This window comes from Protopterus annectens, chromosome 13.part0 (assembly GCF_019279795.1).
Source record: "Protopterus annectens isolate FY-2018-M chromosome 13.part0, PAN1.0, whole genome shotgun sequence".
Taxonomy (NCBI): domain Eukaryota; kingdom Metazoa; phylum Chordata; order Ceratodontiformes; family Protopteridae; genus Protopterus; species Protopterus annectens.
This window is the reverse complement of record NC_056747.1, coordinates 529707036-530822292: the sequence shown is the minus strand read 5'-3', so window position 1 is coordinate 530822292 and position 1115257 is coordinate 529707036. Positions and strand designations below refer to the sequence as shown.

At 40.7% G+C, this 1115257-nt stretch overlaps 2 protein-coding genes across 2 annotated transcripts in view; both read left to right on the top strand.

The window, feature by feature from the left end:
• Window positions 1–143783: 143783 nt before the first annotated feature.
• Window positions 143784–849185, top strand: LOC122787440 (4-hydroxyphenylpyruvate dioxygenase-like). Its single transcript, XM_044054155.1, has 14 exons — window positions 143784–143883; window positions 174737–174763; window positions 277083–277145; window positions 301181–301285; window positions 369007–369049; window positions 432854–432936; window positions 560882–560971; window positions 649945–650051; window positions 666770–666847; window positions 696315–696477; window positions 744177–744248; window positions 817366–817488; window positions 831419–831535; window positions 848536–849185. The coding sequence occupies exons 1-14, from the start codon at window positions 143881–143883 to the stop codon at window positions 848626–848628; spliced, it is 1167 nt and encodes a 388-aa protein (XP_043910090.1). The 5' UTR covers window positions 143784–143880; the 3' UTR covers window positions 848629–849185.
• Window positions 849186–1064898: 215713 nt separating this feature from the next.
• HSF5 (heat shock transcription factor 5) overlaps window positions 1064899–1115257 on the top strand; it is a 397618-nt gene continuing 347259 nt past the window's right edge. The window contains exon 1 of the mRNA XM_044054857.1: window positions 1064899–1065925. Within this exon, the coding sequence (XP_043910792.1) occupies window positions 1065409–1065925 (517 nt within the window). The 5' untranslated portion in view covers window positions 1064899–1065408. The remainder of the gene's footprint in view (window positions 1065926–1115257) is intronic.

Here is a 1115257-nt window from a genome sequence, read left to right as displayed (position 1 = left end):
TGAGGAATCCCTGGCTTATTCTATCCAAATTACTTCTCCTTTGGACTATGGTCACAGGAAGAGAAATTTGCCAGTCCTGGTACTCCTTTTGAAGAAATTTCCTTTGGGGACAATCTCTAGGATGATGGAGTTTTTTTTTTTAATAGGATTGTGGGTCATGTTTCTGACATCCATAAGAGGTACTATGAGTTGTTGTAGATGGAATCTCAAAACCTTCTGCTATTCTTCCTGTTTTGGCTGCTTTGTTGGATGCTTTTTCTAATGCCTCTAAAGCTCCTGATTCTCTGCCCCCTGCTCCCAAAAAGCCTGATAGGTCTTATAGGGTGCCTGAAGATTGTAATTTTAATGTCCTGCTGCTGATCCTTCAGTGGTTTCTGTAGCCTCTGATAAGCCCTCTCATTTGTTTCCTTTGTCCAAGTTGCTGCCTTCTGATGTAAAGATAGTAGAACCATGGAAAAGCTAGGTAAGAAGGTTTATACTTCAGCTATTCTGGCTTTTAGGGCTCTTAATTATCAGACTCATATGTCCAGGTTTGTTTTGGCTCTTCTTTCTCAGGCTATTCAGCTTATTTCTGATCTCCCTGACTCTGAGGGTAAGACTTCTTCTCTTTCTTTGCTAGGGGCTTCCTCTCAAGTGGTTCTCCATTCTATCAAGTGTAGGTATGATGCAGCAGATGCCTTTTCTAGGGCTGATGCTTTTGGTTCTGTTATGAGGAGGTATTCTTGGCCTAGGCTTCAGTGTTTAATTGATGATATCAAAGCTACATTGACAGATGCTCCACTTGATAATAAACTTTTGTTTGGGGAAGCAGCTGCTGGGTTGTTTAAAGTCTCTTCAGGATAAAGGTAAGGCCTTACATGAACTCAAACATGTGCTTGTTTCTCCTATGACTAAATTTCAGAGAAACTACCCCAATAAGCCAGTCTTTGTTTGCAGGTAATCTCGCACTCCTAAGAGTAAAAAGAGTGGCAAGCCGGCTTCCCCTGCTAAGGCTACTCAGGCCTCAGGGACTCAGAAGTCTCCCTTTCCTGATAAACCAGGGGCTGTATGACTATCCATCCCTTCCCAGTCGCATTCCTCTTTCTCTTTGCCTTTCTCTTCCTGTTTGGCTTCAGATCATGCAGGATTCTAGGGTTCTGTCAATCATTCTTCAGGGGTACTTCATGGTGTGGAAATCCCATCCCCCTTTTATGGGCATTCCTCAGCCTCCTCCAGAACAACTTTCTTTTTTTCCAGATGTCCTTTGAGATCTTTTGACTCGGGCTACTATTCAAGAGGTGCCTGTGTCCCAAAGGTGAAGGGGTTTTACTCAACAATGTTTCTAATGCCCAGAAAAAACATGAAAAGAACACAAGAACTCCAAAAATCCACAAAATGAAGGGAACCAAGGCTAAATCCATCCAAATGATGTTTATTAATCGCTTTTGTCTCAACAAATAGAGACGAAAGCAATTAATAAAATATAATTTGGAGTGGATTTAGCCTTGGTTCCCTTCATTTTATGGATTTTTAGTGCCCAGAAAAGATGGTACTTGGAGACCAATTCTAGACCTCTGTCATCTAAATACTTTTCTGAAGGTGCCACCCTTTCGGATGTTGTCCCTTCAGACTCCATTTCGTCTTTTGCTCCCTCAGGTCTGTATGGTGTCTCCAGATCTCAAGGATGCTTATCTCAATATTCCAATGCATCCTCTTTTCAGGAAGTTTTGGCATTTCTCTGTTGCTTCCTGACATTTTCAGTTCTCTGCTTTGCCCTTTGGCCTTTCTACTGCTCCAGGGATATTCACCAATGCCTAGCTCCTGTGATTGCTTTTTGCAGGCTCCAAGGGATCCAAATAGTTCCTTATTTGGGTGATCTGCTGATTCAGGCATCCTCTCCAGAGATACTTTTGCAAAATCTTCATTTTACCATTTCTCTTCTTCAGAGCCTAGGATTCACAATAAACTACAAAGTCTTCTCTGACTCCTCCTCAGGATCATGTCTTTCTGGGTTGCAGGATTCAGATGGTGCCCATGATGGCATAATTTCCTCATCCATAGGCCTTAACTTCCTCTGGCCTCTATTACAGCCAGGGAGTTTCTGAGAGCTCTGGGTTTCATGACATCCACCATTCCTATGCTCCCTCTGGCTAAACTCCATATGAGAAAGGTTCAGTGGTTTCTGAAGTCAGTTTGGCTTCAACATGCTCATCCTCTAGACTTTGTAGTTCTTCTTCTTCCCTGTCTCAAGAAGGAACTTCTCTGGTGGATTTAGCAGTTGTATCTAAATCCAGCATTCTCCTTTCAGCCTCCTCTTCCAGCTCAGGAACTGTTCACTGACACTTCAGATGTGGGATGGGGAGCAGCTTTTGGCTTCCTTAAAGTACAGAGAATCACCTCCAGCAAATGAAGCATATCAATGTCAAAGAGATGAGGGCTCTCATGCTGGCTCTTCAGGCCTTTCATAATCTTTTCTCTCCAGGGCCTCTCAAGGTGTTCACATACAATACCACAGTGATGTGTTATATAAATAAACAGGGAGGAACAACATCTTATCTACTTTGCCCGATGGAACTTTTGGTATGGGATCTTGCTGTCATGTGTCTCTTCAGGCAGTTTACATCTCTTCAAAACAAAACAGTGTGGCAGACACTGAGCAGGTCCTTAACTTAATCCCATGAATGTGTTTCTGAATGTTGTCCACCAATGTGGTACTCCTCAAATAGATCTATTTACCTCCCCTCTGAACAGACAACTTCCTCTGTTTTTGCCAGAGCTCCAGGTACTCTGTTGTGGTAGGTGGACACCATCTCTTTTTCTTGGAAGGGGATGTTTCTTTATGCATTTTCTCCCCTTCCTCTCATTCCAAAAGTCCTGTTCAAGATTCAACAGGACACTCCCAATGTTGTGCTGGTGACTACCTTTTGGTTAAGACAGCATTGGTTCTCTCTTCTTCTGCATTTAGCCAAGGACAATCATCATAAATTACCTCACAGGATGGATCTACTCACACAAGACAAGGGATCTCTCATTTATCCCACCTGTTCACTCTTCAACTGACACTGTGGGTGATAGGATTCAGATTTCTCATATATACCTTATTTCTGAGGACATGCTGTAGGTTCTGCAGGAGGTTAGGAAGCTCACTTCTAGGAAATCCTACTTATCCAAATGGGAGAGGTTTTCTGTTTTGTGTCTCACTTGTAACCTGGACGCACTTACTGTGGATGTTCCTTTGGTTCTCTCTTATTTGTGTAAATTGCTCAATGCTGGTTTGGCCTATTCTTCTATTAAGGCCCACTTATCCGCTATCTCTGTGTGTCTTGCCTTTATCTCCTCCTGTAACTTATAGATTTGAGGCTAAACAATTTCTGAAAGGCATCATTCATATGAGACTTCCCAGGAAGCCTATTCCTCCTCCCCAGGATCTTAATCTTGTTCTGGAGAAGTTCACTCAGGCTCCCTTTGAGCCTGCTGCTTCAGCTTCTTTGCAACATTGTTCTTGGAAGACAGTTATTTTGTTGGCTCTTACTTCTGCCAGACAGGGTGTCCTTGCATACTAATCCCCCTTTTATGCCCAAGGTGGTTAATGAGTTGTCACTTAGTCTATAAATTTGACTGCTTTTTCCCCCTCTGCAGTGAGAGGGTGCTGCATACTTTGGATGTGCATAGACAACTCAGATTTTATTTCATTAAGACTAAGGCTATTAGAAAATCTGATCAGCTTGTTTCTTTTCATCCTAGGTCATTAGGATTAACTATAGGATTAACTATATCCAAGCAAACTATTTCTTCTTGGATTTCAAAGGCTATTTTTTTGTTACACTTTTCATGGCAGCAGTCTTTCTTCTTCTGTAAAGGCTCATTTTTTTTTAGAGCTGTGGCTTCTTCTGGTGCTTTTTTCAAAGGGTTGGATGCTTATTCTATTCTTGAAGTAGCTACCTGGACTTCTGTGCATACTTTTACCAACCACTATAAGCTGAATGGTATCTGCAGATCTAGAGTTTGTTTTGTTAGAGCCATTCTTCCTTACTCTTTAGAGGGCTCTACTGCTGCTTCCTCCTCCCAAGTTTTTTCTTGAGCTTTGACACTCTCTCAGATGTAAAGAATACTGCAATAGTGAAAGGAAGGACATAGTAAAGTACAGTAGTGTAAAATCTCACCATAACAGTAGATGTCCTTTCCTTCACTGTTGCTGTATTCACTCCCTCCCTCCATTTCCCTGGTCCTAATCATTCTTCTTCCTGGATGTACAGGTTACCTCCTGGGTTTTCTTAGACTGGGTACCTACTGGGGCAATCAATTCTGATGAAGGTACACCCAGATGTCACCTTTATGCCCTACGGCATGCGAGGAGCATACGTGTGATGTTCAGTGTACCTTAAAGCAATAACAGGCTTTGGTATGTTGGCTGGACACCAGGCTGCCCTTGACAGGGAATTCCAGATGTAAAGAATACTGCAACAGTGAAGGAAAGACATCTACTCTTATGGTAAGATTTTACACAACTGTAGTTTTTCCATGTTAAGAACCTCATTTCAGCTAGATCAGCTGGTTCAGTTGGAGAGAGTACGTTTTTCAGTTACAAAGTTGAGATCTCAATGAAAAAAATGTTTCCAAGGTGGATGGATATGTAATACCCCTTTCAAAAACTCTTTAACTTGAGCATAGTTAGAAAGGGGGATCAAAGGACAGATAAACAGAAATGTCTGACAAGTGTCCCTTGATAAAGGAATAAGAAAGCCCTGAGGACAGTAACTCTCACAAATAAATCAAGAATCAGACACAGCCAGGCCTGAAGAGGGTCATTCTTAGACTGGCACCAGCTAGAAAATCTTTTTCTACTTCTGCATATATGATTTCCTTGCAGCAGGTTTTTTTCATCTACATTAGTACCTGCTGTACATCTTTAGAAAAAAGGCACTTAAAAGGTATGAAAACTCTATCATCCAGATAGCAAAATAATTTTCAGGTTGGGGTGTATCCCTGTCATGTGTGTATAACAGGAGGAAGAAAACCATGGCAAAATTTAGGAGGTGCAGAACCCAGCAGGATAAAAGCACTCTAAACGACTCAGAGGACAATAAAGTCTACCAAAGCCAAATTTGAGGTAAGTTTGGCCTCCTACACCAAGGACAACCACAAAGCATTCTTTAGCTATGTCCACAACCTCAAAGACAATACACAATTGTGTGCAGAGCTCATTGTAAATGGAACCACCTTCACTGAGCCAGAAGATATAGCAAACCTCCTGTCTGATAAATTTAGCTCCAATTATCCCCCTTTCCCCCTCAACCTTCCCTCAGGAAATATCATCAAATATAACTCCCCCTACTATCACTAGGGAACAGGTCCTTAATGCTCTCTCTAAGACCAAGAACACTGCAGCAATTGGCCCAGACAATATCCCAGGATGCCTTCTAAATAGCATAAAACATGACCTATCAGGGCCTCTGGAATTGTTATTTAACTGTAGCCTCCAAACAGGCTTCTTGCCTCTTGAATGGAGAAAAGCAACAGTCATCCCTCTGCACAAAGGTGGGCCATCTACGGACCCAGAAACTACAGACCCATAAGTCTCAATAGTTTTATATATAAAGCCATGGAAAGAATCATCATAGAGATGATCAACAGAGATACAGTAAACCTGCAGACACTGGACCCAACCCAGTTTGGTTTCGTCAAAGGCAGATCATGCCTATACAACCTGGTGGACTTCTTTGAGAAGGTCACCAAAGCAATGGATGAGGGCAAAATCGTTCACACTGCCTACCTTGACCTGGCTAAGGCATTTGACACAATACACCACTTGGGTATTGTTGACAAACACAAGAGGTTAGGTACAAACCCATATGGCACCCAGTGGACAGCCAAATGGCTCACAGACAGGACCCAGGAAGTTGGAATTGGGGAGAACACCTCTACAAAGAGGCCAGTCACAAGTGGAGACCCTCAGGGATCAGTCCTCAGACAGCTCCTTTTTGGCATGTACTTCTCAGAAGTCAAGGCCAATGTCAGTGGTCTCTGGTTGACTAAATCTGCAGATGATTGCAAATTAGGAGCTGTCATTGAATCTCACACTGGCGCAAAAGTTCTCCAGGAGGGACTGACACAGACAAAGAAATGGTGTCAGAAGCATGGACTAAAACTAAATGCCAAAAAATGCATAATAGTATCCTTTGGGAAGTCATCCATCCCTGGTTACTATCATATTGACAACACACCACTTAGAGTTGACCTAGTAGTCAGGGACTTAGGGACACACACAGATAGTAATCTAGCCTTTGATAATCACGTGTCTACAGTGGTGAGGAAATTATTCTATGTTGGCCAACTTATAAACAAAGGTATGGCATCCAAGTCCAAGGAAGTCATTGTTTCACTGTATTCGGCATTCATCAGACCTATCATTGAGTACAATGTTCCCTTTGTTATGTACCTAAGCAGTTATATCCAACAACTGGAACATCCACAGAGGTTCCTCACTAAAATAATACAGGGCGTAAGTAATATGCCCTATGCAGACTGCCTCAAGGCCCTTTCCCTGTATTCTGTCTCCTACAGGCTTTTTAGGGGAGATCTATGCCTGGCATACAGGGCATTGTCAGACCCCACTCTGATGGACCTCCTGCAATATCCACAAAACAAGCAGTACCAGAACTACCCATTCTAAAAAGACTTAAACCTTGCCTGTGATATAATTAGGACCTGCTGGAGGATTAGGTATGTATCCTAGAGCCTACCCCACCTATGGAACAGGATCCCCATCCATGTGAAGCATAGTTCCTCCCTAACCCAGTTCAAGTGCAACTTGGACAATTGGATGGGAAACCGGAACTTCATCAGTGGTTTGGCACGTATGTCTCAAATGCAAACAGGTAACCTGTAAATGGTTCATCTCCCAGACCCATGCTTAGACTCATCAAGGGTATGAGAACTTGTCAGAGATTTGAGATGCATGGCTAGGCTTAAAAAGGCCCTTGGGGTTGTTAGGATTTTATGGTTCATATGTGTTTACTAGGCTATCTGTGAGGATGATTGTGGTATTTGCCCTTAGCCTGGTTGAAAATAAGGGAGAACTGCTACTGCCTGGACCAAAAGGGAGTCACCATCACAATTTTGTGGAAGTCCTTCTGGATTTTGTGAAGAACTCACAATATCAGTGGAAAGCATGGAAAAGCATATAGGAACATTCCCGTCAATGAGAATTATACATCTGTATTACAGGGTTGTTTTCAGGGAGTCATGGAGCAGAATTTCTTTAAATGTCTGCCCTGAAAGTTAGCCAATGGATCCACTTAAGGTGTTCCCCACATTTGGATAAATTCTTGGAAGATCCCAAGAAGAAGTTTGCATTCATGGGAGTATGTTTTGGTCCAGCTGAGCTTGTCTGCAATCAGACTTTGCTCTGACAGAATGTATGAAGCATGCTATGTCAGTGAGCTGAGTTGCTATATCCCAGATTATCACAGTCAGTCTGTAGTGAGGGTGAAATCTGATACTCCCTTGTTTGTTTGTGCACTACATCACTGTGGTGATGGCTATGGAAATTTGCAAAGGTCCTAGTGACCAGAGATGATTTAAGGCTTTCAAAGGGTTGATTACTGCCATTATCCCTCTGATATTTATGTGCTTTCTGTCCCTTTGGAAACTGCTCCTCAAGCCAGGTCTGATGCATCTGTAGTGACCGCCTGAAGGGGGTGGTGGGGGTGGGGGGGTCAGAAAAGCGCATGGGAGGCTTAAATCGCAAGATATTTGGTCTAACTGCCAAATAATATCCCTTTTTACAAATATCAGAACTGGGATTTGTAAGGACAAGGGGTGAAGATGCTGAATCCAGACTGACCTGAAGTCTCATGATATTTTTCTCATATGGAGCTTGAGAAATTTCCTTGTGGATGCAAACATTAAACTTTGAGATATATCAGATTATCCCTGTAGCACTGCAGAATGTGTTGTATTAAATGTTTTTCATTCCCTACTTAAAAAATAACAGTAAATGAATAGTTTTCAGTGCCATTATGCGTAGTCCAGCAACATGTGCAATCCAGTAGAAAATGCAAAACTGATATGTCATTTAACAGGAATGCAATGTCTTGCTTCTAAATAATCGTCAAAGACCAACGAGGCTGCTTTATATCTCACAAGTGGTATCTTCCATGTGGTACATTTGCACTACCCTAATAGATATGCAGCTTGACAGGTTGTGTGTTTGCTTACTTATGTCACTAGCAGCAATAATATAATCAAGATGGGAAATAAGAATATTTATGAGGTGTTCTCATTCCCTATGTTGATTGTACATATATATGAACAATTTGCAGGTTAAAAATAAACCTCAAACTTGGTAAAAAGGGTAGATTCATAATCAAAAACATCAAGTCAGCAACTTGTGCCTTTAGCCAAACAAGGATATACTACATATGGCAATAGTTTTAATTATGTCAAAGAAGTTGCAAACATCATCTTTCAAAAATATGCATAAAAGTATCAAGAAGGACAGGTTATTTTTTACTTTTACTAAGCTGTACTATTTTCTGCATGATGGCCTCTTCATTTACTGCCTTGTATAATCCTTGCATCTTTCTTTCACCTTATAAATACCCAGTGCATGGGACTTATTTCCTCTGTTATCTAAACACTTTCTACAAATGTACCCTGATCTACTTCTCAGATGTAACCCATCTCTGGCATACAATGTTCATTACCAAAACACAAATGCTATGAAACAAAAAACTCCACTCCCTGCATACTCTCCTCACCCTGGAGAATATAGATTTAAATACAGACATGGCTATGAAACTACAAAACTTGTCCTTTCATATTTAAAACATCAGAACCCAAACAGAACCTCATATATGTGCTTTCAAAAACTAAGAAACTTAAAATGGCATTGACACTAAATCTAAAACTAAGCTATCCATAATTTAATGTGGAGATGTCCACCCCACCCTGTGGTTCTACCTACTGCCTACCTTCAGTACTCTCTACCCATCTACAAATCCTCAGTGGTGTTTGTAACAGTTCCTACTCTGGGCCAGTAATCAAGGATCCTCAATCCTCACCACTAACATCAGTAAGGGACAGCCACTAGGAGCAAAAATGGATACACACAGTATTTTCAGATGCAGCTCTCTGTACCAAGCATAATTTCCCTTAAGAGCACACAGGGGGCCCACTTCAGACCTGGAGTTGGACTCTCTTTTTCTCTCCAGGCCGCAAACAAGACCCCACACTGACCACTTTGGAGCACTATGTCCTTGTTCCAAGTAGCTGACACACACACTTGTATATTTGATTTTCACACACACACACACACACACACACACACACACACACACACACACACACACACACACACACACACACACACACCTGGGAAAGGCTGGAACAGATTTACAAGCTGTGCTCCCTTTGCCCAGACTATAAAGGTACTCTAAGGCTCTTACAGAGGTACTCAATTATACTGAGTAAAATTAATACTAATACAAATGGCAGAATTTGACCAAAGCATCAAGCCTTTCAGTAGTGGCCACAATATCACTAAAATACGCATAAGTACTCTTAGGATGTTAAAATATTCTCTAAAAGACCAGCCACAATGAAAGTTATAGAAATATTTGATAATAAATAAAATAGAAAACAAGAGAATACTGAATATTTAGTCACAATAAACAACAGAGTTTCAATTGCAGGAGATATAAAAAAATAACACAGTTGGATATACTAAACTCACTATATTTTACTGACTGACTAAAGAATTACTGTTCCCTAGTTAAGTTACTTACTACAGCAAAGCAAGATGATGAGTGCTGAGTTGCTTACTACAGCAAGGTAAGATGAGGTCTGAGGATGTGTGAGATATATGTGAGAGATCTTTCCTGTTAGGTTCCAAAGAAGCAAGTGCTGCTGTGAGAATTCCATCATATCTCTCAGTAATATCTAAAAAGTAATTTCAGTGCTGGTTATAGAACATCATCATATCTGGTCACCTGGCCATGGTACAATACACACTCAGAGCTTTGCTAAGATCTGTTGCAGCACTTGATAGCTATAAAACAATTTCAAAGACTTCCACTATGGCAATTAGTTCACCCCTAAGGACAATACAGTAAGATACCTAGTCCTGTTTTTTCCAGACATTTTTGTCTCTGGCTGCAATCAGACCTGTAAGATAAAATATTTATGGTCTAAACCAACCCATTTAATTTTCAACCTATTTTTCCATTCCAGATTCCTTATTAAAACACATACATTTAATGAGTTATAATAATACTGTCTGACACACACACATTTTATATATATATATATATATATATATATATATATATATATATATATATATATATATATATATATATATATATATATATTCTGTTAGCAGGACCCACTGTTGATGCATCTTTAACGCAAGCACCTTTACAAATACATTTTTAACACAAGTGCCTGTACAAATCAGTGTTATAGTCAAATGACATAAAATTATTTACAAAACTCAGCTAGCTATGCTGACATATTGTACAAATCAGTGTGATAGTCAAATGACATAAAATTCATTACAAAGCTCAAATGTTGACATATGTTACACATGCACTACCCTAAACTCCCTGGCACAGGTGATACTACCTCATATCATCACAGTCTTCTCAACCAAAAATAAAGCTGGCTTGCATAAATGCATGTAGATCAATAACAAACACCAGTCTCTTACACTTGTACATTAGCCTTTACTACCAGCCAGCAAGCTTCATATGAAAAAAAAACTGAAACATTTCCACCAGACTACAATGTGCTCAGAAGTGATATCATCAGAAAAGAACAAGCGCAGTATATCTACTATATAAGGGCACACTATCTTGTTCTTTTCATTCCATCAAATTTCTCACTTAGCACAGCATGACTCCAAACAAACCTCCATAAAAAACTCAGCAAAAAAGTGCTGTACATTGGTTTTGTCAGTATACCGCTAGACATTGATAAAACTGTATCAGGTGATACCTTTGCTTGACTGACTACAAACACTAAGAAATTAATACAGAGTGGACCTTAATAGCTACTGACTCATACTTGCATCCCCATGTTCAACTTTATGGGTTGCACAGCTAACAACACCTGCAGGCAATAACACCACAGGTAAAAAGTCTTCTTAACTGGATTGCTACCTGTGATCCTGATAATGTCCGTTATAAAAGAAAAATGTCAAGCTGAGTCTGAAAATGGTCTAGCTAGAAAGAGTGCTCTACATCAACAAATTCAATAGATAAATACATTCTATAAGTGTCAGATTCACACAGTAATCAGTTTCCTAACCTTAGCTTGATGGTCTTACTAAAATTGAAAAAAAAAAAAAAAAAAACTTCTACACATTTATTGACTGGGCAAAACTCTTGTCTTGATTAATAGTATTTGACTATATTAACAAAACATTCTTGTGCATTCTCGATTAATTAACTTGTATATGACATGGAATAATAAAGGCCAGCCATCTGCCATGGCTCTTGCTATGCATACATGTGACTAGGCATGGAAGGAGAATCATAAAACAAAGATTCCTCTCTCCTTAATACCTACGGAGAAGTCTTGAGCACAGTCAAATCAATGATGCACTTCAGCAAGAACAGCTATTTCCAAAATGAACAGTTAGCATACAATACAGCCTTATTCAATTTCAGCAATCTACCTCCATTTATTTAACCTTTGGAAAACTATTCAGCCAATCCCCTACACACAGGGTGTCCCTATTGATACTTCAACTAAATTTATTCAGTTTTTTATCAATGCTGCTATGCCAGTTAGCCTACCTTCTGGCTTCCTGCATTTCTCAGATTACCCCTCATGCTCACCAAACACTCGATTTCTACAATCAGTGCAAACTATTTACATATGAAAACATCTCAAGAAACTTAACATTTCTGTAGCAATTAATCATTTGGCAGAACACCTGTTATGTTGCTACTGCAATGACCAGTCATAAGACTGTAAAACATTGTCTAGTCTCTCATCCTCCTACATCCACTTTATTGTGGAAAAAAGCTATTGTCCCTATTCATAAAACCTGATCCTCTACATCCTATGATACTTCCTGTCCCATCACTTTGCTTACCCTCCTTGTCAAAAATTATAGGGAAATGTGTTCATTAGCAATAAACTCAACATTTACTTAATACCAACATACTTCCTTAATACCAGAGTGGTATCAGGTATATAGCAGTTGTATATAGCAGTTAAAGTGCCCTTGTTCATTTGTTTAAGCAAGTTAGAAGAAAATCTTCAGTGGAGCAATGCTGTCCTTCCAGAGGTGGCTGGTGACTTCAAATCAAAGGGGGCTGCAGGAGACAGCTGAATGGTTGAGGCCAATGGGAAGGGGTGTGGCCAACTAGAAAGGGGTGGAGCTATGCTCAAAACCACAACTGGAACTTTAATTAAATACGCTGCCCTGGGTGCCAAACCATCATTACATGAGTCCAATCAAGACAAAATGAAGTGTAGAAGAAAAAAAATAGTTCAATACATTGGCTACATGACACCTTACTTAATAGCTAGATGGAAACAAAAAGGTTGTGAGGCATGAAAAAATAAATTACTTTTTAAATACATTACTGGAATGACAGTCAAAATCAAGTATATAAAAAAACAAGCAGCACTCAACTCAAACCAGTTCTCCTTGCACTGCATTTCTAATTATAATTTATATTCAGCTTTATAAAAGTACCAAGTAACATGCTGAAAGTAACAATCTCTGTGATACCCCCACTTGTAAAATGTTTCTTATCCAAAAAAGACCTGCTGCCTGACAACAACTATTTACTTGTTTCATGGGGAAAACATGATCAAAGTAAAAAATGAAAAGCAAACAAGAAACAAGCTCAAGATAAATTTCTTAAAGGATTACTGCACAGGTTATGGACCGCACATGATAGATTGGCATTCAGTTTAGTTTACGGGTAAAGCATGCAAAGATGACTGCAAGTCTCCAACAAATGTAATGAGCTTCTGAAAATACTGTAATACTGTCCTTTTTTACAAATACTGTCATAAGCATTTCAATACCTAAGGCTTATATGTTATCTAGTTATGTAAATATTCTCTGCATTGCAACAACAAAAAGGCTTCCAATGTTGGTAATTCTTTAACAGAATGCTTATTAAAGCTTACTTGCATCTTACAGTCTCAGACAAGCTTACCTGATGGTCATTAAAGCATTGCTACTTAAACACAGAGCAAAACGGCACTGCAACAGCATGCATTTTCTGAATAATAAGAAGCATAAATAACAGTAGAAAAATATGACAGAAAACCAGAACATTCTGCAAAATCAAGAACAGATGAAAAGCCACTGTTGTACTTGTGTTTACCTTGGATGGGGGAATACTCTGCACACTTACACTGCATAAATGCTCCTTGCCTTGCTTGGACACATCCAGAGTCACTACATGGGGGAGTGGGGTGCAACAAGTATGACACAATTTGAAATGTCTCTGGCTGATGGCGATGGCTCTGACACATTTGTCATACCTCTCAACCTCAGTGTAAGAAATCTGGACTATAAACTTAGAAAGATAATAGAATAATAGTAGGTCTTGCATTAGTATGAATTTTCTGAAGGGTATGAAATCTGAAACTCAAATGTCTGTCATTATTTTCTAACTTCAATCTTTAATGATTTGCCACTAATTTGCCAGAAAACCACAATTTTATGAAAAACGGACCAGAAATGTGATGCAAAGATATACAATTGCCACACAGTACAGCTGGAACCTGTCAAAGAAGGGACCATTTTTTAATATTAGTACTGTAAAGTAATCTAGAACTCTGATCATTATAGTTATTTATAATTATAAATATATAAAGTGATTTATTTGCACATACCTCTCAACCTCTTAATGATACAAATAGTAATACAAATTTTTCTGTATAATAAACTTTGATATAATATAACAGTCTCTTGCTGCATGCATTTTTTTTGAAGAAGTTGAAGTCTCAAACTCTATGTCTGTCATTATTTATTGACTTCATTCCTAAATGATTTGCCCTGCAGTCATTCAAATGTCCCATTACTAGGCTATTTCACCCCATATACCATAAACACTGTGATGTGTAAACTGCATTACTTCTGTGATGATTTGGATTTCATTTGAAAGTTTTATGCTAAACAAAACAATGTAGTTTCACAATGAAAATAGACTTAGCATTAAAACTTCTCTGCCCTTGAAACTCACATTAATTGAAACAGCATTGAAACCCACATTCAAAGAAAATACATTTTGCCAGTGGCAGATAAAGATTAACTTTGGGCTGTTTTCAAATCATAGGCCCCTTGCACACGAAACATACATGTGTTCTTTGATACACTTACCTGATTGTATTAAATTATATTCCTTGTATAATACAGTAGTTGTTACAGGGCATCTTAAATGTATTGTTTTGAACATTTTTCCAGTACTATGTACAACTGAGTTAAGATGCAATACTTAAATTAAATACAACTAATTTAACAAATGTTTAATTTAAAATGCCACAACCCTCAACTGTAGGTTCATCTTCCAAGTGAAAACTAAATATGGACTACTGAAATTAAAGACTGCTGTGCAAGAACAACGCAAAGCAATTTTACTTGTATAGTACAGTTTCTCATGCATAAGTTTCAAATATTATACCTCAATTCACAATCTAATCAAGTCATAAACTTCCACTTAACTGACCGTCTTTATTCCCTCTGCTTTAATCCCCTGTGGTTAAAACTCTTTTTCTAACGTACTGCTGAAGTTCTTCAAACTCTAGGTCTACACTGTAAGCAATCAGAACCTCTTCTATTTGTACTTTAACAATGCAATGGATGTTTTACAAACCTGTTCACCTATTTCTATGATTCTACAGAAACTGCACACAGTATGCCTGTCTCTATTACTGCACTATTTTGTTTATTTTCTAGGCAACTATGTATACATAAACTTTTGCCATGCATCTCTGTAATTACCAAACATTAATATTTTTCTATGCCAACACTGAAATTGTTTGTCATTTCTGATCAGTCTTAAACCCCAATCAACAAATGTAAAAGTCTCCCATATCCAGGTTTTCTTCCCAAAATTAGATCTGCTCAAGGGTTCATATACAGTACTAACTAACCAAAGAGTATACTATAAACTCTTTCCACTAAGAATACACGGTCCATTCACCTCCTTTGCTAAAGAAGGCAACTGCTCCTTATTGTAAATTTTTGTAATTTTTTTAAAGTCCAGGTGATGGCTCAGAAACGAGAACTACGGTCTCAGATGCCAACTAATACACAAACTCGTCAGCCATGCTAAAGCTCTATCTTTTCAACCCAACTACAAGAGCAGCTTTATTGTAAGATTACAAAAAAATAATAAAGCTACAGAATTCAAGATGGTGAATATATTTCACTCTAAATTAGACCTTGATAGCTGCAGCTTACAGACTTTTTCTAGAAATGCCCACAAATAATGCATATTGTAGCTTCTACAGTAACGAAGGTAGGCCAGTTGTAACCTACAAATTAATGTAAATGCTATGCCTTGACACTGTTAACTTGTTGAGCTAATTAAATTATTTCAATACCCGCAAAAACAAAATGCCTCCTGACAAGAATAAAAATTAAATCTGCTGCTTTCAAAAAAACGTAAGCGAAGTGGAAACCAACTGGGGAAATGCTTTGTAGTCTCTACTTACACATCCTACTATACTGACTACCAACATGATCTTTAATCAGTAATGGAAAGACGACTGTCCTTAATTAAAGCAACACCACACAGTGAAAAGTGATACGAAAGTAGTGCCATGGACACAAACAAACCATGTCTGTTACTTGTCAAGTTATTTCTTAACTTTGGGTTTTATTTAGATCTGTTTCAGTTGTGGGGTGTAATGCACAAATAAAGTACAAAAATTCCACACACAGCCAAACCGTACCGGTCAGAGCCCTATTTGCTCATCCCACATAGCTGTACCACCATGATGCTTTAATCTGGGGCAGACCGTAAATAAAGACAACAAGCTTCTGGATGTGAGTGTTTCAACACATTTTCAACTTCTTGCTAGCTACATAAGTGATCGCGTGCACAGAAGCACCTACAGCTGTTTTCAAGTCTATCGACATGTTCTGAAGCTCAATATCCCAAGGAGCAAGCAATATGTGCTGCGGCACTTCTCAACCAAGAGTATTACAGTTGCAACTACCTCTTCTGTTCAACAGATCCAAGAACTACAGTGTCAGGCAATGGCTGTTCAGTCCCATATTCCTTCACAACAGAACTAATTGTAATCCCCTTCACTTACCCCCAAACATGCGCAGGTACTCCTTTTTAGCTTCCAGTTGTACATCAAAAGAAAACACATCGGGGCGGTAACCGAAATACTGAACCTTTAAGAAGGACTCTTGAGATCCATACTTTCCAATGCTACACAAAAGTAAGACAATCCATGTACAGCTTGACCCAGAAAACCACTCGACCTGGAACACACACACAGCCTGAATTCATCCTCTGACACATCATCTCCAGAAAGAAAAATGAATCCTCTGCTTCTCAGTACTCCACTTTTGCTTCTTGACCCAGAAAAATCGTTGTACTCCACTCGACCTGGGAATAGAAATTAATTGTTGGCACCGGAATGTGCCTCATGCCAGTTCCTGTTTCTTAGTACTGGAATTTGAATGCACGCACAGACTGCGGACCTTGCAGTCTGATCCCCTTCCAGTCGACACAGTTGTAACCGCATAGACTTCTGGGGTTTCTGTAGACGGCTTGCTTCTTCTTGAATCTGGACTGGTTAAACAGCAGTCCGGATTCAAGTTACTAAGGACGCATGCATGAGTTCCGGGATGTTTTTACAGCTGGGGGGGCGGGGGTGCGCTGCAGTCCAATATCACAAGCCACCACTGGGACTTTCTATTTTTTAGTTCCAACAAAACCTTTGGGCCATTGTGCACCATCATCTTCTACATCACTTAGGCTCCTGTGATCTACATTTTGAGTCGGTTCATGGCTTCAGCAATTTCTGTCAAACTGTTCCCAGTCATTTAAATTGAATATCCTGTCACCTTCTCTCTATAACCAGATCAGTAGCTGCTGCATGAATTAGCAGTTAAGTAATATGTGTAGCTTTGTCTTCAACAACATAAATTGCTTCTCATCTAAACTCATTCAATAAGCTGACACATTTACTCTATTTTTCTTCTGGAGCCAACCTCAAGAATGCATCTAGCAATTTCCTAGGTAATTTTACCAGACTGAAAGCTGACTTCAAACTCTAGCTTCAATCCAAAACAGACAACAGCACTTTTCTTTTAATACAAGTCCCATTTCTGGCCTAGACATTCTTCAACTCTCCCACAGGAACATTTTAAATAAACAACTCAGCATCTCCTCAGATTCAGCCCTAAAAGATAATCTTCACACTGATGTTTGATTAAAATATGAATTAAATATAATTCAGTAGTACAAAGCAAAAAAAAAAAGAAAGACAGAGACAGAGACAGTCAGAAATGTCAACAGGCTAGTCCATTGTCAGTTATGGCCACCCAAAATCACTACTTTTGCTCAGTAAGACAAATGCAATAGCTGAAGTTTTACAGTTATCTTTCAATGTGTCAACTAAAAAAAAATGCCCTCTTCTAGTAAACATTTCAAAAGTGTATGCTCTGCCTCAAAATCTGTGCTCTGTCAATCTACCCAAGTCCCAGGGCTGGCTTTATACATAGGAGAGCTAGGCAATTACATACAGCACAGTGATTGTTAGGGTGCTGTTTCACTATTTATTTTTTAGAGCAATGTTTATTTATTTTGTTTGTTTACCAGGATAGTGCACCAATCAATACTGGCCAATTTCAGGCTTAGCCTGTGTGAAATACAAAACATTCCACAAACAAAAAATACAGAAATGTAAGCATTAACAGAATAGTTCAGATTAATTACATACAAAAAACTGTGTATATACATTCCAGTGAACAAACAGAAGTGCATTCTACAATCGAACCGGAGTATAATGTACAATATATACATTAATTTAATAAAGTAGGTTAATCTTCAGTGAATCTTGAGAAAGGAGAAGAGAGTCAAAAGGAGACAGGTTAGGTGATATGTCCTGTGCTGAAGCAGGAGCATTTGGCTTGGATGAAAAAGTGCTTTTTGAGTTGCATTTTGAATTTGGAATAAGTGTTGATTTCTTAACGTTGATAGGGAGAGCTCATCAAAGAGTGGGTCCTGAGAAAAGAAAGTAGGTGTAGTGCTGTGGAGTTTGGTTCTGGGGTAATGAGAGTTGGCGTGGCTTGTGTGTCATGTCATAGGTTGTATGAGGAGGTTTTTCATGAAGTCTAGCTGCAAGAGGAGTAAATGTGTGCAGTTGGAGTAGTTTGTAAAGTTGGGATCCAAAAAGTCCGCTAGATCCTAGTTTTATGCATGACCATTTGACTTTTTCTAGTGTGATATAGTGATGCTCACAGAGAGGTGAGTTTGTAATGAATTGGTAGGTGATGTTAGAGATAGTCAGGAGTGTGCCAGTGTTTTTCTTGGAGGCAGAAACAAAAATTGGGTGCCTATATTCAAGCTGAGAAAGGAAAGCTCTTTTGCCAATGGCTGTTCTGGATGGTTGGGATAGAAAAGGGGAGATCTTTTTGGTCAAGAAGAGGAGGGACTTAGTTTTGGCTCTCACTTTGTCTATGTTAAAAGTTCATAGTTATATAATAGGTTAATAAACTCCAGGGCCTGTGTAAGACTAACTGCGTAATCCAACTCAATTGTGTCCTTATCCATCATGGATGTTTATTAGGATGGAGTATATCAGTTAAGAGGTTTCTAGAGATTATGTGGGGGAGATGTTAAATTGGGCATTACTGTCTGCCTCTATCTATCAGAGACACGGCGGTTTAACCTGTGGTGAGTTTCTGATTTCCCATCCATTGGTCAAGGTTACGCTTAAATAGGGTTAGGGATGGACTCTGTTTCACATGGATGGTGAGCCTGCTCCAGAGCATGGGTATCCTCTGAGACACATCTGTCTCGCCAATATGTCTTATTTATGTCACAAGCAAAATTTAAATCCTTGGATCTAGTGGTTCTCGCGCTATTTATTTTGCGGATGCTTTGTATGCCAGGCACAGATCAAATTTCAGTAACCTGAAGGTGACTAAGTACAGAGAGAGGGCTTTAAATGGATTCATAAAGGACAATGTGTTTATGACCAAGATTCACCTGGTAAGGAACCTTTGTAGGCATCAAACTGTTGCACATGTTTGGTCATGTACATGCCGAAGGGGACATTATACTCAATGGATGGTTCTGATAAGGGATGAATAAAGTAGAACTATGGCTTCCTTGAATCTGCATGCCATGCCCTTATTTATAAGTTGGGTGACATGGAATGATTTTCTTACCTTGGCCACATGTTGGTCAAAGGCCAGATTACTGTCTTCAGATATTCTCAGATTCCTGACTATCAATTCAACTCTTAGGGGTGTCTCATTGATAAAGTAACAGTTTTCCCAAAAGGCACTATAATGCATTTTTTGGCATTGAGTTTTAGTCTGTGACTTTAGCACCAGCCATTTGTCTGTGCTGGACTCTCTTGTAAGATGTTTATTGTAGGAACCTAGGATAGCTCTCAATTTGCAGTCATTTGCAAACTTGGTCAGCCAAAGTCCCTTGATGTTAGCCATTACTTATGAGAAGTAGATGCAAAATAGAAGAGTTCCCAGTACAGAGCCCTGAGGTACCCCGCTAGTAACCAGTCTTTTTCTGGAGGTGGTATCACCAATCCTGACTTCCTGGGCCCTGTCTGTGAGCCAGCTGGCAATCTGATGAGTTATATAATTTCAGTATATGGAAATGGAAGTTTAGTGACTGATCAATCCACAGTCCAAGATATTCTGACAGTGGAGGTTGTCTGTCTGGAATGGTTGTGTAGATCAAAGATAGTTAAAGAGTTATGTACTTGGTGAATGTTCTGTGGAGTTCCAAAAAGCATAGTTGTGGTCTTGGGATGAAAAGTAGATGATGGTTTATGAGCCATTTGACCTCACGTGAGTCTGACTGGAGTGGACACTGAATGCTGTTATGAGAGTGACCTGATCAATAAATGACTTAGCAATCCGTATAGAGTATAAGTGGTAGATGGGGGAGGTCACAAGGAAGTTTGTTAATGAATATGGAGAAAGGGATGCTAGAATGGATTCTTGTGGGTCACCTTTGGTAATAGGTACAGATTCTGACTGGGAAGATCTTATTTAAACACTGAAATGTCTTTCAGTGAAGAAGTTTTTAAACCAGGTAGAGATATGGGCAGATACCAATTAGTTTGTTTTATAGAAGATAGTGATCAATGAGGTCAAATGAGGTCAAATGCCTTTTTCAGGTCTATAAATAAGGCAACTGTAAAGAGGCCACTATCAGATCTTAGCAGGATGTCATCAGTCAGGGATTTGAAGAAGGCGAAAGCCAAAAGCGCTCATCTAGTGTGTTTTAAATTTATTTCACTGTATTTTAATAAATAAAACTCCGTTGTGGCATCACTTCTCATTTATGTTCTGTGGGTTTTTACAGTAATGCTGTCAGTGATCAAACAGATATTTTGGGCGTTTCTGTGATGTGTGTGGGAAGTTAGGATGAGTGGAATGTCATATTGAGAAATGTTGTTCTTACTTTTTTTACAATAATGTTGGCAGTAATCACCAATATTTTTCTCATTTTGTGATTTGTGTGGAACAACATGAACTGAAAGACGTTAATGTGTGACAACTTGTCTGTGTGGACTGTGGAGCCATCAGATGTTGTAGCTGTAAGTGCTATGTGGGGATTAGGGTTGGCTGGATGAAAGTAATTGACCTTCTAGTCTTTCATCAGTTTAAACAGTCAATATCTGTCTTTTATGGACTAATGTGCTTTTGTGAGAAGTAACATGGGCTACTTAACTGGACACCTGATATGCACCAATGTAGTAGGTATAATTGTTGTGGCTGTCTTCTATGGAAGAAAATTTCTAGCTTCCTGCTTCTGTTTGCTTATTCTTTTGGTTTTGCAGGACTGTGATTATGAGAAGCAATGCATACTATTTTAATGTACTGCTACTGTTTGTTAGGGACATTGATGAAATACATTTCATGGTCATCTTCTTTTATCACAATAAGAAATCTGAATTGCATATAAAGGTGGCTATAATTGCTTTGTGAGGGTTGCCTGGATGAAAGTAACTTACCATGTTGTCACTTACTCATTTTAAACAGTCAACTCTCAAAAATAAGGGATAAATCCATCACAGAATACAAAGACGGTCTAAACTTCTGGGGGCTGGTGGTCCCCACATGCCAAGGCTCTATAAGTGGATTTTGACATGGACTTAGTAATCACCTCTGCCTTGAATCCCATTTATTTCTTCCTTGAAATAAAAAAGTAAGATTAGATATATTTTCTGAATGCATAATTTTTGTTCAGGCCATCACTGAACCAAAAGGTTAGAAAAGCCAAAAGCATCTATAACCCTATGTTTTCTGGGCACCTAGCAGCTTCCATACTCCTGGCTAAATACATTTATTTCCAATGCAACTGTTATAGTGTAGTCTTCATCAGTTTGGAAGTCCTGAAATGATGCAGGGGGAAAAACAAGGTTAAAGAGGAAGACAAAATGTATTTCCTTGATCATATTATTGTTTAGGCAATCACTGGACAAAAAGGTGATTTAAAAAAATCTCTAAAATGCACATCAGAGCATATAGAACCCCAAAAGCTTCCTGGGACCATGTGGCCCCATAACCCCCTGCTTAATGCAGTTATTTCTTTCATAGTTATCAGAATGCAGTCTTGCTTAACTAAAACCTGTTGAATGAATGAATAACTGTTGGAAAAATAGTGGAGTAAGATGAACTGTAAAGAAAAAAAAAAGTAATCTTGATAGTGTGAGTGGGCCAAGATGGGACAGATGGAGCCTTTTCCTCTAGGGTGCCAGTCTACCTAACACCGGTCCTGCCAAGTTCCATAATAAGTATAGTAAAAAAAAAGGAAGGGGGGATTTTCTAATTTGTTCTTTTTTTATCTATCATGAATGCTAAGTTACCATGTAACACCTGCTTTGTCTGACATGTAATCTGCAACTGAAGTTTAATGTTCTGTTTGTTCGTGTCTTATGTGGAGCTTTTCTCCCCGGGCCCCTACTGAAAATGGACATATATCCAGTTAAACTAGCCCTGTCAACAAATGTAAAATAAAATAAAAATAAAAATAAAAATAAACAATTCTACCTATTTTGTGTCATTATCCAAACTTTAAACAAAGTGAAATGCACAAGACGAATCCAGCAATAAAAATCTGGTAACCTTGAGTCACGGACCAAGAAAAGCACAAAGCACGTAGATTTAACGCAACTTTAATTATTTAAAACAAATGCGTTTTCGCTGTTAAAATGTAGCAGCTTCTTCAGAATAAGAAAACGCGCCAACACAGTTTGAATTAGTATATATAACAGAAATACAATGACGTCATGCATAAAAGACAACCCATAAAAGCGGTAGCATCAATTTAAAAATAAAAATAAAAATAAAACTCTTATAAGCACTGCTATATACCTTATAACCAATACTAACCTAAAATAAAAAGATATATAGCAGTGCTTATAAGAGTTTTATTTTTATTTTTAAATTGATGCTACCGCTTTTATGGGTTGTCTTTTATGCATGACGTCATTGTATTTCTGTTATATATACTAATTCAAACTGTGTTGGCGCGTTTTCTTATTCTGAAGAAGCTGCTACATTTTAACAGTGAAAACGCATTTGTTTTAAATAATTAAAGTTGCGTTAAATCTACGTGCTTTGTGCTTTTCTTGGTCCGTGACTCAAGGTTACCAGATTTTTATTGCTGGATTTGTCTTGTGCATTTCACTTTGTTTGTGGTTTGATGGCTTCTGGTAGTCCTGTTGGTCTCGGACCTCCCGTTTCAACCAACGATACTCGTTTTAATGGCTCTGACAATGCTGGCAATGAAAGCTTTGACATTCCTTTGATTTTGCAGTCGTTAACTCAGCATTTGGATGCTCTTAATACACGCTTGGATAGATTCGAACGCATCGACAACCCTTGTGGCACCAATGCCATTTTGGACTCTTCTAATACGCACCGGCTTCCTAGTGGCTTTCCTCAGTCAATTCCACCTGGCCAGCCCCTTGTGCACACCACTTCAACTGCTCCTGTTTCGCTAAGTAGAGACAACGTAAGAACATTGTCTACCCAACTCGGTGCCTCTTCTGGTAATCAGAACAGGGCTATAGACGACAATACTAGCCCATTTGATGGACTTGGGCTTAACCAATGGATCACTAATTTGGATTTATTCCATTTTCCACATTGTGGTCATGGAGGGAACATAGGCGGCGATCCTTTAGATTCTCAAGGTGCGTCAACTTTATTAACAGATAAGTTAAAATTATTTGACAATAAACTATTGAAAATAAAAAATTCCAATTAGAAGTTGCATATTTGCAGCAATGCATTAACGAGAATATTATTCCAAAGGGGTTTAGGAATAATTTTTCACCCACTGCCTTGTTAACAGAACCTGCTTTTTTGACTGACTTACTGGCATTATTTCAAAGACAAGGTACTCAACTAACTTAGCTTTTGATTAAATACTATTCTGCAGCCATAGTTTCCTTGTCTTCAGAAATTACAGCCTTGGACAACGACATTAAACTCCACTTGGACTTTGACCGTTTTAAATACGATTATAATCACATTTTTGTTAGTATAGATGCTTCTATGGTCAAATTTAAAGAGAATAAGGTTAAAAAACTTGCAAGGGACAGATTTGCATATGAACACTCTAGCGCATACCCTAACTTTAAACATCGTACGGCACTGGCCCCTTCTAATAGGAGAAACTTCAATGAAGTTGAGGCTGAGCACCCAATGGACAATTTGGATGTCATTGAAGAAGATCTAGATGAAGAGCCTGTACAAGGTCCAAGGCGCAGTAACCGTATCAAGGCTACATATTACAACAACTCTAATGGTAATTTCAAAAATGCGAATGACAACAGGAACAATGGTAATAATTTTTTAGGGTCGTGGAACAACCGTCAATCCAGGAAAGGGAAGAAGAACTCCCGCCCATGATGGCGGACAACCACGCTACAATGGCTTCTGAGGGTTCTCCCCCTTTTCCTGTTATTCTAACAAACTTAAAGGGGGATTTTCATGTATACAACTTTTCAAATGTCGAATTGGACAAAGACTTGATTGAACTGTTAGCTTTTGGGTACACTTTTGTCCCTAGTAACTATGCTAATTTGGCTAGACTTATTATAGATCTGAAATGTTTTGTTCGAAAACTTAACTTGAACCTATTGTTTAACAACCCATCTATGAATAACGACACACGTCTGAAACTCAAAAGTGTTTTTAACCCACCACTACATCCTGTGTTACACACATTTGAGAATGTTTGTGAAATGGATTTTAGGTTCTTGTTGGATGAGCAGAGAAGCAGTTATTTAGCACCTGACTTTAACATCTCAAGTGACCAGGCCTCAGCACTTTCTGAATTGAGCCACCTACCTGTTAGGGTCATTAAGCCCGATAAAGGGGGAGGGCTTGTAGTCTTCGATAATGTCGACTACAATGAAAAAATGTTGCAAGTCTTAAATTCATCGGCCTATTCTGTTTCCTCAGTAAATGAAATGAACATTGCATACAATAGAATTAGGGGCTATTTAAGTGACCTATTTTTGGAGGAGAAAACTGATATTGACACTTACAATTTCTTGGATATCATTTCCCCTAAAACTCCAGTAATGTTCGGGATCCCTAAAATTCATAAGGATCTAGTCAATCCACCCATGCGAGCATTAGTTGATGGTAGATGTTCCATGACACATCCTATTGCCCGGGTGATTGATAGTATTCTATCTAAATATCTTAGATCCATACAAACGATCTGTAGGGATTCCTGGACTTTTCTTAAAAATATTAACAGTATTGAATTCGACCCGTCTTATAATTTTTTAACTATCGACGTGGTCGATCTTTACACCTCAATTCCACATTTGGAAGCTATTGAGTGGATCAGTGGCTTAATGAGGGATTCAAATGCTTCACCTAATGAGATTGACTTAGTTTCACAACTACTGGACATCGTCCTTAGTTACAATTTTTTCATCTTTGATAAACAAACGTTTTTGCAAAAACAGGGAATAGCCATGGGCTCTCCCTGTGGGGTGAGTGTAGCCAACTTTTTTATGGCGTATTGGGAGAAACATTTCCTTTTAAACAACTTGGATTTTTCCAACGCCATTAAGTTCTACACTCGTTTCTTGGACGACATCTTTATTTTACTCATTGGTGATGGCTCCCTTGTAGACGACTTGGTCGGTTACATGAATTATACCGCAGAATTTTTGAAATTTACATACCATTTCTCGCCCTCTACTATTGACTACCTTGATGTGAAATTGGAAAAGAATACTATTGCAAATGTATTTTATTCCTCAATTTTTAGGAAACCAACTTATTGCAATTCTTTTCTACATTTCACAAGTCATCATCTCTTCAAGCAAAGACATTCAATAGTTAAAGGACAACTAGTGAGAGCTGTACGTATGTGTAGCACTGATGAAGCGTTTCAACAGGAATGTTCATTTCTGAAAAACTTATTTACTAACCGTGGGTACCCTAGTAGGTTGGTTGATGAACTCATTGAAGAGGTCTCTAAAAAGAGACTGATTGGTCATTTTAAACCTCTTCTTCACCAAGTACCAGGTAGCAAGGATATATTTTCTCTTGCTGATTCTGCCTTTGGTGTGCTCCCGGGTCCAACAGCGGAACTTCTTTCCTCTGACCCGTTCCAAGAGTCTAGATGTAATATCAATTTCAAACTGAGCTTCATTACTGTGTTCAATTTGAATTCTAAGCAGATCTGGGACATTGTCTGTAAAAATTGGCAATTCATTTCAGCTAACCCATTTCTACTGGAAAAATAAGGCCCAAGACCTTTTATTACTTATAAGAGAGGTAGAAATTTAAAGGAACTCTTACAAAGACCTAATAACAATTGTTTTGAATCTAGGTTGAAAGGAACCTTTATGTGCGGAGCGTGTAACTGGTGTCACTGTTTGAAAACAGGGAACAGTTTCACTATAAGAAACAAAAAATATTCCATATTTCATAAAATTAATTGTAACACTAAATCAATAGTTTACTTGGCACTTTGTGATTGCTGTGATGCTTTCTACGTCGGCAAGACCGACCGTAAATTCTGTCAACGCTTCTATCAGCACGCATATGCCATTAGGAAAAATAGAAGTGACAACGCTCTAGCCAAGCACATAATTAATTCACCTGGTCATAGCTTTCATTTTATAGGTATTGACCACGTACCAGTTAATATAAGAGGTGGCCCTACTCCCTTGTTGTTAGAAAACCGTGAGTTAGAATGGCAGGTTAAACTGGGAGCATTTTCAACCCCCAGTCTCAATGAAACCTGCAACATTTCATGTGTTTTGAAACTTAGAAGTTATCTTAGATGATATTTTACTATTTAATTTTATCATAATTAATATAGATCCACACTTTTATGACTATCTTTTTATTTTAGGTTAGTATTGGTTATAAGGTATATAGCAGTGCTTATAAGAGTTTTATTTTTATTTTTATTTTTAAATTGATGCTACCGCTTTTATGGGTTGTCTTTTATGCATGACGTCATTGTATTTCTGTTATATATACTAATTCAAACTGTGTTGGTGCGTTTTCTTATTCTGAAGAAGCTGCTACATTTTAACAGCGAAAACGCATTTGTTTTAAATAATTAAAGTTGCGTTAAATCTACGTGCTTTGTGCTTTTCTTGGTCCGTGACTCAAGGTTACCAGATTTTTATTGCTGGATTATCCAAACTTTGGAATAACCCCATTCAAAAATCTATTAAATTCCCTGACAACAAAAAATGTGCCATTCAAGTATGTTATGAAGTGGTCTTACAAATACATTCTTGAGTGATTTGCTGATTACAAAATAAAGCTCTTACAATTATCCCACTATTCTGCTCCCCCTCATCTTTACATACTTCAGATAAGGCATTTCCTATTCCCTGTCATCTATTAGCTTACTTTTCATCTACAGTACAGCTACATATCTTGGATGCTCTATGTTAATCACATGAATTCCAAACTTAAATCACTTCTTTACTATGTATATCTCTAGCCAGCATTTCACTTGTACGTGCTGCTTGCTCCAGAACTCAAGGGAACTATAAAGTGCAATGTGCATTAAGGTTACACTGCAGATGTTTTCATGCTTAGTCTGAATTATTCGTCTTATGTGGATAAATGTGTACAATTACCCTATTTAATATTACTCTAATTTCTGAGTCAAAATGAATGCACATTGTATATACTCGGCCCATGTTATACATTGTTTTTGTGTAGAACTTTTTCTCCAGCCCCCACTGAAAATGGGCTCTGTCCAATCAGACTATCACAGTTATCAAATGAAAACTAAATACTAAACAAAGAAATGGTTTTGGCCAGATGTTCATTGTGAGATTGTCAAACTGCAGGTATTTCAAAGCTGTCACACAACTGTTAAACAGGAAAGTGTGAAGCCATTGCCATGTGGGTTTCTGTGTGGGTTAGTTGGCTACAAAGGAAGTGTCTGTAGGTGTCAGCTGTAGAACTTAGTAGAGTGCTTTCATGTTATGTAGTCATACTTAAACATAAATGTACAGCCATTAATAAATAAAAATGAATAGCAACAGTTTACTACTCATTGGAATAGCTGCAAGAATGTTCAACAGCAAACTTAAAATGTATAAAGGCAACATACAGACCACCACTGCTAACTGACTTTTCTGGCAAGTCATTTAAATGCCAGGCTAGTTAATGTAATACTCTCCACAGTATGCTGAAAATAATTTTCAGTCAAATCAGTTTAAATTTTCAGGCGAGAGAGAGAGAGAGAGAAAGAAAAGACAGCTTTTAGATGATGACACAGGCAGTAGATTAGTGATCATCCTGGATGTAAGTTCAGACCTCTAACAACTGAACAGCATTTATATTTGGTGAGATTTCATGTGTACGGCAGAACTTAGAAGACCCTGCTGCGCTGTACTAGAGCACCGAGTGTGTGAAGCATTGTATTGTTGTAGAGGTACAGTCAGAACTGGGAGGGAATATTTTAAGAAGGCCTTTCTAATAGTATTCCTTTTCTAAAGATTCAGTTACAAAATAGTTATAAGAACACACCTTATCACTATCAGAAGATGAAATTAAAAGTGGCAACCATTTTAAAATATCAGGGCATGCTAGAGCGAGTCCCAAAACGCAGAGACTGAATGGGTGAAAAATGGACTTACATATACAAGTTCAAGATGGCCATTTCTCAGGTTATTTCCTTTTCTCCAAGGTGTGGTGATCTCGGAGTTAGTATATAAATGTTTGAGGGGTATGGGGGGCTTTTTCCTCTACAAAAAAAGTTTAAAGGACAAGATCAATCTTCAAGATTCATTTGGTTTTTTTGTGGGGGTTTTTTTTTGGCTTTTTCTTTTTGGCATTCAGTATTTTGACTGCAGACATTTCAATAGGGAGCCACAAAACATTCTGGCTGGTTATAATGTTGAAAGCGGCTGGAAACAAATTGAGCTACTAGAAAGAAAAACACAGTCCTGAAACTGTGGAGAAATTCCTTGTTTATAGTATTTAGTTTTAATCATTTCATTATAACCACCTATTGTCCAACCAAAGAGAAGCAGCTTAAAACATACTTTTAGACAAAATTATTAATATGCCAGTTTACTTACCAAGCAGAGGTTAACACTTCTTTAGAGAAAGAATGTGGTCACTGATTTATCACCGGCCATATTCTTTGTATCACATTCATAATAGACTTCCCCAAAGAGAAAGTTATATCTTCTTCAGGCTTTAGTGTCTGAATGCCATTCATGGTAGTACTTGCACCTGTTCTTGCCTTTGCCTTTTTTCACTCACTCAGAGACTGGGAGCAGCAGGTGCAAATGCTTCCATTTTAGTCTACTAAAACATCATCACTGGATTATCACTGGGTTGCCCTGACTGTACCAAAAATTCTGAAGCAGACACCTTAAACTGTTTCAGTTCCTTCGCTGAGTCATCACCATCTGTCAGTAGTAACATGCCATACTCAACAAATGATGGCCCACCTCAGAGACCAGATAATCTTTCACTGGTAAATGTACAGTTGTGAAAGTAAACTTACCATAACAGCAGATGTTCAAACAGATCACTGTTACAGTACCCTAAGCTATATTGAATATCCTGTCAAGGATTGGAGTGGCCGGCCAGCTTTCAAAGCCTTAAGGCACCTTCAATGTATCCTAGACACTGCTAGGTGCAAGAGAAGTATTATCAAGGCAGTGGCTAGGCTACACAAACTTCAGAGCTTTCTTGCCGATTATGTTTGATGTGTAAGTAGAATTACATGTCAAAGGTAACTTTTGTATTTTGAACCCAGTCTGGGGCTTCAGTCAGTCTTGTAACTTCATCCACAGTTATGGCAGGAATGTGATCTACTGCCAGATTTGAGGCTTATTTAATCATTTCTTATAGTGTTACAAATAAATTTCTGCATAGTCTGATGCCTTAGTCTTGTATGGGACTATATTAGTTACATTATTGTGATTTCTGCTTCAGGATTTGGGCTTCAATACTGTTATAGCTGTATATACCTGCTTAATGTTGATTCAAGTGCCTTTCTGTTTACTTCTCTACTTTTTTTCTCCTGTTCTTTGAGTCTATCCCAGCCCCCACTGAGACATTATGCTAAAAGATTCTGAAATTCTAACCATAGGACTAGAGCTTCAGTTTTAATTTTTCACCAACCCTCCCTCCCTCCTCTTGTTGTGTCTCTGGCTTCCATCCCTTATTCTAATCTGACTTCACAAAGTATGTGAGAGATGCACATACACAATTTCATTGCAGGCAAAAATCTCACATACAAACAAGGTTGTCAAGAACACATACACTAAATCCACCCCACATAGTGTCCACCACACACACAGACCAAAGTATATTAAGGCAATAAAAAGTAATCTTCCCAAATCTCAAAAACCTCCTAAGCTTATAAACAGCAACACCTATCCTCAGCAATCTCTGAAGCACTCACCAAAAGCAAAAACAAACACCATACATTTGCCTACACCCAGTGGTGCCCCAAGAGCAAAGCCCACAAGGCAAGCAAATGCATTACCCAGGATTCTCGTCATTGGGACTCTTTTGCATGATGCACAGATGACCCCTCACCAGACTGAACAAGGAGAAGAAAATGGTTCATAGGTAGGTACTAGGCTATTGGCCCAAGGGCCTAAGTAAGCCTAGCCAACAAGGTTCCCTGGCTTATGCCACCCAAGAAAGTTATTAGTAGTAGTTATTATATTGGTTAGTTGCTTATTTGGAGCTAGGCTCCATCAAGTTATGCATTCACTCAGGTCACTACATCACAAGTAGCAGCATGTTTCTATCATAAGTACACATGGCCATTAATGACTTGAGATGCACTTCCCTGGACTATATGAAGGGAGAGACATTGTTGTTCTCTCTGAAGTCTCAAGCAGGTATGTGCCTTGCATTGAGCAACATTCTACTTTCATCAAGGATGATGCCACAGTACAAATGAAAGATGATTGACTTTAATAATTGGCTTAGTTTCTGGTATCCCTCCAGAGGGATTCAATATTTGTCAGCATGGGAAGATATGGTTAACAAACCATGTTGCTTTGCAAAGGGTGATCTGTACCTGCCTCCACCAGGCTTCTGAGTATTGGCTAAAATTTTATCCACCCCCATGTGCCTTTTTCTGGCAACGCCAAATTAACAAACCTACTAACATAGCAAATAAACTATATAGAAACCTATAGATGTTGCTGCTCAGTGCTAGGACCCTAAACAAGAAACTCCACACCCTGCAATCCCTTCTCACTCTGGAGAATATAGACATCTGTGCTATTACTAAGATATGGTTTAAACCTGCAGAAAGTATTCTGGCAGTGTATGGCTTCAGTGCCTTCCACACATTTAGACCATTAGCTGCACAGATAGGGACAAAAGGTGGAGGAATCTCAATCTATATTAACAACAAGCTTAACTCTAGATTGGTTAAACAGGACATTGCCCTGGAATTTATCCATGTGCAGATCACCACAGACAAAGTCCCATACCATATCCTAGCAAGCTATATGTAGTTTTCTATGTCCCTAGAATCCCATAGCTCTTACCTAGACCTACTGGAGAGTCTTATCATTAAACCAAATCCCTATTCTTGGGAGACTTTAACTACCCCTCTATAGACTGGGAACATACACTGCCTCATACGCACAGGCACAAAGATTCCTTGACTTTGTTAACACAAATACCTCTGACCAGATAGTGTGCACACTCACCAGAGGTTCAAACACACTGGACCTGGTGCTCATCAATATGGTTCATAGGTTGGTACTAGGCTATCGGCCCTAGGGTCTATACAAGCCTAGCCATAACAATTCCCTGGATATTTCTTCCCACAATATTTACTTCTCTGGACCCCTGTCTAGCAGGGCGACTGACATGATCCCCGGGGTGAATTTCCTACCTCCCATCCAATCATCAAGGTTCCTTTTGAAGACGGCCAATGAGGCGCTCTGCTTGACATGTATGGGCAGTCTATTCCAGAGTATGGGGAGTTTCTGGGTCAGGAACCTATCCATCCAGCATGTTTTGTTCATTGTGATGACAAGGTTTAGATCCCTGGAGCATGTGGCTCTGAGGGATTGGGATTTCTTTAAGTGGAGCATGTCCAACAGCTCAGGCTTTGACATGGCCTTGTATGTTAAGCAGAGATCGCCTCTGAGTAGATGATATGCCACAGAGTATAGCTGGAGTTTTTTTAGACGGTCAGCATATGGCATCTGCTTTAGGCCTGTGATTCTTTTAGTGAGGTATTTCTGTGGCCTTTCCAGCTGTTGCAGATATCTTATGAGGTACATACCAAATGGGGCATTATACTCTATAAAGGGTCTAATGAGGGATGAGTACAGTGGGACAATGACCTCCTTTTTTCTGGATGAAAAGACCTTAGTGATGAGGTGTGCCACATAGAAGGATTTCCTGACTGTTGTGGCGATGTGGTTATCGAAAGTGAGACCACTGTCCACCTGTGTCCCTAAGTATCTCATCACACTTTCAATGTTTAGTGTACTGCTACCTATGTGGTAATTCATGGTTACATGTTTTTTTCCAAAGGGGATAACTATACATTTCTTGACATTAAGCTTGAGCCCATGGCTCTGGCACCGGGCCTCTGTTTCTGTAAGATCCTTTTGTAGAATATCCACATCATTTGGGGATTCAACAATGGCTCCCAGTTTGCAGTCATCTGAACTTTGTTAGCCAGAGTCCCTTAGTGTTGGCCTGTACTTCAGAGAAGTAGATGCCAAACAAGAGTGGTCCCAGGACTGAACCATGAGGTACTCCACTTGTCACTTGTCTGGAGCTGGATTTGGAGTATGTTCATTTTACAGTCTGGGTTCTGTCAGTAAGCCAGTTGGCAACCCATCAAATGACATACGGATTTATGCCCAGCTTAGAAAGTTTATCTATGATTCCAGAGTGGGGGATGGTGTCGAAGGCCTTGGCGAGGTCCAAATAGGGTGTGTGGACCACCTTACCCTCGTCCACAGCTCTCAAGACTGCACCCACCCCCCATTAATGAGTTGGACCACAAAGCTGTCTCTTTCGAAATAAAAATCAACTTGGCAACTCCAGAAAATTCTGTAACAGCTGGAAACTATTCCAAAGCAAATGACATCCTATTAAGCAATAGTTTGACAAAATTCAATGCCCCTCCCAACCCTGCGTTCATAGAAACATATGTGGAATTGTTCAAAGAGACCTTGAACAACCATGTAAATGGCTGTATAGAGGTTGCTTTAGCTACTAGAATTAAGCCCAAAACAAACTAAAACAAAACCACATTGGTGGAATCCTAACCTTAATAGGGTATGTAACAAAAGGAAAAAAGTCATGGCTAAAATCAGGAAGAGTAACTCCTATAATGATAGGACCTCCCTAATTAAACTAAACAGGAAACTAAGAGGACTAATTAAGTCAAAGATTACCAATTACAAGGTCAACATAGTCTCACAGGCTAGAGACAACCACAAGTTCTTATACAGCTATGTCCAAAATCTCAAAGGCAGGACACATAGGTTCATAAGTGTTTACTAGGCTAACAACCACAAGGGCCTTTTTAAGCCTAGCTATGCATCCCAAATCTCTGACAAGTTCTGATACCCTTGATAAATGCAAGCATGGGCCTGGGAGATGAACCATTTACAGGTTACCTGTTTGCATTAGAGACATAGGTGCCAAACCAGGGATGAATTTCCAGTTTCCCATCCAATTGTCAAAGTTGCACTTGAATTGGGTTAGGGAGGAACTCTGCTTCACATGGATGAGGAGCCTGTTCCATAGAAGGGGTAGTCCCTGGGATACATACCCATCTCTCCAGCAGATCCTCTTTATATCACAGGCAAAGTTTAAGTCTTTAGAACAGGTAATTCTGGTACTGTTTGTTTTGTGGATATGCAGGAGATCCCTCTTAGTGGGGTCTGACAATGCCCTGTATGCTAGGCATAGATCTCTCCTCAAAAGCGTGTTGGAGACAGAATACAAGGATAGGGCCTTGAGGCGGTCTGCATAGGACATTTTAATATGCTCTGTATTCTCTTAGTGAGGAACTTCTGTGGACATTCCAGTTGTTGGCTATAACTGCTTAGGTACATACCAAAGGGGGCATTGTACTCAATGATAGGTCTGATGAATGACAAATACAGTGGAACGATGACTTCCTTGGACTTAGATGCCATACCTTTGTTTATAAGTTGCTCAACATAGAAGGATTTCCTCACTACTGTAGACACGTGATGATCAAAGGCTAGATTACTATCTATGTGTCCCTAAGTTGCTGACTACTGGGTCAACTCTGGTGCGTTGTCAATATGATAGTTACCTGGGATGGATGACTTCCCAAAGGATACTATTATGCATTTCTTGGCATTTAGTTTTAGTCCATAGCTCTGACACCAGTTGTTTGCTTGTGTCATCCCCTCCTGGAAAACATTTGTGTCAGTGTGAGATACAATGACAGCTCCTAATTTGCAATCATCTGCAAATTTAGCCTGCCAGAGACCACTGACATTGGCCTTGACTTCTGAGAAGTAAATATCAAAAAAGGAGTGGTCCAAGGACTGATCTGATTGACTCCACTTGTGACCGGCCTCTTTGTAGAGGTGGACTTCCCAATTCTAACTTCTTGGGTCCTGTCTGTGAGCCAGTTGGCTATCTACCAGGTGACATATGGATTTGTACTTAACCTCTTGAGTTTGTCAACAATGCCCGAGTGGGGTATTGTGTCAAATGCCTTGTCCAGGTCAAGATAGGCAGTGTGAACAATTTTGCCCTCATCTATGGCTTTGGTGACCTTCTCAAAGAAGTCCACCAGGTTGAGTAGGCATGATCTGCCCTTGATGAAACCAAACTGGGTTGGGTCCAGTGTCTGCAGGTTTACTATATCTCTATTGATCATCTCCATGATAATTCTTTCCATCGCTTTACATAAAAGACTGTTAGACTTATGGGTCTGTAGTTTCCAGGGTCTGTAGATGGTCCACCTTTGTACAAAGGGATGACTGTTGCCTTTTTCCATTCATGAGGCACAAAGCCTGTTTGGAGGCTACAGTTAAATAGTAATTCCAGAGGCCCTGATAGGTCATGTTTCATGCTGTTTAGAAGGCATCCTGGGATATTGTCTGGGCCCATTGATGCAGTGTTCTTGGTCTTAGAGACAGCATTAAGGACCTGTTCCCTAGTGATAGTAGGGGGAGTTATATTTGATGATATTTCCTGAGGGAAGGTTGACAGGGGTAAAGTTGGAGCTGAATTTATTAGCCAGGATGTTTGCTATATCTTCTGGCTTAGTATAGGTGGCTCCATTTACAATGAGCTCTGCACGCAATTGTGTACTGCCTTTGAGGTTGCAGACATAGGTAAAATGCTTTGTAGTTGTCCTTCGCCTGGGAGGCCAAATGTACCTCAAATCTGGCTTTGGTAAACCTTATTTGTTCTCTGAGTTATATGTTTAGTGTGATGAGAGTGTTTTTATCCTGCTGGGTGATGCATCTCCTAATTTTTGCCATGATCTTCTTCCTCCTGTTATACATCTAATTGATTTTGTGATTCCACAGGGAGGCTTATTTTTTTGAGTTAGTTCTGCACTTCTTTCTGGTGGGTATAGCTGCTTCTATACAGCTATTAACATGCTTGTACAGGGTTTCTGTGAACAGTTCTGCATAGGCAGAAGAGTTCTCAGGGTTTAGGGAGGCTTGAAATTTTGCCATCATTGTGCCAAACTGGTAGTCAGTGGTGCCACCTTCAATTAGTAGAGCAACATAGCAAATCTGCTAGTTGACAAATTCAGCTCAAACTTCACCCCACACTCCCCCTGCCTCTCCCTATAAAATGCCTACTAGTGTAACACCACCACCGCTGTTGAAAGGAAGCAGGTCATGGCAGTGGTCACTAAGGCCAAAAACAAATCTTCAGTGGGCCCTGACAATATCTTGGGATGCCTCCTAAACAGCTTGAAACATGACCTATCAGGACCACTTGAGTCACTTTTCAACTATAACCTCAAAACAGGCTTTGTACTATGAGAATGGGGGACTGCAATGGTTATTTTACTTCACAAGGGTGAACCATCAACTGACCTTAGAAACTACAGATCTGTTAGTCTGACTAATTTAATATGCAAAGCCATGGAATGAATTATCATGGAAATGATTAACAAAGACATAGGCAACCTTCAGTCACTGGACCTAACTCAGTTTGGCTCCGTCAATGGAAGGTCGTGCCTATTAAACGTAGTAGACTTCTTTGAGAAGGTCACAAAGGCAATGGATGAGGGGGAAACTGTGCACACCACCTACCTAGACCTGGCTAAGGTATTTGATACAATACCCCACTTGGGGTATAGATGACAAGCTCACCCATTTCGGCAAAAATCCCTACATAACTCACTGGATTGCCAGCTGGCTCACAGATTGGATGCAGGAAGTCAGGATTGGTGACACCAATTCCCTTAACAGACCAATCACCAGTGGGGTACCTCAGGGCTCCTTGATGGGACTGCTCCTATCTGGCATCTACTTCTCAGAGGTAAAGGCTAACGTCAAGGACCTTTGGTTGACCAAGTTCACAGAAAACTGCAAATTGGGAGCTATCATAGATTCCTCCCCATGACACAAACATCTTACAAGAAGGCCTAACACAGACAAATGACTGATGCCAAAGTCATGGAATACAACTCAATACCAAAAATGCATTATAACAACCCTTGGGAAAATGGCCACCCAGGCTGATTACTCCATCAGTAAGATACCCCTAAGAGTTGACACAGTAGTCAAGGATCTAGGAACATATGTAGACAGTAATCTAGCCTTTGAGCAACATGTGGCCAAACTAGTAAGAAAATCATTCTATGTTGCTCAACTTATAAGTAAGAGCATGACATCCAAGTCAAAGGAAGTAATAGTGGCACGTTATTCGGCCCTTATTAGACCCATAATTGAGTATAATGCCTCCTTCAGCATGTACCTGACATATGCAACAGTTGGGAGGCCTACAAAGGTTCCTTACCAGGAGATTCCAGGGTATAAACACATTGTCTTATACAGATTGCCTTTAAGCCCTCTCTCTATACTTGGTCTCCTACAGGTTACTGAAAAGTGATCTATGCATGGCATATAGGACATCCTCAGATCCAGCTCTAATGGAAATTTTGCACATCCATGAAATGAACAGCATGAGAACCACTAAATCCAAGGATTTAAATTTTGCTTGTGACAAATAAGACATGTTGGTGAAACAGATATGTGTCTCAGAGGATCCTCATGCTCTGGAACAGGCTCCCCATCCATGTGAAGCAGAGTCCATCCCTGACCCTATTTAAGTGTAACCTTGACCAATGGATACAAAATCAGAAATTTACCCTGGTGTGGCCTCATACCTCCAATAGACAGAGGCAGACAGTAATGCCCAAACTGACATATCCCTCCACCTAACCTCTAGAAAGTTCCTAGCTAACATACTCCCTCCTAATAAATGTCCAATAATACATAGGGACACAACTCGGTTGGGTTGCACGGCTAGGCCTATAAAGGCCCTGGTGGTTGTTACCCTAGTGTATACCTATGAACAGCCCTGCTCAATATGTACCAGACCAATAAAAATCCCACACTCTGGCATAAAAATAGTAAAAAAATGGTGGATGGAGAGATGGAGGGAATGACTACTGCAGCAGTGATCTATTTGAACATCTACTGTCAGGGTAAGTTTACTTACACAACTGTACTATGTCCACCATCATTTGATCACTGCTGTAATAGCTTAGACTATAATAAAATGAATACCAGAACTAGGTAAGTAATGAAGGAAGGAGGAAATTGGATCAGAGTGCAGAAGTATTTGGAGACTAGTCCTAGTAAAATCTGCTCTATACCTACAGAAGGTATCTAGTTTATAGTGCTTGGTAACGGTGTGTAGAGATGACCAAGTTGCTATCTCTACAGTACACCCCTTTCTAAAAGGACACAGAAGTAGCCAGACAGAATGGGCCCTGACTTTGTATTCTAGTCTTTTGTTATGTTGAGAATAACAAAAATTCATAGCATGAGATGGCCATTTAGAAACAAACAGTCTGTTTAGACACTGGTTGTCCCTTTTTCTTACCTTTTCTTAGGAGACAAGGAGATGATTAGATGTACTGAAGGTCTTTGCTCCGTCAGTGTAGCGTCTCCGTTCCATGTGGACACCCTGTGCCTGTAGAATTCATTCTCCCTGATTTTTAGCTCTGGAACAAAACAAGGGAAATTAATAACCTGGCTTAATGTAAATTCTGAAATTACCTTAGGTGTAAATGAAGGATCTGTTCTCAGAGTTACCCTATCTTTATGAAATATGAGATACGGGTGACCCACCATAAGATCTTGTAACATATATATATATATATATATATATATATATATATATATATATATATATATAAACACACTGCCTTACTGGCATATGGGTAGAAGTGTTCTGCTACCCTCCCTCTGACAGTCTACTAAAGCTCAGAGTCCATCCCAGTGCCTGTCTGTAGGGGCAATAGACCAATCACTAGGCAGTATAGGGACTTACAGTTTTCTAGGATCCAGCAGGAAGAGAAGATGGAAACACAAGCTTTGTGAACACCTACTGTTCCAATGTCATCAAAAGCACGTGCGCGCGAGCGCACACACACACACACAAACAATAAAGGGCACAGAGCAGCACTTAGTGGCAATGCAAACACCAACCTGTGTACATTCACATATGGGAATGGTGGATTGTTAGTTCTCTACAAACATATACCGTTACAGGTACATAGAATTTATGCAACTGTACTATGTTCGACAAACACAATGCCTTAATGGCATATGGGTAGATTCCTAAAGCTAATCCAAACTGGGCGGAAGAAGGTAAGGGTCCAGAAGCCCCTGGAGAATGGTCCTAGTAAAGCCTACTCTGGATCTAGAAAAGGCAACCAGTTGTAGAGCTTTGTAAAGGTATGGACAGAGGACTAAGTTGCTGCCTCTAAAATACTTCTAAGTTCACTCCTTTCCAATACTTCACTGAAGAGGAAAAGGCCCTGATGGAATGTGCCTTTACCTTGCCTGGCTTCACCTTGCCATGGTGAGTGCAACAAAAAACAATACCAGAGGACAACCAGCATAAAATGATTTGCTTAGAGACAGGATGATATTTCTTTGCCCCTGTGTAAAAAATAAAAAGTCTTTTAGCCTTCCTGAAAGGTTTCATTCTGTCAAGGTATCACCTGAGCTATAAGTGCTGGTCCACGGTAAGAAGTATCCTCTCTCCCTTACTCTTAGGTTCTGGAATACACTGGAAGGTTGACATACTGATTGAGAGTGAATTCAAGACCATTTGCAGCATGAAAGAGGGATTAGTGCATAACACAACCCTGTCCCAGTGGAGAATAAAGTAAGATTGTCCCACCATGACTGCAGCTGACACACTCACCTTGTAGATATCACAGCAATAAGCAAAACATTTTTTCACATTAAGAGCTTCAGATCAGCTTTGGTGGCAGATCCAAAGGGTGGTTAGGACAATTTTTCCAGGACAGAGTTGAAATCCCACAAAGGAGGAGTTTGCTTGTGAGGGTATTTCATATGCAATACTCCCATCATAAACTGTTTTACCAAAAGAGAAGAAAAAACAGATGGATCCTTTGGCAGACAAACAAGAAATGGCTGCTAAATGGACCTTAATGGACACATATGACATGCCATCCTGAAGTAGCTCACATGGATACTTCAAGACCAGAGGGATGTTAACCTCAAGGGACTTTGTTCCCTAGGGACCACTTGGAAAACCTCATCCATTTCTAAACATAAGATTTTCTAGTAGCATATTTTCTGCTTCCTTTAACATCTGTTGCACATCCTTATGAAACAAGTACCTAAATTGGGTCAAGATTGAATTATCCAGGTTGTCAGTTGTAGTTGTTCCACATTGGGGTACACCAGTCACCCCGAGACTGTGTGAGCAAATCCAGAATGTGAGGAAGTCTGTGGTAATTGCCTGTAGCTAATACAATTAGAAGGGAGAACCAAGATTGCCTGGGCCAACAGGGAGTCACCAAAATGATCATTGGAATTTCTTTCTGAATCTTTAGAAGTACCTTTTGAAATCAGTAAAAAGGGTGGAAATGCATTTGTTCTCCAAGCATGGCTGCAAGGTTGCCTGGAATAGAATTTCTCCAGCTGTATGTTTTGAAAGAAGGTAAACAGATCTATTTGAAGTCCCTCACATATGGACTACTGAAATGCTACTGCCTTCAGCTGCCACTCGTAGAGGTCTGCCCATGATCTGCTTAGTCCGGCTGCCACAATGTTTTGCTCTGACAAGATGTATGATGTCTGAAGAGTTAGAGATTGCAGTAAAACCAGCTCCCAGGACATCACTGCCAAACCTACACATATGGTATGACCTTGTACCCCCCCTGTCAGTTGACGTACCAGATCACTGTGGTGTTGTCCATAGGCACAAGAAAAGGATCTGGAGTCCATAGGTGATGAAAGACTTTTAAGGCATGGATCGCTGCCAGTGTTTCTTCAATACTGATGTGTTTCCATGCATCCTTGGGCCTCCAAAAAGCATGCACTTGGATTCGTATGGACACAGCTTACAAGTGAAGTCAGACAAATCTGTCTGGACAGACTGCACCAGAACAGGTGGGAAGAAGGAAGACCAAGTTTGATACTCAACTGTGCTCTCCACCATTGCAACACTCGTGTGAAGAAGGGTAGCACCAGCAACTGCAATTCCAAGGAAAGTAGGGAATGGGCCCAACGGTTTCATGCATACCATTAAACTTTCTTTATATGGAAAAGGTCCATTGGTGGTATGAGAATTATGGACACCGTCAGTCCTAGAATTTTTAGGAAATTTCTTGTTGAGAAGGCATTCCTCCTAGAGAATTCCTAAAACATCATATAGTAAGACAGGACCTTGTCTTTTGGGAGAAAGAGCATTCTTTTATCAGTGTTAATTAAGCACACCAGGAATACTTCCATAGGTTCAACTAGAACCATAGCTGGGAGAATAACGTTGATACCTTCTGTAGCAACTCCAAACATCTGGATGTAGACTCTCCACAGATCAGCAAGTCATCCAAGTAAGGAAAAGTACGATTGTCAAGAGTCCAGTAGTGAGCCAGTACTGGAGCAAGGCATTTGGTAAACATTTTAGGTGCAGTGGACAGCCCAAACCGCAATGCAGAGAACTGGTAGTGCGAAGCAGACACAACAAATCTCAGATAGCTCCTGAAGTGATGAGCAATGGAGATATGGTGATAAACATCCTTCAAGTCCATGGTCACCATGAATAAGTGATCTGGTAGAGGAGGAAGCACTGTCTACAAGGTGAGCATCTTGAACTTGGGCACCATGATAAACATATTCAGAAGGCAAGTTCCAACATTGGTTTTGGGAATGATGGAAGCTGAGCCACAGCATAGTCAAAGGATGGAATGAAGTCATCCTTTTTGGGAAAAGAGATCCTTCTGTTAGGTTTGGCAGAGTTCTCATCCTGCCAATGAAAATAAGTTACATAAGGAAAGCTTGTGGTGGAATGGAGGAGTCCAGGAAGTTATCAAAAGGAAAGGGAGTGCAGGAAAAAATGGGAGATAGAAAAGATGGACCAGACGGACCAGACTAGGAAAGAATACTGATTGGTTAACAAACAGGCTAAGAAAGGAGTTGCAATTGCAAAGAACAAGGCATCAGAGGCACTCTGCCAGTTTCTGGAAAGTGAGTCAGTAGATGGCATAAAGAAACTATATCAGGTTGCAAGGTAAAGACAAAGATAAAGGAGATAGTCCTACACCCTTTATAAGGGATGCCAGCAACAACCTGCTCCTCAGTCCACAAGACATCAAAGGCAGATGGAAGGAGTACTTCCAGTAGCTTTTCAATGAAGAAAACCTTACAGACGTTTTACTGCTCCAGACACAGCCTATGATGAGAGAAGAGGAGTAGCCCACTGTAAAAGTAAGAATGACACTAAGGAATCAATCATGGAAAGCAACGGACTCAGAAGATGTCACAGCAGATATGATAAAGATGCATGGTGAGACAGGGAGAAATGTCCCCCGAGGGTACTCTTAGCAGTGTGGAGGGAAAGGCATATTCCAGATGGCTGGAGAATAATTGTGCTAGTGTTCAAGAAAAAAAGGGGGCATTCACAACTATGGGCAGTACAGAGGTATCAAATTCCTGACATACTGCATGAAAGTCCTGGAGAAGATGATTGATAAATAAATATGCAGAGTAGTAGGAAAGTAAGATAGGAGCTGAGCAGTTCGGTTTCATATCAGGATGCAGCACAACCGACCTGATGTTTGCAGTGAGACAGATAGTTGAGAAGAAGCTAGAGATGAGGAGAGTCCAATTGGGCATCCCTAGACTTGGACAAAACATATGACAAGGTCTCAAGAAAGCTGATTTTGGCAGTACTGTGGTAGTCCAAAGTCCCAGAAACATCAGTAGAATTAGTGCAAGTTATATACAAGGACCCAATGACTTAAGTACAAACAGTGTTCGGTCTCACAGAGGGGTTCCTAGTGAGAGTGAGTGTACATCAGGGTTCATCTCTAAGCCCACTGCAGTTCATACTGCTTCTGGAGTACATCAGCAAACAGGTTGGCGGGGAAAGATCAACAAAGTTGCTGTATGTAGATGATGTGGCATTACAGGCAGACTCTGAGCAAGAACTTCATCAAAAGATAGGGGATAGGGGAATGGAATGCAAAATTGAAGCACATAGGATGAAACTGAATACAGATTAGACAGTTGCAATGGCACCAAGTGGGGAAATCAGAAAAAGCTGAAAATTGAGATAGAACAGAATATAGATCAACAGCTTCAAGAATCTGGTAGGGGTGGTTGAGGAGAAGGGATATGGAACATTTTAGATATCCCATGCATTAGTCTACCCCAACCTAACACACAATCAGAATCAAGCACAGCATTTATAATCTCTTAACTCATCAGAAAGGTTTTGGCTATGCAATCAAGCATATACCTTCTTACCACCGCCTACACTGATGCATTTCTAGACACAGTATTAGCCCCATCCAATGCGCACTTTAAAGCATGTTCAAACACTTGATAAACATTGGAAACAATCTCTCTCATATAGTTTTTTTGCCCAGGAAGTAAGGATGCAGTAAACTTTTCTGAACTATACATATACCTCAACAGAATCTACTGCATAAAACACTCGTAGTTAAACACTTTGAAAGCTACCATGCGGGACTGCACCAGCTTCTTTCTGTGAGACACTAGCCACCTGCCTAGTTTATCTTTAGGGACTGGTCAAAACATCAGATCCCAGATTTCTTCAAAATCAGGACCCTAGAGTGGTAGAATGGGGGATAGGAGTTCTGCCATTACTTATAACCCAGTCTTGCACCCCATAATCTACAGCCTGAATAATGGATCTAGCCATAGCCACCAGCTCAGGTGAAAACACAGGTATAGTCTGCTGCCCTGAACATGATGGGTCTTCTGTCACTTTTTTTTTACATGCACTGCCCTAGTGGGAGAATGGCCAAGGTGAGACATATCAACACTGGCAACAGATTCTGTACCCCAAACTTCCCCTACTCCTAAAGAGTTTGGTCCTATTGTACTGAACCATGCAATGGAACAACCCTGGAGGAGGTGTCTGACCCTTGTGTTATACACAGTTGTGGTATTGCCACCACACAGGGTACCAGGAGGAAAAAAGGTGAATGGTCAGAGAGCTTGCCCAAGGCTACAGTGGAGTTACTTTAATGTTTTTTAGGTACACAAGGGGTAGCTGGGGAGTATATCTGAGTCTCTCAAGTCAGGGGACAAAAGTAACAAATAATGGCTACCAGTAAAAAAATGAACAAATTCTCCCTCTAAATAGCTATCTGAAGTCTGTTCCTGCAGGGGTACTATTCTTAATAATGCATGAATAAAATGACAGTAGTTTCAGTAAAATGTTTTTCAGCACAAAACACATGAATTAAGAGTCCCTGGATTTAAAAAAAGTCTACTTTCACTCAAAATGAATGGATACATCTTAAAAAGAGTATTAGACAAATAATAAATCACAAAATGATGAAAAATTCTTATAGGTTCATAGGTTCATACTAGGCTATCTGCCCTAGGGCATTTATAAGCCTAGCCAGAGTTGTGTGGCTTTCACCACCCCTTAGGTTGAAGAATACTATACCCATTAGTTTGCAGTGCCTCTGTCCAGCAGTGATACAGAGATGATCCCCGGGGTAAACCTACGATCTCCCATCCATTGGTCAAGATTCCTCTTGAACAGAGCCAGCGAGGTGCTCTGTCTCACATGGACCGGGATTCTGTTCCACAGCATAGGGAGTCTCTGGGTGATGAATCTGTCCCTCCAGCACATCCTATTTTGTCAGAAATATTTAACATACGGAATGATACCACAATTGTGATTTAAATGAAAGAATTGTTTAAAATGCTCTAATCCTGCTCAATCACCTCAAATAGTCATAAACCCAAAGGAAAAAAAAACTGCAATATCGACAAGTTTTCCTGTCATAACTTCCAAATGAAGCTTTTAATCAACAGCATGGGCCTTACTGTGTTAGTCAAAGTAAAAACAAAGGCATATATAAAATCTCTCATCAGAAAAAAAAAACACTCAAAGCAACATGATACACTACTAAAGCACTAACAGAAAAAATAGAGGGAGGAAATGAAACCCAAAAGGGTTTCTAATCTGAGTCCAGAAGCTAAAAAAGATCCAGAGTAAGGCGCAGTCTTCCAAGAGATCATTCTCTTACTGTGGGACTAGAAAACTGTAAGGGTCCTGTCTGTAGATTTGTAAGGCAGTCCCTGTACTGCCAGGTGGTTGGCCCATCACACCCTCAGAAAGGCAGTGGGATGAATACTTAGCTTTAGCAGTTTGCCAGAGGGAGAGTAGCAGAACACTACTACCCATATGTCAATAAGGCAGTCTGTTTGTTGAATGTCATCAGCCTCATGAGCAGATTCAAAAGGAAAGTGTGTTACGTTTTTCTAACAGATAACTAATACCCCATGACCATCTAACTATGGTGAATTAGGTTACATGGGTTTTTGTACATGACTAGGCTTGTAAAGGCCCTAGGACCACAACCCTAGTAACCTCCTATAAACCCAATCCTGAGATGGAGCCACCTATCTACTAGGTGGGCAGATATGTTACAGCCCCTTTCAAAAAATGTTTTCAACGGAGTAGGGAAGAAAGGGGGGTTTCAGAAATTTAATGAATTTTGAGCCATCATTTCCTTGACATTTATGTGTTTTAACATGCCTTGTTTGTCTCACAGACCCTGCATTTTTACCCTCTCAGAAACAGCTCCCCAGCAAAGTCTGAAGCATCTGTTTTTATAGACTGAGTGGGTGCGGGCAGGGAAAAGGGAAGACCTGACAGTTGATTCATCCATCAATTTAACTTCCTTTTTACAAAATCATGCACTGGAATTTTAAAAGATAGAGGATACAGGTGTTGAGTCCGCACTGATTTGACAACTACTGATTTTTTTTTTCCGAGTGAAGTCTGGCCAAGGGAATCATTAGAATAGCTGAGGCCATCACCTAGATATTCTCTGGCAGATATCGAAGTTTGAATTGAAAATATTAGAAATTATTCCCTGTAACTCTCCACATTGTCTTGAAGACGAAATTCTACCATAAGTGTTGTATTTAGAAGGCATCCTAGAAAAATTATCTTGTGAGAAGGAATGAAAGAAGGACATTTCTCTCTGTTCACCTGAAATCCTAGGCTGAGAAATAGGTTAACTACCCTAGCCACAGATTCTTGATAAGCTGTGAAGGAATCTGCAAAAATCTGACAATATTTAAAAATAAGGGAAATATGGATGTCCTGTAACCTACAACAGGCTAATTCAGGAGCCAGACACTTGTAAACAGTCTCCAAGCTGTTGATAACCCAAAGGGAAAAGCAAACTGTAAACCAGACACAGAGAAATGCAAAAAGCACTTGAAACTGTTGTTGACTGCAATGTGATGGTAAGCATCTTTTAAATCCAAAGTTACTAGAAAACTATCAAGAGGCATGATGGGTACGAGAGGCTATAGAGAAAGCATTTTCAATGTTGGAGCTTTGATGTGAAGGTTTGCAGAAGGAAGGTCTAGAACAGGTTTCCAGGTTCCTCCTTTCTTTGGCACCAGATAGATTCTTCAATAAAATTATTTCCCTATTTGATCTGAAGGAATAAGTACTCTTAAGTAAAACATGCTAGAACGCAACACAAGCAGTTGAAGGTGCAAAAATCTGCTTTTGGTTTATTCTGGTACCTCGGCCTTCGCCTTCTCAAGGAATACATTTATAATACATAACACCACACCTTTTATATCACTTCAATACCAAATTTACATACTTAATTGCTTACTCAATCAATCTAACAACCAATTTGTGAATAAAAAAGAACCTGAACCCATGTGTCCCAAGTTCTACTAAATACATTGTTTTTTGCTATTTTTTGTACTATTTTTTACTAAATTATTAAATTATTTTCTAATTAAACATTAAGAAATTTTTTTTTAAATATATATATCATATAATTAATCTTATATTATATTATGAATTCCATTAAATATGCATCATGAAATTGCAACAAACATTTTTATAATTAAAAATGTTTACTCTTTAAATGGGTTTTTAAATTGATAACCACCTTAATGTTTAAAATGAACTGTTATATTGTATGCCCAGCAAAAATTACAAGATTTCATTAATAAAAATCTTATATTACTCTTAACATGGTGATTCATGCTTCCATATTCATACCATTTGGAAAGTGAGTTCTGTAATTCAGAATAAATCTGGATTCCATTTCCAGTAATTTATTATGAAACCCTGCATCATCACCTATATTTTTTGGTTTGCCTAACACACAATAAATGAATCTTTCTGAAACCCCCTTGTGATAATCTAGAAAATGTTTGGCCACGGGACTCTCCAATCTTTTATGCTTAATGTCACCCAGATGCTCCATGATTCTAAGTTTGACTTTTCAGCTGGTTTTACCTATGTACCATTTCTGTTTACTACAACCACAGCCTATGATATATACTACCCCCACCGAATTGCAATCAAAGTATTCTAAGGCTTTGTAGTTAACATTATTGATCTTGGTTCCATCTAAATTTTTTACTTTGCTACAAACTTTGCATCTACCGCATCTAAAGGTTCCCCTTTTAGTATTGTTTCCCAAACCGTGCCTTACCCTAATTTAAAAGAGATTTTGAGTGTATCTGCCATATGAAAAAATAACATTGTTATGAAAAAGGCTCCCCACTCTTTCATCACCAAAAACTATTGGCCATAATCTTAATACTGTTTCTCTTAAAATCTGAGAAAAATGGGAGTATTTAGTAACAAAAATTATTTTTTCTTTGACAATTTCTGACTCTATGTTTCCCAAATATCCTCTTTGAGAAACATTTGACCTTGATTGTTTATTTCTATCCATGTTTCTCTCTGAACTTTCTGCACTGGTCAAGCCCAGTTCCCTCTCCACTTTTGCCCTTGCTGATCTAATGGTGGCCAAAGAATAACCTCTCACAACTAATCTCCTTTCAATTTTATCAAATTCATCACCCACTTTTGTGAGTTCGGAAGTATTAAAACCAATGCGTTTGAATTCCCCCAAAGGCAAAGAGTTTAATAAAAGTTCGCTGTGCATGCTGGAAGCATGCAAAAAATTATCAGCGGCTGTCTCTTTGTGAAAGGGTTTAAATTGAATCCTATTGTTGGACCCTAAATAAAATTCAATATCCAAATACTGTATACTTTTACCCCCCATAATGTATGTGAAATCCAAACCACATGGATTGTTCTTGATTTCCAAGATGAATCTGTCAAAATCCATGGGATCACCTCTACACAAGAAAAGGAGATCATCTATGAATCTTTTATATTTAACTACATTGGTCTTAAAAAAGTTATTAGTATAAATGAAAGAATTCTCAAAATGGGCCATGAAAAGGACAGCATATGAGGGTGCATAAGGTGCCCCCATAGCTGTCCCCTCATTCTGCAGAAAAAACTCTCCCTCAAATTCGAAACAGTTATGAGTTAAACAAAATTCCAAGAGCTTGATAATGTAGTTCGTCCTTGGTCCTTCACCTAACATTTTTTCTATGGATTCTGTTGCAATTTCATGATGCATATTTAATGGAATTCATAATATAATATAAGATTAATTATATGATATATATATTTAAAAAAAATTTTTTTTCTTAATGTTTAATTAGAAAATAATTTAATAATTTAGTAAAAAATAGTACAAAAAATAGCAAAAAACAATGTATTTAGTAGAACTTGGGACACATGGGTTCAGGTTTTTTTTTATTCACAAATTGGTTGTTAGATTGATTGAGTAAGCAATTATGTAAATTTGGTATTGAAGTGATATAAAAGGTGTGGTGTTATGTATTATAAATGTATTCCTTGAGAAGGCGAAGGCCGAGGTGCCAGAATAAACCAAAAGCAGATTTTTGCACCATCAACTGCTTGTGTTGCGTTCTAGCGTGTTTTACTTTCGAATTTCCAGTATTGTGTATTTTCTATGATGTCGGTGAATGCTCCAGCAGTTATTCTATCAGGAACACAAAAATACATTGTTTTTTGCTATTTTTTGTACTATTTTTTACTAAATTATTAAATTATTTTCTAATTAAACATTAAGAAAAAATTAAACAGAATCCATAGAAAAAATGTTAGGTGAAGGACCAAGGACGAACTACATTATCAAGCTCTTGGAATTTTGTTTAACTCATAACTGTTTTGAATTTGAGGGAGAGTTTTTTCTGCAGAATGAGGGGACAGCTATGGGGGCACCTTATGCGCCCTCATATGCTGTCCTTTTCATGGCCCATTTTGAGAATTCTTTCATTTACACTAATAACTTTTTTAAGACCAATGTAGTTAAATATAAAAGATTCATAGATGATCTCCTTTTCTTGTGTAGAGGTGATCCCATGGATTTTGACAGATTCATCTTGGAAATCAAGAACAATCCATGTGGTTTGGATTTCACATACATTATGGGGGGTAAAAGTATACAGTATTTGGATATTGAATTTTATTTAGGGTCCAACAATAGGATTCAATTTAAACCCTTTCACAAAGAGACAGCCGCTGATAATTTTTTGCATGCTTCCAGCATGCACAGCGAACTTTTATTAAACTCTTTGCCTTTGGGGGAATTCAAACGCATTGGTTTTAATACTTCCGAACTCACAAAAGTGGGTGATGAATTTGATAAAATTGAAAGGAGATTAGTTGTGAGAGGTTATTCTTTGGCCACCATTAGATCAGCAAGGGCAAAAGTGGAGAGGGAACTGGGCTTGACCACTGCAGAAAGTTCAGAGAGAAACATGAATAGAAATAAACAATCAAGGTCAAATGTTTCTCAAAGAGGATATTTGGGAAACATAGAGTCAGAAATTGTCAAAGAAAAAATAATTTTTGTTACTAAATACTCCCATTTTTCTCAGATTTTAAGAGAAACAGTATTAAGATTATGGCCAATAGTTTTTGGTGATGAAAGAGTGGGGAGCCTTTTTCATAACAATGTTATTTTTTCATATGGCAGATACACTCAAAATCTCTTTTAAATTAGGGTAAGGCACAGTTTGGGAAACAATACTAAGAGGGGAACCTTTAGATGCGGTAGATGCAAAGTTTGTAGCAAAGTAAAAAATTTAGATGGAACCAAGATCAATAATGTTAACTACAAAGCCTTAGAATACTTTGATTGCAATTCGGTGGGGGTAGTATATATCATAGGCTGTGGTTGTAGTAAACAGAAATGGTACATAGGTAAAACCAGCAGAAAAGTCAAACTTAGAATCATGGAGCATCTGGGTGACATTAAGCATAAAAGATTGGAGAGTCCTGTGGCCAAACATTTTCTAGATTATCACAAGGGGGTTTCAGAAAGATTCATTTATTGTGTGTTAGGCAAACCAAAAAATATAGGTGATGATGCAGGGTTTCATAATAAATTACTGGAAATGGAATCCAGATTTATTCTGAATTACAGAACTCACTTTCCAAATGGTATGAATATGGAAGCATGAATCACCATGTTAAGAGTAATATAAGATTTTTATTAATGAAATCTTGTAATTTTTGCTGGGCATACAATATAACAGTTCATTTTAAACATTAAGGTGGTTATCAATTTAAAAACCCATTTAAAGAGTAAACATTTTTAATTATAAAAATGTTTGTTGCAATTTCATGATGCATATTTAATGGAATTCATAATATAATATAAGATTAATTATATGATATATATATTTAAAAAAAAATTTTTCTTAATGTTTAATTAGAAAATAATTTTATAATTTAGTAAAAAATAGTACAAAAAATAGCAAAAAACAATATATTTAGTAGAACTTGGGACACATGGGTTCAGGTTCTTTTTTATTCACAAATTGGTTGTTAGATTGACTGAGCAAGCAATTAAGTATGTAAATTTGGTATTGAAGTGATATAAAAGGTGTGGTGTTATGTATTATAAATGTATTCCTTGAGAAGGCGAAGGCCGAGGTACCAGAATAAACCAAAAGCAGATTTTTGCACCATCAACTGCTTGTGTTGCGTTCTAGCGTGTTTTACTTTCGAATTTCCAGTATTGTGTATTTTCTAGGAATAAGTACTCTTACTCTGGAGACATCTGATTCAGATTAAGAGGGAGCAGTCCAGTCTGAATGGAAGGGTGTGGAGGAATCCCTTGCAAATAAGGAAGAGATTCTTAGTGCCAGCTGTAAACTTTCAGAATCATTTTCAGAACCAAACTGTCTGAGGTTATCTGGTACCACAGAGGATAAGGAATACCTAAACTCTAGGATAGAATTATGGAAATGCCAGGAGTAGAGGGAGAAATTCTGAGGCGGCATATAGTCAGTCTGATTTTTTTAGGCTGTCTTGGATTCTGGGAAGATCCTCCTTTCTTCTTTTAACCTTTCTAACACTGTTTTATGAAATTGTGTTTAGTTGAACCTTAAACTTTGTTGCATACACTATTTCTGCTTCCCAAAAAAGAAACCTGAATTGGAAGTGTCTGTTATGTTTAGGAAAGGAAGGCTGAAAAATCTTGCTAACTCCTGAATGAACTTTCCCCTTCCATCAAACTGCTTAAAGACTTCCATACAAGAAAGAACAAATAACACTTCTTTATCCAGGGGATCTTTCAAAAATGTCAGTTTTAACATCCTCCTCCCATTTCTTTTTGGATTCCTGACTTTTGTTTGGCTGTGATTTTTTCTTGCTCTTCCCCTTAAAGGAGGAAGCCTCGTTTGGGAAGAACTTGAATACATGAAACATCCTAGATACCCCATGCATTAATTTGTCTCTAACATCCAGATTTTGAGAATCTGTGTAACAGAGGGCCCATACATCAATTCAGAACTTATGCATTCAAAATTTCAGCTTTTAAATCATCAGAGCAGTTCTGATTATATAACCAAGTATACCATCTTAATACAACAGAAGCAGCAGCATTTCTCGAGAGTATATCTAAACATTCAAGCAAACCTCTCAAAGAAAATTTTGAAACCTGAGTCATATTACAATTTAATTCATATAAGACTTTTGTTCTGCAGGTAAAGATGTAGCAGAAACATCCAAACTATATGCACACTGTAAAATATATTTCCACATATGGCATTGATAATTTAACTTTATAATGGCTAGATTACTAGAAAGAGACATCCTTTTGCCCTGAAGATATAACAATTGTTCCACTTTATTTGTGGGGCATTAGATTAGAAGAAGCCGAGGCCTTCTATCTGATGAGGCAGTTGAGGAACCAACAGCTGGGTCAGCAGTTAAATGAGAAAAGAGACCTATCATATCCAAGGAGTCAGTATATTTTCTCCAAGCCTTTTTAGGGACTGCTGGAATAGATACTGCTGTCTTGCAGGTAGCTTTATGTCATCTTCTAAGGCTGGTAAGAATGGGGGGATAGCCACAGAATTGAGTATCTCATCCTCTATAAAGTAACAGGGTCTATATCACTTCAACAAAAAGACAGAAGTTCGAACACCATATGTTCGAACTTCTAACCTTGAAGTGCAAAACCATAGAAAGCTTAGAACAGTGATTTTTTTCCTCAAGGGAAAAAAAAATAAAAAATCGCTGTTCCAAGAAAACACACACACAACACAAGCACACCAAAATAAATAATCCACACATATACACTTCACAAAACCCTACACTAAACTGTACATACACTACTATCTATCCACTTACTTTAACCCAAACCCTAAGGTCCGTAACTATCGCACACTCACCTTACCCGCTCCCTAACCCTAAGGTCCGTAACTATCGCACACTCACCTTAATCCAGTCCGTTCATACACTTACCTTAACCTGGTCAGTAATCTTCGCACCACAGTGGAGGGAATAGTGAAGCCGCAGAAACGGCCCACCGAATTCTTTCCCTGGGAAAGAATTCGGTGTTCCGCGGTTTCGCGATAATCAGTTTTCGAACTTCACAGTTCAAACATATGATGTTCGAACTGCTGAAGTTTTGACAAACTGATAGGAACCCAAGTCATTTACCTTGCCTTGCTCTGGGGTAGTTCCCAACTGTTCACAAGCAAAAACATCACTAAATCTAGCAATCATCCAAGGAAAAGTGAATACTGCTTTGACTTAAACTCAGGTTCACTTTCTGAAGAATCAGTGACTGGACTCCTTGTCAGCTAGGTCACCATTGTCCTTATGAGATTCCTCATCATTCTCTGAAATAACAGAAAGGTCTCTAGTCAAACTAGCAATAACTAGAGCCATGTATGGGAACACAACCAGAAGAATTAGCTGTCTGAAGAGCACTCAGCCAAGGAAATCATATCAGCCTTATAAAACAGTTATAAACTGATTATTGCCTGTATGATGAACAGTCTATTTATTTTTCTAGTGAACTTTACTGTGAGATAAAATATCTGGGGCAGAGTATTATGACTGGCAAGTACTCTCTTAACCCAAACTACTCCATCTGGTTCTCCCATACCTGGAACAGCCCTGATGGATGTATCTAACCCTTGTTCCATAGTGGCTGGCAAAGCTACACTAGAGGGCAAAAGGTAAATGGTCTGCTGGCTGAGCAGTGGCCCCAACAGACACACTAACTGTAGGCTGAGGCAAATTTTTATTTTAGTTTTTCTTAGATGCAACTGGATTCAATGGGAGGAGTACCAGAGTTAGGATCCATCAAGTTAGGGGAGGAAACACCAGCTAGAATAATAATCTGACAGTACTGGATAATGTATCACAATAAGCACTAAAGTTTTAAGTTATAAATGTGTCCCCACACAGCTAAGTTCTGCCAAACTGTGCTATTATCACAAAAATAAAATAGCTTGAAATGTGTTCAGAATTTTCACAACTGACAGAAGTTAAAACATTTCCAGTACATAAAGTTCAAACACCAAAGCATCCAATATGCCAAACCAGTGTTGTGTACATGAAACATCCTAGATAGCCCATTGTTTAATTTGTTAAGAATTAGCTCCATGCACTTTAACCACATAAAACAGTCATAAAATATTAACAGCAATTTAAACTATATTTCTTGTCAGACAGAGTAACCTCTACACAGTACATTCACATAACTTTGTTAGCATTAAAATGACAATCTGATGTTAAAAACAGAGTGGAGTCATACATAAATGCTGAAAATTACTGATGGATTTACTGCACATCAGCAAGTCAAATGACATGAGAAATACTAGGCCTAGGAATCTAAACCTCTTCTACAACATCAACATAATAGTTTGGAGGGACAGTTATATCTTGCAGGAGATACTGCTACTCTGGAACAGACTCCCCTTCCAGATAAAACAAAGTTCATCCCTGACCATATTCAAGCGCAACTTTGATCTATGGATGGCAAACAGAAAATTTATCCTAGGACTACCACCTGTACTACTAATGGACAGAGACAGCTCCTAAATGGTTTATTACATGCACGGCCCTCCTCAAATTATCTGTGGTATGATTCCAGTCATTCTCATTAGGGCTAATGTATAATTATTAACCATGGAATATGTAAGGCCAATCTATAACCAAATGGGATAGGTTATTTTGAGCACAAAAAGGGAAATTGGCTAGGCTTAAAATGACATGCAATGGTAACTAGCCTAGTAGTTACCCATAAGGCTATAAAAAATTGTCATATTTTCCTGTCAAAAGATTAAAATAAAGCAGATTAACAGTAAAGAGCTCTAGCTACATCAGTCAGCTCCTAGTGTCTACCAGCACACATACACATGGCACTTTTGAGAGAAATACTGAAAGTTTCCTCAGAAACAGTACAAGCAAGTATTTGTCAAAGATAGAAGCCAAATAAACACTGCTACAAGTAGAAATTCCCACAGGAATTACTGTAAACACAGGCAGAAATAAAACATTAAAATAATATATATTTAAAATTTTAAAATAAATATAAAAATAGAAAGAGTATGCTAACTCTTATAATACAATGCAAGGAAGGGGTCTCTAAATGGAGCTTATCTGAGTAGTAGGCCAGAAACATCAGCATTGGATCCTCCAAAGAGTCAGAAGACTTTCTTCTTTGGATGCCAGAAAAAGACTGAACACACTTCCTTCTTGTGATAGCAGAAGGCTTTGATCTCAGGATATGCTCAGAAAAATCAGCTGACAGAGGAAGAGATATGGAGGTGAGCATGAGCTTTTGAAATCTGGCCAGTATTGGGTTACCATGGCAGATAATCCAAAACGCTGAGGTAGTGTAACTATAATTATAAGCTCCCCCTTTCCTATTTTCTACATGGGGTTGGGATTTTGCAATAACTGTCGCCATCTCTCTCTATACAGTGCCACTCTCCTATCCTCTTCAACACTCATGACTGCAGCAAGTCTTTTCTCATTCACTTCCAAGCTCTGCCCTGTCAATGAACCTATATTGAGTGTAGCAATTCTAAGTTCATGTCTGGCACATTGATTGGTTTTCTGTCTAGCTTTTGCTCAATAGAACTGTCCATACCTCTCAACCTTTTAGCACAAGAAATCCGGAGAAAGCCAGAGAAAATGGGGGGGGGGGGGGGGGCAAAGGCCCAAAAATAGGACATATTTTAAATATTGCTCTTATACACTTAGAAAGGTGCTAGAGTAACAGAGATTGCTTTAACATGCATTTTCTGAAGGATTTGAAGTCTGAAATTCAAATGTATGCCATTATTTAGTGACTTCAATCATCAGATCATCTCAGTGATTTGCCAGACAACCACAAATTTTATGAGGAACAGACCAAAAACACGAGTCAAAAATCTGAACATTCTGCAAAAATCTGGACAGTTGAGAGGTATGGAATTGTCCCAGGTAACCCAAGCTAGGACATTGGACACTGACAGGCCAGTAGCCTACTGACCAGTGGTTCTAGACTTTATGATGGGCACACACTGGCCAACAGGGATATATACACCCCTTCTGCAGTTAGCATGGGTCCCTGGCATAGGTCAGAGTAGGTCAGATCCTCAACCCACTTATCACTGGCAAGTAGCCATGCCCAGTTTGAGACATTAGTCAACACAACCAATTCACCAAGCGCCATATGTTTGCAATGTCAAATGGCTAGCCTTGCCACAGTGTGTAGTCTGTGATCTATATTCTCCTATCTTGAGGATACTGTGCACCACAGTAGATTCCCAAAGCGATTCATCTGTACAACTCTATCCCTTATGGGGCACCATCTAGAGTCTGTGCTGTTGCCCACAGGTCCATTCTTGGGTGAGTTTGGTATGGAAACAGATAGTATGCCTTTTTTTGGGGGGGGGACCCCACAGAGACAAAGGGAGAACTTGCAAACTCCAAACAGGGACTGGCCAGAAGTCAGGTTCAAACCTTTTATCTTGTGCAGTGGGGGCCACAGACCTTAACCATTATGCCATTATAGGAATGATGAACTTATTTGGTTGCTGTCCGACTATTTGAGCAAAGTTTACTTTTTTTCTGTAAATGCAATGTTCACTAGTATATATTTGTATTTCAACAAGAATTATGTAACCATAAAGTCAAAAGGCACCATTACTTTACTGATAATACAGCAAATATTTTCTGTGAAAACAACATGAGTATTGTTACTTATTTCATAAGAAAGCTCTCTCCATTCAAGTCATTATCATCACCCCTTTTTTCCCCTATTTTCTTCATGGGGTTAGGGTGTCATATCAATTGTCACCATCTTTCTCGATTTCATTGCCACTGTCTTACCTTCTTTAAATAGTCATGCTTGACTGCCAAAGGTCTTGTCTCATACAATCCATCCATCTCTTTGCTACACGCCCTTCTTTCCTTTTGCTTTCTTCCCCTCTGTCCTAAATCTTTTTTCTGAGATTGTCTTCTACTTTTCTGCACATGTCCTTAAACCAACAAAATCTGTTCTCTGGGACTTTCTTTGCAATTGGAGATACTTTGGCTTTTGGTCTGATGTCCTCATTTCTTTATTTGTTTCACATTGTGCATTCTACTACCCACATCGGGCACTTCTTCTCCATCACCTCTAGCTTCATCGACTGCTCTGCCTTTACTGCCCAATTTTCTGTACTATATAGCAGTACTGGTCACACTACTGTTTTATACACCTGACTTTTCACCTTCTTACATTCTTCTGTCATACACTACACCTGACAAACTGTGCCAGTTGGCTGCAGCTCTTCTGATCCTAGCTTTTACCTCTTAAATTTAGACTTTCTTTCTCCTCAATCACCCCACCCAGGTACTTGAAGCTGTTAACTCATTTTCCCTTCTTTCTCAGTTTTAGCTTCTTTTGTCTCCACCCAAGTGTAGAATATATAATGCCATCTTTGAAGTAGCAGATGGATATAACAATGCAGTGTAATACAAGATTCAGAGTGAACACTGAAAACCATTTTTCTTTAAAGACAGCTGTTGTGATTGTGTAGAGCTGCATCTAAATTTTTCTGTTTTACTAATCAAAGGCACATCATTTTGCTTGACAGGTAATCATTCTCCACCAGTGAGGAAGGGCAACTGTCCTCCATGCCTGCAGCTGGAAGATTGCAACGGACACCAGCGGTACAGTTTTCTGAATGTGCTATTCCACTGGAAACAACCACAATTCAACTTCTGTATATATAGTAAAGACACAGTATTTACTCCGTCAATGCCACCTAGAAATGAATGTTACATCTCAGACGATAAACACAACTTTTACATTCACACACAAACACCCAAATTCCCTGTACCTCTGTAATTTCCTTATATATTTATCAATGTTCTGGAAGTCACTTATTCAGCCCCAAGTTAATCTAGACTTCCAGCTATTTCACTCTGATCTTACTGGCTCTGCACTAGGACCCCAAGTGTGATCTTAGAATGTGTACACATGTTGCATTTTTCAGTAGTGTCCTTTACAGTTTATTAGACAAATATGCAGCAGCAAGATTGATAAAAATTAAGAGAAATGGTTTAATTTAAATCAGCAAAAGCATTCATAAAGTTAAGGCATTACTCTTGGAGAACCCACCAAGCCACCTGAAATGGCAAGTGTATAAACATGTACTCAGCTGTTAGATGCAAATGTCAGATTAACTCTTCAAAAGCTACTACTCACTCCAAAACAAACTGTAATGTTGTAAACACTACCAATGTTCAGTTTTTAGCTGCAACCTGGACTATTTGTCCTTCAGTTAGATTCCTAGTCAATATGTCTGTCAAAAATGTATCACTTCTGGGCAATGCTCACAGCATTTTTCTGTCCAAAAGTAGTGTATTTGCTCCTACTTTCTAGACCAGTGATGGAGAACCTTTTGGGTTCAGCGTGTCAAAAATTCGGAAAATGTCTAACTTGACTGTGCTGGTGTGTCACCCCCCCTCCAACAAAAATAAACAAACAAACAAATAAATAAATAAATAAAATAAATAAATAAACAGCATAGCTCTCAATACATCAGGGATAAATCTCACAGAATCTGGGAAAATCTAGAAATAAGAGACATGGACACTTTTAAACTACTAGTACTATTAATTTGAGACAGAGAGAAAAAAATGAACGTGAATTAATATAGATTTTCTGAAGTAAAATAAGTCTATAAATCTAATTATTGTCATTAAGTGTAAAAAGTCACCAGTTTTAGGAGGGATTAAGAGGGGCAGTTGAGAGGAATGTAAAACAGCACACTCCTAGAGATGCAGACTACTTGCCTTTTGCAGAAGTGTAACCACAAAGACAAAATAATGCCAACACTGCCCTTTGCAGGCTCTATAGAGAAAGTATACCGGAATAGTCTTTGAAGTTAACTTCCATATCTCCGCAGCAGTGTTGTTGAACTGGCTCATGGCATAAAATTATTCAATGCACTTCACATAAGCAACGAATGCAAAAGCAGTGTCTTTGGTAACTCGGGTGTTGGTGATCACTGGCGTGTCACTCAAAACGTTGTGGTGGGTCACGTTTGACACGTCATAGGTTCGCCATCACTGTTCTAGACAAATACAAATGACGTCATTCTGCACTAATAACTCATCAACATCTGTTGAATTAATTACACATTGCAACATAAGCATAAGTCCTTCCCTGTTTCAACTTGCAAAATGTATTAGTCAAATGACATTTTAGGACACATAAGACTGTACATATATGTGAGTATTTTCAAATAGTATTTAAGTTTTTCCAACAAATAAAAAGCAATAAACCTTAACAGTTATTTACATCAATTTAAATACTTTTCCACAACAATAATTCTGTAAAATCTTGTGTAGTCTTGCCCATATTAGATGTGTCTGAATCCAAATCTGGTGACAGTCTCTGTTTCTACATACGTGTGAGTATTTATGATGACACAGATATCTTACATATATTTTCAATGTATTTATTTATTGCTGTTTATGCTTTTATTTTGCTTTATACTGTATCACTGTATTTTGCATTTTTTTTCTTTATTAGGGGAACTTTTCTCCCTAGTCCAACTCTGTAAATGAGCTTTGCCCAGTAATGTCAAAATTAAATAAATACAACTTTAATTGCTTGAGAGAATCACCAGTTCATGAAACTTAATATTTTAATCTTTCAGTATTTTTGATATCATTTCCACAAGCCATATTAATGAGAAAATCTAGATCTGCCATTAAGTGCTGCATTTGTTGGACTGGCGATATGATGTTTCATATATTTTCCCCAATCTAAATTAGAAGTGTTTTCGTGCACCTTTTTTATAAGCTGTATACAGTCAGCAAATTTACCATACTGCTGTAACGTACAAGCAAGCAATCAAGCAGCACAGAAGTATGCGTACTTACAAACATGTACACGTACCCATGCGCGCGCGCGCGTGCGCACACACACACACACACACACACAAATATATATACTCACCAGTGTGAGAAAATATTTTAAGCAATGCTGCATCAACAAATACCATTTGATAAGGCACACTTTCTATAATTTTCCTTATTTCTTTTTAGTACTGTGTTGACGATGCTGTCTACTGGGTTAATGGCCTGCTTTTAGGGGAAAACCCAGGATGGTACTTGCAAAGGCTAGCGGATACCGAAATCTGTCTAGGACACAAGGGAAACTCTCCTGCTCTTGTGGCAGTTCATACCCACAAGCCAATGTGGAAAGGTGGCAGTACCAGTAATGCAAAAAGGAAGGAACTGAAAGTGAGCAGCCTTGTGCCTATACAGAAAACCGAGAAAGAAACAAATGTGTTATTAACACAGGCTTGCTGAGCAGGAACAATGAAAAATGTAAAAAAGTAAAGTGTTACCTTATATGGAAGTGAAAATTCCTTGACATTAGAAGAGAATAAAATGAACCTGAATATATTAGAGCCTGTTTTTGGTTTAACAAGAAAAAGTGCATCTGTGAGTCTGGAAGTGGAGTTTGGAGTGTAGTGAAGCTAGATCTACATATCAAAAGGGAGACTGGGTAATATAGAGGGTTAGAATTTGGTCTCCGATTGTAACAATATTATTATGTGTTTGAGAAATGGATGCCAAGAAATTCACCTCAAGAATGAAGCAGACTGACATCTGTAAAGTTCCACAGACAGAATATAAAGGAAGATATTCAGTGACAGCTCAAACTGAAGAAATGTCCTTTAGGTAGACCCGACCATAACAGCGCTTATTGTGTGTGTAAACATTGTTACATATCTCTGAATGCATTGCTACAGTAGGGTCTTGTGCAACAGTAGCACTTTACTGGTTTATCTTTTTTCTTATTTTGGAGGGTAGTCAGGACATTCTATGTACTACAAAAAAGTAATAAGCAATGCAGGCTCGATGCAACAGAATGATAGCTGATGGTGCTCAGGAGGGGTTTAGCTGGTTTTATGCTTGCATTAGACAAAGAAGCATCTTATGGGTGCTTCTAAGAACTGTGAAAGCATTTTCTGAGTTAGCAGCTGCAGTGGTGCCTAAAGCAGTGCATTCTCTATAGAGAAAGAATGGATTGAAACACATACGAGTCCTATGAGGCTGAGGCCCATTGGGGAATAGGTTCATAGGTTTATACTAGGCTATCTGCCCTAAGGCATTTATAAGCCTACCCCAAAGTTTTGTGGCTTACGCCACCCCTTATATGAAAAAAATACTGTGCCCATTAGTTTGTTGTGCCTCTGTCCAGCAGTGACACAGAGATGATTCCCGGGGTAAACCTACGATCTCCCATCCACAGGTCAAGATTTCTCTTGAACAGAGCCAGCGAGGTGCTCTGCCTCACATGGACCTGGATTTTATTCCACAGCATAGGGAGTCTCTGAGTGATAAATCTATCCCTCCAGCACATCCTATTTATATCCGTGCTAAGGTTTAAGTCGCTTGCTCTAGTGGTTTTGGTGGATTTGGATTTTTGAGGTGGAGCATGTCCATTAATTCCAGGTTGGACATGGCCTTGTATGTCAGGCACATGTCACCTCTGAGCAGACGGTATGCGACTGAATAGAGCTGGAGTTTCTTCAATCTGGCAGCATATGACAGATTTTGGAGTCCCTTTATCCTTTTGGTGAGGAACTTTTGGGGTCTCTCCAATTGCTGCAGATGTCGGGTGAGATACATCCCGAATGGGGCATTGTACTCGATCATTGGTCTGATAAGTGAAGAGTACAGGGAACAATGACCTCACTAGATCTGGATGTGAATCCCTTCATGATCAGGTGGGCAATGTAGAAGGTCTTTCTAACCACTTTAGCAACGTGAGTGTCAAAAGAAAGGCCACTGTCAACCTGGGTCCCCAGGTCCCTGATAACCTCTTCTGTGCTTAGTGGATTGCCGCCTATATGGTAGCTTGGGGTTACCTTGTTTTTCCCGAAGGGTATGACTATACATTTTTTGGCGTTTAACTTCAGGCCATGGCTCTGGCACCAGCTATCTGTTTCCGTGAGTCCCTTCTGAAGGATATCCGTGTCCGATGCACTTTCCACTATGGCACCCAGTTTGCAGTCGTCTGCAAACTTTGTCAGCCAAAGTCCTCCCATGTTGGCCTGTACTTCTGAGAAGTAGATGCCGAACAATAGGAGGCCAAGGACCGAGCCCTGTGGGACACCACTTGTGACCGGCTTGGAGTCTGACATAGCGCCAGCAACTCTAACCCTGTGGGTTCTGTCCTTAAGCCAGTTTGCAACCCATCTTGTGACATATGGGTTTACATTTAAGCTGGTAAGTTTTTCTACAATACCCGAGTGGGGTATTGTGTCGAAAGCCTTTGCAAGGTCAAGGTAGGCTTGGTGACTGTTTTGAAGAAGTCGACCAAGTTCAAAAGGCATGATCTGCCCTTGAAGCCAAACTGGGTCGGGTCCAATGTCTGCAAGTCCCCTATATCTTTGTTTATGAGCTCCATTATGATCCTCTCCATAGCTTTGCAGACTAGACTTGTTAAGCTTATGGGGCGGTAATTACCAGGGTCCGTGAGGCACCGCCTTTGTGGAGTGGGACCACAGTTGCCGTACGCCACTCCTTGGGCACGTATCCTGTGGTAAGGCTGAGATTAAACAGCTGCCTTATGTGCGGGTTTAATTCCTCATTTAGCTCGTGTAGCACACAGCCGGGGACACCATCCGTCCCATTGATGCTGTGTTTTTAGCTTTAGAGAGAGCAGCTTTCACCTGCGCATTTGAGATGTCTGGGAGGCTACACTCCGCTGGGATAGTTATCTCTCCTTTAGGGGAGAGGTGTAGTTTGCACTGAACCTGTCTGCCAGTATGTTGGCAATGTCTGTGGGTTCAGTGATTTTTGTATCATTTTGGACTAATTCTGAGCATATCTGGGAGTTTCCACCCAGGTTCCTAACATAGCTGAAAAAGGCCTTATGATTGTCCTTTGAATCCATGGCAATTTTTCTCTCAAAATTGGCCTTAGTTGATTTTATGAGTGCTCGTATTTTTTTACTAATAATGATCAGGGGTGACTTCCCTTTTATGGATTTTGTCATATCATGTAATAGCTTTCTCCTCTTATTGTAAAGTTTGTTAATGGCTGGGGTCCACCAGACTGGACGTTTGCCCTTTGTGGAAAGAGTCTTGGTTTTATTTGGGATTGCCTGATCCATGCAGTCCTGGAGGTGTTCATAGAAGGCATTTGTAAGGGCTTCTGCAGCTTGGGTTGTGGTTTCCACTGGCTCAGGGGCCTTGAAGGATACCACACCAGTCTTGAGTAGTGTGATGTTTGCTTTAGAGAAGTTCTTCACTGTGGTCTTTTTTGTTTGGGGTGGGGGCGGGATGTGGATTTCCAGTGAGATTAGTTTATGATCAGATCTCACCAATGAGGGATATACTTCCGGTGTGGAGCATTTTGTCCCCATGTTTGTGATAATGCGATCTAGTATATTTTCTCCTCTCGTGGGAACAGTGTTCCATGGCATTTGAATTTATGAACTCCAGGAACCGTTGGGCTAGAAAGTTAGGGCTTGAGTAATGTTCCCAGTCTATATTCGGGTAGTTGAAGTCACCCAATATGATGGTGTTTGGAGATACATTTATACACAGCAAAATAATGGGTATAGTTCCCCATACTAAAGGGGTGGCGTAAGCCACAAAACGATGGGCTAGGCTTGTAAATGCCCTCAGGCAGATAGCCTAGTATGAACCTATGAACCCTCCAGTGTCTTCAGGAAGGCTGTGTGGGGTTCCTGAGTTTGAGAGGGTGGCCTGTAGCATGCTACATTTTGTAGAGCAGTTTTGCCTATGGTTAGCTGCACCTGGATGGTTTCCGAAGCTTCATGCGTTGCCACCAACCTGGAGGTGTGGGTATCCTTTATGAATATGGATACACCCCCTCCTTTTGTGGTGTGGTCCGGGTTTTGGGGCCGGAACGCATGATATGAGGTAAAACCTAATAGTGCCGGGGTGCTCTCAGGAGCCTTGAAACCAGGTTTCAGTTACAGCACAGACATCGATGTTCTCCATACTGAGAAGGGCCTCTAGTGCGTGCATTTTGAGATTTAGACTTCTGGCATTGAGCAGCATTACCCTCAGTTTCTTCCCATTTTTGTTTTCTAGGGTGGTAGGTTTAGAATTTGAGCCTTGCCTAAAAAAGGCACTATGGGGATGGCAAGAGCCTTAGCCAATATCCGGAATCCCAGGGGTGACAGGTGCAAGCCATCCCTTGCGAAGCAGCGTGGCTTGTCAAGCATGTCATCCCAGGCAGACAGACACTGGATCCCCTTTGAATGACACCAGACATTAAGCCAATTGTTAAAGCTGATCATCTTGTCTCTATATTGTGGCATCATTCTTGGTGAAGGAAGGATACTGCTCAGGGTCAGGGTCATATGGATATACATTATCACCCCCTCCTCTTAGATAAACTCTCTGAGCTAAACCTATCCACCCCTACTATCTCCTGGTTCTCTAGTTACCTCAGCAATCGTTTCCAATCTGTTAAATGGCTCTCTGCTACTTCCCCAGAACTCCCTATTAAGATGGGAGTACCCCAAGGTTCAAATTTGGGACCACTGCTATTTAATATTTTTAACAATCCACTATCTACCTGTACTTCACAATCATCACTGGTACAATATGCTGATGACTCCACAGTCATCACCATATCGGATACCCTCCCCGCGCTTCATACTAAAACACAGAACTCCTGGTTTATTGAAAACTGGCTCAGCCAAAACCATCTAATCTTAAAACCAAACTCTTACTCTTTGTACCGAAAACACTGAACCATCTGAAACCATCCTTCTCTATCACTTCCCACAATAACACACCCATCACAGTGGAAAACTATACCAAACTACTTGGAGTCATCATAGATGGCCACCTGAAATTTGACCTGCATGTACTTAGTACATTAAGAAAACACGCCAAAAACTTGGACTACTTTATAGAAACAAAAACGTTCTATCCAGTAAAGCCAAGACAGACCTATCACATGCCTAGCTATTACCAATCATTCTCAATGGCTCTCAACTCCTCACCAACTTACAAACCTCACTTATTTCTAAACTAGTCCACTTACAACAAGATAGCTAAATTTGCTGCTGAACTACCATACTCCTCTCATCACTGCTTAGCACTCAGAAAAATAAACTGGTTAGAATTTTCCCATAACCTTCTCTTCTCTCAACTTCAGATAATTCATTCTATTCTGTACCAGCTCACTTTCTCCCTCAGCATCACCTCTATTATCTCCTCCTACACCCCAGCAAGAATTCTTCAGAGCTCTGAACATCTCCTTTCCAAACACAAACCTAAGAGCAACATTGGTAAAAAACTACAGTTATTCCCCTGATGACAGCTGGAATAAACTTCCACTTGACATTCAAAATATTAGATCCAAAAACCAATTAAGAAATGCAGTAAAAAATCACTTAAGCAATAAAAGACTATGTCAGTTTTACCATCCCCTGACTGACCCATCTCCTCTCTGCCAACCAGCCTCTCTCCTTTTTCCCATACCTGTGTCACTCAACCTCCTTTGTAATTTGCTATATTTCAGTTCATTACTCCTACATTCCTATTTCTCTACCTTGAACCAACATTCTTACTATAGTTGCTAACAGAATCTTTCAAACCTAACCACTTCTCTCCCTCTGCTACTATTTCAGTTGAACTGATGACTGACATAGGATGTAAATTGTCGTTTACGCTACTCTGCACTGTACCTTGCCTTGACGTGAATGTAAATTTTTATCTGTTCTACTTTTTACTCTGCACTGTACCTACTGTATTTGCTAATTTGTAGAATCTAAACCCACTTTTTGTAAAACACTGTAGGAAACTTTGTTTAATTAGCTATGTACTTTATCAACTTAGTTTTATGTTTTAGTGACTATGTAAGTGTGGAGTTTTTCTCCCCGGATCTCCACATAAAAAGGGCTCTGACCAAGATGGACCAACCCGGTCAACAAATGTCAAATAAATAAATACATAAATGCATGGTAAAGACCAATAACATGCACAAATATGTTCAGCAATGACAGACCTACGTACACCACTCATAGTAAAGGCCAATAACATGCACAAATATTTTCAGCAATGACAGACCTACATACACCACTCATGGTAAATGTCAGTAACAAGCACAAATATATTTAGCAATGACAGGCCTATGTACACCATGCATTGTAAAGGCCGGTAACATGCACAAATATGTTCAGCAATGGTAGGCCTATGTATACCATGCATGGTAAAAGCCAGTTACAAATATGTTCAGTAATGATAGAACTATGTACACCATGTGTGATAAAGGTCAATAACATGCACAAATATGTACAGCAATGATAGTCCTATGTACATCATGCATGGTAACGACCACTAACATGTACACATATGTTCAGCAACGATAGTCCTATACAGACCTATGCACATCACTCATAGTAAAGGCCAGTAACATGCACAAATATATTCAGCAATGACAGGCCTATGTACACAATGCATGGTAAAGGCCAGTAATATGTACAAATTTATTAAGCAATGATAGGTCTATGTACACCGTGCATGGTAAAGTCCAGTAACATTTACAAATATGTTCAGCAATGAAAGAACTATATGCACAGTATGTGGTAAAGGTCATTAACCTGCACAAATATGTTCAGCAATGATAGGCCCAAGTACACCATGCATTGTAAAGGCCAGTAACATGCACAAATATGTTCAGCAATGATAAGCCTATGTGCACCATGCATGGTAAAGCCCAGTAACATGCAATATGTTCAGCAATGAGAGAACCATGTACACAGCACATGGTAAAGGCCAGTAAAATTTACAAATATGTTCAGCAATGATAGGCCTATGTATACCATGTGTGGTAAAGGCCAGTAGCATGCACAAAAATTCAACAATGATAGTCCTATATACACCATGCATGGTAAAGTCCAGTAACAAGCACAAATATGTTCAGCAATGACAGATCTATGTACACCATGGATGGTAAAGGCCAATAACATGATCTAGTGTATATTGTGAATCTGATCTTTGCATGATTTTCTTTTAATATCCTGCATATTTGTAATATTGGAAAGATACCTTCTTGGACAGACTTTTATATATGATATTAAATTCATCTATCACTTTAGTCAGTTTTATGACCAGATTAACATACTTTTTGACTCTTACTGTCATGTTGACAGGCCATTGTGAACCCTTCTGATTGGCTATCAGTGAAGAACCGATGATCTAAAAAAGTCAAGATTATATTTTTATTTGATTTTATTCTAGACCTTTTTTTAATTTCTAGTCTCCCACCAGGACACAAGTGCTCTTCAGCAATTACATTCTGCTTGCTAGCACACTCAAGCAAATCTGCAGTCTGCGTCTAAAACTCCACCTATACAATATAAGAAAGAATCAGTACTGCAAACTAAACAAGGATATACATTTTGAGCCTCAAGAGCAGGGTCAGTCCACCTAAGTATTCTACTTGTATGTTTTATGAGAGTGAAGCTATTACAGTAGCAGTATTTCGTAATAGTTCTCAGCTTGCTAATAAAAATGACTGTTGTAGCTTTGTGTCCCCCCCCCAACCCAGCTAATACAGTAATCCTAACTGTCCAATAGACAGTATACATTTAATTCAGATCCCTGTGACTAAATTAACCATCAAGCAGCCCTCTCAGTGCTTTCTGCCTTAGTTTGTATCACTTGGTGGCCCACCTGTTTATTTGCATCTATATACATTCCCCTTCATTGCTAATGTATCTCCCTACTCTAATCTGTGCACAAACTGGTTACTAATCAGCAAGTCAGTGTGAAGACACACTCCCAACCTTAATAAACTTTGCTGTCTCTTCTCTCCTTCACTTTACATGTAGTTTGAATTACTACTTACCCCCTCTGAGGCCTTCACTGATTTCCACTGATTGCCTCTCTGGTTTCTTTGCATTCCACCTGGTTTACACCCCTTGTGCTATCTCCCTCCCCCAATATTAAGTCTATATTAGAATCCTGCTGAGCATGGAGCCATCTTTAAATTTCTAGTCTCATACCAGGACACAAGTGCTCTTCAGCAATTACATTCTGCTTGCTGGTAAGCCATTAGACCTCAGGAATTTGTTTAAAGCGTTCAGATTTGTAAAGTAATACTTATTTTTTGCTGTATTTGGATCTATACAACTAGTATTCATTGTTCTGATTCCTGACTACTGATCTGCTTATTTGTTTATTTAACTGGTTGATTCTGTCATTCAGCAATTGTGTTTTACTGACACTACCACTGCAACTATGTTGTCTCCATGCTACTATGATGTACTAATACTGCTGTTATAACTGTAATGTAAATCTAATTGACTTAGTGTTGGAGTTAGAAACAGTATTTACTGATTTAGCACTACAGTTGTCTCTGCTACTGATTCAGTTGTGCTGTTAAGTGTTCATTTTCCTTTTTCTTGTATGCACAGGATAATTGGCTGATGTATTGTGCATGATTTATTAACCTGTTTCCAAACTAAGTTATGGCACTGTGATGTGGTAACTGTTAAAGCACTCTCAAACTGTAGCAGTAGCATCTATTCTCCTGCTTTATCCACACTATCCTCAGATTTGTATCTTTTACACCCTCCTATCTCCTCATTACTTCCTTTGACCCATCTTTGTCTCCTTCTACTAGCTTCATCCTTTTTTTTTTTCTCTCTCTATTCAGAGCACACTCAAGCAAATCTGCAGTCTGCAGCTACAACACCCATACAGTATATGAAGGAATCAGTACTGCAAACTAAACAAGGCTATACATTTTGAGCCTCAAGAGCAGGGTCAGTCCACCCAGGCATTCTACTTGTATATTTTATGAGAGTGAAGCTATTACATTAGCTGTATTTCTTAGTAGTTCTCAAGCTTGCTAATAAAACTGACTGTTGTAGCCTTGTGTCCTCCCCAGCTAGCACAGTAATCCTAACTGTCCAATAGACAGTATACATTTAATTCAGATCCCTGTGACTAAATTAACCATCAAGCAGCCCTCTCTGTGCTTTCTACCTTAGTTTGTATCACTTGGAGGCCCACCTGTTTATTTGCATCTCTATACATTCCCCTTCATTGCTAATGTATCTCCCTACTCTAATCTGTGCACAAACTGGCTATTAATCAGCAAGTCAATGTGAAGACACACTTCTAACCTTAAACATTGCTGTCTCTTCTCTCCTTCACTTTAGAAGTAGTTTGAATTATTACTTACCCCCCTCTGAGGCCTTCACTGATTTCCACTGATTGCCTCTCTGGTTTCTTTACATTCCACCTGGTTTACACCCCTTGTGCTATCTCCCTCCCCCAATACTTAGTCTATATTAGAATTCTGCTGATTATGGAGCCATCTTTAAATTTCTAGTCTCTCACCAGGGCACAAGTGCTCTTCAGCAATTACATTCTGCTTGCTGGTAAGCCATTAGACCTCAGGAATTTGTTTAAAGTGTTTAGATTTGTAAAGTAATACTTTATTTTTTTCTCTTGTCTTGGTGGGCTCTGCCCCGCTCTGTTCATCCTCGCTAACGATCGGGCTGTCTCCGCTCCCCTGTCCTGCCCCCTATTTCCTAAAGCCCCCACTACCTCTACATTTATAGTAATCACAGCCACACCCTCACATCACCTCTACCAATCACAGCTCCTCAAGTCATATCACATTATACCACACCAACTTGCTCCACACAAAATGCTCCCAATCACTCTCATTCCCACTAGGCATTTTTACATCACCCACACTACTTCCCCATCCACATATAGTGCAACCCTATAATTCCTATTAAGACCCCCCCACACCTAGAACCGACTTAACATTTATAAATAGAAGTTATGTTCTTACCATAACGTTCCATGTTAGTTGTCTTCTTCTCGCCTTCTTTCTTGCTGGATGGGTTCGGAGCCGACCTCGGCTCCGACTCGGCCACTCTAAAAGCTCGAGAGTTGGTTCCACCGGCTCGAGGCCCCCCTTATATCCCACAATGCTAGGCGTGAATTACCTCAGATCTCGTTTGTGAGCTAGGCCCAGCTAATAATACAACCAGAAAAACTGGAAAAGAGTCCACCTCTATAAACAAAGGGGAAGAGAAAAGGTGACCTAAGCCTGATCTAGGAAAATATGCACAGCAGAGCATATACCTATAGCAAAGAGGTGGTAGAAAGAGAGGTCACAATCAAACTCCTCTAGGTCTGTCCAGGCCAGGGGGAAGGAGGGTGGGATGCAAGAAAGAAGGCGAGAAGAAGACAACTAACATGGAACGTTATGGTAAGAACATAACTTCTATATGTTAAGTTGTCTATCTCGCCTTCATTCTTGCTGGATGGGACCGCGTCCCTAGCACCTTGTCCCGGTGGCCTAACGGAACAGACTCTTGAGAACAGTGGAACCAAAGTTAGCTCTATGCCTAGAAGCTAAATCCAACTTATAATGTGAAATGAAAGTGTGAGTAGTAGCCCAAGTAGCCGCTGCACAAATGGTGTCAATAGGCAGTCTGTCTTGGAAGGCTATAGAAGTAGCCAAAGCTCTGGTGGAATGGGCTTTAGGTTTGTTAGGCAGTTTTTGGTGTCTAATTTCATAAACAATGGAAATTAGAGATGTTAGCCATCTAGATAGTGATACCTTGGAAACAGAAAGTCCCTTTCTGCCTTCTGCATAAGAGACAAACAGCTGGTCAGATTTTCTGAATTGTTTGGTTCTATCCAAATAGTACCTTAACTGACGATGAACATCTAGCCAATGCAATTTTTGTTCAGACCTATTAGAATATTCTGGAAAAACACAGGAGGTCAATGCTTTGATTTAGGTTAGACGCCGAGGCTATTTTAGGTAAAAAGGACGGGTTGGTTCGTAAGGATACCCTGTCCTTATGGAACAACAGATAAGGAGGTCGACAGCTGAATGCATGAAGTTCTGAAACTCTTCTAGCTGAAGTAATAGCTACCAGAAAGAGAGTCTTCCATGACAGCAATTTTAATGAACAGGAAGCTGCAGGTTCGAAAGGGGGAAGAATCAAAGAGCTGAGCACTAAATTAAGGTCCCAAGGAGGAGGAGGATTTCTTATAGGAGGTCTGAGAAGAAAAACTCCCTTCAAAAAGGATTTGCAAAGCTTGTGGGACATGATGGCAGACTCTGAAATGCCTACATGAAAGTTAGATATCGCTGCCAGTTGAACTTTGAGAGTAGAAGGAGATGAACCTGCATGAAAGAGTTCAGCTAGAAAATCAAGAACCATATGGATGGGAGCAGTGAAAGGATCTAAATCCTTTCCTTGAGCCCAATAGGCAAAATGTTTCCACTTACTAAGATAAATTTTCCGAGTGGAAGATTTATGTGAAGCTATTAAAATATCTCGAACAGTGTGAGATATTTGAGGAAGCCTGGCTAGGGTAGGAACTGGAGGAACCAAGCAGTGAGGTTCAGAGAGGGGAGGGAGCGATGTAACTGACCCGACTGATGGATCAAAAGATCTGGAACTAGGTCCAGATGCCAAGGTTGCTCCAACAGAAATTGATGTAGAAAGGGGAACCAAACCTGTCGAGGCCAATGAGGATCAATGAGGCCTTCTGAGCGATAGCTTTCTGTATCACTTGAGAGATTAGTGGGAAGGGAGGAAATGCATACAGAAGTCGCCGGGGCCAAACTTGGACTAGAGCGTCTCTGCTGGGCTGGCCTGGTAACGGGAATAGGGTGAAATAATCTCTGCACTTGCTGTTTTGGGGAGTAGCAAAAAGGTCGCAGCAAGGCTGACCCCACTTGAGAAAAATTTTTCTCACAATAGAATCTTTCAGAGACCACTCGTGAGGCATGAGGATAGCCCTGCTCAACTTGTCCATGATTTGATTGGACTTCCCGGGATGTGCGTTGCTATCAGAAAACGCTGAGAAGAAATCGCCCATTGCCACAGTCTGAGTGCTTCTCAACATAGGGATAGGACCTGGTTCCGCCTTGTTTGTTGATATACCACACTACAGACATATTGTCCGTCTGGATTGCTATCGTTCCCAGGGGAAGAGATTCTTGAAGGGCTTGCAAAGCTAAAAGCACTGCTCTCATCTCTAGAACATTTATATGCAAGTGGCATTCGTCTGGTTGCCATATGCCCTGGACAGTTCTGCCCTGATAATGCCCCCCCCACCCGATCAGGGAGGCGTCCGTTGTCAGAGTAGCAACCGGAGGGGAAGGAACAAAGGGTCTTCCCAAGAAGAGCTGAGGGGAAGACATCCACCACAGAAGATGATTCTTGCATGTTTGCGTAATCATAATGGTGTGAGACATCGGAAGTTGTTGGTATGACCATTGTGTGAAGAGCATCCATTGAAGGATTCTCATGTGGAATCTGGCTAATGGAAGCAGAGGAATGGCAGCCGCCATAATCCCTAATACTTTCAGAACTAACCTGGCTTTGGCTTTGTTGTTGCTGAAGAGAAGCAAGACCAGTTTGCATATGTCTGTTATTCTCTGATCTGTTAGTCTCGCAGACATGCTGACTGTGTCTAGATTTGCGCCTATGAAGGTAATAGCACGACAAGGTGACAAAACAGACTTTTCGCAATTTACTGAGATGCCTAACTTTTGACAAATGCGAAAGGTGTAGTCTCTGGCCATTAGAAGAAGATGCTTGGTGGGAGCTGTGAGGAGCCAGTCGTCCAAATATGGAAACACCTGGAATCCTTGACGTCTCAGGTGAGAAGCTACCACTGCCATGCATTTGGTAAACACCCGGGAGGCAGTGGTGAGTCCAAAGGGCAGGGCTCTGAATTGAAAATGACTGGTTCCCAGCCTGAAGCGGAGGAATCTTCTGGAGCGTCTGTTCATTTTTATATGATAGTACGCATCCCGAAAATCTATAGAGCACATCCAGTTTTCCTTTCCCAATAGGGGAAGGATGGACTGTAGCGTGACCATCCGAAATCTTGTTTTCTTGACTGACTTGTTCAAGATACTGAGATCCAAAATTGGTCTCCAGTCCCCTGTTTTCTTTGGAACTAAAAAGAACCTGGAGTAGATTCCGGATTCTTGCTGGTCTGCTGGAACTGGCTGAATTGCTCTTTTTGCAAGCAGCTTTGAAATTTCCAAAGCTGCAAGATCCCTTTGAGCGGGTGGAACATCTGGCAGGGATTTTTTTGATTGGTTTGGAATGCGAACGAAGGGAATGAAATAGCCTTCGGAAATGATGGACTGTACCCACTTGTCTTGAGTTAGGGATAGCCAGGCTTCTGGGTACAGTAACAATCTTCCCCCGACTGCCTCCGAAGGTGGACAGTCGGACAACACCTCAGGGATGCTGAAAAGGCTTATCGGAAAAGGTTTCTCGATTGCCCTGGTTCTGCGGACCCCCTCTGCCTCTGGGGCGTCTACCATTATTGTTCCCTCCTCTGCCTCTGGAGGGGAACCGACTCTGTGCGTCAGGCAAATTCCCTTGAGATTGTTTATGGAACCACATTTTCCCACTTTTCTGGCCTTTGGGGTAAGGTCTAGAAGGAGTAGAAAAACGGACTCCGACGGCAGACAAAGTTTTGCCATCCGTCTCGCACCTAGTCAAGGTTTCTTTCACTTCAGGACCAAAGAGAGATGATCCATCAAACGGGGAATTAGTGAAAGACGTTTTAAAGGGGTCCGCGAAATTGCATAGTCGCATCCAGGCATGCCGGCGTAAGGCTACACCTGTCCCTGCGGCTCTACTCGCTCCATCAGCCGCATATGAAAGGAGGCGCATGGAGGAGTTAGCTATAGAATTCAGGGTAGTCAGCTGGGCGTTCATCTTGTCCTGAAAACCTGCAGCTGTAGGATCCTTCAACATCTCACTCGCTTCCTTGATCAAGTCTCTCTGGAGACGAGTGAAATGGCATAAGTAGTTCAGTGAACGCATTGCAAAGGTCGCTGACGAAAACATCCGCTTCCCGTACTTGGCCATAGACCTAGATTCCTTGTTAGGGGAATGGACAGGCACTGAAGGATCAGCTAGTTCCTTCTTGGTGGCAGCAGCTACCACCATAGCATCCACAGTAACTCCTTTGGTCAGAAATTGTTTATCAGTGGGTGCTGTTATAAATTTAGAAGGTCTCCTGGGGGTAGGGTCCACCGAGTCAGGAGCCGTCCAGGCTTTCTTTGCTACCACCTGCATGAGGGGGTCAAGGGGGACACCCAGGAGGTGGAAGGCGAGAGCGAGCGCCTCAAGATACACAGATTCATCCTCCGAAGGGTTAAGGGCTGGCCAATTTCCCCTCTGCTTGAGGATCTCTAGAATGTCTGCAAAGGAGACATCTTCAGAAGGGGAATGGGGAGAACCCTCGGAATCCTCTAAATCTGTGTCAGAGGTGACAGACTCAGGTGAGTCTATGTGTTTCCTCTTACACTTTCTCTTCCTAGGGGGCTCCCCTGCCAAATCAGGAGAGGCCTCAGGGGAGGATGAAATCCCCACAGGGGATTCTTGAAGAGTTGGCTCTCTGCGGTCAGGGATGAGGGAGAGAGTAGACATCACCTGAGGCACCAAAGAGGGAGGGGCGGACGGAGCCGACTGTGGAGTTGAACCAGGTTCCAACACACTCCGCATGACCTCGAATGCACCCCTGTCAGGCAGAGCCAGAGGTCCCCGCTCCGAGAAGCTGAGAACCTCCCTCGGCACCGACAGAGATGGCTCCGAGGCCAATGTCGGAGCCGAACTCACCAGTGCCGAAGCACCGAGAGGGAGAGCGGGGTCGGACAAGGGTCCGATGCCACTCACCCCCTCGGAGCCGACGAGGAAAGTCCGGCGCCGAGATTCTTCAAAGGAAGAAATCGGAGCTGACGACGGAACCGAAGACAAGTGTATCGGTTCCGACGCTACCACAGTCTCGGTTCCGAGACGCCCCGGCTCCGAGCTCAAAGGAGTCAGAGGAGGAATATTTAGAGGGAAAGGTTGAAGCGTCGACTGATGAGTCGGGCTTTGAAGCATTTGGGCTAGTGCCTCGGACTTTAGAAGTCGACTCACTGCCCTCTGAAGGTCATGATCCGAAAGCCTCGATGACCTAGAGGAGTGAGACCTATGGCTCCGTTCAGACAGCAAGGGAGACGCTGGAGCCGAATGAACGGAGCCAAGGGAGGGTGACCTAGACCTCTTTCTAGATGTCGGCTCCGACGGTCTGATCGGAGCCGACTCAGGAATTTCTAATACCTCGGCTCCAGCCGGAGCCGAGGGAACCACAGAAGCTGTAGTCAAAGACTCATCGGCTCCAGCCGGAGCCGATGTAGCAGTAGGCTTCGAAGCCTTAGGCCTCGACTCAGAAACTGGAGTCGAGGTCTTAGAAGCCTTGGAAGGTTTTCCCGAGGAAGCAGTTAGGGAACCTTCAGGCCCTTAGGATGAGTTTGTTCTTTCTTTCCTGCAGGACTCTAGGGCTGAAGCCATGGCATACAGCACAAGAGTCCTGCAGGTGTAAAGGTCCCAGGCAGTACACACAAGAAGTGTGACCGTCTGTCAGAGACATTTTCTGACAGCACGAGTCACACTTCTTGAAGCTGAGACCTTTGAATCCTTGGACATTTTCAAGGAACCGAAGTGTAACCACCACACAAAACACACACACACCGATTACACTATCAGACAAAGGTAAATTAAACTAAAAGCTAAAGAAATTAGTTAGTTTATATATAAAATAAATCCCTACAAAAACACATACACACCACTATTAGGGATGGAAGGGCCCAAAGGCCTAAGGAAAGAACTTATCAGTTCTTGTGGGAAAGGGGCTGGATAAGGGAAGAAAGGATAAAAATCCACTACACTATAGTTAAAGAAGAAAAAGCTAAGCTAAAAGGGGTTTAAACAGTTATTAAACTGATCTAATACAACTGACCTGAAGCCGGTAGAAAAAACAACACCTCGATCGCTGTAGCGGCAAACGAGATCTGAGGTAATTCATGCCTAGCATTGTGGGATATAAGGGGGGCCTCGAGCCGGTGGAACCAACTCTCGAGCTTTTAGAGTGGCCGAGTCGGAGCCGAGGTCGGCCCCAAACCCATCCAGCAAGAATGAAGGCGAGATAGACAACTTAACATCCATGACTATCACACAACTAAGACTAGTCTGTCTTCTCTTAATTCTTTACAACACCACAAGTTATCACTGTAACAATATCCCTAAACTTAGTAGCACAACACTACATTATGCACTCTCATATACAGACACCACACATTATAATAATATCTGCCCATAACTGTTCAAGAACTACATAACGGACCAACTCAGAACTAAGCACATATGCTCTCATTCCTACTCCAAAAAAACACAATACTATCTCACACTCTTCACAAAACATCTGTATCACCATTTTAACACCAAGCTCACCATAAGTAGAGATATCCACCCCAACCCAGGCCCAAATCCATCCTGTCCAACACAAACTGCTCCAACACAAATGTCATAACATAACACCCCCACTTTCTTCATCCCTGGGCAAATCAACACCAGCAGCAAAACCAACCATCTTTTAATGCTAAATATTAATATTAGAAGTATCAAAAATAAAATACCTGAACTCCAGGCCACAGTAACACACTACTCCCCAGACACATAGTCGCTTTAACAGAAACCTGGCTAAATAAAAACATAGCTAACTCGGAAGTTCTCCCTACTGGCTACAATATCATTAGACAAGACATATCACTTCGTAAAGGGGTGGAACTGCCTTACTGTACAAGTCCAACTTAACTGTCCATCAATTACCAAACTCCTACCCCTCCCCCAATAATTGGGACATACTTATCTCACAACTTCAACTTCACCCTAAAAAGGTCATCACCACAATTGTGATCTATATTCCACCTGGTAATACACCTGCTAGCCTTGAAGACTTCTTATCCTGGTGTTCTTCCACATACTCACAAGAAAAGTACAGTTTTGTACCTACCATAAATGTAGATGTTCGAGGATTCCATTGCTGCAGTCCTAACAATTGGGTATAGTCCGCATCCAGTCGGCCCGAATACCAGAGTATAAGGCTGACGTCGGTCATGGTGCATTAGACTGACGTCAGTACGTCAGGGTACTAATGCGCATGACCGGCGTCCTATCCTCAGTCTTTTCTTGCCCCAGATGTCAGAAGACCCTAAAAAGACAAGGCCCAAAAAACCTGCACCAAAACATGAACAATATATACAAAAATAGAAGCAGGTAAACTCACCTACACTACCACCCCTAAACACAGAGGGGAAGGAGGGAGTGGACTGCAGCAATGGAATCCTCGAACATCTACATTTATGGTAGGTACAAAACTGTACTATGTTCTTCGCCTTCCATTGCTGCAGTCCTAACAATTGGGTAGAATCCCAAAGCAGAGGTAAGGGAGGCTGGCAAATCATAAAGAAGCAGGAGCTGACAACATGCCTTGCAAAACAGCTGTGGCAAACCCAGCCCTAGACTTAGAGTAGATAGGAAGGTGATAATGCTTAGAGAAAGTATGCACTGAACTCCAAGTAGCTGCTTCCAAAATATCCTTAGTTGCCACCGGCCGTAGAAATGCTGTTGAAGTGGCAGTAGCCCTAGTGGAATGAGGCCTAATCCCAGCTGGAACCTCCTTGCCATGATGGGAATAACAAAATGCAATGCAAAAGCCAATCCACCTAGAAATAGTTTGTTTTGACACAGGCTTGCCCTGAACTCAAAGCAAAAGAAACAAACAACTGCTGAGACTGTCTAAAATCCTTAGTCCTGCTTAAGTAATAACGCAATTGCCTGTGTACATCTAAAGTATGCAAAATCTTTTCCCCTTTATTTTGGGCCTCTGCATAAAAAGTAGGCAAATGAATAGTCTGGTTTAAAGCCACACTAGAAACCACCTTAGGCATAAAGGAAGGATTAGTACGTAATGATACCCTATCCTTATGGAAAATCAAAAGGGCTCGACTGCCATAAGGGCCTGCAACTCAGACACCCTTCTTGCAGAAGTAATAGCCAACAAAAAAGCAGTCTTCCATGACAAATATTTCAAATCAGCAGTAGCCGCAGGCTCAAAAGGTTGTAGAGTAAGTTTTTCCAACACAAAATTGAGATCCCAAGCAGGAGTAGGAGCTCTACGTGGGGGGTCTTATATTCTTTGCCCCTCTAAGAAACTGCTTGAACAAAGGATGTGAAAACAAAGGTGGGTCACAATCATAGTGAGCTGAAATTGCTGCAGCATGAATCTTAATGGAAGAGAAGGACAAACCTTTGTCCAATAACTCAGTAAGATATTGAAGAGCCACACTCAAATTAGGCTCAGAAATCTCCAAATTCCTTGCTGCACTCCAAAATAAAAATCTCTTCCATTTTGCTGCGTACACTCTCCTTGTACTAGGTCGTCTAGCTTCCATAATCACATTTAAAACTTGTTGAGGAAGTTGAGACCTGCTGTGTTTCAACACAGAATATGCCAGGCTGTTAGATGAAGAGAGTGAAGCTTGACATTGAGCAGATGATCGTCCTCTTGAGATAACAGATGAGGAATCAGAGGTAAAGGCCATGGAGGCTTCTGTACCAGACTCCGTAGTAGTGGGTACCAGTGTTGCCGAGGCCAATCTGGAGCCATCAAAATCATCCTTGGCCTGTCTTGTCCGACCTTTAATAGCACCTTTGGAAGAAGAGGCAGAGGTGGAAAGGCATACACATGAAGATTTTCCCAACTGAAAGACAGAGCATCCACTTTCCAAGCTGTGTGATGAAACCCCGTTGTGCAACACTTTGGCAGCTGGTGGTTTAGTGGAGAAGCGAACAGATCTATGTCTGGAGTTCCCCATGACACTGTCAATGTCTGAAATACATGAAGATCCAGTTTCCACTCGTGGGGATCCATGATTTGTCTGCTTAACACATCTGCTAAGGAGTTCTGTGCTCCTGGCAGAAACCTTGCCTGAAGAGTTAGTTGCAAGCTTAGCGCAATCTCCCATAAAATCATTGCTTGCCTGCATAGAGGATAAGAATGTGTTCCCCCTTGCTTGTTGATGTACCACATGACAGTTGTGTTGTCTGTTAGAATCAACACCTGTCCTGGAAGAAGTAACTCTTTGAAAGCCAGTAAAGCGAACTGGACTGCTAACATCTCCTTCATGTTGATATGTAGATGCTGTAGTCTGGCAGGCCACTTGTCTTGTATCCACTTTCCATTTAGATGAGCTCCCCAAGCAATGTCCGAGGCATCTGTCGTTAAAATCTGACTCGCCTCTGGCCGGGTCACAGAGAGTCCCTTGTTTAGGTGACATTCCTGAGCCCACCACAAAAATTCCCTGTGAAGGCAAGGTATTATGGGAATGACAGTGTCTAAATCCTGGCAGTGCTGTGTCCATAAAGTTTTGAGATACCATTGTAACTTCCTCATATGCAGTTCGGCATTGGGAAGCACCAGAATACAAGATGCCATGAACCCTAATGCTTGAAGGACTGTCTCTGCAGTCAGCACGGACTGATGAGATAGATGATGGAAGTAAAGTGATAGACTCATTTGTTTGTCCGGGGTTAAAAAGGCCATCTGGGCTGCTGTATTCAGTCTCACACCCAGAAAGCACATGTCTTGAGAGGGTACTAGACTGGGCTTTATTTCGTTCACAGAATACCCTAGGCATCTTAGCACTGCTATAACATATTCCAGATGCTGTAGAAGGTCTTCCTTTTCTTGAGCCAGAATCAGGCAGTCGTCTAAGTAAGGATAGATTTGAATTCCTTGTAGCCTGAAGTAAGCTATCACTGGAGCCAGAACCTTGGTGAATACTCTGGGCGCAGTAGATAAGCCAAAGGGCAATGCAGAGAACTGATAATGAGAACCTCCAGCTCGAAACCGCAGATACTTCCTGCAACTTAGCTTGATAGGCACATGAAGGTAAGCTTCCTTGAGATCTAAAGTTACCATCCAGTGATCTTTGCCCAGCAGAGGTAAAAGCTGTTGTAACGTCAACATCTTGAACTTGGGAATGTCCAGATAAGTGTTGAGGAGAGATAAATCCAAAATTGGTCTCCACGTGTTCCCCTTCTTTGGTACTAGGAACATGCGGGAATAAAATCCTAGGCCCCTTTCTGATACAGGGACTGGCTGAATGGCCCCCATTTTGAGTAACTGAGAAACTTGTTTGTGAGCCTCTTTTCTTTGTGGAGGAGGAACGTCTGGCATGCCTTTGAAAGGGGGCATTGTATGGAAATAAAACCTGTAACCGTGGTGAATAATGTCCAATACCCATCTGTCTTGAGTAATTAAATCCCAATTTTCTTTGAAAAGAGACAGTCGTCCTCCCAAAGGAGCTGCCAGACGAGAATCTACTGGCAGCTGAAAAGGCAGGTCATTGGGTCTGCTTACGAAAGGACTGACCCCTGCCCTCACCAGAAGTCTGAGCAGGTGAACTCCCTGTTCTAGACCTAAAAGAACCTTGAGCCCTGCCCCTACCACGTCTAGACCTACCCCTAGACTGGGAGTCATAAGCAGGATAAGTCCACCCCTTAGCAGGCCAATTTCTACTAAACTTCGGTGGCTGTACCTGCAAAAAATCCTTAACAGTTTGCATAGATTTAGCTTTGTCCTCCATTTTCTTTAAAACTGCTTCCACAGGCGAACCAAACAACACATCAGACTGTAAAGGTGCATCCAAAATCCTTGTCTTAACATGCTCAGCCAAATTCTGATCCCTTAACCAGGCATGCCTGCGAAGAACCGAACCAGTGGCAGCCAGCCTCGAGGAGGCCTGCACAGCATCAAAGCCACATTGCAAAGAATGCTTGCCCACTTGTTCAGACACATAAACCAAATCCAGCAACTCTTTACACTCAATACCTTCCGCCAAAGCATCCACCTTAGACTTCAATTGAGAAAGGAGATAATTTTGATATTTCAGCATGTGGAACTGACAATTCAATGCTCTCATGGCTAGAGTGGAAGAAGTATACAGTTTCTTACCCCACCTATCCAAAGCCCTAGCCTCCTTGTCAGTGGGAACAGGATTTCTAACCACAGAGGCTTTAACACCTTTAGGCCCCTGAGAAACAGTTTCTGGGTCCGCCCTAGGACTCTTAAACAAATACTTATGAGCTTCGGGCACCCTATAGTACCTATCAGGTTTAACAGGAGCAGGAGGCAAAGAATCAGGGTTCAGGGAAGCCTCTGCAAACACATCTTCCACCACAGTCAACACAGGAGGTATAGCTAAGGGCCTATGCTGGGGTAAAACAAGAATTCCCTAAGCCTCTTCCTGGAATCAGAGTAATCCTGGCCTTCCCATTTAAAGTGCTCCCTCATGGAATGCAGAGTCTCTGAAAATGAAAAATCCTCAGGAGGAGAAGCCGAAGGAGTGGCATCATCCACATCAGAATCAGAATAAGGAGGATACTCCTGTAAATCATCCGCAGAGGACTCAGAAGCCTCTGAACCTTGTTCAAAACTGGCAAACTCCGGCTCCACCCTAGGCCTCTTAGCAGGAGGGCCCATAGAACCTCTAATCATAGCAATCAAATCTTCTGCCATTTTAAGCATATGTTTCTTAGGTACAGAACCCGAAAAACTAGGAGAAGCCCCCACTGAAGCTGAAATTGGCCTACCTCTAAAAGAAGTTTTAGCAACAGAAGGAGAGGCTCTAACTAGAATAGGCACCTGAGAAGCCCCTTCAGCCTGGCCTGCCTCCTGAGATGGGACATCCTGTAACAGTAAAGTTTCTGCCGGAGACTCCATAGAAACTCCTGGCAAAACCTCTGGCTCCACTGAGCCTCCTAAAGAACCGACGTCCGGGACTGCCGGTTCTTCAACCCTAAACGTTTGTCCTTGCGCTTCTTGAAGCGGGCGCCGGAGCATCCGGCGGCATTTTATAATTGCAACGTTTCCCAAACACTAACCTGGCACAGTCTAACCTCCTCTTAATAGTGCGTTTGTTAAACCTAGCACAAGAGCGGCAACCAACAACGTCGTGCTCAGGCCCTAAACAAGGTATACACAAAGTATGGAAATCCTTATGCGGTATCTGTTTCCCACAAGAAATACAGTTATTCACTTTTTCTGACATCCGGTTAAATACTGAGGCAAGAAAAAACAAAATGTTCCCCAACGGGGTACTTAGCCAACTCTGATTCGGTCTGAAACTCCGGTTTCGGAAATATCTCAGAACGCCAACCTGCACTCGCAAAACTGCTTCTGCATCGGACCACGGGCAAAAGACTGAGGATAGGGCGCGGTCATGCGCATTAGTACCCTGACGTACTGACGTCAGTCTAATGCGCCATGACCGACGTCAGCCTTATACTCTGGTATTCGGGCCGACTGGATGCGGACTATACCCAATTGTTAGGACTGCAGCAATGGAAGACGAAGAACATCCCTTATTCTGGGGGACTTCAACCTAGATTGGTTCACCTGTATATCAGAACTACCGAGTAATCTAATAAATCTCCATGGCTACCAGCAGCTAGTCCAAATTCCAACTAGATGTGATAAAAAATCTAAAAGGGAATCCATCCTTGACTAGGTCCTAACTAACAACCCCACATTGTACCCTCACACAGGCAGTCTCCCAGACACCTTAAGTGACCACAGCATAATATACTTTATACGTAGTAGAACAAGCATATGCAAAATCACTAACTATATATCCACTAGAAACACAAGAAAATTCTCTCCTGAGGTCCTCAACACTTTACTCTGTAACTGTGACTGGACCCTCCTAAAAACCCTCCCACTTGACCAGGCTGTAGCATATTTCAACAAAACATTTCTACAACACCTAGACACTGTCGCTCTATTGCGCAAAATCAAGGTTAGAAACTCTACAAACCCCTGGCTCCGTAAAGAAACCAAACAAATCCTCAAGTCCAGAGACACTGCCTGGCTTTACTATAAAAAAAAAAAAACAAACAAACACAAAACCTAACTAAGTACCAACAACTGCGCAATTGTGCAAAAAAATGCATTAGGCTGGACAAAAAATCCTACTACACAACATTACAAACTAAATACCAACACAACCCTCAAAAATTTTGGAAAAATGTTAACCAGCTACTAAAAATCCACCCCAAACCAACCACCCCTGACACTAATGTTCCCATCGAAACCCAGTTCATCTCCCACTTTGTGAAATCAATTCTATCCTTAGTATCACAGGACAATTTCTTCCTCACTATTCCCCCCCCCCAACACAAATAACACTAATACAAGCTTTACCCTCAAAACAGTTTCCACCACTTCAATCAAAAGCATGCTCTCCAAACTAAAAACCTCATTAACAGCAGCCGACCTACTCCCCAGCTATTTCTTGAAACTCACAGCAGATGCTATTGCTACCCCAGTCTCCACTCTCATAAACAGATCAATCGTTGAAAACTATGCCCACAAACTCTGGAAAATATCCTATGTTACAACCATACATAAAGGAGGGACCTCCACTGAACTTAATAACTACTGACCCATTGCTTTACTCTCCCCCCTGGCCAAAATCTTACAAAAATGCATCCATACCCAGATGCTAAACTATCTCCTAGACAGCAACATCCTGTCACCTACTTAGCATGGTTTCAGACCTGCCCATAGTACCACTACAGCCCTCCTCTACTTCACAGACACAGTAAACCATCTCAAAAATGAAGGCCTACAGGTGTCAACTCTTTTTTTTTGGATATGTCCAAAGCATTTGACACAGTCTCACACCAAATTCTGCTAAACAAACTAAACCAATATCACCTATCAAATTCCACTCTTACCTGGTTCCAAAGCTACTTAACTAAGAGGTACCAAGCTGTGAAATGGGAAAATTCTCTCTCTCCTCAGCTGCCCATAACTATAGGAGTCCCACAGGGTTCTATCTTAGGTCCACTACTATTCACAGTCTTCACAAATGACCTCCATACCTCTACACAGCAGGCATCTATCATTCAGTATGCAGATGACACTATCTTAATCTGTGCTGCACAAAATATTCCCACCCTACTGCAAACAACTCAACTAGCATTCTCTGACATTGAAAACTACCTTACCAAAGCCCAACTTATCCTCAATCCAAAGAAAACTCAGCTTATGATTATAACCAGTTCTAACAAAAACACTGATAACAGTCAATTCACAATCTACTCCACAAATGCTACTCCAATCGCTCCAGTGGCACAGGCTAAGCTATTGGGAATAACCATAGACTCCCACCTAAAATTTGATAGTCATCTCAACTTAACTATTAATGCCAAACTGGGATCACTCTACCATACCAAACCATTTCTTACCAACAACACAAGATCAGCCATTGCTCGCTCCCAACTTCTGTCTACCCTACTCTATGCATCTCCCATTCTGACTAATCTCAACAAAACTGAACTAAGCAAAATGGAAGCCTGCTATAACAGAATTGCCCGCTTTGCTGCAAATTGCTCATACAGAACTCATCACTGTACTGCTTTGAGACAGCTCCACTGGCTTGAACTGCCCAACCTCATAACCTACAATCAGCTCTGCCTCTGAGGTTCTATCTATTACCTCCCCAATAACTGTCCTGCCCTCAAAAACCTAGTACAATATCACTCAGCCAAAAGGCCTCTTAGATCATCAAGCAAACTACTACTAGAAGTCACCAACAGGTATAATAGCTTTGGAGATGCGCTATATAGTAGTTCAGTGGCTAAAAAATGGAACTCTGTCCCCACTACCATTCAAAACACATCGTCCAAAGCCTCCCTTAAAGACCTCATCAGGCAACATCTCAAGCAAAGTTGGCAGTGCCATGATTGCTCCCCAGGCTAGTGAAAGTGAATAAGGTATACATACTAAATCTAGAGTACTTGATAATAGTTTTCAATCTTAACCACAAACACTGGCTAATCTACAATTTATGCACTGTACCTGTGTACTATGTATGTATTCTACCTATGTTCCAAATTTCAGCTGTACACCACAAATCTATTAATTACCTTTATTTTTAAATTAATATTTTTTTGTTTGTTCTCGCCACTGTAACTGTTGATGCGCCACATACCACTGTAAAAACATATCTTTTGTAATTTGTATGTATACTGATCATGTCTAAATAACTAAAGGTATCTGTAATTTTTCTTTGTGGAGCTTTTCTCCCTGGGCTTCTGCTGACAAGGGGACTTTTCGGCTCAGTCAGACACCCCCGGTTAACAAATGAAAAATAAATATTTCATTTATTTATTCATGCACTCCTTCATTTATTTATTAACTGGTGGGCTTGTACAAGAAACCTTTTCAGGCACTTTGTAGATAAATTGACTAACAAACTCTAATACTATACAGTTGCCTAGACATGCAGACTGGGATACATATCTGATCGCTACTGCTTTCTCATCACTTAAATTTGAGAGGATTAGTAGCCGGTAGTGATGCCGTCATTCATAATGGAGATCAGGATTTTCTTTTATTAGCCCTAGCATCCCTTGTAACAGTTGTGATTTATGCTATGTGTTTGCCTGAGGAATGTATGCATATTCCTACACATGTTGGCCCTGATTATGGCAATATGCGTCACTAAAGCAACTGTTGGTCACAATTCTCCCTTAGTATAACTATGGCTTCCTTTTTCCATAGGTGGGTGATGCCAATTTCAGACACTCTATTCACAACTCCCTCATGCCAGCTACTTCAGTGCCTCACCTGCAAGTCTCAGGTTATCTGGGGCAAAGTCAGGGCTTTGTCACTCTAAGCCACAGAGCAGGCTCAAATTACCATACTTTTGGCAGCTCTTAAGAGCCAAAATCATGGGCACCACTTAATAATGAGCCACAATGTATTGAGCTGGCTCGTTTTCTTCTCTGTGTCAGTCCAGTTTACTGATTCCAGTTTTCCATTGACATCTCTTTTGCCATTATCCTTATTTGGACTACAGTTATAAAACTTAATTTATTCTATTTTGATAAATGCTTGTTCAATGTTGTAGTTGCCAGTATGACATATTCATTTTGTCAGATGCCTGCAGCTCAAACAGTAACCTCAAGGTTGCAGAATGAATAATGGATTTCTGGATGTACACTGTGGAAAGTATTTCAACTAAGCAGAGTAATTAAACCCTATACACACAAACACAGTGAAACTAATATGCAAGAAAGCAAGTCAGTTCCAAAAAACAATTCACTTTTTTTGTCTTGGTTATACTGGATGAAAGCAACTTGGTAAAACTGACAATTCTTGGGAGGAGTTCTTTGCAAAATAATTTAGGGAATTGTAAGTGGACTAGGACTTGTATGCATTAATTTCAGCTTAAACGACAGTCAACAGAAATAGGCAGGTTCTTACAATTACAACCGCTGGCATAGCTTTTGGATTGTTAGCAACTAATCAATATTGTCATGGAGCAACTCAAAATAAAGTTTCAGCAACAGGCAGGGCCTGCAGAATGCTAACTAATGCAGAGAATTGCTGTCCTGATCACGAGTCAGTTGGGGAAAAAAAAAGAACTGCAAATACAGATGATATATACTGAGACTGAAGTGATGAACAAAAGGATGTTTGAGATAAAAAATGACAAGGTAATGAAAGAAGTATCATCCCAGTCCTTAGAGCACAGTATTGTATAATTTTGTTTTATTTTCCCAGTGCTGACATCCTTTCAGTGATGATTTTTACTTCCTCATTTAACCATATACTTTGTATGTCCTACCTTCGCACTAACTTTTGAAATGTCTCCTTGTCACCTTCTGCTACACATACAAAAACATTTCTAGTTGCACTGTTGGACAATATTTTCTTGAGAGGCTCTGTATTATAAACTGTTTCTCACATTGCATCAAATTATTCTTATCCAAACACCCACTAAATGATACAAGGGTTGTTGAGACCCATAACCAGCTCTGTTTCACAAAGGAGAACTTGCAGTAACCACTCTGTGATAGTCTGTCTTGTAATAAAGAAAATTCACATGCAAAATATAGTAAAATCATTCTAATACCCTAACTCTTCCTTTGCAGATCTATCACCAGCATACCTCCCATCTATTATCACTATCTGGATTTGCAAGATTCTCTTCTTCACTACTACATCTTTTTGCTGTTTTGAAAATCACCTACATACTAAAGTAAATATTTTCTATAGGGATTTCTTGTGATGTTTTCTTTTAACAGTTCACCAATTGATAAGGTAGTTATTTATTAACGTGTCAGAACCAGATTTTCAGTATGTTTTCTCCCAGGTTCCAGATCATAGACTATAACATGGTCATTGGGTAATAACTGTATATAATGTCCATTAGGTCAAATTTTAGGGTTAGCTTCTACAATGTGAGTAACATAGTTCATGATGTGGGGGAGTTATAATATGAGAGTTAAGAATATGACCATAGAGTACTGAATGCTGCCAAAGTCATGAGGCTGTATTTCATTACAGGAACTTCTGAACAAGCTGAAAAAAGATCAAAGGTACATTGATTCTGCTGCAATAGGTCACTCCTGCTTTCTTTTCCATTATGTCTTCTGCCTTTCACACACTTTGCTTCTTCACTGCTTTCTACATCCCTTCTTGTTAGGTCACTGGAGGGCCCTGTCATATTTGTAAAAAGCAGTATCTCCTTTAGCTGGTAGGAAGTATGGAACATTGGTAAGGGGGAATGCATCAGTTTGGATATGAACAAAAACTACAAGAACACTGCCTGCATATATTGGAAGATTGGAGAGGTACAGATACGTGATATGTGTGTGTGTTGTACATCACTAGGAGCAGGTGGAAGGAGGGCTACTGAAGTGTAAAGAAAAAAATGAAACATGGCCGTTAGAAAGTGGAGAAAGCGACAAAGACTGAGGTTGGTTATATCCTGAACATATTAAAAAAGATACTGGTAGAATACAGGTCAGTGGAAGGATTCTAGAAAGCAATGGCAAATAAAAAATGGCAAGGGACAATTGTAGATGAAGGGCAGATACATACAGGTTAGGTGCAACACTAGAGTGAGTTGGTGAGACTGTATTTATTCTTTCATTAGTATCCTGAAATGCACAACTCCTATTCAGATTGACTCCTATGTCCTTGAATATGCTCCATGTTTCTTTTTCATTTTCATGCTTGTCACCTGTCTACAAGTGTGTAGTGTTTCCATATCACATCTTCTTTTGGTCTCCTCTATTCTTCTCACAAAAATAATCCTATGTGCCTATATTCTTTCCTCATACTAAAACATTCCTTGTGCCTCTTCATTTTGCACTGCTTCCCTGCACGTGTTGAACCCATAAAACTTAGGTTCTTAGAGTCATTGGTAGTTATTAGACATGCAGTTCAGGAGACCACTGAGAGGCCTGACCCAATTTCCTGAATGCCCAAAAACAATGTCTACCTAAATGACTTGCTGAAGGTCACACAGTAGGCAAATGAAAGCTGAGGGAATCAAACTCTGTACTACAGGAAAACAGCTCTCAATTGCCTTAATCCTCTCTGCAGTGTTTTCTGGAACTATGCATATTATAGCAATCAGGGATTCATGACTTCAGGGTCCAAGGTGTCCATTTTCTTCACCGCACAACTAGTTATCCTGATTGTCTTTGAAACACATATCTTGTGCTACCTTTCATAACTGGAGAGTGTTAGTCAAACACAGATCCTCATTTGCCTTAATTTTATCTATTAGTACAAAAATATTTACAACCATCCTTTTATTAAGGAACCATACACATAAATTCTCAATTTATCAAAAGTCAAATATGTATTTATCTTTTGTGCAGGTACCAGATAAGGTGTAAATACATAGGAATAAGTCCCACACAATCAATGCATATTAAGACCCAACTGCACTTTGGACCTTGGGCAGATTGCAAACCATGGCACTCCCCGTCTCCCCGTACATACACACACACACACACACACACACACTTTTTTGGACTACTCAGAGTGTATAAACTGACCAAGCAATAGAGCAAGAAAGCACCCACAGAAAGCACCCACCCCAATCAGAAGTTATAGCCACTTTGGTGTGTACACCTCTACTGATTGTGATAAAAGATAATACCTATTGACATCTTAGTGCAAGAATCAGGGACAAAGCCCAAAAACAGTGAGAGGCAAAGGCCCAGAAATAGAGACAGAGACAAATTTCTTCAGAAAATTGCTAGAACAATTTTTATATTAGCACAGATTTTCTGAAAGATGCGATATCTGTCACTCAAATTTCTCTCATTGCTTACTGACTACAATCCTCATTTTGCCAGAAACCACAAATTTAATGAGGAACAGAAAAAAATTATGCGCAAAATCAAGGAGAATTGAAAGCTATGTAATTTCAACTTTGTTTTATGTAAATAACAGCCAGAAATATTCCGTCTTATTTTACACAAATACACATTAGTCTTACAAAATCAGAAACATTAGTCTTACAAAATCAGATGGTTAACTAAGCAAATGACCAGAAGTTAAGTTACTTTGAACCACAAACATCCCCCACCCCACCTAGTCCAGCTGTAACCACCCTGTTGTGTAAACCTCATCTGACTGTGATAACAATATCTCTCAACCTCTTAGTGTGATAGGGACAAAAACAAAAGTAAAGAGCGACTCAAAATCAGGGGCAGTTTTGAAAGATTGCTCTTACAGACTTAAAAGCTGCTAGAATAACAGTTATTGCACTGGCATGCATTTTCTAAAATATATGACTTCTGAAAAGTCAAATATCTGTCATAACCTCTTATAAACTTCTAAAGCCAGCTATGAAAGCAGAATTGCCACAGACACTAAAACCAACCCCAAAGCCTTCTATAGTTGTATCAAAAATCTCCACGGCAATACTCAGGCTTGCTCTGAGTTACTGCACAATGGTACCTCCTATACTGAGCCAACAGATATTGCTAACATACTGGCCGACAGATTCAATGCCAACTTTATCCCCCCCCAATGGACCAATCATAACACCAGAGGAATGCCAGGCACCCATCATTACTGCAGCACAGGTTAAAGCTGCATTGTCCAAGGCCAAGAATACAGCTTCCATGGGACCCGACAATATCCCTGGATGCATTCTACATGAACTACAAAGTGAACTGGCACCACATCTGTGTGTCCTGTTCAATCACAGCCTCACCTCAGGCTTTGTCCCTACCGAATGGCGCACTGCTACAGTCATCCCTCTCCATAAATGGGGAGCAACTACAGACCCTGGGAATTATCACCCCATTAGCCTGACAAGTATGATATGCAAGGTTATGGAGCACACCATCATGGACCTAATTAACAAGAATATAGGGAATCTCCAAATTCTAGATCCCACACAATTTGGTTTTATGACAGGTAGATCATGCCTGCTCAACCTGGTTGACTTCTTTGAGTCAAGTCACCAGAGCTGTGGATGAGGGCAAGGCAGTTCATACAGCCTATCTCCATCTGGCCAAGGCCTTTGATACCATTCCCCACTCAGGGATTATTGATAAACTCACCAAACTATGCATCAACCCCTGTATCACTATGTGGGTTGCAAACTGGCTCACAGATAGAACCCACACTGTGAAAGTAGAGGACTCCAAGTCAGAAAGCCAACCAGTCACGAGTGGAGTCCCACAGGGATCGGACCTGGGTCCTCTCCTGTTTGGCACCTACTTCTCAGAAGTCCAGACCAACACGGAGGGACTGTGGCTGACCACGTTCGCAGACTGCAAGCTGGTCGCCATTATTTATAGGTTCATAGGTAGGTACTAGGCTATTATCCCTAGGGCCTATATAAGCCTAGCCAAAAAGGTACCCTGGCTTTCGCCACCCAAGAAAATTATTTTCCTGTGCCCCTGTCGAGCAGAGCCACAAAAGTGATCCCTGGGGTGAATTTCCTATTTCCCATCCAATCATCAAGATTTTTCTTGAACAGTGCTAATGAGGAGCTCTGTTTGACATAGATAGGTAGTCTGTTCCAGTGTACGGAAAATCTCTGGGACAGGAATCTATCCCTCCAGCATGTTCTGTTTATTGTGGTGACAAGGTTTAGGTCCCTAGAGTGTGTAGCTCGGAGGGATTGGGATTTCTTTAAGTGGAGCATGTCCAACAGCTCTGGGTTTGACATAGCTTTGTATGTTAGGCAGAGATCGCCCCTGAGTAGGCGATATGTGACGGAGTAAAGCTGGAGTTTTTTGAGACGGTCTGCGTAGAGCATCTGTTTAAGGCCAGTAATCCTCTTTGTGAGGTATTTCTGTGGCCTTTCCAGTTGTTGTAGATGTCTTGTGAGGTACATACCAAAAAAGGTGTTGTACTCTATAATGGGTCTAATGAGTTATGAGTAGAGGGGAACAATGACATCTTTTTTCTGGATGAAAAACCTTTTGTGATGAGGTGAGCCACATAGAAGAATTTTTTGACCACTGTGGCAATGTGATTATCAAAGGAGAGACTACTGTCCACCTGTGTCCAAAGGTCTCTTATCACACTTTCGGCGTTAAGTAGACTACCACTTATGTGGTAGTTCATAGGTACAGAGTTTTTACCAAAGGGGATGACAATACACTTTTTGGCATTGAGCTTCAGGCCATGGCTTTGACACCAGGCATCTGTCTCAGTGAGGCCCTTTTGTAGTATGTCCACATCGTTAGGAGTTTGGATTATGGCTCCTAGTTTGCAGTCATCTGCAAACTTAGCCAAAGACCTTCTGTGTTAGCCTGTACTTATGAGAAGTAGATACCAAACAGGAGACGACCCAGGACTGAACCCTATGATACTCCACTTGTCACTGGTCAGAAGTTGGATTTGGAGACTGCTACTTTCACAGTCTGGGTTCTGTCTGTGTGCCAGTTGGCAACCCATCTCGTGACATAGGGATTTATACCTAGTTTAGTGAGCTTATCTATAATTCCAGACTGGGGGATTGTGTCGAAAGCCTTGGCGAGATCTAGATAAGCTGTGTGAACCACCTTACCCTCATCTATGTCTTTGGTGACTGATTCAAAGACGTCAATCAGGTATAGGAGACATGATCTGCCTTTTACACACCCGAACTGGGTAGGGTCAGAGTTTGGAGATTACCAATGCCTTTGTTTAGGAGTTCCATGATGATACTTCCATGGCCTTGCAGACCAGGCACGTCAGGCTAATGGGGCGGTAGTTCCCAGGGTCCGTCGTGGCTCCCCCTTTGTGGAGTGGGATAACCGTCGTGGTGCACCATTCAGTGGGCACAAAGCTTGAGGTGAGGCTATGATTGAACATGGTACTTGGGTAGGGTGCCAGTTCATTATGTAGTTCGTGTAGAACACAGCCTGGGATATTGTCAGGTCCCATGGATGCTGTGTTCTTGATTTTGGAGAGTGTGTTTTTTTACCTGTGCAGCCGTGATTGCAGGAACTTTGTATTCTTCCGGTATAGAGATGGGCCCTCTAGGGGGTGAGAGGGGGGTAAAGTTAGCACTGAACCTATCTGCCAGGATGTTGTCAATATCAGTTGGTTCTGTATATTTAGTGTCATTGTGCTGTAACTCAGAGCAGATCTGAGTGTTGCCATTGAGATTCTTGACATAGCTATAGAATGCTTTGTGGTTGTCTTTAGAGTCAGTGGCAATTTTGTTTTCGTAACTAGCTTTGAAAGATTTTATGAGGGATCTCAGCTTCTTACTGAGGTTGACCAGGTTATTGAGGTTATTCCTCCAGTCATGGGATTTTACTCTTTTTTGCAACAGTTTCTTTCTTCTGTTGTAGAGTTTGTTTATGGCAGAGGACCACCAAATTGGCTTCCTTTTTTTGGAGGATAGCATCTTGGTTTTATTAGGGATAGCATGATCCATGCACTCGTGTAAGTGCTTATAAAGTGCATTTGTGTAGGATTCAGCAGTTGTACCTCTATTGTCCGTCTGCATGGGTGTCATGAAGTTTGCCACTTCTGTCTTAAGAAGTGTGAAGTTGGCTTTGGAGAAGTTTTTTATGGTGGTTTCCCTAATTGGGGGTGGGGGCGGGATCTGGATGTCTAGGGTGATTAGCTTGTGGTTGGATCTGACCAACGAGGAATTGACCTCTGGTGTGGAACACCGGTTGCCCATGTTGGTAATGACCAGGTCTAGGATATTGCTGCCCCTGGTGGGGTTGTGAATAAGTTTATCCAAGGCATTGGAATTTATGAATTCCAGAAAATGTTGAGCAAATGAGTTGGTACACGAGTAGTTTTCCCAGTTAATGGTGGGGTAGTTGAAATCGCCCATTATTAGGGTGTTGGGTTGTACCCTAATACTTTCCAGTGTATCAAGAAATGAGGAGTGGGAATCCTGGGGCATGATGGGGGGGTCTGTAGCAAGCTATAATTTGGATTGTGGTCTTGCCCAGAGTTAGTTGCACTTGAATAATCTCAGATGCATTATGCTGTGCAACTAGCCTGGAAGTGTGGATATCCATAATAAATATGGACACGCCTCCACCTTTAGTGCTTCCTTCCGGGTTAGGTGGCCGAAATGTGTGGTATGAATTATAGCCTGGTAATGCAGGGGTGCTCTCTGGAGCTTTGAACCAAGTCTCTGTCACTACACAGATGTCTATGTTCTCCATTTTAAGAAGTGCCTCAAGTGAGTGCATTTTGAGGTTTAGACTTCTAGCATTGAGTAGCATTACCCTCAGATTATGCTTGCTTGTACTTGTTACAGTGGTGAATTTGTCATTTGAACCTTGCCTAAAAAAGGCACTATAGGGGTGGCAAGAGCCTTAGCTAGTATCCGGAATCCCAAGGGTGACAGGTGCAGGCCATCTCTGGGAAAGCATCGTGGTCTGTCGATCATGTCGTCCCAGGCAGACAAATACTGGATCCACTTAGAATGACAACAGAAGCTTAGCCAATTGTTGAAGTCAGTCATTTTGTCCTTGTACTGTGGTATCATTCTGGGTGATGGCAGGATGCTACTCAGGGCTAGGGTCATACCTGCCTGGGCTACAAGATCGGAGAGCTCCACCATGTCTCTTTTCATGTAGTCCAGGGAAGTACGTCTCAGGTCATTCACACCAACATGGACAATGGCAGTGTCAAATTTGTACTTTTTGTGGAGTGACCTGAGTACATGCATTATGTGGCGTATCCTGGCACCTGACAGGCAGCTGACAGTAACTTTATCCTTGTTTAGCCTGGTGAGTGGAACATCAGTGCGCCTGACTATAGAGTCACCTATAACTAGAGTGTTGGGTACGCTGTTATGCCTTATGAGCTGTGGTTGAGTGGCATACTGAGTTTGTGGGCTATGTGTCATTTGGGTTGTGTGGGGTGTGGAGTTTGCTTGCGTTTCTGCTTTGGAGGTCCCTGATGCTTGAGCAGGTTTTTATTGAGAGCCTCCGTGAATGTAGGTGTGTGTTTTGTGTTTCTATGTGTGTGTTTTGGTGGTGTAGGTTTTGAGGGACTATGTGATGAGTGTGGTGTGGTGCAAGTGTTTACCTTCTCCTCTTGACTGTCTAGTCCAGTCTTGGGTGAAGAGAGCTTTGCTTCCAGTTTGGCTATATAAGTGCATCTCTCACAGGATGTAGTATTGGGTGGTAGGAGGAGAGGGTTGTCTGTGTACATGAGGCAATTGCTGCATTGCCCCAAGATGCCCAGATTCATCAGGTAGACAGGAGAAATCACCAGGAGCTGACCCCTAGACGTGCCTGGAATGGTGCTTATTTATTAAGTACTAAAAACTGCTTTCCTCTAGACAAGTGAGGAAAGTTGAGTGCTGCAGTAATTTGCAGCTTATTTAGTGCTTACAAGAAGTTCTGAACAAGTGCTGAGTTCAAAGAAACAGATTTGAGTGCTGAAACTAGAAAACTGTCTAGTTCTAAGAAACAAAATTAAGCTAGAAGGCTTCCCTCCAACACAGAAAGGCTTGTGGGCTCAGACGCTTACAAACAGTCTAGACCACTTACAGGAAAGGCAGGAAACAAGCTTAACATTTTTTTTTCTTTCCCAGATGCTCTCTTTGTACACAGTAGGAATGCCTGAAATCAGAATATGATCTCACTGCACTCAGTTGAGTGAGCAAATGAGATGGGTCCAGAAGGAGTATCCAAACACACATTTACAAGAGGGGCGGGCAGTTTCAAAGCCACCAAGATTAACACCAAAACAAAACCAGGTTGGGTGGGTAGGGAACTAACTGAGAAAAACAGAGTCAAAACTTCCAGTTCAGTTAATATTCAATGCAACACAAATAAATCAATTAAAATGATGTATTATTTTAAAAAAGTGCAGACAAAAGGTACTTAAATTCTCTTATACATCCAGTTGAATACAGCTAGATCTTAGCTGGCCAAAGCTCAGGTTTTAAGCAGAAAATATTCAAAAATATACCACTTAAATAGGCAGTAACAGAATGCCAATGAATGAGACTACCCCCGACTGCAATTACTGCCGATGCAAGAATTCTAACAGGCAATAAAATCTAGCAAGCACTAATTGAAAAAACAGAGTCAAAACTTCCAGTTCAGTTAACATTCAATGCAACACAAATAAATCAATTAAAATGCTGTATTATTTGAAAAAAGTGCAGATAAAAGTTACTTAAATTCTCTTATACGTCCAGTTGAATACAGCTAGATCTTAGCCAGCCAAAGCTCAGGTTTTAAGCCCCCAACTCCCCAAGTGATGTAGAAATCCTATAGAAAGGCCTCACTGAGACCAATGACCGGTGTTGAACCCATGGCCTTAAGCTTAATGCCAAAAAATGAGTCGTCATCCCCTTTGGAAACTCAGTTCCCACTAATTACCACATTGATGGGAGCCCACTGAATACTGAAGGCATTATAAGAGATCTGGGGACACAGGTTGACAGCAACCACTTCTTTGCCCACCACATTGTCACTGTGGTCAAAGTCCTTCTATGTGGCACATATTATTACCAAGGGTTTTGCATCCAGGAAGAAAGAGGTCATCATCTCTCTCTACTCTTCCCTCATTAGGCCAATCATCGAGTATAATGCCCCATTTGGCATGCACCCCACTAGACACATGCAACAGTTGGAAAGACCACAAAAGTACCTCACGAAGAGGATCCTAGGCCTTAAACACATGTCGTACATGGACAGACGCAAAAAAACTACAGCTATTCTCTGTCTCATATCGTCTACTAAGAGGCGATCTCTGCTTGACTTACAAAGCCATGTCTGACCCAGCTCTGTTAGAAATGCTACATCTGAAGAAATCCCTATCCCTCCACACCACACGCTCCAGAGACCTCAACCTCATTACCACAATGAACAGAACATGCTGGAGGGACAGGTTCATAACCAAGAGATTGCCCATGCTCTGGAACAGACTTCCCATACATGTCAAGCAGAGAACCTCACTGGCCCACTTCATGAGAAATCTTGATGAGTGGATGTGAAATAGAAAGTTCACCCCGGGATCACTCCAGTGGCTCTACTTGATAGAGCCACTGGCAACTAACGTCAAGCGGCACATTCCCAGTGCACTTCTATGGGGTAGGCTTGTAAAGGCTCCAGGCCATTAGCCTAATACACACCTATGAACAACTGTAAATCATTTGCTATAAAAATCAAAAATGTATGCGGCAGAAACCAATAAATAAGCATCATCCAGGGACACTCTTTGAAATCAGGACAGTTTCAACTCTGTTTCAAACAACTGCCCAAGAATAACTATTCCAATATATTTCTTACAAATGTGCACTAGTGCTGTAAAAGCTGACTTGAAAATGAGCAAACAAGAGGGTAAGTTGCATTCATGCACAGCCATCCCCTCCCCCATTAAGTGGGTAAACAATTTGCCAAAAAATCTAAACTTTTATGAGGCACAGACCAAAACGCAGCTAAGTCAAGGTCTGTAAAATTAAGGCCAGTTTTCAACATTGCTTGACATGCAAACAGCAGTCAGACTTTAAAATGAGCAAACATCAAGTTGCTTTCATGCAGATGTTAAAGCAATCAAATAACAAGAGGGCAAATTGCTTTCGTGCATGGTGAGTCCCTCTTCCCCCATTTAGTGGTTGTAATCCTCAAATGATTTGCCAAGCAACCAAAAATGTTGTTAGGCACAAACCAAAATGCGAGACAAAGTGAGGAATAGCTCTAAAATGAGGGACAGTTTCAAATTTGCTTCACACACAAACAGCGCAGTCAGACTCTAAACTGAGTGAACAACAAGCTGCTTTCATATAGAGCCAGCCCATGGCCCCATGTACACTGCAACTATCAGTGGTGTATCTAATTGTGTGCCAGGACAAAAATATCTAACTCTCATTATTGCAGTCCTCTCTACAGCAGTTCACAGCTCTCCACTATACTATTTGACATTCCTAGGGTTGCTACTTGTTGCCATCCCAATGATACATAATAAGGAAACAAGCAGAAAGTTGGGGTACTGTGCATAGGACTGCTCATGGCCATTTATTTATTTTAAGAAAACAATGAAGAAATGTTTCTTTATGTATTGATAAATACACACACAAATTGACACTAGCCTGTACTACACATGTGCAAATGGTAGGTACTGCAAGAATACAGAGGAAGTACCCATATTTGTCTGTCATGCAGCACTTTTTTATACTAAAGCACATTAACAATAGGTATAGTCAGGACGTAATCTAACACAAAAAAATTTTTAAGATTAAATTATTTTGTGGCTGGCCATGGTTCCCTCTGGAACTGTGGGCCCCGGCTTGCCACTAATATAATACATCACTGAGAATGACAGACCCTGGCAAAATACATAAACGTGCACAAAATTCTTTACAAAACTGCCTTTATTTGTTCCTTGTCTGTTATACTTAACTCCAAGATTACTCACCTTTGACAAAATGACTTTGATTTTATTTATTTATTGTATTAAAACATTACTTACATGGCTGCCCAACATGTTAGCTTTACTAATTCCTGGTGGAAAAAAATGTTTAATTAGTGATGATTCCTTTATATTTGTGTTGTCAACAAACAGAAAACTCTCACCTTACACATATACATGCATTTAAATATTTCAGGCATGGTTAATAAAGCCTTTCTTGCTTGCCAATATACTAAAAATAGAAGTTATGTTCTTACCATAACGTTCCATGTTAGTTGTCTTCTTCTCGCCTTCTTCTTGCTGGATGGGTTCGGAGCCGACCTCGGCCCACTGCCACTCTAAAAGCTCGAGAGTTGGTTCCACCGGCTCGAGGCTCCCCTTATATCCCACAATGCTAGGCGTGAGTTACCTCAGATCTCTTTTGTAAGCTAGGCCCAGCTTATAATAGTAACAGAATAACTATAAACAAAGTCCACCTCTATAAACCAGGGAGAAGAGAAGGGTGACCTACATCCTGATCCAGGAAAATATGCACAGCAGCATATACCTAAAGTAAAGAGGTGGTAGAAAGAGAGGTCACAATCAAAACTCCTCTAGGTCTGTCCAGGCCAGGGGGAAGGAGGGTGGGGCCTTAAGAAGAAGGCGAGAAGAAGACAACTAACATGGAACGTTATGGTAAGAACATAACTTCTATATGTTAAGTTGTCTATCTCGCCTTCATTCTTGCTGGATGGGACCGTCCCTAGCACCTTGTCCCGGGTGGCCTAATGGAACAGACTCTTGAGAACAGTGGAACCAAAGTTAGCTCTATGCCTAGAAGCTAAATCCAACTTATAATGAGAAAAGAAAGTGTGAGGAGTAGCCCAAGTAGCCGCTGCACAAATGGTGTCAATAGGCAGTCTGTCTTGGAAGGCTATAGAAGTAGCCAAAGATCTGGTAGAATGGGCTTTAGGTTTGTTAGGCAGCTTTTGGTGTCTAATTTCATAAACAAGGGAAATCAGAGATGTTAGCCATCTAGATAATGATACCTTTGAAACTGAAAGTCCCTTTCTGCCTTCTGCATAAGAGACAAACAGCTGGTCAGATTTTCTGAATTGTTTGGTTCTATCCAAATAGTACCTTAACTGACGATGAACATCTAGCCAATGCAATTTTTGTTCAGACCTGTTAGAATATTCTGGAAAAAACACAGGAAGGTCAATGCTTTGATTTAGGTTAGATGCCGAGGCTATCTTAGGTAAAAAAGACGGGTTGGTTCGTAAAGATACCCTGTCCTTATGGAACAACAGATAAAGAGGTCGACAGCTGAGTGCATGAAGTTCTGAAACTCTTCTAGCTGAAGTAATAGCTACCAGAAAGAGTGTCTTCCATGATAGCAATTTTAAAGAACAGGAGGCTGCAGGTTCGAAAGGGGAAAGAATCAAAGAACTAAGAACTAAATTTAGGTCCCAAGGAGGAGGAGGATTTCTTATAGGAGGTCTGAGTAGAAATACTCCCTTCAAAAAGGCCTTGCAAAGCTTGTGGGACATTATGGCAGACTCTGAAATGCCCACATGAAAGTTAGAAATAGCTGCCAATTGAACTTTAAGAGTAGAAGGAGATGAACCTGCATGGAAGAGTTCAGCTAGAAAATCAAGGACTATTTGGATGGAAGCAGTGAAAGGATCTATGTCCCTTCCTTGAGCCCAATAGGCAAAACGTTTCCACTTACTCAAATAAATCTTTCGAGTGGAAGATTTATGGGAAGCTATCAAAATATCTCGGACAGAGTGAGATATTTGAGGAAGCCTGGCTAAGGTTGGAATTGGAGGAACCAAGCAGTGAGGTTCAGAGAGGGAAGGGAGCGATGAGACTGACCCGACTGATGGATCAAAAGATCTGGAACTAGGTCCAGATGCCAAGGTCGCTCCAACAGAAAATGATGTAGAAAGGGGAACCAAACCTGTCGAGGCCAGTAAGGAGCAATGAGGATCAACGAGGCCTTCTGAGCGATAGCTTTCTGTATCACTTGAGAGATTAGTGGGAAGGGAGGAAATGCATACAGAAGTCCCCGGGGCCAAACATGGACTAGAGCGTCTCTGCTGGGCTGGCCTGGTAAAGGGAATAGGGTGAAATAATCTCTGCACTTGCTGTTTTGGGGAGTAGCAAAAAGGTCGCAGCAAGGCTGACCCCACTTGAGAAAAATTTCTCTCACAACAGAGTCTTTCAGAGACCACTCGTGAGGCATGAGGATAGCTCTGCTCAATTTGTCCGCGATTTGATTGGACTTCCCGGGGATGTGCGTTGCTATCAGAAACCGCTGAGAAGAAATCGCCCATTGCCACAGTCTGAGTGCTTCTCGACACAGGGGGTAGGACCTGGTTCCGCCTTGTTTGTTGATGTACCACACTACAGACATATTGTCCGTCTGGATTGCTATCGTTCCCAAGGGAAGAGAGTCTTGAAGGGCTTGCAACGCTAAAAGCACTGCTCTCATCTCTAGAACATTTATGTGCAAGTGGCATTCGTCTGGTTGCCATGAGCCCTGGACAGTTCTGCCCTGATAATGCCCCCCCCACCCGATCAGGGAGGCGTCCGTTGTCAGAGTAGCAACCGGAGGGGAAGGGACAAAGGGTCTTCCCAATAAGAGCTGAGGGGAAGACATCCACCACAGAAGATGATTTCTGCATGTTTGCGTAATCATGATGGTGTGGGACATCGGAAGTTGCTGGTATGACCATTGCGTGAAGAGCATCCATTGAAGGATTCTCATGTGGAATCTGGCTAATGGGAGCAGAGGTATGGCAGCCGCCATAATCCCCAACACTTTCAGAACTAACCTGGCTTTGATTCTGTTGCTGCTGAAAAGGAGTGAGACCAGTTTGTGTATGTCTGTTATTCTCTGATCTGTTAGTCTCGCAGACATGTTGACTGTGTCTAGATTTGCGCCTATGAAGGTAATAGTACGACAAGGCGACAAAACAGACTTTTCGCAATTTATTGAAATGCCTAAATTTTGACAAATGCGAAAGGTGTAGTCCCTGGCCAATAGAAGAAGATGCTTGGTGGGAGCTGTGAGGAGCCAGTCGTCCAAATATGGAAACACCTGGAATCCTTGACGTCTCAGGTGAGAAGCTACCACTGCCATGCATTTGGTAAACACCGGGGCAGTGGTGAGACCAAAGGGCAGGGCCCTGAATTGAAAATGACTGGTTCCCAGCCTGAAGCGGAGGAATCTTCTGGAGCATCTGTTCATTTTTATGTGATAGTACGCATCCTGAAGGTCTATAGAGCACATCCAGTTTCCCTTTCCCAATAGGGGAAGGATGGATTGCAGCGTGACCATCCGAAATCTTGTTTTCTTGACTGACTTGTTCAAGATACTGAGATCCAAAATTGGTCTCCAGTCCCCTGTTTTCTTTGGAACTAAAAAGAACCTGGAGTAGATTCCGGATCCTTGCTGGTCTGCTGGAACTGGCTGTATTGCTCTTTTTGCAAGCAGCTTTGAAATTTCCAAAGCTGCAAGATCCCTTTGAGCGGGTGGAACATCTGGAAGGGATTTTTTTGATTGGTTTGGAATGCGAACGAAGGGAATGGTATAGCCTTCGGAAATGATGGACTGTACCCATTTGTCTTGAGTCAGGGATAGCCAGGCTTCTGGGTACAGTGACAATCTTCTTCGGAGGCAGTCGGGCAACACCTCAGGGATGCTGAAAAGGCTTATCAGAGAAGGCTTCTCGATTGCCCTGGTTCTGCGGACCCCCCCTACCTCTAGGGCGACATCTACCATTGTTGTTCCTCCCTCTGCCTCTGGCGGGGAACCGACTCTGTGCGTCAGGCGAAGTCCCTTGAGATTGTTTGCGGAACCACATTTTCCCACTTTTCTGGCCTTTGGGGTAAGGCCTAGAAGGAGTGGAGGAACAGACTCCGACGGCAGAAAGAGTCTTGCCATCTGTCTCTCACCTAGTCAAGGTTTCTTTCACTTGAGGACCAAAAAGGGATGATCCATCAAACGGGGAATTAGTGAATGACGTTTTAAAGGGGTCCGCAAAGTTGCATAGCCGCATCCAGGCATGCCTGCGTAAGGCCACACCTGTCCCTGCGGCCCTGCTCGCTCCATCAGCCGCATAAGAGAGGAGGCGCATGGAGGAGTTAGCTATGGAGTTCAGGGTAGCCAGCTGAGTGTTCATCTTGTCTTGAAAACCCGCAGCCGTAGGATCCTTCAACATGTCACTCGCTTCTTTGATCAAGTCTCTTTGAAGACGAGTAAAATGGCATAGGTAATTCAGCGAACGCATAGCAAAGGTCGCTGACGAGAATATCCGCTTCCCATACCTGTCCATAGACCTAGATTCTTTGTTAGGGGGATGAACAGGCACTGAAGGATCAGCTAGTTCCTTCTTGGTGGCAGCAGCTACCACCATAGCATCCACAGAAACACCTTTTGTGAGAAATTGCTTGTCAGTTGGTGTTGTTATAAATTTGGAAGGTCTCCTGGGGGTAGGGTCCACTGAATCAGGAGCCGTCCAGGCCTTCTTTGCAACCACCTGCATGAGGGGATCAAAGGGAGGGGACACCCAGGAGGTGGAAGGGCGAGAGCCAAACGCCTCAAGATACACAGATTCATCCTCCGAAGGGTTAAGGGCTGGCCAATTTCCCCTCTGTTTCAGGATCTCTAGAATGTCTACGAAAGAGACATCTTCAGAAGGGGAACGTGGGGAACCCTCGGAATCCTCTAAATCTGTGTCAGAGGTGACAGACTAAGGTGAGTCTATGTGCTTCCTCTTACACTTTCTCTTCCTAGGGGGCTCCCCTGCCAATTCAGGGGAGGCCTCGGAAGAGGATGAGATCCCCACAGGGGATTCTTGAGGAGCTGGCTCTCTGCGGTCTGGGATGAGGGAGTGAGTCGACATAACCAAAGGCACCGAAGAGGGAGGGGCGGACGGAGCCGACTGTGGAGTCGAACAAGGTTCCAACACACTCCGCATGACCACGAACGCACCCCTGTCCGGCAGAGTCAGAGGTCCCCGCTCCGAGAAGCTGAGAACCTCCCTCGGCACCGACAGAGATGGCTCCGAGGCTGATGTCGGAGCCGAACTCACCAGCGCCGAAGCACCGAGAGGGAGAGGGGGGTCGGACAAGGTTCCGATGCCACTCACCCCCTCGGAGCCGACGAGGGAAGCCCGGCGCCGAGATTCTTCAAAAGAAGAAATCGGAGCCGACGGTGGAGCCGAAGACAATTGTATCGGCTCCGACGCTACCACAGTCTCGGTCCCGAGACGCCGGCCCGAGCTCAAAGGAGTCGGAGGAGGAATATTTATTGGAACAAGTTGAGGCATCGACTGATGAGTCGGACTCTGGAGCATTTGGGCCAGTGCCTCGGACTTCAAAAGTCTACTCACTACCCTCTGGAGGTCGTGGTCTGAGAGCCTCGATGACCTGGAGGAGTGAGATCTGTGGCTCCGTTCAGACAGCAGGGGAGACGCTGGAGCCGAATGAACGGAGCCAAGGGACGGTGACCTCGATCTCTTTCTAGATGTCGGCTCCGATGGTCTGATCGGAGCCGACTCAGGAATCTCTAATGCCTCGGCTCCGGCCGGAGCCGAGGAAACCACAGATACTGCAGTCAAAGACTCATCGGCTCCAGCCGGAGCCGATGAAGCAGTAGGCTTCGAAGCCTTAGGCCTCGACTCTGAAGCTGGAGCCGAGGTCTTGGAAGCCTTAGAAGGTTTCCCCGATGACACAGAGGGAACCTTCAGGCTTAATTAAACCCCTCAAAATGAGTTTATTTTTTCTCTCCTGCAGGACTCTAGGGCTGAAGCCATGGCATACAGCACAAGAGTCCTGCAGGTGTAAAGGTCCCAGGCAATACACACAAGAAGTGTGACCGTCTGTCAGAGACATTTTCTGACAGCACGAGTCACACTTCTTGAAGCCCGAGACCTTTGTATCCTTGGACATACTCAAGGAACCGAAGTGTAATCACACACAGAAAACACACACACACAGATTACACTGATAGGGGTTCAAAGGGAATTATTTAAACTAAAGGTAAATTAAGTTAAAATTCCCTAATCAAACACATACACACCCTAAGGATAGGGAAGGGAGGGCCCGAAGGCCTTAGGGAAAGAACTAAGTTCTTTAGAAAAAAAGGGGGCTGGATAAAAGGTATGAAGAGATAATATCCACTACTCTAAGGGGTAAGAAAAAAAACACTAAGCTAGCTTAAGTCTAAAGAATTTAAACTAGTCTAACTTTTACTAACCTGGAGCCGGTAGAAAACACACCTCGATCGCTGTAGCGGCAAACGAGATCTGAGGTAACTCACGCCTAGCATTGTGGGATATAAGGGGAGCCTCGAGCCGGTGGAACCAACTCTCGAGCTTTTAGAGTGGCCGAGTCGGAGCCGAGGTCGGCTCCGAACCCATCCAGCAAGAATGAAGGCGAGATAGACAACTTAACATCAGTTACATCAATTGATCAATTCCTGCATTCTCTTAATCCTCATTCCAACTGCAAAGTATTATTCGCCATACAGCATTCCCACAATTTAATTTTTTTCTATGCAATTTGTTCTTACCCTTTTCTGAAGATCCCAATTCTAGTTCTTTTATCTCTGTTACAGTACTTACTACTTTAAATACAGTTGATTTAGATGCTGATTTCTGTTTTTTAATAATTGCTTTCTTGGCAGCCACCAGAATTAAACTTAACAAGGCAATTCCGATCCTATCTATGCCAGCTCAAAAAAAATATTTCCTTTACTCTGTAGGGAATTTCTAATACCTGCCAACTCATTATACTCCCAAACAAAGAAGTTATTTACTTACCATTACGTTCCATGTGTGTTGCCTTTATTCTCACTTGTGGGTCGGATCCGATCCATCGGATCCATCTCTGCCTTTTTCAAAAGTCTGAGGCTTTCAGCAAAGCTTGTGGGCATTCTCCCTTGCCCATAATGCAGTTCCCTAAACCTTCAGATCTTGTTTGCCCATGAGAAACAAACATTAGTGAAATTAAGGTTGTAGGTACAAATATTTATAGTATAAGAAGAACAAGTTTCTGAGACAACAGAGTCCAAAGGATATCCAATTAATACTACCTGGTCTCCCAGCAGCCTAGGCAGGGGGTAGTGAGAATAAATGGCGGAGATGGACAACACACATGGAATGTTATGGTAAGTGCATAACTTCTTTATGTGATTTTATCATTCTCGCCTTTATTCTCACTTGTGGGACTGCTTCCCAAGCTACCTGATTCTTGGGTGACTCATGGGAGAATATTCCTCAGGACCATAGAACCAAAGGATGCTCTACTCCTGGAGGCCAAATCTCCTTTGCAATGAGTAATAAAGGTACAAGGCTTGCCCATGTGGCTGCAGCACAGATGCTGTACAAAAATAGCCTAACTTGCAAAGCTGAAGAAGTAGCCATCACCTTGGTGGAATGAGCTTTGACAGGTGCTGCGAGCTTCTTGTTCCTGGAATTGTAAATAAAGGAGATACATTCAGATAGCCATTTGAATAAGGTAACCTTCGATACTGGTAAGCCTTTCTTAGTGTCAGAATAGGAAACAACTGATCTGATTTTCTGAATTCTGCAGTCCTATGTAGGTAAAAAATTAACTGTCTATGAATGTCCAGTAGGTGTAATGAATTTTCTCCTTTATTCTGAAAATTTGGGAAGAATACACCGGTAACTTAATAGATTGATTTAGGTTGCTTTCAGATATGATCTTGGTCAGAAAGGAGGGGTTGGTGCATAAAAAAACCCTGTCCTTATGAAAAAATCATGTACAGTGGTTTGAGAGATAAAGCTTGTAATTCTGAAACTGTCCTTGCTGAGGTGATAGCTACTAAAAACAACTTCTAATATGAAAGAAATGTAAAGTCACAGCTAGCAGAAGGTTCAAAAGGAAGATAGTGTCTCAACACAAAATTTAGATCCCAAGGCAGGGATAGGTCTTTGTACGGAGGCCTTAGAAGTGTAGTTCCTTTCAAAAAGATTTTACAAAGCCGGTTTGATATGATTCCATAGCCATTTTCTTCAATATGAAAGTCTGAAATTGCTGCCAACTGAACTCTAATAGTAGCTGCAGCAGCACCTTCACTGAAAAGTTTAGCCAAGAAATGTAACATAATATGTAGGGGAGCAGTAAAGGTATCAATCTGATTAGACTTACCCCATAAAACAAATTTCTTCCACTTTCTCTTGTACAGTTTTTTTCATGTGGATGACTTGTGTGAAGAAATTAAAATGTGTCTTACAGGACAGGAAAAGGAAGGAAACCTGGCTATCGGGAATTGGAGCAGCAAAGCTGTCAGTTTGAGGTTGTTTAGATTTGGATGAACCATTCCTGATGGATGACTCAGGAGATCTGGAATGGGGTCCAGAATCCATGGTTTGTCCCAAATATGAGGCCGAAGGAAGGGGAACCAGATTTGTCAAGGCCAATAGGGTGGCAATTATGATCACTGTCATCTTCAACAAACTTGATTTGTGTAGTAATTTGAGAATTAGAGGAATTGGTGGCTAGGCATAAAGAAGCCCTGGAGGCCAATTGTGAACAAGTGCATCCCTTGGGAACTCCTCCAGAGGGGGATCAGGAAAAAGTAGTTGCTGCATTTGGCATTGGTGGGTGAAGCAAAAAGGTCACAGCAAGGATGGCTCAAATTTTGCAAAATCTCTTCCACAATCTTTTGATTGAGAGACCACTCATGAGGCAATAGTATACCTCTGCTCAATTTGTCTGCTATTACATTGGATCTCCATGAGATGCATGTTATCAGAAAGTGATTGGAGGATGTTGCCCATTGTCAGACCCTTAGGGCTTCCTGACAAAGTGGGTAAGATTTGGTTCCCCCTTGCTTGTTTACGTACCAGGCTACAGACATGTTCCCTGATTGGATTGCTATCGTCTCCAGAGGGAGGGAGTCTTAAAAGGCTTGCAAAGCTAAAAGCACAGTCCTCATCTCCAGAACATTTATGTGCAAATGGGCTTTGTGTTGATGTCAGATGCCTTGGACTGTCTTCCCTAGATAATGCCACCCCCACCCTATCTGGGAAGTGGCCATGGTCAGCATGGCTTGGGTTTGGGGAGGAATAAAGTGACAGCTTTGAGGCACCAGAGGAGAATGAATCCACCACTGAAGATCCTTTTTGCATGAATTTGTTATCATGATTTTGTGTCATTGGTAGTTCTAGAGTTGACCACTTAAGAAACTAACCACTGAAGTATTCTCATTTGAAGACAAGCTAAGGGAATAAGGACAGTTGAGGCAGCCATTTTGCCCAGTACTTGAAGAACTAGTTTGGCAGAAACTTGTTTCTTTCTGATCAATATTCTTACATAACAAAGATCATCTACTCTGTCTTGTGGAAGTTTTGCTATCATCCTTCATGTGTCTATTTCTGCTCCCATGAAGACCAAGTTCTGACATGGCTCTAGAACAGATTTTCCGTAGTTTATTGTAATCCCTAGAGAGGAACAGAGTTGTAACATGGAGTCCTTGGCTTGTAGCAGAAGATGCCTAGTCAGGGCAGATATGAGTCAGTCGTCCAGATATGGAACACCCAGAATCCTTGACATCTCAGGTAAGCTGCAAATATTGCCATGCATTTGGTAAACAGTCTGGGTGCTGTAGTGAGACCAAAGGGCAAAGCTCGAAATTGGAAGTGACTGGCTCCTAGCCGGAAGTGTAAGTGCCTTTTGGACTGCCTTTCCATCTGTATATGGTAGTACATATCCTGAAGGTCAATACAGCTCATCCAGCTGTCTTTCTCCAAAAAAAGAAGACTGACTACAGTGTCACCATCCGGAACTTGCTCTGTTTGACAGACTTGTTTAGACTGCTGAGATCCAGAATGGATCACCAGTCCCCTGTTTTCTTTGGAACTAAAAAGAATCTTGACTAAGTTCCAAATCCTCTCTGGTCTGTGGAGACTTCTTGTATTACTCTTTTTTTTTACTAACTTTTGAATTTCTAAGGTTGCTTGCTCCTTTTGACTGGGTGGAACTGTTTTGTTTTTGGGAATGGGGAAGGAAAAGGGAATGATGTAACCCCTGGATATTATGTTCTGCACCCATTTGTCATTTGTTATTTTTAGCCAGGTATGAAGGTGCAGAGACAGTCGTACTCCAACTGCCTCCAGAGGTGGACAATCAGGCACCCCCTCAGGAGTGCTGAAAGGGCTTACCAAAGAAGGATTCTCTGGAACCCTGATTCTGTGGGCTTCCTCTGCCACGAGCCAATGTCTTCCATTGTTGTTTCTCCCTCTGCCTCTAGGAGAATTTTCACCCTGTGTGCCTTTGGAAAGACTTTTTTGATTTTTTGAATCACACCTTTCCACTACCTCTTTGACCTTTGGGAAAGGGTTTGGTGGGTGTGGAAAAACATACTCCAACGGCAGATAATGTCTTGCCTTCCTGTTCACATCTGGTGACCATCTCTCTAACGTTGGGCCCAAAGAGAAAGAAGCCATCAAAATAGGCATTAATGAAGGAAGACTTGAAGGGCTCCATAAAATCACAAAGGTGCATAAAGGCCTGCATCCTAAGTGAGATGCCTGAACCCGCTGCCCTACTCATTCCATCTGCTACATATGAGATGAGTCCCATAAAAGAGTTTACGACCAAATTTAGGGTGGCAAGTTGAGAGGTTACATTGTCTGCAACCCCATCAGCTAGAGCTCCTTGGAGGGAGTCTGACAACTCCTTTATCAGATCTCTCTGTAGTCTAGTAAAATGTGTTAAGTAATTCAGTGAACGCACAGCAAAGGTTGCTGATAAAAAGACGCATTTCCCATATCTATCCATGGTCCCAGAATCTTTATTCAAGGGATGGATAGTGGAACTGGACAGATAGTAGTGGCCACTGCCATAACTATGGCATCAACTGCTACACCTTTTGTAAGAAAAGGTTTGTCCAAAGGGGCAGTAATATATTTATTCGGCCTCCTAGGAGTGGGTTCTATGGAGTATGGGGTCTCCCATGCTTTCCTGGAGATTAAGTCAATAAGCTCATCGGAAGGAGGGGTGACCCAAGAGGTGGAAGGGCGAGACCCAAAAGCCTTCAGGTATACTGACTCCTCAGCTGAAGGGGTTGTGGGCTGCCAGTTACTTCTCTGTTTTAATATTTCCAGGATATCTCCAAAGGAAATATAATCAGGAGGGGACCCTTCTCCATCATCAAGGTCAGTATCAGATGTGACTGACTCTTCTGGGGAGTCCAGATGCTTCCTCTTGCAAGTCCTCTTCCGAGGGACTTCCTCAGTGGGGTAATCTGGGGAAGTTTTAGAAGGGGTGGTCCTTTGCTGGACATCTTGGGGTCTCTGCCATCCTGTGGAAGGGGTGAAGTCACCAGCCCAGAAATAGAAGGAAGATCCCAGAGACTGTGTCTGAGACTGGGATGTAATCATTACCCTCCTCATAACCTCAAAGGCACCCTGTCCCTGATCCAAAGAAATCCCTAGACCCGAAGCTCCAAGAGACAGGGTTAGATCCAATGAGATCCAACCCACTCTCTGGGTCTGACTGGGGAGTGTTAGCTCTTAGACATCTCCCACTCTGACAGAGCTGAAGAACTCAGGGCAGATGTCAGATCCGAGGAACCTTTAGGCCTTGGATCCAAGGCAGACACCAGCTGGACATCGGAATCTTCCAGCTCTGAAACCAGGGGACAGATTAGAGGAGGAAAAGGCGCCGATGGAGAGGACTTTGTCAGCTCCGATGCCTTTGGGCTTGGATCCAGTAATAACTTTGCCAAAGCCAGTGTCTTCAGAAGCCTCTGCACTACCCTATCCACATCATCTGACAAGCTCCTGGTAGATTAGGTAGATAAGGTAGGGGATCTCGATTTTGTCAAAAATGGTGATGGGAGCCAAAAACATATAGGCTCCAATGATGGAGAATGTCTCCAAAGTCTAAATTCAGAGGGAGCCGAAGAGGTCGGAGCACAAGGATCAGGTTGCTCTGAAGACCTCTTGGACCTGGTAGCTACTGGCTGGTCTGAAGAATCTGTAGAAGCAGTCAGTTTAGGTACTTTCTGTCTCAGCTGCGAGGATGATTTTGGAGTCGAGGAAGGTCGCTTTTGTGTTTTGCCTGACTTGTCCGATAATTTAGAAGACTCTGGAGAAACGGCCTCATAAAATGGAGTTTTAAGTAAGCCTTTTAATATGTTTATTTTTACACTTCATAACAGCCCTTTGATTGAAGCCATGGCATATGCAGCATGATTCTTGTAGATGTAAATGCTCCATGCAATACACACACAAAGCTTGAATATCACTTAGGGGCATCTTTTTGCCACATTGTTCACATTTTTTAAATCCTATGGGTTTCCTGTCCTGTTTCTGAGACATATTAAAATTGAAGCCACTAAAATTTAAGCTACAGTAAAATAGAAAGGGAAAACAACGTGCAAGTGCGCGTGCACACACACACACACACACACACACACACACACACACACACACACACACACACACACACACACACACACACGTCTACTTCATAACATTGAATTTCATAACATTGAGACCAAAACATCTAAATCCCAAAACACTGAAAACCCAAAACATTGAAAACTCAGAACATTGAAAGTGTGCTTCATAACATTGAAAAATACATTTTATATGTAAACAACATCCTCTCCACCTATAACAACATGTAACTAACAAACACACTTTCTACTACGTTTCTGCAGGGGGCAAGCCCCCCTGCACCCCCATGTGGGGGACTCTGCCCCCACACCCCCCATAGCTTAAATATACTAACTCCAAGATTGCATTACAGTGGAAAAAAGTTAATTTCCTATACTCAGTGTGAGGTTAGGAATTTTTTTTCCCACTGTAGTGCATTCTTGGAGTTGGTATATTTAATTTGGTTACCTATCAAAACATCTACTCTTCATAACATCTAAACTCAAAACATCAAGACCATAACATCTAAACTACAAAACATCTAAAACTTATAACATTGAATCTCAAAACATTGAAAACTACAAATCAACTATAAATAACATCCCACAGAGTTGTTACTATGTTTATGTAGGGGGCAAGCCCCCCTGCACCCCCCACACCCCCTGTAAATTAAATATACCAACTCCAAGGTCGCACTACAGTGGGGGAAAAAGTTAATTTCCTAACCCCATTGTAGTGCGACCTTGGAGTTGGTATATTTAATTTACGGGGTGGGGGCAGAGCCCCCACTTGGGGGGGGCGCAGGGGGTCTTGCCCACCTGCATAAATGTAGCAAACAGTCTGTGGGATGTTATTTATGGTTGCTTTGTAGTTTTCAATGTTTTGAGATTCGATGTTATGATCTTTAGATGTTTTGAAGTTTAGATGCTATGGTCTTGATGTTTTGAGTTTAGAGGTTATGAAGAGTAGATGTTTTGATAGGTAACCCGTTAATTTATGCGTGGGTGTGGGGGGCAGAGCCCCCCACATGGGTGGGGTGCAGGGGGCTTGCCCCCTTGCAGAAATGTAGTAGAAAGTGTTTGTTAGTTAGGTGGTGTTGTAGGTGGAGGGGATCTTATTTACTTGTGCAACGTAGTTTTCAATGTTATGAAGCACGCTTTCAATGTTCTGAGTTTCAATGTTTTGGGTTTTCAGTGTTTTGAATTTTCGATGTTATGGTCCCAATGTTATGAAATTCAACGTTGTGACATTTCACTGCTATGAAGTAGACCCCTCCCATACACACACACACACACACACACACACACACACAAAAATACCCTCTAACTAAAACGGACATTAAATAGCTGAGAAAAGATAGAAAGTTTTTTTTTTTTTTTAAGTTGTAGAGTTAGGAGTCAAAGAACGTCCTCTAACTTAAATGGACATTGGAAAAGGGAGAGGGAGCAACACTCACACAGGCAAACAAAACGTCCTCTAACTTAAATGGATGTTGGAAGGGGAAAACTTAGAAGAGGGAACAACAATCACACTGCCAAAAAATACACCTCTAGCTTACATGGCTGTAAAGAAGGGTAAGGAAATTGCTAACAAAGTAACAGAAGAAAAAAAAACAAAGTCGAAATTACAAAAAATATACAAATAAACTCTCACTTAGCCCACAGCTTCCTGGAAGGACCACGTCTTTTACTGAGTGGCAAACAAGATCTGAGGGTTTAGAGAATTGGATTACGAGTAAGGGAGAATGCCCACGAGCTTTGCTGAAGGCCTCGAGCTTTTGAAAAAGTCTGAGATGGATTTGATGGGATGAATCTGACCCACAAGTGAGTATAAAGCCGGGATTGACATCACATCATATGTTACTAGTTATCTCTTTCCTCTCCATCACACCACCAACATTTGCCATCTGTCTGATTAAAATTTCTTGTAGAGTCTGCTTGGGGTATAAATATACCTATGCAAACACTTCCAAACAAAAACCCTTACTCTTCTAGACCTTGTTGCATATTTGGCAGCCATACATATGTCCTTCCACTGGTTTCTTGTGAATTGCTTATCTAGTCTTTCTTCCCAATCTTTTCTAAACTCATCTGATCGATTCCTGCAGTTATCATACAATATTTTATATGCCCTACTAATTATCGTTTTTTAACATCAGCTTTTGTTATAGATTCAACTAAAAAATCTACCAGAGCAGGTCTTTCACTTTGGATTCCCATATCATTTTTTCTTTGCCTATACTATGATATTATTCCCTGAAAAGGAAGGCTGTCTTTAGCCTGCAGTCCAAATGTTTTCTTGGCCTTTTGCCATGCTGTTACCTTTCCCTCTATCATTATTTGCTCCTAATATCTTGGTTCCTTTGTCAGTTTTCTAAAGGAAATTCTAGCTCCCTCTTGCCTATTCTATGTACCTCTCATTGCAGTCATCCCTATCGGCAGAATCTCCTGTCTCCATTCTCATGTTAGCTTAGCTCTTAGAATGCTTTCTGCTACATTATGAATATAATATTATATTCTGTATGGCTGTTGATATTCTCCTTAAGGATCTACATCCAAAATCCCACTCTCTCCATATTTATCGAAATTCCACCCTGCTTCATCATCCTTCCTTTCTGCTTTGAATTATAGCTTTCTGCTTGTATTATGTATATGTACCCTAACTGTAGCTTCACATCAGGTAATCCTGAACCACCTGGTTCTGCTGGAAGGATGACTTTTTTTCTTCCAGGATTTTGGTGCTTCCCCACATTTTAAAATACTGTTAAAACTTTCCAGACCTTTTATCACTTTCTTCCCTCCTAGCTCCCAAACTTCTACAGGAATGCCATCTATTCCTGAAGATTCTCCTGTAGATTAATTATGCATCAATGTTTTCATCCCATCTCCTCCTGTCTTAACTGTTAATTGTTGAGTCTTATCTACTCCTAACCTTGGCATACCTAAGTCTTCCATAAATATTTCCATTTGTGCCTCTTCTTGATTTCCACATCTGTCTGCGTTATACAAATTTTCCTAAAATTTCTGAAATATCTCTAATACCTCTATGGGATCTCTGGTTATTTTTCTTGTTGTACGTTCCCTAAGTTTGGCAACAGCTCTTTCTACTTTCTATTACCTAAGTCATTATGCTAAAAGTTTTCATGCTGTGTAGTTATTAAAAAAGTTGATTAACAGCAATCTTTCTAAACTCATGCATATTATCTAGATACTCCCTTATTTTCTCTTTAGCACTCTGCAATTGCTCCTTTTCTCTTTCTGTGGGATCTCCCTTATTCTGCAATACTTAAACCTTTGTCAGCTCCTCCAAATAGTTCTTGTTACTTCTTAACCATAACTCTTTTTTTAATTCCTACCCTATTTTTAAACTCCACTTTCATTTTATTCTGGTCAACTATAACTTCTGAAGAAATTTCTATCTTCTCCAATAAGTCTCAAATAATGTCTTCTACCCATTCCTTAAATTTCTCTCTTTTGAACAGGTAGGTAGGGAAGCACAAGTGTCTCATTTGAACTTCATTACACTGCATTTTGATCTTAGTTATTATTGGCCCATGATCTGAAATAGTTATTGGATATGTGCTGATGCGTTCAATTAAATGCACATCTTCCTACAAAATGTAATTTCTGTCTCATCTAGCCCATTTATTGTACGTTGATGAATAATATATAAATTCTCTCTGAGTTCCTACTACTGAAGTAATCTGCCCCCTTTTGTTATATTTTCGCTTCTAGGTCCCCCAGATACATAATCACGTTTGCAAATCTGTCCTATACTAGAAATAGAAAGGGTATATGAAGAGGAAAGCTCAGAAGAAAGACAAACTGTAGAAAATATTACTAGAAGATGATGAAAGAGAAAGAAGGGTGTGGTGTGGGGGAGGGGTTACTGAAGAAAGATTACAGAACGAAGAGGTAGTTAGAGAAGAAACAGGTCAGAAACAGAAACATCCTTCAAAAAGGTCTCACATAGACAGATAACTGGTGCCAGCACCATGGTTTAAAGCTAAATGCCAAAAAATGTATAGTCATACCCTTTGGCAAAAACAATGTGCCCACAAATTACCACATAGGCGGAAACCCATTAAGTACAGAGAAAGTTATTAGGGACCTGGGGACCCAAGTTGATAGCAATCTCTCCTTTGAAAACCACACTGCCAAAATGGTTAGAAAGACCTTCTACACAGCCCACCTCATCACGAAGGGTTTCACATCTAGATCAAGAGAGGTAATCGTGCCCCTTTATTCATCCCTCATCAGGCCCATCATAGAATACAATGCCCCTTTTGGGATGTACCTTACCCGACACCTGCAGCAATTAGAAAGACCCCAAAAGTATCTCACCAAGAGGATCAAGGGTCTCAAACAGATGCCATATGCTGCTCGGTTAAAAAAACTCCAGCTCTACTCAGTTGCATACCGCCTACTTTGAGGCGATCTATGCCTGACATACAAAGCTATGTCAAATCCAGAATTAATGGACATGCTCCACCTCAGTAAATCTAAATCCCTTAGAGCCACACACTCGAGGGACTTGAACCTCAGCACAGAAATAAATAGAACTTGCTGGAAAGACAGGTTCATAACCCAGAGGCTCCCTTCGCTCCGGAATAGAATCCCAGTTCATGTGAGGTAGAGCACCTCACTGAATCTCTTCAAGAAGAATCTCGATAAGTGGATGGGGGATCGTTGGTTTGTCCCAGGGATTACTCCCGTGTCACTATTAGACAGAGGCACAGTAAACTAAACCTTAAAAAGGGCACAGTATACTCAAATCAAGGGGTGGCGTAAGCCATACAGAATCGGGCTAGGCTTATAATTGCCCCAGGGCAGATAGCCTAGTATGAACCTATGAACCTATGAAATCAAGGTTATTAATATTCAGAAAGAACATAATTGCAATTTTAATAAGTGAAGAGGATGGAGAAATAGAGACAAGAGAAGACCAAGAACAAGATGGTAATAAATCAATGAACTGTCAATAACATTATAAATTATATAAAGGTTTGGTGGTGGTGAAATGGTATAAAAATAGACTTTCTTTTTTGCTTAATAGTTACCAGATGTAAGAAAAAAGGAAAAGGAAACACTACAGGCAATATGGGGGGGGGGGGGGGGGGCAACTGTTTGGTCATTAGGCAATGAGACATTCTAAAATAGGAATTATTGTAAACATGAAGAATTAAGAATAAGATGTGATATGCATTATGAAAATGAGACAAAAATGTGCAAGATTGATAATGATTTAGACATATACTAATATGATGGAGAGAAAACAGTTGTTTGAAGATATTAAAAAAAAGTATTAGTAAGTATGTAAAAAGTGCTGGTAGGAGATTTTAACTGTAACCTGAGGAAAGACAAGGGAAAAATAACACAGTACATTAAGATGTTAAAGGAATTAAAGAAATGCAGAGATTTAAAGGTAGGAAAGAATAGAGAATGGGCATATAAAAAGGTTATTTAAGACTGAAATTGATTATTGGAGTACAGATGGCAAAATTTTCATATCATAGAACAGTTTAAGCTAAAATAGGGAAAGACAGAGAAATAAAGGATGGAAAAGGGATAAAGTGATTTACTGCAGTGTTTAAAAAGGATGAAGAAATGGTAAGACAAAAACAAATATTATGGAAAGTTCATATAACAAGACAGTTTTAAAAAAAATGGACATAGTGGTGGGTAAAGGATAAGCAGAAGTATAAACTTATATTTCGAAACAGAAAGAAAATAAAAAATAAATAAGATAAACTACAAAACAAATTTTACAGAATTGTGAGAATGTGATAGAAAATGAAGTGACAAAATAAAGGAAATAGAAAGGCAGATATGTAAAAAGAATAGAGAAAAAGGAAATGATGTTATATAGGCAAAGTTTTTTTTCTAATAGGAAAAAAGGTTTCCCTTATTTTGGGAAGGAAATAAAAAGAGAAGGAAGGTAGGATGAATGCTATCTTAGATGGCAAAGGAGACATACAATACTATACAAGCAAGAGGATATTGTGGAGGTAGCAGAGAATTTTATAGAGAAAATGTATGAAAAAGAGGAATGAAAGTGAAAAAAAATCTGAAAAAGTAAATACATTTTTAGAAAATTGTATAACGAGAAGAAATAGTGAAGGCAATAAATAAAGGTAAGGCTGAATTAGCAGCAGTATTGGATGGCATAAGCTAGGAGTAATACAAAGAAATGAATAAAGATGAAATAGAAGTTTAAAAAAAGGTTATGTACTTACCATAAAGTTCCTTCTGTGTTGTCCATTTTCATTCTTCCTCAACTAATGGGATTGGATCTGATCTTCACAGCCGACTTGGCCATTTTATTAGCTTGTGACCTCCAACAAACTCTTGAGCTCCTTCTCCACCCATAATGCACCTCCCCTAATTTCCCTCAGATCTTGTTTGCAACTTGACAGGAATATAGTTCCAAAAGGAGGAAAAAAGGTGCCAAAATGTAACAAACCAAACAAAAAGAAGTAAGCACCCGGATAGCCGTTCAACCCGACCAAAATTCATTTGAAGCACAGCAAACACATAAAATAAAAGCTGAAACAGCAGTACACAGTACGTTTTCATCCGTGACTTCCACAGAACAATGGCAAGTTTGGAAATTCAACAATATATACCACAGCTCATCCTTAACAATTGCTTGATTAGTACCAATCAATGTTTGAACTTCAATTACAAAAGACAATTAGGTTGCTGCCCCAAACCATTTGATACAAATATGTTTAGCTTGCAAGTACACATTTATACATAAAATGAAATGCTAAAATCTTTTAAAAACTTTTTTAAAATCCTGATACATTTAATCTAATACATTAAGACATATAAGTAAAACTGCAACATACTAGAACTTTAAATATTAATCAATAAGACTTATAAATAAATATAAATATATGAATCTGTGTATGTACATAGAATAAATATGTATTACATAAAATAAAAATATACCCTCTGGAATTAATGTATATTAGTGACAAAATTGAGTAAAGGGGATTTGTATAATAAATAAACATCAAAACACTGTGTGTGTATTAAAAATTGCTAATTATACATGTGCAAAACTTACAATTTAGCAGCTCGTAATTTCAAAACTGGTGCCAAGGACACCATGTCATTTAACTTGGGCCATCTATTGGCTTCTAAAATCAACTGCCAATTTACTTCCCGGTATTCCAGTTGTGTCTCCCATGGTCCCCCTCTGACATCTCTTTGAACCTCATCTAATACAAAGAACTTATAGGTTGCTTGCCCACAATTCTCTATATGTTTAAATAAGAAGTTATGTACCTACCATAACGTTCCATGTTAGTTGTCTTCTTCTTGCCTTCTTTCTTGCTGGATGGGTTCGGAGCCGATCCTCGGCTCCGACTCGGCCAATACTAAAGCTCGAGAGCTAATTCCACCGGCTCGAGGCTCCCCTATATCCCACAATGCTAGGCAGTAACTACTCAGATCTCGTTTGATAGCTAGACCAAGCAATTCTAGTCTCCATAGTATGGAGAAGAGTAACCCACCTCTATATAAACCAGAGTGTAAGGTATCCCAGGCCTAACAAAAGGGGAAAATAGAGGTGGTAGAACATGTGGGAATGAAACTCTTCCAGAGGAAGATCACAAAAAGAATTCCTATCGGTCTATCCAGGCTTGGGGGAAGGAGGGTGGGACGCAAGAAAGAAGACGAGAAGAAGCCAACTAACATGGAACGTTATGGTAGGTACATAACTTCTTAATGTTAAGTTGTCTATCTCACCTTCATTCTTGCTGGATGGGACCGCGTCCCTAGCACCTTATCCCGGGTGGCTTATTGGAACAGACTCTTGAGAACAGTGGAACCAAAGTTGGCACGGTTTCTGGAGACCATGTCCAATTTGTAATGTGAAATGAAGATATGAGGAGAAGCCCAAGTGGCTGCTGCACAATTGAATCTATTGGCAGCCTGTCCTGAAAAGCTACGGATGTAGCTAATGACCTAGTTGAATGAGCTCTAGGTCTTGAAGGTAGTTTTTGATGTCTTATCTCATAGATGAAGGTAATTGTAGAGGTGAGCCATCTAGAAAGGGAAACTTTAGTAACTGGAAGGCCCGATTTCCCTTCCGCATATGATAGAAAAAGCTGATCAGATTTCCTGAATTGTTTAGTTCTGTCTAAATAATATCTAAGTTGGCGGTGAACATCCATAAAATGTAGCTTTTGTTCCGACCTGTTAGAATAGTTAGGGAAAAAGACAGGGAGATCAATTGTTTGGTTTAGGTTTGTTTGAGAGGAAACCTTAGGTAAAAAGGATGGATTAGTATGGAGGGATACCCTATCTTTGTGGAACACTAAGTAAGGAGGGCGACTGCACAGAGCATGGAGTTCAGATATCCTTCTCGCTGAAGTTATGGCTACTCGAAAAAGTGCCTTCCATGAAAGCAACTTCAGGGAACATGAAGCCGCTGGTTCGAAAGGGGGAAGGATTAAGGATGCCAGAACCAAATTCAAGATGAGACTCCCTGGGTTTGTTTGCGGAACCACATCTTTCCTCCCCTCTGACCTTTGGGATAAGGCCTAGAAGGGGTAGAAAAACGGACTCCCACGGCAGAGAGAGTCTTACCTTCCACCTCGCACCTAGTCAATGTATCCTTCACCTGAGGACCAAACAAGGATGATCCATCAAAGGGGGAATTGGTGAAGGACGCCTTGAAAGGGTCCGCAAAGTTGCATAGCCGCATCCAGGCGTTACGCCGTAGGGCAACGCCTGTGCCTGCGGCTCTACTTGCCCCATCCGCAGCATATGAGATAAGCCGCATGGAGGAGTTAACGATGGAGTTCAGGGTTGCCAACTGGGAGTTCATTCTGTCTTGGAACCCCTCAGCTGTTGGATCCTTTACCTCTTCACTCATATCCTTGAGTAAATCTCCCTGGAGACGAGTGAAGTGACATAAATAGTTCAGCGACCGCATTGAAAAGGTCGCTGATGAGAACATCTGCTTACCGTACCTGTCCATGGTCCTAGATTCCTTATTAGGAGGATGGACAGGTACCGAAGGATCGGCTAACTCCTTCTTAGTGGCTGTGGCCACCACCATGGCATCGATGGAGACGCCTTTTGATAAAAAATCTTTATCTCTAGGGGCAGTAATAAATTTAGACGGCCTCCTCGGGGTGGGTTCCACTGAATCAGGAGCCGTCCATGCCTTCCTTGCCACCACTTCCATAAGGGGGTCAAAGGGAGGGGACACCCAGGAGGTAGAAGGGCGAGAGCCGAATGCCTCCAGGTACACTGACTCATCCTCTGAAGGGTTAAGGGCAGGCCAGTTCCCCCTCTGTTTCAGGATCTCAAGGATGTCAGCAAAGGAGACATCCTCAGAGGGGGATTGAGGGGAACCTTCAGATTCCTCTAAGTCAGTGTCAGAGGTGATAGACTCAGGGAAGTCAATGTGCTTCCTCTTGCACTGCCTCTTCCTAGGGGGTTCTCCTACCAGGTCAGGAGAGGCCTCGGAAGAGGAGGAAATTCCCAATGGGAAAACTTGAGGAGTTGGCTCTCTGTGGTCTGAAGCAAGGGTGTGGGTAGAAATCACCGCAGGCACTGATGATAGAGGGGCTGACGGAGCCGACTGTAGGGCAGACACTGGTTCTAGCAAGCTCCGCATGACTTCGAAGGCACCCCTATCGGGCAAGGCCGGAGGTCCCCACTCCGAAGAGACCAGGACCCCCCCCGGCACCAACAGGGACGGCTCTGAGGCCGATGTCGGAGCCGAACTCACCAGCGCCGAAGCACCGAGAGGGAGAGCAGGGTCGGACAAGGGTTCGATGCCACTTGCCCACTCGGAGCCAACGAGGGAAGCCCGGCGCCGAGATCCCTTCAAAGAGGAGATCGGAGCAGACGACGGAGCTGAAAGGGAAGGTATCGGATCCGACGCACCGACAGTCATGGCTCCGATGAGCCCCAGCTCCGAGCTCAAAGGAGTCGGAGGAGGAACACATTGAGGGACAGAAATAGCCACTGACTGATGAGTCGGGCTATGAAGCATTTGGGCCAGCGCCTCGGACTTGAGAAGTCTACTCACTACCCTTTGCAAATCGTGGTCAGATAGCCTGGAAGACCATGAGGAATGCGATCTATGGCTCCGCTCCGAAAGAAGAGGGGACCCTGGTGCCAAGTGAACGGAGCCAATGGAGGGAGACCTAGACCTTTTTCTTAAAGGTTGCTCCAATAAAAGTATCGGAGCCAACTGAGTCTTAGCCTCGGCTCCGGCCAGAGCTGAGGTAATAGTATGAGGCTTGGAAACATTGGCTCCAGCCGGAGCCGATGTCGAAGCAGTTTTGATACTTCCAGAGGACGGCTCTGAAGCCGGAGGCGACTGTCTGGAAGTTTTAGAAGGCTTCCCCGACACAGACTGGGTCGGGGGGCCTTCAGGCTTTAATAAGCCACGCAAAATCAATTTATTTTTGCATTCCTGCAGGACTCTAGGGCTGAAACCATGACACACAGCACATGAGTCCTGCAGGTGCAAGGGTCCCAGGCAATATACACAAGAAGAGTGACCGTCTGTCAGAGACATTTTCTGACAGCACGAATCACACTTCTTGAAGCCCAAGACCTTTGAATCTTTGGACATTGTAAGAATTAGTGTTTAATAAAAAGCACACAAGCACACCTTAAAACAAAATTATAAACCCAGTCACACAGAAGGACCAGGAAGGGGAAGGGGCCTAAGGCCTAACTTGTAAAAAGGGAATAAAAGGGTCGATTAAACACTAAGGGGGACCCGATTAACTCTAGGAAACTATTAAAACTAAATTTTATACTAAAGGGGAGAAAAATAGGTGTAAAAGGATTATTTTAGAAAATAATTCTACTAACCTGTCAGAGCCGGTAGAAAAACCACCTCGTCAGCTAAGCGGCAAACGAGATCTGAGTAGTTACCGCCTAGCATTGTGGGATATAGGGGAGCCTCAAGCCGGTGGAATTAGCTCTCGAGCTTTAGTATTGGCCGAGTCGGAGCCGAGGATCGGCTCCGAACCCATCCAGCAAGAATGAAGGCGAGATAGACAACTTAACATTAAAGCATTTCTGTTGTTACTTTTTTTAATGTCATATAGATGTTCATAAATTCTTCTCCTTAAACATCTCTCTGTCTTTCCCACATAAAAACCTTCACATTTTTCACGTCACAAGGTATACTACTCCTTTTGATTCACAGTTAGAGTATACTTTGGAGACGATACATCTATTACGACTAGAGACGTATACCTCAGGCCTGTTGAGAATGTAGGGGCATTGAGGGCAAGATCCACATTTAAAAGTTCCAACTTTTTTATTATTATTATTATTTCCTTTAGTGTAATTGTTATTTTCCAACATACTTTTTATACATTTCCCTTTTCTAAAAACAAACCTCAATGGTATGTCAAACCAGAGATGTAAATCAGATAAATTACTGAATCTGTCCCATTCTTCTTTCAATGATTCTATAATGACCTTTGTGTCCCCACTATAGTCAAGAACAAATACATTCTCAATCATTGTCTTTTCTACTCATCTCCTCATTTCGTACATTGGTATCATCTCTTCCTAAAACAGGGGCAAATCTATCCCTTCTATGCAAAGTCACTTCTTTAGTTACTTCATCAATCATATAAATGGGGTAACCCCTTTCTAAAAGCATGTTTCTTAGTAGGTGAACTTCTTTTAAATATTCGTCGTCATCTGATGTCATCCTACTACCCCTAACCAGTTGACCTTTAACAATACTCTTCTTCTGAGCAAAGGGATGTGCAATTTGATAATATAAAAATGAATTACAATATGTATCTTTCCTAAACACCTCTGATTTGAATTTTTGATTTTCTTTGTCCTTTCTAATCCTTACATCTAAATATTCAGTGGATTCATGTCCATATTTGTAAGTAAATTAAAAAAAAATTGGTGGTTAAGGATATATAGTTCACTAATCCATTAAGCTTGTCCCCCCGTCCAAAAAATACATATGTTGTCGAAAATCAACTATATAGGACCCAGTAGTCTTTATATATAGAATGAAAAATGTATTTTTATTCCCACCATGAGAGAACCAAGTTAGCGTAAGTTGGTGCACACATTGCTCCCATTGCTACACCTTTCTTCAGACGAAAGAACTCACCTTCAAAATAAAGAAAATTATATTTAAGTACCATTTCCATTAAAGTAATTATCAGGTATATATCTTTATCATTAAATTTTCCACATTTCGTCAGTCCTTCCTCAAGAAATTCCAAACCTTCACAATGAGGTATGGAAATGAATAGGTCGACCACATACTATGGTTACAAACATCAATTTATCTGAGAACAATTCATTCTTTACTTTCCTAAGGAAGTCCCATGAATCTTTAAGTGTATTTTGAGAATTTAGGGAGACATTTTTTAATTTTACATCTAAAAATTTTGCTGTATGTGCCATGGCTGATTGGCTAGCTGCCACAATCGGTCTCATTGGGGGGTCTGCTATGTTTTTGTGGGTCTTGGGAATGCCAGAAATGCTAGGAACCCTTGGCTCCTTGTTATACAAATAATTAAATGTTTCCACATCTAATACTCCTTCCAATAGTAAGTCATTTAGACCAATATATATTTTCTTATAAGCAATGTTTATTTCATTAATTGATACTTTAGAATACTTAATATCATCCTGAAAGAGTTCCATCATTTTACTTTCATAAATTATAGATTCCATAATAACTGTACCTCCCCCTTTGTCTGGTTTCATCACCCTAATAAATTTATTTTCTCTAAGTGTATTCAGAATAAGGCTTTCTTCTTTTGGTAAATTTGATCAAGTTTTGTTATTAGAAACCCTTTTCCTGAGTTTATTCTCAACCAGATTTTCAAAGTTTTTTAACTGGGGGTGTAATGGAGGGTTCCAAATGCTCTTTTTCTTTAAATTCCCTTCCAAAATTTTATTTTGCTTAAATATCAATTACATATTTTTCTTTCTAGTGAACATTTTAAGGTCTATAAGCAATTTGCTGACCTCACATTTCCTTCTTGGAAAAAATTTAAAACCTTTTGCAAATAAATTAAAATATTCTTCTGTAATGTCTAAATTGCTGTAGTTAAAAATAGTATACCCATTGTGCCTTAGCATGTAACCCGTGGAGTCTGTATCTCCAAATGCTGTATTTTCTGTATCTAAAAAATCATCTGGAGCCTCGCCTACTAAATTAGCAAATGTTAATACCTCTGATGTCCCCCCTGTTGTTCCACCTCCTCCGATTCCCCTGAAGGTATGTTGCCTTGTTCATCAATCTTTCGGATCTTCGAAGGGGGGGATAGCCTAAAGGGTCATTAACATCACCTAGACCATCTTCTCTATCATTATGTACCTCATCTCCTTCATTTCCATAATAATATTCTTTCATATTCACTCTCTCCTCATTGCTTCTCACCTCATAATTATAAAATTCAGTATAACTCCTTGGTTTGGGGTAATGTGTGTTATGTTCATATTCAAATAAATCTCTCTCCATTTTCCTCTTTTTCCTGTTAATAATAATATTAATTTTGTCACCAATTTGATTTCTTAAATCAAAATACTTCTTTTTCCCCTTCCACAGTAAACAGTAAGTCATTCAATAAGCTGTTGTTTATTCTATTGATTCTTTCATTCATATTTGCCATTGTCCTGTCATTTTGTTTTATAATAGCCCGTAAAATATTAAAACCACAGTTATCAAATATTTCAAGCAGTTCTTTATGAAAATCTGAACCTTCCTCTACATTGTTTGGGTACCTATAAACTCTCAGCCCTTTCGGTACAATTTTTTTTATCTAAACAGTCTAAGATAGCATTGTCAAAATTTAGTACTTTAAATTTATATAAGAAATCATTCAGTTTTAACAGATTGTTTGCATAAGTATCTGTATAATCATCCGTATTTAATCGAACAGATTTGTCAAAAGTTATATTCTTGTTAAGCCAAGTCTCTAGATTCACAGCGGTTTGTACTACATTAGTAAGCAAACCATTATTGGAATCACAGTCACCTTTGTTTCCAAACGAACCTTCTCTGCCCCGTCCATTACCAGTGCTACTCGTTGAAGCTTTTTCTCCTGTATTTAGTAGTTCTGGTGTTCGTTTTGGGTCAAACAAACCTGCATCCTGTAAAGTAAATCCACCATCACCATGCTGTTGACTGCAACTACCATTACTTCTCTTAAAAGGACCCGCCTCCTGATTTCCTGGTATTGTAGACTCAGGGGCGGTCCTAAGCAACGAGTGACAAATAGGCTCAAGCAACTCAACCAGCTGTGTCATTCTACCAATCAGAGTTTCTAAAGCTCTGCTACTGTATTTCCAACTTAAATAGCCTCGGGTGAAACCATAAGCCCGTCCATCCATCCTCCAAAATCACTGCAAATACAGTTCCAAAAGGAGGAAAAAAGGTGCCAAAACGTAACAAACCAAACAAAAAAAATAAGCACCCGGATAGCTGTTCAACCCAACCAAAATTTATTTGAAGCACAGCAAACATATAAAATAAATGCTGATACACCAGTACACAGTACGTTTTCATCCGTGACTTCCTCAGAACAATGGCAAGTTTGCAAATTCAACAGTATATACCTCAGCTCATCCTTAATAATTGCTTGATTAGTACCAATCAATGTTTGTACTTCAATTACAAAAGACTTGACAGGAGGACTATAGAAGAAATGCCATAGCTGGAGTTCAATATGAAGGACATAGGTATCCTGAAAAGTCTCATTCCTCCAGAGGTCAGTTATGAAATATAGAGGGGGATGGTGGGGGGGGGGTCTATATCACTTTGTCGAATGGCAGATCATCGAACTGCCATTCATCAAACCTCTATTTATTGAAGCCACTAATTGCCGCAAGGAGGTTTCAGTAAAAATCTTCCTAGGGTAAACCAACTGTTGGCCACCATCTGGAATTTGCCCTTTTCCCCAATGTAATACAATCTTGGAGTTGGTGTATTTAGTTAAGGGGTTGGGGGTGCAGCCCCCCACACTGGGAGTTGTGGGGGTGAAGCCCTCACCTGGGTAGATGAAATTTAATTATTTTGTTCATGGTTGTTAGGGTGGCCTATTGTTGGTTTGCCCTAAGAAAACTTTCGCTGAAAATTCCATTTGGCGATTACAGGCTTCGATAAATAGGGGTTCGACGAATGGTGGTTCGATGATCTGCCATTCAACAAAGTGATATAGACCAGGATGGTGAGTGGGGAGTTGAGGAAGAATGAAAATGGACAACACAGATGGACCATTATGGTATGTACATAACTTCTTTATTTGATGTTGTCAATTTTCATTCATTACTCAACTAATGGGACAGAGTCCCCAGCTACCTAAATTCCTGGGTGGACTCTAAGGAAGGATATTCCTGTGTATGGTTGAGCTAAAGACTGCCCTTCCCCTCGAGACCAGATCTAGTTTATAATTAATGGTAAAGATATGAGGATATGACCAAGTTGCAGTGATATATATATTGTCTATAGAGGTTCTAGACTGGAAAACAGCAGAAGATGCCATAGACCTGGTTGAATGAGCCTTTAATGGTTTTGGTAAGGGGAGATTCAATTTATTACACATAAAGGAGATGCAATCTGTTAGCCATCTAGCTAAAGTCACTTTTGAAACTAATTCACCCAGTTTACTATTTGCAAAGGAAACAAATACCTGATTTGACTTTCTAATCTCTTTTGCTCTGTGTAGGTAGAAACATAATTGTCTGTAAACATCCAGTAAGTGTAATAATAGATAGTCCCCTTTCTCCATAAATTTTAGGAAGAATACTGGTGAGTTAATGGATTGATTAATGTTGGATTCTGACACCACCTTAGAAAGGAAGGAAGCAATGAGGTATGAAAAATCAAATATGGAGGCTTAGAGGATAATGCTTGAAGTTCTGAAATTCTCCTAGCAGATGTAATTGCAACTAAAAAGACAGTTTTCCAGGTCAAATATTTTAGCTCACATCTAGCTGCAGGTTCAAAGGGAGAATTGGCTTGCAGTTCCAAATTTAAATCCCATGGTGGCATGGGATATTTAAAAGGAGGTCTTAGAAGAAGAGTACCTTTCAAAAAGACTTTGCACAGTTTCAAAGAAGCCAAGGAAGAATCTAGAAACCCAACATGAAAGTTAGATATTAATAGCTGCACCACACAATGGGACATCCAAAATACAAATAAAACCACTAGCTAGTATTCCAACAGCAAAATTTAATAAAATGAATGCTCTGATGTCTCGGCTCTTACAAGCCTTCAAGGAGTATAACATTTTCAAATCACAACCTGCCTAAATACATATACCAATCACACAATTAAACAATTTACTCTAATCACATCACAATTTAATTCATTCGTAAAATTAAATAACGCATCTCTAATTGACTTCATTATTCAACCCACTGGGTGACACGGTGTTAAATTTTAAAATATAAACTGATTCTTTCACCAATAATTTATTCTTAAGATCATTTTCATCATTAAACAATTTAATTTGCTCTAAAACAGTACATTTTAGGCCATCACTATTACTTGCATGTCGTATATTAAAATGATTAGCTCTAGCACTTTCCTTTTTATTTTTGGCTGTATCTCTAACATGTTCTAACAATCTTACTTTAAAAGATCTTTTATTTTCGCCTATATAATATTTGTACATGGACATCTGAGGGCATAAACAATGCCCTCAGAATGACAGCAAAAACTATCCTTCACTTCAAAAATATGACCATTAATCTGTCTGAAACTCTGAACAATAAAGCTGCATGTTTTACATTTACCACAAGCACTTGTACCTAAACTGTTTGAAACTCTCTATATTCTGCACAGGAAATGTTATTTTTGATTTAACTAATAAGTCTTTTAAATTTCTTCCTCTTTTATAAGACATCACAGGGACCCCTAATTTTTTCACAAACATGTCACTTAAACTCTCAATATATGTCCAACAGCCAACCAACACTTTTTTTAAGTATGACACTAAAACTACTATATGTTGTGGTAAAATAAATATTTTTTGTCCAGTCACTTTTCTTGAACTTAATGTTCCTACTGACTGTTTTCTCATTGTATTGCAAATATATTCTTTTAAGAATTTTTTTCCAACAACCTTCCAACATTTCTTGATCTAAACCTCTGCTTTTGAACATATTTATAGTATTCTTCATTTCCCTTACATAGCCAACTTCATTATTGCACAGTCTATGTATGTGTACAAATTCTCCAAAAGGTATGGAGCTAATAGTGTAAGAGGAATGACAACTTTCAGCCCTTACTTGAAAGTTAGATATTGCTGCTTTAATAGTTGATGACCTAGCACCCTCATTACACAAACTCATTAAAAATTAAAGAACAGAATGAAGTGGAGCAGAAAAAGTGTTTATCTGATTCTGTTCTGCCCCAAAACAAACCTTCTCCATTTACTCCTGTAAAGTTTCCTACTAGAAGGTTTATGAGAAGATAAAAGAATGGAAAGAACAGGGATAAGAAAGCATTTTTTGCCTGGCTATTAATGGATTTGGAGAAGCTACGCTCTTACTTTGAAATTTGAGATTTCTGGGTGAACCAAGCCTGTCGGGTGAGACAGAAGGTTTGGAATTGCATCCAGAATTCAAGGTGGGTGTAGTCGATGAGCCCAAATGAAGGGAAACCAAATCTGTCAAGAATAGTGAGGTGCAATGAGAATGACTTTGCTTTTCAACATGGCTGCTTTCTGAAGGAATTTGGGAATTAGAGGAGTTGGAACATAAGTATACAGAAGACAGGGGGGTCAATCCTGGAGTAGAGCATCCCTCAGTGATTCCCTTGATGGGGGGATTAGGACAAAGAAGCTGCTGCACTTGTTGTTTAGGGGAGATGCAAAAAGACTGCTGCAAGGTTGGCTTCCCCCAACTGAAAATCATTTCCATCATTTCGTTGTTGAGAGACCACTCATAATGTAGTAAAATGGATCTGCTCACTTTGTCCACTATCATACTGGACTTCCCCAGAATGTCCATTGCTGTTAGAAAGTGGTTGGAAGATATTGCCCATTGCCACACTCTGAGAGCTTCTTGACATACGGGATAAGATCTAGTTCCTCCTTATTTTTTGATGTACCAAACTATCGACATGTTGTCTGACTGGACTGTAATAGTTTCGAGAGGGAGATAGTCTAGGAATGCTTGCAACGTTAAAAGCACCCCTCTCATTTCCAGAACATTGATATGCAAATTGGCCTCTTTGGGAGACCAAATACCTTGGACTGTCTTCCCAGAAAATGCCCCCACCCACCCAATGTGGGAAGCATCCGTGGTCACTATGGTCTTGGGTTGAGGGAGGATGAAAGGATGACCTTGTAATAGCTGATCTGACTCCATCCACCAGGAAAGGTATGGTTTGCATACCTGGGTTATTCTTATCTTCACAGACATGGGCTGAGACAGCAATGACTATTTTATTGCTAGCATCCATTGAAGAATTCTCATGTGGAATCTTGCTAAAGGGACTAAAATTTTTGCCACTGACATTGATCCCAGGGCTTGCAGAATCAATCGGGCTGAAATTCTGGAACTGTAAATGATTTTCCTCACCTGTGTCTTTATTGTTTGCGCTCTTGATAGAAGAAGAGAAGGTACCATAGATACTGTGTTGAACAAAGCTCCTATGAATTCTAATGTCTGGGTTGTTGCAGATGAGCCTTGTTGTAATTTATGGTTATTCCAAAATGCGAACAAGTCTGTAACACCTGATCCTGAGCTTTTATCAGTCGATGCCTGGTCGGGGCGGTAATACGCCAGTCATCAAAGTATGGAAACACCCAGAATCCTTGCAGTCTCAACTGAGTTGCAACCACTGCCGTGCACTTAGTAAACACCCTGGGGGCTGTGGTGAGGCCAAAGGGCAGTGCTCTGAACTGATACTGACTGGCTCCCAGCTGGAAACGTAAGTACCTTTTGGATCATCTGTTCTTCTTCCTGTGATAGCATGCATCCTGAAGATCTATCAAGTACATCCAGTCACCCTTGCCCAGAAATGGCAGAATGGACTGAACTGTGACCATCCGGAACTTTGTGTGTCCAACCGACTTGTTGAAAACACTGAGATACAAAAATGGTCTCCAGTCCCGTTTTCTTTGGCACTAAAAAGAATCTTGAGTAAGTCCTGGATTATATGTGGTTGGTGGGACTTCTTGGCTTTTGATTTTCTAGTGCTTTTGCTTTTCTTTGATTGGGTGGAACATCAGGAATTTTTCTGGATAATGGCAGTGGTAGGGAAAAGGGAATTATATAACCTCTTGAAATAATTCTCTGCACCCAAATGTCTTTTGTAATACTTAGCTGGTGCAGAGATAAACAACCCTTGACTGCCTCCAGAGGTAGGCAATCGCGCCTCCATTCAGGAGCACTGAAAGGGTCTGTTGGAAAATGAATCTCTAGACCCATGTTTTTGCAGGCCTCATCTGCTATGGGGGGGGTGTTGTCTTCCAATATCGCTCCCCATCTGCCTCAATGGTAATCAACTCCACATGTGTCCTGGAAAGGATCCTGAGATTTTCTGAACCACATTTTTCAACCACCTCTTTGATTCCTGGAAAAAGTCCTTTGAGGGGTTGAAAATGCACACCCACTGCAAAGAGGGTCTTTTCACCTTTCTCACACCTGGGTAGTGTGTCCTTCACTGTAGGGCCAAATAAAGAAATGCCGTCAAAGGGAGCATTGAAAAATTATGACTTGAAGGCCTCCGCAAACTCACAGAGGCACATCCAGACATGCCTCCTGATGGAAATGCTTGAACCCGCAGCCCTTGAGGCATCTTCCACAGTGTGCGAGATAAGCCTCATGGACGAATTGGAAATAACCTGTAGGGTAGCCAACTGAGAGACTACTGAAGATTGAGCCTCAGCAGTTCCAGAAAGAAATTTGGATATTTCTTTAATCAAATCTCTCTGTAGTTTAGTAAAATGTGCTAAAAAGTTCAGCAATCAATGTGCAAACATCGCTGAACAATAAACATGCTTCCCAAATCTGCTTATCACCCTTGACTCTCTATTAGGAGGCTGCACAGTGGAACTCTATTCAAAGAGTTCTTTTTTTGTAGCTGCTGCCACAACCATGGTATCTACTGGAACACCTTTACTCCAATATTCCTGGCCTACTGGTGGAGCCAGAATCCTGTCTGGTCTCTTGGGGACTGGCTCAATCTTATTAGTTTCCTTCCACGCCCGCTTGTAGATTAAATCAATACGCTCGTCAGCCGGTGTAGTAACCCAGAAGGTAGATAGACCAGAACCAAATACTTCCAGAAATACTGATTCCTTAGGAGAAGGGTCTTGGGAAGACTAGCCACCCTACTGTTTTAGGATCTTGAGAATGCTTCCAAAAGAGACGTCATCAGGTGGTAATTTTGGGGACCCCTCCCATTCATCATAATCAGTATCCTCCATGACTGACTCCTGAGGAGAGTACAACTGCCTCATTTTGCACTTTTCTCTTCCTGGGGACTTCCTCGGTAGGGTGGTCTGGAGAAGTATCAGAAGAGGCTAAAATACCCTGCTGGGTAGACAATAACTTTTTAGGTAGGCAGTCCCTGTATGGGGTAGAATGTTGATGATCATGGTGCAATGTCATCTGGGAAGTAGAGGGTGGAACTGAGGGGGAAGGTCCCATCTGACTTGCCAAAGCAGAGAACACACTCAGAGGCAGACTGCTCTGGGGAGAAGGAAGCCAATGGAGCTGAGAAAGTGAGTTTCTGGCTCGTCACCTCCTTCCACCCAAAGAGCAATCCACCCGAGCTGGAAGTCAGAGCTGAGCTGTCCAGTGAAGCTCTGAGAGGAAGAGATGACTCTGAAAACCTTGAAGTTGACCCCATCCTCTCAGATCCAACATGGAAGATTTGGCTCAGAGCCACCCGGCTCCACGGATATAGCAGCTGGTATAACCAGAGCAATATTCAGATCCAAAGATGATGTTCGCTTCAGATCTGAACCAGATGGACCTGGAACACTCGGATATGAGGGCTCTAAAACCACATGTTGAATTAGAGAAGGAGCCGCTATCGATGGAGTAGTAGATGGATGGACTTCTTGACCCAAACGGGTAGGAACCATGAGAACTCCCTTCTGAATTTGCTCTGTGAAAAATATCCTCATCATCCTTTCCATATCTGCTTCCATGAGACTCTTGGAGGTAAGAGTGGATACCTGCGATGGTGATTCTGAGTACCTCTCTAAAAAGGGAGAGGGTACTCTGAAGGAACAAGATCCAAACTTGGAGAATAGGTAGTCCTTGGTAAGGGCTTTGAATCAGAAGATGTAGGATCTGAAATACTTTTGGCCAGATCTGAGGATGTAGGACCAGAAATGTGTGGTTGGATCCAATGATGGTCAGATCAGACATAGCTTTGGATCCAGTCTTTCTTTGCTTTCTTCTTGGGTCAGAAGAGGTAGGGGCTGCATAATCCAAGGACTTAGACCTTTTTAACAGTGTTTAGACTTTTTCCTGTTTGCTAAAGCTCTGGGTTTGAATCCACAACAAATACTACAGCCCTGATGTAGATGTTCTGGTCCTTAACAATACATACAAAGAGAATGGGCATAAGACAAAGGCAACTTGTGCCCACACACTTATCACATTTCTTAAAACCTGCTGGACCCTTCTCAGATATTTCCCTAGTTAAAACACAAGAGTTAAAGTAAACTTTTTTTGGTAGACAGAAAGGAAATATGAAAAGAAAAAATAACAGCAATGGTATTTAAGAAGTACAAGAAAAAAGACAGGCCTACCACAATGGTAGAAAAAAATTATAGTTGAAATATAAGAAAGACAATTGCAAAAACACCTTAACATGAAAAATGATGATTAAAAATGATAGAAATGGTAATTTATAAATGTATTTAGAATGGAAATATGAAAATTTAACTCTCACCGAAGACTGAAGAGCTGAAGGCGACCATGTCTAAATGTTAGTGGCAAACAAGATCTGAGGGAAGTTAGGGGAGGTGCATTATGTGTAGGAAAGGAGCTTAAGAGTTTGTTGGAAGCCACAAGCTAATAGAATGGCCAAGTCATATCTGAGGATCAGATCTGTTCCCATTGATTGAGGAATGAATGAAAATTGACAACATCAGATTATATATTAAATGAATGAATGAAGGAAAGTATGATGGAAGAAGACATGGTGGAGTGATAAAACTTGTATGGAAAAAGATGAAAGAATACAAGCAAATAGGAGAAGGGATCTATGGTGACACATGAAGAAAGGTGAAAGAAGTAGTAGAGATGATACTGAAAGAAAATAAGGAACTAAGACTGATAGCATGTGACATAGCTAAAGACATGAAGCAATGTGTCAGAATTTAGAGACATTGGGTATATGATAAACAGCCCGCAGGGTTCTGTGAGTAGAGCACTCCTGTTTGTTTTCTATTTTCCTGATGTAAAAGCCAATACTAAAGGGCTGTGGCTGACAGATGACTGCAAGGTAGGTGCAGTCACTGAATCCCTAAATGACTTAGCTATCCAACAGGAAGGTTTGTCCCAAAAAAAATAACTGGTGCAAAAATTATGGACTGATCTAAATACCAAAAATGTATTATTGTTTCCTTTGGGAAGTCATCTATTCCTGGAAACTCCCACATTAACAATACAGAGTTGAGCCAGTTGTTCAGGATTTGGGAACTTATGTGGTCAGTGACCTACCCTTTGGCCAACATATCTCCTTTGTTGTAAGAAAGTCCTTGTATATTGCACAGCTTATAAACAAAGGGAGTGTGTCTTCATTTAGATATGTTATGACCCCCTTTTTCTCAGCCCTTATTAGGTCAGTCATTGAATATAAAAAGAAGTTATGTCCTCACCATAATGTTGCATGTGAGTTGTTCATCTTGCCTTCATTCTTACAGATGGGTTTGGAGCTGATCCTTGGCTCTGAGCTGGCCTACTACAAAATTTGTGGTCTTCAGACAACTCGAGGCCAAGTCCCTATCCCATGATGCACCTTGAGTTACGTCAGATCTTGTTTACTGTCTCTAATAATACCATATGCCATTCTATCACTTTTTTTTTTTTTTGCTAAAAACCAAAGAAAGACAGAGCAGCCATGATAAAACTAGTATCTCGGTCCTCGAAAAACCCTGGAGGGGGTAGGAAGGTGGGAAGTAAGAATGAAGGCGAGATGAACAATTCACATGGAATGTTATGGTGAGCACATAACTTCTTTATGTGAAGTTGTTCTATCTCGCCGTTCATTCTTACAGATGGGTAGCGTCCCAAGCACCATCTTTCTCGGGTGGCTCACGGGAGTATGTTTTTCAGGACAGTAGAACCAAAGGAGGCCCTGTCAACTTTGTAATGAGTGATAAAGGTATAAGGTTTTGACAAAGTGGCTGCTGCACAAATATTGTTTATAGGAAGCCTAGCAGAAAAAGCAGAGGATGTGGACACTGCTCTGGTAGAATGAGCCTTAATTTTGTGTTGTAGGGGTAAATTGGAAGCTGAGTAAGTGAAATTGATGCAATCAGATAACCATTTAGATAGTGTTATTTTTGCCACTGGCATACCTTTCCTAGAATCTAAGAAGGAAACAAAAAGTTGTGATCTTCTGAATTCTTTGGTTCTATCCAGGTAGAATCTGAGCTGTCTGTGAACATCAAACTTGTGCAGCATATACTCTAAGTTGTTGGTGTGTTTGGGGAAATACACTGATAAAATTTATAATTTGGTTAAGGTTAGCTTCAGTACAAACTTTAGGTAAGAATGAAGGATTTGCTCACAGTGAGACTGTCAGCATGAAAAACCAAATACGGAGGTTTTATGGGCAAGGCCTGTAATTCTGATACTCTTCGGGCAGACATGATGGCTAATAAAAAGATATTCTTCCAAGACAAAAATTTCAAATCATATGAGGAAGCTGGCTCGAAAGGTGGAAGAATAATGCATGAAAGCATACATTTTAGGTTCCATGGTGTATAAGGGGATTTCACTGGTGGTCTGAGGTGAAAGGTCTCTTTGAGAAAGGCTTTGGATAGCTTGTGTGACATTATGTTAAATCCTTCAATACCAAGATGAAAATTAGAGATGGCGGCAAGCTGTACCCGAATTGAAGCTGCCGCTGCTCCTTTCTTGAAAAGCATAGTCAAAAATTCTAATATAGAGGAAATGGGGGCTTGGTAGGGATCCATGTTATTCTGAGAAGCCCATATAGAAAATCTCCTCCATTTGCTAAGGTACAACTTCCTAGTAGAGTATTTATGAGAAGATATTAAAATATGCTGCGTTTCATTTGAGAGGTTATGGAACCTCACTATGTTGGGAATTGGAGCAGCCAAGCTGTCAATTTTAGGGACTGAAGGGAGAGATGAAGAGCCCCCGATGAATGTGTCCGAAGGTCTGGAACCGAGTCCAGAATCCAAGGCTCTTCCAACAGATAAAGACGAAGGAAGGGGAACCAAATCTGATGAGGCCAATGAGGGGCTATTATAATGATGGCCCTTCCCAGGGCTTTTGCTTTCTGTAGTACTTTGGGTATCAGAGGAATTAGTGGGAAAGCACAGAGGAGACCCGGAGGCCAATCATGTACGAGTGCGTCCCTTGGGGAATCTCCTGGAGGGGAAATCAGGGCAAAGTAGCTTCTGCATTTTGTGTTCATGTGGGAAGCAAAAAGATCGCAGCAAGGCTGGCCCCATCTGTGGAATATTCTCTCCATTATCTCTTTTTTGAGGGACCACTCATAAGGCAACAAAATTGCCCTGCTCAGTTTGTCTGCAATCACGTTGGATTTTCCCGGGATGTGCGTTGCTATCAGAAAGTGCTGGGTGGATGTAGCCCACTGCCATAATCTTAGGGCCCCTCGACAAAGGGGATAGGACCTGTTTCCTCCTTGTTTGTTCAAGCACCAGACCACTGACATGCCAGTCTGAATCGCAATTGTCCCCAGAGGAAGAGAGTCCTGAAAGTACTGCAATGCCAACAGTACCGCTCTCATCTCCAGGACATTGATATGCAGATGTGTCTCTTGTTCGGTCCATGTGCCTTGGGCTGTTCTTCCCTGAAAATGCACCCCTACCCACCTGATCAGGGAAGTGTCTGTGGTCACTGTGGCCGATGGTGAGGGTAGGATAAAAGGACGATCTATCGTTACTTGAAGAGTGGTCAACCACCACCGAAGATCCTTTTTGCAGGTGTTTTTTACAATAATATGATGAGACATTGGGAGCTCTTGATAAGAACATTGCGTGAACAGCAGCCATTGTAGAATCCGCATGTGCATGCAACCCAACGGAATCACTATTATTGCAGCTGCCATCATCCCTAACAACTTTAGCACTTCTGATTCTGGAACCTTGTCTCTGGATATGATGTTCTGTATTTGCTGATGAAGTAATAATATCCTTTCTGATGGAAGTTTTAAAGTGGTGGTGGTGGTGTCCAATTCTGCTCCGATAAAAACGATATGTTGCGATGGCGACAAGGCAGATTTTTCTGAATTTATGGTAATGCCCAGTTGATTGCAAAGAGTAAGAGTGGTGTGCTTGGCTTGTATTAGCTGATGCCTGGTGGTGGCGGTGAGGAGCCAATCATCTAAGTACAGAAACACCTGGAATCCCAGACGTCTCAGGTGAGCCGTGACCACTGCCATACATTTGGTGAACATTCTGGGGGCTGTAGTGAGACCAAAGTGAAGGGCTCAAAACTGGTAATGATTGGCTCCCAGCTGGAAGCGCAGATGATCCCTGGATGGTCTGGCCATTTTTATATGGTAGTTCGCATCCTGGAGATCTATTGAGCAAATCCAATTGTCTTTCCCTAAGAAGGGAAGTGTCGACTGAAGCATGACCATCCAGAACTTCTCTTTCTTGACAGATCTGTTTAGTCTACTGAGGTCCAAAACAGGTCTCCAGTCCCCTGTCTGGAACTAAAAAGAATCTTGAGTAAGTTCCGGATCCTGTCTGGTCTGCTAGGACTGGTTGGATGACTTTTTCTTAGCAACATTTGGACCTCTGCTGTTGCTTGTTCCCTGTAACTGGGGGAATGTCCAGGATTTTTGTTGTCAGTGGAGGGGGGGATGACAAAGGGAATAAAATATCCTCTGGAAACTATACTTTGTACCCAGTTGTCATTTGTTATTTTGAGCCAGGCATCTGGATACAAAGGTAAGCGACCCCCAACTACCTCCAGAGTAGGACAGTCAGGCCTCCTTTCAGGAGTGCTGGTAGGGCTTCCCAAAGAACTGGTCTCTGTCACCCTGGTTTTGCAGACCTCCTCTGCCACGAGGGCGGCATCTTCCATTATTGCCCCCTCCTCTGCCCCTGGAGGGGGGGGTTCACCAAGTATGTCCAGAAAGGCTCCTTGGGTTTTTTGGAACTACATCTTTCTTCCCTTTTAACCCTTGGGGGTAGGGTCTAGTAGGGGTGAAAAAACTGATTCTGACAGCAGACAGAGTCTTTCCTTCCTGCTCACACCTGGTCAAAGTTTCCTTAACTTTGGGCCTGAAAAGGGACGAGCCATCAAAAGAGGTGTTGACAAAGGATAACTTAAAGGGCTCTGCAAAGGAACATAAGTGCTTCCAGGAGTGTCTCCTTAGAGCAATTTCTGTACCTACTGCCCTACTCGTTCCATCAGCTGCATATGAGATGAGATGTATGGACAAGTTCATTATGGAATTAAGGGTAGCAAGCTGGGAGGCAACATTGTCTTAAGCTCCTTCAGCTACCGTACCCTAATGAGTATCTCCAAGCTCTTTTAAGAGGTCTCTTTCCAGTCTTGTGAAGTGTGTAAGATAGTTCAGTGAATGCATGGCAAAAGTCGCTGAACTATACATGCACTTCCCGTATCTATCCATGATTCTAGAGGCTCTGTTAGGAGGATGGATAGTGGAAGAATTTTCTGACATCTCCTTTTTGGTGGCTGCCGCCACCACCATGGCATCAACACGCACTCCCTTAGTGAGAAAAGATTTATCCTGAGGGGCAGAAATAAATGTATTGGGCCTCCTAGGGACAGGCTCCATGGTGTCCAGAGACCCCACGCCCTTTGTGAGACCAGCTCCATGAGCTCATTGAAGGGCGGAGACACCCAAGAGGTGGAGGGTTGAGACCCAAAAGCCTTCAGGAGGACCGACTCATCTTCAGTAGGGTTGGTGGGCTTCCAGCCACCCCTCTGCTTTAGGATTTCGAATACATCTGCAAATGAGATATATTCAGAGGGGTACCGTGGGGACCCTTCTGATTCATCTAAGTCAGTGTCAGATGTGAGAGACTCCTGCAGGGGAGTATAGATGCCTCCTCTTGCAAATTTTCTTCCTGGGAACCTCATCAGTGGGAACTTCTGGTGAGGTCTCAGAAGAGCAGGGGCTACCCAGTGGGGCTTCCTGAGGCTCAGGGTCTCTACGCTTCAAAGGAATCTGTGAGGCAGAAGTGGACACAGGCGCTTTTGGGGAGGAGGTAGTTGGTCCTGAAGTTGTGGATGTCCTGGGGGACATTACTCTCCTCATGGCTTCAAAGGCACTTCTGCTCAGATGAGAAGGAACCGCTGGATCCGAAGAAACAACAAATCCCCTTGGCACTCTAACAATGGGCTCCAAACCAGAGGTAGGAGCCAAACTCATCCAAGCCGAGGCCCGGAGAGGCAAAGTCGGATCCAACAGGTCCGACTATCCTCCCTGGACCCGACCAGCGAGTGTCAGCTCCTAGACTCCTCGATGGGCACAGGGGAAGTCTGAGTAAACAGAACCGATGGCACTGGAGCAGGCATCTGCTACGAAGGCTCTACAATCATGAGGTCCAACTCCTCCAGCTCCGATGGACAGGTATGGCTTTGAGGACGAAAAGAAGTAGATGGAATAACAATTTTCGGTTCTGAAACAACTTGGGTTGGAGCCGATAAAAATTTAGCAAACACGGTGCCTGTAGCAGCTTCTGCACCACACGATCCACATCCAAATCTGATAGGCTAATCGAGGACCGAGATGAATATATGGAGGGTGGTACCAACTGGAGGATAGGTGATTTCAGCACTTTGGAGACCTGTTCCAGGACTGGGGACCAGCTCCGAAAAGACAGGACGCTCGGCTCCGAAGGCTGTGGAGCCAACGTCAATGGTTTCTCAGACTTTGACAAATCAGATGAAGAAGCCTTGGAGGACTTGGAAGACTGGCTAATTTTATCCTGGTCGCTCAAAGCTTCCTGAAAAGAAGACTTTAGAAGTCCTCTGTCAATCAGTTTTCTTTTCCTTTCATGTAGTACTCTGCTATAAAAGGAATGGCAAATGGAGCAACTCTCTTGCAAGTGCAAGGCTCCGAGACAATAGACACAATTTACATGACTATCGGTCACTGATCTCTTCTGTCTACACTTTCGACATTTTTTAAAACCAGACTTGGTATGTTTGTCTTTTTCTTGGTCAGCCATGTTAAATCCTTCAATACCAAAAATATCCAACTGTACACCAACAGACTAATATCAAAGTAAAATGCACACACACACACACACACACACACACACACACGCAGAAATTTTAGCAATTTTTAACTACAGTAAGTAGCCCTTAAAAAACAAAAAAAAAAAACAAATAGGCTGTATATCAATGAATGTGAGCTAACTATTACTATATAAACACACTGTCACACAATATCTAACATCTATAGAAGCTTATGAAAGACTACAAAGCTATATAAACTATCCTAATATTTTTATAAAGGCACACGAAAGAAGGGAAAGAGAATAATAAAGGCCTATAAAAACTAAGGCCAAAGGGAGTATAAGAAAATGTCAGAAAAGGCTAACAATCTAACAAGATATTAATATTTTAAAGTTTTAAAGTTATAACCATCAATATATAAGAGAGAAAAAAGTAATTCTTGAGAAAATATGAAATACTGGCTTGAGCTGTGCTAGGAAACCTCCGATCTGTTGCAGAGGCAAACTAGATCTGAGGTAACTCAAGGTGCATCATGGGATAGGGACTTGGCCTTGAGCTGTCTAAAGACCTTGAGCTTTGTAGTAGGCAGACTCAGAGCCGAGGAACCCATCTGTAAGAATGAATGACGAGATAGAACAACTTCACATTACCCCCTTTGGCGTGCATCTCTCTAGTCATATACAAAAACTGAAATGACACAGAGATACCTTACGAGGCCTAAACAGCATGTCCTACATGGACAAAGCCCTGTCATAATTCTCAGTATCTTGCAGACTGCTAAGAGATGAGCTGTGTCTGGCATACAAGATGTGCCCCTACCCAATACTGTTGGGTTTACTGGGCATCAGCAAGTCAATTAGCATCAGAAATACTCTGTCTATGGAACTAAACCTCTTCTGCAACATCAGCAGAACAACTTGGAGGCACAGATATTATCTCGAAAAGGATACTGCTGCTTTGGAACATAAAACAAAGTTCATCCTTGTCCATATTTAAGCACAACTTGGATCTATGGATGGGAAACAGAATATTTAGCCCAGGAATACCCCCTTACTACTGATGAATAGAGGCAACTCCTAAATGCTTTATCCCATGCATGAGTTTCCTAAAATTATCTATGGTATGATCACAGTTATTCTCATTAGGGTTTATATATATTTATCGACCAAAGGATGGGTAAAGCCAGTCTAAAACCAAATGAGGTAGGTTAAATTGAGCACAAAAAGAGAAATTAGCTAGGCTTAAAATGGCCCTCAAGGGCAACTGGCCAAGTACTTACCTATGAACCTATTAATGTAATAAATAAATGTAATGAAAATTAATGGGTATAAGTTATGATAAATGGATGGATAGGAAAAAATAAGTATTAAGAGTGGAGTAAAACAAGGATGCCAATGAGTATGTGCTTGTTTGTACTAGCAATGAATACTATAGTGTAGACATGTTTGAAATGAGGGAGGCAAGATGGGAGATGGAAATAAATGTATTACCAATATAGATGACATATGCGGATGATTTAGTTATAGTAAACAAAAACAAGAGACGGATAAGCAAGGTTGTAATAAGGATTGAAAAGCTTCAGTCAAAATGAAGTGTAAGGGGTTTGGTGAGATAAAAATAAATAAATAGAATTTATTTCATAGAAAAGAAAATAAGATTTTGGGAGTGACATTTGCTGAGTATTAAAGTGTAATATGTCAAAGGAGAGAAATGGTGGAACACATAAAAATATTAGCTTGGTAGAAAAGTGTTTTATAATTTCAAGAAAAGACATATTGAATACTTATGTATTAGGGAAAACAGCATATTTATGGGGGAATATATATGTTTTCCACTCAAATGGAATTAGAATTATTAGAGATTTTTAGCTTCATTTGGGGCTCAAGGCTGAACCCGGTGAGAACAGGGATAAGTTATAATCCCAAACTAAGGGTGCTGATGACTACAAATTAGGTACAATCATTGGATCCCCAAACAAAGTCAATATACTTCAAGAGGGACTTACACAAACCAATGATTGGTGCCAAAGCCATGGACTCAAACTCAATGCTAAAAATGCATTATCATCCCCTTCAGTAAAAACGATATCCCTGCAGACTATCATATAAATAATAATACCATACATAACAACTCAGTAGTGACAGACATTGGGGATGGAAGTTGATTGTAGCCTAAACTTTGACCATGTGTTTACTGTGGTAAGGAAGGCATTCTACATCACATACCTCATTAGCAAAGGCATTGCCTCAAGAGAGAAAGAGGTCATAATTCTCACTGTACTTGACCCTCATCAGGACAATAACTGAGTACAATGCTTCCTTTGGTATGTACCTTACCAGGCACCTGCCGCAACTTGAGACCTCAGAGATTTCTAACCAAGAAAAATCAGGGTCTCCAGCACATGTCATACATTGACAGACTGAAGTCACTGTCACTGTACTCAGTAGCATCCGGACTACTAAGAGGAGACTTATGCCTGACCTACAAAGCAATCTCAGATCCAAACCTAACAGAAATGCTGCACATTCACAAGTCAAATGGGACAAAGGTCACCCACTCCAGGGACCTTAACTTAGCCTACAACATAAACAGGACCTGCTGGAGAGACAGATAAGTCTCTCAGGGGTTGCCACTCCTCTGGAATAGGCTACCAATTCACATCAAACAGAGCCCCTCTATGATCCTGTGTAAGTGTAGTCTGGATGACTGGATGGGAGGCCGAAAATTCCTGCCAGGGATTTCACCTATGACCCTCCTAGATATGGACAGTCAGTGCTAAGATTTCGAGTTTAGGCAAAATCCTTTATATTGGATTTCTCTACTATTATTTTGATTACACGTGGCTAGACCTTCGGGTCAGTAGCCCAATAACCACCTATGAACTTATGAATTAAAAGAATATGAAAAAAGACTAATTTTTATGAAGCAGAGGATTTTTTCTGGAAAATTTTATCAGACAAGTTACTAGTGAAAGGGAATATGAAATAAAGGGTGACTGAAGAAAGAAAATGTTTTGATTTTAGTAAAGCAGAAACAACAAAACATTTTTGAATTGCAAAAACAATAAAGAAATTTGGGGAAAGTTTAAAAACGAATATAGATGGGATGGCTTTAAAATGTATATGTGAAGTATGATAAAGTAAAGAAATGTGATACTGATAAATGGGATAAAGTATTGTTTGTGACAATATGGTTGATGTGGAAAAAAGATGTAAGAATTTGTTATATAACAAGAAAATGGAAGAGGGTGATATATTACCTGAAATAAGAACATGTTTGCGGAAGAAAGGGTGGGGGATAGTAAATATAAAAGAAAAAGAATGTAAGAAACAGAATTGTTTAGTTAAATTATTTTGTGCTGATAGCTTGTAAATTATTTTAAGTATGAATGTAAAAATATTGAGTGTAAATGATTCATTTAATTTTATGGCATAAATGTTAAAGCACCCCTACTGTTTTGATATATGCTGTGGGATCATTTACATCCACCTGAGTTGCCTCTAATTCAAGCAGATGGAGTCTCAGCTTAACGTCTGAGGGATGGTGCACTCAGGACTACAGCACCCTCCTATGCTGCACTGTACTGTAAGTACTGGAAGCTGAATCCACTAATAAAGGCATACATTGAAATGAAAGGGATCATTGGTATCTCAAACATTAAGATCCATGCCCCTTCTTGGTGTACTGTATTCACTGCATTTATAATCATCTAAAAGAATGAGGATCCCATTATCTGTAGTTGCTGCATTATTTAGTGACTGCTGCTTGTAATACAAAAGATCTACAATGGCTGCATTTAGTCTGCAACAGAGATTGTTTACCAATTGCTTGCCTGAGCAGGGATTAAAATCACATGGCAGCATTTCTAGTATCTTGAATACATTTGGGCAGTCAGTTTTACTCATAGAACCAACTATTCTTAAAAGTAAATTTCAAAATACTATCTAGTCATTCCTACATGAATTAAGCATCATGACCCTGTAGCTGTAGGTTATGATGGAAAAAAACTAATTTTATTGGTCATGAAGTTGTAAAACATGATGAAGATGCAGCAATCAGTTATTGGATCTGTTCAATTCTAAACCATAGTACAAACACAAAAGACTGTGCAGATTTGTGTTTATGAGCGAACCTGAATAATTCCCTGAAGTAGCTCCCAGAAAAACATGGGGCTCACTTAAGAAATAATGGAAAGAGGTACTAAGACATGATTAATTCCCAAGTCAGATATAAACTGCAGTCCATACATATAGTTGCATCACTTGATCCTGTTTAATTGCCTAACCACAAAATAAACATACATTTTATGTACACTTGATAATTAATTTTACAATTAAACCTTTTTTGTTTGTTTACATGCTCCATTTTGTAAATGGTGGGAGTCTGTTTTACTGTATGTTAAGCATAAACCTGGCATAACAGACTCTTTCATTTCCAGGCTTAGATATTAATACATGTGAAGATGGTTGCTTAATAAAATATGACTAGATTTGTGGGACTGTCTAGGGCAATGTCATAGGTTACTACCAAAGTGTGTGATGCTGCAGCTAAACCACTGCAAATCCAGTAAGATGTGTAGACTAGAAGCTTAGTAGTTAAGGTTTTTGCTTCAATTCACTGGGGTTCAAATCTGATCCTGGCTAACCATCTTTGCAGAGTCTACATGTTCTCCCTGTGTCTGAATGCACCTTATCTGGGTGCTCTGCTTTCCTTCAGAAACATGCTGCTTGATTACCTAAACTGAAATAATGTCCTCATAAGACTGAATAAGAATAAGGAATGTCCTCATAAAACTGAAAGGTCAGTGGTACAGTGGTTAAGGTGTATGCCTTTCAAGGTTTGATTCTCACCACTGGAAAGAACTTTGCAGATTGAAGATGTATATTTGGGGTCTGGGAGGGTGGCTTAATGATTAGGGTGTTTGTCTTACAAACACAAGATGCAGGGTTTGAGTCTTGCAAGGGATAATTGGTTAAGCTTAAAATGACTCACAAGGGCAGTTAGCTTAGTACTAACCTATGAACCTAAAAAGGGCTCATTTGGCCATAGCTATGGCTCAAAAGAATCCAGCAAGGGACAGTTTACTTACCTTGTTAAAAAATTAATTAAAATGCTTACCTGGTTAAAAAAAATGAATTAAAATGCTATCTGTTTGTGACACTAGTAATGCATATCAGGGAAGAATCCTAGCACTCTAAAGATCTGAATGTGCAAGTGTGAGCTCACATATGTGGCCTGTGCATCGTGTAACACATATGCACATCTCAAAACTGTTAGATATCTTCCTAGGTGTGATCTTTTATCTGATGAAAATGGAAGTGCCTACTTCATGGCCTACTGAAAGTACATTTGCAGCTCTACAGACACACACACACACATACTCGTCTAGGGCATATATTGCATACCTGTTCATCTTGGAGAAAGGGAAAGTATATGATGGCTGCATATCAGAAAACATTAACTTTCTTCATTTGAATTGGAATAGTGAGAAAAGCTGCACATAGACAGTCAGAAAGCAAGTAACATGAGGAGAGAAAAAAACAGCAAATAAGCATGCACTCCTTCTTTAAGTAAAAGCACTGCAGTGCCCAAAAGGCAAGTACAGCCCATGATATTATTTTAATTTTTGTAAATAGATATTTACTCTTTCACTTCTTCAGTGGGATGTGTTTCAACCATGTTACTTGCTAATACTTCAGTGGATACAGCAAACTTACGATACACTGTTAGGACAAAAGACAGAGAAAGTGTGTGTGTGTGAGAGAGAGAAAGTGAGAACAAGTCTTCACTATCCATATTTTCTTCACTGTAATCCAAAAAGTCAAGATGTAGGACTGAGAACAATTCTTTTGTACAACATGTTTTAGTGTTATGACTGTAATCTTTAGAGCATATTTTAACCTTAAAACTTTGAATATGATTCTGAATGTCCTCATAAGACTGAAGTGGCTGGTATTTCAGAAGGGCCACACCATATATTAAACTAAAAGCCTATGCTTTAGATGATACCGTGAGACTGGATACTGCCCAATGAAATAAAGCACTTATCAAAAGAATTAAAAAAATAGGAATACAGCCCAAGGAGAATCCTATTTGGAATAGCTCTAGATAGGGCTGCCCATTGCTAAACTTTTGATTTATGGTATTCAAACCAGCCCGGAGAAACTTCTAGCATTGACAGTGGTGACAGGTAAAATTTCAGTAAAAGGACTTTAACCCTAGTCACCCTCTAACTCCCTCTAAAGAATGGTTAAATTAATACTAGCAAACATCAGAACTAAGAGAGGGCGTGAGAGGTGTGTTCTGTTAACATCCAATCATACTTTTTCTTTTGAGGATAAGTTTCCACTCTCACGACAGTCAGCATATGTAAGCTACACGCTCTGTTGACCACACTGAAAATCTGAAATCCTCTGTTACATTACCTGGTTCTCATTATGGTGAGTATCAAAAAGCTTATAAAAATGATTTCTGTCATGTGAACTGCATGTAATTACTAAACATATTTTATTAACTTTATTTTTTGTTTATTTTTATGGAGTTGTGATAAAAATTATCTGAATATATTTTTTTAATTATTAAATCATCACATTGCCTGAGATGTCCTAAAAGTCTTTAATTTATTTAGTTTTGAACTGGATAAGTGAACCAGTATGACAACAAGAAACAAACACAGTCATTTATAATAATGTCATGTAATTAAGGCAAATTTTAAATAGCCCATAACAGATAGCTTGCCTTTTTCGTGGGACAAAGCAAAAATGCAAAAAGCGAAAAAAAAAAAAAAAAAAAAAACTTTTTTTCTAATGATCATGCACACTGAGAAATGTTGAGGAAATCAAACCTAAGGTGTTCTGTTTCACTTTTGAGTACCCTAATAGTACTATTATGTGCATGAAACTGTCATTACGATGTGAACCCTCTTAAAAATTACACTTTACTGTGGCTATTGTACTGGAATGTTACTAACAAATATCTGCATGCTTTCTGAAAGCATTCGGGATATTTTAGAAAGGGTGTTGTCAATTGCTATAAAGTATACTCTAAACAAAAGAACAACCATATTCCCAAAGATATATAGAGGCCCTGTAATTAGTGAGGCCACCTTTAACTACAATGGCATTTACAAAAATTGCTAAAGCAAGCTGGAAAATATTCTGGAGAACATTAGACAGACAAATGAAGTAATAATCATTAAGGAAAAAAAAAAACTCAAATTTATCTGAGAATAAAGGGAGTTTCATTAAAGACCACAATTTTATAAAGTAGTGCAGACTACATACTGCATATCTTTCATGTGAAAAACCTTTAGGCAAGATTTTATATGTTCCATACTTGACCACTTGTCATGATAATAAACCCATTCACTGCATCCAATTGCTTGTCACCCTGTCATCTTTACAGGGTCAATAGTTATCGTTTAACTGAATTTGTGGAATCTTGCTGGATTTGTTATGCATTTACTGCTGGTTTCACTGCAAAAATGTTCAAACATAACTATTGGATATTGCACAACTTCTGCTAGTTTAACAGTAAATATGCTCATACATAAATACTGGCTATTGAATTTTAATATTGTATATACTATTCTTTTGATCATCATATTGTAAACTGCTTTAAGGATAGCTGTTATATTTGTAGCTTTCACATATCTGCTATACACTTGTGTGACAATTACTATGCTCTGACACTTATAATATAGTTGAATGTCTTGTATGTTTGCCTCTGCCCTTCTGGCTTGGGTCATGGTGAAAAGAATCCTTGGGCCAGTTCATTTACACACTTAGCAAATAATAAATAAATGAATAACTGATTTGGATGTTTCTGCCCTGACTAGGATCTAGCTAACAGTCATAGTACCCTTGTACTTCTGAATGATTAGATTTTTATGTAGAGTTTTAGTAGCTGTTAATTTCATTACAGTGCATGGAGGGAGGTGATTACACTCCGATATTTGGAAAAAGACAAATCAGTTAAGCGTTACAGTGGCACAAGACCTGATCTTAACAAACATTAAGCGCTCAGTGCTTAATTTATTAAGGTTGGGTCTAGTGCTACACTATAAAATCTGCCAGTACTGACAAGCAAAAGACAGTGGCAGAATAAAACAATTGGTTCTGTCTGCTCTTTGTCCCATCTCTTACAAACTTAGAAAGTAGCTACAATAACAGGATGTGTGTTTGTCTGCATTGTCTCTGAAATTCAAATATATGCCACTATTCCTTGGCTTTAATCCTTCGTGATTTGTCTGAAAACCATGGACTTTATGAGGAACAGACAAATCCAAAAAATTCTGGACATTCTTCAAAAACATGGAGAGTGTAGAGGCATGGCAAAGTGAGTGCAAATGTAAGGGAGTGTTATACTACCTTTCTGACAGTACTTGCTAAGTGACTGTGTTTTATGGCTTTTGAAAGCTGGCAAAACACTTAGCTTTGTTTTCATTTCACTGTAACTAGTAGTACATTGAGCAGATAAAGCTCCATGGACTACAAAGAATTATGATTGGGTCTCTAATCACAACTTTCAATTATGTGTTCTAGGCATGGATACCAAGATTACCTCTCAAGCTTTGCTCTTGAGATGAATTTTTTTTTTGCTATCCATGTCTCGAACACATAATAAATGGGTTATGATCATAATCCATGCAGATAAAAACAAAACTGTAGTCCCAGGCAAAGGATACGGCTCATAGCTATATAACAAAATATCCAAGTGAAAAAGCTGAGCCAAACCACCACGGCTGTAGCAAACACAACTTTATTACAAAAAGTACTGGAAATGAGTAAGCACTGTCACAATCACACTGACCGCTTCATCAGACTGCTGTTACTAACTTTTTCATCTTATTTAACACCATACTCATCCAATAAGCAGCTCAATGTAATTAAAATACAATTAACCAATCAATAGCATTACTAAGTTTTTTAAAATCTTCAGAATATCCACACTCTATGTGACAGAAAACTTGTTACATAGAAATATAAAATAACATAAATGTTTTATTTAAAAATACAAAGAATATGATGCTTTCTCCTGCTATATTTAATGTCTAAGTGCCCTTGTTTTGAGGAAGGGTTTTAATGAGACAGCTTTGTTGATCCCTGGTGGTTTATCAGCATTCAGCCTCATAATCCACCTTTGCTCTGTGGTTCAGTCCTATTTCTTATGTCCCCTCCTCTAACCCCTTCTTCAGGAATCTCTAGTACAAGGAATTTAAATGTGTGTTGTGCCCCTCCTGTTTCCACATGTTTGGCCAAGGCACTCGTTTCCTTCTTGTTACTTTGTCCGGTAATATATGGATTACCTAAAGTACATAAGGACGCAGAGAACCCACCCATGAGACCTATAGTCTCAAGCAAAGGGTGGCCAACAGAACCATTATCCATTTACATAGAAAAATGTTTACATCTGGTGCTTGAAACCTGTGATAATGTGGTAAAGGATTCCAAGACGTTTTATTGTACAATAAGGTTATGGCGGTTAATGGTGAATATTGTTTTGTGACTCTAGACATAACATCTCTATTTACTGTCATTCTGAATCATTGGGATATCAAGAACATTAGGAATTTATTGAACACTAAACAGCTATTCACCAATGAAAAAGTGAATTTGATCTGTAATTTGCTGGAAATTATCCTGAAGAATAATATATTTGTTTTCAGGGATGACTATTACCTTCAGAAGATAGGCGTAGCTATGGGCACGGCATGTGCCAATAGCTATGCCAATCTTGCATTAGCTGAATAGGAGTATACATAATTTTTACGAAATAATGAATACAGCAAACACTTATTATGCTATACCCATTTTGTTGATGATATATTTTTTCTTTGGGGGGGCTCCATGCAAGATTTAGATATGTTCTTAGAATATTTACATACAACATTCCTGAAGTTTACTTGTAAGTGTTCATTAGAAGAAATTGAATTTTTAACTGTGCTTGTTAAGAAGTCTTGAGATTAATAGACTGGAAACCGGCTTCTATAGGAAACCAACTAGGAGAAATGATTTGCTTCATAAAAACACTATGCACCCAAAACATATTGGTAAGAATGTTATAAGGGGACAGATTCTAAGAACGATGAGATTAAACAATAGTGACACACAGCTGACAGCAGCTCTGCAAACCCTTGGGGAAGAGTTTATAGAGAGGGGGTATTCCAAGCATGAATTTGATGTGTGTGTAGTGGATCTACTTAAAGAAAGAGGTAAGAAAGGGAAAGCATACTTTTCACTACAGGAAGACTCAGGAATAAAGATGAATAGCACTGAAAATAATAAACTTAGATTCCCTATTTCTTTCGCTAGTGATGTTAACATTTTCTGTGAAGTCTTCAAAAGGAATTGGAACATCCTGAAAGCAGTGGAAGAACTAGAGGGAGTGATAGATGACATACCCAGCTTTTCTTTTAAGAACAAAAAAAATCACTCAAACGTCAATTATGCTATAAAACACAAGGGATTGGAATGAAGAACATCTCACAGAGACGAGGGGCACTTATATATGCAGGAAATGTACAGCCTGCTAATATATACATTCTTGCACCACCTTTACACACCCACAACTGCATTTTGAGATTCAAGCAAAATGTTATGCAGACTGCAGAACCAGAAATATAGTATATTTTAGTTTCTGCAAAGTCTGCAAAGTTTTTTACATAGGGAAGACTAACAGAATGTTAAAGGATCGCATACTAGAACATGTCAGGGATATAAATAACAAGAAGGAAACGAGTGCCTTGGCCAAACGTGGAAACAGAAGGGGCACAACACAAATTTAAATTCCTTGTACTAGATATTCTTGAAGAAAAGGTTAAAGGATGGGACATAAGAAAAAGGACTGAAGCAGCTGATCAAAGGTGGATTATGAGGCTGAATGCTGATAAACCACCAGGGATCAACAAAGCTGTCTCATTAAAACCCTTCCTCAAAACAAGGGCACTTAGACATTAAATATAGCAGGAGAAAGCATCATATTCTTCTTTGTATTTTTAAATAAAACATTTATGTTATTCTACATTTCTATGTAACAAGTTTTCTGTCACATAGAGTGTGGATATTCTGAAGGTTTTAAAAGAAGCTAGTAATGCTATTGATTGGTTAATTGTATTTTAATTAAGTTGAGCTGCTTATTGGATGAGGATGTGGTTAAATAAGATGAAAAAGTTAGTAACAGCGATCTGATGAAGCGGTCAGTGTGATCGTGAAAGCGCTTATTCATTTCCAGTACTTTTTTGTAATAAAGTTGCGTTTGCTACAGCCGTGGTGGTTTGGCTCAGCTTTTTCACTTGGATATGATCATAATCCACTATGTTGTAAATGTATTATTTTTCTCTGCTGTTGAGTAACTAGGGGCATCACAGTGCTAGAACTACTTCTGCATATGCAAATTCTTAAAACACTGAACTTAGCAAATGTTATGAGCCACATACATTGTTTTTTTTTTAGATATTCTTTAAAAATAAGAGATCAGCAAACTTATTGAATATTTACTTTGACTTACAGGCTAGTGCAACTCATTTTAATGTTGAGAAGCTGCAACTTGACTGTTTGAGATTTCAACCCTACCCATAACTACTGTGATTTTGTCATGTTATTGCATGTTGTTTTCCAGTTTTTTTTATACATGCATTGTGACATATCCTAATGGAAAGCATTATGGTATGGCACTGATCTGATGGGACAAATAAAAAAAAAATGACAGTGGTCCTATATAAAAATAAAATGTTTTGCTGTTTCTCATTATTGTATTATTATCGAGAAGCAACAACATCGGAATTATGATTTGAAGTGCAGTCTGTCACAATCTCCCAGTGCTTTTCGTATATATAGAATTATAGCTAGCAGAGCTAATTTGAAAATGGTAGAACTCTCATTTATTTGCCAATAGAAGAAGTTGGCAAACATAGTCAAGCCATTCAGTTTTATTAAAAATCATGTAAGCAGATTTCAGTTTAATCAAATAGTGTATCACTACATGCACAGTTGAATTAACAATTGTCTAGTCAGATAGTCTGTACAAATAAAATGTAGCGCTGGATGATAAAAATTAATTTTTTTTATTCCTTGTGTGCCAAGCACTGGATCAAACAGTACGTGCAACGACAACCAGTAGGCGAGCACCATTTAGTCGACACAGAGATGTGGGTGACAGGTCTGCGTGACCTGCCAATCCCAGAGTCGGGAATATTTTCTATCCATACAGATTGTGTGATTTTGTAGCTAGTATATATAATTAGCATGGGGTGCCATTGGTTTAATCTGCTCTGTGGTAATCCCTAAAGCATTTGCAGAATGTCTCAATATTTCTGCATTTCTAGTGTGTGTCTGGGAATTTTCTGTTCGATGCAGGGGAAACTATTGTGGTATTATACTAAATATGGGTATAGTGAGGAGACTGTAGACTGACAAAAATACATTTATTTTGAGGGCCAGCAAAAGGTTAGTGTTAAATATTTGCACTATATAATACACCACAGGAATTCTTCTTTCCCACTTCAAAATAGTTAATCTATTTTTTTCTGTTGTACACCCTCAACTAAAGGGGTGTGTACCAGGACTCAGTTACATCCTGTCTCACATTATTTGTGGTTTTTAACTACACAATTTTGCAATAGCTTTCATGTACAATCCACATGCTTTTAATGCTGTGGATGCTAAAACATACATTTAGAAGAAGAACCACTGAAAGAGTATGCCAAGCATTTCAAGTTTGCTCTGTTGATTTATATCTGCACATGAGTTTAAGGCAATGATATTACTGATTCCTTTGAAATCAAGTGTACACCTAGGGCGGATCTTGAAGGTTTGTGTACTTCTTCATTTCAACTGAAGAGCTGTGCAAGTCTTCTTTTGGAATCATCTATGTTAGTAGACCTTTCACAAGCTTAGAGCAGCATTCCCTCCCCATTATGAACTGTTTTAAATGTTGGCCCATCACATGCATTAACTTTATTGATAATCACAAATAAACAAAATATTACTGCACTGTAATAGTATAACAGTTTCTTTTTTACTATAATTATTCCAACGTGCATTTATTTTACTTTCATATACTATATGCTCCTTTTGGGATCTGTAGTCATTAAATATATCATGTGTTGTAAACTATTTCTTAATTAATTTGTTAACCAAGGACATTTTCACCTATGATCTAGACTGAAACATTTATATGTTGTTTCCTGAAATATTCCACGGGGATTGAGCTAAAGGAGTCATGAGAACTCCTGCACTAAGTAACCAGAGACAGACAGCTATTTGAATATGTTAAAGTCAGGCTATGGAATGATGGAAAATCATAATGATTTAATACTATGAAACCCATTTGGGAATGCAGAATAAACATTAAACATAGGTCATACTTTGTACTTTACCTATAACATTAGTTGATGCCTTTAACAAACAACATGCAGTTAAGGAAAGTATGCAATACATAAACAATATTGCAGCTTTAATACACTTGAGTGAATATAATGTTCTGCTTGGAACTACTTTGGCTCATATTATTTGTTATAAGCATTTAATGACCTGCATGTGTTGCAAGTTATTCAAAAACTGCTACATGTAACCATACACAGTCAGTACTTTGGCGGCTCAGAGTACATTAACAGTATCACAGCTGGGTACTCATATGTCAGGCAGCTCACATGGCTAAAAGAAATAACCTTGAATAATTATTAACCAAATTCAGCTCTCTTAAGATAACAGGTCTATTAAAAAAAGTCTTCATGCACAAAAAAAAAGTCCAACCCCATAGGGGTAGAAAAAGACACGAAATGAAAAGTCATTATTGTTTTTCTGATCTATGCTGTTACAAAATCATCAGTAGCTGATTTTATTCAAACTAATACTATATTGCTTGACAGGACTGCTTTTTTTTCAGGGTTATAATGTATCTAGTAATATCAATGGATTTTACTCTGATCACCAGTATATCAGTAACATTAATGTCCAAGTGTGGTGCAGTGGCCTGTAAAAACAAATATACAATGGTGCTAAAGGAAGAAGGCCTATAGTGCTGAGAATTTGCCTACGCGGTGGTGGTGCTGCGGTAGCATTGTCGCCTCACAGTAAAACGCTGTCTGGTTTGATTCTTGGCTAGAGCGCCCTCTGCGGGGAGACATGCGTGAATGAGCGCACCTTCGTTGAAGGTTGTGCGTCAGGTCTGGCAAGCCAGTACGTAAAAATCAACTGCCGATCACTAGCGGACCGGAGTTCTGCTGTGGCGACCCCTAACCGGGAAAAGCCGAAAGACACAAACAAACAAATTGATGTTAATCTCTATACAATTGAACTGATCTGATGGGAAGTTCCATCTGCTTCTGAACCTTGGATTTACCTACACTTTGCTTCTACCTCTAATAATGTGTCTGAAGACACTACCACCTTATCTAAGAAATAGTATTTCCTTAAACATGTCTTGAATCATTTCCCTTCCAGCTGCTATCCATATTCTCCTCTTTCTATCCTGTTCTTCCTCCTCAGTTCCACATGTCTTTTTTTAAGTTTATACACGCCAAGTTAAATCTTTTTTCTTCACACCCAGCTCTTCTTGTCTCCCATATCATGTAGTAATACTTTGCTACACATTTTTTGCAACTGTATCTGACTTCCAAGAATTGCTACTTTTTTCAGATATGCAGGAAAAGGCCTATGGACAATATTCATTATATAGTTTACAGATTACTTAAGCAGAACAGAAACATTGCACTGGTTTTCTATTAACTCTAGCTCAACTCTACTGAATGTCAATATACATTTGTTATCTGGGTAAACACTGTCTGATTAAGTGACTTGCTTAGTATCACACAGACGGTAAATTGAGGTGGAAAGACCCAAACCCTATACTTTGGGCTAAAGGAAACAGCTTGTTAACAAATCATAATAGCCTTAATCCTCTCCTCTAACTGCCAAAATGCATCCAAGGCTGTATATTTGAACCCATTCATTCATTTTTTAAATGCAAACAAGATGTGGAAATGCTACAGATACACAACATTTTCAATATGCATATGACTTAACACTGCTGTGTCACTCTGCCTTCCTCAAAGTCCCTGAAAAACATGCCACAGAGAAGTTCTGACAGGAATCCGACCTACCAGAAAAAAAAACAGGCTGCATATCCAGAACCCTTCCAAGTCAAAAGTATTTCTGTTTACTTGCAAAACACTTCATACTGCTAATTATTACTGCTAGCTCAATTAAAATACACTAAATTATGCAGCAAGTAAAAAAGCTAGGCTGAATACTAGTGCTAAGCATGACCATAGGATTGCGTACTTGATTCTATCACAAAGAACATGAACTAGCAACAAGGAAGTGACATAGAAAATTTAACTGAAAGCATTAAACAAAAATGGATCCTCTCTTTGAATGCCGCGAGATATCCTGGTCTTAATAGTACAACATCTTTAAAACCTTTTTTGAAGTCTCGCAGTCTTAGGTGTTAAGTATTTTTACAGTTATTTATGTATGCATAATATGCATTTCTCATACATATATATATATATATATATATATATATATATATGTTTTTTATATACTCTCTCTATGCTGTAATATGTATTTTTATGAGTCTTATATGAGCATTTTATGAAGTTTTTTATGCTCTAATATGCTTTTTTATGAATTTTTTATGAGGTCACTTTTATATAGCAGTATGTTTTTAAGAGATTTTTCTAATGTGAGGCCTCCCTGCATATATGTTTTTATGTAATATATTCTTTATATATATACATTTTTTATAGACATTTTGTATATAAGTTTTCTTACATATGTATTTTAGAGATGCTTCTCATATATACTTCTATTCATGCACATTTATGGACTGCTTTTAGATAACTTTTTATATATATTCTACTATAGCATTTTTACTTATAGGGCCGGTGCTAGCATTTTGGGGGCCCCCAGCAAATGTCAAGTTGGGGGCCCCCTGGACACTTCCAGTCTAAGTATCACCCTGTTACTACCACCCCTCATCCATCCTTTTAGCTCTTGCTGCAAACTTTTAGGAGTAGTATACACAGGCAGATCTGTAGCTACAATGCCTATATACAGCGCTATATTGGCTCATCTCACAAAGTGACATTCACAGTTACTGGCGTTTAGATGTAACAATGATACATTACAACAACGCTATGTGCTGGGCCAGACTTATGTGAAATGGGATCCTAGACACTGCCTACTGTTTCAGCCCCTCCAAAAACCACACACACATTCTGTATGCTCCCCTCTGTTTCTCCCTATCTTGGGTTTCCCACACCATGCAAGTTATATTTTTATTCTGTTTCTCACATTTTACCTTTCTATTCAGCTTTTTCAAGAAGCCATAACTTTATATATGCTCGGAGGTGCTTTCTAAGGTATTTTTTTTCATTTTACTCAACTTTTTCATCCAATAATGGCCTGAACAGAAATTATGATTAAAGAAAGAAATTCATTGGTGCGGTTCAGCTTAAGTTTTCCCTTGCATCCTTTCAACATACCTATACTGACCAAAACAGCACATTAATAACCATTTAGGAAATAACTCAAGTTGGGACCCCGAGAAGCCATAAGGGTGATAGGTGCTCTAGAATGTATTTTAGAGCATTTCCGAACCTTTTAATCCAACAGTGGCCTAAATAAAAATTGTGCAAGTAAAATAATTTGTCTTATTTTTTTCTTTCAATGAAGACATAAGCTGTGCCCAAGGCTTAATATTCAAAGCTGACAAAATAGTAGCTCACAATAAAACTAAAACGCCAATTGTTATAAGGATATTCAGATCCTATCTGGGAATACTGCCTGCCTCCTTAATCCCCCCCTAAAAAATAGTCACTGCCTGTGCATCTTTCTGGTATTAGATTGGAATGAAAGCAGAGACTCAAATGGTCACAGTCTTGTATTTCAAGTGACTGCTCACATACATACATTATATATATATATATATATATATATATATATATAGATAGATAGCATGCCTCCTGAGTCCTCACCCCAATGCCCAAAGGCAGCTACCTGTATACAAGCCTGATGTCTGATTGTGAGAAAAGTGAAAAAAAAAATAATGTTTGCAGTAATGTATTCTACTTTGTTGCTCCTAGACAGTACACTGCCCCAACAGGAGCTAAAGTAGCTTTCTTTGTACTTCTCTGAGTTCTATGAGAAATGTTAAGGAAACAATGATCACACAATCCCCATCCCTCCACATAACCTATTTTAGAATGGGTGCAGTTGACAGCAGAGACCATTATCAGTTTTATCATAACAGGGTCATATCACAACTCTGTTCAGGTTAAAGGCATAATCAGAAAATTAAGGCATTTTTTTCTCCTCATTTTCCCCAACCAGAAACAGCTTTTGTGGGGCCCCTATGCAGTCAAGGATGAAGAAGAGAGCCCCTCTCTATCCATTTATACAGTCTGGGAAGTTGGGGTTACCAGATTCCTAGGAGGTCTAAGTGTTTGCATGTCTTGTGATATATGCTGTGCCTGACTTTTGAAATATAATTATTTCTAAGCTGCAGTTTTTACTGATGTGTTTTACTCATGTGTGTGTCCTGGCATTATTGGATGTGTGCACTGATAAAAATCCGTGATATTTTACACACACACACACACACACACACACACACACACACACACACACACACGCATAAGTCACAGCAATACTAGATTTATACTTATTTCAGCAAATAATGTATTGTGCAACACTGGCATTGCCATCCCAGATCAGTGACTGCTATTTAGCAGTTGCCAAACAGCAGAGGTAAGTCACTTTTATTTACCTCATTGAGGAGTAAATGAATACCTGTCACTGTCCCTGATTTCACAGATATTCCCTGATTTTGCCTTATAATTTTGCTCTGTCCTTCATAAAAACCTTTTATTTGCTGGTATGTAACTCATTCAAAATTACAGTCAATAAATCCAGACATCATAGCTGTATACTTCTTATTGTCCAAAAAAATGTTTGCTGATGAAAAACGTGTTATTCTAATAACTTTTTAAGTGAATTAGAGTGAAGTTTAAAATGTGTTCCTCATTTTGAGCCTTCATTCTATTATTATTTTGGCACTGAAAAGAATTCTTCAGCAAATATGTTGAGAGTTATAGTATTGGATGTTTTGCCAGTATTTATTAAACTCCCTGAAAGAGAAACCACCCCTGAAGATCAGAAACATTAGCTCTTCTTAAAATCCATGGTGTGCCCTGAGATCAGTCACTCTGAGCCTACTGGTCTCTCTAGTGCTTACCTTGCTCATGTTCATTATCAGCTTTATCCTAAAAGCGTCATATCACAGTCCTGTTCAGGTAAAGAATGTAATCAAAAATACATTTTTTCCCTCATTTTTCCACAGCCAAAAGCAGCTTTTGTGGGGCCCCTACACAGTCAGGGATGATTAAGTGGCTACTAAAGCCACTGGTACTGCATATACCTAAAGCTGACTATGTTGTTAGTTTTAATGTAGAGGATGTCCACCAGCATGGTTTAACTAAACCAGGGGCATTATGTCAGTGGTAAAATATTTAATGGAATTGTGAAGCCTGTCACTTGACAAACCACTGTTACTATAACTAAATATCTTTGAATTTTGAAGGAGATATAAATAAGAGTTATTATTACCTTGTACTATGAACTGTCTGATAGTTTCTAATATTTTTCAGCCTTATTTCTATGTAAATACCACTGTCATATCTGCTTGTTGATGGACGTTTTACTGGTGCATTTCTCCCCAGGCCTCTGCTGAAAATGGATATGTTGTCCAGTTGGGCTTTCCCAGTCAACAAATGTAAAATAAAATAAATTACTTACCTGGTTTACTAAGCATATAAGAGTGCTGCACTAGCTTTTGTTGGTTTAACAGACATTACAAAATATCAAGATTAGATAACTTGCTGTGGTTGGAGGCCCCCCAGGATCAGGGGGCCGCCAGTGACCGCAGGGTTCGCTGGTGCCTAAAACCGGCTATGAGTATTAGCTTGCCTTAATTATATAATTGAAACATCTGATTCCTATCAGCTGATAGCTGATGTGATATAAACTGGATGGACAGATGTTTAGTTTGTCTGATGAAATGACAGGAGCAGTCGTGAAAGCGCTAATGTTATTTTACCTTTTATTTCTTTGCCAATAAACATTGTGGTTGTGCAAGTTTGGTGCAGTTTCTCTTTTTTCAGTTGGTCCTGTTGTTCTACACCTTTCTGCACCCTGAGCCATTTTTTTACTTTTTATAAAGTCACTTACCCATCATCCCCACCTTTATACACCAAAAACATTAATTAAAATAATTTGAACAATCAATTACTGCATCCACTTCCAATTGAGCTCCTTGTTTAACCCCTTAGGGCACAGGGTACCAAACTTTAAAATAAACAAAGCTTCTTTCTGTTGCAGTTGAGTTTTTATACAAACTCCTTGGACATTAACTTTTTCTATAATGGTGCCTTTTAGATTTTTACCATCACTAGTGTGATGCATTTTAAAATGTAGTCATAATGGACTTTCCACTTTTTCATTTTTCTGAAATGTTTTAAACATCTCACAAGAAAACTTCATTTAGTTTCTCTTATGTAAAATAAATCACATTTAAGTACATATATAACTCCTTCTGTGTTACAATTATAAATATCTCACAAAAAATACCTCTGTCCATTAATACACTCAAAAGTATGAACTATATGGCTACATATGGTACAATGTCCACAAGCTTTAAAACCCAATTCATTAATAGGTTTTCTTAAACTTTCTATGGGAAAATGAAAATGGGCATGAACCAGCATGTCTTTAATACTTTTGACCCATCTATATGACACCATAGGTCTTTGAGGCAAAAGTTCTCCCAGCAACTGATCTTGTAATAAAAACTTCCAATAAGACATAATTATTTTAATAATTCTTCTGAAAAAATACTATATGTAGTCACAAAAAATATTTTTTCACTAAATTATTACTCTTATTCCTATCTGGTTTACCATTATATTGTTTTACTGCATTGTGTTGATAGCCTTGTAATAATCTATATTTTGCTAATTGTATAGATTCAACACTATAGCCCCTATTCCTAAACTTGTAACAAGTTGCTGATACTTACTCCATAATTTTATTCCTATCACTTGTTAATCTATGGATACATAACAACTCATTGTAAGGGAGTGAATTTATCAAAGGGGTGGATGACAAGTAGATACATCCAAAAAAATTATTTACATTTTCAAACTTACGATGAACAGAAGTAAATATATTACCCCTTTCAACAGCAAGATTTACATTTAAAAACGTTACATTTTCCCCACATTGTAAATCATCAAAACCAATACCATATATCTGGTAACTCCAGACCCCCCCCCCACATAGAAATATTAAATTGTCTATGTAACGATAATATTCTGCTACATATTTCTTGAAAAAATCCATTTTGTTTAAATGTTGCACTTCAAAAAGTCCCATGAATAAATTTACATACATAGGAGCGCATGCTGCAGAATGCCAGTAAATTCAAAAAAAATATTCTTAAGGCAAAAATAAACCAAATCAATTGGGTAATGAGAGAATGGGGTATCACCTAAATGGAACTTTAGTGCTTCAATACCTAATTCATGTGAAATATTTGTGTATATTTTTTTTACATCTATTACAATCCACTCCACTGTATCCTTTCCACTTTGTCAAGAAAATCAAAAGTGTCTTTAACATATGAAGACGTTTCCACTTTTGGCAATAGCTGCTCATGCAGCACAATACCTATTTTATGAAGGAAGTAGTTACATGCAGAGACTATAGGTCGACCTGGAGGCTCTGTCTTACTCTTATGTATCTTTGGAATACAATAAAATCTTGCCATAGTACATCCTTCTGTTACAAACTTCCTCTCCACATCCTTTTTTTTTTTTTAAATAACCCAACCTATAGCCTCTCTGTATTAGTTCAATAAATGCTCTTACTGCTGTCTCATAATCCTTCCATGTTATTTCCCTATATACTTCCTTATTGGCAAGATTATCCATACACATCTTATAATATTGTGAAGCATTCATTATGACCAGTTTATTTCCCTTATCCAATGGTTTAAAAAACACATCTTTCCTATTTCTCATCTTTTTAAGGGCTTCTCATTCGTTCTTTGTTAAATTATACTTGATATTTCCATTCTGCCGTTTTCTACTAAATTTATTTGTAAAAGCTTCTCCCACTGAAAAATTAACCATGCTGGTAAACTGTTTTACTGTTTCATTAATAAAGGGAAGAATATAATCACTTTTAGTTTCAATATTCTCTGTATGCAATAAACAATAAGCATTTTCACCCTCTTGCACTTCCAAAAATGACTCACAAGAAAAGAACTCAATTGAGTCACTATCATTAAACAAAATATCTCCATCTTCAAAACCCACACTCCTTTCATTATTAACATATTTAGAAAAATGGCACAAAAAGTGCAATTTTCTAATAAATCTGAAAACATCAATTTTTAACAAATACAGTCTGGGTATCACAGTTGGAATGAACTTCAAACCCCGATTCAGTACTGCATTTTCTGAATCTGTAAAGTCCATTCCTGATAAATTAAATGCACAACTATTTGCTTCCACAGTCAATCAATTAGTATCATGTTGTTTGGAAGGACAGCAGTTCCCTTAGGTACCACAATCAAAGTTAAGCATTAAAAATTACTATATGTTAATCAAATGCTTGTATCTAGACTAGCCCATATCCCAGTCCCAAAAACAGTTTTAAGTAACTTGGTCATGCCTCGGACAGACCTCTCTCTCAGGTCCCCTTCCACAACTTCTTCAGTAGATAATGCTCCTTTCTAGGGGAAAACACTCTCAGCACCAATCTGAACTGCTTGAGTCTGTAATGCCTAAGCAAGATATACCTGAACAATTCATAAATGAAAACAAATTGAAAGCAACCAAAACAAATTCCAAAAGATCAAAGCATAAAGACCAAAAAAACTAGAATGAAGTCCTTGGACACCATGCACCTATACTGGTCAACCTCCAGGTGAATCAGGAACAATCAGGGATGTCTAATTAACATAATATATGCATATTCAAATAAATACATTAATGGGCATGCTCACACAAGTTCAATTATATACAGACAGGGCATCATTTTAGCGCAGTTTGAGAAAGAAAATGAGGAATTCCTCTATATTGTTAATGAACATTTTATTATTCAAATGTTGTGCTTATATATAGTCATAATTTATACAACTGCCCAGTAATTTCACAGCACTAAATGGCAAAGCTTATATAAAACAGAAATAAACTCTTCAAACATGTTTTTTTTTTGTAATAAACTAAAAACAAATGCTTTGCATTGGTTGACTGTGTTTTTCCCCTACAAAATGAAGAAATGTCCTAGTATAGATGTATAAAATGATAACCCTACCCTTAATATTAGGATTAAATTATTTTTTTCCTGCATAGAACTGAGACAACTACAGCCAGAACAGAGGTCACTCTACCGTAAATCTCAGGTGCACAAGTACCCAAATTGGTCAGACGGGGAGTAAGGCTTATTTAAGCTTAAAAACAGGTGCTCCTGGGAAATTTGGGATGTTTGACAGCTAAGCATAAACCAGCTAATAGAGATTTTATTGATCAAATAAAAACAGCAAACATGATTTTGTTAACACTTCATTAGGCTAAACAATATCTCTAGTAAATCAGCCTTTTACAGATTTAAAAAAGTAGAAGCTTGAGACATTAATTGATTAACCTATTCATTCTTTTTATTTTTGTAATCATATTATGTGTATTAAACCAAGGTTCGTAGACGACCTTTTTTTGTTGTGGGATGGGGATGAAGACATCCTTTTGAAGTTTCATGAATATTTGGATTCTATTACTCCCTTTCTTAAATTTACATTGAATTATTCCAGGGCTCTAATAAATTTTCTAGATGTGGCAGTTTTTAAGACTGTTCAACAATCTGTGTCTATTAAAACATATAGAAAGGACTGCCATAGGAATAATTATCTTCACAGGCAGAGTATGCAACCTCCACACATCCATTGCAATATAGTTCATAGGTTCACAGGTTCATTGGTAAGTACTAGGCTATCTGCCCAAGAGCATCTATAAGCCTAGACAGAATGTGTTGGCTTTCGCTGCCCCCTTAGATTAGCTCCCTGTGCCTCGGTCCAGCAGAGCCATTAGTTCCCTGTGCCTCTTCCAGCAGAGCCACTGCAGTGATCCCCAGGGTAAATTTTCTGTTTCTCATCCACTTGTCAAGGTTTCTCTTGAAGAGTGTTAGTGAGGGGCTCTGCCTAATGTAGATTGGAATCCTGTTCCAAAGCATGGGGAGTCTCTGGGACAGGAATCTATCCCTCCGGCACGTCCTATTTATCGTTGTGGTGAGGTTTAGATCCCTAGAGGGTGTGGCTCTTGGGGATTTTTTTTTTTTAGGTGGAGCATGTCTGTCAATTCTGGGTTGGACATGGCCTTGTATGTCAAGCAGAGATCACCTCTGAGTAAGCAGTATGCAACCGAGTACAGCTGGAGTTTCTTCAGTTGGGCTGCATAGGGCATATGTTTGAGGCCAGTAATTCTCTTGGTGAGGTACTTCTGTGGTCTTTCCAGCTGTTGCAGGTGTCTTGTAAGGTACATCCCAAATGGGGTGTTGTACACTATGATAGGTCTGATGAGTGATGAGTAGAGGGGCACTATAACTTCTTTTTTTCTAGATGTGAACCCTTTTGTGATTAGGCGAGCCACATAGAAGGATTTTCTAACTACCTTGGCAATATGATTATCAAAGGAGAGATTACTATCTACTTGGGTCCCCAGATCCCTTATTACATTTTCTGTATTTAGGGGACTACCACGTATGTGGTAGTTCACGGGTACTTTGTTTTTTCCAAAGGGGATGACTATGCACTTTTTGGCATTTAGCTTGAGGCCATGATTTTGACACCAGGTATCCGTCTCAGTGAAACCCTTCCGGAGGATGTCTGTATCAGCTGGAGAGTCATTATGGCCCCCAGTTTGCAGACGTCTGTGAACTTGGTCAGCCATAGTCCTCCTGTGCTTGCCTGTACCTCTGAGAAGTATATACTGAACAGGAGGGGTCCCAGGACTGAGTTCTGGGGGACACCACTTGTAACTGGTTTAGAGTTGGACCTAGAGCCTGCAACTCTCACTGTGTGGGTTCTATCCGTGAGCCAATTGGCAACCAACCTCGTGACATAGGGGTTTATGTTCAGGCTGGTGAGCTTGTCTATAATACCAGAATGGGGAATGGTGTCAAAAGCCTTTGTGAGGTCTAGGTAGGCTGTGTGGACCTCCTTTCCCTCATCTAAAGCCTTGATAACTGTCTCAAAGAAGTCCTCCAGGATTAGGAGGCATGATCTGCCCTTAACAAAGCCAAACTGGGTAGGGTCCAATGTTTGAAGGTTCCCAATGTCTCTGTTAATGAATTCCATGATGATGCACTCCATAGCATTGCAGACCAGGCTAGTCAGGCTTATGGGGCGATAGTTCACGGGGTCCGTTGTGGCTCCACCTTTGTGGAGCGGGATAACTGTTGCTGTGTGCCACTCTATGGGTACGTAGCCTGTAGAGAGGCTGAGTTTGAACAGTGTGTTTAGGTGAGGGGTTAGGTCATTTTGGAGCTCATGTAAGACACAGCTTGGGACACCATCTGGTCCCACTGAAGCTGTATTTTTGGTTTTGGATAAGTCTGTTTTAACCTGTGTGTTAGTGATTGCCGGGGCACTACATTCTTCTGGTATGGTTATGGGCCCTTTAGGGGTTGAGAGGGGGATGAAGTTTGCACTAAACCTGTCTGCCAGAATGTTGGCAATATCAGTCGGTTCAGTGTATTTTGTGCCATTCTGCACTAACACAGAGCAGATCTGAGAGTTTCCACTTAGGTTCTTGACATAGCTAAAGAACGCTTTGTGGTTATCTTTGGAGTCCTTGGCAATTTTTCTTTCAAAGCTAGCCTTGGATGATTTTATGAGGAATCGTAGTTTCTTGTTGATACTGATCAAGGATGTCTTTCCTTCTTGGTATTTTACTCTTTTCTGCACTAGTTTCTTCCTTCTATTGTATAGCTTGTTTATGGCAGGGGTCCACCAGACTGGTTTCCTTTTCTTGGAGGAGTGAGTCTTGGTTTTGCTTGGGATAGCACGATCCATGCATTCTTGCTGGTGCTCATAGAGTGCCTTTGTAAGGGATTCAGCAGCTTGGACAGTGTTGTCCTTTAGCATGGGGGTTGTGAAACTTTCCACCTCGGTCTTAAGTAACGTGAAGTTTGCTTTTGAAAAGTTTTTCACAGTGGTTTCCTTGATTGGGGGTGGGGGCGGAATGTGGATATCCAGAGTGATTAGTCTATGGTCTGATCTAACCAGCAAGGGTTTGACCTCCAGTGTAGAACACCGGTCGCACATGTTGGTGATGACCAGGTCCAATATGTTGTCACCTCTGGTGAGGGTGTTGACCAGTTGATCCAGGGCGTTCGAGTTTATAAATTCTAGGAAGAGTTGGGCAAGGGAGTTAGTACTTGAGTAGTTCTCTCAGTTAATGTTTGGGTAATTGAAATCACCCAATATTAGGGCATTTGGTAGGACCTTCATATTTTCCAGTGTCTCCAGAAATGCGGAATGGGGGTCCTGGGTCAATGTGGGTGATCTGTAGCAAGCTACAATTTGAATTGCAGTTTTGCCCGTTGTTAGTTGCACATGGATGATCTCTGAGGCATTGTGCTGTGCCACTAACCTGGAGGTGTGGGTATCCTTGATGAATATGGATACACCCCCACCTTTTGTGTATGAGTTATAGCCTGGTAGTGCTGGGGTGCTCTCTGGAGCCTTAAGCCAGGTTTATGTTACTGCACAGATATCGATGTTCTCCATACTGAGGAGTGCCTTGAGTGCATGCATTTTGAGGTTTAGACTTCCGGCGTTGAGTAGCATTACCCTCACTTTTTGGTTACTTGTACTATTTACGGTGGTGGGTTTGTCTTTTGAGCCTTGCCTAAAAAAGGCACTATGGGGGCAGCAAAAGCCTTGGCCAGCCTAAGGGTGACAGGTGCAAGCCATCTCTTGCGAAGCAACGTGGCTTATCGAGCATGTCATCCCAGGTGGACAGATACTGGATCCCCTTTGAATGACACCAGAAACTTAGCCAATTGTTGAAATTGATAAATTTTTCTTTATACTGTGGCATCATTCTTGGTGAGGGCAGGATGCTACTCAGGGTCAGGGTCATACCGGCCTGGGCTACGTGATCAGAGAGCTCTTCCATGTCTCTTTTCATGTAGTCCAGGGAGGTACGTCTCAGATCATTTACTCCAACATGGACAATGACAGAGTCGTATTTGTACTTGTTCTGGAGTGACCTGAGTGCTTGTGTTATGTGGTGGATCCTGGCGCCCGACAGGCAGCTAACTGTAACCTTCTCCTTGTCCAGCCTAGTTAGTGGGACATCAGTGTCCCTGACTATAGAGTCACCTATTACTAGTGTGTTGGGTATGTTATTTTGCCTTAAGGGCTGTGATTGTGTGGCACACTGATTATGTGAAGTATGAAGTATTACAGTTAGTAATCAAGGCTTACGGGCATCCAGACTGAACATTAATGATTCAGATTTTGCCAGAGAAATTGATATTTTACATGACATGTTTAAGCAGAGAGGATATAGCACACATGATATTGATAAAGCAATACACATTACATCTCGTAAACGTAATAAAGGGGGTAAACCCTAGTACTCAGCAGGTCCATAGCCTACCCAACAAGATAAAAAGAGAAGGGATGGACATTTAAGAATGCCTATGATGTATTCTAGTAATATACATCAAATTGAGGAAGTCATAATGAGAAATTGGTCGATAGTGGCTGGTGACAAGAAAGTGGTCTCAATAGTAAAAAATAATAAAAGAATTTAAAGCGGATGCTTTGTTATCCACCAACTATACCACATAATAAGCCTAGGGCTCAGCCGGGTACGTTCCCTTGTAATAAATGTAATTGGTGTAGGTACATAGACTCTACAGATGAATTTATGCATCCCAATATAGGGCGAGTTATAAGAATACAAGCTACAGCTAACTGTGACACCAAACATATAGTTTATTTAGCTGTATGCCAGGTCTGTCAAAGTTTTTATATTGGGAAGACAGACCATAGGTTGAGAGATAGGATTTGTGAGCATATCTATAGTATTAAAAATTCAGCACATAGTAATGCTATAGTTAAACATGTATCTATATGTGGCATGGAACATACACTCAAGTTTAAGGTCTTACAAGTAATTTATGAAGATGCCCGGGGCAGTGATATACAAAACAGGGTTGAAAATCTGGAATTAAAATAGATTATTAGAATGAAGGGCAATTCAGGAAAGGGCTTAAATGGCAGGATCTGTATCAAACCAATTTTAAAGAACATAATTTTTAGATAAGTAAGGCATTCTATTAAATATATATATATATATATATATATATATATATATCAACATATAGATATGTATATGTATTATTTTGTTAGCACACATATTATGTATTCTTTACTATTTATTTTGCATGTATACACTTGTTTTATAAGCACAATTAATTTAGACAAATAATATATGTATTTTCCATATGTATTTTATGTCATGTTCTTTTTTATATGATGTAGCTTTAAAAGCTAGAGCTCGTGTATTAATTGCATGATTGAGGCTGCATTTGTATTGGATGTTCCTTTTTTAAAATTGAAGTACTGTCTGTATTCTGTGTCTGATGAAGTGGCTTGGATTGCCGTGAAAGTGCTAACACATTCAAAGTTTTTTTATGCTACTTTCTGACTTTGGTTTGCAGTACCTGCTATTTTGGATTGTCATATATGTATTAATTGATGCTAACTGCTAAATGATTGTATTGTTTGACATCATTAAATTTTATTGATGCTGACATAAAAGGCTGATTTGCTAGAGAAATTATTTAGCCAGATGAAGTGTTAATGAAAACACGTTTGCTGATTTTGTTTGAGCAATAAAATTTCTATTTGCTAGTGCATGGTGTCCAAGGATTTCATTCTGGTTCAATTTCATAAATGAACAGCTTATGCTGCTTCTTTATATTTAATTTCCTTACTGCTAGGATGATAAAATATACATATTTACTGCAAATGTTCTGAATGCATACACAGACCTAGTGGAAGGACACCACTACACAGCATATATGGACTAATGTTGTGTACGCATGCACAGGCCTAGTAGAAAGACAAACAGACACTGCAGTGCAGTATATTTGATGAGAAGGATGTGCAGACATGCACAGACCTAATAGAAGGACAAAAAGATGCCACTGCATAGCATATATGGTGTGACGGTTGTACACACATGCACAGACATAGTGGAAGGACAAATAGATACCATTGCACAGTATCTATGAGTCATACAACCAAAACACTACCTAAAGGTACAAGCAGCTCCTCCTTCCCACGTTTCTTGCATTAAAAAAAAAAAAAAAAAAAAGAAATAGTTCATCTGCCAAAATAGAGCTCTGAATTGCTGGACCACAAAAATTTTGATATGTGATATGATGTTTTAGATGCCCCTGTGCTATCTGTTTTCTTCTGTTTTCATTGGAAGTGCAGATTAGAACAGCAGGCTGGAATACTCATTAGTATTTTGCTATTATATTATATAGTTATATAAGAAGCAAGACTATTATACTTTCCTGCATTTTGCAAGAGTCAGCAGGATGGATTTTTTAATTAGAAATGACTGTCCTGTTATTTATTGCAAAACAAGGTTACAGACACTATTGTTTTATAAACCCAGCACCATTATTAGTAATTTGCTTTGTCCTGGGTATACTTTAATGATTGCATATTACACAACTTGTAAAACTTGACCATCACTAATGTTACACATTTGGTGCATTCTATATACAGTATATTACCTTCTCTAAGTACATCAATTTCATACTACTTACTACTTCTGTCACTCGTGTGCCTACCAAATTTTACCCCTATTACTTTCCTCAGGTGACTCCCCTCCCCTCTCTTCCTTTCTCCCTTCCCCTGCCACTGTTTATCTTCATTCTCTTCTATTTCATTACTACCCTTCACCCCCCACACCTTCCAAAGTATACCATCCCATGATCTCTTCCCTCTTATTCTTTGTCCCTTTTCCTTTACCCTTTCATGAAGTTCAAAACATTTATCATTTCTTTTGGCTGTATTCACTTCCCTGTTCCCTTCCTTCCCCTTTCCAGTTCCTGTCTCTTCTCTTCTTCAGTCAACTTGTTAGATTGCTACACAGAACAGTGTAATCCTTTTTCATAATAACTACTCCCTTCCAACCCGACTTCAAAAAACAAAACTGCCAGGTCCTTTCCACTACACTCCCAGGTATTTGCTCCCAACCTATTGCCACTTTCTTTAGTCAACCTTGCCAACTGACACTCCTACCTGATATGTACAATATCAGCTCCTTCATCTCACTAGTCTGAGACACCACTGCAGTAGTCTTAAGTGTATACCATACTCACCAGTACTGTTCTGCACCCCTGCCAAACTTTCCTCACCTACTCATTCACACTTGTCATCTGTCTTCTATTCTTCCCTATCTTTCTTCCACTTTTCCTAAACCTTCCTTCTCTCTTTCCTTCCCCTGCCTAATGCTTCCTATGTCATTATGTCTCTCTCATTTTTTCCTTCTGTTTGCATTTCCTCATGGCAGTTCCACTTTCATCTCTCCCTCTTCTCCACTTTACCCTTACTTTGCAACATGTCTTCCTCTTAGATTCATTCTCCTCCAACAGCCTTCTTTCACTATCGGCCATAAAACTACTTTTGCACACCCATCTCATTCTTTTTCCTGTGTTCCATATTTTTTTCACTGACTTCCATCGGCTGACATACATGCTGTCCTTACCTTTCCTATATCCCATTTGTAAATACAACCCCTCCATATCCACCTACTTTACAATCTGTGCTACATTCATAGGTACTACATTCTTTCTGAAAGCTGACAAACCACAATCTTCCTCCTCTTTTTCAACATTTATTATTTTTGTGACTTTTTTCCTCACTCGCTTTCACTTCATATAAATTGATCACATGTTCTCTACACTTTTCCACTCATTTCCTATTTGGCCTCGATGGCAGCTGATTCACCAAATATAGACATCAAAGCAGAACCATCATCCTCACTATTACCAGCCTTCTTTTAACAAATCCTCTTACTAAGCATATGTTCTGCTGGTTTTGACTTTCTCAACCCATTACAAACTTATTTAGCTAAAAATGCAGCAGCTGCCCATGAAAGCCTTCATTTGGATAGGTATAGTAGCATCCAGTCTTAGGAGAAAAAGAAGTTGTGTCTTACCATAACATTCCATCTGTGTTGTTCATTTTCTTTCATTCATCACTGATGGGTTCGGTTCTGAGCCCTTGGAACCAAGTCGCCCTTTTTACCAAGCTCGCGCCAGCCAAAAACACTCTCGAGCTAAGTCTCTATCCAGAATGCCCTTTTCCCTGTTACCTCAGATCGAGTTTGCTAGAGAAAAAGTAAAGCCGAGGCCACTTCTGCACAAATACCCTAGGGCACCACTTAGACCCAAAGCATCCCCCAGCAGCCTTTTGAAGGGGGAAGAGAGAGTGGGAAGTGATGAATGAAAGAAGATGAACAACACAGATGGAACGTTATGGTAAGACATAACTTCTATATCTGATGTTGTTAATCTTCTTTCCATTCATCACTGAGACAGAATCCCAAGCTACCTTAAGGTCCATGGGTGGCCCTTATGGAAGAACATTCCTGAGTACCACTGAGCCGAAGGCAGCTCTCCCTCTGGAAACCAAATCCAATTTGTAATAATTGATAAAGGTATGAGGTTTAGCCCAAGTAGCTGCTGAGCAGATATCATCCATGGAAGCCCTGGAATGGAAAGCTACAGATGTTGCCATAGATCTAGTGGAGTGATCTTTAACTTTTGCCATAGGTTCGTTACTGAGGGAATAGAGGAAACATATGCAGTCCCTTAGCCATTTTGATAATGTAACCTTGGAAACAGCCTCTCCTATTCTGGGTCCAGAAAAAGAAATGAAAAGCTGTTCCGCTTTACGGATAATATTGGTCCTTCCTATCTAGGTAGAATCTCAGTTGTTTATGTACGTCTAAAGAGTGAAGGCAGTACTCTCCTCTATTGGCAAAAATTAGAAAGAACACTGGTAGATCAATGGTCTGATTTATGGAGAATTCAGAAACAACTTTGAGAAGAAAGGATGGATTCGTCCGAAGTGATACTCTGTCCTTATGAAAGACCACATAGGGCCTCTTGATACAGAATGCCTGCAGCTCTGAGACCCTTCTGGCAAACGGGATGGCTACCAAGAACAAGCATTTCCAAGACAAAAACTTTAGGTCACACTTCGCAGCAGGTTCAAAAGTTTTTTGAGTCAAAGACTGAAGGATTTGAGTGAGGTTCCATGGTTCTATGGGCTGTCTGACAGGAGGCCTGATATGAGAGGTCCCCTTGAGGAAAGCCTTGCAAACGTGTAGAGAGATAAGAGGGGTGCCATCTATACCATTGTGGAAACTGCTGCTAGATGTACTTGTACAGTAGAGGCAGAGGCTCTATTATCACAAAAACTTAGCCAAGTATTGAAGCACTGCAGTTACTGGAGCTAAATACGTGTCTAGCATGTTATCCTTGGACCAGATGGAGAACCTTCTCCGTTTATCCTGCTATAGTCTTCTGGTGAATGGTTTGTGAGAGGCCAGAATTATGTCTCAAACAGGCGAGGAGAGATTAGCTTGCCTGGCAACTAGTGGAAGTGGAGAAACCAAGCTGTCAGCTTGAGACTGGACAGATTTGGGTGACTCAATCCTTGGGGGTAAGTAATCCGATCTGGTAGAGGGTCCAGAATCCATGGCGGGTATATTAGGTGACGCCGAAGGAAGGGGAACCAAACTTATTGAGGCCAGAACGGGGCTATGAGGATTACCTTGCATCTCAACCAAAGAGCTTTCTCTAGAAATTGTGGAATCAGGGGGATGGACGTCCCATGTGCCAATCATGGATCACAGCATCCCTTGGTGACTCCCCCTCCGGGGGAAGTAGGGCGAAATAGCTGCTGCACTTGTTGTTTGATGGGGAGGCAAAAAGATCGCAGCAAGGCTGGCCCCAGTGGCTGCAGATTTCTGATGCCACCTCGGGGTTGAGAGACCACTCGTGAGGCATGAGGATGCATCTGCTCAATTTGTCAGCAATCACATTGGAGCTCCCCGGGATATGCATTGCTATCAGACAGCAGTTGGAAGCTAACGCCCACTGACAAATTCTTATGCCTTCTCGACATAGGGGGTAGGACTTGGTTCCTCCTTGCTTGTTGATATACCAGACCACTGACATATTGTCTGACTGAATTGAAATTGTCCTGGAAGAGAGAGACGAATGGAAGGCCTGCAATGCTAACAGCACAGCTCTCAGTTCCAGAACACCAGAACACTGATATGCAGGTGGGCCTCTGATGTAGACCATGTGCCTTGGAGAGTCTTTCCCTGGAAATGGCCCCGCCACCCGATCAGGGAAGCATCTGTGGTCACAATGGTTGTGGGCTGAGGGGATTGAAATGGGTGACTCCAAAGTTCTACACCTGGCCTCATCCACCAAAGGAGGTCCTGTTTGCAGGAGTTGGTTATTCGAATCTGGTAACCGAGAGGGTGATAGCTTGCGAACCATTGACAAAGAAGAAGTCATGGCAGGATCCACATATGTAGCTTTGCTACAGGCACTATTGGGATTGAAGCTGCCATAGAGCCTAGGGCCTGAAGAATTTCCCTTGCTGAGATTTTGTTTGAGAGAGTATCACTCGGAGTTGAAGCCTCAACCGATGAAGTGAAATGGGATTGATACCATGCAGGACTGAGTATTAAACACTGCTCCAATGAACTCTATTTGTTGTGTAGGAGTAAGGTTTGATTTCTCTCAATGGATCGTTATTCCCAACAATTTTGTCAGAGAGACAGAGAGAGAGAGAGAGAGAGAGTATAATGCAGTGCTGTTACCAGAAGATGCTCGGTGGGGGCAGTGAGAAGCCCGTTGTCTAGATATGGAAACACCCAGAATCCTTTTAGTCTCAAGTGAGTTGTGACCACAGCCATGCATTTCGTGAACACTCTGGGGCTGTAGAGAGACCGAACAGCAGGGCATGGAATTGATAATGACTGGCCCCTAGCCAAAGTGAAGCAGACTCCTGGAGCTTCTGTCCATCTTGATGTGCTAATACGCATCCCGGAGATCTGTAGAGCACATCCAATCGCCTTCTCTTAAAAAATGGAAGAATGGACTGAACCGTGACCATCTGGAATTTGGTTTGGGTGACAGACTTGTTTAAGCTGCTGAGATCCAAAATGGGCCTCCTGTCCCTGTCTTTTTTGGCACCAAAAAGAATCTCAAGTAAAATCAGGATCTGTGCTGGTTTGGTGGGACTGGTTGGATGACTCTCTTTTGAGACAACTTTATAATCTCTAAAGCTGCTTCTTCCCTTTGACTGGGTGGAATGTTGGGAAGTTTTCTTGGAAGATTTGGCTGACAAGAAAGGGGAATGGTGCAACCTGTGGTGATGATACTCTGCACCCAGCGATCAGTGGTGACAGATTGCCAGGCAGCTTGGTGCAGAGAGAAACGACCCCTGACTGCTTATAGAGGTAAGCAATTGGGCTGCTCCTCAGGAGCACTGATAAGGCTGTCCAGAGAAGAAATCCTTGGAGCCTTGGTTACAAGGACCCCCTCTGCCATTATAGGGGCATCTTCTGGAATTGTTACCCTCTCTGCCCCTGGGGGTATCATCACCACATGTGGCACAGAAAGGTCCCTAAGATTTTTTACGCCACATTTTTACACTCCTCTGATTCCTGGAGAAGGTAATTTGAGGGTTGGAAAACCGTAGGCCTATGGCAGACAGGTTCTTTCCATCTTGTTCGCAGCTGGCTAGTGTGTCCTTCACTTTGGAGCTAAAAAGGGATGAAGCTTCAATGGGAGCATTCAGAATGGAAGACTTGAAGGGATCCGTGAGGTCACAAATGCGCATCCAGCCATGACACCTCATAATGCCCGAACCCGCTGCTCAAGCCGCCCCTTCGGTCGCATGTGACAGCAACTTCATGGACAAATTGAATATTGATTCCAGGGTTGCGAGCTGTGAGGCCACCTTGTCCCTGACCTTGTCAGACAACTGTCCTGCAAGCGTCCCAGAGAGTTCGGAGATCATGTTCCTCTGGAGCCTCGTAGATTGTGCCAAATAATTCAAGGACCGTATTGCAAAGGTCCCTCATGCAAAAACACACTTCCCAAGTCTGTCCGCTGCCCAGGACTCCCTGTTGGGCAGGTGGACAGCGAGACTTTCCTCAGCCAAGTCCTTCTTCATGGCCGTCGCCACCGCCATAGCATCAACTGGTAACCCTTTGGACCAATATGGGTTCTCCTCGGGAGGGGAAAGAATTTTGTCTGGTCTCTGAGGGATCGCTTCAATGGAATCAGTGTTCTTCCACGCGAGCTGCACGATGAACTGGACAAGCTCGTCGGCAGGTGGGGTCACCCAAGAGGTAGATGACCAGGCATGAAAAGCCTGCAGGAACACAGACTCCTCAGATGAAGGGTTGAAGGACTTCCAGTCACCTCTCCACTTTAACATTTCCAGGCTGTCTCCAAAGGAGACATTAACAGGAGGTGACTGGGGGGACCCTTCACCATCATCGTAATCCATGTTTTCCATTAAGGACCCCTCGGGTGAGTCCATTTACTTCCTGTTGCATGTCTTCTTTCGAGGAGGATCCTCAGTGGGAGTCTCTGAGGAGGACTCAAAAGAGTGGGTACCCTGAACAGGAGTGTCCTGCGGCTTCTCTGCCCAGTGTCCCGGGGGGTGGTCTGCGACAGCTGTAGCTCAGGGGGTGAAAACTGGGGTTCAGACATCAAAGGAGTGCTGCCAGAAGCAAGAGCCCTCTCCATTCGGTGGAAGGCAGGTCCACCCAGAGAGGGATGGGAGCCCAGAACTGAGAAAGACAACCTTGGGACCAGGGTCACACCACAAAGTGACAAACCCGTCCCCATGGGTGGCGCCTCAAGCAGGGTCAGTGGGGACGAGGCTATAGGCGCCAAGGGTCGAACCAAGGAGAAAGATGGCTTCATACCCCACCCCAGGCTGAAGCATCCATCCCCCAATCTCCAGATTGAGGAAGGACCGGTTCAGTGGGAACCGAAGACCAAAGGGACAAACTCGGAGCTGGACTGAGATGCACTGTAGGCGCCGAGGTGACAGGTTCCAAGAAGGATGTTGGAGCAGAAGGCTTCAGAACTGAGATGGTCGAAGGAGGAGTGTAAGCTGGAGTCTGTGGAGAAGTCAACCCAAGTCCTGCAGGTGGATGGGTCTTAGAAAGTGTGGGGATCCCCCTGGCTAACAGCTGGTCCACAAGATGCACCATGTAGTGTTCCGACAGGCTCCTGGTGGATCTAGTAGATACTCCAGCCAGGGAGTCACAACGTTTAATGAAAGGGCTATATGCTTGGCCCAGAAACGGATCTATGAAAGGGGAGTATCGGGTCCATAGTGCAAGGTCTGACAGCACCGAAGTCTTTACTTTCGGACTGGAAGTAAACAGGTCAAATCCAGTGAAGACGGTACAATGCTTGGTGCCGAAGTGGCACTCAGAGCTGAAACAGTCGGTTCCAAAATGGTAACTAATGAAGTAGTCGAAGGTGTACCCTGAGCCGAACTGGCCACAGGTGCCGAAGTCAAAACAGGTGTAGTAAGGTCTATGATCAGTGCCGTAGGCAGGACCGGTGCCAAAAGTTGTGCCGGTATCGAAGGTTTCGAAATGCTCGGAGCAGAGAAAGGTGGAGCAGTAGAGGCAGATTTATGCTCTGAAGATAACTTTGGGACCTTTGATTTCCCAGGCTTGCTCTGATCACCCAATGGTGAAGAAGGAACAGAGTGGGATCTCTTTTTGTCCTTAGTAGGAGGAGTTGAGACCTCCATTGCAGAAATGGCCTCTGAGAAGGGACACTTGAGTAACCCTTTCAGGATCAGTTTATTTTTGCGCTCATTATGAGTGCATTGACTGAAACTCTGACAAATGTCACATGGAGGCTGCACCAAAAGGTGGGACATTCCCAAACAGTATACACAGTCGACATGAGAATCACTATTGGGTAACTTGCCATTACATGAAGCACAATGCTTAAAACCTGAAGTACCCTTCTTATCTGACATCTTGATAGAAAGACACCACAGGCCAACCTATAATCCAACTAGAACAAAGTCAAACACCGTTCAAAGAAGTCACAAATATAGCAACACATTGATATGTAGAGAAAAAAGGAAACGCCTTACTAAAAGCCAAAGCTAATAGGTTAAGCAGGAAAAACAATACCAACTATGCTATTGAAGGGTAAGGGAGGAAAGGTTGTACCAGCAATGGTACTTGAAAGTTTATCAACGGTAATAACGGGTAGAGTAGAGAGGAAAAAAAACAAGGTTAGACGAAGAAAAGACACTGGAAATACTAATTGCTTAATAAAATATGAAGAAATCAAAAGTTTTTCACACAAATATCAAATAAAGTTCCACTTAGGTGAGAGCTCAGCTGAAACGCGGCTTTACGGCTATGCGGCAAATGAGATCTGAGGTAAGAAGGACAAGGGAATTCTGGGTAGAGACTTAGCTCGAGAGTTTTTTTGGCTAGTGCGAGCTTGGTAAAAAGGCCGACTCGGTTCCGAGGGCTTGGAACCGAACCCATCAGTGATGAATGGAAAGAAGATTAACAACATCAGATTATTTATTCTGAGTTACAATATTAACATGTAAAAGCTATGAGTTTTACTGAGAATTTACACTGTATCATTTTAGAAGAAGGTCAGTTTTATTTCTCATCATTCTGTAACAATAATATGAGAACGGGGAGTAATAGCAGATACATTCTTAAGCACAATTGAATGGACTGACACCGATTGCTGGTACAATTGCATTCAGTCTTAGTTTCCCTGATCCGATGCTTTGCCACAGAATTAGAAGGAATTGGCATCAATAGATGCTTTATTCAGCTTTATCTAAGAGTACTTTATATCTTAGCTTAGACTGGAGAAAGACTCTGAAAAAATGCCAACAGCTCAGGGTGATGATACAGGCCTACATATGGTTGCTTAGGATTTAAGTGATTTCGGTATTTTAAAACTGTTTTTATATAACAGATTCATTAACTGTGCAAAATGGAACATCTAGTTAATGATTATTTCTGCATTATATTGCTACATTTAATTATGTTGTAGTAAGTGTATATTAACAACTTCTTTTGTTTTTCAGACATCTTACACTGATAAGGGAGAAAAGGTAAATTACTTTGTATTTCTTTAAATGTTAACTAATACAGCACATTCCTGAAACATGTTATTAAATGTTGTGCAGCTTATGAAATGGTCAGTCCATTATTGCTTTACAGTGTTAACTTGTGTATCAATTAACTTCAGAAGACAAACCCTTGCAAAGTTTAATTCCCTCATTCACCAGACTAAACCCTGTGAAGATCAGCCTGCTGTTGTAACCACTGCATTTCAACATGTGCAACACACCTCTATGTTACACAGTATCTCATGGATCTGAGATAAAACTCATATTATACAATGACACCCCATTAATATTCCAAAATGTGCACGCTGATTGGCCAGGGTGCCCGTTGTAAATCCCACAATATACCAACGGAAAAAGGTACAGTTGCCCGGACTTTTTTCCGTTGGTATAAAGTGTCCAAAACCTTTTTTTTTAATAAATAAAAAAAAGAAAAAACGGAGGAACGGAGACTTTCTTTTCTTGGTTGCTTCCATTTCAGTATGCGTAGGAACACAAGTCCCATACACATGCGCAGTACATCAACACAAGGAAGCAGTATATCACCACTGGCGGAGGAACAGTAATGCGCCGTTATACAAAGACATTATTTAAGAAAAGTAAGTATTTTTTTTCTTAAATAATGTCATTGTGTAATAGCAATAACTGACTCCGTGGTTGTGGTATATTGAAATTTACCCACGGTTGGCTTTATTTGATTACTCGGGCTTCGCCCTCATGATTAAACCACACTGACCATGGGTAAATCTTTAATATACCACACCACTTCACTGGGTATTGCTTAATTAATAAATACAGGACCACTCTGGTATCTAAAGAGAACTGGACTGTACTTTCTATATAGCGTAGTTTAATTATACAAATCACTTAGACAAGGTCATGAAATGTTTAAGTACTGCTAATAATCTGTCCAACACACTTGTATACAGTATAACAATTTATTTATCTATTTAATTTTATTTACTTAATGTATTATCTGTTTTGTTGATCAGGTAGATGGGCTGGTTTATTTACCCTATTTAGCCATGACTAGTGCTCCCGAGGAGCACAGACATTCAGTTATATACAATTAATTGTACATATATTTAGTTGATTATTATTGAGCATACAGTAAACTAGTGGTTATAACAGCTATAAAGAACAATAGATTATTTAACAGTTAGCAATCCAATAATTATACTAATAATTCTAAGGTATTTACACTATTTTACAATTGCTGTAATAGTGACACTGTGTTATAGCCATCAACCCTGTAACATCTGCAACTGCATTCATTTATGAGGTTCTTGAGTAGGTCTGTTTTTAATTCCTTAAATGGTCATAAAACTTAAGTTATTCAGGTAGATGATTCCAGGTTGCAGGACCTATGTATGAGAGAGCTTTTTCACCAATTTTATTTTTGAAACATGGCCTTAGAAGTGTAATATTGTCTTCTTGAATACTTGTGAAAAAAGGTTTGTTCTTTAAACTGCTGTTTTGTTCTTAGTGGTTGACAGTATCCTAGTTTTAAGATTTTAAATACCAAGCAGATGAACAGGTAATATGTCTTGTCATTAACAGGCAACTAGTGGATTTCCTTTATTAGGTTACAGTGATATGTCAGGGGATCAGATAATAGAGGAAATCTGAAGATCTTGTTCTCTACAATTTGTTTTTTATGCATATTATATGCAGAATACAAGGACAGTAAAGACAATGCATATTCAAGTTTAGATAGTAGCACATTTTAGCAATAGATCTCCTACCTTTATGGGAAAGTATATGTAGAATAGTTTAATTTGTGAAAGGTGAATGACAATGATGGGCCCAGTATAAAGCCCATGTACTTATATTCATAGACATTTGGAATATTATTGCCTTTCAAGTCACTAAGCAAGTTGCTGAGTAGGTTAGGTGTATACAACTCATCTTTTGCTTACTGTGGCAGCTGTACAACTTCTATGTACAGCTAACACCTGGTGTGTACATCTACACATCTAAGCCTACATTAGTAGTCCATGTAGTTTTACTTTCTTAACCTAGGGGTAGCAAACAACATGAAAAAAGCAACTACTTAGTATTATATTGTTGTATTATTGTAATATTGGCCATTACTTAGTATTATACATTTTAGATAATTTTCTCAAATGCACTTCTTATTGAGCTGGCAGTGGTATTGCTGTTTCTAAATCAGTGTTGTTGAATTCTAGGTTTTTATCGAATTTAAGCGTGAACACTGCTTTTACTTTCCCAAAATACTATCATGTAGTTGTAGTGTATTGTCTAACAGTACTTCATTTATTGACAGTAATGATATGTGACACTCATTTTAGCAACACTGTCAATCTTTGTCAATATTAACATCTACCCCTCCATATATTTAGCCACTGAAGGGATTCCTTCAGATACATAGGATAGCATGTCTACAATTCTACTGGATTTTAAACAGTGGCCTGAGTAGGCCACTCAATCATTTTTTTTTCTGTTGTGCCATGGTGTGGCACTGGATTCCAGCCACTTAATTGCACTGCTTGACTTTATCGCCAACCTCTCTGTGTTCAAATGTGTGGTCGGTCATTGCTGTTGGGTTGTGAAAAATGACAGAGCTGTTCGGTTGTGAAAATGACAGAGCTGTTCATGATCAGATATCTGTTTTCTCACTCCTTTTGGAATGTGAAATTATGCAGTCATCTCTATGAAAAATGCTCTTTGTTATCCATCCTTCTTTATTTAATGGCCTGACTCAGAGGGGTAGATTTGAGTTTCATTTAATCTGCCAACAATGGGTGGTTGGCTGGAAATTATTATTTCAGTAATGCCATCATGCTCATCTGGTTTGGTATCACGTGGCTGCCTGCAAGTGGGTAGCTGAAAGTTACTACTTCAGCACTACTGTCATGCTCATCTGGTTTTACTTCAAAACATGACTGATCATTCATTCTGGGTTTGTGGGCACATTTTAATCAGTCTCACGGCTTCTCTGAGTATCATACCCTATATCAACAGTACATATGTGGGATATGTTTCTTGAAGCAACTTGGCCTAGTTGCCACATTCTAGCACATGCTGTTGCTTTGTACAACTTAATGACATGTTCACACAATGAGAGTGAGTGTCATGTGCTCATATGCAATATCTGGCTTTGATAAATCTAGTCTAGAGCATCATTTCTGTGGAAAAATAATACTGTTGACATATTTTGTTGTTGCAGAAAATGCAGTATGGTAAACAAGCAGGAAATTACCTATTTCCGATTTTAAGATCTGACTATATGGACTTAGTAACTTTCACAAGTACTTTGATCCCCCTGCCAGACTGTTAGTGGCTTGATAGTTGAGGACTTCCTGTTCAGAATGGCACAACTCAAGAGTGCAAGTTCCAATACTTCAGAAAATCAGCTGCAGTTCAGACAGAAGAACATTTAATTCTAAAACTCAGTTACATTTTTAAGCCTTTTCCAGGGGGGGTTGCTCCCTCACCTCTCACATCCTTTCTACTTTTACATATTAAGTATGAGATTGCTTTACCTCAGAGAAGGAGAAAAGTCTGAGATACTACATCCATATACTTAGTATATATTACTGTCATTCACACTTGTAGTTCAAAATTCTGAAGAATGCAATTTAAACTGGCATCCATTGTGTGGTGAAGTACAATATTAATGCCATTTTGTTTCATGAATGTTTTATATTCTTCTGACACAAGCTGTCAACTGTTATCCCCAACAATTTTTTATGCATGCCATTTCTTGAAAACATTGTCCTCAATACTGATATTGTCTTTTAAGGAGTTGTTGACTCTATGGTGTTTACTTCAGGCAGCTTTGAATGGGCATCCAATGAACTTTACGACGAGTTCATAAACCAGCCTACAAAGTCAACATGAATGATTTGCTATGATAAATATTGCCATTGCTAAGGATGTAGGAGTGCAGATTATGGTATATTTTGGACCTTTTGACATCTAATGCACCTTTTTTCCAGTTATGTAGTCTCCTGAGTGCCAGGACACTACAAAAACACTGGGCCAGGTGTCCCTTGCATACAGTACTCAACATTCTGCAACGTAGCTTGGTTGGTATTATTCTGGAACAACATAATATAGCTCCTTGGCATACAAAGAGCTGCACTTTTCTAGAAGTAAAAACAGGAAAGAGTCAGTCATCAATTCTAAGCTACTATCTTTAAGCACTCTATACTCTTTCCACAATATAGAATCATTCCTGCTTTATCTGTGCACCAGCACTTGTTATGGATAACTACAATAACTGACATGTAGTATATATCTGTTGGCTCCATACTTGTTGGTCCTTTCACATTCCAAACACACCTGGATCATGTGGGGGACATGTTAGTAGGGAGGTAACTAAGGGATTTTCTTATTGGCACTCTCTGTCCGTAAGGGATATTGTGGCCAGACTGGGGGTAAATTTAAAATTTCCGATTCAATTGTCAAGGTTTTGTTTGAATAGGGTCAGGGATGAACTCTGTTTTACATGTATGGGGAACCTATTCCATAGCAAAGGAATCCTTTGGGACACATATCTGTCTCTCCCACATGTTCTGTTTATTTTACAGTGAACTTCATATCCCTGAATCTAATGTTTCTGGTGCTGTTTGTTTTGCACATATGCAACAGATCCATCAGGGCTGGGTTTGACGAAGCTCTGTAAGCCACGCATAGATCCCCTGTCAGCAGTCTGTAGGAGACTGAACAGAGACAGAGCCTTTCGGCAATCAGTGTAGGACAGGGTATGCCTGCCCTAAATTCTTCTGGTGAGAAATCTTTGTGGGCATTTCAACTGTTGCAAGTGTCTGGTTAGGTATATTGTACTCAATGACAGAGCTGATAAGGGCCAAGTAGAATGGTACTATAATTTCCTTGGACCTGGATGACATACCCTTACCTATAAGATATGAATGATTTTCCAACTGCATTAGCTAGATGTTGGTCAAATGCCAGATTGCTGTATACATATGTTCCCTAATCCCTTACTACTGGGTTGGCTCTTTGAGGGGTTTTATCAATTGAGTAATTAACTTGGGTAGACAATTTTCCAAAGGGCATAATAATGCATTTTTGGTATTGAGTTTTAGGCCATGGCTTTGGCACCAGTCATTTGTCTGTGTTAAATCCTCTTGGAAGAAGGTGGTGTTTTGGGGCAATCTATAATATTTCCCAATTTAGAGTTATCTGGGAACTTGGTGAGCCAGATGCCTTGAACATTAGCCTTGACTTCTCAGAAGTAGATGCCAAACAGGATCAGGCCCAACACAAAGCCCTGGGGTAGTCCACAGGTTACCAGTCACTTGGTAGTGGTGGTCTCACTGTTCCTGATTTCTTGGGTCCTGTTTGTGAGCCAACTGGCAAAATAGCAAGTAATATAGGGGTTTATGCCTAGCTCAGAGAGTTTATCAACAATGTCTGAGTGGGGTATTTTATTGAATGCCATGGCCAGGTCAAGATACACAGTATGCACTGTTTTACCCTCATCCACTGTCTTGATGACCATCTTGAAGAAGGTTAAGTAGGCACAACCTTCCCTTAACAAAGTCAAATTGGGATGGGTCCATGAGATGTGGCTGTAAGTGTTCATGTGGGTGTTGTTTTGAAAGAGTGCATTTGGGGCTGCTAAGGGTATTTGTTATGTGTATTACATCTAGTAGATCTTTGGCATTTAGGGAGGTTAAATTTAGGTGCCTCAGCTTATGTGGGTCGATTTGTCTGCTTTGAACTTTGTGTGTGATGGGTGCAGTATGTGTACTACTGACAACCTGATTGACATTAGGAGTGCTTTTATGTGAGAGCTTTGCCTCCAGTGACATTGTATAAATACATATCTTACATGCCATATCAGTTTGTTTGAGAATTAAGTGGTTGTCAGTAAACATGAGGCAATTTCTACATTGCCTCAGGCTGCCCATATTCACATATCCACCAAACTGGTAACAGAGGTAGTTGGAAAGTTCAAATCCATAGCAAAAGGCCCTTTTTATTGATTAGATAGTTGAAGTGAGAATATAAAGTAATGTCAGGACTATCTGGTTTGCAACTCTGGGGGGCTAGTGCTTGTTAATGTAAACTAGTTGCCCTTTGTGCAACTAGGTATTGGTGAAATTTCAAGAGTGCTTTTTCAGGAAAAATGTCAGCTCACGGTGTTTGTGTCTATACAGAACACTGTTAAACACTTTAGGGGAAACTACTGAGTAGACCCTGATGGTTTATGGATAAAGTATTTCAGGAAGTATTCTGAAGTTAGGTTAGACAGCAGAAAATCAAGTAGTACTTAGTGAAAAGAAAGACTTAGCTGTGCCAAGAATGATGAAAACAGGAGATTTGCCTGAAAGGCTAATACCTGGCTACTACTAGTGCTGGTCTCACCACAGCTTCATGTTGCTGAGATACAATGCTTTTTCTCTCACCAGAAGCAAAACAGTAGCACCAATCCCAAGATGAGAAGCAGGCCACAGGCTTTATCATGATCAACAGACTTGTCACAGATAATGCATGGGTGTGTAGGATTGTTATAGCCTTTTCCTGGTAGATGCCTTGAATAGCAACCAGGCTAATCAGGAAAGTCAAACATAGATACTCACTGCACAATCATAAACAGTCAGGAATCAGTGCAATCTGCTCCTTCTCTTACCAGTAGCAAAACATAAGCACAAATTCCAAGCTGGCACCTATGAAGCAGTTATTAGGCTTTCTGGCCATCCCCAGTCTCCAGTAAATAATGGCCTTATGCTCCTTCTCTTACCAGCAGCAAAACAGAAGCACTAACCCAAAGATGGCTACTTAAAAGCAGAATGTGACAGGCATTCAGCTGTACTGTTAGAGGCTAGAGCTTGATTAGCAATTCTGGTGCTGGAGGTCTGTCTGAGGGGATGGGTCAGTGCCAAGTCTCTTTTCTTGTTGGAGGTTAAGGGGCATTGCCACAGCTGCGACACCCTCTAGTAGACATTGGTGGGTGAGTTTCCTACGGATGTGTGATGCTCTGCATTAGCAACACAGGAAGAAGAGCAGATCTCTAAAAGTCACACACATAGGAGACTGCTGTGATTGATATGTATAAGGCATTAATGCATGCTACAACCCTTGGGTTATGGTAGTTCTTTCCTTTTTAAGTTCTATTCCAATACAATTTTATTTATTTATTTATTTATTTTATTTTACATTTGTTAACCGGGCTAGCCCAACTGGATACATGTCCATTTTCAGTGGGGGCCCGAGGAGAAAAGCTCCGCTAACTACTACTTAACAAGTTAAGAATATACAAAATTATACAATAAAAAGAAAGCATTTTCTTTAAACCTCTTACAGGTTGTACATTCATTTTTGACTTAGATCTGACATATTTCCTGTTAGGTCACTGCAAATTGTTTTTCTGTTTCTTCTTGGGTAATGCTATCGTTTTCTATTTTCCCAGGATTTGGTGTAATTTTTTTAATTGATTCTGTAATTTTAATTTTATATTTATTCACAGTATTGTGCAACCATGTTTTTGACATTATTAGTATTATTATTATTATAATTTTTATTATTTCTCAATTTATTATTATAATTATGTTACATTATAATTATGTTTATTGTTATTTAACAATAAACAAAGAAATCTTTTCCTCGGCCACTATATTATCTCTATGGCACTGACACAGTCATAAGGAAAAGGACCTAGAGTCAAAAGTGCAGATATGGGCCAAAAAAATCAAAGGTGACAAAGTAAATCTACTTATAGAAATTCAGACTGACCTAGTAACTATAACCATAGACTATCATCAATGACAGTGATAAATTGTGTGTGTGTGTGTGTGTGCGCATGCACACACTTTCACTGAATAGCTAGAAGAAAAAAAAAGTATGGTTAAAATGTTGCAGTACTTTACAGTTGCTGTGGGGTAAATTATGAGACGACATGGTATAACACGAGAAACGTTCAATATCTAGCTTATGGAGTCACTTAACACATTTTACATAGCCGAAGAGAAACAAACATATAAGATTCTGGTCAATGTTGAAAGCAATGTTTTAACTAGAATCACTCAGAAACTTTCATTTTTGTAAATGTAATGGAAGGTAATATTTAAAAATTTGGAATAAGGTAATTTTTTGTTCCTGTAATATGACTTGTCAATTAATATTAAATGATAAACTTTAAACCTGATTTGAACCAAACACTCTATCTTATGACTCTGCTCACAAAAAGAGAAATAATAAAAAATTATAATAATAATACTAATAATGTCAAAAACATGGTTGCACAATACTGTGAATAAATATAAAATTAAAATTACAGAATCAATTAAAAAAATTACACCAAATCCTGGGAAAATAGAAAACGATAGCATTACCCAAGAAGAAACAGAAAAACAACTTGCAGTGACCTAACAGGAAATATGTCAGATCTAAGTCAAAAATGAATGTATATTTATTTGAAAACAATTTCAAAAAATAATATTGTCTTAAATAAAGAAGCTTATAATTCTTTCCCAACATGAAATATGTCAGGTCTGGGTCAAAAATTATCGTACATTTATTTACAACTAATTTCAAAACACACTACTGTCTCAAATGAAGAAGCATATAATTCTTTCCTAAATAATAACATTACTACCTTCATTTAAATGACAATAATTGTTGCCTTTGATTATTTATTGTTTCTAGATTTAATCTATTCTGTTTGGTTATTAAATAAGGAATACACCATTTGTACAAGTTTTTATAATAGTAAAAAAAAAACAGAGAAAATTACATACCATGGCCATAATTGTTTCATTTCTTCAACACATGTATCACATCAGCATAATATGTTTGAGAAAGAATGCTGTTCTAATAGTATAAAGAGGATTATGATCAGGTCAACAATCATAACCTGCTTATTAGGTGTTTGACACATGGATGCCTTTGCTTTCGAATTGAAATTTTGGCATCCATGTCGAGAACACATAATTGAAGGTTATGGTCAGAGACCAGATCATAATTTATTGTAGTGCATGCAGCTTTATTTGCTCCATGTACTATGAGCTATAGTAAAAAAAGAAAAAAAAAACACTAAGCGTTTTGCCATCTTTCAAAGCCATAAATCATTTGGTGAGAACTGTCAAAAAGGCACTGTATCACATTCTCTTACATTTACACTCATCTTGCTATGCCTCTAAACTGTCGAGAATTTCAAAGAATGCTTGCCTTGTTTGGTTGGTTCCTCATAAAGTCAGTGGTTTTCAGACAAATCATGGAGAATTGAAGTTACTGAATAGTGAAATACATTTGAGATTCAGAGTTCATATCCTACAGATAAAATGCAGATAAACACACAATCTGTTATTCTAGTTAGCTTTCTAAGTTTGTAAGGGGAAGGGACACCTTATCAGTACAGAGAGCACACCTAAACATATATTTTATTCTGAAACTTTCATTTGCTGGTCATTAGTGACAGATTTTACTGCCTTGCCTGGGGATGCTTAACATTCTATTAGGTCAGATCTTATACTACTGTAGAACTAAACTGATTTGTCTTTTTTTGAATATCAGAGCATAATCACCACTCTCTATTCTCTACATGCAAATAATTAATCTGACATACTGAATAAAACATTTGATTAGCATAGTACTTACAAGGAAAAGCTTTGGACCAACATAAAAGATTCTACGAATCTGTCTTTTTCTCTCTCTCTCGCTCTCTCTCTCTCTATATATATATATATATATATATATATATATATATGTGTGTGTGTGTGTGTGTGTGTATGTATAAACATATCTATATACACAAACACACACACACTTATAAACATATCTATATATACAAACACACACACACACATATATATATATATATATATATATATATATATATATATATATATATATATATATATATGTATGTATCAGCCTGTTTCAAAACACAAAAAATACTAATGTCTTTAGGTTTTTCTGGGTTAGGGGACACCACAGTGGAACTCCGGTCCGCTAATGATTAGCAGTGGAATTTTACGGTGCGGAGGTGCCAGCCCGATGCCCAACCTACACAGAAGGCACACCCATTCACACACGTACCTACCTGCATGTCTTTAAACGTCACTCGACCACGGAGAGGACATGCAGACTCCACACAGAAGGAGCTCCAGCCGAGAATTGAACCGGAGAACCTCTTACTGTGAGGCGACAACATACACAAAATATCAGTCTTAAAAGATAGGCATTCAGGTAACTGAAACACCAAATAAACACTTCAAAATCTGTTTTTGCAAGTCATGTGGGCAATCACCCCTGCGCCCCCACCATGGAGGGCTATGCTCTGTCACACCCTTTGCAACTTATTTGCGTGTATACCAGTTCTGAAACTGCACAACAGTGGAGAAAGGGCACATTCCCACACCTGCTGTACTGTGAAGTCATACACACAGATGTATGTACGTGTGTGTGTGTGTGTGTGTGTGTGTGTGTGTATATATATATATATATATATATATATATATATATATATATGTATGCAGACACAAATATACATACATATATATGGGTGCACTTCACATTCTCGAAATACTGAAATCTCGAATTTCAGTATCGCAAGACTAAAATATTGAAAGCCCAGTTGCGTGAAAGTCCACATAACCAAATCCGGAAATGTCGAATCAGCGGTTGTGGTGGTACACTGTGTTAATGGATAGCTGGAGATTCAGGTAAGTGTTTATATTTTAAGGGTTTTGGGTAGGGATTTTAGTGTATGTTAGTGTTTTGGGAAGTTGTAGGTGCAGGTTACAATATCCAGGTAAGAGTGTGAGAATGTAAGTGCTGAGAATGATGGTGTTTGTACGTATGTGATGTGTGTTTATGTGAGGGGAATGTAGAGTGTGTAGTGGTGGGTTTAGTGTCTTTGTCTTTTTAGTGCGACCTCGGAGTTAGTATATATAAGTAGCGGGGATGTGGGGGGGCGCAGGGGGGCTTGCCTATATGTAGGGTAGGTTCGTGTATTTGTGTTGTTGTGTTTGTGTGTGTTTTGTTTGTTGTAGTGTGGGGAGGAAGGTGTATGTGTGTTTGTTTGTGTGGTGGGAGGGTGTATTTAAAAGTTGTGATTTTGAATTTCGCGCTTTTGGGGTTTTAGTATTTTGAATTTTCGGCTTTATAGTCTCGAGATACTGAAATTCAACATTTCGGTATTTCGAGGTTATACAGTGAATATATATATATATAAATATATATATATATATATATAAATATATATATATATATATATATATATATATATAAATATATATATATTGTCATGACACTGTCAGATTGGTGTAGATATTTCAACCTTAATTTATTATTCATTTATTATTTTTTCTGTTTTAAATTTGCAGGTTCTGCTGGAACACCAGCAGTCAAAACTTGAAAAAACAAAAAAACAAACAAACAAAAAAAAAAGTCCAAATCAAATGTTCACAAAGAACACACAGGGTAACTCTCATCCAAACAAACAGACTCCAGGCAGGTAAGGTTATTAGCGCTTTTGTTCCCTTTATTCACACTCCAAACGGAACTTCATCAGATACACACACCTTACCCTCTTTCCTCTTTTTATACACAATTCATTAAAGCAATTGCCCCAATCAACACACTTTACAATTAGTAACCAAGATCACACAAAGGTAACCCACACAATGCAGGATACTGCTCCGGTACAATAAAGGCTGTCTTTAACGTATACCAGGACTAAAAAATGTCCAAGGAATCCCAAAGTCGTCAAACAAAAATATATTTATTTGAGAAAGCCCAAAGGCTAAAAACAGAACAAAAAGTAACGAAACATATAAAGCTTAATTTCACTGATTTAGTGCTTTCATCTCCAACCAGGAGACTTCTTCAGAATCAGTGTATCATCACAATTTCCAGTATTTTATACAACTTCCAAAACTTTTAAAGCTGTGTAATTGGCTGGCATTTAATTACCTCATTAATTGAAGGTATAAATTTAAAGGCAGAACATACATATGCATAAATTGAAAAGGACTTGAATGAAAATACAAAAGGTATGTATTGCAGTCAAGTTGTTTCTTATAACAACTTTTCATTGAATTATTTTCTGATCCTCAAGCAATAGTTAAATATCAGAGTAAATACAGATTAAAAACATTGATATGTTGAAATAAATAAATAAGTATAATAGAAACAAAATATAATAGTATAAACATATAATGGTTAAGCCTATAATATGAATAATAGTGTAAGACATGATCCAGTAAGGAAATATAGAAGAATAAATGCATGTTGTATGTTAAAATAGATATGTACAAATGTAAAAAACATATAATAAATATGAATTCAATAAATATAATAAATGTATATTTAAATATTAAAATATTTAAATAAGATATAGTGATAAAGTGATATGAAGTAAATGTTAGTGTATATTTAATAACTAATTAATTTATTATATAGTATATTAAAATATAATAAAATATTGTTGTTAAATATAGTTGTTATTATTTCTATTATAATTGTTATTATTTCACCGGTGTTTCTTCGGATCAGCTGCAAGGAGTTTTAATGCAGGGGTGATGGAAATATGGTCATTGAGGCCTTTACCACAGCATGCATCAAGTCTCAATTGCCAGATCATCTCACGAAATTCCAATTGTGTTTCCCAATCACCCCCTCTTTCTGGGTAACCAACTTCTTCTATGACCCAGAATTTGTAATTAGCCTCCTTACATATTAATGCATGTCTATATAATGCATTATTTTCGCTGTGTTTGTTAATGTCTCTAATGTGCTCATAGATTCTAGTCCTAAGATGACGTTCCGTTTTTCCTATGTAATAACTCCAACAAGTTTTACAGAAGGCCAAATAAACTACTCCTTTTGAGTAGCAACTGTTATATTTCTTTGCCCTTAGAATAATTCCAAGACTGGGGATACTAACCTCCTTACATCCAGCAATGTAAGTGCATTGAGCACATCTCCCACATCTAAAAGTCCCAAGTTTAGCACACGTCCCTCCTGCCTTGTTCTTATTGCTTTCAATAATATTCTTAATATTTTTACTCCTCCTGTAACTGTATTTTATCTTACTTTGAAATACATTAGTTTTGGTAGGCATATTTTGGAACATTTCCCAGGTTTCATTTATACTTCTTTTTAACCATCCAATTCCCTTATAGTAAGTCATTGTTAAATATGGTGTTATATCTACATTATTAGATTCCTGCCTGTTAAAGGTACTTCTCCTCCCATCTTGGTTGGAATCTACTGTCAAGTTGTCATTATTCAACAGGGGGACATATTTACTACCCCTTCCTAACTGGACATATTCCTTAATGGGTTTAATAAATTCAGATGGGTATCCCCTTTCCAGAAACATCTTTTCAATATTATTAATTTCATTTAAAAATTCATTAGTGTCGGAGATCATTCTAGCCATTCTGATCATTTGTCCCTTGACTATATTCTTTTTTAATTGATGGGGATGGTCACTATCAAAATGTAAATACGAATTGGAATAATGTTCCTTTCTGTAAATATTAGATTTATAACATTTATTTTGGTAATCTTTTTCTAGTTTAACAACTAGATAATGTGTTGTATCTTCCCCTGTTTGATATGTGATGGTTAAAAAGATGTATAAATGAAACCTGGGAAATGTTCCAAAATATGCCTACCAAAACTAATGTATTTCAAAGTAAGATAAAATATAGTTATAGGAGGAGTAAAAATATTAAGAATATTATTGAAAGCAATAAGAACAAGGCAGGAGGGACGTGTGCTAAACTTGGGACTTTTAGATGTGGGAGATGTGCTCAATGCACTTACATTGCTGGATGTAAGGAGGTTAGTATCCCCAGTCTTGGAATTATTCTAGGCAAGAAATATAACAGTTGCTACTCAAAAGGAGTAGTTTATTTGGCCTTCTGTAAAACTTGTTGGAGTTACTACATAGGAAAAACGGAACGTCATCTTAGGACTAGAATCTATGAGCACATTAGAGACATTAACAAACACAGCGAAAATAATGCATTATATAGACATGCATTAATATGTAAGGAGGCTAATTACAAATTCTGGGTCATAGAAGAAGTTGGTTACCCAGAAAGAGGGGGTGACTGGGAAACACAATTGGAATTTTGTGTGATGATCTGGCAATTGAGACTTGATGCATGCTGTGGTAAAGGCCTCAATGACCATATTTCCATCACCCCTGCATTAAAACTCCTTGCAGCTGATCCGAAGAAACACCGGTGAAATAATAACAATTATAATAGAAATAATAACAACAACTATATTTAACAACAATATTTTATTATATTTTAATATACTATATAATAAATTAATTAGTTATTAAATATACACTAACATTTACTTCATATCACTTTATCACTATATCTTATTTAAATATTTTAATATTTATATATACATTTATTATATTTATTGAATTCATATTTATTATATGTTTTTTACATTTGTACATATCTATTTTAACATACAACATGCATTTATTCTTCTATATTTCCTTACTGGATCATGTCTTACACTATTATTCATATTATAGGCTTAACCATTATATGTTTATACTATTATATTTTGTTTCTATTATACTTATTTATTTATTTATTTCAACATATCAATGTTTTTAATCTGTATTTACTCTGATATTTAACTATTGATTGAGGATCAGAAAATAATTCAATGAAAAGTTGTTATAAGAAACAACTTGACTGCTTTACATACCTTTTGTATTTTCATTCAAGTCCTTTTCAATTTATGCATATGTATGTTCTGCCTTTAAATTTATACCTTCAATTAATGAGGTAATTAAATGCCAGCCAATTACACAGCTTTAAAAGTTTTGGAAGTTGTATAAAATACTGGAAATTGTGATGATACACTGATTCTGAAGAAGTCTCCTGTTGAGATGAAAGCTAAATCAGTGAAATTAAGCTTTATATGTTTCTTTACTTTTGTTCTGTTTTTAGCCTTTGGGCTTTCTCAAATAAATATATTTTGTTTGGACTTTAAATTCCTTGGACATTTTTTAGTCCTGGTATACGTTAAAGACAGCCTTTATTGTACTGGAGCAGTATCGTGCATTGTGTGGGTTACACTTTACAATTAATTAAACTTGAAATTTGATTCCTCCATTTAAAGACATCAGTAGACATTTTAAAAGAATATAAATATATATACATATTTTCCTATTCTTGTTAACCAAGGTAATAAAATTCATTTTCATTTAAGGACATGACCTTAGAGAGGAAGTCTGTTTTTTTGGAAGAGAGTTACCCTGTGTGTTCTTTGTGGACTTTTTGTTTTTATTGTTTATTCTGGTGTACATTTGTGCACAGGGTGCTTGATTCACTGAGAACCGTGACACCTTGGATTAACCTGGAGATGGCTCTAAAGACAGAAACTACAAGCAAAGAATTTTTTGGTACTGTCATTTCTCCATTTTAACAGTGTTTTTTGGAGTAAGGTTGAGCACAAGGAGCTTGACCTACTGACTTACTGATATGTTAAGAATTGAGACACCATGAACTTATTTTGGCTCTGAAGAGAGACACTATAATACAAAGAGGTGGAGAATGGAAACGGGTAGTTCTGTGGCATCTGACAATGGCAGTATAGAGGACAATGTAAGCTTAATGCAACTGCTAGCTATGATTACCCAAATCAACAATAAAGTGGATTTAGTGTGTTCTGGTAGACTTAGACTTAACGAAGTTAATGATTTAACTGGAACTAACACGAGAGTCCATAACAGTGGTTTTTCACAAGGGGAACCAAAGGAAGCAAGGGCATCCTATTCGGGGGCGTTACAGAAAGGTGCGGGCACGAATGGTGTAAGCGGGGCTGGTGAAAGAGGTGTGGCAGGAACAAATGAGCCCCAGCCAATGGGAGGGGGAGATTTCCTCACATGACTGAATAGGGAGCCTTTACCATCTTGGAATGGGTATGGGAGCCAGAGAACCAGCAATGAAGACCTTATTTCCAGCTTTAAACAAAAGGTGTATAAGCTGGAAAAAGCATTGAAAAAACTTAGTGGGTTCAATTAGATAATTTGTTTTGTGAGGACTGCATTCATTATGGAAGAGTACTGAAGGGGTTGAGGATCTGCAAGTTCCCCATCAACACTGAAAGTGGTTCAGTCCTTCACCGTTAGTTGCTTGAGCTGTCTGACTGGACTGGCATGGAACTCATGCAGCTTTTGGTAAAGGAAAACCAAAGAAGTATACATATTTTGAAAGAAGAAATAATGGTTTTGCAGAGGGAGATTACGTTGCATGGGCTATACGAGTCCAATACAAGGATTTACAACGCTATTTTCCCATGAGTGGAGCAGCATGAATCTACAATCAAAAAGAAGAAACAGAAAAAAGTTAGAGAGAGACCAGGAGAAATACGAACAAAAAAGGGCATATCCAATTCCTGGTGCGATCAACCGGTTGAGGGTATCGTTTGTGGAAACAGATGAGGAAGCCACTGAAATGCAAGTAGGAGATGAGACTGATGGCCCAGAAGTATTTAGAGAACAAAGGCTGGATTCGGAACAGGATTTTTCACCCTTACCAAGAAGATCTGCACACCTGAAAAACAAAAATGGTTCCTGGACACCCAGGAACAAAAATCAAAACTGGAAAGAGTATCGGGGTCAACAAGGGAGCCAGAATGGAAGGAGGGGAAAACCACCACCACAACAACCATATTACTAATGGTAAGGCCTCTTGAACTTTTAACCAAACAATCAACCCTATTTTGGTTACTCTTGAACTTTTAGACAATAACCGGCTCGAAAAATGGGGTGATTGCCCTGATATAAAGACACTTGTTGGGACTAATGAGAATGGACATTCAGGGAATAAAAACCCTGTTATGGTTTTAAACACAATTAATGAAAATTATGTTAAAAATGTCTTTTTTGAATTAGAAGTGTCCGATGGTAATTATGGCAATAATTTAAATGAAAATAATAATAGAGTGAATGAAATGAGTAACAGCACTGGCACAAATGGGAAAGTTACTGTTGGACATTCAGGGAATAATAATTCTGAAAATGTCCTGAATTCAATGAATGCGACAGTTGATGTAAATCTTTGTCTTTTTGAAATACATGATTTAAATGTTAATAACTTAAATGAAAATAAGAAGTTATGTACCTACCATAACGTTCCATGTTAGTTGTCTTCTTCTCGCCTTCTTTCTTGCTGGATGGGTTCAGAGCCGATCCTCGGCTCCGACTCGGCCAATACTAAAGCTCGAGAGCTAATTCCACTGGCTCGAGGCTCCCCTATATCCCACAATGCTAGGCGGTAACTACTCAGATCTCATTTGATAGCTAGACCAAGCAATTCTAGTCTCCATAGTATGGAGAAAGGTAACCCACCTCTATATAAACCTGAGTGTAAGGTATCCCAGACCTAACAAAAGGGTAAATAGAGGTGGTAGAACGTGTGGGAATGACAACTTCCAGAGGAAGATCACAAAATTAATTCCTATCGGTCTGTCCAGGCTTGGGGGAAGGAGGGTGGGGCCAAGAAAGAAGGCGAAGAAGACAACTAACATGGAACGTTATGGTAGGTACATAACTTCTTAATGTTAAGTTGTCTATCTCGCCTTCATTCTTGCTGGATGGGACCGCGTCCCTAGCACCTTATCCCGAGTGGCCTATCGGAACAGACTATTGAGAACAGTGGAACCAAAGTTGGCACGGTTTCTGGAGACCATGTCCAATTTGTAATGTGAAATGAAGGTATGAGGAGAAGCCCAAGTGGCTGCTGCACAAATGGAATCTATTGGCAGCCTATCCTGAAAAGCTACGGATGTAGCTAATGCCCTAGTTGAATGAGCTCTAGGTCTTGAAGGTAGTTTTTGATGTCTGATCTCATAGATGAAGGTAATTGTAGAGGTGAGCCATCTAGAAAGGGATACTTTAGTAACTGGAAGGCCCAATTTCCCTTCCGCATATGATAGAAAAAGCTGATCAGATTTCCTGAATTGTTTAGTCCTGTCTAAATAATATCTAAGTTGGCGGTGAACATCCAGAAAATGTAGCTTTTGTTCCGACCTGTTGGAATAGTTAGAGAAAAAGACGGGGAGATCAATCATTTGGTTTAGGTTTGTCTGAGAGGAAACCTTAGGTAAAAAGGATGGATTAGTATGGAGGGATACCCTATCTTTGTGAAACACTAAGTAAGGAGGACAACTGCACAGAGCATGGAGTTCAGATACCCTTCTCGCTGAAGTTATGGCTACTAGAAAAGGTGTCTTCCATGAAAGCAACTTCAGGGAACATGAAGGCGCTGGTTCGAAAGGGGGAAGGATTAAGGATGCCAGAACCAAGTTCAAGTCCCATTGAGGCGGGAGATCTTTGATTGGAGGTTTGAGAAGAAAAATGCCCCTTAAAAAGGCTTTGCAGAGCTTGTGAGCCATGATGCTAGACTCCGAGACACCTACATGATAATTAGATATAGCAGCCAGCTGAACTCTAATGGTAGATGAAGAAGAGCCCAAATGAAAGAGTTCTGCTAGAAAGTCTAGAATAGACTGGATAGGTGCAGTGAAGGGATCTGTATTTTTTGATGTTGCCCAAAAGGAGAAGCGTTTCCATTTGCTATTATAAATCTTCCGGGTAGAAGATTTATGAGAGGCTATCAAGATATCTCGGACCGAGCGAGATATTAAGGGAAGCCTGGCTAAGGTCGGAATCGGAGAAACCATGCTGTGAGGTTGAGAGAATGAAGAGATAGGTGGGTCAACAGATCTGACACTGGGTCCAGATGCCAAGGCTGCTCCAAAAGGTAATGATGAAGGAACAGAAACCATATCTGTCGAGGCCAGTAAGGGGCAATGAGGATCATTGTCACTCTCAAGGCGATGGCTTTCTGTATTAGTTGAGTTATCAGTGGAAAAGGGGGAAAAGCATACAGAAGTCCCCGGGGCCAATCGTGGACTAGAGCGTCTCTGGTGGGATGGCCTGGTAATGGGAAGAGAGTGAAGAAGTCGTGACACTTGCTGTTTTGGGGAGCAGCAAAAAGATCACAGCAAGGCTGGCCCCAACTTTGGAACACTTCTTCCAGTACTGATTTCTTTAGAGACCACTCATGGGGCATGAGAATTGCCCTGCTGAACTTGTCTGCAATCACGTTGGACTTCCCGGGAATGTGCGTTGCTACCAGAAAACGCTGAGAAGAGATCGCCCATTGCCAAAGTCTGAGTGCCTCTTGACATAAGGGGTATGATCTGGTTCCGCCTTGTTTGTTGATGTACCACACTATGGACATGTTGTCTGTCTGAATTGCAATAGTCCCTGTGGGAAGAGAGTCGTGAAGGGATTGCAATGCTAAAAGCACTGCTCTCATCTCTAAGACATTTATGTGCAAGTGGCACTCGAAAGGTTGCCACGTGCCCTGGACTGTCCTGCCCTGATAATGCCCCCCCACCCGATCAGGGAGGCATCTGTTGTCAACATGGCGACTGGGGGGGATGAGTGAAGGGTCTTCCTTGGAGAACCTGAGGTGATGTGATCCACCAAGACAGTTGATTCTTGCATGATTGAGTTATCAATATGGTGTGGGACATCGGGAGCTGTTGGAAGGACCATTGAGTAAACAGCATCCATTGGAGGATCCTCATGTGGAAGCGAGCTAAGGGGAGAAGGGGGATAGCTGCTGCCATGAGTCCTAATACCTTCAACACTAGTCTGGCTTTGACTTTGTTGCATTGTAACAGAAGGTAAACTTGTTTGTGGATGTCTGACACTCTTTGCTCTGTAAGTCTGGCGAAAAGATTGAGTGTGTCTAATGTGGCGCCTATAAAGGTAATAGACTGACAAGGCGACAAGGCAGATTTTTCGAAATTTATTGAAATGCCTAGAGCTTGGCAAGTTTGGATAGTGAAGTCTCTGGATCGAAGTAGTTGATGTCTGGTGGTGGCAGTAAGGAGCCAGTCGTCTAAATATGGAAACACCTGGAATCCTTGACGTCTCAAGTGAGCCGCGACCACTGCCATGCATTTGGTAAACACTCGGGGGGGCTGTAGTGAGACCAAAGGGCAGGGCTCTGAACTGGTAGTGACTGGCTCCCAGCCTGAAGCGGAGAAATCTCCTGGAGCGTCTGTTCATCTTGATATGGTAGTACGCGTCCTGAAGATCTATCGAGCACATCCAACTGTCCTGACCCAAGAAGGGTAAAATGGACTGTAGCGTGACCATCTGGAATTTTGTTTTTCTGACATACTTGTTTAAGTTGCTGAGATCCAGTATAGGTCTCCAGTTCCCTGTTTTTTTTGGTACCAAAAAGAATTTGGAGTAGACTCCGGATCCTTGTTGGTCTGCTGGGACTGATTGGATAGCTCTTTTTGATAGCAGCTTTGAAATTTCTAGTGCTGCTTGTTCCCTTAGACTGGGTGGAACATCTGGAAGGGATCCTTTGGGTTGGGATGGAATGTGAATAAAGGGAATTTTGTAACCCTCGGATATGATCGACTGTACCCATTTGTCTTGTGTAAGGGAAAGCCAGGCTTTTGGGTACAGGGATAATCTTCCCCCGACTGCCTCCGAAGGTGGACAGCCGGGCAGCTCCTCAGGGATGTTGAAAGGGTTTATCAGAGAAAGTTTCTCTGCTACCATGGTTTTGCGGACCTCCTCTGCCTCTAGGGCGGCGTCTATTGTTATTCCCCCCTCTGCCTCTAGTGGGGAATCGACCTTGTGCATCAGATGAGACTCCCTGGGTTTGTTTGCGGAACCACATTTTCCCTCTCCCCTGACCTTTGGGGTAAGGCCTAGAAGGGGTAGAAAAACGGACGCCCATGGCAGAGAGAGTCTTACCTTCCACCTCGTAACTAGTCAATGTATCCTTCACCTGAGGACCAAACAAGGATGATCCATCAAATGGGGAATTGGTGAAGGACGCCTTGAAAGGGTCCGCAAAGTTACACAGCCGCATCCAGGTGTGACGTCGTAAGGCAACGCCTGTGCCTGCGGCTCTACTTGCCCCATCCGCAGCATATGAGATGAGCCGCATGGAGGAGTTAACGATGGAGTTCAGGGTTGCCAACTGGGAGTTCATTCTGTCTTGGAACCTCTCAGCTGTTGGATCCTTTATCGCTTCACTCATATCCTTGAGTAAATCTCTCTGGAGACGAGTGAAGTGACATAAATAGTTCAGCGACCGCATTGAAAAGGTCGCTGATGAGAACATCCGCTTACCATACCTGTCCATGGTCCTAGATTCCTTATTAGGAGGATGGACAGGTACCGAAGGATCGGCTAACTCCTTCTTAGTGGCCGCGGCCACCACCATGGCATCGACAGGGACACTTTTAGATAAAAAGTCTTTATCTTTAGGGGCAGTAATAAACTTTGACGGCCTCCTCCGGGTGGGTTCCACTGAATCAGGGGCCGTCCAGGCCTTCCTTGCCACCACTTCCATAAGGGGGTCAAAGGGAGGGGACACCCAGGAGGTAGAAGGGTGAGAGCCGAACGCCTCAAGGTACACTGACTCATCCTCTGAAGGGTTAAGGGCTGGCCAGTTCCCCCTCTGTTTCAGGATCTCAAGGATGTCAGCAAAGGAGACATCCTCAGAGGGGGATCGAGGGGAACCTTCAGATTCCTCTAAGTCAGTGTCAGAGGTGATAGACTCAGGGGAGTCAATGTGCTTCCTCTTGCACTGCCTCTTCCTAGGGGGTTCTCCTACCATGTCAGGAGAGGCCTCGGAAGAGGAGGAAATTCCCAATGGGGAAACTTGAGGAGTTGGCTCTCTGCGGTCTGATGCAAGGGGTGGGTAGAAATCACTGCAGGCACTGAAGATGGAGGGGCTGACGGAGCCGACTGTAGGGCAGACACTGGTTCTAGCACGCTCCGCATGACTTCGAAGGCACCCCTATCGGGCAAGGCCGGAGGTCCCCGCTCCGAAGAGACAAGGACCCCTCCCGGCACCGACAGGGACGGCTCCGAGGCCGATGTCAGAGCCGAACTCACCAGCACCGAAGCCCCGAGAGGGAGAGCGGGGTTGGACAAGGTTCCGATGCCACTCGCCCCCTTGGAGCCGACTAGGGAAGCTTGGCGCTGAGATCCCTCCAAGGAGGAGATCGGAGCAGACGACGGAGCCGAAAGGGAAGGTATCGGTTCCAACGCGCCGACAGTCATGGCTCTAATGAGCCCCAGCTCCGAGCTCAAAGGAGTCGGAGGAGGAACACACTGAGGGACAGAAATAGCCGCTGACTGTTGAGTCGGGCTATGCAGCATTTGGGCCAGTGCCTTGGACTTGAGAAATCTACTCACTACCCGTTGCAAATCGTGGTCAGATAGCCTGGAAGACCGTGAGGAATGCGATCTATGGCTCCGTTCCGAAAGAAGAGGGGATCCTGGTGACAAGTGAACGGAACCGATGGAGGGGGACCTAGACCTCTTCCTCGAAGGTTGCTCCGATAAGAGTATCGGAGCCAACTGAGTCTTATCAGCCTCGGCTCCAGCTGGAGCCGAGGTAACAGTATGAGGCTTGGAAACATCGGCTCCAGCCGGAGCCGATGTTGAAGCAGTTTTGATGCTTCCAGAGGACGGCTCTGAAGCCAGAGCCGACTGTCTGGAAGTCTTAGAAGGCTTCCCCAACACAGACTGGGTCGGGGGGCCTTCAGGCTTTAACAAGCCACGCAAAATCAATTTATTTTTGCATTCCTGCAGGACTCTAGGGCTGAAACCATGGCAAACAGCACATGAGTCCTGCAGGTGCAAAGGTCCCAGGCAGTACACACAAGAAGTGTGACCGTCTGTCAGAGACATTTTTTGACAGCACGAGTCACACTTCTTGAAGCCTGAGACCTTGGAGTCCTTAGACATACTACAGGTCTAAGTAAGAAAACACTCACACACACACACACACACACACACACACACACACACACACACACACACACACACACACACACACACACACACACACACACACACAGGCCTTTAAGAAAAATATTAATTTCCAGTCACACTAAAGGACTTGGAGAGGGAGGGGAAGGGGCCTAAGGCCTAAAGTTAAAGGGGAATAAAGGAAGGGATTATGGGCAAAAGAGGTGTCGATCCAATGAAAAAGAGAATTAAAACTAAAAGTTATACTAAGGTAAATAATAGGGGTCTAAAGATTTGTGAAAATAGAAATAATTTTCCACTAACCTGCCAGAGCCGGTAGAAAAGCACCTCGTCAGCTAGGCGGCAAACGAGATCTGAGTAGTTACCGCCTAGCATTGTGGGATATAGGGGAGCCTCGAGCCGGTGGAATTAGCTCTCAAGCTTTAGTATTGGCCAAGTCAGAGCCGAGGATCAGCTCTGAACCCATCCAGCAAGAATGAAGGCGAGATAGACAACTTAACATTATAAGTTATATGAGAGGAACAAGTAATAGTGTTCGTTTAAATGTAGAAAATGTTAACAACAACATTATAATAATGGATGGGCCTATTGGCATTGAACACATGGAGAATAAAAACTATGTAAATGCCCTGAACATAACTGATGAAAGTATTGGTCTTTTTGAAGTGAGTAGTTTGAAAGCTTTTGAAATGCATGACCCAAATGTCAACAACTTAAACGAAAATAATAATTGCATGAATGAAAAAAGTGATGTTTCTGGTTTAAATACAGAGAATGCTAATACTAATATTATGGTAATGGATGGGTCAACAGGTATTGAATATAAGGAGAATAAAAACTGTATTAATGCCCTAAACATGACTGATGAAAGTATTGTTCTTATTGAATTGAATAGTTTGGAAGCTAATAGTTCAACAAGTATAAGTTGTAATAACTTTATAGAAGAAACGTATAACAACATTGTCAATAATGGGGAGAGCATGCATACAAGTGTGGAAAGAGAAAGTGATATTGCCTTTGAATATAAGGAGAAAGACAGCACCAAAAACTGTTCCCAGAACAAACCACGATCCACGAATATGTCACAAAGAACTTCTTTTACTGAAATACAAAACGAAGGTTGAGCGCTTTCATCTACCCAATGTAGATTTCATCAGAACACTGAATATATCAAACCTTGTCTCTTAAATACATTAAAATTCCCGCCTAAAACACCACCTGACCAATTAAACTACCATTAAGTTTTAAAGACATAAGAACATAGATTTGGTAAAACCCATATATACAGCCTTCTAAATATTATCAGTATTAATAATGGTTAAAAATGCCTAAAACAGCATCAAAATTCAATCATATAATAAAAATTCTCTATCGGTGGAATATGAACCATACCCCAACTCTAATAATACATACTAGATGAATGTTTCATATAAAATATGACAGATGCATGGAGTGCATAAAGGGAACAATATCAAATGTAAGATATAATCCTACAGTAAATACTAATTACATAACAAATACAATATATAGTTATGACATTAAATATATTGTGCATTACCAAAGTATATAAATGCCTATATTTAACAATGAAAAACTATTTTATATACATATTTGAGTGTATTTGTATATATGTCTATATGTCTCTCTCTGACAAAACTACAACATTGTTAATTTCTTATGAGGGGCTTAGTAGGAATATTTTCATTGATACCTGGTGGAATTGCCGCGTTTAGCTTTAACTGCCATTTGATCTCTTTTTCCCCCAAAATTGCCTTGATGTTACCCCCCCCGGGGTTGTTCCTAACTACTTCAAGAATGGCAAATTTGAAGGTGTTACAACCAGCACTACCAGCTAAATGTCTGTATAGTGCATTATTCATATCCTTCTTTTTTATACAATACAAATTATCATAAATTCTATCACGTAATTTCCTGTCCGTTTTTCCAACATAAAAACTTGGACAGGACATGCACTTTCCTATATAGACAACATGTTGGGTCTGGCAATTTCCCTTACAAAGATAAATCCTACTTCTAATAATATTCTCTAAACTAATACACTCCACTTGTAAAATGGAAGGGCACTGGTTGCAATGTCCGCATTGCTTAGTCCCTGTCCTATGGGTGTTCCCAGAATTGTAAGGGGCTTAAGATCTATAACTATAGTGGAATCCCTCTGAATGACACTTATGGTGAATTATTTACAAAGGGGTTTAGCTTCATCCCTAAAAAACAGAACCACATGGTCAGGATAATTTTGGATCTATGCCATCAACTTAAAACTGATAATTGAAAATAGTGAAGTGAAAGAAGGCAAAGGGGCTATGCTGAAACGAAAGAGTACATACAACCCCCTTTGTTACCACCCGTGGCTTTGTTTGAGAGACTTAATGAGAGAGAATTTAGAAGTTTAAAAGTAATAGAACCAAACAATGGGAGCAAAATTTAACAAATGAGCAAAACGTTTTAACAGAAATAATGAGGAACCATGAATTACGAATACTGAGGCCAGATATGGGGGGTGGTGTAGTCATGAGTCACCATGACTACACAAGTAGAATGATGAAATATCTGAATGACAGTTCCTACTTTAGTGTAGCATGATGCATCACTGAATGAAATCAATATTTTTAATGTAAGATTGGACATGACCTTAGAGAATATACTTTCAGTGAAGACGAGATGCAATTCCTGAAAGTGAATAATCCAGTAATACCTGCCTTTTTTGGGATCCCCAAAATTCATAAATCATTAGGGGATTCACCAATGAGACCAATAGTCACAGGAAGGGGGGAGTAAAACAGAACCCTTAGCAAAAATGCTGGATTTCCACTTAAAGGGTTTCTTTGAGGACAAAAAACATGTGTTAAAGGATTCCTGGCATCTATTAAAATGTATGGCAGAAAATGAATTTAAAGAAAAAATAATATTTGTAAGTATAGATGTCAAGGACCTTTTTTTGAGTATTCCACATGAAGAAGGTATGGATTACTTTCAGAAAGCCTTAACTAGGTATTCAGAAGGTACAATTTATGTACTAGCTATGCTCATGGAATCAGTTTTGAAAAACAACTTTGGTTCCAGGGAAAATATTTCAAACAAACCTAGGGGTAGCAATGGGGGCAGCAGTAGCCCCAGTGTTTGCCAATATCATTCTTTGGCAATGGGAAACTGAATGTGTACTAAGTTCCAGGTTCAGGAAAAACATCTATAGATATCATAGATCCCTGGATGACATTCTAATTCTCTAGGAAGGTGAGCCAGAGGAGGTTGATGTATTTTTGGAATACATTAATTCCTCTACAAATTTTCTAAGCTTCACTAGTAAAATAGAGGATGAAGCAGTTAATTACTTGGCTATTCACCTATATAAAAACAGAGGGAAGAGATGTTATGAATCCTGTATTTATAGAAAGCCCACTTACTCAAATGGGTTCCTACATTTCGAAAGTGATCACCCCTTTTGGCAAAAAAGGAATTTGGTTAAGGGCCAAATGATTAGAACATCTAGATTGACAACAGATGACAAAACATTCCAGGAACAGTTAGAAGAACTGAAGGACATGTTGAGAGTAAGAGGGTACCCCAATATTGTGTTAGAGGTTCAAGAAAAATATATAGTAAATAGAAAAAATGAGAGTTACCCTCCTATACTGAAAAATCCAGAGAGCCTGGTAGGGTCAAACAAACCAGAAGATGGTACTAGTTGCTGTTGTATATTAACATATGACCAGGATAGTTCGGATGTAAGGAAAATAATAGAAAAAAACTGCAACTGTGTTTTTGGAGCATTTGGACTAACAGAAAAAGTAGGTGACAAACCAAAAATCGTATTCAGAAGGGGATTTAACATTAAAAATGTATTTGAAAGGAAAAAGAACAAAGACAGGATTTCACTTGGATGTATGAGAAAATGTAATGGATGTAGGGAGTGTAGATACATATATGAAACAACTAGTATGGTGATTGAAGGCTACAAAAGAACAATTTCAGTAACAGGTAATTATAATTGCAATACAAAAGGAGTAGTGTATGTAGCCCTGTGCCAGTCTTGTTGTGCATACTACATAGGAAAAACGAAGAATAAACTAAAAAAGAGAGAGTATATCAGCATATGTACGCAAAAAGGAGACAGGACAAAAACAATGCCCTATATAGACATAGTATGGGATGTAAGAATTTTTTTGTGTGTATTGGAAAAGGTGGGGAGGTAACTGGCCCTGCTTTTTGGAGTACAGGGAAACATATTGGCAGGTTTTATTTAACGCAACAGTTTTCCCTGGAATCAGTAACAGAATTTCACTAAGTAGTTTATTGCACTTAAGGGCAGAAGAGATTTGAATAGGAATGTGTTCCCTTTGTTTCTTCTGTTTTTTTATAAGGTTAACAAATGCATTAGGAGAATGTTTACATTTACAAGTAATTAATTTCAACAAGCACATATTTTTTTAAAAAGTGTATTCTTAAATGAAAATGAATTTTATTAGCTTGGTTAACAAGAATAGGAAAATGTGTATATACATGTATATACTTTTAAAATGTCTACTGATGGTTTTTAAATGGATGAATCAAATTTCAAGTTTAATTAATTGTTTAATTAAATGTAAAGTGTGTTGACTGGGGCAAATGCTTTAATAAATTGTATATAAAAAGAGGGAAGTGGGTAAGGTGTGTGTATCTGATGAAGTTCCGTTTTGGAGTATGAATAAAGGGAACGAAAGCGCTAATAACCTTACCTGCCTGGAGTCTGTTTTTTTGGAAGAGAGTTACCCTGTGTGTTCTTTGTGGACATTTGGTTTGAAATAACAAAACTATAATAATTTTTTAAAATATTTTGCTATAACTCTTGACCTTATATGTAAGTGGAATAAACTAACATTTAAAAAATCCCAAGAGAATATATAAACTAAGAATCTATCTTAACATTTAAGTTTCCTAGATGTCCAAAGCATAACAATTGGCAAGAACACCACAGCTTCACACAATAAAAGTATTTATTTGTAAAAATGGACCAGATAAGCGCTTTCACATTGTAAAACCAATGCTTCTTCAGATCATAAAAACACAAAATCACAGCTCAGTTTAAAAACAGTTAGATGTTCAATCAGCTATGTTAATTCATCACTTCATTAAACCAATTTCCTTCCTTTCAATACAGGTTTTAAAGGGACACAAGCATTAATACCGGGAGGTTTATCAGCCTGTAACCCCAAGATCCATTTAAATTCTACTGTTTCAGTATAGTGAGATCACCCCCCCCCCCAGGTGACCCACATGCACTATTTGTAGTACTCTAAAAACAAACTCCTGTCCAACATTTTCTTTAATATGTTTAGCTAGTGCCTTGTTCATATTGCAAGTCCTAATCTCATAAGAATGATTAAAAATTCTATCTTTTAATCTCTTGTTGGTCTTACCAACATAGAATCCTGTACAGGACTTGCATGTGACTAAATAAATAACATTTTCTGTACTACAATCTGCATAGAATCTGGGACTAAAAATATATTTCATCCGTGGATGTTTAAACACTTGTTCAGGCTCTGCAATGCCTGCAGCTGTATGTACCAAGTCTGGCAGATAGCAAGTTACTTGACCTAGTATTACAATTCCCTACGCACAGTAGTCTTTTCAAGTTTAAACAATTTTTATACATAAAAGAGGGATTGTTCCCAACTATTTCAGCTGTCTTGTTGTCACTTGAGTATTCCCTAGTTTTTTCATATAATATTACATACAGAGCCTACATAATTTCTGTACTTCAAACCAAATCTGAGTTTACTGACAAATCTCCTATCCTTATGTGCACTAGAAGCACATCTAGAGAAATATGGGGCAGCAGTGTTTTTTCTATCCCTGACCACCCTCCCCCTTATGCCCTTAGGTCCTTCTTATAGCCCCTTTTCAAAAAATGTTGACTCAATGCATCAATGTTTTCATGAAATGATTCCTCTTATGTGCATAGCCTAGGGGCTCTCATGTATTGGCCTCTTACTACTTAGGGTATATATATGCCTGGGGTGCATACTATCAAAGGACAAGTAATTATTTTTCCAACATCTCTTTCAGAATAAATTGGTATCTATCTGACCCATTTGGTTAGCCAATAATTGTACATCCAAAAAATCTCTCTCTTTCTGTGACATGGACATAGTAAACCTCAAAAATTCAGTGGTATGGTTAATGTAGTGAAGAAAACCATATAATTCTTCTTGGCCCCTCCCCAGAAGATAAAGACATTGTCCACAAAACGAAGGTAAAATCTAATGTGTGGTCTGTATATATTGTTATTGTCAAGCACAAATTGTTCCTCCCATGAGTTCATTACTGCATTTGCATATGAATTTGCACAGGGGGTGCCCATGGTCACCCCCATTTTTCTGTGTATAAGCAGTCACCATACACAAAAAATTGTTTAAAACCAAATCCAACAAGCAGCAAATCATATCAACCTGACTGTTGTCAAAATTCCCTCTGTTTCCTAGATGTTAAGATATGAGGATATTACATTTGACCTACTTTTACATATGATGTATCCAAAATATTATTTTGAAATGTATAACATTTATAGCTATATCCCTTCTATTAAATGCAAAGCCAGATTCAATAAAGCTTACATAGTCCATTTACATCATGTGCTTGTTGCGGTGTGCACACAGTAGCACACTGTTTTACATTTAGTAACAGGCTCTACACGGTGTGCTGGAGTTGCTCTGGTACACCCATGATCAGATGCACTGCTGCTACTTGAACATGACTGATGTCTGCTGGATGAGCTCCCTTCACAAGGATGCCCAGGACCATGACTCCATGGCCTGCCATGTCTGTGTATGGACAACTCACCCACTGATGGAGCAGTGGAAGTATTGCTACTATGGCAGCAGGATCAGGCACGACCACATTGGCTATGAGCAGATGATGTGGCTGACCTACACCCACAAGGATGCCATTCCCCTCCCAGCAGACATCCCATGACAAACACTGCTCATTCCATCACAGACACCCCTCGTTTAAATGTATCATTCATCCGATTCATTGAATCAGCAACACAATGGAGGCAGTCATGCATGTCAGCCTGTGCCACATCTACAATCCTAAGCATTTCTCTGGAGCACCTATGGGAATGTGCCTATACCCCCATGATGGCCCTAAACATATGTTGAGTGGCACGGGAACAGACACATGGATCAGGTAGAGGATGGACAGCAGGCCTCCTCTGAGCACCCCTAACAACCCTCCTGCAAGGCACTTCACCCACACTTTGGTTATGGCTAGAGTCAACATGTACTGAAGCCACACTACCCACAAGTAACCACACTTCCCTGATGTATTGCCTCACCCTATACCTGTCCAATATCTGAGGGTTCACTGAAATGGATAGGTGTAGGCATACTGGCTGTGTCCAATGGAATTGCACGCAATGGCTGTATGTCAACCTCAGTGTGAGATTCAACCTCTGCACCCCGACTGTTCCACCTGTGCCCCTCTTGGACAGGGGCCGTAGGTGCTGATTTTAGTGTCTGCTTAAACTAGACACCCTTATGAACATGGGTTGAACTTAGCTGGGCTTGTTAAGGCCCTGGGGCCATTACCCTAGTAACCTCCTATGATCCTATGAGTGTGCCTCTGTTTAGCCATCATCAGAGTCTGCAGATGCACTGACATCAGGTGGTAGAAGTCCCACACTTCCACTGTCAGGATCACCTGTGATAATAAGCAACAAACACAGGAACAATTAATACCTAAACTACTATACTCCAATATATGCTAACAAAACAACAGTGCTGCCACTATTGGACAGTACAGCAATACACATGACAGTCCTGACATCAACATCACACATTAAAATATATCTTTGAATTGCTCATCATACTGACATAAAATATTTGGCTTACCATCTGCAGATAATGGTATCCTCTGCAAGCCAGAAGGTTAAGCAAAAAAGTAAGGACAACATCATCACAATTAACAATAACACAGGGGGTAATACTTTTACCCCTTTATATTTCCATTAACTATACTTTCAACAAGAACTTGGATGACAACTCCAGCCTATGCTAATCAATGAGACTGTGTTGTTAACTGTAACAATCTTCAATCCCAGCAAAATTTAAACTCTTGTAAAACAGAAGTAACATATTGATTTCAACTGTTTTACTATTCAACTGTATTTAACAATTGAGATACAAACGCCTGCCTGGAAGATAGGTTCATAGGTTCATACTAGGCTATCTGCCCAAGGGCATTTATAAGCCTAGCCCATAGTTATGTGGCTTTCGCCACCCCTTTAGTTTGAATAAAAACTATGCCTATCATTTTTCTGTGCCTCTGTCAAGCAGTGACACTGAAGTAATCCCTGGGGTATATCTGCGATCTCCCATCCATTGGTCAAGATTCCTCTTGAACAAGGCCAGCGAGGTGCTCTGCCTCACATGTACCGGGATTTTGTTCCACAGCATAGGGAGTCTCTGGGTGATGAATCTGTCCCTCCAGCACGTTCTATTTATAACCGTGTCAAGGTTTAAGTCTCCGCCCTTGTGGTTCTGAGGGATCTAGATTTTTGAGGTGAAGCATATTCATCAAATCTGGGTTTGACATGGCCTTATATGTCAGGCACAGGTCACCTCTGAGCAAGCGGTATGAGACTGAATAAAGCTGGAGTTCTTTCAGTCGGGCAGCATAAGACATATTTTTGAGACCCTTTATCCTTTTGGTGAGGAACTTTTGGGGCCTTTCAAGCTGCATCAGGTGTCTGGTCAGATACATTCGAACGGGCATTGTACTCAATCATAGGGCTAATAAGTGATGGGTACAGGGGCACGATGACCTCCCTTGATCTAGATGTGAATCCCTTCATGATCAGGTGGGCGATATAGAAGGTTTTCCTAACTACTTTAGCAACATGAGTGTCAAACGAAAGACTACTGTCAACTTGGGTCCCCAGATCCCTGATGACTTTTTCTGTGCTCAGTGGATTGTCACCTATATGGTAGCTAGGGGTAACCTTGTTTTTCCCGAAGGGTATGACTATGCATCTTTTGGCGTTTAACTTCAGGCCATGGCTCTGGCACCAGTTATCTGTTTCTGTGAGGCCCTTCTGGAGGATATCTGTGTCAGATGTGTTTTCGACTATGGCCCAGTTTGCAGTCATCTGCAAACTTTGTCAGCCATAACCCTCCTGTGTTTGCTTGTACTTCAGAAAAGTAGATGCCGAACAAGAGTGGACCCAGGACTGAGCCCTGTGGGACACCACTTGTGACAGGCTTTGAGTCTGACATGGCTCCAGCAACTCTGACCCTGTGGGTTCTGTCGCTTAGCCAGTTTGCAACCCATCTTGTGATGTATGGGTTTACATTCAAGCTGATGAGTTTTTCGATGATACCTGAGTGGGGTATTGTGTCAAGGCCTTTGCCAGGTCGAGGTAGGCTGTATGGACTGCCTTTCCTCATCAATGGCCTTGGTGACTGTCTCGAAAAAGTCAACCAAGTTTAAGAGGCAGGATCTGCCTTTGACAAAGCCAAACTGGGTTGGATCTAAAGTCTGCAAGTTCCCTATGTCTTTATTTATGAGTTCCATTATGATCCTCTCCATGGCTTTGCAGATAAGGCTTGTCAAGCTAATGGGGCGGTAATTTCCAGGGTCTGTGGAGGCACTGCCCTTATGAAGTGGGACCACAGTCGCCGTGCGCCACTCCTTGGGTACGTATCCTGAGGTGAGGCTAAGATTAAACAGTTGTCCTAACTGTGGGTTTAATTCCTCGTTGAGTTCATGAAGCACACAGCCGGGGACACCATCCGGTCCCATGGATGCTGTGTTTTTTGCCTTAGTGAGGGCAGTTCTCACCTGGGCGTTGGAGATGTTTGGGGGGCTACAATCCTCTGGAATAGATATCTCTCCTTTTGGGGAGGAGAAGTTTGCACTGAACCTGTCAGCCAGTATGTTAGCAATGTGTGTAGGTTCAGTAATTTTCACATCATTTTGAACTAATTCTGAGCATATCTGGGAGTTTCCTCCTAGGTTTCTAACATAGCTAAAGAAGGCCTTATGATTGTCTTTAGAGTCCTTGGCGATTTTTCTCTCAAAATTTGCCTTGGATGATTTTATGAGAGCTCTTAGTTTTTACTTATAATGATCAAAGGTGTCTTACCTTTCAAGGATTTTGCTCTGTCTTGTAGTAGCTTCCTCCTTTTGTTGTAGAGCTTGTTTATGGCTGGGGTCCACCAGACTGGACGCTTGCCTTTGGTACAGAGAGTCTTAGTTTTGTTTGGGATTGCCTGATCCATGCAGTCCTGTAGGTGCTGGTAGAAGGCATTTGTAAGTGATTCAGCGGTTTGAGTAATGTTTACCACTGGCTCAGGGGCCTTAAAGGAGACCACACTAGTTTTAGAAGTGTGAAATCGGCTTTTGAGAAGTTTTTCACTGTGGTCTTTTTGTTTCAGGTGGGGCGGGATGAGGACCTCCAGCGAGATTAGTTTATGATCTGATCTCACCAGTGAGGGGTATACTTCGGTGTTGAACATTTTGATCCCATGTTCGTGATGATGAGATCAAGTATGTTTTCACCTCTTGTGGGGATGGTGACTAGTTGTTCCATGGCATTTGAGTTTATGAGCTCCAGGAATCTTTGGGTTAGAGTGTTCGGGCTTTAGTAGTGTTCCCAGTCTATATTAGGGTAGTTGAAGTCACCTAGTATGATGGTGTTTGGAGATACATTTATCCTCCAATGTTTTCAGGAAGGCCATGTGAGGTTCCTGAGTTTGAGAGGGTGGCCTGTAACATGCTACAAATTGCAGAGCAGTCTTGCCTATGGTTAATTGCACCTGGATGGTCTCCGATGCATCGTGCGTTGCCACCAACCTTGAGGTGTGGGTGTCCTTTATGAATATGGACACCCCCCCTCCTTTCTTGGTGTTGTCCGGATTTTGGGGCCGGAACGTATGATATGAGGTGAAACCTGTTAGTGCTGGGGTGCTCTCAGGAGCCTTGAACCAGGTTTCTGTCACAGCACAGACATCGATGTTCTCCATATTGAGAAGGGCCTCGAGTGCGTGCATCTTGAGATTGAGACTTCTGGCATTGAGCAGCATTACCCTTAGTTTTTCCTTTTGGTGTTCTAGGGTGGTAGGTTTAGAATTTGAGCCTTGCCTAAAAAGGCACTATGGGGTGGCAAGAGCCTTTGCCAATATCCGGAAGCCCAGGGTTGACAGGTGCAAGCCGTCCCTTGCGAAGCAGCGTGGCTTGTCCAGCATGTCATCCCAGGCAGACAGACATTGGATCCCCTTTGAATGACACCAGAATTTAAGCCAATTATTAAAGCTGACCATCTTATCACTGTATTGTGGCATCATTCTAGGTGAAGGTAGGATACTGCTCAAGGTCAGGGTCATACCTGCCTGGGCTACATAATCAGAGAGCTCCTCGGCGTCCCTTTTCATGTAGTCCAAGGAGGTGCGTCTCAGGTCGTTGACACCAGCGTGGACAATGACTGAGTCGTACTTGTACCTGCTGTTGAGAGACCTGAGTGCTTGCGTTATGTGGCGGATTCTAGCGCCCGACAGGCAGCTTACTGTGACCTTCTCCTTACTCAGTCTGGTGAGCGGGACGTCAGTGTGTCTGACTATGGAATCACCAATGACAAGTGTGTCTGGCATTTTGTTTGGCCTTAAGGGCTGTGACTGTTTGACACTCTGACTGTGTGGTCTATGTGTTGCATGTGTTGGGTCGTGAGGTGGTAGTTGTTTGGGTGTCTGCTTTGGTGGCCTCTGCTGTTTTGGTAAATTTTTGATCAGAGCCTCCGAGTATGTCTTTGTGTGAGTATGTGTATGATTTGAAGTTGTGATGGTACCATGTGTGACTGGGTATGTATTGTGTGTGGTTGCCTTCTCCTCCTGTCTGGTCTTGCCAGTCCTATGTTGAGAGAGCTCAGCCTCCAGTTTGGCTGTATAGTTGCATCTCTCGCATGTATTTGTGTTTTGTGGGAGAAGGAGAGGATTGTCTGTGTACATGAGGCAATTGTAACATTGCCTCAATATTCCCAGGTTCACCAGTTGAGCTGGAGAGGACACTAGCAACTGATCCCTCGACATACTAGAAGTAGTAGATAAAGAACTTTCAAAGGACTCCGGAGGAAGTGGGTTTTGGGCTGGTGGGGTACTATCTATAATAAGAGTGCTTTATCAAGGTGCAAGTACTGTAGGAGTAAGTGCTAGGCTTTACAGATAGAGAATAGTCTACTTGGGAATCAAGTAGAGATGAACTTTTCAGTTATAGGATATGCTGGTTAGATCAGCAGTACAGTTTAGCGTGTTTTATAGCAGGGGGCTGAAGGGAGCTAGGAATTGGCCCAAAACGACCAATGGACTACTAGTTTCTGGCTGAAACTTCACCAAATCGGACAAAAAGGCCGCTCAGTGCTTCCCACTCCCACTGGTAAGCAAAGAAACTTCCCTCCTTCCTAATAAGGCAATGGATCAGTAACAGGAACTAAAAACAAAGCCCAGGGATCAGCAACTCTGAAACTGGACTACTCTAGTTCAAGTAAAGTGGGAAAACAAGAGATTTTTTTGTTTTATTACAGAGATAAGGAAAAAAACAGACAGTAAATGCTATAAATGCTGTAAATCGGCTAGCGACTTTAGTGTGTAGCCTACAGAAACAATTTGCAACAATTAGTAACTTAAAGTGCAATAAACAGTGTAAAATGCAGAAATCACTTAAAGTAGCAGTAAAACAGGCGAAATGCAGTCACTAGCTTAATAACAGTGGGAAAGCCACAAAAAATACTTATATCTGGTAGAAAGTCACTCTTTTAGCTCTCTGCTGCTTGGATCACTCTGCAGGCCACCACGAGGATCTGTGCAGAGTTGGTACAAGCTGGAAAACACGTGTTTAGCGTGTTTTATAGCAGGGGGCTGAAAGGAGCTAGGAATTGGCCCAAAACAACCAATAGACTACTAGTTTCTGGCTGAAACTTCACCAATTCGGACAAAAAGGCTGCTCAGTGCTTCCCACTCCCACTGGTAAGCAAAGAAACTTCCCTCCTTCCTAATAAGGCAATGGATCAGTAACAGGAACTAAAAACAAAGCCCAGGGATCAGCAACTCTGAAACTGGACTACTCTAGTTCAGTAAGGTGGGAAAACAAGAGATTTTTTTTTTTTTTTTTCTTCTTACAAAGACAAGGAAAAAAAACAGACAGTAAATGCTATAAATGCTTTTAAGTGGCTAGCACACTTGAGTGTGTTAGCCTACAGGTAAAATTAAGCAACAAATAACTTTTTAAGAGTGCAAAACAGTTAATCAACACAAAAACAGTTTAAATAGAATGCAGAGCTGTATAAACAGGCTAAGATGCAGTCGCTAAGCAGTAAATATTCAAAAGCCAGAAAAAATACTTAAATCAGTTATAGCAAATACAGTTATAACAAATGCTCTGAAATATACTGTATATTTCCAATATGTTTGAGAAGGACAGTCAGAACACAAGAAGGTTCAGGCGAAAAGGAAAAAAGTTTTGTTTTACTTTTTGAAAAGGTAAAAAGGAGGAACAGAAGGCCTTATCAAATGTTCTCTCTGTATTAAGAAGAATGAGCTAATGACACTAGACTGGGAGGTGTGTCACAGTAGGGGCGGGCAACTGCAAAGCCACCAAGTATAAGAGCAAGACACCAACAGGGAGGGAGGGTGGGACAAAATAGCCTAAGACAACAAGCTATGAAAGTTTTTAAACAGAAAAAGATTTCTGAAGATTCTGAATAGACAAAGTGCTTTATATATATTAAATTATAAAAACAGTAATCTGTTAAAATAATCAAAAGATACTTATATTTTGTAGCTCAGTTGCGGTCAAACAACTTCCTGGGGCATGCTTGCAGGCCCTAAACAGGAGCACTGATGGCAAGGACATGCTCTTCTGCACTTTCTTGAGATCTGTCTGGATCCCTGGCAGGAGACAGGAACTCTTCATTTGATGTTAGTGGTGGCTCTGTAGCAGGCCCCCTGGTACTCATCCGATCTCACGGCCCACTGCAGCTGCTCTGCTCCATACAGATGTGATCTTGTCAGTGGCCCTATAGCGCACCTTTTCATATGTCTTGCTGTGGCCACCCACAGCATTAACGTCGTCGACAATCTGCCTCCAAATCTGCATTGCGCGTGACATATCCCCCCATCTTCTTTCAAGCAGGAAGGCACCATGTTGCCTAAAGGTATTGACGATAACCTGGTTTTCAGCATTAGTGAATGGTTGTCTTTGAGGACTGAGATGCATGAATGGCATACTCCAAGGTAGCCTAAAAGACAACAGAAGGATAATACACACAAGTATCACATAATTGCAAACAACTGTTCCCAGATACAACAGAAAAGGTAGCATCTCAGTATTACCCACTGAAGAAGAAAAAATAACTGTCTAGAGATTTGAAATATGAACAACAGGTCAGATGCAAAAAAGCAAAGAAACAATAGCAACATATCCTTGTTTGTGCCATAACAGAAATGAAGCTTTGACCCCCCCCCCCCCAAAGTACAGGCAAATGACACATTTTGCTAACAAACCATTTTTGAAATGCTAAAAGTGCTATCAAATTAACTGTCACTGAAACATGCCTAAAGATTTATCATAGAACATTCTATTTTAAGGTATTGCCAATCATGTATACCTGTGAAATGTCTTGACAAACACATCCATGGTATCAGCACACTTTTAACTAATGCATACAGATAAAAGTGTAAAAGACTGTGCTTCAGCTTTTTCTTACTTTCCAGCATATGCAGTATGTAGCTGACAAAATGCAAGCATACCTTCTCAAGTTCATTAATCCTCAGTGCAGATACATCCCAAAGTAACAGCCTCTGTTTTGTGTTATCCACATAAAAATGTCTCCTCACCTTCAGTCTTCCTAACTACATGGTTGCCTTTTTATATGGTGTAGATTCAGGGCTTTTAGCATGGTGAAGATGCAAATTAGGTATGAACTTATTAGAACTGCTGAATACCAAATACCTGGCTCTGTGTATCAGATGTAAACATAGTACAGACACTCCCTCAGTGTTTGCTTTTAATGGATTGCAACTGTAAAGGATTACTGGTTGGGACAAGAAAAAGACAACAGCACTGCAGGCTGCCCTACATCCAGTGGGTGTGTTAGATTAGACTTACAAAGTGTTAGATGTAAGGTTGGAAATGTAAGTAAGCAGAACACAATTCACAGGTTCTATTCATTAACATCCAACCTCCTCTTCATTTATTGGCAACTGCATATGATATTATTTAAATTTAATATCCTCATACATTTTAAGGCCAATGATACTAAATGGTTTACAGACTGCATGTCTCAGATTACTGGTCAGATAACAGAAGAATGGCCAACAAACACAGAGAGATAAGACAGAGCTGTATATTTGCAAGCAGTAGTCATAACTGGTTGTGTGATCACTTAGTGCACTACATCCAAAAAAATGTACAAATAACAGTTGCATGGTCTCATATAACAGTAGATGATGTTGCAGCTTGTTTTATGCTGCAAAGCTGTTTGTGTGGCAAAGAGTGATAAGGCACCCTCCCTGTGTTCTGAAGATTCACTAGAGTGAGAGTTCAAATCCAGATCTATGTAGAAATATCTCATGCGAACCAACATTTTCTAGTGTGTTTGTCATAGATTGCTTTTCCTTATTTCAACTACTTGTCCTTTTCTTTCTTTTTTTTTTTTTTTGGGATAGTATTAGCGTGATCTTGGGAAATGAAGGAAAATGAATGTCAGGTTTGGCTGTGCTCATCTCATTTGCACAAATTGCGGCATGTGCAAACTGGACCACTCAGGAACCAGACAGACCACCTGCAGACAGGACACAGACAGCCATAACAGACACTGGATACATACAATTAATTCTGTAGAGCACCACACAAACCTGCTAAGTGGCACTGTGTGGCAGTTAACACAGAGACCTTAAGAATGATTAGTAAATTAGGGAATGTCATGTAACTAGTCCCGTTTCAGCAGGTGGTAAGTGTAGGGCTGGAGTACAGATGGCCCGGGTTCTAGTACAGGGTGTGCAACCTTTTTTGTTACTGTTGTGACAGTGAAGTTTATAGCAATGAAATGAAAAATAGACCAGTGTTATTTCAGCATTCTTGTGGCAAGAGGTGTTAAGTGTAACATTGCCATACACATGGTCCTGGATTCTAATACAGGATATTCCATATACTTTTACTGTTGTTCCACTTCCCATTATATTCACTCTCACTTATAACATTTTACACAGTGCAGCTGATATGTCTTACATGTATGAGGGATAAGACACCATTACTGTGTTTTCAGATGTATGACTGAGGGTATACTATGTACTACAGTTCTGTAAGTATAATCCTGTTATCTGGACTTGCATGGCCTTCACAATTGCCTAAGACACATACACAACTGGATCTATATCCAATAACCTTGTCTGATCACACATATACATGTGTAACAGCTCATGCTGTCACTTGTATTTATGTATGATTCCTGACTATGTCTGAGCAGCACTTCTTCTGAGGCAAAGATTGAAAATCAACGATGTGAAAGAAAATGTTTTGCCCCTTATGCCTAGGTTTAAATGCTATGGTTTAAAAATTAATTTTCTCAGTGTATAAAGGTAAAACAAATGTGTCAGGTTATTACATTTATGCCCCCAGTGCCTGTCTGCAGATCTAATTCACCTAATAATTACCTTCCAAATTCCAATATATACTTCTAGGCTACATCAGTACACATCCCACAAATTAAGACCAAGTGTCAGATTAACTTCTAATTTCAATTTAATACCTCCTTGCTTGGCACTGATGCTCTCTGCTTAACATTGTGCAAATGTGTTGCTTGGGGTTGCGCATTACCATTAAATGAGATAACTGGAATTGGTGGGAAAGCATCAGTCTCCATTGCTCTAGTTTGGCTGGTAGACATGTCTGGCATTAGAGGGGAAGGTGCCAGGTTTAGGGCACAGAGGTGGGGTGTCCAGAAGTTCAGGATATTTATTGGACTCCTGGTAAAGCACCACAGCCAAAGGCTTTTGCAGGGGGAATATTCTAGTTCTCAGTACAAGTCTGAGGTGTAGAATAGTTTGGCCCTGGCTGTATCCAGTGCCACTGGTATCCCACACATTGGAGAGTAATGTAGGCATCATTTTAATGACCTACACAGGAGAAAAAGTAATACTCTCAACCGTTGGTTGGAGGAATTTTGAGACTGCAGACATCCTTAGTATGAAATTACGAGAGTACTTGTAAGACTTAGGAAGCTTAATATAGGCAAGATTGGTATGCATCATACTCTTCTGTTCTTTCCCCAGCTGCCAGAGAGCATGAGTTCAATGTGCAGGTTCATGTTGCTCAACTGGAGAGACTAAGGGACACAAGTGGTATGTATGCAGCAGAAGAAAAGTGCTATTGTAACTTACAAGTTAAAGATAGCTTTTATGGTATTTTATAGAGTTGTATCAAATGCAGCATGCATATCCCAACTGTAAAAGCAAGTATGCATGCATTAGTCTGTAGCACAAATCAATTGTGATAGCCCAATATTAGACTGTAGTCAGTAGTTTTGGTTTCAAGTACCACAATTCACAACTATGAAATACTGACAAAAAATGAGATGCTCCAACTGAAGAGTCCAGGTATATAGAAATGAGGATAAATACTGAAGGAGAAATAGACCTGGAATTCACCACGAACAGGCTAAGTAGAGTATAAAATCAGCTTTATTAGGTAAGCGCTTTCGCGTATCAAAAGATACGCTTCCTCAGACCATAAGTTAAAACATTACTGTGGATTCCTTTTATATAAGACAACATCATCATCAATAGAATCACAAGCAATAAATTAATTAAGCAATAAATCAATTAACCAGAAATTGATGATTCTGGATTCCTTCAAGTGGAAATGCCATGAAAATATTCATTTCTAAACGGACAAATGAATAGATATATTATTTAAACAATTAAATAAGTAAATATAAATGTAAAGTAAATATTAAATATAAAATTCTTTAAAATTTAAAACTATATTACACTTGATGTTTCAACATTTCTATGTATATATATGTACATACCTAAGTTAATAAACAATGCTGTGTGTGTAACATAAGATTTCTCAAAATTAAAACCTAAAATCTAACACCTGAATCTAGCCATATGTAAATAGATATCAATATTAAATAGACATGATAAATATAATAAATGTGGATAGCAATCATTATATATGAGAATGCATAAATTACTAAAATGTCAATCACTGCAGAAATGAAAAATGCAGAGCATTCCTAGCTAGGCAAAAGTAAGTATATAATAAATTATGTGAGTATAATATAAAATATTATATAGCAGGCTATTTCTATCATAGTATATGGAAGAAGGACTTGATTAGACAAAAGCAAATGTATAGTGCATTGTATGAAATATATGATATTATTTGACTAACTGTTTCTGTCATTACTTAGTGGGAGACTAGGTGTTTTTTTATATTATTATTATTCATCTCTGTAATTTAAGGTGAGATCTGAGTGTTATATAACTATTCAGGCCCGGTGGAACATGTGCCTTGAGTTTGAGTATCCAATATAATTCTATTTGCTCAAGTAATAGCATATAGTCTCCTCCTCTTGAGTTCTGTTTAACAATTTGTAGTACTTTAAACACAAAAGAATGACCAGGACAGAGTTTGATATGCATGGCTAGAGCATTTAATTCATTTCCACGCTTGATATCGTAAAGGTGGTTGTATATCCTATTTTTTAATTTTCTCTTGGTCATCCCAATATAAAAACTAGAACATAATGTACAGGTTGCTAGATAGATTAGGCCTGTAGTATCACATGAGGCATAAAGCTTCAGAGTTAAGGAAAGGCCATCTATTACAGGATGTTTAAAAACTTGATTCTGAGAAATATATTTACAATAATTACAATGATGGCAAGGAAATGTGCCTATTTTATCAGAAAATCTGTTAGTGTTAATATTGACTGCTCCTGAATTGGCACATAAAAGCCATTTCAAGTTTTTATTATTCCTAAAAGTAAATAAAGGGAACTTTCCTACTATGTTTTGTGTCTCTTCATCAATTGTCAGGACATGCCAGTTGTTAATGATAATCTTCTTTATATTATGAATATCATTAGAATATGTGGTTAAAAACCTGACTTTTTCTCCTCCCTTTTTATTATTATTACTATAGTCACTTACAGTAGGTATACTGTGGGTTGGCTTATATGCTATAGTATTTCTATTGGTATTCATGTCTTCTAGTGTTTGTGATCTGATTTGTGTCACAGTTGTTTTGTTGTAACCTCTTTCAAGAAATATATCTTCCGTTTTATTTGCTTCTGTCATTAAATCAGTGTCATTTTTACAAAGTTTAGATAATCTATTAAACTGACTTTTTACAATACCATTAAAAATATGTCGTGGATGCATACTGTCGAATTGTAATATTGTATTTTTCCAACATGATTTTCTATGTAACTTTGATATAAGTTTGCCTTTTTCAATGAACAAAGTTACATCAAGAAAGTCCACTGATTCGTATGATGTTTCTATCGTGAACTTCAAAAAGCTGGTGGTGGTTGCTAACTGCTGCATAAATTCATTGAATTAGATCGATCCAGTTCCATCCCAAACCACTAGGATGTCATCAACGAATCGTTTGTAGACTATAACCTTGGTGAAGGACTGATGTGTGAATACAAACTCTTGTTCCCACTTGTAAACAACCAAATTGGTATGTATTAGCAAGGGGTCCCCATTGCTACCCCTGCTTTTTGTATGTATAAACATTCGCCATAAGAAAATACATTGTTACTAAGAACAATGTCTAACAATTGACATATTAAAATCTGTTTGTTACAATCAAATGAAGGGTGTGTAGAAATCAATTCCCTTATAGCTTCTATACCTTGGTCATTTGGGATGCTAGTAAATAAACTTTGTACATCCATGGTAATTAATAGATGTTGACCCTTCACCAAGGGTATATCTAAAGATTCTAAGTAATCAAGCAGTTGATATGTGTCCTTAAGAATACTATGGATATTATTAACTACTGGTCTCAATGTGTCTTCCAAAAGACTGAAATGTTTTCAGTCACCCATCCTTCCCCAGAGACTATTGGTCGCATAGGAGGTGGGGACAGACCTTTGTGCATTTTCGGAAGACCTTTGATGATGGGTATTTGTGGATATTCTATCGAGAGAAAATCATATAGTTCCTTTGAGACCTGATGACACATTAGCATATCATAAAGTACATCATTAATGCTATTAATTTTTGTTAACTCCACTTTGCTAATTATGCCATACGTTTCTGTATCATTTAGCATCTCGGTCATATATTTGACATAGTCATGGCTGTCTAATAACACAAGCCCCCCTCCCTTATCTGCTGGTCTAATACATAAGGAGGAATCATTAATGAACTTGGTTAATGATAATTTTTCTTGCTTAGATAAGTTAAAATACATACATTTTCTCTTGTTACTATAAAAATAGAGATAAAGATCTCTTTCACACATCTTAATAAAACAGTCTACATGCCCAGGAAAGGGCGGAGTGAAAATACTTTTGCGCTTATGTCTTGAAATTTCCGAAGTAGAGCTAGCGGTTCCATTAACTTTACTATTAAAGAATAACTTGAGAGTAACAGTTCTCCCAAATAAACGTAAGTCTACCAATATTTGCGATAAATCACTCCCTTGAGAGGGAATGAATGATAAACCTTTATTCAACAGTGCAATGTCATTTTCATCAAGTACAAACCTTGACAAGTTGAAAAAGATATTTTCTACGGCCTCTGTCGCCTTCTCTGATTGTCGACGCTCTCTCCTGAGTATTTTCGTTTCCTCCTTCCCCAGCTGTGAGAGCGATCGCGTGGAAAAGTGTTTTTCTTTATGGGGAAAGGTAAAAAAGAAGAAGAAGAAGCAACCAATCTATCCGGAGCATTATGTTTCGGTTTAGCTCCAAGATTTTTGTGTATATCCACTAAACGGTTTGCCTCCTGGTTAGGGAGAGGCGTAGATGTCGCTGATATCGTTACAGAGGTAGCAGGTAACTCCGGTGGCGTAATGAAGGCCTCTTCTATAGGTTCTTCACGTCGTCGATGCAGAGGGACTGAAGTGAGTGGAGAGCCAATGGGAACACCTGAAACCACTGTATTGTCTAGAGGCGCCAAGTTTGTATTTGCATTATCAGTGCGCATATAGGGTTCAGTTCTTTTATTCCAAACAAAAACAGTCCCAGAACTGAAATCTGAAAAATCTCGCTGTAGTTTTTTGTGTTTTATTTGTTGCAATCTAGAGGCATATGCACTAACTTGAGTGTACATATTTTCTAACCTCTTGTTGCAAAAGTCACTCTCAAAATTGTCCTTAAGCTCTTTATTGAGCTTGTTCACTTGTGCTAAAAGTTCATTTTCGATGGGAGTAAAGTAATCGATAAGTAGCTGCATGTACTGAAAGCTAGTATTCAAGTTTATTTCCTGCCATCTTTTAAGAAGCACAGGATGGGTCTCCCCATACGAAGGCATACAGAGGACGCGTAAACCCCTGGGGACGAGTTTAAAATGTAAACACGCCTCCATATGCTTTCTCTGCCATGATAAGCGTTGCAGCTTGTACAAGTTATTATCAAGTTCTTTTAGTTTTGTTTTAAAAACTTCACTATTATCTATATTGTCATTGTTGAGTGCCGTAGTATAAGCACTAAAATCCATAGCCAATAAAGGGTTAGTTGTATACCTAGTGATGGAAGTCCATTGTTGTTCACTTAGTGTTGCCCTCGGTTCTGGATTGTAGTCTAACTCGACCTCTTGGTTCGCCATAACGTGTGAAGAAGCAGCCCCAAAAAACAAAACGATAAATGCAGACAAAAAATGAGATGCTCCAACTGAAGAGTCCAGGTATATAGAAATGAGGATAAATACTGAAGGAGAAATAAACCTGGAATTCACCACGAACAGGCTAAGTAGAGTATAAAATCAGCTTTATTAGGTAAGCGCTTTCGCGTATCAAAGATACGCTTCCTCAGACCATAAGTTAAAACATTACTGTGGATCCCTTTTATATAAGACAACATCATCATCAATAGAATCACAAGCAATAAATTAAACAATAAATCAATTAACCAAAAATTGATGATTCTGAATTCCTTCAAGTGGAAATGCCATGAAAATATTCATTTCTAAATGGACAAATGAATAGATATATTATTTAAACAATTAAATAAGTAAATATAAATGTAAAGTAAATATTAAATATAAAATTCTTTAAAATTTAAAACTATATAACACTTAATGTTTCAACATTTCTATGTATATATATGTACATACCTAAGTTAATAAACAATGCTGTGTGTGTAACATAAGATTTCTCAAAATTAAAACCTAAAATCTAACACCTGAATCTAGCCATATGTAAATAGATATCAATATCTAGCAACCTGTACATTATGTTCTAGTTTTTATATTGGGATGACCAAGAGAAAATTAAAAAATAGGATATACAACCACCTTTACGATATCAAGCGTGGAAATGAATTAAATGCTCTAGCCATGCATATCAAACTCTGTCCTGGTCATTCTTTTGTGTTTAAAGTACTACAAATTGTTAAACAGAACTCAAGAGGAGGAGACTATATGCTATTACTTGAGCAAATAGAATTATATTGGATACTCAAACTCAAGGCACATGTTCCACCGGGCCTGAATAGTTATATAACACTCAGATCTCACCTTAAATTACGGAGATGAATAATAATAATATAAAAAAACACCTAGTCTCCCACTAAGTAATGACAGAAACAGTTAGTCAAATAATATCATATATTTCATACAATGCACTATACATTTGCTTTTGTCTAATCAAGTCCTTCTTCCATATACTATGATAGAAATAGCCTGCTATATAATATTTTATATTATACTCACATAATTTATTATATACTTACTTTTGCCTAGCTAGGAATGCTCTGCATTTTTCATTTCTGCAGTGATTGACATTTTAGTAATTTATGCATTCTCATATATAATGATTGCTATCCACATTTATTATATTTATCATGTCTATTTAATATTGATATCTATTTACATATGGCTAGATTCAGGTGTTAGATTTTAGGTTTTAATTTTGAGAAATCTTATGTTACACACACAGCATTGTTTATTAACTTAGGTATGTACATATATATACATAGAAATGTTGAAACATCAAGTGTAATATAGTTTTAAATTTTAAAGAATTTTATATTTAATATTTACTTTACATTTATATTTACTTATTTAATTGTTTAAATAATATATCTATTCATTTGTCCGTTTAGAAATGAATATTTTCATGGCATTTCCACTTGAAGGAATCCAGAATCATCAATTTCTGGTTAATTGATTTATTGCTTAATTAATTTATTGCTTGTGATTCTATTGATGATGATGTTGTCTTATATAAAAGGAATCCACAGTAATGTTTTAACTTATGGTCTGAGGAAGCGTATCTTTTGATACGCAAAAGCGCTTACCTAATAAAGCTGATTTTATACTCTACTTAGCCTGTTCGTGGTGAATTCCAGGTCTATTTCTCCTTCAGTAACTATGAAATACTGTTATTTCTTTAATAATATTTACATTAAATTAAAAACTCTATACCAGTGGTACAAATGCCCTACTGTAAACTGTAATCTGTACGACTAGAACATGCATACATGCACTATATGTACATTTCAATGATTACTTTCAGCAATCCGTAGTATAGAGTGGTGCACTATATGCAAATTTCAAGAATTACTTTCAGCAATCTGTAGCATAGTGTGTACCTGTTAAGACGTATACTTAAATGTAATACTTCAGATTAAAGAGTTGTATAATTGCATTAATGTATTGTATGTCACATATGATGGTCCTAATTTTCTCTCTTTTTTTTCTCACCCCAACCCTTATCTCTTTTATTTTTTATTATGTGTCATCAAAATGTCTCCATGTCATCCATGTGTAACACATCATTAAATCCTCTACAGCACAGTGAGTAGGCCAGCCCCAGTAGATCAGCCCGCTCCTACTCCACCAGCTCCATCACCAATGCCCAGCATGTAGCTGGCATCACTGCTTCTGCTTCCTCTGTACTACCTGTGCCCTCGGGTAGTCCTGCCTTGAAAGCTGGTGCAGTGGCACCCTTCGGGAGCAATGGCAGAGGTGGTGATTTTATCACCCGCAGCAAGTTGCCAGGTGTGATGTGTAGGGTCACCGCACCATTGGAGTATTCCTACACTGGATGGAGTGGCTGCTCTCATTTATGGTCTATAGGAGGAGATGTCAAGAACTCCAACCACCAGTGTAGTAAGGTGACAGTGATGACAGCCTAGTGGGTCAGGACTCGAGTCTCACTGTCTCCAAGCTTGAGAAGCATGAGCCTGCCTTGTCCCCTCCCTTAACCAGTCATGGTGTCCCCCAACTATTTGTGTCCATCACCGTCCCTGTCTCTTATCTTGTTTGTCTTGTATGTTTGCAATTGCTTACTCACCTATCCAGCTAACCTGACCAGACATTACATGTCCCTTCCCCAACATTCTTCTCTTAATGAAATAAAAAAAAATGGGCAACTGCCCCAGAAAAAATAAAATAAATAAATAAACATTGTCCCATACATAGCCCGTGTCATCTTAAAACACTTGATTCGGTCCAACTGGCTATACAACATAATTGTGTGGTGGTCACCCCTCTTTGTGGAAATGGCAGTTCAAATTCAGTTAATATTCTGCACACACTTTCAGTTTACACTATTGAAGAAATGGATAGCTATGGTTCTTTCCTACCTCCCCCCTGCACATTCCTGTACTGCTTTCCCTTTGTTCTTCCCTTGCTTGCTCCCCATTTCAACACTTTCATATCTACCTCATTTTAACACCTTTAATCTGTTCAAAAAATATAATCACGCACAACACATTTAAGTAGCAGAAAATGCAATGGATTAATTCACTTTTTGGGCTCCATGTTTGCACAGAGATGTGCATTGCGCACCAATGTGCAGCAAAGGTGAGCAGTGGCACAACGCTGCTGTTACCTTCGCACAATGCCAATTAACCCTGCTGTGCTATGACAACACACAGAAACACATATACTATAAATAATTCATGTCATTGCATTATCAATGTTTATTTAAAAGTATTACAAAAACCTGGATTTCAACTCAGTATCATCTGAGCTCAAAAGAAATGTGTCAATGTATTTACACCTGCTGCCACATAGTCAGTAAAGCAGATGTGTTTCATAGATTCAGTGCTAATTCTCAGACTTTTAGCAATGCATCTCGCATTTGCGCACTGCTTAACTACTAGCAAACAGGGAAAGTAATGGAAATGTGTATCTTGCATGTGCACTTTACCAACCATCAATCAAACTCACTGCTTGCTGCGCTATGGAAAAGTAAATATTATTATGTATTACTGCATTTTACTGTCCATTTCCTGTCTATGACATGAAATTACATGTGGAAACATAACAATCTGAAGGCCTTATCCAACAGTATGTCACATATTTTCAACACAGCCATGTGCTACCTCTCCCCAGCACTGCAACCCTGGTGTCTCAGTAGTTTTTCCACACATATATCACCTACACTACAGAAATTAATATCAAATGTGTGATATGCAACACACATCAATCTGGAAAAAATGTAGAACTAGAACAATTGATCCATAAGCCTAAACAGCCTTATCTGCAAGGCTAGGCAAGGAATCAGCAGGGACCTTATCCACAGTGGACTTCATTGATACTGACCCCAAAGACCTAGATGAGGGATAACAGGATATACCATCTATGATGAGTTATAAAAGGCCTTTGACACTATTCCACATTAAGATAACATACAGAAAATCTCCCATCTGGGAATTAACCCATACATTACTAGATGGATAGCCAATTGGCTCACCAACAGGACAAAAGGTGGGGACTGTACCTCCACCACTAGACCACTTACCAGTGGAATACCACAAGGATCTGTGCTGGGCCCTCAACTATTTGGAAAGTATTTCTCTGAGGCCCAGGCAAATTTAAATTGCAAATGACTGTCAGCTGGGCGCAGCCATATAGAATCCCCCAATGATGGTAACATATTACAGAAGGGTCTGACACAGACAAATCATTGATGCCAAACTCACGGACTGAACCTTAAAGCAAAAAAGGCCTCATTGTCCCCTTTGGCAATGAAGTATCTCTGCTAATTATGATATACATAGAACCTCTCTAAACTCAAACACAGTGTTGCCAGACTTAGGGAACACATGTTGATAGCAATCTATACTTCAATCATTATGCATTCATAGTGGTGAGACACACATTTTACATTGCGCATCACATAAGGCCATCACATCCCAGAAAGAGAGGTCATAGCTTTGCTGTGCTCTACCTTTATCAGACCACTAATTGAGTATAATGCTCCTTTCCATCTGTACCTCAACAGACATCTGCAGCAACTGGAGAAAATGCAGATGTTTGTGACCAGGAGACTTCATGGCCTCCAAAACATGACATACATGGAAAGACTGAAAGACCTGTCACCGTACTTGTTATCATGCTGGCTGCTGAGAGGAGACCTATGCCTGGCCTCCAGAGCAATCTCATACCCTACTTTACTGGAAATGCTGGACATCTACAAATCAAATGGGACAAGAATAACTTGCTTCAGGAATCTCAGTCTAGCCTGTGACATAAACAGAACATGCTGGGGAGACATATATATCTCCCAGCGACTGACACTCCTCTGTAATAGGCTCCCACTGCATGCATGTGAAACAGTGCTCCTCAATGACCCAATTCAAGCACAACCTTGACAACTGGATGAGTGATTGTAAATTCATCCCTGGAGTGGCACCTACGTCCCTCATAGATGGGGCCAGTCAGTGCTGATCACAAAATCATTCTAACAATGGCCATCCAAATATGCTCAGTAAGGGTACTTGTGTTTTTACACTGCTAAGGCTAGTAAACACCCTAAGACCATTAGGCTAGTAACCTCATATGAACCTATGAAGCTATGAACCTATTCAGGCCTCCCAACATCTTCTCTCCAACATGGCCTGCTGATGTCATCCACTGTAATTTGATCTGCAGAGTTGTAACAGGCAGACTTGTACCATGGTGCTTGCATAAAGTACTGCATTCTGTAGCCTGTATAGTTGGGTAGGGGTTCTATTCTCACTGCAGTCAACAGTGTGTGTGTGTGTGTGTGTGTGTGTGTGTGTGTGTGTGTTTGTTTGTTTATACTCTTGGTTGACCTTACAGAGAGCCTTTTACACCAGCATGTGGGACACTGTTATTGCCATATTCTCCTCAACAGACACTGCTGATGCCACCAGATATAAAGTATTGTCTGAGTCACTCCAAGTCAGACTTGAGCTGTGGCATGTGCCTTAAATACAGAGGTCTGTAGTCTGTGTACTTAGATAGGTAGGGGCTCTATTCTCACATCAGTCAACTGTGTTTGTGCTCTTGCTTGACATTACAGAGAGCCTTTTACACCAACCTGTGGGACACCATTATTTTCATATTCTCCTCAACAGACACTGCTGATGTAATCAGCTATAAAGTGTTGTCTGAGATGCTCCAGGTGAGATTTAAGCTGTGGTGCATGCCTTAAATACAGAGGTCTGTAGTCTGTGCACTTAGAAAGGGAGGGGTTCTAGTCTCACTGCAGTCAGCTGTGTGTCTGTTTGTGCTCTTGCTTGACATTACAGACAGCTTTTTACACCAGCATGTAGGACACTGTTCATATGATCACAGGAAGTTACTAGGCTAATAGCCCTAGGTCCCTTACAAGCCTAGCCAAGTTCTATCATTATTTCAATGATCAGCCCCTAATGCCCCTGTCCAAGAGGAATACAGGTGGAACACCTGGGGTGAATTTACAGTTACCCATCCAATTGTCCAGATTGTGTTTGAAGAGGGCCAATGAGGTGCTCTGTGTGACATGAAGTGGGTGTCTATTCCAAAGGTGTGTTAACCTCTGGGAGACAAATCTGTCCCTCCAGCAGGTTCTTTTAATGTCACATACCAGGTTAAGTTCTTTAGAGCAAGTAACCAGTGTACCATTTGACTTGCGGATATGCAATATTTCCAGTAAAGCAAGGTCTGAGATTGCCTTATATGCAAGGCAGAGATCACATCTGAGTAGTGTGTATGAAACAGAATAAAGTGACAGTGATTTCAGATGATCCACATAGGATAGATGCTTAAGACCTTAAAATTTTCCTGCGAGGAAACTGTGGTTACTCCACTTGCTGCAGGTGCTTGGAAAGGAACATACCAAAAGGAGGGTTGCACTCAATTATTGGCCTGACAAGGGAAGAGTACAGAGAGGTTATAATTTCTTTTTTTCTGGAGACAATGCCCTTACTTATGAGATGAGCAATATATAATATCCTTCTTACCACTGTGCAGACATGGCGATCAAAGGTAGGTTGGTGTCTAACTGTGTGCTCAGGTCTTTCACCACTGAATGTGTACATAGGGTGTTGCTATTGATATGGTAGTTAGCAGGAACATCGCTGTTACAAAAGAGATGATAATACATTTTTTGCATTGAGTTTAAGGCCATGACTGTGGCACCAATCATTTGTTTGTGTAAGACCCTCTTACAGGATGTTGACATCTTTTGGAGATTCTATGACCATTCCCAGTTTGTAGTCATCAGCAAGCTCTGTCAGCCACAGACCTTTAGTTTTTACTTTTACTCTGGAGAAATAGATTCCAAACAGTAGAGGTCCCAGGACTGATCCCTGTGGAACACCACTGATTACAGGTCTGCTGTTGTAGGTGGATTCCCCTATTTTGACTATATGTGTTCTATCAGTGAGACAGTTAGAGACCCATCTAACAATATAAGGGTTTATACCTAGCTGGGTGATTTTGTCAATGATGCCTGAGTGAGGGATAGTGTCAAAAGCCTTGGCCAAGTCTAAGTAGGCTGTATGCACAGATTTCCCCTCGTCCAAGGCCTTGGTGACTGTCTCGAAGAAGTCCACCAGGTTTAACAGGCATGATTTCCCTTTGACAAATCCAAACTGAGTAGGGTCAAGTGTTTGGAGATTATCTATATCTTTGTTGATAAGGTCCACAATAATTCGCTCCATGGCCATGCAGATAAGGATAGTCAGGCTAATAGGTCTATAGTTCCCGGGGTCAGTGGAAGCACCACCTTTGTGCAAGGGAATAATGGTGGCCATTTTCCATTCAGCTGGGATGAAGCTAGTGCTTAGACTACGATTGAAAAGAGTACCCAATGATGTTGCCAATTCTTGTTGGAGCCCATGTAGGACATACCCAGGGATGCTGTGTTTTGGGGCTTAGAGAGGGCATTTACAACCTGCTCTTTAGAGATACAAGGTAGGAGACAGGTGGTAGGAATGTCATGGGGTACTTGTGGAAGGGACAGGGGTGTGAAGTTTTCACAGAACCTGTCAGCCAACAGATTACCTATGCCCACAGGCTCGGTATATGTGGTATCATTAACAACCAGTTTGGCACAAATCTGGGCCTTTCCTTTTAGGCTACAGATGTTACTTAAGAATTCCTTATGGTTGTCCTTAGTTGAGGAAGCTAATTTGGATTTGTAGTTTACTTTGGAGGACTTCACAAAAAGTCTTTTATTTGCTTGTTAAAGCTGAGGAGGGAGTGTTTCCAGTTTAGGGCTTGCTCCCTCTTAATCTTAGACAGCAATTTCTTCCTCTTATTGTAAAGCCTGTTAAAGGACAACAATGGGATTCTGTTATTAAATGTTCAACTTCTCTGTCCTTTTTCTCCCTATTTACTGTCCCTGCTATGTATAAACAACAATATAGCACTTAAAATATTTTAAATCGACTTGTTTTTCTCCACTAGAGCAGTACCTTACTGTACTATGGTGGTTTCACTTTCAAAAAACTTTTGTCCCGCCCTGATAAAGCTTGCTGCAGTCTCCAATTCATTGATGTCATCAAAACTTATGAATACAGATAGTTTTCTGGCCAATTCATTCCCCAAACTGACATTTCCACAACCTTCCTAAAAGCCCACCCATGCTGTAATGTCACAGCTGCCTGGTCCTTTCCCTACCCATACAGAAAATAAAGGCTAGAACAAGGAAACAGTACATGAGTCAAGTCTTCTGCTGTGGGTTCTGCTGTGGGTTGTCAATCACAGGTGGTAACATCTCAAATTACTCTTAACACTTTGACAGCTAGGGAAGTTTAGGTGTGAAGGGGGATGGGAGATGAGTCAAAGTAGTACACTTCAGGCTTCAAAAAACATTGCAGTTTGGCCATTCTAAAAAGAAGCAGCAGTTAAAAAGCACTTTGAAAGTCTGAATGGCATGAAATGTTACTTAAAACTAACTGACGGAAAGACAGCAGTGTATGCATGTAAAACAGATGCAGTGACAGGAGCTTCAGGAAGAAACAGGCATGCATAACATAATTTTTTACAGCCAAGCCCTACATTAAGGGACAGACAAAACAATCAGAATTATTTCAAGATGCCAGACCCCATGTGGTCAGACTCAGAAATTATGTATAAAAATATTTAAAAACCTGTACATAGTCCCAGAGTGGTGTTAAAATGTAGGAAACACCAAACCATGATGAGATAAATATGTTTTTTGAGTCTGTGGATGTGTTTCTCCTTTAATGGCAGTTGTCCACCAGGCAGGTTTGCTCTTCCTTGAGCTTGTTTTGGTCCTATCAGGTACGGCTAAGTCAATGAAGTTATACAGGTTTTTGAATAAAGCATTGGTGTAGAACTCGGCATAGTTGCCAATTCCATCTGGGGGGTGCAGTGAAGCTATTTATACCATCCCATAAGAGGTTATAATCTGCTATGGTGAAATTTTTTAGTTTACTTACTGCTTGGGGGGGTCAGGTGTGATAGTTCAAATGAGACTGATCTGTGGTCAGATCTCACCAGTGAAGACTTCATAGTGGGTTGCTAAGTGGCCCCCCATATTGGTAAGCACCAGATCCAGGATATTGGCACCCCTTGTGGGAGTGTCAACCAGCTGGTCGAGGACATTGGAGTTAACAAAGTCAAGGAACCTTTGGCCAAGTGAGTTTGAGCACGAGTAATTTACTCAGTCAGTGGATGGGTAGTTAAAGTCACCCAAAACCATGGTGTTCAGATGTATCTATATAGACTAATGTAGATCCAAATAGGCAGAGTGGATGTCCTGAAACATGGATTGGGTCTTGTAGCTGGCAATGATCTGAACAGGTGTCCTACCAGCAGTTAATTGCACCTGAAGTATTTCCAGGGAATCATATTGTTTAACCAATCTGGAGTTGTATTTATCTTTAATGAATATTGATACACTGCCTCCTTTAGTTATCATCCCTTCAATTTGTGGTCTGAATGTGTAGAAGGAGAGGTGTAACCTGATATGGCTGGAGAGCTCTCCACAGCCTTAAACCAGGTCTCTGTGACTGCACAAATGTCTGCGTCTTCTAAGGTGAGGACTGCTTCCAGCAAGTGAAGTTTCATGTTAAGACTCTTAGCATTTAGCAGCATAACCTTAAGGTTGTTTTTAGATGGAATTTTTACATCAGGAATTTTGTTCTTGAGACGCTGCCTAAAAAAATTACTATAGGTGTGGCAAGAGCCTTAGCCAGTAGCTGAAATGCCAGGGGTAACAGATGAAGACCATCTCTGGCAAAGCATCAAAGTCTGTCGTTCATGTCATCCCAGGCTGACGGATACTGGATCCCCTTAGAATGACACCAGAAACTAAGCCAATTATTGACGTCAATCATTTTCTGTTTGTAGTGAGGCCTCATCCTAGGTGAAGGCAAAATGATGCTGAAGGCTAGGGCCATACCTGCCCGAGACACATAATCTGAGAGCTCAGTCATGTCTCTCTTCATATAGTCCAGAGAGGTATGTCTGAAGTTGTTCACCCCAACATGGACTATGACTGAGTCACAACAGTACCTATTGTTGAGAGACTTGAGTGCATACATGATATGGTGGATCTTAGCACATGACAGACAGCTGACCATAACCTTTTCCTTATGCAGTCTGGTGAGAGGGTCATCTATGTGTCTCACGATGGAGACATCTATGACTAATATGTTTGGTTTTCTGTTTTGCCTTGAAGGCTTGACAGGTGAGCTATTATGTGTATTGTGTTCTGTAGAGTAAGTATTTTGTGTAGTGTGTTTGTGTTTGGGAGATCTCTAGTGTTTTGTTATGTTTCTGGTGAGGACCTCCGCATATGTAGGTATGTGTGATATGTGTTTGGGTGGAGTAGGAAGTGAGGTGTGCATGCTGATAACCAGCTCATTGCTTTATGTACTGACTGGTGTGAGAGACAGCATGGATTCAGGGTTCTTAATACAGTTGCATCTCTCACATGTTGAGTTTGTGTGGACGAGGAGTAGAGGGTTGTCAGTGAACATGATGTAGTTGCTACACTGCCTCAGGATGCCCATGTCGACCAAGCTGGCTGGAGAAACTGTGGGAAATTGTCCGTCCATAGTGTTAGATAAATTTATATGGTCAGGAAAAGAGGTCACTTAGGCATAGCTAGTGGGTAAGAGGTGTGTTGGTACCTCTGAGGCTAGGCTTAGTGTTCCACCTAACAGTAGAGCAGGACTGTGTAAAACCTCTTGAGGACCACAAGCAAAGTGCTAAGGGAAAATTTAACAAGCAGAACATTTCCGTCTATAACCACCTACAGCAACCACCACTACATTGCAGTGCACAATGATATGCTACATGCAAACAAGCCCAAATGTGGGGCTTAAGTGAAACAAGAAATAATCCTTTTAACTCAAATTAGCCAATAAGGACACTCTCTCTGAGATGTAGTCTAATCACCCCCAATTAGATGGGACTCAGCACTTTCCTCCCACCAGGGTACAGAACGACCTTCACCTAAAAGGATGGCTTGAATTTGATGCTCAGAAGTTACAAAACAAACACAGAAACAGCAAAACTGGAAATGGGCTATGCTACAGCTGAACTAGTACAGTATACAGTAAAATGTTGCAAAAAAACAGTTCAGACAATTCAAACAGACAGTAGAATGCAAATACAAATTAAAAGTGCAATATAAGAGCAAAACAGGTACTTATAGTTAGTTGGAAGCAACGGATGCCTCAGATTTTTCAGTATCTCAGTGAAGAGCTGGTTTTAATGCTCAAATGATACCAAACAGCCTAGATACAGCAAGTCTGAATCTGGCCTTTGCTAAAAAATGTAGAAGTACCAGAAATTCAAAGTGCATAAAATCATAGTCACAACAGCAAAAAACAGTTTATGTAAACCAGCAATTCACCAGCGATTCCCAGCTTAGAATGGTGTAGGTCACACACTCCCACCACAAGAGTCTAGACCACAGACCCTCCTAACGTAAGACAACTAGTTTTTTTCCAACTTAGAAGGGTGTAGCTATCCTCTCCTGCCACAAGAGTTTAGACCATAAGTCTTCCTAATGTAAAGTAACTGGTTTGGAAACCAAGCACTTAAACCAGAATAAAGACAGAATAACAGGCACAATAAGCCTTCACCAGCAATTCCCAGCTTAGAAGGGTGTAGGCCACACTTTCCTGCCACAAGAGTCTAGACCTCAACTCTCCCAATGTAAAATAACTGGTTTGAAGCCCAAGTGCTTGAACCAGAACTAAGACACTTTCAGAATAACAGACATAATGAGCCTTTGACTAGCAATTCCCAGTTTAGAAGTGTGTAGGCTATCCTCTCATGCCACAAGAGTTTAGACCAAAAATCTTCCTAATGTAAAATAACTGGTTTGGAACTCAAGTGCTTAAACCGGAACAAAAGCACACTAAGCCTTCACCCAGCAATTCCCATCTCAGAAGGGCAGAGGCTACCCTCTCCTCCTACAAAAGTGTAGACGACAGCCTTCCTAATGTAAAATAACTGGCCTGAATTCCAAGTCCTTAAACAATAACTAACAGGCTTAGAATAACAATTACAATTTAATCAGGCTGCTAACAAGCAGTAATGAATGCAACAGAATAAATGCAACTAGACACTAAGAACAAGCAGCAAAAATAAAATAAAGTAAGAAAACAAAATAAAGTAATAAAGTAGGAGGAGACACAAATACAGTAAAAGGAGCTGAATAAAGTGTATTTGTTTTATTACCATATTCTCCTCAACAGACACTGCTGATGTAATCAGCTACATCTGATTTGTGGATATGTACTATTCCCACCCGAGCAGGGTCAGAGACTGGCGTGGAAGCCAGGCAGAAGTTGCCTCATGCTATACAATACAGATTACAGTGACACGACTTTCAGTCTATCCACATATATCATGGCATGGTTTGTAGACCCTGTGTTTTCTTGATGAGAAACCCCTGTGGCCTCTCCAGCTGCTGCATGTGTCTGGTGAGGTACATGAAAAACATTATACCCTATTAGTGTTCTGATGAGTTTTCGCATGCAGTGCTGTCATACAGTCCTAAGATCTGAATAAGATGGAGTGTTTTATGATGTGCACAACATCAGCTTTCAATACCAATGTGGACACTTGTTGGTCAAAGTTCAGATTGCTATTTACATGTGTTCCCAGTAATTGGATCACAGGGTTTCAGCATAGCAGGATTGTTGTCAATGCTGTAATTAGCATGGAATTCCACTTTTCAGAAAGACAACATAGAGACACATTTCTGCATTTATTTGTAGATCATGGGGCTTTGTCGCCAATCATTTGTTTGTGTTAGCCCTTCCTGTAGTATGTTATCATCACTGATGGATTCAATGATTGCACCCAATATGCAAGAAAACTTGGTAAGCCAAAGGCTATATACTTTAGCCTGAGCTGTCGAGAAACAGATTCCAAACAGCACAGATCCCTGGGGTACGCCAATGGTGACAGCTCTCCTGGTACAGGTTGATTCACCAACTTTCTTAGTATGTATTCTGTCGGTGAGCCAACTGGTTACCCATCTAGTGATGTAAGGGTTAATCTCCAGCTAGGAGAGTTTCTCAATGATAACTGCATGGGGGATTGTGTCAAAACCCTAGGCCAGATCAGGATAGGCAGTATGCACTGTCTTACCTTCATCCAGGCCTATAACACAGACTCAGTGGGCTGTGACAACATCACAGATCACTTATGGTGTGACTCAGCACATCCACCTTCCTGATATGGTTGAATATACACTTCAACACATCCTCCACATGGGCTATGTTCCCATAGTAGGGTGTACATCAACATGCATCCATCTGAGTTGGAGAGGACAGCACCTGATGCATGCATGCATGTATAGACACATCCTGACTCTCCTCAACTGTGAGGCAGACCAACATGTCATCATGAACGTTTTTTAAATGGACACTAGTAATATGCTGTGCAAAAGACCTGTGTGAGTTGTTAATGCTACATCATGTCTGTTACATATGATAGATGTCCTCAAAAAGGTCATCGAGGGCAAGCATGATGACAACACTGTCATCCTGTGGAACTTGACCAGGCCAAGCCATCTGACACAAATCCACACTGAGGTATACAAACAACACTGTCAGATGTGTCCATAAACAGCTATATCACCAAGTGGGTAGACCAGTGTATCACATACATGGCATCTCACTATGTTAGATCCAAATATACAGCAGGAACTAGCTTTCAAGGTGCGCCCACTCTGAGGCCCAGTGTTAGTGCTGATGGGGCAGACAGCAAGGTCAGGAAGAAAACAAAAACATATACAGAGTGGAACATGATACCAAGCATAAAAGCTGTTAAAAAGCTCCAGAAACAAGTCAGTCAAGCATGCCGTGGCTCAGAATCAATAATTTTATTACACTCTTGGGCATATGAGCACTGCAACAGTTTTAATTCATGTTTCCTGTATTTAAAGTATATTGTTTTACAAACATTTGCATTCGAAAACATAGTGTAGAGGAGCATCAGGATTAGGAGAAACAACTGTCATTGGTGAAAAATCCAAACATCAACATGTCATTGGTCATAAAATTCCTTTTCTGGTCATAAAATTCCTTTTCTTGGGACAGTGGGTAAATGCGACTTCTAGTATGGATGGGCACCTGAGGTGTTCTGTAATTGGATGTAAATCATTATTCCCATATGTGATAGGCCATCAACCTGCCAATAAGGATAAGTTATTTACCTCTTGTAGAAAGAAGTCTCCCATAATTTATTATTAGTTGCCGCTTGGAATGGCTGTTAGCTGTTGGGTGTGGAATGTTCCTACTAGTCTGAATGATGCTTTAATCATTATTAAAGCCTGTTTTTAAGGAATATTTTTTAAAACAATTTTTTCCACTTTTGCCATGTAACCAACATCTTGTCCTGATCAAAAAAACTGCCTACTGTTGCAATACTTAGTTTGGGGTCAAAACATGTAACAAGAAAGGGAAATATTGGAAAGAGCATTGTTATATGTATAACTGTATATCTGATTTGGCTTCGGCTGCATTGACAGCAATGTGGAGAGTTCCAGAAAAAGCATTTAGTATCCTTCAGTCTTAAATTAATCATATCAAATAGTGACGGAGGAATAAAAAAAACTAAAAGTTTAGCTAAAGCTAAACAAAAAAGTGCATCACCGTGATTACGGCTGAACCATTTTTATTTTCCACTCAACGAGTTAGTATGTATTTTACATTAGTCACGGGTCATATTGCTTGTCAAGATAAAACCCTACCTACTGTAAACACTGTCTTGCTGTAAAAGCACCTCGTTTGGGGTCAGAACACTTAAAAGGAAGATGGAAAATATTGAAAGTGGCGTTTTTTCTATTAGTATATGCATTCTGGGTGGAATTAACTGCTACATACAGTGCTGCATAAAAAAACAGATAGTGACTCTTCTAGTTTACCTAATCATATCAATGGGGATGGAGGGCTCTACATCATTATAAAACTTAAAAGTTAACTAAATATAAAAACAACATAAACCAGTGCGAATACTGCTGAATCATTTTTAATATTCCAGCTGATGGGTAATCATGTCTTTTAACTTAGTCAGGAGTCATAATGTTTGATTAGAACAATTCCGATCCTAAAGTGTTATATCTATAAAACATATGAGTGGCAAATTCGTTGTTGGTCCTTGATAGGGAATAAAAATAAATAAATTATATATCTCTATCTCTATAATATATATTTATATATATATATATATATATATATATATATATATATATATATATATATATATATATGGATCTACTACTTTTGATCGACAGCACATTTGATCGAAACTCATTTGATCGACAGCACATTTGATCAAAAACCAGTATTCATGGCAATTAATAGGGATTTGTCTCCCTCCCCAAAGTCGTGCGACTCTGGAGTTGATATATAAAGGTAGGGGGGTGTGGGGGGAGAATCCCCCCACCTAATTTCCTTTAAAAGAAGAAAAGAAAATGTATATATTTTAAACGAGGGTGTGCCCCCCACACCCCCCTACCTTTATATATCGACTCCAGGGTCACACGACTTTGGGGAGGGGGACAAATCCCTGTTAATTGCCATGAATACTGTTTTTTTCGACCAAATATATAGGACCCACTGGTGAATTTGTTGAACAAAGCCTTAAGGATACCCTCAAATTAGGTAGACAGCTATTGGCTAAAATTTAAAATACTGGTTGATTGTTGGTCTGTGCAAAGTGTTTCTTATATGTCAGATGGCCAGCGGTATTTAGGCAGTTGTAAATTCAGGCGAAACAGTTTTTCTTGATCAAAAAACAACATTAATTAATTGGTAGATTTTCCAGATACTGTCTCATGGCAGAGTGTTGAGTAGCCAATGGGGGCCATGATTATGTTATCATTAGCTAATCATAAGGGTCTGTTAATTTAGTTAGTAATCCCGCTGATCCTCAAAATGAAAAAAAAAAAATGAAAAAACAGGGGGGGAGGGTCACATTAGCTTAGGAAAATAATGCCCCGTAGGGAAGAGTAGAAGTTATGTATCAGCCTTGGGCACTGACCCTGAATTAAAATTTAAAAAATTAATCAGACTGGGAAATGTAAATCTCTCTTTTCTTTTTTCTTCTTTTTCTTATTCATTTTTTTCTGACTTGAGGTCTGACTGTCGTGATAATTATAAATTATAGGGGACTCTAAGTAAGTTGTTTGAGATTTTTGGCATAAGCATGGAGACATTAAGAAGTTGATTAGCAGGGAAAATATGATAAAAAAAAACAGTACAGATATAAATAGAGAAAATCTATAAACCATAATAATACTTGATACCTTGTGAGCAGCGCTTTCACTCATCCTTTGTGAGATCTGACAGGATGGAATCAAATGTTATCCATTAAATAACACTGTGAACCTAAATAACATGAACAAAGAAAAACAGTACATTTAGTGTCAGATAGTCCTTCAGTTTGTGGAAAAACAGATTTGGGGGTTACAGCACAAAGTGTTGAGATATAGGTCTGAGCTTTAATTGACACAACTAGATAATCATCTGTCTACAGCAGGGAAACACCTACTAGTAGTAAGTATAGTAATGAAGTTTTCTCAGGTTTAAAATGTCCAGGCTGTCATATGGTCTGCTGTTTGAACTGAGCTAAACTTGAGGTGGGCTACCAGTCACAACTCTAAGATGAGATACCAGACAACTAGAGGCTTCTGAGCTTCCCAAAACCATAAGTTGCCTGTTTTTTTTTTTTTTTTTTTTGATTGATTATACCATTTACTGAACTTTTTATTATATTTTGCTTATTTAATACTGTATTTTAATACTGTAAACTGCACTGTTTGCACTACATTTGCCTGCCTTACTGTGCCTTTTTTCACTGTTTGCAAAGCTTTCTTGCTATGTTCACTGTTTACAAAGTAATTGTTACTACTTTCTAGTGTTTGCAAATTACCTGTTCTGTTTGTTCTATTTTCCAACCAAGCAGTGTTTCAAGTAATTGATTTGTTTGCTGTTTAACACATTCTTTAGTGTCTCCTTTCTGTTTTTCTGCTGTTTAAAACATTTTTTACCGTCTCACTGCTGTTTTTCTGCTGTTTAAAACATTTTTTTAGTGTTTCCCACCTAAATTAGTGTAGTTAGGTGCTGTAGCATAGTCCCGATACAGGTTTGCTGCATCTGGCTCTGTTTGTAGTGGCTGTTGTATTCTGAGCACATTTTCCAAGCCATCTTTGATTAGAAGGGGACATTCTGTACCCTTGTGAGAGAAGTGTGCCAACCGGAACCTGTCTGGTGAAGGCTAACTGGTCTAGGGCTTGGAGTAAGAACCCTTACTTGTTCTTTTGAGGTTTTTTTTTAGTTTAAGTTTTTAACTACTGGCATTTAAACCCTGGGCAGGATTCACAAAGTCTCCGTGTAAGAGATACACGGCTTACATGGAGGCTGCAGTTAAACGGTGTGACATCAGCATGTCATGCATATGCATGAGGGCATGCTGAATCATACCTAAGGCTAACACGGTCCATGGAAGACAGTAGGGGGCGTGTCCGTAGGCAGAGCCCTGCAAGCGGACACGCCCCCAGAAGAGTAAAAGTGCCCAGAGTAAACACCCACGACAGAGTCCATGGAAATGTGAATAAACACAACACATGCCCCCACAGACTATGAACATAAAATATATAAATGAACACGTTATATATTTTTTTTAAATTGTAAAGATGTTTGCCCGTGAGTGCTTTCGTTGTGGCGTGCCCGTAGCTCAGCCACAGTTAGCAGTATGTGGAAAAGCATATAAGAACTAACTATGCAAAGTAAGCCAAAAAGCAATAGCGTAGCAGTAGAGACGTCGGCTGAAGAGCAGGCAGTCATGGTTTGAGCCCCCACAACATCAATTTTTATTTTTAGTAAAATAAGCACGAAACAAGTCCCTGACATATATGTACACATATAAAATTATATTTTATGTAAAATGTAATGAAATAGGCCATTTATTTTGAAGAAATGTGAGATAACAAAATAATAAAAAATGCCAGATGTGCCTATAGCTGAGCTACAGTTTAACAAGGTGAGTGCATCTGCCCGTAGGTGAGCAGTGGTTTAACAGGTGTAAAATAAGTGCCTGTAGGTGAGCAGTGGTTTAACACGCTGAAACTGTGTGCCCCTAGCTGAGCTGAGCGTAATATGCGTGCTGACAGCCAAATGAAGTGTAAAACAGCGTAACCCGTTTGTGCGGAGCTGCGCACCGTGCCAACAAGCTAACCGCTGGGCAACGTTGAGCAAGCTGTAACAAAACTGCAATTACACAGACACACCCCCTAGCCTGTCTAGACAGTCATAAAATATAAAAAGCAGTGGCCAGGTTTGAACCCAGGATACCATGCACCATAGTCAAGGTACTGAACCACTAAGCCATGACAGCTATACTTACAAATGCAGTAATAGCAAATATATAGGAATGAATAGAAAGTGGAGCATGACAAAGCAGGTTTTGTGAAGTTGATACAATTCCAAAATGGCCAATCACAGATAAGTGTGGGAAAAACGGCATATATAAGCCCCATAGGTGGGAATACACAGCATAAACGATTGTAGGACTAACTTGCAGCCAGAATGTCAGGAGTAGGTGAGGGTAGCTGCTTTCGAGCACAGAGGTGGGGCGTTGAGGAGTCCAGATATATGGTCTGGCTCCTAGTCCACAATCATGAGGCCCAACTCATGCAGGGCCAGGTCCTGTGGGGAGCATATAGGGCTGAGGCGTGGGACCGGTTGGCTCATGATCTCATCAGTGCCACAGGGATTCCAAGGACTGGTGAGCAGGTCCGTCACCACCATGCGGACCTGAAGGGACGTAAGCAGGACCAATTGAACCTTTGGATCCAGGAAGCCCGGCAAATGCCCAACGCCCCACTACTAAGTAAGTTACATTTAATTATGTATGTAAGAAATTAAACTAGCTGATATTATGGAGATGTGTATTCCAATATTACTTCATTTATATTACAGCTGCAGGTGTCCGTTCTGCGAACCGCAGAGCCTATGGCGATAGGCTGGTGCGGTTGCGCCACCAGGCAGGTCAGTAATTCTCTCCCAGTAACTGTAAAGAAATATAAAAATATGACAGATAGCAAAAGAGTGCAGTGTAGTCACTAAGTAATAAAATGTGCAAGTAACAGTGTAAAAGTGTTTGCAAGTATTGCTTGATTACAAAAGTGTGTTGCAGTCTTTAATCCAAACAGAAAAATGAAAATGTCTGAAATAAAGTCTGAAATAAAGATGCCCCACCTGTAATATAATAGTACACAACCTGCAGCAGGCTGAAAAGTACAGCTGCAGAAGATGAGCAAATCACATGTGTGAAATATATCTCTGTTGAAATACTGAAACATGACAGAAGTGAGACTGCTGGAAAGGATTGTAATAACTACAGGTAAAACATGTCAATAACGCCTTGAAGTAAGTACCATCCTGAATAGTAAAATGAAAACAAGTGAGAGAGTGTGAGAAAGAGTTATGAATCCACCAATAAAGTAGTAATAACCCCTGAATAAAGTATACTGCAGTCAGTACAGAATGAAATGAATGTGACAAGCAGAACCAAACTGCGAAATGTGTTCAAAGTGTTTCAGCAGCTGGAATGTGTATCCCAAAATCTGGATATGTTGCTCTCAGTCTGCAATATGCAGACTGTATGATTGTCTGAAATACCAAACATCCACAGTTGTCTATAGCTATATAAAGCAAATGTAGCAGGATGATGTAGCTGAACAAAGCCAGATATGAACGTGTATGAATAAAAATAAAATGTATATTGGTGTAGCAGTAACAGTCCTATCACCAAATTGAAGTAGTTATCATATAGGAAACTGTAGTTAGAACAGTAGTGTGTATATATCTGCAGCTATTAGAAATGTACAGCATATGTATTGGTATTCGAAGGTGTTAATAATATTTTCTTCACCCCACCGTATAACCACATATAATCCATTCCACGTGAAATTGGCATGTGCAATCACAATTAACACCCCTGGACATTTGTCCTGTTGGGTCATAAATATTTGCATGTACATTGATGCATCTGCCCTGTTCATACATCCAAACCTGATGGCCTGTTGCCATCAATCAACCCTGCATGTTGTTGGACTGTGTATTGCTGTTCAAATTATGCATGTGTTATGCTCGCTGTTCAATGGTGTGAATATCTGGGTGTTTGGTTAATGGGAATACTAATGCATGCTGTTACAACTAATTGCGAATGGTATTGTATGTTACTAACCCAAACTGTCATGACATAATGCAAAACATAGGACGACAGGGAAGGCCGGTTCCAGTGGACCCACCTCTCCCACCTCAGCTGGCGAGTGCACCTGGCATTAGTGCCCAGTCTGGACCCTCCTCCGGTGGCTCTGTGCCACCTGCAGGTGGAAGCGCTGCAGGGGATGGGGCCCGTCCCCCCTCTGCAAGTGTGGCCAGAGGAGAACCACCACTCACCCTCCGTAGCATCCGGACTGTGGTGCGTAGGGAGATCCGGGACTCTGTTCTTGGGCCCCTACGCCAGCTTGAGGCACAGGTGGCACAACTTATGAGCATGCCTGTTGCCCGGCCTACACAGCCCCCAGCACAGCCCCATCCTGGGCAGTGAAGGAACAGTGGCAACTGCCCATGGGTGGGGATATCAGTTCCACTGTTGCCATCTGTGGGCTCATGGGCTCTGGATATCCAAACATCCGTCCCCGTCAATTGTGTAACCCCCCACACGTGTCATACACCGCCCCTGTATGCGTCTTGTTTGTCTTGTCTGTTGACCTACCCAACCTACCTCCCCAGCTATACCGACTTCCTTTATCTGACATACCACTCTCACCTGAAAAAAAAAAAAAAAGGGCACTCTGTACCCACAAAAAAATTACGCCCCATACATAGCTGCGCATTCCGCACACATGTCTGCTGGACATGGAAACTATCAATTACAATTGGCTGTACAACAAGTATTATTGTTGTCCTGACACCTCTCTCAACCTACATCCCTCCTGCAAAACCCAAGCTTGTTTCCCTACTGTCTTACCCTCTTTGTGACCCCTTTTTCACCACCTTCCAGTCTCCCCATTTTCATTTCTTTCAAAGAAAATAGCGTGGGTGTGCGCCAGAGTAAGACTGTTAAGCGGTTGTAAGCGGGTGTGCGCGGAGCTGAACGCCAGTGCGTATGCGGGATCTCTGCGCAAACCAGCGCCAACCCGGTTACAACTGCTTAAAAGTGCCTTAGTCACTCTGATTGACAGGTCCTGTAGTCAGTTCAAAAGCAAAATAAAATCGCACTGTCAGTCCCGAACCCAGGACCTTGGAAACAGTAGCCTGCATGACTTACCACTAAGCCATGACTGTTATACAAGAACATTGTGCTAAAATAAATATATCATGTAATAGTAGGAATTAATGTAAAGGGTATATAGGATGTGTAGTACACAAAGCATGTCATGTATACTTACTGTCAAATCTAGTGGATTTCTATAATAGTAGTGTGTGAACAGAAACAGCCATGCTAGTTGGTAGCTAGTAGGTAATAATGTAAGTTAATGTACATATATAAATGTATGTATATTTATATATATATATATATATATATATATATATATATATATATATATAGTTGTAGGTGTCAGTGTGCATACACACTTAGTACAGGAAACAGGAGAGAGGAATCGAGAAATGTGAATCTACAACACAGCCTGAATCATGAGAGAGATACTAACCTTTACACTCACAGAACAGTGTCCACAGCATACCAGCATGGTCCCCGCCCTTACAATCTGAAAGGGCAACGCCTATCTCACATACCCTTTTATAGCACTGTCCTGAAATCACAGTGAGAACTGCAATCAGTACACAACTGGCTGCATGCAATTAGCAAATGCTGGCTTACAATTGGTGCAGAGGCCATCACATGGACTTATGCAGATACCTACAAAAGCATCCTGTACTCCCACTCCACACATGCAATACTTTCATTGCACTATCTGGAGGCAGACAGAGAGAGAGAGAGAGAAAGAAAAAAAAAAAGAAAATAAGAACACAAACAAAAACACACGTTACAAAAACTAAGTTGAAGCTGTCATCAGTGTCAGTACCAAGCTGGGCTAGCAGCAGCAGGAAGCTATAGTAACGGTAACGCAACCAGCTGCGACAAACACAGGTAATGTAAAGTAACAAGTTAATAGTCTACATACTGTGAACCCTCCATGTGTGTCACTGGTCTGTATCTATAGTTATGTCCATGTGATAAGTTGTGTGCACGTAGTTTCACCCAAAGGGGATGACTATACATGTCATTCAGTGTTAGGCCATGATCCTGGCACCAGTTGTCCGTTTCAGTGAGGCCTGTCTGTAGGATGTGTGTGTCAGCTGGTGTAATGACTATGGCGCTTAGTTCGCAGTCATCTGGGAACTTTGTCATCCACAACCCGCACATGTTTGCTTTCACATCTGAGAAGTAAATGCCAAACAAGAGGGGTCCTAGGACAGAGCCCTGTGGGATACCACATGTGACTGGCATTGAGTCTGACATGGCTCCCGCAATATCGATATTATGGATTCTGTATGTCAATTAGTGTGCAACCCATCATGTGACATATGTAGTAACATGTAAGCTAATGAGCTTGTCTATGATGCCTGAGTGCAGTACTGTGTTGAAGGCCTTAGGCAAGTCCAGGTAGGCTGTATGGACTGCGTTGCCCTCATCAATGGCTGTAGTGACTGTTTTGAAAGGTCAACCAGGTTCAAAAGGCAGGATCAGCCCATCACAAAGGCAAACTGGGTGGGATCAAGTGTCTGCAGGTACCCAATATTGCTGTATATGCATCCCATAATGAATCATTCCATAGCTTTGCAGACCAGGCTGGTTAAGCTTATGGGGCGGTAGTTCCCAGGGTCAGTAGAGTTGCCTCCTTAGTGGAGTGGGACCACTGTTGCTGTACGCCAGTGTTCAGGTACATATCCCATAGTACGGCCAAGGTTAAATATCAGTCTTATATGCGGTTGTATCTCCTCTTGGAGTTCACGTAGCACACATCCAGGGATACCATCAGGTCACATTGATGCTGTGTGTTCTGCTTTGCTGAGGGCGGCCCTCACCTGGACATCTGAGATGATAGGTTACATTCAGCTGTGATAAGTATTTCTAAGTGTGGGGGAGAAGGAGGGGGGATACGTGCACTGAACCTGTCTGCCAGAATGTTGCCAATATCTGTGTATTCAATGAATGTTAAGTAGGTGTGTAGTAACTCAGCGCATATCTGAGGCGTTTGGTCCATATATCTAACATAACTGAAGAAGGCCTTGTGGTTATCTATAGTGTTCGTGGCCATTTCCCTCCCATAGTAGGCCGTGGATGTTGTTATGAGAGACCGTAGCTTATTACCAATGCTGACCACAGATGCCTTCCCTTTATGTGAATCTGCTCTGTCCTGCAGTAGCCTCCTTCTATCGTTATACAATCTGCCTTTGGCTGGGGTCCACCAGACAGGATGCCTAACCTTTGTGCATAGGGTCTGGGTTAGAAATGTGTGTGCATGTTCCATGCATTCTTTGGGATGTCCGTGGGAAGCATTCACCAAGGGGTCAGCAGTGTGGGTTGTGGCTTCCACTGGCCCAGTGGGCTGCATGGATGCCATGTCAGTCCTAACAAGTGAATATCTGTCTAATCACATATATATCAAAGTAGTCTACTGTGCTGGTGGTGGTGGTGGTGGGATATGTATATCCAGGCAGAGTAATTTGTGTCCAGATCACACTAGTGGATGGCGTTCCACATACAGTACCTTGGTATGAACCCCCAGAGTGAGGTTGTGCATTGGACCTGTCTCAGTGTGCTGACCGATGGGGCATGCTACTATGTTGTATGGAATGTGGCAGGTATTGTTGCACAGGTATTGGCTGAGCACTGATATCTGGCCATGTACTTGTGTATCCACCAAGAGGCACACACGTGTTACATATGGGAGTAGTAGTATATCACTAAGGTTGAGTATCATGTATAGTATGTGTGCCATATATTGCTGACATAGTCTGCTGATATCCTGTTTGTGTTCTCTTCCAGGGACATGGCGCATCAGCGAAATCCTGCCTACTCTGCTGCAGAAGATGAAGAGATACACCAGAGCCTGGTGCGGGATTATGACATACTGTTTTCCTGCACCAGCCAGAATCAGCAGGAGAGCGCTGCACTGTGGCAAGACCTTGTCCGTAGGGTAAATGACATTGGCACGCATAATAGGACATATGAGCAGGTACGACATCACTGCAGTGATTTAATCAGAAATGTCCATCAGCATGCGTTGGATATCCACAGGCAACAGGTCGCCACAGGAGGTGGGGTGGCCACACATCCCCCCCTCACCAGACTGGAGGGGCTACTCCTAAGCGTTGTGGCTCCAACCCAGGAACATCCACAGCAACACACCTGCATTATGATGGATGCTGGATCCACACAGCAACACGACATGGAGCGTGCAGGTAATATGCCATATGTACACTTGACTGTTCTGTACACTGTTAGTTTATGCATGTGTAAGGTGTGTCCGTGGTATGTAACTGTCAACATAGTATGTAATTGTGCAGGTGTGATATTGCCAGTATCAGCAGCTGACATGTGAAAGGCAACTGGTGTACTACTGCACTGTATCATACGCAGTATCAATGGCACAGTTGTGCCCACTGACATTAATCTCCTCATTTCTGCAGGTCCCTCCAGTGTTACAGCAAGGCAGCCCATCCATGCTGGTGGGTGTGTTTTAACAATACCTATAATAGTCCTGATAGTGCTAGTAATACTAGTGTAACTCAGTAGTGCTCTGTGTGTATACTGCAGGGTGTGCATGTGTGCCTGTGTCCATGTGTGCATGTGTCCACGTGTCCACGTGTGCATGTGTGCCTGTGTCCATGTGTGCATGTGTGCATGTGTCCATGTGTACACCTGTCCACGTGTGCATGTGTCCATGTGTGCCTGTGTCCACGTGTGCACATGTGCATGTGTCCACGTGTGCATGTGTGCATTAGTGCATCACTGGTAACATTGTGTAGACATTGTAAACTGTGTTTCCTGTCTTCCTCCCACAGGTTCTGGTGCTGCTCAGGTGTTCTGCAGCAGGGAACCTGAATCTGGTGCCACAGGTACTGATAATGATGATATCTGTGTAATGGCACAGGACGGTGTGTCAGGGTCCATCATTGGTCAGCCAATTGACAGTACACAGCTGTCAACCCCATCATTGCGCACAGTCATCCTGCCAGTACATCCTATGTCACCATTGTCCCTAGGTGATGGACGGGATACAGTGGGCATTGACCAGGGTAATGTGGTATCTGTGGCACATGCTTCCCCACACAGCAGCCATGGGCAGGGTCCTGCGATGGTACCACACAGACAGTTGCCCATGGGTTCTCATGGGAGCATCCATGGGCGTACTGCCTCTGGCAGACGTGCCCAAAGAGGTCTGTCAACCTCAGCTATGTTTCGGGCTGTCATGCAGGCACAGTCGCGTATGAAAAGGTACACCAGACAGGGTCCGAGGGAGCTGAGAGCATGTCGCACAGCCATGACTGACAGTATGCGTGACATCGCGGATGCTATCCGTAATTTCACCGATGTCATAGACAGACATTGTGGGGACATATTACAGCAGTTCCACAACCACATGTCCATGAGCCAGGGCAATGGTGGACGGTTGCGGCGTCGATGTGGCCGTATGCCAGCAACAGCAGCAGCTGGCAGTCGGCGTGGATGACAACAGGCCCACAGACACCCCCATAGTGCCAGCAGCAGCTCCAGCAATGCTGGGTCTCTGCTGTCATTGGAAAGCCCCAGGAGACCACGTGCACGTGGCTCTGGACAGTCCCAACAGGGACCTGTGTCCAGTCAACACACTCCCGCTTCTGATGACAGTACCCAGTCTGGCTTAGTACCGGATACGGTCCGTAGCACCCCTGCCAGGCACAGGTACCGTGTCCGTGCCCACAGACACTGATCTGTATGACCTGCCAGGTGCAGTCTGTGGCTGTCCACAAACTCCAGTATATGGCAGCCATGAGGTGGAACTGTGTGCATGCATACACACATGCGAAATGTTAACACCTAGGGCTACCACATACACGCACACACTGCACCAACAGTGCCCCGCCCTGTACTGCTGTCCCTCACCAGCACACATACACACACACATGTCAATTGGTGGTATCAGTGGCAGACTCAGGCATACCTAATTCATACCCTGTGCATATGATGAAACTGTGCCACCTCCTGCAATCTTCAACATCAGTGCAGGAACAGGTAAACATGTTGCTGATGCACAGGGTGACTACATAGAAGTGTATTACTAGTATCATGTTGGTAACAGTACAGTGTGCTGATATGACTGTGTGTATATCCCAGCATGCCTGATGCAGTAACTGTATGACTGTCCCGAATTGTTATCTACACCCATAGTAAGTACCATAGTGTAACAGCTGCACATTATTGCATACCGGTGGTAAGGATGTCAACAGATAGCCACATACATAGGTAGCACAGGGGAGAAGCTAATGCAAGTAGTGATATGCAATGATGGACATGTACAGTAATGGTGGCATGTTGCCCACAACAACTATGCAATGTGGATGTTTGCGCATGTTGATATGTGTGCAGTACCAATGTAATACAAATCACAATTAACTATGACATAATATCAGTTCTACCATGGACATCTGAGCTGTGCATTCCTGGGTACATGTTGATAGTGCCTACATATTTGCACTGTTACCTACTGTAAGTGTTACCCCTTCTTTGTTGTACAATGGACTACTTCCAGCCCTGCTTACTGTAGCTTTATTTTCATGCATGTTTGCTTGGGGTTCCCTGGAACACTGCTTCCACCTGCAATGCAGAGTTACAGAGCTTCTGTGGACTCCTAGTGACATCTGCATAGCGTACTATACATATGTCAATTTTCCACATGACAGAACGTCACTGTCTGTCCTGTTTGCATGTACGTTGCCTGTGACACATTCCACATGACTTACCTGGCATTTACCCATGTGTGCAGTCATATATGCCAGTGCTATGAAATCAGTAGCAGTACACCCACACATACTCACCTTCAGTATGTTGTTCCCCATTGGCACTATGTGTTGGTAATCACCATGGCAATCACACTACTATGGTAGCATGTGCAAAGGTAACCTGAGAATCACCTCTATGGTCCAGTTGTGGTTTATGTGAGTCATGTGGCAATGTCACAGCTGCCACATGTATGCAGTCAACCCTCTCCCCTGGCCAGGAACATACAACACGTGTGGGATGCCACCACATAGCCAATCTGGGGACTGAGCACTCTGAACCCAGTACTGCCATACCCTGTCAGGTGGCATGACATACTACAGTGACTACAATACCAGTCTGACATAGACCTGCACTAACAGCAATCCAAACACACTGGGGCATACTTGGAGACTCAGACTAGCATCCTGCCTAAGCATCACACACCTCCGCAGCTGGCACACAGGCATACGTTACGTCGGAACAGAGCACATGGCACACACATCCCGTGTGCCACACACTCACAGCCTGTAGGGCTACACAACACACCTGCTACAGATGTGTCAGGTACCTCTCTTGGCCGCTGCAGTGGGGTCCCGCTCAACAGGCTGTACATGGTGAAGGTCACAGTGATATGCCCATGGGGCACTATGGTCCACCACAAAACACATGCATACAGGTCAGTCAGAGGCATGGACACATATGACTCAGTCATTGTCCATGCCACTATGGATGACCTGAGACATACCTCCTGGACTACATGATAGGGAACATAGAAGGGATCTCTCAGCATGTTGCACGGGCCAGTATGAGCCTGATCTTGGTTGCCATCATACCCTCACCAGGTATGCTACCACAATATGTAGGAAGGGTGTTCTATGTCTACATTCTGCTCAATCTCCAATGTCATTCATAGGGTATCCAATGGCTGTCAACGTGTGCTTACATGCTAGGGAAGCCACAATGATTTGCGAGGGGCAGCTTGCACGGGACACCCATGGGCCATTGTATATTGGCGAAGCCCCTTGATACACACATAGTGCCTTTTGCTGCAGGACACGGATTACATAGCCACTTCCATGGGTATCACACAGGATAGGACACTAACAGTGATGCTACACAACACCGGCAGTGTACACCGCAAGATGCATGCACTGGACACTGTCCTCAGCATGGTGAACTGCAATATCTGTGCAGTACCAGATTCCTGATTCACGGCTCACAGGTGCAACCCATCACTGCCAGGTTATACCTCATACCATGCCTGTCATCCCCTACACATGTAACACACATGGACAGGGGGGTGGTATCTCAAGGCACCACAGATACCCACACCTCCAGGTTGTTGGCACAGCACAAAGCATCAGGGCCTATCCATGAGCAGCTAACAGTGTGTTGGACTGCTTTCTGGTTCATAGCCTGGCACACACAACCCTCCCATACACAGGAAACCCACCTGTTCTCCCTAACAACACTGGCAATATGAAAGTCTCTGGAAATGTCTTTATATGGCTGGACTGCATCCAGCTAAACATTGTGCGTGAGCATTACTGTAGCTACAACACACTAGCTGAAAGGTTCCCAGCATGTAGTCACTGAATTGCAGTGGAACAACATGTTACCACTCCCACAACAGGTGGGAACATGCAGCACCTGTTCATCGACTACATGTAGACTATATGGCCCAGACCAGATGTGTATCCCCTGTTGTTGGTATTATACCATATACAACCCACACTGTATAGACACATACCGCGTGCGGCCCCTGCACAGTAAGACACAGTCATAATGTTATGCATTGCGAATACCATTTATCCACTTGAGGCACGTATCAGACATGGTAACTACTGAAGGTCACAGGTATATATGTGTATGTGTCACACACATACATCATGTGTGCATTGCCATTGCTGGTTTAGGCAATGGCATGCATTCTTATGAACAACAACCCACACATGGTCATATTGTGTGACACAACCACACGTGGCAGTTGTGGGTTTCCAAAACATACCTATCTGTGCTCTGACAGTGGTAATAGACCCAGTAGTGGAGCGCACTATTGGCATTACTGGGCAAGTAGCCCTGTTTGACTGTACTGATAGTGTGGTGACATCCCCTGTGTTTACTGGGGGAATATGCAGCATCTGGTGTATTGTAGTATTTGCCAAAAGGATCTGTTCTCTCACACTTGCAATTACACACACCATACTACCCCCACACACACACACACACACTTGCCATTTGCAGGATTCATACCCCTACCGAACTATGTCACGACACGTGAGAGAGACACATTAGCGAAGCACACTATTCGGATTACTAGGAAGTTCCTCTTCTCCGGCTGTACTTATAGGGTGCTGACATCCATCAGTGTTTGGAAAGGGTAATGTGCATCATGTAGTGTGATCTCCTGATTGCCAAAAAGCACATGTCTTTCATACAGAATTGCACACACACAAACTCCCCTCATCCAAACACACACACTTGCCATTTGCAGTTTTCAAACCCCTACCTAACTATGTTATGACACTTGAGAGAGAGACGCATTAGCAGAGTGCGCTATTCGGATTACTGGGAGGTTTCCTTTCTCCAGCTGTACTTATAGGGTGCTGACATCATCAGTGTTTGGAAAGGGTAATGTGCATCATGTAGTGTGTTCTCCTGATTGCCAAAAAGCACATGTCTTTCATACAGAAATGCACACACACAAACTCCCCTTATCCAAATACACACACTTGCCATTTTCAGGTTTCAAACCCCTACCTAACTATGTTATGACTTTGGGAGAGACGCATTAGCAGAGTGCGCTATTCGGATTACTGGGAGGTTTCCCTTCTCCAGCTGTACTTATAGGATGCTGACATCATCAGTGTTTGGAAAGGATAATGTGCATCATGTAGTGTGTTCTCCTGATTGCCAAAAAGCACATGTTTGTCATACAAAAATGCACACACACAAACTCCCCTCATCCAAACACACACACTTGCCCTTTGCAGGTTTCAAAGCCCTACCTAACTATGCTATGACACTTGAGAGAGATGCATTAGCAGACTGAGCTATTCGGATTACTGGGAGGTTTCCCTTCTCCAGCTGTACTTATAGGGTGCTGACATCATCAGTGCTTAGATAGGGGAATGTGCATCCTGTAGAGTGCTTTCCCAGTTGCCAAAAGGGACATTTCCCTCACACAGACTTGCACACACACTAACCCCCCCTCCACACACACTGGGCAGTTGCAGGATTCAAACCCCTACCTAACTATGTTATGACACTCGTGACAGACGCATTAGCAGAGCGCGCTATTCACATTACTGGGAGGTTTCCCTTCTCCAGCTGTACTTATAGGGTGCTGACATCATCACTGCTTAGAAAGGGGAATGTGCATCCTGTAGAGTGTTTTCCCAGTTGCCAAAAGGGACACTTCCCTCACACAGGCTTGCACACACAACAACCCTGCTCACACACACACACACACACACACACACACACACTGAGCATTTGCATGGTTCAAACTCCTACCTAACTATATTATGACAATTGAGGGAGAAGCATTAGCAGAGCGCGCTATCCGAATTACTGGGCATCTGTTCTGCACCTGCAGTATTTATAGGGTGCTGACATCTTTATTTCTACAGAGGTATGTACATCTAGTACTACCTGTCAGGTGGGGGATAGCATATATATGCATTTGCAGCCACCTACTTCAGGGTCAGATATGCACATCGCACTGGCAGGTTATGTTCTATACCATGCTTCGTGACCACAGGACCTGTAACACACAACACAACCAGTCCAGAACACCACTCCCACATCCAGGACACACACTTTGCTTCCCTGGGAACAGTGCCGGGATATGCAGGTGTTCACATACACCATTCCAGTTGTTAACATCAGGTACAGGCATATTGTGTGTGGGAACTACTCAGGCCTCTACAACATTACCCTACAGCCACTACAATTTGTGGGTCCATGTACTAGAACCATTCACCACAGCCACATGGGGGAATACATATTGCACCTGTCCATCTGCAACATGGGTACTCACTGTTCCACACCAGAGGTAGAACACCATTGTTGATATCTGACCATACCCACCTTTCCCTGGACATCCATATCCCATCCCCACCACCAGGCAAGGTTGTCACTGCAAACAAACTGTATTTAGCACAAGCAGACTCTACACTTGTGAAGACTGGGGTGGATGACTTCAAAGGACCCATGCTGGGGGACTATACTGGCCACTCTGCATAATCCTTGACAATTGAATTCTATGAGCATGTGTAAGGTTTGCATTGATCATGCTATCCCACATATACCCATCACTGCTCCACAACAGGACACCTGTCAGGTGTACACCAGCCATATATGAGCCGTCCAACAGACAGAGTGAGCTAATACATTGCAGAGCTGTAGCCCACAGAGGGAGGACATCTCTGAACAGTACCGGCATGACACTTCAATCCCACATAATCATCACAACACAGTGTAGACAGTGGAATTGTCCAGACAATGCAGATAGGGCTCCCCTCAGTCTGTTATTGACGCCCACTTACTGTTCGAGGTCCTCAGCAACCCTCTTCCAGCACACACCAACAACATGGATGTGGCTTAGCACATTCAAACCTTGGGATCTCCACTGTGTCCCTGCTTGACAGAGGCACAGCACACTAGCCTCACATGTTGCCTTATGTGACCTACTTTACAGTGGCACAGTAGCCTACTGTACTGGGGATGCAGATGCCAAGCACACTCTGGCTAAGTTGTCATTCCCTAGGGCAAACAGCCTAGTATTGACCTCTACACCCATATGTTTAATTGTCAGATGCACAATATTTGTTGCTGTTAGACTGTTTGCAGGTCTTTATTGCTATAGCATTCCCTGTTCCTATGAACAACTTGTGTATCTGTGGAAGATGTTTGAATATGAGGGTGATCCACTATATCACTTATGTCTCTGTAGTCATTTACTGTGTGCACTGGGCAGATTGCTGTGTTGTGGTTGGTTCCTGGAATGGCACGTACAAATACCAGACATGTGTGGCCAACTGCTAAACGGAGATATAGCCTAAGTGTGTGAGCATGCCCAGTTCAGCCTTTCCATGGCATGTTGTCTGACATATGCCTCATTTATCAAAGTGTGCGAGCATGCCCAGTGTGAGCTTTCCATATGTTGAACTCTGCAGTCCACCACATATTTGGGTGAGTGTGAACTTCAACAATATCTCACGTTTATGGTTGTGTGTTGGGTGTCATGTTGTGTACTTACTGGCCAACTGCTTCGTGTCTGACCACAACAGGGATTATACTGTGCCTGCAGGGATTGCATGGGATACTTTGCATACAGTTGTCAACATCCTTTCATAATGACCTAACACTGTAGTGCCGTATAGTGTACTGGTTCAGTACTTTCACTGTGGTGGACAGTATCCTGGGCTTTAGTCCTATCACTGCTTGACATCTTCATAGTGAGCACAACAGACTGTGTAGGGGCCAGTTGTGCACATATGACCATGTTGCATTATGTTCAGATATGGACTACCTACACCAGGCTTGTCCAACATTGGTAGTGTATTCCACAACATAGGTGGACATTGGCAAACACTAGCGATGTGCCCTAGGCCATTTCTGATGCTAGTCAGAGAGTGTGTTTGTCCTTCGACACACATTGTAACTGGAGTTTGCCATGACATATGTCATGGTTAGTATACTGTGCCTCTGTCTACCTGTGACATAACAGTGATACCCAGGGTAAACCTACCATCTCCCATCCACTCATCAAGATTCCTCTTGAGGGGTGTCGATGGGTGACTCTCTGGCTAACCTGTACTGGGAGTTTACTCAAGAGTGGGGGTGGCTTCTGTGTTATGGATCATTCAGTACAGCTTGTCCTATGTATGTCAGTGCTGGGGTTTAGGTCTCTCATGTGCATAGCTCACTGCCATTCAGATTGTACAAGGTGCAGCATGTTCATTGATTCCAGCTTGGACATGGCTTCATACATCAGGCACAGCTTGCCTCTGGGTGGGCAGTATGGCAGTGTGTGGAGCTGCAGTTTGTTTAATCAGGCAACGCATGGCATCTGTTCATGCTCTTTGCTACTCCTGGTGAGGTACTGTTGTGGACTTTACAGTTGATGGAGGTGTCTGCTGAGGTACATCCCACAAGGGCTATTGTAGTCAATTGTGACACTGATGAAGGATGACTGCAGAGCCACAGTGACCTTCCCTTATCTAGATCTGATAACCTTCATGATTGGGTGGGTATATGGTATGTTTCTGTGAACACTACAGCCACATGTTTGTCCAATGCAGGATATCTATCACCTTGTGTCTCCAGGTCTCTCTACATGTTACGTACGTAATGGGTTAACACCTGTGTGGTAATTGGTGGGCTCTTACTGTATATCCACAGTGGTTGTCCATACACATTTCTGCAATTAGCTTGCTGACATGGCTATGGCACCAGTTGTCTGTTTCTATGTGGCCCTTTTGTGGGTTGCTTGTGTCAGCTGGGGGTCAGATATGGTGTGCAGTTTGTACTCCTCTGCATACATGTTCAGTCACAGTCCTTCCATGTTGGCCTGTACCTATGGGACATATATATGGAACGGGGGAGGTCCCAGGACCAAGCCTTGTGGGATGCCACTTATATCTGGTTTGTAGTCTGACATGGATGCAGCATGTCTGACCATGTCAGTTCTGTCCTTGGTCTGGTTTGCAACCCCTCTACTGACATAGGGGTTTATATTTAAGCTGGTGAACATATCCATACTGAGCACGTAGGGTATTGTCTGGAAGCATTTGCATGGTCCAGCTACGCTGTGTGGACCACATTGCCCTCATCGATGACCTTAATGACTGTTTCAAATGGGTCAAACATGTTTAGGGGCAGGATCTGCACTTACGACAGCCACACTGGGTAGGGTCCGGTGTCAGTAGGTCCCCGATAGCTTTATGTCTGCGGTACATGCTGATCCTTTCCATAGCTGTGCAGACCAAGCTTGTCAGGATCCTGGGGTGGTAGTTTGCAGTATTCATTCAGGCAACACCTTTGTTGTGAAGGACCACTGTTGTTGTACACTGCTCTTTGGGTACATATCCTATGGTAAGGCTGACATTGAGCAGTAGTGTGATTTGGCATTCCATTCTTCTTGAAGTCCATGTTGGCCTCAGCCCAGGACACCATCTCATACCTTTGCTTACCTCAGCATCTGCAATGTCAGGGGGCCAGCAGTCTGCTGGGATAGATATTTTGCATTCTGGGGGGGGGGGTTGCACTGCACCTGTCAGGTTGTATGTTGGCAATACGTGTGTGTGTTTGGTATGTTGTTTATAATATCTGTGTGATTCGGAGCATATCTGTGAATTCCCAACATGGTTCCTACCATCAGTTGAGTAAGCCTTGTGATTATCCTTAGTGTCCTGTACAATTTGTATCTTCATAAGTTCATAGGTTCATACTAGGCTATCCACCCTAGGGCATTAGTAAGCCTAGCCAGAGTGTGTGTGTCTTTTGCCGCCCCTTTCTATGTGAATATTATGGCCATTTATGATTTTCTTTACTGTGCCTCTGTCTGGACGTGACACCGTATGCAGTGTACATCTACGATCATCCATCCACTTGGCAATATTCCTGTTGAGGGGTGTCAGTGAGGGGCTCTGCCTAACATGGAGTGGGATCCTGTTCCAGGGTGTGGGGAGCCTCTGAGTTATGTATCTGTCCCTCCAGCACATCCTATTTCATTATGTGTTGAGGTTGACATCTTTCACTCTCACAGCTCCAATGGCTTTGATTTCCTGGGGTGGAGCATGTCCATTACTCCTGTGTTGGACATGGCCTTGTACAACAGACATACAATGCCTCTGTGTAGGCAGTCTGTGACTGCATTCAGCTGGGGTGTCTACAGCCAGACAGCATATGACATATATTTGACACCCTTTATCCTCTTGGTGAGGTACCTTTGAGGTCTTCCTAACTGCTGCAGGTGTCAGGTACAGTACATCCCATATGAGTCATTGTACTAGATTATGGGTCTGATAAGAGAACAGTACAGGGGCACAGTGACCTCTGTTGATGTAGATGTGAATCCTTTCATGATACGGTGTCCAATATAGACAGTCTTCCTAGCCACACTGGCATTGTGAGTGTCACATGACAGGTTACTGTCGACTTGTGTCCTTAGGTCCCTGATTACTCCTTGCATACATAATGGTTTACCACCTATGTGGTAATTTGTGAGTACCTTGTTTGGTATTTGGTGGGACATTCATACTGTCCAGTGTCTTCAGGATGTCTGGGTGGGGTTCCTGTGTGTGAGAGTGTGGTCTGTCACATGCTACAGACTGTACAGCAGTTTTGACTACAGTTAGGTGCACATGGGTGGTCTCTGCTGCTTTGTGCATTGTCAGTTACCTGGCCGTATGGGTGTCTGTGCTGCATATGGATACTCCCCCTCCTTTGATGTTTTGGTCCAGGTGTTGGGGCCATAATGCATGATATGAGGTATAACCTGGTAGTGCTGGTGTGCTGTCAGTAGGCTTGCAGCAGGTTTCTGTCACTGCACAGACATCGATGTTCTCCATACTGGGAAGTGCCTCAGGAGCATGCATATTGCAGTTTTCACATCTGGCATTGGTCAGCATTACCCTTATGTTTCTTACCACTTATGTTTTCTAAGGTGGTGGGTTAGTCTTTTCGGCCTTGCCTACGTACGGCTCTATGGAGGTGGCAAAGGCCTTATCCAGACGCCCAGGGGTAACAGGTGCAAGCCATCCCTGGAACAGCAGCATGGCTCATCATGCATGACATCTCAAGCAGACAGACATTAGATCCTCTTGGACTGACAGCTGCAATTGTGCCACCTGTTAAAGCTGATCATTCTGTGTTTGTACTGTGGCATCACTCTTGGTGAGGGTTGGATGCTGCAAACGGCCAGTGTCATACTGGCCTGGAGTACATACTCAGAGAGCTCATCCATGTCTCTTTTCATGTAGTCCAGGGAGGTACATCTCGGGTCATTCACACCAGCATGGACAATGAGTGCATCATATTTCTGCTTGCTTTGGGGTGACCTGCGTACTTGTGTTATGTGGCGTAGTGTAGCAGCCTACAGGCAGCTTACTGTACCCTTTCCCTTGTTCGGTCTGGTGAGTGGGACAGCAGTGTGTCTGCCTATACAGACACCTATTACAACTGTATCAGGCATGTTGTTTCTCCTTCTGGCCTGTGACTGTTTGGCACACCAGCTTTGTGTACTATGTGTTACATGTGCTATGTATGAAGGTTGTGGTTGCTTGGGGTCTGCTTTGGAGGCCTCTGTTGGTGTGGTGTGTTTGTAATTAGGGCCTCCGGGAATGTTTTTCTGTGTTTATGTGTTTGGTTTACAGTTGTGATAGGTCTAAGTGGGACTGGGTTTGTGGTGTATGTGGTTACCTTCTCCTCCTGACTAGTTTTGACAGTACTGAGTTGGGGGAGCTCAGCCTCCGGTTTGGATAAATGGTTGCATCTCTCACATATATTTGTATTTATTGAGGGGGGTTGAGGGTTGTCTGTGTACTTGGGGCAGGTGTAACATTGCCTCAGGATTCACAGATTCTACTTGTTGTAGCTCGCCTTAGTGGATTGTATGTGTGGACATATTTTATTGCCATACTACTGATCAGTGATTACTTCCCTTTTTATGTTTGCTCTATCATGTAGTAGCTTCCTCATTCTCTTGCATGGTTTGGTAATGGCTGGAGTCCAGCATAGGTTCATAGGTTCATACTAGGCTATCTGCCCTAGGGCATTTATAAGCCTAGCCAGAGTGTGTGTGGCTTTCACCACCCCTTAGGATGAGAATACTATACCCATTAGTTTGCTGTGCCTCTGTCCAGCAGTGACACAGAGATGATTCCCGGGGTAAACCTACGATCACCCATCCACTCGTGAAGATTTCTCTTGAACAGAGTCAGTGAGGGGCTCTGCCTCACATGGACTGGGATTCTGTTCCATAGTGTAGGGAGTCTCTGGGTGATGAATCTGTCCCTCCAGCACGTCCTATTTATATCCGTGTTGAGGTTTAAGTCTCTTGCTCTCGTGGCTCTGGTGGATTTGGATTTTTTGAGGTGGAGCATGTCCATTAATTCCGGGTTGGACATGGCCTTGTATGTCATGCACAGATCACCTCTGAGCAGACGGTATGCGACTGAATAGAGCTGGAGTTTCTTCAGTCGGGCAGTGTATGACATATGTTTGAGCCCCTTTATCCTTTTGGTGAGGAACTTTTGGGGTCTTTCCAACTGCTGCAGGTGTCGGGTAAGGTACATTCAATGGGGCGTTGTACTCAATCATTGGTCTGATAAGTGAAGAGTACAGGGGTACAATGACCTCTCCTGATCTGGATGTGAATCCCTTCATGATCAGGTGGGCAATGTAGAAGGTCTTCCTAACCACTTTGGTAATGTGAGTGTCAAAAGAGAGGTTACTGTCAACTTGGGTCCCCAGGTCCCTGATAACTTCTTCCGTGTTTAATGGATTACCACCTATGTGGTAATTAGGGGTTACCTTGTTTTTCCCAAAGGGTATGACTATACCTTTTTTGGCATTTAGCTTAAGGCCATGACTCTGGCACCAGTTATCCATTTCTATGAGACCTCTCTGGAGGATGTCTGTGTCTGATGGAGTGTCAATTATGGTGCCCAGTTTGCAGTCATCTGCAAATTTTGTCAGCCACAATCCCCCTATGTTTGCCTGCACTTCAGAAAAATAAATGCAGAACAAGAGGGGGCCCAGGACTGAGCCCTGTGGGACACCGCTCGTGACCGGCTTAGAGTCCGACATGGCACCAGCAACTGTAACCCTGTGGGTTCTGTCCTTGAGCCAGTTTGCAACCCATCTTGTGACATATGGGTTTACATCTAAGCTGGTGAGCTTTTCTATGATGCCCAAGTGGGGTATTGTGTCGAACGCTTTTGCTAGGTCAAGATAGGCTGTGTGAACTGCCTTACCCTCATCAATGGCCTTAGTGACTGTTTCGAAAAAGTCGACCAAGTTCAAGAGGCAGGATCCGCCCTTGACAAAGCCAAATTGGGTAGGATCCAGTGTCTGTAGGTCCCCAATGTCTTTATTTATGAGTTCCATTATGATCCTCTCCATAGCTTTGCAGACAAGGCTCGTCAAGCTTATGGGGTGGTAATTTCCAGGGTCCGTAGAAGCACTGCCTTTGTGGATTGGGACCACAGTTGCCGTACGCCATTCTTTGGGTATGTATCCTGTAGTAAGGCTAAGATTAAACAGCAGCCTTATGTGTGGGTTTAGTTCCTCATTGAGTTCGTGTAGCACACAGCTGGGGACACCGTCTGGTCCCATTGATGGTGTGTTTTTTGCTTTAGAGAGAGCAGCTCTCACCTGGGCATCTGAGATGTTTGGGAGGCTAGACTCTGGTGGGATAGATATTTCTCCTTTTGGGGGGAGGAAGGGGAGAAATAATTTGCACTGAACCTGTCTGCCAGTATGTTGGCAATGTCTGTGGGTTCAGTGATTTTTGTATCATTTTGGACTAATTCTGAGCATATCTGGGAGTTTCCACCCAGGTTTCTAACATAGCTAAAGAAGGCCTTATGATTGTCTTTTGTGTCTTTAGCGATTTTTCTCTCAAAGTTGGCCTTGGATGATTTTATGAGTGATCGTAGTTTTTTGCTAGTATTGATCAGAGATGCCTTCCCTTTTAGGGATTTTGCTCTGTCATGTAGTAGCTTTCTCCTCTTATTGTAGAGTTTGTTTATGGCTGGGGTCCACCAGACCGGGTGCCTGCCTTTGGTGGAAAGGGTCTTGATTTTATTAGGGATTGCTTGATCCATACATTCCTGGAGGTGCTCGTAGAAGGCATTTGTAAGGGTTTCAGCAGCATGCCAGATGCCTGCGTGTATGGCATTGTGTCTTGTTGTTATTTGTGATTGCATAATCCAAGCATTCCTGGCTGTGTTCATGGAATGCCTGTATAACAGGTTCTGCTGTGTGTCCCATATTCTGCACCTGCACAGGGCCTTTAGTGGATTCCACATCAGTTTGGAGGGGTGCAACTTATGCTTTACACATGTTTTTCACTGTGGTTTTCTGGCCAGGGACTGTGGTCAGGATGTGTATATCCGGTGTGATTACTCTATGGTCTGGTCTTACCAGTGAGGGATACACTTCTCATCTTGCCATCCAGTACGCATGTTGCTGATTATCACATCCAGTATGCTTACCCCTCTTGTGGGAGTGGTACGTTGTTCCTGGGCATTTTGGTTTATGGATTCTGGGAACTTTTCTCCTACTGTGTTGGTGCTAGTACAATGCTCCCAGTGTATGTCTGGGTATTTTCAGTCAACCAATATAATGTGGTTTGGGGGGCTTGATATATTCATGTATTCCAACATAGGCCAGGTGCAGTTCCTGGTGTTAGGACAGTAGTCTGCAGCAGGCTATATACTGGGAGGCAGTTTTAGCCACTGGTACTTGTCCATGGCTAATCCATGCTGCTTCTTGTTGTGGTACCAACATGGGGGTGTGGTTATCCTTGACAATTATTGCTAGTCACCCTCTTTTTGTAGCTTGTTCCATGTTTTGAGGCTGTACAGCACAGTATGAGGTGTAACCTGGTAGTGTTAGGGTGCTGATGTGAGCCTTGACCCAGTTTTCTATTACAGGACAGATATCAACATTCTCCATACTGTGTGCGTTTACACTGCACGCATCTTGCTGTTTAGACTTCTGGCATTGGGTAACATTACATCTAGGTTCCTATCCCTTGTGGTACCTATGAAGGTGGGTTTGTGTTTTGAGACTTAACTATTCAGGACACGCTGTGGGTACTGACAGCCTTTGCCAGTATCCATGGGGCCTGGACTGATAGGTGAATGCCACCCCTAGCAGGTGGTGCATCATGTCATGCTCTGCATGTCTTCCCAGGCTGAAACACATTGACTCCCCTTTGACTAACTGCATTACTTCAGCCAATTATTGTAATTGATCATCCCATCGTCATTTTGTGGCTTCATGCTTGGTGAGGGTGGATGTTAGTCAGGGTCCTCAAGTGTGCATATAGTACATGGTGTTACATTACTTAACACATGACATTCATGCCTCAGGTGGTGCTGCAGGGCTGCCTCTGTCGGATGCACATATTACACTCCCTGTACATGTTTGTGAGCAGGTCATGTCATTTTAGGCATCCCTGTTATTATTTGAGTGAGTCAGAGAGGGGTATCATTCCCAGGGTTCCTACTGAGCCAGTGTATGTGCTATGCATTGCCTCTTTGCCAAGGCCAGGGCATACTGGGCACGCCTCCTTCTGGCTACTGGGGCAGGCTCAGGTTCCTCCTCCTCAGAGTCACGCTATGCCTGTGATGGCCTTGGCAATGTTGGGGGGCTGTTTGGCCCAGCCATATGCTGGTCCTGCTGCAGCTGTTTTCGCAAGATCATATTATGTAGCATAGCACATACCATGACAATTTGGGTACATGTAGTTGTTGAGTACTGCAAGGCTCCACCAGATGTGTCCAGACACCGAAACTGTGACTTGAGCAGCCCAAACACATGCTCTATTACATTACGTGTTTGTGCGTGTGCCTCATTATGGCGTTCCTGTTCAGGTGTGTGTGCGTTTCTGATGGGTGTCATCAGCCACAGCTCCAGTGCATAACCTGCATCCCCCACTAGGTGTCCATGTGGGATGTCCCCATTAGCAAATGTCTGGTACAGCTGCGTCAAATGCCAGATGTAGGAATCATGGTAGCTCCCAGGGCAGCCAGCACACACATTCATTATTATGCCCTGGGCATCACACACAACCTGGCAGTTGATGGAGGGGAAGCCCTTGCGGTTAATGTAGGCCCTACCCCGCTCACCGGCTGGTGCTTTGATGCGTATGTGCGTGCAGTCTATTGCACCCACTACCTCAGGGTATTCTGCTATTTGCTGGAAAAGACGCATATTGCTGGCCAATACCTCACAGGCACTGGGGAAATATACATGATCACCGACATGTGCTGACATGGCATCCAGGAACTGGTGCAGTACCCTTGAGGCTGATGCCTGTGACATCCCCATCATATCACCAGTTGGTCTCTGGAAGGTACCTGTTGCTAGTATTCTTAGGCCAACACATACCTTGGTTTCCACTGGGATGGGTTCCCCTCTGTTGGTTCTGTGTGTGAGGCGTGGCCTGCACAGCTTGATTATTTGCTGCAGGAGCTCTCTGTCCACTCTATAGCGCTCTACTATCTCCAGCTCATGTAACCCGTGGTAGGTGACCCTGGGCCTGTACACTGTTCTCCGTCTCCTCACTGTGGGTTGTCTGGCACCATCTGCATTGTCACCACCCTCAGAAAGTCGCCTATGTCTCATTATGACAGCTATGGCAGCCCCTAGCATTTCTGCTCTGAGTTCAGCTTTTTCAGTTTTCACTTCTAATAGCTTACTCCTGTCTTGCAGTGTCTCTTGAGAGAAACATCCTGCACTGCTGTTTGCAGAGTTTTAAGTGCTGGGCTGGGCTACTATTCTGCCTGTGTAATTGCCTGCTTCTAATTGCTTTCACCTGCTAGCTCCAGCAGTATTCCCTGCTAGCTTCCTACTAATTCTGTTGCTTCCTTTTTCCTTTCTGTTTCCTCAGGGGGGAGCAGCATGCATACCAGCAGAAACACGCTAACAGTGGCTTACACGAGCGCACACATGCTTACACGGTTCAGGATCTGCCTATTCGGGTTAAAACACGCGCACACCAGCGCAAACAGTGTTACAAATCTACCAACACGCTCCCACATGCTCAGTCTGCCTTACACACGCACACACTGCCCTACTCGCACTTCATGGCGCGCACACGTGCGCATGCATGCCCAGCAAGAAACTTTGGTGTAACAGTGTATACCTTCCATTTCTTGACTTTCCCATGCTTATCTTGTGACACTCCTCTTTCCATGATCTGTGTCTGTCATCTGTCATGTAACACTGACCTCCAATGAACTGCATTTCTTTCTACCATTCCCCCCTGTGATGTCACCTATCTCCTACTCTATTCCTCCCCCTTATGTATCTCTTACACTATTCAGAATGTGCTCATTTGCTATGTGACTGTGGGATTCAGTATCCTAACCCTCATTTACATCAGATTGCCTACTAATGCTTAGTTACATGTCTTAGACTCAGCTTCCCCCCTTAGCAACCACTACATGGTGGCCATGTTGTTTTTGGTCTGCTGGTCCCTCCATTGTCATTCCATAAAACCCACATTTATGGGTTTATAACCTTCATTTTTATGTTTTATACAGCGCGGCCCATTTGCACGGGGCTGCGCTGTGTTTAAACATCGGCGATCGCCGAAAAAAAACAATTATATTTCTTTAATATTTGCATCAGGGTACCTTGCCAATGGCCACATATTTGGCCATTGGCATGCTGCCTGACACATATGCACCCTTTATTTGGAGCTGACATGGCTCCATTGTGATTTTTGCAGAAACGTACTCAGTTGTCAACTGAGTACATTTCTGCAGCTAAAACGGCTCTTACACGGGCTGCTTTCTGTTTCATGGATCGCTACTCTACCTCATTTGCATGCCTTTCGGCTGCAAGTGAGGTATTTAGCATATCCACACCCAGTCCGTGTAAGAGACGTTTTAGCTGGTCTCTTACATGGAGTTTCGGGCTGTTCCTGGATCGCGAGGCTTGCATGGAGTCTTACACGTCTCTTACACTCCGTGCAAGCCTTCGTGAATCCTGCCCCCTGTTTTTGAACGGGTTTCTGCTTGTTTGCATATTGTGCAGAACTGCGCACTTCTGCACAACTGTGCGCCCTAGCCTGGAGAGATAATTTCGACAATTTTTCCCTTAGATACAGCTGTAGTACATTAGTGTATTCCTCATCTTTAGTACATTTCTGGTCTAAGAAGTATTGCTAATGAGCTGTGACCTATTAAACCCCCAGCCAAAAACCCCAACAGAAATACCCATCTACAGAGCACCTCCTAGACCAGTCCTGAAAGCACCCCCTTTGTATTAACAGTTCTTCATACCCAGCATTATGGACAGTTGGACTACCCTTGTTTCTCCTGCCAGCCTTGTTGAATTGGGTCTCCTGAGGCAGTGTAGCAACTGCTTCATGTACACTGACAACCCTCTACTAATAACTCACTCTAGGACAGACTGCGAGAGATGTATCTACACCAAGAATCTTGAATCCCTGCTCTCTCTCACTCGAAGCAGTAACACAGAAGTGGTTGCAACTCAGCCAACACTACTCAGACATACAGTATCATTGCTCATGCACATAGTACATATCCAACACATAAATCAACATATGTGGAGGTTCTCCCAAAATACCTTTTAAAACACCAGAACACCAGATATCTCCAAAAAGTACAGTTGTGTACACTTACCATAAATGTAGATGTTCAAGTGTATTCACTGTTGCAGTCACCACATCTGTGTTATCCCTGCCAGGGTAGCCCTCAGTCGGCCCGAATACCAGAGGCTTAGTATTCTCCATCGGTTGTCTTCACTCCAAGACTGACATCAGATCGTCAGTGGTATAAAATAAGGCAGCCGATGCCATTAAATCAGTTTTTCTTGCCCTAAATGTCAGGAGTCCTCAAGAGGGAGCTAGGTTATGGTGGAAGAACACCACCAGTAGAAAGTAAATACCAAAAATTCCTTGTAAGGATAGAGAGAGAGAAACTGAGAGAGAGACAAGGGAGATGGAGGGGGGGAACCAGGATTGCAACAGTGAATACACTCAAACATCGACATTTATGGTAAGTGTACACAACTGTACCATGTTCTTTGTATTTCACTGTTGCAGTCATCACATTTGGGTTGATTGCCAAAGCCTAAGAAAAGGGTGGATGCAGTCAAGAACACTGGGGGCTGGCTAGGATGTCTTGCAAGACTGCTGTGGTAAAGCCTGCCCTAGATTTGGAGAAGATAGGCCGGTGGTAATGCTTGGTGAGGTTATGAACAGATGTCCATGTTGCAGCCACTAGGATGTCCCTGGTGGGGACCCCTCTGAGGAAGGCTGCAGAGGTGGAGGTTGCTCTGGTAGAGTGTGCTCTGACCCCCTTGGGGGGAGGTTTCCCATGCTGCTTGTAGCAGAAATAGATGCAGTGTGCTATCCATTTGGAAATGGTTTGTTTGTATATGGCCTTGTCCTCTTCTCCTGCAGCAAAGCTGACTAGCAATTGATCAGTCTTTCTAAATGATTTAGTCCTGTCTAGGTAGAATCTGAGCTGTCTGTGCACATCTAGAGAGTGCAGAATCCTTTCCCCCTTGTTTTGAGGGTTAGGGAAAAAGGTGGGCAAATGAATGGATTGGTTGGGAGCCACTTTGGACACCACTTTTGGCATGAAGGATGGGCTAGTCCTCAGGGAGACCCTGTCAGCATGGAAAACAATGAAGGGTTGTACAGCCATTAGTGCTTGTAGCACTGAATCTCTTCTAGCTGAAGTGATGGCCAGAAGCAAGGCTATCTTCCAACAGAGAAACTTTAACTCTACTGAAGCTGCTGGTTCAAAGGGGAGCAGGGTGAGCTTTTCCAACACAAAGTTTAGGTCCCTAGCTGGGGTAGGTGCTCATCTGGGTGGCCTCAAGTTGTTAGCCCCTCTTAGGAACTATTTCATGAGAGGGTGGGAGAAAAGAGGTGGCTCTGTGATGAAATGAGCAGAGATGGCAGAGGCATGAATTTTGATAGAAGAGAAGGATAGACCCTTGTGTAGTAGGTCAGCCAGGTAATCCAGGAGGAGAGGTAGGGAGGGCTGTGTCGTTCTGGCTCCCTTAGCCTGGATCCAGGTGCAAAACCTTTTCCACTTGTCCACGTAAGACTTTCTAATGCTAGGGTGTCTGGCCTCACATATAACATCTAGAACTTGTTTGCTTAGATTGGCAGCTTGTGCAGTGGTCAGGGAATAAGCCAGGTTGCCAGATTGAGGGTCTGCAATTGGGGATGCATGAATTCTCCATTTCTCTGGGTCAGGAGTGTTGAGATCTGAGGGAGATGCCATGGTGGCAGGGGTGACAGGCTGCACAGCAGTGGGTATCAGTGCTAGCATGGCCAGTCTGGGGCAATCAGGATTGTCCATGGTTTTTACTCCCTTATTTTGAGCAGTACCCTTGTAATAAGCGGTAGAGGGGGGAATGCATAGACTGAGAGCGATAGAGGGGGAATGCATAGATAGAGATTTTGACCCACTGGAAGTATAGAGCATCCACTTTCCCTGCCTTCCTGTGAGGTTCCATGGTGCAGAATTTGCTGAGCTGATGGTTGGAGCGGGAAGTAAAGAGGTCGACCTTCAGGGTGCTCCATTTCTGGGTTACAAGGGTGAAGATTCTTTGGTCTAGCTGCCACTCGTGTGGGTCCAGAAGATTTCTGCTTAAGTTGTCTGCCAGGGAGTTAAGAGAGCCTGGCAGGAATTGTGCTAACAGGTGTAGTTGCATGCCTGAGGCCGTGTGCCAAAAGGTCATGGCAAGCCTTCACAGAAGGTACGAGTGCATCCCTCCCTGCTTGTTGATATACCACATCACAGTGGTGTTGTCTGTTCTAATCAGTAGAGGCCCCAGAGAGAGAAGGGGTCCGAAAGCTGTCAGAGCGTGCTGAACAGCTAACGTCTCTTTTTGGTTGATGTGCAGATGTATTTGATTTGGACTCCATTGGCCCTGAATGCACCTGCTGTCCAGGTGTGCATTCCAGGCATAGTCTGATGCATCTGTGGTGAGGGTCTGGGCCGCATGGGGTTGTGAGAAGGGTAGTCCCTTGTTGTGGTAGCATGCTGCTGCCCAGCAAAGAAAATCTTACCTTAAACAAGGTATCATTGGTATAAGAGTTTCCAGGTCTAGCAAGTGTTGACACCAAAAGCTTTTTAGGTACCATTGTAGTTTCCTCATATGCAGTCTGGCATATGGAATGAGTAGAATAAAAGAAGCCATGAACCCCAGAGCTTGCAGGATTTTCCTTGCGGATAAATGGGGTCTGGTGAGAGAAGTAGGCTGTCAGGTAAGTTTGTTTTTCTGGTGTAAGGAATGCCATCTGGGATGGTGTGTCCAGGCTTGCTCCCAGGAATACAGTTTTTTGGGTGGGTAGTAGCTTGGATTTCTTTTCGTTGATAGTGTACCCCAGGGAAGTCAGTAGGTCCTTTACAAAAGTCAGGTGGTTTAGCAGCTTTTCCTAACTGTTTGCTGAATCAGGCAGTCGTCTGAGTATGGGTAAATGTGAATATTTTTTTTTCTGCAAAAAGCAATGGCGGGAGCCAGACATTTTGTGAAAACTCTGGAGCAGTGGATAAGCCAAAGGGAAGCACAGAGAACTGAAAGTGCAGTGATCCTGCCCTGAAACGTAGATATTTCCTGCATGATTCCCCTATTGAGATGTGTAGGTAGGCCTCTTTTAGGTCTAGGGTGGCTAACCAAGCATCCTTGGAGAGCATAGGTAGAAGTTGCTGGAGGGTTAGCATTTTGAAATTTTGTATCACCAGAAAGATGTTTAGAATGGAGAGATCGAGGTTGGGGCACCAGGTGCCCCCTTTTCTGGGTACAAGGAAGAGTCTGGAGTAGAAACCTTGGCCTGTCTGTTTGCAGGAACATGCTCTATTGCCCTCATAGAGAGCAGGGAAAGGACTTGCTTTTTGGCCTCTGCCCACTGCTTGGGGGAAGATCTGGGAACCCTTTTGGGGTTGGTAGAGTGTGGAAATAAAATCTGTATCCCTGGGACACTATGTTGAGGACCCAGTGGTCATTGGTAATGGTGGCCCAGGTGCTTGCATGGAAGGTGAGTTTTCCTCCTAGGGGCAAGAGCAGGTCGGCAGAGGGAGGGGGTGCAAGTGTGAAGTCATTGTGAATTCTTACCATGAAGGGTGGCTTAGTACTCCCTGGTTTTGAAGAGAAGGAATTCCATTGCTTAGATCGCTGCATTCCCTGGGGCTGTTGTCTCAGGGGCCTGCTTCCCCGGGGTTTGGGCTGAGCTGACCTGGAGGGGGCAGGAAAGGACCAGTGTATGGAGGGGCAATGCCTACTGAACCTCAGTGGCTGGACCTGCAAGAAATCTAACTGTCTGCATAGATTTAGCTTTTTTCTTCCATCTTTTTCAAGACCTCCTCTGCCTTCGTGCCAAATAAGTTGTCTTTGTGCAAGGATGCTTCCAATAATTTGGATTTGACATGGTCTGGCAAAGGCTGTTCCTTAAGCCAAGCATGCCTTCTAAGGACAGAACCAGTGACTGCTGCCCTGCAAGATGCTTCTAGGGCGTCAAAACCACATTGTAAGGTGTGCTTAGTTACTTGACTTGCAGAATGCATTAACTCTTGTAACTCTTTATTTTCTGCACAAGCAGAAAAAGAAGATATTTTTTGTTTTAGGAGTTCCATGGTATGTTGCTGATATTTCAGCATATGGAAGTGACAATTTAGTGCTCTGATAACAAGAGTAGCAGAGGTGTATACTTTTTTACCCCATCTGTCTAATGCTCGGGAATCCCTATCTGAGGGGTTGGGATTCTTAGCAGAAATTGCTTTAATTCCTTTAGGTCCTTGAGAGATAACCTCGGGGTCAGCAGTAAGATTTTTGAAAAGAAATTTGTGAGAGTCAGGGACTCTATAGTACCTGTCTGGTTTCCTGGGAGCGGGAGGGAGGAGTCAAACTGGATTCCATAAAGACATCATTCACAACATCCAGGACAGGAGGAATGGCCAGAGGTCTGTGCTGTGGAAGACCTAAGAATTCCCTGAGTCTCTTTTTTGACTGAGGGTAGTCCTGATATTCCCATTGGAAATGCTCCCTTAAAGTATGCAGGGTTTCCCCAAAAGAAAAGTCCTTGGGTGGAGAGGCTGAAGGGATGGATTCCTCTGCATCAGAATTCTCACAAGCAGAGAGGGGTTGCATATCTTCATATTCAGATGCATCAGTCATTGGACTCCTGTTCAGATAAAACTACTGGGTGCAAATCTCTTTTTCTTTTGGCAGGGGTAGCCTCGCTTCCCCTGATAAGCATTATAAGGTCTTCCGCCATTTTAAGCATCTGAGACTGAGGCAAGGAAGCAGGTGCCCTGAGATTGGGTCGTCGGTTTTAAGGGTGTGGGTCATACCCTGAGCCTTTAGAAACTCAGTAGTTTTCAAAAGAATGACAGATGCAAAAGAAGTCATCGGTCTGTGTCGAATCAGTAGTGCAAAATACTTCTTCGGAAGCTGGTGCCTGCTCAGTGGCTCTGGACCCATCTAAGGTAGAGAAATCCGCAGGATCCTTAGTTGATGAAAAGTCTCACGGCATACTGGACTCCGAAAGGGTCTCGGTAGTGGCCTGCAAATCCACAGAAGTGGGCATCAGGGGCCGCGAAAGTACCTCACTGAGGACCGGAGAACTGACAACTAGCTTAACAGAAGCGGAGTTGGCAGTTTTGGACCTGTGTGATCTGTCTCTGTCTTTATCCTTATGTTTTTTTGGAAGATCTGCTGTCAGATGGCTTACCGAAGCCATATTGCAATTCGAGGACTGAGAGAGAAAATATCTAGCTACAATAAGGGCCTGACGATGTATAGTTCTGGTGTTGAACAAAGCACAAAAGCGACCGTGCAGGACGTCGTGGTCTGGGCCTAAGCTAGTGACTCAGTAAGAATGAAAATGTTGGTGTGGTATTTGCTTTCCACAGGTGAGACAATTGTTAACTTTTTTGGCATCGGTTAGAGCAAGAAAAAAGGATCCCCAATGGGGTACTTAGCTTTAGAAGACTTCAACTTCAATTTGAAACAAAAAACTCAGGTAGCGGCTGACCTGCACTCGTGTGAACTGCTTCTGCTTTGGGCTCCTTAGCAAGAAAGACTGATATAATGGTGTCGGCTGCCTTATTTTATACCACTGATGACCTGACGTCAGTCCTGGAGCGACGGCAACCAATGCAGAAATACTAAGCCTCTGGTATTCGGGCCGACTGAAGGCTACCCTGGCAGGGATAACCCAAATGTGATGACTGCAACAGTGAAACATGAAGAACATCACAAGACTGCTACAACTAACACAGTTCCCACAGCACCCAAAACACAGAGCAACACCAGTGTCTCACTTAACAAGCCCTTAAGGCATAACATTCAAGAAACAAATTTTCTTGTCATTGGAGACTCCATAGTGAGACACAAGGATGTCCCACTTACCAGGTTAGATAAGGAGAAAGTCATGGTCAGCTGCCTGTCCAGTGCTAGGATTTGTTAGATCAATCATGCACTCAGGTGTCTCAGCAACAAGTACCATTATGACTCTGTCACAGCTCATGTTGGAGTGAATGATCTGAGACATACCTCACTGGACTATATGCAGACAGATATGATTGAGCTCTCTGAGTATGCGTCCCAAGCAGGTATGTCCCTAGCCTTGAGCAGCACATTATTCTCACCTAGAATGATGCCACAGTACAAACAAAAAATGATCAATTTCAATAATTGGCTTAGTTTTTGGTGTCATTCAAAGAAAGGAGATCCGGTTTCTATCAGCCTGGGATGACATGGTCGACAAACCTTGCCAGAAACGGTTTGCATCTGGCACCAATAGGCTTTTGACTGCTGGCAAAAGTTCTTGCCTGCCCCATAGTGCCCTTTTTATGCAAGGTCTCAAAAACAAAATTGCTGACGTAAAAATTGCCAATAATAACAAAATAAGGGTTATGCTGCTAAACGCTAGGAGCTTAAACCAAAAACTGCACACCCTGGAAGCACCTCTGTCACTGAAGGATGTAGATGTCTGTGCAATCACAGAAAGCTAGTTCAAGGCCTCAGACAGTACCCTGGCCTTGCAAGGCTACAATGCCTTTCACACCTTCAAACCACAAAATGAACGTGTGAGAAGAAAAGGAAGTGGTGTGTAGATATATATATATATATATATATATATATTTTAGAGATAAATACACCTCCTGAGTAATTAGACTGGACAACTCCATGGAGTTTCTTCAAGTTCAGATTAATGTAGGTAAGATTCCCATTAAAGTCACAGCAAGTTATAAAGTCCCCTCCATGAATCATGATGCACACCAGGCCTACTTGACCAAATTGGATCAATCCAAATATAGTCAAACAGTCTGGTCATTGGAGATTCAATTATCCCACCATCTACTGGGAAACCTACTCCAGCCTCAACTCACTTGCACAAATGTTCCTTGACTTTGTTAACTCAAATGCCCCGGAACAAATTGTTCAAACCCCAACAAGAGGAACAAACATACTAGATCTGGTTATCACTAACATGACAAACAGATGCACCAACACAACTATAGTACTCTCATTAGTTCAATCTGACCACAAGTTAGTCTCCTTCATACTGCCTCTAACACCAGAACTCACAAAGGGTGAGGTCCGACTAAAAAACTTCACCAAGGCAAACTATATTCTCCTAGGGGAAGGTATAAATGCATTCCAAGCCCCATCCTCAGCTGGAACTAGTAACTACACCAACGCTTACACTGAAGCCCTGTACAATCACTTGTATAAGTGTATAGACTCAGCTGTTGCAGAGAGAATCAAAGCCAGAGCACAAAGAAAAAGCAAGCCACCCTGGTGGATATCCAGCAACAACAAACTTTACAACAAATGCAAAAAGTTGCTGTCCAGGAAAACTAAGGCGAGGCCCCAACAATGGAAATGCACCTTTCTCAGCCTCAACAGGCAAATAAGACAACATGTCAAATCCCCTAGAAGTAACTTTGAGAAAAACTTAGCAATTGTGGCCAAGGATAACCATAAGGCCTTTTACAGCTATGGATGTAGCCTAAATGTAGGACCCAAGCATGTGCCAAACTTGTCACTAATGCTATCACATACACTGATCCCGCACAGATAGCAAATCTGCTAGTGGACAGACTTGGCAAAATTTCACTCCTTTATCCCTCCAAACTTACTTGGCCCTACTTCCCCCCACTGTACATATCCAAAGAGCAGGTCATTAAAGCCTTGTCTAAGGCAAAAAAGACAGCCTCTATGGGACCAGACAGCATCCTAGACTGTCCTTTAAAAAAACTTAAACATGAGCTAGCATAACCATTAAGCACCATGTTTAATCATACCTTAATGACAGGCGTAGTTCCTGCAGAATGGAGAATAGTGACACTTATCCCCCTCCACAAACGTGGCTTAGTAACAGACCCAGGGAATTATAGACCTATAAGCCTGACCAGCTTCATCTGTAAGCCATGGAATATATCATCATGGACCTCATAAATAAAGACACAGGTGACCTCCAAACCCTGGATCTGACCAAATTTGGCTTCGTCAAGGACAGAGCTTACCTGTTAAATCTGGTGGATTTCTTCAAAAATGTGACCAGGGCCATTGACAAGGGCAAATCTGTCCACACAAGATACCTCGACTTGGCAAAGGCCTTTGACACAATTCCACACTCAGGCATTACCAATAAACTTAGCAAACTGAATGTAAACCCATTTGTAAGATGGACTGCCAACTGGCTCACAAACCAGGCACACACTATCAAAGTGGGTGACTCCACATCAACCAGCAGACCTGTCACCAGTGGGTTGCCAATAGGGTCACTGTTGGGCCCCCTACTGTTTGTTATATACTTCTTAGAAGTTCAAGCCAAAAATAAGGGGCTGTGGCTGACCAGGTTTGTGGACAACTGCAAACTGGGTGCAATTATTGAATCCCCAAATGATGTTAGCAAACTTTAGGAGGGTCTTATGCAGACAAATGACTGGTGTCTTAGTCAAGGTCTCAAACTGAATGCAAAGAAATGCATCATTATTCCCTTCAGTAAAAGCAGTGTCCCCTCACACTATCAAATTAACAATACCCTATGTACCAATGAATTAGTAAGGGATCTGGGATCACAAGTAGACTGCGATCTTAACTCTGACCACCATGTGTCTACTGTAGTAAGGAAGGCTTTCTATGAAGTACACTTGATTAGCAAAGGCATCGCCTCTAGAGCAAAGAAGGTTATAACCCCCCCTATACCTGTCACTAATCAGGCCCATAATTGAGTATAATGCCCCTTTAGGCATGTACCACACAAAGCATCTTCAGCAACTGGAGAGACCTCAGAGGTTTGTAACAAAGAAGATCAAGGGAATCCAGCACTTGCCTTACAGAGTACAACTAAAGTCCCTGTCACAATACTCCATATTGTATAGACTTCTTAGGGGAGACTTAAGCCTGGCTTAAAGAGCATTCTCCAACCCAAACCTAATGACGTTGCTGTTGCTGGGACTATAACTACCTGTTCCAGGGACTTAAATATGGCCTGCAACATGAATACAATGTGCTGGAGGGACAGATTCATCTGCCAGTGACTGACTCACTTTTGGAATAGGCTGTCAATTCATGTGAAGCAGAGCACCTCTATGACAACCTAATAAACTTGCTGCACATCCGTAAATCAAACAGAACTTGAGCTATCTGTTCCAGGGACCTAAATATGGCCTGTAACATGAATAAGATGTGCTGGAGGGACAGATTCATCTCTCATTGACTGGCATGTCTTTGGAATAGGCTGCCAATTCATGTGAAGCAGAGCACCTCTATGACACTGTTCAAAAGGAACCTGGACAAGTGGATGGGGCATCATAAATTCTTACCAGGGATAGCACTCATAAGCCTCCTGGACATGGGCAGTCATTACTAAATACAATCCCTTGGTATTGACTAGAGTATCTCTAATATTATATTGGGATGAAACAGCTAGGCTTGAAATTACCTTTGGTTTGATAGCCTAGTAACCTCCTATGATCCTATGATAAGTGGTTGAGGTTTTCACAATTAATTTGTTTACCATACAGTAGCAAGGTTCAGGGTTTGACTCTCACATTTTGTAAGCATGGATGGGCTTAAAAAAGCCCTCTGGGGTCATTACCCTAATAGTCACTTATGAACCTAAGGATGTACTGCATAATAAAAGCTAAAACATGGGCTACATTAGATCAACAATATCACTTCTTCATCCCTGTTGTAACATATATGCTGTGACTGGAAGATTAACATAGCTATTTCACAATATAAGACTGGGCTATAATACAACAGGATTATTCTTATGTTATTGTAATGTTTTAGTATGGATATAAACTTTTCTGTTTGGTTACCATGGTTGCAGTTGCCTTCCATTTGCTTTCCAAATTGTATTCTGTTTGATCATATACAAAACTGAGCCATTGTTTCTTTTTTTTTTTTAAAAAACTTTTTATTTGATTTTAAAACAATCTTATGAAACTATGTACACATATGCCATTTACAAAGTCCATAACAAAATTCAAAACATTTCTAATATAATTAATACTTTTCTAATATGCTTTGTAATTTTTCCCAAGCTAACAATTTATGTCACATTTTTAGCTCTCATTCTTATATTAAGTGATTCGTTATTGCATACTGATTTTGCTAAACAGATAAATTCATTATTGAATGAGATAGTAGTCTCTGTTTTCCAGTTTTTGTAATGATTTTTCTAGCTATTGTTAAAATACTCCAAAGAAGAGGTATTTGTGACACTGGAATCGGTACTTTTCCATTATCAGGGCAACAGCTGTAATCAGCAGTTAAAATTCATGCTAATCTGAAATCTGTTATTCTGTCATCTTTCTGTTTGTAAGAGCAGTATTTGTGTGCCTTTCCCCCCACCCCCAGTTATATATGGCTTTGTTCAGATTTCTTTGTCTTACGGGTTGAGAGGTATGGAGCACAGAAGGGCTTCCAAAACTGAAAGTGTCGTACGAACGCGCAATGATGCAGCTGCTTCTCTCAAAGGTTGCTCTTCCGTTAATGTGAGAAGTATTTGAAAGGAGGGTAAACGTAGTCACAGGGCAGGCAGTGGTTTAAACTGAGAATGTTGGTAGAATAAAAGGTGTTGTCTTAGCATTACTTTTCTGAAGGAAATAACGTGTGAAACTTCTGTCTGTCATTATTTAGTGAATTCCATCTTCAGCAATGTGCCAGAAAACCCCACATTTTACAAGGCACAGACCAAAATATGAGGCACAAATCTGGCCAATTGAGAGGTATTTTTCATAGGTTCATAGGTAGATACTAGGCTATCTGCCCTAGGGCATTTATAAGCCTAGCCAGAGTGTATTTGGCTTCCGCCTCCCTATTTGATTAGCCTACTGTGCCTCAGTAAAGTAGGTCACAGAAGGTATCCTTTTAAGATTAGTTTACTGTGCCTCTGTCTAGCAGGGACACAGAAGAGATCCCAGGGGTGAATTTGCGATTTCCCATCCACGCGTCCAGATTTCGCTTGAAGAGGGTCAGCGAGGGGCTGTCTAACATGAATTGGGGTTCTATTCCAGAGTGAGGGGAGCCTCTGGGAAATGAATCTGTCCCTCCAGCATGTCCTATTTATTTTTGTGCTGAGGTTTAAGTCCCTGGAGCGTGTAGCTCTAAGGGACTTGGATTTTTTGAGGTGGAGCATGTCCATTAATTCTGGGTTTGACATGGCTTTGTACGTCAGGCATAGACCGCCTCTGAGTAGGCGGTAAAGCAACTGAGTAGAGCTGGAGTTTCTTTAGTCAAGCTGCATAGGACATCTGTTTGTAGCCCATGATCCTGTTGGTGAGGTACTTTTGGGGTCTCTCCACTTGCTGCAGGTGTCGGGTAAGGTACATCCCAAAAGGGGCATTGTATTCAATTATGGGCCTGATGAGTGACGAGTAGAGGGGTACAATGACCTCTCTTGATCTAGATGCGAACCCTTTTGTGATAAGGTGGGCTATATAGAAGGTCTTTCTAACCACTTTAGCAATGTGATTATCAAAGGAGAGATTACTATCTACGTTGGTCCCCAAATCTCTAATTACTTCTTCCGTACTTAATGGATTACCACCTATGTGGTAATTTGTGGGCACCTTGTTTTTCCCAAAGGGGATGACTATGCATTTTTTAGCATTTAGCTTGAGGCCGTGGCTCTGGCACCAAGCATCCGTCTCTGTGAGACCCTTTTGGAGGATGCTTGTGTCAGCTGGAGATTCGATTATGGCCCCCAGTTTGTAGTCATCTGCGAACTTTGTCAGCCATAATCCACCCGTGTTAGCCTGAACCTCAGAGAAGTATATGCCGAACAAGAGAGGTCCCAGAACTGAGCCCTGTGGGATGCCACTTGTAACTGTTTTGGATTCGGACATGGCACCTGCGATTCTGACCATGTGGGTTCTATCTCTGAGCCAGTTTGCAACCCATCTTGTGATATAGGGGTTGATATTTAAGCTCGTAAGCTTATTTATGATGCCCGAGTGAGGTATTGTGTCGAAGGCTTTTGCGAGGTCCAGGTAGGCTGTGTGGACTACCTTGCCCTCATCTATGGCTTTGGTAACTGTTTCAAAGAAATCAAATAGGTTTAAGAGGCAAGATCTGCCCTTAAAGCCGAATTGGGCAGGGTCAGGTGTATGGAGGCTCCCAATGTCTTTGTTTATGAGTTCCATGACAATACGCTCCATAGCTTTACAGACCAGACTAGTCAGGCTTATGGGGCAATAGTTCCCGGGGTCCGTTGTGGCACCACCTTTGTGGAGTGGGACCACTGTAACTGTATGCCATTCTTTTGGCACATATCCTGTAGTAAGGCTAAGTTTGAACAGTGAATTAATGTGAGGGTTCAGTTCTTCTTGGAGCTCATGTAAGACACAGCCTGGGACACCGTCCGGTCCCATAGATGCTGTGTTTTTTGCTTTGGAGAGGGCAGCTTTCACCTGTGCATCTGTGATGTCAGGGAGGTTACATTCAGTTGGGATAGGCATTTGCTCCTTTGGGGGGAAGGGGGGGAGAAGTTTGCGCTGAATCTGTCTGCCAGGATGTTGGCTATGTCTGTAGGTTCGGTATGTTTTGTACCATTATGCAACAATTCAGAGCATATCTGGGAGTTTCCACCCATATTCCTGACATAACTAAAGAAGGCCTTGTGATTATCTTTAGTGTCTAAGGCAATTTTTCTTTCGAAACTGGCCTTTGATGATTTTATGAGGGATCGACGTTTCTTGCTAATACTGATCAGAGATGCCTTCCCTTTTTGGGATTTTGCTCTGTCATGTAGTAGCTACCTCCTCCTGTTGTATAGCTTATTTATGGCTGGGGTCCACCAGACCGGTCTCCTGTTTTTGGAGGAGTGAGTCTTGGTTTTATTTGGGATAGCATGATCCATGCATTCCTGTAGGTGCACATAGAATGCATTTGTAAAGGATTCTGCGGATTGAGCTGTATTATCCTCTGGCCCGGGGGCTTTGAAGGATTCCACCTCAGTTAGAGAAGTGCAAAGTTGGCTTTTGAGAAATTCTATACAGTGATTTCCTTGGCTGGGGGTGGGGACGGGATATGGATGTCCAGGGAAATTTGTTTATGGTCTGATCTTACTAATGAGGGGTTTACCTCTGGTGTGGAACATAGAGTCCCCATGTTGGTGATGACCAGGTCCAATATGTTGTTCCCTCTTGTGGGAGTGGTGACCAGTTGTTCCATCACGTTAGAGTTTATAAATTCAAGGAACCGTTGGGCGAGGGTGTTTGGGCTTGAGTAGTTTTCCCAGTCAATGTTTGGGTAGTTGAAGTCACCCAATAACATAGTGTTTGGAGAGACCTTCATATTCTCCAGTGTTCTCAGGAATGCCAAGTGGGGTTCCTGTAATAGGGAGGGTGTTCTGTAGCTGGCTACAAACTGAAAGGCAGTTTTGCCCGCTGTTAGTTGCACATGGATGGTTTCCGATGCTTCGTGCAGTGCCACTAACCTGGAGGTGTAGGTATCTTTGATGAATATAGACACTCCCCCTCCTTTTGTGCTTCGGTCCGAGTTTTGGGGCCAAAACGCATGGTATGAGTTATAACCTGGTAGTGCTGGGGTGCTCTCAGGAGCCTTGAACCAGGTTTCTGCTACTGCACAGACATCGATTTTCTCCATACTACGGAGAAGAGTCTCGAGTGCGTGCATCTTGAGGTTTAGACTTCTGGCATTGAGTAGCATTACCTTTAGTTTTTTTATCCTTGGGTTGTCTATGGAGGTGGGTTTGTCCTTTGAGCCTTGCTTAAAAAAGGCACTATGGGGGTTGCTTTTTATTTTTACTTTACATGCATCAATTGGTTAATAATGAGTTTTCCTTTATTTACACTTGTGTATTTGATTTAATCTCCCAGCTTGCAACCGAACGTCTTCTATTTCTATGATCGGTTCAAGTAAATATCACTTTTGCAAGTACGAAGCAACTCACATATATCACTTTCAATCGTAACTGCTGTTCTGTAAAACAAAATGTATCTTGCAGTTCCACGGTGGAAGGGATTGTCACACATTTGCAGTTAAGATATTTTCTATCCAGTTTCTATAGTACCAATGCTAAAATTGCTGTTGCTCCAATAATGGAAAAGTACAGTGGAATCATTTCTGGTATAGGTCCATTAAATAATATAAGAGAATCTGAGATGTTACACTTATCCGACCTCAATGCTTTACAAAAGTTTCTTTAATGAACTTATCACTTTAACATTTGGATAACTTATACTGTAAATGCAAACTTGTATTTGAAATTTTAAGTAATAAGTGCACACACTAACAAAAATAGTGTTTTGTATTTCAGCCACTAAGAGGAGGCTATGTCAGTTTCCATCATATCACCTTCTGGGTTGGAAATGCTAAGCAGGTATAGTGTAACAACTGTCTTTTAAAATGTCATATAACTTAGTTATTTTATACATAACTGCAGAAACAATCTTTTTCCATTGTCTTTCTAAAAATTCTGCACATGGGCTTTATTTTTTAAACGATCATTTGATTATTAGCCATCATACAGAGTATGGACATGGGCTGTATGATTACTTCAGTTTAATCACACACACACACACACACACACACACACACACACACACACACACACACACACACACACACACACACACACACACACACACACACACTCCAGTTCAGTTATTGGGTGGTATGCTTTGAGTGTGGAGTCTGTATGTGGGATTGTATTGGGTGCTCCAGTTTTCAACCACATAACAAAGATATGCAATAGGTGAACTAAGATTCCTTTGAATCAAATTGCCTGTAGATATGTTTGTCATATGCAACAGCATGTACATCCTGAAATGGGCTGGCATTTACCTTATACACAATGAATGTCAAAATAATAGGGCCTGGCTTTCCCATTATCCTGAATTAGATTAAGCAGGAGATGAAAGAATGGACTTGAATGTGTGCATACAAGTATGTATATGTATACATGTGTTTCAGGGAATTAATTTTGAATATAGGAACTTATAGAGCTTAAACCACATGTTCTACATCAGTGTAGAACTTAAGTCTTCTGACATGGCATAGTGTCAGACTGATTAAATATATGTAAAGAAAATAAATGTATATATCTGCTAAAGTGAAAAAAATGTTTTGTTGTCAAGAGTCTCTGTGTTTGGAACTACAGACTTATAATTAAAATAAATATGTCTAAACTGCACCTCCCAGAATTCTTCCCCTGGAATGAAGCTTAACAATAATTTGATTTATTGCTCACCACAAGTGGATTAGATGAAAAATCTTAAGAAGTTCAATGTGCTGCATTCCTGCATGTTGCTGAGGAAGAAGTCATAAAGGTGCTTAACTGTTTTTTTTTTTTTTTTTTTTTTTTTTTGAGGAGGAAAAACAACTAGCTGCAATTAGGGAAACATCTGTAATTATTGCAGGCTGAGAAAAAATATAATTTATTAGACATTTGTTCTTTATGAGATCACAAGGTCCTGCAGAGACTGTAGATACTTAATGATAGTGTATATCAGAACAGATTGTGAATTTAATGAGATACATAATTCTTTAATAAGAGACAAAATCATTTGGGCTAAAAGCAAAGATGCAGCAAGACAAAGGTTAAGGGCAATAGACCTGCCCTTACAACAAACTGTGGATGTATGCAATGCAAGTGAAATTACTCTTGCACAGTTAAAAGCATTACAAGATGAAAAAGACGTTAGCAAACTAACATTTGTTTGAAATAATAAGTACAATAAAATAAATACAGAAATAAAGACCCGCTGTGTTGTAAACGTAATAGATATCAGAAAGAAAACCATGAGGCAATGTACTCTTTGCAAGGAAAAGATCCAAAATATAGAACAAACTAATTGCATCCTTGTAATTAAAGTGTACTGTGGTTGTGATTATGGCATACAGTAAAGGTTTTGTCCTGCCTTTAATCAACCTTGCATAATCTACATTGAAAAGTACTCTTCTGTAAAATGTGTACATGGAAATGTGTTCAAAAGACTTGATAATGTGAAACATGAAAATGTATCAAACAGTGATGCAGGTGTTCAAGGCTGACTGTTGGAAAGAAATACTGATAATTAATGGTGATAATGATAGAAAAAGAAGTTATGTATTCACCATAATGTTCCATGTGAGTTGTTCATTGCGCCTTCATTCTTACAAATGGGTTTGGAGCAGAGTCAGCTGCTTTCACAAGCTCAAGGGTTTCAAGTAGCTCGAGGCCAAGTCCCTATCCCATGATGCTCTCTGCCTCACCTCAGATCTAGTTTGCTGATCCCAATATATACAACATAAATAACATGAGTGTAACTCCAGCTGGAGTATGAAATCCTATACAAAGACCCACCAGACCTCAAACCTCTACTCGTTCTTCGAGAAGCCTGGAGGGGGTAGGCAGGAGGGAATGTAAGAATGAAGGCGAGATGAACAACTCACATGGAACGTTATGGTGAGTACATAACTTCTTTATGTGAAGTTGTTCAATCTCGCCGTTCATTCTTACAAATGGGTAGCGTCCCAAGCACCATTTATCCTGGGTGGCTCATGGGAGTATATTCCTTAGGACAGTGGAACCAAAGGAAGCCCTGTCCCTGGAGGCCTTATCTACTTTGTAATGCGTAATGTAGGTATGTGGTTTTGACCAAATGGCAGCTGCACATATTGTGTCTAACGGCAGTCTAGCCACGTAAGCTGAAGAAGTAGAAACGGCCCTTGTGGAGCGCACCTTCACTTTATGTTCTAGCGGTTGATTCACTGAATAATATGTCAATTTTATACAATCTGTTAACCATTTGGAAAGAGTGACTTTTGACACAGGTTGCCATTTCTTGGTATCTGAATGAGATACAAAAAGTTGTTCTGATTTTAGAAATTCTTTGGTTCTATCTAAATAGAATCCGAGTTGTCTGTGTACATCAAATTTATGCAACATATACTCCAACTTACTGAAGAAAGTTGATAATTCAATTGTTTGATTTAAATTAACCTCTGAACATACCCTTGGAAGGAAGGATGGATTAATCCGGCGACACTCTGTCAGGGTGAAAAATCAAGTATGGGGGTTTAATAGATGAAGCCTGTAGTTCAGACACCCTGCATGCTGATGTAATCGCCACCAAGAAAATGGTTTTCCAAGACAGGAATTTTAGTTGGCAGGAAGATGCAGGCTCAAAGGGGGGAAGAATAATCCTAGGTAGAACAAAATTTAGGTTCCAGGGAGTGAAAGGTTGTCTAACTGGTGGTCTAAGATGTATGGTTCCTTTTAAAGAAGGCTCTGCATAACCTGTGGGACATAAGGTTTGAGCCTTCCAATCCGAGGTGAAAATTAGAAATTGCAGCCAATTGAACATGTATGGTAGCTGTCACAGCACCTTCATTAAAACGTTTAGTCAAGAACTCTAATATGGCAGGAATTGGGGTGATATATGGGTCAATATTATTTTGAGAAGCCCACAAAGTGAATCTTTTCCACTTGCTGACATATAATTTTCTGGTTGTGGCCTTGTAGGATGATACAAGGATATGCTGTACTTCCGAGGAAAGGTTGTGGGATATGGCTATGTTGGAAATCGGAGCAGCCAAGCTGTCAATTTAAGGAAGTGAAGTGAAGAATGAAGAGCCCCTGGTGAATGTGTCAGCAGATCTGAAACTGGGTCCAGAATCCAAGGTTCCTCCAATTGGTAGAGTCGAAGAAAAGGGAACCAAATCTGTCGAGGCCAATAAGGGGCTATCAGAATCACAGTCCTTCCCAAGGCTTTGGCTTTCTGCAGAAATTTTGGAATCGGGTGAATGGGTGGAAATGCATACAAATGTACCAGGGGCCAAACGTGGACCAGAGAGTCCCTTGGGTTTTCCCCTGGTGGGGGATTCAGGGCAAATTAGCTTCTGCATTTGGCATTCATGGGGGATGCAAACAGGTTGCAGCAAGGCTTGCCCCATCTGCGGAAAATCCTTTCTGCTACCTTGTTTTAGAGGGACCACTCATGCGGCATCAGAATAGCTCTGCTTAGTTTGTCCGCGATCATTTTGGATTTCCCCGGGATGTGCATCGCTATCAGAAAGCGCCCGGTGGATACAGCCCACTGCCAGACTCTTAGGGCCTCTCAACATAGGGGATAAGACTTGGTTTCCCCTTGTTTGTTGATATACCAGACTACTGACATGTTGGTCTGAATCGCATTCGTTCCCAGAGGAAGAGAGTCCTGGAAGTACTGCAACGCCGAAAGTACTGCTCTCATTTCCAGAACATTGATGTGCAGTTGTGACTCTGTCTCCGACCAGGTGCCTTGGGCTGTTCTTCCCTGAAAAAGCCCCGCACCCCACCCTATCAGAGAAGCATCCGTGGTCACCTTGGCTGATGGCGGGGGAAGAACAAATGGGCGACCTACTGTTACATGGTGGCTGGTCAACCACCACTGTAGATCCTTTTTGCATGAATCTGTAATGATTATCAAGAATGACATGGAAGTTGTTGGTAAGACCATTCAGTGAAAAGTAACCACTGAAGTATTCTCATGTGTATGCGCCCTAGAGGAACTGCTATGAGAGTTGCTGCCATAGTACCTAGCAGTTTTAAAACTTGAGAGGCTGATACTTTGTTTTGTGCCAGAATGTCTGATGCCTGTTGTCGAAGTGTGACTATTCTTTCTAAAGGCAGTTTTACCATGGTGGTGGTGGTAACTAAATATGCTCCGATAATGGAAATATGCTGCGATGGTGACAACACAGACTTGTCAAAATTTATAGTAATTCCTAACTGGGAACACAGTTTTAGAGTGAGGTCCCTGGATTGAACTAGTTGATGCCTGGTGGTGGCAGAGAGGAGCCAGTCATCTAGGTACAGAAATACTCGGAATCCTAGACACCTCAGGTGAGCCATAACCACTGCCATGCATTTGGTAAACACCCTGGGGGCTGTTGTGAGACCAAAGGGCAGTGCTCTGAACTGATAATGACTGGGTCCCAGCTGGAAACACAAGTGATCTCTGGATGGTCCGGCCATTTTGATATGATAGTACACATCCTTGAGATCTATAGAGCACATCCAGTCGTCCATTCCTAGAAATGGAAGAATCGACTGACGCGTGACCATCCGGAACTTCTCTTTCTTTACAAAAGTGTTGAGTTTGCTGAGGTCCAAGATGGGCCTCCAGTCCCCTGTTTTCTTAGGAACTAAAAAGAATCTTGAGTAGGTTCCGGATCCTATCTGGTCTGCCGGGACTACTTGGATGACTCTTTTTCTAGCAACCTTTGAAGTTCTATGGTTGCTTGATCCCTGAGACTGGGTGGAATGTCTGGGATTTTCTTTCATACGGAGGGTGGTTCTGTGAAAGGAATGAAATATCCTCTGGATATAATGTTTTGTACCTAAGAGTGTTTTGTAATTTTTAGCCAGGTGTCTGGATACAAAGGCAAGCAACCTCCGACTGCCTCCAGAGTAGGGCAGGCAGGCCTCCTGTCAGGAGGGCTGGTAGGGCTTCCCAAAGAACTGATCCCTGTCGCCCTGGTTTTGTGGACCCCCTTTGCCACCTGGGCGGCGTCTTCTATTATTGCCCCTCCTCTGCCCCTGGAGGGGGGTTCACTGCGTGTGTTCTGAAAGGCTCCTTGGGACTCGTGGAACCACATTTTTCCTCCCTTTTGCCCTATGGGGTAAGGTCTAATAGGGATGGAAAAACGGACTCCTACGGCAGATAGTCTTTCCATCTTGTTCACTTCTAGTGAGGGTCTCTTTGACTTTAGGCCTGAAAAGGGATGAGCCATCAAATGGGGTATAAACCCGCTGCCCAGCTAGTACCATCAGGTGCATATGAAATGAGATGCCTGGATGAGTTAACTATAGAGTTAATGGTATTGAGCTGGGATGTCACCTTATAAGGAACACCCTCAGCTGCAGTATTCTGTAAATAATCTCCAAGCTCTTTAAGGAGATCTCTCTGAAGTCTGGTAAAGTGTGTCAAATAGTTAAGCGATCGCATAGCAAAAGTCTCTGAACTAAAATGCATTTCCCATACATGTCCATAATCCTGGAATCTCTATTAGGAGGATGGACAGTAGATGAGGTTTCAGACATCTCTTTCTTGGTTGCCGCTGCCACCATCATGGCATGAACTGGCACTCCTTTGGTAAAAAACATTTTTTTCCTGGGAAGAGGTAATAAACTTGTTGGGCCTCCAAGGGACAGGTTCCACAGTATCAGGAGACTCCCACACCCTTTGAGCAACTAATTCCATTAATTCATCGAAGGGTGGAGTCACCCAGGAGCTGGAGGATTGAGACCCAAAGGCCTTCAGAAGCACTCAGCATACCTCCTAGTATGTAAAGATTACTGGGGTAGAATCAGTGATTACAAAGTCATCCCCATTGAAACAGCCCACAGCATAAACCACTGGTTGCCACAATATGCTGCAAGCAGTGGCCAGAAATGATTCTAAGGTCAACAGAGACAGGACTGAAGACTTGGAAGTTGACTGGAAATAATGCACAAGTTCAAGAAATTACTCAGGGCTCTAGCACTCCAGAAATAAAAGAAAATAGGTGAAGGTGAAAAACAGCAGTGCCTCAAAACAGCAAAACAGCATGTGTCAGGACTACAGAACAGGTGTGTGGTTGAGCCATGTATGGAAATACTGTCCATAAGGAAAGTTAGTGATGGAAGTTCAGGAAGTAATCAAAAGAAAGAAGGACTGTATGAAAAAGTGGGAGATAGAAAAGATGGACCAGACTAAGAAGGAATACTGGTTGGCTATGAGAGGAGTTGCAATAGCAAAGAACAAGGCAACACAAGTACTCTACCATCTTCTGGAAAGTGACTCAGTAGAGGGCACAAAGAAACTCTGTCACGTTGCAAGACAAAGATAAAAAGATAGAGAGATAGTCAAACACCCTTTGTATGGGACACCAGCAGCAATCTGCTCACCAGCCCACAGGAAATCAAAGGCAGATGGAAGGAATACTTTCAGAAGCTTTTGAATAAAGAAAACTCCACAGAAGCTGTACAGCTCCAGACACAGCCTACGATGAAAGAAGAGGAGGAGCCCATTCAAGGAGAAGTAAGAACAGCACTAAGAAAAATGAAGTCAGGGAAAGAAGCCAACTTGCTGCACATCTGTAAATGAAACAGAACTAGAGCTACCTGTTCCTTAGACCTAAATATGGCCTGCAACATGAATAGGACGTGCTGGAGGGACAGATTCATTTCTCATCAACTGGCGTGTCTTTGGAATAAGCTGCCAATTCATGAAAAGCAGAGCACCTCTATGACACTGTTCAAAAGGAACCTGGATGAGTGGATGGGGCACCATAAATTCTTACCAGGGATAGCACCCATAACCCTCCTAGACATGGCCAGTCATTATTAAATATAATCCCTTGTTATTTGACTAGAGTATCTCTGGTATTACACTGAGATGAAATGGCTAGGCTTGAAATGACCTTTGGGTCGATAGCCTAGTAACCTCCTATGATCCTATGATCCTATTCCAGACGAAAAACAGTCCAGTTAAGGGTTTAAAAAGATCTTTATTCAAAAAGGGATGAGTGTTCTTGTCTGATTGTGTTCTTGTCTGATTCCAAACTGACAGTTGACCAGCTTATATAGTATCATTCCAGGGGCTGGTATCAGGTCTACCTCAGTAGAGATGGTTTGGTTGGAAGAAAAATGAAGCCACTATTTGTATAGCCAATGGAAAGGGGCTGTACCTGGTGTGTCTATGTTAAACCCTGATCTGGACTGTTGTTTCCTCTAGAAGGAAGGCTTTATTCATTTTTGCCAAGCTTTGCTAAGTAAGCTGTGACCATAATCTGACATTCTGAACAGTTACCCTTATTCCTAATCTTTTACTTTGTCCTGCAGGCTGTTGAGGCTGCAGGTTGGGATACCAGATCAATGCTTCACAGATTTCACTGTCTTTTTTTCAATGACAATTTTCAGGTCTCGGGATTGAGGCACATATTCTTCTGGGTGACCTAATGTGTAGGATGCCTTTTAAAGAACTGGTGGATGTCAAAATGTGAATAAAGTGGTGGATCAATTGCTTTGCCGAATAAAATGGCTGACAACTATACCTTAATGTAGGCATTTACCAAACCTGAGTTGAGCAGCTCACACAAGTATTTGGAAATAAAAGATGCCCCTGTCTGATAAGGATCCAGTCCTCTGTTTTGGCACCACATTGAAAATCTCTTCCATTCTGAAATATAAAATTTCTTGTTGCAGGATTTCTAGCCTCTTGTATTGCATGTAGCACATTCGCAGAGTAAAGGTGCCTGAAAGGAATTAGAAGCCTATTATTTAGTCTGTGAGATTAAGTGTGTTTAGATCTGGATGAATTAGACAGCCCTTCTGTTATGTGTACAAGTCCATACATGTGATGTGTACCTTTGGTTAGATGGAAAAGAAGGGAGATACAATACTGTCTTGGCCAAAAATAATTTATCAAAAGTATTTTCAGATTCTTTCTGAATTTTCAGAAGGAAGTTTGATATGAGAACAATGGGAGGTAAAGCATGCATGGATTTCCCTTTCCATGGAAAAGAGAAGACATCCATCCTCCAAGCTTCCTTGCAAGAAACCCTGGACCAAAACATTCTGAGCTGATGTTTAGAGTGGAGGCAAACAGAGCTATCTGGGTGGTATCTCACTGATGGATAATCTGTAGTAAGACCTCTTTGTTCAACATACATTCATGAGGGTCTTCCAAGATGACAGCACACTGAGTAACAGCTTAATGTCAGCTCTCCCAGTGTGAAAACAGAAACTCAGAAAAGAGAGCCACTGAATTTGTCTTTTGGGATAAATTTCAGTTATAGCTAGTAAATGCACTGCCTGGAAGCCAGCAAAGAAAAAACTAGAGAACCTGAAAGAAAATTAACCACAAAAGGTGAGGAGAAATCACTGGCTGGGAACAATCCTGCAGCTGTTCAGCAAATGGAAGTTCCAGCTCCAGCTTTGGTGCAAGTAGGGTTACCACCTGTCCCACTTTGAGGGACAGTCCCTTTTTGGGCAGTTGCGTCCTGACCAAAAATATTAAAATGGCAAATGTCCTGAGATTGTAGGACATAATTATGTCCCATATTTCATGTAATAGTTGCATAAAATAGTTATTTCTGTATATAAAATACCTAAATGTTACAAGAAACAGAATAAGCAACTAAACTGCTACAAGAATAAGCTTTCATTTAGGCAAAAAAATAAAGTTTTATCCTTTTTACTGACCGTGGGTATGTGTATTGTAAAATATAATGTGTGTCCTGAAAATGTCCCACTTTGGCCATTTGAAAAGGTGGCAACCCTAGGTGCAAGACATGACTTCCAGTAATCTAAAAGAAAAAATAAGTCAAATGTGCTCAGAGGTGATTGAAATAAATGAAATTCTGAAGGAGTGTATCAACTTGAATAACAAAAGGCTGGAAAATGGAAGAAGCTTTAAACAGATAACTGTAAAAAATCAGAGATCAAAATGGAGGAAAGGCTGGCTGAGTATGAGACTACCCAAGAAGAAATGTTTCAAAAAAATGGTAGAATTAGAAGACAGACCACAAAGGGAAAACCTGAGGTTTTTTTGCTGTTCCAGGGAAACTGGAAATAACAGCCTGCATTCATTTTATAAAAGCACATATAAGCAACTGGACTGTTATTTCACAGCAGGAGGTATTAATTAAACGGCCACATCATGTGTATGCTCCAAACCTGTCCATGAGAAAGCCGCCAAGACCTCTAATAGTAAAGGTACATTCCCATCAGCAGAATGAGCCAATTCCAACAAAACTGTGGCAGAAGGACAAAGTACTAAAAGATGGAGACATAGTGTTTGTGGAAAGTAATTACATACTGTGCACCATACAGAAGAGGAGTAAAATTATTACAGCAATTAGGGAATGTCATAAAGTAGGTGTGAAATTCAAGTTGCTGTATCCAGCTATCTTCAGAATATTTCTTTCCTGGAGACTCAGTCATTTTTTAATGCAGGGCATGCTTAGGAGGAAATACAAAAGTTATCCAACAAAAAGTGAGCTATCAAACAGAAGCCGATTCTGTTTCTTATTTTTCTGATAATAAAGCTCATACAGAGACTATGCCAGTGAAACATTTTCTAATATTCCAAATGAAAATGCTTGAGAGATAGAAAAAGAAAGCACAGGAGCTAACTAGAAGAAATGTTGGAAATAAACCAGAGACTGGAGCTGGGAGATGGAGATCAACAGGAAGAAAACCAGCAACTAGGAAATGAATAAATAAATGTGTGATTACAAAGCATCAGTCACATCTGTGAAATATGGTGGAACAAGAAAACCTGTAAATATTGGACTGTTTTGACTTTGTTATACTTGTAGGGGGCTCCAAAGCATATGCCCTACTTCATGTCATTAATGTTTGGGAGAGCATTAAAGAGGTAACTGTAAGTAAAACAATTTTTGTTCTTAAGAGTACTTTCATAAAACAATGACATATACTGCATGTTATATAGTAAAGCTTTTTCAATTATTTTTGTGCGTAATAGGGATACTAACATAAACAGGTGCCCTTTTTTCCTTATTCTTTCTTCGTGTTCAGTTTTCAGAAATGTACTCACTGCAATGTAAAAAGTGAAAAAAAGCCTGAACAAAAGAGCATGATATAAGTAAAATTGATATCCTTTTATTACTTATGCATAAGGGAATGACTGGATTAAGACCCTTGGTTTGATCTTACAAAAGGTTTTAAGTGGAAGCAAGTAAATAACACTGAATGTAATGAAAAGTTTTCCTTTAGCAAATAACTGTTCACAGTGCAACATGAGAAGCTTGTAGCTGAAGGCAACTGTCTATCTGGCTCCCATTGTTCTATGGAGACAATCTGATAAGGGCAATAAAAATAGAATACTTTTTATCTCAGTGGCTAAAAGATAATGTTATATGAAAACATTCAAGTTGTTTTCGACATCTGGGAAAGGAATAAGGATAAGACAAAATCAGACGGCACTTAGTGTAAGTAGAAGCGCATGATGTACTATGTGTCATAGCATGGATAACCTTCATTATATACGTCAATTCAGGCCTGTGAGTGTAGCTGTCAGTTTTGGACAATTTTTCCTATTCGGAGGGTTAAACTTCATTATTTAAAGATGTACATAGTTATGTGTGTTTGTATTAAGTTAATAGGATCTGGGATGTTCTGGGAGTATTTTCTGAGTGTTTTCATTGAAACAAAAAAGTGTTGTAAGATGTGAAATACATTCAAATGGATGTGACAAGAATAAGCTGTATAAAAGATTGACCTGCCAAACATTAGTGTATGCATTTAACACAAAAGTTGAAAAATGACATTTAAAAAGGCTGTTATACATAATAGGTAGGAAGAATAATTTCTTATCATAATGGCAACACTTTCCATATTTTCTTCTAATGTGAATGGTCTCACAGGTATATACAAAAAAGAAAGAGTAGTAAACTGTATTAACAATGCAGAGTGCAAATAACTATGCTACAGGAGACACGTTTGGAAAGTACGGAAAATTTGAATTTGATAAAGAAAGGATTTCAGGATGGTTATTTAGCGGAATATCTGGGACAAAGGAAAAGGGAAGTATTTGTAGAAGAAAGGGGATACTGGCAAGGGAGGACGATTACGCTGCCATGTATTTATATTCCACCTAAAGCTGCTACAATGGAGTTTAAAAAAATTATGGGAGAAATGAGCTTTCAGCAGGGAATATTACTTATAGGTAGGGAATGAAATTTGATTTGCAACAGTGAGGATGTATTTGGGGAACCTGGAAGGGAAAATATAATAAAAGAAGGTAGATTTTTGAAGAAATTTATAAAACATTTGGTATGGAAATATGAATTCAGTAGTAGGAGATCAGAGAAAATTTACATATTATGCTCCAAGGTACAAAAACTGTGCTAGGCTAGACAGAAATTATATTTCACTGGAACATGTGCATTTAATTGAAAGTTTTGATACACATCCAATAATAACTAAAATAAAAATTCAGGTTAATGAAATAAAAATGAGACACTAGCACTTCCTATATAAAGATATACATGTTAAATAGAAAGGAATTTAAGGAATGGGTAGTGGAAATTATTCAGGAGTTATTAGCGAAGACACAAATTTCTTCAGAAACTATAGCTAAGGAATAAATTAAAATGGAAACAGATTAAAAAACAGGGTAGAAATAAAACAAAAGGGTTAAGAAGTAACAAGAATTATTTAGAGGGACTTACAAATGTTAAAGTATTGCAGAATAAAGGAAATTTCACAGAACAAGAAGAGGCACAACAGCAGAGTGATAAAGAGAACATACGAGACTTCCTCCATAACCTGCACCAGTTTGGAAAGATTGCTGCTAAGTAACTGTTCTTTAATAACTCCAGAGCACAAAAGTCTTTAGCACAACTTCTCAGTCAACAGAAAGTAGAAAGGGTTGTTTCCAAGCGTAGGGAGCCTATAACAAGGAACATGACCAGGGATCCTGTAGAGGTATTAGAAATATTTTGGAAATTTTATGAAAATCTGTATAAAGCAGAAAAATGTGGAAATCGAGAAAAAGTACAAATGAAAATGTTTATGGAAGAATTAAGTATGCCAAAGTTAGAGGTAGATAAGGCTCAATTATTAACAGTTAGGATAGAAGATTAAAATGATGATGTATAACCAATTTCTAAGTCTCTAAGAATAGATGGTATTCCTGTGGAGGTTTGGAAGCTGGGGGGGGGGGGTGATAAACATATGGAGGGATTTTTTAACAGTATTTTAAAAGGAGGAGAAGCATCAACATCCTGGAAGAAAGCTGTGGTGGCTTTTATACCTAAACATGGGAAAGACCCCTCAGATCTAGCTTATTATAGGCCCATTTCTAAATTATGATTATAAAGTGTTTATATCTATAATGGCTAAAAGAATGGCAACGATTATGCCAACGTTGATAGACATAGATCAATGTGGTTTTTGTGGAGGGAAAGCAAACATTTGATAACATTAATAGAACGAAGATCCAAAGGAAAGACAAATTTAAGAAAATAACACTGTTGTTGGTGGGCCTTGATGCAGAGAAAGCATTTGACAGAATAAGCTAGGATTTTATGAGATGGGCAATGGAAGCATTTGCATTCCCTGACAAAATAATAAAGTTAATTAGTAGGAAATATGAGAGATCAGAGGCAGAAATTATAGTGGGGGGATTCCTCTCTGATAGGGGTGGCTTCCTACCACTTTGTTATTTGCGTTATATTTAGAACCAATGACAAAGAAAATCAGGGACTCAGAAATTCAAGGATATAACTGCTATGTTAATTAAGGAAACTTGCTTTATTTGCAGATGGTATTGTTTTGTACCAGATAAAACCAGAAAATGACATTTCAGTAGCGTACAACATTCTGAGACAATTTCGAGTATTTCTGGATGCAAAAAAAAAAAAAAAAAAAAAAAAACAGTTACTAGTAAATGGAAATCGAAGTCTAAACCTTCAATACTTGAAGTATTGAATAAAATGCTAGAGTTAAAAGAACTGCAAGTGTGATCATTAGGATCAAAAGGATAGGAGCAAACTGGATAGATAAAATAGGAACTATGGGAACAATACATTCAGAATAATGTTTTGGAGAAAGAATGAGGTTTAAAGGAAGACCAGAATTGAATGAACTAAGTAATGTGTGACTGACGATGATTGTATAGTAGATTATAGGTGATGCAAATAAAAATGCCATTATAGATTGCTTTCATTTATATAAATGTATGATTGCCTGTGTCATAAATGATAATTCAATAAAGATGTTTTTTGTTTAAAGAAACATACATTCACGAGGATTTACCTTGTTCTGCTTAGGTAATGTGCCACTGAATTCAGTTCTGAGGGAATATACACCGCTTTTAGGAAAACACTGTGGTGATTAGCAAGGTCCCAAGCTACTACTGCCAGCCAGAACAGATAGTAGGACTTTCCCCTGCTTGTTGATGTACAACATAACTGTGGCATTGTCTGTTAAGATCTGAAGATCAAGGCTCTAATTTCTTCCATGTTTATATCCTCTATCATGTCTGTTTGGACCACACTCCCTGTACTTTGAAAGCTTTTGAACAAATTCCCCAGGCCAGGTGTGAGCCATCTATAGAGAACTTCTGAAGAGGAGGGGAATCAGAAAAGGGAATCTTTGACTGGGTTTTATTTGGCTGAGTCACCAAAACAGCTCTTTCTTCACAAGGGCAAGAAAGGAATTTGGAAGGAAAGAAGATGACAATGTCATGCCCAAATAGATTTCAGGTACCACTGAATGTTCCTCACATTGAGTCTGGCAAAAGGAATCATTTGGATTGTGAATGTTATATACCCTAAGAATTTCTTTTGCCGAGGTCATGGATATTTTTTTTCAGGAAAAGAAGTCTGTGAAGAATTTGATCTTTTCCAGAGGAAGAAATGCCATCATATATCAAGATGACATACCAGGAACACTAGAGACTGAGATAGAAGTAGATTTAATCTGATGCAGTTCAGAGTAAACACTAGGTTGAGAAAAAGGTTGATAGTGAGCTGTAAATCCTGAAGAGTTCCTTGAAGTGAAATGGCCTGAATAAGTCATCAAAATAAAGACAGATGTGGATACATTGGAGTATGCAGAATGCTATAATAGGGGCTTTGTGAATATCCTCACTGCATTGGAAAGCCCAAAAACAAAGTAGTAAATTGAAAGGGATATCCCTGAGCACAGTCTCAAAAACTTTCTGCAGTCTGGATCAATACTGATATGAAAGTAAATCACCTTCATATCCAAAAAAAAAAAAAAAACGAAACAACAAAGCTCTGGGAAATTAGAACATTAGTATCTTTCAATTTGGAACTCTTAAAATTTGTTCATGGTGGATACAGGGTCCTTTTTTTGAAATAATAAAAAGCCTAGAGTAAAATAATTTTCCTCTTGGATGGCAAGGGACGGTCTTTATTACTTCTGATTAAAGAGAGCAAAAAAAAAAAAAGTTTAAGAAAACTGAATGTTTGTTGAAAGGGATGTGTGGAATTCATGAAGGGAATGAAGGGGAATTCCATTTAAGTATGTACCCATTTTTTGATGATTTCTAAACCCAAGAGTCAGCCATAATTGTTCTCTAGATAGGAAGGCAAACATAGTTTGCTGAAAAGTTGGGGGGGTATTCAGAAAGGAGAAGGTTTGTCTGAGAAGGATCCTTTGAAACAGACCTGGCTTGTCCTGCCATTTTTGGAACATTTTTTTTTACCTTTTTTGCAGAGTACACATTTGTGTTTTTGGGAAAAAAAGGGCCAGGTTTAGAACAGTATTTTCTTTGAAAGTGCGGAATGGGGGAAAGAAAAAAACTGCTTGAGCACTTCAGTACTTGTATTATTTTTCTCCTCCTCCAGTTTTTCAGTTTGTGTTTTTTTTTTTTGGAAAATTTCACCAGAAAGAGGCCCAGACAAGTTGGTCTTATCTAAAGGAGCATCTGAATTCTAACCTTAACATAATCCAACTAAGACTGGAGATGAAGGTGGAAAAAGTCTTCTTTTTTTACCACTTTTATTAAACATGGCATTAAGAAGTGACATAGATGCATATACAGTAATAGTAAAGAAAATAACACATTAACATTTCTTTTGCTATTTTCACACAGTATACATTTTAACAATTTAATCTTCTTAATAATTGTATAGTAGCAGCTGCTCAGGAAGAAGTATCAGCAGCATCATATCCTCCTGAAGAAACCATATTTTGCAAAGCAGATCTGGTGCCAGATTCAGGTAGGCTAGAAATAAGGTTAGATGTATTGTCAAAAATAGATACCATGTATCTAATCACTTGAGTCTGGCAATACATGACAGAAAGCCAAAGGTAGCGGAAGTATAAATTTATTTACATAACTGTCCATGACCCTACTGTCCTTATTTGGTATGGACTAAAAGAACAAAGAAGTTTAGATACTTTGTCTGACTGTACAGGAAACGTCTGGGTCAGAGGTAGTATTCTTGTACAAGTATTTCTGGATTTTGGGGACTTTATAAAACCTGTATAGTAAACTACCTGCAACTGCTGAAGGTGATATTAAGGGCAGCAAACAACGTAACGTAAAAACATCCAAACATCCAAATATCATCACCACAACATAAAATAAAACAAATCTGTTTAATAAAATCCACCAATTCACACACAAACACAGAGTACCCACTTAAACCATAGTTCTCAAAATCCCTTTGCATATGATAAGCGCTTTCGCCTTTGCCTTCTTCAGAGTGTAAATCATTAGAGATACCTTTTTCATTAATAAATCTCTGGTAACCGATTAGTCTATACTTGTTTTTACGTTTACCTACATGGCTGAAAGTAGTTCCATGGACAGTGAAAGAGGAAGAAATGTGGTTGATTTTGTGAAAAGTCATGGTTTGTCTGAATGTGTAAGAGAGAGTATTAGTCCTCTCTTGAATCTTAATTTTGAAGGAGAAGGAATAGCTATACTCAGAGACTGTGAATAATGAAAACTTTAACAAAATCTATGGAGAAGTGGAAGCAGCTGCCTATCGTTTGAAAAGATTACAGTGGCAGTGATTCCACTTAGAAGCTAGCATGCATTATAAAGCAATTCCTAGAGGCATGAGAATAAAATGCATGCCTAGTTATGAGAACAGCTATCCAGCGTTGCTTGCCAAATGGCAAGCAATAAATCTGGAAATGAGTTTCAGGTATATGCGTTTGTTAATGGAATTCTTCAAACCTGAGGAAGAGAATATTGCTAAAGCTATTAGACTGAGACAAGCCAAGTTAGAACAAATGGAACTTTCTGAACCTTGTATTAACAGACTTGAAACCCTGCAATTCAATATGAATATGTATGAGGCTAGATTAAAGGAACAGAAGATACACAAACTAACTATGGATGCCTCATATTTTAAGCAAGGCCGTATTTTTGAATGGCCCAAGGAGAATAAACAACAGAATAACAATATGAAGGCAGATTTGAGGAAGGTAATAGCAAACAGACGTTCTGTATCTTCCACATCAGAAGTAGAGAATAACTCTACAAGAGAAGAAACTGTAGTAACTTCCATCTCTATGCCCACTGAAAGTAATATTGTTCACATATTTGATATTCCACATCAGACGGATATACTGAGCAATGTGAACATAGTGACTAAACTGAAGCAAGGAGCTGCACATATGCCAGTAACTCATAATTTACCAATTTTTTAAGCAGAATTGACAACGCAATCCGAGGGCATTAAGTCCAGACGGGAAAAGGAAAAAGATAATGTAGTGAATGAATCAATATTGGTGGTAAACCTATCAGATACTGAGCTAAAGGAAGAACAATCCAAATTACTGAATAGAGGCTTAACATTTATTCCTTCTTTATCATCTGATTTTAAGTGAATTTGTTATTGAAGCTGAATGTTTTGGATGGAATGTTACTTTAAAAAGCATTTTTGGCAAATGGCAAAAGAGATGAGAGCAATGATAAAAAGCCAAGCACCTTTGTCCCTATCAACCTTCCGGCAGTAGATCTTTTTATGACTGTGAAAACGAGGTGGCGAAAATAAGGCAAGGGGATCAACATGTCAAGCAGTTTTATAACATTACAGCTAAAGAAAGAGAAACCTTGTTTGAATTACATAAAAGAGAGAATTAAAGGTGTTAAGGATGACCTTTATGATATGTTAATGGGAGGACATCTGAAACAAGAACTTTATGAATTTTTTGACACACCTTGCCAACTATACCATCTATTAGTGGGCTACCCAAAATTCACAAAGATGACAAAAATCCGCCACTATGCCCTATTGTGGCAGGAAGGGGGTGGGTCACCAAACCCTTATCTATGTTCGTGGAAAATTAACTTAAGAGCTTATTATCTCAAGCCACTACAGTAATCAGGGACACAGGTACTTTCCTTTGTAATTTAAATTCAGTAGCAAGCATAGTCAAGGAAAATCAAAATATACTGTTGGTCACTTTGGATGTACGTAATTTATTTACCTCCATCCCAAACAGTCATGGTATTGAAGCCATTAGATCTATGGGAATAAGATCTAATGTTATGAACATGAATATAGACTTAATATGCTCACTTCTTGAGCTAAGTTTGGAAACTAATATATTTGCTTATGGGAATATACTGGCAGCGTTGGGGGGGTAGCCATGGGCACCCCTGTGCGAACTGTTACTCCAATCTGGTACTTTTCGAGTGGGAGAAGGAAAACACATTTCATTCAGTTAACCCGTGGTTTCAAAACATCATTTACTAAGGGTGCTTTGTGGATGACATTTTTCTGTTATGGAAAGGAGGTGTGGATCAACTTCACCTCTTTATTATTTACATCAAACCACCACTTTCTTGAAGCTTACCATGCAGCATTCTTTAACAAGTATAGACTTTTTGGATGTCAAGATTTTGCTAAACCAGAAAAAAGAAATAGAAACATCAGTCCATCAGAAGACTACATGGAGAAATCACTACTTATATAAAAGTAGTTTGCATCAGAGACATGTTACTAAAAATATCATGGAGAGTGAAATGACAAGAATTTCTAGACTATGTATGAATGATACAGATTTTGACAAAGAGAAGAACAATTTACAAACCTTTTTGGTAAACAGAGGCTACACCACAGAGGATACTCAGAGAGGATACTCTGTTGGATTCAGAAAAGTTATGTGACCTAAGGAAGAACAACGGGAAGCCATACTGTAGTGATAATTTTTCAAGAAATGAAAACAGTAAGAAAGGAACAAATTTTTCTATGAATGACAAGGTTAGTTTTCTTCTGACTTATTCCAATGATTGTACACAAATGTGTGATATAATCAGAAAATTTTGTCCACTATTAACCCAAGATGAGAATGTATGTGATATAGTGGGAGAAAAAACAAAGTTTACTTTTAGGAATAAAAAGAACTTAAAGACTTAAGTAATAAGAAAGGAACTTCCAGATGTGGAAAATGTGCTGCCTGCTGTGTTACTGACACAAATAATTATTTCAAACATCCCAACTCAGGTTTGGAGTATACGTTTTCAGGGTCTATATTAGATCAATGAATGCTTAAACAAGCGAATGCTGATTGATCAACCTTATTTAAGCGACTGTTCAAAATATCGAAGCAACAGAAACCCAATTTGTTTCCTAGGGAAAGAATATGGTTGTCCGTTTCTGTTGCTTCGGTATTTTCAGTGCTGTGGTGGAAAGTTACGGGTTGGATTCAGGTAAGTGTGCGATTGTGTGGATGTGAGTGTTAGGGTGGGTTAGGTGAGTTAGGGTTAGAGCTCAAGTTAGGTATGTGTGCGATTGTGTGGAAGTGAGGGTTAGGGCGGGTTTAGGTGAGTTAGGGTTAGGGAGCAGGTGCGGTGAGTGTGACATAGTGACAGACCTTAGAGTTAGGGTTTGGGTTAAGGTAAGTGGATAGTTAGTGGTGTATGCATAGTTTAGTGTAGGGTTAGGTGTCAGATTTTAGGTGTATCTGTGTGGATTTCAGTTTGTTTGGTGTGCTTGTGTTGTGTGTATGTGTTTTGGATCAGCGATTTTTTTTTCCCTAGGAAAAAAATTGCTGATCTGACAATTTAAGATTGTAAGCTTTCACTTACATAAGGTCGATCAATCAGCGTTCGCTTTTTTAAGCGTTCGCTGATCTAATATAGACCCCGTTTTCATGCCATGCAAATTGCAATACACAGGCATGTAGTTTATCTACCCGTTTACACTGTTCAGCATACTACGGTGGCAAAACTGTTCAACTTTTTAAAAACACAGTTTTACGACATCTGAGGGACATATGAAACAAGGATTCCAGAAAAGCATTGGCTAGTCATGTAATAGAGTTTCCAACGCACTGTTTTAATTTTAAAGTGATTACGTGTACTTTTCAAAGGATGAAGACAGGGGATATTAGGAATCATACTGAGAAAAATGAGGTTAAGTGGATAATAAATCTAATTATGAACATTTCAGTGATGGTAACAGAGAGTGGTATAGTATACCTGCCAATCAAACTTATAGGCAAACCTGCCCTGAGATCAATCATATCTATGTTTTACATCAGGGTGGGTGCAGCCACTGGTGTCCTAATAGTCAGGGCTGGCTGGACACACAACTCTACAAATCATGTGAGGAGATGCCCCAGGGTGCATATCTGGGCATCCAACTGCCAGTCCATTTCAGTCCACACCAACCACCATACCTCCCACCAAGTGATCAGGTGGGTCCCTCTATACCACCCTCAAAAGATCAGCCTTTGCATCCAGCCCGAGAGATGGTTACTAAGACCACCAGTGAGTCCTTCATCTACCTTCCACAGGATTACTTTTATCACCCTGCACCGAAGCAGGTCTAGGGAGCACTGGGAATTCAGTGGTGGGTGTGGAGATGATCACCTCTACCTGCACTATGGTCGGTCCTCTACAAAAAGAAAATAAATGGGAAAAAGAAGAAGAAGAAACAAACAAAAAGTGTACATAAGTATGTGAGTTACTATGTAGTGCTATATCACACAACTCCCAGCAATACCCTGCATGTACATGTGCACCAATGCCTGGATAGCCTGGCTTCTCTCCACTGGCATGCCACCCACTTCATGTCACTCTCCTGTGGTACTAAAAAGCATAAACATAAACTAACACATCGGCATATCCTTGGCAAAAGAAGTTAAAAATAGGTAAACTCTAGCAGTTAGTACAGAAGGCTAAAGCTCCATCTTGTTAATGAGCTGCTTCCTCTGGCAAGTGTGCAGGGTTTGAATCTTTGGGTTGGGTGTTGGTATGATGGTTAAGTCTTTACCTCATGGTTACAAGTTACAGGGTTTGATTCTCTTCCTTGAAAGTGAAATTGGCTAGCTAGGCTTAAAATGACCCACAAGGGCAGCAAACCTAGTACTTTCCTATGAAGTATGAAATCTGCAAGCCCAGTGTAATAATGTCAATGCAACACAAAGCAACTTACAAAAAGCAGAGGCTTTACTTTGCCAACCTCTTCTTCCTTTAGGTGGAGAAGGTCTGGGTGGGGCCTCTGCAGGTCACTGCATTTATGACAATACTGCTAACCAGAGTGAAGGAAGGCAGCAGCACTACTTAGCTCCCTTGCAACAGTGGAGGACCCACTATCCTCCTCCACATCTGCAGATATGCACGTGGAGGACACGGATATCTGTTGTACATCTCCTGTGTTTAGTGTGGGCATCCTGTCCAATGAAGGCCTCCATAGAGTGTCTAGTCCTCACCTGCACATGTGGTCGGGCATGATGCTGTCACTGCAAGCATGCACAGAGCATGTGGGAATAGTGTGAGAGTAGGCAACACTGTCACAATTCCCACACTTACTCAGACCTGGATGTCACCTTGAACATCAATTAGCAGATGTGTAGGTCAGTGATCCAGGCACGGACAGATGCTAAGTGCTTCCTATCAGAGATAACCAGTGTGATGTGTGGCACATGGCAAGACAACCTTGAGGTTATGCAATGCATGCACACTGATATTGTGTACAGGTATCAGGGCCACATGTGCAAACTGAAGCTACTTGGCATTCACTGCAGCTACCATGAGATATGGGTCACTGCCTAATATCAGAATGCCAGAGGCGACCTGCAGGATGCACTCACATGAGGTAGGTCTGTACAGCAGTCCCACACAACTCCAGGGCCTGTTTAGTCCATCACACATCCCATGAGTGTCTCCACCACTATGCGCTGGTGTGCCCATGCTTGTGACTAACACTGCTCTCACTCAACTGTGGGTATAACCCACAAGACCAGACAGTAAGGTTCATACATTTCCACACCATCCATTCCATCTGACAATATGCAGCACCTTGATGGAGCTTTCCATAGAGATGTAGCTGTTGTGCACGCAAAAGGGGCCTCTGCCCATAGCTGAAGTTGATGGTCTTCTGGTTTCACTGTGAGTACATTCTACAGAGTCGAGCAATCAGGCTGATGCACTTCCACTCTATCCATTCCATCTGGTGATGTGCAATGTGCAACATTTCAGGTTAACTACCTTGATGTGGTCTTTCACAGTGTATCCCCACACATGCTGGGCCACACTAGGTGTAACATACATTGTTCAAACTGCTATAACATCAATTGCACATGAGGCATCACATCCTGGTACTGTTAGGCCACCATCCAGCCAACATTCCCTTTCTGGAAACTCAAGAACATCACTAGACAGTATGCTAATAAACTCCCCCCAGCTACCTAGCATTTGACTGACTACCTACCATAACATATACATTTTTTCCACATATGTTTGCATTGCTGTACCTACCAGTGCATTCAATCCTACCTGTGCCAATGATGATGAATGTGCCCTGCCCACATCTCAGGCTTGTTTGGGTCAGGTAATGCCTGATGCATAGCTTTGTCAGACAAGGCATTGTACTGCATAGTCTAAGCTTTATTCTGTGTTGTCTCTGCCCAGAGTTGTGGGCCAAAGGACACCTTTTTTATAGTGCAGTTGCATACTGTTCCTGCTTCAACATTGCATGGTATTTAGGTGCAACCAGTTCCTCCAACAACTCCTCACCTGGCTCTTTCTCTGCTGCTTGTTTTGGTCCACCAGGTGCTCTAATGGTGTAGCATGCTGTAGTTGTTAGTTTAGAACTATGTTGTGAAGTATGGTACAGATGAAAATATCTTGCAGTAGGTCTTTAGAACATACTGTAGTGCACCACTAGAGGTATTAAAGCAACAAAAAAGGGGCTTTGGCACTCTGAACACTTGCTCAGCAATGCTACAAGTCTGCAGCTGTTGTACACCATCATGTCATTCTGCAACAAGCAATATTTGACAGTATTATGAGTGGACTGCAACCTATATAATTATGTGCTTGTTTTCTTATCCAGGGTGTGGGGAGGCCCTGTTCATAGGCTCATAGGTAATTACTAGGCTAACAATCCCAGGGAGCCTTTTTACGCCTAGCCATGCTTCACCAGAATTAAACCCTGTACCTTGTATTTGTGAAGTAAACACCTTAACCATTATACCAACATCACATACAGATTAGATGGCCCTCTGGAAGATCACCCCACACAAACTGCCTGTATAAATACAGAAGTTATGTATTTTTCATAGTGCTGGATCCTTTCATTCATGTTGTCCAATACGACTTATGTGGCCTTGATCCGCTTGTTGCATCTGATCCAGCAAAACTGGTGCACCAGCCTTGAGCCCCTTTAAGAATTCCTTTTCTCATTATGCTCTAATGGACAAGGTTACATCATATCAAGTCTTATGCTAAGGCTAGGGTGCCTAGTATAATATATGGTAATGAATGAAAATATCCTTCAGGTCCCACAGAATGGCAAAGCTCAAGATGTGAATTTTGTAGATTAATTTCAAGAACACATTAAGAAATTGGTTAGGATTGGTGAGCTAATCATAATCCTGTGTATGACTGCATCATAGGTAGGTTCTTATGTGGGAGCCTCGCTATAAAAATATTATTTTTTTCTCAGTTTCAGAGCATAATCCCCATGCTCCATATATTACATCTGTCAGTTTGGTGCAGTTTTAAAACTATGGCTGATGTACTAATACCCTGGGTTTAATTCACACAACCTCCATTTGCTTATTATTTGACCCCAAACACTTCTCTTAAGCAGAGAGTTCTCCTGAGCTGAGCCTGAAATGGGTCCCTGAGAATTAGTGATCTGCCTCAGTTAACAAACTTATTTAATTTAATTTATTCAGCTTAAGCCATGGTTTATTTGACTGATCAGATCTATATGTATATGTATATAGATAGATATATAAATATCAAAAGAGTTTCAAAACTGGTGTTGATATGGGGTCTCTGGTGTCCACTTGCAAGTCATACAGACCTGGGAAGACTTTCTGGATGAAAGCTATGAGGCCTCTGCCATACAGTCTGGCATTGTTGTGAAGACATAACATCAGTGGATCAGTGATTCTTACTCCTCAGTTCCCCTTTGAGGATTCAGAGACCCTTTATGCCCATTTGGCACAAGCATAAAACTCTCAGTCATGCTTGCTCCCACTACCTTATGCGAGATGTATTTCAGCTTTGCTTTCTTACACTGTAATATTCTTTTTATTTACTTTTTATTTATAGTACTTAAATTCTTATTACCTAAGCAATTTGCATTTTAAAACAAAACCAAAATTTAGCAGCTCTGTTTAGCTATCACCTTCTATTTTATACTGCTTTCCTTATGGTTTTCAAGAAATTAAGGTTTCTACTCTTCCCCCTACTTTCAACATGACAGTGTTTGGCTATGCCAATGTGTCTAGAGACTGTTCATGAGGCATGCTTTGCAATTACTGATTTTCTTCTCTTCCTGGCAATGTTTTATGCAATTTGAAAATTTCTGCCCACATAGAAAGAACTTTTTAAGGTGCAGTATTACCTCTCAGTGCATTTAAATTGTCAAATTTTAATTATTTATAAGATGGATTAAACAGATTTTTTGTTTGCATTTTCTTTACAGGCAGCTTCATTTTATTGTAACAAAATGGGATTTGAACCCCTAGCTTACCAAGGGCTGGAGACAGGCAATCGAGAAGTGGCATCTCATGTTGTAAAGCAGGATAAGGTAAGGCCATGTGTGATATTTCAACAGTGAAAACTCAACAACTTGCTATTTACTAGGAGATACATATTTTAAACATAGGCCACTCACCAAGAAAAATCTGTTTAAATTGTATCCCTAAATATGAATGGCCAATTCACTAGCAAAAGAAACATTTAATGTATTTGATATTATTAAATGGGTAAGTGTGCAGTAGGCAGTGCATGGACCCTTTTCAGCTACAACCCATGCCTCAACGGCAAGGATAAATATTTAAAATGACTCCCAGTTTAAAGGTCAGGACTCTGAATGGATTGTGTTTCACTGTACTTTAGAAATACAGAGCTCAAAAACAAGCCTGATGACCATAACATTAGGGTAACTGCAAAATATCACAATTAATATCCAAACCAAAGGATAAAATGGTCACACAGACAAATCTTTTAATAAAAACTAGAGGAAAGATCCAGCAAAGCTAGAGTCTAATAGCTGAAGACTCCAGCAAAGCTAAAGTCTTCATCGTGTAATTCCTTAAATCTCCTGTAGTGGAGGCCCATGGGACATGGACATCAGGCTTGTTTTAAGCTCAGTGTTTCTAAATTATAGCCAAACAATTCAATTATAGTGTACTGATGTTTGACAAGCTCATAAAAAGGATGAAATATGGCATGTCTACAGCTAGGCTTTATTGGCCTGAATGTACCAGTAAAGACATGCTGTTGTTGTTGTTGTGTCTTTCGGCTTTTCCCGGTTAGGGGTCACCACAGCGGAACGCCGGTCCACTAATGATTGGCAGTAGATTTTTACGTGCTGGCTTGCCGGGCCTAACGCACAACCTTCAATGAAGGAATGCCCATTCACGCATGTCGACACACAGAAGACGTTCTAACTGAGAATTGAACGGGCAACGTCTAACTGTGAGGTGACAACACTACCACAGCACCACCACTGCAGCTTACCAGTAAAGACATAAAAAAGTAAAAATAAAAATTCATGTGCATTCAGAACCCACACAGCTAAAATACTGGTATGAGCTTAAGGGGTCATTTTCATATATCCAATCAACCTCTACTAGAGGAGGTTTGAGGTATTACACAAACTCTAACTTTGCTAGGTCTTTCTTGCATTAAATATATATATGTGTGTGTGTGTGATATATATATATAGATATATATATATTATATTATGCACACACACATATATATATATATATATATATATATATATATATATATATATATATATATGGATCCCCTTTAGAAACCCGAAATCCAAGACGGAACACCGACAAAACATGAACAATAAGTAACCGATCACCCAACCTGCAAACACACTAACTCCGAAGCACACAAATCCCACCTACACCCTCCTAACTAAATATACCAACTCTGGGATTGCACTACCGCTGAGGTAAAGGTCAGCATGCTGGCCAAGTGGTTACTTACCGTTCGTGATTTGTTGGTGTTCCGGACAGTCAGTCAGTTTTCATCTTGGTCTTTTTTTGTTTCGGGTAAGTGGTATTTCCGGTTTCTAAATGAGACATATATATATATATATATATATATATATATATATATATATATATAGGGTTCCTATTACAAGACCAAAGATGCATCCTTTCGAATGCATCTTGGTCGAACATAAAAGACCGAAAAGGCAAAATATCGAAGCAGCTTTTAAGCGAATTCTTTCCCTGGGAAAGAATTTGCTTGGCCGCTTCGTTACTTTGCCATTTTCAGCACTTAATGTAATGTTTTAAAATGTTTTCTTTCTTTTTTTTTTTTTTTTGTTGGAACAGCAATTTTTTTCCCTTGGAAAAAATCGCTGTTCTGACAGTTCGACATTGTAAGCTTTCGCTTACATAGGGTCGATTAATCACTGTTCGCTTTTTTAAATGTTCGGTGATGTAATATATACCCTATATTAGGTATAGTTCAGCCGGAGTTGTCTTTGAGTTTGCTGCCCTTCTCCCTCTCACAAAATCATGGTCGAATGGAGCCTCCCCCCTGCAGCCATTCTAATGTCCCATTCCTTGGTTATTTTGCCCCATTTACCATAAACACTGTAATGTGCATACTGCTTTACTTCTGCGATGATTTGGATTTCATTTGAAAGTTTTATTTTGCATTTTACAGCACAAACACTAATTAGATATCTGCTAAACAAAGCAACACAGTCTCACAATGAAAATACGCTTGGCATTAAAACTTCTCTGCCCTTGAAACTCACATTTATTGAAACAGCATTTGAAACCCACATTCAAAGAAAATGCATTTTGCCAGTGGCAGATAAAGATTAACTTTGGACTGTTTTCAAATCATAGGCCCCTTGCACAAGAAACATACACACCCTCTTTGATCCATCTTCCTGATTGTATTAAATTATATTCCTTGTACAGTACAGTACAGTTGTTAGAGGGCATTTTAAATGTATTGTTTTGAACATTTTTCCAGTAAACAATGAAACAAAATGCATGCACTAACAATGACAAAACTGCCCATTTCAGAACATTTCCATCATAAAAGTCGTCAGACTTCTACAGTCCACCAGTATCAGTAAATATGCACAATCTCTGAAGTAGTAAAAGTCATCTAAATAATTCCACATTAAAGAAATCTGTAATGAAGAGGTTGCTGCTAACAAACAACTTTATATTTCATTGCTTCATCTACAAGTAAATTGCCTGTTGCCCTTGAGGAATAAATTGCCTATGTTGCATTAAAAAAATGATAAGCTAGAAATATTGCAATACGGAATGGATGGCAAACTGATAACAGGTTCATAGTTATTAGGTATCTTCGCCAAAAAGGACTGCAGCATCCACCCCCTTTACAACACAGTGCAGGATCAGCAATGCATCTACTTACTTCTAACAATGCATAAGCAGCACTTGTTCCCCTGCAGCTCTCAGCTCCTTGTAAAATCTACGTGACACTCAGCTGCATCTCTGAATTTCACAGCACAAGAAATCTGGAAAAAGCCAAAATTTATTGGGGGGGGGGCGACAAAAGCCCAAAAACCACAGACACATTTTAAATATTGCTTGTATAATGTTGGAAAGTTGCTAGAATAAAATGCTGTGTTGCCACCATACATTTCACTGCCAAGTCTTGAATCCTGGACCCTGTACAAAACAGTCAGAGCAACATAACACTATGCCATATCAGCTGTTTTGTGAAAGAGAGGAAGACTGAAGCTTAAATGGCTACCATTTAGTGAATTCAGTTTTCATCATAGCTATCAACCTCTTAGCAAAAAACACCTGGATGAAGCCAGTAATGGGGGAATACAGCCCCCAAACATATTCAGTGAATTCAGTTCTCACCATAGCTCTCAACTAGTGGAGAATTGAACCAGACAACGTCTTACTGTGAGGCGACAACGCTACCGAAGCACCACCACCGCACTTGTTCATATTTGCATTAATAATTCCAAAACCATGCTACATATAAAGTATTAAAAAATGTCATCTTAAAGCTTACAGAATGGCAAACAGAACTGTACTGATGTATGATGTCTGTCTAGTGCAGGTAAAGATACATTAACTTTTGTTTATGTAATATTTATATTGTCATAAATTATGTTTTTTTTAAATATCTTAGCAACCAAATACCCCAGACACAGCTGCTTATCCTCATTTAAAAGCTCTCAGCTGGGTAAATAAAATGCTGTCTGCAGTATGTATATAACTTGAGCAGCTGCTCAGATATTGAAAGGTGTTTACAAAATATTATAAACTTAATAGTTACTGTGTTCACTGTGACTTATAAAATCCACTTTAAGACCTAGAACCTAAAGAATACTACCAGTAGAAAAATAGTCTGTGCTGAAGGCTTTGCCATTTGTACATCTTTCATAATCCCTATGGTTCCAAAGATATAAACATTTGTTTGAAATGTGAGGATATAATTTGTTTCTATCACAAAGCTTAGGCTCCTGGAAGCTACAGTGCAAACTTCCAGACTTCCACTGGAGGGAATGAGTTAAATTAGCCAATTTAATTCTCTACTCAGATGACCTTGTGATTTTCAAATTGCCCGTCTTCAATTAACAATATTACATAAACTTTAAATAATACTTGATGAATTCTAACTACAGAATTAGCAAATTACACTAAATACTGAGACAAATGACATTTATTTTTGGAGCAATCAGCCAAAACCTAAATACTTAATTACTGTTACTGCCACTCTTACATAAAGCGGGCAAAAGATTTAACAGGTAGCATCACTTAAACAAATAAATGACAAATATGTGGTGAATGAAATGCTTAATGAATTCATCTGCCTTGCTGTACTGATTTTCAGAATTATCCCTCTGAAACTCAGTACCCTGAGGCACAAAGCTTCAATAAATGTTCTGTCGTTTTTTTAACTTGTGTCTGCTTTAGTCATAGATATACCATCATGCAAACACCAAAGTCTAACGTTGAACCCACTTTATCCATATTCTCATCATTAACTTAAAAGCAAAAATAAACTCAGCCCTTTAAGACTGTCACAAAATAACTCTCTCCTTTACCACTGAAGGCAGAGCTGCAATAGGTAAAAACATGTTCAGGCCACAACTACAATATGGTCTCTAACGTCTTTTCCACACTTCAGAGAAAAATCTTAGCAAACTGCAAGTATTATCCAACAAGATTTGCATTTTTTTATTACCCTGTTCCACAGAATATCACTGCATCTCTCTTAAGAATGCTAACAGGCTTTCAGCAAAGCAACATGCAGATGTTCTTCTACTGACATTTGGAGATAAAAATCCTCAACAACACTCTACTCATACTCACGTTAGAATTGTTAGTTATGCAAAAAAAAAAAAAAAAAAAAAAACTGTAATCTATTGCAGGCAGCAAACTTATCTCCTGACTATGCATATTCCTTCTTAGGGCCTAAACTGTGGTAGCTGTTCCCCAATAACATTTGCAACTGCCAGTCAGCTAAAGAATAGAGCACCAACAAAAATGTAGACACCAGTTCATGAATTAGTTAACCTGCAACTACAGAATTTGATACAGCGTTTGTCTCCGCTCTTTAAAACACACACACCTCTTACCTAGTTCCAAGTATCGTCAAAGCAGTTCTGTTAAGCATTAAGTCCCTTGCAGTAACTCCCGTAGTTCAATTTGTTAAGTCCCTTGCAGTAACTCCCGTAGTTCAACTCGTTAAAGCAGTTCTGTTAAGCATTAAGTCCCATGCAGTAACTCTCAAGCATCCAAACTTGAACTCAGCAGAGCAGTTCCAAGCTCAAACTTGTATAAGTCCTCACAATTGGCTGGGCTTCAGACGCATATAAGTCCCGCGATTGGCTGGCTATCGCAGGAGGACTGAAGTGGGCTCCAGCCTGCAGCTAAGGCAGTCCGGAGCTCTTCTGTGCAATGCGGTCATCACCGCACAGATTTCTGGGCACCTGTAGGGCAAGATGCCTTTCCCCCTATCCGGACTGCACAGCAGTCAGTCTGGAATTGTGAAAGTAAAAGTAAAAGTACGCATGCACGAATCGCGATTTTTTTTGGGGGGGGGGTTACCGATTTTCTTTCTTTCTTTCTACAGGTGGGGGGGCTGCAGTCCTATAGCACGAGCCGCCCCTGTCCGCACCTCTGGTTGATCTAAAGGGACAGCTTCACCATCGGATTCTTCACAGGTTTCGTCGTTTTCTTGTTGTTGTCTACTCAAAAATTTATTGCCAGTTTGCCCTGCAGGTGGTAAGGGATACGCTTTGCCCTGCGCATATGCTGTCTTATCCCGTGTCAGTTTTTTATTCTTTTTGTGCAAAATGACATCACACAAACTGTCAATGTCTTTGAAAATGTGGTTGTACTGACTTTTATGATCAGCGAACAAATTGCTGTTCACAATCTTGCCATCGAGTTCTTTAATCTCGCCATGTAACACTTTCATGGCTTGGCTGTTATGTTTTATCAGGAGCTCCATCAATTCACATCCATGTTTGTCGAACATGGCTAGAAACTCCTGATGTAATAGTGAATTTTGCTCTAACCCAGTTGGGAATTTCCACAACCGGAGTCCTTTGGGTACAAGTTTAAATTTAAGGCATTCTTTAAAATATTTACTCTCTTGCTGTAATTTACGAAATTTAGTGAGTTTATCTCTAAACACATCCAACAACATCAAACAAAGTACTGTTACCCATTACTGGGGCTCCAGATGGTACGCTCTGGCTGAGCCACGAGTCAAGCGACGGGCCCTAACTTTAAAAATATTTTGGAGCGACAGCAAGTAATCACCAGGATAGGCAAGATGTTTCCTTGTGGTATTTGTAATCAATGTAGATATGTATATAGTGGGTCAAGTATAAAAATAGGTAATAAGAAAATCCAAATCAGGGGTAGGTATAGCTGCTACACACAAGGGATAGTGTATGTTGCATGTTGTTCAGATTGTCCAACATTTTATGTTGGAAAAACAGAACGTAAACTATCCCAGAGGATATATGAGCATACCTATGACATCTCCCACAGTAAGGACACAAATGCCCTATTTAAATATATAAGTACATTTCCTACTCATAGCTTTAAATTTCTGGTAGTGTATCAGGTTGTGAAAGACCCCCTTGGAGGACCCTGGAAACTAGCTTTAGAAAATAAAGAAACATGGTGGCAAATATACCCGAATGCTGGATCCCCCCAGGACTAAATGAAATGATTTCCATTAATAGTCTCCTCAAATTAAGAACATATGGTAGGTAGTTTATAATATTTACATTTTTTCAGTATGTGTGCAACATAATGTAATTTGAAAAAACGTGGTCTATAAAGTATTAATTGTTTTTAACATTTACTTTTAAATATTGGCATTGGAGCTAGTATTGGCTATTGTATCTTGTGATGTCATATTTTGTCAGTATAAAAGGGTTGTTCAGTGTAATGCAGTTTATCTGAAGAAGTTTGGTAATTTATCAGACAAAAGCGCTAATAAACTGTGTAAAAAATATATTCTTGCTTTTTCTTGTTGCCAGCCAGCTGGTTTTTATTTAACTAACTATACTAACTATAAAAAAACTTTTATAAGAATTTTAATGAAAAATGTTTCTTATCTGGACCGAGCTAATTCAGAACCTCTGATCTTTTGCAGTGGCAAACTAGATCTGAGGTAATTCACAGGTGCATCATGGGATAGGGACTTGGCCTTGAGCTATTTGAAGACCTTGAGCTTTGCAATTGGCAGTATCAGAGCCGAGGGATCGGCTCCAAACCCATCAGTAAAGAATGAACAGCGAGATTGAACAACTTTACATCATGAGTTATGTTGCAGTATAGAAAATTAGAAGGGAAATGACTAAGGTTACAACAGGCAGTTATGAAACACGTAATGGTATGTTTGCCATTTTGTTCTGTGGAGTGCGATCTTGGAGTTGATATATTTAAGTAGCAGGAGGTGTGGGGGGCACAGCCCCCTACATGGAGGGTGCAGGGGGGCTTGGTCCCCTGTTTATACTTGGAGAAGTGGTAAATGGTTTATATTTTATTTGTTTCTGTATTTAGTTGTGCTGGAATATAGTAAGTGTTGGTAACCTGTGTGTTTTCAGTATTCTGAGATTCAATATTTTGAGTTTTCAGTCTTTTGAACTTTCAAGATTTTGGTCTCATTTGAAATTCAGGATTTTGGGCTTTCAATCTTCTGAACTGAATCTATATATATATATATATATATATATATATATATATATATATATATATATATATATATATATATATATATATACATATATATATATATATATATATATATATATATATATATACACAGGAGAACCTCCATAGTTGACCACCTCCCTGCAGTGACCACCTCGTTAAGTTGACCTAATTTTCATAGACCGGACATATGCCCATGTACTCAATGGAAGACTGACCTCTCAATATTGACCACCTCTGTAAGTTATATCTTGACCACTTGGACTGTGACACACAATATTAATTTGCCATCTATAACTTGACCACATGAGTCCACTTTACACCAAGGGTTAGAAGGTGTGGGCTTTACCCCTTAGTTGTATTATTTTTTCTTTAGTATAATTTCTTTTTTCATGTTTTATTATTACCACGTGTTGGATTAGGCCTAATGTCCTATTTATTTTTTTATTTATACTACATTTGTTGACCGGGATATTCCGACTGAATACATGTCCATTTTCGGTGGAGGCCTGGAGAGAAAAGCTCTAAAGGTGGTTACATAAGCAATCTTTACAAAGTACAGATAAAACAAGAGTCATGATAACATAGCACAAATAAAACGCACTTTACAGACTCAGTTAAATTTATACAATCTCACAAACTTCTAATCTGGCTTAACAATTAAAAACACAGTTGAGTTCCATTTACAAAAATAGTATTGGTACACTAGTAAGACTAATGATTTAGTCTGGCTTGGAGCAGGGCCATAACCATTGAGACTTGAAATACTCCTTGAGAGCTTTCTTGAATTGAGATAGGGTGGTATCTAGGGTAATGTTAGCAGGTAGTGAGTTCCAAGTTTTGCCAACAGAGTTGGCGAACAGGGAGTCTCCGGCTGAGCTGTTGAATTTGATGGTTTGCACTACCAGTCAATTAGATGAGCGAAGTGATCTGGGGTTGGAGTGGGGATAGATTATGTTTTTCAGTGCAGGTGTATTTTTCGGTTGGTTAAGTGCTTTGTGAGCCACAATAAGTTGGTTAAACTGAATCTGCCTGGGTAGCTCTAGCCATCCGAGATTATTTAGGTTTATACAGTGATGCGTTCTGTAGGGCAGACCAGTGGCAAATCTAGCCATGTTATTATAGCAGCTTGAGAGTTTGCTAAGTTCAGATTTATTTAGGTTGAGAAGTAAAGGGGAAGCATAGAAGAGGGTAGAGAATAGATGGGAGTGGGGAATGACAGTCCTAGCAGGTGGGGTTAGAAATGGCTTTATCCTATATAGTGAGCCCAGTTTTTTATTAATGGTTTTGACAGTTTTGTTGATGTGCACATCAAATTTAAGATTATCTACAATAGCTCCTAGGAGTTTTGTATGGGCATCTGGAGAGATTATTGTACCATTATTAGACTTAATGGAGAGAGATAACGTAGGGGATCTTTGGGTGGGAGAGAAAAGTAGGAGCTTTGTTTTGCTGGGATTTAGAATCATACAGCGAGCGGCAAGCCAGTTTCCAACTAGGTTAAAAGTACTCTGATTAATTGTTAGCAGCTCTGTTTGTGAAGTGCCAGTGCAGATCAACGTGGAGTCATCCGCGTATTGAATGCAGTTAGCTTTTGGGATGACAGTGTGGAGGTCATTAATAAAAATGGAAAACAGAAGTGGTCCCAGAATAGACCCCTGTGGGACACCTAGGGTGTTGGTTAGAAGGTTTGATAGTTTGTTCTGCCATAAAACGGCAGACTATTCTTATCACGTGTTGCTGAAGATTTTTTCAATGTGAAGGACTGGTCTTTTCTGGAAAGCAGCAGCCAAAGAACGACAGTGGAACATTTTGGTGTTAGCAAGACCACTGTCAGCAACATCCAAATGCGTAAACATGAGTACTTGCAGAGATATGGTAAGGAAAGTGGAGACGTACAGTGGAAAAGGAGGAAAACTTCCCTCGATGAATTCAATGAAGCCACATTAAGCTGGTTCAAACAAATAAGTGCAGTTAAAGCCCAAATCTCCATGCCAATGATCCAAAAAGTTGCTAAACAATTCGTACAGGAATTTGGCAGATTTCCAAGCATCAAGTGGTTAGTTCGAGAAATTTAAACTGCAACACGACCTGATCACAACATTACTGGTTGTCGGTTTTGTGCTAGATTTAACCAACGCACTATTAAGCGTTGGTATGATTTTGCTTTAAACATTTTTGGATGCTGGTTTAATTATCCTGAAATGTTGTCGGATAGCCATCCAACTACTGGAGTTTACAAAAAACACAAAGAAAAGGATAAAGAAAAACAACCGAGGCCCAAAACCGAAGATGAAGCTTCTCCTAAGCCAGTCGCCGGTTCTCAGTGAGGTGCTTTCGCAGCCACTGACGCCCGCTACTTTAGAGTCGCAGGCTGCTACCGACTCCCACGAGGAGTTGGCCATGCCGCTGGATACTCAAGGTATTGGAGCCTCGGATGCTAATCCCTCAGATGGGTCTGGAGCTGCTGAGCAGGTACCGGCTTCTGAGGGTGTATTCAGACCTAAACATCTTTACATTAAAATTACTTCAGCTTCAAAGGCAAAGACTAAAGCTCCTTCTAAAGCAAGGAAACAAACTCAATAGTCACGTGGACAGGCCTCTATGCCCAAAAAACAGATAATCAAAATGGCCAAAGACTTGATTACTTTGATCAGGGGTTCCCATCCCCCTCCTGATAAGAGGCCTAGGCAAGACACTGACTATGAATCTTCAGATCAGGTTTCTATTTCTTCTGATTCCTCTTCTGATCAGGAATATTCTCTTCCCCCTATGAGGATTCTGATGCTGAAGAATCTATACCTTCAACATCTCCTCCTGAGGACTGTTCCTTTGGGGAATCCTTGCATACCACGAGGGAGCATTTCCGCTGGGAGAGCCAAGATTTTTCAGAATCTAAAAAGAGGCTCAGGGATTTTCTTTTACTACCTCAGCACAGGCCTCTAGCCATTCCACCTGTGTTAGACATTGTAGATGATGTATTTTCGGAGTCTAGTCTGACCCCTGACTCCTTACCCCCAGCTCCTGTTAAGCCTGACAGATATTACAGGGTTTCTGACTCACACAAATTTCTTTTTAGAAACCCTGCTGCTGACCCAGAAACTATTTCACAGGGTCCAAAGGGAGTTAAGGCTTCCACTGCCAAAAACCCAACCACCTCTGACAGAGATTCAGGGGCACTGGATAGATGGGGAAAAAAGGTTTACACATCTGCAACTTTGACTATAAGGGCCTTAAACTGTCAATTTCATATGCTTAAGTATCAGCAACATGTCACGGGATTGCTTAAACAGAAAATGTTGTTAAATTCTGAATGTGCAGAAAACAAGGAAATGCAGGATTTATTGTATGCAGCAGAACAAGTTGGAAAACATACTTTGGAATGTGGTTTTGATTCTTTGGAGGCCTCCTGCAGGGCCGCAGTTACGGGTTCTGTAATTAGGAGGCGTGCTTGGTTAAAGGAACAAAATCTGCCTGATCATGTTAAAATAAAATTACTAGATGCATCTTTACAGCATGATACTCTGTTTGGTGTTAAGGCAGAAGAGGTGTTAAAAAAAAATGGGGGACAAAGTTAAATCTATGCAAACTGTCAAAGATTTTTTACAACTACAGCCACCTAGGTTTAGTAGACACTGGCCTACAAAGAATTGGTCCTTTCCTGTGTCAGACAGACCTCAAAGGGGCAGATCCACATGCCCTAGGGGAAGATCCCAGGTGCAAAGTTCTTATAGGCCCAAGCAATGGGGGGCTTCTACCTCCAAAGCTGGAGAAGATAGATCACAAACATACAGAAAACATTCCCAATGACTTCCCCCTGCCTGCACCAAGCACTTATCTTCTGGCAGCACCCTTAGGGGGAAAATTAGCACTTTTTGCTCAAAATTGGCACATCATTACCCAGGACAAGTGGGTTCTAAATATAGTGTCACAAGGCTACAAGTTCCATTTCCATACTCTGTCAAAGACAAACGACTGACCAGATCTGCCAGAAAATCAATGGGCAGAGGCACAAAAACAAGTCTCATCCCTCATGGACATGGGGGCCATTCAACAAGTACCACAGCAAGAGCAGGGACAAGGATTTTACTCAAGACTGTTCTTGGTACCCAGAAAGGACAAGGCCTGGAGGCCAATACTGGACGTATCTATTCTGAACACTTTCCTGGATATTCCGAAATTCAAAATGTTGACTTTGCAGCAGCTTCTGCCCATGCTGGGCAAGAATGCTTGGCTTGTGACTTTAGACCTAAAAGAGGCATACCTGCATGTTCCAATCAGACAATCATGCAGAATATGCCTAAGATTCAAAGCTGGTTCAATGCATTACCAATTCTCTGCACTGCACTTTGGCTTATCTACTGCGCCCAGAGGCTTTACAAAGTGCCTGGCACCAGTAATTGCATTCTGCAGACAAAGAGGAATACAAATATATCCTTACTTGGACGACTGTCTCATTCAAGCAGAGAACAAGGACATTCTTCTTCAACATCTGGTGTTTGTGAAAAGACTTCTAACATGCCTAGGGTACACAGTCAACAAAAATAAATCAAGACTAGTACCCTCACAAGAGATAATATTCCTGGGTGCAAGCTTGAATACAACTGCCCAGATGGCTTATCTCACGCCAGACAAACAAAGGCAACTGACTACCTCTTTCAAAATGTTGGCAACAAAGGCCCAGTTATCTGCAAGAAAAATTCTGCAGGCTTTGGGCTTCATGGCCTCATACATACTACTAATTCTATATGCAAGACTGCATATGAGGAAACTTCAAGGTACCTAAAAAGTGTTTGGACTCAACATTGCCACAGCATGGAAACAGTCATTACTTTCATTCCCTGCCTGCAACAGGAGTTTTGATGATGGGCAAAGGCTTGTCACCAGAACAAGGGACAGCCATTCACATTACCTCCAGCCAGGCAGACACTAACAACGGATGCATCAGACTATGCCTGGGGAGCCTATATGGAAGGAAGATGCATGCGGGGCACATGGTCCTCAAACCAAATGCATCTACATATCAATCAAAAAGAGATGTTAGCTGTTCAAAATGCACTGACAGCCTTCAGGGACCTATTTCAACCGGAACAACTACTGATAAAGACAGACAACACCACGGTCATGTGGTATATAAACAAGCAGGGGGGCACACATTCTTACCCCCTTTGCAGACTAGCCATGACCTTGTGGAACACAGCTTTGACTTACCAAGTACATCTGCAGGCACAATTCCTGCCAGGAAAGGAAAATACTCTGGCAGATGAACTTAGCAGAAACCTCATGGATCCCCACAAGTGGAAGCTGGATCCACAAGTCTTCAGTATGATAACAAGGAAATGGGGATACCCGGACATAGATCTATTTGCCTCCCCTCTCAATTACCAACTAAAAAGATTCTGCACAAGGACTTATCACAGACAAGCATGGAAAGTGGACGCCCTTTCAGCTGGAAAAACCTATCAGTATATGCCTTTCCTCCTCTGCCTCTCCTCCCCTAGGTGCTCCTAAAAGTCATACAGGAGAAGTCAAAGATGATACTGATTGCCCCAGACTGGCCATGCTAGTACTGGTATCCAATACTAAGGAACTTATCTCTATACCCAGCTTGGACCTTACCTCAAATACCTCGACTACTGTTCCAGCAAATAATCAGATCACGCACAGCCAACTCAGGACATTAAACTTGGCAGCACAGCGGATAATGTAGTCATACAAAAAACACCACTCAGTAAAGCTGTGATGGATGTCATTCTGGAAGCCAGAATGCCTAGTACTAGAAAGTCTTATGCTGGAAAATGGAAGAGATTCTGTGCCTGGAACCAGGCGCAAGGAACTGATACAGCGGTACCAAATATTCCTCAGATTTTGCAATACTTAACTGAGATGCTGGACGAAGGCCTTTTTCATCAATTAAAATTCATGCCTCTGCCATTTTGGCTCATTACAGAGCCACCACTTTTTTTCTCACCCTTTTTTAAGGCAGTACCTCAGAGGAGCCAAAAATTTAAGGCCTCCAGGGATACTACTAATACCTGCATGGGACCTCAACTATGTCTTGGAAAAGCTCACACTGCCTCCTTTTGAGCCAGCTGCTACTGCTGATATGAAGTTTTATCTTGGAAAACAGCTCTGCTCTTAGCAATTACTTCTGCAAGACGAGTTTCAGAGCTACAGGCGCTCATGGCTGTGGAACCTTTCATCATTTTTCATCCAGACATGGTCTCCCTGAGGACAAACCCAACATTTATGCCTAAAGTAGTGTCCATTGTGGCTCTTAACCAAGCCATCCATTTGCCAGCCTTTTACCCAAATCCACAGAACAAGGGGGAGAGAATTCTGCATTCTTTGGACGTACACAGACAGCTTATATTCTACTTGGACAGAACCAAAGCTTTCAGGAAGACAGAGCAATTACTAGTGGCATACGTTGCAGTATCACAAGGGAAGCCTATCTCAAAGCAGACTATTTCTAAGTGGTTAGGCCACTGCATTCATTTCTGCTACTTACACCATGACAAGCCAGTGCCTAAGGGCATTAGGCCTCATTGCACCGGAGCTGCAGCCACCTCAGCAGCCTTTCTCAGGGGAGTTCCAACCAGAGACATTTTAGAGGCGGCTACTTGGAGTTCAGTGCACACCTTCACAAAGCATCATCTGCCACTCTACTCTAAATCCAGGGCAGGCTTTGCCACTGCAGTCCTGCAGGGCCTCATAGCCGCTCCTACTGCTGTCTAGTTCCAGCCTCCCAACCATAGCTTTGGGACTCTACCCAAATGTAATGACTGCAACAGTGAAGGTTGGCAGATGGATGGCTTGGTAAAGAGCCACACTGGACACTACTTTAGGCATAAATGTTGGGTTTGTCCTCAGGGAGACCCTGTCTGGATGAAAAATGATGAAAGGTTCCACAGCCATGAGCGCCTGTAGCTCTGAAACTCGTCTTGCAGAAGTAATTGCTAAGAACACAGCTGTTTTCCAAGATAAAAAGCTCATATCAGCAGTAGCAACTGGCTCAAAAGGAGGCAGCGTGAGCTTTTACAAGACATAGTCGAGGTCCCATGCAGGTATTGGTAGTCTCCTTGGGGGCCTTAAATATTTGGCTCCTCTGAGGTACTGCCTTAATAAAGGGTGAGAAAAAAGTGGTGGCTCTGTATTATAATGAGCCGAAATGGCAGAGTTATGAATTTTAATTGATGAAAAAGATAGGCCTTTGTCCAGCATCTCAGTTAAGTATTGCAAAATCTGAGGAATGTTTGGTACCGCTGTATCAGTTCCTTGTACCTGGTTCCAGGCACAGAATCTCTTCCATTTTCCAGCATAAGACTTTCTAGTACTAGGCCTTCTGGCTTCCAGAATGACATCCATCACAGTTTTACTGAGTGGTGTTTTTGTATGACTACATTATCCACCATGCTGCAAGCTTAATGTCCTGAGTTGGCTGTGCATGATCTGATTGTTTTGCTGGGACAGTAGTCAAGGTATTTGAGGTAAGGTCCAAGCTGGTTATAGAGATAAGTTCATTAGTATTGGATACCAGTACTGGCGTGGCCAGTCTGGGGCAATCAGTATCATCTTTGGCTTCTCCTGTCTGACCTTTAGGAGCACCTTGGGGAGGAGAGGCAGAGGAGGAAAGGCATATACTGATAGGTTTTTCCAGCTGAAAGATAGGGCGTCCACTTTCCATGCTTGTCTGTGGTAAGTCCTTGTGCAGAATCTTTTTAGTTGGTAATTGAGAGGGGAGGCAAATAGATCTTTGTCCGGGCATCACCATTTCCTTGTTATCATGCTGAAGACTTGCGGATCCAGCTTCCACTCGTGGGGATCCATGAGGTTTCTGCTTAGTTCATCTGCCAGAGTATTTTCCTTTCCTGGCAGGAATTGTGCCTGCAGATGTACTTGGTAAGTCAAAGCTGTGTCCCACAAGGTCATGGCTAGTCTGCAAAGGGGGTAAAAATGTGTGCCCCCCTGCTTGTTTCTATACCACATGACCGTGGTGTTGTCTGTCTGTATCAGTAGTTGTTCGGTTGAAGTAGGTCCTTGAAGGCTGTCAGTGCATTTTGAATTGTTAACATCTCTTTTTGATTGATAAGTAGATGCATTTGGTTTGAGGACCATGTGCCCTGAATGCATCTTCCTGCCATGTGGGCTCCCCAGGCATAGTCTGATGCATCCGTTGTTAGTGTCTGCCTGGCTGGAGGTAATGTGAATGGCTGTCCTTTGTTCTGGTGACAAGCCTTTGCCCACCATCGAAACTCCTGTTGCAGACAGGGAATGAGAGTAATGACTGTTTCCAGGCTCTGGAAATGTTGAGTCCAAACACTTTTTAGGTACCATTGAAGTTTCCTCATATGCAGTCTTGCATACGGAATTAGTAGTATGCAGGAGGCCATGAAGCCCAAAGCCTGCAGAATTTTTCTTGCAGATAACTGGGCCTTTGTTGCCAACATTTTGAAATGGGTAGTCATTTGCCTTTGTTTGTCTGGCGTGAGATAAGCCATCTGGGCAGTTGTATTCAAGCTTGCACCCAGGAATATTATCTCTTGTGAGGGTACTAGTTTTGATTTCCTTTTGTTGACTGTGTACTCTAGGCATGTTAGAAGTCTTTTCACAAATGCCAGATGTTGAAGAAGAATGTCCTTGTTCTCTGCTTGAATGAGACAGTTGTCCAAGTAAGGATATATTTGTATTCCTCTTTGTCTGCAGAATGCAATTACTGGTGCCAGGTACTTTGTAAAGACTCTGGGCACAGTAGATAAGCCAAAGGGCAGGCAGAGAATTGGTAATGTATTGAAACAGCCTTGAACCTTAGGTATCTTCTGCATGATTGTCTGATTGGAACATGCAGGTATGCCTCTTGTAGGTCTAAAGTCGGCCTTGAACCTTAGGTATCTTCTGCATGATTGTCTGACTGGAACATGCAGGTATGCCTCTTGTAGGTCTAAAGTCACAAGCCAAGCATTCTTGCCCAGCATGGGCAGAAGCTGCTGCAAAGTCAACATTTTGAATTTCGGAATATCCAGGAAAGTGTTCAGAATAGATAGGTCCAGTATCGGCCTCCAGGCCTTGTCCTTTCTGGGTACCAAGAACAGTCTTGAGTAAAATCCTTGTCCCTGCTCTTGCTCTGGTACTTGTTGAATGGCCCCCATGTCCATGAGGGATGAGACTTGTATTTGTACCTCCGCCCATTGATTTTTTGGCAGATCTGGCCACCCGTTTGCCTTTGGCAGAATATGGAAATGGAACTTGTAGCCTTGTGACACTATATTTAGAACCCACTTGTCCTGGGTAATGATGTGCCAATTTTGATTAAAAAGTGCTAATTTTCCCCCTAAGGGTGCTGCCAGAAGATAAGTGCTTGGTACAGGCAGGGGGAAATCATTGGGACTGTTTTCTGTATATTTGTGATCTATCTTCTCCAGCTTTAGAGGTAGAAGCCCCCCATTGGTTGGGCCTATAAGAACCTTGCACCTGGGATCTGCCCCAGGGCATCTGGATCTGCCCCTTTGAGGTTTGTCTGACACAGGAAAGGACCAATTCTTTTTAGGCCAGTGTCTACTACACCTAGGTGGCTGTACTTGTAAAAAATCTTTGACAGTTTGCATAGATTTAGCTTTGTCCTCCATTTTCTTTAACACCTCTTCTTCCTTAACACCAAACATAGTATCATGCTGTAAAGGTGCATCTAGTAATTTTACTTTAATGATCAGGCAGATTTTGTTCCTTTAACCAAGCATACCTCCTAATTACAGAACCCGTAACTGCGGCCCTGCAGGAGGCCTCCAAAGAATCAAAACCACATTGCAAAGTATGTTTTCCAACTTGTTCTGCTGCATACAATAAATCCTACATTTCCTTGTTTTCTGCACATTCAGAATTTAACAACATTTTCTGTTTAAGCAATCCCATGACATGTTGCTGATACTTAAGCATATGAAACTGACAGTTTAAGGCCCTTATAGCCAAAGTTGCAGATGTGTAAACCTTTTTTCCCCATCTATCCAGTGCCCTTGAATCTCTGTCAGAGGGGGTTGGGTTTTTTGCAGTGGAAGCCTTAACTCCCTTTGGACCCTGTGAAATAGTTTCTGGGTCAGCAGCAGGGTTTCTAAAAAGAAATTTGTGTGAGTCAGAAACCCTGTAATATCTGTCAGGCTTAACAGGAGCTGGGGGTAAGGAGTCAGGGGTCAGACTAGACTCCGAAAATACATCATCTACAATGTCTAACACAGGTGGAATGGCTAGAGGCCTGTGCTGAGGTAGTAAAAGAAAATCCCTGAGCCTCTTTTTAGATTCTGAAAAATCTTGGCTCTCCCAGCGGAAATGCTCTCTCATGGTATGCAAGGTTTCCCCAAAGGAATAGTCCTCAGGAGGAGATGCTGAAGGTAAGATTCTTCAGCATCAGAAACCTCATAGCGGGGAAGAGAATATTTCTGATCGGAAGAGGAATCAGAAGAAATAGAAACCTGATCTGAAGATTCATAGTCAGTGTCTTGCCTAGGCCTCTTATCAGGAGGGGGCCATGTTCCAACCCTGACTAATTCCCACAGGACCATAAGTATCTAATTCCTTTCTACCTCACAATTCTTTATCCAGCATCTTACTATCTCCTCAGGTATCTATGTCATCTGGCCATCTCAACAAATGTTTTACCAGACTAACAGCTTGTATACTTAGATGTTATTACTGTTTGATTTTATTTTTATTGTAATTTCTTGTATATATTTGTAAACTTATACTTATGTTAATTATGGGAGCTTTTCTCCCCGGGCCTCTACTGAAAAAGGACATGTATCCAGCTAGACTAGCCCGGTCAACAAATGTAAAATAAATAAAAATAAATAAAATAAGTAATCAAGTCTTCGGCCATTTTGAACATCTGTTTTTTGGGCATACAGGCCTGTCCATGTGGCTCTTGAGTTTGTTTCTTTGGTTTAGAAGGTGCTTTAGTCTTTGCCTTTGAAGCTGAAGTTGTTTCCACCTACCTACCTGGCTGCTGTGTGTCCCGAACCTGAAGCTTGACGGAAACTTACTTAGCTTGAATAAGTGGACCCTGCAAATACCTATATCATTTGCCTCTACCCTCCTGGAAGACCATTTCCTCTTGTCTGCTACACTCCAACCCTCCTGGCATCGGAGATATCTACCAGACAGACTGTGAAATAGCTTGAATAAGTGGACCCTGCAAATACCTATATCATTTGCCTCTACCTCCTGGAAGACCATTTCCTCTTGTCTGCTACACTCCAACCCTCCTGGCATCGGAGATATCTACCAGACAGACTGTGAAATAGCTTGAATAAGTGGACCCTGCAAATACCTATATCATTTGCCTCTACCCTCCTGGAAGACCATTTCTCTCTGCTACACTCCAACCCTCCTGGCATCGGAGATATCTACCAGACAGACTGTGAAATAGCTTGAATAAGTGGACCCTGCAAATACCTATATCATTTGCCTCTACCCTCCTGGAAGACCATTTCCTCTTGTCTGCTACACTCCAACCCTCCTGGCATCGGAGATATCTACCAGACAGACTGTGAAAGTATGCTATTCATATATGTTTAACCCACATCTGCTGAACTGTGAACCAGTCTAGCTACTTGCACAGGACTGCCAGCAGCCAATAGGTCCGCCCTTCACTACTCTACTCTAGACTTTCTTACTACCTTTTATACTTCTATCCTCTCTTCCTCTCACCTTTCCTCCTTTATTAGCCACCTACAGTATATCAGTGATGTATATACTCCCTCAGGCCACTAGGTGGCATCCTTTGTTCTTTAAATCTGCTCCTTCCTGATTTATTACAACACACCCCTTTATCTCTTGATTTGGTGTCTGTACCTCTCCCTATCCTCTTTACCTCCTTTCTTACTCTCAGGACCCTGCTATACCAAATCCTACTACTCCCTGTGCTCCAAACCTTAACATATTCATAGGTTTGACTCCCTTCACATACCTTATAACTATATACTTATTTTCTTACCTACCTGCTGTTTTCCTCTCCTTACAGATTGTTTTCTCTGTGCACACCACTCCTTTGGCTCTCTCTCCCATTTGTGCTATCCTCTCCTTCATAGGTCCAGTACTATCGCTAGTTGCTCACCTATATAACTCTATCTCTTTCCTCCCTTAGTCTCCTCACACTATCTTCTCTCTCCCTCCCCGCCCTCTTACTCCGCCTACTCACACAACTCTAGACCCCGCCCACATTAACAATACACCCCTATCTTCTTATCAACCACACTCCTTCTTGGATATTTCCCTTAGGACCAATATCAGTGTTCCTCCCTCTGCACCCTCCCCCACGCCATCTAACCTACCCTATAAATACATCTCCACCTCCCTGGACGCCATCTTTCTTTTCCACCTACCTACCTGGCTGTGTGTCCCAACCTGAAGCTTGACGGAAACTTACTGTAAGCCTATAGTCTTATTGTTGTTTTACGTAGATGATGTGTTATCTTCATAATGATGAAACATAACCTTGACCAGCTCATGCATTGTGTATGAAACGTTGATATTTTTACTGAACCAATACTTAGTTTGTTGCTATGGTTCTGATCTCAAACCAGTTGTAAGGATTACTATTATACTCCAGCTCTGCTAATACTTAATTACTGTTTTGTTTCGAGAAAGTTTGATGTGTTGCTAAATCTAAGCTTGGTCTGTTTTCGTGGTTCTGACCTTATACCACTTGCAAGCATTACTATTCTACTCCTGTACTGCTAATTGTTAATTACTGTTCTTGGTTTTCTGAATCTGTTTTACCTTATGGTTATCACACGCTGTCGATGTTTCTAAATATTACCATAGAGCGTTTTTACAACATAGACTATAGTTTGTGATACTGCGCTAATGTTCACTAGCTGTTCACCAGCTGGGTATCACACGCTGATGATGTTTCTAATTGTTACCATAGAGCGTTTTAACAACGGAGACTACAGTTTATGATACTGCGCTAATGTTCTCTAGCTGGGCTTTTAACGCCCCTTGATATTGAAGTTTGTTATGTGTTATAACAGAGCCGACTATACCTCATACTACTAGAAGGGTGGAATAGATGTTATCCTGACTTTCGCGCCTGTTTTTGGTTGTCCTGTATTTAGTTAAATTGGTATTGCTCATTATGAGCGCTTCCGCTCACTAAGGTTATAAATCTTGGTCTGATACCCAGGACTGTGTAGCGCTATTACTTGCCCTTCCGCCTCTTTATTATTTCTCTATTAACTGCTACAGACACTTAGGTTCTGTCCTGAACTACACTTCTATATTTAAAACTACAAAACTAAGGTTTTTCCTGTAATTTGAACCCATTAGTTAACTAAGCAATTGCTTTATCTAAACGACTGTATCAGTTTTAAAGCATTTTACAATAAAACGCGCCTTTTACTTAAACTCTCTTTAAGAGTCCTACCCTTCTAGTTAGTTATTTAGTTCTAATTAACAATATTTGGAGTCAAACCCTATGTCATTAATCTCTTTGTTTGCTGTTTCTTTTGACTGTAAAATCTCATGAACCTAGGCCTGCTCATAATATTGTTCTTATGTTTTAAAATGCATACTCACTAAATGCTCATACTATTCTAGTTAACATCTTTCTTAAAGTACAGAAGATTAACCAGCTGTAGTACATGATTGTAAGCTGTTATTATCTGCACTGTTTTATTTTTTATTTCTCTCTGTTTGCCTTATCATCTTTCCTCTCTCTCTTTTACTATTTTAGTAGCTTGAATAAGTGGACCCTGCAAATACCTATATCATTTGCCTCTACCCTCCTGGAAGACCATTTCCTCTTGTCTGCTACACTCCAACCCTCCTGGCATCGAGATATCTACCAGACAGACTGTGAAAGTATGCTATTCATATATGTTTAACCCACATCTGCTGAACTGTGTGAACCAGTCTAGCTACTTGCACAGGACTGCCAGCAGCCAATAGGTCCGGCCCTCTTCACTACTCTACTCTAGACTTTTGACTACCTTTTTATACTTCTATCCTCTCTTCCCTCTCACCTTTCCTCCTTTATTAGCCACCTACGAGTATATCAGTGATATATATTCTCCCTCAGGCCACTAGGTGGCATCCTTTGTTCTTTTAAATCTGCTCCTTCCTGATTTATTACAACACACACCCCTTTATCTCTTGATTTGGTGTCTGTACCTCTCCCTATCCTCTTTACCTCCTTTCTTACTCTCAGGACCCTGCTATACCAAATCCTACTACTCCCTGTGCTCCAAACCTTAACATATTCATAGGTTTGACTCTACCCTTCACATACCTTATAACTATATACTTATTTTCTTACCTACCTGCTGTTTTCCTCTCTTTACAGATTGTTTTCTCTGTGCCACACCACTCCTTTGTTTTTCTCTTCGCCTAGCCTCTTAATTCACTCCAGCTCCCTCCCTGCCCCCAAATTCCACCCCCTAGCACCTCTACCTTTATACCCTCATAGACACACCCCTATTAATCTATCCCCACCCTTCTAGACCTAGCCCCTCCCACTTCACCTACCTGCCTACCCTACCTTCTAAAACCTACCCCTTCCTTCACCACTTATCTTCTCCCTTCCCACTCTTCACACTATCTTCCCTCTATTTCAGTTATACATTCTCTAAACATGTCTAACCAATGCCAACCTTTGCTACTTATATCCTTCCTAACCATCATCATCTCTACTTATTTCTCCACCTCTTATGAACAAGCCCTTCCTTATACTCTAACAATTCCACACAAAGTAACCCAAATATCCCCCCTAGCTCTAACAATTACCTATCTCAACACCATCCACAAAACTTCCTACCTCCAAGCTAAATATCACCGACTTTCTCACATCAAATATCCTACTCATAGCCTTAAAAACATTTTTACTACCACAAAATTTCTCAATCTTACAACCCTATATTAATCTGCTCATTAATACATGGTGATATCCACCCCAACCCTGGCCCTAACTCACCCCTACCATTCTCTAAAAGCCACCAACTATTTACAAGACCAACACCATCTACCAAACCCCCCAAATCACTCTCAATTGCTCAATTAAATATGTAGCATCTGTAACAAAATACCACAAATCCATGCCCTCCTAGATGTCCAACAGTTTGATATACTCTGCCTAACCGAAACTTGGCTCAAACCTACAATTAAAGATAATGAAATCACCCCTGGCTATAACATACTCAGGCAAGACCGCTTAAACAAAAGGTGGTGGGGTAGCAATTCTGTATAAAACCGGATTGCAAATAAGCAAAGAAAATCATACTCTTCCATCTGATAATAATGTAGAAATAATTATTTCAAACTTCAGCTCAACCCTCACAAAACAGTTAACATTATCTGCACCTATCTTCCCCCAGGAAAAAATCCCACTATTTTAGAAGACCTATTAAATTGGCTTTCACTAAATCTCCTCAAGAAATTATTCTTTTAGGAGATTTTAATATTGACTGGAATTTATGTCAATACACCAATCCACCCACTCTTATTAACCTACATGGCTTTACTCAAACCATTAACTCCCCAACAAGAACAAACAAACAAAATAACAAAGAAAGTATACTTGACTGGATTCTTATAAACAGTCCCCAGCTAAAGTATACAACAGGACTCTCCCAGATGACCTCAGCGACCACTCTCTAACATATATCATCAGGCATAAAACAAGTTTAACCATCCCCACACAAGTCATAACATCCCGTAGCAAAAATTCCTAGATCCCATTCTGTTTCAAAATGAACTTATGCAAGTTAATTGGTCATCTCTTAAATCTCTCCCTATAGGCAAGGTTAACTACTTCAATCATACTTTTCTGACAATCTTAGAACATCACGCTCCAATGCGTTCTATAAGAATTAAATCTAAAACAGCCCAATGGCTTTCTAATGCCACCAGGAATCTAATCCTTAGTAGAAACAAAGCCTGGATAAAATGGCGTACCTCTAAAAATACAACTGATCGCCTTATTTTCAGAGAACAAAGAAATTTAACAAAAAAAGCCATTCTACAAGACAAGAAAAACTTTTATACTCAGCTACAACAAACATCCTACACCAACCACACAAATTCTGGAACGCCATTAATACACTGCTATCACCAGGAAAAGTTGCCACACCAAATCCTATTGATTCAAACCCCGACTGCCCATTACAAACGGCTAATGCCTTTAATACTTTCTTTACCTCTGCCATTCTAAAGCTAGCTAACCAACAAAGCCCTGATACCTCCAAACTGCTAAACCAAGGTCCCACTCCCCCCCCATTCCACCTCAAACCCATACCCACCACATATATATCATCCTTACTTCAAAAATTAAAACCTACAACTCCCTCAGCCGACAAGTTACCAGCAGAATTCCTTAAAATTGGTGCAAAAGCCATAGCTTACCCCATCTCCATATTAATTAACAGGACCATAAAGAAAGCACAATTCCATCATTATGGAAAATCTCTTATATTATCCCACTATTCAAAGGTGGTGACTCTACTGAGTATTCTAACTTTCGTCCAATAGCATTATTATCACCACTTGCAAAAATAATGGAGAAATGCATCCACAAACAGGTACTAAATCACCTGCTAAATAATAACCTCCTAGCTAAGTGCCAACATGGATTTCGCCTATAGCATAGCACTACTACAGCCTTACTTTCCTTTATCGACTCAATAAATAATAACCAATAATAACATACCCTCTTCAGCCTTCGTTGACCTATCCAAAGCCTTTGATATGGTCAACCACAAACTTCTCATCCATCGTCTAAAGTCCCTCTCTTTTGACAATACAGCCTTAAATTGGTTCACATCCTATCTGAATAACCGCAAACAGGCAGTACTCTGGCATAACCATCTTTCTGATCTCCTTCCCACCTCTATAGGAGTTCCTCAGGGCTCTATCTTAGGCCCTCTACTATTTTCCATCTTTATAAATGATCTTTACCTAGCTACTCCTCTATCAACTTGCATTCAATATGCTGATGATACAACCATTATCTGCTCAACCCCAACACAGTCAGAACTTTATTCCCTTACACAAAATACCTTCACTACCATAGAGCAATGGTTCTCCAACCACTGTCTCCTCCTTAACCCAAAGAAAACCAAACTCCTGATTTTTACACCCACCATCTTGTCTCCTCCATTAATTTCTCTCCAACAGCCAGCAATGGCATCCTTATCTCCCCAGACAATAACACCAAACTACTAGGCATTACAATTGACAACCAACTCAAATTTGACACACACATTGACTCCACAATAAAATCAACTAACAGAATCTCTTCCATTTTCCAGCATAAGACTTTCTAGTACTAGGCCTTCTGGCTTCCAGAATGACATCCATCACAGTTTTTACTGAGTGGTGTTTTTGTATGACTACATTATCCACCATGCTGCAAGCTTAATGTCCTGAGTTGGCTGTGCATGATCTGATTGTTTTGCTGGGACAGTAGTCGAGGTATTTGAGGTAAGGTCCAAGCTGGTTATAGAGATAAGTTCATTAGTATTGGATACCAGTACTGGCGTGGCCAGTCTGGGGCAATCAGTATCATCTTTGGCTTCTCCTGTCTGACCTTTAGGAGCACCTTGGGGAGGAGAGGCAGAGGAGGAAAGGCATATACTGATAGGTTTTTCCAGCTGAAAGATAGGGCGTCCACTTTCCATGCTTGTTTGTGGTAAGTCCTTGTGCAGAATCTTTTTAGTTGGTAATTGAGAGGGGAGGCAAATAGATCTTTGTCCGGGCATCACCATTTCCTTGTTATCATGTTGAAGACTTCATGGATCCAGCTTCCACCGTGGGATCCATGAGGTTTCTGCTTAGTTCATCTGCCAGAGTATTTTCCTTTCCTGGCAGGAATTGTGCCTGCAGATGTACTTGGTAAGTCAAAGCTGTGTCCCACAAGGTCATGGCTAGTCTGCAAAGGGGGTAAAAATGTGTGCCCCCCTGCTTGTTTCTATACCACATGACCGTGGTGTTGTCTGTCTGTATCAGTAGTTGTTCGTTGAAGTAGGTCCTGAAGGCTGTCAGTGCATTTTGAATTGTTAACATCTCTTTTGATTGATAAGTAGATGCATTTGGTTTGAGGACCATGTGCCCTGAATGCATCTTCCTGCCATGTGGGCTCCCCAGGCATAGTCTGATGCATCCGTTGTTAGTGTCTGCCTGGCTGAGGTAATGTGAATGGCTGTCCTTTGTTCTGGTGACATGCCTTGCCCACCATCGAAACTCCTGTTGCAGACAGGGAATGAGAGTAATGACTGTTTCCAGGCTCTGGAAATGTTGAGTCCAAACACTTTAGGTACCATTGAAGTTTCCTCATATGCAGTCTTGCATACGGAATTAGTAGTATGCAGGAGGCCATGAAGCCCAAAGCCTGCAGAATTTTTCTTGCAGATAACTGGGCCTTTGTTGCCAACATTTTGAAATGGGTAGTCAGTTGCCTTTGTTTGTCTGGCGTGAGATAAGCCATCTGGGCAGTTGTATTCAAGCTTGCACCCAGGAATATTATCTCTTGTGAGGGTACTAGTTTTGATTTCCTTTTGTTGACTGTGTACTCTAGGCATGTTAGAAGTCTTTTCACAAACGCCAGATGTTGAAGAAGAATGTCCTTGTTCTCTGCTTGAATGAGACAGTTGTCCAAGTAAGGATATATTTGTATTCCTCTTTGTCTGCAGAATGCAATTACTGGTGCCAGGTACTTTGTAAAGACTCTGGGCACAGTAGATAAGCCAAAGGGCAGGCAGAGAATTGGTAATGTATTGAAACAGCCTTGAACCTTAGGTATCTTCTGCATGATTGTCTGATTGGAACATGCAGGTATGCCTCTTGTAGGTCTAAAGTCGGCCTTGAACCTTAGGTATCTTCTGCATGATTGTCTGATTGGAACATGCAGGTATGCCTCTTGTAGGTCTAAAGTCACAAGCCAAGCATTCTTGCCCAGCATGGGCAGAAGCTGCTGCAAAGTCAACATTTTGAATTTTGGAATATCCAGGAAAGTGTTCAGAATAGATAGGTCCAGTATCGGCCTCCAGGCCTTGTCCTTTCTGGGTACCAAGAACAGTCTTGAGTAAAATCCTTGTCCCTGCTCTTGCTCTGGTACTTGTTGAATGGCCCCCATGTCCATGAGGGATGAGACTTGTATTTGTACCTCTGCCCATTGATTTTTTGGCAGATCTGGCCACCCGTTTGCCTTTGGCAGAATATGGACATGGAACTTGTAGCCTTGTGACACTATATTTAGAACCCACTTGTCCTGGGTAATGATATGCCAATTTTGATTAAAAAGTGCTAATTTTCCCCCTAAGGGTGCTGCCAGAAGATAAGTGCTTGGTACAGGCAGGGGGAAATCATTGGGACTGTTTTCTGTATATTTGTGATCTATCTTCTCCAGCTTTGGAGGTAGAAGCCCCCCATTGCTTGGGCCTATAAGAACCTTGCACCTGGGATCTGCCCCAAGGCATCTGGATCTGCCCCTTTGAGGTTTGTCTGACACAGGAAAGGACCAATTCTTTTTAGGCCAGTGTCTACTACACCTAGGTGGCTATACTTGTAAAAAATCTTTGACAGTTTGCATAGATTTAACTTTGTCCTCCATTTTCTTTAACACCTCTTCTTCCTTAACACCAAACAGAGTATCATGCTGTAAAGGTGCATCTAGTAATTTTACTTTAATGATCAGGCAGATTTTGTTCCTTTAACCAAGCATACCTCCTAATTACAGAACCCAGAATCATGGCCCTGCAGGAGGCCTCCAAAGAATCAAAACCACATTGCAAAGTATGTTTTCCAACTTGTTCTGCTGCATACAATAAATCCTACATTTCCTTGTTTTCTGTACATTCAGAATTTAACAACATTTTCTGTTTAAGCAATCCCATGACATGTTGCTGATACTTAAGCATATGAAACTGACAGTTTAAGGCCCTTATAGCCAAAGTTGCAGATGTGTAAACCTTTTTTCCCCATCTATCCAGTGCCCTTGAATCTCTGTCAGAGGGGGTTGGGTTTTTTGCAGTGGAAGCCTTAACTCCCTTTGGACCCTGTGAAATAGTTTCTGGGTCAGCAGCAGGGTTTCTAAAAAGAAATTTGTGTGAGTCAGAAACCCTGTAATATCTGTCAGGCTTAACAGGAGCTGGGGGTAAGGAGTCAGGGGTCAGACTAGACTCCGAAAATACATCATCTACAATGTCTAACACAGGTGGAATGGCTAGAGGCCTGTGCTGAGGTAGTAAAAGAAAATCCCTGAGCCTCTTTTTAGATTCTGAAAAATCTTGGCTCTCCCAGCGGAAATGCTCTCTCATGGTATGCAAGGTTTCCCCAAAGGAATAGTCCTCAGGAGGAGATGCTGAAGGTAAGATTCTTCAGCATCAGAAACCTCATAGCGGGGAAGAGAATATTCCTGATCGGAAGAGGAATCAGAAGAAATAGAAACCTGATCTGAAGATTCATAGTCAGTGTCTTGCCTAGGCCTCTTATCAGGAGGGGGATGGGAACCCCTGATCAAAGTAATCAAGTCTTCGGCCATTTTGAGCATCTGTTTTTTGGGCATACAGGCCTGTCCATGTGGCTCTTGAGTTTGTTTCTTTGGTTTAGAAGGTGCTTTAGTCTTTGCCTTTGAAGCTGAAGTTGTTTTAATGTAAAGATGTTTAGGTCTGAATACACCCTCAGAAGCCGGTACCTGCTCAGCGGCTCCGGACCCATCTGAGGGATTAGCGCCCGAGGCACCAATACCTTGAGTATCCAGCAGCATGGCTGACTCCACGTGGGAGTCGGTAGGGGCCTGCGACTCTAAAGTAGCGGGCGTCAGGGGCTGCGAAAGCGCCTGACTGAGAACCGGCGACTGGCTTAGGAGAATCTTCGTCATCGGTTTTGGGCCTCGGTTGTTTTTCTTTATCCTTTTCTTTGCGTTTTTTGTAAACTACGGTAGTCGGATGGCAATCTGACGACATTTCAGGATAATTAAACCGGCATCCAAAAAAAGTTTAAAGCAAAATCATACCAACGCTTAATAGTGCATTGGTTAAATCTAGCACAAAACCGACAACCAGTAACATTGTGATCAGGGCCTAGGCAAGGAATACAGTAAGAATGAAAATCCTTATGAGGTATTTGCTTTCCACAAGAAATACAATTATTAACTTTTTCTAACATCGGGCTGGAGCAAGAAAAAAGTTTCCCCAATGGGGTACTTAGCTTTATTGAAGACTTCGGATCTGAAACTCAAACACGAAAATCTCAGGAGTCGGCCGACCGGCACTTGCGAACTGCTTCTGCTTTGGGCACCACGCGGCAAGAAAGACTGAAGAAAATGGCGTCAGCTACTTCTTTTATACCCCTGATGACCTGACGTCCGGGAAGGGGCGACAGCAGCCGACGCAGGACTCAAGACTTTGGAATTCAGGGCGGCTGAGGGCAACCTGCCAGCAGGATTACCCAAATGTAATGACTGCAACAGTGAAACACGAAGAACATCAAACTGTCACAAAAACACCAAGTCTTCCAACGAAGCAAAAAACAATGAAATAAAAATAAAAAAGTCCCAATGGGGTATGGTGGTAAATAAATTAATTACGTCTATGTTGAGAAAGCAAATGTGATTAAATAAAATTTCTTTTTTATATATTTAACAACGTATATCAGCATCACAACATTTTATATCTTTAAGCATATTATACAAGTGTATTTTTATCTTGTATTTTGGTTCAATTATGTTTTTATATTTCAAGTATAATCAACTGTTTTTTTTTAATTTTTGCGATGATGACATTCAATGTGGATTGGTCAGCAGGTAGAGGATGGGGTATTTAAATATTTGTACTAACTAAAGTTACTCTGATGAAGCCATTCTCATGGTGAAAGTGCTCAGTCATTGGGATCTTTGTGTTTTGTGCTATTAAATCAGTGAAATCACGTTTGTGTTGGGACTTTTTTTTATTTTTATTTCATTGTTTTTTGCTTCGTTGAAAGACTTTGTGTTTTGTGAAAGTTCCAGTATAAGTTATGGAAGAGTTCATCAAAAAATTCCCAGACTTCACCAGAAGCTTCAAAGATGATGACATCTTTAACGCTGATGAGTGCAGACTCTTTTTTAAGGGGATGCCTGACAGGAGCCTTGTCATGAAGGTGACAAATCTAAGAGTGGAAAACTTTACAAAGAACGTTGTGCTAGCTCAACCAGAAAGAAACTAAAGCTCTTGGTAATTGGTAAATTGGCAAAGTCACGGGCATTCAAGATCCTGAAGCCCAAAGACCTCCCCGTCAATTGGAGATCAAACAAATATGCATGGATGAATGGTTCCCTATTTGAGGAGTGGGTAAGGGTATCAACTGAGTGAGAAATGAAGAAGAAGAAACTGTCTAATCTACTGACAGTAGACAACTGTCCTGGTCAACCGCATGTGAATCATCTCACAAACGTGACAATGAAATTTCTGACTCCAAACACAACCTCAAAAATCCAACCTCTTGACCAAGGCATCATCAAAGCATTTAAAATGCACTACCGAGCCCAGCTCCTGCATTAGGTCATTACTAAAACACAAGCCTGTGGAAGCAACTTCATCCACTGCATCAGTTAATGCTCTGGATGCTGTCCTCTAGATCAGTTCTTTTTGGAATAAAGTTCAACCAGAAATTATACAGAAATATTTCAAGAAAGCTGAATTTGTCACAAACCAAGAGCATGATGTTTTGGCCCCATCAGACAAACCCTGGACCATATGAAGGAGCTTGTTAACAACTCATAGCCTTATTCCTCTGGGCCAACGGCCAGACAATACGGTGGACTATGCAAATAGTATTCCTAGCTGCTAATTGAAATCTAAGTAATACATATCTCTCAGAGGCTATTACCACAAGTATAAAGTGGTAGAAATTTTCCAAAAGTAAGTTTATCTTTTGTGCTGAGTCTCTTTATTTGACATAAAAAATAGTTGGGAACAACTAATTTGCCCATAATACATACAGCAGATTGAGTTCTGTTAACTTCAAGTTGCACATTGTTGAGTTTAAATATATAAATCCCTTACCACTTCCTTGCAAACTATAAGTCCCCCTCTATGACTCAAGAAACTCAAACATAATGTATATTTAAGCTTATTGGAAATATTTTTCCATCCAACCGAATACCATATTCATGGGCAACTTTAATTATCCCATTATTAACTGGGAATCATAAATGACACCAAATGTGCAGGTACTCCTGGATTTTGTAAATACAAACTCCTTGGACCAGATTGTCAATATGCCGAATCTGGTCCTCACTAATATGGTAGAGTGCTACACCGCCCTGCCATTGTAACGTCTTCTCTGGTAAGGTCAGACCACAGAATGATCTCCTTTGAAGTAAAAATAAAACCTGGGATGCCAGTTAACACAGGAATGTTCAGAAACTACACTTAAGGCTAACTTCCCACTATTAAGTGATAAACTGGCAAAAAGTCCCCATAAACTTTGAGAACACTGCTTGGCGACATGGAGCTGTTCACAGAAATCCTATATAAACATGTTGATTGCTGCATAGAGGCAACTATACCCACCAGGAAAAAGTACAGAACTAACTCAAACAAGCCACCATGGCAGAATCACAATATCAATAGGTTGTATAGCAGAAGGAATAAAATCATAGCAAAACTTAGGAGGTGAAGCACCCATCAGGATAAAAGCACTCTCATAAACTTAAAAAAAAAAAAAAAAAAAAAACTAGGACGGCAACTAAAGTCTACCAAAGCTAAATTTGAGGTAAATTTGGCCTCCTAGGCCACGGGTAGTCACAAGGCATTCTTTAGCTATGTCTGCACCCTTAAAGACGATACACAATTTTGTGCAGAGTTCATTGTTAATGGTGCCATCTATACTAAGACAGAAGATATAGCAAACCTTCTGGCAGACAAATTCAGCTCTAACTTTACCCCTTTCTAACTTTACCCCTCTCTTCCTCTCCATCTCCCGTCAGGAAATACCATCAAATATAACTCCCTCTACTATCATTAAGCCAAAAAAACTGCATCAATGAGCTCAGACAATATTCCAGGATGCCTTATAAATAGCATGAAACATGACCTATCAGGCTTTCTGGAATTACTGTTTAACTGTAGCCTCCAAACAGGAATCATGCCTCATGAATGGAGAACAGCAATAGTCATCCCTCTACATAAAGGTGGGCCATCAACAGACCCTGGAAACTACAGACCCATAAGTCTCACTAGACTCCTATGCAAAGCCATGGAAAGCATTATCATGGAAATAATCAATAATGATATGAAAAGCCTCCAAACACTGGACCCAACCCAATTTGGTTTTGTCAAGGGCAGATCATGCCTACTCATCCTGCCTGACTTTATTGAGAAGGCTACCTATGCAATGGATGAGGGCAAAGAGGTTCAAACTGCCTACCTTGACCTGGCCAAGACATTTGACACAATTCCTTACAAGGGCATTGTTGATAAATTGAAGAGGTTAGGTATAAATCCTTATGTTACGTAGTGGAAAGCCAGCTGGCTCACAGACAGGACTAGGGAAGTTAGAACTGGGAGTCCATCTCTACAAATAGGACAGTCAAATAATGGAGTCCCTCAGGGATTGGTTCTGGACTGGTCCTTTTTGGCATTTACTTATCTGAAGTCAAGGACATTCTCATGGGCCTCTGGCTAACCAAATTTGCAGATGATTGCAGCTTAGAAGCAGTCACAGAATCCTCTAAAATTACTAATGTTTTTCAGGAAGGGCTGACACAGACAAATAACTTATGTCAGAGCCATGGAATAAAACTAAATGTCAAGAAATGTCACATAGTATCCTTCAGGAAGTCATTCACCCCTGGTAACTATCATATTGACAACACTCACTAAGAGTCGACCCAGTAGTCAGGGACTTGGGGACACACACACACACATAGTAATCTAGTATTTCACCATCATATGCCTGCAGTGGTAAGGAAATCATTCTATGTTGTGAAACTTATAAACAAAGGTATGGCATCTAGATCCAAGGAGGTCATTGTTCTACTGTATTCAGCATTCATCAGACCTATCATTGAGTACAATGCTACCTATGGTATATACCTAACCAGGCACATCCAAGAATTGGAGCATCCACAGAGGTTCATCACTAAAAGAATACAGGACATCAGAAAAATGTCCTGTGCAGACCACCTCAAAATCCTATCCCTGTATTCTGCCTTCTACAGGTTGTTGAGTGGAGATCTATGCCTGTCATACAAGGCATTGCAGACCCCACCCTGATGGACCTCTTGTATAACCACAAAACAAACAGCACAAGAATTACCTGTTCTAAAGACTTAAACCTTGCCTGAGATATAAATGTGTCCTGCTGGGGAGACATGTATGTATCCCAGAGACTACTCATTCTCTGGAACAGGCCCCCCATCCATGTGAACCAGAGTTCCTCTCTAACCCAATTCAAGTGTAACTTGGAAAACTGGATGGGGAACAGGAAATGCATCCCTGGTTTGGCACCTATTTCTCTAATGGACACAGGCAGCCTGTAAATGGTTCATCTCCAAGGCCCTCGCTTGTAAATTATTCATCTTCCAAGGTCCAGCTTACACTTATCAAGGGTACCAGAAGTTGTCAGACATTAAGGATGAATGGCTAGGCTTAAAAAGGTCATTGTGGTTCTTAGCCTAGTACACAGCTATGAACGTATGAACCTATATGTATGTGTTTGTGTGTGTGTGTGTGTGTGTGTGTGTGTGTGTGTGTGTATGGTAAATTTTGTGTGTATTTATTATTATGTATGGATGGCACAGTTGTGCATGAGAAATCTTTATCATATCATAGTAAGAGATTATCCAGTTTGTTTCTCGGCTGCACTGCCTTCTGTGTGGAGTCTACATGTCTTCCCTGTGTTCTCATGTATTTTCTCCTGGTGCTCCAGTTTCCTTCTACAATCCAAAGACATGCATTAGGTAGATTGGGCAATCTAAACTGGCCATAGATGCAAAGGCGTCTGCATGTGTGTGGTACAGAAGAACAACCATTCATGGGCTACCCATTTGGCTTTTTTTTAAATTGTCTCTAGATGATGGTCAGTGTTGATGTGAGACCCAGACCTTTTGTGCAAAAACTGGAAAAAGTGGGTTATGGATGAATGGATGGATGGATATATATGAGCTTATGGCAAAATGCACAAATATCAGATCACAATCAATCAATTCCAGCATACAGGAAAAAGCACTTACTGAAACATACAAGTAACAAAAACAAAAACAGAAAAAAAATGAAAATGGTTATCCTTTTCAGATCTTATAATAAACCTCCTACCTTCACATTCAAACCAAATGTGTTGACTAGTAGTAGTGTTGAGGAAAGGGTTTTTCTAAGGTAACATGTTAAGATTAGGAGCAACATTCAGGATTAGGGTTCCTATGGATTACTAAAATGAGCAGTGGGGCTCTTCCCTCTTGCACCACCTTGATAATGCTTGAAAACCCTAATCCTGCCCCTGCCCCACCTCAAAATCTACACCTTATCTTAGAAAAACACTTTCATTAACACTACCACTACACAAAACATTCAAACACACACCACATACATCAGCATACATGTACAACACTAAATCTGTTTTACCAAGAACTTATTCTGACCTTAACTTGTAAATACTCACACACAGTCCTACCCTAATGCTGAAACTTTTGGTATATCTAAAAAGTGCAGTTGTGTAAGTAAACGTTCCATAACAGTAGATGTTCAAATGATCACTGCTACAGTGGTCTTAGCTATATGGGTTATATGCTGCATAGTATATAATAGCCAGAAAACTTCCAGAGCTAAAGGGTACCTTCCATGTGCTGAAACCATTGACAGCTCAAGCAGAGATGAAGAAAATCAGTGGCTTTGGTGCCAAGCCATTCAGAGCTTTCTTGCCAATTGAAACTGAACTCGCTCTGCTATATGTATCATGGGCTAGACCCCTCAAAAAAGGTCAATGCTAGTAGAGTAAAAAAGTACTTAGTACTTACCCAAAATGAATGAAAAAAAATAAAGAATGTAGGAAGCAGCTAAGTCAGCAGTAATCATTTGAGTATCTACTGTTATGGCAAGTATACTTACACAACTGCATAATCTTCAGCATTTTATAACTACTGCTGTTGTCTTAGCTATATAGGTAAATGACCATTGCTTATAAAGACTGAGAGGAGGAATAAGGATAAGGGTACAGGAGCCTCTTTGGAGAACGGTCCTACCAACACCTGCTCTAGACATGAAAAAACAATCTAGTTTGTAGTACTTTGTAAAGGTAACTAAACAGGACCAAGTTGCTGCTTCTAGACTACTTCTAGAACCCATCCTTTTCCAAAATGCCACTGATGAAGCCAAGGCCCTGGGAAAGTGTGCCTTGATCCTGTCTGGAATTGCCTTGTTATGGTGAGTATATAACAAAGGAAATAGCATGTGACAACCATTTGGAGGTAGTCTGCTTTGACACAGGTTGTCCCCTGTTCTTACCTTCATAAGAAATGAACAGCTGATCAGATTTTCTTAAGGTTTTAGTTCTGTCAGGATAATATCGAAGGTGTCTATGGACATCCAGAGTATGAAGAATCCTTTACTCTTATTTTTAAGTTCTGAAAACAAGACATGGAGATGGATAGCTTGGTTCAAAGTAAACTCGGATACTACTTTAGGCATAAATGAAGGATTAGTTCCAAAGGAAAACCTATCTTTCTGGAAAATGAGATAAGGTTGACCCTCCATGACAGCTTGCAACTCAAGACACTCTTCTGGCAGATGTCAGAGCAATTAACACAACTGATACCATGTTATGAACCTCAAATCAGCCTGATGAGCTGGTTCAAACTGAGCAAGATTTAACTTTTCCAAAAGAAAGTTAACATCCCAAGGAGGAGCCACCTGTTTTCTAGGTAGCTGGGTATGCAGCACACCTTTCAAAAACATACTGACATAGGAATGCAATGAAAGAAGGATCCATGTGAAGACATGCTGTAATCATACCTCCCAACCATACTGAATAGCTCAGTTTTTACCGAGTTTTGGGGTCCAAAACATGGGGTACCATGATTCCCGAGTGGCACCCTTTAATTTGCAAATTTCCTGGCTATTTTTTTGGAATTTTATTCCCTGGTTTTCTGAGCTGCCATCATCACATGTGCAATGATGTCAGCTCTGTGAGATGGCCTGCCAGCCTGTCGGAATTGAGCTCAGCTCAAACAATAATGTGCATGTGTGTGCATTCATTTCCTGGCTGTTTTTTTAGAACAGAATGAGACTACAAGAACAGAGCAGCTACACAGCCAATGGAAGGAGAACAGAGGAGACTAGAACGTGTATGCATTTATTTCCCGGTTGTTTTTTTGAATTGAGAATGGAGTGGCTGCATGGGCAATGGAAGGGGAACGGAGGAGGCTAGAAGTGGTTTTCGAAAACGGAGCAGCTGCACAGGTAATTATGCTGTAGAGTGTGAGCAATGGAAGGAGAATGGAGTGTGGGCAATGGAAGGAGAATGGAGTATGTCTGTGTGCCTGTCTCAAAGCAGTTTCCCTCTCAGCATTTGTGCTACCTTTTTGAGCCCTGCTTCCTCCACACCATTCACTTACTATGGAGTTATTACTAACAAGTTAGGGTGCCCAAAATTCTTTCCCATCCATCCTCCTCCCCTCCCTCTACATTATTCTTTTGTCTAGGTTAGCCTTCTATTTCCTTTTTTGTGGAGGCTGCCTGGAAGGATTGTATTTTCCCTGCTGCCTAACTGAGCTTTGCAAAGCAAACAAGTTAGATTAGGTACCTCTTTTTGAGCTTACAATGCTTTCTGCGTTTTGGGGTAAGAAAGTAATAAACAAAATAAGACCAACCAGGAACCAGAAAAAACAAATAAATCCAAAGAAGAACGTAGTCCAAACCAAAAAATGGAATTTATTGAACACAAAAACCATGAATTGGCCTAGGTTTCGTCTTAACAGTAAGACTTCTTCAGAATCTGACCATTTTTTGGTTTTGACTACGTTCTTCTTTGGATTTATTAAGAAAGTAGTAAAGATGGTGGGTGCAGACACAGTCTTTATACCAGGACATGCCAACATTTATGGAAAGAGATACTGGGGAAGATTTGGAGAAGCTGGATTAAATGTCTCATGAAAACAATCTATTCATATGGTAACTTACCTATAGAATTGCACTTTTCTTAAAGCCAAGTTGCTAGTTTCACACACAAGTCCATTCTCCTGTGCAGGTGGGATGTAGTTTGTCAGAGCTTTTATTAAGAAGCTTTATGTTAATGCAGTCCAAAAGTTACACTGATATTTCTGTATCTCAAATAAGTGATCCACACTACAGTACAATCTGTAGTTCCTTCATTCAGAGAAATATGAATTTCTCTACAGTGCATGTTATGTTCCTTTTCCATATTCATTCTGCTAGCAATATTGATGTGGAGGTTTCTTTTCTAGTTAGAACAGTAAAAAGTGTTTTGTTTCCTTCAAAATCCACTTGCATAGTTTAAAATTTCCTGACTAGTTCACAGCATGCTGCTGTGGTTAATATAATGTGCAGCTCACAAGCTGTGTCACGCATACCTGGATTTGATTCTTATGGCCACTTCCTGCATACTGCTCATGCCATGTAACCAGACCACAGTTTGATTTTCACCCTTAAAAACACGTTGTCATATTTTGTGGTCCATACTGCTTTACAGCCATTAAATAAATAAAAGGATAAGCACTCCAGGAATATATTATGAAACATGTTTCTTTTGCTAGTGTTTCAACAGTATGAAGATTGCCCAACTCCCTTTAAGAAATATAGCTTGTCTTTTAACTTTTTTTTAAGTATAGAAGCACTTTTTCAGAAAAGCCAATAAATGTTTCTTAAAATACGGGTATATCAACAAATAAAAAGAATATCCATTTGATGAATTATGTTGCCAGATTTCTCCTTAACACACTGACTTGCCATATTTGTTTTGTGCATATCCATAAACATTTGTAAAAGATGTGTTAAAAGTGTCAATATATAATAAATAAATACAGCTGTGAAAAAATACACAGTTGCAGATATGATGCATGATTGGACACTTTTTGCAAACCTTGTTAACATTCATGTGTGGTGCAGTTAGACTTTAACACTTCTAAACTGCAGACTGACAACTTGCCATCATAACAGGTAGTCATCCTTTCTCATTTCCTATTCTTTGTAGCAAAGGTAAATTTAATTATTGGTTACAAAATAATATAACAAAAAAGTAAACTGGGCTAAAATGCATTTCTTACAAGATATTGGGATGATGAACCAACCACTATGTAGTAGTGGTTATTTTACCTGTGTAAAGTTGTTTAATCTGCACCAAGCTATTATTATTAGTCGCAAATAAGTGATAGCTAAGGGAGATTAAAGGCTTCACACAGTGACTACAGCATGCATTTCTCTGCGGGTAATGCAGTCTGTTATGTACTGAGGACTGGCCTACTGTCATTCAGACTGCTAACCAATATTAATTTTATAGAAGGAAATCAATGCCCGCGTCATCTTTGTTTCACAAGTATCTGAGGAGTAAGACTTGCACAAAAATCTCTTAAGGAATGTCGTCGATATGATGCAGCTTACAAGAGAGACTGTATCTGCTGCCATGCAGTTTGATGCTATGACTTCACTGACAATCTTGAGAGATCTTGGGATACCCCCTCCCTAGCAAAAAAAAAAAAATCCTTTGTAACACTGTAATTAGTAATAGTTCAGAAGTTCAGTTGCCATGTTGTTTAATTTAAACCATTTAATATTTTTTTTTTGTTTCATTTCCCCTTTTTCAACATTATCTGTTTCATTAACTTTCAAGCAGAAATTCTTAAATTTGTAACTGTAATAAATGTTGCAGCAGTTTCATGTTGTTTATACATTAGTAACAGTAAATCTAAACAAAAGTGGCTTAACTGAGTTGCAAACATAACATTTTATTCTAGCAACTTTCCAAAATTATACAAGCAATGTTTAAAATGTGTCCCTGGGTTTTGGGCTGTTGTCCCCCCCAATACATTTTGGCTTTTTCCAGATTTCTTGTGCTGCAAAGTTGAGAGATACAGTAGAGTGTTGAGTGGATTTTACACGGAGCTGAGAGCTTCAGGGGAAGAGAAGTTTAGTGTTGCTTATGCTGAGGTGGCTTACATTGTTAATAGCATAACAGGTTAAATACTTGCTTTTGATGCAGAAGGCTGTGGGTTCTACTCCCACAGTATGTAGATGCATTGCAGTTTGCCTAGTTTATTTTGGTGTACATTTACAGCTATTGAATTGGTCTGATAACACAAATCAGAGTATGTCAAGCAAAAAAAATGAAAATTGAAAATAAGTTTGAGAAGTTGTGCAAGATGCCCATGGCTTACACTACTGTCATTCTACTTTATATATATATATATATATATATATATATATATATATATATATATATTATATAAATGTGTCTGTGGAAGTAGACTTTTATGATGGAAATGTTCTGAATTAGGCAGTTTTGCCATTATTGGTTCATGCATTTTGTTTCATTGCCTACTGAAAAAATGTTCAAACAATAAATTTAAAATGCGCTCTAAGTCTAACAAGTGTGCTGTATTATACAAGGAATATAATTTAATAAAGTCAGGTAAGTGTATCAAAGAACACATATGTTTCTTGTTTTGTGTGCAAGGGGCCTATGATTTGAAAACAGCCCAAAGGTAATCTTTATCCACCACTGGCCAGATGCATTTTCTTTGGATATGGTGTGGGTTTCAATGGTGCTTCAATGAATTTGAGTTTCAAGGGCAGTGAAGTTTTAATTCTAAATATATTTTCATTGTGAGACAGTATTGCTTTGTTTAGCAGATGTTTATTAGTGTTTGTGTATTGTGCTATAAAATGTAAATATAAAATCCAAATAATCAGTGTAGAAGTAAAGCAGTATGCACATTAATGTTTTTGGTAAATGGGGCGAAACAGCCATATAATGGGACATTGGAATGACTGCAGGGGGTCTCTGGTGCCATATTTTGGTTGTCTGTTCTTCAGTTTGTGTTTGAAAGCTGGTATCCCACAATTCCATCAGAGTGGGTGGGGTTACATAATTATGTATGCAAATTTTATGCTAATCAGAGTATAGATTTGTACCTATTTTTCATGGGCTTTGCCCAGATTTTTGATGTTTCCAGATTGAGAAGCATGGCTGTAATGGCTGACAAATGAACATTGACAGAGGTGTAAGAAAGGCCAGAGAATAATAACTCAGTCAAATACTGAAGAAACAGAGAAATAATAACCTTAAAAGGGTCCTGGTTGTTGTCTTGACACCAACAAAAATATTTTCTATTTAGTAATATATGATTTCCTGGTAGCAGATTTTTATCCTCCATTACTACCTGCTGCATGTCCTCAAAAAAGCAGGTGCCTAAAAGATATTAAACTCTGTCATCTAGGCAGTTAGCTGAAGTTGTTTCAAGTTGGGGTATATAAAACAACCGCCGTCTTTTGTGAGTAGGTCCAGTCTGTGAGCATGTTTCTGGTAACTGCCCTTGGCCATTTCCAAAAGAAAGGAGAACCACTGTTGTCTGGACCAGAAGGGAGTCACTTGAATGATCTTTGGAGAGTCCTTCTGAATCTTCAGAATGACCCAGGCTATTGGTGGAAAATATGGAAAGGCATACAAGAAAATTCCCATCCAAGGAAATAAAAATGAATATGTTTTTAAGACCTGTTTGCAAATATCCCTGGACAAAATTTTGAGAATTTGTTCTGAATGGAGGCAAAAAGATCTGCTTGAGGTGTTTCCACAGCTGGAACAAATTTCATTTGTGAAGATCTATTCTGTTCCTGCTCAACTTGTCTGATACAATATTTTGCTCTGACAGTATGTAAGATGTGTGCTGAGTGAAATTTTTCTGAATTACTATATCCCAGACTACCATGGATTTTCTATAAAGAGGGTAAGAACTGGATTCCTACCCCCATTTGTTTAAGTACCATATCACTGTGGTGTTACCCGTAATCACATATAATGGCTTCAGGAACCATAGATGATTGATAGAGATGAAAATGTTTAATATTGCCAGCATATTTTTTATGTTTATGTGTTTTGGTCTGTCTTTTTTGTTCCAAAGACCCTGTACTCTTATCCCATAGATACCATTCTCCAGGCAACGTCTGTGTCATCTGCACTTACAGACTGTTCTGGAGTTGGAAGGGAAAACGGAGGATCTGGATTCAGGTAAAACTAATCTCTCCATCAATGAAATTCCCTTTTTACAAATCCCAAAATAGGAATATGGAGTGCCAGGAGATGTTGATGTTGAGACCATATGTATTTTAGGTATCACTGAATCTTTCTTATATGGAATCTGACTGATGGAGTTATGGGAATTCATGGATGCCATGAATCATTGTATTCCAACAAATTCCCTTGCTGAAATCTTGAACTGAGTGGAAAAATTCAGGAATGGATCTAGATATAGATCTACTTTTTCCTGTGGAATTAAAGCTCTTTGAACTGAAGTAAACAGAAGATGCCACAGGAAAACAATCCTTTGAGATGGAGTCAAACAAGACTTTTATATTTACTCTTGAAACCCCACTGCGTGAACAAGATCTGTAACCCAAGTGAGGAGGTTCTTCACACTTTGAAAATGATTCTGTAAAGATAAGCAAGTTGTCTAAATAAGGAAAACTGTGAATACATTGTAGTCTGCAATAGGCTATCACTGGAGCTAGACACTTTATGAATACCCCAGGAGCAGTGGATAACCCAAAGGTTATTACAGAGAAGTGAAAGTGTAATCCAGACACGGTAAGCTGTAAGAAATGTTTAAATCCAAGGATATAGAAATGTGATAATAAGCATCACTGAAATCTAGAGTTACTAAGAAACTCAAAATGGGGAATCAGAGTTAACAGGTCATGAAGGAATACCATTTTGAGCTTTAGGACTTTCACAAACCTGTTTAGAAAAGCAAGATCTAATACTGGTCTCTACGTACTCTCTACATGTCATAATTCGGAGTTGTTGGACTGTCCTTGTTTTTGAGGACTTCTTTCTTTTTGGACTCCAGTTGTCATTGATTTTTGAAAGTCTGCTTGTCAAAGGCTTGTTATTTCTGCTTATTGTTCTTTTTATAAAATGGTGCAGAGGCAGCTGTAAAACCTTTAACAAACTGGAGAATGAAAGCTGAAAAATCTGAGTAATTGCCTGAATACGTTTTCCTCTCTCATCATGTTTCAAGACAGCAGATGGCCTAAAAACAAATTCTCTGTCTTGCAGAATTTTAAACTTCAGCCTTAACATCATTAGGTAGATTTTGTGCAAGTAACCTTCTCATAACAGTTCCAGCAACATCTGAATCATAAGCAGATTTGAAAGAGTGCTTGGTCATGTGAGTCACAGAAAGAAAAAGAGTATTTATACAGGTATGTGCTGCTTAATGTCTGGGGTAGATTTTAGCCCATAGAACATTAAGCAGCATGGATGTAATCATGTAAGCAAGCACCCTATACTTTATATTGTGCTTTGCTTAACGTCCGTGTGCATAATGGCTGATCGCATTTAGGTCCACTTAGTACAGTTTGGATGTAAATGCGGTTGACCGTTGTGTGGAAGGACATTAAGTGGTACCCACCTGTACAAGATTTTTCTCAGAATAGGGAAAAGTAGCTATAATGTTCCTCATATTCTCAAATGATGGAAGCAAAAACTTTAACATGTGAACTTGCCAATTAGGAATTCTAAAAATAAGTGTGGCAGAAGTATACACTTTTTCCCAAATATATCAAAAGCTTTCACATCCTACTCAGAGGGACATGGATTAGTATTTACCAAATGTTTAGCAACAGTAGGATTTGCCAAGGAAATCTCTGTAGGGTCATATCTGAGATTAGAACATAAAAATTGTGTAAGACTGAGAAACATTATACAATTTGTCTGCTTTCTTAGAGGCAGAAGGCTGGCTTTCAGGCAAGTTGCTGGCTGTAATAAAAATATCTTCCTACAGTGGAAGTACAGGAGGAAAAGGAGTGGATTTAGGAAATTCTAGTTAAAACAAATCATATTTTTTCAGGGGTACTGGAATATCATTACATTCCCACTGAAATAATTGGTCCAAAGAAAAATTCTTCTATGGGTCTCAAAAAAAAAACCTCTCCTCAGAATCACTCATCTGAAGACAGACAAAGCAGAATTTGTTCCCCAAAATCATTCTGATAAAGTGACTCACATGTCATTTACTATTTTTCTAATCTATGCTCACTAATTACTAATCAAAAAACAAAACTTATTGTACTTTCCTGACATTTACCTTGCAAAATTTGCCCTCTTTTGCACATTTCTAATAATTCTGTTCTGGAGTGTAATTCACTGTTTAATAACAACATTGCTGGCATGATATTTGCATGCATTGCATTTCAATAGACACAATGAGATATATTTTTACACTATAGAGGCTTTGAATGAAGGCTAATTTCCACATATCTGTTATCCATCCACATTGGGGCTGTGTAATTTTTGCAGATGAAGTTTTCAGTTCCATTTTGTTTTAACAATGTCTTAAATTCTCTTGACTTCAGTTCTTGCTGTCTATCTGCTCTGGTAAATTGTTTCTTGCAATAGTATTATCAACACTTGTTTAAGATTTTCAGGTACCAAGGACATCATATACACAAATTTTGGCCTGCCTACATGCACATCTGTCATTTATACAAACATTATATCTGCTACTGGACTGGTAAGATCAATAGGATTCTGATGAAAGGATGCAGATAGACATTCCAAGTGATGCAATATTGCTTGGAGGGGTGTACTTTTAACCATCTGTTATTAATTGAAGTTTCTAGTTGAAGCACCACTTCCCATATGTATGCTGGGCCACAAAATGAAATTGTGGGCTAAGAACTTCATTCTAGCAGGTCACAGTAGCCCTCATGTATTGTATCTAACACTGTGGAACACAGATTTTCAGGAATTACAACACTGGACTGTCAAAATAAAATGTGCTGCTATATTGACAGCTTGTCTTATTTTTGTTTATTTTATTTTATATTTGTTAAGCAGGTCGGTGGACTAGTCCAAGGATAATTTTCAGCCACAAGTCAGGTCACATGATAATAGCACAGTACATGACAGTAAATTACAATATTTGATACTGGACATTTCAGCTGACTGACAATAATAAAACATACATAGCAGCAAAATATACACAAATCACTAAAGATATATTTTTTTTCAAATGAATAAGCACAAGGATTCTTTGATATATTAAGTATCTATATATTGTATACTAGTAGTGTAGAAAGTAAAAGCAAACGGTAAAAACTCAAGGAAAGTGTAGAATTTACAGTAGGGAACTTTATATTAAAGGATGTTAATCAGAAGTTTACACCTAAACTGGCACCTGATAATTGTAACACTAATTAGTTTTGATGATATTTAGCAAACCCTATCAACAGATTTATCACCTTTACCCTGACAAAGAATACTACTTCATAGTCTTCATAAACAAAGCCAAATGCTTCCTATAAAAGAAAGATGCACACTAGCATAAAGACTAATGCACAAAGAAACATTTCACTTCTTTCCATGTCAGCTCACCAAAAGAACCACAGCATATAACCTAAACTCCCAGTCCTCCCTTAACCTAATCATTTTTCACAAAATAAACTCTATTCTACCAAACACAGCTTTTCAACAATGGCTCCTCAAATATGAAAATCACTCCCCAGTAATCTTCAATCAACCTCTCCTTTCTATATATTCAGACAAGACTTAAAAGCATCTATTCAAGCAAGCATTTGCTTTAAATTTCAAGGTGTTACATGCTGAAAACCACTGCCCACAGTACATCCCTTAACACATTATGTGATTCCCCCCTCCCACTCTGTCGCATCTTACTTACTCCCTCTTTAGCCTACCCTCTCAACCCCCCCGGGTTTCCTTCCTCCTTCATTCCCTCCTCCATTTATGCTTAAAATGTTTTGGTCCTTTTTCCTTCCCTCTGTCTCGCTCTCTCTTCATTTATTAATCTTTGTACACATTGTAAATATACTCTGTTATTGATTGTCTTCATTCCATAATAACTACTGTCTTTTCTATGCTGTGGTACTATACTAAAGCTTCTAACATGTTTTTTTATTAATGCTTACGGCTTATACTACTATTGTTTTAAAATGCCTTTTTCTGTATATTGTAATGGCAATGGACACACAGGCTGAGCCAAAAAAACTGTGCAGCTGAATAGGTGTCCAACCCCGGTTAACAAAGAATGAATGAATTAACAAACAAACAAACAAACATAACTATCTAAATAAATAATGGAAAAATAAATCCTGGTCCAGCCAGTATGTTCCATTTAGTACTTCTGTGCCTCAAATGTCAGTGATGGGCCAGGGATCATAAGTGGGTCATAGTTCATAGTATAACTGCATTACAGCTGAAGCCAAACTAAAGCACAGACTCTGGATTCAGTGTGCAAACCTTTTGACTCCTCCAGTTGCCAAGATAATTCTTAGAAATTGACAATGTCTTACTTTGGTGTATATTTAAAGGGGTTTTATTCCATAAACATACCACTGACTAAGTTAAAAAAAGCTGGATTGTAATGAGGTTCTATAGCTATTAATTTTAAAATTAAAATTCCCACCTCTTTATGTAAGTTTAGGATTCAACATCTCAGTATTAAGTAATAATCCTAGCTCATCATATAATGCATTATGGGCCAGACATAATTTGCCATGCAAATGTCTATAAGAACTAATTGTTAAACTAAAGGGTTGCAAAATCTTAATTTTAAAGGCTAATTGCATCAACAACATCAAATGATACTTCCCAAAGACATAGAAGCTTAAGTTTAATTATTCAGTTTTATATAAAAGACAGGCCAAGTTTGAAGATAAATGATGTGCTTTTGATAGTTAGAAAGTACCTTCAGGCCTTGCTGTTTAAGAACTCTTTTTGAAGAATGGATACAGCTGTTTGGTTGCTCCAGTTTTGTTAGACGGCATAATAAGCTCTTTCAGGGTGGCATACATACTACTGCCTTCTTCTATTAAGATGTTAGAGGAAGCTTTGGCACAAGCATACCACTGGTGCTCAAACAACACCTTTATTCCACTGGAAAATTTTAACCTGAAATGGATGTGGGTCTGCAAACCACTCCTTTGGCTTCAAAGAATCTTATCTGAAATGACAGAGGTCACACCATACCTAATCCTCTGAATGATAACTGCTCTCTTCTAGATGCCATTCTAACCAGATGGATGTACCAGCACACATGTGCATTTGTCCTCTCTTAGTGGCAATTGCCTTGTCTTTTCATTACACTGTATTACTCTCCGAACTTGAAGTGGTTGATTGAAATTTTGTGCTGATCAAAATGACATTGTGGTAACCTGCGAAAACTTTACTTATAGACTTATGAAAATATAAGACAGATTACTCTCATCACAGGTAAGCAGACTGAAGGGAGATAAATGCCTCTTGTTTTCAAATGAGTTGAAGGCTTACTTAGAGACAGAGATGAAGATGGAAATAAATGGTAGCCAAATCTTTATCAGACTCTTCTCTAGAAATAGGTTGCATATCTTTCTCAAATTCTCTGCATTTGGCAAGTTTATCTGTCTGATAAAAATGCATTTCTTGTTCAACAGTCATCCTTGGATTCTGGACAGACATAAGCGAATATATACGCGTGTGTGAGTGTGTGTGTGTGTGTGTGTGTGTGTGTGTGTTGGGGGAATCATACATTTTTTTTTCTGCTGGAATATCTACTAACTTTTTCTGAATTTAGGTGGGTCATTCTACTATACACCCACACTTCTTGGTGCAATAATCAGGACCGAAGCCAAAAATAATGGGTGGATGAAGGCCAAAATTCAGGAACAGTTTTAAATACTGCACTTATATACATAGCAAGTTGATAGAACAACAGATTTTACATTAAACTGTATTTTCTGAAGGGAATGAAGCTGAAACTCATTATTTAGTGACTACAATCCTCAGTAATTTGCCAGGAAAAAAAATATATGGAATAGACCAAAAATATGAGCCAAACATGGACATTCTGCAAAATCAGGGACAATTGAAAGGTATAGTACCCAAGTTTCTAATGTATAAAATCTATTTCTTGGTACTGTTAAATCCCTCAGCTACTTCTCTACAATTGCTGACCTTTCTAAATGTTTAAGTTAACCCATTGTAACTACTGGAAATGTTGAGCTGACACTGCTACAATTTTATTTTAAACTACTAAGACAAAGCTGTGGGTAAGCTACTTAATTAAATTCAGATCAATGTTTGTCTGAAAATAGCAGTCCTTATACTTAAATCCCTGAATTATATATTGCAATTGTTACTTCTGGAATTATTCTTTCACTAAACATGCTGTGATATTCCTACTGTTTATTGGAAAGCTTTTACCCCATCTTCAAGATGAGGTCTTTAACAAACATATTCTAGGTCCTATACTTTATCAGCTTGCTGTCCGATTTATCAGGTATATATGCAACTCCGCATGCTGATGACCTTAGCCTTTTAAAACAGAATAAACAGCAAAATCCCAGCAGGTGGGGATCCAAAGGAATTTTTAACAGATTATACACATGGCTGGTTAATAATAAACTTGGGCTCAGTTCCATCATCGGTGGTCATTGACACTGCTCAGCAGCAATTAGAGGCCAATGTACTTCTGATTTTTGACTTGTGGGTAACACTGTTGACCAGGTTTGGCCATACTCTGGTCTATGTTTCAAGTATCACAGTAAATTGCTAGTGGATAAGGTTCAGATTAAGCATTGTCTACAGACTTTCCAGTTTTCTTACTCCAGAAGTGATAAAGGTAATTGTGAATGACACACTAATAACTAGGTTGGCATACACTCTGCTGATAATGGCCCGCAACTCTCCCACTAACATGTTCCATAGAGTATTGAATACAATTTCACATTGTTTCTAGAAATCACTATTGCCTATCTATACAGAAAGTCAGCTGGCTGCCTTATTCCATTATAGCTGCCGCATTTGTTATCATCCGACTACTGAACCTGTTTCACCAGAAATACAATTCTTTTCTAGGGGGTAAATTGAAAATGTCCTCACACTGTTACCTACTTTGATCAACAGAGCAGGGATGTTTGCCTCTAGTGAGCCAAACTTTGGCCTAGTCACATAGTAGTGGAAGAATAGAAGGTGGCACCTGCCTACTGGACCATTTTATGGTAGTCAAAATCCAGTAAACTATCCATGTTCTTCGTGTTTCACTGTTGCAGTCAGTACATTTGGGTAATCTGCGGGCAGGTTGCCCTCAGTCGGCCAGAATAACAAAGTCTTGGGTCCTGCGTTGGTTGCTGTCTCCTCTTCCATGGCGTAAGGGCTATAAAACATGCAGCCGACGCCATTTTATTCAGTCTTTCTTGCTGCGCGGTGCCCGAAGCAGAAGCAGTTCGCAAGTGCCGGTCGGCAGTCTCCTGAAATTTTCGCATTCGAGTTTCAGAACCGAAGTCTTCAACTAAAGCTAAGTACCCCGTTGGGGAAACTTTTTCTTGCTCCTTACCGATGTCAGTAAAAGTTAATTGCATTACTTGTGGGAAGCAAATACCTCATAAGGATTTTCATTTGTACTGTATTCCTTGCCTAGGCCCAGATCATAATGTGCCCTGCTGTCGGTTTTGTGCTAGATTTAACCAATGCATTATTAAGCGTCGGCAGATTTTTGCTTCTAAATATTTTGGATCCAGATTTAATTACCCTGAAATGTCATCGGTTAGCAATCCGACTACCGGAGTTCACAAAAAACGCAAAGAAAAAGACAGAGACAGACTGTCGAGGTCCAAAACTGAAGACGAAACTTCTCCTAAGCCAGTCGCCGGTACTCAGTGAGGCGCTTTCGCAGCTCCTGATACCCGCTACTTTTGAGTCGCAGGCCTCTACCGAGACCCATGTGGTGTCCGTTATGCCGCGAGATTCTCAGAGTATTGAACCCACGGATATCTCTCCCTCGGATGGGTCCAGAGCCACTGAGCGGGCACCAGCTTCTGAGGGTGTTTTCAGGCCTCAACATTTTTATACAAAACCGATGCCAGCCTCAAAGACAAGATCAAAAACATCTTCTATGTCTAAAAAACTGACGCATGAGCCACGTGCTCAGGGCCCTATACCTAAAAAACAGATGATCAAAATGGCTGAGGACTTAATTACCTTGACCAGGGGTTCCCAACTCCCCCAGCTAAGAGGCCTAGGCAAGGCACTGACAACATACTTCAAACAAATGGCAACAAAAACCCAGTTATCTACAAGACAAATTCTGCAGGCTTTGGGGTTCATGGCATCCTGCATTCTACTAATTCCATATGCGAGACTGCATATGAGGAAACTTAAATGGTATCTAAAAGTTTATGGAGTCAGCACTGTCACAGTCTGGAAACAATGATTCCTCTCATTCCCTGCTACAACAGGAGTTTCTTTGGTGGGCAGACACGTCACCAAAACAAGGGACTGTCATCCACTCTACCCCCTGCCACCCAAACCCTAACTACAGATGCGTCAGACTATGCTTGGGGGGCCCACCTGGCAGGGAGATGCATTCAGGGCAAATGCATCTGCATATCAACCAGAAAGAGATGCTAGCTATTCAGAATGCACTGACAGCATTCAAGGACTTACTTCATCCAGGACAACTACTGATAAAGACGGACAACACCACGGTTATGTGGTACATAAACAAGCAGGGGGGTACACATTCCTACCCCCTTTGCAGACTAGCTATGGCATTGTGGAACAGCTTTGACTTACCAAATACATCTTCAAGCTCAATTCCTGCCAGGAAAACAAAATACTCTGGCAGACGACCTAAGCAGAAATCTTATGGACCCGCACAAGTGGAAACTGGATCCACAAATCTTCAGCATGTTAACACAGAAATGGGGGAGCCCAGACATAGATCTATTTGCCTCTCCCCAAAATTATCAACTGGACAAATTCTGCACAAGGACCTATCACAGACAAGCATGGAAAATGGCTGCCCTATTCTTCAGTTGGAAAAACCTATCAGTCTATGCCTTTCCCCCTCTGCCTCTTCTATCCAAGGTCTTACTAAAGGTCAGACAGGAAAAACCAAAAATAATCCTAATTGCTCCTGACTGGCCTCGCCAGCACTGGTACCCAATTCTAAGGAATTTGTCTCAACTCTCTCCTTGGTACTTGCCTCAAAAACCTCATCTACTGTCTTAGCAGAACAATCAAATTCTGCACACTCAGCTCCAAACTCTGTACCTTGCAGCATGGCTGATCATTTAATTATTCAAACAACACCTCTCAGTAAATCTGTGATGGATGTCATTTTGGAAGCCAGAAGGCCTAGTACCAGGAAAATCTTATGCTGATAAATGGAAGAGATTCTGTGCTTGGAGCCAAGCACAAGGAACGGACACAGCACAGCCCAATATCCCTCAGATTTTACAATATCTGACTGAGAGGCTTGACAAGGGCCTATCTTTTTCTTCAATAAAAATCCATGCCTCTGCCATCTTGGCTCATTACAACATGGAGCCTCCCCTCTTTTCTCATCCTCTGCTTAAACAGTATCTTAGAGGGGCCAAAAATTTAAGGCCTCCCAGAAGATCACCAACTCCTGCATGGGACCTAAATTTTGTGCTGGAAAAACTCACGCTGCCTCCTTTTGAACCAGCAGCTACTGAGGATATAAAATTTTTATCTTGGAAAACAGCTTTCCTCTTGGCAATCACTTCATCAAGAAGGGTTTCAGAACTACAGGCTCTCATGGCTGTGGAGCCTTTCATTACATTTTAGCCGGACAGGTTATCCCTCAGGACCAATCCTTCTTTTATGCCTAAGGTGGTATCCAGTGTGGCTCTTAACCAAACAATTCACCTGACAACATTTAACCCAAATCTGCAGAACAAGGGGGAGCGGATTCTGCATTCATTGGACGTACACAGACAAATAAGATTCTACTTAGGACCAAATCTCTAAGAAAATCTGAGCAACTACTGGTGGCATTTTCTGCAGGATCGAGGGGAAGGCTATATCAAAGCAGACTATTTCTAAGTGGATAAGCCATTGCATTCATTTCTGCTACTTGCTTCATGGTAAACCTGTGCCCAAGGGGATCAGGTCACATTCCACCAGGGCTGCCTCTACCTCAGCAGCTTTTCTCAGAGGAGTTCCAACCAAAGACATTCTAGAAGCTGCTACTTGGAGCTCTGTTCATACCTTCACAAAGCATTATCATTTGCCTCTCTTCTCCACATCCAGGGCAGGCTTTGCCACTGCTGTTCTGCAGGGCCTTATAGCCACTCCTAATGCTATTTAGTTCCATCCTCCCATCCATAGCTTTGGGATTCTACCCAAATGTAATGACTGCAACAGTGAAACATGAAGAACATAGTACAGTTGTGTACACTTACCATAAATTAAGATGTTCGAGTGTATTCACTGTTGCAGTCTGGGTTACCTACCCGCCATCCCCCTTTTCTATAACTACTCTTTCCTTCACTGTATTCTAAAGCCTTTGTGGTGTATTTGCTTTTAGATGAAGGTAAAGTTTATGTTGCTAAAAGTGCATTTACATATATATTCAGTTTATTTATATATATATTTTTTTTTTTGCTGAATAAAATGGCATCTGCTGCATGTTTTATACTCCTGATGACCTGACGTCATGGAAGAGGAGACAGCAACCGACGCAGAACCCAAGACTTTGTTATTCAGGCCGACTGAGGGCAACCTGCCCGCAGATTACCTAAATATAATGACTGCAACAGTGAATACACTCGAACATCTACATTTATGGTAAGTGTACACAACTGTACTTTTCTGTTACCATTGCTATAAAGATTACAGGTAATGATGTTACTTTGGACTGCAAAAATACCATAGTCGTGCTGCTTCATACTGTTGTATATACATGTTTAACAGCTCAAACATGGATTTTGAAAATTGGCTTACTGATTATTCTATAAGTTCTACTTTTTTGTACTTTTCTATACAAATGGTTGTATCTCATGGGATTGATATGATATTGATTTTGTAATTTGGAATGCTGTTGAAAATAGTTATTTGCTATTTGTCTTTAATACAGCTATAACTGTTGTTATTGCTGTTGTTTTTTTGAGTTTGAACTCAGATTATGGTCAAAAACAGTCCCTAGACCAGCCAATCTACCTAATACTAAGAATAAATAAAATATGTTTACTTATTAAGAAAATTAATACAAAATCTATTTTACTTACAGCCTCTAAGTTACATCTTGTTGCAATTTCAGCATTGGCCATGGTTTCCTGGGACTGCTATATTTAATTCCTGATGAAGTATATGGTTTCCTTTCAAAGCAGGCTTTCTTTACTTTTACAATATATATAGTATATGAATTTGTCTCTTAAATCAACTAATAGTCCTTCTTGAAATTTGCATTTCTCACCTAATCTGTACAGTTCTGTCATTAATTTATTTTATTTATTTGTGACCGTTAACAAGGCTGTCTAACTGGGCAGAGACCATTTTCAGTGGATGCCAGGCAAGAAAAGCTCCAGACAGAAAAAGGGCATTGCTAGTGACTGCACAAATAAACAGGAAAAACAGTTGCTGGTACAGAAACTGTGTGAAATGGCATAATAATAATAAGCAATGACAGAATTAACAGAAGAGTCAATATATCAAAGAGCCAAAGATAAATAATACTAAAAAAATAAAATAGGCAGAACAGGGGCACTTCATAAGCAAAGGATCTTTGATTCCTCATTCGATTTAATTTATGAACTCTAAAGCAATTTATTATCAGTGGATTGGGATCAGTGATTCTGTAAAATCTATACAGTCTCAATGAATGAATTTCAAATGGTTTCTCAGTTACTATTAAAGTAAGTCATAATCTCAACAATAAACTGCAGGACATTACCTCCAAATCTTTCTCCTCTGCAGAAACCTATCTGAAAGAATCAATCCTCCTACTTAACTCCAAGAAAACTAAGTTAATGATTTTTACTTCAAAAGGTTGATAAAATCAAAAGCAATCTTTTACCATAAAGTCAGCAAATAATAGTTAATTTAGTATGTTGAAATTTAGCGTTGTTAAGGTTTCAGTCTTATGAGTTTCAGTCAAGTGAGTTTTCAGTATTTTGAATTTTCGATGTTAGGGTCTCAGTTAAATGAATTTCAGTCAAATGAAATTTTGATCAGGTGTAGTAGACCCATATATATATATATATATATATATATATATATATATATATATATATATATATATATATAAATATATATATATATATGTGTGTGTGTCTACTCACTTCAGTCGAGTAGCCCATAGGGTGACCGAAAAAATGTCAACACATTACCATGCATGTGCCAAGAAAGAACTTTGGCACATGCAACAAATAACATAGTTTTTGCAGGCGGTAAGCCTCCCTGAACACCTCGTGTTGAGGGATGTGCACCCCACATTCCCTGCTAATTATATATACTCCCGCTGACATAGCAAAATTACAGGGGAAAAAGAATATTCCACTACCTGGGGATTGTCTATCTCATGCAACTGTTTACCATCTGCATATATTGACCAAATGCGGTCAATTAAACAGATATCGACAAATGAGCATTTAGACCAAAAGCAGGGCACCCATATATAACATTGGGCAGGCTCTTAACATCAAGCTTAGCTTTAATTGTATGTGTCTTCTCATTAAATATTTTGAACCAAAAGAACATGAATTAAGAGTATTGAGAAGTTACAGCATGAGCTGGAAGCTAAATATACAGATACCATATATATCATTAAACTTGAGGAAATGTATATGAATGTATCTTCTTACGACATTAAACTGGAATTGGTAAAGTCCAAAAAATTAATGTGGGATTATGATGATTTTAAAAATGGTCACATTTTCACGTGGCCAAGACCCAAGAACCTTGCTGTATTGGGTAAAGAGATTAGAGAAAAAGATAATACCAACAATATCCAAGAAGATACGACTGATTTGAATTGTAGTATTGAGTTAAACTCCAGCTCTGTTATGGATAATATGGGCTCTAATGCTACCTCCAATTTGCAGTCCTCACATGCTACTGACACTCAGACTTTGGGGGCTAGACCCAAAGAATACAGCATCCTTCCCTCGGTTTTTCCAAAGCTTCCTTTCCAAATTCCAAAAAGATAATCGGAATAATTGGAAGATACTGCTACTTGGCCCAACCATCAAAGATATTGTTGGCAATGAACCTTCACTTAGTTTCAAAAGAAACAAGAATCTCAGGCAGTTGCTTTGCTATACAAATAATGTCATGGACAGGTTTATTCAGACAGGGTTGGCATGTTTCCATGCAGGTCCTGTTCAAACTGTAGATATATTTCAATGGAAAATGAGTTTATACATCCAATTTCTGGGAGATGCTACAGATGTTATAAGTATGCGGATTGCAAAACATGGCAAGTGATATGTATATATAGCAACATGTGTCTCTTGTCAATGTTTTTACTTGGGTAAAACTGACAGTTAAAGGAATGTATCTCCAAGAATATTAGTGACATTCGGCTAGGAGATATGAAGAGTCCATTATGCAAATATATTTCTGAAAATTCAGGACATTCATTTTTGTTTATGGTCTTGCAAGTAGTCAAAGAAAATGTTCGAGGTGGTGACTTTACAATACGAACTGAGCAGCATGAAATGAGATGGATAGCGGAACTACAGGCATACCAGACACCTGGTCTAAATGCCAATTTACCTCTCAAACCTGCCCTTAAGGGGCATAAATTGCGTAGAAATTTATGATCGGATATAAAATAGGCAATGCCTGAATGGAGATATTTGATCCCCTTTACGAATATATACACCCCTTAAACCTTTGTAACCCTCTCAGGATTAAAGATAATTTGGAAGAGGAAGAACTGAATATATACTGTGAACATTTTAAAAAGTTTTGGGTTATTATTATTATTATTTTTACTATTCATATTTATTACTTTTACGATTTCCACTAATGACCTTAAGTCCAATGAAAGTAAATCCTGCTACAACAATTTCAGTGGATATTTTCTTTAGTGTGGATCTATCCACATTAAAGTGGTATAAATTCATCCAGAAGACACTGATTGGTCAACTAATAGGCACTATCTGAAAGAAGCTATTTGATTTAAGTCAGCTATAATATTATACAATTAGCTGGATAACAGAATCACAATCTTATTGCACATTTGACTTGAGTGTGAACTATCCACATTGAGGAGGTGTAGATTTGTGTGGAAGACACTGATTCGATAACTAAAAGGCAGTGTCTGAAAGGAGCAACTTTGATTTGTTAGCTTTAACTATAAATGTCTCATTTTATCATCTAATGACAGATCTCAACATGGCTTTAAACCGAAGGTGCTTATCCTGCCATTTTAAGTTTTTATTTCTCATTTTTTATTAAAAAAAAAAGAGTTTTATGATAGCCCGGTGATCCCCTTGGTTTTGTCTTTCTGTTTTTTATACATTTTGTCCAAGTGAGTATCTCTGACTGCTGAACAGAATGTTTGTGGATTATGTGTATATATGTATATATATTTATATATATATACACACACACACACACACACACACACACACACACACACACACACACACACACGCACACACACACAGGTTTACGATCACAATGTCGATTGTGTTTCACTATATCATCACATCGTCAAACCTATTTCGCAAAATCCATAATATTGACTGGTCCGATTGCTGAAGAAAAACCCGAACGTCAACATTTTTGACCACACCACACCTAAAAACTTTTAGTTATGTACTCACCATAACTTCAGATGTTTGGGATCCATCTACATTCTGAATGATGGGTTCTATGCCAAAGAGCGAAGTCTCTTATTGGCTGAGCTTACTATATCCCAGGATGCACCACCATCAGTCCCCCAGATCTAGTTTGTCCGCATACATGCACACATGCATACCCTGCTTATATAACATCGTCAGATGAAACAAGATAAAAACAGTGGAGCTCAAAACCGTTCTATCTCTTCTGATCTGCAAGGCAGGGGAAGGAGGGTGAGATGGATGCCAAACATCTGAAGTTATGGTGAGTACATAACTAAAAGATGTTATGTGATCCTATCTCGCCTACATTCTAAATGATGGGACAGCCCCTAGCACCTGAATCCTGGGTGGCTCACTGGAAAACACTCCTGAGTACCGTGGAACCAAATGAAGCTCGGATGCCACATCCAATTTGTAGGAAATGAAAGTGTGCGGGTTGGACCAAGTAGCCGCAGCACAAATTTCCGAAATATGAAAAGCTATAGAAGTAGCCATAGCTCTGGTAGAATGAGCTTTGATAGATGATGCAAGTTGCTTATTTGAAGAAGAATAGGCCTGAGTTATGCAATCTAATCCATTTTGAGATTGTAGCTTTTGTGATAGTTTGGCCCAATTTATTATCTGAGAAGGACACAAACAACTGGTCTGACTTACGGTTGCTGAGTCCTGTCTAAATAGAAGCGTAATTGCCTGTGAACATCCAATTTATGGAGAGTGTATTCTGCTTCATTAGAGAATTTTGGAAAGAAAACTGGTAGTTCTAGAGATTGTTGAAGACAGAAACTAGAGCAGACCTTTGGGACAAAGGATGGATTAGGCCTAAGAGATACTCTATCTTTGTGGAAAATCAGATATGGTGGTTTAATAGACAGGGCTTGAAGCTCTGAGACTCTTCTGCCAAGTAATAGCCACTAAGAATGCCGTTTTCCATGACAGATATTTTAATTGGTTCAAAGGGAGATGGCACTAAATCAAGATCCCACGGAGGTGCAGGATGAAAAACTGGTGGTCTTAACAGACTCGCACCTTTAATGAATGTTTTGCATAGCCTGCTGCTCATCAAAGGAGGATCCGTGGATTCGGAATTTAGAGATAGCAGTTGAACTTTAATAGTTGAGACAGAAGATCCCTGATTAAACAGGGATGTTAAGAATTCAAAACCTCTGGGACAGGAGCAGTGATAGGGTCTAAGCCCTTGAGTTGAGCCCAGATAGCAAACCTCTTCCACTTACTGAGGTACAATTTGTTAGTGGTGGGTTTGTAGACAAAATGTGAACAACTTCCGGGTCTAGTGTGTGACTTCTAACTAAGGTCGGAAGTGGAGGAGCCAAGCTGTCAATTTCAGAGATTGAAGGGACTGATGCCAATGTCCCGACTGATGGATTAGCAAATCCGATCAGGTCTAAGGTCCACGGATCGTCCACTGCATGCTTTTTCAGGTAAGGAAACCATATCTGACGAGGCCAGTATGGGGCAATCAGAATCATTGAAGACTTTAGCTGAGAAGCTTTTGAATGACTTTGGGAAGGAGTGGAATTGGAGGAAAAGCATAAAGCAACCCTGTTGGCCAGGGTTGTGCTAGAGCATCCATGGGTACTTCCTGATGAGGAATCAAGGAGAAGAACCTTTGGCACTTGGTGTTTTGTGGAGTCGCAACAGGCAGCACCATGCCCCCCCCTCTTTGAAAATCTGGAGCTGGGTTGAGGAGAGAGAATTGTCCTGCTTAATTTGTCCGCCAATACATTTGACTTTCCCGGGATGTGGGTCGCTACCAAGAAGCGGTTGGTAGCTACAGCCCATTCCCACACTCTCATGGCCTCTCTGCAAAGGGATACGATCTGGTCCCTCCTTGTTTGTTCAGGTACCAAACCACCGACATGTTGTCTGTGTGGATGGCGATGATGCCCTGAGGAAGGAACTTGTGTAAGGCCTGTAGGGATAGAAGTACAGCCCTCATCTCCAACACGCTGATGTGGAGAAGAGCGAAGCCAGGAGCCCTGAACTAGCCTGCCCAGACAATGCCCCCACCCTATCTGGGAGGCATCTGTCGTCAGGGTAACCACTGGAGGGAGAACAAAGGGTTTTCCTGATCCAAGTTGGATGTCTGAAGCCACCAGCGCAGGTCCCTTTGCATAATTCCGTAATCATGATGTGATAATTGAGGGAAGATCTTGAAAGGACCATTGAGTTGATAAGAGCCACTGAAGAATCCTCATGTGTAACCTTGCTAGAGGAACTAAAAGTACCGTGGCAGACATTGAGCCTAGAACCTGTAGGACCATCCTGGCTGGGGCTTTGGATCTCGAGATCAGAGCTTGAACTTGGCCCTGTAAGATTCGGATCCTTTCGGCAGGAAGAAAGACACGCATCAATCTTGAGTCTATCTCTGCTCCTATAAACTTTATGCGCTGAGAGGGCAACAAGACAGACTTTGACCAATTGAATGTAATCCCCAGGAAACACCCAGGAGATGGTGGCTTTGAGGTTGTCCATAAGTAGATGCCTGGTGGTGGCAGTCAGGAGCCAGTCGTCGAGATAGGGAAACACTTGGAATCCAAGGCTCCTCAGGTGAGCCGTCACTACTGCCAAACACTTGGTGAACACCCTGGGGCTGTGGTGAGACCAAAGGGCAGAGCACAAAATTGGTAATGACTGGCTCCCAGGCTGAAGCGCAGATACCTTCTGGACGCCTGATGTATCGGTATGTGATAATAGCGTCCTTGAGGTCTATGGAGCACATCCAAACATCCTTCTCCAACAACGGAGAATGGATTGCAACGTGACCATTCGAATTTGGATTTCGTGACGATAGGTTCAGTCTGCTGAGATCCAATATTGGTCTCAGGTCCCCTGTCTTTTGGCACTAAAAGAACCTGGAGTAATTTCCTGATCCGATTTGGTCTGTGGGGACCGGTTGGATGACTCCTTTTGTAGCAGCTTTGAAGCTTCTGCGGCTGCTATTTTTGACTGGGTGGTGGGTCCGGGATTCTCTTGGACGGAGGGGTGAGTATTTGAATGGGATGGTGTAACCTCCGGCATTATCGGGCACCCATCTGTCCTGAGTGATTGACTCCCAGGCTTTTAGGTGCTTGGCAAACGACACCCGACTGGCTCCGAGCAGCACAGCCGGGCAATCCCTCATGTCGAGGCTGAAGAGCCATGTCTCCAGAATTGCGGGGCCCTCTGCGCCTCTGGGACCTCTGCCTCTGGGGAATCTTCCTGCTGTTGGGAGAACCACATTTTTCCTTGGCCTTGGGGTCCCTCTTGCTCACAGCGGTAAGGGTGTTCTTCACCTTGGGTCCAAATAATGAGGACCCATCAAAGAAGACTTGAAGGCCTCCACACAAGCGAGCCAGGCCTGTCACGAGCCACGCCTGTGCCTGCCGGCCGCATAGGATATGAGCCTCATGGACGAGTTAGCAATTGACGAAGGATAGCCAACTGAGAGCTAACGGACTGGGCTAGCTGCTCAGGTAGGGAGGAGTCTGACAACTCCTTGACCAGATCCCTCTGAAGCCTAGTAAAATGTGCCAAATAATTCAGAGACCTTAAGGCCGCTGAAGTCAGGGTGCGATCCATACTCCTAGACTCCTTATTAGAGGATGGATGGACGCAGCCTCTGCCACGCCCTGCTGTGTAGCAGATGCCACCACCATGGCATCTACAGCCACGCCTTTAGTAAGGAACTCCTTCTCGGGGAGCAGATAAGAATTTGTTTGGACGAGAAGGGACTGGTTCCACAGTATCCGGACAAACTAAATCCAGAAGCTCGTCGAAGGGCGGAGATACCCAGGAGGCGGAGGGCTGAGCCCCAAAGGCCTTGAGGAGCACTGATTCGTCGCAGAGGGGGTTTGGACATCCAGCCGCCTCGTTGTTTGAGGATCTCTAAGATGTCTGCAAAGGAGACATCATCTGAGGACGACTTAGGGACCCCTCTGCATCATCCATATCCGTGTCCGATGTGATAGACTGGAGTCCACGTGCTTCCTCTTGCACGATCTCTTCCTTGGGGGTTCCTCTGGAGATGACTCAAGAACCCTCAGGAAGAGGGAACCCCACTGGGGTAACCTCAGGCCTCGGGGCCCGCTGGCCACAGACAGGGGAACTACCAAAGACCCAGTCTCCACGCCAGGGAAGGTGCTGGTAAAACCGAGAGATGGCAAGAGGATTTGGCCAAGGCACTCCTCATGGCTCTGAAAGCCGGACCTCCAGAATCCTGGGAGCGCCCAGTCTCCGGGCCATGATAGTAGACGGAAGTCCGAAGCACCGAGAGGAGGCTCGAATCGAAAGCATCGCCCCAAACATCACCTCGGGTCCAGCCGAAGAAGTCCGACCAAACTCGGACCCGAGGGCCCGGTTGGAGTAAGGGTCGGAGCCGACCCTGAGATCACCACTGCCCAAGAGCACCTGCTCCGACGGAGCCAAGCAGTCGGAGGAGGAATAGCAATGGGATGGGTCATGGCCATCGGCCGGCCAACTGGGTCGGAGCCGCAACAAATTTTTGGAAGACTGGGGACTGGAAAAGTCTTTGGAGCACCCTGTCTATATCAGAATCACATTCTCGAAGACCGAGGAAACAGAACGGGTTCGAGAAGACCTCTCCCTCGGCCCCAAGGGACTAGGGGACCGCCCGAGGCGACTCGATGAGAATCGGCGCCGAGGACCAGATTCCATCGGTGCCGAGGTAGACTTCGGGCGCCGGAGGAAGTGTCTGAGCGGTCGGCTCCGAGCAGTGGAGCCGAAGGTGACCCGCCTCGATGCCCCAGCCATCGGCTCAAGCCCGAGGAGTCGATACTGGTGGCATCGAGGCAGACCGTTCACCTCGGCTCAAGTCTTTGAGCCGAAGGAGAGGCCTGCCTAGGTCTCTTAGTGGATCCGACGGACTGGTCGGAGCCCTTTGGCAGGAGTCGGAGCGAAGACAAGGCTTCTTCAAAAGAGGGTTTAATCAACCCTTTAAGAATTAATTTATTTTTCCTCTCCTGGAGGACCCTAGAGGAAAAGCGTGACATACGCTGCATGACTCCTGCAAGTGAACAATAAACACAAAGTAGATGGTCATCAGTAACAGACATCTTAAAAGCACATTTAGTACATTTTTAAAGCCCAAGGCCTAGGGGCTTGAGACATAATGTTAACAATTTCTGACAGGAAATTTAACCACTGTAGAATCGCCTATGACAAAAAACCGAAGGCTTACAGAAACTGTGTAACACACAACCTTAGGTATAATAACCGGGAACTTTAAAACACTAAAAATTCAGTTATAAAGTTTGACCGAAAAGGCCCTGGATTGAAAGGGGGGCCAAAACAAACTCTACCCAGTCACACACAAGAAATTCCACTACTCAATCGAACACAATAGGTCAGCAAAGGTAGGCATAGTTAAAACGGCTTTTGTGAAATACAAGCACAAAAACTGACAGAAAAAGTAGTTTATAAAAGCTACTCAGCCCAGCCAGCTCGAGACCACGTCCTTGCAGTTAAGCGGCAAACGAGATCTGGGGGACTGATGGTGGTGCATCCTGGGATATAGTAAGCTCAGCCAATAAGAGACTTCGCTCTTTGGCATAGCCGGAGCGTGCCAGTCGAAGCGAGGATCGCCCGAACCCATCATTCAGAATGTAGGCGAGATAGGATCACATAACATCAATTGCTAACATGGGTCAAGAAGAGGGTGAGATTGTATGGTTCAGAATATTAGTGTTCGACTTTTTCAGCATTCAGAGTTCAGATTTCGAGTAAGTGTATTCAGAGATGTCTCATTCAACATTTTGATGGTAAACCATACAGACACACACACATATATATATACATACATATATATATATATATATATATATATATATATATATATATATATATATATATATATATACATACACACAGAGAGAGAGGGAGGGAAAGAGAGAGACTATTAGGATAAAAATGTAAACACAATTAAAACAAAAGTTAGGTACTCACCATAATGATGCATTTGTGTTGTCCATTTTCATTCTTCCTCAACTGATGTTTCTTGGATCCGACCTCAGATCCAACTTGGTCTTTTTTTTTGTTACAGACTCATTGATCCAACTCTAAAGCTCCTCCTTTTACACATAATGCCCGATTCTCCTGGTATACCTCAGATCAAGTTTGCTGCCCCAACAGTACAATATACACATCACCCTATTATAATAATGAAGTAAGATAAGGACATCCAGAAAGACTGGAGCTCAAAGCAAGGAACAGGTAAGCTCCCAGAAGGACATCCCTTAGGCCTCACTAAAAAGAGGGTAGAGGGTTGGAGGGTGGGGATGTTGAGGAAGAATGAAAATGACAACACAGATGCATCCTTATGGTAAGTACATAACCTTTCTATCTGATGTTGTCATTTTTATTCATTCCTCAACTGATGGGACAGAGTCCCCACTAGCTGCACTTTGGGTGGTCCTCATTGGAAGGATATTCTAAAGTACAATGGAACATAATTCTGCCATATTTCTGGCTAGTATGTCTAACTTATAATCAGCAACAAACGTATGAGCACTGGAACAAGTGGCAGCTGCACAAATATCATCTATGGGTGCTGATGACCAAAAGGCTGATGAAGCGTTTAGAGATTTTATGGAATATACTTTGGGGGTGTGAATGAAGCTAAAACTCTTTCTTTATAAACAAATGGTATAAATCTGTTAATCATTTGGCTAGAGTCACTTTAGAAACTGGTCTGCCCAATTTGTTCTTGGAGAAGGATACAAACAATAGGTCAGATTTTCTGAAATCCTGTGTTCTGTGCAAATAAAATCTAAGCTAGTGATGCACATTCAGAAGATGCAGCATATATTTTCCTATGTTTGAGAATTACAGAAAGAACACAGGTAAATTGATGACCTGGTTTAAGTTGGATTTGAAAGCCATCTTAGGTAGAAAAGATGGGTTTGTGCATAACGAGACCCTATCCTTATGGAAGAGCAAATATGGAAGTCTTACAGGGAGGACTTGGAGTGTAGATATTCATCTAGCAGAGGTTATAGTGACCAGAAAAATTATTTTCCAGGACAAAAACTTAAGGTCATTCTTAGTGGAAGGTTCAAAGGGAGGTTGGGTAAGAGCCTGTAAGAGAATTGTCAAATCCAAGGGGGTATAAGACCTTTAACTGGGGGCCTGAGTAAAAAGTACCTTTATGGAAGGCCTTGCCCAATTTTGAGGAAGCAAAGGAATTAGTATTCTCTCCTGAGTGAAATTTTGAAATGACCGCTAGTTGAACTTTAATAACAGAATGGCTTTCCCCATTTTTAAAAATGGAAGCCAAAAACTCAAGAACTGCTGAGACTGGAACAGAGAAGGGACTGATGTCCCTCTGAATGGCCCAAATCTTTTCAGTTTACTTTTGTAAGTTTTCCTGGTATAAAGCTTCTGAGAGGATAAAATAATCTGTCAAATCTGTGAAGAAAGATTGAACTATCTAGCCATCATTGGAATGGGAGAAACGATGCAGTCAGCTTGAGGCCATTGGTGTCTGAATGTTGCATACCTGTTGAGTGAGACAGAAGGTCTGGACATGGATCCAATATCTAAGGTAGATAAAGAAGATGAGGCCAGAGGAAGGGGAGACTAAGATCTGATGTGGACAAAAGGACACAATAAAGATGACTGTGCTCTTCAGCTGGGATGCTTTCTGTAGAAATTTGGGAATTAGGGGTAACGGGGTAAACATAAAGGAGACCCCAGAACCAGTTGAGGATGAGAGCAACTCTCAGTGACTTCCTCTGTGGAGGGACCACAGCAAAGAACCTGCTGAACTTGTTGTTGAGAGGACTAGCAAAAAGATCGCAGCATGGCTGGCCCCATTGATGAAAAATAATTTCCGCCACTCTTTGAGCGACTACTCATGACACATCAAAATTGACCTGTTTAGTCTGTCTGCAAGCAAATTCATTTTCCCTGGTATGTGTGCTGCCATAAGAAACCAACCAGAAGAGGTCATCCATCGCCACACACTTATTGCCTCTTGAACACAATGGGTAAGATCTGGATCCCTCCTGTTTGTTGATATACCAGACTACTGATATGTCATCTGTATGTATTGCAATCATCTCTCAAGGAAGAATATCTTGAAAAGCCTGTGATGCTAGTAGGACAGCTTGCATTTCCAGGACATTGATGTGCAAATTGCCCTCTTCCTGGGACCACACACCTTGGACTGTCCTTCCCAAGAAATGCCTCCCACTCAATTTGGAAGGCATCTGTGGTGACTGTGGCTACTGTCTGTGGGAGAAGAAAGAGGTGACCATGAGAAACGTTATCTGAATAAAGCAATGAGAGAAGCTATTGCTTGCAAACTTTGGAAATCTTGACTGGGGTACTTAGAGGATGCAGCAAATAGACCACTGAACTGAGAGAGTCCATTGTAGGACACATAGATGATAACTGGCTAATAGAATTAGGATTATTGCTTTTGCCATCAGTCCTATTGCTTGGAAGACTAGTCTTGCTGTATGATAAGAAAGGGAGATCACTTTCATGACCTAAGACCTGAGAGTATGAACTCTTGTTAGAGGAAGTGAAGCTATCTGGTTGGCCGTATCAAGACAGGTACCTACTGTAATTGACTGTGATGCCCAATTGATGACATAACTGGAGCAAGTAATCTCTCACTTGAATCAGTAGATGCCTGGATGGGGCAGGCAGGAGCCAGTCATCTAGATATGTAAACACTCAGAATCCCAGCAGTCTCAGGTGAGGCACTAATATTGCTATGCATTTGGTGAACACCCTGGGAGCTGTGGTGAAGCCAAAGGGCAGGGCTCTGAATTAGTAATGGCTGTCTCCCAGCCAGAAGTGCAGGTATCTTCTGGACAGTCTGTTCATTTTGATAGGATAGTATGGTATGCAACTTGAAGATCTAGTGAGCACATCAGTTATCATTTCGTAGAAGAGGTAAAATGGACTGAACCATGACCATCCGGAACTTTGAATATTTTACATACTGGTTGAGTCTGCTAGGATCCAGAATTGGTCTAAATTCCCCTGTCATCTTTGGAGATGAAAAGAATCTTAAGTAAGTTTCAGATCCTTGTTGGTCTTGGGGGACTTTTTGGATGACTCTATTTTTCTAGCAACATTTATATTTCCAAGCTCAGGGTTTTTTTTTTCATTTTTGGTGGAGGGATTTGGAAAAATGGTATGAAATAACTTATGGATAAGATTTTCTGCACCCAAGTGTCTTTTATGATGGATGCCAAGGCTTCTGGGTGTAGAGATAAACACCCCTGACTGCCTCCAGAGTGCAATGTCTGGTAACCCATCAGGAGCAGTAGTAGGGTCTGTCAGAGAAGGTATCTCTGAAGCTGCAGTTCTGCAGGCCACCTTTGGTGCAAGAATGGCATGGTCCATTAGAGTTCATCCTCTACCCCTGAAAGAGCGATCTCCTCATGATTCCTCAAAAGGTCCTTGTGACTTGTCAAACCATATCTTTTTACTACATTGCTGATTCTTTGAAAAGGATCTCTGGGTGGTAGAAAAACAGATCCCAATGGCAGACAGGGTCTTTCCATCTTGCTCACTTTTGGAAAGTGTTTCCTTAATGTTGGGGCTTAACAAATATGATCTGTCAAAAGGAGTATTGATGAATGAAGATTTGAAGGGCTCAGCAAAATCACCCAGGTACATCCAGATGTGCCCCCTGACCACAATGCCTGAACCCGTAGCCCTACAGGTACCCTCCACTGCATGAGAGATCGACCTCATAGATGCATTTGAGATGGACTGTAGGGTGGCCAGTTGTGAAGAAACTTTCTTTTGATCCTCTACAGACATGGACCCTGAAAGAGATTTGGAAAGTTCATTGGCCAAATCCCTTTGTAGTCTGGTGAAATGTGCCAAATAGTTCAGTGACTGAAAGGCAAAGCTCACTGAGGAATACATGTCATTCTATTACTTAAAGCATGGGAGTTGAACTCAGAACAAATGGAACAGTCTACATCTAGGTGGGTAGCACCCAAACAATATACACAATGTCCAAGGCCCTGAACTCTCTATCAGGGGGATGGATAGACAAGCTCTGTTCTGCAGGCTCTCTCTTAATGTCAGCCATCACCATCATGGCATCTCTAGGGTCTCCCTTGCTCCACTGGGGTCCTGTCTTTAGGAGGAGCTATAAACTTGTCTGGCCTCTTAGGTATGGGTTACACTGTATGCATTGGGTTCCTTCCAGGATTGGTGAGAGAAAAGACTGTTCAAATCATCAGCTGGAGGGACCAGCCAAGATGTACCTGGGCCAGTCCCAAAAGTTTCCAGAAACACTGACTCCTCTTGTGAAGGAGTATCAGAGGACCATTTACCTCTCTATCTAAGAAGTTCCAGGATTTCTCCAAAAGAAACATCATCAGGTGAAGAGTTGGTGGAGCCCTTCCCCTTCACTGAAGTCTGTGTCTTCAGTGACAGATTACTGAGTGGAATCTAGGTGACTCCTTTTGCATGTTCACTTTCTAGGGACCTCACCAGTGGGATGGTCTGGTAAAGTACTGGAAGTGGTGAGTCCTGGATGAGGACTGGCTGAAGACTGTCTTGGTGGAAAAGGCATGAGAGGATCAGAGCTCAAAGTCAGTGGAGGGAGAGTAGGATCAAAACAGGATAAGAATGTCCTCTCTCTGAAAATAGACAAGGGCCTCTCCACAATCTCAAAGGTAGAAATTCCAGGAGAGACAGCAGCTGGTCACACTGGCACTAAAGCTATGTGCACCAAACTTTGGATCCCTGTGGGTTCCTGCCTCGAGGAGAGAGTCAGAGCAGAACTATCCAACGCCAAGATGCCGAGAGACAACTTTGGAGTCAATCCTAACACCCCAGAACTGGCACCGATGTTTTGGCTCTGAGAGTCATCCTGATCCAAACAGGTCAGAGCTGGTCAACTTAAGGGGATGGTCTGAGTAGAAGAATGAGCAGTCTTCATATCTGAAAAAACATCCTTGAAGAACTCAGATCTAATGGTTCTGAAAACACTGGTCGGATTGTAGAAGGAGATGCAACATGATGTTGAGAGGATGGCAGGCTCATGGCTCCGATGTGAGGCAGAGATGGAATCACCTCATCTGTACTTGAGCACTGAGAAACTTCCTCATAATCCTATCCACCCCTGCATCAGACAAGCTCCTAGAAGACCTAAGGAATGAAATAGTAGAAGGTGGTCTGGAAGATCTCCTAGGTTTCCTGCGTAAGAAAGGTGAATGGAGCTGAGGAGATATCATATCTGGAGTGAAAAGTGGAGATCAGATCCAATGAGACTTGGATCTCAACACAGTAGGATCCAAGAAAGGTGTCATATCCGATGTATTGGTAACTTTATCTGGTGGCATAGAAATCAGAGCTAAATGGGGAGAACAATTAGCTGTCCATTTCCTGGATTCCTTTTGTTTTGGAGCAGAGCCAGGCTTCCCTTTGTCAGATTTACTAGATAGTGTTTGAGTCCCAGCCAAGGCAGAAATAAAGGTAGAAGGTAGCAAGCCATTCAAAACCAACTTATTCATTCTATTACTTAAAGCATGGGAGTTGAACTCGGAACAAATGAAACAGTCTACATCTAGGTGGGCAGCACCCAAACAATATACACACTCCTTGTAGGCATCCGAGCTAGGGATATTATGACCACAGAAGATGCACTTTTTAAAGCCAGTAGGCTTATCAGCCATATTGACAAAACAAAACTGACTTATTCCTCCTAAGACACAAAAGTGAGATACAGGCTTTTTTTTGTTAAGGAAAACATAGCAACAATGGTATTTGAAATCTGGTAGACAGAACAAGAGGGAAAGAATACCAGCAATGGTATGTGGGAGAGTACCCTGGCACAAGTAGAAAGAAAGGCAGAAGAAAGGAAAGGTAAGGGTTAGAATGTCAAGCAAGTTTTGTTTAGAGGTAAAGAAGAAAGAGGAAAGCAATGCTAAATACAAAAGCCTCACAAAAAAGGGCATAATATCTGGTTAAACTCCATAGCTCAAGAGCAGAAATCTGCATCCGAACAATGTGGCAGCAAATGAGATCTAAGGTATACCAGGAGAGTGGGGCATTGTGGGTAAAGGGAGGAGCTTGACAGCCTGGTAAATGCTGCCAAGTTGGATCCAAGGTTAGATCAAAGACTCACGAGTTGAGGAATGAATGAAAATGACAACATCAGATACTTTGTTAATTAAACACATGACACTTTTGAAAACCTGCAGTTGGTGTCATATTAGTTTGGAGAAAAGAAATAGTTGAGAAAATATAATCTCTTAGATAAAGCAAAAAAAAAAAAAAAACATTACTTATTGTACTCTTGTTTTTGTATTTTACAGATCCGGTTTGTTTTCCAGTCTGCACTAAATCCTGGCAATGAAGGTAAGCAATTAAACTCAATGTGTCCTGCTACCCAAACATTATCAAACCATATCCACACAGAAAATTCTTCAAAAATATCCCAAACAATCATTAGCCCTTAGGGCCCCACTTTTATTATGTTTCAGCATATCTTTTGTTTAAAGTACTGAGATGGAATTACACCCTCTTTTGAAAAAGTTACCCTAGTAGACTTTGACCACAAGCAGTTAAGACAGAACTTAGAGCGCTAATGTTTTCTAAGTGGACAAAGATGATGCAAGACAGAGATAATTTTCTTATAGTGTGAGAAGTGAGGCATTTATCTGCCCAAGTACTCCACTTCTGTTCTTCAGAGAGTAGTTGCACCCAAAACAGGAAGAAAGTGTCTTTCATCAACTTTGCCTAACAATATGTTTGTGTGTGTGTCTGCCTGTGAGATCAGTGAGTCATTGTTTTGCTGGAACAGGAAGAAAAGACAGAAGACATTAGCAGATGTAAATAATAGATAACCATCTCATTGCCCTTCTGTTCTTACTCACTATTTAAGATAACCTTAGAGCTATATTTCCTGGTTAACTTTACCTGGGAGAGGGGTTAAACACCAACTACATGAAGTGTTTGACATTGCCAGTAGCAGGAGCATAAATATATGAGTACTTAATAAAATATAGAATAACTTGATTATTGAGGTGGACAAAGGCATAAAAACTGTTGAGATTTTGACTATATTATTTGGTGAACAATTCATTTAAGTCAAACCACCCACACACATATGACCACATGAATTATTGTACCACCTGCTTGTATATGAAAAAGAAGTTATGTACCTACCATAACGTTCCATGTTAGATGTCTTCATCTCACCTTCTTTCTTGCTGGTTGGGATCGGAGCCGATCCTCGGCTCCGACTCGACCATCTTCAATAGCTCGAGAGCTGTTTACTGGCTCGAGGCTACCCCTTATTGCATGATGCCTAGCAATAGCTACCCAGATCTCGTTTGAAATAGCTAACTCCAGACATAGCAAGAGAAAAACCAGTCCAAAACAAATAGGCTGACTATACCTGCCATATTCTCTAAGTCAGTAGAGGAAACAAACCAGAGAACACCCAGCCAGTGAAATAAAAACTCCTCTTGGTCCAATAGAACAGGGGGACAGAGGGTGGGACACAAGAAAGAAGGCGAGATGAAGGCAACTAACATGGAACGTTATGGTAGGTACATAACTTCTTTATGTTAAGTTGTCTATCTCATCTTCGTTCTTGCTGGTTGGGACAGCATCCCTAGCACCTAATATCCTGGGTGGCTCACTGGAACAGACTCTTGGAACAGTGGAACCAAAGTCAGCTCTGCTCCTGGACACCATATCCAGCCTGTAATGAGAAATAAAGGTATGAGGATTTGCCCACTTAGCAGCTGCACAGATAGAATCCATGGGCAACCTAGACTGGAAGGCTACAGAGGTGGCCAAGGCCCTAGTAGAATGACTGTTCGGTTTGATAGGTAACTCTTTGTTTCTTAAGGGATAAATGAAAGTAATAGTGTGAGACAACCATCTAGATAAGGTCACCTTGGAAACTGGGAGACCTTGTTTGCCTAAGCCATAAGAAAGGAATAGCTGGTCCAACTTCCTTATTTCCTTAGTTCTGTGTAGGTAAAAACGCAATTGTCTATGAACGTCCAATTGGTGTAATTTGTACTCTGCCTTGTTGGTGTGAATAGGGAAAAACACAGGAAGGTCTGTAGATTGGTTTAAATTATTTTCTGAGCAGACTTTAGGAAGAAAAGAAGGATTAGTCCTCAGAGCAACCCTGTCCTTATGAAAAACCAAGTATGGAGGATGAACACATAGTGCCTGAAGTTCGGAGATGCGTCTGGCTGAAGTAATAGCTACCAGAAAGAGCGTCTTCCAAGATAAAAACTTAATGGAGCAGGACACTGCTGGTTCAAAAGGGGAAGAGTTAAGGAAGTTAGGACCAAATTAAGATCGCAAGGAGGAGGGGGATTTCTCACTGGAGGCCTAAGGAGAGTCGTCCCTCTCAAAAAGGCTTTACAGAGCTTATGAGACATAATGTTAGAATTTGACAACCCAACATGAAAGCTAGAAATGGTCGCTAATTGAACCCTGATCATAGCCGAAGCGGACCCAGAATGAAAAAGTTGTGCTAGGAATTCCAGAATTTCATGGACTGGGGCTGAAAAGGGATCTACGTTTCTAGCCTCTGCCCAACAAGAAAAACGTTTCCATTTACTAGCATAAGTTTTCCTGGTTGTGGACTTGTGAGGGGAGACAATAATCTCACGTACAGCCTGGGAAATGCTGGGAAGCCTGGCTAAGGTTGGAAATGGAGCAACCAAGCTGTGAGCTGGAGAGTTTGGAGGGATTGATGCAACTCGCCTGATTGATGGATCAGTAGATCTGGAATCGGGTCCAGAGTCCAGGGCTGATTGAGAAGGTAATGGTGCAGGAACGGGAACCATATCTGTTGAGGCCAGCAGGGGGCAATGAGAATCATTTTGCAACCCAACGATATTGCTTTCTGTATGAGTTTTTGTATCAGGGGAAATGGAGGAAAGGCATAAAGAAGTCCCTGAGGCCAATCGTGGACTACAGCGTCTCTGGGTGTGTGACCTGGAAGCGGAAGAAGGGAGAAGTAGTTGCTGCATTTGCTGTTGAAGGGGGTGGCAAAATGATCGCAGCAAGGCTGTCCCCATTTGCGGAAGATAAGATCCGCAACTTCCTGATTCAGAGACCACTCGTGAGGCATGAGGATAGCTCTGCTGAGCCTGTCCGCTATGACATTGGACCTCCCAGGGATGTGCGTCGCAATCAGAAAACATTGGGAGGAAATCGCCCACTGCCACAGTCTGAGTGCTTCTCGACACAGGGGGTAGGATCTGGTTTCGCCCTGCTTTTTGATGTACCACACGACAGATATTGTCTGTTTGAACTGCAATGGTCCCAGAAGGAAGAGAGTCCAGAAGGGCTTGCAACGCTAGGAGCACGGCTCTCATTTCTAGGACGTTTATGTGCAGATGGTACTCGTGAGGTTGCCAAGTGCCTTGGACTGTCCTGCCCAGATAATGCCCCCCCACCCTATCAGGGAGGCATCTGTGGTCACTGTGGCTACCGGAGGGGGCTGAATGAAGGGTCTGCCCTGAGACACTAGTGGGGAGACCATCCACCATGAAAGGTGCCTTTTGCATGCTTCTGTAATCAGGATCATGTGAGACATGGGCAGCTCTTGGAAAGACCACTGTGTGAACAGAAGCCACTGAAGGATCCTCATATGAAAGTGGGCCAGTGGGATTAGAAGAATGGCTGCTGCCATGGAACCCAGAGTTTGAAGGACGAACTTGACTTGGATCCTTTGGCTCTGCATTAGAATCTGTACTTGCTGACGAATTGTAGACACGCTTTCTAGAGGTAGCCTTGCAAACATGTTCCTTGTGTCTGCTCCTATGTAAGTGATAGATTGACAGGGCAACAAGGCAGATTTTTCAAAGTTTATTGTAATACCTAGCTGAGAGCAGATTGTGATTGTGTAGTCCTTGGCTTGTAGGAGTTGATGTCTGGTAGTACCACTGAGGAGCCAGTCATCTAGATATGGAAACACCTAGAATCCTCGACGTCTCAGGTGAGCCTTGACCACTGCCATACATTTGGTGAACACCCTGGGGGCTGTGGTGAGACCAAAGGGCAGAGCTCTGAACTGATAATGACTGGCTCCCAGCCAGAAGCGAAGAAATCTCCTGGAGCACCTGTCCATCTTGATATGGTAGTACGCATCCTGAAGCTCTATCGAGCACATCCAATTGTCCTGACCCAGAAAGGGTAGAATGGACTGTAGTGTGACCATCCAAAACTTTGTTCTTTGTACAGACCTGTTTAGTCTGCTGACATCCAGAATCAGTCTCCAGTCCCCTGTCTTTTTTGGTACCAAAACAAATCTTGAGTAAGTTCCAGATCTGTGCAGGTCTGCCGGGACTTTCTGGATGACTCTTTTTTTTCTAGCAGTTTTGAAATTTCTATTACTGCTTGGTCCTTCAGATTGGGTGGAACATCTGGAAGGGATTTCTTTGACGGTAGGGGGGGGGTTGATGGAAGGGGATTCTGTAACCTCCGGATATAATGGACCGTACACATCTGTCTTGCGTTAAATTTTGCCAGGCTTTTGGGTACAGTGAAAGTCTTCCCCCAACTGCCTCCAGAGGTGAGCAGCCGGCCAACCCTTCAGTGATGCTGAAAGGGCTTATCAGAGAAAGATTCTCTGTTGCCCTGGTTCTGCGGACTCCCTCTGCCACAAGGGCGACATCTGTTATTATTGTTTCCCCCTCTGCCTCTGGAGGAAAAATCGCTACGCGTGTCAGGCAAGGCTCCCTGGGATTTTCGGAACCACATCTTGCCACTCTTCTGACCTTTGGGGTAAGGTCTAGAGGGAGTGGAAAAATGGACTCCCAAGGCAGAGAGAGTCTTGACTTCTTGCTCACACCTAGTCAAAGTGTCTTTCACCTGTGGTCCAAAAAGAAAGGAACCATCAAAGGGGGTGTTGGTGAAGGACGCTCAAAAGGGTTCCGCAAAGTTACACAGTCACATCCATGCATGCCTCCTAAGGGCCACACCCGTACCTGCGGCTCTACTCGCACCATCGGCTGCATAGGAAATGAGCCTCATGGAGGAGTTAACTACAGAATTAAGCATCGCCAGCTGGGAAGATACTTTAGCTTGAGCTCCCTCAGCTGATGGATCTTGAAGGGTATCTCCGAGCTCTTTAAGGAGATCCCTCTGAAGCTGGGTAAAATGACATAAGTAGTTCAGTGACCTCATAGAGAAGGTCGCTGAAGCCAACATTCGCTTCCCGTATCTGTCCATCGTTCTAGACTCCTTGTTAGGAGGATGGGCAGACCAAGAGGTCTCCGGTAACTTTTTCTTGGTGGCTGCTGCTACCACCATGGCATCAACAGGAACACCTTTAGTAAGGAATTGCTTATCTTGGGGTGCTGCGATGAATTTACCAGGTCTCCTCAGAGTTGGTTCCACTGTATCCGGAGTTGACCAAGCCTTTCGAGCCACCACTGCCATAAGTGTATCCAACGGCGAAGAAACCCAGGAGGTGGAAGGTCGGGAACTGAAAGTATCCAGAAATACAGACTCATCTTCAGTAGGGGCTAGGGGATTCCAGTTCCCCCTCTGCTTAAGCATTTCTAGGATGTCCGAGAAGGAAACATCTTCAGAGAGGGATCTCGGGGACCCTTCCGAATCATCTAAGTCTGTATCAGAAGTGACAGACTCGGGGGAGTCAATGTGCTTCCTCTTGCACTTCTTCTTACGAGGGGGCTCCTCTGAATGATCAGGGGAGGCTTCGGAAGAAGAGGAAACACCCAATGGGGTGTCCTGGAGCATCGGTTCCCTACGCTTGGGGCTGGAGAAGGAGCAGAAGTTGGCACAGGCACTACAGGGGACGGAGCCGGTGGGGCTGTAGTGGAGCTGACTATGTGGCCAGCACACTCCTCATGACATCAAAGGCGTCCCTGCCACGATGCAGAGAAAGTTCCAGTTCTGAGGAAATAAAAATCTTTCTCTGCACTGAGGGAGACGGCTCCGAGGCCGATGCAGGAGCCGAGCTTACCTGCGCCGAAGCTCCAAGAGGGAGAACGGGGTCGGACAAGGGTCCGATGCCACTCGCCCCCTCGGAGCCAACGCGGGAGCCCTAGCGCCCACATCCCTCGACGGACGGCACCACCGTGGGGATCGGAGCCGACAGTTCTACTACTCGAACCCCAATGAACTCTGGCTCCGAACTCATTGGAGTCAGAGGAGGAACATCGAGAGAAGTGGGCGGAGCCGACACCTGTTGAGGAGGGCTGGACAACATCTTGGCAAGTGCCTGCGACTTTAGTAACCTAATGACCACTTTCTCCACATCGTGATCCGACAGCCTAGAGGATCGAGTGGAGTGAGAGGATCGGTGACTACGCTCGCTCTGAAGTAAAGGAGACCAAGGAACCGAATGCACCGATTTTAGTAAAGGGGAACTCAGCCTCTTGTGGCTCCGCAATGGCTCCAAAGTCTCTGATGGAGCCAACGGGGAGATTGTCTTGTCGGTGCCAGCCGGAACCGAAGTGGAAGTTAAAATCTGAACCGAAGATGGCTCCGAACTTGGAGCCGATGGCTTGGTGGGTTTAGGGGATTTCACAGGCTGAGAGCTCTTGGCCGGTGAATCCTGGGGTTTTAAAAGACCCCTAAGAATAAGCTTATTCTTACGCTCCTGCAGGACTCTTGGACTAAAGGCATGGCAGATAGAACATGAGTCCTGCAGGTGCACAGCACCTAAACAATAGACGCAAGAAGTGTGCCCATCTATCAGAGACATTTTCTGACAGCATGAGTCACACTTCTTGAACCCAGAAACCTTAGATTCCTTTGACATCCTTAAGGAGGAAAACAACAATTGTAACAACAACTACCAGAAGCAATATACAGTTTACACAAAAAACACACTCTACTATAAGACTATAGCTAAAGTTTTTTTTTTTTTTTTTTTGTAAATAGGTAAGCCTCTAACTTAAACGGCTAGCCTATGAGAGAAAGGTAGAAGGAAAGCCTCTAACCTAAACGGCTAACCTGATAAGAAGAGGTGGGGATTAGGGGTGGGGGAGAACTCTCTAAGTTAACCGAGTTCTACAAGAAAAAAGAAGGGATACTACAACTAAACACTATCACAAAACAAGACTAACGTTAATAATAAAAGACTAAAAGTGTTGAATTCTAGAGTAAGAAAGTTATACAAAAAACTTTATACGAGCCTGAGCCAGAAAAACGATACCTCGCAGCTGAAGCGGCAAACGAGATCTGGGTAGCTATCGCTAGGCATCATGGGATAAGGGGTAGCCTCGAGCCAGTAAACAGCTCTCAAGCTATTGAAGATGGCCAAGTCGGAGACGAGGATTGGCTCCGATCCCAACCAGCAAGAATGAAGGCGAGCTAGACAACTTAACATCTGTTATTTTCAACCATCCAGAATCATACTGATTGATCTCATATATATGTACACTGTAAAAATCAGATCAGTAGATTCTTGTACATGTAAAGTCAAAATAATTAATCTGTTGTACAGCACTGCGTAGCATAAAATACTCAAATTTCATACAGATCTTCACAGAATTGTATATTTATACATACACACATGCACATGAATTAGATGAGGGTCAATGAGTCATTTCTGAAAACTTTGAACTGTCATATACTCCAAAGTACAGTGACCACACAAATATGAATTATGTGGAATTCTTCCAGCATTTGCAATTCCTAATACATTTCAGCTCCTCTCCCTATAAAACGCTCCCATGGTGTGTAGATATATATATATATATATATATATATATATATATATATATATATATATATATATATATATATATATATATATATATATATATATATATATATATACACACATATACACCTTCTGGAATTCATGACACACTTACTAATGCTGTGCACTGCCGGTAACATAAAATGGTATTTGCCAATGTATGCTTATAATATAGTCATGTCTTAATATCACCTTACACTGTCATTAAGATCCCATATAAATAATGTATCTGATTATGAGGTTCCACATGTTAAATTACTACAAAATCTATTTTGTTCTAAATCATAATGAGCTCCTCATATTCAGATTAATTATCATACATAAACAAGAGATAATCTATAAATAAGAGCACATAAGAACTTTCCTTTAAAAACTGCTGTACAAAAATGTGTTTCCAATCAAACATTTCACATATTGACATGAGGGAGTGTAAAAGAAAAATCAATAGAAGTCCCTTTTCCCCAGAAACAGAAAAGCAGGGTCAAATGTAAAACTACAGAGATATACAAATCAGCAAGATTCAGTGGATGAGTCAATCTCATTTTAACTTAATTTCCCGGAATGACTTATGTGTGTGTGTGTGTGTGTGTGTGTGTGTGTGTGTGTGTGTGTACATAAATATATAAATATATATATATATATATATATATATATATGCATACATACACACACACATATATATATATATATATATATATATATATACATATATATATATATATATATATATATATATATATATATATGGGATCAGTACAGATCCCCAACTGCACTTTCCACTGAAACATAAATTACCAAGCATACTTAACCAAAAGTGCTGTTCACCGAAGCAGCACTTTTAGATAAGTATACTTGTTGTGCCGGTCGTACTACGGTGCGGATAAGGGAAAATTCCCTTTTCGCCACTGTAGTGCAATCTCGGAGTGAGAATATTAAAGTAGGGGTGTATGGGGGGTGCAGGAGGGCTTGCTCTGCTGCATAGCAGTAGGTTTAATGTTTTTTTTTTTTTTTTAAACATACTTTAACGAAAGTGGTTTTTCAGTTAAAGCACTTTCGTTAAAGTGTGTTCGTAATTATGAATTCAGACTTTTGATCTTTTAATCAAATGTCCTAGGAGTGATGTTTCACACTTTCTGGATGTTTTCTATTTTCCTGAATAAGAAAGGGATATGGGGAGAGTAAAGTCCTACATAGGGTGCAGAGGGGATTGATCTATTCAAATAAATAAATAAATAAAATACTTAACATGATTTCACCTGAAATTTGGTTGTTGCATCTTGTAACACATTTGATTTGTCCAGTATTTAGTCAGCAGGTTAGATTTTTGTCAACTTGTGGTGGATCCTATGAAGTTATTAAGCACTAAAAAGAAAATTAATACCATTAAGCGTCATTAGTTTTAGGTCCCTTCTTGAAATAATGATTCATTGCTTCTTAGCCAAAACTATGCTGAATCAAAGTGTAAAGTAACATTATACATATTGTTGCCCAGCATATACCTGATACTCAAGTAAGTGGCTTCATTTTCTTTTTACATCAAATGACTCTGAATAAAGAAAAAAGAATATTCTTACAACCATGAAATGTTTAGATTAATCTACCCATCTTCTATGTTGCAGAACCATTTGCTGTAACCCTTACATGATCATGTTGCACTGTTATACTATTGTGAATTTTTGGCAGACAACAAAATGCTGGAATTGTAACTACTTGCTTTTAAATTATTAAATTGTTTTTGAGATATTAAATCTCAGACATGCCCTTATTTAATAATACACCTAATACGTCCATAAACTGTAATGTAGGCTCAATTTGTAATATAAAGTAATCTTCTTTGTTTTAACAATTCACCACATTTGTTAAAACCTTCTACTTAAAAAAACAGTATTCTCATTCATTTTAACGGTTTGACAATAGTTTGCATTTACTGAAGATCACAGGCATCCCATTCAAAATGAGTCAAATTATATTCATGTAAAGGCCACCTTCATGTCTCAGAAGGAGAGGGCGTCTCACTCCAGCTTTAGTGACCCGGGTTTAAACAGCAAAAACCTGCTAGAATATGGCTACAGGAAAGGCATTCAGCCAAGTTGTACCAGTCAGAGAAGGGGCAAAAACAATATGACAGCAAGCTTCTGAGCAGCTGTGGAATAGCTGTCATTCAGTCACCTGCCAGCAAGGGTATGGACTGCTACATAAAAGAAGACATCTGAGTGGTAATGAAGACCACTGGACCTTACCAGTATTTCTCCATACCTGTCAAAATAATGTAGCATACTTGATAGCAGCCACATCATTTTGACAGATGCAGGAGACTGGAGAGTGATTCCCAGGCAATTAAATGCTACATAATCTATCATCTGTTATACTATTTCATTAAATACAATCTTTAAAACACTCTGAGATAGGGTTAAGGGGTACCAGCCCCCCTTACAAATGGAATTAATGGAATGATCTATCTATCCATTTGTCTGCTTGCCCACCTATGTATTATTTTAATTGACTGCCACCCTGCCCACACCTTTAAGCCAACAAGTTTGACTGCTCAAAGAATTAAACTCATCAACCTACAAGTATCTGTAGGCAGCTTTACAAAAGGTAGGGAAAAAAATCCATAAGTTTCGGCATAATAAGGGAAAGTACCATGCATGTGCCAAAAAAATGTGACACACAGGTTCAGAGTTGAGCAGAATGATTCCCGGAAGACAGAGCTATAAATTGCTTTAAAAAATGTAAACATTTAATAATAAAAGTAGAGGTATAAATACAGTAATACCAATAAAACAATGCAGAATAAACATAATGAGTGTATTACATGTAGATGCACTCCATAACACATGACAATCCACCAACACTCCCATAGATAGAGGTGCCTCTGGGAAGCAAAAAGTTAAACCACACACCACCAAAATAATCCATATCAAACAAAACATGATGTAGGAAAGCAGAACACATAAACTACTCATATAAGTAACAGAGGAGCCAAAATGTAATCCATAATGCCATATTCCATCAACAAAAATCAATTCTAAATGTCCTGCAGATGAATTATTATAACACAGGCTCCCCTCAGAAATCATCAGTGTTGACAGCATTCTCCATAATCTCCCATGCATTACCAACAGTGTCAACAAGCATTAGTGCTATGGAAGAGGTAAGCACTGTTAAGTCCAAACACAGGCATTACAAAGATATCCCACTCCAGAAACATCTAGCACTTCACATGCTATCAATGATGCAGGCCCAGAAAACACTGCAATCAAAGTGACAATCAAAAAATTATGAACTGACATTAAAACTATCCCTGCCTTAATGACAGCTGTGCAGTCCTTAGCAAGTGAATACATAGTGTAAGACAGCTTTAATGAAAATACCATAGTCCACTAATGTCAGTGACATCACAGGTAATCACACCAGTTCACAGACGTATCTTATGATAGTTAGCATAGGAATAGATTGAGCAATAATAAGAAGTTATGTACCTACCATAACGTTCCATGTTAGTTGTCTTCTCTCGCCTTCTTTCTTGCTTGATGGGTTCGGAGCCGATCCCTCGGCTCCGACTCGGCACTTGCTAAGCTCGAGAGTCACTTTTACCAGCTCGAGGCAGCCCCATATCCCATGATGCAAGGCGGTAAGTACCCAGATCTCGTTTGCTGACAAAGGGCAATAGCACCAAGCATAAAATACTTCCCAAAGGAAGAAAGAAAACTTACAGATGGAAGAAGGACCAGGTCTGAATGGTCTTCAGCATAACAGTTTCTTATAACAAGGTCTGTCCAGGCCAGGGGGAAGGAGGGAGGGTCGCAAGAAAGAAGGCCAGAGAAGACAACTAACATGGAACGTTATGGTAGGTACATAACTTCTTAATGTTAAGCTGTCAATCTCGCCTTCATTCTTGCTTGATGGGACCGTCCTAGCACCTCTATCCTGGGTGGCTCAATGGAACAAACTCTTGAGGACTGTAGAGCCAAAACTGGCTCTGTCCCTGGAGGCCAAGTCCAATTTGTAATGGGAAACAAAGTGTGAGGAGTGGCCCAAGTGGCAGCTGCACAAATAGTGTTCAAAGGAAGACTAGCCTGAAAAGCTGTAGAAGTAGCTAAGCTCCTAGTTGAATGTGCTTTAGGTTTTGAGCACAGCTGTTTTCCCCTGAGCTATAAATTTCAGAGATGACCAAGAAAGCCATCTGGACAAGGTCACTTTAGAAACAGGAAGGCCTTTTTATTATCCGCATAGGAAACAAAAGTTGATCAGATTTTCTAAATTTTTTGTTCTGTCCAAATAATATCTAAGTTGACGGTGGACATCAAGATAATGTAGCTTTTGTTCAGCTCTATCTGAATAGTTAGGAAAAATACAGGAGATCAATGGATTGATTCAGATTGTTCTTTGAAGCGACCTTAGGTAAAAAGGTTGGATTAGTTCTCAAAGATACTCTGTCTTTGTGAAAACCAAATAGGGGGTCGAACCGAAAGAGCATGAAGTTCAGACACCCTCCTGGCAGATGTAATAGCCACTAGGAATAAAGTTTTCCAAGAAAGATATTTCAGGAACAAGAAACAGCTGGCTCGAAGGGGAAGAATCAAGGATGTCAGCACTAAATTTAGATCCCACTGAGGAGGAGGATTCCTGATTGGAGGTTTTAGTAGGAAAATTCCTTTCAAGAAGGCCCTGCAGAGCCTATGGGACATAATATTATGATCTGCTATCCCGACATGAAAATTGGAAATAGCAGCCAATTGAACTCTGACTGTGGAAGAAGAGGAGCCTGCATGAAAAATCTCTGCTAAGAAGTCCAGGACTGCCTGAACAGGGGCAGTAAAGCGATCAATATTTTGGGCCTTAGCCCAATAAGAGAAACGTTTCCTTTTGCTTGTATAAATCCTCCTGGTAGAGGATTTTAGCGGTTACTAAGATGTCTCTAACTGGGTTAGAGATCAAAGGAAGCCTGGCTAAGGAAGGAAGTGGAGCAACCATGCTGTGAGGTTGAGAGAAGGGATAGACCGGTGCAGCTGACCCGATTGGTGAATCAGAAGATCTGGCACTGGGTCCAGATGCCACGGCTGCACCAAAAGGTGATGATGGAGGAACGGGAACCAAACTTGTCGAGGCCAGTAAGGGGCAATGAGAATCAATTTGGCTCTCAACACGGTAGCTTTCTGGATCACCTGAGGGATCAGAGGAAATGGAGGGAAGGCATAAAGAAGTCCCTGGGGCCAATCCTGGGTCAGAGCGTCTCTGGGGGGATGGCCTGATAGAGGGAAGAGGCTGAAGAAGTCTGGACATTTGCTGTTTCGGGGAGCAGCAAAAAGATCGCAACATGGACGACCCCATTCCAGAAAAATCTCCTCCACTATAGATTGCTTGAGAGACCACTCGTGAGGCATGAGGATAGCTCTGCTCAATCTGTCCGCTATAATGTTGGTTTTCCCAGGGATATGCGTTGCTACCAGAAACCGATGAGAGGAGATCGCCCATTGCCATAGTCTGAGCGCTTCTCGACACAAGGGGTAGGACTTGGTTCCGCCCTGTTTGTTGATATACCAAACTACAGACATGTTGTCTGTGTGGACTGCAATTGTCCCTACGGGAAGAAAGTCGTTGAGGGCTTGCAACGTTAAAAGCACTGCTCTCATCTCCAGGACATTTATGTGTAGATGGTACTCGAACGCCTGCCACGTCCCATGAACCATCCTGCCCTGATAATGACCCCCCCACCCGATCAGGGAGGCATCCATGGTGACAGTGGCTATCGGGGATGGGGGTACAAAGTACCTGCCTTGGTGAACCTGAGACGATGTGATCCACCAAGCAAGATGCTCTTTGCATGTCTGTGTCACCAGAATCTGGTGACGCATTGGAAGTTGCTGGTATGACCACTGTGTGAACAGCATCCACTGAAGAAGGCACATGTAGAATCGAGCCAGGGGAAGAAGAGTAATGGCCGCAGCCATGAGACCTAATACCTTTAGAACCATTCTGGCCTGTATTTTCTTGCTGGCCAGAATGATCCTGACATGAGTCTGAATGTCTGAAACTCTTTGTTCTGTAAGGGTAGCTGACATCCGAACAGTGTTTAAGTTTGCACCTATGAAGGTAATAGACTGGCAGGGCGATAAGGATGACTTTTCGAAGTTGATTGAGATGCCCAAATGAGAACAAAGGTCTATTGTGTAATCCCTGGCTTGTATAAGCTGATGCCTGGTAGTGGCTGACAGGAGCCAGTCGTCGAGATACGGAAACACCTGGAATCCTTGACGTCTCAGGTGAGCCGTGACCACTGCCATGCATTTGGTGAACACTCTGGGGCTGTAGTGAGACCAAAGGGCAGGGCTCTGAACTGGAAATGACTGGACCCCAGCCGAAGCGGAGAAATCTCCTGGAGCGTCTGTGAATTTTGATGTGATAGTACGCATCCTGAAGATCTATTGAGCACATCCAGTTGTCCTTCTGTAAGAAGGGCAGAATTGACTGAAGAGTGACCATTCGAATCTTGTCTTCCTGACAGACTTGTTGAGTCTGCTGAGATCCAATATTGGTCTCCAGTCTCCCGTCTTTTGGGGACCAAAAGAACCTTGAGTAGATTCCGGCTCTGAATGGTCTATTGTAACTGGCTGAATGGCTCTTTTTGCAGTAGTTTTGAGATTTCTGACTCTGCAATCTCCCTTAGACCGGTGGTACATCTGGAAGGGAACTTGAGGGAAGGACTTTCCTCGAAAGGAATTATGTAACCCTTGGATATGATCGACTGTACCCATCTGTCTTGAGTGAAGGGAATGCCAGGCTTCTGGGTACAGTGATAATCTTCCCGACTGCCTCCAAGGAGGGACAGCCGGGCAACACCTCAGGGATGCTGAAAGGGCTTGTCAGAGAGAGGCTCCCTGTTTCCCTGGTTCTTGGACCCCTCTGCCTCTAGAGCGGCGCCTGTTGTTGTTACCCCTCTGCCTCTAGGGTAAACTGACCACGTGAATCCGGGCGTGACTCCTTGGGATTTACGAACCACATCTTCCCGCCTTCTGTCCTTTGGGATAAGGTCTAGAAGGGGTGGAAAACAGACTCCAACAGCAGAAAGAGTCTTGCCGTCCTGCTCACACCTGGTCAAGGTTTCCTTCACCTGAGGGCCAAACAAAGCTGACCCATCAAAGGGAGAATTTGTGAAGGACGCCTTAAAGGGATCCATAAAATCACATAGCCGCATCCAGGCTTGGCGCCTAAGAGCCACACCTGTACCTGCGGCTCTACTGCCCATCCGCAGCATAAGATATTAGCCGCATGGAGGAGTTTGCAATGGAATTGAGGGTTCCTAGCTGCGAAGCAATTTTTTCTTGAGCCCCTGCAGCTGTAGGATCCTGAACTACTTCTCCCAGCTCCTTCAGGATATCCCTCTGGAGTCTGGTGAAGTGACATAGGTAATTCAGCGAACGCATAGCAAAGGTCGCTGAGGAAAACATCCGCCACTGCACCTATCCATGGTCCTAGAGTCCTTATTAGGAGGATGGACGGGCACGGAAGGATCTGCAAGTTCCTTTTTGGTGGCCGCAGCCACCACCATGGCATCAGCGGGACACCCTTAGTAAGGAATTGTTTGTCACACGGGCAGTGATAAATTTTGAAGGCCTCCTAGGGACTGGCTCTACAGAGTCAGGAGCTGCCCACGCCTTCGTGCAATAACCTGCATAAGGGGTCGAAGGCGGAGACACCCAGGAGGTGGAGGGCCGAGATCCAAACGCCTCTAGGTATACTGACTCATCCTCAGAGGGATTGTTGGTGGGCCAGTTTCCCTCTGTTTCAGAAGTTCTAGGATGTCTGAGAAGGAGACATCCTCAAAGGGGATCTAGGGAGCCCTCTGACTCATCAAAGTCAGTATCCGGTGACAGACTCGGGGAGTCTACATGCTTCCTCTTACAAGTCCTCTTCCTAGGAGGATCTCCAAACATCAGGAGAATCCTCGAAGAGGGGAAATTCCCAATGGGGAAACCTGAGGCGGAGGATCTCTGGGTCCTGTAGCAAGAGAAGTGGCAGAGATGTCAACAGGTACTATAGAGGGAGGAGCTACGGAACAGACTGCTGACTGATACCAGTGGCCAGTACACTCTTCATCACCTCAATGCTCCTCCCAGGCAGGTCCGAGAGAACCCGCCAAGAGCTAGGAACCCAGGGACCACCGAAGGGAAGTCTCCGAGGCAGATGTCGGAGCCGAGCTCACCAAGGCCGAGGCTCCAAGGGAAGAGCGGGTTCGACAAGGGTCCGATGCAACTCACCCCCCTCGCAGTAGACCATGGAAGCCCGACCACCTAATCCCTCTAAGGAAGGTCTCGAAGAGGAGATAAGAGTAGAGGCTGAAGGAACAGAAGGGGGTATCCATCCTCCAGCCGTAGCAGTAACCATTCCCGAAGACTCCAACTCCAAGCTCTGGGGTAGAGTTGAAGGAGGAACTGTAACGGGGTGTGGACCAACAGTCGTCTGTTGAGACGGACTGTGTAACATTTGGGCCAGTACCTGTGACTTAAGTAATCTACTGACCACTCTCTCTAGGTCATGATCTGACAACCTGGATGACCTTGAAGATCGGCTCCGATGGCTCCGTTCCGATAGAAGAGGTGAAGCCGGAGCCGACAGTATCGGCTCCAAGGAAGGAGACCTCGACCTCTTCCTGGAATGAGCCATCGGAGCCGATACCATAGATCCTGTCGGAGCCGACAGGACGCCTCGATGTATCGGCTCCAGCCGGAGCCGATACAGCCACCAAAGTAACGGTGTCGGAGCCGATCGGAGCCGACCCCGATGCCTGTGCCACATGGGTGTCGGAACCGATCGGAGCCGACACCGAAGTGGTCGATACAGATTCGGCACCGATAGCCATCGGTGCTGAAGGCTTTGTTAAGCCAGAATCGGCTCCAGCCGGAACCGATCTCGACTCAGAGCGAGTCGGAGCCGAGGCCGCAGGCTTAGACACAGAAGCCTGGGCCTTGGAAGATTTAACTGATTTTGACGGAGCCGACTTAGCCGGAGAGCCCTCCGGCTTAAGAAGGCCCCTAAGAATCAGTTTATTACGCCTTTCCTGCAGGACTCTCTGGCTGAAGGAATGACAAATAGCACAGGAGTCCTGCAGGTGAAGAGGCCCCAGGCAATACAGGCAAGAAGTGTGACCGACTGTCAGAGACATCTTCTGACAGCACGAGTCACACTTCTTAAAACCTGAGACTCTCTCCTTTGACATGGTGCTTAAACACACACACACACACCAGTCAAACAACTTAAATTAAAGAAAATACCAAAAGGTATTCCTAAAAATAAACACACACACACCCTAACAGGGAGGGGATGGGATGGGTAAAATTTGACTAAAAAAATATTAAGGGAGACAGGGATTTCTGTCAGGAAAACTAAATAATTAACTTATAACTAATAATAATAAGTTTTTTAACAAAAAGGGGCTTGAATATTAGTAAATTGAATCACTTACCAGGAGCTGGTAAAAGGAGGACCTCATGTTTAAGCGGCAAACGAGATCTGGGTACTTACCGCCTTGCATCATGGGATATGGGGCTGCCTCGAGCTGGTAAAAGTGACTCTCGAGCTTAGCAAGTGCCGAGTCAGAGCCGAGGGATCGGCTCCGAACCCATCAAGCAAGAATGAAGGCGAGATTGACAACTTAACATCAGGTAACAAATGGCCAGCTACATTACTACCTCCTGAGGTCACACGCACCTTTAAGCCAACAAGTTTGACTGCTCAAAGAATTAAACTCATCAACCTACAAGTATCTGTAGGCAGCTTTACAAAAGGTAGGGAAAATCCATAAGTTTCGCATAATAAGGAAAGTACCATGCATGTGCCAAAAATGTGACACACAGGTTCAGAGTTGAGCAGAATGATTCCCGGAAGACAGAGCTATAAATTGCTTTAAAAAATGTAAACATTTAATAATAAAAGTAGAGGTATAAATACAGTAATACCAATAAAACAATGCAGAATAAACATAATGAGTGTATTACATGTAGATGCACTCCATAACACATGACAATCCACCAACACTCCCATAGATAGAGGTGCCTCTGGGAAGCAAAAAGTTAAACCACACACCACCAAAATAATCCATATCAAACAAAACATGATGTAGGAAAGCAGAACACATAAACTACTCATATAAGTAACAGAGGAGCCAAAATGTAATCCATAATGCCATATTCCATCAACAAAAATCAATTCTAAATGTCCTGCAGATGAATTATTATAACACAGGCTCCCCTCAGAAATCATCAGTGTTGACAGCATTCTCCATAATCTCCCATGCATTACCAACAGTGTCAACAAGCATTAGTGCTATGGAAGAGGTAAGCACTGTTAAGTCCAAACACAGGCATTACAAAGATATCCCACTCCAGAAACATCTAGCACTTCACATGCTATCAATGATGCAGGCCCAGAAAACACTGCAATCAAAGTGACAATCAAAAAATTATGAACTGACATTAAAACTATCCCTGCCTTAATGACAGCTGTGCAGTCCTTAGCAAGTGAATACATAGTGTAAGACAGCTTTAATGAAAATACCATAGTCCACTAATGTCAGTGACATCACAGGTAATCACACCAGTTCACAGACGTATCTTATGATAGCTAGCATAGGAATAGATTGAGCAATAACAGGTAATAAATGGCCAGCTACATTACTACCTCCTGAGGTCACATGCTAAAGTTATGGCAAGGGAACCATGGTACACAGCAATCCAAAGAACCTCGCACATTTCACACAGATTCACAAGTAGGCATGCCTAACACAAACACTGGTACACGTACCATTACACCAGGCAGAGCACAAAATAAAAATGTATGTACTCACCATAATGGTCCATCTGTTTTGTCCATTTTCATTCTTACTCAACTGTTGAGTTTGGATCCAACCCTCGGATCCAACTCAGCCGCTTCTTCCAAATCATAGAATTGTGAACTCTCTAGCTCCTCCCTTTAACCATAATGTCCCACAAACCTAACACACCTCAGATCTTGATTGCTGCCTGTAAGACTAACAGAGCAGTGGAAAATAATAAAAGAATGGAATCTGGAGCTCAAACAAGGTGCAGAGGTTCCTCAAAAACTCTTCAATCTCTCCAGGAGTAGAAAAAGGAGGGCATAGGTGGGCGAGAAGTTGAGGAAGAATGAAAATGGACAACACAGATGAAATGTGATGATGAGTACATACCTTTTTAATCTGATGTTGCCATTTTCATTCATTCTTCAACCTTTGGGACAAAGTCCCCAGCTATCTAAATCCCAGGAGGACCATAAGGAAGGATATTCGTGAGTACAGATCAGCCAAAGGCTGTTTTTCCCCTAAAGACCAGATCCAGTTTATAATGAGCAATAAAAGTATGAGGAGTAGCCCAAGTTGCAGCTGCACAAATATCATCCAAGGAAGTTCGGACAAAAAATCTGATGAAGTTGCCGTAGACCTGGTGCAGTGGAGTCTGGGTGGTTTTGGCAAGGTTAAGCCCACTTTTTGATAAACAAAGGTAATACAATCAACCATTTGGCCAAAGTTACTTTAGGTACTGGTTTGCCTAGTTTTGAATCAGAAAAGGAAACAAACAATGGTTCAGACTTTCTTAGATATTTAGTTCTGTGAAGGTAGAAACGTAATTGTCCGAGTACATCTATCAAATGCAACAATAACTCGATTATTTTCAAAAAATATGGAAAGGACACTGGAAGATTAATGACCTGATTAATACTGGACTCAGAAACTACTTTTGGCAAAAAGGAAGGATTAATCTGTAGAGAAACCCTATCCTTGTGAAAACACAGATAAGGGGGCTTAGAGGACAATGCTTGAAGTTCCAACATTCATCTGGCAGATGTAATAGCAACTAAAAAAAACAGTTTTCCAGGTCAAAAATTTTAAATCAGATTTAGCCAAAGGTTCAAAGGGAGGTTTAGTCAAAGCATGGAGTACAATGTTTAAATCTCAAGCAGGGGTAGGATCCTTTAAAGGAGGTCTAAGTAAAAAGGCTCCCCTTAGAAAGGCTTCACACATCTTACAAAAGCTAAAGTAGAATTATTTACTCCCAAATGAAAGTTGGAAATTACTTCTAATTGTACTCTAATAGTTGAGAAACTAGCACCTTCACTGAAAACTGTAACCAAAAAGTCAAGGACATTTAAAACTGGTGCTGAAAAGGGGTCTAAGTTTTTGCTTTGGGCCCAAAAAACAAATCTTTTCCGTTTACTCTTGTACATCTTTCCTGTGGAAGATTTATGGGAAGATAGCAAAATGTGATGGTGGAGGAGAGCCTAGACTGTCTAGCCATCAATTCAATGCAACTATGCAGTCAACTTCAGGCCTGTTAAGCCTGGGTGAGTCATGGTTGTTGGATAAGACAGGAGATCTGGAACTGGAAACAGAATCCATAGTGGATGAAGAAGATGAGGCCAGAGGAAGGGAAACCAAATCTGATGAGGCCAGTAAGGGCAAATAGGATAACTTGTGCTCTTCAATCGAGAAGCTTTCTATAATAATTTTGGGATGAAGGGTAATGGGGGAATAGGCATAAAGGAGAAAAGGGGGCCAAGCATGACGAAGAGCATCTCTCAGTAACTCCCTCAGTGAGAGGATCAGGGCAAAGAACTTGCTGCATTTGTTGTTGGAGGAGAGGCAAATACATTGCAGCATGGTTAGCCCTAATGATGTAAGACTGTCTCTGTCACATTGATATTGACAAATCACTCGTGAGGCATCATAATGGACCTGCTTAACTTGTCTTCAATCATGCTGGATTTCCCCGGGATGTGCATTGCTATAAGAAAATGATTGGAAGAGATCACCCATTGCTATACTCTCATACCTTCTGAACAAAAAGAGTAAGATCTGGTTCCCCCTATTTGCTGATGTACCAGACTACTGATATATTGTCCATCTGGATCATAACTGTCCCTGTTGGAAGAGTATATTGAAAAGCCTACAATGCTAGAAGGACAGCTCTCATCTCTAGGACACTGGTATGAGTTTTGGCCTCTTCAGTAGACCATGTACCTTGGACTGTCCTTCCCAGGAAATGCCCCTTACCCAAGCTGAGAGGTGTCTATGATCACTGTGGCCTTGGGATGATGGAGAACAAAAGATCAGCCTTAGTGGAGTTGACTGGAGTGTTTCCACCAAAGAAGGTAATTCTTACACGCTTGAGTAATTTTGACTGGCATGGATAATGGGTGTTGGAGAATAGACCACTGACTGGCAGGTATCCACTGAAGTATTCTCATATAGAACCTAGCAAGTGGTACCAGAGTGATTGCAGCTGTCATGGATCCCAGCGCTTGAAGTATTAGCTGTGCTGGAAGGGAAGAATTTTGCATTGTTTTCTTGACTTGGAATTGTATGGTTTCTATTCAATGTAGATGAAGAGAAGTTATTTGGGTGGTTGTATCCAGGTGAGAACCGACAAATTCCAAACTCTGAGATGGTATGAGCTGAGATTTGTTGTAAGTGACTGACATTCCCATATGGGAGCACAGCTGAAGTAAATAGTCCCTTGCTTGAATCAGTTGATGCCAGGTTGGAGCAGGCAGGTGGCAGTCGCCTATATATGGAAACACTGAATCCCAGCAGTCTTAGGTGAGCTGCTATGACTGCCATGCATTTGGTGAACACCCTGGGGGTCGTGATGAGACCAAAGGGCAGTGCTCTGAACTGGTAATGACTGGCTCTCAGCAGGAAGCATAGGCATCTTCTGAAGCACTTGTTCCTTTTTATGTGACTGTATGCATCTTGAAGATCTATTGAGCACATCCAGTAATTCTTGTGCAGAAATGGCAGAATGGACTGAACTGTGACCATCTGGAACTTTGTATATTAAAGAGACAGATTTAGTTTGCTGAGATCCAAAACTGGTCTCAAGTCTCCTATCTTTATTGGCACCAAAAAGAATCCTGAATAAGTTCTTGACCTTCTCTGGTGTGGGGGGACCTATTGGATAACTCTTTTATTCTAGCAGCTTTTTTATTTCTAGAGAAGCTGCTTCCCTCTGACAAGGTGGAACATTAGGGATTTTCTTCTGAACTGTTGGAGGGTATTGGGTAAAAGGTATAACATAATCTCTGGATATTATTCCCTGCACCCATAAGTCTTTTGTGATACCTAGGCAGGCTCACTGGTACAGGGATGGACAACCCCAACTGCCTCCATAGATACGTCGGGACTCAGTTCAGGAGTGCTGATAGGATCTGTTGGAGAAATAATCTCTAGATCCCTCTGCCACAGGAATGGTGTCTTCCACTGGTGCCCCCCGTCCCTGGGGGAACTATCTCCACATGGATCTCAAAAGGGACTCTGGGAATTGTTGAACCATATCTTTCTGCCACCTCATTGGTTCCTAGAAAAGGAACTTTGAGGGATAGAAAAACAAACATCCACAGCAGACAGCATCCTTCCTTCTTGTTCACACTTAGAGAGTGTGTCTTTCACTTTGGGGCCAAATAACGAGGTTTCATCAAAGAGCGCATTGATGAAAGAAGAGTTAAATGGTTCTGCAAAATCATACAAGCACATCAGGTATGTCTCCTAATGGAAATGCCTGAACCCGCCACCCGTGAGCTACCTGTAGCAATATGAGATTAGCCTCATGGATGAATTAGAAATAGATAGATTGGAGAGTAGCCAACTGAAAGAAATGGTATTCCCTTCCTCAGAGGACATGGACCCCGAAAGAGATTTGGTAAACTCCTTGACCAAATCTCTCTGAAGTCTTGTAAAATGTGCCAAATAATTCATTAACCTTAAAGCAAAGGTCATTGATGCACAGACATGTTTTCAGAACTTGTCCAGTACCCTAGACTTCCTGTTAGGGGAGTGGACAGCAGAACTCTTACTGTGCTAGTTCCTTTCTCCTGGCTGCAGCTACAACCATGGCATTAACATGCACTCCTTTACTCCAGTGAAAGCAGTCTTCTGTGGAGGCAAGGATTTTGTCTGGTCTTTTGGGGAATAGGCATGACAGTGTCCAGTTCCTTCCACTCCTGCAGAGAGACCGGATCTATAAGCTCATTGGCGGGTGGAGTTACCCAGGAGGTAGATTGGTAAGACTCAAAAGCCTCCAGAAACACTGATTCCTCTTGGGAAGGGTTATCAGGAGACCAACCCACCTGTTTGCTTAAGGAGTTACAAGATGTCTCCAAAGGAGACATCATCAGGTGGTGATCTTGGGGACCCTTCCCTCTCATCAAAATCAGTGTCTTCAGTGCCTCCTCTTGCATGTTCTCTTCTGGGGAACCTCCTCAGTGGGATGCTCTGGGGATGTATTAGAAGAGATAATGACACCCTGATGGGTGGACCAGAGGCTGGCTCTGGCTGGCTGTCCCTGTGAAAAGGAAAATCAGGCTCAGGATGTAAAACTGAACGAGATACAGAGGTCTAATCTGAGGAAGATAGGGTCGTCTGATCTCTAGGGATACAGAAGACTCTCTCCAATACCTCGAAGGCACAGTACCAATGGGAAATAGAAACCAACAGATCTGACAAAGGACCCTGTTGGATCATCGGTTCCTGATGCCCTGTAGACAATGCATCTGAGCAGGGTGTTGAAACTGAGCTATCTAATGCCAATGCTAAAAGGGGAAGAGACGGCTCTGACAGTTTTGAAGTTGACTCCAACACCCTGGAGCCGGAGTCAATGCTTTGGCTCCAAGAGTCCTCCAGCTTTGAGGAACTTGCTGCCAGACATCTCAGAGAAACTGTTGGAGTCAAAGAAGCAATGATCTTTGGATATGAAGAAGACACCACCAAGGATTTAATATCTGATGGCTCCGAAACTAAAGGACTGATTGGAGAAGGAGATATTAAAGGTGGTGTGAATCTATGAAGGCTCTCAGGGCCTGACAGAGTTGGAGCTGAGAAAAAGTACAGTTTTGTACCTACCATAAATGTAGATGTTCGAGGATCCACATTGCTGCAGTCCTAACCATTGGGGGTAGTCCGCTGTCCAGTCGGCCCGAATACCAAAGTATATGGCTGACGTCGGTCAAGGCGCATTAGACTGACGTCAGGACGTCAGGGTACTAATGCGCATGACCGACGTCATATCCTCAGTCTTTTCTTGCCCCAGATGTCAGAAGGCCCTAAAAAGACAAGGCCCAAACCAAAACAACAACAAAAACCCTGCACCAAACATATATACAATATATACAAATGCACAAGAATATAGCCTAACCCACACCACAACCCCTAAACACAGAGGGAAGGAGGGAGGGTTGGACTGCAGCAATGTGGATCCTCGAACATCTACATTTATGGTAGGTACAAAACTGTACTATGTTCTTCATTCCACATTGCTGCAGTCCTAACCATTGGGTAGAATCCCAAAGCAGAGGTAAGGGAGGCTGGCAAATCATAAGGAAGCAGGAGCTGTCAACATGCCTTGCAAAATAGCTGTGGCAAAACCAGCCCTAGATTTAGAGTAGAGAGGAAGGTGGTAATGCTTAGAGAAAGTATGTACTGAACTCCAAGTAGCTGCCTCCAAAATATCCTTAGTTGCCACCCCCCTGAGAAATGCTGTTGAAGTGGCAGTAGCCCTTGTGGAATGAGGCCTAATCCCAGCTGGAATCTCCTTGCCATGATGGGAATAACAAAATGAAATGCAAAACCCAATCCACTTAGAAATAGTTTGCTTAGACACAGGCTTGCCCTGAGAAGTCAAGGCAAAAGAAACAAACAACTGCTGAGACTGCCTGAAATCCTTAGTCCTGCTTAAATAATAACGTAACTGCCTATGTACATCCAAAGTGTGCAAAATCTTTTCTCCCTTGTTTTGGGGATCTGCATAGAAAGTAGGCAAATGAATAGTTTGGTTTAAAGCCACACTAGAAACCACCTTAGGCATAAAGGAAGGATTAGTACGTAATGATACTCTATCCTTATGGAAAATCAAAAGGGCTCTACTGCCATAAGGGCCTGCAACTCAGAAACCCTTCTTGCAGAAGTAATGGCCAACAAAAAAGCAGTCTTCCATGACAAGTATTTTAACTCAGCAGTAGCCGCAGGCTCAAAAGGTTGTAGAGTAAGTTTTTCCAACACAAAATTGAGATCCCAAGCAGGAGTAGGAGCTCTACGGGGGTCTTATATTCTTTGCCCCTCTAAGAAACTGCTTGAACAAAGGATGTGAAAACAATGGTGGGTCACAATCATAGTGAGCTGAAATTGCTGCAGCATGAATTTTAATGGAAGAGAAGGACAAACCTTTGTCCAATAACTCAGTAAGATATTGAAGAGCCACACTCAAATTAGGCTCAGAAATCTCCAAATTCTTTGCTGCACTCCAAAATAAAAATCTCTTCCATTTTTCTGCACACTTTCCTTGTACTAGGTCTTCTGGCTTCCATAATCACATTTAAAACTTGTTGAGGAAGTTGAGACCTGCTGTGTTTCAAAACAGAATATGCCAGGCTGTTAGATGAAGAGATTGAAGCTTGACATTGAGCAGGTGACCGTCCCTCTGAGATAACAGGTGTGGAATCAAAGGTAAAGGCCATGGAAGCTTCCTTACCAGACTCCTTAGAAGTGGGTACCAGTGTTGCCGAGGCCAATCTGGAGCTATTAAAATCATCCTTGGCTTGTCTTGTCTGATCTTTAGGAGCACCTTTGGGAGAAGAGGGAGAGGTGGAAAGGCATACACATGAAGATTTTTCCAACTGAAAGAAAGAGCGTCCACTTTCCAAGCTGTGTGATGAAACCCCTTTGTGCAAAACTTTGGCAGCTGGTGGTTTAGTGGAGAAGCGAACAGATCTATGTCTGGAGTTCCCCATGACACTGTCAATTTCTGAAATACATGAAGATCCAGTTTCCACTCGTGGGGATCCATGATTTGCCTGCTTAACACATCTGCTAAGGAGTTCTGTGCTCCCGCCAGAAACCTTGCTTGAAGAGTTAGTTGCAAGCTGACCGCAGTCTCCCATAAAAACATTGCTTGCCTGCATAGAGGATAAGAATGTGTTCCCCTTGTTTGTTGATGTACCACATGACAGTTGTGTTGTCTGTTAGAATCAACACCTGCCCAGGAAGAAGTAACTCCTTGAAAGCCATTAATGCAAACTGAACTGCTAACATCTCCTTCATATTGATATGTAGATGCTGTAGTCTGGCAGGCCACTTGTCTTGTATCCACTTTCCATTTAGATGAGCTCCCCAAGCAATGTCCGAGGCATCTGTCGTTAAAATCTGACTCGCCTCTGGCCGGGTCACAGAGAGTCCCTTGTTTAGGTGACATTCCTGAGCCCACCACAAAAATTCTTTTTGAATGCAAGGTATTATTTGAATGACAGTGTCCAAATCCTGGCAGTGCTGTGTCCACACATTTTTGAGATACCATTGCAGCTTCCTCATATGCAGTTTGGCATTGGGAAGCACCAGAATACAAGATGCCATGAACCCTAAGGCTTGAAGGACTGTCCTTGCAGTCAGCCCGGACTGAAGAGATAGTTGATGGAAGTAACTGGAAAGATTCTTTTGTTTGTCCGGGGTTAAAAAGGCCATCTGGGCTGCTGTATTCAGTCTCACACCCAGAAAGCACATGTCTTGAGAGGGTACTAGACTGGACTTTATTTCGTTCACAGAATACCCTAGGCATCTTAGCACTGCTATGACATATTCCAGATGCTGTAGAAGGTCTTCCTTTTCTTGAGCCAGAATCAGGCAGTCGTCCAAGTAAGGATAGATTTGAATTCCTTTCAGCCTGAAGTAAGCTATCACTGGAGCCAGAACCTTTGTGAATACTCTGGGCAGTAGATAAGCCAAAGGGCAATGCAGAGAACTGATAATGAGAATTTCCAGCTCAACGCAGATACTTCCTGCAACTTAGTCTTATAGGCACATGAAGGTAAGCTTCCTTGAGATCTAAAGTTACCATCCAATGATCTTTGCCCAGCAGAGGTAAAAGCTGTTGTAACGTCAACATCTTGAACTTGGGAATGTCCAGATAAGTGTTGAGGATAGATAAATCCAAAATTGGTCTCCACGTGTTCCCCTTCTTTGGAACTAGGAACAGGCGAGAATAAAATCCTAGGCCCCTTTCTGGTACAGGGACTGGCTGGATAGCCCTATTTGGAGTAACAAAGAAATTTGCTTGTGAGCCTCTTTCCTTTGTGGAGGGGGAACGTCTGGCATGCCTTTGAAAGGGGGCAATGTATGGAAATAAAACCTGTAACCATGGTGAATGATATCCAACACCCATCTGTCTTGAGTGATTAAATCCCAATTTTCTTTGAAAAGAGACAGTCTTCCTCCCAAAGGAGCTGCCAGACGAGAATCTACTGGCAGCTGAAAAGGCAGGTCATTGGGTCTGTTTACGAAAGGACTGACCCCTGCCCTCACCAGAAGGCTGAGCAGGTGAATCCCCTGTTCTAGGCCTAAAAGAACCTTGAGCTCTGCCCCTACCACGTCTAGACCTACCCCTAGACTGGGAATCATAAGCAGGATATGTCCATCCCTTAGTAGGCCAATTTCTACTAAACTTCAAGGCTGCACCTGCAAAAAATCTTTAACAGTTTGCATAGACTTAGCTTTGTCCTCCATTTTCTTTAAAACTGCTTCCACAGGCGAACCAAATAACACATCAGACTGTAAAGGAGCATCCAAAATCCTAGTCTTAACATGTTCTGCTAAATTCTGATCCCTCAACCAGGCATGCCTGCGAAGAACAGAACTAGTGGCAGCCACCCTCGAGGAGGCCTGCACAGCATCAAAACCACATTGCAAAGAATGCTTACCCACTTGTTCAGACACATGAACTAAATCCAGCAACTCTTTACACTCAATACCTTCCGCCAAAGCATCCACCTTAGATTTCAATTGTGAAAGGAGATAATTTTGATATTTTAGCATGTGAAACTGACAATTCAACGCTCTCATGGCTAAAGTGGAAGAAGTATACACTTTCTTTCCCCACCTATCCAAAGCCCTTGCCTCTTTATCAGTGGGAACAGGATTTTTAACAACAGAGGCCTTAACACCCTTAGGCCCCTGAGAAACAGTTTCGGGTCTGCCCTAGGACTCTTAAACAGATACTTATGAGCTTCAGGCACCTTATAGTACCTATCAGGCTTAACAGGGGCAGGAGGCAAAGAATCAGGGTTCAGGGAAGCCTCTGCAAAAACATCTTCCACCACATTCAACACAGGAGGTATAGCTAAGGGCCTATGCTGGGGTAAAAATAAGAATTCCCTAAGCCTTTTCCTGGAATCAGAGTAATCTTGGCCTTCCCATTTAAAGTGCTCCCTCATGGAATGCAGAGTCTCTGAAAATGAGAAATCCTCAGGAGGAGAAGCTGTAGGAGTGGAATCATCCACATCAGAATCAGAATAAGGAGGATACTCCTGCAAGTCTTCCACAGAAGACTCAGAAGCCTCTGAACACTGTTCAAAACTCTCAAACTCCGGTTCTACCCTAGGCCTCTTATCAGGAGGGGGCATAGAGCCTCTAATCATAGTAATTAAATCTTCTGCCATTTTAAGCATATGTTTCTTAGGCACAGAACCTGAAGTGCTAGGAGTAGCCCCCACTGAAGCTGAACTTGGCCTACCTCTCAAAGAAGTTTTGGAAACAGTAGGAGAAGCTCTAAGTACCTTGGGAAGAGAGGGAAGAACAGTTACCTGAGAAGCCCCCTCAGCCTGGCCTACCTCCTGAGAGGGCACATCCTGTAACAGTAAAGTCTCTGCCTGAGACTCCAAAGAAACTCCTGGCAAAACCTCTGGCTCCACTGAGCCTTCTAAAGAACCGACGTCCGGGACTGCCGGTTCATCAACCCTAGGCTTTGCTGTTTTGTCCTTGCGCTTTTGAGAAGCGGGCCGGAGCATCCGGCGGCATTTTGTAATTACACCGCTTCCCAAACACTAACCTGGCACAGTCTAACCTCCTCTTAATAGTGCGTTTGTTAAATCTAGCACAAGAGCGGCAACCAACAACGTCGTGCTCAGGCCCTAAACAAGGTATACACAAAGTATGGTAATCCCTATGAGGTATCTGTTTCCCACAAGAAATACAGTTATTCACTTTTTCTGACATCCGGTTAAATACTGAGGCAAGAAAAAACCAAAATGTTCCCCAACGGGGTACTTAGCCAACTTTGATTCGGTCTGAAACTCCGACTTCGGAAATATTTCAGAACGCCAACCTGCACTCGCAAAACTGCTTCTGCATCGGACCATGCGGCAAAAAAGACTGAGGATATGACGTCGGTCATGCGCATTAGTACCCTGACGTCCTGACGTCAGTCTAATGCGCCTTGACCGACGTCAGCCATACACTTTGGTATTCGGGCCGACTGGACAGCGGACTACCCCCAATGGTTAGGACTGCAGCAATGTGGAATGAAGAACATCTCTCATTTGAATTTGCATCCTGTGGAACTTCCCCGTCATCCTATCCACATCTGCTTCAGATAGCTCCTGGAGGACTGAAGAGAGGAAGTCATTGATGAAGGCCTGGAATGTTGTATATGTGACTGTTCAAGGAATGGAGAAGGTAATCTGGATGGGATAGGCTCCGAAAGTAAAGGTGAAGTATGACTCTCTGGGGATCTTTTCAAAAGTTTAGCTGCTGGCTCTGATGAAGGAGCTGAAGTCAACTCCAAAGTAGAAGGACACTCAGGTGATCTTTTGCCTGAATCCTTAGCAACAGAGTTGCCCATCTTGTCCTATTTCTTAGGGGTTTGAGCCACCGCAACTGGAGAAGAGTGTTTGAAAGGGATAAGACCCCAAAGTATAAATTTATTCTTTCTATAAATCAAGGCTAGGGAGATGAAGCCTTTACAAATTTTACAATCTATGTCTAGGTGTTTGGGACCTAGACAGTACACACATTCTTTGTGGGTGCCCAAATTTGGAATGTTGTGCCCAAAAACCAAGCATTTATTGAAACCAGACAGTTTGTCTGACATATTGAAAAGATGAAGAAAAAATTAGAAAACAATTCACTAATGATAGAAAGGATTTTTTTACAAAGAAATATGGAAATAAAGAAAAGAAAGGAAGCAAAAGAATTACCGACAATGGTAATAAAAAGTGCTAAGATTAATACAGAAAGGGAAGACTACCAATGATGGTATAAAGAGGTACTCAATGAGTACAAGAAAAAAGGCCTATTATATAAACTTTATGAGAGTAAAAACAGAGGAAAGACAAATAAATTAAATTATACTCACTTAAAGCTGAAAATTACTGATTACACAATACCCAAAGCTCAAGAACTCACAATCTACATCTGTTTGCAATGGTGGTAAACAAGATCTAAACTATAGAAATCTCCAAAGCACAATAACAACACCAGAAATCCACGAAACAAACGGAAACTCTCCGTCACTGCTATAACGAATATGCTTGCTGGCACTTACTCGAATAAGGCACAAGAGTTATATTGTCCACAACGATGTTTATTCACCAACGAAGAAGCACAACAGCATTCACTAAACACACTATAGTAACAGTTAAGCGCTTTCATCCGCTAAATGCAGACTTCATCAGAACTACTGATAACACACAAAACAGTCCTTTTAAAATCTTTTTGGCGCCAATGAAATTACAAACTTTTAAAGTGACAGTGCTCACATTTACTAAAATGTACTAAACCATATTAGATACATCAGCATGTTCGTACTTTCAACCTTTTATGTACATTAAACTTTAATAAATTACTAAATTATCAATATTAATAAATTATTATTAAAAATATGTTTTTTTTTAAATAAATACATGTAAATAAATGAATAAATAAATAAATAGCTGAATGTTCCATAAACAAGCCTTACAATTTTATCAAATAAAAAATAATATATATAAAACTGTTATAAAACTAATTCAATACTTATAAATATCAGAGCATCATAAGGAAGGGCTTTATAGAAATAAATTCATTAATACCCGGTTCATTAGTTGCATCTGTCATCTGTTAATGAATTTATTTCTCTCTTGGCAGGAGGTGCTGTTGATGCTGCAGTGGAGATCAACACCTTTGGCATAAGTGTTAGACACATCATTGGTTTTGTAAATGTGAAGATGTCAAAAATATACAGGATTACATTGCTCAAAAGGCTAAACAGAGATCATTTCTCAAGTCTATGTGTCACAGACTACAGGGATTCAATTTGTAGTCCTTCAAGGTAGCTCAATTTCTTGGTCAGAAACCTTTGAGGTTTTTCAAGCTGGTCAATGCGTTGTGTGAGGTGCAATGTAAAAGAGACGTTGAATTCAAGAACAGGTCTAACAAGGAAAGTATAGAGGTATCAAGACTGCATGGAACTTAGTTGGAGATACCCCCAAACACCAGATGAACAAAGTAAAAAGACCTCCTAACCAAAGCTGAGAGACATTGTGATCAAAAGAAAGACTTTTATCAACACTGGTGCTAAAGCCCTGGATAACTGTATCTGTGAGAAGGTGACTGTAATATGGTAAGAGAACGGTTTGATATTTTACCATTCTATCTATACTGTCCTTTTTGTTATTAAGTTAAGCCATGACTGACATAATGGGCATTGATCAAATCTGGGCCCTGCTAGAGTATCAGAGAGTCCAAAGGGAATTTACTAATTGCACCAAGTTTGCAGCTGACAGCAAGTAAGTGAGTCAGAGTCCCCAAACATCTACTTTCACTTCTGAAAATTAGATGCCAAACAACATGGGACTAGGACAAAATCCAGTGGAACCTTATTAATGGCATTTCTCTAACTAAAGGAGATACTACTTACTTCATTTAAATATTTATTTATTTATTTATTTATTTATGTAACCGTCCTTTGTTGACTAAGTTAGTCTCTGTGGGCTCATGAGCTTTTTTTCAGGGGGAGACCCGAGGTAGTAATTTGGCCAGGGTATCAGGGAAAGTGCAGCTGTGTAAGTAAACATATCATAACAGTAGATGTTCAGATCACTTCTGCAGTAGCCTAAGCTATATGGGTTATATCCAGTAGGCCATCTTCCAAAACCTCAGGACACCTTACATGCACCCAAACCATTAGAAAGCACAAGCTGAGTTGACTAAAAAGATAGGTTTGGGCACAAAGCCCCTCAAGAGTTTTCATGTCAACAGAGATGCTAGAAACAACAAAAAATAAAAGTTCACACCCAGGCATAAACAGCACACCAAAAAAAAAAAAAAAAAAAAACAAGGAGAATAGAGGGGTGGAGCAGCAGTGATAATTCGAACATCTAATGTTACGGGAATATACAACTGAACTATGTTCTCCATACTGATCACTGCTGAAGCAGCCTAAGCTATATGAGTAGATTACCATAGCTTACAAATTTTGGGAGGTGGCAGGAGAGGGATCCAGGAGCCTTGGGAGAAGGGTCCTAGCAAAGCCTGAACTAGACTTAGAGAAGCAATCAAACTTGTAAGGACTTGGAAAACTGTGTAAAGAGGACCAAGGTGCTGGTTCTACAATACTTCTAGAATACAACCTTTTCCATAAAGCCACAGATGAAGCCAATGCCCTGGTACAGTGGGCCTTGACCCGGCCTGGAACAGTTTTGTTGTAGTGAGTATAACAAAATGGACTTAGACAACCATTTGGAAATAGTCTGTATCGACATAGGTTGTCCCTTCTTCTTACCTTCACAAGACATGAACAGATCCAAAAACCTGAAAGGTTTAGTTCTATCAATATAGTACCTGAGTTGTCATTGGACATCCAAGGTATAGAGTATCCCTTCTCCCTCATTTTTAGAATCAGTAAAGAAAATGGGGGAATGGATAATTTGGCTTAAAGTAAACTTGGATGACACTTTAGGCATAAAAGAAAAATTAGATCTGAAAGAAACCCTGTCTGTATGGAAAATGAGATAGGACTGAGTCACCATAAGAATTTGCAACTCAGATATTCTTCTTGCAGAGGTCAGAGCAATCTATAAAACTGTTTTCCATGTTAAGAACCTCAAGTCAGCCAAATTAGTTAGTTCAAATGGAGTAAGTGTTAGCTTCTCTAACACAAAAATTAAGATCCCAAGAAGGGGCCATGAGTTTTCTTGAAAGCTTCTGAAACAAAAACCCTTTCAAAAACATTTTGACATGAGAGAGCATTGAAAGAGGAGGATCCAAATGAACCTTGATGGAAGAGTAAAAGAGGCATCTGTCTTCCAGGTCTTCTTGCATGGAGTCCCAGAATAGAATCTTGCCAGCTGATTATTCAGAGGAGACACATGGGTCTACTATACCCCTTCATATGGGGAGTATATTAGTTAACTATGGTAAGAAGAATATTTCTAAAAAAACAGTCGTGAATTTACACTCACCCACTCAATTGTGAACGCTAATGTTCCCCACAGATGGATCAGGGGGTTGGGGTCTGGCATAATGGATAAGGTGTTTATCTCACAAGCACAAGGTACAGGGTTCGATTCTCACCTTTAGGGAGGGTGGCCTAATGGTTAAGGTGTTTGCCTTGCAAGCAAAAGGTGCAGGGTTTGAGTCTCACAAGGGATAAATGGCTAGGCTTAAAATGGCTCGCAAGGGCAGTTAGCTTAGTACTAATCTATGAACCTATGAAATCTTGGAAGATCCCCGATCTAGTCTGCGTATGTGAGGATCTGCCCTGTCCTGCTCAGCCTGTCTGCCACACAGTATTGCTCTGATGGAATGAAGGATGCCTGTAGTGTAGGATTGTGTTGTGAAACTATATCCCAAGCTCTACATGGCTAGTCTGCAAATGGGGTACAACCTGGTTCCCCCTGCTTGCTGATATACCACATGACTGTGGTATTGTCTACAGCAAATTTAAGAGGTCCTGGGGACAGAAAAGTTAGTTGCGCATCTTGATCAGGGCAAGCATCTCTTTTATAATTGTGTGCTTTCTTCTGTCATATGTGTGTCACACATCTTGCACTATTATCCCCCCTGAAACTGCTTCCCAAACAAAGTCTGAGGCATTTGTGATGACTGACTACTTTGGAACAGGGAGGGAGAAGAGGAGACCCAAATTTAAAGTAAAAAAAGTTGTAAGTCAATGTAAACTTTATTGTCATTTAGATCTACACAGGTGTAGCCTAAATGAAATTTCATGCATCAGCTGAATTCTTGAGATTACAAAGGAAAGTGAAACAACATATACAAGTAGAGTAATAAAGATAATTAACAAATACAATACTACCACAATACATGCAAGAAAGAGCAGAGACATTTACCAACACTCCCAAACTCAGGAACCCCACTCGGCCTTCCTGAGAACTCTGGAGAATATGAAGGTTTCTCCAAACACAATAATATTAGGTGACTTCAACTAACCAAACATCGACTGGGAAAACTACTCAAGCCCCAACACCCTTGCCCAACGGTTTCTAGAATTTATAAACTCAAATGCTATGGAACAACTGGTCACCACTCCCACAAGAGGGGATAACATATTGGACCTGGTCATCACCAACATGGGGACTCTATGTTCCACACCAGAGGTATGTCCCTCATTGGTAAGATCAGACCATAAATTAATCTCACTGGACATCCATATCCCATCCCCACCCCAGCCAAGGAAATCACGGTGAAAAATTTCTCAAAAGCAAATTTCACACTTCTCAAAACTGAGGTGGAATCCTTCAAAGCCACCAGGCCAGTGGAAAATACTGCCCAAACAGCAGAATCCTTTACAAATGCATTCTATGGACACCTACAGGAATGCATGGATCGTGCTATCACAAATAAAACCAAGACTCACTCCTCCAAAGGCAGGAGACCAGTCTGGTGGACCCCGGCCATAAATAAGCTATACAACAGAAGGAGGAAGCTACTACATGATAGAGCAAAATCCGAAAAAGGGAAGGCATCTCTGATCAGTACTAGCAAGAAACTATGATCCCTCATAAAATTATCCAAGGCCAGCTTCGAAAGAAAAATTGCACAAGACACTAAAGATAATCACAAGGCCTTCTTTAGTTATGTCAGGAATCTGGGGGACAACTCCCAGATATGCTCTGAGTTAGTACAAAATGACAAAAAATACACTGATCCCACAGACATTGCCAACATCCTGGCAGACAGGTTCAGTGCAAACTTTTCCCCCCCTTCCTCCCCAAAAGACCAAATGTTTATCCCAACAGAATGTAGCCTCCCTGGCATCACAAATGCACAGGTAACAGCTGCCCTCTCCAAAGCAAAAAACACAGCATCAATGGGACCAGACGGTGTCCCAGGCTGCGTCTTACACGAGCTCCAAGAAGAAGTAAACCCTCACATAAAGTCACTGTTCAATCACAGCCTTGCTACAGGATATGTACCCAAGGAATGGCGTACAGCAACAGTGGTCCCACTCCACAAAGGTGGTGCCACAACGGACCCAGGAAACTATCACCCTATAAGCCTGACTAGTCTGGTCTGCACAGCTATGGAGCGTATCATCATGGAACTCAAACAAGGACATTGGTAACCTCCAGACACTGGATCCCACCCAATTCGGCTTTAAGGGCAAATCTTGCCTTTTGAACCTGGTCGACTTTTTTGACACAGTTACCAAGGCCATAGATGTAGGGAAGGTAGTCCACACGGCCTACCTGGACCTCGCAAAAGCCTTTGACACAATACCCCACTCGGGCATCATAAATAAGCTCACCAGCTTAAATATCAACCCCCTATGTCACAAGATGGGTTGCAAACTGGCTCAGGGATAGAACCCACATGGTCAGTATTGCAGGTGCCATGTCAGACTCCAAACCAGTTACAAGTGGCGTCCCACAAGGCTCAGTCCTGGGACCTCTCTTGTTCAGTATATACTTCTCTGAAGTACAGGCTAATACGGGAGGACTATGGCTGACCAAGTTCGCAGATGACTGCAAGCTGGGCGCCATAATCGACTCTCCGGCTGACACAAGCATCCTCCAAAAAGGTCTCACAGAGATGGATAACTGGTGCCAGAGCCATGGCCTTAAGCTAAATGCCAATAAGTGCATAGTCATCCCCTTCGGGAAAAACAAAGTGCCCACAAATTACCACATAGGTGGTAATCCATTAAGTATGGAAGAAGTAATTAGGGATTTGGGGACCCAAGTAGACAGAAACCTCTCTTTTGACAATCACGTTGCCAGAGTGGTTAGAAAGACCTTCGATATAGCCCACCTTATCACGAAAGGGTTCACATCTAGATCAAGAGAGGTCATTGTGCCTCTCTACTCATCACTCATCAGGCCCATAATTGAATACAATGCCCCATTTGGGATGTACCTTACCAGACACCTGCAGCAACTGGAGAGGCCCCAAAAGTACCTCACCAAGAGGATCAAGGGACTCAAACAGATGCCCTATGCAGTTCGGCTAAAGAAACTCCAGCTCTACTCAGTTGCTTACCGTCTACTCAGAGATTATCTATGCCTGACGTATAAAGCCATGTCCAACCCAGAATTAATGGACATGCTCCACCTCAGGAAATCCAAATCCCTTAGAGCTACACGCTCCAGGGACTTAAACCTCAGCACAGAAATAAATAGGACATGCTGGAGGGACAGATTCATATCCCAGAGGCTGACCTCACTCTGGAACAGAATCCCAGTCCATGTTAGGCAGAGCCCCTCACTGACCCTCTTCAAGAGAAATCTTGACGAGTGGATGGGAGATCGTAAGTTCACCCCTGGGATCTCTTCTGTGTCCCTGCTAGACAGGTGCACAGTAAACTAACCTTAAAAGGGCTATCTTCTGTGACCTACTCTACAGAGGCACAGTAAATCGATCTAAAAGGGTGGCGAAAGCCAAACACACTCTGGCTAGGCTTGTAAATGCCCCAGGGCAGATAGCCTAGTATAAACCTATGAACCTATGAACTCATATATGAAAAGAACACCCTCCCCTGTGTTAAATTAACTGCCCTGTTTAAAGTAATACAAAACACACTACAGATTAAAATGCCTACGTTATTTGTCTAATATTGCACTTCAGTGAGTTAAATAATACTGACTATGGACATAATAAATAAATATTGCACTTAATTGAAATATATATATATATATATATATATATATATATATATATATATATATATTATATATATGAGCGCTACAGAATCCTGAAAGCCCAAAATACTGAAAACTCAAAATCCTGAAAACACACAGGATACCAACACTTACTATATTCCAGTACAAGTACATACAGAAACATATTACCCTTCAAATATATGCAGGGGGGCAAGCCCCCTGCATCCACCACACCCCCTGCTACTTAAATATATCAGCTCCAAGACTGCACTTCACTACCCTAAGTGCAATCTTGGAGTTGATATATTTAAGTAGCAGGGGGTGTGGGGGGTGCAGCCCCCCACATTTTGGGTGCAGGGGGGGCCTGCCTCCCTGCTTATACTTGGAGGACAGTAATATAGTTTGTGTTTTATTTGTTTCTGTATGCACTTGTGCTGGAGTATAGTAAGTGTTGGCATCCTGTGTGTTTTCAGGGTTTTGAGTTTTCAGTATTTTGAGCTTTCAGGATTTTGTAGCGCTTATATATATATATATATATATATATATATATATATATATATTATTATTATTACACAAATAAATAAGAATTGACTTACTGTGTGTCCTGACCCCAGGGACAAGTGCCCGAGTTCAGAAGTCTGATCACTGATGGGTAGAAACTGTTACTGAATCTTGTAGTGCTGCAGCAAATGCTGTGATATCTCCTGCCCCCACCAAGTAATTTCTCTTCTGACAAGCCCCAGCACTGAGATTTGAAAAGACAAAGGATGTTGTTGATACCAGAACCAGAAAGACTTCAGATATATTGTATATCCCTCAAGTGAAGTCTTGCAAGGATTATCATGAGAATCATAGATGCCCTGAGACCCATAATCCTGAGGTATTCCCTCTTGGTGACATAAGTTTAAGTGGAAAACCTTAGCTCTAGATACAGATCTATTTTTTTTCCTGTGGAAGAAACACTCTTTAAATTGAGATGTCTGACACCCCAAGAACACACTCTTATGTGAAGGAGTCAAAAATGACTTTTGAATGTTCTCTTAAAATCCCAAATTGCGTAAGAGATCTCTCACCCAAGTGAGAGATTCCTGACTCTTTCAAAAAGACACTGTACGATAATCAAACCATATAACTTTGGATAAATGTGGATACCCTGTAGCTTGCAATGACCTATAACTGGAGGTAGACACTTTGTGAACACTCTTGGTGCAGTGAATAGTCCAACGGATAAGGCAGAGAACTGATAATACGATCCAGACACACAAAACCTTAAGAAACACCTGAAATGGATGAAAAGGAATGTGATTACAAGCATCTTTTAAATCTAGTGTTACCGGGAAACTTGAACAAGGATGAAGAGGAAGTAGATTCTGAAGTGACATCATTTTCAACTTAGTCACTATCACAGACAAGTCTAAGAAAGAAAGATCCAGACCTGGTCTCCAAGAATATTTTTTCTTTGGCACTAAAAACATCCTTGAATAAAAGCCTTTCCCAACTTGGGAAGGTGAACTGGCTCTGTCACTCCCCGGAACAGCATGTGATGAAGGCCAGGTGGAAATAAAAACAATCTGGTCTGGTAGATGAGGAATAACCCCCTGGCAAGGAGGAAGTCCTATCACTGCCATTTGTAACCTTGATGAATCATCTTCAAAACCCATTTATCTGCAACTATCTGTTGCCAAAGAGAAAAGTGGAGAGTCAGACTTTCTGAAAAGGAAAATGGACTGCCAAGGTGGAAGAGAGAACAAGGTCCTTTAAACAGTCAAACTGACTTGTTGAACTGTTCTTGGTTTTTGAGGGATTCCTGAATTCTTTTTGAAACACCCTTGCCATTTTGCTAAAATTGGATGAGGGGTTAGAAAATCCATTAGAAAATTTGAAAAAGGAAGGCAGAAAAAATGTTAGCTATTACCTGACTTAACTTGCTCCTTTCATCACATTTTATGATCACCTGTGCATCAAAGGAATCTCAAAGTGAATCTCTATCCAAAGCAGAAATGAAAATGTCATTACTCACATCCTTGTGGGAGGTTCTGGGAATGCAGCCAGCAAACCTCCTCACAACAGTACCAGAGGCCATAGCCCTGGAAGAAGTATCAGCTGAGTCTCTCTCTCACACACACATACATACACACACACACACACACACACACACACACACACTGTAAACAGCAGTGAACTAGTACAACAGAAAAAAATAAATAATTTAAAGCAGTTTTTTTTCCTCACAAGAAGAAACCGAAAAAACATTCTTCATTCTTTTACAGTTAGTCAGAATAAACACTAACATTTTAACCTGACAATTCAAAATTCTGAAAGTCAAAGTTGTAGAAGCATGCATCATTTAATGTACTCATCAATAATTTACCCATCCTTATCAGAAAGGTTAGGATAGTAATAAACTAACCATTTATCAGCAGCAGGATTAACTAAAGCTATAGATGCAGGGTCAGGCTTGGGAAGAATGCACAAAAACTTAGACTGAGGAAACTTTATATATTCTATCTGCTTTTTTAGGGGCAGAGGGAGGTTATCAGGAAAATTAGTGGCAGAAACACAGATGTCCTCCAAAGCTGACAGAACTGGAAGAATTAGTGAAGGTTCAGAAAATTCCTTCTGTATAAGCTCATAACATTTTCTGAGAATTTGAGAAACCTCAGTGTACTCCCACTAAAAACACTTGCATATTTTAAAAACAGTCTTAACGAGAGCTGAACCCCCAAAGGGAGAATCAGAGAAACTGAGCTCTCCTTTGAACCAGAAAACTGAGGAGAAATCTCTGTATCTGTCCACAGTTCTTCCTGTCAAGATTCAGAATCTTGAATCTCTTTCATAAAAAGAGGTATCCTTTGTTTTACCAGGAAGCATTTATTAAGAAGGATCAATAAAAACCCAAGTGAGACCCAGTAAACTATTTCTGTCTAAGGAAGTTTGAGTAAGAGCAGATACATGGGGCCATCAATGTTATAAATGGCAGTAGCAGGTTTCCCAAGGAAGAGCACAATATTCTGACAAAACAGGGAAGCCTTCTTTGTTCCCTCTCCCAGGACCTACAAGAGTATCTCTCCCTTGTCACTGAGGGGATCCCAACAGCTACAGAGGATGTGGCTAACCCCCCCCCACCACCACCACCACCACAGTGGTACTGTAGGTGCTACACCAGGGGTCCCACTTGTATCCCTCATTGACAGGGGCTGACTGAGGTTTCTTTTTGGGGATAAACTCTTGGATAGGCTTGTAAGGGCCCCATGGCCATTAATCTAGTAACCTCCTATGATCCAATGACCAGACGGATTCAGGGTAAAAGAGGAGTGGTCCGAGGTATAACAAATCACCACAGCAGAGTCACTCACTGAGGAAAATTGCTGGCCTGCTGTTATGGCAAAGATTGTTTGCTAAACCTTTTCTTTTGTGGCTGGAAGAAGGATTGACCTTATGACTGACAGTTCATTCCATGGTCAAGCCAAAAAATGTATTTATTTATTTGCATTTGTTTACCTGGATAGTCCACTGGGCCAAAGGACCCATTTTCATTGGAGGCCCAGGGAGAAAAGCTCCACAGGTAACAAGACACAAAAAAGACATACAGTAGATATATAACAAGCACATAACATACTGCAAATACAACTGGCACGAGTACATTACTGGAGTATGTACAACAATAGTATGATGTGAATTAGGTACAATTGGAATAAGTTCATTACAGGGCTATATACAGCCAAGTGAAGCATTTTAAATTGAGTTGATAACAAAATGACAAGATTCAGCACATTGCATAAAATTTCTAACAGGTGAATTGAAGTTACAAAATGCCACATGATTCCACTAAGCATAAAAAATAAATTTTAACAGTGGATAATAGTGAGGCTTGCAACTGCCATTAGTATGGATGACTCAGACAGCATAAAGTGCCAGCGCATTACACCTTGAATTAATTTTTTTGCATGTCCAAGGATGTCTCTTTCCTGAGGAAAACAAGCACCAAAATCTTTAAAAGTCACTTTTTTCATACAAAAATACTGTAAAAAGCACTTAAAATAGTTAGCTAGCCACCAAAAAGAAAAATACACACAATTTCTATACAGAAAATAAGTTATCAAATACTTAAAAAAAACTTCTAAATTGACAGAAAAAAACAGCTTCTCATTTAAAAGTACAAAACAGTCTCACCATTAAAACACAAATTCCTAGCTTTAAAATAATGTTCCTAAACAAGAAAGTGCTAATAAACAAATATTTTTTAATAAAGGAAGGTTTTATCCCCGAAGGGAACTTATCTGCCCAGCAAAGGAACAGCACAAGCCAACAGCTGCTCCTTGAAAACCTCAGAGGAGTATATTTTTGGGCAGCAGGAAAGAGATGAAGGGCTATTTTTTTACTCCGCTCAGCTTGAGCTGACCAATAGTTTTGGGCATGTGGAAGGTGCCCTGAAGCTTTGTAAATGGCTGGCTGTTATACCCTGTGCAGGAAATAACCCATATAGCTTAGGCAGCTGCTGCAGTGATCGATATGAAGAACATCTTCTCATATTCTTTTCAACAGATGCCTTAACCACCCATCTGAGCTACCACTAACTTAAGCAGATGGGACCTTGGTTTCATGTCTCATCTCATCAGGAGTACAGTAACCCCCTAATGCTGCTCTGCAGTGTCTACAGTCCAATCACATGGAGGTAAGTTGAGTGTGCTACCTGTCGTATTACCAACACTACTAACAGTGTGAATATTGTCAGAATATCAGTTGGCTCTCCAGCTGATGGCATATGGGTTTATGTTAAGTTTGGAGAGTACCTACTATTGTCCACAGTGCCCAGATGTCCATGGAGCATATACAGCTAGTGGTAGCCTAATGTCCTCACGGGGAAAATTTCTTCCAGTAGCCACACCAGACTGGTGGCAAGGCTTGCCGAGTTTCGCTCCATTGTCATTTGTTATATGCACTTCCCAGAGCCAAAAAAATGGACTCTTCCAGATATTGAACATGCCACTACATACAGAAACATTCTCTGGTGTTATGTTAAATAAAGATCATTGTGGCAGTCTGCCCTTTTTCTTACACCTCTGAATAATCTCATGTAGGGCTTTCTTTCATGGTGGATGATACACTACCTAACTGTTGGCTGTCTCCATACAGCATTCTACTATCATTGTAGGTATATTCCCAGAAGTGACTGCCTTTGTTTTACTGCATTTGCCAATAACATGGTTGCCACCTCATCTGGAGCAGGGGATGGTGATGGGCAATAGAGCTTACAAGCTCAGAACCCTCTGCAATCAACAGAGTGACTGCACTGGCTATGCACTTGCTGCTACATTTCCACCTACATTTCCAATAAGACCTGCCACTGCTGGTGTACTCCATGTGACACCTGAAGCTTTATATTATTTATTTATTTGCCATTTGTTAACCGGGTTAGTCTGGCTGGGCAGATGCCCTTTTTCAGCAGAGACTCGAGGAGAAAAGCTCCAAATACAAAATTAAATTTGTTACTATGAAATACATATTTAAGGAAACATACAATGAGAATGTGATTCATCTTCTACAAACTTTGAAGCAGACAAAGAATCATAAAAATATACGGATTGACATGTTGTACAGGAACAGATTAGAGAAGAGGGAAGGAAGGTCATGTATGTGAAAAAGGAAGGAGGGAAGTAGGGAAATCTTAGGTATAGAGTGGAGTCTAGCAGGAGAATGATAGGAAAGGACAGAGAAATGGACATAAAATATAAGTAAGATTTGTGTAATACAGGAATTAGGATTAGTTACTGAAAACAGAAGTAAAACATGCAGGCAGGAGAATATAAGCTGTTAGAAAATAGAGACAGTGGTTGAGAAGAAGAATAAGATGGGGGAGGAATTGCTTCAAGTAGAATCTTTACAGGGGCAGGTCCAGGAGTTGAGCAGATATTCTTTTAGGGCAAGTTTGAAATTGGGAGAGTTTTGGCATGATCTGATATAGACAGGGAGTTTGTTTCAGGAAGTTGACACTGTGTGACTATAAAGAATTTTTCCTATGGATTTATTGGGTTTGGAAATTTGGAGGAGGTGTTGGTCAGAGCTACGAAGCTCCCAATTAGGGACATAAGGGGGAGATGAGAGTTGCTAGTGAAGGACAAGCTAGGGGTTGATGAAGGATGGTATGTGTTAGGTGAAATTGAAGCAGAAGGACTTGATTATGGAATTCTAGCCAGTGGAGTTTTTTTAAGGAGAAGCAGTGGTGAGAGCGATAGGGGATGTTAGAGGCAAATCTAGCTATTTTGTTATATGCAAGTTCAAGTTTGGTTACCAAATTTTTTGGGAGGCTAGTAAAGATAGGGGCAGCATATAGTAGGGTAGGCAAAAGGTAGGCTTGAGCAAAGGATAATTTAGATTCTTGTGTAAAGAATATCTTATTTCTGTAGAGCAATCCTAATTTCTGGTGGGTCCTTTTGATATAGTTATTGATATGGGTGTCAAATTTAGTTTGTCATCTATGAGTATGCCGAGAAGTTTAGTGTGGGACTCAACCTGAATAGTTGTGTTGTTTAGTGAAGAGACCGAGAAGGAAGATTTGAGGTGCTGGAGGAGTTTGGGGAGGAAAAGAAGAAGTTTAGTTTTATTGGGGTTAAATAGGAGTTGGTTAGTTGTGAGCCATCTTTTGACAGAGTGTAGTGTGTCTTGAGTGAGGGTATGTAGGCGGGATAGATTGTCAGAGATTTAGACAATGGTAGAGTCGTCTGCATATTGTAAGAGTTTTGAGTGGGGGCAAGATTGGAAAAGATCATTTGTAAAAATGTTAACTAGTAGGGGATCCAGGATGGAGCCTTGGGGGATACCAGTTTGAACGGGAAGGAAAGGAGAAGTAGTAGACATCCACTTGACAGATTGATCTCTATTTGTCAGGTATGAAGAGAACTAGTCAAGAGTGGAGGTAAAGAGGTTGAAGGAAGCAAGTTTGGATTGCAGGAGGTTGTGAGATACAGTATCAAAGGCCTTTGAGAGGTCAAGAAAGAGGGAAGACACTAGTATGTTATTATTGAGAGAAGTGGAGACAGTGTTGGTAAAGGACAGTGTTGGTAAAGGACAGTAGTTTGGTAGTAGTACTATGATGAGGGTGGAAACCGTGTTGGGTTGGGGTGAGGAGATTTTCCTGAATGAGATGTGCAATGAGTTGCTTGTGAATACACTTTTCAAGAATCTTTGAGATAGGGGATAGAATAGCAATAGCCCTGAAGTTTGAGGGGTCGGTGGAGTTACCACCTTTATGGAGGGATATAATATAGGACTTTTTCCAGATGTGAGGGACAAGGTTTTCCTGAATTGATTGATTAATTAATAAGTATAGAGACTGAATAGGCAATAGAGGGGGGCAGCAAGTTTGAGGTATAAAGGAGGCAGGTTGTCAGCTGAAGAAGACAGGGCTTAAGTTTATAGAGTAGAAACCTGATAAAAGATGTGGGGATTGGCTTTACTGAGAAGGTAGTTTGGTGGGGGGAGGGGGGTATCATGTTTGTTATTTGTGTTAGGTTTGATTAGTTTTTGTATAGAGTCAATAAAGAATGAGTTTAGAAAAGTGGCAGTTTCGAGAGGTGAGCTGTTTGGTGAGGGGTTGGGAGGAGTAGGGTTTCCAGGATGTAGCAGCTTATTAATGGAACTCCAGAATTATTTGGGGTTTACTATGAGGGTTAAGGTGAAAGTTTCTTTTGTCAAGGTTGACTTGTTTTTTTGCTGTGTTTCGAAGTTCCCTATAGTGCTGGAGGGGTTTTTGAGTTTATTCCAGGTTTTCCATGCATTGTCTCTCTTCCGCATGAGAGAGAGTTTCTTTGCTTAACCATGGAGCAAAGTTGGTTTTGACTCAAACTTTTCTAGTAGGAGCCAGGGAGTTGAGAGTGTTAAGGAAGATGTTATTGAATTTGAGAACAGCTTCCTTGAGTGGGAGGTGCTGGAGAAAAGACTAGTTTATTGATGAGAGTGTTTGATTAATTATATCAGAGTTAAAGTTGGATAGATTGCGACAGACCCTATATATGTGTTTTTGAGGGTTGGGACAGGTGATGCTGTACAGAGGTAGACTAAGTGTGTCAGGGAGGATGGAGGGGTTATGATAACAGTCGGGGTGGAAGGTAAGTATCCAGTCTATAGTGGAGCTGATATTTGATCGTTGATTAATAAGAGTTGGGGAGGTGATGAGTTGGGAGAAGCCATATAGATTAATGCTAGCACTGGGGAAGTTGGTGGAGAGAGTATTCTAGTCGATATTGACATCCCCTACAATAATGGTTTCATAGGAGATGGTTTGTGAGATCCAGGCTTGAAAGAGTTCAAGTGAAGGGGATATTGTTACCAGGTGGTATGTAGATAGCAGCGATGGCAATCTTTTTTTGTTAATTTAGGTTGCAGTTAACTTTGAGAATCTCAGCAGGATGGAAAGTAGGGGGAGTAAGGAAAGGGATGGATAGAGAAGTTTTGTGAGTAGAAGACAGCTACCCCTCTACCTTTATTTGTTGGTCTGTCTTGGCGGAAGATATTGTAGCCAAAGGGAAGGATTTCTTTATTTGAAATGTGTGGTTTTAGCCAAGTTTCACAGCTGGTGAGGATGTCTGGAGAGTGTAATGTTATCCAGAAGTGTAGTTTTTGGACTTTATTTACGGTACTACAGATGTTGAGAACTATGATTTTAAGGTGTTGGGCAGAAGAGGTAGGCTGAGATAGAGTGGGAATCTGGGTGGAGTTGGAATTAGGAGTGGTTGAGGGGTGAGAAGAGTTGGCAATAGGACAATGGTTAGGATGAATAGCTTATGCGAGAAGTAGGGTAAAAATAGGGCAAAAGGGGGTATACCTAAGAGGGTGTGGAAGAAAGATATATGCTGTAAATATGCATATCCCATTGGGATAACACAACCCCATACTATCTAGCCTATGGTTCCTGCTGCTTCTTCAGGTTAATCAGTACTGGAGGATAACATGGGACTGAGTGTAGTTTATTGAAGCCCCAGTCTACATTAAGAATGCCCTTTATAAGCAGTCTTTGGAATGTGTAGATTGTATGACGTTTTACTTCAGAATTTTAGAGAAACATTCCTTAGGATGATAGAGGTGGCCAATGGTAAACAAGAATAAAATACAGAGAGCTGGTTTGGCAACTTAGATTGGATGCTTCCACATTTCAGAGCTTAGCGACTATATTTTCATACATCAAGTTCTTAAGATGAGAGCAGCTAAATTATGAGTAAGATTTTAATGACATTACGTATGTCTTACCACCTTTAACTTGATGTTTTTAAACCCTTTTGGTCTTTGTTAGTTTGAATCACTTTTCAATGTAATGTAACTTTAAATTACTAATGTGTCCTCAGCCTTAGTCAATTCACCACATATCTCACTTCTTCCTTAGTGTTAACTATATAATTCTCAAAGAACCTAAACATGTCTTTAAAATATACATCCTTCTCAATTCAACTACTTCTCTTACTGAACATAACCTACATCTACTACCTTACCCAGCCTAACACCTTAACTCACATCCCACTCTCTCACACAACCTGCTCTCTCAACACACCTCACTCCTACACACTCATATCAATATCTCCTACACTTTATCCCATCAACCACAATCTATGCTTTCATTACAAGCTTATCTCTCCTTATAAAACCTCAACTTCCACTCTACCCACCATATCCCCCACAACTACTTCTACACACATTACTTATGAAAAAAACCCAAACACCTCTACTACATAAGTCAACTTCTAACATCCCTACTATTATCTGGAGATATACACCCTAACCCAGGCCCAAACACCTCCCCCTCTACATCTAAATCCATCCTACTAGCATCCCTCAACGCACAAAGCTTAGCTAACAAAATTCCAAACCTACAAGCCTGGCTACACCATAACAAACCAGACATCTTAGCCATATCTGAAACCTGGTTAAAACCTCATATAAAAGATGTGGAGATAGTACCACCTAACTATTCCATTATCAGAGCAGACAGAGCCCAAAAAAGGTGGTGGAGTAGCTCTACTCTACTCATCCTCTCTATGCATTACTCCCTACAATAAAGCTATTCCCCAATTCAACAACGCAGAATTAATGCTAGCTCAACTTCAATTAAATAAACACAAAAATATATGCATAGCCTCCCTTTACATTCCCCCTGGCGACAATATCTCTGTACTTGAAGATATCCTCTCCTGGTTTTCTACCAATATCTCTAATGAAACCATTATCATTGGAGACACCAACATTAATTGGTCCTCGATTCAGTCCCCTACCCCCGCCCTTAACATCAACCTGTATAACTACTCTCAACTCATCAACTCCACTACTAGGCCCTCTAAAGACTTCACTACTGGCAGTATTCTAGACTGGATCTTAGTCTCTCACCCCCACTACTACCCTGATAGTGGAACTCTTCCTGACTCCCTTAACGACCACCTTCCCATCTTTGCTAGGCGTCCTCCTTCTCCCTTACAAGTTACCCATAATTACGTCACTTCCAGATAACAAAAAAACTTCAACCCAGAAGCCTTCTCTGACTCTCTAAAATCACTTAACTGGTACCCCCTAAAAACTCTACCCCTAGAAAATGCTAACGCTCACTTTAATTCTACTTTCCTAAATCTTTTAGATACTCATGCTCCCTTAAAAACTAGAAGAATAAAAAATAAAACTACCCCCTGGCTAACAAAAAGCACACTAACAACCATGCAACTTAGAGACAAAGCCTGGGCATGCTATCAAAAGCACAAATCTCCCACTACCCTCAATGAGTACAAAACTCTTCGTAACACGGTTAAAAAGCTTATCACAGCAGACCGTCAAAACTACTTCTCCTCACTTCAAAGTAAACACAAAACCGACCCACAAAAATTCTGGAATGTTATAACCACCCTCTTAAAACCTGGTATAACTGAAAACCCAATCCCTAGCCCAAATGTACAAGACAATGATCTTGCCACCCAATTTAACTCTTTTTTCACTGACTGTATTTCCAAACTAATCTCTTCCTTCTCGAACAACTATCCACCTCCTGCTTCCACTTGTCCTCTCCCAACGCCCCCCATCTCCACTCTATCATTCTATAACCTCTCAACCTACAACCTCTCAACCCCTTAGATTCTCCCTGAAACCAATCCCTACTGCTACCATAAAAAAACTCCTGCAGAGGCTAAAACCATGCACCAATGCCCCCGATAACATTCCCTCATATTTCCTCAGCATAGCTGCTGAAGCCATCGCCCTCCCAATCAATATCCTAATCAACCGCTCTATCCAAGAAGGTATTGTTCCACAACTCTGGAAAAAGGCTTTTAGCATTCCCCTTCACAAAGGAGGCAACAATACTAACATTACCAACTTCCGGCTCATCGCCATCCTCTCTCCAATTTCAAAAATTCTAGAGAAATGTATCCATCTTCAACTCCTTCCCCATCTATTAGACAACAACCTACTAACTGCTACTCAACACGGATTCAGACCCAATCATAGCACTATGACGGCCCTCCTATCGTTCCTTGAAACTGTGAATAAAGCTAGAGATTCTGGTCTCACTGTATCTACCATCCTACTCGATCTCTCTAAGGCCTTTGACACCATCTCCCATAACCTACTACTTACTAAACTTTCTAAGCTAAACCTATCACCTTCAACTCTCAACTGGTTCACCAGCTATCTCTCCAACAGGCAACAAGACGTCAAGTGGAAAAAAGCCACCTCCTCTTTCCTTAACACCCCCACAGGTGTCCCACAAGGTTCCATATTAGGCCCCCTCCTCTTCAATATATTCATTAATGATTATTACTGCTCTATTCCCTATGCTAACATCATCCAATATATGCTGATGATTCTACAATCATCTGTGCTGCCTCTTCCATCCCAACTCTCCTAAAGCTGACTCAAGATGCCTTCTCCACCACAGAACAGTGGATGAAAGACAACCATCTTGACTTAATGCAGCTAAATCAAAACTAATGATATTTACCCCCTCTAAAACCAACACGTTTGATAGACAACTATTCTCAATCACCATTCAAAATAACACACCACTTGAACTGGTATCTGAAACCAAACTACTAGGAGTTCAAATCGATGACAAGCTTAAATTAGATTCCCATCTACTACTAAACATTAAAAAAAAAACACCAAAAACTTGGCCTGCTCTACCGACACAAGCGATACCTCACCCAGCTAACAAGCTCACTCTCTTTACCACATTTCTCTTGCCCTCCCTTCTCTATGGTGCCCCTCTTTTAACAAACCTATAATCATCTCTCAAAACAAAACTATCCACTTGTTATAATAAAATAACCAGATTCGCCACTAGCAACAAATCTTCAACCCATCACTGTGCACCACTCCACAAACTAAAGTGGCTTGAATTCCCAACTACCTCTCCTATACTCAGCTCACCTATGTACACAAACTCATTTTTCAGTCATCCCTCTGTCCCTCCCTGTCCACTACCTTTAAAATACACCACACACAAAGACTTCTCAGATCTACTAATCAAACCTAATAGAAGTCTACAGACCCCTTCGTCCCCCAGGACAAAACCTCCTGTCCTTTTCCCTAGCATGCCTATGGAACTCCCTCCCTCCCTCCATTCGTGCCATCACTAGCCTCCCTACCTTTAAAAAATCACTACACTCCCACCTAACATCCACATGGGAATGCTCCTGCTCCCACCCCACATAATCATTATCCTCTTTCTACAGTCTTCCATCTCATACATTCTTTATTGAAGCTAGTAATTAATTTCTTAATAATACCTACCAATCTGAAAGCCTTCTGCATCTATCTACTCACTTCCTAATCCTACTTGAACAATGCTCTCCATAAAAATAAATAAATAAATAAATAAAATAATTTTGTTTTTTAGTATTTTTGATTGTAACCTCAGTATTTTGTTATGTCTTGTAATCAGAAATTGTTTGAAATGTAAATATCTGTAATCTTTGTGTAATCTGTGTTGGAGCTTTTCTCCCCAGGACTCCATTGAAAAAGGGTTCTTTTGACCCAATGGACTATCCTGGTTAACCAACTGCAAATAAATAAAATAAATAATAAGTGTTAATTGATTAATTATGATTTATGGTAATCCACTTTCTATTTATGTCTATGGGGTTTTTTTATGTTGTTTTGATGAAGTCCAGAGTTGTGGGGATAAAAGTGCTAAACCTACTGTCTTTTTTTTGTAAAGAGAAGTTATGTACTCACCATAACATTCCATGTTTGTTGTCCAGTATCTCGCCTTCATTTTGCTGGTTGGTTCAGAACCGAGCATCGGTCCCGACTCAGCCTTATACTAAAGCTCAAGAGCTCTTTATTGGCTCAAGGCTGCACTCTATCCCATGAAGCCTAGCTGCAGATACCCAGATCTCGTATGGTAAGCTAATAACACTAGACTGACATGAGATTTGTGTAATTGAAAAAAAAAATCACACACATAAATATATAGAACTATATATGCATATGTACAACAAAGGCACAAATCTTGGGCCCCAGAACAAGAGAGGGGAACAAGATATTGGGTCAAAAGACTCCTCCAAATAATCCAAGAAGGGGGTAGGAGGGAGGGACGCAAGAATGAAGGCAAGATACTTGACAACAAACATGGAATGTTATGGTGAGTACATAACTTCTTTATGTTATGTTGTCCCATCTTGCCTTCATTTTGCTGGTTGGGACAGTGTCCCCAGCACCTACTTTCTTGGGGTGGCTCAAGGGAATAAACTCTTCAGAACAGTGGAACTAAAGGAAGCCCTGTTCCGGGAGGCCACATCTACTTTGTAATGAGTAATAAAGGTATGAGGGTTAACCCATGTGGCTGCAGCACAAATTTAATCCAAAGGTTGTCTGGCTTGAAATGCAGTGGAGGTAGACACAGCTCTAGTAGTGTGTCCTCAAATTTTACTTGGAAGGTGTTTATGTTGAGAGCTATAAGCATAAGTGATTGTGTCTGTAAGCCATTTAGACAATGTGACCTTAGAAACTAGGACTCCTTTTCTGTTTTCTGCAAAGGATACAAATAGCTGGCCAGATTTCCTGAAATCCTTTGTTCTATGCAGATAAAAACGTAACTGTCTATGTACATCTAGCTGATAGAATTTATATTCTGCCTTTTTGCCATAATTTGGGAAAAATACTGGTAGCTCAATGGATTGATTTAGATTGGCTTCAGAACATACCTTAGGTAAGGAGGGATTTGTTCTGAGGGAGACTCTGTCTTTGTGGAAGACCAAGTAAGGAGGACGAATAGACAGAGCTTGTAATTCAGAAACTCTTCTAGCTGAAGTGATGGATACTAGAAAAGAGTTCTCCAAGATAAGAACTTTAAGGGACAAGAAGAAGCTGGCTCGAAGGGAGACAATATCAAGGATGCTAATACCAAATTTAGATCCCACAGTGATGGAGGCTCTTTGATAGAAAGCCTTAGGAGGAAGGTGCCCCTCAAAAAAACTTTACACAATCTGTGAGACATAATATTTGAACCCTTGATGCCTATGTGAAAGTTAGAAATAGCAGCCAGCTGAACCCAAACAGTAGTGGCTGCCGCTCCTTGATTAAAAATTTCTGTCAGGAATTCCAGGATGGATGAAATGGGAGCTGTGAGAGGGTCCAGTTGGTTTTTGATTGCCCAAAACGAAAATTTCTTCCACTTACTCACATAAGGATTTCTTGTAGAGCTTTTGTGCGCAGACACTAAAATACGTCTCACTGCTGGGGAGAATTCTGGAAGCCTGGCTAAGACTGGAAGTGGAGTAATTAAGCTGTGAGCTGGAGAGTTTGGATGGAGGGATGGAGAGACTCAGGCTCATGAGTAAAGAGATCTGGTACTGGGTCCAGGATCCAAGGATCCTCCTGTAGATAAGGCCATACGAAGGGGAACCATATCTGACGAGGCCAGTAAAGAGCAGTGAGAATTATCTTGCGACTCAACAATTTTGCTTTCTGGATTACCTTCAGTATAAGGGGAAAAGGTGGAAAGGCATAAAGAAGTCCCGGGGGCCAATCGAGGACAAGTGCATCCCTGGGTGACTCCCCTTGTGAGGGAATTAGGGCAAAAAAAACTGCTGCATTTGGCATTGATGGACGTGGCAAAAAGGTTGCAGCAAAAATTTTGTTTGCAACTTCCTGTTTCAGGGACCACTTGTGTGGCATTAAGATTGCCCTGCTCAGCTTGTCCACTATCACGATGGACTTCCCTGGAATACGCATCGCAGTGAGAAAGAGATGAGAAGAGACTGCCCATTGCCAAACTCTCTGGGCCTCTTGACATAAGGGGTAGGATCTGGTTCCACCTTGTTTGTTGATGTGCCATACCACAGACATGTTGTCTGATTGAATTGCAATTGTCCCCAAAGGAAGAGAGTTTTGGAATGCCTGCAATGCCATAAGCACCACTCTCATCCTTAGGACATTGATGTGCAAATGGTATTCATGATCCTGCCAAGTCCCTTGGAAAATCTGTCCCAAATAATGCCCACCCACCCTATCTGGGAAGCGTCCATGGTCACAGTCGCTACTGGTTGGGGGAGAACAAATGGTCTGCTTACTGTCACCTGTGTAGACTGGATCCAGCAACGAAGATCCTTTTTGCATGTGTTGGTTATCAAAATTTTGTGTGACATTAGCAACTCCTGCATGGACCCTTGAGTGAAGAGAAGCCATTGTAGTATTCTCATGTGTAGATGGGCCAAGGGAAGCAAGGTTATTGCTGCTGCCATTGAACCCAGAACCTTGAGCACAAACCTGACTTGAACTTTCTTTTTCCTCAACAGGACTGATACCTGACGGCGTAATGTTAGGACTCTTTCTGCGGGCAGTTTTGCTACCATGCTTTTTGAATTTAAATCTGCTCCTATAAAGGTAATACATTGAGAAGGCAATAAGGCAGATTTTTTGAAATTGACTGTAATGCCTAACTCTGAGCAGAGATAAATTGTAGTGTCCCTTGCCCTGATTAGTAGATGCTCGGTGGTGGCAGTCAGGAGCCAGTCGTCTAAGTATGGAAACACCTGAAATCCTAGATGCCTCAGGTGAGCTGTGACCACTGCCATACATATGGTGAACATCCTGGGGGCTATGGTGAGATCAAAGGGAAGGGCTCTGAATTGGTAATGACTGGCTCCCAGCTGAAAGCATAGATATCTGATCATAGATATCATTTTGACATGATAGTACGCATCCTGGAGATCTATCGAGCACATCCAACTGTCCTTTCCCAGAAAGGGGAGTATGGACTGCAGTGTTACCATCCGAAATTTCTCCTTCTTTACTGACTTGTTTAGTGTGCTGAGGTCCAATATTGGTCCCCAGTCCCCAGTTTTCTTTGGTAATAAAAAGACACTTGAGTAAATTCCGGACTCTGATTGGTCTGCGAGGACTTTTTGGATGGCCCTTTTATCTAGCAACCTTTGGATTTCTAGGGTTGCTTGATCCCTTTGACTGGGTGGTATGTCTGGGATGGATTTTTGTGGATGACAGAAGAGAGTGATGTATCCCCTGGATATGATCAAAAGCACCCATCTGTCTTTGATGATGTCTTGCCAGGCTTCTGGATACACTGATAGTCTCCCCCCTGGATACACTGATAGTCTCTCCCCCCCTGACTGCCTCCAGAGGTGGACAGGCGGGCCTCCTTTCAGGAGTACTGGAAGGGCCTACCAGAGAATGTATCTCTGTCGTCCTGGTTCTGCGGACCCCCTCTGCGAGGACGGCATCTTCCATTATTATTTCCACCCCTGCCACTAGGGGAAAATTCGCCATGTTCATCAGACAAAACTCCTTGCAATTTGCGGAACCACATCTTTCCACTCTTCTGACCTTTGGGGTAAGGTCTACTAGGGGTGGAAAAATGCCCTCCCACGGCAGATAGTTTTGCCGTCCTGTTCACACCTGGTGAGAGTTTCTTTAACTTTTAGCCCGAACAACGACAAGCCATCAAAAGGGGCATTATTATTAAAGGAAGACTTGAAGGGTTCAGCAAAGTCGCAAAGCCGCATCCAGGAATGTCTCCTCAGAGCAATTCCTGTGCCTGCTGCCCTACTCACTACATCAGCCACATATGAAATCAGGCGCATGGAGGAGTTTGCTATGGAAGTTAAGCTTGCAAGTTGAGTCATTACCGTCTCCAGGAGCACCTCAGCTGTAGCACCTTGGAGGGATTCTCCTAGCTCCTTGAGGAGATCCCTCTGAAGTCTCGTGAAATGAGAAAGATAATTCAGTGAACTCAGAATAAATGCCACTGAGGAAAACATACGCTTCCCATATCTGTCCATCATTCGAGATTCTTTGTTCAGTGGATGGACAGACGAAGAATTTTCATCTAATTCCATCTTGGTGGCCGCTGCCACCACCATAGCATCTACTGGAACACCTTTTGTAAGAAACTGCTTGTCCTCGGGGGCAGTGATAAACTTATTAGGCCTCCTTGGGAAAGGGTCCACTGCCACTGGAGAGCCCTATGCCTTTTGACTGACTACCCCCAGTAGTTTGTCAAAGGCGGAGACACCCAAGAGGTGGAGGGTCGAGAGCTGAATGCTTCTAGGTAAACAGACTCATCCTCAGAAGGGGATAGGGACTTCCATTCACCCCACTGTTTAAGGATCTCCAGGATGTCTGACATGAGACATCCTCAGAGGGTGAATGTGGGGACCCTTCTGAATCCTCTAAGTCTGTATCCGATGTGACAGACTCGGTGGAGTCTATATGCTTCCTCTTGCATGTACGCTACCAAGGGATCTCCTCAGAGGAATGCTCTGGGGAGGTCTCAGAAGAAGGGGTCTCCCCCAAGGGGGGTAACCTGAGGCATGGGCTCTCTGCACCTGGGCTAAAGAGGTGCAGTAGAGGTTGACACTGGCCCCTTCGGGGGAAGAGTGTCTCGAGCCAAAGGTGGAGCAGACTCAGGGTAAAGCACTCTCGTCATCACCTAGAAGAAACCTCAATCCTGGCTCGAGAAAGTCTCTGGTTCCAAAGAACCCGGAGATCTCCCCCGCACCACTGATGAGGGCTCCGAGGCCGATGGTGCTGAACTTACCTGTGCTGAAGCTCCAAGTGGGACAGCCAGGTCTGACAAGGGTCCATGCCAACCCCCCCCCCGAGCCAATGGGTGAGTGTCGGCTCCTAGATCCTTCAATGGAAGTGATTGGAGTGGAAGTCGGTACCGAAACACCAGATGTGGTTCTCGGAACCGACGGTTCCACCACTACGACCTCCAGACGCTCTGGCTCCGAACTGGATTGAGTCAGAGGAGGAATAGCTGATGTCGAAGAAATGGGTTTTGGCTCCACATCCTTTTGGGCTGGGCTGGACAGAATTTTTGCTAGAGCCGGTGTCTTAAGTAATGTCCGTACCACATGCTCCACGTCATCATCTGATAGACTCCTGGATGATTTGGAGGAGTACACTGAGATTGTAGTAAAGGGGATTGTGGCACCAAGCATACAGGCTCCAAGGACGGTGACCAATCTCTTTTCTTTCTCTTGGATGGTTCCGAAGAAGCTGGTGGAACCGAAGAAGATTTGTCTTTCTCGGATCCGACAATCTTCGGATCAGAGACAAAAGTAAGTGAAGCCAATTGCTTTCCCAGCTCAGAAGCCGGAGCCGACGGCGATTTAGAAGTTGAAGGCTGCTGAAGGGCTTGTTCAAAGGGTCCCTTAAGAAGACCTCTGTTTATAAGTTTGTTCTTGCGCTCCTGCAGAACTCTTGCACTAAATCCATGACAAACAGAACAAGAGTCCTGCAGGTGCACTATCCCTAAACAATAAACACAGCTAGTATGTCCATCTGTGATGGATATCTTCTGTGTACAGGAGTCGCATTTTTTGAAACCTAAATGTTTTTCTTTAGACATAATGCAGAAAAAACAAATACAATAGTACACACAATAAGAAAAAACTTTATATATATATATATATATATATATATATATATATATATATATTTAGGGAAGAAGGGGTTTGAGGAGAGTTTCTGACTGAAAAAGACGAACTTCTCAACCCGAGAGACGCCTCTAACTTAAACGACACTCTGGAACAAACAACAGGGAGAAGCCCTCTGACTTAAGCGGGCTATAGGGAACAAAGCAGGATAGACAGCTCCCAGATCCTCTAACTTAGAAACGGGAAGCACCAGAAACAACATAGGCCTAGTAGTAGAAAAAACGAATGATGGCCCACAAAAAAATACAATACAAGAAACGGAGTAGATATGGATAGTAAACAACACTAAAAAGCACTTTAAGTAACTTTGAATAACTATAAATAAGTTTTGGAAGAAAACATTTTGAAAAAGCAGTCTAAGTAAGAACAAATTTTACTCAGCCTGAGCCAGCAGAGAGGAATCCCGAAGCTTCAAGCAGCAAATGAGATCTGGGTATCTGCCGTTAGGCTTCATAAGATAGAGTGCTGCCTCGAGCCAGTAAAGAGCTCTTGAGCTTTAGTATAAGGCCAAGTCGGAACCGATGCTCAGTTCTGAACCAACCAGAAAATGAAGGCGAGATGGAACAATATAACATTACATTTTTTTACATTCATTTTCCTTGGCTGGATGGACTTTTTAGACCTGTTTTTGCTTCTGTGGAGAGATTAATAATATTGGAAATCCATTTTTCAGGTTTTTGTGATTTTGGAACCCATTTTTATCCTGGGACAATGTGAACCCACTACTTTGTTTCTTAGTTCTTGTTCAGGGTTGCATGGTAACACACCAGTACAAGGCACTATGGGGGTGGCTAATGCCTTGGCCAATATTCAAAAGCCTAGCAGCAACAGCTGCAGACCATCTCTGGCAAAGCAGTATGGTCTGTCACTCATGGTGTCACAGACTGACAAATACTGGATTTCCTTAAAATAACAGCAGTAGCTAAGCAAATTATTGAAGTTAATCATTTTCTATTTACATTGTGATATCATTCTTGGTGAGGGTAAAATGCTGCTCAATGTGAGGCTCACACGAGCTTGAAATATGTATTCAGAGAAATCAACCATGTCTCTCTTCATATAGTCCAGGGAGGTATGTCTCAGGTCATTCACACCCACATGGACTATGAGTCATATTGGTACTTGTGGTTGTGTGACCTGAGTGTCTGCATGATATAGTGAATCTTGGCCCCCGACAGGCAACTGACTGTAATGCTCTCTTTATCCAACCTGCTGAGGGTGGGTGTCCATGTATCTCATAAGAGTGTCTCCTATGACTGAGATGTTTGAATGTGTGGTGTTTCACCTTAGGGGCTTGCTTGTCGAGATACTGTGATGTGTATTTTAATGTGCAGTGGTTGGTGTTGACTTGGTTTTGTTTGCATGTGGTTTTCTGAGGACAGCATATGGAAGGCCTCTGAGGTTTTGGTAAGTTACTTGTGAGTACCTCCACATTTGTGGGTTTATGTGTCAAGACCTTATTTAGTGAGAGAAATGATGCTCATGTGCTGATAACATTTTTGTCATTTGATTTTATTAGTATGTGAGTCATGTTTCAATTTTCATAATGTATCTACATCTCTTACATACTGTTTTTTCAGGATTAAGTCATTGTCAATATACATGAGACAATTACTGCATTGCCTCAGGATGGCCATGTCCATCAGGCTGGCCAGAGAGATAGCAGGAATGTGCCTATCCACAGTATCATGTTTTTCATCATGGGTTCAACTAGGGACAAAGTGGGAAGATTTAACTGGACTGGGATGATGTCACACGGATGAAGAATGGGTGCTATACTCAGTGTGAACTGCTGCTACCCATAAAATCAGTGCTGTTCTGCGTGCAACTCAGATGCTCCTGGAGCAGCAGGAGGACTGGGGAAGGTTGCAGAGATATTTATTCTAAGGGAAATTTTAACTTGATAGCATCTGTTTATATACAGGGCACTGTTAACTGCTGCTGTGTGGACAGCAGCCATGCACAAACACTGGGCTTGTATAAAATAAAAAAAAAAGTTTTATAACAGCAAGGCCATTCAGGAAAACACACAATAAGCTTTCAGACAGAAGCACCAACTCAGACAGGTTTGCTACAGCACAATTCTGCCACACGAGTGCAGTCAGAAAATTTTCTTAATGTAAAAAGACTGGTTTTAGAGCTCAAATACAAAGAAACCATACAATCCATATACTACTGTCCTGTAAAACTAGCAGACACAATGTAGTTAAGTACTACAGTAGCAGTGGAAACAGATCAGCTTTGAAACTCTATTACAGTGTGAGAAATGTAACAATACAGAATTCTTATGAAATACAGTTAAAATAATCAGTAGAAGTGCAAAATGATACTTGCTTTTTGTTCTTTTAGTAGAGGTTGGCTTTAGATGTGGTAGATTCAGTGCAACTCTTAGGCAAGTTAGCCAAACCAAAAGCAGCTCTGAGGAAGTGAGCACAAACCCACACAAAAACTGGGCTTATATCGACTCAGAAAAACAAGTTTTATAACAGCAAGACCTACAGACCTGTCAGGAAAGTGCATAATAACAATTCAGCCAGCAGCCCTCATCTTGATAGGTTTGCTAGAGTTCAAGTGCAGAGAAACCACACAGTCTAGATACTACTGTCCTGTAAAACTAGCAGACACAATGTAATTAAGTAGTACAGCAGCAGTAGAAACAGTTTAGCTTTGAAATTCTACTAAAGTGTGAGAAATGTAACAATTAATGCAGGATTCTTACAAATTCCCTTGAACCCAGTAGATCAATGGTAAATAGAACCTTAATGATCTCTACAGGAAACTATTTAATCTAATCTGTCCACCTCTGCACCTCTCTGTTTATCTGTTTGTCTATCTAGTTTGGCTATAATCTAATCTAATCTCCCTCTTATTTTATCCTATACATCTACCTAACCAAAGTAGTATAAGATGGCAACCAGTCATTTAATATAGAAAAACAATATATATATATATATATATATATATATATATACATATACATATATATATATACATATACATATATATATATATATATATATATATATATATATATATATATATATATATATATGCATATATATATATATATATATATATATATATATATACATATACATATATATATATATATAATATATACATATATATAATATATACATATATATATATATATATAATATATACATATATATATATATATATATATATATATACATATACATATATATATATATATATATATATATATATATATATATATACATATATATATATATATATATATATATGTATATATGTATGTGTGTGTGTATATATATATATATATATATATATATATATATATATATATATATATATATATATATACACAACTGATATTTGACCTCTTTCTTTCATTTCTTCTATGCGCAGCCTCATCTTCATTTTGATCTTCTCTAGGTCACAGTGGTTTATTTCTTTATATGAGGAATCATCCTGTAATAAGATTGTTACTTCCTCTATATATTTATCACTGTCCATAATAAGAGTCTAACAATTAGACCTGCTGACAAAGGGGGAGGTGTGGTCCTAATGGACAGTGATAAATATATAGAGGAAGTAACAATGTTATTACAAGATGATTCTTCATATAAAGAAATAAACCACTGTGACCTAGAGAAGATCAAAATGAAGATGAGGCTGCACATAGAAGAAATGAAAGAGGTCAAATATCAGTTGAGCTATGTAATTATCTGCAGGTGGAGTTTCCATTGACTCCGGCATTCAAATGCCTTCCTAAAATACATAAAAATCCACAGAGACCACCATTGAGACCTACTGTGGCAAGGGCAGGATGGATCACTGAGCCAGCCTCTATATATGTGGAGAACCATATCAAGAAAGAGCTAGTAAAAGCACCAGCGGTTCTGAAAGATATGGAAGCATTTATTGAGAAATTAAGTGTATATATGAAGAACAAAAAAGACAAGAAGAAACACTTAATGGTCTGTATGGATAGCAAGAGTTTATTTACAAGTATTCCCAATAACTATGGCATAGCCACATTAAGAGAATTCATGTTGAATAAAAGAGAATATGAAGAAAATAAAATCACAGTCATATGTGAGCTAATGAAGCTAATACTTGAGAACAATGTCTTCATTTTCAACAGTAAATTCTATATACAACTATGTGGTGTGGCAATGGGTAAGCCATGCGCCAACAGCTATGCCAACATAGTGTTAGCGCAATGGGAAGATAAAGTAATATATCAAAATAATCCTTGGAATAAATGCTTAAAGATATACCACAGATTTGTGGATGATATTTATATTTTATGGGAAGGTGATGTCATGGAGCTCAACAATTTCCATAGATATTTAGAGAATAGCACCAACTTTTTGGAGTTTACTATTCTAAGTAATGAAAGTCAAATGGACTTTTTGGATGTGAGAATACTACAAGATGAAAAAGGGAACATAGAAACCAGCCCATTTAAAAAAGAATGTTGGACGAACAATATACTACCAAGGAACAGCATGCATCCAAAATATACATGCAGAAATGTTATGAGAGGTCAATTCCTTAGAACATCTAGGATACATTCGAATGATGTAACCCTTGCTAGAGCTATGAATGATATGTCTGAACACTTGGAGGCGAGAGGATACAGAGAGGAAGAGATAGTGAGAGTGAGACACAATGTGCTGTTAGAAAGAGAAACGAGAGGTAAGCCATACCTGAAAGGAAAACAAGGTGTACCTTCAAGAAACAATAGGAATGAGCAAAGAGAAGTTAAAATGATTCTCACACATACAACAGATACTAAGGGGATATGTAACATTATTCGAAGGAACTGGAAGATACTATTGTCAAGTGAAGAATGCAAAGAAGTGATTGGAGAGGTACCTAAGTTTGGTTACAGGAATGCAAGTAATCTGAAAAATAGGTTATGCAAAGAAGACTACTTAGTACCACATGTCAACTCTGATAGAAGAGGGACATTTCCATGTAGAAGGTGTACTATGTGCAGGTATATATGCAGAGAGAACAGTTTTGAGCATCCCATTACCAAAAAGAAATACACCTGTAGTTTCTATGCTGATTGTAACACAAAAAATATAGTATATTTGGCCACATGTTCATTGTGTGACCATTTCTATGTTGGAAAGACAGTAAGACAATTTAAGGAGAGACTATCCAAGCATATAAGTGACATCAGACTCAGAGATTATAAGAATCCTCTTGCCAAACATGTCAGGGACAATGAAGGACATAATTTCAAGTTCAGAGTGCTTAGAATTGTTCTAACCTCGGAAAGGGGAGGTGACAACAACAACAGACTGGAGCAGGAAGAAATGTATTGGATTGGAAGACTACAAGCTCATAGAAGACTGGGACTGAACACTACATTTCCCATGAAACCAGCGCTCAAGAGGCATGGTTTGAGAAGATGTGTGTGTGTGTGATGTGACATCACCCGTCATCTAGCACTCTGTTGGTAGAGAGTAATTTTTAAACAGGCACTAACTGCAGAGTATACATGGATCTGATGAAGGGTCATTGAGGAGACCCGAAAGCACTTATCCTTTGTTCTGTTTGTTTTTTATTTTTGTTTTTATTTTTAAGTTATTGTTCGATGTGAATAAATACTTGATGGCTTTAATGAATGCAGTTGTCATCTATGGTAACGAAGGTGAACTACACTTGCTGATATTCAAGTAGAGCTGATTATATACGTTGTGCTTAGGAAGACAATACATTTGAAATATTTATCTTATGGCTGCTCAACCGTGTGTCTTGCTGAGCTTTTTTGCATGTGGAGTACAATCGTAAGCAAACACCCGTAGGTGTTGCAACAAACAAACTTTTGTGTTGAGAAGTGGTAGTGGAACAAACCTGCCTTGGCCGTGGTCTCAGTGCTGCTTGTTGTTGTAGTCATACTTTATTTTCTTAGCAGTACACTCCTGTTTGGTCCTAGTTTTGTCGTGCTTGGATTTATATCTCTCTCTATATATATATATATATATATATATATATATATATATATATACACACACACACACACATATAAATTAAAATGTAGAAGCCTCTTCATGAATGGATACACATACCTAGACATACAAACACTTACACATTGCTTCCATAACAACTGTGTCCTAACAGTTAACATGACAATGCATTAGAATAAATGACAGGATCAAAAACATGGCACGTATTGTTCAAGTCTATCCCATTATGCAAATATAACATTTTAATGACCTCATGTCTGTGCCACTGGCATAGATGGATAAAACTCTGACTATGGCTCAGGCAGCCTGAGTTCATTTAGCAGCTCAGGTGCTTTATGGAGCAGGCATGGAGGATGGGTGTGCCTATCCTTAAGGGGAAGGACTGTGCTCTCTAGAGTTCTTACTGACTTCTGACAGAGACCAGACCTTATAGTGAGACAGAGCACCAGACTGCTGACTGGCTACTGCATACATGATGGCTGCTGGCTCAGTGTCCGTTATCTCTCAATGGAATCCCTTTCTCTGAGTACCTGAGAAATTTGGGGCCCACCTGTCAATAGGAGGAGCTGGGGGGGTCTAAAGGTTGACAACCACTGGAAGAGCCAGAAGGCTAAATAGGGTCAGAGAGAACTGACAGAGGAACATTATCAATGCCACACACATGAACTTCATTATTATCAACCCCTTTTTTCCCATTTTTGACATGGGTTCAGGGTGTCAATTGCTGTCACCTCTCTTTTTTCAATGCCACTTTCCTACCTCTTTTGACACTCATGCCTCACTGTCACAGGTCTTCTCTCACAAAATCCATTCCACCTCTGTGCTGAACATCCTCATTTCTTCTTGCCTTCTTCTTGTCTGTCCCAAATTTTCTTTACTGAGATTATTTTCTGCTTTTCTGCAATGTGCCTGAACTGCTGTAATCTGCTCTCTTTGACCTTTTCTGCAACTGGAGCTACTTTCTCATCTGCTCTTATATCCTAATTTCTTTGTCTGTCCCACAGTGTGCATCCTACCACCTGTCCCAAGCACTTCAACTCCATCACCTCTAGCTTCCTCAACTACTGTGCCTTTACTACCCAGGTTTCTGTACCACACAGTAATACTGGTCACGCCACTGCTTTGTATACCTTAATTTTCACCTTCTTACATTCTTCTGTCATACACTACACCTAACACTCTGTGCCAGTTGGCTTAATCCCTGAGTCTAGCTTTCAACCCTTCATTCAGACTTCCCTTCTCCTCCACCGCCCCTCTCAGATACTTGAAGCTGTTAACCTGTTCCACTATTTTTCTCTTCTGTCTTTCTGTCTTAATTCATAGATTTTCGACTGGAAACAGACTGCCTGCCTTGCTTGGATTACTTTCGAATACTTAGTAATTCTGTACAATTATATATATTTTTTTATTATTGTTTTTGACTTACAGACTGCGGTGGTGGTGTTGCGGTAGCATTGTCGCCTCACAGTAAGACGTTGTCCTGTTCTATTCTCAGCTAGAGCATCTTCTGTGTGGAGACATGCGTGAATGGGCATACCTTCGTTGAAGGTTGTGCGTCAGGGCCGGCAACTCGGCATGTAAAAATCTACTGCCAATCATTAGCGGACCAGAGTTCCACTGTGACGACCCCTAACCGGGAAAAGCCGAAAGACACAGCAACAACAACATTGTTTTTGACTTACAACGAGTTTAAGTTCAGTACTTCTACTACTATTGTCTGATCTGATTAATATACAGTGATTAACTAGAGATATATGGACTGAAAATATTCCACACAGAGAAGTTTCTTACACTGTTTTGTTTTTGGATCCACTATACTTGTTTAGTGGGCTGTTTTGAAACGTCAGGGATACCACGATTACTTTTTTTTTTTTTAATTCATAGCTACTTCTGATTTCCCCCCATTTGCTGCCATTGCAACTGCTTTATCTGGAATCAATTTCATCCCATGTGCCTTTAGTTTTGCATTCCATTCCCCTATCCTTGCTGAAGTTCTTCCTCAGAATCTGCCTTTGAATATAGTCCATATAATATTTTTTGTGTTCTTTGTGTTTAAAAAAATAACACAGAATGTCTGTAGGTCACCAAGATGGTATAAATATCAACTTCATCTAACACACCAGGCTACTCTAAAATTATCTGATTCATGTACTGAATGAAATCTATTCCTACTTTCATACCCATTTTACACTGCCTTGCTGAACCTATATTACATAACTGCATTCTGTGCTTACAGTGCTTCAGTCAGAGAAACATTATATCTGTATTCTACCTTGGTAATACTTAAATACCATTGCTATTTCACTGTAGGAGGTAACCTGCTATAATTCATTATATGTATATGAGTATACGCACACACACAAACACACACACAAAGCCTGCCTCCACACTCAGATGTTGCATATATATCCCGATATATATCCCAATACATATATATATATATATATATATATATATATATATATATAGATATATATATAGATATATATATATATATATATAAAATGATGCTCTGTTCCTCCCTTTTTATGTCTGCATTATACCAGTTTGGCATTAAGAAGTTCTGTTGAAGTGCATTATCCTGCAGCACTTCTAATTTGCTTTTCTTTGTCACACTTAGAAATAGGAGAACATCTAGTTAAACATGGTGATGGAGTAAAGGATATTGCATTCCAGGTTACAGACTGTGATTTTCTCGTGCAGGTAATGTAATTTTGAATCTATATCTTTTGTTTTGATCATGCTTTGAACTACAGGAATCTTAACCTGATTTAGTCAGAATGTGAATATTTGGGAAGGAACATTAACACCTCTACTTTTCCATCTATAAACTTGCTTGTGTTATTAAAAAGCAAGTTGTTATTTCAGGAAACTGTAGGAAATAAATGCAAAAGCTATATAATTTAATTTAATTTAATGTATTTGTGAGATGTTAACCAGCTAAAAGAAGTGATGCAAATGGATTTTCCATCAGCCAGGAAGTGAGATATTAAAACAGTATACCACTGGTATATAGTATGACTGAAACGGAGAGAAAAGCAATGAAGAGTCCAATATAATGAATAAAATTAAAAATGGAAACATGCATAAAAAGAAGTTATGTACCTACCGTAACGTTCCATGTTAGTTGTCTTCATCTCGCCTTCTTTCTTGCTCGTTGGGATCGGAGCCGACCCTTGGCTCCGACTCGGCCATCTTCTATAGCTCGAGAACTGTTTACTGGCTCGAGGCTACGCCTTATCCCATGATGCCTAGCGCTAGCTACCCAGATCTCATTTGTAATAGCTAACCCCAGACATAGCAAGAATAAACTGACCAAACTAACAGGTTGGACATATCTGTTATACTCTCCAAGTCAGTAGAGGAAACAAACCAGAAAATACTCAGCCGGTGAAGCCTAAACTCCTCTCGGTCCAATAGGACAGGGGGATGGAGGGGGGGGACGCAAGAAAGAAGGCGAGATGAAGACAACTAACATGGAACGTTATGGTAGGTACATGACTTCTTTATGTTAAGTTGTCTATCTCGCCTTCATTTCTTGCTTGTTGGGACAGCATCCCTAGCACCTACAATCCTGGGCGGCTCATTGGAACAGAATCTTCAGAACAGTGGAACCAAAGTTAGCTCTATTCCTGGAGGCCATGTCTAACTTGTAATAAGAAATAAAGGTATGAGGATATGCCCATGTGGCAGTGGCACAAATAGAGTCCATGGGCAACCTAGACTGGAAGACTACAGAAGTGGCCAAAGCCCTAGTAGAATGACCTTTCGGTTTGGAAGACAATTCTTTGTTTCTTAGTTGATAGATGAAGGTAATAATGTGAGACAACCACCTGGACAGGGTCACTTTGTAAACTGGAAGAGCCTGTTTGCCCCTAGCATAGGAAAGGAAGAGTTGGTCCAACTTTCTTACATCCTTCGTTCTATGCAGGTAAAAACGCAGTTGTCTATGAACATCCAAAAGGTGTAACTTGTATTCTGCCTTGTTGGGGTAGTTAGGGAAGAACACTGGAAGATGTATGGATTGGTTTAGATTATTTTCTGAGCACACTTTAGGAAGGAAGGAGGGATTAGTTCTCAGAGCAACCCTATCCTTATGAAAAACTAAGTACGGAGAACGAACGCTTAGTGCTTGAAGTTCCGATACATGTCTGGCTGAGGTAATAGCTACTAGAAAGAGAGTTTTCCAAGATAGAAACTTAAGGGAGCAGGAAGCTGCCGGTTCAAAAGGGGGCATAATCAAGGAGGTTAGTACCATATTAAGGTCCCAAGGAGGAGGGGGATCTCTCACTGGGGGTCTAAGGAGAGTAGTCCCTCTGAGAAAAGCTTTACACAGCTTATGAGACATGATATTTAGATTAGAAAAATCAACATGATAGTTAGAGATGGCCGCTAGTTGAACCCTGATTGTGGCAGAAGCAGACCCAGAGTGAAAAAGCTCAGTTAGGAACTCCAAGATCTTGTGAACTGGGGATGAAAAGGGATCTATGTTCCTAGCCTCTGCCCAATAAGAGAAACGTTTCCATTTGCTAGCATATGTCTTCCTAGTAGCTGATTTGTGAGAGGAGACAATAATTTCACGCACAGCCGGGGAAATGCTTGGAAGCCTGGCTAGGGTTGGAATTGGATCAACCAAGCTGTGAGCTGGAGTGTTTGGAGGGATCGATGCAGCTCTCCTGATTGATGAATCAGCAGGTCTGGAATAGGATCCAGGGTCCAGGGCTGCTCGAGGAGGTAACGGTGCAGGAACGGAAACCAAATCTGTCAAGGCCAGTAAGGAGCAATGAGGATCATTTTGCAACCCAACAATATCGCTTTCTGTATGAGTTTGGGTATAAGAGGGAAAGGTGGGAAGGCATAAAGAAATCCCTGAGGCCAATCGTGGACTAGAGCATCTCTGGGAGGGTGACCGGGAAGCGGTAAAAGGGAGAAATAGTTGCTGCATTTGGTGTTGAAGGGGGTTGCAAACAGATCGCAGCAAGGCTGTCCCCATTTGCGGAAGATCAGATATGCAACTACCTGATTCAGAGACCACTCGTGAGGCATGAGAATAGCTCTGCTGAGCCTGTCCGCTATGATGTTGGACTTCCCAGGGATGTGCGTCACAATCAGAAATCGTTGGGAGGAAACTGCCCACTGCCAGAGTCCGAGTGCTTCTCGACATAGGGGGTAGGACCTGGTTCCGCCCTGCTTGTTGATGTACCACACTACTGACATGTCCGATTGAATTGCAATGGTCCCAGTAGGGAGGGAGTCCTGAAGTGCTTGCAGCGCTAGTAGCACAGCTCTCATCTCCAAGACATTTATGTGCAGATGGTACTCGTGAGGCTGCCAAGTGCCTTGGACTGTCCTGCCCTGATAATGCCCCCCCCTATCAGTGAGGCATCCATGGTCACTCTGGCAACCGGAGGGGGTTGGATGAATAGTCTGCCCTGAGGCACTAGTGGGGAGACCATTCACCAGGAAAGGTGTATTTTGCAAGTTTCTGTAATCATGATCATGTGAGACATGGGGAGCTGTTGAAAGGACCACTGTGTGAAGAGAAGCCACTGAAGGATTCTCATGTGAAACGGGCCAGAGGTATCAGAAGAATTGCCGCCGCCATAGAACCCAGAGTTTGAAGGACCAACTGGACTTGTACCCTTTTGCATTGCATGAGGATATGAACTTGCTGCCAAATCGTGGCCACCCTGTCCGGCGGTAGCCTTGCGGACATACTTTTTGTATCTAGATCTGCTCCTATATAGGTAATAGATTGACAGGGCAACAAGGCAGATTTTTCAAAATTTATAGTAATGCCTAACTGGGCATAAATTGCGAATGTATAGTCTCTAGCTTGAAGGAGTTGATGCCTGGTAGTAGCAGTAAGGAGCCAGTCGTCTAGATAAGGAAACACCTGGAATCCTTGATGCCTCAGGTGAGCCGTGACCACTGCTATACATTTGGTGAACACCCTGGGGGCTGTGGTGAGACCAAAGGGCAGAGCTCTGAACTGATAATGACTAGCTCCAAGCCGGAAGCGAAGGAATCTCCTGGAGCGCCTGTCCATCTTGATGTGATAGCACGCATCCTGGAGATCTATTGAGCACATCCAATTGTCCTGACCCAAAAAGGGTACAATGGACTGTAGCGTGACCATCCGAAACCTTGTTCTTTGAACAGACTTGTTTAGTCTGCTGAGATCCAAAATTGGTCTCAAGTCCCGTCTTTTTTGGTACCAAAAAGAACCTTGAGTAAGTTCCAGATCCGAGTTGGTCTGCCGAGACTTCCTGGATGACTCTTTTATTCTAGCAGTCTTGAAATTTCTATGACTGCTTGGGCCCTCAGATTGGGTGGAACATCTGGGGGGGGGATTTGCTTGACGATAGGGGAGAGTGGAAGAAGGGAATTACATAGCCTCCGGATATGATTGAGTGTACCCATTTGTCTCGCGTAATGTCTTGCCAGGCTTTTGGGTACAGTGGAAAGTCTTCCCCCGACTGCCTCCAGAGGCGGGCAGCCGGGCAACCCTTCAGGGATGCTGGAAGGGCTTGTCAGAGAAAGATTCTCTGCTGCCCTGGTTCTGCAGACCCCCTCTACCTCGAGGGCGGCATCTGTTGTTGTTTCCTTCTCTGCCCCTGGAGGAAAAATCACTACGAGTATCAGGCGAGGCTCCCTGGGATTTCCGAAACCACATTTTTCCACTCTTCTGACCTTTGGGATATGGTCTGGAAGGAGTGGAAAAACAGACTCCCACGGCAGAGAGAGTCTTGCCTTCCTGTTCACACCTAGTGAGAGTGTCCTTCACCTGTGGTCCAAAGAGAAATGAACCGTCAAAGGGGGTGTTGGTAAATGACGCTCTAAAGGGCTCCGCAAAATTACACAGCCGCATCCATGCGTGTCTCCTAAGGGCCACGCCTGTACCTGCAGCTCTACTCGCACCATCGGCTGCATAGGAAATGAGCCTCATGGAGGAGTTAACTACCTAATTAAGGGTCGCCAGCTGAGAAGCTACTTTAGCTTGAACCCCTTCAACTGATGGATCCTGGAGGGTATCTCCAAGCTCTTTCAGGAGATCCCTCTGAAGCCTGGTAAAATGGCATAAGTAATTCAGTGACCTCATTTAAAAGGTCGCTGAAGCAAACATTCGCTTCCCATATCTGTCCATAGTCCTAGACTCCCTGTTAGGAGGATGGACAGAGGAAGAAGTTTCCGCTAATTCCTTTTTAGTGGCCGCTGCTACTACCATGGCATCCATGGGAACACCCTTGGTAAGGAACTGTTTATCAGGGGGTGCAGTGATAAAATTGCCGGGCCTCCTCGGGGTTGGTTCCACTGTATCTGGGGCTGACCAAGCCCTTCGAGCCACCACAGACATTAGTGGATTGAAGGGTGGAGACACCCAGGAGGTGGAAGGGTGGGAAACAAACGCATCCAGGAATACAGATTCGTCCTCAGTAGGGGCTAGGGCAGTCCAGTTCCCCCTTTGCCCAAGCATTTCTAGGATGTCCGAAAAGGAAACATCTTCAGAGGGGGATCTCGGGGACCCTTCCGATTCATCCAAATCCGTATCTGAAGTGACAGACTCAGGGGAGTCAATGTGCTTCCTCTTGCACTTCCTCTTCCGAGGGGGCCTCCTCTGAATGATCAGGGGAGGCCTCGGAAGAAGTGGAAACACCCAGTGGGGTGCTCTGGAGTGTCAATTCCCCACGTTTGGGGTCTGGAGGAGGGACAGAGGTTGATGCAGGCACTACAGGGGACGGAGTCAGTGGGGTCGAACGTGGTGCTGACTCAGGGGCCAGTACACTCCCCTCATGACATCGAAGGCATCCCTGCCACGATGCAAAGAAGGCTCTGGCTCTGAGGAAACCGGAATCCTCCTCCGCACCAAGGGGGATGGCTCCGAGGCCGATGTACGAGCCGAGCTTGCCTGCGCCGAAGCTCCGAGAGGGAGAATGGGGTCGGACAAGGGTCCGATGCCACTTGTCCCCTCGGAGTCGACGAGGGAATCTCGGCAGCCAGATCCCTCGACAGAAGGCGCCATCGAGGGGATCGGAGCCGATGACGGAACCGAAGGGGAAATCGTTACTGGTGCCGACGGTTCCACGATTTGAACCCCAACAAACTCCGGCTCCAAGGAGTCGGAGGAGGAACATCGATGGAAGCGGACAGAGCCAACACCTGTTGAGGAGGGCTGGATAACATTTTGGCCAGTGCCTGCGACTTCAACAACCTACTGACCACTCTCTCCACATCGTGGTCCGAGAGTCTAGAGAACCAACAGGAGTGGGAGGATCTGTGACTGCGGTCGCTCTGCAACAGGGGAGACAGAGGGGCCGAATGTATCGACTCAAGAGAAGGGGACCTCGGTCTCTTGTGGGTCCAAGACGGCTCCGAAGATACTGGTGGAGCCGACTGGGAGGCAGCCTCCTTGGTTCCAGCCGGAACCGAAGTAGTCGGTAATGTTTGGGCCAATGACGGCTCAGAGCTGGGAGCCGACGATTTGGTCGGTTTAGGAGATTTCACCGGCTGAGCCTTGGCCGGTGAATCCTGGGGCTTAAGAAGACCCCTTAAGATAAGCTTATTTTTGCGCTCCTGCAGAACCCTTGGGGTGAATGCGTGGCATACAGAACAAGAATCCTGCAGGTGCACTGCGCCTAAGCAATAGACGCAAGAAGTGTGCCCATCTGTCAGAGACATTTTCTGACAGCATGAGTCACACTTCTTGAATCCAGACACTTTGGATTCTTTAGACATATCTAGCTTACACTGAAAAGTTTTTGGCCAAAGGCCCAACAACAAAAATCTGCAGACACTAACTTAACCAAAAAACACAATAACTACAGTCAAGAAGTTTTTTTTTTTTTTTTTTTATTTAAATAGGAAGCCGCTGACTTAAACGGCTACTTATGAAGTAAAAGAGAAAGACTAAAACTAAAACGCTACTATAAGTAGAGATAGGAAAAAAGGAAGGGGGGACTCTCTAACTTAAACGAGTTCTAAGGGAAAAATACAATAACACTAAAACTACAACAAACTAATTAACGACAATGTCGAAAGGTCTAAACTATCAAAAAAGGACCCCTAATTTGCTAGAAAAGTATTATAATAAACTTACACGAGCCTAAGCCAGTAACAACGAACCTCGCAGCTGAAGCGGCAAACGAGATCTGGGTAGCTAGCGCTAGGCATCATGGGATAAGGGGTAGCCTCGAGCCAGTAAACAGCTCTCGAGCTATAGAAGATGGCCGAGTCGGAGCCGAGGGTCAGCTCCGATCTCAACAAGCAAGAAACAAAGGCGAGATAGACAACTTCACATCATGTGTTAGTGAAAGGTTGTAATTGTATTGCATCTCATAATACAGTGTTAAGCAAATCAATTATTTTCAAAGAGTAGAAATGTAAGAGTAGAAGAGTCTTTCAGTGGCAAAAGCAGATAACTAAATATGGTAACTAGCTAATGAAGGTTAAAGTATGTGGGGTGAGGAAGAAAGACTGTATAATTAAGGACAGATTGTATGAGTAAATAAAAAAAGAGAAATTAGGAAAGCATGAAGTGAAATAGGAGAAATATGCTTTCCATATAACAGAAATCAGAGAAGGATAGAAGTATCAAAGGTGAGGCAAACTGATATAAATCTTTATTGTGCAAAATAGATCACACATTGTTCTTTTCTTTAGTAAGACAGAGAGGATGCATGAAAATCTGTTTTATATATAAGTTCAGGTGGAAGTCTGTCTCAAGTGTTTGGGTACAGAGAAGAGAAAGGTCAATCTACAAGTCTGAGACTAGTTCTTGGCTGCTGCATTTTAATAGCTCTCTCTGTACTGTTATGTATATTGTAAATAATCTCAATGTTGTTGAGGGTTGTGTGGGCTGCAGAGTATCCCAGGTTAAAGAACTTAAAAATAAGTAAAGTACAACAGTAAGATACAAGAAACAAAAGAGGATTGTAAACACAGAACACAAACAAAGCAAAACAAAACCGTACTGCAATTAAAAACTAAGGTGGAAGAATATCTGCATTTCTGTTCATTAATATAAACAGTTAATAATCAAGATACACATAGTGCATCAGTTTAACAATGTCACAGTAATCAAAACACCATCATTTTAGTGGTGTATGTCATCACACTGGAGTAAAACTGATATAAATGTTTGTAATAATAAAATACTGATCAGTAACTAGTATGCAATATAGAAATACCATTTTTAAGCACTAGAATCTATGCAGTCTTAAAGCAGTGAAACACATCTGAAAAAATGGCACAGCAGTAAATGAATGTTTTTATTTCATATTTGCAGTAGGATCACTAGTACAAATTAATTTTGTCTTCAATGAGTGTGTGTCTAGAGGAGAAACAATGACACTGGGTATTATAGTTTAAGTATTCAGAAAAATGGATAAATAAAAAGTAAATAAATAAATAACAAATAAATGGGTTGTTTCATATTTTAATAGTGTTGCAAGGCAACAGCTTGAGTTATTGGCATTATACAGAGCTTAGCTACCTTTCTAGAGTCATGCCATACTTTCAATGTTGACCTAACGTGTTGTTAGAAAATCTTCAAGCCAGTTCCTGTAAGAGGCTCATGTAATATTCACCTCAACAATGTTCTGTGATGTTGGGATTTGATTTTATAGATGTAGATATAGAAAATGCTTCTATCATAACACTGCAAACAATATTTTTTTCAAACACCTTTATTGAATTATCACTTGTGACACAGGCAAATTTACATTCATATAAAAGTAATCAAACTATATTAACATGACAAACAGACTTCACATATATTGCTATATATCATATAATCTAAATGTTTGTTGTTTGTCTTTTCGGCTTTTTGCCGGTAAAGGGTCGCCACAGCGGAACTCCGGTCTGCTAATGACTGGCAGTAGATTTTTACGAAATGCCGAGGTGCCAGCTCGACGTCCAACCTTCAACGAAGGCACACCCATTTACGCACGCATGTCTTTCGAACGCTACCCAACCATGGGGAGGACATGCAGACTCCACACAGAAGGCACTCCCAAGCCACGCCGAGAATCGAACGGGAGAATCTCTTGCTGTGAAGTAACAACGCTACCGCCGTACCACCGCAGCAATACATCATATAACCTAAATAATAACATAAATTATTCAATTACTGCCTTTTTTAAAATAAGAAACCATCACTTACTACATAGGCAGACATACATTTATATAAATAAAAACAAACCACACCAAGACAATCCTAGTTGCAAGCATTTTACATCACAAACCATACTCACACTCTCCCAGTTGCAAAATTATACATTGCTTATAATCTACCCAGTCTTTCTCACTCAAACAATATATAGCTCTTTTTTTAAATAAGAAACCATCACTTACTACACAGGCAAACATACAATTATATAAATGAAAACAAATCACACTAAGACAATCCTAGTTGCAAGCATTTTACATCACAAACCATACTCACACACTCCCAGTTGCAAAATTATACATTGCTTATAATCTAACCAATCTTTCTCACTCAAACAATATATAGCTCATTTAAGTCCTGCTGCCTTTAGACCTCATTCCTCTCTTGTATATATTGTTCCCACAATTCCCATTTTTTCCTATGTAGTTTGCTCCTACCCTTTTCTAAAGATCTCAATTCCAGTTATTTTTTTCCTCTGTTACTATATTCACTACTTCCAGTATAGTTGGTTTAGATTTTGATTTCCATTTTCTATTATTTGCTTTTTTGGCAGCCACCATTATTAGACACAGCAAGGCCTTACCATGTCTAGGCAACTCCGATTCTGTATCATAGCTCAGAAAAATCATCTCCCTTGTCAGACTAATCTGCCCACCCAGCATCTCTGACAGTGCATTCCGCAGGGAATCCTTAAAGTCTGCCATCTCACAGTACTGCCAGAAAACATGTTCCCAGTTACACCTTTCTTCCCCTTCACAGCTCCAAAATTTACTGTCTGTCTGAGGAAAAATTCTCTGGAGTCTACTTGGGGTATAAAAATATCCATGTAAACATTTCCAGGCAGAAATCCTAAATCTTCCAGGTTTCTTTGTAAATTGCTTATCCGCTCTCTCTTCCCAATCCTTTCTAACCTCCTCTGATTGATTCTTATAATTATTATGCAATATTTTATATGCTCTACTAATTATTCCTTTTTAATGGTAGCTTCTGTTCTAGATTCTATTAAAAACTCTACCAGTGCTAGTCTTTCATTTAGGACCCCCCCCATTTCTTTCTCTTTGCCTATACTCTGATATCAATCCCTGATAGGGAAGGCAGTCTCTAATCTGCAGTCCAAATAAATTCTTGACATCTTCCCATTCTGTCATCTTTCCCTCTCTAGTTATTTACTCCCAATACCTTGGTTCCTTTTCCAGTTTTCTACAATAAATTCTGGTCCCCTCTTGCCTATTGTCTGTATCCCTAATTGCAGTCATCCCTATCATCAGACTCTCCTTTCTCCATTCCCATGTTGGTTTAGTTCTTAGGATACCTTCTGCTATTTTATGGATATAATATTCTGCATGATTATTGCTATTCTCCTTAAAGGCCTGCATCCAAAATCTTAGTTTCTCCTTGTTTCTTGAGCTTCCCCCATGTTTTATCATCATCCCTTTCCATTCTGAGTTATAGTTTTCTGCTTGTGCTATGTATAGGAGTCTTAACTGTGTAGCTCTGAAATGCCCCTTCAAATTGGGTAATTCCAATCCATCCTGCTCTACTGGAAGAATCAGCTTATCCCACTTGACTCTTGCCGTCGTCCCCTCACAGACAAAGTCCTTCAGCTCTTTATTAATTGCTACCCACAACTTCTCCTCTATGTCTGACCTGTGTATAAGACTAAAGGGACTAAAAACATTTTCACAACTTACATCTTGCTATCCATATTCATATGACAAAGCTTCAATTTTCTCAGTTTTTGTATATAATTTGCCACTATTGCCTTTGTTTTAGCTTCATTAATTTTGTATCCTGAAAAGATATGAAACTGTCTCAAAATGTTCCACAACACTGTAATGTCATTATCTGGTTTTGTCAGATACAAAATAATATCTGCAAATAAAGCCAGCTTTTCTTGACTACCATTCCAATTATATCCTTGAATTTCTGAATCTGTCATTTTCTTTGCCAATGGTTCTAAACAGAAATTATCAGAGAGAACCCAACCCACTTTAATTTTCACCTCCGATCCCTCATATCTCCTAATCAACCTCATAATTTTTTCAGGAAATGCAAATGCTTCCATTGCCCTGCTCATAAAGTCTTAGCTTACGCTGCCAAATGCTTTCTCTGCATCAAGACCCATCAACAACAATGTATTTTCTTACATTTTGCTTCCTTCTGGATCATCAATGTTCTGTTAATGTTGTCAGATGTTTGCCTCCCCTCCACAAACCCACATGGATCCATATCTATCAATTTTAGCATTACTTTTGCCATTCTTTTAGCCATTATAGACATGAACACTTTATAATCATGGCTTAGTAGTGAAATGGCCTGTATAAAGCTGGATCTGATGGATCTTTACCCTCTTTAGGTATTACAGCTACCACTGCTTTCTTTCAGGATTGTGGTACTTCTCTTCCTCTTAAGTTACTGTTAAACAAAGCCTTCCAGATCTTTATCATATTTTCCGTCCTAGATTCCAAAGTTCCACATGAATACTTTTCAACACTACAATGTTGACTTTAAAACTTGAGTCTTGGTTTTCTCATTGCCTTGATTTGCAAATTTCTTTTGGAGTAGGGGGACCCAGTTTCTAGTTTCATATGTTATCCATCTATTTAGAAAACACATTATATCAACAGGCATGCATATCTTGTGTCTTTGCAACTTGAGAATGAAGCAAGACCTGCCCAACTGCATCCTTTACTGTTTCTTCCATACCTTCACATGGAAGGGCTTTTACTGGTTCTTACCTAGTCAGCAAGACAGCTTCCAGTTGCAGGTAATGTGTAAGAATGTCAAGTCAGGAGGGAGCAAGATGGCAGCTAGTGTGTAAGCAGCAAGATTAGTACTGCTTGTACTACCTTATATTATATCCATTGATATCTGAGACAGCTACAGCTCACTTGATCTTTAAACTTAAGAAAACAAATCTGATATTGGGAACACTTCCAACTAGATAAACTTGTTATGAAGTCAGAAAAAATTACCTTTGAATTTGCAATGTGTTGCTTCTGTAGGACTGAGTCATTCTGTTTCTCTGATCTTTTAACTCTCTAAACCATAATCTACCAAAGGATAAACTTAGTATATTAAAACAAACATGACATATCAGTCTAACAAATCTAATTTTAAAAAATATATCAGCTTCTACCTTAAAAATACAGATGGCTTGAGCAGAATCTACAATGGAATCGAAACATCAAAAACTAAATTATCATCTATAATGACTCCACAAAAAGATCTATTGAAAGTAAACACTATAAATAAATGGGAAAAGAAGAAAAGAACCCCCCCCCAACTGCTAAAAATTAAACTGGAACAAAATTTCAATTTTGTTGATCGGAAGTCAGTCCTAGCTCCAATTCAAAATGCTGTGGATGCCATAACAATTCAACTCTCACATCTATAGAGTTGAGGATGAAAATATCAGAAAATAGGATCACTCAATGTGAAGATAAAATTAACAGTATGCAAAAATCTGCTGCTTCACACACAAAGGATCTAACTAATATTCAGGATAAACTCCTACATCTTGAAAGATGAAGTCGAAGGAACAACTTACTATTCAGAAGTATCCTAGGATCTATTACTTGTGGGATCAATAGCAACAATCCAAGACATTGTTCAAAATCTTTTTGAGGGTAAAAACGTCTTTCAAATATTATTATTGAAACAGTGCATCGTGCACTAAGATGACAAATAAATTCTATTCCAAGACCAGTTTATGCCAAGTTTCTAAACCTTTGTGATGTATCACAAATCCTATATGTTTTTAAAGGCAAGAACATTTTTTATTCTGGAATGGTTCCAGAATAATATTTCAGGATATCCCATTTCAATATAAAATAAAATAAAATAAAAACAGCAACCAACTTGCACATTCTTATGACTGTTTAATAGAAAACAAAATTAAATTTCAGATGCTTTTCCAGCCAAGCAATCTTTTACATACAAAGCAACAAAATACCAGATAGAATCACCAGATAAAAGAGAACAAATCTTTTGGAACTTTTCAGCTTCAAAATAGACACTGAACTGTAACTATTTCTATAACTGTTTGCTTACACCTAAAATAAGCAGCACATACAAATGTAGTCAGTATTTTAAATGCACTTGAGTTACTAAATGTTTATACCCTTTTAGCATGATGCAGTGCAGAGTTGCTCCACTAATCATGGGATAGCTTAGCTCTATATTAGTTGGGTCCTGGTACTATTTATTAGTATCCTGCAGCAGTGACTCCCATTTCTGCTAAGAACCTACTTTTAACTCACACCAAATAAGAAGCAACCCAGAAAATATATGTATGGTATAATAGTGAACCTGTTTACATAATAAGCAATTACAAGACATGTTTCCTCTATTAAAAGGAAATTATTTCCTGCTATGGCTAAATCTTATCCAAATGTCCAATATAATGAAATTCAGATAGATCACAGAATTTATATATTATTTTATTTTAGGATTATTTTCTCTTCCAGTAGAAGCATGTTGCTCAAATAATATAAATAAATCCTTATATGTTTCTATAATTTAGCAAATGTCGTACAATTATATGATATCCTTTGAGAGTTTGCAGATGTTAGACAAGGATGTTACCTGTTAGCTTATTATTAGCTATGTTCTAGAAATCAAGAAGTTTAAATGTTCTACTAGTACCTTGTATACAAGCTCTACTCATGGGATAAACATTCTAATTATTGAAATAGTTAATTACTTGTATAAATCACTGATTATGTATTATAAATGTGTTTCTATATATGAACAGTGCTGACAGAATAGTTACAGTACTGTAATCTGTTTGTTCATGTATTTAAGTGTCTTAAATAGTTCTCAGTTTTGTTTTCCCACAATAAATCACTTATTTCTAAAATTTAACAAAAATATAGTATTGATTTCCCTTATTAGTTTAATACACCACATTTCTCTGTTAGTATGTTGGAGTAGGCCCTTTAGGCTTTTGAAAAGAATTTTACCATATAATAAAAATAGAACTTGTTCACATCTTAGATTCACTATTATTCAGATTGTACAATCTTGGCCAATAAGCTGAGTAAACAATTATGTTCTTTCTTTTGCATTAGATTTAAAATGTTTCTATTAATCTCCTTCATCATCTTCTTTCTAGCATACTACATATATAAAATCTATGCAGTTAAAACTGATTTTTTTTTTTTAATAAAAAGGAGGTACGGTTAGCAAGGATAAATCTCTATGCATTTAGCTTTCAAATCTAAGACCTACATTATATTAGTACAAGAAACACACATGATTAAGTAAAAAGGATCAATAATATTACTGCTGTGGGGTAAAGTACTATTAATGTTGGGGTTGTTAGAATTGTTAAAATAGTTTTTATACTGCCATAATAGATTGTAAAGTAGATGTAGAGGGTAGATGGTGTTATATAACCTGTAAAATAAAATAGGTGAACAAACTATTAATTATAGTCAATATTTATGCTACATGTATCAAACAAATAGATTTTCTGGAAAATGTATTTTTTGTCTAAAATCCTTTGCCTAAATCAAAAGCCCACTGCATAATAATCAGGGGAGACCAAAACCTGATTATTGCTTCACAGTTGACAAGGCAGGTAACATTACTTATAAAGATGCTAAAGCAGCATTAGCCATATTAAAGCTGATGGACAAATTTGACTTAATAGATCCTACTGGATTTGATGACTCTAATAATAACAGTTACACATATTACTCTCCCTATCACAAAACACGGTCAAAACCTATACCCATAACTTTTTCTGATCACTCTAAAATATAATTAAATTTAAATTTAAAAAATTGTTACATTACCACAAATTATTTTAATCACTGGACACTTAACCCAAGTCTTTTCAAACATAGTGACATTAAAAATGAAATTAATATGCTATCTGAGTTTTATAACTCCATTTCCCATCAGATATATAAAAGAGATATATTATCAGCATCTCTAAAAACACAAATAAGAGGTTTTCTTATCAGCAAAGTTACTTACTATAAAAATCTTAATAATCAATATAGTAATTCCTTAACAACCAAAATTAAAAATTTCTATTTTGTCCAAGTTTTAAGCCCAAACTGAGACAAGAAACATCAAATTAAAACCATTCAACAAGGAATTGCTTTCACTCAAAACAATTGTCTTTGTATGCAAATAAAAAATTGTCCTCATACTCTGAATGGGTACAGCACCTTCTGTTTACCTAGAATCTTAAAAATTATAAATCTCCCAACTACATTACTTTAATACATATAAACAATAATAAAATTACAAAAGACAGTGACATTATTTAAAATTTTCATAACTCATTTACCCAACTATATGGTATCTGTACTTTAAAACCCTTTGAGAAAGACCTACATTTCTTAAACAAATTGTCCTTTCCTACATTAAATCCAGAGCAGCGAATGTTATCTGCTCCAACTGAATTAAAAGAAATTCAACAAACCAATAAATCATTACAGATAAATCAAGTCCCCAGTCTTGATTTCTTCTGTTGAATTTTGTAAACTATTTCAATATTTACTATCCTAGATTATTTTTGGTCTTTGAAAGTATTTTGACAAATGGTATTTCAGATATTTATTGCAATAGATCTAAATCTATTTTATTATCCAAGCCAAATAAAGACATATCAGATATTTCAAACTACAACCCAACAGTATTAATGAACCTGGATATAAAAAAATCACATCAGTTTTATTTACAAGTATTTAACAATTATTACCCACAAAAATGTCACCCTTACAATCTGGGCTCATTAAAAATATGCAAAACACAGACCAGTCATTAACTTTATTTACTTTACAACATTTATGCAATGATAGCAAACAAAACTGGTACATTCCTGTAAAACTGGTAGATTCCTGTAAAACATCTGATACAGTTTTTTTTTTTGTTTTTTTTTTTTGCTGTTTTGGAAAAATTAGGATTTCCCAAATGTTTTATAAATTATACAATTTTTTTATGAGAACCCATCTGTACAATTAGTTATTAATAAAGTTATTTCACATCCTATCTAAGGAATGGATAAGACAGGATGATCAGCTTCCCTATACCTTTTCAATTTATATCTAGAACCATTATTTATTTACTTAATTCAAAAATCCTACTATAATATTCCATCATATAGAGGATTTAAATTATCATTTACTGTCTTTGCTGATGACATTAATATTTATTTAAATTCACCAAACACTTATTTCCCCTAAAATATTAAAGACCATCTCAACATTCTCCACTTACACAGGATATATGATGAACTCCGATAAATCCTTTTTTTCCACCTCTAACCAAAATTCCTTATATAAACCTAAATTGTATGGGTGATCTCAAACTAAAACATACTTTTACATAATTAAGTTTATCATTCTAAATTATAACATCTATAAATAATTTAACAAATTTAAAAACTTTTGGTCAAAAATTCTAATAGGCATTCAAACATGGTCATGAGTGTTTTTTCATTTTTATCCTAAGCTGCCATAGAAAAAAATGAATATTTCCCCAAATTACTACATCAAATTAGAGCACTAAATAGCATTACCCTACTTAAATTTATAAAAGAGACTAAAACAACATTATCCAAATTCATTTGTTCTCCCCAAATCTGATAAAATTAAATATTTTAAATACACGACTTCTAAGCAGTGGAAGTTGGTCAGACTTTTATCTGTATTATCTACTACATAAAACTCGTAGATAAATACTGTCTATTAAACAAAATCATTCACTTGAACATATAAGCCCCACTTGGTCAAAAAATGTTAAAACATCTATCCTCTTATATATGTAGTATCTTATCTATACCTTCTCTAAATGGAAATTTAACTAAAAATGTAAAGGTTCACTTCTTCTGTCACAATCTTATAGAAGATTTTCAAAAATTAACATCCTACTTAAACTTAGAAAAGGACTATTACTTCTTACAACCAATTCATTTAAACCTCAATATTTTAACAGTGGGGAATGACTAAACTTTCTAATTTTTCATTATTAAAACAAAAACAAATTTCAGACTTTATATCAATTAAATCCAAGTCTCCAAAATTTGTCTAAAAATGGGCCTTGCAAAGGGTTGTCTTCCAATATTAAACAAAATGATATATCATATACATTCAAAATTTAGCTAGCATAGTGATTTCCTAAAAACATTCAATTTTTACAGGAATTTATATCTAGTTTATCTCAAGAGAAAGCCCACCCGAGTCCTATAATGTGGTAATAAATAATAAATGTAAAAACCCCTTTATTTATTCCACTTTTTGAATGCCATCCAAACGAAAACAGTCATATAAATAACTCAATAGTTTATAGTGTAAATTGCATTTTTTAAAAATATTCTTTACAAAATTTATGTTAATAACACATCTTTCTCCAGTCAAAAAAAACTTAATTCTGTCCTAAATATTCCACAAAATGTTTGCACTGTGATAGGAAAAAGTTGATATTTTACACATTTCTGGTGATGCAAAAAGGTACAACACCGATGGATTATTATTTTGGAAAAAACAAACAATAATGCTTTACCCAATATTGAACCCATAGATCGGAAATTCACAATTTTACACACTCCTTATAAACATTCCCATAAATCCAGCATACACATTTTAACTACATGTTTTTCTCTACTGAAATTAGATATATTCCAAAACTGGTTAAATTATCAATCTCTTAACTGGAAAACTTTGTAGAAATGGTTTATAAGCATCTAAAAGCCACCAAAATCATATCTACATCTTCCAATACTAGGCCCAAATATTTTTTCATATCAAAGTACCATACTCTACTTAAATTTCTGACATAAATAAAAAAAATTCCTATATGTTTAGCTTTATTTATTATTTTAAGTGTACAAGCAAACTGAACTTTGCCTATTTTACTTTTGGATTTATCCAAGGCCTAGCCAATTATGAAGTGCTTCTATGGTAGTATTGAATATATTGTTGTTGTTGTTGTCTTTTGGCTTTTCCTGGTTAGGGGTCGCCACAGCCGAACTCCGGTCCGCTAATGATTCTCAGTAGATTTTGACGAACGCCGAGGTGCCAGCTCAACGCTCAACCTTCAACAAAGGCACGCCCATTTACGTATGCCTTTCGAACGCTCACCCAACCGCGGGGAAGACATGCAGACTCCACACAGAAGGCACTCACCGCACTCCAGCCGAGAATCGAACAGGAGAACCTCTTGCTGTGAGGCAACAACACTACTGCTGTACCACCACGGATCCCAGTATTGAATATATTGTACATAGCTAAATAGGTAGGTTAGTATAGCTTAGGTTTACATAGGTTTCCCTTTGTTTTCTTGTTTCTTTTCCCTTTTTATGTATGTTACTGTTCATTGTTTTTACTTTACAGTTTTCTGTCTTTAATTAGATGTCATTTTCTTGCTGTACAAACTGTTTAAATTCTTGTATTTTGTATAACAAACAATCACTAAATAGTGTATTTTTCAAAAAAAAAAAAAAAAAAAAGAATGTCAGATCACCTTCTGGGTGAGGAATTTAACGAGTACTTTGCTGCTCTTGAGGAATATACAACCTGATATACTGTACTAACTTAAACTGTTTCAACATTAAACTTAAGCTTTGGCACTGATACTTCATTTTCAAGGAGGTGATTTACATTTTTCTTCTCTGGAAATATTCCATCTGCCAGGTCTTCACCTTCCTAATTAGACATGAATCAAGCCTGGCTTATAAACTCTTGTAACTAATCATAGGGCCTTTAGTACTGTAAGACTTCTTTACTTTCACTTGTAACTCAGTGCATGTAATAAGCAAAATTTAATTGACAGCTCTGCGCTGCTGACTTAGGGGCATCTTTGTCATACCCATACACTGAAGCACTGGTTATCAAGCTTTTATGATGTGTCCACATAGCTCAATGTCTTCAGACATAGATAAAATAGTTCCTCATTTCCTCTCAAGGTCTCCAGTTTTGACTGTTCTGTAATAAGATGGCTGCCTAATACACCGTGCTAAACCATTCACAGTAGTTTGACTTGTTTTAGCTTTTCTGTACATTTCATTGACTCTGTCTCTTTCCACCATGTTGACTAGCTTGGCATTCAAAGTCAAGACTGATAGAACAGCCTACTGCTACAGTGGCAAGGTATCCATGGGCACCACAGCTAATTTCAGTATAAGTAGCAGCTGCAATGACTTAGGGCTGACTAGGAGTGTGAGTGATGGAAAATGGATTACCATCCTTTAAGTGGGGTATGATTTTAAAATGTGTACATATACCATTGTTTCCTAGTGGATGCCATGGGGCACAGAGATAGGTAGACTACTCAAAAAGGGTTGGAGAATTCATAAAGCAGTAGCAGGCTTCCATGGAAATACAGGTTAACCTATTATCTTAGCTCACGGGACACAAGTGTATGGGATGTCCTAGAAATGTTCAAGGGGGCATTAAGGACTAAATAGGAAATAAATTCAAGTTATGTACTTACCATAATGATAGAAACATGTTGTCTAATTTCTGTCCGGTTCATTGAATGGGTTGGCAGATCTGACAGGCTCCAACCTTGGCATCAACTTTGAATTTTTACAGTACCCGGCTCTGACTTCTCCCCTAACCCACAATTCCATGTAATCTACTCTAGTACCTCAGATTAAGTCTGCCACCTTTAAATAATCAATGTTATCAAATGCAGAAAAAAACATTATAATTCTCCTAGGTCAATCAACCAAATAGGAAAGGAAATGAAACAGTCAATAGGACTTTACACAGACAGGGTATAAAGTGATTGCCGCTCAGTCATTTCGAAAGTATAGATGTCAATTTGGAAGGGGGCAGGATGAAGGGAGGTAGGTTGAACTGGATGTAAATCTGACAATATGGGTCTATCACTATGGTAAATACTACATAACTTTCATATCCAATGTTGTCTATTTTTGTCTGATTCCATGTATGGGACAGATTCCCAAGCTATCTTTCTGGGTGATATCAAGGAAAGATATTCCTGAGGATGGTGGAAACAAAACAAAAAGGGTGTGATCTGGATTGTACATCCAGATTATAATGAGACACAAAAGTATGGACTCTTGACCAAGTTGCTGCTACACAAATATCATCAGTGGGCATCCTCTTTGCGAAGGCCAATTAGGTAGCCACTGCTCAAGTTGAGTAAGCCTTTGGCTAGGTTAGTAATTTCAAATTATCCTTGTTATAGACAAAGGAAATGCAATCTGACAAACACTGTGATAGTGTCACTTTAGACACTACCTTCCTAATCCTCTGTTATGAAAAGGCAACAAATAACTGATTCTCCAAATTGTTTCATTCTATGCAGTTACAACCAGAGTTGACCATGAATATCTAGCATGTGTAAAGCATAGTCACCTTTTTGAAAATCATGGGAAAAATACTAGTAAATTATGGCTTGATTCAGACTTGCATCAGATGCCACCTTAGGGAGAAAGGATGGATAAGTTCTCAGTGAAACTGTCTTCATGGAAGATGAGTTATGGAGGATTACATGAAAGTGCCTGCATTTCTGACATCCTTCTGGCTGAAGTGACTATTACCAGAAAAATAGTCTTCCAGGAGAGAAATTTAAGGTATACAGTAGCTGCAGGTTCAAAGGAAGATTGACAAAGCTTGCAGTATGAGAGTAAGGAAATGGATCCCAGACTGGTGGCCATAAGAGAAAGGATCCCCTCAGAAAGGCCTTAGTAATTTTCAAGGCTGCTAAGGAAGAGTCATTGTAACCCATGTGGAAGTTAGATATCACTGCCATTTGTAATTTGATACTGGAATAACTAGAGCCCCTATCAAAGAGATCAGCAAGAATTTCTAAGATGGATGGAATGGGTACAGAGAAAGGGTGTTTTCCTTTAGAAGTCAGCCAGATCGAAAACCTTCTCCACTTGTTATGGTATACTTTCTTTGCAGATGGCTTCTGAGAAGCTGAAATAATTTTAACAAATGATGTGGGCAGCCTGGCATTTCTGACTATTGTTAGAATTAGAGAAACCATACGATCAGCTTCATGGACTTCTGGTCTGCAGGAGACAGTCCAGATGAGTGAGAAAGAAGATCTAGATAATGATCTAACATCCATGGGGGATGTTGAAGTAGAGGCCATAGGAAGGGGAACCCTGTCTGTTGTGGCCAAATGGGGACAATGAAGATCACCTTGGCTTGCACTGTTTTGCTTCATGGATAAATTTATTCATTAAGGGGAGACATGGAAAGGCATAAAGAAGCCATAGGGGCTACTTGTGCAGCACAGCATCCCTTGATTTTTGACCTGTGGAGGGATCAGGGCAAAATAAATGCTGTACTTACTGAGATGGGAGGCAGATAAGTTGAAGCAAGTTTGGACCCACCAGCTGAAAATCATAGATGCTACAGTTTGATTGAGGGACCACTATTTGGTTATCTATATGGTCCTGCTTAATTTGCCTGCTAGTACTCTGGTTGACCCCAGGATATGTATTGCTATGAAAATGCTTTGCAAAGACATTGCCCATTTCCAAACTCTCATGATGTCTCAATATAAAAGGTAAGAGTGTTTTCCTCCTCCTTTGTTGATGTACCATACTACTGCTTGTTGTCTGTGTGTACAGAAATCTCACCCTTGGGGAGAGCATTATGAAAGGCCTGCAATGCTAAGACTGCCATCATATCCAAAATATTTATGTGAGGGTTTGCCTCTGTTTGTGACCAAGTACCTTGGACCATCCTCCTTTTGTAATGCCCCCACCCACCTTAGCAGTTACGCATCCATGGTTACTACTGTTGTTGGTGTTTCTGGGTGGAAAGGGTGCCCTTTGATAATCAGTGAAGATGTTATGCACCAAGCACATGTTTTCAGATCTGTGTAATCCATATCTTTATATGTAAAGGATGAACAGTCTAGGACCATTGTACCACTAGGGTCCACTGAACCACTCTCATGTAGTATCAAGCCACAGGAACCATCAGAATCGAAGAAGCCAAAAGATGTCTTGCTGAGGGGGAAGGAAGATGAATCACTTGTGTTGCCACTAGATGGAGTGAACAGACCCTGTGCTGGGGGAAGCTGTCAATTTTCAAACAAGTGTTGAGGTCGTGTCTCATAAATTCTATCTGTTGTGTTGGAGCCAGTTGACATTTTGGGAGGTTTACTGTTATTCCTAAATCCAGTAAAAGTTGGTGCACTGGATCCAGGTGACATTTGAGAACATGCTTGGAATTAGCAGTTAAGAGCCAATAATACAGATATGGGAATATTTGGATCTCAAGTAAATGCAGGTGAGCTATAATAACACTGCCATTATCTTGGTGATCACCCTGAAGGCTGTGGTGACACTGAAAGGCAGGGCTTTATGGAATGCTTCTCTATTTTCTCATAATATTAAGCATCCTTGAGCTCTATAGAGCACATCCAATTGTCCTTCCTCAACAAGGGTAAAATGGATTGATCTGACTTACAAATTAATTGAGATGACCTAGATCCAAAATTGGTTTTATATCCCGTCTTTTTTGGCACACAAAAAATCCTGAATCGACTCCGGACTCTAACTGGTCTTGTGAGACCAGCTGGGTGACTTTTTTTTCTAGTAGCTTGGATATCCCTAGTGCTGATATCTCTCTCACTGATTAGGTGGAACATCAGAGATCTGTCTCTTGTTCTGAGGTGGAAGGAAAAATGGAGTAGAATAGCCTCTGGGTATTATCTTTAACATACAATAATCTATTGTAATGCTTTGCTAGGCTTACAGGTGTAGAGATTTGTGTCCCCCACCTTCTTCCTCACTGCAGCAGTTGGGCAACCCTTCAGGGCTACTGGAAGGACTTTTCGGAAAAGAGACCATGGAAGCCCTGATTATGCTGTCTGCCTCTCCTCCTCAGGCAATGTCCATTAGAGTTACCTCTCCCATTGTCATAAGAAGGCATAGCACCAGGGGAGTCATGGTAAGGACTCTATAACCTCTGAAACCACATCTGTTTTCCGTGACCTCTGATTCCTGGAACAAGATCTTTGAAGGGTGTAAAAATGGATGCCAACTGTACTGAGAGTCTTACCATCCTGCTTGCTCCTGGTTAATGTGTCCTTGACACCATCATATGGACCATTAATAAAGGACATCATGAAACATTTTGCGAAGTCACAAAGCATCCAGACATGGAAGTGGATATTGATGCTGGTACCTGTTGCTCTGGCAATGCCATCAGCTGCATTAGATAACAGATGCATGGCAACATTAGAAGTTGACTGAAGAGTGGTCAGCTGAGAGTCCACAGTCTTTTGGACAGCTGCAAATAAGTTAACCAAGAGTGATTTAGAGAGCTCCTTAACTAGATCTCTCTCAAACCTCATCACATGGGCCAAGTAATTCAGTGACCTAAGAGCAAAGATCGCTGAGACATAAGCCCATTTCCCAAATATGTCCATCTCCAGACTGCCTGTTAGCGGGACAAACATAGGAGCTTTTTTCTGAAAGTTCTTTCTTTGTGGCTGCTGCTACCACCATCACATCTACCAGAGGACCTTTGCTCTACTGTTTCCTGTCTTTAGGGGTTTATAGAATCATCTTTGTTTTTTGGAGATAGATTTCACCACATCAGGATCCCTCCATGTCCATTGTACTATGGGTTGATGAGTAGGTCAATGGGTGGTACACCCCACATGAAGATGGGTTAGAAACAAAAGCTTCCAAACACATATTTGTCAGGAGAGGGATCTTGGGAGAACCATCCCCATCTTTGTTTCATCAAGTGCATGATCTTTCCAAAAGTGACATCTTCAAAGGGAGACTGGGGAGAACCTCTGCTTTCATCCAAATCTGCGTCTTCCATGACAGACTCTGATAGATATGGCAGAGCTTAACTCTGACATATGATGTTCTTGCATCCAGTCAAACTCGTACCTTAAATAAGATGTAGTATTTATAAGTGTGCTATCTTACTTCTAGATAAAAGTTGTCCAGCTCCTTTTGATGTTAACTTATACAAAGAACCCATCAAGAGTTTGAGGATTATTTTCTAAATGTGTGCTAATTCCAAATTTGTATCTCTCTATAATATATGTATACAACTTTAGGATAATGGCAACTGTAACCAACCCAGATTTCCCATAAATATATCCATAAAAACAAAATGAAAACTCCAGCAAAGTTAGAACTTCCACCGAGTGACCTCCCAAACCTCTTGTATCAGAGGCAAATGGGATATATGCAAATGATCCTTATGAATATCAGATGTTTCAGCTAAATGGCGATTCGGAATGCCCATGACTTGCTTTGTCGTTTTAATGGACAATTTCAGGCCAATAAAGCCAAACCCCACTAGCTGTGGATATGCATATTTTGGCCTTGTTATGACCTCATCAGCACAGCACAAGCAGAGTGTTTGACTAAGCATTAGAAACACAGGGCCGTTACACCCAGCTGATGTCCATTATCATTAGGGTCACTGCAAAAATATCCCAAACAAACTAAAACAATAAGTGAGAAGGTCACTGAAAAGCCAATCAGTAAAAACAAAATGAAAACTCCAGCAAAACTAGAACTTCCACTAAGTGACCTCCCAAACCTCTTGTATCAGAGGCACATTGGATATATGCAAATGATCCTTATGAACATCAGGTGTTTCAGCTAAGTGACCTTCTCACTCATGTTTCATAAATATATCCATGGAACTTTACACATCTATACATTATGCAAGCAGCTCTTTTTCTATATGAGTAACTCTCCTCCATATGCAAACAGTCACTGAACAAATATCATTCTAGCATCTGCTTCCAAAGTGACTCACATATTCACATCAGCATACTTCACACTGTGGGAGCAAATCCCATATCAGGGTCACATATGATTCATAGAACAATGGAGAAATAACCTTACACAACTGCTTATTGGACTCCTCCAAGTATATAGTTGGTATGCAAATGAGGATCCACAGTGCAGTCCATGATTTAAAAGCATGGAAATTGCAGATTACACTGGGAAGGAGGGGCAGAGACTTATGAGTTTCCAATTGCAGACTTACAGCAGTTAAAACAACAGACTACCACCCATATAATAGCTGAGCAACTATGCCATTATTTGACAGGCAGCACATAAGATTTTTTTTAAAAGGAATGTATCAGTGCATCCTATTAAGCAGTGTAATACAAGCAATCACACCTCGTCAACCACTAACACAATGACACAGCCATGATTCGCCCAGTGGGAGAACCCAGCAAACCAGGTGCATATGTGGTAATGCCATGCCCTTTGAATTCATGGTCAATAAGCTAAGAAGTGTCATGAATCACTCTTACCTATGACTGGGGATGATGTGTATACAAAAGCACTGCACAATAGGCAAAAACTGTGTCACTTTAACTTTCGTCTGTACCCCTTGTCCCATCTGATGGTCATCCTCCCAACAAAATACACAGTTTAGGTTTTATGCTTTGCCTGTAGGATGACTAATATTCACACACCTACAGGTAAAAAAGCATTAGCACACCTAACAATGGTATGCGCATTATACAACTATGTACCATGCACAATAGTGTGTGACTGATAGCAGTATTTTCAACATGTTCTTAGCAAGAACTATGATCATTAGTCATGTTAGTAACATAATCATGTACTAAACATATGTGTTTTATGTAATCATGCATGTCTGTTTATTAGTACAGTACCTCTTGTTTAAGAATTTCAAAAATTTATTCTTGATCTGTACCCAAGTACCATTCTAAATTGTATGACAATACGTTTTCATCTGGAAGGTTTGGAATAATTTTTTAAAGATACTACATTGTTCTAAGAAATGTCATGACATCATGATTGCTCTCAAGTTGAAGAATTTACACTGCCTGGTTTCAAGCCTTTAAACAATAAGATATGAATGATATATATGCATATCTTACAGTTCTGTAGCTGTAGTTTTGCACTTACCTTCATTCAGCTTGACGGTATTCAGTATCAGCATTTTCAGTAACTTGGTGTCATAATACACTGTTCCCTGATCTGACATTGTACTGCTGTGTCATCAGTTATATTAGCAATATCAAGACTTTTAATGTTATTATATAATTGCCCTATGAAATACCACAGGTGCTGACAAAATATCAAATGGAAGCCTTTAAAATCACTTCCTTTCCATTCCTAAATTTGAAGTATACAGTTTGAAACTTCCCCATATCGCAGGTTTACATCAAGCACATGACATACACAGACACACACACACACACACACACACACACACACACACACACACACACACACACACACACACACACACACACACACACACAAACACAATTCTTCTGATGGCAGACAACATTTCCTGATGTTGCACAAAGTGAATAATATAATTTCACAGCTTTTTTTCAGGTGCTGCTTAATCTATACAGACATTCATTTTGACTGGCTTCAGAGAAGTAACCATGTTGTTGACCCATTCAGTAGACACTGTCTCTTTCTGAATTGCACATTTTTTTTCTAATTTGTTTATTCCTTTCTCATAAAAATGCAAAAATACTTCTCAACTTCTACCTCAAGAGTTAAGGATAAAGCATAAATAGTAATAATAATAATAATAATAATAATAATAATAATAATAACAATAATGGGAAAAAGCTTCAAATTAAGGGCACTTTTTAAATGCTGGTGTTATTAACTCAGGATTTCTCAAAATAATTTCCAATTTTAAGTGGGATGAAGCAAATGTTTGTGATAAAAATTAGGGGCATCCTCATAAAATATGAAGATGTTGAGGGTTATGGTTGAAAATCTACTTGCACTTTCCTTGAAGCATACACTATAGACAATGTTGTATTATTTCTATGATTACAGTAAACAAGCCAAGTCACTAAATAAATCTTTATAACTCTTGAAATAAATCATCAGTCTGAACAATTCTGATCCGCACTTTAAAGATCATGTGCAAAGTTCTTTTTTTCATTTCTTTTTGATGTAATTATGCTGCCATTATGTAAAATGGGCATTCCAGTTTTAAATAAACACATTTTACTTTAGTTACTTCAGTGGATCTATGCTTATTAAGTATAGTAAATATGCATTTGTATTTAGTGTAGGCTAAGTAGCTCTCTAGTTCATCCTAATTCTATGCCATGTGACTTAGAATTCTAATGATGTTATTGTTAGTATAAACAGTTCAACAGTTTGTAATGGGTAGTTGTTTTCTGTAGTTAACAGCAGATTTGAACATATAAATACAGCAAAGTTGGTCAGTCAGTCAGACAATAACTATAAATACCAATTATATTTATGTAAAGGTAAATTAGAACAGAATAAGATTTCTTGTAAAGTGTACAGTGCTTTTTATTATCACTTGGTAGAAAACTATTAGTGTCACTTCTATGTTGCTATACTGTATGCCAATCACTGTACAATTTACAAGCACACACACATTATGTTCTAATTTCTTTTAACTTAAATATAACTGCATTTACTTAATTTCTTGCCTGACTGATTGTACTGCATTTATATGTTGAAATCTGCTATACACTACAGAAAACACCTACCCACTGCAAACTGAAAATGTTTATACTAACAATTACATCATTAAAATTCTAGGTCATTACATGAGGTCTATATTAGAAGATCAGATGTTTAGGTGATCGAATACCTAAACATCGATCTTCTAATATCGAAAGCAAAAAATGGCGAACAGCCAATTTAACACAGGGAAAGATTTCCCTTGGCTGTTATCGGATTTTGCCATTTCCCTACTGTTGAGTGATCTCGGAGTTGGCATTTTGTTAGGGGGTGTGGGGGCAAAGCCCCTCAGTTTGGATGTAAAGTTTTTTTTTTTTTTACTGGCCGACGTGCGTGTTTCCCTGGGAGGTTCGATATTCTTAGGTTCGATATTAGAAGATCGATGTGTAAGTGTTCGATCTTCTAATATAGACCCCATTACATGGAATTAGAAAGTCATTACACAGCTTACAGTAAACACAAATAGGAGTTTGCTACGCTTAATAAGCATAGTACCACTGAAATAACTAAAGTAAATACTACTTATTTTATAATCAGAATCTCCACTTTACATAATGACATAATTACAGCAAAAAGAAATAGTAACAAAAAACTTTGTACATGATCTTTAACTGTGCATTTGTGCTAATACTTTTATCGCCATATTAATGCTTTCATAAGACAAGCAAACCAGTAGAGATGATGTATTCTATATAACAACTGTCTGGAACTGAAATGTATGGTTCTTTTTACATTTACAAGTAAGCCCTTTTTTAATTTTTTTCAGTTCTGCATGATGACCAGAATAAGTGGGCAATATCAAAATGAATGCTGCCTTTCAAACTCATCGCTTCAGATATTTAAACAGACATTAAATCACACGATGCACATGCGAGTAGCTTAAACAGCACATTTCCATCTTTAATTTTGATTATTCCCTCCTAGGTGTCCATTTAATTTTCTAGTTATCACAACTATTATGTATTTTTATAGTATATATTGCTCACAGTCTGGACATTCTGAACACAAGTCCAGATCACAAATGGCTCTGCTCCAAAACATGCAACCTGTTCAACTGTAAATTAAGTTATTTTAGTCTATGCTCTTTAGCAAAATGATTTATTTTGCCAAACTTTCTACAAACTTACAGGTAAGCTATTTCTTTTTATCATGCGTATAGCCACACCTGCTGCAAGAGGATTTATCTGTGTTATGTGTATATTGCTTATCATATTACCAGAAACTTCTGAATTCATATTTACTCTATGGTATTCATTTTAGCTTACCCATCTCATGAACTATTCTACATGCATCAAACTCCACCAAGCTCTTTTAATTGTGACAAGGTGTTTCCACTTACTTTGCAACCATCAGTCACTTTAGTTATAATCATTTATGATTTTCTCAATAAATTACCCCTTGTCGAATTATTTTTGATACCACACAATTCAGTCTCAGAATAATAAATTATCTAACCAAATTCACTGTCTCTGGCTCATTTCTTTAATTCCATAACATAAACAGTCTCTATGAATCCTTATGCTCTCACAAAGGGCAAATGGCAAATAAATGCTATATTCTTCCTTAGCTCATGCTAACTGAAAATTGTCTTATGTCACTGCTTTATTATTCTCTCTCTTTCATATACACAACACAGAAATCCTAAATGCACTACAAACTTTCAAGTTTTTTTTCCCTATGATAGTGCAACACGGTACACCTTTTCAGGTTGTTACGAGTATGTGTGCGAGTGAGTGGTACAGATGAACTACCGCAGCAGGGCTAGCCACCTGGCAGTGTAAACCTTGGCTTGAGATGATTGTCACTGTTGAAGTGACACTCCAATCCCAAGTGCAAAAATGGGAAAAAAGGGGTAGAGTATGGATGGATGGCTATTCTCCTTATAGCGCATTCAGGCCAAACTGAATTTCTGACTCCATGATTTTAAGTTCAGATAAACTACATTAATTACTGAGATTACTATATGGCTGCAATGCTTCTGATGTCTATTCATCACTATGAATATACAGCAATGTGAAATAGCTCTGTATTTTGTATGAAAGACTTATAGAAGCAACAACGCCATACTTCAATGTAAACATCATAGGTGAAATAATGTACTTCTAAGTAAACTTCAAAGAGAAACAACTCAGTTTCAGAATGCTAATGTTCACTATTTTGTTATCTTTGAACTACACTGCATGTAAATTTTTGCATTATAATTTGTTTGCATATTTCAAATCCACACTATATCTAATGTGCTTTAACTGTGTTCTGTTTGCATGTATGTAGAGATTCTCTCCCCCTGGGCCACTGTTGGAAACAGGCTTTATTGTCCAGTCAGAGTATCTCGGTAATCGAAAACAATACAAAATAAAATATTTTACCTATCTGTTAATCATGTAAGTTCACTGGATAATCTGTCCCTTTTCAAGGGTGACCTAGGTGCTTTATCTGGTTAAGTGATTTGCACAGAGTCACAAAGTAGACAAATGAAAGTAGAAAGGATCAAACCTTGTACCATGGGCACAGGAAGCAGCTCATTAACAGCTCATAGCTTTAGTCCTCACTGCTAACTGCGAGATACTATTATTTTATGCCAGATATCTGTGATATACATCTCCAAAAACGTAACTATAATTGCTGGGTATTGGGGCTGTCTGGATGAAAATGGCTGTCCCTGCTGTCACTTGCTCAAGTTAAACAGTCATTATTTTGGCTTTGCAGGTCTAATTTGCATTTATGTGAAGCACATTTGAATCATTTAATGTACCTACTATTTGTGTAAAATTAAAATAAATTATTGTGCCCCAATGGCTGTCATGACCAATGAAATGAACATACCAAAAATAATTGCAAAAAGAACCAAGAACAAAATGCCACTGAGTAGAGCTGGAGTTTCTTTAACCGGGCAGAATATGGCATCTGTTTGAGCCCTTTGATCCTCTTGGTGAGGTACTTTTGGGGTCTTTCCAGTTGCTGCAGGTGTCTGGCAAGGTACATCCCAAAAGGGGCATTGTACTCAATTATGGGCCTGATGAGGGATGAGTAAAGAGGCACGATGACCTCCCCTGATCTAGATGTGAATCCCTTCATGATTAGGTGGGCTATATAAAATGTTTTTCTAACCACTTTGGCCACGTGGTTGTCAAATAAGAGATTGCTATCAACTTGGGTCCCCAGGTCCCTAATTACTTCTTCTGTACTTAATGGACTACCACCTATGTGGTAATTTGTGGGCACTTTGTTTTTGCCAAAGGGGATGACTATACACTTTTTGGCGTTTAGCTTGAGGCCATGGCTCTGGCACCAATTGTCTGTTTCTATGAGGCCCTTTTGGAGGATGCTTGTGTCGGCTGGAGAGTCGATTATGGCGCCCAGTTTGCAGTAATCTGCGAACTTGGTCAGCCACAGTCCTTCCGTGTTGGCCTGTACCTCCGAGAAATATATACCGAACAAGAGAGGTCCCAGGAATGAGCCTTGTGGGACGCCACTTGTAACTGGTTTGGAGTCTGACATGGCTCCAGCAATTCTAACCATGTGGGTTCTGTCCTTGAGCCAGTTTGCAACCCATCTAGTGACATAGGGGTTTATATTTAAGCTGGTGAGCTTATCTATAATGCCCGAGTGGGGTATTGTATCGAAGGCTTTTGCGAGGTCCAGTTAGGCTGTGTGGACCACCTTCCCCTCATCAATGGCCTTGGTGACAAAGAAATCAACCAGGTTTAAGAGGCAGGATCTGCCCTTAACAAAGCCGAACTGGGTAGGATCCAGTGTCTGTAGGTCCCCAATATCTTTATTTATGAGGTCCATGATGATCCTTTCCATAGCTTTGCAGACCAAGGTAGTCAGGCTTATGGAGCGATAGTTTCCAGGATCCGTTGAGGCACCACCTTTGTGGAGAGGGACCACTGTTGCTGTACGCCATTCTTTGGGTACATATCCTGTAGTAAGGCTGAGATTGAACAGTAGTTTTATGTTTGGGTTTAGCTCTTCTTGGAGTTCATGTAGGATGCAGCCCGGGACACCATCTGGTCCCATTGGTGCTGTGTTTTTTGCTTTGGAGAGGGCAGCTCTTACCTGAGCATCTGAGATGTCAGGGGGGCAGCACTCTGCTGGGATAGATATTTGCCCTTTTGGTGGGGAGGGGGGGGAGAAGTTTGCGCTGAACCTGTCAGCTAGGATGCTGGCAATGTCTGTGGGGTCGGTGTATTTTTTGTCATTTTGGACTAATTCTGAGCATATCTGGGAATTCCCACCCAGGTTCCTAACATAACTAAAGAAAGTCTTGTGATTATCCTTAGTGTCCTGTGCAATTTTTCTCTCGAAGCTGGCCTTAGACGATTTTATGAGTGCCCGTAGTTTTTTGCTAATACTGATCAGAGATGCCTTCTCTGTTTGGGATTTTGCTCTATCATGTAGTAGCTTCCTCCTTCTATTGTATAGTTTGTTTATGGCTGGGGTCCACCAGACAGGACATCTGCCTTTGGAGGATTGGGTCTTGGTTTTATTTGGGATTGCATGATCCATGCATTCCTAAAGGTGTTCATAGAATGCGTTTATAAAGGATTCTGCGGTCTGGGCCGTATTTTCCACAGGCCCGGGGGCTTTGAAGGATTCCACCTCGGTTTTGAGGAGTGTGAAATTTGCTTTAGAGAAGTTTTTCACTGTGGTTTTCAGGGCAGGGGGTGGAGTCGGGATGTGAATATCCAGTGAGATTAGTTTATGGTCTGATCTTACCAGTGAGGGATGCACTTCTGGTCTGGAGCATAGAGTCCCCATGTTGGTGATGATCAGGTCCAGTATGTTTTCCCCTCTTGTTGGGGTGGTAACAAGTTGTTCCATAGCATTTGAGTTTATAAATTCTAGGAACCTTTGGGCTAGGGTGTTGGAGCTAGAGTAATGCTCCCAGTCTATGTTTGGGTAGTTGAAGTCGCCCAGTATAATGGTGTTTGGAGAGACCTTCATATTTTCCAGTGTTCTCAGGAAGGCCGAGTGGGGTTCCTGGGTTTGGGAGGGTGGTCTGTAGCAGGCTATAAACTGGAAGGCAGTTTTACCCACTGTTAGTTGCACATGGATAGTCTCTGATGCTTCGTGCTGTGCCACCAACCTGGAAGTGTGGGTATCTTTGATGAATATTGATACTCCGCCCTCCTTTTGTGGTTCGGTCCAAGTTTTGGGGCCGAAAAGCATGGTATGAGGTATAACCTGGTAGTGCTGGGGTGCTCTCGGGAGCCTTGAACCAGGTTTCTGTTACTGCACAGATATCGATGTTCTCCATGCTAAGGAGAGTTTTGAGTGCGTGCATCTTGAGGTTTAGACTTCTGGCATTGAGTAGCATTACTCTTAGTTTCTTATCCCTTGTGATACCTATGGAGGTGGGTTTGTCTTTTGAGCCTTGCCTAAAAAAGGGACTATGGGGATAGCAAGAGCCTTTGCCAATATCCAAAAGCACAGGGGTGACAGGTGCAAGCTGTCCCTAGCGAAGCATCGTGGCTTGTCGAGCATGTCATCCCAGGCTGACAGGCATTGGATCCCCTTTGAATGACACGAATACTTAAGCCAATTGTTGAAATTGATCATCTTGTCTTCATATTATGGCATCATTCTTGGTGAGGGTAAGATGCTACTCAAGGTCAGGGTCATACCGGCCTGGGCTACATGCTCAGAGAGCTCCTCTATGTCTCTTTTCATGTAGTCCAGGGAGGTACGTCTCAGGTCATTCACACCAGCATGGACAATGGCTGAGTCATATTTGTACTTGCCTTGGAGTGACCTGAGTGCTTGTGTTATGTGGCGGATCCTAGCGCCCAACAGGCAGTTCACCGTGACCTTCTCCTTGTTCAGCCTGGTGAGCGGGACGTCAGTGTGCCTGACAATAGAGTCACCTATTACAAGTGTATCAGGTGTGTTGTTTAGCCTTAAGGGCTGTGACTGTTCGGTACACTGGCTTTGTGAGCTATGTATTGCACGTGTTTTGTTTTGGGGTAGCGGTTGCTTGGGTGTCTGCATTGGAGGTCTCTGCTGCTTAGGCAGATTTTTATTTAGAGCCTCCGAGTATGTTTTTGTGTGTTTATGTGTTTGGTTTGCTGTCGTGGTAGGTCTATGTGAGACTGGAATTGTAGTGAGTGTGGTTTCCTTCTCCTCCTGACTGGTTTCGCCAGTACTGAATTGAGAGCGTTTAGCCTCCAGTATGGCTATATGGTTGCATCTCTCACATGTTTTGGAATTTGTTTGGAGGAGAAGAGGGTTGCCTGTGTACATGAGGCAGTTGTAACATTGCCTCAAGATTCCCAGATTCACCAGCTGGACCGGAGAGGAGATTGACAATTGACCTTTGGACATGCTAGAATAGTATTGGGAATTTCTTTATAATTGAAAAAAGGGGCCAATGGGGAAAAAGGTACTCAAGGGGAGTTTGTGAGGGTGTAGTGCTTTTAATTTTTTAGTGCTGACTTATATAATTGCTTTAATGAGCAAGTGCCAGGTAACTTAAATGCAATGTGTTACAGGTAACTTAAATGCAAAAACGACAAACAGTAACTTTCTTTCAAGTGAAACAAGGAAATAAGTACAGTAAGCAATGCAGATATCACTAGGGATCCACAGAAGCGCTGAAAAGCCGCATTTTAGGTGGAATTAGTGTTTCAGGAAATAACAAGCAAACAAACAACAAGCATACAAACAAAGCTAGATTCAGCAGGCCTGGATCTAGTCTATGCTACAGCAAACAAGGTGTACCAATTTCAGTAAGAAACAGTTCAAATATGCAGGCACTATAAGCCTTTAACCAGAAATTCCCAGCTCAGAAGGGCAGAGTCCAGCCTCTCCTCCCACAAGAGTGCAGACCACGAACCCTTTTAATGTAAAATAACTGGCCTGAAGCCCAAGTGCTTAAACCAGAATTAATACACTTTTAGAATAACAGACACTGAGCCCTCAATCAGCAGTTCCCAACTTAGAAGGATGTAAGCTACCTGTTCTGCCACTACAGTGCAGACCACAAACCTTCTTAATGTAAAACAACTGGCCTGAAGCCCAAGTGCTTAAACCAGAATTAATACACTTTTAGAATAACAGACACTGAGCTGTCAATCAGCAGTTCCCAACTTAGGATGTAAGCTACCTGTCCTGCCACCACAGTGCAGGCCACAAACCTTCCTAATGTAAAACAACTGGTCTGAAGCCCAAGTGCTTAATCCAAAAGACTCAGAATGATAGCTACACTTTAATCAAGTTACTACCAAGCAGTAATAAATACAATTGAATACTTTAAAGAATGCCTGGATTAGTGCTCAAGTTATACAAACAAAGCTAGATTCAGCACGCCTGGATCTAGTCTATGCTACAGCAAACAAGGTGTACCAATTTCAGTAAGAAGCAGTTAAAATATGCAGGCACTATAAGCCTTTAACCAGAAATTCCCAGCTTAAACTAAAAGGCTTAGAATGAGTTACACCAAGCAGTAATAAATACAATTGAGTACTTTTAAGATGACGCAAAAGCAAAATAAAGTAGGAAGAAACACAAATACAGTAAAAGCAGATAATTTTTTTTTTTTTTGAGTGAGCAAATGAGATGGGCCCAGGAGTTACAGGACAGAAACAAGTGCAAATGAAGGCCTTCAAATCAGAAAGTTGAGAGAGATGGAAGACCGCCCAAACGGCCAATAACTACAAATTCTGGGCCAGAACCACTCCTTATGTGGTAGACAGGTTACCTAGTGCTTACCACTCCCACTGATAAGCTAGAAGGCTTCCCTCCAACACAGAAAGGCTTGGGGGCTCAGAAGCTTACAAATAGTCCTGGATACAGCAAATCTGTATCTGGAACACTAATTACAGGAAAGGTAGGAAACAGGCTTACAATTTTTTTTTCTTTTTTTTCCCCAGAAAAGTAGCAAAAACAGTAGTAAAATCAATTCACATGCAGTGCAAGCTGGCACACTTGAGTATGTAGCAATATTAGTCCACACACAGTTTGAAAAAATGTAATTAAATTAAAAAGGACTAAAAGCAAGTGCAGAAAGGGTTTATTAGGTAGAATGCGGTAAAGAGATGGGACTGGGGGAGTGTCCTAGATGAAATCTACAGTGGGGCGGGCACTGCAAAAGCCACCAAATTTAAACTACAACCAAGAACAGGGACGGGGGGGAGGGTGGGAAAAAGTTTCAACAGAGATGTGAGGAATCAGAGTGCAAATTATAAAACCAAAAAAATATATACTGATCTCTGTATATTTGCAGAACAGTAAGACAACAGATATCTAAGCAACAATTTAGCTCTGTAATACAGAATAATACAGAAAAATATACTCAGCTCTATATATTTGCAGATAGTCTTGTAAGGCTGTCTCTCAACACACAGATTCCACTTTAAATGCAGGCTGCTGCTATTAAGTCAAATTAAGGGAACCTTGAGTTAACAACACACAAATGACATATGACTGTGGAATTTATTCTTTCACTTTCATTCCCATCTAACACCACAGGGGTACACAGAAAATGACTCTTTTCTGGAGGGGGAAGATGAGCAGTATTTCCAGATATGATTTGTGTATCCTTGCAAGCGTTGGTTTAATCAATTTATTGGGAACTACTGTTTTGTTAGTTTTGAACATCAAGCTTTAAACACAACGTATTGCTTCCTTGAAAGAAAAAAAATGCAACATTGCTGACATGACCGACCCATTTGCTGATTGATCACAGGCTAACAGTCATAGACCTGCAGTAATATAGCCTTTCTCTATTCCAATTAGCACCACCCATTCAATTGATTCTTCTAGCCACTTACTTGCACTACTGGTAGTAAGGAGTATAGCTACCTTGCAGAAAATAATTTTATGTTCTTGCTTTATTCATCAGCCTTCTGTTTTTCAGTCACCCTGCCAAGTTTGTAAATGAGAAGTACGTAATACATATAGATAGATACACACATACACATTCAAGATATATATAGATATATATATATATATATATATATACATACACACACACACACACACACACACACACACACACACACACACACACACACACACAGTGGATATAAAAAGTGTAGACACTCCTGTTAAAATGCTAGGTTTTTGTGATATAAAAAAATGAGACCACAATAAATCATTTCAAAACTTTTCCCACCTTTAATGTGACCTATAACCTGTACAATCCAATTGAAAAACAAACAATTCTGTTAGGAGAAAAACATATACAAAATAAAAAAAACGTAGAATAAGCTGGTTGCATAAGTGTGCACACCCTAAACTAATAATTTGTTGAAGCACCTTTTGATATAATCACTGTACACACACACACACACACACACACACACACACACACACACACACACACACACACACACACACACACACACACACACATGCACACACACACACATTTATTCAAAATTCACAAGAGCAAATCAAAATGATAGCCCACTTGGCTCGCAATTGCACAAAATAGTGCCTTTCTTTCGTCTTTACATAGTGCACAGAACCCGCTTTAGGAAACGGGTGGTTGCAGGATGTTCAGGTTGTAGGCCTCACCCAGGCCTCAAATCAGTGTCTCTGTCACAGGTGTTAGTTCCCAGGAGAGGGTGGAAGCCCTGTCCCTGCACTCTGTATCTTAAAGACATCTGAGGAGTGATCTGTGCCTTGCATTATGAAGCATTATAGACCCTGTGGTTCTTGAGACTGGAGGTAAAGCTTGAGGGTGGGTATTTTGAAAGATGTAAATGATCATTAGACTAATTAGCCTTGTAGATCCTATGATCCAGGTACTCATCTTGATGTACTACATGATGGAGCCCCAAATGGAGTAATGTATTATGCACTTCATGGTCTTCCTTCCAGATAATCCTTCAGATAAGGAACTAATTTACTCTCTTGCTGTTGCTGGCTACCTCTTTTGCACAGCATTACTTGACAATCAATGCCTAGTTATCTGGTTAAAATATTGCTTCCTTTACTAATGCTATGAGAACTTCACATTCCAAAAACATATTTAAATGCATGCACATCTTTTTCAAACTCAGCATGTCACTACTACCCACTTCCCATCACAAAACCAGGGGCTTTTAACACACAGAGATAGGTTGTATGACCCATTGGCATTTCTGTTGGCTAGTCTGGGCATATGGATCATTTTATATTAAAAGAATTGGTGGGAAAACTACCCATTGGCACAGCTTTGTATTCTCATCTGTCTGCCTCACCAACCATTGTAGAGCAGTATGGTCAGTTACCAAGATGAAATGTTCTACCCACTCAAATAATACTTCAGAGGATAGATCATCAACTTGATGGCTAAACACTTTGCTTCTGTTGTGAAATATCTCTTTTCTGCATTGCTTAACTTTCTGCTGATACATCACACAGGAAGCTCCTCACATTTAACATTTTGGAATACCATTTCCCCTGCACTTACCTGTTATATGTCAATATGTAGGGTAAGCTCTTTGCTAAAATCAGGTGTCACTAATTGTAGAAAGAACATAGGATCTTTTTAGATCAACAAATCCTCTATCTGCCTCAACAAATCACTGTAGATTAACAGGAGCTTTCCCTTTTGTGAGGTCTGTCAAGTGATGGGCTCTATTCACGAAATGAGGTACAGAGTTTCCATAGTATCTGGCTAGTCCAAAAAGTCCTCACCTGTCTTTTACTGGAGGATACAAGTGATTTTTATGGCTTCTGATTTTTCTGGTTGAGATCTTGCAACCCCTCTTTTTGTAAGGTATATTAAGTACTTGCTTTCACCCATACCCACTTCACTTTTTTGACATTTACTGAAAAGACTGCCTGTTTTATAGAATCTAACTCAGCCTGCACTTTTGGTAAATAAGACTCCCAGTTCTTTGAATGAGTGACCATGTCATTGAGGTATGCCACAGTATATCAGGAATGAGGTTTCAACATTTTATCCATCAACCTCTGAAAGAGGAGGTAAGTAGTATCTGCCTGTTTCCCTTCTTCAAGTCCAGTGCTGTCATGTATCTGGCCTTTTCAAGGTTCTCTATCAGGGTGGTCTTAGCCTTGTAAAGTATCCATCTGTGCAAACATTTTTATGGGTGTATTTTTTTAAGTGAATGCTCAGGAATGTAACTGCAGAATAGTGACATTGCAAATTATATGGCCATTTTGTTAGGTTAGTATGTTTGGGTTTTCTACTTTTGTTTGTATGAGGTGGTGTGAGCAATTTCCATTTGGTATGACTGTGTTTGATGCATTTTATTTTTGTTAGGAAATCACTACTAGTACATTTCTAAGTAAATGCTAGCAGTGATTCATGTATTCAGGGAGATTTCTCACTTCTTCATGTTGGTGCAACTGTGGAGTTAGTATTTATCTATCAGTGTGTGTGTGTGTGTGTGTGTGTGTGTGTGTGTGTGTGTATATATATATATATATATATATATATATATATATATATATAGGTATATAAATACATATAGTAGTATGTATATATACATATACATGCATATACACAACTGGGAGGTGTGGATGGTGTGGTGGGGCTTGTCCCCCCCCCTGAAAAAAGGAGTTTATACTGTGTATTGCTATGGTTTGAGTTTTTTATGCTACTTTGTTCCTTTTACGATGATTCAAGTACTGATACATTCACTGCAGGGCATATTTTATATGTTTTGTTTGCTTTGTGTGTGTTTGCTATACTTTGCTTTTGATCATTCTTTATATAGTCCTCTGTCAACTCATCACTTCATGACATAGGATAACTAACTACAAAATTCTACTCAAGCTAAAGCTTGAACATAATCTAACACTTTCCAGCAGGTTAAGAAACTATCACTACTGGGCTGCATCATTCACTTTGTGACTTTTCTATCACTCTTAGCTTGAAAATCATTTAAATGTCTTTTCTTACTAAACATTTTTGTGACACTGGTAATCTGTAAGGACTCAGTTTAGCCTTCACTCTAGTTCTTGTCTCTATGTTATATTCTAGCAGTTTAGTTCTGCCAGACAGTTCTTAAAACTCTTCTCTACTAATCCATCAGTTTGCATTTGATAGACTCACATCTTCAATTGTTTGACTTTAAAGTACTGAAATAACTGCTGCAGTACAGTACCATTGATATAAAGGGAGTGCCTTTGTCAGTATTTCTTTAGGGGCATCCACTCTGGGAAATAACAGTTCTCCTGTAGTGGCCTTAGAATTATCTTTGTGTAATGGCACTGCTTTAACAAATTTGGTAGCATATTCCATTATTACTGGTATGTATTGATATACATTGCTGAATTTTACTAGATGCCCCACAATGTCCACAGCAGTATGCTCAAATAGTAGTCTATGACAGACATTTGAAATAAGGACTTCTTACATCCAGGAAGGAGTTTAGTTTCCTGGCATTCTGGACCAGAAGCACAGAATTATTCTATGTCTTTCATTATGCCTGTCCAAGTAAATCAGGCTAGTACAGTCACCTTAATTTTGTCCATCTCCAGGTGACCTCTGAATAAGTGATTATAACGTTTTGGCACGAGTAACTGATGTAGAATTTTTTCTCTTTCTTTACTTACTCTATATAACAGGCCATCTTCTAACTCAAAATAGGGGTACTAAGAGGAAACATCTTGTCACAACATATACACACACAAACACACACACACATACAGATATATAGATTATATATATATATATATATATATATATATATATATATATATAGAGAGAGAGAGAGAGAGAGAGAGTTTTCAGTTAGATATGGATTTATTTACAGCTCTATATTATACATAGCTATATACCAACAGACACAAATACAAACATTTATAAATAGATTGATATAAATATATAGTGAGGGTGGCACAGTGGCACAGCAGAGAGTGTTGTTGCCTCACAGCGAGAGGTTCCTCAGTTCAATTCTTGGCTGGAGTGCCTTCTGTGTGAAGTGTGCATGTTCTTCCTGTGTTCATGTGGGCTTCCTCCAGGTCCTCTGGTTTCCTCCCACATTCTAAAGACACTCTAAATTGGCCATAGCTGTAAGCGTGCATGTGAGTGGTGCAGAAGAAATACTGCAGCTGGGCCAGCCACCTGGCAGTGTAAACCTTGGCTCTAGAGGATTGCCACTGTTGAAGTGACACCCCAACCCCATATGGGAAAAAGGGGTTGTGAATAGATGGATGGAAATGCTGATATTTAAATACATGCGTGTGTGTGTGTGTGTGTGTGTGTGTGTGTGTGTGTGTGTGTGTGTGTGTGTGTGTGTGTGTGTGTGTTTCTGTGCACATGCACACACATCTTAACAGGGGGCCCAGATAAAGGGATATGATAAAGACATTAATTTGGCTTACTGTATTGATACATTCTGTTAACTACAGTCCTTGTTGCATAATCAGAAGTCTATTACCATCCTTAGCACATCATTTCTACTAAGCCCACCACATTTGTACTATTTGCTAAAAACTGAAATACAGAATGCACAAATATACAAAGATACAAAATGTCTGATGAAGTTTATGTTTGTGACATAAACGAAAAGCGCTTCACAATTAACTTTGAGTGTGCCTCTTCATTCTGCTCTTTGGATTTACTAGTTTGTCGTTTTGTGCTTTTTTAGTTCGTTTGTTTCTTTTTTACCACTGTAGCAGTTATGGAAGAAATTGGTACACCCTTCGACGCTACTCCTGCTATTTTGCAAGTGAAGTCTGTTGTAAATGATTTAACACCTTCTAATGACTCAACACCTCCTAACGTGCCAGTTGGGTTGTCTAATTACAATCCTAATCCTAACTTCAACTTCGAGTGTATCCTTCAACGTATGGACCAGTTGATGAGCCGGTTAGACTCGCTGGAACGCCGTTTTGATGCCGGCAAAACTCCACTTCCGCCTTCAATAGGTCTTGAGGGAGAAAATAATACTAGCTTTGTTTCTAGTGCATCTATCAACGGTGCCTCTACCAACGACTCACTTATTCGCCTGTCCGGTGGTCAGAGGAATATTTCCAACACCGATTCTTCTAACAGTATACCATGCGCTCAAAGGATTAATTTAACAGCATCGAACACTGGTACTGCATTTAATAGTGGTTTGTCCAGCAATGTAACACCTACGAATATCTCGTGTGGCCAAGCATTAAGAGCTACAACGCTTAGTGCTGCTCCGGTTCACCAAGCAAACACAAACATCGCTGACAGCAGTGCCAACACCAATGGTTTACCCGGAGGCGGCGATGTTTTTAATACTGGGTCTGCCTTTATTAATACAGCACCTGCAGGTAACTGTTTTGACTTTAATAACTGGCTTAACAATAACGCATTTTTTGGTGCCGATAATAACTTGCAAAGGTCTAATAGCCAAGAACTACCTTTTTGTGACATTTCAAGTAAACTGAAGGAAATGGATAAACTATTGGTCAAACTAAAAAAGTACCAACTGGAGGTTGCGTACTTTACTGAATGTATCAATAGTAAAATAGTACCTAAGGGCCTAAGACGTTGGCAGTATCCTACTGGCCTAGTAGCCAACTCAGAATTTCACCTGGATATTGTTTCTTTATTTGACCGTCAGGGTCTAGAATTACTTAACTTAATGCATAAACATTACCTTTTGTTTATTGATGACTTGTCAGTTCAGGTATGTGAACTTGATAAACAAATTAAACTGGACAATGAATTTGTGAGGTATCGGTATGAATATAACCGTACCTTTTCTAGTATTGACACTTACCTTGATAAACTGAAGGCTAATAAAATCAAGAAACTCGACAGGGACATCAAAGCCTACAAAGAAGGCTTAGCATATCCTAAGCCTTCCTTAGCTCAAACATGGCAAAACGTGGCATTACCAGCTAATACTGGGCAAGTCAACAGTAACAATGTTCTTCCTGATTGTGATCAGTACGACATAGGGATTTCTAACAGTAGACCTGCACAAGAGTCTTTACCACAGCAAGGTCCTAGTAATAAAGGCTCAGTTCAACAAAACCAACAACAGGGCCACTACAATTTAAGATCTAACAACCCTAATTTTTTAGGGGCACGACCAAAACAACCAGTGGTTTCTACGAACCAGAGGAAAAGACACAAGTAGTGGATGAGTGTGTGCCTTGTCGTGTATATTGTACTAATAACACCCTTGATAATAGTACAACTGTGGGACTGCCTGAATGTTGTAATTTGCCCGATACTGTTGATTCCAACGTCAACTCTTTTATTGATGTGGATATCCCTGACAATTTTGTTAATGAGTCTTCCAGGGAAAGTTTACCTTCTATTTTATACAATAGTAGTGGTGATTTTACAGTGTACAATTTCTCTAAAGTGGAAGTTTCTACTGACCTAGTAGCTTTATTGTCTAAGGGTCAGACTTATGTTCCATCTCATAGAATGAACCTAGTCGACACTATTATAGATCTAAAACTATATACTAGGAAACTTAATTTAAATTTGTTGATGGGTGAACCCTGTGGTAATATAATGGATGAATTTAGAATTCCTAGTACATTTAATCCACCTTTAAATCCTACCATTAAAACATTTGAACAGTTCTGTGAGTTGGATATTCGTAATCTAGCTATGAATAAAAATGTTGGGTTTTACAACACCAACAAAGATTTTTTGGTGGAAAAGGACTGTTTGAATTTTATAAAAATGAATGAAATCAGAATTTGTAAGCCTGATAAAGGGGGTGGTGTGGTCATCTTTGATAACACAGATTATTCACATAGAATGAATAATGTGTTAAATTCTGCCTCATACACCACTAGTTCTATTTCAGAACTTAACAGTGCATACAGTTTAATTAGGAACGTTATTGAAGATCTTTACTTAGAAGGTAGAATCACCCAAGCTGTGTATAACTTTATGTCTATTTCCTACCCAAGAGTTCCTTGCTTATTTGGTATACCTAAAATCCATAAAAATGTGGCAAACCCTCCAATGCGCCCCTTGGTGGACAGCAGAGGTTCTTTATCATATGCATGTGCCAAGGTTGTAGATTTTATTCTACAAAAATATCTGGTCAATATTAAACAAATATGCAAGGACTCTTGGACATTTTTGAGAAGTATCAATGAGATAGACTACAATTCTGGTTATAATTTCTTGACGATAGATGTCAAGGATTTATATACGTGTATCCCTCATAACACAGCAGTTGAGTGGAGCAATGAGGTTCTCAAACTGCAGGGTTGCCCCCCTGATGAATGCTTGCTAGTTGAGGAACTTTTAAGCACCATCCTTGCCAACAATTTTTTCATTTTTGAAGGGGAACTTTTCCTTCAAAAAATAGGTATAGCCATGGGGTCCCCTTGTGGGGCCAGCGTGGCGAACATGGTTATGGCCTACTGGGAACATCTTTATGTCATGCAAAATTGTGTCTTTAAAGACAATATTGTATTTTACACACGTTTCCTTGATGACATCTTCATTTTACTTGACGGTGATGCCGTAATTGGTGACAGTTTGGTTGATTATTTTAATTCATCTACTCACTTCTTAAAATTTACACATTTATTTGACTGTAATTCGATAGCGTACCTAGATATTTTATTATCTAAGGATGACACTTCTGGTATGTACACAGCTAAAATTCACAGGAAAAGTACTTATTGTAATTCTATGCTTCATTACTCTAGCTGCCACCCACGCCATCAAAAACGAGCTATTGTTAAGGGCCAATTGGTCCGAGCAGCTCGGATAATTACAGTTGACAGTGAATTTATTAATGAATGTGAATACATGAAAAGTATGTTCCTAGCACGAGGGTACCCTGAACTTTTAGTTAATGAAATCATTGATGAAGTGTCGTTGAAACGTCAGTCCTTATTTTACACCCCACTTTTGAATAGAAATGTGGTTACACTCAACACTACAGGTGACTTATCTGACTTATCATCTAATTTAACACCTGGTTGTACACAAGACCAAGCAGTGAATGAACTACCCACGTCTTTTATAACTACTTACAACTTAGACAGTGCTAGGTGTGTTAAGATTCTGTTGAAAAACTGGGTACTTTTTAGAAGTGATCAGCAAGTTTTAAGTAGTGTAGGTGGTACTCCCATAGTAATATACAAGAAAGGTAGGAATCTTAAAGACTACTGTGAATCTAAGAACACAACAGTGAAGACTCCTGGCATGTATAAGTGCCAAACTTGCAACTATTGCTTGTATATGTTAGAATCTAACAGGTTTAGTGTTAATGATTTACATTTTACACTGAGATGGAGGAACAATTGTAACTCTAGTTTTGTTGTTTATCTTGCATTATGCCAAATTTGTCCTGCATTCTACGTAGGCAAAACTGAGAGGAAACTCCGTAATCGTGTATATGAACATCTATATGCAATTAGGAAAGGTAAAATGGTAAATGCACTAGCTAAACATGTGGCTCAATTTTCTAACCACAGATTCAAGTTTTTAGCCATAGACCAAGTCCAAAGAGATGTTAGGGGTGGTCCTGACGCTCTGAAACTTGAAGAGTTGGAGTTAGGCTGGCAAATTAGGCTTAATGCCTATAACTTGCCAGGTTTAAATGAAGGATGTGTCATTAGTAGTATTTTAAAATTGAGAAGTTTAAAACGTTAAAACTTTTTGAGTAAATACATACATACTTTTTATACTTGCATTCATGTAAATAGGATAGGTTTATGTTTTATATAAAGCTTATAATATTATACATTCAGTTTAGAAGGAGGTGTTGATTGTTTTATTTATTGTTTTAATATACTGTTTTTTTTTAATTAAGAGTTGTGACTAAATCTACTCTGATTGGGTAGTCTTGTGTATTTAAACGTATTAACTGTGTTTCAAAATGTCTGATGAAGTTTATGTTTATGACATAAACGAAAAGCGCTTCACAATTAACTTTGAGTGTGCTCTTCATTCTGCTCTTTGGATTTACTAGTTTGTCGTTTTGTGCTTTTTTAGTTTGTATTGATACATTCTGTTAACTACAGTCCTTGTTGCATCATCAGAAGTCTATTACCATCCTTAGCACATCATTTCTACTAAGCCCACCACATTTGTACTATTTGCTAAAAACTGAAATACAGAATGCACACATGCAAAACACAAATATAGCACAAAAACACTCTAGCCCAGTTAAAATAAGCAAAAAAACTACTCTTAGAAAAGAAGTAAAATTAAATTAAAGAAAATACAGACATCATCTCCAAATCACTTCAGTGTAAAAAAATGTTGACTTCACACACTGCACATACAAATTGCACACACAAGTCAGCCTTCTTCTAGCTTCTGAAATGAAGTAATAATTACTTATGCATTATCCTCTGCATTAGAAGTTTTGAAAAAGCAAGTGCCCTCCCACACATTCATCTCAACCTTTTACATCAAGAAAACTGAACAAAGCCTAAAATAATGGGAGAACAGAGGCCCAAAAATAGGGAAAGATTTTAAATATACTGCTCTTATAAACTTAGAAAGTTGCTAGAATAACAGGATTAGTGTTATCCTGCATTTCTGAAGGATATGAAGTCAAAAATGTAAATATATGGCATTATTTAGTGACTTAAATCTTCAGTGATATGCAAGAAAACCACAAATTTTATGAGGAACACACCAAAAATATGAGGCAAAAATCTGGACAGTTTAGAGGTATGCTTCCACTGGTTATGTACAGTATACTTTGGATAATGGCCTCCACAGATCAGGAGTATAACATAGGTTAACTCAAGTTAGTAATGTGATCACTCACCACCCACCCAACAGCATCTCATGGCAAGGATGACATATCAGCATAAAGATACAAAGAACCAGGGCCTCTTTTATATACCCTTGTCAATTTTCATCTTCAGGCCTATACCTGTGCAAAATCATTTGCAGGAGCTGCCCCCCCAACCAGATCAGCAGCACTACTCTCTGATCATACAGTTCCTGCTGTTCCTCCAAATAAGACATCCCTACACAGCAAAGATGCTGTTAGTATAACAGAAAGTAAACTACTGGTGCTTCATCCCTCCTGGAAACAAAGTTAGTCTATGAGGAGTACAATCGCTTCAGAATATAACCCTTTTAATGTTGGATCCTGCTTGAGTAACTCTTCTCATTTGTTAAAGTTGCCAACCGGCTTTCACATTTTCCTCCTGTAATTATCACAAGCCTCAGTTTTTAGGATCTCCACACTACAACAGCTTTTATACTGCCATCCTGCAGCGACCCATTTTCCTTTGTAAAGCACAAACTCCACAATTTAAACCAAAAAACATACATAATTTACAAGAACTTGGCATGTTGAATGGGATGCCTTCAAGCTATCATATGCATTGAACATTTCTATGCAGCTCTAGTTTATCATACAACTTTCCTACTCATGCAAAGACACCTTCCCTGCTGTAATTACTATACTACCACCTCCTGGCCAAATGAGGAGTACCAGTGTTTCTCTAATCAAACTTTCCGCTAACATACCTGATAAATGAAAATAATTACTTTTCCTTTCGCAAGATCCCTTCCCCCATAATATACAAACTTTGTGGACACATTTATAGCAGAAGATAAAGGGAAAACTGGAAGCTGCAACTGCCAAACCCAGAGGATTAGTCTGCGGGAAGTGTGCTATTAAATGTTTGCGCCAGTATATTCACTGTTGCAGTCAGAAGTGAAAATGAAGAGAATTACATGGTGACTAAGCTTCTATATGTTTCACATACTAGAAATTGAGTTCTTTTATTCCTGTTCATTTGTGTTGGAAACAAAATACTTAAATCAGCAACATATTGACAATTTGGCAGTTATATTTTTTTCCTCTGTATATATATTTTTTGTTGATTCCGTTATTCCCATATGGCATAGCCATACTTCAGGGGAGACCCAAAGTGGTACTCCTATAGACTAGAAGTAATGCTAGGATGGTGGCGAAATGTTCTTTCTTAAAAAATTGATATTTTAATTAAAAGCTCCTAGCTTCTTGAATAAATACCATGTGATCCTTTACACCTACCTGAGCTACCACTATTTCAGATTTTATTTATTTTTTTTATTTGAATGTGTTAACTAGGAGTAGGGTAATGATCATAAAAGACCAATTTAAGTCTTAGTTATAGGAATAGGAAGTTCAAGGTCCGGTACATTCGATATTATGAGCGTTCGCAATTTGTGCGATTTGCTCATATGATATAGACCAGTATACATATATACAGGTTCATAGGTATGTACTAATGGCGCTGGAGCCTTTACAAGCCTAGCCCATAGGATTACCCTGGCATTGTGCCACCCAACCTTAGTTCCCAGTGCCTCTGTCAAGCAGAGTCACTGGAGTGATCCCTGGGGTGAATTTTCTGTTTCCCATTCACTTATCAAGATTTCTCTTAAAGAGGACATGTATGGGAAGTCTATTCCATGGCATGGGCAGCCTCTGGGTTATGAACCTGTCCCTCCAGCTTGTTCTGTTGGTTGAGGTCTCTGGAGCATGTAATGCGGAGGAATTGGGATTTCTTTAGATGTAGCATTTCTAACAGAACTGGGTTAGACATGGCTTTGTAAGTCAAGCAGAGATCGCCTTTAAGTATGTGATATGAGACAGAGAATAGTTTGAGTTTTTTGAGTCTGTCCATATAAGATAAATGTTAAGGCCTAGGATCCTCTTTGTGAGGTACTTTTGTGGCCTCTCCAGTTGTTGCAGGTATCTCGTGAGGTACATGCCAAACGGGGCATTGGACTCGTTGATTGGCCTAATATGGGAAGAGTAGAGGGAGACAATGACCTCTTTCTTCCTGGATGCAAAACCCTTAGTAATGAGATGTGCCACACAGAAGGACTTTCTGACCACAGTGGCAATGTGGTGGTCAAAAGAGAGGTTGCTGCCAGCCTGTGTTCCCAGATCTCTTATAACGTCTTCTGTGTTCAGTGGACTACCATCGATGTGGTAATTCATGGGAACTGGGTTTTTCCCAAAGGGGATGATGACACATTTTTTGGCATTGAGCTTAAGGCCATGGTTCTGACAGCAGTCGTTTGGTCTCAGTGAGGCTTTTTTGTAGGATGTCAACATCACTTGGGGAGTTAATTATGGCACCCAACTTGCAATTGTCTGCGAACTTTGTCAGTAAGTCCCTTCATGTTGGCCTGGACCTTCAGAGAAGTAGATACCAAACATGAGAGGACCCAGGACCGAACCCTGTGGGACTCCACTCGTGACTGGTCGGCAGTCTGACTTGGAGTCAGCTACTTTCACACTGTGGGTTCTATCTGCGAGCCAGTCTGCAACCCACCTAGTGATATAGGGGTTGATGCCTAGCTTAGTGAATTTTTCTATGATTCCTGAGTGGGGAATGGTATCAAAGGCCTTGGTCAGAATAAGGTAGGCTATATGAACCACCTTGCCTTCATCCACAGCTCTGGTGACTGACTCAAAGAAGTCAACCAGGTTGAGCAGGCATGATCTACCCTTCACAAAACCAAACTGTGTGGGATCCAGAGTTTGGAGATTCCCTATATCCTTGTTTATTAGGTCCATAATGATGCATTCCATAGCTCTGCATATCAGACTCGTCAGGCAATAGTTCCCAGGGTCTGTAGTCGCTCCTCCTTTGTGGACAGGGATGACTGTAGCAGTGCGCCATTCAGTAGGGACAAAGCCTGAAGTGAGGCTGTGGTTGAACAGGGCACATAGGTGAGGTGCCAGTTCACTCTGTAGTTCATGTAGAACACAGCCAGGGATATTGTCAGGTCCCATAGAAGCTGTATTCTTGGCCTTGGACAGTGGTGTTTGAACCTGTGGAGCAGTAATACTAGGCGCCTGGCAATCTACTGGTATTCTGATTGGTCCTTTGGTTGTGGAGAGAGGGGTAAAGTTGGCACTGAATCTGTCAGCCAGTATATTGGCAATATCTGTTGGCTTGGTATAGGAGGTGAAATTGTGCAATAGCTCTGAGCAAATATGGGTATTGCCGTGGAGATTCTTTACATAACTATAGAAGGCCTTGTGGTTGGTTTTAGTATCTGCTGCATTTCTGTTTTCATAGCTAGCTTTAGAGGATTTGATGAGGGATCTTAACGTTTTGTTGAGGCTGACACAGGAGTTTTTACAGTCTTGGGACTTCACCTTATTCCGCATTAGTTTCTTCCTTCTGTTGTGGAGTTTGTTTATGGCAGGGGACCACCAGATTGGCTTCTTTATTTTGGAGTAGAGCATCTTGGTTCTACTGAGTATGGGGAGATCCATGCATTTGTGTACGTGTTCGTACAGGGCATTAGTGTATGATTTGGTGGTATTGCAGCTGTTCTCCAATTGCATGGGTGCCGTGAAGTTAGCCACCTCTGTTTTTAGGAGCCCAAAGTTAGCTTTGGAGAAGTTTTTCATGGTGGTTAACTTTGTGGGAGAGGTGGGAGGAATGTGGATTTCCAAGATGATTAGTTTGTGGTCGGATCAACCAGGAAGGAGTTGACTATTGGTATAGAGCAATGGTTGCCCATGTTAGTAATGACCAGGTCAAGGATATTGCTACCTCTAGTGAGGGTAAGAATGAGCTGGTCCAGGGCATTGGAATTAATGAATTTCAGGAAACGTTGGGCAAGTGAATTGGTACAGGAGTAGTTTTCCCAGTTAATGGAGGGGTAGTTGAAGTCGCCCAGTATGAGAGTGTTAGGTTGGACCCTGATATTCTCCAGGGTGCTTAGGAATGTGGACTGTGAGTCTTGAGACATGGTCAGGGACCTATAGCAGGCTATGACCTGAATCGCTGTCTTACCCAATGTTAACTGCACCTGAAGTATCTCTGATGCATTATGTTGGGCTACCAGTCTGGAGGTATGCACATCCTTTATGAATATGGAAACACCACCGCCTTTGGAGTTTCTGGGGCCTAAAGGTGTGGAATGAGTTAGAACCTGGTAGTGCAGGGGTGCTTTCTGCTGCTTTGAACCAGGTCTCTGTTACAGCACAAATATCGATGTTCTCCATTTTAAGGAGTGCTTCAAGCAAGTGCATTTTGAGATTTAGACTTCTAGCATTGAGCAGCATGACCCTTAGATTGCATTTGTTTGTAGCTGTTACAATGGTAATTTGGTCTTTGGAACACCACCTAAAAAAGGTACTATAGGGGTGATAAGAGCCTTGGCCAGTATCCGGAAGCCCAGGGGTGACAGATGCAGGCCGTCTCTGGCAAAGCATGGAACCCTTAGAACGACACCAGAAACCTAGCCAATTGTTGAAATCAATCATTTTCTGCTTGTACTGTGGTATCATGCTGGGTAGGAGGCTGCTCAGGGCTAGGGTCATACCCGCCTGGGCTACATAATCCAAGAGCTCCTCCATGTCTCTTTTCATGTAGTCCAGGGAGTTACGTCGCAGGTCATTCATACCGACATGTACAATGACAGAGTCATATTTGTACCTATTGTTGAGGAACCTGAATGCATGGGTTATGTGGCGGATCCTGGCACCTGAAAGGCAGCTGACTGTTACTTTCTCCTTATTCAACCTAGTGAGTGGGACATCAATGTGCCTCACTATCAAATCACCTATGACTAGTGTGCTGGGCATGCTGTTTTGCCTTAGGGTTTTGGTTGAGTGGTACACTGTTTAGAAGGGTTATGTGTCTCGTGATTAGTGTTGTGTTGTGGTGGTCCAGTGCGTTTCCGCCTTGGAGGTCTTTGCTGTTTGGGTAGATGTTTATTGAGGGCCTCTGCGAAGGTGGGTGTGTGGTTTGTGTTTTTATGTGAAGGCAGTGCTGGTGTGTATTCTGGAGGGCTATATGTTCCATGTGGTGTGGGGCAAGTGTTGACCTTCTCCTCTTGACCAGCTATTCCGGTCTTGGCTGGAGAGTGCATGGCTTCCAATTTGGATATATAAGTGCATCTCTCGCAAGTCTGAGTACTGGGAGGAGAGAGGAGAGGGTTATCAATGTACATGAGGCAGTTGCTACATTGCCTCAGGATGCCCAAGTTCACCAGGCTAATAGGAGAAAGCAGAGGGAACTGACCTTTAGACATGCCTGGAGGGATGGTCATTAATAATAAGTACTGGAGTTTCCTTGTAGAACGTTTAGTGCTGGTAGCACTTTTGTGTGCTACGATAACTGCTACAAAAAGTCTGGTAAAGTGCTAGACTAATAAGCTAGTAAATGTGCAGGACAGGAGAGAACTAGCAGATCTCAGAAGCTTACAAACAGTCCAGGATACAGCAAATCTGTATCTGGACTTCATTAGTTACAGAAAAGGCAGAAAATACACACACACACACTTATATATATATATATATGTGGATTCCATACACTAGATCGAAGGTTCACTACTTTGAAATAGTTCAAGTGAATAGAACAGTAGTCAGGATACACCACGAGAAGTCCAAGATAATCAATAAAATTCTTTTATTCCATAAAACTGCAGAAGATAAGCGCTTTCACGTGCTGGAACGCACGCTTTTACGTGAAGTTCAGTACAACAAACGGGCATTGTACTGAACTAACGTGCAGTAATCATGGACCTTAGGGTTACTGCACGGGTCATGGTAAGGGGATAGCCCTACGGGCCCTAACCCTAAGGTCCGTGATGACTGCAGCATAGTGAAGGACATAGCAATGTCCAGTACTATGATGCGATAGTCACGAACCTTAGGGTTAGGGCATGGGTTGGGTAAGGGGATAGCTTTACTAACTATCCCCTTACACTGACCTGTGCCCTAACCCTAAGGTCCGTGAGTATTGCACCATAGTGGAGGACATAGCTTGTTTTTTGATGTCCTCCACTGTGCTGCGGTACTTTCAGTGAAGTGCACTTTCGCGGAATTTCACTTTCGTTAAAGTGAACTTTTGCGTAAGTGAGGCTTCCTATTACAAGTTCGAAGTTGTGAACTTTCGTTCTTGTAATAGGAATCCATATATATATATATATATATATATATATATATATATATATATGTATGTATGTATGTGTATATTTGCGCACACACACACAGTTATGTACGGTGCAGACAGAGTGACTCTTGAGTTAGCTGCATTTGCATGTAATATCATACAAACTTGTTAGGAGGTAGAATGATGGAATACAGCAAGATTATGCTAGGTAATGTATCCAGAGTGGTGGCATTTGTATGAAGCATTGTTGGAAAGATAATAGGTTTCAATTGTGCTCAGAATTTTGGGTAGGAAGATGTTTCTTTGAGATTGGTTGGGATAGATTTTCGTACTTTAGGACCTAGTAAGGAGAATTAATGATCTGTGCACTGTAGTTTAGTTTTAGGAACCCGTAGGGTAGGACCTAGATGATTTTGATTTCTGAGACTGTAGGAAGAGGGATACCCTATTAGTTTGGCTACCAGAGAGGAAACTGTGTAGCTGTGTAGGAGTTTGAAAATTTGAGACCATAAGACCAGGTCAGGTCTTTGTTTGAATGGATAGATGGAGTCACGGTTTAACATCGCATCTGAAGGACTGCATTATTTATGCTGCACCGTGTCAGTACTGAAACATGAGTGAAACTAGGTGGTGTGCAGTAGAACCAACAGCCTTCTAATCTTGCTGGCATCAAGGGTGCGTCTGCTATATGTTGAACCCCTGCTAATAACTTCCATTATATCTGTTACCATATGTGTATGCTGGTTTGTTGTAGATACCTCACTACTTCTTAGAAATGAGTAAACTACATCAGATTTACTCTTCAGACCAATATTTTAAGTCTTCATTTTATGTGTTCTTCTACATCTTTCCTACAATCTGTTACAACACTAATTAGACAGCATTTATCTAATCTGTCCTTTGTCTTTTAAGGATGGATTTACTAATGTGATTTGTAAATTGAGTACCTAGGTTCATAAGTAAGTACTAGGCTAACTGCGCTTGCAGTCCATTTTAAGCCTTGCCAGTTACCCGTTTTGTGCTCAAATTAATCTATCTCATTTGTTCAGAGATTAGCCTTACCCATCCCATGGTTGACAATTATATATTACTCCTGCTAAGAATAATTAGGATCCTGCCATAGATAACTTGATGGAACCCATGCATGGGATAAAGCATTTAGGAGTTGGAGTTGCCCCTGTCCATTAGTAGTACAGGAGGCAGCCCTGGGGTGAGTTTTCTCTTTCCCATCCATTGATCCAAGTTGTCATTAAATATGGATAGGGATGACCTTTGTTTTATGTGGATGGGGAGTCTATTCCCAAGAAACAAGATCTTCTGCGAGATATATCTGCACTGCCAAACAATTCTGTTGGCGTTACAGAAGAGGTTTAGATCCCTAGACTGAGTATTTCTGATGCCGTTTGACTTCCTCATGTGCAGTAAATCCATCAGTATTGGGTTGGAGGATGCCTTGTATGCCAGACACAGGTCACCACTTAGTCTGTAGGAAAGAGTATAATGACAGGGCTTTGAGTCGGTCCATACAGGACGTTATTTAGGCGTTGTATCCTTTTAGTAAGGTATCCCCTGAGGGCATTCCAGTTGCATGTATCTTGACAAATATATACCAAAGGGGGGTTATATTCAATGAACAGCCTAATGAGGCTGCATAAAAGGGACAATGATATCCTTAGGGGTCTAGACACCACAGTTTCTAAGTTGTGCAATATAAAAGTACTTTCTTACAAAAAATGGACGTGTTGGTCAAAAGTTAGGTCACTGTCGACATAATTTCCTAAATCCTGAACAACTGGATTAACTCTTAGAGGTGTACTGTTAATGTGGTAGTTCCCTGGGATAGATGACTTCTCAAAGGATACAATAATGCATTTTCTGGCATTTAGTTTCAGTCAATGATTTTGGGACCAGTTATTTATTTGGGACAAATCTTCCTGCAGGATGGCTAAGTCATTTGGGGATTCAATAACTGCTCCTAGCTTGCAGTCAACATTTTTGTAGCCTTTTGCTATTGGCTTTTACTTCAGAAAAGTAGATGCCAAAGAGAAAAGAATATAATTCTTTTGCTCGGGTGTTATCATGCAGAAGTAATTCTGTTTTAAAGAACTGTAGTTCTCAATGCCTTTGTATTTATCTTTCAAAAGGCGCTGTGAAAGTTTAATGGGTCTGTTAAAAGTAAACTCTGCTGTGAATAAATAAAACATAAATCCTCTTACAATTAAATGAAAATCATTCAAAGTTTGATAAATGTTTTATTCTTTTTTTTCCTTAACTCCAGCCTCACTGGAAATTAGCCAGACTCTAGACATTCCAGGCAATGCTATGCTGCTTCCTTGGTAGGAATATTCTGGGCAGGTTGCTCAAAAGCACAGAAATTCAGCAATGTGCTATACAAAGTGTTATATGTATAGCTAGTACAGGGAGGAGTAGGTGGCTGCCCAGGTACAAGGTGTTAGGGGGGCAGGAATGTCAGGTGCCAGTGTTGCAGAAGTATAGTACTGGCATTCAGAAACTAATGCCAATGTTGCATTTGTAAAGTGCAGAAAAATGTATGTAATGTAATGTAATAGTATCAGACCTTTTTTGGTCAACATTCTGTACCAGATGTATGACCCAGAAGAGAACAATTTCTTAGTTTACTTGGTAGTTCTGTAACTGATTTCTGTCCATTTCACTTCTCAAAGTAAGATGCCATGAATGCAATATATGTGTGATAGGTGCTTATATGCATCAACTTCAAAGATCCAATGACATCGAAATATGTAAGGAAAATAATATCTCTTATTTGGGAATTGAACATAAGGCCTCCAACACTCTGGAGTCAGTGATGTTGGGTTAGCAAGTGCTTCTGTACAGATATGCATTGAGTTTTCACTTAAAAGCCCTTTTCCTTTTAGCTGGGAAACCTCTAGCTTGGTGATTAGGGCCAAATTAAACACAAACACAAAAAATATTATATATATATATATATATATATATATATATATATATATATATATATATATAAATATATAAAATACACACACACACACACACACACACACACACACACGTCTTCTGCTTAGTCATTGTTATAATCATAGAAATATGATAAGAAAATAATAGATCTTATTTTTGAACTCAAACCCAAGACCTCTAGCATTCCATGCTAGTGTCACTGCTGTTGTACTACCAAGAGCCTCTGTATGCATTTATATTAAGGTTTCCCTTAAAAGCCCTTTTCCTTTCAGCTAGCAAACTCACAGTATAGTGATTAATGTCAAATTTTACACACTCAGACACGCACACACCCCTTTACGCGCAGAAGCCTTTTACTTAGGCATTGTTAGAGGCATGGAAATATCCAAACCCAAAACCTCGTCTTCTGTGCTTGTGTTATTGCCTATGGACAAAGAACTAACAACAGTCTCATGACAGATAGCCATTGAATTTTCCCTTAAAAGCCTTTTCCATTAAACTAGCAAACCCCCTTGCATGATGATTAAGCTCAAACCACATACACCAGCACAGAATGCTGTAGGTCTGTGGTATGAGTTTTAAATGAAAGCAATTTTCTTTTCATATTTCTGCGCGCGCGTGTGTGTGCACGTGTAAGCATATGCATGCCATTTATACCTAATGCTACTTGTTTTTTAGTGGCTGTTTTTCTTGTTAATTAACACCCATCCCTCACAGCCAGTGCCATGTGACTCCAGTCTGTTACCATATTTGGGTTACTGATAGAATTAGCAGTCTACATCACTAAAACCCACTACTTAATTTAATTGCATAAGCTGTATGATGCTTCTTTATAGGTTCACAGGTTTATAGGTTCTTACAAGGCTACCGACCACTACGGCCCTTACAAGGCTAGCCGTGCACCCCAAACCATATGGATCTTAAGTATCATGGGCATCTGTACAGAGCATGGGGTGGGGGTCAGTTATGTTAGTAGGGTAGCAGCTAAGGATTTGTATGGGGGGTGTTTGTTAGAATAATACTTTTCATATTGACAGCCTCTGTCCATAAGGAACATGGGGGCCAGACCAGGAGTAAATTTACAATTTCCCATCCAGTTGTTAAGTTTTATTTAAATAGGGTCAGGGATGAACTCTATTTTACATGCATGGGGAGAATATTCCATAGTACAAAGATCCTTTAGGATACATATCTGTCTCTCCAGCACATTCTGCATATGTCACAAGTGAAGTTTAGATCTCTGGATCTAGTGTTTTTGGTGCTGTTTGTTTTGCACATGTGCAACAGATCCATCAGAGCTGGATGTGAGGAAGCCCTGTAAGTTAGGCAAATATCTCCTCTCAGCAGCCTGTAGGAGACTGGATATACAAACATAGCTTTTAGATGATCAATGCAGGACAGGGTATTCATGCCCTGAATTCTACTAGTGACAAAAACCTTTGTGCAACAGATCCATCAGAGCTAGATGTGAGGAAGCCCTGTAAGTCAAGCAAAGATCCCCTGTCAGCAGCCTGTAGGAGACTGGATATAAAAACAAGAAGTTATGTTCTTACCATAACGTTCCATTTTTGTTGTCCTTTATCTCGCCTTCCTTCTTTCTGGGTTCGGAGCCGATGTCGGCTCTGACTCGGCCACTTCTACAGCTCGAAGAGTCCTAACTGGCTCGAGGCTAACCCCTTATCCCAGCATGCATAGCGGTAGCTACCCAGATCTCGTTTGTGATAACTAACCACTACATAAGGGGAAAAAAAAATATATATATATATATATATATTGCACAACACAAGAGGTAAGTAAACAATAAGGCTCCTTGTACCAACAGGAAAGGAAAACATGGCGACAAGGAGAACACCAAAGGTTGAAAGGCAAAGGATACTCAGCCATATCAGCCAAAAGGTAAATTCCTCTCAATCAATCAGGATTGGGGAAGGAGGGAGGGACGCAAGAAGGAAGGCAAGATAAAGGACAACAAACATGGAACGTTATGATAAGAACATAGCTTCTTTATGTTATGTTGTCCTTCTCGCCTTCCTTCCTTCTTTCTGGATGGGACAGCGTCCCTAGGACCTAAATCCTGGGTGGCTCACTGGAAGAGAGAGATTTCAGAACCGTGGAACCAAAGGATGCCCTGTTTAGAGAAGCCATGTCCACTCTGTAATGAGTAATGAAGGTATGGGGAGTAGCTCATGTGGCTGCCGCACAAATAGTATCTAATGAAAGCTTAGCTTGAAAAGCAATGGAGGTAGCCAGGGACCCAGTGGAATGTCCCCTGACCTTCCCTGGGACTGACACATTCCAAGACTCATACGTGTAAGTAATAGTACTGGACAACCATTTTGAAAGAGTCACTTTGGAAACTGATGAGCTTTTGAGAAAAAGATACAGACAGCTGATCTGATTTTCTAGTGTCCTTGGTCCTTTGAAGATAAAATCGTAATTGTCTGTGGACATCCAATTGATGTAATTTGTACTCTGCCTTGTTGCCATAATTTGGAAAGAAAACAGGAAGTTCAATTGACTGATTCAAATTATAGTTCGAGCAGACTTTTGGTAAAAAGGAAGGATTAGTCCTAAGAGATACTCTAACCTTGAGAAAAATCATATAAGGAGGGCGGATGGAAAGTTCCTATAACTCAGAGACCTGTCTAGCTGATGTAATCGCAACCAAGAAGACAGTCTTCCATGATAAGAACTTCAGGGGACAAGAAGCAGCTGGTTCAAATGGAGGAAGAATCAGAGCAGCTAGTACTAGGTTTAAATCCCAAGGATGGAGAGGTTCTCAGGAGGCCGTAATAGAGTAGCACCTTTCAAAAAAGCCTTGCATAACTTATGGGACATGAAATTAGAACCTAGGGGGGTCCCACATGAAAGTTAGAAATAGCAGCCAGTTGAACATGAATTGTAGCAGCGTCTGCTCCTTTTTTGAAGGTTTCAGCCAGGAAATCCAAAATTTTTGCAACTGAAGCTGTAAAAGGATCAATGTCATTATGTTCAGCCCGGAGTGAGAACCTCTTCCATTTACGAGCGTAAAGCTTCCTAGTAGGTTCATAGGTTGGTACTAGGCTATCAGCCCTAGGGCCTATACAAGCCTAGCCATAACAATTCCCTGGCTATTTCTTCCCACACTATTTACTTCCCTGGACTCCTGTCTAGCAAGGCGACTGACATGATCCCTGGGGTGAATTTCCTTTCTCCCATCCAATCGTCAAGGTTCCTTTTGAAGAGGGCCAAAGAGGCACTCTGCTTGACATGTATGGGCAATCTATTCCAGAGTCTGGGGAGTCTCTGGGTCAGGAACCTATCCCTCCAGCATGTTTTGTTTATTGTGATGACAAGGTTTAGATCCCTGGAGCGTGTGGCTCTGAGGGATTGGGATTTCTTTAAGTGTAGCATGTCCAACAGCTCTGGGTCTGACATGGCCTTGTATGTTAAGCAGAGATCGCCTCTGAGTAGACGATATGCGACAGAGTATAGCTAGAATTTTTTAAGGCGGTCAGTGTAGGGCATCTGCTTTAGGCCTGTGATTCCTTTTAATGAGGTATTTCTGCAGCCTTTCCAGTTGTTGCAGATGTGTTAAGAGGTACATACCAAATGGGGCGTTGTATTCTATAATGGGTCTAATGAGGGATGAGTACAGTGGGACAATGACCTCCTTTTTTTCTGGATGAAAAGCCCTTAGTGATGAGGTGTGCCACATAAAAGGATTTCCTGACTGTTGTGGCAATGTGGTTATCGAAGGTGAGACCACTGTCCACCTGTGTCCCTAAGTCTCTTATCACACTTTTGATGTTTAGTGTACTGCCACCTATATGGTAATTCACAGATACATGTTTTTTCCCAAAGGGGATAAAAAGAAGTTATGTACTCACCATAACGTTCCATCTGAGTAGGTACTTCATTTGTCTGCAACCTGTGGGACCTGTGGGTATCGGATCCGAGCCGGCAGCTTTCCAAGCTACAAGATCCGAGCTCCTAGCTCCTCCCCCTACCCATAATCCCCTGCTATGTGCTACATTACCTCAGATCGAATTTTTTGCCTCTACACAACTCCTACCTTCGATAGAGGAAGCAACACCAGATAAACTGTCCTAAAGCAGAACAAGATCTCTTTGGTGATCAGGAATCCCGAAAGGTTCGGGGGATGGCAGGGGGGGTGTCGGTTGCAGACAAATGAAGTACCTACTCAGATGGAACGTTATGGTGAGTACATAACTTCTTTATCTGAAGTAGTTACTTCATTTGCTCTGCAACCTGTGGGACAGAGTCCCCAGCTACCTAGGGAGAAACCCTGGGCGGCCTATGGAAGAATATTCCGAAGCACCGCAGAGCCAAAGGAAGCCCTACCTCTCGATACCATATCCAACTAATAATGAGAAATAAACGTATGTGAAGAGGACCAGATAGCTGCAGAGCATATGTCATCCAAGGGGATCTTAGACCAGAAGGCTGCAGAGGTGGCCACAGCCCTCGTAGAGTGATTGTGAATTCCTGTAGGAACCGGTTTGCCTGCAGATAAGTACCCGTGGACTATGCATTGACAAATCCAATTTGCTACAGTCACTTTGGAAATGGCCTTACCCATGGCTGATTTAGCAAATGACACGAACAACTGGTCCGATTTGCGAAAATCCTTAGTCCTGTGCAGGTAGAAACGCAGTTGTCTGTGCACATCCAATTTATGCAATTTGTATTCTCCTTTATTCTGAAAGTTTGGGAAGAACACGGGTAAGTTTATTGATCGATTGATATTTGACTCCAAAGCCACCTTAGGTAAGAATGACAGATTAGTCCTGAGGAACACTCTATCCTTATGAAAAATGAGATAAGGATGCTTCATACATAAGGCTTGAAGTTCTGATACCCTTTTGGCTGAAGTAATGGCCACCAAAAAGGCTGTTTTCCAGGACAAGAACTTTAATGGAACCGAAGCCGCGGGTTCAAAGGGTGGGCCTGTCAAGGCTTGTAAGACTAAGGCCAAATCCCATGGAGGCACCACCACTTTCACCGGAGGCTTCACGAGGAAAACGCCCCGTAAGAAGGTTTTACATAATTTTGTAGAAGCCAAAGAGCCTAGTCCGTCTCCAACATGGAAATGGGAGATGGCTGCCAATTGCACCTTAACTGTTGAAGCACTTTCTCCTTGTCTGAATATCAGAGACAGGAAGTCTAGAATAGTAGGAATAGGAACTGTAAATGGATCCAGGCCTCTATCTTTGGCCCAGACAGAGAAACGTTTCCATTTGCTGCAGTAAATCTTCCTAGTAGTCGGCTTATGTGCTGCGACTAGAATGGCCTTAACAGGAGATGAGATACCGGGAGTCCTAGCCATCAGTGGAACTGGAGCAACCAAGCCGCAAGCTTGAGGTTCACCAGGTTCGGGGGTTGTAATCCCGCCGGATGTGAAATCAGGTCTGGAATGGGATCCAGTATCCATGGCGGAGATACACTGCGAGACCGCAGGTACGGGAACCAGATCTGGTGAGGCCAGAATGGGGCTATGAGGATAACTCTGCTCCCCAACCGACGGGCTTTCTGTATGAACTTGGTCATGAGCGGAAGGGGTGGATAGGCATATAGTAGACCGGACGGCCAAGCATGGACTAGAGCGTCTCTGGGATTCTCCCCTTCGGGGGGAAGTATTGTGAAGTACTCGCTGCATTTTGTGTTTAAGGGAGAAGCAAAAAGATCGCAGCAAGGCCAACCCCATTTGTGGAAGATCTGCTTCGCAACTGATGGATTGAGAGACCACTCTTACAGAGTGAGAATCACTCTGCTCAGTTTGTCCGCCAAAATGTTGGACCGACCCGGAATGTGCATTGCTACCAGAAAGTGGTTGGTGGATATCGCCCATTCCCACACTCTCATAGCCTCCCGGCAAAGTGGGTAGGACCTGGTTCCTCCTTGCTTGTTTATGTACCAGACCACTGACGTGTTGTCTGTCTGGATTGCAATAGTCCCCAGAGGTAGAAGGTTGTGGAGAGCTTGCAACGGTAGAAGTACCGCCCTCATCTCTAGGACATTGATATGCAAAGCGGTCTCCAGGGGAGTCCACGTGCCTTGGACGGTTCTGCCCGAACAATGCCCCCCCCCACCCGAGGCGAGAAGTGTCCGTGGTCAGTGTGGCTTGGGGGGTTGGGACAACAAAAGGCCTCCCTTCCTTCAGCTCTGGGGCGTGGAGCCACCAAAGAAGGGAGTGCCTGCAAACTCTGCTTAGGGGAATCGGAGTATTCAACGGATGGAGTAGCAGGGACCACTGAAATTGAAGGGTCCACTGCAGAATCCTCATTCGCAGACGCCCGTGAAGGGTGAGACTGATCGCTGCTGCCATAGATCCTAGTGCCCTCAGAACTAATTCCGCCTTCGGGGCCAGGCTTTGAAGAAGAATTAGCACCTGACACGACAAGCTGTTTATCCGTTCCGCATTTAGCATAGCTCGAGAAATGCGGGTATCTAACTTGGCCCCTATGAACTCCAGGACCTGTACAGGGCAAAGAGAGGATTTCTGGAGGTTTACAGAGATGCCTAAGCTCTGGGCAAGGGTCAGAGCATAATCTCTTGCCAGGCAGAGCCGATGCCTGTTGGTGGCGGTAAGGAGCCAGTCGTCTAGGTACGGGAAGACCTGAATGCCCTGAAGTCTCAGGTGGGCTGCAACCACTGCCATGACCTTGGTGAACACTCTGGGGGCTGAGGTGAGTCCGAACGGGAGAACCCTGAACTGCTAATGACTGGCTCCCAGCCAGAAGCGGAGAAACCTTCTGGATTGTCTGTCCATCAAGATGTGGTAATACGCATCCTTGAGGTCTATCAAGCACATCCAGTCGTTCTGCCGCAGAAGGGGGAGAATAGATTGGAGGGTGACCATCCGGAACTTTTCTTTGGGAATGAACAGGTTCAAAGCGGAGAGGTCTAGAATGGGTCTGAGGTCCCCCGTCTTTTTTGGCACTAAAAAGAACCTGGAGTAATAACCCGATCTGGACTGGTCTGGGGGGACGGACTGGATGGCTCTTTTTTCTAGCAACTTCAGGATTTCTGAAGCTGCTGCCTCCCTTCGATCAGGTGGAACATCGGGGAGGTGTCTGGTCGAGGGAGGGTGGTTTATGAAGGGGATGGTATAACCTCTGGATATGATGCGGAGCACCCATCGATCTGTCGTAATGGACTCCCAGTTTGACAGGTGCTCCGACAACCGCCTCCCGACTGCCTCCAGAGAGGGACAGCCAGGTAAGCCCTCAGGGCTGCTGCGCGGGTCTATCCAGGAAGGGTTCCCTGGACCCGAAGTTACGTGGTCCCCTCTGCCTCTGGGCCGGCGTCCTCCTTGTCCTCCTCTGCCTCTAGAGGAAGAGGGGTCCGATACCGGATGGGATTGCTGGGACTTACGGAACCACAGCTTCTTTTGTCCCCTCTGATTCCTAGAAAATGATCGTTGGGGATTAGAGAAGCGGACCCCGATGGCAGACAGCGTCTTCCCATCCTTCTCGCTTTGGACCAGCATCTCGCGAACGTTCTTGCCGAAGAACGAAGATCCGTCAAAGGGTGCATTCGCGAATGATGCCTTGAAGGGATCCGCGAAATCGCAAAGACGGAGCCAGGAGTGACATTGCAAGATGACCCCAGCTCTGCTGGCCCTAGCGTCTCCCTCTGTGGCATGGGAGAGTAGACGCATGGACGTGTTAGAGATGGATTTTAGAGTGGCCATACGAGTTGAGAAAACTTTTTTGTCCTCGACCGACATGGACTCCGGGGGGGCTGCAGCGTATTCCTTAATTAAGTCTCGTTGCAGCCTAATGGTATGTGCCATGTAGTTAAGCGCCCTTACAGAAAAGGTCGCTGAACTAAACATCCGCTTCCCAATGCGGTCCAGTGCTCGAGATTCCTTATCTGGCGGGTGAACCAAGAACTCTCCTGCGCGAGTTCTCTCTTGGTGGCCGCCGCCACCAGCATGGCATCCACTTGGGTTCCCTTGGCTCAAGACAATCTATCCACTGGGGAGCTAAGGATCTTGTCGGGTCACTTCGGGATAGGCTCCAGGGTGTCGGGCTCCGTCCACGCCCTGGTAGTAATGAGGTCTACCAGGGGGTCAGCCGGGGGGGGACACCCAGGAGGTAGAAGGGCCTGCCTCAAAAGCATCCTGGAACATGGATTCATCTGCGGAAGGTTTTTGGGCAGACCACCCCGCTCTAATACGCAACATTTCCATGATGTCTCCGAAGGAGACATCCTCGGGGGGTGACCTTGGGGAACCTTCCCCTTCATCTAAATCCGTGTCGGTTGTGACGGACTCAGGGGAGTCCAGGTGCCTCCTCTTGCACCAATGTTTTCGAGGGACCTCCTCGGTGGGACTGTCCAAAGAGGGCTTGTCAACGGGGTCCTGTTCCTCTAAGGGAACCAACTGGAGGGCTTGAGCAGGCTGTCCCGATGGTCGGATGATGGATGATAGATCCACATGCAGCGGGGGTACGGGAGGATCTGACGCCCGGACCGGGGACCTGGAGGTCCTCGACAGTACCCTCTCAAAAGCTGAAGGAGAGCTACTCTCGCCAGGCTCTGAGAGCAATCTCCTCGGCTCCGAGGTAGGGATCGGGGTCGGAGCCGATGCAGCCGGAGCCGAGAGAGAGATGTGCTCCGAACCCAATGGAGCTGAAGACACACCAGCTCCCCCAGATCCGATGCTCAGCCCTTGGCCCCGAGAGCTCGGATCCGACAGACTCGAAGGCACAGTTGTCGTTGAAGCGACCGGAGCTATCGGCGCCGACGAATCCCCAGTTCCGAAAGGGCCCGGATCCAATAACTCCGAGACCCGAAAACGGGTCGGAGAAGGAGTAATCGGAGCAAATATGGGGGCCGCGCTCCCCCCCAGAGGGGGGGAGGCAAGAGCACCCCCATCTGCATTTGGGTCTGGATGAATCGGCGCATCATCCGATCCATATCTGCTTCAGTGAGGCTTCTTGTTGATCTTGAAGAAGTCATCGAGGCAGGCCGGGAGGGTCGCCTCGACGACCTCGAGGGAGACCGATCCTCCTCCTCCAGCTCCGGAGAAAAACGAGGTGAATAGAGCTGAGAGGGGGAGGATCCGTAGCCCCTCGAGGGAGACCTAGTCAGCTTAGACGGCAGGGCAGAGGGTTGAGTCTCAGCCCGCCTTTTGTGGGACTTATGTCCCTTGTCTTTGTGTCTTTTCTCCACCGTAGTGGAGGTACCTGAATCCCCCGAACTCAAACCCAAAGAGGGAGGTTGAGTCCCAGGTTGAGTCAGGGGCCCAGAAGGCACGAGGGCTGTGGAGACAGCCTGTGCCTGAGAGGGGGAGGAAGAAGAAGCTGATTCCTGAGGCAACAAGCCCGCCAGGATCAGCTTGTTCTTCCTGTCCCTAATAGCTCGGGGATTAAAGGCCGTGCAGATTGTGCAGGCCGATGACAAATGGGCCGCCCCCAAGCATAAAACGCACTGAGTGTGGCCATCCGCCAGCAAAAGCTTATGGCCACACACAGTACATTTTGAGAACACCGCCTTAGGCCCTTTAGCCATAACACTACTCGCACCAAAAAACACACCCAAACACTAAGAGGGGGGAGGGTGAAAGGCGGGAACTAAGAGAAAAAACTAGTTAGAAAGGGGGAACAAAGGTACCTAACTACACTTTCGCTAACTAACCCAGATAAAACTAAACACACTCACACAAGAAAAAGATTTTTTTTTTTTTTTACAAAAAGAAGAAAAAGGTTCAATCTCACCAAAAAGCCAAGGAGCTCTTCAAAAGTAGCTGCTTCAGCCGCGGCAAAAAATGATCTGAGGTAATGTAGCACATAGCAGGGGATTATGGGTAGGGGGAGGAGCTAGGAGCTCAGATCTTGTAGCTTGGAAAGCTGCCGGCTCGGATCCGAGATCGGATCCGATACCCACAGGTCCCACAGGTTGCAGAGCAAATGAAGTAACTACTTCAGATCTATACATTTCTTGGCATTGAGCTTGAGCCCATGGCTCTGGCACCAAGCATCTGCTTCTGTAAGGCCCTTTTGTAGAGTATCCACATCATTTGGGGATTCAATAATGGCTCCCAGTTTGCAGTCATCTGCGAACTTTGTTAGCCAGAGTCCCTTAGTGTTGGCCTGCACTTCAGAGAAGTAGATGCCAAACAAGAGCGGTCCCAGGTCTGAACCGTGAGGTACTCCACTTGTCACTTGTCTGGACAAGTAGTTGGTTTAAAGGAAGAGACTAAAATATGCTGAACTATCGGAGAGATATTAGGGAGCCTGGCTAGGATCGGAAGTGGAGAAACAAAAAATAGAAGTTATGTTCTTACCATAACGTTCCATGTTAGTTGTCTTCTTCTCGCCTTCTTCTTGCTGGATGGGTTCGGAGCCGACCTCGGCTCCGACTCAGCCACTCTAAAAGCTCGAGAGTTGGTTCCACCGGCTCGAGGCTCCCCTTATATCCCACAATGCTAGGCGTGAGTTACCTCAGATCTCATTTGTAAGCTAGGCCCAGCTTATAATAGTAGCAGAATAACTAGAAACAAAGTCCACCTCTATAAACAAGGGTGAAGAGAAGGGTGACCTACATCCTGATCCAGGAAAATATGCACAGCAGAGCATATACCTAAAGTAAAGAGGTGGTAGAAAGAGAGGTCACAATCAAAACTCCTCTAGGTCTGTCCAGGCCAGGGGGAAGGAGGGTGGGACGAAGAAGAAGCGAGAAGAAGACAACTAACATGGAACGTTATGGTAAGAACATAACTTCTATATGTTAAGTTGTCTATCTCGCCTTCATTCTTGCTGGATGGGACCGCATCCCTAGCACCTTGTCCCGGGTGGCCTAACGGAACAGACTCTTGAGAACAGTGGAACCAAAGTTAGCTCTATGCCTAGAAGCTAAATCCAACTTATAATGAGAAATGAAAGTGTGAGGAGTAGCCCAAGTAGCCGCTGCACAAATGGTGTCAATAGGCAGTCTGTCTTGGAAGGCTATAGAAGTAGCCAAAGCTCTGGTGGAATGGGCTTTAGGTTTGTTAGGCAGCTTTTGGTGTCTAATTTCATAAATAAGGGAAATCAGAGATGTTAGCCATCTAGATAATGATACCTTTGAAACTGAAAGTCCCTTTCTGCCTTCTGCATAAGAGACAAACAACTGGTCAGATTTTCTGAACTGTTTGGTTCTATCCAAATAGTACCTTAATTGACGATGAACATCTAGCCAATGCAATTTTGTTCAGACCTGTTAGAATATTCTGGAAAAACACAGGGAGGTCAATGCTTTGATTTAGGTTAGACGAAGCTATCTTAGGCAAAAGGACGGGTTGGTTCGTAAGGATACCCTGTCCTTGTGGAACAATAGATAAGGGGTCGACAGCTGAGTGCATGAAGTTCTGAAACTCTTCTAGCTGAAGTAATAGCTACCAAAAAGAGAGACTTCCATGATAGCAATTTTAAAGAACAGGAGGCTGCAGGTTCGAAGGGGAAGAATCAAAGAACTAAGAACTAAATTTAAGTCCCAAGGAGGAGGAGGATTTCTTATAGGAGGTCTGAGTAGAAAAACTCCCTTCAAAAGGCTTTGCAAAGCTTGTGGGACATTATGGCAGACTCTGAAATGCCCACATGAAAGTTAGAAATAGCTGCCAATTGAACTTTAAGAGTAGAAGGAGATGAACCTGCATGGAAGAGTTCAGCTAGAAAGTCAAGGACCATTTGGATGGAGGCAGTGAAAGGATCTATGTCCCTTCCTTGAGCCCAATAGGCGAAACGTTTCCACTTACTCAAATAAATCTTTCGAGTGGAAGATTTATGGGACGCTATCAAAATATCTTGAACAGAGTGAGATATTTGAGGAAGCCTGGCTAAGGTTGGAATTGGAGGAACCAAGCAGTGAGGTTCAGAGAGGGAAGGGAGCGATGAAACTGACCCGACTGATGGATCAAAAGATCTGGAACTAGGTCCAGATGCCAAGGTCGCTCCAACAGAAAGTGATGTAGAAAGGGGAACCAAACCTGTCGAGGCCAGTAAGGAGCAATGAGGATCAACGAGGCCTTCTGAGCGATAGCTTTCTGTATCACTTGAGAGATAAGTGGGAAGGGAGGAAATGCATACAGAAGACCCCAGGGCCAAACTTGGACTAGAGCGTCTCTGCTGGGCTGGCCTGGTAAAGGGAATAGGGTGAAAAAATCTCTGCACTTGCTGTTTTGGGGAGTAGCAAAAAGGTCGCAGCAAGGCTGACCCCACTTGAGAAAAATTTCTCTCACAACAGAGTCTTTCAGAGACCACTCGTGAGGCATGAGGATAGCTCTGCTTAACTTGTCCGCGATTTGATTGGACTTCCCGGGGATGTGCGTTGCTATCAGAAACCGCTGAGAAGAAATCGCCCATTGCCACAGTCTGAGTGCTTCTCGACACAGGGGGTAGGACCTGGTTCCGCCTTGTTTGTTGATATACCACACTACAGACATATTGTCCGTCTGGATTGCTATCGTTCCCAAGGGAAGAGAGTCTTGAAGGGCTTGCAACGCTAAAAGCACTGCTCTCATCTCTAGAACATTTATGTGCAAGTGGCATTCGTCTGGTTGCCATGTGCCCTGGACAGTTCTGCCCTGATAATGCCCCCCCCACCCGATCAGGGAGGCATCCGTTGTCAGAGTAGCAACCGGAGGGGGAGGAACAAAGGGTCTTCCCAAGAAGAGCTGAGGGGAAGACATCCACCACAGAAGATGATTCCTGCATGTTTGCGTAATCATAATGGTGTGGGACATCGGAAGTTGCTGGTATGACCATTGTGTGAAGAGCATCCATTGAAGGATTCTCATGTGGAATCTGGCTAATGGAAGCAGAGGTATGGCAGCCGCCATAATCCCCAATACTTTCAGAACTAACCTGGCTTTGACTCTGTTGCTGCTGAAGAGGAGCGAGACCAGTTTGTGTATGTCTGTTATTCTCTGATCTGTTAGCCTCGCAGACATGTTGACTGTGTCTAGAATTGCGCCTATGAAGGTAATAACACGACAAGGCGACAAAACAGACTTTTCGCAATTTATTGAAATGCCTAAGTTTTGACAAATGCGAAAGGTGTAGTCCCTGGCCCTTAGAAGAAGATGCTTGGTGGGAGCTGTGAGGAGCCAGTCGTCCAAATATGGAAACACCTGGAATCCCTGACGTCTCAGGTGAGAGGCTACCACTGCCATGCATTTGGTAAACACCCGTGGGGCAGTGGTGAGTCCAAAGGGCAGGGCTCTGAATTGAAAATGACTGGTTCCCAGCCTGAAGCGGAGAAATCTTCTGGAGCGTTTGTTCATTTTTATGATAGTACGCATCCTGAAGGTCTATAGAGCACATCCAGTTTTTTCTTCCCAATAGGGGAAGGATGGACTGTAGCGTGACCATCCGAAATCGTGTTTTCTTGACTGACTTGTTCAAGATACTGAGATCCAAAATTGGTCTCCAGTCCCCTGTTTTTGGAACTAAAAGAACCTGGAGTAGATTCCGGATCCTTGCTGGTCTGCTGGAACTGGCTGAATTGCTCTTTTGCAAGCAGCTTTGAAATTTCCAAAGCTGCAAGATCCCTTTGAGCGGGTGGAACATCTGGAAGGGATTTTTTTGATCGGTTTGGAATGCAAACGAAGGGAATGGAATAGCCTTGGCAAATGATGGACTGTACCCACTTGTCTCGAGTTAGGGATAGCCAGGCTTCTGGGTACAGTGACAATCTTCCCCCGACTGCCTCCGAAGGTGGACAGTCGGGCAACACCTCAGGGATGCTGAAAGGGCTTATTGGAGAAAGTTTCTCGATTGCCCTGGTTCTGCGGACCCCCCCTGCCTCTAGGGCGACGTCTACCATTGTTGTTCCCCCCTCTGCCTCTGGCGGGGAACCGACTCTGTGCGTCAGGCGAAGTCCCTTGAGATTGTTTGCGGAACCACATTTTCCCACTTTTCTGGCCTTTGGGGTAAGGCCTAGAAGGAGTAGAAAAACGGACTCCGACGGCAGAAAGAGTCTTGCCATCCGTCTCGCACCTAGTCAAGGTTTCTTTCACTTGAGGACCAAAAAGAGATGATCCATCAAACGGGGAATTAGTGAAAGACGTTTTAAAGGGGTCCGCAAAGTTGCATAGCCGCATCCAGGCATGCCTGCATAAGGCTACACCTGTCCCTCGCCCTGCTCGCTCCATCAGCCGCATACGAAAGGAGGCGCATGGAGGAGTTAGCTATGGAGTTCAGGGTAGCCAGCTGAGTGTTCATCTTGTCCTGAAAACCCGCAGCTGTAGGATCCTTCAACATGTCACTCGCTTCTTTGATCAAGTCTCTTTGAAGACGAGTAAAATGGCATAGGTAGTTCAGCGAACGCATTGCAAAGGTCGCTGATGAGAACATCCGCTTCCCGTACCTGTCCATAGACCTAGATTCCTTGTTAGGTGGATGGACAGGCACTGAAGGATCAGCTAGTTCCTTCTTAGTGGCAGCAGCAACCACCATAGCATCCACAGAAACTCCCTTGGTCAGAAATTGTTTATCCGCTGGTGCCGTGATAAATTTTGAGGGTCTCCTGGGAGTGGGGTCCACTGAGTCAGGAGCTGTCCATGCCTTTTTTGCTACCACCTGCATGAGGGGGTCAAAGGGAGGAGACACCCAGGAGGTGGAAGGGCGAGAGCCAAACGCCTCAAGGTACACAGATTCATCCTCCGAAGGGTTGAGGGCTGGCCAATTTCCCCTCTGTTTGAGGATTTCTAGAATGTCTGCAAATGAGACATCTTCAGAAGGGGAACGGGGGGAACCCTCGGAATCCTCTAAATCTGTGTCAGAGGTGACGGACTCAGGTGAGTCTATGTGTTTCCTCTTACACTTTCTCTTCCGAGGGGGCTCTTCTGCCAATTCAGGAGAGGCCTCGGAAGAGGATGAGATCCCCACAGGGGATTCCTGAGGAGCTGGCTCTCTGCGGTCTGGGATGAGGGAGTGAGTCGACTTGACCTGAGGCACCGAAGAGGGAGGGGCGGACGGAGCCGACTGTGGAGTTGAGCCAGGTTCCAACACACTCCGCATGACCTCGAACGCACCCCTGTCAGGCAGAGCCAGAGGTCCCTGCTCCGAAAAGCTGAAAACCTCCCTCAGCACCGACAGTGATGGTTGCGAGGCCGATGTCGGAGCCGAACTCACCAGCGCCGAAGCACCGAGAGGGAGAGCGGGGTTGGACAAGGGTCCGATGCCACTCACCCCCTCGGAGCCGACGAGGGAAGTCTGGCGCCGAGATTCTTCTAAGGAAGAAATCGGAGCCGACGATGGAGCCGAAGACATTTGTATCGGCTCCGACGCTACCACAGTCTCGGTTCCGAAACGCCCCGGCTCCAAGCTCAAAGGAGTCTGAGGAGGAACATAATGAGAGACAGGGTCAGGCATCGACTGATGAGTCGGGCTCTGAAGCATTTGGGCCAGTGCCTCGGACTTAAGAAGTCGACTCACTACCCTCTGAAGGTCATGGTCCGAAAGCCTCGATGACCTAGAGGAGTGAGATCTATGGCTCCATTCAGACAGCAAGGGAGATGCTGGAGCCGAATGAACGGAGCCAAGGGACGGTGACCTGGACCTCTTTCTAGATGTCGGTTCCGAAGGTCTAGTCGGAACCGACACAGGAATTTCCAATACCTCGGCTCCAGCCGGAGCCGAGGAAACCACAGAAACTGCAGTCTGAGACTCATCGGCTCCAGCCGGAGCCGATGTAGACGGAGGTTTCGAAGCCTTGGGCCTCGGCTCAGAAGCTGGAGCTGAGGACCTAGAAGCCTTGGAGGGTTTTCCCGAAGGAACAGTAAGGGAACCCTCAGGCTTAAGTAAACCTCTCAAAATAAGTTATTTTTTCTTTCCTGCAGGACTCTGGGGCTGAAGCCATGGCATACAGCACAAGAGTCCTGCAGGTGTAAAGGTCCCAGGCAGTATACACAAGAATTGTGACCGTCTGTCAGAGACATTTTCTGACAGCACGAGTCACACTTCTTGAAGCCTGAGACCTTTGAGTCTTTAGACATTATTGAAGAAAGTGTAACCACACACACAGTCAAACACACTGATTACACCCTATACAAGTTTAACTCAAAAATTAAAACTTACTATCACAAGTTTTAAATTCCTGACAAAATCACACACACACCACTAGGGGATGGAAAGGCCCGAAGGCCCAAGGGAAGAACTTATAAGTTCTTTGTGGAAAAGGGGATAATAGAAGAAAAAAGGGGCAAAATCCACTAAGCTAAGGGAAATAACTATTAAGAATTAAACTAAAGAGGTTTAAGTAGACTAAATTTTTACTCTACAATAACTCACCTAGAAGCCGGTAGAAACCAAACACCTCGATCGCTGTAGCGGCAAACGAGATCTGAGGTAACTCACGCCTAGCATTGTGGGATATAAGGGGAGCCTCGAGCCGGTGGAACCAACTCTCGAGCTTTTAGAGTGGCCGAGTCGGAGCCGAGGTCGGCTCCAAACCCATCCAGCAAGAATGAAGGCGAGATAGACAACTTAACATTGTCAGCTTGAGAGTTCGAATGGAAGGATGAAGAGTGCCCGACTGATGTGTCAGAAGGTCCAGAACTGGGTCCAGAATCCAAGGCTCCTCTTTCATGTAATGTGATAGGAACGGGAACCATATCTGACAAGACAAGTACGGAGCAATGAGGATCAGATCACAACTCAGCAACTTTGCTTTCTGAAGAACTTTTGGAATTAAAGGAAAGGGGGGAAAAGCATAAAGGATTCCAGGGGGACCAATCGTGGACCAGTGCATCTCTGGGTGACTGTCCCGGAGGGGTAACCAGTGCAAAATAGCTGCTGAATTTGTTGTTTAGGTGAGAGGCGAAGAGATCACAGAGTGGCTGGCCCCATCTGCGGAAGATCATATCCGCCACATCTTGTTTCGGAGACCACTCGTGTGGCATGAGAATTGCCCTGCTGAGCTTGTCTGCTATCACGTTGGACTTCCCCGGAATGTGCGTTGCAACCAGAAAACGCTGGGAGGAGATTGCCCACTGCCAAACCCGAAGGGCCTCCCGACATAAGGGATAGGATTTGGTTCCGCCCTGCTTGCTGATGTACCACACTACTGACATGTTGTCTGTCTGAAATGCTATATGGCCCAAAGGGAGAGAGTCGTGAAGTGCTTGCAACGCTAGTAACACTGCTCTCATCCCCAGGACATTGATGTGCAAATGGTACTTGTGAGGTTGCCAAGTTCCTTGGACTGTCTGCCCCAAATAATGCCCCACCCTATCTGGGAAGCGTCCGTGGTCACTGTGGCTACTGGAAGAGGGGCTACAAAGGGTCTGCTCACAGTGACTAGGGGAGAGTGGATCAACCACTGTAGATCTTTTTTGCAAGTATCCATGATTAAGATCATGTGTGACATTGGCAAATCCTGATATGACCACTGAGTGAAGAGGAGCCATTGCAGGATCCTCATGTGATAACTGGCTAGCGGAACTAGAGTAAAGGCAGCTGCCATTAACCCCAAGACTTTCAGGACAAACTGAGATTGAACCTTTGATTTTGACAAAAGAAGAGACACCTGACCTCGAATGGCAAGCACCCTTTCTTGTGGTAGCTTGGCTATCATGTCTCTTGTGTTTAGCTGAGCACCTATGAAAGTAATACACTGAGAAGGCAACAAGGCAGATTTTTCGTAATTTATTGTGATTCCAAGGCGTGCACAAGTGTGAATCGTGTGGTTCCTGGCCCTTAGGAGGTGATGCTTGGTGGTGGCAGTGAGGAGCCAGTCATCTAGATAAGGAAACACCTGGAATCCTAAACGTCTCAGGTGAGCTGTAACTACTGCCATGCATTTGGTGAACACCCTGAGGGCTGTGGTGAGGCCAAAGGACAGAACTCTGAACTGATAATGACTGGCTCCCAGCCAGAAGTGGAAATGTCTCCTTGACCACCTGTCCATCTTTATGTGGTAATACACGTCCTGGAGCTCGATAGAGCACATCCAATCGTCCTGACCCAAAAAGGGTAGAATGGACTGCAGTGTCACCATCTGGAACTTGGTCATCTTTACTGACCTGTTTAACTTGCTGAGATCCAGGACCGGTCTACAGTCCCATGTCTTCTTCGGAACTAAAAAGAACCTTGAATAAGTTCTGGATTCTATCTGGTCTGTGGGGACTTCCTGAATGGCTTTTTTTGCAGCAAAGTTTTTACTTCTACGGCTGCTTGATCCCGAAGACTGGGTGGAACATCTGGGATTGTTGACTTTTGACATCTTGGGGATGCTGGGGAAAAAGGGAATTTTGTAACCCCTGGATATTTTGCAGTGTACCCAATCGTCTTCTGTTATACCTTGCCAGGCTCTTGGGTACAGTGAAATTCTGCCCCTGACTGCCGCCAGAGGTGAGCAGCTGAGCAATCCTTCAGGGATTCTGAAAGGGTCTGGCAGAAAAAGTATCCCTGTCGCCCTGTTGCGGACCCCCCCCCCCGCCACGAGGTCGGCGTCTCCTGTTGTTATTTCCCCCTCTGCCCCTGGGGGAATTATTTCCACATGTGTCCAGCGAAGCTCCCTGGGATTTACGAGACCACATTTTCCCACTCTTTTGGCCTTTGGGATAAGGTCAGGATGGAGTGGAAAAACGGACTCCTACAGCAGAGAGAGTTTTGCCATCACGTTCACTCTTGGTAAGAGTCTCTTGAACTTGTGGCCCGAACAAGGCCGAGCCGCCAAAAGGGGCATTCATAAAGGAGGACTTGAAGGGCTCCGCAAATTGACAAAGCCACATCCAGGAGTGTCTGCGAAGAGCTACTCCTGTGCCTGCAGCCCTGTTCGCTCTATGTGCTGCGTAAGAAATCAAGCGCATGGAGGAGTTGACACTGGAGGTTAGGGTCGCTAGCTGGTTAGCGGACTTGGAAGCCGCTCCCTCAGCTGAAGGATCCTGGAGAGCATCTCCCAACTCTTTATGCAGATCCCTCTGAAGCCTTGTAAAGTGTGTCAAGTAGTTCAGTGACCGAAGAGTAAAGGCCACTGAAGAGAAAACACACTTCCCCACACTTATCCATGGCTCTAGACTCCTTGTTTGGCGGATGGATAGAAGAGGAAGGCTCTGCAAGTTTCTTCTTGGTGGCTGTTGCCACCACCACAGCATCATTTGGAGAGGAAGGACTTGTCATCTGGTGCAGTCATAAATTTGTTTGGCCTTTTCGGAACAGGCTCCATGGACTCTGGAGCACTTCAAGCCTTTCGACTCATGACAGTCAGAAGTGGATCGAAAGGCAGAGACACCCAAGAGGTGGAAGGTCGGGAACCAAATGCGTCCAGGTACACAGACTCGTCCTCAGAAGGGGCAAGGGACTTCCAGTTTCCCCTCTGTCTAAGGATCTCCAGAATGTCTGAGAATGAGACATCTTCAGAGGGGGACCGTGGGGACCCTTCCAAGTCATCCAAGTCCGTGTTAGAGGTGACAGTCTCAGGGGAGTCCACATGTTTCCTCTAACATTTTTTCTTCCTGGGAACATCTTCTGAGACATGCTCAGGAGAGGTCTTGGAAGAAGAGGGGTCGCCCAGTGGGGCATCCTGGGGCATAGGTTCCCTACGCTTGGGACGGAGAGAAGGATCTGAGGCAGAGACAGGTATCAACGGGGACAGAGGCAATGGAGCCAAGGGTGGGGCCTTCTCAGTGGACAGCACACTCCTCATCACCTTGAAGGCATCGCCGTCCACAATGGAGGGAGGCCGCGGCTCCGAGGAACCTGGAGACCTTCTCCGCACTGAAGGCAATGGCTCCGAGGCAGATGTGGGAGCTGAACTCATCTGCGCCGAAGCTCCGAGAGGGAGAGCTGGGTCGGTCAAGGGTCCAATGCCACTTCCCCCCTCGGAGCTGACGAGGGAGTCTCGGCACCCAGACCTCTCGACAGAGTGCACTATCGAGGAGGTCAGAGCGAATGTTTTAACTGACAGAACAAGGGTCATCAGAACAGATGGTTCCACCGCTACTACCTCCATGCATTCCGGCTCCAAACTGAATGCAGTCAGAGTAGGAACCGAGATAGGGGCTGGAGCAAACAATAGAGCCACTTCCTTCTGGGCTGACTCTGACAACAATTGAGCAAATACCCATGTCTTAAGTAGCCTCTTCACCACTCTCTCCACATCATCATCCAATAAACTCCTGGATGATCAAGAGGAGTGGGCCGAGGACCGGTGCCTACCTGCTTTTGATTGTAACAGCAGTGACTGAGGCACAGATCTCACCGGGTTCAATGAAGGGGATCTCAACCTCTTGTGAGTCTGGGACGGCTCCGAAGTCACAGATGGAGCCGCTGGAACAGAGGAATCTTCGGAGCCAACAATCTGCTCCAAAGGATCTGAAGACTTACATTTTGCCTTTGTCGGCACCGAAGGTAAAGCCGACAGAGAAGCTTGTTTTTCATCAGATTTTGAAGGCTGAGTAACCGAAGCAACCTCAACCTGAGGTTTTAACAACCCTCTCAGGATCAACTGCAACACTCGTGCACTGAAAGCATGGCACACAGAGCACAAATCTTGAAGGTGGACTGCACCCAAACAGTAAAAGCAACTCGTGTGACCATCCGTAAAGGACATTTTTTTGCAACACGAATCACATTTTTTAAAGCCTGACTGCTTTGTAGACTCTTTAGACATAACTACACACAAAAAGAATGTACTAAAGGAAAGAGATTTTTTTTTTTTTTTTTTTGAAGAAGGATAAAAGATAAGGAGGGAAGGTTCTAATTTAAATGGCTAAAACTCCCAAAGGGAGAAAGCCTCTAACTTAAATGGCTTTTTCCGTAAGAAGTAGGGAGGGAAAAGTGAAAGAACACAACCCTGAAGAAAAAACGGGCCACTGACAAAACACAGACAAAACAGGCCTGAGAGGAAACAACAGCCTATAAGCACAAATAACAACTGTAATGAGTATAGGGGTAATAAAACAGTTAAACTCTAACTAACAATACCAGTTATACCGGAACAAACAGCAATTTTTATAGAAAAAAATTAGACTACTTAGCCTGAGCCAGCAGAAGACAATCTCGATGCTGCAAGCAGCAAACGAGATCTGGGTAGCTACCGCTATGCATGCTGGGATAAGAGGTTAGCCTCGAGTCAGTTTGGGACTCTTCGAGCTTTAGAAGTGGCAGAGTCAGAGCTGAGATCAGCTCCGAACCCAGAAAGAGGGAAGGCGAGATGGACAACATAACATCATAGCTTTTAGATGATCAGTGCAGGACAGGGTATTCATGCCATGAATTCTGCTAGTGACCAAAACCTTTGTGCAACAGATCCATCAGTGTTGGATGTGAGGAAGCCCTGTAAGTCAGGCAAAGATACCCTCTCAGCAGCCTTTAGGAGATTGGGTATACAAACATAGCTTTTAGATGATTAGTGCAGGACAGGGTATTCATGCCCTGAATTCTACTAGTGACCAAAACCTTTATAGGCATTCCATCTGTTGCAAGTGTCTGGTTAGACATATGCCAAAGGAGGCATTGTATTCAATGATGGGTCTGATAAGGGCCAAATAGAGTGGTACTATAACTTCCATGGACATGGGTGCCAAACCCTTACCTATAAGTTGGGCAACATAGAATGATTTTCTAATTGTCTTAGCTATGTGCTGGTCAAAAGCCAGACTGCTGTCTACATATGTTCCTAGATCCAGTACTACTGGGTTGACTCTTAGGGGCATTTTATCCATGGAGTAATTAAATTGGGTTGACAGTTTCCCAAAGGGCATTATAATGCATTTTTTGGCATTGAGTTTTAGGCCATGACTTTAAAAGCAGTCATCTGTCTGTGTTAGACACACTTGTAAGATTTTGGTATCTTGGGGAAAATCTATAATAGCTCCCAATTTGCAGTCATCTGCAAACTTGTTAAGCCAGAGGCATTGCACATTAGACTTGACTTCCAAGAAGTAGAAGCCAAACAGGAATGGGCCCAACAAAGAGCTCTGTGGTACTCTGCTGGTAACTGGTCTCTTGGCGGAGGTCCTGACTTCTTGAATCCTGTCTGTGAGGCAGCCAGCAATCCAGTGAGTTACATCAGCATTTATGCCTAGCTCAGAAACCTCTCCAACAATGTCTGAGTGGGGTATTTTAGCAAATGCCTTAGCCAGATCAAGACACGCAGTATGCACTGTTTTACCCTTGTCCATTGCCTTGGTGACTCTGTCAAAGAAGTCTACCAGGTTTAGCAGGTATAATCTTCCCTTAACAAAGCCAAACTGGGATGGGTCTAGTTGTATGCAGTACTTCACAAAGGTGACTGTATTTAAGTAAGGCTTTAAACTTTACTTCCTTGTGCTATCACTTTTGCAAACAAACTAAACTCATACAGTTTTGAGATTACCTAATTAAATAGCAAGTCTTGCTTTAAGAACTTAAACATACATAATATTTACATGCGACAACACTTAAACATCTTGGTAACTTTACAGTGGATCTTATGACTGAATGATCTGTATACTAGTGTTACAGAGTGGCTTGCTGGCTTAATGCAGGAATGCACGATAATAATGACCTGTGAAAAAACAGACATCATCTGCATCATAGACCCTAAGAAATGCTGCTCAGGACGCCTCCCTGCAAAAAACAAACAAACAAAAAAAAGATGGATACGCAATATCACAATTCATTTGTGAGGGACTGAAAGTCATCACTAGTTCTTTGTTTGCTTGTTGGTTACTCTCTTCTCCCATGATGTTTTTCCTGCAGATTTGTTTGGCTTTACTCCTACATTCTAAGCATCTGGGTTTATATGACTTGACACAGAAATCAGCAAAAGATTGGTGCCATAGCAGTATCTTCAGCAAAGGAACTGTGGGTTTGCTTCCTTTTAATGTCAGCTGGCTGTGCCCATACATCTAAGCTGTCCCTGATTCTGCAGAATATCTCTGATTTTGCCTCCTATTTTTGCCCTGTCTCTTATAAAAGTGTTAATTTTGTGATAAATCACTGAAGACAACAGTTCGTGAATAATGCCAGGTACTACAGTTTCATACTTGTTTTTGTTAAAAAAAATGAGTGTTGACGCGAAACATGTTGTTCTCTTCACTTTTTAAGTGAATGAAAGCAATTTCTAAACATTGTCCCTAATTTGGGGCCTTTATCCACTTCCCCCTTTATTTTTGGCTTTGTCCAGAATTCTTGAGCACAGAAATTGAGAGGTATGCCATGAGGCTAGTCTTAAATTTAGTTGTTCTATGGGCAATACTATCAGCTCCACAAGCTGTGAGGTAGCATGGATTCACATGAGGGAGGACTTGACCAACAAATTCTACATATTTATTTTATAACAATTTAATTAATTATTCAGCATGTATCTCCATCCTGCCTGTTATTGTTTAAGTTCCTTTCTCTTTCCCTAAAATAGAAAAAAAATGCACTAAGCTGACATTGTTGCCAGGCTGCTGGGGGGGGGGGGGATTATTAGTAACCAGCAATAAAAAAAGTTATGTACTTACCATAACGTTCCATCTGTGTTACCCATTTTCATTCATCCTCAGCTGATGAGTTCAGATCCAAACCATCAGATCCGACTTGGCCATTGAAAAGCTCATGGCAACTTAGAACTCTTCAGCTTCTCCCTTATCAACCCCCATTACCTCAGATCTTGTTTGTTGGCTATAGCAAAAAGAAAAACCTCTTGTACAAATCAACATAAAGGTAAACACAGCAAAGGCTGGACAAGGCTATATCTGGAGCTCTACAATGCTAGTAGTAGATAAAAATTGCAACACCCACTTGCTCTTCCAAAAAAATAAATAAATAAAGATTGGGGGTTGGTAGTGGGGACTTGAGGAAGAATGAAAATGGACAACACAGATGGAACATTATGGTAAGTACATAGCTTGTTTATATGATGTTGTCAATTTTCAGTCTGTCCCAACTGATGGGACAGAGTCCCCAGCTACCTAAATCCCAGCGTGGACTCAAGGAAGGATATTCCTAAGCACCATTGAGCCAAATGATGTTCTACCCCTGGAAACCAAATCCAGTTTGTAAGGGGTAATAAAAGTATGGAGGGAAGCCCAAGTTGCTGCTGCACATATATCATCCATGGAAGCTTTTGAATGAAAAAACTGAGGAGAATCCTACAGATCTGGTTGAATGGCTATGTCACTGCTTTGGTCAAGGGATCTCCATTTTGGTGTAAATAAAAGAGATGCAGCCAGTAAGCCATCTGGCTAGAGTAACTTTGGACACTGGTTTACTCAATATGACATCAGCGAAAGAAACAAATAATTGATCTGCATTTCTGATGTCTTTTGTTCTATGTAAATAGAAATGCAATTGCCTATGGACATCCAGTAAAGGCAACAAATATTCACCCTTGTTTGAATAATTTGGGAAGAAAATTGGTAAACTGGTGGATTGGTTAAAGACTCTGACACTACTTTGGGCAAAAAAGATGTATTAGTTTGTAATGCAAATCTATCTTTATGAAAAATAGTTAAATCAAACAACTGATTTAATTAATACAAGAACAAGCTTTTTTTTAACAAAAAGCGTCTTTCATCATCAGGTTACAATAACATAACTCATAAACAATCAAACAATAAAATTAAGCAATTAAGCATAATCTATCAATTAAACAGGAAACCTTGACCAAATAAGGCATGGAAAATGTACATCCACATTTCAATCCTACTATCATATAGAACATATCCCAACTCCTATAAATTTATGAAAAATGAAATATGGGGGCTTCACAGACGAGGCCTGAACTTCTGAAATTTGTCTGGCAGAAGTAACGGCCACCAAAAACAACGTTTTTCAAGAAAGAAATTTTAAGATAACAGTCATGTGCGAGTTTAAAGGGCGGATGGACCAGGGCTTGCAGTACCAGATTTAGATCCCACGGGGGGGGGTAGATCTTTAAAATGGGGGTTTAACAGGACTGCACCCTGTAAACAGGGTTTGCAAAGCGTATGTGAAACGAGTGAAGCACCATCCAATCCAATATGGAAATTAGAAATTGCTGCCAACTGAACTTTAACTGTAGAAGAACTTGCTCCTTCATGCGTCAAGAATTCAAGAATACCACAAATCAGGGCAGAAAAAGGATCAGCACGATTTCTGAATGCCCAGTATGCAAATCTTTTCCATTTACTCTCATAAAGTTTTCTTGTACATGGTTTAAGGGAAGACAGTAATATCTGGTGGGCAGGTGACAAGAACATAGATTGTCTGACTATTACTGGAAATGGAGAAACCAAACTGTCACCTTTAGATTCAGGAGGGCCAGATGTAGCATGCCTGTCAGGTGAAACAGCATATCTAGAGTTGGATCCAGAGCCCAGGGTGGATGAATCAAATGAGGCCACAAGAAGGGAAACCAAATCTGTCGATGCCAAAAGGGTGCAATGAGGATGGCTTTGCTCTTCAACCTGGCAGCTTTCTGTAGGAACTTTGGGATCAAAGGAATTGGGGGATATGCATAAACCAGACCAGGGGAGCCAATCGTGGAGAACAGCATCCCTTCTGTGATTCCCCATGTGGGGGGATTAGGGAAAAGTAGCTGCTGCACTTTCTTGTTCAGGGGAGATTCAAAGAAGTTGCAGCAAGGCCATCCCCACTTGTGGAAGATCAGTTCTGTTACATTCTCATTGAGGTCCCATTTGTAAGGGAGTAGTATGTGCCTGCTCAGTTTGTCTGCTAACACATTGGCCTTCTGCAGATTGTGCATTGCTATAAGAAAACAGTTGGAAGTGACCACCCATTGCCAAACCCTGAGTGCTTCTTGACATGGTGGGTACGATATGGTTCCTCCTTGTTTGCTGATGTATTAAACCACTGACATGTTGTCTGCTTGTATCTTAATCATACCTGAAAGGAGAGCATTTTGAAATGCTTACAGTGCTAAAAGCACTGCTCTCAACTCTAGGATTCTGAAATGCAAATCAGTCCCTTGGACTGTCTTTCCTAGGTAATGTCCCCACCCCCACCCCAGATAGGAAGCATCCGTGGTCACTATGGCCTTGGGCTGAGAGGGGAGAAATAAACGGACTTGTGGAACTTGTTCTGACTGAATCCACCACATTAGATCCCTCTTGCATATGTTGGTGATTCATATCAGAGTAAGGGAAGATGAAGTATTGACCATTATGAGGCCAGCATCTATTGAAGAATTCTCATGTGAAATCTGGTTAAGGGCACTAATGTTATCACTGCCGCCATGAATCCTAAAGGCCTGAAGGATCAATCTTTCTCACTTGTGATCTTACTGTCTGATTTTGTGTTGAGTAGTGCACATATGAGCTCTAGACTTTGACCTGGTTTTAGATAAGACTTTTTGAAGTTTATTGTTATCCCTAGCTGAGCACATGTTTGGATCACTTCTCTTGCCATAATGAAATGATGCCTGGTTGGGGTGGAGTTGAGCCAGTCGTCTAAGTATGGAAACACTGGAATCCCTGCAGTCTCAAGTGAGCTCCTACTACTGCCATGCATTAGGTAAACTCCCTGGGGACTGTGCTAAGACCAAAGGGCAGAACCCAACTGGTAGTGACCGTCTTCCAGCTGGAAGCATAAGATCCTTCTGGATCGCCTGCTCATCTTTATATGATAGTATGCATCCTGAAGATCATCAAGCACATCCAGTCATCCTTTTCCAGAAACGGAAGAATGGACTGAACCATAACCATCTGAAACGTGATCTTTCAGACAGATTTGTTTAAGATGCTGAGATCCAAAACTGGTCTCTAGTCCCCTGTTTTCTTTGGCACTAAAAAGAACCGTGAGTAAGTTCCAGATTTTAACTGGTCTGGGGGCACCTCTTGGATGACTCTTTTGTCTAGCAGATTTTGTATTTAAATTACTTCCTGTTCCCTCTGACTGGGCGGAACATCGGGGAACTTCGCTGAATTGGGAGGATGAAGGAAAAATAATATAGTAGAGAGTCGATTATCTGAAACATCAATTAACTCAACACAATCTTCCAAAGTTTTTGGGTAGGAAAAATCATAAAGTCTGTCTATGTAAACATTATATGTATTTGCTTCTGTGTTTATTTGAGCTTGTAGCCCGCTCGTGTGTGAAAAATATTCTTTACATAGAGGGTCAATTATACAAACGTCGATTATCTGAAATGTCAATTATCTGAATGCAGTCTTCCAAAGTTTTCGATTAGAAAAAATCATAAAGTCCGACTATATAAACATTTTATGTACTGTATACACTTGTGTGTGTTTTTTAAGCTTGTAGCCTACTCATGTTTGAACAATATTCTTTATTGTCCACTGGAATTGCTGAATGGCTGAAAAGTATATTCTTATAACCTATGGAAATGATCCTCTGCATCCAAATATCTGTTATTATCTCTAGCCAGGCTCTCTGGTGCAGGGACAAATGACCCCGAGTGCCTCAAGAGGGTGACAATTAGGCCTCCTTTCAGGAGCGCTTAAAGGTCTGCCAAAGAATGAATCTCTAGACCCTTGGTTTTGTAGGCCACCTCTGCCATGAGGGCAGTGTCTACCATTTGAGTTCCCCCCTCTGCCCCTGGGAAACCTCCTCCTCCACATTTTTGAACCACATCTTATCAATCCTTAATGATTCCTTGAAAAGGATCCTTAAGGAGGTGGAAAAATGTACACCCACGGCAGAACGGGTCTTTCCATCCTTCTCACACCTGGAAAAAGTGTCTTTTACTTTGTGGCCAAAAGAGACATGCTGTCAAAAGAAGCAGTGATGAACAAAGACTTAAAGGGCTCCACAAAATCACACAAGTGCATCTAGGTGCGTCTTCTAATGAAAATGCCTGAACCCGCGACCCATGAGGTTCCTTCAGCTACATTAGAAATGAGCCTCATGGAAGAGTTAGATACTGATTGCAGGATAGTTAACTGAGAAGTGACAGATGCCCTCACCTCTTCAGAAACTGCTCCTGAGAGGGGGTCTGATATCTCCTTAATCAGGTCCTTCTGTAGTCTCGTGAAATATGCCAAATAGTTTAGTGACCTTACGGCAAAGGTCGCTGAAGCATCAACATGCTTCCTGAATCTATCTGTTGCCCATGACTACTTGTTGGGGGGATGAACAAAGGAACTTTCCTCTGTGAGTTCCTTTTTAGTGGCCATTGCCACAGCCATGGCATCAACAGGCACTCCCTTACACCAATACTGCCTACTTTCTGGAGCTGGCAAAATTTTTTCAGACTTCCTGGGGATTGGCTCAATGGTGTCAGGATCCTTCCATGCTCGCTGAAAGACCAAGTCAATGAACTTATTGACGGGTGGGAACACCCAAGAGGAAGATGGGCTGGTACTGAACTTTTCCAGGAGTACAGATTCCTCTGATAAAGGGTTGCTGGGCTTCAAGCCACCTCTCTGTTTCAGGATTTTGAGGATGCCTCAAAATGAGACATCATCAGGAGGTGACTGTGAGGACCCATCGCCCTCATCAAAATCTTTATCTTTGGTGACAGATTCAGGGGAATCTAAATGCTTTCTCTTGCATGTCCTCTTCTTAGGGACCTCCTTGTTGGGGTGCTTCAGGGAGGTGTTAGAAGAGGTGGGGATACCCTAATGGGAGGCCTGGAGTTTTGGTATTGGCTATCCCTGTGGTGAAAGCAGCTGAGACTTTAGCTGCAGAGGTGGGACAGATGTAGACATAGGACCCTCTGGGGTAGGCATTGCCTGAGTCACGGGTGCAGACAGGGCTCTCTCCAAGATCCTAAAAGCAGACTGTCCTGGAGGGGACAAGACCCTGGATCTGAGAAAACAGGTCTCTGATCCATTGTCCCTCCTCACTCTGAGGACAACCCCCAAGGGAGAAGTTGAAAATGAACTGACCATTGCCGAGCCTTCAGAGGCAGTGATGGCCCCAAAAATCTCGGTTTCAACTGAAGCACCTCAGATCCAACAGGGTAATATCAGCTCTGAGAGCTCTCCAGATCCAACTGAACTGAAGAGCTCATATCAAGCCTCTGATCCGAGGACAAGAAGCCCAGATGATTTGGATCCAAGGGCTCCGAGACCTTGAATGAAGTCAGAGTAGGAACTGGCACTGGTGGCATTGGGCATGTATGGGTCTCCTGACCTGATGGAGTAGCAGCTGAGAAAATAGTTGGCTAGCTCTGCTCTGTGAGAATCATTCTCACTAAGCTCTCCACATCCTCTTTGGTAAGGGGATCTTGGTCTCTCTAAGAAAGGGGAAGGTACCCTGAATGGGACTGGGTCCACCAATGGGGAGTACCTCATTCTGGGTAAGACTGTCACATCAGGTGTTGGATATGACATGGATGGATGCAAGGAAACTTTAACTTTTGAAGTTTTTGGATCCAAAGAGTCAGTTGGATCCAGGACTGCTTCTTAGTAACTCTCAGATCTGAAGGTGAAGTTCAATCTGAGGGTTTTGGCCTCTTTTTAAGGACTTCTCTAAGGTTTTGGAAAAAACAGATGAGGTGCTTGGAGAAATGGTAGGCCCCTTTTTAGGGTTTTCTTTGGAAGCTCAAGAAATAGTTTCGCCAAAAGATGATGGTAATAACCCCTTCAAAATCAATTTGTTCTTATGCTCAATCAAAGCTCTAGGATTGAACACATGGCATAAAGCACAATTTTCCTGGAGATGGAGGGGTACAATGCAGTAAACACAAAGCATGTGTGCATCAGAAAAGGAATTTTCTGACCACACTTACCACACTTCTTAAAGCCCACCAGTTTTTCTCTTTAACAGGCATATCTAAGGATATAGGAAAACCACAAAGACAACAAACAGTAACAGTAAGACTGTACCAAAAAAGAAACAGAGTACTGTAACTTTCAAATTCTAGCCAAACAGTGACCGCTAACCTTGTAAGTTTAGACTGTCAACAATGGAACACACAGACAAACCCACTCTAAGTCAACACTAAACCATAACACAAATATATATATATATATATATATATAATTTTTTTTAACTAACAAGCAGAAAAGGGAAGGAAACAGAAAAACTACTCTCACAGGTAGCAAGAATTACAACAAGCGTAATAGAAAGGGGAAAGGGAGAAAGATACTATCATCAAAGAGGTACACTAAAGCAACAGAGAATGCAAGGAAAACAGGAAATATATGACATTTTAGTACTTATCTAACTATTATCTTGAGAGTCAAACAACCACGTCTTTCATGTAGAGGCAGCAAATGAGATCTGGGGTAATGGGGGTTGGTGCACTCTGAGTAAGGGAGAAGCTCAAGAGTTCTAAGTTGCCATGAGCTTTTGCAATGGAGTTGGATCCGATGGTTCGAGTCCGAACCCATCTGTTGAGGACAGAATGAAAATTGACAACATGAGATCAGCTACTTAACTATCTATAGGTTGGGCCCAGTGTACTGAATTAAAGAAACTAAAAACTGCAGGTATGTATACTTCACACATACTTCGGTTACATGATGTCACACCACATAAATACTTGAGATGCACTGCAGGCTACAGTATATCAAGTCACTGCCTGGGGTCAGCCTTGCAGATACTTAATCTTCAGTGTCTGAGGTCAGCCTTGTAGAAACCTAACCTTACATTCCCCACTAAGGATGGCTGTTCTGCCTCATCACCCTCTCTGTTTGCTTCTGCATCCAGGCTTCCTACTTAAACCTATGTTGCCAGCAAAAGAGTAGTACCTAAAGTTTGGTGCCAGAAAAGGCTGTTCTGAAACATTTCTTTAAATGCCTAATTAAGGGTTCTGCTCAGAGCAAAATGGCAGCAAACTCAGACTTCCATTAAAACTTTTAATTGTTCCACATGGAACACAGGTAAGCATGTTCAGTAGTTAAGTAGTGGCTTTAGTGAAAGAAAGCACAATAAAATATGCTTAGAAAAGGACAGCAGATGTTGATAAACAACACAACTCTCTTCAAAGTGGAAGTAATGTACACAGGGGCTCTACAGGGAATGGTGTTGTAAAAAGATGTCCTTAGAAGTATGATAATTAAATTCCACAGAAATTGAATAATACATTTTTGTAGATGATACACAGAGTGGGAACATCTTTGAGAGTTGATAGAACAAAGAAAAATTAAAATATAAAAGTGATAAAAAGTATAACAGCTGAGGTTTCAGCTACAGAAATAACAAAATAGTATCTAAGGTGCTAACCATCAGTAAAAGATTGCAAAATGACTGTCACTGACAACCAGAAAGTAATTGTATGATCTTGGAGTATTGATCTAATGATTTAAAGATGTCCAGATTTTGTGAACAGAAAGCTGTTTTTCAAAGTGTTTTGAGACTGACAGGTAGTAATCACAAGAGTCGAGGGGAATGTAGCATATTCTCATATGGGAAAACAATAAGATCTCATTTAGAATACTGGAGTTCAGGACAGGCAGAGCTTGGCATCTAAATAATGCAGTATTCAAATAAAAAAACACATTTGGAGAAAGTGTAGAGGTTACTATGTGCACCCTTGGAAGAGATAAAATATTTTGAAATATAATGGGGACCTTTAGTGCTTCATAGATGCTGCTACTGCACTGATATCAAGCATAAAGCACACGCGTGTAGTATAGGATGAGCTATCTTACATTTCTGCAGCATTTACCTGGGGTTTATCACGGATGACTTTTTTATCATCATTGTCTACAGTTTTCCTACAAACACAATTTTCCCAACAAGCAGTGCAATAATTTTCTTTTCTTTTGTAGGCTACATGAATAACTTCTAACTAAATGAAACCATATGAAACTCTTCAGATAGTTTCTAGAAACTGTTCGTGCAATGGTGTGGTTAGTCTTCAAGCCAAAAGCAACAACCTCTCCCTTTGAAGCAGCATCTTTTGCACAAAAAGGATGACGTTGTTTGTCATCGACAGTAAAAACTGCTGTGGTCAGAGATAGGGCGGCCAAAGCAAATAAACACTGGCTACAGCACCCAGTAGTTTCAGGAGGTATACAGACTTGACAGTCATACCGCTGGCATTTTCCCTGTGCCCCTGGCCTCAATGTGGCTCTTTTTCAGCCATTTTACTCTGTACATTAATGTTTGCCAATCACCCCCTGATTGACATATCTTACTAAAACAGATCTCTATTGCAGTAACTTTCCAAGTACTTAAAATAGAATATTTTTATTTTTACTTATAGAATAACTTACAAATGGCAGTATTCCCTTTACATCTACATCACTTGCTTATTTATTCAGTATTCAGTGTTGATTCAGTCTTAGTCTAGGAGTGAACTAAATTTATATTGTTGTCTTGCCATTGATTTAAACTTCTCATGTATTGACGTACTGGTGTTTTATTATATAACTTACTCTATGCCGAAGCATTACAACTAAAGTTCAGTCATTCAGGATTTTGTGATAACTCGCATTGTAGAACTAGTTCAGAATAGATGGATAAGCCTGAGTCAGACAGATAAGGCATAATTTCTTCAAATGTTATTAGTTTGGATGCTAAATATTTAATCAGTTTTACTAACAATAGTTTCCATGTGCAACAATTATTCATAAGGGTAAAATTTGAGCTGTATTGCTAGAACTAAACTGAGCATAGCACCGAGACCAGCATTTATCTAATTTGTTTGGGCCAGCAAAATTCATGGTGCCACTATTCAGCAACAGAAATACAATACATGATATGCACCAGATATTTCCCTACATGAGATATTAAAAATACCAGATATAAAAACTGGAAATAATACAGAGGATCATATGTTAAGCACTGCCGTAAAACAGTTGTGGAAATCTTCTGTAACACTAAACAGTCTCCTACCCCCACCCCAGTCAGCCAAAGAAATGAAATAAAGTCATGGCTCAGCATTCAAATCAACATCATATAGTTTTCTGCAAGGCAGAAAAAAGTTGCATTAAAAGTCAAAGCCATGTGCTGGTGGTCTGAAAATGTAGCCAAATCTATAACTTGAAAACAGTGGATGCAGCTTTATTAGTTTCTTTTAAACACACATTACGAAGGTTGAGGATTCAAAAAATAGCATAGGATTTCAAAACAGCATGAGACAGATAAAATAATTTTAGTTTGGATTTTGTTTACATTAGACATGCCCGCTAAAGTAACATGCAGAAGCACTGGTAAAGTAGAACAAAGTATCTGTTATATGTTGCCAGACTCTATCTTTTATGTTTTTCTGCCCTTGTATCATTTGTACTTATGACATTTTTCTGGAACAGCTTAGCAGTTTAAGCCCATGACTGCCATTTATAGGGCTGTATTCCAGGATTTTATTCATAGGGGTGAAATCAAGGATTTAAGACTTGGGCAACAAAGATATCTTACCCCCAACATACACACACAAACATACACATGCAGAGTGTTTTTGGACTTTGGCACATATTCTAAATACACAGCTTAAAGATACAGCACAACTACATTATAATACTGCAATAAAGACCTCTAATCAGGTAACAATGTAAAAGCTGTACAAAACTTCAAACATAGTCACATCTTTACTGGTACAGCCAAACTCTTAGTTGTTTTAAGCACATGATTGCCATTTATAGGACTGTATCCTTGTGATTTTTTCAAAGAGCTGAAACCAACGATTTAAGAGATGGGCAACAAAGATATCCCACCCCCACCAAACACACACACACACACACACACACACACACACACACACACACACACACACACACACACACACACACACACACACACACACACACACTATTCTAAATACAAAGCTTAAAGATGCAGCACTCTAGTGCTGCAGTATTCTAATACTGCAATAAAGTCTTCCATTCAGGTAGCTAACAATGTAAAAGCTGTACAAAACTTCAAACACAGTCACGTCTTTACTGATACAGCCATACTCTTTTTGTTTCATCTACTTATATGGTTCCTCAAACTTAACATTTTTAATCATAAAGTTATTATGTAATGCACTGCTATGTTGTGCACTGAAGGGAAGTAATATATGCATGTTAATTTCTTATACAAATCAAAATAATGCAGTCAAGTTTCACATTTACAGAAAATTTAATTTATGAGCTGCAAGTGAGTTTCATGGTGTAGCTTGTTTTCTATTTCTCTCATCTTGTGTGCTATTTGACTGTAAACAATCACTTAACCAGACATGTTTTCAGTTCACTCCTGAAAATTGCACTTTTACCTAGTGGGCTGGCTTACCTGGTTAACAAATAGGTATCAATTTTCAAAAGTTATTTTTTGCTATACTATTTGATGCTCAGAATCTAGTACCATACCTCTCAACCTCTAAGAGCAAGAAATCTGGACAAAGCCATAATAATAGAGGACAATGACCCAAAAATAGGGACACTTTTTAAATATTGGTCTTACAAACGTATAAAGTTGTTAGAATCACAGGTTTTGCATTACCATGAATTTTCTGAAGGGTATGAAGTCTGAAACTCAAATGTCTGCCATTATTTTATGAATTTAGCCCTCAATGATTTGCCAGAAAACTACAGTTTTATGAGAAACAGACCAAAAATATGAGGCAGAAATCTGGACATTCTGCGAAAATCTGCATAGTTGTGAGGTATGCCTGTATGACAGAATGCCATATCACAAATAAATCCTGGACTTCCAAGATGGCTGCACATTGAGTAGTAGTTTAATTTCAGCTCTCCCAGTGCGAAAATAGAAACTCAGAACTGAGAGACAGTAAACTCGTATTTTGGGGTAAATTTCAGTAACTGGCTAGTAAGTGCACTGCCTGGATGACAGCAAAAAAGAAATTCAGAAAACATGCATAGGGGAATTAATGGATTAAGGTCCTTGGCTTAATCTAGTAACAAGTTTTAAGAGAGAGCAAATAAATAAAAAAGAACACTGAATATGAAAAGAAGTTATGTACTCGCCATAACGTTCCATGTGAGTTGTTCATCTCACCTTCATTCTTACTGATGGGTTTGGAGCCGATCCATGGCTCCGACTTGGCCAACTGCAAAAGCTCAAGGTCTTCAACCATCTCAAGGCCAACTCCCTATCCCATGATGCACCCTGATCTTCCCTCAGATCTTGATTACTGCCTGACTACTTAGTAGTATAAATATGCCACTCAGAGAGTTGGATAAGAGACAAAGCATCCTATAAGAAAGGAGATGAACCTCAAGTAGACTGGATGGGGGTTGGAGGGTGGGAGCTAAGAATGAAGGTGAGATGAACAACTCACATTGAACGTTATGGTGAGTATATAACTTCTTTATGTGAAGTTCTATCTCGCCGTTCATTCTTACTTATGGGTAGTGTCTCAAGCACCATCTTTCTCAGGTGGCTTACAGGAGAATATTCCTCAGAAGTGTGGATCCAAAGGAGGTCCTATCTTTGGAGGCCTTGTCTACTTTGTAATGAGTGATAAAGGTATGAGGTCTTGACCAGGTAGCTGCTGCACAAATACAATCTAATGGTAACCTTGCAGAAAAAGCTAGTGAGGTTGAAACAGCTCTAGAAGAGTGGGCCTTTACTTTTGTTGCAAGGGAGCATTTTGTGAATTATAAATGAAGGAAATGCAATCTGATAGCCATCTTGATAAGTTTACTTTTGTCACTGGGGCACCCTTCTTTAACTCTGAAAAGGAAAGAAAAAGTTGATCCGTTGACCTGAATTGTTTCTGTCTAGGTAAAATCGGAGTTGTCTATGAACATCAAGTTTGTTCGGCATGTGTTCTATCCTATTTGTGTATTGAGGAAAGAAGACTGGCAAATTAATAGATTGGTTAAGATTTGTCTCTGAACAAACTTTTGGTAAGAAGGATGGATTAATTCTGAGCAAAACCCTGTCATTATGGAAAATCAGAAAAGGAGGTTTGATGCTCAAGGCTTGCAGCTCAGAAATCCTCCAAGCAGAAGTAATGGCTATCAGAAAAATAGTCTTCCATGAAAGGAATTTCAAAGAACAGGACGAGGCAGGTGCAAAAAGAGGTAACATGATTCTGGAGAGAACAAAATTTAGATTCCATGGCATGACTGGAGCTCTGATTGGTGGCCTCAAATGAATGGCACCTTTAAGAAAGGCTTTAGCAAGTTGATGCGTCATGACATTGGAGCCTTGGAAACCAAGATGAAAGTTTGAGTTTGCTGTAATTGAACTCTAATGGTAGCTGCAGCAGCTCCCTCGTTGAAATGTTTAGTTAGAAATTCCAATATAGGTGGGATTGGAGCTAGATAAGGATCAACATCATTCTGAGAGGCCCATAAAGAAAATCTCTTCCATTTACTAAGATATAACTTTCTGGTAGATGATTTGAGAGGATGTTATAATATGTTATAATACGTTGAGCCTCAGTTGAGAGGTTGTAAATCCTGGCTATTGTGGGAATTGGAGCAGCCAAGCTCTCAGTTTGAGGGATTGAAGAGAAGGATGAAGAGCCCCCGATGAATGGGTCAACAGATCCGGAACTGGGTCCAGGGTTCTTCCAAGAGATGAGGCTGGAGGAAGGGAAACCACATTTGCGGAGGCCAGTATGGGGCTATTAGTATCATGGCCCTTCCCAGAAGTTTTGCTTTCTGTAATACCTTGGTAATCAGAGGGAAGGGGGGAAATGCATAAAGGAGACCCAGGGGCCAATTGTGCACCAGTGCATCCCTTGGGGCTTCCCCCGGCTGGGAGATTAGGGCAAAGTAGCTGCTGCATTTCTTGTTTGTTGGGGTTGCAAAAAGATTGCAGCAAGGCTGGCCCCACCTGTGGAATATCCTTCCTGTTACTTGTTGCTTTAGGGACCACTCGTGAGGCAGTAAGATTGTCCTGTTCAGCTTGTCTGCTATCACACTGGATTTCCCCGGGATGTGTGTTGCTATCAGAAAGCGCTGGGAGGAGATTGCCCACTCCCATGCTCTCATGGCCTCTCGACACAGAGGGTAAGATTTGGTTCCTCCTTGTTTGTTGATGTACCAGACCACTGACATGTTGTCTGTCTGAATTGCAATTGTTCCCAGAGGTAGAGAGTTTTGAAAGGAATGCAATGCTAGAAGTACTGCTCTCATCACCAGGACATTTATATGCAGATGAGCCTCGTGTTTCTTCCACGTGCCTTGGGCTGTTCTTCCCTGAAAATGCCCCCTCATCCAATCAAGGAAGTGTCCGTGGTCACCGTGGCTATGGGATTAAGTAGAAGGAATGGACGTCCCCAAGATACATGTTGAGACGTCAGCCACCACTGAAGGTCCTTTTTGCATGTATTCGTTATAATAATTTGGTGTGACATTGGAAGTTCTTGAAAGGACCATTGAGAGAATAGGAGCCATTGTAGAATTCGCATGTGCAGTCGGGTGAGGGGAATGGCAATGATTGCTGCCGCCATCGAGCCTAGCAATTTGAATACCATTGAGACTGGGGCTTTCTTCCTTGGAAGCAGGTCTAATACTTGTTCTCGTAAGAGAGAAATACTTTCTGGAGGCAGACTTAATGTCATTAAAACTGTGTTTAGTTCTGCTCCTATGAAGACGGTCTGTTGCAATGGCAATAAGGCAGATTTTTTCGAGTTAATGGTAATCCCCAATTGATTGCATAGGTCTAAGGTTGTGTCCCTCGCATGAAGAAATTGATGCTTGGTGGTGGCAGTGAAGAGCTAGTCATCTAGATATGGAAACACCTGGAATCCCAACCATCTCAGATGAGCAGTGACTACTGCCATACATTTGGTGAACACTCCAGGGGCTGTAGTGAGACCAAAGGGCAGAGCGCAAAATTGATTATGGCTGGCTCCCAGCTGGAAGCGTAGATGATCCCTGGATGGTCTGTCCATCTTTATGCGGTAGTACGCATCCTGAAGATCTATAGAGCACATCCAACTGTCTTCCCCAGAAAGGGAAGCATTGACTGAAGCGTGACCATCGGGAACTTCGTCTTTTTTACTGACTTGTTTAGTCTGCTTAGGTCCAGAATAGGTCTCCAGTCCCCTGTTTTCTTTGGAACTAAAAAAAACCTTGAGTAAGTTCTGGATTTCTCTGGTCTGCTGGGACTCGCTGGATGACTCTTTTGTCCAGCAACCTTTGGACCTTTAAGGCTGCTTGGTCCCTGTGACTCGGTGGAACATCTGGGATTTTCTTTACTAAAGGTGGTGGAATGGCAAAGGGAATAGAGATTTCTCTGAGTATTAAGCTTTGTAACCAGATGACTATTGTTATTTTTAGACAGGCGTCTAGGTACAAAGATAGGCATCCCCCGACTGCCTCCAGGGATGAACAGTTGGGCCTCCTCTCAGGAGCGCTGATAGGGCTTGCCAAAGAACTGGTCTCTGTCACCTTGGTTCTGCGGACCCCCTCTGCCATGCGGGTGACTTCTTCCATTATTACCCCCTCCTCTGCCTCTAGAGGGGGTGTCACCACGAGTGTTCTGGAAAGATCCTTGAGATTTATGGAACCATATCTTTCCACCTCCCCTCCCTTTGGGGTAAGGTCTATTCGGGGTAGAAAAACCTACTCCAATGGCAGACAAGGTCTTTCCGTCCTTTTCACTCCTGGTAAGACTTTCCTTTACCTTAGGTCCAAAAAGGGACAAACTGTCAAAGGGGGTGTTAATGAAGGAAGACTTAAAGGGTTCTGCAAAGGAACATAAGCGCATCCAGGAATGTCTCCTGAGAGCGATTCCTGTACCCGCTGCCCTGCTCATACCATCAACTGCATATGACAACAGATGCATGGAAGAGTTCACTATCGAATTAAGAGTGGAGAGCTGGGAAGTTACCTTGCTTGAAACAACCACAGCTACTGAACCCTGTAGGGTGTCTCCTAGCTCATTCAGGAAATCCCTTTGTAACCTAGTAAAATGTGTGAGGTAGTTCAACGATCGAAAGACGAAGGTCGCTGAATTAAACATACACTCCCTATTAGGAGGATGAACAGATGAAGAAGTCTCTGATAGTTCCTTCTTGGTGGCTGCTGCCACCACCATAGCATCAACAGGTACTCCTTTAGTAAGGTAAAGTCTGTCTTGGGGGCTAGTTATAAATTTGTTAGGCCTCCTGGGGACAGGCTCCGTGGTGTCTGGGGACTCCCACGCCCTTCAAGTGAGTAATTCAAGCAACTCATCAAAAGGTGAAGACACCCAAGAGGTGGAGGGTTGAGACACAAAAGCCTTCAGGAGAACTGACTCATCATCAGAAGGGTTAAGGGATTTCCAGCTACCCCTCTGTTTAAGAATCTCTAAGATATCTGCAAAGGAGATATCTTCTGAGGGAGACTGTGGGGACCCTTCTGACTCATCCAAGTCAGTATCTGAAGCGACTGACTCCTGAGGGGAGTCCAAATGCTGCCTCTTGCAGAGTCTCTTCCTAGGCACTTCTTCAGTGGGGGCTTCTGGGGAGGTCTTGGACATGGCTCACCCAATGGAGCTTCCTGAGGCTCAGGATCTCTATGCTTTAATGGAGCATGTGATGAAGAGGCAGACAACGGTGCTTTCAGGGAAGGAGCTGCTCGAACTGATGGAGTGGTTGTCGGGGCATACAAAGCCCTCCTCATAGCCTCAAAGGCCTCTTGGCCCCAATGAGAAAAATCCCACGGGTCCAAAGATCTGATGGAAATCATCTGTGCCGGTACAGAGGGCTCCGACCCAGAGGTCGGGCCGAACTCACTCAAGCCAAAGCCCCGAGAGGTAAAGTAGGCACTGACAAGTCGGTCCTACTATCCTCCCCGGACCCGACCGGTGAGTGTCAGCCCCGAGATTCCTCAGTCAGCGCCAAAGGTTATCAGGGCAGTTGGAGCCGAAAAACCAATAGAAAGTGTCAGACCCGAAGGGTCCACAATCATCAGTTCAGCGCTCTCAGGCTCCAAAATATCCATGCAGATCGAAGGAGGAACAGAAGGTGTAGGAGGAACTAAGGTAGGCTCCGAAGCCCCTTGGGTCAGTGCCGATAACATTTTTGCCAGTGCCGGTATCTGTAGAAGCTTCTTCACCACGACGCCCACATCCAAATCAGACAGTCTACTTGAGGCCTGTGAGGAATGTGATGAAGCCACCGACTGTAATATAGGGAGCTTTAAGGTAAGAGGTACCCAGATCCAAGGTCGGGGACCGGCTCCTAACCATAATGACAGTCTGTTCCGAAGGCTGTGGAACCAATGTCGACACTTTACTAGAAGCTGACTTCTATGTAGATGGATATTTTGTTGGTTCCGTCTTTTTGGAGTGTTTGTCTGACTTATCCAATGACTCTTGAAAAGAGGATTTAAGCAGACCTTTATCCATTAACTTTCTCTTTCTTTCATGCAACACTCTTGAGCTGAAGGAAAAGCATATAGAACAGCTTTCTTGCAAGTGAACCTCACCCAAGCAGTAAACACATTCAGTATGTCCATCAGTTATAAACATCTTTTGCCCACATCTAGGGCATTTTTTGAAGCCAGACGGCTTTTTCTTCTCCTGCTGAGACATTTTCAACAAACCAACAACAGCAAAAAAACAGTAACAATAAAGATTCATACAAAAGCTAGTAAAGTCTTGTGAAAAGAAAGGCTTTAGAAATTAAGCTCACACTGAAAATATGTATCTGCCCTGTATAAAAGGAAGGGCTGCAAATTCACTCTAACATACACACAGACACACATACACATACAGTATACTATCACTGATAATCAAGAAAAAAGGCCTTAAAACACGGCCACTAACTTTTACTACGATATAAGTAATAAAGATAACTGTGTGCTCTAAAAAAAAAAGAAGGGCTAAAAGGCTAATACAACACACTCTAACATAATATAAGAAGAAAAATCTCTGTGCCCTGTGAAAAAAGGGGCTATAATCTATCAAACACACACTCTTATCTAAGGAAGATCAAGAGAAAAAAGGACCTAAAAAACATGGCCACTAATTTCTCTGTTATTAAGCTAGCTTAAGTAGAGATAGGGAGAAGAGAAGGCCTAACAAAAACAGACCTTGAAGACTAACATTATAATCTAAGTATTGAAAGATCTAACAATAAAATACAAACTACACACACTCACTATCTATATAAAATGGCTAAATGACTATTTTAGCTAATATAACAGCTATAATTTCTAAAGAAGAAATGTTATTCACTGGCCAGAGCTGGTGAATGTCCGATCAAGTTGCAGTGGCAAACGAGATCTGGGGAGGAAGATCATGGTGCACCATGGGATAGGGAGTTGGCCTCGAGCTGGTTAAAGACCTTGAGCTTTTGCAGTTGGCCGAGTCAGAGCCAAGGATTGGCTTCGAACCCATCAGTAAGAATGAACGGCGAGATAGAACAACTTCACATTAAAGCTTTCTTCTAGCAAATAAATAAATAAATGCTTGTAGAAGCAACTCTGTATCTGGTTCTCATGTCTCCATAGAGGCAATCTGATAAAGCGCTATAAAAACAGAATACTTCTTTCTTTCAGCAGCTAGAAGTTAATGTTTTCTGAAAGCATTCAAGTGTTTTCCATTCTGGCACAGCAATAAAGATAAGACAAAACCAGATAGCACTTAGGAGGAGCACAGACTATACCATGTGTCTTAGCTTGGATAACCTTCATTTTAGGTTAACCCAAGTCTATGAGTATGGCTGACAGTTTGGGATAATTGTTCCTATGGGGGGGGGGGGGTAAACTTCCACTATTTGAAGATGTTCATAGTTTTGTGCGTTATTATTAATTCAATAGGTTTTAGGGGTATATTTGTTTTTTTTTTTGTTTGTTTGTTTGTTTGAGGGCTTTCAATAAAACAAAAAGTTTTGTAATCCAGGCAGTGCACAAAAAGTTTTGTAAGATATGACATAGGCTCAAATGGGTATGGCAATCAACAAATGTATAAAAGTTCAACTTGCCAATTGTCAGTGTGTGCATGGAACACAAAAGTTGGAATGATGCTTTTTATATTATCTTTCAATGTTAATGGCCTCACAGATACATACAAAAAAGAAAGAGCATTGAACTATATTAAAAATGTAAAGTGCAAATAGCTACGCCACAAGAGACAGATTTAGAAAGAACTGAACATGTGAATTTGATAAAGAAATATTTGTAGGACAGTTATTCAGTGGAATACCTGGGACAAAGGAAAAGACTACTTATATTAATTGTAAGAGGAGTTCCAATAGTGATAGAAGAGGATAAAGAGACAGTACTACAAATCTACCATTACTAAGGGGATACTGGCAAGGGAGGAGGATTACATTGGCATGTATTTTATATTCCACCTAAAACTGCTATAATGGAGCTAAAGACAATTCTGGGAGAAATAATCAGTTTTCAACAGGGAATATTACTTATAGGTGGGAACTGGTATTTGATTTGCAGCAGTGAAGGTGTGTCTGGGGGGGCAGCAGGGAAAATATAGCAAATGAGGGTACATTTCTGAAGAATTATGAATTCAGTTGTAGGAGTTTTGGAGTGAATTTACATATTATTCCCAATATACAAAAACTGGGCTACACTAGACAGAACTTGCGTTTCACGGGAACACGTGCATTTAATTGAAAGTTTTGATACATATCCGATAACTATTATAGATCATGTGCCAATATTAACTGAAATAAAAATGAGACTCTGGCACATTCCCACCTATCTGTTGAAATAGAGAGGAATTTAAGGAATGGGTAGTAGAAATTATTTGGGAGTTATTAGAGAAAATAGAAATTTCTTCTGAAAATATAGCTAGGGAGTGGGATAAAATTAAAGTGGAGTATACAAATAGGGTGGAAATGAAACAGAGATATGGTTAAGAAGTAACACAAAGCATTTTGAAGGACTGACAGATGTTAAAGTAGTGCAGAGTAGGGGGAATCTCACAGAACAAGAAAAGTGGCAATTGCAGAATGCTAAGCAGAAAATAAAGGATTACCTCGGTAATATGCATTTAGTTTAGAAAGACTGCTGTTAAACAACTGTTTTTTGATAATAACGTCACAGCACAAAATCTTTTACTGCAAAGACTCAGGCAACAGAAAGTGGAAAAGGGTTGTCACCAAGCTTAAGGACCCTATAACAAAGAAGATAACAAGAGATCCTGTAGAGGTACTAGAAATTATTCAGACATTTTGTGAAAGTCTGTACAAAGCAGAGACATATGGAGATCACGAAAAGGTACAAATGGAAATGTTTATGAAAGAATTAAATATACCAAGGTTAGGGGTACTGAGGCTCAATTACTAACAGGATAGGAGGAGATGAGATAAAAAGTGATGTATAACCAATCCACAGGAAAGGCCCCAGGAATAGATAGTATCCCTGTGGAAGTTTGGAAGCGAGGAGGGAAACAACTGATAAAGATCTGGAACATTTTGTTTAAAAGTATTTTAAGAGGAGGAGAAGCACCAACATCCTGGAAGAAAGTGGTGGTTGCTGTAATACCTAAAGATGGTAAAAACCCATTAGATCCAGCTTCATACAGGTCCACTTCAATCCTAAACCATGATTATAAAGTGTTTATATCTATAATAGCTGAAAGAATGGCAAATGTGATGCCAAAGTTGATAGATATGGATCAATGTGATTTATGGAAGGGAGCAAATATTTGACAACACTAATAGAACATTGATGATACAAAGGGAAGCTGAATATAAGAAAATACCACTATTGTTGGTGGGTCTTGATGTGGAGAAAGCATTTGGCAGAGTAAGCTGGGAGTTTATGAGCAGGGCAATGGAAATATTTGCATTTCCTGATTAAATTATAAGGTTGATTAGGAGGATATATGAGGGATCGGAGGCAAAAATTAAAGTGGGTGGATTCCTTTCTGATAATTTCTGTTTGAGCAAAGGAATGAGGCATGGGTATCCTCTTTCCCCTTTGTTATTTGCACTATATTTAGAACAACTGGAAAAGAAAATAAGATACTCAAGAAATTCAAGGATATCATTGGTATGGTAGTCAAGAAAACCTGGATGATTATTTTATACCTGATAAAACCAGAAACAAAATGAATGAAGATAAAACAAAGGCAATAGCTGGAAATTATATACCCACACACGAACTGATTCAGCAATATCTAAATTTATGGGGAACGTGATAAAATAAAGTACTTAGGAGTATGGATTAAAAAGGATTTAGGTGTGGCAGATAAGGATTTATGGGAAGAGACTAAACCAAAGATAATACAAAACTGAGAAATTAGAAGCTTTGTTATATGGATAGGGATGGCAATATACAAGCAGTTAAAATGTTTTTAGTCCCTTTAGTTTTATACACAGATCAGGTGTACTTGTATCAACAAAAGGAGAAGTTGTGAACAGCAATTAATAAAAAGCTGAAGGATTTTGTCTGGGGGGGAAGATGGCAAGACACAGGAACCACACTGACATCAAGGAATACTCGTCACCAAAAATGTATTCTGGTACCTCGGACTTTCGCCTTCAAGGAATACGTTTTATGACTAAAAACCACCTCCATTTATACACCAGATACTTAACAAGAATCAATAATTTTCAGATTAATTACTTACTTATATAATTATCTGTAAAAATCGTCCCAAAAGATGTGAGCAGGTCCCCAAGAATTATTTGCAAAAAATCAAAGCGATAGAGGCAATTTGTCGAATAAAAGTTCCAAGACTTTATTGTGTTAGCGCTTTCGTAAACCAGTTACTTCAGCAGACACATAAAATAACAACTCATCCTTCTAGTATATATACTATAGCAATCAATCAATTAAAACAACTTTAAATTTCCCTCCAAAATTTCTTAAAGAGATATACAACAAATAAAAATGAAAATGATATACAACAAATAAAAACAAATAAAAATGAACATGAAAAAAATTCGATTGCTATAGTATATATACTAGAAGGATGAGTTGTTATTTTATGTGTCTGATGAAGTAACTGGTTTATGAAAGTGCTAACACAATAAACTCTTGGAACTTTTATTTGACAAATTGCCTCTATCGCTTTGATTTTTTGCAAATACTTATCTAATTATGGATAGAAGGGAAAAATTCACATTACATTTTTAAAGGGAAAAGTACAAAAGTTAACAAACATCCTAGAATAGTTGGACTCCAACAAGTAATCTAAATTGAAGCCACCATATGTCAGTCATTAAATGTTTTCAAATATACATAAGAAAAACACATTAAAACATTATTAAACAGCATGAATTTTTGATAACCAGTATTTCTTGAAGTCAGTGTGGTTCCTGTGTCGTGGTGAATTTTTTGAGCAGTATTTTTGAAATATGGCAAGAGTCAAGTTGGATAAAAAAGATGTTATGTTCTTGCCATAATGTTCCATGTGAGTTGTTCATCTCGCCTTTGTTCTTACACATGGGTTGGAAGCCGATCCATCAGCTCCAAGTTGCCACTTTCCAAGCTCTAGATCTCTTAGAAGCTCAAGACACAGTCCCTATCCCATGATGCTCTGCTGCCAAACCCCAGATCTAGTTTGCTAAAACCAGCAAGAAACACAACTAAGCAACCCAATATAACAAAGTAACTATTTACAATTAGTTAAAAGATAACCTGGCTGACAAGAGGATACTAGTAAGATCAAACAGACCACCAGCCATACCCGTTCTTCCAGAACATGGAGGGGGAAGGTGGAAGGGAGTGTAAGAACAAAGGCGAGATGAACAACTCACGTGGAACGTTATGGTAAGAACATAACTTCTTTATGTGAAGTTGTTCAATCTTGCCGTTTGTTCTTACACGTGGGTAGCGTCCCAAGCACCCTAATCTTGGGCGGCTCACTGGAGTACATTCCTGAGAATGGTGGAACCAAAGGAAGCCCTGTCCCTGGAGGCCCTGTCCACTTTGTAATAAGTAATAAATGTATGACGTTTGGACCAAGTAGCAGCTGCACAAATGGTGTCCAAAGGTAAACAAGCTGCGTGAGCTAAGGACGTAGAAACAGCCCTGGTAGAATGAGCTTTCACTTCACTTTCTAAAGGTTGGTGGGATGAAGAATATGCAAATTTTATACAATCAGAAAGTCATTTGGACAACGTAACTTTGGATACTGAAAGGCCCTTCTTATTGTCTGCATGGGAAACAAATAGTTGATCCGATTTTCTGAATCTTTTTGTTCTGTCCAAATAAAATCTCAGCTGTCTATGAACATCAAGCTTATGCAACTTGTATTCCAATTTACTGGCATGATGCCTGAAAAAAGTGGGAAGTTCAATGGACTGGTTCAAGTTTGCTTCGGAACAGACCTTCGGAAGAAAGGATGGATTTGTTCTTAGAGACACCCTGTTGGGGTGAAATACCAAATATGGGGACCTAACAGAGAGTGCTTGAAGCTCAGAAACTCTATGCACTGAAGTAATGGCCACTAAGAAAATTGTCTTTCAAGAAAGGAACTTCAACGGACAAGAAGATGCGGGCTCAAAAGGATGAAGCATGAGTTGAGACAGCACCAAATTTAGATTCCAGGGAGTAATCGGATGTCTGATAGGGGGTCGGAGGTGATGAGTCCCTTTCAGAAAGGCTTTACATAATCTGTGGGACATAATGTTAAATCCTGCGCATCCCACAGGGAAGTTAGATATGGCAGCCAATTGAACCCTTATAGTAGCGGCTGCCACTCCACCGTGGAAAACTGAAGTCAAAAATTCCAGAATGCTATGAATAGGGGCGATAAAGGGATCAATACCATGTTGAGAAGCCCAATGACCAAATCATTTCCATTTAATGTTATATAGTTTCCTGGTGAAGACTTTATGCGAGGAAACCAGAATATGCTGAACCGCAGGAGACAAATCATGACACCTGGCTAGGTTGGGAAGTGGAGCAGTCAAGCTGTCTGTTTGAGGGATACAAGAGAGGGGTGAAGAACTCCCGACAAATAAGTCAGAAGGTCTGGCACTGGGTCCAGAACCCAAGGTTCTTCCACTTGGTATTGTTGAAGGAAGGGGAACCATATCCGCCTTCCCAGGCGTTTGGCTTTCTGTAAAAATTTGGGGATCAGCGGGGATGGAGGAAATATATTAAAATATTGGGATAGGAGACCCAAGGGCCAATCATGTACGAGTGCATCCCTTGGGATGTCCCACAGTGGAGGGTATAGGGCAAAGTAGCTTCTGCATTTGGCATTCATCGGGGATGCAAAAAGGTTGCAGCAAGGCTGGCCTCATTTGCGGAATATCCTTTACGCCACTCGTTCTTTGAGGGACCACTCGTGTGGCATTAGAATGGCTCTGCTCAATTTGTCCGCTATCACGTTGGATGACCCCGGGATGTGCATTGCTATCAGGAAGCACCCGGTGGATACAGCCCACTGCCACATTCTCAGGGCCTCTCGGCATAAGGGGTAAGATTTGGTTCCCCCTTGCTTGTTGATGTACCAGACTACCAACATGTTGTCTGTCTGTATTGCAATCGTCTCTTGAGGTAGAGAGTCATGAAAGTGTTGCAACACCAGGAGCACCGCTCTCAACTCCAAGACATTGATGTGCAAACTGGATTCCATCTCTGACCAAGTACCTTGGACAGTTCTTCCCTGACACAGCCCCCCCCACCCTATCAGGGAAGCATCCGTGGTCACTGTGGCTGTTGGAGGGGGAGTACAAACGGACGACCTACAGTAACTTGGTGGCTGTTCAACCACCAAAGGAGGTCCTTTTTGCAAATATTTGTCAGCAGAATCTCGTGTGACATTGGAAGTTGTTGATAAGACCACTGTGTGAAGAGTAACCATTGGAGTATCCTCATGTGCATGCGCCCCAGAGGAACCGCTATGAGAGTCGCTGCCATGGTGCCTAACAGCTTCAGAACTCAGAATGCAGGGACTTTCTTTTCCATCAACAAAAGGGATACTTGGTTTCGTAAAGAGATTACTCGTTCTTGAGGTAATCTGACCAGGGTGGTGGTGGTGTTTAGATCTGCTCCTATAAAGGAAGTATGCTGCGACGGCGATAAAGCAGATTTTTTGAAATTTAAGGTTATGCCCAACTGGGAGCACAGGCTGATAGTGTAATCCCTGGCGTGAATCAGTTGATGCGAGGTGGTGGCGGTGAGGAGCCAGTCGTCGAGATATGGAAACACCTGGAATCCTAAACGTCTCAGGTGAGCCGTGACAACTGCCATGCATTTGGTGAACACTCTGAGGGGGCTGTGGTGAGACCAAAGGGCATCGCTCTGAATTGGTAGCGACTGGCTCCCAGCCGGAAATGCAGGTGATCTCTGGATGGCCTGGCCATTTTTATGTGGTAGTACGCATCCTTGAGCTCTATCGAGCACATCCAATCGCTCATTTTGCGAAACAGGATTATCGACTGAAGCGCGACCATCCGGAACTTTTCCTTTTTGACAAAGGAGTTGAGATTGCTGAGGTCTAAGATGGGTCTCCAGTCCCCTGTTTTCTTTGGAACTAAAAAGAACCTGGAGTAAGTTCCGGATCTTATTTCGTCCGCCGGGACTGGCTGGATGACTTTTTTCCAGCAGCCTCTGAATTTCTATGGCTGCTAGACTCCGCAGACTGGGTGGAACATCTGGGATTTTTGTCCGAATGGAAGGGAATTCTGAAAAGGGAATGATGTAGCCTCTGGTGATTATGCTTTTTACCCAGGAATCTGATGTAATTCCTAGCCAGGCATCTGGGTATAAAACTAAGTGACCCCCAACTGCCTCCAGAGTAGGACGGTCGGGCCTTCTCTCAGGAGCGCTGATAGGGTTTGCCAGGGAACTGCTCCCTGTCACCCTGGCTCTGCGGACCCCCTCTGCCGCCTGGACAGCGTCTACCATTATACCCACCTCCTCTGCCCCTGGAGGGGATTTCAGTACATGTGTTCTGGAAAGCTCCTTGGGACTTTTGGAACCACGTTTTTCCACCTCTCTACCCTTTGGGGTATGGTCTAGTGGGGGTGGAAAAACGGACTCCTACGGCAGACAGAGTCTTTCCTTCCTGCTCACACTTAGTGAGTATCTCCTTGACTTTGGGCCCAAACAAGAAAGAGCCATCAAATGGGGTATTCACAAAGGAAGAGTTGAAGGCTTCTGCAAAGGAGCATAGGCGCATCCAGGATTGTCTCCGCAGAGCTATCGCTGTACCCGCTGCCCGGCTCAATCCCTTAGCTGCATAAGAAATGAGCCTCATGGACGAGTTTACCATGGAATTAAGGGTGTTAAGCTGTGCCGTCACTTTCTGGGAGACGGCATCACCTGTGTTGCCTTGTAGAGTATCTCCAAGCTCTTTTAGGAGATCTCGTTGAAGATGGGTAAAATGGGTTAAATAGTTAGGCGATCTCACTGCAAATGTCGCAGAACTAAAGATGCATTTCCCATATCTGTCCATCATTCTGGAATCTCTATTAGGAGGATGGACAGAGGAAGAGGTGTCTGACATCTCTTTCTTGGTAGCCGCCGCCACCACCATGGCATCAACGGGAACCCTTTTTGTGAGAAATGGCTTATCCTGAGGGCAGGTGATAAATTTGTTGGGCCTCCGAGGGACCGGTTCCATAGAATCAGGAGACTCCCACGCCTTTTGAGCGATCAAGTCCATTAATTCATCGAAAGGCGGAGTAACCCAGGAGGTGGAGGGCTGAGACCCAAAAGCCTTCAGGAGCACCAACTCATCCTCAGTAGGAGTAAGGGATTGCCAGTCACCCCTCTGCCTTAGTATTTCAAGGATGTCTGCAAAAGAGACATCCTCAGAGGAGGACCGTGGGGACCCTTCTGATTCCTCCAAGTCGGTGTCTGATGTTAAGGATTCCTGGGGGGAATCTAAATGCCTCGTCTTACACAGTCTTTTCCTGGGAACTTCATCAGTGGGGGCATCTGGTGAAGTCTCGGTCAAGCAGGGGTCTCCCAATGGGGTTACCTAAGGCTCTGGGTCTCGGCGCTTAGTGGGAACCTGTGGTGTAGAGATAGACCGTGGCCCTTTAGGGGAGGAAGAGGAAGGAACCGAAGAAGTGAGGGTCTTAGCAGACATGACCTTCCTCGTGGCATCAAAGACACCGGTTTCCCGACCCGAGGAGTCCGCCGGTTCAAGAAGACGGCAGCCTCCCAGGGGCTGAGACCATGGGCTCCGAACCAGAGGATGGAACTGAGCGCATCTGCGCTGAAGCCCCGAGAGGGAGAGTCAGAACCGAAGTGTAGGTTCGAATCCCCCCCTTGGAAATGGTGAGAGAGTGTCGGCTCCAAGACTCTTCGATCGTAACCGAAGAAGTGCTAGCTCTGAAGGCTCGACTGGCCTCGGAGTAAGAGCAGTACTCGGGGAAGGAGGGGTCGTAGGCTTCGAAGCCAACTGGGTCGAAGCAGCAAGCAATTTGGCCAGGGCCGGGTTCACCAAAAGTCTCTGTACCACTCGGTCCACATCGATGTCAGAAAGAGCACTGGAAGAATGGGTCGAAGGAGCCGAAGAAGCCACTGACTTAAGGATTGGAGATTTCAAAACCCCCGACACCGGTTCCAACACAATGACTTGGCTCCGAGGTAAGATCTCGGTGCACGGCTCCGAAGGCTGTGGAGCCGGCAACTGAGTCTTGCCAGAGGTGCTCGGAGCCGAAGACTTGTGCTCCGAAGACACCTTAGACGACTTCGACCCCTTCGAGGACTTGGAGGTCTGGTCAGTTTTATCCATTAAATCCTGGAAGTCCGATTTCAACAGTCCTCTGTCTACCAGTTTCCTTCTCCTCTCTAACAACACCCTGCCACTGAAGGAATGGCAGATACAGCAGTCCTCCTGTAAATGTAGCGGACCCAAACAATAAATACAAGAAGAATGATTATCCGTGATGGACATCTTTTGTCCACAGTCACACTTTTTGAAACCAGATTTTTGCTTTTCTGACATTGTGAAAAATTATTCCAATAACACCACAAAACTCACTTAGAAGTTTAGATCCCTGAACTACAATAACTAAAGAAAGAAAAACAAACAATACAGACTATAAGGGGATAGGGTATTAAATTTGACAGAGCCCTGTCAAAAAGAGTAAATCAAAAAAGGCTAAAGGCCTAGGAGCAAACCACTCCGAACTAAAAACAAAATACTAGCTTAGATTACCTACTCTAATACCACAAAAAAGGGAAGAAAAAAGTGAAGCCTCACTAAATATCAGATCCCTGATAGATATTAAAGTCTAAAAATACAAATATATAATAAAAGAGAATGCTGGCCCAACCTTCCTCGGAAGATCGTGTGATCCGTTGCAGCGGCAAACTAGATCTGGGGGTTGGCAGCAGAGCATCATGGGATAGGGACTGTGTCTCGAGCTTCTAAGAGATCTAGGGCTTGGAAAGCGGCCGACTCGGAGAAGATGGATTGGCTCCGAACCCACGTGTAAGAACAAATGGCGAGATTGAACAACTTCACATCTGATTATTTCAATTGAACAAGATGGTTTGAGATTACCCAATTTGAAGGGGTATTTCAGAGCTATACAGTTGAGGCTCTTATACATAGCACAAGCAGAAACCTATAATTCAAAGTCGAAAGGGATGATGATGGAATTGGGGGGAGGGCTCAAGAAACAAAGACAGTCTGGGATTTTTGATGCAGATCCTTAAGGGGAATAACAATAACCATGCAGAATATTATGTTTAGAAAGTAGCAGAAAATATTTTAAGAAGTAAGGCAACACAGGAATGGAGAAAGGAGATTCTGCCGGTAGGGATGACTGCAATTAGGGATACAGACAACAGACAAGAGGGGTCTGGAATTTATTGGAGACAACTGGTGAAAGAACCAAGGTATTGGGAGCAAATAATTAGAGAGGGAAATGGAATAGAATGAAGAGGCCAATCATTTATTTGGACTGCAGGCTAGGGATTGCCTTCCCTATCAAGGACTGATATCAGAGTATAGGTAAAAAGAAAGGAATAATGGTATCCTAAGCAAAAGACAAGCACTGGTAGAGTTTTTAGTAGAATCTAAAACAGAAGCTGCTGTTAAAAAAGGAATTAGTACAGTATACAAAATATTACATGATAACTGTAGGAATCAATCAGAAGTAGTTAGAAAGGATTGTGAAGAGAGATTGGATAAGCAATTCAAAAGAAACAATGAGGGATATATGTATGTGTCCCAAATATGCAACAAAGTCTATAAGATTTAGGATCTTGGCTTGGAAGTGTTTACATAGACATTTTATACCCCAAGTAGACTCCAAAAAATTGTTCCTCAGGTAGACATCAAATGTTATAAGTGTATTGGTTAAGAAATAGGTAATTGTGAATATATTTTTCTGGGAGTGTAACGAGGTGGCAGACTTTAAAGATTTCCTGCAGACTGCTCTGTCACTGCGTGCGCAAATTGCTGCAGTTAAGGAAATTATTTTTTGAGCTATGAAACAGAATCAGAATTGGTTAGACATAGCAAGGTCTTTCTTGCTAAATCTAATTATAGTGACTGCCAAAAAAGCAATTACTAGAAGATGGAAATCAAAGTCTAAACCAACTTTACTAGAAGTAGTGAATATAGTAACACAACTGCAATTGGGATCCTTAGAAAAGTGTAGGAGCAAATTCCACAGAAAAATGGGAATTGTGGGGATAATACATGCAGAGGAAGAACAAGGTTAAAAAGAACGCAGGATTTGAGAGAGATGTGTAATGTTTGACTGACAATAAACGACTGGATAGATTATAAGTGATGAATACTGTTTGCAGCTAAACTTATGTCAGTATAGTTTTATGATACATAATGTTTGCAACTAAAATTATGTCAATGTGGTTTGTTTTCATTTATATAAATGTATGATTGCCTCTATCATACGTCATAATTTAATAAAGATGTTTCTTGTTTAAAAAAAATCCTGAAAGGCTTTGTTTCCTATCACTGAGGTTATGTAGTAGTACAAAAAACTCTCTACACCATGAATATGTGATATTGGACATAGAACATCATAATTAGTAGGGTATGAGGTTGCAGAGCTGCTTTCTTGCTGGAAAAAATGTATTGTTATTATTTTTGCCAAACTGCAACTTTTGCTGCATCCGAATTTTTTGCTGCATCCATTTTTTTTAATCTTGGATTCTGCTGTTTATTTTGTGATTAGGGAGGCAGAAGTATTCCGGAATACATAACAGGAATGGGTTATACAAAATGCTTCTCTTCAAAAATTAATCTTTACACCATGGCTTATGTACAGTGCATAGTGTCTATGTCCATGGCACTTTTGGCTTATGTCATCTGCCTCTTGGTTACAATACACTGACACTGCTATCGCATTTCATTTATAGCTTTGTGCAACCTTGGAACAGCAACAGTAGGTCACTACCCAGAGGAGCAATCCAATTTGCTGTCCAGTCTGAGTCACTGTTAACACACACATCAAAAAGGATATCAGCCAGAGAAACTTGGTAAAGTCATTGTTTGCTTAAAATGCTCTTGATAAAAGGGGCATTACTGAATATGTACTTGACAATATGCTGAGGCCACTCTGCAGCAAAGTAAAGCAAGGATGAGGATGTCATGGATATCTATTTTGTTAATCTACAGGGATTGCCCTGGTATTCCATACTAGCACTGGCATCAGTTCATTTGAGAAGATAATGTGTTGACAAGCTGACCCTCATGTACCTATATTTGACTTATTACAATATTTGATTAGTTAGGGTCAGAGTTACATTTATTAACTAGGATTATATTTTCTTTCTATAATTTTTGTTGAGCTTGTTTATTGACTGTTCTTTTTAGTATGTACTAGACCTGATGTTTGCATCTTCTACCCCTGAAGTAATGAGCATTTGTTTATTTTGCTTATATCTAACTGTGAGATCACTACATTCTGGAGGTGGGTGAGGTGGAGTGGGAGTGAGGGGATGTCTCTTTCCTTTCTTGATAAAGAGAACTGCCCACTTGCATTCAATTCAGTCTGATACTGATGGTCCATCTTAGCAGGATGAGTTTGTTCTTGAACATGGGTCACCAATGTTGCATATAGAAACGTTGCTGCCTGCTGCTCCATGAATATACTACTAGAACTGTTGTGGTTCCGCAATAAGCTAGGCTAGGAGTAAATATGGTTTTGTTAAAAGGGACATAATCTGAGCCCACTTTTAAGAGTCTCTGGAGGAAACCATACCTTAAAAATGCATAGATATTATCAGCAAGGACTCACTTAAAATAATCTGCAGAGGCAGTAATTAAGCAAATAAGGCAGGCAATGGAGAAGTCTCATCATATTAATGACCTCAGGGAGACAGCTTTCCAAGCAATTGTCTAAAAGGTCTGAGAAACGTCTGTACCACATCATTTCTTCTCTGCCTAAACCATTACTGTCAAACAGAACTGAAGAAAAAATAAAGGTATTGTCATAGTAAAGAAAAAGAAAAATCCATGTTAGAGGATACAAGTCAGATTAGGATTGAAGTATAGGATAGTAGAGTCTCTGTAAGAGTCTTTTTACAAATGTGTTATTTTAATAATGCTACTGGTACTGTTGATTTCATGATTGTTTCTTATAACCACCTGTTTATTTTTTGTATTTAGTTTTTATTTAATAATCAGGTAGATGGGCTGATTCTTGGATCATTATCAGCCATGACCTTAGCAAGGTGCACTGAGAGACAGATACCTACATCTATCTATATATCTATATCTATCTATCTATATATATATATATATATATATATATATATATATATATGTATCTATATAGCTATATGTGTGTGTGTGTGTGTGTGTGGGTCTACTTCTATAAATCAAAAATCCATAATACCGAAGACCAGAAGATCGAGACGAGAAGGACGAAACTGAAAATCACAAACCGCGTAAATATTCCCAGGGAAGTAAACACTTGCCCAACACAACATTAAAACACAGTGCACTATCTAAAACCCACCTAGGTGGGGGGCTACACCCCCATTCCCCCTAACTATATATACCAACTTGTGCATCGCACTACAGCGGAGAAGGGGCATAATTCCCCAAGTTGGGCAAGTGTTTACTTGCCGTATGAATACTTATATGGTTCGTGATTTTCAGTTTCGTCCTTCTAATCTCGCTCTTCTGGTCTTCGGTACTGTGGATTTTCGGTATAGAGAAGTAGACCCATATATAGACATATACTCACACACACAAAAGGGCATAATAATATATACAGAAAACTCATGTACAGGACATAGAGGCTTGGCAAATGCAGTTCAAAAAAAACAAATACTTAAACCATATGGCATTTAAAAAATGCAAAATACTAAATACAAAGGATACAATTACAACCTGCACTATTGTTATACAGGGATAAAGACATGGCTACTACATAAACAACATGAGTTCAACTACTGGTTTGTGTGACTGCTGGTGGGGAGGAGAATGGAATGAATGGACTTTGCCCACTTACCACCCCTTAGAAGGAGATATGAACTGACATGTTGGTATAACAGGCTTTGCTTTTCAGCCTGGTAGAAACCGGGATGCAGACTGGAGACTGGTGGCCAAGCGTACAGAAAGGTCTGTGCTTGTGTCCCACCTTGAGGGGGGTAGGAGAACTACCAGGCAACTGCTAACTGTAGGCAGAGGCTTCTAACACTTAGTGATTACAGCACATAGAGGGCAGAGCCACTCAAGAAATCCCATCTTGGCTCAGTAAGATTGGTCCAGGCTTCTCTGCTTCCCCTTCCACAAATAGGGGGTTGTACAACCAAATAACCATGGCATATGTGTGTGTGTATATATTGTCTAATGCATGATTTGTTTGTTAGTTAATACAGGCTTCTTGCAGTTGCCAGAAGTAAAACCCAATATCGTTTTAATTAGCACTTTTGCTGTCTTCATTCCAAACTGAATTTCATCAGATTAAAAGGTTCCAGTGGCTTTATTGCTTAAACAGGAAAACCCTACACTGCCACCTAGTGGCTATCAAGCCATACTGCTTAAAAATAAAACTACTTTGAACAGTAAGATCTTATTCAATAACCAATCAATCGAACTTTGCTCTGCAAAAATACACTGAATACAATCATGAACATTATTTACTTGTTACAGTCGTAATATAAACTAACCACCATGTTAAAAGGTGAAATGACACCAAATTTCTATAATGTTATAATTAAATCTGTAGCCTTTTAATTAATATAATAAACTGATATTATATCACTGATACCCGGGGGACTGGTGCAATTTAGCAACACTTACCAATATACGCTTCTCAACTTGCACTTCCCAGTTACCCGCCCTTTTAAAAAAAAAGCACTTTTTCCAGTACAAAAAAAAAAAGAAGTTATGTCTTACCATAACGTTCCATCTGTGTTGTCGATCTTCAATTATCCTTTGTGGGTTCAGTTCCATATCTCAGAACTGACTAAGCCATTATTCCAGCTCGCGCCTTCCAAAAACTCCCAAGCTTAACCTTATCCATAATGCTCCACTAAGGATTACCTCAGATCGAGTTTGCAAAAGATAGTGGCAGACAGTAATAACAGATCGGAGACCATATCTGTATTCATAGAAAGAAAAAACAATCTATTGGGCTAGATCCGTTCCACTAAGAAACCCGAAAGGCAGGGGTAAGTTAGGTGGGAATGTCAAGGATAAGTGACGATTTTAATCCTTGACTGTGGGACAGAGTCCCCAGGTACCTGAATCTTGGGAGGTCTCAAGGAAGTATATTCCTGAGCACCATGGAACCAAATGATGCTCATCCCCCAGACACAAGATCCAGCTTGTAATGAGTAATAAAAGTATGCGGGGATGCCCAAGTAGTTGCTGCACATACATCCTCTATAGAAGCACTGGAATGAAAGATTGCAGCAGCGGCTATTGCCCTTGTTGAATCTGCCTTTACAGGTCCTGGTAGTTGCACTTTCTTTTTGTTATAAATGAAGGTTACACAGTCCTTGAGTCATTTAGCCAGCATAACCTTAGAAACTGGTTTGCCCAGAGTAGCAGAAGAGAAGGAAACAAACAGCTGATCAGATTTTCTGAATTCTTTTGTTCTGTGAAGGTAAAAATGCAATTGTCTATGAACATCTAACAAATGCAGACAATATTCACCCTTGTTTAAAAATTTGGGGAAAAATACAGGAAATTGTATAGTCTGGTTGACATTAATCTCAGACACTATTTTTGGTAGAAAGGAAGGATTTATTCACAAGGACACCCTGTATTTATGAAAGATTAGGTAAAGAGGCTTGCAAGATAATGCTTGTAGCTCAGATATTCTCCTAGCAGCAGTTGTTGTTGTTGTCTTTTGGCTTTTCCCGGTTAGGGGTCGCCACAGCGGAACCCCGGTCCGCTAATGATTGGTAGTTGATTTTTACGTGCAGAGTTACCAGCCCTGACGCACAACCTTCAACGAAGGTACGCCCTATTCACGCACGTCTCCACGCAGAAGACACTCTAGCTGAGAATCGAATCGGACAGCATCTTACTGTGAGGCGACAATGCTACTGCAGCACCACCACCGCAGTAGATTCAATAATCAAAAATAAGGTTTTTCACGATAAATACTTCAAATCACAATTTGCGGATGGTTCAAATGGGGAATTAATTACAGACTGTAGCACCAGATTCAAGTCCCAAGGTGTAGAATGGTCTTTGTATGGAGGTATGAGCATTAAGGTTCCTTTCAGAAAGGCTTTACAGTGTTTGTGGGATGTTCAAACTGTATCATTTAGATCATTATGAAAGTTTGAAATTGCAGCTAGATGTACCCGATTAGTCAAGTAGGATGCTCCTGCATTAAAAAGTGATGCTAAAAATTCCAAGACCCTATCAACTGGTGCAGAATATAGATTGAGATTACCCTCTGTAGCCCATTTAAAAAATTTTTACCACTTGCTGAAGTACAATTGATTAGTCGAAGGTTTGTGGGAGGCTAGAACAATTTGTTGAACTGGGGAAGTGAGACTCGTATGCCTGGCAATCATTGGAACTGGAGAAGCCATGCAGTGAGCTTGAGATTTTGATGATTCAGATGAACTAGTCCCTCTGGATGGGACAACAGGTCTGGAGCTAGGTCTAGCATCCAAGGTTTCTGAATTAGGTGAGACCAAAGAAAAGGAAAACACATCTGTCGATGCCAGAATGGGACAATGAGAATTATCCTGTTCTTTCACCTGTTGGCTTTCTTCAGAAACTGGGAAATGAGAGGAATTGGGGGAAAGGCATACAACAGATCGGGGGGGGAGCATCGTGAAGGAGAGCATCTCTTGGTGACTCCCGCGGAGGGGGGAATCAGGGTAAAGTAGCTGCTGCACTTGTTGTTCGGGGGGATGCAAAGAGATCACAGCAGGGCTGGCCCCATTGGCGGAATATGCTTTCTGCCACCACAGTATTGATAAACCACTCGTGAGCATTAGGACGGTCCTGTTCAATTTGTCCGCAATCACATTGGAGCTCCCTGGAATATGCATTGTAATTAGAAAGCGTTAGGAAGAAATTGTCCATTGCCATACCCTGAGTGCTTCTTGACAAAGAGAGTAACATCTGGTTCCCCTTTGCTTGTTGATGCACCAAACCACTGACATGCTGTCTGTTTGGATCGCAATCATTCCCGAAGGGAGGGTTTCTTGAAATGCTTGTAACATCAAAAGCACTGCCCTCATCTCTAGAACACTGATGTGAACTTGGCCTCTAACTGGGACCAAGTACCTTGAATGGTCTTTCCCAGATAATGTCCCTCCCACCTTATCTGGGATGTGTCCGTGGTCACTATGGCTTGGGGTTGAGGAGAGACAAAGGGTTGGCCCAACAAAATTTCATTGGACTGAAGCCACTAACTCAGGTCTTTCTTGCAGAGATTAGTAATCATTATCAGATGGGACCATTGAGATGCCAAGAGTCACTGAAGGATCTGCATGTGATATCTCGCAAGGGGAACTAAGGTGATGGAGGCTGACCCTGAACCTATAGTTTGTAACAACAGTCTTGCAGTCACCTTTTTGCTGCAAATAATCTGACGGACTTTCAATTTTATTTTTTTACGTTTTTCTGGGGAAAGAGACACGATGCCAGTGTGTGTGTTTAACATCGCTCCTATAATTTCTAATTGCTGTGTTGGCTCTAGATGGGATTTTTTCATAGTTTACAGTAATCCCCAGTGAGAAGCAAGTCTGAAGAATGTAGTTTCTTGCCTGCAACAGTAGATGCCTGGTGGGAGCAGTAATGAGCCAGTCATTTAGGTATGGAAACACGGGAAATCTTTGCAGTCTGAAGTGAGCTGATACCACTGCCATGCATTTGGTGAACACTCTGGGGGCTGTGGTGAGACCAAAGGGCAGGGTTCTGAACTGCTAATGACTGGCTCCCAGCTGGGAGCACAGGAATCTTCTGGAGAGTTTGTCCATTTTTATTGATAATACGCATCCTGAAGATCTATTCAGCACATCCAATTGTCTTTTCCAAAGAACAGAAGTATAGACTGAACCATAAGCATCTGGAATTTGGTTTGTTGAACTGACTTATTTAATACACTGAGATCCAGATTCGGTCTCCAGTCCCCTGATTTCTTTGGCACTAAAAAGGATCCTGAGTAAACTCCAGATCCTATTTGACTCTTCTGTCGGGCAGTTTTTGAATTTCTAAGACGGATGCATCCCTGTGACTGGATGGAATGTCTGGGATTATTTTCGAATGCATGTTTTTTTTTTTTTTGAAAATGGGATATTGTAACCTCTGGTTATAATCCTCTGCACCCAATTGTCCATTGTTATCTTTAGCCAGGCAGGTAGGTGCAGAGATAATTGTCCCCTGACTGACTCCAGAGGATGTCAATCAGGCCTCTAGTCAGGAGTGCTGAAAGCAGCTACCAGGGAAAGAATCCCTGGAGCCCTGATTTTGCAGGCCACCTCTGCATCGCGCATGGTGTCTTCCATTGTAAACCCCCTCCCCCTGCTCCAGGGGGAGTCATTGCCATGTGAGCTGTGGAAAGGTCCTTGGGACATTTTGAACCATAGCTTCCCACTTCTCTGGTTCCTGGAGTAAGACCATTGAGGACTGGAAAAGTGTATGCCCACGGCAGAAAGGGTATTTCCATCCTTCTCATATCTGGTAAGGGTCTCTCTAACTTTGGGGCCAAAAAGGGATGTTCTGTCAAAAGCAGTTTTGATGAAAGAAGACTTGAATGGCACCACAAATTCACATAAGAGCATCCAGGCGTGTCTCCTCATAGCTACACCAGAACCCGCTGCTTTAGTCATCCCTTCGTCTATGTGCACAATGAGCCTCATGGACGAATTGCATATTGTATCAAGGGTTGCTAGCTGGGAAGCTACTTTGTACTGATCTCTCTCCTCTACTGCTCCAGTCAGAGTGTCTGATAGCTCCTTTATCAGATCTCATTGAAGTCTCATGAAATATGCCATGAAGTTCAAGGACCTGAGAGCGAAGGTCAATGGAGCATATACATACTTCCTGAATCTATCTCCATCATCCTAGACTCTTTATTAGAAGGATGGATAGTAGGACTTTCATCAGCAAGTTCCTTTTTGGTGGATGCTGCAACCACCATGGCATCTACTGGTATCCCATTAGCCCAATGTTGCTGACCCTGAGAGGCTAAAAAAATGCAGTCTGGTCTCTTGGGAATTGGCTCGATGGAATCAGGTATCCTCCAAGCCCACTGCAAGATCAATTTAATTAGATTGTCAGTGGGTGGAGAGATCCAAGAGGTAGATGGTAGGGCATGAAAAGCCTCAAGGTATACTGATTCCTCTGAGCAAGGCTGATTGGAAGTCTAGCAACCCCTCTATTTCAGGATCTCTAATATGTCTCCAAAGGTGATATCTTCTAGGGGTGACTTTAGGAAACCTTCCCCTTCATTAAAATCAGTATCTTCTTTGTAAGACTCTTTAGGGCAGTCCACCTGCTTCCTCTTGCACTCTCTTTCTTCAGGGGTATCTCTTCAGTGGGAAGGGCCAGAGAGGTGTCTGAAGAGGACATGATGATCAAGGTGATCCTGAGGTTTCTGTGCCCAGGGCAGAGACAGGAGGAAGCTCTGAGCAAGAGGTACAGCAGGTATTTTGGTTCGATGAAAGTGGTATCAACTGTGAACCGGCAGTGGACAAGGCCCTCTCCATGGCCTGGAAAGCAGGCCCCCCCCCCATAGAGAAATGAGAGCCTGAAACCAAAATAGACTCCTTTGGAACCGTGGTTCCATCCCCCACCAAGGAAGCCACCTCCGAAGCCAAAGCCAGAGTCAAGCTCAAGTGTGCCATAGCCCCAAGGAACATGGATGACGCCAACAACACCAGAGTGGAACCACTCATCCTGGAACCAACAATGAAGCTTAGACCCTGGGAGGTCTCTGGTTCCAACAGAACTGAAGAGCTCAGGGCAGTTATTGGTGCCAGAGATACAGATGTGAGTGGCACCGAGACAGCTGAAGCCAGGATTGTTGGTACTGGGAACTACAAAGGCTCAGTTGGAATCAGAGGAGGAACAAGAACTGTTGCACAGACAGGTAAAATTCCAGAGCCAGAGTGGCTAGGAACTGAGGAAGTGGTCAATCCCCTTGCCGACGGGGCTGGTCCACCAGTCTCAAAGCATCGGACTCTATGAGGCTGTTGGTGGAGCAAACCGAAGAGATCGATGGGGACCAGGGTTTCTCCAAGAAGGGACTTGGAGGTTGGTCTGCAAAAGGGTCTGACACTGCTGAATATCTTGTGCATGGCCTGTCTTTAAATGAAAATTCCTTAGGTTCTGGAATGAAGGAGAGAGAAGATCCTGAAATTCTTAAGTCCAACACAGTAATGGGTGCCAAAATAGTCGGTGCAGAGGATGGCACCAATGGTAGAAGCAGTTTCCCACTCAGTTCCGCTGAAACTTTGGGAACCAGGGAAGTCTTTGCCATTTTAATTGGTGGCGCCAATGAGACTGCCGGAACTGAGTGGCTCCTCTTTTTAGATCCTTCATATTTGAAGAAGAAGAAGAAGGGGAGCTAATGTCAGTTTTAGATTTGACAGATACAGATATGGCCTCATCGAAGCTCGATTTTATAAGGTCTTTTAAGATGAGTTTGTTTTTTTCTTTCTACAAGGGCCCAGTGACTGACAGATAGCACAATCTTCTTGAAGGTGCACCGGGCCCAAGTAATAGACACACAGAGTGTCCATCAGAGTTTGGTAATTTATGATCACATTTCTGCCATCTTTTGAAGCCAGAAGTACCTTTAGCCTTCTCAGCCATGGCAGAAGAAACACACAAGCACACAGAAAGAAAGGTAAGTTTAAAGTTTTTTTTTTTTTTTTTTTTTTTAAATAACCAGAGAAAAACATACCAACAATGGTACAAAAGGTTTACTGTAGCGGTAATTAAAGAAAAGGATGGAAGAAAGGTACTAACAATGGTACGAACAGATTACCTTAATGGTAAAGAGAAAGCAAAAGAGAGGGGAACTACCAGTGATGATACTCAGAAGAAAAAAAACACTACCCATGTTAAGAAAAAAGCTAATAGAGGAGCTGGGTAAGTGAAAAAATTGACAAGGAATAAATAACAAAAGAGCTTTTGAAGAAAGAACACAAAGTTTGAAGAAATACGCTTGCTTGAGAGCTGGCAGGATAAACACATCTGTCACTAAATGCGGCAAACGAGATCTGAGGTAATCCTTAGAGGAACATTATGGGTAAGGTTAAGCTTGAGAGTTTTTGGATGGTGCAAGCTGGAATAATAGGCAAGTTGGTTCCGAGATACGAAACCAAACCCACAGTCAAGGATTAAGTGACAACTGACAACAACAGGTCAAAGATTTCTTAAAATATGCAGAAATTACTGAATGTTTATATACTGCATTATTACCATCTTTCTTCTTAATGGCATAATTATGTTGGTAAATTGTAAGCTTCAATGCCTTTAATGTTTTACCAACATGAAATGCAGGGCATGAACTACATTGTGCTAAATAAATCATGCCCTTAGTGTAAAAATTTAATTTTCCATTAGGGTAGACCAATTGTGGAAAGGTGCCTATAGTAAAACTGGCACACTCAAAAACATCGACATTGGCTGCAAGCACCACATTTGTACACTCCTTTCACAGCCATGTGGTCTCACTTTTTCATAACACAGCTCTCAAATCTCTTCTTAATGTTAACCCATGGTCTAAATACCAAAGTAGGGCTGTTGTCCAAAACATATCCAAACCCTGGGCCATAATAAAGCTAAACCAATTTCTTTTTAAAATATATTTAACATCCTTGGTAGCTTTATTGTAAACACATACCAAAGCCCTGTAAAATGCATCAATATTTCATGATTTACACTCTCTACAATAGCAGTAATTCTTACTGTAGTGATATCAAAACCATACCTCAAAACAGGTTTACAGTGGTGGGACCTCTTAGCAATAATGTCCTCTTTTAGAGACTGTATAAAGTCTAAAGGGTACTGTCTGTCTTGAAACATTTGTATTAAAATGTTTACCTACTCACCAAATTTTGTATCAACAGAAATGACAATCTAATGAACTGAATTTTAACCACATTTCATTTCTGCCATAAGAGATGGTAATTGTTAAAGTACAATAAACTGTTAGAATATGTTTTTTCCCGTAAATTATCAAAGAAAAATACCTACTCTCAACATCTACCCATAAAATAAATGCATTTTCCAAAACTCTCAGGTAAACCTCAATGTTATTAGCAAAAGAGGGGGAAAAAACAAACTTTTTTCTCCCACCACCACAAAATAATATTTGCAGAAACTGGGGCTACTGATGCCCCCATAGCTACTCCATTAATTTGTTTGAAGTACTCAGACACAGAAAATACAAAGTTGTTCAACAACAACACAATGTCCATGGCTTCCACCAGAAAATTGATAGTGCTGGAAGACATCTTAGTGCCACTTGTGAAAGCTTCATGAAACCATTGCAGCCCTTCCTGATGTGGAATTATTAAAAACAAGTCCTTAACACATCAAAACCAAAATGTAACATCTTAGTTGAACTGGTCATGGTGCAGTTCATTCAAAAATGCTAAGTGTCCTTAAGAACATAAGGTTTATTATCAGAAAATGTTTTTAAGGTATAATCAACATACTTGGCCAAAGGCTCGGTTTTAGAGCCTCTCACTGCCACAATAGGAAGAATCAGAGAATCGTCTACTGATTTATGGACTTTTGGAATACCAAAAATATTTGGTATAAGAGGTTTGTCAACCCTCAAAAATTAGAAAGTCTCACCATTCAACCCAAAATTTGTGATATGTCCTCCTGCCAAAAATCAATACGCTGATATGCAATGGTAATCTCATTTTTACTAGCACCCACAAAAAATTGCCATTGTTAAGATATTGTAGCATTTTTTGAGAATATAAAAAACAGTCCATCAACACAGCACCCCCCCTTATCAGATTTCATTATTCTAACTGACCAATTTCTGGTGAGCTCCCTCAAAAGTTTGTTCTCCTTGTTGGATAAGTTGTAAAAATGTAGTTGGCTTTCAAACCTCACATTTCCTTTTTGAAAGCAGTTTTAAAGGACATTAAAAGAGGGTTCAATGGGGGATTGAACAAAATGGATTTCTGTAAACCACTTAAACATCCTGTAATGGAGGCCCATGGGATATATGCAAATGATCCCTTAAGGACATCAAGTGTTTCAGCTACATGGCTTCTGAATGCCCATGATTTATGACTTTTTAAGTCTTTACAGAAACATTCAGACCAATAGAGCTAAACTCCACTAGCTGTGGACTTGCATGTTTCGTCCTTTTTACCTCATCAGCTATTAATTTTAATAGCTTATCTCTCAATAAACAAATCCTTGTTACCAGCTTTGCATACTAGTTTCATCTCGTAAACATTTGTTTGCTTCACTTACTTGAAATCATGTTAATGCTAGCCTAGTGTGTTAAATTACTTTTCAGTGAGCATTTAAGAATGATTTTCTTTTTTTTTTTTTTTTGCTATAACAAGAAAGTACTATCACTTACTGCTCGGATCACAGTTAAGAGAATATAAAAAATATGGTACCATATTTAAACTATTTTTATTTTGTGTTGGTAGAAGAATTTATTGCTTCATAGTCGTATACTAGGCTAATGAACACAGGAGCATTTTTAAGCCTAGCCATGCATCCTTTAATGTATCTGACAAGTTTGAGAATGATAAGATTATTCTAAGGGGTATATATATAGACTAGGTCTTGGGTGGCTAAGCATTTACAGGCTGCCTCTATCCATTAGGCACACAGGTGCCAGACCAGGGGTGAATTTCTGATTTCTCCATCCACTGGTTCAATTTACGCTTAAATTGGGTTAGGGAAGGATTCTGCTTCAAATGAACGAGAAGCCTGTTCCAAAGAAGGGGTAGTCTCTGAGACGCATATCTGTCCCTCTAACATGTCCCATTTATGTCACAAGCATGGTTTACAGCCCTAGATTGGGTAATTCTGATGCTATTTGTCCTGCAGACATGCAGAAGGCCCATCAGAGCAGGATCCATGGATGCCTTGTATGAGTGGTATAGAATGACCCTCAGCAGTCTGTAGCAGACTGAGTAGAGGGATAAGGCTTTGAGTTACTCTGCATTGGACATGTTGTTTACCCCCTGTATCCTTTTTGTGAGGAACCTCTGTGGGCATTTCAGTTGCTACATGTACCTGGTCAGGTATATTCTGAAGGGGACATTGTACTAAATGATTGATCTGATAACGTCCAAGTATAGTGGAACAATAATGTCGTTGGACCTAGATATTATACTCTAGCTTATTAGCTGCACAATATAGAATGATTTCCTTACTACCATAGCCATAAGATGGCTGAATGCCAGATTACTGTCTGCATGCTTCCCCAAATCCCTGCTGGCTGGGTCTACTCTTGGGGGTGTGTTGTCAATGATGTAGTTTCCAAGGGAAGCCAACTTCTAAGTGGGCACACTTGTTTTAGGCAGGCCTTCTCTGTGCATTCATTTGCCAATTTCATATAAAGTGTTACCAATAATGTTTGTTAATTTTCCCCTTCCGCCTGCTTTAATATTTTCTCAGTGGCTTGCCACTTGCTGCACCTCACTGTCCCATTTGTTCCTTCTGGCATTGACAGTCTGGCATTCCCAGGTTGAACCAGAGCCCAGTGCCCATTTGTTCCCATCTAGAGATCCTTTTTAGCCCATTCATTCTTCTAGAAGGCAAGAGTAAGGCATTCAGGAGCAGATCAGTTGCTGGTGCATAACAGTGCTTTCCACACCTAAAACCTTCCTAGTAGGTGGCGTATCTTTTCTATGATGGCTACCTGGTCAGGGAGAAGCATGCTTAGTTCCACACATGCAAAGCAGTGAACCTAACTAGCCTCTTGCACACATGATATCCACCGAATGGTAATGGTGAATAATGTGACAGGCCAAGCTGTTTCCCACCCCCAGGTTGGATAAGCTGGTATACATCACCCAAGTCCATTCTCTTCTTTCTGGCCCCTCCAGTGACAGTACTGCAACTCAAGCACTGGTTGCTTAGATCACAGCCAGGATTCATCATTCTATGCCAAGGGGTCAGGATGAGGTTTGTTAATTTTTTTATCACAGTTTAAAAGTTTAAGTAATGGCACATTCACCAGAAAGTCAGTCAGGACAAACACAGGAGACCGCAGTGTCAAAAACACACGCAACCTCCACAACCCTCCACACCACATACCACGCATAGTCTACACACCTGTGTCTCACAACCACAAAGGCCTAATCATAAACCCAACATATTAGTCAAAGGAGACTCCATTGTGAGACACACAGATGTGTCTCTCACCCGGCTGGATAAGGAGAAAGTCACGATTAGTTGTCTGTCAGGTTCCAGAATCCACCATATTACACATGTGCACACGTCTCTCAACAACGGGTACTTTTATGACTCTGTCACTGTCCATGTTGGGGTGAATGACTTGAGATGTACTTTCCTGGACTATATAAAGAGAGACATGATTGAGCTCGCTGAATATGTGTCCCAGGCAAGTATGTCCATAGCCTTAAGCAGCATTCTACCGTCACCCAGAATGATGCCTCAATACAAACAGAAAATGATTGACTTTAGCAACTGGCTTAGTTTCTGCTGTCATTCCAGGGGTATCCAGTACCTGACAACTTGGTTAGATATGATCGACAGACCAAGATGCTTTGCTAGAGATGGCCTGCATCTGTCTCACCTGGACTTTAGGCTTTTGGCAAAGGTCCTTGCCTCCCCCATAAGTGCCTTTTTAGGAAAAGTCCTGAGGTCAATAAAACCAACATAAAATTTTCAACAAAATGCAAATTAAAGGTCGTGCTGCTAAACGTTAGGAGTCTAAACATGAAACTGCACTCATTGCAAGCATTCTTAACCCTGGAAGATGCTGACACTTGTGCAGTCACAGAAACCTGGTTCAAAGCTATGGAGAGCACCCCAGCCTTACTTGGTTACTCGTCCTATCATACATTCAGACCCCAAACTGTGCACAGCCAAAGGAGGTGGAGGTTCAATATATATTAATGACACACACACACCTCCAGGCTGGGCAAACAGTATGATGCACAGGAGACACTCCAGGTGCAGTTAACTGTTGACAAGACCCCTATTCAAATCATAGCTAGCTACAGGCCCCTAAATTTGACTCAAAATGCCCACTCCACCTATCTGGACCTCTTCGAATCTACCAAGATTCAACCCATTACCCTGATCATGGGTGACTTTTAACTACCCAGGCATAGACTGGAAAAGAAAAACTACTCATGCCAGAATTCAAAAGCCCAGAGATTCCTCAATTTTATCATTGCAAATGCCTTGGAACAGCTAGTCGATACCCCCACAAGAGGCGATAATATCTTGGACTTGGCATTAACTGACATGAGTAACCACTACGGCATCCCTACTGTATCATCCTCCCTGGTAAGATCCAACCATAAAGTGGTCACAGCATCTCCACTGACCCCCCTCCCCCCTCTAGCTAGGGTCAAACAAAAATTACAGCCTCTGAGGGGTGGTATAAACAGCTTCACAGCCCCTCCTCCTCTGTTAGAACTGGCACCAATGTCCAAATCTACACCAAAGTACTATATGAGCACTTATACAGATGCATGGAATCAGGAATACCTGACAGAACAAAATCATCCTCCGCAAGGAAGAGTAAACCTGTCTGGCGGACGTCTGCAATAAATAAACTATATAATAAATGGAAAAAATTGCTATCCAGGACCAAGAAGCAGATGCCCAATTGGAAACAATTTCTCCTTAGCCTGAACAAGCAAATAAGAGCTCTAGTGAAATCTTCTAAAGCCAACTTTGAGTCCAAATTGTCCACATCTACTAGAGACGATCATATGGCCTTCTTCACATATATCCACAGTCTCAAAAGAAGCACCCAGATCTGTTCAGAACTGGTGGTCAAGGACACCACATACACAAATGCAGAATCTATAGCCAACCTACTGGCTGACGGATTCCGCAAAAACTTCACCCCTCTGTCCCCCCACCAGTAAATCAGGACATCCCCAGTACCTGCCCCCTCCCTTATCTCTAGGAAACAGGTCATCACTGCCCTCTCAAAGGCAAAAAATACAGCCTCCATGGGACCCAACTTCCCAGGCTGCATCCTACATGAACTCAGGCATGAACTTGCAGCACCATTAGGCAGCCTGTTCAACCAAAGCCTGAGTACTGGCTTGTCCGAGCCAAGTGGAGGATAGCCACTGTCATCCTTTTACACAAAGGTACAGCATACACCGATCTGGAAAATTATAGACCCATCAACCTAACTAGCCTGATCTGCAAGGCCATAGAATGGGTTATCATGGATCTTATTAATAGGGACATTGGCAACCTCCAAACACTCAGCCCCACACAGTTTGGCTTTGTCAAGGGAAGGTCATGTCTGGTAACTCTGGTCAACTTCTTTGAGACAGTCACCAAAGCCATGGACAAGGGGAAGACTGTACACACCACCTACCTTGACCTTGCCAAAGCCTTTGATACTATTCCCCAACAGGGCATAATAGATAACTCTCTCAACTAGGCATCAATCCTTATGTTATCAGATGGGTAGCAAAATGGCTCACTTATGGAACCTACCTAATCAAAATAGGGGAAGCCACCTCAAGCAGTAGACGCCAGGGATCGGTCTTGGGGCCTGTGTTATTCGGGATATACTTCTCTGAGGTGCAGGCCAAAACCAGTGGGCTATGGCTGACAAATTTTGCAGATGACTGCAAGCTGGGCATGGTCATCAAACCTCAAGTGATGTGGACGCCCTCCAAGAGGGTCTCACCCATACAAATGACTGATGCCAGAAACATGGCCTGAAGCTAAATGCCAAAAAATGCATCATCATCCCCTTTGGGGAGAGTGATGCCCCCCACATATTATCACATTAATAACAATGTCCTAAGCACTCAATCAGTCGTGAGGGATTTGGGCACCCAGGTTGATAGCAACCTGACTTTTGATTACCATGTTGCTTCCATTGTATGGAAAGCTTTCTTACATGGCCCACCTCATAAGTAAGGGTATCTCATCCAGGGACAAGGAGGTCATAACATCCCTGTATTCTTCCCTTATAAGGCCAATTATTGAGTACAATGCCCCCTTCGGCATGTACCTCGCAAAGCATATGCAGCAGCTGGAGAGACCACAGAGGTTTCTCAGCAGAAGAATCCAGGGCCTCAAACATCTACCCTACAAAGATAGGCTAAAAACCCTGTGCCTCTACTCAATTTCATACAGACTCCTTAGAGGTGACCTCTATCTGGCATACAAAGCAATCTCAGACCCCACCTTGATGGGACTGCTGCATATCAACAAGTCAAGCTCCACTCATGTAACCCGCACATGCAACCTCAACCTGGTCTCTGACATCAATAGGACTTGTTAGTGGAACAGATTTGTGACCCAGCGACTCCCCCATCTGTGGAATATACTCCCTCTCCAAGTGAAGCAGAGTATCTCATCATCCCTTTTCAAACGCAATCTGGATAACTGGATGGGAAACAGAAAATGCACCCCTGGGATTCCACCTGTGCCCTTGCTGGACAGGGACTTTGGGTGCTGACTTGTCTAAACATGGGCTAAACTCTTGGCTAGGCTTACAAGGGCCTCAGGGCCAATAGCCTAGTAACTTCCTATGATCCTATGAAGATTAAGTGGCTGAAGGCATTGTCTTCCATCTTGGGAATAAAGACATAAGTCTTCATGTAGCAGTGCTGACGCCACCTAGCCCTGGGAAAGTATTCCCACTAACATATACTGCATTTGGTTCCAGTCAGCAACAGAAAGGACACCTAGGAGGTACAAATATTTTATCATTTATGAAAACTTTGCTTGGTGTCATTGCACATTTATTGCATTGTTAGGATACTTATTTATTTTATTTATTTATTTATTTACATTTGTTTACTGGGAAAGTCTGACTGGGCCAGAAGCCCATTTTCAACAGAGGCCTGAGGAGAAAGGCTCCACAGAAATATAAGCAAAATACAATAATTGGATTGTAACAGTATACATACAGTAAGATGGAGAATACATATCATCTAGTTAGTCTATACAAAGTAGTATTCAATACAGTTTTCTAGTAGATACAGGCTCAAAAAGAAACAACAAGAACTGCAGTGAAGATCACTGTGAGAAAAATAAAATTAGTACTGTGTACATATTAAGTGATAGTTATGAACAAATGCGATTTTCTTTATATATATTTTTGAGTAGTAATAAACGCTGAGGAGAGGGAGAAAATGAGGTAAGGAGTGGACAGTGTGTTGAGAGAGTTACAGATGTCTTGTCAGTCGGGTTTGGTGCAGGAGCAATGCCAGTTCTTGGACAGATGTTCAAATAGTAGTTGTTTGAAACTGGTAGATTCAGGTGTGTTTTGGAGGGTGTGGGTTAGAGAGTTCCATAATTTGGCTATTTGATTTGAGAATAGGACATTACCATGAGTGTTGTTAGCTTTGTTTACTGTGAGAAAGTTTCTTTCTGCAGATCTTAGACTTCGTGGGCATGAGTAGGGAAAAAGTTCCTGGAGGGATGGGCAGCTGTCAGGATGGAATATGATACTGTGTGTGAATTTAAGTTGGTAGAGATGGAGAAGGTTAGGTAGCTCGAGCCAATTTAATTTATGCAGAGCAATACAATGGTGGGTTTGGTAGGGAAGGTTGGCTGTGAAGCGGGCTATTTTGTTGTAGCAAGTTTCCAATTTGGTTAAGTCTGATTTTTTTAAGTTGGTAAAGAGGGCGAAAGCATATAGGAGTGTAGAGAGGAGGAAGGTTCTAGATATAGCTAGTCTGGTATTGTCAGTGAGGAATGGCTTGCTTCTGTAGAGTGAGCCAAGTTTGATGTGAACTTACTTAATTGTGATGGCTATGTGTTGGTCAAATCGGAGTTTGTCGATTGTCATACCAAGGAGTTTTGTATGCTCAACTGGTTGGGTGACTGCGTTGTTTGCCGAGAGAATGGTGAAAGGAGGTGTGGTAGCTGAATGTTTGCTACTGGTAAATAGCATTAACTGTGTCTTTTTGGGGCTGAGGATTAGTTGTGATTTACTTAAATATGTTTCTATATCATTAAAAGCTTGTTGGACTACTATTTAGAGGTCTGGTAAAGTATCTGCTGAGTAGATTAAAGCTGAATTGTCTGCATACTGAACTACCCTAGCGTGTGTTGTGGATGAGGCTAGATCATTGGAGAAGATGGGGAAAAGAAGGGGTCCTAGTATGGACCCTTGAGGGACACCAACCAAAACAGGCAGAAGTGGTGAGAGTCTGGATTTCCATCATACTGCTTGTTGTCTGTCAGAAAGATAGCTTAGAAACCAGAAGAGGGAAGTCTTTGATAGGTTTAGTGAGGCAAGAGTACTAAGGAGTTTCTGATGGGAGACAGTGTTGAATGCTTTTTACATGTCTAGGAAGACTGATGCTACTTGCTGGTTTAAATTTCTCAGTTGGATGATGGTATTAGAGAAATTAGTTAGTGCTGTGGTGGTGCTGTGTTTCAGTCTGAAACTGTGTTGGGAGGGAGAGATAAGCTTGTGAGGTAACAGGTATTGTAGTAATTGAGTGTGGATACAATGTTCCAGAATTCTGACATGGAGAAAGGATGGCTATGGGTCTGTAATTGTTTAATTCTGTTGATATTCTTCCTTTATATAGAGGGGTGGTATAGGAAATGTTCCATAATTTTGGGGGCATATTGTTCTGCTATATACCTACTTACCAGAATGGAGATAGGCAGAGTTATGGCATCAGCTGAAAGTTTGAGATGCTCACTGGAGAGTTGGTCAGCTGCTAAGGAAGAAGATTTCATTTTTTTTTAATATTGTTCTTATGGTGTTAGTTGGGACAGGTTTGAGGTCAAAAGAGTTGTTGTTAGTTTCCGGTTCCACTTGAAATAATCGAATTACCATTTCATCGAATTGCAAATCATCGAGACCAAATCGTCGAAAACTCGTTTCATCGAAAACTCATATCATCGAATCTCACATCATCGAAAACTATAAAGCAACTACAAATAACATTCCACAAAGTTTTTACTATGTTTATGCAGGGGGGCAAGCCTGCACCCATGGGGCCCACCACACCCCGTAAATAAATATACCAACTCAATGGTTGTACTACAGTGGAGGAAAGAGGTTATTTACTAACCCCACTGTAGTGTGAACTTGGAGTTGGTATATTTTATTACGGGGGGTGTGGGGGCGGAGCCCCACACATGGGGGGTGTAGGGAGGCTTGCCCCCCTGCATAAACATGGTAAACAGTGTCTGGGATGTTATTTGTAGTTGCTTTATAGTTTTCGATGATTTGAGATTTGATGATATGAGTTTTCGATGAAATGAGTTTTTGACGATTTGGTCTCGATGATTTGCAATTCGATGAAATGGTAATTCGATGATTTCAAGTGAACCTAGTTTCCACATTAGGTGGAAGAAATGGTGGGGTGGAATTGTTCCCTGTAACTAAGGAGAGGATGTTGTTTATAAAATAGGTGTTGATTTGTGAAGCAATACTCACTCTTTGGTTATTGGCTGTTGGTTCTGGGCTTGTAGTTTTACCTGGGTGGAGGAGTGAATTAATTGATTGCCAGAACTTTGTGGGATTGTTTTCATATTTGTTTTACATAGATATAGTACTTAGAAACTAAAAGATACCACTGTGTGGCTGCTGGCTATGATTGTCAGTCCCTCATCCTGCCACTTGTCCAGGAAATTAGAGGTTAAGGCACACAGTGCAATCATAAAAGTAGGTAGCACAGTAACCCAAAGATGAGAGAAATATAGGAAGGTACAAGGGCTATCGTATGTACTGTTGGGTCATGAGGGAAGCACACCAGTCCTTATTGTAAATTTAAAAAAACCTTACAGACCACATGTGACTGAGCAAATAGGAAGGTTAGGGATACTAATTGCTTCTGCCAGTGATGCCCACCACTGTGCATCTACATTTTAAAAAACTCCCTGGTTACTGCTGACAGGCAGGCCAAAGATATACAAAAAAGTCCTAAATGCCCATAACATGAAGGCATCACTGTTATTTCTCACATAATTGATTCCTAGGTTTTCCCAAAAGGAAGCGAAAAAAGTTGGAGAGCAGTGTGTTATATGAACTGTTAGATAACTAGTAAATTTAACATACATACAAAGGAGATAAGTCTAACAAGTGTACAGTAAAAGAAGATCCACACCAGGTTTATAAGCAGTCCAGAAATACTATTCAGTAGGGTGGAATTTCTAGTAAAATACAGGCATTAACATTTTTAATTGATATTACAGAAAGCCAAGGAACGAGGAGCTACAGTTATGAAGGAACCTTGGGTTGAACAGGATGAATTTGGAAAAATAAAATTTGCAATCATAAAGACGGTAGGTGCTCTACTGATTTCCTTTATAATTTTATTTTATTTTATAAGTTGATGGAGTGGTGGTCCTTCCTCAACCACAACCTTTCTACAATCAAGGAAAAAATAACACAGAATCTGAAAGGTTGAAATGTAGAATTTAGTTGTCTAAGACTTTCATATACATTCACAAGTTGATTTATACCTGATTTTTTGGGTTATTTTACTGTGTGAGATTGTTAGTCTTACATTAGTGAGTGCTCAAGTGCAGTTTAGAGCTGCCTGCTAACAGCTGTAAAGTATGCCAGCAAATATGTGTGACTGCTGTATTAAACCAAAATGATGATGCAAAGCAAAGTCCCTTATTCTAGTAAGGCCCTTATATGCCTAGCCAAGAATTTTGCCCATGTTCCCACAAGTCAAGATTTCATTTCACATTTATGAATTCAAAACATAAGTTGACAACTGCAGCCCTCACTGATAGTTTTTGTCTGGAAAGCAGCAATTTTTGCTCCAAGACTTGGAGAAAGGATAGTGTTTCCAGTGCCCATAAGATTAAGTATGATATAAAGTGCAGCAAATACAAAGCATAATGGAAGTCTTGGGAAACGTATCAAAATGTGTGAAGGCAGACAGTGTCAAGTTTGTACAGTAAAACCCACTAACAAGATGGATGCAGGAGGTTTTAAGAAGTCTAGAGCAAGTCAATAAATCTAAAGGCAAAAATACTGCCCAGAAAGGAACTTTTACTGAGTCCCTGATTGACTAGTATAGGCAGAAAATCAGAAGATGGACAAGGATGAAAAAAAAAATAGAGACAGGTACTACCACCATTTAATGTTCATTTTAGGGTAACACTTCATTGTGTGAATGTGTCAAGAAAATAGTGAATGTTAAAAACAGGCTTAAATATTGCTTTTTTATGATTAACATGCTTTCGTATAGCGGATCAACACAGTTTAGATGGATAGGCAAGTGTGCTGCTCTGAATGCGGCTAAAGTTGTATTTAAAGTGAAACTCAGCAGCAGTAGTGAGTTGCAGAGTTCTGGCCTTATACAGGGAGTACTTTTGACCTACTTGATACATGGAATAGTGGGGTAGGTGGGGTGGACACGTAGACAGAGATAGTATAGTATTAAAAAACAAAAATTGGATAAGCTTGTGGCTTCGCAGTTTAATGAAAAGCACAATAGTGATTTATGTTTTTGCAAGATACTGTTCTTGAAAAAATTAGTTTTACAGCAGGAGAAAGTTTTTCATTGAAAGATCAACTTCTTTATAAAGAGTCTGTTTTTATTTTAAAGTATAACACTTTAACACCTGCAGGTTTGAATTGTGAAGTCAACTGGAAATATTTGATTTAATTGTTTAATTGGTTAATTGTATAACAATTGGTTTTATACATATACGTGTGTGTTTTATGATGTTTGCTACTCCTTGAAGGCCTTGTGCCCGAGGCGCTAGGGACAATAAAATTATTTTTTCTGTGGAACAGTAGACGGTTGTTTATTTTATTTTATTTTGGTTTATTTTCTTTTCATAGTTGTGTTTGAGAGATAGTTTAGTTTCACAAAAGTGCTAAGGGTATTCTGGTGGTAAATGTTTCAAAGAGAAATGGCTACTTACCCTATTTGTGCAACGTGTACATTAAATTGGCTTAACAGAACTTAGTCTGGGGACAAAGGAAGTATGTAAGCTTTAGGGAAGATAAAATATCAGTGTTCAGTTTTGGAGAAGACCACACAAAACAGCATGCCTAGTCCCAAGTATGTTTTAGTTTCAGTTTGATTTTCTCAGGAATGTTACAAAAAACTGTATCTGGACATTTTAGGAAAAAGCTTATTCAGCAGAAATTATACAGTGATTTCTAATTAGTATTCAAAAACATGCACACTGATTGGACAGCCCAACCAGTGTGCCTGTTGTAAACTGAGCATATACCAATAGAAAAAGTCCAGTTGCTCAAGTACCATTCAGCAGCCAGACTTTTGTATTGGCATATGCTACAGAGGACAGAGCAAAATACAAGAAAAATCAGGTACATTCATCAAAACTAAAGAACAGAAACCTACCTGATTTTCCTTGCATTTCTGTGTTGTCCATCCTAAAATCTCAACAGAAAGACGCATCTCTGAACTGTCCTGATCTTTGCAGAATGCCCATATTTTTGCCTCACAGTTTTGTTCTTCTCCTTATAAAAAATGTAGTTTTCTGGCAAGCCACTCAGGATGGAAGTCATTAAATAATGACAGACATTTGAGATTTAGGCTTCATATCTTTCAAAAAAAAATGCATGCTAACACAAAACCTGTCCTTGAAGCAACATTCTAAGTTTATAAGAGCAATAAAATCTGTCAGCATTTTTACACTGAGCTTTGTCTAGGTTTCCTGTATTAAAATTGGCAAGAAAAAAAAAAACAGCAAAGGATATTCTCTTTTCTCCATTGCTTCTCTTGAAAAGCACTGATGTACTGTGAAAGCATGGGAAGGTAAACCCTTATGCATACGCAGTACATAGGTTCATAGGCTGGTACTAGGCTAACTGCCTTTGCAGGCTATTCTAAGCCTAGCCACTTACCCATGTGAGAATCAAACCCTGAACCTTCTGTTTGTAAGGCAAACACCTTAACCATTATACCATCCTCCCACATCAGCAAACATGGAACAACGCAGAGGAACACTACAGCACTGTTGTACAAAGACATGATAAGAAAGATAAGCAACTACTTCTTTAAATAATGTCATTGTATAATAGCAATAACCCATGACTTGGTGTGGGTAATGCTGGATTTACCCAGGGTTGGCTTTGTTTGATCACTTGGGCTCCGCTTCACCCTTGTAATCAAACCACACCAACTTCAGGTAAATCCAGCATTAGTTACTATATATACAAAAGTTGAAAATAAAATGGTTCAAATCTGGTCTATGCTACAAAAATGGCCTAGTGCATATAAGACTGTTAAATCTTATAAGGACATACATAGCTCTTTAAATGTTGTGACATGCTAGTAGGTGGGTGTTATTCAGTACAGTTGTATAAGTAAAAGCATAACAGTAGATGTTTGATTAGATCACTGTTGTTGCCTGTGCTGGATGGCGTGTATAATGCCAAGGATTGGATTTCTGGCCAGATTCCAAAACTTTAGGGTGCCTGTATGTCCATTGGGGCTTGGGAGTAAGCCAGTAAAAACGTAGAAGTACAGGTGTCAAAATTCAGATTTTTTTTTTGTACTAGAAAAGAAGGGAGGCTACATCTAGCTAATAAGTATGTACTAACAGAAGAGGGAAATAAGGGATTCCCCACCCTGGGAAAACAACACACAGTGTGAGAGAAGGAGGGAAAGTGTTAGTACTGCAACAGTGCTCTATTTAAAAATCTACTGTTATGGTAAGTGTACTTACACAACTTTACTATGTTCACCTTTAGATCACTGTTTCAGTAGCCAAAGCTATATGTGACAAATGCAAACTTCAAAGGAAAGGGAGGAGGAAGAATAACCAGGAGCCCAAGGAGAACTGTTCTAGCAAATACTGCCGTAGCTCTAAAAAGGCAGTCAGTTTTATAATGCTTGGTAAAGATGTGAACAAATTGCTGCATCTAGAATATTTCTGGAGTCCAATCCTTTCCAAAAAGCAGCAAACATAGCTGTAACGATGGTAGAATAGGCTCTGACTTGTCCTAGAAGAGATTTGTCATGAAAGCAATATTAATACTGAATAGCATGAAACAACTATTTCAGAAAAGTTTGTTTTGAAACAGATTGTCCTTTCTTTATTCCTTCATAAAAAACAGAAAATTGATTAGAATTTCCGAATTCCTTTGTCCTTTAAATACAATAGCTGAGTTGTTTGAGAACATCCAAAGTATATAGAATTTTCTTCCCCTTATTGTTGGGTCTGGAAAGAATGCAGGGAGATAAATAGATTTATTCAAGGTGAACTCTGAAACTACCATGGGCATGAAAGGACTGGTTTCCAAAGATATCCTGTCTTTATGAAATATGTGCTAGGCCTGAGTCACCACAACAGCTTGTAACTCAGATATTCTTCTTGCGGATTCAGAACAATGAGTAAATACAGTTGTGTAAGTTGCACTTACCATGACTGTAAATGTTTAAATTCCTCATTGTTTCTTTGTTTTTTGGGTTGTATCCTCCCCAGGCTATAACAACTAGTCATCTTCACAAAGTTCTGGATCCCTCCCACACTGACATTCTGAGTACTGACTGGCTAAACCATTGAAGGAAAACCAGCAGTCAAACTGTAAATAACTTCAGGACTTTCTTGTCCATACAGAAAGAGAAAAATATTACTCATCCTGAACCTTTGAAAGATATAAACAATAAAAACTTGACATCCCAACAACTATTTACAAAAGGAGGGGGGTGGGGATGGGTGTGGCTAGTGCAACAGTGAGGAATTACGTCAGCTGTTATGGCATCTGCAACTTAGACAGCTGAACTGTGTTCATCATTCTCACTGCTACAGGAGCCTTTTGCTATTTGGGTTTATTACCAAAGTCTATCCTCATGGAGGAATAAGCCGCGGTGGTACAGCGGTAACGTTGTTGCCTCACAGCAAGAGGTTCTCCTGGTCAATTCTTGGCTGGAGTACCTTCTGTGTGGAGTCTGCATGTCCTCCCCACGGTCGAGTGGCCTCCTAAAGACATGCGTGAATGGGCGTGCCTTCGCTGAAGGTTGGGCATCGGGCTGGCAACTCGGCACCATAAAAATCTACTGTCAATCCTTAGCGGACCGGAGTTCCGCTGTGGTGACCCCTAACCGGGAAAAGCCGAAAAGACAAACAAAAAACATCCCCGTGGAGGAAGAACAAGGGTCCAGTACCACGGAATATGGTCCTAACAATGCCACCCCTGAACCTGGAAAATGAATCCAGTTTGTAATGCTTTGTAAACTGTAGCTGCATTCATAATGCTTCTAAAGTCTACTGCTTTCCAGTATGCTATCATAGAAGCCAAGGCTCTAGAATAATGTGCCTTGAAACTGCCTGGAATACATTTACCAAGGTGGGAAGGAATAAAAATGCAATGGCTGAGGACAGCCGTCTCAAAATAATCTGTTTTGACACAGGTTGTCCTTTCTTTGCCCCATGATCATAGGAAATAAATAGCTGATCTACTTTCTAAAGGACTTAGTTCTATCAATTACAGTATTTGAGCTACCTATGCACATCCAGAGTATGTAGAATCCTTTTTCCCTGATTCTGAGGATCTGGATAGAACACAGGGAGATTGATGGCTTGATTCAATGTAAACTGAAACTACACTGGGCATAAATGAGGGATTTGTTCTTAATGTAATCCTGTCTCTAAGGAAGACCACACAGGATTTACAAACCATGAGAGCTTGCAACTCAGACACCCTTCCTGCAGAGGTCAGAGCAATAAGCAGTACTGTCCTCCATGTCTTCTTCTTCTATCAACTGCTCCCATTAGGGGTCGCCACAGCAGATCAACTGTTTCCATTTCTTCCTGCCCTCTGTATCTTGCTCTGTCACACCAACCACCTGCATGTCCTCTCTCACCACATCCATAAACCTTATCTTAGGCCTTCCTCTTTTCCTGTTACCTGGCAACTTCATCCTTAGAATCTTTTTCCCAATATATTCTGCATCCCTCCTCAGCACATGTCCAAACCAACGTAATCTTGCCTCTCTGGCTTTGTCTCCAAACCTTCCAACCTGGGCTGACCCTCTAATATATTTATTCCTAATCCTGTCCATCCTCGTCACACCCAGTGCAAATCTTCAACTCTGCCACGTCAAGCTCTGACTCCTGCCTTTTTGTCAATGCCACCATCTCCAACCCATATAACATAGCTGGTCTCACTACCCCTTTGTAGACCTTCCCTTTCACTCTTACTGGTACTCGTCTGTCACAAATCACTCCTGACACTCTTCTCCACCCACTCCATCCTGCCTGTACTCTCTTCTTCACCTCTCTTTCACACTCACCATTACTCTGAACTGTTGATCCCAAGTATTTAAACTCATCCACCTTCGCCACCTCTACTCCCTGCATCCTCACCATTCCTCTATCCTCCCTCTCATTCACACACATATGTTCTGTCTTAGTCCTGCTGACCTTCATTTCTCTTCTCTCTACAGCATATCTCCACCTCTCTAGGGTCTTCTCCACCTGTTCCCTACTCACTACAGATCACAATGTCATCTGCAAACATCATAGTTCACGGGGACTCCTGTCTGATCTCGTCTGTCAACCTGTCCATCACCATTGCAAATAAGAAAGGGCTCAGAGCTGATCCTTGATGTAATCCCACCTCCACCTTAAATGCATCCCTCACTCCCACCGCAGACCTCACTGCTGTCACACTACCCTCGTACATATCCTGTACCACTCTTACATACTTCTCAGACACTCCCAACTGCCTCATACAATAACACAACTCCTCTCTAGGCACCCTGTCATATGCTTTCTCTAAATCCACAAAGACACAATGCAACTCCTTCTGACCTTCACTGTACTTCTCCATCAACACTCTCGGAGCAAAGATCGCATCTGCAGTGCTCTTTCCTGGCATGAAACCATACCGCTGATCACTAATCATCACTCCCCTTCTTAACTTAACTTCCACTACTCTTTCCCGTAACTTCATGCTGTGACTGATCAATTTAATCCCTCTGTAGTTACTACAGCTCTGCACATCACCGTTATTCTTAAAAATCGTTACCAAAACACCTTTTCTCCATTCCTCAGGCATCCTCTCACTTTCCAAGATTTCATTAAACAATCTAGTTAAAAACTCCACTGCCATTTCACCTAAATACCTCCATGCTTCCACAGGTATGTCATCTGGACCAACAGCCTTTCCATTCTTCATCCTCTTCATAGCTATCCTTACTTCCTCCTTGCTAATCCACTGCACTTCATGATTCATTACTGTCCTCCATGTGATGAACCTTAAATCAGCTTGATGAGCTGGTTCAAAGGGAGACATAGTTAATTTTTCCAGCACAAAGTTAAGATCCCAAGAAGAAGCCATCTGTTTTATTGGTGTCCAAAGATGTAAAACTCCCATCAGAAACATTTTTACCAAAAAAAAAAAAAAAAAAGAGGAAAGGGGAGGATCCATGGTCAGATACGCTGAAATGACCACTAGATAAACCTTGATAGAGGAATAAGAAAGGCCAGAGGAAAGTAACTCACATAAATATTTAAGAACCAGTGGTACATAATCCCTGACATGGCCTTAGTTATTGACTAGGCACGAAGTAGAAGTAAGTACCTCTAATACTTCATACTGTTGTATTTCTTAAATTACACCTACCTATATTATACTCCACACTTCCATCTGCAAATTCTCAATACAATGCTTATATATTGTTTGCAAATATCAATGCTAATGTCATAATACTGATTATGCTTTGTATTCACTGAAACTGCGTTATAAAACTTATTGTAAATATTGATTGCATAAAAAATATGATAGCTTAGAGCTTTTCTCCCTGTACCTCCAATGAAAAAGGGCATCTGTGCCCAGTCAGACTTTTCCAGCAAACAAATATCATAAATAACAAATATCCATTTGATTGCAGAAGAAGAAACCTGATTGTTTGAAAGCATTGCTGGAAAGAGTGAGTCAGAAGGTAAATTGTCAGACAAGTGTTCACAAGCAGCACACACACTCTTACAAGTTCCCATATAGTCCTCTTTCAAAAATAAAAGCACAATCAGTACACAGAAATCCCACACAGAAGGTCAAAGTCCCTCTTCTGAAGTACACTGACAAGAAAGAATTGCACTGAAGGTAAGTTATCACAATGTGTACACAAGCATTCAGCATACAAATCAAATTCAGCCCTGTAAAACACTTCTCAACCTTTAAAACGTACATTTTGCATTACAAGTCTCAAAAAATAGTACATTCTTCCACAAAATTTGCCCGGAATACACAATAATAAGAGCCCTGTTATAAAAATAGTGGTCTCTGACAGGAAAATTCCAAAATTGTAAAAATACCAGTTTTCCTAAAAGAGAAACACCACTTTTAGTCACCAATTGCTGCTCCTATGAGACCTCAGAGGTGCTTCCTGTCAAGACGGCAAGAAAGTACAGAGGTTGTCTACACTCTCATTGCTGATTTTCCTCCAAGGAATTACTTCTGCTAATGAGCCAACATCCAAGCAAAGAGAAGTTTGTGTTAGAAACAATCAGAATTGACCAAGGACTGCTCTGAAGCTGATGTGATGCATTACAGATTTTGAGGTTGTGATGTCATAACTGGATTGGACTTAATAAACCTGTGTTTGGTATATCTGCTTCATGGCTTATTTGGATTGCCTTCTCCTATCTCTGTGTTTCCTGGTTTGTGGTCTGTGCTTTTGCATTTTTGATTTTCCTCCAAGGAATTAGCCAATCAGCGTTCAGTATGTGGGAGGGAGCCACAGTTTTATGAAGCTCTCGGGTTGTTGTATCCTGGGCAGGATACAAACCAAATAGTCAAAGTCTACTACACTACTGAAAATGATGAACATTATGAAGATCCAGGAGCCCCCCTGTAAAAAGGTCCTAGTATGGCCTGTTGTAGACCTGGAAAAGAAACCTTTTTGTAGTGCTTTGAAAAGTATGTGCAGAGCACCAAATAGCTGCCTCTAGAAAACTTCTAGAGTCCACTCCTTCCAAAAATCCATAAAAGAGGCCATGGACCTCAAAAATGAGCATTGACTGCCTAGAAGTGTTGTATTATGGCGGGAATAAAACATAGAAATGGCATAGGGCAACCAACTGGAAATAGTCCGAATTGACATGGGCTGCCCTTTATCTAGCCTTCTTATGAAGTAAACAGCTATTTAGCTTTCCTGACTGATTCAGTTCCGTCAAGATAATACCAGTGTTCTGTGTGTATATGTAGAGAATGAATAATCCTTCCTCTCTAATTCAAGCTTCTGGAAGGAAGAGAGGAAGATGGATCACTTGACTGGAAGTAGATTCTGAAACCACTTTAGGTATAACTAAAGGATTTGTTCTAAAAGAAATACTGTCTGTATAGAATGCCAAATAGTGCTGACCCAGGATAAAAGCTAGAAATTCAGATATTCTTGCAGATGCCAGAGCAATTAAACAACAGTGTTTCTCAAGAAATGAACGTTAGATCAGCCTGCAGAACTGGTTCGAAACTAGTAAGTGTTAATTTTAGCAACAAAAAAAGTTAAGATCGCATGTAAGTGCCACCTGATCTCTAGGTAGACTTAATACCCAAATGCCTGTCAAGAAAAGCTTAACCAGAGACTGTGATGAAAGGGAAAGATCTATGGGCAGACATGCTGAAATGGCCAAGAAAAACATTGATAGAGGAGAAACAAAGGCCACAGGAAAATTACTCACACAAATATTCAAAACCAGTGCTACAAAATCCTGAAAGGGACCAGGTTATTAGCGCGGTACTAACCATAAAATCTTATTCATTTGCCAATACATGTTTTCCTAGTAGCAGGTAACTTTGCCTCCTTTAACACTGGCTGCATGTCTTCATAAAAAAAAGTTCCTAAAATACATCAACATTCAATCATCCAGGCAGTTAGTTGAAGTTGTTTCATGTTGGGAAGTAATAAACAACCCTATCTCGTGTGAGTTGATCCATTGTGTGAGGAAGCTGTCCTTTGTTAATTCCATAAGAAGGAAGAATCACAACTTATTTTGCCAGCAGGGAGTAACTACAACGATTTTGGAGAGTCCTTCTAAATTTTCAGAATGACCCTGGATTTCAGTGGAAAGAATGAAAATGCATTCAGAAACATTCCCAGGCAAGGGAATTAAAAGTCATATGTTTTCCAGCCTTCCAGGCCTGTTTATAAGTAGTCCTGGAACAGAATCTCTTTGTTTGTCTTTGTCTGTTTTGATCGTGGGCAAAGAGATCAATCAGAGGAGCTTCTCACAACTGGATCAATTCATGGCAGACCCCCTCAGTCGAATTCCATTCATGAAGGCCAGTCCTTGCCCTGCTCTACAAGTCTGCCACAACATTTTGCTCTGACAGAATATAGGCAACTTGGAAGGAAAGAATGAGCTAAACTGCTGTCTCCTAAGCCACCCCAGCCAGCCTGTACAGAGTATAAGTGCTGAACCCCCCCAATAGGTATAAGTACCACATGACTATAATGAAGATTGTAATCACTCACAGAGGACCTGGAAAGACAGGAGATGAAATGATTTAAGAGCATGTTTAAGTGCCAACATGTTTAAACATTTTAATGGGCTTTAGTTCATCTAGAGACCCTGCACTATTACCCCCATAGGCACAACTTGCCATGCAGAATCTGAAGACTCTGTTATTACAGGTTGTGCAGGAGTAGCCAGAGGGAAGGCAAGATCTGGATTCCAAGATAATTGGTCTCTCCACAAAGGTTATTCCCTTTATACAAAGCTCAACACTAGAATCTAAACAGTCAGGGGGTGAAGATGTTGGAAACACACGGTCTTCAGGAAGCACTGAAATTCCCTCCTAGCCACTTTGGCAAAGGAAATTATGAGAATCGTAGCTATAATGAACCCTAAAAACATGAGATAATCCCATTCAGCAGTACATTACTAACAGGAAAATCTCAGGAACAGATCTCGTTATTACTCTACTCTTTTTTTTCCTGCAGGAGAAAAGTTGTTTGCATGGAGATATCCAGAAAGTATACCAGGAACACTATCCTGTGAGAAGGAATTAAACAGGATTTTTGAATGAACAATAGGAATTGCAAGCTGAGAAGACTTCTAACTCAAATAAGAGACTACTGGCAATTTAAGTAAGACTGCAAATAAAGCAAGTTGTCTAAAGTAAGGGAAAAAGGCAAATACTTTGTGGAATGTAGTTAGCTAGCACAAGATGTAGCTAGACTGTATTGTAAACATCTTTAGAACAGTGTATAGACTAAATAGCAATGCAGAGAACTGAAAGTGTGTTCCAGCCACACAAAAACTTAGAAATACCTTAAAACTGTGACAACAGGAAGCAGTTAAAAAAATTTCCAATCTAGTGTTACCATAAAGCTGAAAGATAACTACATTTGAAGGAACTAAGCCCCTGAATAAATTCCCCAGGGATCTTTCTCTTTCATCACAGCCTCTGGTTAAGCTTTTCATGAAAGACATTTGGCTATTAAGTCCACCTAGCAAACAGATGGCATTCACTTGAGAGCTTAACCCCCTTTTTTTTTTTTTGTTAAAACTAGCACCTGCTCCTTTCAAACAAGCACTGCAGGTTTATCTAAGATTAATTTCTTGGGAAACACCGTTGTTTATTGCTTTGACATCTGCAAGAAGAATATCTGAGTTGCCAGCTTTTATCATAGGTCAACACTATTTGTCATTCCATACAGAAAGGGTTTCCTTCAGAACAAATCCTTTAGTTATACCTTAGCACTCCCGTGAACAGAAGGAACTGGTTCTATTATTCCTTCAGATAGCATTCACCGGATGACTACAGGAAACAGTCAGGATGAGTACAGAGAGAGAGAGAGGAGGAATCTTCTAAAAAAGAGGGAAAGATTCCTGCTGCCACTAGTGTCCCTCCTAAATAACGTTCAGAGCCCATTTATCTATAAAAAAATCACTGACAAAGAGGAAAAAGAACTACCAGTGTCTGGGACAAATAAAAGGGATTGCCAAGATGGGGAGGGAGAAGAAAGGAGGAATGCTGCAATAGGCATTCTGCAAATATATTTTGAAATTTTCGAACCTACCCGCTTAAAGTCTTCTAGTAAGAATCTTGGTAATACTGCTTCTTTTGCATATAATACAAAGAACCACAGATTATAGAAAAAGTCTTTGCACACTTAAAGCAGGAGGGATGAAAAATCTAAACACCTGAATAAATTCCCCTTTTTTCATAAAACAGTTTGAGCACCTTAGCAGCTGAGTGACCAAACCACACTTGCTTATCAAAAGGGACAAAATCAGATTTAAAATCCTCAGAAATCTTCTGAGAATTTCCCATGCAGACCTTTTCAGAATAGAAGCAGAAGCTGCTGCTCAAGACACATCAACTTAACCACAAACAACAACTGAAAAGTATAAGGTAACTTCGGAAACAAAAGCAATTAAAGAGTTCAGAAATTCAGAGCAGAATTACCCGGGGGGGGGGGGGGGGGCTGGCAATAATATTCTTGATATTCTCAAGAATTGCCAAAACTATTTTAACATGAGAGCTTGGCAGTAAAGAATTCGAAGAGAAAAAAAGAAATAAAAATGTCTTTGTCCCAAATCTGTCAAATGTTTTCCCTTCCTTGGAGAAGGACAGTGATTAACATTAATTAAGAATTCTGTACTAGAATTAGATCTGAGCCAAATATTTATAATACTGAGGAAATTATACCATCTGCCTGCCCTGTACAGGGCTGCAGATTGACTATCAGGCATACTGAAGGCATTAAGGGGGACTGAAGGAGAGAAGTGGAGATCCAGATTAAGAGGTAGCTGATTCACTCTCCAGTGAATCTTCTTTACAAAACCCAGTACTGGAATCTAAAAGGGTGTGCTGATGTTGTGTCCAGACCAGTTTTAGGAACCAGTGAATTTTTCTCATAATCTGGCCAGGGGAATCATGAAAGTTGTAGAGGCTATAAATTCGAAAATGTTGCGACAGTCCCTGGCTGTTGTTTGAATCTATGTGGAAAACATTAGGAATTGTTCCTTGTAAAAAGTCCACTTTGTTCTGAGTAAGCTAAAGCTGGTAAAAGTAGAGGGACAGCAACTGGATGAAATCCAAAATAAAAATATCACAGTATTTGTAACAAAAAAACAGACATAGCATTCTGTACTCCTGAAACATAAAAATCATGAGTTATTTCCAGAAAATGAAATTCCTCCACATAAGACTCTGAAGTAAGACTTTCTTCAACATCAGATACTGGAACTTGATTAGAAACCACACAGGATGCTCTTTGTCAGACCATTCGCTGGAATTAACAGAAAATCAAGAAAAAAATGAGGAAACCCTCAAATTTTGGTTTCGGAATTTTCTATAAAATAAAAGTTTCAATGCCTACAATAATCCCCTGAAACAAACCAGTAAAATCTTCCTTACATACAAAAAGATAGTCTGAGGAAGATAAAGGTTTAAATTTTCTGTCATATTTTCCTATGGGCATCCCTAAAAGGACAGCAACTCCTACACTGAACTTCTTACACCAGCTACATAGAGATATACTCCCCTATCCTTTCTCTGAGACTAACAAAAATGTCTCTCCCATTCCCAGCCAAAGAGAATGTGCCTGACCAGTGATCTTTACTGGGTAAAGGGACTATACCAGAGAGATCCATGAAAAAAAAGTGAATGGTCTATGGAATCAGACGTGACCACAGCAGAGTCGTCCACCATTAGAGGAGAGACAGGCTGTGCCTAATGTGTTGGCAAGAGGTATAAAATCATTGTCTTATTCTTGGGTCCAGAGTAAAGTAGAATAATGAGGCTGGTATGCTGTTCCATGGTTCTGCCAAAAAAAAGACTGATTCTCAGTTAGTGAAGCATGGATGAGTTGGTGATAGCCAAGTTGCAAAAGTAATATTCACAGGCAAAGTAAACAATGACACCCACAAAAACACATTAGTCCCTGTTAATAAATAGTACATGCCTTCAGTTAAGCACACGCTTTTACACAAAAAGTGCTTCGATGAGACATAAACAGCAAAAGTTAAAAATAGAAATTAGTATGTCAGACCAGCCAGTTTCTATACAAAATCAAAATATCACAAAATCGGGTCTATATTATATTCTCGAAAGCCGACAATGTCAAATCTGACATTGTCGGCATAAGAATATCGAACGCTCAGAATCTCGAGCGTCTAAAAAGACAAAAACAAAAAAGTACCCTAACGGGTTTCAGCAGGGGGGCAAGCCCCCCTGAACCCCCCACATCCCCCGCTACTTAAATATACCAACTCTGAGACCGCACTGCATTGCAGTAAATGGAAATCTCCCCTTACGGAGATTTCTGTTTACACGCTCGAGATTCTGAGCGTTCGATATTCTCATGCCGACAATGTCAGATTCGACATTGTTGGCTTTCGAGAATATAATATAGACCCACAAAATCTAGGTAAAACACCATTCCTGTAAAATTCATTGACAGTTTTCACTATATATATATATGTATATATATATATATATATATATATATATATATATATATATATATATATATATTATATATAGTGGAAGGTTTTCTTGAGATGGAACTTATCTTCCCAGCAATGGAAGGCTGTTAGCTGATCATCGATCCCAGGACTCTGTCAAGCAGCAATACAGTACTGGAAATTTTGGTGCCCAGACTCTGGGTTTTCTCTCTCAGGAGCTCATGCCACCAGCAGTCTGTGCGCATGTGGGAGGTGGCCCAAGGCTTTGGAAAACTGTCCAGTTGTTATATCCTTAGAAGGATGTAACCCATACAGCTACTGCAGAATTGATTTAATGAATGACCATCCCTGTTTTCCATGCTAAGAACTTAATTCTGCCTCATGAGCTGGTTCAAAAGGAAAAAAAAGTGTTTTCCAATACAAGGTTAAGATCTCACAAAGGAGCCTCCTTTTTCTAGGTGGATGTATATGTAATACCTCTTTCAGAAACTGTTTAATTTGTCATAAAGTAGAAAGGGGGATCTGTAGGCAGACAAGCTGAAATTGCTAAAAGAGTAATCTTAATGGAAGACTAGGCAAGGCCAGAAAACAATAAATCACACAAATATTGAAGAACCAAAGGTGTATGAGTTTCTTAACCATGGCACCAACTAGAAAATCATTTCTATTTAGCCATTTATGATTTTGAAGTAGCAGGTTTCTTAGCCTCCTTTAATACCTGCTGCACATGCTCAGAGAAAATTTGCTTAAAAGGTACAGAAATTTTATCATTAAGGCTGTTAGCTGAAGATGTTGTAAGCTGAGGTGAATCACCAAACCCCTGTCTTGTGTGAGCAAATTCATACTGTGAGGAAGTTTGTGGTAATTGCACTTGGACATTTTCAAAAGAAGGGAGAACCACTGTTTAGACCAAAAGAGAGTTACTAGTATCATCTTTTGATAGTACATTTGGATCTTTAAAAGAAATCTGGTTATCAGATGAAAGGGTGGAAAGTATACAGAAACATTCCTGTCCATGGAAATGAAAAGGCATCTATTTTCCAGGCCTTTTGCAAGGAGTCCTTTTGCAGAACTTCTTTAACTGTCTGGTGTGAATGGAGAGTAACAGATCTACTTGAGGAGTTCCCCATAAATGGATGATTTATTGGAAGACAATGAGGTGCAACTTCTATTTATGCATGTGTGTCCTGCTCCTCTTCTTGTCTGCCACAAAATTCTGCTTTGACAGAATGTAAGTAGCCTGTATGGTGGAAAGAATTGTAGAGCCAGATACCAGAGTATCACTGCTAATCTGGAAAAAGGATAAGATCCAGTTTCTCCCCATTTGTTTATATACTGGTCTACAAATGGATTAGAATTTGACAGCATTTAATAGTGCTGTCATTTCTTTGATGTTTATGTGCTTTTTTTGTCTAGATGGTTCCGTATACCTTGAACTTTCATCCCTTTGGAAACAGCCCCCATGTGACACCCTTGCACTGGCCCAGTAATCAAGGAGCCTCAGTCCTCACCATTGGCAACAGTCAGTGGCGTACACAATGGGAGGATGGCAAGTACACATACAGTAAAGTGCAATTTCCCTTAAGAGCACACAGAGATCACAGTCAGTCTGGGGCTGGTTTCTCCCTCTATCTCCAGACCCCCAATAAAACTCCCCACTGGCACAGCTATAAGGTTAAGATCTCATCCGAGTGGTAAAGCCAAAACCTCCGGCACCCTCTCTGTCCAACCAGTGCTTTGTGTCCCTGTCCAAGTAGCTCACACACACTTTGAGATTTGATTTATATTCACAGACACAGACACAGACACAGACACACACACACACACACACACCTGAGAAGGCTGGCACAGGTTTACTAGCTATACCCTTTCTGCCCAGACTATAAGTTATCACTGCCACCAACCAAGTCTTTATCAGCTACTATAAGGCCCTTACAAAGGGTGTCCATCCTACTGCGTAATGTTACTATTATCCAAATGGTAGTGTTGACTAAGACTTGCAAGGCTATTTAGGAGTGGCCTGTACACTGTCACTAAATACATATGCAAGTACTCTTAAGAGCGTAAATATGTCTCACAAATGTCAGCCACAAAACAGGTTTAAATATATTTAATAATAAATAATAAAAGAACAAGACAATACTCAGAAAATAAACACAGTTACTTCAGAGTTCAGAATCACAGGAAATATTTTAAAACAACATTGCAGAACAGTCTCAAATAAATACAGAAAACATGTAAACTAATCTTTACTATATTCCTATCTATAGCTAAAAGTGATACTATGCCCTAAATCTTACTTGCAGCAAGGCAAGTGCAGATGGTGATGATGAGTAGATGTTTCCAGGTCCAAGACAAAATACAAAATTCACAGTCTCTCCCTGAGACAGTTCCCAAATTAATATCACATTTTACTGCTGGGTTAGCCTGGATGACATCACTCTATCACCAGGCTAAACAGAAACTTAACAGAATTTCACATCTCTGGGTGAGAAATACATATCTCTCAGATGTTTGCCAGATCTTGGAAGTCGTAAAACAATACAACACTTTACATTTTAAACCTAGTAATTACTTTTCTTTCAAGACAACAGAAAAACTTCTAGCTCTTGACATTGTGTCTGCTACTGAACTGAAACTAAGAGATAACATCTTTTCTTTATGGCCCAGCTATAAAGTAACAACTCAACTATTCCTAAGTTTTGCAAGTTAATCTTCTACGTTACAGCAGGGTATGCTGTGGTTACATTCTTGAAGCTCAGAACATAACATACAGTTCTGTATAAATCATATCAATATTCAAAAATTATTTACAAAATTCCAGATAGCTGGGCTGGCAGTGTCACACCCCCACTACAAAATCTGATGCTTCTGTAGTTACAAACAGAGAAGGGACTAGAAAGACGACTTGGAGACCCTGATTAAGAGGTAGCGGATTCACTCTGCAGTGAATTTCCTTCTTTGCAAAATCCAATAGTGGCATCTAAAAGGTAAGGAGTTGCTCATGTTGGGTCCACACCTCTTTGAGGAATCAGTCAATTTTTCTCATATGTAATCCAGCCGGGAGAATCATAAAAATTGTACAGGCAGTCCCTGGGTTATGGACATCCGACATGCAGACAACCCATAGATATGAACAGGCTGCCGCAATGTCGGACATAATGTAAAAAAAAAATAAAATTGTTAAAGCTGCCCAAATCGGAGCGTGTGTGTGTGTGTGTGTGTGTGTGTGTGTGTGTGTGTGTGAGAGAGAGAGAGAGAGAGAGAGAGATTGGGAAAGTAAGAGCAATGTGTGATTGAATGCGGGTATGAATGAAGAAGTGACTGTGTGTGTGAGAGATCGCGAGAGAGTGAGAGTGATCTGTGAGTGATTGCAGGTATGGATGAAGAAGTGACTGTGAGAAAGATCGGAAAAGTGAGAACGATGTGTGAGTGAATGCAGGTATGAATGTTGACATGACAGTGTTTGAGAGATCGAGAGAGTAAAAGCGATGTGTGAGTGAATGCAGATATGAATGAGGAAGTGACTGTGTGTGAGAGAGATCAGGAGAGTGAGTGATGTGTGAGTGAATGCAGGTATGAAAGAGGAAGTGACTGTGTGTATGAGAGATCAGAAGAGTGAGAGCAATGTGTGAGTGAATGCAGGTATGAATGAGGACGTGACTGTGTGTGAGAGAGATCGGGAGTGTGAGAGCGATGTGTTTGTGAATGCAGGTATGAATGAGGAAGTGACTGTGTGTATGAGAGAGAGTGAAGAGTGAGAGCGAGTGAGTGATCCCGGCAGCAGTTAAGAGGTGGGTGGTTGCATAAGGGGAGGGGGTTAGTTATGGAATAGGTAAAGTAGGATTAAATGTGTGTGTGATACACCTCTAAACCTCTTAGAGCAAGAAATCTCGACAAAGTTATACATAAAAGTGGGACAAATTCCCAAAAATATAGGCACTTTTAATAAATATTGCTCTTACAAACTTAGAAAGTTGATAGAATAACAGGTTTTGCATTAGCATGAATTTTCTGAAGGGTATGAATTCTGAAACTTAAATGTCTGTCAGTTTCTTACTTTAGCCTTTATTTGCCACTACTTCTTCTAAATAGCCATAATTTTATGAAAAATGGACCAAAAATATGAAGCAAAAATCTGGAAATTCTGCGGAAATCTGTAGAGTTGAGAGGTATGGTTGTGTGTGTATGAAAAAGTCCTCATAAACACTGCATTTAATAACAAGATGTCTTAAACCAGCTTTGCTGATAGCAAGTAAGGATGTAAGGAAGCATAGCTACAGTATACAGTATTATGTTTAGATTTTTTTTGTTTGGAAGTGTTTCTAAAGTGTTTTATATGCAAGGAAGAGTAAAATAAATACTAGTTAAGGCAAACATTTGACTAACTGACATTTAATAAGATAGCAAAAACTTTAATAACCAACTTGGATAAGATATTGCATAAATGTTTCCACGGTATCATGACTACCTTCCCATAGAACAAATATGTCGTCCAAAAATCTCAGATAAAGACGTGTATTATTATTAATGTACGGACTATTAAAGACATATCTATGCCCCCACTCCAGCATTACCAAATTTGCATAGATGGGAGCACATGCTGACCCAATTGCTACCCCACTAATTTGTTGGTAGTGTTCACCCTGAAAACAAATATAGTTATTGTCTAATACCACTTCCATTAATTCAAGAATCAACTGAATTAGATTTTTGGACATACTAGTGTATTTGTTAATGCTCTCACTGAAGAATTCATGTTCCTCATGTCTCAGAATACTAGTGAATAGATCCATAATGGCTATGGTGAAAAAACTGTAACTCTCCTTCCATACATCCTTGGTTAACTTACTCAAAAACTCCCACAAGTCTTTTATTAAATGATGTGTCTTAACTATAATTTCCTTGGTCCAGTGGTCAACATATACTGCTAATGGGTGAGTTTTAGAGTTCCTAGCTGACACAATAGGTCTAAACAGGGGCTCCTTAACACATTTATGTACCTTTGGTACCCCAAAAATATTAGGAATAATGGGGTTCATTTGCTTAAGGTAATAATTTTGCCATCTATCCCATTTTCTAACAAATATTCCTCTAATAAAGAATCAGTTCTATCATATGCTATAGTGATTTTGTTCTTAGATACTGGGGAATAAGTATTTGTATCAAGCAAATTTTTTGTTATTGCATTATTGTAATCTTTAGTTTCATAAAGCACCACACCCCCTCCCTTGTCAGGCTTCATGATGCGAAATTTAGTTTGAAACTTCAAATCATTAAGTAACATCTTTTCCCCTATGTCTAAATTATGAGGTTCAGAGATGACCCCATTTCTTTTAAATGCTTCATATATTTCTTCAGTGACACATTTTTCAAACAACATTAAAGCCGGGTGTAGGGGAGGATTAATAATACTATTCCTAGTTAATCCAGTGTGGTAGTGATTCTCTGTATCCTCAAATTTTTTAAAAACCATACCCAGATTCAATTTTCTAAGATATAGTTTAAGGTCAACTAGAATATTCGCTATGTCCAATAACACAAACTTAAAACCTTTTGAAAAAAGGTTAAAGTATTCCTTATTAAGTGTTAAAGAGGTATAATTAAAGATCTTAAATCCTTTATATTCAATTACTATGCCATCAGTATCTGCAATAAAAATTATTTCACTTTCTTTCCAACTTTTTTCCACCCCTGATTTTCCCCCATGTTCGTGTGAGCATAGTGATGATCTGGGTCTGGAAAGTGTCTGGTTTTGCTGGCCAACCTTTCTGACCTTCTTACAGCTAAAAAATGACTATTATGCTCAGAAAATGAATCCAATTCATCAAGCCGCCTAGTTGGGGTGAAGTCAACTTTCTCATCTCTTCCATACTGGATATCCCTTACTTCTGTGGGAATCCCTACCTTTTCATTATTATTTCTGTTTTTATTATAAGAATTGTTTTTCTGTGGACCTGGATAAACTAAAGCTTCAGCGTATTGTTGTTTGTCCCTAGCAAACTTTTTCTGTTTCCTAAGAAATATGTTGTTAATTCTTTTATTAGTCCTATACAGAACTTTTTTATATAACTGTTCATATTCAGCGAATAACAAATCTTTTAAAATATCATTCAACTTTTCCACTTGTTTATACAAGGCAGCCAAAGCTATATCATTGTGTTTAATCAGTTCACTTATAAGCCCCAATCCACATTCATCAAAAAAGGAATGAAACTCTTTCATAACCTCTTCATTGTAAACTATACCAAAAGGGTATTTGTAGATTCTTAGTCCCTGTGGGACCACTTTTAATTTAAGGCAACAGTGCAAGTATCTATTATCAATCTGTAAACATTTCAACTTGAAAAGCTTTTTTTTCAAACATATATATCATGGCTTTTAAAGTTGGCGCTTCATCATAATAAAGCCCTTGCACATCAGTACTACCATTACTAGTAGTTACAAAATCAAATTCAAAGTTTTTGTCGAAAATGTCGCTGAAACACACCGGTTCACTATGGTTAAACCTGGTGCCCCTAATACGTGTGCTTTCATCACAGTCATTATTTTCATAAAGAACAGTACCTTTAGTATCTTTAAAACATTGGCATACAGCTGACTCGCTGCCTCCCACAGGCGCTTGATGACCAGAAGATAATGTTCTTTTAGTAGAGAATCCTTGTCGTTTGTCGCTCAATGCCGCTCACTGGACGCCAATAGATACCATCTTTCCCCCACCATAGCTCGTCGATTTAGAGCATGGAGACGACATGGTCAGCAATTCAGCAACTTGCTCATTCAAAGGTGAAACCACCCTTGATTGCGCTGGATGTGTAGTTCCGATCGCCAGTTCACTTTGGCTGAGCAGCTCAATCAGCCCTGTAAGGTCCCCTTTCAAGGCAGAAACCTCCTCGCAGACCTTACTAATTTCTTGTTGAGTTTTAGCAATACAGTCTGAGCCAAATAGGTCATCCTCTTCGATAAGTGTAGAGTTTGAGGATACAGAGAATCACTACCACACTGGATTAACTAGGAATAGTATTATTAATCCTCCCCTACACCCGGCTTTAATTTTGTTTGAAAAATGTGTCACTGAAGAAATATATGAAGCATTTAAAAGAAATGAGGTCATCTCTGAACCTCATAATTTAGACATAGGGGAAAAGATATTACTTAATGATTTGAAGTTTCAAACTAAATTTCGCATCATGAAGCCTGACAAGGGAGGGGGTGTGGTGCTTTATGGAATTGAAGAATACAATAATGCAATAACAAAAATTTTGCTTGATACAAATACTTATTCCCCAGTATCTAAGAACGAAATCACTATAGCATATGGTAGAATTGATTCTTTATTAGAGGAATATTTGTTAGAAAATCGGATAGATGCAAAACATACTATTACCTTAAGCAAACTAACCCCATTATTCCTAACATTTTTGGGGTACCAAACGTACATAAATGTGTTAAGGAGCCCCTGTTTAGACATATTGTGTCAGCTAGGAACTCTAAAACTCACCCATTAGCAATATATGTTGACCACTGGACCAAGGAAATTATAGTTAAGACAGATCATTAAATAAAAGACTCGTGGGAGTTTTTGAGTAAGTTAACCAAGGAAGTATGGAAGGAGAGTTACAGTTTTCTCACCACAGACGTTATGGATCTATTCACTAGTATTCCGAGACATGACGGATATGAATTCTTCAGTGAGAGCATTAACAAATATACTAGTATGTCCAAAAATCAAATTTAGTTGATTCTTGAATTAATGGAAGTGGTATTAGACAATAACTAAATTTGTTTTCAGGGTCAACACTACCAACAAATTAGTGGGGTAGCAATTGGGGCAGCATGCGCTCCCATCTATGCAAATTTGGTAATGCTGGAGTGGGAGCATAGATATGTCTTTAATAGCCCATACATTAATAATAATATACGTCTTTATCTGAGATTTTTGGACGACATATTTGTTCTATGAGAAGGTAGTCATGATACCATGGAAACGTTTATGCAATATCTTATCCAAGTTGGTTATTAAAGTTTTTCCTACCTTTGTGAGTTTGGACCTCTGCTTGCTGGTGTTTGCTGAGCATCTACAATTATTTACTTGTTTTGTGACATTTAATAAGAACCATATGTACGTGTTTCAACTTGCATAGAATCTGACTTAAGGACAGACTAAAAAAAGCGGATCTTGTCCTTAACCCATGGACTACCTGTAGATGCTATAAATCCTAAAATTTTGAGATAGTCCATGGCTGTTGTGTGAGTTTATGTGGAAAAAATCAGGACTTGTTCCTTGTAAAAGTCTACTTTGTTCTGAGGAAGAAAGTCCATCATGAGGGATACATCTAGAAGGGTTTACTATCATATAGTTGACACTCACAAGAAAGAACCGCCTGAAATGTCGACTAAAAGGTTGAACACGTAATGCTGACAAGGTCAGAATGTCACAAACACACCTCCGTTTGCGAATTCGACGTTTTTTGACATACATAGAATGCAGTCCTACACTGCACAAGATGTAAAGTGATGATTTTGCAGGGGGCAAGCCTCCCTGCACCCCCCACACCCCCTGCAAATTAAATATTCCAACTTCAAGATTGCACTACAGTAGGGAAAAGTGTAAATTTCCTGATCCCCACTGTACTGCAATCTATAGTTAAAAGACCAACGTCATCTTTGCGAATGCACTGAGCATTCATTGAAACGGGACTTGCACAACTGAAGGATTGACAACACGGGTTGGCCAACCGTTATTCGACAACCCGTGGTCGCCGAAACTTCCCTCTGCATTTTAAATGTAAACCATCTAGAATATATGTTGAAAACACTCTCCTGTGATGCAGAATGAAGGGAGTTTTTTTGAGGTTTAATTGAAATTTCAGACTGAGAAGACGATGTTTTATGAAAAGAAGATATTCCTAACAGCCTGGAAAACAGTCTGTAAATTTAAGGCAGTCATCATACCTCTCAACCTCTTAGTGCAAAAAAATCTGGACAAAGCCTGACAGAATTGGGGGACAAAGGCTCCAAAACAGGGTCAGATTTTACAGGAGAACCACACCCACAGACTCAAAACACATGTTTATTTCAGCATGGTTTGGTGTCTCCTACATTTTAATACCACTCTGGGACTATTTACAGGTGTTTAAATATTTTTATACATAATTTCTGTGTCTGACCACATGGGGTCTGGCATCTTGTAATTCTGATTGTTTAGTCTGTCTCAAGGTATCCCACAACGCAGTGCTTGTCTGTAAAAAATTACATCACACAGGCCTCTTTCTTTCCAAAGCTCCTGTCACTGCACTGATTTTACATGCATACACTGCTGTCTTTAAGTCAGTTAGTTAAGTAACATTTCACACCATTCAATTACTATTTAAAACAGAAACAGTGTAAATGCCACAGAACAGACTTTCAAAGTGCGTTTTACTGCTGTTTCTTTTTAGGATAGCTAAACTGCAGTCTTTTGTGAAGCCTGAATTGAACTACATTGACTCATATCCTATCCCCTTCACACCTAACTTCCCTAGCTGTCAAAGTGCTAAGGGTAATTTGAGCTATTACCTGCTATAATTGACAAGCCGCTGTGGTGCAGCAGTAGCATTGTTGCCTCACAGAAAGAGGTTCTCCTGTTCGATTCTTGGCTGGAGTGCCTTCTGTGTGGAGTCTGCATGTCCTCCCCGTGGTCGAGTGGCGTTCGAAAGACATGCGTGAATGGGCATCTTTTGTTGAAGGTTGGGCATCAGGCTGGCAACTCGGCACCATAAAAAATCTACTGCCAATCATTAGCGGACCGGAGTTCCACTGTGGCGATCCCTAACCAGGAAAAGCCGAAAAGACACACAACCTGCTATAATTGACAGCTCACAGCAGGAGACTTGACTCATGTACTGTTTCCTTGTTCTAGCCTTTACTTTCTGTATGGGTAGGGGAAGGACCAGGGTGCTGTGACATACCAGCATAGGTGGGTTTTTAGGGTGGTCGTGGTGATGTCAGTTTTTGGAAGGATTGGCCAGAAAACTACCTGTATTCATTGGTCTTGATGACATCAATGAATTGGAGACTGCAGCAAGATTTTCAGGGTGGGATAAAAGGTTTTTGAAAGTGAAACCACCACAGTACAGTAAGGTACTGTTCTAGTGGAGAGAGAGACAGCTGATTTAAAATATTTTAAATGCTGTATTGTTCTTTATTCATAACAGGGACAGTAAATAGGGAGAAAAAGGACAGAGAAGGTGATCATTTAATAACAGAATCCCATTGTTGTCCTTTAAATACTGCACTTATAAACTTGGAAAGTTGCCAGAATAACAGGATTTGTCTTAGAATGCATTTTTCTGATAGGTATAAAGTCTGAAACACAAATGTATATCATTATTGCTGACTTCAGTCATCAGATCATCCCAGTAATTTACCAGAAAATCATAAATTTTATGAGGAACAGATCAAAAATATGAGGCAAAAATCTGGACATTCTGCAAAAATCTGAACAGTTGTGAGGTATGGCAGTCATCTAAATGTGAATGCCATTTAATCTGTGATTTGCTGTTACTGTAAATACCCTTGGAGCTGTTGGCAAACCAAATGATAAAGCAGAAAATTGAAAATAAGAATCAGACACAGAAAATCTTAAAAAGCATCTGAAGTCCTTGTGAACTGGGGATGTGGTGATACACATTATAAAAAATCTAGAGTTACAGGAAAACTTGAAATGAGGAATAAGATGTAACAGAGACTGTAAAGAAAGCATTTTGAATGATAGAATCTTCATGTGTAGATTTAAAAATGAAAGGTGCAACACAGGTCTCCATGTTCCTTCTTTCTTTGGCACAAGAAAAAAATCTTGAGTATTACCCTTTTTCTTTCTGGACTAAGGGAACAAGTTTTTTTTTACTCCCTGAGACTGCATTTGTGCCCGGATAGGAGGAAACAGGGAGGTTTGTTGGATAGGATGGGGATGGATCACTTAAAATGGGGAAAGAGAGTCCCATTGCTAGTTGTAACCTTTTTGAATAATCCTCAGGACACAAAGAGTCTGATCTAATCTGTTACCAAAGAGAAAAATGAAGGTGTAGGCTTTGGAAAAGCTTTATATGGCTGCCAGAGTGGGGAAGTGGAAGAGTTTGATGGCAGGCATTGTCAGTCTGTTTTTTCAGACTGTTCTTGAGCTTGGGGAGGTCTTCCTTTCTTTTTAGAACCCCCCCCCCCCTTGCCACTGCTTTCAGAATGTTTACTTTTTTGCTTTTTGTTGAAATTGTTTGCATTGTTCCCTATAAAACAGCCCAAGGCAAGAAGGAAAATCTATATTATATTTGAGAATAGGGGACTTAAATATCTGAGAAACCCTTTGCAGTAACTTTCTGCTTTCTTCAAATTTCTTTAGAACCTCAGCAGAGGAAGATCCAAATAGCACCCATTTGTCTAGGGATACAATCAAAAGTTTTTCTTTCACATCTTCTGGTAAATTTTGAATATGCAGCAAAGCAAATCTCCTCATAACTGACTCAGTGACAGCTGTTCTGCTGACAGCATTAGCAGTGTGATATAAACACTGAGTGAGTGTTTGGTAACCTCAGACACCAATGATAGTAATGAATTTAAGGATGTCTTAATGTCAGAAGAAGAGGAAGTGTCAACAATCAATTTTCTCATGTTGTCAAAAGAAGCCAGAGGAAACTTCCGCATGTACACTTATTTTTCAGAAGGCTAAGGTAAGAAAATTGTGCACCTCCTTCTTAATCCTATCAAAAGCTCTCCCATCTTTGTCAGAAGGAATGGGGTTAGCTGTCATGAAGTACTTTGATGAAACTAAAATGTCATGAAGTACTTTGAAGAAACTAAAATAGAAAGAGAAACAAAACACGGGTGTGTAAGTAATCTTTCTATAACAGTAGATGTTTGAATTATCACTGCTGCAGTTGCCTAAACCATACGGGTTATACCCTGCAAAGGCTATAACAGTCGGCCAGCTTTCAAAACTTCAGGGCATATTCCATGTGCCCAAGTCATTAGTCAGATTGAGCAGAACTGACTAAAATTCAGGTATGGGTGCCAAACCCTTTAGAACTCCCATGCCAACAGAGAGAGGGGAGCTAATGCCCTAAGAAGGACAACACTATGCAAATAATAATAAATGTCCACAACGTGGCATAAAAATAATACAAAAATATAGGAGATGGAGGGAGCAACTACTGCAGCAGGGATCTTTTGAACATCAGCTGTTATGGTGTACTTACTCAAATATATTATGCTCTTCATATTGAACATTGCTGCAGTAGTGCACGGTATAAGGCTAGATTGCTATAGCTTAACATGACAGGGGGAGGATGAGGGTTCTAGCAAAGCCTGTCCTGGACCTGGAGAAGGAATCAAGTTTATAGTGCTTTGAAAAAGTGTGCAGAGAGAACCATGTTGCTGCTTCTATAATACTTACAGAGTCCAGCCCTTTGCAAAACGCCACAGATGAAGCCAAAGCCCTTGTAGAACAAGCCTTGACCCTGCCTGGAATAGTTTTGTTATGGTGGGTATAACAAAAGGTAATAGCATGAGACAACTATCTAGAAATAGTGCGCTTTGACACTGGTTGTCCTTTTTTCTTAACTTTACAAGAAATGACTGCCTGATCAGAAGTTCTGAAAGAATTTATGTCAAGCTAGTACCTCAGTTGTATGTGGACATCCAAGTTATGGAGCATCTTTCCTCCCTCATTTTATAGGTTCTGGAAAGAAGACAAGGGGGTGCACAACATAGCTTAAGGTACATTTGCACACCACTTTTGGCATAAATTAATGAATGGTTAGTTCTTAAGGAAACCCTGTTTTATGAAAAATGAAATAAGTCTGACCCACCATGACAGCTTACAACTTAAATATGCTTCTTGCAGAGGGTAGAGCAATTAATACGACTGTTATCCATGTCATGAACCTAAAGTCAGCTTGATGAGCTGGTTGAAATGGAATAAGAGTTAGTTTTCCTAACACAACATTAAGATCCCAAGGAGGAGATGCATGTTTTCTAGGAGGCTTCTTATGTAACAGCCCCTTCAAAGACATTTTACATGAGACTGCACAGAAAGAAGGGGATATGATGAAATGGCCAACAAATGAACTTTGACTGAGGAGTAAGACAGGCCATAGGATAGCAGCTCACACAAATATTGTAGAATTAGAGAAACAATAGCTTTAAATGGGTGTAGGTTCTTTTCTCAGCACCAAACTGAAAAAGTTTTCTCATTTGCTAATATATGATTTTGTCTCCATTAATACCTGCTATACGCCCTCAGAAAAAAAATGACTAAACAGTATTAAAATTTTATTATCCATGCAGTCAGTTGTATTAAACATCCTGGTCCTGTATAGGTAAATCCTGTCTTTGAGGAAGCTTGTAGTAATTGGCCCTGGCCATTTTCCAAAACAGAGAGGACCTCTGTTGCTTGGATCAGAAGAGATTCACCACAATTAATCTTCAAAAATACCCTCGATATTAGTGGAAACGGTGTGAATGCATACAGGAGCACTCTTGTTCAACGAAAACAAAAATCATCTTTCTTTCAGGCTTTCTTGCATGGAGTCCTGAAGCAGAATTTTTCCAAATGATTGTTGTGGGCAGAACAAAAAGATCTATTTGAGATGTTTTCCACAGCTGGATCAAACCTTGGAATGACCTTTTATATAGTTTCCATTTATGAGGGTCTGTTCTGATCGTGCTTAGCTTGTCTACTGCACAGTTTTGCTGAGGCAGTATGTAAGATGCTTGTAGAGTGAGATTGTGCTGAAACACTATATCCCAGGCTACCATGGCTAGTCTGCACATAGGGTACAATCTGGTTCCCCCTTGTTTGTTTATGTACCACATCATTGTAGTATTGTCTGTAAACACTTGTAGAAGTTTCAGGGACCACAACTTAATGAGAAAGTTGACAGCATTTATAAGAGCTAACATCTCTTTTATGTTTATGTTTTGGCCTGCCTTTTTTGTTCCAAAGACCATGTACTTTATTCCTATAGGCAATGCTCCCCAAGCAAAGTTTGAGGAGTTTGTTGTGACTGACTGCGCTAGAGGTGGAAGGCAGAATGGTAGACATGGATTCTGAGAAATCTGGTGTCTCCACTACACAATTTCCCTTTTCACGTATCTCAAAATTGGAATCTGAAATGTTAGGGGATGTTAATGCTAGGACCATAAAGATTTTGTGTACTACTGGATTTTTCTCTTGTGAAAATTTGAGGTATCATGAGTCTCACAGATGCCATGAGGCCCAGAATCCCGAGGAATTGCCTGCTGAGCTGGTAACCTGAGTGAAAAACTCAGGAATAGATCTAAATGGAGATCTATTTTTTTTCTGAAAAAGAAAAACTCTTTGAACTGAGTTATCTAGGAAAACAATCTTGTGCAAAGGAGTTAAACAAGACTTTTGTATGTTCTATTGAAATACCAGCCTGAGTAGGAGATCCTGACACTTTTAAAAAAGACTGGAAAGATAAGCAGTTTGTCTAAATAAGTAAAAATGTGAGTACCTTGCAGTCTGCGGTGGACTACCACAGGACTTAGACACTTTGTGAATACCCTAGGTGCAACAGATAGAACACAGATTGATGCAAATAATGGATAATGTGATCCAGATGCAGAAAACTTGAAAAACATCTGAAATCTGGATCTGTCTGAATGTGATGCTATGCATCTTTTAAATATAAGGTCACTAGAAACTCATATGGGGAATAGTAGGTACCACTTTATGAAGAGACAACATTTTGAACTTGGCACTATCACCAACAGGTTCATAAAGGAAAGATCCAAAACAGGTTTCCAAGAATCTTTTCTCTTTGGCACTAGAAACGTCCTCAAATAAAACCCTTCTCCTAACTGAGGAGGAGGGACAGCTTGTATTATACCCTGAATGAGCATATCATGAATGACAGGAGGGAAAAGAAAAGTTTGAGCTAGCAGGTGAGAAGGAATCCCTCAGAAAGATGTGACAAACTCAGACTGTCATATGTAAGCTTCATGTAATACTCTCAGAACCCATCTGTCTGAAACTATCTGTTGCTAAAGAGATTAATGGAGGTTCAGACTTTCTGGAAGGATTAAGGGGCTGCCAGTGTGGGAGGGGGAGTGAAGTCCTTCATATAGTAATTCATATAAGTCTGAATGACTATAGGAAGTCCTTCATATAGTCATTCTGACCTACTAGACAGTTCTTCATTCTGGGGGGTTCCTGCTTTCTTTTTGTAACCTCCCTGCCATTGCTTTTTTAACATCTGTTTGTCACCAGACAGCTGGGCCTATTTATTTTGCATTTCAAAGAAGGCTGTATCAGAACACTGAATCCCTTGGCAAACTTGGCGAAAAAGATATGAAAAATCTAAGAGATCCCTAAAATTAATTTTCCTCTCTCATCACATTTTTTAGTGATCTCTGTGGCAGAAGGTCCAAAATAGGTCTGTACCCAAGGGATATTTCAAAATTTCATTTTAATATCCTCTGGCAAGTTATGAGAACACAGTCAGGCAAACCTCCAGTGTCAGCAGCCCTTGAAGTGGTAGCAACAGAACCATATGCACATTTCCAACAGCAGTGGTTAGTCACTTGAGACACAAAAACAACTAACTTACACAAAGCAGATTTCTCCTCAGGAAAAAAAAAAACAGAGGTTGAAATACCTTTTATATTCTGACGAGAGACAAGCATAAACTTCAACATATGAGCTCAAAAGCTGAGAATGCTAAACACAAGTGTTGCAGAATCCATTGTTTATCAAATCTATCAAAACCCTTCCTATCCTTATTAGAAGGGCAAGGATTAGTATTAACCAAATGTTTAGCAGCAACTAGGATTCGCTAAAGCAACAGCTTCAAGGTCTGGCATGGGATGAGTATATAAAAGCTTAAAACTGAGGAACTTTATATAGTCTATCTGCTTTCTTGGCTGCAGCAAGCTAGCTATTAGGGAAATTGCAGGCTATGAAAAAAAAACATTCTTCAAAGCAGAAAGAATGGGAGGAATAGAAGTAGGTACTGGTAATTCCAGTTGCAACATATCACACTACTTGAAGGTCTAAGAAACATCACCGCTTCCCATTGAAATAACTGATTCATTATCAAAATAGTTTCAGAAAAAGAGAATCTTTCAACTATATGGGTTGAAGCCACACTCTCCTAAGAATCTGAATCAGAAATCAGTGGAGGCAACACATAATCTGTCCCTTCGGCAATCATTTTGAATTTCAATCTTTGAATTTCTTTAGAAAATGAAGTATCCCTTTTTCTTTTACCAGAAACAGCCATACAGAAAGGATCAACAGCCTGAATAAACCTTGATCTCAGCTCAATAAATTATTCCTGTCGAGAATATCTGCAGCAGATGACATATGTCTGTTTTTCATTCTTTTTGACAGGCATTTCTGAAGAAGCATACCCCCTTTTTGCCAAAATAAACCTCCATAGGGATAGGCACAGCTTTCTAGCTAGGTAAAATGGCATCTCTGCCCCTTCTCCCAGGACTGACAAGACTGGCTTTCCCTTGTTCACCAAGGGTACTCCAACAACTGCAGATGATGTGTCTAACCCGCAGTTCATGGTAGCTATAGAGACTACAACAGCAGGACACCGGGAAAAATATGAATGGTCTGAGGAACCAGTTTTAGCCACAACAGTCACCCACTTGTGACCAAGGCATTTTAGCAGCCTGATCTGGTGTCAAAGGCTTTTTAACAATTTTATTTTTTGTGGCTGAAAGAAGGAAGAAACAAGGAACTGAGAAGTTGTTCCATGGTTAGGTTGATAAAGATGCACAATTCCTGGAGAAGTCCAGCAGCAATAGTCAGTAAAACAGGGCAGTTGGAAAAAAGTAACTTTTTTCCCCATTAAAACACAGTAAAAAGCATTTAAACACTTACTCCAGCCCCCAAAAGTAAAATCGCACAACTTTTATCACAGTAAAAGTTGTTTAAATTTAGTTTAAACAACTTTTTACCACAAAAGTAAAAAAAGTAATTCTCCCATCTGAAAGTGAACAAAAGTAATGTGAATGCCATTAAAACACATTTTAATTAAGGTTTATAGAAAAAGTAAGTTCTCTGTCACAAAAAGTAAAGTGGAAGTTTTTTTCTTCCAAAGGAACTTATCTGCCCAGCAACAGAACAGCACTGGATGACCAATGATTCTCACAAGCCGCAGAGGAGTGCTCACTTTGGTGGCAGGAAAGCTCTGAAGTGCTTGGTCCCCAAACCTAACTTTTAGTCAGCTTATCTCGAGCTGACTCATTGTCTGGGTGCATGGAAAGTGCCTTAAAACTTTGGAAGCTGTCCAGCTGTTGTATCATTAGCAGGACATAGCTGCATATAGCATATGCTACTGCAGCACTGTTCCTTATGAAGAACATATGGAACATCTGTTCTTGTATTACTACACAGAAATTGGTGAGATTGTGAAACTTTGTGTAATTTATCAGATTTTCTAGGAGCTGGTATCTGACTGTCAGCTGAACTACTGGCTGCATTAAAAGAAATCTCTAAGGCAGCTAAAACAGGTGGAATAACCATTGACTGAGGAGAATCAACATGCAACAGCTCATAATATCATTGTTGGGTCTCAGACATTTCTTTTTGTTACTACTAGAATAACACTATCATTCTGCCAATGGTGTCAGAAGAAGGTGATTCTTCAGCTGGGCAGTCTGAAAAAGAAGTTATGTACCTACCATAACGTTCCATGTTAGTTGTCTTCATCTCGCCTTCTTTCTTGCTTGTTGGGATTGGAGCCGATCCTCAGCTCCGACTCGGCCATCTTCAATAGCTCGAGAGCTGTTTACTGGCTCGAGGCTACCACTTATCCCATGATGCCTAGCGATAGCTACCCAGATCTCGTTTGAAATAGCTAACTCCAGACATAGCAAGAGAAACAACAGTCCAAAACAAATAGGTTGACTATACCTGCCATATTATCTAAATCAGTAGAGGAAACAAACTAGAGAACACCCAGCCAGTGAAATAAGAACTTCTCTCGGTCCAATAGGACAGGGGGACGCAAGAAAGAAGGCGAGATGAAGACAACTAACATGGAACGTTATGGTAGGTACATAACTTCTTTATGTTAAGTTGTCTATCTCACCTTCGTTCTTGCTGGTTGGGACAGCGTCCCTAGCACCTAATATCCTGGGTGGCTCATTGGAACAGACTCTTCAGAACAGTGGAACCAAAGTCAGCTCTGCTCCTGGAGACCATATCCAGCTTGTAATGAGAAATAAATGTATGAGGATTTGCCCACGTAGCAGCTGCACAGATAGAATCCATGGGCAACCTAGACTGGAAGGCTACAGAGGTGGCCAAGGCCCTAGTAGAATGACCTTTCGGTTTGATAGGTAACTCTTTGTTCCTTAAGTGATAAATGAAAGTAATAGTGTGAGACAACCATCTAGATAAGGTCACCTTGGAAACTGGGAGACCTTGTTTGCCTAAGGCATAAGAAAGGAATAGCTGGTCCGACTTCCTTATTTCCTTAGTTCTGTGCAGGTAAAAACGCAATTGTCTATGAATGTCCAGTTGGTGTAATTTGTACTCTGCCTTGTTGGTGTGATTATGGAAAAACACAGGAAGGTCTATAGAGTGGTTTAAATTATTTTCTGAGCAGACTTTAGGAAGAAAAGAAGGATTAGTCCTCAGAGCAACCCTGTCCTTATGAAAAACCAAGTATGGAGGACGAACACATAGTGCCTGAAGTTCAGAGATGTGTCTGGCTGAAGTAATAGCTACCAGAAAGAGTGTCTTCCAAGATAAAAACATAATGGAGCAGGACACTGCTGGTTCAAAAGGGGGCAGAATTAAGGAAGTTAGGACCAAATTAAGATCCCAAGGAGGAGGGAGATCTCTCACTGGAGGCCTAAGGAGAGTCATCCCTCTCAAAAAGGCTTTACAGAGCTTATGAAACATAATGTTAGAATTTGACAACAGGACATGAAAGTTAGAAATGGCTGCTAATTGAACCCTGATCGTAGCCGAAGTGGACCCGGAATGAAAAAGTTGTGCTAGGAATTCCAGAATTTCGTGGACTGGGGCTGAAAAAGGATCTACGTTCCTAGCCTCTGCCCAACAAGAAAAACGTTTCCATTTACTAGCATAAGTTTTCCTGGTTGTGGACTTGTGAGAGGAGACAATAATCTCACGTACAGCCGGGGAAATGCTGGGAAGCCTGGCTAAGGTTGGAAGTGGAGCAACCAAGCTGTGAGCTGGAGAGATTGGAGGGACTGATGCAATCCACCTGACTGATGAATCAGTAGATCTGGAATCGGGTCCAGAGTCCAGGGCTGATCGAGAAGGTAATGGTGCAGGAACGGGAACCATATCTATCGAGGCCAGTAGAGGGCAATGAGGATCATTTTACAACCCAACCCAACAATATTGCCTTCTGTATGAGTTTCGGTATCAGGGGAAACGGAGGAAAGGCATAAAGAAGTCCCTGAGGCCAATCGTGGACTAGAGCGTCTCTGGGTGTGTGACCTGGAAGCGGAAGAAGGGAGAAGTAGTTGCTGCATTTGCTGTTGAAGGGGGTGGCAAAAAGATTGCAGCAAGGCTGTCCCCATTTGTGGAAGATAAGATCCGCAACTTCCTGATTCAGAGACCACTCGTGAGGCATGAGGATAGCTCTGCTGAGCCTGTCCGCTATGACGTTGGACCTCCCAGGGATGTGCGTCGCAATCAGAAAATGTTGGGAGGAAATCACCCACTGCCACAGTCTGAGTGCTTCTCGACACAGGGGGTAGGATCTGGTTCTGCCCTGCTTGTTGATGTACCACACGACTGACATATTGTCTGTTTGAATTGCAATGGTCCCAGAAGGAAGGGAGTCCTGAAGGGCTTTCAACGCTAGGAGCACGGCTCTCATTTCTAGGACATTTATGTGCAGATGGTACTTGTGAGGTTGCCAAGTGCCTTGGACTGTCCTGCCCAGATAATGCCCCCCCACCCTATCATGGAGGCGTCTGTGGTCACTGTGGCTACCGGAGGGAGCTGAATGAAGGGTCTGCCCTGAGATACTGGTGGGGAGACCATCCACCATGAAAGGTGCCTTTTGCATGCTTCTGTAATCAGGATCATGTGAGACATGGGCAGCTCTTGGAAAGACCACTGTGTGAACAGAAGCCACTGAAGGATCCTCATATGAAAGCGGGCCAGTGGGATTAGAAGAATGGCTGCTGCCATGGAACCCAGAGTTTGAAGGACGAACCTGACTTGGATCCTTTTGCTATGCATTAGAATCTGTACTTGCTGATGAATTGTAGACACCCTTTCTAGCGGTAGCCTTGCAAACATGTTCCTTGTGTCTAAGTCTGCTCCTATGTAAGTGATAGATTGACAGGGCAACAAGGCAGATTTTTCGAAGTTTACTGTAATGCCTAGCTGGGAGCAGATTGTGATTGTGTAGTCCCTGGCTTGTAGGAGTTGATGCCTGGTAGTAGTAGTGAGGAGCCAGTCGTCTAGATATGGAAACACCTGGAATCCTCGACGTCTCAGGTGAGCTGTGACCACTGCCATACATTTGGTGAACACCCTGGGGGCTGTGGTGAGACCAAAGGGCAGAGCTCTGAACTGATAATGACGGGCTCCCAGCCGGAAGCGAAGAAATCTCCTCGAGCGCCTTTCCATCTTGATATGGTAGTATGCGTCCTGAAGATCTATCGAGCACATCCAATTGTCCTGACCCAGAAAAGGTAGAATGGACTGTAGCATGACCATCCGAAACTTTGTTCTTTGTACAGACCTGTTTAGTCTGCTGAGATCCAAAATTGGTCTCCAGTCCCCTGTCTTTTTTGGTACCAAAAAGAACCTTGAGTAAGTTCCGGATCCATGCTGGTCTGCCGGGACTTCCTGGATGACTCTTTTTTTCTAGCAGTTTTGAAACTTCTATTACTGCTTGGTCCTTCAGATTGGGTGGAACATCTGGAAGGGATTTCTTTGACAGCAAGGGGGGTTGATGGAAGGGGATTTTGTAACCTCCGGATATAATGGACTGTACCCATCTGTCTTGCGTTACATTTTGCCAGGCTTTTGGGTGCAGTGAAAGTCTTCTCCGACAGCCTCCAGAGGTGAGCAGCCGGGCAACCCTTCAGGGATGCTGAAAGGGCTTATCAGAGAAAGATTCTCTGTTGCTGCACGAACCAAAAAGAAAAGATGAACTGAAGACCAGAGAAGAAGAATCCACTTAAAACACCAGTTTATTGCACCTCTAGCGCTTCGGCAACCGCCTTCAAGGAGTATAAAACATCACATAACTTACACAGTTTATATACCCTAATACATCTAACAATTAAACAAGCAGCCTAAACCAATTAATCAATAAACTTTAAAAAATACTTAATACTACTATCTCATCAGATAAGAAGCCTCCAGTTACATTCCACATTCAGACCCTGAGGAAATAAAGTGTCATATTGCAAAATAAAAATTCTTTCTTTATATAACAACTTCTTTTTATACAAATCATCAGAAAATACACCCTTCATAATATGTTCTAAGATCTAAGACCTCTCTAGCCCTCTTTAAGAGGAACCTGGACGACTGGATGGGAAACCGAAAATACACCCATGGGATTCCACCTGTGTCCCTGCTGGACAGGGGAAACAGTTGCTGACTTTGAGGGAACATGGGTGAAATTCTTGGCTAGGCTTAGAATGGCCTCCATCCTATGAATACGATAAATTCTTATTTTGTAGCTCTGTAATTTGCAATTAGTGATGTGATAATCTACAATATATAATTTCTACAATAGTCAACAATATTATACCCACTTGAAAGCAATTATAAATATAACCCCCCACCAAAAAAAATATCAGATAGTGTCTTTGTTTAAACTTTTGATAAGATTCTGCAGTAGTTCATAAAGGCATGTACATATATGTCACAAACCCCAGATAGTAGTTAAGACTTTGAGTTTCTTAAATTCTTGGTCCCCTAATGATACTGTAGAACTATATTAATATTAGGGTGGTATGAACTTCTCCTGCAGTTTGGATTCGGTGAATAATTAGATTTGAACCCCAGAGGCTCATAGTTCATTTGCCAAAAATAGCTAAAAATCACCCAAATAGGCCAGAAGCCTGAGTTTTCAAGGGGCAGTTTGAGTCTTTTCCCTATAAAAGTTCTACCATCAAGTGGTTTATTTAGCTGCAGATATGATCAAGTCAGCCATGTCTGACATTTTGCAATGGTCAAAATGTTCTAGCAGTCATAATAAGCATGGAGACTAATTTAAAATTCTCAGAATACTAACAATCCAGTAAGTCTGAAGCAGCTATGATGATTCATTTACAATAATGTGCTGTCACTTGTACTGCTGTGGTTAACAAATCTGAATGGGAACACCTTGATCTGCAAAGGGTCAGTTAAGAAATCCTTTCATCAAGAAATATTTGCTAAACTGTTCCAAAAGTGAAAAGGTTCCTACCAGTTACAAACTCTTCTAAGGTCCAGCAACTCTGGGATAGTAAAGTGAAATGTGAGTCTCCTCCCATATGGGGCGCTCCTCTCAATGAAAAAAGATATTGCTGAACTGAGTTGTCGGGTTGAGGTAGCTCATATCCAAGCAAAGTGAAGGGTTAGATGCAAATGTTAAACCTGACATTGTTGGGACACTTGCTAATATAGTTCAGGTGGTAATATAAGACACAGATTAAACTTACCTGTAAGGCAGAATGAAGGAGAAAGCTGGAAATGAACAGACTGAAGTTACACGATGATGACCTAAGTGGACATAAAGCTTTGAGTAAGCTGAAGACAGAGTGCTTATGAAAAATATATCATTTCAAGATTCTATTTTCAGTGCTAAAAATCAATGACACAATGTTTTCGCTACAAAGTAATAGACTACAGAGAGAAACTAATATAGTGAAAGAGCAATAACTAAAACTAATGGTACACTCTATCTATCCATCTATCCAAATAAAAAAAAATTGGGTCCTGGAGAACTATCATGGCTCCACTGACTGAATGTTGCGTTCATCAAAGCTGCCTCTGTGGCAGAGATACAACCACAGCTTTTCTAGAGTAGGCTATAGCCCCTTTTAACATGTTTGGGGGGACATATCGCTATTGAAGAAAGGGACAGAGTTCATGGAGATGGCATACTGTACTCCTAAGGTGATGTTAAGAAGCGTGGTACAACCTACATATGGTTAATGAGCTGGGGAAAGCTTTTAAAGCCAACTGCTCCACACAGTTCTGAAACAGCATTCTGTCACTGCCATAGAGTGATATGATACTGAGACCCAAAGGCAGCAAAGTTGGGAGCAGACATGCAGATGAGAATCTATTCATGAATATCCGCCTATGTGGGATTCAGAAAGTGTATAGTGCACATGCCATACCCAGTCAGGAACATGGTGTTACTACCGCGAAGATTAATCAGCACTGTTGATGTCTTTCAGCTTTTCCCAGTTAGGGGTCACCACAGCGGAACTCCGGTCCGCTAATGATTGGCAGTAGATTTTCACGAATGCCGAGGTGCCAGCTCGACATTCAACCTTCAACGAAGGCACGCCTATTCACGCATGTCTTTCGAACGCTCATCCAACCGCGGGGAGGACATGCAGACTCCACACAGAAGGCACTCCCTGCACTCCAGCCGAGAATCGAATGGGAGAACCTCTTGCTGTGAGGCAACAGCGCTACCGCTGCACCAGATTAATCCGCACTACTATCCATAAATGTAGCTCAGATAAAAGCATTTGGCAAGCTATGGTTTACAAGACTGTGCAGGTAATATTATACAGTGTAACAAGGAGTCCATACTTACTGTGCTAATACATAAAAATCAGATGCACACAGACATACATGTGCACAAGCACACAAACACAGATAAACAGACACACACAAATAAAACTATGGATCAGTGCCAGTGCTTTACAGTGATCTTCCATGAGAAGCTACAGTCAACTAGTTGCAACTCGTCCAGTTCTGATTGACAGATGGTAGATCTGTACACTTCACGTTCAAACAAAGGTAGAGAAGCCACACATATATCTATTTGTGTGTGTGTGTGTATGTGTATAATATATATTACATGATAAACTTCTCTTGTACCAACAGATATGATGCTTCAAAGTTTATCATAATCTTACATTATCCATCTGTATTTTACTTTCTGTGTATTGTTTAAATGTTCTGCAAAAAGGACTACGTTGAATATTTTTGTACAAAACTTTAGAAACTAGCTTGTTTTTTTTATTATTGTTTAAATGTTCCTCAAAAAGGGCCATGTGAATATTCCTGTACAATACTTTAGAAACTAGCTTGTTTTTGTTACTATGATGCATGCCTTCTGTATTTGAATGTTTTTGTAACATGATATAGTATATGGAGGTTTTCAACCCGGGCCTCAGCTGAAAACGGGCAAATACTGCCCAGTCAGGTGTTTAGTGTACAGCAAGTTTTGGGAAGAAGTTTCATGATGGGTGCTGAAGTTCCTTAATATTAAAGTAAAAAGCATTTCACGTGTCTTAACTGTATGAGTCTGAACAAGTCATTTAACCAGATATTGCTCCCAGTATGAATCTGAAAAAGTCCATGGAGATCAGTACTCTACTCCAGAAAAGAAAACAACTACAAATAAAATAATGCATCACTCAAACCAGACCCTCATTATTCCATTTATCTTTTTTTATTTTCTGCGAGTTCTTTTAAAGTAGTGTAGTGTTTTCCTTTGACTTAAATGGCTTCCTGATTTTTTTTTTTAATAAAAAAAGTATTTAATTAGATGCTCGGTTTTCTAGCTCACAGGTAAAGTTTAATATGTTTTCAGTATGTATTACAGCAGTTTAGTGAAGGTTTCTTTAAGATTTCTTACATTTGTGTGTTATTTAATTTTGGTTACTTTATGTTTAAATGGTTTAGACAGTTAGAAGTGGGTCTTTTTCACTGGTGATGCCATTCTCTGGTTGTCTAGTAAGGGTAATGATTTATTTTCTTTTTTGTTCCTTTATTTAACTTTTTTTTATTTCTAGAGGTTTGATTTTAGATTACCAGTATTTTAGGGAGTTTGTATAAGGATCTTGGTTCATAGGTAGTAAGTAGGCTTACAGTCAAGAGGACCATTGAGAACCCTAGCCCAGATTCCTTGTTGTCGACAAATATTGTCTGATTAAAATGACTTGCTTAGAGACACACAGTTAGCAGATGAAGGCTGTGGAAATTAAACCATGTATCACAAGAACTACAGCTTACAGACTTAATCCGCTGTGCCATCTGCAGTGAATCAGAAATGTCAGCAGTGTTTTAACATATTTCTAAGCTTATATTCATAATTTTATATTTTCATAGTTCCATAGTTTAGTGGAAAGTTGTGCTCAGGCCTAGCAGACAGCACAAGTGATGGACTTTATAACAGAATAACAAAATGGTAAGTCACTATTCAAGATATCACACTTCTATTTAAAGGCCGAGAGTCTACCGAGAAAACTGATAGAAAAAAGAAGTTTATTCCATCAGGATAGAACAGAAAAAAAAGATCAAGCTGCTTCTCCTATATGTTTTTAAAGCTCTTGGAAATAAACAGCCTTTGTCCCTGATATTTCAGACACTTTCCAAAAGGACCATGCACAAATCTAATCTTAAAGTCAGAAATAGATTTTTAAAGCACAGTTAGATAGCCTCTAATATATTTGTACCCCACTGGGTATACAAGAGTGAGTAGTCTTTCATTGTAAATCATGTCCTGGACTGCAGGTATTCTTTTGGTGAACATTGTTTAGATACTGTCAAAGTTATGTACTTACCATAACATTTCATGTGTGTTGCGCATCTCCGTCTTTATTCTCACTCGTACGTTGGATCCGATCCATTGGATACATTTTGACCTTTTACAAAATCTTGAGGCTTCAGCAAAGCTCATGGGCATTCTACCTTACCCATAATGCCATTCCCTAACTCCTTCAGACCTTCTTTGCCCATGATAAGTAAAATTATATGCGAAGCTATTCATAGCTTAAAAGGATAGTGGTTTCTGAGGCTACAGAGTCCAATTATGCCCAGTTAGTACTACCTGGTCTCCCAGGAGCATAGACATGGTATGGTGGGCACATTGTGAGAATAAAGGTGGAGATGGACAACACACATGGAACGTTATGGTAAGTACATAACTTCTTTATGTGATGTTGTCAATCTTGCCTTTATTTTCACTTCTGGGATCACATCCCAAGCTACCTGATTCTTGAGTGGCTCATGGCAGAGTATTCCTCAGAAACATAGAACCAAAGGATGCTCTACACCTGAAGGCCAAATCTACTTTGTAATGAGTGATAAAGGTATGAGGTTTTGCCTATATGGCTGCAGCACTGTTATTGTCCAGAGACAGCCTCGCTTGGAAAGCGGCAGAACTAGCTATCACTCTGGTAGAATGATCTTTGACAGGTGCAGCAACAGTTTTGTTTTTATAATTGTAAATAAAGGAGATGCATTCAGAAAGCCATTTAGATAAGGTAACCTTAGATACTGGTAGGCCTTTCCTATTGTTAGAGTAAAAAATAAACAGCTGGTCTGAGTTCTGCAGTTCTGTGTAGATAAAAACGTAACTGTCTATGAATGTCCAGTAGATGTAATGAGTATTCTCCTTTATTCTGAAAATTTGGAAAGAATACTGGTAGCTCAATAGATAGATTGAGATTACTTTCAGATACAGCTCTGGGGAGAAAGGAGGGGTTGGTACATAAGGAAACTCTGTCTTTAAGAAAAATCAGATACGGTGGCTTGGCAGATAAAGCTTGCAATTCTGAAACTCTCCTAGCTGAGGTAATAGCTACTAGGAATAGCTTCTTCCAAGAAATAAACCTTTTTAGCAGAAGGTTCAAATAGAGGATAGATAATATTGAACAAAACAAAATTCAGATCCCAAGATGGGGATGGGTCTTTGTATGGGGGTCTTAGCATTGTAGTTCCCTTCAAGAATGTTTTACAAAGTCTATTTTACATGATCCCATATCCATTTCCCCCTATATGAAAGTATGAAATCAATGCCAATTGAACTCTAATAGTAACTGTGGCAGCATCTTCATTGAAGAGCTTAGCCAAAATTCTAGTATAGAGTTAATAGGAGCAGTAAAGTAGTCAATCTGATTAGAGTTAGCCCATGAGACAAATCTCTTCCATTTTCCTTTGTATAGTTTACGTATGGATGACTTATGAGAAGACACCAAAATGTATCTGACAGGAGAGGAAAGGGAAGGAAACCTGGCTATCAGGGAAATTGGAGCAGCCAAGCTGTCAGCTTGAGATTGTTTAGTTTGGGATGACCCACCCCTGATGGGTGAGTCTGAAGGTCTGCAACAGAGTCCAAAATCCATGATTCGTCTTGAACATGAGGCCGAAGAAAGGGGAATCAAATTTGTCAAGGCCAATAGGGAGCAATTAGGATTATTGTCATCTTCAACAAACTTGCTTTTTGCAAAAATCTGGGAATTAGAGGAATAGGTGGAAAGGAGTCCCGAGGGCCAATCGTGAACAACTGCATCCCTTGGAGACTCCCCCGGAGAAGGGATGGGGACAAAGTAACTGCTACATTTGGTATTTGTGGGCAAAGCAAAAAGGTTGCACTACGGCTGGCCCCATTTTTGGAAGATCTCTTCCACAACTTTTTGATTGAGGGACCATTCATAAGGCCATAGTATGGCTCTGCTCAATATGCCTGCTATTACATTGGATCTCCCCGGGATATGCATTGCTATTACAAAGCGGTTGGAAGATGTAGCCCATTACCAGATGCTCAGTGCTTTTTGACAAAGGGGATAAGATCTGGTTCACCCTTGCTTGTTTATGTACCAGACTACAGACATGTTGTCTGACTGAATTGCTATCATTCCCTGAGGAAGGGTATCTTCAAATTCTTGCAATGCTAAAAACACCACTCGCGTCTCCGGGACATTTATGTGCAAATGGGCCTCGTGTTGATGCGAAATACCATAAACTGCCTTTCCCAGATAATGCCCCCCCCAATCTGGGAAGCGTCCGTGGTCACCATGGCTTGGGTTTTGGGAGGAATAAAGAGATGGCCTTGAGCCACCAGGGGAGACTGAAGCCACCATTGAAGATCCTTCTTGCATGAATCAGTTATCATTATCTTGTATGCCATTGGAAGTTCTAGAATTGACCACTGCATCACAAGTAACCACTGAATAATTCTAATGTGGAGATGAGTTAAGGCAATGAGGATAACTGAGGTGGTCATCTTGCCCAGTACTTGAAGAACTAGTTTGGCAGAAGCTTGTTTCTTTCTGATCAATATTCGTACATAGTATTGTAGTTTGTCCACTCTGTCTTGTGGAAGTTTTTTTATCATTTCTGTTGTATCTATTTCTGCTCCTATGAAGACCAAACTCTGACATGACTCTAGAGCAATAATTTATGGTAATTCCTAGGAGGAGCAGAGTTTTAGAGTGTAGTTCTTGGGCTGTAGCAGAAGATACTTGGTCGGGGTGGTTATAAGGCGTCATCCAGATATGGAAACACCCAGAATCCTTGGTGTCTCAGGTGAGCTGCAACTACTGACATGCATTTGGTGAACACTCTGGGGGCTGAAGTGAGACCAAAGGGCAGAGTTCAAAATTGTAAGTGACCGGCTCCTAGCCAAGAAGGGCAAGTGCCTTCTGGACCACCTTTCCATCCCTATATGGTAGTACGCATCCTGAAGGTCTATAGAGCACATCCAATTGTCTTTTTCCAAAAATGGAAGTATCGTGTAATGTCACCATCTGTAACTTGCTCTTTTTGACAGAATTGTTTAGAATATTGAGATCCAAGATGGGTATTCCACCTCCTGTTTTCTCTGGTACTAAAAAGAACCTTGACCAAGTTCCAAATCCTCTCAGGTCTGCGGAGACTTCCTGGATGACACTTTTTCTTAGCAACTTTTGAATTTCTAAGGTTGCTTGTTCCTTTTGACTGGGTGAAATGTCTGGAACGGTCTTGTTTATGGGAGTGGGGAGGGAAAGGGAATGATGTAACTCCCAGATATGTTCTGCACCCATTTGTTATTTTTAGCCAGGTATGAATGTGCAGAGACAATTATCCCCTGACTGCCTCCAGAGGAGGACAATTGGGCACCTCTTCAGGACCACTGAAAGGGCTTATCAAAGAAAGATTCTCTGGAGCCCTGATTCTGTGAGCCTCCTCTGCTGCGAGGGCAGTGTCTTCCATTATTGCCCTCCCATCTGCCTCTAGGGGAACTTTCACCCTGTGTGTCTTGGAAAGACCTTTGTGATTTTTTTGAACCACATCTTTCCACAACCTCTCTGACCTTTGAGAAAGGGTCAGGTGGGTGTGGAAAAATGTAATCCAATAGTAGATAAGGTCTTGCCTTCCTGTTCACATCTGGTGAGCATCTCTTTTACTTTGAGCCCAAAAAGAGAGGAGCCATCAAAGGGGGTGTTAATGAAGGAAGACTTGAAGGGCTCCACAAAATCGCAAAGACGCATCCGGGCGCACCTATTAAGAGAGATGCCTGAATCCACTACCTTACTCGTTCTATCTGCTACATATGAGATGAGTCTCATGGAAGAGTTCACAACTGAGTTTAGGGTGGCAAGCTGAGTGGTCACCTTGTCTGCCACTGCATCAGCTACAGCTCCTTGGGGGGAGTCTGTCAGTTTTTTTTAACAGGTCCCTCTGTAATCTAGTAAAATGAGTTAAGTAGTTCAGTGATCATAAGGCAAAGTTCGCTGAGGAAAAGATGCACTTCCCATACCTATCCATGGTCCTAGAATCCTTATTTGGGGGATGGATAGAGGAACTGGTCTCAGATAGTTCCATTTTAATGGCCACTGCCATGACCATGGCATCAACTGCTATACCTTTAGTAAGAAAAGGCTTGTCCTTAAGTGTGCAGTGATATACATATTTGGCCTCCTAGAGGTTGGTTATATGGAGTCTCAGGTCTCCCAAGTCTTCCAAGAGATTAAATCAAGAGGTTCATTGGAAGTGGAGGATCACCCAAGAGGTGGAAGGATGAAACCCAAAAGTCATCAGGTATGCTGACTCTTCAGCTGAAGGGGTTGTGGACTGCCAGTCATCTCTCTGTTTTAACATTTCCAGGATGTCTCTGAAAGAGACATCATCAGGAGGTGACCATGAGGACCCTTCTGCATCATTGAGGTCAGAATCAGATGTGACTGACTCCTCTGTGGAGTCAAGATACTTCCTCTTGCAAGTCCTCTTTTGAGGGACTTCCTCAATGGGGTAATCTGGGGAAGTTTCGGAAGAGGGGGGAGGCCCTTGCTGGACATCTTGAGGCCTAGGTTTTTTACAGTCCTGTGGAAGGGGTATATGAGAAGGTAAAGTCACCAGCCCAAAACTGGAAGGAAGATCCTGGGTAGACCGTGTCTAAGACTGGGGTGCAGTAATTACCCTCCTCATAACCTCGAAGGGAGTCTGTAACTGATCTGAAGAACACCCCAGATCTGACAAAATAGTTGTTTGAACTGAGGGACTCTCTGGCGCAGAAGACAGAAGCTCTGAGGAAGAGGTAGGATCTGAACTCACCCATGCCAGAACTTCGAGAGGCACAGTCAGATCTGGTGAGATCCAAATCTGCTCTATGGGCCCAACCAGTGAGTGTCGGCTCCTAGAGGTCTCCAAATCCAACTGAGTAGAAGCACTCAGGGCAGATATCAGATCCAAGGAACCAATGGGTCTAGGATCCGAAACAGACACCAGTTGGACATCCAAATCTTCCGGCTTCGAAACCAGGGGACAGACTGGAGGAGGAGGAGTAGGCACCAATGGGGAGGAGTTTGTTGGATCCGATGCCTTTGGGCTTGGATGAAGTAACACTTTGGTCAAGACTGGTGTCATCAAAAGCCTCTGCACTACCCTATCCACATCGCCATTAGACAAACTCCTGGTAGACCAGGTAGATAAAGTAGGAGGCCTAGACTTTATCAAGAAAGGAGATGGGAGCCAAGAAGGTATCAGTTCCAATAATGGAGAATGGCTCCGACATCTAAATTCTGTAGGAGCTGAAGAGGTCAGAGCAGAAGGCTCATGTTGCTCCAAAGACCTCTCAGATCCGATGACAACTGGCTGCTCTGAGGAATCTGTAAGAGCAGACAGCTTAGGAACTTTCTCTTTCGGCTACAAAGAAGAGAGCAGTTTCTGTGACTTAGATTTTGAAGACTTAGAAGAGACTGCGGACTCTAGAAAAATAGCCTCAGAAAAAGGAGTTTTAAGTAATCCTTTTAAAATGAGCTTAGTTTTATGCTCCATAAGAGCCCTTTGATTAAATCCATGACAAATGGAGCATGACTCTTGTAGGTGTAAGGGCCCCAAGCAATACACACAAAGTGTGTGTATAAAAAGAAGTTATGTACTTACCATAATGTTCCATCTAAGTAGTTAGACTTCATTTGTCATCAACCTGTGGGTTTCGGATCCGAACCGAATCTGAGATGGTAGTTTCACCATCATCAGATCCGAGCTCCAAGCTCCTCCCCTTACCCATACTACCACTGCACCTCCTTCCTTCCCTCAGATCGAGTTTGCCACCCAACAAATGTGCCCGATCAGCAAAAACCTGACCCAGCAGAAAACACAAGAGGGCTGCAAAGGCACTATCTCTTAGACACTTCAGATGAATGAACACAATAACAAGGCCAGGGGGAAGGAAGGAAGGACAGTTGATGACAAATGAAGTCTAACTACTCAGATGGAATGCTATGGTAAGTACATAACTTTTTTTATCTGAAGTAGTTAACTTCATTTGGTCATCAACCTGTGGGACAGAGTCCCCAGCAACCATAACCTTGGGACACCCTCATGGAAGGATATTCCGGAGCACCACAGAGCCAAAGGATGCTCTCCCTTTGGAAACCATGTCCAATTTATAATGAGAAATGAAAGATGAGGACCAAGTAGCCACTGAACAAATATTGTCCAAGGATACTCTGGACCAAAAATCAGCTGACGTAACTATGGACCTGGTAGAATGTGCATGAAGCTTCCCTGGAATAGGCATACCTTTATCTTTGTAAACCTGCAGAATGCAAAGAGAAATCCACTTGGAAATTGCCACCATGGAAACTGATTTGCCTAGAAAAGGTCTAGCGAAGGACACAAACAATTGGTCAGACTTGCGAAAAGACTTGGTCCTGTGTAAGTAGAAACGTAACTGCCTATGTACATCTAACAAATGTAGTTTGTATTCCCCTTTGTTCTGAAAGTTTGGAAAAAAGACAGGCAGATTGATTGATTGATTGATATTTGATTCTGAAGCCACTTTAGGCAAAAAGGAAGGATTAGTCCAAAGTGAGACCCTGTCTTTAAGAAAAAACATATAAGGGTGTTTAACACATAATGCTTGAAATTCTGACACTCTCTTAGCCGAGTTGATAGCCACTAGGAAAGCTGTTTTTCAAGACAAAACTTTCAAGTCCACAGAGGCAGTCAGACTGAAGTGTGGAGCAACTAACGCCTGTAAAACTAAGGTAAGATCCCAAGGAGGAGTGGGGTCCTTATCCAGAGGCCTTAAAAGAAAGGTCCCTTTAATGAAGGTTTTGCAAAGTCTGGAAGAAGCCAAGGGCCCCATGTTTTCACCTACATAGAAATTAGAAATGGCAGCCAGTTGAACTTTCACCGTCGAAGAGCTGGCACCCTGCTGGAAAAGGTGTGGTAAAAATTCAAGAACCGCTGGCACTGGAACTGTAAAAGGATTGAAATCCCTCTGAGAAGCCCAGACTGAAAAACGCTTCCACTTACTATGATAAACTTCTGGGAGATAAATTATGGGCTGCCACCAGAATAGACCTAACAGGGGAATAAAGTCCAGGATTCCTGGCAATCAATGGAACTGGAGCAGCCAAGCCGTGAGCTTCAGACTGCCCAGGTCTGTAAGGGGAATCCCCAATGGGTGTGAAATAAGATCCGGAATCAGATCCAAGATCCAAGGAGGAGCTAACAGATGAGACCACAGACAGGGAAACCAGATCTGGCAAGGCCAAAATGGGGCAATGAGGATAACTCTGCTCTCCAACCAACGAGCCTTCTGTAAAAACTTTGTCATGAGGGGTAATGGAGGATATGCATGAAGAAGACCGGCAGGCCAAGCATGGACCAGAGCATCTCTGGGTGCTTCCTCCTGAGGGGGGATCAGAGCAAAGAACTTGCTGCACTTCGTGTTGGAAGGAGATGCGAAGAGATCGCAGCAAGGCAGACCCCACTTGAGAAAGATCTGCTCTGCTACAGAAGGATTCAGGGACCATTCGTAAGGCATCAGGATAGTTCTGTTCAATTTGTCCGCTAGTATGTTGGACCGATCCAGAATGTGCTTTGCTATCAGAAAACAGTTGGTGGAGATTGCCCATTCCCGCCTCTCAACAAAGGGAGTAGGATCTGGTTCCTCCCTGTTTGTTGATGTACCAGACCACTGACATGTTGTCTGTTTGAATCGCAATAGTTTCCAGAAGAAAAGAGGCATGAAGGGTCTGCAATGCTAATAAGACTGCCCTCATCTCCCGAACACTGATATGCAGATTAGTCTCTTTTAGGGACCATGTGTCTTGGACTGTCCTGTCCGAGCAATGCCCCCAGCCACCCTCATCGGGAGGTGACCGTGGTCACCATGGCTTGGGGAGGGGCTGCAACAAAGGCCCATCCCTCTACTATCGCCGGAGATTGAAGCAACCATAGGAGGGACTTCCTGCACGCCTCGCTTATGCGAATCGGATGTGTCAATAGCTGATCCAATAAAGACCACTGGACTGCCAATGTCCACTACAGAATCTGCATGTGAAGATGAGCACAAGGAAGAAGAGCGATAGCGGCTGCCATGGATCCTAGGGCTCTTAACACCACTGCAGCTGGGGGAAAGGGATACTAAACAATTGTGAGAACATGAAGATTTAGGATCTGAACCCTTTCTGGAATCAGAAAGACTTTGTATTGCAATGTGTCTATTCTCACTCCTATGTAGTCCAGGACCTGAACCAGTTCTAGAGAGGACTTGGCTATATTTATAGTGATGCCTAGCAAGTCTGAAAACTTCCGGAAATAATCCCTGGCTTGACAGAGTAGATGCCTGGTGGGAGCGGCAAGGAGCCAATCGTCCAGGTACGGATAGACCTGTATGCCCTGAAGCCTCAGGTGAGCCGCTACTGCTGCCATGACCTTGGTGAACACCCTGCAGGCTGTAGTGAGACCGAAGGGTACGGCCTGGAATAAGAAGTTATGTACCTACCATAACGTTCCATGTTAGTTGTCTTCTCTCGCCTTCTTTCTTGCTGGATGGGTTCGGAGCCGATCCTCGGCTCCGACTCGGCACTTGCTAAGCTCGAGAGCTAATTTTACCAGCTCGAGGCAACCCTATATCCCATGATGCAAGGCGGAGACTACCCAGATCTCGTTTGGTAGCTAAGGAAAATATGGAATACATTCTTCCAATTGTAGAGGAGGAAGAAAAAGTAACAATACTAAAAATGACAATCATAATCATCATAATCCTCTGAAAGGGATCCACCTAATCTAGTGACACTAGAAGCTGATTAGCTAGAAAAAGGATAAAGCCTCTTAAGAGAAGAGGCATAATCTTCTCAGTCTGACCAGGCTAGGGGGATGGAGGGCAAGAAAGAAGGCGAGGGAAGACAACTAACATGGAACGTTATGGTAGGTACATAACTTCTTAATGTTAAGTTGTCAATCTCGCCTTCATTCTTGCTGGATGGGACCGCGTCCCTAGCACCTCTATCCTGGGTGGCTCAATGGAACAGACTCTTGAGAACGGTGGAACCAAAATTCGCTCTGTCTCTGGAGGCCAAGTCTAATTTGTAATGTGAAACAAAGGTATGAGGAGAGGCCCATGTGGCTGCTGCACAAATAGTGTCTATTGGAAGTCTAGCCTGAAAGGCTGTAGATGTAGCTAGAGCTCTGGTAGAATGGGCTTTTGGCCTAGAAATCAACTCTTTGCCTCTGAGCTGATAAATGTAAGTAATCACAGAAGACAGTCATCTAGATAAAGTCACCTTGGAAACTGGAAGGCCTTTCCTGTTCTCTGCATAGGATAGAAACAGTTGATCAGATTTCCTAAAATGTTTGGTTTTGTCTAGATAATATCTGAGTTGGCGGTGAACATCAAGACAATGCAATTTTTGTTCCGCTCTATCAGAATAATTTGGGAAAAAAACTGGAAGATCAATGGATTGATTTAAGTTCGTCTGCGATGCCACTTTGGGTAAGAAAGATGGATTAGTCCTTAGAGATACCCTGTCTTTGTGGAAGATTAAGTAGGGAGGACGAATGCAGAGAGCATGAAGCTCAGATACTCTCCTGGCAGAAGTAATGGCGACTAGAAAGAGCGTCTTCCAAGAAAGAAATTTCAATGAACAGGCCGCCGCAGGTTTGAAAGGGGGGAGAATCAAGGATGTTAATATTAAATTTAGATCCCACTGTGGTGGGGGGTTTCTAATCGGAGGTTTAAGTAAAAAGATACCTCGATGGAATGCCTTGCAAAGTTTATGTGACATAATGTTGTGGTCCAAAAAGCCTATATGAAAATTCGAAATGGCTGCCAGCTGAACTTTTACTGTGGAGGAAGAGGATCCTGAATGAAAAATCTCAGCTAGGAAGTCCAAGACCGAATGAATCGGAGCAGTATAGGGGTCTATATTCCTAGCTTTTGCCCAGAAGGAGAAACGTTGCCATTTACTAGTGTAAATCCTTCTGGTAGAAGATTTAAGGGAAGCTACTATGATTTCCCGGACGGGATTAGAAATCATAGGAAGCCTGGCTAAGGATGGAAGTGGAGCAACCAAGCAGTGAGGTTGAGAGAAGGTATGGATTGGTGCAGCTGCCCTGACTGGTGGGTCAGAAGATCTGGAACCGGGTCCAGATGCCATGGCTGTACCAAGAGATAACGATGTAGGAACGGAAACCATATCTGTCGAGGCCAATAAGGGGCAATGAGAATCAACTTGGCTCTCAAAGCGGTTGCTTTCTGAATTACTTGAGGTATCAGAGGAAAGGGGGGAAAGGCATAAAGAAGTCCCCGGGGCCAATCGTGGGTTAGAGCGTCTCTGGGGGGATGGCCTGGAAGGGGGAAGAGAGAGAAGAAGTCTGGGCATTTGCTGTTTTGAGGTGTAGCAAAAAGGTCGCAGCAAGGAAGGCCCCACTCCTGAAAAATCTCTTCAGTCACTGATTGTTTGAGAGACCACTCGTGAGGCATGAGAATAGCTCTGCTCAAACTGTCCGCTATGATGTTGGATTTCCCGGGGATATGCATTGCTATCAGAAACCGCTGAGAAGAGATTGCCCACTGCCAAAGTCTGAGAGCCTCTCGACACAGTGGATAGGACTTGGTTCCACCCTGTTTGTTGATATACCACACTACAGACATATTGTCCGTTTGGACTGCAATAGTTCCCAGGGGAAGAGAGTCGTTGAGGGCTTGCAACGTTAAAAGCACTGCTCTCATCTCTAGGACATTTATGTGCAGATGGTATTCGAAAAGTTGCCAAGTGCCATGGACCATCCTTCCCTGATAATGCCCCCCCCCCACCCGATCAGGGAGGCGTCCCATGTAACCGTGGCGACCGGGGCAGGAGGAACAAAGGGTCTGCCCTGATGGACTTGAGGGGACGATATCCACCAGGTCAGATGCCTTTGCAAGTTGGAGTTATTGTGATCTTGTGACGCATGGGAAGTTGTTGAAAGGACCATTGGGCTTAATAGCATCCATTGTAGAAGACGCATGTAAAAGCGGGCAAAGGGAAGAAGTGTTATGGCGGCCGCCATAAGACCCAATACTTTCAGAGCAAATCTGGCCTGAATTTTGTTGCTGAGAAGAATCACCTGGACGTGACTTTGAATGTCCAAGATCCTTTGGTCTGTTAACTTTGCTGAAAGTTGTACGGTGTCCAATCTTGCGCCTATAAAAGTAATAGATTGACAAGGCGACAAGGCAGATTTTTCAAAATTTATAGAAATCTCTAGCCCTCTGCAAATGTGAATGGTGTAATCTCTGGCTTGGAGAAGTTGATGCCTGGTGGTGGCAGTGAGGAGCCAGTCATCTAGATATGGAAACACCTGGAATCCTTGACGTCTCAGGTGAGCCGTAACTGCTGCCATACATTTGGTGAACACTCTGGGGGCTGTTGTGAGTCCAAAGGGCAGGGCCCTGAATTGGAAGTGACTGGTCCCCAGCCGAAAGCGGAGAAATCTTCTGGAGCGCCTGTGAATTTTTATGTGATAGTACGCATCCTGAAGATCTACCGAGCACATCCAATTGTCCTTGCCCAGAAAGGGTAGAATGAACTGAAGCATGACCATCCGGAATCTTGTTTTCTTTACAAACTTGTTTAGTTTGCTCAGATCTAATATTGGTCTCCAGTCCCCTGTCTTTTTTGGTACTAAAAAGAACCTTGAGTAGATTCCGGATCCTATTTGGTCTGCTGGGACTGGCTGGATGGCTCTTCTTGCTAGCAGTTTTGATATTTCTGATACTGCTAGTTCCCTTAGACCGGGTGGAACGTCTGGAAGGGTTCCCTTTTGCTGAATTGGGGTTTGAATAAAGGGAATTTTGAAACCCTCGGATATAATCGACTGTACCCATTTGTCTTGAGAAAGGGAAAGCCAGGCTATTGGGTACAGCGATAATCTTCCCCCGACTGCCTCCGAAGGTGGACAATCGGGTAACATCTCAGGGATGCTGGAAGGGTTTGTCAGAAAGAGGCTCTCTGCTACCCTGATTTTGCGGACCCCCTCTGCCCCTAGGGTGGCGTCTGTTGTTGTTACCCCCTCTGCCTCTGGGGGTAAACTGACCTCGTGCGTCAGGCGTGACTTCTTGAGATTTGTGGAACCACATTTTCCCTCCCTTCTGACCTTTTGGGTAAGGTCTTGAAGGGGTGGAGAAACGGACTCCTATGGCAGAAAGAGTCTTACCATCTTGTTCGCATCTAGTCAAAGTGTCTTTCACTTGAGGTCCGAACAAGGTCGAACCATCAAAAGGGGAGTTTGTGAAGGACGCCTTGAAGGGGTCTGCAAAATTACAAAGCCGCATCCAGGACTGACACCTTAAAGCCACTCCTGTGCCTGCAGCCCTACTCGCTCCATTGGCTGCATAAGAAATGAGCCGCATGGAGGAGTTAACAATGGAGTTTAGGATTCCTAGCTGTGAGCTAATCTTATCCTGAGACCCAGCAGCTGACGGATCCTGTAAAACTTCTCCCAACTCTTTAAGAACATCTCTTTGAAGGCGGGTGAAGTGACACAAGTAGTTCAGCGATCGCATGGCAAAGGTCGCTGAAGAAAAAATCCGCTTGCCGTACCTGTCCATAGTCCTAGAATCCTTGTTAGAAGGATGGACAGGTACTGAAGGATCAGCTAGTTCCTTCTTGGTGGCTGCAGCCACCACCATGGCATCAACCGGGACAACTTTTGTCAAATATTGCCTATTAGGTGGGGCTGTAATGAATTTAGAAGGCCTCCTAGGAATAGGTTCCACCGAATCCGGGGCCATCCACGCCTTCCGAGCCACCACGTCCATAAGAGGGTCAAAAGGCGGAGACACCCAGGAGGTGGAGGGTCTAGATCCGAACGCCTCCAGGTATACTGACTCGTCCTCGGAAGGATTAAGGGAGGGCCAGTTCCCCCTCTGCTTAAGGAGTTCAAGGATGTCTGAGAAAGAGACATCCTCAGAGGAGGACCTTGGGGATCCCTCCGACTCATCCAAGTCAGTATCAGATGTAATAGACTTGGGGGAGTCTAGATGTTTCCTCTTACATGTCCTCTTACGCGGAGGTTCACCTGACGGATCAGGAGAAGCCTCAGAAGAGGAAGATATTCCCAGTGGGGAAACCTGAGGCGTTGGATCTCTGGGTCCGGGAGCAAGAGAGTAGGAAGAGACGTCAGCATGCACTGTAGTGGGAGGAGCTGATGGAACTGACCGTTGACTACGCCCAGGGGCTAGTACACTCCTCATCACCTCGAAGGCTCCCCCATCAGAGAGACCAGAAGGTTCCCGCTCCGAAGAGATAGGAACTCCAGGCCTCATCGAGAGGGAAGGCTCCGAGGCAGATGTCAGGGCTGAGCTCACCAACGCCGATGCCCCGAGAGGGAGAACGGGGTCGGACAAGGGTCCGATGCCACTCGCCCCCCTTGGAGCCGATGAGAGAGACCAGACGCCCGGATCCCTCCAATGAAGGCCTCAAGGAGGAAATCAGAGTGGAGGACGACGGAGCCGAAGGAGGAGGTATCGGCTCCGGCGCCACAACAGTCACGGCTCCGAGCTCTGTAAGAGAGTCGAAGGAGGAATGTTAGTTGGATGTGAAATAGCTATCGTCTGTTGAGACGGGCTATGGAGCATTTGGGCCAATGCCTGAGACTTTAATAGTCTACTCACCACTCTCTCGAGCTCATGATCAGACAGCCTGGACGACCGAGAAGAACGGCTCCGATGGCTCCGCTCTGAGAGCAGGGGTGATCTCGGAGCTGAACGTATCGATTCCAATGAGGGGGATCGAGATTTTCTTTTTAGAGGTAGGTGGAGCCGAAGGAGCCGAGGATAGGTCAGCTCCAGCCGGAGCCGACACTGAGTGTTCAGATTTGGCAGTATCGGCGCCAGATGGAGCCGATACTGTGACTTCTAAAAAGGAAGGATCGGCTCCGGCCGGAGCCGATCTCGACACTGAAGAAGCTGAACCAGTAGCCGATGGCTTGGGACTTGCAGCAGGTGGCTTGACAGGTTTCGAGGGCTTCCCCGAAGCCGACTTAGTCGGGGAGCTCTCAGGCTTTAATAAGCCCCTCAATATTAATTTATTTCTGCGCTCCTGCAGGACTCTTGGGCTGAAGGCATGACAGATAGCACAAGAGTCCTGCAGGTGCAGAGGTCCCAGGCAGTAAACACAAGAAGTGTGACCGTCTGTCAGAGACATCTTCTGACAGCACGAGTCACACTTCTTGAAGCCTGAGACCTTTGTGTCCTTCGAGGAAACACAGAAACACAGACACACACACACAAATAACACCCAATCCAATAAACTAAAACTAAAGAGGGATACAACACACTCAAACACACACAAAATCCCTGACAGGAAAAATGGAAAGGGGAAGGCCTAAGGCCTAACCTAGGGAAGGGGATAAATAACCCGAAAAAAAGGGAACACTAACGGGAATAGGGTTAAAATAAACGTTAAGGTTATGAAATTTGAAAGGGGTGAGACTAAAAGTCTTAATATTAAGAAAACTTACCTAGAGCTGGTAAAAGAGGCACCTCGTAAGCGAAGCGGCAAACGAGATCTGGGTAGTCTCCGCCTTGCATCATGGGATATAGGGTTGCCTCGAGCTGGTAAAATTAGCTCTCGAGCTTAGCAAGTGCCGAGTCGGAGCCGAGGATCGGCTCCGAACCCATCCAGCAAGAATGAAGGCGAGATTGACAACTTAACATCTGGTAGTTATTGGCCCCTGGCCAAAAACGGAGAAACCTCTTGGAGCGTCTGTGCATCTTTATATGGTAGTACACATCCTGGAGGTCTATTGAGCACATCCAGTCATTTTCCTGCAGATAAGGCAGGATGGATTGTAAAGTGACCATCCAGAACTTTTCTTTGGCAACTGACAGGTTCAGAGTGAAAAGGTCGAGAATTGGCCTGGAGTCCCCCGTCTTTTTTGGCACCAAAAAGAACCTGGAATAGATGCCTGATCTGGACTGATTTGGGGGGACAGGCTGGATGGCCTGCTTGCTTAGCAGCTTTTCTACTTAGATCGCTGCTACCTCCCTTTGCGCGGGTGGAACGTCCGGGAGGTGCTTTCGGGGAGAGGGACGTGTCACAAAGGGAATTGTGTAACCTCTGGATATTATTTGGAGCACCCAACGGTCTGCTGACATGGACTCCCACGCCGTCAGGTGCATAGAGAAACAGCCCCCGACTGCCTCCAGAGCAGAGCAGTCGGGCAACCCCTCAGGGCTGCTGAGCGGGACTGTCCGAGAATGGTTCTCGAGACCCAAAGTTCTTCAGACACCCCCTGCCTCTGGGCTGGTGTCTGTCTTGTCCCAGTCTGGCTCTAGGGGGAAAAGGAGTCCTGAGTGTCCCAGGAATACTGAGACTTCTGGAACCACATCTTCTTTTGCCCCCTGCTGATTCCTGGAGAAGGATCTTTGGGGGTTAGAGAAGTGGATCCCTTGGCAGATAGTGTCTTCCCATCCTTCTCACTCTGGACTAGTGTGTCACGGACTGTCTTCCCAAACAAGGAAGAGCCGTCATAGGGAGCACTCGCAAAAGATGCCTTGAAGGGTTCCATGAAATTACATAGCCTGAGCCAGGTGTGTCACCTCATAGCAACACCGGACCCTGGCGCCCATGCCACTCCTTTGGTGGCATGAGAAAGGAGTCGCATGGACGTGTTGTTAACCGCTTTCAGAGTGACCATTCACATAGAAAATGTGCATTTATCCACTGGCGACATGGACTCCGGTGGAGATACAGTGTACTCTTTGATCAAGTCATGCTGCAGTCTGGTAACATGGGCCATATAGTTAATCGCCCTTATACAAAAGGTGGCTGAAGCATAAGTTCACTTTTCCAAACGGTCCATCGTCCTGGACTCTCGGTCCTGGGGGTGGACCGTGGAACTCTCCTGAGCCAGTTTCTTCTTTGTGGCAGCCTCTACCACCATGGCACCACTGGTGACCCTTTCTTCCAGCTCGGTCTATCTACTGGGGGCTCAAGATTTTATCTGGACATTTTGGGATTGGCTCCATGGTGTCCGGCTCTTTCCATGCCCTGGTGGTAATGAGGTCGACCAGTGGGTCCACGGGGGGGGGGGGCACCCAAGAAGTAGATGGGCCCATGTAGAATGCCTCCAGAAACACCAACTTGTCTGAGGAAGGCTTGGGGGCAGAACAACCCCCCACACTGGTGCAGGATCTACTTGATGTCTCCAAAGGAGACATCCTCTGGGGGTGATCTGGGGGAGCCTTCCCCTTCCTCCAAGCCGGTATCCTCCGTGAGGGAATCGGGGGAGTCCAGGTGCCCCCTCTTGCACTTGGATTTGTGAGAAACCTATTCTGTGGGGTTTTCTGGAGAGGACACACGAACAGCCTGTGATTCCTTGAGGGGAACAGTCTGGGAATGTCGAGCACAGGCTGTCCCTGCATGAGCAGAATGGCAGAAGGCACACCCAGAAGAGAGGGGGTCAGGGCGGTGTCTGAGGAAATGGTCAGGGGCCTTGATCCATGTGAAAGAACCCTCTCCATCACATTGAATGCCGAGGGGGAGCGAGCCTCCACTGAAAGAGAGGACGCTCTCCCCGGATCCGACATGGGGATCAGAGCCAATCCCGAAGTGTGAAGACCATGAGGGGTAGGCCGTGACCCAACAAGGTCGGAGCCGACAGAGAAAAACCTAACCCCTTGGATCTGACACCCAGGTTATGGCTCCGAGATCTCAGATCTGACTCAGTCAGACCCAACATGATCAAGGTAACTGCCGGCATCAAGGTAGATTGTACCTTCGATGCCGGCCCCCTGACTCTGGACTCTCTCGGATCCAGGGACTCTGATACTGGAGGACGGATCAGAGAAGGAGAAATAGGGGGAAACAATGGTAGTGAGCTACCCCTCCAGAGGGAAAGGGTGCCAGCAAGCCACCCCATCTGCAACTGGGTGCGAATAAACCTTCGCATCATTCTGTCCATATCGGCTTCCAATAAGCTTCAAGTAGACCTTGAAGAGGCCACCAACGCCGACTGGGATGGATGGTGTATGGAGGCCCTAGAAGGAGGCCGAACCTCCTCCGGCTCCAGGGAAAACCTTGGGGAATAGAGTCGAGGGGCAGTCGGCCTGGTAACAGCAGGTAGCTTGGAAGGAAGACCCACCAGACCCGAGCATTCCGGGGGTCTCTTCCTTCACTTTTCTTTTTCTCTCTCTCTGTCATTCTTAGACTCCCTTTCCCCAGGTCTGTGGTCAGGATGGTGAGTACCGGCCTGGGAGGGAGAGGAGGACACAATGGCTGAGGTAGTGGCGGTCACAGCCATAACCACACAAACAGTAGACGAGGAGGCAGCCACCTCCATAGAAGGGAGAAGCCCCTTTAAAATCAGCTTGGCCCTGCTGTCTTTCAGGGCCCTGGAGTTAAACCCCACACATATGGAGCAGTCGGTGGACAAGTGAACTGCTCCCAAACATACAACACACAGAGTGTGGCCATCCACCAGTGACAATTTATGGCCACACACTGTGCATTTCCTAAAGATCAACTTCTGTTGATCAGACATCATCAAACCCAAAAGGTGTACAAAGGCAGAAACCCAACCCCAACAAACAAACACACACACTCAAACATGAGACGGAAAAGGGGAAGAAGGCCTGCACTAACTACACTACCAAACAGAAACTCTACTCTTTTTTTTTTTCCCTAATGGAGAACAGGAAGAGGAGTTAAGGATAAAAGGGATCAAGAATATACCTAAAAACTCTGCACACACACCAAAAAAAGGGTCTATATGACATAGTCGAAGTTCCATAACTCCGAACACCTAATGGTCGAACCATCATTTTCGAAGTTACAAGACTTTGACTACGGGAAAAAAAAAAAAAAAAAAAAAAAAACATAAATACATTGCTGTAAGCAGGGGGCAAGCCCCACATCCCCCGTTACTTAAATATACCAACTCCAAGATCGCACCACATTGAACAAAATGGAAACCTCCGCTTATGGAGATTTCCATTCAAACGCTTGAACTTATAGTCTTGACCATATGTCGTTCGAACTTGTAAAAGTTTGACTATGTGATAGGAGCCCACCAAAAAATACCCCAAAACTGTCCTACCAGCCTGGAGCTCAAGGGATCACGTTGTAGGCGAAGCCACAGCAAATGAGATCTGAGGGAAGGAGTGAGGTGTGGTAGTACTATGGGTAAGGGGAGGAGCTTGGAGCTCGGATCTGATGCTGGTGAAACTGCCATCTCAGATCCGGTCCGGATCTGAAACCCACAGGTTGATGACTAAATGAAGTTAACTACTTCAGATCTTAGGGGCATCTTCTTCTCATTCACATTTCTTAAACCCTAAAGGTTTACCTTCTGGTTTTTGAGACATAATTTGAAAATTAGAAAATATTTAACTATTTACAGCAAAAGTAAGATAGAAGAAGTAACACACTCACACCAAAGAAGGCCCTCTAACTTAAATGAACATAAAAACAGCTAAAGGAAAACAAGTTTTTTTTTAAACTAAAGAAAAATAAACGTCCTCTAATTTAAATGGAAATTGAAAAGGGACAGAAGAAGAGAAAAACACTCAAACAACAAAACATCCTCTAACGTAAATGGATGTAGAGAGGGGAAAGAATGAAAGGGGAACAACATACACACACTCAGAAAAATATCCTCTAACTAAAACAGACGTTGAAAGGATAAATAATTTGCTAAACTATATTCTAAAAACTACAGAAAAATTTTAAGAGAAAGCAGTAAAAATAAATCGCCACTTAGCCCAGAGCTTGCTGAGAAAACCACATCTTTTGCTGAGTAGGAAACGAGATCTGGGGAAGTTTGGGAACAGCATTATGGGTAAGGTAGAACACCCATGAGCTTTGCTGAAGGCCTCGAGCTTTTGTAAAAGGCCGAGATGGATCTGATGGATTGGATCCGATCCACAAGTGAGAATAAAGGCGAGACTGACAACATCACATCAGTAGGTTATAATTATTTGGGCGGTGCAGTGGTGCAGCTGTTAGCACTGTCACCTTACAGCAAGAAGTTCTCTGGTTTGATTCTCAGTTGGGATGCCTTCTGTGCAGAGTCTGCATGTCCTCCCTGCATTTGCATGGGTTTCCTCCGGGTGCTCCAGTTTCCTCCAACATTCCAAAGACATGCGTCTGGATCATCTCTCCCTGGATCTCTGCTGAAAATGAGCTCTGTCTCAGTCAGACTTTCCCAGTAAACAAATGTTAAATAAATAAATAAATAAACCCCATAATTGGTTTAACATAGGAAACATACATTTGTATAAGTAGTGCATGGGGACCTACAATTAATAATCTCAAAAGCAGCCCTACAATACAAAGTGAATTGCATCTAACCTTATTAACATTTATTAAAATAAAATTTATGGATATAAACACCCAAATATTTACTAGTTTATCTAATTTCCAAATCATTATTGTTGATTTTAATAAGATGTAATCAGAGTATTGGTATCAAGATGCATGACTTTTCCTTAATTCATAATTTTACAGAAATTAGATAGTTATTAAAAATTATATTGTCCTCCTGCTTAATAACAGAACCAGATTTTGGCAGCTTAGGATATGTGGGAAGAAACTAAGCAAAAGATAACACAAAAAACAAGAAAAGAGAAACTCTTGTTTATGAATATGGACAGTAAAATACAAGCAGTGAACATGTTTTTAGTCCATTCAGCTTAATATACAGGTAAGGCATATTTTTATCAGAGGAAAGGGTGTGGACAATAATTGATAAAAACTCTGAAGGAATTTATCTGGGAGGTGACGAGGGCAAGAGTTAAGTGGGATAAGTTGATCATCCCAGTAGACCAAGGTGGTTTAGTATTATCTGATTTGAAGGGATGCTTTAGAGCTATGCAGTTAAGACACATATACATAACATAAGCAGAAGACTGTAATTCAAAGTGGAAAGGGATGATAATGAAGCAGGGGGAGAGTTCAAGGAATAAGGAGACAGTGGGATGTGGATGTATTTCCATTAAGAGAATAGCAGCAACCATACAGAATATTATATTCATAAAGTTGCAGAAAGTATTCCAAGAACTAAGCCAATGTGGGAATGCAGAAAGGAGATTATGTCAATAGTAATAACAGCAATTATGGGTAGAGAGAACAGGCAAGAAGGGGTTGGAATTTACTGGAGAAAGCTGGCAAAGGAGCCAAGGTACTGGCAACAAATAACTAGAGAGGGAAAAGTAACAGAGTGAGATAAAGTCAGGTAGAAGTTTGGACAACAGGTTAGGGACTGCCTTCCTTACCAGGGGTTGATATTAAAGCAGAGGCAAATAAAAAGGGATTGGGGAGTACCAAGTGAAATACATGCCTCTGGTAGAGCTAGAACAGAAATTGAAGTTAAAAAAGGATACATATTAGGGCATATAAAATAACTATGTGACATAACTATATGAATCAGTCACAGGAGGTTAGAAAAGAATGGGAAGAGAGACTGGAAAATCAATTTACAAGGGAACAATATGAGGATATATATATGGCTTCCAAATATGCAACAAAGTCCAGAAGCTTTAAGACTTTTGCTTAGAAATGTTTGCATATTTATTTTATGCAACAAGCATACTTCAAAGAAAATTTCCCCAGGTAGATAGTACAGGTTGAAAGCGAGATGTGGAAAAAAGAGGTAACTGGGAACATATTTTTGGGAGTATAAATGAGTTGTCAATTTTTTTAATTTTATCTACAGTCCTCAAATTTGACCACAAATGAAGTACCAGCTTTTAAAAGCTGGTATTACATTAAAGAGTGATCAGGATCAAGAGTGATCAGGATCTGCTGATCATGCCTCCCAGTACTTTGTGCCCAGGGCAGTTGCTCACTCCACCCTAGCTGAGCTACTGGTGTTTAAAAAAATAATAGAACAAGTTTTCAGATCATTAGCATACTCAGGGATGCAGTGGCTATTATTAAGATGTAAACAAGAAAAACATAGTATATTAATACTGAACCCTATGGCCGTCCTGAAAAAGTCCAGTGACCTGTGTAATCGATAACAACCCTCTGCTTATGATCTGGCAACCAACTGAAGAGCTATCTTAATGTATGCAAGTTAGTGCCAATGTCCAAAAGACACTGGATAATTATTTCATGTAGGATACTATGGAGCACTTCTGATAAATCAAGACAGATAACAGTGATCTTTAGGCTCTGCTCAAGATCAGAGGTAATTGGCTCATAAAAAGATGAAATAAGAAGTTATGTACTCACCATAACGTTCCATCTGAGTAGGTATCTTCATTTGTCTACAACCTGTGGGATACGGATCCGATCTCGGATCCGAGCCGGCAACTTCTAACATAGCATAGATCCGAGCTCCTAGCTCCTCCCCCTTACCCATAATCCCCTGCCTGCCCTAACTGACCTCAGATCAAGTTTGCCCCATAGCACAACAGATAACAGGTGTCCCAATGGGAACATATGCTAATAACACAAGAGCGATCCAATCGGTCAGGGGGAAGGAGGGGGATGGTTGCAGACAAATGAAGATACCTACTCAGATGGAACGTTATGGTGAGTACATAACTTCTTAATCTGAAGTAGGAACTTCATTTGTCAGCAACCTGTGGGACAGAGTCCCCAGCTACCTAAGTCTTGGGTGGCCTTCATGGAAGGATATTCCGGAGCACCGCAGAGCCAAAGGACGCTCTACCTCGGGAAATAACATCTATTTTATAATGGCTGCTAAAGGTGTGAGATGAAGCCCAAGTGGCTGCGGAACAAATGTCATCCAGTGGAACCCTAGCCTGAAAGGCTGCAGAAGTGGCAACGGCCCTAGTAGAATGAGCATGGACTCCTTGAGGTGCAGGCCTTCCCGAACTCTGATATGCTAACAGAATACAACTAGAGATCCATCTAGAGAGAGAAACCTTCGAAACTGATTTTCCGAAATTACTTTTGGCAAAGGAGATAAACAACTGATCGGATTGCCTATGACCAGCAGTTCTGTGGATATAAAAACGTAATTGTTTGTGTACATCCAAGGAATGAAGCTTGTACTCTCCTTTGTTATGAAAGTTGGGGAAAAACACTGGGAGATTGATGGATTGATTGATGTTCGCTTCTGAAGATACCTTAGGTAGAAAGGACAGGTTGATTCTGAGGTAAACCCTATCCGGGTGAAAAACCAAATATGGTGGTTTGACGCAAAGGGCTTGCAATTCCGATACCCTTTTGGCTGAAGTTATGGCCACCAAAAAGGCTGTCTTCCAAGAGAGAAATTTGAGATCAACTGTGGCAGCCATTTCGAATGGGGGACCAGTCAAGGACTGCAAGACTAAGGATAAATCCCATGGGGGTACCACCTCTTTAACTGGAGGTCTAAGGAGGAAGGTACCCTTGAGGAAGGTCTTACACAGTTTGGAAGTCATAATAGGACCAGACTCTTGCCCCACATGATAGTATGAGATTGCTGCCAGCTGTACCTTGACTGTGGAAGAACTAGCCCCCTGGTGAAAGAGAGAGGTTAGAAATTCTAGAATCGATGATATAGGGGCTGTGAACGGGTCTAAACGACGATGTTTTGCCCAAATGGTGAAGCGTTTCCACTTACTCCGATAAACCTTCCTAGTGGAAGGCTTATGAGCTGCTACAAGAATGGCTTTAACCGGTGATGAGATCCCGGGAGTCCTTATAAGGAGTGGAATTGGAGCAACCAAGCCGTCAGCTTGAGGATGACCAGGTTCGGAGTTGGAAGACTGAGAGGATGCGAGATGACATCCGGAATGGGATCCAGAATCCATGGTGGATACACTAGGTGAGACCATAGGTAAGGGAACCACATCTGACGAGGCCAGAATGAGGCAATGAGGATCATTCTGCTCCCCAGCTGCCTGGCTTTCTGTAACAATTTCAACATCAGCGGTAGAGGAGAGTAAGCATAAAGCAGACCGGGAGGCCAAGCATGAACTAGAGAGTCTCTCAGGGACTTCCCTGGAGGGGGGATCAGAGCGAAGTAATTGTTGCATTTCGTGTTTGAAGGAGAGGCAAAAAGATTGCAACAAGGTCGCCCACATCGGGCAAATACTTGCTCTGCCACTCGGTGGTTGAGAGACCACTCGTAGGGAGTCAGGATAGTACGGCTGAGCCTGTCCGCTAAAATGTTGGACCTTCCCGGAATATGCGTTGCTATGAGAAAGCGGTTGGTGGAAATCGCCCATTCCCACACTCTCATGGCCTCGCGGCAAAGGGGGTAAGACCTGGTTCCCCCTTGTTTGTTGATGTACCAGACTACCGACATGTTGTCTGTCTGTACCGCAATTGTCCCTACCGGAAGAGAGTTGTGTAGTGCTTGCAACGTCAAAAGCACTGCTCTCATCTCTAGGACGTTGATATGCAAAGAGGTCTCTACATCGTTCCAAGTGCCTTGGACTGTTCTGCCTGAAAAATGCCCCCCACCCCAGGCGAGAAGCGTCCGTGGTCACTGTATCGACTGGTGGAGGTAGTGAGAAGGGACGGCCCGTGTGGAGGTTGGGAGACTGGAGCCACCACAGGAGCGATTTTCTGCAAACCTTGCTTAAGGAAACGGGGTGAGACAGAGGGTTGCAAGACAGGGACCATTGTACCTGGAGGGTCAACTGTAGAATCCTCATGTTCAGCCGGGCCAATGGTAGCAGAGGGATTGCAGCCGCCATAGATCCTAGGGCCCTCAGAATCAATTCCGCCGAAGGAGTTTGCAGATGAAGAATGGCCTGCACGTGTAACATCAGGTTCCGAAGTCAATCCGAAGTCAGGAACGCAAGCATCTGTCTGGAATCCAGTCTTGCCCCTATAAAATCTAGTATCTGTGTAGGGGTGAGAGAGGATTTGGTCATGTTGATGGTTAATCCTAATAGAGGAGCCAGACCGAGAAAATAGTCCCTGCCTGAGCAAAGTAGATGCCTTGTTGGGGCTGTGAGGAGCCAGTCGTCCAGGTATGGAAAGACCTGAATTCCCTGGAGTCTTAGGTGGGCCGCTACTATCGCTAGGACCTTGGTGAACACCCTGGGGGCTGAGGTGAGACCGAAGGGGAGGACCCTGAATTGAAAGTGACTGGCTCCCAGCCGGAAGCGGAGGAACCTCCTGGAACGCCTGTCCACTAGAACGTGATAGTACGCATCCTTGAGGTCTATAGAGCACATCCAGTCGTCCTCCCACAATAAGGGGAGGACGGATTGCAACGTGACCATTCGGAACTTTTGTTTGGGTACCACCAGGTTTAGGAAAGAGAGGTTGAGGATGGACCTCAAGTCCCCCATCTTTTTTGGCACCAGAAAGAACCTGGAGTAAAACCCTGATCCGACTTGATCTGGGGGGACGGGCTGGATGGCTCTTTTTCGTAGAAGCTGCTGGATTTCTGCAGCGGCCGCCTTCTTTTGACTGGGTGGGAAGTCAGGAAGGCTTCTGATTCTGGGGTTGGCTATGAAGGGAATTAGGTAACCTCTGGATATAATGCGAAGCACCCAGCGATCTGTTGTTATGGACTCCCATTTTGCCAGGTGATTCGAAAAACGCCCCCCGACTGCCTCCAGAGTGGAGCAGTCGGGAAACCCCTCAGGGGTTCTGCGTGGGCCTCTCAGAGAAAGGTTCTCTGGACCCAAAATTCCTCGGACCCCCTCTGCCTCTGGGGCGGCGTCCTCCCTGTCCTCCTCTGCCACGAGAGGACTGGTTGTCCTGAGCAGACTGAGACTGATGCGATTTTCGGAACCACATCTTCTTCTGGCCCTTTTGGTTCTTGGAAAAGGACCTCCGGGGTGCAGAGAAGCAGACTCTGACGGCAGACAAGGTCTTCCCGTCTTTCTCGCTCTGGACAAGAGTGTCTCGAACGGTTTTGCCGAACAGTGCAGAACCATTAAAAGGGGCATTCGCGAATGACGCCTTAAAAGGTTCCGAGAAGTCACAGTGATGGAGCCAGGCCTGTCTCCTCATGACAAGCCCGACTCCGCCTGCTCTAGCGACTCCCTCTGTAGCATGAGACAATAGCCGCATAGAGGTATTAGAGATAGAGCGGAGGGTGGCCATTCGGGAAGAGTACAAATCCTTGTCTCCCTCCGACATGGACCCCGGGGGAGAAGCAGCGTATTCCTTAATTAGGTCCCGCTGCATCCTAATAACGTGTGCCATATAGTTCAAGGCCCTCATAGAGAAGGTCGCTGAACTGAAGGCCCGCTTCCAAAGGCGGTCCATCGCGCGAGACTCCTTGCTCGGAGGATGAACCGTGGGGCTCTCTTGAGCCAACTCTTTCTTAGTGGCTGCAGCCACCAACATGGCATCCACAGGGGGACCTCTGCTCCAATGTGATCTCTCTGCAGGGGGGCTCAAAATTTTGTCTGGGGATTGGCTCTACGGTGTCCAGTTCCTTCCAAGCCCTAGAGGATATGAGATCCACCAGGGGGTCGGGTGGAGGGGACACCCAAGAGGTAGATGGTCCTGCCTCGAACGCCTCAAGGAATACGGACTAGTCAGAGGAAGCCTTGGGGGCAGACCACCCACCTCTGATTTTGAGCATTTCCATGATGTCTCCAAAGGAGACATCCTCAGGGGGTGATCTCGGGGAGCCTTCCCCTTCATCCAAGTTCGTATCTTCTGTGAGACTCTCAGGGGAGTCTATGTGCCTCCTTTTGCACTTTGCCTTGTGGGGAATCTCCTCGGGGGGGGCTGTCCGAGGAGTCTTCACGGGCTGTAACCTGTTCCACTGGAACTCCTAAAGGTGCTGAGGCAGGCTGCCCAGAGGTCCGGATGAGGGGAGCCAGGATCAGATGAGAAGAAGGAGTGCAGGAGGGAGCCAAAGCCAGGACCGGAGGCCTGGAAGCACTCGACAGTGCCCTCTCCACCGCAGCGAAAGCCGAGGGGGAGCCGCTCTCAGAAGGATCCGAGATCCGACTCCCGCTCGGATCCGAAGCGTGGATCGGACCCGGCGCCGAGAACGTCGGATCCGAAGGACCAGTGTGCTCCGACCGGGACGGAGCCGAAAGCACACCGAATCCCTCGGATCCAAAGCTCGGCCCACGGCTCCGAGAGATCGGATCCGACAGACTCGAGGGAATAGTCGGAGCCGACGTGCCTAGCACAGTCGGCTCCGACCTACCCCCGGATCCAACGTGGCTCAGCTCCGGGCCCGGAATGCGGGTCGGAGAAGGAGCTATAGGAGCGAAAAAAGGGGTCGAGCTCCCCCCCAGAGGGGGGGAGGCAAGAGCACTCCCATCTGCATCTGGGCCTGGATGAATCTCCTCATCATCCGGTCCATATCCGCATCAGACATGCTAAAAGTGGACCTCGACGAGGCCACCGAGGCAGACCTGGAGTGTCGCCTCAATGACCTCGACGGGGACCAGATCACCTCCTCCTCAGGACCCAGGAAGAAACAAGGGGATCGGGTCCGAGGAGGAGGAGATCGAGAAGACTTGGACGGGGAAGCCCTCTTGGCGGGCGGGGCCGATGAAGAGTCCTCGGCCCACCGCTTCTCTTTCCTGGCCTCCCTATCCTCCGGAGCCGAAGCGGGAGGTTGAGTCCCGGTCGGAGGAAGGGAGGCAGGGGTGACCGCTACCGGGGGGGGTAGCGGGCACCGAAGCACCGGAGGCCGAAGCAGAGTCTGGGGGTAGAAGACCCGCCAGAACTAGCTTCGACCTTCGATCCTTGAGTGCCCTGGGGTTGAACGCCGCACAAATCGCGCAACCCGAAGAGAGGTGTTCAACCCCAAGGCACCTAACGCACCGAGTGTGGCCATCAGCCGGTGAAAGCTTGTGACCACACTCGGTGCATTTCGAAAAAATTGCCTTAGGGGCCTCCAACATATTGAAGTAAGCACACTCACTAGGCCCCTAATCCAGTCACACACACACGCTACGACCAGCAGAGGAGGGAGAATTATACTTAAAATAAAACAAGTAAGTTAGATATGTAAAAGGAGAAAGGGTAAACCTATCACACACACAACCAGTCACTCAGAAGAAAAAATATAAAAACTTTTTTTTTTCCTCACAAAACGCCAAGAGCTCTAAACCTAGCTGTTGCTTGAAGAGCGGCAAACTAGATCTGAGGTCAGTTAGGGCAGGCAGGGGATTATGGGTAAGGGGGAGGAGCTAGGAGCTCGGATCTATGCTATGTTAGAAGTTGCCGGCTCGGATCCGAGATCGGATCCGTATCCCACAGGTTGCTGACAAATGAAGTTCCTACTTCAGATCACAAGTTAAACTAGGCAGCCTGTTAATAAAACCATGCAGAAAGACATAAAGTACAGATCTATACATTTTCTCATTTTCCAATAATAACAGTAAAGATCTTTAAATGCATTTAAAGAATTTACCCAGTCAGAGAATCAATTAACTGGACAGTAGTTTTTAACCAATCCATTCAGCCATCTCTATGATTAGGTATGTTGTTTGCTACTTTTTATGAGGAAGGACATTCTTTTTCTTAGCATTACCATCAATAACATACTTAATTGGAATACAGTGTCATCTTTGACCTTGCAAATAAATTGTGCAGAAAGATTGTCAGGGCACATACTACATGCAGATTTAATCTTAGAGTCTTGTGAACCTCAGATATAACAGGACAGTTTAACTGAGCTACTTCCGATGACTCAGCATCAAGTCTTCAGTGATGAATATTCCTTACCAAGGATGAGAAATATCTATTGAGAAGTTTAGCCACAAATGTTGGGTTACTGATTAAATTATACCCAGACTTTGATGTGCTGACCTTTAACTGCCATTTTTGATTGCTTATGTATTCAACATCCTTACTGGTAAAGTTGCCACATGTTCAGCATAATGTGAACTGACACAGATAATTTCTTCCCTGGGTTGTTTTGATGCTTAATTGTATAAATGTTTGCTGGCCAGTCTATGATGTTTCCTGAAACCATATATTTTCTCCTGTTTTTCATATACATCATCTTTAATCTGCCACTCCAACTTGGAGGACTTAAATTATTTGGGTTCCTATTAGAACGACGAAAAAGCATTTTGTCAAATGCGTTTTCGTTGACACATGTAGGGTGAACAGGCAAAACAGCGAAGTGGCTGTTCAGCGAATTCTTTCCCTGGGAAAGAAGTCGCTTGACCGCTTCGTTGCTTTGCCTGTTCTGAAGTGTAGTGTGGTCCCTTGTCCGGTATAGCTCCCGAGTGTGATTGTGCAACAATTACTGACCTTAGGGTTAGGGTGCGGGTTAAGGTAAGTGCATATGTATGAAAGTGTTTACTGTTACTTATTTTGCGTTAGATGTATGGTTGAGTTACGTGTGTATGTGTTTTCAGCTATTTACTTTTGTTTTGGGGGGTAGGATTAGAGTTAAGGTAAGTGTGTATGTGTTTGGAACTGTTTATGTAAATTTGCGAGAGTTACTGACCTTAGGGTTAGGGTGCAGGTTAAGGTAATTGCATATGTTTTAAAATGTTTACCGTTTTTTTTTTTCATTAGATGTATGGTTGGGTTACGTGCATATGTGTATTTAGTTGTTTACTGGTTTTAGGGGGGTATAATTAGGGTTAGGGCATGTGTGTATGTGTTTGGAAGTGTTTAATGTTTTTTTTTGGGGGGGGGGGGGTGGAACAGTGATTTCTTTCCCTAGGAAAGAAATCACTGTTCTGTGGTTTCGACATTTTCAGCTTTCGCTGAATATGTGTCGATGAAACACTGTTCGTTGTTTTCAGCGTTTGGTGTTTTAATATGAACCCAGTTATTTGGTCTGGAATTATTACTCACAGTGCAACCATTCAGTAACATGACTCACATTTGTTCAGGAGTGTTCCAGCCAGACAAACTGTCACTAGTCAATAGCCTGGCACAGCCAGAAGATAAAAATTAAATTATTAGGTGAGGAAACATTGATAGCATTGTAGTTATACTTTGTTGTAACTGAATTACTTATAACATGTAGCGGAATTTCAAAACTATGGCAATTGATCAGAATTACCCAGTTATGGAAGGGGCTGAAGATAAACCACAAGGCCATGCTTATTTACAAAAAAAAATGAAGTCTAATAAATTCCTCCAATTGGTATTAAAATATATAAACTGGGTACATTTATGAATATCCATTAAATCCTGAAAATCCATCTCAGAATATGCATAAAAACTATTCCAGTCACCTAAAACAAATGTGGGTGTTTTAGTAAACAGTGTAGGCAATAATTCCAAAATCTTTTAACACTTTTTCTAAAGTTTATTTAGTAGATCTGTAACAGCATACTAATCTAACTGGGCTATTGCAACTAAGACCATTGAGTTTGATCACAATACTCTCATTGGCTTTATCAGAGTGCATGGGACTGGCATTTGAATCCTTGTCCACAAACACAGGTATGGGAAAATAAACAGAATAGTGTTTTATTTAAATTAATATTTGAACTTGTATCAAACTTTGAACTTGTGCAAACTGCAAAACTAAAATACAATTTTCTTTTATAAAAATACAATTAACTGCTTCAGCCTTCTACAGTCAGAAAATAAATGAACTGTATTTAAACAGAGGAAATCAGCAGATAGATAGATTTACAGACTGAGTGCATTTTGGCAAATGCAATCAGTTATTTCAAAGCAGAGAAGTGTAGCAATTAATTGAATTCAAATAATTGTACTAATATGTGGATCTGGCTAACACTAGGAATACATTCAATATAATTTCTACAAAGATCATCATTATGAAACAATATTCTCTATGGAAAATATTTAAGCAATCTATTGCAGAACAATCCATACAAAATATTACCTTTGAAACACTTATATTTAGGCTCCTGAACTAACTTTGCCTTTAGCTGTTTTTTAAAAATGATCATCTACAAATAAAGTGCCTGTTGCCCTTGAAGAATAAATTGCCTATGTTACATTAAAAACATGATAAGCTAGTAATATTGCAACAGGGAATGGATAGCAAACTGATAACAGGTTCATAGTTACTAGGTATCTCCGCCAAAGAGGACATTCTCAGGACTACAGCATCCACCCCCTTTAAAAGTACAACATAGCACAATATCAGCAATCCATCTACATACTGTGGGAGTAGAACCCCCACAGCCTTCTGCACCAAAAGCAAGTATAATACCTGCTGTGCTACTAATAACATAAACAGACTTGGCATAAGCAGCACTAAACTCCTCTCCCCTGAAGAATTATGCAGCACAAGAAATCTGGAAAAATCCAAAATGTATTGGGGGGGGGACAAAGGCCCCAAACCAGGGGCACATTTTAAACATTGCTTGTATAATCTTAGAAAGTTGTGAGAATAAAATATTTTGTGTTACCATGTGTTTCCTGAAAGATAGGAAGACTGAAACTTAAATGGCTATCATTTAGTGAACTCAGTTTTCACTGGTTTACTAGAAAACCACAGATTTTAAGAGGAACAGACCAAAAGTATGAGACAAACATTCTAGACAGTTGAGAACTATGGACTTAACTCCTTGAATCACAAGTGGCGGTATGGGTAGAGAATTTTGGCTCTTGCTTCTTGTACTTAAGGTACACGGTTTGAGTCTTGGTAATCCTAACCACCAGTTATACCTAACTGGGGCATTTTCATACACACACACGCGCGCGCACACATGCACACACACATCAATGCAAATCACACATGCACGAGCGCACACGCACACACACACACACACACGTATGCACACAATCACACGCACACACATACACGCACACACACACACACACACACACGCACACACATACACACACACGCACACAATGCAAATCACACATGCACGCACACACACGTCAATGAAAATCACACATGCACACACACATCATTGCAACTCACACATGCACATACACACACACACATCAATACAAATCATACATGCGCACATGTACGTATCAAAACAAATCACACACATGTATCAATGCACATCACACACACATACAAATGAAATACACTTGTATCAATGCAAATCACACACACAAATGAAATACACTTGTATCAATGCAAATGGCAGTGAAACTGAGACATAAGACCAATACTTGCAGTGACACATATCAATGTAGCAGTTCCCGGTATGGAATAGTACACTTGTTGAAAACAGCACATAACTTGTCTAAGAAAATCCATCTCTCCCCCCATCACTTTTGCCTTACCTGGAGGAACCTGCCTGAGAAGACTTGGGGAGCGGTAAAGTTAAAAATTAAGTGGTAACGAATGGCTTGGCAGCAGAATTCTGACATCATTGTGTCTGTACATGATAAGGAACACATTCGTCCTAAAAAAAAAAAAAAAAAAAAACTCACCGAAATTCAGAAATTAAAGGGGCCACTTGGGAATTCATGGCACTCCAATATTCTTCCCTCAAAACCGGCATTTACCGAGGAATTATGTACGGTTGAGAGGTATATGGGAAATAATTTCTTTTGTGACTTAAAGGGGTTATTGGAAAAATATGGAATTTATCCTGATTGATTTGATAGTTAGAAACCCTTGAAAATGTATTCAGTGATAAATAAAGTTTATTTAAGTATGTATTCGGGAGCTCAAAGTAAAGATTTATATCATCAGTGAAAGCTGACAGGGTTATTTTGTTTTTTTAATGTTCTTGGGACTGAATGAAACATTTTTTTGAGAAAAGTATAAAAATAAGGGCTCTATATATAAGTTAAACAAATAAGGAGACAGTGGGCAACCCTGTCTTGTTCCAGTTAAGATTTTGATAGGGCTTGACAAAGCTTTATTTATATGGAGAGATGTGTGTGAATTTTATATAGTATATTTATCGTAGTAATAAATTCTTCTGGAATATTATAATGGGATAGGGATAGGAATAGGAAGTCCAAACGAACCCTGTCAAGTACTTTACGTGTATCCAATACCAAGGCGTATCTTGGATTTCTATCATGTTTAGAAAGTTGGACCATGGAATTTAGTGTTAAGGTGTTGTCCCAAGTCCACCTGTTACTCATGAATCCAGATTATTCAGAAGATATATAGTCTTTTTAAGCCTTTCCGCAAGTAGTGAAGATAGGATTTTAATATCAAAATTAATCAAAGAAATTGGTCTATAGTTAAAGGAGCTGGATTTATCTAGGTTATTTTTTGGAATAAGAATTATTTTTGAGTTGTTTAAATAAAAATTGGTGATACCATGATGTCTAATATAATCCTAAACTTTCAGGAGAATAGATGAAAGCTTTTGTATAAATGCTTTGTAGAAATCCACGGTATATCCCTCTGGACCAAGAGCGTTTCCTAGTTTCAGTATTTTAATTACTTAAATAATTTCCTGTTGTGTAAAGGGAGACATAAGGAGTGTTTTTTTGGTTCTCGCTCATTTTTGGAAAGGTAAGATTTTTTTTAGGAAGTCCTCACAATCTATATTGGAAGCTTGGTTAACTGGAGGGCTATAAATCTCTGTGTAGATTTTTTGAAAGATTTTTAAGATTTGGAGATCCGATTTATATATTTTACCTTCATATTGAAGCAAAGTTATCCAAGGGACTTCTGTTTATTCTCAACAATTTAAGCTAGAGATCTTGATGGGACCTGTGCCCATTCAGAATATTTTGCTAAGGATTTCATCTCCTGGAATGTGTAATTTTTGTTGATGTAGAAGATATAATTCTTTTTGCAAGTAATTTATTTGATGCCCTAGGTTGGGGCTCTGATCTTTTTGAAATTTGTACTATCTCCCTAAGTTTGTTTATTAGTTTTTTTCTTTAGTGATTTTTTTATAGTAGGAGGCCTTTTGAATCAATATTCCTCTAATTCTAGCTTTGCAGGAAGCCCACTAGAAATCATATGGAATATTAATACTTGTTAAGTATTTCCTGTTTCACATCTATTTTAAGTAGTAAATTGTTATTTAAAGACCAGTTAAAACTACAAAGCTTCATATTTATTGTATCTGAAAATTTTAGTTTAAGTGTACTTAATTTCTCCCTTCAAAAATATATCTGACAGCAAGAAAAAATCAATTCTAGACTAGGTTTTATAGCACTTCTAATAATATGTAAAAATATTATCTAGTGGGAGTCTATCACTAAATGGAAGAAGGTCTATCAGACAGAAGTCAGACATTAGTTCTGTTATAGCTAATAATGCCTGGAAGTTATATGAAGCAGATCTACTAGTTCAATCTAACATATAATAGTAGTCTGGAAAGTTACTTGGTAAGTTATGAATTTCTAAGATAAAATCTTGTTGATCCATACATGGATCATACAAATTCAGAAACAGGATAGGTCTTTTAAGAGATTAATTCTGAGATATAAAGTAACACCACCTATCAGTTTCATCTAATTTTTGATTTAGAATTGAATCCTGAAATGACTTTTTAATTAAAATAGCCACCCCTATAGAGTTAGTGCTATTTCCCGATGCAATAATAGTTTTTTCCATGTTTTGTTCTTATCTTTGTCCCATTCCTCTTTTACCATGTGCGTTTCCTGGGGAAAAAGAATATTAGCTTTGGATTTGAATGCTAAGTGGATTAACAGTTTTTTCTTTTCTTTATTTTGCAAACCCCTCATGTTCCAAGAATCAATTTTAGACATTTTTTATGAATGTTGCATTTTTAAAACTTATTGGGGGGTTATAACTTCTATTGGTCTTGAGGCCATACCTTTCAACCTGAAATCATACAAAATCTAGACAAAGGCACATGCAAAGTAGGTACAAATTTGTATGCTGATTAACATGCAATTTGCATACATAATTATGCAACCCCACCCACTCTGGTCGAATTTTGGGATACCAATTTTTAAACACAAATTGAAGAACAGACAAAATATTACACATAAAATAAACAGAATAGTATTTATTTAAATTAATATTTGAACTTGTATCAAACTTTGAACTATTGCAAATTGCAAAACTAAAATAAAATTTTCTTTCATAAAAATAAAATTAACTGCTTTAGTCTTCTACAGTCAGAAAATAAATAAGCTGGACTTAAATAGAGGAAATCATCAGACAGATTTACGGACTGAAAGCTTTTTGGCAAATGCAATCAGTTCTTTCAAATCAGAGAAGTGTAGCAATTAATTGAATTTAAATAACTGTAATAATATGCGGATTTAGCTAACACTAGGAATACATTCAATATAATTTCTACAAAGATCATCATTATGAAACAATATTTTTTTAAGGAAAATATTTAAGCAATCTATTGCAGAACTATCCATACAAGATATTACCTTTGAAACACAAACATTTAAGCTCCTGAACTAACATTGCCTTTAATTGTTTTTTAAAAATGATCATCTACAAATAAAGTGCCTGTTGCCTTTGAAGAACAAACTGCCTATGTTACATTAAAAAATGATACGCTAGTAATATTGCAAAAGCGAATGGATGGCAAACTGATAACAGGTTCATAGTTACTAGGTATCTCCACCAAAGAGGACATTCTCAGGACTGCAGCATCCATGTCCTTTCAAAGTACAACACAGCACAATATCAGCAACCCATCTACATACTGTGGGAGTAGAACCCACAGCCTTCTGCATCAAAAGCAAGTATACTTCCTGTTGTGTTACTAACAACACAAATAGACTTGGCATAAGCAGCACTAAACTTATCTCCCCTGAAGAACTATGCAGCACAAGAAAGCCAGAAAAATCCAAAATTTATTGGGGTGGGGCAAAGGCCACATTTTAAACATTGCTTTTATAATCTTAGAAAGTTGCTAGAATAAAATGTTTTGTGTTACCATGGGTTTCCTGAATGATAGGAAGACTGAAACTTAAATGGCTATCATTATTTAGTAAATTCAGTTCTCACTGGCTTACCAGAAAACCACACATTTTAAGAGGAACAGACCAGAAGTATGAGCCACACATTCCAGACAGTTGAGAACTATGGACTTAACTCCTTGAATCATGAATGGTGGTATGGGTAGAGAATTTAAGCTCTTGGTTCTTATACTTAAGGTACAGGGTTTGAGTCTGGGTAATCCTAACCACCAGTTATACCTTACTGGGGCGGGCACACACACACACACACACACACACACACACACACACACACACACACACACACACACACACACACACACACACACACACACACTTGCATTAATGCAAATCACACAAATGAAATACACATGTATCAATGCAAATGGCAGTGAAACTGAGACATAAGACCAAGACTTGCAGTGACACCTGGTATGGAATAGTACACCTGTTGAAAACAGACATAACTTGTCTAAGAAAATCCATCTCTCCCCCTGCCACTTTTGCCTTACCTGGAGGAGCCTGCCTAAGAAGACTTGCAGAGTGGTAAAGTTAAAAATTAAGCAGTAACAAATGTTTTGGCTCAGCAGCCGAATTCTGACGTCATCGTGCCTGCATGCAATGAAGTTAGGAGCACATTTGTCCTAAAAAAGAGAAAAAAACTCAAACCCCCACCCTGGGAATTTCAGAAATGAAAGGAGTCACTTGGGAATTTGTGGCATCCCAATATTTTGCCCTCAAAACCGGCATTTACTGAGGAATTCAGTATGAATGAGAGGTATGCTTGAGGTGATGCCTTTACTAATCAAGTGAGCTATGTGTAAAGCTTTCCTTACAATGGTAAACACATGGTGGTCGAAGTTAAAGTCGAAGTCAACCTGTGTTACCAGGTCCCTTACCACTTCATGCATACTTAGGGTATTGTTATTGATTTGATAACGTGAAGGGACATTGTTTGTGTCAAAGGGAATGATGATGCATTTCTTTGCATTCAGTTTGTGACTGTGACTAATATACCAGTCACTGGTCTGTTTGAGAACATCCTGGAGTATACTGACATCATTTGGGAATTCAATGATTGCACCTAGTTTGCAGTCGTCTGCAAACCTGGTTAGCCACAACCCTTTAGTTTTGACCTGAACTTCAGAGAAGTATATACCAAACAGTAGGGGGTCCAGCACTGACCCCTGTGGCACCCCTTTGGTGACAGGTCTGCTGGTTGATGTGGAGTCACCCACTTTGATAGTGTGTCTGGTATGTGAACCAGTTGGTAACCCATCTTACAACGAAGGGGTTTACATTCAGTTTGCTAAATTTATCGGTAATGCCTGAATGTGGGATTGTGTTGAAAGCCTTTGCCAAGTTGAGGTATGCTGCGTGCACAGATTTGCCCTCATCAATGGCCTTGGTCACACTTTCAAAGAAATCTACCAGATTTAACAGGCACTATCTGCTCTTCATGAAGCTGAATTGGGTAGAAGCCGGGGTTTAGAGGTCACCTATGTCTTTATTTATGCGGTCCATAATGATATGTTCCATGGCTTTACAGATGAGGCTGGTCAGACTTATTGGTCTGTAATTCCCCGGATCTGTTGCTAGGCCACTTTTGTGGAGGGGAATAACTGTAGTTGTTCTCCATTCCGCAGGAACAAAGACTGTGATTAGGGTTACCACCTCCCCCACTTTGCAAGGGACAGTTCCTCTTTGGGCAGTTGTGTCCTGCAAAGAAATCAAAAAAATGGCAAATGTCCTGAGATTTTAGGACAAACATATTTCCTATAGTTTATGTAATATTCACATAAAACAGTCATTCTGTATCTGAAACACCTAAATGTGATAAGAAACAGAATAAACATCTAAAATACTACAAGAATAAGCTTTTATTTAGACCAAAAAGTGAAGTTCTGTCCTTTGTGCTGGCCGTGGGTATATTTTGCCCTGCTGTTTGTACCAAAAATGTCCCACTTTGGGCATTTGAAAAGGTGATTAGGGTATGATTGAAAAAGGTACTCAGTGGTGATGCTAGTTTATGTTTTAGCCTGTTTAGAAGACAACCCGGGATGTCATCTGGTCCCAGTAGAGGCCATGTTCTTTGCCCTGGATAGGATTTGAGGACTTGCTCTTCGGATATGTAAGGTGGGGGGGAGTTTGGGGGAGGGTTTGTTATAAATTAGGAGGGGATAAGGGAATGAAATTTTCACCAAACCTATCCGCTAGTAGGTTTGCTATCGCTCTGAGATCAGTGTGTGTGATACCGTTGGCCACAACTTCTGCACATGCTTGGGTCCTACTCTTTAGGTTGCATACATAGCTGTAAAAGGCCTTGTGGATATCCTTGGCAGTACTTGCTAGGTTTCTCTCAAAGGAGCTCTTGGAGGATTTGACAAGTTGTCTTATTTGCCTGTTAAGGCTGAGGATGGTGCTTTTCCATTGCTGGGTCCTTGTCTTTGTTTTCTTAGACAGCAACATTTTGCATTTATTTTATAGTTTGTTGATGCTGGAAGTCCACCAGGGCAGCTTGATTTTACTTGGAGTTCTGGCTTTTATTCTATCTGGTACAGCTGAGTTTATACACTTATGCAGGTGATTGTACAGGGCTTTAGTGTAAGCTTTGGTGTAGTTACCACATTTAGCTTGGGGTGGGGCTTGGAATGCATTTATACCTTCACCTAGGAGGGTACAGTTTGCCTTGGTGAAGTTTCTTAGTCTGATTTCACCCTTTGTGAGTTCTGGTGTTAGTGTCAGTTCAAAGGTGAGTGATTTGTGGTCCGTTTTAACTAATGAGGTTTCAACAGTTGCAGCAGTGAACCTGTTTGACATGTTGGTGAGGACCACATCTAGAATGTTTGTTCCTCTTGTTGAGGTATGAACAATTTGTTCTAGACAATTTGAATTCACAAAGTCAAGGAACTTTTGTGCCAGTGAGTCTGAGCTACAGTAGGTTTCCCAGTTGATGGTGGGATAATTGAAATCCCCCATAACCAGTGTGTTTGGTAAAACTTGGATTGGCTTCAGTTTGGTTAAATATGCTTCATGGGTGTCATGAACCATGGAGGGGAATCTATAACTGGCTAGGACCTGAATTGGAATCTTACCGACTGTAACCGGGACCTGGAGTAACTGCATGGAGTTGTCCAGTCTAACTAGACATGAGATGAATATATCTCTAATATAGATTGAAACACTGCCTCCTTTGGTTTTCACATGTTCATTTTGTGGTCTAAATGTGTGGAAGGCATTGTAGCCTTGCAGGGCCAGGGTACTCTCTGAGGCCTTAAACCAGGTTTCTGTGACCGCACAAGCATCTACATCTTCTAGTGATAGAAGTGCTTCCAAGGAGTGCAGTTTTTGGTTTAAGCTCCTAACATTTAGCAGCATGACCCTTATTTTATTCTGATTGGTTAATTTCACATCGGTAATGCTGCTTTTGAGACCTTGCCTAAAAAAGCAATTATGGGGAAGGCAACAGCCTTTGCCAGCAGCCGAAAGCCTAGGGATGCCAGGTGCAAACTGTCTCTGGCAAAGCAGCGAGGTTTGTTGACCATAGCTTCCCAGGCAGACAGGAACTGGATCCCCTTGGAATGACACAAAAATTAAGTTAATTATTGAAATCAATCATTTATTGTTTATACTGTTTCATCATTCTAGGTGAAGGTAGTATGCTGCTCAAGGCTAGGGACATACCTGCCTGGGACACATACTCAGAGATCTCGACTGTGTCTCTTTTCATATAGTCCAGTGAGGTACATATCAGGTCATTCACACCAACATGAACTATAACAGAGTCATAACAGTACTTGCTGCTGAGAGACTTAAGTGCATGAGTGATTTGGCGAATTCTGGCACTGGACATGCAGCTGACCATGACTTTCTCCTTGTTCAGCCTGGAGAGTGGGACGTCTGTGTATCTCATTATTGAGTGTCCAATGACAAGAAAACTTGTTTTTTGAGTGTTACGCTTTACAGGCTTGCTGGGTAAGACACTGGTTTTGCTATGAGTCATGGGTGCTGTGGAGACTGTGTTAGCTGTAACAGACTTGTGTTTTGGAAGTCTCTGGTATTTTGGTAAGTTTTTTGAGAAAACCTCCGCATATGTGGATTTATGTGTTTGATGTGTATTGTGTGTATGAGTAGTGGTACTATGTGAATCTGTAGTGGTGGGTGAGTTGACAACCTTCTCCGTGTTACTGTTTTGCGTGAGAGAGAGAGCATGGATTCTAGATTCTTGGTGTAACTACATCTCTCGCACTCTGTACTAGACTATGTTATTAGTAGAGAGTTGTCTGTGTACATGAAGCAATTGCTACACTACCTCAAGAGACCCAAGTCAACAAGGTTGGCAGGAGAAACAAGGATAGTCCAGCAGTCCATAATCCTAGGTTGAAGACCGTTGTCACTAGGGGTGGCTTTTCAAAAATGATCACAGAAGAGCTCAGCAAATGAATATTTCTGCCTGGGGTTTAAGGGAAAATTTGTTGAATTTAACTGTCTGGCTTTGGTGCACAATTGCGAGGTAGTGCTCAAGGCTGAGCAATGGTTATACAAGCAGAAACCTGCTCAGATGCATGGCCTAAATACCAAACTCTAAAATTTGAAAAAAAAAAAAAACCTCTGACAAAATTCAAAAGGATCGTTGAGGATGCTTATTCAAGACCCTAGACCTGTCTCCCTTTACCAGTCAGGTGCTAATCAAACACAATTCTCTCATAAAAGTGCAGAAAGGCCCCTTCCAATCCATGTTGGCCTGGAAAACATGCTTAGAACAAACAAACCACTACAAACAGTTCCAGAAACAGCAGACCTGGATCTGGACTATGCTACAGTTATTAGCTACCCTAGTTTCAGCAGGGAATACTAGAGAATACTTAACACAGTAGGAAAATAGCAGTGAGACACTGAAAAATGTTTAAAACTACAGAAAATCAGCTAGGAGGCTCTAAAGAAAGATTTAAACAGTTAACAGATCAGTTAATTAAGTACTGCTTGGTGGGAAAATCAGAGCAAGCAGAACAGATACTTTTAAAACTGAAAAAAATACCAGTAAATACTTAAAACAGTGGAAACAACAAAAAAAGCTTGCTAAACAGTAAAACAGCAATAAAATTCAATTTCACAGACACCGTGTAGCAGGCAATTGCAGTATAACAGTGAGTTTGAATGATTCACTCTTCTTTTATTAAACAGTGAATCATTCGCAAAGCCTGGTTCATTAACAGTGAGTGACTTGTACAAAATGGAACAGTTTGTTTTCACTTAACAGTAGTATTTACATTTGTTCTTGGTTGCCTTTGGTTGTAATCTACCTGCATTCCATGCCTTTCTCTTTATAATTTATACCTTCACATGATTTTCTCAATCTTGCCACCCATTACATATGATTTTAAAACTATTTAGTGCACAGGAAACCATACTGCAAAGACCAATATATTAATGACAGCAATAATTTAAAGAAAGAGGACCCGCATTTTACATCTTACTTTTTTCAGAAGCAAAAATTAAAAGATTTTGTGAGGCAGATTTTTGCAGTATCTATTATTAACATCTTCAGATTTTACACTGCATTGTTCATATTATGCTTATATTTTTGTCACTCTGAGTTTTTAAACTAGTGTTTCTGAATAATATTCCGCAATCCTACTTGAAGTAGGAAGAATTACATACTATTCAGTATTCAGACTGTATACTAATTAGGTGTCCATGTATTAGACCTGATGTACCTTATTTTTAAGAGACTTTGCACCTATTTTCAAGGTCTACCAATTGAGAGGTACAGTACCCCTATACCCTTGCTTCTTTTATATAATAACTTTAAGACTGCTGTACCCCAGAGTAAGAGGAGTTTTCTGAGATACTACACTCTCAGTCTTAGTATGTAAACTAGGCTGCTCACAGTTTTGTGATTGCACTTTAGTGGACTTCTGTAGATCATTGTCCTTCTATGTACCTCATAATTAGGTCAATAACAAAATATAAGTCTGCTCTATAGTTTTAAAGCAAGCCATCCAACAGTTTGATAAAGTGCTAAGTTTCTCATCTAAGAGAGTAGTGGTGCTAGTAAATGTGAACTACTTGGATATACTCCAGGAACTTTGTTCTTTATATCCCACAGACTCCCAACAGGAACATATGCTTGACATGCAAAGCATTATCTGACCTGATTTTATTTGAAAATCCACTCATAAAATGTGCATGTTGAAATAGTGCAAGATATTAGAAATGACATCCAAAAATAAACTTAACACAAAATAAGAAGTTATGTACCTACCATAACGTTCCATGTTAGTTGTCTTCTCTCGCCTTCTTTCTTGCTTGATGGGCTCGGAGCCGATCCCTCGGCTCCGACTCGGCACTTGCTAAGCTCGAGAGTCACTTTTACCAGCTCGAGGCAGCCCCATATCCCATGATGCAAGGCGGTAAGTATCCAGATCTCGATTGCTGACAAAGGGCAATAGCACCAAGCATAAAATACTTCCCAAAGGAAGAAAGAAACTTACAGATGGAAAAAGGACCAGGTCTGAATGGTCTATAGCATAACAGTTTCTTATACAAGGTCTGTCCAGGCCAGGGAAGGAGGGAGGGTCGAAGAAAGAAGGCGAGAAGACAACTAACATGGAGCGTTATGGTAGGTACATAACCTTAATGTTAAGTTGTCAATCTCGCCTTCATTCTTGCTTGATGGGACCGTCCCTAGCACCTCTATCCTGGGTGGCTCAATGGAACAAACTCTTGAGGACTGTAGAGCCAAAACTGGCTCTGTCCCTGGAGGCCAAGTCCAATTTGTAATGGGAAACAAAAGTGTGAGGAGTAGCCCAAGTGGCGCTGCACAAATAGTGTCCAAAGGAAGTCTAGCTTGAAAAGCTGTAGAAGTAGCTAAGCTCCTAGTTGAATGTGCTTTAGGTTTTGAGCACAGCTGTTTTCCCCTGAGTATAAATTTCAGAGATGACCGAAGAAAGCCATCTGGACAAAGTCACTTTAGAAACAGGAAGGCCTTTTTATTATCCATAGGAAACAAAAAGTTGATCAGATTTTCTAAATTTTTGTTCTGTCCAAATAATATCTAAGTTGACGGTGGACATCAAGATAATGTAGCTTTTGTTCAGCTCTATCTGAATAGTTAGGAAAAATACCGGAGATCAATGGATTGATTCAAATTGTTCTTTGAAGCGACCTTAGGTAAAAGGTTGGGTTAGTTCTCAAAGATACTCTGTCTTTGTGAAAAACCAAATAGGGGGTCGAACCGAAAGAGCATGAAGTTCAGATACCCTCCTGGCAGATGTAATAGCCACTAGGAATAACGTTTTCCAAGAAAGATATTTCAGGGAACAAGAAACAGCTGGCTCGAAGGGGAAGAATCAAGGATGTCAGCACTAAATTTAGATCCCACTGAGGAGGAGGATTCCTGATTGGAGGTTTTAGTAGGAAAATTCCTTTCAAGAAGGCCCTGCAGAGCCTATGGGACATAATATTATGATCTGCTATCCTGACATGAAAATTGGAAATAGCAGCCAATTGAACTCTGACTGTGGAAGAAGAGGAGCCTGCATGAAAAATCTCTGCTAAGAAGTCCAGAACTGCCTGAACAGGGGCAGTAAAAGGATCAATATTTTGGGCCTTAGCCCAATAAGAGAAACGTTCCATTTGCTTGTGTAAAACCCCCTGGTAGAGGATTTTAGTGAAACTACTTTGATGTCTCTAACTGGGTTAGAGATCAAAGGAAGCCTGGCTAAGGAAGGAAGTGGAGCAACCATGCTGTGAGGTTGAGAGAAGGGATTGACCGGTGCAGCTGACCCGATTGGTGAATCAGAAGATCTGGCACTGGGTCCAGATGCCACGGCTGCACCAAAAGGTGATGATGGAGGAACGGAACCAAACTTGTCGAGGCCAGTAAGGGGCAATGAGAATCAATTTGGCTCTCAAAGCGGTAGCTTTCTGGATCACCTGAGGATCAGAGGAAATGGAGGAAGGCATAAAGAAGTCCCTGGGGCCAATCCTGGGTCAGAGCGTCTCTGGGGGATGGCCTGATAGAGGAAGAGGCTGAAGAAGTCTGGACATTTGCTGTTTTGGGGAGTAGCAAAAAGATCGCAACATGGGCGACCCCATTCCAGAAAAATCTCTTCCGCTATAGATTGCTTGAGAGACCACTCGTGAGGCATGAGTATAGCTCTGCTCAATCTGTCCGCTATAATGTTGGTTTTCCCAGGGATATGCGTTGCTACCAGAAACCGATGAGAGGAGATCGCCCATTGCCAAAGTCTGGCGCTTCTCGACACAAGGGGTAGGACTTGGTTCCGCCCTGTTTGTTGATATACCAAACTACAGACATGTTGTCTGTGTGGACTGCAATTGTCCCTACAGGAAGAAAGTCGTTGAGGGCTTGCAACGTTAAAAGCACTGCTCTCATCTCCAGGACATTTATGTGCAGATGGTACTCGAACGGTTGCCACGTCCCATGAACCATCCTGCCCTGATAATGACCCCCCCACCCGATCAGGGAGGCATCCGTGGTGACAGTGGCTATCGGGGATGGAGGTACAAAGTACCTGCCTTGGTGAATCTGAGACGATGTGATCCACCAAGCAAGATGCTCTTTGCATGTCTGTGTCACCAGAATCTGGTGACGCACTGGAAGTTGCTGGTATGACCACTGTGTGAACAGCATCCACTGAAGAAGGCGCATGTAGAATCGAGCCAGGGGAAGAAGAGTAATGGCCGCAGCCATGAGACCTAATACCTTTAGAACCATTCTGGCCTGTATTTTCTTGCTGGCCAGAATGATCCTGACATGAGTCTGAATGTCTGAAACTCTTTGTTCTGTAAGGGTAGCTGACATCCGAACAGTGTTTAAGTTTGCGCCTATGAAGGTAATAGACTGGCAGGGCGATAAGGATGACTTTTCGAAGTTGATTGAGATGCCCAAATGAGAACAAAGGTCTATTGTGTAATCCCTGGCTTGTATAAGCTGATGCCTGGTGGTGGCTGACAGGAGCCAGTCGTCGAGATACGGAAACACCTGGAATCCTTGGCGTCTCAGGTGAGCCGTGACCACTGCCATGCATTTGGTGAACACTCTGGGGGCTGTAGTGAGACCAAAGGGCAGGGCTCTGAACTGGAAATGACTGGACCCAGAGAAATCTCCTGGAGCGTCTGTGAATTTTGATGTGATAGTACGCATCCTGAAGATCTATTGAGCACATCCAGTTGTCCTTCTGTAAGAAGGGCAGAATTGACTGAAGAGTGACCATTCGGAATCTTGTCTTCCTGACAGACTTGTTGAGTCTGCTGAGATCCAATATTGGTCTCCAGTCTCCCGTCTTTTAGGGACCAAAAAGAATCTTGAGTAGATTCCGGGCTCTGAATGGTCTATTGTAACTGGCTGAATGGCTCTTTTTTGCAGTAGTTTTGCGATTTCTGACTCTGCAATCTCCCTTAGACCGGGTGGTACATCTGGAAGGGAACTTGAGGGGAAGGGACTTTCCTCGAAAGGAATTATGTAACCCTTGGATATGATCGACTGTACCCATCTGTCTTGAGTGAGGGAATGCCAGGCTTCTGGGTACAGTGATAATCTGGGCCCGACTGCCTCCAAGGAGGGACAGCCGGGCAACACCTCAGGGATGCTGAAAGGGCTTGTCAGAGAGAGGCTCCCTGTTTCCCTGGTTCTTCGGACCCCCTCTGCCTCTAGAGCGGCGTCTGCCTCTAGGGGTAAACTGACCACGTGAATCCGGCGTGACTCCTTGGGATTTACGGAACCACATCTTCCCACCCTTCTGTCCTTTGGGATAAGGCCTAGAAGGTGTGGAAAAACGGACTCCAACAGCAGAAAGAGTCTTGCCGTCCTGCTCGCACCTGGTCAAGGTTTCCTTCACCTGAGGGCCAAACAAAGCTGACCCATCAAAGGGAGAATTTGTGAAGGCCTTAAAGGGATCCATAAAATCACATAGCCGCATCCAGGCTTGGCGTCTAAGAGCCACACCTGTGCCTGCGGCTCTACTCGCTCCATCCGCAGCATAAGATATTAGCCGCATGGAGGAGTTTGCAATGGAATTGAGGGTTCCTAGCCGAGAAGCAATTTTTTCTTGAGCCCCTGCAGCTGTAGGATCCTGAACTACTTCTCCCAGCTCCTTCAGGATATCCCTCTGGAGTCTGGTGAAGTGACATAGGTAATTCAGCGAGCGCATAGCAAAGGTCGCTGAGGAAAACATCCGCTTACCGTACCTATCCATGGTCCTAGAGTCCTTATTAGGAGGATGGGCGGCACGGAAGGATCTGCAAGTTCCTTTTGGTGGCCAGCCACCACCATGGCATCAGCGGGGACACCCTTAGTAAGGAATTGTTTTCACACGGGCAGTGATAAATTTTGAAGGCCTCCTAGGGACTGGCTCTACAGAGTCAGGAGCTGCCCACGCCTTCGTGCAATAACCTGCATAAGGGGTCGAAGGCGGAGACACCCAGGAGGTGGAGGGCCGAGATCGCCTCTAGGTATACTGACTCATCCTCAGAGGGATTGTTGGTGGGCCAGTTTCCCTCTGTTTCAGAAGTTCTAGGATGTCTGAGAAGGAGACATCCTCAGAGGGGATCTAGGGATCCCTCTGACTCATCAAAGTCAGTATCCGAGTGACAGACTCGGGCCAGTCTACATGCTTCCTCTTACAAGTCCTCTTCCTAGGAGGATCTCCCGAAACATCAAGAGAATCCTCGGAAGAGGGGGAAATTCCCAATGGGGAAACCTGAGGCGGAGGATCTCTGGGTCCTGTCGCAAGAGAAGTGGCAGAGATGTCAACAGGTACTATAGAGGGAGGAGCTACGGGAACAGACTGCTGACTGATACCAGTGGCCAGTACACTCTTCATCACCTCGAATGCTCCCCTCCCAGGCAGGTCCGAGAGAACCCGCTCCGAAGAGCTAGGAACTCCAGGGACCACCGAAGGAAGTCTCCGAGGCAGATGTCGGAGCCGAGCTCACCAAGGCCGAGGCTCCAAGGGGAAGAGCGGGCTCGGACAAGGGTCCGATGCCACTCACCCCTCGGAGGAGACCATGGAAGCCCGACCACCGAATCCCTCTAAGGAAGGTCTCGAAGAGGAGATAAGAGTAGAGGCTGAAGGAACAGAAGGGGTATCCGTCCTCCAGCCGTAGCAGTAACCATTCGAAGACTCCAACTCCAAGCTCTGGGGTAGAGTTGAAGGAGGAACTGTAACGGTGTGGACCAACAGTCGTCTGTTGAGACGGACTATGTAACATTTGGGCCAGTACCTGTGACTTAAGTAATCTACTGACCACTCTCTCTAGGTCATGATCTGACAACCTGGATGACCTTGAAGATCGGCTCCGATGGCTCCGTTCCGATAGAAGAGGTGAAGCCGGGCGAAAGTATCGGCTCCAAGGAAGGAGACCTCGACCTCTTCCTGGAATGAGCCATCGGGCCGATACTATAGATCCTGTCGGTCGACCTCTCGGAGCCGACAGGAAGCTCGATGTATCGGCTCCAGCGGGCCGATACAGCCACCAAAACGGTGTCGGAGCCGATCGGAGCCGACACCGATGGCCACATGGGTGTCGGAACCGATCGGGCCGACATCGAAGTGGTCAATACAGATTCGGCACCGATAGCCATCGGTGCGAAGACTGTCAAGCCAGAATCGGCTCCAGCGGCCGATCTCGACTCAGTAAGTCGGGCCGAGGCCGCAGGCTTAGATACAGAAGCCTGGGCCTTGGAAGGTTTTGCTGATTTTGGTGGAGCCGACTTGGCGGAGAGCCCTCCGGCAAGAACTAAGAATCAGCTTACATCTCTCCTGCAGGACTCTCTGGCTGAAGGAATGACAAATAGCACAGGAGTCCTGCAGGTGAAGAGGGCCCAGACAATACAGGCAAGAAGTGTGACCGTCTGTCAGAGACATCTTCTGACAGCACGAGTCACACTTCTTAAAACCTGAGACCCTCTCCTTTGACATGGTGCTGAAAAAACACACACACACACACACCAGTCAAAATTAACTTAAATAAAATACCAAAAGGTATTCTATAAAACCAACACACACACCCTAACAGCGGGGCGATAGGATAGGAAGAGGTTTGACTAACAAAATTAAAGGAGACAGGGATTTTCTGTCAGAAAAAGTACAAAATAAATTTAAAACTATCAATAAAAGGTTTTTTTACTAAAAGGGGCTTAAATCTCACAAAAGTGAATAACTTACCAGGAGCTGGTAAAAAGAAGACCTCCTAAGCGACAACGAGATCTGGGTACTTACCGCCTTGCATCATGGGATATGGGGCTGCCTCGAGCTGGTAAAAGTGACTCTCGAGCTTAGCAAGTGCCGAGTCGGAGCCGAGGGATCGGCTCCGAGCCCATCAAGCAAGAATGAAGGCGAGATTGACAACTTAACATCTTGAGGTGATGAGTAGTTCTTGAGTGTCCCCTGGAAAGGGCCCTGGGACACAGTGAGACTACTTGGGTAATAAATATAAAATACATTTTAAAAAATAAGACAGATATATTACTCAATGACTAGCAAACTGCGGAATACATTACCTCTCAAAATAAATCTAAGTTTGTCAGTAACAGTCTTCAAAAACAGTACTGATAAGTATAACGGTGACATAAAGTACCAATATGGGATAAAAACAGAAAAGCTTCTCATAGATCAGTAGATAAAAAAAACGTTGGCAGTAAATCTGTGAAGGTGAAAAAACAATAGCCCTCACACAGTACATAATACACTATATAAGACATTGGAAACATTAAAGCCATACATATAAATCAAACTGAGAAGCAATGTGAGCAGACTATATTGGGCTCAGGTCATGACTACTTCATAGCAGGATTCATACAGACAATAGGAAAAGGAATGATTTTCTACAGGAGTAAATACAATTGTTTTTCACTTTGTTGACCATATGAGTCCCAATAGACCAATGCTCTCTTTTCAAGGGAGACTCAAGGTAGTATTTATACTGACTAGGGGGAACTTGGCCACGGCACCAAGGAACTTCCCTTAATCTTTCAATAAGTGCCATGGAATCTTTTACATCCACCTGAGCTACCACCAGCTGGGGTAGATGGGGCCTTGGTTTAACATCTTATCCAAAGGACTTTGCATTTGTGATTATTGTGTCTTGGACATTTCAGTACCTAAGTCAAAGAAGCAAAAATTCTGTTGTGAACAATAACATCAAACTGAGCTTAGGCTTATGTGCGTGCGTGTGTGTGTGTGTGTGTGTGTGTGTGTGTGGGGCTTGGATTGCTAGGTGGCAAGATCTTTCCCTGTGCTGTATTTTCTTTGAGACACATGGCTGAAGTGAAATTCAGATGGAGAGGCATATGGCTTTCACAAATTCACTGCAGGCACAGAGAAACATGCAGTGTCACTCCCACATCTTCAATAACCAAGTGGGAAATAATGTTCATGGCCCCTAATGTACAAAGAGACAGCAGGTATAAACATCAGCAGCAGGATATCCAGTGGACATGTCAGTGGCAGTAAAAATGCAGTCCACAAATGGAAAGTGCTTTTATTAATGGTGCGTTTGGACCCCATCACAGTGTCTACAGAACATTATCTGAAATGTATACTGAGGTATAACTGTGACAATAATAGCATGCAGAATTCCCTTCATAGTGTTATACTGTACACCAAGTACAACACATGTTAATTCCCCTGTCCCCATGCACTTGGTTAATGAAGCTGTGGGCATTGCACTGTGTGCTTCTCTGTACCTACAGTGAATATGTGACAGATAATATGACTCTGCAGCTGAATCTCACTTCAACCTTGTGTCCCCCATCAAATATACCACAGGGAAATGTCTCAATGTCTAGCTGCCTAAACCATATGTGTTTGTGTGTGTGTGTGTGTGTGTGTCTGCGAGATGTAGGTGAAACAGTACTCGATACACCTGGCATGTGTATGCAAATAGTAAAACCCTGGTAGACTTTGCAAGTGTATGACTGAGGAAAAAGTGGAAGAATTCTATCACAAGCATTTAGATCTTGTGTTCTTAGGCATATGTGCGCCAAACCACAGGTGAAACAATTGTACTACAAGTTACAGCACATAGGAATATGTGTGTGCCTGAGACGGAAATGAAAGAGTCCTGTCATGAGCTTTGAGACTCCTGAAGCGACTGAGAATGTTTGACCCAGAGGTTCAAAAGCAAGCATTTAGCAGTTAGATCCAAGTACACATGATCTTTGCTTCCTTCTGGCTGTTTCTGTAATAGTAGTACCATCTGCTGCTACAAGAAAAAGGGAGTCGATGCTCGTATTTTACTGGGGACATGCAGTACTCAGTGATTCATGGAAGAGAGGGACTGTGCCAGCCCAGGCAATAAGATCATATCATTGTGGTGCCTGACAATCTGTCACAACTCTTTGCAGTCAAACTGTGTCCTTATACTGAGGAAAAACTCAGCTATTCATAATACAAAAAAATCCATCACATGCCATTATTTAATTTAACGTAGCACAGATTACACTAACACAGTATAGTTTAGCACAGCATCACATAATACCATTTTTTCCAACAAATAACTATTTTTTTCTCTTTTTCTAGTATGGAGACACAACACATACTTTAGTTGAATACTTGGGACCTTACAAAGGGCTCTTCTTACCAGGATACAAGGAAGCCATGTTTAAAGATGCCCTCTTGACAAAACTGTGAGTATAACTAAGTCTGGTAAATAAGAATGAATGAAGCGGAATATTGTGTATGAAGAGTAATATGCTTAAATTCACAATAAAGTACTGGCAAAGTTATCAGTTTTTCAAAAGCCTGAAATGGTATATTTTTATCAGGTCATTTTTTATGAGCACATAACTATATTTAATTCAAAGAACTATCTGTTGTCTTCATATAAAGAATTAATGCTGTAGGTTGTTGCATCAGATTCATGTTGATTCACAAATGATAATTTCAGCAAATGCTGTTACTGTGAATCTATATTAATGAAAACCACTCCATGATAAACAAGCACATCTGTTATAGGGAGTCAAGCCCCCCCCCCATTTAGTGGGAGACCCCCATTCTACCATAACTATATTTATAACTATATCTATCTATATCTAAATACTAACTGTACAGTCTCACAAAAGTGGGAAGAAGGGCAAGCTCAGTGATATCTGAAAATGGATCTCACTAATATTTGTTATCAGTAATAGCATTTGCACAAATAACAGTCATACAATCCATTGCCTCCCATTGAATCTTAGCTGTCTGGATTGTTTCTTGCGATACTACAGTTTTGCCTTTGTGATATTACAGTTTTGCCTTTATAACACCATTATGTTGCAACATTTAACAGAACAATGTGCTAAAGATTCAGGATTTAAATATGTTCATGTTTTTTGCCAGACTACAACTTTATAAATCAGGGCTGACCTGGTAAAAGTAGTACAAGAGGTAGCCCACACTGCAGTCTGATTACAGTGATTAATACAGGGATAGTAAATAGTTAACTGGTTTTCACAACATAACTAGCTCTTTGAAGTATTAATACATAACTGCAACTGACCTCAAAACCAAAGCTTGAAATACTTAAGACACCTAGCAGCTTCACAGAGCTAACAGTTATTTACCCTGCAATATATACTCTGTCTTTTGTAATACAACATTAAAACTTGTTGTTACAAATAAGAAATCATCATTTTTGTATATGTTTACTGTTACTGGTTTGTCATCACAACTGATCTTTACTAATCATTCATGGGTGACTTTAATTATTCCACTATTAACTGGGAATCCTATACAACACCAAACATACATGCACAGAGATTCCTAGATTTTGTAAACACAAACTCCTTGGACCAGAGATAGTCAATACAGCAAACAGGGGTGCAACAATACTGGATCTGGTCCTCACAAATATGGGAGACTGCTGCACACCCTCTACTGTAATGCCTTCCCTGGTAAGGTCAGACCACAAAATTATCTCCTTTGAAGTAAAAATAAAACCTGGACCCCCAGCTAAACTGGGAATATTCAGGAACTATGCCAAGGCTAACCTCCTACTATTAAGTAAGAACCTGGTAAAATTTCAAGTACCCATAAACCCTGAGAACACTTCTGCCTATGCAGAACTGTTCACAGAAACCCTGAACAAGCATGTTAATAGCTACATAGAGGCAGCTGTACCCACCAGGAAGAAGTACAGAGCTAACTCAAAAAACAAGCCACCCTGGTAGAATCACAAAATCAATTGGATGTATAACAGGAGGAAGAAAATCATGGCAAAAATTAGGAGGTGGAGCACCAGCAGGATAAAAGCACTCTCATCAAACTAAACAAACAACTCAGAGGACAAATAAAGTCTGCCAACATCAAATTTGAGGTAAGTTTGGCCTCCCAGGCCAAGAACAACCAAAAAGCATTCTTTAGCTATGCAACAAACGACACAATAAATGTAGACTAAAACACACAAAACGAAGTAGATGAAACACCAGGTAAGATTTTAATCCTGGAACCTCGGCCTTTCGCCTTCAAGGGATAATTTATACAAAAAACAAAACAGCACCTTAAAGAGCATGTACAATGACATAATTAAATCTTATCTACATCAGTAATTCAATGAATTACCATAACAACAATATAAATATAATTAGTCCAAAAGAAATCAGCATTTAAAGTGACAATATAATAGAAATACATCATAAACATTGAAATATCAGCAGATATTAACAAAACAAGCAATTTACATAGTCAGGACAAAATTCTGAATTCTAAAAATTCACAGACTTCTTGATTTAAGCCCCTGGATGTAAGGTACCATAACTGAAAATAAATGTGGTCTCAAGATGGTTTAACCTTGAGTGAAAATCACCCCTCGACTTTGGCCAAAACGCTAAAAAATAAAGAAGAACCATCCCCTCCATGAACAGATTAAAAATGTTGAGCAACCGGACTCTCCCTCTTATTCTTTCTAATGTCCATAAGATGCTCCATGATTTTTATTTTTGTCATCCTCTTCATCTGCCCTATATACCACCTTATGTTCTCGCAGCCACATCCCAATATATATACAACTCCACACGACTTACAATTAACTTCCTCATTGTTTGATATTCCCTACCATTAATGATGGTACCTGAAAGATTCTTGATTCCTGAACAAAGGTTACAATTACCACAAGGAAAAGCCCCCTGTCGAATATTTATCTCTGTTTGCAAAATGGGTTTGTTCAATAATTCCTTAAGATTACAGAATCTGCCATAGGTTAAGGTTACCCTATTGGGAAGAATTCTGTGTTTTATTCTACATTCTTTAGCTATGTCTGCAACCCCAAAGGCAATACACAACTGTGTGCAGAACTCATTGTAAATGGAGCCACCTATACTGAGCCAGAATATATAGCAAACCTCCTGGCTGATAAATTCAGCTCCAACTTCACTCCTCTCTCCCCCTCAACCTTCCCTCAAGAAATATCATCAAATATAACTCCCCCTACTATCACTAAGGAACATGTCCCTAATGCTCTCTCTACAACCAAGAACACTGCATCAATGGGCCCAGACAATATCCCAGGATGTCTTCGAAATAGCATGAAATACGACCTTTCAGGGCCTCTGGAATTACTATTTAACTGTAGCTTTCTAACAGCTAACAGGCTTCGTGCCTCATGAATGGAGAAAGGCAACAGTAATCCCTCTGCACAAAGGTGGGCCATCTACAGGGCAAACACAAACACAAAAAATTTAAATTTAGAAAAAACTACAACGAAGCCACAAAAGCTTGACTATGAAGAAAAATCTACTGATGCTTCTGGTTCCTCGGCTATTGCCTTCAGGGAACAGTTTTACATCACCAAGCAGTCATTTTTATACATGTGAAACAAAACCAATTAGCACATAATCATTCAATTAAAGTGTTCCAAAGATTCCCTACCATTAAAATGCTTGGTGATGTAAAACTATTCCCTGAAGGCAATAGCCGAGGTAGCAGGGCCATCTACAGACCCTGGAAACTACAGACCCATAAGTCTCACTAGTCTTATATGTAAAGCCATAGAAAGAATTATCATGGAGATGATCAAAAGAGATATAGTAAACCTCCCAGACACTGGTCCCAACCCAGTTTGGTTTAGTCAAGGGTAGATCATGCCTATTCAACCTGGTGGACTTCTTGATAAGGTCACCAAAGCAATGGATGATGGCAAAATCATTCACACTGCCTACCTTGACCTGGCCAATGCATTTGACATAATACCCCACTCGGGCATTGTTGACAAACTCAAGAGGATAGGTACAAACTCGTATGTTACCCGGTGGATACCCAACTGGCTCGCAGACAGGTCCCAGGAAGTTAGAACTGGGGAGTCCACCTCTACAAAGAAGCCAGTCACAAGTGGAGTCCCTCGTGGATCAGTCCTTGGACCGCTCCTTTTTGGCATTTACTTCTCAGAAGTCAAGGCCACTGGCAATGGTCTCTGGCTGACTTAATTTGCAGATGATTGCAAATTAGGAGCTGCCATCGAATCTCACACTGACACAAATGTTCTCCAGGAGGGACTGACACAGACAAACAATTGGTGTCAGAGCCATGGACTAAAACTAAATGCCAAAAAATGCATAATAGTATCCTTTGGGAAGTCATCCATCCCTGGTAACTATCATATTGACACCACAACCCTTAGAGGTGACCCAGTAGTCAGGGACTTAGGGACACACATATATAGTAATCTAACCTTTGATCATCATGTGTCTACAGTGGTGAGGAAGTCATTCTATGTTGCACAACTTATAAACAAAGGTATGGCATCTAAGTCCAAGAAAGTCATTGTTCCACTATATTTGGCATTCATCAGATCTATCATTGAGTACAATGCCCCCTATGGTATATATCTAACCAGGCATATCCAACAACTGGAATGTCCACACAGGTTCCTTACTAAAAGAATACAGGGCATAAGTAATATGTCCTATGCAGACCACCTCAAGGCCCTAGCCCTGTATTCTGTCTCCTACAGGATTTTGAGGGGAGAGCTATGCCTGGCATACAGGGCATTGTCAGACCCCACTCTGATGGACCTCCTGCATATCCAGAAAACAAATAGTACCAGAATTACCTGTTCTAAAGACTTAAACCTTGCCTGTGATATAAATAGGACCTGCTGGAGAGATGGGTATGTATCACACAGACTACCCCATTTATGGAACAGGCTCCGCATGCATGTGAAGCAGAGTTCCTTCCTAACCCAATTCAAGTGCAACTTGGACAATTGGATGGGAAACCAGAAATTCATCCTTGGTTTGGCACCTATGTCTGTAATGCAAACAGGTAACCTGTAAATGGTTCATCTCCCAGGCCCATGCTTACACTTATCAAGGGTATCAGAACTTGTCGGAGATTTGGGATGCGTGACTAGGCTTAAAAAGGCCCTTGTGGTCATCAGCCTAGTAAACACTTATGAACATATGATTCTTGCATGCATATTCTAGCATTAGCAACTGCACGATGCATTACCAATAGTGTGGGTGACTTGCAGCACCTACACAAGTAATAGAGGATAATCACTTTTTGATGTTGATACTGTACTTTAGCTAGGAAATAAAGCTGATAGTTAAAGCATTCTGCCATCTTTCCCATTGCCTAAGGATTTTAGAAGCATTGAGTTGATTCCTTTATACTTCAGGATGTTTTATACTCATTTATTTTTAGTAGATGATATTATTTCTGTTTTGAGTACTTCTAGTTTCTGCTCAGATTATGAAATAATATGGAATTACCTCTGTCCATCACGTGAATTGAAGTAAACTGTCCTAGTTATATAAATCCACCCTATACTAAAAATTAATTAAGCTTGATTCATCTGACATTTTGATGGATTACATCACAACCTCCTGAAGAGTTGGGTGTTTTCAAAAACACAAGTCAACAGTCCAGAATTGAGAAAAAATATCACTCAATTGACAAGAATGAAATGCAACTTTATCTGTTCAGTGCTGTCAAAAAAAGGACTGATTCATTGAGTTTCTAGAAAACAAACTGACCCCTCAGAGGTTTCTTAGTGAAAAAAATGAGTCTTAAGACTGATGGAGAACAAAGGGTGGACTGGTTTTGTCGATTAAAATCTGCAAAAACAAGTAATTACCGCGGTATCCCCGAAGTCTCAAACAACCCACTAAACAAGTATAGTGGGTCCAAAAACAAAACAGTGTAAGAAACTTCTGTGTGTGGAAGATTTTCAATCCATATATATCTAGTTAATCACTGTATATTAATCCGATCAGATAATGGCAGTAGAAGTAGCGAACTTAAACTCATCCTAAGTAAAAAACAATAATAAAAATATATAATTTGAAATACTGTACAGAATTATTAAGTATTCAAAAGTAATCCAAGCAGGGTAGGCAGTCTGTTTCCAGTTGAAAATCCTTTATTAAGTACACAGACAAGCGATCCAAGTTAAACAAAAATAACAGAGTAACAGTTCACAGACAATGTCACACTGATGGGGGAAGGGATGCGAATTTAACATGTATACCAATAACACTTTGTTTTACAGCACAATAAACCACTCCCTTACTTGATAAAAAAGTATATATATATATATATATATATATATATATATATAGTTAGAAAGCTTGTGAGGAAACTGTTACTCTGTTATTTTTGTTTTACTTGGATCGCTTGACTGTGTACTTAATAAAGGATTTTCGACTGAAAACAGACTGCCTACCCTGCTTGGATTACTTTTGAATACTTAATAATTCTGTACAATATTTCAAATTATATAGCTTTATTATTTTTTTTTTTTTTTTTACTTAGGATGAGTTTAAGTTCGCTACTTCTACTACCATTATCTGATCTGATTAATATACAGTGATTAACTAGATATATATGGATTGAAAATCTTCCACACAGAGACGTTTCTTACACTGTTTTGTCGATTAAAATCTGCATTCAGGAAAAAAAAACTCCATTCAGGGTTAAATACCTGCTACAGAAATATCTGCTACTTTAGGGGACAGATTTTGAAGTAAATCTGAAGTATTTAGAGTAAGCACAAGCCATTATAAGACTGAGCATCTGAAGATAATGGCTCACAATGAACTAGTTATTCAATAACGTTAAGACAATAGACACTGCATTAGATCAGGTCTTATCTGATGGCAGTCGATGTTTCTAGTTAGGTGCTCCATCCTAACAGGTGGGTAGTATGTCCTACATAATGACTTGTATAGGGTTACAGGCATGGGATACACTGTGCAAAGGTGTGATATACTGCACTTTGCCATATCAAATAATCTAAATGAAAGCCTAATATAACTGTATTACTACTCATTACTGATGCTCTGAAGTTGTTTTGTTATGTGGGTTTCCTCTGGTCTTGCAGATATGGAAGTATTACAGATCTGTAAATTAACTTCTGAGAACACTGAAAGTGATAACATTTTAGAATAGACAAATAAGTCAGAAAATAATGTAATTGTGGTGCCAAATGCTGACTGTCTTAGTGATGGAAATATAAGGTAACATGCACAATACAAACCATGGTGCAAAAATTAACTCATAAGGGTCATAGTTCTTCAAAGATATGCCACATATACATTGTTGGTTTATGTATACTGTAAACTCCACCTTTGCCAAATTAAAACATGTTAACCAGTGACAATAGTTAATACATTTCATACTCCTAAAGATGCTTAAAAACAGCTGAAACTATAAATGACATCAGCTTGCAGTCTCAGCCTCAAGCCAACTGGACATAACAAAGCCCCAAACATGGACACCTGCTAGAAATATCTGGCCTGGAAAGAAGATGCATAAATTTGGTAAACCCAAATATTATTATCTTGAATTACGTATAGATATGCAATACTTGATCAATGTAATACAGAGGCAATTCTTTAAAGAAATAAAGTAACAATATAGTCTTACTGTGTTCTGGTACACATTAAGTATGGGTGGCCACAGATATGATAGATATCAATAGTAACAGTACACTTGGGCAAAGGCACGCAATAGACTGGTAACCTAGGTGCCTTTGTATAAGAGTACCGGAAACACCATTCTAGAATGTTTACCAGAGATAGAAGCCACTGCTCGATAGAGCAATAGTTACACTAAGTCCAAGATGCCATCTCTTGAAATATTCCCTTTTCTCTGAGGTATGGTGATCTTGAAGTTGGTATACATAAGTTCAGGAGAGGAGTGTGAGGGGCTTGTGCCCCACATGAGGGGTATAGGAGGGACATGCCCACCCCTGCAAAAAGAAGTTTAAAGCAGAAGAGAGATTTTTGAGATTTGCTCTTCTTCTGTGTTTTTGGTCTTTTTTTTTCGATTTGTCAGCACTTGGCATTTCGAGTACCGACATTTCAGTAGGGAGCCAAAATAATGCACATCCCTGATGGAGTACTATGTCCACCTAAGAATGCAGACATAACTCTTATTGCACAAATAAAGGGACTGAATGGCACAGAAAAGCAGCCCCAGAACCCTGTACTGTTGCGGCAATTCCCACCGGATATTCTGGAGTATTCAGTCATTTATTTTTTCAAGGTCTTGAAGCCTCTAATACCCCAGCAAAAAGTTGTTGAGTCTTTCGTTTTTTCCCGGTTAGGGGTCGCCACAGCGGAACTCCAGTCCGCTAATGATTGGTAGTTGATTTTTACGTGCTGAGTTACCAGCCCTGACGCACAACCTTCAATGAAGGTATGCCCATTCACGCATGTCTCCACGCAGAAGATGCTCTAGCTGAGAATCGAACTGGACAGCATCTTACTGTGAGGCGACAACGCTACCGCAGCACCACCACCGTGGGTTATACCCCAGCAAAAAGTAAAGAGGGTAAAGAGATGATACACAGGTCTATGTCCAGGATGAAAACTACATTACTCCTGCTGAATTACTGTCTCAGCTATCAGACCTAGTTGCCTGTGCAGCATCCTGAAGTAAGCTTTCATAGGAAGGCTGAGAAGTGTGATCTCTGTATATTTGGAATACACCTTCCAGTCCCTCTTTTTGAAAATGGGGCCCACCACCAATTTGCAATCTAGAGGTACTATCTCTGACTTCCTTGCAACATGGAAAAGGCACATTAAATGTAACAACCCAAAAACATTCAGTGCCTTCAGCATTTACTGCTGGATTTCTTCCACTCCTGTAGCCTTGCTCTTTAAACTCATTCAGAAATAGGTCCAATCTTACCAGTATCTTATGCCTCTTCAGAAGAGGACATTTCCACTGGATTCAGGAGTCCCTAAACAAGTCCTTTCCACCTCTGAATAGTGCTCACATTTGACTTCCACTGGATTCAGGAGTCCCTAAACAAGTTCTTTCCACCTCTGAACAGTGTTCACATTTGAGGTCAGCATTTCTCCACCCTTGCTGAGAACACCTCAAGTGATATCTCAACCAATATCCTGAGTTACCAGAGGGCTTGCTAGAACCTCTTTGTGAGCAACTGAAAGCTTTTCTTCATTGTCTTAGCAAACTACTCCCACACCTGGACCCTTGCATCAGTGAATGTCAAAGCTCATGCTTTCTGAGCCTGAAGGCACCTATTGTTTAAATTCAGAGACCCCACAATCACTGTAAGGAAGGCTTCATTCTTCAACTTAATGACTTCATTACCACTGGTGTCTGTCAGCAGGCCCTACACTCTTCACCATGACCACCATGATTAGTCTCAACCCTTTCTGGCAACAGTTCTTTACCCCAGCATCTGCTGGATATGGGAGAAATCTTCCAGAGTTAAACTCATCCTGCACAGAAGCATATGCTAGACGTTCCAAGTGCACTTATACCACATGTTTCAATTTCTGAGGTCTGTCCAACCACAACTTTGTTTATTTGATCCAACTTACAACAAAGTGGTGATTAGTTGACAGCTTAGCATTTCTAGTGACCCAAATGTCCAGAATATATGACATCAAGTTTGATGACACAACTGCAAAATCAGGGACCTGTGATCTAAGGTGCTTTGGTACCAAGTACACCTATGAATGTTGTATTTGTTATAGACAATCCATGGTTATAACGCACAGGACAAAAATAACAATTCATGACTCGAGCTTAAATCAGGTAAATTATTCTACCCAGCCACGTTCCTCCAAGTATCACTCCCCACATGAGTGCTGAAATCTCTTAGTAGGACTACAGAGGCCAGTAGGTAGTCCCCTACCAAGAACCATCTCATGGTTTTCAAGAAAGGTGAATACTCAAAATATGTACAGACAACTACCAGACCTTTCCTTTCTGCAACTTGCAGTCACATTGAGAACCATGTCATTCACTGACATAGATACCAACTATACACCAACCAGATAGGGGCTTGTAAATATGCCCATACCTGCCCAGGGTTTTTCAAGAGGGGCAATCCCACAGTAGGAGAGGGACCTAAAATCAGTTACATGATTAAAAACAAAAGGTGATAACGAATTAATGTTTAAATATTCTCCAGTTAAAGTAAGGCTTGAATAAATAATAAGGCAACCAGTAGTAACAATGTTCCCAGCGATGCAAATACCTCTCCGTAACCTCCAGAAAAATAGTAAAAATAAATCCAAATAATCAGGCGAAGAGGTAACCAGGGCATACAAACTATAAGTTTCTTTTCAATGAAAAATATATCCAGTAAACTTGTAGAAACATAAAACAAGATTTATTTGGTGCACACACAGTAAGCGCTTTCACAGTAGCTTCTTCAGACTGTTAAAATTTGAACCAGCTCATTAGTCTGGTTTATATAGCATGTGATCTAGCTCATAAATCAATTAAGCATTTAAAGAGACAATGTTGCTAAAACCATTCACAAAATGTTAAGTCACTATGGCTATAAATAAGAAGTTATGTTTTTATTATCCGCGGAAACAAAAAGTTGATCAGATTTTCTAAAAATAGTATTTATGATGGCTCAGTCATATTAGCCATGGTGATGTATACATGACATCTCAAATAACATAGTTCTGATGTCTAAACAGTAAAATAAACAAACATTGTACTTATAAATATTTGATAAGAAGGGCATAATTCAATAGTTATACGCATCCTAAACAAATTTGCTTATACTGAAATAGCAACAGTTAACATAAAAACATTGCTTTAGCTCATATTATAAGCTAATCCTAATCAGAGCTGTGCTAAATAAGGAAAAAATCCATTAATTCTGCACAAACTGACAGCATAGTATCTAAGCTGCAAGAGATGCCCAATGGAATCTCCATTGATACTAATAAGTATTAATAAAGCAGCTCAGGGACTACTAATATAGATTTAAATGTATATTAAGTAAAATATAGAGTATGCAACAAAGCAACAAAATGTAGCTATGTTCCCATATACAGTCAAATAGTAAATGAATATCTCTAATACATCTGCTAAAAGTGTGGTCTACAGCTAAAAACATCCAGTTACTTGCAACTTAAACATCCAATATTAGCAATGTTAAGCTGCTGATTATACTAAACCAGGCATTTAAAATCTACTATGTTAAAATATATGAATAACAACCCATAACTGAGATGCATTACACCTAAAAAACATATCTATAGTCACATATACTTAAGTAATCCAATTACTGGCAAGAACTACGAACCTATGCATAGGGTCGGTGGTAACCTTCTACCCAAAAACAGAATTTAACTATAGAAGTTATCGAAATTATTATCGCCTAATCAAATGCAATAAAACCATATTCATAAATCATACTTGCATTATAGACATTGTAGATTTAAGAACATAATATTTAAATGGTATAGCTAAAATTGCATATGCTTAACTAATCTAATGGTCAACAAGACTGCAAACCTACACATAGAGTAACTGATAAATTTCTATGCAAAAACCAAGTCCAGTCATGAAAATTATCAAAACAGTCAAAAATGATCTAACATGGTCAAAACCCACAGTAATTTCACTGACATTCTGGGCATTATAAATCAAAAGACATTATATAATGCCCATAATTATACTGGGGATAAATTGGGTTACTCAATAACAACTAACAGATCAAAATGCTTCATGGCTAAAAAGCCGGAAAATATACTAAACTAGCTAAAAAATACCTCTAATACATGCCCATATAGCAGATACATACTATGTCGAAAATTAATGTAAAAATCTGCTATGTTAAAAACTACCATATGGGAAAAGCTAATATGTTACTATTCATGTCGTTAAAATACTGACGAAAATATATAATAATTGTTATATCTATCTAGTTAGGGGTGAGTGCCAGGGTAGAATCTATATTATCTAATACAAAAATTATGTAATACAAAAATTGTATATGCAGGGCATCATAAAATACAAAAAGTTTAACAATATATAATAAATATAACTATAAATAATGTTAAAAATTCTATATTATAAGAAGTATAAAAATGTATATTGTGTACATGTAAACATCTAGACATCTATCCTAGATGCGTCTAGCTCTGAGTGTGGGTTTTATAGATGCCCTTTCATTAAGTCCCTTACCCCTATCTGCCCGTAGTCTGATCATCCAATTCACTTCTCTGCATTCAGTAGTGTTGCGGATGTCTCCTTGTCTAATAGTAGGCATAATGTAATCAATTGCCCTGAATTTAAATGTATGTTGGGGACCTTGCTCTTTAACATGTTTCGCTAAAGCGTTGGTCATATAACCAATTCTTATAGCATAAAGATGTTCTCTGATCCTAATACGGAGCATCCTGTTGGTTTTTCCAACATAAAAGGCTGTACATTCTTCACAAACAGCAAGATACACTAAATTCTCAGTATTACAAAAAGCTGAAACATGAAAACGAAACATTTGTCCAGTATCCAGATGTAAAAATGTACTCACTGTGGTTATATACACACAGTATGGACAATGTTGACATGGGTATGTACCAATATTTGTACATGATTGCTGGTTCTCATTAGGATAGCATAAAAGATTTTTTAAATTAGGTTTATTCTTAAACTGAAATTTAGGTAGATCACCAACTATAAATTTAATTTCTTCATTGCTAGTGAGGATACGCCAGTGTCTACTGACTATATCCATTATTGATTTCCTGTCATTGGTATAAAATATAGGAACCCTTACATATTGCTGTTTGCACTCTCTAATAGATGGTGTATGAGAGTGCGCTGAAAAATAAGGTCTTGCCTTATCTTGTCTAATCTCGTCGATATCTACCAGTCCATTATTAATTTCCTTTTCTGCATATCCTCGCTGGAGTAATCTATGCTTAAATTCCTTGATCTCATTTTGAAACCCATGTTCAGATACATTCAATCGGGACATTCTCATACTCTGCCCTTTAATTATGTTATTAAATACATACTTAGGGTGCATACTCAACCTATGCAGTAAGGAATTTCGTTTTTCTGTGGACTCCAGTGTTAACACGATCTCCCATTACTTTCTCTACAAAAACATCTAAGAAATCAATCCTAGTATAGGAATGTGTGGAGGTAAATTTGAGGTAGGATGTCATATTATTAATGACAGATATATAGGTATTTAACTGCTCAAGGCCACTTTCCCAAACCAGAAAAACGTCATCCACAAAATGTCTGTAGAATCGTACATTTTCTATATGTGAAGAATGTTTAAACAAAAATTCTTCCTCCCATTCAGCCAAAAACATGTTGGCGTAGCTATTAGCACAGGAAGTGCCCATAGCCACACCATCACATTGTATATAGATGTCTTCTTCATATACAAAAACGTTATTTTCAAGAATGGCTTCTACAAACATGGCAATCAAATCCACCTTCGATTCTGTATATTGACTATGTTTCAACAAATAATGCTTAATAGCTTTAACCCCTATGTCATTGGGAATAATAGTGAAAAGGGATTGTACGTCTAGCGTTACAAACAACGTATGTGGCATAATAGGGTTATGTTCAAAAGTGTTGGTATAAATCCAAGAGAAATTACTTAGTGTCTTTAAGAATGTATTTATTATGATCTATTACAGGTCTAAGATATTTCTCAACGCACAAAGATAATGGTTCGGTGCTCCATCCACCACCAGATACAATTGGTCTCATAGGTGGATTGGTAGCATCCTTATGAATTTTAGGTATACCTTGAATACTAGGTATCAAGGGATGTTTCACTTGTAAAAACTTAGCCATTTCAGTGTCTATGCATTGTATATGTAATAAATCCATAATCATAGCATTCAATCTTTGCTTAATAGATTCTAAATACTGTTGCGAAATAATACTATAGTATTTTTGGTCACTAAGCATATTTATCATAGCAGTATGATATTGTAAACTGTCCATAACCACTAAAGGGCCTCCCTTATCAGCTGGTCTAAAAACAATATTACGGTCAGATCTCAGCCCCTTTAATGCCATTCTTTCATTATAAGTTAAATTATTAAATATATGTTTACATGGCTTTCTGGCATCGGAAAATTGTTGATAAATATCATCTTTACTATTTTGTAGAATGTTTCTAGTAGAGGGTGGTTTGGTGGTACATAATCACTTTTCTTTTTTAAAAACCTATTATCTTGGTCATTACTAAGACCATAATTATATCTCAACATCACATTCCTTACAAATAATTTAATATCAATAAGAACATCCGTGAGTTTACTATGCTCTGAAGGAATAAAGGTGAGACCCTTATTCAAAACAGCAGTCTCATAATTATCCAATACTCTATGAGATATATTCCATATTAAGTTGTTTTCTTCTGATCCCACATCTTCTTGAGAGTTTGACCTGGGTATCTCTCCCCTGATAATTTCCTTTTCTGCCGTCCACGATGTGCAGATCGGTCTCTCCTGTCCCCCCTCCCCATAGTTATGGGAAGGGGAAAAGATGGAAAAATTGCATCCTGTTGCATGTTGTTATTTCTCTTCGTAACACTTTTAGTATTGGTTGCAGTTTTAGGACGTACAATTAAGCAGTCATTAGAAATAATGGACTGTTGTTTATTTATAATAGATTCATTGATGGTCATGGATGTACTAATGGACTCTGTCTCTTTGAAGTTGTAAGTATCCACAGTACTATTATGGGAATCCACAGTATTGTGCGCCTCTAAGTTGTCACCCAATTGTTCTCGGTTAGATACAGAATTATTGACACTATCAGTGCCAGAAGTAATGGAACTAGACTGAGATGTCTCATAATTTACCACGGGTTCTGTGCATACCTTAGGTAACGGCTGTGTTGATAAATTGGATATATTACTGTTCTGTGATTGTCTATTAATATACTCAGTTCTAGGCCAGGCAAATACCTGTGATGACCGAAAATCTCGAACGTCTCTGTCAATTTTATTTCTCTTTTGTTGCAATAAGCGTCTCTCATAGACACAAACACTATCCAGTAGGTTAGATAAAGCATTACTTACTATTGTTTCTGGATATTTAAGATATTGTTTTTGTTGTTGTTTAATAATAGAATTTATAAGTTCTTCTTCTACTGGTGCAAAGAACTCTAGTAGAAGTTGTATATATTTTCTACTGAGTTCTAAGTTTAATTTCTGCCATTGTGTAAGTAATACGGGGTACTGATCCCCATATGTCGGCATCTTCAATATTCTCAGGCCTCTGGGTATTATGTTTCTGTTCAAACAAACTTCAAAATGTTGACGCTGTGTAGACAGCCGCTTTAATTTAAAGAAATCAACTTCTAACTTCTGAACATCTCCCTGCAGTTGCTCAAGCATTTGTATAGAGATTTCATCTGTAGGTTTATCATTTTCTCCATCATATAACAGCAGGGTGTTAACATCACTCCTCAAACAAGATAGTAATTTGTTCTTTAAGCATTCGCTTCTATTCAAAGTAATAGATAATTCTTTATCACTTGCCTTGTCTGCAGGACTCTGAGTTAGAAGTGTACCAACCCCTCCTGGATGGTCAGGTACCTGCTCACGTTGAGTAAGAACATCAGGTCGATAATCCAGTTCTATATTTGTAGTAAGTTCAGCCATGTCACCTTGGGAAGCACAAAAAAGTAATAAGGCAACCAGTAGTAACAATGTTCCCAGCGATGCAAATACCTCTCCGTAACCTCCAGAAAAATAGTAAAAATAAATCCAAATAATCAGGCGAAGAGGTAACCAGGGCATACAAACTATAAGTTCCTTTTCAATGAAAAATATATCCAGTAAACTTGTAGAAACATAAAACAAGATTTATTTGGTGCACACACAGTAAGCGCTTTCACAGTAGCTTCTTCAGACTGTTAAAATCTGAACCAGCTCATTAGTCTGGTTTATATAGCATGTGATCTAGCTCATAAATCAATTAAGCATTTAAAGAGACAATGTTGCTAAAACCATTCACAAAATGTTAAGTCACTATGGCTATAAAAATAGTATTTATGATGGCTCAGTCATATTAGCCATGGTGATGTATATATGACATCTCAAATAACATAGTTCTGATGTCTAAACAGTAAAATAAACGAACATTGTACTTATAAATATTTGATAAGAAGGGCATAATTCAATAGTTATACGCATCCTAAACAAATTTGCTTATACTGAAATAGCAGCAGTTAACATAAAAACATTGCTTTAGCTCATATTATAAGCTAATCCTAATCAGAGCTGTGCTAAATAAGGAAAAAATCCATTAATTCTGCACAAACTGACAGCATAGTATCTAAGCTGCAAGAGATGCCCAATGGAATCTCCATTGATACTAATAAGTATTAATAAAGCAGCTCAGGGACTACTAATATAGATTTAAATGTATATTAAGTAAAATATAGAGTATGCAACAAAATGTAGCTATGTTCCCATATACAGTCAAATAGTAAATGAATATCTCTAATACATCTGCTAAAAGTGTGGTCTAGAGCTAAAAACATCCAGTTACTTGCAACTTTAACATCCAATATTAGCAATGTTAAGCTGCTGATTATACTAAACCAGGCATTTAAAATCTACTATGTTAAAATATATGAATAACAACCCATAACTGAGATGCATTACACCTAAAAAACATATCTATAGTCACATATACTTAAGTAATCCAATTACTGGCAAGAACTACGAACCTATGCATAGGGTCGGTGGTAACCTTCTACCCAAAAACAGAATTTAACTATAGAAGTTATCGAATAAATAGTACTTATTAGGTCCATGCTCTTAACATGCATGCCTATAACACTGGCAGAATGATTAACATTTCTTCAATATCAATTTGCTGTCAAATTCCTGCCTAACTTTGTGTGTGTGTGTGTGTGTGTGCCTGTGTGCATGTGTTTGGTTCCTGGATATAGAAAAGTCACTATCTCAACTAATTTACCTAGTTAATGTGAAAATAAATAAATAAATGAGAAACAATGAGAAGGGACTGTAAAGGTCATTGGTTTATTTTTCCATTAGCTCAACATTTTAGAAACAAAACTGCATTAAAAGTCACAGCAAATGTTTCTGGTCCTGTATTGTTTGACATTTATCACTTTCTCTATTTACCTACAGGCCACCTAGCGGTCTGAACTTTATTGACCACATTGTGGGTAATCAGCCTGACAATGAAATGGTATCTGTGGCAGACTGGTGAGTTTGAAGCCTTTTTTCTTCTTGATGATTTCTTTATTGAGAATGTCTAAGTTCTTTTTTAACTTGTTTTATTTAATGATGATTAAGAAGATGTGCCTGCGACTCTTAAGAGCAGAAGCAGGCAGTCATTTCTACTGAGCTCTTCAACATAATTGTTTTGTCAGCTCTTCCTTTCCTTAGGTAGAAGTTCTCCCCCTTTTGATGACTGTTTGCCTTTATTTTTAAAGCTTTCATATTGTCATTATTGGTTTGTGCAGAGATTTCTACAAGTTCTTATTTTTCTGTTTTCTAGATCCCTGTTATTGTTTCTTTTAGTTACTGTAACTGTTTCTAAATGCCAGCCACACTTCTTTGTTTTACTATACTTATGGGTATTAATGTTATTTGAGAATATCAGTTTTACTAGTTTAGTAGCACTGTCATTTCAGGGCACTTCACATTTAAGCTGTCATTTATCATAAGACTTACTTTTTCTGTTTTACTTAACACCCAATGTCTTACAGCTGCTGCACTCTACATGCACACACACACACACACACACACACACACACACACACACACACACACACACACACACAATCAGTCATTATTTAAAGTGAAGTCTTTCAGTACCCAATTCCAAATAGCAGCTGCATCGCCTGTTTTCTGTCTTGTAGACTAATACTATACTGCAAGTATACCTCGTAGTATATTATTGTTCCACTGCCATTTGCTATCTATATTGCTGTAGTATGAAATGTAATAGCATATGGACAATCACCTATTTTCACACTTGCTAGCATGTATTCGTATAACACCACATGCACTGTTCAGTCTCTCAGATGTTTTCTTATCACTCATAATTTCACACACACTTCTGTTCATGGCTGTCAGGGTTTATCCAACCTTTTACTATCTAATCTATTCCCCCAGTATTATTTCCCCATGAGGGACTGTGCCATCATAACCCTATCTCATACATTATCATTCCAAGGCTATACAGCTGTGGGGAAGATGGATACTCTCTCTTTCTCAAGGATCTATGATACTGAAGTTATAATTTTTGATTATGGGTCGTGCAGAGGGTGGCACCCCGCACTGGGATGTGGGCTTTCCTCTGTAAAATTAATGTCTGACATTGACATTAAACTGTATTTAATCGATTTTGTGAGTACCTTGTGCTTCAACAAAAAAGCTATTGACTCAAAAAATGTAATTGCAGATATACTCTGTTATTAGAATACAAAAGAAACACAGCTCACAGATAGCTCCACAAACTGTACACGGCTCGAACAGGAACACAAAAAGATTTTATTGATGTACAACGATAGGTTAAGCGCTTTCCTCTGTTGTAACAGACTTCATCAGAACGAGGTACACCCAATTAAAACCATTTAAATACTCTAAAAAGGTGCCAAAACTTAATCTCATTTAAACAAACATACAACTATTTCCTCAAAAAAAATTTTAAACATCTATGTATTAATGAATTTGTCAGTATTAAACCTTTTCTTACCTTCTCTTAATAGGGAGATTTATTTAAGTAGCTTAAGTTATTTATTATTATAGTTCGCTATAGTTTTTTGTAAGTAATTCATGTATTTTTGTAATTAATTTATATTATTTATACATACATTATTTATACATACATTATTTACATATATATATATATATATATTTTTTATATATTTCATTTGTTTTAATAAGTTTTTACAATTAATTATTTGACTGTTTTTGGCAGATGAACTTAAGGGATGTTTAGATAGAAGTTTAAAAATTTTTTTGAGGAAATAGTTGTATGTTTGTTTAAATGAGATTAAGTTTTGGTGCCTTTTTAGAGTATTTAAATGGTTTTAATTGGGTGTACCTCGTTCTGATGAAGTCTGTTACAACAGATGAAAGCGCTTAACCTATGGTTGTACATCAATAAAATCTTTTTGTGTTCCTGTTCGAGCCGTGTACAGTTTGTGGAGCTATCTGCGAGCTGTGTTTCTTTTGGATACTACTTGTCATTTTAATTTCAAGATTACTTTGTTGCAGACTGCCATGGGTAGCACCAACGATGAATCACAGGCTTTATTGAACAAGGAGGAAATTTTTAAAATACGTTCGGAAATGTCTATGTTAAAAGATGAGGTTTCCCGGCTCATTGGTTTAGTGGAGCGAACGTTGACCTCACCCAAAGGGTCTGGGGTGAATAGACACGACGTCTCCAGTCCAAGTGACCAACGGATATTAATCACTAGTTGTGATAATAGTACACAAATTGATATTCCTAATGGGCAAGAGTACAATGGAAGTGGGAAGAATTTGTTAACGCAAGAGTCGGCCGGTGACGGCAATAGGGGTGCCAACTTAGACAACGACAATGACTTTACTTTTGATTTTAGTTTGTTCCATGTCCGTGAAGAGGCGGAACACCTTGGGGCTTGACCTAAGCGCCAGATGTCTACGAAAACTTACTCAGCTATGGCGCGGACACAGTGTGACAGCTCTAAAGGTACTGGTTTTGATTTTAAAGGCACTGTTGGTGGCTTTAATTTTCCTAGCCTTGGCAATAATCACAAATCTAATGTTTTGAAATCAAAAGACCCTAACAGTGCGGTGAGGGTACCCGAGAAGGATTGTTTAGACCAGTTTCCAAGTGATGACTTTGAATTTAATAATTATGATGGACAGTCTGGTAAAAATGAAGGAAGGAGGTACAGCAATCGATCTATTGGGAACATCAAAGACTTGATTTTTGCTATGGGCAAGAAATTGTTTACAATCAAAAGCATTAAAGTTGACAACGCCTATTTGGCAAAACGTTTAGCTTTACATATTGTACCAAAAGGTCTTCGATTTTTTAAATTGCCTATGGGTGTTGAATATAATAAGATTATTATGAATGAATTTAACAAGTTGTTTGATAGCTATGGTTTTAGTTACATGAACACCTTGATAAAGATTAACGATGAAAAATTGTCTTCTTTAGTGAATGAAGTGGAGAAAATTAATGATGAAATAGTCAATGATTTGTCTTTCCCACAGTGGAAGGAACTGTATGACAAACAGTTTATGTCAACTGAACAGAAAGCTAAAAACATTTTTTTAAGAAAGAGTAGGAAAATACAAAGAAATGTTGAGTCTTATAATAACAAAGCGTATATATGGCCCCACGATAATTCAGGTTTTGAGAGAGAAAGGAATGACTTGAAAGGGGGCAGACAGGGAGACAAGGAGGCTAATTTTCAAGGGGGCAGATTTTTTTCCATCCCCAAAAAGGCAATTTACACCTTGGAACAAGAGGTGGTGAAAATAGGCCATGGTGACAATACGGAAAATGTAAATATATTAGACAATTTTAATGATAGTGAAAGTGGTAATGTGTTACAAGATGAATATTTTAACAACGAAGTAGACAAAATAATTCATTCTTATAATGGATTTAATGTATTTAACTACACAGAACTTCATATTACACAGGATTTATTTAAGTTATTTACTAAGGGAATTAAATTTATTCCTACAGTTCATTTTAATTTAGTTGATGTGGTCAAAGAGGTTAAGTTATACTGTAGGCGACTAAATTTGGCACTACAGTTTAAGAGACAGGATCAGAAATGTGAGTTTGATACGACTATAAAACTCAGAAAAAATAGTACCTTTATTCCAGTTTCACAGCCACGTGTGGTTAATTTTGAAAAAATGGTTTGTCAAGACTTGTATGGGTTTAATAAAATTAGGAAGAAAAACACTTTAATTAATTTTGACAACAAAGACAATTTATCAGTTGATGAATGTACTTGTTTGAATTTTTTCATGACTAATGAAAACATCAGAGTCATGAAACCTGATAAGGGGGGTGGGATAGTGTTATTTAACAACATGGACTATACCAATGAAATGAATAAACTTTTATTCCAAACTGGTAATTATGAAATGACATCTTTGAATGAAATCAATATAGGCTACAAAAGAATTGATTTAGCCTTGGAAGAATATTTTATTGACAATAGGATTACCAGTGAAGTTTATAATTATTTGAAAGTGGAATTTCCAACTTTAGCCACTATTTTTGGTATACCTAAAGTCCATAAAAACCTATCCCACCCCCCATTTAGACCTATAGTATCGGGAAGTCGATCTAAAACTACCCTATTGGGGTTGTAATTGACCAGTGGACCAAACCAATGTATAATAAAATACCTCATCTTATTAAAGATTCCTGGACCTTCTTAGGGCAATTAACATCTAACATTTGGAGAAAAGAACTAATTGGAGAAAAGAACTAATTTTCATCACTATTGATATGATAGATCTTTTTTCTTGTATTCCTAAGGATATCGGGTTGGACTATTTTAGTAACAGTTTAAGGAACTACTCCGACATGGACTGGGACCGTATTTGCCTTATTACTGACATGATGGGACTGGTTTTGGACCATAATTACATCCAATTTGAATGTGAATTTTTTAGACAGAATAGAGGTGTGGCGATGGGAGCATCTTGTGCTCCCATCTTTTCCAACTTAGCCATGTTGGAGTGGAGTCCAAATATCTTTTTACTAGTGAATTTTATTCACACATAGTGTACTACACCCAATATTTAGAGGATTTGTTTTTATTATGGAAAGGTCCGCTGGACATTATTCCTTCCTTTATTGAGTACATCAATCAGACGACTGAATTTCTTAAATTTACCCACAACATCAATACTAATGGTATTGCATATTTGGACACATATATTAGTCATTCTGAAAACGGGTTTATGTCACGTATTTATAGAAAGGAAACCTTCTCCAACGATTATTTGGAATTCAGTAGTAACCACCCACAGCATGTTTTTAAGGGGTAGTGTATTTGAGCCGCTAGGATGTCCTCTACTAAAGAAGTTATGTGTAGAGAACTTGATTTTATTAAGTCCATGTTCAGTAATAGGGGGTATCCTAACCCATTATTGGAGGACATAGTTCATTATGTTACTAATGAGTGGGGTAAAAAATACCCCCCAGTGTTGGGTTTGGGTTTCAAAAAGCAGTTAAAAAAACAGGACAATGAAGGTGATAACTCTAACTATGGATTTAGTCACTGTGTATGTGTCCTGATGTATTCACCATATGTGGAATACATTAAAAATATAATAAGTGGGTATTGGAATTTGATTACAGTAGACAACGATTTAGCTGACATTTTTGGGAAGAGTCCCAGTTTTGTTTATAAAACTGGACCCAACATTAAGAAGTTATTGGAGATGAGAGGGAGAAGTAAAAGGAAATTTACATGCACAAGGAAATGTGGGTTATGTAAGCAATGTCATGCTATTTGTGAAGCTGTAGGAATAAAATTAGGAGATTTCAATAAGACGTATATTAAATTTAGAGCAGGTAATTGTAACACCAAAAATGTTGTCTATATGGCCCATTGTCCATCATGCCCTGCCTACTATATAGGAAAAACAGAGAGGCATTTTAGACAACGTATTTATGAGCATTTGTATAGGATTAAAGTGAAAGATTCCAATAATGCCCTATATAGACATATTTTCACCTATGGTGAAATACATTGTTTTAAATTTTCTATTATTGACAGTGTTGACATAACACTGTATGGTGGCAACTGGAAAGCCTTGTTAGCCATGAAGGAGAGTAAATGGCAGATTTTGACTGATGCCACACGATTCCCAGGTATTAATGAATTTGTCAGTATTAAACCTTTTCTTACCCTCTCTTACTAGGGAGATTTATTTAAGTAGTTTAAGTTATTTATTATTATAGTTCGCTATAGTTTTTTGTAAGCAATTCATGTATTTTTGTAATTAATTTATATTATTTATACACACATTATTTATACATATATAAAAAAATATATATGTAAATAATGTATTTCATTTGTTTTAATAAGTTTTTACAATTAATTATTTGACTTTTTGGCAGATGAACTTAAGGGATGTTTAGATAGATGTTTAAAAAAATTTTTGAGGAAATAGTTGCATGTTTGTTTAAATGAGATTAAGTTTTGGCGCCTTTTTAGAGTATTTAAATGGTTTTAATTGGGTGTACCTCATTCAGATGAAGTCTGTTACAACAGATGAAAGCGCTTAACCTATGGTTGTACATCAATAAAATCTTTTTGTGTTCCTGTTCGAGCCGTGTACAGTTTGTGGAGCTATCTGTGAGCTGTGTTTCTTTTGGATACTACTTGTTTTAATTTCAAGATTACTCTGTTATTAGAATGGCAAAGATTGTACTTTGGTTATAAGTGAGCTTGCAAGCATTATTAGTGTAAAACAGGACAGCAGGTAAGTGCTTTTGGTACACTAGTATTTAAGATATGTTTTTGCTGTAGCTTTAAAATTGCTGATTCAAAGTGTAAATAATTTACTAAGTGTTCTTCACTGATGATGATTCCTCATAGGGGAAGTATAAATTATGTTCCTAAGTACCCTGCTTCAAATCACTACTGTCGTCTCCCTCTAGGCTTCCCAAATTTATCTGAAGACTCACAAGCATAACTGCTCCATGGCACGGTCAGGAAATTGAAGATCATTGCTCTGCCAAAGGTGTCACTGTCATCTTAGCCAGTGATATCCTAGAGGTGAAATTAATCTCTGCCATGAGAAGGACCTTATGACTTCATATCCTGTCAATGTTTTTCCTCCTCAGTTGCTGTTATTCCCACACACATCACAGTGAGGGTGCAAAATCAGTGATAAGCTGTAACCAAGTAGTGGAACTCTAGTCCACATAACTGCCTTGCCTCAACTGCTGGAAGTTTTTAGAAAGGAAACATTGTACCAATCCATATGAAAAGGGAAATCTAGAACAATCTAGTCCCCATATGTTCAGTACTGTCACCATTTGGTAGCTGTCAGTCACAGAGATAATAAAAAGTAATCAAGAAGTGCAGTGATAAAAGATAAATCTCCATGCAGCAAGAATAAGAAAAACATGGAGACCAGTCACCATGAGAGACAGACTAAAAGTTTTATTCTGTTAGTGCTTTCATGCATAAAGCACTTCTTCAGACCATGGTCTTTGAAGAGGGTCCTATGTTACCCAGGGGGCAAGACTGAGTCTATGGCTATGAATGAGATAGTGGGTAATTTTCCTTGTGGTAGATGCAATTTTTGCAGTTATATAGACAGTAGTAACTGCTTTTCATGGCAGAGATTAATTTTACCTCTTCAAATATTTCCTGTTTTTAAAACAAAAATGTGGTGTACCCCCCACTAATTCCTTGAGTTTGTCATCTGTAAGTAACACTAGCCTGTGTTTAAATGTTAGTAATCAAATTAACATCACTGGTATAATATAAAGGGACAGCTACATGTTTCATTCCACATGGAGAGTAATAACTGTTTCACACATACAGAGTCAGGGTTTAGATATTTATTTATTTATTTTACATTTGTTAACCGGGAAATTCCGACTGGACCAGGTCCATTTTCAGCGGAGGCCCGGGGAGAAAAGCTCCAACATCAAGTTATACAAATACAGTACATCCAGCATAATACACAAAACAGGTTACATCATGTATGCTGAGCATAGTAATATAACAAGAATTAATAAAAACACTCCAGGTAAAAGATATAGAACATGGGTAAAAAGACAATGTCAGTCATACTTTGGTAAGAAAAGAAAATATATCAAGTAAGATTCTACAGTTAAAAGTACCCTTTCAGATGACCAAGCCTACAGGGGATCAGAGCTCCAGCATGTGATCAGAGAGGAATTTGGGAGTTAATAGTAGTATGGGTAGGGTTATGTGATACAAGGGCATAACCATGTACTAAGAAGGTGCGATTTGAGGGACTTTTTGAATATGGATGTCGGAGGGGCAGTGGACAGAGATAGGGGAAGAGAGTTCCAATTTCTGGCAACGGTGTGGGAGTAGAGCGCTTTCCCTGCATTATTGTTAGCCTTGGTGATGGAGAGGAGAGATTTTTCACTGGATCTTAGGTATCGGTTTGTAGTATAGATAGTAAGTAGGTTGGATAATGAGGGGGTTTTCAGGATATTTGAGAATATTGTAGGCTGTGCCCAGCTGGTGATAGTTAAGTAGCTGTGGTAGCTCAAGCCATTTTAGTTCTTTTAGTGCAGCACAGTGATGGGTTCTATAGGTTGAGTTAGTAGCAAACTTGGCTATTTTATTGTAGCATGATTCTAGTTTGTCTAGGTCACATTGTCTGATTTGGGTAAAAATTGGTGCTGCGTATAATAGAGTTGAGAGGAGGTGGCTTTGTGCAAGAGTGACTCTTGCTTTTTGTGAGAGAAAGGACTTATGCCTGTATAGGGAGCCTAGTTTTTTGTGTACTAGTTTTATGGTATGTGAGATGTGAACATCAAAGTGGAGATTATTGTCTATTTCAATGCCCAGAAGTTTGGTGTGGTTAGAAGGGGAGATGGTGGTGCCGTCAGAGGTTATGGTAAAGGAGAGGTTTTTTTTTTATCTATTAGGGGTAAATAGTAGCAGTTGTCTTTTTGGGATTTAGAATTAGTTGGATCCCAGATATCCATTTTTCTACGGAGATAAAGGTATCTTGAGTGAGTGTACGTAGGGTGGTGGGAGATGAGGCGGAGCAGATCAGAGTTGAATCATCTGCATATTGTATGAGTGTGGCATGTTGTGTAGAGCATTTGAGGTTATTTGTGAAAATAGAGAACAACAGCGGGCCCAGTATAGAGCCCTGTGGGACACATATGGTGGCTGGAAGTTGTGTAGACAGAGTTCCTTTCCACTGGACTGATTGTTGCCTGTCAGACAAGTAGCTTCTGAACCAGGCTATAGTAGAGGAGGTGAAGGATAATGATGTTAGTGAGTCTAGTAGAATGGAGTGGGAGACCATATCAAATGCTTTTGAGAGGTCTAGGAAAATGGCTGATACATATTTGTTATCATTCCTGTGAAGGTTTATATAATTAGTGAAAGATAAAAGGGCTGTGGTAGTGCTGTGATGTGGACGGAAACCGTGTTGTGTGGTAGATAGTAGATTGTGTGTGTTAAGAAATGTCATCACTTGCAAGTGGATGCATTTCTCAAGAATTTTGGATAAGGGGCAAAGGATGGCAATAGGTCGGTAGTTGGAGAATTCATAAGAATTACCTCCTTTATGGAGAGGAATGATCGAGATACTTTCCAGAGTTTGAGTATGTAGGATTCTAGTATGGAGCGGTTGATAAGGATGGAGTCAGGATATGATAAGGAGTCACTAGCCATTTTTAGGAATGCAGCAGGTATGTTATCAGCTGCTAGTGTGGTTGGCTTTAGTTTTAAGAGGAGTTTTTGATAGTTGAGGTGGGCACTGGTGATAGGCTGAAAGAGGGGTGGTGTGGAATAGGTTATGTTGTGACTGAGGTAGACTGTTTTTGGTTATTTGACTGGACAGGGCTAAGATGGATTTAGTAAAATGGTTATTAAATTGAGAAGCTGTGTCTAGGGTATTGTTAGTAGAGATGGGTGCTGGGGTTGTGGTTTTGCCTGGCTTTAGTAGGGAGTTAATGGCATGCCAGAATTTTTGTGGACTATTTGAATATTTCCTTTGGGAGCTAAGAAAATAGTTTTGTTTGTTTATTTTGGATTCAGCCTTGGCCTTGTTTCTAAGCTGTTGATAGTATTGTCTGGAGCTAGAGGTTTTGTCAGTTTTCCAGATTTTCCAGGCTTTATCTCTAACTTTTAGTAAGGCTCTGGTGTCTCTATTTAGCCAGGGTGCGTAGTTGGCTTTAACTCTGATCTTTCTTATGGGAGCTAGACTATTAAGGAGGTTAGAGAAAGTTGTATTGAAGTAGTCTACTGCCTGGTCTAACCCGAGTGTCCGTAGTGGTTCCCAGTTGCAGTGGCTTAGGACAGTATTTAGGTATCGTGGGATAAGGTTACGGTCATCTCATACAAATTTGTAGACTACTGGTTTGGGGTGATTGGAGTGTTTCTGGAGTAGGAAGGTGGGGAGATATCACTTAAGTCATCTGGGAGGCAGCCTACTGTATAGTTTTGTTTGGGATAGTTGGTTAGTGTCCAGTCCAGTATGGATTCTCTCTGTTTTCTCATCTATTCTAGTTGGTTCTTTAATTAGTTGAGAGAACCCATATAGATTGACATGTGTAGAGGGGCTGCTGGAGTTACAGGTTGCCCAGTCAGTGTTAAGGTCTCCTAGTAGGATCGTTTCCTGAGGTAGATTGTCCTTTGTCCAGTGTAGGATGTCTTCTATTATGAGCGAGTTGTTGCCTGGAGGTATATAGCAGCATATTATATTAATCTTCTTGGTGTTTCTTAGGAATAGGACAGAAAACAGGACTTCAGCAGTTTGAAAAGTGGGTGGTGTGGTGTGCAGGAGCTGGAGGTTAAGGGTGTTTTTAAAGAGAATGGCTACTCCTCCTCCTTTCCTGTTTGTTCTATCAGATCTAAGTGTATTATACCCTGGGGGAAGAAAGACTTCATCTTGGATACTGGGTGTAAGCCAGGTTTCTGTAATGGCAAGTATATCAGGGTTGTAGTGGGCTATGAATGCATGTAGGTCTGTTAGCTTATTGGTAATACTTCTTATGTTGAGATTTAGGATTAGCAGGTCAGATGTTTGTCTAGCTGAGAGGGGACCTGGATTTGGGTGAATGTCACCAGAGGTTAGCAGAATTTGTAGGAGTGTCAGTATGTGTTTTTAATATTAATTGTTTTGCGAGCTTGGTCTATGAGAGTTTTTCTTAGTGTGATGAGATGGTGTAATTTTTGTTAGTGAGTAATATGTAGTTGTAAGATTTATGATTGTAGGGCAGATGTAGAAGTCCGAGTGGGTTTGAGAGGGTGGGCTAGTGTGGGTAGTGTGATAGCAGTTGTGCAACAGTAGATCTGTTTGTAAGGAAGTTAGGAAGGTTAGCGATAGTAGAGCTAGTGATAGGGATGTGAGTGTGGGTAACATGATACTACTTTGAGTGAGAAGTACAACTAGGATTCCTGGTTGGTTGTGTGTGAGGGTAGAGTTGTGTTGCCTGGGAATGTGTTTTGGGAGTGGGATCAGTGTGGGATGTAATTGGATTGGGGGTGGGGGGAGGTAGGATGAGTGGGTTGGGCTAGTTGTTAGGGAATTAGGGGTTGGACTACTGGTCAGGTGATTAGGGATTAGAATAAAAGTAGAAGTAGTGGGGGAGGGTGGGAATAGGGGGCAGAGAGGGGAGCGGAGCAAGCCCAAGCGCAGCGAGGGCGAGTGAAGCGGGCTAACACCGACTCTAAGTGTTTCTTTAGGCTTTGGTAAGTATGTAATGTTAGCTTAAATTGTAATATGTTCAACTGAAATTTTAACTGTAATTTAATATGTTTGCACGAAGTTATAGACTATGTTATGGGCACAGAGTATAATTTTCTGACATTCTTAAAAGGATATAGAATTAAAGCTGGGGTTAGTTACAGATGAAACAGGAGGGGAAATGAAATGCTCTTTTATAGATTTGAGTATTTCTCAAAAGAAACTTGACTTTAGTTGGGGGGGGGGCACTAACTGGAGAGCAATATACAACTGTTTAGTCCTGGTGATGTACTCATCAGTACAGAGGTTTGACTAAGGAACTATACAGCAGAAATGTACTAATACACTCACTAACATTTGTTTAAGTTAATGCAGGTAAGGTATTTTACTGTCTAGACACTTGGAAGTTAAGCACCTACATTAGTATTTAGTCTTTTTAGTTGCAGGACAAGTGTCTGTGGGTGCCCAGTGCTCAAGAGAAAAAACTGAAATTTCTACTGCTTGATATGGGGGGCAGAGACCTGCTTGACCTGAAGGATGGTTTGGATTACTGAAAGAAAAGTAGAAGAAAAATGTAAGAGAGCATTAGGTTAAGGCAGCACATACTGTGTGACCAGTCAGATTGGATTTTTGTTTAGCAATAGTCAATAACAAAAACAAAAACATCAGGCAATGGTTATTCCTGCTTCAGCACCTGATAACATAAAATATTTTCTTATGGCAACATACAAATATAAAATGTAAATATAGAAAGCAGTCCTCTACTAAATTAAGCAAGATACACTTTCAATGTATTTAAAAACTAGTCAATGCAGTTAGACAGAGCAGTGAAATAGCCTTCCTGGCTCTATTAACAGTAAACAAGGAAAACAGAACATATCTAGGTGCATATGTGACAGCAGTTCAGTAAGCAGAATTATCTAAAGGCATCCTGCAGTGTTAAACATAACAGAAACATATAGTATAAGCAGTTGTACTAAAGCATTATGAATTAAACCACAATATACAGCATACCTTGAATGCAAAACCTTACAGTAGGATGATTACACACCAAGGGAGACAAACAGCTGTTGTTGGATTTGAAACAAAAAAACAAAATGGCACCCTGGGTTTAAATTACCTCAGGCTATCCAATACAGAACAAGGAGGAGGGAGGGGTAAAGACTACAGGGAAGGAGAAGGCTAGCCAATTGTTAAATGAACTCTGCAGACACTCACTGTGAAGTGCAAAAGGAATAGAAACCACTCATTGAACCTTAAGAAAAGGTATGCTACTTTGCACAGTCACTCTACTTTATACTATAAAATCAAGGCAAATGTAGACATTATCCAATTTACCCTGACATTCTTAAAAGGATATAGAATTAAAGCTGGGGTTAGTTACAGATGAAACAGGAGGGGAAATGAAATGCTCTTTTATAGATTTGAGTATTTCTCAAAAGAAACTTGACTTTAGTTGGGGGGGGCACTAACTGGAGAGCAATATACAACTGTTTAGTCCTGGTGATGTACTCATCAGTACAGAGGTTTGACTAAGGAACTATACAGCGGAAATGTACTAATACACTCACTAACATTTGTTTAAGTTAATGCAGGTAAGGTATTTTACTGTCTAGACACTTGGAAGTTAAGCACCTACATTAGTATTTAGTCTTTTTAGTTGAAGGACAAGTGTCTGTGGGTGCCCAGTGCTCAAGAGAAAAAACTGAAATTTCTACTGCTTGATATGGGGGGGCAGAGACCTGCTTGACCTGAAGGATGGTTTGGATTAATTAGTATTTAGTCTTTTTAGTTGCAGGACAAGTGTCTGTGGGTGCCCAGCGCTCAAGAGAAAAAACTGAAATTTCTACTGCTTGATATGGGGGGCAGAGACCTGCCTGACCTGAAGGATGGTTTGGATTAATTAGTATTTAGTCTTTTTAGTTGCAGGACAAGTGTCTGTGGGTGCCCAGTGCTCAAGAGAAAAAAATGAAATTTCTACTGCTTGATATGGGGGGCAGAGACCTGCTTGACCTGAAGGATGGTTTGGATTAATTAGTATTTAGTCTTTTTAGTTGCAGGACAAGTGTCTGTGGGTGCCCATTGCTCAAGAGAAAAAACTGAAATTTCTACTGCTTGATATGGGGGGGCAGAGACCTGCTTGACCTGAAGGATGGTTTGGATTAATTAGTATTTAGTCTTTTTAGTTGCAGGACAAGTGTCTGTGGGTGCCCAGTGCTCAAGAGAAAAACTGAAATTTCTACTGCTTGATATGGGGGCAGAGACCTGCCTGACCTGAAGGATGGTTTGGATTAATTAGTATTTAGTCTTTTTAGTTGCAGGACAAGTGTCTGTGGGTGCCCAGTGCTCAAGAGAAAAAAATGAAATTTCTACTGCTTGATATGGGGGGGCAGAGACCTGCTTGACCTGAAGGATGGTTTGGATTAATTAGTATTTAGTCTTTTTAGTTGCAGGACAAGTGTCTGTGGGTGCCCAGTGCTCAAGAGAAAAACTGAAATTTCTACTGCTTGATAGGGGGGGGGGGGCAGAGACCTGCTTGACCTGAAGGATGGTTTGGATTAATTAGTATTTAGTCTTTTTAGTTGCAGGACAAGTGTCTGTGGGTGCCCAGTGCTCAAGAGAAAAACTGAAATTTCTACTGCTTGATATGGGGGGGCAGAGACCTGCTTGACCTGAAGGATGGTTTGGATTAATTAGTATTTAGTCTTTTTAGTTGCAGGACAAGTGTCTGTGGGTGCCCAGTGCTCAAGAGAAAAAACTGAAATTTCTACTGCTTGATATGGGGGGGGCAGAGACCTGCCTGACCTGAAGGATGGTTTGGATTAATTAGTATTTAGTCTTTTTAGTTGCAGGACAAGTGTCTGTGGGTGCCCATTGCTCAAGAGAAAAAACTGAAATTTCTACTGCTTGATATGGGGGGGCAGAGACCTGCTTGACCTGAAGGATGGTTTGGATTAATTAGTATTTAGTCTTTTTAGTTGCAGGACAAGTGTCTGTGGGTGCCCAGTGCTCAAGAGAAAAACTGAAATTTCTACTGCTTGATATGGGGGCAGAGACCTGCCTGACCTGAAGGATGGTTTGGATTAATTAGTATTTAGTCTTTTCAGTTGCAGGACAAGTGTCTGTGGGTGCCCAGTGCTCAAGAGAAAAAACTGAAATTTCTACTGCTTGATATGGGGGGGCAGAGACCTGCTTGACCTGAAGGATGGTTTGGATTAATTAGTATTTAGTCTTTTAGTTGCAGGACAAGTGTCTGTGGGTGCCCAGTGCTCAAGAGAAAAAACTGAAATTTCTACTGCTTGATATGGGGGGCAGAGACCTGCCTGACCTGAAGGATGGTTTGTATTAATTAGTATTTAGTCTTTTTAGTTGCAGGACAAGTGTCTGTGGGTGCCCAGTGCTCAAGAGAAAAAAAATGAAATTTCTACTGCTTGATATGGGGGGCAGAGACCTGCTTGACCTGAAGGATGGTTTGGATTAATTAGTATTTAGTCTTTTTAGTTGCAGGACAAGTGTCTGTGGGTGCCCATTGCTCAAGAGAAAAAACTGAAATTTCTACTGCTTGATATGGGGGGCAGAGACCTGCTTGACCTGAAGGATGGTTTGGATTAATTAGTATTTAGTCTTTTAGTTGCAGGACAAGTGTCTGTGGGTGCCCAGTGCTCAAGAGAAAAAACTGAAATTTCTACTGCTTGATATGGGGGGCAGAGACCTGCTTGACCTGAAGGATGGTTTGGATTACTGAAAGAAAAGTAGAAGAAAAATGTAAGAGAGCATTAGGTTAAGGCAGCACATACTGTGTGACCAGTCAGATTGGATTTTTGTTTAGCAATAGTCAATAACAAAAACATCAGGCAATGGTTATTCCTGCTTCAGCACCTGATAACATAAAATATTTTCTTATGGCAACATACAAATATAAAATGTAAATATAGAAAGCAGTCCTCTACTAAATTAAGCAAGATACACTTTCAATGTATTTAAAAACTAGTCAATGCAGTTAGACAGAGCAGTGAAATGCAGCATGTGAAATAGCCCTCCTGGCTCTATAACAGTAAACAAGGAAAACAGAACATATCTAGGTGCATATTTGACAGCAGTTCAGTAAGCAGAATTATCTAAAGGCATCCTGCAGTGTTAAACATAACAGAAACATATAGTATAAGCAGTTGTACTAAAGCATTATGAATTAAACCACAATATACAGCATACCTTGAATGCAAAACCTTACAGTAGGATGATTACACACCAAGGGAGACAAACAGCTGCTGTTGGATTTGAAACAAAAAAACAAAATGGCACCCTGGGTTTAAATTACCTCAGGCTATCCAATACAGAACAAGGAGGAGGGAGGGGTAAAGACTACAGGGAAGGAGAAGGCTAGCCAATTGTTAAATGAACTCTGCAGACACTCACTGTGAAGTGCAAAAGGAATAGAAACCACTCATTGAACCTTAAGAAAAGGTATGCTACTTTGCACAGTCACTCTACTTTATACTATAAAATCAAGGCAAATGTAGACATTATCCAATTTACCCTGACATTCTTAAAAGGATATAGAATTAAAGCTGGGGTTAGTTACAGATGAAACAGGAGGAAATGAAATGCTCTTTATAGATTTGAGTATTTCTCAAAAGAAACTTGACTTTAGTTTGGGGGGGGCACTAACTGGAGAGCAATATACAACTGTTTAGTCCTGGTGATGTACTCATCAGTACAGAGGTTTGACTAAGGAACTATACAGCAGAAATGTACTAATACACTCACTAACATTTGTTTAAGTTAATGCAGGTAAGGTATTTTACTGTCTAGACACTTGGAAGTTAAGCACCTACATTAGTATTTAGTCTCTTTAGTTGCAAGACAAGTGTCTGTGGGTGCCCAGTGCTCAAGAGAAAAAACTGAAATTTCTACTGATTGATATGGGGGGCAGAGACCTGCTTGACCTGAAGGATGGTTTGGATTACTGAAAGAAAAGTAGAAGAAAAATGTAAGAGAGCATTAGGTTAAGGCAGCACATACTGTGTGACCAGTCAGATTGGATTTTTGTTTAGCAATAGTCAATAACAAAAACATCAGGCAATGGTTATTCCTGCTTCAGCACCTGATAACATAAAATATTTTCTTATGGCAACATACAAATATAAAATGTAAATATAGAAAGCAGTCCTCTACTAAATTAAGCAAGATACACTTTCAATGTATTTAAAAACTAGTCAATGCAGTTAGACAGAGCAGTGAAATAGCCTTCCTGGCTCTATTAACAGTAAACAAGGAAAACAGAACATATCTAGGTGCATATGTCACAGCAGTTCAGTAAGCAGAATTATCTAAAGGCATCCTGCAGTGTTAAACATAACAGAAACATATAGCATAAGCAGTTGTACTAAAGCATTATGAATTAAACCACAATATACAGCATACCTTGAATGCAAAACCTTACAGTAGGATGATTACACACCAAGGGAGACAAACAGCTGCTGTTGGATTTGAAACAAAAAAACAAAATGGCACCCTGGGTTTAAATTACCTCAGGCTATCCAATACAGAACAAGGAGGAGGGAGGGTAAAGACTACAGGGAAGGAGAAGGCTAGCCAATTGTTAAATGAACTCTGCAGACACTCACTGTGAAGTGCAAAAGGAATAGAAACCACTCATTGAACCTTAAGAAAAGGTATGCTACTTTGCACAGTCACTCTACTTTATACTATAAAATCAAGGCAAATGTAGACATTATCCAATTTACCCTGACATTCTTACAAGGATATAGAATTAAAGCTGGGGTTAGTTACAGATGAAACAGGAGGGGAAAATGAAATGCTCTTTTATAGATTTGAGTATTTCTCAAAAGAAACTTGACTTTAGTTGGTGGGTGGGTGGGGGGGGGGGCACTAACTGGAGAGCGATATACAACTGTTTAGTCCTGGTGATGTACTCATCAGTACAGAGGTTTGACTAAGGAACTATACAGCGGAAATGTACTAATACACTCACTAACATTTGTTTAAGTTAATGCAGGTAAGGTATTTTACTGTCTAGACACTTGGAAGTTAAGCACCTACATTAGTATTTAGTCTTTTTAGTTGCAGGACAAGTGTCTGTGGGTGCCCAGTGCTCAAGAGAAAAAACTGAAATTTCTACTGCTTGATATGGGGGGGCAGAGACCTGCTTGACCTGAAGGATGGTTTGGATTAATTAGTATTTAGTCTTTTTAGTTGCAGGACAAGTGTCTGTGGGTGCCCAGTGCTCAAGAGAAAAAACTGAAATTTCTACTGCTTGATATGGGGGGCAGAGACCTGCCTGACCTGAAGGATGGTTTGGATTAATTAGTATTTAGTCTTTTTAGTTGCAGGACAAGTGTCTGTGGGTGCCCAGTGCTCAAGAGAAAAAATGAAATTTCTACTGCTTGATATGGGGGCAGAGACCTGCTTGACCTGAAGGATGGTTTGGATTAATTAGTATTTAGTCTTTTTAGTTGCAGGACAAGTGTCTGTGGGTGCCCATTGCTCAAGAGAAACAACTGAAATTTCCACTGCTTGATATGGGGGCAGAGACCTGCTTGACCTTAAGGATGGTTTGGATTAATTAGTATTTAGTCTTTTAGTTGCAGGACAAGTGTCTGTGGGTGCCCAGTGCTCAAGAGAAAAACTGAAATTTCTACTGCTTGATATGGGGGCAGAGACCTGCCTGACCTGAAGGATGGTTTGGATTAATTAGTATTTAGTCTTTTTAGTTGCAGGACAAGTGTCTGTGGGTGCCCAGTGCTCAAGAGAAAAAAATGAAATTTCTACTGCTTGATATGGGGGGCAGAGACCTGCTTGACCTGAAGGATGGTTTGGATTAATTAGTATTTAGTCTTTTTAGTTGCAGGACAAGTGTCTGTGGGTGCCCATTCTCAAGAGAAAAAACTGAAATTTCTACTGCTTGATATGGGGGGCAGAGACCTGCTTGACCTGAAGGATGGTTTGGATTAATTAGTATTTAGTCTTTTAGTTGCAGGACAAGTGTCTGTGGGTGCCCAGTGCTCAAGAGAAAAAACTGAAATTTCTACTGCTTGATATGGGGGGGCAGAGACCTGCTTGACCTGAAGGATGGTTTGGATTAATTAGTATTTAGTCTTTTTAGTTGCAGGACAAGTGTCTGTGGGTGCCCAGTGCTCAAGAGAAAAACTGAAATTTCTACTGCTTGATATGGGGGGCAGAGACCTGCCTGACCTGAAGGATGGTTTGGATTAATTAGTATTTAGTCTTTTTAGTTGCAGGACAAGTGTCTGTGGGTGCCCAGTGCTCAAGAGAAAAAAATGAAATTTCTACTGCTTGATATGGAATGGAAGAGACCTGCTTGACCTGAAGGATGGTTTGGATTAATTAGTATTTAGTCCTTTTAGTTGCAGGACAAGTGTCTGTGGGTGCCCATTGCTCAAGAGAAAAAACTGAAATTTCTACTGCTTGATATGGGGGCAGAGACCTGCCTGACCTGAAGGATGGTTTGGATTAATTAGTATTTAGTCTTTTTAGTTGCAGGACAAGTGTCTGTGGGTGCCCAGTGCTCAAGAGAAAAACTGAAATTTCTACTGCTTGATATGGGGGCAGAGACCAGCCTGACCTGAAGGATGGTTTGGATTAATTAGTATTTAGTCTTTTAGTTGCAGGACAAGTGTCTGTGGGTGCCCAGTGCTCAAGAGAAAAACTGAAATTTCTACTGCTTGATATGGGGCGGCAGAGACCTGCTTGACCTGAAGGATGGTTTGGATTAATTAGTATTTAGTCTTTTTAGTTGCAGGACAAGTGTCTGTGGGTGCCCAGTGCTCAAGAGAAAAAACTGAAATTTCTACTGCTTGATATGGGGGGCAGAGACCTGCCTGACCTGAAGGATGGTTTGGATTAATTAGTATTTAGTCTTTTTAGTTGCAGGACAAGTGTCTGTGGGTGCCCAGTGCTCAAGAGAAAAAAATGAAAATTCTACTGCTTGATATGGGGGGCAGAGACCTGCTTGACCTGAAGGATGGTTTGGATTAATTAGTATTTAGTCTTTTTAGTTGCAGGACAAGTGTCTGTGGGTGCCCATTGCTCAAGAGAAAAAACTGAAATTTCTACTGCTTGATATGGGGGGCAGAGACCTGCTTGACCTGAAGGATGGTTTGGATTAATTAGTATTTAGTCTTTTTAGTTGCAGGACAAGTGTCTGTGGGTGCCCAGTGCTCAAGAGAAAAAACTGAAATTTCTACTGCTTGATATGGGGGGCAGAGACCTGCCTGACCTGAAGGATGGTTTGGATTAATTAGTATTTAGTCTTTTTAGTTGCAGGACAAGTGTCTGTGGGTGCCCAGTGCTCAAGAGAAAAAAATGAAATTTCTACTGCTTGATATGGGGGGCAGAGACCTGCTTGACCTGAAAGATGGTTTGGATTAATTAGTATTTAGTCTTTTTAGTTGCAGGACAAGTGTCTGTGGGTGCCCATTGCTCAAGAGAAAAAACTGAAATTTCTACTGCTTGATATGGGGGGCAGAGACCTGCTTGACCTGAAGGATGGTTTGGATTAATTAGTATTTAGTCTTTTTAGTTGCAGGACAAGTGTCTGTGGGTGCCCAGTGCTCAAGAGAAAAAACTGAAATTTCTACTGCTTGATATGGGGGAGCAGAGAACTGCTTGACCTGAAGGATGGTTTGGATTAATTAGTATTTAGTCTTTTTAGTTGCAGGACAAGTGTCTGTGGGTGCCCAGTGCTCAAGAGAAAAAACTGAAATTTCTACTGCTTGATATGGGGGGCAGAGACCTGCCTGACCTGAAGGATGGTTTGGATTAATTAGTATTTAGTCTTTTTAGTTGCAGGACAAGTGTCTGTGGGTGCCCAGTGCTCAAGAGAAAAAAAATGAAATTTCTACTGCTTGATATGGGGGGCAGAGACCTGCTTGACCTGAAGGATGGTTTGGATTAATTAGTATTTAGTCTTTTTAGTTGCAGGACAAGTGTCTGTGGGTGCCCATTGCTCAAGAGAAAAAACTGAAATTTCTACTGCTTTATATGGGGGCAGAGACCTGCTTGACCTGAAGGATGGTTTGGATTAATTAGTATTTAGTCTTTTTAGTTGCAGGACAAGTGTCTGTGGGTGCCCAGTGCTCAAGAGAAAAACTGAAATTTCTACTGCTTGATATGGGGGCAGAGACCTGCCTGACATGAAGGACGGTTTGGATTAATTAGTATTTAGTCTTTTTAGTTGCAGGACAAGTGTCTGTGGGTGCCCAGTGCTCAAGAGAAACAAATGAAATTTCTACTGCTTGATATGGGGGGGCAGAGACCTGCTTGACCTGAACGATGGTTTGGATTAATTAGTATTTAGTCTTTTTAGTTGCAGGACAAGTGTCTGTGGGTGCCCATTCTCAAGAGAAAAACTGAAATTTCTACTGCTTGATATGGGGGGCAGAGACCTGCTTGACCTGAAGGATGGTTTGGATTAATTAGTATTTAGTCTTTTTAGTTGCAGGACAAGTGTCTGTGGGTGCCCAGTGCTCGAGAAAAAACTGAAATTTCTACTGCTTGATATGGGGGGGCAGAGACCTGCTTGACCTGAAGGATGGTTTGGATTAATTAGTATTTAGTCTTTTTAGTTGCAGGACAAGTGTCTGTGGGTGCCCAGTGCTCAAGAGAAAAAACTGAAATTTCTACTGCTTGATATGGGGGGCAGAGACCTGCCTGACCTGAAGGATGGTTTGGATTAATTAGTATTTAGTCTTTTTAGTTGCAGGACAAGTGTCTGTGGGTGCCCAGTGCTCAAGAGAAAAAAATGAAATTTCTACTGCTTGATATGGGGGGCAGAGACCTGCTTGACCTGAAGGATGGTTTGGATTAATTAGTATTTAGTCCTTTTAGTTGCAGGACAAGTGTCTGTGGGTGCCCATTGCTCAAGAGAAAAAACTGAAATTTCTACTGCTTGATATGGGGGGCAGAGACCTGCCTGACCTGAAGGATGGTTTGGATTAATTAGTATTTAGTCTTTTTAGTTGCAGGACAAGTGTCTGTGGGTGCCCAGTGCTCAAGAGAAAAAACTGAAATTTCTACTGCTTGATATGGGGGGGCAGAGACCTGCCTGACCTGAAGGATGGTTTGGATTAATTAGTATTTAGTCTTTTTAGTTGCAGGACAAGTGTCTGTGGGTGCCCAGTGCTCAAGAGAAGTAACTGAAATTTCTACTGCTTGATATGGGGGGCAGAGACCTGCTTGACCTGAAGGATGGTTTGGATTAATTAGTATTTAGTCTTTTCAGTTGCAGGACAAGTGTCTGTGGGTGCCCAGTGCTCAAGAGAAAAAACTGAAATTTCTACTGCTTGATATGGGGGGCAGAGACCTGCCTGACCTGAAGGATGGTTTGGATTAATTAGTATTAAGTCTTCTTAGTTGCAGGACAAGTGTCTGTGGGTGCCCAGTGCTCAAGAGAAAAAAATGAAAATTCTACTGCTTGATATGGGGGGCAGAGACCTGCTTGACCTGAAGGATGGTTTGGATTAATTAGTATTTAGTCTTTTTAGTTGCAGGACAAGTGTCTGTGGGTGCCCATTGCTCAAGAGAAAAAACTGAAATTTCTACTGCTTGATATGGGGGGCAGAGACCTGCTTGACCTGAAGGATGGTTTGGATTAATTAGTATTTAGTCTTTTTAGTTGCAGGACAAGTGTCTGTGGGTGCCCAGTGCTCAAGAGAAAAACTGAAATTTCTACTGCTTGATATGGGGGGCAGAGACCTGCTTGACCTGAAGGATGGTTTGGATTAATTAGTATTTAGTCTTTTTAGTTGCACGACAAGTGTCTGTGGGTGCCCAGTGCTCAAGAGAAACAAATGAAATTTCTACTGCTTGATATGGGGGGCAGAGACCTGCTTGACCTGAAAGATGGTTTGGATTAATTAGTATTTAGTCTTTTTAGTTGCAGGACAAGTGTCTGTGGGTGCCCATTGCTCAAGAGAAAAAACTGAAATTTCTACTGCTTGATATGGGGGGCAGAGACCTGCTTGACCTGAAGGATGGTTTGGATTAATTAGTATTTAGTCTTTTTAGTTGCAGGACAAGTGTCTGTGGGTGCCCAGTGCTCAAGAGAAAAAACTGAAATTTCTACTGCTTGATATGGGGGAGCAGAGAACTGCTTGACCTGAAGGATGGTTTGGATTAATTAGTATTTAGTCTTTTTAGTTGCAGGACAAGTGTCTGTGGGTGCCCAGTGCTCAAGAGAAAAAACTGAAATTTCTACTGCTTGATATGGGGGGCAGAGACATGCCTGACCTGAAGGATGGTTTGGATTAATTAGTATTTAGTCTTTTTAGTTGCAGGACAAGTGTCTGTGGGTGCCCAGTGCTCAAGAGAAAAAATGAAATTTCCACTGCTTGATATGGGGGCAGAGACCTGCTTGACCTGAAGGATGGTTTGGATTAATTAGTATTTAGTCTTTTAGTTGCAGGACAAGTGTCTGTGGGTGCCCATTGCTCAAGAGAAAAAACTGAAATTTCTACTGCTTGATATGGGGGGGCAGAGACCTGCTTGACCTGAAGGATGGTTTGGATTAATTAGTATTTAGTCTTTTTAGTTGCAGGACAAGTGTCTGTGGGTGCCCAGTGCTCAAGAGAAAAAACTGAAATTTCTACTGCTTGATATGGGGGGCAGAGACCTGCTTGACCTGAAGGATGGTTTGGATTAATTAGTATTTAGTCTTTTTAGTTGCAGGACAAGTGTCTGTGGGTGCCCAGTGCTCAAGAGAAAAAAACTGAAATTTCTACTGCTTGATATGGGGGGCAGAGACCTGCTTGACCTGAAGGATGGTTTGGATTAATTAGTATTTAGTCTTTTTAGTTGCAGGACAAGTGTCTGTGGGTGCCCAGTGCTCAAGAGAAAAAACTGAAATTTCTACTGCTTGATATGGGGGGCAGAGACCTGCTTGACCTGAAGGATGGTTTGGATTAATTAGTATTTAGTCTTTTTAGTTGCAGGACAAGTGTCTGTGGGTGCCCATTGCTCAAGAGAAAAAACTGAAATTTCTACTGCTTGATATGGGGGGCAGAGACCTGCTTGACCTGAAGGATGGTTTGGATTAATTAGTATTTAGTCTTTTAGTTGCAGGACAAGTGTCTGTGGGTGCCCAGTGCTCAAGAGAAACAACTGAAATTTCTACTGCTTGATATGGGGGCAGAGACCTGCTTGACCTGAAGGATGGTTTGGATTAATTAGTATTTAGTCTTTTTAGTTGCAGGACAAGTGTCTGTGGGTGCCCAGTGCTCAAGAGAAAAAAATGAAATTTCTACTGCTTGATATGGGGGGCAGAGACCTGCTTGACCTGAAGGATGGTTTGGATTAATTAGTATTTAGTCTTTTTAGTTGCAGGACAAGTGTCTGTGGGTGCCCAGTGCTCAAGAGAAAAAACTGAAATTTCTACTGCTTGATATGGGGGGCAGAGACCTGCTTGACCTGAAGGATGGTTTGGATTACTTGAATGCAAAACCTTACAGTAGGATGATTACACACCAAGGGAGACAAACAGCTGCTGTTGGATTTGAAACAAAAAAAGATATGAATTTAGAGTAAGAGCTGATTGCAATTCTAGAGACCTGGTTTACTCAGCATATTGCACGACTTGTGCATCTATTCATATAGGCGAAACCAAGAGAGGAACTTATCAGAGAACATATGTAGAGTATCTGCAGTCACAATAATACGAATGCTCTGGCCAACATGTAGATAGTGAGGTATTTTACATATGTTTAAATTTTTAGTTATTGAGAAATTATATAAGAACTCTTGGTTAGGTGATCTTGGCAACACTACTGAAAAATATGAATTATGATGCATCATTAGGTTTAGATCAGACAGAGGACTTGGTCTCAATGGCATGATGTCACTGAAACCTGTTTTGAACTCCTGCAATTTTAGATAATTGGGGCTTTGGTTAAATAGCGTTTTTTTCTTTCCTTATGCTGTTATTTCTTTAATTATGAATACACACCTCATATTACCTAGATACTAATTATTCATTTAAATTTTTAACACCTTGAGGTGATTGGATGTAGGATGTTTGAATTCTATTTTTAAATTGTATGTTATTGAGCATTTATCATATTTTGTTTTAACATTTTTAAATGGTCTGATGAAGCGACTGTTTGGGTCATGAAAGCACTAACCTTTTAAATATTAAAAAGTGAATTTTATTTTGGTTTTCAGTCATTGTGTTTGTGTATCCTTCATTTTATCTCTTGGTTATTGTCGAAAGATTTTACTCTTCTAACATATTCTGGAAGAATCACACCAAGTTCTTGTAAGCAAGTAAAACAGCTTTAATTTTACATGCATGGAGATCTGCTACATGATAGTAATATGCCAGCAGTCTGGCTACTTGTACTTTGAGTTCTCCTTATATAGACCCTCCTGCACGTACATACACGTAGCACACAGAACATTCATTAAAATTGATAGTTTGATTACTTGTTTTTACCAGCCAGTACCACAGTTATTCTTGCACCATTAACTTCCTTATCAGTGGTTTAAGATTAACTCCTGCATTCCTCAGTGATCAACATTTTCCAGAACATTTCAGTTTGCACGAGTGAACATTTTTCTGCTTAACCCTATAAATACAGAATACAAAATAAGTTGACTTCAGTATTTTTCCACATTTCCCCCCTTACAACATTTTGTATACTGTTTATTTTACACAATCCCAGATACGTTGTATACCTTCTCATAATCAGAGAAATATGCTTTTGTAGCATTGGCAGAGATAACCTTCGATATTATCATTTTGATACATGGTATGCAACAGCAGCCAAGCAGCAAAAATATGATTGCACCAACACATACAGCAATTAAAATGTTCATCAACACAGAACCCCAGTTTCCAAACAGGTTTTGAAAAAGTCAGTCAAGGGGTTTGGACCAGGTTTAGTCAGTTCAGAAACTTGTTGAATTATTTCAAGGTGGCTCTGAATCGCGTGCTCGTTATCAGGGATGAACGAGCAGCACTCCTCGCAAGTACCTCCTTTCGCCGCTAGGGTGAAATCGGCGCCATACGGTTCTGCAACACTACTGTTCTCATCGCCGTTAATTCGTCCGTCACCAATTCTAGCGCTGAAAATGTCGCATTACTCAGAGTCTCTAACAGTTTTGACAGTTTTCTCAGTTCCCAGATGGATTTTACTGTCCCATATGCTGGCAAAATACCAGCCCAAGCAATTACATCATCGCCTAGGTCCATATGTGAGAGTCCTTTGCTGCTGACGTGTGCCAAGTCATGGTGATAAATCCATGACGATCAATGTTACCTACGGGATTAATAGGTTTATTAAGAGAACGTGCATTTCAGATTTTACCTTGAGGCAACGCATTTGCGTGCCTGATAGCTGGTATCAGATATCCCAAAAACAACTTCCTGACCAGCCATATGGTAACCATTTATATGCTTTCCTACCACAAATAAAATAACAATCATTTGTTTTGATGGTAATATTGGTTGCAAATTCATAACTCCCATTTGGCTTTAGCCCTTAAATAACAGGCCATATACATACAGCATTTTTCAACAAAACTAATATCATTTACATTGATGTCTTTTTATAGCTCCAAACTTGGTCTCACACTGCCCTTCTAGGGTACAATTATGAACTATTGTCAAATTACATTGGCTCAGCCCCACCTTAACTTTCCCAATCTTTTGAAAACACACTGTTCCATTTTGGCCCCAGAAGAGGCAGTGCCACCTTGTCTCTCAGTGGTACTTCTGTGGTTTCAAACAACAAACTATTCCAAGTATCATTTATTCCCAGAGGGCTGTCCCTAACATTAAGCCACTGTGTACAGTAGGTATTGCAGTACATACCCAACAATTTGAGACATTCATTGAGGATGCATATGCATATTTAATCGCTTGATATGTATTAAAGTTTGGATGCCAGCTGGTGTGTTTGTCTCTTTTTGAATGGCTAGCTTCATTAAAAGACAGAAATGTCCAAAACAGAAATATTACAATCACAATAGTTATAAACAATAAAACATTGCAATAGAACCATTTTCTCTTATTCTCATTGTCCTTCATGATTGCTGCTGTCTGTTTGTTCCTCAGGGGAACTCAGGTCTTTAACTTAAAATGTTTTATGATTTTGCAATGCGTTAGGTGGATCCATGAGGACCTTTCTTTAATCCGAACTGCTGTTGGAGTTGCGATTAGCACCTGGTAGGGGCCCTCCCATTTGGGGGATGCCCAATTCTTGCGTTTTATTATTTTGATCCAGACCCACTCGCCGGGTCTGATTTCCGTGATCTTGTCGTCTCTTGAACCTGAAAAACAATCATTCGTTAAACAGCTGTTAGTATTGGTCAGCATTTTCCTCATGTACTCAGCTATCTCCTCACCCCTCACGTTCCGCAGGCAACAAGTTTTGCCACTGCGGACGTAATAAGGTCTCCCATACAACAACTCAAATGGGGTGACTCCTTTTGAGGTGGGAGTTGTGCATGGAAAGGAGGGCTAGAGGTAGACAGGTAATCCAAGACTGATGTGTCTCGCCATGAGTTTTCTCAACTTGCCTTTTAGAATGCCGTTATGGCGTTCCACCAACCCTGCTGACTGTGGGTGGTAGGCACAATGGTGTTTCAATTCAATTTGGAAAACTGTAGACAGTTTCTGTATGATCTGATTGACAAAATGCGTGCCGTTGTCAGAGTAGATGCGTGTAGGAAGTCCAAAGTGCGGACGATGTGATTGACCAAAATTTTAGCCACTGATTGAGCATCCGGATGTGTCACCGGAAAAGCCTCAACCCACTTAGTAAATGCATCTACTATTACTAACACAAACTTCTTTAGTTGTGCCGGGGTCAATTCGATGAAGTCCATACATATTGTATGAAAAGGATAGGGGGGTGTTGGAAATGATGCCGGAGCAACTCTGACCCTCCCGTGGTATTTAGCACATACTATGCAGGATAGACAAAAACGTTTTGCATATGCAATGAAACCCTTGGTCCAAAAGGTAAGGTGGATAATTCTAACCATATAAAAGTCTGGGCTTTTTTATTTTTTTTTTTCCTTCAGGTATTTCTCAGCATGTCTAGCATAATCCATAAGGGGCTGTAGACGCGCTGTCCTGTGTGTGATCATATGCTTTTGTATAAAGTTACCAATGGCTGTCTTGCAGCCCTTTAGGAATGCATTTTTCAGTTGCTGTTCATAGGGCGAGTCATTTGCCTGATTTTCTGCCTTAATCAACCCACTATGAGCATCAAAACATTGTGTGAGACGATGTAGATAATTGTCTACGGTTTCGTCATCTGATTGAACGCATTGATTAATGCAAGTCCAATCTGCTTTGGGCTTCCAATGTTCTTCTATTTTATCTAGGAGAGTCTTTATTCTGGTTCTACACACTTCGGAGTTAACGGCAAGGCTCCCCCTTCCTCTGGTAGCAGGAGGTCCCAAGTTCCGCAAATAAGGTGCCAATCAGGTCCTAGGATTTGCCTTATTACTTGTTCAAATTCTACAGCGTTTAATCTATAACTCATTCTCATGCGGCCTACGTCTGTAGGAATTTACGATATCTACTTTTGGATGGGGAATCCCTCTACCGCTTTTAGGATATCATCACGGGTCCACGGTCGGTAGACCAATATGGTAGGACCCTCGCCTTCTGCCTGCTTGAGGATTTGCCACTTCTATCAGTGGGTATTCCTCTCCTTCCTGATCTACCTTCTCCTTAATTTTCCAGTCCCCTTCTCTCCTAATACTTCCATGTAAGTCAAGAGTGTTGCCAGGCTCTCTCTGTAATATAATACGTGGGGGACACTCACGAAGCCTGGTATTGCGGTGGGTCCTGGTCGGGGCACCTCAATAACCTGTGCAGGGTCTGGATACTGGATGGGAGGGGCCGAGGGATTCTGGTGACTACGACTGACTATGGAAGTTTCATTATCTTCCTTTTGAACAAAGTACACATCTTTTTCACTTGAATTACCACACCCTTTTTCAAATTTTGTTCCTTATGTTTTTATTTGCTTCCTCCAGCCATTTCTGTGCCTGGGAATCCCTACCTTCTTTTGCTTCCTTGTCTTATTTCCTGCCTGTTTGCAGTAATCTTACTAGATTTTGACATTCTGACTTATTTAAACATCCACTAAACCCATGTTCCTTTTTCCATTTATCTAAATACTTTACATTCTTTGGGTGTAAATCAAACATAAACTTTTCATCTTCAGTTTTGTCGCCTTTGGCTTAACTGGTTCCTGTTCCCATTTCTCTTACGAGAAACTATTCCTGTTCCTGAGATCTCTTGTATATGGAATCTATTCACATATACCCTTATACTTTGAGAAAATTCAATTTCTCCCTTGACTAGTCCCTTAAAATTTAGACAAAAATTCCAATCAGAAACAACAAAAAATAGCTTTTCTTTTGCTTACCTTTGTGATTCCTCCGCCCTGTTTCTGCCACCTCACGGATTGAATCTGGAAAGAGTGACTGGCCTCTAATTTCAACCTGTTTCAGTTGGAGGTCTTTCATTCGAGGAGAGCCTGATCTCTCTCCCGCGCAGGTTTTCAGCCTCTCTTTGTTCGATTCGCGTGCAGGGCCGCCCTAACGCTACGCCAGTTATGTCGAAAGATTTTACTCTTCTAACATATTCTGGAAGAATCACACCAAGTTCTTGTAAGCAAGTAAAACAGCTTTAATTTTACATGCATGGAGATCTGCTACATGATAGTAATATGCCAGCAGTCTGGCTACTTGTACTTTGAGTTCTCCTTATATAGACCCTCCTGCACGTACATACACGTAGCACACAGAACATTCATTAAAATTGATAGTTTGATTACTTGTTTTTACCAGCCAGTACCACAGTTATTCTTGCACCATTAACTTCCTTATCAGTGGTTTAAGATTAACTCCTGCATTCCTCAGTGATCAACATTTTCCAGAACATTTCAGTTTGCACGCAGTGAACATTTTTCTGCTTAACCCTTTAAATACAGAATACAAAATATGTTGACTTCAGTATTTTTCCACAGTTATGTTCTTGTTAGTGATATACTGTCTGTCCGTGGTGGAATGTTGGTTACTCATTTACATATGTTCTGTAATGTAACTGCAGCTATGTATTGAATGCAGTCTAAAGATAGATGCAGTCCACATGGTTGTTTCCAAACAAAAAACAGTGGTCATCTGAAAAGAGAAAAAATTATGCCCCAAATGTGTCTGATCAGTCAATACACTAAGCATATAAAAAGATTCATGCTTTCTTAATCTACAGGTACCAGAAATGTCTGTTTTTCCATCGGTTTTGGTCAGTGGATGACAAACAGATACATACCAGCTACAGCTCCCTCCGCTCCATTGTGGTGACAAACTATGAAGAGACCATTAAGATGCCAATCAATGAGCCTGCTGCAGGAAAAAAGAAATCCCAAATACAGGTATACAGTGGTGAGCTAATGCTGTATTTACAAATCACAATAATAATGTGAAACAGTCAGTTTCATAAACAACCTATAAACATATCCTAATCTATGGTCTCTGGAAGACATACGTGAGAGTTATGTGGTCCTGCCTTTTATTTATAGCCAGTTTCTCAATGCTGTTAACATACATATGCAACATGCTTGAAGACACACTTCACTGAAATATTTTGCATCTCTGTGTGTTAGTGCTGACAATTAATTATTAATGCTTTTAAATACAGTACCTGATTTTGTTTATTCTGGGTTCATAAAGCTGCACATTTGACTTGAATATACTGATTATTGTATGCAGTGCAAATTCTGTGGGATTCAGGTTATTGCTACCAACTCTAGCTGGCTAACTGGGGACTGACAATTAGCATGATACAGATAATCATTGTTTCATAGACATGGTAAAGACACAACAAGAAACACCTCATTAGCAGTTAATTACCATCTCTTTGAATCAAACATTGCAGTGTCAGTCCTGAAGACACTAGTGTTCCCCCTACATGTCATGCATCACAGTTACAGATGCACTTTCCAACATACACACACACACACACACACACACACACACACACACACACACACACACACACACTCTGAGACATTCACACAAGCACATATACACATATCCAGGTATCTGCAAAGAAGATCCGTCAGACACACACACACACACACACACACACACACACACACACACACACACGTGCACACACATCCAGGCATCTGCAAACAATATCCGATAGACACTCTCACATGCACACAACCACTCACCTGTACACCAGTTTGCATGCTCTTACACACACAAACACAGACACACACACATACACAAACACACACACTTTTGCAGTACTTATCTGTAGTAATGATACAGGCTGTAATTTCTACCAGTGGAGCGAATGGGTGTTTGCCATCAAAAGATGATGTACACTTTTTCTTCCGCACAGCCAAAATAATTCTATTATTATGTCAAAGCTGCTGCAATTTTAAAGAGAGAGTACATGCCTAACTAGCATTACCTGCTTCCACAGACAGCCACATTTGCATGTGGTACCACAGTGAGTGTGCTGTCCACACTACGGCTGGTGCCTGTTTATCAGTGCAACATGAGAGTGTTCTATGACTTACACAGGCTTACCTCATTGACAAAAATCTTCAGAGTTAAGACATCCATACTGTGGTAAGCCTTTTTGAATCCCAAGGATTGCTAGTAGTCCCGCTTTTGCTACTATTGATACAGTGAGAGGCCACAGTTATTTCTGTGAAGTTTACCTCTTTTTCTAATACAGTGTATTGGCTTATTTAGAGCAGTAAGGTTTGCTACTTGCCACAGCCCCATGGGATATATCACTTGGTGTCTAGTCAGAAATAAGCAAATAATCCTATATCCCCTTACTTGATAAAACATCATCATCTATCAAATTTTTAATAATATGTCCTCTCGCAATCTTGTAAGTGACTGAGTCTACATTGAAACCTGAGTAGTATATTTTGCTGAAGTGCTAGCTACATGGATAGAAAGATTTATTTTTGCTTAATTTAGTTATCTTTTAACTGGAGTTGAATGATTTTAATATTTATTTTGGAGAAACTTATACCATGTTGTGAATGCATTTAAAGCAGAGGAAAATGATTAGTTTAATAAATACATGTTTTTTTTTTTCTGTTTAGTTTACTGTTGCTAGATTGAGTAGGTCAGGTTATTTTTGAAACTCTATGGACAGTCAGTAAAGGCAGAGGTAATGGTGTAATCATGAAGGAGCCATGGTGGATTCTAAATATTGTTAGTAGTAAATAACTTGAGTGCAATGCAAATACTAAGAATGGCAGTATAAAACAGAACAATAATATATAAATTAAATTTACATATACCAAGTTTCTACTCTCTGATCAGTATTTTTGATGCAGAAATGCACATGCAGCTGGTAATAATAGAGTATTCATATAGTGCAGTCATCAAGTGAGAGATTCAGGACAAAAGGGAAAAGACCAGTGAACATAAGAAATAGTTTATCAAATCAAAGCCAGACAAACCTGTATAAGAATGCAGACAGAAAAAAATATAATAAAGATTTTCAAAGAAAGTGGAAAAGGAGTCATGCTGTGCTGGAGCCTAAAGCAATGCTGTGTTTCTGAGAGCAGGTTATTTGAGGTTAGATATTGCATCAGCTGCATAAGGATGCATTTTTCTAATATTTTGGAGAGGGGGAGAGAATAGTTATCAGTCTGTAATTATCAAACCCTATAGATGTGCTGCCTTTGTGCAGTGGTATGATGTAGGATTTTTTGCACCGTGATGTGATGTATCTTTCTACTATGGACCTATTAATTAGTATGGACAATGGAAAGGCTATAAACTCTGCAGCCATTTTTAGGTAATTTGTTGGTAGCTGGTATACAGCTACAGAAGTAGTTTTTAGTTTAAGCAGCAAATTCCTTACGAGCGAGGTAGGTACTGGACTAAATCTGAAAACCTGTGGGTGGTTTTGATTGGACAGTGGTAGAGTGAGGGGGGCAGATGTGTTAGTGTCTAAGAGAGATAATATTGACTATATAAAGTAGGAATTAAACTGTGTGGTGATAGTCTGTTGTATTGTCTGTTTTTGGAGAGGGACCAGTGGCCTTCCCAGAGTGGAGTAGATTAGCGATGACCAAAAAAGTTTTGGGTTGTTTACATGTTTGTCTTTTAGGTTGGTGTAGTATGTTTTCTTATCCTGTTTGAAATGGAGTTTTGCAAGGTTTCTAAGATATCTAAATTGCTGGAAGGCATTATGAGTGCTGTTTTTATACTGATTTTTCCAGGCTTTATCCTTTTTATCATGATTTTTTTTGTTTCCTTTGTCAGCCATGGTGCAGGGTTGGACTTTACTCATTTATTACATACTTGTGCTAGAGTATTTAAGGTCTGTAAGAATATGTTATTAAAGTGTAATACGGCAGTATCCAGCAACATTGTTCTAAGTACATTCTAGTTATATATATTTTAGTGTTTCGTTGAAAATATCTTTGCTGAAATTTGTTGTATTTTGTATTTAATTATAGATAATATGTTTATCTAGGTTATGGTGAGTTCTAATAATATATATTGGCATGTGGTCACATATGCTATCTGAGAGGCAGCCTACTTTTGTCAGTTTGTCTAATTTGATACTAAGAATCCAATCTAATGTTGAGTGTCTCCCTGAAGTTTTATTGATTCTAGTAGGTGTGACTATTAATTGACTAAAGTCTTGCAAGTTTATGGATTCAGTGGGGAGTAGTGGAACTAATGCATTGCCAGTCTATATTTAAGTCTCCAAGAATTATAGTTTCATGGTTAATTTGTTTTGATATCCAATACAGGATGCTTTCAGCAGTATCAGCGTTATTCCCTGGTGGTATATAAAGTGCTAATAAACATATAGTTTTCCTATTGTTGATTTTTAGGAGTGTTATTAGTAGTTCAGCATTGTTAAATTTGGGTAGTAGGGTAATAGTGCATTTTTATACATGATTTATAGACAATTGCTACACCACCTGCACACTTGTTTTGTCTGTCATGTCTGTGTATATTGTATCCTAGGGGCTGAGCTCATTATCCTTTATTTCTTTTTTTAACTAGGTTTCAGTAGCTATGACTACATCAGGGGGTATGGCATGGATTTATTTGCACATAATTCTTAGGTTCATAATTAGTAAGGTGAGTTTAGATTCTGTTTTTTGCTGAAATGTATTAGGTGACTGGTTTATTTTAGGGTTGGAAGTGATGGTTTTATGAACAGTGGGACCAGGGTTGGGGTGAATATTTTCACTATTTTTTCAATTGATATTTTACAGAGGGAAGAGTGTGGCCAGTTATATTTTGGTCTTGTTTTGATATTTGATTATAAATTTGGATGCTTAGTTTGAAGATATTTATAGAAAAACAAATCAAACATGGTTTGTTTATAGAGATAGGGTGTTACGAACAAAGACAGGTTGGGAGGGTGGCTTAATGGCTAAGGTGTTTGCCTTACAAACCCAAGGTGCAGGGTTTGAGTCTCACAAGAGAAAATTGGCTAGGCTTAAAATGGCTCGGAAGGGCAGTTAGCTTAGTAATAAACTATGAACTATGAGTAGATTTTGATATCCTTTGTAAGGACTGGTTGAAGTGCTAAGTATTTGAAGGAGGTGGATTTGATAATTGGTGATGAAGGCTAGTAGATTGAGTAAAAATAGAAAAATAATCTGACTTAGGGACATTTTATTTAACTTGGGTTTTACCTTTGTTGTAAATTAAGATAAAATGTTAGGACAGTAGTGGGTTGGTTGTAGGGATGTAATATGACAATTATAGAAGGCAAGGATTAAGCGGTGGTGGTGCTGCGGTAGCGTTGTCGCCTCACAGTAAGACATTGTTCTGTTCGATTCTCAGCTAAAGCGTCTTCTGTGTAGAGACATGCGTGAATGGGCGTACCTTCATTGAAGGCTGTGCGTCAGGCCTGGCAAGCCGGTACGTAAAAATCTACTGCCAATCATTAGCGGACCGGAGTTCCGCTGTGGCGACCCCTAACTGGGAAAAGCCGAAAGATACAACCAGAAGGCAAGGATTAAGACAATTTGAGAGAGCGTCTTGGGTGGTAAACTACAATGGGAATTTCTATTAACAGCAATTGTATTGATTGTTTTTCTACTGGAAGGAATTGATAGTATTGGTTAGAGGAATATATGGGTGGTTATATGGAAGCAAACATGTAGAGTAACGGGGTGTGTGGAATTTGGGGGTAGGGTAGGGAAGAGAAGTTAGCCCAAGCATTAGTGAGGGTGAATGAAGTAGGTTGAAAACTTGTCAAGAGACAGAGAAAACAATCATTGACAATGTAAACAACCACAGATATGGTGATAGATAAGTAACAGGAACAATGCAATTTAAAAGGTCTCTGTGCTAGAAGATGAATGCCTTTGATTTTGTTGCTCTTAGAACATAGTTTTAGTAGGAGAGTTAGTCTGGTATCACCTTCACCTGACTAATGGTGATAACAGTAAACAACTGCACTTGACTGTTCAAAAAACTGTGCAATGTAAGGAGGTTTATATGGACTTTGCAATGCAAAATTCAAAAGTCTACCTCAACCCCCACAAACCAGCAAAACAATGCGAAAAAATTAGCCAGAATGCAGTAGTTCAGCTCTGGAAAAATACTGCCTGAGAACTCAAAAGTGGTTACAGAAGAAAAGAAATAAACTTAAGGAAGGGAGGCAGTGGGCTGCTAAAAACAATGAACTGAGCACAATTAAAGGGGAAAGTATCAAAGGAACTGCTGTGGTCTAAGAAAATGGAGCTATTATAGTGGACAAAGTTCTTTGTTTTAGGCTGCTATAATATGTCTAATTTACATACACATATAGCCCACAGACTGGTGTTCAAACTGCAGACTTCACTGTTACATACATATGTATTTGCTTGCAGGGACACTTCTGTTGAAAAATAAACACACACTAAAGAGACAGTTGAATGCACTGAGCCTATGCTGACTGTGCATATATAGTAGCTCGAAGATGAAAGGTGTTTTGTAACTGTCTCAGGCAAGGTAAAATAAGAAAGGAAGGGGGGAGACCAAGGGTGACTTCCTTGAAGGCATGCCGTTCCACAAAAGAAAGACAGAAGGATATAAATAATGGGAGTAACAACTTAAGAAGAAGTGAAGAAAAAATATAAGAGAAATAAATAGTTTGAGTAGTAAGAGTAAAATGTCAGCATCTGTTAGGAATGGGAGAATAAAAGCTGACCAGCAGGTTGTCAGGGAAGGAGGATTATTTACAAACTAGGACACTGAAGCACTTTTTTGGTTATGTGAAGATAAAAACAATTGTCTATGAACATCCAATTGGTGTAACATATATTCCCCTTTATTTAAGAAATTTGGAAAGAAGACTGGATGATTGATAACCTGATTAATACTGGATTCTGACACCACCTTAGGAAGAAAGGAAGAGTTGATCTGTAAAGATACTCTATCCTTATAAAAAAAATCAAATAAAAAGGTTTAGATGACAGTGCCTATAATTCTGATACTCTTCTGACCTAGTTTTCAAAGTCAAACATTGCAAAACAATGTTTAAATCCCAAGGAGGAGCACAATCTTTTAACAGAGGTCTAAGTAGGAAAGTCCCTCTGAGAAAAGCTTTGCAAAGTTGGAGGATGCTAAAGATGAATTATTTACTCCTATATGAAAATTAGAAATGGCAGCTAACTGTACTCTTACAGTACAGCAGCTAGCATCTTCATTGAAAATTGTAGCTAAGATGTCAAGAACCTTAGGAATCAGTACTGAAAAAGGGTATACATACTTTTTATGTGCCCAAATTATGTGCCCAAATGAGACTTTATCAGAATGTGATCTGCGGGACCCTTCTCCTTCATCAAATTCAATATTTCATAGGTTCATAGGTGTTTACTAGGCTAATGACCACAAAGGCCTTTTTAAACCTTGCCATACATCCCAAATTTCTGACAAGTTCTGATACCCTTGATAAGTGTAAGCAGGTGCTTGAGAGATGAAACATTTACAAGCAGGGGCTTGAGAGATGAACCATTTACAGGTTGCCTGTGTCAATTAAAGACATAGGTGCCAAGCCAGGGATGAATTTCCTGTTCCCTATCCAATTGTCCAAGTTACACCTGAACTGGGTTAGTGAGGAACTCTGCTTCACATGATGGGGAGCCTGTTGCAGAAACGGGATAGTCTCTGGGATACATACCTGTCTCTCCAGCAGATCCTATTTATATCACAGGCAAGGTTTAAGTCGTTAGAATGGGTAATTCTGGTGCTGTTTGTTTTGTGGATATGCAGGAGGCCCATCAGAGTGGAGTCTGACAATGCCAAGTCCAGGCATAGATCTCCCTCAAAAACCTGTAGGAGACAGAATACAGGCATAGGGCCTTGAGATGGTCTGCATATGACATTTTAAAACAGTGTAAGAAACTTCTCTGTGTGGAAGATTTTCAGTCCATATATTTCTAGTTAATCACTGTATATTAATCAGATCAGACAATAGTAGTAGAAGTAGCGAACGTAAACTCGTCAAGTCAAAAAGTAATAATAGAAAATATATAATTCTGCAGCATTACTAAGTATTCGAAAGTAATCCAAGCAAGGCAGGCAGTCTGTTTCCAGTCGAAAATCCTTTATTAAGTACACAGACAAGCGATCCAAGTAAAACAAAAATAGAGTAATAATTTCCTCACAAGCTTTCTAAATATATATATATTTTTATCAGGCATGGGAGTGGTTTATTGTGCTGTAAAACAAAGTGTTATTAGTACACATGTTAAATTCACATCCCTTCCCCATCAGTGTGACATTCGAGTTGGTCCTGCCCTACCTAGTAGCTGTCATAATAATATATAGCCCTAATGTACTTTAATGGTACATCTTATTTAACCAAATTATTAAGTAGATTATTAAGTCTCTGATTTTATACAAGGCAATATACTACATGGCTGGAAATATATCAACCTTATTTCATTTTGCGATCAAAAATTATATATAAATATATACATTTTGCATGTAAAAATCAGTTTCTATTTTCATAACCTATTGTTAACAAAGATCGCTTTCTTCCTTCTAGACTTCTTCAGGTCTGTGTACAAGAACCCTAAAAACCTATATAATTGTATAATTAGTTAGTATTGTTATTACCATCATTTTGAATAAAGTGGAAAAAAGAGAACCAGAAAAAAATAAAAAAATATGTGTATGATGATGGAAACAAAATATACACTTAAATTTCAAATGATTTAAAATGGTATTTAAAACCAATTTGTAGAAAAAAATAAAATAAAATACAATTAGTCATGTAAACAATGTGGCAATTTTCTAAGTTCCAGTGCACTTTTAATTGAACAGTAGTAGTTTAGTCCAGGCTTTCTAAAAGTTCAGCTTTAATTGCCACATGAGTTCATGTTTCTCCAGAATATTCGGGATGTCTCCTTCAAGATCACCCATGTCTATGCGATCCAGGATCTGGAACTTAAAACCTGTGTGTCTTTTATGAAGAGAAAGGTGTTTGGTTAGTGCATTATTTTTACATCCAGAGCAGATTTCTGACAGATAACATGAAATCCTTCGCTTGAATTTATTTACAGTCTTGCCCACATAGAATGCATCACATTCATTGCACTGTGCCCTGTAAATTACTTTTTTAGTGTTACAGTCTATTAGAATATTAGAATTCTGTTGAATTTAAACCTCAACCATGTGAGAAAAGCACTAAAAGATGTGAAACTAATTGTACATTTTGTATATTTATACAGCAAGGTGATAGTTTTATTGCCCTTATTTAAAGAAGATCATTAAAACCAGTGCAGGCGGTGACTGTTAACACAAAAAAGTAATTTACAGGGCACAGTGCAATGAATGTGATGCATTCTATGTGGGCAAGACTGTAAATAAACTCAAGCGAAGGATTTCATGTCATCTGTCAGAAATCCGCTCTGGATGTAAAAATAATGCACTAGCCAAACACCTTTCTCTTCATAAAAGACACACAGGTTTTAAGTTCCAGATCCTGGATCGCATAGACATGTGTGATCTTGAAGGAGACATCCCGAATATTCTGGAGAAACATGAACTCATGTGGCAATTAAAGCTGAACTCTTTTAGAAAGCCTGGACTAAACTACTACTGTTCAATTAAAAGTGCACTGGAACTTAGAAAATTGCCACATGGTTTACATGACTAACTGTATTTTATTTTATTTTTTTCTACAAACTGGTTTTAAATACCATTTTATATCATTTGAAATTCAAGTGTATATTTTGTTTCCATCATCATACACATATTTTTTTTATTTTTATTTTTTTCTGGTTCTCTTTTTTTCCACTTTATTCAAAATGATGGTAATAACAATACTAACTAATTATACAATTATATAGGTTTTTAGGATTCTTGTACACAGACCTGAAGAAGTCTAGAAGGACGAAAGCGATCTTTGTTAACAATAGGTTATGAAAATAGAAACTGATTTTTACATGCAAAATGTATATGTATATATTAATATATAATTTTTGATCTCAAAATGAACTAAGATTGATATATTTCCAGCCATGTAGTATATTGCCCTGTATAAAATCACAGACTTAATAATCTACTTAATAATTTGGTTAAATAAGATGTACCATTAAAGTACATTAGGGCTATATATTATTATGACAGCTACTAGGTAGGGCAGGACCAGCTCGAATGTCACACTGATGGGGGAAGGGATGTGAATTTAACATGTGTACCAATAACACTTTGTTTTACAGCACAATAAACCACTCCCATGCCTGATAAAAAGTATATATATATTTAGAAAGCTTGTGAGGAAATTATTACTCTATTTTTGTTTTACTTGGATCACTTGTCTGTGTACTTAATAAAGGATTTTCGACTGGAAACAGACTGCCTGTCTTGCTTGGATTACTTTCGAATACTTAGTAATGCTGCAGAATTATATATTTTCTATTATTACTTTTTGACTTGACGAGTTTATGTTCGCTACTTCTACTACTATTGTCTGATCTGATTAATATACAGTGATTGACTAGAAATATATGGACTGAAAGTCTTCCACACAGAGAAGTTTCTTACACTGTTTTGTTTTTAGACCCACTACACTTTAGTGGGTTGTTTTGAGACTTCGGGGATACCACGGAGATTACTTGTTTTTCATATGACATTTTACTTAAACCCTGTATTCTTTTAGTGAGGAACCTCTGTGGGCATTTCAATAGGTTCATAAGTTCATAGGATGATAATAGGCTATTGGCCCGGAGACCCTTATAAGCCTAGCCAAGAATTTCACCCATGTTCCCACAAAGTTAGCACCTGTTTTCCCTGTCCAACAGGGACACAGGTGGGATCCCAGGGGTATATTTTCTGTTTCCTATCCAGTCGTCCAGTTTCCTCTTAATGAGGGCTCATGAAGTATCCTGCTTGACATGGAGAGGGAGTCTATTCCACAGATGGGGTAGTCACTGGGACCCAAATCTATCCCTCCAACAAGTTCTATTAATGTCACAGACCAGGCTAAGGCCTTGCATGTGGGTTGAGTGAGTGGAGTTTGACTTATGGATATGCAGCAACTCCATCAAGGCTAAGTCTGAGACAGCCTTGTATGCAAGACACAGTTCACCTCTGAGCAGTCTGGACAAGACTGAGTAGATGGACAGGGATTTTAGCCTATCTGTAAATGATAGGTGTTTGAGACCCTGGATTTTCCTGGTCAAAAACTTCTGTGGTCTCTCCAACTGCTGTATGTGCTTGGCAAGGTATATGTTGAAGGGGGCTTTCTATTCAATAATGGGTCTGATAAGGGAGGAGTATAGGGATGTTATGACCTCATTGTTCCTGGATAAAATACCCTTACTTTTGAGGTTGGCCATGTAGAAAGCCTTCCATACAATAGAGGGAAAGTGGTGGTCAAAAGTCAAATTGCTATCAACTTGGGTGCCCAAGTCCCTCAAGACTGACTGCGTGCTTAGTATGTTGTTATTAATGTGATAATTAGTGGGGATGCCATTTTTCCCAAAGGGGATAATGATGCATTTCTTGGCATTCAGTTTCAGGTCATGCTTCTGGCACCAGTCATTGGTTTAGATAAGGCCCTATTGGGGGATGTTCACATCACTAGGGGAATTTATAACATTGCCCAGCTTGCAGTCATCTGCAAACTTGGTCAGCCACAAACCAGTGTCTTTGGCTTGCACCTCAGAATAGTATATCCCAAACAGTAGAGGCCCCAAGACTGATCCTTAAGGTATGCCGCTTGTTACGGGTCTACTACTAGAGGTGGATTCACCTATTTTGACTGAGTGGGTTCTATCAGTGAGTCAGTTAGCTACCCATCTGGTACCATGCAGGTTGATGCCTAGCCAGGAGAGTTTATATTATGCCTGAGTGGGGAATATTGTCGAAGGTTTTGGCTAGGTCAAGGTAGATGGTGTGCACTGACTTCCCTTCTTCCATGGCTTTGGTTACTGTTTAGAAGAAGGCGACCAAGTTTAACAGGCACGATCTCCCTTTGACAAAACCAAACTGTGTGGGATCAAGCGTTTGGAGGTTGCCAATGTCCTTGTTTATAAGGTCCATGATAATGCATTCCATGACCTTGCAGATCAGGCTAGTTAGGAATATGGGCCTATAATTGCCTCGGTTGGTGGATGTTCCACCTTTGTGTAGAGGGATGACAGTAGCTGTCCTCCATTATGCTGGGATGAAGCTGGTGCACAGTCTTTGGTTGAATAGGGTGCCTAATGGTGCTGAGAGCTCTGCCCTGAGTTCATGTAGGACACAGCCAGGGATGTTGTCGGGTCCCGTGGAGGTTGTATTTTTTGCCTATGAGAGGGCATTAATGACCTGGTGATGAGGGGAGGAGAGCAGTTGCTGGGGATGTCCTGGTTTACTGACAGGGGACAGGGGTGTGAAGTTTTCACTGAACTTGTCTGCCAGCAGGTTGGCTATATCTATGACATTTGTGTATGTGGTATTCTTGACCACCAATTCAGAGCAGATTTGGCAGTTCCCTTTGAGATTGTGGACATATGCAAAGAAGACCTTGTGATTGTCCTTAAATGATGTGGCCAATTTAGACTTGAAGTTTTCCTTAGAGGATTTCATCAGTGACCTGATTTGCTTGTTCAGACAAAGGAGACATTGCTTCCAATTTGGCACCTGCTCCTTCTTGGTTATGGACAGCAATTTTTTCCTTTTATTATAGGGTTTGTTTATTGCTGCTGTCCACCAGACAAGTTTACTCTTCCTTGGGGAACATGATTTGGTCCTGTCAGGTATTGCTGAGTCCATGCAGCTTTACAGGTGCTCCTATAGTTTTTTTGTGTAGGCTTGGACATTACTGCTTGTTCCAACTGAAGGGATGGTGGCTGTGAAGCTGCTTATACCTGCTCTCAGGAGGTTATAGTCAGATTTAGAAAATTTCTTTTGTTCAAACCTGGCAAAGGGGGGGGGGTGGTCAGGAAAGATGGTGATTTTGAAAGTGATTGCTTTATGGTCGGATCTTACCAAGGAGGATGACACTGTAGGGGTGCTACAGTGGCTACTCATGTTGGTTAGTACCAGGTCCAGGATAGTTTCACCTCTCGTGGGGGTGTCAACCAGCTGATCCAATGCATTGGCATTGATGAAGTTGAGGAATCCCTGGGTGTTCATGTTTGAGCTAGAATAAGTCTTCCACTCTATGGTTGGGTAATTAAAGTCACCCAGGATCAGGGTTGAGGGTTGAATCTTGATGGATTCAAGTAAGTACAGATAGGTGGAGTGGGCCTCCTGAGTCATGGTTGGGGGACTGTAGCTAGCTATGATTTGAATGCTGGATATGACTGGTTAGGTACATACCAAAGAGGGCACTGTACTCACTGATAGGTCTGATGAGTGCCAAATACAGTGGAACAATGTCTTCCTTGGACCTAGATGCCATACCTTTGTTTATAAGTTGCGCAACACAGAATGATTTCCTCACTGCTGTAGACATGTGTTGGTCAAAGGCTAGACTGTTGTCTTTGTGTGTCCCCAAGTCCCTAACTACTGGGTCAACTATAAGGGTGTCTTGTCAATATGATAGTTATCAAGGGTGGATGACTTCCCAAAGGATACTGTTATGCATTTCTTGGCATTTAGTCTTAGTCCATGTTCTGACACCAGTTGTTTGTCAGCCCTTCCTGGAAAAAATGTGCATTTGTGTGGTATCCAATGACAGCTCCTAATTTGCAATCATCTGAGAATTTAGTCAGCCAGAGACCACTGACATTGGCCTTGACTTCAAAGAAGTAAATGCCGAAAAGGAGCTGTTCAAGGACCGATCCTGATTCCTGAGGGACTCCACTTGTGACTGGCCTCATTGTAGAGGTGGACTCCTCAATTCTACCTTCTTGGGTCTTGCCTGTGAGCCAGTTGTCTATCCACTGGGTGACAGACGGGTTTATACCTAACCTGTTGAGTTTGTCATCAATGCCAAGTCAGGTATTGTGCCAAATGCCTTGGCCAGGTCAAGGTAGGCATTGTGAACCATTTTGCTTTGGTGACCTTCTCAAAGATGTCCACCAGGTTGAGTAGGCATGACCTGCCCTTGATGAAACCAAACTAGGTTGGGTCCAGTGTCTCGAGGTTTACTATTCCACTATTGGTCATTTCCATGATAATTCTTTCCATGGCTTTACATATAAGACTAGTGAAACTTATGGGTCTGTAGTTTACAGGGTCTGTAGATGGGCCACCTTTGTGCAGAAGGATGATTGTTGCTGTTCTCCATTCATGAGGCATGAGGCCTGTTTGGAGATTACAATTAAATAATTCCAGACAGCCTGATAGGTCATGTTTCATGCTATTTAGAAGGTATCCTGGAATATTGTCTGGGCCTATTGATGCAGTGCTCTTAGCCTTAGAGCATTGAGGTCCGGTTCCCTAGTGATAGCAGGGGAGTTATATTTGATGGTATTTCCTGAGGGAAGGTTGAGGGGAAGACAGGAGTAAAGTTGGAGCTGAATTTTCTGACCAGTAGATTTGCTATATCCTCTGACTCAGTATAGGTGGCTCCATTTACAATGAGCTCTGCACACAATTGTACTGCCTTTGAGGTTGCGGACATAGATAAATAATGCCTTGTGGTTGTCCTTGGCCTGGGAGGCCAAATTTACCTCAAATCTACCTTTGGTAGACTTTATTTGGGACTTTATTTGGGACTTTATTTGTCCTCTGACTTGTTTGCTTAGTTTGATGAGAGTCCTTTTATCCTGCTGGGTGCTGCACCTCCATGATATTCTTCCTCCTGTTATACAGCCTATTAATTTTGTGATTTAACCAGGGTGGCTTGTTTTTTGACTTAGTTCTGTACTTCTTCCTGATGGGTACAGTTGGCTCTGTGTAGCTATTAACATGCTTGTTCAGGGTTTATGTGATCAGTTCTGCCTTATCAGCATTTTTCTCAGGGTTCGTGGGAGTTTAAAATTTTGTCACGTTATCACCTAATAGCAAGATGTTAGCCCTATACCATGTATTTAAACGTATTGGAAACATTCACCATTCAACCCAATACCCTATTTATTGACAACTTTAATTACCCCACTGTTAACTGGGAATACTATATGACACCAATAAACTCATTGGATTGCTGATCGGCAGGCTGATAAGCTGACTGGACTAAATGGAATGTTCCCTTTAAAATCTTTATTGAAAGGGCAGAGGCTGAGGAAGTAGACTTGGCTAAGCCTCTGTTTAAATTTGATGAGCAAAGTTTGGTACAACAGGATCTGATGAAGGCATTCCTGCCAAAAGCGCTTATCCAGTTACTTTAAGCTGATTTCACTTTTCACTATGTTTTTATTTTTCATACACTTGCTGATTTTTAGTATTAAATAGTTTTAAACCTCTCTGTGGTGGACAAGCTTTGCTTTGTTTCTGCTTCATATAGTCTAGGGAGATATGGCTCAAGTCATTTACTCCCACATGGACTATGACTGACTCATACTGGTACTTGTTGTCCAATGACTTGAGTGCATGTATTACAGGGCAGCTCCTAGCCCCTGATAAGCCACTTACTGTGACTTTCTCCTTACTCAGCCTGGTGAGAGTGACGTCAGTGTGTCTCACGGAGTCTCCAATGACCAGAATATTGGATTGTGTGGTGGCTTGCTTGGCTCTATGTGTTGATGTGGGTGTTGTTTTGAAAGAGCGCATTTGGGGCTGCTGAGGGTATGTGTTATGTGTGCTTCATTTAGGAGGACTTTGGGGCTTAGGGGGCTTACATTTAAGTACCTCAGCATATGTGGGTCTGTACGTCTGCTTTGAATTGTGTGTTATGGGTGCAGTGTATATACTACTGACAACCTTATTGACATTAGGAGTACTTTTATGTGAGAGCTTTCCCTCCAATGATATTGTGTAAATGCATCTCTCACATACCATATCAGTTTGTTTGAGAATTAACTGCTTGTCAGTAAACATGAGGCAATTTCTACATTGCCTTCGGATGCACATATCCACCAAGCTGGTACAAAGATAGCGGGAAAGTGCATATCCATTGCAACAGACCCTTTTTTATTCATTAGACATTTACAGTGAGAATATAAAAAAATGTCAGGAGTATCCAGTTTGCAACTCTGGGGACAGTGCTTGTCACTGCAAACTAGTCGTCCTGCATGCAACTAGGTATTGGTGAAATTTCAATCGTGCTTTTACAGGAAAAATGTCACTCAAGGTGTCTGTGTCTGTACAGGGCACTGACAAACACTTGAGGGGAAACTAATACATACACTGAAAATTTAAGGATGAAATATTTAGGCAGATGTTCTGAAGATAGAAACAAATCTAGCAGTGCTTACTGAATACAAAGAATTAGCTTGTCAAGAATGATAAAAAGAAGGGGGGGTCCTGTGAATGGCTGTTGTCTGGTTACTACTAGTGCTGGTCTCACCACAGCTTTACTCTGCTAAGATACAATGCTCTTTTGCTTCTTCTCTCACCAGAAGCAAAACATTAGCACCAGTCCGAAGATGAGAAGCAGGCCACAGCCTGTTTGGTGATCCACGGTCTTGTCCCAGATGATGCAAGGGTCTGTAGGCTTGTTGTAGCCATTTCTTGGTAGATGTCTTGAAGAGCAGCCAGACCAATCAGGAATGTCAAGCACAGACACTCACTGCCCAACCAGAAGTAGTCAGGAATCAATGTACTCTGCTCTTTCTCTCACCAGCAGCAGAATATAAGCACAAATTCCAAGCTGTCACTTATGAAGCAGTTATTAGGCTTTCTGGTGATCAGCAGTCTCCAGGAAATAATGTCCCTGTCACCCTTCTCTCACCAGGAGAAAACAGAAGCCCTAGTCCCAAGATGACTCCTGAGAGGTAGAATGTGGGCTCTCCAATAACTGGCGATCTTACAACAGATGTTTAAAGGTAAGATGAAAAAAATGGGTTAATATCCTATGCAGTTAGATATGAAAATGGGGGTAACTTAAGCTTTAGCTGTCTGAGTGGAGAGCCACTAATTTTAAAAGATAGATTGAAAGGGGGTGGACACTTTTGTATTCTGGTTCTATGGAGTACAATGGGACAGCCAATAAATTTAAATAATTTAAGGGGAGTGATTTCACAAAATGATAATTTTGTGCATACTCATGAAAGCCAGTAAAAGGTGAGAGGGGAAGGAGATATATGGTCAAACTAACATATAGGACAGGCAGCTAGAAAGACGGTTGTGTTTAAGCACAGAATAACAACAGGATGGAAGGGTGGAAAAAAATTTCTGTGACTCTCAAAAGACACAGCCATGGTCTCTTTCCTAGTTTTAATATGTAAGTAAAGGCAGAATACAAGTAAAACACAGTGTAAACAAAACAAATCATAGTATACAAAATAGAAGAAGGCAATAAAGTAATACAAAATACAAGAAAGCAAAAGCAAACTAACCTACCCCTCACAGCAAGTTGTGTCAGAGTCTGGATGAGCTTTTCTAGTAAAGCTTTCTGTGACAGACTGTTGTGGAGGGTCTAAGTGCCTCCTTTTACACTTCCTCTTTCTAGGAACTTCATCAGTGGGATGCTCCAGAGAAGTGTCAGATGAGATTACTATATCCTTCTGGGTGGTTTGGAGACTGGTTTGGGCTGGCTGTCACAGTGGCACAACTGATTGAGGCTCTGGATGCAGAGTCAAAAGGAGTTGAGTAGTTGGAAACTAAGAAGGAATAGAAGTCTGAAAGCTGGAAACAAACAAAGCTCTCTGCACTACCTCAAATGCAGTATGGCTCAGAGAATAAGAAACTGATGGATCCGATAAGGCATGCTTATGGATCGAATCCCTCTGCCCTGAAGGAAAACTACTTGAGAAAGGAGTGGGAGCCGAAATGTCTAGTGTTGAAACTCCGAGGGACAGTGATGGCTCTGACAGCTTGAAAATCAACTCCAACACCCAGGAGCTGGTGCTGATACTACAGATCCAACAGTAGTCTGGCTCCGAAGTGCTCAGTGCTGAACCACTCACAGACACCCTCTGAGTTGAAGATGCCAACATCTTTGGACCCAAGGCAGATGATTCCAGGATGTCTGGATCTGATGGCTCCAAAACCAAAGGTCAGATCAGAGAGGGGGCCAATAACAGGGGACCAGTACTGATAAGGGCCTCCAGATCCAATGGGGTTAGAGCAGGAACAACTCCCATTTTAATCTGTATTGTTTGGAACTTCTTCATCATCCTGTCTACAATGGCTTCTGTCAGATTCTTGGAAGATCGAACAGATGAGGCTGTTGACGAAGGTCTATTGTTGTCGTCTCAGTGAAAGTTCCAAAAAGGGGGGAGGGAGCTGAGAAGAGACAGGATCCAGTAGCAGTTGAGGTGATCAGATCTGAGGAGATTTCTCTGCTCTAGGTCTTGGATCTGAAGTTGTCAGATCTGATACTTATAGCTATTTTAACGGGAAGTTGAGATATCCGAGCTGAAAAGTTAGTTGGATCTGGAAATCTTTTTCTTGACACTTAAGAGCCTCTACCTTCTTATCAACTTTTTTGGAGGGGTTGGGCCCCAGAGGCTGTCGAACCAGGTTTCAAGGGTAGCAAACCTCTTAAAATGAATTTGTTTTTTCTGTCTAACAAGGCCTGCGAATCCAAGGCCTTACATAAGTCACAATCAAAATCAAGATGAGATGGGTAGTACTTATAAGTACAAAGGAAATACCAACAATGGTATTTATGGAATACTCAAAGGGGAGTATAAAGATTTTTTTGTATAGAAACAGGGTTAATAGAAAGGGAGGAAGAGCAAGAAAAATTATATATATATATATATATATATATATATATATATATATATATATATATAAAATTAATTCACAGAGATATAGTACACTCACTCGAGAGTAAGCAGTGACCACGTCCATAAGCTAGGATGGCAAACGAGATCCGAGGTATATTAGGTGACTACGGACTTATGGGTAAAGGGAGTAGCTTGAGAGTTTCAGTGTTCTATGAACTGGAAAAAGTGTCCAAGTCAAATCCAAGGAAAGGATCTGAACCCAACAGTTGAGGAATGAATGAAAATTACAACATCAGATATAATGATTCAGCTGAGTTATGCATACTAATATAGTAAACAATAAATCCAATAACTGTTAAATAACATATGCTAAATATGTTATATATACTATCAGAAAAGGCAGTCTTCTTAATGCCTTAGTTTGTGTGAATCTATCAACACCATCTGAAATTCTCTCCAGAATTAAACTGTAAAGATAAGCTGATTGTTGGATTGTTAATACAAATTTGGAGGCTGTAAGGTGACCAAATCAGAAATGAAGACAGATGCTTGAATCAATATTTTAGAAAATGGAGGTGACCAAATCAGAAATGAAGGTGGACAGCTTAAGCAACAAAAAGTGTTATATTTACTTTTTCTTAGTTGCTGCAATAAAATTGTGTTCATAGGTAAGTACCAGACTAGTTGCCCTCATAGGCCATTTTAAGCCTAGTCAATTTCCACTTTTGTGCTTGAAAGAACCTATCCCATTTGGTTACAGATTGGCCTTACCCATCCCATGGTCAATAATATATTATCCCTAATGAGAATAACTGGGATTATGCCATAAATAAGGAAAGAACTTTGTTTTATGTGAATGGGGAGTCTGTCCCATAGCAGCAGTATTCTTTGTGAAATATACCTGTCCTTCCAAACTGTTCTATTGATTTTACCGAACAGGTTTAGATCCCTAGACTCAGTATTTCTGATGCCGTTCGACTTGCTGATGTGTAGGGTCGGAAGATGCCTTGAATGCCAGACACACAGGTCACCTCTTAACAGTCTATAGGATGCCAAGTATAGTGACAGAGCTTTGAGTCAGTCCATCTAGAACATCTAGAACAAGATGACTGCAAACTGGGAGCCATTATTGAATCCCCAAATTATGTGGATACTCTAAAAAAGGGCCTGACAGAAACAGATGCTTGGTGCCAGAGCCATAGGCTCAAGCTCAATGCCAAGAAATATATAGTTATCCCCTTTGGGAAAAAACATGTATCCGTGAATTACCATATAGGTGGCAGTACACTAAACTCCGAAAGTTTGATAAGAGACTTAGGGACACAGGTGGACAGTGGTCTCACCTTCGACATCACCACAACAGTCAGGAAATCCTTCTATGTGGCACACCTCATCACTAAGGGCTTTTCATCCAGAAAAAAGGAGGTCATTGTCCCACTGTACTCATCCCTCATTAGACCCATTATAGAATACAATGCCCCGTTTGGTATGTACCTCTTAAGACATCTGCAACAACTGGAAAGGCCACAGAAATACCTCACTAAAAGAATCACAGGCCTAAAGCAGATGCCCTACGCTGACCTCCTTAAAAAACTCCAGCTATACTCTGTCGCATATCGTCTACTCAGAGGCGATCTTTGCTTAACATACAACGCCATGTCAAACCCAGAGCTGTTGGACATGCTACACTTAAAGAAATCCCAATCCCTCAGAGCCACATGCTCCAGGGATCTAAACCTTGTCATCACAATAAACAAAACATGCTGGAGGGATAGGTTCCTGACCCAGAGACTCCCCAGACTCTGGAATAGATTGCCCATACATGTCAAGCAGAGTGCCTCTTTGGCCCTCTTCAAAAGGAACCTTGACGATTGGATGGGAGAAAGGAAATTCACCCCGGGGATCACGTCAGTCGCCCTGCTAGACAGGGGTCCAGGGAAGTAAATAGTGTGGGAAGAAATAGCCAGGGAATTGTTATGGCTAGGCTTGTATAGGCCCTAGGGCTGATAGCCTAGTACTAACCTATGAACCTATGTTGTTTAGGCCTTGTATCCTTTAAGTACGGTACCTCAGTGGGCATTGCAGCTGTTGCATGTGTCTGGACAAGTATATGTCAAAAGGGTCATTATATTCAATGACTGGTCTAATGAGGATAAATAAAGGAGAGCAATGAAATCCCTAGATCGAGATGCAATCCCTTTGTTTATAAGCTGTGCAATACAGAAGGACTTAATAATAGATACATGTTGGTCAAAAGTTAGGGCACTATCCTCATAAGTTCCCAAATCCTGAACAAATGGGTCAACTCTTAGGGGCGTATTGTTAATGTGGTTGTTCCCTGGGGTTGATGACTTCCAATGGATACAGTAATGCATTTTTTGGCATTTAGTTTTATCACATTTTGGTTACTGACACTCTAGAACACTCTGCTGCTATGAAGTATGATAACGTACAACTTTCTTTCAGTTAAGAACTTGTATGTTAAGTAAGGATATAGAAAGATGAACTAAGTTCCCAGGATGCAGAAAATATGGTGCAGCATCACAACAAGAAGGTAAAGATGGTATATTGTCTAAGCATCCTCACAGAATGGGCATAAACAGGACATGGTAACTGTGCACTATTGAGTACTCTAAAAGAACAACTAGGCTAAAAGATATTAATACCATAGATAATCTGGCCCAGATTTGTAAGGTTAGATATGTTACCAGATTATGTAATGCTGATACCTGCATACAAAAATCAACAATTTCTGTAGCAGACATAAGCCAGTAGCAACTAAAGAAAATTCTGTTTTGTCCCACTTTTGTTTAATTTATAGTGTAAGCTAGACTTGCAAAGCCTCATGTCTTCTTGCTCCTGCTCTGCTACCACCTTAATTGGTCAGTCGTATCCTATAGCCTATGGTCCACTACCTGCAAAAGTTCAGTTATGTCAGTAAATTTACCATTACAGTACTTGTTTGAATCGATCACTGTTGCAGTAACCTATGCTATATGGGGCCAGCTTCCAAAGCTTTAGGGAATTTTCCACAAGCTCTAGCAACTGTACAGTTTAAGAAAGGCAGTATTAAGTCAGTGGATAGGGCCCCAAAACATCAGAGCATTCTTGCCTTAGAAGAGGGAGGCAAGAGCCCTGTCATATAAGAATAAAAATAATAGAAATTCCGCACCCTGGCATAAAACAGCTAAAAAGAAGGGTGGTGGATGGAGGGTGTGTCTACTGTAATAAAGATCTATTTGAACATCTTTTGCTGTGGCTAAGCTTACACACCTGTACTATGTTCATCATTAAATCACTGTTGCAGTAGCATATGCCATATGGGATGACTACCAGTGCTTAGAAAGAAATGGAGGATGAAGAAAGATCAGAATCCACAGGCCTCTAGAGAACAGTCCTAGTAAAACCTGCACTGAACCTTGAGAAGGAATACAGTTTGTAGTGCTTGGTAAATGGGTGTACAGATGACAAAGGTGCTGCCCCTAGAATACTTTTAGAGTCCAGCTGTTTCCAAAAAGCCACAGAAGAAGCTAGAGCCCTGGAGGAGTGATCCCTGACTTTGCCTGCAAGTGTCTTGTTATAGTGAGAATAAAAAAATGTAATAGTATGAGATAACCATTTAGAAATTGTCTGCTTTGACATTGATTGGTCCATTTTCTTACCTTCATAGGTAATAAACAGTTGATCAGAAGTCCTAAAGATTTTTTAAACACCTTTATTAAATTATCACTTAAGACGTAGGCAAAACCATACATTAACAGAAAAGAAAACCATATTAACATTTTTTCCATTTTATACATGATGCATCACATATCTTTTCTTTCCTTTCCTTTCCTATTATCAGTCCAACATTGCATAAGTTGCTGAATTTCCGAGTTCCCTTAAACCTCAATCGGCTTCCTCCTTCTGAACATTATTTCTGCATTATTGCTCCCACAGTTTCCATTTGTTGCACTGTAATTTGCTCCTTCCCATTTCTAAAGATCCCTCTTCCAGTTCTTTTATCTGTTTTATAATATTCAATACTTCAAATACAGTTGGGTAAGACTTTGATTTCCTTTTTCTAGTAATTGTTGTTTTGGCAGCCAACAGAATTAAACTTAATAAGGCATTACTATGTTTAGGCAATTCAAATCCTGTGTGTCATCTCAAAAGAACCATTTCCTTAGTTACAGCCATTTGCTCACCCAATATTTCTGAAAGAGTACTCTGTAGGAACTTTTGAAAATCTGACAGCTCATTACACTCCCAAAACATATGTTTTCAGTTACCTCTTTATTCCCCAACATTTGCTAGCTACCTGAGAAAAATTCTTTGAATTTCGCTTGTGTTATAAAATACGTATGCAAACAATTCCAAGCACAGATCCTAAACCTTCTGGACTTTGTTGAATACTTGGGAGGCATACACATGTCCTCCAATTGTTCTCTTGTAAATTTTCCAGACTCTCTTCCCAATCTTTTCTAACCTCCTATGATTGATTCTTATAGTTATCATGTAATATTTTATATGCTGTACTAATTATCCCTTTTTTAACAGCAGCATCTGTTCTAGATTCAACGGAAACTCTAAAAGAGCAGTCTTTAACTTAAGATTCCCCTATTCCTTTCTGTTTGCCTATGCTCTGATATCATTCCCTGGAACGGAAGGTAGTCTCTGACTTGCAGCCCAAATGTCTTATTTGCATCCTCCCACTCTATTACCTTTCCATCTCTAGTTATTTGCTCCCAATACATCGGTTCCTTTGCCAGTTTTCTCCAGTATCGCCCAGCCCTCTCTTGCCTATTCTCTGTGGCTCTAATTGCAGGCATCTCTATTGGTAAAATCTTCTTTCTCCATTCTCATGTTGGCTTAGCTCTTAGAATATTTTCTGCTACTTTATGAATGTAATATTCTGTGTATGGTTGTTATTATTCTCCTTAAGGAACTACATCCAAGATCTCACTCTCTCTTTATTTCTTGAAATTACCCCCTTCTAAATCATCATCCATTACCATTTTGAATGATAACCTTCTGCTTGTGTCATCTATATGACTATTAAATGTGTAGTTCTAAAATATTCCTTCAAATCAGGTAATCCTAAAAGACATTGTTCTACTGGAAGGATCAAGTTCTCACTATTGCCCTCATCCACTCCCAGATATATTCCTTCAACTCCTTATTTATTATTATCCACAACTTCTCATCTGGTTGACAAAAATATGCCTGGCCTATGTATAAAACTAAAGGGACTAAAATATTTTCAATGCTTCTATCTTACTATACATCTACATAAACAAAAGCTTCCATTTTCTCAGTTTTGTAATATCTTTTGTTTGGTCTCTTTCCACATATCATTAACTGTCATGACAGAAGCCTTTTTAGTCCATACTGCTAAATACTTAATCTTACCATGTCCCCATAAATAAGGGTATTGCTTAATGTGTGGGTACATAATTTATGGCTATAGCCTTTGTTTTATCTTCATTACTTTTATATCCAAAACGACATGAAATAGTTTCAAAATGTTCAACAATGAGATATCCTTTTTTGGATTTAAATAATCATGCCAATTATATCCTTGCACTCCAGAACAGTTATTTTCTTTCCCAATGGTTCCAAATACAAAGCAAATAATAAAGGGAAAGAAGGTACCCCTGCCTGGTTCCTCTGCTTGAACACAACTTATCAAAGAGGAACCCTGGAACCCTCCCCCTTTAATTCTTGCCTTCAATCCTTCATATATCCTAATTAACATTATTATTATATCAGGTAATGCAAATGCTTCCCATTACCCCACTCATAAAATCCCAGGTTACTCTATCGAATGCTTTCCCTACATCAAGTCCCACTAACCACGGCAGTATTTCCTTACATTCTGCTTCCTTTTGGATCATCACTGTTCTATTAACGTTGCCGAATATTTGCCTTCCCTCTACAAAACCACATTGATAGATATCTATCAATTTTGCCAACACCTTTGCCACTCTTTTAGATAGTACAGACATAAGCACTTTATAACCATGATTTAAAATTAAAATTGATATAAATGAAGCTGGGTTTGAAGGGTATTTACCAACTTTAGGTAATACAGCCAACATAGATTTCTTCAAAGATGTTGGTGCTTCACCTCCTTTTAAAATACTGTTAAATAAAATCTTCCAGATCTCTATCACTTTCTTCCCTCCTAACTTCAACAGGAATACCATCTGTTCCTGGAGACTTTCCTACAGGTTTATTATACATCACCATTTTTATCACACTTCTTCCTATCTCAACTGTTAGAATTTGACTCTCATCTACCTCTAACCTTGGCATAATTAAGTCTTTCATAAATATTTCCATTTGTGCTCTTTCTGTATTTCAGCATTTCTCTCCTTTATATATATTTTCAAAAAATTCCTGAAATATGTCTAATACCTGTACAGGATCTCTGGTTAGTTTAATTGTTACAGGCTCCTTAGGTTTGGTAAAATCTCTTTCTACTTTCTGTTGTGCTAAAAGTTTTTTTTTGTGGGTGTGTACTAGAGTTATTATCAAAAAATAGTTGCTTAACAGTAATCTTTCTACAGCATTATGCATTAGCCCACTAGGCCATGCATATTATCCAGATGCTCCCCTATTTTCTCTTTAGCACTCTGTGTTTGCGCCTCTTCTTGTTCTGTGAGATCCCCCTTATTCTGCTATACTTGCTATTATTTCTTAACCATATCTCATTCACTTTTATTAATACCTTAAACTTCATTTTCATTTTATCCTATTCACTAGCTATAACTTTTGAAGAGATTTCTCTCTACCCTAATCAACTCTGAAATAATTTCCCCCACCCATTCCTCTCTTTGAAATTGGTGAGTAGGAAAGCACCAGTGTCTCATTTTTACTTCACTGTTCTGTATTTTTGTCATGTTTTTATCAGTACATGATCTGAAATAGTTATTGGGTGTGTGTCAGTTTCAATCAAATGCACTTGCTACTGTGAAATACAAGTTCTTTCTAGTCTAGCCAAGTTATTTTACCTTTGGGAATAATATGTACATTTTATATGAGTTTCTACCATTGAAATCACATATTCCATACCAAATATTTTCATAACTTTCTTCAGAAGTATATCCTCTTTTGTTAAAAAATTCCTTCTAGGTCTCCCTTATCCCCACTATTGTTAATCAAGTTTCAGTCACCACCAATATTTAACATTCCCTGCTGAAAGATGTTTATTTCTCCCAAAATGTTCTTAAGCTCCATAACAGCAGTTGCTGCTGGAATATAAATACATGCCCGTATAATCCTTCTCCCTTGCAATAGCCCCTTACCACCATAAATCTACCATTATTGTCATTTCCCTCTTTAATTATTATTGGAGTCCCTCTAGCAATTAGTTTAATTAATTCTCTTTTCTTTTGTCCCTGATATTCTGCTGAATATTGATCCTGAAATCCATTCTTTCTCAAATTTACATGCTCATTTCATTCCAAAATAAATCAAAACAAAAACTAGAATGAACCTGTAAAACTCTAGCACCTTTTAGTTATAAAATTTGAGCACTTTTGTCTTCTGGTACAAGCGGACTTCTTCAGAATAAATAATCAACTGATTCACAAGCCATTTGTATACATACAAAACCACATGACCAAACCAATTAAATAATTAATTAATTAACTAACTCTCTATCACCATTTACACCAGCTATGCTTACTAGTGCACTACAACACCTATATTCACATACATCTATCTCTCTCTCTCTCTCTCTCTATATATATATATATATATATATATATATATATATATATCATCTTCTCATCATCTTCTTTCGGCTGTTCCCGTTAGGGGTCGCCACAGCAGATCACCTGTTTCCATTTCTTCCTGTCCTCTGCATCTTGCTCTGTCACACCAACCACCTGCATGTCCTCTCTCACCACATCCATAAACCTTATCTTAGGCCTTCCTCTTTTCCTGTTACCTGGTAGCTTCATCCTTAGCATCTTTTTCCCAATATACTCATCATCCCTCCTCAGCACATGTCCAAACCAACGTAATCGTGCCTCTCTAGCTTTGTCTCCAAACCTTCTAACCTGGGCTGACCCTCTAATATAATTATTCCTAATCCTGTCCACCCTCGTCACACCCAGTGCAAATCTTAACATCTTTAATTCTGCCACATCCAGCTCAAACTCCTGCCTTTTTGTCAATGCCACTGTCTCCAACCCATATAACATAGCTGGTCTCACTACCCTCTTGTAGACCTTCCCTTTCACTCTTACAGGTACTCGTCTGTCACAAATCACTCCTGACACTCTTCTCCACCCACTCCATCCTGCCTGTGTTCTCTTCTTCACCTCTCTTCCACACTCACCATTACTCTGAACTATTGACCCCAAGTATTTAAACTCATCCACCTTCGCCACCTCTACTCCTTGCATCCTCACTATTCCTCTATCCTCCCTCTCATTCACACACATATATTCTGTCTTAGTCCTGCTGACCTTCATTCCTCTTCTCTCTAGAGCATATCTCCATCTCTCCAGGGTCTCCTCCATCTGTTCCCTACTCTCACTACAGATCACAATGTCATCTGCAAACATCATAGTCCACGGGGACTCCTGTCTGATCTCGTCTGTCAACCTGTCCATCACCATTGCAAATAAGAAAGGGCTCAGATCTGATCCTTGAAGTAACCCCACCTCCACCTTAAAATTTTATATATATATATATATATATATATATATATACATACATAAAAAATAATGAACAAAATTAAAAGCAATATTAAATAACAAGACTAAATGAATTTATATTTAATAAAATATATTATATATATATATATATATATATATATTTTTTTTTTAATAATTTTAATAAAACTGTAGGTAATAAAATGTGATATTAATAACACCCCTATTCAAATCATAGCTAGCTACAGGCCCCCAAATATGACTCAAGATGCCCACTCCATCTATCTTGACCTCTTTGACTCTATCAAGACTCAGCCTTTTGCCCTGATCCTGAGTGACTTTAACTACCCAACCAAAAACTGGAAAAACTACTCTACTTTTATTTATAAAATGTGAGCAATTTTGTCTTCTGGTACAAACAGACTTCTTCAGAATAAATAATCAACTGATTCACAAGATGTTTATATACTTTCAAAACCACATGACCAAACCAATTAAATAATTAATTAACTAACTCTCTATCATCATTTACACCAGCTATGCTTACTAGTGCACTACAACACCTACATTCACACACACACACACACACACACACACACACACATATATATATATATATAGATATATATACATACATAAATTAATAAACAACATTAAAAGCAATATTAACTAAGACTAAATAAATTTATATTTAATAAAAAAAAAAAAAAATATATATATATATATATATATATATATATATATATATTTTATATATTTTAATAAAACTGTAGGTAATAAAATGTGATAATAATAACAACACCCCTATTCAAATCATAGCTAGCTGCTACAGGCCCCCAAATTTGACTCAAGATGCCCATTCCATCTTTCTGGACCACTTTGAATCTATCAAGATTCAACCCTTTGACTGATCCTAGGTGACTTTAACTACCCAACCAAAGATTGGAAAAACTACTCATGCTAAAACGCAAATGCCCAGAGATTCCATGATTTTATTAGTGCAAATGCCTTGGAGCAGCTAGTCGATACCCCTACAAGAGGTGATACTATCTTGGACTTGGTATTAACCCTACAGTGCCATCCTCCTTGGTAAGATCTGACAATAAAGCGGTCACTTTTAAAGTCAGCATCTCCCCTGACCACCCTCTAGCTAGGGTCAAACAAAAAAACTTCTCCAAAGCTGATTGCAATCTCCTGAGGGATGGTATAAACAGCTTCACAGCCCCCTCCCCCTTGTTTGAACTGGCACCAATGTCCAAATCTATACCAAAGTACTATATGAGGACTTGTATAGATGCATGGAATCAGGAATACCTGACAGGAAAAAATCATCCTCCGCAAGGAAGAGTAAACCTGTCTGATGGACATCCGCAATAAACAAACTATATAACAAAAGGAAAAAGTTACTCTCCAGGACTAAGAAAGAGCAGATACACAATTGGAAGTGATCTCTCCTTAGCCTGAACAAGCAAAAAAAAGCACTAGTGAAATCCTCTAAACCCAACTTCGAGTCCAAATTGGCCATATCTACTAGAGACAATCATAAGGCCTTTTTCACATATCTCCGCAATTTCAAAGGAAGCAAACAAATCTGTTCAGAACTGGTGGTCAAGGACACCACATACATAAATGCTGTAGATATAGCCAACCTACTGGCTGACAGATTCAGTGAAAACTTCACCCCTCTGTCCCCTCCATTAGTAAATCAGGACATCCCCATTACTCGCCCCTCTCCCCTATCTCTAAGGAACAGGTCATCACTGCCCTCTCAAAGGCAAAAAAAACAGCCTCCATGGGACACAATAACATCCCAGGCTGCATCCTACATGAACTCAGGCATGAACTTGCAGCACCATTAGGCACCCTATTCAACCAAAGCCTGAGTACCAGCTTTGTCCCAGCCGAGTGGAGGACAGCCACTGTCATCCCTTTGCACAAAGGTGGAGCATCCACTGATATGGGAAATTATACACCCATCAGCCTAACTAGCCTGATCTGCAAGGCCATGGAATGGATTATCATGGATCTCATTAACAGGGACATTGGCAACCTCCAAACACTCGACCCCACACAGTTTGGCTTTGTCAAGGGGAGGTCATGTCTGTTAAATCTGGTTGACTTCTTTGAGACAGTCACCAAAGCCATGGATGAAGGGAAGACTGTGCACACCGCCTACCTTGACCTGGCCAAGGCCTTTGACACTATTCCCCACTCGGGCATAGTAGACAAACTCTCTCAACTAGGTATCATTCCATATGTCATCAGATTGGTAGCAAACTGGCTCACTGATAGAACCCACCTGAACAAAATAGGGGATGCGAGCTCAAGCAGTAGACCCGTAAAGAGCGGCGTACCCTAGGGATCGGTTTTGGGGCCCTCTGCTATTCGGGATATACTTCTCTGAGGTGCAGGCCAAAATCAGTGGGCTATGGCTGACAAAGTTTGCAGATGACTGCAAGCTGGGTGCGGTCATCAAATCCCCAAGTGATATGAACGTCCTTCAAGTGGGTCTCAACCATACAAATGACTAGTGCCAGAAACATGGTCTCAAGCTGAATGTCAAAAAATGTATCATCATCCCCTTTGGGGAGAGTGATATCCCCACATATTATCACATTAACAGCGCTCTAAGCATACAATTAGTCATGAGGGATTTGGGCACCCAGGTTGATAGCAACCTGACTTTTGACTACCATGTTGCTTCCACTGTAAGGAAAGCTTTCTGTATGGCGCATCTCATAAGTAAGGGTATCTCATCCAGGGACAAGGACATCATAACATCCCTGTATTCTTCCCTTATAAGGCCAATTATTGAGTACACTGTCCCCTTCTGTATGTACCTCACAAAACACATGCAGCAGCTGGACAGACCACATAGGTTCCTCACCAGAAGAATCCAGGGCCTCAAACATCTACCCTACACAGATAAGCTAAACGCCCTGTTCCTCTACTCAGTTTCATATAGACTCCTCAGAAGTGACCTCTGTCTTGCATACAAAGCAATCTCAGACTTGATGGGACTACTGCATATCCCCAAGTCAAGCTCCACTCGCGTAATCCGCATGAGTGACCTCAGCCTGGTCTGTGACATCAATAGGACTTGCTGGCAGGACAGATTTGTATCCCAGAGACTCTCCCATCTGTGGAACAGACTCCCTCTCCATGTCAAGCAGTGTACCTCATTGTCCCTTTTCAAGCGCAACCTGGATAACTGGATGGGAAACAGAAAATACACCCCTGGGATTCCACCCGTGTCCCTGCTGGCCAGGGGCTTTGGGTGCTGACTTGCCCAAACATGGGCTAAACTCTTGGCTAGGCTTCCAAAGGCCTCAGGGCCAATAGTCTAGTAACTTCCTATGATCCTATGAACACCATACATACTAGTGCATACACATATATGTATGAATCAACTTCATGTCTATGGAGCAAATTCAGCTTTTAATTTTAACACATCACTTATGGAAACTGCATCATTTAGGCCTGGATAAACAGTAGCATTACATCTCAGCTGCCATCTCAACTCTTTATATTCAAGATAGGTGTCTGAAGGACCTCCTCGAGCACCTTAATCTACCTTATTTATAGCAATCAATTTAAACTTGTGGGACGAAAAATTAAAAATATGTTTGGACAAGGCATTACTCATTTTACCCTTTTGAATGGCATATTGGTGTTCATATATCCTGTTCCTATATAGCCTTTTTTGTTTTGCCTATATAATACCTGTGACAATTTTGACATTTAGCAACATATGCTATCCTTTTACTAGAACAGGAATATTTTTTGTGCAAGTCTGATGAAACCATAATTTTGAATAAACACTTCAGATGCTTCTATAACGTAACAATACTAGTGGCACTGATCACACTTTTTCATTCCACCCACTAAGTTACCAATGATTGTTCGGTCAAGTAAGGTTTTGAAGCAAACATCCTTCTTATAAACTATAACTGGATTTTTCCCTACCTTACTGTGGTGGTCTTGCTCAACACCAAAGATATTCCAGTTGTATTTAATAATGTCAGAAATCCCTCGAAAATGTAAATTATATGGCAAAACAAATGCTGTCTAATAAACATCTGTATTGTTTTGAGGTACAGTCAATTTACCTCCCTGGATCCTATTTTCATTCCTCGAACTCCCTAATAGAAGGCTAAACAGTTTCTCCTGTCTTTTCTAAAATCCCCTCAAAAATACTGTTTATGAAAAGTCATGGATGACACACTCATCCTGTAATGAAGATTTATTGCTTACCATGCAGGCTAATCTCACATATTGTCCCTTTACCAGGGATCTCTTCTGATGAAGAGGGTGGAAACATCCAAAATGGAGGAGGGAATTCTAGTATGTAGGTTTCCTAAATAAGGTGGACTCAAATTTTTTCTGGGATCTATCTTTAATAATAGAAATATCCAGATAGTTCACTCTATCCTCCTGTACCTCCACTGTAAATCTTAAAAAATGTGTACTAGAATTTAAAAACTGAATAAAACTGACTTAATCTTTCTGTAGTGTCAGTCCAAAAAAATAACATTATCATCTAAAAAACGCCCATACAAGGGCCAACAACTAACAAATTCAGATTGAAAAACCAAGCTAATTTCCCATTGTGCTAAAACTGCATCGGTAAACACAGGGGCACATACCGCCCCCATTGCTACTTCTTTTCGCTGTCTAAATAGCTGATTTTCAAAAACTATAAAATTGTTTTCCAGAATAGCTTCCATTATTGTTCTAATAGTAAAGATCTTAGTGTGTTCAAAGCCTGAATTTAAACGTAAAAAATCCTGAAACATCTCAAGACCATCATTGTGAGGGATGACAGAGAAGAGGTCCTGTACATCAATGGTGACAAACAACAAGTCATCAGAATAAAGATCATTACAAACTTTTGAAAGAAAATCCCATGAATTGTTGTATAAATGCCTATGCTGAAACACAATTCCTTTTGTATGAAAATCAACAAATTTTGCCAGAGGGAAAGTCTTGGAGGCCGTGGCATCCACAATAGGCCTCAGTAGGGGCTTGTGCACACATTTGTGAATTTTAGGCATGCCAAAAATGGTGGGGGTCCTGGGATAAACCACCTTAAGATACTCATGTTCAGTCAAACTAATCTGATCATTGTATAACAGGCCATTGAACATTTCATCAATTCTTTTATACGCTCTAGTCTTCTCAATAATCGACACCTCTTCAAACTGTCAGTGTAAAGTAATGAAAACATTTTATTGATGTATTAATTCATATCCACAATCACAAGGCCCCCACCCTTATCTGGTTTCATAACTAATATTCCTGTTGTTGGTGATTTCTTTCATCAAACCCATTTCATCAACACCAAGATTAATAGGGCTATCATAACCAAATGATAATAACTTCCTTATATCATTTTCACATAGTTTCTCAAACACATTGAGCATGGGGTGCAGGGTGGGGATTAAAAACACTGTTTTTTACATAAAGTTGCAGTAACCTGACCTTGATTGTCATCATTAAAATAAAATCGAAGTTAAGTTTTCTAACAAACAATTTAAGATGAATCAAAACTTCATCTATTTTGGCAGGTCTTGCTGGCACAAATGTGAGGCCTTTTTAAAACAAATCAGCCCACCTTGAAGTAACGTCTATATCACATAGATTATATATATCAAAGTCCCCTGCCTTGTTGGTCACAACGTCACAAATTCCATTAGAACAGGTTACCACCGAGACCTTCTCCACTGCCCACCCCCCTGGTACTTCCCTTCCATTGATAAGAACCCCAAGAGGAGTTGTTCCCTCTCCCTGAAACCTGTGCCTGCTCCTGCCTCTGATTCATCAGACTTTCTGACCTCCTCAGAGGGGACACGTCTAAAGGGGCACCCTCTATATTTTCATCTTCACCCTCATAGTCATCAACGTTCTGAACAACCTCTTCTCTATCATGTTCTACAAAAGTATTCCCAACATTATTATTATTGCTATTTTTTGTTCCTAGTCTAGGTGGAACAAGATATGCCTTGCCGGTCTCATATTCTAATTTGCCACTCAATAACTTTTTTAGCTTTTTTCACCTTATTTATCAACTTGCACAAACCTTGCCCTATATTCATTTTTTTTTAATTCAAACAATTAATCTGTTTGGATACGAGCATTTAACACATTAATAGTTTCATTCAATACATTCATTACTTGTTGATATACCAGGCCACTGACGCATTGTCCATCTGAATCACAATAGTCCCAGCTGGAAGAGTGTCTTGGAAGCCCTACAATGCTAGGAGGACAGCTCTCATCTCCAGGTCATTGATGTGTGTATGCCTCTTTGGAAGGCCACGTGCCTTGGACTGTCCTTCCCAGGAAGTGGCCACCCCCCACCCATTCTGAGAGGGATGTGTGGTTACTGTGGCCTTGGGTTGAGGGAGAACAAAGGGACAGCCTTTTTGTATTTGATTGGAGTGGATTCACCAGAGAAGGTAATTTTTGCAAGCTAGCATTATTTTGGCTTGACTGGATAAAGTTTGTTGGAGAACAGACCATTGCGTTATGAGTGTCCATTGAAGGATTTTCATGTGGAACCTTGCCAGTGGTACAAGGGTGACTGCCGCTGACGTGGATCCCAGTGCTTGGAGTATCAGATGGGCTGAAACAGGAAAACCCTGAATTAACTTTTTGACCTGGAAATAAATTGTTTGAATCCAAGACAGAGAGAAAGAAGCTATTTGAGAGACTGTATTGAACAGAGCACAGATGAATTCCAGAGCCTGTGTTGGATTGAGTTTTGTTGTAATTGACAGAAATCCCTAGATGGGAGCACAGCTGGAGTAAGTAGTCTCTCTTTTTTAATTTCTCCAAGTCTTTTGGGTTTCTAATACTATGACAGGAATGGACCCCAATCCTAAGTCAAAGTATGATTAAAGTTCATGAAATTAGTATTGTTTCACTCTTTGATGTCAGCCAGTAGTGCTCTTCGCAGCACCCACAATATGCTTAGTAATGACTCCTTCTGCAATTTGTATGGAGTTACACATATTGGTAGCATATCTAAATACGACTGTAGACTCTTCTTTATAAGACCTGTTGCTCCTACTACTATTCAGTACAGTGCACTGTTCAATACAGTCACTCAAACAGCTTCTGTCTCTCTGTCTTAGATTCAAACAATTCAGTTCCAGATCAAAACGTTCATTCAGAGTTTTCCTGTTTCAGTAGTCTCCTACTTGAGTCAGTTGATGTCTAGTCAGAGTGGTCAGAAGCCAGTCTTCCAGATATGGAAACACTCAGAATCGGCAGTCTCAAGTGAGCTGCAGCTACAGCCATGCACTTGGTAAACACTCTGGGGGCTGTGGTGAGACCAAAGGGCAGTACTCTGAGCTGGTAATGACTCGCTGCCAGCCAGAAGGGTAAATATCATCTATCATCTATCATTTGCTCATTTTGATGTGATAGCATGCATCATGAAGATTTATTGAGCACATCCTGTTGTCCTTGTCCAGAAATGGCAGAATGGACTGAACCATGACCATCCAAAACTTTGTATGTTAAACTGATTGATTCAGTTTGCTGAGATCCAAGATTGGTCTCCAGTCCCCTGTCTTTTTTAGCACTAAAAAGAATCTTGAATAAGTTCTGGATTCTGCATGGTCTGAGGGAATGTCTTGGATGACTCTTTTTTTTCTAGAAGCTTATTTATTTCTAGTGCTACTGCTTCCCTCTGACTGGGTGGAACATAAGGGATTTTGTTTGATACTAGTGGGGATGGATGGAAAAATGGTATTGCGTAGCCTGTGTATGTTTTCCTCTGTACTCATGAATGTTTTGTAATTTCTAGCCAGGCTCTTTGGTGCAGTGATAGATAACCCCCGACTGCCTCCAGAGATGGACAGTTGGTCCTCCTTTCAGGAACACTGATAGGATCTGCAGAGAAGGCATCTCTGGATCCCTGATTATGCAGACTACCTCTGCTGTGGGGAAGGTGTCTTCCATTTGAGTTCCCCTGGCTGCCCCTCGGAGAACTGTCTCCACATGGATTTTGAAATGAGCCCTGGGATTATTTGAACCACATTTTCCATCCCCTTCGCTAGTTCCTAGAAAAGGTAAATCAAGGAGTCAAAAAATGTATGCCCACAGCAGACAGGGTTTTCCCTTCCTGCTCGCGCCTAGAGAGTGTGTATTTTACCTTGGGGCCAAACAAGCAGGTTCCTTCAAAGAGAGCATTGACAAAAGATTTGAAGGGTTCCGCAAAATCACATAAGAGCATCCAGGCATGTCTCCCAATGGAAATGGCTGAACCTACCACCTGTGAGGTATTTTTGGCTGCATGAAAGATAAGCCTCATGAATGAGTTTGAAGTACACTGAGAGGTGGGCAACTGCGAGGACATAGTACTCTCTACATTGGAGGATATGTTCCCAGAGAGGGATTTGGAAAGATCTTTGATCAAATCCCTCTGAAGTTTTGTGAAATGTGTCAATTATTTCAGTGACCTAAGGGTGAAGATAGAAGAAGCACAGACAAGCTTCCCTGTTAGAGGGGTGGACAGAGGAACTTTGCACCGCCAGTTCCTTTTTAGTGACCACCACTATGACCATGGTGTCATGGGCACTCCTTTACTCCACTGTGGTCGTGCCAGGATCCTGTCTGGTCTCTTAGGGATTGGCTCAGTTGTGTCTGGTTCCTTCCAAGCTCATGCAGAGACGAAATCTATGAGCTCATTGGCTGGCACAGTCACCTAGGGGGTAGATGGGCTAGCTGTGAAGGCTTCTAGGAACACCGATTCTTCTTGGGAAGGATTATCAGGGGGTCCAACCACCCCTTTGTTTTAGGAGTTCTAAAATGTCACCAAATGAGACATCATCGGGTGGTGATCTGTGGGACCCTTCCCCTTCATGAAAATCAGTGCACTCAATGACAGACTCTTGTACAGTGTCCAAGTGCCTCCTTTTGCTTTTTTTCTTCCAGGAAACCTCCTCAGTTGGGTGCTCTGGGGTGGTATCGGGCAAGATAATGATACCCTGCTGGGTGGCCAGGAGACTGGTTTGGGCAGGCTGCCCCAGTGGAATGGATGACTGAGACTCTGGATGCAAAATCGAATGGGATTGGGAAGTTGGAGCTGAGGAGGGTAGAGAAGTCTGAACTCTAGGAACACAGAAGGCACTTTCCTCTACCTCAAAGGCAGAGTGCCTGAGAGAAACAGAAACCAATGGATCTGACAAGGCAGCCTTATGGACTGTCAGTCCCCATTGTCCCAAAGGCAAATCACCCAAGGAGGGAGTCAAAGCAAAGCTATCTAGTGCCAATACCATGAGAGGAAGAGATGGCAATGACAACTTCTGAGTCTAATCTAATATCCCAGAATCAGCACCAAAACTTCAGCTCCAAGAGTTGTCCAACTCTGAAGTACTCAGGACCAGACAGCTCATGGACATCATTGGAGTCAAAGATGCCAACATGTTTGGATCCGAAGCAGACAACTCAAGGCTTTCAGATCTGATGGCTCCAAAACTGAAGCACAGATTGGAGAAGGAGCTAAGATCGGAGGGATAGTACTAATGAAGGTCTCCAGGTCCAATGCGGTCAGAGCTGAAAGGGCTCCCATTTGTATCTGCATCCTGAGGAACTTCCTCATCAGCCTATCCACATCTGCTTCAGACAGGCTCCTGGAAGACCAAAGGGATGAAGTCATGGATGAGGGTCTTGAATTTTGACAGGGAGACTGTTCCAGAAAAGGTGATGGGAGCCAAGAGGTAATCGGCTCTGAATGTAATTGAGGAGAATGGGTCCGGGGTGATTTTTAAGATCTTGACCTCATATCTGAACCACTTGGATCTGACTATTTTGTTTGTTTCAGAGGTGGCCCTGAGGATGGAGCCAAAGGTGAAACTGATGCCATTCTAGAGATCTCTTACAAGATTCCTCAGAAACATAATCTCCCTTTTTCTCCAATCTCTTGGGCGTTTAAGCCCCAGAAGTCGAAGATGAAGCTTTTGAAGGCAGCAAGCCCCCACGGATTTATTTGTTTTTGAGATCAATTAAAACATGGGGTTTAAATCCCTTGCACATGTCACAGTCCAAATCTAAATGAGCTGGTCCTAGACAGTAGACGCATTTAGAATGTACATCTGAATTTGGTATTTTGTGGACACACACCACACATTTTTAAAAACCTGAAGGTTTAACAGACATTCTTTTACAAAGAATGAAATAAATTAGAAGATTAAGGACATTTTTTTATATAGCTATTGGAAAAATGAAAGAAAATAGAAAAATTACCAAGAATGGTAAAAAAAGGGAAGTACTAATAAGTACAATAAAAGGACAGCTTACCAACTATAGTAATTCAGATTAGGGAAGAAGGGTAAAGTGTATAATCTATGATAAGAAAGGGTTAAAGGAAGGTAAAGGCAATAGCTATAAAAGGGATAAGAAGTATATAGTAAAGAGTAATAGTAATAATAATAATAATAATAAGTAAACTCACAAACTTTGCAAAGCACACTCGAGAGTTCATGATGCATGTCCAAATGTTATGGTGGCAAATTAGATCTGAGGTATGTTAGGTGATTAGGGCATTATGGGTAAAGGAAGGAGCTCCAAGAGTTCAGTGTTCTACAATCTGGAAGAAGTGGCAGAGTCAGATCCGAAGATGAAATCTGAACCCAACAGTTGAGGAATGAATGAAAATGACATCATCAGATGAAATGATTCTTTTGAGCTGTGATACAGGATATGAATTGCCTAGACACAGTAAGGCCTTATAAAGTTTAATTCTGTTGGCTGCCATAAAAGCAATTACTAAAAAATGGAAGTCAAAGTCTACATCAACTGTATTTGAAGTATTAAATATTATAAAAGGGATAAAAGAACTGGAAGATGGATCTTTAGAAAAGGGAAGGAGCAAATTACATAGAAATAAATGGAATTTATGGGAACAGTACAGGTATAATAATGTTCAGGAGGAAAAGGAGTGAAGTTTAAGGAAAGGCAGGAATTCAGCAATTTCCTATAATGTTGGACTGATAGCAGTAGCAAAGAAAATATATGGGATGTATAATGTATTTAAATGGAAAAATGTTAAAATGGTTTGTTTTCTTTTCTGTTAATGCATGTTTGCCTATGCCTTAAGTGACAATTTAATAAAGGTGTTTAAAAAATACTACAAACATGCTTAACTTTGACATGTTTAAATTATTTAATGAATCAGAACTGTATTTCTAAAAATCCCTTCTCATGTTCCTTACAGGATATCTTTGTCCTTAAACTCCTTTTTTTGCTTACATCAGAATTCAATGTGATGTCTCCCCTTTAACTGTAACAACACCTAAATGTAAAAGAAAAAAGTACAAAGAAGAAATAAAACCATCACATATACATTACACACACATGGTCATCTTCTGAAACAAAGCCCTCTTCACTTGATGTTCCCACTTTCCTTTCCCTTTTCTGCTGCTCTCTGCCAATCAATCCTATCACCTTATCCTCCCAAGTAATTTTCTTGCTTACTCAGTAGTAGCCAAGAATTCTATTTATTCCTTTTTGAGGCACTCCCTACCCTGTGATATCTTTAATTCATGTTCTTTTATAATCTCCAACATCTGTAATAGTTCTTTACCTCTGGTTTATGCTTAGTTTTCCATTTCCTTGTAATTACCTTCTTTGCTACTACTAATATCAGTGAGATTAAAGCACACATATGTAGGCTGTTGAGTATCTACCCAGCTTAACAGAAAGTTTCCTTTTGTCAATGAAACATCCTGGTCCATTAAATCCCTACTTAATTTCTGGATCCTTTCCTTGAACTCTGTCAGGCAGGCACATTGCCAAAAATTGTGTTCTCGTGTTCCTCTTCCCCCTACATCACAACCCCAGCAAGTATCTTCTACTTGCGGGAACATCTTATAGGTTCATAGGTGTGTACTATGCTAATGGCCCTGGGGCCTTTACAAGCCTAGCCCATAAATAATCAGCCCTGCCAAGTCTCAAACCCTGGATGCTGTGCACTACAATCACAGCAACGTACCACTGCACCATCTGAGCTGTTATGAATCCTAATTGCTATATAGAAGTATTTGTACAAACAGGTCAAAACAAATATCCTACATTTTCCACTTTTAGTTGCTTTTCTGGGGTTTTGAGAGGATTTCCTTTCATTCTTCTTCTTCTTTTATTTCCCTTTAAAGCTGTTGACTCCAATTCTGTTTAAAATCTCTTAATGTACTATTCAGTTTCCTTACCTCTCAGTAAACAGAAGATATTAGCTTTTTCTGTTTTGCATTTTCAGTCTTCACCTCAACTAAATATTATATAATAGTGGAACGGGGCTTTTACCCATATTTCCCATATTCCGCTTTCTACTCAGACCTACAAATCTCAGGAATAATACCATATCCCTCATATTCATGTTCTAGTTTTGATGTAATTCATCCCATTCCCTACATTGGTCCCACCCTTCAACTGTCCCCAGAAGTTAGGTTCATCACTTCTACTTCTCCAACCTTTCTCTACTTCCTTCCTACTTTCAGAGCCCAAACAAACTAATCCATGATCTTTCAGGACCAGTGGCCTAATTTATGTCTCACAGTTCTCTTTTTTTATAACTTTTAAAATCCTCTTTCATATAGGCTTGCATTCCTTATTTCCTCCACTCTCCAGTTCCAAAAGTTTCCAAAACTTGAATGCTTCCCTCACATTGTCTATGCCTCTCTTTCCCAAGAATGTATCTTTCCACTTTGCTTTATAACCTTAGTATTGGAGCTGGGAGCAGATTTTTTCTGCATTCCAAATAATAATTCTTAACATTCAGGAGCACAAGTTCCCCATTGTTTTAAGTACTCCCACTTGACCCTAGTTTCTTTTTTTTTCCATCCAAAATAAATTCCCTTAATTCTTTGTTTAGCTTAAGCCAAAACTCATCTTCAGGATCATATAAATAAGGTTGACAAACATAGATAACTTAGGACACTATAAACATTTTAATCACTTGTATCTTACTATCTATATCCATAAAAACTAATTTCCATCTTCTTATTAACCCAGGAACTTTTTGTCTAGTGTCTGCCCACATTACCACATAAGCCTTTTCTATATTCTCCTTAAGCCAGATCCCTAAATATTTTATTTTGGTATGTCCCCACAGATATGGGTAACTTTGTAATAGGTCACATGAGGGGATGGTAATTAACTGCTATAGCTTTTGTTTTTTCTAGGTTTATCTTACATCCTAGCAGGTGGTGGTAGTTCTGTAAGATGGTATAGATAATCTTTATCTCTTTTTTTTCTGTTTGATGATATACAGTATACAGTAGAGAGTTAATTATCAGAACGTCGATTATCCAAAACATCAATTATCTGAACACAGTCTTCCAAAGTTTTGGGTAGGAAAAATCACAAAAGTCTGAATTTGTAAATGTTATACGTATTTGCTTCTGCATGTTTTTTGAGTTTGTAGCCTGCTCAAGTGTGAAAAATATTATTTTTGTCCACTGGAATTGCTGAATGGTTGAAAAGTGTATTTCCTGATTTCCTGTGTGCAGAAAAAATAAGATTTTAGAAGTTTTTTATCCAGTTCAATGCATGTTTGATTATCTGAACAGTTTGATTATCCGAACTACCCTAGGTCCCAATTAGTTTGGATAATCGACTCTCTACTGTAATACCATCTGCAAATACAGCCACCTTTTCTCTTCCTCCCCACAACTCAAACCCCTCTATACTTAATTCTCTGATTTGTTCTGCTAACAGCTCCAAGTATAACACAAATAAGATTGTGCCTCTGGTCAAGTTGAATTCTTCAGTTAAATCTGCTCCTAGTCTAATTCTAGCTGCAGCTCCTTCATACATACTCATTATCATCTTAATCCACTTTTCAGGGAAACCAAAGACAGCTAACACTTTTCCTAGGAACCCCAAACTCACCCTATCACATGCTTATAATGCAGCTAAACTCAGCAGGACAAGTTGTTTTTTTGCCCTTTTTACCTTCCCTTGTATTATCATTGTTTTTAGGTTGTTATCTGCTATTTGTCTACCCTCAATAAACCCACATTCGTCTTGATTTAAAATTCCTCTTACTATAGTGCTTTTTAGCTAGTTTGTGTCTTTCGGCTTTTCCCGGTTAGGGGTCGCCACAGCGGAACTCTGGTCCGCTAATGATTGGCAGTAGAGTTTTACGTGCTGGCTTGCCGGTCCTAACGTACAACCTTCAACGAAGGAACGCCCATTCACGCGTGTTGAAGGCTGTGCATCAGTGCTGGTAACTCGGCACGTAAAAATCCACTACCAAACATTAGCGGACCGGAGTTCCGCTGTGGCGACCCCTAACTGGGATAAGCCGAAAGACACAACAACAACAACAAGCAGCAAATACTTTATAATCATAGTTAAGTATTGAAATACTTTGGGAAGAACCCGAAATAGTGGAGTGCTTCTCTTCTTTTGGGATTAATACTATCAAACTTTCTTTCTATGATTTTGGAAAATTTCCGCCTTCTAGAATATGATTAAAAACTGACTCAGTATCCATACTAGACCCTTTTTTCAATCTCTAGACTTCTACTTGTAGACAATCCTTTCTGGGAGATCCACCCCTTTCAGAAGCTTTATTTCCTGTTTTATTTATTGCCCTGTTATCCTCCTCACTAACCCTTGGCTCTCTTTCTAGGCTAACCTGGGGAGATTCAGCCTTTATAGAAAGCTTTTTGCTTCCTCATCTCTCACTTTTCCAGGAAAATCTTTTTCATATGTCTCAAGATAAAATCTCAACAAAATGTTTTCTAATTCTGCCCTACTTCTTTTCAACTTTCCCAAACTGGGGTCCTTTAACTTTGCTATTTGCACTAATACCCTTTTTATATTAATCTGAGTGCTAATATTTTAGAATATCTTGAATTTCTAAGAAAGAAACTTAACTTCAGAGCCACAGCTCTAAGCACATTTATTCTGTCTAAACAGTCCCTCATTTGTTATTTGGCCCTATCCAGCTCTCCTTGAATTCCTCCCTCAACATTCATCCCAGCCCTCTGCTATAAGAGTTTAAGTTTCTCATTTGCTTCCACAAATTTGTCTCTCATTTCCCCAAATGCCTGTGCTTTCAAAGTTGTATAGAGCCCCATTTCTTCTTTATATTTGTCCCATCTTTTGGATAATTTCTTAGTGTTTCTTTCCATCTTCCTCAAACTTCCTTCAAGGCATTCATTCAACCATTTTTTAAATTCTGGTTGATTCATGAAATATGTGGGAAAGTGCAGGTGACCTTCTCTACATTCTGCCCTACTTTGCCTGAAACATATTACCACTGGTGCATGGTCTGATAAAAGGATGGGCATTGTAGTGATACCCTTCACCAACCCATAGTGTTCATTTTTTTTACAAAATATCTGTCCAGTCCTGCCCATATTTTCTATCTTCCCAAGTAAAAGGTGTACCTTTACCTCACACTCAGGGCTTGAGCACAGTCTGCAAGTCCAAAAATCTGCATACATTTATCAAAATATTTTGCTTCCCCTTGACCCTTATTCTGTCTCAGTCCTCCCATTATGTCTGCTATATCCATTACTAAATTCCAATCGCAAACATAACCAGAATGTCCTGTTGAATGGCCAGTACCATCTCCAGGACCTCCCTTATTTCTTCTGCTGTTGTTTTAGGAGGCATATAGATACAGACTAAAGTTAACCTAAACCCTTTCCACATTCCTTTAATGGCTATAGACCTTCCCCCATTGTCCCTAAACATTTCTTCCACCACCATTCGATTCCTTATTTTTACTAAAACTATATCACCTCTTCTCCTTCATTCACTCATGCCAGCAAAGAACCCCTCCTGGCCACTTTATTTGATTAGGAGATCATGTTCCGGGCCATTCAAGTGTGTTTCTTGCATCAGAATTATCTGTGATTTTGGTTTAGGTAGACTAATATTCTCCCTGTCTGCAACTAATCCATTCATATTCCAAGTAGTCACACTCAAGTACCTACTTGTATTCTCTTTTATTTTATAAAATATATTTTCTCAGTAACTAGGGGTGCAGCATCTAAACACTCTAGATCAATTGCTCTGATTTAACTACTGTAGAGCTGACCAATATCCCCCAACTATATACAGAAATAATCTTGAACTTTGTACAGAGACTCTTTGAGTGAACACTCCTACTTTGCCATGTAGAAAACACATGTGCAATTTAGCAATGAAAGTCTCTTTCCCTTCTGTCCATCTACACTAAATCACCATATGAAACGTGTTAGTGTCATTGCACTTTATCTGTCAATTAATAATTTTGTTTCACACTAAATATAATCCTACCTTTACTCTGCACAGACTACTTTTCCAAGATCATCCGCTATCTGTGTCTGATTTTTTTCTTTTTTACCCCTTCTCCCGATGCACAATGACATAGTCCGCTCCCTTCACCTCAGCTACTCTCTTGCATGTGGCTAAATGGCATCTGGGTGAGGAACGTCTGTTTAAGTTTATCTCAACCCTTATGCCTGTCCACACTCAAAATTACTTTTATATGCTCTTATAAATGTGAGAAATGCCTGGAATCTTATAATTGTTAAAGTCATACAGAACCATTCACCCCATCTCACTAATAACTTTCAGATAAACTCTTTATTGCAAGAATCACCATGTTGTGATTGTAGTTAAAGTCTCGCTTCCTTACATTCTATTTCCGCACCTCCAATGGATGTCCACTCAGGTTGCTCATACTGCCCACTCTTCTAATTTGTCAGCATTATGTGTGGGAGCAAACAAATATTTTCCACTGGAATTCAAATTATATCCAATGAGAATACAAAGTAGTAAACAAAAAATGGTATAAAATCCCCCCCCCCCCCCACACACACACATTTTATTAGTTGTAATTTGAGGTGTTTTTATATTTAAAGTCCTCTGGTCTGGTTATCATCTGCCTAGATGAAACTAACACAATCTTACCTTGATCCTAAAGAATAAACTTTACTTCCCTTTACTCCATGCCTAGGAAAAGAACGAGGCATTTTTTTATTTAGATAAGACGGTGAACATAAAGCCAGTTCTTCCCCCAAAGTCTCAGGTCTCACAAAATAGAAAAAGAGAAATCCAGAAAGCAACAAATTATAGTCAACAGTACCTTTAAAAGAGGATTTTGTTTCCTTCTATTCAGTCTCACTTGGAGGATCAGCCCATTCTTTCTCTTCCTGCCTCTCACTCATGCTTTTCAAGACTTGCCACAAGTACAATTTCATCTTCCTTTCTCTGTCTGCTGTCTTCTTCTGGAATAGGGAAAAAGGCTTTTCTGGATATCTCTGTTCCTTCTGCTTCCCAGTCATCTTTTCCTTCTGTGTTCCTCCCAATTTTGGTGACTTTCACTCTGTTCTCCATGCATGTCTTCCTTCCTTTTCTTTTTTAAAATCTTTCTTCCTTTTCATAAGCTCCTGTGGGGTAGTCTTTGGGTCTGTATAAGATTTAGACCCAGTCTCATAAAATACCTTGAAGATCACTGTGTGCATTAGTATAAAATGGAGTTTCATTTCCCTGGCCAGCCTTATTGCAGGAATAAAAGCATTTCTGCTATTTCTTGTCAATAACAAGTAGTCATTATCTATAAAAATTCAGTCTGATCCCATTTTTACAATTAGGCCCTTAATCTATAACTTAGAGCTCTTCCTTTGTATGGTATGAGCCAGATGTTGCAATGATGACTCTTGCTTGTTACCTAGGACCAGCATATGGTACACTGAGAAAAAAACAGAAATAAGACTAATCCAAATTGTGGTACAACCAAACTAAAACTTATGAAAACCACTAAAGTGCAGCAGGAACAGAGGAATTTGTGTAAAAACCTTTTATTAACCCTTTCGTTATAAGACTTCTTCAGAAACATACAACTTTAGAAAATTGTACTCTTTAAATACATTAAATGCATTAAAATCCACCAACAAAAATCAAGAGTAAATAAAACAATGACACAAAGGATGGAATGTTCTAAAGTTGTATGTTTCTGAAGTCTTGTGACGAAAGCAGTTAATAAAAGTTTTTTTATGCGAATTCCTCTGTTCCTGCTGCGCTTTAGTGGTTTTCATATGGTACACTGACTCTATGTGCCTTCTGTGTGGAGTCTCCATTTCCTCCCCACGGTCGAGTGGCCTCCAAAAGACATGCGTGAATGGGCGTGCCTTCACTGAAGGTTGGGCATCGGGCTGGCAACTGGGCATCATAAAAAAAAATCTACTGCCAATCATTAGCGGACCAGAGTTCTGCTGTGGCGACCCCTAACTGGGAAAAGCCGAAAAGACAAACGAACACTGACTGACTCTATGTGCTCTTTCTATCACAGTGTTATGACTTGACACATCTGTACACTGGTCAATACAATCCTTCAAGAAAGTATCTGAAGTTCTCCCTCCTAGAATGATCTTCTAGTTTTGTCAATTTTTTACTGAAATTCTTCATATTTGCTATCGTTGTCCACTAACTTTTGTTTTATCAGTCTGCCTGAATCCTGCAGTCCCATTAGCGCTCAGATAAAGTATCCACAATTTCTTGGTTTCTTACTGTTTGCTATCATGTAGTCTGTCATTGTATCCCATAGCCTGGCTATATCTTTGAATATTCTATTTTATTTTCAAGTAAACAGAGTACTTCAATTTGTGTCATTTCTCCAACCTCTGTGTCTTCCCACAGTGAGGGACAAGCTTCTGCCATTGCTCTAATTTCTGGCTGTTTTTTCTCTGTTTCTACTAAGTTGTGAAATTATGTACTTCCCTTATTATGTTTCTGATTTTTCAAAGACATTTAAGATCTTTCACTTTCAGTGGTTATTACTATCAAAGCACCGAATTTAACTTTTAAGAGAGTCACTAGACTCGGAGCTCATCACTCATTTGCTTAACTCACCGACATCCCACTGGAAGTCCAAAGTGTGAATCTCGAGAGAACAGCAAGAAAGGCCAGAGTATAATAACTTATGCAAATACTGTAGAACCAAAGGAGACGAAGTCTTAAAAGGATCCTGGCACTTGTCTTGGCATCAACTGGAAAATCTTTTCCACTCACCTATATATGATTTTCTAGCAGTTGATTTCCCTGTCTCCTTTAATACCTCCTGAATGGCATCAGGAAAAAAATGCCTAAAAAACACTAAAATTCTATCATCCAGCCAGTGAAATGAAGAAGTTGAAGACTTGGGTGTACTAAGCAACCCCTGTCTTGTGTAAGTAAGTCCATTCAGTAAGAAAGCTTATGGTAATTGCCCTTGGCTATTTTCAAAAAAAAAAAAAAAAAAAAAGAGAGAGAACCACTATAGTCTGAGCCTAAAGGGACTCACCACAATTTCCTTTGGGGAGCTATTCTGAATCATTATAAACCTCTTGATTATCAGAGGAAAGGTTGGAGAAGCACACAGCAGTATTCCCCTACATGGGAATGAAAAGGCATCTATCTTTTCGGCTTCTGTTGGGATATAATATACTACTATATAGCTTCTAAGTTTTTGATTTGGATTGTCAATGTTGCATACATTATATAACTAATTTTTCTCACTTATTTTGCATATATTGCATGAGCTCAGAAAATGCATTTTCATTATATTTGTTACTAAATACTTCTACTTTAAATTGTTTCTTTTCTGTAGCTTTTATTCCTGGGTCTCTGCTGAAAACTGGTTTCCAACCCAGTCAGACACTACCCAGTTAAGAAATGTAAATAAATATAATATAATTAATTAATTAATTAATTAATTAAATAATTACATTAATTAACTGCCTGTTGTGACCGAAGGCAAACAGATCTTTTGAGGAGTTCTCCACAGATTGCTCAATTTCTGGAAGACTCAAGTCTGCAACTTCCATTCATGAGGTTCTGTCCTGATCATGCTGAACTTTTTTGCAATAATGCTTTGCTCTGAATGAATGTAGGTAGCCTGGAGGGACAGATTGTATTGAGTTACTGGTTCCCAAGCTACCATAGCAGTCTGCAAAGGGACTAAGACCTGGATCTCCAATATCTGTTTTATGTACCACATCATTGTGGTGTCATCTGCGATTATCAGCAGAGGGCCTGGAGTCCACAGCTGGGCCAGAGATTTGACAGTATTTATTGCCGCCATCATTTCTTTGACATTGATGTGCTTTAATTTGTTTTGCTTGTTCCAAAGGCCCTGACCTTTCACTCCCTCACACACAGCTCCCCAAGCAAAGTCTGATGCACTGTGGTTACAGACTGAGTAGGGACTGGAAGGGAAAGAGGCAGTCATAGGTTGAGAGACAATTGATTCAGATGCCAAAATCTGAATGGAATATATTAGAAACTGTCCCTTGTAATATTCCACTTTGTCCTGAAGAAGAAATCCAGCATTATAAATGTGCCAAAAGACATACTGGAAATTTTATCTTGTGAGAGGAAATGAGAAAAAAGTTCTCTATGTTCACCTGAAAACCCCAGCTGAAAAAAAACATTTTTTACCCAAGTCAGATATTGTTTGACAACTTGTGAAAGAATCTGAAAAAATAAGACAGGTGTGTAAATATAAGAAAATGTGAATGTCCTGCAAACTGCAATGGGCTAATACAGGAACCAGGCACTTTGTAAACGGTCTTGAAGCTGTTAACAACCAAAGGGTAAAGCTGACAACTGAAAATTTAAAGTACACACAGAAAATGTAAAAAAAGCATCTGAAATATTTGAGAAATGGAATGTGATTATACGCATCTTTTAAATCCAGAGTTAATAGAAAAGTGAAAGGAGGAATAAGAGGTAATAGAGACTATACAGAAAGCAATTTAAACTTTGGGATTCTGATGCAAAGGTTTAGAAAAGAAAGGTCTAGGAAAGGTCTCCAAGTTCCTTCTTTTTTAGCACCAGAAAGGTTATTAAATAAAATTATATTCCGCTTTGATCTGGGGGGCAGGTTTTATAACCGAATGAGACAGCATTTGATCTACAACTAAAGGGATCAAGGAAGTTTGATTGGACAGATGAACTGAAGTTCCATTGAAAGGTAGAAAGGGAACCCCACTAATATATGTAGCTTTTTTGAATGATTCACAGAACCCAATGTCTGAAGTTACTGGCTATTATTTTAGTTACTTATGTCCATCTAAAAATTTGCATCACCAGTGTCACAGACAAGCACCCTGCCTCTGCACCATAGTGTTCTTAGTTTTTTTGTCTTAACTTTATATTTAGCTTGTATCCAAAGCTTCATTGTGCTCATAGTTTTTTGTCTTAAATTTAAATTCGGTGGATATCCAAAGCTTCATTGTTGCTATCTTAATGTAACTATATGTCTCTGCTTTTCCCCAGGAATATGTTGATTATTACGGAACTGCAGGAGTCCAGCACATCGCTCTCAATACCTCAGATATTATTCAGTCTGTAAGTTTGAATCATGACTGTTTCACTTAAAATTGTGAGAATTCCTTTAAATATCTGCAACAGTGATTTTCAATAAGGTACCAGTGATATATCAAGAAGACATTTAAGTCTCATTTTATATTAGTGATATGGATATATGGAACAGTGATTTTCTTATTTTTTCCATCCTGTTCTTGAATCACATCTGCAATGTCTGCAACAGAGAAGTACTAGAAGCCATAACTATAATGCATGTAACCCACACCTCCAACCATTACTACCTCCACATTACAACACTTCATATGGCAAGGGTAGAAATGGCATCCTTCTTAAAATCATCCACTGAGAATCACAGTGAGCCTACCAGGACTGATCATACCAGATTCCGTATCCATGCCAGGCATAGCATCTTTGCTTCTTCCATGAACATCTTAATTGTAGTGCATGCATATACATAGAGATGCCAAATGCCTAACCACACTTAAATCTTTCTTCCACTCTACTCACACTGCCATCTTCAATGATGATACAAGTGATGTGACGCCTTTCAGGAAATGAACAGTGTCTTCTGGAGTGTTTTATGTTTTTATTATTATCTATTTATAAATGTACAAACAATAACCATCACTAAGCCACTTGTATTGTAAAGGTTGACTTTAACATTATACATGAATAGATAGTATTCAGGGCTTCCAGTATGATGCTTGCCAGTTAAAAATCAATTCCACAAGCTCCCCTGGTGAATAAACCAGGTTGGATGATGTGGTTTTCTTTCTAGAGGTTATTATCTTCGTATAAAATGAGAAAAAGTGGAGAAACCTTTGCCAAAACTGTGTAATATAGAAAAAACAAAATGCACACACACAGATAAGGACAGCCTGTGCCATACAGTCACAAGATTTATTCACAAAAAAACAGTTCTGTCCACAAAGGCTTCCTCAGAACTGAGTACAAAGAAAAACTTACTACCATTTAAAAACTCTAAAATACATCACATGCTATTATAAAATTGGTTAAAAAATACACATCAGTTATATTTACACTTCAAACCACATTTGGCATCAATTGCTTTGTTAAGACTTGGAATTTTATTTGCTTCAAGTCTCAACTGACATTTAATTACACCAATTTCTAATAAATTTTCTGTATCACCACCACCAACGGGACCAGGACCCATTCCAAAACACAAAATAAAAACTTATTAAATGATTTACAAACAGGTGAATGTTTGTATAGCACATTAACATCTTTGGTCTTTATGGAATATATACAGTGGATATAAAAACTGTACACACCCCTGTTAAAATGCCAGGTTTTTGTGATATAAAAAAATGAGAACACAATAAATCATTTCAAAACTTTTCCCACCTTTAATGTGACCTATAACCTGTACAATTCAATTGAAAACAAACAAATCTGTTAGGGGAAAAATATATAAAAATAAAAAACATACAATAAGCTGGTTGCATATGTGTGCACACCCTTAAACTAATACTTTGTTGAAGCACCTTTTGATTTAATTACAGCATTCAGTCTTCTTGGATACACACCTGCCATCAATTAAAGAGACTCTGATTAACCTCAAATAAAGTTCAGTTGTCCTAGTAGGATTTTCCTGACATTTACTCAGTTCCCTGCCACAGCAAAAGCCATGGTTCGCAGAGAGCTTACAAAGCATCAAAGGGATCTTTTTGTTGAAAGGTATCAGTCAGGAGAAGGGTACAAAAAAATTTCCACAGCACTGGATATACCATGGAAGACAGGTCATCAAAAAGGGGAGAAAATATGGGACAACAGTGACGTTGCAAAAAACTGGACGTCCCTCCAAAATTGATGAAAAGAGAAGACAAAGACTGGTCAGGGAGGCTGCCAAGAGACATACAGCAACACTGAAGCAGTTGCAGTAATTTCTGGCAAGTACTGGTTGTGTACTACATGTGACAACAATCTCCCGCATTCTCCATATGTCTGGAATACGGGGTAGGGTTGCAAGATGGATGCCTTTTCTTACAGAGAAAAACATCCAGGCCTGGCTAAAATTTGCAAAACAATACATCAAGTCTCCCAAAAGCACTTGTGAAAATGTGTTATGGTCTCATGAGTCCAAGGTTGAACTTTTTGGCCACAATTCCAAAAAATACGTTTGGCGCAAAAACAACACTTCACATCACCAAAAGAACACCATCCTCACGGTGAAGCATGATGGTGGCAGTATCATGCTTTGGAGTTGCTTTTCTTCAGCTGGAACTGGAGCTTTAGTCAAAGTGGAAGGAATTATGAACAGTTCCAAATACCAGTCACTTTTGGCCCAAAACCTTCAGGCGTCTGCTAGAAAGATGAAGAGGAATTTCACCTTTCAACATGACAATGACCCCAAGCATACATCCAAATCAACAAAAGAATGGGTTCAGTGGAAGAAAATTAAAGTTTTGGAATGGCCCAGCCAGAGGCCAGACCTAAATCCAATAGAAAATCTGTGGGGTGACTTGAGGAGGGCTGTGCACAAGAGATGCCCTCACAATCTGACAGATTTGGAATGCTTTTGCAAGGAACAGTGGGCAAATATTGCCAAGTCAAGATGTGCCATGGTGATAGACTCCTACCCAAGAAGAGTGAATGCTGTAATTAAATCAGAAGGTGCTTCAACAAAGTTTAAGGGTGTGCACACTTATCATCATCTTCTTTCAGCTGTTCCCGTTAGGGGTCGCCACAGCGGATCATCTGTTTCCATTTCTTCCTGTCCTCTGCATCTTGCTCTGTCACACCAACCACCTGCATGTCCTCTCTCACCACAGCCATAAACCTTATCTTAGGCCTTCCTCTTTTCCTGTTACCTGGTAGCTTCATCCTTAGCATCTTTTTCCCAATATACTCAGCATCCCTCCTGAGCACATGTCCAAACCAACATAATCTTGCCTCTCTGGCTTTGTCTCCTAACCTTACAACCTGGACTTACCCTCTAATATACTTATTCCTAATCCTGTCCACCCTCACCACACCCAGTGCAAATCTTAACATCTTTAACTCTGCCACGTCCAGCTCAAACTCCTTCCTTTTTGTCAATGCCACTGTCTCCAACCCATATAACATAGCTGGTCTCACTACCCTCTTGTAGACCTTCCCTTTCACTGTTACTCGTCTGTCACAAATCACTCCGGACACTCTTCTCCACCCACTCCATCCTGCCTGTACTCTCTTCTTCACCTCTCTTCCACACTCACTGTTACTCTGAACTATTGATCCCAAGTATTTAAACTCATCCACCTTCGCCACCTCTACTCCCTGCATCCACACCATTCCTCTATCCTCCCTCTCATTCACACACATATATTCTGTCTTAGTCCTGCTGACCTTCATTCCTCTTCTCTTTAGAGCATATCTCCATCTCTCCAGGGTCTCCTCCACCTGTTCCCTACTCTCACTACAGATCATAATGTCATCTGCAAACATCATAGTCCACGGGGACTCCTGTCTGATCACGTCTGTCAACCTGTCCATCACCATTGCAAATAAGAAAGGGCTCAGAGCTGATCCTTGATGTAACCCCCACCTCCAACTTAAATGCATCCACCACCGCAGACCTCACTGCTGTCACACTACCCTCGTACATATCCTGTACCACTCTTACATACTTCTCTGACACTCCCGACTTCCTCATACAATACCACGACTCCTCTCTAGGCACCCTGTCATATGCTTTCTCTAAGTCTACAAAAACACAATGCAACTCCTTCTGACCTTCTCTGTACTTCTCCATCAACACTCTCAGAGCAAACATCGCATCTGTAGTGCTCTTTTCCGGCATGAAACCATACTGCTGATCACTAATCATCACGTCCCTTCTTAACCTAGCTTCCACTACTCTTTCCCATAACTTCATGCTGTGACTGATCAATTTAATCCCTCTGTAGTTACTACAGCTCTGCACATCACCCTTATTCTTAAAAATCGGTACCAAAACACTTTTTCTCCATTCCTCAGGCATCCTCTCACTTTCCAAAATTTCATTAAACAATCTGGTTAAAACTCCACTGCCATTTCACCTAAACACCTCCATGCTTCCACAGGTATGTCATCTGGACCAACAGCCTTTCCATTCTTCATCCTCTTCATAGCTGTCCTTACTTCCTCCTTGCTAATCCATTGTACTTCATGATTCACTATCCCCACATCATCCAACCTTCTCTACCTCTCATTCTCTTCATTCATCAACCCCTCGAAATACTCTTTCCATCTCCTCAACACACACTCCTCGTTTGTGAGTATGTTTCCCTCATTATCCTTTATCACCTTTACCTAATGCACATCTTTCCTAGCTCGGTCCCTCTGTCTAGCCAATTGGTACAGGTCCTTTTCTCACTCCTTCGTGTCCAACCTTTCATACAACTCTTCATATGCCTTATCCTTAGCCTTCGCCACCTCTCTCTTTGCCATGCACCTCATCTCCTTATACTCCTGTCTACTTTCTTCGTCTCTCTGACAATCCCACTTCTTCTTTGCTAACCTCTTTCTCTGTATACTCTCCTGCACTTCCTCATTCCACCACCATGTCTCCTTGTCGTTCTTCCTCTGTCCAGATGTCATACCAAGCACCTTTCTAGCCGTATCCCTTACTAGCTCTGCTGTAGTTAACCAACTATTTGGTAACTCTTCACTGCCACCCAGTGCCTGTCTTAACACATCCCTGAACTCCACCTCACAATTACCCATTTTCAATTTCCACCATTTGATCCTTGGTGCTGCCCTCACACTCCTCCTCCTCTTCTTGACCACCAACGTCATCCTACAAAACACCATCCTATGCTGCCTAACTCCACTTTCCCCAGTCACCACTTTACAGTCTCCAATCTCCTTCAAACTGACCCTCCTACATAAGATATAATCCACCTGTGTGCATCTTCCTCCACTCTTGTATGTCACCCTATACTCCTCCATCTGCAACTAGCTTATTGTACATTTTTTATTTTTTATATTTTTTCCATTAACAGATTTGTTTGTTTTTCAATTGAATTGTGCAGGTTATAGGTCACATTAATGGTGAAAAACGTTTTGAAATGATTTATTGTGGTCTCACTTTTTTATATCACAAAAACCTGGCATTTTAACAGGGGTATGTACACTTTTTATATCCACTGTACTTTTTTTATAAGTTCTTGATGCTGCATTTTAGTTTGCCCAATATAAAAACAATGACAAAAACAACAAACAGTGCTATAAACTACAAAATCTGTGTGACAATCATATCTACCATGAATACAAATAATTATTCCATAATTTTCAAACATAAGAAATGCTGTCTTAAAATGTACTTAGAAGTTGTGCAGAACCCACATTTATTCATGCCATTAGGCTTGTTTGTAACAATTGCTTTATTGCTATTTACAATGTTGGACTCTAACTGATCTTTCAGGTTAGACCCACTTTTACCAATGATTAAAGGTCACCTATTTCACTACTTCTGGGTATCCAAAAATGACTTTCCATTTCTTTCTTAATATTTGTATGCCACTACCATCAAGACAATGTGTAGTAGGAAAAGCAAGTGTGAAATTATCTGTGTTTTTTTTCAGGATTTTTAAAATTACTCAAACCTGTTTTCCACTGATAACCTGGACTTCCACTTAAAATAGGACACCATTTATTCACTCTCTCTTTCTTCACCTCATCAATAATATTGCTTGCAGATGTCCTATTATAATCTCTTTCAACAAACAAATCAACCAAATGACTAAGTTTTGTATCATCTTGTGACTCTATGGCACAGATTTTTTTTGCTTATCTTCTTATAGTGATTTCTAAGTAGAATATAGCACTATGTCTTAAAACAGGCAGACATAGGGCTCTGCTGGGTCTAAAACAAGCATGAAAACAGTTTCAACAAGTGAGAGATTTGGTCACAGTGAACAAATATGATTCAAGTGGAAATGTCTCACCCAGCAATCAGATAATCTACAAGAGGAGGATTTGTTATTTATAATCTTTAGAGAAATACAAAAAATAAACTCTAGGGTGGAGCAGTATAATTTGTCAAGTGATTAGAAATTAAAGGAGAGAGATGATATATTTATTGAATACTTCAACACTCTGAAAACTCTAGTGGATGGGGAAGCGGATTTGAAAACATATCTGGAATCAGGAGAAACTCGAACATTATGGAAGAAATAGTCATAAGGTTCATGATAGTAGAAAAATCATCAGATTTAATGGGATTCCTGAACAAGTGGAGGCAAGGGACTTTGTAAGATTCTTCAAAAGCCAGCTGGCAGAATGGAGGAACATTTCTGAGTCTGACTTGAGACTGGAAAGGGTCCATAGGTTGCTAGGGTCAGTGCAACTAAATCAGCCACATACAATTTTAGCAAAGTTTGAAACCTACTATGCTCAGAAGGAGCAGGAGCTGGTCTAGTTATGGCACAAAGGCAGGCAGCTGAAAATTAATGAATGGCAGGTGCTTGCTGGTCATGATTTTTCTAAAGAAACCAGTTCCTGCTGGCTATGTGGCTCTGTAAGCAAATAGCTTCAAAGTGCTTTAACCCACTATTCTTGTTTCCTCTGGGCACCACAATTTTTCAGGGTGCTCAAAAAGCAGAGAAGTTGTTGAAAATATATGAATATCAAAAGAATCCAGAACCAGAGGCAGAATAGCATTTCTTGGATAAGCAGCAGGTCCCTGCACCAAAGAGAAAAAAACAACTTTGGAACCTTTCCCACCGTTTAACCAAAAACTGTTGACACAAGAGAAGGGTGATTTCCTGGCAGGAATAACAGATTCATTCAGCAAAAAGTTGATTTTTTGTGTAATTTAAAGCACTTTGGATCATTTACTGAAGATTTGCTTGGACAGAAATATTATGAAAATGGATTGAGTCTTTCAGCATTGTTCCATATAATCAGTTAATGGTAAGCCAGCTTATTATGAGTTGTCTGCCAGAAGATTAACTAAACTTTCAAGGGCTATGATGTTAAGCTTAGTGGTACTTTTATTTGATTAGTTTGATACATTGGTCAAGTAATGCTAAGCTGTGGATGCAAATGAGGTTAACCACATAGGTTAGAAGAAGAAGAAGTGACCATATTTTGACTGGACATCAGGAAGTTTAATTAAGCTCAGATTTATTTTACATTCCTGATGCAGCTGTGACTCCAAAGGCTTTGTTTGGACCTTGCAAGTCATAGAAGAGATACACGTAGTGTGACTCTACAAAGGTATCTTTTGCAAGATCGTTTTGGTGGAGTAATTTGATGACTTGACTTGTACCTGTGCAAGTGAAATGGTTGCATGGATATTAAGAAATCCTGTCTTTTAATCCAGTTTCTTTTACAGACCCTTTAGATGTTACAGGCATTAGACTGGATGTGTTGACATTTCAAAGGTGTTTTAATTCAAGAAGTCTGTTTATCCTGTTTGAATATGAAATATTCAGTCAGACTAGTATTCAGTGTCAGTACAATAGTGTACTGGATCCTTTGGTAAAATTGGAGAGGCTGTAAAAAAACTTTTGATGAGCAGATTTAACCCACGATTCAAATACTTTAAATACAGTTTCCCACTCACTGATTCTGCTTGAGGAAATGAAGATACTAAATGGAACAGCTCCTCTCTATATGGTAGCCCTCGGAGAGTTTGACGGGTGATATGAAGAACAGTAAATGAGAGCACATGGACTATATAAAATCATTATGGTTCATAGAAAAGGCATAATATGCTACTGCTAGAACCATTTCTTTATATGGGCACACTTGGAAAACATTATAATAATGGTTTACTGTGTTGCTTTTGAGTAAAGTTTAATTTTTATTGAGTAGACCTGAGATCTTTCTTTTATTTAGATCTATTTTTTATTTGTTTGTTCAGTTGGATATATAGATTCATAGGTAAGTACTAGGCTAACTGTCTTTGCAGGTTATTTTAAGCCTAGCCAGTTTCCCCTTTTGTGCGTGAATTAACCTATTCCATTTGATTACAGATTGGCCTTACCCATTCTGTGGTCAATAATTATATATTACTCCTAATGAGAATAAGTTGGATCGTACGATAAACAATTTGAGGGGACCCATGCATGGAAAATCAAATTTGTTAATGTACATAAGTTGTTAGCTTATAAAGTTGTTATATGGTTACAGAAAATTGCATAATATTAATGCATATGAAGTTAGCTCTTAATTGTTGATTTTTTCAGGATAAAATACTGAGAATATGCAGAAAGGGATCCATAAATTTCTCCTTCCCTTCCAGGTTAACCAGTGCAATTAAAGGGAAAGCATCTTGACCTCTATAAAAGGATACAATTCAGAGGTCATTATATTGCAGAAACACTTGGTGTCTCATGAGCATGACAAATTAATTAAAAGAGGGCACAACATGTGAACTTCTGGGACTTTCCAAGGTGCTAGGTAAAGAGGTGTAATTGTCCTGATATCTACCACATTTTAATTTGAGATACTAGAAAGTATAGTTGTATGTTAACGTACCATAACAGCAATTGTTCTAATTGATCACTGTTGCAGTAGCCTAAGCTATTTGGATCTTAGCCCTTGTGACCAGCCAGCCTTCAAAGCTTGAGGGTGCTTCCCATGTGTTCTGTCAGGAGTTTGAGAGGAGCATGAGTACCCTCAAAGCATTTTATGCCTAGAAAAGGAGGCAATACCCCTGAAAGAACAATGCTAGGAAACAAATTTAACATAAAACTATCTACAAAAGGAGTTATACATTCACACCCTGACAACACAAAGGAAAAATCAAAAATAAGGAAGCTGGAGGGAGGGACAGCTACTGCAACAGTGACCTATTATAACATTTACTGTTGTGCTAAGTTACTGTTGTGCTAAGTTACTTACACAACTGTATAATGTTCAACCTAGAGATCACTGTTGCTGGAGCCTAAACTAGTTAGGTAGATTACCATAGCTTAGAAAATAAGAAGTGAGGTGGCTAACTCATTAAGACTCCAGGAGCCCCTGACGAATGGTCCTAGCAAAGCCTGTTCTAGACCTGGAAAAGGAATCCAGTTGCTGCCTCTAGAATAATTCTAGAGTCCAATAATTTCCAGAAAGCCACTGAAAATTTCAAAGCCCCTGCAGAGTGAGCCATAATCCTGCCTAGAATTAGCTTATTATGATCAGTATATAACAAAACGCAATAGTATAAGACAACCACCTCAAAATAGTTTTTTTTGACACTGGCTGTACTTTCATCAGATTTCCTCATGTATCAAGTTTTGTCTAAGTACTATATGAGCTGCCTGTGAATATACAGAATGTGAACAGTCTTTCTCCCTTGTTCTTGGCCTCTGGAAAGAAGACAAAGAGATTAATAGTCCAGCTTAAAGTAAACTCTGAAACCATGTTAAGTATAAAAGAATTATTTCTCAATGAAAATCTGTCCTTGTGAAAAATGAGCTAGGGTTGATTCACTATGTGTGCTTATAACTCAGATGCAATCTTATTATAAGTCAGAGCAGTGAGCAAAACGGTTTTCCATGTTAAGAACTTCAGTTCAGCCTGATGACCTGGTTCAAAAGGAAAAAGAGTAAGTTTTTTGAGCACAAAGTTAAGATCCCAAGCAGGAGCCAACTGTTTCTTAGGGAGACTGGTATGCAACAACCCTTTCAAAAACTGTTTAACTTGAGTATGGTTAGAAAGAGGGGAATCAAAGGGCAGAGAAGTAGAAATGGCTGACAAATGCACCTTGATAGAGGAATAAGAAAGGCCAGAAGATAGTAACTCTCACAAATTATCAAGAACTAGAGGCAGCTGGATCTGATGAGGGTCCTGGTTCTTGCTCTGACATTGGCTAGAAAATAATTTTCACTTGCACAAATACAATTTCCTAGCAGGCTTTTTTTCCCATCTCCACTAGTACTTGCTATATATCCTCAGAAAAAAAATCGGCTAAAAGATATCAAAACTCTTTCATCCATGCAGTTAGTTGAGTTTTTAATGTGGAATGTATTAACACAAAACTGGGTCTATATTAAAAGCACGGAAGCCCTAGTCACTGAATACTAAAACACTGACACATATTCCCTGGACCGCGAATACACCGAACGCCCTAAACTGCGAAATTCAAAAACTCGAACCGTCATAGATGTCCCACCCCACCACCCACTACATACTACCTACCCAAACAAACTAAATAAACCACATGCATACACTAACCAAAACCCTACTTCTAACCCTAAACTAAACCCTACTTCTAACCCTACACTAAATCTCACATACATTACCATCTATGCACTTACCTTAACCCGCACCCTAACCCTAAGGTCCATAACTATCACACACTTACCTTACAGGGCTATACCGCAGAAGGGCCAGCTATGACGATTCGACATTTCGGATTTCGCCCTTCAGGACGATCGATGTTTTGGCGGTTCAATGAAGACGTGTCAGCATTTACATATTCGGGTAAGTACACCTTCGAGCTTCTAATATAAACCCAAAAAAACTCTGTCTTATATGAGCAAATCAATTTTGTGGGAAAGCCTCTGGTAACTGCCCTTAGTCAGATTGATAAAAGTGGAGAATCGTTGTTGGCTAGGCCAAAAGGAAGCCACCACCACAACATTTGAAGAGTCCTTCTTGATCTGTAGGAGAACCTTGGATATGAGTAAAAGGTGTGGAAAAGCATACAAGAATATTCCCGTCCATGAAAATGAGAAGGAATCCATCTTTCAGGCCTGCTTACAAGGAGTCTTGTGGTAGAATTTCTTTAGTTGTCTGTTCTAAGAGAAGGCAAACAGATCTACTTGAGGTGCTCCCCTCAGTTAGATAAACTCTTGGAAAACACCAGGATGAAGTTTCAATTGAGGAGGGCTGACTTGGTCTTGCTCAGCTTGCTCAAAATCAAGTTTTGCTCTGACAAAATAAATGAAGCCTGAAAAGCCACACTGATCTTACTTGCTATCTCCCAGGTTATAATAGCAAGTCTGCAAAGAGGGTAAAATCTGGTACCTCTTTATTTATGTGCATCACTATGGTGTTGTCTGTGTAAACTTGCAGAGGTGATGGGGACCAGTGATGATTTAAGACTTTCAAAGTGTTGGTCACTGGCCACATCATGCTGACATTTATATAATTCTTTCTGACAAAAGGGTTCCACAGAGCTTAGACTTCTGCCCCTATGGAAACTGTTCCTCATGCCATGTCTGATGCAGTAGTAACAACAGATTGTAGGGGACTGTAAGGGATGATGGGAGACCCGGATTGCAAGAGATCTGGTCTACCTACCATAGTATCTTCCTCTACAAATCCCAGAACTGGGATCTGAAAAGATAGAGTGTAAATGCTGAGTCCAAACTGATCTGAGGAACTACTAGATTTTCCTCACGTAGACTTTGGCAAGAGGGAGCATGAGAATAATTGATGTCATGTACCCCAACAGCCTGAGAAATTCCCTTGCAGATGCCAGGCTCTTATTGGAGAAACTCAACAAGAACTGTTGAAAAATCTGTATTTTGTCCAAAGGAAAAAAGGCTCTTCCCAGGGCAGACTTTAACAGATATCCCAGGAATACAGTTCTGTGAGAAGGAATAAGAAAAGTTTTCTGAAAGCTGATTTGAAAACCCAGATAGAGTAGTGAATTCTGCACAATTGCTAAAGACTCTTATTTAACACCTTTATTGAATTATCACTTAAGACAAAGGCAAAAAAAAGTAATGTACTCACTATAACGTTCCAGCTGTGTTGTGCAGTTTCATTTTTCCTCAACAGTTGGGAATGGATCTGATCCCTGACTTGGTTGTGTCTTCCAGATCGTAGAATACATGAACTCTTGACCTCCTCCCTTTAACCATAATGTCCTAGCCACCTAACATACCTCAAATCTAGTTTGCTGCCCATAGATTTATACAGCAGTGGACAATAAGAAAAGAATGGCAACTGGAGCTCAAACAAGGAAGAGAGATTACTCCAATACCCTTCGATCATTCCATGATTAAAACAAGGAAGGGGTTGGTGGATGGTAAGCTGAGGAATAATGAAAACAGACAACACAGATGGAACATTATTGTGAGTACATACCTTTTCAACTGATGTTGTCATTTTCATTTATTCCTCAACGGTTGGGACAGAGTCCCTAGCTACCTAAATTCTAGAAGGACTCTAAGAAAGGATGTTGCAGAGCACAGTTGAACCAAAGGCAGCTCTTCTCCTAGAGAACAGATCTAATTTGTAATGAGTAATAAAGGTATGAAGATTAGCCCAATTTGCAGCTGCACAAATATCATCCAAGGAAGTTCTAGACAAAAAGGCTGATGAAGTCACCATAGACCTCATGGAATGGGCTCTTGGAGGCTTTGGTAAACATAAAGGAGTTATGTACTCATCATAACATTCCATCTGTGCTGTCCATCTTCATTCTTCCTCAACATGTGGGTTCAGATCTGATCCTCAGATCTGACTTGGCTGTATTTTACAGCTTGTGGGTACTGCAAACTCTTGAGGTCCTCCCTTACCAATAATGGCCCAGTCCCTCTTCTGTACCTCATATCTTGTTTGCTGCACTTTATTGCTAAATAGCAATCCAAGAAATAATAGTTGTATGAAAAATTACAATTTGGAGCTCAAACAGAGGAACTTTGGTTCCCTTATTATCTTTTCATTCTTCCAGAAATCACAAACAAAACAGTAGGGGGTTTGAGGGAGAGGAGTTAAGGAAGAATGAAAATGGACAACACATATGGAATGTTATAGTGAGTAAATAACTTCTTTATCTGATGTTAATTTTCATTCATTCCTCAATATGTGGGACAGAGTGTCCAGCTACCTGAATCCTTGGTGGACTCTAAGAAAGGATATTCCTGAGCACTGTTGAGCCAAAGGCTGCTCTTCCTCTAGCGACCAGATCTAATTTGTAATCAGTAATAAAAATATGAGGATTTTTCCAAATAGCAGCAGCACAAATACTGTAAATGGAAGATCTGGATACAAATACTGAAGAGGTTGCAATGGACCTAGTTGAATGAGCCTTCAAAGCTTTTTGGCAAAGACAAACACAATTTGTTGTAGACAAAGGAAATGCAGTCAGTTAGCCACTTGGCTAAAGTTACTTTGGTAACTGTTTTTTCCAATCTTGACTCTGAAAAGGAGACAAATAATTGATCTGATTTTCTGAATGTTTCAATTCTATGCAAATAGAAAAGTAATTGTCTGTGAACATCCAGCAAATGTAAAATGTATTCCCCTTTTTTTGAGAAATTTGGAAAGAAAACTGGGAGACTGATAGATTAATTAATGTTGGATCCTGATACCACCTTAGGAAGAAAAGATGGATTACTCCGTAATGACACTGTCTTTATGAAAAATTAAATAAGGAGGTTTGGAAGATAAGGCGTGAAGTTCTGAAACTCTCTTAGCCGATGTTATAGCTACCAAAAATATAGTTTTCCAAGTCAAAAACTTTAATTCACAGCTTGTAGCTGGTTCAAATGGTGATAGAGTCAGTGCTTCTAACACTAAATTAAAATCCCTCAGTGAATTAGGATATCTAAAGGGGGGGGGGTCTCAGTAAAAAGGTTCCTTTTATAAAACCCTTACAAAGTCAGGAGGAAGCTAAAGTAGAATTATTAACTCCTATATGAAAATTAGAAATGGCAGCTAATTGTTGTTCAACTTGTCTGTTATCATGTTAGATTTCCCTGGAATGTACATTGCTATCAGAACTCGACTGTACTATTTCTACTATGTATTATTGAGCTTTTCTTCCCGGGCCTTCACTGAAAACGGGCTCCTTGAGCCCAGTGAACCTCCCCGGTCATCAAACTGGAAATAAATAAATAAATAAATTAATTAATTGTACTTTAACCATTGAGAAACTAGCTCATTCATTAAAAATAGTAGCCAAGAATTCAAGAACTTGAGTACTGGTGCTGAAAAGGGGTCAGTGTCTTTTTGTTGTGCCCAAAAAACAAATGTTTTCCATTTACTTCTGTACATCTTGCTAGTGGAAGCCTTGTGGGAAGACAAAAGAATGTGCTGAACAGAGGAGGAGAGCTTGGGTTGTCTAGTTATCAATTGAATTTGAGAAACCATGCAGTCAACTTCAGGCCCAAAATGTCTGGGTGAATCATGTCTGTTGGATGAGACAGGAGGTCTGGAACTGGATACAGAATCCAAGGAGGATGAACTAGATGAGGCCAAAGGAAGGGGAACCAAATCTGATAAGCCCAATAAGGGGCAATGAGAACAGCTGTGCTCTTCGATTGTGATGCTTTCTGATGAAACTTGGGGATTAGATGAGTTGGAGGGTAAGTGTAAAGCAGACTCGGGGAGCCAATCATGGAAGACAGGATCTCTCTGTGACTCCCCTGGTGGGGAGATCAGGGCAAACAACCTGCTGCACTTGCTGTTAAGAGGAGATTCAAAGAGGTCACTGCATGCCTGGCTCCCTTGGCAGAATATCTTCTCTACAATTTTCTTGTTGACAGACCACTCTTGAAATAATAAGATGGACTTGCTCAACTTGTCTGGTATCATGTTAGGTTTCCCTGGAATGTACGTTGCTATCAGAAGTCGACTGGATGAGATCACCCATTGCTGCACACTTAGTTTCTCGACATGCGGTGTAAGATCTGGTTCCTCCTTGTTTGTTGATGTACCAGATTACTGACATTTTGCCCATCTGAATCACAAGTCTCTGAAGGGAGACAGTCATGAAAACCTTGCAATGCTAGGAGAACTGCTTTCATTTCTAGGACACTGATATGCATGTTGGCCTCTTCTGGTGGCCAGGTGCCTTGGACCATCTTTCCCAAGAAGTGTCCCCCTCCACCCAAATTGGGATGTGTCTGTGGTCACTATGGCCTTGGGCTGAGGAAATATGAAAGGGCGCCCTTGTAAAATCTGATGTTAAGTTGTCTATCTCGCCTTTGTTTCTTGCTGGTTGGGGTTGGAGCCGATCCTCGGCTCCAACTCGGCCATCTTCTATAGCTCGAGAGCTGTTTACTGGCTCGAGGCTATCCCTTATCCCATGATGCCTAGCGCTAGCTACCCAGATCTCCTTTGCCGCTTCAGCTGCGAGGTGTTGTTCTCACTGGCTCAGGCTCATATAAGTTTCTTGTTGAGCTGTTTTTTGTCAGATTAGTGCTTTTTCTGGGAGTTTATTGTTTAAATTGTAGTCTGTGACTTGTTGTGTTAGTTTAGTGTATTGGTAGTCCTTTCCCTTAGAACTCGTTTAAATTAGAGAGTTCTCCCCTCCCCCCACCCCTATCCCTTCTTGTAGGTTAGAGTTTAGTTAAGCCTTTCCTTCTTTCTTATTGTTTGGTAGCCGTTTAAGTTAGAGGCTTCCTAGTTTAAAAAAAAAAAAAAAAAAAAAAAAAAGACAATCTTTAGCTGTAGTATACTGTGTGTTTTTGCCTTTTGTTGTTAGTGTTTTGGTATTTTGTTATCACTGTTTGGCCTTTTGGCCAAAAATCAGTGTAGTATCTTACAGGTATTTTGCTGGATATGTCTAAAGAATCCAAGGTGTCGGGATTCAAGAAGTGTGACTCATGCTGTCAGAAAATATCTCTGACAGATGGGCACACTTCTTGCGTCTATTGCTTAGGCGCAGTGCACCTGCAGGACTCTTGTTCTATATGCCATGCATTTAGCCCAAGAGTTCTGCAGGAGCGCAAGAATAAGCTTATTCTGAGGGGTCTTCTCAAGCCCCAGGATTCACCGGCCAAGGCACAGCCTGTGAAATCCCTAAAACTGACCAAATCGTCGGCTCCAAGCTCGGAGCCATCATTGGTTCAAACTTTACCTGCTACTTCAGTTCCGGTCGGAACCGAGGAGACTATCTCCCCGCCGGCTCCATCAGTGTCTTTGGAGCCATCGCAGAGCCACAAGAGGCTGAGGTCCCCTTCTCTGGAATCAATACATTCGGCTCCTCGGTCTCCCCTGCTGCAGAGTGAGCGCAGTCACAGATCTTCCCACTCCTCTCGGTCCTCTAGGCTCTCGGATCACGACATGGAGAGAGTGGTCAGTAGGTTGCTGAAGTCGCAGGCACTTGCCAAGATGTTGTCCAGCCCTCCTCAACAGGTGTCGGCTCCGTCCACTTCTATTGATATTCCTCCTCTGACTCCATTGAGCTCGGAGCCAGAGTTCATTGGGGTTCAAGTCGTGGAACCGTCGGCTCCAATAACTATTTCTCCTTCGGTTCTGTTGTCGGCTCCGATCCCCTCAATGGTGCTGTCCGTCGAGGGATCTGGGCACCGAGGCGCCGTCATCGGATCTGAGGGGGCGAGTGGCATCGGACCCTTGTCTGACCCCGTTCTCCCTCTCGGAGCTTTGGCACAGGTGAGCTTGGCTCCTACATCAGCCTTAGAGCCTTCTCCCTTGGTTTGGAAAAGGATTCTGATTTCCTCGGAACCGGATCCTTCTCTGCATCATGGCAGGGATGCCTTCGATGTCATGAGGAGTGCTCTGGCCACTGAGTCAGCTCCATATTCGACCCCACCGGCTCCGTCCCCTGTAGTGCCTGCGTCAACCTCTGCTCCTCTTCCAGACCCCAAGCGTGGGGAACCTGCGCTCCAGGACACCCCATTGGGTGTTTCCTCTTCTTCCAAGGCCTCCTCTGATCATTCAGAGGAGCCCCCTCGGAAGAAGAAGTGTAAGAGGAAGCACATTGACTCCCCTGAGTCTGTCACTTCTGATACAGACTTAGATGAATCAGAAGGGTCCCCAAGATCCCACTCTGAAGATGTTTCCTTCTCGGACATCTTAGAAATGCTTAAGCAGAGGGGGAACTGGACTCCCCCAGCCCCTACCAAGGATGAGTCTGTATTCCTGGATGCGTTCGGTTCCCGACTTTCCACCTCCTGGGTTTCTCCACCTTTCGATCCACTCATGCCAGTGGTGGCTCGAAAGGCTTGGTCAGCCCCAGATACAGTGGAACCAACCCCGAGGAGACCCGGCAAGTTTATCACTGCACCCCTTGATAAGCAGTTCCTTACCAAAGGTGTTCCTGTGGATGCCATGGTGGTAGCAGCAGCCACTAAGAAAGAGTTAGTGGAAACGTCTTCGATTGTCCATCCTCCTAACAAGGTGTCCAGGACTATGGATAGATACGGAAAGCGAATGTTTGCTTCAGTGACCTTTTCTATGAGGTCACTGAGTTACTTATGCCATTTTACCTGGCTTCAGAGGGATCTCCTTAAAGAGCTCGGAGATACCCTTCAGGATCCAACAGCTGAAAGGGCTCAAGCTAAAGTGGCTTCTCAGCTGGCGACTCTTAATTCTGTAGTTGACTCCTCCATGAGGCTCATGTCCTATGCAGCCAATGGTGCGAATAGAGCCACAGGTACAGGCGTGGCCCTTAGGAGACACGCATGGATGCTGCTGTGTAATTTTGCGGAACCCTTTAGAGCGTCATTCACCAACACCCCCTTTGATGGTTCCTTTCTCTTTGGACCACAGGTGAAAGACACTCTGACTAGGTGTGAAGAAGAAGGCAAGACTCTCTCTGCCTTGGAAGTCCGTTTTTCCACTCCTTCCAGACCATACCCCAAGGGTCAGAAGAGTGGTAAAATGTGGTTCCGAAAGTCCCAGGGAGCCCCGCCCGACACACATAGCGATTTTTCCTCCAGGGGCAAAGGAGGAAACAACAACAGACGCCGCCCTCATAGCAGAGGGGGTCCACAGAACCAGGGCAGCAGAGAATCCTTCTCTGAGAAGCCCTTCCAGCATCCCTGAAGGGTTGCCCGGCTACCCGCCTCTGGAGGCAGTCGGGGGAAGACTATCACTGTACCCAAAAGCCTGGCAGAATTTAACGCAAGGCAAATGGGTACACTCAATCATATCCGGAGGTTACAGAATTCCCTTCTTTCAACCCACCTTACCGTCAAGCAAATCCCTTCCAGATGTTCCACCCAATCTGAGGGACCAAGCAGTCATAGAAGTTTCAAAACTGCTAGAAAAAAGAGTCATCCAGGAAGTCCCGGCAGACCAACATTGATCCGGAACTTACTCAAGGTTCTTTTTGGTACCAAAAAAGACAGGGGAATGGAGACTGATTCTGGATCTCAGCAGACTAAACAAGTCTGTTCAAAGAACAAAGTTTTGGATGGTCATGCTACAGTCCATTCTACCCTTTCTGGGTCAGGACAATTGGATGTGCTCCATAGATCTCCAGGATGCGTACTATCACATCAAGATGGACAGGCGCTTCAGGAGATTCCTTTGCTTCCGGCTAGTAGCCAGTCATTACCAGTTCAGAGCTCTGCCCTTTGGTCTCACCACAGCCCTCAGGGTGTTCACCAAATGTATGGCAGTGGTCACGGCTCACCTGAGATGTCAAGGATTCCAGGTGTTTCCATATCTAGACGACTGGCTCCTTACTGCTACTACCAGGCATCAACTTCTATAAGCCAGGGACTACACAATATCAATTTGCTCCCAGCTAGGCATTACAATAAACTTTGAAAAATCTGCCTTGTTGCCCTGTCAATCTATTACCTATATAGGAGCAGACATAAACACAAGGAGTATGTCTGCACGGCTACCGCCAGACAGGGTGACCACAATTCAACAGCAGGTACAAATTCTAATGCAGTGCAAAAGGGTCCAAGTCAGGTTGGTCCTTCAAACTCTGGGTTCCATGGCAGCGGCAATTCTTCTAATCCCTCTGGCCCGCTTTCGCATGAAAATTCTTCAGTGGCTTCTGTTCACACAGTGGTCTTTTCAACAGCTGCCCATGTCTCACATGATCATGATTACAGAAACATGCAAAAGGCACCTTTCCTGGTGGATGGTCTCCCCACTAGTGTCTCAGAGCAGACCATTCATTCAGCCCCCTCCGGTTGCCACAGTGACCACAGATGCCTCCCTGATAGGGTGGGGGGTGCACTATCAGGGCAGGACAGTCCAAGGCACTTGGCAGCCTCACGAGTACCATCTGCACATAAACGTCTTAGAAATGAGAGCCGTGCTCCTAGCGTTGCAAGCTCTTCAGGACTCTCTCCCTTCTGGGACCATTGCAATTCAAACGGACAACATGTCAGTGGTGTGGCACATCAACAAGCAGGGTGGAACCAGGTCCTACCCCCTATGTCGAGAAGCACTCAGACTCTGGCAGTGGGCGATCTCCTCCCAACGATTTCTGATTGCGACGCACATCCCTGGGAGGTCCAACGTCATAGTGAACAGGCTCAGCAGAGCTATTCTCATGCCTCACGAGTGGTCTCTGAATCAGGTAGTTGCGGATCTGATCTTCTGCAAATGGGGACAGCCTTGCTGCAATCTTTTTGCCACCCCTTTCAACAGCAAATTCAGCAACTACTTCTCCCTTCTTCTGCTTCCAGGTCACTCACCCAGAGACGCTCTAGTCCACGATTGGCCTCAGGGACTTCTTTATGCCTTTCCCCCATTTCCCCTGATTCCAAAACTCATACAGAAAGCTATATCGTTGGACTGCAAAATGATCCTCATTGACCCTACTGGCCTCGACAGATATGGTTTCCGTTCCTGCACCATTACCTTCTGGATCAGCCCTGGACTCTGGATCCGATTCCAGACCTACTGATTCATCAAGCAGGCGGGTTGCATCAATTCCTCCAAACACTCCAGCTCACAGCTTGTTTGCTCCATTTCCAACCCTAGCCAGGCTTCCCAGCATTTCCCCGGCTGTTCGTGAGATTATTGTCTCCTCTCACAAGTCCGCCACTAGAAAGACTTATGCTAGCAAATGGAAACGTTTTTTCTTGTTGGGCAGAGGCTAGGAACATAGATCCCTTTTCAGCCCCAGTACACGAAATCTTGGAGTTCCTAGCAGAACATTTTCATTCTGGGTCCGCTTCTGCTGCAATCAGGGTTCAATTGGTGGCCATCTCTAACTTTCATGTTGGGTTGTCTAATGTAAACATTATGTCTCATAAGCTGTGTAAAGCTTTTCTCAGAGGGAGTACTCTCCTTAGGCCCCCGGTGAGAGATCCCCCTCCTCCTTGGGACCTTAATTTGGTACTAACCTCCTTAATTATGCCCCCTTTTGAACCAGCAGCATCCTGCTCTATTAAGTTTCTATCTTGGAAAACTCTCTTTCTGGTAGCTATTACTTCAGCCAGATGCATCTCTGAACTTCAGGCACTAATTGTTCATCCTCCGTACTTAGTTTTTCATAAGTTCAGGGTTGCTCTGAGGGCTAATCCCTCTTTCCTTCCGAAAGTCTGCTCAGAAAATAATCTGAACCAATCTATAGACCTCCCTGTGTTTTTCCCTAACCACACCAACAAGACAGAATACAAATTACATCAATTGGATGTTCATAGACAATTGCGTTTTACCTGCATAGAACGAAGGATATAAGGAAGTCGGACCAACATTTCCTTTCCTATGCTCGGGGCAAACAAGGTCTCCCAGCTTCCAAAGTGACCTCATCCAGGTGGTTGTCTCACATTATTACCTTCATCTATCAACTGAGAAACAAAGAGTTGTCTATCAAACTGAAAGGTCATTCTACTAGGGCCTTGGCCACCTCTGTAGCCTTCCAGTCTAGGTTGCCCATGGACTCTATCTGTGCAGCTGCTACTTGGGCGAACCCTCATACCTTTATTTCTCATTACAAATTAGATATGGTCTCCAGAAGTAGAGCTAACTTTGGTTCCACTGTTCTGAAAAGTCTGTTCCAATGAGCCACCCAGGATTGTAGGTACTAGGGACGCTGTCCCAACCAGCAAGAAACGAAGGCGAGATAGACAACTTAACATAAAGAAGTTATATACCTATCATAACGTTCCATGTTAGTTGTCTTTATCTTGCCTTCTTTCTTGCACCCCTCCTCCATCCCCCTGTCCTATTTGACCGAAAGGAGTTCAGGTTTCACTGGCTGAGTGTTTTCTGGTTTGTTTCCTCTACTGACTTAGAGAGTATGACAGGTATGCTCAACCTTTTGATTGGAGGGGTTCATTATATAGCTATGGCTGGGGTTACTGTAGTCTGTCTGTACTGTGGTCACTGTAGCAATTGGATTTTGGAGAACAAAAGTTTGCCCAGAAAAAGATCATCAGACTGAATCCACTAATGAATGTGACACTTGCAAATTGGGGTAAGTTTTATTTGAAAAGACAGGGTTGATCAGGAATGGACCACTGTACAGGTAAGGTCCATTGGAGAATTTGCATAAAGAAGCATGCTAGGGGAAGCAGTATTATGGCAGCTGACATAGACCCCAGTGCTTAAAGCACTAATTTTGCTGGAGGAGAAGGATGAGAAAGGATATTCTGGACTTGATGTTTTATAGAAGTAATGTGGTGGAGAGATAAATAAGCCACCTGAATCTTAGTGTTCAAAAGCTCTCCAGTGAATTCTAGGCTCTGAAGTGGAGGAAGCTTTGATTTGAAAAGACTGACTGAGATTTGACCTCTGACTGGGCGGGACATTGGGGATTTTCTTTTAAATTAATGGAGGGAGATGGGACAATGGTATGATATAGCCTCTGGATATTATCCTCTGCACCCATGAATCTTTTGTGATTTCTAACCAGGCTCTCTGGTGCAGGGATAGACAATCCCAACTGCCTCCAGAGACAGATAGTTCGGCCTCCTTTCAAGAGTGCTGATAGTATCTGTCAGAGAATGAATACCTAGATCCTTTTGTTATGCGGACCACCTCTACCGTGGGAATGACATCTGCCATTTGAATTCCCCCGTTAGCTCCTGAGGGAACTGTCTCCATGTGGATCTTGAAAGGGACCCTGGGATTTCTTCCACCTCATTGCTTTCTAGTAAAGAACCAATAAGGAGTCGAAAAATGTATGCCCACAGCAGACCATGTTTTCACTTTCTATTTGCACCTAGAGAGTGTGTCTTTCGCTCTGAGGCCAAACAATGAGGTTCTGTCAAAGGGTGCATTGACATAAGAAGACTTGAAGGGTTCCAGAAAATCACATGAACACATCCAGGCATGTCTCCTAATGGAAATCCCGAAACCTGCCACCTGTGAGGTACTTTCAGCAGTGTGAGAGATAAGCCTCATGGATGAATTTGAAATAGACAGAAGGGTAGCAAACTGCGAGAAATAGTACTCTCCTCATCGAAGGATATGGTCCCAGAGAGAGATATGGAAAGTTCTTTGATCAAATCTTTCTAAAGTCTCATGAAATGTGCCAAATAATTCAGTGACCCTAAGAGTGAAGGCTGCTGAAGCACATATATGCTTCTCAAATCTGTCTAGGACTCTAGACTCCCTGTTAGGGGTGGACAGAGGAACTTTGCTCTGGCAGTTCATTTCTAGTGACTGCCACTATGACCATGGCATCAACAAATACTCCTTTACTCCATTTTGGTCTATCTTTAGGTGGTACCAGTATCCTGTCTGGTCTCTTAAGAATAAGCTCAGCTGTATCTAGTTCTTCCACACCCATACAGAGACTAAATTTATGAGTTCATCTGCGGGAGGGGTCACCCAGGAGTTAGATTGGCCAGATCTGAAGGCTTCTATAAACACTAATTCCTCTTGGGAAGGGTTCTCTGGGGACCAACCACCCCTTTGAGGAGTTCTAAGTTGTCTCCAAATGAGACATTACTGGGTGGTGATCTGGAGAACCCTTCACTCTCATGAAAATCAGTGTCCTCATAGACAGACTCTTGTGGAGTGTCTGTCACTGGGAACACTGAGTGACAGATTCTTGGAGAATTTAAGTGCATCCTTTTGCACTTTCTTTTCTGAGGGACCTGCTCAGTGGGGTGTTCCAGGTAGGTATCAGAAGAGAAAACGATATCCTGCTGTGTGGCCTGGGGATTGGTTTCGGCTGGCTGTCCTGGTGGGATGGATGACTGAGGTTCTGGGAAGTCGGAATCAATGTGGACAGAGTTGTCTGAACCCTAGGCACACAGAATGCTCTCTCCACTAGCTCAAATGCACAGTGCCTTGGAGAAGCAGAAACCGATGTGTCCAACAAGGCAGGCTTGCGGATCATTGGCTCCCACTGTCCTGCAGGCAAACCACCCAAGGAGGGAGTCAGAGCCGAGCCATCTTAACGACAACATCAGAGTTGAATCCAACACCCCAGAGCTAGTACTGATGCTTCTGCTTCGAGTGTCATCTGGCTCTGAGGTACGCGGGGCCAGACAGCTCAAAGACACCATCGGAGTCAAAGATGCCGATATCTTCAGATCCAAGGAAGATGACTCCAAGGCTTTTGGATCCAATGGCTCTGAAACTAAAGCACGGATCACAGAAGGAACTACGAGTGAAGGTGTGGCTCTAAGAAGGGTCTCCATAGACAATGTGGATGCCAATGAAAGGACTCCCATTTGAATTTGCGTTGTGAGGAACTTCCTCATCATCCTAGCCACATCTGCCTCTGATAGGTTCCTAGAAGACCGAAAGGAGAAAGCAGTGGACAAAGGTCTCAACTGATGACAGGGAGACTGCTCCAGAAAGGATAACATAAGTCTAGATGTAATCAGCTTCTATATTAAAGGAGGAGAATGGATCTGGGGAGAGTTTTCTGATGCAACTTTTTTGCTTGTTTAAATGGTGGCTCCAAGGATGGAGCTGAGATTGAAGCTGAAGGGCATTCTGGTGATCTCTTGCAAGATGCTTTGGAAAAAGAATTGCCCTTTTTCTCTTGTCTTTTGGGGGTTTGAGCCCCAGTAGCCATTGATGAAGATTTAGAAGGAAGTAAACCCCTGAGGATTAACTTATTTTTCCTGTCTATTAGAGCGCAGGAGTTGAATCCCTTACAAATGTCACGGTCAATATCCAGGTGTCTGTGTTCTAAACAATAGAAACATGCCACACACTTCTTAAATCCTGAGGCTTACAACTACAACTAGACTATCACAGAAAAGGGATAGAACCTTTTTTTATTTTTTTTAGAAATAGATACAAAGAAAAGGGAAAAGGAATAAAGAATGGGGAAAGAATTACTAGCAATGGCATTTTATAGTAGTATTGAAGTACGAGAAGGAAAAATGCCAGCAGTGGTAATAGAAGTACTTAGAGAGTATGAGAAGAAAGGTTAATATTGATAAAAGAGTTAAAGGGAGGCAGAATAAAAGAAAAATTCCCAGCTATTCGAGAGTTTGAGATCTACGTCCAAATACTATGGCAGCAAATGAGATCTGAGGTATGTTAGGTAGCTAAAGCATTATAGGTAAAGGGAGGAGCACGAGAGTTCAAGTATTCTATTATCTGGAAGTAGCAGCCTAGCTGGATCTGAGGATTGAATCCGAACCCAACTGTTGAGGAATGAATGAAAATGACAACATCAGATGATAATATAAAACATACCATGTTAATATGTTCACATTTATAAACATTATACATCACATGTATACTTTTACACAGTTACCATCAGTCCAAAATGACATAACTTGATCAATTCCTGCCTTCCTTAAACCTCGCACTCCTGCAAAATATTATTCTGCATGTATTGTTCCCACAATTTCCATTTTTTTCAACGTAATTTGCTCCTGCCCTTTTCTAAAGATCCAACTTACAGTTCAATTGCTGTTACAATATTCACTGCTTCAAATACAACTGATTTTGACTTTGATTTCCATTGTCTAGTAATTGCTTTTTTGGCAGCCACCAGAATTAACAACAATGCCTTACTATGTATATGCAATTCAGATCAAGTTTTCCCAGCTAAAAAAAAAAAATAATTTCCTTAGTTACATCCATTTGCTCACCCAATATTTCTGACAGAGTACTCTGTAGGGAATTTCTAATGACTGCCAACTTATTATACTCCATAGGCATATGTTCCCAGTTACCTCTTCTATCTCAATCACACCTCCAACATTATCCAACTACCCAAGAAAAATTCTTTATAGTTAGATTGGGATATAAAAATACCTATACAAACACTTCCAAGTACATACTCATAAATTGCTTCCTTCTTTTGGAAGGCTCAGCTTTTCCCACTAGACACTTGCCCTCGTCCCCTCCCAGATAAAATCCTCTTTCCTCAGATCTTATTTGCTGCTTTTTAATTGCATAACACAATGAATTTATACCTTTAAGATGGAAAGTCACTATCTGGAGCTCAAACAGAAGGAATTTTGTTTCCTATAATAATCTTCCATTCTTCCAGAAATCATCAAGAGAAAATAAGGGGTAGGGAGCTCAAGAGAGGGGAGCTGAGGAAGAATGAAAATGGACAACACAGATGGAACATTATGGTGAGTACATAACTTCTTTATCTGAAATTAATTTTCATTCATTCCTCAACATATGGGACACAGTCCCCAGCTACCTGAATCCTGGGTGGACTCTAAGGAAGAATATTCCTGAGTACTATTAAACTGAAGGCTGTTCATCCCCTAGAGACCAGCTCCAACTTGTAATGAGCAATAAAGGCATGATGATTAGCCCAAGATGCAGCCGCACAAATATCATCCATGGAAGACCTGGAGAAAAAGACTGATGAAGTTGCCATGGACCTGGTTGAATGGGCTCTTAAAGGCTTTGCAAGGTCAAACTTGTTATAAACAAAGAAAATGTAATCTGTTACCCATTATGATAAAGTTACGTTAGTAACTGGTTGATCCAATCTCAATTCTAAAAAAGATACTAATAAATGATCTGATTTTCTAAATTTCTCTGATCTGTGATGATAGAAACGTAGCTGTCTGTGAATATCTAATAAATGCAAAATGTATTCACCTTTGTTTGAAAAATTTGGAAAGAACACAGGGAGGTTAACAGATTAATTAATGTTAGATCCTGATGCTACCTTAGGAAGAAAGTAAGGATTGGTTCTTAAGAACATCCTATCCTTAAAAAAAAATTAAATAAGGAGGTTTAGAGGATAAAGCTTGAAGTTCGGAAACTCTCCTAGCAGATGTTATGGCTATCAGAAATAAAGTTTTCCAAGTCAAATATTTAAAATCACATTTTGCAGCTGGTTCAAACAATCTGAGTTAGGGTTTGTAACATTAAATTCAGATCACATGGTGGAGTAGGATCTTTAAAGGGTGGTTTGAGTAGAAAGTTTCCTTTTATAAATGCCTTACATAGACGTAAAGAAGCCAATGTGGAAGATCAACTCCAATATGGAAATTGGAAATGGCAGCTAACCAAATCTTAACTGTTGAGGGACTAGCCCATCATTAAAAATAGAAGCCAGGAATTCAAGAATTTTAGGTACTAGTGCTTAAAAACGATCAATGTCTTCCTGCTGCACCCAAAAGACAAATCTTTTACAATTGCTCTTGTAAATTTTTCTAGTGGAAGCTTTGTGGGATAACAAAAGAATATGGTGCAAAGGGGAAGACAGCTTGGGTTGTCTGACGAGTAACGAAATTAAAGAAACCATGCTTTCAACTTTAGGCCCAAGATGTTCAGGTGAGTCATTTCTGTTGGGTGAGACAGAAGGTCTGGAATTGGATTCAGAATCAGAGGTGGGTAACTAGATGAGGCCAAAAGAAGGGGAAGTCCAGTAAGGGGCAATGAGGATGACTTTCCTCAATAGGGAAGCTTTCTGTAGAACTTTGGGGATTAAGGGAGTCAGGGGATAAGCACAGAGGTGACCTGGGGGCCAATCGTGAAGGAGTGTGTCTCTTGGTGACTCCTCTGCTGGAGGAATTAGGGCAAAGAACCTGCTGCACTTGTTCAGGGGAGATGCAAATAGGTCACAACATGGCAGGTAGCGAAACCTATAAGAATGTTACCTCTTCAGATTGTCGTCAAGCATTGGTAGAATATGACGAGCTACTGCTGAAAGGATATAGGTTAGGCTATTTTTTTCAAAACAGGATGTTGAAAAGAAGTTTAATTCTAACAATGGTGTCATTGCCAAATTTTATTGTCTCCCTAAAGTGCACAAAAATGTTGCTATTCCTCCAGGATGACCTATAGTAGATGCTACAAACTATTTCTCTCATAAACTTGGTATTCTTTTACATCATTTTTTTGTTAAAATCTGTTGTAAAGTTAGACTCATGTCAAAGATTCTTTTCATTTTCTTGAAAAAATAAAAATGATTAAGTGGAAAGAAAATAACTACTGGTTGGTAGTAGATGTTAAAAGTTTATACACTAATATCAGTCATCAGTTAGGTTAGGAATCAGTTAAATACTTCTTGGGAGATAACCCATTGACATGTTATATGATTGAATTGTTACAATTCTGTTTAGAATACAATTTCTTTGAATTCAATGGGGAAATTTTCCATCAAATAAAGGGGACGGCAATGGGGACTTCTTTTGCCCCCATGTATGCCAATTTATTTATGGGCTTTTTTGAACATAAATATTTATATGGGATGGATTTTTACAAGAAGTATGTCATTAAATATTTTGGATTTATTGATGACTTGATTTTTATTTGTGAAGGGGTAGAGTCTCTTGCTTCTAGATTTTATGAAGATGTACAATGTAATAGTTTCAACCTGGGCTTTGATGAGCTACAGGTGGGGAGAAAGGTTGTCTATTTGGATATAGAGTTGTAGGGAATAGTAGGACATAATATACAGACTAGAATGCACAGAAAAGTTCCTAATGTAAACCATATGCTGAGTGGTAAAAGTTGTCATCCAAAATATTTAATATATTCTTTACCCTATAGTGAATTTATGAGAATTTCAAGACTTAATAATAATGAGTCTTTTTTATGGGAAGATCTAAAGGTTGCTTGTGCAAAATTTTTGAGTAAGGGATATGAACAAAAGGTTTTGAAGAAAGCTTTAGATAAGTTAATGAGACAAACTGAATTTATAAGAGAAAATAAGTTCCAGATGCAGTGATATAATGAAAGAAGTCAACAGAATGGGAGACAAGTATATTTTGTTATAAAATTTAATGGAAAGGCATATGACATATTTAGTATGGTAAAATATTGGGTGGCCACGATGGTGCAGCGGTTAGCGTTGCCACCTCATAGCAAGACGTTTTCTGGTTTGATCCTCGGCAGGGGTGCCTTCTGTGTGGAGCCTGCATGTCCTCCCTGTGGTTGCGTGGGTTTCCTCCGGGTGCTCTGGTTTCCTCCCACATCCCAAAGACATGCTTTACATGGATTGGATACTCTAAATTGGCCCTAGGCGTGAGTGCGTGCGTGTGCCTTCTGTGGAAGGTTGGGCGCCTGGCTGGCAACTTGGCACCGTAAAACTCCACTGTCAATCATGAGCGGACAGGTGATCCACTGTGGCGACCCCTAACTGGGAAAAAGCCGGAAGAAGAAGACGTATGGCAAAATATTTTTGGGAATTCTTGTTAAGAGATCAGAAATGTAAGGACATATTACCATATATGCCATCACTTTCTCTAAAAAGAGGTAGAAGTATAAAAGATATATTGGTTCACAGTCCTTTTGAATGCCCTAAAGAGAGTTTATATGCTACTGTGAAAATGAAAGGTATGAAACCATGTGGAAAATGTTCTATATGTTTGCAAGTAGTACCATATTTTGATAAAATAAATGGTATTAAATTTGTTCCTAGATTTAATGTTAGTTGTCACACTAAAAGGAGTAATATATGCATTAAAGTGCTCCTGTGGCTTGTTCTATATTGCTGAGACTAAGAGGTCATTTAGGACAAGACTACATGAGCATTTAAAAGATATAAAAAATAAAAAAAAATGGAGAGTCCTATAGCTCAGCATTATTTGCTGTGTCATGATGGAAATAATGAGTGTTTAAGAGACACAATACTGGAAGTTGTCCAGGGCTGGAATGCTGTTGAAGTCAAAAATAGACTTCTATATAAAGAAACTGTTTGCATCCTTAAATTTGAAACATTGTCACCTAAGGGGTTAAACACAGAATGTAATTGGAGGGTGTTCTTCTGATCAGGATTTTAATTGGTGTTAATTTGTGATCTGAAGTAGTTAACTTCATTTGATCATCAATCTGAGGGTTCCGGATCCAATACAGATCCGAGCCGGCAGCTTACCAAGCTAAAGACCTGAGCTCCAAACTCCTCCCCCTTACCCCTTACCCCATACTACACTGCAACCTCCTTCCAATCCCCAGATCTCATTTGCTGCGGCTTCACCAGCATGGGATTCTTGAGCTCCAGGCAGGTATAGTTAGGTTATTCAGCTAACTTTTCGGTTAGTGTGGTTTATCCGAGTGTTAATCCCTTTCCTCACTTTATCCTCAGGTTTTGTGTAAAAAAAAAAAAAATGTAGTAGAGAAGGAAAGTTTTAGAACTTTCACCCAATGTAGGCCTCCCCTTCCCACCCCTGTGTGTGTGTGTGTGTGTGTGTGTGTGTGTGTGTTTGTGTGTGTGTGTGTTTGTGTTTTTGGCTACTTAGCCTAGTCAGTGAAGATATGTTGGAAACTCAAAAGCCAATGTTTTCTAAGTGCACAGAGTGTGGCCATAAGCTGTCGCTGGCCGATGGTCACACTTTGTGTATGTTTGTCTAGGGGTTCCTCACCTAACATTGGGCTGTAAGATATGTGTAGCATTCAACCCCCGGGCCTGCGGGATCGCAGGACCAAGCTGATTCTAGTGGATCTTTTACCTACAGAATCAACCACCTCTTCTGCAGCATCTTTGTCAGCCACGGCTGTGACTGTTCAGGCTTCTGGCCCTCCTCCCCTGTCCAGGGTTCCCACTCCCACCTCCAAACAGGGTGAGAGAGAGACTCGGAAGGACAAACACAAAGAAAAGAAGAGAGAGAGAGAAAAAGAGAGAGAGATAGAGACAGGGAGCAGACTCGGATCTGTCACCCCCCCCCCACTAAAGTGGTCTGTACTCCAGAAAAAGTTGCTAGGCCATCTTCACCTTGGCTCTATTCTCCAAGGTTCTCCCCAGAGCCAGAGGAGGAGGCTCGGCCCGCTTCGAGGTTGTCCTCACATCGGCCCTGCCGGCCGGTGTCAGTGGCATCCTCAAGATCAGCAAGGAGCCTCTCTGAAGCTGACATGGACTGGATGATGAGAAGGTTCCTGCAAACTCGGTTGCAGATGGGAGTGTTGCTGGCTCCCCACCCCCCAGCCCGAGTGAGGAGTTTGGCTCCAACGTTTGCCCCGATAGCTCCTTCTCCGATCCCTACTCGGGTTTCAGAGTCCATTCATCTGAGGAGACCCCGGTGTCAGAGGTGTTGGCACAGAAGGTTCTTCAATCCTCAAGGCCGGCCATGCCCTCGAGTCTGTGGGATCCACTGTTGGATCCAAGCTCTCGAAGCTGAGATCTGGGCATCGGATCCGAGGTGATGAGTGTGTCATCGGCCCCGTTGTGGTCGGGGCATACCATCTCCCTGGGTCCGGCTGTTCCGGCCTCGGCTCCAATCCCCTCGTCGCATCCAAGGGGCACGGCTACCTGCCCCACCAGTTTCAGGGAATCCAGTTCCCTTTTGGCTTTTGACGTTGTGGAGAGGGTTCTCTCTGGAGGATTGAGACCCCTCACTCTTTCCTCGGAGTCTGCCCCTGCTCCCTCGAGAGTTTGTCTTTGCCCCAGACGGTTCCCCTTGAGGAATACGAGAATTTTTGTGAGCCCTCCCCGGAGAGTCCCTCCAAGGAGGCCCCTCGCAAATGCCAGTGCAAGAGGAGGCACATGGACTCCCCTGAGTCCCTCACTGAGGATACCAACTTGGAGGAAGGGGAAGGTTCCCCCAGTTAGCCCCCTGAAGACGTCTCCTTCGGAGACATAATGGAAATTCTTTGCCAAAGGGGAGGCTGGTCCACCCAAAAACCTTCCTTGGATGAGTCAGTATTTCTGGAGACGTTTGACGCAGGCCCATCTACCTCTTGGGTGTCCCCCCCCCCCCGGCTGACCGTCTGGTGGACCTCATTACCACCAGAGCTTGGAAGGAACCAGACACTGTAGAGCCAATACCCAAATGGCCAGACAAAGTATTGAGCCCTCCTGCTGACAAGCCCACTTGGAGTAAGGGGATCCCAGTTGATGCCAAGGAACTGGCCCAGGAAAGTTCCTCGGTCCATCCTCCAGACAAGGAGTCTAGGGTGATGGATCATCTTGGAAAGCGGACGTTTGCTTCAGCTACCTTTGCTATAAGGGCACTGAATTACATGGCCCATGTAATTAGACTTCAATGTGACCTTGTGAAGGAGTATGCAGAGTTTCCCCCAGAGTCCATTTCAGCCAAGGATAAATGGACATTCTTCGCTCGTATGGCCACTCTCAAGTCTGTTTCAAAAATGTCCATGAGTCTACTCTCTCATGCCACCGAGGGAGCCGCTAGGGCAGCCGGGGTCTGGTATTGCCATGAGGCGTCATGCCTGGCTCCGGCTTTGTAATTTTTCAGAACCTTTCAAAGCGTCCTTCGCTAATGCCCCTTTTGACGGTTCGACCCTGTTCGGGAAGACCGAGATATGCTAGTCCAGAGCGAGAAGGATGGGAAAATGCTGTCGGCCGTCGGGATCTGCTTTTCCAACCCTCAAAAGTCCTTCTACAGGAACCAGTGAGGTCAGAAGTCGTGGTTCCGGAAGTCTCAGCAGTCCCGGAATGCTCCAGACTCCTCCTCCCCTAGAGGCAGAGTGGGACAAGGTGGACACCGGCCCAGAGTCAGAGGGGGACCAAAGAACTTCGGGTCATGGGAACCCTTTTCCTACCGACCCATGCAACAGCCCTGAGGGGTTGCCCGACTGCTCGTCTCTGGAGGCAGTCACGGGGGCATTTTTCGAGGGACCTGGCCCAGTGGGAGTCCATCACGTCAGACTGCTGGATGCTTCGAGTAATATCCAGAGGCTGTTCTATTCCCTTCATAAACAGTCCCCTATCCACAAGGCGCCTCCCGGACGTCCCACCCGCTCAAAGGGAGGTGGCAGCTTTGGAAATAAAAAGCTGCTAGACAAAAGAGCAATCCAACCAGTGTCCCCAGACCAGTCTGGATCAGACATCTATTCCAGATTCTTTTTGGTGCCAAAAAAGACGGGAGACTTAAGGCCAATTCCCGACCTATCAACAATGAACCTGTCCATTGCCAAGGAGAAGTTCCGGATGGTCACTTTACAATCCATCCTGCCGTTCTTGCAGGAGGAAGACTGGATGTGCTCGATAGACCTCAAGGATGTGTACTACCATATCCTGATGGACAGGCGATCCAGGAGGTTCCTCCACTTTCGGCTAGGAGCCAGTCACTACCAGTTCAGGGTCCTACCCTTCAGTCTCACCACAGCCCCCAGAGAGTTTACCAAGGTCATGGCAGTTGTAGCGGCCCACCTGAGGCTTCAAGACATTCAGGTCTTCCCGTACCTGGACGACTGGTTTCTCACCGCCTCCACCAGGCATCAGCCTGTACTAGCCAGAAACTTTTTTCTTCAGTTGTCAAATCGGCTGGGTATCACAATAAACCTCAAGAAGTCTTCTCTTCAACCTGTTCAAATTCTAGACTTCATAGGGGCAAGAACAGATTCTCTTCAGGCCCGGATTTTTGACCGCAGACAGACTTCGCAGCCTGGCCCTTCATGTCTTGGCGCTCCTTCAGAGTCCTACACCCCCAGTGGAGTTAGTCCTGAGAGCCCTAGGGTCCATGACAGCAGCTATAAATCTGGTCCTTGTGTACGTCTGCATATGAGTGTGTTACAGTGGACGCTACAAGTTCAGTGGTCTCTGCTATATTAGTCTCTAGACTTTCCGATTCCTCTAAGCAAAGTGTGCAAAGCTTCTCTCATGTGGTGGCTTCAATCCCAGGATCTGCGAGAAGGACGCCCCTTTGTTACTCCTCCGCCCCAAGCCACGGTGACCACGGATGCCTCCCGCTTAGGGTGGGGTTGCTCAGGCAGGACTGTCCAAGGCACGTGGACCCCAAGTGAGACCATTCTGCATATCAATGTTCTAGAGATGAGAGCAGTCCTTTTAGCGTTGCAGGCCCTTCATACCTCTCTTCCTCTGGGAACTATTGCGATCCAGTCTAACAATATGTCAGTGGTCTGGTACATCAACAAACAGGGGGGAACCAGGTCCTATCCACTTTGTCGAGAGGCCATGAGAGTGTGGGAATGGGTGATCTCCACCAACTGTTTTCTGATAGCAGTACACATCCCGGGTCGGTCCAACATTTTGGCTGACAAATTCCTTTCCCCTTACAAGTGGTCTCTGAACCCTTATGTAGCGGAACAGATCTTCCTCAGGTGGGGTCAGCCTTGCTGCGATCTCTTCGCATTGCCGTCCAATGCGAAGTGCAGTGAGTTTTTCGCTCTGATTCCCTTGATGGGGGAAGTCCCCAGAGATGCTCTTGTCCATGCTTGGCCACCTGGTCTTCTTTATGCGTACCTCCCGCTTCCTCTCATGACAAAATTCTTACAGAAAGCTCGTCAGTTGGGGAGCAGGGTTATACTCATAGCTACCCATACTGGCCTCGTCAAGTTTGGTTCCCTTGCCTGCGGTCTTATCTTCTAGCTCTGGCCTGGATTTTGGATCTCATTTTGGATCTCATTTGTCATCCCTCGGGAATTCCTCCTCCGAATCTGGACAGCCTCAAGCTCACAGCTTGGTTGCTCCAGTTCCATTAGTTGCCAGGACTACCAGTATCTCTTCCCCAGTTAAATCAATTCTGGTAGCGGCACACAAGTCCTCTACCAGAAAAGTGTACAGTAGTAAATGTAAATGTTTTTCCATTTGGGCTTCGCAGAGAAATCTGGATTCTTTTACCGCTCCAGTTCCAGCGGTGTTAGACTTTTTGTCTCATATTTTCCAGCAAGGGGCCAACTCTTCCACAGTGAAAGTCCAGTTGGCGGCTATATCCCATTTTCACGTAGGGAAAATTTCAGGTTCTCTAGCTGCTGCCAGAATTTGCAAGACCTTTATTAAAGATACTTTTCTTCTGAGATCTCCTATCAAAAATCCTTCCCCTCTGTGGGATTTGACATTGTTTCTTCAGGCTTTAGTTGCGCCCCCATTCAAGCCCGCAGCATCAGTTGACCTGAAATTCTTGTCATGGCAGACAGCCTTCCTGGTAGCTATCACTTCAGCCAGGACAGCGTCGGAGCTTCAAATGCTATGTATGAAACCCCCATACCTAGTTTTTCATAAGGATAGGGCATCTCTCAGAACTACCCATCTTTTCTTCCTAAAGTTTCTTCAGAGTCAAACATTAATCAGTCTATTAATTTGCCTGTATTTTTCCCTAATTTTCAAAATAAAGGGGAATACAAACTTCATTTGCTGGATGTTCACAGGTAGTTACGTTTTTACTTGCATATGTCCAAACCATTCCGTAAATCTGATCAGCTTTTTGTTTCCTTTGCTAAACCCTTTTTAGGGAAACCAGTTTCGAAGGTGACTCTCGCAAAATGGATTTTGCTTTGTATTTTACAAGCATATAAAGAACTTGAATTACCAGAACCAGAAGGGGTTCATGCTCATTCTACCCGTTCTATGGCTACTTCTGCTGCATTCTGGTCTAGAGTTTCCCTGGATGATATTTGTTCAGCAGCTACCTGGGCCTCCTCTCACACTTTTATTAATCATTAGATATGGTGTCTAGAGGAAGGGCTTCCTTTGGCTCTGCAGTGCTCCGGAATATCCTTCCTTAAGGGCCTCCCAAGATTTCGGGTAGCTGGGGACTCTGTCCTACAGGTTGATGATCAAATGAAGTTAACTACTTCAGATAAAGAAATTATGTACTCACCATAACGTTCGATCTGAGTAGTTAGACTTCATTTGTCAGCAACCTTCCCTCCCTCCTTCCCCCTGACCTTGGTGGTTTATTTCACTGTTTGGGCTCGATGTCCTGAGTTTGACGAGCCTGGTGTATGTGTTCAGATCAGGTTTTTGGTATCTTTGGTTATTGTGTGTCACGTAATGGGTGGCAAACTCGATCTGAGGATTGGAAGGAGGTTGCAGTGTAGTATGGGTAAGGGAGAGGAGCTTGGAGCTCGGATCTTTAGCTTGGTAAGCTGCCGGCTTGGATCAGTATTGGCTCCGGAACCCACAGGTTGCTGACAAATGAAGAGTAACTACTCAGATGTAATGTTATGCTGAGTACATAACTTCTTTTTTATATATACTCAAGTTTGAATGTAATGATTTATCTCTTGAAGGCTGGTTAGCCAGGGCACTAAGATCGATTAAAGTTTTTCTACAGAGGTCTGCCATCCTTCTTGTTTGTGGTATTAATAGAATTAGGGCAAATAACCTGCTGCACTTGTTCAGGGGAGATGCAAATAGGTCACAACATGGCTGGTTCCACTGTCAAAATATTATTTCCACCACTTCCTTGTGTAGAGACCACTCGTGAGGTAGTAGAATGGACCTGCTCAACTTGTTTGCTATCACATTGGATTTCTTCGGTATGTGTGTTAAAATCAGAAATCTATTTGAGGAAATTGACCATTGCCATACTCAAATAGCTTCTCAACATAAGAGATAAGATCTGGTTCTTCATTGTTTGTTGATGTACCATACTACAGACATATTGTCTGTTTGAACTGCAATAGTCCTGGAAGGGAGAGAGTCTTGGAACAGATGCAATGTTAGGAGTACTGCTGTCATTTCCAGTACATTGATATGCATGTTCGCCTCTTCAGGGGACCAAGTACCTTGGCCAGTCTTTCCCAAGAAATGCCCCCTCATCCAATCTGGCGAAGGTCCGTGGTCACTATGACTTTGAGCTGAGGAAGGATGAATGTATGAACTTGCAATATTTGATCTGAGTAAATCCACCTCCAAAGGTACTTTTTGCAGGCCTGAGTTATACTGATCTTGGTGGACACAGGTTGATGTAGAATGACATCTGGGTTGCTAATGTCCATTGAAGAAGTGTCATATATTATCTTGCTAATGGAATTGGAACTATTGCTGGGGACATTGATCCCAGGGTCTGTAAAATCAGATGGACAGGAATGAGTTTTGAATTATTCTCTTGACTTAAAAACGAACAGTCTGCACCCTTGGCAAAGGGAGAGAAGCTGTTATTGATATTGTGTTGAATAAGGCCCCTATGAATTCTAACATATGATACAGTTGAAGTTGACATTTGTTGTGACTGACTGTAATTCCTAGACTGGAACAAGTCTGGGGTACATAGTTTCAATCTGCTATCAGAAAATGCTGGGTTGAAGTGGTTATGAGCCAGTCATCTAGATACAGAAACGCCTGGAAAAGGGAATTATGTAATCTCTGGAAATAATCATCTTCTCCCAAGTATCTTGTAATGTCTAGCCAGGCTCTCTGGTGCAGGGATAAGTGACCCATGACTGCCTCCCGGGGGAGTGGGGTAATCGGGCCTCCTTTCAGTAGCGCTGATAGGGTCTCTTAGAGAAAGAGTTTCATGACTCCTGATTCTGTGGGCCTCCTCTGCTGCATAGCCAGTATCTCCCATTTGAGTTTTCCCCTCTGCCACTGGGGGAATTCTCTCCATGTGGATCATGGAATGGACTCTGCGATTTGCTGAACAACATTTTTCAACTACCTTGTTGATTCCTCGAAAAGGATCTTTGAGGAGTCGAAAAATATACGCCCACTGTAGACAGGGTCTTACTATCTTGCTTGCACCAGGAGAGTGTGTCTTTAACCTTGGGGGCAAATAAAGAACTTCCATCAAATGGACCATTGGCGAAAGATGACTTAAAGGGCTCTGCAAAATCACAGAGGTGAATCCAGGCATAGCTCTTGATGGAAATGCCTGAACCCACTGACCTTGAGACTCCTTCAGTTGCATGTGATATGAGACTCATGGATGAATTAGAAATAGACTGAAGAGTCGCCCAGTGTGAATCAACAGAAGTCTCTGTCTCAGAAGTACTGGTCCCTGAGAGAGTGATTTTGAAAGTTCTTTGATCAAATCTCTCTCTGTAAATTGGTGAAGTGTGCCAAGTAATTCAGAGACTGGGATGCAAAGGTCACTAATGCAAATACATGCTTCCCAAATATGCCCAACACCCTAGATTCCATGTTAGTAGGACAAACAGAGGAACTCTGTTCTGTGAGTTCTTTCTTTGTGGCTGCAGCTATGACCATAGCATCCACTGGTACGCCTTTGTTCCAGAATTCTCTTCCCTTCAGTGGTGCCTGGATCCTATCTCTTGGGGATTGGCTCAACAAAATCAAGCTCCTTCCACACCCTCTGAGAGATCAAAACAATGAGCCCATCAGCAGGCAGAGTCACCCAAGAAGTAGATGGGCCAGTACAAAATGCCTCCAGGAATACTGATTGCTCTTGAGAAGGGTTATCAGTAGACCAACCACCCTTTTGTTTAAGCATCTCTAAAATGTCTCTAAATGAGACATCATCAGGTGGTGATCTTGGAGACCCTTTCCCTTCATCAAAATTGGTATCTTCTGTGACCAACTTCTGAGGGGAATACAAGTGCCTCCTCTTGCACCTCCTCTTCCTAGGGACTTCTTCAGTGGGATGCTCCAGAAAAGTATCAGAAAACATAATTATAGCCTGCTGAAAAGTCTGGAAACTTTGAGCTGGCTGTCTCTGTGGAGTGGAATGTTGAGGCTCACAACACAAAGACATCTGAGATCCAGAAGGAAGATCCAAAGGAGAAGGAGCCATCTGACCTCAAGACAAAAACACTCTCTCTACTACATCAAAGGCAGAATGTCCCAGGGAGAAGGAAGCTGTCAGACCTGAGAAGACATGCTTATGGACCGGCGGCTTCCTCTGACCCGAAGACATACCACCCAAGGCAGAAGTCAGAACCAAGCTATTAAAAGCCGAGGCTCCGAGGGGTAGAGATGGCTCTAACAGCTTCAGAGTCGAACGTAGCACCTCAAATCTGACAATGAAGCCTCAGGTCTGAGAGTCATCCGGCACCAATATGCTTTAATGCTGAAAATAAGACCATCTTCGGATCTGAAATGCATGGCACTGTAAGTCTCAGATACAAGGGCTCTGAAGCTGTAGGGCGGATTGGAGAAGGAGCCAAAACTGGTGGGGTTGTACTAGTAAAGGTCTCCGAACCCATGGGGTTAAGAGTCGGGAGAACTCCCATCTGGATTTGTGTCAAGAGAAACGTCCTCATCATTCTGTCCACATCAGCTTCTGTAAGACTTCTGGACAAACAAAAAGAAGTTATGAAAGGTGATCTTGAATGACGTCTTCTTTCCAAGAATGGGGATGGGAGCTGAAAGGGAACAGTATCCAAGGAAGATGCATACCTAGTTCTAGGAATCTGTTTTGGTTTAAGATAAGCCGGATCTGAAGATATGGATCGGTATCCAAAGAAGTCAGATCCAAAGACTTGCCTTTAGGATCCAGAGTTTTTTGAGTTTTTTAAGTAGTTCCAAAGTCGGATCTAAAGAGGATTGAGAGGAACCAGATTGTTCAGAATGTCTTTTCTTGACTTCTGTTTTATCTGACTTGGAGGTTGAAGCTCCAGTAAGGGATTCTTCAAAGGCTGAAGGAAGAAGGCCCTTGAGAATAAGTTTATTTTTCCTGTCTACCAATGCTCTGGGATTGAATGCTTTACAAATGGAAAAGGAATACTGCAAATGGTCAGAACCCAAGCAGTAAAACACATAAATCATAGGCCTCTGACAATGGAATTTTATGCCCACATTTGCCACACTTTTTGAAACCTGACGGCTTATCCACCATTTTAAACAACTAGACACAGTGGAAAAAATCCCACTTTAAAGAAAAAAAGGGAGTAAAAACAGAAAAAGGAGAGAAAATGTATTTTTAATACAGTAAAGACAGGAGGGAAAGGATACCAAAAGTGGTATTATAATAATTACCAAAACACAGTAAGAGGTAGATTACCAACAATGGTAAGCAAGGACTACCAAATGGCAAGAAAGTGAAAAGGGATAATCACAAAGATTTACATTGACTAGGTAGGTAAAGGGAGGAAGAGAAATGTTGCAAAAAAATGAAGTTCTGATGGAAGTATATAAAATAAGATAACATCTTTTAAACAAATGCTTATGAGGTGCAGTGACCACATCTGTACACAATGGCAGAAAACGAGATCTAGGAAAAAAAGGGGACTGCTGCATTGTGGGTAAGGGAGGAGCTCAAGAGCTTGCAGTATCCATGAGCTGTAAAAGAGTGGCCAAGTCAGATCAGAGGATCATATCTGAACCCATATGTTGAGGAATGAATGAAAACTGACCACACCAGATCTACCATTACTATCTCTTTTTCCTCTTCTATCACTATTGGAACTCCTCTATAAATTAGTATAAGTGCTCTTCTTTTTCTTTGTCCCTAATATTCTGCTGAATACCCATCCTGAAATCCTTTCTTTATCAAATTCATATGTTCTTTTCTTTCCAAATGTGTCTCCTGTAGCATTTCTATTTGCACTCTGTATTTCTTAACATAATTCAATACTCTTATCTTTCTGCCTGTACCTGTGAGGCCATTCATGTTCCAAAATAATATGTTTAGTGTAGCCATTATGATAAAAAGTTATTATTCCCGCTCATTATATATGACAGCTTTTTTAAATGTCTGTTTCCAGCTTTTGTGTTACATGCACCTATTAATGTTTGGCAGGTTGATCCTTTATACAGTTGTTTCTTGTCATCTTCAAGACTTTTGTTTTAAAGAAAACCTTCAAAAAACACCCCCAGAACTCCCCCATAACCTACTAACTTAAAATAAACATACAAAATTATGTACATCTTCAAATAATGAAGTTTAACCCTCCTGACAGGAACAATTGTCTCAAATTGACAGCTGCACCCACAGGCATTAACTAACCTAAATTAAGGTTATCCATGCTAAAGCATGTTGCAGCCTGTGCTCCTACCTATGCTAAATGCTGTCTGCTCTTGTCTTATCTTTATTACCCTCTCAGAAGTGACATTTCTTCAAAAACAACAAAAAAGTATTTGTTTAATATCTTCATCACACATAATCACTAAATATGCTTTAATATACAACATGCAGTATTTCACAAATGTAATCGATGCTTTAACTTTTCACATTTATTCACTCATCTCCCAACCCAGAGTCCAGTTCAAGTCCAAAGTATTTGTTTGATGGCTTACTTTTTGTTGGGCATACTTCTGTATTTCCTTCTTAGCCTGTTCTGCGTCAAAAATTACTTTGATCCTCCAGGAAAAAATATTTCAAAGATAGCTGGATACAGCAGGTTGAATCTCATACCTGCCTCTTGGCATTCCCTAATTGCTGGGATAAATTTGTTTCTCTTCCCTCTGGTGTGCAGTGAATAATCATTTTCCACAAACACTACTACCTGCAATTTTTAATACTTTAACCTTCTGTCACAGTTTTGCCAGAATCAACTCTTTCTGCTGCTATGATTATTTCTTTCCTAATACAGGTCTTGGCTGCTTTCTCATGGACAGGTATGGAGCAGACACATGATGTACCCTTTCATTTAACAAATCCTGCTGTGGAATACTAGTCCAGTTACTTATTTGTGCATTCATAAAATGAATACAGTCTGTTCCTTCCAAGATCCTCTGGTATAGCAAAAAATCTCAGGCTTTCTCTGCATGGTCTGTTGTCTACGTCTACCATTTTTTGAAACAGCTCTTCTTGAGCAGTCTCATACTCAGCCAGACTTTTCTTCATTCTGACCTCTGATTTTTTTCAGTTTTACCAGTTCACATGAATAGTAGTTAAAGATTCTTCCATTTTCACAGTCTTTTGTTATTTGAGTTGATATACTCCTTTGATGTTTCATTTATTTTAATCAGCTCTGAGCACAGTTGACTTTTTTCCTCTAAATTGCTGAGAGTAATTTTTTGTACAAAGGCCGAAGCTTGAACTGCTGTTTGCTGAACAGCTGCATGATTCTTCCCAGTAAGGGTTTCCTTTTCACTTCTTCTAGATGATTTTCTTTTAGGCTGTTTATAAGTTTTTTCTTTGCTGGCATCTAGGGAGTGTACTTACTAGCCAGTAACTGAATTTTATTAAACAGGCAGAATTACTTGCCCTTATCTATCAGTTTCTTTTTTCACCCCGGGAGAGCTGAAATTAAGCTGTTGGCCAGTGTGCAGCCACCTTCAAACAAAAAACGAAGTTATGTACTCACCATAACATTCCATCTGTGTTGTTCATTTTCATTTTTCTTCAACAAATGTGTTTGGATCCACCCCTCATATCCGACTTGGCCGCTTTTTACAGCTCGTTGATACTGGAAACTCTTCAGCTCCTTCCTTACCCATAATGATCCAGTCCCTTACTATACCTCAGATCTTTTTTAATGGTCCTTCAGCTTCATAGAAAATTAGAGACAGTTATAAAATGGAAAACCAATACCTGGAACTCAATGTCAGTAACACTGGTTCATTAGTATCTTCTAGTTCTTTCAGAAGTTACAAAATCAAACGGTAGGAGGTTGGAGGCAGGGGAGTTGAGGAAGAATGAAAATGGACAACACAGTAGTGAGTGCATAACTTCTTTATCTGATGATGTCAATTTTCATTCGTTCCGCAACAAGTAGGACAGCTACCTGAATCCCGGGAGGACTCTTAAGGAAGGATATTCCTGAGCACTGTTGAGCCGAAGACTGCTCTTCCCCTTGTGACTAGATTCAAATTGTAATGAGTAGTAATGGTATGAGGATTAGCCCAAGTTGCAGCAACAGCACAAATATCATCTATGGATGGTACCTCCAACTCCAGACCACAACTTAAACTACTGAAAAGAAACTCTCCACAGCATTGGTAAGATCCAAAATAGCTTTATTGTCATAACACACACACTGGCTGAGCGCTTTCTTCCCTACTGGAAGTGTGTGTTGTGACAATAAAGCTGTTTTTGGATCTTACCAGTGATGTGGAGAGTTTCTTATCATCTATGGACAGCCTGGATAAAAACACTAATGAAGCTGCCATGGAACTGGTTGTGCTCTTAAAGGTTTGAATAAAGACAAACCTAATTTGTTGTAGACACAGAAAATGCAATTCATTGACCATATGGCTAGAGTTACTTTGGTAACTGCTTTGCCCAATTTTGATTCAGCAAAATAAACAAATAATGGATCTCTTTTTCCCAGATTTTTTGTTCTATTTAAATAGAAACTGTCTGCAAACATCCAGCAAATGCAACATATTCTCCTTTGTTTGTGAAGTTTGGAAAGAAAACTGGAAGATTAATTGATTGATGTTGGATTCTGACACCACCGTAGGAAGGAAGGATGGGTTGGTTTGTAACTATGCCCTATCTTTATGGAAAATTAAACAAGTAGACTTAGAAGATAGGGCTTAAAGTTCAGAGACTCTTCGAGTAGAGGTTATAGCTACCAACAAGATAGTTTTCCAGGTTAACATTTTAGTTCACACTTTGCTGATGGTTCAAATGGAGACTGTAGTATCAAATTCAAATCTCATGGCAGAGTTGGATCTTTAAAAGGGCGTCTAAGAAGAAAAGTTCCCCCTATAAAGGCCTTACAAACTTTTGAAGAAGCTAAGGAGGAATTATTTACTCTTATGTGGAAATTAGAAATGGCAACTGATTGAACTTTAACAGTTGAGGAGCTTGCCCCTTCATCAGACTGCACCCAAAAATTCAAGAACTTTAGGTATTGGTGCTGAAAGAGGGTCACTGTCTCTTTGATCTTTGGGTCCTTATTCGCTAATATTGTTATGATACAATGGGAACAGATGTACATATTTAACAACTCAGTTAAGGATTATTGTAGACTTTACGTACAATACCTGGATGACATATGTGTAGTATGGAGGGGCAGCAAAGAAATGAAAGTCCCATTTTTTCAGTATATTAATAGCAGTACTGAATTTTTGAAATTCACTTATGAAATGGGGAAAAATAGGATTGCACACTTGGAGGTGCTATTAGAGAAGGATATTCCTAACAACAGAAACATTTCCCATATCTATAGAAAACCCACTTATTCCAATGTGTTCCTTCATTTTACTAGTGCACACCCCCCTCCCCCAAAAAAGAGCTGAAGTGAAAGGCCAACTTGTAAGGGCCACTCATATGACCCCATTGGATGAGCATTTTGATGATGAATGCCATACATTGAACGAAATATTTAATAAATGAGGTTACCTGGAAACCATGTTGAATTAACTAATGTACGAAGTTAAGAATAAAAAGTGGAATGGGCATTTCATCCCCATATTGAATAAGGAAAGAAGTCAAATGGAAGTTATATCAGAATTTAATTTTGGTAGAAAGAATAATAATAATAACCCAACATTTTGTAACTCGTTCACTACTACCTGTAATATTGATAGTGGGACAATAAAATGGATTCTTAATAAGAACTGGAATATTATGAGAGATGATGTGATAGTCAATGAGAAATTGGGGAATAAACCCATAATAGTATATAGGAGGGACACTAGTTTGAAAAATATATTCAAGAAAGAAAAAACAAATATGGTTAACTGGGACCCTGGAATGAACAAATGTGGCCATTGTAGTTATTGTAAATACATAATAAATGGTAAACACATTATGGTTCATGGGTGGAATTATGTTATTTGAGGCAAATATAATTCTAATAGTACTGGTATAGTTTATATTGCATTATGTCAATCATGCCCAGGGTTTTACATTGGCAAAACTGAGTGCAGACTAAGGGAATGCATTTATGAACATGTATACAAAATCAAAAAAAAAAAATCTACTAATGCTTTATTTAAGAAGAATACAGAACTACCCCAGACATGAATTTAAGTTTACCATCCTGGAAAAATTTGCCAAAAATGTTAGAGGGGGACCATGGCCAGTTATACTGGCAATTGTATTTGAATGCATGCAATTGGCCAGGTTTGAACGAACACACCTCCACTGCATGTCTATTGAAGCTAAAAGCATTGTGCCAATAACCTTCTTTATCTGTTGATCACGTCTAGTCGCCTTTGTGCAGGTTTAGCTAAAATGGACTGAATGGGTGATCATCAGAACTTTGTGTTCTGCAAGTCCCCTGTTTTCTTTTGCACTAATAAGAATCTTGAGTAAGTTCTGACTCTTTCTGGTCTGGTGGGACCTCTTGATGACTCTTTTTTCTTGCAGCTTTTTTTATTTCTAGTACTGCTGCCTCCACTGCATGTCTATTGAAGCTAAAAGCATTGTGCCAATAATTAGAAGTTATGTACTCACCATAACGTTCCATCTGAGTAGGTGTATTCATTTGTCTGCAACCTGTGGGTTATGGATCCGATATCGGATCCGAACCGGCATGGTTTTCCAGCTATGGATCCAAGCTCTCAGCTCCTCCCCTCACCCATAATGCCCTGCTCTAACCCTCATGACCTCAGATCGAGTTTGCCAAGCAACAATACCCTAAAAAGGGTAACAAGTAATATGCAGGAAACTGAAAGGCCAGGGGGATAGGAGGGCGGGATGGTTGCAGACAAATGAATACACCTACTCAGATGGAACGTTATGGTGAGTACATAACTTCTAAATCTGAAGTAGGATATTCATTTGTCTGCAACCTGTGGGACAGAGTCCCCAGCTACCTGAATCTTGGGCGGCCATCATGGAAGGATATTCCGGAGCACCGCGGAGCCAAAGGATGCTCTACCCCTAGATGCAAGATCCAACTTATAGTGAGAAATAAATGTATGAGATGAAGCCCACGTGGCTGCTGCACAAATATCATCTAGAGGAATCCTAGCCTTGAAGGCTGCCGAGGTAGATACTGACCGGTTGAATGGGCATGAACACTCCCGGTGCGGCCTTCCTGACGCTTGATAAGCCAATAAAATGCACTGTGAAATCCAGCGGGACAGAGAAACTTTAGAAATTGGCTTGCCCAAATTGAATTTTGCAAAGGAAATAAACAGCTGGTCGGATTGCCTATGACCAGCTGTCCTGTTGAGATAAAATCTAAGTTGCCTGTGAACATCTAGTGAGTGTAGCTTATATTCACCTTTATTTTCATATTTAGGGAAGAAAACAGGGAGGTTAATGGATTGATTGATGTTTGCTTCAGAAGCGATTTTAGGAAGGAAGGACGGGTTGGTCCTGAGGGAGACACGGTCCGGATGAAATACCAAGTAAGGAGGTTTAGCTGACAAAGCTTGAAGTTCAGAAACTCTCCTGGCTGATGTAATGGCTACCAAAAAGGCTGTCTTGTAGGACAAAAATTTGAGATCCACAGAGTCAGCGGGCTCGAAAGGGGGAGCGGTCAAGGCCTGTAGGACCAAAGAAAGGTCCCAAGGAGGAACTGCTTGTTTTATAGCGGGCCTAAGAAGGAAAGTACCTTTAAGAAATGTTTTACACAATTTGGCTGACATAAGAGGGTTAGAATCTTGACCAATGTGATAGTGAGAAATTGCCGCCAGTTGAACTTTGACTGTGGAACTGCTGGCACCATCATTAAAAAGAGAGGTTAGAAAATCAAGCACTACTGGGAGAGGAACCGTGAAGGGATTCAGGCCTTGCCGCTCCGCCCACACAGAGAAACGTTTCCATTTGCTTCGTAAACCTTTCTAGTGGATGGTTTATGAGCCGCCACCAAAATAGCCTTTACCGTGAAGAAATACCGGAGTCCTTATCAAGAGTGGAACTGGAGCAGCCAAGCGGTCAGCTTCAGGTTGTCCAGATTCGGAGGAGGAATGCAGGATGGATGGGATATCAGATCCGGGATGGGATCCAGAATCCAAGGAGGATTCACCGAGTGAGACCTTAGGAAGGGGAACCAGATCTGTCGAGGCCAGAATGGAGCAATGAGAATCATTCTGCAACCCACCCGAGAAGCTTTCTGAAGGACTTGCAGCATCAGAGGCAAGGGTGGATAGGCATACAGAAGACCGGGTGGCCAAGCATGCACCAGAGCATCTCTTGGGGTACCTCCGGAGGAGGTATTAGAGCGAAAAACTGTCGCACTTGGTGTTTGAGGGAGAAGCAAAAGATCGCATGAAGGGGTTCCCCACCGTGCGAATATGCGTTCCGCTACTTGACAATTGAGAGACCACTCGTAAGGGGTTAGAATGGTGCGACTGAGCTTGTCCGCTAGGATGTTGGACCGACCCGGAATGTGCGTTGCTATGAGAAAGCGATTGGTGGAGATTGCCCATTCCCAAACTCTCATGGCCTCTCGACAAAGAGGGTAAGACCTTGTTCCCCCTTGCTTGTTGATGTACCAGACAACAGACATATTGTCCGATTGAATCGCAATTGTTCCCAAGGGAAGAAAGTCCTGAAGTGCTAGCAACGCTAAGAGCACTGCTCTCATCTCTAGAACATTGATATGCAGTAAGGTCTCTGAATCGCTCCACGTGCCTTGGACTGTCCGGCCGCAAAGTGCCCCCCACCCGAGGCGGAGGCGTCCGTGGTCACCGTGGCGAGAGGGGAGAAGCACAAAATGGGCGACCTCGTGGAGATCCGGGAGTGGAGCCACCACAAGAGGGACCGCTTGCAAGCCTTGCTGATCGCTATGGGATGATGCATGGGGAGAGCAAGGTATGACCACTGTACTAAGAGCGTCCACTGCAGAATGTGCATATTGAGCCTGGCAAGAGGAAGAAGTGCTATCGAAGCCATGGACCCTAGAGCCCTCAGGACCAACTCCGCTGGAACAGAACATGAATGGAGAATGGCCCGCACCTGGAGCTGCAGATTTAGAACTCTGTCCGCAGTGAGGAAGGCTCGTAAACTCCTTGTGTCTAGTCTGGCCCCTATGAAATCTAAGAGCTGAGTGGGCGCCAGGTTGGACTTTTTTGTATTTATTGTGATGCCCAGAAATGGAGCAAGATGGAGAAAGGAGTCTCACGAGAGAAGTAGATGCCTTGTTGGGGCGGTAAGGAGCCAGTCGTCCAGGTAGGGAAAGACCTGCACCCCCTGAAGCCTCAGGTGGGCCGCTACCACTGCTAGTACTTTGGTAAACACCCTGGGGGCTGTGGTGAGACCAAAGGGAAGGACCCGAACTGGTAGTGACTGGCTCCCAGCCGAAGCGGAGAAACCTCCTGGAGCGCCTGTCCATTAGGATGTGGTAGTACGCGTCCTTGAGATCTATCGAGCACATCCAGTGGCCTTCTCCCAGAAGGGGGAGAATAGATTGTAGAGTGACCATTCGGAATTTTTCTTTGGGGACTGCCAGATTCAAGAGAGAGAGGTCTAGGATTGGTCTTAGTTCCCCCGTCTTTTTTGGCACTAAAAAGAATCTGGAGTAGAACCCTGATCCGATCTGGTCTGGGGGAACGGGCTGGATGGCTCTTTTCTCTAGCAGATGGCCAATTTCTGCCAAAGCGGCCTCCCTTTGACCGGGTGGTACGTCTGGGAGGGACTTCATCTTTGGAAGGTGAAGGAAAGGAATGCGATATCCCTGGATATGATTTGGAGAACCCAGCGGTCCGATGTTATGGACTCCCATGCCGCTAGGTGCCCCGAACGTCCCCGACTGCCTCCAGAGTAGAGCAGTCGGGCAACCCTCAGGGTTGCTGCGCTGGCCGTTCAGAGAAAGGTTCCCTGGACCCGAAGTTTCTGGGAGCCCCTCTGCCTCTAGGGCGGCGTCCTCCCTGTCCTCCTCTGCCACGGAAGGACTGGTTGTCCGGAGCAGGCTGGGACTGCTGCGACTTCCGGAACCACATCTTCTTCTGACCCTTTTGGTTCCTAGAATAGGGCCTCTGGGGTGCAGAGAAGCGGATTCCGACGGCAGACAGCGTCTTCCGTCCTTCTCGCTCTGGGTCAGCGTCTGCGAACGGTCTTGCCAAACAGAGCAGAACCATCAAAGGGCGTCGCAAGACGCCTTGAAGGGCTCAGAAAAATCGCAGTGGCGGAGCCAGGCCTGACGCCTCGTGACCAGTCCTGTCCCGCAGCTCTGGCGGCGCCTCCGTAGCATGGGAGAGTAGCCGCATAGAAGTATTTGTGACTGACCTAAGAGTGGCCATTTTGGTGGAGTGCAGAACTCTGTCCTCCTCCGAAATGGACTCAGGGGATGCAGCGTGCTCCTTAATAAGGTCTCGCTGCATCCGAATAACATGTGCCAAATAGTTCAGCGCCCTTACCGAGAAGGTCGCGAACTGAACATCCGCTTCCCCAAGCGGTCCATCATCCGAGACTCCTTGCTCGGTGGGTGGACTGAGGGACTCTCCTGAGCCAGTTCCCTCTTTGTGGCGCCGCCATCAACATGGCATCTACAGGAGGCCCCTTACTCCAATGGGTCCTGTCGGAGGCGGGCTAAGGATCCTATCAGGTCCTTTGGGTATTGGCTCCACGGTGTCCGGTTCCTTCCGCGCCCTGGTTGTAATAAGGTCCACCTGGGGTTCGGCAGGGGACACCCAAGAGGTAGACGGGCCCGCTTCAATGCCTCCAAGAACACGGACTCGTCCGAGGAAGACTTGGGGCAGACCACCCCCTAATACGGAGTATTTCCATGATGTCTCCTAAGGAGACATCCTCGGGGGTGACCGTGGGAGCCTTCCCTTCCTCCAAGTCCGTGTCTTCAGTGAGAGACTCAGGAGTCAATGTGCCTCCTTTGCGTATGCTTGAGGGGCCTCCTCTGGGGGCTGTCAGAGGAGTCCTCGCAGCAGCAATTTGCTCCATGGGAGCAACTTGGGGCACAGAAACGGGCTGTCCCAGGGGCCGGATGGTGGAAGCCTGGCCCAGTGCAGAGGGAGCGCTGGACGGAGCCGGCAAGTGCCGGGGTCCGGAGACCCTCAACAGAGCCCTCTCCACTACATCAAAAGCCGAAGGGAGCCGACCTCGACCAAAGGATCCGACAATCGGCTCCCCTCGGATCCGAAGAGTGGATCGGAGCCGGGCGCAAGCACTCGGATCCGGCGACAGTGCGCCCGACACAGACGGGCGCGGCGAGCACTGATCCCCGGATCCGGCTCGGATCCAGGCTCCGAGATCGGGTCCGACGCACTCGAGGGCAGGGTCGGATCCGGTACCAAGTACTATCGGCTCCGACCTCCCCGGCTCCGGCTGCTCGGCTCCAGTTGCTCCGAACCCGGGTAGCGGGTCGGAGAAGGAGCAATAGGCTTAAAAGGGTGTTGAGCTCCCCGAGGGGGAGGCAAGAGCACTCCATCTGCATCTGGGCCTGGATGAACCTTCTCATCATCCGTCCAGATCAGCATCCGAGCTATGGGTAGATCTCGACGAGGCTACCGAGGTAGGCCTGGAATGCCTCCTCGATAGCCTCGACGGAGATCGGGTCTCCTCCTCCTCGGGACCCGTGAGAAGCAAACAGGGGACCGGAGCCGAGAAGGAGGAGACCGAACCGACAACGGAGCCGGGAGAAGCCGGCTTGGCTGGCGGGCCGAAACAGAGGTCTCGGCCCGCCGCTTGTGGTGCTTCTCCCTCCGTCCTTTCTAGATGCATCCCTCTCCTCCAGAAGCGGGAGTTTGAGTCCCAGGAGCAGGAGGGGGTGCCACAGGGGGAACAACTGCAGCCGCAGGAGTCCCCGAAGGAGCGGAGGTCGGAGCCGAGTCCGGCGGTAAAGACCCGCCAAGACCAGCTTGGACCTCCGCTCCTCAGTGCCCTGGGGTTGAACCCTGCACAAATGGTACAACCAGATGTGAGGTGTTCAACCCCAAGACACTTAACACACCGAGTGTGGCCATCAGCCGGAGAGAGCTTATGGCCACACTCGGAGCATTTTGAGAATATAGACTTAGGCTGTTCAGCCATAATCTATATAAAAACCCAAAGTTACTGAAAAGTAACTTAAACAACAAAAGAAAGCACACAGGCCTACACACACACTCTACACAGCGAGGGAGGGAATAAAAATTATTACTGTAACTTAAAATACACTTAAAACAGTCTATATAAACGGGAAACCTACTACTTTCACACAAAAATTATTAAAGAAAGAAAAAATTCTCTATTTTTCAACAAGAAAATAGTCTACTTAGCTGAGAGCTATGTATCCACATCTAGTTACCAGCGCGGCAAACAAGATCTGAGGTCATGAGGGTTAGAGCAGGGCATTATGGGTGAGGGGAGGAGCTGAGAGCTTGGATCCATAGCTGGAAAACCATGCCGGTTCGGATCCGATATCGGATCCATAACCCACAGGTTGCAGACAAATGAATATCCTACTTCAGATCTTTAGTTTATGGTAGGATGTTTTAAAACTTTGTTAAAAGTTTGTTGGAAGCTTGTAGCTATTTTAATGCACTTATATAACTAATGTCTAGTTTTTAATTGAATTTTTCATATACTACAACTTTGTAATTTGTAAAGTGAGATATACATTTTGTGTGCCATGCTGCTTTAAGAAATTGAGTCTTAGGGGGCTTCTTGTTGCAAGATGAAAGCACTTATCTGGATTTCCACTAAAGGAAGTTTGTAATCAGTCTAGCAGAGGTTTGGCTTTCTTTTTGTTCATATCTGGATACAGAGTTAATGCTTCTTCTTTATCTGTTGATCACGTCTAGTCGTCTTTGTGCAGGTTAGGCTAAATGGACTGAATCGTGATCATCCAGAACTTTGTGTTCTGAATTGATTTCTTCAGATTGCTGAGATCCAAAATTGGTCTCAAGTCCCCTGTTTTCTTTGGCACTAATAAGAATCTTGAGTAAGTTCTGGACTCTTTCTGGTCTGGTGGGACCTCTTGGATGACTCTTTTTTCCTAGCAGCTTTTTTTATTTCTAGTACTGCTGCTTTCCTCTGACTGGGTGGAACATCAGGAATTTTATTTACTGTTAAGGGGGGGGGGTATTATATAACCTCTGGAAATAATCCTCTGCACCCATATATCTTTTGTAATGTCTAGCCAGACTCTCTAGTGCAGGGATAGACAACCATGACTGCCTCCAAAGGTGGAGAATCTGGCCTCCTTTCAAGAGCACTGGTAGGATCTGTCAGAGAAAGTGTCCCTGGATCCTCAGTTCTGTAGGCCTCTTCTGCAGCATGGGTGGCAAGTTCCATGAGAGTTACCTCCTCTGCCCCTGAGGAAACTATCTTCATGTGAATCAAGGAAAGGACCCTGGGATTTCCTGAACCACATGTTTCCAACCACCTTGTTGATTCCTAGAGAAGGTTCTTTGAGGAATCAAAAAATGTACGCCCAGTGTAGACAGGGCCTCAACATCTTGCTCACACCTGGATAATGTGTCTTTAACTTTGGGGCCAAACAAAGAACTTGTGTCAAAGGGAGCACTGACAAAGGAGGACTTGAAGGGCTTAGCGAAATCACACAGATGCATCCAAGCATGTCTCCTAATGGAAATCCCTGAACCCACAATCCATGAGGTACCTTCAGATGCATGTGAAATGAGCCTCGTGGATGAATTGGAAATGGACTGTAGGGTAGCCAGCTGTGAGGCAATAGATGTTTCTGACTTAGACGTGATGGTCCCACAGACAAATCTGGACAGCTCTTTAATCAAATCCCTCTGAAGTTTGGTGAAGTGTGCCAAATAATTCAGCAACCTGAGTGCAAAATTCACTGATGCATATATGCTTCCCAAATCTGTCCAATGCCCTGAACTCCCTATTAGTGGGACGGACAGATGAACTCTGTTCTGTGAGTTCCTTCTTTATGGCCACTGTTAGAACCATAGCATCTACTGGTATTCTTTTGCTCCAAAATTCTCTTCCTTTTGGTGGTGCCAGGATCCTGTGTGGTCTCTTGGGGACTGGATCAACGGAGTCAGGTTCCTTCCATGCCAGCCTAGAGATCAAATTAATGAGCTCATCAGCGGGAAGAGTCACCCAAGAGATAGAAGGGCCAGACCCAAAGGCTTTAAGGAATACAGATTCCTCTTTGGAAGGGTTATTGGTAGACCACACATCCTTCTGCTTGAAAATCTCTAGGATGTCTCCAAAGGAGATGCCATCAGGTGGTTATCTTTGGGACCCTTCTCCCTCATCAAAACTGGTATCTTCTGTGATTGACTCTTGAGGAGACAAGTGCCTTCTTTTACACTTTCTCTTCCTAGTGACTCCTTCAGCAGGATGTTCCGAAGAAGTATCAGAAGATATGAGTATACCTTGCAGGGTAGTCTGGAGACTTTGGGCTGGCTGTCCCTGTGGAGTAGAGGGTTGAGGCTCCCTGCGCAAAGACATTTGAGACTAGGAAGATGGGTCTGAGGAGGGAATCATCCTTCCTCTAGAAGTAGAAAACACTGTCTTCACTATCTCAAAGGCAGAATGCCTTAGGAAGAAGGAGGTCAACGATGCTGAGAAGACATGCTTTGGGATTGTCGGCTCCTTCTGACCTGAAGGCAGCCCACCCAAGGCAGATTTTGTAGCCAAGCTGAGGGTCTGAGGGGCAGAGATGGCTCCGACAACTTCTGAGTTGACTACAACATCTAGGATCCGGCAAGGGCACTACTGCTCTGAGAGTCATCTGGCTGACACAATCGGGGCCATTACACTCAGAGAAGGTATCAAAGCAGAAGATACAACAAACTTTGGATCTGACATGGATGGTTCTGGAAGTTTTGGATCTTGGAGCTCTGAAGCTAAAGGTCAGAATAGAGAAGGAGCCAAAACGGGTGGAGTAGTACTGGTGAAGGTCTATGGACAAAATGGTGCAGCAGCCAGGAGAACTCCCATCTGAATTTGTGCCAAGAGAAATTTCCTCATCATTCTATTGACATCTGCTTCTGTCAGACTCCTGGAAGAACTAGATGAAGAGGTCACTGAAGGGGTTCTAGAATGATGGTGTCTCTCTATGAAGGGTGATGGATGATGTGAAGGAACAGAATCTAGAAATGATGCATATTGGGTCCTAGGGAGCTTCTTCAGCTTTGAATGTGTCAGATCTGATGATGTGGCTCAGTTATCAGCAGGTGTCGGATTCTGAGAGTTTAGTCTTTGGATCCAACGAACTTGGATCCGATCATTTAGACCTCTTGAGAGAAGGTTCAAGAGTAGGATGAGACCTAGGAATGTAGGATCTGGACATTTCCACTGGACACTTTCTGGACTCCTTCTTCTCTAATCTCTTTGAGGTTTAAGCTGCAGATAAAGACTCTGAAAAGGAAGTCAGTAATAAACCTTTTAAAATTTGTTTATTTTTCCGGTCTACTAAGGCCAGTGGATTAAAGGCCTAACAAACATCATAAGATTCTTTTAAATAAGCAGGGCCTAAACAGTACACACAGGAATTGTGTGCATCTGAAAGAGGGATTTTATGCCCGTGATCTCTACCTTTTTTAAAACCCGAAGGTTTTTCCGCCATACTGAAGAAAAAATACAGTTCTTAAAATAGAAAGAAAAAAACTTTTTTTTTAAAAAAAAGGAAAGAAAAAAGAAGAAACAGAAAATTACCAACAATGGCAATTAAGAAGTTACCACAAGGTTATAGTAGCAAAACAAAGAAAAGATTACCAACAATGATAAGCTAAATTACACCAATAAGTGTAGGAAAGTTAAGGGAGGTATGTAATATATAGAATAACTAGAGAAGGTAATAAATTTAAATATCCTACTTCACTCCAAAGAACAACACAAAAGCTCAAGAGCTAACAGTGACCATGACCATACAGGAAGGCAACAAAAGAGATCTGAGGTATGGTAGTCGACTAGAGAATTATGGGTATGGGAGGACTTCAAGAGTTTCCCATATTCACAAGCTGTAAAAAGCAGCCAAGTCGGATCTGAGGGCAGATCCAAATCCACTTCTAGAGGAACTTATGAAAACTGGCAACATCAGATCAATTGCTAAAGACTCTCAACAGCTGGGAACAGAGTCTGCAAGAGAAGACACTCATCCAGCTATGGAAAGATGAGAATGCCTTGAAGTCTACAAAAAGCATTGACTGGAGCCATACACTTTGTGAATACCACTGGCACAGTGGAAAGTCCAAAGGGTAAGACAGAGAATTGATAATGTAAGCCAGGCACAACAAATCTTAAAATACTCTTAAACTGCTCACCACTGGGAATATGATGGTAGGCATCCTTTAAATCTAACTTTACCAGAAGATTTACCTATAGGCTGCACCCTGTACTACAAATAGTGTAAATGTTTTATCCCATGCATGGGTCCCCCAAATTATCTATGGTATCATCCCAGTTATTCTCACTACAAAAATATATAAGTACTGACCATGGGATGGGTAATGCCAGCCTAACACCAAATGGGGTAGGTTAATTCATGCACCAAAATGGAAATTGTGTAAGTTTGAAATGGCCCACAAAGGCAGCTAGACTAGTACTAATTTATGAACCATGAAAGCTAGAGGAAGGAACAAAGGTAAAATTAACTTAAGGGATAATAATATGAACTTTGGAATCTTGACAAAAAGATTTAGAAAAGAAAGGTCCAACATGGGCTTCCAAGACCCTTCCTTTTCTGGTACAAGAAAAAATCTTGAATAGAAGCCTTTACCCATCTGACAGGGGCACTGTCTCTATTACTCCGTAAACAAGCATCTGTTGCAGAATGAGAGCAAACAATGAGACTTGGTTCACGGGGCAAAAAGAAATTCCCTGGAACACTGGGAGGGTTTCCCATTGCCAGGTGTACCCCTGCTGAATTACATTTAAAACAATGTGTCTGTCACAATCTGATACCATAAAGGAAAATGAAGCCTCAGAGCTATGTATAAGTTGTCCTGGATGGAAAGGGGAGACCTGAACAGGTAAATAGTCATTCTGATGGGAAGGACTGTCCTTGATTTTTAGTGTTTTTTCCTTTCTTTTTTGAGCCTCATTGCCATTGTTTCTAAACTCTTGTTTAATGTTTCATTGCTGCTTACACTGCTTATTGAAAAAGGAAACTGAGGAGGAAAGGAAGTGTTATTTTCCTTAAAAAAATGTGTGGGGGCTTGAAATGTTTGAGTCATCTTTGAACCAACCTTCCCCTTTCATCACATTTCTTGAGCACCTCAGCTGTTTGAACCAACCTTCCCCTTTCATCACATTTCTTGAGCACCTCAGCTGCAGGATGGCCAAGCACAGCTTCCTTGTCTAAGGAAATTTTTAAAATTTCAGCTTTAATATCTTCAGGAATGGTATGAGCCAAACCAGTCTTCTCATTACAGATACAGATGTAGCAGCTCTGGAGGCAGAAATCAGCAGCATTATAAGCACACTTTAAAACATACCTAGTAACATACGAAGCATCTGTTAATGAGGAATTCAGTTAATTATTTACTTCAGAAGGAAAGTTAACCATTAACTTTTGCATGTTCGCAAAGGATAAAATAACTACCTTAACATATGAGCTTGCAAGTTTAAAATCCTGACATTTACAGTAGCAGAACAATACACTTTCTTCCCCAGCTAGTCAAAAGCTTTCTCATTCAAGTGAGAGGGAATAGGGTTAGCAGCAGTAATTTGTTTAGCAGAAGTAGAAGCAGATTTAGATAGAGAAATTACTGCTGGATCTGCTATGTGGTTGGAAAACAAATACTTATGAGTTTGAGGTAGTGTGTCTAACCTGTCAGACGTACTGCGGCAGCCAGGAGGCTGACTATTAGGCAAACTAGAAGCAGTGAGAAAAAACAAACTCTAAAGCATGCAAAATAAAGGAGGCACAGTTGCAGATTTGGTCATATCCAGCTGTAATAAATCATAGTATATTTTCTGTGCCATAGAAATTTCATTCTGCTCCCCCCTGAAAACCCTCTTTCATCATAGCTAAACTCTCAGAAGAAAGATAAATCTTCAAAAGGGATATCTGAAACCATGCTTTCCGCAGAATCAGAAACTTCATGATGTTGTTGTCTTTTCCCGGTTAGGGGTCGCCACAGCAGAACTCCGGTCCGCTAATGATTGGCAGTTGATTTTTATGGTGCCGAGTTGCCAGCCCGACACCCAACCTTCAACAAAGGCAAGCCCATTCACGCATGTCTTTCGAACACCACTCGATGGCGTGGAGGACATGCAGACTCCACAAAGAAGGCACTCCAGCCGAGAATCGAACAGGAGAACGTCTTGCTGTGAGGCAACAACGCTACCGCTGCACCACCACGGCTCTAGAATCAGGAACTTATATGCTTTATAAAATGCAGTCTTACCAGTGATGTCTTTGTGAGATTTTGTGAAAACAGGGTGGACCTCATGAAGATTCTCATCAAGACTTCAGGTTGACTTCAGTTCCAGCAATACTACTCTCCTTTTCTTCCTGATTTCATTATCTGCCCATTCGGAACCCACTTCATACTGAGAAGAAATGGGTTCCGAATGGGCAAATAATGAAATCAGGAAGAAAAGGAGAGTAGTATTGCTGGAACTGAAGTCAACCTGAAGTCTTTGCAAGAATCTTCATGGGGTCCACCTTGTTTTCACAAAATCTCACCAAGACATCACTGATAAGACTGTATTTTATAAAGCATATATCATGTAGATGCAGGATGAAAAATAAAAACGACAGCTGGGTGTAGATGTTCCAGGAGAAAAAAGTACTCAATTCTGGTATGCGCACTGGTGCCAGGACTGGAAAAAATGACTGTGCAGAATCCTCAAGATACAAAAACATTCGTACAATGGGGTTAGGCCAGGCTTAGGGGGAGGATGGCCCCTCATTGTAGAAGGAAGTAGCAATCCACAAAAATCACAAGATAGGCCAAAAAAAGACCAATAAAGATTATAGAGTGGACTATTGAGAATAAGAAAGAAATTATGTTTTGTTACTATTATGTAAGAAGCCTATAATTTCTACATAAAAGATATGCAAAATGATTGAGAGAGAACTTAGAGGAAAAAAATACTTACACAAGAAAAACCATAAGCTTCAAATGCAAATTTATATTTGTTAATACAACACATTCATGATAAACGTTACATCGACACAGAAACTATGGAATGCGTGAAAAAAGAAGCAACACTGGAAATGCAAAAATATAAGGAACAAAACCCAGAGATTTTTTTGAGGTATAAAAAGGAAATATGGACATAGGAAAGAAAAAGAGATCTGATATGGTGCAATATTTATGCAAATGAGAAAGCCAAACTAATCAATACAAAAAAGCAGGTCCAAAGATATCTGAAGAGAAATACAGGAAAAGGAATCCAGATATTGAAAACTTCACAATACAAAAAATAAGAACACAAAGAGGGACACAGAACAGAAAATTAGTAAGGTAGAAGATAAATAAATAGAAAATGAAGTTATGGAATACCTCCAAAATGAAAGATTTACTGTAGAAAATCTAGCACAGGTTTATGTCGCAGCATCATGGAACAAATCCCCAAATTAAGGAGAAACAGGTGGAGTGGGACCCATCTGAAAAAGAAATATGGACACAGGAAAGAAAAAGAGATTTGACGGTGCATTATTTATACAAATGAGAAAGCAAATCTAATCAAAACAAAAAAATCAGCACCAACGATATTTGAAGAGAAGTACAGGTACAGGTACCCAGATATGAAAAATTTCACAATACAAAAAATAAAATAAAGAGGGGAAGACGAAAGGATGATAATTAACGGAGAAGTTAAAGAAATATAAACTGAAGTTATGGATTACCTACAAAATGAAGGATTTAGTGTAGAAAATCCAGCACAGGTAACATCACAACATGATGTTATAATGAATACGCAAATGAAGGTAAAACAGGTAGAATGGAAGCACCTGATCACTTGCCACATGATGATGCTATGGACCCTTCAGTAGGAAACTAGTACCAAAGGTTCAGCTGGAGTTGGACAGCAAGGGAAGGAGCAGGAAAGAATGGCAACTCTGATGCAGGCAATGCTATAGAGTGATGAGCCAATGAGTTCCCATATAAAGGAGCATCAGATGAAACAGGATGCAGCTGCACAGGATATGTCACAAGAAGATGTTCTGGAACTTTCTGAATGCCTACAGGAAACAGAGAGCAAAGAATGTGCCCTCACTTTAGAAGAAAATGATCTAAGGGTAGAGTTGCTTGATTTAATAGAGATGGATAGACATATTAAGACTGAGGAAAGAAACAGATTACAGAAAACAAATAAGACCCAGAATGTTAGAAGTCTTATAAAACAGATGTACACAGTAATTTATTAATTTATTTAACATTTGTTTACCGGGATGGTCCGACTAGACAACAGTGTCCATTTTCAGTGCAGGCCCAAGGAGAAAAGCTTCAGCAAAGTACATTTTTACTAATACATGTCTAGTGCAACAAAGAAAAAGTTTACTATACAGCTTATATGAATTTACTTGCAGTCTAACAGAGATCACTAAAGCAGTTTATATACATAGGAGATTAATCAACAAAAATATAAACATGAGAGATGAGATTAACACATAAAGTACAAATACAGCACAGCATGTCTTAGATTTTCTTAAGCCTCTACAGTACAATTTTGTATGTCATCTGACAGAATACAGTTTACAACTGCGAGGAAAACAAGGGGACACAGGTGAGGGAGAAGGAGGTTACAGGAGTTATAGTTTGGATAGAAGTGTAGCTAGAGGTTATATCTGAGTGAAGGAAAGTTATCCAAGGTTAGTACATGAGCAGAGACAGGTAGATATTAGGTGACCTTTTAGTAGTTTCTTAAACTTGGTGGTGCTGGAGGTGGATCTAATATCGATGGGTAGGGAGTTCCAGATTTTGGCAATACTATTTGAGTACAGCGAGTCATCAGCATTATTGTTACTTTTAGTGATGTTAACTAGGTTTTTGTTACTGGAGCGCAAAGTTTGGTTATTGGAATAGTGAGTCAGTAGGCCTTTGAGACTGGGTGTTTTTTCAGGTTGGTTGAGTATTTGGTGGGCCATGGAGAGCTGTTTACAAATTAGTAGGTTGGAGAATTTTAGCCAAGAGAGTTCTTTGAGAGCGTGACAGTGATGGGATCTGTAGCTGGCATCTGTAGCAAACTTTAATATTTTATTATAGCAGCTATCTAGTCTGTTTATCAGTAATCAATACTATCAACACAAATGCATGTGATATAACAGAAGTAAATAGGATGTGTTGTTACTGTGCAGGTAAACTAATAACAGGTAAAGTCTTACCACAAAAATACAGAGCAATAAGGAAAAAGAAGGAAAGAAATACAATGCCATCATAGAAACACTGAATAGAGAAAACTATAAAGCAATTAAGACAAGAGTTAAGTGTCACTGTTAGAAAACTATAGAAGAGGGGACAGATCAACAAAAATATTTAGAAAGATAGACACGATAAAAGCAAATGTACAGCATCTGAGCAAACAAAGATCTATCAACTACTATTACAAATAATAAACTAAAGATCTAAGCACAGGCAGAAAAAACTCAGAAGACATGCAGATAAATATAAATGAAAAGTACAAAACAAGAAATTCATTGATGACCTATAAAAGTTTTATGGAGAACTGACAAATAAAGCAAAAGGAATAGAAATGCCACCAAAAAAAGAAGTAGACACATTCTGGAGAAATATTTATTTATAAACCATTTGTTTACCGGGAAAGTCCGACTTGGAACAAAGCCAATTTTCAGCAGAGGCCTGGGGTGAAACTTTGTGATGTGGGAGAAAACCGCAGCACCTGGAAGAAACCCACATGAATGCAGGGAGGACATGCAGACTCCACACAGAAGGCACCCCAGCTGAGAATCGAACCGGAGAACCTCTTGCTGATAGGCGACAATGCTACCACTGCACCACTGTGCCATCATTTAAGAAGACCTTGTGGAACATAAAGATGCTGAATGGATAGATAAATTACAAGAAACAGGAAGGAGTTTAAATGTACAGGATATGAAATGGAATGAAGTAATGGCCAGACAAATTTAAACAAAATTAAAGAAAAGCTCCTAACTGGAAAACCCCAGACCTAGATGAAGTACCTAGCCTCTGGCTAAAGGTTTTAACATCTTTACACAAAGATTTAACCCTGAGTAAGAACTACTTATATGTGCATCTTGAACAGACACCAGCCTGGTTAACAACAGGAGAAACTATACTCCGTCTTAAGAGTGAACCTGTAAGTCATCCATGCTTTCTGACTATGAATAAACCTATATACTGAAACTGATGCAAACAGAGTTTATAGTCATTTAGAAGAATACTCAATCATGGCAATAGAACAAAAGGGTAACAAAACAAAGTCATAAAGAAAAACAAATCATTTCTTGCTAAATAAAGCATATGGAGAATTGTAAAAAGGGGAAGAATCTGAGTATGTGATGGATAGAGTTAAAAAAAAGCACTTGACAGCATTCCACATTCATGGATAAAGGAGTGCTTAGAGATGTATAAGATACATCCTAGACTGATAAATTACATTACAATGACCATGACTTTATCAAACCACTTTGCAATTAAGCCATGACAAAGGGCAAATTATTATCCCAGTGATAAAAATTCAAATGGAAATATTCCAGGGTTATACTGTCACTGATGTTGTTTCTTGCCCTTAACCCATTATGCTGTTTACTTAACATGTTAGGTCTGGGTTGCAATTTGGCTCTGAGAAAACAAACGTGCTTATACAGTTCTCATCTACTTTTTTTGTGGATGACTTAAAACAGTATAGTTCATCAAATGAGGAGTTGAATATACAACTGCAAGCAATTAAAGCTTTCTTATATGATATAAGAATGACATTTGGTCTTGATAAATGTGCAAAAGCAGCATTTAAAGGAAAGTTGCAGTACCAAGAAAATATCAGTCTAGGACAGGAATATGATATAAAGGAAACTCAGCAGGTAGGAGTATAAATATTTGGGAATTGATGAAGGATCAGCAATAAAACCTCAACAAATGCAAATAAAACTAAGTAAGGAATTTACTTCAGAAAATTAAAACTAATATTGAAAACAGCCTTGACATCTAGGAATAAAGTCCAAACTATAAACCAATTTGCTCTTCCTGTTATAACTTACAGTTTTGGTGTGACCGACTGGCCCCAAAAGATATTGCATCATTTGGACAAAAAAACATGAAAAATGTTTCATGCTTATCAAATGATATATATACAAATCGGTGTATACCAAGATTATATATTCCACACTCTGAAGAAGGTATGGAGCCCTTGAAATTGATTACATGTATAGATCTCCAGTTGTGAGACTGCATACATATCTGCTGACCTCATCAAATCCAAACATAGTGAAAGTTTCACAACATAAGGACAGGAAGTCTAAGATGACCTCTCTGCTTAGTTTAGCAGAAGCATTAAGGTGGCAAGTGGGAATGGAAATCAAACCAGAAGTAGAAAAAAATCAGATAGCAACTGAATGTAAAAAACAAAAGAAAGGAGAAGGATCAGATTAAAAGGAAACATTGTGGCAAGTGTAGAGATCTCATGAAACAACCTCAAGTTGATCAGGATTTGATGTAGGAATGGTTACAGAGAGGTGAGTTGATACCAAAGGATGAAAGGTTAATAATGGTAGCCCAGGATAGTAGACTAAGTACACATTGGCTTGCAAAGTCCATTGAACATGTGAGAGAAACAGACAAATATAGGTTCAGTAAAAAAAAGAATTGGAAACAGTCACGCACCTTGTTGCTGGGTGTAACACACACATGGAAGAGGGCCTGTACAATAAAAAGGCACAATAATCTGACAAGATTGTTGTACTGGGAATGTGCAAACAGTACAAAACAGACGTAGCTGAGAAACACTGGAAACATAAACCAGATGGGTCACCATTGGGATTTCACCTGTGTCGCTGCTGGACAGTCGCAAAGTGTGCTGACTTGTTGGAACATGGGCTAAATTCTTAGCTAGGCTTGTAAGGGCCTCAGGGCCATTAGCCTAGTAACTTCCTATGATCCAGAAAGCATTATAGAGAATAATGAAGTGTACATCACATGGGGATCACCCATTGCCAACAATTCAAAAAAAGATGCAAGAAAAACAGATATAGTAGTCAAGGAAAAAAAGACAAAAGTAGCACTGATCATTGAAATTACTATACCTAGCAATTACAATGTCTCATTTACAAAAAGACACAGTCATAAAATATCAAGATTTGCAGGCAGAAACAAGAGCAATGTGGAAGAAAGATACCCAGACAGTTGCAACTGTAGCAGGAGCAATGGGTCTTATAAAAAAGAATCTACAGCTGTGTTTAGATATGCTACCAATACAAGTAACTCTATGAATTGTGGAAGGAATCAGTTCTGGGCACATTGTGGGTGCTGCAAAGAGCACTTCTGGCTAGCAAAGATTGAAACAACACTAATTTCATGACCTTTAACTATACCCTGATTTAAGAATGGGATCCATTTCTGTCATGGTATTAGAAACCCAAAAGATATGGAAAAATTTAAAAAAGAAGAAATTCCAGAGAAACCTCTTTAGAAAATGAATATATTCCTTCGCAATTAACTGGACTAAAAAAAAGGATATCCTGACAACTGTGTCATATGATGAGCAAAAGGACAGAGCTATCAACCCAAGTACCTAGGTCCATAGCTACAGTTTCATTTTTAAGAGGTGTATTGTCTAGATAGTATGAGGAAGGGAGAACTGTCTACCAAAAATGATGATACTACACATAGGTTCATAGGTGTGTACTAGGCCAACAGCCCTGGAGCCTTTACAAGCCTAGCCCATAGAAGTGCCCTGGCATCATGCAGCTAGTTCCCGGTGCCTTTATCAAGTAGAGCCACTGAAGTGATCCCTGGGGTGAACTTTCTATTTTCCCATCGCCTCAAGATTTCTCTTGAAAAAGGGCCAGTGAGGTTGCTCTGCTTGATATGTATGGGAAGTCTATTCCAGAGCATGGGCAGTCTCTGGGGTTATGAACCTGTCCCTCCAGCATATTCTGTTGACTGTGGTAATGAGGTGGAGGTCCATGGAGCGTGTGGTGCGGAGGGATTGGGATTTCTTTAGGTGCAACACTTCTGACAGGACTGGGTCAGTACGGTCGAGCAGAGATCACCTCTTAAGACTATATGAGAGAGAAAAGCTGGGGGTTTGTCTGTCCATATAGGGCATGCGTTTAAGGCCTAGGATCCTCTGTGAGGTACTTGTGGCCTTTCCAGCTGTTGCAGATGTTTAGTGAGTACATGCCAAATGGGCATTATACTCTGACTGGTCTAATTGGGGAAGAGTAGAGAGATGATTACCTCTTTCTTTCTGGATGCAAACCACTTGGTAAGGAGATGTGCCACATAGGACTTTCTGACCGCAGTGGCAATGTGGTGGTCGAAGGAGAGGTTGCTGTCAACCTGTCCCCAGATCTTTTATAATGCCTTCAGTGGACTACCATCAATGTGGTAATTTGTGGGAACAGTTTTTCCCAAAGGCAATGACATTTTTTGGCATTAAGCTTAAGGCCATGGTTGAGACACCGGTTGTTGGTCTCAGTGAGGCCATTCTGTAGGATATCTACATCACTTGGGGCTCTCAGCTTGCAATTGTCAGGGAACCTGGTCAGCCAGAGTCCCTCCATGTTGGCCTGGACTTCTGAGTAGATGCCAAACAGGAGAGGACCCAGGACCGATCCCCATGGGACTCCACTCGTGACTGGTCGGCAGTCTGACTCAAGTCTGCGACTTTCACACTGTGGGTTCTGTGAGCCAATTCAGATCCCACACAGTAATACAGGGGTTGATGCCTAGTTTGGGGAGTTATCAAAAATTCCTGAGTTGGGGAATGGTATCAAAGGTCTTGGCCAGATCGAGATAAGCTGTATATATTGCCTTGCCCTCATCCAGCTCTGGTGACTGATTCAAAGAAGTCAACCAAGTTGAGCAGGCATGATCTACCCTTCACAAAACCTAACTGTGTGGGATCCAGAGTTTGGAGAGTCCCTATATCCTTGTTAATTAGGTCCATGATGATGCGCTCCATAGCCTTACATATCACTCGTCAGGCTAATGGGGCAATAATTCACAGGGCCTGTAATCGCTCCCCCTTTATGGGGGATGACGACTGTAGCAGTGCGCCATTCTGCAGGGACAAAGCCAGAGGTGAGGCTGTGAATGAACAGGGCAAAGGTGTGGTGCCAGTTCACTTAGTTCATGTAGAACACAGTCAGTGATACTGTTTGGTCCCATGGAAGCTGTATTCTTGGCCTTGGACAATGCAGCTTTAACCTGTGCTACAGTAATGCTGGGTGCCTGGCATTCTTCCAGAATTGTGACTGGTCCTTTAGAGGGGAGACAGGGGTAAAGTTTAGTCTGAACCGATTTTATTACACCAAGAGTTTACTGGGGAGAGTTCATTCTGGAAGATTTGGATGTCATAGGGTGACTTAATAACAACCCCAAGTTTGCAACTCTCTGCAAACTTTGTCAGCCAGAGGTATTGTCTCTCTGCTTGGAGACCTGAGAAGTAAATATCAAAAAGGAGAGGTCCCAGCACTGAACCCTGAGGGACATTCTTGGCTACTTTCATGCTTTCATATGCTGCAACTCATACTGTGTTGTTTCTGTCTTTTATTCAATTTGCTATCCATCTTACCACACATGGGTTGAATTTTAAAGCATTTTACTTTTGTATAAGGCCAGCATGGGAACGGTGTTGAAGGCCTTGGACAAGGCAAGATATACCATGTACACTGCATGTCCATCATCTAAAGCCTTTGTAACCCTTTCAAATTAAAAAGACAGGGTCCACCCTTTATAAAGCCAGACTGTTGAGGGTCAAGTCTAACAAGATTCTTGAAATTACAGTTTATGAGGTCAGTTATAATGTGTTGCGTGGCTTTTCTGATGATGTCTGTAAGACTGATAAGGCTGTAATTACTCAGGCCACCCTTATGGAGGGGTATCACCACTGCTGTGTGCCACTCATCAAGAACAAAACCAGTAACTAAACCTACATTGAACAGTTTGAGAAGTGTGTTTTGATGACATGTATAACACTATTAATTCAGCAACTAGGTATATTGTCAGTTCCCAGAAATGAAATATTTTTGGCCTTGGTTAATACATTCAGTAAATGATGTCTAGTTAACTGGGAGAGTAAAGGAAATTTGACATTAAATTTGTTTGAAATGACAATAGCAATGTCATCTGGGTCAAAAAGGAAGCCTCATTAAGAATAAATTATAAGCAATGTAGGGTATTTTTTTTATTTTTCTCATGTAGATAAAGAAGTATTTATAATTATATTTGGTTTCAGAGACCAGCCTTAAATTCATAGGCTCCTTTAGTGGACTTCATAGTATTCTTTTTTTGTAATGCTTTTGATGTTATCATTAAAAAGATGGGGTTTGGCTCTACTTATACAACTTAAGAAGTTTCTTTCTTTTATTGAATAGTTTAGGTATGGTGGTGAACTACCACAGTGGTTTGTTTTTTAACTTCCCGTGATACTTGGTTCTGGGAGGGACTACTAACTGTATGCATTTTCTTAAATAGCTGTACAATTCCTTAGTGAGACTTGCTGCTGTATTAAGGTCAGGGGAGGTGATATCATAAGTGATGTTTGATATTTTGCCACATTGTAGGTTGAGGCTGGCATGCTCATAATCCTTAAATTCAGTGGAGTTTGTTGTGGGAGATTTTGGAAATTTAAAGGCGAGGGTTACAAGCTTAGGCTCAGACTTCAGTGGGAAAGGAGAAACACAAGAGTAGTGCAAGTGGCAGATATCTTTGTAAGAGTCAGGTCAAGAAGGCTGTGCCTTCTAGTAGGTTTATTTACCACCTACTCAAGGAAAGATTTGTTTTAGACACATCCTACATTGGAGGTATAGGTGTCCCAGTTATACCAGTTTATTGAAGGATAGTTAAAAGTCAACCAAAATAAGGGAACATTTGCTAATAGGAAGATCATTCAGAACACTGACAATCTTATATGGCCATCAGTGGAAAAAGAAAATGTTCTGTATACACAGCTACAATATGTTTTGCCTTTGTTTACTATCTTTAATCAGAGGTTCTTTTACCTGATGTGATCGACAGTAATATGGTGGGTCAAATTTACATCATGGAAGATGCTAACTATAGAGGTGAATCAGTGGGTACAAACTTTGCTTATGTTTGTGCTCTCACTGATAACCTCTGTTATCTATTATATTTATGTTATGTTGTTGAAAACCTCTGTTGGCTCTGCAGTCTCCTTACATTATGGTGAGATGAAACAAAGGATCTTAAGCTTTCTTTGGTATAGTAAGGCTCCTTGGGTAGCCTGGGAGAAGATAAGTTCAGTGGGTGATCAGGTGTTCTGTATTTCAATCAGTACTTACAGTTAATTTAGATTAAAACATTGTAAACTATTTCATGAGGACTGTGTCTCTGGAAGGAATTAATATTACTCAGGAATGAAACAAGTTTAAGATTGTATATTCTGGAAGGCTGGTCTTAAAGAAGGCTTAGGCTTGACGTCGGAGTTGCTCTTGTTGGGGTCAAACAGGTGGTCAGAAATTTACAGAACCTTTTTTGGCACAAGAAGAAGAGAAACACAGATCTACACTCTTGCCACCAATGTATTGACAGGGTCAGATTATGACCTGAGATAAAGTAAAACTAGATTTGGCTTCCAGGAGTAGAACAAACAGACAGACCTCCATACTAAGAAGTGAAAAAATAAAAATAGCCTGAAAGGACAGACAAACCTGATCCAGTGAATTGAATAGTAATGGTAAAGGCTGTAGACATCAAAATTAAACAGTTAATTAGTAGGCCATATACGATTTCACATGTGGAAGAAATGTGGTGAATGACTAAAATGAAGGTGAAGTGAGAAAAATAATTATATACTTCATGCAACAGACAACTCTAGGATAAAGCTAATAGAATGATGCAATATCCTACACGACCTTGGAAATTTCAGTCCTTTGTGGGAGTCATTTTCATTACCTTTATATACCAGTTTGGTTAAGTAGTATATTGCTGGAGTTTATTAGATTTGTTGGAGGTGTTGTGAGGGTCAATGGGGAACACAGGCTCATATATTTTGTGTATGTTCCACTATGAAGGGTTTTCAGCAATGACTACAACTTGTAGAAAGTAGGGTTTTCCCAATGAATAAATGGTTGCACCATACTTAGTTGCTTTTTTGTAGTAAGTAGGGTTTTCCCAAGGAATAAGTGGTTGCACCATACTTAGTTTCTTTTTTGGGTTCGGTGGGATGCTGAATTACCACAATACAACAGACAACTATTAGCACTGATGATAATGATATTTCTGAAAAAATATATATATATATAATCAGGCAGTGTGATAGTGCAGTCACAACAAATGGAGGAAATATGGAAACAGTGGGGCAACTGAGGGATGCTGAGGCATGGCAAACTTTTTTCAATAAAAGGCTGTCATGATTATACTAACTTTATTGGACTGAGACATAATCATATGATATTTGATATGTAGTGCTGAACTTCCAGGGCTATTCCTTTCTCATTCTGGGGCCCTATCATCCCCCTTCTTATTCTACCCAAAGGGGTGACTATTAGAGGGAACTCATTGAATCTGTATGTAGTGAATGATAGGGATCCATAAGAGAGCATATTCACCATGCTGATAATGCTATAGAGTAACCTAATTATTGTTTAATTTTGGACACCTGGTTATTGGCTGTATAGATGTACCACTTTTTGATTTTTGTTTTTTTTTTCTCTACTGAAAATGTTGAGAAAGTACAGTTGTCTAAGTAAGCTTACCATAACAGCAGATGCTCAAGTGATCACTTTTATAATGGTTTATATCCTGCCAAGAATATAGCAGCCAATATGCTTCCATAGCTTAAGGCACCTTCAGCATGCTCAAACCATTAGTCAGCTTGATCTGAGCTGATAAAAAAGCCAGGTTTGGGCTTTATGCCCTTCAGAGCTTTCATGCCAACAGATTTATGGAGGCTAAGACCATGAGAAGGACAATGCTAGGAAAATAAATGTCTACTCGCTGGCAAAAAAGTCATACAAAATAAGGGGGCAAAGGAGGAGAGTGGCTACTGCAGCAGTCGTTTGATTCGAGCATCTACTGTTATAGTAAGTTTATCCACACAACTGTATTATTTTCATAATTTGCATCACTGCTGCAGTAGTTTTAGTTAAATGAGCAGATTACCATAGGTTAAACTGACTGGAGGAAGGAAGGATTATGGTTCTGGAGCATGTGGAGAATGAGCCTAGTAAAGCCCATCCTAGAGCTAGAAAAGGAACCTAGATTATAGTGCTTTGTAAAAGTGTATGCAGTGCACCCAATTGGTGCTTCTAGATGATGTCTAGACTCTATTTTTTTCCAAAAAGCCAGAAATTAAGCCAAGACCCTTGTAGAATGAGCCTTGACACTGCTTGGAATTGATCTCTTTTGATGGGTACAGCAAATGGTAATAGGATGTGACAACCATTTGCAATTTACATAATCTCTCTGCCTTCCTGGGGACAGCAAGCTGGCTGTGAGGAAGTTACAGGCTGTGACAAAAATATTTTCCAGTTGTGACAAATCATAATACTTCCTGAGAGACTGAGAAACATCACTGTTTCCTCAATGAAACTTGTAATCCATTCTGGAAATAGTTCCAGCAAAACAGAATGCTTCAAAGTGCCTGGCTGTAGCTACATACTCCTCAGGTTCTGAAACAGAAAACTGTGGAGAGAAAACATAATCTGTCCTTTCATAATCATTTTGAGGTTCCATTTCTAGAATCTCTTTTGAAAATTAAGAATCCCTTTTTCTTTTTACCCAAAAAGTAAAAAAAAAGTGACCCTTCTATTTATAAATAATTAAAAGTCATGTGACAGTCATCGAAACACTTTTTCCCAGCTTTAAAATTATTATTTTAAAGAAAAAAGGTAATAAAAAGTAAAATGGAAGATTTTTCCCCAAAGTGAAGTTATCTGCCCAGCAATGGAACACCAAGAGCTGACCATTGATCCTCAAAAGCTTCAGAGGAGCACTCTCTTTGGTGGCAGGAAAGCTCTGAATGGCTTAGTGCCCAAACCTAGCTTTTTAGTCAGCTCACTTGAAACTAACTAACAGTTTGGGCATGTGGAAGGTGCCTGAAAGCTTTGGATGCAGGCCGGCTGTTATATCCTTATCAAGATATAACCCCATATAGCTAATGCTACCGAAGCAGTGATCCATATGATGAGCTTTGTAAGTCATTGATTGGAATTTTAATGTGTTCTTATGCTGTTAACATATATACTGTGAACAGTTATTTTAGTAAAGTAGATTGTAAAAAAAAAAAAAAAAAAAAAAAAAAAGATGGTGCTCAGAAGCACACTTGTGAAGATTCTGACGGAAAATGAAAGAATTATTCTTAGTTTGAGAGAGATTATAGTTTAAGAGGCATACTGCCCCATCAGATGACTGTATAGGGACAGTTATTTTGGGAGGGTATATCCATTAGCAACCAGCTAATGCAAATAACATGATTTAGAGGAAACAAGAGGTTCACTGGACCACTAAAAGACATAATGATCTGGTTATCTGCAGAAAATGAAAAAGATAACATTTATGAGCAGTACCATTGAAAGGACTGTGAGCATACCTTAAGTCTTATTAAAAGCTGAATATGACCACACCCATTTGTCAAATTCTGCAGTATTGTGTCATGCAAAATTACTATTAATACAGAAAACTGTCCTGTTATCCTAGTCCATTTGCATTACAATAATGATGTTTCTGTGGCCACTGGCATGCGAAACCAAAGAGAGGTATAAATTTACAGAAGAAAGGTCATGACATATACAAAATCTGCAGTAGATTTGAAATGTTCCATACCTAGAATTTTGCAAGAATTTCAGCAGAATCCTACACAAAAGATTAATTTCTAAGTTAGCTGGCCTTACAGTGGGTAGCACAGTGGTGCAGCGGTTAGCATTATCGCAGCACAGCAAGAGGTTCTCAGATTTGATTCTCGGCTGGGGTGCCTTCTCTGTGGAGTCTGCATGTCTTTTCTGTGTTCATGTGGGTTTTCTCCAGGTGCTCCAGTTTCCTCCCACATTCCAAAGACATGCAGTAGGTGGATTGGACACTCTACAATGGCTATAGGTATGAGTGTGTGTGAGTGTGGTGTACCTGACAACATGTGTATACATGGGAGTAAGGTTGGGTGTCAGGCTAGCAATCCGACTCCGTAAAAACTGTACTATGGAAATGATGTGTGCTGGAGAGTGCTCACTGCCCAATGTGCTAATTAGCATGGGAATGGATGGATGGATTGATGGCCTTAGAATGGATCCCAGAGTACTAAACTGTCTTAAAAATAGTTGGATAATGGAACACAGAGTTTAACAGTAAAATGTATCTACAGCAAAGGCAGACATCAAGGAGGAGTGCACTAGAGCTCAGTATTGGAATTTTTCCTGTTTAGTATATAAGTAAGCAGAATGAAGAGGATCCTGACAAGACACTTCTATGTATGAGCCACAACAATCTGCAATAACACTTATTCCCAAAATAAAATGGAAAGAATAAAAAGGAGTTTAGCAGTGATGGAAACATGATCAGATGTACTGCAGCTGACATTCATTTTAAAACTGCAGACTTAGAGGGAAGACTGGACTTGGGAGGTGAAGTACTGATAGCACAGCAGTCATAACATGAAACCTTCAGTACACTTGTGTTAGTTCTAGGAAAGGACCTAACTAAGAACAATCAATGTGATAAGGTAGTAAGGACAACTTTGTATATTTGGTACACATGAACAGCCATCTCCAGCCCAAGGCAAGAACTTGTTCTTCATAAAGATAATTGATGAGAACCCTTCTGAACACATTGTACAGTTCTGAATACCGTCTCCATAAATACATAGAAAGAATTGACTTTGCCCAGAGCAAGATGATGCAGAATGAATATAAGAAAATAAAAACTAAAAGAACACATTAAGTATATGGTTAAAAATGGGAAAAGGTTACAAGATAAAACTTTCAGTTACTTCAGTGATATCAACAAAGTGCGCAATAACACCTTTCAGAAGACATGCATGAAAAGAACAGTCCATGGTTGCAAGTTAAAGATGACTGGTGGGAACAGCAGAAGCAGCTTAGAAATAACAAATTGAAGATATTTTTTACAGATTTCCATTAAGTAAAACAGCCTTCCTAAAGAAGTTCAGAAACCAAAAGCAACGGTGTAGAACTAGAAGCTATCCACCAGATGGGAAGAAACTGTAGCTGTAGACAGAAAACATTAGATTGGTAAACTAGATCTGAAATGTATACTTTAAGTGAAAAATTTGTTAACTTTATGGCCTAGTTGTTCTTATCTGCTGCTACATTCTGTACTCTATGACTGTGCCCATATGTCTCAACCTCCCAGTGCTAGAAAGCTGGACAAAGCCAAAAATAATGGGGGCATAAAGGCCCAAAAATAGGGACAAAAATTGTTCCTATAAACTTAGAAAATTGCTAGAATAACAGGTTTTGCATTTATTATGTATTTTCTGAAGGATATAAAGTCTGAAACTCAAATATCTGTCATTTTATAGTACAATTTATTGACTTCAATCCTCAATAATTTGCCAGAAAACTACAAATTTTATGAGGAATGGACCAAAAAAATCTGGCAAAAATCTGGACATTCTTTGAAAATCTGGACAATTGAGAGATATGATTGTTCCTTGCTCATAGTTCTGAGACCAGAAACATATCCAATTTACAAAAATCTGCTTGAACAAGAAGGAATGAATATCTTAAGGATGTTTTCTTCTGCAAAGTAACAGACCGCAAAAGGAAATGCAAGCAGAAACCTTAAATAATAAATTAACTATTAAATAAAAATTAACTATTGTTTTGTGCATGCAAAAACGTCTATGTATATATAAATATAAACGATAATGAAAAGACTACTTTAATTTACTGGACTGCTCTTTTCTCTTACTAAGGAATAAAATGCAGAAACGTCTTAGCTAGTTACTTACCTTTTTCCATCCTCAAATGAAATGCATTGTGACTCTGTCATGCATTATTGCCTTCTATTATAAGCTTCTCCATACACTCACCAGTCTCAATGTGAAAATATATTTCCTCACTTTTCCCACAGGTCATTTTTTACACTGTATCCTCTTATTTTCATACATTTCTAGGTCCAAAAGGAAAGGTGCTACCTTCTTAGATTATGTTGAGCTCCTTGAGATACTTAAAAGTTTCTGCTTTGTCCTTCTTAATTTTAGTCTGCAGAAAAGATGTTATTTTGAGGTCTTACTAACTGTCAGTATAAAATGAAAGAAAATGTTATTATTTTTACTTTCATGTCTTTTCCTGTGCATTCCTCTTTGCTACTTTCTCAGATTTCTTGCTTGTTTTTCCATTATCTAATATATATATATATATATATATATATATATATATATATATATATATATATATATATATATATATATATATATATATATATATAATATGTATGTATGTATATATAGGAGTCCTTCATTTGATCGAAATTTCAAATGTTTGACACCCATATGGCCGACACCATATGACTTAACATTTGAAAGGCCGACAAATGATAGCGGAGATCCCGCTACAGTGCAGAACTGGGAGATTCCCCTTTCCTGCACAGTAGTGCGATCTCGGAGTGAAAATATTTAAGTAGCGGGGGTGTGGGGGGTGCAGGGGGGCTTATCCCCCTGCCCAACACTGTTTGTAGTAGTATGCACTACTATTTCAGGTTGTTGGCGTTTCAACCTGTTGGCCATATGGTGTCGGCCATAAGGATATAGGCATTTTGAAATGTTGGCAATCTGAAGTAGACCTATATATATATATATATATATATATATATATATACATATATATATTTGACTGAGATCAAAAGACTGAAATTTCAAAAGACTGAAAAGTCACTCGACTTAAACCCGTAATACTGAATTTCAATATACTAAATTTTAAACTGGACAATATAAAACCAGACTAGGTGGGGGGCTATACCCCTCAACCCCAATGCGGGAAGTTTCAATCTTATGAGTTTCAGTCAAGTGACTTTTCAGTCTTTTGAAATTTCAGTCTTATGGTTTCAGTCAAATGCAGTTTTTATCATATCATAGGGATCCATATATATATTTTATATATATATATATATATATATATATATATATATATATATATATATAAGCCCTTACTGTTTCTGATATTACTTGTACTTAATTTCATTTTTTTCCATTCCGTATGCCACATTTAGCCATAAAAATTCCCCAACTGTTGCTCCATTGACCTATTCATTCATCTTGTGACAAGAGCCTTATGGCCTATTTGCACCCTATGGAGTGAGAGTCAAGCACCGGGAGAGATGCTATCATCTGCATGGTAGTTGGGAGTTATTACAGCTTCTTCCCCTCACATACCTAGTGATGCCTCTAAGGTAAGGCATGCAATGGGCATTGTGTGGAACTGTTACTCACGTCTGTGTGGGTGTAAGCCTTCAAATACCCTGTTTCCCTTAAGGCAAACACCTCTGTTGGCATTTTGGTTTCCATCAAGGACCTCACATGGTGCACACATTTCTAGGCATGCACCCTTCTCTCATCTTATAGAGGTAAAGAAAGAAAGCAAACATGCTCCCTCCATGAACATAACAGAATTATATCATTACATAAGTCTAATGATGTGAGCTAATGTTTTCTCTTCAATTAGATTCTAACTTTGGAATCAACAGGGAAGTCTGACGTCCCTTTTGTTTAAGAGAATGCCATAAGGTTATGCAGATCAAATGAAATACATACATATACACTTCTGTACTTATACATTTACAATTAATAGGAACTATATTAATTTTTTGTTTCAGATTGCAAATTTGAAAGACCGTGGAATGGAGTTTCTCTCAACTCCAGACACTTATTATGATCAGCTTAGGGAAAAGCTGAAGGAAGCCAAAATCAAAGTAAAAGAAGATATAAACAAACTACAGGTACAGTATAACAAGGTCCAGATATTTGAAGAGGGGTGTGTGAATAAACGGAAAGAGGAGAACTGTATTGAACTTCTTATAATAGCGTTTCTGTTGTTGAAGCTACCTTACTCATCTGTTATTTAAGAATTGTTCGGTGCATTTTTGAGTAAGGTAAGGCCTTTGGGAAGTTAAGTGACATCAGATACTTACTGTGGAGGAAGCAGCTAATAGCATCAATGTACCTATAAGCAATGATGCCATCCATGTACCATTAGTATTTAAATGGATATTTTAATCCTTTTTTGCTCCTCGAAACTTCATGGTCAGCCCTTCCCAGTCCCATCATAATTGTTCCTCTAGGGCCTTTAATTCTTTGCAGGAGATATGTACAGAATCACCTTACCCTGTCATATGGATTATCAAGTCCCATTTCATTTATTATACAGAGCTTTATATTTTTTCTGTGCATGTGTGTGTGTGTGTGTGGGGGGGGGGGGGGAGTTGAGTGTTTTTATGTGGTTTGACCCTTCCTTTAAAGGAAATGTTTTATCATAGGATTCCATTGACAAGTTGTGCACATGCACTTTTAGTGTTTTCCTGCATTATTACTATCTGTTTTTTTATGGGTGCAATGATTGTTTTGTAAGGCAGGATTCACTGTACTAGGAGCTTTATTTTACTGTAGTCTGACAGCTGCATCTTTGTGTGTCCAGTGAAGTAACAGAACAGTTGGTCCCAACACACAAAGCTAATAACTCAGTTGCTGACTCCCTGTTTGCCAACTTTGTTGGCAAAACTTGGAATTCACTTCCAGCTAAACTTACCCTTGAGCCCTCTCTAAGTTTCTTCAAAAAAAGCCACAAACTGTATTTAAAATTCACTGGCATTGTCCCTGTACCAACCCTGATTAATCTCAATTTCTACTTCCTTATTTAAACAGTACTATATTCATTTCTTGCCCACAAATGCTTGCTGTAACCTTCTTGTTTTGTATATTATGTTACACTGTGAATCGTGTGAGTCCCTTCATGAAGGCTACAGTTTACATACTTTGTAAATAATAACTGTTTGTTTTAACCTACTTGTTTTGTATTCTATGACACTTTGTTAATCTTGTGAGTCCCTCTTGAGGGCCACACTTTACTTACTTTGTAAATATACTTGGCTCGTATGTGAGATGTTTATGTGTGTAATTGCAGCTTTTCTCCCTGGGCCTCCACTGAAAATGGACATGCATCCAGTCGGACTATCCTGGTCAACAAATGGTAAAATAAATAAACAGCTGGGAGTGATCAGTTTCAAACAGCCTCTGTTTCAGTGGTTGTGGCACCTCAGAGGTAGCATATATAGAGTACATGTTGGTTTTTCAAAATGCACAACCATTGAAACACAGGTGATCAATTCCAGCATTTCAAAAATTAAAATAATGAAAAATCCACAAAACTGAAAAAAATGAAAATAAAAACATTCACAAAAGGAAAATTTTTTCATTTGCGATTCACCTGCCAGTAAATTCAGACATTCTTTGTCTAATTAGTGGTAATGTTATGGAAAGAGTTTTTCCTAAGTTAAGTTATAGGGCTGAAGTTAGGATAAGGACAAGGTTAGTGTAAGCACACATTAATAATGATTGGAAGGAGGCCTTCTCTCACCATACCACCTTACTAATGCATGTTAAGCCCTATCCCTTCCCTTGCACCTAACACCAACCTTAACACCCATTTGTTAACATTGCCATGACTATAGATACTACATACAACAGTATACACATACAACATTAAAGCTATGTCCTTACCTAGTATTTCCTCTAAAACTAGCCATCAAACACATGCACAAACACATTCACCCCTAATGCAGATGCTTTCAGTACACCCAAAATGTATGTCACAAATCTCCCAAACTCACACTTACCATAACCGCGAGCATTTCATCTTCTTTCTATATATGTGTGTGTGTGTGTGTGTATATATATATATATATATATATATATATATATATATATATATATATATATACACACACACACACACACACACACACACACACACACACACACACACACACACACACACATATAGCAGGTATGTGCAGAGTGCAAGTGGGTTTGCTCCCTGCTAACACTGATTTTTTTTCAGTCCTATGACTGTTTTTTGTTGAGTCTTCATTTTGTTGGGAGGTGTGGTACAAATTTAGTAGTTTAGATTTCAACAAGGTGAGGTCCAATATGTAGTACTTGGTGTCACCGAGCACAACTGTGAGCCATACTTTCTGAAATGGGTGGGGGAGATAGCAGTCCACATTTCCAAGGTGTAAAGAAACAAAGGTAATAATATTCAGCAAAGAAATATAAGGGAGGCATAACAGAAATTAGAAAGGCAGCTGTGTCTCCCATTTTCATAGACAGTTTTACCAAATACAGTTCAGCTAAGTTGCTGGTCCGATAATGGAATGTCCCTGTCACCCCACAATATGTATGTATTCTTATTATATTATCCTGTACTTGTCTATTTAAAATAAACCCAGTTTGATCATTGTTAATTAGTTTAGGTATAAGTAGATTACTTCTGTTAGCTAAAATGGACATGAACATGTTAAAGTCCACATTTAAAAGTGAAATGTATCTGTACGATGAACACTTTGTAGGCTCCTTATTTTGTTTTAAAATAGGTGATATAAGGGATACTTCCATGACAGGGGACTTCAGCAGTTGTTTTTATTTCTCTATAGACCTTATCTAACATTTTAACTGCATCATCCAGTAGTATTTTATATAGTTTTGGTATAAGACCATCTAAGCCTGGTACCTTATTATTCTTTAACATTTTTATTTGATCTTTTATTTCTGTTAAAGTGATTGGTCTATCAATTTTGTTTTATTTGTCCCCTTCTTATTTTTATTATTTATATTTTCCCTTTAAAAAGTTTCAACTACATCATCATTATCTAGGTTATCTGTATTATTTATATTTTCATAAAGTATTTTGAAGCCCTGAAGAATACCTTTAATATCTGTTCTTCTTTCTTTATTATTTATATGTGTTATAATTTCATTGACGTGATTTAGTTTATTCATTTTATTTAACCTAACAGCAAGTTTACGAAAGATTAAAGGGTTTACTGAATATGCCTGAAGTTTAAGTTTTTTCAAGGTTTATTTACACTTTACAGTTTAGAATCTGACTGACTGATAATATCATCTGGTTTTAGATTTAACTTTAGTGTATCTATTTTGGCCTGTAGTATATTCAGTTCTTTGTCCCATTCTCTTCTTTTATTAATATACTAGCTTGTAACCCTTTCACTTAAGTAAGCCTTTAGTGAATCCCACAGGACAAACTCAGGTACTTCACCGTTCATGTTTACTTGTAGCAAATTTTTGATCTCTAACATACCAATCCTTGAATCCTTTTATTTTAATAACATACATTGATAATCTCCTGTGATGTATTAAATTGTCAGTTTTTAAAATAATATTAAAGATTATAGCATTATGGTCTAATAATGGACATGAAACTATTGAAACTTCTCTGATATGTGATAATAGATTGTTTGAGACAAAAATGTTATCAGTATTTATTTGTGTTCAATATCTATATGAATAATGTGTTAATTTAAGTAAGTCTGTTTTTCTTAGTGCATATATATCCTTTAAATTATTTGGGTTTACAACATTTGTTATGTAAGCAAAATGAGACGCAGAAGGCTATAAAATCCACTATAAAAGGCCTTTACTTGTTGCACTAAGTAAAGGCCTTTTATACCGTGTTGTTGCACTAAGTAAAGGCCTTTTATACTGGTGTTGTTGCACTAAGTAAAGGGCTTTTATACTGGGTGTTGTTGCACTAAGTAAAGGCCTTTTATACTGGGTGTTGTTGCACTAAGTAAAGGCCTTTTATACTGGGTGTTGTTGCACTAAGTAAAGGCCTTTTATACCGTGTTGTTGCACTAAGTAAAGGCCTTTTATACTGGTGTTGTTGCACTAAGTAAAGGCCTTTTATACTGGGTGTTGTTGCACTAAGTAAAGGCCTTTTATACTGGGTGTTGTTGCACTAAGTAAAGGCCTTTTATACTGGATTTTACAGCCTTCTGCGTCTCATTTTGCTTATTTTATACTATTTTCGTTATTGGAGGCGTGTGGTGTGGTTCACTCTTGGCAGAAGGACTCTGCTTACTATAACATTTGTTATGTGTTTGATGAAGATGTGATTCTCAGCTTTCTATCTGCAGTGGATTCTTTGATAAACTACAATTAAAATCATCAGCCATTATGACTTCATCTTTCATGTAACAGGCTATACTGCTAAAGTAATTTTTTTGCATCTTTAGCTCCAACCTCAGGAATCCAATAAAAGTTCACCCATGTATACAGTTTTCTGTTCCACTCAGTTATAATAATGCTTAACATACCATTTTTATCACATAGGTATCTTTTACTTTAGGCATTACTGGTAAGTTCTTCCATGAAATTAGAGTACCTCTTTTAGCTTGAAAGTCAGAACCTGATAAAACCAAATAATTATTTATTTATTATTATGAAAGCTTATTTACATCTTTATTAAGTAAATGTGTTTCCTGTAGAAATACTATTTGAGCTTTGCCTTTCGGCTTTTCCCAGTTAGTAATTGCAAGTATTTGAAAAACCTCCCTTCTTTACTGGATGATTCAATCCATTAATATTAATAGATATGCATTTAAAATCAGGCATTTATATACGAGAAAAAAAACAGACATAAGAAATCACATTTATGTACAGAACCTATTATATACTTTATATATAAAAATATGAAATCTTCATCTATGGACAAAACCTTTGAAGCAAATAAAAAATTAGCTAATGATACAACCCTAAAACATTCTACCATGGAATAATTATTCTTAGTTTGTTGAAAAAGATGAACAAGGTACCTGTCAAACTCTCCATTAGACTAACAATGCTTAGCTCATGCTTCTGACTCATATTAATGTGTGTCATATTTTTAGTATTCTTTAAAAAGCCCGTCAGTGAGTTATTATGAATAAGAATGTCTCTACAATAATCTTTCCCTGTACCCTGTATTATCTCCCTGGTCTACTACAGCAAGGAATTCAATTGCTATTTTCATATTTATTAATTTATAGATGAGATGATTTTATATTTTTTCTATTTTATTTACTATGTTTAAAGTTGTTCATAGGATCATAAGTTTATAAATTAGTACTAGGCTAAATGTCCTTGTGGGCCATTCCAAGCCCTGCCAATTACCCTATGTGAGAATCAAATTATTCACTTTGTAAATATAAGGTGAACACCTTAACCACTGTGCCAACCTCCCACCCTTGTAGGCCTATTTATATTCTTTAACAATAGACATACTTACTTACTTATTATGATCTCTTTCTATTTCTGTTTGTATACTATGTCTTGTACTATCACTATACTCCTAGGTTTTATATTTTAGCTATACGCCTAGTGTAGAGTATCATATAATAGAACATTTATATTTACCCTTATATATTTGATACTCTTTAATCTACAGTAGTACTACTGTTAGAATCACTCCTATTTTTCCTTAAGTGTTATGTCTAATAGTATCTGAACAAACATCTGAAAAAACTTCCATTTTAAGATTCAAACTTTCCATAATAAATTATTCTAAGATATTAAGTGTTGTTATCACTAAAAAGAGACAATAACAGAGAAACACAATCCTAATTTTTTATCAGAAGTCTCATTCTATAGGCTAGTATATAAACTATCATTTTGGTATACTGCAAGCATTCAGAACTATTTAAAAATTGACAGTGGTTTAGAGTGCAGTCCATTGTCTTTTGCTTATTATATAACTTGTATTCATTGACATCTTAGCATATGATTCAAAATATTATGATTATTTACTTTTAGACAGGAAGAAGTAACCTGGACAGTTCTTAGAATTTTCAGAACTCCCGCAGCATCACAAATGTGTTTGTGACTCTAATTAAAGTGCTTCAAGCTGGTTGTCATGACAAGAACTTGCAAATGAACAGCTTATCAGCAACAATTCACACAAAGGTGTTCACGAGTGACACCAAGCCACCTCAACATTATACATCAATCCCTCAAACCCTTTCAAACCACTAAAAAACAACAGTAAAAATTCAAAGTATGTTAACCACTAAAAAAACTATTCCAATAATAACTTTATATACGTAAGTAACTATATACTTTATACTTTGTTTATAATGTAGCATAACTTTCCTGAGTGCTATTGCATGTCAAGTATACTATCAGTAGCAAGCATTCAGAACTATGTAATAACTGACGGTTTAGAACGCAATTCACTGTCTTCTGCTTATTATGTAACTTGTATTCTTTGACATCTTAGCATACGAATCAAAATATTACGATTATTTACTTTTAGACAGGAAGAAGTCACCTGGACAGTTCTTAGAACTTTCCAAACTCACAGCATCACAAAAGTGCTCATGACTGTAAGTCATTTCAAGCTGGTTTTCATGATAAGGGCTTGAAAATGAACAGTACATCAGTTGCAATTCACACAAAAATGCTCACAAGTGAATCCAAGCAACCTCCATACCACACATCAATCTCTGAAACCCCTCCAAACCACCAAAAACACAACAAAAAATATGAGTATCCCAACACTAAAAAGACATTGCACTTAAAGGAATAGTATATAATGATTCAGCAAGCACTGTTGTATGAGATGTTTAATACAAACAGACTGTCATTTTTTGAAGGCGACACAGCATATAAACTTGCATTAAAAGAATGAGTTATGTGTGATCCAGGTTTAACTTGTAAAAGTGTGACTGCTACTTTAATTGTTTGATATTATTCCAATAGTTACGTTTATATAACTAAAAAGTTATTTTTTTATACTTTGTTTATAACATAGCATGTTCTTCCTGGGTGCTATCACATGCCAAGTATACCATCAGTAGCACACTACTGGACAATTTAAGAACCCAAAATGTAACTTAACATGCCTCTTTAGTGTCATTTGTTGCTTCTTATATTATATTTAATAATACATTACTCAACTGTGCCAAAATATCAAAAACTGTGCCACCTAACGTAAGTTTCAACATAATAATGCTTAACTTTTAATAAAATGAATAGTTTAACTTTTTAAACTCTAAATAAAAATAAGATGCTGTAATTTCATATATAGCTAAATGAATCAAACTCTAACATTTTGAAAAGGGAACTAGTAACCATCTGAAGTAAGGAAAGAAAGAAATCAATGCTTTACCTTGTAAAAAGTAATATTCAGCACCTGTTTATAAGTATTCAAGCACTTCTTTAAATTAATAAGAATTCATAACCATGAAAGTCATTGATTTTCATTTGTCCTTCAGTTTTTACTGTTTTTTCTTTTATTAACCAACCATCTCTAGTTGCATTTCTCTTCAGAGAAGTTGACAGATTCAGTCCATTTCTTCTGCTTTTTCTAGAATTTTATTTTTCTTTATAAAGTCCATTGCATCTTCCAATGTGTTAAAAATCTTCTTTTCTTCTGGAAGGTGAATCCTTATTGTTGCTGGAATCAAGATTTGTACTTTAATATTGCTTTTCTTTAAGCTTTTAACAAGTGGCATACATGCCTTTCTCTCTGACACTATAATGTTGAATAGTCGTCCATACATGCCTTTCTCTCTGACACTATAATGTTGAATAGTCGTCAAATCTTACAGTATTTTCTTTGATTTTAACTGGAGTGCACCTTTTAAGACTAAATCCTTATACTTACTTGAGAAAATTCTTATGACCACTGACCTTGGTGAAGGTGTTTTTTTTTTAAAGATGAGTTAGAAAGTGCCCTTTCAATGTCAAAGGAAAAAAGCTTCAGGCAGGTTCAAAGTTTTAGGTAGCCAGGTGTTACAGAACTGAATCATACTGTCTCCTTCTTTTTCAGGAATCCCATCAATCCTGATGTTATTCCTTCTAGATCTATCCTCTTAAGTCTTCTATTTTTCCCAGAATAAGTTGTTTTGTTTCAGAAGAAATTCAGTGTTATTCTCATTTTCAAGTAATCTTCCATCAAAATCAGACATTGTTTCTTCTATACCCGAGATTTGTGATGACTGTTGTTTAAGATATTCACCCAGCACTTCAACTTTTTTTTTTACCTTCCCCTTTAAATGTGTCCATTTTGCTTTCTAATTTATCTGTCTTTATAGATAACTCACTGATGTTACTTAGTATAACCTGTATGTCTTTTGTCATAGTACTGTCCTGTACATTGGGCTTAGAGTGGCTCATTTTAAGACAATTAGTTCTTTCTAGTTTTCTTGACAGAAAAAAACAATTAAAATAGTTTCAAACTTATTTTTTGTAGTAAATCTTTCAGCAGATGTTCAACTATAAATCCATCAAATTATGAAACTATTTATTTGAAATTTTTAGTAAAAATCCTGTCAGATATGTTAAAATGAAGCAGAGCTAAAAAAAACAGTGTTGCTAACTGTTCACCATCTTGGACACATCATCAGAATGTTCTCTGATGCTGGCCTAACCCCATCTTTTGGTGGATTGACATATATGCACTCGTCAAGCTGAGGGCGTGCTACACCATTCAGAGCATGCTTTTGCTTCCACACATGCATGATGACAGCTACAGCATATATGTCTTCTATTACAGAGCCAAGCACACATTCCCTGATAATTTACTACATGCTTTGCTACTCATTCTTCAGCAAGTGTCAGCATATCTGTAAACTGAGACACCTTGCCAACCCCCTCCTCCCAAAAAAAGATGAGTGTGCTGGCATCAGTTGCTCACTTGCACTCTCCATGGCCAGCTCCTTCAAGGATTGGTTGCTAGTCAGTCTGGGGTTATATGGGCTGCTATTAGGGCTTTCTCCTTCAGAATGGTGGAGCTCAAGTAAATTAATGGAATCACATCTAAGTGAAATAGGTACTGATTATTGAAAGGACAATGGGATACAGAGTCCAACATCACATACAGTCAGAGTCTCACTGAAGTTCCTACTAGCCCAATCTAAATTAATTTTGATTAAATTATCAAACAGTAAATAAGAGGAAAGATGTGAATTTAAGGTTTCTAGAGCATAGCAAGATTTTTTTAACTGTTTGATCATTTATTGTTTGGAAAACTAAACAAGTGAAACAGTTTACACAGGATTAGTTTTAGCTACATCCAGAAGAAAATGTAATGAAAAATGTAGCAACACAGTCATGACAATTTAAATGCAATGTCAAAATATCATTTGCCCTCCAGTTTTCTGAAGTCGTAGTTTAAACAGTGGTCACATTTGTTAACTGCAAAATAGAGTAGTTTTACCAATATGGCTTTAAACACTAAGGCAATCTGGTAGCAACATAGTAAACAGGAAATATAGAGTACGCAGTATCACAGTATGCATTAATTCATTCATATATTCATTCAATTAAGCCACATATTCCCTGATCACCCATTTAATCATATTCAGGATCAAAGGTGAATTGAAACTTCTCTCAGTAAAAAGCAGATAAATTATTCCTGGATTGAGTTCCATTTCATTGAAGAATACAAAGGTACTCAGTCACATATGGCATGCACAACTTGGAGGATAGCCAGGTTATCTGTGACATGTGTCTGAGATGAGGAAGGAAACCTGAGTACCAGGCAAACTCTTAGGTGAACACAGGGAGAAAATGCAGGCTCTACATAAAAGGCACCTCACTGCACTGGTGATACAAGCACTGTGAGCTAGCAACAGTTAACTGCTATACCTAGGTGCTGGACATAGCATTCTAGAATTTAAATGACTGAGCCATTGGGCATTTACCAGTGCAAAGTAGCATCAATTGGGTAAAGAGGTTTCTTACCAAGAGTGGTAGCAGCTAATACAGGCAATTCTTTTTTTCGTATTTGGATGACTAACTGCTTCCTTTCTAAGGAAGGAAAAATATGCAAAAAGATCTGAGGGTTATACAAATTCTGTTTAGAACTTTGCTTTAGTGCAGAGTGAATTAGCGCTTTGGATAGCAGCTAATATGCACACCAGTGAAGTATTTATGGGCTTATCAATGTGCTGTGTTTCTGAATAAATATGTGGCTGCAGCAATTTCATTGGCAGTAGGAGTTCTATAACTTCAGGATCTTCTAACAGATAAGCCATGTCATCTTCTTTAACATATAAGTCTGTTGCTATGGACAGAAAATCAGCATGGGTAAGGTCACTCTATCTTTGGTCAATACAGTCTGAAATCACCTACTGAGTAATTGCTTCTTAATTAACTCAGATCTTAGCTTCTCTATTGATTACATGAAAACACTGTAATGCCTTATGCTTAGAACTGTACCTAAAATTTAGGAATTTTTTCTGTACAGACAACAAGAACAGTGTAGCATCCAAATAACTGTTGTTATAGCTATTCAGTATATTTATATAGAAAGCTGAATAGGTGGAGTGTAGAGAGGTAACAAAGTCTATCATTGTTACACAATCTCTTTTAGTCTTTTAACAGTTACTCTGCCAACTCCATATCTGACAGTATTATTAAATGCTTTTTCAACTCAGTCTAAAATTCTAAATTTAAAAGCTTGTAGTCCACCACCACCTGCTTTCTCTTCTGGGATACCATAAGTAGTTTAATCTACATATTACACTGCAATATTGTATCTAAATGATTTTATTTGCTTTAATCTTAATGATGTGCAAATTAAAAGCAATTATATGCTGAGTGGTTAGTGTTTGGGAATACTGTCTGGAATGAAGAGTGCTATGTGCTTTGATATAATTTCTTGACCACTGGGGTGCAGAATACTTATGAATAATGTCACTTAAAACCAGGCCATGTGTAACAGAAGAAAGAATTCAGAGACTGAATGTGACAGGAACATTTAAGTACCTCAGGAGACTTAGCAATACCAAAAAGGCATTATCTCTCGGATGATATGTGAAAAATCAAGTCCTCATTTCTAAAACCTAGAGAATGGTTTGGAGGTAATGCAAGAAACAACAAGCCATCCTGAGAAAGTTGTAGGGTCAGTAGCTATGGTGAAACACCAGATTTACATAACACCATTCTAGTAGGTGTAGAAGGCATACCATGTTGGTTAACAATGTATTGCAGTTTGTATATACTGTACAGGATAATTAACACATTATTTATTTCCTTATCATTTGTTCAGTGGGTAGGTGGGCTGATCTACTGACCCTTTTCAGCCACACATTAGGTGGCTCATACAGATCGTATTTACCAACAAATTATATATTTATGTGTTTCTATGTTTGCAATTTGGTATTCTTTTATTCTACATTATACTATGGCAGCATTAAAACTGTGCTAGTAGGCTAGAAAATTAATAAAGCTCTGAATTATACTTAAAATAAATTGTAGATATCATTAAAAAGGTGTTGACAAAATCGACTGAAATGTTCATGAGATAAAACAAACAGCACACCAAGTTCCACTGATAAATGTTTTAATATTAAGCACTACAATAAGCTTTCAACAGAGGCTTTTTTACACTAAAAAATTAAATTAATGAAGCTAGTAAATGCCTTAATATACTGCACAATCAATTAAAACATTTACTCTATTGTCTCTATAGATTTAGTATATATTTTAAATAATACGAGATATTTTAGTGTTTAAAGTGGCTGCAAGAACTGAACTTCTTTTAGTCTGATTACTGATGTGATACAGACAGTACCTCACAATTCAACTATAATCCATTCTGGAACAGCGGTTGAATTGTGAAACGGTTGAATCGCGAGAGGCCATTTCCCATTCAAATGTATAGAAAATGGTTTCATTCATTCCCAGCCCAAGCAAAATAAAAAAAAATACACTAAAAAAAAAAAAAAATTTAAAAATGTAGCTCACCGTGATTTGAAGTGTAGAACTTCTTTTAAATGGAGGACAGGAGGTGGGGGAGGAATGGAGGAGTACTGTACATTCCTAAAACTATGGCTCACATGCCACATACAAATTTACTTAATGTTAAATCCATCTAAGAATGCAGGCTAACATGTTTCCTGTCCAGCTAAAATGCATGCTCATTACATCATTGTGCAATAGCAGTTATGAAATGAATCTCTGTTGTTTCTGATTATGATTGTTTTTATTTAGTTCACTTTAATCTGATATAAATTATAAATAACACACAATACAGTGTATACTGGTGTGTCTGATTTTTTTTAATCCCTCTCCAGGACTTTGAACAGTGGCTCCCCTACTTGGCTCATTCATTGAGGTGAGTCAGCATCATACACTTGTGCCCATTCTCTCTGCCCAGCCCTACCAGTGTCCATGCCAAAAACTGAACTAGTCACCATATTTACATTATTTACAGAGTCCAATTAGTCTTTAGTTGTTGGAAGGGGAGTCGTCTTCACCCTGTCCTGCCTGTTTCCTCTATTTTTTGGCAGGTGTAGGTGAAAAAAAAAATTGCCCAGGGTGACTTGTCTCTCCCTGTTTTCCAGGATGGTCTTGAAGTGGTGCATGATTGTGTTGTTAAACAAGTCTGTGATTCTGTTAATGTCACCTGTGTTGGGATGCCACTCTATGACTGCATCCTGCACCTTCTCCCAGTTGGATAAAAGTTCTTTAATGCAAGCTGTTGGCATAGGTCCTTTTTCCCCTGACATCCTCATTTTCAGAAGTGCTCATTGCCAAGTGCTGTAAATTCCTCCAGTGGGAGTTTGGCACCATGGTCTTGTAGCAGTTCCTCCACATCCTCCTCATCCACCTTTCCTATGTCCAGGTGCTCTGCTGTAGAAACAATGTCTTGCAACACTTCAGCTGCTTCAACATCTTCAGCTGCTTCATCCACAATTTCACCCTGGGAAAAGGAAGGAACCAGTTTTCTCCAGGCTGCACAAAGGGCTTTCTGCGAAACTCCATCCCATGCATTTTTGATGAATGATATGGCAAGAAGAATGTTGAACTCAATCATCCAGAATTCCTTTAGTGTTTTATCTGAAGAATGGGTCACGTCAAAGAGCCTTGAGAAGACTGCTTTTATGTAGAGCTTCTTGAAGCAGTAGCTGCCTCTCCTTGTCTCAGAACAGTGTGAATGCCACTTCTTTTTTAAATCTGAAGAACCATCCCCTACTTGCTTTAAATTCCACTGTCTGCTGTGAACTACTTCCTGGAGGTTTTTTTGCAGGTCTTCAAAGGTCAGTTTAGCTTTCTCACAGATCATAGTCTGAGTTATTGGATCTCCCATCATCTGCTTCTCTTGGATCCAAACAAGAAGCATCTTCTCCATATCTTCAAGAACTGTTTTTCTGTGTTTGTCCAAAACCTTTGTTGCTCATTTTTACACCTTAGCACCTATGATGCTGTCCAAAATGTTGAGACAGTAGACTCAGGCATGCCATACTCTTCTGCTATCCATTCTATTTTACCTCCTCTCTCAGTTTTCCCTATGATTTCCTTCTTCTTTTCAATATCACTCTTCTTTGGCCCCATTTTTTTCACTTCTTCCCAACACTTAAAAGAAACAACTGCACTACATAAACAATGCAAGAACAACAGGAAACCATGACCAATTTTTCAGCCTCCTTTTCTGGTCAAATTGCAAGACAGCAGTTGAACTGAGGGATGCCCAGGTGGCAGAAAGTGCAGTTGAATTGCGAAACGGTTAAGTTGTGAGATGGTCAAATTGCGAGGTACCACCTGTATTGTGTTTTTCGTCTTTTTCTCATTTGTTCTATTTACACAGTGTAACTAACAACAAGCAAAGCAGACTTTTCTATATGATTTAGTCATCTTCTAAATAGCCATCTTGAAATGTTATCATCTGGCAGAAGCCTTAGTTGCAATACTGAATGTTTAAAGTGAAGTAGAGGAGTGTTACAGACATGGCTGAAGTAGTTAAACCTGTGATGTTTAAGAGGCATCAACTGGCAATGACTACTATGATTACTCCATAAATCCACCTAATTCTGGTTATATTGAATATAAAATCTAATTTTGAAGATCTGACTGTTCTGCCTTTCTCCCCAGGAGTTGAAGATTCTCGTTGACTTTGATGATAAGGGCTATTTGCTTCAGATATTCACCAAACCCATGCAGGATAGACCCACAGTCTTCCTGGAGGTAATCCAACGGCACAACCATTATGTGAGTATCCTATCTGATAGTCAGTATCTTGTACTGCTACTGACATTTACACAAGTAGAGCAATAAAATGATATACAGACTAGCAATTTATTTAGCTTGAAAAGGGAGCTATCTATGTAGCAATGTAACATGTATGCTTCATTTAGACTAATAATAAGTTTGTTTGCTCAATGAAATGTTTACAAGGGAATATGTTAAATTTACAGTCAATGCAACAAATTGCTGCTTCTTAAAATCAGTTCTGGCCTTGTTTTTGGTATGATTTCTAATGCAAAGGGAGTCTGTGAATTCAGATCTGCAAAGACCTGGTGTCTGCAAGCTACTGTACCACATATATGTCTATGGTTTCCTCACCTAAGTGCTAGATATCTGTAATACAACTGTAACTGTTATTTTAGAGTTGTATAGCATTCAAGAATTTAAATGACCTAGCCATTAGACATTTACTAGTGCAAAATATCATCATTTGGTATAAAGGGATTTCAAATGAATTGTTAAACTATCTTCTCAGTAATGTCAGCCACTAAAAACATAGGCAATTTTCTTGTATTTGGATGATTAACTGCTTCTTTTTTAAGGAAGGAATGGTTTATATAGTTTTGGTGTTCTTATGTTAGTTACAATTGTTGGTAAAGCACAAAATGTATTATCGGCTGCTGTGTATTTACCTAGCATACATTCACAGTACAACATCAAAATATGGAGATTAGAGCAGTGGTTCAGGACATAGTTTACCCACTTGTTTCTGCTCAAATGGCACACTCAACTGGTACGTACTTATATATTCTTCATATGCATGAATCAGCACATATGCTGCACACTTCCCTTTTCACAAAAGGTGAAAACAACATAGATGCAAGCAGAGATTACTACTTAATGGTATACATTTTAGGTTATATTTTCAGATAGAACAGAAGTCAAGTGGTGTTTGCATTACTGTCTTTGAACACGTTTATTTGAAACCCATTTATTTAACATGTGCTGAAACATTTATTTGGCATACGTTACAGTCTTTGAACCAACAACTTTGAACCCTATTAAATTATCATGTTGGTACAAATACCTTAGTTTTTTACAGTATAAAATGAAACCTCATCATATGACTTAGCAGTGCTATTTACTAACAATAATTATGTCCAATACTTATTTTAGTAGCAGTCATACTGTTATTTTTGAAAAATATGCGTTCTCCAATAGATTAAGTCTCTGACAGAACCTCTCAGGTGCTCAGTATAACATGTCTGTGGCCTGACAAGACTTATAACACTGACCTGGATAGGTTTTTCAGGGGTGTAACCACATCTCTGTCACTAAATGATGTTTTATTTGGCCATTCATCTTTCTGGTAAATGGTCTGATCCCTCATCCTTCCATGATGTGAACTTTTCTCTTGTCACGTTCTGGAAATTGCTATGATCAACAGTCTGGTTTGTAATTCCTCTTGGGTGCAGGACTGTTCAGTCATCTTCAAAGGAAAAAGGCAAGTGGATTAATAGACGGGTTCAAAGAGAGTTCAATGACCAGTTTAAGCATAAAAGAAGGATTTGTTCTGACAGTTACCCTATCTTTGTGAAAAATGAGAAAGGCATCTGTTTTTATAGAAGAATATGCCAGTCCTGAATTAAGAAGCTCACACAAATAAGAAAGAATGATATGGAATACCATTTGTCTCCTGTTTTTTTTTGGCACCAAAGAGAAAAGCTCTTCCATTTGGAAACATAAGATTTTCTTATTGCAGGTATTCTAGCTTCCTGTAAGACCTATAGCATGTCCTCAGAGAAAAATCTGCCTGAACAGAATCGAAATCTGATCATCCAAAGTGTCAGATTTAGGGTTTGTAGGTTTGGATGAATGAGAGATTCTTGTGTTGTCTGCAGGCCATCATGTGAGGTAATGTATGGTGACTGCCCTTGGTAGGTGAAAGTGAAGGGAGAACTAATGAGACAAAAGGGGGACATCAACAAGATTTTGATTAGGCTTTTGGGATTTTGAGCAGGACTTTTGCAATTAGAAAAAGGAAGGAGAAGACATAAAAATGTCCCCTTCATAAGAAAGCCACTGAGCATGGTACTCTGTTTAGAATACAGGCAAACAGATCTATCTGGGGAGTATCCAACTAATAGAGAATCTGTAGGAAGACTTAAACATTCATTAGTGTGGGTCTGTCCCAGATCTGCTAAAGTAATCTGCCACAAAATTTGTCTCTGAAAGAATGTACACTGCCTGAAGGGGAGAGTTTGTTCTTAACTGCTACTTTATCCCTCATACCCTTATAAGCCTGTGCGTGAAAGTTGCCCAAAAGCTTTGAATACTGGCTGGATGTCTGATGCTTGTCAGGATACGTCCCATGCAGCTTAGGTTACTGCAACAGTGTGACCTAATAATGACCATTTTTTGTAAATCTAAAACAAAATACATTCAACTCTATCATCCAGCTAGGAATGGCTTAGCAGGAAGATTTATCCAAGCATTCAGTAGGAGAGCCAAAACTATGACACATGATCACAAACTAGTGCAACTGCAAACAGAAAAATGTATTTTGCCATACACATAAATAAATGCAGTGTATGCAACCAGAAACTAATTTCCAGTAATGCTGTTCATGAAAAAAGACCTCAAGATCAAGAATGGATCTACTGAAATCTGATCTTCAAAGTAGAGTTCAGAACAAGCAGTTTGTACATCTGAATAACAGATCAAACAGAAGTTATTTTTTTCATCATACAGCATATTTTGTCATATGACTGAATGGCTAATAAACAGAAAACAACCATTATGACCCCAGAGCAGGGCTTCTAATGTATAGAAGTAATACTGGAGGAAACAGAGATGGAACACAGGCAAGATTTAAAGGCATCATATACCGTTATTTATTTTTTTATTTAACATTTTGTTTACCAGGAAAGTCTGACTTGGAATGAAGCCAATTTTCAAGGGAGGTCTGGGGAAATATGCTCCAGATGCATGTCTTTGTAACATGAGAGGAAACTGGAGCACTCAGAGAAAACCCACATGAACATAGGGAGAACATGCAGACTCCACAGAGAAGGCACCCCAGCCGAGAATTGAACCAGACAACCTCTTGCTGTGAGGCGACAACTATACCACTGTACCGTTGTGTGTAACACTGACTATAGGACAAAATATGGTAAAAAGCAGCATTATGAGGCTGCATTCTCCAAAGACAATGCATAATTATAGCTCCAATGTCCAGGATTTTCAAGGGGATCATTTTATAGTCTTATTTATTTTATAGTCATATTTCATAAACAACACAAGTATAAAACTAAAGGGCAATTTTAAGATTACTTTCAATGCTTAAAGGCACTTTGGGCATAATACATGCGGCTAATAAGGGTGAGGATTTTTATATAGGCAGGAGAAAGGAAGTCCTAATTGGAACGGGGTGCAGCATGATTTCACATGCGTTATCCAATGACTACACAGTGCAGTGGTGTAACGGTTAGCTCTGCCGCCTCACAGCAAGAGGTTCCCCGGTTCAGTTTTCGGCTGGGATGCCTTATGTGTGGAGTTTGCATGTCCTCCATGTGTTCATGTGGGTTTCATCCAGGTCCTCCAGTTTCCTCCCACATTCCAAAGACATGCAGTAGGTAGACTGGACACTCTAAATTGGCCCTACGTGTGAGTGCATGCATGCAAGTGTGTAGTGCATCCTCTGAGGAAGGTTGGGCATCAGGCTAGCAACCCAATCCTGTAAAAACCCATACCTGCTGTGGAAACAAAAAGTGCTGGAGGGCGCTCGTTCCCCGATGAAATGAATGCACGGGAGTGAATCCAGGATCCGATGACTACCCACCAAAGTCCTACCCTTGCTAACAAAAACAGCTGTTGACGGTTTACCTTCATATGTGCATGATGCATATGGGCGATTACAAGAAGGTCGAAAGGAGGTTCCCAAATTTTCACAAAGTCGAAAAAAATTGTCTGAATGTGCAATGAGCAAATGCACATTGGCATTCGCTCATTGCAGAGTCGACATTTTGGGTGCAGATTGCACTATAGCGCGGATCAGGGAATGGTCCCTTTCCCCACTGTAGTGCGATCTCAGAGTTAGTATATTAAAGTAGGGGGGGTGCAGGGGGGCTTGCCCCCCTGCATTATGATATGCATTCGACTTTGTAGTTCGAAAATCATCGAATCTGGTTTTCCAGATTTTGATTTTCAAACTTTGGTGATGTTCGACATTACGTTTTTCATGTTTTTGAGTCGCACAATAGTGCGTTCGCATATGTCATTTATGGACATATGAAGGTAAACAGTCGTTGCCTGCCTTTCAGCTAGGAAATGCTTACTGGTCTCCACTGGGAAGTATCTGGATGTATGCAGTAGAAACAAATTCTTCCCCAGGATGGGCAAACTGAAAACTGCATATTTCCCCTCCTACCATGCCCATTTCCTTCGCTGCCTGACCAGTTAACTGAACTTGGATCACCTGGATCACAGTCCGGGCTTTCATTATTTTTTTTTAATTAAATGTAATTTTGTTGTAGGATCTACTAGGAAGTTTTCAGTATATGTGACTATGAGCCATGTTTAAAGTGATAGTTTCATCATGTGTTAGTTCATTTATTGTGCAAAGAAATGTTAGGTCTTTATGCAGTGCTCTCATTTAAGACAGTGCTGGCAAAAAAAATAGAAGTTATGTTCTTACCATAACGTTCCATGTTAGTTGAGTTGGTTCCAAGTAACAGTATAACTGTAAACAAAGTCCACCTCTAACCACAGGAAGAAAGAAGGTGACCTACATCCCTGAACTAGGAAATATGCAAAAGCATAATGTCTAAGAAAGAAGTGGTAGAAAGAGAGGTCACAATCACAACTCCTCTAGGTCTGTCCAGGCCAGGGGAAGGAGGGTAGAAGAAGACAACTAACATGGACAGACTCCTGAGAACAGTGGAACCAAAGTTAGCTCTATGCCTAGAAGCTAAATCCAACTTATAATGAGAAATAAAAGTGTGAGGAGTAGCCCAAAATGGTGTCAATAGGCAGTCTGTCTTGGAAGGCTAAGGAAGTAGCCAAAGCTCTGGTAGAATGGGCTTTAGGTTTATTAGGCAATTTTTGTTGCCTAATCTCATATACCAGGGAAATCAAAGATGTTAGCCATCTGGATAATGATACCTTTGAAACTGAAAGTCCCTTTCTGCTTTAGGAGACAAACAGCTGACCAGATTTTCTGAATTGTTTTGTTCTATCCAAGTAGTACCTCAATTGACGATGAACATCCAGGCAGTGTAATTTTTGTTCCGACCTATTGGAATACTCTGGAAAAAGACAGGAGGTCAATGCTTTGGTTTAGATTTGATGTCGAGACCACCTTAGGCCAACTGAGTGCTTGAAGTTCTGAAACTCTTCTAGCTGATGTAATAGCTACCAGAAAGAGAGTTTTCCATGATAACAATTTCAAAGAACAGGAAGCTGCAGGTTCGAAAGGGGAAAGAATCAAAGAAGCAAGAACTAAATTTAGGTCCCAAGGAGAAGGAGGATTTCTTATAGGAGGTCTGAGAAGAAAACTCCTTTCAAAAAGGCTTTGCAAAGTTTGTGGGACATTAGGGCAGATTCAGAAATACCCACATGGAAGTTAGAAATAGCTGCCAATTGAACCTTAAGTGTAGATGGAGATGAACCTGCATGGAAGAGTTCAGCTAGAAAATCAAGGACTAGTTGGATGGGTGAAGGATCTATGTCCTTTCCTTGTGCCCAATTTGAGAAGCGTTCCACTTACTCAAATAAATCTTTCGAGTGGAAGATTTATGGGAAGCTATCAATATATCTCTAACAGAGTGAGATAATTGAGGAAGCCTGTTGGAACTGGAGGAACCAAGCAGTGAGGTTCAGAGAGGGAGGGACAAGAAACTGACCCGACTGATGGATCAAAAGATCTGGAACTAGGTCCAGATTCCAAGGTCGCCCAAGAGAAAACGATGTAGAAAGGGGAACCACACTTGTCGAGGCCAGTAAGGAGCAATGAGGATCAAGGAGGCCTTCCGAGCGATAGCTTTCTGAATTACTTGAGAGATCAGTGGGAAAGGAGGAAATGCATACAGAAGTCCCGGGGCCAAACTTGGACTACAGCGCCTCTGCTGGGTTGGCCTGGTAAAGGGAATAGAGTGAAATATTCTCTGCACTTGCTGTTTTGGGGAGTAGCAAAAGATCGCAGCAAGGCTGACCCCACTTGAGAAAAATTTCTCTCACTACAGAGTCTTTCAGAGACCACTCGTGAGGCATGAGAATAGCTCTGCTCAACTTGTCCGCAATATGATTGGACTTCCGGGATGTATCAGAAAACGCTGAGAAGAAATCATTGCCACAGTCTGAGTGCTTCGACACAGGGGTATGATCTGGTTCCGCCTTGTTTGTTGATGTACCACACTACAGACATATTGTCTGTCTGGATTGCAATTGTTCCCAAGGGAAGAGAGTCTTGAAGGGCTTGCAACGCTAAAAGCACTGCTCTCATCTCCAGAACATTTATGTGCAAGTCTGCCATGTGCCCTGGACTGTCCTGCCCTGATAATGCCCCCACCCGATCAGGAGGCATCCGTCAGTGAAGCAACCGGAGGAGGGGGAACAAAGGGTCTTCCCGACAGGAGCTGGGGGGACGACATCCACCACATGAGATGCTTTTGCACGTGATCACAATGGTGTGAGACATTGGGAGTTCCTGGTATGACCATTGAGTAAAAGCATCCACTGAAGGATCCGCATGTGGTATCTGGCTAATGGAAGGAGAGGTATGGCGCTGCCATGATTCCCAACACCTTTAGAACTAACCTCGCTTTGATTCTGTTGTTGTTGAGAAGGAGTGATACCAATTTGTGAATCTCTGATATCCTTTCATGTGTTAGTCTTGCAGACATGTTTATAGTATCTAGATTTGCCTATGTAAGTAATAGTACGGCGACAAAACAGAATTTTAGGAATTTATTGAAATAACGAGTTTTTGACAAACGCGAAAAGTATAATCTCTGGCGATCAGAAGGAGATGGTTGGTGGGAGGTGTGAGGAGCCAGTCGTCCAAATATGGAAACACCTGGAATCCTTGTCGCCTCAGGTGAGAAGCTACCACTGCCATGCATTTGGTAAACACCGGGGCAGTGGTGAGACCAAAGGGCAGGGCCCTGAACTGAAAATGACTGGTTCCCAGCCTGAAGCGGAGGAATCTTCTGGAGCATCTGTTCATTTTTATGTGATAGTACGCATCCCGAAGGTCTATAGAGCACATCCAGTTTCCTTTGCCCAAAGGGAAGGATGGATTGCAGCGTGACCATCCGAAATCTTGTTTTCTTGACTGATTTGTTCAAGACACTGAGATCCAATATCGGTCTCCAGTCCCCTGTTTTCTTTGGAACTAAAAGAACCTTGAGTAGATTCCGGATCCTTGTTGGTCTGCTGGCACTGGCTGAATTGCTCTTTTGCAAGCAGTTTTGAAATTTCCAAAGCTGCTAGATCCCTTTGAGCGGTGGAACATCTGGAAGGGATTTTGACTGATTTGGAAAGGGATAGAATAGAATGATGGACTGTACCCATTTGTCTTGAGTCAAGGATAGCCAGGCTTCTGGGTACAGTGACAATCTTCCCCCGACTGCCTCCGAAGATGGGCAGTGATGCTGAAAGGGCTTGTCAGGAAGGCTTCCGGACCCCTGCCCCCCTAGGGGCGGCGTACCATTGTTATTCCCACCTCTGCCTTTGGTAGGAAAACGACTTTGTGCGTCAGGCGAAGTCCCTTGAGATTGTTTACGGAACCACACCTTTCCACCCTTCTGGCTTTTGGGGTAAGGCCTAGAAGGAGTCGAAAAACGGACTCCGACGGCAGAAAGGGTCTTGCCATCAGTCTCGCACCTAGTCAGGGTTTCTTTCACTTGAGGACCAAAGAGATGATCCATCAAAAGGGAGTTCGTGAAAGACGTCTTGAAAGGGTCCGCCAAAAATTGCTGCATCCAGGCGTCGTGAGCCACACCTGTCCCTGCGGCTCTGCTCGCTCCATCAGCCGTAAGAAAGGAGGCATGGAGGAGTTGGATATGGAATTAAGGGTAGCCAGCTGCGTGTTCATCTTGTCTTGGAACCCCGCAGCTGTAGGATCACATTTCACTCGCTTCCTTGATCAAGTCCCTTTGAAGACGAGTGAAATGGCACAGGTAGTTCAGCGCATGGTAAATGTCGCTGAGGAGAACATCCGCCTCCATATCTATCCATGGACCTAAATTCCTTGTTAGGTGGATGGACAGGTACTGAAGGATCAGCCAGTTCCTTCTTTGTGGCAGCAGCTACCACCATAGCATCCACAGAAACTCCTTTTGTTAAAAACTGCTTGTCTGCTGGAGCTGTGATGAACTTAGAGGGTCTCCTGGGAGTGGGGTCCACTGAATCAGGAGCCGTCCATGCCTTCTTAGCAACCACCTGCATGAGGGGGTCGAAGGAGGGACACCCAGGAGGTGGAAGGGCGAGAGCCAAGCGCTCAAGATACACAGATTCTCCGAAGGGTTGAGGGCTGGCCAATTTCCCTCTGTTTCAGGATCTCCAGAATGTCTGCAAATGAGACATCTTCAGAAGGGGGGCAGAACCCTCAGAATCATCCAAATCTGTGTCTGACGTGATAGACTCAGGTGAGTCAATGTGTTTCCTCTTACACTTCCTCTTCCGAGGGGCTCTTCTGCCAAATCGGGAGAGGCCTCGAAGAGGATGAAATCCCACAGGGGCTCCTGAGGAGCTGGCTCTCTGCGGTCCGGGATGAGGGAGTGAGTCGACTTACCCTGAGGCAGCATAGAGGAGGGGGGCAGCCGACTGTGGAGTAGAGCCAGGCTCTAACACATGACCTCGAATGCACCCCTGTCAGGCAGAGCCAGAGGTCCCCGCCCGAGGAGCTAAGAACCCCTCGGCACCGACAGTGATGGCTCCGAGGCGATGTGGAGCCGAATCACCCAGGCCGAAAACCCCAGGAGAGGGGGAGGGGACAAGGGTCCGATGCCACTCAGGAAGTCCGCCGAGATTCTTCCAAAGAAAGCGGGCCCGGGGCGAAGACAATTGTCTCAATCACAGTCTCGGTTCCGGCCGAACTCAAGAGAGTCAAGGAGGAAAATGTTGATGGACGGGGCAGGCATCGACTGATGAGTCGGGCTCTGAAGCATCTGGGCTAGTGCCTCGGACTTAAGTAGTCGACTCACTACCCTCTGGAGGTCATGATCCGCCAGCCTCGATGACCTAGAGGAGTGAGACCTTTGGCCCGTTCAGACAGCAGGGGAGATCCTGGAGCCGAATGAATGGAGCCAAGAGATGGTGACCTGGACCTCTTCCTAGTTGTCGGCTCCGAAGGTCTGGTCGGAGCCGACACGGAACCTCAATAACCTCGGCTCCGCCGAGGGAGCCACAGAAACTGTGGACTGAGACATATCGGCTCTAGCCGGAGCCGATAAAGGCAAAGGTTGAGCAACCTGAGGTCTCGAGCCAAGACCTCGATGCCTTAAGAGGCTTCCCTGTTGAAACTGACAGGGAATCCTCTGGCTTCAGTAAGCCTCTAAGAATTAATTTGTTTTCTTTCCTGCAGGACCCTGGGGCTGAAGCCATGGCACACAGCACAGGAGTCCTGCAGGCAAAGGCCCCAGACAATAGACACAAGAAGCGTCTGTCAGAGACATTTTCTGACAGCACGCATCACACTTCTTGAATCCGGAGACCTTTGCTTCCTTAGACATTTTTTTAACTGACAGGTGTACACAAACACGCACACAAACACACAAGTTATACCCTGTCAGGAAAACACAATAAAATTAGTAGTAAAACTAGAATTTAAACTACAATAAACTAGAATAAACTACAAAAAACACACTAACTAAGTAAGAATATTAACTTAAAAGGGGTTTTAAAGAGTAATTTTTACAAGAAAAATTAGCACTCACCAGGAACCGGTAGAAACAACCAACCTCGAAGCTGTAGCGGCAAACGAGATCTGAGGTAACTCTCGCCTAGCATTGTGGGATATAAGGGGAGCCTCGAGCCGGTGGAACCAACTCTCGAGCTTTTAGAGTGGCCGAGTCGGAGCCAAGGTCGGCTCCGAACCCATCCAGCAAGAATGAAGGCGAGATAGACAACTTAACATCAGGAGTTACGTACTCACCATAACATTCCATCTGTATTGTCCATTTTTATTCTTCCTCACCCAATGCGTTCGGATCTGACCCTCGGATCCACCTCGGCCACTTTCTTTTTTTCTTGATTCTTGGATCTGAATCTTGAGCTCCTGCCTTACCCATATCTGAATCTCGAGCTCCTGCCTTACCCACAATGCCCCTATCCCCTACAACACATCAGATCGACTTTGCTGCTAATATATAGACATTATATACATGTAAAACAATAATAAAGCTATGACAGAAAAGTGATAGCTGAAAGAACAGGAGCTTAAACAGGAATATAGTTCCCAAAAACACTTCTGCCAGGTCTCTCCCTAAGGGAATGGACAGGGGGAAGGAGGTGGAGGAGTTGAAGAATGAAAATGGACACCACAGATGAACTGTTATAGTAAGTACATAGCTTTTTTTTATCTGATGTTGTCATTTTCATTCGTTCCTCGACCAATGGGACAGAGTCCCCAGCTACAGTAATCTTGGGTGGCCTTCATGGAAGGATATTCCAGAGCACTGTGGAACCAACCAAAGGCAGCTCTAGTCCTGGAAATTATATCTAATTTGTAATGTGCAATAAAGGTATAAATATTTGACCAACAGGCAGCTGTGCAAATCTCATCAATAGAAACTCTAGACTAAAAGGCTGCTGAAGTAGGAACTGACTTGGTGGAATGTTCCTTCAATTGCCTATATAATGCAATACCTTTAGAAGAACAGACATAGGAAATGCAATCCATTATCCATTTGACTAGTGTGCTCTTAGAGACTGGCTTCCCATTCCCATTCTTACTTTAGAGAAAGAAACAAATAGTTGATCAGATCTTCTGAATGATTTTGTTCTGTCCAGGTAAAAATGCAATTGTCTATGTACATCGAGAAGATGAAGGGTATATTCACCTTTGTTTTCAAAATTAGGAAAGAAGGCTGGTAGAGTGATGACCTGACTGATGTTTTTTTTTTAGAGGCAACCTTTGGTAAAAAGGAAGGATTTGTGTGTAAGATGACTCTATCTTTGTGAAAAATCAGGGTGGTTTGGAGGATAGTGCTTGTAATTCAGAAGCTATTCTCACAGAGGTTATAGCTACCAAAACACAGTTTTCCAAGAGAAGACATTTAGATCCACCTTACTTGATGTTTCAAAAGGAGAATAAACTAGGGCTTATAAAACCGTGGTGAGATCCCAAGGTGGAGTGGGATCTTTTACTGGAGGTCTGAGTAAGAAAGTACCTCTAAGGATGGCCTTACACAACTTAGATGATGCCAAAAAAGAGGCATTATCCCTGTGTGATAATTTCAGATGGCTGCCAGTTGAACTTTAATAGTAGAGAAACTTGCTCCATTCTGGAAAATTGAAGCAAGAAAGTCTAGTATTACCGTAACTGGAGCGGTGAAGGGATCTAAATGTTTCTGATGAACCCAAATAGAGAATCTCTTCCATTTACTTCTGCAAATCTTTCTAGTAGAAGCTTTATGGGAAGGTGCCAAAATGTTTCAAACTGGAGAGGAAAGCCTGGAATGTCTAGCCATAATCAGAATTGGAGAAACCATGCAGTCAGTTTGAGGCCTACAAGATCTGGATAAATCTGTCCTGAAGGGTGAGATAGGAGATCTGGACTGGGATCCAGAGTTCAAGGAGTATGTACCAGGTGAGATCAAAGGAATGGGAACCAGATCTGTCAAGGCCAAAAGGGGGCAGTGAGGATCACTTCGCTCTTCAACCGTTGTGTTTTCTGAAGAAATTTGGGCATGACAGGCAGAGGAGGGTAAGCGTAAAGGAGACCAGAGTGCCAAACAAGGACTAGAGCATCCCTCTGTGACTGTCCCAGAGGAGGGATCAGAGCAAAGGACCTGATCCATTTGTTGTTGCAGGGGGATGCAGACAGGTCACAGCAACGTTGACCTCACTCGTTGAAGATTATGTTGGCCACTGATTGATTGAGGGACCACTCATGAGGCATGAGGATGGTCCTGCTGAGTCTGTCTGCTAGAATGTTGGCCTGCCCTGGTATGTGCTTAGCTACTAGGAAGTGGTTAGAAGAGATTGCCTATTGTCAAACCATCACTGCTTCTCGACAAACGGGGTAAGATATGGTTCCCCTCTTGTTTGTTAATATACCAGACTACTGACATGTTGTCCATTTGTATTGCAATAGTCCCTAGAGGAAGAAAGCTCTGAAAGGCCTGTAACACTAGAAGCACTGGTCTCACCTCTAGAACGTTGATATGCAGATTGGTCTCCTGTATCGACCACATGCCTTGGACCATCTGCCCCAAGAAATGCCCCCCCAACCACAACTGGGAGGTATCCGTAGTCAACATGGCATTGGGGGGATAAACGGATGCCCTTTCTCAATTTCTTTTGAGTGGACCCACCAATAAAGAGAATTTTTGCATACTCAACACAATTTTATGGGGTGACTCAATAGATAATGATGTAAGGACCATTGTACCGCCAATGTCCATTGAAGGATTCTCATGTGTAAGTGAGCTGTTGGAATTAAGTTTATAGTGGCAGCCATCAAACCTAATGCTTTACGTACCAATTTTGCTGAAGGCACTGGGATGGCAAGAATTTGCCTGATGTGTGCTCTCAATGTAAAAATCTTGTTCTGAGGTTGGAAGGCCAGACACTTGATAGTGTTCATGTGGGCCCCTATGAAATCTATCACTTGGGCTGGCTGCAGCTGAGATTTTTGCATGCTGATTGTGATTCCCAGAGTGGGTGCTAGGTATAGTAGATAATCCCTGGTTTGTAATAGCAGATGCCTGGCTGATGCAGTCAAGAGCCAGTTGTCTAAATAAGGAAGCACTCTGAATCCAAGCAGTCTCAGGTGAGCTGCTACTACTGCCATGCATTTGGTGAGCACCCTGGAGGCTGTGGTGAGACAATAGGCCAGGACTCTGAATTGGCAGTCACTGGCTCCCAGGCAGAAGTGGAGAAAACTTCATGAGTGTCTGTTCATTTTGATGTGCTAGTACATATCTTGAATGTTGAGCACATCCAGTCTTCCTTCTAGAAAGAGGTAGAATGGACAGGACTGTGACCATCAGGAATTTTGAGTTCTTTATGGATGTGTTCAGGAATGTTAAGTCCAAAATTGGCCTTAGGTCGCCTGTCTTTTTTTGGCACTAAAAAGAACATTTAGTAAATTCTGGATCCTGTTTGGTCTGGTGGGTCCTTCTGGATGACTCTTTTGTTTAGCAGCTTTGCAATTTCTTGAGTTGCTAACTCCCTCTGATTGGGTGGAGCATCAGGGAGAATTGTCTTTGCTTTCACTGGGTGTTATAATTATCCTCTGCATATGATCTTTTGCACCCAAAGATTGTTTGTGATGGCTAGCCCGGTATCTTGGTGCAAGGATAGGCACCCCTCGCCTGTCTTCACAGAGGGACAGTCACGCAACTTCTCAGGAGTGCTGGAAGGACTTGTCTGAGAAAGAATCTTGAAATCCCTGATTCTGCAGACCCTCTCCGCCCTGTGGGTGGTATCTACCATTATAAATGTTCCCCCCTCTGCCTCTGGGGGAAAATTCTCCATGTGACTCCTGGAAAGGACCTTGAGACTTCTTGAACCACATTTTCTTACCACCATGCTGGTTCCTAGAAAAAAAGGTCTCTGTGGAGTAGAAAAGTGAATCCCAATGGCAGACAAGGTCTTTCTATCCAATTAATTTCGGGAGAGAGTATCTTTAACTGTTGGGCCAAACAATGCTATCCATCAAAAGTAGCATTGATGAATGATGCCTTGAAAGGTTCCGCATAGTCACATTGCCACCTCTAGGCATGTCTCCTTATGGCCATGCCTGCATTGGCTGAACTTCATGTACCCTCTGCAGCATGCAAGATTGACCTCATGGATGCATTAGAGATGGTCTGAACGGTGGCCATTCTCAAGGAAAAAGTTTTCTGTTCCTCTGCCGACATGGGCCCTGGGGCAAAATTAGAGAGTTCCTTTATTAAGTCCCTCTGTAATCTGGTGAAGTGTGCCAGGTAATTCAGTGATCACAATGAGTAGACCCACCTCCCAAATCTGTCCAAAGCCCTAGACTCCCTATTAGGGTGATGGACAGTGGAGCTCTATTCTGCTAACTCCTCCTTGCTGGCTGCCACAACAACCATGGCATCTACAGGAATTTCTTTTGTCCAGTGCTGTCTTTCTATAGGGGCACTAAGAATTTTGTCAGGTCACTTAGGAATAGGTTCCATGAAGTCCGGTTCCTTCCATGCCCTGTGAGAGACAAGGTCTATAAGCTCATACACAGGGTGGTAACCCAAAATGTTGATGGGCCAGACCTGAAGGCTTCCAAAAACACTGATTCCTCCTGGGAAGGGTTTTGGGCAGAACAACCACCTTTCTGGCAAAGGATTTCTAGGATGTCTCCAAAAAAAATATCTGCCCATGGAGATGAAGGAAGCACTTCCCTTCATCGAAGTCAGTGTCCTCTGGGAGGGATTCCTGGGGGGAATTCAACTGCCTCCTTTTGCACGTTCTCCTACAAGGAACCTCCTCAGTGGGGTATTCCGGGGAGATGTCAGAAGAGACGAGGAGCTCCATATGTGGACTGTTTGGAAGCTCTTCTCTGATGGCTTTCCCTGAGGTGGAAGATATGTAGGCTTAGACACAGGATCCAGAGAAGGAGTAGGGTATGGATCTGAGGACAGGAGAGTTGATGTTGTTCTAGGTTGGGAGAAAACTCTCTCCACCACCTCAAAGCCAGAGGGACCCAGGAAAGCCAAGGACAATCCCTCCAGAGCTGAAACTCTCACAGCAGACAATCCCCAAGACCCATTGATCCTCTGCTCTGAGGAGGGAGTCAGAGCTGAGCTATCAAACCCCGATGCTCCAGAGGGAAGTGATGTCTCTGAACCCTTGGCTTGACACAGACATTTCAACTCCGAGAACCGTTGTGCTCCAACAGAGTCACAGCCGAACAGGTCAAGAAGGTAGTCAGAGCCAAAGAAGGAGGAACTGTCAGATCCCACATGTTGACTCCTGTGACCTTAGGATCCATGGACTCCAAAACAGAAGGTCGGTTTGGAGAAGGAGTAACAACGGGAAGAAAAGCAGGTTGGCAGCTCACGGATCCGGTGTAGGATGGAGCTGGCAAAACCTCCATCTGTATCTGTGTCCTGAGGAATTTTGTCATCATCCTGTCCACCTCCACTTCAGAGAGACTATGGAAGGACCTAACAGAAGAGGATGTGGAAGGTGGCCTAGAGGACTTCCTGGTGGATTCCTGAAGAAAAGGTGATGTTAGCTTGGGAGAAACTGGTTCCCGGAGAGAATCTTGGAACACGGATTTGAGGAGATGTAGAAACAGACTGTCTTCAAACAGGTCTTTGGACCCAATAGCTTTTGAATCTTTTTAGCAGGTTCCGAAGATGAAGTTTGTGGAGGAGTCCGAGAAGGAGAGCGCTTGTGATGCTCCCTGGACTGCTTAGATTTTTTTGGTGGGGGTTTGAGCCCCTGATGAAGTCCTCATGGAGGAAGAAGAAGCAGGGAGGAAACCTTCCTCTGGTCACTGATAAGTCTTTTGTTAAAGGCCGCATAAATAGAACATGGTGAATCCAAATGTGCAGGACCTAAACAGTAATTGCACTCCCTGTGGGCATCAAAATTTGGGATCTTGTGCCCACAAGAAGTGCATTTTCTGAATCCCATTGGCTTGTCTGCCATACAGGAATAAAAGTAAAGTTTTTTTTTTTTTAGAGAAATGAGAATGAGAAAGACTACCAACAATGGTAATTAGGAGTACAGATACGGAAAGAATGCAAATGGACAGAAAATAACACTAACTGTTAAAAGTAGTGAAAAACCGGTAAGGAGGTTTAAAAAGGTATAAGATAGAAGCAACGATAGAGAAAATAGCTGAATATAATCACTCACAACCCCAACAGAGCTTGAGAAATCGTAATCCCAACCATCTTGATGAGCAGCAAATGAGATCTGAGGTGTTGTAGGAGACAGAGGCATTATGGGTAAGGCAGGAGTTCGAGATTCGGATCCTAGAATCTGTATAAACTGGCCGAGTTGGATCCGAACCCAGTGGTTGAGGAATGAATGAAAATGATAACATCAGATTGGCGTTTAAAGAACTTAAATGATTTTCTCTAGTCCATTGTTACAAGTGCTGGGTTCCAGCTGTACTTTCAACACCCCAGGTTCAGGCAGAGACCTGAAAGCAGGGTGATTCTCTGGGGGGTACATGAAACTTGGGAAAGGATCATAATGACATTATATGCTCTGTTCTTTCATACACGATGCAAGTTGTACTCCTCAGCAGAGGGCTTTGCAGCATTATTCTTAGACAGTGGAAATCATAACAGATCTCATTAGTTGGGTTACATCTACATATATTTTGACCATTGCATATCTATATCTATATCTCTAAACTGATATGCTCTAAACATAAAGCTAAATATTTGCAGTATAATGGCCACTTGTCCCCTTTCCTAACAGTGTCTTACTCCATCAGTAAGTAGGATTTACATAAGATGATAAACAGAAAGCTAGTTCTGCTGCAAAAGACAGAAATCTGGGTTTGACTCCCATAACTCCATGCATATTGTGTAACTATAAACAAATCACTCAACTTCTTTAAGATGTCGGTCTTTCCTGTAAAGGGAACATGAATGTTGTAGTAGAACTGTATAATTACTAAAAAGAAAGAAATGAACAAACACGTTTTCTAATTTTAAAATCTGTTTTGTAAAGTACCTAAAATGTAATTAAATATTAACTTGTGGGTTTGATAGTAATATTAACATATTTATAAATAATATACAACACTGGTTTATGTTGTATGCAAATGTTTTCAAAATCATTTTTACACTTTGTTTTGTTTTCTGCCTCTGCAGGGCTTTGGTGCAGGAAACTTCAAATCCTTGTTTGAAGCCATTGAGAAAGATCAGGATGCCCGGGGGAACCTGACTGTTTACACAGCAAACTGAGATACAAAGCCTTTTAAATGAACAAATAGACTGGATGCAAAAGGAGGACTGCTTACATGGCTTTGAAAACTATCACATCTCAAGTGCTGTGTTTGCTTTAATCTCTGAAAGGATACAGTGCACTGAAATGATACCCCATACTCAGCCATGGAAAACATCTTCATTGTCTTAACCTTTATCTATCTTCAGTGCTCCTGCATTAGACAATGAATTGCTTTGAAATTATCTTAAGAAAGCTCTTTCAGAAAAAAACTTTAGTCTCCTCTGGTTTACTGTTATGCCCTTTCTCAGATCCCTGTTAATTCTTTCTCTTAATCCAACAAGAGTCAACAGCCGGATTTCTACAACATTATTGATATGCACTACAGTCACCATTTAATTTGCCAGACATGATCTTAAGAATTTCTGATCATGCTATAAATATGCACACCACCCTCCCATTATGAACCTCTGGGTACAACTGTACACCTAAAACAAAAAGAAAGTTGTAAAAGAATGAATCCATAGATAAAGAATAAGAATAGTTTAGGCATCCAGTGGGAATTATGAATCTCTAAGATACAAAGATTTGAAAAATGGGAGTAATCTGTAATGCCCTACAAGACTTGTTACTATCTGCCTGATATATGAAATAACTTATCCCTCACAGGTGAATTTTTATGACATTTTCTTGCTTGACAAAATGGCATCAGCTAGGGACACCAATGTATAGTGCGTTGTGCTAAGAGGTGTTTTACTTTGGTCTAGCGAACAGTAATATATACTCAGGAGTCTACAGTGTTTCACAATGAACACTGTTGAAACAGGAAAATGTTACTACTTAAACAGTATTTAAACCCTACTTGTTTAATCTTGAAAAGCTCACATTTACCTTCTTATTGTTATACACAGGAGCATCTGAAGTCTGTAATGCATCATTAAAGACTAATGCATTTTCACTTGATTAAAGATGACACAGTTGTCAGTTATTCTAGTTCATTGCAAAATGTATTTGTGTTTCATTTAAATTTCTCTTTCCGCAGCTTATTAGCACACTACAGTTGTCAAAAGCCTTATATGAAAAAATTATGCAATATTTTCATCTCTTCTCTTAAATTTGTTGTAGCTTTTTGTATACCATTCGAGTTTTCAACAAGAATCGGATATCACAAATATCATCTCTGCTTTGATATAGTCTTTTTATCAATATCTTTGCACATTATGTTTTTTTCATGTCTGTTTTCTGGATGTTTTACTATAGCAATAACCCACGCCTGGGTGTGGGTAATGCTGGATTTACCCACGGTTGGTGTGGTTTGGTCACGAGGGCGAAGCCCGAGTGACCAAACAAAGCCAACCGTGGGTAAATCCAGCATTACCCACACCCAGAAGTGGTTATTATTATAATGACATTATTTAAGAAAAAAAAAAATTAATTTTCTTAAATAATGGCATTGTATAATGCCTCCTTGCTGCCCTTCCGCAGCTGTCTGGTATTCTGCGGCAGTTCTGATGTACTGCGCATGCGTATGCCTACGCAGTACATCAGAGCTGTGGGCAAAAGCAACGGAGAAAGCAAGATCTCCATTGCTTTTTACAAACTGTTTCGCTATGTTAAATGGGTTTAACATAGCAAGACAGCTTTAAAAAAGCGTTGCTTTTTTTAAAGCTGTCTCGCTATGTTAAACCCATTTAACATAGCGAAACAGTTTGTAAAAAGCAACGGGGAAAGCAAGATCTCCGTTGCTTTTTACAAACTGTCTCGCTATGTTAAACTCGTTTAACATAGCGAGACAGCATTAAAAAAAGCAACGGAGAATGTCCGTTGCTTTTTTTAATGCTGTCTCGCTATGTTAAATGAGTTTAACATAGCGAGACAGTGTGAAGCAACGGAGATCTTGCGTTCTCCGTTGCTGTATATAGTAATGGAAAAAGTCAGAGCGACTGGACCTTTTTCCATTACTATAACTCTGATTTACAACGTGCACGCTGACCAATCAGCGTGCACGTTTTCTGAATATTAATGGGGGGTCGTTGTATAATTTATGTTCTCTAGATGTCAACATTCTGTTAGAAAATCTCTCTCTCTATATGTGTGTATGTATGTGTGTGTGTGTGTGTATATATATATATATTTATATATTTTACACACACACACACACACACACATACAAATATAGAAATACACACACACACATATATCTATCTATCTATCTATCTATCTATCTATCTATCTATCTATCTATCTAGGTTGATACTGAAAAATACTGAGAATGCAAAAAGGTTGATGTGAAGATAATAAAAAAAACACTGATCACAACAGCTAATGCTCTGAAACATAATCCTTTGACATGATAATAAAACACAATGTTTTTGCCCCCCTGCAACTGGTCTGTGCGAGCTCCCCACTAATTATATATACCAACTTCAAGACTCCACAATACCAGGGTAAAGGGCAAATTCCCTAACACAAGTATAATAGCAATCTCACACCATTATTGACAGCTTTTCTGTCAACCAAATTGGGCAGACAGGAAATCTGTTGACATTAGAGGCACTTGTAAATTAAGGGGAACTATACACACACACACACACACACACACATATATGACACAGAAATACAAAAACAGTTCCCAAGATTTCCTGTTGACAGTAAATTCTTCACTAAAAGATAACCAGGCAGTTCACTCCAGCAGGTTACTCTAAAAAGTCATTTTATTAATGTGTATGTCCTTTAAGTCTCAGTAGACTTCATTAAGCTAATATTTTTTTTTCAAACACCCAGTTTCATAGGTTTATAGGTTGACAGGTGTTTACTAGGCTAATGACCTCATGGGCCTTTTTAAGCCTAAACATGCATCCCAAATCCCTGGCAAGTTCTGGTACCCTTGAAAAGGGTAAGTAGGGGCATGGGAGATGAAACATTTAGAAGCAGGGAGCCTGGGAGATGAACCATTTACAGGCTGCCTGTGTCCATTAGAGACATAGGTGACAAACCAGAAATAAATTTCCTGTTCCCCATCCAGTTGTCCAAGTTACACTTGAACTGGGTTAGGAAGGAACTCTGTTTCACATGGATGGGAAGCCCGTTCCAGAGACGGGGTTGTCTCTGGGATACATACTTGTCTGTCCAGTAGGTCCTATTTATATCACAGGCAAGGTTTAAGTCTTTAGAATGGGTAATTTTGGTGCTGCTTGTTTTGCAGATATGCAGTAGGTCCATCAGAGTGGGGTCTGACAATGCCTTGTATGCCAGGCATAGATCTCCTCTCAACAGCATGTAGGAGACAGAATACAGGGATAGGGCCTTGAGGAGGTCTGCATAGGACATGTTACTTTTACTCTGTATTCTTTTAGTGATGAACCTCTGTGGATGCTCCAGTTGTTTGATATGCTTGGTTACATACCAAAGGGGCACTGTACTCGATGATAGGTCTGATGAATGCCCAATACAGTGGAACAATGACTTCCTTGGGCCTAGATGCCATACCTTTGTTTATATGTTGCGCAACAAAGAATGATTTCCTCACTACTGTAGACATGTGATAGTTAAAGGATATATAACTGTCTACGTGTGTCCCCTAGTCCCTGACTACTGGGTCAACTCTTAGGGGTGTGTTGTCAATATGATAGTTACCAAGGGTGGATGCCTTCCCAAGGGATACTATTATGCATTTCTTGGCATTTAGTTTTAGACCATGGCTCTGAAACCAGTTGTTTGTCTGTGTTAGCCCTTCTTGGACAACATTTGTGTCAGTGTGGGATTCAATGACAGCTCCTAATTTGTAATCATCTGCAAATATAGTCAGTTAAGGGCTATTGACATTGGCCCTGACTTCAAAGAAATAAATGCCAAAAATCAGAGGTCCCAGGACTGATCCCTCAGGAACTTCACATTTGACTAGCCTCTTTGTAGAGGTGGCCTCCCAAATTCTAACTTCCTGGGGCCTGTCTGTGAGCCAGTTGCCTATCTACCAGGTGACATGTGTTTGTACCTAACCTCTTGGGTTTGTCAACAATGCCCAAGTGGGGTATTGTGTCAAATGCCTTGGCCTGGTCAAGGTAGGCAGGTGAACCATTTTGCCCTCATCCATTGCTTTCGTGACCTTTTCAAACAAGTCCACCTGGTTGAGTAGGCATGACCCGCCATTGACAAAAGCAAACTGGGTTGGGTCCAGTGTCTGGAGGTTTACTGTGTCATTATTGATCATATCCATGATAATTCTTTCCGTGGGTTTGCATATGAGACTAATGAGACTTATGGGCCTGTAATTTCCAGGGTTTGTAGATAGCCCACCTTTGTGCAGAGGAATGACTGTTGCTGTTCTACATTCATGCAGCACAAAGCCTGTTTGGAGGCTACAGTTAGGCAGCAGTTTCAGATGGCCTGATAGGTCATGTTTCATGCTATTTAGAAGGCATCCTGGGATACTGTCTGGGCTCATTGATAAAGTGTTCTTGGCCTTAGAGAGTGCATTACAGACATGTTCCCTAGTCATAGCAGGGGAGTTATACTTGATAGTATTTCCTGAGGGAAGTTTAAGGGGAAGAGAGGGGTAAAGTTGGAGCTGAATTAGTTGGCCAGTAGGTTTGCTATGCCTTCTGGCTGTATATAGGTGGCTCCATTTACAATGAGCTCTGCACACAATTGTGTATTGCTTTTGAGGTTGTTGACAATGCTAAAAAATGCCTTGTGGTTGATCTTGGCCTGGAAGGCCAAATTTGCCTCAAATTTGGCTTTGGTAGACTTTGTCTTCTGATTTCTTTGTTTAGTTTGATGAGAGTGCTTTTAACCTGCTGGGTGCTGCACCGCCTAATTTTGCCATGATTTTCTTCATTCTGTTATACAACCTATTGATTTTGTGATTCCACCAGGGTGGCTTGTTTTTTGAGTTACCTCTTTACTTCTTTCTGGTGGGTACAGCTGCCTCTATGCAGCTATTAACATGCCTGTATAGGGTTTCTGTGAACTGTTCTGCATAGGCAGCAGTGTTCTCAGGGTTTATGGGGGCTTGCAATTTTGCTAGGTTATCACTTAATAGCAGGAAATTAGCTTTAGTGTAGTTTCTGAATATTCCAGGGTTAGCTGGGGTTCCAGGTTTTATTTTTACTTCAAAGGCGACCATTTTGTGGTCTGACTTTACCAGAGATGAAATTACACTAGGGGGCATGAAGTACTCTCGCATATTAGTGAGGACCAGATCCAGTATGGCTGCACCTCTGGCTGGTGCACTGACAATCTGGTCCAGGGAGGCTGTGTTTACAAACTCCAGGAATCTCTGTGCTTGTACGTTTGGTGTCACATCGGATTCCCAGGTAATTGAGGGGTATTACATTTTCCCATGAATATGGTACTGGGTTGGATGGTGAGTGTTTCCAGTAAGTTGAAATACATGGTATGGGTTTCCTGGGTCATACAGGGGGACCTATAGCTTCCAAGGAAGTGGTATTAGATTTTACCTATGGTGACTTGAACATGGAGCAGCTCAAGTGAATTGTCCCGTTTAACCAGCTTTGAGGTATATTTATTTTTTTATGTAAATAGAGACACCTCCACCTTTAGTCCCTGCCTGTCTAGTAGTTGGTCTAAATGTGTGGAAGGTACTGTAACCTTGCAGTGTTGGTGTGCTCCCTGTGGCTTTAAACCATGTCTCAGTGACCGCACTGATGTCACCATTCTCTAGGGTAAACAGAGCTTCAAGAGAATGGAGTTTTTTGTTTAGACTGCTAGTATTGGCATTAATACCGTTAGCTTTTCCTGGTTTTGATTTGCTATGTCGGAAGTACTTTCACTTTGGCATTGCCTAAAAAAAGGCACTATGGGGGAAGATAATGTTTTAGCTAATATTTGAAAGCCTAGAGGGGAGAGGAGCAGACCATCCTTGGCAAAGCAGCGTGGTCTGTTGACCATCTTCTTCCATGCTGACAAATATTGCACCCCCTTAGAATGACACCAGAAACTAAGCCAATTATTAAAGTCAGTCATCTTTTGTTCGTATTGTGGCATCATCCTTGGAGAAGTAAAATGCTGCTCAATGCTAAGCTCATACCAGCTTGGGACACATATTCTGAGAGCTCCAATATGTCTTTCTTCATATAGTCTAAGGAGGTACATCTCAGGCCATTTACACCCACATGGACTATGACGGAGTCATAATGGTACTTGCGGTCAAATGACCTGAGTGCATTTGTAATGTGGCAGATCCTAGTTCCTGATAAGCAAATGACCATGGCTTTCTCCTTAATCACCCTGGTGAAAGGGCCATCAGTGTGTCTCACAATGAAGTCTCCAATGACCGGAATGTTTGATTGTGTTGTGGCTTGCCTTATTGGCTTAGAAGTACAGGCTCCATGAGATTTGGTTGCATGTGTTCATGTGGATCTTGTTTTGAAAGAGTGCATTCAAGGCTGCTGAGGGTATTTGTTATGAGAGGGCAATGCTGAAGGACTTAGGTGTATTTTGGAACAGGTTATATTAAATGTAGGGGAAGTTTCTGCTATTAAGGATAAAATTTTAAGTAAAGAAGCTCTATACATCTTAAAAGTTTAACACCTTGGTAGCTAAAGGGTTGAACACTGAATGCAATTGGAAATACCTAGTTAATTACTTGGTAATTGATGTGTAATTGATTGTTAAGGTTGTTAATTTTGTGTTGTATATTGTGATGGTCTGATGTTAAGAATTGTACTCCTTGAAAGTTGTGCTTGGTCGAGGAGCTAGAAACATTAAAGCCTTTTATTATTTTTACTGTTACTGTAGTTGTGGTTTTTCATATTTGTTACGTGTAGTTCATCTAGGAGATCTTTGGGGTATAGGAAGGTTACATTTAAGTGCCTCAGTATATGTGGGTCAATGTTTCCTGCTTTGAATTGTGTGTGATGGGTGCAGTGTGTGTACTACTGACAACTTTATTGACATTAGGAGTGCTTTTATGTGAAAGCTTTGCCTCCAATGACATTGTGTAAATACACCTCTCACATACCATATCAGTTTCTTTGAGAATTAACTGGTTGTCAGTAAACATGAGGCAATTTCTGCATTGCCTCAGGATGCCCATATCCACCAAGCTGGTAACAGATAGTGGGAAAGTTCATATCTATGGCAACAAACACTTTTTTATTGATTAGACAGTTGAAGTGAGAATATAAAATGTCATGCGCATCCAGTTTGCAACTCTGTGGGCAGTGCTTGTCACTACAAACTAGTTGTCCTGTGTGCAACTAGATATTGGTGAAATTTCAAATGTGTTTTTACAGGAAAAATGTCACTCAAGGTGTCTTTGTCTATACAGGGCAGTGTCAAACACTTGAGGAGAAACTAATAAATAGACCCTGACAAATTATGGATAAATCAAGCAGTACATACTGAAAAGAAAGAATGTAAAAAAGAGGGAAGTCATGTGAATGGCTACTGCCTGGCTGTTACTAGTGCTAGTCTCACCACAGCTTCACTCTGCTGCGATACAATGCTCCTTTGCTTCTTCTCTCACCAGAAACAAAACATTAGCACCGATCCCAAGATAAGAAGCAGGCCACAGACTGTTTGGTGATCCACAGTCTTGTCACAGATAATGCAAGGGTATGTAGGCTTGTTGTAACCTTTTCCTGATAGAAGCCTTGAACTGCAACCAGATCATTCAGGAATGTCAAGCATAGACACTCACTTCCCAACCAGAAACAGTCAAGTATCAATGCACTCTGCTCCTTCTCTCACCAGGAGCAACATATAAGCACAAATTCCAAGCTGGCACACATGAAGCAGTTATTAGGTTTTCTGGTGATCAGCAGTCTCCGGGAAATAATGTCCCTGTGCTCCTTCTCTTACCGGGAGCAAAACAGAAGCACTACTCCCAAGATGATTATTGAGAGGCAGAATGTAGGCTCTCCAATAACTAGTGGTCTTGGAGTTGATACTGCAGATTTTAAAGATAAGATGGAAAATAGGTTAATATCCTAAGAGCTGCAGTGTTCACTAACCAGTTAGATATAGGGGTGGGTGGGGGGTGGTAACTATGCTTTAGCTATCTAAGTGGAAAACCGCTAATTTTAAAAGAGCAGGATAGATCGGAAGGGGGAGGGCACTTTGTATTCTGGTTCTATGGAATACAGTGGGATGACCAATAACTTTAAACAGTTGAAGGGGATTGATTTCACAAAATGATACTCTTGTGCTTAGTCACAACAGCCACTGAAAGGGGAGATGGAAGGAGATATCTGGTTAAATTAACATAAGGGCCAGGCAACTAGAAAGACAACTGAGTTTAAAAACACAACAATGCCAAGGTGGGAGGATGGGAAAAACAATTAATTAATTTCTGAGTGACTCACAACAGACACAGCTGTGGTCTCTCTCCTAGTTTAAACATGCAATTAAAAGTAAAATACAAGTAAAACACAGTGCAAATAAACCATATCACAACATACAAACTAGAAAAAGGCAGTAATGTAATAGAAAAAAACTAGAATGCAAAAACAAATTAACTTTTCCCCCAGAGCAAGTTGTGGCAGAGTCTGGGTGAGCTTTCCAGTAAAGCCTTAAAATGTTTTATTTTACCCTTTAAATAGAAGGTTTAGTTTCTAGCTCCACTCTCAGTTCACAGCTAATTAATCTCAACTGACCCATTATAATTTCTGTGCGACTCATAAGAGACACAGCTATGGTCTCTCTCCCCCTGTTTAAATATGCAATTAAAAGCAAAATACAAGTAAAACACAGTGTGAAGAAAATAAATCACAATATACAAAATAGAAGAAGGCCATAAAGTAATACAAAAAAAAAAAAAAAAAAAAAAAAACAAGAAAGCAAAAACAGACTAACCTTTCCCTCACAGCAAGTTCTAGAGGAGTCTGGGTGAGCTTTCCATATACATGGTCTTGATTCCTTTGTTAAAGTTTGCTATCTATTTTGCCAGCATAAAAATCATTATGGTAGCTGCATGCAGTTACATTAACAGCATTCTTATTAGCACAATTAAAATATTTTTTAGTTCCATATGCGTTTTCTCATCACAATAATATGAGGTATTAGCAATGAAAAAGTGCAGTAAAAATCCCTTCCTTTTTTGTCAAACCCTTTTTTTTTTTACTCGTTCCTTGTTTCTTGAGTTACTGTGATAGAAATGTGATAGGTGTTTAGTTTTTTTTTCTTCTGCCAGCCCTGTTCAACAGTTGAGTTTGTGTGCTATGAAAAGATACACTTGTATTTCACTGGGGTATCCCCTGGGAATAACACCCTGCTTTAAAACATCCTTCAGTCATTTGGATAATGTTAACGTTTGTCCATTTCCTACACAGAAATAGTCAAATTCTGCTTAGTTTATTGCTGAATGAGACTCAAGGGGTTGTGTAAGGTGTTGGCATTTTCCAGAAGCAGCAAAGCAGGAGATAAAAGGTTCCAAATGGAGTTACTACAGGATAACTTCCCCCTAAAATGCATTTATATCTCATAAGAAAATTTCAAGTTCAGCTGAATTAACATTTGCTATTGTATAATAATATGGCATAGTTCATAGGTATACCATAGGCTAATGACCAAAATAGCCTTTTTAAGGCTAGCCATGCATCCCAAATCTATACAAGTTTGGTGCCCTAGAGGCTAATTTTAGGAGTATATTTAAACATGCATGGTCGAACATTTACACATTGCCTCTATCCATTACAGATGTAAGTGGCAGACTAGTTGTGAATGTCCGACTTCCTATCTGTTGGCCCATGCTATGCTTGAATAAAGTCAGGAAAGAACTCTGCTTCACATGGATGGGAAGCCTGTTCCAGAGAAGGGCTATTCTCTGAGACACATCTGTCCCTCCAACATGTCCTATTTATGTCACAAGCAAAGATCAAGTCTCTGGAAAGAATAGCGCTGTTGCTGTTTGTTTTTAAGTTCTATAATAGATCCATCAGAGCAGAATCCTGGGATGCTTTGTATGGCAGACATAGATCACCCCTCAACAGTCTTTAGGAAACAAGTATAGGGATAGGACTTTCGGGTGATCCACACAGGACATGTTGATGGCTATTCAAAGAATATGGACCACAATAAACAGTCAGTCCTCTCCAAAAACAACGTAAATATCCAAAAAAGAATAAACTGACCACCGAGACTGCTTTTCAGCCGTTTAATAAAATAATGGTAAGCACTTTTGTGTTTAACATACTTCTTCAGACCATAATAATCTAAAAACACTCTTCTTTAAATAGTTCAACTAATCACCAATCAACAAAACAATCAATCAATAAAAGCATCACCATGGCAACCTTGACCTATTAATGAGCCAATCTATGAATCTTCAGAAAAGGCTTAAGTGGAATATTATCATTAATCCCAAAACCCCTGCCTGTCTGTAGTGTTACTATCCATTTCAGCTCCTCATTCTCAATTTTATCTACCCAGTCTAATACTTTCAATGATCAGACGTAACACCATAAACTCAAGAGTGTCCCTTAAATTGTTTAACATGTTTATTCAGAACATTAGCAGTTACATCTCTCCTTATATCTCCCAAATGCTCAAGTACCCTGTCCTTAAGTCTATGGCTAGTCATTCCAACATAAAAACAAGGGCATTTCTGGCAGGTAGCTATATAAACTAAATTATTACTCCTACAATCTGCATAAAAATTAGCATGACATCTAACACCCATTGTAGGGTGCACAAAAAATCTTTTCTTGAGATGTATGCACATGCTTTGCAGGATCGACAGGGATAAGTCCCAGTCCTATCTGATTGGAGAGGTACCTTATTATTACTATTATAACACAGTCTTCGTTTCAAAGCCAACCATTTTTAAAGGCAAATCATGGCCTATCACCCACTACCCTTCTATTTTTCTCATGTCAAAAGAATTGACCAATTATGTTTCACTATTTCACATACTGTAGAAATGTCATTCAAATAAGTGAAATGAATCCTGATTTTTTTCCATCAGGTTGGGTTGGTACATCCATTATTGATGCGTCGGCCATTAGAAAAATACGGCATACCCATACTTCTCCTCATATTTCTCACTTGGGTCAATGCACTATTAACTTCTTCTTTTCTATAACCTCTATCCAAAAAATCATTAGCCAGCATTTCAAAAGCTCTTTCTACTTCTACTGGATCTGTGTGTAACCTGGACACCCTTAAAAACTGACTTTTAATACAGTTCTTATAAATATAATGTGAGTGCATGCTAGTACGATGCAATTTGTTGTTCTTCCAGAATGCTTTCTTAAACATTTTTGTAACAAAGTTGCCATGTTCATAATTAAAAATCTTAATATCTAACAATTCAACATTATTATCTGAACAGTTAACTGTAAACTTAAAAATATCTGTGCTATTATTAATATATTCTAAAAAACATTCAGTTGTTCTAATTCACCATTCCACAAAAGAAACACGTTGTACACAAATCTTTTATAGTAAACGTGCTTTTGATACATAGCATTCATAAAAATATGTTCATTCTCCCAAAAGGTCATAGTGATATTAGCTTAGCTATTGGCACATGCTGTGCCCATAGCTATGCCTAATGTTCTTCTTTCGTCTTTTCCCGGTTAGGGATCGCCACAGCAGAACTCCGGTCCGCTAATGATTGACAGTAGATTTTTTACGGGTGCCAAGGTGCCAGCTCGACCCCCAACCTTCAACGAAGGCACGCCCATTTAACTGGACAAAATAATCATTAAAAATACATTATAGTCTAAAACCAATGTTAATAAGGCACAAATTAAACTAATCTTAGTTGCAGAATTATATAATCAGTGTAAAATCTCAAAAAACTCCTGACAGCATTTAAACCTTAGTCATTCAGTATGACTGTAAATAAAGTATGCACTTCCAAAGTCACCAGCCTCAGATTACTAGTGTCAGGAAAGATGCTTATAAAATCATAAAGGCTTACTAAAAAACTTTCTGTATCCTTTAACACTGCAGGGGCCTTACTTAAAGCCAATTTTAATTTTTCATCAACATAAATATCAAAAGGCTCTGTTATCTTTTCCTGCCCCGCAACTACTGGTCTCATCGGTGGATCGAAAGACTGCTTATACACTTTTGGGAGACCATGCATAACTGGAATAATCGGTTTGTCAACACTCATATAAGAGTACAGATCATAACCTATTGAGCCCATCATCAATAGTTCATACAAATCACTCTTCAGTTGATCAATCAACTTTTAACTTCTTACAAAGTAATGCTACAATACACAGTGTTATTCGAAAGATGTGTGCACATAGCTCCAATTTAAAAAGATGTGTCAATTGCTACAATTACTCCTCCTTTATCAGCAGGGCGAATACAAATCTCTTCATTATCAAATAAAGATTGCAATGCTTCAGTTTCACCAAAGCTTAAATTATAAAAATGCTTGGTCCTGTTATCTTTAAATGAGTAGTTCTATGGAGGTCATTTTCACATACCTTCAGGAAGGCTTCTAATAAGGGTTGTAAAGGAGGGTTTATACAGCTCGGCTTCCTAAACTTATTGAGTTGATTAGACCCATTCTGAAATAAAAGTTTCAACATCACATTTCTCACGAAAAAACGGAGATTAAGTATAATATCACTAACAAAAGAAGTTATGTACTTACCATAACATTCCATGCGAGTTGTTCTTCTCGCATTCATTATTACTGATGGGTTCGGAGTCGATCCTCGGCTCCGGGTCAGCCAATATGCAAAGCTCGAGGTCTCTAACAGCTCGAGGCCAAAGCCCTATCCCACAATGCACCTCTACTTTCCCCAGATCTTGTTTGCTGCCAGCTAACGTAAAAACCTACCCCAGATTTCAAGGAAATCATACAGACCACTTGTGAGAGGAAACTCTTCAGGAGAACCAAAACCAAGATAGAACCTCTCGAACTTCCAGACATTGGATGGGGGTAGGTGGGGGGGGGTTGTAATAATGAAGGCGAGAAGAACAACTCACATGGAACATTATGGTAAGTACATAACTTCTTTATGTGAAGTTGTTCAATCTCGCTTTCATTTTTACTGATGGGTAGCGTCCCCAGCACCACAATCTTTGGTGGCTCACGGGAGTACCTGCTTAAGGACAGTAGACCCAAATGAAGTTCTGTCCCTAGAGGCCTTACCTACTTTGTAGTGAGATATAAAGGTATGTGGCTTTGACCAGGTGGCAGCTGCACAAACTGAATCAAGAGGTAGCCTGTTCAAAAAGGCTACAGAAGTAGAAACCGCTTTTGTAGAATGAGCTTTGACTTGTCATGTAATGCAATGCCTGCTTCACGGTAAATAAAGGATATACAATCAGAGAGCCATTTAGACTTTGTAGATTTGGATACTGGTGCACCTTTTTTAGAATCCGAGGAAACAAACAGCTGATCAGCCCTTCTATGGTCTTTTGTCCTGTCCAAATAAAAACAAAGTTGTCTATGGACGTCAAGTTTGTGAAGCATATATTCTAACTGATTTGAGTGATTGGGAAAGAAAACAGGTAATTCAATTGTCTGATTAAGTGTGAATTCAGAACAAACTTTTAGTAAGAGCGACGGATTCATCCTGAGGGAAACCCTATCTTTGTGAAATATTAAGTACAGCTGCTTAATCGAAAGGGTTTGCAACTCAGAAATTCTGCGTGCTGATACAATGGCCACCAAGAAAATTGTCTTCCAAGCAATATATTTCAACTCACAAGAAGAGGCAGGTTCAAAGGGCAGGAGAATAATCTTGGACAGGACTTGGACAGTAGAGATCTGATCAGTGGTTTTCAGTGCATCGTACCCTTCAAAAATGCCGTAGCCAACTTGTTAGACATAATACCATTTTCAGATGCACGTATATGAAAATTAGAAATAGCAGCCAGTTGCACTCGAATGGTTGCTGCTGCAGCTCCTTCATTGAACAGTTTTGTCAGAAATTCCAAAATATCTGAAATGGAAGCCAGAAAAGGGTCAATGTTATTTTGCTGAGCCCAGATGAAGAAACTTTTCCACTTACTGAGATAAAGTTTCCTGGTTGAAGATTTGTGTGAAGACAAGAGAATATGTCGAGCCTCTTCTGATAAATTCTGGAACCTGGCTATTCTGGGAATTGGAGCAGCCAAGCTGTCAGTTTGATGGACTGGAGGGAAGGGGGAAGAGCTCCTGACGAGTGGGTCAGCAGATCCGGCACTGGGTCCAGGATCCAAGACTCCTCCAGTAGATGAGGCTTCAGAAAGGGGTACCAAATTTGACGAGGCCAATATGGGGCTCTTAAGATTTGTCCTGCCCAGGAAACTGACTTTCTGTAAGACTTTGGGAATCAGGGGAAATGGAGGGAAAGCATAAAGGAGTCCCGGAGGCCAATCGTGGACGAGTACATCCCCTCGGGGGTTGTCCCTGTTGAGGGATCAGGGCAAAGTAGTTGCTGCACCTGGTGTTTGTGGGGGTAGCAAAAGATTGCAGCAAGGCTGGCCCCATCTGTGGAAAATCATTTCCGCTACTTTGTTCTTGAAAGACCACTCGTGAGGCAACAGAATAACTCTGCTGAGTCTGTCTGCTATCACGTTGGATTTCCCCAGGATGTGCGTTGCTATCAGAAAGCGCTGGGTGGACTCTGCCCATTTCCATAATCTTAGAGCCTCTCGACATAGAGGGTAAGATTTGGTTCCTCCTTGTTTGTTTATGTACCAGACTACGGGCATGTCTGACTGGATCGCAATCGTACCTAGAGGAAGAGAGTCTTGAAAGGGCTGCAATGCTAGAAGAACTGCTCTCATCTCTAGGACGTTTATGTGCAAATGAGTCTCGTGAGCCTGCCATGTACCTTGGGCTGTCCGCCCCTGATAATGCCCCCCCACCCAATCAGGGAGGTGTCCATGGTCACTGTTGCAACTGGAACCAGGAGGACAAATGGACATCCCATAGTCACCGTTTAGGATGTTATCTACCACCGAAGATCGTCCTTGCAAGAGCTGGTTATCAGAACTGGGTGATTCATTGGTAAGTCCTGAAATGTCCACTGTGTGAATAGCAGTCACGGAAGAATGCTCATGTGAGATCTCGCTAGGGGTATTGCAATAATCACTGCTACCATAGTGGTGAGCAACTTGAGAATCTGCGATGCTGATGATTTTTGTCTTGACAGGAGATCCACAATTTGTTGCCGTACGGTAAGCACTCTTTCTGGAGGGAGCTTTAGGAACATGCTGACCATGTCTAAGTCTGCTCCTATAAACACTGTACAATGATGGCAATAAAGCAGACGTTTCTGAATTTATCGTAATGCCCAGTTGGAAACATAGATCTAAGGCAGTGTCACTTGCCCGAATAAGTTGATGCCTGGTGGGAGTGGTGAGGAGCCAGTCATCCAAGTAAGGAAACACCCGGATTCCTAAATGTCTCAAGTGAGCCATGACCACTGCCATGCATTTGGTGAGCACTCTGGGGGCTGTAGTGAGACCAAAGGGCAGGGCCCAAAACTGGAAGTGACTGGCTCCCAGCCTGAAGCGCAGATGATCCCTGGATGGCCTGGCCATTTTGATATGGCAGTATGCATCCTGGAGATCTACAGAGCACATCCAACTGTCCCTCCCTAAGAACAGGAGTATGGACTGAAGTGTGATCATCCGGACCTTCGTCTTTACCACATATTTGTTGAGTCTGCTGAGGTCCAAAATAGGTCTCCAGTCCCCTGTCTTCTTCGGCACCAAAAATAATCTTGAGTAAGTTCCGGATCCTTGCTGGTCTGCTGGGACTGGCTGGATGACTTTTTTTGCAACAGTTTTTGGATGTCTACGGATGCCACATCCTGTAGACTGGGTGGAATGTCTGGGATTCCTTTTGTTGGTCTGGGTTGTGAAAGAAAGGGGATGAAATATCCTCTGGATATAACGTTTTGTACCCATCGGTCTTCTGAGATTTTTAGCCAGGTGCCTAGGTACAAAGACAAATGTCCCCCCGACTGCCTCCAAAGCAGGATAGTCGGGCCTCCTTTCAGGAGCGCTGACAGGGTTTCCCAAGGAACTGATCCCTGTCACCCTGGTTCTGCGGACCCCCTCTGCCACGTGGGTGTCAACTTCCACCGTTGCCTCCTCCTCTGACCCTGGAGGAGGCTTCACCTTGTGAGTTCGGAAAGGCTCCTTGGGTCTTACGGAACCACTTTTTCCCTCCCCATTGACCTTTGGGATAAGGTCTAGTAAGGGTAGAAAAACGAACTCCTATGGCAGTCTTACCATCTTGCTCACATCTGGTGAGGGTCTCTTTAACTTTTAGTCCAAACATGGAAGAACCATCAAAGGGGGCGTTCACAAACGATGACTTAAAAGGTTCCGCAAAAGAACATAAGCACATGCAGGAATGTCTTCGCAGAGTAATTTCTGTACCCGCTACCCTACTCGCTCCATCAGCTGCGTAAGACACGAGGCACATGGAAGAGTTTACGATGGAATTGAGGGTAGCAAGCTGAGACGTCACTTGGTCCGCCACTGAATCAGCTACTGCACCCTGGAGAGTATCTCCAAGCTCCTTCAGGAGATCTCTCGGAAGCCTTGTGAAGTGGGTTGGATAGTTCAATGACCGAAGGGCAAAGGTCATAGAACTGAACATGCGCTTGCCATATCTGTCCATGATCCTAGATTCTCTATTAGGAGGATGGACAGATGGAGAAGTCTCCGACATTTCTTTCTTAGTGGCTGCCGCCACCACCATGGCATCAACAGGTATGGGTTTGGATAAGAAAGACTTATCTTGAGGTGCTGAAATGTATTTGTTGGGCCTCCTAGGGACAGGCTCCATAGAATCTGGTGACTCCCATGCCCTTCGAGACAAATGATCCATCAACTCATCGAAGGGTGGAGACACCCAACAGGTGGAGTGTCGACACCCGAAAGCCTTCAGGAGCACCTATTCATCCTCGATAGGGATTAGGAGCTGCCAGTCACCCCTCTGCTTAAGGATCTCAAGGATATCCCCAAAGGAGATATCCTCAAACGGGGAACTTGGGTCCCTTCCGATTCCTCCAAATCAGTGTCCGATGTGATGGATTCCTGGGGGAAATCTAAATGTCTCCTCTTACATAACCTCTTTGAGGAACCTCCTCACTGGGAACTTCTGGGGAGGTCTCGGAAGAGCATGGTTCCCCCAAAGGGGCGTCCTGAGGCTCTGGGCCCCTACAATTTGGTGGATTTGCGGTAGAGAAGAAGATTCAGGTGCTTTCCAGGAGGAGGTGGCCATATCAGAGGTTGTGGCAGTCAGGGGAGACAAAGCCCTCCTCATGGCATTGAAGGCACCACGGCTCCGATGCGAGGAAGCACCTGGGTCCGAAGACACCTTCCACACCAGAACCACTGGCTTCGAGCCAGAGGTAGGAGCTGAACTCATCCACGCCGAAGCCCCAAGGGGGAGAGTCGGAACTGACGTATCGGTTCGACCCCCCCCCCCGGAACCGAATGGAGAGTGTCGGCTCCCAGATTCCGCCGCCGGAGCAGAGGACATCAGGGTTGTCGGTACAGACAGGTCAGAAGTGAGTGTCGGTACCGATGGTTCCACAAATGACTGAATAACCTCCTCAGGCTCCGATGTCTCAATTCGAGTCGGAGGAGGAGCAGAAACAACAGGAGAGGACTTTGTCGGTTCCAAAGCTGCTTGCGTCTAAGCCGACAGAATTTTAGCTAGTGCTGGATCCTGTAAAAGTCTCTGTAGCACTCGATCCATGTCTGAATCAGACAGTCTGGAAGCCTGAGAGGAAACCACCAACGGAGTCAGTGAACCCAGAATCGGGGATCTCAAGGTAGCAGATACCGGTTCCAAGATTGGGGACCGGCTCCTACCAATTACATGTACGGTCGGTTCCTATGACAATGGAGCCGAAGAGCACTTCGGACCTGAACTAGTTGAAGAAGCTGATGAAGGTTTTGGTTTTCTTGGAGCAGAATCCAAGTCTGATTGAAAAGCAGACACTCAATCCACGCTCCACTTACTTACGTTTCCTTTCAGACAAAACTTTAGCACTGAAGCCATGGCAAATGGAGCAAACCTCCTGGAGATGGACCTCATCTAAGCAATAAATGCAGGTGGAGTGACCATCAGTTATAGACATCTTCTGATTGCATTTAGGGCATCTTTTAAACCCTGATTTTGCCTTCTCAGACATAGTAACAAGAATACAGTAGCCAGCAAAGAAAACAACAATTTACTGTCAGCAAATGAAACTAAGCCTAACCGGCTACATGTACAAAAGGAAGGCAGCTTACTGTAGCAGATTCCTAAATATCTATATCAAACACAGAATAAGCCTAACATAAAAACGGCTAAGAGCCTAACCGGCTAACAAAACATTGTAGAAAACTGCAAAAGCCTAATTCGGCTAAGGATAGGGCAAATAAGCCTAATGGCTAAACACAGACAGAAGAAAGGGCCAACGCCCAACAAACTAGAGGAGATGGTTTATGACCAAGAAAAGGAGAGATAATCTGTAAACAGATAAATTGTCCTAACTTCAAGCCTATGTAAACACTAAATAACAAGAAAATATAAAAATATTCTGAAAATTTTAGCACAAAAGAGTAAACTTCACTCTCCAACGGCCTAAGCTGTAGAGAAACGCACGATCAGTTGCAGCAGCAAACTAGATCTGGGGAAAGTAGAGGTGCATTGTGGGATAGGGCTTTGGCCTCGAGCTGTTAGAAACCTCGAGCTTTGCAAATTGGCCGACTCAGAGCACAAGATCGGCTCCGAACCCATCAGTAAGAATGAAGGCGAGATTGAACAACTTCACATCACATTTTTGCTGAGGGTAAAAGGACAGCCCCTTATTAAGAAGGTTTAATTATTGTTCCATTAACACAAAAAAAGAAATATTATGGACCACAGAATTCAGTGTTGTCCTCTTTTTTGGCCCTGTGCAGACGTCCATTCGTTGCCCATCGACAGTTGTCTTTTCAACCTTCCCCTGCTCTCCTTTTTGACAGATGAGAAAATTAGAAAGGTAGTGGGTGATAGGCCTTCGTTTGCTTTTAAAAATGGTTTGTCTTTGAAACAAAAATTATATTATAATAATAAGAAGGTACTTCTCCAATCAGATAGGACTGGGACTTACCTCTCTCGATCCTGCAAAGCATGTGCATACATCTCAAGAAAAGATTTTTTTGTGCACCCTGCAATGGTTGTTAGATATCATACTAATTTTTATGCAAATTGTAGGAGTAATAATTTAGTTTATATAGCTACCTGCCAGAAATGTCCTTGTTTTTATGTTGGAATGACTAGCCATAGACTTAAGGACAGGATACTTGAGCATTTGGGAGATAGAAGGAGAGATGTAATTACCAATGCTCTGAATAAACATGTTAAACAATTTAAGGGACACTTTTTTGAGTTTATGGTGTTATGTCTGGTCACTGAAAGTATTAGAGGGGTAGTATGACTGATAAAATCGAGAATGAAGAGCTGAAATGGATAGTAACTCTACAGGCAGACAGGGGCTTTGGGATTAATGATAGTGTTCCACTTAAGCCATTTCTGAAGAATTATAGATTGGCTCATTAATAGGCCAATGTTGCCATGGTGATGCTTTAATTGATTAATTGTTTTGTTGATTGGTAATTAGCTGAAGTATTTAAAAATGGGTGTTTTTAGATTTTTATGGTCTGAAGTATGTTAAACATGAAAGTGCTAAACGGCTGAATCGCAGTCTTGGCGGTCAGTTTATTCTTTTTTGGATATTTGCATGTTGATGACTCCCTACATTCTTTCGTTAGGATTCTCTGTCAACGTTCCAGATGTTGCATGTGCCTGGTGAGGTACATAGTGAAGGGGGAACCATACTGAATGATGGGTCTAAGCTGAGTGAAGTGGAACAATGACTTTCTTGGACCTAGATGCCATACCCTTGCTTATAAGCTGAACATAGAATGTTTTCCTTACTTCCTTAGATACATGTTGGTTAAAAGCCAGGTTACTGTCTACGTATGTCCCCAATTCCCTGACTACTAGGTCTTTTTTTAAGGGTGTGTTATCAATGAGGTAGTTTCCTGGGGCAACTGACTTCCTAAAGAATACTGTTATGCATGTTTTGGCATTGAGGTATAAACCGAATCTGTGGCAACAGTTATTTGCTTGCATTAGCCCTTTCTGGAGGATATTAGTGTCTTGGGGGGGGGGGTTCTGTAACAGCTCCCAGTTTGCAACCATTTGCAAACTTGGTCACCCAGAGGAGCTTGAAGTTGGCAATTACTTAAGAGAAGGCAATACCAAAAAGGAGAGGACCAAGCACTGAGTCATTAGGGATTTCACTAATACCCAGCTTCTTTGTGGAAGTGGACTCCCCAATCCTAACTTTCTGGGTCCTATCTGAGAGTCAGCTGGCAACCCAGTGAGTAACATACGGCTTTATGCCTAATTTCGTGAGTTAGTTTACAATGTCTTAGTGGGGTATTATACCAAATGCCTTAACCCAGTCAAGGTAGGTAGTATGCACCATTCTGTCCTCACCCATTGCCTAGGTGACCTTCTCAAAGAAGTCTACCAGACTGAGTAGACATCCAGTGTCTGGAGGTTTCCAATCTTTATTAATCATTTTCATGACAATTCTGTTCATGGGGTTGCATATAAGACTAGTCAGACTAATGGATGTGTAATTTATACAATCCTTAGAAAGCCTGTCCTTATGGAGAGGGATGACTGTCACAGTTTTCCAATCATATGGCACAAAGCCTTACTGGAGGCTAGGGTTAAACAGTGACTCCAGTGGTCTAGCCTGAGAAAAATGACATTCTAGTATATATATATGTTGTTTACTGCATGCTCTGCCAAACTAACCATACTGGAAATGTGCAAAAAATGGTGCATATATGTATGAAGCAACAGTACCATAATGTAGAGAAAAGGTGCTAGAATGGTACATATATCTAAGAAACAATAGTAGCTAGTAACGTACAATGACTATAACAAACTCTAGCTAATGCCCCACATTTGGATGGCAGTGCCCAATCATGACACAAACAATGTACTGTAGTATGCTTGATCTAGAGTCTAGGGAACAATGACATTTCATGTTACTAACATAGCTGTGCAAAGGGGAAACTTAGACCTCTCCAAGAACAACACTTTCGTATAATTTACAAACTGGGATGGTAATGAGCCACTGACAGATCAGTGTTATTGCTAACCTCCTAACTCAAGGGTGTGTGTGTAGGTATCTTTGCAATGGCATTTCATGAGTTTGTAGAGGAAACACCTGCATAATCTGTGTGTGTATACAGATGCCTATGCAATGGCATTGCGTAGGTTGATATAAGAAGCGCCTTCATAGGTTCATAGGTTCATACTAGGCTATCTGCCCTGGGGCAATTATAAGCCTAGCCCGATTCTGTATGGCTTATGCCACCCCTTGATTTGAGTATACTGTGCCCTTTTTAAGGTTTAGTTTACTGTCCCTCTGTCTAATAGTGACACGGGAGTAATCCCTGGGACAAACCTACGATCCCCCATCCACTTATCGAGATTCTTCTTGAAGAGATTCAGTGAGGTGCTCTGCCTCACATGAACTGGAATTCTATTCCAGAGCGAAGGGAGCCTCTGGGTTATGAACCTGTCCCTCCAGCAAGTTCTATTTATTTCTGTGCTGAGGTTCAAGTCCCTCGAGCGTGTGGCTCTAAGGGATTTAGATTTTCTGAGGTGGAGCATGTCCATTAATTCTGGATTTGACATAGCTTTGTATGTCAGGCATAGATCGCCTCGAAGTAGGCGGTATGCAACTGAGTAGAGCTGGAGTTTTTTTAACCGAGCAGCATATGGCATCTGTTTGAGACCCTTGATCCTCTTGGTGAGATACTTTTGGGGTCTTTCTAATTGCTGCAGGTGTCGGGTAAGGTACATCCCAAAAGGGGCATTGTATTCTATAATGGGCCTGATGAGGGATGAATAAAGGGCACGATTACCTCTCTTGATCTAGATGTGAAACCCTTCGTGATGAGGTGGGCTATGTAGAAGGTCTTTCTAACCACTTTGGCAATGTGGTTTTCAAAGGAGAGATTGCTATCAACTTGGGTCCCCAGGTCCCTAATAACTTTCTCTGTACTTAATGGGTTTCCGCCTATGTGGTAATTTGTGGGCACATTGTTTTGCCAAAGGCTATGACTATACATTTTTGGCATTTAGCTTTAAACCATGGCGCTGGCACCAGTTATCTGTCTCTGTGAGACCTTTTGAAGGATGTTTGTGTCAGCTGGAGAGTTGATTATGGCGCCCAGTTTGCAGTCGTCTGCGAACTTGGTGAGCCATAGTCCTCCCACGTTTGCCTGTACCTGAGAAAAGTATATACCGAACAAGAGTGGTCCCAGGACAGAACCCTGTGGGACGCCACTTGTGACCAGTTTCGAGTCTGACATGGCTCCAGCAACTCTCACTCTGTGGGTTCTGTCTTTGAGCCAGTTTGCGACCCATCTTGTGACATAGGGGTTTATATTTAAGCTGGATAGCTTATCTATGATGCCCGAGTGGGGTATTGTGTCAAATGCCTTTGCAAGGTCCAGATAGGCTGTGTGGACTACCTTCCCTTCATCTATGGCTTTGGTGACTGTTTCGAAGAAGTCAACCAGGTTCAAAAGGCAGGATCTGCCCTTGACAAAGCCGAACTGGGTAGGATCTAGTGTCTGTAGGTCCCCAATGTCTTTGTTTATGAGCTCCATGATGATCCTCTCCATAGCCTTGCAGACTAAGCTAGTTAGGCTTATGGAGTGATAGTTTCCAGGGTCCGTAGAGGCTCCACCTTTGTGGAGTGGGACCACTGTTGCTGTACGCCATTCTGTGGGCACATATCCTGTAGTGAGGCTGAGATTGTATAGCTGTTTTATTTGAGGGATTAGTTCCTCTTGTAGTTCATGTAGGACGCAACCTGGGACGCCATCTGGTCCCATGGAAGCAGTGTTTTTTGCTTTGGAGAGGGCAGCCTTCACCTGAGCATCTGAGATGTTTGGGAGGCAGCACTCTGCCGGGATAGATACTTGCTCTTTTGGGGGGGATGGGGTGGAGAAGTTTGCACTGAACCTGTCTGCCAGGATATTGGCGATGTCTGTGGGTTCAGTGTATTTTTTGTCGTTTAGAATCAACTCAGAACAAGTCTGGGAGTTGCATCCCAGGTTTCTAACATAACTGAAAAAAGCCTTATGATTGTCTTTGGTGTCCTGTGCAATTTTTCTCTCAGAGCTGGCCTTGGAGGATTTTATGAGGGATCGTAATTTTTTGCTAGTACTGATCAGAGATGCCTTCCCTATTAGGGATTTTGCTCTATCATGTAGTAGCTTCCTCCTTCTGTTGTACAGTTTATTTATGGCAGGGGTCACCAGACTGGACGCCTGCCTTTGGATGATTGGGTCTTGGTTTTGTTTGGGATAGCATGATCCATGCATTCCTGGAGATGTCCGTAGAATGCATTTATATAGGATTCTGCAGTTTGGGCCGTAGTTTCCACTGGCCCTGGGGCCTTGAAGGATTCCACTTCAGTTTTGAGAAGTGAGAAGTTCGCTTTTGAGAAGTTTTTCACTGTGGTTTTCTGGGCTGGGGGTGGGGTCGGGATGTGGACATCCAGTGAAATTAATTTACGGTCTGATCTTACCAATGAGGGATATACTTCTGGTGTGGAGCATAGAGTCCCCATGTTGGTAATGATCAGGTCTAGTATGTTGTCCCTTCTTGTGGGAGTGGTGACTAGTTGTTCCATAGCATTTGAGTTTATAATTTCCAGGAATCTTTGGGCTAAGGTGCTGGGGCTTGAGTAGTGCTCCCAGTCAATGTTTGGGTAGTTGAAGTCACCCAGTATAATGGTGTTCGGAGAGATCTTCATGTTCTCCAATGTTGTCAGGAAAGCCGAATGGGATTCCTGACTTTGAGAGGGTGGTCTGTAGGATGCTATAAACTGAAAAGCAGTCTTGCCCACTGTTAGTTGCACATGGATGGTCTCCGATACTTCGTGCAATGCCACTAACCTGGAGGTGTGGATATCCTTGATAAATATGGAAACTCCCCCTCCTTTTGTGGTTCGGTCCGGGTTTTGGGGCCGAAAAGCATGATATGAGGTATAGCCTGGTAGTGCTGGGGTGCTCTCTGGAGCCTTGAACCAGGTTTCGATGTTCTCCATACTGAGGAGAGCTTCGAGTGCGTGCATCTTGAGGTTAAGATGTCTGGCGTTTAGCAGCATTACCCTTAGTTTCTTGTTCCTTGTGCTGTCTATGGGGGTGGGTTTGACTTTTGAGCCTTGCCTAAAAAAGGCACTATGGGGGTGGCAAGAGCCTTTGCCAATATCCGAAAGCCCAGTCGTGACAGGTGCAAGCCGTCCCTAGCGAAGCAACGTGGCTTGTCGAGCATGTCATCCCAGGCTGACAGACACTGGATCCCCTTTGAATGACACCAAAATTTTATCCAATTGTTAAAATCGATCATTTTGTCTTTGTACTGTGGCATCATTCTAGGTGAGGGTAAGATGCTGCTCAAGGTCAGGGTCATACCAGCCTGGGCTACATGATCAGAGAGCTCCTCTATATCTCTTTTCATGTAGTCCAGGGAGGTACGTCTCAGGTCATTCACACCAGCATGTACAATGACTGAGTCATATTTGTATTTGCTTTGGAGTGACCTGAGTGCTTGCGTTATGTGTCAGATCCTAGCACCCGACAGGCAGCTCACCGTGACCTTCTCTTTATTCAGCCTGGTGAGCGGGACGTCAGTGTGTCTGACAATAGAGTCACCTATAACAAGAGTATCAGGTGTGTTATTCAGCCTTAAGGGCTGTGGCTGCTTGGCACACTGACCTTGTGGGTTATGTGTTGTGTGTGTTTTGTTTTGAGGTAGCGTTTGCTTGGATGTCTGCTTTGGAGGTCTCTGTTGCTTAGGTAGATTTTTATTTAGAGCCTCCGAGTATGTTTTGTGTATTTATGTGTTTGGTTCGCTGATGTGGTGGGACTATGTGATACTGGAATTGTGTTGTGTGAGGTTACCTTCTCCTCCTGACTGGTTACACCAGTTTTGAGATGAGAGAGCTCAGCCTCCAGTTTGGCTAAATAGTTGCATCTCTCACATATATTTGAACCTGTTTGGAGGAGGAGAGGGTTGTCCTTGTACATGAGACAGTTGTAACATTGCCTCAAAATTCCCAGATTCACCAGCTGGACTGGAGAGGAAACCATTGACTGACCTTTGGACATGCTAGAGTAATAGGAAAACTGAATTTAAGATGGACCAATAGAGGACAGGGTAATCGTAGAGAGTATAAGAGTAAGTAGTGCTTATGGTTTAATAGTGCTAACTTGTAGGATTACTTAATTGGACCAGTGAAGGGCCTTAGAATGAGAATATGGTGTTTAAATTGAGAGATAGAGCAGTTCTAAGGGAAAAAGTGAAGAGCAGACTTTGTGGAGCCAGGAATAGTTTAAACCCCAAAAACGCGCAAAACTAGGATGCCTAATTCCGTGACATGTAAATGAGTTACTAATGAGTTTTTGCTCCATGCCACTCTTGCATTTCTCTGAATCACTAGTTAACTCTGCAGCACTATTGGACTACAGAGGTAAAGTCTCTGAACTCCAACTACTTTCCTGTATATATGCATTGCTGGTTATGTTATGCTGCTGCTTTAGATGTGTAACACTTTATTGTAATCTTATATATACTGTGTTAGGCAAAGTAAAAAAAGTGTCACCATTCTGAGCAGCAGTGGGTTTTTGTGTGTGTGTGTGTGTGTGTGTGTGTGTGTGTGTTTATAATACCTCAGAATGTCACATATTATGAGCTACTCTACCCATTTTAGCTCTGAGGAACACCTGATATCACATATTTTTCTCACTTGTCATAAACTGTGTCATACATCTGGGTGATGAAAGCTTGAAAGGCCTGAAGTGAACCATTAATACGCATAATTAACACTTTGCCAACCATACTAGTTTGGGAATGTTGCACTTTTACATTTTCTCAGTCCAAAGGGAGTCTGACATTGTGTTTTAGCATTTACCTTCTAATGATCCACAAGGTATACATCACTGTATTATGCCCATATAACATTTCATAAACCTTGATTTAGTTTAGGGTATACTGTCTATAATTACATCAGCAATATGAAAGGGAAAAAAATGTGAATGCAACATTATCGGTAAACAATAAAGTGATCACCCATCCATAAGACTTAGCCAATGTACTTGCAGAAATATCTTCTGCAGCCTTCACAATAACGATAGACATATGTCAGAGTGCTAAAGAGATAAAGTAAGGCATCCATTATACAACTGCAGAAATGATAACTGCTGCCACAAGTAAACTTAAAGAAAAAAAGTGGTAACAAGCTATAGAGCTGCAATTTCATGGGGGGGGCTCACCAAACCTAAACAATTTTCACATATCAGCCTGAGCAATATTCTCTGTATAATCATAGACAGAGTCACAGATGACCTACTTCTGTTATATATGGAACACAATGTTTTTATTAAGGGGCGATTTTACCTTTTGAGTTTGAGGTATTCTGATAACAGCACATTGGGTGAATGGGGAGCATGCTGCCTATGTTAACCTTGCCGACACATTTAACTCTACTCCATATGACAGAGTAATTAACAAATCAAAAGCATTCAATATCAGTCCATATGCAGTTTAATAGGTAAAACACTGGTTAAGCAAGGAAACAGGACAGTTTGTCCCCGGACGGTTTGCCCCCAATGCATTTGTATATAATTTCATGTTTAAATTTATATTTATTGTCTATTGGATTGTTTAGTGGACAGTCTGACCCCAGACTATTTGACCCCAAATATATTTTAATAAGCAATTCTTCATTATTTTATTTAATCAATTATTTAATAAATAAGCTACTACTTTTTCATTGTAATTTTATTTTCTTTTTATATTATTATTTTTAGTTTATTTAATCATTACATTGGTTAGTATAAATATGACATAAACTTTTAACATATAATAACTAGTGTTATGTTATGTTTTAACATATTCTTTATTTTAAATTAAACACTTTTTTATAAATTTATACTATGTTGTTATGCTAATCAATCTAGTAAAAGTTGTTTAAAATTAAATTAAATCAATGTCTTATTCATTTTAATATGCATTCATCTTTCTTTTAACCTATTAAGAAATTGTGTGCTACTCCTGTATTTTAAATTTGTTCTATTAGCATGATCTCTTGCTAATGTTAATAGTCTTTGATCATTTGTTTGATATTTTTTTCCTTTTTTTTAGTGGTTCTGCTCCGCTGATAAATGCCTCATAATCTTGATCTGCTCAACACTGAATTTTTTTGAATGCCATCTATAAATCGCCAAATTGTTAGATGATCTACTCCAAATTTTGTTTCCATTTTTCTATGAGTTGCTTCTACATAGTTGTTTTTTTGCTGTACTCTGTTTAAGGTTCTTTCACACACTGACCATATTTTAGATGGAAATATTGGATTTTTTCTTATTCCTCTGGAATTTGGTTGTCCAATATAGTTATCTTCAAACCAGTTTAGAACTGGTTGCAGTGCTTCTGGTATGTTGTCTGCTAAATCTTCCTAGGTCATTCTGTAGTTCATCTGGTGATATGAAAACGAGTGCTGGAATCATTCTTGCTTCTAGTGCAAATTCACTATCTGTGTTGTACTGCCCTAGAAGTCCTTCATGTGATATAATCTTTTTCAAGTTTTTTACTAGGTGGAAAAAGCATCCATGGAGTTCTGTTGTTGGATATGCTGTTTTTATAACATTTAATATGGCTATTTCGTAGTCTGTCAATACTGAATTTGATAAGAGGTTTGGCCAAATGTCCTTTATTCCTTGAAACATTCTTTCATAGGTTTCTTTTCGCCTGCCTGGTAACAGACAGTAAACTATTGGTATAATGAATTTGCTTCATTCATTCATTATTACGTATACCTGTGAAAATAGTTTTGGTGCTGTTTTGAATGTTCCATCTATGAACAGTTTTTTTATTAGATGGCTCCATGTTCTTGTTGTTTCTCATCCAAATATTAAAATTCTTTTTTGATCTCCTTCTCCTGAGTCATATAGGAGAAAGTTTTCATCTTGTCCATAAATTTTATATTTCTCTGGAATTATTAAGGAGCATAAATCAACGGATTGTGCAGGAGGTTTATTAATTTTCTCTTTTTCTTTTTTTCATTGCGTCAGTATTTGGCAGTTTACCTTTCACTGCTTCTGAAGTCCCTTCTATTGCAGTGTTAAAGATCATTGCTGGAATTTCAATTGTATCTTCAGCCCTTTGCTTAATAGTTTTTTTTATCTTCTCAACCTCTATTTCTGACATGTCACGTCCGTGACTGTGTTCATGTAACATACTGATTACCTCATTTGTAGATACACTTGTAAGAAGTCTGGATTTAGTTATACGATGTTCTTTTTTCACATCTCTAAAATTTTATTGTCTAATTGTGGCTGTATTTCGCAAAGCAGTACAGATAGCCATTATAACTTATTTTTTCTCAATTTCTTTTTGAGGTAATTTTCAACATCTTTAACTGATTCTCTGCTTGAGCCTTACTTTTTTTTTTTTTTCCTGTCTTTCCTTTTTTTAACTGATCTTTTCTTACTAGCATCCACTAGGTGGCAGTAGACAAATATATTAAATTGTTTGTAAATATTTTTATACATGTGATTCATTTTCATTTTATCTCTCATGGATTTAAATATTTCATCCCCTTTTTGATGAGGATTTTCTCTGTTTAAGGTAGTTACACGTATGTTTCTTACTTTTTACAATAGCTTTTCTTTCTTTTTTTTTTTTATAGTCTCTATTTGTTTTATGTTTTTTGTTTAATAAATGGCATGCAGGCTTCTGCGTTTTTTTTTAATTTTCTGCAGTATATATATTTCCTAAACTGATTATTTTAAAGGTTTATCTTAAGTATTATTGTCATTTCGTGTTTATTTTTTATTGTTTATTTTGTGTATTGTTTTATAACTCTGCTCATGTTTGCATATGCATTTTCTTTTACATCATTACTTCACGTATTGTTTAACCTATCGCTGTTCCTGTTGTCATAGTTTTTTATGCTCTTTCACATTATTTTCGTATTTTTGGTAGTGTTTTTACCTTTTTCTTTTGTTTTATGTCTGTAATATTATTTTCTTTTTTAAAAATGGTTTGCTAACCTATCCGGATGTTCGCAGCATTACCTAGCCTGTAGTTTCCATTCATTGTTTCATTGTATATATCTGTCTTTATATGTTTATTTAAGTTTACATTTTTAACTTTAATTTATTTTTTAATGCTTTACTTTTTGTTTGTTTGTTATTTAACTTTATTTTTAAAACATGATATTTCAAACCGTTAACGTTGAACGGAAACTATGGACTAGGTAATGCGGCGAACTTCCAGATGTTATCGGTTGTAATTTTATAGTCCGTAGTTTGGCATTTATTGTTTTGATTTATTTATTACCTCTTTAAAGGGGCAAACTAACCAATTGCAGTTATTTTAAAGTAAGTACACAAATTCCAAGAATTTTTTTCCCTGATTCTGCTTCACTTACATTATGTTTTTATGTGGGTCCAACCATCCGGGGTCAAATTGGTTGGGGGCGAATCAGCAGGGTCAAATCGGTTGGGGGCGAATCGGCAGGGTCAAAACATCCTGTACCCTTAATCAACAGGACAGAAAGTCAGGGGTGTAGATACATGTCTATCCCAGTAAAGTTACCAGTGATGTTCCGCAGGACTATGTACAGGGGTCACTTTGTTTAATATACCACATATGGTGATAATTGCAAAGTGCAAATTATACCTTGATAAAATAGGAACTTGTCTTCAGTATGTTCTACAAAAATACACACTTGATGCAATAGCAATGACCTAATTTCTAATGTCAGAAAAGTAGCATTTTAAAACTTGGCAAAAAGGGCATACAGTACAATTACAACATAAATAGTCAAATCATAAAAAATGACATCATTAAAGATCTAGAAACAATGGTACTCGATTTAAATGTTTCCTTAACACAAACAAAAAATGTCATAGCAGATTATATGCCTAAATCATAACTTTTATTACCCTTGGACTACATCTTCTTAGGTTATAAACTGACAAACAAGTACATGACTTCATAGATTCATGAGGTCATTGATAAGTACTAAGCAATGAGTCCGCAGGTCATTACAAGAATAGCTACTAACCTCAAGGATGCAATACAAGCTAGACTAGGGGAGAATTTTAACCTGGGAATTCATTAAAGTTCCTATCACAAGGCATACAGCTCATGCTTGAAATGTTCTTCCAGGACAAAGCGCCCATTTGCAATTCGGCAACATGTGCCACACTGAGGTACACACACACACACACACACACACACACACACACACACACACACACACACACACTCACCCCACAGTCCTTGTATCTGTCCCTATCCCACTGTGGTTCCACCCATCCCTGTAATACTTTAGTGCTATTATGGAGCACATGTATTAGGCTGTGGTGTCTAGTGTATTCCCCTACCTCAATGCCTGCCACACTGACAGTGCCATTAGAAACCTCTGAAGAGTCATCCCTGGTGGTCTAGTGGGCCCTCTATCCACCATCACCCCATCACCCTTATGAAGTGGGTGCTATTACGGCATTTATCACTGGTGTCCAGTGGTCCCCCCCCATCTGCAAATCCCTGAACTACCATGGGTGTGATTACAGCACTAGAGTGTGTCCAGTGGAACCCCATCACCCCATTATGCTGGTCTGTGCCTTAAAGCATTTTATGAAGTAATACATTATGTCTAGTGTATCCTCTCACTCTCCCAATCCCAGTGTAATGTTGGTGCTAACACGTTATTTAAAACACTGCTTGGTGTTTAGAATATCCTCCCACACCTCCGATCCCTGTTACTAAGTTGGTGTGATCACAACACTTAAACATTCCCTGGTGTATAGTGTAGCCCTCTCACTCACCACAGTTCCCCTTATAACATTGGCACCATCACTGCAATTAAAGCATCTCTCATGTCTAGTGTATCCCCTCAATCCCCATTGTAACAATGGCGCCATCAATGCACTTAAAATAATGGATCTTCCCAGCTACCCCACCATCCCTGTAGAAATGTTGTCAGTACAGCATTTTGAACATTTACCCCTGGTGTCTGGTGGTTCCCCCCACCCTCCTGATCCTGTACTAATGTTGGTGCTGGTACAGCACTGTAACCCCCCCCACCAGTCCCCTGTAGTAACACTGGTGACAGTATGGCAATGTGCACCTTTCTCTCCGGTGTCCAGTAATTCTCCCCACCCCACCCTGATCACTGTTTTGATGCTGGTGCTGTGATGGCACTTTTGAAGTAAGCCCTGGTGTCTAATGATTCCCCTACCACATCTGAGTTTAACGGCTAAACATGGCCTTTTGGCTATGTTCACTACCACTACATAATGGGATAGACATGCTGATATACATGGCTGAGCACTTTCTTGAGTCACTTAGCCATTTAGATGGCTTTCTGTGTTCAGTTCCAAAGAGCGAGCACAAGGCTAATTAGCATATGCCTCACTCCTTAGAATGCCTCATTATCATTCAGCATGGCCACGTGGATGACCCTTCATGGTGCTGCACATCTTTGTGTTGAAGGACCATGCAGCACCATGTAAGGGTGCTCACTGAATACCAAAAAGGTATCGCAACATGTACTTTTATGAAATTAGCCCATTTGTTTTCAGGACTGAAAAGGAAGCAAGGAATTTTGGAATGTTTTTAAAATGACTTACAAACGGAAAGGATTTTAGAACATGGACATAACAATTTAGTAAATATAAGAAAGTAACTTACACAGTAATAGATAAATGGGATAAGGTTTTAATTATGACTACATGATATTTGTAGAAGGTTTACAATCAAAACTTGGAAACTGCATCAGTCGACCTGTATGTGGTCGACTTGCAGTTTCCAAGTCGACATAATGTCGAACCAAAACAATCGACTACACTACAGCGAATGGGTAGTGTAGGTCTATATTCTGGGTTCGACATTGTGTATGGAAGTCGTAGTTCAGTGATAAACAAGGAATTAGCCCATTTCCTCACTGTAGTGCGATCTCAGAGTTGGTATATTTAATGTGCAGGGGGTGTGGGGGGTGCAGACAAGTGTATTGGTACATTAATGTGCATAGCACAGGTGACTAACATTGCCTTCTGCTATGTCAAACTCGTTGAGTCAGGAAGTTCGGGTATGTCATTTCTGACGTTCTACCTTTTAGATATGTCGGAAATGACATTTTCCATCAACAGTATGGTCATTTGATGGAAGCATTTTCAAGAATATGATAGTAAACCTTTGCAGAAAGACATATAGAGTTATTGTAAAACAAAAAAAGACAATGAAAAAATAATGTTGGAAATTAAAATATGGCTGTTGTTGAAGAGATGGGGATAGTAATTAATGAAAAATAGTAAAGTGTATATATTGTGAAGTATATGACATGATACAAGACGTGCGTATATATTTTGTACAGATGATGTATAAATAAAGCAACCCATATGTTTTTCAAAAAGTGTCATAAAGTCTTACTTATCTTCCTGACAACTCAGTTAGATGGGACTTTAGTTTGACATTTCATCTGAAGAAAGGTACACTCAGGAGTACATCCCCCCTTATGTAGTGTCAGTACTGGAGAAAAATTAATCCAACTACCTGATTTGAAAATATAACCCACAGCATTCTGATTTTTCAGCACCAAAGGAAAGTGTGCTATCTGTCAGCTACTTAGCACAACAAATTAGTAACATTTGAGGAGACTATTTCACATATTTCAGCCATTACCACATGTAATCCCAAAACTTTCTCTTATTTTTTATTTGCTCATTTATATCTAAATTAGTTTTATTTTTAATGACGGATTTAAAAATTTCAGTTGAAAATGTACTTTTATATTTTAACTAAAAATAATTTAAACATTCTTTCTCACTCCCCTTTTCTAACTTATCACTTTCATAATGACCTTTAAATGCAAGTAAGAAGTTGTTTAATGCCCATTAAGTTTCTATTACTTCTTGGAGTCTGAATACACTTTATTTGATTCAAGCTTGTTCATAATTTTGATTTTCTAGTCCTTTAGGAGGTTGTGAGATATGTTTACAGTTTTTACTTTTTCTAAAGCTATTGCTGTTTTGTAGTTTAATAGCAATTTTTTAAGAACTTAAACTTTACGAAATTTAACATAGCAAACTTCAAGTCTTCTTCCACTTTTAATCACATTTTATACTACTCTTTCATTTTATTATGGCCCCAAGATGTAATATGATGTATAGGTATGGTTTTGCAGAATCCAGTAAAATTGTATCATATACCTCTCCATCACCATTCATTAAAGAATAGCTTTCAATGTGTTTATTTAATCAATCCTAAATTATTTTAGTTTTCTCATATATGGAAGAACCAGTAGTTTTTTGAAGTTAACAGTTAATTTAAAAATAATAGCATAATTGTTGGATAAAGGACGTGGCATTACTTTAAAAGAAGTTTTATAACTTGTACCATTAGAAATATAAAGTCTGTCATTGCATGTTTGGATCCCAGATATATATGTGTATGTATAAAAAAGAGTCAGGTAGTGTGACATTATTTAAATCCCTTAGCGTCATCAAAATGACCACGTTTCTTAGAGCTCTGGCAGGTGCTGAAAATTAGGACTCTTTTTTTGGATCAGTTTTTTTTTTTTTGCTAAGTATGCAGATTTGTGAAAAAAATGTATATAGATCAAGAAATTTTGATCTGTTTGGAAAAAGAAGCATCTGAGGAAGTGCGAAAATATAAACAACAAAACCAAGAGATATTTGAAAAGTATAAAAAATGTAGTGCAGTATTTATACAAAGGAAACGGCCAAATTAATCAATATAAAGAAGGCAGCCCAAGGATATCCAAAGAGAAATGCAGCAAAGGCATCCAGATATGGAAATTTTCAGAATAAAAAAATAATATCACAAAGATGGAACATAGAGAAGACGATTAGTAAAGTGGAAGTTAAAAATTAGAAGCTGAAGTTATGGAGTGCCTGTGAAGTCAAGGATTTTGGTATACAAGGTCTAACACAGGTTACAGCACAGCATGATGGAGTGAGTTCCCACAGTAAGGAGAAGCAGGAAGATCAGGAAATATCTGAAGAAGAAATATGGACGTGGGATAGAAAAAAAAAAATAATATGGTGTAATATTTATGCAAAGGAGAAAGCAAAACTAACCAATATAAAAAGAGCAGCACCAAAGTTATTTGAAGAGAAATCCAGGCAAAGGAATCCGGACATGGAAAACTTTACAATACAAAAAATAAGAAGACAGAGGAAAAGTAGAAAAGGAGATTAGTAATGGAGAAGTTAAACAAACAGAAATTAAGGTTATGGAGTTCCTGCGAAGTGAAGGATTCGGTGTAGACAATCTAATTCAGAAAGCACCACAACAGAATAGAGCAATGGATATCCAAATTAAGAGGAAACCAGTGGAACAGGAAGCAATTGGTCAGGTGCCATGTGAAGATAATTTGGAGCCTTCCACAGGAAGCCAGTATAAATGTTCACTTGAAGCTAGACAGCATGGGATGGAACAGGAAACTGTGGAAATTCTGATGCAGTCACTGTTGAGGAGTGATAGGCCAGTGAGTTCCCATATGACAGAGCAACAGATGGCACAGGATGAAACTGAAGAGAATGTGCTTCAAGAAGATGCTATAGAACCTTCTATAGAATGCCCACTGGAAATGAAAAACAAGGGATGTGCCCTCGGTATGGAAGAAAGTGAGCTAAGAGAAGAGTTGCTTGATTTAATAGACATAGATATATTAAGATAAATGAAAGAAATAGACTGCAGAAGGTTAATAAAACCCAAAAAGTCAGAAGTCTGATAAAACTTACTAAGCTGGGCATAAATCCCTACGTCACTCGATGGGTTGCCAACTGGCTTACTGACAGAATCCAGACTGTAAAAGTAGCTGACTCCAAATCCAGCTCCAGACAAGTGACAAGTGGAGTACTTCAGGGTTCAGTCCTGGGACTGCTCTTGTTTGGCATCTCCTTCTCTGAAGTACAGGCCAACACTAAGGACTCTGGCTAACAAAGTTCACAGATGACTGCAAACTGGGTGCCATTATTGAATCCCCAAATTATGTGGATATTCTACAAAAGGACCTTACTGAAACAGATGTTTGGTGCCAGAGCTATGGGCTCAAGCTTAATGCCAAGAAATGTATAGTTATCCCCTTTGGGAAAAACCATGTACCCATGAATTACCACATAGGTGGCAGTACACTAAACACCAAAATTGTGATGAGAGACTTAGGGACACAGGTGGACAGTGGTCTCACCTTGGATAACCACATCGCCACAACAGTAAGGAAATCCTTCTATGTGGCACACCTCATCACTAAGGGCTTTTCATCCAGAAAAAAGGAGGTCATTGTCCCATTGTACTCAACCCTCATTAGACCCATTATAGAATACAATGCTCCATTTGGTATGTACCTCACAAGGCATCTGCAAAAGCTGGAAAGGCCACCGAAATACCTCTCTAAAAGAATCACAGGCCTAAAGCAGATGCCCTATGTTGACCGTCTAAAAAAACTCCAGCTATACTCTGGCATATCGTCTACTCAGAGCCGATCTCTGCTTAACATACAAGGCCATGTCAAACCCTGAGCTGTTGGACATGCTCCACTTAAAAAAATCCCAATCCTTCAGAGCCACACGCTCTAGGGATCTAAACCTTGTCATCACAATGAACAAAACATGCTGGAAGGATAGGTTCCTGCCCAAGAGACTCCCCATACTCTGGAAAAGACTGCCCATACATATCAAGCAGAGTGCCTCCTTGGCCCTCTTCAAAAGGAACCTTGACGATTGAATGGGAGATAGGAAATTCACCCCGGGGATCACGTCAGTCGCCCTGCTAGACAGGGGTCCAGGGAAGTAAATATTGTGGGAAGAAATATCCAGGGAATTGTTATGGCTAGGCTTGTATAGGCCCTAGGGCTGATAGCCTTGTATGAACCTATGAACTTATAAAAAATGAACACAGTAATTAGGACTGTTCATGGAGATCCATGCAATATAACAGAAGTAAACAGGATATATTACTGTGCAGCTAAATTAATAACTGATAAAAGTTCTACCACAAAATTAGTAATGGAGAAGTTAAACAAACAAAAATTGAGGTTATGGAGTTCCTACGAAGTGAAGGATTAAGTGTAAAAACTCTAATTCAGAAAGCACCACAACAGAATAGAGCAATGGATATCCAAATTAAGAGGAAACCAGTGGAACAAGAAGTAATTGGTCAGGTGCCATGTGAAGATAATTTGGAGCCTTCCACAGGAAACCAGTATAAATGTTCACTTGAAGCTAGACAGCAACGGATGGAACAATGGAACAGGAAACTGTGGAAATTCTGATGCAGTCAATGTTGAGGAGTGATAGGCCAGTGAGTAAATACAGCTTCTATGGGACCTGACAATATCCCTGGCTGTGTTCTACATGAACTACAGAGTGAACTGGCACCTCACCTGTGTGCCCTGTTCAATCACAGCCTCACCTCAGGCTTTGTCCCTACTGAATGGTGCACTGCTACAGTCATCCCTCTCCACAAAGGAGGAGTGACTACAGACCCTGGGAACTATCGCCCATTTAGCCTAACAAGCCTGATATGCAAAGCTATGGAACGTATCATCACGGACCTAATAAAAAAGGATATAGGGAATCTCCAAACTCTGGATCCCACACAGTTTGGTTTTGTGAAGTGTAGATCATGTCTGCTCAACTTGGTCAACTTCTTTGAGTCAGTCACCAGAGCTGTGGATGAAGGCAAGGTGGTTTATACAGCCTACCATGATCTGGCCAAGGCTTTTGATACCATTCCCCACTCAGGAATCATAGAAAAAACTCACTAAGCTAGGCATCAACCCCTATATCACTAGGTGGGTTGCAAACTGGCTCACAGATAGAACCCGCAGTGTGAAAGTAGCTGACTCCAAGTCAGACAGCTGACTAGTCACGAGTGGAGTCCCACAGGGTTCGGTTCTGGGTCCTCTCCTGTTTGAGATCTACTTCTCTGAAGTGCAGGCCAACACGAAGGGACTCTGGCTGACAAAGTTCGCAGATGCCGCACACAGACCTACTAAGACAGCACTGGCAAAAAATACGCATAAATATACAAAATCATACTCGGAGGCTCTAAATAAAAATCTGCAAAAGCATCAGAGACCTCCAAGGCAGACACCCAAACAACCTGTACTTCCCGTCACAAACCAGACAACACATAAAACACAAAATCAGTGTGCTGCACAATCACAGCCCTTAAGGCGAAATAACATACCTAATACACTAGTAATAGGTGACTCTATAGTCAGGCACACTGACATCCCACTCACTAGGCTGGACAAGCAGAAGGTTACTGTTAGCTGCCTGTTGGGAGCCAGAATCCACCACAAGCACTCAGGTCACTCCAGAACAAGTACAAATATAACTCTGTCATTGTTCATGTTGGTGTGAATGACCTGAGACGTACCTCCCTGGACTACATGAAAAGAGACATGGAAGAGCTCTCTGATCATGTAGCCCAGGCTGGTATGACCCTGACCCTGAGTAGCATCCTGCCCTCACCAAGAATGATACCTCAGTATAAAGAAAAAATGATAAATTTCAACAATTGGCTAAGCTTCTGGTGTCATTCAAAGGGGATCCAGTGTCTGTCAGCCTGGGACTACATGCTCGACAAGCCGCGTTGCTTCGCAAAAGACGGCTTGCACCTGTCACCCCTAGGCTTTCGAATACTGGCCAAGGTTCTTGCTGCCCCCATAGTGCCTTTTTTAGGCAAGGCTCAAAAGTCAAACCCACCTCCATAAACAGCACAATTAACAAAAAACTGAGGGTTATGCTACTCAACACCAGGAGTTTAAATTTCAAAATACACACGCTCTAAGCACTCCTCGGTATGGAGAACGATGACATCTGTGCAGTAACTGAAACCTGGTTCATGGCTCCACACAGCACCCCAGCACTACTGGGGTACAACTCATACCACATGTTTCGGCCACAGAACACGGACTGAAACACATAAGGAGGGGGTGTATCCATATTCATCAAGGATACCTACACCTCCAGGTTAGTGGCGCAGCATGATACCTCTGAGATCATCCATGTGCAACTAACATCAGGCAAATCTGCAATGCAAATTGTGGCCTGCTACAGATCACCCTCCATAACCCAGGACCACCACTCCACCTTTCTGGAGACACTGGAAAACATGAAGGTCCTACTGAACACCCTGATATTGGGTGATTGCAATTACCCTATCATTTACTGGGAAAACTACTCGAGTACAAATTCCCAGGGCTTCCTGGAATTCATCAACTCAAACGCCCTGGATCAGGTGGTAAACTCCCCTACCAGAGGTGAAAACATATTCGACCTGGTCATCACCAACATGGACAACAGGTGTTCCACACCGGAGGTCAACCCATCACTGGTTAGATCAGACCATAAACTAATCTCTCTGGATGCCCACACCCCACCACCACCCCCAACTAAGGAAACCACAGTAAAACATTTTTCTAAAGCAAACTTCACCTTACTTAAGACAGAGGTGGTAAGTTTCACAGCCCCCATGCTAAAGGATAACGCTGCCCAAGATGCAGAAACCTTTACAAATGCACTCTATGAGCACCTACAAGGATGCATGGATCATGCCATCCCTAGCAATACCAAGACTGTACAATAGAAGGAGGAAACTAGTTCAGAAAAAAAACAAATCCCAAGAAGGAAAGACATCCCTGATCAGTATCAGTAAGAAACTAAGGTCCCTCATGAAATCATCCAAGTCTAACTTCGAAAGAAAAATAGCCAAGGATTCAAAAGATAACCACAAAGCCTTCTTTAGCTATGTTAAGAATCTAAGTGGCAACTCGCAGATATGCACTGAACTAGTGCAAAATAGCACAAAATATACTGAATCTACTGATATTGCCAACATCTTGGCAGATAGATTCAGTGCAAACTTCACCCCCCTCTCACCTCCAAAAGGGCCCACAACAATACCGGAAAAGTGTAGTGTCCCAAAAATCACAAACGCACAGGTGAAAACAGCCCTTTCAAAAGCCAAAAACACAGCGTCAATTGGACCAGATGGTGTCCCAGGCTGTGTCTTGCACGAACTACAGAACGAACTAACCCCCCACCTAAACACGCTGTTCAACCTCAGCCTCTCCACAGGCTACGTGCCCATAGAATGGCGCACAGCAATGGTTATTCCTCTCCACAAAGGAGGGGCCACAACTAACCCTCGTAACTATCGCCCCATAAGCCTGACTAGCCTGGTCTGCAAGGCTATGGAGCGCATCATCATGGAACTCATTAACAAAGACATTGGGAACCTCTAAACACTTGACCCAACCCAGTTCGGCTTTGATAAGGCCAGATTATGCCTACTAAATATGGTTAACTTCTTTGAGACAGTCACCAAGGCCATAGACGAGGGAAAGGTGGTTCACACAGCCTACCTTGACCTTGCCAAGGCGTTCGACACCATTCCCCACTCGGGTATCACAGAAAAACTCACCAGCCTGACGATAAACCCCTATGTCACGAGATGGGTTGCCAACTGGCTTACAGACAGAACTCACACGGTAAGAATAGTGGGCTCCAGGTCAGACTCGAAACCAGTCACAAGTGTGTCCCACAAGGCTCGGTCCTGGGACCTCTACTGTTCGGCATATACTTCTCAGAAGTACAGGCAAACACAGGAGGGCTATGACTAACCAAGTTCACTGATGACTGCAAACTGGGAGCCATAATTGACTCTCCAGCTGACACAGACATCCTCAAAAAGGGCCTTACTGATATGGACACCTGGTGTCAAAGTCATGGCCTCAAGCTAAATGCCAAAAAATGCATAGTCATCCCGTTTGGGAAAAACAAAATACCCACGAATTACCACATAGGTGGCAGCCCCCTTAATACAGAAGAGGTAATAAGAGATCTGGGGACCCAGGTAAATAGTGATCTCTCCTTTGACAATCATATTGCCAAAGTAGTTAGGAAATCCTTCTATGTGGCCCATCTAATTACTAAAGGGTTCGCATCTAGAAATAAAGAGGTTATAGTGCCCCTCTACTCTTCACTCATTAGACCCATCATAGAGTACAATGCCCCATTTGGGATGTACCTCACAAGACACTTCCAACAGCTGGAAAGACCACAAATGTACCTCACCAAGAGGATTACTGGCTTCAAACATATGTCCTATGCAGCCCGACTGAAAAAACTCCGGCTGTACTCAGTGGCATATCGCTTACTCAGAGGTGATCTCTGCCTGACTTACAAAGCCATGTCCAACTCAGAATTGATGGACATGCTCCACCTAAAGAAATCCAAGTCACTACGAGCCACGCGCTCTAGTGAGCTAAACCTCACCATAACAATAAATAGAACATGCTGGAGGGATATATTCCTGTCACAGAGACTCCCCATGCTTTGGAACAAAATTCCAAATTACATCAGGCAGAGCCCCTCACTAACACTCTTCAAGACAAACCTTGACGAGTGGATGGGTAACAGAAAATACACCCCTGGGATCACTTTGTTGGCTCTGCTTCACAGAGGATCAGTTAATTAATTAATGGGGCGGTGAAAGCTGACACATTCTGGCTAGGCTTATAAATGCCCTCGGGCAGATAGCCTAGTACCTACCTATGAACCTATGATTGCAAGTTGGGAGCTATTATTAACTCCCCAAGTGATGTTGACATCCTACAGAATGGCCTCACTGAGACCAACGACTGGTGTCAGAACCATGGCCTTAAGCTCAATGCCAGAAAATGTGTCGTCATCTCCTTTGGGAAAAACCCGGTTCCCATGAATTACCACATTGATGGTAGTCCACTGAACACAGAAGGCGTTATAAGAGATCTGGGAACACAGGTTGACAGCAACCTCTCTTTTAATCACCACATTGCCACTGTGGTCAGAATGTCCTTCTATGTGGCACATCTCATTACTAAGGGTTTTGCATCCAGGAAGAAAGAGGTCATTGTCTCCCTCTAATCTTCCCTCATTAGGCCAATCATCGAGTACAATGCCCTATTTGGCATGTACCTCACTAGACACCTGCAACAACTGGAGAGGCAGTAAAAGTACCTCACAAAGAATATCCTAAGCCTTAAACACTTGTCCTATATGGACAGAGTCAAAAAACTCCAACTATTCTCTGTCTCATATCGCCTACTTAGAGGCGATCTCTGCTTGACTTACAAAGCCATGTCTGACCCAGCTCTGTTAGAAATGCTACATCTAAAGAAATCCCGATCCCTCTGCACCACACACTTCACAGACCTCAACCTCATTACCACAATTAACAGAACATGCTGGCGGGACAGGTTCATAACCCAGAGACTGCCCATGCTATGCAATAGACTTCCCATACATGTCAAGCAGAGCACCTCGCTGACCCTCTTCAAGAGAAATCTTGATGAGTGGATAGGAAACAGAAAATTCATCCACTGGCTCTACTCGACAGAGGCACTGGGAACTAAGGTTAGGTGGCACTATGCCAGGGTAATCCTATGGCTACGCTTGTAAAGGCACCAGGGCCATTAGGTTAGTACACACCTATGAACCTATAAAAACACAAGGTAGTGAGGGAAATGAAGGGAAGAAATCGAATACCATCATGGAAATATTGAATAGAGAAAACTACAGTTAAGACAAGATGTGTCACTTCTAGAGGACTATAGAAGAGGGAACAGATCAACAAAAATACTAAGAAAGATAGATGTGATAAAAGTAATGTGCAGTATTAGAACAGACCAGGATCTATCATGCACCATCGCAAGTAACAAATTAAAAATTTCAGCATAGGCGGAAAAACTTAGCAGATACGAAGATAAATTGATAACCCAAAAGGTTTTACAGAGAATTGGGAAACAAGGTAAAAGGAATTGAAAGACTACCAAAAAAAAAAGAAGAAATTTATATATTTTGGAGAAGTATCTATGAAGATCCTGTGGAACACAGCAAAGATGCTAAATGGATAGAAAAAGTTAAAGAACGAATAAGACGTTTAAAGGTACAGGATATGAAATGGGATGAAGTAACAGCCAGAGAGATTGAAACAAAGTTATGAAAAGCCTCTAAATGGAAAATTCCAGGCCCAGATACAGTACCTAACTTTTGACTGAAAGTATTAACATCTTTAGCCATGAGTAAGAACTATTTATATGCGCACCCTGAACAGACACCAATCTGGTTAACAATATGAAAAACAATGCTCCTAGTTAAGAGTGAACCTGCAAGCTACCCTAAAAATTACAGATCAATAATTTGCCTTCCGATGACATATAAACTATATAAGGGAATTGATGCCAACAGAGTTTATAGTCATTTAGAAGAAAACTGAATTATGGCAGTAGAACAAAAGGGCAATAAAAGAAAGTCACATGGAACAAAAGATCCTTTGTTGTTAAATAAAGTCATGGTGGAGAACTGTAAAAAGGGGAAGAATCTAAGTATGGCATGGATTGACTACAAAAAAGCATTTGATAGTACCCCACATTCATGGATAAAGGAGTGCTTAAATGTGTATAAGATAACCCTACACTGACTTGATTACATTACAGTGACCATGAAACAGTGGCAGGCCACTTTGCAATTAAACCATGATAAAGGACAAATTATTATCCCAGGGATAAAAATTCAAAGGGGGATATTCCAGGGTGACTCTGCCACCACTGCTATTCTGCCTTGCCCTTAACCCATTAAGTTGTCTACTTAGCTTAGGTCATGATTATAATTTGGCTCCTAGAAAACAACAAAGTGTAAAGACTTCTCATCTTCTCTTTATCGATGATTTAAAAGTGTATAGCTCATCAAATGAGGAATTGAAAGCACAACTGCAAGCTGTCAAAGCTTTTTCAGATGATATAAGAATGCCATTTGGTCTTGATAAATGTGCAAAAGCAACCTTTAAAGCAGGAAAACTGCAACACCAGGAAAACAGTTTGGGACAAGAATGTGATATAAAAGAGCTTCAGCAAGACGGAGTGTATAAATATTTGGAAACTGATTAAGGATCAACAATAAAACACGAACAAATGCGAATAAAACATTGTAAGGAATACTTCAAAAGACTTAAATCCTGAAAACAGCACTGACATCTAGGAACAAAATCCAAGCTATAAACTAACTTGCTCTTCCTGTCCTAACTTACAGTTTTGGAGTGATTGACTGGCCCCAAACTGTGTCAGATTAGATAAGAAAAAAAGAAGGATGCTTCATGTTCACCAAATGATTTATAAAAATCAGTGCATACCAAGATTGACTGCGGTGGTGGTGCTGCGGTAGCATTGTCGCCTTACAGTTAGATGTTGCCCATTCGATTCTCAGTTAGAGCGTCTTCTGTGTAGTGACATGCCTGAATGGGCATTCCTTCGTTGAAGGTTGTGCGTTAGACCCGGCAAGCCCGTACGTAAAAATCTACTGCCAATCATTAGCGGACCGGAGTTCCGCTGTGGCGACCCCTAACTGGGAAAAGCCGAAAGACACAAAGTGCATACCAAGATTATATATTCCCATTCTGAAGGAGGAATGGGCCTCCTTGAAACTGATTACATGTATAGATCTGCAATCGTGGGACTCGACACATATCTGCTGACCTCAAAAGACCCAAATGTAGTAAAAGTTTTAAAACATGAGGAGAATAAATCTAAGATGACTTCTCTGCTTATTCTAGCAGAAGCATATCGGCATCAAGCAGGAATGGAAAACATACCTGAAGTCGATAAAAATCAGGCAGCAACTGAATGTGCCAAAAAACAAAAGAAAGACTAAAGTGAAAGACCAGATGAGAAGGCAAGAAATGTGGAAAATGCATAAATATATTTGCAAGTATAGAAAACTTCTGGATGAACCTCATGCTGATAAGGAACGACCGCAGGAATGGTTAAGGAAAGGCGAATTCAAAGTAAGAGATGAAAGGCTAATATTGACAGCCCAAGATAGTGGGCTGCGTACACGTCAGTTTACAAAGTCCATTGAACATGTGGGAGAAACAGACAAATGTAGGTTTTGTAAAACCAAATTAGAAACAGTTGCACACCTCATTGCTGGTTGCGACATACTAATGGCAGAAGGACTGTATACTGAAATGCATAATAATGTGACAAGACTGTTGAACTGGGAATTGTGCAAACATTATGGTACTGAAGTGGCTGAAAAACACTGGAAACATGAGATACAAAGCATCACAGAAAAGAAGTCTACATCACATGGGATCATCCATTAACAATAGTTCAAAAAATAGATGCTAGAAAACTGAATATAGTGGTCCACAAAAAGAAGGCAAAAATAGCATTCATCATTGAAATCGCCACACCCAGTGACTACAGTGTCTTGCGTACAGAGAGAGACACAAAGTCATAAAATATTAGGATTTGCAGGCAGAAACGAGAACAATGTGGAAGAAAGATACCCAGACAGTTCCAATTGTAGTTGGAGCAACAGATCTCATAAAAAAGAATCTACAATTCTATTTAGATATGCTACCAATACATGTAACTCCGTACGAATTGTAGAAGGAGTCATTACTGGGAACATTGGGGGGGGGCTACGAAGAGCACTTTTGGCTGACATCAAAGACTGAAATAATACTAATTTCATGAACTTTAATTGTACTTTGACTTAGGAATGGGGGTCCATTCCCATCATGGTATTAGAAACACAAAAGATTTGGAGAAATTAAAAAAGGTTCTATAGGAATGAGAAGTGTACTGATTGGTTTTCTGACAGAGTAGCTGATGCATGGAACAGACTACCAAATTACATTAAAGAAAGTACTAGTTTAGATATTTTTAAGAACAGTCTGGACACTTATTATGAGAACAAGTGTTCTGGTATATTGGGAAGCTAGAAGGGTATTAATGCCCATGCTTGAAATATTTGTATGTATTTTGATGCCATTATATAAATAAATGATCTTTGGCATAACTACCTTATTCCTCTATAGAATAATATTCCTTCTTCCTTTTCTTTGAAAGAGGAATTTACCAGATGTGTATACTTAGCCCAGACTTCTGAATATCTCTGCTTAATAAGTGTGCATCTTGGAAGAACATACTCCCGAGGATTTATTTAGATCTCCAGCCTGAGGTAAAACGGCCCTGTTTTCACAAAGCGATTTGCGATTTAGAGATGCATTAGCAGCAATGAGAAAAGACCTCATTATGGACAAATCTGCATGCCTCTGAATCTCATTAACTACCCCAGAGTGCAAATCAGTTAACAGTGTTGGTGGACAGATTACGAAAGCACAGGCAACCCCCATTCATTCTCCTACACACAATACACATACATAACACAGATCCCATTCCTGTCACCGAATGTCTACTTTTTCTACCCTTATGAATCACAGAAGATTGCAGTCACACATTAATATCAGACAAAAGAGTTTCCCATGTCATATCTTGCTATGTTCTTCCTTGTGTCTAGTGCCCCCCCAATCCCCATACTGTTAAAGTGCTGTTAAAACATAAGATGTAAGATTTATCCCTGGTGTCTAGTAGATCCCCCCGATAACTGTACTGTTAAAGTGCTGTTAAGGCAAGACAAGTAATGGTAATCCCTGGTATCCAGTGGTTCCCCCTACCACCTAGTCCCCATTCTAAGTGTTGCACAGGCCCTACTACAAGGAGTTATCACTGGTGGCAAATGATTTTCCTCACCCAATGTTGCAGGCTCTGGTAGTTAGTCTAGGAGTGCGTGGAAGTATGATAGCCACTTCAACCCACCCACAACTGCGCATGCATGCACACACACACACACACACACACACACACACACACACAAACACACACACACACGAAAAGCCCCCTTCCAACCTGATAGCATTCACACGTGCGCACGCACACACACACACACACACACACACACACACACACACACACACACACACAAAAAAACCTTCCCCCTCCCAACTAGATAGCATTCACGCAAACACACACACACCCTAACCTAACCACGCAGTACCACCCTTCTGTTACTTCCCAAGCAGACACACATGCAGCCCCTCACATACAAACACAAAAACTCCTAACACTACCTTACCACTATACTCCCTAGTATTTACCCCCTACTGTGAATGACGAACACGGCCTTTTGGGCATGTTCACTACTGCAGCATGCAAAGAGCTGCCATACTAATCTATATGACTGCTTAGATGCCTTTAGAAAGGCAGTTCTGGGTGGACAGCACATGGAGAGCACATGGCTAATTAGCATATGCCTCTTCCCCCAGAGCACTGCCACAGAGACAGCCTGATGAGGTACTGCATGTCTTTGTGTAAAAGCACCATGTTAGGGCTGTCTCTGAATAGCAAGCAGTTACTATCAGGTGTACACCCCATGTCCACTTTGCAATAACCTTTACGAATCCAGGCCATTATCTGAGTTATTAATTTTGAGGTTTTTGAACAGCTTAGCCTTTTGGTTAAGATCAAGTATAGTATGTGTAGTATCACTCCCTCTTTTGTAATCACTATTTAATCCATTAGTATTCAGGGGAATAACTGATAATTCTGTCATCTGAGTTCACAGAATAAGAAGTTATGTACTTACCATAACTTTCCATGTTTGTAATCCATCTCGCCTACATTCTTGCTGGATGGGTTTGGAGCCAATCCTCGGCTCCAACTTGGCTGATACTAAAGCTCGAGAGCTTTTACTGGCTCGAGGCTATCCCCTATCTCATGGTACACCACAGCAATTCCCCAGATCTTGTTTGCAAGAAAGTAACTAAATACATAATAGTAATTATACTATCAATAACTATGTGCATACAAACAAAAGGACTTTGTTTTACTATCCATGCCATGTGGACAGACAGCTATAACAAGGTCAGACAGCATAATGGATAGTCCACCAGTTCCTCCAGGATACAGGAAGGGGGAAGGAGGGTGGGACGCAAGAATGTAAGCGAGATGGACTATAAACATGCAAAGTTATGGTAAGTACATAACTTCTTAATGTTATGTAGTCCTATCTCGTCGTAATTCTTGCTGAATGGGACAGCATCCCCAGCACCTTTACCCTGGGTGGCTCAAGCAAAGACTCTTCAGCACAGTGGACCCAAAGGATGACCTGTCCCAGGAGGCCAAATCCAATTTGTAATAAGTGACAAAGGTATGAGGTCTTCCCAAGTAGCTGCTGCATAAATGGTATCAATTGGGAGTTTTGATTTGAAGGCATATGAAGCTGATACTACTCTAGTTGAATGGCCTTTTACTTTATCAGATAGTTGCTTCCCAACATTTTTGTAAGCAAATGAGATGCAGTCTGAAAGCCATTTAGACAGAGTCACCTTGGAAATGGGCAAGCCTTTGTTCTTCTCTGAGAAGGAAACAAAAACTGATCCGATTTCCTAAAAGCTTTAGTCCTGTGCAGGTAAAATCGGAGAATTCTATGGACATCTAATTGATGTAGTCTGTATTCTGATTTATTACTGTAATTGGGGAAGAATACTGGTAATTCAATAGTTGTGTTTAGATTATGTTCTGAGCATACCTTAGGGAGGAAAGAAGGACTAGTTCTTAGGGAGACTCTATCCTTATGGAATATAATATATGGAGGTCGAATGGTCAGAGCTTGCAATTCTGAAACCTCCTAGCAGATGTTATAGCTACTAACAACAACATCTTCCAAAACAACAATTTCAAGTCAGATGAAGAAGATGGTTCTGATGGTGGAGAAATCAATGAGGTCAGAACTAAGTTTAAGTCCCAGGGCTCCAGAGGTTGCCTGATTGGAGGTCTGAGAAGGACTCCTTTCAAAAAGGTTTTAGATAAAGAGCGGGACATAATAGGATTTCTCATGTTCCCAAAATGATAATTTGAGATGGCAGCCAACTGAACTCTAATGGTAGCAGCTGCAGCTCCTTTTTGAAAAATAGATGCAAGGAAGGACAGGATAGACTCTATGGGGGCTGAATAGGGATCTATGCCTTGTTTAGCCACCCAAATGGAAAACCTTTTCCATTTGCTGGAATATAATTTTGTGGTGGAAGGTTTATGGAAAGAAATGACGATGTGTTTAACTGTAGGAGAAAGGGATATACACCTGGCTATTCTTGGAACTGGAGCAGCCATGCTGTCAATTTCAGGGTTTGGATGGTAGGATGGAACTGTCCTGACTGGTGAATCAGAAGGTCTGGAGATGATTCCAGAATCCATGGTTCCTCCAAGAGGTAGGGCCACAGGAAAGGGAACCAGACTTGGCGAGGCCAGTAAGGAGCAATGAGGATCAGGGTACTCTTCAACAGTTTTGCTTTCTGAATCACTTTGGGTATGAGAGGAAAGGGTGGAAAAGCATAAAGAAGTCCCGGAGGCCAATTGTGGACCAGAGCATCCCTGGGTGACATCCCCGGATGGGGAATGAAGGCAAAGTAGTTGCTGCATTTGGCGTTCATGTATGTGGCGAACAGGTCACAGCAAGGGTGGCCCCATTTGCGGAAAATCTCTTCTGCAACTTCTGTTTTCATGGACCACTCGTGAGGCATCAGAATTGCTCGACTCAGTTTGTCTGCTATCACACTGGACTTCCCCTGAATGTGTGTTGCTACCAGAAAATGCTGACAGTCCATCGCCCATTTCCATACTCTTTGTGCCTCTCGACAAAGTGGGTAAGACTTGGTTCCCCCTTGCTTGTTTATGTAACACACTACAGACATGCTGTCTGATTGAATCGCAATTGTCCTAGTGGGAAGAGAACTGTGAAGTGCTTGCAACGCGTATAGCACTGCTCTTATCTCCAGAACATTTATGTGCAAGTAGTTCTCGTGATCCCAGATAATGCCCCCCCACCCTATCTGGGAAGCGTCCATGGTCAAGACTGCATTTTGCTGAGGGAGAACAAGGGGACAACCTAGATAAAGCTGATCTGTATGTAACCATCATGTTAGATCCTTCTTGCAGGAGTTTGTAATGAGTATTTGGTGGGACAAGGGTAGATCCTGCATTGACCACTGGGCAAATAGTAGCCAATGAAGTACTCTCATGTGTAGATGGGCTAGGGGAACTAAAAGAATGGTGGATGCCATAGTCCCTAGAACTTGAAGAACTATCCTGGCCTGTACTTTGTCTTTGGTCAGCAAGAATCTGACTTGGTTGTGCAACAATTCTGTCCTATCTTTTGTCAGTTTTGCTGTCATAGTGGTTGAGTCTATGTTTGAGCCTAAGAAGACAATGCGTTGCAATGGAGATAAGGTGGATTTTTTTAGATTTACTGTGATTCTTAATCTGGCGCACAAGGATAGAGTCTCGTCCCTGGCTCGGAGTAGTTGGTGCTTGGTGGTAGCAGTGAGGAGCCAGTCATCTAAGTAGGGAAACACCTGGAATCCCTGACATCTCAGGTGGGCCGTGACCACTGCCATACATTTGGTGGACATGCTGGGGGCTGTAGTGAGGCCAAAGGGCAGTGTTCGAAATTGAAAATGACTGCTCCCAGCCGAAACCATAGATGTCTTCTGGAGCGCCTGTCCATTTTGATATGGTTGTACGCGTCCTGAAGATCTATGGAGCACATCCAATTGTCTTTTCCGATATACGGAAAAATTGACTGCAGAGTGATCGTACAGAAGTTCGAGTTTTTTACAGACTTGTTTAGCTTGCTGAGATCTAGAATTGATCTCCAGTCCCCGGTCTTTTTTGGAACTGAAAAGAATTGTGTGTAAGTTCCAGATCCTATTTGCTCTGTGGGGACTTCTTGGATGACTCTTTTTTTGAAGCAACAAGATAATCTCTAATGTTGCATGGTCTATTTGATTGGGTGGTACATCTGGTAAAGGCCGATTTGTAGGGGGATCGGAAACAAAGGGAATGAGGTAACCTCTGGAAATTATATTTTGTACCAATTGATCTTGAAAAATTTGTAGCCAGGCGCTTAAGTACAGTGAGAGACGACCCCCGACTGTCTCCAGAGACGGACAGTCGGGCAACCCCCTCAGGGGCGATGAAAGGGTCGATCAGAGAAAGCATTTCTATCACCCTGGTGTTGCGGACCCCTCTGCCGCAAGCGCGGCGCCTTCCATTATAACCTCCCCCTCTGCCTCTAGGGGAGGGTTGACCTTGTGCTTGAGGGAAACCTTTTTGGGATTTACATAACCGCATTTTTCCTCCTGTTTGACCCTTGGGATAGGGTCTAGAAGGAAGGGAGAAATGGACTCAGACAGCAGATAAGGTTTTCCTTTCCTGCTCGCACCTGGTCAAAGTCTCTTTTACCTGAGGTCCAAAAAGAGTTGAACCATCAAAGGGGACGTTGGTAAAGGAAGACTTGAAGGATTCCATAAAATTGCATAGACGCATCCAGGAATGTCTCCTAAGAGAGATCCCTGCTGTGGCCTCCCTGCTCGCTCAGTCAGCTGCATAGGAAATCAGCCTCATGGAGGAGTTAGCAATAGAGGTAAGGGGTGGAGAGCTAAGCAGATACCTTGTCAGTGGATCCCGAAGCTACTGAACCCTGAAGGGTATCTCCCAACTCCTTTAGGAGATCCCTTTGAAGCCTAGGAAAATGGGACAGGTATTTCAGAGATCGTAAGGTAAAGGCCGCTGAAGAAAAGGTACACTTTCCATACCTATCCATCGTCCTAGACTCTTTATATAGTCAAAAATATCAAAATATTTCACTTAGCCAACAAGCCAGTAAGAAGACATCCTTGAAGCTTTCGTGGCAAACGAGATCTGGGGAATTGCCATGGTGCACCATGGGATAGGGGATAGCCTCGAGCTAGTAAAAGCTCTCGAGCTTTAGTATCGTCCGAGTCAGAGCCGAGGATTGGCTCCAAACCCATCCAGCAAGAATTACGGCAAGAGAGGACTACATAACATTGAAAGTTTAAATTTGCCTTGTAACACTGTGATAAATAATACCAATTATAAGTGATATAGACTGTTCAAATGTATACCTCATTAAATAACTATATACATAGCTAGTTTGAAAGATATACCATAAGAACAAAAAAATCAAACAGAACAAAGTCCAACTCAAATAATACCAGGGAAACCCTTAGTTCCAAGCCTTAGTAAACCAAATCAAAATTAAAGTTATGTACTTACCATAATGTTAACTCCACGTTGCCTGATATTCTTCCATTTCAAACATGGGTTGTCAGATCTGACTGGATCCAACCTCAACACTAATTTTGAAGTTTCTCTGGATTCAGATCTCTAACTCCTCCCCTACCCATAACTCCCTGGACTCCACCTTAGCTACTCAGATTGAGTTTGCCTTCCTCTTTGTCTGATATCTGAATCATCCTCAAAAAGGAACCCCTAAATTAGATAGTCACAACCTATTCAGGAACAGTCGGTACAGTTTCACATGGGCAGTTTCTGGGAAGTGGAAAGAACACTGAGTACTGCAGGGGAAGCCTGGCATCTCTGGTTGTGCGCAGAATTGGGGGAACCATGCCGTTAACTTCATGGACGTCTGGTCTGGAAGATGCAGCCTGGATGGATGAGTCAGTAGGTTTGGATAGTGATCCAACATCCAAGGGGATGTACAAATAGAGGCCAAAGGTAGGGGAACCATGTCTGTCAGGGCCAAAAGGGGGAAATGAAGATCACCCTGGCCTTGCAATGCCTTGCTTTCTGTATGAATTGGTATATTAAGGGCAAAGGAGGAAGATAGGGTGCAACAAAAGTTGCAGCAAGGTGGGCCCAGTGATAAATATCTAACATGTCACCGCATGATTGAGGGACTACTCATGACGCATCAGGACTGTTCTGCTCAATTTGTCTGCTAGTACACTGGACAATCCCGGGATGTGCATTGCTTTTAGAAACTGGTATGAAGACTCCACCCATTGTCAAACTCTCACTGTCTCTCAACATAAAGGATAAGAATGTGCCCCACCCCACACTTCGCAGAAGAAAAGAAGAGGACAGAAAAGCAACAAGTGCACTAACAAACTAGCTAAAAGCTATACCTAACACTATTTAGAAACAAAAAAGAGAGAGAGAAAGCTCTTTCAGTAGGGGGAGGATTTAGCCTTGTTTCACAAAGGATACAGTGCACTGTAGGAGAGTTCCTTCATGCATCTTATGACTTTGAGCAGCAAACAAGATTTGAGCAACTAAGTTTGAGTCCAGGGAATTGTGAATTGGGTAGGAGTCAGAGCTCTGGATCCGAAGAAGCTTCAGAGTCAGTGCCAAGGTTGGATCTGGTCAGATGTGAAAAGCCATATGTTTGAATAAATGAAAATAGACAACATTGGATCTACCCACTTACCTATCTTATTTTTTATACTATTTTATTTTGAATTTGCTAACTGGGATAGAGCACTGATCCCACTGAACCCATTTCAGTCTCAGCCTGGGGCAAATACAATAGACACCTGACATTATGGGTCTACTTTGACCCATTGAAATTACACTTTATCGAATTCTACTTACCTTACTCCACTTCTCCGAAACAACGTTAAACTGAAAGAACGGACTACCAAAATCCTTTTCATGTGAAAGGAATCACTTGGCCACCATGGTGAACTTTGCCCTTTCTTCAGTGCAGTGCGATCTTAGAGTTGGTATATTTAAGTAGGAGGGATGTTGGGGTGAAGCCCCCTACTGTGGTGGGTTTAGTTTTGGTCCATTGAGGTTTTTTTCCATGGTGGTCAAGTGGTTCCATTCACAGGGAAAGGATTTTGGCAGTCCGTTCTTTTGGTTCAACGTTGTTTCAGAGAAGTGGAGTCGGATAAGTAGAATTTGATAAAGTGTAATTTTGATGGGTCAAAGTAGACCCGACATTATATACAGAGAGAATGACAAAATGCAATAAATACATATACTATATACAAAGTGAATATCATAGTTAGCGTCAAGGTATAAAGGCAATAGCTAAATGACATTATACACAGAGTGACTGAAAAAACACAGTATTTACATGCATTAAATACAGAGTGGCATCAGAGTTGGTATGACGAAAGAATCGCAAACAAAAATACAGTCAAAGCAAGGTATATAAACAGAAGAAGGGAACTGAGAGGTTAAATTATATATGACCAGAGATATAACAGTTGCATTTTCCTATAGTTTTGAAATGTTCTTTTTTTCTGAATGGAAAATGGGCTAACAGGAATGATCTTTAACAAAAGAAGGATGAGATTCCCATGGTTAAGGACCAAGGACTGAGAAATCATGGTCTGTGCAGCAATGCCTAGTTTGGGGGGTTTGGAGTAGAGAACATAGGGACCAAGGACTGAGAATCATGATCTGTGCAGCGATGCCTAGTTTGGGGGGGTTTGGAGTAGAGAACATGAGTGGTCAAGATGTCTAAGATTGTATACTGGTGTATCTCTGAATAGTCTGGAAGCTAGTGGAGGGAAGGACACTCTATCCCTATGATATACCACATAAGGTGGATTGACACACAAAATATATAACTCTAGCATTCTTTTAGCTGAGGTGACTGTCAGTACAAAACAATTTTACCAGAAAAGTTTAAAGCTGTTCTAGAAACTGATTCAAAAGGAGGGAGATTTAGTTTTTATAGCATAAAATTAAATTTCCAAGGATGGAAAGGTTCCTCAAAAGGTTGATATATTCAAAATGTGCCCCCGAGAAAGGCTTTACAACCATAAAGAAGATACAGTAGTGTTTTACTTAATAAACCATTGTTTAAGCAAGCAATAACAGCTTGAATCCTGTTTTCTTATTTTAATAAGAATGCAAAGTGATCTTTGACATGCATCTTATATTAGAAGTTAAGGCATCAGCCTATTTTAGTCATTTGTATAACAATATCATTCATGCACAACAAGTTTTCCCCTTTTTTTGGAAAATTAGAAGTAGCTGTTAAATTAACCTTAATGGAAGCAGAATAATGTAAATCTCTATCAAAAGTTTAACAGTGTGGGTAGCTGCAAGAAAGAGTTGCATCAACATGGCCTATTTCCATACCCTTGTGGCTTCTTAATGGGGGGTTTAGGATAGGTTCGTCCCAAGCTTATTGATGTATCATACCACAACTCTCTTGATAGAAATTATAGCAATCGCGGTGTGTGGAAGGGATCCTGAAAGGCCTGCAAAGTGAGGATGACTGCCCTCATTTTTAGAATGGTGATGTACAAATTAGTCTCTACTGTTGACCATGTATCCTGGATCAGCTACCCTTAAGACTAACACCCCTGACCCCAGGACAGAAGCATCCATGGTGATTGGCACTACTGGGGTGTGAAGGTGAAAAGATTGCCCAGAATAAAAATGAGAATGTGAAGCCACCAGCAGATGTTCTTTGCATCTCTAAAAGAACCTATGTGATATGAAAGAAGATCCATGCACTGAAACCACTGATCCTTGACAGTCCACTGCAGGGTACCCGTTTTAAGGCTCCAGATAGATGGTTGCTGCCATTAAGCTCAAGGTTTTGAGGCCCAGACCTGCCAAAGTCTTCTGAGAATAAAGAAAACTATGTGAATTATTCAGTGAATAGGAGGAATTCTCTCCAGTGGGAGAAATACTTTGTATAATACAGTCCAACTGCCACCTGATAAACGTCAGAGTTAGTAATGGTTCCTTCTGGGAATTCAGGGTGCTGCATAAGAGACTCCCATGCCAGGTCCAATGTCCTCAGGTTAGGGACAACCAGGAGACAGGCATGTAGGTAAGGAAAAAATATTTACTCCTTTCAAGCATCTGGTTTGGTGCAACAACTGGCATAATTTGGTGAACACCTGAGGATGAGGTAAGACCAAAGGGAAACACCTAGCACTGAAACTGACTGGCCCCTACCCAGAAGAAAAAAAAACAAACTCCAGCATGCTTTTGCAATCTTTATGTGAAAGAGGTGGGTGTTGATTTGGTTGTTCAAAGAGCACATCTAGTCTACATGTAATAGATATAGAGGAATGGACTGCCGTAAAAACGTACTATAATTTTCTTTTGGTATAAACTGTTTGAGGCCACAGAGATCTAAGACTGGTCTCAAGTCCTTGGTGATTTCTTTTGGAGCTAAAAAAGATCTTTGAATAATAATTGTATACTGTCTGGCCCAGTGAGTCCTCTTCCATGGGTCTTTTTTTCAGTAGATTTGCAAACTTTACTTGGGATGGATGTTGAGCAGTGTGACACAGCATGGCTGGATTGTAGTCTGAAAGGGAAAGTTGTAGACTATTGAAATGAAAGTCCTGCTCCCCCTGCCATGTGTGATGTCCATCCACATAGGGAGGTAGAGGGACAAATGACCCCTGAATGCCTCCAAAGTAGGATAGTCAAGCAGGTCCTCAGGACTGTGTTGCTGTCTTCCCAGAAGACAGTTGTGGAATCCCTGATTTTGACATTAACCTCTGGCCATCTGTGGAATTGTAAACTTAACACTGACAACATTTAGGGTTGTACCCTCTTTTTTTCTATCTTCTAGGCTTTCCTCAAGCTTGGACACCCAAAATTTGAGCCACCAAATGATGCACTGATAAAAGACACCTTGAAGTTTTCAGGAAAGTCTGCAAGTTGGAATCAGCCATAATGACAAAAAGCTACGCTGGTACCCGTTTCTGTCAGTGCACCATTTTTCGAATTGTGAGCGAGCAACATGGTGATATGGCAAACTGAATATATATTCACCTCCTGTGAAGAAAGCTTAAATTTCAGGTCTTTGTCCAGTGACTTGGCCAACTCATCAGCAAACATTATCTGAGGTGTGAGAAGGTGTGAATGGTAATTGAGAACCCAAATAAAAAAGGTCAAGGACACATATACTTGCTTCCTAAAGCTATCCAAAACCCAAAATTCGTTAACCGAGGGATGGATCACAGGAATTTGGAGGGTAAGAACATGAAAATAATCCGTGATATAATAAATTTTGACAAGAAGGTCTTTCCCCTTTATGGAGGTTTGGATACAGCATTAGGCCAATCTGTACAAGACAAAACAATGCATGTAAAACTTTGGACTGATAATACTTCTATGCTTTAAGTGAAAGTATCAACATTCACTAAAGAAAATCACTCTCATTAGAAGTTCACCCTGTAATAGACACATTTTATATTTATAGGTGAAAGACACACATCAGTTCTGTTACTTAAAGAAGCTGCTATGGAACCTAAGTTGCTCTGTAACACAGAGGTGCTTACTTCTCAGAAGAAGAGATGGGGAATGTCAATTCTCTTTTAGAATGCTTATGGGAGCAGAACTTCAACAGTGCATTGAAAAATTGTCTGCATGAATCATACTTGTGTCAGGTGAACCTCGTTGACAGTTTAATAACAACTGCCTGAGATTTTCAACCATACTAACCACATTTTGCTTTTTGATATTTCTTTTGTTGTGAGCTATCCTACTCTGATACAAGGTCATCCCCAACAATTTTTCCACTTAACTGTACATTTGTTAAACAGAATGCAAAGCCTGGCCAAGTTTTTGAACAAAAATAAAAAATACTCAACTCATTCCCTGCAATGGAGCTCTTGAAGTTTGCACAGTAACGTCAAGTGGGTGAAACTTAAAAGCTTTTTGATAGAATGAAATTATGTCTTCACATTTCAAACACATTCTTATCTTTGGAGCCATAGAGATTACTAAAGAAGTGTAAATGGCAAACTCTTCAGCGCAAATAATTTTTATAGTGGTAGTATTGTTAAGGTTCTAGGTCTTAAACTATATTTTATAAGTCACAGTAAAAATGCAGTAACTATTCAATCTGTAATATTTTGTAAACAACTTAGAATATTTCACCAACCACTCAAATTATACACATACTGTTAGCAGTATTTTGTTCAGCCATCCGAGAGCTTTCAAGTGAGGCTAAGCAGTTCTGTCTGTGCTACCTAGCTGTTGAAATATTTATAAAAATATGACATTTATGACAATATAAATAAACATTATGTGAACAATTAATATATCTTTACCTGCACTAGACAGAGGTCAAGTATCAACATAGGTGTGTTTGCCATAATACTTTCTATGTAGCGTGGTTTTAAAATTATGAATGCAAACATCAACGTGCAATATTTGATGCCTAGAGACATCAGTAGGATGTAACTGCAGAAACACCTACAGGTATCACCTGGCAGTAATGAGTTAATAAGAAAACTAAGCAGTCTTATAAAGTCCTAGTAGATTATAACTAATATGTCTCAGATTGGTAATCACACATACATAGTTAATTAAAATGATTAATCTTTAATTATTAGTACTGGCTTTCTTTTTTTGAAAAATTATTTTTATTGTATTTTCCACAATTACAAAGAAAAAGTACTAGAACATAACAATTAACAGACAAAGCAGCTTGTAATACATAATACATAGAAGAGTGAAGGTAACCAAACTTTCCAGTGAAAAACATTTAAACATTTGCAAGAAGACATTTAGACTGATAATCTTAGATTTGTTATAATCATATTAAGTTAACAGTAGAACGGAGTTATGATAAGACACTTGAGTGTTGAGTTTGTATATGCAGGGTACCTTCATTTACTATTAGCATAAGAAAAAGAAGAAAATATATAAAAAAATATATAAAACCAATAACAGTAAAAGAAAAATACTTGAAAAAAAATTAACAAAGCTAATTACATATTTACAGTGATGGAAGTCATCCTTATGGTGATATAGGTTCATAGATTCATACTAGGCTAACTGCCCTTATGGGCCATTTTAAGCCTAGCCAACTACCTTATGTGAGAATCAAACTCTGCACCTTGTGTTTGTAAGGTAAACACCCTAACCATTATGCCACCCACCCACCACACAGAAGTGTGATCTGTCAGTGGACCGATTTTTAGTGTTCAGTAACATAAAGATTTTTATTTATATAACAGCCATCTGTTTGACTTTAACTTTATGTATTTTGTACACTTAGAATTGTTTCCAGGAGAGAATTCCAATATGTTTGAAAATAAATTATTTTTTTGATACTTTTAGTGGCTAGTCTGTAGGAGGAGATATATTTAACTGCCATTTCCTTAAAGTTGTCCCATGAGATGTTTTTATTATTTACCTATTTTTTGGAAATGTAGAATTTAAGTAATGCGCGTACTGTTACTAAAATATGTCTACGCATTCCATTGATTGAACTAGGAATTATATGCAAAATCGTTTCCCAAGAGAGAGTGGTTTTAGCATAACCAACTTTTTCTAGTTGTATTCTTAGAGAACACCAGAGTTAAGAGATTTTTTCACAGCTCCAGAAGATGTGGAGAATATCCGCATCTTCCCTAGATCAGAAGGGGCACACTGAACTTTTTTTGTAGCCAATTTTTTTGAGAACAGCTGGGATGTAATATGCATTGTTGTTGATCATCAGTTGTGTGTATATGAGGTTTTTAAAAGATGTAAGTTTTACGGTATTGATTATGGCTTCTTGTTTTTGAGCTGTTGTGATATTGTTATTTAAGTTTTCCCAGTATCTTGAGTAGAGTAGTGCGGAATTGTGTTTCAACTCATTTATTAATTTATAAGAATTTGAAATAATTTTTTCTTTGGCTGTTAAAGCTTTGATTATGTTTTGAGCATTTTCTATATTTTGTATTTCTATTTTATGGTTCAAGTATTTTAGGTTAATTAATGATATCATTTGTCGAATAATGTGATTATAGCAAGCTGGCGTCTTAAATTTTTCTCTTAGCTTATCAAGTGTAGCTTCCTTGTGTTGTAAAATATCCCATACTGTTAATTTTTTAAGTATTGGGAATTATTTGAGATCAATCATTCTATTGTTTAATTTAATATCCAGGTTCATATGTATAGGTTGTAACAGTACTAATGAGTTCTGGAGATAAACAGATAGGAATAAAGATTGGAATGTAGTAATGCCATCTCTGATTATTGGGTGGAGTTTGTGAAGAGTTTTTTGTTTGGGTTGAAGAAAAGGATTAGCTCTGGGATTTACGCTAGTGGATTTTAGTGAATTTGCCCATATTTTAACCCATACTGGGTACCAGATCTTTTTTGAGCTATCGAATTCTGCAATTTGTATCAATCTATTTGCTTTAATAATAAGATAATACAGGCTAAAATCAGGTAGCCCTAACCCGCCTTTTATTTTTGGTATTAGTACTGACTTTCTTACATTTCAGAAGTGGAGCTGTAGTCAAAAACTAGAACTTAGTATTTTAAGATGGCTATCCTTTTTACAAATAGTAAAGTGGAATCTCTGTTAAATATTACAGTAATGCGAAACAGTAAAGTGTGCCTGAAAAACCCAACTGACTTAGACAGTATATTCAAACTTGCTAATATATTACACTTGGCAAAAAGCTTTGTAAAAACTTTGATTTAGCAATGCATAGTGCTTCCTTTCCGAAGTATATAGCATTCTCTCCAAAGCACTGACAGCAGTAACAAGCATGATTACCAAATAACAGTCTTGCATAATACTGAAGCACAATAGCACAATGCTGTTCTACTAGTTATGAAATTGTAAAGGAACATAAAACATACACTTTAAAAGGAGCAGTAACAGAGATCCATTCTGAAATACACCATTAATTTAAATAAATTAACCAAACAAGCACACTCACCATCAAAGACTATTTAACTTCTACCTGTTGTTCTTTATATACAGCATACTGTTGCTCGCATAAAAGGTAAAATTGCTTTATAAACAAGGCAAGAATGGTGTCATCATCAATTCTATTCATGCTGTTGCACGCACAGATGATAATTTGTGTAGTTTTAATTAAAACTAGATTGTAATTCACAATTCTAACTAAAGATCAGTGTGCCTGGCAACATAATTCATGGCTGAGTATTAAGTTTTGTATGTGTATTCTACAAATGGTTGTTCAGCATTTCCAGAATTTGTGCCTTTTTAACAGGTCCCCTTTCTAAATTAGGCAGCACTGCACTGCATATTGCCTGTTAATTAATGTAAGGAAGCAATCAAGCATTTGTGAAATTTTAATACATGCAGAGTTCATGAGTCACAGATTAAGAATGAGCCAGCATTACTGTAAGACAACTGCTCATACATCAGTCATTTGACAATGGAAGCATGAAGAAGTGTGGTATCAGTAAGCTATAGGGCAGGCTTACTGATAAGTATCCACAGGGTGTTTGATGCTCTATGCCCTGATAAAAACTTTAAAAAAGTTCAAGCTTCTAGCTGTGGATCTGTATTACAGCAGAAACATCAAAGTATTTACTGCTCTCAGTCTCTCAGCATAACATCGTTTCATTTTTATGAAAGCCTGCCTTGTTATTGAATAGATGGGTGTGGTTGTACATGAAACAAGCCAACACATAATGGGATCTCAAATTGATGCTTCCCTTGCACATACATAATCATACAGGAAGTGGCACTTTAAAGAGCATAACAAAGAGCAAAGTCTCCCGATGGCTAATGTGGGACAGACAGCTAAGGAAAGGATGAGACCACTGTCACAGAAATATCAGTAGATGCAGGGATGCCTGAAAGCATAAGAAAGCTGAATGAAGAGGATTTCTCTCTCCAAAAGCTTGCATGTGCTATGGCCTACACAGTTTGTTTGTTTGTGTCTTTCGGCTTTTCCCGGTTAAGGGTCACCACAGCGGAACTCCGGTCCGCTAATGATTGGCAGTTGATTTTTACGTACCGGCTTGCCAGGCCTGACGCACAACCTTCAACGAAGGTACGCCCATTCACTCATGTCTCAACGCAGAAGACGCTCTAGCTGAGAATCGAACTGGACAGCGTCTTATTGTGAGGCAACAACGCTACCGCAGCACCATCACCGCTATGGCCAACACAGTATGTTGCTGAAAAGCTGCAGCAACCTTCAGGACCTTATTCTGAATCATGGCTAAAAGTACCCACCACCTACCAGTGGCCGAACACTATCATGCTGTCCCATATGAACAGATTAGGCACGATAAGGAGTTTTTTCGTTACAAATATGATTACAATTGAGTTTTTTCTAGTTTAGTCCAATACTTAGTTAAACTTAAAAACAACAAAATTAAGAAACTGGACAGGGACACTAAAGCTTATAATGGTGGAGTTGCATATCCCCCACCATCAACAGCACAAGTCTGGCATGGTTACAAGCCTGTCAATTCATCTACAGTTAATAGATCTTCAGTGTTGGACTTGAGTGTAACCCACTTGGATATTCAACCATCACAAAATTCTCCCCCTTCTAACAGTGTTTCAGTTAATGGTTTGGTTACACAACCCGAATTAAGACGGAGTGAAAGATTGCAAAATAATAACAAGTTGGGGCAGAATAATGAGAATGTACATAACCCTAATTTTTTAGGGGCAAGACCAAAACAAACAACTTTGCAGTTTCAGCAGAGGCCGAAGCAGAAATCCAAGTCTTACAAGACTTGAGTTCTGACTCTTCTATTAGTATATTAGGGCAAGATATTTATGTCCCTGATATTTTGGACAGTACTGCTGATTTTTCTAATTGTTTGACTTCTTTGCCGGCTCGTATTGATGACTGTTTTAATTCTCAATTATGTGATGATACATCTGTTCAGTTTTTCAATTTCAGTACAGATGGTCTTTGTAGTGTGACCAATTTAAATGGAACGGGTCCCAACATTATACTTAATGATGAAGGGGATTTTAAAGTTTATAATTTTTCTTCAGTTAATATCACCCTTGAAATGGTTGAATTATTTTCTAAGGGATACACTTATGTCCCACCCCAGAAATTAGATGTGGTGAGGTCTATTATTGATCTTAAATTGTTCACCAGGAAACTTAATTTCAACCTAATGATGGGTTGGAATAGTACTGTTAATAGTGATACATTTAGAATTTCTAGCGTTTTCAACCCTCCCCTTCATCAAGTGTTTGAGCTCATGTGTGAGTTCGATATCCGTCATAGATTCCAGTATGAGTATCAATACATGTTTGGTAGTGCAAATTCTAAAATAGAGAAGGAATGTATTGATTTTATTAAAGTCCACGACCTTCGTGTTTGTAAACCAGACAAAGGTGGGGGTATGATTGTTTTTGATAGGATTGATTATGTTGACCGGATGTTAAAACTATTGAACAGTCCATCTTATTTAGTTAGCTTATGTTCTGAAGTTAATACAGCGTACTTGTATATAAAGAATACCTTAGAAGAAATGTTTATTGATGGGAGGATTGATCAAAAAATGTTTAATTACATGTTTACTGCATACCCTAGATTCCCCAAGTCTTTTTGGTATTCCTAAAATCCATAAGGATGTTCTAGATCCTCCTTTGCGCCCACTGGTTGATAGTAGAGGCTCACCTACATATTCGTGTGCTAAGGTCATTGATGCAATCTTGCAAAAATTTCTAGTTAAGGAAAAGCAAATTTGCAAAGACTCATGGTCTTTCCTAGAGAAAATCAATGAGTTGGCCTTTGACACTAAGCACAATTTTCTAACTATAGATGTAAAAGATTTGTATACCTGTATCCCACACGAAATTGTTAGTGATTGGATCAGGCAGGATTTACGAGCAAGTGGTTGCGCTAGGAGTGAGCTTGATTTAGTTGATGAACTTCTGGATATTGTTCTTAATAATAACTTTTTCATGTTCAATGATGAATTTTATTTGCAAAAAGTAAGGGTAGCAATGGGCTCCCCTTGTGGTGCTAGTATAGCTAATCTAGTAATGGCCCATTGGGAACACTCATTTGTTTTGTCTCACTTTGACTATAAGGACAGACTGATTTTTTATACCCGTTACCTTGATGACATTTTTATCTTGCTCAATGGTGACAGAGTCATTAGTGATATGGTAGTTAATTACCTTAATGGTACCACACAATTTCTCAGGTTTACATCCACTTTCAGTACTGAGTCTATAGCTTATTAGGACATTTTGCTATCTAAAAATCATCTACTTCAGAGATACACAGCTAAAATTTATAGAAAAAGCTCATATTCTAATGCTTTTTTGCATTATTCTAGCTGTCATCCACAGCACCAAAAGCGAGCTGTAGTTAAGGGTCAGTTAGTCAGGGCAGCCCGTATTACCACTCTTGATAGTGATTTTCATGATGAATGTTCCTTGTTAAAGAGTATGTTTACCCATCGGGGCTACCCTGAAAATATGATCAACAAACTTATGGAAGAAGTGATGTCTAAACAGACTAGGCAGTTTTATAAACCATTATTAAACATTAATAATGTGGAAGTTGCTCAGGATAGTAATTCCGTGAATGTTATAGTTGACGATCTTAATACAACCTGTGAACTAATGTTCCAAGTGCCATCTTTTATCACTACTTACAGTATCAATAGCGATTTTTGCTATGACATTCTATGTAAAAACTGGGCCATATTTAAAAGTGACACCAGTATTTTTAACAAAGTGGGTGATAAACCTGTAGTGACTTACAGGAGGGCAAAAAATCTCAAGTCCTTATTGGAACAACGTCAACGTACATACCCAAAAACACCTGGTATGTTTAAGTGTCAGTCTTGCAACTATTGTCAGTATGTCATTGAATCCAATAGATTTAATATACATAACCATCAGTATTTTTTGAAATGTCGAGTTAATTGTAATTCCAAAATGATAGTTTATTTAGCTCAGTGTCAGAATTGTTCATCATTTTATATTGGGAAGACAGAGAGACACCTCCGTGATCGTCTTTATGAACATATTTATGCAATCCGGAAGAATAAACTTGAGAATGCTTTAGCTATGCATGTCAGTCTTAATCTTGACCATAAATTTCAATTTACAGTAATTGATCAGATTAGTGAGGATTCTAGGGGTGGCCCCACTCCAATAAAGTTGGAAGAACTAGAACTGATGTGGCAAGTTAGATTAAATGCATATAATATCCCTGGACTTAATGAATGCTGCTCTATTAGTAGCATTTTAAAACTTAAAAGTTTAATAAGGAAGTTCCACTTTGATTTTTAGTTAAGTTTATTAATTATTTTCTTTATATACTTATGAGAATTTTTTTTTAATTATTATTTTGAATTGGTATAACTTAATTTTTTGCAGTTGAAGGTGGTGTGTAAGTTTGACATTTTCTTGATTGTTTTTCAAAGATTTTAAATGATGTTAATGTTTTTAAATGTTTCTTAATTGTTTTTAATTGTTTAATTGCCTTTATTGCTCATTTGAGCCGTTAACTTGATTAGTATTTATGCTAGTGGTTTGTCAATACATTTTGTCTGATGAAGTTTGAGCACAGTCTCAAACGAAAAGCGCTTAACAGTATTAAAGGAATTTGTTCTTCACAGTATTAAAGGAATTTGTTCTTTGTTGGTGTGTGCTGCTTTGCCTGCCTCAGTCCGTCTTTGTGGATATACAGTTTGTTTGTTCGCCTTCGTTTTGGATTAGTTTTTATATATATACACACAGACACACGCACACATACACACACACACACACACACACACACACACACACACACACACACACACACACACACACACACACACACACACAAAATTAAGTATCTACTTAAAGAGAAAGATCAAAGTTTAGTAGCTCAAACAGGAACTGTGGTTCCTAAAAGTATATCTGTCAGGTCTTACACAGTAATGGACAGAGGGAAGGAGGGAGGGAAGGTTGAGGAAGAATAAAAATGGACAACACAGATGGAACGTTATGGTGAGTACATAACTTCTTTAACTGATGTTGTCATTTTCATTTGTTCCTCAACCTATGGGACAGAGTCTCCACCTACAATAATCTTGGCCCTCATGGAAGGATGTTCTGGAGCACTGCAGAACCAAAGGCAGCTCAGTTTCTGGAAATTATATGTAATTTGTAATGCATAATAAAGGTATGGTAGCTGGACCAAGAAGCAGCTGCACAGATGTCATCAATAGAAACTCTGGACCAGATGGCTTGAGATGTAGACATGGACCTGGCAGAATCTGCTTTGACTTCTTTTGGTAATGGAATAACTTTGGACTAATAAATTAAGGAAATCCAATATTTTAGCCATTTCGCTAAAGTAGTTTGTGAAACTGGCCTTCCTTTTCCGACATCTGAGAAGGAGATAAATAGTTGGTCAGATTTCTGAAAGGGTGTAGTTCTGTCTAGATAAAAACACAACTGCCTATAAACATCCACAAGATGAAGAGGATATTCCCTTTTGTTTTGAAAATTAGGGAAGAAAACTGGAAGGTTTATTGACTGGTTGATGTTATTTTTGGAGGCAACGTTGGGTAGAGAGGAGGGATTGGTCCACAATGTTACTCTATCCTTATGAAAAATAAGGTAAGGAGGTTTGGAAGATAGTGCTTGCAATTCAGATACCCTTCTAGATGAGGTGATAGCTATCAAAAAAGCAGTTTTCCAGGAAAGGTACTTCAAGTGTACAACGGGGCGGTGAACAAGCGACTATAAAATCATGGTCAGGTCCCAAGGAGGAGAGGGGTCTTTAACTGGAGGTCAGAATACAAAAATACCCCTGAGGAAGGCTTTGCATAATTAAGATGAAGGTAGAGATGATGAGTTTTCTCCTATATGATAATTTAAAATGGCTGCCAGCTGAATTTTAACAGTGGAATAACTTGCTCTGTCATGGAAGATTGTGGCAAGAAAGTCTAGAACTGTTGGGATAGGAGTAGTAGGATCTAATTGCCTTTGTTGAGCCCAAACAGAGAATCTTATTTTGCATTTGCTCTTATAGATTTTTCTAGTAGATGCTTTATGAAATAAGATTAAAATCTTCTGGACAGGGGTGTAAGCCTAGTATGTCTAGTCATCATTGGAATTGGAGAAACTATACAGTTAGTTTTAGTCCTGGTAGATCGGGGTGAATTTGCCCTGATGGATAGGACAAGAAGTCTGGATGAGGTTCTACCATCCACGAACAGCAAATCAGGTGAGATCAAAGGAATGTGAACCAGACTTGTCGAGGCCAGAAGGGAGCAATGGGAGCTCAAGAGCTGAATCCTAGAGCTATGGAAAGTGGACGAGTCCCACAGGTTGAGGAATGGATGAAAATGACAACATCAAATTTAGGGTTATGTCTTTGCACCCAAAGTCTATTTTTTTATTAGGAAAGTAGCCTCTCTCTTTTTCAGTTAGCAAGAATATCCTGAAGTACTTTTGCACCCAGGCTGTTATTTTCTCCCTCGGGAGCTTGAATAAAGAGGAGTCTTACTGCATGTGTGGAATGAGCCAAAGGCTTTGGAAGACAGACTGGCTGTTATATCCTTGGCGGGATATAACCATATAACTAAAGGCAAATGAAACCGTGATTTATGATGAACACCTTACTACAATTGGTGATGGATGGAGAAACAGAGCACACGAAAGCTGGCCCCAGAAGCTGAAGATCTGCTGTGCCACTGCTAGATTGTGAAAACACTGATGAGGCATCAGGATAGATCTGCTCAGCCAGTGACAAGGCAAATTATCCTCCTGGGGATGTGTACTACAACTAGAAAGCAATTCAAAACCATCACCCACTGCCACATTCTCATAGCCTTCTGGCATAAGAGGTAAGATATGGTTTCCCTTTGCTTGTTGATGTAACAATCATACTGTCCATTTCCATAGAAATCACCTCTGGAGGAAGGGAGACCTATAGTTTCTAAAATTCATGAAAGACTGCCTGCATCTTCAAGACAATGATGTGAAAGTTGGCCTTTTCTGGACTCTCTTGCAGCCACAAGTGTGCCGTTACAATGACAATGTGCTTGGTCAACACATAAGGTGTTGCACTGAGACCAAAGGGGAGGGCCCCTAAAATGGAAGTGACTCACTCTCAGGTGGAAGCACAGGTATCTCTGAGATGCTTTGGCTATTTTAGTGAGAAGATAGGCATCTTGGAGCACAAGACAAGGCACTGACTGCACTGTGACCATACTAAATAGGGTCTTTTTTACAAAATTGCTCAAATGGTGAAGATGGAAGGTTTTCAGGAGGGGACTGGCACCAACAACTCAAAGGCAAAAGTCCCAGACACCGACAGGGGAGCCATACAAGACACTTACAAAGACTGAGCCAAAGATACTCTTTCAAGTTGACAGCTCTGAGATAAACTCAGCTCCAAGAGTCTTGAGGTCGAGTGTATTAGAAAGGATCTCTCATGTACCAAGCTTGGGTCTGTACTCAGTACCAGCGAGATAGGCTTCAGATGCATATTTGACTCCACAATTACTGGAGCAGAGACAAACATTAGGGAAGGAGCTAAAGCAGGAGATGCTGGGCTTGCCCTATCCACCCTTGATACTGAAGGGAATGAGAGGACCCTCGTTTGTATCTGTGTCTTAAGAAAGGCCTGCATCATGTGATCCAAATCTGTCTCTGATGTCCCGTGATAAGATTCAAAGGATCTGAAGGATGAAGTTGAGGGGGGGCAAGTGGGTATATGAGAAAACTCCCTCTTGGAGGACGCCAAGCTGAGAAGCCTCCTTGGAGACTTATCTGGAATGATAATAAGTTCTGATGTTACAGAAGCCGTAGAAGGAGAAGCCATCAGAGCCAAAACTGATGCTGTGTAAGTCCCTAAAACTTCTGGAGCCAAATAAGGTCCTATGCTCTCAGATCTCCTTTTTCATTAATCTAGGTCCTTGGATCTGTGTGTTCTAACAGCTTGTCTTTATCAGACGGTTTCCTGGGCTTTTTGACCTTTAGATCCAGGAGGCAGAAGCTCTTTGATTATAAGTTTGTTTTTCCTGTAAAAGACAACACAAGTCCTGAAGGCCCTGCATACAGCACACTTGGTGGAAAGATGCTCCACATGCAAGCACACACCATACAACTTATATGTGTCTTGATGTAGAATTTTATCAGCACATTTCTGGTATTTGTTATAGATTTTTATTTGCCCATTTCAAGTAACTCCACATATAAACTAAACAGTAAGTTATACTAAGGAATGGTAATAAATACACTATACATTTTATCAACAAATGACCTCTTGAGGAGATACTAACAACAACAATTCTATATAAAACTATACACACTGTATAAGCAATTTTGAATTAATTATGACTAACTATGCACTCAACTATAACAATTAATAAGAAAGATGAGAATAAGCAACGGCAGAATGTTTGATGCCAAAAAAAGGATATGAAAGGAATTTCTACACAGAAAAGCATTCCCAATAAGGAAAAAAGGGGATGAATAGAAGATAATTTTACTCTATCTCAAACTATGAAAATATTGCTGAAAAATGAGTAGGAGAACTTAGCTGTCTCAGAGTTCTGAAATCTGAATACAGTGGCAGCAAATAAGATATGAGGTATCTTCACACAATGGGCATTATGGGAAAATATGTTTTAAAGGGGCTCACGTCTGGAGCACTAGTTTTGCTGCCTTGGATCCAATTAGCACGTTGAGGACCAATACATCAGATTGGATAGACAGAATGAATGGAATCATTATATTCCTTTGCAAGCATTTCAGAATCAAAAATTTGATGGCAGAAAGCAGCATTATAGGAGGAATGGCACATTGTGGGTAAAACTGTCTAAAAGTTTTAGGGTTATCCACTATGATGCATTTTGAAACAGACATCTCATGCACTTTCAGTATGATTCTAGCAAGAGTCTGACATAGAGGTACTGGTGTATGTGCTGATTTTATTTTTATATTTTTAGCATTGAGGTCTCAGCTTTCAAAAATCTTAGCAGGAGGACATGAAAAATCATAGTACATTGTCCAAAATCATAGTACTCAACATTTGCTTATGATTAAATTCATGCTCCTAGGGGTGAGAGTACAAACATGTAAATTTATCATTTTACCAGGTGCAACCTATAAAATTATAACCTTTATATTGCTAACAAACACACAACTACAAAGCTCTATCAAGAAATCCTTACTACTCTGTAAAAAGATAAACATGCCTGTTTCCATGGTTTGATACATGTGCCAGCCATAACCATAGTTTACTTAGCAGAATTATTATAAACTTTGTATCTTCTTATTTATCATGATGGTTATGGAACTTTCACTAAACATTTATGCTGCAGATAAATAAAAACATAGAAGATGCTTCAGCCTAGAAATGAACCTGTGTGTCAAGCATTTACCCATTTTTCCATCTGCGCCATTTTTATTGTGATTACTCCCTTTCTTCAGAAAAAATAAATAATTTTCCTCATTTTAATTTCATACGATATGTAGACCCAGTTAGAGCAACATTACAATACAGTTTTGCCTATAAGCTCTTCCATTTTTTGTACAACACATTTTGCATTTTTCACAGCCCTGCATTCTTCCTGATTATTACAACACTATAAAAGTTTTGCAGTGTGTAATTACACAGTTACTACCACCTGTATGACTATCTGCACCTTGGTTCATTCAAACTTATAACTCCTTTTTGTATAGTTTAAGTTAACACCCATAGCTCTTTATGGCACCAAGACCTTTTTTGAGTCTAGCTACTTTAACTAAGTGACTTATTGTCTAATAATAGGCAGTATTAAAAAGGACAGGGCGTTATTTACAAAATGACTGTGTCTGTTAATCTGTGACATCTTGGAGTAGAGAAACTATCACTATTTTTGCACTAATTATTCATATTTCATACCTATGTTCATATTTTCATAACTGAGAGGGTTACATGTCATTGAGGGCTATGGAGTGATATGCCATGCTGAAAGACAGGAAAAAAATCATTGTCAATGTCCATTTATACCACACTACTCTGGCGATATTGCTAGTTCTTTGTAAGTAATTATGAAAATAAGCAATATTTCCATATGTACTTAATACTTAAAAAAGGCGGCTTACAAACTCTTGCATAGCATCAGGTGAAACCTTAGATACTGTTGAAGAAAACTTTCATTGATATTTGCAGTGTGTATTGCACAGCTTGAAAGACATTCAGTGTTTTTATATTGTTAATTATACAGTTAAGCATATGTTTTCTTATTTCTGTAAATATCTAAATAAACTGCATTTAGAGATGAATTTCTTGCTGCCACGGAGAAGCTTATGTCTGATTAATAAAAAGTGTTTTATCAATACATGTCTAGGATGTACAGTTTGCAAGATATGACAATTTGTTAAAAGTTTAACAAAAATTATAATTATGTGTTTGTGTGCATTATATTACAGAATTTATGGAAGCACTATTATCATTGTAAAGAATACATTTTACTGATAACGTTGCTATTTGCACATTTTTAATAACTTTTATTTTTCACAAAATATTTACAGTTGTGTATCTTATGCTTTTAAGTTTATATTTCAGAAAATACTTTAGAATACAAGAATACTTGTAGGCTGCTAGAGGTGTGACATTCCACACCAAACAGATGTTAATGGGTTAGATGTGTGCTTGTAATCAAATTAATGTATAAAAACATAAATAAGGGCACAAAAATATATTTCAGCTTCCTGCTGTCAGAACCATGCAGTACAAACCACTGAAACCCCTTGCCTTTTCAACCACTTAGCTCAAGCATCAGGAATGACGATCCAAAATCAGGGGCAGATTTTAAATATTGTTATTATATACTTAGAAAGTTGCCAGTATAACAGGTTTTGCATTAGCAAACATTTTATCTATCCATCCATCCTCAATGCCTTTTCCCATTTTTGCACATGGGGTTGGGGTATCACTTCAACAGTGACAATCATCTAGAGCCAAGGTTTACACTGCTGGGTGGTTATGAAAGATATAAAATCCAAAACTCACATTTTTCATTTTTAGGTGACTGCAATCAACAGCAATTTGCCAAAAATATGAGACAAAATTTGGATCAAGGATAGTTAAGAGCTACACCCTCTGTATAAAGACACACACACACGCGACCAACAATTACAGCCAGATGTATGATTGTGTACATCTTAGATGTCTGTTTGGGATCGGATGAACGCATAAGTATATAAATAATAGCTTAGAGATGTCGAACAGCACAGTATAACTCACCCCCCCCCACTTCTTAGCTCAAGAATCACAAAAACACAAAGTTAAGAACAAATTTAAATTTTTTCTTTTACATACTTAGAAAGTTACTAGAACAAATACCTTTGCATTACGACATTCTCTGAAGAACATGAAGTTTGTTGGTAATATGTCCGTCATTATATAACAACTGAAATACACAACAATTTGCCTGAAAAACACAAATATTTTATTAGCAACAGACCAAAATTCTGCCCAATTTCTTTGTTTAAGAATTCCAGACAAGGGAAGGACCAGAAAGGTAACAATGTTTAAATATTACTCTAATTCTCTTAACATTTTTATAGAACAACTGGTGCTGCAATGACATACATTTTCCAAACTATAAGAAATATGAAACTCCTGATTAGTGGCATTATATGATTGACTTACATCTTGTGAGGGACAGAGCACAAACAAACCAAAATCAAGAGCATTTAGCAAAACTGACAGGCAGACATTATGCTTTTTCTAACGCTGTGCCCTATACACTCCTTTTTAGCACTACACAATATCATTTTTATTAAAAAAAATGCAGTGCCAGAAACTTTGGCCGTTAATAGCCCATTTTGAGTGCTACAAGACCCAGAAGCCTCATCTCTCTTTCTCATTTAGAGAATGAAAGAGAAGCGGTCTTTCATCACAGTGGAAAAGTGGAGCAAACACAAATTCATATAGTAAAATCAAAGTACTCCACTAAATGCAGAGTGGTTTTGAGGTATAGTGAGGAGTCTTCAGGTACTTTACTGACTGGTCTGTGATCCTTGCTTTATGGAGCCATGAATATGAAAGTAGTCACTTCTGATAAAGTAATGGGGCAAGGATGGTGTTACCAATTGGGTGGCTCCCAGCAAATGTCAGCTTGTGGCCCCCAAAAATACTATTCCTACATCACACCAATACCTTTCAGCATTATTTTTGTATGGCAAATTTATGTTCTGTTATGTGACAGTCTACATAAACAAACTTCCAAATCAAGAATAGGAGACACACAATGCAGCTTTTAGAAGCAATGTTTTGACATCTTGATAAGACACTGTACACTATCAAAGTAGTCAGTATCACAGAGTGCTTTTGAAACCACACACTACTTGCATTTACAGTGAAGCAAACCATATAACAGAGGTATAAATACACTACACTGCTGAGATTCTACCTGCTGCACTCCACTGCACTACCTGAATAAGAGGAGATAAATATCAATCAAGACCATACGACACACGGGACCCAAAAGAAAAGCCTATAGATTTTCTTAGGGCCTTCTTCTCAGTTATTTGGCTATGTGGACTTGTTTACCGCTTCTTGTGAGAGGTGAGCCAGCTACTAGCTCTTTTATGGATGGTACTGCAGTTGGCCACTACCAAAAATGTGTACAAATTGACTCTTGCCCTTTCTGGTGGACTGTAAGCAATGTATCAAATAAAGTACAGTTGTGTAAACTTATCATAACAGTAGATGTTCAAATGATCACTGCTGCAGTGGCCTTAGCTGTACTGGTTATATCCTCACAGGATATAACAGCTGGCCAGCTTCCAAAGCTTCAGGGCACCTTCCACCTGCCCAAACCGTTAGCACAAACTGAGCTGACTAAAAAGACAGGTTTTGGCGCCAAACCCTTCAGAGTTGTCATGCCAGCTGAGAAAGGGAAGCTGAGCCCTGACAGGACATTGCTAGGAATAAGAAAAGATACATATCAATTCCCTGGCATAAAAAAAACAAAAAAAAAACAAGGCAGATGAAAGGAGGGAGGGACTACTGCAAAAGAAATCATTCAAACATCTACTGTTATAGAAAGTTTACTTACACAACTGTACTTTGTTTTTCATATTGATCACTGCTGCAACACCATAAGCTATATGGGTAGATTACCATAACTTAGAACATCTGGGAGATGGAAGGAAAAAATTCCAGAAACTCCTGGAGAATGGTCCTAGCAAAGCCTGACCTATACCTACAAAAAGAAACTAGCTTGTAGTGCTTTGTAAAAGTATATGGACCAAGTTGCTGCTTCCAGAATACGTCTAGACTCCAACCGTTTTGAAAAATCCACACATGAAGCCAAACCCTAGTAGATTATACCTTGACCCTGCCTGGAATAGTTTTGCTGTTGTGGGAATAACAAAAGGTAATAGCCCTAGACAGCCTTTGGGAAATAGTCTGCTTTGATGCAAGTTGTCCCTTCTTCCTACATCATAAGAAATGAACTGATTGAAATTTTGAAAGACTTTGTTCTGCCAGGATAGTACCCGAGAATACCTCTCAACCTCTTAATCCAAGAAATTTGGACAAAGCAAAAACTAATGGGGGCAGCATATCTGTCATTAATAATGACTTCAATCCTGAGCAATTTGCCAGAAAACCACAAATTTTATGAGGAACAAAGCAGAAATAGGAGGCAGAAATCTTGATATTTTGCTAAAATTTGGACAGTTGAGAGGTATGCACATGAGCTAACCGTGGGCATCCAAGGTATCATCCATATTTTCTCCCTCATTTTTGGGGATCAGGAAAGAAAACAGGGAGACTGACTTGGATACTACTTTAGGCACAGAAGAAGGATTATTTCTCATGGAAACCCTGTCTCTGTGGAAAAAGATATAAGACTGACCATCCATCAGAGTCAGAACTCAGATACTCTTCTTGTAATAGTCAGAAGAACCAGAAAAAATATTTTTCCATGTTAAGAACCTCAAGTCTGCCAGATGAGCTGGTTCAAATGGAGCAAGTGTTAACATCTCTAAAACAACATTTAGACTCCAAGGAAGAGTCATCAGTTTTGCTGGATCTCTCTTATGCAAAATTCCTTTCAAAAACATTTTGACACAGGGCATACTGAAGTGGCTGACAAATGAACCTTGCTAGAGGAGTAATACAGGACATAGGAAGGTAACTCATACAAATATTGCAAAACCAAAGAAACACTAGCCCTGAATGGGTGCTGGTTATGATGCTGGCACCAACTAGAAAACCTCTTCCATTTGTTAATATATGACTTTCTAGTATCAGGCAATCTTATCTCTATTAGTACCTGCTGCATATCCTCAGTAAACAGGTGCTTGAAAGGTATTAAGATCCTGTTATCCAGGCAGTCAGTTGAAGTTGTTTGAGGATGGGATGTGCCAGACACCCCTGTTCTTGTGTGAGTAAATCTACCCTGTGAAGACATTTGTGGTAAATGCCCATGGCCAATTCCAAAAGAAGGGAGAACAGTTGTTGCCTAGTCCAGAAGAGAGCAATCACAATGATCTTGGGGGAATTACTTCTAAGTCTTAAAAAATACCCTAGGCCATAAGGGAGTCACCACAATGATCCTGGAGGAATTACTTCTAAGTCTTCAGAAGTATCCTGGATATCATTAGAAAAGCATACAGGAACACTTTTGTCTGAGGAAAAGAAAGGTATATGTCTTCCAGCCCTTCTTGCTTGGAGTCCTGGAGCAGAAGTTTGCCAGGTGACTGTTCAGCAAGGAGGCAAAAAGGTCTACTTGATGAACTCCCCTCAGATGGAACAAATCTTGAAGACCCCTTAATCAGGAAACCTGCAGAGTGAGATTGTGCTGTAAAGCTATATCACAAGCTAACATGGCTAATCAGCATATGGGGTAAGACCCGTTTCCCCCTTGCTTGTTTTTGTATCACATCACTGAGGTACTGTCCGTAAAAACTTGAAGTGGTCCTAGGGACCAAAGGTGATTCAGAGAGGTGAGTGTCTTGATAAGGGCAAGCATCTCTTTTATGTTTATGTGCTTGTGTCTGTCTTTGTTGTCCCACATACCTTGCACTTTTATCCACCTTGAAACTATTCCACAAGCAAAGTCCAAAGCATCTGTAGTGACTGATTGCTCTGGAGCAGGAAGAGAAAAGGGGAAACCTGGATTCAGGGATATTTGATGTCGCTACCAAGTGATTTCTTGTCTCAAAAATCCTAGCACTTGGCTCTAAATAAATAATGAGTGTTGGTGCTGGGACCAAAGAAACTTCAGATACCACTATATCTTTCTCATATGTAGTCTTGTCAGAGGTATCATGAAGATCATTGATGCTATGAGACCCAGAATCCCGAGGTATTCCTTTGCAGTGACCAAAGGTAAGAGAATCTGTTTGTACTGAGGTGTTTAGCAGATACCCCAGAAACACAATCCTGTGTGATGAAGTCAAAAAAGACTTTTCAATGTTCTCTTGGAATCTCAGCTTGCATAGGAGATCTCTCACCCAAATGAGAGATTCCTGACACCTTGAAACAGACTTTCCAAAGAAAAGCAAGTCATCTAAATATGGAAAAAATTGGATGTGTTGTAGCAAGAAATGTGCTTTAACTGGAGGTAGACACTTCATGAACACTACTGGAGCAGTGGCTAGACCATAGGTAAGGCAGGTAACTGATAATGTGATCCAGGCAAACAAAACCTTAAGAAATGCCTAAAGTCAGGATGAATAGGAATGTGATGATAAGAATCTTTTAAATCTAACATTACCATAAAACTCAAATGATTTCCAGACCAAATGGTAAAGAGGTAACATAGACAAACCATTCAGTAAAAACTGCAAGAAAAATTCAGCCAAACTAGAGTTTTCAACTGTGTAATACTTTAAACCTTATGTAATAGAGGACCATAGGATATATGCAAATGTTCCATTAATGACATCAGGTGTTTCAGCTATATGGCTTCTGAATGTCCATGACATTTTTTACATTTTAAGTCATAAGTTATTTAAAGCAGATTTTTCCTCACTAGAAGAAACTGTAGATAAATCATTCCTCATATTTTCACAGTCAGGATAAACTTTAACATATGAGCCTGACAACTCAAAATTCTAAAAAAATTAAAGTTTCAGAAGCATAGACTTTTTTCCCAAATCTATCAGTTGTTTTACCATCCTTATCAGAAGGGGAAGGATTAGAGTTAACAAAATGCTTGCCAGCAGTTGGACTGACTAAACCTATAGGTGCTGGGTCAAGTGTGAGGTGAGTATATGTACAGAAATTTGAAAGACTGAGGAACTTTGTACTTTCTATCTGCTTTCTTAGGTGCATCAGACTGGCAATCAGGGAAACCACAGTCTGGGACAAACACATCCTTCACTGGTTGCAGCAAGGGGGGGATAGGGGATAGGAGATGGTTCTGGTAATTCGAGTTGTAACATTTCATAGAATTTTCTAAGGGACTGAGAAACCTCAGTGTTCTGCTGAAAACACTGGCACATTTTAGAAATAGTCCCAGAGAAAGAATCCTTGACAGGAAGACTGAGATGACATGCTCTTCTCTGAATCTGAATAGAATTTGAGAAAAAGAAAAAAACTCTATCTGTCCCATCATATTCCTCTTCAGGTAAAACTTCCTGAAAATCTTCAGGAAAAAAGAATCCCATTTTCTCTTTCCAAAAACTATGTGATAAAAACATTCACAAGACCCATTCATTCACCCACAACATTCATTGTACAAGACCCTGAGCAAACTAAATAAAATACTCCTGTCCAGCGACACTCATGCAGGAAACGATATATGTTTTAGTTTTCTGTTTCTTTTTGATAGGAATATTAAGGCAAACAGGATTTTAAGTGGCAGACAAAGCTTCACCAGGGATGGGCACACCATTCTGATTAAGCAGGGGCATCTTCCATGTCCCTTCTACCAACACAAACAAAAGAGGCTCTCTACTGCCCACTAAGTGAACACCAGCATCCTCAGAGCAAGTGGCTATCTCTTAGTCCATAGTGGCTGTATAGGCAACACGAGAGGTATCCAGTGAAAAAAGATGAGTGGTCCGAGGAGCAAGCTTTGGCCATAGCACAGTCTCCCACCTGCGGCTGAGGCAAACTGCAAGCCTGCTGTGGTGGCAAAGATATTTAGTTAACTTTTTATGTTCTTGGATGGAAAAAGGACCAACTGGGAATGTTAATTTGTTAAATAGTTAAGCTGAAAACTGTGCCTCTTTCCAGGGGAAACTAAGCAGCCAAACTAACAAAAATTCAAAAATAGTATAAAATCACTTTTCCCAATAAAAACACAGCACAAATCACTCTAATGCACTTTACCAGTCCCAAAACGTAATTCAAACACAGTTTCTCCACAGGAAAAAAATTTTTTTAGAATGTTTAAATCAACTTAAACTGTCAAACCGAAAAATGCAATCCCATTTAAAAGTACAGCAAAGTTGAGTGACAAGTCAATAAAAACACATATTCCTAGCTTAAAATATACTTTCCCACTCATTAAAAATAATACGTAGAAGGTTTTTCCCCAAATGGAACTTATCTGCCCAGCAATGGAATAGCCAACCGTCGATCCTCTGAAGCCCAGAGAGGAGTGCTCTCTTCTGGGGCAGAAAAGTTCTGAAGGGTTTGGCACTTCATAGGTTCATAGGTTGGTACTACGCTATCAGCCCTAGGGCCTATACAAGCCTAGCCATAACAATTCCCTGGCTATTTCTTTCCACACTATTTACTTCCCTGGACCCCTGTCTAGCAGGGCGACTGACGTGATCCCCGGGGTGAATTTCCTTTCTCCCATCCAATCGTCAAGGTTCCTTTTGAAGAGGGCCAAAGAGGCACTCTGCTTGACATGTATGGGCAATCTATTCCAGAGTCTGGGGAGTCTCTGGGTTAAACCTAAACGAATCTTGAGCAGAGTAACAGTTTGGGAGTGTGTAAGGTGCCCTGAAGATTTGGAAGCTGGCTGGCTATTATATCTTATTCAAGATATAACCCATATAACATAGGCTACTGCAGCAGTGACCAACATGAACAACATCAGATGTGCAACTCAGCACTATGTAATGTTGAGCTGCTTCCTGCGGCTTTTCACTGTGCTACTCAAATGAAAAAAAAAGACCTAAGTTGAGTCCTTATAACAAATTTTAACTGATTAGCTGCACTCTGCTCTGCAACCAGCATTGCAAGCTATTAATATATTAGTTAAACATTCCCTCACAGCTAAACAGAATTCCTTGACTGCAGGCAAAGTCTGTATCGTCTAAACCCCATTTTGCTTCCCAAGGAGAACAATAGGGCAGGAATCTGTTCACATAAGGTAACATTTATTATCCTGTTTTATATGACTGCGGCAACTGGCTCAATAACTGTTGCATTGTACTCAATGCTGATACTATTTAATCTAATGTTGTCACTCATTATTGGCATTATTTAAAGAAAATCTTGCACTGTTGATAATTTTAAAGTAATATTTCAAAGTTGTGCTCTGGTTATGTTGCATTGGTTTTCATCAGTGACACTGTCTAAAGTAATATTGCCCTGTTGCTAATACTGTTTAAGGTAATTTTGCACTGCTGCTCATTACTGACACTGTTATCTCAGTTACTGATTGCACTGTCGATCATTGTTGCTGTTGTATTGCTGCTTGCTAGCCTCACAGAATTTGGAAGCTACTCTCTCACATAATACCCAGTTGATAAGTGAGCTGGTTCCATGGAATAATGGGATAAAGTCCTGGCTAGGCCTCAGGCAACCCCAGTTCATTTAGTGGCTCAGGTGACTCTAGGAGCTGGCCAGGGAAGATGGGAGTGAGTGGCCACTGATGTCTCATCCATCTTGGTGAGAGGGAGTTGACTTGTGGAAAGACAACGTATTTCACCCATGGAGAGTGGGCCTAGGGAGCCTGTGCTGTCATGGTGCTTTCATACTTGTGAGTTTAGATGTCCTTTGAGGGAACAGTTGTGAAGCTTGGTAAGCAATGAGGGGGATTCAGGGTGGGGATGCCCCATTTGGAAAGTTGGCAGATAACCCCACAGGACAATCAAGCTGGCCTGCTCCGTACTACATGACTCTTACCTCCAGGGAACAGATAGGTAAACAGAGCTTTCCATGCAGGAGTGTATCGACTCTATGGCTCTTGCATAATCTGTGAAAGAAGTCCCCACAGAATGAATGGGCTAATTGGGTGCCAGTAGAGGAGCCGTCTCGTAAAGTCCTGTGGGGGGGAATTAAAACATTCAATAATTGCCATGCACATTTACCTGTGGGTACAGAGCACCTTCAATAGACCAATGTATTCTGAGCTCATAAAGAAAATACTGCCTAATCATCCCAGACAAAGGACTAAGAAACCTCAGCCATTTGTTCACACTTCAGCACCCTCACGTTGACCAAGGGTTTCTATAGTCAGTAAACATACCTGTAGGAGTCACAACAGTGCAAACTGCAAGCCTTTTTAAGGCCCACGGAGGGTGGTGGCAGTATGCCTAACAATAGTCACCTATTATTAAAACATTACCATGAGTCCTTGCTATTACTTGATATTTCTGAGTCAGTGTAGCAACAGCCTCATGCTTACTGAAAGCCCTTTTGTTACTTTACAATGATTCAGTATGTAAAAATTGTAAATATGTGTTCAGCATGAAAACTATCCTCTCACCTCCAAACCTAGCTGATAAGCACCATACACACTTACAGTACAGAGACTTCCACTATACTATCTTACATTGGGTCATTATGAGAACACTGTCTAAGCCTACCAGAGACAGGACTAAGAAACCTCAGTCATTACTTCACATTACAACACCCCTGCTTTCACACTGCACTGTCGTGGCCAGTACAGATAACTGTAAGTGTCAAAAGGTTGCAGAATACAAGCACTCAAGGCTTAGTGCTAATGTCTTAGTAACAGGTGACTCTGTTATTAAGCATACTGATAGCATCCTCACCAGGCTCATAAGAACAGACTGATGGTAAAAAAGAAGTTATGTACTCACCATAACGTTCCATCTGAGTAGTTCTACTTCATTTGTCTTTAACCTGTGGGTACCGGATCTGCATCAGAGCTGGCAATTTCACTAGCATCTGCTCTGAGCTCCAAGCTCCTCCCCTTACTCATAATACACCACCACTACCTTCCATCCCCAAGATCAAGTTTGCTGCAACTTACACTGAGAACCCGACCTCAAAAAAACACCTTACACACCTAAAACCAGCTAAAAAGCTGTCCATATGGTAAGGCCAGGGGGAAGAAGGGAGGGATGGTTGAAGACAAATGAAGCAGAACTACTCAGATGGAACGTTATGGTGAGTACATAACTTCTTTATCTGAAGTAGTTTACTTCATTTGATCTTCAACCTGTGGGACAGAGTCCCCAGCTACTAAAATACCTGGGTGGCCCTCAAGGAAGGACATTCTGGAGCACCTCGGAACCAAAGGATGCTCTCCTTCTAGACATCAAATCCAATTTGTAGTGAGAAATAAAGGTATGAGATGAGGACCAAGTAGCCGCAGAACAAATATCATCCGGCGAGACTCTCGACCAAAAGGCCGCAGAAGTAGCCATGGGCCTAGTCGAATGAGTTTTCACCTGACCCGGAGGAGACAAACATTTATCCTTATAGATCTGAAGGATACACAAGGAGATCCACCTAGTGATGGTGACCTTGGAGATAGGTTTACCAAAAAGGGTTTAGTGAAGAACACAAACAATTGATCAGATTTGCGAAAGGTTCTAGTCCTGCGTAAATAGAATCATAATTGTCTATGAACATCCAACAAGTGAAGTCTGTATTCTTTCTTGCAAAATTTGGAAAAAAAACACAATTGATGGTTTGATTGAGGTTTGGTACCTGTCCTCGGAACTTTAACAGGCACTTCTGAAACCCTCTTAGCAGAGGTGATAGCCACTAAACTCTGTTTTCCAAGACAGATCTGTAGTTGCTGCAGGTTCAAATGGTGACCAATGCTTGAAGAGCCATAGTAAGGTCCCAAGGGATCTTTGACCAGAGGGCGTAATAGAAGATACCTTTAATAGCTTTACACAGTCTGGAAAAGGCTAGAGAAGCAGAACTTGCCCACATGAAAATGAGATGGCAGCTAGAATGACTGTCCAGGCCAGGGGAAGGAGGAGGAGGGTCAGGAAAGAAAGAAGCGAGAAGACAACTAACATGGAACGTTATGGTAGGTACATAACTTCTTAATGTTAAGTTGTCAATCTCGCCTTCATTCTTGCTTGATGGGACCACGTCCTAGCACCTCTATCCTGGGTGGCTCAATGGAACAAACTCTTGAGGACTGTAGAGCCAAAACTGGCTCTGTCCCTGGAGGCCAAGTCCAATTTGTAATGGGAAACAAAAGTGTGAGGAGTGGCCCAAGTGGCCGCTGCACAAATAGTGTCCAAAGGAAGTCTAGCTTGAAAAGCTGTAGAAGTAGCTAAGCTCCTAGTTGAATGTGCTTTAGGCTTTGAGCACAGCTGTTTTCCCCTGAGCAGATAAATTTCAGAGATGACCGAAGAAAGCCATCTGGACAAGGTCACTTTAGAAACAGGAAGGCCTTTTTTATTATCCGCATAGGAAACAAAAAGTTCTGTCCAAATAATATCTAAGTTGACGGTGGACATCAAGATAATGTAGCTTTTGTTCAGCTCTATCTGAATAGTTAGGAAAAATACAGGAGATCAATGGATTGATTCAAATTGTTCTTTGAAGCGACCTTAGGCAAAAAGGTTGGGTTAGTTCTCAAAGATACTCTGTCTTTGTGAAAAACCAAACAGGGGGGTCGAACCGTAAGAGCATGAAGTTCAGACACCCTCCTGGCCGATGTAATAGCCACTAGGAATAAAGTTTTCCAAGAAAGATATTTCAGGGAACAAGAAACAGCTGGCTCGAAGGGGGAAGAATCAAGGATGTCAGCACTAAATTTAGATCCCACTGAGGAGGAGGATTCCTGATTGGAGGCTTTAGTAGGAAAATTCCTTTCAAGAAAGCCCTGCAGAGCCTATGGGACATAATATTATGATCTGCTATCCCGACATGAAAATTGGAAATAGCAGCCAATTGAACTCTGACTGTGGAAGAAGAGGAGCCTGCATGAAAAATCTCTGCTAAGAAGTCCAGGACTGCCTGAACAGGGGCAGTAAAAGGATCAATATTCTTGGCCTTAGCCCAATAAGAGAAATGTTTCCATTTGCTTGTATAAATCCTCCTGGTAGAGGATTTTAGTGAAGCTACTATGATGTCTCTAACTGGGTTAGAGATCAAAGGAAGCCTGGCTAAGGAAGGAAGTGGAGCAACCATGCTGTGAGGTTGAGAGAAGAGATTGACCGGTGCAGCTGACCCGATTGGTGAATCAGTAGATCTGGCACTGGGTCCAGATGCCACGGCTGTACCAAAAGGTGATGATGGAGGAACGGGAACCAAACTTGTCGAGGCCAGTAAGGGGCAATGAGAATCAATTTGGCTCTCAAAACGGTAGCTTTCTGGATAACCTGAGGGATCAGAGGAAATGGAGGGAAGGCATAAAGAAGTCCCTGGGGCCAATCCTGGGTCAGAGCGTCTCTCGGGGGATGGCCTGATAGAGGGAAGAGGCAGAAGAAGTCTGGACATTTGCTGTTTTGGGGAGTAGCAAAAAGATCGCAACATGGACGACCCCATTCCAGAAAAATCTCTTCCGCTATAGATTGCTTGAGAGACCACTCGTGAGGCATGAGAATAGCTCTGCTCAATCTGTCCGCTACAATGTTGGTTTTCCCAGGGATATGCGTTGCTACCAGAAACCGATGAGAGGAGATCGCCCATTGCCATAGTCTGAGCGCTTCTCGACACAAGGGGTAGGACTTGGTTCCGCCCTGTTTGTTGATATACCAAACTACAGACATGTTGTCTGTGTGGACTACAATTGTCCCTACGGGAAGAAAGTCGTTGAGGGCTTGCAACGTTAAAAGCACTGCTCTCATCTCCAGGACATTTATGTGCAGATGGTACTCGAACAGCTGCCACGTCCCATGAACCATCCTGCCCTGATAATGACCCCCCCACCCGATCAGAGAGGCATCCGTGGTGACAGTGGCTATCGGGGATGGAGGTACAAAGTACCTGCCTTGGTGAACCTGAGGAGATGTGATCCACCAAGCAAGATGCTCTTTGCACGTCTGTGTCACCAGAATCTGGTGACGCATAGGAAGTTGTTGGTATGACCATTGTGTGAACAGCATCCACTGAAGAAGGCGCATGTAGAATCGAGCCAGGGGAAGAAGAGTAATGGCCGCAGCCATGAGACCTAATACCTTTAGAACCATTCTGGCCTGTACTTTCTTGTTGGCCAGAATGATCCTGACATGACTCTGAATGTCTGAAACTCTTTGATCTGTAAGGGTAGCTGACATCCGAACAGTGTTTAAGTTTGCGCCTATGAAGGTAATAGACTGGCAGGGCGATAAGGATGACTTTTCAAGTTGATCGATATGCCCAAATGAGAACAAAGATTTATTGTGTAATCCCTGGCTTGTATAAGCTGATGCCTGGTGGTGGCTGACAGGAGCCAGTCGTCGAGATACGGAAACACCTGGAATCCTTGACGTCTCAGGTGAGCCGTGACCACTGCCATGCATTTGGTGAACACTCTGGGGGCTGTAGTGAGACCAAAGGGCAGGGCTCTGAACTGGAAATGACTGGACCCCAGCCGAAGCGGAGAAATCTCCTGGAGCGTCTGTGAATTTTGATGTGATAGTACGCATCCTGAAGATCTATTGAGCACATCCAGTTGTCCTTCTGTAAGAAGGGCAGAATTGACTGAAGAGTGACCATTCGAATCTTGTCTTCCTCACAGACTTGTTGAGTCTGCTGAGATCCAATATTGGTCTCCAGTCTCTCGTCTTTTGGGGACCAAAAGAACCTTGAGTAGATTCCGGCTCTGAATGGTCTGTTGTAACTGGCTGAATGGCTCTTTTGCAGTAGTTTTGAGACTTCTAACTCTGCAATTTCCCTTAGACCGGTGGTACATCTGGAAGGGAATTTGAGGGGAAAGGACTTTACTCGAAAGGAATTATGTAACCCGTGGATATGTACGACTGTACCCATCTGTCTTGAGTGAGGGAATGCCAGGCTTTTGGGTACAGTGATAATCTTCCCGACTACCTCCAAGGAGGGACAGCCGGGCAACATCTCAGGGATGCTGAAAGGGCTTGTCAGAGAGAGGCTCTCTGTTTCCTGGTTTTGGACCCCTCTGCCTCTAGGCGTCTGTTATTGTTACCCCTCTGCCTCTAGGGGTAAACTGACCACGTGAATCAGGCGTGACCCCTTGGGATTCACGGAACCACATTTTCCACCCTTCTGTCCTTTGGGATAAGGTCTAGAAGGGGTGCATAAACGGACTCCTACAGCAGAAAGAGTCTTGCCGTCCTGCTCGCACCTGCTCAAAGTTTCCTTCACCTGAGGGCCAAACAAAGCTGACCCATCAAAGGGAGAATTTGTGAAGGACGCCTTGAAGGGATCTGCAAAGTCACATAGCCGCATCCAGGCTTGGCGTCTAAGAGCCACACCTGTACCTGCGGCTCTACTCGCTCCATCAGCAGCATATGATATTAGCCGCATGGAGGAGTTTGCAATGGAATTAAGGGTTCCTAGCTGCGAAGCAATCTTTTCTTGAGCTCCTGCAGCTGTAGGATCCTGTACTACTTCACCCAGCTCCTTAAGGATATCCCTCTGGAGTCTGGTGAAGTGACATAGGTAATTCAGCGACGCATAGCAAAGGTCGCTGAGGAAAACATCCGCTTCATTACCTATCCATGGTCCTAGAGTCCTTATTAGGAGGATGGACGGCGGAAGGATCTGCAAGTTCCTTCTTGGTGGCAGCAGCCACCACCATGGCATCAGCGGGACACCCTTAGTGAGGAATTGCGTGACACCTGGGGAAGTGATAAATTTTGAAGGCCTCCTAGGGACTGGCTCTACAGAGTCAGGAGCTGCCCACGCCTTCGGGCAATAACTTGCATAAGGGGGTCGAAAGGCGGAGACACCCAGGAGGTGGAGGGCCGAGATCCAAACGCCTCTAGGTATACTGACTCATCCTCAGAGGGATTGTTGGTGGGCCAGTTTCCCTCTGTTTAAGGAGTTCTAGGATGTCTGAGAAGGAGACATCCTCAGAGGGGATCTAGGGATCCCTCTGACTCATCAAAGTCAGTATCCAAGTGACAGACTCGGGGGAGTCTACATGTTTCCTCTTACAAGTCCTCTTCCTAGGAGGATCTCCCGAAACATCAGGAGAATCCTCGGAAGAGGGGGAAATTCCCAATGGGGAAACCTGAGGCGGAGGATCTCTGGGTCCTGTAGCAAGAGAAGTGGCAGAGATGTCAACAGGCACTATAGAGGGAGGAGCTACGGGAACAGACTGCTGACTGATACCAGTGGCCAGTACACTCTTCATCACCTCGAATGCTCCCCTCCCAGGCATGTCCGAGAGAACCCGTTCAAGAACTAGGAACTCCAGGGACCACCGAAGGGAAGTCTCCGAGGCAGATGTCGGAGCCGAGCTCACCAAGGCCGAGGCTCCAAGGGAAGAGCGGGTTCGGACAAGGGTCCGATGCCACTCACCCCTCGGAGGAGACCATGGAAGCCCGACCACGAATCCCTCTAAGGAAGGTCTCAAGAGGAGATAAGAGTAGAGGCTGAAGGAACAGAAGGGGTATCTGTCCTCCAGCCGTAGCAGTAACCATTCCTGAAGACTCCAACTCCAAACTCTGGGGTAGAGTTGAAGGAGGAACTGTAACGGGGTGTGGACCAACAGTCGTCTGTTGAGACGGACTATGTAACATTTGGGCCAGTACCTGTGACTTAAGTAATCTGCTGACCACTCTCTCTAGGTCATGGTCTGAAAGTCTGGATGACCTTGAAGATCGGCTCCGATGGCTCCGTTCCGAAAGGAGAGGTGAAGCCGGAGCCGAAAGTATCGGCTCCAAGGAAGGAGACCTCGACCTCTTCCTGGAATGAGCCATCGGAACCGATACTATAGATCCTGTCGGAGCCGAAGACTTATCGGAGCCGACAGGAAGCGTCGATGCAGCGGCTCCAGCCGGAGCCGATACAGCCACAAAATTAGCGGTGTCGGAGCCGATCGGAGCCGACACCGATGCCTGTGCCACATGGTGGTCGGAACCGATCGGAGCCGACACCGAAGTGGTCGATGCAGAATCGGCACCGATAGCCATCGGTGCCGAAGGCTTGTTAAGCCAGAATCGGCTCCAGCCGAGCCGATCTCGACTCGAACGAGTCGGACCCGAGGCCGCAGGCTTAGACACAGAAGCCTGGGCCTTGGAAGATTTGGCTGATTTAGATGGAGCCGACTTAGCCGGAGAGCCCTCCGCCAAGAAGGCCCCTAAGTATCAGCTTGTTTTCTTTCCTGCAGGACTCTCTGGCTGAAGGAATGACAAATAGCACAGGAGTCCTGCAGGTGAAGAGGCCCCAGGCAATACAGGCAAGAAGTGTGACCGTCTGTCAGAGACATCTTCTGACAGCACAAGTCACACTTCTTAAAGCCTGAGACCCTCTCCTTTGACATGGTGTTTCACAACACACACACACACCAGTCAAAGAATTAAATTAAATAAAATACCAAAAAGGTATTACTAAAAAAACACACACACACACCCTAACGGGGGGGGGGATGGGATGGGTAAAGTTTGACTAAAAAAAAAAAATTAGAAGAGAGGGATTTTCTGTCAGAAAATCTATAAAATTAACTTAAAACTAAAAATTAAAGGGTTTTTAGCAAAAAGGGGCTTAAATATAAAAGTAGTGAATCACTTACCAGGAGCTGGTAAAAGGAGGACCTCATAAGCGAAGCGGCAAACGAGATCTGGGTACTTACCACCTTGCATCATGGGATATGGGGCTGCCTCGAGCTGGTAAAAGTGACTCTCGAGCTTAGCAAGTGCCGAGTCGGAGCCGAGGGATCGGCTCCGAACCCATCAAGCAAGAATGAAGGCGAGATTGACAACTTAACATCAATTGATCAGATTTGCGAAAGGTTCTAGTCCTGCGTAAATAGAATCATAATTGTCTATGAACATCCAACAAGTGAAGTCTGTATTCCATTTTGTTGGCAAAATTTGGAAAGAAAACAGATAAATTGATGGTTTGATTGATGTTAACGTGTGATGCTACTTTTGGAAGAAAAGAAGGTTTGGTACAAAGGGAAACCCTGTCCTTATGGAAAATCATGTATGGAACTTTAACAGGCAACGCTTGCAGTTCTGAAACCCTCTTAGCAGAGGTGATAGCCACTAGAAACTCTGTTTTCCAAGACAAAAACTTAAGATCTGTAGTTGCTGCAGGTTCAAATGGTAGAGCGACCAATGCTTGAAGAGCCATAGTAAGGTCCCAAGGGGGAATAGGATCTTTGACCAGAGGACGTAATAGAAAGATACCTTTAATAAAGGCTTTACACAGTCTGGAAAAGGCTAGAGAAGCAGAATTTTTGCCCACATGAAAATGAGAGATGGCAGCTAGATGAACCTTGATTGTAGAAGAGCTAGCTCCTTGTTGAAAAATATTTGCTAGAAAATCGAGAATAGCTGAAAAAGGAGCTGTGAAAGGGTCTAAACTCCTTTGAGAAGCCCAAAAGAAAAAAAGGTTTCCATTTGATATGATAAACCTTCCTGGTGGAGGATTTATGAGCTGCCACCAGAATAGACCCGACTGAAGAAGACAATCCAGGAGTCCTAGCAATTAAGGGAGCTGAAGCAGCCAAGCCGTGAGCTTCAAACTGTCCAGACTCGGATGAGGAACCCTTGAGAGGTGTGAAATGAGATCCTGAACGGGATCCAAGATCCAAGGTGGAGCCATAAGATGAGACCAAAGGAAGGGAAACCATACCTGGTGAGGCCAAAACGGGGCAATGAGGATCACTTTGCTCCACAGTCGGCAAGCTTTCTGTAAAAACCTTGGAATAAGGGGTGTAGCAGGATAAGCATACAGAAGACCGGGAGGCCCAGCATGCACTAGAGTGTCTCTGGGGGACTCCCCCGGCTAGGGGTTCAGAGTGAAGAATTCTCTGCACTTCACGTTGGAAGGAGATGTGAAGAGATTGCAGCAATGCCGACCCCACTTCAGAAAGCTCTGCTCTGCTACTGAAGGATTCAGAGACCACTCATAAGGCATCAGTATAGTCAGACTTAATGTGTCCACTAAAATGTTGGACCGTCCCGGAATATGCATTGCTGTCAGAAAGTGATCGGTGGAGATCACCCATTCCCAAACTCTCATAGCCTCACGACAAAGGGGGTAAGATCTGGTCCCTCCCTGTTTGTTGACATACCAGACCACTGACATGTTGTCTGATTGAACTGCAATGGTTCCCAGAGGAAGAAATGTATGAAGGGCCTGCAACGCCAAAAGGACCACCCTCATCTCCAGAACATTTATTTGCAAACTGGTCTCGATAGGGGACCACAGACCTTGGACTGCCCTGCCCGAACAATGCCCCCCCCCACCCAAGTTGGGAGGCATCCATGGTCACTGTGGCTTGGACAGGGGCTAGAACAAAAGCTCATCCCTCCAGAATTTCCGGAGAATGCATCCACCAAAGAAGGGACGACCTGCAGGCTCAACTGAGGTGTATTGGATGCGACAACAGAAGATCCAACAGGGACCACTGCACCGCTACAGTCCATTGTAGTACTCGCATGTGTAATCGGGCATGGGGAAGAAGCGTTATGGTCACTGCCATAGAACCTAGGGCCCTCAGAACTGAATCTGCCGAGCGAAGGTGAATATGTGGCCACAATCAGTGCACCTCTTAGGATCAGTCATGTCCCAGGTCAAGATTTTTATAGAAATCTCAAACACAATACAGAAAGAACAACTAGTTCTCTAAACATAGGCAAAAAAGAGACAAAAAACTAGTTCTCTTAACACACCCACTCACTTTATTCTCAAAAAGCACAAAGAACACTGAGGGGGGAGGGGAAGACAACTATACACTAAACTAACTAGCTAAAACTACACAAAAAGCCTAAAACTCGACGCAGCAGTGAGGGTAGGAAGAGAGAGAACCTACACTGACAAGACTACACTCAAAAAACACTAAAATACCAAAATAATCCAACTCACAGACTCAGAATCACGATGCTTATGGCTAGCCGCGGCAAAGGAGATCTGGGGGATGGAAGATAGTGGTGGCGTATTATGGGTAAGGGGAGGAGCTTGGAGCTATGAGCAGACGCTAGTCAAATTGCCGTCTCGGATCCGATACGGATCCGGTACCCACAGGTTGAAGATCAAATCAAGTAAACTACTTCAGATAACCCATCAGCTCCGGCTTCATATAGTCCCATTTCAATTTTAAACCATTATTATAAAGTGCTTATGTCTACAATGGCTAAAATAATGGCAAAGCTGTTTGCCAAAAATTGATAGATATGGATCACTGTGGTTTTGTGGAGTGGAGGCAAACACTTGACAACATTAATAAAACAATGATGATCCAGAGGGAAACAGAATGTAAGAAAATACCATTGTTGTTGGTGGGCTGTGACGCAGAGAAAGCATTTGACAGAGTAAGCTGGGATTTTATGAGTAGGGCAACCGAAGCATTTGCATTTCCTGATACAATAATAAGGCTGACTAGGAGAATATATGAGGTATCAAAGGCAAAAATCAACGTAGAAGGGTTCCTCTCTGATAAGTAATGTCTGAACAAAGGAACAAGGCAGGGATGACCTCTTTCCCCTTCATTGTTTGAGTTATATTTAGAACCACTGGCAAAGAAAATAAGAGATTCAGAAATTCAAGGATATCATTGGTATGGTATTCAAGAAAAGTTGGGTTTATTTGCAGATGATATTATTTTGTACCTGATAAAATCAGAAAAGGACAAGTGTTGTGGAACATTCTGAGACACTTCTGGATATTTCAGGATATAAAATTAATGAAGATAAAACAAAGACTATAACTGTAAACTATGTATTCACACATGAATTGGTTCAGCAATACCCATATTTATGGGAACATGATAAAATGAAGTATGCAGTGGTATGGATTAAAATGGATGCTGTTAATGCAGCTAAGGATATGTGAGAAGAGACTAAACAAAAGATAATACAGAAACTGAGAAACTGGACGTTCTTGCCTATGGATATAGATAGCAAGACACAAGCAGTAAAAAAAGTTTTAGTTCATTTAGTTTCATACACAGGTCAGGCATATTTTTATCAAGAAGAGGAGTAGTTTTGAACAGTAATTAATAAAGAGTTGAAGGGTTTTATCTGGGAAGGGAAAAGGACAGATGGCAAGCTGTATAAGTTGATCCTTCCAATAGAAAAGGGAGGTTTAGGATTACCTGATTTTAAGGGATATTTTACAGCTACACATATAAGGCTCATATATATAATATAAGCAGAAAGTTACAACTCAAAGTGGAAAGAGATGAATAATTGGGGGAATTTCAAGAAATAAGGAAAGAGTGGGATTTTGGTTGCAAATACTTAAGGAGAATAACAACAGTCATACAGAATATTATATTCATAAAGAAGTAGAAAGTATACTAAGAACTGAGCCAACATAGGAATGGAGAAAGCAGATTCTGCCAGTAGGGATGACTGCAATTAGGGGTATAGAGAATAGGCAAGCGGGAGCTGGAATTTACAGGAGGAAGCTGACAAAGGAACCAAGGTATTTGCTCCAAAAAATTAGAAATGAAAAGGTAATACAATGGGAACAGGCCAAGAAGACATTTGGACTACAGGCTACAGATTCCCTTCTCTATCAGAGACTGATATCAGAGTATAGGCTAATAGAAGGGGAGAGGGGAATTCTAAGTGAAAGAGCTGCACTGGTTGATTTTTTAGTGAACCTAAAACAGAAGCTGCAGTTAAAAAGGGATGATTAGTAGGGCATATGAAATGCTGCAAGATAACTACAGGAATCAATCAGAGGAGGTCATAAAGATTGGTAAGACAGACTAGATAAACAATTCACAAAGACACAATGAGAGGACATACTTATGGCTCCCAAATATGCAACAAAGTCTAGAAGATTTAGGATTTTTGCCTGGAAGTGTTTGCATAGGCACTTTTATACCCCAAGCAGACTCCAAATAATTTTTCCTCAGGTAGATGGCAAATGTTAGCGGTATGATGGAGAATAAAGAGGTAAGCAGGAACATATGATTTGGGAGTGTATTGAGTTTGCTGACTTTAAAAATTCCCTACAGAGTGCTTTGTCTGGAACATTGGACGAGCAAACGAGTGTAACTCAGGAAATGATTCTTTGAGCTTGGAGAAAGAATCTGTATTACCTCAAAGGCCTTGTTAAGTTTAATTTTGGTGACTTTTCAAAAAGCAATTACTAGAAAATGGAAATAAAAGTTCAAACCAACCATACTTGAAGTAATATATATTGTAAAAGAGATAAAAGAACAGGAAGTGGGATCTTTAGAAAAAAGGTAGGAGTAAATTACAGAAAAAAAATGGAAGTTTTGGGAACAATACATGCAGGAAAAATGTTCTGGAGGAGGAATCAGGTTTAAGAGAAGGCAGGAATTCAGCAATTTATGTAATGTTGGATTAATTATATTGAATAGAATAGTATATGTGATGTATAATGTCGGTAAACGTGAACTTGTTCATATGGTTTGATTACTTTTATATAAATGTAAGTTTGTCTCTGTCACAAGTGATAATTCAATAAGTGTGTTAAAGAAAAAGAATACAGTGATGATAAGTTACCTTTCTAGATCAACGATTTGGGATGTAACAACGGCTTTTAGATTCTTCCATTCTGACAAATATGATTATGAGTTATTAGTGGCCTGCATTGCAGTAAATGACCTTAGGTCTTCCCCCATAGGGACATCCAGAAGGATATTACTGATTTTGTTATGCGTGTATCCAAGGCAGAAAAGACAATGCACTTGAGTGGTATTTGCCATCACCCAGAATGATGCTGAGATTCAAAGACAACACCATTGATTTTAATAACTGGCTATGCAGTTGGTGTAATTTTAGGAGGATCCATATGTGACAGTCTGGAATGAGATGGCTGGTAAGCCTTCTTGGTTTGCCAGGGATGGTATAAACCTTTTTTAGCTTGACCTTCATACTTAGTGTAACTTTTGTTGTTTCATTGCTCCATTTTAGGCAGAGTCCATCTACTAGTCATTTCAACCTATTGAAGTGTAAATCACAATGTATTAAGGTGATTATATTCAATATAAATAGTCTTAACAAAATTGCTTGAATTGAAGCACTTTTACAACTTCAAAAAGTTCATATATGTGTATCTATGGAGACACGGTTTCAAAGCAATGAAAGCATTTCCAATATTCCTAGGTTTAGAATGTAGCCTGTCTTCAGATCTACTGATAAGCGTGTGGCTCTAGCAATATTTGCCAGGTATATCATCATCTCCTGACTGATTCCTAGGTACCCCACATCTGAATTCTAGATAAACTAATTATTCTAAACAAGAAATCCATTTCATATCTAGTTACAGGTCACCTCCATGTTGCTTACCGATCGGAATAGCTATCTTGATCTTTTAGCTAAAATGTCCATTAATCCTAACCCCATTTATAACGGGGGACTTCATCTCTCTGTCAACATAGCATCTAATCTACATTTCAGTGGTATACATGCCCAATGTTTCTTTGACATGATACATTCTGGCTCCCTTGTACAAATGCTCAGCCACCCTACTAGGAACCTCCATACTGTTGATCTTGTCCCCACGGACATGGCTCTGTCTTTCACACCTCCATCTGTATCATTGATCCTTGTTAAATCAAACATGAACTTTTCATTTAAAACTGGTGGCATTTATCTCAAAAATACCTTGTATTTAGGGACTTCTCAAAAGCAGGCCTTCTTCAACTACTAAATGTCTAATGAAATTCCAGTGTAATATGTGTCCAGTAGACCCCATTGCTAAATAGTTCATAGGTTCATAGGTAGGTACTAGGCCATTGGCCTTAAGACCTATGTAAGCCTAGCCAAAAAGGTACCCTGGCTTTCACCAGCCAAGAAAATTATTTTCCTGTGCCTCTGTCGAGCAAAGCCACAGAAGTGATCCCCGGGGTGAATTTCCTATTTCCCATCCAATCATCAAGATTTTTCTTGAAGAGTGCTTATGAGGAGCTTTGTTTAATATAGATAGGTAGTTTGTTCCAGAGTATGAGAAGTCTCTGAGACAGGACTTATAACTAATTTCTACTCACATTTAAATAGCTGCATTGACCTGGCAGCCCCCATCTGTACCAAATATACTGGCAAATATTAAAAATACAGTAAACTCTTGCTTAACCAGCACCCATGAGGATTGGTAGATGCCGGATAACTGTAGTTTCTGGTTGCTTGAGAGTTACTATTAAAATAGGCCTGACTAATACTGTACCCTATACTACTTGTTTGGTTTGACTTGTTCTTAGGTTGGGGAGAGAGGGACTGTATTCCTATGTTCCTTTTTAAAACTCTAAAAATGTAAGGTACGTTACTGGGGGTGGGGGGGGACAGAAAGTGCAACACATGAAAATTGTATTGTATTTCTTCAATTTTTTTTCTGGTTGCTTGAGTTCCGGTTAACTGAGAGTTTACTGTATATAGTGGAATTCTCATACCTATAAATGCCCTAGGGCAGATAGCCTAGTATCTACCTATGAACCTATAAACTAATCTTAAAAGGGTACCTTCTGTGACCTACTTTAGAGGCACAGTAGGCTAATCTAATAGGGAGGCGGAAGCCAAACACACTCTGGCTAGGCTTATAAATGCCCTAGGGCAGATAGCCTAGTATCTACCTATAAACCGTGTAAGAAGAGGAAGAAATTGATTTATTTGTGTAACATGTCCAGTTATACCCACCTTAAGAGATCACTTAAGCAAACTAACAAAGAGCTTAAGGGTATTACTAAGAAGCTCAATGCTGAAAATAAACTTAAATTAGCCACTAAAACCAAAATAGCTATAAGCCATTCTTTATCTATATTAGAAAGTTACAAACTAACACCCAGCAATATTGAGTGCTTGGCTGCAATATCAACTCTGATAAACTCTGCTGACATAAAATAAACATCTTATCTTTTTAGCTCAGTTTGGTTGCATTAATTTGTTTTCATTTTCTGGTATACATGCATGCATACAACTTTATCTTCATGCAGTTTGTGTAATATAGATGGGATGGGATGGAGCAACAACTCAGTATTCTGGAGATATATGATTTTGTGCCTTCTGTGCGGAGTCTGCATGTCCTCCCCGCGGTCGAGTGGCCTCCGAAAGACATGCGTGAATGGGCGTGCCTTTGCTGAAGGTTGGGTGTCGGGCTGGCAACTCGGCACCATAAAAAAAAATCTACTGCCAATCATTAGCAGACCGGAGTTCTACTGTGGCGACCCCTAACCGGGAAAAGATGAAAAGACAAACAACAACAACAACTTCTGATGCAATTCCATCTCATTACAAATGTATTCTGGAAATATATTGCATTCTCCCACCACTGAAGTCATATATCTTGCCCTTACAGGATACAGAGCATAATGCAGCAATCCAGACTGCCTGTGAATCCTGCTAAAAGGTCATATGTCACTCCCCATTTGATAAGTCTTAAAAAACTATCAAGGAATTAGACTTGGATACTTAGGCACAAAATGACCTAAGACTGCCATTCTACTCTTAAGAACTTTAGTGCAGTTCAGAGTTGAAGATGGTTTGGCCATATTGGGATGATCAGCCCAGACAGCTGTGGTAATAGCATCTTTCCAGTGACTCAACAGTTCCCAGTCTTATATATACATATATGTATATGGATCTAGGACATTTCACCAAAAGCACATTTCACCAAAAGTTAAATTACTGTGCATTTGTCACCGAAAGCACAATTCACCGTAACACATTTCACCGAAAATGGTATATGGCCTTGTCCCCACTGTAGTGCGACCCTGGAGTTGGTATATATAGTAGGGGGTGTGGGGGGCACCACCCCCACAACGAGGGGGTGTGGGGGGCTTAGCCCCCACATATTTTAAATGTGTTACACCATATGCATGCATACTTGCAATTGCAATCTATTACTCTTATCTAAACATGAGATATACTTGAAAGATGTGGGGGGATCGCCCCACACACTCCCCTACTATATATACCAACTCCAGGGTCGCACTACAGTGGGGACAAGGCCATATACCATTTTCGGTGAAATGTGTTTCGGTGAATTGTGGTTTTGGTGATTTGTGCTTTTGGTTATTTGTGTTCAGTGATATGAGTTTCGGCGAAATGTGCATTCGGTGAAATGTCCTAGATCCATATATATATTATTGTTACTTATGATATAATGTCAACTCAGCTCAGGCTTTTGTTGCAGCTAAACATTGTTATAACTAGACAAAAACAACAGCTGTTACCTTTTCCTAAAAGGAAAAATGAAAGCATTTTGGCAAGTGGAAATCCCCATAAACCCCCATACCTCCAAATGTATATATACCAACATTAGGGGCACATTTAGAAACCACACCAACAGTGATGCCCTAAGGAAAGCAACACTCAGTGAAATCAGCCTTACTGAGTTGATCTTGACCAGTTAGCACCTAATTCAGTCTATGCTTGTTGAGGTGTAGAATAGCAATCAGTTCAGATAGATCTATTGTATCCTCAACCTGAAAATACGTCATATACTCACAGCTTTGATAAATCAAACTTTTAACAATTCCATATTTATTTGATTTAAAATGTCAAGTTCGTTCTGTTGGATGTAGTATCAATGATCAATTTTTTATATTTGAAAAAGACTTTTACCAACAAACAATGGGTGTTGTAGGGGAACTCTAACAACCCATACATTTTTTACTATCTGTATGAAAGCCTGGGAAGAGACAGTAGTGTTTGAGTCACAATTCTTTAAACTGTGTTTTTTATACATTTTATTGACATTGCATTTTATTGTGGAATTCTGTACAACCAATTATTATTGGTAGATTATTTGAACAGCAGATCTAGTTACTTCAAATTTCAGAAGGGGTACAGCATTCAGGAAATAAATTATTTAGATGGGACTGTTTAGAAGCACTATAACAATCTAACAATCTTCTATATGAATATTTAAAAAAAACAGTGAGAAGATATAAGTACTTGCTTTATACTTGCATGGATCCTGTTCGTTCTAATATGTAATTATTAAATGTCAATTAACTAGAGCTTTGAGTCTAATTACAGAAGATGAATTTCTTGAAAGTATCAGGAAATAACTATTTTTAAGACATACATTATCCTAGTGGTTTAATTAACTATATTTCTCCCTCTGTTGTCAAAACAAGAAATATGACTCATGTCACATTCATAACATGGGTGAGACTGTGTAGTACTGTCCGAAAAATGAAAGACAATGTTGGGTGTGTCGTAGTGTCATTCACCTACAGTGGTGATTCAGGTATATTGAAGAGTACTGTCAGAAAACACTGGGACATTCTGAAGGGTTACGAGCGCTAAATAAATTTGTGGGAGACATCCCTATGTTTGTTGAAAAACAAACAAAAAAATATTAAGGGTATTTTAGGGAGCAAATCAGATGGTTTCTTAGTAGTGAAGAAAGCCAACAAATTGAGTGGCATCTACTCTTGCTTTAATGGCCAACAGTCAATATATTTTTAACAATGTAACATGTTTTACTGTTTGTCTAGATACAGATCTACTTGTAAAGCATCCAGGGTAGTGTATCATACCCTACTCATTAATCGTGACTGCTTTTATATTGGTAAGCTTGTTAAAAACTTAGAAGAAAGGGTGCCTTAAAGAATAAGGAAAAAAGAAATGTCCTATACAAACATAATATCATAGGTCCATAGGTAAGTAATAGGCTAGCTACCCTTGCAGGCCATTTCAAGCCTAGCCAGTCTCCCATTTTGTGGTTGAAATAACCTACCCCATTTGGTTATAGACTGGTTTTACCAATCTCACGGTCGATAATTATATCAAACCATAGATAATTTGAGGGGACCTGTGCATGGGATGCAGCATTAAGGAGCTCCATCTGTCCATTAGTAGTACAAGGGGCAGGCCTGAGGTACATTTTCTGTTTCCCGTCTATAGATTTAATATGCACTTGAAAATGGACAGAGATGGACTTTGTTTTATGTGGATGTGGAGTCTACAAACTATACCATTCCATCCAAACCATTCCCTTGATGTTACAGAAGAGCTTTAGATGGAATTTGACTTGCTGATGTGCGGTAGATTCATAAGTAATGGGTCACAGTATACCTTTTATGCCAGACACGGGTCATCTCTTAGCAGTCTGTAGGATATCAGGTATAGTGACAGGGCTTTGAGTTGGTCCATGTACTACATGTTGTTTAGACCTTGTATCCTTTTAGTAAGGTATCTCTGTGGGCATTCCAGTTGTTGCATGTGTCTGGACAGATACATGCCAAACGAGGTGTTAAATTCAATGATCAGCCTAATGAGAACTGAGTAAATTATCAGATAGCACAATTTCAACAGATTTGTAGTTTTTGTATTAGCAAAAGTTACGTACAATATTAGGAGGGGGTACACTAATGACTTGTTGGAAAGGCATTACTTAGTTTGATAAATAAAATTCAGTGATTTTTTTTAATCTAATCCAAAGAAAACTGGTAGGTTTTTTTTTCAATAAGGTATTGTCAATATGTTATCCAAGTTACTTAAGACAGGTGGCACTTTTATTTTGGTATTGTGATTAATTATGCACAATTTTTAAAGTGATGTCACGTTACAAGTGTATTAAAGTGTGGTGTGTTTTAAAAAATATCTGACGAAGGTTATATGTTCATTCTGAATGAAAGGACTTACGTGTTTTTGTTATTTTATGTATTGATATTTTTAGTAAAGTTCTCTAAGGTTCATTTTTGCTTCTACATGCGGTTTTTGTTTTAAAATATGTGTTGTGTTTTTATTCTGTTCATGAAATACCACAAAACTATATTCCAACATGAAGTCCTCTTCTTGTTGGGTTTGTCTACCACACAATCTGTATCTGGTATCTTTTTGTTTCTGAAGTTTCCACATTCAAGGATGGCACTTACCCGTAACAACAAGTTGTGATGTTACATATCAACTACATAAATGCACTAATGATATAATACAAAGTTCAAGTTCAGTTAAGTGCTTTAGGTTATGCACTTTAAAAATAACATATTAGTAAATATTAAAAACAGCATACAAACAACAATATTTACACTGATTAAAGACAACATAAGACCTAATAATAGCTTCAAGGAGGTTAATAACCTATGATTAATTGCTGTATGCCACCTCAAAAAGCAATTGGTCTTAAGAGACCAGTTAAAACCATTCCGCATCTGGAACTCCCTCAACCACACTGATAGTAAAATCCAAAGATGTGGTCCCTGGTAAACAAAAGATCAATTCCCTGAAGGTACTGATCACACCCGTCAAACCACTAATGCCTCAAGATAGCTAAGTATAGTACATAGAATGTCTGATAACCAAGCAATCTGTTTCTAGAGGTGGGGGGAGGTCCAAGTTATGTGCAATGTACAAAAACTCATATGGCACTATTTAAAAAATAACTAGAGCAGAAAAACAGTCACACAGTCACACACATCATTGATAAAAACATTATGGAAATTACATGGATTTGTATTCAAAAGATAACTTACGCAAATAATATAACATTCCATTCAAATGGATTGGAAGTAAATCAAAGTAAAATAGAGGTAAGTGAAATGTGTAGGGATCTGGTCTTTGTGCAAATAGCTTGAACTTTAGGATTAGGTAACTCATTCTTGTGCTTCTGTGATATGACTCACCTCATGAAACTTGTTCCTTAAGCCTGCAGTACAAGATAACTCGTATATCACACAGCACACGTATTCCACACTGATCACATCCCTTTATCAGAACATGCAGCATACTGCAGAACACACACACTCATCCACCTCCCCCAAGGCCCAGGTGCTCTGCCATGGAAACGATGTCTTGCAGCACTTCAGCATCTTCAGCTACTTCATCCAAAATTTCACCCTGGGAAAAGGAAGGAACCAGTTTCTTCCAGGCTGCATGAAGGGCTTTCTGCGACACTGCATCCCAGGCACTTTTGTTGAATGATATGGCATGAAGAATGTTGCACTCAGTCTTCAGGAATTTCTTCAGTGTTTTATATGAAGAATGGGCCATGTTGAAGAGCCTTGAGAAGAGTGCTTTTGTGTAGAGCTTCTTGAAGCAGGCATTGACTTGTTGAGCCATACATTGAATGAGAGAAGTTGTGTTAGGAACCTTTATGAAATCATAGGCTGTCTGAAGAATTTCCTCTAACTCTCATTGGTGGGCAAAGGCATTGTCCAGAAGAAGAAGATGAGCTTTCATTGGCAAATTATTCTTTGTCAGGTACTTCTTAACATTTGCAGCAAACTCATCGAAAATCCAATCCTTGAAAACTGACTGGTCTACCCAAGCTTTGGTGTTTGTTTTCCACATTACAGGTAGTTTTGATTTTATAATCTTTTTTCCAAAGCATCTTGGATTTTCTGAGTGAGACACCTGAAGACCTCAGCTTGAAGTCTCCACTGGCGTTTGCTGCCAGAAGGAATGTGAGCCTATCTTTCATGGGCTTGTGACCTGGAATCCTAGCTTCATCTTGTGCTATGCAAGTCCTACCTGGCAATCTCTTCCAGAAAAGCCCCATTTCATCATAATTATGTTCTGACAGCATTCTCTATCAATTCTTCTAATTCCTTGACACATTTCTGTGCACCTTCTTGGTGTTCATGTGGTTGGTGAAAAGGTCGAAGCAAGGCTGGCCCCACCTGCGGAATATCTTGTCTGCTATTTCTTTCTTGAGGGAAAACTCATGAAGCAACAAAATTGCCCTGCTCAGTTTGTCTGCTATCATGTTGGATTTCCCCAGGATGTGCATTGCTAACAGAAAGCTCTGGGTGGATGTAGCCCACTGCCATACTCTTAGAGCCTCGTGGCAAAGGAGATAGAACCTGGTTCCTCCTTGTTTGTTCAAGGATCAGACCACTGACATGTGGCCCGTCTGAATCACAATTGTTCCCAGAGGAAGAGAGTCCTGGAAGTACTGCAATGCCAGAAGTACCGCTCTCATCTCCAGGACATTGATATGCAGATGTGTCTCTTGTTTGGTCCATGTGTCTTGGGCTGCTCTTCCCTGAAAATGCCCCCCCCCCCATCAGGGAAGTGTCTGTGGTCACTGTGGCTGCTGGTGGGAGTAGAACAAAAGGACGACCTATCGTAACATGAAGAGAGGTCAATCACCATTGAAGATCCTTTATACATGTGTTTGTGATCATTATAAGATGAGACATTGGGAAGTGTCTTGGTAAGACCACTGAGTGAACAACAGCCATTGCAGAATCCGCATGTGCATGCGACCCAATGGTATGGCTAATACTGCAGCTGCCATCAGGCCTAACAATTTTAGTACTTCTGAGCTGGAGCCTTGTTTTTGGATATGATATTGTGGACCTGCTGATGGAGTATTAAGATTCTTTCTTCTGGAAGTCTCAAAGTGGTGGTGGTGGTGGTGGTGTCCAATTCTGTTCCGATAAAAATGCTATGTTGTGATAGCGACAAGGCAGATTTTTCTGAGTTTATTGTAATGCCCAGATGACTGCAGAGTGAAAGAGTGGTGTCCCTGGCTTGTATGAGCTGATGCTTGGTGGTGACGGTGAGGAGCCAATCGTCTAGGTACGGAAACACCTGGAATTCTAAACGTCTCAGGTGAGCCGTGACCACTGCCATACATTTGGTGAACACTCTGGGGGCTGTAGTGAGACCAAAGGGCAGGGCTCCAAACTGGTAATGATTGGCTCCCAGCCGGAAGTGCAGATAATCCCTGGATGGTCTGGCCATTTTTATGTGATAGTATGCATCCTGTAGATCTATCGAGCACATCCAATTGTCTTTCCCTAAAAAGGGAAGTATTGACTGAAGCGTGACCATCCGGAACTTCTCTTTCTTGATGGACCTGTTTAGTCTGCTGAGGTCCAAAATAGGTCTCCAGTCCATTGTCTTTTTTGGAACTAAAAAGAATCTTGAGTAGGTTCTGGATCCTATCTGGTTTGCTGGGACTGGTTGGATGACTCTTTTTCTTAGCAACGTTTGGATCTCTATCCTTGCATGTTCCCTGTAACTCGGTGGAACGTCCGGGATTGTTCTTGTCAATGGAGGGAATGTAGCGAAAGGAATTAAATATCCTCTGGAAATGATACTTTGTACCCAGTTGTCGTTTGTTATTTTGAGCCAAGCATCTGGATACAAAGATAGGCGACCCCTGACTGCCTCCAGAGTAGGACAGTTGGGCCTCCTTTCAGGAGCGTGGGTAGGGCTTCCCAAAGAACTGATCTCTGTTGCCCTGGTTTTGCGGACACCCTCTGCCGCGAGGGTGGCGTCTTCCATTATTGCCCCCACCTCTGCCCCTGGAGGGGGGTTCACCACATGTGTCCTGAAAGGCTCCTTGGGCTTTACGGAACCACATCTTTCCTCCCCTTTGACCCTTGGGATAGGATCTGGTAGGGGTGGAAAAATGGACTCCAATGGTAGACAGAGTCTTTCCTTCCTGTTCACACCTGGTCAAAGTTTCCTTAACTTTGGGTCCGAAAAGGGACAAGCCATCAAAAGGGGTGATGACAAAGGATGACTTAAAGGGCTCCGAAAGGAACATAAGTGCATCCAGGAGTGTCTCCTAAGAGCAATTCCTGTACCCGCTGCTCTGCTCACTCCATCAGTTGCATATGAAATGAGGTGCATGGATGAGTTTACTATAGACTTGAGGGTAGCAAGCTGGGAGGCAACTTTGTCTGAAGCTCCTGCAGCTACTGTACCCCTGAAGAGTATCTCTGAGCTCTTTTAGGAGATCTCTTTGCAGTCTAGAAAAATGGGTGAGATAGTTGAGCGAATGCAATGCAAATGTCACTCAACTGTACGTGTGCTTCCCGTATCTATCTATGATCCTAAATCTCTGTTAGGGGGATGGATAGAGAAAGAAGTTTCCGAAATTTCCTTTTTAGTGGCTGCCGCCACCACCATGGTATCAACTGGCACTCCCTTGGTAAGAATCTACTATCCTCCCTGGACCTGACCGGAGAGTGTCGGCTCCTAGATTCCTCAATTGGCGCCGAGGACGTCAGAATAAACAGAGCTGAGGACACTGGAGCAGGCATCTGCTTCGAAGGCTCAACGATCATCAAGTCCGACTCCTCCAGCTCTGAAGGACCGGTATGGCTTGAAGGAGGAAAAGTAGATGGGAAAAGGGTCGTCGGGTCGGAGCCAATAAAAAATTAGCAAAGGCAGGTGCCTGTAAAAGCTTCTACACTACACGATCCACATCCAAATCAGAAAGGCTTATCGAAGACACAGATGAGTGGACAGAAGGAGGTACAGATTGCAGGAGTGGAGATTTCCGGACACCGGTTCCAGGACTGGGGACCAGCTCCGAAAAGACAAGACGGTCGGCTCTGAGGGCTGTGGAGCCAACATCGACGTTTTTTTGATTTTTTTACTTCAGAAGAAGTAGAAGCCTTAGAAGACTTTGAGGATTTGCTAGACCTGTCCTGGTCACTCAAAGCTTCTTGAAAAGATGGTTTGACTAAACCTCTGTCAATTAACTTTCTCTTTCTCTCCAGAAGAACCCTAGAAGAGAAGGAATGACAAATGGAGCAGCTTTCCTGCAGGTACAATGCTCCCAAACAGTATACACAATTTACATGGCTATCAGTGACAGACATTTTCTGTCCACATTTTGGACATTTCTTAAACCCTGATTTAGGGTGTTTATCCTTATCCTGGTCAGCCATACTGGAACACACAATCTCAAGAGAGGGTACTGTAATGGACAAGACAAACCCAAAAAAACTATCAAACAAGCCCTTTAAAACTATGGGCTAAAATACTGTTAAGCACACACACACTATAACTTTATCTAAACACTCTAATACCTATATATCTAAATATTTTCAAAAGCTGTGACAGAAAAAAGTCACTATTCAAAGACACACAACTACTATTTAAACTACAGTAAAGATTTAACAAGGCCTAAAATAAAACAAAGCCAAGAGAGCTAATAACTTGTCAAGAAAAAAGGCATACCAAGGAAAGGGAGTCTACACAATAAGCTATAAGAGCTAAGCTAAGTCGAAATAGAGAAATATCAAATATTTATATAAATTTTTAGAAAAAAATTTTTGTACTGGCCTGAGCCATGTGAGGAACCTCCAATCTATTGCAGTGGCAAACTAGATCTGAGATAACTCTAGGTGCATCATGGGATAGGGACTTGCCCTCAAGCTGTCTGAAGACCTCGGGCTTTGTAGTAGGCCGACTCGGAGACGAGGATTGGCTCTGAACCCATCTGTAAGAATGAACGGCGAGATAGAACAGCTTCACATATAGTCTTTATTATTTAATGTAAAAGGTCTCCATTTTTTATTTCATTCTTTTCATCTTTCTTCCAGGTAAAGTTTAATATCCCACTACATAACTCTTCAAACAAACCCTTCTTTCAGCCATTCATTCAAAATGTTAATAAAACACACTATTTGCCAATCCGTTAATTTATTGTACATTTCATACCTTATACTATCTGGACCTGATCCCTAATCAGTGTTTACTTTCCTAAGTACTTTCACTTCACTAATAGTAATTTCTTTTTCAAATTCTTCCTTAATGTGTTGTTGAATTATTATTTTTTTTTTTATTTTCAATTCTATTTTCTTTTTTTTCTTTTTAATCATATGTATATATTTTCTACATACTGTACTCCAGTTGTCAGAATTTGCTCTTGTGTTCTTTCTACCTCTCCTTTTACATTTTTTATTTCCCTTATTATACTAATATCCTCCTTTACTATTTTACTTGAATATGTAGACTCCTCCTCCCTTCTTCCTTGTAAATAATACCTCTGTTTAAACAGCAAAGAAATTATTTTTTTTTTCAATTTCTTTTATATGATTCTTTTCCATATCATAATATTCTTTTGTATTCGACCCGCGGTAGTGGTGCTGCGGTAGCGTTGTCGCCTCACAATAAGACGTTGTCGCGTTCGATTCTGAGCTAGAGCGTCTTCTGTGTGGAGGCATGTGTGAATGGGCGTACCTTCGTTGAAGGTTGTGCGTCAGGGCTGGTAACTTGGCACGTAAAAATCCACTACCAAACATTAGCGGATCGGAGTTCCGCTGTGGCGACCCCTAAACGGGATAAGCCGAAAGACACAACAATATTCTCTTGTATTCATCTCTAAATTCTCCAACATATTTCTATACATTTTTCTCCTCCTTGTTCCTTACATCATCTTGCCATTGGAAAAAAAATGCTTCTTTATACCTCTTTTTAAATTCAATCCACCATTCAGACCAATTTTTATGGTTATATGATCCCTCCATAACTGCAATGCTTCGCACTCTCCAAATTCATTCCATAATTTCTCATTTATTCTTTTTATTCTCTTTCCTACTTTAATACTCCCTTTCCATCATCACCTCCATCCACATTGCTAAATTATCTGAAAAAAAAACATATGTACTTTACCACCATCTGCTACACCCAAACCTTTCAACAGTTAAAAATAATTTTAGATCCAACTGCTACTCTTCTATAAATCCATTGACTTTTGTTGACTTTTATTCCACACAGCTAACTTAAAACATTTTATCATGCCTTGAATTTAATATCTTTCCCTTTCTTTTTTTATTTTGTACTTAAATTACAACTGAAGTCCTCTACAATAATAATTCTCATGTTAACCACCACATAGTCTAATATTTAGAACAGGTTTTCTCTTGCCTTGCCATTTGTATAAGCATGTAATGCTATAATTCTATAAATATATTCTCTCCACCGCACATCTACAACAGTTAACCTTCCCATCCTTATCAATGTTACATATATTATTTTTCCACCCCACATTTTTTTTCTATTTGTAATATTTCTCCACTTTCAAGAATCTTATATCCTCTATAAAAATAATATCTACATCACATTTAGCACACCATTCCTGCATCCCTATACTATTCATATTGACTAAAAGCACTCTAAAATTATTGCTTTTTAAGTTTAAGTTTAAGGGAAGTATTTTAAATTTTTTATTTTTATTTTTATTCTTTCCCCAACTTAATATTTTTCTCAGTTTATAATTCCTCAATTCTCAGAATCAGATTTTACCACTATTTTCATTAACTGATAAACATCTAAAACTATTCTTTACTTTTCTTTTTAATCTTTGGTGATGTATTTTTAAATCTTTTTCCTCACCCCTCCCTATACCAATTGAATTTGTTTTCTTAATATCCCTTACACTGTTAACATCTGACTTATTTTCAATTTCTTCTTCATTTTCAGTAGAATTACCTTCATCCTCCTGAAATATAACATTTTTTTATCTAAGTCATATTTTATTACTTCATCCTCTTTTTTTATTCAAACCTTCTTCCCCCCTTTCCCTGTTTCCTCATTGCTTTCAGACATTACAATATTTTCATCATCCTGTTCAACATTATATTGCTTATTCTTTTTACAATCAATGCAAAATGCCCTTCACTTGTACTTATTTTACATTCCTCTTTACACTTATTCATCATATGGCATTTCTCCCACATTGATTACATCTCATTTTTGTACACTCATTTATCAGATGATTGAAATTTTGGCAAAAAAATGTTCAGCTGTTGTCCCATATACCTAATTGTTCTTAAAACTGCATCAGCATATCATTTTCCGGATTGCATCCCACCTGTGACCTTATGTCCATCCAACTCACAACTCATTACCTTTCCACACAACTTACTGTACAATCTATACACCTTTTCCATCCTATCTCACTATGAAATCTCACACTCTTCTCTGGGATCACCTTTGTTCAATAAACTAGTTTTTATCAGGCAAACCTCTAGAAGCAATTTCAATTATAACAACTTCTTCAAAATCCTGAGGTTTAAAGTCCATGAGACACTATATGTACTACTCACTCACTTTTCAACAGTTTTCTGTCCACTGACAGAACCATACTGTTATCATCATCAGAAAAGCTCTTCTCCCTCCATTATTGCTTATCTTCTCCTAGCTGCCTCTGTGCCAGGAACAGAGGCAGGAACTGCAGCAGCAAAAATGTCCCCCCTCACAACAAAACGAGTAGGGGTCTTTTTTTCATACAGAGGAAACATTATTTACAAAGTTTTACATGTTTACAAAATATTTACGTTTTTACATATTTAAAAAAAATTACAATTCTCCATTTCTCCCTTTTTTACTTATTATTGATCATGCTTTAATATGTCACGGTTTTATCTTTATTAGACCCCCCCTTTTTCCATAACCACCATATCATTGCCAAAATCCATTTTCCATTGAACATAAGTTTATTCATCCTTTCATTTCATACAGTCCATATAGCATAAAACAGTTTTTGTATTTTTTGACAAATTCTTTACTTCTGTTCTTATATCTATATTTAATCATGTTCATATTTATCTTATCCACTTTTTAATATCTTCAAAGAAATTTTCCTTACATAACTTTACCCATAATTTCACTATTCTTTTACATTTTTAAAACACATTTTCAGCAGTTTCTGTTCCTTGCAATATACACATATTCTTTCATGTTTCTTTTTATGTGGCATCTTTCCTTTCACTGGTAATTTATCTATTACCTGTCTCTATACAGAATCTTGGCTTCCTACTTTTTTTATTACACCATTTATTTCTTATTTTATAGTGTTAATTTTATATTCTGCTAGCTTTTCCCATGGTTTGACAAAATAATATTGGATCATTATATTCTTATACCATATTTTTTCTACTTTTCAATTTCATCAATTTTTATTTTCCACATTATTTTTTCCTGATATTTAATTTCTTCATTCATACCCTCTTTTTCTCTTTTTTACCTTATACCAACATTTAAACATTTTATAACTACTCTTTCATCTTTTTATTTATGCACTTTACCAATTTATAAAAAATTGATGAAACAACATATATCACTGGGTTTATTAAACCAAAACCTCCTCCTTCTTTATTTACATACATAATTCCTCTTTTTACTTAATTCAATCTAGAACCCCCATATAAATAAAAAAATATATATTTGCAATAATTCCTTTTCAAATACCATTGGCAATATAAACAGTATATTTAGCAAGTGTATTTTTCCCATTACAACTGAATTTATCAAGTGAACCATTTTCCTCAATGATAATCTATACTTTTCCAGAAAAAACTAATTTCTTTTAAATCTTCTATTATTTTTTCGCATTGAATTCTACTTATATTCTTGATCCCAAATTTATACCTAAGACAGAGATTTCATTTATTGTAAAATATATTCCCCCATATTAACCACATCTAATAGTTTCCTTTTTTCTTTGTTTAAACTCATCCATATTGCTTCTAAACATGTATTTAAATAAAATGTTGCTTCTTTTCACCACATCTTGTTTTTTGCAACTGCTTTAATATCATCTGTATAAGTTAACAAAAAGCGGAATTCTTAACACTTCCTGTGTTACGTACCTTGCTTCATGCATTTTATAATTTGCTTCACATATAATCACAGTCATAATTAAAGCAAAGCGTACACAACTCATTGGACTTCCTTGTCTCACACCTCTCCTCATATGTACTTCTGTACTTAGCTAACAAAACATAATTTCCTGATTTTCTCACTTAAACTATTTCATTATTTTATGTAAAATGCCATGCCCTATTGCATCAAATGCCTTATTACTATATCCTATAAGTTTAACTTCTCTTCTGTTAATATTATCCACAATCTATCTTACTATCTTTAGTGATTCTTGACATCACTTCCCTTTTATGCTGCATATAGTGACCTTCATAACACTTTTCATATTTGTTTCAAATCTCTTCTGTATTGTTTTCATAAAAATCTTATTATTGCTCAGTACTATCAGTCTCTAGTTTTTTCATTGTATTTTTTCTCCTTTCTTCCAAATAAATTTAAGTATTCCAAATCTACTCGAGCTACACGCTCTAGGGATATAAACCTCAGCACAACAATGAATAGAACATGCTGGAGGGATAGATTCCCTTCGCAAAGACTTCCCTTGCTATGGAACAAGGTCCCAATCTACATAAGACAGAGCTCCTCACTATCACTCTTCAAGAGGAACCTTGACGAGTGGATGAGAAACAGAAAGTTCACACCAGGGATCATACCAACAGCTCTACTAGATAGGGGCCAAGGGTACTAGCTGCTAGATTAAGGGCCTAGGGAACTAACCAAAGGGCGTGAAAAGCTGGCGTGGCTGGGCTAATATATGCCTTCGGGCAGATAGCCCAGTACCTACCTATGAACCTATAAGACCTTTGTTTGACCATTTATTCAAAATCTTTAAGAAGTATTTGTTTTATAGGTTCATAGGTAGGTACTAGGCTACTGGCCCCGGGGCCTATATAAGCCTATCCAAAAACATTCCCTGGCTTTCGCCACCCAAGAAAGTTATTTTCCTGTGCCCCTGTCTAGCAGAGCCACAGAAGTGATCCCCTGGGTGAATTTCCTATTTCCCAGCCAATTGCTGAGATTTTTCTTAAAGATGGCTAATGACGAGTTTTGCTTGACATGAACAGTAGACATGGTAGTCTGTTCCAGAGCATAGGAAGTCTCTGGGACAGGAATCTATCCCTCCAGCGTGTTCTGTTTATTGTGGTGGCAAGGTTTAGGTCCCTGGAGCATGTGGCTCAGAAGGATTGTAGTTTCTTTAAGTGTAGCATGTCCAACAGATCTGGATTTGACATGGCTTTGTATGTTAGGCAGAGGTCGCCTCTGAGTAGGCGATAAGCGACAGAGTACAGCTGGAGTTTTTTTGAGACAGTCTGCGTATGGCATCTGTTTGAGGATGGTAAACCTCTTAGTGAGGTATTTCTGTGTCCTTTCTAGTTGTTGTAGATGTAACGTTTTGTAAATTTTATATCCTATTTCATCTGGTCCTCCAGCCAGTTCTATATTCACTTGCCCTAATACTTTATCTAACTCATGTAGAAAAATCTCTTTTTCAAATTCTTTATTTTCTTGCTCTGAAAACCTTTTTTACTTCCCATATTGTCTTCAATTTCTTCTTATTCTTTAAACAGGTCTTGTACATGTTCTACTACTATATTCATAATTTGTTCCCCTGTTCTTTCTATTTTCCTTTTTTCATTTCTCTATTACAATACTATCTTCTTTTACTATTCTACTTAAATATGCAGAAACTTCTTCTCTTTTCCCTTAGGAAAATATATTTGTTTAAATAATAACTCTTTGAATTTCTCTCAATTTTTTATATAATTATTTTTCTTTATCAAAATGCCATCATTATTTTCAAAGTATTCCAATACATCTTTATGTGCTTTCTTATACTTTTGTTTATCCACTGTTCTTGTATCATGCTGATATTGTAAATTAAATTTTTATATTTAAGCTTAAAAAACATCTACCATTCAAACCAATTTTTATAGAATGTTCTCATTGTAATATGATCCCTCCATAGCTGCACTAATAATCTCTTTCCTACTCCATCCCATGTTTTCTCATTCATCCCTTTTATTCATTTGCCTATTTTTATATATTCATTATTTCCCTTTATCTGTATCTATACTGCTAGATGATCTGAAAAAAATGTATCAGTTTTGTCTCCTTTCCCTATATTTAATCCTTCAGATATTATGAAACAATCTGTTTCAGGTCTGTAAATACCTCTTCTGTAAGTCCGTGAATTATTATCCCAGAGTATTAATTTATACATATCATAACATCTAACATTGCTTCCTTTCTTTTTATATTTCACTTTTAAATCACAATTAAAATATCCTGTTACTATAATATTCATATTTATCACTACATAATCACAAATCTGATGAAATAAATGTTCTCCTTCTTTACAAGTGACATAAGCATATAATGCTATAATTCTATATATTTGTTCTTTCCATTTTAAATTCACAATTGTTACATTCTTACTAAAGTTATATATAATATTTTTACTGCATTTTTACAAAATGTTCCTATTCCATAACACTGGTCATTTCCCAATTTCCAAATTATCTTACTCCTCCTTAATTTTTCTGTTTGTAATCTTCACTTGTTAAGAATCGTGTATATTCTAAAACAATTATGTCTACATCACATTTATTACACCAATTCAAAACTCCTATCCTTCTTACTATATTCTTACTACTATTCACATTCGCAGAAACTACTCTAAAATTATTCCTTAACTTTCTAGAAATTATAATCTTATTTTAGTTTCATCCGTTTCCTTTTTTTGTTTTATACTTATCCCCTTACATTTTATTTTCCTGTTTTATACCCCTTTACCTACAGAATTTGTTTATTTTACTATTTCCCAACTGATACCTTCCTCATCAATTATTTCATAACCCTTCTCCATTACTTTTTCTCCTTCTTTATCTAATTTATCTTCTGTTTCCTCCATGTCTATTGCTTCTTCTCTTTGTTCTTTTTCTTCACTCTCATTATTATTATTTTCAATCTTACAATCCATCCAAAAATGTCCAACTTTGTTAAATTTACAACATTTCAGTTCACATTTTCTTGCAGCTTTCTTTTTATCAGAGTTATCAAGTGTCCTTTTCCACAATAAAAATGTTTTGGGTTGTCCAGAGTATTTTACCACACCTTTATTTCCTTCAAGATGTATCATACTTGGAATATGTATGATTTTGTCTGTTTCTATCTTTAGCACAACATTACATTTACAACCATCAGTCTACGAACCCTTTTTGTCAAAAAAAAAAAAAACCTTTGCAATATCCAGTACTTCTTTGCATAAACATTTCAAATTTCCTTTTAAAGTCTCTGTTTCTACTTCTATTCAAAAATGTACATGAATCTTCTTTTTTGTTGCCCTGGTAAATGCTTTTATTACATCTAAGTTCCAAGGATTACAGTGCTCTTTTTCATACTTCTCAAGGAAATTTTCCATTGCAAATACAGTCTCAAATATAATGTCACAAAATGTTTTTTTGCTTATAAGAATAACAACTCTTGTCTCCTGAACTTTAACACCCAAAGGAACCATTAAGTTGTCGCAAATTTCATAACTATCCAGTTCTTCTTCATCTTCATTTTGAACCCTTACCACATACTTCCTCCTCATGTTCTCTTCTGCTTTTTTTTGAAGTTGCTCCCCTGGTGCAAATACACTCCAAAATCCACAGAAAAGCAGTGAAGGACCATGGCATTCCAAAAAACAGTTGAATACTGAGTGCTTTCATCTGAACAGTAACCAGACTTCATCAGAGTATATAAAAACAACCACGCACAAGTTTAAATACTCTCATAAGCAGTCACATGACTCCACACACCCATAATTGGTTAACTTTTTCTTTGTTTAATGGTATTTTAGACAAATTGGGGGATAAGCCAGTTATTGTGTACAAAAAAGGAAGAACTATAAAAAATTTTTTGTAACCCCATGTTACACATCTGGGTATGTACTCTAACAAGAAGCCAGGTACTAGGAGGTGTGTTTTTTGCACCTAATGTAAGTTTATCTTGACTACGGATCATATTCATGTTAATGGATATTTTTTTCAAATCCACCTTTGCCTGTAATTGTAACACTAAGGGGGTTGTCTATTTGGCCCTTTGTCAAAAATGCACCAGTTTCTATGCAGGTAAAACCCAGAGAAAGCTAAGGGAATGAATATACGAGCACTCCCTTGATATTAGAAAAAAGCTACTAATTCAGTAGCTAACCATGTCCATAACAGTCCATCTCATCATGTTCTATTTTTTGGATTGGACTGTGTTTTAAGGAACCCTAGGGGGAGGTCCATGGGAGGATTTACTGGAACATTGTGAGTTACTATGGCAATTGAGGTTGAATGCTAGTTCTCCCCCTGGACTTAATGAAAAAAAAATTCTATAGGCAGTGTGTTAAAATTGAAATCTTATCAAGTGTAATAACATAGTGTTGTAAAACTATAATGTCTATAACATTTAAAATATTTATAACTTTTTAATTTATTGTGTAATACTATGATTTTAGGTGTTACTTTTTTTGTCTTTTTCTTATTTGTAAATTTGTAATTTTGTTTTCAACTTAAGTGGGTGTGTGGAGTCATGTGACTGCTTATGAAAGTATTTAAACTTGTGTGTGGTTGTTTTGTATACTCTGATGAAATCTGGTTACAGTTCAGATGAAAGCACTCAGTATTGAAATAAACTGTTTTTTGGAATGCCGTGGTCCTTCGCTGCTTTTCTGTCGAATTCTGGAGTGTATCTGGGCCGTTCTATTGTTTATGTTCTTGGTTTTGCTCACTTGGTGCCTTCTTTCATTTTTTCTGCATAGGATATTCTTTCCTTTTCACCATCATTTTCAGGATAGACTCTGCTTCATCTCTTTGTATTTTATCCATAATGTCACTACAGGAAACATCTCCTTCATTTTCTTGCTCACTCTGCAACATTTCTTTCAATATATCATCACACAACCCTCAAGACTGGAAAGTTGTAATAGCACAAGACTTGCCTGTTGACTCCTCTTTTTTGGTTTCAGCAAACAAGTTTTGCTGAAAAATGACTTCAGAATCCTCCACAATCTTACTGGCATTCTACAGCACTTGCATTCACCTCCATGTCTGTTGCCATCTTCTCCACATCATGCACTGTCCTCCCAGCCACCAATGCATCAGGAACAGGGCATGTGTGCTCACTCATTGACTCCAGCACTACGGGTAGGGGAAGTTCCCTGATGCTCTGGTCAAATTTCCCCTAGTCATATAAATACCACCTCATGTCTCCCCTGAAAACAGGCTACTAGCCTAGTGGGATTCGCCTGATCAACAAAGGATAGACAGAGTAAACAAATAAAATAACAATTTTAAAGAAAATATGGGTGTTTAATATTTTAGCTCAGATCAGGTGGCCAAGTGGCTAGTCATTGTCCTTTCATCACAGAATATGTGGCAAAGTGGGTAGGCCTTAGCCTTAATAAGCCTATCTGTAATTGTGTAAGATCAGCACATGTAAACATGATCCTCTCTAAACAGAACATAAACCCAGTACAAAATACATGGGGAACTCTAACATTCATAAAAGTAGTTTTTGGTATTTAGCAAGCAATAACACTAGTAAGAAAAAAAAATGCAACAGTGAATCAATACACATATGTTTACAAGCATGTGCACATACACACACACACACACATGCATACATATTAAAAATTCAAATAATAGCACCTCCAAAAATATAGCGTAAGCAGATCTATTTTATTAGTGGGCATCTTGGCTGTGGTTTCACTTTGTAAATATATTTTTTTAATTTTATTTTGTGATTGACAGTTCATGAAGTTGACTATGGCTGGTCAATGTGTTTTACTGTTGGTGGGTTAAATGTCAACCAGGCAAGCATCGGCCTTCTATATGTGTGGGTGTATGTGCCTGTATAGACATGCATACAGAATATAAATATGCATATGCATACATACACATTAATATCACATACAGATATACACATGCATGTGTGTGTGTGTGTGTATGTGTATATACATATATACACACATTTTTATATATATATATATGTGTGTGTGTGTGTGTGTGTGTATATACATATATATAAATACACACATGCGTATATGTACATTTTTGTGTGTGTGTGTGTGTGTGTGTGCGTGCATGTGTATGTATGTATATATATGAATATATATATATATATATATATATATATATATATATATATATATATATATATATATATATATATACGATCATAGGAGGTTACTAGGCTATTGGCCCTGAGGCCCTTATAAGCCTAGCCAAGACTGTAGCCCATGTTTAGACAAATCGGCACCCAATGCCCCTGTCCAGGAAGGAGATGGGTGGAATCCCAGGGGTATATTTTCTGTTTCCCATTCAGTTATATAAATACACAGACACAAACACACACACACACACACACACACACACACACACACACACACACACACACACATGTACATTTGTGCGTGTGTGTGTGTGTGTGTGTGTATATATACATTTTTTGTCCAAAAATGTGACTTTCAATAAAAAGAAAGTGCTTTATTAGCCATACAGTTCTGATGTTGAACAGTTGCAACACCTCCAATACCACACACACACACACACACACACACACACACACACACACACACACACACACACACACACATACACACGAGTAATCCATAGCTAAGTCTTTCTAGATATGAGCATGTGATTCAGGAGTGGATATACCCCTTATAATTACTTTCAAGCTGCATTAGCATTTGCTCTATCAAAGAAATTGTAAGTCTGTATGTCCTCTAAGAAACACTTTTGAGAGCTATGCTTGTCTTCTCAGCCTGAGAAGTTGGAAAGTTGTTCTGAATGTTTGTTATACCAGAAATAACTTGGGGAAATTTTTTTTCTTTGTTTGTATTTTTCATCGTAATTAAAATTATTTTACGTTTTTTCTGAATTTAATCTGTTTTTTCTATTTTCTCCATTTAAATCACGGTTTACAATTAACACATTTCTGGCCTAGTTTGGGAGCCACTTTATGATATTAGTAGCTCTTGTAGTGAGAATACAGTAAATGCTGCTGGTGTTTCTAGGTAGCTAGGCACTAACTGGTTGATTTTTGTTAAGCTGTTTTTCATTGGCCATTTAGTTTTTACTGTTTGCTACACACTGGTATCAGCTGCACTCATCACAAAGGTCGATATAGCTAGACCGTGGTTACTGTGTGCAAGTGAAGTTTTCCCTTAGTCTTTAGTGGAAGAATCCATCCTTTACCTTGTGATTGACTGTCTCTAGTTTGCTCAGGGCCGCACATTTGAGCTGACATGTGTTGACTTGTTATTTGCTGTGCTAGTTTACTGCTTGTCTTTTCCCATATACCCTGTATCACCATATACTTTCCTATTCTTTCTTCCTTCTTTCTTTTCCCCCTCAAGTTCACATACAACTAAAAATCGCATTGGATAACATGGGGAGACAGCAGACTAAATCCTCTTGTATTGCAAGTCTTCAAGCTCTTGGTATCCTTACTCATTACAGTCTAGTGATACCTACAGGCATTTCTGTAATTACATCCTACTGACACCTCTAGGAGTCAAATATTGTTTGTCCATATTGCATTAATAATTCTAAAAGCATGCAACATATAAGGTATTAGAAGATTTCATCTTAACACTTACATAATGGCAAACAGAAGTGTTTTGATATTTGACCGCTGTCTAGTGCAAGTAAAGAAATAATGAATATTATTTGTATACTAGTTATTTATATTGTAAAAATGTTCATATTTCTCTAAATATCCTCATATGAAAGCTGACAACAGTATGAAGAAAATACTGCTGGCAGTATGAATGCTGATTAAATGGTTACTGAGGTATCATAAGTTGTTTATACAAAATTACAAAAAACAATATTTATTATGCTTATATACTTACCGTGGCCCATGAAATCCAATTTATGACTTAAAATTGAATGAAAGCAACCACTGCAAAGATTACTATGTGTGGAATTGTTTGCCATTTACAGTTTACTAGTAAAACATGTAGTTATAAAGATATGAACATTTGTTTGAACTGTGAGGCAGCAACTTCATTTTTTAAAGGCTTAGGCCACACCCATTAGAAGTTGAGTACCAACCCAAAAGAGCTCCACTGAAGAGAATGAGCTAAAGCAGTGTAAGAACTGCCTCATGTTCACTGAAAATTAACATTTGTTTGCTTAACCTAACAGATTTTTCTGCAAGAGGTGCAAGCACATAGCTAAGTTGAAGACAGCCCTCTCAAAATCTCTTACATGCATTGAGCATCACAGTGCTATTAGTATGTTTGACTGAACATGTTTTATCCAAAAACATCTTTTATTTTCAGGGGGAATGTTACTGGCAGGTACAGGGTACTGCTATGGGGGCTTCTTTTGCCCCCATTTATGCAGACCTATTTATGGGGTTTTGGAAGATCAACTGATATATGATATGAATCATAACATTTTTATGGATGAAATAGATATATGGAGGTGTTACCTTGATGACTGTTGGATGGTATGGCGGGCGGACAAAACATATTTATTCAGATTTGTCCAATATTTAAATGACAACAAATGGGGGATTGAGTTTACATTGAATTGTGATCTCCAACAAATTAATTTCCTAGATGTGACTGTAATCAGGAATTTGGATAATACCCTTAATACTCAGGTTTTCCGTAAATATCCTGAGTATAATAATTTATTTGCCACCAGCTTCCATCCACATCACAAAATCAATAACATACCAAAATCACAGTTTTTACATATTAGACGTATTTGTTCATTCACAGATAGTTATGATCTTTATCAACAAGATTTGATTCACAGATTTCGGGCCAGAGGTTATAGCCACAATAACATTACATCTGCCAGTAATTGGGCTTCTGCACAAAATAGGGTTGATCTATTAGAATATCGGGATAAATCTAGCCAGGAGACTGGTAAGATTAGATTTGTTACCATGTTTGGACGGAATATTAATGTTATTAGGGACATTGTTGATTGACATTGGAATATATTATTAGAAAATTACATGCTTTCTGAGGCTCTCACTCCTAAGTGTCTATTTTCCTATTGTAAGGGACGGTCTCTTGGGTCTTACTTTAATCATTACAAACAGTGGAGGGGCTTAGGTCCCTCTTCTCAACAGTTGACTCTTACGGGAGATAGATTGATAGGTTCTTTCCCTTGTAGTCATTGTTCTTTTTGTAAATTTATGTTTAAATCTAAACAATTCTCAAGTAAAAATACAAGCATGGTTTATTATATAAAATTATTTGCCAATTGTAGTACTGTTAGTCTATCAAGCAACTTGTTCATGTTCTGCTTTTTATATAGGTCAGACCTCTCGTCCACTTCGCATACGCATGTCCGAACATTTCAGTGACATCAGGAACAAGCGTGCTTCCAGTGCTTTATTTAGACATACAGTCAAACATAGTTCTGCTCGATTTACAATTATGGTACTAGATAAAATCCAGGGAGATAGGACTAATAAAACAGGGTAGCATTCTCTACTCAATCAAAAGGAAAGAAGTTGGATTATTACGTTAGGTGGGCTCTTTTCCCCAGGTCTTAATGATCATTTATAATTATTATAGGTTCATAGGTTGGTACTGGGCTATCTGCCCAAAGGCATATATTAGCCCAGCCACGTTGTGCAGTATTCACCGCCCCTTTAGTAGTTCCCTAGACCCTTATACTAGCAGCTAGTACCCTTGGCCCCTATCTAGTAGTGCTGTTGGTGTGATCCCCGGTGTGAAATTTCTGTTACCCATCCACTCATCAAGGTTCCCCTTGAAGAGTGATAGTGACGGGCTCTGTCTTATGTAGATAGGGACCCTGTTCCATAGTAAGGGAAGTCTCTGCGAAGGGAATCTATCCCTCCAGCATGTTCTATTCATTGTTGTGTTGAGGTCTATATCCCTAGAGCGTGTAGCTTGAGTAGATTTGGTTTTGCTAAGATGGAGCATGTTCAACAATTCTGGGTTGGACATGGCTCTGTACGTTAGACAGAGATTGCCTCTGAGAAAGCGGTATGCAACAGAGAACAGTCTTAGCTTTTTCAATCGTGCTGCATAGGGCAACTGTTTGAGGCCAGTAATCCTCTTGGTTAGGTACCTCTGTGGTCTCTCCAGCTGCTGGAGATGTCTAGCCAGGTACATTCCAGTTGGTGTATTGTACTCAATAATGGGTCTGATGAGGGAAGAGTAGAGGGGCACCATTACATCCTTAGATCTTGATGCAAACTCTTTCGTGATCAGATGGGTCACATAGAAGTATTTTCCAACCACTTTGGCAACATGGTTATCAAAGGAAAGCAGACTATCTACTTGGGTCCCTAGATCCCTTATTTCTTCTTCAGATTTCAGGGGATTACCTCCTATGTTGTAGTTTGCGGGTACTCTGTTTTTTCCAAAGGGGATTACTATGCATTTTTTATTCAATGAAATAGGTATGAAAATAAATGTTGGTTATATATATAAGGTGTTTATGTTGTTAAATGCATTTGTATTTTGCCACTGAGGAAGGCAGGTTTTGCCGAAACCGGTTTATTTTTGGTGTTGCCACCTTTAATAAATACTAACTTTCACACATTTGGTGCTGGCCTCATTTTTTCTGTTGCAATTTATGTTTTTTTGGCTGTTTGCACCAGCTGTATGTGCAAGGCTGTTTTGCAAAGGCTACAACAAGCCTACAGACCCTTGCATCATCTGGGACAAGACTGTGGATCATCTGACCGTGGCCTGCTTCTTATCTTGGGATTGGTGCTATTGTTTTGCTTCTGGTGAGAGAAGTAGCAAAGGAGCACTGCATCCCAGCAGAGTAAAGCTGTGGTTGAAACCAGCACTAGTAGTAGCCATTCATGTGACTCTCTTATTTTCTTCATTTTTGATAAGCTAATTCTTTGTTTTCAGTTAAGTACTTCTTAACTTGTTTCTAACTTCAGAATATCTGCTTAAATACTTCATCCTTAAATTTTCAGGGTCTATGTATTAGTTTCCCCTCGAGTGTTTGGCAGTACACTGCACAGACACCTTGAGTGACATCTTTCCTGTAATAGCGTGATTCAAATTTCACCAATACCTAGTTGCACACAGGACAACTAATTTGCAGTGACAGGCACTGTCCCCACAGTTGCAAACCAGATAGTCCTGACATTGCTTTATATTCTCACTCCAACTGTCTAATCAATAAAAAACAGTCTGTTGTCATGGATATGAACTTTCCCACTATTTCTGTTACTGGCTTAGTGAATATGGGCATCCTGAGGCAATGTAGAAATTTCCTCATGTTTACTGACAACCAGTAAATTCTCAAACAAACTGATATGGTATGTGAAAGATGTATTTAAACAATTTGACTGGGAGCAAAGCTGTCACATAAAACTAATCCTAATGTCAGTAAGGTTGTCAGTAGTACACACGCTGCACCCATCACACACAATTCAAAGCAGAAATATAGACCCACATATACTGAGGCACTTAAATGTAACCTTCCTAAACCAGACAAAATACACATAACAAATACCCTCAGCAGCCCCAAATGCACTCTTTCAAAACAACACCCACATCAACACATACAGCCACATGTCATTGAGCCTCTACCTCTAAGCCCATAAGGCAAGCCACCACACAGTCCAACATTTTGGTCATTGGAGACTCCATCGTAAGACACACTGATTTCCTTTCACCAGGCTGGTCAATTGCTTATCAGTGGCTAGGATCCACCACATTACGCACGCACTCAGGTCATTGGACCACAAGTACCAGTATGATTCAGCCACAGTCCATGTGGGAGTAAATGACCGGAGATGTACCTCCCTAGACCATTAAAAAAACAGAAACATCATGGAGCTCTCGGAATGTGTGTCTCAGGCTGGTATGAGCCTAGCAGTGAGCAGCATTTTACCTTCTCTAAGGATGATACCACAATACGAACAAAAGATGACTGATTTTAATAATTGGCTTAGTTTCTGGTGTCATTCTAATGGGGGAAGGAGATGGTCAACAGACCATGCTGCTTTGTCAGGGATGGTCTGCACCTCTCACTTCTAGACTTTCAAATATCAAATAAAACATTGTCTTCCCCGTAGTGCCTTTTTTTAGGCAATGCCAAATTCAAAGTAGTTCTGATGTAGCAAATCAAAACCAAGAAAATCTAAAGGTATTACTGCTCAATGCTAGGAGGCTAAACAAAAAACTCTACTCCCTAGAAACTCTCTTCATCCGAGCAAATGCTGACATCTGTGCATTCACTGAGGAATGGTTTAAAGCTGGGGAGAACACACCAACAGTGCATGGCTGTAATGCTTTCCACACATTTAGATCAGTAACTACACACAGGCAGGGACTAAAGGCAGAGGTGTCTTTATTTACATCAAATAATAAATATACCTAAAGACTGGTCAAACAGGACAATGACCTGAGCTGCTCCATGTTCAAATCACCACAGGCAAAATCGAATACCACTTTCTTGCAAGCTATAGGTCCCCCTCCATGACCCAAGAAACCCATTCCATGTTTTTAAACTTATTGGAAACACTCACCATCCAACATAATACAGTATTCATGGGCGACTTTAATTACCCCACTATTAACTGGGAATCCTATACGACACCAAATGTACAAGCACATAGACTCCTGGAGTTTGCAAAAACAAACTCACTGGACCAGATAGTCAAATATTCAGGAACTACTCTAAGGCAAACCTCCTGCTATTAAATGATAACTTGGCAAAATTTCAGCCCCCATAGACCCTGAGAACACTGCTGCCTATGCAGAACTGTTCACAGAAACCACGTACAAGCATGTTAATAGCTGCATAGACGTAGCTGTACCCACAAGGAAGAAGTACAGAACTAACTCAAAAACAAGCCATCCTGTTGGAATCACAAAATCAGTAGGCTGTGTAACAAAAGGAAGAAAATCAAGGGAAAAATTAGGAGGTGCAGCACTCAGCAGGATAAAAGCACTCTCATCAAACTAAACAAACAACTCAGAGGACAAATAAAGTCTTCCAAAGCCAAATTTGAGGTAAATTTGACCTCCCAGGCCAAGGACAACCACATGGCAATCTTTAGCTATGTCCGCAACCTCAAAGGCAACACACAGTTCTGTACAGAGCTTATTGTAAATGGAGCCATCTATACTGAGCCAGAAGATATACCTAACCTACTGGCTGATAAATTCACCTCCAACTTTACCCCCCCTCTCCCTCAACCTTTCCCAAGGAATACCATCAAGTATAACTCCCCCTTCTATCACTAAGGAGCAGGAGCATAATAGTCTCTCTAAGGCCAAGAACACTGCATCAATGGGGCCACACAATATCCCAGGATGCCTTCTAAATAGCATGAAACATGACCTATCAGGCCTTCTGGAATTGCTGTTTAACTGTAATCTCCAAACAGGTTTCATGCCTCATGAAAGGAGAACAGCAACAGTCATCCCTCTCCTCAAAGGTGGGCTACCTACAGACCCTGGAAACTACAGAACCATAATTCTCACCAGTCTTATATGTAAAGCTATGAAAACAATTATCATGGAACTGATCAGTAGTGATACAGTAAAAAGCCTCCAGACACTGGACCCAACCCAGTTTGGTTTCATCAAGGGCAGGTAATGCCTACTTAACCTAGTGGACTTATTTGAGTAGGTCAGCAAAGCAATGGATGAGAGCAAATGGGTTCACACTTCCTAGCTTGACCTGGCCAAAGCATCTGACATAATACCCCACTTGGGCATTATTGACAAACTCAAGATGTTAGGTACAAACCTGTATGTCACCCAATGGATAGCCAACTGGGTGACAGACAGGACCCAGGAAGTTAGAATTGTGGAGTCCTCCTCTACAAAAAGGCCATTCACAAGTGGAGTTCCTCAAGGATCAGTCTTTGGATCACTCCTTTTTGGCATTTACTTCTCTGAAGTCAAGGCCAATGTCAGTGGTCTCTGGTTGAGTAAATTTGCAGACAATTGCAAATTAGGAGCTGTCACTAAATCCCACACTGACACAAATGTTCTCCAGGAATGGCTGACATAGACAAACAACTGGTGTCAGAGCCATGGACTAAAACTAAATGCCAAGAAATGCATAATGTGGCTCCTGTTCTCACCCTGGCTAATTACTTCAATAAACAACTAATCCTTCCACTGCACTATCCTTCTCAATATCTCCTGGCTATTGTATCCTCCTTACACTACCTTCTCTCTATCTCCTAACTTTTGAATCCTTCTTACACCGCTCATTTTAGAAAAAAAAAAAAAAAAACAATTCTTAATCATGTGAAAAGTAGATTATGTTCTTTGAAATGCTTTGACAAATGCATAATATTGTGTAATATTTCCTTAATATACCTAACTGTGTTATTTCTAAGTATGAACTGTCTATCTCATCTGCTGTAAATGGCATATGTAAATTGAAAATACTGTTGTAATCTTCCTTGGAGCTTCTCTCTCCAGGTCTCCGCTGAAAACGGGCTTCTGGCCCATATGGACACTACCTAGTCAACAAACGAAATAAATAATGGTATCCTTCGGGAAGTCCTTCATCTCTGGTAACTATCATATTGACAACACACCCTTTAGTCAGGGACACAGGAGTCAGGGACTTAAGGACACACAGACAGTAATCTAGCCTTTGACCATCAACGTGTCTACAGTAGTGAGGAAATCATTCTATGTTGTGCAACTTATAAACAAAGGTATGGTATCAAAGTCCAAGGAAGTCATTGTTCCACTGTATTCAGCATACATCAGACTTATTATTGAGTACAATGCCCCCTTTGCTATGTACCTAAACAGGCATATCCAACAACTGGAACATCCACAGAGGTTCCTCACTTAAAGAATACAGGACATAAGTAAAATGTCCTATGCAGACTCCCTCAAGGCCTTGTCTCTGTATTCTGTCTCCTACAGGCTTTTGAGGGGAGATCTATGCCTGACATACAGGGCATTGTCAGACCCCACTCTGGACCTCCTGCATATTCACAAAACAAACAGCACCAGAATTACCCATTCTAAAGACTTAAACCTTGCCTGTGATATAAATAGGAATGCTGGAGAGACAGGTATGTAGCCCAGAGATTACCCAATCTCTGGAACAGGCTCCCTATCCATGTGAAGCAGAGTTCTCCCTAACCCAATTCAACTGCAACTTGGATAATGGGATGGGGAACAGGAAATTCATCCCTGGTTTGGCACTTATGTCTCTAATGGGCACAGCCAATTTATAAATGGTTCATCTCCCAGGCGCTTGCTTGTAAATGATTTCCCAAGCCCTTGCTTACACTTATCAAGGGTATCACAACTTGTCAGAGATTTGGGATGTATGGCTAAGCTTAAAAAGGTCATTGTGGTCATTAGCCTAGCAAACACCTATGAACCTATGAATAACATGCCTTTTCAAAGTCAAGGGGAAGGTAGGAAAAGGACAGTGTGCTCCAGTTATTGATGGATTGAAGGATCACACTTTTCAGCCTACCCTGGGAAGTCAATAACAAGAAGATTCTTTCCAACAACTGATCCTCTGATTCTGGAGAATCAATGCTAATTTCAACCTCCCCTTGGAATGGTAGGCTAGTGTCTTTGCAAAGATAGTGAAGGTTTTGTGGCAGTTTCCAGTGCTTTATACATGTGTTCTGTGCATTTGAAGATGATATATGACCACATATACCAGAATGTCTCATGGAAGATGTTACAACGGTATGAGATTTTAGGGTTATTGTTTCATGCCATTTAGTACCTTTATTTCAAAAAGAATACCTAACCTAGTGCAAGGTCATCTCTGCCCCAAAATAACTCATTAAAACAATCAATACAAGTAATGCTTCATTTAAGATAAAGCCTGCCATCATGATGGCTGTCAATAATAAGGCCTTCTATAACCACAACTAAAAAATGACAGGGAAGAAACATTTTGCTCAGAAACAAAACAATCCTATCACCTTAACACAGTGAGAAGATATAGTTAACACAAAAAAGGGAATCCTACAGTCCCAGTCCCACAAAAAGTACACCTATGGTCAAAAACATCAATTCCTTGAGGCCAGACGAAACATATTAACATTTATTCACTGAGACAGTCCAAACAGGGATGAGACCCCTTTTTAGAAGAGGCTCAGGGAGAAAAGCCCCATACAAAATACATAACATTAAATTTACAAAAAGTTACAATTAGAGGAGTACAAATCTAGTAAAACATTACTAACAATTATCAGTTAAGACAAAAACTGCAAATTACAGAGATAAGTATGTGGTCTTAACTAATGAACTGAAAGAGAAAAGAAATACAGAATGCTGATCATTAACAACAACTAAGCAGAGCTATTACAGTAAGTACTTCATTTGTATTGTACATTTTACTGAACTTAGTTAAATGTCTTAAATATTCAACAACATATAAGTACAGCTACTAAAATCATAGCTCTCGACCATCCATCTCCAAAATGAGGAACACTAGCCCTCATAATGTGGAACAAATGGGCAAAATGTGGAACACATACTGATGGCTTACTAACAACTTCAACTAGGAAGGTCACAGGATTTATAGGTTCATAGGTTCATAGGTTGGTACTAGGCTATCAGCCCTAGGGCCTATACAAGCCTAGCCATAACAATTCCCTGGCTATTTCTTCCCACATTATTTACTTTCCTGGACCCCTGTCTAGCAGGGTGACTGACGTGATCCCTGGGGTGAATTTCCTTTCTCCCATCCAATCGTCAAGGTTCCTCTTGAAGAGGTCCAAAGAGGCACTCTGCTTGACATGTATGGGCAATCTATTCCAGAGTCTGGGGAGTCTCTGGGTCAGGAACCTATCCCTCCAACATGTTTTGTTTATTTTGATGACAAGGTTTAGATCCCTGGAGCGTGTAGCTCTGAGGGATTGGGATTTCTTTAAGTGTAGGATGGTCAAACTATTCTGGTTTTACTTATAAAAAAGATCTTTAAATGAATTAATGTGATTCATTTCTATTTAACATTGATATCAATTAAAAAAATTCCTAACACTGACTATGTGACAGACCCTTTCGATGTGGAACTTCGAGGAACATGAACTTTTTAAGACCCAAAATGAGGTACGTTCCTCGTAATGAGGTACACTTGAGAGGTATGACTACAATAGAAGATGCATTATTTTACATTGGCTTTTAGGTTTAGGCTTATATGCAGTGTTCACAAGTGAATGACTTGGCTGCTTTAGGTGTGATAAATGAGATGCTAGGAGTAGTTTGTAAGGCACATATGAATAGCAGTAACTAGATGTAGGGTTAGTGAGTAGTAAGGTAGAAGAGTGGAATGTAAAGTACAGTAGAATAGCAGTAAACAGATGGAGAGGTATTTGAGTTGAAAAATAAAAAGAGCATAGTGACATGAAGTTATCAGTAAGCCTAATTTGTGAAACCAAAAGTAGGCTGGTACACCTTCTTAAGCACATTTTAATAAAGCATTTAGGAAATGGCTATGTCCCTGATATCTGGAAGCAGACTACTGTAGTAGCAATTCACAAGAGAGGCCCTTTCACTGAACCTAATAATTACAGACCAATCAACATCACAAGCATATTGTACAAGATAATGGAGAGAATCCTCATGGAACTTACACAGGCCAACAAAGGACACATCCTACTCTTTGATCTTAACCCACTGTTGTTGGAGTAGAATCTTGTATCCTTAATCTTGTAATTCTCTGAGAATATAACCATCACTCTTGATGAAGGTTTATCTTTCCATGCTGCTTTCTAGGGCATTAAATGTTGTATTCCATGATGGACTCCTATATAAATTCTGGAATCTAAAGGTTAATGAAACTCTTGTAACTTGGGTTCACAAATGGCAACATGGCTGTGCAATGCAGGTATCAACATTATGATTCCTATCCACAAAATCCTGAGTCACTAATGAATTGTCTCAAAGCCTTGTTGTGGAGCTACACCATTTTGGCATTCTTTTGCTCAGATGTCAAATCCAACTCTAGTCTGACTCACAAAATCTGCAGATGGCTGCAAACGTAGAAGCATTGTCCTTAACTCCACAACACCATCTCCCATGTAATGGCATTTACTGGGTTCATGTGCCTAGGCAGTGAGACATTTCCCTGTGATTCATTTGGTTAGGGACACATGGCTGAAGTGCCACTCAGCTGAGGAGAAATATGGCTGTTGCAGACTCCCTGTGGGTAAAGAGAAGAATGCAGTGCCATGTCCACAACTTTAATAACCTAATGCACAGGGGGAAATTAATGTCCATGGCTCTCAAGGCAACATGAGATAGTAGGCAGTATGGCATGCATCAGCAGTAGGCTGGCAGTAGACATGTCAGTGGCAGCAAAAATGCAGTGCATAATGGGCAGTGCCTTTATAACTGGTGTGTGCGGACTACTGCCTCCTTCACAGTGTCTAGGGGAACATTACTTAAAATGCATACTGGACCATACATGTGACTACAGTAGCATGCAAGATTTCCTCCATGCTGTAGCACACATGTTGTAGTTACATCAGCATATACTGTGCAATTAGCAGAATACTCATTACTTCTTCTGCCTGTATACACTTGATTAAACACTTGAGGTGGTATAGATACCTAGTAAGGATGTCCCCTGCACACCCCCTACAAGCCTACAGTGAGGAGGGCCCACTGCTGACCCAGCATATTTTGGAGTGATTATATTCCCATCTGGTTGTGACAGATCTATAATGACCAGTAATTTCCAGAGGCTCCCACTTCCATCTTCTCTGCTCAACAGGAAAGAGTCATGCAGTAGCACATTTCCCCAAAAAGAATCAGCTCTGTTGTCACAAAGTTATAATGCTGTGACTATGATAAAGGTAACATGAGTTAAGTTAGTGACCCAGGCATCTGCTTAAAGTGGCAGATGGAAAGAAAGAGTGACACGGCTGCTTTCTGACCTCTCTTTATTAAGAACAGCCAGGGAAGATGTGCTTGTAGGAGGTGGATGACTTTCACTAATTCCAATGGAGACCTTACCTCAGATGGCAGCTGGACTAGGGACTAGAGAAGTATCACTGCCTTAAGGCCTAGTGAGAGAAACCTCTTGACCACACTTCATTGCAGACAGTGAGCCATAACAGTGATATCAGCATGTAAAGGGGTAAGGTTGAAACTTATTGAAGCTAACATCGTTACAAGCAGGTGTGATGGCTTTCTGGTCTGCTCATCTTCCATGAAACTCACTTTGACACTTGAGGAGCCAGGCAACTCCAGTTGACAGGTTACACAAGTGAAGCTATATGTTCATTTATAGCAAAGCAGCATCTCACATGAGCCTTTACTTCACATCAGTCCACAAAGACCCAACATGCTGTCATAATGAAATTACAAAAAAACACAAGTTATGTACTGACCAGAATGCTGGATTTCGTTGGTCTCTGTCTGGACATGGTAATGGCAAAGCTGGTGTCTTTAGCATCCTGTGGTGATGGCAATGAACCCCTCACAAGCACAAGCTGCTTTCTACCCATAATTCCTCCCTGTTGGTAAATCTTCCAGACTGAGCATGCCCGCATTATAGAACTGCTAATTCTAGATTAAGATTACACCCTGCAAATGGTCAAATACAAGTCTTGTAGGAAAGGACAATTTGGAGGGGGATGGTGGGCGACAGTGTCCAGACAGACCAGAGAAATCTAACATTCTGGTAAGTACATAACTTGTGTATTTCTCAGGTCCTGTCCAGATACTGGAACAGCAGGACAGATTTCACAGTTAAAGTTGGTGGCCAACCCACTTAAGCCTTTCAAAATGGCTGTTGCACAGGAACCCCTTGTTCTGCAGAGAGTCATGGTAGAAAAGCTTATAGCTTAACAGAGTTATGCAGAGAAGACAAAGTAGCTGCAGCTGTAATATCCAGAAGCAGAAGATTTCATTGGAAGACCATGAACGTAGCTTGAGTCCTGAAAGAGTGCAGTTTTGGTGGCACATTGAGTTCCCTGCCTGCTTTGTCATAGCAGAAGGAGATGCAGTATGTAATCCACTATGTAAATATAATGTTACAAAAAGTTTGACCAATCTTTGCTAGTGAAAAGCTAAAAAAAAAAAAAAACTATTCGTCTACCTGAAGTCCTTTGTACTGTCCCAATAAAAGCTCTCTGCTTCCTTTGTACATGTACAGGTAATGCAGAAGGTATTCCCCTTCATTAGAGTTCTTGAGGAAAAAATACAGGCAAATGAATATGCTGGTTCAAACTAGCATTGGATGCAACTCTTGGTACAGAGTCTCTTTTTTTTTCTTTTCATTTCCTTTTTTAAACAAGTTTAGTAAATTATCACTTAAGACATAGGCAAACATACAGGAATAGAAAAGAAAACAAACCATGTTATTTTTTTTTCTATTTACATACATAATACATTGTATATATTCTCTTTCTTAGTAACTCTCACCAGTCCAACATTACATGAAATGCTGAATTTCTGCCTTCCCTTAACTCTCACTCCTCCTCCTTGACATTAGTTTGCTAGTATTGTTCCCACAATTTCCATGTATTTCTAAGTAACTCGCTCCTTCCTTTTTCTAATACTCTTTCTACCAGTTCTTTTATGTCTTTTATAATATTCAGTACTTAAAATACAGTTGGTTTAGATTTTTTCCATTTTCTAGTAATTGCCTTTTTGACAGCTAACAGAATTAATCTTAATAATGCTTTACTATGTCTAGGCAATTCAGATCCTGTATCCCACCTCAAAAATGTCACGCTCTTAGTTACAGACATTTCCTCACTTAATATTTCTGACAGAGTATTCTGTAGGACATTTTTTAAATTTGCCATCTCACTACATGCCCAAAACACATGTTCACAGTTACCTTTTTCTTCTCCATTATACCTCCAACATTTGATATCTACCTGAGGAAAAATTCTTTGAAGTCTGCTTGGGGTATAAAAATATATACGCAAACACTTCCAAATAGTTATCCTAAACCTTTTTGACTTTGTTGCATACTTGAGTCATGCATATGTCTTCCCATTTTTCTTTTGTAAATTGCTTTTCCATTGTCTCTCTTCCCAATCTTTTCTAAGCTCATCTGATCTACTTTTATGGTTATCATGCAATATTTTATATGCTGTGCTAATTTTCCCCTTTTAACAGCAGCTTCTCTTCTACTGTTTATTCAACTAAAAACTGTACAAGATCAGGTCTTTAACTTAGGATTTCCATATCCCTTTCTCTTTGCCTATACTGTGATATCAATCCCTGGTAGGGAAGGTGGTCTCTAGCCTGCAATCCTTATTGGCCTCATCCAATTCTATTACAGTTCCCTCTCTAGCTATTTGCTCCCAATACATTGGTTCTTTTGGCATGTTTCTCCAGTAAATTCCACCCCCTCGTGCCTATTTCTGTACCCCTACTTGTAGTCATCCCTATTGCCAAAATCTCCTTTTGACATTCTCATATTTGCTTAGTTCTTAGAATAGTTTCTGCTACTCCAATTCCCATTCTCTCTTTATTTCTTGAACTTCTACCCTGTTTTATCATCATCCATTTCCATTTTAAATTATAAACTTCAGCTTATGTTTTGTATATGAGCCTTAACCTTGTAGTTCTAAAATATCCCTTCAAATCTGTTAATCCTAAATCACCTTCTTCTATTGGAAGAATCATCTTTTCCCACTTAACTCTTGCCCTCTTCCTCTCACAGATAAATTCCTTCAATTCTTTATTAATTATTGTCCACAATTTCTCCTCTGTTTGATAAAGAAATGCCTGACTGATAAATAAAATGAAAGGTACTAAAAACATTTTCACTAGTTGTATCTTATTATCCCTATTTGTAAACAGAAGCTTCCAGATTCTCAGTTTTTGTATTATCTTTTGTTTAGTCTCTTCTCACATCCATATATCCTTGGCTGCCATAACAGAAGCCTTTATAATCCATATACCTAAATAATGCATCTTATCGCATACCCACAAATGTGGGTATTGCCGAACAAATTTGTGTGTGGATACATAATTTACAATTATTGCTTTTGTTTTACCTTCATTAATTTTATGTCCTGAAAATATTTTAAACCATTTCAAAATGTTCCATAACACTGAGAAGTCCTTTTCTGGATTTATCAGGTACAAAATAATATCTTCTGAAAATAAAGCCAACATTTCTTGATTACTACAACAATTATTTCTGAGTCCCTTATTTTCTTTGCCAATGGCTGTACATATAAAGCAAATAACAAAGGGGAAACAGGAACATACTGCCTGCTTCCTCTGTTCAAAAACAACTTGTCACAGAGCAACCCTCCCACTTTATTTATTTCCTCCAGTCCTTCATGTATCCTCCTAATTAACCTTATTATTGTATCAGGGAATGCAAATTATTCCATTGCCCTATTCATAAAATCACAGCTTACTGTCAAATGCTTTCTCTGCATTGAGACCCACAAACAGCAACTGTATTTCCTTGCATTCTACTTCCCTCCGGATCATCACTATTCTGTTAATGTTGTCAGATATTTGCCTCCCCTCCAAAAAATCATACTGATCCATATCTATCAATTTTTTTTTCAAATTTTTTTTTTAACTGGTATAGACATAAACACTTTATAATCATGGTTTAAAATTGAAATGGGTCTGTATGAAGCTCTGTCTGATGCATCTTTAGTGTGCTTTGGTAATACAGCTACCACAGCTTTCTTCCAAGATGCTGGTGCTTCCCCTCCTTTTAAAATACTGTTAACCAAAATCTTCTAGATCTTTATCACTTTCATCCCTCCTAACGTCCAACCTTCCACAGGAATATCATTTGTTCCTGAAGACTTTCCTGAAGATTGATTACGCACACTATTTTTATCTCATACCCTCATGTTTTAGTTGTTATTTGTTGAGCGTCATCTACCTCTAATCTTGAAACAGTTAAGTCTTCCATAAATATTTCCATTTGTGCTTTTTCTTCATTTCCCCACTTATCTGCTTTATACAAATGTTCATAAAATTTCAGAAATATCTCTAAAACCTCTACATGATCTCTGGTTATTTTTATTTATTTATTTTTTTGTTATAGGCTCCTTAAGTTTGGTAACAACCCTTTTGAGTTTATGTTGCATAAGTTGCTGTGCTAAAAGTTTCTGGGCTATGGAATTATTATCAAAAAATACTTGCATAACAGCAATCTTTCTAAAATCATGCATATTACTCAGACTTTCATTTTCTCATTAGCAATCTGCATTAGTGCCTCTTCTTGTTCTGTGAGATTCCCCTTATTCTGCAATTATTTAACCTTTGTCACTCCATCTAAGTAATTCCTTTTACTTCTTAACCTTATTTCTTTCATTTTTATTTCTAACGTGTTTATATACTCCATTTTATCCCACTCACTAGCTATAACTCCTGAAGATATTTCTGTCTTCCTGAATAACTCTCTTATAATTTCCACTACTCATTCCTTAAATTCCTCTAACAGGTAGGTATGAAAGAGCCAGTATCTAATTTTTACTTCATTACCCTGCATTTTTATCTTAGTTTATATTGGAGCATGATCTGAAATAGTTATGAGATGTGTATCAAAAGTTTTGATTGTATGCAAATGTTCCTGTGAAATATAATTTCTGTCTAATCTAGCCCTGTAATTGTACCTTGGAAAATAATAATTAAACTCTGTCTAAGTTCGTTGTACTAAATTTACATCTTCCATACCAAATATTTTCATAAATTTCTGCAGAAATCAACCCTCTTTTTTAATATTTTTCTTTCTAGGTCAGCCTGCTACATCCTCACTATTGCAAATCAAGTTTGAGTCCCCACATATAGGTAATATCCCCAGCTGAAAGCTGATTATTTCTCCCAAAAATTTCTTAAGCTTCATGATGGCATCTTTTGGTGGAATATAAATACGTCAGTATAATCATACTCCCTTGTAAATGGCACCTTATTACCACAAATCTACCATTATTGTTTTTCCCTTTTTATCACTATTGGAGCCCCTCTAGCAATTATTATAATTAGTCCCCTTTTACTTTGTCCCTGATGTTCTGTTTAATATCCATTATGAAACCCTTTCTTTGTCAAATTCACATGCTCATTTCTTTCCAGATGTGTCTCCTTCAGCATTGCCATGTGCTCTCTGCATTTCTTAATATAAATCAGTACTCTCTCCTTTGTGTCTACACTTGAAAAGCCATTTATGTTCCAAGACTTTATGGGTAGCACAGCCATCATGATAAAAAGCTATTATTCTCACCTATTATACATGGCAGTTTTTTAATGTGTATTTCCAACCTTTGTGTTACATGTACACAATAATGTTTGGCAGGTTGAGCTTTTCTACCGTTGTTTTGTTTCATCTCCATTTAAACATGTCACATTTTCAAGATGTTTTGTTTTAATGAAAACCCTCAAACATAAAGTTGAATACATTTCCAAAACACCACCATCCCCTATTAACTTAGAACAAACACACAAAACTATGTACATCTTTAAAAAATTATGTTTAACCCTCAAGGTAGGAACAACTGCTCCAAATTGACATCTGCACCCATAGGCATTACCTAACCTAAAATTAAGGTTACTCATGCTGAAGCGCAAGTTACATCCTGTGTTTCCACTTATTCTGATTGTCTGTTCTTTTCTTATCTCTATTTCCCCTCCCAGATATGAAAAACAGCTTGTATGGGTTTAGAAAACATTAACTTTTAGCCCAAAGAAAAGGTGCACTTGCTATCTTTTTAAAGAAGTAAATTGTACAATGTTTTATTAAATGCATTTATTTCAAACTTTATTTTTCAATGAACTGCCTGCCATTATATCTTTATGTTGTAATTCCATCAGCAAAGAATGCTCAGAATTCTCAATTGCTTATACCTGCAAACAGCTTGTGTAGATGGTAAAGTACGTAGCAATGAATCTTTGTCAATTTCACTCAGAACAGAACAAACAGCTGCCTTCAGCTGTAGCCTTCTTGATTCCCACTGAACATTTGCTAATTTAAAAAACAAACTAATATACTTGCAGATACAATAAACGTATCATATTTCATGATTTTCTTCATTTGTCTTTTTTTTAAACCTTGTTTGCTTACAAAAACACTTGCCCAAGATCACAGCATATTAACATTAAACTTGCTTTTGTCCAGCTTTTCTTCTCTTGTTATACTGTGTGAAGCTTATATTTCTTACAACTACAAAAGTACTTGTTTACTTTAATATCTTTAACACATACAACAGTCACTAAAATGACACCCCAACATTATAGTGGCCCTGGTTATACACTATACAAAACTGCTTTCCTATATATAACATGCAGACTATATCATTAAATATAAATATATCATTATTAAATATATCATTTTAAGAAGAATGTGGAAAATGAATCTCCCATTGACCATTCTCACTACCTTGTACAGAGGTACTATAGAAAGCATCCTGATGAACAACCTCATAGTATGATATGGAAGCTGCTCTACCTCTGAGTGCAAATCCCTCCAGAGAGTGGTGAAGACAGCTGAGAGAATCATCAAGACCACCTTACCACCTATCCATGACCTGTACTTATCCAGGTGTCTCTGCAGTGCCAGAGGAATAATTAGACTGCACTCACCCTGCTTACAGACTGTTCTTGCATCTCTCATCCAGAAAGCACTTCTGAAGCATACGTTGCAGAATTACGAGATTCAGGAAAAGCTTCTTCCCTAATGTCATCAGGCTGCTGAACTCTAGTAACAATTATACTCCATGATGGCCATCTGGGTCAGTAGAAACTGTAGAAGCTTGTCTCAAATTGTGCATTAACCTGGTTACCTGTCACAACTAATACTTAGTGAAATATTCACCATGACTGTAACTTATAGGCCAACTAGGGCAGTAGCAATGCAGTAAAATATCTCTTCTTTCAGTGCAATACATGTTGCAAATTTGTAAATTAACCATAGTGCAATACTCAAATTCTCTTATGTGTAATGATCAATGCAATGTCTTAATCAAGTACCTGTGCAATACTAACGTCTCATGCAAATAAGTGTTCACTGTGAAAAGTGTTGAATGTGTTTCTAACTATTTGCAGTATTAGTCTGTCTACCTGCATGTCTGTGATGTAATAGCTAGGTGTCGTATGTGTACGTGTCTGTGAAAATAGTCTATATGGTGTCTGCACATTGAGTCCGGAGAGACAGAATTTTGTTCCGTGTTTGCACTTGTGTGATTCCTGAATGACAATAAAGTTTACTTTGACTTTTAACTCTGACTAAATGCTTTATACAAATACTAATAAAAAAAACTGTTTTGCTTTAGTTATTGTTTTCCCCTTTTAGTGTCCATCTAAACATTAATGACATAAAACAAGGTATTTGTTACACTTGTGGGTGGACTGTAAAGCAAACTGAACCAAAGTCCATTGTTTTTCAGCCGATTTTTCTTGCAAAGCCATATTTCACAAATGTGACCATTGCTTTGTAGTTTCCCATTTATTCAATAATTTCAGTGTTGCTGATCTACTTCCTGTTCATCTTCATCTCCCAAAACCAGACTGTGATTCACATCCAAGGTATTCCTGATTCTTCTAGTTAACTACTGTGTTTTTTGCAATGCTGGAAAATGTTTTCACTTGCAAAGTGTCTATGAACTTTGCTTCTCATTCTTCTGACAATAGAGTCCTCTTCTGCTTGCTGGCTCACCTTTTTGTTGGATAAACTTTTTTTTATTTCCTCCTTAGCATGTTTTGCATCAAAAATATATTTGATCCTCCAGGAAAAATACTCTGAAGACTGCTGGATACAGGAGCTTGAATCCCATACCTGCTTCTTGACATTTCACAAATTGTTGGGATAAATTTGATTCTCTTCTGCCTGGTGTACAGTGAATAATCATTTTCCACAAATACTCTGTTGTCTCCAATTTTCAATAGTTTTCCTCCTGCCATAGTTTTATCATGATCAACTATTTCTGCTTAAATGACTGCATCTTTACTAATATAGGTCTTGGCTGCTTTCTCATAGACAGGTTTGGAGCATATACTCTATGCTCTTTCACTTAACACATCCTGCTGTGTAACAGCAGTCCGGTTGCTTATTTGTGCTTTCATAAAATTAATGTAGTCTGATCCTTCTAGTTTCTCTGGTACAGCAGAAAATCTCTGTTTTTCTCTGAGTGAACTGTCTTCTAACTCTACTTTTTAAAAAAAAAAAAAAAGTCTTCTTGAAGTCTTATACTCAGTCAGCTGTTTCTTCATTTCAACCTCTGATTTTTATTTCAGTTTTAAAAGTTCATCTGAACAGTTAGTTAAAGCTTCTTCCATTTTCCACCCTTTCTTATTTGAGTTGATATATTCTTTCAGTATTTCATTTATTTTTAATCACCTCTGAGTACATTTGATTATTTTTTTCCTCCTAAATTACTGAAAGCCATTTCCTGAACCAAAGCTGAAGCTTGAACTGCTTTTTGCTGCACAGCTGCGGAATCTTTCCAAGACAGTGTTTTCACTTCACCTTTTCTGGTTGATTTTCTTTCAGATTTTCTAAATTTCTTCTCTGCTGGCATCCAAGCAGTGTGCTTACTAGCCAGTAATTGAATTGTATCCAAAACACAGTTTCAATGGCACTCCTTTTTCTCAGTTTCTGTTTTCACACTGGGAGAGCTGAAATTAAGCTGTTGATATGTGTGCAGCCATCTTATAAATCCAAGAGACTCTTCCTTGATGAAAAAGTATACAAGGGTATTTTGAAGACAAGGCATACAACTCTGAAATCCATCTTACTGAAGTAATAGTCAAAATAAAGACTGTTTCCATGACAGGAATTTAATATCTGCTGATCTGGGCAGTTCAAAAAGAGGTCTAATTAGGGATTCCAATAAGAAATTTAGATCCAAGTGGGTGGACTGAATTGGATGATACCTCTAAGAAATGCTTTACAAGACTGGTGTACAGCCAATGCATAGCTTGGAAAGCCTTCATGAAAAGATGAGATAGCTGCCAAGTAAATTTTCATAGAGGAGTAGCTAACCCCTTTGTTGTTTACCACAGAAAAATTAGGACCTCCTCTAGTGGTACTGACATTGGAGAAAGACTTCTGTCCTGGGCCCTCAAATTAAACTTTTCCCACTTGCCTTAAAAGTTCATAGGTTCATACTAGGCTAACGCCCACCAGGGCCTTTACAAGCCTAACCATACAGTCCAACCCAGTTTTGCACCAGAATTCCTTGGACACCTATTTGGTGGGTATGTTAGTAAAGAGGTAGCTATGGGTTATGTGGAGGGTATATTAGTTGGGGATTAATTTACTTTCTGTTGCCCTCTGTCCATCAGAGACATGGGAACCAGAGTGGGGTGAATCGGTGATTTCCCATCCAATGGTCAATGTTCCTTTTGAACAGGGTTGGGGATAAACTCTGCTTCATGAAGATGGGGACCTTATTCCATAGCACAGGTATCCTATGAGACACATCAGTCCCTCCTGCAAGTTCTATTCATGTCACAGACAAGGTCAGGTCCTTGGAACTACTGTTTCTGGTGCTGTTTGTTTTGCAGATGTGCAAGAGATCCATCAGAGTTGGATCTGAGGATGCCTTGTATACTAGGCATAGATCACTCCTCAGTAACCTGTAGGAGACTGCCTTAAGGTCCTGTCTCTGTGCTTAGTATGTGTAGGACAGGGTATTCAAACCTTGGATTCTCCAGGTGAAGAACCTTTGAGGACATTAAAATGTTTGCAAGTGCCTGGTTAGGTACATGCCAAAGGGGACACTGTACTCAATGACTGATCTGATATGGGCTGAATACAGTGGTCATATTACTTTCTTGGACCTGGATGCCATACCCTTGTTTATGAGTTGGGAACACAGAGTGATTTTCTTAATAAGAGTTAACTTTTAGGGGTGTTTCATTGATAAAATAATTAGCTTGGGTGGCCACCTTCCCAAAGGCACTATAATGTATTCCTTTGCACTGAATTTTAATCAGTGGCTTTCACACCAGTCATTTGTTTGTGTTGGACCCTCTTGTAGGATATTGGTGTCATGGGGGGAATCTGTGATAGATCTCAGTTTACAGTCATCTGCAAACTTGGGTGAGTCAGAGGCCTTTGGCATTAACCTTGACTTCTGAGAAGTAGATGCCAAACAGATGTCGCCCAACACATATCCCTGGGGTACTCTGCTGGTGACTGGTCTCTTGGCAGAGGTGGTCTTACCATGACTTCTTGGGTGCTATCTGTGAACCGGCTAGCAATCCAGTGAGTTATGTAGGGATTTATAATAGTTCTGAGAGTTTGTCAACAATACCCAAGTGAGGTATTGTATACAACACCTTGGCCAGGTCAAGGTAGGTGGTATGCACCATTTTACCCTCATCCATAAACATCGTGACCCTCCTGAAGAAGTCTGCGACGTTAAATAGGCAAGACCTTCCCTTAACAAAGCCAAACTGGGATGGATCCAGTGTCTGTAGGTTGCCAATGTCCTTACTGAATTATTTCCACTATAATTCATTCCATGGCTGTGCATATTAGACTTGTCAGACTGATGGGTCTGTAGTTCCCGGGATCAGCTGATGGTCAACCCTTAAGAAAAGGGATGACCGCTGCAGCCCCCCATTCACCTGGCATGCAACCTGTTTTTGAGGCTGTATTTGGAGTGCCTCAAGTAGCCCTGGTAAGTCACATTTTAGGCTATTTAGATGGCAACTGGGGATATTGTTGGGGCCCACTAAAATAACTTCTTACTGCTTATCAGAAATGTTTGCCCTCTTCTACCTGAATTATTACACTCCTAACAACTTTCCCTCCTGCATTTCAGTTAATACATCCCTTTTCACTCCCCTAAAAAACTTCTCATCTTGCTCTTTTTATAACTTCCCCCATCCACTGCTCTACCCCTGTCATGCATCTCCTGTACACCTAAGTTATAAATCTTCTATTTCCACCAGTATGGAACAGGCAGTTTAAATAGAAACAATCCTATACCATGCTTTCTCAGTCATATGCTATTACCACTATCCTATACAATACTGATATCTTCCACCCCCCCTACATAATTTTATAACTTACTTCAATATAGCTCTTAAACTCTTTACACACCTACACAATACTAAAACATCTCCCTTACTACATAATTTTATAACTAACGTCTTTACATATCTTGAACTCCTTGCAAACCTTTCTTTAATGAAATGAAAGAACACTAAAATTCTTTACAATAATGTTTCCCTTCATAAATATCCATCCATTTTACAGCTGGAACAACTGTATAACTTTATAATTGTAATGAAAATACTTTTCTGTATATACCTGCCTTGTAATTATGATTGTTGTTTCATGAGCAATATAACACTTGTTTTTTTTTTTTGAGAACTGTCTAGAATTCACTTAATATAATACAGATGTACTGTGGTTGAGCTTTTCTCCCCGGGCCTCATCTGAAAATGAGCTCTGCCCAGTTGGACTTTCCTGGTCAACAAAAATATGACCTGATCCCTGTTAATAGTTGGGGGGAAATGCTACAAGGGATTTCACAGTGGGTAGTGGGGGAGTGAGGGTAAAGTTAGAGCTAAATTATCAGACAGCAGATTTTCTATGCCACCCTGGTCAGTGAAGGTTGTTCCATTTACCACCAGTTCAGTTTATTAGACCTCTTAGTTTCTTGTTTATTTTTATCAGAGAGCTCTTGTCTCTGTGAGAGTTGCTCTTTTTGGTTTTGGCAACAACCTTTTTTTTGTTATACAGCCTGTTACGATATGGATTCCACAAGTGTGACTTGCTTTTGGTGTTAGTTCTGGGCTTACTTCTAAGCAGCTTCAATGCAGACATTTACATGTTTGCACAGGGTTTCTTTAAATAAATCTGCACAGGTAGCTGTGTTTTCTGGGTTTGGGGGAGCATGAAGTTTCACAAACTATTGCTTAATAGGATGTAGTTTGCTTTAGTGTAATTCCTAACTGTTATGGGTTTAGTTGTTTTTTATGGGTTGATTTTTATTTTGAAAGAAGACAGCTTTGTGGTCCAGCTTCACCATTAAGGATGTGACATGGGGTGAGGGAGCAGTGCTTTCCCATGTTGTCAGTATTAGGTCCAATATGTTTGATCCTCTGGTTGGAGAGTGCACTATCTGGTCCAGGGTGTTCGTGTTGTTAAAGTCCAGAAAATGTGTCTGTGAGTTAGAGGCAATGTACATTTCTCAGTCTATAGAGGGCTAGTTAGTCTCCCATGATTTGGGTATTTGGTTGGATGGTAAGTGCCTCCAGTAGGTCAAGGTAAGAGTTCTGTGTTTCGTGGTTCATAGAGGGTAACCTGTAGCTGGCCAGAACATGGCAGGGAAACTTGTCTATGAAGACATAGGCATAGATTAACTCCAGGGCATTATCCTGCTTAACCAAGCTATAGTTTAATTGTTGCTAACATAGATTGACACACCTCCATCTTTAGCCCCTGTCTGTGCTGCTGGTCTCAGTAACAGCACAGATGTCTGCATTCTCCAGTATTATGAGAGCTTGTAGGTGTGGAGTTTGTTTAGTTTCCTAGCACTGAGGAGTTGCACCTTGAAATGGTTTTAAGTTTTATTTTTATTTATTTTTTGATATGTTGGCAGTTTTATCATTTTGACATTGCCTGAAAATGGCTCTAAGGGGATGGATAAAGTTTTAGCCGATATCTGAAAGCCCACAGTTACAGGTGCAGACCATCCTTGGCAAAGCAAAGTGGGCTGTTAACCATGTCCTCCCATACTGATAGATATTGGATTCTCCTGAAGTGACACCAGAAACTAAGGCAATTATTAAAATCAGTCATTTTCTGTTCATACTGTGGCATTATATCCGCGGTGGTGGTGCTGCGGTAGCGTTGTCGCCTCACAGCAAGACGTTGTCCTGTTCGATTCTCAGCTAGAGCGTCTTCTGTGGAGACATGCGTGAATGGGCGTTGTGCGTTAGGCCGGCAACTCAGCACGTAAAAATCAACTACCAATCATTAGTGGACCAGAGTTCCACTGTGGTGACCCCTAACCGGGAAAAGCCGAAAGACACAACAACTGTGGCATTATATGTCCTCCCCGCGGTTGGGTAGTGTTCGAAAGACATGCGTGCGTAATTGGGCGTGCCTTCGTTGAAGGCTGGGCGTCGAGCTGGCAACTCGGCGTTTCATAAAAATCTACTGCCAATCATTAGCGGACCGGAGTTCCGCTGTGGCGACCCCTTACCGGGAAAAAGCCGAAAAGACAAACAAACTGTGGCATTATCCTTGGCGAAGGTAGAATGATACTCAATGCAAGGCATGTACCTGTCTGTGACGCATATTCAGACAGACCCATAATTTTATTTTTTTTTATTTAACATTTGTTAACCGGGAAAGTCTGACTTGGAACAAAGCCAATTTTCAGAGGAGGCCCGGGAAGAAATGCTCCAGATGCATGTCTTTGTAACGTGGGAGGAAACCGGAGCACCCAGAGGGAACCCACACGAATGCAGGGAGGACACGCAGACTCCACACAGAAGGCACATCAGCCGAGAATCGAACCGGAGAACCTCCTGCTGTGAGGCGACAACGCTACCGCTGCACCACTGCGCCGTCCGTCTCTTTTCATTTAGTCAGTGAGGTATGCCTCAAGTCATTCACACCCACACGGACTATGATAGAATCTTGTCAGTACGTGTAGCGCAGTGACTTGAGTGCATGCATGATATTGTGGATCCTAGCTCCAGATAGGCAACCAACCATTATCGTCTCCTTATCCAGCCTGTTAAGAGGAGTATCTGTGTGTCATACAACATAATCTCCTATGACAAGAATACTAAGTAAAGTATTTGTTTGCCTCATGGTTTTTGCTCTTTGGGGGATCATTGTATGTAAGCTTATGTCTGCTGTTGTGTTGCTTTTGGCATGTGCTTTAGTGATTGCTGAGGGTAGGTGTTACAGTTTGATGGCTTAATAGGTCTTTGAGGCTTGAAGAGGTTTCTTTTAAGTGTCTGAGCATAAGAAGGTCTGTGTGTGTGTGGTGAGCGGTATGTGCAAAGGATGAACCTTGTTTATAAGAGAGATTTTTGCCCCCAAGGAAGTTATGTATGCACATCTCTCACTCACTGTGTTAATTTCTTTAAGTATTAAAAGGTTGTTTGAGTACATGAGACAATTGCTCATATGGCCTCAGAGAGGTTAGGAAATTGCAAATCCATATTGTCAGGACCTATATTAGAGCTGGGCTATTATAGTTTAGGGTCTTGGTTTTACAGGGGTTACCAAATTGGTGATTAGGGTGAAGGCCAGAGGTTAAATAGTGCTATGATCTTAATATGGTTTGATGCTCTGTCCAGCTGCCTTAAGCATAGTTCTGTACAAAGCCTTTCTGTGTTACTGGTTAAAGTCCTAAGTACTAGCTTTATAGGTTTGCTACTAAAAAGGGTACTGCCAACCACCACTGAGCAGTGAACAGCTCTGCGAAACCATGCCTATATTATATACTATATTATACCGTTCAAGTGTTGTAAATGATATATTACACAGTTTAAGTCTTATAAATGATTTAGATGTTAAATAAGGACCCATTGTACTAGGTTTATTTTAGTAAAACAAGACATAATTTTCTTTATGTTGTTCTAGTATTTTTGGCATTATACCAGCACCTTAAGGGTTAAGGATGATGGGCAGTCCTAAATTCCAGGAGGGTATATCCCCTTGGTCCCTCCCATAATTGAGGCACACCGAGGGGACATAGTTAAGATTACTGCCCACTTTTCATTGTTCATGAAAAATTACAGCTCAGTTGAACACCGTCTCAGAAAATGCTCATCTGCCTAACTTTACTGAATAAAGGGCTAATTCAGAATGAATTGTCTCCAGGCTTCTTTCTTTTGACTAAACCTAACCTGCTGGAAAATTCTCTAGCAAGTAATTTTGCTCCCTAGCGGCCAGAGAAGAAGATTACCTTTGCTTCACCATGGAACCTCATGTGGCACTGGTAACTAGAACTGAGCAAGGGAAAAGGGTTCCACAGTGATACTTCTAATCCGAGATGTGACTGGCTCCCATGGCAGTAACCACGGGATTTTTAGCTTTAATTGATGACAGGCAGAAAAGGCTGAAAACTAACCCCTGTCTTCTCTGGTCAATAAATGACTACACTTCAAACCCCCTGGAGTGCCTCCCAACTCATGGAGACCAGGTAAACACCTTCTGCCACAAGATGGATGATCCTGGAACTTCTTAATGTAAAAGCACAGCAAAAGTACTCTCAAGTGCAGATAAACACCCAACTAGGTACCTAAAAAGTCCTCTGACTGATGAAACAATCTCACTTTAAGCCTCCCTGTGTGTTTTCCAACTCACACTGACCAGGCTACTTTACTACTACCACTAGAATAGCAGTCCCAGTCTTCTTAATGTAAAAATACTTTTTAGATAGAAAAGGTAACGGAAACAAATCAAATAACTAGATACAACAAGTAATTCTCACTTTTAGCCTACCTGTGCATTTTCCAACACAGACTAACCAGGCAACTTTATTACAGGCATTAAAATATCAGTCCCAGTCTTCTTAATGTAAAAACACTCTTTGGTTAGCTAAAAGAGAAAAGTTACCAACTAGCTACAACAAGTAATTGTTACTTAAGATCTCTTGTGTGTTTCCCAACTCTGGTAGACCAGGATACCTTTCTACTCCCACTAGAATTAATGTAAAAACACACTTCAGACAGACAATAGTGAAAAGGTAATGGAAAGTAAATCAAAAATTAGCTCAACAAGTAATTCTCACTTTAAGACTTCCTGTGCATTTTCCTAGTCAGACTGACTGGACCACTTTACTACTGCCACTAGAATAGCAGTCCCAGTCTTCTTAATGTAAAAACACACTTTAGTTAGCCACCAGTAACATGGTACCAGAAACAATTCTAACAACTGGCTACAAGTAAATGCAAGGCGATTCAAAGGCAGACATGTCAGCAATAAGGAAAACACACACTTTACTTCAATTTCAAAGTACACTAACAGTCTAATGGGAGGACCTTCCCAGTTTCTTCTCTTCTGTCAGTAACCACTAGGACGAGCAGAGGAGTTAAGAATGGGAGGAGATTCTAGGGCTAGGTATACAGCAAGGGCAGGCAGCTCAAAAGCCCTCAAATATAAAATCAAAACAGGAATATGGAGGGTGGAAGAGACCCAAACTCAAAAATATGTACGCCCAGCAATGCAGATTATAAAAATAACGTTAAATCAAAAGCTTTAACTTCAGATAAAGAGCAAAAAAAAAAAAGGAACACACACATAAAACTGATTTAAATGGTACAATAACTGCAGTTAGAAATGTACTTCAAATGTATTTCAAATGCTTTGTTATCAAGGTTGTAGCAGTCCCAAGTCTGAGATGGCAGACTGCTTGTATGATGGAAAATACCTGGGGCTGGGTTAATTATTATAGGCCTTGTTACATCTAGCTATAACAAACACAGAAAAACACCTAGGCCCAGCACAGAAACCAAACAGCAATGTGGACTATAAAATGCATTAAATTAATGGCTTTAATTTCAAATAAAGAGCGAAAAAACAAACAAACCCAGTTTAAATGGTAAGATAAAGTGCAATTATAAATTAATTTTAAATGTGCTTCTCTGAATGCAAAAATATAGTCTAAATACTTTATCAAGCTTGCAGCAGTCTCAAGACTGAGATGGCAAGACAGCTTACTTGATGTATAATTCTGGGGGGGGGGGTTATTGACTAGCTACAACACACTCAGAAAAGCACCTAGGCTCAGCACAGAAACTAAAAAGCAATGCAGACTATAAAAATGTATGTCCTAAATTAATTGCTTTAACTTCAGATAAAGAGCAAAAAACACACAAAACTGATTTAAATGGCAAAATAAGAACAATTATAAATGTACTTTGCCAAATGTAAAAAAAAAATAGTCTAAATGCTTTATCAAGCTTGCAGCAGTCATGAGAATAAATCTGCTCTGCAAATCTTTTTAGTTAAATTCTTTTGACAGCCTGTAATAAGATACACAACCTCAGGGGTGAACTGAGAGTTCCTGGTCATTACGGGAATTGGAGATACCAAGTGGTTAGAATTAGAGACTGAAAGTCTGGAAGAGGCACTCTATATGGATATGTTAGTGCAGCAGGGCTCTGTGGAAGAGAGAGGGATCTGCAACATGCAAGACCATTGACACTCAGTACTAGCCCACATTCCTCAGCTGCTTTTCTTTATCTGCTAAGAGCACTTTACTAATGGCATTTGCCTCAAGTTGAGTTATTGAAATGGAATTGTCTGTAAAAAATACTCTTTTAAACTTAAGTTTTACAATGCAATCTTTTTAACTTGTTTTCTCATTTTTTTTTTTTAATTCTGATATCGTGCCCTTCCTAGGCCTCCAAACCAAATCACCACCGAAGAGCAGAGTTATAGTAAAATACTGTGCTTGAGTGTTTTCTGTCAATGGGGTTCCTTTGGACACATATCCTTCTCTTAACAGAGGCAAACATTTCATGGACTTCATGCCAAGAAAGGAGAAATATTTTCCAGTGCTCACAGAAAAAAATAGTGACTCTTGTTCTCCTCTATGAAGTATACATTCATTATCACTAAAGTCCTTATCCTTTAAAGGAAGAGGACAAAGAGTCAGTTAGGGCTTTTTATATTTGTTTGTTCATAGTGTCTGTCTTGGTCACCTTTCAGTTTCATATTTCTCTCTCTTTCCTACAGGGTGTTTGTATGACTGAACCAGTGAGCAGCTCATGTGAGCTAAACAGTCCAGCATTTCTCCTGGGAAGTGCTCTTAAAGCATTTAACTCTTTAATACAGTGAAATAGTGGTGGGCTTTCTCACTTGTGTACATTTCTTCCTCTTAGAAAGTTAACCCTTATGGACTGTTGTGGGCCCTTCATCTCACCTCTCTCTTTTTCTTTCTGTATATCTCTCTTGATTTCAGTTTCATAGGTTGAGGCCAGGCAGACTTCTCTTTATCCTCCTTTCTGCATTCATTACCACTCTTCTCAGTGCTGGACAGTATAGTATGCAAATAGGACACTATACTAATGATAAGGAGCACAATCTTGGATTTAGTTGTAATAAACTGGAGTACAGAAAATTTACCCCTCTGCAATGGGAAGTGGAATCTTTCTTAACAAAATACTTTCTAATTTCATTTCAAAATCTGCTTTAAACATTTTAGTCATATGAAACAACATTCACATGCTTCAATTTCAATAAAGTGACATATTATCAGGTAATACACTACCACACTTAATACTATCCTGCTGCAGAAGGTAACCTGTAAGATGAACATTGAGGCATTTTCATTATACTGTATTTATGCCTACTATACTCACAGCAATGTTTGCAGTTCTGTACAACTGATGATAAAATTCCAAGCTATATACATTTGTACCCTTTAACTACTGACCATTTTAAAAGGTCTGTCTCCTGAATACTGTCGTTTTTTGGCTATTTTTGTTCTTTCCATACAAAATTCTGTTTCTCCAAAAGAGTTCACCTTTTTTCATGAAATCTTTAGAAAATATTACTGATATAGTTGTCTGTAAAACTTCATTAGACCGTCTCCTACTCTCAAAGACAAAGAAACAGCAGTATCTTGACTTTAACTTAAATAAACTAATTTTCATTTGATTATTATACTTCAACATATAAAATTATATATATTCTAAATCTAATAATAAAACAAAGCTATTTTAAAAAGTGGTGCCTAATATTTCATACTCTGATTAAAAAATAAAGGATGAATAATTTTATAGTGAAACGTCATCACATTAAATGTAATAAATGTTGATTGCACCTAAAATTGTTTTTACCATCCATTTAATAATTACATGCAGACATCCACCAAAGCCACCTTCCCTTCTTCCTCAACCTCTACTGCTAATGAAAAGTGAAATGAGAGTTTGCCATGACAAAGAATAAGAGCACAAATTGTGTATGATGTTGATATTCTACCATATTCTCATGAACTTAGATGATTTAGTCTTTTCATATCAAACTATTTGTTCTAATTGTGTAAGCTGATGACCTTTTGATTTTCAGATAAGACCCTCAGCATGTAGTTAAATTTAGCAAACTTCAAATAATACTTTATAAGCTCACTGCTTACACCAAATGCTAAGAAAACCACACCTGTGTTCCTGGGTACTCTGCCAAAACGTAAATGTTTATTTGACTTTAATGCTTCCTTTATATACAACAAGCAAGCCGCTGTCTACATACACTCCTTCAAGTATCAAAATCTAACTCTAGATATTACTTTATGTCCATTCATGCCATTAATTTAAAAGGAAAAAAATCAACTCTGACCTATATTGTTATCACATGGTCTCTCATTTTTCTACACTGAGGGAAGGGCTGCAGTAACTACATTTCAACCACAACTTGACTATAGTCCCCCCCCCTTCTCACTTATTCTTGAAAAAAATTCAACAACTTATGAATATTAAATAAAGCACCACACTGTAGAACAAACCAGACCTCACACCACAAGTTCCAGGCCAGATAAATTCACTCAGTTTAGTACACAGACTGATTTATTAAAATAAAAAATAACTTCTGCAGTAAAACTTAACAGCAAAACTTCAAATTCTTATACCATTAAGAACAAGTAACACTTCTCTGGCGCCTCGCCTTGGCTTTCAGAAAAGCCTTTTCAGAGAACATCTTTCTGCTAGTAAGCATACACTTAAATACATGCATTTTATCAGTTAAATAATTGCCCAAATTAAGAATTCACTAAAAAAGCCAACTAAAAAGGTTAACTTTTAATATTCTTTTTTTACCCTTCTTATATTAAACGTTTCCAAGAGAATCCTTTATTCAAACCTCTTTGAAACATTGTATCATATTTTAAAATAAATATTGTTTCCTTCCTTCTTAAATGTTCCTTAATTTTTTCAGCACTAATAAACCTAGTATTCACTTGTTCCAAAACAGTTGCCTGTAACCCCTGTAGGTCTCCATCATGGTGTTCCTTAAAGTGCATAGCTACAGGACTCTGAAATCTTTGCTTCTTGATGTCCCTTATGTGCTCTTTTAATCTTGCAGCAAAGCTTCTCTTGCTTTCCCCAATATAAAATAATCCACAAGGAGATTTTAAACTACATATAATCTTTTCACTATTGCAAGTGTAGCTGCCTCTTCTGTCAATTTTTTTTCCATTAATACTTTCAAAACTATCCAGTATATGCTTGCATACTGTGCAATTGTCACATGGAAAAGTTCCATATCTCACTATATTATTTTCTATATTTTTTGGTCTCTCAAATTTTCCATGTGCTAACATGTCTTTAAGACTCCTGCCTCTTTTATTTGAAAAACAAAGGTTAACATTTTTAGGCAAGATTTTTCTTTCTGTATATAAGACAAGTAATACCTAACTATTTTCTCTAAAATATTAGAACAATTGGTATAATTAGACACAAAATATAACTCGCTTTCTTATTCTGCATTATTATGTTCTGCGCTTTATTCACTTTTTTCTTCATTACTTTATTATATCCCAACCATATTTTCTCTGGCTCATAGCCTGTTTCTATGAACATATTAACTGTATTTTGAATTTCCTTCTCACACTTCTTCCTGTCACTACATAAACGTTTAACCCTAACCATTTCCCCATAAGGAATGGAAGAAATACTATGGTGGGGGGGGGGGGGTGACAACTAGTTCTATGCAACATAAAGTTGCTTGGCTGACCCATTTTTGTAAATATTTTAGTTTTAAGTTTACCATCTTCCTGCCCTTCTACTGTAATATCCAGATAATTTACTGTCTTTCCTTTTTGTAACCCATCAAACTTGATCTCAAACCTGTTCACGTGCAGTTCTTGAACAAACTTTTCCACTTCTCCATAGCCCCCCTTGCAAACAAAAATCAGATCATCAATGTATTTATAAAAATGAACAACATGTTTTCTAAAAAGTCATTCCTATACACATATACATTTTCATAGAGACCCATAAATAAGTTATCATATGTAGGACCCATAAATAAGTTAGCATATGTGGGGACAAAAGCTGCCCCCATAGCTGTCCCACACTTCTCATAAAACAGAGAGCCATCAAATTCAAATACATTATTTCCCAAACAGAACAATGTTAGTTCTATGATATACTGTGAACAGGGGCTCTTCCCCAGAAAAAAAATCTATAGCTTCTGTACCATCACTATGTTTAATACTAGCGTATAGGCTGACTACATCTATCACTATTAAAAACATGTTCTTCTGCCATGTTATTTTCTTTACTTTATCCAAAAAATCAAAACTGTCTGATATATGAAGGTAATTGTATCACCTTTTTTTAACAAAAATTGATGCAAAAAACATCCCAAATTATGGGTTACATAATTGCAGTCAGATACAATTGAACGACCTGGAGGATTAACCATGCTTTTATGTATTTTAGGCACACAAAAAAACTTTGCCAACTCACTGCTTTTACTAAAATAATTTAGTCTAACCCCTTTATGTATTAATTCTTCATACTTCTTGACCATCTACTGATAAAAAAAAAACTTTTTCACAGATTTTATCATTTTCTGGATGCTGTAAACACATATTTACATATTGTGTGTAATGCATTATTACTAGCTGTCCCCGCTTATCTGCAGCTTAAATATGAATTCCTTTCTTTCCCTTAAATTTTTTAAGGTCACCCATTCTTTTTGTGTCCTATTATATTGAATTTCACTTCTAAAAAACTTCTTGCTCTACCGCATAATTTAACATACGATGAAACATTTCAATTTTGTCACACTTAAAAGGTGGCATGAATTTGCTTTTATAAGAAACACCACTAGTATCAAAATTATTATAAGAATTGCATTCTAAGTCAGAATTACAAGAAAAAAACTATCTTCATCACTTGCAGCATCTACAAAACTTACATTGTTCACATCTGCTTCTAAACTTTATGTTTGAATTCCAACGAAATTCATTAAATGTAACTTGCAAACAAAGTTAAATACTTCCCCCTTTAACTCATACATTCTGGGAAGAGATGTTGGGATAAATTTCAAACCCCTATGTAAAACATTTTTTTCTTCATCATTAATAATGCATGCAGACAAATTTACAATATATTCAAAACCACTCACATTTATATTATTAGAAAGTCACATTTTATTATGTTCATTTTCCCCGTTTGTTGGTTCAGGAATTATATCCGCACCACGCTGTGATCCTGCCAACTTCTCTTCTTATTCCCTTGTTGTAACCCAGATTGGTCACGAAAATTTCTGTTGAGATACTCTGGATTCTGTCCCTTTGGGAGCCGTGGGTAATCTTCCCATTCTTCCCCTTCACCTTCTGCTGATGAGGCTCCACTTTCAGCCGATGTATAATAACTCACAGATCATTTAGTTACCGCCTTCCCCTCCTGGAACCTAACATGCAGCTTTTTGTTAGTTCCAGAAGAAGAAATGAACGCTTGCTTGCGTTCGTAATCTGGAATGTCTCCAAACAGTTGCTTTCTTTTTACGATCAATAAGCTCTTTTTCATAAGTCACCAATTTATCATTGACACTCTTCAAATAGCCTTCAAAGGCTTCCTGACTGATCTTACTTGCAATATTTGAACAAGCTTGCTTGATTTCAGCTTATCCCTCTTTAGCATGTCTCTCGCCACCAAAATGCTGACCCACTCAGCACTACATCTGTGCGCTGCTGCCACGCAGTGTTCATGAAGTCAGCTTCACTGGTCAAATCAAATGGTGTAGAGGGATTACGAAAGGCTTTTAAGCCTCTAGGTGTTATATCTAGTTCTTGATATCTATTGAGACTCTGTAAGTTGAAAAAAACAGACGTCTTTTTAAAAATCAGTCTCTCTGCTTGTTCTATCTTGCACTTCGGGTAGTAGAAAAATATTTGTTCTCTTACCCACTGTTGAGAATGGATTCACTGACCATTTCTGCCTGTTCTCATCCCACCTGGAGTATATACTGGTAGCAAACTCTGGATTTGGAGCAGAACCATCATTGCCATGCGTTAACGAACCCTGACCCTCTCCTTCTCTTGGCTGGAAGGAACAAAAAAAATTATCCAAAGTTCTGTGGCTGGAATCCATTTCTACTTCTCTAAACTGTCTTGGCAGTCTCACAAATGATTCACTGGCCATAAATAAAGCACCACACTGTAGAACAAACCAGACCTCACACAAGTTCCAGGCCAGATAAATTCACTCAGTTTAGTACACAGACTTCTTCTTCTTCTTTCGGCTTTTCCCGGTTAGGGGTCGCCACAGTGGATTATCTGTCTGCTCATGATTGGCAGTGGAGTTTTACAGTGTTGAGTTGCCAGCCCAGTGCCCAACCTTCCACAGAAGGCACACACACGCACGCACTCACACCTAGGGCCAATTTAGAGTGTCCAATCCACCTACTATAATAAATATGGATTTTCCTTTGACGGCATACAGGTGGGTAAAGAATTAACTTTTTTAGACATACATCTGATTCTGGAGGACAGCAATATCTTACGTAGTCTGTGCATAGAAAATTTGCGGATAGTAATCAGTATTTGATGGGGACTAGCTGTCCTCCACTTCATACTTTGGTCTCTTTGCCCTATGGGGAATGTATGAGACTTAGACGGCTATATAATAATGACATGGACTTTTTTAAAGAAATTAGTGTGACTAGTAAGATGTTTAGATTGAGGGGCTATAGTGAAGCTAGTATTCAAACAGCTATAGATAAGGTTATTAATGAACAACATAAAGTTGGTACTTATAAGTATGGAAGTAAGGGGTATAAGTTAGATGTTAGAAATCAAGAGAAAAGACTAGTTTATTTTGATTCTACATATAGTGTTTTCAGTGATGTTTTAATAGATATTGTTAAACACTAGTTGAATTTTTTGTTTAGATCAATGGACCTAAAACATTTATTGTCTAGGTCTTTAGGCACCTCATTTCGTAGAGGTAGGAATTTAAAAGATATTTTGGTACCTAATAAATTTAAATATCCCACTGAGACATTACAATGTAAGACCATGCAGAAACTAGGAACTTCACCTTGTGGTCATTGCAATGTATGTCATTATATTGTTCCAACTTTTAAGTATATAAATAGCCATGTATTTGAGGTTAAAAATATATAAAGCTGTAATACTGAAGGTATTATCTATGCGTTGAAATGTCCGTGTAACCTTGTGTATATAGGAGAAAGTAAAAGGAAGTTTAAAACTAGACTGCAGGAGCATGTCAGGAATATTATAAATAATAAAGAAGATAGCCCTGTTGCTAAACATTTTATGCTGGTTCACAATTCTAATCCAAATGGGTTACAAGCTACTATCTTGGAACATATTATGAAGGGTGTATTTTCTGATGATTTGTATAAAAAGAAGTTGTTATATAAAGAAAGTATTTTTATTTTGAAATATGACACTTTATTTCCTCGGGGTCTGAATGTGGAATGTAACTGGAGGCTTCTTATCTGATGAGAAAGTAGTATTAAGTATTTTTTAATGTTTCTTGATTAACTGGTTTAGGCTGCTTGTTTAGTTGTTAGATGTATTAGGGTATATAAACTGTGTAAGTTATGTGATGTTTTATACTCCTTGAAGGCGGTTGCCGAAGCGCTAGAGGTGCAATAAACTGGTGTTTTAAGTGGATTCTTCGTCTATGGTCTTCAGTTTATCTTTTCTTTTTGGTTCGTGCAGTGTTTGGTCTGTTTTTATGGCGAATGAATCTTCGTTTGGGATCCCTAGGCTCTTAAGGGATGACACACTGGAAGGTAGTCAAAAAACTATGGACAGTTTTGTAATGCATCAGAATGCTGCAGGTATGGCTGGTTTCAACGTTACCAATACTTCTGCTTCAGTGGGTGTTTCCTCTACTTCACATTTTTTTGAAAGGCTTGAACAAGCAAGAAATTCTAGAGTGAATGATCCATTTGCCTCTGTGGGACACCAGTCCTTCTGGTGAATCGAGTGCTTTAATGAGTAAGTTGGAACAGTTACTGCATAAAGGAACTGCTGTATACTTTAATCTGTTAAGCTTGCAAAGATATGTTGACTTAGATATTACACCTAGGGGACTAAGAGCCTTTAAAAGTCCCTCTACTACTTTTGATATGTCTGATGAAAGGGATGTGCAATTTTCTAAGAAATGGTTATTGGCAGCTCATCGTTGTACTTTAGAATGGATTTCCATTCTATTAGAAAGAGATTGTGTGAAACAAACAAGCTTAAGGAAGACATTAAAACTGCTTATAATGACTTATCTAAAAAACTTACATCTATGCAGTTTGACAAGTTTTTAGCAGATGTAAATATTGGTCTAGATAAATATGAAAAAGTACTCATTGATCGGAAATGCACAAAACTGAAAAGAGATCTAAAAGACTATCAAAGTAATTGTGCCTTTTTATGGCAAAAACCAACACATTTTCATCGTAATAAAGGCTCTGGTCCCTTTAAGAAATCACCAGCTCCTTCTAGGAGTGTATCTTTTGCTTCAGATGTTTTGGGTGTTTCCTCTAATGGTGGAGGTGAAGGAGAGCATTTTCCAGCATTACCAGCAGCTCAAAATCTATCTAGATTAACCTCAGATTTTTGGAGAGGGAACCAGCAGTTTTAGGAAGAGCAGAGAGAGCAACGTGAGCGGAAGAGAGGAAGATTTCAGTCTGGGAACTTTAACAATCGTGAAGGACACAGTTTCAATGATAACAAGAGAAGCAAATGGTATTAGTGTGACTGTAAATAATGTTGTGCAAGATATCCTTGAAAGTTCTGTGTCTTTTGTTTACAAAGATGTGGGTGAAACAATCCATGTAGCTGCTGCATCTGAGTGTAAGAAAATTTCTATTGCTCATAACATTTCTGGTGTGTCTTTATCTGTAGATCAGATGAATGTTTTGAATTATGGTCTTAAATATATACCCACAGTGCCTCTGTTACATGAATTAAAGTATGATATTTTTAGACTGCGTAGGAAGATGCATTTAATATATTTTTTTGCCAATAACCAGTATAAAGAAGGTGATGGTAGTTGGTTAGAATCTGATAGTTTAGAGAACAGTTTTTATAAAAACTGATAAAATAATAACCAAAAGTGATTTTATTCCTCCATACCAACATGAACATATAAAATGTTTTTCTCAAATGTTGAATTTTGCTGTAGAAAATGCTTTTTGTGATTGTATGCAGTATAAGCATAAGTTGGTATATAACTTGAATAAGAAGGAATGGAAGGAACTACAGCCATTAGCAAATAATGAACATCTTATTATTAAACCATCTGATAAAGGTGGTAAAATAGTGGCAATGAATGTTGCTCAATATTATAAAATGTGTATGACACATTTAGATGATATCAATACATATGTTAAGAGTAATACAAATGAATATATTAAGGCTATGAATGACTTTGACACCCTTATATCTAAGGGAGTGAGGTTATAATATTTTTCACAAAATGACAAAGATAAAAAGTTTAATACTGATGACAGTGAGTTGGCTTTATTTTACTGTCTTCCAAACATTCATAAAAGTGGGGTTGACCCACCTGGTAGGCCTATTGTACCTGCTCAAAAATATTTTTTATCTAATATTGGGAAATTTTTGCATGAATATTTATTCCATTATGTAATAAAGTTACCTAGTTATATTAGAGATAGTTTTGATTTTTTGGAAAAATTATGTAAAATACAATGGAGTTGATGTTGTTAGTTTGTATATTAATATACAGTGTCAGTTTGGACTAGAAGCAGTAAAATATTTTTGGGTGATAGTCCAGAAACGTATTATATTATTGAAATATTGGAATTTTGTTTGAATGATAATTTTTTTATGTTTAATGAACAATTATACAGACAAATCAAGGACAGTGCCATGGGGGCATCTGTTGCCCCCATGTATGCCAACCTGATGATGGGTTTGTATGAGTTAGAATGTTTATATCATATAGATTTTTTTTTTAAATTATGTAGTTAGTTATTTTCATTTTATGGATGATCTTGTTTTTATTTGTAAAGGTGGGATATCTTATGTTGGACAGTTTATAGAAGTTATGCAACATAATAGATTTGGACTTTCCTTTGACGGCATACAGGTGGGTAAAGATATAACTTTTTTAGACATACATCTGATTTTGGAAGACAGCAATATCTTATGTATGTCTGTGCATAGAAAATTCGCTGATAGTAATCAGTATTTGATGGGGACTAGCTGTCATCCAGTTCATACTTTGGTCTCTTTACCCTATGGGGAATGTATGAGACTTAAACAGCTATGTAATACTGACCAGTGGTGGCTGGTGACTTCAAATCAAAGGGGGGGCTGCAGGAGACAGCTGAATGGGTGGGGTCAATGGGAATGGATGTGGCCAACTATAAAGGGGAGGAGCTATGCTCAAAACCACAAAAACTGTAACTTTAATTAAATACTCTGTCCTGGGTGCCAAACCATCATTATGAGAATCTGATCAAGACAAAATGAAGTGTAGAAGAAAAAACATATTTCAATCCATTGGCTGCATGACAGCTTACTTAATATCTAGATGGAAACAAAAAGGTTGTGAGGCATGAAAAAATAAATAACTTTTTAAATACATTATTGGAATGCCAGTCAAAATCAAGTATAAGAAAAACAGGCAGCACTCAACTCAAACCACTTCTCCTTGTACTCCAGTTCTAATTATAATTTATATTCAGCTTTATTAAAGTACCAAGTGACATGCTGAAAGTAGCAATCTCTGTGATACCCCCACTTGTACAAATGTTTCTTATCCAAAAAAAGACCTGCTGCCTGACAACAACTATCTACTTGTTTCATGGGGAAAACATGATCAAAGTAAAAAATGAAAAGCAAACAGGAAACAAGCTAAACATACATTGCTTAAAGGATTACTGCACAGGATATGGACCACACATGATAGATTGGCATTCTGTTTAGTTTGCAGGTAAAGCCTGTAATGAGCTCTTAAAATAATGTAATCCTGTCCTTTATTACAAATACTGTCATATGTATTCCAATACCCAAGGCTTATATGTTATCTAGTTATGTAAGTATTCTCTGCATGGCAACAACAGAAAGGCTTTCAATGTTGTCAATTATTTAACAGCATGCTTATTAAACTTACTTGCATCTTACAATCTCAGACAAGCTTAACAGATGGTCATTAAAGCACTGCTACTTAAACACAGAGCAACAGGCACTTTCTGAATAATAATAAGCATAAATCAACAGTATACAAATATGACAGAAACCAGAACATTCTGCAAAATCAAGGACAGATGAAAAGCCATTGTAGTACTTGTGTCTACCTTGGATGGGGGGATATTCTGCACATTTACACTGCATAACTGCTCCTTGCCTTGCTTGGACACATCCAGAGTCAGTACATGGGTGAGTGGGGTGCAACAAGGATGTCACAATTTGAAATGTCTCTGGCTGACTGCAATGGCCCTGACACATTTGTCATACCTCTCAACCTCAGAGCAAGAAATCTGGACAAAGCCATACATAGAAGTGGGACAAAGGCCCAAGAATAAGGACAATGTTTAAATATTGCTCTTATAAACTTAGAAAGATAATAGAATAGTAGGTCTTGCATTAGTATGAATTTTCTGAAGGGTATGAAATCTGAAACTGAAATGTCTGTCATTATCTTCTAACTTCAGTCTTTAATGATTTGCCACTAATTTGCCAAAAAAAAACAATTTTATGAAAAATGGGCCAAAAATGTGATTCAAAAATATAAAGTAGCCACATGATACAGCTGGAAACCTGTCAAAGAAGGGACACTTTTTAATATTAGTACTGCTAACTTGAGCAGCTGACAAAATAAAAGAATCTACATGCATTTCTGAAATAAAAGTAATCTATAAGACTATAACTGATTATTACAGTTATTTATTAACTGCAAACCCTCCATGTTTTCTTCCAAAATTGCCATTTTGCGGAGGGATTATTAGGGGAAGAGCAACATTTTGAGCCAAAATTGGGGACAGTTGAGAGGTTTGGATATGCCTAATTCTATAAAGCAATTTATTTGCATGTACCTCTCAACCTGTTAATGCAGGAAATCTGGACAAGGCCAAATATATGGGGGGAACATATAAACAGTACTAAAATTGCTCTTGTATAAACTGAGACAGTTGATTGAATAACTTGCTTTAGCTTGCATTTTTCTGAAGGTTATGAAGTCTAAACTCAGTGTCTGTCATTATTTAGTGACTTCATTCCTAAATGATTTGACAGAAAACCACAAATTTTATGAGGAACAAACAAAAAATAAGAAGCAAAAATCTATTCATTCTGCAAAAATCTGGAGAGTTGGGAGGTATAGTTCAGCTGGGGCTGTCTTAGAGTTTGCTGCCCTTCCCCCCTCACAAAATCATGGTCGAATGGACCTTCCCCTCCTACAGCCATTCCAATGAACCATTACTTGGCTATTTCACCCCATTTACCATAAACACTAATGTGCATACTGCTTTACTTCTGCAACAATTTGGACTTCATTTAAAAGTTTTATTTTGCATTTTACAGCGCAAACACTAATAGATATCATATCTGCTAAACAAAGCAATGCAGTCTCACAATGAGAACATATTTAGCATTAAAACTTCTCTGCCCTTGAAAACTCACAATCACTGAAACAGCATTGAAACTCACATTCAAAGAAATACATTTTGCCAGTGGCAGATTAACTTTAGGTTTGGGCTGTTTTCAAATCACAGGCCCCTTGCACACGAAACATACACATGCTCTTTCATACACCTTCCTGATTGTATTAAATTATATTCCTTGAACAATACAGTACAGTTTTAGAGGGTGTTTTAAATTTATTGTTTTGAAATTTCTCCAGTAAGCAATGAAACAAAATGCATGCACCAGTAATGACAAAACTGCCCAGTTCATAACATTTCCATCATAAAAGTCTATTCAAACTTCTACAGTCCACCAGTATCAGTACATATGCACAATTTCTGAAGAAGTAAAAGTCATCTAAATAATTCCATATTAAAGAGATCTGTAACTAATGAAGAGGTTGCTGCTAGCAAACAACTCTGTATTTCATTGTTTCATCTACAAATAAAGTCCCTGTTACCCTTGAGGAATAAATTGCCTATCTTACACTAAAAAAATGATAAGCTAGCAATATTGCAATAGGGAATGGATGGCAAACTAATAACAGGTTCATAGTTACTAGGTATCTTCGCCAAAAAGGAGTGCAGCATCCACCCCTTTTACAACACAGTACAGTATCAGCAATGCATCTGTCTACTGGGGGAGTAGAACCCACAGCCTTCTGCATCAAAAGCAAGTATACTACCTGTTGTGCTATTAACAATGCAAGCAGACACTCAGCATAAGCAGCACTAAACTTTTGCTCCCCTGCAGCTCTCAGCTCTTTGTAAAATCTACTCACTCAGTTGTATCTCTGAACTTTGCAGCACAAAGAAATCTGGAAAAGGCCAACGTTTATTGTGGGGGGGGGGGGGACAAAAGCCCAAAAACCAGGGACACATTTTAAACATTGCTTGTATAATGTTGGAAAGTTGCTAGAATAAAATGCTGTGTTACCACCATACATTTCACTGCCAACCCTTAAACCCAGGACCCTGTGCAAAACAGTCAGAGCAACATACCACTATGCTAAATCAGCTGTTTTGTGAAAGAGGAAGATGGAAACTTAAATGGCTACCATTTAGTGAATTCAGTTCTCACCATAGCACAGCTGTCAACCTCTTACCACAAAACACCTGAACAAAGCCAATAATGGGTGAATACAGCCCCCAAACATTCAGTGAATTCAGTTCCCACCATAGCTCTCAACCTCTTAGCAAAAAATACCTTGACAAAGCCAGTAATGGGGGAATATAGCCCCCAAACAAATTCAGTGAATTCAGTTCTTACCATAGCTCTCAACCTTAGCACAAAACCTGGATGAAGCCAATAATGGGGGAATACAGTCCCAAAAATAGGGACAAATTTCAAATAGCCATCTTATACACTTAGAAAATTGCTAGAATAAAAGCTTTTGTGTTACCATGCATATATGTATATATATATATATATATGTATATATATATATATATATATGTATATATATATATATATATATATATATATATATATATATATATATATGTATATATATATATATATATATATATATATATATATATATATATATATATATACACATATATATATGTATATATACATATTATATATATATATATATATATATTAAAGAACAAATTCGAAAAAAAAGAAAAAGTAAATACAATAAAAACTTCTTATACCAGGCAAAATAAATAAAGCAGAACCTGTGTTGAGTGCTTTCGTTCTTTATTCGTACCAAGAACCTCTTCAGAAAAACAAATAATGAAAAAAACAGCAGTGTAGGTCTCAATAGGTATTGTTTTGGAACAAAAATGCAATAAAAATAGAAAAAATGTTGCAGCAAATGAAAATAACACGTTGCTACATATAAGCTAAGTTTATCTAAGGTAATAAAACATCAAAGCAAATCAAGTGGTAGTTAAAACAAATTCAAAATAACACACAGCAACTCTAAAAAGCAGAGATCAAAGGCAGGAATGTGACTCAAAGGTTACCTGAGCCAGCATAGAGCACATTTAATGTTGTTTCATTAAGTGCTGGGAAAGACTTTATATTTGAAAGTAACTGCTATTTCAGTTCCCTTACTTCAGCAAAAGTATCAAGGTCCCCATAAAAAACATCCACCTGCTCTAACACTAGAAACCTAAACTGGAGAAACCCTGTGCAGTATAAACTGTGTATCCCTAATGCATTCTTCAAATCCTTTTTTTCGTATAGCTGCACAATGCTCCTAAATTCTACTCCAAAGTTTCCGAGAAGTTTTTCTTATGTAAAAAACACTGAAAGTGTCACAAACCCCTGCATACACATTAGCAGTACTGCAATCAAAATATCTGAGGAAAACAACTTTAAAGTCACAGTAGCGAAAAACAAATTCTGAGCCTGTGTAAATGTATTGGCATGCTATACATGAGCCGCAGGGAAACATGCCTGTTTTTTTGTTATCATTGCTAATTTGCTCCAGTAGGAACGGAACATCAGAGTGTTGAAATGAAACTCGGACTTAGTCCTTTTGTGCAAAAAAGCTGGGGAATCCCCCAAAATGGAAACAATGTCCCAGTTCCTGGTGATAATGTCCGGAATAGGTTTGAGATCCAAACAGGCTGGAACAGGGAAACTAAGGGTACTGCACAGGGTTTCTCCAGCTTAGGTTTCTAGTGTTAGAGCAGGTGGATGTTTTTTTATGGGGACATTGATACTCTTAGTGAAGTAAGGGAAAGTACAGTTGTGTACACTTTCCATAAATGTAGATGTTCGACTGTGTTCACTGTTGCAGTCATCACATTTGAGTTATCTGCTTGCAGTAGCCCTCAGTTGGCCTGATTATCAAAGTCTTGGGTCCTATGTCGGTTGCTGTCTCATCTTCCATGACGTCAGGTAGTCAGGGGTATAAAGCATGCAGCCGATGCCATTACATCAGTTTTTTCTTGTCCCCGATGTCAGGTGCCCCCCCCTAATGGGAAGCAATTAAATATATATACAAGGTTACACCTCCAACAAAAAAGCAAATACACCAAAAAGCTTTAAGCATAGTAAAAAGGAAAAGAGGTATAGCCAAAAGAAGTCAGGGGGCTGGGGGGAGGGTAACCAGGACTGCAACAGTGAATACACCCGAACATCTACATTTATGGTAGGTGTACACAACTGTACTATGTTCTTCGTGTTTCACTCTTGCAGTCATCACATTTGGGTAGATTCCCAAAGCTAAGGATGGAAGGAGGAAATTAGATAGCATTAGGACCAGCTAAAAGGCCCTGCAAGACTGCAGTGGCAAAGCCAGCTCTGGATTTAGAGAAAATTGGCAAATGGTAATGCTTGGTGAAAGTATGTACAGAACTCCAGGTAACAGCTTCTAGGATGTCCTTGGTAGGGACACCTATGAGAAAGGCTGTAGAGGTAGATGCAGCCCTGGTTGAATGTGGTCTTATTCCCTGTGGGATAGGTTTTCCATGGTGCTTATAGCAGAAATGAATGCAATGGCCTATCCATTTAGAAATGGTTTGCTTTGAAATAGCCTTCCCCTCTGCCCCTGCAGCAAATGCCACCAGCAGCTGTTCAGATTTCCTGAGAGGTTTAGTCCTGTCCAAGTAAAATCCAAGCTGTCTGTGCACATCTAAGGACTGCAGTATACATTCCACTTTTTTCTGTAGATTAGAAAAGAAGGTTGGCAAATGAATGGACTGATTAAGAGCCACACTGGATACTACCTTGGGCATGAAGGAGGGATTGGTCCTGAGGGACACCCTGTCCGCATGAAAGATGATGAAAGGCTCCACTGCCATAAGGGCCTGCAATTCAGACACCCTTCTTGCTGAAGTGATGGCTAAAAGGAAGGCTGTTTTCCAAGAAAGGAATTTCAACTCTGCACTTGCAGCTGGCTCAAAAGGAGGCAGAGTGAGTTTTTCCAATACAAAGTTAAGGTCCCAGGCTGGAGTTGGGGCTCTCCTGGGTGGTCTTAAGTTGTTGGCCCCTCTGAGGAACTGCTTGAGAAGTGGATGAGAGAAGAGGGGTGGTTCTGTGTTGCAATGAGCTGAAATGGCTGAGGCATGAATTTTGATGGAGGAAAAGGAAAGGCCCTTGTGAAGCATCTCAGTTAAGTATTGAAGAATCTGAGGTAAACTGGGCGCTGCTGTGCCCATCCCCTGAGTTTGGTTCCAAGAACAGAATCTTTTCCATTTTTCAGCATAGGATTTTCTGGTACTAGGCCTCCTTGTCTCCAGAATGACATCCAACACTTGTTTACTGAAGGATGATAACGGAGAGATCAGGTAATAAGCCAGGCTGCCAGGTTCAGGGTTTGAAGCTGAGGGTGCAGAATCTAGTCCTCCTGTTGGGACAGCAGGGTAGGGGTCAGAGGCCTGTGCCATGGTGCTAGCAGTGACACACTGCGCAAGAGGGGGTACCAGTGTTGGTGTGGCCAGTCTGGTGCAATCAGTATCGTCCTTGGTTTGTCCTCTTTGATCTTTAGTAGTACCTTGGAGAGGAGAGGCGGAGGAAAGGCATAAACTGATAGATTTTTCCAGGAGAAGGACAGGGCATCCACTTTCCAAGCTTGTTTGTGGGGAGTCCTTGTGCAGAATTTGTCCAATTGGTAGTTCTGGGGGGAGGCAAACAGGTCTATCTCTGGGCTCCCCCATTTGTTTATCAACATGTTGAATGTTTTTGGTTCCAGTTTCTACTCATGTGGGTCCATGAGATTTCTGCTTAGTTTGTCTGCCAGTGTATTTAGCTTTCCTGGCAGGAATTGAGCCTGTAGGTGTACTTGGTAGCTCAAGGCTGTGTTCCACAGAGTCATGGCTAGTCTGCAGACAGGGTATGAGTGGGTTCCCTCCTGCTTGTTTATGTACCACATAACAGTGGTGTTGTCCATCTTTACCATTAATTGTCATGGAAGAATGTGGTCCTCGAAGGTTGTCAGAGCATTCTGTACAGCTAACATTTCTTTTGATTGATATGCAGGTGCATTTGACTTGGGTTCCATTTGCCCTGAATGCACTTCCCTGCCAAGTGAGCCCTCCATGCATAGTCTGATGTGTCTGTTGTTAGGGTTTGGGTGGCAGGGGGTAGAGTGAATGGCAGTCCCTTGTTTTGGTGGCAGGCCTCTGCCCACCAAAAGAACTCTAACTGTAGGCAAGGTATGATAGGAATCATAGCTTCTAGATCCTGAGAATATTGACACCATAGGCTTTTTAAATACCATTGTAGTTTCTTCATATGTAGTCTTGCATATGGAATAAGGAGAATGCATGAGGCCATGAACCCCAAAGCTTGCAGTATTTGTCTTGCAGATAGCAGGGTCTTTGTGGCCATTAGTTAGAAGTAAGCTGTCAAATGAACTTGTTTCTCTGGCATGAGGAAAGCCATCTGGGAAGTTGTGTTCAAGCTTGCTCCCAGGAATACAATTTGTTGGCAGGGTACAAGGTGTGATTTATTTTCGTTTATGGTGTACCCTAGAGAAGTCAGCACCTTTTGTACAAATACCAGATGATTCAAAAGTATGTCCTGGCTTTCTGCCTGAATTAGACAATCGTCCAGGTATGGGTATATCTGAATATTTCTTTGCCTGCAAAATGCAATGACTGACGCTAGGTACTTTGTGAATACCCTGGGCACAGTGGATAAGCCAAAGGGCAGTGCAGAGAACTGACAGTGCATGTAACCTGCTTTGAAGCATAGGTATCTTCTGCAAGATTCCCTGATTGGGATGTGCAGGTAGGATTCCTTTAAATCCAGTGTTGCCAACCAGGCATCCTTGCCTAGCATAGGAAGCAACTGGTGTAGAGTTAGCATCTTGAATTTTGGGATCACCAAAAAAGTGTTTAGGAGAGAGATCCAGGATAGAACGCCAGGAGTTGTCTTTTCTGGGCACCAGGAAAAGTCTTGAGTAGAAAGCTTGCCCCCTTTCCTCTTCTGGGACAGTTTGAATATCCCTTTTACTTAAGAGAGAGAGAAATTGCTTTTGAGCCTCTGCCCACTGATTTGGGGGTAGCTCTGGCCAACCGTTTGGGTTGGTAAAGTGTGAAAGTGGAATCTGTATCCTTGGGAAACTATATTTAAAACCCATTTGTCATGGGTAATGAGTTCACAGTTTTTTGCTTGCAGAGCAATCTTTCCCCCTAAAGGAGCAGTCAGTTGAGAAGGGCTTGGAAGTTTTAAAGTTAAGTCATTGAGACAATTTACCGTAGGGGGAGTCTTACTACTCCCTGCTTTGGAAGAGGGAGCGCCCCACTGCTTAGTCCTGTGCGTACCTTAGGACTGAAGCCTGGGTGTTCTGCTGGCTCTGGGTTTGGACTGAGAAGGCCTGGAAGAGGCAGGAAAGGACCAATTCTTAGATGGCCAATGCCTACTAAATCTTGGAGGCTGTACTTGCAGGAAATCTTTAACAGTTTGCATAGATTTAGCTTTTTCCTTCATCTTTTTAAGTACTTCTTCTGCTTTGTTACCAAACAGGCGGTCCTGGTTTAAGGGAGCATCCAGCAATTTAGCTTTAACATGATCTGGCAAAGACTGCTCCTTAAGCCAAGAATGCCTTCTAAGTACAGACCCAGTGACAGCAGCCCTGCAAGATGCCTGAAGTGAATCAAATCCACATTGCAAAGTATGTTTTCCATCTTGTTCAGCAGAATGCATTAAATCCTGTAAATCCTTATTTTCAGCAGTCAGGAATCACCATCATTTTCTGTTTAAGCAATCCAATAATATGCTGCTGATACTTTAACATATGAAACTGACAGTTCAAGGCCCTAATGGCCAAGGTTGCAAAAGTGTATACCTTCTTACCCCATCTATCCAGCGCCCTGGAATCTCTATCAGAGGGGGTAGGATTTTTGGTAGTAGCAGCCTTAATGCCCTTAGGCCCCTGTGAAATGGTCTCAGGATCCGCAGTAGGATTTTTAAAGAGGAACTTGTGAGTCAGGAACCCTGTAATATCTATCTGGTTTTCTGGGAGCAGGAGGTAATGAGTCAGGGGACAAGCTAGATTCCGAAAAGGCATCATCAACAATGTCCAGTACAGGGGAGATAGCTAAAGGCTTGTGTTGAGGCAGGAGTAAGAAATCCCTAAGCCTCTTTTTAGAATCAGAGTAATCCTGGCTTTCCCAGCGAAAATGCTCCCTAAGAGTATGCAAGGTTTAACCAAAAGAGAAATCCTCTGGAGGGGAAGCAGGGGGAATAGAGTCTTTTGTATCAGAATCCTCATAGCTAGATAAGGGTAAATCCTGGTCATCAGAGGAAACAAATTTCAGAATCCTGATCAGAAGAATCATAAGCAAAATCAGACCTAGGTCTCTTAGAGGGGGGAGGGCCTTCTTCCCCTGATTAAAGTAATAAGGTCTTCAGCCATTCTTATCATTTGTTTTTTAGGCATAGAGGCCTCACCATGCGGTCTGGGCGTCAGTTTTCTAGGCATGGATTGAGTTTTAGGCAATGAAGAAAAAGACGGCATTGGTTTAATATGCAAGTCAGTAGGCCTGAATACACCCTCAGAAGCCGGTGCCTGAACAACGGCTCCAGACCCATCCAAGGTAGAGACATCCGCAGGTTCCACAGTTGAAGCATCTCGCGGCATACCGGACTCCGAATGGGTCTCAGTAAAGGCCTGCGAATCTGAAGTAGTGGGTATCAGGGGTTGCGAAAGCACCTCACTGAGTACCGGCGAACTGGCGACTAGCTTAGGAGAAGCGTCGTCAGCAGCTTTGGACCTAGGTGGCTTGTCTCTGTCTTTATCTTTGCATTTTTTCGGAATGTCGGTAGTCTGGTGGCTTACCGAAGCCATATCTGGGTAATTGAACCAAGTACCAAAATATTTAGAAGCGTAAATATACCGACGATGAATAGTTCATTGTTTAAATAAGGCACAAAACCGACAGCAAGGTACGTCATGGTCAGGGCCTAGGCAAGGAATACAGTACGAATGAAAATCTTTATGAGGTATTTGCTTTCCTCAAGAAATACAATTATTGACTTTTACTGACATCGGTTTAGAGCAAGAAAAAGTTTCCCCAATGGGGTACTTAGCTTTAGTTGAAGACTTCGGTTCTGAATCTCGAAAATGAAAATTTCAGGAGTCGGCCGACCGGCACTTGCGAACTGCTTCTGCTTCGTGCACCGCACGGCAAGAAAGACTGATGTCATGGCATCAGCTGCATGCTTTATACCCCTGACAACCTGACGTCATGGAAGATGAGACAGCAACCGACGCAGGACCCAAGACTTTGATAATCAGGCCGACTGAGGGCTACTGCAAGCAGATAACCCAAATGTGATGACTGCAACAGTGAAACACGAAGAACAACTGAAATGGCAGTTACTTTTAAATGCACAGTCTTTCCCAGGACTTAATGAAACACAACATTACACGTGCCCTATGCTGGAACAGGTAACCTCTGAGTCACATTCCTACCTTTGATCTCTGCTTTTTAAAGTTTCAGTGTGTCATTTTGAACTTGTTTTAACTACCTCTTGATTTGCATACATGTATATGTATGTGTATATATATATATATATATATATATATATATATATATATATATATTCACATACACACACACACACACATATATATATATATATATATATATATATATACACACATACATACATATGCATGTATATACAAACATATATTATATTTATATTTTATATATATATATATATATATATATATATATATATATATTTATGGGTTCACTATAGAATCCCAAAATACTGAAATCCTAAATTTCAGTATTTTGAAAGTCTATAGCCGAAACCTTTAAATACCGAAACCCGATAACCGCAAAATTTAAAATCTCGAACCTACAGTGCAAATACACCACACACATACGCACAATCACACACAAAGGTAACTCACACACACACATTTCATAGCCCCTTGCACACACACATCACAGCCAAAACACACACTAACATACACAAAAGCCCCTAACCAACACACTCAAACGTACTTGCCTACACTTACAACTATGTATTCACACACCACAACAGCAGAAGCTCCGAACTTCGTTATTTTGAATTTCGCGCTTCTGGTGTTTCGGAATTTCAGGGCTTCGATATTATAATTTCAAAATACTGAAAGTCGGGATTTCAGTATTTCAAAATTATAAAGGGAACCCATATATATATATATATATATATATATATATATATATATATATATATATATATATATATATATATATAATGGTTTGCTATTGAATACCCAAAGTCACTGCTATCAACTGGCATGCAGTTGAAAGGCAGTTTTCCAATGGGCAAAATGCTGACTCAGAATACATCGACTACACTACAGCGAAAGGGTAGTGTAGTTCAAGTATCTGAGTTTGGCATTGTGCACCGAGATCGCTGTTCAGTGAGGAACAAGGAATTACCCCATTTCCTTACTGTAGTGCCATCTCGGAGTATATCCGCAGGTTCCACAGTTGGTATATATATATATATATATATATATATATATATATATATATATGTATAGGATCATAAGAAGTTACTAGGCTATTGGCCGTGAGGCCCTTATAAACCTAGCCAACAGATTAGCCCCTATTTAGCTAAGTCAACACTCGATGTCCCAGTCCAGCAGGGAAACAGGTGGAATTCCAGGGGTGTATTTTCTGTTTCCCATCCAGTTATCTAGGTTGCACTTAAAAAGAGAGAATGAGGTACTCTGCTTCATGTGGAGAGGGAGTCTATTCCACAGATGGGGGAGTCTCTGGGACACAAATCTGTCCCACCAACAACTCCTACTGATGTCTCAGACTAGGTTGAGGTCACACGTGTAGGTTACTTGAGTGGAGCTTGACTTGCGGATATGCAGCAAGTCCCATCAAGGCAGGATCTGAGATTGCTTTGTATGCCAGACAGAGGTCACCACTGAGGAGTCTGTATGAAACTGAGTAGAGGGACAGGGCTTTTAGCCTGTCAGGGTAGGATAGATGTTTGAGGCCTTGGATTCTCCTGGTGAGGAACCTCTGTGGTCTCTCCAGCTGCTGCATGTGCTTTTCAAGGTATATGCCGAAATGGGTGTTGTACTCCGTAATGGGCCTTGTAAGACAAGAATACAGGGATATTATGACCTCTTTGCCCCAGGATGAGATACCCCTTACTTATAATGTGGGCCATGTAAAAAGCTTTCCATACAATGGAAGCAACATGGTGGTCAAACGTCAGGTTATTATCAACCTGGATGCCCAAATCCCTCATGACGGATTGCATGCTGAGGATGTTGTTATTAATGTGATAATGTATGGGACTGTCACTCTCCCAAAAGGGGATGATGATGCATTTTTTGGTGCCATGTTTCTGGCACCAGTCATTTGTTTGGGTGATGCCCTCTTGGAGGATGTCCACATCACTAGGGGAACTGATGACAGTGCCCAGCTTGCAGTCATCAGCAAAACTGGTCAGCCATAGCTCATTGGTTTTGGCCTGCACCTCAGAAAAGTATATTCAGAATACCAGAGGCCCTAAGACAGATCCATGGGGTATGCCAATCGTTACAGGTCTACTACTTGAGGTGGCTTCCCCTATTTTGACTAGGTGGGTTCTATCAGTGAGCCAGTTTGCTACCCATATGGTAACATATGGATTGATGCCTAGTTGAGACAGTTTATCTATTATGCCTAAGGGGGGAATAGTGTCGAAGGCTTTGGCCAGGTCAAGGTAGGCGGTGTGCACCATCTTCCCCTTGTCCATGGCTTTGATGACTGTGTCAAAGAAGTCGACCAAATTTAGCAGACATGACCTCCCCTTGACAAAGCCAAACTGTGTGGGATCAAGTGTTTGGAGTTTGCCAATGTCCTTGTTAATAGGGTCCATGATAATCCTTTCCATAGCCTTGCAGATCAGGCTAGTTAGGCTTATGGGTCTATAATTTCCCGGATAAGTGGACGCCCTCACCTTTGTGCAAAGGGATGATAGTGGCTGTCCTCCACTCAGCTGGGATGAAGCCGGTAATCTGGGTTTGATTGAATTGGGCGCCTAATGGTGCTACAAGTTCCTGCCTGAATTCATGTAGGAAGCACGGATTTACGAACTGCATTAGCTAAACATAGCCTACTCTGTTATAATTTTACATGCTTCAGATGTTTAGTTTTAGAGAGTGTAGAATTATTTTTTGGTGATGTGAATACACTTCTAGAGGTTAGAGAATTAATTTGGCAGCTGAGACTGAATACGGATGCTCCATCTGACCTCAATGAAAATTTAAATATTAAATGTGCACTTTGGTGGCACCACTGAATTATAGGAATTATAAACATTATAGGCAGATGATATACCTGTGAAAGCATGGAGGTGTTTAGGTGAAATGGCAGTGGAGTTTTTAACCAGATTGTTTAAAGAAATCTTGGAAAGTGAGAGGATGCCTGAGGAATGGAGAAAAGAGTTTTGGTACGGATTTTTAAAAATAAGGGTGATGTGCAGAGCTGTAGTAACTGCAGAGGGATTAAACTGATCAGTCACAGCATGAAGTTATGGGAAAGAGCAGTAAAAGCTAGGTTGAGAAGGGACATGATGATTAGTGATCAGCAGTATGGTTTCATGCCGGGAAAGAGCACTACAGATGCGATGTTTGCTCTGAGAGTGTTGATGGAGAAGTACAAAGAATGTCAAAAGGAGTTCCATTGTGTTTTTGGAGACTTAGAGAAAGCATATGACAGGGTGCCTAGAGAGGAGTTGTGGTACTGTATGAGGAAGTCAGGAGTGTCAGAGAAGTATATAAGAGTGGTACAGGATATGTACGAGGGTAGTGTGACAGCGGTGAGGTCTGCGGTGGGAGTGACGGATGCGTTTAAGGTGGAGGTGGGGTTACATCAAGGATCAGCTCTGAGCCCTTTCTTATTTGCAATGGTGATAGACAGGTTGACAGACGAGATCAGACAGGAGTCCCCGTGGACTATGATGTTTGCAGATGACATTGTGATCTGTAGTGAGAGTAGGGAACAAGAGGAGGAGACCCTGGAGAGATGGAGATATGCTCTAGAGAGAAGAGGAATGAAGGTCAGCAGGACTAAGACAGAATATATGTGTGTGAATGAGAGGGAGGATAGAGGAATGGTGAGGATGCAAGGAGTAGAGGTGGCAAAGTGGATGAGTTTAAATACTTGGGGTCAATAGTTCAGAGTAACGGTGAGTGTGGAAGAGAGGTGAAGAAGAGAGTACAGGCAGGATGGAGTGGGTGGAGAAGAGTGTCAGGAGTGATTTGTGACAGACGAGTACCTGTAAGAGTGAAAGGGAAGGTCTACAAGAGGGTAGTGAGACCAGCTATGTTATATGGGTTGGAGACAGTGGCATTGACAAAAAGGCAGGAGTTTGAGCTGGATATGGCAGAGTTAAAGATGTTAAGATTTGCACTGGTTGTGACGAGGGTAGACAGGATTACGAATAAGTATATTAGAGGGTCAGCCCAGGTTGGAAGGTTTGGAGACAAAGCCAGAGAGGAAAGATTACGTTAGTTTGGACATGTGCTGAGGAGGGATGCTGAGTATATTGGGAAAAAGGTGCTAAGGATGAAGCTACCAGGTAAAAGGAAAAGAGGAAGGCCTAAGATAAGGTTTATGGATGTGGTGAGAGAGGACATGCAGGTGGTTGGTGTGACAGAGCAAGATGCAGAGGACAGGAAGAAATGGAAATAAGAAGTTATGTACCTACCATAACGTTCCATGTTAGTTGTCTTCTTCTCGCCTTCTTTCTTGCTGGATGGGTTCGGAGCCGATCCTCGGCTCCGACTCGGCCAATACTAAAGCTCGAGAGCTAATTCCACCGGCTCGAGGCTCCCCTATATCCCACAATGCTAGGCGGTAACTACTCAGATCTCGTTTGATAGCTATACCAAGCAATCCTAGTCTCCATAGAATGGAGTAGGGAAACCCACCTCAAAACAATCTGCGTAAAAAGTATCGCAGACCGCAGTAAGGATAAAAGAGGTGGAAGAACGTGTGGGAATGACAACTTCCAGAGGAAGAACACAAACTGAATTCCTGTCGGTCTGTCCAGGCTTGGGGGAAGGAGGGTGGGACGCAAGAAAGAAGGCGAGAAGAAGACAACTAACATGGAACGTTATGGTAGGTACATAACTTCTTAATGTTAAGTTGTCAATCTCGCCTTCATTCTTGCTGGATGGGACCGCATCCCTAGCACCTTATCCTGGGTGGCCTATCGGAACAGACTCTTGAGAACAGTGGAACCAAAATTGGCACGGCTTCTGGAAACCATGTCCAATTTGTAATGTGAAATGAATGTATGAGGAGAAGCCCAGGTGGCTGCTGCACAAATGGAATCTATTGGCAGCCTATCCTGAAAAGCTACATATGTAGCTAATTCCCTAGTTGAATGAGCTCTAGGTCTTGAGGGTAGTTTTTGATGTCTGATCTCATAGATGAAGGTAATTGTAGAGGTGAGCCATCTAGAGAGGGATACTTTAGAAACTGGAAGGCCCAATTTCCCTTCCGCATATGACAGAAACAATTGATTAGATTTCCTGAATTGTTTAGTCCTGTCTAAGTAATATCTAAGTTGGCGATGAACATCCAAAAAATGTAGCTTTTGTTCCGACCTGTTCGAATAGTTAGGGAAAAAGACGGGAAGATCAATAATTTGGTTTAGGTTTATTTGAGAGGAAACTTTAGGCAAAAAGGATAGATTAGTACGGAGGGATACCCTGTCTTTGTGAAACACTAAGTAAGGAGGACGACTGCACAGAGCATGGAGTTCAGACACCCTTCTCGCTGAAGTTATAGCTACCAGAAAAAGTGTCTTCCAAGAAAGCAACTTCAAAGAACATGAAGCCGGTTCAAGGGGAAGAATTAAAGATGCCAGAACCAAGTTCAAATCCCATTGAGGCGGGGGATCTTTGATTGGAGGTTTGAGAAGAAATATGCCCCTTAAAAAGGCTTTACAGAGTTTGTGAGCCATGATGCTAGACTCTGAAACACCAACATGAAAATTTGATATGGCAGCCAATTGAACTCTAATGGTAGATGCAGAAGATCCTAAATGAAAGAGTTCTGCTAGAAAGTCTAGAATAGTCTGGATAGGTGCAGTAAAGGGATCTATGTTTCTTGATGTTGCCCAAAAAGAGAAGCGTTTCCATTTGCTACTGTAAATCTTCCGGGTAGAAGATTTATGAGAGGCTATCAAAATATCTCGGACCGAGCGAGATATTGAGGGAAGCCTGGCTAAGGTTGGAATCGGAGAAACCACGCTGTGAGGTTTAGAGAAGGCAGAGATTGGTGCAGCTGACCCGATTGGTGGGTTATCAGATCTGGTACTGGGTCCAGATGCCAAGGCTGCTCCAAAAGGTAATGATGAAGAAAGGGAAACCATATCTGTCGAGGCCAGTAAGGGGCAATGAGGATCATTGTCACTCTCAAAGCGATGGCTTTCTGAATTAATTGAGATATCAGTGGAAAGGGGAAAGGCATACAGAAGTCCCCGGGGCCAATCGTGGACTAGAGCATCTCTGGTGGGATGGCCTGGTAACGGGAAGAGAGTGAAGAAGTCGTGACACTTGCTGTTTTGGGGAGTAGCAAAAAGATCGCAGCAAGGCTGGCCCCATCTTAGGAATACTTCTTCTAGAACTGATTTCTTTAGAGACCACTCGTGGGGCATGAGAATTGCTCTGCTCAATTTGTCTGCAATAACGTTGGATTTCCCGGGAATGTGCGTTGCTATCAGAAAACGCTGAGAAGAGATCGCCCATTGCCAAAGTCTGAGTGCCTCTCGACATAAAGGGTATGATCTGGTTCCGCCTTGTTTGTTGATGTACCACACTACGGACATGTTGTCCGTTTGAATTGCAATAGTCCCAGTGGGAAGAGAGTCGTGAAGGGCTTGCAACGCTAAAAGCACTGCTCTCATCTCTAAGACGTTTATGTGCAAGTGGCACTCGAAAGGTTGCCACGTGCCCTGGACTGTCCTGCCCTGATAATGCCCCCCCCACCCGATCAGGGAGGCGTCTGTTGTCAATGTGGAGACTGGGGGGGGGGGGAGAGTGAAGGGTCTTCCTCGGAGAAGTTGAGGTGATGTGATCCACCAAGACAGTTGATTCTTGCATGATTGAGTTATCAATATGGTATGGGACATCGGGAGCTGTTGAAAGGACCATTGAGTAAACAGCATCCACTGGAGGATCCTCATGTGAAAGCGAGCTAAGGGGAGAAGGGGAATAGCTGCTGCCATGAGTCCTAACACCTTCAAAACTAGTCTGGCTTTGACTTTGTTGCATTGTAAGAGAAGGGAAACTTGGTTTCGAATGTCTGACACTCTCTGCTCTGTGAGTCTGGCTGAAAGATTGAGTGTGTCTAAGATGGCCTATAAAGGTAATAGATTGACAAGGCGACAAGGCAGATTTTTCGAAATTTATCGAAATGCCTAGAGCTTGGCAAGATTGGATGGTGAAGTCCCTGGATAGAAGAAGCTGATGTCTGGTGGTGGCAGTAAGGAGCCAGTCGTCTAAATATGGAAACACCTGGAATCCTTGACGTCTCAAGTGAGCAGCGACCACTGCCATGCATTTGGTAAACACACGGGAGGCTGTAGTGAGACCAAAGGGCAGGGCCCTGAACTGGTAGTGACTGGCTGCCAGCCTGAAGCGGAGATATCTCCTGGAGTGTCTGTTCATCTTGATGTGGTAGTACGCGTCCTGAAGATCTATCGAGCACATCCAATTGTCCTGACCCAAGAAGGGTAGAATGGACTGTAGCGTGACCATCTGGAATTTTGTTTTCCTGACATACTTGTTTAAGTAGCTGAGATCCAGTATGGGTCTCCAGTCCCCTGTTTTTTTTGGTACCAAAAAGAATTTGGAGTAGATTCCGGATCCTTGCTGGTCTGCTGGGACTGATTGGATAGCTCTTTTTGATAGCAGCTTTGAAATTTCTAATGCTGCTTGTTCCCTTAGACTGGGTGGAACGTCTGGAAGGGATCTTTTGGGTTGGGATGGGATGTGAACAAAGGGAATTTTGTAACCCTCGGATATGATCGACTGTACCCATTTGTCTTGAGTAAGGGAAATCCAGGCTTTTGGGTACAGGGATAATCTTCCCCCGACTGCCTCCGAAGGTGGACAGCCGGGCAGCCCCTCAGGGATGCTGAAAGGGTTTGTCAGAGAACATTTCTCTGCTACCCTGGTTTTGCGGACCTCCTCTGCCTCTAGGGCGGCATCTATTATTATTCCCCCCTCTGCCTCTAGAGGGGAATCGGTCTTGTGCGTCAGATGAGACTCCCTGGGATTGTTTGCGGAACCACATCTTTCCTCCCCTCTGACCTTTGGGATAGGGTCTAGAAGGGGTAGAAAAATGGACTCCTACGGCAGAGAGAGTCTTACCTTCTACCTCGCACCTGGTCAATGTATCCTTCACCTGTGGACCAAACAAGGATGATCCATCAAAGGGAGAATTGGTGAAGGACGCCTTGAAAGGGTCCAAAGATACATAGCCGCATCCAGGCGTGGCGTCGTAAGGCAACACCTGTGCCTGCGGCTCTACTGCCCATCTGCAGCATATGATACCAGCCGCATGGAGGAGTTAACGATGGAATTCAGGGTTGCCAACTGGGAGTTCATTGTGTCTTTGAACCCCTCAGCTGTAGGATCCTTTATCAGTTCACCCATATCCTTGAGTAAATCTCTCTGGAGACGAGTGAAGTGGCATAAGTAATTCAGCGAGCATCGAAAAGGTCGCTGATGAGAACATCCGCTTGCCGTACCTGTCCATGGTCCTAGATTCCTTATTAGGAGGATGGACAGGAACCGAAGGATCAGCTAACTCCTTCTTAGGGCCGCAGCCACCACCATGGCATCAACAGGGACACCTTTGGATAAAAAATCTTTATCTCTAGGGGCAGTAATAAATTTAGATGGTCTCCTCGGGGTGGGTTCCACTGAATCAGGAGCTGTCCAAGCCTTCCTTGCCACCACTTCCATAAGGGGGTCAAAGGGAGGGGACACCCAGGAGGTAGAAGGGCGAGAGCCAAACGCCTCAAGATACACTGACTCATCCTCCGAAGGGTTAAGGGCTGGCCAGTTCCCCCTCTGTTTCAGGATCTCAAGGATGTCAGCAAAGGAGACATCCTCAGAGGGGGATCGAGGGGAACCTTTGGATTCCTCTAAGTCAGTGTCAGAGGTGATAGACTCAGGGGAGTCAATGTGCTTCCTCTTGCACTGCCTCTTCCTTGGGGGATCTCCTGCCGGGTCAGGAGAGGCCTCGGAAGAGGAGGAAATTCCCAATGGGGAAACTTGAGGAGTTGGCTCTGTGCAGTCTAAGACAAGGGGGTGAGTAGAAATCACCGCAGGCACTGTAGATGGGGGGGCTGAAGGAGCCGACATGGGGCAGAACCTGGTTCTAGCACGCTCCGCATGACCTCGAAGGCACCCCTGTCAGGCAAGGCCAGAGGCCCCCGCTCCGAAGAGACAAGGACCTCCCCCGGCACCGACAGGGACGGCTCCGAAGCCGATGTCGGAGCCGAACTCACCAACGCCGAAGCCCCGAGAGGGAGAGTGGGGTCGGACAAGGGTTCGATGCCACTCGCCCCCTCTGAGCCGACGAGGGAAGCTCGGTGCCGAGATCCCTCCAAGGAGGAGATCGGAGCAGACGACGGAGCCGAAAGGGAAGGTATCGGATCCGACGCACCGACAGCCATGGCTCTGACAAGCCCTGGCTCCGAACTCAAAGGAGTCGGAGGAGGAATGTACTGGGGAACGGAAATAGCCACTGACTGGTGAGTCGGGCTATGCAGCATTTGGGCCAGTGCCTCAGACTTGAGAAGTCTACTCACTACCCTTTGCAAATCATGGTCAGATAACCTGGAAGACCGTGAGGAATGAGTTTTATGGCTCCATTCAGAAAGGAGAGGGGATCCTGGCGCCGAATGCACGGAGCCGATAGAGGGGGATCTGGACCTCTTCCTAGACTGTGGCTCCGATAAAAGTATCGGAGCCGACGGAGTTTTATCAGCCTCGGCTCCAGCCGGAGCCGAGGTAACAGTATGAGGCTTGAAACATCGGCTCCAGCGAGCCGATGTCGAAGCCGACTTAGTCTTTCCAGCAGTCGACTCTGGAACCGGAGCCGACTGTTTGGAAGTTTTGGAAGGCTTCCCCGACACAGACTGAGTCAGGGGGCCTTCAGGCTTTAATAAGCCCCGCAAGATTAGCTTGTTCTTGCGTTCCTGCAGGACTCTAGGGCTAAAACCATGACAAACAGCACAAGAGTCCTGCAGGTGCACAGGTCCCAGGCAATACACACAAGAAGTGTGACCGTCTGTCAGAGACATTTTCTGACAGCACGAGTCACACTTCTTGAAGCCTGAGACCTTGTCTTTTGACATTGTAAAAAGGAGTGCCTGACACAACACAAACACACTACAGACACACCCTTTACAGAAAAAATTATTAAATTAAATTATTAAGGCTAAAACAAGCCACAAACACACACACACAAGCCCTTAACAGAAAAAAGGACAACTAATTTAGTCACTAATGGACTGGGGGAAGGGTAGGGGCCGAAGGCCTACAAGATAAGGGAAGAAAGGGAAAAAAGACTCGACAAACAGGGGTCGATTTATCTAAAATACTTAATTAAACTAAAAGGTTATGGTATGACAACAAAAAAGGGGGTTTAAGAAGTACCTAATAAGGTAAAAGTCTAACTCACCTGCCTGAGCCAGTAGAAAAGCACCTCGTCAGCTATAGCGGCAAACGAGATCTGGGTAGTTACCGCCTAGCATTGTGGGATATAGGGGAGCCTCGAGCCGGTGGAATTAGCTCTCGAGCTTTAGTATTGGCCGAGTCGGAGCCGAGGATTGGCTCCGAACCCATCCAGCAAGAATGAAGGCGAGATTGACAACTTAACATCAGGTGATCCGCTGTGGTGACCCCTAATGGGAACAGCCGAAAGAAGATGATGATGATGATAGGCATATTGTTTTACTTGTCTGCAGTTTACATCACTAGTTTCCATCACAACCAGATGCTACTGTTCTATTATTGGGCTAATTTTGAAAGTTTATCACCTGTTTTTTAATACTAATTCCTAATTAGTTAAATGGTTGTAAGCACTGCCTATTTTTTGTCCTCTATATACATGGTTCTGATTTTTTCTGTTATCTGATGAAGTTCTTGTCAATTATTAAAGGAAAAAAGAACTGTGTATTGGCTCCTTGGTATTTTGTACTTCTGTTTTTCAGTATTTTTATGAAGTTATTTCTTGTATATATTTATTTACGGGTCTGCTTCACATGACTGAAAACTCAAAATAATGAATTTCATTTGACTGAGACCACAGTACCTAATTTTCAAAATACTGAAAACTGATTTCACTGAGTCTCATTATACTAAAAGCTTACAATGCTGAATTTCAAAATACTGAATTTTAAGCCATAGACGTGATATGTGTTTCCCTTCACCTGTGTCTTGCTTGTGATAAAAAAAACATTACTGTAACTTTGAAGTGCTGACTGTCAGAATACCAAAAGTAGTGTAAAAAGTAGTGTTGTGGTGTTTCTAAATGTGGGTATATCTCTTTACATTTTCATAGGAAGTATCTAAAGTAATATGGCGGACGTTTCGTGCACTCCCGGCAGTAGTGGCAGTATGTACAGTCCTGTAAAGTAATTAAAGGGATATGCCCTTTTCACCACTGTAGTGCAATACTGCAGTTAGTATATACAGTTGGGGGGTGTGGGGGGCACAGTCCCCCACATAAAGAGGTGTGGGGGGCATAGCCCCCCCCCCACTACTTTGGTTTTATATCGCCTAGTTTCTGTTAAGAGAGTAAGTAAGTAGTTTTTAAGTTTTGGAAAGAGTTAGTCATTGGTGTTGTAAGTGTGCATGTCTACAGCTTGAAATTCAGCATTGTAAGCTTTTAGTATAATGACACTCAAATAAATTTTCAGTATTTTGAAAATTAGGTATTGTGTTCTCAGTCAAATGAAATTCAGTATTTTGAGTTTTCAGTCATGTGAAGTAGATCCACATATACGTTTGTGTGTGTGTACACACACACACACACACACACACATATATATATATATATATATATATATAAATATATATATAAAAACATGTATATTGCGCACACACACATATATATATATATATATATATATATATATATATATATATATACATATACATGCATATATTTGCATATATAAATATATATATATATATATATATATATATACACACACACACACACACACACACACACACTCACACACGTATACGGACACATATAACTATATATATATATATATATATATATATATATATATATATATATATATACATGGATCCCTATCAAATGATAGAAAACTCATTTGACTGAGGTCAAAAAATTTCAAAAGACTGAAAAGTCATTTGATTGAAATCCATAAGACTGAAACCCATAATACTCAATTTCAACATACTAAATTTTAAACTGGACCATATAAAACCAGACTAGGTGGGGGGCTGTTCCCATGACACCCCCCTAACTATATATACTAACTCCAGGATCACACTACAGTGGGGAAAAGGGCATAGCAGTGGCAGCATGTTGACTACTATAAGGTACGTGAAAGGTATATGCCCTTTTCCCCACTGTAGTGCAATCCTGGAGTTAGTATATATAGTTAGGGGTGTGTGGTGGCACAGCCCCCCACATTGGGGGTGTGGGGGGCATAGCCCCTCACCTAGTCTGGTTTTATATGGTCCAGTTTACAATTTAGTATGTTGAAATTCAGCCTTATGGGTTTCAGTCAAGTGACTTTTCAGTCTTTTGAAATTTCAGTCTTATAGTTTCAGTCAAATGTGGTTTCTGTCATATGATAGGGATATATATATATATATATATATATATATATATATATATATATATATATAAAACCCATACTTATAGGTATTAAAATGTAGTTTGTATTTAACCGCATTAATATTATGTTTATGTACAGTCCGCCTGTTTTTGTCATATGTATGTAATTCTTGTTAATCTGGGATATGGCTGAAACAAGTCCTGATGTATCAGCCCAATACCCTGGTTAGTTTAATAACTAACTTTCCATGGATGTTTCAGTGGTGCAGAAGGCAATCTTATACAGCTAACAGTGTTAGCAGTTTTCTTAATTTCTTCTCATAGTTTTCTCGGTGTTATACCATCACTTCCTCCATAAGGATCAATGTGTTGTGAGTGTGCTACAAAACTTTGTATGCTTTCATCAAGGATTTTCAAAGAAAATGTAAATTAACTCTCTAAACATGACCGTATTAGGCATTTAGCCTTTCTTATTTGCCATCATAACATTATTTTTATTGCTGACCTCATCAGATAAAAAAGTGGATAAGAAGTAATAGTAAACAGGATAAAAAAGAAAACAATATAACAAGCTTAGCAAAGGGAAATCGTCACTGAATGTCACAAAAGAACTCCATAAAATAAGTACATTTTCCAGTATTAGCTCTGCAGTAGAGAAGGCTGCTTTCATTCAAATGAATACCAAAATGTGGATATGATGTGGTTATGATAAGTACCAAAATTCTTCATTCCACCCTTGGTGCTACCAAACAATAAAGAGACCTTCATAGGTAACTACATTAGTATTTCTTGTGATCAGGTTAGATCTAGGATCTTCTATAGTAGATGATCCTGAGCACTTCATTCCCATAATGCTCAATCCACTGTTTCATCAACTATTCCAAATCCTTTTAGTACGCAGCTTTAGTCTAACTGTAAAACATTTGCTAAAGAATATTTTGCTGTGGTATAGGAGGTCACATTGTGGCCTATATATGTTTGTATGTGTGTGTGTGTGTGTGTGTGTGTGTGTGTGTGTTTGTATATCTCTCTTTCCCGCATATGCCTCCAGAATTACTTGAAGAAATTATTCTTCATAAGCTACTAGAAAGGTTTTAGAAGCTAGAAAGGAAATGTAGGAGTCCTTCTCTTGACACTTTAAATGACCCACATAAATCTTCCCTCATCTCAGGACTCTAATATTGAGGATATTTCCTCAGTGTATTCTGGTTCTCTTCAATAAATTTAGCCTTAATGTTCAGCAAGACCATTTATGAAGCACATATGCTTACAAAACTGAGCATATGCTTAACTGTCTTCCCAGAGTAAGTGCACTGGAACATTTGGTAGTCTTAGGAAAAGCATAATGCTGCACATTAGTCAAGATACTTCAAAAATATGTATGCTTTGGAAGCATTAGCTATCACCCATCTAAATCAGAATGCTAACATTACCATTAAACCAACTAAGAAGGACAGGCTTATTGTGATTATAAAGATTAGTAATTATGATGCTTCTTCTTCTTTCGGCTGCTCCCGTTAGGGATCGCCACAGCAGATCAACTGTTTCCATTTCTTCCTGTCCTCTGCATCTTGCTCTGTCACACCAACCACCTGCATGTCCTCTCTCACCACATCCATAAACCTTATCTTAGGCCTTCCTCTTTTCCTGTTACCTGGCAGCTTCATCCTTAGCATGTTTTTCCCAATATACTTGCATCCCTCCTCAGCACATGTCCAAACCAACGTAATCTTGCCTCTCTGGCTTTGTCTCCAAACCTTACAACCTGGGCTGACCCACTAATATACTTATTCCTAATCCTGTTTATCCTCGTCACACCCAGTGCAAATCTTAACAACTTCAACTCTGCCACTTCAAGCTCTGACTCCTGCCTTTTTGTCAATGTCACTGTCTCCAACCCATATAACATAGCTGGTCTCACTACCCTCTTGTAGACCTTCCCTTTCACTCTTACTGGTACTCGTCTGTCACAAATCACTCCTGACACTCTTGTCCACCCACTCCATGCTGCCTGTACTCTCTTCTTCACCTCTCTTCCACACTCACCATTACTCTGAACTGTTGATCCCAAGTATATAAACTCATCTACCTTCGCCACCTCTATTCCCTGCATCCTCACCATTCCTCTATCCTCCCTCTCATTCACACACATATATTCTGTCTTAGTCCTACTGACCTTCATTCCTCTTCTCTCTAGAGCATATCTCCACCTCACCAGTAATTATAAGTAGTAATTATGATGCTACATATGAGATATTAAATGATCAGACTACATGTATATGATTAGACATACATTCCTGTTCAGTTATTTAAGAAATATATAGATAATTTTTGAGATTTATTTTTCTACGGAATATCACAATCACCATTAAAACTATATCTTGGCATGAATTCATGCTGAACAGCATTCTCCCACCCCTCATATATATGTCATCCCCTACCTCCTGTATGGCATTCAGGCTCAACCTAACAAACTTGTTTCCTTGTTCTGAATGATTACACTGTAATTAATGTTGTGCTCCCTTTCCAACACAACTCTGTCTGCTATGTTATCACCTTTGTCTCAGCTCACTCCACATTAATATTCATAATTTGTATTTTGAATACTTTTGAACTTCTTGACTTTTGGACTAAATGTTTTACCCACTACTTGTATAATTTAATAATAGTTAGAATAACTCAGTTTTTATGGCAGTTTTTTTTCTCAATGGACTATCCTGGTAAACCAACTGCAAATAAATAAATAAATAAATAAATAACAGGAGGTAAGAGATTGTTACCAATTAAATGATGGAGTAGTAGTTGTACACTTTTTTCAAGTATTTTGGATAGTGGGATAGTATGGGTATAGGCCTAAAGTTTGGGAAAAAGTTGTCTTCTTTGTGTATAGTACACATTTTGCAGAGTAGAACATCCCTGCTGACCCAATACATACTGACTGATGAAGATACATAAATATAAACATAAACCACTATTAAGACATATTATACCAACTTGTGGATGCCTCACTGAGACCACAGTATACAACTCAACATTTCATTCCTTTGGTTCCATTATCTGTGATGCCAACAACTTTATTCAGTGTTTGGAAACTGTGCCACTGGAACAAGAAGATGTCCTGGTTACTGTAGACAAAATATTTGATTAGGCATTAACATGGCTTAGATGCCCTAGCCACCTAGTTGTCTAAATAATCTTTTTTGATAATTTATGCATTACACCCTTAATTCCCTTAATGGACATTATATTGACGTATAACATGTTTATCTGTAACAGTATTGTTTAAACACTGTTACAAGGTACATACTTTTAGGCTACTTTTGCCTCATTTATGCTAATCTAGTTGTAGTGAATTGGGAAAAATTATCTTTGTATACGTTTGACTTATGATATGTTAAGCTGAAAGAGCTTTTCATTGATGACAGATATATTTATAATTTGGCACCACTCAAAATAATTTGAACTCTTCAAGGTTTTTATGAACAGCAATAACCAAAGCTTAATATTTAGTTTTAATTCAGATCATGAGAGAACATCATTTCTGGATTTGCAGGTTTTCATTAATAATTAAACTTTGTTACAAGATCATTAGAAGAGAGACTGACACACCATGAGGAAAATTTAAAAGAATATTTGGGAACTTAAAATAACATTCAGATTTTGTAAACAAACATTTTAAGTTGGCTAAACACTTTTTTTTAATGGGGTATCTCTAAGATATAGTAAATGAATCTGTGACAGCAGTTATTTATTTTTAATTAATTAATTTTTTATTCTATGTTTTGATAGTGATTGACTGAGCAAATTTTATCTTTTCAGTAGAGTCCTGTGGAAAGCTCCATATTAGCACTATATCAAAACAGTATGTATACCTAAGTAAAGCTTACACAGTGAATCAATATCAATAGAAACAATCTTAATAACAACAAGGGTTAATGATTTTTTTACATCCCAGTATGAACAAATTCATACCAGCAAATCTATACAGTTAGTAATATTTAGTTACTGAGGGACACTATGTTAGTAAGGGTAGTGGGAGAAGGAAGAATAATTTGAAGTAGCAGAAAAGTGAATGAAAAGAAAAGAGAATGAAGCATAAGAGATGAAAATAGAGAGTGAAGCGGTAAGAGAGTTGAAATGGTGCTCAAGAAAGGGGATATATTAGAATGGGGGGGGGGAACAGTGTAGAAGCCAGTGTAAATGTATTGGAAGTAAAAATGTAGTTCAAGAAAAGAAAGAAAAGGTGCATTCTACAGTGTTAGCAGTACAATGAGTAAAAAGCAAATAATACTTTTAAATGTAAAAAGTTTTAGTTCAATTTGAAAGTTTAACAGCTTTGGTTTGGCTCTAAGATCTGGAGGAAGGGAGCTCTTGACTTTGGTCACATGCACAGAGTATTGTGAATAACCATAGCAGTTTTGTGACTTGGTAGGTAGTAGTGGGTTCAGATGTTGTTATCACAGGTTTCTTTTGGGAATATGCTGTGTGATACCACTATTTAGTGAAGGACATTTCTTTGGATTGTATAACATATGGTGTACAGTTTTAAGTCTGGAATATTTCACAGTGTTTTGCAGATCAAGCCATTGGAATTATTGGAGGGTTTTATGGTGATGTGTCCTATTTGACAGGTTAGGTGTATACATATTAGTTTTATTATGGATCTTTTCAAGGTTTTGCAAAAGGAATGTTTTGACGTTAGTGAAGACTGAGGCAGCATGTACAAGTTTATGGCGATAGAAGAGATTGAGCAGTTATAGTTGTACTTCAAGAGTGAGGAAATTTTTAATGTTATAGAGCATACCTTGTTTTGGTTAGTTTTGGCAGTAATATAGCTAATGTGCAGGTAGAACTTGAAGTTTTGCTCAATGATAACTCATACTAATTTGATCTGGGAGATCTCTTCCAAGATTTTATTAGATTTAAAGGTGGTGGTTATGACTGTAATAAAGGAGATTTAGATTAGAAGATCATTATTTTTATTTTTTTTTACATTGCGAATGAGTTGTGAGTTCTCTAGCCTTTTGTACAAAGTACTGAAAGAAGACCTGTTTATGTTTTGTAATTGGTAAAAGATTTGGCGTGGCAGACTTAGGTCAAGTAATCTGTGTATTGTACCACTGCTCCAGTTCCAAGAAACAGAAGGAGAGGACCAAAGATGGAGCTTAAGGGTAGTTGTACAGTAACAGGATTAAAGGTAGAGTACATACCCTTCCAGAGAATTGCTTGTGATTTATTAGTGAGACAGCTAGAGAAGTAGTTAAGGAGACAGGCAGATAAATTAAGCTGGGCAGATCTGTTCATTAGAATTTTGTGTGAAACTGTTTCAGAAGCTTTGGACAAATCGAGAAATATTATAGCTGTAAGACAATCATCCTTAAGGAGTCACTGTATTTAGAAAAGAAAAGATAACACTGCAGTGTCTGTGTTGTGTCCTGTCCTGAAGCCATGCTGAGTAGGAGCTAAGAGTTTAATGTTAATTTGGTGATGCAGGAGCTGTTACACAATTTTATTTAAATAGTTTGGATGTGGGATAGTATGGCTACATGCCAGAAGTTTAGGAAATGAAAGCATTACCTCATTTGTGTAGAGGTATAATGCAATTTTGTTTCAAAAGGGTAGGTTCACTGATGGATATATTAGGCTAAGGTCGTAGGCCTGAGATTACTTAAACAATTCTTAATGTAATCTGTAATATTTGGCTGTAAGCTTACTTTTTTGGGTGACAAAGTAAAGTTTATCATGTGTGTTTGTAAATGTATTTTGATCTGGTGGACGGGGATCAGGTGTGGTCTATAGTGGCTGCAAGTTGTCATGGCAAAGTATTGAGCTGGCAACCTGTGTAAATTAGTCATTTATTTGACAGGCACTGTTGTAGTTTCATAGGTGTGTACTAGGCTAACGACCACTGGGGCCTTTTTAAGCCTAGCCATGTATCCCAAATCTCTGACAAGTTCTGGTACCCTTGACAAGTGTAAGCAGGGGCTTGGGAGATGAAACATTTACAAGCAGAGGCCTGGCAGATACCACATTTAAAGGCTGCTTGTGTATCTCAGAGATACAGGTGACAAAATCAGGGATGGATTTATTGTTCAAGTTACACCTGAATTAAGTTACATAATAACTATGCTTCACATGAATGGGAAGCTTGTTCCAGAGAAGAGTTAGTCTCTGTGATGCATACCTGTCTCTCCAGCAGGTCCTATTTATATCACAGGCAATATTTAAGTCTTTATAACAGGTAATTCTAGTGCTGTTTATTTTGTGGATATGTAGGATGCCTATCAGGGTGTGGTCTGCAAATGCCTTGTATGTCAGCATACAGGGGTAGGGTTTGAGGCAGTATGTTAGTTACACTTAAGATTCTTTTAGTGAGGATTCTCTGTGTATGTTCCAATTGCTGGATGTGCCTAGTTAAGTACATACTAAAGGGGGCACTGTACTCAATGACAGATTTGATGACTGTGGAACAATGACCTCCTTGGGCCTAGATGTCACACCTTTGTTTATAAGCTGCACAACATAGAATGATTTCCTCACTTCTGTAGACACATGAAAGTCAAAGGCGAGACTACTGTCTGTGTGTCCTCAAGTCTCTGACTATTGGGTTAACTCTTACAGGTGTGTTTTCAATATGATAGTTACTAGAGGTACCAGGAGTGGATGCTTATGAAGGATACTAATATGCATTTCCTGGCCATTTAGTATTTGTCCATGGCTCTCACACAAGTTATTTGCCCGTGTTAGCCCTTACTGGACAACCTTAGTGTCAGTGAGGGATTATACGACTGTTCCTAATTTATAATCACCTGCAAATTTGGTGAGCCAGAGGCCCTTGGCATCGGTCCTGACTTCAGAGAAGTAGATGCCAAAAAGAAGCAGGCCTAGGACCAATCCCTGAGGGATTCCACTTATGACTAGCCTCTTTGTAGAGGTGGACTCCACAACTCTTACTTCCTGGGTCCTATGTGTGAGCCAGCTTGCAATCCACTGGGTGACATAAGGGTTTATATCTAACCTCCTGAGGGGATATTGTGTCAAATGCCTTGGCCAGGTCCAGCTAGGCAGTGAAAACCAATTTGTTCTAGTCAATTGCTTTGGTGATCTTATCAAAAAATTGATAATAGTTTTATGTTATGTAGTAGCAGTATACAGTAGAGGCAGATGAAGTAATTCAACAAAATCCAGACAAGTCTTACTGTCTCAAATAACAGTGCTGATAAACTGAAACAGACTGAATTATACTGTCTGTAATGATTCTGAACTCAGGATTATTCCATAATGGAAAAATTAACACAAACTGCACTGTTTACTGCAGTTTCTCAACTGCTGGAAATCTGACCTGACCTCTGTACTCAGCCTTAACTGAAATGAGTTTCTGTACTCAGTTTCCTGAATATCAGTAACAAACTGAACTGATATGGCTGCTGTCTTCTCTAAAACTGAACTGATTTCTGTCTAGAAAGTATCTCTCATAATTCTAAATCTATGTAAAGCTCTGCAAGCCTCGTTCATATCAGTATTTTAGACTGAAGGTTATTTCCATTATTTGTATCCTTCATTGAAACTGCACTTAACAGTACCTGCGTGTAAAATGTGAAATATAAAATGAAGATATCGACCTTCTTTAATATGGCTGCATTTCTAGGTCTATGCAAAGAGAATACTGTATTTATGTCAAACAAACTACATTTAAGTGAAATACTGACGAGTATTGATAGCATACCTCTCAACCTCTTAGAGCAAGAAATCTGAACAAAACCATAAATAATGGGGGGGACGACGACAAAGGGACACTTTTTAAAATTTTGCTCTTGCAAACCTAGAAAGTTGATAGAATAACAGGTTTTGCATTTGCATGAATTTTCTGAAGGGTATTAAGTCTGAAACTCAAATGTCTGACTTTATTTTCTGACTTCAACCCTCAATGATTTGCCAGAAAAAAACACAATTTTATGAGAAACAGAAAATATGAGGCAAAAATCTGGACATTCTGCAAAAATCTGTACAGTTGAGAGGTATGATTGATAGATAACACATTTTATAATACTGGTGAGGAACCAGTGACAAAAATCAGCTGTGTAAACTGAGTGGAACTTGCAAATGTCATGGCTATTATAGTTAAAATGCACTAGAGAAGTTGAATCCTGTCATTCATCATGTGAAAAAATTAAAACAAAATTATATTCATAAGAATGGAGTTAGTTTATTTATTATTATTATTATTATTCTTGGAAAAACTAACAACAGACTCTTCAGGTTATGCTATGTTTGGGAAGCTCAATTCAACAACTTCTCAATCAAGGGCATCTGCTCTCCATAGGAAAGACTTCTTCACATAAACCTAAAGGACATGAAAGCAGCCTACAGAACATTAACTTCTTTTCAAGATAATTCCCATCTATTATATCTGAAATGAGTACAGACAATGCTACACTAATGTAGTAAAGCAACAACCAAGGTAGAACCTGATCTGTTCTGATCTGCAATGAAACAATCTGGATTTAGAATTGGGCTTTACAGCACAGCCTTCATCTCTCAGTAGTATGTATCCCACATTTAAAGACTCAAACACTTTAAGCAAGAAAATAATTTGGGTCCACAAGTGGAAACCGCACCCACAGATATTTCAAGACACTGGAGAGATGTAAGTATGGTTCTTTGCCACACATAACAACAATCAAAACTCTTTCTCTCTCATTCCCAAAGTGTTTGAGAGATGCCTTCCAGTTTTCATGGATTCAGACATTATTGTAAGCTTTCCCACCACTTCTCCAATTCAGAAGGTATTACTAAAAGCAAAACAAGACAGAGACAGCCTAATATCAGTAGTCCTTTCTTGACTAAGACAACCACTATTACTAGTTCTAATGAAACTGGCCAATATTCTTCCTTAGTCCTTGCTTTTACACAAGTCCTTAACGACACAAGAAGGCAAGGTGGTATATCTCAGTCAACAGACTCTGAGACTATGGAAAAAAAGGTAACTGTGAACATACGTTTTAGGAGTGTAATGAGTTGGCAGATTTTTAAAAATTCCCTACATAGTACTCTTTCAGAAATATTGGGTGAGCATATGGCTGTAACTAAGGAAATGATTCTTTTGAGCTGGGACACAGGATCTGAACTGCCTAGGCACAGTAAGGCCTTATTAAACGTAATTGTGTTAGCTGACAAAAAAAGCTATTCGAAAATGGTAATCAAAGTTTAAACCAACTGTATTTGAACTAATGAATATTATAAAAGAGATAAAAAATGGAACAGGAAGGATTTTAAGAAAAGGAAAGAAGCAAATTGCATAGAAGTAAGTGGACATTATGGGAACAATACATGCAGAATAATGTTCTGGAAGAGAAGGAGTGAGGTTTAAGAGAAGGCAGGAATTTAGCCATTTATGTAATGTTGGACTGATGATAATTACTGAGAAAGAAAAGATATGCAATATTTAATATGTGTAAATGGAAACAAATATTTATTCTCTTTTTTACTAATGCATATTTGCCTGTGTCTTAAGTGATAATTTAATAAAGATGTTAAAGACAGACTCTGAACCTGTTACCCTGGAGGATATGATTTTAATTCCAAATAACTCTCTAGCCAAGTCTTGAGCATCTTGAAGGCAGCTATAATACCAAGTATTGTGATTTGTTATTTGAATTGCATCACAAAACTCTACACTGAGTCTCAAACTCTTGACCCACGGCTATATGCGGATCATGAACACTATGATCATTACTAAGTGCAGAGAGAAGCACCACTGTGGAAACACAGCAGTCACAGTTCAAAATACCCACAGGTAAAATAGGCAGCAGATAAAATAAACCCAAGTATGGAAACACAGCAGTCACATTTCAAAATATCCAAAGGTAAAGTAGGCAGCAAACAACAGGTATCAGGTAAAATAAATCCAAGTTTAATGCATATACAAACTGATAAACACTTTCGCTAAACTTTTACTAAACATTTATATAACACTGTCATAACACACAGACCAATCAAAAGCTAAAATTAATAAAACAATTAAATAGCTAAAGCTAAACTCGCTAAAAAAGTGAACCCAGAAAAAAGGAAATGGAGATTACTTTTTCCTTTTCCTTCTAGCTTTTAAAACAGGTTTCACCTGTACAAATTCATTTAAATCTAACCCCATATGAGAACATAGTGTGGCTATCCATCTTGCTTCACATCTTTCTGTTTCATTTTCAATGTTACCCAACCTAGCATTCTCATATATAACATCTAAAACAGCAAAATAAAACCTATGTGCATTGCCTTGCATCTGAACATGCAATGAAACAGAAAGATGTGAAGCAAGATGGATAGCTAAACTACGTTCTCATATGGAGTTAGGTTTAAATGAAATTGTACCTTTGAAACCTGAGTGTGAGATTGTGTCAAAGGCCTTTGCCAAGTTGAGGTATGCTGTGTGCGCAGATTTGCCCTCATCAGTGGCCCTGGTCACATTTTTGAAGAAATCCACCAGGTTTAACAGGCAGGATCTGCCCTTGACAAAGCCAAATTGGGTTGAATCCAGGGTTTGGAGGTCACCTATGTCTTTATTTATGAGGTCCATGATGATACATTCCATGGCCTTACAGATGAGCTTGGTCAGACTTTTACGGGTCTATAATTCCCTGGTTCTGTTGCTAAGCCACCTTTGTGGAGGGGAATAACTGTCACTGTTCTCCATTCCACAGGAACAAAGGCTGTGGTTAGGCTATGATTGAATAGGGTACTTAATGGTGATGCTAGTTCATGTTTTAGTTTGTTCAGAAGACAGCCTGGGATGATATCTGGTCCCACAGATGCTGTGTTTTTTTGCCTTAGACAAGGCTTTAATGATCCGCTCTTAGGATATGTAGGGTGGGGGGCAAAGTTTGTGATAAGTTTGGCAAGGATAAAGGAGTGAAATGTTTGCCAAATCTATCCACTAGCAGGTTTGCTATCTCTGCGGGATCAGTGTGTGTGTGTGATACCATTAGTCACTAATTTAGCACACACTTTGGTCCTACCTTTTAGGCTATGTATGTAGCTGTAAAAGGCCTTATGGTTATCCTTGGCTGTGATTGCCAAGTTTTTCTCAAAGTTACCCTTATAGGATTTGACATGTTGTCTTATTTGCCTGTTGAGGTTGAGGAAGGAGCTTTTACATTGTTGGGGTCTTGCCTTAGTTTTCTTAGATAGCAACTTTTTGCATTTGTTGAAATGTTTGTTAATGCTGAATATCCACCAGGGTAGGTTGTTTTTTCTTGGGGCTCTAGCTTTGATTTCCTCTGGAACAGCTGAGTCTATACACTTATACAAATGGCTTCAGTGTAAGCTTTGGTGTAATTACTACTTCCAGCAGGGGTGGGGCTTAGAATACATTTATACCTTCCCCTAGGAGGATATAGTTTGCCTTGGTGAAGTTTTTTAGTCTTTCTTTGCCCTTTGCAAGTTCTGGTGTTAGTGCCAATTCAAAGGGGACTGATTTGTGGTCAGATTTAACTAATGAGGGTCTGACAGTTGCAGTGGTACATCTATTTATCATGTTGGTGAGAACCAGATCTAGTATGTTTGTTCCTCTTTTTGGGGTTTGAACAATTTGTTCCAGGGCATTTCAACTGATAAATTCAAGGGACTTTTGTGCAAGTGAGTTATGGCTGGAGTAGGTTTCCCATTTGATGGTTGGATAATTGAAATCCCCCATGTCCAGAGTGTTTAGCTGTATTTGGATTGACTCCAGTTTGGTCAAGGTGGCCTCGTGTGCATCATGATTCATGTAGGGGGCTCTATAGCTAGCTATGACTTGAATGGGGGTCTTACCCAAAGTAATCTGAACTTGGAGTAACTCCATGGAGTTGTCCAGTCTAACTAGTGGGGAGTTGTATTTATCTCTAATATAGATAGAAACACCACCCCCTTTGGTTCTCACATGTTCGTTTTGCGGTCTGAAAGTCTGGAAGGCACTATAGCCTTGCAAGATCTGGGTACTCTCTTGAGGACTTGAACCAGGTTTCTGTGACTGCACAGACATCTACATCCTCCGGTGATTGAATAGTTTCCAGGGTGTGCTGTTTTTTATTTAAACTCCTAGCTTTTAGCAGCATAACCCTTACTATTGGCAATTTTCACATCAGCAGTTTTGTTTTTGAGACCTTGCCTAAAAAAAAGCACTATGGGGAAGGCAAGAGTCTTTGCCAGTAGCCGAAAGCCTAGTGGTACTAGGTGCCAGCCATCTCTGGCAAAGCAGTGAGGTTTGTCGACCATGTCATCCCAAGCTGACAGAAACTAGATCCTCTTTGTATGACACCAAAAACTAAGCCAGTTATTGAAACTGATTATTTTTTGTTTATACTGTGGCATCATTCTAGGTGAGGCTAATATGCTGCTCAAGGCAAGGACATACTTGCCTGGGACACATACTCAGACACCTCAATCATGTCTCTCTTCATATAGTCCAGTGAAGTACATCTCCGATCGTTCACTCCAACATAATCTATAATAGAGCCATAATGGTACTTGTTGCTGAGAGACCTGAGTGCATGTGTGATCTGAAGAATCCTGGCACTGGACAGGCAGATGCCCAAGGCTTTCTCCTTACCTAACCTGGTGAGTGGGACATCCCATGTGTCTCACTATGGAGTTTCCAATGACAAGAAAATGTGTTTCTTTGAGTGTTAACACCTTAAGGGCTTGGTAGGTGAGGCACTGGTGTTGCTATGTGTCCTGGGTGCTGTGGGAACTGTATTAGTTGTATCAGTCTTGTGTTTTGGAGGTCTCTGTTGTTTTGATAAGTTTTCTGAGAGAACCTCAGCGCATGCTGATTTATGTGTTGGATGCGTACTATGTGTAAGGCAGTGGTACTATGTGTAAGAGCAGTGGTGGGTGAGTTGACAACCTCTTCTGTGTTATTGTTTTGAGTGCAAGGGAGAAGGGATTCAAGACTCTTGGTGTGGACACATCTCTCGCACTCTGTACTAGGGTGAGTTATTAGTGGAGGGTTGTCAGTCTACATGACGCAGTTGCTACACTGCCTCAGGAGGCCCAAATCAACAAGGCTGGCAGGAGAAACAAGGGTAATCCAATAATTAGTCCATAATGCTAAATTTGAAGAACTGTTATCACAAAGGGGGTGCCTTCATAGGTTCATAGGTAGGTAATAGGCTATTGGCCCGAGGGCCTATAGAAGCCTAGCCAAAAAGGTACCCTGGCTTTCGCCACCCAAGAAAATTATTTTCCTGTGCCCCTGTCGAGCAGAGCCACAGAGGTGATCCCTGGGGTGAATTTCCTATTTCCCATCCAATCATCAAGATTTTTCTTGAAGAGTGCTAATGAGGAGCTTTGTTTGATATAGATAGGTAGTTTGTTTCAGAGTATGGGAAGTCTCTGGGACAGGAATCTATCCCTCCAGCATGTTCTGTTTATTGTGGTGACAAGGTTTAGGTCCCTAGAGTGTGTAGCTCAGAGAGATTGGGATTTCTTTAAGTGGAGCATGTCCAACAGCTCTGGGTTTGACATAGCTTTGTATGTTAGGCAGAGATCGCCTCTGTGTAGGCGATATGCGACGGAGTAAAGCTGGAGTTTTTTGAGACTGTCTGCATAGGGCATCTATTTGAGGCCGATAATCCTCTTTGTGAGGTATTTCTGCGGCCTTTCCAGTTGTTTTGGATGTCTTGTGAAGTACATACCAAAAGGGGCACTGTACTCTACAATGGGTCTAATGAGTGACGAGTAGAGGGGAACAATGACCTCTTTTTTCCTGGATGAGAAACCTTTTGTGATGAGGTGTGCGACGTAAAGGATTTCCTGACTACTGTGGCGATGTGATTATCAAAGGAGAGACTACTGTCCACCTGTGTCCCAAGGTCTCTTATCACACTTTCCGTGTTAAGTACACTACTACCTATGTGGTAGCTCATGCGTACAGAGTTTTTACCAAAGGGGATGACAATGCACTTTTTGGCACTGAGCTTGAGGTCATGGCTTTGACACCAGGCATCTGTCTCAGTGAGGCCCTTTTGTAGGACATCCACATCGTTAGGAGTTTCAATTATGGCTCCTAGTTTGCAGTCATCTGCGAACTTCATTAGCCGAAGACCTTCTGTGTTAGCCTGTACTTCAGAAAAGTAGATACCAAACAGGAGAGGACCCAGGAGTGAACCCTGTGGTACTCCACTTGTCACTGGTCTGAAGTCGGATTTGGAGTCTGCTACTTTCACAGTGTGGATTCTGTCAGTGAGCCAGTTGGCAACCCATCTTGTGATCTATAATTCCAGAGTGGGGGATGGTGTCAAAAGCCTTGGCGAGATCTAGATAGGCTGTGTGAACCACCTTACCCTTGTCTACAGCTTTGGTGACTGCTTCAAAGAAGTCAATTAGGTTTAGGAGACACGATCTGACTTTTGCAAACCCGAACAGGGTGGGGTCCAGAGTTTGGAGATTACCAATGTTTTTGTTTATAAGTTCCATGATGATATGTTCCATGGCCTTGCGGACCAGGCTCATTAGGCTAATGGGGCGGTCGTTCCCGGGGTCGGTGGTGGCTCCCCCATTGTGGAGTGGTATAACTGTCGCTGTGCGCCATTCAGTGGGCACAAAGCCTGAGGTGAGGCTATGATTGAACATGGTGCTTAGGTGGGGTGCCAGTTCATTCTGTAGTTCATGTAGAACGCAGCCTGGGATGTTGTCAGGTCCCATGAATGCTGTGTTCTTCACTTTGGAAAGTGTGTTTTTTACCTGTGCAGCCGTGATTAAAGGAAAAAGAAGTTATGTACCTACCATAACGTTCCATGTTAGTTGTCTTCATCTCTCCTTCTTTCTTGCTTGTTGGGATTGGAGCCGACCCTCAGCTCCGACTCGGCCATCTTCTATAGCTCGAGAGCTGTTTACTGGCTCGAGGCTACCCTTTATCCCATGATGCCTAGCACTAGCTACCCAGATCTCGTTTGTAATAGCTAACCCCAGACATAGCAAGAATAATCTGACCAAACTAACAGGTTGGGCATATCTGTTATACTCTCTAAGTCAGAAGAGGAAACAAACCAGAAAATACTCAGCCGGTGAAACCTAGACTCCTCTCGGTCCAATAGGACAGGGGGATGGAGGGGGGGACGCAAGAAAGAAGGTGAGATGAAGGCAACTAACATGGAACGTTATGGTAGGTACATAACTTCTTTATGTTAAGTTGTCTATCTCGCCTTTGTTTCTTGCTTGTTGGGACAACGTCCCTAGCACCTATGATCCTGGGTGGCTCATTGGAACACTCTTCAGAACAGTGGAACCAAAGTTAGCTCTATTCCTGGAGGCCATGTCTAATTTTTAATGAGAAATAAAGGTATGAGGATTTGCCCATGTGGCCGCGGCACAAATAGAGTCCATGGGCAACCTAGACTGGAAGGCTACAGAAGTGGCCAAAGCCCTAGTAGAATGGCCTTTCGGTTTGGCAGACAATTCTTTGTTTCTTAGTTGATAAATGAAGGTGATAATGCGAGACAACCACCTGGACAGGGTCACTTTGGAAACTGGGAGACCTTGTTTGCCCCTATCATAGGAAAGGAAGAGTTGGTCCGACTTCCTTATATCCTTAGTTCTACGCAGGTAAAAACGCAGTTGTCTATGAACATCCAAAAGGTGTAACTTGTATTCTGCCTTGTTAGTGTAGTTAGGGAAGAACACTGGAAGGTCTATGGATTGGTTTAGATTATTTTCTGAGCACACTTTAGGAAGGAAGGATGGATTAGTTCTCAGTGCTACCCTATCCTTGTGAAAGACTAAGTACGGAGAACGAACGCTTAGTGCTTGAAGTTCCGATACACGTTTGGCTGAGGTAATAGCTACCAGAAAGAGAGGTTTCCAAGATAGAAACTTAAGGGAGCAGGAAGCTGCTGGGTTCAAAAGGGGGCATAATCAAGGAGGTTAGTACCAAATTAAGGTCCCAAGGAGGAGAGGGATCTCTCACTGGGGGCCTAAGGAGAGTCGTCCCTCTAAGAAAGGCTTTACACAGCTTATGAGACATGATATTTAGATTAGAAAAGCCAACATGATAGTTAGATATGTCCGCTAGTTGAACCCTGATTGTGGCAGAAGCGGACCCAGAGTGAAAAAGCTCAGTTAGGAATTCCAAGGTCTCATGAACTGGGGCTAAAAAGGGATCTATGTTCCTAGCCTCTGCCCAATAACAGAAACGTTTCCATTTACTAGCATACGTCTTCCTAGTAGCTGATTTGTGAGAGGATACAATAATTTCACGCACAGCCGGGGAAATGCTGAGAAGCCTGGCTAGGGTTGGAATTGGATCAACCAAGCTGTGAGCTGGAGGGTCTGGAGGGATCGTTGCAGCTCTCTTGATTGACGAATCAGCAGGTCTGGAATAGGATCCAGGGTCCAGGGCTGCTCGAGGAGGTAACGGTGCAGGAACGGAAACCAAATCTGTCGAGGCCAGTAAGGTGCAATGAGGATCATTTTGCAACCCAACCATATCGCTTTCTGTATGAGTTTGAGTATAAGAGGAAAAGGCAGGAAGGCATAAAGAAGTCCCTGAGGCCAATCGTGGACTAGAGCATCTCTGGGAGGATGACTGGGAAGCGGTAGAAGGGAGAAATAGTTGCTGCATTTGGTGTTGAAGGGGGTTGCAAACAGATCGCAGCAAGGCTGTCCCCATTTGCGGAAGATGAGATCCGAAACTGCCTGATTCAGAGACCACTCGTGAGGCATGAGAATAGCTCTGCTGAGCCTGTCCACTATGACATTGGACTTTCCAGGGATGTGCACTGCAATCAGAAATCGTTGGGAGGAAATCGCCCACTGTCAGAGTCTGAGTGCTTCTCGACATGGGGGGGGGGGGTTGGACCTGGTTCCGCCCTGCTTGTTGATGTGCCACACTACTGACATGTCCATCTGAATTGCAATGGTCCCAGGAGGGAGTGAGTCCTGAAGTGCTTGCAACGCTAGTAGCACGGCTCTCATCTCCAAGACATTTATGTGCAGATGATACTCGTGAGGTTGCCATATGCCTTGGACTGTCCTGCCCTGATAATGCCCCCCCACCCCATCAGTGAGATGTCCGTGGTCACTGTGGCAACCGGAGGGGGTTGGATGAATGGTCTGCCCTGAGACACTAGCGGGGAGACCATCCACCAGGAAAGGTGTCTTTTGCAAGTTTCTGTAATCATGATCATGTGAGACATGGGGAGTTGTTGAAAGGACCACTGTGTGAAGAGAAGCCACTGAAGGATTCTCATGTGAAAGCGGGCTAGAGGTATCAGAAGAATTGCCGCCGCCATAGAACCCAGAGTTTGAAGGACCAACCGGACTTGTACCTTTTTGCACTGCATGAGGATATGAACTTGCTGCCGAATCGTGGCCACCCTGTCCAGCGGTAGTCTTGCAGACATACTTTTTGTATCTAGATCTGCTCCTATATAGGTAATAGATTGACAGGGCAACAAGGCAGATTTTTCGAAGTTTATGGTAATGCCTAACTGGGCACAGATTGCGATTGTATAGTACCTGGCTTGAAGAAGTTGATGCCTGGTATTAGCAGTAAGGAGCCAGTCATCTAGATAAGGAAACAGCTGGAATCCTTGACTTCTCAGGTGAGCTGTGACCACTGCCATACATTTGGTGAACACCCTGGGGGCTGTGGTGAGACCAAAGGGCAGAAGTCTGAACTGATAATCACTGGCTCCCAGCCAGAAGCGAAGGACTCTCCTGGAGCGCCTGTCCATCTAGATGTGATAGTACGCATCCTGGAGATCTACTGAGCACATCCAATTGTTCTGACCCAAAAAGGGCAGAATGGACTGAAGCGTGACCATCTGAAACCTTGTTCTTTGAACAGACTTGTTTAGTCTGCTGAGATCCAAAATTGGTCTCCAGTCCCCTGTCTTTTTTTGGTACCAAAAAGAACCTTGAGTAAGTTCCGGATCTGAGTTGGTCTGCCGGGACTTCCTGGATGACTCTTTTTTCTAGCAGTCTTGAAATTTCTATGATTGCTTGGGCCCTCAGACTGGGTGGAACATCTGGGGGGATCTGCTTGACGATAGGGGAGATTGGAAGAAGGGAATTACGTAGCCTCCGGATATGATTGAGTGTACCCATTTGTCTCACGTAATGTCTTGCCAGGCTTTTGGGTACAGTGAAAGTATTCCCCCGACTGCCTCCAGAGGCGGGCAGTCGGGCAACCCTTCAGGGATGCTGGAAGGGCTTGTCAGAGAAAGATTCTCTGCTGCCCTGGTTCTGCGTACCCCCTCTGCCTCGAGGGCGGCGTCTGTTGTTGTTATTTCCTCCTCTGCCCCTGGAGAAAAAATCACTACGTGTATCAGGCGAGGCACCCTGGGATTTCCGAAACCACATTTTTCCACTCTTCTGACCTTTGGGATATGGTCTGGAAGGAGTGGAAAAACGGACTCCCACGGCAGAGAGAGTCTTGCCTTCCTGTTCACGTGTCTCCTACGGGCCACGCCTGTGCCTGCGGCTCTTCTCGCACCATCGGCTGCATAGGAAATGAGCCTCATGGAGGAGTTAACCACTGAATTAAAGGTCGCCAGCTGAGAAGCTACTTTAGCTTGAACCCCTTCAGCTGATGGATCCTGGAGGGTATCTCCAAGCTCTTTTAGGAGATCCCTCTGAAGCCTGGTAAAATGGCATAAGTAATTCAGTGACCTCATGGAGAAGGTCGCTGAAGCAAACATTCACTTCCCATATCTGTCCATAGTCCTAGACTCCTTGTTAGGAGGATGGACAGAGGAAGAAGTTTCCGCTAATTCCTTTTTAGTGGCCGCTGCTACTACCATGGCATCCACGGGAACACCCTTGGTAAGGAACTGTTTGTCAGGGGGTGCAGTAATAAACTTGCCGGGCCTCCTTGGGGTTGGTTCCACTGTATCCAGAGCTGAGCAAGCCCTTCGAGCCACCACAGATATTAGTGGATCGAAGGGCGGAGACACCCAGGAGGTGGAGGGGCGGGAACCAAATGCATCCAGGAATACGGATTTGTCCTCAGTAGGGGCTAGGGCAGTCCAGTTCCCCCTCTGCCTAAGCATTTCTAGGATGTCCGAAAAGGAAACATCTTCAGAGGGGGATCTCGGGGACCCTTCCGATTCATCCAAATCTGTATCTGAAGTGACAGACTCAGGGGAGTCAATGTGCTTCCTCTTGCACTTCCTCTTCTGAGGGGCCTCCTCTGAATGATCAGGGGAGGCCTCAGAAGAAGAGGAAACACCCAATGGGGTGCTCTGGAGCGTCGGTTCCCCACGCCTGGGGTCTGGAGGAGGGACAGAGGTTGACGTAGGCACTACAGGGGACAGAGTCAGTGGGGTCGAACGTGGTGCTGCCTCATGGGCCAGTACACTCCAAATGACATCGAAGGCATCCCTGCCACGATGCAAAGAAGGATCCGGCTCCGAGGAAACTGGAATCCTCCTCCGCAGCGAGGGGGGGACGGCGCCGAGGCCGATGTAGGAGCCGAGCTCACCTGCGCCGAAGCTCCGAGAGGGAGAGCGGGGTCGGACAAGGGTCCGATGCCACTCGCCCCCTCGGAGCCGACAAGGGAGTCTCGGCGCCCAGATCCCTCGACAGAAGGTACCATCAAGGGGATCGGAGCTGATGACGGAACCGAAGGGGAAATTATTATCGGTGCAGACGGTTCCACGATTCAAACCCCAACAAACTCCGGCTCAGAGGAGTCGGAGGAGGAACATCGATGGAAGCGGACGGAGCTGACACCTGTTGAAAAGGGCTTGATAACATTTTGGCCAGTGCCTGCGACTTCAACAACCTACTGACCACTCTCTCCATGTCGTGGTCCAAGAGTCTAGAGGACCGAGAGGAGTGGGAGGATCTATGACTGCGGTCACTCTGCAACAGGGGAGACCGAGGGCCCGAATGTATCGACTCTAGAGACGGGGACCTCGGTCTCTTGTGGGTCCGAGATGGCTCTGAAGATGCTGGTGGAGCCGACTGGGAAGCAGCCTCCTCGGTTCCAGCCAGAACCGAGGTAGTCGGTAATGTTTGGGCCAATGAAGGCTCCGAGCTGGGAGCCGACGATTTGGTCGGTTCACCAGATTTCACCGGCTGAGCCTTGGCCGGTGAATCCTGGGGCTTAAGGAGACCCCTTAATATCAGCTTATTTTTGCACTCCTGCAGAACCCTAGAGCTGAATGCATGGCATACAGAACAAGAGTCCTGCAGGTGCACTGCGCCTAAGCAATAGCCGCAAGAAGTGTGCCCATCTGTCAGAGACATTTTCTGACAGCATGAGTCACACTTCTTGAATCCAGACACTTTGGATTCTTTAGACATATCTAGTCCTACACAGAAAGTCTTTGGCCAAAGGCCCAACAACAAAAAACTACAAACACTAATCTACCAAAAACACAATAACTACAGTCAAGAAGTTTTCTTTTTCTTTTTTTTTTTTAAATAGGAAGCCTCTAACTTAAACAGCTACCTATGAAGTAAAAGAGAGACTAAAACTAAATAAAAAATGCTACAATAAGAAGAGATAGGAAAGGGGAAGGGGGGAGGGGAAGAACTCTCTAACTTAAACGAGTTCTAAGGGAAAATACAATAACACTAAAACTACAACAAGCTAATTAACAATAATGTCGAAAGACTAAACTATCAAAAAATAACCCCTAATTCGCTAGAAAAAGTATTAAACTAACTTACAATAGCCTGAGCCAGTAAGAATGAACCTCGCAGCTGAAGCGGCAAATGAGATCTGGGTAGCTAGCGCAAGGCATCATGGGATAAGGGGTAGCCTCGAGCCAGTAAACAGCTCTCGAGCTATAGAAGATGGCCGAGTCGGAGCTGAGGGTTGGCTCAGATCCCAACAAGCAAGAAATGAAGGGAAGATAGACAATTTAACATCTTTGCATTCTTCTGGTACAGAGATGGGCCCTTTAGGGACTGGGGGGATAAAACCTATCTGCCAGGATGTTGGCGATATCAGTTGGTTCTGTATATTTAGTGCCATTGTGCTGTAACTCAGAGCAGATCTGAGTGTTGCCATTGAGATTCTTGACATAGCTATAGAATGCTTTGTGACTGTCTTTAGAATCAGTGGCGATTTTGTTTTCATAACTAGCTTTGGAGGCTTTTATGAGGGATCTCAGCTTCTTACTGAGGTTGACCAGGGAGTTCTTCCAGTCAAGAGATTTTACTCTTTTTTGCAACAGATTCTTTCTTCTGTTGTAGAGTTTGTTTATGGCAGGGGACCACCAGATTGGCTTCCTTTTTTTGAAGGATAGCATATTTGTTCTGTTAGGGATAGCATGATCCATGCACTCGTGTAAGTGCTTATAAAGTGCATTTGTGTAGGATTCAGCAGTCGTACCTCTATTGTCCATCTGCATGGGTGTCGTGAAGTTTGCCACTTCTGTCTTAAAAAGCATGAAGTTGGCTTTGGAGACATTTTTTACAGTGGTTTCCCTAATGGGGAGTGGGGGTGGGATGTGGATGTCCAGGCTGATTACCTTGTGGTCGGATCTGACCAACGAGGAATTGACCGCTAGTGTGGAACACTGGTCGCCCATGTTGGTAATGACCAGGTCTAGGATATTGCTGCCCCTGGTGGGGGTGTGGATAAGCTGATCCAAGGTGTTGGAATTTATGAATTCCAGAAAACGTTGAGCAAAAGAATTGGTACATGAGTAGTTTTCCCAGTTAATGGTGGGGTAGTTGAAATTGCCCATTATTAGGGTGTTGGGTTGTACCCTAATATTTTCCAGTGTATCAAAAAATGAGGACTGGAAATCCTGGGGCATGGTGGGGGATCTGTAGCAAGTTACAATTTGGATTGCGGTCTTGCCCAGAGTTAGTTGCACTTGGATAATCTCGGATGCATTATGCTGAGATACTAGCCTGGAGGTGTGGATATCCTTAAAAAGAGTTGGAATAAGTGGGCTTCCTTCCTATGCCCAGGTGTTTGCCAACATTGTCCTTGCTCAGTGGGAAGACCTGTTTATTGTGGACTCAGAGTTCAAACAGATGTGGGCCCTGTACAGTCATTATTTAGGCGATTTGGTCATTTTTTGGACAGGTAGTGATACAGATCTGGATAGATTTTTTACATGCATCAATAACACTACAGAATTTTTGAAATTCACTATGGTTAAAGACTTTTATCAGTTAAATTACTTGGATATCACAATCAAGAAGGACCATAATAGGAAGGTTTTTTACATCCTATTTGTACAGGAAGCCCACTTATTCCAGCTCTTTGTTACATTTTCAAAGTTGGCATCCTTTCCAGCAGAAGAAGTCCCTTGTTAAAAGGGCAATATGTCAGGTTAGCAAGGATGATTTCTGAAGAAGCAGACTTTATGACCGAATGTAACATTTTGCAGGACATGTTGGAAAAAAGTGGATACCCTACTGTCTTTATCAGCAGTATAGTCAATGAAGTTTTGAACAAAAGACAGCAAGGGACATACAGAGTCTTACTTTAATCTGGTCTCTCTAAGAGGGTTGAGGATGAACGGGACAATGAAAGCAGATTTAGTAGGGCATTGATTCTTACCTACACTTTGGATTTTTTTACATCAAACAAATTATTAAAAAATTATGGTACATCTTTAATTATGACAGCGAAGTCTCTTGTAAAGTTGCTACACAACCTTTTAATAGTTTACAAAAGGGACACGTCTTTAAAGGGACTTGTTGAGAGAAAAATGTGTAAACCAGCTACAACTGGCAACACGAAATCTGGTAGATGTGCACAGTGCCCCTACATTATTGAGGAAGTTAAATTAGTAGGGAGAGATTTTGGCATTATTTTGCCCAAGAAAAAATATCATTATTATTTCAAAGGTGTGGTTTATATCGCAGTATGTGATTCTTGCGACAGCTTCTACATAGGTAAAACTAAGAGTTTTTAAACAAAAAATGTATCAACATCTATATGATATAAAACAGCACAATGAGGGTAATGCTCTTTATAAGCACATCAAGAAGTTCCCCTCACACTCCTTTAAATTTGGGGCTATTGACCATGTGGACTTGGGCCCCGTGGGGACCTTCTGATATACATCTTGAGTTTTTGGAACTCAAGTGGCAGATCAGAACTAATGCGTGCCTTGCACTTGGGCTCAATGATAGGTTGTCCCTTGGCCCCCTGTTAAGACTAAAATTCATGTATTATTTTTAATATTGTTTATTTTTGCTTATATTTATTTATACATGAACATTTATACATGTATTTATGTACTTATATTATATATATTCATATATATATACATTTGTAGACAATGTATTCATTATTTTTAGAGAGATCTGGTGTTATGTCATTTAAGTACTAGTAGTACGATATGTTTTATGATTTAGTTGTGTATGTTAAGTGGTTAAGTTCTAATAATGTATTTAGTGAGGAGGAAATGATGTCAACTGTTGTGGTGATTTTCTAACCAATGACATGTAGGATGTGGTTTTAAAACAAAAATGTACTTGGTATTTTGTCATTCTGAAGAAGTCTATTGACGAAAGCGCGCTCAATTAAATTTTATTGTTTTCTACTAAGTGGGTGGTGTGCGGTTTTGGTACTGCCTTCCTGTACAAAATTTCTAGTTTTTGTCTTTGGACTTGGATTTGGTGTTTACAGGTCTCCGCTATCTTTAATCCCTATCATAACACCTCCACCTGATTTTTTTATTAGAATGTCTGTTACAGTAAAAACATTTATACCCTGATAGAACTGGTTTCCAGTCATTGTTCTTTAACCATGCTTCACAAACAATAACAACATAAATCTTGTGGGAACGTTGCAAATTTTCCAATAAAAAAACTTTATTATCAATGCTCCGAGCATTAACAATCATTTTAGAGGCATCAAATGTTGCTATCTGTGAGCTGTTAAATCTTCGACGTGGCAAAAATCCTGCCTGGAGTTTGTCAAATATTGCAAAATATCTGCTGCAAAAATTATCTTCCCTGATCTAAACAAATGCATACCATCCTGTCTGAACACGTGTGCCCAAAGCAAGGCTTAGATGCTTTACACATTTCCATTTTTTTAAATAGGACAGTTTTTCCATGTAGGTAGTTACCCCAAAAATCTTTTCATTCACAGTGACCTGACTGTCTTTCTCTAGGTGATTTGTGAAAAATACGTCCTAACACAAGTACAGGCAATACTATCTAAGAGGGCTGTCAGCTACCTACTAACAGTTAGAGAATCCTTACGAGTGACATTATTTGTACCATACACCTCAATAAAATGTACGTCTCTTAGTTTTGAAATTCTGAACATAAATATAAAAATATGAATAGTAAGTGGCAAACAGATTAATTTCTCCACTGCAGGACATTCTAGACCAGCAATATTTGTATCATTTTGTTAATAACACCATACCATTTTTAATACTGCCTGTTATTAGCTGTCAAGTCACTTAGTTAAAGAAGCCAGACCCAAAAAGTTCTGGACGCCATTAGGGGGTATGAGTTTAACTGGAAGTATACAAAAAAGGTGTTATAGTCTTGAGTGAGTTAAAGTCTTCCTAAAGGAAACTTTCCGCTCAAAACCGCCACAAAGACATATTTCTCTCCATGGAACTTGAGATTTTGAATTATCAGATACAGTAGATGTAAAACAACTCTCATGGAAGACATATTTTTTCTAGCAGTTTTTACTTCAGGCAGAACGAGTTCAGTGCTGTGAGTTCTTATACGTAAGCCACCCAAGTTATTGTTTTACAATGGAAAGGTATCCTTAAATCTTACCTTTTATTTCTGGCAAGTCTTTCAGAAATACCTCTGAGCCAGTCTATCAAACTAGCAACATTTTAACCAAATTACTAACATGAAGGAGAACATCTGTATTTGCTAGCTGTACGGAAACGATTGTCATACTACACTAGAAAAAGTCATTAGTTCAGAGGAGAAATGGTCAGTTATTTGTTTCATTCAACAAGATATGGAAAAAAGGCCTATCTATCAATAAGCAAACTCTATATCTTTTTTTTTTTAAGACAGGTATAATAATCCTGTACAAGGTACAATCAGGACACATTCTACTAGGGCAGCAAACTCTACATCAGTTTATACAAGTATAATACACTTGTGCAAAGTACAATCAGGACACATTCTGCTAGGGCAGCAGCAACATCAGCAACATACTTCAGAAAATTTCTGCTCAAGACAATTGGAAAGCTGCCAAATGGTGCACTATCCATATCTTCATTACTCATTACAAGCTGGAGTTACAATCCAGTGGTAAAACAGGCTTTGGTATGACTGTATTACAGGGGATCCTGGAACTTTCCACTTCCCAAGGATTCTCCACTACTCCTTAGGAATCTACCCAACTATTACTATTTACTGTTACATTGATCCTGTCATAGAAAATAGTACAGTTGCAAGAGGTAGGTACCTTGACAGCAGATCTTTGAGCAGAGGTCATTGTAACACTAAAGCTACTTCCCTACCCCCCAAGAAATTACACATAGTTTCTTATAACTGTTGTTGGAACAGCTGTGACAGTTGTTACTGTACAAATCACAAGTCTGCAACAATTATACTTCATTGGGAAGACCATAAAGAACTCAAAAGAACAGAAAAAGCTTCTAGCAATACTGACTGTATAAGATGGTTTTGTGTATTATCCTAGGTTCTGTGGAATGCTGGTGCAAGACCAGCTTTGGCTATCACAGACATAAAAGTACAGCTGAGGAAAACTTACAGCTACAGAAGAAGAGAATGTAAGGTAAGTGAATCCATATGTTATGAAATGTTATGATTTATTGTTGCAATGGCTTCTCCTTAAAGGTATACAGTTATGCTAAATACCACACACAATTACATGTAATATACAAATCATCAGATCTTTATTGTTTATTTTATAATCATAATTTATATTATTTTTTCACTACGTATACAGTTATGCTAAATACCACACACAATTACATGTAATATACAAGTAATCAGATCTTTGTTTATTTTATAATCATAATTTATTATTTTTTCACTATGTTTCATGATGCTGCACTTCATAACATTAAAGGTGATGCCATTACCACTGTAACAGCTTAAAATTTTGTAAGCATCTTTATTAAAATAATCACATTTTAAGTAATTACATGAGTACACATTCATTAATAAAAATGAAAACAAACAATAGTAACATTTCCAATACTACTGTCATGCATTGTACGTGTTTTCTTTTTAACAAGTTTCATTCATTCCAAAATTACATAAATTGCTCAGTTCATGCTCTACCTTTAATCTCACGCCTCTTCCTCCTCCTGAACATTAATCTGCAAGCATTGTTTCCACAAATTATATTTATTACTATGTAGTTTGCTCCTACCCTTTTCTGAATATCCTACCTCTTTTATCTCCGTTACAATAATTCCGTACTTCAATTACAATTGGCCTACATTTTGATATCCATTTCTAATAATTTCTCTTTTGTAACCAACAGCATTAAACGTAGGCCTTACTATGTCGAAGCAAGTCAGATCATGTATCCTAGCTTAAAAGAATCATTCATCTAGTTACAACCATTTGTTCCCAAAACATTTCTGACAGAGTACTCTGCAGGGAATTTTTTAAATCTGCCAACTCTTTTTATTCTCCAAAAACATGTTCCCAATTACTCCCCCCCCCAACACACCTCTAGCATTTGCTATCTACCTGAGGAAAAATCCTCTGAAATCTGCTTGGAGTATAAAAATATCAATGAAAACACTTCCATGCAAAAATCTTAAGCCCTTCTGAACTTTGCTGCTCACTTGGGAGGCATACAATATGTCCTTTCATTGTTCCCTGTAAATTGTTGTTCTATTCTCTTTTACCAATCTTTTCTAGCCTCCTCTGATTGATTTGTATAGTTATTCCACAATATCTTATAAAGCCTACTAATCATTCCCTTTTTGACACCATTATCGGTACTAAATTTGACTGAAAACTCTGTCACAGCTAGTCTTTCCCTTAGCTCTCCCCTGTCCGTTTCTTTTTGTCTATTGTCTGTTATCAGTCCTTGGCAGGGAATGTAGTCTTTAACCTGCAGCACAAATGTCTGTTTAGCCTCATCCCAATGTATTACCTTTCCCTTCCTATGTATTTAATCCCAATACCTTGATTCCTTTGCTAATTATCTCTAATAAATTCCATATACCTCTACTTGCAGTCATCCCTACTGGTAAACTCTCCTTTCTCCATTCCTCTTTATTGGCTTAGTTCTTAATAGTATGTTCTGCTACTTTAACTACAGCCATACAGAATATTGTATTCATATTCTCCTTATCTACCTGCATTCAAAATTCTATTCTCTCTCTCTCTCTTTCTAGATATATATCTTAATGTTTCCCCCATTTCATCATCATCCTTTTCCACTTTGATTTACAACTTCTGGTTGAGTTATGCATATTAAGCTTAAAAAATAAGGCTCTAAATGATCCCTTCAAATCAGGTAATCCTAATAAATTAATTCCACTCCTTATTAATTATCATCTACAACTTCTCCTCTGGTTGATAAAAAATATGCCTGCCCTATATACAAGACTAAATAGACTAAAACATTTTCACTGTTGTCTCTTAATTTCCATATTCTTAATCAAGAGTATCCAGCTCCTCAAATTTTGTATTATCTTTTGCTTAGTTTTTTTCCCCAATATCCCTGTCATAACAGAATGCTTTTTAATCCATACAACTAAGTACTTCATCTTATTGTGTACCCATAAGTATGGGAATTGTTGAACCAGTTTGTGTGGAGGTACATGGTTTAACTCTCTAGCCTTCATTTTATCTTCATTTATTTTATACCCCAAAAAGTCTCAAAACTGTCTCAAAATGTTCCACAACACCAAAATGTCCTTTTCTAGATTTACCAAATACAAAAACAAATATCTACAAATAAAGCTAACTTTTCTTGATTACCGTACCAGTAATGCCACCAAATTTGTGACTCCCTTAATTTAATTGCTAATGGCCCCATATATAAGGCAAATAGCAAAGGGAAAAGAGGACATCACTGCTGGTTCCTCTGTTCAAATGCAGATTGTTGAAGAGGAACCCTTCACCTTAAATCTTGCCACTTCCCGCTGATACATCCACTTTTATTCTATCAAGGAACATCAATGCTACCCTTTGCCCTGTTCATTACATCCAAGCTGACTGTAGCAAATACTTTCTATGCATCAGTACTCGCCAACAATGGCAGTATTTTCTTACATTCTGGATCATCACTGGTCTAGTAATACTGTCAAATATGTGCCATCCCTCCAGAAAAATCATTTATCCACATCTATCAATTTTGGCAAGTCATTGTTTAAAACTGAAATAAGTCTATATGAAGCTGGGTCTAGAAGTTCTTTACTATCTGGTTAATACAGCTACCACAGTTTTCTTTCAAAATGCTGGTAACGCCACCGCTCCTTCTTTTTAAAAACATTGTTAAACAAAACTATCCAGATCTTTAGCACTTCCTTCCCTCCTGAATTTCACAGGAATGCTATATGTTCCTGGAGACATCCTTGTTGGTTGCTTATACATCACAATTTTATCTCATATCTTTCTATCTCAGCTGTTAAATATAGAGCTTCTTCTTCCTCCTCTACCATTGGCATAATTATCTCTTCCTAAAATATTTCCATTTCAGCCCTTTATGGTTTCATCTTTCCTCTGCTTAAACAAATGTTCATAAAATTGCCAAAATATTTCATATATATCTCCATAAGACCTCTGGTATTTTTTTATTAATTTATTTATTTTTTGTCAAATGCTCCTTACGTTTGGCTTCAATTTTTTCTACTTTCTGTTGACTAAGCTGGCTCTGGAGTAACCAAAAATACTTGCTTAAAAGTAAACCCCTCTAAAGTCATTCATATTATCTCTATACATCCTTATTTTTCCTTTAGCATACTGTAGCTGCTTTTCTTTTTGTTCTGTGGGAGTTCCTTTTTTCTGCAGCACATTAACTGTTGGCAACCCCCCTCTAAATAGCTCCTATTATTTCTTTCCAATATCTCTTTCACTCTTATTTCTACCTTGCTTTTAAACTTCATTTTTTTGTTTTATCCCACTCACTAGCTATCACGTTTGAAGAAATTCCTATCCTCTCTAATAATTATAGAATCTTTTCCGCTACCCATTCCTTAAAATCCTCTGATTTGTACACAAGTGCCAAGTGCCAGTGTCTAATTTTTCTACTTCATCTTGCATCTTTCTCTTAGTTTGTATTAGTGTAAGATCCAGTATAGTTATTGGATGGATCTCAAACCTTTCAATTAAATACACATTTTCCTGTGTAATATAATTTCTATCCAGTCCAGCCCAGTAATTGCACCTTGTGGATTAATGTGTGTTGATTCTGCCTGAATCCACATACTAAATATTTTCATATATGTTTTCAGAAATCTTATCTCTTTTGTTATATTTTCTTTTTTAGGGCCAATGATACATCCTCACTATTGCAAATCATGTTCCAGTCCATACCCATAAATAATAATCCCTTCTGAAAGCTGATTATTTTCCAAATAATTCCTAAATGGTAGTTTTACGTAGAATATAAATGAATGCTGATGTAATCTTCTTCCTCTGACAGTAACCATTTAGTAACACAAATCCACCATTATTGTCTTTTTTATTTCCTTCTATCACTAATGGTGCCCCTCTCACACTCAGTACTGTTTGTTCCCCTTTTGCTTCGTCCTTGATATTCTGCTGAATGTCCACCCAAAATCCTTTATTTGTCAAATTCACATGCTCATTTCTATCTCAATGCATCTCCTGTAAGATTGCCATTTGCAGTCTATACTTCTTAAAATAATTTAGAACCCTTTGTGTTTTGCCTATGCCCACAAGGTCATTTACATCCCATGACTGTATATTTCCAACTTTTAGCTTACATGCACATGCTAGTGTTTGACACAAATAGGATCATAGGAAGTTACTAGGCTATTGGCCCGAGGCCCTTAAAAGCGTAGACAAGAATTTAGTCCATGTTCTGACAAATCAGCACCCAATACCTCTGTCCAGCAAGGACACAGGTGGAAGCCCAGGGGTGTATTTTCTGTTCCCCATCCAGTTAACCAGGTTGAACTTCAAAAAGGGTTAATGAGGTACTCTGCTTGATGTGGAGAGGGAGTCTATTCCTCAGAAGGGGGAGTCTGTGGGACACAAATCTCTCCCACCAAAAAGTCCTATTGATGTCACAGACCAGGCTGAGGTTGCTCATGCAGGTTAGTTGAGTGGAGCTTGACTTGCGGATATACAGCAGTCCCATCAAGGCTGAGTCTGAGATTGCTTTGTATGCCAGACAGAGGTCACCTCAGAGAAGTCTGTATGAGACTGAGCAGAGGGACAGGGCTTTTAGCCTATCTGTGTAGGGTAAATGTTTGAGGCCCTGGCTTCTCCTGGTGAGGAACCTCTGTGGTCTCTCCAGTTGCTGCATGTGCTTTGTGAGGTACATGCCGAAAGGGGCATTGTGCTCAATAATGGGTCTTATAAGGGAAGACTACAGGGATGTTATGGCCTCCTTGTCCCTGGATGAGATACCCTTCCTAATGAGGTGGGCCATGTAGAAAGCTTTCCGTACAATGGAGACAATATGGTGGTCAAAAGTCAGTTTGCTGTCAACCTGGGTGCTCAAGTCCCTTACGACTGCTTGCATGCTTAGGACCTTGTTATTAATGTGATAATCTGTGGGGATGTCACTCTCCCCAAAGGAGATGATGATGCATTTTTGGCATTCAGTTTGAGGCCATGTTTCTGGCACCAATCATTTGTTTGGGTGAGACCCTCTTGGAGGATGTCCACATCACTAGGGGAATTCATGACAGCGCCCAGCTTCCAGTCATCTGCAAACTTTGTCTGCCATAGCAGAATAGTTTTGGCCTGCACCTCAGAAAAGTATATCCCAAACAACAGAGGCCCCAAGACCAATCCCTGGGGTCCTCAATTCATTATGGGTCTACTGCTTGAGGTGGCTTCCCCTACTTTCACTAGGTGGGTTCTCTTATGTGGTTGTTTCTTCTCATCTGTATCCATATCCATATTACACTTTTCTAGACTTTCTGTCTCAATAAAAACACTTAAACATAAAGCAAAATAAAGTTTTAACACCCAACAACTTTTAACTTATAACAGACATACACAACTGTGTACATTTTCCAAAAGTGAAGTTTACCCTCCAGATAGCAGCAGTTGCCCCAAATCGATGACTTCCCCCACAGACATTACCTATTCTAAAACGAAAGTTACTCATGCTAAAGTGCATGTTAGAGCCTATGTTCCTGCTTACACTGACTGCTTGCTATATGTTACCTTATCTCTGTTTCCCTCCCAAATGTGATAAACAGCTTGCTGGTCTCAGTAAACACTAACTTTTAGCCTTACGAAAAAGTACATTTGCTACATTTAAATAAACTAAATTGTGCAATGTTGCATTAAATGCATTTAAAGTGCTAAGGCTGTTGGGGGGGGGGGCAACTACTTCAATAACTTAGTAACTTCCCATAGTTTCAAACTTTATTTGTCACTGAAATGCTTGCCAATGTGGTTCATTATATTGTACCTTGTATGTTTCATTCAGAACATACTGTTCAGATCTCTTGCAATTAACTGCTTGGACCTGGAGATTGTTCAACTCCAAATACAACCAGATGGTAATGGGAGACAGCTAGTAACTCTGTAAATGCAAGAAATAACTTTTTAGATTTTGCTCTGAACACAATGTTTAGACCTCTCATGATTATCTGCTTATACCTGTAGACTTCTTGTCTCCAGGTGAAAGCATTTCCAGTGGGGAAAATAGCAAGTAACTTTACAAATAGAAGGAAGAACTGGTATTTCCATACTTTTCATTATTGTGTCTTATTATTTATTTTTTAAACTGTCCGTAGCTTAAACTACAGACATTAGTCATTAGTCTAGACATCAACCTCTTGAAAATGAAATGTGAAATTACCTTTTAATTCTACATATAATATTATCAACAAAGTTTTACATCCCCAGCAGCCAAAGATCACAGCATTACATTAAAGTTAACTTGCTTCTTTCCACCCTTTCTTTGCCTTGTTACAGTGTCAAACCTGGATACATTGCAACTATAAAAAACGATTTCTTCATTTAATATCTTTAGCATACACAGCATTCACTGGTAAGACTCCCTCAACTTGGTTATACTTCAAGACATAGAATGGTCAAAATATAGCAATGTTTTTGTGAGTGCTAAAATACAGAATGTACAAATGACTGAATGTGCATTTACAGAATCTAATAATCTTGAATTAAAGGTTTATACAGTGTGGGTAAGTAGGGGTGTACAGGATAATAAGTGTATAAATCTTCCTGTGTTAAGTTTGGAGTAAGGGTAAGAGAATGCATTTATTTTTGTGCCAGTTTAGTGTGTGTGTGTGTGTGTGTGTGTGTGTGTGTGTGTGTGTGTGTGTGTGTGTGTGTGTGTGTGTTCTTTTGTCTTGTGTACTGGTACTTTTAAGAAAAGGATCTCAAGAAATGTAATGTCTAGGGTTAATGTTAGCTCACACAATTAAGGTACACACCTTACTTATGTGTGCTAACCCTAACCCTGCCCCTAACCCCCAACCCTGCATACTGCATTACTCAAAACACTTTCCTTTTACAGTAATACTATTCAGATGGCACTTGATCTCTGTTTTGTAGATCTGGTTTATTGACAGTGTTGTTTAGTGAGAGATAAGTATTCAGTGTTTTGTGGTTCATTATTTTTTTTGTGCTTGCTACAGTTCATGATAGAATCCCACCTCACATTTAAAATAATTCTGACTGCATACTGTACAGAACTGCTTTATAATACTAGACACAATTTAAATTATTATTTTTTACAAATACTAATAGGAAAAAAAACTCCAGTGATGGCACAAAGAAACTCTATCAGGTTGCAAGCAAAGATAGAAAGATAAAGAAGACAGTCAGTCACCCTTCAAAAGGGATGCCAGCAACAACCTGCTCACCAGTCCACAGGACATCAAAGACAGATGGAAGCAGTATTTCCAGTAGCTTCTGAATGAAGAAATTTCCATAGAAGCTGTACAGCTCCCGACACAGCCTAGGATGAAAGAACAGGAGGAGCCACCTTAGAAGTGGTTAGAAAGGCAGAAGGCTCAGATGAGGTCACAGAAGATATAAAGGAGATGTTGGGTGAGATGGGAAGAAATGGCTCCTGAGGGTACACCTAAAAGTATGGAGAGAAATATGTGTCCCAGATAACTGGATAATATGTATACTAGTACCAGTGTTCAAGAAAAAAAGGGACATCCACAACCGTGGACAGTACAGAGGTATCAAACTCCTTTCACACTGCATGAAAGTTCTAGAGGGGGTGATTAATAAATGAATATGTGAGTAGTAAAAAGCATGAAGGGAGATTAGCAGTTCGGATTCCATTCAGAATGTAATGAGACAGACAGCTGAGAAGAAGCTAGAGATGAGGAAACAGTCCAACTGGGCATTCCTATCCTGGGAGAAAGCATATGACAAGGTCACAAGAAAGCTGATTTGAGCAGTCAAGCGGAGTTTCAAAGTCCCAGAAACACTGACAGAATTAGTGCAGGCTATGTACAAGGACCAGTGACTCAAGTGCGAACAGTCTCACAGAGAGGTTCCCAGTGGGAGTGGATGTGCATCAGAGTTCAGTTCTGAGTTCACTGCTGTTAATACTGGTAAAGGACTATATTAGCAAACAGGTCAGAGGGGACAGATCAACAAAGCTGCTGTATGCAGATGATGTAGCATTACAGGCAGACTCTGAGCAAGAACCTTATCAAAGGACAGGGATAAGGAATGCAAAACTGAAGGCACATGGGAAGTAACTGATATAGATAAGACCACTGTAATGGCAGCAAGTGTGGGAAATTAGGAGAAGCTGGGAATTGATACAAGAAAAAAATTGTGGACCAGGTTAACTACTGCAGGTGTATGGGTGGGGTGGTTCAGAAAAAGATAAGTTTGAACGTGAGGTCACAGCTATAACCAGAGGGGCTGCAGCCAACCGGCATAGAATGTCAGAGCTAGTGTATGATAGAAAAATGCCAAAAAACTGAAAAGAAAGGTGTACAAAACAGTGGCGTGACCAGTACTACTGTATAGTACAGAAACCTGGGCAGTAAAGGCAGGGCACTTGAGGAAGCTAGAGGTGATGAAAATTTAATTGCCTGAGACAGGACATAGGATGCACACTGTGGGACATGAGACCATCAGAGCAGAAGCCCTAGTAGCTCCACTTACGAGAAGGTCAAAGAGAATAGATTACAGTGGTTTGGCACATGTGCAAGAAAGAAGAAGGCAATCTGGTGAAGAAGATTTGGGCCAGACAGGAAGAAGGCAAGAGGGAATCAGGGAATTCAGCAAAGAGGCAGATTGATTGTGTGAGAGAAGACTGGTGACAGTCAGGCATAAATGTTGAAGAAGGAGTGACATTGGATTGAGATAGATGGTGACACTTGGCACAACACTGCAACCCCATGTATAATATGGGAAAAAGGGGAGGTGATGATGAATAAGAACAAAAACAGTTTTACTTAGTTACTTTTTCAATCCCTTCTGTGTCCTTCTAAACATTCTATACATTAATGACGCACAGTGGGTTTATGCGTTACATTTCAGCCACCAGTTTAACTCAATCAACAAAGTTCCAGTCCTTCTCAGTCACTTCTTGCATAGGCACATTTATGTATTTCTACATCTAATAGGAATGATGCTTTACAGTTCGCCGATTTGTTCACAAATTTGCCATCTTGATGGTCTTACTACTGACCATTTCTGTCTCCCAGCACCATTCTCAGGTTCAAGGTACTCCTGATTCTCATTGGCTCCAAGGCTTTTTTTGAGCACTAGAAAATATTTCACTGACAATCACTATGCGCTTTGTTACTGTCAGAAGAATGATAAGCATAGTCCTCTTCTGTTAGCTATCTCACTCTTTGTTGGCTATTTTTTTTCCTTCTTAGCCTGTTCTACTTCAAAAAATATCCTTGATCCTCCAATAAAAACATTCCAAAGACAAATGAATACAGCAACTTAAATCTCACCACCGGCCTCTCAGCATCCCTTGATTGCTGGTATAAACTTGCTTTTGTACTGCCTGGTGTATAGTGAATAATCATTTTTCACATGCACACTGCTGTTTGCAATTTTTAATACTTTTCCCTTCTGTCAAAGTTTTTTTCAAGAGAGTTTTTTTCTGCAGTTATGATTACACATTTATTAATTATATCTCTGCTGCTTTCTTGTGGCCAGATTTGGAGCGTGTGCCCTCTCAGTTAACAAATCCTACTGTGGATCACTAGTCCTGTTGCTTACTTATACTATCATAAAGGTAATGCAGCCTGTTCCTTCCATTTTTTCCGGTATGGCAAAAAAATGTCAGATTTTCTGTGCATGCTCTGTCTTCTAATTGTGCTAATTTTTGAAACCATTCTTTCTGAGCAGCTTCATATTTGGCCAGGCTTTAATTTCAAATTATGGGTTTTGCAGTTTTTTTCAGTTCATATGAATAGCTAGTTAAAGCTTCTTCGATTTTTCCATCCTTTTATTTGACTTTATATATTCATTCAGTTTTTCATTTATTTATACACTTCTAAGTGCATATGATTTATTTTTTCACCTAAATTATTGGAAGGTATATCCTGTACTAAAGCTGAACCTTGGACTGCATTTTTTGAACCGCTACAAAATTCTTCACAGCCAGAGTTTTTTCTCCTATTTTGGTTGATTTTTTCTTACTTTTTCCAAATGTCTTCATTGCTGGCCTCCGGGTAGTGTAATTAATGGCCAGTAAACTGAATTTTTTCTTAGTTGTTTAGTCTTCACTCTTTGAGAGCTCTAATCAACCTGCTGATCAGTGTATAGCTATTCTAGAAGTCTCAGCATCTTTTACTGCAATAATTATTTTACCCACTTTATTGTCATCAGCACATTTGATTAATCACAACCTGCTTCCCAGGTTTTACAACTGGGAAAAAGTGGTCCCAGTAACCTCAGTTGTGATGGAGAGGTAACCTTCCAACCACAGTGTGTGTTGTTTTGCTTAACCAATGTTTACCAACTGAACTAAATATATACTGGTATCTAATACAAATCTGTCAATTATTCCATCATGAAGAATGCTGTATACCTTAGCATTTCAAGGTAAATGTTGTTGCCACCTATTCAATGAATGCCTGAGATTTAAAGTGCATAATATTCCCTTAGTAAACCTATATAGTTCCATATCTAACAGTAGCTCTCTGTATGTCATTTTAATAAGTTTCAGTATGTCTCTGTGCATGATTTTTACATAGAATACTGGTCAGGGTAATAGATCTAAAACTGTGTGGATGAACTAGGCCCTCCTCTTTGTGAAGTGGTACCCCTACAGCCTGTTGCTATAGATCAGTTGTAAACTGACATACTAACATTTTTAGCATTACTGAAGCTTCATTGATTATGTATAGAAAATTACCAGATATGTTGTCTCCTGTAAAACTTGAATTTTTAATTTTATTTGTGGTAGAAATTATATCTTTGCTATATATAAGGTATATCTTTCCTTATGTCTGTACCACTTTGGCATATGTCTTTACTTAATGTGAAATACACACATTTTCCTACACGTCTTATGGCTAGACAATCGCTTAATTATTTGTTGTTTATTGACAACATGTCGCATTCACATTTTTCTGTTTCAGTTTTTTGGTGCAATTATGGAAGAGATCAATGTCAATCTCTCTGATCAGCTAAGTCCACAGATAAAATTAAAAAATAATCTAAGATGATTAATATAATAATAATTTCATGCCTCTTTTTTTCTATTGTAAATCATGTTAATGTTGTGATTCTACTGGTTTTTAAAAATTTCCCTATAAACTTACGTCACACATATACAATATGTATTCATAAATGCAGAAATTAATAATTTCACAGAACTCATTGACAGCATCCAGAAAAGATATGTAGTGCATGAGGCTAGGTGATGACACTCCGATATTCAGAAAAAGACAAATCAGTTAAGCTCTGATATAACAACAAATAAACCTTAACAAATGTTTGTCTTGGTCTTGGTAGTCTTGCAGTGCTCTGTCTTACAATCCAAGCCAACTGATGAGCAAAACAACAAACAAAGAAGAAACAAATGTCTCTATGTCTGCTAACATGTCCCTGACTTCCTGTTGTAACGTTATAAAGAATAACAGGATGTGTGTTGACCTACATTTTCTGAACAATACAAAGTCTGAAACTCAAATGTAAGTCATTATTTAGTAACTTTAGTCCACAGAGATTTGTTTGAAGACCAAATATTTTATGAGGAACAGACCAAACATATGAGAAAAAAATCTGGACATTCTGTGAAAATCCTAATAGTTCAGAGGTATGGCAAGTTAAATACTTGCCCCCCCCCCATAACTAGTAATACATAAAGCATAAAAAGCTCTATGCACTACGAAGAATTATGACTGGGTCTCTGATCATAACCCTTAATTACATGTTCTCAACATGGATGGCAAGTTTCATCAATCGAGCTTCACTCTTGAGGTGAATTTCTTGACATTCATATCTCGAACACATAATATGCAGGTTATGATTGGCAACCTGATCATAATCCTCAATGTCTAGGTCACCGAGGACAATATTCCAACCTGTTTTCTTAAGCATATAATTTCCAATTTCCTACTGATAAGCACTAGGAAAAATGAATTACTTATGAGTATGATTATACTCCTAGGTTAAAGCTAGGCCGTGATGATGGCAGTCACTGACCACAGTGCAGCTGATGCGCTATCAGATGTATGCTGATGAATGTTCATTTGTAAATCTGAATCTCCACTATAGCTTTTAAAATGAATTTCTGAACTTTGCCACTCCTTTGTCAAAACACTCCCATGCTCACATGGAAAAGCAAGATGACACACAGGGCAGTGCTCCACTAAGGTAAATAAAGCTTGAATAAAACATACTGGTTAATATGGTATTTTGGCTATATGCCTAAAAATATTTAACAGTTTGATTTAGAAGATTTAATCAAGCAGTAAAATGCATTTATTGGGTTTCTCAAGTCTTTGTCTTGCTATCCTCTTACAGTTAGAAAAAAGTACTCATCCTTTCCATTCCTATCAAAAAGCCCTGCCCACCTAAAGAACAATATTGTAGGAATGAAAAGCTGTCTGATCTGTGCTGATGAAGATGGGATATTTGTTCAATATGGCATGACATGATAGCAAATCAAAGGATGAAATGGATAAGAAAGACAAGAGTAGAAGAAACTGTGACTTGCGTTTGCTGTGCATTTAGAGTGGATTTTTAAGTCAGAGTAGAAGTTGAAAGTTCATTTTAAAGGAAAAAGGGGAGTTTTAAGCAATGTAATCTGCACGGTGAGGTTACATTGTGCTGCTTGTTTTGCACTTCTTGCATTAAGATGCACTAAGAAACATATTGGTATTATGCAAAAAAAAGTCCCCTCTCCCATCAGGACCATACCTCTCAACCGTACAGATTTTTGCAGATTGCCCAGAATTTTGCTTCATATTTTTGATCTGTTCCTCCTAAAATTTGTGATTTTCTGGCAAATCACTGGGATGATGTGCAGACTGAAGTCAATAAATAATGATGTACACTTATGTTCCAGACTTCATATCCTTTAGAAAAATGCATGTTAAGATAAATTCTGTTATTCTAGCAACTTTCTAAGTTAATAAGAGCAATATTTAAAATGTGTCCCTATTTTTGGGCCTTTGTCGCCCCATTCTGTGAGTCTTTGTCCAGATTATTTGCACTAAGAGGTTGAGAGGTATGATCAGGACCCAAAATTACAAGCTGTCCCCTTGATGGCAGCCCTGACAGGAATCATTACTGAAATATGCTGTCGATGGCATCGGCTGTTTAGGAGCCAGTTAAACTAGAAATTCACCACTGGTTTGGCATGTATGTCTCTAATAGACAGAGGCAGTAGTCATGTGTCTCATGTTAGACCGGTTTATGGGAACATACTTTAGTAAATACGTAAACGAGATCTATATGAAGATTCACAACATTAACTGCATAAAGTCTAGTATATAAAGACCTTCCATTGCGGAGGGAAAAAAAAGTGCTCTTCCTTCTGACACTGCTAGAATTTTTAAAGGCCAGTACTATGCATACCTCTCAACTGTTGAGATTTCTGCCTCATATGTTGGTCTGTTTCTCTTATACTTGTGGTTTTCTGGCAAATTATTGAGGGCTGAAGTCAGAAAATAATGGCAGACACTTGAGTTTCAGCCTTCATACACTGCAGAAAATTCATGATAATGCAAAACCTGTAACTCTATCAACTTTCTAAGTTTGTAAGAACAATATTTAAAAAGTGTCCCTATTTTGGGCCTTTGCTCCCCCCCTGCTCTTAGAGATTCAGACGTATGGATGATTTTTAGTTCTTGGAGGAATGAGAGGTATGCCTACTTCCCATCTCCCTTAGTTATATGTTTGTTAACAGTTACCTTACCACCATACATATAACTACATAGAATTGTGCATAATGTTAAGATTTTTTCCCTCTTAGTTTTGGTCGATTCTTAATAAAAACTGTGTTTTTCTCCCCTCTGGCAAATCACTGACAATTGACGTTGCTAAACAATTACATCCGAGTTCCCCACTTCACATAGTTCAGAAAAACGTGCCAATGCAAAACCCTGTTGTCCATCAACTTTCTGAGTTTATTAAAGCAATATTTTAACACCGGTCTCTGATTTTGGGCCTCTGCCCTCAACTACTTCTGGTTTTCTCCAGAAGTCTTAAACTAACAGATTAGGACGTATGCTTACCACCATAAATTTACGATACCAACTGCTTTCGAGGCTGGAAAGAATAAAAAAATGAAGCGTACGACGAATCATCAGCGGACTGGTTACCCTTCCCGCCCTACCGCTCGGCCCTTAAGTGTGCGTACTGCTTTACCACTAAGCACGCGTCCCATCTGTAGGTCAAACTATGTAGGGCACGAGGCGTACGTTCTGTTTGCCAATTTATTACATGAGCTTTTGAATTAGAAAGCGCATAACGGTTCGGGAATGAACAGTAACGGTTCCAGAGGATCCAAATGGATTGCTGAAACAGTGCAGAGCTAGTGATCGTGGCAAGAGTCAGAAGGAGGGGGCCTTTCCCTACTGGGCACGAAGATCACTCCACCGCCATCCCACTTTAGCTTTCATCTTGCGTAAAATTTGGGGTTATTCCTTATTTTAAAAAATGATCGAGCTTGTCCTAAGGCGTACTAAAAGGTTTGGTCAATCTCAACAGCGTTTTCATGGTCAGTTTTCTTTCGGTCAATTTTAGGATCGGCCTTTTGGTTAAGTTCACAACCGCAGACCTTGGTTAATTTTTCCTTGTTTACTGCTTGAGTTAATTGTTTCTCCTTGGTCTTTTTCAAGTTTTACGTCAGTGTGTAGATGACTTAATATCTGATAGCGACATCAGCTTGTCAGTACTAGAAATCACTTTCCTGGTTAATTTCCTCAGATCGTTTTTGTTGCGTTAGTAGATGCGCACTGGCAATTGCCTATTACGGATTCCGAAGGAAGGATTACATTCTGCTTATTTAGTTTGCATTTTGTTAGATTTATTTCCCAGAAAGTGTTTTAAGAAACCGTTTACGTGGATTTGTCTGAAATGTACCAATCCGTATAACACATGGAACTTGGAAATAGACTAATGGCTACACCTATAAATCCTAATAACTTCCCTGCCAAACTTTGGAGGCTGGTTAATAGCCCTAAGTATCAGTCAGTTCGCTGGGATCTCAGAGGGGAGGCAATCATTATAGACCAAAAACTCTTTGAATCAGAACTCTTTGCTCAATCAGAATACTCTGATGAGTTCACAGAGCAGTTCAAGACAAGTAACTTCACCAGTATTGTACGGCAGTTAAATCTGTACGGTTTTAGAAAAGTGGAACCGCATTCTGACGGTGGTCAAGGAAATGTGCATGCAGGAGGAGGCATAGGGTCTGGGGATGGTGTTCTTCATCATTTTCATAACATGTACTTCAAAAGGGATCATCCAGAGCTACTGATCAACTTGAAACGACTTACTAAAGCCAACAAAGAAAAGTTATCTCATGGGGAAAAAGTCATATCTAGGCCCCCAAGCCGTTTCCAGAGGCTGTTCAATACCTTAGTGGAAGGAAATGTCAAAAGTGAAAAGCCTGGTAAGAATGATCTTCACCTTTATCAGTCTCAGAGGCAGGGCTAAAGAAAATACTAGCCTTCATTTATTCTTGTGATTTTTAAGAGCTTTGATTTAGACTTTCAATGAGTATTTTCTTACCTAAACTGTGTGTTATAATTTGACATATGTGAAGCTTAGTGAACACAGTGTATTTTTGGAATACTACTTAAGTCGATATTTATTACAAGTGCACTGTAACAAGAGTGAGTTAGTAGTTAACTTGCAAAAATCATGAAACCCGGGTAGTGTTCCAAAGCCTTTATTCATCAGAGATAAGTGATCCTCATTGGAATGTGGGTTGCAAATAGGTAGTGTTTTTCTTAACTAGAATTTGGTTTGATCTAATCAGCAGTAGTGTGTGTGTGTGTGTGTGTGTGTGTGTGTGTGTGTGTGTGTGTGTGTGTGTTGGGGGGAGGGGGTTACCTGCTGTTCTAAAATACACCTTTATGGCCCTGTTGTTGGTTTAAAATTAAACAATACATATATTTTCCACACCTACTTTTAAGTGTATATAAAAGCTGTTATGTTTAACATTATAAACAATTTCTTATTTTTTTTTTTTACTGAGGATGGCTTGTTGCTTTGGAACACTACTTGCGTTTCCATTGTAACTGAGCTCATCAACGAAGTTTTAAGACCACTAGTTTCTCTGTTTTTTTTATTTTTTCCTCAACACTCGTGATGGGATTGGAACTAGACTTGATTCCTGTGCTTATATTTTTTTTATATATATATATTTTTTTATGGCTTGTTAACTTGGGCACGTCATGTGTGGAATTTTCATATCTTCCTTTTGCATGAGTTTTTGCCAGGGTATCCAATTATCTTGCACATTCCAAAAATATGAGTAAATGGACAAGTGATGTTCAATGTTGGTGCGCACATGTGCATGTATGACCAGGACATACTTCTTAACTGTCCCAGGATGTCCCCGATTTTAACTCAAATTTTAGCTCTGTCCCTCTTAGTCCTCCCCTAAAACTGGTGACTTTTTGAGAAAAAAGTGGTGAATTATACATAATAAATAATAACAATAATTATAGACTTCTTTTATTTCAGAAAACTGATATTAATTCACATTATTTTTTACTGTCAATGTCTCAATAGTACTATCTGAAGTGTCCCTGATTATTTCTGGACTTGTCCATGATTCATTGAGAGCTATGGTTCAGAAAGGCAGTTATTTCTGGATTTGTCCATGATTCGTTGAGAGCTATGGTTCAGAAAGGCAGTGCCATCCCTTTGGAGACCCCCTCCTTACACCTGCTGCTTGCATAGATAGGCTCTAATACCCAGCGACTTTTTATATGGATTACGTAGGTATTAAAAACAGATGGGTGATCTCTACAAAAAGTACAAAGCACAGCATAGTGATTTCTTCTTAGTGAGAGAAAAGACTTGTACACCTCCTCCAACTACCCACCCATTATTTTATTAGTAAGTGGGAGCTAAGGGAGACAAAGGTCATCTTACCTAGTCTGCTAGTAACAGAAGTGATTTTCTTAGAATAACTTAGTGATTCATGCGATCCGCGGTAGTGGTGCTGCGGTAGCATTGTCGCCTCACAGCAAGACGTTATCGCGTTTGATTCTCAGCTAGAGCGTCTTCCGTGTGGGGACATGTGTGAATGGGCGTGCCTTCGTTGAAGGTTGTGCATCAGGGCTGGTAACTCGGCACGCAAAAATCCACTACCAAACATTAGCGGACCGGACTTCTGCTGTGGCGACCCCTAACCGGGATAAGCTGAAAGACACAACAGCTTAGTGATTCATGCATGTTCATTAAACTACACAGTCATTCTCAGTTTCTAAGAACTGTTTCATAACAAAATGAGTAATTCAGAAGAGCATTAATATTGTGTATATAGTTATCTGGTTTAGTTTTAGTTGATATATGCAAATTATTTTTATTATCTATCGTTATCTGTACCAGTGTTTGGTATCAGAACATATTTAAAATAGAAGAAAAATGTGAATGTTAATAAATCTGAATACACTGTATGTAGATTGCATAGTTTATTTTTGAACAAGATTCTTCATAAGTGTTGGAGTTTCTTTGCAGCTTCTCCCATCCAAAGGGGAAAAAAGGGTTGTTGTTTAGTCCATTAAACCCCATCAATGAAGTTTATGCAGGTTTGGTCTTTCCCATGATGATTGACAGGCGATGAGGGTAGGGTGGCTTTGATGGACAGACTGTCAATGAATGTCATGTGTTCGTCCTGAGTCATACATGCATTATATACATTTGATTGCCCTATGCATGAATTATGTGTATTATATTTATGCTTCCTTAAAGTTGGGTTATTTTTATTTCTATATTTGTATTACACCAGACTAAACTTTTTATATATTTATTAATTTATTTTTTGGCAGAGTTTTAAGTTCTACAGGTGCCTATATTTTTTATTAACATTCTAGCTCATCTGTTCTGTTATGCTGTATGTCAGGTGAAACTGAGACTGACATGTTGTTTTGAGGTTAAATGTCAAGTTTCTAATTGCTGATTGCTATAGCAGAAGTTGACTGCAGTTGCCTCTTTGTCTTTGCTTAAAAATGGACTGAATAAAATCACTGCAGCTGTAGCAATTTTATATTTCAGCAAGGTACAGAAAGCAATTGTATTTTTATTGTTATGTTTTACTTTTTGCTATTTAATCCTTTGCGCCTTTCCTTATTTTCATATATGTATACTTGACTTTTAGTTTCCCTCAAAAGTGAGTTTTTTTTATGAGGGAAGATTTCACTTTGTTCGTGCATGTGGAAGATTTCACTTTGTTCGTGCGTGTGGAACAACTGTTTTCCCTCCTGATTTTTGTTTTCAGATTGCCAGAGTGAAAATGTTCTCATGTCAGTCTGTATGATGAAGTGAGACTTCGAAGAGTTTTATAGTGCTTCTGAACCAGGTTGCTTGTTAACTGATGCCACAGATGTAAGCATAATTTCATAATGGGTATTATTGGAACAATCAAGATGTAGGTTCATAGGGTAAGTACTAGGCAATCGGTCTGCAGACCATTTTAAGCCTAGCCAAAGAATAAAAACTTTTCAAAGTTTCCCTCTTACCTCAAGGAGAGCAACACAAGACAGACCGGGAGAGAATTTAAGGCTGCCCATCCAATTATCACTGTTAACCTTGAAGGTGGAAAGGGTGCTACTCTGCTTGACATGTAGTGGAAGTTTGTTCCAGAGATGAGGGATATGTTGGAAAACAGACTGTTATACCAGCATCTGTCTGTTGATAAAGGTTTAGTTCCATTAACTGGTTATTTGATGCACTATTAGTTCTGCAAAGGAATAGAAGATCAAGGGTTGGCTCTTTCATGGCATGAAAGACTATTCATACATCTCCACAGAGGAGTCTGTAAGAGAGTGAGTACAAAGAAAGGGCTACCAGTTTCTCCTGATAACTAACTAAGACATTTGAGGCCACTGATCTTTTCAGTTATGAATCTCTGATATCTGTCAAGTTGTGTGAGAATCTCTAAGGTCTGTCAAGTTGGGTAATATGTTTAAATGTGTCTACTTCATACCATCGAAATCCCACAATATTGAATCCCACATCATGGAGACTAAACCATCGAAACATCACTTTAACGAATGATCAGATCATCAAATGCATTCCCACGATAAGTAACCACTCATACCACAACTAACAAAAACAAAACCATACCACCTCTAACCCAGCCAGGCGGGGGGCTATGCCCCCAACACCCCTCAATGTGGGGGCTGTGCCCCCACATCCCCCTAACTAAATATACCAAATCTGAGATCGCACTATAGTTGGGAAAAGGGCAAAGTCCACCTTGTTGGCCAACAGGTTACTTACAGTGGGAATGGATTTGTCAGTCTGGTCATTCGTTAAACTGAGGTTTCGATGATTTCGCCTCGACAATGTAGGATTCGATATTGTGGGATTTCAGTGTTATCACGTAGACCCGTTTAATTACATGTCAAAAGGTGCATTATATTCAGTAATGGGTCTGATAATATACGAGTAAAGGGGAATTAAGACTTCTTTGGATCTAGTGGAGATGCCTTTGGAAATTAGATGGGCCAGATAAGAAACTTTCCGATCTACTTTAGAGACATGACGGTCAAGTGAGGAGTTATCAGAAGAGTACTCAGATACCTTACAACAGTATCTGATTGGAGGAGTACATCTGCTATGCGGTAAGTGAAATTATTTTATCAAAATTAACTATGCTACATTTTTTACATTTAATTTGAGAACATTGTCCTCGTACCAGTTGTTAACATGGTCTAAGCCGTGTTGGGACAGTTGTGAGTCAGTTGAAGATAAATTAATAGCACCCAGTTTACAGTTATCTGCAGACTTAGTTAACCATAGGCCAGAAGTTCTGGCATGAGGGTCAGAGAAATATATGCCAAATAGGAGAGCGCCCAAAACTGAGCCTTGTCGTACATCACTGGTAACTGTTTTGCTTTCAGAAGTAACTCCTGCTACTCTAGCCACATGGGTTCTGTCAGGCAGCTGGTTAGCTATCCATTAAACAATGCAAGGATTTATTATATTCAGATTTACAAATCTGTCAATTATGCTTGCATGGGAAATAGTGTAAAAGGCCTTGGTCAGGTCTAGATATGCTGTATGCACTGCATAACCACTATCCACTGCTTTAGTTACTTTCTCAAAAAAATTAATGTGGTTAAAATGGCAAGACTTTCCTTTGATAAAGCCAGACTGATGAAGGCCCAGAGTTGAGAGATTTTCAGTGTAGGATTAATTTAGTTTGCGATGCACTCCATTGCTTTACATGTGAGGCTAGTGAAATTAATTGGTTTTAAGTTACCAGAATCTGTGACTAGGCCACCTTTGTGTAATGGCATTAAACTAGCTGTTTTCCAGGCTTCAGAAATGTAACCAGTGGAGAGGTTTAGATTAAAGCATTTAAGTAGTGGTTCAGAAAGGCCATATTTGGCACCAATAATCGGGCAACCTAGTATATTGTCAGGGCCCCATGGATGAAGTCTTCTTAATTTTTGAAAGGGCTGATAAAGCTTGTTTCATAGTAATTATAGGGGGTGGCTGGAATTGTAGAAACTGTAGATAGCTATAACTATGAGTGGAGTAAAATTTGCATGAAATTTATTAACAAGGATGTTAACTATTTCCTTTGGGTCAGAGAGTGTATTATTGTGGACTAGATCCAGACACTAGTGGGTGTTATATCTTAACTTCCTGACATAGCTAAAGAAAGATTTGCATTTATTGTTTGGTTTTAGTGACTATTTTTACATTCATACTCAGTTTTGTGCTTCCTAGTGATTCCTTTAAGCTCTTTGTTTGCTTTAGTGCAGTATTAAGGTAGGTAGCATGAGATCTCTTATAAGCATTAAGCAATTTATTTCTTTTGTTATATAATTTATTTATATGAGTATTTCACCACAGTGGTTTGTTTTTAAAATTCTCATATTTGTTGCAGATAGGGACTGCCTTATCAAGACAATGAATTAAGTGGCAGTAGAAGTCAGAAGCATAGGGAGAACTTTAGCAGTAGGATCCTTCAGACAAGGTTAAGAGCGGAATTTATTTAAGTCATTGAAGAAGGTTTGCTTTTGAGAAGGCCCTAAGCACAGAACTATTTACAGGGGAAGCGCTACAAGTTTTAAAAGAAAAAAATCACTGAACTGTAGTTTGATTTGAAAAGATGTGATAATACATATAAAGCTGTGCAAGAAATGGCCATATTTGTAAGGACTATATCCGGTATATTAGGGCCCCTAAGATGGCTAATTGTGAAAGAGAGTTAGTATTTGTAATGTCAAGGAAGTGTTGGGCATACCAACCATTGGCAGTGCAGGTCAGCCAGTTCGTTGATGGATAGTTGGAATCCCCCGGTAGAAAGGTCTTGTGTTTAATAGGAATTGTAGCTAATGTGTTAAGATAGCTATCGTGCTTAGAAAGAAACATAGAAGATATTCTGTAGTGAGTTATGAAGTCTTGTTTAGGGTGATTTGGACTTTTAGGAGTTTACATATGGTGTCCCAAGGAATCTGTTATGAGGTCGTAATATCCTTGGCAAATACTGATACTCCCCCACGATTGCCAGTGGGTCTGAAGATGTGATAGGTATTGTACCCAGGAGTAGAGGGAGTGCTTTCATTACTCTGAAACCACATTTCTGTAACTATACATTTCTGAATGTGTTCAAGTTGCAGGAAATCCCCAAGTTCGGGCATTTTTTAAAATTAAAACCACCACATTAATGTATTCCAAATTAGAGTTTAGTAGGTGGAATGTCCATCAGATGGACTCTGCCTAAAAAGGCACTGTAGGGACAGCAAAGGCTTTAGCCAGAATGTGAAAGCCTTGAAAAGATAGATGAAGCCTATCCCTTGCAAAGCAAAAAGACTTGTCAGCCATCTCATCCCAAGCTGATACATACTGGATCCCTCTAGAATGACACAAACTACACAGCCAATTACTAAAGCCAATTACTTTGTCTTTGAATCTTGGCATCATTCCTGGTGATTGGAAGATACCACTCAAGACCAGTGTCTTTTCTGCTTCATATCCTTCTGCATGGGCCTCTTTGCGTAGCTTATCTGAGGTTATTCACCAACATGTTAACAACTATCAGGTCATAATCGTATTTGTCAGGATGAAGGTATCTAAGAACCTTTGTTACTTCTGGCTTCAAAAATACAGCTAACTGTCACCTTATTATCATTCAGCCTGAAGGGCATGATGCCCGAATGCTTTACAATAGAGTCACGTATAACTAAAATATTACCATGGTTTGATGTAGGGTAAGTAGGCCATAAGGGCTTGGAGTCTGCACCCTTGTGACTCCTAGAGGTATGCGTTTTAGGTGTGGGTGTGAAGGGTGAAGGTGGGTCTGTTCCTGTGTTTATTAATGTGTGAGTTTTTGTAGTCTTTAGCTTGCAAGGCTTAGGCAGTGTTCTCTTAAGCTCAGCATATGTTGGTTTAGTGGAAGTGCTCTGCTCTGTATATGTATATGTGCATGTGGAAGCTTACCAAATGTTTTCTGAGGTGAGAAGGTAGCCTCCAGGTTAAATAAATACAAACATCTCTTACATACTGAATCATTGTGAGGTAAGAATAAAGAGTTTTCAGTAAGCAAGAAGCAGTTCAGTAAGCAAGAAGCAGTTACTATACTACCTTAAAATACCTAAGGCTAGCAGTCTGACTGCAGAAGGGGAGCCAACTGACTGAGCTTCCATACTGTCTAGTACAGATGAAGGGGGTATAGGAAAACTTACTGAGATTCCATATTGCCCTGTACAGTCAAAGGGGTATAGCACAGCTGACTGAGATTCTATGCTGTTCTCTACAGATGAAGGGGTATATGACATCTGACTGAGATTCCTTACTGCCGTGTACAGATGAAGGGGTATAGGACAGCTGGCTGAGATTCCATACTGTCCTGTACAGATGAAGGAGTATAGGGTAGTTTAAAAAGAGGCTAACTGACTGGACTAGAAAAAGATGATAAACAAGTATATGACTAAAGGATAAAAGAATGAGCTGTGACTATTGTAGTAGTCACAAGGTGCAAAAAATACAAAAGTGGCAAGACTATGTAGGGTCAATAAGGAAATCAGTAACAGTGGCAAATTTAACTATACAGCTTCACCCAACAGGCTGTTTTCTACCTAGCCAGTAAAAACATTGAAAATGGCAGTGTAAGCCCAATTTGTGTTACCTCTGAGACATTGAGGAAGGGCTTGTATAATAATTTTGCTGTGAATGGATGAACGTTTTTTCTGTAAATCTGGATTATAATTAGCTGTTTACAGTAATAGCGAAGATTAATGCTGAAACATTATCTTTAAATTAAAAAAATCGATAAAAAGTAGTTATGTTGACCCCTTCCCCCAAGCAAGCCATTTTCAGAATTCTCTGAAAGGGATAGGGAGTATAATAATATTTTATTTTCTGACAAAATACTTAGATTCTGCTTTAGTAGACATGAGTTTTGGAATCTTGACAGAGTCAAGGAGTCAGCACTTCCAGTGGGAAATTGGTCACCTTGAACAGTTCTAGAATACAGTCAGAAATATAGCTATATGTGGGACTTCCAAGATGGCTGCACATTGAGTAACAGCTTAATTCTAGCTCTCCCGGTGTGAAAACAGAAACTCAGCAGAGAAGGCCAGTGGACTTTTGTGTTTCTGGGTACATTTCAGTAACTAGCTAGTAAGTGTACTGCCTGGATGCCAGAAAAAAGAAATACAGAGGATCTGAAGGAAACACAGCTACAAAAGGTGGGGAAAAATACTGACTGGGAAAAGTACTGCAGCTCTTCAGCAAAAAAGCCATGCAAGCTCCAGACATGACTTCCAGTAACCTAGAGGAAAGCATAAGACAGCTGTACACAGACCTGGTTAAAATAAACGAAACACTGATGGAGTATATTAACTCAAACAACAAAAAACTGCAACAAATGGAATAAGTTTTAAACAGATATTCAGATGAGATGATAAAACTGCAAAAAAAAACAGGTTGAAATGAAAAAAAGGCTGTGTGAGACTGCTCAAGAAGAGATGTTTCAAAAATAATAGAATTAGAGGGCAAAGCACATAGAGAAAGCCTGAGATTTTTAGCTGTACCAGAGAAGCTGGAAGGAAGAGACTGTATTAATTTTATGAAAGCACAAATAAGCATCTGGACTGGTATTCCACAACAGGAGTTGTTACTTGAAAGGGCACACCATGTGTGTGCTCCAAACCTGGCTACAAGAAAGCAACCTAGACCTTTAATAGTAAAGAGGCAATCCTGCCCAGCAGAAGGAGTTAAGTCGAACAAAACTGTGACAGAAGGACAAAGTACTAAAAGTCAGAGACAGCAGAGTTTGTGGAGAATGATTACTCATTGCGCAACAGACAGAAGAGGAGTAAATTTATTCCACTATTCAGGGAATGTCAAGAACCGGGGATGAGATTCAAATCGCTGTACCCAGCTATCTTCAAAATATTCTTTCCTGGAGGGACAAAATCATATTTTGATGAAGTACATACTTAGGAGGAAATACAAAAGTTTGTACAATAAAAAGTGAGCTGTGAAACAAAAGGAGATTCTGCTTCTGGTTTTCCTGGTAATGAAGACCACAGAGAGATTGTGTCAGTGAAACCTTTTACAGTGTTTCAACAGAAAATGCTGGAGAAAAGGAAGAGAGCACAAGAGTTGACTAGAAAAATCAAGAGTACATTGGAAATTAAGCAGAGACAGGATTCGGTTGAAGGAGATGAACATGAGTAAAAACAATAAGTTGGAAATTGACAAGGCATACAAAGCAATGTCTGTATTTGTGAAATATGACAGAAAAAGAAAATCTGGAAATATTGGACTTTTTTTGGACTTGTGGGGCACTCTAAAGTATATGCCCTACTTCATGTCATTAATGTTCAGAAAAATACTTAGGGGAGGAGAAGAGAAGGATGAAAGATAACTTTACGTAAATCTTTTTTCTTAATAGTACTGTTTTATAGTGTATGGTTTTCTTTGCATTCTATAAAGTAAAGCTTTGTCAGTTGTTTTTAAGAGTAACAGGAATACTGTTATAATCAGGTGCTTCTGCTTTTTTTTCTTCCTTCTCTCTTTCTCCTTGTTCACTTTCAAGAAATGTAGACACTGCAGTGTAAAAACATTCTGGTTAAAAGAGCATGAGAAAAAATAATGGGCTTTTTGTCATTCTTGCATGGGGGAATGGCTGGATTAAGACCCTTAGATTGCTCTAGTAGGAGGCTTTAAGAGAAAGCAAGTAAATGAAAAAGAATATTGCATATTGTAAGGCTTTCTTCTAGCAAATAAATGTATACTTAGTAACAGTTCTGTATCTGGTCCTCATGTCTCCATGGAGACAATCTGATAAAGAGAAATTGGATACAATAAATCTGATAAAGAGAAATTGGCTAGGAAATAATGTTCTCTGAAAGCATTCAGGTGTTTTCCTAGCTGGGAGAGCTATAAAGATAAGACAAAACCAGACAACACTTAGAAGCACAGGCTGCACCATGCATCTCGGTATGGATAACCTTTCTTTTAGGTTAACTCAAGTTTGTAAGTGTGGCTGTTTACGACATTTGTTCATATTAGCCAGGTAAAACTTCAATATTTGAAGATGTACCTAGTTTTTTGTGTATTAAGTTTATTTATTTATTTGCAGTTTGTTTACTGGGAAAGTCCACTGAGACATAGAGAACCCATTTTTAGTGGAGGCCCGGGAAGAAAAGCTCCACGGTACAAGAAATTAACAGTTTGAATTACAAAATTGAATTACAAAGAATAAGTATGTAGATACCATGAGGGAAATGTACAGTAATGTAATCTGAACAATTAGCATAGAGTAAAGATATACATCGTGTACTGTCTCTATAATCTCTTTCTACAATAGTATTATCGCGCACAAAAAATGGGTCCTTATTATTTTAGCGCATGCAATGAATTGCAAACACTGTTTAGTCGAATGTCATTATGCAAAATGGCAAAATACCAAAAGCACAGAACAGTGATTTTTTTTCCTAGGGAAAAAAATCACTGGGCCGTTTTCTTGACTTTGCCATTTCCTCCACTGTGGTGTGATCTCGGAGTTGGTATAGTTAAGTAGGGGGGTGTGGGGGTGAAGCCCCCACTTTATTTTGTGTTTTGATTTTTGTTATGGATCAGCGATTTTTTTTCCATGGGGAAAAAAAAATCACTGATCCTTGTGTTCAACATTTTGGGTTTTCGTTGATTGTTGGTCGATTATATAGCATTCACAATTCAGTGCGTTCACTTACAGTATATAATATAGACCCCAAAAAATAAGGTTGATAAATAGTCTTTAGGCTAATCGGTTTTAGGGAGTATTGGGGGTGTGCTTGTTTTTTTGTTTGAGGGCTTTCAATAAGACAAAAAGTTATGTAAGGTGTGACATAGATTTAAATAGATATGACAAGAAACAGCTGTATAAAAGTTCAACATGCCAAACAGTGTATGCATGTAACATAGTGAGAATAATAACTTTTTAATACAGTGAAGCGTTCAGTAATTCGTTTTTAAATGTCAATAACCTCACAGCTAAATACAAAAAAGAGCAGTGAACTATATTTAAAAATGTAGAGTTTAAATAGCTATGCTACCGGAGACACACTTGGAAAGGAATGAATATGTGCATTTGATAAAGAAATGTTATCAGGATGGTTATCAGCAGAATACCTGGGAGAAAGGAAAAGAGGAGTACTTACATTAATTTCAAGAAGAGCTCCATTAGTGACAGAAGAGGATGAAAAAGATAATGGTAGATTTGTAGTACTAAGGGGCTACTGCTGGCAAGGGAGGATGATTACACTGGCATGTATTTATATTCCACCTAAAACTGCTGTAATGACACTTAAGAAAATTCTGGGAGAAATAATCAGCTTTCAGCAAGGAATATTACTTATAGGTGGGGACTGGAATTTGATTTGCAGCAGTGAATATATATTTGGGGGGTCCAGAAGAGAAAGTATAACAAAGTGCAGACTTTTGAAGAAACTTGTGAAAATATTCGGCATGTAAGATGTGAATTCATTAGTAGTAGTTCAGACTGCATTTACTTATTATTCCCCAATATATAAAAACTGGGCTAGGCTAGACAGAATTTACATTTCAAAGAAACATATGCATTTAACTGAAGGTCTTGTTATACACCCAATAACTATTTCAGATCATGTGCCAATAATAACTAAAATAAAAATACAGAGTAAAGACATTTGGCTTTTCCCGGTTAGGGGTCACCACAGCGGAACTCCGGTCCTCTCATGATTGGCAGTGGATTTTTACGGTGCCGAGTTGCCAGCCCAACACCCAACCTTCAGCGAAGGCGCGCCCATTCACGCTCGCACGTACCTGCATGTCTTTTGCATCACTCGACCGTGGGGAGGACATGCAGACTCCACACACAAGGCGCTCTGACCTTGAATCGAACGGGAGAACCTCTTGCTGTGAGGTGACAACACTAACCGCAGCACCACCGTGGCTTAAAATACAGAGTAATGAAATAAAAATGAGACACTAGCATTTTCCTACCTGTTTGTTGAAAAGAGAGGAATTTAAGAAATAAGTTGTGGAAATTATCTAGGAGCTATTAGAGAAGACAGAAATTTCTTCTGAAAATATAGCTAGGGAGTGGGATAAAATTTAAAGTGGAGTTTAAAACAGAGTTGAAATAAAAGAAAAGGAGATATGGTTAAGAAGTAACAAGAACTATTTAAAGGGACTGTCAAACATTAAAGTATTGCAGAATAGGGGGAATCTCACAGAACAAGAAGTGGAACAATTGAAGAATGCTACACACAATAAGGGATTATCTTGATAATATGCATGAATTTAGAAAGATTACTGTTTTTTTTTTTTTTTTTTTTATATAATAACTCAAGTGCACAAAAACTTTCTGCACAATGATTCAGGCAGCAGAAAATAGAAAAGGCTGCCATCAAGCTTAGGGAGCCTGTAACAAGGAAGGTAGCGAGATCCTGTAGAAATATTAGAAACATTTTGGAAATTCTAGGAAAATCTGTATAAAGCAGAGAAATATGGAAATCAAGAAAAGGTACAAATGGAAATGTTTATGGAAGAATTGAATATGCCGAGGTTAGAGGTAGATGAGGCTCAGTTACTAACAGGGTAGGAAGAGATGCGCTAAAATGGTGATATATAATCAATCTACAGGAAAGTCCCCAATAATAGATGGTATTCTTGTGGAAGTTTGGAAGGTAGGAGGGAAAAACTGATAAAATATCTGGAAGGTTTTGTTTAACAGTTTTTTAAGAAGAGGAAAAGTACCATCATCCTGCAAGAAAGTGGTGGTAATTGTAATACCTAATAAGGATAAAGATCCATCAGATCCAGCTTCATACAGGCCCATATCAATACTGAGCCATGATTATAAAGTGGTTATGTCTATAATGGCTAAAAGAATGGCAAAAGTGTTGCCAAAATTGATAGATATGGATCAAGGGGTTTTGTGGAAGGGAGGCAAACATCTGACAACTGTAGCAGAACTCTGATGATCCAAAGGGAAGCAGAATGTAAGAAAATACCACTGTTGTTGTTGGGTCTTGATGCAGAGAAAACATTTGACAGAGTAAGTATGAGCAGGGCAATGGAAGCATTTGCATTTCCTGATAAAATTATACTGTTAATAAGGTTGATTAAGAGGATGTATGAGGGATTGGAGGTGAAAATTAAAGTGGGTGGGGTCCTCTCTGATAATTTCTGCTTGTGTAGAGGAGCCAGGCAGGGGTGTCTTCTTTCCCCTTTATTATTTGCATTATATTTAGAACCATTGGCAAACAAAATAAGGTACTCAGAAATTCAAGAATATAATTAGTATGATAGTCGAGAAAAGTTGGCTGTATTTGCAGATGGTATTATTTTATACCTGATGAAAGCAGAAAAGGACATTAGTATTGTAGAACATTTTGTGACAGTTTTATGTCTTTTTTGGATACAAAATTAATGAAGATAAAACCAAGACAATAGCAGTAAATTATGTACCTGCACACAAATTGGTTCAGCAATATCCCTATTAATGTAGACATAATAAAATATTTAGGAGTATGGATTAAAATGATTCCAATTCCATTGTGGCATCTAAGGATACGTGGGAAGAGACTAAACAAAAGATAATACAAAAACTGAGAAATTGGAAGCTCTGTTATCTGGATATGGATAGTAAGATGCAAACAGTTAAATGTTTTAGTCCCTTTAGTCTGATACACAGGTCAGACATATTTTTATCAACCAGAGGAGAAGCTGTGAATAGCAATTAATATAGAACGGAAGGATTTTTTTCTGGGAGGGGAAGACAGCAAGAGTCGAGTGGGATAAGCTGATTCTTCCAGTAGAACAATGCAGATTGAGATTACCCAATTTGAATTGGTTTTTCAGAGCTACACAGTTAAGGCTCCAATACATAGCACCAGCAGAAAGCTATAATTCAAAGTGGAAAGGAATGATGATGAAATGGGGGGAGAAGCTCAAAAAACAAGGAGAGACTAGGATTTTGGCTGCAGATCTTTACGAATAACAATAACCATACAGAATATTATATTCATAAAGTAGCAGAAAGTATTCTAAGAACTAAGCTAACATGGAAATGGAGAAAGGAGATGACTTCAATTAGGGGTACAGACAATAGGCAAAAAGGGTCTGGAATTTATTGGAGAAAATTTGCTTGGCAAAGGAACCAAGCTATTAGGACCAAATAACTAGAGAGGGAAAGGTAGTAGAAAGAGAAGATGCCAAGAATTTATTTGGACTGCAGGTTAAAGATTGCCTTCCTTATTAATTATTGATATTGGAGTATAGGCAAAGCAAAAGAAATAGGGAGGTCCTAAACGAAAGACCAGCAGTGGTAGAGTTTTTTGTAGAACCTAGAACAGAGTCTGTCGTTAGAAAAGGAATAATTAGTAGGTCATATAAAATATTGCATAATAATATAAGACTCAATCAGAGAAGGTTAGAAAGGAGTGGGAGGAGAAACTGCATATGCAATTCACAAAGAAATAGGGGGGGGATATATGCATGACTCCCAAATATGCAACAAAATCTAGAAGATTGAGGATTTTTGCTTGTAAATGTTTACATAGATATTTTTATACCCCTAGTAGCCTCCAGATAATTTTTCCTCAGGTAGACATCAAGTGTTGGAGGTGTGATGGGGAATAAAGAGGTATTTGGGAACATATTATGTGGGGTTGTGATGAGTTGGCAGACTTTAAAGATTCCTTGCAGACTACTCTATCGGAAATACTGGGTGAGCAAATTGGTGTAACTAGGAAATGATTTTTCTGAGCTATGATGCAGAATCGGAATTTCCTAGACATAGTAAGGCCTTGCTGAGTCTAATTATGGTGGCTGCCAAAAAAAGCAGTTACTAGAAAATGGAAATCAAAGTCTAAGCCAACTATACTAGAAGTAGTAAATATAGTAACTGAGATAAAACAACTGGAACTGGGACCTTTATAAAAGGGTAGGGACAAATTACATAGGAGAAAATAAGAAGTATGGGAACACTACATACATGGGAAGAATAATGTCTAAAAGTAGGCAGGACTTGAATGAGCTATGTGATATCTGACTGGGTAGATTATGAGTGATGTATAATGTTTGCAACTAGGATTATGTCAATATGGCTGTGATGTAAAATGTTTGCAGCTGGGATTATGCCAATATGGTTTGTTTTCATTTATATAAATGTATGCTTCCCTGTATCATAAGTGATAATTTAGTAAAGATGTTTCTTGTTTAAAAATACATGCAGAAAAATGTTATGGAGGAGGAAAAGGTTTAAGAGAAGGCAGTAATTTGTAAATGAACTTGTTAATATGATTTAATTACTTTTAGATAAATATAAATTTGCCTAGGCCAAATGTGATAATTCAGTAAAAGTTTTTAAAAAATGTAGCTATACATAAACTCTTCCCCAATAGGGATAACTCAAAAATACTACTGCTGGAGCTACTTGTCACCATCCGACATAACATTTGCAACCCCTCACAGCCCTTTCTAGTTACTTTCAACCCAACCAACCCTCCTTACCCCCACTAAACCACCACACACAATTGTTAGCTGCTATTCGCATTCAACTTAAAACCCAACACTAAGAAAGAAATCAAAGACCTCATTTGCAAGCTGTCCAACTATTATTGTAGCAACTTTCACATAATACACCCTCAGTATTACGGATGGGATGACACTTTCCTCCCTTCTGTTGCCCACATGCGTAACTTATTTCTAAAAACAAACAAAAACAAATATCTGCAAACTTTTCAAACATATCACCATATGCCCTCTTTCTATGGTTACTTCCAGCAAAGCAAACACTTCTGACTTGTAGTAAACTAGCAACCCAGTTATAAAACATGTAGGAAAACTCATTTGCAAGCTTGTACTGTATCACCTTATTAAGTATGGCATTATATTTGACAGACATGGATGCAGACCCTGCAGTCCTCTGTCTCATCAATTAAATTTTAAAAATAAAAGGAAAATGAGCAGGATTTGTGTTAATAAAACTAAAAGGAGACATTGATTGTGTAGATCATGGTGTCTGAATCCAAAAACCAAATTACTGTTGATTCTCAGAAGAGGTATGCCTGTGATTTACAAATTATCTACACAGCAGAATATTTGCTGTTATATGTAACTCCCTCCAAACAACTACCACTACTAGTTTCAAAGGTGTTCCCCAAGACTCAAGTTTAGGCGTACTCTTTTTCTCCCAACTTATCATGATCCTCTTGAGATCTGTCAGACGTAAATTGCTTAATTCCCACCAGATGATGTAGTTTTTACCAGAGCAACCATTGCTTTCCATAAATTAAATATCACTCAATAAAATAACCTTGCAGATAATACAGAATTGGCTGCAAATAAGCAGGCAGTTGTTGAATTCAATAGTCACGCCTCTTGGAACAAATAAGACTGGCATAAGTCAAACCACTGCATGTAAGAGATCAACAAGGGTACCTCATCCCCAAAATTGCCCAGCAAAAATATCTTAGCATAACACTTGACAACACTAACATTCCTTCCTCAAATAAAAGTAAGTAATCATTTAAAGTATTCAACTCAAAGCTGCATGCAAAGTCTCACACCTATAAAAATAGGTCAGACAATTTGTTGCTATAAATGCCTTGATATCATTTCTCATCATTACTCTGCATTCTCCCCAGATTATAGATATCTTGCAAAAGACAGAAAATAATATAGATATCTTGCAAAAGACAGAAAATAAAGTCCAAAGATCTGCCCAATTTGGTATTCACAACAAGTACCACTGCTTAGCAGTTCAATTTGCTCCCAGTTTCATCAGGACCATTCTTCTTTCTCAGTACTTTGGCATTCAAACTAATCAATTATAGGTGCTGAAAAACATTAAGAAACCAGCTGCATTTTAGAAGTAGCATATTGTCTTTAGAAAATTAGGTAAGTTATCTGTCTAGATCTCCATATAATTTGTCAATAGCCAAAAATAACTCTCACAATGTGGAACAACACCTCTCCAAAAATGATGTACCACTACTCTACAGTCCTTTAAAAAAACTACTCAGAAATCACTTTAATGAAAAATCCTAATGCATCTGCATCAGCACACTTCAGTTACCAAAGATTATAACCTTTTATGTACATGTGGCTTATATCCACAAATTCTAATCAAATAACTCTCAGTAGAATTTAAACTCTTAGAATTTAATATTTAAGTATGTACACATTGTGTGCATGGAGAGATACATCTCCGGTTGAAATCTTTCTTTGTCTCATACATGTCTTTGTATCCCATCATTTATTCTAACTTCCTGATTTTCTGAGGCACTAGTTATTATCAGATGTATTAGTCCTGTTTAACAGTGTGCTCCCTAGGATTCATAAACCCTTTTCAGATTTAGATAATTGATTTTGCATAAAGAGGTGCCATGTGCGGGATGGGAGTGATTCAGAGATGCACTGAGTGCAAAAAATTCTGCAAGCTGTGCAGTATGAAAATGATGGTATAATTGTGTGGTAATGAGCATTAATTAAAATGAGGGTATGTAACATGGCAGAGTGATTCAAAGATAAATATATATCATGATAACAGATGCTTGCTGCAGGATTAATGACCTTGATTATGAGAGACAGATGAAAATATGTACAACATAGGTGCCACACTAGTAAGTCTGTATATGAAACAGGCTATACTCATATAGTCACAGTGGTGAGCATTATTGCCCTCGATGGTACAGTGTCATATGTTTGAGCGTAGTTTAATGTATCATGCCTTCCACAACTTTGAAGTTGCAGACTGCTGTTATGTAGCAGAGGCACCATGTAGGAGACGGTCAAGATGTGCTGCCCTCATATGCATGCTCATGGGATGCATGAAGTACCTATTCCTGTGGATGCCAAGGTATGTGTGTCTTTGAGAATACTAGCTACAGCGACCTTCCAGCAGTGGGTGTGTCTCTGACATCTGCATCAAGCATATCTTACTAGTTCCTCTATGCCATACTACAGCATGTTAGGGAGTACAGATGGTTTCCATGTAACACAGAGGAGAGAGCCAACAACGTTCTGGCTTTTTATAAAATAGCCCATTTCCCTGTGGTAATTGGAGTCTTTGAATGTACTCACATTACGCTAAAGGCCCTACCTTAGAAGCAGGGAGGAAGATGTAGCAACCATAAGAAGTTTCTCTCGATCAACCGCAAGGTGATCCGTAATGCACAAGGTATAATAAACAATATGTCTAGAGGCCATCCTAGCACTTCCCACAACTCCCATATATGCCATGCATGCAGTCTTTATCAGCACTTTATATGGTGTGATTTTACACAAGGACATCTTATTGGTGATGCCAAATATATCCTGTAGCTATAGTTAATGAGACCTATCAGAAATCCCCTAACTGTGGCATAGAATGGCTACAGCTCTGCCTTGTGACAGTCCCACATCAGTCTTGAACATGAGTTTGGTCTGCTGAATGCTTGCTTCTCCCATCTAGATTTATCTAGGGGTGACCTGTAGTGTATGACTCAGCCATGTATTGTAAGACATTTTTTTAAACAGCTTTATTGAATTATCACTTGTGACAGGCAAATTTACATATATAAAACTCTACTAACAAGTTCATGTTTACAAACATTATACGTCACATATGTTGCTATACATTATATAACCTAAGCAACATTACATAAATTATTCATTTCCTGTCTCTTTTTTTCAACAAGAAACATCTTTATTAAACCATCCCTTACAACATAGGCAATCATACATCTATATAAATGAAAGCAAACCACACCAACATAATCCTAGTTCCGAGCATTTTATATAAAAACCATACAGACACACTCCCAGTTGCAAACATTGTACATCAGTTATAGTCTACCCAATCATGTTCAGTCAGACATTACATAGCTCATTTAAGTCCCGTCTTCTTTTAAACCTCATTCCTCCTCTGTATGTATATGTAATAAGACATTTCTAATCTATGCAGTGTTACTTAACATCATTGTGTGCAAGTGCTTACAGCAGTGCAGGCACATTTAAAAAAAGGAAATTCTAGACTCTGCAGTAGAGTAGGTGCCTGATGAGGAACCTGTGGAGTAGCAAGATGCAGGAAGATCTAGGCCAAACAGTGGCAACCACAGTATGCTGTGACACTGGCTGAGAGCCACATTTAGTTTATAATTTTGGTCCAGAATAAACTGTCATAGAGAATATTAAAATGATGCATGCAGATCTTCACCTTAGCTGTGCTGGCTACACTGTGCATCAGACATAGACTACCCAAGTTAAAAAGTACAAAGGGCAAGGCACAGTTATCATCATATCCACAGATCGGGAAATCCACAGTGCCAAGTATTATCAGTGAATTGTGTATGATAGTGATAAGTCTGAAAAATACTTTTTGATGTGTTTGCCACACCTGTGTTAGTAGGATGGGAGACCATGGTTCATGAGTGGGGGAGGGTTGTGTCCATTGCTGTGTGAGTGTGTGGAGGTAGGTATTGCAGATGTCCAACTGAGTGCTGGGACACAGCTCCAGCAGATGTTGCAGCACTGTGCCATGATCTGATGCACAGGACTAAAGCATGTACAGTAGATGTATACCCAAACTCTGCAATTCCCTGGCCATGGGAATAACTCCTGAGAGAGTCACACGCATGATGTACACCATGCTGGAAGGATGGAGTGCTTTGTGACCATGGGCAAGTCCATGTCATAGGTGGAATCAGCATGAACATCCCTCCCACATAGATGCCCATGTCTCAATGTACGTTCCTCACCAATGAATGGTGGAGTGGAGGTGGTGGCACTATATTTGGGTGACCATGGCCTCCCCCATGATAGACATCCCTACTGGAGATGGAGTTGTACCAGCCACATGAAGTTGTCAGCCATTATGTCTGACCACATGGGATGCCTGCTATGGGCCTCCTCCCTGCTCTACATCAGTGATGTTGCATATGTGTTTTATTCACTCCTAGAGATCATCGCACAAACTGCATACTATCCCTTCCAACTCAGCAAGGCTCATGATGGTGTCAGCCTATCCTTTTATTATGGCCCTGCATAAATATGTGTTGCAGCCGTAGACTAACCTAGCTGTGGGTAGATGGTACCTGTAGTATACCTGGCCACTGGCATGACTTTCACTCATGTCATCCTCTGGCAAATTGGGGCTGTTAGCAACCATTGGAGAGTGTGTTGAAGATGAAGACTTCCCTCCCAAGGTAAAATTGCTCATGTTCTTCTGTCCTTGTGTGTTTTCGGTTTTTGATGTGGGTTGCATAGACACAGAAGCTATGTCTATGGAATGGTGTGGGGATGTCCAGCACTGACACTATGATCCCTGACGGTACCAGGATTTGGCTGCCATCATCATGAGAGCTGGATAGTTCCTAGCTCTCAATCAGCTGTATATCCATGCTGGAAGGCCTTGATAATATTGCAGCTGTGAAAACTCCAAAATACATCGCTCAAACTAAGTAACACATTTCACTAACATGTAATGTTTAGTGATTAATAATTAACATACTTTGTGCCAATGTGCTCCACACATGGAACCCTGATGATCCTACAAAAATAAGTGGTCATGATTGTAAGCTGTACTAAACCAGGCATTTATCTACTATGGCAGATTCTTGTCCATGTGAAGACATACCTGCATGGGGCATCACCAACAGATATTCTGGGTAGTTGACTGTGCTGCATGCCAAGATGAAGGACTCCATTGTGGAAATGTCTGGATGCTAGTGTAAAGATGCCGGGAACTACTCCATCACTGTTAATAGTGGTCTGGTCAGCAGGATACTTCTCTTTGCACTCTGCTGCTGTGGCAGATTGGTAGCCAGACCTTTTGCAGCACTTATGTCAGTGGCGCAACATCTCACCTAATCGTACTTCCTCTTTTGGCCACAAAGAGCATTGATGTCATTAATTACATTTCACCAGGCACCCTTGCAAAATATTCATGGATGTGCATTGCTTCTATGCATACAGTGAGTTACAACAATAACATTATTAAACTATACCCAGCAAGGCCACAAGTATGCCAGCAGTACCAGAGATAATTTGTTAAGAAACAGAAACATGTCAGGTCCTGCTCTAAAGTGTGTTGTACAGGTACACAAATATAACTATATGGGACCTACATGTGTTGTACTGATATATGCACACTGTTCACAGTTCCTGTTACAGACCTATCTAAATACCGGCCTTCACCCCAGCATCAGAGACACAAATGATACTTGTAAACATGCTCAACCTATTGTAAGAGAATGTTGCCGTCTTCTGAAGTACCATCTAGCAGATATGCAGATTTTAATATTTGATATACAAGTAATGCCCCCCAAAACAACCATTGCCATTACATTATACATTGTACAGCAAGTGTTGTAGAGGTTAAAAATCTCTACACTCCCTCAGACAAGTGTCACAGCAGCAAACATTGAACAACACTGTGCTTGGACTACAGATATTAATAGATTGTATTTAAACATGCATTGCACCATAAATGCATTGCAGTTCATTGCCCTGTCCCATAAGAAACATATGTGTAGCCTGCCATGACACTGTAGACAAAGTATTGCACTCCTCTACAATATCAGTGTGGATTTACATGTAACTTAATACATAAGCAGAACATATACTAGTAGCATACTTTTAAGGAAATCTTCAGGCAAATGTAGAGGCAGTAATAATAACAGGTAATATCAACTCTTAGCAGATCCACGTATCTTTGCAACAAAAAAGCTTTAGTGAAAACTCTCAATGTTCAAACTTTCAGCAGGCTCTTGTAGTTGCTGATGTGCAATATTCTGTAGCATGATGAGGCCCATGGGTGGGACTTGTATGAAATGCTGAAGCTCTGGACTTCCGAGATGTCTGCATACTAGTTGACAAGTTGATTTGAACTCTCCCAGTGTAAAAACCAGAACTGTTAAAAAAGGGCCAGCATAACTGTCTTGTTTGGGAAAAATTCAGTCACTGGTTATTAATTACACTGCCTGGATGCCAGCCAACAAGATATTTAGAGAATCTGAGAATCTGAAATTAAATCAGCTAGAAAAGAAAACTCTGACTGTGGAGAATCCAGCCAGCTGTTCAGCAAAATTTAGTTCAGGTTGCAGCTTTGGTACATTTATTTATTTGACATTTGTTAACTGGGTGGTCCAACTGATCTAATGCCCATTTTCAGCGGAGATCCGAAGAGAAAAGCTGCAGATATAATACACAAAGTGAGAGTAAAATGAAAGAAAGGATGGCAATAACAAAAATATTACTGGTAACAAATTTGAGGAAAACAAGATGAAAAATATTATGAGCATAAGTATGTTACAGCAAACCAACAAATGAGATATACCATTTAAACTAGTTTAAATTAAATAAGAAATTCTGGTAGGTTGTTTGAGACTTAACACTGTGAAGGAGTTTGCAGGTAGTAGTAGTAGTAGAGCAAACGATTAGGAGAAGAAAGGAGAGGAAAAGTTTTATGTGGGGTCTTGACAAGGGCAAATCCACGGGTTAGAAATTTTTTTATTTTTTTAATGTAATGGATTGAATAATGCATCTTATGTCTAGGGGGGGTTTGTTCCAATTGTGAGATGCTGAATGTTTGTATAATACTTTACTGACCATTTTATTGGCTTTGTGTATCAGAAGCTGATGTTGGACTGTACTGCGGAGTGGACGAAGGGCGAAGTAGTAAGACGCAAGATTAGATAGGGAGGAGCATGCTGAGGGTTTGTTGAATATGAAGTGAATCATGTGGAGTTGGGAGAGTTGAAATTGGTGGGAGAATTCAAGCCACTGAAGGCGTTTTAGAGCCAAGCAGTGGTGAGAGGTATGTAGGAGGTTTGCAGCAAATTTTGCGATTTTATTGTATGCCTGTTCAAGCTTAGTGATTAAGGAAGATTGAAGGTGTGTAAGGAAAGGGACAGCATAGAGAAGGCTTAGAAGTAAATAAGCTTGAGTCCAGGAGAGTCTAGAGTCTGAAGTAAGGAATTTTTTGTTCCTATATAAGAGATCTAATTTTGGTTAGTTTTAGTGGATTGTTTAACATGAAGATCAGATTTTAATTGATAGTCAGTTATCATACCAAGTAGTTTTGTGTAAGATTAAACATTAATGATGGATGTTAAGTTGTCTATCTCGCCTTCATTCTTGCTGGATGGGTTCGGAGCCGACCTCGGCTCCGACTCGGCCACTCTAAAAGCTCGAGAGTTGGTTCCACCGGCTCGAGGCTCCCCTTATATCCCACAATGCTAGGCGAGAGTTACCTCAGATCTCGTTTGCCGCTACAGCTATCGAGGTTGGTTTTCTACCGGTTCTTGGTAAGTGACTTTTTCTTGTGTAATTTAGTCTATTAAAACCCCTTTAATTTTAATATTTTTACTTATTTCCCTTAGTTTAGAGAAATTTTTATCCCCTTCTAAAAAAATTCCCGTTTTTTTCCCTCAAGAACTTTAGGTTCTTCCCTTGGGCCTATTGGCCTTTTCTCTTTCCCTAGGGAGTGTGTGTATTATTTTTTATTTTAAAAAACCTAGTTAGTGGTTTTATTATAATTTAAACTTGACAGGGTGTAATTAGTGTGTTTGTGTGTGTGTTTGATTACACCTTTTAAAAATGTCTAAGGAAGCAAAGGTCTCCGGATTCAAGAAGTGTGATGCGTGCTGTCAGAAAATGTCTCTGACAGACGCTCACACTTCTTGTGTCTACTGTCTGGGACCTTTGCACCTGCAGGACTCCTGTGCTGTGTGCCATGGCTTCAGCCCCAGGGTCCTGCAGGAAAGAAAAAATAAATTGATCTTAAGGGGCTTACTCAAGCCAGAGGATTCCCTTTCTGTTTCTACTGGGAAGCCCTCTAAGGCATCTAGGTCTTGGCTCCGACAACTGAGCCGAGACCTAAGGTTTCTAAACCTCTGCCTACATCGGCTCCGGCTGGAGCCGATGAGTCTCAGTCCACAGTTTCTGTGGTTCCCTCGGCTCCGGCGGAGCCGAGGTATTAAGTTCCCGTGTCGGCTCCGACCAGACCTTCGGAGCCGACAACTAGGAAGAGGTCCAGGTCACCATCTCTTGGCTCCGTTCATTCGGCTCCAGGATCTCCCCTGCTGTCTGAACGGAGCCAGAGATCTCACTCCTCTAGGTCATCGAGGCTGTCAGATCATGACCTTCAGAGGGTAGTGAGTCGACTTCTTAAGTCTGAGGCACTAGCCCAGATGCTTCAGAGCCCGACTCATCAGTCGATGCCTGCCCGGTCCAGCAATATATTCCTCCTTCGACTCTCTTGAGCTCGGAGCCGGGTCGTGTCGGAACCGAGACTGTGATAGCATCGGAGCCGATACAATTGTCTTCGGCTCCGTCGTCGGCTCCGATTTCTTCCTTGGAAGAATCTTGGCGCCGGACTTCCTCGTCGGCTCGAGGGGTGAGTGGCATCGGACCCTTGTCCGACCCCCTCTCCCTCTCGGTGCTTGGCGCTGGTGAGTTCGGCTCCGACATCGACCTCGGAGCCATCACTGTCGGTGCAGAGGGGTTCTTAGCTTCTCGGAGCGGGGACCCCTGGCACTGCCTGACAGGGGTGCATCCGAGGTCATGCGGAGTGTGTTAGAGCCTGGCTCTACTCCACAGTCAGCTCCGTCCGCCCCTCCTCTACAGTGCCTCAGGTTAAGTCGACTCACTCCCTCATCCCGGACCGCAGAGAGCCAGCTCCTCAGGAACCCCTGTGGGATTTCATCCTCTTCGAGGCCTCTCCTGATTTGGCAGAAGAGCCCCTCGGAAGAGGAAGTGTAAGAGGAAACACATTGACTCACCTGAGTCCATCACGTCAGACACAGATTTGGATGATTCTGAGGGTTCCCCCCGTTCCCCTTCTGAAGATGTCTCATTTGCAGACATTCTGGAGATCCTGAAACAGAAGGGAAATTGGCCAGCCCTCAACCCTTCGGAGGACGAATCTGTGTATCTTGAGGCGTTTGGCTCTCGTCCTTCCACCTCCTGGGTGTCCCCCCCCTTGACCCCCTCATGCAGGTGGCTGCTAAGAAGGCATGGACGGCTCCTGATTCAGTGGACCCCACTCCCAGGAGACCCTCCAAGTTCATAACGGCACCAGCAGACAAACAGTTCTTAACAAAAGGAGTTTCTGTGGATGCTATGGTGGTAGCTGCTGCCACTAAGAAGGAGCTAGCTGATCCTTCAGTACCTGTCCATCCACCTAACAAGGAATCTAGGTCCATGGACAGGTGCGGAAGCGGGTGTTCTCGTCAGCCACATTTACCATGCGTTCGCTGAACTACCTGTGCCATTTTACTCGTCTTCAAAGGGACTTGATCAAGGAAGCGAGTGAAATGTTAAAGGACCCTACAGCTGCGGGTTTCCAAGATAAGATGAACACGCAGCTGGCTACCCTTAATTCCATAACCAACTCCTCCATGCCTTCTTTCTTACGCGGCTGATGGAGCGAGCAGAGCCGCAGGGACAGGTGTGGCCTTACGTAGGCATGCCTGGATGCGGCTATGCAATTTTGCGGACCCCTTCAAGGCGTCTTTCACTAACTCCCGTTTGATGGATCATCCCTCTTTGGTCCTCAAGTGAAAGAAACCTTGACTAGGTGCGAAACTGATGGCAAGACCCTTTCTGCCGTCGGAGTCCGTTTTCTACTCCTTCTAGGCCTTATCCCAAAGGCCAGAAAGGTGGAAAGATGTGGTTCCGTAAACAATCTCAAGGGACTTAGCCTGACGCACAGAGTCGTTTCCCGCCAGAGGCAGAGGCGGGAATAACAATGGTAGACGCCGCCCTAGGGGCAGGGGTCCGCAGAACCAGGGCAATCGGGAAGCCTTCCTGACAAGCCCTTTCAGCATCCCTGAGGTGTTGCCCGACTGCCCATCTTCGGAGGCAGTCGGGGGAAGATTGTCACTGTACCCAGAAGCCTGGCTATCCCTGACTCAAGACAAATGGGTACAGTCCATCATTTCTGAAGGCTATTCTATCCCCTTTCTTCGCATTCCAAATCAGTTAAAAAAATCCCTTCCAGATGTTCCACCCGCTCAAAGGGATCTAGCGGTTTTGGAGATTTCAAAACTGCTTGCAAAAAGAGCAATTCAGCCAGTTCCAGCAGACCAGCAAGGATCCGGAATCTACTCAAGGTTCTTTTTAGTTCCAAAGAAAACAGGGGACTGGAGACCAATTTTGGATCTCAGTATCTTGAACAGATCAGTCAAGAAAACAAGATTTCGGATGGTCACGCTGCAATCCATCCTTCCCCTTTTGGGCAAAGGAAACTGGATGTGCTCTATAGACCTTCAGGATGCGTACTATCACATAAAAATGAACAGACGCTCCAGAAGATTCCTCCGCTTCAGGCTGGGAACCAGTCATTTTCAGTTCAGGGCCCTGCCCTTTGGTCTCACCACTGCCCTGGGTGTTTACCAAATGCATGGCAGTGGTAGCTCCTCACCTGAGACGACAAGGATTCCAGGTGTTTCCATATTTGGACGACTGGCTCCTCACAGCTCCCACCAAGCATCTCCTTCTGATGGCCAGGGATTACACTTTTCGCATTTGTCAAAAGCTGGGTATTTCAATAAATTGCGAAAAGTCTGTTTTGTCGCCTTGTACTATTACCTACATAGGCGCAAATCTAGACACAGTAAACATGTCTGCGAGACTAACATCAGAGAATAACAGACATTCACAAACTGGTATCACTCCTTTTCAACAACAACAGAATCAAAGCCAGGTTAGTTCTGAAAGTGTTGGGAATTATGGCAGCGGCCATACCTCTGCTTCCATTAGCCAGATTCCACATGCGGATCCTTCAATGGATGCTCTTTACTCAATGGTCATACCAGCAACTTCCAATGTCTCACACCATTATGATCACGCAAGCGTGCAAAAATCATCTTATGTGGTGGATGTCTTCCCCTCAGCTCTTGTTGGGAAGACCCTTTGTTCCACCCCCTCCGGTTGCTACTCTGACAACGGATGCCTCCCTGATCGGGTGCGGGGGGGGCATTATCAGGGCAGGACGGTCCAGGGCACATGGCAACCAAACGAATGCCACTTGCACATAAATGTTCTGGAGATGAGAGCAGTGCTTTTAGCGTTGCAAGCCCTTCAAGACTCTCTTCCCTTGGGAACGATTGCAATCCAAACAGACAATATGTCTGTAGTGTGGTACATCAACAAACAAGGCGGAACCAGGTCATACCCCTGTGTCGAGAAGCACTCAGACTGTGGCAATGGGCGATTTCTTCTCAGCGGTTTCTGATAGCAACACACATCCCCGGAAAGTCCAATCAAATTGCGGACAAGTTGAGCAGAGCTATTCTCATGCCTCACGAGTGGTCTCTGAAAGACTCTGTAGTGAGAGAAATTTTTCTCAAGTGGGGTCAGCCTTGCTGCGATCTTTTTGCTACTCCCCAAAACAGCAAGTGCAGAGAATATTTCACTCTATTCCCTTTACCAGGCCAACCCAGCAGAGACGCTCTAGTCCAAGTTTGGCCCCGGGGACTTCTGTATGCATTTCCTCCCTTCCCACTAATCTCTCAAGTGATACAGAAAGCTATCGCTCAGAAGGCCTCATTGATCCTCATTGCTCCTTACTGGCCTCGACAAGTGTGGTTCCCCTTTCTACATCGATTTCTTTTGGAGCGACCGTGGAATCTGGACCTAGTTCCAGATCTTTTGATCCATCAGTCGGGTCAGTTTCATCGCTCCCTCCCCTCTCTGAACCTCACTGCTTGGTTCCTCCAGTTCCAACCTTAGCCAGGCTTCCTCAATTGTCTCACTCTGTTAGAGATATTTTGATAGCTTCCCATAAATCTTCCACTCGGAAGATTTATTTGAGTAAGTGGAAACGCTTCACATATTGGGCTCAAGGAAAGGACATAGATCCTTTCACTGCTTCCATCAATTAGTCCTTGATTTTCTAGCTGAACTCTTCCATGCAGGTTCATCTCCTCTACACTTAAAGTTCAATTGGCAGCTATTTCTAACTTTCATGTGGGTATTTCTGAATCTGCCTTAATGTCCCACAAGCTTTGCAAAGCCTTTTTGAAAGGAGTTTTTCTTCTCAGACCTCCTATAAGAAATCCTCCTTCTCCTTGGGACCTAAATTTAGTTCTTGCTTCTTTGATTCTTCCCTTTCGAACCTGCAGTCTCCTGTTCTTTAAAATTATTATCATGGAAGACTCTTTTCTGGTAGCTATTACATCAGCTAGAAGAGTTTCAGAGCTTCAAGCACTCAGCTGTCGTCCTCCTTATCTTTTGTTTCATAAGGACAGAGTATCCTTATGAACTAACCCGTCCTTTTTGCCTAAGGTGGTCTCGACGTCAAATCTAAATCAAAGCATTGATCTACCTGTCTTTTTTCCAGAATACTCCAATAGGTCTGAACAAAAATTACACTGCCTGGATGTTCACCGTCAATTGAGGTACTACTTGGATAGAACAAAACAATTCAGAAAATCTGATCAGCTGTTTGTCTCCTATGCGGAAAGCAGAAAGGGACTTTCAGTTTCAAAGGTATCATTATCCAGATGGCTAACATCTTTGATTTCCCTTGTATATGAAATTAGACACCAAAAGCTGCCTAATAAACCTAAGGCCCATTCCACCAGAGCTTTGGCTACTTCTTTAGCCTTCCAAGACAGACTGCCTATTGACACCATTTGTGCAGCGGCTACTTGGGCTACTCCTCACACTTTCATTTCTCATTATAAGTTGGATTTAGCTTCTAGGCATAGAGCTAACTTTGGTTCCACTGTTCTCAGGAGTCTGTTCCGTTAGGCCACCGGGACAAGGTGCTAGGGAAACGGTCCCATCCAGCAAGAATGAAGGCGAGATAGACAACTTAACATATAGAAGTTATGTTCTTACCATAACGTTCCATGTTAGTTGTCTTCTTCTCGCCTTCTTCTTGCGTCCCACCCTCCTTCCCCCTGGCCTGGACAGACCTAGAGGAGTTGTGATTGTGACCTCTCTTTCTACCACCTCTTTCTTAGACATATGCTGTTGTGCATATTTCCTGGTTCAGGATGTAGGTCACCCTTCTTTCTTCCTGTTGTTAGAGGTGGACTCTGTTTACAGTTATATGGTTACTGTTATAAGCTGGGGTTAGCTTACAAACGAGATCTGAGGTAACTCTCGCCTAGCATTGTGGGATATAAGGGGAGCCTCGAGCCGGTGGAACCAACTCTCGAGCTTTTAGAGTGGCTGAGTTGGAGCCGAGGTCGGCTCCGAACCCATCCAGCAAGAAGAAGGCGAGAAGAAGACAACTAACATGGAACGTTATGGTAAGAACATAACTTCTATTTTTGTTTAATGAAGAGGTGGTAAAGATGGGTTTGAGATGTGCAAGGGATGTTGGGAGAAAGTAAATGTTTAGTCTTTTTGGATTTAAAATATGGTGATTGTCAGTGAACCATCTTTCTACAGAGTGGAACGAGGTTTGGGTAAGAGTATGAAGTTGAGAGAGAGTTTCGGAGAGGATAGAATCATCAGCATAATGAATAAGAATGGAGTAATAGCAGGATGTATAGAGGTCATTAGAGAAAATGTTGAATAGAAGGGGTCCAAGGATGGAGCTCTGGGGAACACATGTATGGATGGGTAGGAAGGGGGAGCAGGAGGAATACCATCTGACAGATTATAGTCTGTTTGAGAGCTGGAGAACCACTTGAGAGTGGAAGCAGAAAGATTGAGATTGGCTAATTTGGTTAGGAGTTTAGAGTGGGATACCATGTCAGAGGCTTTTGACAGGTCTAAGAATAGACACGAGACAAGTTATTTGTTATCGCAGGCTTCAGCTGTGATATTAGTGAAAGATACTAGGACTGTAGTTGTACTATGGTTTGGACAGAAACCATGTTGGGTTGGTGTCAGAAGGTTTTCTTGGATGAGAAAGTTGAATAGCTGAGTATGTACACATTTTTCGAGGATTTTTGATAGAGGAGAGAGAATGGCTATGGGCATAAAGTTAGATGAGTCCATGGAGTTGCCTCCTTTTTGTAGGGATATAACACAGAAAGATTTCCAAGTATCAGGAACGGTGGCTTCACAAATTGCTCTATTGATAAGTATAGAAACTGGATAGGCTATAGAGTCAGCTACAATCTTGAGAAAGAGGGGAAGTAGATTATCAACAAAAAGAGAACATGGTTTTAGTTTTTGAATGAGATATTTTATATGTGGTGGGGACAGGTTGAAGAGAGAAGAGGGTTCTGTTGGAGGGTGATTGGGGAGCAATAGTAGAGTTGGAGTTGTCAGTGTTCGTCAGTTTACAGATAGTATCAATAAAGTAATGATTGAGGAGGGAGACAGTGACCTGTAGTGAATTGTCAGGGTAGGGATTAGGAGTTGCAAGGCTTCCTGGGTGCAGGAGTGAGATGATTGTTCTCCAAAAGGTTTTTGGATTAGAGTGATGGCTAGATTGGTCTTATAGTAGAATTTATTTTTGTTGTTATATACTTTTTTTTTTTGCACGGTTCCTGAGTACTTTCAAAATTTGATGGTGAGTAGGGAATTTGGGTTTTAGCCATGTTTTCCAAGCATAATCCCTTTGCATAAGGGAACAAGTGTATTTTCATAGGTTCATAGGTTTATATTTTGTAAGCCAGGGGCATAATTTGATTGTATCCTGATTTTGCGAAGAGGTGCTAGGGTGTTGAGAATATTAAGGAATATGTGGTTGAATTTTAGCACAGCATCAAGGGGTAGATGATGAAGGCTAGACCAATTTATAGATGAGAGTCTTACATTAAATGTTACAGAGCTGAAGCCAGAGAGTTCACAGCAGCATTTAAAGAGGCTTGGTCTGTATAATTGGGTATAAATGGGTAGGTGGTTCCTTAAGGTATTAGGGAATGTACTAGGGTTATGATAGAAGTGTGGTTGAGTAGTGAAAACCCAGTCAATGACACTGCCAGAGTTGGAATGTTAATTTGTGAGTGGGGGTTATGATGAGCTGAGTAAATCCACAGAGATTGATGCTTTGGTCAGGGGAGTTTGCATTTATTGTTTTCCAATCAATATTTACATCACACAGTACAATGGTTTCATAGGGTAAGTTATGAGAGAACCAGGATAGAATATTTTCAAAAATAGGGATTTTTTTGCCAGGTGGGATATAGATGGAAGCAATAGCAATTTTCTTGTGGGTATTAATGTGGCATTTAGGTTCATAGGTTCATACTAGGCTATCTGCCCAAGGGCATTTATAAGCCTAGCCCATAGTTATGTGGCTTTCGCCACCCCTTTAGTTTGAATAAAACTATGCCTATTATTTTGCTGTACCTCTGTCAAGCAGTGACACTGAAGTAATCCCTGGGGTATATCTGCGATCCCCCATCCATTGGTCAAGATTCCTCTTGAACAAGGCCAGCGAGGTGCTCTGCCTCACATGTACCGGGATTTTGTTCCACAGCATAGGGAGTCTCTGGGTGATGAATCTGTCCCTCCAGCACGTTCTATTAATAACCGTGTCAAGGTTTAAGTCTCCCGCCCTTGTGGTTCTGAGGGATCTAGATTTTTTGAGGTGAAGCATATTCATCAAATCTGGGTTTGACATGGCCTTATATGTCAGGCACAGGTCACCTCTGAGCAAGCGGTATGAGACTGAATAGAGCTGGAGTTCTTTCAGTCGGGCAGCATAAGACATATTTTTGAGACCCTTTATCCTTTTGGTGAGGAACTTTTGGGGCCTTGCCAGCTGTTGCAGGTGTCGGGTCAGATGCATTCCGAATAGGGCATTGTACTCAATCATAGGTCTAATGAGTGATGAGTACAGGGGGACGATGACCTCTCTTGATCTAGATGCGAATCCCTTCATGATCAGGTGGGCAATGTAGAAGGTTTTCCTAACTACTTTAGCAACATGAGTGTCAAACGAAAGGCTACTGTCAACCTGGGTCCCCAGATCCCTGATGACTTCTTTTGTGCTCAGTGGATTGCCACCTATATGGTAGCTAGGGGTAACCTTGTTTTTCCCGAAGGGTATGACTATGCATTTCTTGGCGTTTAACTTTAGGCCATGGCTCTGGCACCAGTTATCCGTTTCTGTGAGGCCCTTCTGAAGGATATCTGTGTCAGATGTGTTTTCGACTATGGCCCAGTTTGCAGTCATCTGCAAACTTTGTCAGCCATAACCCTCCTGTGTTTGCTTGTACTTCAGAAAAGTAGATGCCGAACAAGAGTGGACCCAGGACTGAGCCCTGTGGGACACCACTTGTCACAGGCTTTGAGTCTGACATGGCTCCAGCAACTCTGACCCTGTGGGTTCTGTCACTTAGCCAGTTTGCAACCCATCTTGTGATGTATGGGTTTACATTCAAGCTGATGAGTTTTTCGATGATACCTGAGTGGGGTATTGTGTCGAAGGCCTTTGCCAGGTCGAGGTAGGCTGTATGGACTGCCTTTCCCTCATCAATGGCCTTGGTGACTGTCTCGAAAAAGTCAACCAAGTTTAAAAGGCATGATCTGCCTTTGACAAAGCCAAACTGGGTTGGATCCAAAGTCTGCAAGTTCCCTATGTCTTTATTTATGAGTTCCTTTATGATCCTCTCCATGGCTTTGCAGATAAGGCTTGTCAAGCTAATGGGACGGTAATTTCCAGGGTTGGTGGAGGCACCGCCCTTGTGAAGTGGGACCACAGTCACCGTGCGCTACTCCTTGGGTACATATCCTGAGGTGAGGCTAAGATTAAACAGCTGTCCTAACTGCGGGTTTAATTCCTCATTGAGTTCGTGGAGCACACAGCCGGGGACACCATCCGGTCCCATGGATGCTGTGTTTTTTGCCTTGGAGAGAGCAGTTCTCACCTGGGCGTTGGAGATGTTTGGGGGGCTACAATCCTGTGGTATAGATATCTCTCCTTTTGGGGGGGGGAGAAGTTTGCACTGAACCTGTCAGCCAGTATGTTGGCAATGTGTGTAGGTTCAGTAATCTTCACATCATTTTGAACTAATTCTGTGCATATCTGGGAGTTTCCTCCTAGGTTTCTAACATAACTAAAGAAGGCCTTATGATTGTCTTTTGAGTCCTTGGCGATTTTTCTCTCAAAATTTGCATTGGATGATTTTATGAGAGCTCTTAGTTTTTTACTTATAATGATCAAAGGTGTCTTACCTTTCAAGGATTTTGCTCTATCTTGTAGTAGCTTCCTCCTTTTGTTGTAGAGCTTGTTTATGGCTGGGGTCCACCAGACTGGATGCTTGCCTTTGGTACAAAGAGTCTTAGTTTTGTTTGGGATTGCCTGATCCATGCAGTCCTGTAGGTGCTGGTAGAAGGCATTTGTAAGTGATTCAGCGGTTTGAGTAATGTTTACCATTGGCTCAGGGGCCTTAAAGGAGACCACACTAGTTTTTAGAAGTGTGAAGTCGGCTTTTGAGAAGTTTTTCACTGTGGTCTTTTTATTTCAGGTGGGGCGGGATGAGGACCTCCAGCGAGATTAGTTTATGATCTGATCTCACCAGTGAGGGGTATACTTCCGGTGTTGAACATTGTGATCCCATGTTCGTGATGATGAGATCAAGTATGTTTTCTCCTCTTGTGAGGATGGTGACTAGTTGTTCCATGGCATTTGAGTTTATGAACTCCAGGAACCTTTGGGTTAGAGTGTTTGGGCTTGAGTAGTGTTCCCAGTCTATATTAGGGTAGTTGAAGTCACCTAGTATGATGGTGTTTGGAGATACATTTATCCTCCAATGTTTTCAGGAAGGCCATGTGAGGTTCCTGAGTTTGAGAGGGTGGCCTGTAACATGCTACAAATTGCAGAGCAGTCTTGCCTATGGTTAATTGCACCTGGATGGTCTCCGATGCATCGTGCGTTGCCACCAACCTTGAGGTGTGGGTGTCCTTTATGAATATGGACACCCCTCCTTTCTTGGTGTTGTCCGGATTTTGGGGCCAGAACGCATGATATGAGGTGAAACCTGATAGTGCTGGGGTGCTCTCAGGAGCCTTGAACCAGGTTTCTGTCACAACACAGACATCGATGTTCTCCATACTGAGAAGGGCCTCGAGTGCGTGCATCTTGAGATTGAGACTTCTGGCATTGAGCAGCATTACCCTTAGTTTTTTCCTTTTTGTGTTCTAGGGTGGTAGGTTTAGAATTTGAGCCTTGCCTAAAAAGGCACTATGGGGTGGCAAGAGCCTTTGCCAATATCCGGAAGCCTAGGGTGACAGGTGCAAGCCGTCCCTTGTGAAGCAGCGTGGCTTGTCCAGCATGTCATCCCAGGCAGACAGACATTGGATCCCCTTTGAATGACACCAGAATTTAAGCCAATTATTAAAGCTGATCATCTTATCACTGTATTGTGGCATCATTCTAGGTGAAGGTAGGATACTGCTCAAGGTCAGGGTCATACCTGCCTGGGCTACATAATCAGAGAGCTCCTCAATGTCTCTTTTCATGTAGTCCAAGGAGGTACGTCTCAGGTCGTTGACACCAGCGTGGACAATGACTGAGTCGTACTTGTACCTGCTGTTGAGAGACCTGAGTGCTTGCGTTATGTGGTGGATTCTAGCGCCCGACAGGCAGCTTACTGTGACCTTCTCCTTACACAGTCTGGTGAGCGGGACGTCAGTGTGTCTGACTATGGAGTCACCTATGACAAGTATGTTTGGTGTTGTATTTGGCCTTAAGGGCAGTGACTGCTTTGCACACTGATTTTGTTGTTTATGTGTTGTTTGTGTGGTGTATTGAGTTTGCAGTTGCTTGGGTGTCTGCTTTGGAGGCCTCTGCTGTTTAGGTAAATTTTTACTCAGAGCCTCCGAGTATGTCTTAGTGTGTTTATGTGTTTGATTCAGTGGGGTGGTTGAGTTATGTGAGACTGGTATTGTGGTGTGTGTAGTTGCCTTCTCCTCCTGCCTGGTCTTGCCAGTCCTGAGTTGAGAGAGCTCAGCCTCCAGTCTGGCTAAATAGCTGCGTCTCTCACAAGTGTTAGTGTTACGTGGGAGGAGGAGAGGGTTGTTCGTGTACATGAGGCAATTGTAACATTGTCTCAGAATTCCCAGATTCACCAACTGGGCAGGAGAGGACGCCAGCATCTGACCCTTCGACATGCTAGAAAGAATTATGAGTTGGTATGAGACAGAAAAGTAGTGGGCTTAGCAGGGAAGTGGGCACTCCTGGGGGGTTTTGCTAGTGGGACTTTACACTGTAACAGGGTCAGGAAGGCTAGACAAAAGCAAGTTAAAGTTAGTATATGATATGTGGCTGCTGGGTTGGGGATTTGGGTGTAAAAGTGTAGTATGGAATTAAGATAATTTCTCTTGTTTTTATTGATAAGATTGGTTTGTGGTATGAACAGCTTTTTAAGGAAATGTGCTTGAAAATAAGTACAGTGATGAAAGGCATGATAGTGCTACATTTCTTGAATTTGCAAATTTATTAGCTTGTTTTATTTTTCTGTTAGCAAATGCTGTCAGTGGGAGACAAGGTCTGCAGCTGAAGGCAGTTGGCTAGCAGAAGCCTGTACATTGTATTTTTAGTGCAATGTTCAAAGATTCCTTCAAATATCTGCAAAGTTAACTGTTTTTCTTCTCATTGCTGACTACTTTTACTTGAAGACAGTATGGCTGTCGGTTTAAGCAATTAACCTCAAGAGTTCTGAGCACTTTTTTGCTGAGACAAATGCAAAGTTTAAAGGTACAATAGCAAGCAGTTCAGTGAAAATAAATAAGGTCTGAAATTTAGAGAAGTGAATAAAATATAGCCTCCCCAGCAGTCTTAATACTTTAATGTATTTAATTGAACAGTGCACACATTAGTTTAAGACAGCCAGTGCACTTTTTCTTAGGGTTAAACATTAGTGTTTTCTAAAAACATGCAAGATGTTTTTCACATTTGGTAGGAGACTAGAGATAAGAAAAGTACAGACAGAGGACAGTGTAATTGGGAACACAGGCTTAAATATGCTTTACCATTAGTAACATTCATTTTAAGTTAGGTAGTGCTTGTTGGTGCAGCCATTAATTTAGGGCAGTTGCTTCTCTTTGGTTATTTGAACTTCATTTGTTGAAAATGTACAGAGTTTTCTGATTTTGTTTTAAGTTAATTGGGGATGAGGGGCTTCTGAAAATATATTTAGTTTTTTTTTTGTTTGAGGGTTTTCATTAACGTAAAAAGTCCTGAAAATGTGACATATGTTGAAGTGGAGATGAAAAAAACTGTATAAAAGATCAACCTGGCAAACAATGTGTGTATGTAAGACAGCAGTTGAAAATACACGTTCGGGCTCTCCTCTGTGTTACATGGAAACCATTATATGTAATAGGTGGGAGCAATAGCTTTCTATCGTAATGGCTACTCTTTTATATTACATTAGAATGTAAACAGCCTCGCAGGAAGAGATAAAAAGGAAAGATGATAGTATGTTAAGAAATGTAGGGTCAAATAGCAATGTAATTGCAGGAATCACATTTTAATATAAATGAGCATGTGAATTTGACAAAGAATGAATTTCAGAATGGATATTCATCAGAATATTAAAGACAGAGCAAAAGGGGGTAATGATACTGATTGCTATAGGGGGTACAATAATGACAGAAGAAGATAAAGATAGTATTGGTAGATTTGTGGTAATAATGTGCAATTGGCAAGGGAGGAGGAAGATTACACTGGCATGTATTTATATTCCACCACAAACTGCTATTATGAAGCTTAAGAAAATATTGGGGGAAATCATCTTTCACTAGGGAATATTATTTATAGATGGGGACTGTAACTTGACTTGCAGTACTGAGGATGCATTAGGATTACCTAGAAGGGAACATTTAGTAAAAGAGCATAGACTTTTGAAGAACTCTATGAAAATATTTGGTATGGAAGATGTGAATTTAGTAGTAGGAACTCAGGCGGAAGTACATATTATACCCCAAGATAGAATAACTGGGCTTGACTGAATAGAAAGCATATTTCAAAGGAGCATTTGCATTTAATTGAACGTTTCAACACACACATCCTATGATTATTTCAGATCACGTACCATTAAAAATTAAGATGAACATACAGCATAATGATTAAAAATTAGGTCCTGATGCTTTCCTTCTTGTTTGCTAAAAAGAAACTTCAGGAACGGGTAGAAGAAATTATTCAAGAGCTATTATGGGAGATAGGAATTTCTTCAGGAGAAATAGGTAGTGACTGGAAATACAATGAAAATTGAGTTTAAAAACTGTGTAGAAATAAGATGTGGTTAAGAAATAATAGGTGTTATTTAGAGGGGCTGACAAAGATCAACATATTGCACAATTAGAGGATTCTATCAGAACAAGAAGTGGAGCAACTGCATACTGCTAAAGGGAAGATAAGGGAGTATTTAGATAACAGGCAGGAGTTTAGATTGATGTTTTTGATAACTCCAGGCATAAAAAACTTTGCACAATGACTTAGGCAACACAAGATATAAAGGGCTGTCTCCAAATTTAGGAAGCACAAGACAGGAAAAATAACCAGAGATCCTATAGAGGTATTAGCAGTATTTCAGAAACCGTACAAAAATGTGTATAAAGCAGAGTATGTAGAAACTAACACAAATAAATGAAAATATTTATAGAGAGTTTAATTATGGCAAGGTAAGATGAAGATGAGGCTCAGCAACTAATAGTTAAGATAGGAGGAGATGAGATAAAAACAGTAATGTATAATCAATCTACAAGTGAGTCTCCAGGAACAGATGGCATTCCTCTGAAATTTTGGAAGTTGAGAGGGAAGAAAGTGATAAAGATCGAGAAGATTTTGTTTAATATTAATTTAAATAGAGGGGAAGTACCAGTATCTTGGAAGAAAGTTGTGGTGACTGTATTATCCAAAGAGGGCAAAGACCGATCAGACCCAGCTTCATATAGACCCATTTCAGTTTTAAACCATGATTATAAAGTTTTTATGGCTGTACTACCCAAGAGAATGGCAAAGGTGTTGCTGAAATTGATAGTTATGTATCAGTGTAGTTTTGTGGAGAGGAGGAAAACATTTGACAACATTAACAGAAGAACCATGATTCAGAGGGAAGCAGAATATAAAAAAATACAACTGTTGATGGGTCTTGATGCAGAGAAAGTATTTGAAAGAGTAAACTGGTTTTATGAGTAGAGCAATAGAAGTATTTGTTTTCCCTTATACAATAGCCAGGGAACCTTGTTGGCTAAGATTACGTAGGCCCTTGGGCCGATAGCCTAGTACCTACCTATGAACCTATAATTAGGAGGATATGTAAAGGATCTTAGGCAAAAATTAAAGGGGGTGTCTTCTCTAACAAGCTGTGTTTGAGCAGAGGAACCAGGCAGTGGTGTCCTCTTTTCCTTTAGTTATTTGCTGTATATTTTGAGTCATTGGCAAAGAAAATAAGAGACTCCGAAATTCAAGAATAAGGTTGGTTTCATTTGCAGATAATATTAAATCCAGAAAATGAAAATTTGGTGATGTAGACCATTTTCACAGTTTGAAATATTTTCGGGGTATAAAATTAATGAAGATAAAATAAAGGTTTCAATGGTAAATTATGTACCCAGACATGAATTGGTTCAGCAGTACCCATATTTATTGGGAAAGCATAAGTACTTAGGAGTATGGGTTTAAAAGAAATATTTTATAACAGCTAAGCATACGTGGGAAGAGACTAAATAAAAGATGATAAAACAACTGAAAACTAGAAGCTCTTGCTTATCGGTAGTAAGATACAAGCAGTGAAATAGTTTTATGTATATGTCAAGCATATTTTTATCAGAGGAGAAGTTGGACAATAATTAATAAAGAGCTAAAGGAATTTATTTGGGAGGGGAAGAAGGTGAGAGTTAAGTGTGATAAGTTGATTGTCCTAGAACTAGTTGGTTTGGGATTACCTGATTTGCATGGATATATTAGAGCTATGCAGTCAAGGCTTATATACATAACACAGGGAGAAAGTTATACAGTAACCTCCCCATTATCCAGGACTCAAGCAACCGGCATTTGATTGGCTCATATGCTGGCATACGAGCCAATCAAAAATTGCAAAGCGGAGGCACTTCTACTCAATGCGGAACTGTTCTGCATTGAGAAGTGACTCTGCATTATGATTTTTGATTGGCTCGCATGGCGGCATATAAGCCAATCAAAAATCCCAAAGGGAACCCTTTACTGTTCAATGCGGAACTGCCTGCTGTTCTGCATTGAATAGAAGAGGCTCTGCTTTGCTATTTTTGATTGGCTTGTATGTTGGCATACGAGCCAGTCAAAAATCCCAAAGGGAATGATCTTCTGTTCAGTGTGGAACAGCCTGTTGGCTGAAACAACAAAATGGAAATGAACAGTCTGCTGTTATGGTGCATTCTTAACACAGATGTACTTTTTATGCAGTGCCGTTCAGTGTAAAGGTAGTAATTTTAAGTCTAAATTGTGTAGTATTCGGTGTAGTAGAGTCATAGGTATTTACTAGGGTATTGCTCTGTAGGGATCTAAAACCTAACTATACATTGCTGTGAAGTTTTTAGCCCTTATATTTTAAGTAAGAATAACACAGACAAGCAGAACATTTGCATATTGTCCCTATCCATGAGGGACAAGGGTGCTAAACCAGGGGTGAATACGTGGCTTCCCATCCATTCATCAAGATTACATTTGAATAGTATAAAATAAGTACTTTGCTTTATGTGGAGAAGAAGGCGATGTCAAAGAAGGGTATTCTGTGTGATATATATCTGCCCATATTTATGTTGCAAAAAAGATTTGGATCTCTTGGGCGGGTGTTTATGGCCCAATTGGACTTGCAAATGTGCAGTAGGTTTGTTATAATAGGGTCTGTTGAGGCTCTGTGTGCAAGACAGAGATCATCCCTCAATAGCCTGTATGACATCCAAAAGAAGGTACACGGTTTAGAGACTGCCCATATACTTTTTCTGGTTTGACCCTTGATTTTCTTAAGAAAGCATTGTGGTTGTTCAGTATGTAAACTCAAACTAGCACAAACTGAGAAAAGATACCGGATTCAGAGCAATGAGGTTAAAAATTATTAAACCACAGCGATCACAGGACAAAAAAAGGTTTATTACATGAAGCGCTTTTCGTCTGTGATAGTACACAGACTTCCTGAGGAAGAATGTGTACTATCACAGACGAAAAGCGCTTCATGTAATAAACCTTTTTTTGTCCTGTGATCGCTGTGGTTTAATAATTTTTAACCTCATTGCTCTGAATCCGGTATCTTTTCTCAGTTGTTCAGTATGTGTCAAATGTTTGGACAGGTATATCCCAAAGGGGACATTGTACTCTGTGATCAGCCTGATGAGTGTGGAATACCGAGGAATGATCACATCCCTGGACCTGGATGCCATTCCCTTAGTAATAACCTGTGTAATGAAAAAACACATTCTTGCAGTAGTGGCTACATGGTGATCGAAGGTCAGTTTGTTGTTTGCATAGGTTCCCAGGTCCATAACTACTGGATCATTTTAAGGGGTGTGTTGTCAGTGTGGTAGTTACAAGGGACAGTGCTTGCTGAAGGATACTATTATACATTTCTTGGCACTTAGTTTTAGTCCATGGTTTTGACACCAGTTATAAGTTTGGCAAAGGCTCTCTTCGAGGATATGCAAACTTGGTCAGCCATAAACCCTTAACTGTAGATGTGAAGTTGTTCTTTCTCGCCTGTCATTCTTACTGATGGTTTCGGAGCCGATCCTTGGCTTTGACTCAGCCTAATGCAAAAGCTCGAGGCCTACTCCCTATCCCATGATGCACTGGTGCTTCTCTCAGATCTCGTTTGCCGCTGCAACAGATCGGAAGCGATTCACCAACTCGGGCCAGTGAATTTAAATTTTTTCAAGTATTTATCTCGTATATGTTACATTTAGGTTTTTTGTTTAATTGTTGTAATTCACATTATTGCTAGTACCTATATATTCTTTAACTAGCCTTCTTCTTATTTCCTTGTGGCCATTTTTCCATTTAGGCCTTGTAAACCTCCCTATTCCCTTAGCTTGTTAGTGTAATAATCTCATGTGATAATTTATATATATATATATATATATATATATATACGTATATATATTTCTTGTTAAAGTGCGTGACAGTTTCAAAATATATAGAAATAATTATTTCTTTAGATAGCTTGTTTGACTTAGCTGTGTAGTTTGTTACAGATTTATCCAAGTGTGAAAACATATATATCCTTTTCTTAGAAGGTAGTTCATATATAGTTGGATATATATATAGAAGTTTATTGGTTCATTAGCCTGTTTGAATTAGAAGGCTAATTTTCCTTTGGCTAAAGCTTGTTGTTGCCTTGAGAGCTTTCTGTGTGTTGTTGTATAAGAAAATGTGTTGCATTAAAATGTCTCAGGACAAAGAGAAAGAGGCTAAACAATCAAAGTCAGGATTTAAGAAATGTCCTAAATGTGGACAAAAAATGCCCATTACAGATGGGCACACAGAGTGTGTGTATTGTTTGGGTGCATTGCACCTTTAGGAGACTTGTTCCATCTGCCACTTGTTTAGTTCACGTGTTTTGCATAAGAGCAGGAACAAACTAGTGGTTCAAGCTTTAATAAAGTCCTCCTTTCAAGAAAAAATGGATGAAGGTCAGTCCAGTCATTCCAAATCCTCAAGAAAGTCTTCTACTACTGGGTCTTCAGAGCCATCTTAGTACATCTAAGTCTGACAAACAACTTCAGCGCCACTGATCTTGGAGCCGTCAGTTGTCATTGTAAGGAGCCGGTCCCCTGTATTGGAACTGGTAACTCCAATATTGAAATCACCAATACTACAATCCATACCTTCATCGGCCCATCCTCTCGATCCTCAAGGAGCTGTCTGACATGGACATGGATCATGTGGTGCAGAAGCTACTTCAGACATCAGCGTTAGCCAAACTTTTATCGGTTCCGACTCCTTGAGCCTCGGAAGCAACTAAAACACCCCCCCCCCCGCTACTTCTGTTCCACCTCCGAACCGACTTGAGGTTTCGGAGCCAGAGTGCTCGAAGCTGATGATAGTGGAGCCATCAGTACCGATGCCTACTCCAGGACTTTTGGATCCGATATCTCAGACTACTTCGATGCTGACCGAAGAGTCTAGGAGCAAACACTCGCCGGTCGGGTCTGGGGATGATAGTCGAACCGATACTTTGAGTCCGACTTTACCTCTCGGGATTTTGGGGCGGGTGAGTTTGGCACCTACCTCTGGCTTGGAGCCCACTGTTTTGGTGCCGAGGAAATCCACTGGTTCTTTGGCTCCAGGGGCTTCTTCGCATCATGACAGTGGTGCCTTCGATGCCATGAGAAGAGTATTGTCCCCGCGGACTGCCACTTCATCATGTCCGGCAACTTCTTCCGCTAAAGCAACGGCGTCTTCTTCTGCATCACAGATTCCACAAAAGCGTAGGGACCCAGAGCCTCAGGAAGCCCCATTGGGCGAGCCCTGCTCTTCTGAGACCTGACCAGAAGTTTCCACTGAGGAGATACCTAGGAAGAGGTTATGCAAGAGGAAGCATCTGGACTCCCCTCAGGAATCCATCACTTCAGACACTGATTTGGATGAGTCAGAATGTTCTCCAGGGTCACCCTCTGAAGATATCTCTTTCATGGATGTCTTGGAGATCCTTAAACAGAGGGGTGGCTGGCAGCCCATCAACCCTTCTGATGATGAATCAGTCTACCTGAAGGCTTTTGGGTTTCAGCCCTCTGCCACTTGGGTGACTCCGCCTTTCAATGAACTCATGGACATAGTTTGTCGAAAGGCATGGCAGTCTCCAGATACAGTGGAACCTGTCCCTAGTAGGCCCAATAAATGTATTACTTCACCACAGGACAAGGCATTTCTTACTAAAGGCATCTCTGTTGATGCCATGGTGGTGGTGGTGGCGACCACGAAGGAGTTATCCGAAACTTCGACATTGGTTCAGCCCCCAAATAAAGATTCTAGGGTCATGAACAGATATGGGAAGTGCATGTTTACTTCAGCGACTTTTGCCATTAGGTCACTGAATTATCTTACGCACTTCACTAGGGTACAAAGAGATCTCATTAAAGAGCTAGGAGATACTCTTCAAGGTTCAGTAGCTGTGGTGGTCTCAAAGTATCCTCCCAGTTCTCTACCCTTGATTCTATTGTAAACTTGTCCATGCATATGGTTTCCTACGCAGCTGATGGAGTGAGTAGAACAGCGGCTTCAGGAATTGCTCTTAGGAGACATTCCTGGATGCGCTTATGTCCATTCGCAGAGCCCTTTAAGTCATCCTTTATCAACATCCCTTTTGATGGCTCGTCCCTTCTTGGACCCAAAGTGAAAGAAACGCTTACCAGGAGTGAACAAGATGGAAAGACTCTGTCTGCCATTGGAGTCCATTTTTCCACTCCTACTAGACCTTACCCCAAATGTCAGAAAGGAGGAAAGATGTGGTTCCGTAAAACTCAAGGAGCCTTTCAGGACACTCGTGGTGGACTCCCCCTCCAAAGGCAGAGGAGGGGGCAATAATGGAAGACACCGTCCATGTGGCAGAGGAGGTCCGCAAAACCAGGGTGACAGAGATCAGTTCTTTGGGAAGCCCTATCAGCACTCCTGAGAGGAGGCCCATCTGTCCACCTCTGGAGGCAGTCAGGGGATGCTTATCTTTGTACCCAGATGCCTGGCTAAAAGTTTCAAAAGACAGCTGGGTGCAAAGCATAATTTCCAGAGGTTACTCTATTCCCTTTCTTACCACTCTCCCCCCTGTAAATAGAATCCCGGATGTCCCACCCAGTCACAGGGAACAAACAACCATAGAAGTCCAAAGGTTGCAAGAAAAAAGAGTCATCCAACCGGTCCCCGCAGGCTAGATAGGATCCGGAACTTACTCAAGGTTCTTTTTAGTTCCAAAGAAAACAGGGGACTGGAGACCTATTTTGGATCTCAGCAGACTGAACAAATCTGTAAAAAAGATAAAGTTCTGGATGGTCACGCTGCAGTCGATACTCCCTTTTCTAGGGAAAGACAATTGGATGTGCTCGATTGATCTCCAGGATGCGTATTACCATATAAAAATGGCCAGACCATCCAGAGATCACCTGTGCTTTCGGCTGGGAGCCAGTCACTGTCAATGTCGAGCTCTGCACTTTGGTCTCACTACAGCTCCCAGAGTGTTCATCAAATGTATGGCAGTAGTCATGGCTCACCTGAGGCGCTTGGGATTCCAGGTGTTTCCATATCTAGACGACTGGCTCCTAACCACCACCACCAGGCAACAACTCATACAAGAGAGGGACATGACCATGAATCTTTGCTGTCAGCTGGGGATTACCATAAATTTAGATAAGTCTTCCTTATCACCATTGCAACATACCATGTTTATAGGAGCGGACTTAGACACCACCACAATGTCCGTAAAACTTCCACCAGAAAGGGTATTTGCTCTTCATCAGCAAGTTCTAACCCTTCTTTCAAGAAGAAAAGCCCCGGAATTTCTGGTTCTCAAAATATTGGGTACAATGGCGGCATCAGTCATTGTAATTCCACTGGGTCAAATGCACATGCGCATACTTTAGTGGCTCCTTTTCACACAGTGGTCTTTTCAAAATCTACCAATGTCTCATCAGATTATAATCACGGAGACCTGCAAAAAGGACCTGTAGTCGTGGCTAACATCACATTCGGTGACGATAGGCCGACCTTTTGTTTTACCAAACCTGATTGCCAGAGTGACCATGGACGCTTCCCTGATAGGGTGGGGGGGCATTATCAGGGAAGGACAGCCCAAGGCACATGGATGCAACACGAGGCCAGTCTGCATATCAACGTCCTAGAGAAGAGAGTGGTACTTCTAGCATTGCAGTCCTTTCAAGACTCTCTCCCTCTAGGGACCCTTGCATCCCAGACGGACAACATGTCAGTAGTCTGGTACTTCAACAAACAAGGAGGGACCAAATCTTACCCCTTATGTCGAGAGGCCCTGAGAGTATGTCAGTGGGCAACCTCTACCCAGCACTTTCTGATAGCAGCGCACATCCTGGTGAGGTCCAACACGATAGCAGACAAACTGAGCAGGGCAATTCTATTGCCTCACGAGTGTTCCCTGAAGAAAGAAGTAGCGAAAAGTATATTCCAAAAATGGGGTCAGCCTTGCTGCGATCTCTTTGCCACCGCCACAAACACGAAATGCAGCAGCTACTTTGCCCTAATCCCCCACCCGAGGGATACCCCAAGGGATGCACTTGTACATGATTGGCCCCCGGGCCTCCTTTATGCATTTCCTCCCTTTTCTCTGATACCCAAAGTTTTACAGAAAGCCAGTGTTGTGGGCAGGACCATAATCCTCATAGCGCCCCACTGGCCTCATCAGATTTGGTTTCCATTCCTACAGCCTCATCTATTGGAAGAACCTTGGATCTTGGACCCAGTTCCAGACCTCATTCACTCATCGGGGGCTCTTCATCTATCTCTTCAGTCCCTCAAATTGACAGCTTGGCTGCTCCAATTCCAAACATAGCCAGGTTTCAGGGCGGTGCTAGCAAAGTGTTTTAAAGTGCTTTTTACTATGCTTGTTTGGGGAAAAAGTGACTTTTAAAGACTTTTTATTTTTACTGGCATTTGCTGCTCGTCTTTCCTGGGGACGAGGCACCATTTTCGGCTTGCCATGGAGCAAACTGTCTGTCTCATGGTGGTTCCTTCTACCAGCCACAAAAAGTTAAGCAATAGCCTTTGCCACCACAGCAGGCTAGCAATTTGCCTGAGGTGCAGGTGGGTGACTCTGCTGTGGCCATCTGCTGTACCTCAGATGACTCATCTTTTACCTTGAATCCCTCTGTTGTAGCACCTACAGCCACTAGGTACTGGTCACATTTTTTGTTGTTGAAAAGAAGCAAAAAATGAGCATGTATTTTCTCCTCCTCAAATTTCCATAGACAGTAGTTTACTGGATCTGGCTCCCGGTTTAATTCAGGCTGTTGATCTTTCTTGTAAGGTAGTTTTTGATAAAAGAAAGGGGGATACTTTGTATTCTGAAGAGATTCAAGATTCTGAATCTGGGAAGGCGGATGAAGGGACAGATACAGGGTTTTTCTCCTCAGATTTTGGTTTCAGACTCGGAGGATTTTGAGTCTCATCACTTCTGTGATTCTCCTGATAACTCTAGCAAGACTCCACATGAGAAGGATACAGTAGTATCTTGAAGTCTCTTTGGTCCTACCACCAACACCCTTTGTCTTTTTAAATCTCGGTGCTTTGGTTTGTCACAAGAAAAATTACTTGGTGCAGACAACAGATATTCCTAAATACAGGTTTCCCCCTTTCCCTTCCTGTTCCAATGTAGTCAGTCACCACAGACGCCTCAAATTTTGCTTGTGGAGCAGTTTCAGGAGGGATAAAAGTGCAGTCTGTGTGGGACACCAAGGGCAGGTGCAAGCACATAAATAGAACAGAAATGTTTGCCCTGATCAAGGCACTCAACTCACTGAATCATCTTCAGTCTTCAGGACCTCTTCAGATTACAGACAAATACCACAGTCATGCGGCACATCAGCAATCAATGGGGAACCAACTCATACTCCCTTTGCAGGCTAGACATGTTAACTTGGGATGTAGTTTCACAGCACAGTCTCACTCTGCAGGCCTGGTCTGTTGGAGATCAAAATTGTGTGGCAGACAAACTGAACAGGACAAGGGCAGACCTTCACAAATCAAAACTATTTCAGAGGACTTTACAACATTTGATCCATCTGTGTGGACTTCTCCAAGTGGACATAGTTGCTTCCTCTTTGAACTCTCAGTTGGCAAGATTATTCACCAGGACTCCATGCAAGAAAGCCTGGAAGACAGATGCCTTTTCATTTCCTTTCTTTGGACAAGAATGTTCCTTGTATGCTTTTCCACCCTTTCCCCTAATATCCAGGGTACTTCTGAAGATTGAGAAGGAATCCCGAGGATCATTCTGATGACTCTGTTCTGGTCCAGGCAACCATGGTTCTCCCTTCTTTAGGACATGGCCAGGGGCAATTAACACAAGCTTCCTCACAGACTGGATATACCCACACAAGAACAGAGGTGTTTGATACACCTTGATACCAGTCCACTTCAGTTGACTGCCTGGAAGATACAGTATTAATCCCTTTAGCACCTGTTCACTGAGGATATGCAGCAGATACTGATACAGGTAAGACAACCTGCTACTATAAAGTCATATTCTAGCAAAAGGAAAATGTTTTCTAGTTGGTGCCAACAACTTGACCAACACCCGTTCAGGATTAGTTGTTCTCTAGTTTTTACAATATTTGTATGAGTTACTATCCTTTGGCCTTTCTTACTGCTCTGTCAAGGTTCATTTGCTGGCCATTCCAGCATGTCTACTCATGGATCCACCTCTTTCAATACAGTTTTATGTCAAATTGTTTTTGAAAGAGGTTTTGCATAAGAGGCCTCCAAGAAAACTTGTGCCCCCTCTTTGGATATTAATTTTGTGTCAAAGAAGCTAATGCTTGCTCTGTTTGAACTATCTAAACTTGCTGATTTGAGGATCGTAACATGGAAAACAGTTTTACTGATTGCTCTGACCTCTGCAATAAGAGTATCCGAGTTGCAAGCTCTTATGGTGAGTCAACCATACATCGTTTTACACAGGGACAGGAAATGAGAACTATTCCTCCTTTTATGCCTAAAGTGGCATTTCAGTTTACTTTAAGCCAAACTATCTATCTCCCCATTTTCTTTCCTGAATCCAAAAATGAAGTAGAAAAGATGCTCCATATATGAGGTACTGTCTTAATAGAACTAAATCTTTCATATCTTCAGATCAATTGTTCATTTCTTGTGCAGGTAAAAAAGAAGGGACAGCCTGAATCAAAACAGACTATTTCAAAATGGTTGTTTGTGGCTATTACCTTTTGTTATACTCACCACAGCAAAACTTTTTCAAGGCATAGTCAATGCCCACTCTACCAGGAACAAGGCTTCATCTATGGCTTTTTGGAAAGGGTTGGATTCTAGAAGCAGTAAATTGGTCCTCAGTACATACTTTTACAAAGCACTATAAGTTTGCTTCCTTTTCTAGCTCTTTGATCATACTTTGCAATGACAGTTTTCCAGGGGCTCCTAGCCTCTTCTCCTTCCACCTTGCAAATGTAGTAAGCTATACCCATATAGGTAAGGCTACTTACAGCAGTGATAAATATTCTGAACATAATGCAGTTGTATAAGTAAACTTACCATAACAGTAAATGTTTCACTTGATCACTGCTGCAGTAGCAGTTCCCTCCCTCCATCTCCTTTGTTTCTGGTATGTTTTTTTTTTTTTTTTTTTTGCCAAGGCATGGTTGTTTATTTTTTTGTACTTGCTAGCAAGTTATTTAGTCAGTTCAGCTCAGGCTGCCTCAGAGTTTGGGTTTGTGGAAGGTGCCCTGAGGGTTTAGAAGCTGACTGGCTGTTATTTCCGTGGCAGGATGTAGCCCATATAGCTAAAGGTACTGCAGCAGTGATCATTCGAACATCTGCTGTTAAGGTAAATTTACTCACATGACTATGCTGTCTTGAAGCAGGTCTCAGAAACAGTGGATACACCATTGTTTTTAAGTGTAAAGAGTCTTAAAGAGCGCTTGCAGGAAGTGGAGATTTTTGTACGAAAAATGAAGTAAATCTCACAAAAATGTTAGTATTGTTGAATAAACTGGATTGTCAGAGCATTACGAGAAAAGGCCAGGGAGAGAGAATTATGTTACATGTCCTCCATATTTAGCTTGACAACGCTGTTAGAATGTTTGTTCCCTATTGCTGACTTATTAACTGTTAGATATTTGCTAGCTGGGCAGCTTAAGGTAAAGTGCACATGGGTATTCAGATATTTTATGAAGTATGAGAAATTTGAAATATAGCTGAAGCCCTACTCTGCCATCTTAGATAAATATGTCGTTGAAGAGATAAAAGGAAGTGACTGTAGTTGTAAAAGTTATTCGTAAGAGTTTACGGGTATTCAGATAATATACTCTGTCCATGGAATATGAGTTGCATTTAAAATCCACTTCCCTGTTTTAGATAAAACAGACTCTGAGGCAGCTAAAGATGTCAAAAGATTATTGCTTAATGTTTCTAATCCTTCTGATAAAGATTCTAAACAGTATGATTCCTTTGCTAAAAAGCACCCTAGTTTATTGGTTTGGCCATGAAGGCTTTGAATATATTTCTGGTCAGTTAAAAGCAATTGGAAATGAACAGGTGCTTTTCTTGCTTCATCATGCAGATGTAGTTGATACACATTCCAAACTTATGATCGTTATTGACATGTAAAAATGTAATGTATCACATTGGATGGAGAGAACGTAGTATTGTTTTAAAGGCCAACCTTTTGCAGAAAACATTTTAATAAAGTCTTCCATTCTTTTTCTG

Excerpts from the sequence above, each read along its gene's own strand:
- LOC122787440 (XM_044054155.1), top strand. Across the intron at positions 277,146-301,180 it reads GGGTTGGAAATGCTAAGCAG|GCAGCTTCATTTTATTGTAA; the intron begins GTATAGTGTAAC and ends TTTTCTTTACAG. Across the intron at positions 696,478-744,176 it reads AAAAGAAATCCCAAATACAG|GAATATGTTGATTATTACGG; the intron begins GTATACAGTGGT and ends GCTTTTCCCCAG.